This window comes from Hypanus sabinus, chromosome 3 (assembly GCF_030144855.1).
Source record: "Hypanus sabinus isolate sHypSab1 chromosome 3, sHypSab1.hap1, whole genome shotgun sequence".
NCBI classification, from domain to species: Eukaryota; Metazoa; Chordata; class Chondrichthyes; order Myliobatiformes; family Dasyatidae; genus Hypanus; species Hypanus sabinus.
In genome coordinates this window covers 120,633,745-121,577,941 of record NC_082708.1, presented here as the reverse complement: position 1 = coordinate 121,577,941, position 944,197 = coordinate 120,633,745, and the positions used below count along the sequence as shown (strand labels likewise).

Genomic DNA, 944,197 nt, shown 5'->3' with positions numbered 1-944,197 from the left:
TTAAAAGCAAGGGAAGTCCAAATATTGATTTGATTTAGGTTTTTGCTATTTACTACTCTTTATAGTCATTTTTTTTGATACTTAGAAACTTTTCATTATTTTTTAAAACATCTTCACTTTGCAGACTTTTTATACATGCACCTCAGACTTTTGCGTAGTACTGTACAATAGTCTCAAAAATTTCTCTTCAGTTGACAAGAAATTCCAACCTATCCAAGTCCCTTGCACTCAGACAATCCGTGTCAACCCTGGGAAGTTTCAAATTCACCACTACTAGAACCTCGTCACTGTAGACTTTGTGAGTTGGTTATATACCTGGTCATCTAATTCCTGTCGGGTGGCCTGTATTATAGCTCCATCGGCAAAGTATTTACCCCTCTCTTAATTTCACGTTCTATTGATATGACTCACCTTCAGATTTATTTATCAGATATACATTGAAACATAGAGTAAAATGCATTGTTTGCATTAGCAACCAACACTTGCAGGAATGTGTAGCTCACAACTGTCGCCACACACTCCACCACCAACATAGCATGCCCTCATTTATCTTGGACATTTATTTTACAGAGATTTGCAATACTTTGTTTTGATTTTAAGTTGTACAATAATGAGTTATAATTACAATTTTTGTGGTAATAACAACATTCTGATTTCTCTGAAATACTTGTTTTTCTGGTTTTTGCCTTTGTATCTTTCAAGAAAAAAATAAAGGAAAGCATTTTTATTTTCTTTGTAATGTTTTTAGAAATCTGTTGCTTCTGATCTGCAGTTTGGAAACAGTAATGCTCCTCGTGCTTTGGTGCTGCATGACTTCACAGCAGGTAAGGCATGCTCATTACAAGGGCATAGGTAAGGGGAAGGGGTTTCTTTTCGATAGCGAGAGGTTGATATTTGGAACTCACTATCAGGGTTAGAATCAGACACTATCTCTATGCTTAGGAGACTGATAAACACATGGATAGATACAGAGCTATTGCAAACAAATGGGATTAGTGTAGATGAGAAAATGGTTGGTGGAGACAAAATGACCCGTTTCTACTACTCAATGAATTCTATTTTTAACTTTTATCATCTGTAAGAGCCCGTGAACAACTGCTTACGTTTAAATGTGTCTGAATTGTCTACCATCTCCCAGTTACTACAGCTTCCATAGGATGACAACAATGCAGGCTATTTATTCCTGGACCAAGCACCATGCTTCAATGTCTTCTTGAACATGCATCTTTTTAATTGAATTTGCTTTTGCATTATATAAAAAAATGATGCATGTCTGTAATTGTTGTTAGGATTTCAGTCCCTAGTTGTGATTGAGTCTTTGAAGTAAGCCAAGAGACAATATGTATTATTCGTCAAAGAAGCAATCTTGAAACCAGTTGTGTTATTTTTCTGACAGATCAAAATGACGAATTGAATCTGAAAGCAGGAGACACAGTATACTTGCTGAAGAAGTTGGACAAAGATTGGTATAGTGGAAAGTGCAAAGGACATACTGGGATTTTTCCAGCTAACTTTGTCAAAGTTCTTGTAAGTTTATAATGGTAAAGCCCATATGTTTTATTCTATCCTTCACTCCTCTCTCTCTCTTGATTCTGTTTCTTCATTGTTCATCTCTATTCTGCTAACTTCCTCTGTTCAAGTCGCTTTTTAGTTACTTTTCCCTTTATCTTTGTTTCTCTGTCTTCTTCCAGCAGCACAGACTGAGGTGGAGTCCTCCAAGTTTATCTTGTTTGCCATAAGAAAAGAGAATGTATAGAATGTTCCATCATTAGGAAGCAAATATGTTCCCATGGGAACATGAGTGTGCTATTGAACACTCTCCTCTCTCTAGTTCAGCTGGAATAAGCGACAGGATGAGCCTTGTGCTCAATATTTATAAGTAGGAATGCTCTGCCAACTTCCTCCTCCTGCACTGTGCTACCTTCTGACCAAATAAGATTCATATTGACAACGTTTGAAACATAAGCCATGTCTCACACAGGCACTGATGATAACATTCACCATTGCCTTCAATGTGCCAGCACAGCCTGTGAGAAAGGGGGGTGCTTGAAGATCAAGTCTTCAGACTGGATTGAAGCTGGTGGTCTACTGGGCAGCAGTAATCCTTGCCCTCCCAATGCTTCCAACACCTTGACTGTCTCCAGCAGGTACCTCAATGGAAAGGTACCACCAATGCTGCTCCACAATATTGTACAATTCACTGGATGGGTCAGGACATCGATGTTAAGTCTTTGAGCAGGCTGTTTCTTTTGTATGCCCAATGTCAAACTCCCAAAACACACACTCTGTTCCAAGCTCTGCGCTGAGATAAGGTTCTAAGGTAAATAGAAGGAAGGATTCAAGAATTCCAGTCTTGTTTGGGGGGAAAATGCAACAGCCCCACTGACTCTTAACCATTCAGGTGGAGAAGGAGCATTCAGTATTAAGAACCTCGTTCATTTTAGGAGCACACCAAACCCTAGATAAACAGTGAGAGGGGTGCAGATTTTAAATTACTCAGCCTCCCAACCCATCAAGCAGTAATGGCTCTGTCTCTGGATGAATCTGTGGTTTCCATGCTGGCTTTGTTAATCACTGCAGAACGTACAGAACTGGAGTGGAAACAATTCATTTTAGGTCAATGGAGAACCTACAAGAAGAGAAGATGATGGTCTTCTCTCACAGAGTATCTGTGTGGATACTCATGCACCTACTTCAAACAAGGATACCGTGAGATGTTTTGCCTAAAGGGTCCTCTTACTTTACTAACCCAGTAACACAGGTTGCTGCTTCACCGGAGGCCATTCAAGAAGGTTTTCATAGGGAGACATTTAACAGCAATGAACATGGGTTTCCCAATTTTAATAATCTTAACCCTCTTTTAAGATAATATCCTACTCCATGTTTTCAAAAATTGACCTGAATGAGATTGTAAGCTCTGTATGCTGGGGAGTAACTATAATGAGTATTTTAGAGGTGGATATTAAAAGTCCTACATTGTCAACATCATATGTTTGATACTCTGTTCCTGGAGCAGTGATGATTACTGTGTATCTTTGTTTTGTGTTAGGTTGATCTACCTGTTGGTGATTCAAAGGAGACCAGTGTGAAGAAAGAGTTGTTTAAGTCAGCTCCATCTAACAAGTGAGTCTAAGTATTCCATGAGTCCTGAAGCATGCACCTCCCAGTCTGAACTCCTAAGCACAAGTCCAGATTGCATGAACAGACATCACAGAAAGTTTTGATGATTTAATAAATTTAGTTTGGAGATACAGCATGGTTACAGGCTCTTCTAGCCTGATAATCTCGTGCTATCCACTTACACCCATGTGACCAATTAACCCCCTAACCTGTACATCTTCGTGGTATATGGGAAGAAACCAGACCATGTGGAGGAAACAAACACGGTCATGGGGAGGACATACAAAGTCCTCACAGACAGCAGCAGGAACCGAACCAGTGTTGCTGGTGTAACAATACTGTTGCTCTAACCACTACATTACCATGCTGCCCAGTTACAGGGCTGGCAGTAGTAATGGAAATAGAGAAGCAAGGGGTCTGGGAAGACATTGCAGTATTTGACAACAATGAGAATTTTAAACTCAAGGGATTGTCAGACCAGATGTTAATGCAGACGAGAGACCACAGGTATAGGGGAAGCAGGGCTTGATGAGAGTTGGGATTGATGCCTTGGAGTTATAGATTATTTTAACTGCACAGCCATTCAGTAAGATCAGACCTGATTAATAATTTCAACTCTGCATTTCTTCCAGCAGTGAATAGACTTTCACCCTCTTATGAATCTGTCTACTTTTGCCTTGAGAGGAAAAAATGCCTACCTATCTTAAATGAGCAACCATTTATTTTCAGACACTGACCCCAGTTTTAGTTTCTCTCAGAGAGAGTATCTTTTTTCATGTTTATCTCATCAAAGCCCCTCAATCGTGTACTGTCTCACTCTTCTGAACTCCCACTTATGAGTCAACCTGTCCATTCCACATACCTATCTAGTAAACCTCTGATGTGCTTCCAATGCATGTACAGTGGATTACAGATAATTGAGCCATCGGTTAATTGGGGCAGCCACTTATTTTGGGCAATTCTTAAAGAACAAAAATGAATAGAGAAAATAGCTGGGATTCCCTTCATTTATTTGGGACACTATGCCATGTAATTGGAACAGGAGAACTGCCAATGTTTTTAACTGGCATCAGTTGCGTGCACTTGTGTTAAACCCCGCTGTGCCTGGAGCAAACAATTTTTAAATAATGTCTGTTGCGTGTGTTTATGTTCAAAAAGCAGTGATTTTTGTCGCTGATAGTTGGCGAGAAATATTTTGCTCACTGGGGTTTCAAGCATTCAGGCTTGGAGATTCCAGAAATGGCTGGGAGTGAAAGTGAAAAGGTATCACTACTTCAATGAACTACAAAGGATTTGAATGTGTCAACTATCATCTTGAATGTTACAATGAAAATGAAGATTTGGAGGATCGAATCGTTGAAAGCATTGTATGAAGGCTGTCCATTATCTTCACTAGGGGTCTGCACTGATTTTGTTCAGTTACAGTCAATCAAAAGAACATGGCAGCGTACACTGGATTAATTCCTCCATTGCCATTAAGAACTACAGTTTTATAGTACTCTAGCAATATTGTTAGTGTGCTAATATGTACTTTATTTCATTTAAATACATATTTTTACTTAGTTGCATGGTAGTTTGTTCTTTTTACACCTTTAAGTTATTTTCATGAAACTTTGGTTAATTGGGTCAAAATGTTCTGGTCCCGATGTGTGCCAATTAACCAGAATCCACTACATTCTTCCACAGCATCTGTTATTTCCAGCATCCATACATTTTCCCATTTTTGTGGTATTTTCACAATGCATGTTCTTTGAAGCGGTTACTGCGCACAATTGTCCATACATTCATAAATAGCTGCAAAGACCAAAGACATTGTGATACAATGTCCTGCGATCGTCACCTGCCTTGCAGCCAAATTGTACCGGGCCATAGTATTGCTATTGACCTGAAAGGCAATGTTATCACCAGCCGTATGGGATTTTATTCCCATTTCAAAGATTCAAAATACATTTGTTATGGAAATAAGTATGCAGTGTACACCCCTGATATTCATCTTCCCACAGACAGTCACAAAACAAAGAAAACCATGGAATCATTTCAAAGAAAATCATCAAATCCCCAAGGTGCAAAAAAAAGGAGTAAAAAACACAAAATATAAATATCAAACCACAAAGTCAATGGACTGGTCCAGGAATGTTCAGTTTCAGCTCAGTTCAGTTCACTTTAGTGCTGTGTTGATCTTTGACTGTGGGCTGCAGAGCCAGTCTGCCCCAATCAAAGTTGCAGAAATTAGCAATAAAAAAAGGAGCAACAGAAACACATCACAACATGAACTACAGGGTCAGTCTACCAACCACGTCGACTAAACCTTGCCCAAGTCCCAAGGCTCCAGCAGCAACAACCAAGAGGGAAGGAGAGATCAATGGAATGCAGGAACCTTCCTCCGGGAGCCGCGAGCAGAAGAGAGAGAGACCGGTCACTCGCAGGCAGACGACGCTGAGCACACACTCACTGATTTCAAATCATCCTCATCGATTTCAATCTTTCTCGACGCTTTAATTGGCAAGAAATGATTTGATCATCGGCGCGCACCCCGTCTCCAGGCTGCACACTTTGCTCGTCACCTCACCGAACTCCCTAAGAGACAGCAAAGCTCCACATCACTCAATCGGCCCGTAAACACACCATCAAACTGTAGATCACTAGTAGCCGAATCACATTTGAAAGAAGTAGTAGTAAGGGAAGTAAAAGAAGTAACTTTGTGAACTGTCCGAAGGATGGTGCCTTTGGTCATGTTGTTCACTGGCATCAGTTGTGATCTTCTGCTATTCTGTAAGAAAACTCTTCTGGACCAGGGTATCCAGAGTTTCAGAACAGTACAACCAAATAGGATTAAAATCTTCCATTTCTTGTGCCACAAAATGGAATATTGGGAGTTGGACTACATTATCAGTCTTCTTACCTCTATAAAGGGTTTTCTTTCACTTTGAAAGCATGTAAGACTGGCAAAGAATACAATGGGATATAGATCAGTCAGAGATATGCACGGAGAAATGGCAGATGGAATTTAAAGTGGACAAATGTGAAGTGTTGCACCTTAGTAAGTCAATTGTAAAGAGAGAGTTGATGAGCAGAAGGATCTTGGGATCAAAGTCCATAACTCCCTGGGAGTGACTACACCGGTTGATGGCATATGGTATTCGTTCCATTATAATCGAGGCATTGAGTTCAAAGTTAAGGAAGTCATGTTGCAGCCACATAAACCTCTAATCAGACCACATCTGCAGTAATGCATGCAGTTCTGGTTGCCCCAGTATAGGAAGGTTGATGAAGTCTTGGAGAGATTGCAGAAAAGCTTCACCAGAATGCTGCCTGGATTAGAGGGGCTGTGCTATAATGAGAGGTTGGACAGGCATGTGTTTTATTCTCTGGAGAGTCAGAAGCTGAGGAGAGATTTGTAAGAGACATTGATAGAGTAGACAGAATTGAACCACCTAATACCAGAGGGCATACACTTAAGGTGAGAGGGGTTCATTTCAAAAGAATTGTCAGGGCAAATATTTACGCAGAGTGGTGGGTGCCTGAAATGCACTGCCTGGGGTAGTGGTAGAAGTAGATCCATTAGGGACTTCAAAGAGATGTTTAGATAGACATGAATGTGAGGAAAATGGAAGGATATGGACATTGTGAAGGCAGAAGATATTATTTTACCTGGCCTTTGGATTACTAATTTAATTGTTTTGACACAACATTGTGGGATAAAGGGTTTGTTCCTGGGCCATACTGGTCAATGTTCTGAGTCCTAGGTTCAGTTTTGGGAGAGATTACTTGGCCAGGTCTCCATTTATCCAGAGCAAATCCTTCCAAATGACTTGTGAGATGCCCCCTCTCCCGATTATATGAACTCAGTAGTGAAAGTCAAGGCCACATCACATAATAATTACGTGAGTCAGCCTACCGGAGAAAATGACCAATCAGCTCAACACATGTCACACCTCCCAATTCTGCATAAACATCAGTTGTGATGAAATGGACTTGGGACCAAAAGAAATCTGCTAAGATGTTTCCACATGGAAAACCTTTGCAGTTGTGCTCAGGAAATTTTCCAAATCAGAACTGTTACTTTACTGGTAACATTTTAAACACATATTATGCATTTTATTGAATATTTCTTGTACTCAGTTGAAACTAAAGTGAACTCAAGGAACCAAAGTTGATAGTGGCTCCTAAGCATAAAGTGTAAGAGTGTAAATGAAGTGATTATAGATACTTACTGACCTGCTATCTACAGGGGACCTCGATGTGTGGCTCGGTTTGACTTCGAAGGAGACCAGCCTGATGAGCTCACTTTCTTTGAAGGCGATGTTATTGCACTGAAGGAGTATGTGAACGAGGAATGGGCTCAAGGAGAACTCAAAGGTCGAACGGGAATTTTCCCACTGAATTTTGTCGACCTTATTGAGAACCTACCAACCTTTGAGCAGAAACCTGTCCAGAATTCTCCTATGCCTGCAGGTGAGGGACTACCAAAGTGTACAATGTGTTGGTTAGATCGTACTTCAATGATAGTGAGTAGCTTTGCACCTGGTCCCTTCCAAGAGACATATCGTCCTTGCAGAGATTTACCAGAATGATACCTGGACTCTGGGTTATATTACAAGGGAAGATTGAATAAAACAGTTCAAATTCCAGACAGTTTCAAAGATAAGAGGAGATTTGGTCCAAGTTTTCAATATATTGAGAGGAACTGATAAGAAAGAGGAAAATTGTTTTTATTGGTTGGGAAGTCTAGGTGATGGAGCATTGTCTAAAATTTAGAGCCAGTTTATTTAGGAGTCATTAGGGAAAGGTGAGCTCTTTTTCTTTCCCTGGGGAAACTCAGTTGTAAAAGTTTAAGTAGATCAATAAGTACGTGTCTAACATTGCTAAGTGAGTATTTGGAAAGCTGTTTATCATTTACTAAGTTTATATACTGTAAGCACTATTTGATTGTTAATTTGCCACATGCTATCATTCTGAGAAGTAGCCAGTTTTGTCCCTGGCTATCTATACTAAAACAATAAAATTGTAAATGTTTAATAGATATTTTTTTTTTTCCCTTTGGTATCCTGGAATTTAGGCCCTTTCCAAATTACGTTGAAACAAAGCTTGTTGCATCTTACTTTTGAATGTTGGCTAACACATTGCTAATGAACTAACCTAATTAGTTTCAAACCGCTTGAGTTAGGAATGCAAATCATTTAAAAAATATATTATTGTATCTCTCCTAAGGTTCTAACAGTGTAACAGGTGAAAGAGCAATAGAGACCTCCACATCTAATCAGGTAAGTTCACATATGAGATGACCATATATCTATTATGTATTCAAATAGCTACATTGATAGGTGTCAGAACACCTTGTCTGCTGTCTCATGTTAATATAATTGAGAATTTTACCATTTCTACTGAATGAAGTATGAGCATCCTTTTACTGAAGTGCATCTAGCTAATGAAAGGTTATAAAAGCTTAATTTATTTTTAACTCGGACTTTTATACAGGTGACTTTCATTTATTTTTATTACGTGCTTATACATTGCTTTGGAGATATTGCTTTATTTGGTTGTCAGGCTGAAAGTAATGAATGTTCAGGCACTTGCACAATGCTTATGATCAGAGAGATAGTTTTCTACACATTTTTTTAAATGGGAGAGGCTGTATTTGTATTGTGAGAAATATGCCACTGTGAGGCAATAATAACAGATCTTTCGGCAGTACAATACTTCCTGTTTTATCTAGGTTAAATAAAGTCATTCTTCGTGCTTTTCTACTGCTGTAACAAGTTTTATTTTCCTCCACAGTGGAAACAAGCTAACTTTTTCTGTATTCTCTGCAGGTTGGAGACTTGGACCTGCAGTGGTGTGAGGCGCTTTATGATTTCAAAGCAGAAGCTGCTGATGATCTACCATTTAAACGTGGCGATCGAATTCTCATCTTGGAGCAGATAGACTCTGAATGGTGCAAGGGAAAACTTAATGGTATCGAGGGAATTTTCCCATCTGCGTTTGTTCGAAGTTGCACAGGTATTGTTGCAAATAAAACCATGAATTTACAATAATTACACCATAGAAATAGTCTTTTAGTGCTGGGGGTCTTTAATGATGACCGTTATTGTTGTTTATATTATTTTCATTAATCTGTTGGTTTATTAATGCAGTAGATCTGTGAATGGCAGATCACTATTCTTAATGAGGACGTTTGGAGTTGAAAACAGAAGTTGCGGGATCTGTGTATTGATGTAGATTTCTCCAATTCTGTGGTTAAACTTTTTACCCAGTGACTAGGATTAGTTGCTATTTTCAGGCTGCATTGTATTCTCTATACACTGATGTCCAAATTTTGGTTGCAGCACACAAACACTAGGGGTGGTGGAACTTTTTTTGTAACTTTAACTGTCCAGCTGAAACTTAACTCCAGATGCAGCATGAATGATTACTGGGCAGATTGTGGCTCGGTTACAAGTAACTTGTATCAAAGAAGTGAGGAGCAACTGAGATTGAGAGAGAGAAAACCTACAATTTATCTGAAAGTGTTGTAGGCTAAAATGCGACCTGCATTTTTAATATTTTTGCATTAATCTTTTGTCAGGAACAACCAGCCCTGTGAAGCAACAATCCTCTGAGGATAAAAGAGGAATGGCCAAGGCTTTGTATAACTTTGTAGGGGAGAATGAAGATGAGCTGAACTTTAAGGTACGTAATATTATCAGGTCAATAATGTAGTTGATTATCGAAACCGTAAGGAATCAAAGCCAGAGTAGGTTCTTTGAACGTTCACATCTGCTTAATGATTTCATAAGATCATGCCTCAACTCAACTTCCCAGCTAACTATCCCTTCATCCCCTTGTTCTAAACCACTTCAGTCTTGAATACACTGAACAAATGAGCTACCACTGCCCTATGGTTGAAAACTCCAAAGATCTGCAACACCAAGTTTAAAACATAAGCAAAATATGTTGATTATGTTATGTGGGTGGTTGAGCCCAGCTAAGAGAGCCTTGGAGTCATACAAACTGGCAGTAGGTCCATTGGCCAACCATTGAGTCCATGTCAACCGAGGTTCCCTTCTAAGCTAGTTTTGCCCATGTTAGCACACATCCCTCTAAATCTATTATGTCCGCTTCCTGTCCAAGTGCCTTGTAAATGTTGTTGATGTACCTGACTCAACAACTTCCTCTGGTAGCTCATTCCATATACCGACCAAGATCTGGGTCAAAAAGTTGACCATCAGGTTCCTATTAAATTTTTACCTCCTCAAGTTAAACTTATGCCCTCTTTTTGATTCCCCAAGTCTCGTGAAAATACTGCATGGGTTCAACCTATTTATGCCCCGCAGGATTTTAAATAGCTCTGTAAAATCATCCCTCATTCTCCTCAGCTCCAATGAATGAAGTCCCAACATCTCTGTATAACTCAGGTCCTCAAGACCTGGTAACAACTCTGTAAATCTTCCCTGCACTCTTTCAAGATCACCCTGCCACAGGAAGTCAGTGGCGTCTTTCCTATTTCAGGATGACCAAATCAAAATACAATATTATAAACACACACACAATGCTGAAGGAACTCAGCAGGTCAGGCTGCATTTATGGAAATTAGTCTTGGCCCGAAATGTTTAATGTTTACTCTTTTCCATGGATGGTGCCTGAGCTGCTGAGTTCTTCCAGCATTTTGTGTGTGTTGCTTTGGACCTCGTGTTTACAATATTATAAATGCCACCTTACTAACGTCTTGTACAATTGCAAAATAACATCCCAACTTCTATACTCAATGCATTGACTGAGGAAGGCCAGCATGCCAAATGCTGCCTTCACCATCCTGTCTACCTGTGATGTTGCTCTCAAGTTTTTGTACTTCTAGATCACTGTTCTACAACACATCTTTGGGCCCTAATATTCACTATTTAAGAATACCTGATTTGTCCTCCCAATAATGTAACACCTCACAGTTGTCTCAATTACACTAGCTGATCAAGATCCTACTCTAATTCTTGGTAACTATCTTCCCTGTCTACAACACTACCTATTTTAATGTTGTTTGTAAACTTCCTAACTTGTCTTGTACATTCTCACCCAAGTCATTGATACAGATGACAAGTAACAATGGGACCAAAGTCACAGAACACTGCGGCTCAGAAATAGGCCTTTCGGCCCATCCAGTCTGTGCCGAACCATTAATCTGCCAAGCCCATTGTCCTGCACCCGGACCATAGTCTTCCATACCCCTACCACCCACGTACCTATCCAAATTACCTTTAGATACTGAAATTGAACCCGCATTTACCACTTGCGCTGGCAGCTCATTCCATACTCTCACCACCCTCTGAGTGAAGAAGTTCCTCCTCATGTTCTCCTTAAACATTTTTCCTTTCACCTGTAACCTATGAACTGTGTAATTGTAGTTTCACTGAACCTCAGTGAAAAAAGCCTGCTTGCATTTACCCCTCATCATTTTCTATACCTCTTTCAAATCTCCCCTCAATCTTCTACACGCCAGGAAATAAAATCCTAACCTATTCAACCTTTTCTTTTAACTCAAGTCCCAGTATCATCCTTGTAAATTTTCTTTGCAATCTTTTCAATCTTATTTACATCTTTCCTGTAGGTAGATGCAAAACTGGACACAATACTCCAAATTAGGCCTCACTGACATATTTTACAACTTCAACATAACATCCCATCTCCTGTACTCAGTACATTGATATATGAAGGTTAATGTGCCAAAACCTTTCTTTACGACCTTATTTATCTGTGATGCCACTTTCAAGGAATTAAGGATCTGTATTTCAGTGCCCTACTACTCACCGTTTAAGATCTACCCTGGTTGACCCTCCAAAATGCAATACCCCACACTTATCTGCATTAAATTCCATCTGCCATTTTTCAGTCCATTTTTCCAGCTGGTCCAGATCCTGCTGCAAGCTTTGATAGGCTTGTTGACTACACCCCCAATCTTAGTGTCAATGGCAAATTTGCTGATCCAGTTAATCACATTATCATCCAGGTTGTCAGTATAGGTGACAAACAACAATGGACCCAGCACCGATCTCTGCGGCACTCCACTAGTCACAGGCCTCCAGTCAGAGAGGCAACCATCTACTGCCACTCCCTGGCTTCTTCTGTGAGGCCAAACTCTAATCCAATTTACTACCTCGTCTTGAATGCTGACTGAACCTTCTCGACCAACCTCTCAAGCAGGACCTTGTCTAGTGCAATGCTGAAGTCCACTGCCTTGACTTCAACAACTTTCCTGGTAACTTCCTTGAAAAATGCTATATAAGATTGGTTAGACATGGCCTACCACGCACAAAGCCATGCTGACTATCCCTAATCAGTCCCAGTCTAACCAAATGCTTATAAATCTGATGCATTAGAATACCTTTCAGTAACTTTCTCACTACTAATGTCAGGCTCACCAGCCTGTAATTTCCTGGCTTATTCTATATATTAATGTGCAAGGATACCTTAAACCCTCTGTACAGTGGCATTCTGTAATTTCTCTTCCTGTTTTCCATTCTTCCCAACAAAGTGGGCAAGCTATTTCTGGACATTATATTCCACCTACCAGATTTTGCCCACCCTCTTACTTTCTAAAATCATTTTGCAAACTCGTCCTGCCCTCCTCACACCTTGCTTTCTTATTCTGCTATCGTAAGCAAATGTAACCATGGTACACTGAGCACTTGCATCTATTTCATGTAATTCATCATTTTAGTTGAGGTTTACCGTTGAACCCGCCAGTACCCCACTAGTTACAACCAGCCACACAGAAAATGACACTTTTGTACAAATATTGTTTTCTATTATTTAGGCAATCTTTTTCACATCCTATTGTGTAACCCCTCCCACACACACACAATGCCATGAGATTTTGCCTCATGCTTTTTTAAGTGGCATCTTATCAAAAGTTTTCAGAAAATCTCAATACATAATAACTGGTTATCCTTTATCCATCTTGCTTAATACATTTGTCATGATATTTCCCTTTTATAAGACCCTTTTCATTTGCTTTATAGATATTTGACTAATGACTAAATTGTGTCCATCCTCATAACCCTGTTGTCCTCTGCTACAATTTGGTTCCTTTTTGTTTCCCCAGCTCGAATGTCCCTGCACTGTCAACTTGCCTGTACTCCTTCAGTCCCTACTGTCATCCACAAAAGCTACAAGTATCTGTTGGACGAGATAGGGATGCAGTTACATGTATAACCTGACAGCCTGTACAAACCTCAGTGATGGTCAGACCCTCCTTTCCCTGCCACTGACCAAATCTACAGAACTTAACTTGCAGGGTGTGACTGCCTCCTGCAACATGTCTGGATAACTTTCTTTCTCTGGATGTCAGATTCCAGCTCTGGGCCAAAATTCATCAAGCGTCAGAGATTGACTGCGCAGTGATCTAAACCAATACCTTCTACCCTGCTGTGTCTCTTACAGGAATTATTAAAGTAGCAAATACTTTTTTCAAACAGCTGTTTAGAATCTTTATGATTTAATCAAGTTAATAATCTGGTTTTACAGTATCAATTTAGTTTAATTTTTTATTGAACTGTAAGTTAGAATGAACTTCTAAGGTGAAGGAAGAAAAAGAAATACTGCTTTTCTGTGGTATAAACTTTATATTTTTTTCTTTACATTTTTCAAGCTTTTGCAATGGATGCCAATGCTGGAGGAGCTTATTAATTCAGCTCTGACTTGTTTTTTTAAATATCTACACAGCAGTTCATTCTTCCTTTGCACCTAATTCTGATGCTTTGCCAAGCTCTGACCTCTACTCTTTTCCAAATGCATTTATGATCTTAGTTGAAAACCATATGCTCTTTTTCTCACCAGGAACTTATAAGCAAGCCCAGCCAAACTGTGTACTTTTTCCCTTCAGTAATATGTCATTTGAAACTTGTCACAAGCTCACATCAGTAAATGAAGTGTTTTTGTGCCATTGGCAAAGTTAACTTCAAGCGCAAGATCCAAGTTGAAAGCATACAAATGCATTCATTATGTATTATAGACATGGTATGAAGGCAGAGAGTTTTTAACTGTTTTGCCTCACTTAAAGTTGAAAGCTTCATCGTCAGCCTTCTGCAATTAGGATTGTAACTGATGGAGTTTTTTTTTCGAACATGCATTGGAAAGGTACAAAGTGCAAGCTTAATGTAATAGAGATTGGTGAGAAGAAATATTAGAACAGTTCAATTTGATGTTGAGATATATATATCCTAGGATACGCTGGGGCACATCAGTCATGTAACCTGGGGTCATCGGATCTTTCAACACATCCTCACTGAGTTGATAGGCCCTGGTTGGTGTCCCAGCAACACTGGACCACGGGTCACATTCTCCTTGATGCACAGTCATCCGGGGGCTCGCTCAGCAGCCTCTGTCACTGTCCTGATTTATTTGCAGCCCACGTAATGCCAAGGAGAGAGTAGCAAAACCTGTACAACCCACCTCACTCTGTGCCCTCCACCCCTGCCTCCGGCACAGCTGTATATCACACAGAGAACAAAATAAATACAGTAATGGGTGTTGTAAATAACAAATGTTGCAAAATGTGTTAGCTTTGTAAGACAACACAACATAACTTTTTGAGAAGTAAAGCTGAAATTTAAGTTATTATTAAAATTAAGGGGAATAAACTGTTGATTTTACTTTCCTCCTGACACTTCTCTACCAAATTCTTTACTGGAAAAATTGAGGATAAGCTCTTGATATCTAAAGAAATCGCACTCTAATGAAATTAAAGAATTAATTTTCTTACTGAAAACAATATTCATTGGGTACAGCATTATTGCTCTAGTTACAGAATCTAGTTGCATGTTGAGTAATATCAATGTTTTTACAATTTTTACCTCATATTCCAAAACTTTATTACTTGATTCTAAATTACAACCTGTTCTATAATTTTCACTTCACTTGATACCCGCTGATAAAACTCCCTTTGAATGCATCCTTCCTGCAGATGAAACAAAAATAAGTAACTAGAAATATTGTCCAAAAATACTCATTCTTTATGTCGGACTGACTGACTGTGCAATGTGGCTGTGCATTCTTGAGCATAATTAACTTGTTGGAACATCCCAGTCAAAAAATATTAACAGAAATCTGAATGGATTTTTCTCCCAAAGGTTGGCGATACAATAATCCTGCTGGAATCCATAGATGCTGACTGGCTGAAAGGGGAACTACAGGGAAAAGAGGGGATATTTCCCAGGAGTTTTGTTCAGGTTCTAAAAGATCCATTGTGAAATTCTCTTGCTGAGAGTGAAGAATGAATGTGTGGAACAGCACTGAACTCTGTCAATCATTTATTTGTACCAAAGGAAACACAAAGCACATTGGAGTCTGGGACATGAAAGGTTGAAACAAATTTAGTTACTGTTGTTGAAATGATTAACTCAATGTTCATTTACCTGTGAACCAAGACGTACTGCAGTCACTTGGAAGCAGTGTATGGATGGTGGCCAGGGTTTGTACTCTCAACACTATACTGCAGATAATTATACTCCACGCTTTTTATACATTGGTATAAAATGACTTTGGAATGAAGAACACAATCATGATATACTGAATCCAACACAGTATGCAGGTACTAACAGTGAATGGGCTGGTTTTCCCATTGTTGCTGCCATCTTTAACTTGCATACACTTTTTAATGTAATGTCTATAAAATGCATCATTGCATGTTATTTCATATCCTTCTGAATTGTAATTTTTAAAGTTAACATGGTTTATATATATAAAAAAATAAAATTGGTCTTCAAGATTTGCCTGAAGTATTATTTAGCAGTAACTGGGCATTGGTAATAACAAATGATTTTTGGTGTGGATTCTTCACCACTGGTATTTCTAGGTAGCAGTTGCTTTGTAATAAACTTTTCAATAAATAATATTTATTTCAATACTTTAAGATTTTTTTCAGAAAAGATTTTGACTATTAAGAGTGTGACTATTTAGTACTGTTGGTAAATTTTCCTCTGTGAACTTGCATAAATTGCACCATAACTCTCTCATACTAAACCTGTATTCTAACACATATTGCAAAACTGTATTTTAATAGCATGGTGAAAATTGATTTCAACAATAGTGCCATCTTGTGGTCGTGATCCTTGTATTTTTTTGACAGAAATACTGTATTTCAGATGTACATCAGTGTTTTGGTAGGGAAAGCTTATAGCGTTGTGACATGTAGAACACATTAGAAATAGACGCCATGAGCTCCAAAAGAAGCATACTTCAAAAGGTCATTGGGAGATTCAAAATTGTTGGAACATGGGGTTATTTAATAAATAGATGGGTAACAAGCAGGCTACGGATCAAAAGTTATTAACTCAACCAAGTAGTGTTCTCCTTGGTACTTGGACACTAACAATTTGAAATCTGGAAATTAACAGAATGATATTGTGTATTGTTAGAGGAATTGAATCGAAAAGTGGGAAGGTTATGTTTCTATTTATGAGGTACTGGTGAGACCACTCTTGAGTATCCAGTACAGTATGAGTCCTCTTGTTTAAGAAGGGATGTTAATGCTTTGGAAGCAGTTCGAAGAAGGTTTATGTAGCAGGGTGATTCTGTGAAAAGGTTGGACGGATGGTGGGTACAATCCTCCCTATTGTTTCTACCATTTTTTGTTTGTCCAATACAGAAACACTGGAGGTCCGACTATTAGCGCAACAAAGATGAAGAAAAGTTTGTGTTTATCCACAGTCCTGAGACAAAAAAAACTTTCGCTATTCTAAGTTGCAAACAAAACCAGACGTACTTTAATATTCAGGCAGTGACTTGCTACGTAACAGTGTCACCAAGGTAACAAGTGTCAGTGTCCAGAAGAAAAGCTTTGTCTTTGCATAAACTATTACTTAAAGCTTTCCTTTCCAGCTCACTGCTTGCTTGAAAAATTCAGCACTATAGCTTTGGAAAGCAATTGCACTCAGTTTTTGCAATATCGTTGATTGTAGCTGACAGCAGAAGGGTAGGGAATATTTAATGCAAGGCACAGCAATTTAAAAAGACAAGGAGATACTAATACATTTATGGAATTAATGTTTAATTCACAAATTAATTTCAGGGTAACACACACCACATAAATGGAACAGAGGGATATGTCTCTGGGAAACCACGTGGCAGCACAGAGTAATAAAGAATACTTTGAGAAAAATGGGATTAAAAAGAGAGATCATGGTGAACCCAAATCAACTCTGGTTAGATCACAATTTTGAGTGTTTCCAGCTGTCATACTGGTTTTATTGAAAAGAAATCAAAGCATTGAAACAAATGGAAAGAAAAGACTTACTGGAGTGATACCAGAGGTGAGAGGGTATTCTGAACAAAAAAGGGAACGGGATAAAGCTTATTTCACAAGAGGTAAAGGGGTAATCCAGAGAGGTATTTAAGACTTTTGATAAGGTACTTACAGGAGAAGCTTTCAATTGCTGTGACTCTCTGTCGGTGGTGTCTGAAAAGAGGATGCTGTCCAAATTGCATGCCATCTTTGGCAATGTCTCCCATCCACTCCATAATGTACTGGTTAGGCACAGGAGTACATTCAGCCAGAAGCTCATTCCACAGAGATGTAACACTGAGCATTATAGGAAAACATTCCTGCCTGTGGCCATCAAACTTTACAACTCCTCCCTCGAAGTGTCAGACACCCTGAGCCAATAGGCTGGTCCTGGACTTATTTCCACTTGGCATAATTTACCTATTAGTATTTAATTATTTATGGTTTTATATTGCTATACTTTTTCTCTATTCTTGGTTGGTGCGACTGTAGCGAAACCCAATTTCCCTCGGGATCAATAAAGTATGTCTCTCTGTCTGAAGCTCAGATCTGGGACCATAAGAACGATATTCAAAACTTAAAAATTGTATTATTAATAAGTGTTTGGATGAGCACTTGAATTGCCAAGGTAGTACAAACCATGCACTGGTAAACAGGATTAGTATAGGTAGTTATTTAATAGGTGGGGTAAATGTGGTGAGCGAAACAACCTGCTTCTCTGCTTTAAGGCTCTATAACAGTAAATATGAAGCAAGTCCCTTTCTAAATTGTCTGTGGGGAAAGAGCAAAAGAATAAGTAAAAGAAAGCACTACGATTTTTAAAATAAAAACTATATTTCAGAAGACTAGGAGTTTAAAATTCTTTAGATTTGATCCCTGACAGTTCAAGAAATCTTGATTTAAAAAGCGAGAACACAGTGTGCAATTTTGGTCACCTACCTACAGGAAAGATGTAAAGGTTGAAAGAGTACAGAGAAAATTTACAAGGATGTTGGTGAGTCTGGAGGTCCTGAGTTATAAGGAAGGATTGAATAGGTTATGAATTTATTGCTTAGAACTTTAAAGATAGAGAGGAGACTTGATAGACGTTTACAACATTATGAAGGATATAGATAGAGTAAATGTAAGCAGGCTTTTTCCACTGAGGTCGGGTGAGACTACAAAAAGAAGTCATGCGTTAAGGGTAAAAGGTGAAAAGTTTAAGGGGAACATGAGGGGGACCTTCTTTACTCGGAGGGTTGTGAGAGTGTGGAATGAGCTGCCAGCACAAGTGAATATGAGCTCAATTTCAACATTTAAACAAAGTTTGGATAGGTACCTGGATAGTAGGGGTATCGAGGGCTATGATCCCAGTGCAGTTCAATGGAAGTTGGCAGTTTAAATGGTTTTGGCATAGATTAGATGGGCCAAAGGGCCTGTTTCTATGCTGTACTTTTCTATGACTTTAAGTGTGTAATGAAGCCAGATCTCTTATCCTTAAAACAAATGAAGTGGTCAGAGTTGAAACAGATAACACCAGTGAATAAAGATGATGATAGGGAAACTGCAGTGCCTGGAAGTGCTTGAATATTGCTATTCCATAAAGCAAGTGAACAAAATATTCTTTAGTGCAGATGAGCAGCACTGTCTTCTAAAATGAATGACACTAAGATGTTTCAAAACTCCTATCATGTGATACACACACGCAATGTGACATGTATATACACACACATAAAATATACTGTACATTAAAGGCGTAAAGGAATAAAAAAGCTGAAATCTGAAATGAAAACAAAATGCTAGAAGCACTCAGCAGGTCAAGCAGTGCCTGTGGAAAGAGGACATTTCAAAACAGAACCTTAAATCTGAAACGTTAATTCTGTTATCTTGCTGCACATGGTGCCTATGTAGTTGAGTGTTTCCAATATGTTCTGTTTATAATTTTTATTAATGAGGCAGGAAGGATCACTATGATATTTCAGAATGTGGTAAAGGGCAGTGGAGAGAAAGAACTTTAGCTCAGGAAATCCAGAAGTAGGATCAGGAGAAAGGGTGAGAGATGTACATAGACCTCAAAATATAATTCAGGTCATTGCAAAGTTAGAGATGCATAGCACAGGTTTAATATATTAAGCCTGCTGTACTTCAATTGATTTTTAAACTTGGAAAACTAAATCAGTATGTAGTATTAAAGGAAAGTGTAAGAACCAAAGTGGAAGCAAGCTATTTTTAAAGAATTTTTTTTTAGCACTTGGGCATCAGAATAAAGAATATTATTGCCCATCACTAAATGCCCTCCAGAAGCTAGTTGTATTTGAAACTCTGTAGTCCATTTAGCGAAAGTGCTCTTCCTATGCTGTTGGGTGGGGTTTCCAGGAATTAGACCAGCAACAATGAAGGACTGGGATCATGTGTGAGCTGGAGGAGATCTTGTAGATGGTAAAACTCCCTCCCAAACACACTTTGGGAATTGAAAAGCAAACCCAAAAAAAAAAGATTCTGGAAAGAGTATGCTGGAAATTCTTAGCAGGTCACTATCACCTTCACTGGCTTGAGAAAGAGACTCATTACCACCTTCAGAAAGGCAACGATAGAAAGGCAATAAATGCCTGGGTCCTTCCAGAGAGTCGAGCAACTAACCTTCGGTCCCTTTCTCCTAATCCATTTAAGTCGTACACGTTTGCTGCATGAGGCAAGAAATATGCAAATCATTTGGACAGCTATCTGAGAAAGATAGAGATAAAAACATAGAAAATAGGAGTAGGAATGAGCTATTTGACCTCACCCACCATTCAATATGACCATAGTCGATTTCAAGTTCAAATTCCTGGGTGTCAAGATCTCAGAGGATCTAACCTGGTCCCAGCATATTGATGCAGCTATAAAGAAGTTAAGGTATCTCCTGGCAGGTAGAATAACCGACAGTTCATTGCGAGAAATTCCAGGTCAGGTGAGCAGAATTGAGCCATCTCCGGCATATTTGAGCACCAAGAGTAATTGATCAAGAGGCATACACCTCTGCTTTTGAGAGACTTGATCTTTCCTTTAAACACATTGACCAGGACTGCACACAATAATCAAAATGTGACCGAACCACAAACTTTTATACAGCTGCAAATGTCTTGCTTAATTTCAGTACTCAGTGACCTGACCAATCAGAAAAAAATCATACAATTCCACTTCTTTACCACCGTACAAAAGTGACAGGTTGCACCTGAACCTGAGAGGGACCAATATTCTCTCAGGCAGGTTTGTTAGAGCTATTGGGGAGGGTTTAAACTAATTTGGCAGGGGGGTGAGAACCAGAGTGAAGGGACTCAGGATAGAAAAGATGGTTAAAAAAGCAAAGAAAATGTACAGACAAACTATCAGGAAGGGCAGGCAGACGATAGGACAACACTGGAGCCAACAGGTTGAGTTTCAGTGCATTAGGGATGCAGAATCAAAAAGGGTAACAAATACAGTACTCAAAGTGTTATATCTCAATACACAGAGTATAAGAAATAAGGTGGGTGATCTTGTTGCACTAATACAGATTGTCAGGTTGTGACTATCACTGAATCATGGCTGAAGGATGGTTGTAGTTGGAAACTGAATGTCAAAGGTTTCAAAGGTACATTTAATGTTAGAGTAATGTATAAAATATACATCCTGAATTTCTTTTTCTGCACAAACATCTACAAAAACAGAAGACTGCCCCAAAGAATGAACGACAGTTAAATGTTAGTAACCCCCCCCCCCAGCTCCTCCCTCCCGCACGTAAGCGGCAGCAAACAACAATCCCACCCTTCCCCCACTGGCAGAAAAAGAGCATCAGCACCCACCACCAAGCACTCAAGCGTCAGCAAAGACACAGACTTGCAGTACTCCAAAGACTACTTGTTCACCTGGTAATTCAACATAGCACAGGCACTCTCTCTCCCCAATAAGGGAGAAAAAGGATCTCTGTTTCACAGCGAGAGGGGAGACATAATGAACAACTCATTGGTTAACAAAGTTAAAGTCCGTTGCATCACTTTTCACAAGTTCTGTGCCCAAAGATCTTGGATCTCTGGGCACACAGCCTTAGTTAGATCTTCCATCTCCCAAAACACACCTATCTCCTGCCCAGACACCGAACTCCAATCCCCCTGACTCCAGAATCACAAAATCTTGGCCTTGCGAAGGCGAGCTGAGATCTTAGACCACGCTCTTGGCATGCCAAATAACGGCCATTTGTGAAACCCCGAGACCAGGTCCCATTCCTGCAAAAGGTTCCATGTTGTATTGGATGGATAGGAAAGTAGGCAGAGGGGGTGGCATGGCTCTGCTGATAAAGAATGGTATCAAATCCTAAGAAAGATGTGGCATAGGATCAGAAGATGTTGAATCCTTGTGGGTTGAGTTAAGAAACTGCAAGGGTAAAAGGGGTCTGATGTCAGATATATACAGGCTTTCCAACAGTGGCTGGGAGGTGGACAACAGATTACAACAGGAAATAGAAAACATGAGTTATGAGGCCAATGTTATGATAGTCATGGGAGATTTTAACATGCAGGTAGATTGGGAAAATTAGGTTGGTAATGGATCTTAAGAGAGTGAACTTGTTGAATACCTATGAGGTGCCTTTTTGGAGTAGCAGCTGTACTGGATTGGGTGCTATATAATGAACCAGAGACAATTAGGAAGTTTACCCTTTAGGAGCCAGTGATCACAGTATGATTGAATTCAACATTAAATTTCATAGGGAGAAAATAAAGTCTGATGTAGCAGTATTTCAGTGGAGTAAGGGAAATTACAGTGGTGTGAACAAGGAGTTGGCCAAAGTAAATTGGAAGGAGCTGCTGGCAGGGATGTCAGCAGAGCAGCAATGGTATTAGTTTCTGGGGAAAATGAGGAAGGTGCAGGATAGATATATTCCTAAAATGAAGAAATACTCAAATGGCAAAATAGTACAACTGTGGCTGACAAGAGAAGTCAAAGCTTATGTAAAAGCAAAAGAGAGGGCATACAACAAAACAAAACTTCATGGGAAGATAGAAGATTGAGAAGCTTTAAAAAACTACAGACAGCAACTAAAAGAATCATGAGGAGGGAAACAATGAAATATGAAAGCAAGCTAGCAAACAATATCAAAGTGGATGGTGAAAGCTTTTTCAAGTATGTAAAAAATAAAAGAGAGATGAGAGTGGATGTAGAACCACTAGAAAATGATGCCAAAGAAATAATAACGGGACAAGGAGACGGCAGATGAGCTAAATGAGTATTTTGCCTCAGTCTTCACTGTTGAAGACACTAGCAGTGTGTCAGATGTTGAAGGCCGTGAGGGAAGAGAAGCGAGTTACAAGGGAGAAGGTCTCAAAAATCTTGAAGACCTAAGGGTACATAAGATAGCCAGACTGGGTGAACTGCACTCTAGGGTTCTGAAAGAGATTGTGGAGGCATTAGTAATGATCTTTCAAAAACCATTGGACTCTTGCATGGTGCCAGGGGTCTGGAAAATTGCATATGTCACTCCACTGTTAAGAAAGGAGGAAGGCAGCAAAAAGAAAATTATAAACCAGTTAACCTGATTTCAGTGGTTGGGAAGATGTTGGAGCCAAATGTTAAGGATGAGGTGATGGAGTCCTTGAATTGAATTGGTTTCATTTCTTACATCCTTCACATACGTGAGTAAAAATCTTTACATTACATCTCCATCTAAACATGCAATGCGCAAATTATAGTAATCTGTAATAAATAGTATGTACAGTAATATATACAACAGAACAGTCAATATAAATTAGAAATACAATTGTGTCAGTGTGAATTAATCAGTCTGATGGCCAGCTGGAAGAAGCTGTCCCGAAACCTGTTGGTCCTGGCTTTAATCCTACGGTACCATTTCCCAGATGGTAGTAACTGTAACAGTTCATGGTTGGGGTGACTCAGGTCACTGATGATCCTTCGGGCCCTTTTTTCACACCTGTCTTTGTAAATGTCCTGAATAGTGGGAAGTTCACATCTACAGATGTGCTGGGCTGTCCACACCACTCTCTGCAGAGTCCTGTGATTGAGGGGAAGTACAGTTCCCATACCAGGCAGTGATGCTCTCAGTTGTGCCCCTGCAGAAAATCCTTAGGATTTGGGACTCATGCCAAACTTCTTCAACTGTCTGAGGTGAAAGAGGCGCTGTTGTGCTTTCTACACCACATAGCCTGTATGTACAAACCACGTGAAATCCTCAGTGATATGGATGCTGAGGGATTTAAAGCTGTTTATCCTCTCAACCCTAGATCCATTGATGTCAATAGGGGTGAGCTGTCTCCATTCCTCCTGTAATCCACAACCAGCTCCTTTGTTTTTGCAACATTGAGGGAGAGGTTGTTTTCTTGAAACCACTATGTCTGGGTGATGACTTCTTCCCCGTAGGCTGTCTTGTTATTATTTGAGATAAACAAATCAATGTAGTATTGTTTTGCAAATTTAATTAGCAGATTGGAGCTGTGGGTGGTGACACAGTCATAGGTATACAGACAGTAAAGGAGGGGGTTTAGGACACAGCCCAGGGGGCTCCTGTGTTGAGGGTCACAGGGTCAGTGGTGAGGGAGTCCACTCTTACCATCTGCTGGTGATCTGACAGGAAGTCTGGGATCCAGCTGCAAAAGTCAAGGTGAAGGCCAAGGTCTCTGAGTTTCTTGTTGAGCCTGGGGAGGGGGGGGGGGATTTATGGTGTTGAATGCTGAACTGTAGTTCAAGAACAGCATTCTCACATTAGCATCCCTCCTCTCCAAGTGAGTAAGGATGGTGTGTGGAATTGTCTCGGTAGGCGAATTGTAGGGGGTCCAGTCTGGGTGGTAGCATGCTGCAGATGTAGTCCTTGACCACCTTCTCAAAGCATTTGTTTATTATTGAGGTGAATCTGACAGGACGCCAGTCATTCAGACATGTTACCTTTGTCTTTTTAGGTACAGGGACAATGGTGGATGTTTTGAAGCAGTAGGGCACTCTTACACTGGGAGAGGAAGAGATTAAAAAATATCTGCAAACACACCACGGCCAGTTGTGCTGTGCACACTCTGATAACGTGCTCTAGGTTGCCATCCGGTCCCAGAGCTTTGTAGCTCTGGTAGTAGAAATAGATGTGCAGACCCATTTTCTAAATGCAGAAAGAATTCTATAATCTGTGATGCAAAGGGACTTGGGAGCCCTTGTGCAGAACCCCTAAAAGTTAACTTGCAGATTGAGATGGTGGTAAGGAAGGCAAATGCAATGTCAGTATTAATTTCAAGAGGTCTAGAACACAAGAGCAGGAACGTGATGCTGAGGCTTTATAGGGCACCGGTGAAGCCTCACAGTTTTGGGCTCCTTATCTAAGGATAACACTGGCATTGGAGAGGTTCATAAGGATGATTTCAGGAATGAAAGGGGAACGTCACATGGCTTTAGCTCTGTACTTGCTAGAATTTAGGATGGGGGTGAGGGATCTTTTCGAAGCCTTTTGAATGCTTTAAGGCCTAAACAGAGTAGATGTGGAAAGTATGTTTTCCCATGGTGTGGGAGTCTAGGGTAAGAGGGCACAGCCTCAGGATGGGGGGGGGGGGGGGAGGGAGGAGGGGTTGTCCATTTAAAATTGAGATGTGGAGAAATTTCTTCAACCAAAGGGTGGTGAATTTGTGACCACATGCCATTGTGGACGGCAGGTCATGAAGCATATTTAAGGCAGAGATTGATAGGTTCTTGATTGGCCACAATGAAGGTTACAGGGATATCCATGATTGAATGGTGGAACAGACTCAATGGGCCAATTCTGCTCGTAGGTCTTAATGGTATCAATTTGTGGTGTCACTTTGTGAGTTATAGATTTATACTCTACAATCCCTCTGTTCATCAGTGCTCTTATTGGTCCTGCCATTTCCTCTGGTAATTAACCTCTCACCAAAGTTCATCACATTATCCATGTCTTTTATTTTTATTTAGAGATGCAGCAAGGTAAGAAGCCCTTCCAGCCCAACGAGCGTATGCCTCCTGATTACATCCAATTAACTTAACCAGTACATTTTGAAATGAGAGGAAACCCATGCAGTCACAGGCTCCTTTACAGACAGCCGAATTGAACCGGGGTGCTGGCTTTGTAAACATATTATCACATCACCCAAATTTGCAGTTGATCTACATCCTACTTCTCATTTGACAACCTTCCTCACAATCCCTAATTCAATAATATGTCATTTATTTTTTTTTAAGATACTACATTGAACAGGCCCTTCCAGCCCAATAAGCTGCATTACCCAGCAACTAATCTATTTAATACTAGCAACCACAGGACAATTTACAATTCCCAATTAATCTACTAATTGGTATGACTTTAGACTGTGGGCAGAAACCAGAGCACCGAAAGGAAATCCAGACAGACATACTTTACTGATCCTGAGGGAAACTGGGTTTCATTACAGCTGCACCAAGAATAGTGTAGGAATAATAGCAATATCATACCATAAATAATTAAATAATAAGTTAATTATGCCAAGTATCCACTTGGTCACATGGAGAATAAAGTTCTTACAGTTAGCGCCAGAATTAAACTGGAACATCAAGCTGCAAGTGTCACACTAAACGCTATGCTACTGTGCATCTAGAGGTCCAGTAGATCCTTGTGGAGTAACGATGACAGACCGCCAGTCAAAAAACAAAATCACCCCTCCACAACTGCCCTCAGTTAGTCATGATTAAGCCAACATTCAATCCAATTTTGCAGTTTATTAAAGATTCCTGCTTGTGGATTAGGAGGTAGGATTGGGTTATGTTGACTTGGGGTGAAAGGGCTGAAATTTTTGGAGGTGTCTCCTCAGGAAATGAGGTCTATGTATGGGAGACAATGACTTGATGCTCAGTTGTGAGATCACAGTATCTTAACTGACATTTGACCTCCTGTGAGATAAAGTCAGATGACCGAATTTTCAGTCATGCTTGTTGACAGTTGATGATTAAATTGTTGCTGGTTCTGTTTCCAGCATTTTCTGTTTGCTTCAACCTAATTTAATTTAGTATGGTTCCAAGCCAAACTAGGTTTGACAGTAAACAAAACATTGATAAAAGTGACTTCAACTTGTAGAAGTAAATTAGTACTTAATACAACTTAAGTCCACCCAGAGATCTGGCCATACCCACCCCACCCTTTGAGTGACAAGTTGGCCCAAGTTCCCATTTCTCCTTAGCTTCTTTTGCCCAGTCCCACTAACAATAGAAAGATGTAGCTCTCATATCGTTTCCTACACACCCACTAAGCAGCTGCCAAAAATGTCAGATACAGCTATGCATTTCAAAGGATCAGTTTCAACTGTGATCATCACAAGTCCTCAGAGTCCAAATCTTTCTAGACACGACTTTTACATGCAGAGATGTTAGAGAAACTAATGCAAAGTATATTCACTCACTCAAAGCCTGCATAAGGAGCTGGTGATGGACCTGAGGAGGGCTAAGGCACCAGTGACCTGTTTCCATCCAAGGGGTCAGTGTGGACATGGTGGAGGATTACAAATACCTGGGGATATGAATGGACAGTAAACTGGATTGGTCGAAGAACACTGAGGATATCTACAAGAAGGGTCAGAGCCGTCTCTATTTCCTGAGGTCCTTTAACATCTGCCGGACGACGCTGAGGATGTTCTGCGAGGCTGTGGTGGCAGTGCTATCATGTTTGCTGTTGTGTGCTAGAGCAGCAGGCTGAGGGTAGCAGACACCAACAGCATCAACAAACTTATTCGTAAGGCCAGTGATGTTGTGGGGGTGGAACTGGACTCTCTGACGGTGATGTCTGAAAAGAGGATGCTGTCCAAGTTGCATGCCATCTTGGACAATGACTCCCATCCACTCCATAATGTACTGGTTGGGCACAGGGGTACATTCAGCCAAAGACTCATTCCACTGAAATGTAACACTGAGCATCATAGTAAGCCATTCCTACCTGTGGCCATCAAACTTTACAACTCCTCTCTCAAAGTGTCAGACATCCTGTGACAATAGGTTGGTCCTGGACTTATTTCCACTTGGCACGATTAACTCATTATTTAATTATTTATGTTTTAATATTGCTATATTTCTTCACTATTCTTGGTTGGTGCAGCTGTAACGAAACCCAATTTCCCTCGTGATCAATAAAGTATGTCTGACTGTAAATTTGGATTTGATCTTAAAATGACTCTCTGGAAACACACACAGTTCAGGTATCTTCAAAATTGTCTCCAGGATGCAAGACAAAGTCAGCTTAACTGACTCTCTTCTGTTCTTAGAGCAAAGGTGTTAGTTTGGAAATTGCCTAATGGTTACAAGATAATGCTACCGAGGCAGCCAAAGACAATCAAGTAATTCCTTTATCAGATTAGAACTAGGTGATGCAATAAACACATAATGCAAGGAAGCACATTATGATAAAAACCACAAGTTTGTATAAGTGACTTTAAAAACCTGGGCATGTAACAATCCAAATTTTCTGATTGCAATGCAACACTGAGTCACCAACCTAGCACAAAAAAAATTAATGACACATGGGGTATCAAATAAAACATGACCTAGATGGTAGCATTCCAGTTTTGCTAGTAGTGGTTTAAAGCTTCTGTGAATCTTGTAGTGTATGTTAGCATGAAGTCAAATGGTAACTGATGCACAATCATAGAATTTCTAACTTTAGTCATTACTATACCTAGGATGTTGACACATCTGCCCTGCCTCATTTCTTGAAATATTATATAAATAAAAGATCCTATTCTAATAGCAGTTAATTTATTAAAATAACTATCAATTGTTACAAGAACTTTAATCTAGTTAGATGTTTATCCATTAGCTGCTGTAAGATTTTCAGTCCAAGAGTGTAGGAGGAAGGAGGTACAAGAGCCTCCACTACATCACCAGGTTCAGGATTATCTATTACTCTTCAACCATCATGAATAACTGTTTTTCACTTATTATATAGTATTTCTTTGTTCCACTATGAATGCATGTGAGAAAATGAATCTCAAGGTAGTATATGGTGACACATACTTCGATAATAAGTTTACCTTGAATTTTGAAATGATTGATTGCTGAATCTTTAGTATTTGGACCTTTGTGAATTGAGCTTCACCAGACTTCCTTGGTCAAACAAGATCAGATTAATAGACCAGTGTCACAAACTTTTCCATTATAGCTGAAAAAGGCTGGATAAGATGCAAATTCTAATACAAGTACTCCCCTTATGGTCCAGAATGACAATTTTGCCTATTTACGTAAGCCTCCAATTAGTAAACTAAATGAAACAATAAAGCCATCATAAAAGAGATGTTTTATTATACATATTTAGACAGTTTCTTGGACAGGAGGTTCATATCCATCAGCTCGATCTACTTTAGCACCAGTCTCTTCACCTGATGGTTTGCTTGTGCCACTTCCTCCTTCGCCATGCAGCTCCATCAGTTTGCCCACTACAACAGAAGATTTTCTATTAATTTTAATGAAACATCAGAACAATTCTGCCAATCACACAACAGGATAATTACAACATAGTACTTTGGCCAGAACATTTGTTGATCCAGCCTTACAACTACAATCAGCTTTGCTTTGACCCAAGAATAAAATGAAACTGAATTTTGAACTAACACAGCTAATTGTCCCAAATCACAAATTTGTTGCATGGTTATTTTACTCTGTTCATCCCAACTCTTCTCCCACTTGGGTCACTAACTGCAATATTGTTATTAAACCTTCTAACAAGGGCAGCAGAGTCATTTTTTTTTCATAATCCCAATCATCAAAAGCAATGCAACAGTTCCATGGCACCTTATTTTCATGATTGATCTATTATCCTCAAGGCCTATTTCCATTTTGTCACTGGAGAAACCCAAACAATTTTCCTGTCACATATTCTTCCTCAGGCTGAATAATTCCTGAAGCCCAAAAGTTTGAAACTGCAGTGAGCAACAGTCCTGAACTGTCTTACTTATTTCTCACCAACTATGTGACAAAAATAGTGCTTTTTGCACACAAATGGCACTAGTTAGAACCTGTACAGCAACAAGCTTCTGCTCTAATTAAGTGGTATACTGTCTCAAATAAAGGTTGGTACACATGACAATAAACCAATTCTGATTCTCACTGAACTAAGTCAATACCTGCTTAGCTCAAACCTTCAGCAACTGCTGCTTTCAAGGAAATAGCTAATTTGTCAGCATGTAGATTCTACAGAATCCTCATTGCACCCTTCTCCATACTACTTTCAATTGGCAGATTCTCACTGTTGATCTTTGCCTCATCTGGTAACAATGCTACTTGCAACTGCTTCTGACAAGTCTTACTTTCCTCTCAAAGCTGGCTTCCCCTTCTGCATAGTCGAAGGTCCCTTAACTACATCTGTTCCATTTCCGATATTTCTGCTGTCACCTGTTCTCCTCCCAAGCATTAATGAACTCCCTCCATCTTCAACTTCCACTCCAAGGCCCCATCAAATGGATCTTCCTCTGTAATTTGGTACCTCTAAACAGAGTAACCCCTCACTTTTCAAGTCTGAATCGTTTGGTTCCTCCACTAACAAAATTTCCATCTTCATGTGACGGTCTCACCTTCAGCTTCGCTAAGCACCTTCAAATAGTCCCCAAATGTGACCCAACCTTTCAGCTGGCTCACCATTTCCCTTGTATCAACATAAGTAACAATAACAATCTTCTATACTCAATTCTCAGTAAATTTGCTCCAGAATTTTCATTTCATATTTCCTTAACCATTAAATAGTGGAGAATCACAGTCTAGAGTCAATGAGCACCAAGAAGTTAACAATATAAAAATTAGTATTGGGAAAAATAAATCCCCAGAACACGTCGACCTGGATCATAGCGTTTTGAAGGTGGCAGCTTCAGTGAGTGGATAAACTAGTCGCCATCTTTGAAACCAGATTTTTAGGATGTTCCCTACAGACTGGAAGGTAGCAAATTAAATGTTATTTTTTAAGGAGGGTATGTGAAATCTAGAAACAATTGACACCCCTGTCTATCATTTAATAAAGAAAATAACAGGAAATAGAAATAAATCTGCTGGGATTGTTTAAAGTTGTAAAGAGCAGAAAGTTACAATCCGTATCAATGATTGAATGAGAGGATCAACTATCATGTATTCAAACATGCTGATGAAGCTAGGCTATGGTGAGGATACAATTGGTCTTCAGTAGACAATAGACAATAGGTGCAGAAGTAGACCATTCGGCCCTTCGAGCCTGCACCGTCATTCTGAGATCATGGCTGATCATCTACCATCAATACCCGGTTGCTGCCTTGTCCCCATATCCCTTGATTCCCCTATCCATAAGCTACCTATCTAGCTCCTTGAAAGCATCCAGAGAATTGGCCTCCACTGCCTTCTGAGGCAGTGCATTCCACAGCCCAACAACTCTCTGGGAGAAGAAGTTTTTCCTTAACTCTGTCCTAAATGACCTACCCCTTATTCTTAAACTATGCCCTCTGGTACTGGACTCTCCCAGCATCTGGAACATATTTCCGCCTCTATCTTATCCAATCCCTTAATAATCTTACATGTTGCAATCAGATCCCCTCTCAATCTCCTTAATTCCAGCATGTACAAGCCCAGTACGTCTAACCTCTCTGCGTAAGACAGTCTGGACATCCCAGGAATTAACCTTGTGAATCTGCGCTGCACTTCCTCTACAGCCAGGATGTCCTTCCTTAACCCTGGAGACCAAAACTGTACACAATACTCCAGGTGTGGTCTCACCAGGGCCCTGTACAAATGCAAAAAGATTTCCTTGCTCTTGTACTCAATTCCCTTTGTAATAAAGTTCAACATTCCATTAGCCTTCTTCACTGCCTGCTGCACTTGCTCATTCACCAGTGACTGATGAACAAGGACTCCTAGATCTCTTTGTATTTCTCCCTTACCTAACTCTACACCGTTCAGATAACAATCTGCCTTCCTGTTCTTACTCCCAAAGTGAATAACCTCACACTCATTCACATTAAACATCATCTGCCAAGTATTTGCCCACTCACCCAGCCTATCCAAGTCATCCTGAATTCTCCTAACATCCTCATCACATGTCACACTGCCACCCAGCTTAGTATCATCAGCAAACTTGCTGATGTTATTCTCAATGCCTTCATCTAAATCGTTGATGTAAATCGTAGACAGCTGTGGTCCCAATACCGAGCCCTGTGGCACCCCACTAGTTTCCACCTGCCATTCCAAGAAACACCCATTCACCGCTACCCTTTGCTTTCTATCTGCCAACCAATTTTCTATCCATGTCAATATCTTCTCCGCAATGCCATGAGCTCTGATTTTACCCACCAATCTCCTATGTGGGACCTTATCAAATGCCTTCTGAAAATCGAGTAGGATGTAGATAAAATGAATAGTCATGGGATACATTATGAGGAAAAACATGAAGTCATCTGTTTGGTGCAAGAGATAGGAAGGCAAAGTATATTTTAAAAAGGTGAGAGATTAGAAGGCTCTCGTGTTCAGAAGGATCACAGTGTATTAAAGAATTTACTTGGAGGTTTATCAAGCATTTGGAAATACAATTAAGGTCAACACAAGTTCACAAGTGAGTAGACACATCTTGCACCAATTATTATAGATCCCTGGTGAGACTCTATTTTAAATATTGTGCAAAGGTATACCAACCCAAGACCTTGGATGAATTTGCTGTAAAATAAATAAACCAACTGGGCCCAGAGTTTGAAAGAATAAAAGGTGATCTCAATTTATGCAAAATATTAATGGGGCTTGGCAACACAGAAGCAGAGTAATGCTTCCCTACTCCAGAATGCCCAGAGTGGGATTCAAAAGTTGTAAAAAAAAGTAGACAGCCATGTAGGACAAGTGTAAATAAATTACTTCACACTAACAAAGTGTCGCTGGAACTCACTACCCAAGAGGGCCATGCAGTCTCATACACTCAGTATATTTAAGATTGAGAGCTGCTCAAATTTTAGAATCAGAACATACCAGATTAATTCAAGAAACTGGCACTGAGGTCCATCAGTCTGATCTTGAACAGCAGGAATGAAGGACAGATGAATACATCTATCCTTGCATTATTAACCCTTTTGACCACCTCAGACATTTCCAGATGAACTGATTTAATATTTACAAACTTGCCAACTAAGATTGAAAAATCTTTTTGATAAAAGGGTACAGTTACATACTGCACTTCAAGTATGCATTTATAAAAAACATTGGATACTTCTTCTAAGCTTATTGCCTTGAGAATTCAGACAATTTCACCAAAAATGAGTTCCTATATTTTATTTAAAACTTATTAGGGTTATTAATTAGTAGTTGAGTCAGCATTTCACCTGTACATTGAAAGATTGATTACTTGAAACATAGTTAGCAAGGTCCAAAATTGTCCTCAAAGCTTAGTAAGATATTGATAACAGGCAGCTAAATCTTTACAGTTTTATACTATAAGACTACCTGTCTTATCAAATCAAGAGAATATCATATAGTTGTAGCCTCTTTCAGGCTTAAATTCTATACTGCATTGTTAAGAACATTTAACCTCGCCCTCAACTTTCTTACCATCCTTTACCTTGCTGAAATCAATTACAGTGTGGTGTTTGTAAATGGCACAGGGATAAACTGATGCCATCCTTAGTTAAACTATTAACTCCCTTGCAAAGTATCACACCCTGGTTTCCTACCACACATTTTCACATCTACTAGCTACCCAATGTCCCAAGCATTGATGCTCCATGCTAAGCAGCAGTCCTTCAAGTCATGTGGGTTCTCAAAATTAACCCCTTCCAGCTCCACCCAATTATAGTCACCTCAAGTTTGTTCTTCACTTAATAATCAAGAGTATTCAGATCTAATTATTGACCAGTTCAAAGTATTTTCATGCAGGACTGGAACCTTCAACAGATGGACACAAAATAAACTCCACAGTGCAATAAATAACAAATCCTTAAATACCAATTAACATATTCTCAGTCTTGAATTTCACAAACTGACACTGATATAATAAGAACACAAAGTTTCAAATGTGGAAAGGCATCCAGAAGCAGAACTTACATTCAAATTTGGGCTTTTTCAACATCTTGACTTTCCGGACAAACACATCATGGAGTGGATAAATGGACTGGCAAGCTTTTTCAATATCCTTTCCGATGCTGTCTGGTATCCTAAAAAGTGAATGGTAGAATGCTATGATTATAGGGACTTGAACATTAAGTTTCTCGAACTTTACCTCACAAAATCAGTTCTTTTGCAGGGTCAGCCAAAAGGACTTTAGCAACTATCCTCTCCATTAACTTACTCTGCTGGAGTAATGGCAGTATTCAAATAAAATCACATATGATTTGCCAGAAATGAAAACACAGGTGAGAAAATAAGTGTCTGGTCAAAGGCCTGTTTTACAATCCAATGAATCCCAACTGAATAGTACAGGAAACCAAGAATAAATAGATTCAGTCCGATAATTAAAGCTCATTCAAAGCTCAGTGTCAGATGCGTATCCATCAAAGCAGTCTATTTTAATCTCCCCAATATACTATGGAAATACTAATTTTAAAACAACAAAATGGCAGGAATACTTTTTTGGACCCCTGTGACAGTGGATAAACAAAGGAACAAAGTGGAATGCATTTTGTGTCCTGTGCAGGAAGTTGTCACCGAAAAGGGAGTAACCATTTAAAGGAAGAACCAGGATGCCTGAAAAAGTGCATGTCAAGAGTTCAATGTAATTTGGCAGTGGTTTGCAGTCACGTAGCACAGAAACAGATCCTTTGGCTCATCACAGCTGCCAACGATGCAGTCCCCATCCATACTACAACCATTTACCACAGTTCGGACTGTAGCCTTCTATGCCACCACAACGTAGAATTCTTGTGGATAGAGTTAAGAAACTGCAAGGGTGAAAAACCCTTGTGGGTTTCATACAGGCCCGCAAGCAGTAGACAGGATGTGGAATATAGATTTCAATATGTAGATACAGTGGGAAAGTCAGGTTGATGATGAATCCAAAAAGGGGGAATTAGAATGCCTATGAGTTGGCTTTTTAGAGCATCTTGTGATTGAGCTCACTAAAGCAAAGGAAATTCTCGATTGGGTGTTGTGTAACGAACCAGATTTGATTAGGGAGCTTAAGATAAACGAACCCTTGGGAGGTAGTGACCATAATATGATAAAATTCACCCAGCAGTTTAAGATAAAGTCAAGTGTATCAGTATTTTGGTGGGGTAATGGCAATTACAGATGCACGAGAGGAGCTGGCCAAAGTTGATTGGAAGGGGACATAGTCGGAGCTTCTGAGGGTAATTTGGAAATGCAGGATAGGCGCCTCCCAAAAATTAAGTTTTCTAAAGGGACGATCAGGCAATCATAGCTGAAATGGGAAGCAAAAGACAGCATAAAAGCAAGAGAGAGTAAATAATATAGGAAAAATTAGTGGGAAGTTAAAGAATTGAGAAGCTTTTAAAAACCAAATGAAGGCAACAAAAAAGAACATTAGGAGAGAAGAGATTGAATATGAAGGTAAGCTAGCCAAAACTATCATGGGATACTTCCCCCCCCCCCCCCAGATATACTGTACAATAGAGTACAAGGTGAGAGTGGACACTGGACTACTGGAAAATGACAGAGAAGTAGTAATGGGGGACAAAGAAATTGCAGACGAACTAAGTATTTTGCATCAGATTTTACTGCAGAAGACACCAGCAATATGCCAGAAATTCAAGAGTGTCATGGGGCAGAAGTGAGTGTAGTTGGTATTAAGGTGGTGTTGGTTGGGAAGCTGAAAGGTCTGAAGATCCTGATGGACTACACCCTAGTGCTCTGAATAGCTCTGGAGGACTGGAAAATTATTTATCACTCTACTCTTTAAGGGCAGGAAGCTAAAGACAGGAAACCCTGACTGGGAAGATGTTGGAGTCCATTATTAAGGCTGAGGTTTTAGGGTACATGATAAAATAGGCTAAAGTCAGTGATTCTCTTAAAGAGAAATCTGTTGGAATTCTTTGAGGAATTAACAGGATAGACAAAGGAGTCGGTCGATGTTGTTTACTTGGATTTTCTGAAGGCCTTTGACAAGGTGCTGCACATGAGACTGCTTAGCAAGAGCCTATATTACCTAAGAGATGCTCATGTGGATAGAAGATCAAAGGAGGCCTATTTTGGTTGGCTGTTGGCGTTCCTCAGGGGTCAGTATTGGGACTGCTTTTCTACGTCAACGATTTGGATGACGGATATTGATGACTTTGTAGCCAAGTTTGCAGATGATACAGAAATAGGTGGAGGGGGCTGGTAGTCTGCAGAACTTGGACATACTGGGAGAATGGGGAAAAAGTGGCAGATGAAATACAGTGTAAGGAATGCACTTTGGTAAAAGGAATATAGGTGTAGACTATTTTCTAAGGAGGGAGAAAATTCAAAAAATATCAGAGATACAAAAGGACTTGGGAATCCTTGTGCAGGATTCCCTGATGGTTTACTTGCAGGTTGAGTTGGTGGTAAAGGAGGCAAATGCAGTATCATATTCATTTCAAGAGGACTAGAACGTAAAAGCAAGAATATGATGCTGAGACTTTTTAAGCCATTGGTCAAATTGCACTTAGGAGTACTATGCGCAGATTTGGGTCCCCTATACAAGAAAGGGTGTGATAGCATTGGAGAGGGTCCACAGGAGGTTCATGAGACTGATATTGAGAATGAAAGGGTCATATGAGCAGCATTTGATGGCTCTAGTTGAGACTACTCCTGAAGCATCAATATCTGATGTCAAGATGGAGAAAAGTAAGAGGAAGAAACTGAGCCAGAGACTGTGGAATTAAAACAAGAGGTTTACTGGTTTGCTGGAGTTGAAAAGAATGAGGGGAGATCTCAATGAAACACATCGAATATCCAAAGGCCTGGACAGAGTGGATGTGGGAAGGATGTTTCCTACAGAGGGTGAGTCTAGGACCAGAGGGCACAGCCTTAGAAGAGACGGACGTTCATTTAGAATAGAGGTGAAAAGGAATTTCTTTAGCCAGAGGGTGGCAAATCTGTGAAATTCATTGCCATAGACATCTGTGGAAGTAAGTCATTGAGTATATTGAAATCAGAGGTTGATAGGTTCTTGGTTAGTCAGCATGTCAAAGATAAGAGGGAGAAGGTAAGAGAATTAGGTTGAGAGATAATAAATCAGCTATGATGGGCTGAGTGGCCTAATTCTGCTCTTGTTTTATGGTTTAAAAATTCTTCTTCTTCACCAACTCCCTAGATAATGCATTCCCAACTAAACACACAAACCCGGAGGAGAAAACTCCTCCTATTCCCTCTAAATCTTTGGCTCTAGTTTTAGACACCCAGTAGGTGAACAGTTTATGAGTAACGCTATGCATCTGATGATTTTGTATAGCCCAACCAGGGCCACCCTCAGCTTCCTCCATTGCAAGGAAAGTAAATCCAGTCTCATTACTGAAATACTCCTTTCTAAAGAGTCTTGGGTGAATCTCTGTTACATACTCTCCAGTGCACTCAGTGTTTCCAATGTGGTGAGCAGAACTACAAATGACAATCAAGTTGTGACCTGATAATTACTAAAACTGTACCATAACCTCTCTGATCTTGCATTCTACGCCTTAACCATCTTCTAGTATCCTTTGGACATCTTCATCTCTACTCCTCAATAGTACCCATTTCAGATCTTCCAAAATATATCATCTCACACTTAGCAAGATGAAATTTAATCTGTCATTGCTCAGATCATTTTACCAACTAATTAATATCCTGCATCCAAAAACTACCCCATCAGTACCAAAACCACCAACCTCGTGAATGCTGCAATGCCTGATCTACTGAATATAGATAGTGGAACAGAAGGCAAGAAAAAGAAATCTTCTCATGAAGAGTTACAAAAACCAAAGTCCAGCAACTGGGACAAAATGTGACCAATGACCTGGTGAACAGTAGGTTTAAGATGGGGGGGAAGAAGCATTAGATTGAAATGTTGCATCTTACAATTTGGAGGAACACTGGCCCTGAAAGGGCATGGTGAGAGAAGGTACTATCTAAAGAACACTGAAAGAGGTTAACAATAAATATCAGGAATTGATTGGAACTTACTCCAAAGAAATGACAAGCAACTTTTCAAAGGCAAGGTACAGGCAAGATTAGAAATTGTAAAATGGACAAAATTATGCACTTATAAATAGCACAAATCAAAGCATCAGTGCTACAAAGTAGGAAGCCCAGAATGAGTTGCAAAGGAATACACACTTTGAATTAGGGAAACATGCATCACAAGAGTCCATTTGCACTAACAGGTCTGCTCCAATCAAGAGCAATCTAGCCTATTCCTGATGCGCCACTAATCTTTAAGCACATATGGAAGTACTGGCAAAGCGTGATTAATTTCTAACCAGTTCCAGATCCATGCCGCCATGAGTGAAAATCACTTACCTTCATCCTCCACCATTTACTTTAAGTCTGTTGTCCATGCTGTTGACCACAACTAGAGGGGGCATTGGCCCTTTCTATTCACTCTACCTGGGCCTTATTTGAAAAAAGTGAGTGGAGTCAAAGGATCAAAATAAGTTCAGCCAGGCTTAAGTGGCCACTGAATGAGGAAGGAAATTTAGAAGAAATGTCCATAATGAAAAAGCTCTAAATGTCTACATGACTGAACCCAAGAATTTGAAAAAATGGCACAGAAATAAGGCCCACTGGCAACAATGTCAAAAGAATGGACCCGAGAGATCAGTGCCATGTGCATCCTTGAGGCGGTAACAGTGACAGAAAATACAGGAGTTGAGAGAGAGCACTGGTGGAGAAAGTCTTACATTACAGTTTGCCTTTGAGGGTCACAAGTTCATGGACAGGTTAAATGGTGACATTCAATATCAGTGACACTGATGTTTTCAGAGTGCTGTAAAATGTATTAATAATTTAAATAAAAAAATAGTAGCGCTCAGATTCAGATCTAAGGCCAAAGTGACAACAGTAACCAAAGGCTTTTGTGTAATAACTAAAACATGCTGGAGCATCTCAGCCCAAGTGGACCGAGGGGATATTATACTTGAATTCAAATATTTAATGGGATAAATAGTCAGTCTAGGATTTGGAAAAACTACCATCTCTTGGAATACAGAGCTTTTCAGCTAAAATCCTTTGTTGAGTAAAACTGCAGATACTATCTGGGATCTATAAACACAAGGAATAGGAGCAGAACTAGGCCATCTGGCACGTCGAGCCTGTTCCTCATCCAATAAGATCATGGCTGATCTGGCCATGGACTCATCTCCACCTACAAGCCTTTTCCCCATAGCCCTTAATTCCCCTACTAGGCAAAAGTCTACCCAATCTTGTCTTATATTTATTTACTGAGGGAGCCTCCACTGCTTCATTGGGCAGAGAATTCCACAGATTCACCACTCTCTGGGAAAAACAATTCCTCTTCATCTCCGACCTAAATCTACTCACCCAAATCTTGACACCATGTCCTCTAGTTCTAGTCTCACCTACCAGTGGAAATAACTTTCCTGTCCCTTTCATAATTTTGTTCCTATAAGATCTCCTCACATCCTTCTGAATCCCAGGTGACCCAATCTCTCCTCAATCTCACTCATCTGTGGAATCAACCTGAAGCCCCTCTGCACTACCTCCAAAGCCAGTATATCCTTGAGGACAGTGCACTTGCACCTATGATTCCAGTTAACCATCGCTCACTCAAGGGTTGTATTTATTTTTAGCTCCTTCAGCCATTTCATTAGTATATACATGATTATTTTACTAGCATCTGCCACTTTGCACAAGCTCACTTCAACCATGCTTCAGTGAAATGTAAAATATTGGAGCGTTAAGAGAAATAGGAACATTGACAGTTCAGATTACTCACAACTTGTTGACAATCTCCTTGAGATCGTTGGTTTGAACTTCACGGGTCATGATTTCAACCATCTTCTTGCGGATCGTACGAACCTGCTGGTGCTGAGCATAGGAGGTTTTACGGATCTGGTTGTTGCGCTTCTTTGTAAAGCCTACACAAAAAAGGCGCAGAAGGTACCCGTCTGTAGTCTTGACATCAATATGGGCTTCAATCATAGTCTACAATGGAAATCAGAGAACAAATGGTAAAACCATTATAATCAGCAAGAAAAAATGATGTCCTCAATACACCGAGGTATGAAACAGAGCAAGAACCTCACACTAAAATAAATATAATGATGTCAAGGTAACCAGAAAAGACTTGCCAACAGGAATAGCTTTACAGTTACTTTTCAATACAGCACCATGTAAACTTTCACCCAGTAGAGCAGACAGGGTCTTTGTTTAAGATCGGTCTCAAAACATTATCAATTCTTTGGTGTGGATAAGACTGAAAAATAGCAACTCCAGTTGCTCCTCAGAATAATTTGCATCTACCAAAAAAAATCAGCCAGAGATGCAGTTTAAAATAGTAACTTTTCATACTTCCTTCCCAGCAGTTTCAGAGATTCAATTAAGCATCAAGTTAGACAACAAATACTGTATGTCTATGGAGCTCCATTCTACCCGATACCTTCAAGATCCTGCTAATCAAAGTTCAACAAAGATTTGAAATTCCTGGCAGAAAATAGATACAGAACACTGATGCTTTTGTGCGAGATGAACTGCAAGCGGTTCTGGCCACTGACTGGATATCTAAATAAAAGCGGATTATATCTTAAAGATATTCAACTATCTGAAGCAGCCTAACCATGCTCTGCGATGGTGCAAGTCCGCTTAGAAAGACAGCAATGAAAGCAGTAAAACACATGTTCAATCCCAACTTCCAATGCTAAGGGGAACCAGCACATTTTCCCTGTGACCACACAGGGTTTGATGGATGCTCTGGTCTCCTCCATACATCACAAATAAGTGACATCTGATAGGTTAATTGGCCATTGTATGTGACTGAGCGTTAGAGCCTGGCGATTGTTGGGCGAGTTGATGAAAATAAAATTCAAGAGCTGGATTAGTGTAAAAACAGACGCTGACTCTTTTAGCTGAAGTGCCTTTCCTGTGCAACATCTCTTTTATGAAAAATGAATGCAATTAGAAAACTTCTGAGTACATTAAAAAAAAGGAACAAATCAAAGCCCATGCAGTTTCCTTACTAAAAATAAAAACAGAAATTACTGTAACTACTCAGCAGGTCAGGCTGCATTGTGGATCTTCCCACAGGAGTGGCCTAATGAGCTGATTTTCCAGCACTTAAGATTTATAACATCTGCAGTTTTATTCTATACCTTATTAATTTGACAACATAATTGATTGGGCTACTTTATACTAAGAACCAATTTTGTTACCTTAGGTGCTTGATAATTAGGTACTAACAAGTAAATTCACTCAAAATTATATAAAAGCAAAATTCACAATTCAAATCACAGACAACAGTTCAATAACTTTACCTGCCATTTTTTGACCATTGAGCACATCTTGTCACGTGTTAAGTCCATCCCATGAAAGTTGGTCAGGCAGTTTTTGCCCTGAACATCCTCGACGATCAGCTTAAATTTGCGGAAGGCCACTTCATCGTTCTGCAAGTCAGCAAGACTCACCTCAAATACTCGGCCCTTCAAGCCTTCTGAGGCAATTTCTGTATATTAAACAGAAATTACTTATGAGGAAAATCAAAACCTCTATAAAGTTAACAATCAATTTTTACTTATCTAATTTTCAATTAGGTATCAACAGGAATGTCAAAAGGCCTAAACAATAGCTGCTTTATACAAAAAACACAAGAGATCTGACTCACAAGTCAAAACGCCAATAGTCCATTTTCCTCTGTAGATGTTACCCAACCTGCTGATTTCCTCCAGCATTTTGTGTTCTTTGTACAAGATTTAAAATAGATTTTAAACATAAAGGCCAAGTACTATTCAAACATAACAAAGCAGCTTACTGACAAACTGCATTAACCTACTGGTACATTAGAGATAAGTCTTTGCTTTTAAGCCTTACAGCTTATGTTCTGATTAATTAATCAAAGCCAGGTAGAAGATGCATACTGGAGAACACTTACTAGTTCCCTGGGTCCTTGTAACCAAGGTTTTACCCAGGTTCCTAATGTTAAACATCGCTGGAGCCTTGACATCATACCAGTCCTTTTTGGAGAAAGGGTCCACACTGTGGAGAGACATAAGAATAAGATTTCAGAAAAGTAACTGGTACAATCAGGTTACAATCTAGAGAGGAATGTGAAAATAGCATTCGTTGTTCAGCACCCAGATCACCAAGACTAATGCACTTGAAATACTGTTTACAGGGCCTAATCACTGTTCAAACATTACGATAGATGGTAAAGCCTCAGAATAATTCCCAGTTTTGTCACATGAAGACTAGGCCTGTACTCATAAAGGATCACAAAATGACCCTCATCGAAATGTAAAGAATTCCTATAGGATATAACAAGATAAATATAATTAAACGTTCCCTGACTCAGTACACAATACTAGTGATCAGACGCTCAAAACAAGGGAGAAGTCCTTCAGGCCCGAGACCAGTCCAAAGGACTGTAAGTCTGGAATACTCCAAGACAGATAGGCTTGTTTTGAAATTAGGACAACCACGGTTTAGTGTAGGCTAAGAAACACTGTTATAAAGATTTAGCCTCGAATTTTAGTGGCTGTGACGAACAACCAACTCCTGCTTCAAATTCTAACAGTCCACGTTCTTTGGCTGGTCCATCGCCGCCTAGCTCCGAGGCAACAGAGAGTATCCCGGCTCCGAGTCCAAAAGCAGCCCGAATTAAACAGCCCTGAGATTCTGCTTTGCTCAGCCTCACCGCGGTTACAGACCCGCACGCCGCGGCTTTAAGCCAGCGGCCCAGGCCCGGCGTCGCTCTCCCTTTCCCCGCCCGCCCTCATAAATCCACTCAACATCTCTGCCATCCGTCCCACTTTCTCCGATTTCACCCCAGCTCTGCGCAGAGAATAATCAGCGCGACGCTTGCGGCTCGCTCTCGGGTGGCTTACATCTTCTTCTTGGCTCCCTTTTTGCCTCCTTTGGTCAGCCGCTTATTTTTACCGACAGCCATGTCGCCCGAGGAGCTGGAAAAAGGAAGAGGAGGCGATCCCGCGAGATTTAGTCACGGGGCGTACTGCCCTACGTCACAGGAAGACCTCGAATGGGAGCCGGGTTGGGCGAGGGACTGCGGGGCATTGGCAGTTGCCACGCTGAGGCTGGACTGCAGTTTGTCCGAATGCTTAGTACTGTACCTACCATGGATTAGCGAATCTTCCGCAGACATTGGAACTCACGTAACTCAGCGACGTGCTGTCTGACTTGCTGAGTTCCTCTTGCATTTTGAATTTGCCCGGAGATTCGGTGCTGTACAGATGATCTCGTGATGAGGTTGATATCGTATTTCCTCTCCCCAGCTGTTTTCTTCCGTGTAGAACTCGGGGTGGAGGACACTGCCAGTACACTGAATATCTACGCTCTCTAATTTTTTGATCCTACTTTTGCCACGGCATTTTTGCACCCGCCAATCTGTTAAATGAGATCTTTGGATACGTCTGCAGTGCAGTAGGACAGCCATTTTTCGAGCAAGGGCTACTTTAGCTTAATGCCTGAAATGCAAAAGCAACCTATTATTGTTTATCCAAATTCCGGCATCTGCACTCTTGTGCCACTTTAAACTTTAGAGTGGCATTAACTCTTAATTTTATACATGATTACTACTTAACGCAATTATATCAATTAAAACAGAGCCTGCTTATGTGATACTCCTTATACCAGAACGCAAAACAGCATGAAATTATTTTAAAAATGTGTATGTGTGTGTTTACACACGTAAACTTTTCAGGAGTAACAGATTTACTGATGTGCTTATTGGCATGCATGTGCACCCAACCACAGTTTGTCATTACTACCTCCTTCCTCACTTTCCATCCTCGTCACTGATTATCTGAAATTACTGTAAAGTGTGAAATCCTGAATATTGTGTAAAAAAAACCTAGTTGTCCTTGCAGCTTACATTGGGTTAGAGGTCAACAGAACAATGTAGGATAGAGGAATCTGAGTGGGGGGGGGTGAACAATTGACAGACAACTGTCATACAACGTGGTGCTCACCCGCCCCTCTACTTTTGCTTCCTCCAGTGAAGAGGAATCCACTCAATGAGCACCAAATGCAGTCTGACTAACTGGAGGTACTTCAGTAATTGCAGTTTCACACAGAAGGAGCTCTGGGGTATTGATGAGGAGGAGGATATGCCATCTCCCATGTCTGAACAGTTTTTGATTATTAACATAAGATTCTCGTTGTAGCCAGACCAGAGTTTTACGGTGGTTCACTATAAATGCCTTGCTACTGAATTACATATTTAAATTTATAGATCTCAGAATTCCAACCATTGAACTAATCACTTTCTCGACCTGACCAGCCATTTTCAAGTTATTATGCATATTTTCAGCTCAACTACTGCAGACTCTTTTCAACAATACCAACTAATCTACATCGTACGCCTTTAATTCTTTCTGCAAAAAGGTATCACTCTGCATTATTACATTTGTCATTTGCCCAATCTGCTTATCTATTCCCTCCGTTTTATAATATATTGCTACCATTTCTTTATATCACACCTCTAAGTCTGGTGATATCTGTACACTTTGAAATATTACTCTCTCTATGCCTTTTCCTGAGCTATTGATATATATAAAACTGACCCAGGGAACACTACTGCCTATCGTCCTCCAGTCTGAGGACTTGCTATCAATACTTTGCTTTCCACACTGAAGATTTTTACTTTATCCAACCTGTCATCCACCCCTTTATTCCACAAGCCTCTTCTTCATCTAAAATTATTTTAGCTGGCACTCAATTGTACACCTTTTGAACTACATATAACAAAACCAATCAGGTTAAAACTTAGCTATTAACTTACTAACTCATTAACTCTGAATGCCTTGTGTTTTTACTTTTTGGAAGCTTCCACCACCAAGGTTAAGCTAACTGTCATTATACATGTTGGGCATGTCCATGTATCTTTAAAGCTGGTTTTCTGACACTTGGTGTATCTCAGGAAGGGAAAGCCCTCCTTCTCTATCATCACTTCTGTTAGGAACTTAAGATGCATTTGTGGCAGCACGGTAGTGTGGTGGTTAGCATGGTGCTTTACAGTTCCAGCAACCCAGGTTCAATTCCTGCCGCTGCCTATAAGAAGTTTGTACGTTCTCCCCATGACCGCATGGGTTTCTTCTGGGTGCTCCCTTTTCTTCCCACAGTCCAAAGACGCACCAGTTGGTAGGTTAATTGGTCCCATGATTAGGCCAGGATTAAATTGGGGGATTACTGGGTGGTGTGGCTCACAAGGCCAGAAGGGCCTATGTCCAGCTGTATCTCAATAAATAAATAAATAAATAACATCTGGACCTGGTGACCTATTTACTTTAATCATATCCAGTCTAAGCTGATGGCATTGGGAGAAATAGAGAAATTGTTACATTCAACATCCTTTCTTTAACTTCCTCTCTAATCCTGAAAACATGACTGTAGGTTTTCAGTACTCCTCTCCCTGTTGATCATGTTTTACCTCACCTCCTTTCCTCCAAGTACTGTCTTCTTATCAATTTTCCCATCCTTTTTATCTACCGAGATTTTGGCAACACCCTCCACGTTGGTTAAGACAAATATAAAATATTTGGGAGCAGCACAGTATATATAGTTTGTAGAGCTGCATTCCCATGCCTCCAAAATCCAGTTTTATTATGTACGTTCTCACTGTGGTTGCATGGTTTCCTCTCACAGGCAGATGAGAAATTTAAATTAATTAAATAAATCTGGAGGAGTGATGTTCGCTGAACTATTAGATTTTAGTGGAACCTCATCCTTCTGCCAAAAGGGGATAACTACACTCACTTGCCCATCCATTCCCACAATCAATGACCTCACTTTAAGGACTCCTGTTATTTCATGTTCTTGTTATTTATTGTTATTTATTTATATTTGCATTTGCACAGTTTGTTGTCTGCTGCACTTTGGTTGATCTTTCATCGATCCTTTTACAGTTACTATTCTATAGAATTGCTGGGTATGCCCGCAAGAAAATGAATCTCAGGGTTTTATGTGGTGACATATATGTACTTTGATAATAACATTTACTTTGAACTTTTTAAATGAACTTTGACCTAGAAGACAGGTGTCAGGTAGTACTTTCGATTTGACTGAATGAGTGCAGTTCTACCAACACACAAGAAGCTCAGCACCATCTGGAATAAAGCAGCCTGCATCATTGACTATCAGTCTAGCTCAGTTTCACCAAGGAGCACCAATATCACAATACTTACCATTCTCCAAAACACACTACAGTTACCTCCCAAAGCTACTTAAAAATGTCTCTCAAATCTGCAACCTTTATCATCTAGACCAGGGTTTCCCAACCTGGGGCACTTGGACCCCTTGCTTAATGGTTTTGGTCCATGGGATAAAAAAGGTGGAGGTCCCCTGATCTAGATAGATACAGGCTTCAGAGTCAAAGGAACACCAAAGTCAAATTTAAGAAGTCAAAGTCAAGTTTATTGTCATGTGCACAAGTACATGGATGCAAAGTGCAAAGAAAAACTTACTTGCGGCAGCATTGCAGGCATATTGCCTCATATAATTCACAAGAAGAACATAAATTAAATACAAGAACACCATTTACAAGAAAGGACACAATTAGAACAAAAAATAAAGTCAATTTTAGTGCTAAGTGACCAAGATGGTCTCAACATTGCTAAACTGTAGCAATTACACTCCCAGCAAAATCACACAACATACTGATTTTGAAATACATTATTATTTCTTTATCATTGGTTCAAAATCAAGGAATTCTCAACCCAGTGACACTGTGGTAGAATCTTCACCAAAAAGACTGTAGAATTTTAAGATTGTAGTTTACTATCACTTTCTTAAGGACTATTAAGTAAGGACAAGATCCCCAAATCCTAAAAATGGCACTTTGCTTTAGTAACACTGTTTGTGAAGATTTTGCTCTTTTGAATTATACAGGGAAGAATATTTCTGTGTTGGAATTATCAAAACAGTATTTGCTCTTGTCAGTAGCCACTGTACAATTCCTAAATTAATGACCCTGTGGATAGCACAATGAACATTAGATCTGTTTAACCAGTGCACAATAATTTTCAAGATTGTGCACCATATGTGAGAAACAAAATGCTAATCACCTCTCGTCAAGGTAATACACTTAGATTATAATTCAACTATTAAATTCACTCTTCTTACAATTGCATTACAATCGTGTCATATTCACCTCTCATTAAATACATAAACAGATGTCTGAAATTGCAGAAGTAGCAGAGATAACCATGGTATAGGGAAATCAGGTTACTTAATCACATACAGTACAAGTGAAAAACAACTTGTCAGGCATGGCAATAGATTTCCCAGCATGATTATTATAAACAACAGAAGTTATTCCTATGAGTTTTGAATACAACTCAGAGGAATATTCAGCCTTGAGCTAATTAGTGAAAAGCAGCGTATAGCATTGCTTGGTGCCATCATTGAGACTAAAATATAATATTTATTGATCCCTGATGACCCACTTTCATAAATACAATATTTAAAGTAGGAACTGAGCCACCTCACATTAACAATTAAGAGTTTCAATATCTTAGTCTTTATTCTCCTTTATACATGGAAGGTTGGGTTAAAAAGGAGAGAAGGGAAGGATGTGTCAACTGGAAATTGAAGTGTGAGGAGGATCAGAATGAGACCACATGAGTGGGGAGAAAAAAAACGGTGAAAAGAAGCATGGAAGTTTGGAAGAATAAAGGAGGGAGGAGAAACTGAGTAGTGGGACACAATTAACTTCAAATTTATTTCATCTCTAACAGTATTCAGTAGGATGCAATGCATTTGTTCTTACATGTGTCTGACTGTTCAGACATAGTCAGGCACACTTCCCTTTGCACTGCTTTCTTGGGACAACACTGCTGTCCTGTTGCTTACAGATCTACCAACTACTTGACTGGAAACCACCATTTTTTGAAATACTATTTTGTATTTTTCAGCAGAAGTATTTTGGCTGCTATTACATAATGAACGGTCAATGCAACCATCTCTTTAAGGATGCAGCTGACATGCGAGGAGAAATGGATGGGCAGTTGCTGAAGAGAACGTTGCATTGGTGTAGCAGATAGTCCTCTCCAAGGATCGTCACCTTGCTGTGATGGAGAGGCTTCTGAGTTTCTGAGATGCTGAAGATGGTGCTGTCTGGAGTTTAGCCATGGGGTGCTTAGTTCCTGGTAGGGTCACCCAGGGCAATAGGTCAGGGGGGAGATTCCAGACAAAGAGCAAACTGTCCAAGCCATCAGTGGTAGAGCTGGCAGAGGATGATGACACCTTCTGATGGCAGTGAGGGCAGAGGAAGGCCGCAGCAATGAAGGGTACCCAGTCTTGCATTCCATGTCACTGGACCCTGATCTGTCAAGGACCACGTAGTGGCTGTCATGCATCAGCCTCTGTATGTTAAAACAAAGTCAGGCACAGGCGTACTTCATTAACGGAATCCATCCTAATGTTCTGGATATGTAGATTTTGGCTCAGTCTGTACAGCCACTGGACACCGATCAATAGACAACTTCTTAGGAGAACATCGTACTCGACTTAGGAGATCACACTATCTGTCAGGCAGATGGCAGCTGAGCAGGCTAATTGAGATTTCAATGGAAGATTTGCTTCCTCCAGGGCTCAAATGTCACAAGCACAGTTATTCTGAGAGTATTGTTCAGTTGCATGGATATTCAGGACTTCCATATTCAACTGGAGTCCCAATCTTACTCAAAATATCCAAATTTTTGTTTCTTAAGCAGAAAATTTTGTCAGTAAAGTTTGGACAGGTGTACATTCAGATCTATTATGGATGTGATCATTAGTATTTTTATCAAAAAAGTTAAACTTACTCTTAATAGTACTTACAGAAAAAGAAAAACTCGGGACATTTTAGCAGGAGATTTCAGCTATTAACAAGTAAAATTCTTGGCCAGTCAAATCTCATCAAATTCTGAAGTACCTCTCCTTAAAATTTACTTTTTTCTTGTATAGTTTTCATTACATAATGTTCTTTCTATGTACTTGTCATTAATTTTATTTTGTCTTGATTGATCCATCAATTAAATCCTTAGGATGTTATCAGTTCAGAAGTATATCAAAGGCAGTTTGGAAGTCCTGTGAATGCCTAATATTTCCGTTTTTCACGGATGTTCCTGGAAGGGGGGAGGTGTTACATATAACTAATTATATAATACTGTAGCAACACAATTACTATCAATTTTTACAGACATTCCTTCCACCATAAAATTGTTAGATTTCTCTCTTTGACTTAAGAAAAAATATGATGAGCTTAAAAGACACAAGAAATCCCAGGTTTTGAAGCAAGAGTGGTCTGGAAAGAGAGGTAATTGTCTCGATGTTTATTCTGAAAAGCTGTGTCACACAGAACACAGTTTCGCAGTCTATTCCTACGATTGCACACTTAAGCAAACATCAAATGCTGCTGGAAAATGTCACATTTTGCTTTGCCAAAACTTCTGGAGCAAAAGTAATCTATAACCAAATGTTGCAGATTGACACATATTGAGATCCAAGATGACATGTCAGGGGATGCACTGAAGATTAATACAGCCATTGTGGTGAACACAGATTTGTGGTGAAAGATCATTGTTCATGGCCCTCCTGTCGTTGCACGTTGAAAGGCTGAAACCAGCATTAAAAATGTTTTGAACTTAACACTCAGGGAATATGTGTAAAAGAAAAAAAAGTTGTTATGCTGGTATATCATAAATCAATGGAACTAATATATTCTCCATTACATATAGAAACATAGGAATATGATATACAAGATAAAATATTTTAGAATAAAGTACATCTTTAGAAAAAGAATTCCCTAATCAAAGGAATTAAAAATTCATTTTCAATTTTAAAATTATTTGATCCATAAAAAATACAAATTAGGACAGGCGCAGGCTATTCAACCCTCAGACATGCTCAGTTATTCAATAAGATGATGTGATCATTATCTCAATTCTAAAATCCAGTCTGACTCTAGTAACCTTATAACTTACCTACCTATCTTTATCTTACAAATATTCAAACATCTGTGAGGAAGGAAGTTCCAAAAAATTGCAACCCTCTGAGATTAAAAACAAGATACCTAATCCTTATTTTAACCAGTTGACATCTTATATTCAAAACAGTGACACCCTAGCTCCAGATCCTCCCAAAGAGGTAAGGCTTTACCATGTGTGTATGGAATCACAGGAGGCATGATACACAAGGTCAGTGAGCTAAAGAGGGATTTAACCATATCAGATTACAATGTTTTGGAAGTAACAGTGATTGGGCTAAAAATGAGGCAAGAGCATACACTAAATAATTCTGGATACAAGATGTTCTGAGAAGGGAAAAAGGAAGGGGAGTGGCAATAATGATTCAGGAGAACATTACTGGGCTGGAGAGAGAAACTGGCCTGGAACAATCAAGGTCTGAATCTCTCTGCTAAGGGAAAAGAGTCAACACTAATTCTGTACGATGAAACTTTTAGTAAAGCAAAATGCTGGGAACTTTGGTGGTCTAGATAGGCAGAATTTATGAAGGATTGATTGTTGTTCTAATCAATACTCCAAAAATTTGTAATACTTTCTTTAGATATTACGTTGTAGAATAATATTTTCCAAACAGAATCAGGTAAGAACATGTGTAAGAAACAGAGTCCTAGGGAGCACTGGAACTGGGGCCTCAGTGTGTTAAAGGGAACCTGGAACCAGGGAACTCTGTTGTTAAGGGGAATACGTATGGTCAGCCAGATGTCAAACACTGGGATTTCTGACTAATCAGATAGAAGACGATTAGCAAGTCATTGTGTGAGGAAGAAATTGACCAACAAATTTGTAGTAAAATGACACTGGGATATGTGGTAAACTATGTATACCTGTCTGGACACGCCCCTCTGCTGACTGCTCCTGTGGCTCCTCCCACAGACTCCTGTATAAAGGTGATTGGAGGCACTGCTCCCCCCTCAGTCTCCGAGATGCCGTGCTCTGTTTTGCTGCTAATAAAATTGATGCACCATCAATAACTCTCGGAGACAGGAGGTGAACGATAGGCTTTTATTAGCAGCAAAACGAAGCACAGCATCTCGGAGACTGAGGGAGGAGCAGTGCCTCCAATCGCCTTTATACAGAGGTGTGTTGTAGGAGCCACAGGAGCAGTCAGCAGAGGGGTGTGTCCAGACAGGTATACATAGTTTACCACATTCAACCCTCCTCTGTTTTAAAAGAGAGTCCCCACAGGGCGAAGTTTCTTACAAGTATATTTACAGGTTAAGTCTATCAGGCGGTCAAACCTGTCGCTGCGATCTACGTAGCACCGGTGACGGTGGTTGTGCTGGCTCCGGCCTGACTTGAGGTGCCAGCCCGTTAGGCGTCAGTAATCCCTCATGCGTGTGCACAGCCCCGGTATGGGAGTGTCGTGAGGAGTCTGTGTAGGGCTTGGTGTGCGCGGTGTCTCGTGGGTATATACATCGGTGGGTACGGGGTTCATAGTCACCGTGGAGTGTTTGGGGTAGGCTGGTAGCATTCTTCTCTCATACCCTTCAAGGCCCTGAAATTCGGCACTCCATGGTGGAGAAAGATGCCCAGGCCATAGTGGAAGCTATTAGGCACTGGAGACACTATCTCGCTGGCAAAAGGTTCACCTTGCTGATTGACCAGCACTCAGTTGCGTTCATGTTTAGCAACAAACAATGGGGCAAAATCAAAAATGATAAAATTTTGAGGTGGAGAATAGAACTCTCCACCTACAACTATGACATCCTGTACTGGCCTGGAAGGCCCAATGAGCCCCCCCCCCCCCCCCCCGATGCCCTATCCCGGGGAACGTGTGCCAGCGCGCAGCTCGACTGGCTATACGCCCTCCATGCAGATCTTTGCCACCCGGGGGTCACCATTTCGTGAAAGCCCGGAACCTGCCTTACTCCCTTGAGGAAATCAGGACGATGACCAGGGACTGTCAAGTCTGCGCTGAGTGCAAACCGCACTTCCACCGTCCTGAAAAGGCACAACTTATCAAGGCCACCCGCCCCTTTAAGTGATTGAGTGTCAACCTTAAGGGTCCCCTTCCCTCCACCGACCACAATGTCTACTTTCTCAACATAATCGACGAGTACTCACGGTTTCCTTTGCCATCCCCTGCCCCGACACCACTGCCACGTCCATCATAAAAGCCCTGCACCAGCTCTTCACTCTGTTTGGATATCTCTGCTATATACACAGTGATAGAGGGTCCTCATTTATGAGTGACAAGCTGCACCAGTACCTGCTGGCTAGGAGCATTGCTACTAGCAGGACCATGAGCTATAATCCCCGGGGAAATGGACAGGTGGAGAGGGAGAATGCCACTGTGTGGAAGGCCACACTCTTAGCCCTTAGGTCAAAGGGTTGCCGGTCTCTCGCTGGCAGGAGGTTCTCTCCGAGGCGCTCCACTCCATCCGTTCCCTGTTATGTATGCCCACCAATGCCACCCCTCATGAGCAACTCTTTTCTTTTCCCAGGAAGTCTGCCACTGGGACCACCCTACCGGCTTGGCTGATGTCCCCAGGGCCAGTGCTGCTCTGGAAACATGTGAGGAGCAATAAATACTCCCCGATGGTCGAGAGGGTTCACCTACTTCATGTAAACCCCCAGTATGCCTACGTGGTCTTACCTAATGGGCGGGAGGACACGGTCTCCGTCCGCGACCTGGCACCCGCAGGAGCACCAGACCACTACCCCGAACACTCCACGGTAACTATGAACCCCGTACCCACCGATGTACATACCCACGAGACACCGCGCACACCAAGCCCTACACAGACTCCTCACAACACTCCCATACCGGGTGCTATGCACACGCATGAGGGATTACTGACGCCTAATGAGCTGGCACCTCAAATCAGGCCGGACCCAGCACAACCACTATCACTGGTGCAATCACCACTGGTGCTACATAGATCACAGCCACAGACTTGACCACCTGATAGACTTAACCTGTAAATATACTTGTAAGAAACTTCACCCCACGGGGACTCTCTTTTAAAACAAAGGAGGGGTGAATGTGGTAAACTGTGTATACCTGTCTGGACACACCCCTCTGCTGACTGCTCCTGTGGCTCCTCCCACAGACCCCTGTATAAAGGCGATTGGAGGCACTGCTCCTCCCTCAGTCTCTGAGATGCTGTGCTCCGTTTTGATGCTAATAAAAGCCTATTGTTCACCTCCTGTCTCCGAGAGTTATTGATGGTGCATCAGGGTACAAAAGCTATAGAGGAGGGAGACTTCATTACTTTAAGACATATATGTCAAACTCAAGACCCGCGGTGGAATTATCTTTGTCCCGCGAGATAATATCTAATTACTATTAAAGCTGGCCCCAGTAATCGAAGCGCCTATGGCGTATGATATGGCTAATGCTGAGTTTATTCAGGTACCAGGTTTTCAGGGTTTTTAGTGTTTATTTGGTTTCCCTGGTTTATTTCCTGAATATCATCAATGAATACATTTTTTTTCTATTAGAGCTGGCCTGCTGGTAAATTGCATGCACCACTAATACTACAAATCCCACAATGCACTGCCAGTGCATTGCTCGCGCTTGCCTTACTCTCTCATCAGCATCCTTATGGCGCTAGTCACGTGTGGTCAACTTTCAGCTATCCCAAAAATGGCTGAACAAAAGGTGGACTTTGAAAACAGGGGTTCTCAAGGCAGGTGGGAGGCAGAGTATATGTTCGCAGATATAAAGGGCAAACCTGTTTGTCTTGTGTGCGGAGTCAGTGCGGCTGTAATTAAAGAATATAATGTAAGACGACACTATGAAACGAAACACCACGACAAATACAAGCATCTGGACAAGAAACAGAAGCCCGCGATGTGCCGTCAGAAGAGTGGATTGGTGGGCAGGATCCGGGAGAAGATGCGGGAGGAAAACGGCGCAGGTGAGCTGACAGCTTATCACTGCATCATACACCAGGAATCATTGTGTGGCAAAGCCTTGAAAATGGAACATATAATGAGCACCATAACACAAGCAGTTAACTTCATAAGAGCCAAAGGTTTAAATCACTGCGAGTTCAAGTCGTTTCTGGAGGAGTTGGGTTCAGAATATAATGATTTGCCCTATCACACAGAGGTGCGATGGTTAAACCAAGGAAATGTGCTGAAAAGATGTTTCGAGTTGTGTGAGGAGATCTGTCAGTTCATGGAAAGCAAAGGGAAAGACACAACAGAGCTCCGGGATAAAAAGTTGCTTTGTGAAATGGCATTTCTGTGTGACATCACGAGCCATCTCAATGCACTCAACCTGCAGCTTCAGGGGTGGGGTCGTGTGATCACAGACATGTATGCTGCAGCGAGGGCTTTTAAAACCAAGCTGCGCCTGTGGGAGACGCAGATGCAGCAAGAAAATTTGAGCCATTTTCCGTGTTGCCAAACTATGAAAGAGCAGGTTCCTACCGCAGTGTTCCCACGTGCAAAGTTTGCTGAAAAACTTAGCATACTTGGTGCCAACTTCACATGGCGATTTGCTGACTTTGAAACCCAAAAAGCAGGTTTGAACTGCTCAGTAATCCATTTGCAGCTGACGTGGAAAACGCACCAACCAACATACAAATGGAGCTGATTGAACTCCAATGTAGTGACACACTCAAGGCAAAGTATGACTCGGTGGGCGCTGCACAGTTTCTACGTTTCATTCCCGACACAATGCCCCAGCTGCGTACCCGAGCTGCTCAAATGCTCTCTATGTTTGGCAGCACATATCTGTGTGAACAACTGTTCTCTTTGATGAAGATAAACAAAACATCACACAGGAGTCGTCTTTCTGATGAACACCTTCATTCAATTCTGAGGATTTCCTCAGCTCAGAGCCTGACTCCAAACATTGATGAACTTGCATCCAAGATGAGATGCCAAGTATCTGGCTTAGACTAGTGTGAATCACAGAATGTTGGCCTGTGGAAAAATGTTTTCATTAGAAATTACTCCGGAAAAGCTGCAGATAAAGCCATAAGAAATAAATGCAACCGATTTATTTATTTATTTATTTATTTAATGTTCAATATTGTTTTTGTAGGCAATAACCTAAGCTTTGTTAGTTCCAGGTTAATATGTGTAATAAATTCACTTCAATAAGTTTTGCAATAAACGCTGAACCAGTCCGGCCCTCGACTTGTACTGATTTTTTAATTTTGGCCCACTGTGTATTTGAGTTTGACACCTCTGCGTTAGGTCTACATTTGTGTTTGCTAATGCTTGATTTCAAACAGTTTATTAACCGAAAAGGTATGGCTCCCAAAACAATCTTAGCCGAAATAGCATCGTTTCTTTCTCGTTGCCTATTTTCTTGTAATCTACGTCTGTAAGTTAATACCAATCATAAAAAGAATGCTTGCTGGGCAATCTGCTTCATAAAAAACGAAATTCGTTAAGTGAAACTATTTTAGATATAACAAAGACTGAGACACATGAGAGCAGGTTGAAAAAATGAAGGCAACGATAGCTGTGGGAGTACGCGCGCGTGCATTCACACGTGCACAACTGTTCCGGCCTGCATGAAGTCGCATTTTTCTCAATCCAGCCCGTGACCTAAAATGAGTTCGACACCCCTGCTTTAAGAGATACAGCACAGTAACAGGCCCTTCCGGCCTCATGAGCCTGCACCACCTAATTACACCCATGCGACCAATTAACCTACTAACCCTCCCTCTCCATACATCTTTGGAATATGGGAGAAACTGGAGCACCCAGAAGAAACCTCACAGTTATGGGGAGATTATGCAAATTCCTTATCAACAGCGGCAGAATTGAACATGGGTCACTGGTGCTGTAATAGTGTTACGTTGCTGTTGTTTTCCAGAGAGATTGTTGTCTCCTCTGAGGGACCTGTGTCATGGCAGTTGGAAGTCCTGGTGCTATTAGCACAAAGGGAGGGGGGCATGAATTCAGGAGAATATTTCTGGTGCAAGAGAGCAGGCAAAATTGTCCTGGTGTACACCAGGATATCCAAGTGCCATGACATAAGGCCCTTAGAGGAGAATGCAATTTCACTGGAAAAGTAACAATGTTATGCTTCAACTCCTTCCTACAGAGCTTTTGGTGTAATATCTATAATATGTTCAAGTTAAAATATGGTTATAAAATATAGGAATATAGTTATTCATTGCACAAAAAATTAACTACACAATGTGATATGGTCAAAGTGTTGTAGTCAGGGAGGAAAACATATAAGGACAAAAATAGAGTGATTAGACTTAAAGGTTTCAAAAGATTTTTTAAACATAGTTATAAAAGCAACAGCTTGCTACCCTGATTCCTTCACAAAGTCAGGTTAGATTTCCTACTTGACAATAAAATAAATACTAAATATATGAGACAGCTGAGCCAATTAAGTTGGTGCAATCAGAATAGGGTTAGTGAAAGGAATGTCTGAACATGACATGCTAAAACTGAGATGAGGTAGGGTCAGAATTATATTACAACCAAGGAACATCTTGTCGGGTTATCTGTTCATTTCTAATTAGTTTATACATAAGCTAAGATACTTAAAGAGATGATGGACAGGGAGCATTTGTCAATCCTTTGAAGGATAAAATGCTGCCAGTTAACAAGATCTCTTCAAGGCAGGATAAGTGCTAGTCTTATCTTGCTTAGCTTGAGAAGGCTGAGAAAAAAATAATTGTTGCTACCCATGTCTGAAGCCTATAGTAGATGCTTTTAAATTTATTGTATGAATAACCAATGAGGGAATTGTCTCATCTTTTACAATATTACTATATTGTAGTCTTATTATATTGCAATGATTGTGATCATTGTCTGTTTTTGTGAATCTCCCTCCCCCCCCCCAAAATGCTAAGCCTTGATTCTTTGAGTAACTTATGACCTTGCAGAAAAATTAAAACACTACACTCCCTATTGAAATTGCATCTGTATCTAAAAAACGGTCTGCAACTTTACAGGATACTTTACCCAAAGGAGCAATGTAGGTAGAAAAGTTATGCTGTACATTAAGTCAAGGGTGACACCAGCGTGAAACCCACTGAAATTTTATGTCCTTCAGGAGGAGAAGCAGGAGTCTTACACCAGTTCACATGTTGGCACTGTAAAGGCAGAATATGGATTAGAGAGAATGTTCTATTAGAGGAAATACTTGGCATTTGTGGCTATAATCAAAGAAAGGAAATCTATGTGATTATGTATGTCAGAGGGAGACTTCATACAGCTATACTACCTTAAAGGGATCAGACATAGACCATGAGAGCCAACCATTCAGGTAAAAAAAGGTGCATAAAGAAATGTCAGCCGATCTATTACATTGAATGCACAAGGTAGGTCTGAGCAGAGTGGAGTCCATCTCACACATATCCCAGAAATCGTGGTGTTAGGATGACACTTCAGCAGCATTTGATGAATTATGTTACTAACTCCTGTGATGCACTGGCTGAGACCATTCATATGTTCATGGCACAAGAGAATCATAACCCAATCACACTGGACCTGCAGTAACTGAAAGCCAGCATTTGAGAAATGGAATGACATTGCTCTTCTTTCATCATCATGAAGTTTCATCAGAAACTTACTCCTCATGAACTATGTGGAAGCATCTTCATTAGAAAGACTGAGGCAGCTCACCACCAACTCTTTAAGGGTAACATGGGGTAGGCAATAAATACTTGGTTTGTCATCAATGACCAGATCTCTCTTTTCAAACTATGAAAATATTGCCAAAATGTATGAATTTTATGACTATGAAATGGGGTCCTCTAAGTGACCTGCTTCAGAAGGTATTTAATTAACATTTTTTAAATAACAGTAGTATGCAGATTTGAAACGGATTTGGAAAATATCCTGCTTAAAAAGTGCAGAATTGTTAACATTTGCTAAGTGGGAGTCCTCTTAAAATGAAACACAGAGTTTAGTGCCAACATATTCCTGTAAGGTTAAGGGGTAAGGACAATAAGTGCAGGGAACTTGGATATCAAGGTTTGATTAAAAAAAATGAATGGATACAGAGCACAGTAATAAATGGAGGCCTATCAGTATACAGGGTGCAGGAACTTGCTTAAAAAAGAAACCAGGGGACCAAAGAGGTGTCAAAAATTACCACTGGCAGATAAAATGAAGGAGACTCCCAAATCATTTCAGAATTGTACTTAGAGCAAAAGGTTAATAAGGGAGACTGTAGGGTCGATCTGGGACTAAAAGGAGAAACTGAGTGGAGCCAGGGGACATCAGTAAAGTCTTAAATGAATATTTTCATTCTTCAGTTCTGTCCTTAACCTTTCCAAGTGCCCATTTCTGATCTGTAGTCCCTCGCCAGGACTGCTTGTCCAGGAGTGAAACATCGAACCTACTTGTTGGAGAAGTCCTCAATTAGTCTCAGCTATTTGTCCTGCATACACTTTCTGAGATTGGGTTTTAAGAGATCCAAGTGTGATCGCAAGAGATGACCCAACAACAGCATAGCTGGTGAATTGTTGGTTGTGAAGTTTTCTGCATTGCAATATGCAAGGAGAAAATTGGCAAGTTTCTGATTCAGCGTCAGTGTAGTGTGTACTACTGACATTGCTCACAGTGCATTTGACTCGGAACAAATCTTTCTGCCAAGGCATTTGTAGCTGAGTGGTAGAGTGTAGATGTAATATGTGTTATTTTTCCCAAGGGTAAATGGGACAATCCATCAGCATTTCCATGGTTAGTTGTTCTCTTGAATTTGATCTTGTAATTGTGTCCTCCAAGAAATAGAACCCATCTTTGCATTTGTGCTGCTGTTGATGGTGGAACACTCTTCTGTGGATGGGAAATGGGCACCAACACCAGTCTGTAATGAGGATAAACCCTCTCCCATTTAAGTACTGGTTAAAACATTTTACACCCCAAACTAGACTCAAGGCTTCCCTTGCATGTCAATCTGCATGTGTTTTTTCTCTGTACCAGTAAGGGAACGTGATGTAAAGGCCATGGGCCATTCAGTTCCATCACTCATAACATGTGATGTGACTGCACCTATACCATAAGGTGAGGTGTCACAGGCAAACTTCACTGGACAATGTGAATTATAATGTGTGAATACAGTGTGAGTATGTTACCATTTCCTCTGCCTTTTGAAAAGCCAGCTCACTCTGCCTTTGTCCATTGCCATTTCTTCCTGATCTCTAGGGGTTCTAGGGGTGGAATACAGTAGCCAGGTTTGGCAAGAACCTGTTACAGTAATTGACAAATCCAAAAAAGGACCACAACTGTGATATATCCTTTTGCCTTATGGCCACCACCACTGCTTGAATTTTCTCAGCACACTTGTGTAAATTCTTGTGCATCAATGCTGTAACCACAGTAAGTGTTGCTTGGTTTAAAGAATTCACACTTGTTAGCTTGTGCCCTGGGCTCCTGAGGAGACTGAGGTCCTTTAACATCTGCCATACGATGCTGAGGATGTCCTATGAGGCTGTGGTGGCCGGTGATATCAAGTTTGCTGTTGTGTGCTGGGGCAGCAGCCTGAGGGTAGCAGACACCAACAGGATCAACAAACTCATTCATAAGGCCAGTGGTGTTCTGGGGGCGGAACTGGATTCTCTGATGGTGGTGTCTGAAAAGAGGATGCTGTCCAAATTGCATGCCATCTTGGACAATGACTCCCATCCACTCCATAATGTACTGGTTAGGCACAGAAGTACATTCAGCCAGAGACTCATTCCACTGAGATGTAACACTGAACATCATAGGAAGTCATTCCTACCTGTGGCCATCAAATTTTACAACTCCTCCCTCAGAGTGTCAGACACCCTGATCCAATAGGCTGGTTCTGGACTTATTTCCACTTGGCATGATTAACTTATTATTATTTAATTATTTATGGTTTTATATTGCTATATTTCTTCACTATTCTTGTTTGGTGTGACTGTAACAAAACCCTATTTCCCTTGGAATCAATAAAGTATGTCTGTCTGTAATCTTGTTAACACTGTCTTGAAATTTTGGAGATGTTCCTTGTCATCCTTACAGGTAACAATGGTCAATTCTGTCCTTCCAAGTAACACCTAGTGCCTGGGCAACCTTGTGTCATCTGGTCCAAAGCTTTCTGCCAGAGCGCAGGTGTAGATGCTACTCCAAAAATAAGCCTATTATAGCAATAATGCCCTCTGTGAGTGTTTATGGTGAGAAACACTTCAAATTCTTCTTCCTTCTCCATCCGTAGGTAGAACTCAGTTAAGTCCACTTTGTTGATGTGCTTCCTTTCAGAAAGATTTACAAAGATATTCTCTACACTGGATAAAGAGTATAGATCTACTTTCAGTACTGGGTTGACAGCGACTTTAAGATCATCACAGGTCCTGACAAACCCATCCTTCTTGGCTACTGGGACCACTGATGTTGTCCATGGGCTCTACGCTACCTTAGAAATAACTCCTTCAGCCTCCATGTGATCTAACTCACTGGCTTTTTGATTACATATAGGAAAAGGAACAGATGGGCTTTGTAAAACTTGGTTGTGGCATTTTCATTTAATACTATTTTACTGTTGATATGTTTGAGTTTTACGATGCCGTCCTTGAATATTGCTCTAGCTTCATCCGGTACCTTTCTTAATTCTCTTGCAATTGACACTATTGCAGGGTAAGTGGCATGAAAGTGGTGGATGAATCTCCAATCATGTTTTAGTTGTCTCAGCCAATCACAGCCCCACAATACAGTCCCTCCTGTTTTTTTTTAATCACATACAAGCCCAATGTGGCCTATTGATTGTTGTATTTCACTGTTATGAACGTCACTCCCACAGGAGTTATCTTTTCCCCAGTATAAGTGCTTAGTTGGATATCTGCAGGCTTCAGTTAAGTATCTATGAAATGCTGTTACGCTGTTCAAACTCACTTTGTGGAATGACTGAAACAGCCAAGCCAGTGTCCAATTCCACTTCAATTAATTTGCCGTTCACTACTGGTATAAGCCATATTGCTTGTCTCTTGTTAGTTTTCACATTGTAAATCTCAGGGCCAACTAGTCCTTTGTCACTCTCATCATTATCAGAATTTTCATCAACAGTAGAGAGATCAGTGCTCTTTTTGAAACTGCAACTTGACTTTTATTCTTTTTCTCTTCGCTGTGCAGTCCATTTATTTTTGTCCACCCAACATGTTCTTTGAATGTGTCCTATCTTGCTGAATTTTCTGCAAGTTTCACCTTTAAATCTACATTGCTCTGGTGTATGTGAGTGCTCGCCACAATGGCAACACAATGTGTCTGGCCAGGCAGGCTTCAGTTTTGACATAGCAATTTTGGACATGATCACTTTCATTCCTGACTGCAATTCGATTGCATCTCTGGCTGCTGTTTCCACTGATACAATGATTTCAACTTCTCTTTTAAATGTGAGTTGTGCTTCAGTGATGAGCCATTTTTGTATGCTTTCTTTTAAAATTCAACAAGCTAAGCAATCTCCTATTAAGCCCATTACTGAACTAACACTACCTGGAAATTTCTTCAGTTCAGCCATGTAAACTGAAATGGACACCCCTTCCTTTTGATTCCACTTATGAAACCTAAAGTGCTCTGCAATCAACAATAACTTTTGTTCTAAATGTTCACAATATCAGCAAAGCTGTTTGGCTGGTTTGGTTGGAGCAGTCAAACCTATAAGCAAACTATATACTTTTCCATCAATTGCACTCAGCAAACCTGGCACACATTTCAATAAGCTATTCCCTTTTAAAATACTGCTCAATTCGTACAGTATACATCAACCAGCTATCTGTTGTGCAATCAAATGTGTCTGTCTTTCTGATGTATCCAGCCATTTCTTCTTTTTTAAAATTTATTATTATTTTGCCCGGTACTCACTGTTTAACTCAAATGTCTCGCTCTCTTCCTGAAGAAACATGTGCTGTGCTTTTTTTAAAAAAGCTGAATCATCTTCTCCCCATCTGAAGAAAGAAACACGCTGTGCTTCAACAGGAAGATAGTCATCAGGTTCGGTTGAAAACTTCCTCATCACCATTGCTGTGTTTTGTAACTCCAGAAATTAATTGAAAGAATAACACAAGAGCTGGGAACAACATGTCTACTTTGTTTTACTTTCTTTTTCTTTGGTGAGGCATGCACATGCAATATGGTGGTCTAATGACTTATGCCATTCATGTACTTTGTACATATAACCCGTATTGAATTATGTAATCAACAGAGAATACTTAATTAAACAATACATATATTTACAATTGAAACCTGGTTTCCTTGTGCTGCGCAAGTCTAGGGAATTCACACTCTGGTCCTGCCAAATCCATGAGACTGAGACAGCACTCCTACCCCAAACCCGGTTTGTGTGAGTGTTGTGTAATTTGTTACCCTGTTACAACTCAGTGCTAAGAAATAACAGTCAGCACGCTGCATATGAATAAAGGAATTACATTCATGAATGTTAATTTAGCTAAAGGGTTAATAAAGAAAAAAACAAGAAGAGCCCATTAGAATTAAACTGTCAAGTGTGCACAAGTTGGAGCTCAACTCTTCCAAAAATTATATTCACCGGTAGACCTGCGCACCCTGCTCCATCGTATCACGGTCCCCCACTGTTCGAATCCTACGACTGGCTCTCTCTTCGCCTCCTGCCAGACAAAGACCCCAGCTCACATTGGTGTCAAGCACACAAAAAAACCGCACTCCCCTGACTGGATGGCTCGCATTCCAAAGCAGCTGTTATCTCTAGCCGTAACCCAAACCCTGCTTCTACAGGAAGACCATGATGTTAGCAGTGAACCCTTTACCAGGGCATTACACAATATTATTCAATTATAACAAGAACATTAAATACACAAAATCTGTTAACAGCAGTTTAAATCCAGTGTGGTTTTTCTTTAAAAGTAAATCTTAGCCATAAGTGTATTGTAGCCTGAGAAAGATATGTAGAACAGTATAAGTCATTTGGCCCATGATGTTGTGCCGATCTTGATGTTAAGTCCTCCTCCTGTGTGTTATCCATATGCACCCCCCCCCATTGTCTTCAAGTTCACTTGTCCATATAAAAGCCTTAAACTCCTCCAAACTGCCTGCTTTTAACATCACCCCTCGTAACCTATTCAAGCAGCTACCACTCTCTGCATTAAAAACATCCCCACTTTAATGTTAAAGACACATTCTTTGGTGTTTGAGATCTCTACCCAGAGGCAAAGATTCTGACTATTCACCCTAACTATGCCTCTCATAGTTTTAAAAGCCTCTACTAAGTTTCCTCTCAGCCTCTGACACCCTAGGGAGAACAATCCAAGTTCGTCCAACCTTTCCTTGTAGCATATATCATTGAATCCAGGCAGCATGCTGGTGAACCTCTTCTGCACAGTTTCCATATCCTTCCTATAATGGGCCAAACAGGCAATAGTCCAAGTACAATCTGATTGAAGATTTATATAGCTGACTTCCTTATTCAGCACTGCTACTGATGAAGGCAAGCATGATGTAAGCCTTCTTTACCTTCTTGCAGTAGTTAACTGGCTGGTTACCAGCAGTTGTGAACCCATGAATCACTGAGTCAATGGTTGCAGTGGTGGGATGTATAATTTGTTTGGTCTCCAAAAATCATGCATTGTTCAATTGTCGGTTGGTTGACCCCCAAAACAGACATGAGTAAGCACGTCTCAGCTCATGATAAAGAGAAAGAGATGAATGTTGCTGTGCCAGTGCCATTTTGAGTTTATTCTATTTTCTCAACATCAGGCATAGTTATGTCATCGCAGTATAAGAAATTCAGTTCTCTTTGTCATTTATTAACTTCACAGTTGGGACTTTGACCTAACTATCGGTAGTTAAATTCTTGGCGTATTGTAAATGCAAGTGATGACACCATTCCTATTGTTTGTGCAGAGAAATAACATTATAAATTGTGCTTGACTTAGGATGATAAAGACAAACAACTGGTATCAGTAGCATGCTGTGAAGGGAAGTTAAATAAAGGAAGGAGGTACCCCAGGAGTCAAGATCAGGAAGCAGTATCACATGGTCATCAAATGGAGTTTTGGCTGCCATAATTTCTCAGATGACAGGTGCTCCTGAAACTGTAATTATCCTTTCAGATTATTGGTGCGTCATGGAAATGAGTAGTTAGTGTGATGCTATTACAGCTTGGGGTGTCGGAATTCAGAGTTCAATTCCGACATCACCTATAAGAAATCTATACATCCTCCCAGGAAATGCCTGGGTTTTCTCTGGATACTCCAGTTTCCTCACACAGTCCAAAGGGGTACCAGTTACCAGGATCATTGGTCAATGCAAATTGTGTCCTGATTAGTCTAGGGTTAAATACAAATTGATGGGGTGGCACAGCTTGAAGGGCTGGAAGGGCCTATAACATAAAAATAAAATAGACAGCAGCAGCTCCCAAAAGGACTGGTTACTTACCTGACCCATGTTCAGCCTTACCAAGTGTGGTGAACTACATATACCTGTCTGGACATGCTCCCCCCACTGACTGCTCCTGTGGCTCCTCCCACAGACCCCTGTATAAAGGTGATTGGAGGCTCTGCTCCTCCCTCAGTCTCCAGGATGTTGTGTGATGGTCTCTTGCTGCTGACAGTGCTTTCTTCCAGCTAATAAAAGCCTATCTTGCCTCACGTCTTTGAGAGTTATTGATGGTGCATCACCAAGCCTCAATTCCTTCCCTCTGATACCAGAGACATACCAAGGGTCCTGTAGGCAGCTGGACATAATCATGTAAGACATGTAACAGATGTTTGCCAGAGCTGATAGCTATATAGATTCCCCATGATATGTCAATGAGTAAGTTGAAGGGAGTCCTTTTAGTGTATTTTATCTTCAGGTTAATCAATGTGTGGTATATTCTTTATAATATACCACAGCAGCAAGGATGAAAAATGTAGGAAGAACAAGTTCCTCAACTTCTCTGTTCTTCTGGGGATTCCATGGAAGAGAAGGACAAAGATGAGATCCCTAATGCCAGGCCAACCATCTGCACGACTGGTCAGAAAGTCATATCTTAATGATTTAAAGTTTCAGATAGTCATTTACATTGGAGCAAGGCAACTTAATGTACTGCATTTCCTCTCCCAATCCACTGACACAAACAATCCAGTAACTATCCATTGGTTTCACCTAAAGCACCAAGAATTTGGAAATACCCATCAATGTCTATCATTCAAGAATAGGGAAGATTGGCGACAGCAAAAATTACAAGTGACAAAATGAACTTAAACTGACTATCTATTTTCAATTACATCCACATGCTTTCCATGAATTCAGTACAAAGCTTTATCATTCTCTCCCCAGTACACCACCATAGTATAATGCTTCAGCTGAAGCGGCAGTCTCCTCTGATGAAGATGATTCTCAGGAGGAGCACTTGTTGGTTCTGCCCATGAATGTTGCAGGAGAGAGCAAGTAGCTAGTTAGGAGGCAAAAGACAGCCAGCTGAATGTGATTATGGCACTGTTGATGTTTTGAGCTGAGACCCTTCATCAGGACAAAGGGTCTCGGACCAAAACATCGACAATGCTTCTCCCTATAGATGCTGCCTGGCCTGCTGCATTCCACAAGCATTTTGTGTGTGTTGCTTGAATTTCCAGCAACTGCAGATTTCCTCGTGAATGTGATTATGTTTTATTTGTTTTTTTTTGGGATCTGTATATTAATTGGATAGACAGAAAATGAAAAAAGGTGAGATATAGAACATTTTGTAAGAAAAATTTCACATTCATCCTTCTTTCACTTTTCTCCTTGACCCAAAGTACAATCTTTTCATTTTAGCCTCACCAGAGCATTCCACTCTTCTCCCTGGACCTTTTCAATTTCCCTCTCCTTTCTGGTCATCCTTCACCCAGTCACTTTATGAACCTTCAATTCCTGGCCCATCATTCATTCTTTTTTTATCGGAGAATAGATTTGGACAGTTTTGAACAACATTGCAAGCAGCTGCCTCTGTATTCTTATTATCTTACTCATCATCAGAATCATTCACTGATGATTGTGGTCTGTACCTAGCTGTTCTGGTGTTGTATAATATGTGGAGCATTGCACATTGTAATCACCTGGACACCTGTAATGTATCTTCCTGGTGCTCTTTGCTTATTCTGTCACATATTTGGTAATCACTGAGCATTCATCATCATATTGTTGGGTGCCATTATTGCTGAGTATTCTTTGTCTCCAAGAGATTAATGTTAGAGTAACTTTTTGGATGAAAACTTCACAACTTTGATAGCTTGCAATTCCATGGGTAAAATAAAAAGGTAATTTGCTGAAATTCATAGCATGCAGGGTTGCCATTTAACATAATGCACAATATTTCAAGTTCTACATAAGTATCTGCTCCTCAATAAACACTTACTTTAAACTGTCAGTCTTGCTGAATTTCTCCATTCTCCATAAAACTATGGAAATTTTGTCTGATAGGGTTTCTGGTTTCTCTGTACAACTCTTAGTGACCCTCCATCATTTTCCTTTTCATGGGAGTCAGCATTTTCCCTGTATAGCTGTTTGAGTGAACATAACTTGAAGAGGACATTGCTTCAGATGCCGTCTACTTCTCTACTCTCCACTAATAACAGAGGTAATCAGCAGGTGACATCAAACCTAACAGTACTATGTGTCCCATGATTGTCTGATGAATAAGAGCATAGGAAATAGAAGTAGGAAAAAGATCATTTGGCCCTTCTGTCTACTCTACCCATAGATGTTCTTCTCTCTCAATTACATTTTCCTGCACTATCGTTTATTTTACAATTACTTTAATATCCAGAAATGTATTAGTCTCTTGATTTGAATGAAACCAAGAAAAGAGCCTTTGGGACAAAGAATTCTTAAGATTATTCATCCTTATCTCATCCTAAATGGATAAGATCAATCCCTGGCTGTGGACTGCTCCTTCAAAAATAAAATCCTCCCTTCATTCAGTATTGAGCTTATTGATTTTTCTCAGTATCAACGAGATGTTCTTTCATTCTTGCAGAGTTTAGACCTGATCTATTAAATCTTTCCTCATACAACAAATCCTCCATGCTAGAACCTGTATAATATACCTTCACCAAAACTGTACACCAGATGTGGTCTCACAAATAGATTCTATATAATTGCATGAGGCATCTTTAATCCAGTACTCAAATCACTCATTTTAAAGGCTAACTTATCCTTCACTTTGCTAATTGCTGCAAATAGCAGTCGATGTGTTATTTTCCCATCAGAAAATGTAAAAACATTTTCCCCTTAAGTTCTAAAAAGATTAACAGTTGCCCATTGGGTAGCAGGATAGGTTCAAATTAGATTGCACTTGGGCTTGAGATTTTTATTATTTTAACACTAAACCTGACTCAAAAGAAATGATTTTATGGTTAAGTTTTCTTTATTAATTGTGACATCCTGTAGCAATGAAGTACACATCTCAACATTTCGGATTCTGAGAAAACTTACATGCCTTGTACCTCCAACTTCTCGCGCCCTTTCCTTCTTCCTTGTACTTTGCATTCTCTTCTTGTTTGTATCAAAGTTTACTATCAGGTAAATGTCTTATAAAGTGGCACCAAGAAGCTTTTGAGGAGGTGTGTTGAAAGTGGGGGTAGGGATGAGTGTTGACTAACATGGTGTCATATTACATAAGGAATTTGAAAGAAGCTGAGAAAAAGAACATTAAAATGCAATGTTCAATGCTGCTGGAATTTAATGGATTGATATGAATGTAATATAACTAACAAGATAAAGTTTGGTTGTTGCAGTCAGACTAGAAGATATAAGCAAATGAGCACTTTGCTTTATTTCCCTGTTCTAGTTAGGTTCTCAAAATACGTCATGAACTGGACCATGACTTGTGACAACAATTACTACTCTCATCTTAGCTCCACTATAATTATACTCAATTTGTTATGGCAAGCAATGTTCCCTCTAATTTGTAATGACCAGTGTGCATAAAATTCTTGAGCTTTATAATTTTTTGCCCAGTGACAATAATATGTGCACACTGAATTTTATATATAAAGGTATCTATTTTAACAGCTAGCCAAACACCGTCAATAAAAAAAACTTGACCTTTGCTGGATTTGATCATTTCTGTTCTGGGTTCACCTGCACTCTCACAAAACATACGTAGTGGGCCTGTAGCAGGTAATGAAAGATTTTCTCACCAGAAATATTGCACACCATTCATATGAGATTTGCTTGCTAAATGACACTTTAAAAAGTCAAGCTTCCAAATATCACTCCACTTCTTCCCACTTGTAAATTCTCCAGCAAATTTTGCATTGTGACAATACATGAAGGTAACACAAGTCTCTGTACTGTGCGCATAAATATTTCTCATGCTGCAAGTTCCTGATCTCATGAGCTTTTGGTGCAATAGCTTTTACTGTTTCATTAAGATATTCTGCTTTAAATAAACTAGCAGTTCTTTTGTGCTTCATAACCTTTTCTTCTTTGCAATTCAACACAGTGAATCAATAATTTCTTCAATAAAAACAACATACAGTAAATAAGCCCGTTCTAAAATTGACAGACTCCACATTGTCAACACTTTCCGCATCATACACCAGAAAAGGAAATGTGATTGTGTACGATCATGAAATATACTTAACATGCAAACGTGGTAGAGGGTGACAACCTTTTGTGTGCAGTTTAAATTCCTTGGGCGCTAGTAGCAAAAGATGCATGCATGCACACACCTTAAAGGGAACATTGGATGTAAGGGTTGAGGACTTCCTTTTTTACCTTTGCAACATCCAAGTAAGTACAAGAAATAGCTCAATGTACATGGGCTTAGCATTTACGTCCACCATTGCTCAGGATCCAACATCTATATTAATCCGAAAGCTTTGAGCAAAAGTTAGAAATGAAGAAAATAGAAGGGACTTTTTTACCTGAATTGAGTCCCATAAAATTTACTATTTCATCTGTTCCATCTTACCAATTCTTGGTTGCCTTTCAACTAATTTTATGTTGAAAGGGAAAAGTGAATAGATGTGGACAATAAACTAATGTCAGAGAGTTGGTTGCTGACATGATTACTTTATGATCATGACATAGGATGGAGGGGTTGATGGGAGACTGGGCATTGCTAGTGCTTTTAAAAGTGGTCTATTGGCATGACTGAAGTAAACTTTACATCTGAGGACTCACTGAAATATTGCAAGCAGCTTTCTCTGTATTCCCATTATCTTCCTCCTCTACAGAATCAGCCTCCCAGCTGCTCTTTGCAGTTCCAAACCTGCTGTTGCCCAATGTTGTGTGGATCATTGCATATTGTAACCACCTGGATATCTAAAGTGCATCTTCCCGATGCCCTTTGCTTGATCTATCACATACTTGATGGTCACTTGGCATTCATTGTAATATTGTTGGGTATCCCTGGTCTTCAAGACGTGAAGCACCCTGTGGGATGAAATCTTCATGTCAATTGTAGTGGAATCTTGTGCACATCGGTATAAATAAGATTTTGTGTTTGTACACCAGGTGCATATTGATAACATGGAAGCCCTTGTGTATTGTCATATCTGCATCGTCACTGATGCCTTGCTTCTGTCTGTACTGAGCCAGCCATTGATGGAAATGCAAGCACCTGCTCATTTTATTGTTTAAAAAATATGTTTTCCTGTCAAAAGGCTCATCAGTTAAATAGATAATACAATTTTGGGCTTTTAACAGAAAACCCCAGAAATACCTTCAGTGGAGTCAAAAGATTTTGAAGACATTTGTGACCTAGATATCCCCAGGTAATGTGAAGCAATCAGATCTTGCAGGAAACAGGTGTTCATATGGGAAATAGCTGACGTACTGTATATATTATCAGACATAACCAGACCCTCTTAATGGCATTGCTGTTTTGATGGAAAGGAAACTCAGGTTCTGCCTACGTACTTTCTGCCACGGGTATTGTCTCTGTGAGCTGCACCACACTCCACCATCCAAATGTAGATAGCTTGAAGCAGGCTCTTGCTGACGCTCTTCATCGAGGTTCCATTTTAAGACAGCTGAGAAGCAAATGTTTGTAACATGATTATGTACTGAAATGGTACTGTGAGAAGAAAGAAAGATGGGTGTTTATATTGCTAGTTTCACTTCCCTTTTTGAAGTAGTTCTGATGGACTGGTTTGGCAGATAATACTCATTTGGAATAGGACCAATTAAATCCAAAGACCTGGTAACTACTAGCTGATCAAGCAAGCTTTCGGTATGCAAAATCAGCTCAGCTGTCTAAGCAGCTCTGGAATATCCCTCAGATGGTTAGTTTAGGTGTGCACTATGGGAAGATCAAAGTGCAAAATGCAGGTCAGCTGTGGGAGGTGGGGGTGAGCTTTGCAAGAGTATACCAAATTGATATTTTGAATTACATAATGTCCACAACTAGAGAGATTAACTGCATGCAATGGTGATGTGCATCAACATACAAAGCACCTAGATTGCTTTGAATAGAGAAGCACACATTTGTGAATGTAAATGTGTGGCCCTTAACCAGGAAAGTAGCCTCCAAATGCAAGTTTGCTGGAGCATTTCTTAAAGATTTGGTCCATACCTGAAACATTAATGTGGAGTCCAGCAGAAAAGAAACAGCAAATTCTCCAATTCACCAATTTTGCAAGTAAGGCTGCCGTCTTACATGGGCCACTTCAATCTTTGTCTGAGTGTCCACTTCTATTGTTATGACATCTGATATCTATCCCACTACTCTCAGGGCGAGGTCAGCTGATTTAGATTGATTACTTTTAACTGTGGTTGTCATGTAGAACTGCAGCTTTGAAAGTTCACAGCAGGCAAAAAGTCACACAGAAAATCAGTCACTACAACAAGAGTGCAGATGCTGAAAATCTGGTGCAACACACAAAAACTGGAGGAACTCAGCAAGTCAGGCAGTATCTGTGGAGGGAAATGGACAGTTAATGTTTCAGGTCAAGACAATTTATCAGCTCTCTTGCACTACTCCTGAAACTGCACTTGACACAGGTGTGTGCTGTGTCATAGAAATGATCCCTTCAGCCCATGTAAGGGAAAGATAAACAAGCTTTGAGGATTCAGGTCACTGAGGGAGAAGGAACACTTCAGGGTTGCTGCAGGGTATTTTCTTTTTTTAAAAAAAAGAATATAATAAGTGATAAAGAAACGCATAAAAGGATATACAAAATACCAAGTCTAAGACGATTATGTAAAATAATTGAAAAAGAACAAGACTTTTGATTAGCAAATGATTAACAAGACAACAAATCTAAAACAGAGTGTAGAATAATTCATACAATAGCAAGCCTCAATCCCTTCTGCTCACTGAGCACTCCAATTTATGACTGGCTGGAGAATCTCAGAGGTCCTTGGCACTGATCGCGATTCTGGTCGAAGGAGAGAAGTCCGATGATCTTGCTTACTACTCACACTGATAAAAAATATAAAGCTCGCACTTCTTTTATAATCTCTACCTACCAGTTAGCTACAAAAAACTATTTTTAAAGATAGATCCTAAAGGAGGATTTTATATTTTCCACTGACCTAATCTCGAGAGGGTTCAGAGAATGTCTACAAGCACTGTTCCCTCTAAGCTGTGTGGCTGCGCAGTAACTGAATTACTCTCACGCACCTAGCTTTGTTGTCATGCAGCGGGAATTTTCTTTTCTATAATGTTAATATAATTTTGAAATTATGCAAACAGCAAGTTGATTAATGTAGTTATCCAATCAACATTAAGATTCTGACCAATCCACAATATCAACTGTCCTATAACGATGTTTTAGAAGATCTGCCATTTCTTTGTAAATTGCTTCAGAAAGGCTATTTGAATACAGTTGAATCACTGCAGTACGCAGTTAAGGTCACAGTATCCCAGCCATACCATTTATTAGAGTGATGAAGTTAAAGATCTGCTTGCAGCTGTATGTTCTAATGTTGATATTGCATCTATTATTTGATTCATTCAATGTGTGTGTATTCACTTGGATAATAGATTTCCGGACAACGAGTTAAGAGAATGGCAAGCTTTTGACCCTGATGCTATTGCAAATGCAACCATTTTTGAACTTGGAAAAGAGAGTGTTGTATGACTGACAAAAGAATACTCAGCTACTATCATGAATTATGATGAAAGTGTTGCCTCAAAAATATCACAGTAAAAATTTGATTTTAAATGTGCTGTTTCTGAGAAAGTTAAGACTGGAGATATGTTGAATTATGAGTTTAAAAACAAAGAATTTGAAGAACTGTTATTTCTTGTTGGTATATTTCAAGCTTCTAGTGCTGACTGTAAATGTGGATTTAGTCCTATGAATTCAATCAGATGTAAATCTAGAAACAGACTAGAAGGGGAATATCTGGATGATCTAAAGGGAATTAAGATCCATCTTTTATCTGCATTTGAAATTAACTAGACAGTGCTTATAGACAATGGATTTGTTATAATGAGAAAAAGTTCACAAAACATGAAATATTTTCATTGTTTTACTGTATTTCATTATACCCTTCAATTAATAAATGAAATCAAAACTGTAATTTTTCAACTTTCATTCTAAATATTCATAGTATGCATATTTAAAAAAAACATTTAAAGTGCTGTGCAGTTTTCAGGCCATGTAAAAATTTCTTGTTCAGAGCGATGTTGGTCCATCCAGCTGTAAATAAAATTAGCGGGAATGTTGTTCATGAGAATGACGCTGGCAACGAAAGGGTTAACATATGAGGAGTCTTTGAAGGGTCTGGGGCTGTACTTGCTGGAGTTTTGAAGAATAATGGGGGATCTCATTGAAACCTATCAAATATTTAAAGGCCTAGACAGAGTGGATGTGGAGAAGGTATTTCCTATGGTAGGTGAGTCTAGGACCAGAGGTCACAGCTTCAGAATAAAGGGATGTCCCTTCAGAAAAGAGATGTGGAGGAATTTCTTTAGCTACAGGGTGGTGAATCTGTGGAATTCATTGTCCTGGATGGCTGTGGAGTCCAAATTATTGGGTATACTTAAATTGGAGTTTGAAAGATTCTAGATTAGTAAGGGTGTCAAAGATTACAGGGAAAAAGGAGAAAGGGGTTGAGAGAGATATCTGTGGAATCACCATGATGGAATGGTGGAGCAGACTCAATGGACCAAATGGCCTAATTCTCCTCCTATATCTTATGGTTTAATGCATTACTATGTACTTGTTAGGAATGACTTCCAAGTGCCAATATCCTGCATAACTTCCCAACAGATTTATGTCATGTTGTAACACACAAATGCTGGTCAGGCAGCATGCTGAGATCCTCCAGCATTTTGTGTATTCCTCCGGATTTCCAGCATCTGCAGACTCTCTTGAGTCTATGTCATGCTTAGCCTTCAACAACATTCTTCGCTAACCAAACTTCACCAATTTTTGTATCATCTGCATGTTAAATGTTAAATACTTAACATTCCTCCTTCATTGACATGCAAGCCATTAATATATATCACAAACAACAAAGGTCCCTGCACCAATCCTTGTACACCACTTTCCAATCACAAAATCATCTTACCACCATTACCTTCTGCCTGCTATCATTATGCCAACTTTGGATCCAATGGTCATTATCATAATTTTGTGAATGCTTTCCTGAATTATAATGCTGACTGTACAGCTGCAGTAAATCCTTTTCTATAACATGGAGTGGAATGTACAGAGGTTGCATATAAACCCAAGATTTTAAAAAAATATATTTTTGGCCGGCCATCAATTTCTTATCCATTTGAACACAGAAAGATCAGAATAATTTTCTATTTATTGCACTATATTAATGTGCATGTTTTAATGCTCATTAGAATGCAAGTGGGGTATTTGCAATTCCACACACAAAAAAACAGCACTATTTTTGTTTGGGAGTGTCTCCAGTCACCTTCTATGGGCTGCAGGACAAGTTATGTTACATCCAGTTCTGCTTATCAGTCTGAAAGTATACCAAGGCTGGACTACTTTAGGATCCATTTTATTATGTTTTCTACCTGATTTGGATTGAAGTGCTGGTTGTCCATTTCAAATTAGACAAGAATTAAGTTGACAGATTTCAAGCAATCTTTTGAACAAAACTATGATAACCTGTTTTCTTACATTGTTCAGAAATCCTGATAAGCTGGTTCTGGTTCTCACACTCCCTTTAAAGTCACCACGGCCTGGATTTCTGTTCTTCTTTTAAATTCACTTGAGCTTCAATTTCCCTGTTCCTTTGAAACTCACCGGTGCCCTATTTTCTATGCTCTTTTTAAACTGACTGGAGCCCTCTTTCCCCATGCATGCTTTAAACTCACTGGGACCCCATTCTCACACTGCTTTTAAACTCAATAGGACCTTGTTTTCACGTGCCCTTTTAAACTCATGGGGACGCATTTCCCATGGATCCCTTTAATGTCACTTGGATGCTGTTACTATGCTATTTTTACACTTATCGATGCCCTATTTCCTACATCCCATTCAAACTCACTGGGACGTCATTCTCATGCTCCTTTTAAACTCATTTGGTTAACAAAATATTTATCATGCAACAGTGTAACACCTATAAAAACAATTAAAAGTCTTTTCATGTATGAATAGGAGTAATGTTTAAGAGTCTGGAAAATATGCCAGTCCACCAAAGTCCCGAGGCTACCAGATTATCAAAATGTCTTTAATACAAACACTTATTCAGAGAAAAGACTGGCCTGCTGCCCTGATTTTCAAAAGGAAGTGATTGGTAAACAGACAAAAGTTACCCTTATGATATCAACAAAATCACCAGAAGCCTCCTGTCATGGGAACAACATAGAGGTTCAGCACTATTCTATCTGCCAAACTTAGAAATCTGTTTGAATTGTAACCACTGTGGTCTGAAGAAATATTATTGGGTAATACTTCTGCTGGCCTATTCAGTTTGTTGTTCTTTCTTTCTGAAGTGCCTGCTTTTATTAACTTTGCCACTGAAGCTACTTTGTTTTGTTCGGTGTTTTTTCAGTATTTCTTTGGGCAAGCCACATTACCATCTAACCATATAACACCTTTTAAGGGGAGGTGTGCAGCCATCGCAGTTGGTTTTGTCTTGTCTTATCCCTTCAGCTCTTCCCTGCCTTGAGTTGTTGGAAGGTGATGTATGTGAAAAATTGTTTCTACGTATAAGTATATTTTCTTATTCTATCATGAGTATATAAAGGTGAGTTTAAATAGAACAAAATAACATGGTCAATGGGTCATCTTAAGGTCACAGGGATTTTGTCAGAGCAATTCAAAGTTGTAGATAGCCATGCCCTTATGAATGTGCTTTCACAACTGTGTTGGGTGGGGGGGGGGGGGGTTGGATTGGGAAAGCAGAGCTGAGGTTCTACTCATATCAACCATGATCTTATTAAATGTCAGAGCAAGCTCAAGTAGTAACGTAGATGACTCCTGCTCTTAATCTGTATGTTTGTTATGGCGTGGTTGTACAAAGAGAGATTAGGTGTATTAAGCTTATACTCACTTTAGTAAAAATGAGAGGTGATTTCAATGAAACATACAAAATTAATATCAGGCTTGGCAGCAGACAAATGATGATGTTTCCTCAGGTTGGAATTTTAGGGATCAGTCTCAAAGTACAGGTTCGAGCATTTATGATAGAGGTTAGGAGAATAATTTTTTTCACTCAGAGGTAGTGAATTTTCAGTGAACTTTCCACATGAGGGTCAGGAAGGTTTAATTACCAAAGATATTTACAATAGACGCAAGGTTTTTAAATATTAATCCATGTTACTGAATAAGGCTAGGGACTAGTGTTGCATCAATGTTGTTGCTTCACAACTGTGTGATTGAATTTGCACGTTCTTTTTGTGACTGTATTGGTTTCCTCTGGCTCTTTTGATTTTCTTCCACATCCCAAAAAATGTGCTAAGAAGTTAAATAAACTCTTTAAGTTACCCCTTATTATAGGAACATGGTGAAGAGTCAAAGGGGAGACAATGGGTATGTGTGAGAGAATGTCACTGGAGAACAGAGAAACAAGGAAAGAGTAATGAGATGAATGGAATTGCTCCCCTGGGAGCTGGCATGAACCCAATGTCTGTTTCTGAGGGTATTCCATAGCCCAGCAGCCTGGAGATGGGGTGCAAGCCCACGGTCGACTCCATTTCTCATCAATCTTGCCCATTAAAATGCCAAGGAAGATTGAAATCATTGAAGCAAGTGCAAAAAAAGGGGATGTTAATTGCTATCTAGCAGCCTCTCACTCTGCTGCCGCAGGTGTGTGTAAGTCAGCCAGTCTCAGTCTCTCTCTCCCTCTCCCTCCCTGCTCCTGGAGATGGTCCTCCTCGATGCTGTCAGAGGATGGTGCCAGAGTTCTGGGTCTTGGGCAAGGTTTAATCAATGCGGTTTGTGGGTTGGACTCTGTAGTTCATGTCATGATCACTCTTTTGTTGCTATTTTTGGTGATTTTGAATTGGGGTGGTCTGCAGATAACAAACACTGAGCTGGACTGAATATGGACTCTTGATTTTGTGTTTTATATTGTGTATTTTGCTCTTTTTTGTTGCTGTTTGCTCAATCTGTTTTTTTGTGTGTGTGTGGGGGGTGATGTTTTCCTTTGAACAGGTTCCATGGTTTTCTCTGTTTTCTGTTTGTCTGGGTGGGGGGGGGGAGAGACGATTCTTAGGGCTGTATACTGCACACATTGACAATAAAAGTACTCTGAATTTTTGAAATAGCCTTCTTCTGTGGGGGTAAAAAGCAGAAGTTAGTATTTTGGGTTTCTATGAATTAAGACCATTCAGGTATGTTGTATAAAGTGCTGTTACACTTTTATTACCTCCAACTATCTGGCCTACTTGTCTGTAAAATTCTTCTCATCCAATTCTACATTCCCCCTGTCTGCTCTTTTTCGCTTATTTCGTTAATATGCATTGGCTCCCACTATCTTAATATTGAATTTGTTACTTAGGTCGAAATGTTGTTTCTAAATGTCATTCAACAACCTTCCTCCCAAAGTCTTTCAAATCACCTCTGATGAATGACCCCAAACCCGAAACATTGAACTCCTTTTATCTTCATTGATACTGACAGCTGTAAAATGGATCACCTTTCCGGTTTCTTTTTGAACTTCGCTTTCCAAATACGAGCAAAAAAACAGAACATTTACCTATGCCCTATGCACAATTGCTAACTTTACTATCCAAATTGAATTTTTGATTGGAAAGTCTCCCAGCGCAGCAGATGGCGCTGCGATTGACTTGCTGTGACAAGTACGTGAACGCCACGGTCTTCCCCAGTTATCTTTCCTGTTTACTCGCTGGGTTCTGCTCTCACGGCCACTCTGTCCTTGCAGTCCTTCAGCTGCCACCTCCAGCGCCCAACCCCCTACACTCACCTCCATCTTTACCTGTCGGAACACCTGAGCGGCCGGCCAGCCAATCCAGACTCGGTGCGCAGGCGCACTCCCTCCCTCCCGCCCCGCGCGCCTTTACCTCGAGCGCGTCGTCGGAAGCTGGAGCCGATGCTTTGACGCTGTCATGGCGGCACTGGGTTGAGGAACGAGGAAGAGAATCTGTCCATTTCGTCCCCGAAGTTCTTTTTAAAACAACTTTGTGTGTTATTTTTTTAAAACTATCTGACCCGGAGCGTGTATCAGCCTCAGAGCCGTGAGGTGCCCAAGTGGAGAGCGAGTGAGTGGGCCCGGCTCGGGACAGACGGGGAGCGCAGCAGAGCAGTCTCGGGGCAGCAGCCGAGCTCGGCTCGCCGTGCGCCTCTAAGTTGTCCGCTGGTGGCAGTTCTCTTGCGTCTCCAGTCTTCTCCCTTCATCCACTTGCCTACCTGTTCTTTGAGTAGATCGTCATGTCGAATGTGTTCGGCAGTTTACAGCCCGCCGACTCCCGGGGAGGCCAGTCGACACTTGCAGCCGTGTCCGGGGAGCAGAGAGTGGACGAGAGGCAAGTCACTCTTCCCCACACCAGCAGGAACATCTCATCAGGTGCCGACGCGGCTGCTTCCTTGGGCCTCAACCCTTCTCTACCTATTCGTGGGATCAGGATGAAATACGCAGTGTTGACAAGTCTCTTAAAGGCCGGTGAAGTGACCAACCGAGACATCGTGGAAACCATATTTAACCTGGTAAGAGAGTGTGACCCCCCTCCTCCCCGCCAGCCCCAATTGGTCACGTAGTTATCCACTTGGACGCTTACAACATGCATTTCTTCCATGTTTACATTTCCAATTGAAAACGTAGGAACCTGCTGCGTTTTATTTTGGTTATTCGCTTGTACTGATGAAATATTGGCGATGGAAAGTTTTGGAGGAGCCTCATGCAGATGCTTGCTTGTTGCATAGCGCAGCGAGATGAGGAATTGTACAACGTTTATATTTTTGTGAATTGAGTTCACCGGTTGCATTCTTTGTATGTTTGAAGGATGGGTCGCGTGTTAAATAACGTTTTATCCTTGACATCGTGCTGAGGTCTGTGGGAACTATAGACGCGGAAGTGAAATTCCAAATCGCACCACGATGTGCAAGTCTTGAGTTTATTGAAAGTAGTTAATATCGGGTTGTTACGTGTAGGTCCAGTCTGAAAAGGAAGGTGATCAGATTACTAAGTGTTAAGTTCTTATTTCTTTCATTAATTTTTAGTTTTTTTCATGTTGCTGTCAGAGTAATTACTTAATAATTCTTGAATGAGTGGCTTACTAGGCCATTTCAGAATTTATGTTAGTCAGCTACATTGCCTTTGGTCTAGTGTCATTTAGAGACAAGACCATGCACTTTGCCTAAGGGCATTGGTGAACCAAATAGTTTTTCGTAACAATCCTGAAGTTATGATCATGATTAATGGCTAATTTTCTTTTAAATTCTGATTTGTTTTACATTTAGTAGACTATGGTGGGCTTTGAACTGGACTGTCAGTTTAGATCTCTCCATTATTTGCCTGATAACTACTGTGCTTTGATTCAACATTTCGTGGCACCTTAATGCCAATATTTTGAAATGTGCAATATAATTGCATGTTTGAGAATTTTCTTGTGCCATAGTAATTTTATTTTGTAATGGGTTTTGAATTGATTTTGCTCAATGCAAATTTTTATCAGTACTTCCCAGCAATTAATAATTTCTTTTTGGGGGTAGGATAAACCCCTGGATTGATATGGCAACACAAATTATGAAGAATGTGCTGAAATTTCCCTTGTTACCAGTTCTGAGCAAATATGTCAAAATAAAGCTAACTAAAGCTAAAAAGAAGTTGTTTAAAGATTTGATACCTTTTTGCTAATGTGACGTGTTAGCTAGGAGTATTAATTTAAGTATTGTTGCACAGTATTTGGGTGACAACAGAGCAAAATGTTAAAACTGTAATATATCTACATTGTAACTTTTTTAAAATGATGTGAATCCCAACTGCAAGCCTGCAAATGGAGTTTGTGTTGAAGCATAGGGGGATATATTATTTATTAGGGTACACTTGTAATGTAGATGCATTTTTTTGGCTACATTATCACAATGTGGACATTCATTATATGTTAAGTTGTACTGCTCGCACTATGTTCATGATCCTGATGTGATGTCTAAGTAGTGAGACTCAAATTTGTGCTTGTCATTTGTCAAAAAAAAAGCTGAAATGAGATGTTGAGCTTTCAGACAATTAAGCAAACGTGGATGAGATGCAGCAGTTACAGATCTGAATGAAAACATTTCTCCTCGTCTTATTTTTATATGGCCTTTCTCTTATTCTGAGACTGTGACTCTGTACTATACTCCTTGGATAGGGGACATGTTCACCCTAGTGAGCCCTCTAAGGACTTGCTTCCATCAGATTTGTCATCTGAACTCTGGGGAATACAGGCCTTGACTTTCATTTCTTAGTATGAAAAACAAGCCATATTAGAAGTATAATGAAGCTTGGTTTTACTTTTTGTTTGGCAGCTATATCCGTACTTGGATAAGCCCAATGCTATATAGAGTACACCATGTGTGATCTTGCTTAGCTCCTATATAACTACAGAAAGACTTCTTGACTCTTGTACTCAAACCCTTTCATTAAAAACACCAACATGCCATTTGCTTTGTATTTGACTTGCTGCACGTATGTATTGGCTTTATTTCACCAGTGTACAGGGATGATCTGGTCCCTTGAAGTTCAATATTTTACATTCTCTTGAAAAAATCCTATTGCTCAAGAAGAGCAGGGTGAGCTGCCTCAACAAGTATCACCCAGTGGGACTCACATCCACTGTGACGAAGTGCTTTGAGAGGCTGGTCATGGCTGGATTAAACTCCTGTCTAAATAAGGACGTGGATCCGCTGCAATTTGTCTACCACCACTGTGGGTCTATAGCAGATGAAATCTCACTGGCTCTGCAATTGGCCTGGACAAGAGTAATACTTGAGTCAGGCTGCTGTTTATTGACTACAGCTCAATGTTCAAAACAGTCATACCCTTAGTTCTAATCAAAAAGCTTTAAAGCCTAGGCCTCTGTACCTCTGTCTGCAACTTGACTTCCTTACCAGGGGAGCACACTGTGTTCAAATTGGAAATAACTCCTCTTCACTGACAATCAACGCTGGTGCACCTCAGGGATGCATGCTTAGTCTATTGCTCTACTCTTGCTACTGTGGCTAGGCACAGCTCAAACACCATCTATAAATTTGCTGATGTCACAGCTATTGTTGGCAGAATTTCAGATGATGACGAGGAGGTGTACAAGTAGATAGATCAGCTGGTATGTAGTATCGTGGCAACAACATTGCAATCAATGTCAGTAAGACCAAGAAATTAATTGTGGACTTCAGGAAGGGTAAGTTGAGGGAACACACCCCAGTTCTCATTGAGGGATCAGCAGTGGAAAGGGTGAGCAGTTTCAAGTTCCAGGGTATCACAATCTTTAATGATCTATCTTTAGCCAATGTATTGATGCAGGAACAAAGATGACATGACAGTGATTATATTTTATTAAGAGTTTGAGAAGAATTGGTATGACACAAAAGATACTTGCAATTTCTGACAGATGTACTGTGGAGAGCATTCTAACTGGTTGTGTCACTGCATAGGATTGGAAAAGGCTGCAGAAAGCTTTAAACTCCATTAACTTCTCAACATCCAAGGCACCTTCAAAAAGTGATGCTTCAGAAAGGCTGCATCCATATTTAAGGGCCTCCATCACCAAGGACATGCCCTCTTCTCTTTGCTAACATCAAGAAGGATGTTCTGGAGTCTGAAGACACATGCTTAATGTTTTAGCAACATCCTCTTCCTCTCTGACTTCCAATTTCTGAATGGGCAATGAACCATGAACATCTCTGTATTTCTGTATTTCCTCTGTATTTTCCCCTCACTGCTTATTAACATTTTTTTATATATACTTAAATGATAGTTTTTTTTTATTACTATGTGTTCTGATGCACTGCTGCAAAGCAACAAATTTCGCTACATATAGTATGCCAGAGATACTAAACCTGATTCTGAAAATATTCAGCTTTTCTGCTTTGCATGTGAAGTTGAATAACTACATATTTTTCCACATTATATTCCGCATGCTTTGTTCCCTATCTCTCACAGACACACCTACCTGTATCGTCCTGCCATCTTGCAATCCCAGTTAGATTTGTAACATCAGAACATCAGCAAACTTGGAACATTTGTGACAGTGTGCTAGCTTAAGAGCAATTTTTTCTTATTTTTTGATTTATGAATGTTAAGCAATTTTTCTGCTGTCCTGGTATATTCACCTCTGGTCCCAATCCATGTGTTCAACCTTCATTTACAACACAACTATTGTATATGGCTATTAAGTTTGAAAATCTTGCAATTCAGATTATCACATGTACATGAAAATAGTGAAATGAGTTGTTTGTGTTAAGAATCAACACAACCTGTGGAGGTGCTGGGGGATCCCAAAGATGTGTTGCCATGTATTTCAGACCCAGTGTAGTATGCCCAGAGTGCTTGGCAGAATAACTCAGAATGCAAAAAAGAACAACAAAAAAACACAACAAGCATCAAAACAACAGTAAAACAAGCCATGTTCCTCCCTCCTACTCATGTACAAAGTTCTCTAACCCCAGGACAGGCATTCTCCAGACTTCAGCTTCCAGTCTCCATTGGAATCTCAGATTTGCAGACATAGGCTTTGAATTCCCTAGTGGATTCTCGGACTTGGGTGGGAGTGGGACTTCGGCAGTTGGGCCTTGACTTTGGACTTCAGCTTAATCTTTGATCTTCAGTATCAATCCTAGGACTCTCCAGTGATGATGAATTTGAACTCCAGACTTGTTGATGACAGGATCCTAAACACTAGGTCTTGACCTCCAGTCTTGCAAATTCACATACCAGGGGGCCAATGGCATTCGTGCCTGCTGCATGCATGGAACTCTGATCCCAGGACTCGATGACTCACCTGGGGTGGTGAGGGACAGCATCCCTTGTCCTCACTGGTCTGCTGGCCTGGCATTTGACAATGAATGTGCTTCATCACATGTCCATGTCTTTGGCCTTCAAAACTGAAGAGGAGACCTTGAGTCTGGCCTATCTTCTAACCCCCCCCCCCCCACCCCATCCCTGTTCTGAAACCCTAACTTGACCCTGGCTCTTCCCACGAACCTTACGACCAACTTAAAAGACTGTAGCCTAGCACCAACTTGACAAGAAGAAGTGCATCATGGGAACCTGCCACCACTCTGGACTCTGTCTATATTTATCATTGCCTCAGTAAAGCAGCTAGCATAATTGTAAGACCCTACCCAGCCTAGCCATTCTCTCTCCTCCCCACTCCCATCAGGCAGTAGATACAAAAGCCTTAAAGTAAATGCCACTAGACTTGAGGGCAGCTTTTATTCCACTGTTGTCAAACTCTCTTGTACGATAAGATGGATCCTTGGACTCATTCTCACTCTTGATGATCTTGCACTTTATCGTTTATCTGCACTGCACTTTTTCAGTCGCTTTTATTCTGTATTGTTATCATTTTGCCGCCTTCTAGCTCAATGCACTGTGCTCTATAAACAGTATGCAAGACCAGCTTTTCACTGTATCATGGTATACGTGGCAGTAAAGTACCAGTACCATTGATTACCCTGCATCTATTCCACCACATTTTCAAAGGACTTGGTAAATGAGTGAAATATGACTTACTTTAAGTTCATCCTGATATGCCTCACCATGACCCCCTTGCTTTTTTAAATTAAGGTCATAAAGCAGACCAGCACAGCTCCTGGTTAATTAGCTGAATGTCTTAAATAATGAAGAAGCACTTTTACAAGTGATTGTTATCTTAATTATAAAACCAAAATGATAGGCAACAGCATGCAGCTATGAAGTAATTTGGTTGATGTGGGAGCACTTGCGGTTTGGTTTTGCCAAAATGCATGAAAATACTGTGGATGTGGCAAGTGGTGAACATCCCTTTGTGTGTACAGCATGTTTATACAGAGTGAGCAGAAATCCAATGGAATTTCTATAGTAAGCTGACTTGGGCATTATAATTACATAGATTTTTAAGCAATTGTCTGGATCAAAATATACTTTTCCTATCTTTATCTGTAGGACTATGTATTGAGAGACAAGACTGAAAGTTAATTGGTTGTAAAATATTTTGTAATTTCCTGAGATTGTGAAAGGTGTCATAAATTCTTTTTCATAAAGTTGCCAAACACTATACTAAGTTTGTTTGATATGATTCTAATTTTGTATTTAATTTTCAAGTTAAAATTTTTGTATTGAAAAATCATGAGTGCCACAGATTGGTGGGTAGGGGCTGGAGGAACCAAGCATATATATGCTATATTTATAAGTAATTCATTGGTTGCAAAGTGCTTTGAAATGTTTTAAGAGATACAAAACACACATCATCAATGGGTTACTATGTATGTTATTTTCTTATCTAAGGAAGGATGTTAAGGCCCTGTAAACAGTTCTGAAAAGTTTTACTGGACATCTGCCCAAAAGGGTTAGGTTTATAGTGTTTGTGACTGGAGTTTGAAAAATGAGAGGGTATTTGGTTGAAGCATTGAAAATCCTGCATGGTTTTGAAAGGAGAGATGATAGAATATTTCCTGTTGTGGGAGAAGCATAAACAGAATTTCTCTGAAAATCATGATTTTTTTTTTAGAATTTTCTTCCATAAAGGTCAGTGAAAACAATCTTAAAATATTTCTAAGGCAGTATCAGATGAACAATTTGTTAAGTAATTGAAATGTTACTGCAAATAAACTAGAAAACAAAGTTGAGTGTATAATCAGATTAGTAATGATACTTAATTGTAAAGCAGGCTGCAGGGGCTTGGTGACCTGTGCCTGCTTTGCGTTTGTATGACAGTCTGTTAATGTAACTGTAATAATACATTCTGTTACGCATCAGTAACCACACTTGCAAATAATCAATTGATTTTTTTTCCATGGGCTATTTGTCAATCTACCAATCAATGTTCCAGTGTTCCAATGCTACCTCAAGCTTGGCCTGGAGAGGAGGAGTCCCTCAGTATTGACCTGATGTTTGTTCCGAAGTGTCAGCTACCAGAAATGGAAAGCCAGACTGACATCCCCAAGATCAACATTGTGCATATGCTTGAAATCTGAAATAAAACAAATGCTAAAAATAATTTTGCCTTCCAAGTAGGAACCAAGACTGTAAAACAATAGTTAACTTTTGACCTTGTACTTCAGAAGCATAATTGGGGTATTAGCAAATATAGAACTGAATCTTAAGTGTAAAAAAAAAATAAGGAACATCCCCAATTAGCTTACTGCTTGGAAATGCACTTGTCAAGGGATTAATTTGCCATAATGTATTTATGGCTGTTGATTTGCCCTGGATCCTTTTTCAACTTTTCAATTTCCAACTCCTTGCCGAAACCTTACTCCTGCCCCCTACTCTTGAACAGGATTGTGTCTGTATCACTACTTTTTTTCTGCCTCTCATTGCCTTGGCAACAAGTTATTCTCCAGGGCCTTGCTGTACTTTGCAAAAAAAAGTTTCAGAAATGTCTTGGTGAGCAAGGATGGACCATAAATACCTTTTGTCTCAACTTACTGGCTCCCTGATCCTCTGTTTGCTTTGATGACAGCAGTTGATGCATTCCTCTGCCCATAAATAACACATTTCTCTTCAGCATGTAAATACAATTATAAAGAAAGTGCAGCAGCACCTCTGCTGAGGAGTATATGGAGATTCAGCATGACATCTAAAGCTTTGACAAACTTCTAGAACTGTGTAGTGGAGATTATATTGACTGGCTGCATCATGGCCTGGTATGGAAAATCGTATAGAAGGTAGTGGATTCAGCCCGGTATATCACAGGTAAAGCCCTCCCAACCATTGAGCTCATCTATATGAAACACTGTCATAGGAAAGCAGCATCCGTCATTAGAGATCCTCGGGACTCTTTATCTCATTATCTTATGTTCTCTTTATTGCTATTTATTTATATTTGCATCTGTACAGTTTGTTGTCTTCCACACTCTTGTTGATCTTTCATTGATCCTGTGAAAATTGCTATTCTATAGTTTTGCTGAGTATGCCCACAGGGAAACTAATCTCAGGGTTGTATATGGTGACGTGTATGTACTTTGATAATATTTACTTTGAGCTTTGAGATACCTTCTATACAGCTCTGATCCCTTTTTTCCAGCTTCTCACACATCAACCTGGCCTGCAGACACAAACACAGTATCCTTTCCATTGACACTTTAGTATTCTCAAGCTTAGTTTTTAATCCTATGTTACTGGCATCATTACTCTTGTCCAGCTGAACAATTGTTATGTCCATGAAAGAAAAATGTAATCATTGTTTTACCTTGTTAATTGTTTTTGTGTTGTGATAAATAATACTAAACTGTTTCATGAAGTCACTCAGCACTGAAATTGGTCTTTAGGCCAACACGTTCATCTGAACTATCAAGTAGCCATATTTACTATTCCTGCTTACCAGCATCTGATCTATATTCTTCTGTACTTGTGGTTGCCTAGTGCTTTGTGCTTCAAGTGCTTGTCTGGATCCTTAGTTGTGAGAGTAGCTGTCTCCACCCACTTGGGCAATGTGTTCCTGAATCCAACCACCCACTGAGTGATAAAGGCCTTCCACAGATCCCCTCTTAAACTCTTGCCTCTTACTCTAAACCCATGACATAGTTTTACACACATGTTATAAGGAAGGGTTTCCTATTGTCTGTCATAATCTTGGAATTGGTTCATCGTTGTTACATGTTCTAGGGTACAGTGAAATGCTTGTCTTGCGTGTTGTTCATACAGTACAATTCATTTCACAATGCATTGAGAAAATACAAAGTAAAGCAATAACAATGCAGAATAAAGTATAACTACAGAGCAAGTGCAGTACAGGTGGACAATAAAGTGCAAGGTAGATTTGTGAGAAGTTCATCTTAGTACTAGGGAACCATTGAATGTTGTCCTTTGTATGACTTCATCAACTACCCTGCAGCATCTTCCACTCCAGGGAAAAAACAAAACCTGCCTATCCTGTCTCAGGCAACATCTTGCTGTATCTTTTCTGTACCCTCATAATGCAAGTGTGTTGTTCTGATATTGTGTATTTTAATTTGTATGTGTTTTATGAAAATTTCAACTGTATTTTGTTTTCGTGTCAAAAATGTTTACAGACATTGTTTCTAAAAGAGAAAAAAACAGGTATGTCACAAAGTGGTGAGAAAACTTTGAAGTTTTCAATTTTAACTTGTAAGTAAGAGTAATTAACCATTAATATCAAAAAAATTAAGCAAGTCCAGAAGACTTGAAAATAAAGTTAAAGGTCCCAAAGAATTCAATTGACTGTAGTTCAGGAGAGACGGTTATAGTTTAAATTCTTCCTGGGCTTCAAGCTGGGTAGAGGTATCAATTATAAAAGACATTTCAATGACAAACTCTGCCATCTTTTTCAGGGATGATTCCTGGGTAAGTCTAGTCCAGTGGTATTTATACCCCTGTAGACCCTCCCTCCTGATTGGTTACTCCTCATCCAACCAGGTTTCTGCTCTCCTGCCTTGTTTGCGATTAAATTCCAGTTCTTACTTGGAGTGAGACCTTAATCTTTGTTAAAATTCTTTTGCCCTGGTTTTATTTCAATGGCTTCCTTTGCCATGCGGTCTCAAAAGCCATGGGCATAACCTAGTAGATTTGTGTTGCCAAAGTCAATTCTATGACCATTACCAAAGTAGTGTTCTGCTACCACCAATTTTTCAGGGTAACCCGAATGGATACGCCTTCTGTGCTTCTTGATGTGGGTTTTCACCATGCATCTCATCTAGTCGCTATATAGTATGCTGTTCTGCAATCACAGGGAATCCTGGAAATACCAGCCGATTTAAGTCCCAGGTCATCTTTAACCTGCATATGTTGTGATTTGAGCTTCCTTATGGGTTTATAGATGGTATCAATCCATTATTTCTTCAGGAACCTGGCGCTCCTTCCAGAGACTGTTGAAATGTAGGCAAGACGTGTGCCTCACAACGAGGGACACGTCTTGCCTATATTTCAACAGTCTCTGGAAGGATTGCCAGGTTCCTGGTTTTTCTGTTAGCCCTCTAAAAGGCCCGATTGATTTCCTTCACCTTGTAACCATTCTATAGGATGATGGCATCTGTTAGTCTTGCGAGACCATGGATTTGTGCCTGGAAAGTCTTGCTTCAGCCTCTGCAGGGTGCAGGCCTGGGCAAGGTTGTATGGAAGACCGGCAGTTGCCCAAGCAGCAAGTCTCCCCTCTCCATGCCGCCGATGTTGCCCAAGGGAAGGGCAAGGGCCGATGCAGCTTGGCACCAGTGACATCACAGGAGTTGCCAGAATGAGGTTGAAGGCAACGTTGGACTGCCTTAGGGACTCCATCTCCAGACTTGTCCTCAGGGTTTACTCCCAAAGCCTTTCTCATGAGTAGGTATGCCTGCAAGTCAGCGGAGGTTTAAAATCGGAGTTTTCTCTCTCTGTAGGAACATCATACGTAATTGTCTTATTTCACTTACCTCCATGAGGAGGAAGTTCACCACAACATTTGTCACTTTCTATTCTTTGTGCTTTCTTCTGATCGGCTGGGGCAAGGACATTATCCCGAAGTTCGTAAGGTTGCATTTTGTGGTAGTTTCTCCGGAGGGTAAATGCATTTTATGATGAGCTAGCCGAGCATTGATTAGGGAGCACGTCCATTACATGAGATCCTCCGTGGATGTCAATGCAAACAGATTACTATCTCTTCAGCTGGAATTGTCAGCCCTCTTGTTTCCTAGTGATTAGGAGTACATTGACAGGTCCATCACTACCCAAGATGAACTAGTTTCCTGAAGGAACACTGTGAGGCAGGTCAAGAAATGTGACAAACTATCCAAATAAAGTGCAGCCATCCCACCATTGGATCCAGAAAGGATTGTCCTCAATCAAACTGGGCAAAGCATCGACAAGGTGACCAGCGGACAAAGGAAATGCTACAGTTCTGATGTTCTCCGAGGATTATCACTGGAAAGTCCAACAGATTCTGGATGATCCCACCTACAGAGTTCTAAGCAGGATCCCATGGATTCAATTTGGAGGATGATCTCTGCTTTACTGAAGAAATCGGGATTGCTAGTAGATGTATGCAAGACACTTCTTCCTCGGGCACTGGTACCACCAAGACCTTATGGGCTCCCTACGATGCACAAGGAGGATTCTCCTCTAAGGCCTTTCATCAAGTGTCCAGCTGATCCAGGAGGACATAATGATGTGTGGTGTGGTTTGGTGTGGTGTCCTTGTTCACGAGAGTTTCCATTAAGGACAGTTTGGTCCTCCTGTGGTTAAGGTTTGATAAGGGTACCAGTGACCTTTTTGAACACCCTTAAATCAACATACTTCCTCTTTAAGTGGAACTACTTTGAACAAAAGGACGGCGTGGCTATGGGATTGCCCTTGTCACCATCTGTTGCTAATTTCTAAACGGAGGACTTCGAGGAGAGGGCTCTGAATTCATTGCCCATACGCCCCAAATGCTGCTTCAGATATATCCATGACATCTCATAGTGTGGCCTCATTTCCTCCAGGCATTCCATGACTACGTGAACAGTATGCACCCAAACATTCAGTTTACAATGGAGATAGAGAAGAATGGATGACTCCTGTTCCTGGACATTAATATGACACAAACTTACGGTAGCCTTGCGTGTGGTGTCTGTTGGAAACCCATTCGCACAGACTTGTAACTCAATATTAACAGCCACCATCACGCTTCCCTATGTAGAGTGCTTCCTTCTACTTTGATTAACCATGTGTAAACTCTTTTGGATCCGGAGAGTCTCCCTGAGGAAATAAGATGATTACGCATGATGTTCCTACAGAATGAATACAAGGAGAAGGGAATCAATCGGGCCTTTAAAAGGGCTGATAGGAAAACCAGGAAACTAAACGAGGAGGAATCCATTGCTCACCACCTGTCTTTTTAATGGTTTCTGGAAGGATTGCCTCAATCCTGAAGAAATACTGGATTAATATCATCTACAAACCCGTAAGGAAACTCCAAACACAACTTATGTGGGTCAAAGATGACCTGGAACTTGGGCTGGCTGTCGTTTACAGTATGCAGAACAGCATTCTGTATATTGGCCAGACAGGATGCGCAGTGGAAACCCACATCAAAGAGCACTGGAGGTTTATTCATTGGGTTACCTGGAGAAATCAGAATCAGAACACTGCATTGGCAGTGGCTGTAGGATTGACTTTGACAGCACAAAACTACTGTGAAATGCCCATGGCTTTTGGGACCTCTTGGTAAAGGGAATCATTGAAATACAACTGGAGGAAAAGAATTTAAACAAAGACAAAGGACTTGCTCTGACTAAGAACTGGAAGTCAATAGTAAACAAGGTGTGAGAATGGAAACCTGGTTGGATGAGGACTAACTTATCAGGAGGGATGGACTACAGAGGTATAAATACTACTGGACTAGACATGCCCAGGGATCATCCCCAGAGAAATTGCAGAGTTTATCATCTAAATGTCAGTTATAGTCAATAACTGTACCTAGCTTGAAGCCCAAGAAGAGTTTGTTCATCATGTACGCTGGGAAAGCATTAGATCCTTCTTCAAGATTCTAGTTTGTATTTGTTTAAGGAAATTAAATGGCTAGTAGTAGACAAATAGAACTTTGGAACTTGAGAAATTATTAATGCTGCTTTTAATTTGATAGTTTCACTTTATAGATGACACATGAAATTTGAATTACTCTTTGTAACCAATTCCACTTAATTCAATTGTAGAATGTAACAGTTATTTTCAGAAATGCTTTAATAGAATTATTTAGAAATTATGTCATATCGGAAAGAGATCTGTTCTTGGTTGTGATGAAAGTAGATCACTGAACATTGCAATCATGTCTGTATTTATAATGGTTTTTAATTTACTGGGAGGAGCAAGTGTTTCAGATAGCATTTCTCAGTTGGCCTAATTTTCTCCTCCCTTCCCCCCCGCAACTTATTTGAGTGTCTAGGATTGTAAATCATGGATAAGTTGCTCTCAGGTCTTTGTTAGATTAGTTCCTGACCTGATTTTGAGAGAAGAGTCAAACTGAGTTTTCTTCTACTAATTTTTTTTTAAAGTGCGCCTCTTTAATGCTTGTGGTATAATAACAATAATTCCACCTCTTTCCCAATACACATTTTTGTTTCTCTTTTTCAGCCCCCCCCCCCCCCCCCCAGGAATTGTTAAATTTATTGAACTTGAGTCCAACACAGCAAGATCATACGTAATGCTATCAACTTCATTAGCATATTTTCTAACGCAAGTGCAGCATTTTGCCATGATAGCCCAATATAGTTTGAATTTGCTGTGTAATTGTGCAACTAATTGTTATCTTGAATGCCTGAGGAAGTGAATGTTCTCTTTAATGTGCACAATTCCTATGAAATATTTGCTTCCTGTAAACTTTGCTATGGTGACTTTTGTAACTGAATGTTTTCTTGTTCTCTTCCTAACTTGGACTTCCACATTTATAGTAACTAAGCTATCTGGCTGAAGATAAAATGCCCTGTAAAAGACTACTGTTGTAACCATTCTAGTTCCCAACAACACCCTGTCTTCATTTGGAATCCTATTTTTCTCATGGGAAAATTTCAGGCTATATAGACAGAAGAGAAGAATGCAAAAGGTATTGGGAAGATAGAGAGTAAATGGAGCTAAGAGTGGATATAGATAATGAAAGGAGAGGTGGTGGTGGCACAAGAAAGGAAAGGAGCTGAGGAGCTGGGGAAGTAGGGAAAGCTAGAGGAACAATGCAATATTGGTGGATGAGACAATGAAGCAGAAGTGGACACAAAAAGAGGGACACTAACATGGAGGAAAAAAAATATTTAAAAAATGGGAGCCAGAGGCCTATACACACAGCATCTTGAGCATGCCCTGCTATTCAATAACATTATGAAAAACAATTCCAGAAAGACACTTTCCTCATTCTCTTCCTTAATTCAAGCAGTGTCTCGGTATCCATGGATCCTTGTCCAACTATATTTGGCTCAGAATCCAGCAGTGAAAGAGATGAAAAGGGAAACTGCTGAAGGAGAGATTAGCAACTAGAGGAAGAAATTGAGAGTACGTTTATTAATGTATATAATAAGATTTGCAAGATGGTAATGAGCTGGAAGTCAAGGTCATGAGTGAGAGAATTTTGTAATAAAAAATCTAATTTGTGTTTGGCAGAGAATAGGAAACGTATAGTAAAGGTACAAACAAGATAGATTAAGTAAGGAGAATGAAAGAACATAGAAATGTACAATCCTTAGGGCCCTTGATATGTTGACCTTTTTAACTCTACTCAAATGCAGTGGAACTTTTCCCTCCCTCTTTGGCCTCCTTTTCCCTTTTATCCATGAGCTTGTCTAAGTCTCTTAAAAGTCCTTAATGTATCTGCTGGTGTTACCAGAAATGCAGTGCAGCGCGCGCGCACACACACACACACACACCCCCCCCCGATAAATTACCCCTATACTTTCCTCTGTTCATAAATTTTAAAAACCTAACGGAAACATTATAAATTTCTCAACTCTGGATCCAACTTGAAATAAGCACACATGGATTTTACCTTCATCTGAAATGAGATGATTTCTATCCTTGCTCAGTTTGTTAAATGAGAAAAAGCTTGCTCACACTTGTAAGAAGTTGAAAACTGCAGCAAAATATTCATTGTTTTCCTATGCATGGCAGGATGCTCTTTCACAGAAATCCAGAACTTGTCCAGGGGCAGTTAAGTAAATCTCATCTTGAGTGCATGATAAGAATGCAGCGTGCAAAGTTCTTCTTCTTCTCTCATCGATGGAAACCTGGAAAGATGCACTATTTACTGAGGAAGTGTGGGAAAAGAGCTGGGCTGCTGGTCAGATTGAAGCAGGGGGGATTTAGGGACTCTCTGCCCACCATCCTACTAGCTAATGTGCAAGCCATAGAAAACAAGGTAGATGATCTTAAAGGGAGACAACTACTGCAGGGAGATGTAGAACTGCTGTGTATTCTGTTTCACAGAGACCTGGATCTCCCCTGCCACCCCTGACTGTGCCATCTGACCAGAGGGATTTTCGATCCATTAGATGGACTGCACGGCATCTTTGGGCAAGACGAAGGGAGGTGGTGTCTGCCTACTGATCAACACTGCGTGGTGCTCGGACACAGTGGCACTGACAAGCTACTGCAGTCTGGACCTGGAACATCTGTTGGTGAAGTGTCGTCCCTTTTATCTGCCACAGGAATTCACCTTGGTCATACTGACAGCGCTCTACTACCCCCCCCCCACCCCCCAAGGCGGATGTGGAGTGTGCTGTGAATACACTGTATGCCAACATCAGTGAACTTGAGACCAGGTATCCGGAGGCTTTGCTCATTACAGCGGGAGACTTTAATCAGGCCAACCTCGGAAAAGTGCTGCCAAAGTTATACCAACATGTCTCCTGCTCCACTAGAGGCCCGAATATACTTGACCAATGCTACACAGCAGTCAAGGATGCCTACTGTTCCGTCCCACGACCTCACTTTGGAAAATCGGACCATCAGGCCGTACTCCTCCTCCGAGTTTACAAACAGAAACTGAAGCGGGAGATCACTGTGTCAAAAGTGGTGTCGCGTTGGACAGAGGAAATGGATGAGGTTCCCTGTGACTGCTTTGAATTGGTGGACTTGTTAGTATTCAAGGACTTGGCAGCTAACCTCTGAGTATGCCTCAGCTGTCATGGACTTTATCTGGAAATGCAGAGAGGACTGTGTCTCGGAAGATGATCCGGGTATTCCCTAACCAGAAACCTTGACTGAATTATGAGATCCAGTCCCTTTTGAAGGCTAGAGCTGTGGCTTTTAGGTCCAGGGATACCAGTTGCTACAGGGGATCCAGACGTGAACTCTGGAAAGCCATTAAGGGCGCCAAGAGGCAATATCGAGCCAAGTTGGAAGCCCAAGCTAACCAGAAGGATGCCAGTAGACTATGGCAGGGTCTAAATGAGATCACTGGGCGCAAAGAAAAGGCTGGGAATATCAATAACTGTAGCACTTCTCTTCCTGACAAACTTAACGTATTCTACGCAAGATTCGAACAGAAGAGGAGCCCCCTCTGGATGAACTGGACCTGGTGGCATCAAGATTCATTGCCACCGAGGAGGACGTTAGAAGAACCTTCCTGCAGATACATCCAAGGAAGGCGACAGGTCCAGATGGCGTCCTGCAAGGGGTTCTCTGGGCCTGTGCAAGCGAGCTAGCTGAAGATTTTGCAGACATCTTCAACTGCTCCCTGCTTCAGCCTAAGATCCCCTCGTGTTTTAAGAAGGCAACGATAATCCCGGTGCTGAAGAAAAGCAAGGTGGCATGCCTGAATGACTATCGACCTGTGGTTCTGACATCAATTGCTATGAAGTGCTTCGGGTGATTGGTTATGGCACACATCAACCATAGCCTACCGGTCAACCTCGATGCTTTGCAACTCACCTACCGGAACAATGGGTCAACGGCAGATGCCATCTCTCTGGCATTACATTCCTCCTTAGAACACCTGGAGAATAAAGACGCATATGTAAGGCTCCTTTTCATTGACTACAGCTCTGTCTTTAATACCATCATTCCAAATAAACTGTTTCCTAAGCTCCAGAACCTGGGTCTTAGCACTCAGATCTGTAGCTGGATCTTCAACTTCCTCAGAGACAGGACCCAGGCTATAAAAATAGGACACAAGCTCTCCTCTACAATCACTCTGAGCACCGGTGCCCCACAAGGCTGTGTACTCAGCCCCCTGCTGTACTCATGTACACCCATGAATCTGTAGCCAAGTTTCCATAGAACTCAATATACAAGTTTGCTGATGATGCCACAGTTGTAGGCTGTATCTTGGGTAATGATGAGACGGAGTACAGAGAGGAAATTAAGAACCTGGTGGCATGGTGCGAAGACAATAACCTATCCCTCAACATCAGCAAGATGAAGGAATTGGTTATTGACTTCAGAAGGAGTAGCGGACCGCATGACCCCATCTACATCGGTAGTGCGCAGGTGGAACAGGTCAAAAGCTTTAAGTTCCTCGGGTGAATATTACAAATGACCTGACTTGGTCTAACCAAGCAGAGTCCACTGCCAAGAAGGCCCACCAGTGCCTTTACTTCCTGAGAAAGGTGAAGAAATTTGGCCTGTCCCCTAAAACCCTCACCAATTTTTATAGATGCTCTGTAGAAAGTATTCTTCTGGGGTGCATGACAACCTGGTATGGAAGCTGTCTTGTCCAAGACCGGAAGAAGCTGCAGAGGATCGTGAACATAGCCCAGCACATCACACAAACCAATCTTCCATCCTTGGACTCACTTTACACCGCATGCTTCTTCCAAGTGGTTTTCAATAAAGGCTGATTTATAATTCTGCATTAAATTAATCCTGTAGGTATGGCTTAGCTGTGTAACCTACACTGTACCATATGCCATAGCCTGACGCGCACCTCTCCAAAAATGTAACTGCATGTCATGGTGACACAGACCACAACAACTGTGATTGGTCCGCTTGGTAGCATTGCATTTCCTCCTGTCTATAGGCATACTGTGCATACACTGATGTGAAATAAATGGTTGGAGACAATGAACCAAATCGTCAAATTTACCTGCTGACATCTGAAAATATTTGAAATGCATTTCCTTGTCCATGTCTCTCAGCGGTCGGACAAGCACAGAAATTCACCCTCCTTCTGCCTCAATCCGTTCAATGGTCATATGTACCATCTCCTCCGACGTCTTCTCTCTTTACTGTGTTGCAGTAACTTCAATAAAAGTAACCATTGTTCAACATTTATTAGCTCCAACTCCAACATGATGTGCTCAGTTGCCATTAGAAACCTTGCCACCAACTAGCGTTTTGGCGGTGAATTGCAGAGCGACGCAGACATACTGACTCACAGGTATAAATGCTCACAACGGCGCAGGCCACTTATGAAGGCTACGGCGCAGTATACTACGCAGAAGCATAAATCGAGATTTTCTGATATCCTTTCTCACTCAATATTCTGTCCCCCACATCTATAGAAGTTTGTCAAAGTTTTAGATGTCATGCCGAATCTTCACAACCTCTTAAGGAATAGATACAACTTTGTGTTTTCTTTGTTATTGCATTTGCGTGTTGGGCCCAGGAAGGCCTTCCAAAATGATAACACTGCTCTAAACAGAATACCCTCAGTTCGCTCAATATATCCTCCTAAGACTTGCCTTATAAGATTTACAAAGACAGGTGTGTAGAAATGGCCCAAAAGATCAATGGAGATCTGAGTCACCCCAATCACAAACTGTTCTAGCTGCTACCACCCGGGAAGTGGTGCCGCAGCTTAATAGGCAAGACCAACAGGCTCTGGGACAGCTTCTTCCACCAGGCTGTCAGACTGCTTAATTCATCCTAACACAACTGTATTTCTGTTATATTGACTATCCTGTTGTATATAATTTATTATAAATTATTATAATTGCACATTTAGACTTAGATGTAACAAAGATTTTTACTCTTCATGTATATGAAGGATGTAAGTAATAATGTCAATTCAATTTAATTCTTTACTGGGCAGCATCCTATTATATTTCCTCTGCACCCTCTCAGATGTATCCCTGAATACATCTGTTCCTAATTTACAGCTCCAAGTTTCTGCCTAATAGTATCATAATTCATCCTGCTCAAAAAAGTACTTTACAATATTGTTTGCTCCTTTCCCTGTCTAAAGTACTGTGAGAACTTGGGGAGCCTGGTTACTGCCTCCAAAACATTTTTGCAGATATGTATAATGGAAATGTGGCAGTTGCTGTGGGAGCACTTGCATGGGGTTCTGGTTATGCTTGTCACATTGAAGCATGGAAAGGATGGTCAGATTGAGAGATCTGTCACCTAACCAGGTTCGTTGTCAAGTAATGGATCCAGAATATTCTCTCCTCCAGTTGGACTGACTGCATATTGTGTCAAGAAACGTTCCTGGACACACATCAAACAAATTCTGCCCCATCTAAATCTTTTGTTTTTACTAACGAGGTGCTAATTTATATTAGCGAAATTAAAATGTTTCTAAAGTCTTCCTTTCAATCTGCTCTTTGTCTTTGTTGCTATTGGCGGGGATCTGTAGAATACTCCCAGTACACTGATTGCTCCCTTCCTCTGTCTGAAAAGTTGACTATTTATTCCTCTCCATGTATGCTGCCTGACTTGTCTGAAAAGTTGACTATTTATTCCTCTCCATGTATGCTGCCTGACTTGCCGAGTTCCCCTAGCATTTTGTGTTTGTTGCTTATGAGAGGGGGGAGTGCAATGGCGATTACTTTGTGGAGTACAAGGATTAACAGTACGGGGTGACCTAATTGAAGTGTACATCTTCCTTGTTGGGCTCGATGTGGAAAATGTTTCTATGGGCTGGGGTACTGAGAACCAGGGGTCACATTCCTAAAATAAGGGGGAAGCTTTTTTATAATCCAAGTAGGCTGCAGTGACTCATTTGTTGACAATGTTGAGAATTGGACCAATAGATTTTTCGATATTAAACCAGTCTTGGTTTAGTGCATTGTGGTGCTGACCTAAAAGATCCTCCAGCTTACAGGTAGTCCCCGAGTTACGAATGTCCGAGTTACGGGCAACTCGTACTTACGAACCGAGGAAGGAGAACACCATCTGCCTTTTAAAGTCAGATCGTGACACTGTCGGCCATTTTAAGTCATTGCCATTGACACTGTGAGTGCTTAACTTTGTATTTGGCTTAAATTTTTCTTAAGTAAGATCCACCCTGACCCCCCCCCCCCCCCACCCCCACCGTTCCGGTCGGCTGGTGGCGCAGTGAGGTCAGCACCGGGCTCGAGAACAGAGGGGCCTGAGTTCAATCCAGAGATAGACTGCTCCCGTGCCGGGTTGATATCGATCTCGCAACTTGACCTCGTTTTTTAAAAAAAAACACTGCCACCTCGAGTTTAAATTCCCATGCGGAATATTGTGGAGGAACAAATACCAAACCCAGCACAGCCCCCACTTGTCCCATTTAACCTGTCTCAGTGCGGACCCGGGGAATTCAGTGCGGTGGTCCTTAGGACCCAGCGGACCTTGGGAGCCACCGGCTGTGTTTCTGTTCCATTGACGGTAAGCAATCGCGATTGAAAATACAATGGAAATAATAAAGCGTTTGGAAAGAGGTGAAATGCCATTGGTCATTGGAAAATCGTTAGGCTACAGTCGGTCAACGATTGGAACAATTTTAAAGGATAATGGATAAAGTGAGAATAATGGAGCATGTGAAAGGCCCTGCCCTGATAAAAGCTACAATTATTGCTAAGCAACGCAGTGGTTAAATGATTGGAATACATATGTTTTTTAAGTGTTTTATGTGCATAGAAAGGTAAAATATACTACTGTATATACTAAGACAAACGTTTGACTAACTGATACTAAATAATACCGGATGTACTGGTTCCAACTTCCATACAAATCCGACTTAAAGACGGGCTCAGGAACGGAACTCATACGTAACGCAGGGACTGCCTGTAGTTATATATTTACTGTTTCCTGAAAAATATATTATTATTGCATAACACATCTGTCATTGGATATCTTCATCAGTTGTAATTTTTTTTATGTAAGCATCTGTTTAGATGCCTTAAATCTTGAAATTTTAATGTTTTGGAAAATATAGACAATATGGACAATAGGTGCAGGAGTAGGCCACTTGGCCCTTCGAGCCAGCACCGCCATTCAGTGTGATCATGGCTGATCATCCACAGTCAGTACCCCATTCCTGCCTTCTCCCCTATCCCTTAATGTAGACAAAGAAAGAGGCAAAGAATGAATCACATTTTTCATTGTGCTGTAGTTTCTGAGGCTGTTTTCAGCAGAATAAAGCTGATCCTCTAGTTTCAGATTGTTTGGAAATCCTGATGTTCCAAAATGTGGGTGACTCCAGTTTGGAATGTGAGCTGGGCTCAGAATGCAAGTGGTGAGTGTGGCCAGGTTTAGGGAATACCAGGGATCAGGAATGAAGAGAAGTTTTGTGGTATAACAGGGTGAAAAGTGTTTATGTATTTTCACTCTACATTCACAGGATTTTTTGGGAAAATTTGTATTGCTAAATTGTAACATTTAAAAAAAACACAAATGTGCTCACATATTAATAGGATTGGTGTCTGATATTCCAGGAAATCTTCTGTTCCAAGTCTGTTGCTTTAATGGAATTTTATCAAATATGATTTCATTTTAACAAGTAAGGTTTATAGCATACAAGTAGTATGAAAACAGGTACTACTGCTTAATTTTTATTAATATTGCCTCATGAAAGTTGGATTGTATCGTATATTAATTCTCTTTTTATTTTAAAGCTTGTAGGGGGACAGTTTGATTTGGAGATGAATTTTATCATCCAAGAAGTGGAAAGTGTTTGCTGCATGGTGGAACTATTGGACAGTTGTGATGTGACCTGCCAGGCTGAAGTTTGGAGCATATTCATTGCTATTCTGAAAAAAAGTGTTCGCAATCTACAGGCCTGCACAGATGCTGGTTTGATTGAACTTGTTCTGAAGAGAATCGATCGAGCTAATAATATGATAGCAGGTAAGATTTGCTTTTTGTGATGTTCTATTTCAAAATGTCAACTGACCTGTTGAGGTAAGAAATTAAGAACCTTATTAAAATTTCAAATGATGCATGTAGCTTGTTGTATCTAATTCTTTATTCTCTTTATAAACAGGTGACTACCACCTCATATAGATTAGTGATATTTTTTGCATGTTGTTCTGAAATAAATATCTTTCTGTTTTAAATGGTTGAATATTTTAGCAGAGGAAGAGTTTTTTTAGTAGCATAGATGTCTTTGCTAGTAGTTGAATATACACAATTTTTCCAAACAAAACTTGTTTAATGAGGTTTGTATATAACCAGTTTTGACATAAAACTGCCTTGTGACAAAATATGTTCCAGCATGTAAAAGCATTGCTCTTGTCTTTATTAGTATGCATTTGCTTGCTCCTACTTTGCTGTTTAATAGGTTCACCAGGGTGATAGACCTTACTGGGAGTTAATAAATCCATAAAATATTTTTCTCTTATCTTTCTTTTAATATAAATTTATATTGCATGTTTGAGTGTAGTTTTTAAAAAAACTAATTTATCCCATTACTTACAGATTTGCTAGTTGATATGCTGGGAGTGCTGGCTAGCTACAATATTAGTGTCCGTGAACTAAAACTACTGGTCAGCAAAGTGCAAGGAGAAAAAGGACAATGGGTAATTTCCTGCTCTTTTTAATTGATTTTTAAGAATAGTCAAAAGCTGTAACTTTGGTTAGATGAAAATGGGTTAAAACTTTGTGCCACTGTTAAGGACATTCAGAAACAATAGTAGTTTTTGGAATCAATTAAAATTCTGTTATTTTAACAGAAAATTGATCGCTTAAAACCTTCATTATTTTAGTGCAAAATATGAAGATATGAAAACAATTCTAAAGGAGTGCTCTTCTTTCCTGAAGGGGAAATCAGCAAATTGTGGTTCCCTGTTTAGTGGCTGAACTTCTGATAATATGCAGAATATCTGCAGCAAATAGTTGTGCACTTAATTGAGGCTAGGTTCTTTTGAACAATGGTGGTAATTGATGTAAGTTACTGATTTGAGAATAATAAGAACATAACATTAGAAATAGGAGCAGGAGTAGCCATCTGGCCCGTCAAGCCTGCCCCGCCATTCAATAAGATCATGGCTGATCTGTCCTTAAGCTCAGCTCCATCTACCTGCCTTTTCCCCAGAACCCTTAATTCCCTTGCTATGTAAAAACTATCTTACTGTTTCCTAAATATATTTAGTGAAGAAGCCTCAACTGCTTCCCTGGGCAGAGAATTCCACAGATTCACCACTCTCTGGGGAAAAAGAGTTTCTCCTCATCTCTGTCCTAAATCTTCTTCCCTGAATCTTGAGGCAGTGTCCTCTAGTTCTAGTCTCACCTACCAATGGAAACAACTTTTCTCCTTCTATCTTGTCTATTCCTTTCAAACTTTGTATGTTTCTATAAGATCCCCTCTCATTCTTCTGAACTCCAGAGAGTATAGTCCCAGGTGACTCAATCTCTACTCATAGGTTAGATTATCCTGGAATCAACCTGGTGAACCTCCTCTGCACTGCCTCCAAAGCCATTATATCCTTCCTCAAGTACAGAGACCAGAACGGCACACAGTACTCCAGGTGCGGCCTCACCAGTACCCTGTATAGTTGCAGCATGACCTTCCTGCTCTTAAATTCAATCCCTCTAGCAATGAATGCCAACATTCTGTTTGCCTTCTTAATAACCTGTTGTACCTGCAAGCCAACTTTTTGCAATCCATACAGAAGCACTCCCAAGTCCCTCTGCACAACAGCATGCTGCAATCTTTCACCATTTAAATAATAATCTGCTCTTCTGTTAGTCCTTCCAAAGTGAATGATCTCGCATTTACCAACATTGTATTCCATCTTCCAGACCATGGTCCACTCACTTAACCTATCTTTTTAAAAAAATATTATTAAATTTTAGAAAATTACAAAGAATAAATGTGATGATAAAAAAGTGAAAAAAATAATATTGACCCTCCTCCCCCCCCCCCAACCCTTATCTAAAGAAAGAAAAAAAGAGAGAAAAAGATTGCCTGGATATCGGAGAATCCCCACATGCTCCATGGAGTTCAAAATAATTTAAATATTTATTTTTACTTTCCCCAATTACTTTATAAAAATTTTATCTTCAAAGGACCTATGTATTTAATCCTATCTTTTGTAAGTATGGGAGCCAAATTTTCAAAAATATATCATATTCATTTCTTAGATTGTATGTAATTTTTTCAAGTGGAATACAACTGTGTATTTCATTATTCCAATGATCCATAGTTAAATATAAATCAGATTTCCAAGTAACTATGATAACATTTTTGGCTACTGCCAATGGCAATTTTAATAAATTTTTTCTGATACTTAATTTAAGTTTTAGTATTGTCCCTTCAATGTCTCCTAATAAAAATAATACTGGACTATGTGGGAGATGTACTCCAGTAATTTGTTCCAATAAAAGTCTTAGATTTATCCAAAATGGTTGAATTTTAAAACAAGACCAAGTAGAATGTAAAAAAGTGCCAATTTCTTGATTACATCGAAAACATTGGTCAGACATACTTGAATTTAATCTATTTATTTTCTGTGGTGTTATATATAATTGATGTAAAAAATTATATTATATTAATTTAAGTCAAACATTTATTGTATTTCTCATACTATCAGAACATAATCTTGACCAGTTTTTTCCATCAATTTTAACATTCAAATCAGATTCCCATTTTTGTCTTGATTTATGAATTCCTGATTTAATTGTTTTTGAATCAAATTATACATACAAGATATACATTTTTTAATTTTCCCTTTTTGAATTAATATTTCTATTTCACTAGATTTTGGCATCAACATTGTTTGACCCAGCTTTTCTTGTAAATAAGCCTTTAATTGAAAATAACAGAAAAGAGTTATTTGATATTTTATATGTATGTTTTAATTGATCAAACGACATCAATATACCTCCTTCAAAACAATCACCTATATATTTAATCCCCTTTTGGAACCAATTATGTAAAAGTTTATTATCCATTGTAAAAGGAATAAGCCTATTTTGAATTAAAGTACTTTTTGCTAATAAAGATTTCCTTATCTCATCGTACATATTTACCTTATTCCGTAAATCAATCAAGTGTCTTAATATAGGAGATTCTTTTTTTCCCCTTATCCATTTGGATTCCCATTTATATATAAAATCTGGTCTGTTTTCTCCTATCTTATCTAATTCTATTCTAATCCATGCCGGTTTTTCTTCATCAAAAAAAGATGCTATAAATGATTTGCTTTATAATAATTCTTAAAATTTGGAAGCTGTAACCCTCCTAAATCAAATTTACATGTCAATTTTTCCAATGATATTCTTGACATCTTTCCTTTCCAAAGAAATTTCCTTACATATTTATTCAGTTCTTGAGAAAACTTGTGAGGTAATTGTATTGGTAAAGTTTGAAATAAATATTGCAATCTAGGAAATATATTCATTTTTACAGCATTAACTCTACCTATTAATGTTATTGGTAACATCATCCATTTATCAAGATCCTCTTTTATTTTTTTTAATAATGGCAAATAATTTTGTTTATATAAATTTTTTACATCATTATCAACTCTAATACCTAAATATTTTATCCCGTTTATTGACCATCGAAATTGAGTTACTAATTGACATTGATTATAATTTCCTTTAGTAAGGGGAAAAATTTCACTTTTATCCCAATTTACTTTATACCCTGATACTTTCCCATATACTTCCAATCTAAAAGATAATCTTTGCAAAGATTGCAATGGGTTTGTTAAATAAATCAAAACATCATCAGCAAATAAATTAATCTTATATTCTTCTTGATTAACTCTAAAGCCCCCAATGTCTGAATCTGTTCTAATTAATTCAGCTAATGGATCTATTGCCAATACAAATAAAGCAGGTGATAATGGGCAGCCTTGTCTAGTTGACCTCGTTAAGCAAAATGGTGTTGAAATCTGACCATTTGTAACTATTTTAGCTTGAGGATTAGTATTTAAAGTTTTAATCCATTGTATAAAAGATTTTCCTAACGTATTTTTCCAATACCTTAAGTAAAAAATCCCATTCCAATCTTATCAAATGCTTTTTCTGCATCCAAAGCAACTGCCACACTCATTTCCTCTCTTTTTGTGCCAAATGAATTATACTAAGTAACCGGGTTATATTATCCATTGATTGTTTTTAATAAAACCTGTTAGATTCGTATGTATTAATTTTGGTAAATATTTTGATATTCTATTAGATAAAATTTTTGCTAGTATTTTATAATCTGTATTCAACAAAGAAATAGGCCTGTATGATGTTGGTTTTAAAGGGTCTCTATCTTTTTTTTGGCAATACAATATAATCGCTGTTAAAAAAGATTGTGGGAGTTTATGCATTCTTTCCACTTGGTATATTAATTCCATAAAAGAGGAATTAATAAATCTTTAAATTTTTTTTTATAAAATTCAGGAGGAAAACCATCTTCTCCTGGGGATTTATTACTCTGAAGTGATCCTAAAGCTTCTTCAACCTCTTTTAATGTAAAGGGCATATCTAATCCTTTCTGTTCTACCAAATTTAATTTTGGAAGGATTATTTGTGATAAAAATTTATCTATCTCAGCAATCTTATTTTGTGATTCTGATTGATATAGTTCAGTATAAAATTTTTAAAAGTTTCATTAATTTCTAAAGGTTTATAAGTAACCTTATTTACACTTGTTCTAATTGCATTTATTGTTTTAGAAGCCTGTTCTGTTTTCAACTGCCAAGCAAGAATCTTATGTGATCTTTCACCTAATTCGTAATATTTCTGTTTAGTTCTCATAATTACTTTTTTTGTACGATATGTCTGGAGTGTATTATATTGTAGTTTTTTATTAACAAGTTGTCTTCGTTTTTCTTCTGTCATATATCTTTGAGATTCTTTTTCTAACTTTATGATATCTTTTTTCAATTGATCTATTTTTGCCATGTATTCCTTCTTAATTTTAGATGTATAATTTATAATCTGACCCCTTATATATGCTTTCATCGCTTCCCATAATACAACTTTATCCTCAACTGAATGTAAATTTGTATCCAAAAAAAATTGAATCTGTTTTTTCATAAAATCACAGAAATCTTGACGTTTTAATAAAATTGAATTAAATCTCCATCTATAAATCGATTCCTCCTTATCCATCATTGTCATTATCAAGGGGGAATGATCTGACAGTATTCTTGCTTTATATTCCACACTTTTCACTCTATCTTGAATATTTTTTGATAATAAAAAAAATCAATCCTTGAATAAGTTTTATGTCTATTTGAATAAAATGAATAATCTCTCTTGGATTGATTTTCCTCCATGTATCAATCAGGTTTAAATCTTTCATTAATGATAAAGTTAGTTTTATTACTTTTGATTTTATAGCAATTTTAGTTGACCTATCCAAAACTGGATCTAAACAAAAATTAAAATCTCCACCTATTAATATTTTATCATGTGCATCAACCAAGTTCAAAAAAAAAACTTCTTGTATGAATTTTGCATCATTTTCATTTGGTGCATAAACGTTCATAAAAGTCCATAATTCTGAAAAAAATTGACAATGTATAATCACATATCTCCCCCCAGAATCAAATATTACATTTTGTATTTTAATTGGTAAAGATTTATTAACCAAAATTGCAACTCCTCTCGATTTTGAATTAAATGAAGCTGCAATGACATTTCCAACCCAATCCCTCTTTAATTTCTTATGTTCTGTTTCTGCTAAATGTGTTTCTTGTAAAAAAGCTATATCTCCTTTCATTTTCTTAGTATATGTTAAAACTCTTTTTCTTTTCACAGGTCCATTAATTCCATTAACATTAAAACTTAAAAAATTAAGTAAATTAATCATTCATAATACCTTGGGAACTCTTTAAAATTCTCCATGTTGCTATGAGTTTCTCCCCAACCATCCAGGCAAAAAAGAAGAAAGATAACTAATATATAAGAAAAAAAACACAAAGTACCCCCCCCCCACTAATGTTGCGAATAAAAAGAACACAACATTACCCCCCTCCCCCCATTTTATGGGTCATGGCAATCGCCCTGATTGTACACGTGAAACTCGCAGCCATCGATCAGGAGCTCTTTCAGCTCCCCTGCAAAAAAAAAAGTATATTAGTGAAGAAGAAAAAAAGAAAATAATTAATGTCTCTACTCCCAATTAATACTCCTCAACTTTTTTTTATATATAAATGTCCGTCAAGTCCAACCTTGTTTCAGTCTTCATCATTAGTCCATTTCATTTCTATAATTCTTTACTTCTCTTCGTGGACATCAGGTAGTTCTTGTACAAATTTCTCCGCTTTCTGGTAGTCAACGAAAAATCTTCTTTCTTCGTTATCCAGGAAAATTATCAATTTTGCTGGATAGCTCAATAAAAATTTATAGCCCTTTTCCCATAAAGATTTTTTCACTGGATTAAATTCCTTTCGCCTTTTCAGAAGATCGTAACTTATGTCTGGATAAAAAAAAAACTCTTTACCCTCCTATTATCAATGGCCCATTTCTCTTTTTAGCACCTTGAATAGCTGCTTTCAAGATCATTTCTTTATCTTGGTACCTTAAACATTTTATCAAAATTGATCTTGGATTTTGATCTTGGTCTTAAAGCTTAAAGCTCTGTGTGCTCTTTCAATTACTTGGCTTCCTTCTTTCATTTCCAACATTTTTGGAATCCATTCTTGAAAGAATTTTATTGGATTTTCTCCCTCTGTACCTTCCATAAGACCAACAATTTTGATATTATTTCGTCTACTAGAATTTTCAAGCGCATCTATTTTTGCCAACATCCGTTTTCTTTCTATTGTCCAGGCAAGATTATTATCTTCTATCTTATTTATTCTTTCAGTGTTTTCTTCCACTTTTACTGCCATCTCTTTAACTTTATTATCCATCTTCATTTGTTTTTCCACCACATTATCGAGTTTATTCTGCATCCTTCTTATAGCTTTTAATTCATTCATAATATATATCAGGATATCTTTTATGTCTCCTTTAATCTCTTCCTTCTTTTCCTCTTCTTCCTCTGAATTTCCCAAAGAGTCTGATTCCACTTCTGATTCACTTCCGGTTCTACTTCCAGCCGTAGCTGGGATTTGTAGTTTTGTTAATATCTGTTCATGCATACTTTCGCGCATGCGTTGTTCTTGCTGTTTCTTCTTAGAGACCGCCGACATTGCTGCAACTTCCTGTCCCGCATCATCAGAAGTGCCATGCACTTCGCCGGGAGGAGATCCAACTTGAGTCCGAGGCTTCGTCGGGACGGTTAGGCCTTTTTTCTCGCCGATTTGCGCAGTCTTCGAAGTTGTAGCTTTCTTCTGTTTCGGTTTAGGAGCCATATCAAAAGATAATCCTGAGTTACTTATAAATAGTTTCTAGTAGGTATTTGTTAACTCTTCTTCATTTAAACCCTATTTCGTTACTTTTTACGAGGGAGCTGGATTCCCAACGTCTCGACCCTACATCATCACGTGACGCCCCCTACTTAACCTATCTATATCCCTCTGCAGACTCTCCACATCTTCTGTACAATTTGCTTTTCCACTCAGTTTAGTGTCGTCAGCAAATTTTGTTACGTTACACTGAGTCCCCTCTTCAAATCATCAGTGTAAATGGTGAACAGCTGTGGGCCCAGCACCGACCCCTGTGGCACCCCACTCACCACTGACTGCCAACCGGAGAAACACACATTTATACCAACTCTCTGCCTTCTATTGGTTGACCAATCCACTATCCATGCCAATACACTTCCTCCGACTCCGTGCATCTGTATCTTATCATTCTCTTGTGTGGCACCTTATCGAATGCCTTCTGGAAATCCACGTATACAACATCCACCTGTTCCCCTCTATCCACGGCACTCATTATGTCCTCAAAGAACTCCAGTAAGTTTGTCAAACAGGACCTGCCCTTTCTGAATCTATGCTACATCTGTCTAATGGAACTACTCCTTTCTAAATGTTTTGCTGTTTCTTCCTTAATGATAGTGTCAAGCATTTTCCTGGCTACAGATGTTAAGCTAACTGGCCTATAGTTGCCTGTCTTTTGCCTACATCCCTTTTTTAAAAAAAAAAGTGGCATGACATTTGCTGTCTTCCAATCCGCTGGGACCTGCCCAGAGTCTAGGGAGTTTTGATAAATGATTACCAACATGTCTACTATAACCTCTGCCAATTCCTTCAGCACCCTGGGATGCATTCCATCAGGACCAGGGGACTTGCCTGTCTGCAGGTCCACCAGTTTGCTTATCACTAACTCTTTAGTGACAGTGACTTTATCATGGTCCCGATCTCCCATTTCGTCCATAACATCCTTCTTTGGCATATTAGACGCGTCCTCCACCGTGAAGACCGACACAAAATAGTCATTCAGTGCCTCAGCCATTTCCTTATCGCCCAATATCAATTTCCCCTTATGGTCTTCCAAGGGTCCTACGTTGACTTTAGCCACCCTCTTCCACTTTATATATTTATAAAAACTTTTGCTATCTGTTTTTATATTTTATGCTAATTTACTTTCATATTCTATCTTCCCTTATTTCTTGTTTAGTTGTTCTGTTGTTTTTTGAAGTTTTTCCAATCCTCCAGTCTCCCATTATCTTTGCGACTTTGTACACATGAGCTTTTAATTTGATACTATCTTTTATTTCCTTAGTTATCCAAGGCTGGCTCTCCCCACACTTACTGTCCTTGCTTTTGACTGGAATATACTTTTGTGGAGCACTGTGAAAAATCTCTTTGCAAGTATTCCACTATTCCTCAACTGTCCTACCAAATAGCCTTTGCTTCCAATCCACAGTAGCCAACTCCTCCCTCATCCCATTGTAGTCTGTAAATTGTAGTCATAATACACTAGTTTTAGTTCTATAAACTATAACATCCTCCATCTGAATGCGAAATTCAACCATACTATGATCACTCTTTCCAAGAGGATCCCTGACTACAAGATCATTCACCTTACCTGTCTCATTGCATAGGACTAGATCTAAGATAGTATTTTCCCTTGTAGGTTCACGGATCACGGAAAGCCATCACGAATGCATTCTATGAAGTCCTCCTCAAGACTTCCTTGACCAACCTGATTCACCCAATCTATGTGGAAGTTAAAATTGCCCATGACAACTGCTGTTCTATTCTTAAAAGCCTCAGTAATTTCTTGGTTAATTGCTCTGCCACTGAATATTTTTATTAGGTGGCCTAATACAACACCCACCAGTGATTCCCCCCCCCCCCGCTTTATTGTTCTTAATCTCTACCCAGATTACCCAGATGGACTCAACATTCTGCTCTGTAGATCTTGTATCATCTCTCACAATCGCCCTGATTTCATCTTTAATCAAGAGTGCTATTCCACCTCCTCAGCCTTCCTGGTTATCTTTCCATATTACCTGATATCCTTGGATATTTAATTCCCAGTCATCTCCACCTTGCAACCAGGTTTCTGTAATGGCCACTAAATTATATGTCTTTGTACTGATCTGTGCCACAAGTTCACTAACCTTGTTTCTAATACTACGGGCATTTAGATAAAGTGCCCTTATGCTCATTGTCCTTTTAGAATTTAGTGACCTATGCGATTTTTGCTTTTTACTTTTATGCACTCTTACTTTTTTCTTCACTAGCTCTAGCTTTGGTCTTTGCATCACTTCCCTCTTCTTTTCTGAGTGGGTTCCCAACCCCCTGCCATATTAGTTTAAAGTCTCCCCAAAAGCACTAGCAAACAATTTCGCTAGGACATTGATCCTGGCCCTGCCCAGACTGACTGGATGGTACTGGTCCCACCTCCCCCAGAAGCGGTTCCAATGCCCCAAGAATCTGAAACCCTCCCTTCTGCACCACTGCTCAAGCCACTTATTCATTCTAGCTATCCTGTTATTCCAACTCTGACTAGCACATGGCACTAGTAATAATCCTGAAATGATTACCTTTGAGATTCTACTCTTTAATTTATCTCTTAGCTCCCTAAATTCAGCTTGTAGGACCTCATTCCACTTTCTTCCTATATTGTTAGTATCTACATGCACCACGACAACTGGCTGCTCACCCTCCCCTTTCAGAATGCCCTGTAGCCTCTCCGAGGCATCTCTGACCCTTGCACCAGGGAGGCAACACACTATATGTGAATCCCATTTGCGGCCACATTAGCTCCTCTGTCTTCCCCTTACCATGGAATCCTCTACCACAACAGCTCCGCCACTCTTTTTCTTGCCCTCATGAGCAGCAGATCCACCCATGGTGCCTTGATCCTGGCTACTGCTGCCCTCACCTGATGAGCCATCTCCCCCAACAGACTCCAAAGCTGGATATCTGTTTTGGAGGGAGATAATTGCAAGAGACTCCTGTACTACCTTCCTGCGACTACTCTTCCTGTTGGTCACCCATTCCTTATTTTTCTTTAGATCCTTAAACTGCAGTGTGACCAACTCACTAAATGTGCTATCCACATCTTGGATGCTCCGAAGTGGGTCCAAGCGCAGCTCTAGTGCTGCCATCCGGTCTATCAGGTGCTGCAGCTGGACACATGTCCTGCACATGTAGTCTTCAGGGACACTGTCAGCCTTCCTGAGTTCCCGCATTTCACAGGAGGAGCATGGCATGGGTCTGAGCTCAGTTGTCATGTCAGAGCAACGAGTGTTAGCGGAAGAGAACCACGGGAGAAAGGGAAGAGCCTGCTGGGGAAGTCGAAGACTGTTAATGCAATTTTTGAAATTTCATATTGACTTTAACTATTGTAATTACTAAAGTTGGGCACTTAAGACAAAACTTTGAAAGATGTAGACAATATTGTCTTTTAGTTTTTTTATAAATTTTTGTTAACTATTTTCTTTTTAATAATTTTCTTTGCAGCCACTGCATGCAGTGAAACTGTTGACCATTTTCAATCATGTTCCACCAAAGCCAGGTCCAGATGCATTCTTCAGCTTTCCTGGGAAGAGTGCTGCAGTAAGTGTTAGGCATTCAATTCAGAATTTGCTTGCATTGTTAGTTATTACTTGAAAGATATTCTACTTTTTATAAGAAAGCTGTTTCCCTACTGATATTGGTGAGCAATAATAAATTAAATGAAAATTACTCTTGTGAAGATTAGTTACACTTTTTAATTGTTGTTTCTCTATAAAGTTGACATGTTCTATTCTCAGGATTTCTAAAAATTAACTTTTGAAGTGCACAAGTACAGCAGTTTATTTTAAGTAGATTGGGTAAATTATTTTTAAATGACATTTTATTATGGAATTACTTTGCCTGCAATAAATATAATTATTCAATTTGCTTTCTGAATTGTTTTTTATAGTCCTAATTTATAACTACGTTTTAGGAAAATTGATTTAAAAATTGAATTTTACTCAGGATTTAAAATGTTGCAGATTGTTAAATTGAAAAGCAACTATTGTTTTCTATTAACTCATCAGGTGATCAGGTCTTTAAGGCTATGAAAGTGATTTTTCACAATTTTAGCATTCAACTTGGATTTTAGCTTTGTGCATTAAGAATTTGTAGAAGTTTTAAAATCTAAATTGATTTGTTTCAAAATGTATTGATTTTAAGCTGTTTTCAAAAACAAATTGCAAGTGGATAGCCCATGCCCCCAATGGAATTGCTGTTAGTTGCCAAGCATTTATTCAACCCTGATCATTCAAATTTGGGAAGTGATCTGTAAAATCTGAGAACTATCAAAATAAGTATCAAAAGTGGCAGGTTTGTGTATGAACAATGTGTCCTTTTGTCCACTTTTGGTATTTTTAGTGTCCAGTGAAAGCAATCGTCTATTAAGTTCTTGCTTTCCAGTTTATCTTTAGTAGGAACCTAATTATAGTATTGTTGGCTATACTTCCTTTCAATATTCATAAATAACTGTTTTGGATTGGTTTGCCAGTGAATAATGGCTAAAGGATAGGCGTGCCAATGGATAATACTCACTTGACAGTGTCATAGCGCCATGACAACACTTCTCTCATGGTCAGCAAAACACAAGATCTGGCCATTGACTTCAGGAAATGGGATGTTGTCAATGCTCCTGTCTACATCTTCATGTTTTTGAGAATGAGCGTTACCGAAAACTTGTCCTGATCCAACTGCGTAGACACTACAGCTAAGAAAACGCTCACCATCGCTTTTACTTTCTCAGGGCGCTAAAGAAATTTGGCATGTTCCCATCGTCTCTTATGGATATTTATTGATGCACCATTGAAAGTATCCTATCTGAATGCATCATGGCTTGGTAGTACAACTGCTCTGCCTGGAAACTGTAAGAAAATACAGAGTTGTGTACACAATTCACATCATGGAAACAAACCTCCCCTCTATGGAGACTGTAGTTCTGGCTGCCTCAGTAAAGTAGCCAGCATTATCAATGACCCACATACCCCAGACATTTTCTCTTCTCCACCTCTCATCAACCAAAAGATACAAAAGCCTGCAAGTACTTAACACCAAGCTCAAGGACAGCTTCTACCCTGTTCTTATAAGATTCTCTAATACAATAAGATGGACTTAAGCTCTTAACCTGTATCATTTTTTCACCTTATTGTCTACTTGTACTGCATTTTGTTACACTTTTATTCTACATTCTGTTACTGGTTTTCCTTGTACTAAATGCACTGTATAATAAATTGATCTGTGTGAACAGTATGCTTTTCACTGTACATACCTTGTACATGTGACATAAAGCAATTGAAATTCCAGTTCCTGTCCTTTTTAACCATTAAGGAACAAAGTCAAGAAACAGTGAGTTACTTGTCACTATAGGTGTGCTGAGGCAGTTCAGCATGCATAGATACTTCTTAGAATATCATCATCCATGTGGCTAAGCTTCTCACTGTTTTATTCCCTAGATCTACTCACCATCTCTGCTGCATTTGTGCTGACAGTACTGTCATATTAATGATGCTTATATGATTATATCCTCAGTAAATGGATTGCCACCAGCCTTAACTATTAGGAAGCAATGGTGTGTCCATTCCATTTTCCTTTTTTTTCTCCTCTTGTTTCGCCCTTTTCAGAATCACCATAAGATTCCTTCTGTCCTAACCTTTCACCTCACAGGACTCCATATTCATTCTGTCTATCAAGTTCCCTGTCCTTTCTGCATTCTGTTTTCTGTGCAATACCCTACTTTTTAACCTTTTTCATCTATTCAGGATCTCAGTTGTTGTTTACAGCTGGAGTAGCAACTTTGTTCAATTTTGTCTTCTGGAACTGTTCAAGATGCTCTAGGTTCTACATATGGTAGACCAAATATAGAATGGATGATGACTTTGTGAAATACTTTTGCTGGGTGTGCAGATATGACTTTGAGTTTATTTTGTTTGTCACATAATTCTCTCTAGCACTCCCATCCTCAGTTCTTAACATTATTCCAGTGAAGCTGAAGTGTAAACTCTTCGTCTTTTGACTAGACATATTAGAATCTTCTAAACTCTGTAATTGTGCAAATAATTCCAGGGAATGATCTTGCTAAAACTGAATTCCAGGAAACAATATGTTAAAACAGAACAACCCAGTGGAAGCCGAGAGAGTTCATCAGTCTTTCATCAGAACTAGAAAAATGTTAGAGATGCTGTTTAAAAAAAAAGGGGGAATGGAGGAAACCATAAGGCAATGTCTGTTTCTGTGTCTTGAGCGTTTTTGCAGTAAAACTCAATAACTGTACTTGCCTTTCAATTGCACGTTACAGGAAATGGTCTGCTGACGGCATGTAAACCTCTTGATCCACCTTTTTTGTTTATTTTAGCTGTCCCATTATCAGCAATTTTTATTATCCTACATTTAGGTCATTTAGACTCACTTGGTTATCACCTGATTAGTCAACCTTTTCCCCTCCTTTCTTTGTCTCTACCTTTATTAATTCCAGCTCTTTTGCATTATGATGGAAGCTTATTTGCCTGAAATTTTGATTGTGTCTCTGTAGAGAAGTTGCTTGTCCTGCTATTTTTGGACTTTGTTTTTTCTGTTTTAAGTCTTTAGAGGAGCTACTGAGTTTGATTTATTATTTCTCTGTCTTCCTCAAATCCCAGTTCCATAATTTATCATCTATCCCTATAGTATTTGTTATTGCTGTTACTGAGAATAGTTTCCTCTTGTTTAGTCTCTGCTAATCTCTGTACCCTGTGGTCCCCTATAATCAGGTAAATTGTGCTAGCCATTTCCATTCTAGTAGCATCAATAACAACTGCATTACTGAAACCTCATTTTACTGGTTGGTAGTAAACAGTTGTCTACAATGTTTGTGGCCACTGTTCTAGCATTCTCTAATATTGCCACTCAAAATGTTTTTTTTTTGTTGCAGATGATAGTCATAAAATGACTTCACCTATAGACAAAGTCTTGAAAATCCTCCTTTTCTCCCCCCCCATTATTCTTTCTGATTCTAGGAACTGGTTTAGTTTGCGTTCATTCTCCATTCTATTTCAAGTTGCTTTTTGTTACTGCCTCTGAGTTCCTAATCACAGATGTTATAATGAAACTTTTACTCTTGCCATATCCATTAACATCCACTTCTCATCTCACAGCATCTACAGGAGATTATACCTTTTCGCTTTACATCATCTAAGGACCCATACACTTTGCATATGAAACTATGATTCACTTCCACAGTTTCAAAATCCTGCATCTGGTACTTTCGGTATGGTTCTTTTACGTGGGAGAAACCAAATGCAGATTTAATGATTGCTTTGTAATTTGCTCTCATTCAGTTGCAAAAATGGCCATGTGTATCCAGTTGCCCATTACTTTTAAATCTTCGGTGCATTGACACTCTAACCTCTCCATTTTGGCTTCCTGCACTGTTCTAAGTAACCTCAAAGTAAGTTTCCAGCAAACTCAATGTTTTATATCTCCCAGTACTAACTTTTTTTTTAATCTCCAGGCAAATTCGATGCAATCAATGAGGCTTCAACGTGCTCTGCAGTGACCACTATCATTTACATCGTTTAATCTTTTTTTGTTCTCTAATTTATATTAGGCATTTTTTTCCCATAACTCCCTTTTCTATGAAACCCAAATCATTGTTTCTCTTTTTTTGAGTTCTGATGAAGGTTCATCAATAGGAAGCATTTAAAGTTGTTTCTCTCATACTAGATACTGTATGACTGTTGAGCATTACCAGCACTTTATGTTCCAGTTCAGTTTGTTACAGAGAACAAATCATGAATCACTTATTAATCTGTTTTAATGACTGCTGATAAGCAGCTGTAATAGGGACTAAGATGCTGTGCTATTGAGGACTGGTATTAAAATCACCCTGTCCTAGTTCCTAAGTCTTGTGATAGTGAAGTTGATCCTTGCTCTGAAACCAGCTTTCAAAATGATTTGAAATGTCTGTGCACTATATTCCAGGAGTGTAGAAGTTTTTGAAAGAACTGTTCATCTGTTGATGGCATTCTAAGTAAATTAATCCAACAATTTTGTAATCTCAATTTTTAATCATCAAGAAATAGCTGTGCTTAGTTGTACTTAGTGCAACTGAAATATGTTTATGTTCGCTTTCTTATGTCAGCTCATTCATGGACTGAGAATATCACAGGTAAGTATAACATTACTTTCAAATCACTCTAGAATTTAGGTCCCCTGTATATGTTTGGACCAAAGCTCTTAAAAATCTGGACCTACTCAGCAGTTATTGGCGAGTAAAAACAGATTAGCTGTTGGGGTTATTTGCAGACATTTTTAACCATTCCCTGCTTTAATCTGAGGTTCCTACCTTCTTTGAGAAGACCACTTGCATCCTGGTACCCAAGAAGAACAAGGTTACATGCCTCAATGACTGCTGCTCAGTACTCCATTATCAAATACCTAGAAAGGTTGATCAAGGCATACATTAACTCTGGTCTCCAAGGCAACCTTGGCCCACTGCAATTCACCTACCACTGAAACAGGTCCACAGTGGATGACATCTCCCTGGCCCTACAATCATTTCTGGAGCCATTTGGGCAATGGTGGCACTTAAGTTAGACTATTTTTAATTGACTACAACTCCACCTTCAATGCTACAAAGACAAGTAAACTCATCGAGACCTGGGAGTCAGCATTTCCCTCTGCAACTGGATCCTCATCTGCCAGACCAACAGACCGGCTTTTCATTTCATTTTCAATTTTTTAATTGATTTTCCAGTAAAGAAAAAATTACAAATCAGAGGAGAAGTTAAAACAAACACATAATACAGAAGACGTATAAACAGCAAAAAAAAAGTATATATTGTCAAAGTCAATTAGGTATAGTATTATGCTGTTGTATCTATAATATAAACAAGAAACCACAACTTCTCATGACAAATCATTAAAAAAAAAAGATTGGAAATTTTATTGTATAAAAAGAATAAAAAAACTCCCATTAAACTAACCTGAAACAAAAAAAATTGGGCAGCCCATTTGAGGATAAAATTAGAAGAAAAAAGAAGAAAAAAAAACATCCTTCCGGTCACCTCCGAACCTTTACGGATAAGGAAAAGTTTCTCCTTATATAATTTTTTAGAAAAAAAGAAATAAAAACAAAAAATTAAATTATATGAAAATATTGAATAAAGGGTCACCAGACTTACTCAAAATTAAAAGATGTATCAAAGTTCCGGCTACTAATTTTCTCCAAACTTAAACAGGGCATAATAGAAGAGAGCCAGTTAAAAACAGTAGGTGGATTAGAATCTTTCCAGTATAACAAGATAGCTCTCCTAGCCAGTAAAGTTGTAAAGGCTGTCACACCTTGAGCGGAAGCAGAAACTCTACCTGTTTCCTCTGGAATAATCCCAAAAATTGCAGTGTGAATTGGGTTGTAAATCCACAGCTATAACTTTTGATAATATTCTAAACACATCCCTCCAAAAATTACTCAAGTTTACACAGGACCAAAACATATGAGTTACAGTAGCCACCTCTGCATTGCATCTGTCACAAATAGGGCTTATATTAGAAAAAAGATACACTAATTTATCTTTTGACATATGGGCCCTGTGCACTATCTTAAACTGAATTAAGGAATGACATGCACAGATAGATGAATTATTAACTAGATAATAAGTTTTATTCTATTGATCATATGAAAGTGAATGTTGAAGTTCTATTTCCCAAGTGCGCTTAATCTTGTCATTAGGCAACATGCGAGCATTCAATAGCTGTTTATAAATAATAGCTATTAATCGTTTTTGAAATGGTTTAAGCTGAAAGATAGCATAAACCAAATTTAATGGGTAAGCCAAGGGATAATTCGGTAAAAAAATCACATTAAAAATTCCTAATTTGTAAATATCTAAAAAATGTGTACTAGATATATCATATTTATCCATTAACTGTGAAAAAGACATTAAACAATCCTCTGAAAACAAATCTAAAGAAGTTTTTATTCCCTTAGCTTTCCATGTTAAAAGAGCCTTATCCAGAATTGATGGTTAAAGAAAAAATTAGAATAGATATTACTAGAGAGTAGAAAATTATTTAATTCAAAAAAATCTATGAAACTGAAATCAGGTTTTTAAAGTATGTTTTACAATAGGATTGAGATCTTGTCTACCTATTCTGGAGAGGGAAAAAGGAAGGGGAGCTCTTATTAAAGAAGCTAAAGAACACCCTGTTACCGAATTCTCCTCCAAATGTAACCATGATGGGCAGTCCTGGTTATCTATACCATGAATCCAGAAGGTGATATAACAAATATTAATTTGCCCAATAATAAAATCTGAAGTTTGCTAGCACCAGTCCTCCATCTTTTTCTGATTTTTGCAATAAAAGTTTATTCACTCTAGAATTTTTATTATTCCAAATGTAAGACAGAATCATAGAATCTATTTTATCAAAAAATATTTTCAGAACAAAAGAAGGAACTGCTTGAAATGTATATAAAAATTTTGGTATAATAACCATTTTTATAGCATTTATTCGACTAATCAATGACATCGACATAGGCGACCATTTAGAAAGCGCTTGTTGAGTATATTCAAATATACTTATATAAGTCTTTAAAATTTTTAGTGATTTTAATACCAAGATAAGTGAAATAGTTTTTAGCAATGTTGAAAGGTATTTGATCATAATAATCAGAATAGTTATTAATAGGAAATAATTCACTTATGTAAGTTAAGTTTATATTCAGAAAAAATGATATATTCTGTAAATATAAATAACATAAAAGGGATAGATTTCCTAGGGTTTGAAATATAAACTAATAAATAATCCGCATATAACAAAACGTTATGTAATTTATTCCCTCTTTTAATACCCTGCACAGACTTAGAATCCCTAAGAGCGATAGCAAGTGGTTCAAAAGCCAAATTAAATAATAGAGGACTGAGAGGACAACCCTGGCGAGTTCCTCTATATAATCTAAAATAAAGAGATTTTTGATTATTAGTTATAACCGCAGCCACTGGGGTTTGATAAATCAATTTAATCCAGGAAATAAATCCCAGACCGAAATTAAACCTCTTCAAAACCTGAAACAAATAAGGCCAGTCCACCCTATCAAAAGCTTTCTCTGCATCCAGAGATACAATACATTCAGATTCTTTGACTGAGGGGGAATAAATGATATTTAAAAATCTTGGAATATTAAAATGTGAATATCTATTATTAATAAATCCTGTCTGATCATTTGAGATAAAGAGTAGGCAAAATATTCTCGTCTATTATCTAGAATCTTAGAATTTTAAAATCTACATTCAACAAAGAGATGGGTCTATAAGGATGTACATTGATGTACATATAGCTTTAGCTATCTCCTCTTGTTTGATAGGTGCATCTAATATATCAGCATCTTGAGTCGAAATTTTGGGTATGTTTAACTTTTGCAAAAATCTATTCATAATAATAGTATCAGAGAATTCAGATTTATAAAGATTAGAATAGAAATCCATAAATATCTTAATTTCATAAGGGTCTAAGGTTTCAATTCTATCTTGTCTACAGATCTGTCGTCTGACCATACCAGCCTTTAACTGACTCGCCAAAAGTTTACCAGATTTATCTCCATGTATATAAAATAAACTTTTAGATTTAAGAATTTGCTGTTCAATGGGAAAGGTCAAAAGCAAATCATATTGCGATTGAAGTTTGACCCTTTCTTTATATAGATCTTCAGTAGGTTTAACTGAATACGCTTTATCTATCTCTCTAATTTTATTTGTAAGCACTGACAATTCTGCTTTAGTTTTCTTTCTTAAAGCTGCTGAGTATGAAATTATCTGTCCCCTAAGAAAAGAGTTCATCGTGTCCCATATAACCAGGTTTGACGTTCCTTCAGTTGTATTAAATTCAAAAAATATAAAAATTTGTTCTTTAACAAAATTAACAAAAGCTGGATCCTGTAACAATACAGGATTCAATCTCCACTGTGACATTTTCAGAAAGCTATCAGAGAGCTTCAGGGTTAACTTGAAAGGCACGTGATCCGACAACACGATGACGTCATATGCACACTCAGCAATGGAGTGTAGCAAACATGTATCTAAAAAAAAAAGTAATCAATTCTAGAATACTTACGATGAACGTGGGGGGGGGGGGGGTGGGGGGAAGAGAAGTCTTTGTCGTTAGGGTGTTTATATCTCCAGATATTGACCAGGCCATATTCTAGTAAAAAAGAATTAATCCACGCAGCCACTTTATTAGGAAGCGACAGATTGGTTGATGACCTGTCAATCGCCGTGTTCAAACAACAATTAAAATCACTGCCCATGATCAACTTCTATTCATTCAAATTCGGTAGCTCAGAAAAAAGCTTCTTAAAAAAAATTGGGATGATCTACATTAGGTGCGTATACACATACCAGAGCTACCTTTTGCTCCCATAATAAACCAATAACAATTAAATATCTTCCAATCGAATCAGTAATAGTATTAAAATGTACAAAAGGGATTTTGGAGTTAACAGAAATAGATACGCCTCTAACTTTATTAGTTGACAACGAGTGAAATAAAGGTTCTTTCCAAAATTTGAGAAATCTGTCCTCATCCTGTTTCCATATATGATTTTCCTGTGCAAAAATAATATCTGTTTTTAATTTCTTAAAAATATTTTTATGCTTAATAGGATGATTCACACCATTCAGATTCCAAGAGATTATATTAATTTTATTAACATTCATGTTTAAAATTTAATTTAATATTGTATAAAAAAAACTATTACACAGCGCAGATTGATCCAAAAGGCACAGGTACAACTGGAAGGAGTGACGTATTTGCGGGAAAAAAATCCATCACAAGAACCGCCCAATTGAGTAAAAAAAACCTATTCTAATAGGCCTTCCCGCCCCCCCCTCCCCCCCACAAAGCAAGAAAGACAGTAACCAATAAACTGGCCACATGCTAAACAAATAACCCTTGACCCTATCCTCCATTTTGCAGCTACGTATATTAAATTTAAAATATTAATCCCTCCCAAAACAGACATAATAAAAAGAACAAACTGATTTCAAATATTACAATGTTATGTCTAACAGTAGTAAAAATATAATTGGCGATGGCCATCTTAAATTTGTCTAAAGTATATTAATCACATAATCACATATTCAAAGAAAAATAAATCCAAGCAAATAATATTAGAGTTCTTTCTCTCAAAAAAAGAGAAATACACAACAGGTCCTGTACGGACCTTTATAGTATAATACTGTAAGAGTTCTCTACAAAACAGTTTTTTTTATATATATATATATATATACACACACATACATACACACACACACTAATTATTAATGAGTAAAAAAAAAAGTTTAATCAGTCACATCCCATATCAAAGACTTGGCTCAGGATATCTATAAACATCTCGTACATCAGAATTGCCTATTCAGTAATCAGCTTAACTTTAAAATTTTTAATGTACTCCCATCCCTCCTGGGGAGAGTAGATTCTCAGTGACTTAGATCCTTCAGGAAAAATTATTAACCGTGCTGGGTACCGAAGAGAGGGGTGTAAATTTATACATTTCACTCATGACTTCTCGGTATTACCTTCTTTTGGCAAAGATCTCGGGGGTAATCTTCAACAATACGAATTTCTGTTGATTTAAAGATTATCTTTTGCTTTTTTTCTGGCCTCTCGAAGTATGGCTTCTTTGGTTGTATAATAATACAAAGTACAATTGGTCAAGGATGAAATTCCGATGAACGCCGAGAAAATGGAATTCTTCGGACTCTATCAATTAAAGGGCTAGCTTCCAGAGTCTCACTAAAAAGTGAATACAACATATCTGAGCAGAATTTTTAACAGATCGTCAGCTTCAGTATTTTCAGGCAGTCCTAGTATATGCAAATTCCTCTGATGCCCTCTACTATCTAAATCAACCATTTTTTTCTTCATTTTGGATAATTCTGAGGTAATTTCATTGATTTTCTTTTCCATTGAAGTCATCTTCACTCCTTGTTCTTTAACTGTTTGCCTGAATTGATCATGTTCGTTCTCAATTTGATTTGTAGTCTGCTTAAGCGTCTGAAGTTGGAAGTCCAAATTCTTCGGAGAATCTTGAACAGTAGAGATAGATTTTTTAAGCTTCCCATTGGGGTCCGTCAGCTTATCAACCTTAGTGTTAAGCGATCCGAATTCCGACTTCATGTCCTGTATTGAAGAAAATATTCCTGCTAAAGTAACAGGTTCCTCCGCTTTCTTTATTTGTTCAGTTTGCTCCGTTTCAGGAAAAGTCTTGCCGCTTCTCAGTTCAATACCAGAACGACTTCTTTTGGCCATTGTAATTAAATTGTAAATCCTTCAGTAGAAGTAATAAGTCATCAAACTTAATGGAATCTGTCAGTGGGATATAAAATATAAAGAAAAGTGGAGCTGCTGTGGAAGCGACTTACTCGATGCGCTGCAAAATGGCGGATCACAGACCTGCTTTTATAAAACCTCTAGTATGACGAGATGGACTCTTGACCTCACAATATACCTTGTTATTTAGTTATTTACCTTGCACCTTATTGTCTGTCTTGTATTTTCTCTGTTCGACTTTATTCTGCATTGTTATTTTTTCCACTTTGTTGTACTTCAGTGCACTTTGTAATGATTTGATCTGTATGAACAATAAGTAAGACAAGCTGTTCTCTACCTTGAGTATGTGACAATAATAAACTAATTTCAATTCTGATGTCAAAGAACTGCTTGAAGGCACTTGATAACATCTTCCATCATGAGGAAGTAGAGTAACTGAGGAGGTGGATAACAGAGCTTGTCTCAGGAGTGTTATTGTTGGGATGTTGCCAACTGGTTGCCTTGGGTTGGGAGGCAACATAATAAAGGATTACTCCCATCCTGGACATGCACTCTTCTAGTCACTCTCATCAAGCATAAGATATAAAAGTTTGAAAACAACACCCCTGGGCTCAAGGATAGTGTCAGTTCTGTTATAAGATTTTTGAACAGACCTCTGTACAATAAAGATGAACTTTTGTCCTTACAGTCTACCTCATTATGGCCCATGCACCTTATTGCTTACCTGTACTGTGCTTTCTGTGCAACTGTAACACTATTCTGTATTACTTTTCCATTGTACTACCTGGATGCAATTTTCTTTGTAATTATCTATATGAAGTTTTACACTATAATTTGGTGCAGATGTCAATAATAAACCAGTTGCCAATTATGGCTAGAGGAGAGCTGGTGTGAAGGGCTATTTTTTTTTTCAGCATGTTAGCTTGGGATGCTGTGTAGCCTTTTCTATAACTTACTCAGCTATTTAAAATAAATAAATAGATTGCAGGGAGTGATTTGAGATGGCTGAAGACAAGCTTTTATGTTTGCCAGACCCACAGGCTCTTTTGCCTGAAGATTGCTGGAATGTTTCAGGTTTATCGTACTTCCATCATTGATGGGGATTCTCTTGGAGATGCTGCCTTGTGTTAGCTGTTTATTTGTACTCTGAAAAGTAGATGTGGCTGGAGTATAAAGCTTTGATCTGTGCGATTGTTTGATTCTATTTGTATGGCCTTTTGCTATTTGTGTTTGTAGTCCAATGTTCCATCTATAACCACAACATGTCAGTTTTAGTTGCTGTATTGCTCCCATCATGTCCTTCTACCTTATAGAACTAGCATTAATTTCTGCTGTGATTGTAATGGAAAATATACCTTGCTATGAGGTCACAAATTGGGATGGAATCCAATTATGCTGATAACCCAAAGTTCTTCATGTTTGTTCAGATTTGAGCTGTTGGATTTCTTTTGCATCTTTAACCTTTCTTGACCTAATGTCTTAATTTTCTTCTTACTTGAACTTAAACATGCTTGTTTTGATGCTAGATTTTGTGCAGCCTCTTCAAGGAAATTATTAGGAATGTTGCAATTTGTTTACAACTCTGCATTGAGCAAATGGTATTTGAACAGTACATTGAATGTTTTGGTTTGTACTTTTTTAATCTAGATGAGAGTTCTCCATTCATTCAAGAACTGAATCATTACTGCTTTTAGTGATCACTGCTTATAGTGTTTAAGAGGTGCTTATAAATTTAAATTGTGGTTCTGGTCAGCTCTTGGATTTTATCTAAGGATGGAAAGTGATGCAATTGCAACCTACCGACTTAATGATATTTTTGGAACTTGGGTCAATAATAACAATTGCATCTTGTTACTTTCAATGATAGTTGCCTGTTTGCTTGTTTTTAAGAACATTGTCCAGTTTGTGCCATACTCTCTTTGAATGCTTTCATGCACAATTATTTGTTGACCAATTTACAGAATATGCAAGGGCTTCCTTCCCCTCCCAGAAAACAATGTTTCATCCTTGTGACGAGGTAACAAATAGGCTTTGTGTAGTGCAATTTTGATTTACAATTTCTTATTGATAACCAGATTATCCTTTTTTAAGTGAAGATGAAATGTTTGGGAACAAGTTTACTTAGAACTTTAACCATAGCAATGTATTTACTTTTGGATGCAAGAAGATGGGAAAGCTGGCCCCATGTTCTTCCTTTATGCTGAAGACTAATGTGTGATAATGAATAACTGAGGAGAAAGTACGATTCCAAACAGAATGCAGCAAGAAAGAACTTATGGATTGATTTTGTTTGTTTCAGGCTATAGCTCTACCTCCAATTGCTAAGTGGCCTTACCAGAATGGTTTCACTTTTCACACATGGCTCAGAATGGATCCTTTAAATAATATCAATGTTGATAAAGACAAACCTTATTTATACTGGTAAGTGTATAGAAATATAAATTTCATTTCTACTGATATTTCTTATTGCTTATTCACTACATGGCTATATGTAGTGCTGCAAAATAACCAGAAAATGACTTGTATTTTGTAAAAAAATATCCATGTTAGAGGAGTTTTCAGAAAATGTAAACCAAATAAAAATACCAGGAGGTTTTCAGTGTTGTCTTTGGAACTTTGTGTTCAATTTTAATTCTGTACACCTGACACAAGATTATTTATATTTGTGAAAACGTAAATGAAGCTGAATAAGGAAGACTAACTGTATATCTATACATTGGGCATAGCTATTTTTGAAGTGGATTTTTAATTAGCTGTATGCAAGTTTGCAACATTGTGGTGCTTAAGTACGTTCATAACTGGAATTGTTGCTCTAGAACAGCCTTTCTAAATCTTTTTGCCCTGGAGGAACCCTTGAAATAATTTTCAGGACTCGGAAAACCCAAAAATAATTATCAAAGCTCTTTCAAGTAGAGAATGAACTTTTAATCAACCTTTCTTGAAATTAGTCCTTCTTTTCCTTTGATAAATTTTAAAAACTCATAAGGCAAACATAATAGATTAACTGTTTGAGAGTGAAACCTTTTTAGTTTCTCATTCTGTATCTTGTCCTCGCATTTTACCTACTATCATTTTATATGCTGGCATTATTAGATTCTCACCAACTGTGTGACTTTTCTGCTTCTTGCTAACTTGCATCCAGAATCTTTTTACTGACTGTGACTTTATTAATAAAAACTTTACTCTGTTTGTTTTGAGATTCCAATAGCTGTTTAAAATAATTAGCACTTTTATGCGTTATATGGCTGTGAATTGTAGATAAATGTTTTTCAATTTTGCTGGAGCCATTACTACATATGTAAGTTGTTTGCCATAGACTAGGCAGAATGGAATAGGACAACTTAGATCACCAGTAAATTGATCAGAAGCTTTCATTGTAAATTGGGTTCCTTTGTGTCCATTATTACACTATTACAGTGAAATGTTTCAGAAGATTGTAATTCTTCACCATTAACCTGATCAGAATTGCCTGTTGGCCTTGGACTAGAATCTTTCTCTTTTATCTCACATCTTTTCACAAATCACCACATTGGACTGTCAGACATGTCTGTAAAACACTGGTTAATAAAATATAAAAAAGAGTGGCATAATAAATAACTAAATGAAAAAACCATGAAAAAAATCTCATCGGCCTACTGTCCTTTCTTCCATGCAATACAGCGCTCACAAATTATCAATGGCTTCCCCCTATCTTGCATTAGAAACTGAGAATGGACTCAACCAAATAAACAAGGTTATATTGTAGACTGATATACTGGGCTGAGAGAACTCTAACGAGATTGCTAATGGGGCTGCTTGGTCACTGCCCATCACTGCGAGTGTTAGCTTTGTGCGTTATGTGAAGTTCAAAAAAGGAGTTTTTTTTTTAAAAAATCATGGTTTCTTGTAGAACTTCTAGCAACCTCTCACGTAACCCTGGTTGAGAAACCGTGCTCTATAAAATAATGTCAAATCATGTCTGACATGGGGTACTACACTGCCTTAATAGAGTAAGATCTGCTATTTATAGCTTCAGTAACTTCTGGTTGGAGAATTCAATGTACTTGCATTTTTTTGGAGCATTCAAAGCTAATCATATTGCTCTAATTTTATCTAAATTATTGTGTAGTTTCCACTTAAGATATCATGTCTCAACATATAGGGGCATGAACCAAATTAGGGCTAATGGAACTACCTTAGATGGCAACCTTGGTCACATGGAATAAGAGATAGGAGCAGCATTAGGCCATTATATTCCCTCTCAGACCCATTCTCCTGCCTTTTGCCAATAATCTTTTATGTCATAGAAACATAGAAAACCTACAGCACAATACAGGCCTTTCGGCCCACAAGGTCGTGCAGAACATGTCCTTTGAAATTACTAGGCTTACCTATAGCCCTCTATTTTTCTAAGCTCCGTGTACCTATCCAAAAATCTCTTAAAAGACCCCATCGTATCTGCCTCCATCACCGTTGCTGGCAGCCCATTCCACGCACTCATCATTCTGAGTAAAAAAAACTTCCCCCTGACATCTCTTTTGTACCTGCTCCCCAGCACCTTAAACCTGTGTCCTCTTGTGGCAACCATTTCTGCCCTGGGGAAAAAGCCTCTGACTCCACACGATCAATGTCTCTCATCATCTTATACATTTCTATCAGGTCACCTCTCATCCTCTGTCACTCCAAGGAGAAAAGGCCGAGTTCATTCAACCTATTCTTGTGAGGCATGCTCCCCAATCTTGGCAACATCATTGTAAATCTTCTCTGCACCCTTTCTATGGCTTCCACGCCCTTTCTGTAGTGAGGCGACCAGAACTGAGCACAGTACTCCAAATGGGGTCCTATATAGCTACAACATTATCTCTCTGCTCCTAAATTCAATTTCATGATTGATGAAAGCCAATACACCGTATGCCACTTTAACCACAGAGTCAACCTGCGCAGCTGCTTTGAGCATCCTACGGACTTGGATCCTCCACACTGCCAAGAGTCTTGCCATTAATACTGTATTCTGCCATCATATTTGACCTACCAAAATGAACCACTTCACACTTATCTGGATTGATCTCCATCTGCCACTTCTCCTTACTTTATGGATCCAGAACTGGCTTGCCCACAGAAGGGAAAGAGTGGTTGTAGACGGGTTATATTCTGCATGGAGGTCGGTCACCAGTGGAGTGCCTCAGGGATCTGTTCTGGGATCCTTACTCTTTGTGATTTTTATAAATGACCTGGATGAGGAAGTGCAGGGATGGGTTAGTAAGTTTGCTGATGACACAAAGGTTGAAGGTGTTGTGGATAGTGTGGAGGGCTGTCAGAGGTTAGAGCAGGACATTGATAGGATGCAAAACTAGGCTGAGAAGTGGCAGATGGAGATCAAGCAGCTGCGCAGGTTGACTCTGTGGTTAAGGCGGTGTACGGTGTATTAGCCTTCATCAATCAGTCAGTATCGTAAGGCACGACCTGCCCTTGACAAAGCCATGCTGACTACTCCTAATCGTATTATACCTCTCTAAGTGTTCATAAATCCTGCCTCTCAGGTTTTGCTCCGTGAACTTACCAACCAGTGAAGTAAGACTCCCTGGTCTATAATTTCCTGGGCTATCTCTACTCCCTTTCTTGAATAAAAGAACAGCATTCACAGCCCTCCAATCCCCTGAAACTTCTCCCATCCTTACAAATCAAGAGCCCATCAACCTCTGCTTTAAATATACCCAATGAGTTGTACTCCATAGAGTTGGAATGAATCCAGTGGTTTCTGAAAGATGACTAATAATGCAGTAACAGACTCTTTAGCTGTCTTTCAGAAACCACTTCTAGAAGTGCTTTGGAACCTGGTTTAGCAATGTACCTAGATTTATTTTCAGAGGTTAGTGTCTGTGAATGTCTCTGACTTTCACAAACATAGAGAAAGGTTGGAGCTCACATGGAATGATGATGATGGGAATACGTTTGAGATGTTGACCTTTGTATGAGTGAAGTAATTTAACTTATTATTTTGGTGGTCTCTGAAACAAATTGTACACTGCTGTTCTGGAGCAACCTGAAGGAGATTGAAGCATTTAACATCCTGGTATGTCACTGCTCCCCTTTGAAAACATGTTAACTTTGTTTGACTCATTGCTGTTCTTGGGGGGGGGGGTCGTTAATGGTTGGTGGGTGGAAGGAAAAAACCCATTTTATTTTCCACTTTAAAAATAGTTCATTGTCAGAATTATATCAGTAGTTTACACCCACCTTCTTGCACCAGTGTTTTGTAAAAGTGTGATGTTTGGTTCACTGTACTGTAGGAAATCAACCATTAGCTTGGATCTACTCATTTAAATATTTAGTTTTTCTGATGTTTCCAGGGGAATTGATGATTGATGCTGCAATTACTTCATTAAGATGCTTATTTCTTCCACTAGCTTCCGTACCAATAAAGGTCTTGGATATTCTGCTCATTTTGTTGGTGGTTGTCTAATTGTGACATCAATAAAATCAAAAGGAAAAGGATTTCAGCACTGTGTAAAATATGACTTCAAGCCACAAAAGGCAAGTATTCACCATTTGATATCCTTTTAGGTTATGACGTGAAAAATTTATTTTTAAGGAATCATTTTTAAGTTGCTTAATCTGCTTGTGTGAATGAATTATCTATAAACTTCTAAAAATATTTTTCTGATATTTGTTATTGTTTTAACATAACTTGTTATCCACTTAAAACATTTAATTTAAGTTAGAAGTGTTGCAAACTTCTCAATATCATTGGGATAACTGCATCACATAAGGTAGCATTGTTGGCTCAACTCTGTCTGCAAACAAGAAAGAGATGAGGATAGAAATTAAGATGGAAACAAAAAGCAAAGTTGTGAGGTGGAGACATGGCAAGTGTTTCATTAACTGTGTTTTCATGCCCTTGACAAGAAATTTTGAAGTAAGCAAGTCTATACTGTGAAATAACGTTGAAATGCTGAAGAAAGTTAAAAAGACAAGCCTAAAAGCATAAATACAAAATGCTGGAACCATTCAGTAGGTCATGCAGTATCTGTGGATGGGAATGTTTTTGGTTTGCATCCTGGAAATCTGGAAAGAGGAAAAAACAAATTAGTTTTAGATAGTATAGAGGGTCAGGAAGTGACTGCAGTTAGTGAGCAATCCTGATGCAATGCCTTTTCCTCTGCAGATGCGGCTCAATCCACTGAGTTCCCCCAGCTTGCATTTTTGTTCCAGATTTCAGTGTCTGTAGTCTCTTCTCTCCAGTGTACAGTTAAGGTCAGGTTAAATTTCTTTGTCTGTGTAATTTGTTGCTAACTGCAAAGTATGGGACATGCTGGACCCAGCTAGCAAAAAGAAAAATTGAGTTAAAATAATGATGACGGGCAGAAACAGCAAGTTCTGTTACAAATTGAAAGAGTGAGTTGTCGAAATTTGGAGAATTTGATACTGAGTTCAGCAGGTTGCAATGTGCCTAAATGGAAGATGTTACTCAATCTTGCATTGGATATCACTGTAACACTCCTGTCGGGGACACAGTGCGAACATGAGGAAAAGTGGCAGGCAGCGAGAAACTCATCATTCCTGCAGGTTTGGTGATCACTTTGCAGAACATTAATCTCAAATTCTCCAATGTGGAGGAGGCAACATTGTGAACATTAAATGCACTACATTAGATTGAAAGAAGTGCAAGTGAGTCACTGCTGCATCAGAATCATGTTTACTTTCACTAACGTATAAAATAACATTCATTTTGCAGCAGCTGTACAGTGCAAAGATATAGTTATTTTAAATTGCCAAAAATGCATAAGAAAAAGGAGTAATATGAAAGGACAGGTGTTATACCTCCTTCTTGGGAGGTAGGGACAGAAGAGTAGCCCAGGAAATGACAAAAAATTTCATTCAAATTGCTGAAAGGGGCTGGAAAAGAATGTGCCTGGTGAAGGAATCTTGGAGCTCAGAAATTGAAAAGGATGATCTGTTGATGTGGAGGCTGATGGGATGGAAGTTAAGGACCAGGAGAGAGGGACTGAGAGTGGAGGTTCAGGAAATTGGAGGTGTTGATTATAACTGAAAGATATGTCTGAGCATGTGGAGCACTCAGAACTAGGTAGATGAATTAACTTCACAAATGGACGTAAGAAGGTATCGTATTTTTGCAATTATAGAGACATTGCTGTAGGGTGATAAGGGATGGGAACTGAATATCTTGGGGTAGTTATTCAGGCAAAAGGGTGGAATAGCAGTGTTTTTAAAAAAAAAACAAAAAACTCCAAGAACTTTCTGGAATCTGGATCTCAGGGTCAGAAACTGTGGTGGAGGGTGTATATAAATCCTCATACAATATTACCAATGTAAGTGATGGAACTAAATGAGAAATAAGTGAAACATGCTGAGTGTACAACTAAAATTATGGGTGACTTAAATCTACATGTCAATCGGACAAACCAAATGAGAAATAATACAGCAGAGAAGGAATTTCCTGCGTACTCTTTGTGGCTTTTTTCATCAGTACTTCTAAGGATACTACATGAGGGCAGGCCGTACTAAAATGGGTATTATATAATGAGAAGAGTAATAAATATATGAGTAATGTATGGGATCTCTAGGAGAAGAGCAACTATCACATAATTAAAGTTGTTCACTAAGGTGGAGAGGGGTGAGTTGCTTTTTGAGGTCACGCCCTAGCTAATAATGAAAACTATGAAGTTATGGGGACAGATTGGCTGTGGTAAGGTAGGGAATGTTATAAGACTAATTGTTAATATCAGGGGATGAATTACAAAGACCATTTATTATTGGCCGGTGCAAAAAATAAAACTGGAAAAGTGACTTAACTGACTCAGAAAAAAAAAACCAAAATAACAAGACACAACAATCGAAAATAGGAGCAGGGATAAGTTAACTGGCCTGTAAAGCCTGTTCTGCCATTCAGTATGATCGTGGCTGATTTGTTATGTGCCTCAGATCCTTTTCTGTGTCAATTCCCCATACTCACTGGATCCTCCACCTCTTTAAATTTCTTTGGTGGTCCATCTGCACAATCCTGCAGGGTACTGAATTTCACAGAATTGCCACCCCTTAAGTGTGAGTAATCTGAGGATCAATAAAAAAGTGTAAACCTGAGGATTGTGAACAGTTATCAATTCAGCAAAAGAGGACAAAGACATTGATTAAGTGGAAAACAGGATACAAGACATAGGAGTAGAATTAGGCCATTCACCCATTAAGTCTGCTTTGCCATTTGATCATTGCTTATTTATTATTCCTTCTCAACCCCATTCTTGTAACTTATTCCAGAAACCTTTCACTCTCTTAGCATAGCATTTTGCATGATGCGGTTCTGCTTTTCTCCCACAGTCCAAAGACATACTGGTTAGTAGGTTAATTGGTCATTGTAAATTGTCCTGAGATTAAGTTGGGGATAATCAGATTTATTGGGGGTTGCTGGGCAAATTTAATATTTAATTTAATATTAATAAACATTAACTATTTATTAATAAATAATAAAGTACTTACCAGCCTCTGCTTTAAATGTTTCAATTACTTGGCCACCACTGTAGTCTCCAACAATGAGCTTCACAGATTCACTAGCCCCTGGCTAAAGAAATTCCTCCTCATCTTTGTTCGAAAGCAATATCCTTTTATTCTGAGGCTCTGCTTTCCACTATTCTTTGCCACATCCACTCTTTACAGGCTTTTCAGTATTTGGTAGGTTTCAATGAGATTCCCCCGTGCACTTTCCAATCCCCCCCCCCCCCCCCTCCAATCCTTCTTTCCAGTGAGTTCAGGCCAAGAGCCATCAAACACTGCTCATTTGTTAACCCTTTCATTTTCAGGATAATTTTCATAAATCTATTGTACACTGTAATGCCAGCATGTCCTCCTTAGACATGGGCCCAACATTGCTCATAATACCTTTAATATGGCTATACTAATGCCTTATAAATCCTCAGCATTGTATCCTTACATTTATATTCTGGTCCTCTGAAAATGAATGCTAACATTGCGTTTGACTTCCTACTGATGCAGCCTGCAAGTTTACTTTGAGGGAATCCTGCGTTAAGGCTCCTAAGTCTCTTTCCCCTCCAGTTTCTGAATTCTTTCCCCTTTAGAAAATAGTTTTTTGCCTACTTCCTTCTACCAAGTACATGATCATACATTTCCCTACGCTGCATTCCATCAGCCACTTCTTTACCCATTCTCCCAACCTATCTAATCCTTCAAGACTCCCTGCTTTCTTAACACTAGCAGTCCTTCTGTCTATCTTTGTATCATGAGGAAACTTCAAAGTTCAAAGTAAATGTATTATCAAAGTACATACAGTATTGTGCAAAAATCTTAGGCACAGGTGAAAAAATTTTTGTAAAGCTAAGATGCTTTGAAAAATAATGAGAAGTTTCTAAATAGCAAAATATTACTATAAAAATAGTAAACAGTTTTTTTAAAAAAAACAACTAAATTGAATCAATATTTGGTGTGACCATCCTTTGCCTTTAAAACTCTTTCAATTCTCTTAGGTACACTGTTGTGCAGTTTTATAAGAAAATTGGTAGGTTCCAAGCACCTTAGTGCTTGACTGTCCCTCCAAGAAATTCCAGGCATCCTCAATGAGATCAGGGTTCTGTGGAGGCCATACCATCTGAAACCATATTAAAAAATCTAGGGTGCCTCAGACTTTTGGACAGTACTATATATGTCACCATATATAATCATGGCTGATCCAATTTTCCACTCAGCCTCAATTTCCTGCCTTCTCCCCATATCCCTTCATGCTCTGACCAATAAAATATATCAACTCCTGCCTTAAATATACATGAAGACTTGGCCTCCACAACTGCTTGTGGCAAAGAATTCCACAGATTCACCACCCTCTGACTAAAGAAATTTCTCCTCATCTCTGTTCTAAAAGGATATCCTTCTATTTGGAGGCTGTGTTCTTTGGTTTTAGACTCTCACCATAGGAAGCATCCTCTCCAGATCCACTTTATCAAGGTCTTTCACCATTCAATAGGTTTCAATGAGGTCATCCCTCATTCTTCTGCATTCTAGTGAATACAGACCCAGAGCCATCAGGTGCTCTTCGTATAACAAGCTATTCAATCCTGGGATCATTTTTATGTATCTCCTTTGAACCCTCACCAGTTTCAGCACATCCTTTCTAAGCTAAGGGGCCCAAACCTGCTCAAGTGAAGCTTCACCAGTGCTTTATAAAGTATTAACATTACATCCTTGATTTTATATTCTAGTCCTCTTGCAGTGCATTGCATTTGTCTTCCTCACTACAGACTCAACTTGCAAATTAATCTTTAGAGAATCCTGCAGAAAGACTCCCAAGCCCCTTTGCACCTCAGTATTTTGTATATCTCTCCATTTAAAAAATATCAATCCTTTCACTTCTTCTACCAAAGTGCATGACCACGCACATCCCAACACTGTATTCCAGCTGCCATTTCTTTGCCTGTTCTCCTAATCTAAGTCCTTCTGTAGCCTCTGTACTTCTTCAAAACTACCTGCCCCTCTATCTATCTTCATATGATCTGCAAGCTTTGCAACGAAACCATCAATTCCATCATCCAAATCATTTACACGTAATGTACAAACAATTGGTCCCAACACAGACTCCTGTGGAACATCATTAGTTACCGCAGCCAACCAGAAAAGACTCCCTTTATTCCCTCTCTTTGCTTGCTGTCAAGGATCCACTGTTTTGTCCATGCTAGAATCTTTCCTGCAATACCATGAGATTGTAGCTTGTTAAGCAGCCTTGTGTGGCACCTTGTCAAAAGCAATCTGAAAATCTAAACACACAACATCAAGTGATTCTCTTTTGTCTATCCTGCTTGTTATTTCTTCAAAGAATTCCAACGGATTTGTCAGGTAAGATTTTCACTTGAGGAAACCATACTGACTATGCCCTATTTTATCATGTGACTCCAAGTACCATGGGTCGTTATTCTTAATAAGTAACTCCAACATATTCCCAAACACTGAGGTCAGACTAAATGGCCTATAGTTTCCTTTCTTCTGTGTCTCTCCTGTCTTGATGAGTGGAATGACATTTGCAATTTTCCAGTCTTCTGGAATCATTCCAGAACCTAGTGATTCTTGAAAGATTATTTCTAATGCCTCCACAATCTCTTTCAGAACTCTAGTGTGTACACAATCTGGTCCAAGTGATATCTACCTTCAGACCTTTCAGTTTCCCAAGAACCTTCTCTCTATTTATAGTGACTTCACACACTTTGTGCCCCTGGCACCTAGAACTTCCACCACTTTGATTTTGAATTCCACAGTGAAGGCTGATGCAAAATAGCCAGTTTGTTTGTTATTTCGTTACTACGTCTCCAGCATTATTTTCCAGCAGTCCAATATTCACTCTCACCTCTCTTTTATGCTTCAGGTATCTGAAGAGACATAATTATACACAACCCTGTGACTCATTTTCTTCCAAGTATTCACAAAGAAACAATAGAATCAATGAAAAGCTACACATGTCAAAGATGGACACACATTCAATGTGCAAAAGACAAACTGTACAAATACAAAAAAAAAGAAAAATAGTGAGAACACCAATTGTAGAATCCTTAAGAGTGAGCCCATAGATTGTGAAATCAGTTCAGTGTTGGAGTGAGTGAAGTTATCCTTTCTTTGATGGATACTGCTCTTCTGGGATAGCACTCCTTGTGAATGTGGTCAATCATGGGGAAGAACTTTAACTATAATGGTTTGCGCTGTATTCACTACTTTTTGTAGGTTTTTCTGTGCAAGGACATTGGTATTCCCATACCAGGCTGTGGTGCAACCCTTCAGTATACTCTGTACCATGCATCTATGGAAGGTTGGCAAAGTTTTAGATGACATGCCAAATCTGCTAAGAAACTTCTAAGAAAGTAGAAAGCCTGTAGTACCTTCCTTGTAATGGCAGTTATGTGCTGGACTCGGGACAGATCCTTTGAAATGTTAACGCCGAGGAGCTTAAAGTTCCTGACCCTCTGTACTTCTGATCCTCTGAGAACTGACTCTGGTTTCCTCCTCCTCTCGTCAATAATCAACTCTTGGTCTTTCCAACATTGATTGAAGAGTTGCTGTTGTTGTGGCACTACTACTTGGCCAGATTTCAATCTCCCTCCTAAATGTTGATTCGTCAGCACCTTTGATTTGGCCCACAACGGAGGTGTCATCAGCAAATTTGAATATGATATTGGAGCATTGCTTAATCTCACAGTCATAAGTATAACACAAGTAGAACAGAGGGTTAAGCACACAGACTTGTGCACCTGTGCTGATAGTGATTGTGGGGGAAATGTCATTGCTAATCCGTGCTATGGTTTGCAAGTAACGAAATCAAGGATCTAGTTGCACAGTGAGTTACTGAAGCCTAGGTAGAAACATTGAAAACCTACAGCACAATACACGCCCTTCTAACCACAAAGTTGTGCCAAATATTTCCCTACCTTAGAAATCACTAGGCTTACCCATAGCCCTCAATTTTTCTAAGCTCCATGTACCTATCCAAAAGTCTCTTAAAAGACCATATCGTTGCAGTCAGCCCATTCCAAGCACTCGCCACTCTCTGAGTAAAAAAACTTGCCCCTGTCATCTCCTCTGTACCTACTCCCTAGCACCTTAAACCTGAGTCCTCTTGTGACAACCACTTCAGCCCTGGGATAAAGCCTCCGACTATCCACATGATCAATGCTTCTCATCATCTCTCAGGTCACCTCTCATCCTCTGACACTCCAAGGAGAAAAGGCCAAGTTCACTCAACCTATTCTCATAAGGCATGCTCCCCAATCCAGGCAACATCCCTGTATATCTTCTCTGCACCCTTTCTATGGCTTCCACATCCTTCCTGTAGTGATGCGACCAGAACTGAGCGCAGTACTCCAAATCTTGGATTTTATTGATTAATTTTGAGGGGATGATTGTGTTGAATGCAACGCTGCTTTCGATGAATGCATCTTCACTGTCCATATGTTCCAGGGTTGAGTGAAGAGCCAATGAAATGTCATCTGCTGTTGACCTTTTGTGATGGTAGCCATATTGGTGTGGATCCAAGTAACTCAGAGGTTGATGAAGCATAACTCCTTCCTGAGAAGAAAAGAGAGCTAGAGTGGATAACAGACTGCTAGAAAATTACACTGGGGTGGTAGCAACTGGGAACAAAGAAATGGCAGACAAACTTAAAGTATTTTACATCAGTCCTCACTGTGGAATACACTTGCAATATCCCAGAAGTTGCAGAATGTTGGGCAGAAGTGAGTGTAGTTGCTATTACTAAGGAGGTGTGCTCGGGGAGCTGAAAGATCTGAAGGTAGATAAGTCAGCTGGACCAGATGGACTACACCCCAGGGTTCTAAAAGAGGTAGCTGAAGAGGTTGTGGAGGCATTAGTAATAATCTTTCAAGAAGCATTAGTTTCTGAAATGGTTCCAGAGGCCTGGAAGATTGAAAATGTCACTCCACTTTTCAAGAAAGCAGTAAAGCAGAAGAAAATAAGTAATAGGCCACTTAGCCTGACTTCAGTGGTTGGGAAGATGTTGGAGGCACTTGAAAAATGTCAGCCAAAGTCAGTATGGTTTCCTTAAAGAAAAATATTGCCTGACAAATCTGTTGAAATTCCTTGAGGAAATAACAGGCACGATAGACAAAGGAGAGTAGATGGATGTTGATTACTTGGATTTTCAGAAGGCTTTTGACAATGTGCTGCACATGAGGCTGCTTAACAAGATATGAGCCCTTGGTATTGGCTGGCTGGCAAGAGGCAAAGTGTAAGAATAAAGGGTTGCTACCGGTGACTTGTGTTCTGCAGGGGTTAATATTGGGACCACTTCTATTCTTGTGTGTCAACGATTTGGATAACAGAATTGATGACTTTGTGGCCAAGTCTGCAGATGATTCAAAGATAGCGGAGGTACAGGTTGAGAAAGCAGGGAGTCTGCAGAAAGACCTGGACAGTTTGAGAGAATGGGCAAAGAAGTGGCAGATAGAATATAGTGTAGGGAAGTGTATGGTCATGCACTTTGGTAGAAAGAATAAATGTGTACAGTCTTTTCTAAATGGGGAGAAAATTCAAAAATCGGAAGTGTGAAGGGAATTGGGAGTCCTTGTGCAGGATTCCTTAAAGGTTAACTAGGTTAAATGCAGTGTTAGCACTTATTTTGAGAGTGCTAGAACATAAGAGCAAGGATGCGATATTGAGGCTTTATAAGGCATTGGTCAGATTGGATGGAATATTGAGTGCAATTTTGGGCCCCTTTTTTAAATTAATTTTTTAATGCATTTCTATAATCACTATTACAAAAACCCAATTACAAAATAAGTAATTAATACAGTGCAAAGAAAACATACAATAATATGGTTCAAAATAATGATGAAAAAGCACCCAAAATAAAGTCATGTAGTTAGTATCCACCCCCCCCCAACAGAAAAAAAACAACTCCAGATCAACCATTGCAACGTGTAGGAAATATAAATCGGAGCATTCAAACCCCGAAAACTGTAAATGAAAATAAGAACAAAAGATAATAATGCCTACTGCCAAGGGAAAAAAAGCTGAAAGTAAGGGACTGAAAAAAAACTTAATCTAAAGAGAAGTTAAGAAAATATTCAAGAAAAGTTCCCCACACCTTATGAAACTTTATGTCCGAATTGAGAAGTAAGTAGTGAATTTTTTCAAGATCTAAACAGGACATAATATCATTAAGCAATTGAGCATGAGTGGGTGGGGCAACATCTCTCCACCTAAGAAGAATTAAACGTCTAGCCAAAAGAGAAGCAAAAGATAATGTTCAACGTTTAGTCGGACTCAAATGTATATCCATCTCACCCAAGGTACCAAAAAGAGCAATCAGAGGGTTAGGTTCTAATTGGCAATTAAGAATATGGGATAAGGTTAGGAAAACTATTCTCCAAAATTTCTCTAGACTAGGACAGGCCTAGTACATATGAATAAGAGAAGCCTTGCCACTTTTACACTTATCACAAACAGGGCTAATGTTAGGGTAAAATTGAGACAATTTAGATTTGGACATGTGAGCCCTATGTACAATCTTAAACTGTAAAAGACAGTGGTAAGCGCAAAGAGAGGTTGAATTAATTGATTTCAGATTCAGATTCAGTTTATTGTCATTTAGAAACCACAAATGCAATGCAGTTAAAAAATGAGACAACGTTCCTCCAGGATGATATCACAAAAGCACATAACAAAATAGACTACACCAGAAAATCCACATAACGTTTGGCAATCCCCAGACCAGAGTCCGGAGAGGCTGCTGCGTATTAATATCGTGCTACTATTTTAGCGCGTTTCCCGGAAAGGAGCTCCAAACCCACCAGACAAAACAAAACCAAAAACTAAAACTACATGACCTGCACAAAACCACATAGTTACAACATATAGTTACAACAGTGCAAACAATAGCATAATGCAAGATGCAAGATGGCGGCGCAATGCAGCGCGCAGTGGCCATTTTGGAATGAATATCTGTAATCTGTCAAGTAGGATGCCATGTACAATCCTGATTTGATGGAGACGGACGTGTGAAGCGCGGAGGAACATCTGGTGAAACTCTTGAAATGCCTGTTTCGCTGCTGCTGTTACTGTGCGATCGGAAAAATCTCCGGGAGGAAGGCCCCGAATCCTCGGCTTTGCCTGTTGCTTGGTGGCTGGTGCCGGGGTCGAAGCGCTCAGCAGAGATGGTGCTCGGTGTCGGAGGGCTGGTCAGATGCTCAAAGTTTTTGGACGGACTCGGAGTTAGCTGTGGTCGGGGCTCCCAGAATGCTGTATTGGCAAGCTGCGGCACTGGAGGTTCATGGCGGGAAGAGTTTTAATTCCTTCTGCCGTCTGCGTGAGATGATGAGCTGTCAGGACTTTGAGACTTCCTTTTAAACCGCGCCATGGACTGCTCTTTATCAGATTACGGTATTGCTTCGCACTGTTGAAACTGTGTGTTATAATTATGTGGTCTTTGTCAGTTAGTCTTTTATCAATTATGGTATTGTCTGCACTGTTGAAACTATATGTTAACTATAACTATATGTAACTATGTGGTTTTGTGTAGGTCTTGTAACTTTAGATCTGTCTGATGGGTTTGTAGTTCCTTTCCGGGGAACGTGCTAAGACGGTAGTGTGATATTGATATGCAGCAGCCTCTCCGGGCTCTGGATTGGGGATTACCAAACATTATGTGGTTTTTCTTGTGTGGTCTGTTTTGTGCATTTTTGTGATATCATTCTGGAGAACGTTGTCTAATTTTTTAACTGCATTGTATTTGTGGTTTATAAATGACAATAAACTGAATCTGAATAATTGATTTAAAAAAACAGACCATGGGCACAGTAAAAATAGTCCTAAGATGTTAAAAGACTATAAGTTCGAAAGAAACCACCAAACAGTTTCCACAAGTCCTCAGGGTCCTGATAGACTCGTCATCCCACGCAGGCGGCAGAAGGGAATACCCTAGCTATGAATTTCCACGGTGCTGGACTCAGCCTCGCAGACACAGCACACAGTGGAAAGCGCCCCAACCGCAGTGGACTCCTTCGAACCTCTGAGCCTCCGACTATTCCCTTTGGCACAGCTTCTGTGAGCACCATGCTCTGCCGAGCGTATTAAGACGCCCCTGCCAATGGCTACTGGCAACGTGACCCCGCGGACTGGGGGCCTGTTCTTCTCAGCAGAGACCCGGACCTCGCAGCAGCAGCAACGAAGAAGGCCTTCCTGGAGATTTCCAGATGTTCCTCCGTGCTCCCACGTCCGTTTTTCATCAGATTAGGATTGTGCACGGCACCCCGCATAACAAATAAATCAGTAACAGTAACTTGAGAATTGGGTCCCAAACCGCATCAGATAAAGAAACATTTAAGTCATGCTCCCAAGCCGTTCTAATTTTATCAAAGGGAGCGTGCCGTAAGGGCACTAATTTATCATGAATAAAAGATATTAAGCCTTTACCCAGTGGTTTAATAGAAGGAAACAGGTCCACAACGTTTTTCTCAGGCATCGCAGGAAAGTTGGGTAATAAAGGATTAATGAAATGTCTAATTTGGAGCTACCTATAGAAATGGGCAATAGGAAGGTTAAACTTAGCAGAAAGTTGTTGAAAAGTTGCGAAACGATTGTCAATGAAAAGATCTTCAAAATGTCTAATGCCCTTTCTATATCAATCATGAAATGTTGAATCATGCATAGAAGGTAAAAAAAATGATTATGCAAAATAGGACTGGAAAGGGAGAAACCATGAAGACCATTAAATTTTCTAAACTGGGCCCATATTCTCAGAGTATGTCTAACAAAAGGATTAACAGTTAGTCTAGGCAAGCAACTACAGAGTGCAGATCCAAGAAGTGCAGAAATAAAGAGATCCTTAGTAGAGTTCAACTCCATTGCCACCCATTTAGGGCAATCAGTCTGGCTATGAAAAAAAGACCAGAAGGTAAGATAGCGAATATTAGCTGCCCAGTAGTATAGACGGAAGTTAGGTAAGGCCATGCCACCATTTTTAGATTTTTGGAGATAAGCTTTATTAAGTCTAGAACGCTTACCCTTCCATAGATAGGACAAAATAGTAGAGTCTAAGGAATCAAAAAAGGTTTTAGAAATAAAAATTGGAATAGATTGAAATAAATACCGGTATAAAAATTTAGGAAGGATATACATTTTAATAACATTAACATGACCTACCAGAGACATAGATGAAGGTGACCATTGTGACAAACTCTGTTTTGTAGAGTTCAAAAGATTGGCAAAACTTTCATAAAAAAGATCCTTGAAATTCCTTGTAACTGTAATACCAAGATAAGTAAATTGATTTATTAACTACTTTAAAAGAGAGGTCGCGAAATGTTAATGCTTGTGCTTCTTTATTAATTGGAAAAAGTTCACTCTTGTGTAGGTTAAGTTTATAGCCAGAAAACTGGCTGAATTGATCAAGAAGTAAAAAGATTGGGGGTAAGGAAGTGGACGGATTTGATAGAAAAAGTAATAAATCATCGGCATAAAGAGAAACTTCATGCTCAACATCCCTCCTCCAGATCCCTGTCAGTTCAGGACAGCTTCAAAATGCAGTTGCCAGTGGCTCTATTGCCAAATCAAAAAGGAAGGGACTGAAAGGGCATCCTTGACAGGTGCCACGTTTAAGGCTAAATGACTGGGAGTGCTGAGAGTTGGTCAGAACAGAAGTGGTAGGACATGGGTATAACAATTTGATCCAAGAAATAAAACTTCGACTGAGGTCAAATTTTTCTAAGGGCCCATTTTAAAAAAACAATGTGCTGGCATTGGAGAGGGTCCAACGGAAGTTCATGAGCCTGAATCTGGGAAGAAAGGGTTAATGCATGAGGAGCATTTGGCTCTGGTCCTGTACACGCTGGAGTTCAGAAGAATGGGGGTGGAGGTAAGAGAATCTCATTGAAACCTGTCGAATATTGAAGGGCCTGGATAGAATGGATGTGTTTCTTATAGTTGGGGAGTTGAGGATCAGAGAGCACAGCCTGAATTGAGAAACATCCGTTTAGATCAGAAGGAGTTTCTTTAGTCAGAAGGTGATGAATCTGTGGGATACTTTGCCATGGACTGGTGTTGAGGCTAAGTCATTGAGTATATTTGAAGTGGAAGTTGATGGATACTTGATTGGTTAAGGTGTCAAAGGTTATAAGGAAGGCAGGAAGGGTTGAAAGGTATAATAAATTAGCCATGATGGAATGGCAGAGAAAACTTGATGGGTTGAGTTGCCTAATTCTTCTCCAATGTCTTATGGTCTTATTTTATCATGTGCTTCTAAGTACCCTGAAACTTCATCCTTAGTAATGGACTCTTAAAATATTATCAGCCAATGAAGTTAGGGAAAGCACCCTATAATTTTCTGTCTTTTGCCTGCCTCCCTTAAAGAGTGGACATTTGTGTTTTTCTAATCCTGTGGAACAATTAGACTTTAATGATACTTGAAAGGTCACTACTAATGCCTGCACTGTCCTTTCAGGTACCTCTTTCAGAATCTTGGGGTGTAGTGCATCTGGTCTTAAGTGACATCCACCTACAGACCTTTTAGCTTCCCAAGCACTTTATCCTTAGTAAAAGCGACTACATTCCCCTTTGCCCCATGTTCCTCTTGAATTTTTGGGATGTTGCTTGTGTCTCCCACAGTGAAAACTGTACAAAATACTTATTCGGTTCCTCTATCATTTATTGTATGTGTTGTTCAGTTCACCTGCCATTTTTTTGTTCACCATTACTATCTCCTCGGCATCATTTTCCAGTGGTCCAATGTCCACATTGCCTTTCTCTTTCTTGTTTTAGATAACAGATGTTCCTTTATAATTGGCTAGCTTAACTTGAATTTCATCTTTTTTTCCCCCTCCTTATTGCTTTTTATTGTTGCCTTCTGCTGGTTTTTAAAAGCTTTTCAATCCTAGTACTTAATGCTAGTTTTTGAAATATTGCATGACCTTTTTGCTCTATTGCTATTTTTGACTTCCAGCATCTTTAGAATGATGCTAGCTCTTTTGGATGAAAGGAAAGTAAGCTTTCAGAGAATATTAAAAAGTGACTTTTTACAAATAATGGAAACGTGTCTACTGGTAGAAACAGTATATTTTGGGAAAACAAGGAGCCAGCAAACCCATTTTTCTTCACAAAGAAATTCAGAAATAACCTCAAAGTCAGGGAATATGGGGGTCTAATGAAAATGAAAGGCTGAACAAAGTAGGTAATAGTAGGGGGAAATTTAAAGGTCTGATATATCCTTGGGCCTGAGAAGCTGCAAAGTAATGAAAAGTGCCCTAGTGGGTGTATTGGCCTTTATTTTCCAAAATATTTTGGCTCTGAAACAGTTCCAGAAGATTAGTGGAAAGCCAAGGAAAACTCTTTAAGAAAGGAGGTAAGAGAGAAAGCAGGGAATTAAAGACTGTTTAGCCTGACTTTCAGAGTGTGGAAAATGTCTTAAGTCCATTATATAAAACAAACAGCAGAGCACTTGGGGAATAAATGGATAATGGCAACATGGATTTATGAAATAAAATTCTGTTTGTGAAATCTTCTGTTATTTTTCTCTTTTGAGAATGTTACTATGAGGTTAGACGAGGGAGAACCAATGGCTGTGGTGTAACTGGATTTGCCCAAGGCTTTCAGTAAGCACCCACACAAAGATTATGTACTGGACTAGCTGGTACCTAAGCTATTCATTGGATATGTTTATGGTTTTGATGAGGAAGCCAAATGTAATATTTCCAAATTTGCCTATCCCACATATCTTTGTGGATTGTGAACCGTGATGAGAATGCAGAAGGGCTCTAGTATTGTATAGGATATTTTGATATAGTGGACAGGCATAGTAATGAATAAATATGGGTTTTGGCATTTCTTTTGCTAATAACAAGAAGATTAAATTATTAACTGGGAAAAGGAAAATGGGTGACCATGCATGCACAGCATGCAGTGATTAAGAAGGCAAATTCATTGGCTTTCAGAGACCATAAGACCATCGTGAGAGGGTTCAAATAAGGTAGAGGGATGCCTTCCTGCAATTCCACAGAACCTTTGTGAGATTGTACCTTGAGTACTGTATGCAGTTTTTATAGCTTTGTCCAAAAATGCATGCTCTCATTATTGAGGGAGTGAGGTGTGTGCGAGGGAGGGAGTGAGTGAGATCTGCTGTTTTGGGATGACAAAACTGATGAGAGTTGACAGATTGGCCTTATTTTTGGTAGAGTTGAGAAGAATGATAGGAGTTCTAATAAAAAGGTACAAAATTCTATCAGAACAAGTCAGACAAGATGCAGGAGCATGTTCTTGAAGATAGAGCAGTCCAGGAATAGGAGTCACAATATAAGAATAATAGGTAATCAGTTTAAGGCTGAGATGAGGTAAGCCTTCCATGAAACAACAGAAGCAAAATCACTACTACATAAATACATGAGGGGCTGATGTATGGGGTGGGGGGGGGGAACAAAAGCAAGAACATGACACTGAATTTTATGATTATCCACTATATTAAATGGTGAAGCAACCTCAAGAAAGCTAAATGCCTATATTCGTTTTTTTTTGCATTTCAGTTTCTAAATGAGAGTCCTAAAGTAATCTTGTGTTGGTCCCAGTTAGTTGCTGGTTGGAATTATATAATTTACTGCTAGGATAGTTAGTTTGAGGATTGTCTTGCTGCTTGTTCTGGTCTCCTGCTGCACAAGCACTACATATATTGGTGTATCATGAGCAGCCGTATGATGGAACAAAAGGTTTGCAACATTTATTAATCTGGTTTATGAACATGGACTACCTAGGCAAGTAATATTGTGACAATATCCAAACATTAGCTGTTGCTTTGGGGATTAAAGCAGATAAAAAGTGAATAAAGAAGGAGTCAATCAAGGGGAGGTTGGGATATTTGAATGTTTTAAATTAAAAAGAGGATTGTTTAGTTGTAAAATTTAAAAATGAGTAATCTGAAGGTGCTTGCCTGTCAATTGTAGGGAGGGAAGATGTGTGATGCTAGAGTATGAGGAATCTAGAGAACCTGTGAGTGGGTGATTGTAGGGTATGAGGTGTATGTAGAGATGGATGGTGGTAGTTCAAATACAAAGCTGAAAATGTAATATGTGAAGCACTTGTGTTACCAGATGCCAGTCTAGGTAAACAAAGATGGAAGTGATAAATACATTTTGATAATTATTATTTCTGAGACAACCAATAGGAAAGTATGATTTAATTTGATAATAAATAAGATTGTCTTAAAATATTAACAATTGAATAAAAGCATAAATCCTGAATTAAAAGTCATCTTGAACTTTTAAAGATTGTTTTGAGATACAGAAATGCTTACCATGTTGAAAGCTTGGACATTTCTAGTTTATCTAGTTTCTTCCTTCTAACTGTAGTGAAATGGTTCATATTTGCAGCTTGTAGACCATTCTTAGTTTTTTTAGAGATTGTAGCTGAGAAAAACAATTGTGTATGAACCTAGCAAGATATTTATTGTTGTGATTAAGTTTTCAAAAGAAGAAAATACATAATGCAATTTAGACCATGGTATTTTGTCACAATATCTAACCGTTAACATGTAGTTTCTTAAAACATAGTAGAATTAAAATAATCCTTTATTGCAGTGGTACATGGTGACCATTGTACATATCTATCATCGTTGGAAGAACAGTGAGATCCGCTGCTATGTGAACGGTGAACTGGCATCTTTTGGGGAGATCACCTGGCTTGTGAATACCAGTGATGTAAGTAGAATTACAAGGTGAAAAATTGAAATACTGTACACCTTATAGATATTTTGGCCTGTGTTTTACCTTTTGTTAAATTCCTTGTATTTTGACCTGAAAATGTATCTTTAAATAACTATTGATCTTTATTAATCCTTTTTTTGTATTTACAAATTATATCATGAATTAAAACTTTCAAGTTCTTTTCTGCAAAATTTGAGGGAATAGATCCTGTTTATATATTGCATCTCTTTTTCTTGTTGTGGCATCTTTGTTCCATTCTCAATGCTTTTTATAAATTAAAATCATTTGGTAATTAAGAATCTCCTGATGGAATATTATAACAAGTTTATAATAATTATATATATATATATATATATAGATATAATATATAAAATAATATAATTACAAGTGAGGGGAAAGGGACATGGGCCCCTTGCCTCTCAGTTGTCAGTTAAACTTCCCTGCTCATGCTTTGAGACTTTCCTTTCTGATTTCTTTCCCTTCCTCACTCTATATTTTAAAATCTGGTTTGCTATTCATTTACAGTTATGATGAAAGTCATTCAGTTTGAACTGTGTTTCTTTGCAGAAACTGACCAGCACTTCTGTCATTTTAGAGAGTATCTTAATTCTCTGCTAAATGTAGCCTGGAAGTGTTGAATTGGAACTATAGTCAATTACATAATTGGAGAATTTTAAAGAAGAGTTTTGAAATTCAGTTTTGAAGGATTTGATTATTCATTATATTTTGTATTCATATTTCATTTTCAGGTTTAAAGTAGAGCCATAACATATTTGATTAGAAATTAAAATATCTTGCATATTTTCCACAGATCACTATAACCAATAAGAAGATAAACTGCATGCTTCTCCCATTTTTGTTTAGAGTTAGTTTTGTTTTGCTGTTTTCTCAGATGATGCATTACTTAGCTTACAAACATGAAGGCTTAATAAATTTTTTCGAGTTTGATTATTTTGAGTACAATTATTTTCCAGGCTGCTGTCTTCTGAAGGTTGTACCCTTCATACTAGAGGCATTTGTCACCTATATTTTAACATTGTTATAAGCACTAGCTCAAGGCTCTTTTAAGTGAAGGACAGATAAATTCAAGATTGAACATTAATAGCATTTAGAAATTACCTTAAAATTTAATCTATTCTATTACCTTGGTTAAGAAATCAAATTTTTGACATAATAAAATTGCATAACATACATAAAATAATTTGTTGATCTTTTTAGACGTTTGACAAATGTTTCCTGGGATCTTCAGAAACAGCAGATGCAAATCGCGTATTCTGTGGGCAACTTGGAGCAGTTTATGTGTTCGCTGAGGCTCTCAATGCAGCTCAGATATTTGCAATATATCAACTTGGTCCTGGATACAAGGTATTGTAAAGCAGAGATAAAACAAAATATCGAAGATGCTGGGAATCTGAAATGGAACAGATAATGCTAGGAATATTCAATAGTACAGTTAGCATCCATGAAGAGAAAATCAGAATTAATGTTTTGTGGTAATAAGTTTTCATCAGAGCTGGGTTTTGGTAGAGTTGAAACAAATTGTAAGTTGCAGAGAAAGATGGGGTGGATAAAAAGAAACTCAGCGAATGTAAGATAGAAGATATTGAACGACAAAAGTGGTGATAGACTGAAGATAGCAGTGTTACAAGGATGAACTCAAGTATTAACCCTCAATAATCAGTTAGGCACAGAGAATCTGTATTTACTGACAATCACTCTTTTTGGCTCATTTAGCAAACACATGAATTTACTCACTCACATGAATACCTGAGTGAACACTGACCAGATTTCCCTGACCTCCACCCCTCCAACCCTTCCTCCCCCCCCCCCCCCCCAACAGTCAAAGAAGAGAAAAGGTAATACCCAGTAAAAGCAGTAAAAGGAATCTACTCTGGTCAAGGATTGATCTTGATTCCAATGTAATTTCCATATTTCTGATGTGGAGACATTCCCTTCTGCAGTGGCTGGTTTCCACAGAGCTGTCACTGTCTGTGCTCCTGAAATAATCCATTCTTATTCTTTTCCTGATCAGATAAATCTATGATGTTTCAATTTAGTTGGCTCAAGGTAATCTGACCGATCTGTGTTAGCTTCTAATTGGATGTGTCCCAAGGTTATGAGCAGTATTGCTTTATGGTGTTGCCTTCAGCATTTTGACCTGGATAATGTCTCAGACTGGCTCAAAGCTGGACCCAGTGAATCAGATCACAGGGTATTCTTTCTGCTTACCTGCCACTTAACATAATAAATAGGTTCCTATCTGAGAATGGTCTCAGGTTTAGCAGATCATCAGCAGAAACTCCTTGTATCCACATTTAAGTTATCCCTAAGCAAGAACCAGTTCACTGAACAATCTCACAAAATGGTGCCTGTAAGAACAATCTCACAAAATGGCTGACTCCATTCCTGCAACCACATTGGCAAAAACTAAAGTTTTTTGCTTTGTCAAGTTCCACTGCTCTCACCTCATTCCTATGAGCTGATTTGAAGACTGTAGTTCTTATTGTCCAGCTGCAGTAAAGGCTCATGAGTAACCAAAGTTGTATTTAGGACCTGTAAAAAGATGAATGAAATGCGAGCACAAGGAAATCTGTAGATGCTTCCAGTCCTTCCATGTGAGGCAACACAGCGGCTGGTGTGGTATACTGTGCCTGGTGCTCCCGGTGCGGCCTTTTATATATTGGTGAGACCGAATGCAGATTGGGAGACCGTTTTGCTGAACACTTATGCTTTATCTGCCAGAGAAAGCAGGATCTCCCAGTGGCCACACATTTTAATTCCACGTCCCATTCCCGTTCTGATTTGTCTATCCATGGCCGCCTCTACTGTCAAGATGAAACCACACTCAGGTTGGAAGAACAACACCTTTATATTCCGTCTGAGTAGCCTCGAACCTGATGGCATGAACATTGATTTCTCTAATTTCCATTAATGCCCCTCCTCCCCTTCTTACCCCATCCCTGATTTATTTATTCCCCCTCCCTATTTTTTCCTCTCTTTGCCCATCACTCTGCTTATTCTCCATTTCCCTCTGGTGCTCCCCTCCCCCTTTCTCCCGAGGCCTCCCGTCCCATGATCCTTTCCCTTCTCCAGCTCTGTATCCCTTTTGCCAATCACTTTTCCAGCTCTTAGCTTCACCCCACCCCCTCCTGTCTTCTCTTATCATTTCGGATTTCCCCCTCCCCCTCTTATTTTTAAATCTTTTACTATCTTTTTCTTTCAGTTAGTCCTGACAAAGCGTATTGGCCCGAAACATTGACTGTACTTATTCCTATAGGTGCTGCGTTCCACCAGCATTTTGTGAATGAAATGCTAGCATTTTTCAATTCTGTTAAAGTCATTGACTTGTTATATGTGTAACACTTACCCAACAGGCTGGTATATGTCTAGGGCAGGGGTCAGCAACCTTTACCACTGAAAGAGCCACTTGGACCCGTTTCCCACAGAAAAGAAAACACTGGGAGCCACAAAACCCGTTTGACATTTAAAATGAAATAACACTGCATACAACGTTTTGTTTTGCCTTTATGCTATGTATAAACAAACTATAATGTGTTGCATTTATGAAATTGATGAACTCCTGCAGAGAAAACGAAATTACATTTCTACATGCAACAAAAACATTTTGACCTCCGAAAAAAAGACGTTGGGTTGAAGGTTACTTTTAAGTAAAATACTCGACGTCTATTTGAGTCCTTCTTGTATTTATGAAAAACGCCAAACTTAAATTTGCCGCCAGCAGCAAACCAAAAATAACGTCAGCCAGCTGTCAACCTGAAAAATAAAAGGACTATTTCACTGAACAATGAAAACATATGAATATACGTTAAATAATAGGCAATTAAAATATTTATCATCCTTGTTCAGGTTGACTCACACCTGACAATGCAGTCGTATTCAGTAGGGATGGATCAATGCTTAGGGGAGTGACCGGGAAGGATAATGAACTCTCTGAACTCACAGAAGCGTTTCCCAAACGATGTTTGCATTGCGATGATTGCAGAATGTAAATACTCCGAATTTATCATGTCGTGACCTTGTTTGAACTCTCTCAAATTGGGGAAGTGAGACAATGTGCCTTTCTGTAAATCTCTGGCAAGCACTGTCAACTTGCGCTCGAATGCCAAAACATCCTCCAACATGTGCAGGGCTGTACGTCCTTTCCCCTGAAGAGCTGTGTTCAGCGTGTTCAGGTGCGCTGTCATGTCTACCATGAAGTGTAGCTTTTCCAGCCACTCTGGCTGTTCCAGCTCAGGAAAGGTGAGCCCTTTGCTGCCCAGGAAAGTTTTCACTTCTTCCAGACACGCGACAAAGCGTTTCAGCACCTCCCCTCTGGACAGCCAGCGATAAAAACACGTTGTAGCGGTGTGCTACACGCAGTCAGTAAACTGCAGTCAAAGATAGCTTTATTCGAACTAAACAGCCTTGCTTTTAAGCCTCTCTCAACCCGCCCCCCATGGGCGCGGATGCTGCAAAAGACACGTACTCACAAACCCCCGTAGGCTATCTCCCTTAGCCTGAACGCTGGCTAATTGTGAGCCGGTTCGGATGTGTCAGGAAATGGGTCGCCACAACGTCTTATTTAGATTGTACAAGATCACCATAATCTTCAAATTTAGATTTACATTTCAAAAACTAACAAACTAACATAAAATACATTTTAATTAAATACTGACCATGTAGCGGTGTGCTACACGCAGCGCTAAAATTACGACACGGAGTCGGTTCGGATGTGCCAGGAAAAGGGTCGCCACAACCAATTATTTCCCAAAGCAACAGGGAGCCGCAGCACAGACGTAAAAGAGCCACATGTGGCTCCGGAGCCGCGGGTTGCCGACCCCCGGTCTAGGGGAAAAGGAGATCCAGCCACACACCAATCCCACCTCCCGTACACGCAGGTGCTGTGAGAATCGAGTTTATGCCTCGCGCCCACCCACAGTATCAAACCCACAACGAATACCGTTATGAAATACACTTTAAAGAGTTTACTAAAATTAAAAGAGTATTAGGCAATACAATATATATGCAAGGTAAACAAACAAAAAGGCGCCAACTTATCAAAGTTCAGTCAGTTTAGTGCACATCGTTGGAGCTCAAACATCGAACCATTCGACCCCTCGTTGCTTGCCTCCAACCTCCACGTCTTCACACCTAGGACCACGCCTGGTGGTCTTCCGAGCAGTGCAGCGCACGTCCACCTTCCTCGACGTCTTCCTCCCGCTCTCTACCAAAAGCCCACGAAAAACCCCTCCCCCAAGTTTCCAGCCTCACAAGACAAAATAACATTCCCCATTGGTTAACAAGTGAATACAATTACCATATCAACAAATATAAAGCAAAACAACTGCGAGAGAAACACTTACCAAAGAAGCATTCCTACTCTTTTAACAAACCAAAAAACCCATTTTGAGTAACATACACAGGACATTGTCCATATGAAATCATCAGAGTTGCTTCTTGATATGCTGAGTATTTCAAGTTTTTTTACAAACAAAAATGTAGTTTAAAGATAATTGACAATTTGGATTTTGGGAGAGAGTTTCACCTTGATGGATCAAAAGAGATTTTTCATTTCTTGGCAGTTTATCTTGTAAATCTGCTAATATGATAAATAACTTATTCGTGCTACAGGTGTTCATCCTTGAATGTTTATGCTGTTGATACCTGTGAAATGAAAAACATCAACATAATTGTATTCTACAGGTTTTCTATATTATATTTCCTTATCACATGAAAAGAGGCCATTTGATGCATTGAGTCAGTGATTGACTGCAGAGCACTCCCACCCCACCCCCCTCGCTCATTTTTCTAGTAAGTTATTCTCCCCACATTCCCATCAAACACCCCTCTCCTACCAAGCTGTTCAGATTACACATCAACCTACACAAGGGGCAACTTAATAGTGGTCAAATATCCAACCAACCATCTCTTTGGGATTGGGAGAAAATTGAAACTCTGAGGCTTTAGGGAGAACGTGCTAACTTACAGTCAGCACCGGAGGATTGAACTGTGAGGGCAGCAGAGGCTGGGTTTGCAGCTTTACAGATGAGCTCCCCACTGTCTTGAGAAGAATGTGACGCACGTCCAAGGTCCAGCATATGAATGGAAACTACTCAAGCACATGTCTAAGTGCTTAAGCTATGTTGGAGGTGGTGTTTGCTATACAGTAGAAAGCACCAGCTTGTAGTTGTGTAGCATCTTTTAACACAGTGAGGCATTGCAAGGTACTTCAGACAACCATTTGATACTAAATATCTTGATGTTTAGCAGTAGACAACAAGTTTTTAATAGCTTGGCCAAAGGGGTAAGTTTTATGTAGTGTTTTAAATTAGGAAAGAGACGCAGAGATATTTAGGAAGAGAATTCCAGACCCTGAGCCCTTGGCATAGCAGGTACTTTTAGTAGTTGAGTGATTTTAAAATTGTTTGTTCAAGAGGGCAGAATTGGGAGAAGAGGGTTGTAGAGGTTTTTTTTTTAAAAGCTGAAATTTGGAGAGGTAGTAGTGGACTATTAAAATAAGATTGAGAATTTAAAAGTTGTTGTAATAATGCTTTCTCAGGAAGTCATGGCAGAAATGATTGGAATGTGTATATTTTGTAAGTAAATGAGTCATGCAGGAGAAATTGCATGTTGAATCTTCAAAGTAGAGGATGTACTGAAATTTGTGATGTTCCCAAGGCTGAATATACATCAAGCATTGATAAACAACCAGACAATGACTATGAAAGGCAAATGTTTGTCAGAAGAAGTTTGTCCACATTTTTGAGGTTTCAGCACCAAAAGCCTCTAAGATTGTCATTTGTGGAATTGAATCATTTTGTGCTATTAAATAATCTCAACTTTCATTTTTGATGAGAAGCATTTGTACTTTTCCAGGGTGCTTTCAAATTTAAAGCAGAAAGTGATCTCTTACTAGCAGAACATCACAAGTCACTACTTTATGATGGCAAGCTCTCCAGCAGCATTGCCTTCACATACAATCCAAAAGCTACAGATGCTCAGCTGTGTTTAGAATCATCCCCGAAGGATAATCCATCTATTTTTGTTCATTCTCCTCATGCTCTCATGCTACAGGTAAGAGATGGTCTGTTTTGCACTTTTAAAAAAAAAGTATGTTTTCCTGTTAATTATTTTTAATGGCTAAAACATATTTTGAAGTATTGACAAATCTCTAATTGAAGAATGTGTTAAATTTAGTAAAGTTCTCTTCAAATTTAAATGGCTTTATACATCTATGGTGTTTGAGGTGTTACGTGCCAGCAGCCATAGATCATAGACACAGATTTTAAAGTTAAACAAATATATTTTCAATACCTACCCAAAATATAGACAATTAAAACAGTTGCTCCCCTAACCAAAAATTAACAGTGCAATGCATTTTCGCTCACAAACTGTGGAGGTCTGGAAACAGTTCCTCCCAAGTCTTACTCAAACAGAGTTCTAGGATGGCAATCCAGAAATGGCACAAGATGATGATAACAGAAAATTCCAGAGGACAAATGATCATCACTTAACACACTGGATCCATGCAGGGGTAACAAAGTGACTGTCACAGAAGATTCCAGAGGTCAAGTGGATGTCACTTAAATATTAGAGTCCACGTAGGGATAACAAAGTGATGCCTAAGTTCCAAAATCCACATAGGGATATCACAAGGTGACGGTCACGGAATATTCCTTAACACAAGTGGTCGCCATGTAACACACCTGAATCCATGTATGGTTTAACAAAAAGTGGTCGCCACAGAATACTCAAAAAATCCGAGTATGGATCATCCGAAGTGACAGTCACGTATCCAATATGCACTGTGCGCTGCAAATGATCACAATCTTTTGGACACGGAGAAATATTGGGAATGTCCACTGCTGTAGTGAACTCTTCAACCAACTCAACTCTCTCTCGCTGGTAACTCACAGTCCGTTGCATCGCTTAGCTGCAGAAATTTTCAGAAACCTCCCGAATTCAATAGAAAAAGCCTAGCCTCATTTGTTATATTATGCCATTTGCATGCCTCATCCAGGCGCACCTAAATGATGCCATCCCACGCCCTGTCCAGGTGCGCCTAAATGATGCTTACGGTTAATCCAAGCAACCTTGACACGTAACAGAGGAACTCATTGCAAGTGACTCTGCACTATCATGTTTGTTTTCTTTCTTGACTTGAAGCTAAGCCTCTTAAATTGTGAAAGTAAGGTAGATTTTGTACTTGGATTTAATTTATGTGAATAACATGTGGATTTTTGGGGGATAAAAGATGTATTGGAGCCATAGCTTTTGCTTGTATAACACTTGCCACTTGCTTTTGCTTTAGAAAGATTGAGAGTAAATGTGGCCAAAATATAATTGCTTTTTCAATATTTCATTTAGTTTTACAATTTTTAAATTTTTTTTTCTGCTTTTGAGGTGCATGTTGAGTTAAGTCAGAGGTTATCTTTCTAAAATTTTGATTTGAGCTTTGAATTTTTTCTTAACAGGATGTGAAAGCTGTGGTAACACATTCAGTACAAAGTGCTATCCATTCGATTGGTGGTGTTCAGGTGCTTTTTCCATTGTTTGCACAGCTTGACTATTGTCAGCATTCTTCGGACCAAGTAGACAGTACTGTGTGGTAAGTGAATTTCATGATGTTCCTACCACTGGGGGATTGATTTGTAAATAAGATACTGTTGATGGATTAACAAGTTTAAAGAACAATCCCTTCACCCACAACACCCTGTCCTTGCTGACAAACAATAGCTTCTGGTTCTGATTTGAATGTTCTTGTTTTAAAATCCCACTTGCCCCTCTGTTTCAGTTTTCTCTAGTCCTGCATCACTGAAATGTTTGCTTCTCTGAGCTAAATTGCTCAGCCATTGGCAACAATGCTTTCAGTTGCCAAGACCATGAAATTTTCTACTTGTATCTTTCTGCTTGCCTTTATAGCACCTTGTGTCTCAGTATCTACAGTACTGTGCAAAAGTCCTAGGCACATACAAAAAAAATCTGAAAAGTGAAGATGCTTTTAAAAATGAAATGAAAGTTGTCTAAATACAAAAAAACATTTACTATAAAGAGCAGTAATAAGTAACAAACTAAATCAAGTCAATATTTAGTGTGACCACTCTTTGCCTTTAAAAACTGCATGAATTCTCTTCAGTACCCTGTTGTACAGTTCTATAACAAAATTGGCCAGTAGGTTGTTCCAAGCATCTTGGAGAGCTTGCCACAGTTTTTCTGCAGGCTTTGGCTGTCTTGCTTGTTTCTCTCTCTTCAGGTAATCACAGGCAGCCTCGATGTTGAGATCAGGGCTCTGTGGAGGCCACACCATCTGTTGCAGAACTACTGGTTCTTTTCACTGAAGGTAGTTCTTTGTGACCTTGTTTGTGTGTTTGGGGGTCACCGTCCTGCTGCAGAATGAAGTTGGGATTGATCAGGTGCCTCCGTGATGTGGTGGATGAAAATCTGCCTATACTTCTGAGTGTTGACGATTCTGTTAATTCTGGCCATATCGCCAACTCCATTTGCAGAAATGCAGACCCAGACCTGCAGGGAACCTCTGCCATGCTTTACTGATGACTGCAGGCAGTCATCCATGTAGTACTCTTCAGCTCTTCTACAGACAAACCTGCCTGCTGTTTGAGCCAAATATTTCACATTTTGATTCGTCAGTCCAGAGCACTTGCTTCCATTGTTCATCACCCCATTACTTGTGTTTTTGTGTTCACGTGAGTCTCTTGTCTTTGTTTCCACTTCCAAGGAATGGCCTTTTGGCAGCAGCTCTTCCATGAAGACCACTCCTGACGAGTTCTCTGGACTGTAGAGAGGTGTATCTGGGTTCCAGTGGTTTCTGTGAGTTCAGAGCTGATAACAGTGCTGGATTTCTTCTGATTAGAGCCAACATCAGTTTGATATATCTCTCGTCTGCTGTACTCAGTTTCCATAGCTGATCACTGAATTGGACAACACATCTTGAGACTCCTGTCTGCTGCTAAGTTTCTGCTTTGGAGAGAGCTTGCTTATGCAGGATGACCTCATTGTGTCTTGAGGGTATGCTCACTCTTGCCATGGTATAAGGATCGATGATTTGAAGATTAAACTGTCTCATCTGCCACACTCTCATCTTTTAGTTTGGTTGTTTTTCACCCAGTTTGATTCCTTCTACACCTGTTTCTGTTAATCATTTTAGTTCATTTAACTCATGTCATTGATCATTAGCACCTGTTGCTGGGTTATATCTTTAATGCAATCAAGTTTTTATTTGAAAAGTGGTTGACTATCTATTCATTTCCATAGATGCTGCCTGACCTCTCAAAATGTTGGAGGAACTCAGCAGGCCAGGCACCATTTACGGAAAAGAGTAAAACATTGATGTTTCAGGCTGAGACCCTTCATCAGGACTTGGCATACTACACTACAGTGGTTAATTTGAGTAAAATTCTTCCATTATTTGCATTTTAGGCATCTGCCTTTCGTATTTTGTTTTAATATCTAAGGTTATCAGTGCATGGACTATTGATTAGTAAATAACAATGTGTGTCTACATGTGATTGACAAATCAAAACAGATTTTAGATAAACATTAAAATTGTTTTTTTTAAGAATAAATAATAGTGAATTGGAAGTAGCTGGAACACAAAATTTCACACTGCTTAAGTTTTGTGAGGAATGTTTTTCTTTTTTGGGATAAATGTAAGGTTCCAAATTTTTGGCAATGAAACTCGTAGAATTCTGAATGTTTTGTTGTAAGATTACCTGTGACTTTCTTTTTGGGGTAATCAAAATACATCTTTTCCTGATCCTTGAGGGCTTGTAGAATGCAAACCCATTTCTCACTCTGTCTCATACTCATTATTTAACATGAACATGGTTTCTGGACAATATAGGTAAGTGGGCTGTTTCGTAGCTTTTTATTGTACTACATGTCTATATGCCTTAAATTTATTTTATTTTAGCTTAGGCTTTAGTCAAAAAAAAACATGTCAACTTCCACCACCCACCTCTATTTCTACATCTAATTTGACAATGATATTTTCTGTCTTAAAGTTTAGCCATGGTGGTTTTGACATTTTAGCTGTTTTAACCAGTAATGGTTAACTGGGAAGATTATTTGTTTCTAAACTGAACTTTGAACTTTTGAATATCTCTTTTGTTATTTAATATCAATAATCAAGTATATCTGTATAGTTTTAACCACCTTTAGCTGAAGTCCCCTCTTAACTTTAAAACAAAATCAGGAGACTACCATTCCTCTCATCAAAACCCCCCTAACTTTTGAGAGATCAGTCATATTCTTCTCCTATCTTTGTAAATTATTATTTCTTGGATATCTGTTGAAAGTCCAAAATGACTTGGGTTTCTGCCTCTTTATAGACGGCAAGCTGAGGATACAGTAGCACTTATCAACTATCTTATTTTTCCAGCTATCTCATGGTTTGCCATTGGCCTACTGGGTTTTTCCCCATTCTCCCGTTTTTAAGCTTGCCTGGCTCATTGGAGATTTTGTTAAATTGCTGTGGAACATCAATAACAAAATTAAATGTGAAGTAATATAGAGTCATGAAAATCTTCCAGTCTGGCATTAATCAAGTCCTGAGGAGGTCAGATTACTGGAGTTTTACCTGAATGCCTGCCTTGAATTTACTTGAATCCATCACAACTCCAATTATGCCTGTCACTTCAAATTCCATATTTAGATTTTCAAACCATCTGGAAAATTCTGGAAACAGCTTTTTGTATTTTGCCATATATACATTTGCCATTATTTTCTACATCTTTATGAAATTGTCTCTTAACCTATCTTGCTACAAGAAGCAAATCACTAGCATTTCCAGGCCAACCTATCTTTTCAATTGAGAAAACATTTATTCCTCTCACTGTTTTGCACTTTAAAAAAAATCCTGTAATGCTATCTATTAAAAACAGACAATATGTATTTAATCACTTTAATTGAGCACAGATGATGTTTTTCTTTACAATCAAATAAATGTATATTTTGCTATGATCCATAATAATGATAATGCTGGACGACAATTTTTTTTTAAAAATTGATGCTTCCTCAGAATTTATTTTTGGTTATGATGGACCACTTGAAGCTGAACATAAATATAATTTCCTTCTACTTTGTACCATGTAGGAATTTGGAGAAACAGGAAATTAACTTTTATTGAATATAATGCATTTAATTGCATAAAATTACTGACACTTTGCAATAGTTCAACTCACCTAAAAATATTTGTTTTTATTTGTACTCTGTGTCTGAGGCTTCTCATTGAAGTGTTGAACAGTAATCAGCCAGCACTGATGGATTCCAGTTGTCCTGCTACCATTTGTCCATGACTGCAATGTTCTGGTGAAACCTTTCACCATGCTTATCACTGACAGTGACAAGGTTTGCATGAGAGAAGTCTAAATGAGAATGCAGAAAATGAATCTTTAGTGACATGTTTTAACAGGAAGCATGTTGTCAACCAGCTGCAAGTAGTTTGGTGCTCTGTAGTTGCTAAGAAAATTTTCAACAATATCCTTGAATGCCTTCCATGTGATTTATTTCTATTTTTTTGTTCTTTGGTCTACTAGAAGTTCTTCAAATTGCCTGTCATTGATGACCTGTTTGATTTGTGGACCAACAAAAATGCCTTCCTTAATCTTGGTATTAGTTATTCTGGAAAACTGTCTTAAATATTGAAATCCTTCACGGAAACTTTTATGCCTGGTGACAACAGATTCCATCCTTGCAGTTTTGAACCCAGTAATTCTGCTTTTGCCTTTGGCAAACCCAAGTCGCTGACTAGATTATTTAACTCAGACTGAGTTATCAGATGAGGCTCACTCAACATAGAGGGTTCAGGTTCCGTATCAGTATCCATGTCGTTTTCTATTCCTGGCTCATGCATCGTGGCATCTTCGTCTGCCTCCCTCTAAACTCCATGTATCTGGTGGCTTTGATTCAAGACAGCGCATATTGCTCAACGAATGTGAGGAGTCCAGACTTTGTGTTGGTCACCAATTTTACACCCAAAGTTGAGCTCATAGGCGTTCTTAATAAGTTGAATCATGTTCCGTTTTTGAGATTTAAGTGTATACTTGCCGCAAATATAATAACAGAAAGTATCATGGCTGTTGCAACATTGGCAAGACATTTTGCTATCACAAGTACTTCTGAAAATTCAATTACTTTATTATAATGAGTACACACAATATCCTGTATGTGTAGATCATGTGATCATAGGCCAGTATATTGTACATGTAAACTCAATGCCTAGAACAGAGTGTGTGTGTGTGTGTGAGATGCTGTTATAGTCTTTCTCAAGTTCAATTTAGGAATTGAATTACAGTTCAGGAGTGTAGTCCAAAAAAAACTGACTTGCCAGTTATTTTTTTGAGGGAGATTGTTTAAATTCAAGAGGCAGGTGGAAGAAGACCTGAGAGTTCAAGCAGGATTATAAAATGAAAATATATTCTGTGATGTACTTGGGGTCCAGACCATTTAAAAACTTTAAAGTAAGGAAGAGGATTTTAAAGTCAATTCTAAAAGATGCAGGAAGCCAATGCAGAGTAGCTAGTATGGGAGTGATATGTTCCCTCATCCTGGTTTTGGTTAAAAGTCTAGCAGTGGCACTCTGAACGAGTTTAAGTTTATTTTAATGGATTGCTTTGAAGCTGTTAAAAATGCGTACAAGTAATCTAGTCTTTAGGATATAAAGGTGTAATTTAGTTTTACAGCATCAATAAATGACAGAAACAAATGTATCTTTGCAATCACTAAAAATGTAGGAATGCTGTTCTTGTTACTTTGTAGGATTTAAAATTCAAATCTGAATCAAGCATAATGCCCAGGCTAGTTACTCTTGATTTTATAAGAGGTGCCAAGTTCCCAAAATTTTCAATAAGTTTATCTCTTTGGCTTTACCAAAAGAATACCTGATTTATCTTCATTTAGTTTTCAGGAAATTATTGCTCATCCATTTGTTTATTGCAGCCATACTAGAAGTCAGAGACGATAGGCTGTTATCATGGTCAGGCTTGACCGAGGTGTACTATTGTGTGTCATCTGCATTACTGTGGCAATCAAGTTTAAGCTCTCTAATGTGTCCCAAGGAGAGCATGTTTCAGGAGAAGAGTAGGGGACCAAGCCAGCTTCCCTGAGCAACACCAAAAAGTACATTGTATCTCCTAGAAAATTGGTCTCCAAGTCAAACAAAAATATATGAACAAAACAAATTTGGGGCACTGCTGGAGAGGCCAACCTAGTTCTCAAGGCAATCTAGGAAAATGTAGTCAAGTGTATCAAAGCCTGAACTTAAATCTAGAAGAATTAGAACTGAGACTGTTGGCATCAGTGCTGGGCCTAAGGTTGCTGATATTCTTGGTGAGGGCCGTCTCCATGCTGTGGTTTGCTCTAAAACCTGACTAAAACTTTTTTAGAACATTATTCCCATTCAGAAAATTGTTGAGTTGGTTGAAAATAACCTTTTCAAGAATCTTGCCCAGGAAGGGAAGATTTGATACAGGCCTAGAGTTAGCCAGTACTTCACATTCAAGACTTGGCTTATTAAGTAGGAGTTTGACAGCTGCTACTTTGAAGGCATCTGGGAAAAACTCCAGCTTCAAGGAATGTGTTAACAATTATTCTGCCAGAATTGAAAACACTTATATTAAGAGTTCTTAAAGTGTGTTTCAGACAAGGTTGAGACAGTAATTAGACAGTTTACTCTTTATTATGATCTTGTAGGGTTCTGAATCAGAAATACTTGTAAATTTTGACATGGTTTTCCATTTTTTTAAGAGGTGGCTGTAGAGGTTACATGTATCTGTAGCGGTACTGTTCCTCATGGAAGTAGTTTTGTTGATTTTAAAAAAATATAATATTGCCATGTCTTCCAGGATATGGCATCTATTTTATATTGAAGCACCTAGCAATCAGACTGTAACTTGCTGCTTTTCTATTCTGTTCCCTTTTGTTTATTTGTGGCTCAATCTTGGTGTATGATCCCTATTTTGAGTTTCATTGTTATACTTCCAAATTGCAGTGGCAATAATTGTAGTTTGTGAACATTAGGTTTAAAAATTTAAATCTGAAATAATAACTAAAAAGTCTAGAAACTCTCAGCAGGTTCGACAGCTAATGTGCAAAGAGAAGCAGTTAGAGTCAAGCCTGGGACTCTTCTGACAATGGGGTTTCAAAATGAAAGTTCCTGGCATTTTCAGCTTTTATTTTAGGTACAAAAATCTGTTTAAAATATTTTGTTTAATGTCTCTATGATCTGAGTTTTTTGGGTGATCAATAAGACTTGCGATTAGCTTTTATTTTTGTGTCAGAACCATGGTTGCAATGTGGAAGAAACAAAAATATAGAAGAGGCAATGTATATTTACATGGCTATAGACCGAAAGAGTGTGAATATTTATCTTTTGTCTTACTGATCTCTGCCCAGAAAGATCTGAGAGTGGTTGTTAGAAATAGTTTGTTCAGAATTCTGGTCAAAAAAACTTTATACCCTTAACTTTTTATAAAAGGTATTCAGTTTCTGGTATTCTCTCACTCTCCACTGTTAAGTAAAATTATAATAAATTATTGAGTTAGTAGCTTGATTATAGCTGGAATCTGATACAGTATTATCTTAATAGCTAGGGTTTTCTTCAAAACACCAGTAGGGCATGGGGAAGATGAAAGTTTGGGCTGTGAAACCATTTTAAAACTATTAATCCAGCATGCTCAAGAGTTCAGTCTCAAACCAGCAGATCTGCCTGTTTGTCAGATGTTATTTTATTAATATTACAGTGAATTTGTTTACTTTTTAAAAAAATGTTCTCCAGTAAGTTCCAAGGAGACACAGTTAAGTTTGAAGTGAGTATAGAACTGGGGCCCCAATAGTTCAAGAAGCATAGGAATTTGAAGCAGTTGGGAAGCTTGGCAACTGGGAATCCAGCTGGCAGGAAGGGAGCTAATTCTTTCAGTGCATAATTACCCCACCAATTCTTTTGCAAGCCTTGAAACCCCTATTATCTCTGAATTTCTGGACTTTGTTTGCATGTGTGTGTAAATCTTCTAGACAAATTCTTTCGCTCTTCATTTGATTCCTGCTGCCCTAAGATCATTATTCCATCGTTTTTCCTTAAAGTATTTGAAGCACTTTCTTTTTGCTTGTTTGATATCTGCTCAAGTGGATTTCTAACCAAAAGATTGCCTCATATTGAAGTTTGTGCATATATACTACATAGGGACACATGAACAGAAAGATGATGTTATGCAATGGGTATCATAGATTTTTTTCCCAAGAACTTTGTGAGTGGTTGAAAACACTTAGTTGGTTTATTATTGCACATATAATGAGACAGTGGAAACACTTGTTTTGCATATTGTTCATATAGATCAAATAATTGCACAATGCTTTGAGATAGAACAAGATAAAACAATAACAACACAGAATAAAGCAACAACTACAGAGAAAGTGTAGGGCAGGTAGAGAATAAGGTGCAGGGCGATAATGAGGTAAATTGTGAAGTCAAGAGTCCATCTCTAGTCTTAGGAAGAGTCTAATGTCTCTAAACTATTTAAATGTACACAGTAACTGTTATAACAGATGGCTAGAAGCTGTTCTTGATCCGATGGTACATGCTTTTTAGGCATTTTTATTTTTCTGCCTGATGGATAAGGAGAGAAGAAAGAATATTTGTGATGAATGGGGACTTAGATTATGTTGGTTGTTTTACTGAGGCAGTGAGTCCATGGAGTGGAAACTGGTTTCCATGACATGCTGTGCTGTGTCCACTGCTCTCTGCATATTTGAAGGAAAATTTACAGGCAGGTGGACTCATGGAAATCATGAGAACTTTAACTTCAGAGCACATTGGCTGAACCCCAATTAGAATCCCCAGCAAGTCTGGGTCCTCTGCATATGTTGTACAGATAGAAGGACGAACTCTTACAGTTGGGTACAGCACTCGAGGCAGTTCCCACCAAACTCTATCCATGTGTTCATAATGTCTTTAAAAAATTGATTGCAGATTTATCAAATACATGAAAACAATCTGGAACTTGAAAATGCAATGTTTTCTACATTTCCTGAAGAAAACAGCAGAAATAAATAAGTAATCTAGAGAACATATCATATACTTATTTAATATTCTTGTATTTTCAGGTACCAGTGCAAATAAGTGGATTGTGGTGATTGAGCCACTGCTTAATTGGAGCAGCTGCTTGATTGGGCCAAAAACATTCAGGTCCTGACGTGTCCCAAGTAACCAGAATCCACTGCACATTGTAGTGACTTGTGTGGATTTTAAAATTGTGCACAGGTCCCAATTTTTAGTGCTTTTCCTAACCTTTCTGCTGTTGACTTTTGCCTAATGTAATTAATTGGATTACCTAGAATGTGCCAGGCTTTTATAGATGCTGGTTAAATGAATATGCTGATTAATCCCATGTTTGTTTGGTAGCTCCCCTAGGTCAGTCCAGAGATTCCCTAGTGTTGTTCTTTACTTGGCTTGGAAACTGTCTCTTGGCATTCTCCCACTGAATTGCTGGCTAGTCAAGTACCTGAGAACCAAGCCTTCACCAGCCTAGTTATTTGACAAAGTCGAGGAAAGCTCAATTGTTTGATTTTGTCTATCGTGAGATGGATATTCTGCTACATTGCTCCTTGTATTTCTGCATAAAATGGGTAATTGATTTTTCTGTATTGGGCCCATAAATCATACATGCTCCCAAGGCTTTTCCTCCTGGTCATCATCTAGTTAGGATCTTTAGACACAATGTAACTTATGGTTACTTATTATTTCTAGATAGTTTGGAGATATTCAACAACCTGTGGTTTTGGTTGGCGTTTAAAATTTTGGTGTATAGGAAGCTTTGCGTGAAGGATGTTTAAAAGCACATATAAGATAATGCTGATATTTGCAGTTAAAATAAATGCTGAGTTCCACACTAAGTTGTATTGTAAAATTCTCCTTGTTTATGTGTAAAATATTGAAATGTTAATATTTTTTAAATTTCAGTTCCACATTGTTGGCATTTATAATGGAGTTGCTGAAGAATTCAGTGGCTATGCAAGAACAAATACTCTCTTGTAAGGGTTTTCTTGTCATTGGCTATACCCTTGAAAAGGTAAATATTACAATAGTTAAGGAGTGTACTTCCTTAAAGCATCCAGGTTAATGAATTTAAAACAAGCTAAACTGAACCAAGTGAGTCATATTGAGCAAAGTATGTTAAAATTCAAGTTATACCAAATTAGTGTTTTAATTTAACTCTATATTTAGCATTTGCAAAGTCTATATTTTAAATTGTAGGATGGCTTCATTGAAAACTAAGCCTGAATGATTTAGTCTCCATGACCCAATGGCGACCTTTCTGGTACTTGCTAATTATGGCTTCATAATAAGGAAACTGGTAAATTTGTATTGAGAAAATACTTCAAAAGTGGAATTTCAGGTTGTTATTTTGCATATGCTTGTATCTGAAAAAATTATTACTTGCTATTAGGCAAAATTAACTATTTTGTTAGATATAAACTTCATATTGTCAAAGTATTTATCTGTTATATACTACTTTGAGATTTATTTTATTTTAGGATTCAACAGCTAAAGAGTAAACAGCTAAACAGCTCATAAGAAAATAAAGTATTTTTGAGTAATATCAAAAGCAAACAATTTCTATGGGTATAGAGACTGGGAGAAGGAAGCTAGGTAGTGGTACCTCCTGAGGATGAGGTTGTTATATTACTAACAAGGAACAAAGAATTGATGGATATGTTACATTTTTTTTGCACCGGTCCTCACTGTGGAGGATACTACAATTATACCAAAGATAACGTGGACTAGTTAAAAACAGGAAGGAACTTGTTTTAAAAATCTTAATTAAAAGAGATAATTATTACAGCAACTTGCAGGTTAAAGGCAGACAGATCACTAGGACTTGGATGGTCTGAATCAAGGTTCTAAAGGAAGTAGCTGTAGAAATGGTGGGTTTTATGAGAAAACCTGTTGGGTCTTTTTCAGACTGGAGGGGTGTAACTAATTGAATACCCCAAGCATCAATTCTTGGCCCTCGATTTAAATATTTGTCTTTTATATTAATGATCTGATTGAGGGAATGATGTATAAGTTTTCCAAGTTTGCTGATGATGCAAAGGTAGGCCAAAGGGCATGTTGTTATGAGGATGTTGATTCTGCAACGGGGTGTATGTTGGGTGAAAATCTGGCAAATGGAGTTTAATGTGAAGTGTGAGGTATTGCGTTTTTGTAAAAATAATCAATAATTTAGATTATCTAAATGGAAAACACACGAGATTCTGCAGATGCTGGAAATCCAGAGCACGACACACAAAATGCTGGAGGAACTCAACAGGATAGGCAGCTTCTATTGTATGAGTAAGCAGTTTTGGGCCATGAACCTTCATCAGGCCTGGAAACAGAAGAAACCAAAATAAGGTGGGGGGAAGGGAAGGAGTACAAGCTTGGCAGGTGGCAGGTGAAACCAGGTGAACTGGTGGAGGGAAAATGCAGCAAAAAGCTGGGAGGTAATGGGTGGAAGAGGTAAATGGCAGAAGGGGAATCTATTAGGGAAAGTGGACCATGGGAGAAAAGGGAGAAGGAGGGGTGCCAGGGGGAGGTGATGGGCAGGTGAAGATGAGGGGTAGGAGGAGAGCCAGAATGGGGAATGTAGAAAGACCAGGGAAGGGATAGGAAAAAACGAAGTTAGAGAAATTGATGTTTAAGCCTTCAGATTGGAGACTGCCCAGATGGAATACGAAGTGTTGCTTCTCTAACCTGAGACTGGACTCTTCATGACTGTAAAGGAGGCCATGGACTGACATTTTGGAATGGGAAGTAGAATTGATATGGATAGCCAAAAATCGCGCTTTTTGTGGTGGACAGAGCAAAGGCACTTGACAAAGCAGTTCTAGTTAAATAAATCACTGTTAGTAGGCAGGTCCAGCAGGTAATTAATGATTGCGAACAACATGTTTGCCTTTGTTGCAGTGAGATTGGATTTTAAGAGTAAGATTTTTTCGTTTGCAATTGTGCAAGGTGTTTGTGTAGCCACATCTAGAAGACTTTGTACAGTTTTAGTGCCATTTCCTAAGGGATGTAGCTGCAGTGGAGGTTGAACAAAGGAGCTTCACCAGGCTAACTCCTGGGATGTCTTGTCAAGTGACGCTAGACAATTTGGGTCTATATTCTCTGGAGTTATAGAAGATTGACAGGTATAAGAATGCACTCAAACATAGAAGATTCTCTGTCACCTTAACAGGGTTGGTGTTCAATTGAATTATTTTCACTAGTAGGAGAATCACAAACAAGGGGACTTAGCTGGTAAGTAAGGGGCTGATCATTTGAAACTGGCTACCTGAAAAGGATAGTGAATGTCTGGAGAGTGGTGTCTCAGGGTATGTCTTATGTGAAGATGGGCAAGTGTTTGAAGGATTGAAAAATTGAAGGCTATGAGGAACTGGCTCAGAGAAGAGTTGAGACCAGTATAGTTGAAGCATGAATGTAGGCTTGTGTGGTCTGGTTGTATACTTCTACTCCTGTTTCATTGCATTCTTGTGACCTATATTAAAGATTAGTTTTAAACTATGATGTAAATGGTCAGTTTACTCTATTTGGTCATGTTTTATTCCATGGGTGAAATACCCCATCTAGTGGTTAAGATGAAAATTGATGTCTTCTGTTGTTGGGTGAGTGATGCAGTTTTTTAAAAAAGACTCCCAGAAGGCGAGCTATATCTATCTGGTTAGCAGTGTATTCTGTCTTTTGTACTGTTTTGTTGCTTATTTAATTTAGAACCATTTGTGGCAATTGGACAACTTTTTTGTTTTGAATTAGCTGAATGAATAATCTGCATGCACCATTTTCTAAATTGTGATATTTTTGTGATTTAGTGAGCTATAGGTATTTTTAAAAAGAGCTGTTTAGTTCATCTAGAATCAAGTAGTAGAATTCAGATACAGACCTGCATAACTTTGTAAGCTCAGTTTTCTGAAACAAGTTTTTTCATGGCTCTTTAAGGAAGGTTGAGTAATGTTTTGAATTGAGTGTAACAAATGCATGCCCTAAACTAAAAAATAGTTTGTGGTTTCAAGGTAACCAATATGGTATGAGTTCTAATTTTGTGTTAATACCTAACTTGCTGATAAATTAGAAGTGAAATCAAAAAGACTTGTTCTCTATGGAAGTGCATTTTCATGCTTAAATTATTTAAATATTGAGACATAAAGATCTGAAATCACACTCTTCTTACAGTCTTCCAAAGTTCACATCACCAGAGAAGTGCTGGAACTATGTTTGGCCTTTGCTAAATATCTGAGTAACTTGCAGAATGGTGGTCCTCTACTTAAACAACTTTGTGATCACATTCTTCTGAATCCTGCCATTTGGATCCATGCTCCTGCCAAGGTGAATATTTGCATTTTTGTTTAGGATTATTTCATAAAGGCAGAGAATTATGCAATCATACTAATATACCACTCTTTTTTTAAAAAAAAATCTGCATTAAGCTGAGTATCATTCAAACATAATTGGTTGAAAATATTGAAGACAAACACAATTTCCAGCTTCTGGAAAATACCTATATCTGAGAAACTCCAGTCTGAAATAAAACTGAATTAAAAAAAAACCACGATGTACGTACCTTGAATTGATCCATTTTGAATTAAATTTGCTATGTGAATAAAAATAAGTTAAAGTTGTGTATGCCATTCCAAATTGGGTTACTTGGGAAAACTGGATCATTAGCCATTCAACAAATTGTTTTTCATATTGCTATTAATTTTGATTTGCTTTTTAACGAAGTACCATATTGATTCTTACCAGCTTGATCCCTTGCTATTATGTACAGAATTGTCATGTGTTTCCAATCACAAAATCAAAGATGTACAGTTATTCTCTGCAATGGTGTCATTTTTTAGATGTGAGGAATGACTGAATACCTTGATGTGCAATGTATTTGTCCATTGTATATCTATTCATGATGGAATAACTACTGAATGACTCTTGACAGAAGTGTACAGGATGCAATGACTTTGCCTATTTCCTCATAACTTGAAGTTGCAAACCAGAGTCAATTAGAACAAAGAATGTGGAACAGTTCAGGCCCTTTGGCCATGATGTTGCAATGACCTTTTAACCTATTCTGAGATCAATTTAATGGTTTATAACTACATAGCACTCCCAATTTTCTATCATACATGTGGCTATCTAAGAGTTTCTTAAATGTACCTGCATCCACACACTCACCATTTTGTGTGTGTGTACGTGTATACACACTTACACTCAATTTGTGCCTCTTAAACGGCTCCAGGAAGTCACTTCTCATGCTCCTTCTTTCCAAACAGGAGAAACCTTAGCTTGCTCAGCCTATCCTTATAACACATTTTCTCTAATCCATGCAACATCCTGATAAATCTCTGCACTTTTTCTAAAGCTTCCACATTTTCTTTTGAATTTATTGAGATACAGCACTGGTTAAACCACTATGCTACCGTGCTCCTGTCCTTCCTAAAAGGAGGTGATCAGAACTGAGCATTATATTCCAAGTGTTTTATCAAGCTGTAACATTACCCTGCGGCTCTCGAACTCAATTCCCTGATTATTGAAGGCTAACACAGACCTATTTTAAAAACCCTATCAACCTGTGTGGTAACTTTGAGGGAGCTATGGAACTAGATTCCAAGATCCTTCTGTTCCTCCATACTAAGAATCCTGCCATAAATCCTGTATTATCCCTTCAAATTCAACCTTCCAAAGTGAATCACTTCACACTTTTCTGGGTTGAATTCCACCTGCCACTTTTAAGCCCAGCTCTGCGCATTCTGTCAATGTCCCTTTGTAACCTACGACAAACTACACTCTCCACAACTCCATAACAGTGTCATCTGTAAACTTACTAACCCATCCTTCCACTTCCGCATCCATCATTTATGAATATCTCAAAGAACAGGGATCACAACACGTTGTTAGGGAACACCACTGGTCACTGACTTTTCAGGCAGAATATACTACAACACAACTACTCTCTGCCTTCTATGGGCAAGCCAATTCTGAATCTACACAGCCAAGGGAATGAACCTAACATGAGGAACCTTACTAAAATCAGACTATGCTTCTTCAGATGCTTGTAAATCCTATCTGTAAGAATGTTCTCCAATAATTTGCCCACTACTAAAGTAAGACACACTGGTAGTTAGTTCCCAGACTTATCCCAACTCTAGGAAATCTGCAGATCCTGGAAATTCAAGCAACACACACAAAATGCTAGTGGAACGCAGCAGACCAGGCAGCATCTATAGGGAGAAGCACTGTCGGCATTTTGGGCGGAGACCCTTCGTCAGGACTAACTGAAAGGAAGGATGGTAAGAGATTTGAAAGTAGGAGGGGGAGGGGAAAATGCAAAATGATAGAAGACTGGAGGGGATGGGGTGAAGCTGAGAGCCAGACAGGTGATTGCCAAAAGGGATACAGAGTTAGAGAAGGGAAAGGATCATGGGACGGGTGGCCTAGGGAGAAAGAAAGGGGGAGGGGAGCACCAGAGGGAGATGGAGAACAGGCAGAGTGATGGGCAGAGAGAGAAAAAAACTAAATATATCAGGGATGGGGTAAGATGGGGAGGGGCATTAAAGTAAGTTAGAGAAGTCAATGTTCATGCCATCAGGTTGGAGGCTAGCCGGTATATAAGGTGTTGTTCCTCCAACCTGAGCGTGGCTTCATCTTGACGGTAGAGGAGGCCACGGATAGACACATGAGAATAGAAATGGGACGTGGAATTAAAATGTGTGGCCACTGGGAGATCCTGCTTTCTCTGGCGGACAGAGCATGGGTGTTCAGCAAAATGGTATCCCAGTCTGCGTCGGATCTCACCAATATATAAGAGGCCACACCGGGAGCACCGGACGCAGGACACCACACCAGCTGACTCACAGGTGAAGTGTCGCCTTACCTGGAAGGACTGTCTGGGGCCCTGAATGGTGGTGAGGGAGGAAGTGTAAGGGCAGGTGTAGCACTTGTTCCGCTTGCAAGGATAAGTGCCAGGAGGGAGATCGGTGGGAAGGGATGGGGGTGATGAATGGACAAGGGAGTTGCGTAGGGAGTGATCCCTGCGGAAAGCAGAAAGGGGGGAGGGAAAGATGTGCTTGGAAGTGGGATCCCATTGGAGGTGGCAGAAGTTACGGAGAATTATACATTGGACCCGGAGGCTGGTGGGGTGGTAGGTTAGGACAAGGGGAACCCTGTCCCAAGTGGGGTGGTGGGCGGATGGGTTGAGGGCAGATGTGTGGTAAATGGGAGAGATGATGGTGGAAGAAGGGAAGCCCCTTTGTTTAAAGAAGGAAGACATTAAAAGGAATACGTCCCTATATACATCCATCCCCCACCAGGAAGGTCTCAAAGCTGTCAGCTTCTTTTTGGATTCCAGACCTAACCAATTCCCCTCTACCACCACTCTCCTCCGTCTAGCTGAATTAGTTCTTACTCTCAATAATTTCTCCTTTGGCTCCTCCCACTTCCTCCAAACCAAAGGTGTAGCCAAGGGCACCTGCATGGTTCCCAGTTATTTGGCTTTGTGGAACAGTCCATGTTCCAAGCCTATACGGGTATCTGTCCCCCTCTTTTCCTTTGCTACATCGACGACTGCATTGGTGCTGCCTCCTGCACGCATGCTGAGCTCGTTGACTTCATTAAATTTGCCTCCAACTTTCATCCTGCCCTCAAATTTACCTGGTCCATTTCCGACACCTTCCTCCCCTTTCTTGATCTTTCTGTCTCCATCTCTGGAGATGGCCTATCTGCTGATATCTACAAACCCCATTTCCAGAAAAGTTGGGATATTTTCCAAAATGCAATAAAAACAAAAATCTGTGATATGTTAATTCACGTAAACCTTTATTTAACTGACAAAAGTACAAAGAAAAGATTTTCAATAGTTTTACTGACCAACTTAATTGTATTTTGTAAATATACACAAATTTAGAATCTGATGGCTGCAACACACTCAACAAAAGTTGGGACAGAGTTAAAATAAGATTGAAAAGTGCACAGAATATTCAAGTAACACCCGTTTGGAAGACTCCACATTAAGCAGGCTAATTAGTAGCAGGTGAGGTATCATGACTGGGTATAAAAGTAGCATCCATCAAAGGCTCAGTCTTTGCAAGCAAGGATGGGTTGTGGCTCACCCCTTTGTGCCAAAATTCGTGAGAGAATTGTTAGTCAGTTCAAAAGGAACATTTCCCAACGCAAGATTGCAGAGAATTTAGGTCTTTCAATATCTAAAGTACATAATATTGTGAAAAGATTCGGAGACATCTCAGTGCGTAAAGGGCAAGATCAGAAACCACTGTTGAATGCACGTGATCTTCGAGCCCTCAGGCGGCACTGCCTAAGAAACCGTCATACTACTGTGACAATTATAGCCTCCTGGGCTCGGGAGTACTTCGGAAAACCATTGTCACTTAACACAGTACTTCGCTGCATCTAGAAATGCAACTTAAAACTGTATTACACAAGGAGGAAGCCATACATCAACTCTATGCAGAAACGCCGGCAAGTTCTCTGGGCCCGAGCTCATCTCAGATGGACTGAAACACTGTGGAACCATGTGCTGTGGCCAGATGAGTCCACATTTCAGCTAGTTTTTGGAAAAAAACGGGCGTCGAGTTCTCTGTGCCAAAGATGAAAACGACCATCCTGATTGTTATCAGCGAAAGGTGGAAAAGCCAGCATCTGTGATGGTATGGGGGTGCATCATTCCATTGACTCTGAGGCGTATATTAGGATTTTAGAGAGACATATGTTGCCATCAAGGCGATGTCTCTTCCCGGGACGTCCATGCTTATTTCAGCAGGACAATGCCAGACCACATTCTGCATGGGCTACAACAGCATGGCTTTGTAGACACAGAGTGCATGTGCTTGACTGGCCAGCTGTCAGTCCAGATCTATCTCCTATTGAAAATGTATGGCGCATCACGAAGAGGAGAATCAGACAACGGAGACCACGGACTTGTTGAGCAGCTGAAGTCTTATATCAAGCAAGAATGGACAAAATTTCCAACTGCAAATCTACAATTAGCATCCTCAGTTCCAAAACGATTAAAAAGTGTTATTAAAAGGAAAGGTGATGTAACACAATAGTAAACATGCCTTTGTCCCAATTTTTGTTGAGTGTGTTGCAACCATCAAATTCTAAATTTGTGTATATTTACAAAATACAATTAAGTTGGTCAGTAAAACTATTGAAAATCTTTTCTCTGTACTTTTGTCAGTTAACTAAAGGTTCACATGAATTAACATATCACAGATTTTTGTTTTTATAGCATTTTGGAAAATATCCCAACTTTTCTGGAAATGGGGTTTGTACTATAAGCCCACAGACTCTCATAGCTACCTGGACTATTCTTCTTCCCACCCTGTCTCTTGCAGAAATGCTATACCCTTCTCACAATTCTACCATCTCTGCCGCATCTGCTCTCAGGATGAGGCTTTTCATTCCAGGATGAAGGAGATGTCTTTTTTAAACAAAGGGGCTTCCCTTCTTCCACCATCAACTCTGCTCTCAAATGCATCTCTCCCATTTCCCGCACATCTGCCCTCACCCCATCCGCCCACCACCCCACTTGGGATAGGATTCCCCTTGTCCTCACCTACCACCCCACCAGCCACCGGATCCAACGTATAAATCTCCGTAACTTCTGCCACCTCTAATAGGATCCCACTACCAAGCACATCTTTTCCGCCCCCCCCTTCCTGCTTTCCGCAGGGATCACTCCCTACGCGACTCCCTTGTCCATTCATCACCCCCATCCCTTCCCATCGATCTCCCTCCTGGCACTTCTCCTTGCAAGCGGAACAAGTGCTACACCTGCCCTTACACTTCCTCCCTCACCACCATTCAGGGCCCCAGTCAGTTCTTCCAGGTGAGGCAACACTTCACCTGTGAGTCGGCTGGTGTGGTGTACTGCATCCGGTGTTCCCGGTGTGGCCTTTTATATGTTGGTGAGATCTGACGCAGACTGGGAGACCGTTTTGCTGAACACCTACGCTCTGTCCGCCAGAGAAAGCAGGATCTCCCAGTGGCCCCACGTTTTAATTCCACGTCCCATTTCCATTCTGATGTGTCTATCCGTGGCCTCCTCTACAGTCAAGATGAAGCCACGCTCAGGTTGGAGGTACAACACCTTATATACCGGTTAGCCTCCAACCTGATGGCATGAACATTGACTTCTCTAACTTACATTAATGCCCCTCCCCATCTTACCCCATCCCTGATATATTTAGTTTTTTTTCTCTCTCTGCCCATCACTTTGCCTGTTCTCCATCTCCCTCTGGTGCTCCCCTCCCCCTTTCTTTCTCCCTAGGCCTCCCGTCCCACGAACCTTTCCCTTCTGTAGCTTTGTATCCCTTTTGGCAATCACCTGTCTGGCTCTCAGCTTCACCCCACCCCCTCCGGTCTTCTATCATTTTGCATTTTCCCCTCCCCCCTCCTACTTTCAATTCTCTTACCATCTTTCCTTTCAGTTAGTCCTGACGACGGGTTTCGGCCCGAAACGCCGACAGTGCTTCTCCCTATAGATGCTGCCTGGCCTGCTGCGTTCCACCAGCATTTTGTGTGTGTTGCTTATCCCAACTCTGTTTTTTAAACATTTGTCACCCTCCAATCATCTGTCACAGCCTGTTTTACACTGTCCTCACAAATGCTTGGGTCTCTCGGTGGTGAATGCTGAAACAAAATATTCATTAAGGAACTTCATTACCTCCTCTGACTCCAGATTTCCTCTTCTATCACTGATTGGCCCTTCCCTAACTCTAGCTGTCTGCCTGTTCTTCACATATGTGTAGAATGCCTTCTTCTTGGCTACTTATTACTCTGTAGAGCCCTGTCTGGTCCTTGCTTTGTAAACTTTAAGTAAGCTTCTTTCTTCCTCTTGACTAGATGTTCCACATGTCTTGTCAACCGTGGTAACTTCACTATCTACTAACCTTTCCCTGCCTTAATGGGACAAAACTATCCAGAACCCCAGACAAGTGCTCTCTAAAAAGTCTTCCACGTTTGTGGAATTCTTTGAGTTATCAATTCCCAATTTATGCTCCCTAGTTTCCCCTAATAGCACCTTAATTCCTCCTCCCCAATTAAGTACTTTCCCATATAATCTACTCCATCCTCTCGAGGGCAGTTGTAAAGGTTGGAGTTTTGAAATGTTCACTGACCGAGAGAGCTGGCACCAGACCTGGTTCATTACGTAGCAACAGATCCAGTATGTCCTTTTATCTAGTTGGCCTGTCTACATATTGCATCAGGAATCCTTCCTCGGCCCCATCTAAACCTTTTGCAGCTATGATGTTGTCCTTGATTAGCAATGCCACACCCCCATCTTTTTTACCTCCCTTCCTGTCTATTTTGAAAAATGTAAATCCTGGAACATTCAGCAGCCATTCCTGCTGTTATGACAATGAAGTCTCTGTAATAGCTGCAACATTGTTGTTCCATGTACTGATCTGTGCTCTTTGTTCATCACCCTTGTTCCTGATTCATCTTGCATTGCAATAGACACACTTCAATGCATCCCTCTGACTGCAATTTTGCCTTGTCAACTTACCTATCCTGCCTCAGTCTCTCCACAGTACACTACCTGTATACGAATTGACCTGTCACTCTGGTTTCCACACTCCTGCCAAACTCATTTAGAGCTTCCCCAAAAGCTTTAGTAAATTTGCCTGCAAGAACATTGGTCCTCCTCAAGTTCAGGTGTAACCCATTCTTTTTGTACAGCCTTGCCTGGAAGAGACCCTATGATCCACATCCTCAATGGCATGTGTTACGGCAGCAATCCAGAGATTACTACCCTCTAGGTTCTGCTTTTCAGCTTCCTACCAAGGTCCCTGTTTTCTCTTTGCAGGACCTTATCCTTTTTCCTACCTTGTTGTCGGTACCAATATGTATCACGACTTCTGGCTGCTCGGCCTCCCTCTTAAGAATGCAATTGCAATAGCTTCCTATCATTCTAGCTTTGAACACAGTTAGGCCATTTATCCTGGCATTACATTGGCAGCTTGATAGCATTGTGATTATCACTGTTGCCTTCCAAGTGCAGCAGTCAGGTTCAGTGCTGACTTGCAGTTTGCATTTTCTCACTGTGATTGCATGAGCCTCCTTCAAAAGGTTGTTCTGATTGATGGGATAATTAGCTTCTATAATAGGAGTGCACTGTGGCTGTCTACTCTGTAGTTTTTCTGCTTATCCTCATAAGTACAGATTACAGCACATCTGGGGGAAAAAAATATAACTACAGATAACGGACTCTGAAACAAAAACAAATGCTTCAGGGACTCAGCCAGTCAAGCAGCATCAGTGGAAACCAGCTAATGCTTCAGGTTAATGTTTTGGTGAAGGGTCTTTTACTGTTTTTTCTTTCCACAGTGGCTGTTTGGTGAGGTTCTTCCAGCGTTATCTGGTTTTTGTATATTGTACCTGTTGGGCAGTAGCTGTGCTTTCCCGTGGTTCATGGCCTTATCCTGGATAAAATTGTCCAAACGTTTATCTGTGTTTGTATCTCACTCTCTCCAGCACACTGATTTTGAGCTAGAGAAATTTGTGATGGATATATCTCCTGTGCAGCTAGAAGTTATTTGAGACTAGAACTCGAGGTCGTAGGTTAAGGATAGTAGGTGAAATATTCCAAGGAACCTGAGGTGGAACTTCACTTGGAGGGTGCTATATGTGTCGAAAGAGCTACCAGTGTAAGTGTTTGATTGCAACACTTCAGAGAAGTCTAGATAAGTACATGGATGGGAGGGTTACAGTGCGCTATGGTCCATGTGGGAGCTGATGGGACGAGATAGAATAACAGTTCGGCATGGACTAGATGTGCCAAAAGGGCCTGTTTCTGTGCTGAAGCTCAAGAAATCTTTCCATTTATAAATTTCCACAAACTGCTGCCATGTGTTAGATGGTTTATTATGAAATTTCAAAAGTTCATATTATCAAAGTATACAACTCTGAAATTATTTATGTAACAAGTTGGTCTTTAATCGAGACATGAGACATGCTGAGTTTTGGGGAAAAGATCCAATTTTGGAAGAACTCGGTCAAGCAGCATTCATTGGATCAAAAGTTTTATATTGACCTCTTGAATTTAGACTGTGCATCAGTCCCGTATTCTTCCAGTGTTCAATTTTTAGTGTTTAATTATTGATGATTTGCAGTTATTAAGTAAAAGTTAATCCAGTAGTCTATAATTTCCTAGTCTCTGTTTTACAAAAAGAATTAATTCACACCGGCCAATCATGTACCTGTTATCTCATGACATGACTCTTGGAACCTCGCTTGCTGTTCTTTTAAAAACTTGGGTCCTAACTCTGCCATGAAGAGTTAAATATTCCAAAGTCCTTGCACCTACACATACGAGCATCTGCCCGTACATACCCACATATACGTGCGTGTACTCCCACTTCCCACTCCCTCTCCCTCTGCTGCCCCCTCCTCAACCCAAATCACTGGAATTTTTCTCACACTAGTTTAAATGCACTGATCTTCATGCAAGTTTTTGTTTTCTTTTAAGCTCTTTCAGTTTAAGCATGAAGTTAACATGTAGGCAAAGTTAAGACATTTCAGTTTCTGTTCATGAATTGTTAAGTCATTGGGTCTGAACATAAATCATTTAGTCATTCTTGTTTGTCTCAATCCAGGTCCAGTTACAGTTGTACACTTACTTGTCTACTGAGTTCATCAGCACTGCTACTATTTATAATGCAGTTCGAAGAGTTGGTACTGTGTTACAGATAATGCACACGCTGAAATACTATTACTGGGTGGTGAATCCTCAAGATCGTAGTGGAGTTGTTCCCAAAGGCTTGGGTAAGATGAGACCTCCAATAATTCATGAAGTAATTTCACCTGTGCTGATTTATTTTATTCTCTATATTCCATAGATGCACAATAAATATTGAACCTAATCTTTCCATTTCCATGTAAATTGGCGCCTCTACATGTGCAGGTACATCAAATCAATTTGGAGCATAGTCAATCAGCGAAGAGAATCTTATTTGGAAGCTAAGCAGAAACATAGCTTCAAATAAAACTTTCAAGATTGTTGCATTTGATTACTCTAGCCGACAGTGCAATGAATTTGGAAAAGATTGATTTGAATCTTTAGTTATTGAGTCTTTCCAAAGCTATACGGAAGATTTTTAGCTGAGAAAGCAATATGACTTTAAATGTGCAGTTTATGGTATTCTACATGGATATCTTAGCTTTTGGTTTGGGATTCATTCCAGCATGCTGCTGAACATAAAGCTGTCCAAGCACCTGCTTTAGTGAAGGGAGTAGCTTGGAAATCATAGCCATAACATTGAACTTAATGGGAGAATGAGGCAAACTTGGAATTATAAGTCAACAATGAAAATATGGTCTAACCTGTTAATGGGAAAATAATGGGAAGCATTTTAAAGTGGTTTATGGTATGAGGCAAAGTCAGTACAGGTCCCTAATAATTAAAAGCTCTATTTGTTTCATTAATACTGGTTAGCAACTAATGTGAAAGATGGTGTAAAGCTAAACACAGGAGTTTAAACAATGGAAGAACAATTGTAATCCAATATACTGGGTCAATTTATTTTACAAAACAAAGTATTGGTCAAAGTCAAGTTATTGTTCAGCACAAGAACATTTGATGCATGAAAATCTTAGTTGCAGTAGCATTACAGGCACATATCATCACATAACAAATATGTGTATATTTTGCTCCCCCCCCCCCCCAACAGTAAACGCAGTTAGAACAAAAAATGCAGTCCATTGTTGTGCAAAGTGGTCACACTGTTGCTAAACTGTGGTAGTGATTAGGGTTGTGCAGTTTGAGTCAAGAACTGTATGGTTGCAGGGAAGTAGCTGATCTGTCTGATGGTAGCTGTGAGAAGATTGTTGTGTATTTAATATTTGAGTAATATTTTAAACATATTAAGTATTCTTTGTTTACATAATTCATTACTGGTTATATGTATGAAGTATATGAATATCAGACATGTATGTCGTAAGTGCATGTCTCACAAAAAGTAAAACTATTAGCTTACATGCATCCTGGGCTCCTGTGTTTTTCTTTTAATAATTTTTGGTGTTACAAAATATAACAGCGGCAACGAGGTAGTTTTAAAGTGATCCCAAGACAATTGCCTGCCTGTTAAAGAACAGCACGACATTAGAGTTTAAAAAATTTTTTACATGACTGAACTGAAGTAATTCTCTGAACATTGGGTTTAATAATGCATTGAGAGATTGTTTAGTTTGCGGAATCTTATAAAGAAACATTCAAAAAAGACTCCAAACTGAAGCACAGCTCATGTTGAAAAGAGCAGTTGAAATTGTATCAATGGAAACTGCTGCGAGAGTTGCAATTGAGTTGCAATCGGGAATGAAAGTGACTGAACAAAATTGCAGTGGCTAAACAGAAACTTGTTTGGCAAAACAAATTGTGATACTGATGTGGCAAGGGCACACAGACACCAGAGTAATTCAGATTTAAAGGTGAAACTTGCAGAAAAGGCAATAAAGTAGGCCACATACAAAAGAGCATGTTGGGCAGAAACAATTATGGATGGCATAGGGAAGAGAAAAAGATAAAACATCATGTTCTTTTTGAAAGGTTAACTTATATCTGTCTGCTGTTGGTGAAACATCTGATAACAATGAGAGTGACACAGAATGGGGTAGCCTTGAGATTTGCAAGGTGAAAACTAACAGAAGATGATCAATATGTCTTGCACCTGAAATGCATAGCAAATTAATTAAAATGGAAAATTAAAACTGACTCAGCTGTTTCAGTCATTTCACAAAATGGGTTTGAATGGTATTTCAAAGGTACTGAACTGAAGCCTGCAGATATGCAACTAAGAACTATACTGGGGGGGAAAAACTCCAGTGGGAATGACATTCATAATAGTGAAATACAACAAATAACAAGCCATATTGTTTTCTATGCGGTAAAAACAGAAGGGCCAGCATTGTGGGGGCTGTAATTGGCTGAGATGACTGCAACTTGATTGGAGATCCATCCACCATTTGCATTCCACATCCCCTATAATCAAGTGAACTGAAAGGAAATTGAGAGGGGTACTGGATGATGCCACAGCAGTGTTCAAGGTTGACACTGGAAAACTGAAATATATTAAAGAAAATGGTGTTAAATGAAAATGCTACATCCAAGCTTTACAAAGTCTGCCTGATTCCTTATACCATCTGTGATAAAGTAGCCAGTAAGCAGGATGTCATGGAGGCTGAAGGAATTCTTTTGAAGTTGAGTGGAGCCCATGGGCAATGCCAGTGATCCCAGAAGCCAAGAAGCATGGGCCTGTCAGGATCTGTAGTGATTTTTAAGGCCACTATCAACCCAGCAACCTACTACTGCAAGTAGATCAATACCCACTGCCCAAGGTAGGGGAATCTTTGCAAACCTTTCTGGAGGGAAATACTTCAGCAAGGTAGACTTGGCTGAAGCTGCATCTCAGTATAATCACTCACAAAGGGCTTTATCACTATAATAGGCTTATTTTTGGAGTAGCATCTGAACCTGCATTCTGGCAGAAAGCTTTGGACCAGGTGCTGCAAGGCTGCACAGGCACTCAGCATTACCTGCATGATGTCATTGTTACTGGCGAGGATGACAAGGAGCATATTCAAAATCTCAGCAGTGTTTAAAAAGATTAGGCAAGTATGCTCTTGGACCATGTTGCAATAAGTGTGAATTACTTAAACGAAGCAACACTTACTGTTATCACATCATTGACGCGTAAGATTACACAAGTGCGCTGAGAAAATTCAAGCAGTGGTGGATGCCCCAAGGCCAAAGGATGTATCACAGTTGTGGCCCTTTTCAGGGTTTCTCTACTTCTATAACAGGTTCCTGCCAAACTTGGCTACTGTAATCCACCCCTTGAACTCATTACTAGTGATTGGGAAGAAATGGCAATGAACAAAGGCGTGTGAGGTGGTTTTCCAAATGACAAAGGAAATGTGAGGTCAACCACTGTCCTCACACATTGTGATCCACATTGTCCATTGAAACTTCCTTGTGACATCTTGCCTTACAGTATAGCTGTAATCATGTCATACGTTAGGAGTGATAGAAATGAACACCCCATAGCTTTTTCATCCCGTTCCCTTACTGCTGCAGAGAAAAATTAAGCACAAATTGACAGAAGGGCCTTGAGTCTGGTTTCAGGTGCAAATTGTTTCAACCAGTACTTGTATGGGAGAGAGAGTTTACCCTCATCACTGTCTATCAACAACTAGTGTCCTATTTTCAATACATGGCAGGGTGTTCCACCAACAAGAGCAGCACGAATGTAGAGATGTGCTCTGTTGCTTGGAGGACAGTTAGAAGATCAAATCAAAGAAAGCAACTAATCATGGAAATGCTAATGGATTGTTCTGTTTACTCTTGGAAAAGGAAATACCTGAAACTTTACAAAACAGGACACTCCTCTTGATGTATTTCATTAATGCAAATCAAAAGTCTCTCTATTATGGCAGAAATGACGCAAAGGGAAACTAGAGAAGCCCCCACACTCTGTCAGGTCTACACGGCTGCCCAAAATGGCTGGAATGTGCAGCAGATATTCTTTCTGAATGAGCCTACCATGGGAACCTTACCAAGTGCCCTAATAATATCCGCTGTTATATCTTTGTTAATAATGCTCATAAAGTAATGCTGACTATCGCTAATCAGACTATGCTTCTTCAAATACTCGTAAATCCTGTATCTAAGAACCTTCTCCCATAATTTGCTCACCACTGGTCTATAATTTCCAGGGTTATCCCAACTCACTTTCTTGAACAAAGGAATAACATTTGCCACCCTCTAGTCATTTATTACTACTCTTGTGGTCAGTGAGGATGCAGGAGTCACTGCTAGAAGTGCAATAATTTCTTCTCTTGCTTCTTGTCATAACCTGTGGTATATTCCTTCTCGCTTCGGGAATTTATTTGTAGTATTGTTTTTCAAAAGTTATAGTGCATCCTTGTTCATCTTCTAGCATGTCAGCCTGTTTTATGCTACCTTCACAAATATCAAGGTCCCTCTCATAGACAACTGAAGTGAAATATTCATTAAGGACCTCCCTTCTTTCACTGTCTCCAGGCATGTGTTTCCTGCTCTTTCTCTGGTCCTCTCCAGACTCTGTTCTCACATACATGTAGAATGCCTGGGGGTTTTCTTTAATCCTACTCACCAATGTCTTTGCATTCTCCCTTACTCTCTAAAGTTCTTTCTTCAGCTTCTTCCTGGTTACCTTGTAGCTCTGTAGAGCCCTGTCTGATCCTTGCTTTCTGAACTTTTCTTCCTCTTGACTGGATATTCCACTCTCTTGTCAACCTTGGTTCCTTCACTCTACCATACTTCCTCTGCCTCAAAGGCACAAACTTATCCAGAACCTTAATGCAAGTAGTCCCAAAACAACTGCCACTTTTCTGTTGTATATTTCTCTGTACATCTTTTCCCAATTTATGTTCCCAAGTTCCTGCCTAGAAGTTTCATAACTCCTCCCCCCGAATTGTACACCTGCCAAAATTCATGTGTATGTGATTTAGTAATAACAAAAAATAAACAAGGGAGCACAAAGCCCTGGATACCTCTCCACAAGGTGCTTATTTTTACCTTTGTTTACTATTTGTCTTCCCAACTTGGTTTAATATTGAAATTGCCTTGCTAGAGATTGACTGGATGCAGGGTTTACGTGATTACAGGTGCCGGTGGGGGGGTTGGGTATTGAGGTCCTGGTAAAGTGTTTATTTTCCTGAGTTTCAGTTTTCATCACAGGATCACTAACCTCATTCTGTGCCCACTGTCAAAAAAATACAGTAAAGCACTTTATTTTCCCTTTCTCATTGACCCCTTCCAGTTTCTACAATTTACCTGAACTTTAGGAACAATTAATAGTGGCCCAATAAGCTACCAAACTATTTTCTTTGGTATGAGAGGGAAATGGACACTGAAGGGGGGAAAACAGAGGTCACAAGAAGAACTTGCAGATTTCCAACAGGTGGCACTGGAGATGCAGCTGTTCTGCTCCAAAGTGGTGCTATGGATGGAAGAATGATGTAAATCGTCACAGAGGCCAAGATGTTGGAGAGAACTTGTGTTCTGAAATATTGCATTATGGTGTTAAACTGAATATCTACAATTAGTTCTGATTACATCTTGATCTTGTTCACAGCACGTAAGCTTGCTATTTTCTGGATCATGTTAATCCTTGTGTTAATCTTCCTGACTATCTTCTTAGTGTGGTTTTTAAAGTTTTTAAGATGCTGAACTTCAATGATGAATTAATTCACTAGTGACTTATTTTAAACCGCCAAAGCTCAAGGGAAACTCACGTTAAATTCTTAGTTTTTAGACCCGCTGCAAGTATTGGAGGCAAGTGATGTAATACCTTTCCCCCAGATTTGCAGTGAATTTCCCTTTCAAGATAATCCCGTTTTACACTATTTAAGATGGACAACTTCAGGCAATCATTCTCAATTTCCTTCCCTGATTTTATGTTGTCCGTATTCTTATGCTGCTATCATACACTCCAACCCCTCTAGCCATGTTGTTCATTTTGCCAAGGAGAACAATTGCTGTGTTTTGTCATTAGTCATGTCAAAGAGCACAGTGATGCAAGACTGAAGTATGAATTTGATGATTTTCCTTCCCGTTGGTGAATATTATATACAGACAGAGGCAGAGATTCTCCTCCTTAAATTGCCAGTCCACCATCCCCCTCTTCCATGCATAAATGCACAGGGGCACACATACCACTCAGCTACATGTGGTTTCCTTTCTTGTCTAATTAAATTTGATTTGGGACAAATTAGGAATCTAAACTGAGAATTCTACATTTCAGTTCAATATTGTGCATTGTTTAAAGAAGCTGTATATTATCAAGGTACATATGTCACTATATACATGATTGTGCAACACTGAGGTTCATTTTCTTGCCGGCATACTCAATGAATCCAATAGCCATAATAGAATCAATGAAAGACTGCACCAACTGGGTGTACAACTAGTGTGAAGATGACAAACTGTTCAAATACAGAAAGAAAGAAATAATAATTGTAAATAAATAAGCAATAAGTGTCAAGAGCATGAGATGAAGAGTCCTTGAAAGTGAGTCCAGAGGTTGTAGAAACATTTCAGTGATGGAGCAGGTGAAATTAAGTGAAGTTAACCCCTTTGGTTCAGGAGTCTGATGGGTTAATAACTGTTCCAGAACCTGGTGGTGTGAGTCCTGAAGTTCCAGTACCACCTTCTTGATGGCAGTATCGAGATGAGAGCATGACCTTGGTAGTGGACGTCCCTGTTGATGGATGCCGCTTTCCTGCGGCAATACTGTGTGTAGATGTGTTCACGAAATCATGACTTGCTTCCTATTTGTGAAGAAGCATAATCAGCATAGATGAGTAACTTTGTAATTACTTGATGCTAATATAAAAAAAATTACATTTCTTTACCTCCTAGATGGCCCCAGACCAAACCAGAAGGAGATTCTTTCCTTGCGGGCGTTCTTGTTGCTATTTGTGAAACAGTTGATAATGAAGGTGAGAATCTGAAATTTATAATTGTAATGCAGATTTTCATCATGAATAGTGTGGTGTTATCCTGACTTACTTGGCTTGTGGTTATTCTTGCCAGCTGTATATTCATTATCGAGCTATTTCTCCTTTGAATTTCCAGAAATGTATTTGGTTATCTTGTTAGGTATATCTTAGTAATTTGATGCTAGTTCCATTTGTTTAGTGTGATCGCTAAATAATCAGAATAAGCTAAGATTTCAGGACCTGACAACGTTGGAGGCAAGTGTGCTATTTTACCTTACTTGTTCCAGTAGAGTTATAATGCCAGTAACTACACAACAATGTGGAAACTTGCTCAAGCATCCAGAAGGCAGGTCAGATCCATTCTCTCATTAATTATATTATCAGCAAAATGATTTTTTTAAGAGGACTATGGCATTTACTCAGCAATTGTCTTCATGCTAGACCTAAGTTATGGATAAAAATATCTGAGTTGCAGCATTTGACTGAGTGTGGAATCAATGAGATCTGCTAAAACTGAGTTCATTGGGACAAAGGAAGATGGTTATGGTTGTTGAAAATGAATTGCCTCTGCCTTAAAACATTGAGAGCAATGTCTGATGTGTGAAAATAAAAATAAACCTATGGATGCTGAAAGTCTAATCAATATAGAAAAACAAATGCAGAGCAGTAGAGTACATGTAGACAATGTCTGTGCTGAAAACGATGCTGAATTAAACTCATTCTCTTCTACCTGTACAAGATCCATATCGTTCCATTCCTGTATATTCATGTCTTTTAAGCACCATTATTGAATCTGCGTTCACCACTATCCTTCGCAGTCCTTTCTTGGCACCTCCCTCCTCACTTCATTTTCATTTTTAGAATCTTTTTGTTGGTACATAATCTTCTACAGCTATAAAATGATACAAAACTTCAACAAATTGGTATTTATACAATTAATAAAGCCGAAGAAAACACTGATCATAATATATGAAAATGAGAAAAAAAACTATATATAAGGAAAAGAAGGAAAAAAAAAGAACCCAAACTAACTGGGGGGGAACCCCACTGACTACAAAAAAGGGAAAAAAAACCCATTAGGAATCAACCCCCGGAGCAATACGTCTTACCATCATCTATATACATAAAGAAAAAGAATCATCAATAACCAATTCACGTTTATATAGTATAAGATTGGAAGGAAACCATATAAAATAAATCAAATTAAATGATAATATTTGGCAAAAGAGCCCCATCTTCTCTCAAAATTGAATCGCGGATCAAAAATTCTACTTCTAATTTTTTTCCAAACTGAGACATAACATTAGTTGAGAAAACCATTTAATTAATGTAGGGACAGAGGTATCTTTCCATTTTAATAAAATAGCCCTTCTTGCCAATAATGTAACAAATGCAATTACATGTTGATCTGAAATTGAAATGCCCTGAACATGATGTGGAACTATTCCAAATAGAAGTCAATCTATTAGATTGTAAATTAATTTTCAGAGCTTTAGAAATTGTAGAAAATAAAGATTTCCAAAAAAATTTTAATGAACATGACCAGAACATATGTGACAAAGTAGCTACTTCAGTTTTACACCTATCGCAGTAATTGTCTATACTAAGAAATATTTTGGATAGTCTCTCCTTTGTTAAATAATTTTAAACTGAATTAAACATTGATTGGTACATGTAGAAGAAGAATTTACTTCTTCAAATTTCGAACCCTGTCTTCATTAACAAAGGTCATATTAAGTTCTCTCTCCCAATCTAGTTTAATCTTTAATGAGAGGTTCTCTTTTTTTAGTAAAAATAAATTATAAATTCTACCAATGGAACCTCTCGCTAAAGGATTCAAATTCAAAATGGTATCCAACAAATCAGGTTCTTGCAAATATGGAAACTTAGATATTGTTTTAAAAAATGTCTAACCTGAAGATATTGCAGGAAGTATTTATGAGTGAGAGAATATTTGTTAATTAACTCTTCAAAAGTCATCAATCGACCATCACAAAATAAATCTGTAAAAGAATGGATCCCTTTATTTCTCCAAAGGAGAAAAATGGGATTGGTTAGTGAAGGTTTAAATAAAAAGTTTCGATATAAAGAACTAGACAATTTAAGTTGTTTGAAATTTAAAAAATTGCGAATCTGAAACCAAGTCCATAAGGACTGTTTAATAACGGTAAAGATATAAATTTGGAATTTTAGAGAGCTGTAAAGGTAATGGAGCTCCTAATATTGAGGTTAAATGAAATTGTTTAATAGCTTTTAATTTCAAATCAACCCAAACTGGTTTTTGGCTTTTGTCAAGCCAATATAGCCAAAAACATAATTGTCTGATATTCAGACACAAGGAAATCTGCAGATGCTAGAAGTTCAAGCAACACACACAAAATGCTGGTGGAACGCAGCAGGCCAGGCAGTATCTATAGGGAGAAGTGTTGTCGACGTTTCGGGCCGAGACCCTTCGTCAGGACTATTGTCTGATATTAACAGCCCAATAATACAGTCTTAAATTAGGAAGTGTAAGTCCACCATCTTTTTTTAGATTTTTGTAAATGATACTTATTAATTCTTTGTTTCTAATTGTTCAAAATAAAGGACAAAATAAAAGAGTCAGTTTGATCAAAATTTTTTTAGTTCAAAAAGATGGGTATATTTTGGAAAATATATAAAAATCTAGGTAAAATCATCATTTTCACAGCATGGATATGGCCTATTAAAGAGAGAGTAAGTGGATTCCATCTAGAAAATAGTTGTTTCATGGAGTCCATTAAAGGAACTATATTAGCTTTATAAAGATCTTTATTTTTTTAGTAATTATAGTACCTAAATATTTAAAAGAATTAATAATTCTAAATGGAATATCATTATATATAAAAACAGGAGCATTTAATGGAAACAATTCACTTTTATTCAAGTTAAGTTTATATCCTGAAAATTTACCAAAATCTTTTAATGTTACGTATCCCGTAACTGGATAACTTACCAGCAAAGATAGAGAGGTCCGTTGGAGTCTGATGGCACTATTTTTGAATGTTTTTATTCATAAAGGGGGGCACAAAAGTAAGGTTAATACAAACATTCAGAACATATACATCGGGAAAACTCAATCTAAAGCGTGGGTATAGCAATAATCATCATTAAGAAATAATCTTGACTGTTGTCTAGGGGATAATATATTGTCCGTTGGATATATAAAAGTCACTCAGAAGTCTGCAGGCTTCAGTCTTTTTGGGGAATCGCTGGGTTTCACATGTTTTAGAGAGATTGAGGAGAAATGGAAAAACTTGCCCGGGTCTTTGATGAAGCAACTCCGTTGAATCAGGGGAGCGTTGTTTCCCTGTTATTAGTTCGAAGTCCTTCTCGGTATTATCAGCCACCCGCTCCCCAGGCAAAGGAGTTACGGAGCGCACGTGGCTTTTGAATGTCTTCCAGCTATCACGGGAGCGCTGAGCGATGGAGTCCTTCTGGTGCGTCGCTGGGGTACCGCCTTCTGCAGTCCCCTTTTATCTTGACTTGCAGAGTTGTAGATGTCCATCAAAGTAGGGTGATGCAATCCCCACCCCCACATTGCCCGAAGGTGTCCATATCCGTGGTAGCTGTCACGTAGCAGGGTCATGCCCTTCACACAGGTGTCTCTAAGAGCAATGGCCAAAACCGTTACATTGTCTCTCATTTGCCTGGGTCCGCGACCCGAATTAATAGTCCTCTTGCGATTCTCCGGAAGGAGGGGGCTGCTCCCCCTCCTTCAGCCCCTCAGAGCTGTGGTACATTCATAACACCAAAAGATTAGGAATTGATTCCTCAGGATTCAAAATAAAAACCACAAGATCGTCTGCATAAAGAAAAGTCTTATGAATGGTTCCATTCATAGAAATACCATGAATATTTTTAGCTTCACGGAGTGTTATGGCCAAAGGCTCCAATACGAGATTAAATAATAAAGGGCTTAATGGACATCCCTGTCTAGTACCACGTGAAAGTGAAAAAAAAGGACCTATTATTAGTAATAACTGTGGCAATAGGATTCTTATAAATCATTTGAATCCATCTATTGAGATTAATACCAAAACCAACTTTTTCTAATGCTTTAAACAAATATGGCCACTCAACTCTATCAAGTATCTTTTCTGCATTGAGAGAGATAACACATTGGGGTTGCTTAGATAGTGATGAATATATAATATTCATCAATCTCCGAACATTGGAGAAAAAGTAATGGCCTTTAATAAAGCCCGTTTGATCCATAGAGATGATTTTAGTTAAAATATATTCCAAGCAGTTAGCCATTATCTTAGAGAGAATTTTTGTATCCACGTTTAATCGTGAAATAAATCTATATGATGAACAATCAGTAGGATCTTTATCTTTCTTAAGGATTAAGGAAATAGAAGCTTCATAAAAAAGTGAACTACCCTTCTCAAAGGATTCATGAAATATTTCCAAAAGATATGGAGAAAGTAATCTTTCAAATTTTTTGTAAAATCCTACCGAATAACCATCAAGTCCAGGAGCTCTACCTGATTGCATTAATAGAATAGCTTTCTGAATTCCATGCTCAGTAATTGGAGCATGAAGCATCTGTTGATCTTCAACAGAAATTTGAGGAAATTTAATCTTATGTCAAAAAAAAGCCTTCATTTTGGAGGAATCTGCAGGAAATTGAGATCTATAAAGATCAGAATAGAAATCTTGAAAAATATTATTGATGTCTTCATGGTTACTTGCTATATCTCCATTATTTTTGTGAATCTTTAAAATTTGTCTTTTAGCTCTAGCTGCTCTTAATTGGGAAGCTAAGAGCTTATTATTTTTATTCCCAAAAATATAAAACTGACTTTTCAATTTAAGCAAATATCCTTTAATAGGATAAGTTAATAATATATTATATTGTGATTGTAATTCTACTCTTCTTTTAAACAGAACAACATTTGGAGAGGTTGCATTGATATCTATTTCTTTGTTTAGAGATTTTATCTAATTCCATTCTTGTTTGTTTCTTCAGTTTAGCTATATATGAAATAATCTGACCATGTAAATAGGCTTTAAATATATTCCAGATTACTAACTTTGAGACGTTTCCTGTATTATTAAAGAGAAAAAAACTCTTTTTATCTGAGTTTCAATAATCTCAACAAATTCTGAACTTTGTAACAAAAGTTCTGGAAAACGCCAAAATGGTCTGGTAGAAGCAACGTCTTTCAGTTCAAATATTAGGTTTAAAGGAGCATGATCAGAGATAGCAATTGCATCATACTCACATTTCTGAACATTAAATAGAAGTCGAGGGTTGACTATAAAATAGTCGATTCTCAAATATTTATTATGAACATATGAGGAAAAAAGAATATTCTCTATCACTAGGATGCATATGCCTCCAAACCAATTAAGCCATGATCAATTAAAAAGGAATTAATAAGTGATGCAGAACGATTAGGGAGCAGAAGTTTGGATGCTGACTTATCCATTAAAGGATTTAGACAAGTATTAAAATCACCACCCTTAATAACATATATTCATTTAAACCAGGTAATAGAGCAAAGACAGCTTTTAAAAAATGAGGGATCATCAACATTTGGTCCATAAATATTAACCAAAACCGTTTTCCTATTATAAATTATTCCTTTAACAATCAAAAACTTACCATTGGTATCAGCTATAATATCCTCCTGATTAAAAGGAATATTGGAATCAATAAAATTAGAAACACCTCTAATTTTACTTTGAGAGTTTGCATGAAACTGAGGACCCTCCAAAATTTAAAAAGTCAATTTTTATCACATAACCTGATATGCGTCTCTTGTGCAAAGATCATATCAAGTTGGTTCGGTTAATAATTTTAAATGTTTTCTTGCACTTAATAGGATGGTTCCAACCTTGGACATTCCAACTTAAAACATTTAACTGTTTAGATATCATCATGAGACTTTGTATCTAAACAGAATAGTTAGATGCATGTCAGGATAAGGTAGTCGAAAATGGCGGAGATGAACAACAACAATAATAATAATTTGCGTATGCTCCAGAATTCCATAATGGGGATAACAAATAGAAAACAAAAGAAAAAAATCCACCCAAACTACACAGCCCAGAAATAAGTCGATATCAATCAACGCAAGCCCCAAAGAAAGCATAGAAAGCGAACATAAACTCCACCTATCTAAATAAAAAGTAAAAAATGAAAAAATTAATCTGTTTCCCTCTACCGGACATAAAACTCGTTACAGTCAACATATAACTCAATATAATTAAGTTGGAAGGAACAGTGTTATTTTTGTAAAACAAAACGACCTTCAATTTTGAGAGTAACCTTCATAATATTAGATAAGGGAAGAAAAACACATCCAAAACAATTCTTGAAATATTTGCACAAAAGAAAAACAATCGCCATCTTTAAATTATCCAATCTATCTTTAAAACGTAAGGAAATCCAGATAATTACTTAGAAGATATTTACAAAAGCATACGGAACAAAAAAAAAATTAGTTCATTAGAACTAACTGTTTTTCTCAGAGGAAAAAATTCTAGATAGTTCAAAATTATCTACAGTCTTTCAACAGTTCTCTCGCTATGTCTTTGAGGTTAAAACCATTCAAACCAGTCTTTTTCAGAGCTAAAAATACATTTTAAGGTAAAGACTTACTATAACCATCAAATCTTCCGATTTCATCACTCCTTACATCACGAGACAATCAAACAGTAATAAATCATTCAAACTTCAGGCTTCAGACTCATCAGGCAAAGAGTTAATAAAACGCAATGCTTCGGCTGGGTCATCAAAAATATGGGCCCCAGAATATTTGACAAAAAGCCTTAATTTAGCTGGATATTGAAGTGATGGATAGAGCTTTTTTGGTAAGCCAGACGCATGGCTGAGGCGAATCCAGCACACTTCTTAACAATTTCGCGTGGAAATCTTCAAAAAGGTGAATCTCCGAACTTTGAAATTGAAACAACCTTTGTTTTCTTGCAAGTTTAATAATGCGGTCTTTGTCTCTAAAACGAAGAAAACGCACAACAATATGTCTGTTTTTAACTTGGTCCCAAAGTTTTAAAGCACTGATTCTGTGAGCCATTTCAATCTCCGGCAGTTGCGAGCAAGCCTCCAGAAATAAAGATTGAAACATTTTAGCAAAATAATCCAGTGTGTCGGCAGATTTTGAATTCTCTTTTAATCCAACAATTCGGATATTGTTCCGATGTGACGGAGCTTCCAGATCGACAATTCGTTGTTGAGCCTTTTCCAAATGAGAAGAAAGGTCAGCCGCATTTTGACTAACTTCTTTAAGATCGAGCTTTGGAGAGTCAATTTTTTCCTCAAAAGGAAGAAATGTATCTTCTAGTTGAGTTATTTCAGTGCCAATACAGCTGATTTGAGACTCTAATCCCTTCACCCAAGGGGGTTCCTGCAAGAACTCGTCAGCTTTTTTAGGCTTTCCGTTGCCTGGGTCCAGATTCCTTTTGATGCTTCTTAGGGTAGTCATAATTATAACTGTTGCTCTACAGATCCGACTGAATAAAGTTGAAATTTCAAAGTTTAATTCGGAAAAGGGAGAGATTAAAGGCTGACAGAAAGAAACTATGTCTTACATGTCCGTGAGCGGAAGGTGGAGTCTAAACTTCCTCACACTCGCCTCAATTGTATGTCCTCTTGCACTTGATATTTCCACACTGGGGAAGTGAAGATCAGTGCCTTTCATGATTTTATAAACTTCTATCAGATTTCCCCTTAGCCTTTGATGTCCAACCTCTCCAATATACTGTAACTCATAATTTCTAACCCAGGCAGCATCCTGGTAATCTCTCTGCACCCTTTGCAAAGTCCTCTTTGTAATGGGGTGGCCAGATTTGCACACAGTACCCTGTAAGTGCAGCCTAACCAAAGTTTTAAGAAGCTGCAATGTGACTTTTTCACTCTTTGACTTAGCACCTTGACCTTTGAATGCAAGCATCCCAAATGCTTTCTTTACCACCCTTTCTACTTATGTGGTCACCTTCAGTGAACTCTGAACTTGGATCCCAAGTTTCTTCTGTACATGAATGTTTTTAAGGGTCCTATGTATTTTCTTCTTATTTTTGACCTCCCAAAGTGCATACTTCACATTTAATTGAATTAAACTCCATCTTCCATTTCTCAGCTTAGTTCTGAAACTGATCTATATTCTGCTGTATTTGTTGACAGCCCTTTATTCTGCCCACAGCTTCACCAATCTTTGTGTTATTTGCAAGTGTACTAACCCATACATTGACATTTTCATCCAGATCATTTACATTTTCATATGTATTCTGAAATCTGAAATTTTTTGAGTGCTGACATGATGTCATAAATGGAAAGTTCTACAAGACACTGGGAAAGTTCCTCGGCAATGCACAGGTCTCTGTGCACTAAACAGTTTTGAAGAGTAATGAACAAGTTAATGAAAAATAGAAAAATGCAGAATAAAGAAATCGATCGTGTATTGAAAGAATGAATTCGTCGGTGTTGAACATATGCTGTTTAACGTTGTGCAGATCATGAAAAGCAAAGATCTATCATGATGAATTGAAAATTGAAGATAATTATGAATACTCATCAGGCACGTTGCAGAAATTTATGAAAAGACATGGCATTAAATTTTAAGTGTCTGATCACAAATCTGGCACCAGAGCAAGTCTACAATGTTGATTGGTTTTTATACCTTACATAAAAAAAAGTTTAAAGAAAAGTAAAACGCAAATATGGGTACAGTAACCTTTTAATCAAGACATGTAGGTGGAGACTGAAAGCCTGCTGTAGTTTGTTGTTCGACAGCTGATTCAGGTATTCTCTCAATACTGCAGTGCTGCTTTTGTTGCCCTGTACACATTATATTTTCATTATATTAATGGTGTGTAGTAATTTTTGCTGTTAAGTTTATAACATGTTTAAGACAAAAACTGCTTACAATAGTAAATTCAAAATCAGAAATGGTGATCTGAAACCATCTCATTATACATTCCAATATCTGAAATAAAATTGGATATAGCGGTGATCTGTTTCTGACGAAGGTGGAAAAACTATTTCACTGGGGCTGTTCCACACGCTTGACCTCAGAAATCTGGGTCCAGTGGTATAAACGAGTATCACAACCTGGGGACTTCCTTGGTTGCAGTGGATGACTCTGATGTCTTCTGTGTTTTGTCGTGACCTTCACTGGACATGGAGCATTGCAGTGCCACCTTCGTGGCTATTGGATCTCACCGTAGATTTCATCTGCCCACTCTGCTGGAGCTGACTTGGCATGCTTGGACACACATGTCCTTATCTCATTAGGGTACGAGTCTGCAGACTACACTCTCGTGGTCATGTGCAGAGGTGTGACTGCTGTCACATGTAAACAGCTACTTGGAGCCACAGACAAGAGCTGAGAGTCTGGTTGGGGCCAAAGGTGAGGGAGCTGGCCCAGAATGGATACAACAAGTCCTCTGCAGCGTGTGTGTGTGTATGTGCGTTTGTATATAATATGTGTGTGTGTGTATGTGCGTTTGTATATAATATGTGTGTGTGTGTGTGTGTGTGTGTGTGTGTATGTGTATGTGTATATATACACATAAACAGTAGAGGCTCCAGCACCAATCCCTTTGGAACACCACTGGTCACAGACATCCAGACAGAATCGCACTTTTCCTCTACTACCTTGTCTTCTTGCTGGAAAAAACTCAGTATGTTAAGCAATATCTGTGGGAAGAGTTAACATTTCAAGACTGGGACCGTTCATCAGAACTGCATACAAGCATTTTTTCCAAAGGATGTCAATAAACAGGAAGTATATTGCATAATGAACAATAGGAGGTGAAAATTTGAGCTTTCAACCCATATTTTTGTAAATTCGTCAGTGAGTACTTGGGCTTTGATTAATGCTACCGTTTGGAAAAAGTATAGGTTTCATGGTTTCAAACAAGAGAAAATCTACAGATGCTAGAAATCCAAACAACCATACAGACAATATTGGAGGAAATCAGCAGATCAGGCAGCATCTGTGGAAAAGAGCAAACAGTTGACATTTCTAGTTGAGATTCTTCATCATGTCTGAAGGGTCTCTGCTTGAAACGTTGACTATTTGCTCTTTTCCATAGATGCTGCCTGGCCTGCTGACTTCAACGTTTTGTGTATGTTGCATAAGTTTCAAGATTGTTCTAGATTTTTGGCATGTATTTTTTCAATTCATCCAATTTTTTAAAGAAGTTTTTATCTACAATAGTTTTCTAAGTAATCACTTAAATAATGGCTAATCTGAAAAGGAGATCTGTAACAATTTTCAACTTGATTCGTTAACTATGTAATTTATGTATATTTCTGCCGTAAAATTAAAAATATTTTGAAAAGAGAATTTCAGTTTACTGCTAATTTTTAACCCCTCTCTCAAATGTTGCAATTATAATATAGTTTTTTGTTTCTTTAACTATCTTAACAGTTGTAATGTTTTTGTCTGAGATAGGATGGCTAATAAGTGTCAGTTAAAGGATTTCTTAAATTGGTGGGGAATAGCTGAGAACCATAGCCAGCCCATTGTTCTTTAAGAAAATATAGAAGTGTCATTGACACATTTGATCAATTTAGCAGATTTAATGCCGTTGAGGAAATTTGTCTAAAGAATTAATATTTAATGAGTAATTATTTTTTTTCAAAGGATCATGGCATTAAGGAAGATGAGCTGCAGAGTATTCTGAACTATCTTCTCACCATGCATGAGGTAAAATTAATTAAACACTGGACTGAAAATTTGTAATGTATTGTACAATTACAATTTATAAGCAAAATGCTTGATTCATGAAAGCAGGATCTGCAGGCCAGGGAATGTTTAAATGTAAAGAACATAAGATGACTGCTTTATTGTGGTTAATAGTATCAGAAATGCATGATGTGAGACTTAACAGTTGTTCATTTCAACTATTTTTAACATACACATCTGTGGAAATACAGTAGTCTTCCTCAGTCATAACAGAATTACCACTCTGCTTAATTTTTGCTTGAACTGAAGGTAATCATGGTAGTGAAGGTAAACAGTCACTGGTAAGGCAAAATGCTCTTAAGTAGAAAGTTTAATTAAGTAATCTAATCTGTCTCATGTGACTTGCCTCTATACCTATTACTTAATAAAAATATTCATCATTTCTAATGTAATTTCTTTACATCTGAAATGCTGAAATACTGTTAACTTGAAGTTTTAATGATAAATTTTAAAGTGAATCATTAATAAAATTGGTTCAGTCTGAGTTGTCTTAATATGGAAGAAGAATTACACAAATTTGTTGAAGTAGTGGCTCAAGTATTGCCACAAGATGGCAGGTTAGCTAGAATTTTAAGTAAAATTTAAAGGAACTATTGTGTCATTTTTCCAAGAAGGCTGGTAAAATCCTAATAAATGAATTGATCTTTCAGTACCAGCTCACCAGTTTGTTCACCTGATTAGCTGGTAAATTTGTTAAAGCTAAGTAATTGTGAAGAAGTATTGTGCATTAATCCATAAACTTCAAACTTCATTCCTGCCATGGAAGAATCAGTTCCACATGGATATTTCTGTTGCTTTTGTGAGTTTGAGTTCATTATTTGCAGTGACAGACTATAAGATATTCACAAAGCATAATGTAAAACATTAATCATTGATTAACAAGGGCTATTCCAGACACTTGGGAATGTTTTCCTCAATTTTCTCTCCTATTTGTATAATTGTGCATTATATGAAGGATTTTAAAAACAAACTGCATCAGTCTTTCTTTCTTTGTCAATTGCATTATGAGCATTTGCTGCTCTCTTGAATTATTCAAGAGACTGTGGACTGGAGTAAGCCATGTTGAAGCCTTTAACCGTTAGTAATATAACAGCAGCTGATATGAATTTGGAATTTGAATCCATGTGTTAATAGCTTAATTACAATTTCAGTGTCCTAATTTTGTATTGGTATCGAGCTACAATTTTACTGCATTAAATGAACATGAAACCAACAAATTGGTTATATCTTTACTACTTGAGTTGGTTTGTGAAATCTGATTTGTCTTACTAAATTATCAAATTGCTTGATGATTTTCTCATACATTATGCAAACATTAAAATGTGATTAATATTATTTGAAATAGTTTTAACCTGATATTTGCAGGAGCATTCATAATTCATGGCAACTTCTTTCATAAATACAACATTGAACAGTATTGCACAATATAAGTCCTTTGGTCCATGATGTTGTGCCAAGGGACAACATGACCGGGGTGGATTTTAATCAACACTCAAGCAATTACTTCCCTCACTTCCTGTAGTTATTTGAGGTTCATTCCGTCTAGCTCTGGGATCTTGTCTATTGTTTTTTCTGAAGCTCCAACATTACCCCTTTCTGACTTCAACATGTTCCAGCACATTTGTCAAAGTTCCTGTCCTTGGTGAACAGAGACAATATATTTATTGAGAACCTCCTCTGCCTCCACACATGTTTTCCCCCTTTATCCCTGAGTGGTCCTATTCTCACTCATCATCCTCCTACAGTGTGTGCAGAAAACCTTGGAGTTTATATTGATCTTACTCATCAAGACCTTCTCGTGTTCCCTTCAAGTCCTCCTAAGTCCCTTCTTGACTTCCTTAAATTCTCAAGAATTAAATGGCCTAACTCACCCCCCTCTCCTCCCCTCGCCTTCTCTCTCACCCCTGCCCCCCCCACTACAAGTTGATTATCAAAAATAATTCTTTATGCATTATGTAGTGCAAGATAATAAGACATAATTTTTAACCTTACACAGTTAAATTTGCTTTGTCAGACTTTTACATGAGTTGTCGACGTGGATCGGGGAGCGAGTTTGTAAATCTGGTAGGAGCAAAGGATGTTAGGAATGAAGAGGGTTGTGGGACAGGTGGCAGAGGAGGAGTGCCAGGGATGGGGGGGAGTAGTGCAGGTGCAGATATACCCAGCCCTGAGATGCACAGTAATGTCATTTGATTCCAAGCAATTGATTTATTGATCATTACTGAATGCCTCTCTGGTGCTTCCTGCTCCCTACCCCCCCCCCTCTGCCTTCCCTTTTTCCAACTATGATTCCTCTCTCTCTCTCCCCCACCCCTCCCCCTCTCTCCCTCTCCCTTTTGCCAACTATGATTCCCCTCTCCCTACCCCTTTTGCACTCTCAGTCCACAATCGAGACCCATATCATCACTCTCATATGTCATGAATTTTTTTTTAGCTTTAGCAGTACAGTGTAATACATAAAATTACTACAGTACTGTGCAAAAGTCTTGGGGACCCTAGCCATTTATATGCCTAACACTTTTGCACAGTACTATACATAAATTTTCAAAACATACCCTTCAAACTTTCCTTTACAAAAGGGATACTTCTCACTAACTTAATTGTTAACTTTTTGTAGTACATTTTATAATTTTGCCTTTTACTTCAGGATGATAATTTGATGGACGTTCTGCAATTGCTTGTTGCTCTGATGTCTGAACATCCAGGCTCTATGATTCCTGCTTTTGATCAGAGGAATGGAATACGGTAAAAGATTAAGCATGATCTTGAATCTTGCAAAATAATTAAAGGAGCTGGAATTTTATAGTTGATTGAAATTACGTTTGTAGTAGCTTGCAGTATATCTTGAACAGGCAATGTATGAAGTAAAGTAGATCCTTTATTTTAATACTTTACCTCTGTTAATGGTGTTTTATTTAAGAATTTAATCCTTATTCTGCAGAGTGTTGTATTGGTAAATTATTGAATTGAATATTGACACATATTTTGAGAGGTTTGCTATTTTTTGTCATCTACTGTCATTATAAAAGTAGAGAAATCTTTACTTTAATTTGAATCTTGTTTAATTGGTTTCTCTTCTCAGGTTGTGTCAGGGTATGACCAAATCGGTTTATGCTCAGGAATTGTGGATAATTAGACTTCTTCTTGCCACTGCAGTTTTCTTTGCTTGAATGTGAGAAAAAATACAAGAGATAAAATTTTTTAATTTTGTTATTTGAGCTTTGTTTTAAGTTCCTAAAATACAAATTCAGTCTTCAGTCTGTGAACATGTAAAGAGACTTCTCAAACTGCTCCAAGGAAAATTTTTGAAGTGAATTCTAGACCTTTTTATGATATTTAAAAAGTGTATTTTTAATGGCTTCCTGAGTATTAAATAACAAACAATTTCACTAATTCTCTTTTCCTTTTGGATGATTTGGTGTTTTTCAAGGAAATAACGAATATCTCTCTGTGCAGCCATATTGTAGCATTTTCAACTATATTTAGATCTGGAGTTCTAGAACATAGAACACTACAGCACATTAAGGCCCTTCAGCCCTCCATGTTGTGCTGACACATATAATCCTTAAAAAAAGTACTAAACCCACACTACCCCATAACCCTCCATTTTTCTTTCATCCATGTGCCTGTCCAAGAGGCTCTTAAATACCCCATGTTGTAGCCTCCACCACCATCCCTGGAAAGTCATTCCAGGCACTCACAACCCTCTGTGTAAAAAAAACAAAAAAAAAACCCCAAAAAAAAACCAACAAACAAAAAAAAACTTAACCCTGATGTCTCCCCTAAACTTACTTCCCTTAATTTTATACATATGTCCTCTGGTGTTTGTTATTGGTGCCTGGGAAACAGGTACTGACTATCCACCCTATCTATGTCTCTCATAATCTTGTAGACCTCTATCAAGTCCCCTCTCATTCTTCTACACTCCAAAGAGAAAAGTCCCAGCTCTGCTAACCTTGCTTCATATGACTTGTTCTCCAATCCAGGCAACATCCTGATAAATCTCCTCTGCACCCTCTCCATAGCTTCCACATCCTTCCTATAATGAGGTGACCTAACAATTTCCTCTCATCTTCTACCCTATAAACACATGAATTCATCTAAAACCTTTCTTTCTATATTCTAACTTGCACAAAATCCTGTTCATTGATAGTTTCTCACACTTACGTGCAATAATAAGCCAGTGACCAGCTATAATTAAGTGCTTGAGAAACTGCATGATGCTGTCTCTAAACAAGAAACAGTCCATCCTGACACATTTCAAGTCATAGTCTGGGACTTTCAACCAGATTTGTTTGAACAAAGCCCTGCACAGTTAGCATCAGCATGTTACCTGTAGCACCAGACATCTTAACACACTAGATTGCTGCTATGCTATGATAAGAAATGCCTACTCTTCCATGCCCAGACCATATTTCAGTAAATCGGATCACTTGGATGTCATCCTCCTACAGCAAATGTCATCTCATTGGTTCTTCCCTCAATCCTGGAACATCTGGACAGCAGAGATGCACACATCAGGATGCGCTTTATCGACTACAGCTCAGCATTCAGTATTTGAATTTATTTAAATAATACATCCATCCTACAATGTGATGGAGTAAAAATCTTCACATGATAACTCGAAGCACATGAATTTAGAAGTCTCATGGCTTGTAGAAGGAAGCTGTCCTGTAGCCTGTTGGTCCTGGCTTTAATGCTGCCATACTGTTTGCTGGATGGAAGCAGCTGGAACAGTTTACGGTTGGAGTGACTGGTGTCCCTTCTGATCTTCAGGCTTTTGTTCTGCACCTGCTGTTGTAAACGTCCTCAGTGGAGGGAAGTTCACATCCATAGATGCGCTGGGCTGTCTGTACCAATCTCTGCAGTGCTCAGTGATCAAAATTTATGCAGTTCTCGAACCAGGCGGTGATACAGTTAGTTAGGATGTTCTCAATGGTGCCCCTGTAGTAGGTCTTGAGGATTTGGTGGCACGCACCGAACTACTTCAGCCGCCTGAGGAGGAAGAGACGCTGTTGTGTTTTTTTTTTGCCGCACGGTGGATGTGTACAGTCCTGGTGAGGTCTTCGTGATGTGTATACTGAGGACCTTGAAACTACTCACCCTCTTGACTGCAGATGCATTGATGTTGATTGGGGTGAGCCTGTCTTCATTCCTCCTGTAATCCACAATCAGCTCTTTTGATTTTTTTTTGGGCATTGAGAAAGAGGTTGTTATCTTAGCATCACTGTGTCAGGGTGTCAACCTCTCCTCTGTAGGCTGTCTCATCACCGCTGGAGACCATCGGATTGCCGATAGGAAGTAAGGATGGGCTCCCTTACCTCTGTCCCTCAGACCCTCAACACAGGTGCCCCCAAGGATTGAGTCCTGAGTCCCTCCCTTTACACCCATGACTGTACAGCCACACACAGCTCCAGTCTGCTGATCAAAGTTGCAGACGACATGACATTGATCAGTCACCACCATCATTCCCTCGAACTAATCAATGAGCTTCAATACCTTGGCCTTAAATACCTTCTTGTGCAATTGCATCTTTGATTTCTTCACTTGCAGACCCGTCAGTTCAGATTGGCAACAACATTTCCTCCACGTGGCTACACCACAAAGCTGTATGCTTAGGCCCCTGTTCTACTCACTTTACACTTATGACTTTGTGGTTAAGCACAGTTTCAATGCCATATTCAAGTTCACTGTCGTGGGCTCACTCAAAGTTGGAGATCATTACAGCATATAGGAGGGAGATTGAAAATCTGGCTGAGTAGTTCCATAATAACAACTCTTAGTCAATGTTAGCAAGACCAAGGTGCTGTTTATTGACTTCAGAGGTCTACAAGCTCGGGTGATCAGAGTTGGAGAGAGTTAGCAAATTTAAATTCCTCTGTGTTATTATTTCGGAAGACCTGTCCTGGACCCAGCATGAAAGTGAAATTATGAGGAAAGCATAGCAGTGCTTCTGCTTCCTTTGGAGTTTCCAAAGATTTGGCATGACATCTAAAACTTTGACAACCTTCTGTAGATGTGTATTGATTTGCTGCATCACAGTGTGGTTTGGAAACACCAATGCCCTTGAACAGAACACCCTACAAAAAATAGTGGATCTGATCCAGTAATGCCCTTCCCACTATTGAGCACATCTACACGAAATGCAGGAAGCACCATCAGAGACCCTCCTCACCACCCAGGCCAAGCTGTCTTCTCGCTGCTGCCATCAGGAAAAAGGTAGCGGAACCTCAGGACCTGGATCACTAGGTTCAGGAACAGTTTTACTTCTCAACCATCAGTCTCCTGAAGCAAAGGGGATAACTTCACTCAACTTCACTTGCCCCCATCATTTAAATATTCCCTCAAATTATGATCTCACTATCAAGGATTCTTGATCTCATGTTTTTGATAATTATTGCTTATTTATTATTATTATTATTTCTCTTTTGATATTTGCAATTTGTTGTCTTTTGCACATTCGGTTGAATGACCAAGTCAGTGTGGTCTTTCATTAGGTTATTATTCTATTGTGGATTTATTGAGTATGCCTGCAAGAAATGAATGTAGGGTTGTATATAGTGACATATAGGTAACTTTGTTCAAGGGAAACTACATTCAGATCCCCGCTTAATGCTGAGGATGAGTTCCTTGGACGAGGTGCTATGTAAATCAGCACTATGTGGGATTATTATAACGTTATGTAAATGGACATGAATGCCTGATTTAAAAAAAAATCCAACCTGAGATGCATGATGTTTTATATATACACAGTAATTCATGGAGTGACAAACATGCAAGTAGGTCTAACCTGTACATCCATGGAGCAACAATATATTGTAGCAGCAGCGGAGTGAAGCAGGTAGCAGTTATACCTTAGAGGAGAGACCAGGCTGTGAGCTTCTTCGAGCAGGCATCAATATTTGACTACCTTTTCTTAAGTTTCCTCTCGTGAAACAGTCCTCGCTAGCAGGAAATCATGTCGAAAATGCCTCTTTGCATGGTCCATGATGGTGATGCTGGTGCTGAGGAATTTGTGATGAGGTTTCTTGCTAGTGTTTTCTCCATCCAGAATGGAGTTTCATCCAGGATGCATTGCTCTACATTATTAAGGCTGTTACCATCAGAATGCAGATAACTCTTGAACATCACCATTATTAACATCCTCACGCCATATCGCAATCACATCCATGCTAATGCTTTTTTGAGACATCTTAGATGTATTATCCTCACTGGAAGTTGCAGGCGATTTTCCAAACATTTTGGGTGAAAAGAAAAAGGGAATAAATTGGTGAGGGAATAGAACGTTTATGCACATGGGGGAGGCAATGCATGGCTCAGACTGTATGTAAAGTGTTTCATTGGCTTATTAAATGTTTACTGTAATGGTGAATGTTCTTGAGAACTTTTAAGTGTTTAGAATGATTTTGCCAGTTTTAAAAATGCCAGTAAAGAAATGAATAACTGTGTTGCAACGAATCAGCGCTGTGCAGGGTCTGAGTGTACTTGTACTGTGTTCATTTGGTGATGACTTTACATTATCTCAGTATCTCAGTATACTTCCTGTCATTTTAGAATTCTCTTATTACTGCACTGAAATGTCAGGTCAGATCACAAACACGAATTTCTGAATGGCTTCTCTCTTCATAGCAGGATGGCCAACCAATCTGTAATTAATCAATGCTTTGCTGTCCTTGTCCTAACAAGTATAATTGAGCTTGCGTATTGCTAGCTATTTTACACCGACTTCTGGTCTGACCGTGATTTGATTTTAGAATTTTCTTTGTATATTATCATAATTCCGCTGCCTTGCATCATCCCCTATCCTCAAACCTGAAATTTATGTAACCTCCTCAATCCTGGCAATCATCCTAGATCTCTACATTCCTTCAGTCATGACTGCTTGTGCTTTTATGATTTCAGTTACACCACCATTGTAAACTTTCAGTGTTTGCTTTGCCTTCCAGCTCTCTCTTCCTCTAAGGAACTGTTTAATGTCTCCTTAACATGATGCAGTGCTGAAAACATTTTGATCTAGGAAAGGCCAAGATTTTAAGATGTCTTCTTGATTTTAACTCTATTAACTTGTGATTCTTTCATTTTTTTTACAGAATCATCTATAAACTGCTGGCTTCAAAAAATGAAGGGATAAGAGTGCAAGCATTGAAAGTGATGGGTTACTTTCTAAAACATCTTGCCCCAAAGTACGTGAAAGTAAATTTTATTTAACCTAGTTACTCAATTAATTGGTCATAAATACTGTATATCCTTTCAGCCTGTTTCAAAAATGGTTTACGTTCCACAATCTGGATAGGATTTATTGTTTTTTGAAATAACTTTGTCCACTATTCAGTTTTTGCATTATAATTCATTAATCATAGGAATTTGAGAGAGATTTATGTTTAGGCTGAGACTGTTTTTAACTGGAGCTCTGTGACTTTTAAGAGAATTGCTTTCTGTTCTAGGCGCAAGGCTGAAGTCATGCTTGGACATGGTTTGTTCTCTTTGTTGGCAGAGAGGTTGATGTTGCACACCAATATAATTACCATGACAACATATAATGCTTTATTTGAGGTGAGCATCAACTAATCAAAGCAATACTTGAGTAATGTAGGCATACTTGGAATAGATTTAAATTTTTTGTCAATAGCAAATATCAATTTAATTATTCTTGCCAGAGTTTTTTAATGAATGGCTGGTTTTAAAAGATAAAATGCAGTTAAACAAATGCATTGTTAATGAGCCTATAACAAGTAAATGAATTGTGCATTATATTTTCTTTTCAACTCCATTTAGCTGTATTTTTTTTAACATGGGATAATCATTCTTCACAAATTGAAGTAGGATGATATTGTGGCGACCCACTTTCTGCGCAGGTGAACCAGCCCACAAATAGCCAGCGTGCAGGGAGAGACTTTGGTAATGCACCTCTGATGTCATTTCCGCACAGAGAGGGCGGGCGCTAGGGATTAAATGCCAGCGCCGCAAAGTTTGAATAAACTAGTCTCGAAACGACTTACCGACTGCGTGTCATTATTTCAGCACTGTGTGTAGCACATTGCTACATTGGTGACCCCGACGGTCCAAATGGGATTTGGACCAAAGATGACCGACTCTTCATCTGTTCACGCAGTTTTGCTGAAACTGCCGACTTTCTGGACGCTGCTACCATGTGTGTGGTGAGTGCCCTTGACCAGGAGACGGCCGCCCAGGTTGCGGATTTCATACAGTTGCCCCTGGAAGAAGGCAAATATGAAGCATTCAAGGCGCTGCTCATTGAGACCTTTGGCCTCTCATGGTGTGAGCGGGGTGCCCGCCTGCTTCACCTGGACGGTTTGGGAGGCAGACTGCTGTCAGCATTGATGAACGAGATTCTGGCCCTGGCCGACGGACACAAACCCTGCCTCATGTTCGAGCAAGGGTTCCTAGAGCAACTGCCCGAGTACATACATCTGCTGCTGACCGATGCAAGTTTCAGCAACCCCCGGAAGGTGGCGGCCTGGGCAAACCTGCTGTGGAAAGCCAAGAGGGAGAGCGTGGTGTCCGTTGGTCAGATTACCAGGCCACGTGCCCAACAGCAGACCAGACCAGGCCCGGCAGGGGGGCGCACTCAACACAGGCAGGAGAGAGAAGACAGTGAACAGTGGTGTTTCTACTGTTATGATCCCAGCCCCCTCCCTTGTGAGAATCGCAAGAGCACCCGTCAAAAGGGGGGGGGGGGGTCAGTAGACCCAGTCGGAGAGAGAGAGAGAGAGATGTGCCAAATTGCAGGTACCACCAGGGATACAGAATAAAGACAACAGCGACTATTGTCTCATGGAGACCACGTGAAAAGCCCTTGGGCAAGGTGGGCTGGTTGAGAGAGAGATTGCATCATCCCAACCTGATTGACACCTGCGACCCCGTGAGGAAGTATAAAGGAGAGTCTCAGGGGGACAGCCCCTCAGACGCACCAAGAAGACACGAGCAGCAGCGGGAAGCCATTCTGAAAGAAGCCACGTGCGTTAGATTCCGGGATTGGAATCTGTGGCTGGAATCACAGAAAACCGCTTTAACTAACATCGGGGAGAGGAAACCAACGCTCCCCCCCCCCGATTTCACGGAAGATTCATCGAGACTCGGCAAGTTCTTTCTCTTCTCCCCCCAATCTCTCTCTCTCGGTCGCCCCACGTGAAACCCAGCGATTTTCAAAGGGCTGAGGCGGACAGCCTTCTGAGTGACTTTTATATTTCCAACGGACAATCTATTAACCCCTAGACATCAGCAGAGCTCACTTAATAATGATGATTATTAATATACCCGCGCTTTAGATTGAGTGTTGACAATGTGCCCTATCTGAATGTATGTATTAACCCTACTTTTGTGTCCCTTTACGAATAAAACGTTTGAAAATAGTGACAACAGACTTCAACAGACCTCTCTATCTTTGCTGGTAAGTTATCCAGTTACGGGATACGTAACACTACCACCAGCAGTGGGGCACAAAAGCCCGCCGTTGTCACCCGCTCTGCAAGGGCCAGGGCCAGCTGCCGCTAATGACTATGGCGGCTGGCCACCAGGACAGCCTCTTGTACGCCTGGGACAAACAGTTGGGATGCTGCTTCTTGGTTGACACTGGAGTGGAAATCAGCGTCTTGCCCCCGACGGGGTACGATACCCGTAACAGGAAGCCAGGACCCACCCTGAGGGTGCACGATACAGCACGATACAGATCTACAGCACCTGCACAGTGCAACTGCAGTTTGGCACCAGCCAGTTCACGTGGGACTTCACACTGGCCGCCATGGCCCAAGCACTCCTGGGGGCGGACTTCTTGCGAGCTCACAGCCTGCTGGTCGACTGGCAAGGGAAAAGACTGGTGCATGCCGAGACTTCCCAGACGTTCTCCCTGGGTGAAGCTAAGTTGCCGGCCCCACACCTGGACTCCATCACGCTGTCAGACAACGAATTCACCAGAATCCTGGCGGACTTTCCATCGATTCTGTCACCGCAGTTCACGGCAGCCATGCCCAGACACGGGGTTCAGCACCACATCCTGACCCAGGGACTACCCCTCCACGCCTGCGTGTGAAGGCTCCCCCTGGAAAAGCTCCGCCTGGCGAAGGAGGAGTTCAAGAGGATGGAGGACTTGGGGATCGTACGGAGGTCCGACAGCCCATGGGCCTCCCCCTGCACATGGTGCCCAAAGCAGCCGGGGATTGGAGACCATGCGGCAACTACCACAGACTGAACGAGGCTACAACTCCAGACCGCTACCCCGTGCCGCACATACAGGACTTTGCAGCAAACCTGCACGGGGCAAGAATCTTTTCCAAAGTAGACCTCGTCTGGGGATACCATCAAATCCCGCTACACCTTGAAGACATCCCCAAAACGGCACTCATCACCCCGTTTGGCTTGTTCGAGTTCCTCCGAATGCCATTCAGCCTGAAGAATGCCGCACAGACGTTTCAGCGGCTAATGGATGAGGTGGGACGTGACCTGGACTTTGCGTTCATCTATTTGGATGACATCCTTATAGCCAGCAGTAGTCGTCAGGAGCATCTACTCCACCAGCTCTACTCCCGCCTGAGTGATTTCGGCCTCACGATCAACCCGGCCAAATGCCAGTTTGGTCTTGATACCATCGACTTCCTGGGCCACAGGGTTACCAAAGACGGGGCAACACCTCTGCCCACCAAGGTAGACGCGATCCGCCACTTTGCCCGGCCCAACACGGTCAAAGGCCTGCAGGAGTTCGTTGGTATGGTGAACTTCTACCACGGTTTCCTCCCCTCAGCAGGCCGTATCATGCACCCTTTGTACACCCTGATGTCGGGTAAAGGCAAGGACATTACTTGGGATGAGGAAGCCGCGGCCGCTTTCGTTAAAGCCAAGGAAGCCTTGGCAGATGTCGCGATGCTGGTGCACCCCAGAACGGAAGTTCTGACTGCCCTCATGGTGGACGCATCCGACACAGCAGTCGGTGGGGTGCTGGAGCGGCTCATCAAGGGGTGCTGGCGTTCTTCAGCAAGCACCTACGACCACCTGAACTCAAGTACAGTGCTTTCGACCGGGAGCTGTTGGCACTGTATCTGGCAATCCGGCATTTCAGGTACTTCTTGAATCAGGTTCACCGTGTTCACAGACCACAAACTGTTGACCTTTGCGTTCACAAAGGTGTCCGATCCCTGGTCGGCTCGCCAGCAGCGACATCTGTCCTACATCTCTGAGTACACGACGGACATCCAGCATTTCTCGGGAAAGGACAACGTCGTGGCGGACGCACCCTCCAGACCAGCTGTCCAGGCCCTGTCCCTGGGGGTGGACTATGCAGCACTGGCGGAGGCACAGCAGGCAGACGACGAGATGCCTAGCTACAGGACCGCAGTGTCGGGTTTGCAGCTGCAAGACTTTCTCATAGGCCCAGGTGAGAGGACCCTCTTGCGCGACGTGGCTACCGGTCAGCCTCGCCCCATCGTCCCGGCAGCCTGGAGGCGGCGAGTTTTCGACTCCATACACGGTTTGGCACACCCATCTATCAGGATAACCATCCGGCTAGTCTCCAGCAAGTTCACATGACACGGACTTTGCAAGCATGTCAGTGAACGGGCCAGAATGTGCACACAGTGCCAAACAGTCAAGGTGCAGAGGCACACTAAAGCCCTGCCGCAGCACTTCGAACCCATCCACCGGAGGTTCGACCACATTCATGTGGATATCGTGGGCCCCCTACCAGTGTCCCGAGGAGCGCGGTACCTCCTAACTATGGTAGACCGGTTCACAAGGTGGCTAGAGGCGGTCCCGCTCACTGACACATCTGCCGAATCCTGCGCCTGAGCACTGATTGCAACCTGGGTAGCACGCTTCGGGGTACCGGCCCACATTACCTCTGACAGAGGCGCTCAGTTCACCTCCAGCCTGTGGTCGGCTGTGGCCAGCCTGTTGGGAACGCAGCTACACCACACTACTGCCTACCACCCACAGTCGAATGGACTAGTGGGACGCTTCCACCGTCATTTGAAGTCGGCTCTCATGGCCTGCCTGAGAGGACCTAACTGGGTGGACGACCTTCCTTGGGTCCTGCTTGGAATTCGCACAGCGCCCAAAGAGGATCTGCACGCCTCGTCGGCCGAGTTGGTGTACGGCGTGCCCCTGGCGATCCCAGGAGAGTTCATACCAGCCCCAAGGGGGCAAGAGGAAGAACCTGCAGCTGTCCTGGACAGGCTATGTGAAAGGCTCGGCAACCTGGCCCCGTACCAACTTCACAGCACGGACGGACCCCGACACATATACCCAAAGACCTGCAGAACTGTAAGTTTGTGTTTGTACGAAGGGGTGGACACCGGGCACTGCTACAGCGGCCGTACGAGGGGCTGTTCAAGGTGATCAGCAACAATGGGTCCATGTACATTCTGGACATTGGGGGGAAAGAGGAGGTTTTCACGGTGGACCGACTCAAACCAGCCCATGTGGACTTGGCGCAGCCAGTCAAGGTTCAGGTACCGCAGCGCAGAGGCAGACCTCCCAAACAGAGGCTGATCCAGACTGTGGACATTGGGGGGTGTATCGCTGGTTCTGGGGGGGGTTATGTGGCGACCTACTTTCTGCGCAGGCAAACTGGCTAACAAACAGCCAGTGCGCGGGGAGAGACTTTAGTGATGCATCTCTGAAGTCATTTCTGCCCAGAGAGGGCGGGCGCCAGGGATTAAATGCCAGCGCCGCGAAGTTTGAATAAAGTAGTCTCGAAATGACTTACCGATTGCGTGTTGTTATTTCAGCGCTGTGTGTAGCACATCGCTACAATATGGTATTTAAATAACCCTGGGAGAATCATGCACTATCCTATCTTACTTTAATGTTATTGATGTTTCTATATTTTCAGTGTGCTCTTGTTGGTTGACCACACAGTGTTAATAATATAAGTTTGTTGTACCGTAGATTGAATTTATGTGGGTGGGTTGTGAGTTTGTGTTGAGTTGTGCATTTATATTGAGAAGTATTTGTATCATCATCTGTTTTGCTCCATTTTCATTAATTTAAGGATTGATCCATAATGAGTTTTGTAAGTTGTATGCTGTGGCTCTAAGTTGAATGCATTTACTTTAGTTATGGCTATTAAAGTTGCACAGGGGGAAGTGGCATATTGTTAAATGATAGAAAAAGTTTGGAAAACCAGGCAAGTCTTGTTGTGTTTCTGATCTGTGGCCATTAAATCTTAAATTTGCAGATACCAAGAATAAGGAATGTGGAGGAAGTTAAGATCTAGTTACTTATGTTCTTGTGTCTCCCATATTTCTATACCATATTTTGCAGTTTTGTTTGTTTCCTTTTATTTCCCCGATTCCCATTTGTCATCAATATCTCTTTATAAAAATGTAAAATAATATTTGGAAATGATTTTTCCTTTCAATTTAATAGCCTTTTAAATAGATGATCACAGTTTTTGTTTTGTGCCTTTGGCAGTATGGCTAAAATTGAAAGCTTCACATCTGAAAAAGTGACAAGTTCAAATCTAGATTGGTCTTGTGTATGTTGGTATGTCACTGCTTAGCAACTATTTTGTTTGTATGTTAGGAAGTAACAAACTTGTGATTGGCAAATTTTTTGGAAAGGTATGCTTAATTTAGTTGGAGGTGAAATATTTGGTGTTAGTGGAAAACTAAGAGCTTTGTTTATTGTTTTGTTTTGATATACAACACTAGAAAAATGGGGATGAATATGATCATGAATCAGTTTTGCTGTTATTTGAAATTTGATGTAGTTTTTCAGATTTGTTCATGAGTATTATGTCAGAATTCCCTGATCTCTTGTTAATACTTCATGTTGTCCCTTTTGTTCATGAGCATAATACATAATGATATTGTTCTCCAGATAAAAGTTAAAAGTGAATTATTTACAAGGATCTCATTTTGGAAATTTTATATAGAGTATAAAATCTGAAGATAAAGTGTATTGAAGATGGTTTAGTTTAGCTAACAATTTGTTTATACTTGAACTTTCAATTTTTAAGATCCTGACTGAACAAATTTGTACTCAAGTTGTGCACAAGCAGCATCCTGACCCAGATTCATCAGTGAAGATCCAAAACCCACGTAAGCACCACTTATGTTTAGTTAAAAATTTCTTAGAATCTCAACCTTTCCTTATGAGGTGGCTTTCCTTGTTTAAACTCTATAAAACAGTAAGTTCTAAGATAGCATTAAAAAGAAAACTGCTTTATGACATTGAATTAAATTGTAGAACAGAAAGTTTAAACTATTTTGCTGGAGTTTAAAGTGGAAAAGGCACACACCTGATGGCATCATTTCAGAATGCGAGGAAGTAATTGGTAAGTTAGAAGAAGCTTGTTGTAATTTATGAGATATTCTCATGAGTTTTGAGCCAGCAAAGTAAGACTGCAAGTGTATATATTTATTCAAAAAGAAATAACAGAGCAAATTTTGTGCTGAGATCTGAGAAGCAGATGTGCCCATACAGGGCTACCACAGCACACAGATAATTCTTTTTATGTGATGAGTTAATGAAGGTACTGCATATTTGATGTTTTCTTGAACATTGATTATGATCAGCCTTATGCTCTGCAGACCAATGTCTACAGGCCATGTGAACAGCAGTATTGGATACATTCTGTTAGAAATATATGAAATTGAGGGGCATGGACAAGGTAGATTGACGTTTCCCAGGTTAAATACTAAAGGTAAGGGAATTTAGTTTTGACATAGAGAGTGATTGGTTCCTGGAACTTGTCGATAGAGGAGATAGTGGATCTAGATAAATCAGCAATATTTAAGAACCATTTAAATAGGCAAATGAAGAGGCAGGGAATAGAGAGGAAAAAAAGACCATAAGGCATAGGAGCAGAGTTAGTCCATTTGGCTCACCGAATCTTTTCCGCAATTCAATCATGGATGATTTTTTTTTTGCTGCTCCTGAGCCTCACTCTCTGGCCTTCTCCCCATAACCTTTGATGCCATGTCCAATCAAGAACCTATCAATCTCCACCTTAAATACACCCAACGACCTAACCTTCACAGCTGCCTGTGGTAACAAATTCACCACCCTCTGGCTAAAGAAATTCCTCTGCATATCTGTTTTAAATGTACACCCTTCTATCCTGAGGCTGTGCCCTCTTGTCCAAGACTCCACCACCATGGAAAACATCCTTTCCACATCCACTCTGTCCAGGCCTTTCAACATTCAAAAGGTTTCAATTGGATTCCTGCCCCCATCCCCCATCCTTCTAAATTCCAACGAGCACAGGCCCAGAGCCATCAGAGGTTCCTCATATGATAGCCCTTTCATTCCAGGAATCATCCTTGTGAACCTCGTCTGAGCCCTCTCCAATGCCAGCACATCTCTTCAATAAGGAGTCCTAAACTGTTCACAATACCTCAAGTTGAGGCTTCACCAGTGCCTCATAAAGCTTCACTATCACATCCCTCCTTTTACATTCTAGACGTCTTGAAATTAATGCTAACATTGTATTCGCCTTCCTCACCACTGACTCTGCCTACAAGTTAACCTTTGGGGTGTTCTGAATAAGAAATCCAAAATCCCTTTGCATCTCAGACTTCTGGATTTTTTCCTCATTTAAAAAATAGTCTGCACATTTATTTATTCTACCAAAGCGCATGACCATGCATTTCCTAACATTGTATATCATTTGCCACTTTCTTGCCTATCTTTGAGTCTGCTAAGTCCTTCTGCAGCTGTGCTGTTTCCTCAACACTCTGCTCCTCCACTAATCTTTGTATCAACTGCAAACTTGGCTACAAATCTATCTGTTCCATCTAAATCATTGATAAACAGCATAAAAAGAAGCAGTCCCAACACTGATCCCTGTGGAACACCACTAGTCACTGGCAGCCAATCAGAAAAGGATCCTTTTATTCCCACTTGCTGCCTCCTACCAATCAGCCAGTGCTCTAATCATGTTTGTAACTTTCCTGCAATAGCATGGGTTCTTAACTTGGTAAGCAGCCTCATGTGTGACACCTTGTCAAAGGCTTTCTGAAAATCCAAATACAAAACATCCACTGCATCCCCTATGATATTGTTTGCTAGCTTGTTTTCATATTTCATCCTTTCCCTCCTAATGATTTTTTTAGCTGCTTTCTGTAGGTTCTTAAAAGCTTCCCAATCCTCTATCTTCCTGCTAAATTTTACTTTGTTCCATGCCCCCTCTTTTGCTTTTACATTAGCTTTGATTTCCTTGTCAGTCACAGTTGTACTATATTGCCATTTGAGTATTTCTTTGTTTTGGGAATACATCTGTCCTGTACCTTCCTCATTTCCCCAGAAACTCACACAATTGCTACTCTGCTATCATCCCTGTCAGCATCTCCTTCCAATTTACTTCAGCCAACACCCCTCTCATAGCACTGTAATTTCCTTTACTCCACTGAAATACTATGTCAGACTTCACTTCCTCCCCATCAAATTTCAAGTTGAATTCAGTCATATTGTGATCACTGCTTCCTAAGGGTTCCTTTAGTTTAAGCTCCCCAATCGTCTCCAGTTCATTACTTAACCCCCCAATCCAGTATAGCTGATTTCCTAGCAGGGTCAATGACAATGTGCTCTGAAAAGCCATTTCGTAGGCATTCAACAAATTCACTCTCCTGAGATCCATTACCAACTATTACTAGTCTGATTTTCCCAATTTATCTGCATGTTAAAATCTCTTATGAATATCTTAACATTGCTCTTTTTCCCATTATAACTTGTGGTCCACATCCCAGCTACTGTTTGGAGGCCTGTATATAACTGCCATCAGACCCCTTTTACCCTTGCACTTCCTTAACTCAACCCACAAGGATTCAACATCTTGCAATACTACATCACATTTTTCTGATGCTTTGATGCCAGTCTGTACCAGCAGAGCCACACCTCCCCCTCTGCCAACCTTCCTATCCTTCTGACACAATGTGTAACCTTGGACATTCAGCTCCCAACTGCAACCATCCTTCAGCCATGATTCAGTGATGGCCACAACATCATACCCAATGATCTGTAAAAGTGCAATGAGATATAGACAGAGATCATATGCAGGAAGATATTGACATCATGGTTTGCACAGATATTAAATTTTATGATGGAGAGTTGGAGCTTGGACATAGAGAACTATTGTTATGGTTGTACAGGCTACTTTTGGGGCCATTTCTTGAGTATGTGCACAACATACGGTCTAATGTTGGTGCACAACCTTCTGCAGATTTTGTAACTAAGTCTAGAAAGTTGGTCTGCTAAATTAGTGCAAAAGTAGACCATCACTATTGAAATAAAAGCTGAGAGAAAGATCAGCAGAACTTTATATATGGGCTAAATTAGTTTAAATGTTTCACTTGTATACTGTATATGAGATTTTAGTCTTTTAATATTTAAATAGCTTTGGATCTTTTTAATATTTTTGCTCTAATATTAGATCTCGAGTTATTGTGAATTTTTGTAAATATGAGATTCATTGATATTTGGTTAACCCAAGGACTGTCTAAAGTTATTTTGTCAGTGTAACCAGCCTCTAGCACTGTGTGTAACTTTGCACCTGCCTTGCTGATTAACTGAGAACTGGCTTCCAAACCAATGTCTATGCCTGAAACTTGTTATATGAAATTATCTCAAATGTCCTACCACAATAGATCAGTGGGTGACACTGACAAAATAACATTTGTTATTTGTTATCAACATTTTTTTTCACTAATAGGAGCATTAACATATAGGCTTCACAAAAAAATAGGAGTTAAAGTGAGTCTTGAGATTTAGTAACTTATCTTCATTGCCTAAATTTACATTCAGGTTCCCTGACTTATTGAGACTATTATTGCCTTTCTACTAAAAGTATAATGTATGCTTTCCCTTCTTCCACCATTAATGCCTCCCTCACTCGCATCTTCTCCTTTTCCGGGATATCTCTGGTAATCCCATCTTCCCACTGTCTTAACAAGGATAGAGTTCCACTTGTCCTCACCAACCACTCCGTGAGCCTCTATCCAATGCATCATTCTCCATAACTTCTGCCATTTTCAATGGAATCCTGCTACCAAACATATCTTTGCCTCCCCGCCATCCCCGGCAACCAATGCTCCACTTTTCGTAGGGATCACTCCCTCCATGATTACCTTGTCCATTTGACCCTCCCCACCACTTTGCCTTCTGGTGTGTATCCCTCCCTGCAAGTGACAGAAATGCTATGCCTGCCCATTCATCCCTTCCCTCACCTCAGTTCATGGCCTCAAACAGTCCTTCTGAGTGAGGCAACACTTCACCAGCAAATTTGCTGGGTCATCAATGTGGCCTCCTCTACATTGCTGAGAGCTGATGTAAATTGTGGGAGCACCTCCAAAAAGTGTAATTTCCCGGTGGCCAATCATTTCAATTTCTCTCTGCATTCCCATTCTGACATGTTAGTCCTATTTTGCCATATTTTTCATATTTCATCCTGGTAGCCTCTGACTTGATGACATGAACATCAGTTTCTCCTGATGATTCCCCCCACCCCCTGCTTCCCTCTTCTATTCCCCACTCTGGCCTCTTCCTGCTTCTCACTTGCCTGCCCTTCCCCTGGTGCCCCTCCCACTTCTTTTCTCCATAGTCCACTTTCCTCTCCTATCAGATTCTCTCTTCTTCAGTCCTTTGTCTTTTCCACATCACTTCCCAGCTTCTTACTTCATCCTCCCCCGCACCCCCCCCCCCCCCACCACCACCCAGCATCTATCACCTTCTGGTTTGTCCTCCTTCCCCTTCCCCACTTTTTTGGCGTCTTCCTCTTTCCAGTCCTGATGAAGTGTTTTGATGTGAAACATCTGCTGTTTATTGATTTCCATAGATGCTGCCTGACCTGCTGAATTCCTCCAGCATTTTGTGTGTGTTGCATTGTTTATTTTCTTTGTTGGTAGAATTAGCACATATGTAAATAATGCCCAGCATTTAAATACAGTGATTTCAGGTTAAATTGGACACATTGGCCAGTACATTTTGGTTTAAATTAAGTGGCTGCCCCAAGTAGCTGAAGTTTCATGGACTGTTGTGCTACATGAAACAATACAAAAACTACACTGAACTATGTAAAACAACACAAAAAAACTACACTAGACTATAGACCTACCCAGGTTTGCATAAGGTATAAAAAGAGAAACTACTGTTTAACTGAGTAACAAGCCATCTATTTAACTGAAATGTAGAACAAGTTAGAATGTTAGAATGCTATCTATACTACTACAGTACTATAAAACTGTATTAGTTCCTAATAGTTATTGTTACAAGAATTTATCCAGTGTATACTTTCTTTTGATTGACTGTAAATAAACAGGTTTAGCACAAACATGTAATGTAGATTTTGGACTACCTTCATACAATGCTTTTGATGATTTGATCCTCCATATCTTTTTTTTTTCTGTTGTAACATTCTAGATGATTATTGGTGCCCTCAAATTCTTCACAGTTCCTGACTTGAAGAAGTGAAATAGTTTTATTTGCACTCCCAGCCATTTGTGACATCTTCAAGCTTGAATGGTTAAAATTGCAGAGAGCAAAACAGTTCTGAATTGTCTTCATGTTTATTTTTCTCCAACTATTAATGACAGTAGTCACTGCTTTTTGAACACAAGAACATACAACTGATGCTATTTAAAAACTGTTCGCTCTAAGCATGGTGTTGTGCCTAATGGGCATGCAAGTGTACAAGTCTGAAGCTAATTAGAAACTGTTTGACAACATTCTCCAGCCTCAGTTATGTGGCATGAGGTCCCAAGTAAACAAAGGGACACCATTTTATCAATTAAAAACACAAAATGCTGGCAGAACTCAGCAGGCCAGACAGCATCTATGGGAGGAGGTAGTGACGACGTTTCGGGCCGAAATCTTTCATCAGGAGTCTGCCATTCTATTGATTGCTTTTTGTTCTCCATGAATTGTCCCAACTAGGTAGTTGCTTCAGTTAACTCTTGGCCCAGTTAACCGGAATCCACTTCAGATACACTGTCTTGTTGCACGTGATTGTGAGATTTAATATGTTGCCCCATATCAGGGATTCCCAGCCTTTATTATGCCATGGACCCCTACCATTAACCAAGGGGTTTGTGGACCCCTGCTGTAGATCAAGACAGTCCAGAACAATGTTAAAAGATAGTTCTTCAGATAATTTGATTACATTTCCTCTTCAAGAAATACAATTTAAATTAATACTATCAACTACAATGGAAGTTGGCTTTGCACGTTTTGCTACTGGACATAAATGCGCACATTTAATATGTAAATTGTAATAATTTTAACAAATATTTGTATTTTATAGCAACACTATAAAACTTCTGGAGGTTTGTAGATACCCTGCAGTTCAAAATTCAAAGCAAAACTGTTAGATATTTCTTTAAAAATTCTGCCCCTTTTAACTTTATGGTTGCTTTTTTCCAGAAATTCTGAAAGTGATTGCAGCACTTTTGAGGAATTCTCCTCAGCTTCTCGAAACAATGGAGGTTTCTCGTGTTTTCTTATCTGACATGATCAAACTCTTCAACAATAGCCGAGAAAATAGAAGGTGCGTTGGCAAAATCTATTAATTGCGATTCAGTTTAGTGAATTAAATACGTACATTTCAATGCATTTAAATTTGGAACTTAGATTGATTTTGACCAATAATTTGGTTATAACTACTAATCACTTCTGAGATTTCTCTTAGCTCACTTATCTGCTACAGTTCAGGTTTTCTGACATTGGTTTTCTGACAATGCTAATATTGCATATTGGCATTGCATGTATCTTGAAGGAATAGAATATTTTAGATGTTCTCTTTCCATGGTAAAGGCAGAACTTATAATTATTACTATTCAAAAGATTATATGCACTTGATCCCTTTAGAGACGAGCAGCATTTCCAGCCATGACTTCTTTTTCCAGCTCTAACCGGAATTCTTTAGAAATCTGTCTTACACCTCTTTTCTTGCTGCCCTGCCTCCTTTATCAATAAACCTGGTGAATTTTGATATCTATGTAACGTTCTCCTTCGGGTGTAACGAAACGCCGAATTTAACGTCCGGATAAACCACAGCCAATGCAAACCAGATCGCAGTAAGATTAACCATTTACTGTTCACTCTTCACATTAACATATGGTGAAAACTGTTGATAAAACAATACAAGATTGATACAGTATTTGTTCCTTCCTTAATATCACATTTCAAGTGTAAATACTTGCAAAGGTGACTATAACTACATTACACTAAGGTGCAGTATACAGGGAGAGTTTACCTGCTCCATTGACTACTTTAAATACACTTCCATGCAAACTATCCGCGACTCTTTAACTAAGGAAAGCATAAACATTATCTACCGTCGTTACCTCTAACAGGATCAGCATTAACATCTTAGTTCAATATATCGATTATCTATTAACTTACAGCGTTGCTCTCACTGTGATTTCTCATGCCTGCAAAACTGCTTGTGCTCAGGTGAGCCTCGTGGTGAGCCCCCACCCTCGCGCTAATTTCAAACCGGTATTTTCCCACAAGACGCGGCGAAACCGGATGTGACGTCATCGCATGCCAATATATTTTACATGCAATGAATACACTTTAAACACTTCTAATTCTAACTAGAAAATACTATTGAATGAATTACTAAGCGAAAATATTATAAACTAAATAACTGTCGTAAAGACAGCACACTCCCCGCTTGACCTTCGTAAGGTCACAATGAGCAGAGTACAAAACTTAGTCTCTTAATCAGTCATTGGGTAGAAGTAGAATAACTTCTGTAACTGGCCCTTGGTAAATTTTCACATCGCCTTGGTCGGTAGTCTTCAATTCGATCTTCCTGACATGTCCATCCTCGCTAGGGAATGTAGCAGTGATTCTGGCCATTGGCCTGCTGTTGCGGGTGGCTTGCTTGTCCCTGAGCAGGACTAAGTCTTCAACTTGAAGATTCCTTCGGGGTTCTGTCCACTTTTGTCTCTGTTGCAACGAGTGTAGATATTTCTGTCTCCAGCGGGACCAAAACTGATTTGCCAGAGCCTGGACTTGTCTCCATTGCTTTGTGTACAAATCCTTGTCTGAGAAGTCTCCTGGTGGAGGAGGTGCTCCTGCCTTCTGCGTAAGGAGCGTTGATGGCGAAAGTATAAAGGGGTTTTCTGGGTCAGAAGACACAGGTAGGAATGATTGTGCGTTTATAATGGCTGTGACCTCTGCCATTAGGGTGCACAGTACCTCGTGGGCCAATCGGGTGCGTTGCTGCATCTCGGGTTTCCTTTTCCGGGTTTTCCGTAAGGACGTGAACCGTTTGACTGCCTGCTCTTTGTTATCTGGTGAGCGCTGGCGTGGTTCTCTGATTGGCAATGGGGCAACCCCATTATTTGCTTCATCTCTGAAGACCTTGGTGTCTTTGGTTTTTAAAGAAATGGTATCTTGAGCTGATTGTGCAAGTTTGTTGTCATACTTCGTTAGAGCGAAGACTGACTGGCCCAGCGACTCGTCGCTTGCCTCGCGCTTGTTAACGCCTTGTTGTGCTTCCTTGATGCACGGGACACTCGGGCAGGGTTGAAAGATTGAATGGCGGCCACTCTCTAGCACATTGGTCTTGAGTGTGTTAACCATCGGTTTGTGTACGTCACCGAGACACACCTCTCCTATCACCACCCAGCCCAGATCCAGACGTTGCGCGAAGGGGGCGTTGAGTGGTCCATTGATCTGCTGCCTAACCTTGTGTACCTGGATAACATCTCTTCCTAATAGCAGGAGTATTTCCGCTTTCGGATCCAGTTCTGGGATGTGTTTGGCGATGTGGTGGAGATGCGGCTGGTGTAGCACCGCACTTGGTGTCGGGATCCCAGCGCGGTTATTCATGATTTCATTGCACTCTAAGAGCGGAGGGAGACAGATGACGACTTTACCATCCAGGGACTCGATCTGGATGCCTTCTGCCTTCCTTCCTTGGGTTTCCATGTTGCCTGAGCAAGTTTTGAGGTAGTATGGGAACCGCTCACTCTCAATGTTGAACAATTTAAAGAACTCTGGACTGACTAGTGAACGATTGCTCTGATCGTCCAGAATCACATAGGCTTTGATGGCCTTGTCTTTGGCTCCTTTAGGGTACACCTTAGTGAGGCAGATCTTGGAACAAGAACGACTTGACTGAGCTTGACCGCAAACTTCTGTACAGTTCGTGCTGACAGCTATTGACCTAGAGTGAGCCTCTCCCTCCCCGCCGTCCTGTTGTGGGGGTGAAGGAGCGCTCTCGGTTTGTGGTGACAGGTCGGGATGCATGGCCTCGACGTGATCTGGGCTGCCACATTCCGGACACTTCACGGCGATCGTACACTCTCTGGCGAGGTGAGAGGTTGAGGAACAGCATCTAAAACATATTCTTTTCTCCTTGAGAAGAGCCGTCCTCTCTTCAAGGGGTTTTTCCCTAAACATTCTGCATGCTTTCAGGGGGTGAGGTTTGTTATGCAATGGACAATACTTGCCAGGGTCGTTGTTAGTCGTAAGGGCTTCGGTCTTGAGCACTGACACGGGTTTATCAATGTTGAAAACATTCGAAACGGATCTGCCTGGCTTGGTGTAAATCGAACTGCTTCCTGGACCTACAAGGCTAGGGTCGTTTCGCCTCTTCGCCTCCTTGCACACAAACCTAGTGAGGTGCTTAAAGGGAGGAAATCGACCATCGTGGTCTTCCTTGTACTCTGAGGCAACAGTCAGCCACTTGTCCTGCAGCCCAAATGGAAGTTTGTCCACAATTGGTCTAATCCCGGATGGAGTATCTAGGAATACTAGACCAGCTGAATAGCCATCTTCTTTGGCGCCTTGGATCTCCATGAGTAAATCTCCGAATTCTCTTAACTTAAAGTGATCTTTGGCTGACACCTTAGGAAAGTTTTCCAGACGTCGATATAGCGCCGCTTCAATAATGTCGGGGGCCCCATATCTCTCCCAAAGTCTCTCCCACGCTTCGCTTAAGGCTAGCTCAGGTTTGTTGATGTACACTGAACGCATGCGTCTCACCTGGTCGCGTGATTCTTTCCCCAGCCATTTCGCCATAAGGTCCAACCTTTGGGTTGCACTGAGCTGGACCCCGTCAATCACGTTGGTGAATGTGGAGAGCCAAGCGCGGTAATTTTCGGGTTTATCGTCAAACTGGTACAGTCCCGAAGTGACGAGATCCCGTCGTGCTAAATACTGCAGCGTGGGATCTGCTGCAAGCGGCATGCGGGCTGGAGAAGTACGTTGGCGCCTATATGACTGAGAACGCACGTTTCTCATGGAATTTGCCATCCTGGATTCAACCTCCGCGTCTCTTCGCATCGAACTTTGTAACTTTGGTGTCAAAGTATATCGGTTGTCAGCTCTTTCATTCTTGACTTCATCGCGGGGCCGCGAGGGTAAATTCTCTTCCTCGTAGCTGGGGAAGTTATCGAATAGGTATGGAGAGGGGAGACGAGCCTGCCTGTCTGCTTGATATTGTACATAGTCGCTCGTGCGTTCCAGTCTGGTCCTTTCTAAAGCAGAACTTGTTTCGGTCAGATCACGCGACCCTTCAGCTTCTTCTATGTACTCTGCTTCCACCATGGCAGCTTCTCCTTCTCCTTCCAGCTGCAGCACTTGCAACTCTGTCGATATTTTTGCCATTTCCAACTGGGTTTCGGCTTCTCTGGCGGCCTTTTCGGCTTCTTTGGTGGCCAGTTTCATTTTCAAAACTGCTTCTTGTTTGGCGTAATGCAGTCGCACCTTGGCGGCTTCTGCCTTGGCTCTTGCCTGTGTGGACTTACTTGATGTCGTTCTACTGCCCTTGTCGCTGGGCGCCATCGACTTGATCCCGGATCGAGCTGACATTGCAGCACTTGGAACACCTGATAACGCCCGGGTGGGCTTACTTGATGTCGGTTTACCGCCCTTGTCGCTGGGCGGCGTCGACTTGATGCTGGATTGAGCTGACATTGCAGCACTTGAAACACCTGATAATGCCGCTTTTTCACTGTAACGTTCTCCTTCGGGTGTAACGAAACGCCGAATTTAACGTCCGGATAAACCACAGCCAATGCAAACCAGATCGCAGTAAGATTAACCATTTACTGTTCACTCTTCACATTAACATATGGTGAAAACTGTTGATAAAACAATACAAGATTGATACAGTATTTGTTCCTTCCTTAATATCACATTTCAAGTGTAAATACTTGCAAAGGTGACTATAACTACATTACACTAAGGTGCAGTATACAGGGAGAGTTTACCTGCTCCATTGACTACTTTAAATACACTTCCATGCAAACTATCCGCGACTCTTTAACTAAGGAAAGCATAAACATTATCTACCGTCGTTACCTCTAACAGGATCAGCATTAACATCTTAGTTCAATATATCGATTATCTATTAACTTACAGCGTTGCTCTCACTGTGATTTCTCATGCCTGCAAAACTGCTTGTGCTCAGGTGAGCCTCGTGGTGAGCCCCCACCCTCGCGCTAATTTCAAACCGGTATTTTCCCACAAGACGCGGCGAAACCGGATGTGACGTCATCGCATGCCGATATATTTTACATGCAATGAATACACTTTAAACACTTCTAATTCTAACTAGAAAATACTATTGAATGAATTACTAAGCGAAAATATTATAAACTAAATAACTGTCGTAAAGACAGCACAATCTATATAAAGCTACTTTTAGAAAAAAAAATCCTGAATTGTGTGATGTGTCAGTAATTACTCCTTGAGAGCTTTGGAAAAAATTATTTCAAATGAATACGAGTAGAAGGTATGAAAAAGTGCTTTTTAAAAAAAAAACCTAATCAACCGATTTGGTTACTGGTTCATCAGCAAAAGAGGCATTGATTATGCTTTTGACATCATGTCGTCTTATTAATGTAGTCATTATCTACCCCTACACTTATCAACCTTTTTGCCTTGGAGGAACCCTTGAAATAATTTTCAGACCTCAGGGAACCCTTGCATTTATAAAAAAAAAGAGATAATAAAAAAAAGTATATCTTCAGCTCACGTTAGCGTGTTCAGTAAGTTGTAGATAATGTAATCCAAAAATAACTGTCATTGCTCTTTCAAGTAGAGAATGAATTTTTAGCCAGCCTTTTTTGAAAAAAGAGAGCTTGGCTTTCCTTTCTAGAAATTAGTCTTTTTCTCCCTTTCATAAATTTTAAAAACTCTTAAAGCAAACATAATAAATTTCTTTTTCAATAAAATTTAAGATTTTCTGATATCCTTCCTCATTCTCAAGCCCAAGCAGCAGTGGAAACTTTTCAAGATTTTCTTTTGCAACACGATTTTTCCAAAGATTCAGTTTCCTTTTAAATCCAAGAACCTTGTCATTTGAAGTCAAAACATTTTCTTCAGGGCCTTACAGAGTTCATCTGGTTCATATGATTTAAAAAAGAAGTCTGGTAAGTAGGCTAGTTTTTGCAGCTATTCTTATCTTCAATGCACTCAGTCAAAATCAGGTTTATTATCACCGGCATGTGATGTGAAATTTGTTAACTTAGCAGCAGCAGTTGAATGCAATACATAATCTAGCAGAGAGAAAAAGAAATAATAATAATAAATAAAATAAATATAATAATAAATAAGTTAATCAATTATGCTGTGCATATATTGAATAGATTTTTTTTTAAAAGTACAAAAACAGAAATACTATATATTTTTTTAAAAAAATGAGGTAGTGTCCAGATTCAATGTCCATTTTGGAATCGGATGGCAGAGGGGAGGAAGCTGTTCCTGAATTGCTGAGTGTATGCCTTCAAGCTTCTGTATCTCCTACCTGATGGTAACAGTGAGAAAAGGGCATGCCCTGAGTGCTGGAGGTCCTTAATGGATGCTGCCTTTCTGAGACACCACTACCTGAAGATGTCCTGGGTACTTTGTAGACTAGTGCCCAAGATGGAGCTGACTAGATTTACAACCTTCTGCAGCTTGTTTCTGTCCTGTGTAGCCTGTCAGAATGCTCTCCACCATGGTACATCTATAGAAATTTTTGAGTGTATTTGTTGACATGCCAAATCTCTTCAAACTCCTAGTGAAGTATAGCCACTGTCTTGCCTTCTTTATGACTACATAGCTATGTTGAGACCTGGTTAGATCCTCCGAGATCTTGACACCTAGGAACTTGAAACTGCTCACTCTCTCCACCTCTGATCCCTTTGAGGATTGGTATGTGTTCCTGATGAAAGGTTTCGGCCCGAAACGTCGTCACTATCTCCTCCCAATAGATGCTGTCTGGCCTGCTGAGTTTTGCCAGCATTTTGTGTTTTTATTTATTTCCAGCATCTGCAGATTCACTCGTGTTGCCATTGGTATGTGTTCCTTCGTTTTACCCTTTCTGAAGTCCACAATCAGCTCTTTCGTCTTACTGACATGAAGCATCAGGTTGTTGCTGTGGAACCACTCCTCTAGTTGGCATATCTCACTCCTGTACGCCTCTCGTCACCACCTGAGATTCTATCAACAATGGTTGTATCGCCAGCAAATTTATAGATAGAACTTGAGCTCTGCCTAGCCACACAGTCATGTGTGTATAGAGAGTAGAACAGTGGGCTAAGCACACACCCCTGAAGTGAACTAGTGTTGATGGTCAGCGAGGAGGATATGTTATCACCAATCTGCACAGATTGTGGTCTTCTGGTTAGGAAGTTGAGGATCCAATTGTAGAGGGAGGCACAGAGGCCCAGGTTCTGCAACTTCTCAGTCAGGATTGTGGAAATGATGGTATTAAATGCTGAATTATAGTCAATGAACAGCATCTTGAGGTAGGTGCTTGTGTTGTCCAGGTGGTCTAAGGCTGTGTGGAGAGCCATTTAGATTGCATCTGTCGTTGACCTATTGTGGCGATAGGCAAATTGCAATAGGTCCAGGTCCTTGCTGAGGCAAGAGTTCAGTTTAGTCATGACCAACTTCTCAAATCATTTCATCACTTTTGGTGTGAGTGCTACTTGGGGGATTGACATTATTCTTCTTAGGCACTGGTATAATTGTTGTCTTTTTGAAACAAGTGGGAACTTCCGTCCATAGCAGTGAGAGGTTGAAAATGTCCTTGAATACTCCCACTAGTTGGTTGGCACAGGTTTTCAGAGCCTCACCAGGTACTTCATTGGGACTTTCCGCCTTGCGAGGGTTCACTCTCTTTAAAGACTTTTGCTTTTGCTTTTGCTCCTGAGATGGAGATCACAGGGTCATCAGGTGCAGCAGGGATCTTCACAGCTGCAGTTGTATTCTCCCTTTCAAAGAGTGCATAGAAGGCATTGAGTTCATCTGGTAGTGAAGCATGGCTGTCATTCATGCTATTGGGTTTCACTTTGTTGGAAGTGATGTCTTGCAGACCTTGCCAGTGTTGCCGTGCATCTGATATCGCCTCCAACTTTGTTCAAAATTGTCTCTTCGCCCTTCAAATAGCCCTCCGCAAATCATACCTGGCTTTCTGGTATAGCCCAAGGTCTCCATACTTGAATGCCACAGATCTAGCCTGCAGCAGACGATGTACCTCCTGGTTCATCCATGGCTTTTGGTTTGTTACAGTCAGGCTTGCTGGGCGCACACTCATCCACGTAGGTTTTAATGAAGTCTGTACCAACTGCAGCATACTTACCCAGATTCGAAGATGAATACTTGAATACAGTCCAGTCCATTGATTAATAGCAGTCCTGTAGTTGCTCCTGTGCTTCTCCTGTCCATATCTTCTTGGTCTTCACTATTGGTGTTGCAGTCCTTGGTCTCTACCTAAACTCTAGGAGTAAAAGTACAGCTAGGTGATCAGACTTCCTAAAGTGAGGACCTGGAATAGCACGATAGACATTCTTGTTGGTGGTGTAGCAATGGTTCAGTGTGTTGTTTCCTCTGGTATTGTAAGTGATCTGTTGATGCTAGTTGCTTTAGTGATTTTTTTCAGACTGGCTTGGTTAAAATCTCTGAAAATGATGGTGAAGGCATTAGGGTGTGCTGTCTTGTGCATGTTGATCCCATTGCTCAGATCATCTAAATCCTGCTTGATGTTGGTCTGAGGTGGAATGTAAACTGCTACCAAAATGACCCCAGAGAACTCCTGTGGTAGATAAAAGGACAGCACTTTACTGCTAGATATTCCAGGTTTGGTGAGCAGAATTGGGACAGCACTGATATGTTTGTGCACCAAGAAGAATTGATCATGAGGCATACTCCTGCACCTATGCTTTTGAGATCTATCCTGACGGTGTATAGTAAACCTGTCGATCTGAGTTTCTGCATCTGACACGGAAGAGGTTAACCAGGATTCCATGAAACAAAGTACACACATAGTCCTAATGTCTCTCTGATTCAACACTCTAGCTCTGAGATCATCAATTTTATTCACTAGAGACTGCACTTTCGCCAGCAAGATGGTCGGTATAGGGAGTTTAAAACCCTGTTTCCTTAAACGCATTTGTAACCCCACTCTACACCTGTGCTTCCTCTGAGGTGTCCTTTGTGGGCACTTCCAACCACAATTGGCATTATTTCCATTGGTTTTAAGTAGCGATATGTTTGTTTAAACACATTAAGACATCTTTGTTGACTGTACTGACCTTGGAAGCAGTTGTGCTTTTTAGCTGTATCAGGCTGAAATGGGGATATTCAGCAAAATCTGTCCTATTATTTTCTTGAAAGTACTCCAGCAATTCACCTTTCAGCTCAAGCACCCTGTTGAAAACTCTTACTCTGCTAAGCCACTGGATTTCTGTGCGTAGCAGAAGGTTGGTGTGCTCTTTGTCCAGGTTTTCACAGTTCCTTAAACATTCTCAAGTGAACTGGTCTTTGTTTAATAAAATTAACCATTTTTTTTTGTAGCACCATCCAGAATTTTTTTCATTTCACCTCCAAGAGATTTTTGACAACAGCACTTCTCTGTGAAGAATGCAGCATGTTGTGACAACGTCAGAAAGTTTCTCTCTTTTTTTTACAAGAGAAATGAAACTTCTCATGGAGCCAACCACTTACGGGGTACCATCAGAACAGATACCAACACAGTTCCTCCAAGACAGACCTTTTGCTTCCAGATATGAAGACAAAACATTAATTATATCTTGGCCATTGCTTGTTTCGGGCAGCTCTTTGCAACAGAAAAGTTTTCTTGACTTTCAGCATTATTTACAAATGGTACAACATGACATTTATTGGTGAAATCTGTTGACTCATCAACCTGGTTAGAGAATTTGTTGTTTTTCAGTTTACACACAAATCCTCTTAAGCATCATGTGACATGTCATCAATATGTCGACTTGTCGTGCTGTTTGAGAGTGAAATCTTTTCTATTTCTCGTACTACATCTTGTCTTAACAAGGGTTAATAAAACATAAAGAAGAGCAGCAGAATAAGTAACTAAAATACGAAAACTTCACAATATAATTCATTACGAGCCTGCAAAATTCACCTTTTTGCAACATTTACAGTAGCAAAGCAGCAGGCCAGCAGCTGAGTTGCAGGTGCATAAAAATTCCTTCTTTAGAATGATAACTTTCCCCCAATTTTCTGCTACAACGGTAGAGCTTGTTTGCTGCTTAAGTCAGTCCTTAAGGGGAAGTTGGGGAGTTAATTCAGCAGGGAGAGGCTAATGACAAGCCCAAGTTGGGTGAGACCATTCAACGCTCTGATAACGTACTTCTTGCTCTCATCAGCCTACTGGCCCTCCTCCATGCAATACAGCACTCACCAATTGTCAGTTTACCATCCTCAGCTCTGTGCAGTACTGTGCTCACCAGTTTTCAATGACCTCCCCTATCTCATGTCGGAAATTGTGAATGGACTCAACCAAATAAACACAGTCCTACTGCACACTGCCATACTGGGCTGAGAGACCTTTAACAAGATTGTTCATGGGGCTGCTCAGTCACTACCCACCATTGTGAGCGCTAGCATCACATGTTCATGAAGTTCAAAAAATGATGTTTTTTATATCACAACCTCTTGTGGAACCCTTAGGAACCCCAGTTGAGAAACCCTGATTTAGCCCCACGTTAATTAGTGACAGGCTTAAATCTGCTGCTTTTGTTACCGTCAGTGAAAAATATTCTCTTTTTTTTTGACTTACCATTTGACGTGTTCATTTTATACAAAACTCTGTCATCTCTATGCAATCCTTGTTCCCTTAACCTCAGTGCTCTTTTTTCTTCTGACTAGATCACTTCTTCTCCAGAATTCTTTTCCTATTAATTTTATCTCTGTCTCTGTTATGGATGGCCCTTTTTATGTTGGTGTCCATTTTTGTTTGATTCTACATCTGTAAATCCTCTTGGGATGTTTTTGTATGTTGAAATTACAAATATAGATTTTTGTTGTATTGTTTTTGAGGTAGATTGATTAAATCTGAAGAGCTTTTATTTGGGATACTTTGGTTATTTATTTATATATATTGCTGGAATCATCAGGCCGAATCTGTGGAAATAAGCAGAATTGATATTTTAAGTTGAACAACCTTCATCGGAACTGTTTCTCTTCACAGTTTATGTTCAATGGTTTTTTTTTGGAACAGAGTCCTGACTAACCATATTACGCACTGTGAAAGTAGGTTTCTTTAGCTCTAGTAAGTAAAAACTATTTAAACATTGAAATATTCCACTTGGTCAAGTTTTTCTCCCACAATATTAGATACAGTATCCCCTTTCCAGTATGATAAATGTGTGTTTTCAGATGTTTAAATACAAGTTCTTCCAGTGTACTTTAATTGACCAGCAATGTTAAGTTTATTTAGGAAAAATGATTCTTCCAATTCATCTTCCACCAATAAGTTTCCATGGGGAGGTCAGTAGAAGTGATTTGAACTGAAGGCAAGTGGAATTTATCACAATTAGTAGAAGCTAGTCAACAAAAATATATTCCTGGTATATCCTCACAGAGCTATTAACTAAATGTACTAAAAATAATATCCAGAAAAATTAATTCAATTAATCTCAATGGTCCTCGAGTCTTGTAACTATAAAACTGAGATTGATACTTCCATAATTACACAGATTGTGGCTTTGGTGACCAAAATTGTATCCCATACACTAGAATATATAGGTTAAGGCATCCTGTACACATTCTGTGTAAGAGTCAATGTATTTACAAGTAGGCCTGACGTCTACCACAATGTAGGGAGCATTACCATTGATTGCTTTAGAAAAACAAATGTTACACAATGCTTATGATAGTCAACATAACTACTGTTCCTGAGATTTTTGACTTTAGCTTTATAATCTCTCTCATCTCTGACCTCCTGAGCTGTAGATTTCTGTATTTCTATGTTTACATATATGTGACCATATACAACCCTGAGAGTCATTTTTTCTTGTGGGTATACTCAATAAACCTAGAATAATAACCATAACAGAATCAATGAAAGACCATTCAACTTGGGCATTCAACTAGAGTGCAGAAAATGACAAACTGCAAATATAAAAAGGACAAACAATAATAATAAATAAGCAATAAAAATGGGATGAGTCCTTGAAAGTGAGTATTGGTTGAAATGAGTGAAGTTATCCCCTTTGGTTCAAGAACCTGATGGTTGAGGGGTAGTAACTGGTCCTGAACCTGGAGGTGTGAGTACCTTCTTCCTGATGACAGCAGTGAGAAGAGGGCATAGTGATTAGTATAGTGATTATACTCAGATTAATACGGAGAGTGCTAAGGAACCTGGAACAGGAGTGACAGGGTTTGGGGTGGCTATACCAGCAAAAGAAATTGGAATCAGCAGAAGAACATCTACTAAGTTAGGGGTGTAAGCAGTGGAGATGTTGGCAGTGTTGGTTGTGTTGAGATGGGTGGAGAAAGCTAGACTAGTCAGTGTTGATATGCTCAGATTCATCCTCAGTTCTAGCTAGTTTAAGGTCTTTTCACTCTTAACAGCCGGCAAAATGTACTTTATGAAGTCCTTCAGTCAGTCACAAGAGTTGCAAATCAGGGAGGTCAGGTAAAATTTCTATGGGTTCAAGCTCATGTAGGGGTGAAGGGGAATGAGAGGGTTGATGAGTTGGCAAAGAGGGCGTTAAAGAAAGGAAATGTAGAAATGCACGTTAGTATCAGAAAATCAGAGGCTAAGTGTGCAATCTGGGGAAAAGTCATCCAAATGTGGCAAGAAAGATGGGACAGAGAGGAGAATGGGAGGCATTATATCAAATTCAAAAGGGTGTTACAGGTATTAGGGGTAGGCAGTGGATACAGAAGGGAGGAAACTGTGTGGACTAGGTTAAGGCTGGGGCACTGTGCACTAAACAAAACATTGAAAATGATAGGGAAACACCAGACAGGACTGTGTGAGGAATGTCAGGAAGAGGAGTCAGTAGAACATGTAATTCTAAGTTGCAGGAGGTATGGGATTCAGAGAGAGATGATGAAAATTAATCTAAGGGAATTGGGAGTGCAGGAATTCACATTAGAAGAGTTACTGGGCATGGGTGAGACAGCACAGGACAGGGTACTTTCAGCTTTCTTAAGGTATATGGGTTTTTTTTATAGGATATGCTGGATAAACTGGAATAGGGTACTAGGATGGGGAAGGGAGGAAGGGAGGGAAAGTAAATGGGTGAAGGGATTTAGGATGTAAGTCTATCATCTGATCCACACTCCGGAGTAGAAGATGGCGGTAATACACCATTAAGCTGAATGCCAACCACTGTAAAAAAAAAAGAAAAAGGCATGTCCTGGGTGGTGGGGTTTGCTGATGATTGTGCTGCTTCCTTGTGACATTGTTTCTTGTGCATGGCTGGGAAGACTTTACCCACGATGAACTGGGCCATATCACCTATTTTTGTAGGATTTTCCATTCAAGGGCATTGGTGTTTTTATACCAGTCTGTGATGCAGCCAGTCAGTATACTCTGCAGTACACATTGAGAGAAGTTTGTCAAAATTTCAGATGTCATGCTGAATATCGCGAACTCCTAAGGAAGTAGAGGTACTGCTGTGTTTTCTTTGTAACTGAGTTTGTGTGCTGGGCCCGGGACAGGTCCTCCAAAATAATAACACTGAGGAATTTGAAGTTGTTGACCCTCTTGGTCATGCTGACATTGAGTCAGAGGTTGTTATAACATCACCCAGACAGATTTTCAATCTCCCTCCCATAAGTTGATTCATCACCATCTTTGATTCTGTCTACGACAGTGATGTCATCAACAAACTTGAATATGTCATTGAAGCTGTCCTTAGCACACAGTCATAAGTGTAAAGTGAATAGAGGAGGGGCTAAGCACACAGCCTTGTGGTGCACTTCTGCTGATGGAGATTGTAAAGGAAATGTGGTTGCCAAATGAGGAAATCCAGGATCCAATTACACAATGAGTTATTGAGGCCCAGATCTTGGAGCTTGTTGATTAGTTTTTAGGGGATGATGGTATTGAATGCTGAGCTGTAGTCAGTAAAGAGCACCATTTGTATACATGGACCTGTTCATAGGAATAATTATTAGCCTAGTCTCTTGAACCAGTCCAGATAACTTCATTCACTATTGTGAACTGGTTCTACAACCTACAGGCTTATTTTCAAGGACTCTTTGTAACTCGTTCTTAATATTATTTTACAATTTGTCATCTTTTGCACATTGATTGTCAGTGCTTGTGTATGTATAGTTTTGCATAAAATTCTGTTGTATTTTTTTCTTGTAAATGCTTGTAGGAAAACAAATCTTAAGGTTGTATATGGTAACACATGAGTACTTTAATAATAAATTTACTTTGAACTTTGAACTCTTGGTTTTACTGGTTGTCAAAGCTTTCAGCACAGAACTTCTACTCAGGCCAATGTAAAAAGCTAGTTGCAATGTAATTATGAGTATAGGAAGACGTGGAGATTGTGGGAGTAAGATTTGACTCTCTGAACTGTTGAGCAATTAAATTACAATATAAGAAAATTGTTATAGCACAGTTTATTAGGAAGGAAATCAAGACCTGTCATTTTAGTGATTTATTCTAAAGTGTGAATCTGAGTATAAAAATATAATCTTAGTACAATTCCTACCACTTTCACAACTGATTTGGTGTTTATATTTTCAGGCAGTCACTAGATCTAGTATTTGACTGATCACATGAGCAAATTAGTATTGCTGTATTAACTTGAACTACTGAAGGGCATAGTGAAACTAAACAACTTTTTAAAAATACGATGCATGATGGGATATTGCAATATGCTTCAAAGTTAAAATGTGCTCTTGTATTTTAATATGTTGACAAATATGGCAACCAAGCTGCAAATGGCACAAAATATGCAAATTAAATAAACTTCATTCAATTATTTTTGTTTTGTGTTTGTTTCCTTTGAGAAATATATTTGAATGGTTTTAATAATTGCTTCTCATTAATGGTTTGTCAGTCATTTGTGCACCCTGTACAGTTGTGAAGACCTCTCTGGTTTTAGAATTTCTTCAGCAAATCATTCATATCATTCAGCCTGCTCCAACTTCATTGGAAACTGCTGAATCTTTTAAAAATATATGACTTAACACCTAATCAATTATTTAAAGTAACAAACTAAGCTTGCACTGTGTGGAGCCAATATTCCTTGTGGTATTTGAATAAAGTAAATTTATGCTTTTTTTTGGTTCTCTGCTCTGCATCTGCCTTTAATACTTGGATTTGTTTATGTTCACTAACAATCAAAATGATGATTGTTGTTTTGCAGGAGTTTGCTGCAGTGCTCAGTGTGGCAAGAATGGATGTTGTCTCTTTGTTATGTCAACCCAAAGAATTCTGAAGAGCAAAAACTGACAGAGATGGTGTATGCTATCTTCCGGATATTGCTTTATCATGCAGTAAAGTATGAGTGGGGTGGCTGGAGAGTCTGGGTGGATACACTCTCAATTACACATTCAAAGGTGAGACTTAATTAACAATCTAGACAATAACTAATAAGTGCATAAACATTTTACTGGTAATTATGTCAAATTAGCTGTCCAACCTATGTCATTGCTAGTGCATAAGGAGCAAAATTAAGCAGTGGACTTTACAAGCTGAGCCGTGTGTATATCAATTTTTAAGAGAAGTTGCATGATCAAAATTTATTTTTATATTATCTTTCTAATAGGCATTTGCCAAAGTTTTCAAGCGTGTTGCTTGATTGCTTTTAATTTCTAAACCACAAGGAGGCAGACATGATCTTTGTGGTGAGCAATTGCACAATGAGAATGAGGAGCAGTGGCATGAGTCAGACAATGGAATTATATTGTGGTCTGTATTTGACCGGTGGCTCAGTGGAATGGCTGGCACTTTTTTTTAAATTAAGACCTAACTAATTTGAGATTTGAGCAGCAGTAGTGAGTACTGCATCTGCCTAGGCACTTTTCTGAGTGGCTTTTGGTTTTCAGCAGCTGACCTCAATATTTCCAAGTTTAGCCAGAATTTAAATTGGGGATTCAGCTTTCATGTTGTGTTCATTACAATTCAATTTTTCATTTATACCAAGATTTATTTGAAAGTTTTAAAATACAGAAATATCAATTATTAATGGAGTAACAAGATGTTTTTAAAATGAACCCTTAAAAGAAAGTGGTTCTGCATCTAAATCAGGTAATTAGTGATTTTCACACCAGTTTTTAATGTGAAAATTTAGACAGCTTGACCTAATGCATATTGCATTATTTTGAAGGTTTTGTAGTGTTATGAGTGTGTGAGCACTGCTAGTTTCTTTTCATGAAAAGTACTCCAAATTCTTGAGAGAACATCAACTGGAAGGGAAGGTGTTGGGTCTAAAGTGACCTACTGTACTTACTGTGCTCAATACTATTTACATTGAAATTGGCTGTACTCAATAGCCTTTACACCAGAAGAACGCCTTTCTTTTGTTTAATTAGTTTTGATTGGGTCTAGGGAAATAGGTGCTGGGCCTAGAGTGAAGGGTCCTGGATTAGGAGGGAAAATTTGATATCAGTGAGTGGACTAGACAGTGGGGGTGTATGACATTAGATAATACATAAAACTTTGGTCATTTCAGTAATACTAATTTGGGCAATACAGAATTTGAAAACAGCAGACCCATACCAACATTCTATATAGAAACCAATTAATATACCTCTGCAGTCATCAATTAATATCCAGAACAAGGAATCTCAATTTCAAACTTACTGCCCATAGAAACAATATTTCATCACTTTTTTAGATTTAATATTCTACATCTAGAACTAGAACATAGAGCTGTACAGCACATGAACAGGCCCTTCGGCCCAAAATGTTGTGCTGAAACAATTAAATTAGTAATCAAATGGCCAACTGAATTAATCTCTTCTGCCTGTACAATGTCCATATCTTTCAATTTCCTCACATTAATGGACCTGTCTTAAAAGTCCCTAATGTATATGCCTCTTGTCACCACCCCAGGCAATGTATTCCAGGCACCCACCGCTTCTGTGATTTAAAAAAAACTTGCCCCTCACATATGGGGGAGGATGGTGTTCAGATGTGTAGGGGAGACTTCTGGGTTGTTGTTTATCATGTTTGGCCAATAGCAATAGTGGAGTGAAGGAGGTGGTGTATGGGGTGTTATTAAAAATAGAGGTGATAACAATTATGAGTGGTGGCTTAATATAGGAGGAAGTGCAGTAATTAATTCAGAGGTCCAATCCAAATTGAATTTTAGAATTCAAGTTCAAGTTACAATTGTTGGAAAATATTAATGTTGTACAGGAAATAATACCATTGCATTTGCATCTGTTGAAGAACATGGGCAATCTGTGCATGACTTGCAACAGTGTTTGGTTTAATTTCTGTAAACTAGCATAATTGCATTGCATTTATGCGTAGTACTGGGGAAGTACCCTAGACACCTACTACTATAAATGGACTGATATTTAACAGACACAAAGGGTATATTCTCAGGTGAGGTCATGTATGCTGTGTACAGATTGGTTGCGGTTGCTTTCTTAAGTTATGAATTTCTCTGGAATTTTAATAGAATGTCAGAGGAATAGTGATGATATGTGATTTTAAAGAGCTTAACTAATATATATATTATTAAAGGTTTCCTTGCATTCAGTACTGATAAAGGGTATTCAGCCTTTATTTCTAAAAGGTCAGCTTTCAGGTTTTGAACCAGCTGTAAGATTGCTGTGTGTGATTATGCTACCTATCAAAGGAGCTAGGTTAATTCAAAAATTCGATCATGGTTTATAGCATAGTGGTGAGGGTTATGTTTAAAATGTACCTGTAAAACAAAAATTCAGGATTAGCCGTGAAGGCAAACTTGTGTGAACTTGGCCAATTGGTTGAACAGACATAAGAACAGATTGACTATCTGTGATTAGAAATATTTCTTTAGAGGATCACTGGTAACTTGAACCCTTTGTGCCTTTGGCCTAAACAACCTATGTAACAAGTATGTGATTTTCAAACTGTTAAATATAACCTATTGTTGAGTAGGGAAGCCATGTCTGTGTCTGGTATATATTTGATCAAGTAGAAGATCACATGACATTCCAGACCACAAATACATGCCTGGTGCAAAGATTTCTAGTGATCTTTCCTCTAATGCTTCTACTATTACATTAAAACCATGGTTATTGACTTTTTTCACAAGGAAAATTATGTCTTTTCTATCTCTTGTTAATGCCTCTTGTAATTTTATACTCCTTACAAGTCTGCATGCAAGCAGCTTCGCCAAACTTCTCAGCTTAACTAAAATTGTCCAATTCTGTTAACTTGCTCATGAATTTAACTTTATATCCCTTCTAGTACAATCAGTTGATTCTTGTAGTGTATTGACCGACATTCCGTGCGTTGTGATCTAGCTAGTGTTTTACATTTTGAGTATAGTCTCTTTTTTTATATAATTCTATGCATCAGTAACATATTCGTACATTGCCTTTATAATCTTGCCCATCTGTCTGCAGGCAAGGCTTCTCTTTTCCTTCACGCAATTGAAGATTCTATCGTGTTTTTTATTCCCCTGCCACCTTTGCTCTGTCGAAGTACTTTATATCACACATCTCCCTGTTGAATTCCATTTGATGCTTTTATGTTCACCTGATTGCTCCCTACAGCCTAGAACTTTTTTCCTCATCATCAAAAGTACAACTATTTTTGTGTCTTCTGCAAACTTCCCAATCATTTTTGCTACTTTGAATTATAGCATGAAAATGCAAGGAGTCCCTCTTCAGAGGGTCCAATCCATTTTTTATTTAAAGAAAAATATTTTTTCCAGTAAGCTATCTATACTTAATATTGGACTGACTAGCTTGTAGTTAGTCCATTACTTTTCCCCTTTTTATTGACAAATATCACATTAGCAGTCCAGTCTTCTATATTAACATTGGATAGATTCAGGACTTAGAAAGTGAGCTAGAAATGGCAAGCAATTATTACTCACTGGGTAGGTTCTGTTATGAACTCTTAAATGTGTTTACTCTTAGATTGCAGTAGCTGTAGCACCACTTCAATAATTATAGGAATTAGAAGCAGCTTTGCAAACTATTCCATGGACTCTACTTCTTGCTGCCTTTTGTAAAATAGCCATCTTCCTCATCCAGACTTTCTCTCCTCTTCCCATTCTGGATTTTCTCTCTCTTTCTCTCCCCCCGCCACCCCCCCAATTTGGGGAAAAGATACTGTACAGAAGCCTGAAAGCATGTACCACTAGGCCTGAGAACAGCTTCTGTCCCAGTGTTGCAAAGCTATTCAATGGGCCTCTTGTACAACAGGACGGAATTTTGACCCCACAAGCTATGTCATCATGGTTTTGCACCTTATTTATTATCTGCCTACACTTCACTTTCTTTGCAACAGTAACATTATATGCTGCACTCTGAAATTGCTTTTTCCTTGTTTTGTTGCGACATGCTGACATAATGAAATAATCTGTATGGATGGCGTGCAAAACAAAGTTTTTTACTGTATCTCAGTGCCTGTGACAGTAATAAACCAATTCACTCATCTTTAATTTGATGTCCTTTGTTATCTATGAACTGAAATTCTGCAATAAGTAATTCAAATCCATTAAAAATATAAATTACTTAAAAAGTTGAAAGTAATATACATTAGTTTATTTAGTTACATTAGTTTTTGAGCTAAAGATTATGCAATGCATGTGGATAGATAAAGAAATAGAAATTATTTTCTAGGCAATCACAAGGAAATCTGCAGATGCTGGAAATTCAAGCAACGCACACAAAATGCTGGTGGAACGCAGTAACACAGTGGCAGCATCTATGCTGCGTTCCACCAGCATTTTGTATGTGTTGCAGAAATTATTTTCTGGTTGCTTTACTATATTATCCAGGTAGCTTCACCTACATCAATTTCCCACTGTTATTCCACATTCATAATAAACTTAATTTATTAAGTATCTCACTGATTTCAAGCACCAAAATCATTCTATTTTGATATATAAAGAGTAGCTTATGTTTGAGGAACTTAATTTAATGTGTTTATTTAACACATTCATAGTAGCAGATCTGTGGAATAATGTCCTTAGTGTAGTAGTGTGAAGTTCTTGTATGTGACTGTAACGTTCTCCTTCGGGTGTAACGAAACGCCGAATTTAACGTCCGGATAAACCACAGTTAATAAGAACCAGATCGCAGTAAGATTAACCATTTACTGTTCACTCTTCACATTAACATATGGTGAAAACTGTTGATAAAACAATACAAGATTGATACAGTATTTGTTCCTTCCTTAATATCACATTTCAAGTGTAAATACTTGCAAAGGTGACTATAACTACATTACACTAAGGTGCAGTATACAGGGAGAGTTTACCTGCTCCATTGACTACTTTAAATACACTTCCATGCAAACTATCCGCGACTCTTTAACTAACGAAAGCATAAACATTATCTACCGACGTTACCTCTAACAGGGTCAGCATTAACATCTTAGTTCAATATATCGAGTATCTATTAACTTACAGCGTTGCTCTCACTGTGATTTCTCATGCCTGCAAAACTGCTTGTGCTCAGGTGAGCCTCGTGGAAAGCCCCCACCCTCGCGCTAATTTCAAACCGGTGTTTTCCCACAAGACGCGGCGAAACCGGATGTGACGTCATCGCATGCCGATATATTTTACATGCAATGAATACACTTTAAACACTTCTAATTCTAACTAGAAAATACTATTGAATGAATTACTAAGCGAAAATATTATAAACTAAATAACTGTCGTAAAGACAGCACAGTGACCATTCATCAACCTTATGCAGTAGAGTGTGTACTTTGTCATAACTGCAGTCTGTCTTGCCCTCTCCAAAACCTATTTGACAAGCATGGTTATATTCAAGCCAGGTGTGCAGACTGCAGGATTTATAGAAAGGAACTTGTTTGCTGATGATGCCAAATTCCATTTCTCACATTAAGGTCTTTGCCCTGCAGTGCTGAAGCGACAGTTCGCACTGTAGCAACTTAGTGACAGGAAATGAACATGTAGTGAATGTAAGATATCATTATACAGGCATGGATCTTGTTAGTTGCATCTTCCCATCATTTTATCAACACTCACGGTACTCCACTGAGGGCTGGGGCAATGGGATCCGTCAGAGATTTTCAGTGATTGTTGCTGCACACTGAATTTGGTGCATTATGACTGCTGAGAAGGGAAGAGCTGAGGTTTGTAGGATTGATCTTCATGTATCCTAGAATAACTTGGCCAGCTCTTCCAGTTATTGTTATGTGTTATCAATACCATCTCTATTATGTGGATTTGATTACTTGAAGTTGGTACTAGCTTCAGGCTTGGATCTGTGGCATGTAATTTGTACCCCAGCTTTACCCAAAGGAATTCCTGTGTCTGTGTTCTTTTTCTGGTCTTTTTTTTAAACTGCTAAACATATTATCTCCCACCCCCCCCCCCCCCCCCTTGGGCTGCTAACGAAAGTAAGTAGGCTACTTTCAAATTAAGAAACAATATTTTATGAGCAATAATTTTAATAATTATGAAGTTGTAAGCAATTCCTGTAGTACTGATCCAAAAATGCATTTATCCTGTACTTAAATGACCTTGTAGGTCTTAACATTGTTTTATTCCTTCATATGATCTACTCTGTTGGCAAGCCTGGTATTTTGTTGTTCATCTGCATGTGCACCTTTAATGGGGTGGCTCGCTAGCTCATTTCACAGGGCAATTAAGAGTTAGCCATGTGGTGCTTTGGAAATCACACGTACACCAGACTGGAAAGGTCTGTCTTTTCCAGTAAGTGAATCAAATGGGTATTTACATCATTTCAGTAGCTTCACAATCACTATCACTGATATATTTTCTTAAATTCTTGCCCAGGAAACTGGGGAGCAATATAGGAAGTAATCAACTAGTACAGTGTTCTCTCAAATGTTATTATGGTGTGAAAATGTGCTGATAAAAATTGGACTTGTGTTCTTTTATGAAGAAAAGTTTTGCGTGAACTACATGATTATTTGATTTTTCTTTCAAGCAGTTACAAGTAGAATTAACAGAAAATTAAATTTGAAATACAGCTGACCTTCTTGAGATTTTATTTATCTCCAGTATATCTTGAAAATTTTCTGTGTTGCATGGCATTCAAACTGATCATGTACCTGGTAACTGCTCAAAAATTTGAAAGGTTTTGTGGTGTAGAACATCAGGATCTGTGAATTTTCTATAAAAAGCCAAAGAAACATGATTGCAATTTTATTGTACAGTTTGATAGATTTCCTGCCACCTTTGAAGCAGCTAAGCTGTTTGTCACTGTATTCTACTCCTCCCACAGCTACATCACACTCATTAATGCATGGTGGCTTTCTTGACACTTCTGCACAGTTCTCTTTTTCTATATAATTTCCCATAGTTAGCATGTAAAGATCTTGAGAGTGTTTTATCCTGTTGCTTCTCCAACAGCATCTTCGGATGTAATGAATATTCTACAGTTTTAGTTGTAGATTAAGCATTGGAACATCTGGTAATGCAAAGCTGTTTTTACTTAAAGCTTAAAATTAAGACAATAATATCTATATGAACAATATGCAATACTGAGGTTTAAAAATACATTATTTTAAACATAAATTCATCAGAATATTAGAGTTTATTAAATTCAATTGGAAAAACTGTGCACAGCTTGTATTCCTTTTGAGTAATGCTGTTCAAAAATTAAATAATTTTGTAAAATGAATGCAGAAACTATTTTCTATTGTAGAAGAGACTGAGAATAAGGTAGCATAATTTTAATCGTTAAAATCTTAATATTCTAGAATGAAAAAAGGGAGAAAAACGATATATTTTGGGCTTAATATGTAGATGATCAGTGAATTGTTTAAGCCATATATTTTGATTCTGATAGATAATGGATGAAATGCTACAAATGGACAGGTTCCAGTTAACTCTAATGAAAGATTGTTTAGTCCAAAGCAATTTTCAAAAAAGAATGTTTAAAAAGTGAATGCAAGAAACATTAATTTTCTATTCCATTCCCCTCTGACTTCTGTGTTTGGCCTCTCAAATACTGTTTCAGCAAAAACCAATTTAAGCTAGATGAAGGTTATAAGCTTCTGATTTGGTACATTATAGTCATTATTAATTAATATGAATGCATTTTAAATAATCAAGCTTTCCATTGTGCATCAGTACTGGTCAGTTCTGGTGTAAGGTCAGCAGATTAAAGCATTGTTTTGTTCTTGTTCCACAGATGCTGCCTCATCTGAATATTTCCAGTGCTGCTGTTTTAATTTCTGTTCTTCAGGATATGCACTGCGTTGTTTCTGCTGTGTTTTAATTTCTCAGTGCTAATAGTTTTTTCTTCCACTTTCTGCTGCTTTTGTTCATCTCCTGTTTGTATTTGCTCCATTAACAAGCCTATTTTTGTTCCCTAAGCCTTTTGCTTCCTATTCCTTTTATGCACATCTGGACATTTTTGATTTCTAACTTTTCTTCAGTTCTGATATAAGCATACATATAAATTAGGAGCAGCAGTAAGTGATATGGCTATTTAATAAAATCATGACTGATCTAATTCTAATATTAACTCTGAATATCCCTGTAACATTTTACCACCATGTCTATCAAAATGTGTACATGCCTCTGCCTTAAAATTGAAAGATTCTGCTTCCACAGCCCCTTGTGGAAGACTATTCCAAAGAATGATAACCCTTGGGGAGGTGGTTGCAGGTTGCTTCTCTGGCTTAAACTGGTGATTCCGTATTTTTAAAGATTGAACACTAAATCTAGATTCTATTACTAGAGCATGATATGGTTAATTGGGCCAGATTGGGACCAGTGCACTTCGCCCAAATTAAACAGCTGCCTCAATTAGCTGAGTCTTCATGGAAATAGTTAAAAAAAATAAAAAAGACAAACTGCAGCTTAAGTAACAAGTTATGTATTTAAATGAAATACAGAGCAAATTAGAGCACTACAAATGCCTCCACGGTCCTTAAAGAAACGATATTTTAGTTCCTAATAGTTATCAGTGGAAGAATTCACCGGCTGTTCTTTTGAATGATGGTAAATGATCGAACTCAGCGAGGTCACCTAGTCCATTTAATGAAGTTTAGACAATTGCAACCTCCAAATCATAATTTTTATTGTAACATTCAAGATGATGGTCATTTCCTTTGTAATTCCTAACTTGTTGAAGTAGTGAAATTTGTTTTCACTCCAGGCTGTTACTGGCATCTCCAAGCCTAATTCCTTGAAATTGCAACGAACAAAACAGATCTAAAAGTTGCTGCTTTTTGTAAACAAATGCACACAGCTAATGCTGTTTTAAAAACTGATTGTTCTAAGCATAGTGTAGTGTCTAACAGCCATGCAAGTACACATGTCTGCTGCTAGTTGTAAACTGTTCGGCAACAGACACCTGCCCAAATGACATGGCGTTTTGTCCCAGATAAATAAAGGGAATCCTGACTATTTTCTAAATTTAGTTTTTGTTATTTAAGAGTTTGCTCAAATAAACAGCTGCCCTGATTAACCGATGGCCCAATTATCCGGAACCTATTGTAATCCTTTCCACATCCTTGTTGTCAAGACCCTGAAGGGTGTTGTGCATTTCAGTCTAAATTCCTGCTTATTCTTCTGAACTTGCCTGGTCTGTCCAATCTTTCTTCAGGCAACCTACCAATTCCAGGTAATCTCATAAAATCTGAACTGCTTTCAACACATTAATGCCCTTCCTTAATAAGAAAGCTGGCACTAAACTCAGTACTCCAGATATAGTCTGACAGATGCCCTTTTTAACTAAAGCATAATCCTCTTATTTTGATATTCTAATCCCCTTGCAATTAACAGTTACATTTTGCATGAGCTGTCCTGCTGTTATAAGACTATTGAACAATTCCCTAATGCAATAATGATGGACTCTTAACTTCCCAATCTACCTTGTTATGGCCTTGTACCTTATTACCTACCTGCATTACACTTTCTCTGTAATTGTAACACATTATTCTGCATACTGTTATTGCTTTCCACTGTAGTAACTCAATGCACTGTGATGAAATGGTCTGCATGGAGAATGTTCAAAGCAGTTTGTCTACTGTACCTTGGTACATGTGACAACAATAAACCAATTTACCAAACAGTATTCCTTTAATAATGATGCACCAAGCCACCCTGTACCATTTGGGTGATCTATTAATTTGTTAAATTTTTAAAATTGTCCTGCTAAAGTGGGCAGCTTTCCATTGTGCTGCATCTGCCATGCATTAGCTACACTCCACTCCTCTGGTACCTTAATAATGCCAAAGATAATGCAAACAACTCCATAAGCAGCCTTATGGAGTTCAAATGGCTATATCAACTCCCACCCCCTGCCATTAAACTCATAGTTCCCTTAACTCATTAACTGCTTGTTTCTACCTGCTACCCAAGATCCACAAACCTGACTGTCTTGGTAGGCCCATTGTCTCTGCCTGTTCCTGCCCCACTTGAACTTGTGTCTACTTACTTGACTCCATTCTATTTCCCCTAGGTTCATTCCCTTCCCACCTACATCTGCGACACTTTAAACACTTGTTCTCCTCAACAACTTTGATTTCCTGGTCCTGACTGCCTCATTTTCACCATGGATGTCCAGTCCCTATACACTTCCATCAAGAAGGCCTGGAAAGCTCTTGGCTTCTTTCTCAACAAAAGACCCAAATGGTTCCTCTCCACAATTACCCTCCTCCATGTGGCAGAACCAGTCCTTGCCCTTAATCATTTCTCCATTGGCTCCTCCCTCATTCACCAAACCCAAGGGGTATCTATGGGCTCCCACAAGGGCCCCAGCTATACCTACCTCTTTCATTGGTTACATAAAACAGTCCATGTTCCAAGCCTTCCCTGCTAATGCTCCTCAACTTTTCCTGCCTTTGACTGTGTTGGTGTTGCCTCATGCGCCCATGCTGAGTTCATCAATTTCATCAACTTTACCTTCAACTTCCACCCTGCCCTTAAATTCATTTGGTCCATTTCTGGCATTTGTCTCCAGCTCTGGTGACAAATTGTCTGCTGACGTCTTTTATAAATCTACTGATTCCCATGGATATCTTGACTATACCTCTTCCCGCCTCTCGTATTTAAAAAAATCTGTTCTTTTCTCTCAGTTTCTTCATCTCAGCTGCATGTGTTCACAGGACGAGGCTTTCCTTTCCAGGACATGAGAGGTGTCCTCCATCTTCAAAGAATTGGGTTTCCCTTCCCCTACCATTGATGCTGCCCACACCTGCATCTCCTCTATTTCATGAACATCCATTCTTGTCCTATCTTCCTGCCACCTTAACAGGGAGCGAATTCCTCTCGTCTTTGCCTAACACCTTATGAGCCTCTGCATCATTGTCCGCAACTTTTGTCATCTTCAGCAAGATTCTACCACCAAACACATCTTTATCTCTCCCCCCCAACTCTTCGCTTTCTGCAGGAATTGCTTCCTCTGTGATTCCCTTGTCCGTTTGTCCCTCCCCTCTCCTCTAATCTTCTTCCTGGTACGTATCCCTGTAAGTGACAGAAATACTCTTGTATCTGGCGCACCCGATGTGGCCTCTTGTACATTGGTGAGATCTGATGTAAATTGTTGCACAGCTTTGTCAAGCACCTCAGCCCCATCTGCCAAAAGCGTGATTTCCCGGTAACCAACCATTGACTGTTTATTCATTTCCACAGCTGCTGCCTGACCTGCTGAATTCCTTTAGCATTTTGTGTATGTTGCTCTAGATTTTCAGCATTTGTAGAATCACCTGTGTTTACCATAAGCAATCTTCTGTCTTGCTTCCATAATACTCTGGGGCAGATTACATCAGACCCTAGAGATTTGTCCAACTTAATGTCTGTCAATATCGCTAACACTTCTTTAAAGAACTCCAATAAAATTGTCATACATCATTTCCTTTTCACCAAAGCCATGTTGCCTTTGTTTATCTACAATTCTTTTTTCTGAAGTTTCTTGCTATGACTTTTTTGGGAAATGGAAGATCAACATTCTGAAAAGTTAATTCTATTTCTCTCTTAAGCAATTTGCTTTGCTTGCTACATATTTCCAGCATTCTCTATTTCTGCTTCTGATTTCCAGCATTGCAGTTTTTTTCCCCTTTTTCATATATCTAGACTGATGCTAGAACATTTAACAAAGGTGTGGAGAAACTGAACTGCTTTTGAAAAGCTTTGACCATAGATTTTTATTTCAATTGGAAAAATGCTTTTACTACTATAAAACCGGGTTTAAAACTAACTTTTAAAGTTTTAAAGCTGACTTACGCACACAAACTTGCGTTTCTGTTGCTGCTTTTCCATTGATTTATATTTTTGAACACAACTTAACCCAAGCTGGATATTCTGTACATACACATCATGTTGGCCTTGATTTATTTCAGTCATTCGCCACTGTACACTAAATATATATGGGCAGCCAGAGGCGACAGATCTGTTCACCCTAACAACAAAGTGTTGTGATTAAGTCACTTATTTATGAGAAGAGTTTCTTTGCAATAGTTGAATAGTCTCCAGCGCTTGAAAGTTTGTAGATTGGGTATGGGTGGGTGGTGGATGGATGAAAGCAAAGGGAAGTATAAAGAGGCACACTGTTTAATGGCAAATGTTGATGTGCAGGGGGATCTTGGGGTCCAAGTCCATAGCTCCCTGAAAATGTCCACACAGATTGATAGTGTGGTATGCTTGCCTTTATTAGTTGAGGAATAGAGTTCAAGTTGGACAGTTATTTTGCAGTTTTATAAAATTCCAATAGACTGCATCTGGAGTATTGCATTCAGTTGTGGTCATCCCATTATGGGAAGGATGTTGAGGTTTTGGAGAGGGTGCAGAAGAGACTTACCAGGATGTAGCCTGGATTAGAGGGCATGTGCTAAGGAGTTGGAGAAATTTGGGTTGTTTCTCTGGAGTAGCAGAGGGTGAGGAAAGATCTACTGGATCTTTGTAAGATTATGAGAGGCATGCATAGCAAGTGCCTTTTTCCCAGGGTTGAAATGTCTAACACCAGAGAACATGCTTTTAAGGTGAGGGGCAAGTTCAAAAGAGGTGTGTGGAGAAAGCTGTTTCAGAGTTGTTGCTGCCTGGAATGTACTGCCAGGGTGATGGAGACATCCAAGAAGCTCTTGGTTAAGTGAATAGAGGGATATGAGCATGCTGTGTTCAGAAGGGATCATTTTAGGTGGGCATTTGATTACTAATAGCAGGTTGGCATAATATTGTGAGCCAAAAGACCTATTCTTGTACTGTATTGTTCCTTGTTCCATGTCTCATTTGACATGAAAATGGGGTGGTGGGGGCTTGCTGAAGGTGCTGTTGAGATGGTAACAATAGATAGAAAGCAATGAATACAGAAATGAAGGGATTTAGGGTGGTGGTGTATATAGGCGGTTGAGGCATTTGATGTTGCTGAGCTTGGCAGTTGGCTTGCAGGCATTTCATCACTGGTCATGGTGACATCCTCAGTGCATCTGTGAACACTACAACATCAAAAGAATTAATTATATAAGATTATATGTAATAAGATTTATGAATGTACAAGAATTGTAGTTGTAGCTGAAATGATAATGTTGAAGAAAACATGGAAAATCTGGTGAAGAAAATGCTCCTTATTCCCAGAAATGTTTGGAGAATGGTGGGTGAAAGCTGTCCCACTGGTTTTGTAATAGAAGGACCACTTCCAATGGCTCTACTGCATCCATTTTTCATTATCGCCAGTGTTGTTTGAGAAAATGGAGTTTTGTGTTTTAAGCAATGCAAGCTGCATTTATAACTCTGTAGATAATTGCTGATTAAATCAATTTTTTACCACTATGGGACTAAGAGAAAACTCTGGAAGCAGTTAGTAGGCCAGACAGCGCGGGGCGGGGGATGGTGGAAGAAACAAAGTTGAGGTTTTGAGAGAAGGGCCTTTTCACTGAACTGTAAGAAGTGAGAAAACAAGGTTGTTTACAGTTGCAAAAGGATGAGTTAAACTAGTGTTTAGAAGTAATAGATTTCACTGACAAAATGTTGTGGCGGCTCATTTCCTAGCGTATGCGAACCGATTCACAATTAGATAGCCTACGGGGGTTTGCGAGCACAGAGCTTTGGAGCCTCTTCGCCATGGGGGGCCGGTTGACAGAGGCTTAAAAGTGAGGCTGAAGTTTTCGAATAAAGTTTTTCCTTCGACTGCAGTTACCGACTCCGTGTCGTAATTTTAGCGCTGTTTGTAGCACACCGCTACAATTGGTGACCCCGACGGTCCAAACGATTTTTGGACCAGAAATGACCGACGCCGCCTCTGTTCATGCGGTTTCGTTGAAACTGCCGGGTTTCTGGACACAGCGCCCGGACCTATGGTTCCAGCAAGCCGAAGCCCAATTCCACGTTCGCCGGATCACCTCAGAAGACACCCGCTACTACTACGTGGTGGGCTCCCTCGACCAGGACACAGCTGCCCAGGTCGCGGAGTTCGTACAGTCGCCCCCGGCAGACGGCAAGTACACGGAATTCAAAGCCCTGCTCCTCAGGACTTTCGGACTCTCACGGCGCGAGCGGGCTGCCCGTTTACTGCACCTGGATGGCTTGGGCGACAGACCTCCATCGGCTTTAATGAACGAGATGTTGTCTCTGGCCGAGGGACACACAGGCCTCATGTTTGAGCAGGCATTCCTGGAGCAGCTGCCCGAGGACATACGCCTGCTGCTGTCCGACGCGGATTTCAGTGACCCCCGGAAGGCGGCAGCCCGGGCGGACTTGCTGTGGAACGCCAAAAAGGTGAGCGGGGCGTCCATCGCACAGATCTCCCAGCCACGCTCCCGGCAGCAAACCAGTCCAGGCCCGGCCGCAGAGCCCACTAACCCCCGGCCCAATGACCACTGGTGCTTCTACCACCAGCGGTGGGGCGCAGAAGCCTGCCGTTGCCGCCCGCCCTGCAAGTTCCCGGGAAACGCCAGGGCCAGCCGCCGCTGATGGCTACGGCGGCTGGCCATCGGGATAGCCTCCTGTATGTGTGGGATAGCAGGTCGGGACGCCGCTTTTTAGTCGATACTGGGGCTGAGGTCAGCGTTTTACCTCCGACAAGTTACGACACTCGCAGCAGGGCACCGGGTCCCCCCCTGAGGGCCGTGAATGGCAGCACAGTAAGGACCTATGGCACCCGTCAGGTGCAGCTACAGTTCGGCCCCAGCCAGTTCACGTGGGACTTCACACTGGCCGCCGTAGCCCAACCGCTTCTGGGTGCGGATTTTTTGCGAGCTCACAGCCTGCTGGTTGACCTGCCCAGGAAGAGACTGGTACACGCCGAGACCTTTCAGACGTTCTCCCTGGGCGCGGCCCAGTTGCCAGCCCCTCACCTCGGCTCCATCACGCTGTCCGACAACGACTTCACCAGGGTCCTGGCGGAGTTCCCATCGGTTCTGGCACCGCAGTTCACAGCAGCCATGCCCAGGCACGGCGTACAGCACCACATCCCGACACAGGGACCACCCCTCCATGCCCGTGCTCGGCGGCTTCCCCCGGACAAGCTCCGACTGGCGAAGGAGGAGTTCCAGAGAATGGAGGAATTGGGGATCATCCGGCGGTCCGACAGCCCCTGGGCTTCCCCCCTGCACATGGTGCCCAAAGCGACGGGGGGCTGGAGACCGTGCGGCGACTACCGCAGGCTGAACGAGGCTACCACACCGGACCGCTACCCTGTGCCGCACATTCAGGACTTTGCGGCAAACCTGCACGGCGCCCGGATCTTCTCCAAGGTCGACCTTGTCCGAGGGTACCATCAAATCCCGATGCATCCTGACGACGTCCCCAAGACGGCTCTCATCACCCCGTTTGGCCTCTTCGAGTTCCTCCGCATGCCGTTCGGCCTGAAGAATGCCGCACAGACGTTCCAGCGGTTAATGGACGCGGTGGGACGGGACCTGGACTTCGCGTTCATCTATTTGGATGACATCCTCATAGCCAGCGGCAGTCGTCAGGAGCATCTGTCCCACCTCCGTCAACTCTGCGCCCGACTGAGTGAGTACGGTCTTACAATTAACCCTGCCAAATGCCAGTTCGGACTTGATACCATTGACTTCCTGGGCCACAGGATTACTAAAGACGGGGCAACCCCTCTGCCCGCTAAGGTAGATGCGGTCCGCCACTTCCCCCGACCCACCACGGTCAAAGGCCTTCAGGAATTCGTAGGTATGGTCAATTTCTACCGCCGCTTCCTCCCTTCAGCTGCCCGGATCATGCGCCCCCTGTTCGCCCTGATGTCGGGTCCGAGCAAGGACATTACCTGGGACGAGGAGTCCGCCGCCGCTTTCGTTCAAACGAAGGAAGCTTTGGCTGACGCCGCAATGCTAGTACATCCCAGAATGGACACCCCTACCGCCCTCACAGTGGACGCATCAAACACGGCAGTCGGTGGGGTGCTGGAGCAGCTCATCGCAGGTCGCTGGCAACCCCTGGCGTTTTTCAGCAAACACCTGCGGCCACCCGAGCTCAAGTACAGTGCTTTTGACCGGGAACTGTTGGCGCTCTACCTGGCAATCCGGCATTTCAGGTACTTCCTAGAAGGTCGGCCCTTCACCGCGTTCACGGACCACAAACCGCTTACCTTTGCGTTTACGAAAGCATCCGACCCCTGGTCATCCCGCCAGCAACGCCACCTGTCCTACATCTCTGAATACACAACGGATGTCCGGCACGTCTCGGGTAAGGACAATGTCGTGGCGGATGCGCTCTCTCGCCCTACCGTTCATGCCCTTTCCCAAGGGGTAGACTTTGAGGCACTGGCAGAGGCACAGCAGGTAGATGAGGAGATTCCGAGTTACAGGACTGCAGTCTCTGGTTTGCAGCTCCAGGACCTCCCCGTGGGCCCAGGTGAGAGGACCCTACTCTGTGACGTCGCCACCAACCAGCCCCGTCCGGTCGTCCCCGCAGCCTGGCGGCGACGTGTTTTCGACTCCATTCATAACTTGGCGCATCCCTCCATCCGGACAACTGTCCGGATGGTTTCCAGCAGGTTCGTTTGGCACGGACTCCGCAAACAGGTCAGTGAATGGGCCAGGACGTGCATGCACTGCCAGACGGCCAAGGTTCAGCGGCACACCAAAGCCCCACCGCAGCAGTTCCATCCCACCCACCGGCGTTTCGACCACATTCATGTGGATATCGTGGGCCCCCTGCCAGTGTCGCGCGGAGCGCGTTACCTCCTGACTATCGTGGACCGGTTCACAAGATGGCCAGAGGCGGTCCCGCTCACCGACACCACCTCCGAATCTTGCGCCCGAGCCCTGCTCGCCACCTGGATATCCCGCTTTGGTGTACCAGCCCACATTACCTCCGACAGAGGCGCCCAGTTCACCTCCAGCCTGTGGTCAGCTATGGCCAGCCTTTTGGGGACTCAGCTGCACCACACCACTGCCTACCACCCACAGTCGAACGGGCTAGTGGAGCGTTTCCACCGTCACCTGAAGTCGGCCCTCATGGCCCGTCTGCGAGGAGCCAACTGGGCGGACGAGCTTCCCTGGGTCCTTCTCGGCATCCGCACAGCGCCCAAGGACGACCTGCACGCCTCGTCGGCCGAGTTGGTATACGGCGCGCCCCTGGCCGTCCCCGGGGAGTTCCTACCAGCCCCGAGGGGACAAGAGGAAGAACCCGCTGCAGTCCTGGGCAGACTTCGCGAGAAGCTGGGTAACCTGGCCCCCATACCCACTTCACAGCATGGGCGGCACCCGACCTGCGTACCCAAAGACCTACGGAACTGTAAGTTTGTGTTTGTACGAAGGGGCGGGCATCGGCCACCGCTGCAGCGGCCATACGAGGGGCCGTTTACGGTGCTCCGGAACAACGGGTCCACGTTCGTGCTGGACGTTGGGGGGAAGGAGGAGGTTTTCACGGTGGACCGCCTCAAGCCGGCCCATGTGGACCTGGCGCAACCGGCCGAGTTTCCGGCGCCTCGGCGCAGAGGCCGACCTCCCAAGCAGGTTCTGGCCCAGGCTGTGGACATTGGGGGGTGTATCGCCGGTTCTGGGGGGGGGTTATGTGGCGGCTCATTTCCTAGCGTATGCGAACCGACTCACAATTAGATAGCCTACGGGGGTTTGCGAGCACAGAGCTTTGGAGCCTCTTCGCCATGGGGGGCCGGTTGACAGAGGCTTAAAAGTGAGGCTGAAGTTTTCGAATAAAGTTTTTCCTTCGACTGCAGTTACCGACTCCGTGTCGTAATTTTAGCGCTGTTTGTAGCACACCGCTACAATGTGATGTTTTGAAGAAAGTCTTAAAATTACTTTCTATTTAATAAATGTTCATCAAATTACCTTAAGTATTAAGGCTAATAAAGCACCAAAAATTTCTCATTCTTAGCATGTGATTTAATTTGCCTGTACATTCACATAACTGTGCTATGCAGAAAGCTATGAATTTATAGTCAATGGTTAGGGGAAGATTAATGACTCCTTATCTAGTTAAGTAATTTAGAATGGTATCTGATTATAATTAATTAATATCTTTTTTATTACTAACTGGCTAGGAAAAAAGTTAATTCAAACTAGTTAAATTTTTATTCTGTAGACTCGCTTGGTATTGGAAGGTAACTTGTACACATATGTTTTATTTTTTTAATAAGGCCCAGTGTCCTTGCAGTGGATACTCTGCTTTTGCCGTGGTCATATTTGTTTTCTTTATGTATGTAATGTTGTAATTTTTATACTGTAATAGTGAAGAAATAGAAGTCTAAACCAGCCATTGACATGCTTTTTAAAAAGTATTGTTTTAATCACCCTGTTTGCTACTTTTTTTTAAAGTAACAGTCTGAGGCTTTTGCAAGAGAGATTGAAAACTCAAGTTAAATGGCAGTGATTTGGCTGTTGAAAATTACATATTCTTAAATGTACATTTAACATTTTAAAATGTTGGTGTCCTTGTTTTCAAACCATAATCACATTATTTTTCCTTGCAGATTGCATTTTCTGAATGATTATTGTTTGGTGATCACTAACAGTCTTTTGAAGGTGGTATTGAACTGCACATTAGATCACTTCTTGTGGTAGAGCTACTAGTGTCTGTTTAGTTCCAGTATTTAGGTTTGGCACTGATGATGGAATGACATATCTTCTAAATCTGCATATAGTATCTTGGAAGATTACTTTTAGGTGCAGGCACCTAGGTGCAGGTACTGGCTTCATCCGTTTGGGCGATAAGACAGAGAAGAACTACTTAGTTGAAAACACCATTCTTTAAATAGTCATTAATGTTGTATATACAGTCGACCCTCCTTATCCATGGGGGATTGGTTCTGAAATCCCCTGCGGATGCCAAAAAATGCGGACCCTCAAGTCCCTTATTTAACCTGACTTAGTGCGGTGGTCTTTAGGACCCAGCGGAACCCTGGACTTTATTTAACATGTTCAGTGCGGTGGACATTAGGACCCGGTGCATCTCTGAATCCGTGGTGTTTCTGTTCACGAAAATAATCATGATCACGATTGAAAATAAGATGGAAGTGATAAAGTGATCGGAAAGAGGTGAAATGCCATCAGTCATTGGAAAAGCGTTAGGCTACAGACGGTCAACGATTGGAACAATTTTAATGGAGCATGTGAAAGTCCCTGCCCTGATGAAAGCTACAATTATTACTAAGCAATGCAATGGTTTAATTATTGAAATACATATATTTCTCAAGTGTTTTATATACATAGAAAGGTAAAATATGTACTACTTACTAAGAAAAACGTTTGATTAACTGATGCTAAATAATACCGGATGTACCTGTTCCGACTTCAAATCCAACTTAAAAATGGACTCAGGAATGGATCTCGTTCATTACCTGGGGACTGCCTGTACTTTTAAGTCATTTCTAGACTACTTATAATACCTAATACAATGTTAATGCTATGTAAATAGTTGTTATACTGTATTGCTTGGGGAATAATGACAAGAAAAAAATAGTCTGTACATGCTCAAACAACGAGTGCTGGAGAGAGAACTTCTGGGTTTTCCCGATCCGTGGTTGGTTAAATCTGTGCATGCAGAATCTGCGGATAAGGAGGGCTGACAGTATTATAAACCCAATAATTCAGGTGCTCTTTCTGCAGTAGATCCACATTATAAAAAATTGTTCAAGTGTGTGCACTTAATATTATTTTCTCTGTAGGTTCTGGTGTGTTTTTGCAGATGGGCCTTGATTTTCCTTCTATATTCTACATTTTTAAACATGGAGTCACTTGCAGATCTTTTCCTAATGCTGCTGATTGTAAAATTCTCTATTTAAGCTATTATTATTTTTTCAATTATGTACGTTGGGCTACTTATTGAAATTTCGCTTGCTGTTTCTTGTCCTTCCTATGGGTGGTTCTATGAAATACCTTCATTATTGAGAATGTTGGCAGTATGGGTGCATCTGTAGAAATTTGCTAGACTTGGGTGACCTACCAAATCTAGTCAACTCCTAATTAAGTATAACTGTAGTCATGCCTTCATCATGATTGTATCAATACGGTGGGCCGAGAATGGATCTTCTGAGATGTTGATGCCCAATCTCTCTGGCTTAAAGATATGCATCACTCTTTGAGGTAGGGAGTTCCGAAGATGACCAATCCTCTGAGAAATTATTTTGTCACACCCTATTTTAAATAGGGACCTAGCTTAAAACACTGAAACCTAGTTCCAGGCAACGCCCTCATTCCATATATTAGTCTAATAAAACAGAACTGCTTCCAATGTATTAATTGCTTCCATAAATAAGACCAATATTGTACATTACTTTTTATCTCAAGTATAATTTCCTTAATTTTGTATTTAATTCCTATAGGAATAAATAGTGTTTGCTTTCCTAATTGTTTGCAACAATTATATATTGATGTTTTGATAAGTCTGCTAGGGCACTCATCCCTCTGCCTGTCAGAATAATGCAATCTCTCACTATTTAGAGAATACTTTTTAAAATTGCTCTTGCTAAAATAGCCCAATTCAAAATTTTCCCAGAGTATAGTCCATATGCCAGATCTTTGACTATCCACTTAACCTCTCATTATCACTTTGTTTGCTTAAGTTTTCATCACAAATTTTCATCTTTTTTTATATACCAAGGGAAATGGTATAAACAGAATTGAAGAGTAGATGAATCATGATCCAGTGGAACATTAAAACAACAACTGTAGAGATGAGTTGCCTACTCTTGCCCTCAAATTATAATCGTCATGTCATATCTTTGAAGTTTTGTGTCCTACCAGTTGAAACTGCAACTTTATATGGACTACTAATGACTCTTAAATCCTCATGTCAAACTATAAAACTTAACTCCAGGTTGAAATCTGATCAGGAAAAATATGCAACATCTGGATTAACGTGACCACATAGTTGTATGAAAATGTATTTGAAGGACTCTGTGCTTCTGAAATGCGTCTATTTTTAATTCAAAATAATCTGATTTGTGCTTGCCAAATTTGGATATTTCATTACAGAATTATGTTTTGTTAGTTCAGCTAATTTTAAAAATGTTTTTGTTTTTCTTTTTTGATTTTTTAAGGTCACTTATGAAATACACAAGGAGAACATGGCCAAAATGTATGAAGAATACCAAAGCCGAGATGAGAATACAAAGCAAGTTTCAAGCATTCGTACTATTTCTGAGATTAGCAGTGCGCAAGTAGTCTCTGTAAAGAAAGATGATTTTGAGAGAAAGCATATAACATATTCTGAGAATGTTGGTATGCAACTGGGAAAAATAGAAGATTGCAAACTTGAATTGCAACCTGAAAATGACCAGGAGATTGGGATTTTAAGTACAGAGATACAGGCAGTAAATTTGGCACAGCTAGTCAAAACAGAAACAGCAACTGTACCATCTCACAGTACTGATACAGAAAAATGTGCAACAGAAGTAGATCAGATGTCAAATAAACTAGACACTTCAGGAAGTTCCAAAATGGAGAAGACAGAAGCATCTGAAGTGTGTGAGGAAGATAAAGAGTATTCAACTACCTCAACTGGTACAATACAAGCTTTTGAGGAAATTACTTTAACTCCTTCTGAATCAATTGAAGAGAAAATGGCAACAGGACATACTGAAAATGAAAAAGAAAGGAATCTTGCAGTAGACCCATGTGATTCAATAGCTGATGAGGTAGAATCTTCAAGCAATAAGCAGCATGAAAGCACTTTAGATAATAATGAAGAGGACAGTGCCCAAGAACTTCAGGTTGCTTCTCAAGAACTAGATGGCAGCACTTTGACTTCTGCATCCAAAGGTGATGCAAGCCATTTGGAAGCAATTTCAAGTCACTGTGAAACTGTACCACAGGAAGAGATGATTAAAGAGAGCCAAGAGATGGCAAAATTGGAAACAGAATTGGGTGCATATTCATTAAATCAAGCAAGCAGTCACACTGTTGTAAATAGCACTCATAACTCTGACGGCATGGATGAAATTGTTGGAATAACTAGTCCAAAAACAAGAGAATTAAGAGTGCCTACTGGAAAGGAAATGGCTAGATTGGATGTATCCAATGTTGCAACTGATACTGAGAGATTGGAGCTTCGATCAAGTATAAATCAAGTTTCTGCAGATGCACCAAAGCTGCCAACTCAGGTAATGACCTTTTTTCTTAATAATAAATAAAGTGTGACCTTGCTGTTGGGGAAAAAAATTACATTTTCCTTGATGGGTATTAGCATGAGGAAATCTTGGTTTTGTTTAAGGTGGCTTTGCCTTGCAATGTTCTGTACTTTGATAAAAAATTATATCCATAATTCATCTTTTTAATGGATTTGCATTATTTTTTACCGTGGTTTAAAGCCATGGAAAATTACTGATCTCTAGATAATGACTTGAATTGATGCTGCAGGAATAGTACTGAATATGATTTAAAATGAAAATGCTATTGGCAAGTTTCAAAGCTGTGTGATTTTAAGCCAAAAGTTTGGTGTCATGTTAGTAGAAAGTGAAAATGAATTGGTAATTATAGTATTTACAAATTGCAGTGGGTTGAAATTGGCCAAACAGATTGATCAATTTTTCTATTCTTTTGCATTATCTATTACAGACAGAGCACAGTATGTTAGAATTTTGTGGCATTTGGTAGGAAGTGAAGAGAGTGGGAACATCTCTGTTCCCATTAAATATCAGCAGGTTATTGCGATTTTATTCTTTTGCCACAACTATCAATTTTTTTGATGGTCTGTTTTTTAGATTGTAAGGACATTTGTTAATTGTATTACAGGTTTGAATCATATTTCCAACAATATTGTAGACTAAAAAAATTCCAATTGTTAAAAGGTTTGCACTGATGGTTGAAGTTTGATGTCATCTGCAAACATACAAAGCTGTAATGAGCAGAAACAAGCTGCAATTATGTAGAGATGTTAGCTTCAAGATGTTTATTTGGAATCAAAACTATAAGAACTTGGAGGTGTTCCAACTTTTAAGAAGCCCATAAAGGAAGAAAAATTGATCGTGGGTGTTAGGAAGGGGCAGAAGAAGGGAAGAATAAGTGATCTAGTATAATGGATAATGAGTAGTTATGGGATGGTAATTGCAAAGATAAAGAAACATTGGGTATGGAAAAATAAACTGAAGCAGTAAGACCATATCAGTTTCCAATGTTTTTTTAAAAATTAGGAACAGTAATTCTGGTCTGACATCTTGAAATCAAATTTTGAGTTTGTAAATTCCATATTTGAAATGTAAGAAGCTTAGCTGATGCTCAAGTAGTCTTAGAAGTTTTATAAGCATAAGGTGCATTCAGAAAATTGACTTGGCAGGTAAATGTGTAGGTCATATCTTTTGGATTGAACAGTGGTATTCAGCAAATTGCAGTTCAATCAGTGGTATTCAGTTTAAGGATATAGTAAGGTAAATTGAAGGAAGTACAACTGTACCTTGATGGAGTATTTGTTGCTTTAGACGATTAGAAGGGAGAAGTTACATCTCCACTTAAATGGGGAGCTGTTGGAAATGGAATGGCTGAAGAATTCCAGGTTGTGAGAAAAGGAAAATTTAGGTGAAGCATAAGGGTGCACAATTTAAAGCATGCTAAGTTGATTAAACCGTTTAAAAATTTGATTATTTTTTGTTAGGGCACTGAATTTAAAAGTATAGCCCAAGTTTCAAGAAATTTTGCGCATATCTCATTTCCGAAAATTCTAATATTTTATATTCTGTCCTCATTTAACAAGAAACATTAAATGCTGCTGCAAACTTTTTCACAGGGATTTTAAACCATTCTTTCTGCATTTCTTCCAGATATCACAATCGGAGCTTGTAAATCAGCAAGGTCTTGTGTCTGATGGACAGAACAGAGGGTCTAATCCTTCAGCACGCACCACCATGTTTCGTATACCAGAATTTAAGTGGTCTGCAATGCACCAACGTTTGCTAAATGACTTGCTGTTCTCTATAGAAACAGATGTTCAGATGTGGAGAAGGTTAGTTAAGCATATTATTCCCCAACCCAATTTGTTAAACCTTAGCACTGTTTAATGTTGCTGAATATATTTTTTACGTTAGCAATTTATTTCATATTGGTTTAATAGTGAATATTTTTGTATGCATGTAGAGGATCTGATTGAACTGAGAAAAGTTGTAATTCCATGCTTTTTTCTTCCCCCTTTGAAAAGCCATAGCACAAAAACGGTGATGGATTTTGTTAACAGCAGTGAAAATGTCATTTTTGTCCACAACACCATTCATCTTGTCTCTCAAGTGGTAGATAATATCATCATGTCTTGTGGTGGGATCCTCCCACTTCTTTCTGCAGCTACATCTACTACAGTGAGTATGAAATATTTTGTTAATAAGTGATTCTCTCTTTGCTTCTTAAAATGAAAGGACATTATTTTTATATTCAGTGATATACATAGTAATGGCTTTGTACTAACTGTGATGCTTTCTTATTTGATCGGTTGATGCAAATTTTGTAGCTTGACAGCTTTTTCTAAATTAGTGTTTGGAAAAAATCTCATTGGGCCAATGGCCTCTGCCAATGATTTGATACATTTGAGTATTTGAAGTAAAATACACATTGTAAAAAAAAAGCTAAATATTATTGTGAAGACTTGTGCACTAATATTGTATTTCTGCTAGAATCAAAGTATTTAAGACAAAGATTTGTATTTAAATTACTTATACTGAACAACTTATTGATTACAATGATTACACAGCTATACAGTACGTCAGAGAAGGAAACAACGCTGCAACGTTCCTAATTTGTGTATAGCCAGCACCCAAGCATTGACTCCTCTAAATGTCCCCACTAGTATCTGGTTACTATTCTGAGAAGATCCTATTTATTCATTCTTTTATGTTCATCGACTAGCAGCCAATTTTTGATCCAGGTCTTTTATTATCCCAAGTTTTGAAAATGCAAATAATACCATCTATTGGTTCGCCTCTTATTTTACCAGCTGCATCCTTAAAAATAACAGTCAGTATGTTTGTAAGATGTGATTTCCCTGTAACAAATCTAAGTTGATGTTGTTTAAAGTTGGTGCAATTGCCATCTCTTATTATCACGTTCTTCATAATAAGCTAGCATTTTCCTACTGATGGCTAACTGGTCTGTGCCTCACTTGTTTTTATCCCCTACCCTTTTTATTCTAGATAGTGGGTTACATTGCCACCTTGCATTCTGCAAGAATTGTTCAATAATCTATAAAATTTGGGGAGATGACAACCATTGTATCAGTAGTTGCCGCAGTTACCTCAAGTTTTGCTTTGAGTGCCATTAAATTTTCCCCGTATTGTTTTTCAACTAATACTATTTTGCTTTAATTTCTTCTTTCTATTAACCTTTTGTTTCCCAAGCATTTCTGGGATGCCTTTTGTGTTATCTTCCATGAGAACAGAAAGCAAGGAATGTCTTGTCTTGTTTTTTTCCCTTCCCTTTTATAAATTATCCACTTTCTGACTGTAAAGGATCTCTTTTCAAATCTTTTTATGTACCTGTAGAAGATGTTGTAATCCTCTACTCTAATTTACCCTTATTCAACTTTTCTCTTTTTAACAAACTTTTGTGCATTTCTAAGCTCTTTTTTGGCACAATATATGCCTCATCTTTGGATTCTTAACTAACTATGATTCATAAATCATAGTTGCTTCAGTTTTCTTTTTGCATTACTGTTGCAGAGAGGAAGGTAAAGCTCTTGTAGTTCTTAAATCTGTTCCATAAATGTTAGCAATTTCAATCAATTGTAGTGCATTTCAGTGGTTCTGTTCCAACTATCATAGTCAACTCAATCTTTCTTGTGTTAGTACTTCCCATTAATTTAAGTTTAATACTGTATTTTCAAATCAAACATTTTTACTTTGAATCATAATGTAGAATTCTATCATGTTTTGGCCAATCTTCCCTACAGACCCTACACAGCGAGATTAATGGTACCCAATTCAGGATTACCTGTTCTCTAGCTGGCTCCTCAAGTTTAAAAAAAAAACACCTTCACACATTCCACAAATTTATCCTCCATGGTATTATTACTAATTTGTTTTGGCTAGTTTATTTGTAAATTAAAATACCTCATTATCATTTGTACTTCTAATACCTCTACTATTTGGAGGCCTGTAGCACAGTAGTGTAGTGGTTAGTGTAAAGTTTTACAGTGCCGACAACCTGGGCTCGATTCCTGCAACTGTTGGTAAGGAGTTTGTATGTTCCCCTGTGACCGGGTGGGTTTCCTAGATGCTTTGGTTTCCTTTCAAATTCCAAAGACATATGGCTTAGTCGGTTAATTGGTCACATGAGTTGAGCAGTGGGGCTTGTTGGATTGGCTGTAGGACGTGCTGTTCATGAGAGTGGTCACTAAGAATGCATTACAGTGGGACCAGCAGTGGTTTGAAAGCTACAAGATAAATCAGCAGTGTTGCATTACTGCTTGATAATAGTGATAGTACACTAAGTTAACTCAGAGTAGTACTACTAACAACCAAACCATTTACTTAAAGTTGAGTGGGTTAAACAAATTGATTAACACTAAACTTATTCATTAAATAGAATGGGGGTGGGGGGGGGTGAGGAAAGACAGGAGATGTGTTACTTTCATTATAAATGGGAGCTTGTGAATATTTTTTGTCCAAGGCAACCATATTGCAGCTCAAAGAATGCAGGTGCTGGAGTATAAGATGTAGATATGGAGAGATTGTAAAGCATGAAAGTTATTTAGTCCATTTACTCTGGGAGATATTGTGCCCCACAGAATAAAGAGGATGGAATTGATCTGTCAGGTCAAGGATAAGTGAATATGACAGGAAGTGAGTTAGGTATGTGGGTCCAGGACACTATTATGAAAGCATCAGTTCTGCAGCCCCTGCACATGTCCAGCAGATTCATGGCTCTTGCAAACCTTAAGTGGGAACAATCACTCAAGCAGAAGGGTGGGAGGAAGCTTAAAATGTGGTTGTAGTTGCAAGCAGTCAACAGATAATATAATTGGGGGATACAATCACCAATATTAGACACAAAGGCTATGTTGCCTATCTCTTGCCAGGGTAAGTGACATGTCCCTGTGCTGGAGAGCAACGTGGGTTGGGGAAAGAAGGTTCCAGTTATCAGTGTGCACCATGATTTTATTGAGAGAACAAGACTAGCCAGGGACTAATTTTAAAAAGCTGATCCACCAAGGTAATCATCTGTGTCATAACCCGAGCCATAGGCAAATTAGGCTGTTGAATGCTTGGGTTAATTATTAGTATGGAAGTGGAATTCTGTTTGTGGTGCTGGAATAAATCCAAGGGAAAGAGGGAGCTGATCCTTTGGGATGGACTTCACTTGAATCATGCCAAGAACAGAATTCTAGCAAAATAATTAATTTGGGAGGCATGAAGAGCTTTAAGCTAAATAAGATGGAGTGATTGGGTATCAGTGGCAAGAAATTTAAAGTGCAAAAAAAGGGAAGAAGTACAGTAAAAAGTAATTGGGCTAAAGATAACTATGCCAGGAAGAGAGAGATGTAGCATGAAAATAGCTCACTAACAATTAGAGACTGGCCAAGAAAGTGGCCAAATGACAATTTGATATTGTAGCTTTCACAGAATCAATCTTGAATGAAGGGTAAACCTTTTGGTTTAATATCGTCACATGTACCAAGGTACAGTGCAAAGCTTGTCCTACATGCTGTTCATAAAGGTCAACTCATTACATAGTGTATTGAGCTAGAGCACAGTAAAATAATAATGCAGAATCAAGTGTAAGAGCTACTGAAAAAATGCAGTGCAGGTAACGGTAAAGTTTAAGATCATAGCAAAGTAGATGGTGAGGCCAAGGGGCCATCTTATCATACAAGAAGTCCATTCAAGAGTCTGGCAACAGTAGGGTAGATGCTGTCCTTCAGCTTGGTGGCACGTGCTTTCAGGATTTTGTATCTTTTGCTCAATGGGAGAGGAGAGACAAGAGAATGCTGGGGTGGGTGGGGTTGTTAATTGTGCTGGCTGCTTTACTGAGGCAATGAGAAGTATAGGCAGACTATGAATGCAACATTCCAGGGTATAGAGACTTAAGGTGGAATGGGGGTTTGATGCAGAAGAGGAAGCTGCAATACAGTATTGTTAAGGAGTCCATTATGATAGTAAAGAGGAGCATATTCAAAAAGGCTCTTAAATGTGGCCACATGGGTCAAGCTTAGGAGTAGAAGTTGGGGTGATCACTTTGCTTGCAGTATGGTACAGGGCTTCTAACAACCAGAAGGAGATCAAAAAGACAAATAAATCACAGCAAGATTAGTAGACAATTTCAATTTTACCAAGATTAACTGGACCATTTAGTCCAAAAGGTGACATATTTTTAAAGTGCATTCTGGAGAATATTTTAGTCTAGTACTTGAATAACTGCCCAGAATGGACAGTCCTGGGTCTAGTCTGTGGTACTGGGTATGTAGCTGGACCAGTGGTAGAAATGTCAGTGGGAGAGCATCTTGAGTTACTGAGCATAACTTTGCAAGTTTTAAGGTAATTTTTGAAATGAGTAAGGATGGCCAAGGAAATAAAATGCTGACTTGAAGGAAGGCTGATTTCAATGTTGCAAGATAGGACCTTGCAAAAGTAGACTACAAGCAGCTACTTGTGGATAGATCTACATTTGACAAGTGGGAGTCATTCAAAATTAAAATAATGATAATTTATGGCCATCTGTTATGAACTTGTGGTGGAGCAGCCATACTCAAAATTGTGCAAGTTTTTCATTGAAGGATAAGCTGAACATGAGTAATTGTTCATTTGAGAGAACATTTGAAAGAAATGTAGAACATTAGAGCATGAAGGGCAGATTAAGGCATGTTTCATACAAATGCCAAATATAGAGAATAAGACAAATGAATTGCTTAACTTGAAGGATAGGCTGTGGTTGCCATTTTTCTGATATGACTGCTCGGTTAACAGGATGAGGGAGTGATAAATCATGCATTAATATAAGGAATATGGTAAATGTTGGGAAACTTTCAAGGAAAATGTTATTAGGATTTTGGATTGTCACTTCTGTGCGAGAATTTAACAATGGAGAAGTAGGCAATGAAATGTATGTGTGGGTGGGGGAATAAGTGACAGATTTATTGCTATTGGGAGGCCAAAATACACGATAACCAGATTAAAAAAAAGGCAGTAGATGGTAATGGGGTATTTTAACTTTTATAAAAGAAGGGGTCAGACAAGCTTGCATCAGAAAGATGGAGACAAATTATATTGTGTATGGAGTAGATTAAAGCAACAATATGCTATTGAGCCAATGGTATGTGTTGGGGTACAAATGAGAAAATCTGCGGAATGTGTTGGAAATCCAAAACAGCATGTACAAAATGCAGGTCAGGCAATATCGATGGAAAAGAGTAAACCGTACTCTGTCCTGATGAAGAATCTTGGTCCAAAATGTCTGTTCTTTTCCATAAATGCTATCTGACTCACTGAGTTCCTCCAGCATTTTGTATGTGTTGCTTCCGATATGTGTAGGGGCATGATGGCAGACCATGTCAAAATTTGTAATAAGTCAGTTTGAGTTAACAGGGCAGATGTAACATGATTGAATTCAATGTTATAGTTGAAAGGAAGGAATGTTAAACAGATATTATGATTTTACATTTAAAGAAGGTTGATTTCTATCTAATGAAACAAAGACTGACTTTGATAAGCTGCAACTCAGTGAGTTATCCAGGATAAGGAATGTAATGGGGTAGAATCCGTTTATGATACTAAGAAGAAAGACTTAGATTTTTCAAACAATCATGAATGAATAAGAAGTATGACAAGTGGTATAAAACTAAGTGGTAGGGCATGTGAAGAAGTAAGAACAAGTACTGGTTATGATATCTTGGGAGAGAGACAAAGAACAATACAAAGTTATCAGAGTACAAATTTTAAAAATGTAAATACAGGTTGGCAAAGACTTGAATGGGTATAGCAATAATTGTAAATGAAATGGAGAATGTTGAGAGATTACTTTGCAATAGAACTTGCATTAGAAGATTAGTGTGGTGGGTATTTCATTGAATAAGGGATAGAAACTTGTTGAAATTAATCAAATACTGGCAGTAAGAATAATGGAATGAATATTAATACCTTAAAGAGTAATGAGTCCAAAGGACCGGATGTCTTCCTTTAAATTTTATCCTAGGGGTTTAAAAAGAGTAGATGTAAATATTTCTGAAATCCTACAACAAGCTAACAGAAATCTCTATGTTGGAAAATTGAGTATGTAAATTAGTATAAACAAAAAAGTTAATTGCAATATCAGCATTAGAATGCATATGCTATATTGTAAAAATCACTTTAAAACAAATTATGGACAGTGTATGAGGCTTGCCTTTTGGAGATGTTCCTGTTTGGTGTGTGGATGATGTTCAGTTTGAATAATTTTGTGTGGTTAGTGATGTAAGAAATGTCATTAATTCATATTCATTTGTAATGATTTAAAATAAAACCTCCACAGCATGAACTGGAAAACATAGAACCGACTCAAGGTCTTTCATTCGAAGCCTCTGTGACCTTTCTTCAGAGGCTAATAGGTCTTGTTGATGTGCTGATTTTTGCCAGCTCCCTTAGCTTCACTGAAATAGAGGCTGAAAAGAACATGTCTTCTGGAGGAATATTAAGGCAATGTCTTCGACTTGGTGAGTATATTAAGCAGTACAATATAGTGCTGTGTGCCTCGTATATTACAACCTAAGAACTTATTCTTAATTTTTCAGTAGGTTGTTTATGAAACAAGTGAAATAATGTAAGTTGCATGATCAGGCTTGAGTTCTTTTAAAAATTTATTATTTCAAAAATTTAACCTAATATTTAAATTTGTTTATATGTTTTAAGTGTACTGCAGTGAACCTCTAATCCATTTTCGAACTGTTTAGGAATTTCAGTGATTCAGCATCTGACTTGCCTGCAGATGTTTCCTGAGATCTTTTTTAACTTGCTGGGACCCTGTTCCTATGCTCACTTCTAGTTCTTTTTTCTTGCTTCGCTGGAATACTTAATATAATAATAACTAAAGAATAAAAAAAATATCAAAGTATGGAAGGTAATGACCATCCTCTATACTGGAAATCTGCCAGTGCAGCATTATCAAAGCACTGAGCATGTTGGATTATTCAGATTTACAGAGTATTTGCAAAATAACACCTTTAAAAAAAAAATTACAAGTATTTGGAAATATAAGAATTACTGTATTTTACATTATTTAAACTATGCCCCAGTAGCATGCAAAAATTCTGACTTGCATTCTTTGGTACTTCATTTTATACAGTAGAATAGTTGATGCTCATTTATGTTGGTAAGAAATTTATGTGAAGTCCAGTAATGATGTTTTGTTTATTTTGATAAACACTCCATGTGCTTGGATTGCTCACTACTAAGAGACAAACCTTAGCTTCCTTGCTAAATAACGGAGTTTTGGCTGGAAAAACAGGTTAATAAAATTTAACATATACGTATCACAAGAATAAATTTGCTAATCTATTATTTAATGAAATCTTAAGCCAAAATCGATAATGTTTTATTGGAGCTCTAATAGTAAATTTACTGTAAATGGGCACAATTGAGCTAATAAGAGTGACCACAGTGTATATGCACGGTATAGAGAAGGATGCAAACATGTGAAAAAATAAAATCAAGACAATAGATTTAAGGGAATCGGAACAGACCATATTGCTTATGATGTAGAATGACAGTAGAATATAAGTTGAAGACTATGCAATAGTCCATAAAATAAAAGCATTATGGTTGTTTTTAAAGAAAAAAGCACACTGATTAGCATTGGATGCATAAAGACAAAGGGGAAAAAGTGAATGTTAGAAAGGAGGAATAAAATGTGGACAACAATCTCTTACCGACAAAAGTGGATGAGTTATGTGTTACTGGGGTTGCAGTTTAAAATAATGTGAAATACAGCAATTCTTGTATTCCTGAATTGTAATTTTAAAAGATGTATTATTTTACAAATACTTAATAAATCTGAATAATCTAACATGCTTACGGGTCAATCAGACAAGTGAGAAAACACAAGCCTTGGTAGTCAGAAAAAGAAATTCAGAAGACAAAGAAGGAAGTTAGAATCAAAATCACAATGTTTTGAAGAACTACAAATAAAATGCATCTATCTAATTAGGCAGCTTTCCCATGCAAACTTACCTTCTGAGGGAGTCTACCACATGGAAATTTATTAAAAGTCTTACTGAAGACCACATCTACCACACTGCCCTCTTAAACCTTCTTAGCTGTTGGAGGATTGGAAATATGGATAGGAAAAATATCATAGGCAGCTATTGAAAAATAGCAGAAATGTAAGGAATTGACTGTTTATTTGCTTGGTGGACAGATTAAGTGGATGTGACATAGATGAGGATTAGATATGATGTAACCACATTGTGAATTTTTTCGCGTATTAAGGAACTGGAGCTTCAGTTTGATAAGGTGGTAGACAGGAGCTATGGGGAGGTAGTCATCCCTAGATTGCAGGAGAGACACAACTGGGTGACTATTAGGAGAAGGAGGTGTAATGTGCAGCCAGTGCAGGATCATCTGTGGCCATTCCCCTCAATAATAATTATCCAACTTTAGATACTATTGAGGAGGGCAACTTAATGGAGGAGCCACAGTGACTGCCAACTTCCAAGTAAATGTCCTAAATAGAATCTGGGTTGAAAAATGAAAAATATACTGGTGATGGACTGATATATCTGGATTCAATAGGGGGCACTGCAAAGCTTGAGGGCTCTGCTCTTAGGAGGGAGTAAGTGGGTTTGGCAGGATCAGTAAAAGTTAATGTGTGAATAAAGTTTTGGATAGGGAAACAGACATGGAATAAGCCATTAGCAGAAGTCCCTAGGTCTGAAGGACAGAAGACAGATTGAAATTATTAAATAAGAGCTCTCATCAAAGCAGTTTGGGACTGTGCCTTTTCTGTTTTAGTTCATCATATTATCTTGATTGAAGTGACTGTAAAGTGACTTATCTTGCCTTCATTTAGAGGTAAAATACTTGATAAAAGGAACTCAGGTGGCTCATGTCAACTTAATCTGGTTTTTGAGAGATTAGAACATTACTTGCACAAGACATCCAAATATCAAGAGAATACTTTTGTATCATCCCCAGGTAATATGATTGTGTGAGACATTTCCTATAAAAGTGAGCTGTACAGATCTATTATGGAGAAGATTAGCACAGTTGACTCTCAAAGGAATTCATAGGGAGATTGTCAGTTTTGACATTATGTAACTTTCCTTGAAAAGCATGAATCTAGTATTTTGTTTCCATGGTTCTGCTGTAGATTCTCACAATGTGAAAATAGAGTATTGAAACTCTGAAATTGGTAAACTTTGCGAAGAATACATTTCATTATTTGCTTTATAACTCTTCTCAAACTTTACTCCAAATTCTTTGTTTTGTTTGTAGAGTGCTACTAAAGCACTTGATCCTTGTGCTATCAAGTGCTTCCTAATTTCTCTCATGCAGGTCTGTGATATGTCTATTTTGAGGATTAAACTAGTTTAAGTGCATGGAAGGTTGAGAATGTTCCTTTCTCTGGAAGTGCTCCATATTAGATACTAGAATGATAGTTTTAATAGAGATGTATGTAGGGTGGTTTTGAAGGTTTAATTGAATCATTAGTAAACTTTGGCTAACATTAAAAAATAAGAAACATGAGAAACTTTGCAGATGCTGGAAATCCAAGGCAACACACACAAAATGCTGGAGGAATTCAACAGGTCAGGCAGCATCTATGGAAATAAACAAACAGTTGACATTTCAGGCTGAGACCCCTGTTCAGGAATGGAAAGGACAGGGGAAGCTGCCAGAATAAAAGGTGGGGGAGGGGAAAGGAGTTCAGCTGGAATGTAATAGGCAAAGTTGGGTGGGTAGGAAAGGTAGAGAGCTGGAGAAGAAGGTCCAAAGGAGAAAGGGAAGGAGGAGTGGATCCAGATGGAGGTACTATGCAGGTGAGAAGTAAGAGGCCAGAGTAGGTGAAGTAGGTGAAGAGGGGAGGGAAAAAATTACCGGAAGGAGAAATGGATGTTCACGCTACCAGGTTGAAGGTTATTCAGATGGAATATAAGGTGTTACCTCTCCACACTGAGGGTGGCCTCATTGTGGAACAAGAGGAGGACATGGGCTGGCTGACATGTTGGAATGGGAATTGGAATTAAAATGTTTGGCCACTGGGAATTTCTTCCATAATGGTGAGACTTGTTTTAAATTGAAGGACGTTCTTCACCTTTTCCCATCTTTTTTGAAGGTTCTTGGCCCGAAATGTTGACTGTTTATTCATTTCCATAGATGTTGGCTGACATCCTCCAGCATTTTGTGAGATGCATTAAAAATAAGAATTGGGGTTTGGGAAGGGGCAAGGGGGCAGAAAATGATTTGGTGCAGTATTGTAAATTATCCTTTGACTTTACTGTGAGTAAAAGTCAATCCCAGAAGCTGATACTGTACAATAACTTCTATATTCTTTTGTTTGAGTGATAATGATTTTCTCCAGATATTTTGAGATTCATACTTAAAGAATGTTTTCTGCCAGATGATTTGTGTTTAAGTTGATTATTTGATTTCTTTCCAATTGCAGTGTGTGCTGTGGCAGTGAGAAACTGTTTGGAATGTCAGCAAGTATGCCGTGTTAAGTCTGGTGCTGATAACATTAAGGCTCAAAAAACTATGCATGGCTTTCTTGGAAGTGGGAAGTTAACATCCAAGGCAAGTGTTTGATTCACATATAGATTGGATACCCAGATAAATGGAAAACCTTTGATCTGGTCCCATGATCACTAAGTTTTGCAAGTCATAAAGCTGTAAGCTATGAAGGGGAAGAATGTCAAAAATGTGAAATGCTGAAGTGTACTTACAGGCTCAGCTTCATTTTATGATTTGAGGCAATTAAAGGAACGTTATTAAGCAATAAAATTGCTTTTAATATATGGATATACTCATCATCATTCCTAGATGCCTTGACATTTCTTTCATTTCATCTAGTGTCATGGTCCAGCTTGGTTATAAGCGATGTTAATCAGAATCAGAGTTTCTGAGCATTTGGTGCACCAAGATGCAACAGATTGATTTCTGGAATGCAGTGTATGTCATATGAGGAAAGATGAAGCAGGCTTGGACTGTAGTACAGGTAGTCCCTGAGTTACGATCATCCGACTTATGGACAATTCGTACTTGCGCACCGAGGAAGGAGAACGCCGCCTGCCATTTTAAGTCAGATCGCGATGCCGTTCGGCATTTTAAGTCGGATCGCAATGCCATCCACCATTTTAAGTAATTGCTATTGACACTGTGTTGAGTGTTTAACTTTGTATTTGGCTTAAATTTTTCTTAGTAAGGGGGGACTTCCGGTAAGATGGCGATTGTTTAGCTGCTCTGAACTTTTGCTCCGTCATTCTCCCTATCTTTGCACTATATGTCTCCATTCTTAAACCTTAGTTAGGTATTTTATTTTTACTTGCCTGCGAACACATCTATTTTATAATGGCTACCAAAAGTACTAAAACCCGGAAAAAGGGAAACTTCTACGGCTTTGCCGGCTGACATTCTCGCTGCTTTAGAACAGCATCGACAAGATGTTTTAAAGGAATTTAGGACTTCTTTCAACCAGCTGGATGTCAAATTGGATTGGATCAATGCTAGAGTGGACGAACATGCTGAACATTTATCTCGCATCGACTCAACTTCTGAAGATTTAAAACGCCATGTTCAATTTCTCGAAACTCTCTGTTCCAGCCTAGAGGAGAAGAATTGTAAACTTTTTTCCAAAATGGTGGATCTTGAAAACCGGAGCAGATGTTGCAGTCTACGAATCCTTGGTTTGCCAGAGACTACCGAACAGGGCTCTCCTGTGAAATTTTTCTCCAATTTCCTTTGTGAGATTTTTGGGAAAGAATTTCTTCTGATTCCACCTGAGCTTGAAAGGGCACACAGGATCTACGTTCCCCGTGCAATTCTGGGCTCCCGCCCACGGCCAGTAATTTTGTGCTTTCATCAATACCAGGTGAAAAACCGTTTGATTATGGAGGCACGCCGCAGAGGTACTTTTGCTTTTCAAAATACGGTCATTCGTTTTGTGGAGGATTTTGACCCCCAGGTTCTGAAGATGTGTGCTGAGTTTAAAGGTGTAATGAAAGTGCTTTTTGATCGCGGACTCAGACCCTCCCTTCGAAACCCAGCCGATCTTGGAATTACGCTTACTACTGGAGAATATAAGTGGTTTAAATCAGTGAAGGAGGCTGAGGCATTTATTGGAAGTCTCCTGGTCATCCCGTCTCCTTCGGAACCCGGTCTGACCTCTCGTAGTAAAGCTATTTTTTCCGAACTCAGACTTTACTTGAATAATTCAGACATTATCTATTGAAACTCTAAAGGCTGTAGACAATCTCTCCCTGGACTTGGTGCGTTTTCCCTAAATAGATAATCCGAGTTTAATGTTTCTCTGCGGACGTTTAGATTGTACTTGTGTAATCTATTTTATTCTTGTATAACTTTATTTATAGAGAGCTACAATTGACTCTATCTTGTTTTGGAGGTTTGGAGTTTTTATTGAAGGCCTCCCTGTTGGTTGATTCATAGTTTAAGTTTTGCTTTTTTTTTCTGTAAATGGTTGATAAGTACTCTCTTCGAATCTATAATTTCCCCTTTTTCTCCCTCCCTTTTTTTTCCTTTTAATCTTCTATCATTTTTCGCGGGTAGGTTAGTTTTCGTTTTCTTCTGATTTTCTTTGTATTAAGTTTTATACTTCTGTTGAAGTTGTTCCTATTTGTAATTATGTTTTCTAGTGCATAAACTAGTTACCATTTGCTATAGTATTTATACGGAACTGTTGTTAATGACACAGAACTGGGTTAATTTTTAATTGGGTTAATTTTTTTTGGTAGAGCTAGCTGCTTTTTTTTGGTAGCCGTCTAGTTTTGGGTTGCGAGAGTGGGGTGGGTTCTTCAGTTCCAACACTACTCACTGTTACTTTTGCCTTCCTTTGTTACTCAAGACATGTTTCTGTTTTGATTCTACGAATCTATGTTTACATCTTTGCTCCCAGACTGTTATTGTACTGCTTGACTTTTTATATGCCTGCTGCCTTCTATGCACTAACAATTGATAATGGTTAATACACTTAAATTTGTGAGCTGGAATGTAAAGGGATTGAATCTTTCGGTCCCTTGCTTTCAGATCCTTTTTTTTGGTAGTGGGCATTAATATCATCTGTTGCTAAGTGTATTTACAGTTTTGGGGGCATGATTGTCCTGATTTATATTCTCTATATTGTGTTGTGGTTGGTCTGGAGTGTTTTTTTGTTGCGGGGCGTGGGGAGGATACTAATTTTACATGTCTTCAATTTGGGTGCTTTCTCAATTATCTTTCTTTGTATCATATTATTGTATATTTAGTTTTGCACTGTATCAATGTTCTTCATTTTGATCTGTTTTTTTTTCTGCAACTATGTAGAAAATGTACAAAAAAAACTAATTAAAAAAAAATTTTCTTAGTAAGATTCACCCTGACCCCCCCCCCCCCCCCCCCCCCCATTCCAGTCAGCTGGTGGTGCAGTGAGATCAGCGACAGGCTGGAGAACGGAAGCTCCTGACTTTGATCCAGTGATAGACCGCTCCTTTGCCGGGTTGATGTTGATCTAGTGACTCCTGTCCCATCCGTGTTGGGTTGATGTCGAGCTCGCAACTCAACCTCGTAAAAAAAAACACTGCCACTTCCAGTTTAAATTCCCACGCGGAATATTGTGGAGGATCAAATACCCAAACCCTGCACAGCCCCCACTTTTCCCATTTAGCCTGTCTCAGTGCGGTGGTCGTTAGGACCCAGCGGACTTCGGGAGCCGACGGAGGTCGGGACCCGCCGCCCGCAGTGTTTCTGTTCCATTGATGGGAAGCGATCGTGATTGAAAATAAAGTGGAAATAATAAAGCGTTTGGAAAGAGGTGAAACACCACCGGTCACTGGAGAAGTGTTAGGGTACAGTTGGTCAACGATTGGAACAATTTTAAAGGATAACAGATAAAGTGTGAATAATGGAGCATATGAAAGGCCCTGCCCCGATGAAAGCTATAATTATTACTAAGCAACGCAGTTGTTTAATTATTGTAATACATACGTTTCTTAAGTGTTTTATATGCATAGAAAGGTAAAATATATACTATATATTATGACAAACGTTTGACTAACATGCTAAATTATACCGGATGTACTTGTTCCGACTCACATACAAATCTGACTTAAGGACGGACTCAGGAACGGAACTCGTATGTAACCTGGGGACTGCCTGTACTGTATTTGAATTTACAAACAGGAGAGTTGATCTAATTGAAAGGTACAAAATTCTTTGCAACTTGACAGTGTGGTTTCAGATCTGACAATTTCCCTGGCTGAGGTGTATAGTACTAAGGGAAAATAAAAGGTTAGATTTTCTGATTTTGGTGAACTTTTTGACTTCTTTATCTATACAAACTCTTGAGGCTCAGTCACAAAGTATATTCAAGATGAAGATTAAGTTTTTGGATATTAGAGAAAGGTATATTGGGTTAATGCAGGAAAGTGACATTGAGGTTAAAATCAGTTGTGTTCTTGGTGGACCAAATGACCCATTCCTGCTTCCATTCCTTATGACCTTTTCTTTAATGTTAACATTGATATAATAGTTTTAAATGTATGGGAAATAGGCTACAGCATTCTATTTCTCCATAGAAATGAATTTTGGATGAGGATAAGTACACAGTAAAACTTAATGTATGATTAAAGTAAATTAATGATAGTCAGTTTTTGTTCTTGTATTTATTCCACATCAAACCCTTGACTATAATGTACTATCTGAACATAATGAATTTCCATTTGTGGCCTTGTTAATGTAAATAAGTTTAGGTCAAAACAAAGAGCAACTTATGGGATGTATAAACTTTAATGTTTTTAAGCTGATAAAGGGTAGTTGAGATGTATATTGAGACAAGATGATGTAAGACACAAGTGAAATTTAGGTGGTACCTTGCTGTGATTTGAACTCTTAGAGTGGGACTACTGATATAATATTATTTGTAAGGTTCATTGAATTGCATGTTGTGAAGCAGTTGGAATAAATGCTGAATGTCTGGTTGGTTGCCAAGTTTGGTGCACTAGTAGGATGATTTCTGTCATTCTTATTTAATTGTTTACTTTAGTTACATTACTCAATTAATTCTAACAAACATGATGGATGTTGAAATTTTACTCCACCATTCTTTGTGTTACTACTTGGATCTAAACCAATATCCTGAAATAGAAGGTTAAAGTTCTACCAGACTCCTCCACCCAGTTTGTAACTTGGAAAGGAAAGAAACTTGAGGTAGTGAAAATGTAAAACTGTTTTGTTTGGTTGACATAAGAAAGGTTAATAATTCTAATGCTATTGTGCTTTTACTTGTTCTTTGTGTTTTTATTTTCTTTAGAGCTCTATCAATTCTGTAACAGCTGGTGTTTCTCTAATAAGAGATCCTGACCGTTTGCTGCAAGATATGGATATTAATCGTCTTCGAGCTGCTGTGTTCAGAGACGTTGTAAGTTTTGCATTTGTGGTTTGTATTTAGTTCTATTTTGCCTATTCATTTTATGGATCAAGTGCACTGATAGGAGTTGGCAGCTTGTTTTAATATGTTTCTTTCATTGCCCATTAAAGGCTAAATCTTGCAAGTTCAATGGGAAGTTGTTGTAATTGCGGTGGCCATCTTAATCTTTTAGTGGAATGTCTTTTCAGCTCCCCTCCCCATTCCCATCCAACCGATATGCTCTTGGCGTTCTCCACTACCTCAGTGAGACCAAACGCAAGTTAGATGAGTAGCACAGCTACTGTCCAACAATGTTGACATTCAATTTTCCAGTTACAAGTAACCCACAGTCTTGCTGTCTCACCAAGATTCTCTATACCTTTGTTCACTGTTTCTATTTCCATGCTCAGCATTAGCTGATTTCATCTCCCCAGCAGGTTCCATCTACCCATCACCAACGTGCCTATCCACCTGAGTTTCTTATTCTGTGGTCTATCCATCCTATCCCCTCTCTTGCCCCCCCCCCCATTTTTTCCAAATACCTAGTTATTAATTTTTGCCTTATCTGTTTCTGCTTATAACCAGCAGCCGTTGTCTCCAAGCTTCATTCTGCCCCCTATTCCAGCACCTGGATCCATCTGCCCATCATTTTCCACCTCTCCTTGTTCCATCTATCACCTACCAGTTCCCAGCTCACCCCTCTCTTTTGCCTCTCTGCACTGCTGTCTCAGTCCCTTTGCAGGATAACCTAAAACCATAAATTGCAAATTCTTTTTTTTCCACTTCAATCTAAAGAAATTTCCTTGTGCATTTGTTTCTGACAAGTCTTTCAGACTGTAAGACATAGGAGCAGAATTAGGGCATTCAGCCCATCAAGTCTTCTCTGCCAGTCCATTGTGGCTGATTTATTATGCTTCTCAAACCCATTCTCCTGCCTTCTCCCTGTAACCTTTGATGTCCTTATTAATCAAGAATCTATCAAATTCTGCTTTAAATATGCTCAATGATTTGGCTTCCACCTGTCTATGGTATTGGAAAGTAACTAATATTTATTTGGGCATATTCTGTAGATCCAGTCACATTATGGTGGAAAGAACACATTTATTTTATATCTACAACTATGACCATATGTCACAAGGTTCTTCAGAGGAGTTTTATTGAGGCACATAAAGAGGGAAGATGATCAAAATTCTGATATAGATAAATTAGGTTGACTTAATAGAAGAATGAGCAACTTAATTGAGGCAAGAGAGATGGAGGTTGGGAAATTCAGGAAGGGAATTGCAGAGTTTAAGACTTGGAAGCTGAAGATATGACAAGTAACAAATGCTCCTTAGTAGCTACCTTTGACCATACTGTCCAAACGCTTCAGTTCCTGTAGATCAGAATCATGGGAATTTTGGTAATTAAATGATAATGAGTACCATTTCAAGAACTTCCTTGCATACATAATCAATCATGGAAGTCTTGAAGTTAATGAAGTTATTTGATAAGGTGCCACAGATGAGGCTGCTGTTCAAGATGAAATCCTATGGCATTACAGGAACGATACTGGCATGGATTGTGGAATGGCTGACAGGAGGTAGCGAGTAGGAATAAAGGGGCCTTTTCTGGTTGGTTGCAGGTGACTAATGGTGTTCCTCAGCGGTCAGTATTGGGGCCACAGCTTTTCATATTGTTTATCAATGATTTAGATAATGGATTTGATGGCTTTGTGGCAGAGTTTGCGGTTATTACAAAGGACTTGGACAAATTAGAGGCAAAAAGAGGCAGACGTACACAGTGTTGGGAAAAGTATGAAAATACATTTTGGTAAAAGGAACAACAGTGCGGACTATTATCTAAATGGGGAGAAGGTTCAAACATCAGAGGTGCAGAGGGACTTGGGAGTCCTTGTGTAAGACTCCCAGAGGGTTAATTTACAGGTTGAGTCTGTGGTAAAGAAGGGAAATGCAATGTTGGAATTTATTTCAAGGGGAATAGAATGTAAAAGCAAGGAGATAATGCTGAGACTTTATGAGACACTAGTCAGGCTGCACTTGGAGTATTGTCAACAGTTTTGGGCCCCATATCTCAGAAAGGATCTGTTGTCATTGGAAAGTCCAGAAGAAGTCCACGAGGATGATTCTGGGAATGATGTGGTTAATAGGTTTTGAGTCAATATCTCCTTAGTGGCGTGCTGTTTTGTTCAAAAACATTCTTATCTTCAGACATTTTGCTATATTAAGGGACTTTTGTGATTTTAATAGTGTTAATGAATGTAATTCAATTATTTTGCATTTGAGGTATTTAAGAAATAGTATTGCTTATCCAATATTTTTAATTTTGTGTAATTTGCTGAGTAATTTCTTTTCTGCTTTGTATTGAAGTGACTTAAGCAAAATTATGTTGTATATAAATTGTTCTTTTTATAGGAGGACAGCAAGCAGGCTCAGTTTCTTGCCTTGGCTGTGGTTTACTTCATCTCTGTACTGATGGTATCAAAGTATCGAGAAATTCTGGAACCTCAAAAGGAAAGAAAGGTATCTCGTTGTCAGTCTGTCAGAAGTACTGACAACGTAAATGGGGCTACCTCAAGCACAGGTTAGATTTGTTGCTTTCCTAGATTCGGGATAATTTCAAGCTGTTAGCTGTTTGTCATTTTTCACCGTTTGGTATTTGCACATTTGGCAGATCAATCAGGCTTCAGAATCACAGGAGCAATTTCACCAATTTTCTTGCTCATAGATGCAAACAAGCAGATGGAAGGTTCCCCAAAGCATGTGCATTTTATCAATTTCAAGTAATTTGAGGAAAATATTTTTTAGTTACTGTAAATTTTTTGTTAATGCTGAGATCCCCCTTCTTAATTTCTAAGGATTGTGAACAAGTGCAAGTGAGTCTTTTTAAGTTGATAAAATTTGTTCTAGTCACCATATCATGGCTAGCCAGATATATTTCATTTCAATTCATTGAGTGTTTAAAAGCTGGTTCATTTGAAGAGTAAGACTAACTGTATTTAAATAAAAGGTTTGCAATAAAAGAATACTGGTACCAGATTTGTACTCCAAATATTTTATCTGTAAACTTTATACTTTGTAGATGTTACTTAGACCTTAAATTTATGGAAACCGTTCCTAAATTAATCGAAGTAGCAATTATACAATAGTTCAACCAAGGACAAGTTGAATTTTAAATCCTTAATGCTTGCCATCAAACTGGTGGTATTTAACTGTGAGAGGAATGCAAATATAATTGAACTATAAATCTGAATTTCACTACTTAAAAGATCATGCTGATTTTGGTACTATACTGAAAACACAGGACCAAAAGAAAGTAATAGGGTCAACAAGCTTGGAAAAGTATGAATAAAGAAAAAGGAACGCAGAATGCAAGAGATGTTACAGAAATCTCCAGAATAAAGACAGAGTTTAGAAACGGGATAAGAATTTAACTTCAGGCAGCATGGAGACAAAATTGAAAAGAAGAGTGGTAAATACAGAGTTGAAGTTGTTGTATTTGAATGTACACAGTATACAAAGGAAGGTAGCATAAACATGAGAAAATCTGCAGATGATAGAAATCTTGAGCAAAACACATAAAACATTGGAGGAACTCAAGTACTTGAACAAATGCTGGAGAAAGCCTTCCCCCTCACCTCGTCTCATCTATTACTTTACCATCTTGTCCTCTTCCATCTCCCCAATCCTTCTTATTGTGGCTTCTCAACTCTTCCTTTTTAGACCAAAATGTTGTCAAAACCTTATCACTTGTTAAAAATACTCTTCCTTTCTCTCAATTCCACCATCTACATAGCATCTGTTCTCAGGGTTAGGCTTTCCATTCTAGAACATTTGAGATGTCCTCTTTTAATTTATTGTATCTGGTCCATCCACCTCTATGTAGGTGTGACTCAACACATATTGTGGGACAGCTTTTGTTGAGTATCATCACACTGCTGCAAAAGGCAGGATTTCCCGGTGGCCACTCATTTCAATTTGCTTTACCATTTGGATTACGACATAGCTTTCTACAGCCATGATGAGGCCAAAACTCTGGTTGGAGGAACAGCACCTCATAGTCTAGATTGCCTCCAATGCAATGGCATGAACATTGATTTCTTCTGTTTCTGATGATCTTTTCTCCCTCCCACTTCTCTTTCCTATTCCCCATCCTGGTAACCCTTTCACCCCTTTGTAGCTAAGTTTGCAGGTGATACAAAGGTAGCTGGAGGCACAGGTAGAATTGAGAAAGCAGCCAGCCTGCAGGAGAACTTGAACAGATTGGGAAAATGGGCATGAGTGTCAGATGGAATACAGCGTAGGGAAATGTATGGAAAGGCACTTTGGTAGATGGAATAAAGGCATCAGCTATTTTCTAAATGGGGAGCAAATAGGGAAATCAAAGGTGCAAAGGGACTTTGGAGACCTAATGCAGGTTTTCCTGAGGGTTAACGTGGTTGAGACAGTAGTAAGGAAGGCAAATGCAATGTTAACCTTCAGTTCAGGAGAACTGGAATATAAAAGCAAAGATGTAATGCTGAGGTTTACAAGACATTTCTCAAATACCCCAAATGTGGTCTGACTGGTTTTGGGCTGTCTTTCTAAGAAAGGATGTACAGTATTGAAGAGAGTCCAGAGGAGGTTTATGAGATTGATTCTGGAAATGAAAGGGTGAATGCATGAGGAGCATTTGATGGCTTTGGGTCAGTAATCACTGAGTTAGAAGAATGATGGGGGGGCGGTGAGGGAGAGAATTTCATGGAAAACTATTGAATATTGAAAGGCCTAAATAGAGTGAATATGAGATTATTTCCAATAGCAGGGTGGTCCAGGACCAGAGGACACGGCCTTAGAATAGAAGAATGTCCGTTTAGTAGGAATTTCTTCAGTCAGAGGATGGTGAATCTATGGAATTCATTACAACAGAAAGCTACGGAAGCCAGAGCATTGGGTACATTTAAAGCAGAAAGTGCTATGTTCTTGATTAGTATGAGCACCAGAGGTTACAGGGCGTAGTCAGACAAATGGGGAAAATGAATCAGCCATGATTAAATAACAGCAGACTTGATGGGCCAAATGGTTAAAATCTGCTCTGGTTTTATGAAGAGTTGATTTTGATTTCCTTAAGGGTTGTGTTCCATCTTTTCCTACCAAATGGACCACTTTACCACTGAAGTCAATTAATTTGATAGTAAGAATCTGAGGACCCATGAGATGGTCTCCATGCTATTTGGTGCTCAATTAGAAATTCATTGTGCAACTTGGAGTTTGTTATTCCATACAAAAGTGCTTAGCTATAATTGGTTGAGGGAACTGGAGATAGGTTTTGGGAATGTTGTGGGTTAGGTAATGTGTTTTATTATTCTGGTTAAAAGAAGGATTAATCCTCTTCATGAGGGTGAACTTGTCTCTAATGCAAGCAGCTTTAAACTTACCCAGACCACTCACTGCCAGGTGTTTTCTTCTACTATGTTATTGCTATTGGGAGAGCTAGTAGTGTACAATTTTCTTTTGAAATGCAAGTTGTTTTGCACTAGCAATGATACAATAGACTATGAAATTTAGTTCTGCTTGGTTGGTAATCATCCAGGACTTGAGTCACTGTTATGAATATTTCTGCATAGCGAAAATGCAGTTAAGAGTTTGACCATTTTCTAGCACTGCCTGTCAATGGGGATTGTCAGTGCATACAGATTAAATTTGGGTCATATTACAATTTATAGCCATTTTTATGTTAACTTTGAAATTTATTTTTTTTTAGATGGAAAAGATTCATTAGGTTTGGCTGCTCCAGCAGCAAATGCTGATGCATCCGATGCACCAATTCGAAGGGACTCTGGTATTGGAGAAGAACAGATTTTAAATACGGTTTCCAATTTAGGAACTAGTAAACATGAGACTGTCAGCACTGGTCCAGATGCAATGAGTGAACTTCTGTCAACTCTGTCTTCAGAAGTTAAGAAGTCACATTCACAAGAAACTAAAGGCGAAAATGGAAGTAATTCTGAAAATAAAAGTACTTCTACTGTGTCAATTGCATCACAAGGGAAAAATGTCAGCGTGAAGGAAATCCTAAGAAGCCTGGTGAATGCACCAACAGATAATATTGAAGTAGATATGGCACTATTAGGACCATCCTTTTTGGGAGTTACTGGGGATGCACTAGGAGAGCAATCTGTTCAGTTCCGTTCTTTTGACAGGTAAATATGGTGATGACAATTTCTGTGATTTTTGTTTGCTTTCAAATTAAGTGTTATTGCATATAGTTCATAAATGTTATTTAAAATTTTACCTCATAAATGGGCAAAAAGCATCTCCAGAAACCTTAACTTGGCGAAGTAATTACATTACTGTAGTACTGGATTGTTGCCTTACAATGGAAGTATAAAGCATTTCAAATGTTTTTAATGACTATTTCTTTGGGGAAAAAATTCAAATGTCAGAGGTTACTTGTATCCAGAAACTAAGTTCCCAGGAATACCAGGGTCATCAAATCATCTGTGCCAGTAATATCTGTCAACCAAAAAAATGTCACTATTATTGGTGCAGATAATTATTGCATGAAATATGTTGTCTAAAATTGATATCTAAAGCTTCTAAAATTTGCCTTATTCACTAAATACTCCACTAAGGATGTAAGTTAATGATGTAGGAAGAAATGAGGTTAAGTAAATGTGGCAACCTTTTCCTTTCCTTATTACCACACTCCTGACAATTTATAATGAGCAGCCAACATCTTGTGAATTGCCCCAAATTACTTAGTGATTTACATTTGAAATTGCTATTAATCTTTCCTGGTGGACATCAGTTGCTTGAGAAACAAATACTTAAAGATAGGACTGCTGTGTAATTGCTTATCGTGTGTTTCTGTTGGCTTTCTACTTGGAAAGCACTTGGTGATTAAATGATTGTTTTGACCATGCTCAGAACCAACAAACAAGAGAAAATCTGCAGATGCTGGAAATCTGAGGAACACACTCAAAAGACTGAAAATATGGACTGTACTTTTTTCCATAGATGCTGCCTGGCCTGATGAGTTCCTTCAGCATTTTGTGTGTGTTGCTGTACAGGCTAGTCAACAGGCTAGTTAAATTTTTTAAAAAACTGATTTATGATTCCACTTGAGATTATCAGTATGATTTGTTACCTATTCTGTCCTTCATGGTTGTGGTCATGCAATCCAAATGAAATGAATAAAAAAAACAAGTCTGAACATGGGCACGTTTAATACATGAAATATACCCCAAAGGCAATAAGATTGGATCTCCACATTTCCCAGTATTGGTGTTAAACTTTAATGTTAATGTACTGAACTAAGTTTAAACATTTAAATTTTAGTGTTTCCAGTTGTTAGTTTAATTCTTCATGACACTCCTACTCTGACATTTCTGACCATATTTCCTTAAATCTTCTAGCAAAAGCAACACAAGCTCAAAAAATGGTGTTTAAGCATCTTACAGCACTCGACACTCAAAACTAAAGTTCAAAGTAAATTTATTATCAAAGTACATATATGTCATCAAATACTACCGAGTTTCAATTTCTTGCAGACATTCACAGGAAAACAAATACAATGGAATCAACCAAAAACTGCTCACAAAGAGTAACAAGCAGCCAATGTGCAAAAGTAGACAAAATGTGCAAATACAACAATAAATAAATAAACAGTCCCGAGAAAATAAATTGTAGATTTGGTGATAAAACATGAAATATCAACTCTTAAGATTTGGATCCTCTTCAATTTGCCTACCGGAGAAACAGTTCCACAGCATTTGCCATTTTATTGGCTCTTTACTCAACACTGGAACATCTGGATAGCAAAAATGCATACATCATTATGCTCTTTGTTGACTACAGCTAATACCATCATCCTCTCAAAATTGCTAAGTTTCAAGACTTTTGCCTCAATACATTATTGTGCATTTGGATTCTCAATTTGCTCATTTGCAGACCCCAGTCAGTTTGGATTGGCAACAACATCTCTTCCATGATCTCTCAGTACCGCTGCACCACAGAGCTGTGAGCTTAGCCCTCTGCTCTACTTGCTTTGCTGTGTGCTTAGAACAGCTCCAATGCCATATTCAAGTTTGCTAATGTCTCCATTGTCGTACGCCGAGTCAAAAGTGGAGATGAATCAGCATATAGGAGGGAGATTGAAATTCTAGCTGAGTGTTGCCATTATCATAACCTCTTACTCATTGTTAGCAAGACCAAGGATCTGATTATGGACTTCAGGAAGAGGAAACCAGAGGTCCATGAACCAGTCCTCATCGGCTGATCAGAGATGGAAAGGGTCAGCAAATTTAAATTCCTCAGTATTATTGCAACTTTAAATTTCTCATTGTTGCAGGGAAGCAGTATTGATCATCAGAGACCCCCACCATCCAGGTCATACTGTCTTCTCACTGCTGCCATCGGGAAGAAGGTACAGGAGCCTTAGAAACATAGAAAACCTAAAGCACAATACAGGTTCTTTGGCCCACAAAGTTGTGCAGAACATGTCCTTACCTTAGAAATTACCTAGGGCTACCCATAGCCCTCTATTTTTCTAAGTTCCACATACCTGTCCATGGACTCAAACTAGCAGATTCAGGAAGAGTTAGTACCCCTCAGCCATCAGGCTCTTGAACCAAAGGGGATAGCGTTACTCAACTTCAATTACCCCATCATTGAAATGTACCACAACCAATAGACTCGGAAGGTCCCTTCATCTCATGTTATTGATACTTATTACTTATTTATTATTATTATTTCTTTCTGTTTGTAATTGCACAGTTTGTCTTTTGCACGCTTGTTGAATGCCAAGTTGGTACAGTCTTTCATGGATACTGTTGTGAGTTTTATTCTATTATGGAATTATTGAGTATGCCCACAAAAAATGAGTCTCATGGTTGTATATGGTGATATATAAGTACTTTGATAATAAATTAATTTAAAACTTTTTTCAGTGATCAATTCAGTGTTGTGAGAGAAGTTGCCTGCGCTTGCTCAGGTGCCAATGGCTTGAGGGTAACTGTTCCTTAACCTAGTCATTGTGAATTAAAGGGTCTTGTACCACCTCCTTGATAGTAGCAGCAAGAAGACAGCATGTAATTCAGCAATTTCAGATAACCAATTCATCTATGATTTCCAGTTTCTGTCAAAACTGGCTAGTCCTGATATAAAGTCACTAATTTGTCATATGTTTTTTTGTCTTTCCTCAGGTATTCTCTGACTTGATGTGTATTTTCTGAATTTTCTTTTATGTTTCTAGCAACTATATAGTTTCTTGAAGTTGCAGCATTGATGTTTTTCATTCATTCATCTCCCAATGCAGACACATGAAATGCAAAAAAAAACTCCAAAGTCCCACCTGAACTGATATAATTATCATTCAAATTCTCTTCATTTCCATCCTTTGTTCTCTCCATCTTTACTGCAACATGGATTTGAGGAAGTTTAGAAACAAGCAAACAGTTGCAGACATTTGTTAACTCGGTCCAGTCTATCACACAAATAATTTTATTTCCGTCTATTTACTCTGTATTTCCCACTGCTAACATAATAAGGACTTGCCCCACTCTGGTCATTCTCTATTGTGGTTTGGGCAGATATTACAAAAGCCCAAGCTCACGAATTAGCAGACTCAAGGGCAGTTTCTGTCCCACTGTTGTTAGACTCCTGAGCAGATCTTTTGTATGTTAAAAGATGAACTCTTGAACTTTTGATCTCCCTATTTACTACTTTGTGGCCCTTGTACTTTGTTCCTTTGAACCGCACTGCCTCTGTAACTGCGTCAACATATTCTGCTTTCTGCTTCCTTTTCATTTAATGCAATTACATATAGACACAACAAAATATGGTGCCATGGTAGCGTTGCGATTATCTGACCCTTTTACAGCTTGGAGCATTCTGGAGTTAAATTTTGACACTGTTCTATTGTGAGTCTGTATGTCCTCCCTGTTTCTTCTCATAGTCCAAACACGTACACAATTCACTAAGTTCCAAAAAGGTTCTTGTGGAGGTGAAGAGCTTTTTGGAGGGTAATAAATGTGACCCCACTAATTAAGGCAGAAGAGGGGAAATAGTTTTTAAAATTTTCATGTTGTCAATTTCCTATGGGAAATCTGAAATTTAAAAAAGATGCTGGAAATCCCTCATGGGAAGTGCACTGGGAAAAAAACCCTCTGTCAGAATTGGGAAAGAGAAAGGAAGTTCGTTTTAAGCTGCAGAGGGGATGAGCATGAGTTGAATGGAATAAAAGACATATCTGATGGGGTGAGGACCCAGTTGTTGTGGAAATGGTTTTTGGTTTGATGGGGTAATGTAGAATTTAGATAAAGGAATGTGTAAAGATATTATGAAACTGTATGACATCTCCCTTCAGCTATACTGATGAAGAGAAACTGAGATAATATCCCTGATGAATAACTTGCAGTGGAAGCTGAAGACATGATACAGACTGAAAATGCGACTTACCCCTTTCCATAACTACCTTGAAGCTTGCGTGCTGCGTCACAACACCAATTTCTCCTGTTGTCATTTCAACCACTTATGTAGCTAAATTCCTTAGAATAGGTCCTGTTACCCCCTCTGAGTTGATCTATCTACATGCTGGCTCAGCAAACATTACTGGATAAACTGTAAGACCTCTATTCCCACTATGGCTACTAGTCTAAAGTGGCGCCAGGTAATATTTGGGAAATTTAATTCCTCTACTCCTTTAACTTCCCAATCTATTGAACATTTCCAGCATTTTGTTTTAAAGTTTACTTCAAATATCCAGCATCTTCAGTTCCTTTGCTTTTCAGAGTTGTGTTTGGAATTGGTGAATGTGGATTTAGATAGACCACTATCTATTTTAGCAAGTCTTTCAATTGCAAAAATAAGAGAAATGTGTATAATGCTGGGTAACTGGTAAGAAATAGCCATTCTGGTTTGAAAGCACACCTGAAGGCATCAGCCAGAGGCTTATTGGTAATTGTGTCTTGGACTTGTCTATTTAATAATAATGAGCTACAGTTTCCAGATGGATCAATGTGGCTTATTGATTAAGACCTTAGGAAACTTGTCTGGCTGTGAATATTTTCCAGAATTGAGAAACAGGAGGAAAATCAAGTGGAACAAACCTTTGTCAGAAGGGGTTTACGGTATTTTTTTCTTGGATCTTGAGATCACAACTGCTTTTGTATACTTTCCTAAAAAAAAGCTCTTCTTCTTCCTCCCCCCCCACCCGCCCAACCTGTCTGTTGATATGACTGTGCAAAATATTGATGCCTGTTTCAAGCAAGGATGTTGTCTGCTTGGGGATCACTCACTTAGACTTTGATAGCCAGTAAATTTTAGTGAGGCATCCCACATGAATTATTACAATCCAGAAATGGAGGTTCTACTGATCCTTCATCCAAGACAGAAATGAAGAATATCAGTTTTCCCCTCATTCGCTAGTTTCTGAAAGTCTTTTTGGGATCACATCTGGGCAATGGTATTTATTGAAAAGCTGCTAGTTTATGTATCTTTAGGTCATAATAAGGAAAATGTTTGGGGGGTTTGGATTCTCATGCTAATTAAGTTATCATTGCCTGTATGCAACACCATTATTTGTGTATGCTATCAGTTTATGGTTCTGCAGAATTTATGTTTCCATTCATAATCAAGTCCAGGTTTACTTTATTGTCATTCAACTGTATACATATAGACCACTAAATGAAACAGTTTTTCTCTGGATCAAGGTGCACAGTACATACAAGTACATACAAGTCACACACTTAACATAAAGTAATATTACCCCAAATAACTTAAATAATAAGGTGCATTATTACAAGTTTAAACGGTAAACAATATAATGCTACTGGTGCTTTATAAGTGATGAGACCTGGGTAGTGGCAGGGAGTTCAGAAGTCTTACAGCCTTGCTAAAAATGCTGTCTCCCATCCTAACAGTTCTTGTGGTATTGCTATGGTACCTTCTGCCTGATGATCAAAGAAATAGTTGGACAGATGCAAGGGAATAATATGGAAAAAAACCCTGCTGAACTAGAATATTATCAGGATACAAAACCCTTCAGAATAAGGTGATTTACATTTGCCCTCAACCTTCTGAATGAAAGTCTTCTACAAGTAATTCCCGCCAATATCCTCCTATTTTCAGTGGCAATAATGCTTCGCCAACATTCAGTGCTTCTCAGGGAATTTTTATATATATTGGGGTAGGAGATGATAATGGGACATTTATTATGCTTGTATGTTATAACTTGACTGATATATTGACTTCAGTGCTGTTGGTTCACTTGCTTAATGTTTCTGCTATTTTCACTTTTGAGATCTAGAAATGCAAGGCCCATTTTGTGGTTTATTTTGGATATTTAATCTATGTGAAAGCAATTATTGGGTGGCAACTTTCTCATTGTGTCCTTGGGTTAAGAAAATGCCATGGTTCTGATGACATCAGTTGAAAGAAAGATGCCTTTGTCATAGAATAGCATGCACATACTTATTATCAAAGATCAAAAGTGGACACAATCTCTTGGGTGGTTATTGGATGTTTACTTTTTTTCCTCTCTTGGAAGCATACCTCAACATGAACCAGTAAGATTGTTGCTGCAAGAGGAAAACAACTTCCCAAGTTTGAGGCCTTCAAAGCAAATTTATTCTTCTAATCATTGGTATAAAGTGAATAGAGAAGTTAACAAGGGGAAAATGAATATTCTTTATAGTGCTTTTTTAAGGATATATTTGCTTTACTTGTTTGCCATTTAGTGCAATTTGACTCAATGATTTAATTAGAGTGCTTGATTTTGGACAAATCTTGTTCCCAGTATTAGAGCACTGAGGAAGTTTAAGTACTTGTATTATAATGGTGAATAACTACTTTAAGGTTTAATCTTAGTTGGAAAATGTTTCCTTGTACAATGGCAGATATATTAAATGTTTAAATTGTTAAAGGATAAATGGAGAAATTGCTAACTGTAGGGACTTAGGAGATTTTGTAATTGTTATTTTCCATGCTTAGATATTGGTAATGTGAATAGAAGGTTTTAAATCTGTTTTAAATTTAATTCATTATGTTGGACCAGCATTAACTTGCTGACTCACCAAATTATAATGTCTCTATGGAAAAGACACCTAGTTAAATGCAGACTTCTTTCAATAGCCTGGCAGTGTTGTATCTATGGGAATTTCAAGACATCTCTCTGATCCTCTATTTATCTAAGGAATGCTATGTCAGAAATCTGAACTCTGCTCATATCTTAAGGATTATCAACATCTACTGCCAGCCATAGCTGGAAAACATACAGTAACAGCTTAGTGAGTGCTGTCTGCTGAGTGTCGCATTTTTGTAGACTTTTAAACAAGGTGCATCTTGGTTCAATTCAGTGGCAAAATTTTGTTATCTGATATGGAGAATTCACATCATTGGTGAGTAGGTTCTGGATGTTTGTTATTATCTTGATGGAAACTTGTATCTTCCCTTGTGTTTAAATTAAAAGTATGCTTGTTCTTAGTTTTAACCACCTTGTAGAGCAGACCAAATGCAAAGATTGGTCACTTGTGCATATTATTGCATTATATAATTCTGTTAATGATTATTTTTGTCGATTAGGCTTGTCTCTAAACATGAAAGAATTCTAACAGGAAATTATTTCCTATAATCAGTATATAATACTTAAACTTAAAATTTCATTAGTAGAACTTGTAATTGGTCTGATACAGCATTACCAATACCACAAAATATCTATTAAATTGCCAATATAGTTACATTTCAAGTCTTTATTGACATACAAGGATTACCATTTTACAGTAATGTTGTAGCCAACAGGCAAATAATTCATTTAATTCATGTGGAAAGATGTAGGGATTGTGGCATATACTTCATGATGTCAAATACTTAGATTAAACATGGCTTTGGTGGAGGGGCTTATTAATATTTTGCTGTTATAATATTTTAATTCTATAGACTAGCAACCTGGTTGACGTTCATTTTTTTTCTTTTTATGAAATCTATTCTTATAAAAAGCAGTGAAACAACCTGTTTTCTGCATTTCCTATGCAGCATGTGCTACAGAGATATTCATGATGAACTGTCTACTACCCCATTTGTCATTGTACCAGACCAGGAGTCTGACTAAAAGGGAGGCTGGGCAGATGATTTAAGGACAGAACTGTTACAATCATTTTAGAATAAAAATAACATCAGAAGATATGGAGGGTAAACTATTTTGCTTTAAAGGTTTGTATCTAATAAGGCCTTACAAATGGTGTTTCGTTCAAATTAATTATGAAATAAACGAATAATTATTTGTGTTGCACATTTTTTTGGACGCATGGCTGATAGAGTATATAAACCAAAATCTCAAGAGCTCAAAATTTGTCTCCATTGCTTCAGATTAGAGTTTCATCTTATCTATACAGATAAGATTCTCACTGGAAATGCCTTGTTTTTGAAGTACATAGTGTAACTTGTTCTGCAGTTCAGTGTTTCTGGAAATTTTGCAATTAGAAAAGCCAATAATTTCTGCTCTTCCCTTCCCATTCTCAAAACTACTTGAAGCTTATGGGATAAGTATTGTATTATAGCAAACCAACTTCATGTATATTTTTAATTTTCAATATTCTTGCTTGGGACCTTTATTTACGCATTATTATTACTTACAATGTTTAAGGACATTCTTTATGTAATTTGTGAGGAATTACATGTGGTTAATGTCACACCAAAAGCCACATATATGCATGGTCTGTAATGCTTTAGGTTCCTCACATGTGCAAATAGCAACTTTAGGTAGTTACCCTGATTCCTGAAAGATTAGTTGCTCTTTCTTAGGAATATAAATTTAGGAAGCGTTACTAATACATTTTGTAATATCTTTCATACTGTTTCTTTTCATACAACTGTTATGATATGACCTTTCTATTTTTCATTAAGAGAGACAACCAAAACAAAATTGTGATTACGAAAGATGTCTGAAACTTTAGCAAGTATTATCCATGACTTGATAATCTTAAAAGTTGCACAAGAATTGCTGTCTAGACATTGTAGCTAGTCATTAATTTCAAGCTATCTTTTTAAACCAGCAATCAAGTCTGATGAAATGAATGTTACAATGAGATTATGCATTTTTACTTGTGGAAGTAGAAACTGCATAAATGGATTCAAATACAGTCTAGACGTGCATTTAATGTCTGATTAACCATGAGCACTTGTGGCGTCAAACATTTATCAGTTTTAAGGACTTCCCCATGTAGCTGGATTTTTGTGTCTCAATAAACTTTGCATTTAAAACAAGAAACTTTGATTTTCTTACTTGTTAAAACATTTTAAAAAAAGAAATGTGATATGATTTTCCCTCTTAGGTGTGTTGTTCTTTTATTCCCCTGATAAGCACAAATCAATGGATTTTGATGACAAATTTCCATTAAAGTTTCTCTAAATTGCTTACCAGTATCTCATCCTCAGCACCTTACCCACTAACTCAGAATTAGTTTTTACATGTGTACTGATGATATGCAGCTCTGCTGTGCCACGGCCTCTTGTGATTTGCCATAAGTTCATTGTTTCTGTTTTCCCACTAAATACTGGAGGGATTGAAGCCATAGTCTTGAGTACACAGTGCAAATACAATGGCATTTATTAACATAATTACATAGATACAAACTATAGAACCGTACTATGTTTTAAAAAGGTCATTGTGCAGTTTACCTTTACCTTAACCACCGATGGGTGGAGCCTTATCAAAATTTGGTACTTGTTCTGTTCTGAATGAGCTTGCAAGTCTCAAGCAATTGGATGACTCTAGTTATTTATCTGGCATAATATAGAATCCTAGGTAGTAAATTGCACTTTTTTTGGTCTTGAAATACCTGACATTTTCCGAAAGTGAGTTACCAATAGATACATTTCTGTGCTGTTTTAGTTGTGAAAACTATACGGTAGGAAGGGGTATGTTTAAAAATTTGCCAAATGATTGGACCCTCATCTTGGCTGGTCTACAAGGAAGAAATGATGGAAGCTGAGATATAGGAAAAACATTTGGATATGTAGAGATTGACCATGATACCTGAAGTTTTTAGCCTTCAGACTTTTATGCAGAGTGATCTCTATTTCTAGAATATTGTAATAAATGTATTTCAATTTCTGATATTTGAAGAATTTTATTAATTGAGGTTGAAGTGAAAATTGTTCTTTCCACCACAAAAATTAATGTGAAGGCTGTATTTTGTGTGTTATTACAGTGTAACACTAAACAACTGGTCGAAGCAAAATATCTGCTGCTTCAGTTGCACATAGCACTCAATATGGGAGACTGAAATACATCAATTTTCACTGTTATGATTGTGAAAAAGAATTGTCTGAATGTTACCAATATTATACACACTTGCCATTCCTCATGCATATTTCTCAAAAGCAGTTGAACAGGATGTTATGCTTGAATGGTGTGTTTGCACCCAGCTTGAGCGTCTTGTTCTTTGAATGTAGAACAGGCATGAAGGAGGAGTACAATGGCTAAATATTTTTTAAATGCTTAATAAAATTACTAGTGTGAATTTCTTGGGATATTTTTGTGTTATACTATGTAAGTTATCAGTCAAATTACTTCTGTATGATTAATTGTTAACAATTTATTTTTTTTTTAGGAGTGTTGTGGTTGCTCCAAAAAAGCCTCTGATTGCTGTTGGAGGTGAAATTGTTACTCCTCCTACGGATGCTGTTAGTGTGGTTTCTACTATGGAATCTGCAGAAGATGCTGCTGTTGAAACAGCTGGTAATTCTCAAAAGTTTTATCAATATGAAAAAGTAGATTAATAAATTGTGTGGGTAAATGATACAAAGCTTTTGATTTGAAACATATCTGCAATAGTTATCATCAGATTAGAACATTTGTTTTCAGATATGTCCTGGTTAAGTGATTCTTGGGGATTTTTGCTCAAAACATTTTTCCCTGTTTCAGTGGCTACAATATTTTGTAAAGCTAAAATTATTTGCTTTACATATCAAAGGAATTTCTGAAACTAACGAATATTATAGAAATGGGCTAAGTATTACTAGTAAATTATGTTGGTTCCGTAAATTTAATTGCTTGACCTTGGTGAAGTGGTTTTAAAAATACCCTTTAGCTGCCTTTTATGAATTTTAAGAAGGTGTAAAAAAGTAAGAGCATTATGCTCAAAATGAAAACATGGAGACTTTAGCACATGCTTATCCAAATGTGCAAGTCCCCAGCTTGCCAGAAGATAGGAGGAAGAAGGTAAAGTTGTTTTATTTTTTTATTATTTTTGTTGTAATGTTTTTTTCTAGCTCATGATTGATATTTGCCTCTTACAGTGTGCCTGTAGTTGCACACACTATAACTGCCGCAGAGTTCCCCGTGTCCTGTTTGCATTGCCAAAAGTCTATTTCCATTTTTTCTAAGTGCCTCTGTTGATCAGAGATATTTAGAAATAGTTAATAAAATAGTAAAAAAAAACTACTTTCAGCCTATGTAAATTAACCAATAATATTTAATTAAAATATCTGAAAACTACTTGCCTTGTTTGTGAGATTTTGCCAATTAATGTATTAATATGAGATGCGGCAACAACAACTGGGGGAAATAGGGACAAGATGAAATATGAATGCAACTTTTTGCAAAGCCAATTTTATGAACATGACTTTATGAAAGTACATTGGTTTAGGGACATGATAAGACATTAGGTGTGTCTCAATTGTATGTCAGGGCCTGGGAACTTATGCACTGCAGCTCTTTCACTTGTTTAATGTTATTTAACACAATACATTTCTGGCGACTTGGGATTTTGCAATGATTTTTCCGTTACCTTTTTTTAATGCTTTCAAATGTTGGGGATGGATATTTTACTAGTTGGGCTATTTCCAGTGATTCAATAATATTGTTTGTAACACTGGTTCTTCCTGATTGGGTTCAGGATGCTCTGACCATCAGTGGAAAATGGGGATTCCTGGTGGTGAGTTTAGATGGAAGACCTAAATCTTAGTCAATATAACAAAGATAATTGAGAGACACTTTGCCCACTCCAATAAATGACCCTCTCATGATATGGTAATAAATATTTCATGGTTTAATAATTTTCCTATCTGTAGATTATTTGTGGAAACTATTATTAAAATCTAATTATGTGGATATTTATAGTATAAAGTTTTGTTAGATTATAAATGGCTAATAGAATCTGATTTTGGTAATTGCTTGTAAAATGTTGATATTAAGTTTGTTTGAATTATCTTGAATAAAACTGATTTTTTTTAATATAACCTGACCTAGTTTTACATGTAGAACTGTAAATCTAATTCCTTAAATGAAACAATAACCATACATTTTTGTTTTTATTATTTTTAAGCAAAATGTCGCTCTTGAAAATTTTGAGTTTGTATCATTAAAATATATTTAGTATTTGCATTTGTTTTACACAAAAATCTTTGACATTAACTAGATAAAATCATATCACAGTTTTAAAATCTACTAAGTAAAAGCTTTATGTTTTTAACTTACACTAGTATTGGGTGTGGTGAAGTTGTATAAACAATAGACTTTCACCAGAAGGATGCTAGATGCATGATCTATTTGCATTTTCTTTCAAGTCTCCACCAGAGTCTGTTAAACTGTCATTTAATGGGAGCCAGTTTATCAGTAAGAGATTAAAGTGGATAAGTGAAGTAGGTTGTGTATGTTTGTTGGCTTTTGTATCTGCCCCTGCCCCAAACCAGATTTACCTGACTTTTTTGTCAGCCTGAATGTTACTGAAATGGAAACATGGGATATCTTAATGTTTATGCATATAAAAATTTAGGTTGCTTAATGATTATGAAACTTTTATTTTCCAAAGTATTGACATGTCATATTGTTTTTGTTTGCCACACCAATGCCAGTGACTCTCAGATTAAATGAAATACAGTATAGCAGAGTTAAAACAAAATAATTATAATGTTATTAATTTTGAAGTTTGGATGTCATCAGAGAGGTGTAGTATTAATTTTTTAAATTCATTTTTCAAAATGTCAAATGTTTCCAGTATAGTTTAGTCTGGTGGTTTGTGAATTATAATCATGGTTTGCTTCCTAAATGATACTTGGGCTGTCATTCTGCATGTTTCCGTAATGTTTTTTGTTAATGGTTTGCAATTTTATTGAGGAAATCTAAATTGTACATACAACAAAAGATAGAGTTGTTCAAGTCTGAACAAGCAGGGCATCATGGGCTTGGAAGTTTGTTGTTCCTTGCTTTGAGCTTAGAACAGCTGTAAACTATCTGCCTTTAATGTGTTAGAGGAAAAAATGCACAGTTGATTTTAAGTTGGCAAAACATGTATAGTAGTGTGTACAATTCTGCATGTACTTCTGTCAGTCAACTGTGACTTGCCCCTCAGGATGTCCAGTTTTGCAGTGCTGGATATATTACTTGCAGTAAGTATATTTGTACATAGCTCAAACATAATGAATGGTGTCTTTTATGTGAGCAAGGGCTTGGTCTTCTGAAGAACAGTGCAACAGTATCCTTTACAATAATGTCATAATCATTGATAGTGTAGCAGTTAGCACATTGCTGTTACAGCTCGGGGCATTGGAAATAATTTGCAGTATCCTCTGTAAGAAAGTTTGTTTGTTCTTTCTATGCGCACATGAGTTTCCTTCAGGTCCTCCGCTTTTCCACAGTCCAAATTAACTAGATAAAATCACATAGATGTACCAACTAGTATGCTAGCTTGTCATTGTAAATTGCCCAGTGATTGGGCTAGGGTTAAATAGGTGGATTGCTGGGGGGCATGGCTCGGTGGGCTGAGGGGCTTGTTTTGTGCTGTATCACAGAAACAGATGGGCCGTTGATCCCATCCAGTCTGTACTGGACCATTTAAACTGCCTTGTCCCATCAACCATCGACTTGGACCATAGCCCTCTAAACCCATCCCATCCCATCTGTGTACCTATTCAAAGTTCTTGTTGAAATCGAAGTCGCATCCACTACTTGTGCTAGCAGCTTGTTCCATACTCTCACCACTCTGAGTGTAGCAGTTGCCCCTCATGTGCCCCTTAAATATTCACCTTTCACTTTTCATGCATAACCCATGACCTCTAGCTGTAGTCCCACCCAACCTGAGTGGAAAAAACACAAACAAAATGCTGGTGGAACGCAGCAGGCAAGGCAGCTTCTCCCTATAGATGCTGCCTGGCCTGCTGTGTTTCACCAGCATTTTGTGTGTGTTGTTGTTTGAATTTCCAGCATCTGCAGATTTCCTGGTGTTTGCTCAGTGGAAAAAGCCTGTTTGCATTTTCTCTTATCTATATCCCTCATAATTTTGTATACCTCTGTCAAATCTCCCCTCAATCTTCTACGTTCTAGTGAATTAAGTTCTAAACTATTCAGTCTTTCCTTAGGTCCTCCAGTCCCTGCAACATCCTTGTAATTTTTCTCTATACCCTTTTAATCTTATTTATATCTTTCCTGTAGTTAGGTGACCAAAACTGCACACAATACTTCAACTTGGGCCTCAAGCACAAAGCCATGATAGCTATCCCTATTCAATGCCTATCTATCCAAATACTCATTAATCTGGTCCAATAACTTCCCCTCAACTGTTGTCAGGCTCACTGGCCTATAATTTCCTGGTTTATTCTTTCTGAAACAGCGGAACAACATTAGCTATCCTTCGATCCTCTGGTACTCACCTGTCGCTAAGGATGATTTAAATACCCCTGAAGTTTCTGCACTTGCCTTTTATAGGTTCCAAGGGAGCACCTGGGTATTTGTCCACCCTGATTTGACTCAAGGTAGCAAACATCTCACTACATTGAGGTAGTTACTACATTTACTACCTCTGTAGTCTCTATATGGTCTGTGACCTGCCTGCTGCTTTGCCTCATGGACTGTATGTCTGTCTTCTGAGTAAATACTGATACAAAAAAATCTATTTAAGATCTCTCCATCCCTTTTGGGTCCATGCATAGATTACTACTGTAACACTTACCCAACAGGCTGGTATATGTCTAGGGGAAAAGGAGATCCAGCCACACACCAACCTCACCTCCAGTACATGCAGGTGCTGTGAGAATCAAGTTTATGCTGCGCGCACACACACCGTATCAAGCTCACACCAGATACCATTGTGGAATACACTTTAAAGATTTTACTAAAACTAAAAGGGTACTATGCAATACAATATATATGAAGGAAAGGAAAATAAAGTAAAAGGCGCCAACTTATCAAAGTCCAGTCAGTTTAGTGCACATCGTTGGAGCTCAACCATCGAACCATGCAACCCCTCGTCGCTTTCCTCTGACCTCCACATCCTTGCACCTGGGACCACCCGGGTGGCCGACCGAGCAGTGCGGCGCACGTCCACCTTCCTCGACGTCTTGTTCCCGACTCCCCTGAAAAGACCGCGAAAACCCCCAAGCTCCCAACTTCAGAAGACAGAATAACATTCCCCATTGGTCAACAAATGAATACAATCCCGATATCAGCAAGTCCAAAGCTAAACAACTGCGAGAGAAAGCACTTATCATACAAAGAAGCATTCCTACTCTTAACAGAACAAAGAAGCCATTTTGATTAACATACACAGTACATTATACACTATTTTGATCTTCCAGAGGACCAGTTTGTCCCTTGCAATCCTATTGTGCTTAATATCTCTGTAGGAAGCCCTTGGGATTCTCCTTGATCTTGTCTGCTTGAATTTACTTGTGCCTCCTTTTGGCCTTTCTGACTTTTTTCTTAAGTGTTCTCGTGTATTTCTTGTATTCAAGTACCTAATTTGTACCGACCTGCCTAAACCTGCTTTAAGCAAGCCTTAGTATCTCTCGAATGCCTCTGTAGTCTTTTGCTTGTTCTTTTTGTCACAATACAGGTCGACCTTCACTAATCCAACTGCCTGTAATCCGGTTCTTTTGATAATCCGGCACTGATTTCACATTTTCCACACAACTGTAATTTCAAATTTTTTGGGCCACCATAACAATCTGCTGCGCATTGTTTTGGTTGCGCTAGATCTGTTCACGTGTTGGTGCGCTCTTGTAAGCACAGACAGGCGATTCCTGTTTGTCTTCCTGCATTTATTAATAATATTTGCGTGAGGTGTGGCCACCCAGCACCTGTCTGTCTCACCCGCCAGTGGTGGGGGAGCTGGTGCGCACCGGGTTGGTCCACCTGCCGGCATTCGCGCACTGCCCTTCAGTGTCGCCCGGCCGATGCTCCGTTCTCTTCTGGTAGACCTCAGATCAGACATGGCGACCCGCTGAATTTAAGCATATTACTAAGTGGAGGAAAATAAGCTAATAAGGATTCCCTCAGTAACTGCGAGTGAAGAGGGAAGAGCCCAGTGCCGAATCCCTGGCTGCCTGGTGGTCACATGAAACGTGGCGTATGGAAGACCTCCTTTCTCCGACTTCTGCTTCTGCTCACCCAGATGTGCTGCCACCATCATCAACAGTTTTTGAAGAAACTGTTGTGCCAATTTCAGTACCAGTTCCTCATGCTTCACTCATTTTTCAAGATGAAGATGTTGATGATCCTGACAACCCCACACTTGCAGACATGTAACTTTGCCTGAAGGTATATTAAATGTTTCACTTTAGAAGTGGAAGTGCTCAACTGTCTTGTATAAGTTAATTCCTGTACATTTACCTGTACCCTTTATTTTATCTGTGCCTGTACAGTATATTACTTTAAAATTTCACTTGCTGCTCATTTAATATCTTTCATTATTATCTAACTTGTACTGATTTACATGATATTATAAAGGTACGATGAGGCAGAATAGCTATTGCTTAATGTGATCCTTCTGTAATTAGGCATGTTCACTAATCTGGCACCCCTCAGGTCCCAATGGTGCCGGATTATAGAAGATCAACCTGTACTTGTATAGTTAGAACAATTATGCTTCTGGTCTGTGGTGCCCCTGAGGTTAGAGGATTAGCTTATGATAAACTTGTTCAAACTTCTTTCTTTTCTTGAAAATACGAAATGTCATGCACATGCCATTTATCATCCCATGTCTATGCAAAAAATAAATTGCTGGTAGACTCAGTGGGTCAAGCAGCTATTCTGGGGAGAGAGAGAAATGGTCTTTTCCAGTTGAGACCCTGCACTGGATCAGAGTGTGGGAAGTAGATGGCCTATGTGTAGAAGTGAGGGGGAGAGGTGAGACTGGCAGGCAGAAGATGGGAACTACAAGAGGAAAAAACACTAGGCAGATAGAACTGGGTGGGGGAGGGAAGTGGTTGAGACAGAGACTAATAAGTAGAACCAATTAAGTGAGGGATAATAGCAAATGGTATCAGGTGGGAAAGGGAAGAGGAAAGGTTAACCAAGGAGAAGAAATCCAGGTAATTTGGTACATAAATTGTTGCAGATGACATATCTAATCTTTAGCTGGTGACTAAACAGGATGCCAGGAAATGTATTATTGGATTATGACACTACTTCATGTAGGAAAGCAATGAAGGAATCCATTATTTGCATTAGGTGTCTGCTTCGATTTTATTCATTCACAGTCAATCAAAAGAATATGGCATGTATACTGGATGAATTCCTCCATCGATAACTATTGAGAACTAATACACCAATTTTATAGTCCTGTAGAAATATTTGTAGTGTTCTAATTTGTTCAATATTTCATTTAAATACATAATTTGTTATTCAGTTAAACAGTAATTTGTTTTTTTTTAACGCTTTAAAGATTTTCAGCGAATTGGAGCAGCTGATTAATTGGTTCAAATGTACAGGTCCTAATATGTCCCAATTAACTGGAATCCACTGTGGTGATTTTTGCCTGACTATTTTGCAAGCAAACATAAAGTAATGAAGTACCCATAAATATGTCTTGCAAACGTTAACATTTGAGATTCCACTTTATAAAAAAAGTCTGTTTCAAAAGCAAGATATGTTGTAGTTCTGAAATAAAAAGCTGCTATAAATAGTTTATCAGTATTTGATTAGAAGAGCTAGATAAATATTTCAATTGATCTACTTTCAATATGAATAAATGATTTATTTCTCTACTAGTTTGCCATTCAAAAACCCAGCTGCATAGTCTTTGGCTTTTGTGATAGCAAGCACAATTCCATGATGAAGCAGAATGTAAAGCAAAATATTAGCCATTTTCATTTTCAAATGCAAACTGGAAGCCCTTTTCTGAAAATGAATTCCATATTTCTATTAAAGTTCTGCAGTCTTGCTTTCAAGAAAAGCTTTATCCAAGCTATCTTAAAGGCTCATATATTTTAATACACATGAAATAGTTCTGACTGAACAATTTGGGAAGAAGTATACCATTTTTCCTGAATATAGAAGAGTGTTGGGGTTTATTTTGCTAATAAATTTATTATTTGAACTCTCTTAGGTGATGGACCTACCAACTCAAAACTGCCATCTGTTCAAACCGTGTCCCCAATGCCTGAGGACTCTGCAGCAAATATGAGGTAATATCTTTTATTAAGTTTTGATAGAGATCTTATACGCTGTTTGTTTTGGTTTACCCTTTCTCTCTAAAGGAAATATAATGTTACCCGATCTTATGAAAAGAGTTACAAACTGTTTACTGAGACTCAATTTCTGCATTACTAAACTAGCCATTTATAAATGTAATAATGATAGAATGCATGTCTGCTACATTTAGAAACGTTCCGGTAAATCCATGATTTTACATGAATTGCAGCCAAATTTCCATCTCAAAATCACATCGGATTAATTTGATGTCTTGGAATACATTGGTCCTTTATTGCAGTGTTTTAAAATTTAACTTTGTTTTAATTATTTAGTATTACAGCCAGGCTTGAACGTGCACTAGAGAAGGCTGCACCTCTTCTAAGGGAGATTTTTGTGGATTTTGCTCCCTTTCTTTCCCGTACTCTTCTGGGCAGCCATGGGCAAGAGTTGCTCATCGAGGGTACAAGTAAGTTTTCAATTATGGTTTAAGGCACATGTTACACCCTATGAACTACTTGATTAACAGATGAGTAATGATTATAGCCTATGTATCTATCTATCCTTTTATCTCTGTTTCAGTTCTTCTTTAGACCAGCATACAATGAATGATAATTGAAATGAAAACAAAGAAAATGTTAAAAATACTCTGGACACCATTTGTAGAGAGGAAAACAGGGTTGATGTTTTAGTGTGTAGGCTATTGACGTAATTTGTTTCTCTGAGTATCAAAGAAACTTGATATTAGAAAGTCTGAACTTGAGAGAATGTTGCAAAATTGAGTTAACTTTTCGGGTTAGAGTTTCTACAGATGCTGACTGTTTTCATCATTTTTCATTTTTAACTGTTTCTCTCATAGCCTGCAATGAACTTCCTTAAACATTTCTTTGTTTTTATTTGACTGTCCAATTTATTTTACATAATTGCAAATTTATTGGAGGCTGGAATCAGACAACTGAAAAGTAGTAATTGTTATTCCTTTGTTCAAAAATAAAAGGAATAAAATTAAACTCAGCAGTGACAAACCTGTTAGTGTAACCCTGATGGGAAAGCTTTCAGAAATGTTGACCCAAGATAGGATTAATAGTCACCTGGAGGAAAATGTATTAATTAAGACATGGCAACAGGAATTTATTCAGAACAAGTCATAATTAACCATTTTAACTAATCTCCAAAAGTCATAAAGTTAAAGGTGAAACATTCTTTTCAACATTTTAAGCAAGATTGTATTATTTCTCTTTTGTACAATTTTAGAGTGGAAAATAATGAAAGGAGCACCATGCAAAAGTTTGGGCACCCCAAGAGATTTGAGCTCTCCGATGACACTTACCAAGGTCTCAGACCTTAATTCCTTGTTAGGGCTATGGCTTGTTCACAGTCATTGTTTGGAAAGGCCAGGTGATGCAAATTTCAAAGCTTTATAAATACCCTGACTCCTCAAACCTTGTCCCAACAATCGGCAGCCATGGGCTCCTCTAAGCAGCTGCCTGGCACTCTGAAAATTAAAATAAATGATGCCCACAAAGCAGGAGAAGGCTATGAGAAGATAGCAAAGCGTTTTCAGGTCGCTGTTTCCTCAGTTTGTAATGTAATTAAGAAATGGCAGTTAACAGGAATAGTGGAGGTCAAGTTGAGGTCTGGAAGACCATGAAAACTTTCTGAGAGAACTGCTCATGGGATTGCTAGAGAGACAAATCAAAACCCCTGTTGGACTGTAAAAGACCTTCAGAAAGATTTAGCAGACTCTGAAGTGGTGGTGCACTGTTCTACTGTGCAGTGACACCTGCACAAATATGACCTTCATGGAAGAGTCATCGGAAGAAAACCTTTCCTGCATCCTCACCACAAAATTCAGTGTCAGAAGTTTGCAAAGGAACATCTAAGCAAGCCTGATGCATTTTGGAAACAAGTCCTGAAGATTGATGAAGTTAAAATAGAACTTTTTGGCCACAATGAGCAAAGGTATGTTTGGAGAAAAAAGGGTGCAGAATTTCATGAAAAGAACAGCTCTCCAACTGTTAAGCACGGGGGTGGATCAATCATGCTTTGGGCTTGTGTTGCAGCCAGTGGCACGGGGAACATTTCACTGGTAGAGGAAAGAATGAATTCAATTAAATACCAGAAAATTCTAGAAGAAGCTGAAGATGAAAAGAGGATGGCTTCTACAACAGGATACTAATCCTAAACACACCTCAAAATTCACAATGGGCTACCTCAAGAGGTGCAAGCTGACGGTTTTGCCATAGCCCTCACAGTCCCCCGACCTAAATATAATTGAAAATCTGTGGATAGACCTCAGAAGAGCAGTGCATGCAAGAGGGCCCAAGAATCTCACAGAACTAGAAGCTTTTTGCAAGGAAGAATGGGTGAAAATCCCCCAAACAAGAATTGAAAGACTCTTAGCTGGCTACAGAAAGCATTTACAAGCTGTGATACTTGCCAAAGCGTGTGTTACTAAGTACTGACCATGCAGGGTGCCCAAACTTTTGCTTCAGGCCCTTTTCAATTTTTGTTATTTTGAAACTGTAAAAGATGGAAATAAAAAAGTAATTTTGCTTAAAATATTAAAGTAATGTGTTTAACTTTATGCCATTTGGAAATTAGGTCATCTTTTACTTGCTTAGTTATTCACAGTAACAGAAATTTTGACCGGGGTGCCCAAACTTTTGCTTACCACTGCTTAATGCATCCTGGCTAAATTTTATTTGATGCTTTTATTTGTTTGCCTGAGTTTAAACTGGATGTTTATCAAATTGGCAATAGATTTGAAGTCTTGCCCATTTAGTTTTCATCTGCATACATATTCACAGTTTCTTGCAGTGTTACATTTCACAAAAACAATGGAGTGTTCATTTTACTTTGACAACTACATTATTATATAGTTAGCTAATTTATTGATAGAGGGCAGACTTCCTTATGATGCTTTCAAACATGTTAACCTTGTTTGATCACTTTGCAAAAGGAAGTGAATAGGAAACAAAATGAAGTTAAGATGTCATTTTAATATTCATAAAAGCCGTTTGTAATCCCATGAAACCCATAAAGTATCTAGTGCCTTTTTTAAAACCGCTTTTGCTTCTGCTAGGTTTACAGAGAGGGGGTCAAGGGTCAAAGTACTAATAAGAGTGTTTGGGATGTCTGCTGCCAGAAAACAAAATGGAAACTTGATTGATAGCTGGAGGGCTGAAGGGGGAGAGTAACAGAGAAAGCAAAGGTCATAGAGCCAGTTCCCCTTTCTGCATATATAATAACCTGCATGGTAAGGATAGCAAAATGTAGATATTGTGGATCAATATGACATATGCTGTACACATTTGGACTTGTATTAAGACACAATATACGGGTTATTGTAGCATTGAAATGGAGACCCTGCAATTGTGGATAAAGGAAATATAGCTAAAAATGGGTGATCAATGATACAGTACTCAATTTACCCAAAACAGAAAGGGTGAGCATTGTGTCAAAATCCCCTGTAGTTCAGTTGGGCTACTGAATTATGAGAAAATTCATTCAGTTATTTAACCTGAACACACTGATTGTGATTCCTTATTTTGCTTTTTGCTAAGTCTTAAAAAGGCATTTTTTAGTTATGTGAATAAAATATATTTACCTTTTCATTTTTATGTATGTCACCAACCTCTCTATGGAAAATGATATAAATATTCTAATCTAGTGTATGAAGACAGAACATTAGTCTTACTAGCTGCCTTTGTGACTCGTTAATCTTTGGATAATTCCCTCTTCAAATTTGCATTAAACTGAGTTGAAATCTTTAAACAGTAAACAAATGTGTTTTTAGCAGTGCAAGCTTTGCACAATACAGCTTTCCTGAATACTGGGTGGAGTGGGGGGGGGGGGGGGTAGTGTTGGTAAGGATTACATTTTAGTCGAGAAGCCTAATGGCTCTTGCATTCAGCATAGTAATCATGTAAACTTATCACTGCATTTTCTAATGACCTAACATCAGAAAAGGGAAACTGCATCAGGGCAGTTTATTAAAGACTGTTAACAATTCTGCATCATTCATAATCATTTATTGTAATGGTATAGGGAATAGTGATCAGTCACCTGAAGAATCCTTGTCACTGGGATGGTTATAGTAAGCAGAAAAAAATAGACTCCTGTATCAGACAACTGTGTGTTACAGTGTCAGGAACTGATATATAGCTGCTTGCAGTGTGCTTTTATATGCACACATTTTCATTTCATTTGTCCTAAAGTTTCTGTTCAGTTGAGCAAACAAAATTAGCCCCAAAAAATAGTTTGGATTTGGACACCATCTCAATTTAAGTTTTATATTTTCAATGGATAGTAAAATACAGAATACTTAATATCGTAGATTATGGCTATTAGCATCACTGAAATAAATAATCTGGTTCAACATTTAAAAAAAAATTATAGATTTAAAATTCTATCTTATTTTTCAAAAAGTCACTCTGATCATTTGTGAATTGTATCAATGCTCTTTTGATCTCATAATGACAATATTAACTGTTAGCAACATGCATGAACTGGTAAGGTTATGTATCATATAAATTGAATATATTCTTGAATGGTATATAGCTTTACTTGATAGTATTGTTTCTTTAAGGTCACTTGAAATGTTTTAATTACAGTGGTGTCCTGTTTAAGACTTGCAAGGATTCAGTGAATTGTTGCAGCACAGAAGTGCTGGGTCATTTTGGGTCATTTGGCCCAATTAGCACAGGCTCTTTCTAAACCAATGCAGTCCCATTCTACCTCCAAATAATTCTTACAATTGTACTATACAAATTTTCCTTTCTTAATTCTAAAAATGCATTGTAATGAGGTATATTTTTTGCCTTTCAGGCTTGGTTTGTATGAAATCCAGCAGTTCTGTTGTGGAGTTGGTCATGTTACTATGTTCCCAGGTATGTCTGCAAATCACAAATTGATTTCACAAAAAAATTGAATATTATGGCAGATTATTTCACTAACTAAACTATGAATTAATGTGTAGAAATTGTAAAATAAACAATATACATTTTCTCTGGACAGCATTAGCTTTTACTGTGCTAATTGAATCATTTCCCCCACACCATATTGTATTTGTTGCCCAGTTACCAGTTTAATATCTTGCTGGCTGACTTGTATTTTTTGTGCAATGTGCTGAATTAGAACATTTCACAAAAATGGGGCATAACATTTTTATCGATGGGCCAGATTGAAAGTTGAGTTCAGTTCTGAGAGCCGCTCATGATTGTAGAAATTCCTATTCGCCTGAGGCTTTTATCCTGTCATTCTGAATGTACTTGATGGTTGAAGCCCTTGTAGTTCAGTGGTGGAGTGTCATCTTGCTGTACTTACTGGGCTGTTGCTCAGAGATATCCAGTGCAGGTTTAGTGACTTCACTCAGCTTAGTGGAGTGGCGAAGCATCAAAGGAAGTATATAAACTATGTATTTTAAGTTCAACATTAATTGAATTAACTTAAATATATTAATTCTATTGTTGTAGTGTTTTTAAATGTATCAGCAGGATTGCATTTTGATTTTCCTTTTGTTCAAGTTTCATAGTTTATTTGTATCAGTGCCATTCAAGGTCCTTTGACCATTTCGATGCACAGTTATTTTGGGTGGGGTGGTTTAATTGCTTGTCAATGCATTCCTCAGGACAGGGCATGCATTTTTGAATACAGAGTTCCTGTTTAATCTACTGAAATATTTAGAACTAGAATCAATTGTTTCTATGATAGTAAAGTGATAAATACTTCACAAACCTGACATTGAACTTGGTTTAAAAGTCTTAATGAAACTTGATATCAAAGGGTATGTGGAGAATTCAGGAAAATGGGGTTGAGAGGGAAAATAAATCAGCCATGATCAAATGGCAGAAAAAAACTTGATAGGCTGAATGGACTAATTCTACTCCATTGTCTATGGTCTTATGCCAATTATTTAAGTATTAAGGAAAAATTGAATTGAATATGTCGGGCTAGTTTGAGTTCATTGTGCCAAAAGAGAATATATTTGTTTAGTGAGTACCCATGTTATTTGATTGTAACATGAAAGTACATCTCTCTACTTTGGGGAAAATCCAGTGAAGTATTGAAAGAACCTTCATCCCCAGCAACAATTTTGGACGAAGACTTTCTTGCATGGACAGGGTTCTTGTACAATGGTTTGCTGTTCATCTGAGACTGCTCATCATGTAGGTTGAATGTTGCTTGAGGGCAATTTATATTTTGCATCACTGATTTATAATAACATAATAAACTATTTTTTTCTAGCCTGCTTGGTAAACTTTAGAAGCACTTGAGAAAGTGAACAGCAAAATTATTTTGGATTATTTTGTGAGTTAAAAAAAATCCCAAACAATATTTGTTCACTGCATGATAAGAAAGAAGCACTTACTTTCCTTTTGGGGTCATTAATTTTGCTTTAACATTATAGGCATGTGAGAAAATATAAATATATAGACTTTTTAGGTAAACTAATGGGGATCATTATTTGGGTCTTCTGAACCGATTTGGAAATTAATTTATGTGTTTAGAAGTTTTCAATGTACTACTTTGCAACTATGAATAAAGCAAAAGCTGTAACTGGTGAGAATGAGGCTTCAGAGGTCATGGGTTCTGACCCTTTTCAAAGCTTTTGACCTTCATTTACAACCTAAAGGTTTACTTGGTTGACAAATAAGGATAATGCATCATTAATGTTCCTTTGCATCGATTTATTCATTTTAGTGAGTATGTTGCCAAATTTATTTAGGCTGTGCTGACGGATAGGTCATGAATATAAATGAAAGAATCATAGAAGGTGTGAAAAGTCAATGCTACATGTTGTCAATATGGTGCAATAAGCACATTTACTATCACATCTAATAGATCTTGGAATAAACTAAGCAGAGCTATGTATTTGTGAATATATTTAAATCACTGTTTAGAGATTGTGAAAGATAAATTACTAGTAATCTAAGAGAAAGTTGAGATGGATATTGTGTATTTGGCAAAATGATTGCATTAAAATTTTATTTATGGTTAAATCTGAAGAGAAATTTAAACCGATTTTCAGTTGTTTTTCATGAAAGCTAATACAGGTGCAACTATATACATTTATTGAATTAAATAATTGGCAGAGCTGGGAATGTTTGTATGCACAGGTGGCAGTACAGTTATAATGCTATAAATTTGGAGAATATTGGTTAAATATTATAGTTTCATTGCTGTATTTGCCTTCTCACTTATCTTTTGCCTTTGTCTTTATTCCCTTCCCTGCTACCCTTTCTCCCTCTCATTCTGTCACCACACCATCCTTTCTGATGCATTCTTTCCCAGGTCCACCTAGTCCTCCCTCTCCATACAGTCTTGTATCAAATTTTGCATGTGCACCTGCAAAGTTGTTCTTGGAATTATTTTTTGCACCTGTACCGTGTTTAATTGACCTGCAACTTGTGTGGGTTATATTAATAGGTTACGAAGCCTGATGCTCCTATTTATCATACATGTCATAGATGTGTTTTAATGCCACTCTAATCTCATGGAGGTCGGGGAGATTGATCTCCAGAGTTCATTACATTGGTTGGAGGATGGTGGGATATAGATGGATTGGCAACATTTTTATAGTGGAATGTTCAGATGAATTGACTACAAAATACAACTTTATTGAACCTGAAAATATGATTTTCCTTAAAGTTTGCATCACATTATATGAAACTGGGGTTGCAACTGCAATTAATTTCAAAATTAAAAGGCCAGGTCTTGTTGAAATGAAAGCGTGAGATGTGAGCTAAGAATTGAGATAAACTTTGAAGACATAGGTGTCGGATAAACTGTGGTTGATTAATTTCAGTGGCGAGATGGGATGGGATGTGGTATTTTCATTTTAAAATCTTAATTAATTTTGTAGGGTAGATGGAGTAGGATGAGTGTCAAAGATCAAAAAGCTAAGGTCATAAAATCATGATTTTAATCACATAAACATTAGTCTTCTCTACTTAATAGCTGAATATGTTGGTTCTATTATTATGACACAGAACAAAATAGAATAATTGATACTTTCATTGTGCAGTATGACTTCATTTTTTAAAAAACTGGTGAGGTTGCTTATACTTTTCCACCAAAATATAAATTTTCATGATTTGGTGGCTTGCTCACTAATATTCACATAACCTGATGTTGTGAGACCTTCATTATTTTATTTTACAATGAATTTCTTGAAATCCAGATAGTTCACAGAATCAATAACTATGATGTATTATTGTTGCATATAACAAATACTTTCAAAAATTTAGATCTCCAGCATTCCAAGCTGAATTGTCTGATTTTTTACATAGTTTTAGAAGAATCTAAGCCTTTTAAAGTGTTACAAATAAACAAATAAAATATATGTCTGTTATCTATGTTTTGTTTCATTTAATTCAAGTAATCTGAAATAAACACACAACAAAGTCAGATGACTTCATTTTTGAAAGAAGATGTGATCTTGCATGTTTTAAAAGAGGCAACAATTTGTTTTGCAATTATCACATCACTGGTTGTTATACAAAAGCATTGTGAATGCTTCTGGGTTTATAGCATAATAAGCAAAATTAGAGATGAAATGACCAAAAAGTGATATGTGAGTGTAAAATGTAAAGAAGGTGTACATTTATGTGTGCAACATTTGTATAGATCTTTTCTCGGCTATTATCCTTGCTACAATTTATTTTAAATTTTAGTGTTTTTCTTTCAAGTATCCTGAGCTTATTGAGGTAAGTTGTTTCTTAATCCATTGTCATACCATTCAAGGCCATTTTATCAATGTCCTTTTGGCCTCATACTAATTCAGTCTGACACATATTCCAATAACATTACCTCAATTCCAGTTTTAAAGCTGTATTTATTGCTGCAGTTTTTGAAGTGCATCATTTAAAAATGGTTTCAACCCAAAACATCTAATAAATAAATAATGTATATGGCTACTCAGTAGTTGATTTCCTAGACTAGAAATCATTCCATCGGATACTGAACAGTCCACTATCGGAGAGGCCTGTCAGATAAATCTTATAGTAGCTGAATTCATGTCCTGTAAATCACATGTTATTGTCTGAGCCTTCTGCCAGGTCATCTATTCTTTTCTCATTTATCAGAAGCGGATGCTGCACACTTAAAAATGTAGCTTTAAAGTGCTAGATTCCAGACAGACTAGGTGTATTAAATGACAGTTGATCTGCTATACAAAGGGAGGTTTAAGGGAGTTCAGAAGTGTGAACTGCAAAAAAAAATGCTGCATTTGTTCAGCACTGTGGAGGCTTTTATATTCACCAGATTGATTGAGAAATGGTATTTTGTTTTCGTTACTTGCACTGGACGTGTGCCTGTCTCATTTTCTTAAACTAATAATGGTGTCTGTTAATATAATGGGCAGTTTAAACTATTTGGATATATAATGTTACTATGTTAAAGAGCTGTCGTTTCATGAGATTGTCTTAGGGTCATAGAGTAATTCAACATGGGTACAGATCCTTTAGCTCAACTACAGACTTGACCAGATAGTGGAGTACTTAGTAGTCATGACCTTCTAAAGTTTGAAGTTCAGATATAAATATTCTTTTATTTTCATTGTTTTTGTTTGATGTTCAAACAAAACAAAAAAAAACTCCAGCAAAAATTACATTAGAGATCATATCAAGAAAAGAAACTTGCATCATTTTTGCAATACAACTGCAATATGTTTACATTTGTCATGATTATTGTTTTCATTCAGATACAACGTGATTGTTGATGTTATAAGTGTAGTTGTGCAAAGTGAACTGATGTTTTCAAATGAAACATGATAGATTAAGTGAATAGGCTGAAATGTAGCTGATGAAGTTCAGTATTAGGAATTGAGTTCATCTTTTTTATGCAAAGATATATCACAGTTTTAGTGAATTCTATGAAACTAGTAACGACTTGAGAGAGCTAAGAATTCAAATTCTGAAATAATTTAGCATGTACAAAGAAGAGTTAAAAGTTAACTTTCTCAGCTGTTGTTTCAAGGATTGGAATACATGGAATATAGAATAGTGCAGCACTGGAGCGAGTACTTTGGCCCATGATGTCTGTGCTGAACATGGTGCCAGAATTAAACTAACCCCTTTGCCTCATATGACCCATATGCATTCATTCACTGCATATTTGTGTGCCTAACTAAAAACATCGAACACCACTATTGTATTCTCTTCCACTGCTGTCCCTGGCAGCCTATTCCAGGCACCAACCATCATCTGTGTGTAACAATAAGTAAATTTTCCCTACTCACCCTCTTTAAATATTGCTCCTCTTGTAATAAGGCTATGGCCTCTAGTACTTGACATTTCTACCCTGGGATGGGGAAAGAATTCTGTTTGTCTACCCTATTTATGCCTCATAATTTTTTAAACTTCTTTCAGGTCTCCCCTCAGTCTCTAATACTGCAGAGAAAAGAATCCTAATTTGTCCAATCTCTCTCCTTATAGCTACTATTCTTTAATCCAGGCAGGATCCTGATAAATCTCTTCTGTACCCTCTCCAAAGTCTGCATCCTTCTTTCAATGGAATGACCAGAATTGCATGCTGTAGTCCAAGTGTGGTCCAAACAAAGTTTAATTTATGTTATCAGTACAGAAAGCTGCAATTAGTAGGTTAGAAAGGCAAACCAAAAAGAGTATCTTCTGGCTCCATTTTGTATAATATTGGAAGGAAAAATAGATGCTTTTAAATTGAATGGATGCCGTTGAAAGTCAGATGGTTATGTAGAGCAATTATCATGATAGTGAGGTTTAAAGCTCTAAAGAGAGCAGTGCTGTTCCTCCTATATTAATGAAGGAAATAACTTTGGACTCATTCCATCTTTGGAAATCTGCTTTTGAGTGCCAAAATGGAGATAGGTAATGTTTGATGTGGAGATGAAACTATTTTTATTTTGTGTTGAAAGTTAGAATGGAGAATTGCTGGGGAGTGTGGCAGAACTACAAAGAAGAATTGTTGGGACATGGCAAAATAACTTCGGGATTCCCTGTACCAGAGGAACACATCCACTGAAAATATAGTCACCTAATTTTATTGATACGTAGTCCACCCTTGCAAATAGTGGTCAATGAGATATCAAAATAGATTTTCCTTCAAAAATTTTCTGTCATATGCCTGAATTGGGTATCATTTCTTTTTCTGCTTTATTTTAGACCGTAAGACAATAAGACATGAGAGCAGAATTAGGCTGCTTTGCCATTCCATCATAGCTGATCCCTGATCCCACTCAACTCCATACACCTGGCTTCTCGCCATTTCCTTTGATGCCCTGACTGTTAGGGAAACTATCAAATTCCACCTAAAATATATCCATGGACTTGGCCTCCACTGCAGTCTGTGGCAGAATATTCCACAGATTCAGTAACTCGCTAAAAAAATTCCTCCTTACCTCTGTTCAAAAAGGTCACTCCTCAATTTTGAGGCTATGCCCTCTAGTTCTGGATAACCCTGCTAGAGGAAACATCCTCTCCACATCAATCCAATCTGGTCTTTTCAACATTTGGTAGGTTTCAATGTGATTTCCCACCCCACTCCCCGCTTTCTTCCAAATTCCAGTGAGTACAAGGCCAAAGCTGTGAAACACTCCAGATATGTTAACACTTTCATTCCTGGAATCATTCTAGTGAACCACTTCTGGACTCTCTCCAATGACAAACATTCTTTCTGGGATATGAAGTCTAAAACTGGTGATAATACTCCCAATTGCGGCTGACTAATGTCTTATAAAGGCTCAGCATTATCTCCTTGCTTTTACATTTGTTTGCTCTTGAAATAAATGTCAATATTGAATTTGCCTTCTTTACCACAGACTCGATCTGTAAATTAACCTTCTGGGAGTCTTGCACGCGGATTCCTAAGTCCCTCTGCACCCCTGATGTTTGAACCTTCTCCCCCATTTCGACAATAGTCTGCACTTTTGGACAAGAAATTAATGGAAAAGAAAACCCTTGGAATTGGTCTATAGATCAGTAGGACGTACACAGCACTGATCAAGAAATTAATCCCCTCACTTTATCTCTGACAAAGTAATGTTCTGTGATTGGTATTCCATGTAAGCTAATTGAATCTAGTATGTATAAAAGTATTTTAAATTTGCAAACATTTAACTCTATCAGAATAGTGAAAGGATAAAAGTAAACACTGGCACTCCTAGGGAAGCACAATTAAGTCACAGCAGAAATGGTGGCATCAGGGTGAAAGATGTTATCATTATTGGAGCATGAGGCTGAGAGTGAAGGTGTAAGGAATCTCGGAAAGAAGACTTTATTTTTACCTGCTTGGGGAAAAGAGGCTAGACTGCACAGACATGTGATATACAGCACCAAAGGTTTAAAAAGGCAACCACCATGTACAGCGGGCAGTAGAGTGAGAGGGAGCAGAGTAGGACGGCTTTGACTCAACAGGCTTCAGCGAGAACAGGCAGAGGCGAGGGTAGGTTACGGTAAGTTTTGTTTTGTTCGTTTAGAGTAGAGAGAATGCCAGGCAGGATGTTGGAATGCTCCTGTTGCAGGATGTGGGACGTGCACCTAGCTGCAGCTCCTAACAAACAGCATTAGGGAACTGGAGTAGGAGCTGGATGACCTCCGAATCATTTGGGAGAATGAGGAGAGTATAGATAGTAGCTCCAGGGAAGTAGTTACGCCAAAGGAACAGCACACAGATAATTGGGTTACCGTCAGGCAAGGGAGGGAGAAAGAGCAGGCACAGCAGGGTTCTCCTGTGGCCATTCCCCTCAACACAGGTACACCGATTTGGATACTGTTGGGGGGGGGGGGGGAATGACTTACCTGAGACAAGCTGCAGCAGCTGGATCTCTGGCACTGAGTCTGGTTCTACAGTGCAGAAGGGAGGAGGGAAGAAGAGGAGAGCGGTAGTGAGAGGAGACTACAGGAGGTTCTGTGGTTGTGACAGAGACTCCTGGATGGTTTGTTGCCTCTTGGGTGCTAGGGTCAGGGATGTCTCTGATCGCGTGCACAGCATTCTGAAGTAGGAGGGTGATCAGCCAGATGTCATGGTACACATCGGTACCAATGACGAATGGAAGAAAGAGTGAGGAGGTCCTGAAGAATGAGTATAGAGAGCTTGATATGGTTAAAAAGCAGGACCTCGAGGGTGGTAATCTCAGGATTGCTACCTGTGCCACTTGCCAGTGAGGGTAAGAGTAGGATGCTTTGGTGGATGAACACATGGCTGAGGAACTGGTGCAGGGGCCAGGGTTTCAGATTTTAGAATCATTGGGACCTCTTCTGGGGCAGGTCGGACCTGTACAAGAGAGATCAGTTACACCTGAACTACAGGGGAACCAATATTCTTGCAGGGAGTTTTGTTAGTGCTGTTGGGGAGGGTTTAAACTAGATTTGCAGGGGGAAGGGAACCAGAGTGACAGAACAGATAGTGGAGCAGGGGTAAAAATAAATGATGTTAAAAGTTCATGTAAAGTCACAATTAGAAAGTTTGTGAGTGGTGGTAATAATCTTCTGAGGTGTGTCTTAATGTGAGGAGTATTGTGGGGAAGGCAGACAAGCTGAGGGTGTGGATTGACACATGGAATTATGACATTATAGCCATTAGTGAAACTGGCTACAGGAGGGGCAGGACTGGCAGCATAATGTTCCAGACGTGATAGAGACAGAGGGATGAAGGGTAGGGGGGTGTTGGTGGCATTGCTCGTCAGAGAAAATGTTAATGCAGTGCTCAGGCAGGACAGATTAAAGGGCTTGTCTACTGAGACCATATGGGTGGAGCTGAGAAACAGGAAAGGTATGACCACATTAATGGTGTTGTATTATGGACCACCCAATAGTCAGCGAGAGTTGGAGGAGCAAATCTGCAGAGAGATAGCAGACAACTGCAGGAAACAGACAGGTTAGAGTTTGTAAAATGTGTTCAGGAAAGTTTTCTAAATCAATATATAGAGGTACCAAATAGAGAAGATGCAATATTAGATGATCTATGAGGAAATGAGTTAGGACAGGTGATGGAAGTGTGTATAGGGGAGCACTTTGGTTCCAGTGATCATAACACCATCAGTTTCAACTTAATCATGGATAAAGATAGATCTGGTCTTCGGGTTGAGGTTCTAAACTGGAAAAAGGCCAAATTTGAAGAAATGAGAAAGGATCTAAAGAACGTGGATTGGGACAGGTTGTTCTCTGGCAAGGATATGATTGTTTATGTGGGAGGCCTTCAAGGGAGAAATTTTGAGAGTTCAGAGTTTGTATAATCCTGTCAGGATTAGAGGCAAAGTGAATAAGAATAAGGAACCTTGGTTCTCAAGGGATATTGGAACTCTGATAAAGAAGAAGAGAGAGATGTATAACATGTATAGGCAACAGGAAGCAAATAAGGTGCTTGAGGAGTATGAAAAGTGCCAAAAATACTTAAGAAAGAAATCAGGAGAGCTAAAAGAAGACATCAGGTTGCTTTGGCAGTCAAAGTGAAGGATAATCCCAAGAGCTTCTACAGGTGTATGAAGAACAAAAGGATAGTAGGGATAAAATTAGTCCTCTTGAAGATCAGAGTGGTTGGCTATGTATGGAACCAAAAGAAATGGGGGAGATCTTAAATGAGTTTTTTGCGTCTGTATTTACTAAGGAAACTGGCATGGAGTCTATGGAAATAAGGCAAACAGATAGTGAGATCATGGAACCTATACAGATTGAAGAGGAGGAGGTGCTTGCTGTCTTGAGGCAAATCAGAGTAGATAAATCCCCAGGGCCTGACAGGGTATTCCCTCAGACCTTGAAGGAGACTAGTGTTGAAATTGCAGGGGCCCTGGCAAATGTATTTAAAATATTGGCATCTGCAGGTGAGGTGCCAGAGGATTGGAGGATAGCTCATGTTGTTTTGTTGTTTTAAAAAGGCTCTAAAAGTAATCTGGGAAATTATAGGCTGGTAAGTTTGATGTCAGTAGTAGGTATATTATTGGAAAGAGTACTAAGGGATAGGATCTACAAGTACTTGGATAGACAGGGGCTTATTAGGGAGAGTCAGCATGGCTTTGTGCATAGTAGGTCATGTTTAACCAATGTATTAGAGTTTTTCGAGGAGGTTACAAGGAAAGTGGATGAAGGGAAGGCAGTGGATGTTATCTACATGGACTTCAGTAAGGCCTTTGACAAGGTCCTGCATGGGAGGTTAGTTAGGAAGGTTCAGTCGCTAGGTATACATGGTGAGGTAGTAAATTGGGTTAGACATTGGCTCAATGGGAGAAGTCAGAGAGTGGTAGTGGAGAAATGCTTCTCTGAGTGGAGGCCTGTGACTAGTGGTGTGCCTTGGGGATCAGTGCTGGGTCCATTGTTATTTGCCATCTATATCAATGATCTGGATGATAATGTAGTAAATTGGATCAGCAAATTTGCTGATGATACGAGGATTGGAGGTGTAGTGGACAGTGAGGAAGGTTTTCAAAGCTTGCAGAGGGATTTGGATCAGCTGGAAAAATGGGCTGAAAAATGGCAGATGGAGTTTAATGCAGACAAGTGTGAGGTATTGCACTTTGGAAGGACATACCAGGGTAGAACATACAAGGTAAGTGGTAGGACACTGAGGAGCGCAGTAGAACAGAGGGATCTGGGATCTGGGAATGCTGATACATAATTCCCTAAATGTGGCATCACAGGTAGGTAGGGTCAGAAAGAGAGCTTTTGGTATATTGGCCTTTATAAATCAAAGTATTGAGTATAAGAGTTGGAATGTTATGGTGAGGTTGTATAAGACATTGGTGAGGCCAAATTTGGAGTATTGTGTGCAGTTTTGCTCACCTAATTACAGGAAAGATATTAATAAGGTTGAAAGATTACAGAGAAGGTTTACAAGGATGTTGCTGGGACTTGAGAAGCCTAGTTATAGAGAAAGGTTGAATAGGTTAGGACTGTATTCCCTGGAGCGTAGAAGAATGAGGGGAGATTTGATAGAGGTATATAAAATTATGATGGATATAGATAGAATAAGTGCAAGTGGGCTTTTTCCACTGAGGCTAGGGGAGAAAAAAACCCCAGAGGACATAGGTTAAGGGTGAAGGGGGAAAAGTTTAAAGGGAACATTGGGGGGGGGGGGTTTCTTCACACTGAGTGGTGGGAGTGTGGAATGAGCTGCCAGATGAAGTGGTAAATGCAGACTCACTTTTAACATTTAAGAAAAACTTGGACAGGTACATGGATGAGAGGTGTATGGAGGGATATGGTTCAGGTGCAAGTTAGTGGGACGAGGCAGGAAAATGGTTTGGCACAGCTAAAAAGGGCCAAAGGGCCTGTTTCTGTGCTGTAATGTTCTGTGGTTCTATTAAATTTATTGAATGTTTGTTATCCAATTTTGAAGACATTCAAGGTTGAAAACGCAGAAATAAATTATAGACGTCATTGACTGTAATGTGCAAAAATATAGTTTGTTTGATTTGGAACTATTGTGGTGGGCCAATGAACAATCATATTGTGGAAGGAAGTTACTTCATGAATGAACTCCTCTTTGGTGTGGCTCAGTGTGAAAATGCAAAGGTAAAAGCCAATGTCTTTGCAAACAATGATACACTGGCATTTGGCTAGGTATAGCACAATTCAGTTAGAGTTACCAGGCTTTTAGGGCTTAAAATGAGGGTACAACTTGTTTGAAGGCTGTGTGTTGATTAGATTGTGGACTTTTGAACACTGAAGAGATTCTGTAGGGATATATGTTTCCCATTTTGACTTCATGCTGATATCTTGCCATCACAGAAAACAGTCCTCAGCTTGTTAATGTCTCTGCACATGTCATCCTTAAATAACTCAATGCTTTGGACATATCTCAGTCTACTAACTTCAACATCATCCACTCGTTATAAGCAATATTGCACTGAAGTTATTAGTTTGTAGTTATTTGCCAAAATCATAGCCATCTGACTTGGGGCTCTTGGTCTAAGTGAATTCTAAAAGCTAGTTGAAAGACTAACTGTTAGGGTAGAGTAGAATTTTGATGAAAGGTATCTCTTCTAACTTATAACACTAGAGTCAGATGAAAACGAATAATTTTTGACAGAAATGAAGAATTCCAAGGCAATGAAAGAGGAATTTTAAGTTACTTCAGTTGTCTTGCCGAGGAACCAGGCTGTCAGTGCTTGATGCAACATCCCTTGGCAGTTTCTGAGCTAATGAACTAGTTCATGTTAGCATTAAACAAAATCTGGAGAATATCCAATTGTAGTTTGAGGAGAGGCAAATGACCTTAATGCTCCACAATTTTAATTTAACAAGTTTATAACAAGAAAACTTGCATGCCTTTCTTGATATTTATAGTTTTCTGATTGCTCTCCTGATTGCTTTTGGATAACTGCTTGAACTAGGAATTAAAACTGGATTTAGGAGTATCTTGAAAACCTTTGGCCTATTTAAATTAATCCATTTTTATTTTTGATCATCTAAATCTGAAATTGTCAAGTAAAGCTTTTCAGGGAAAATTGAGAGGCTTAAAAAATGGTTTGGAAAAATGTAAGAAAGTGATGTCAAATTGCCTCAGGGTGTATTTCCAGGAAGAGTTATTTAATCTGGAAAGCATGCAGTGCTGCTTTTTTTTTAATATAAGAAATTATTTGTGGTTAGTGATTTAAGTTGCCAGCTTTATAATAGGTGTTGCAGATCAAGTTAATTTTTGTTGGATATTGTGGAAGGCACCAGAAAATAATGCAGCAAAGCACATATGGGCTAACTTCAATGAAATCAATACTTTCTTTTACCATATACTATATTTAATGAATTCATAGAACCTAAAGTTCTTAGGAATAGGGATCAATATACAAAATGTGGGACGAGCTCAGCAGGATAGGCAGCATCTATGGAAGTGAATAAATAGCCAACTTTTTGGGCTGAAGACCTTACTCAGGACTGAGAAGGAAGGGGGAAAACGCCAGAATAACTGGAAGGAGGATAGTTGGAAGGTGATAGGTGAAGCTAGGTGGGTGAGAAAGATCAAGGGCTGAAAAAGGGGGAATCTGATAGGAGAGGAGAGTGGACCTAGGGGTAAGTAATTGGCAGGTAAGAAGAGGTAGAAGTTCAAAGTGGGGAATAGAGGAAATGTAGGGAGGGATGAAGCAAAGGTGCTTGACAAAGCAATCCCCCAATTTACAACGGGTCTCACCAACGTAGAGGAGGCCGCATTGGGAGCACTGGACACAATAGATGACCCCAGCAGCTTTGCAGATGAGGTGTTGCCTCACCTAGAAGGACAGCCTGGGACTCTGAATGGAGATGAGTGAGGATGTGTATGGGCAGGTATAGCACTTAGGGCATTTGCAGGGATAAGTGCAGGGAGGAATGAATAGACAAGGGAGTTGTGGAGGGAGCGATCGCTGTGGAAATTGGAGGGGAGGAGGTAAAGATAAGTTTAGTGGAAGAATCCCTTCGGAGATGGCGGAAATTGTGGAGGATATGTGCTGGATGCAGAGGCTGATGGGGTAGTAAATGAGGGCAAGATGAACTCTATCACTATTAAGGCAGCAGGAAGATGCGGTGAGTGTAGATGTATGGGAAATGAAGGAGATGCAGATGAGGACAGCACCAATCCGTGTCCTGAGAACAGATCGGGGGTGGGGGGGGGGGGGTGGTGTGGAATTTGCTGTAGTGTGCTCATGTGACATGCAACCAAAAAAAACAACCTGCGACAATGATAAAGAATAAAGAATTGTATAAAAATAAAGTTAGAGGTTAAAGTAAGGACATGGAATAAAATGTGCATAGATACATTAAAACCAGCATGTATAATATTTACAATGTAAACAGCATTGTAAAATGTAGTTCTAAGTAGTTTAAAGTTTAAAAAAGTCTTTAGACATTACAGGTATAAACAAAACATTTTGTATTTGCCTTTCATGACAATGCTGTTAACCCAGCAAGTTTTTAAATTATTAAAATATTAGCTATTGAATTAACACTGCAAGGATTGTGGAAAAACATTTGAATCCTCTGTGTTCTCTAAGACTAGGCACTCTGGGATGTTTTCAGAGTTGAGTGCATCAGCCAAAAAAGAATATTTTCATGGAGAATGAGGATAATCTAGAACTAAGGCTCATCCTGCATTTTACATTGATGGAAAGCACCTGTATTTGTATTGTAACTTTCATGACCTCTCATTCCTATAACTTTTACAGTCAATGAAGTATTTAAAAAATATGGTAGCTATTTTACACAAAAGAACACACAGCAGCATCATACTGCCTAAAGATTAATTTCAGGGAAAGTAGATGAGAGATAAATATTAATTATGATACTGAGCAGTTACATAATTTTTAAAGTCCCAAAACATATGGGCTGAATGGCCTGTACAATTTTGTGCTGTTCAATGTACTATATTGGTTGTACTCCATCTTGGTGATAAGTGATCCTAGATTAACAAAGGAATAAAGGTATAATTAACAATGAGAAGGAAAATCATTTAAATTAAAGCAGTGGAATTCGATGTATTTAGTTGGAAAGAATAAGGAACATCAAGATAAACCAAATAGTATTTTTTTAAAGTTGGAACAGGAACAGAGAAATCTTAGAGATGTTCTCCAGCCTTTCATAACAAATTGAAAAATTTGCTTTAAGCTGCTAAATGAAATCCTTGCTTTTTTAAAGAGAAGCATAGAGCATAATGTTACCTCTTTAAATCACGTTTAAGATGGAGAGCCACATTTCAGGAATAATAGCAAAGCTATAGAGAGTTTATAGGTAGACTTTACTGAAATAGCACCAGGGTTGCAAGGAAGAATAGGGAAGCTAAGGATGTTCAGTAAGAGAAATTTTAATTTAAGGTGATGTTCAAATTACAAAGGTTTAGATACACGTACAAAAGAAACTGTTTCAAGTGGAAGAAGAGTTGGCAACTAGTAGATGCAGATTGAAGAGGATTGGTTTATGAACCCAAGATGGCAAAGGAGAAATATTTTTATGTGATGTTATGCCTTTCATTGTATTGGTTTAAAATGCAATGGAAACAGATTCAATTTGCTACCCTGTGAGTGCTTACCGCCTGCTGCTGAGCTGTTCTGTTTCTTCAATCTGATCTACAGTTTTCTGTTGGGAACGTTACATCAGTTTATTATGATGGCTTTGTGCACGTTCTGAGTTTTGCAGCACAAATTGCTGTATGCCTTCAGAACAACAATGGCAACGTTATCATGTTGTCACGTTATTGATTGTGAAGATGCTTGTGACCTATTAAATTAGTAACAGTTTGTAAGCACACTTTATGGTTAAAAACTTTTAAGATAACATATTTAAAAAGCTATACTCTCCCTTCCATTTCTTTCTTCCATTCATTTGATTCAGGCCACTAGGTATATCTGCAGCATGTTTAATCTGGCACAGGCTCAATGGGCAGACTTGCCAGCCCCGGTGCTGGAGAATCTTAAGAAGTTCATGCTGTCAAGATGAATTCCACAAGGAGTCCATTGGCAGCAGCAGCAGGGAAGTTGTTGCCATTGCAGTATTAGGACCTTGCCAGTACTGGAAAAGTTGAGCAGCTCAAGTGTACCTCTGCATTAATGTGTCAAGTTAAATGATCTGGCCCAATAACTTGGAAAAAAAACCATTGAAATCCATTGGCTATAGATGAAAGAGTTATAGGGGAGAATGAAAATAATTGTTAGGTCTTTCAGAAAGAAGCTTTCATTATTTGATTGATCATTGTTTCTGTTTGGTTGGGACAAAATTGATGTCATTGCACCATGTTGTATAACAGCTGCTTTCCAAGATTAACAGAAGGATTCTCTATGATAGATCCTTCAGAGCCTGAGAAGGCAATGGTGCCAGGAGAGGGATATCAATGCTAGGGGAAGGGTGATAGTTGAGTAGAGAGGGTATGATAGAAAGAACAATATTTTGTTGCTGGGTACAGATATAGGGCAGGAGGAAAAACAATATCCCAGCAGTTGGTATAGAGTTCAAATGTGATTGTGGAGATGGCAGCCCTGAGACTGAAGCATATGATTATATGCTTTCACAAGGTACAAGCGCCTGGATAATCTGACCAGCAATTGGAGTAATTAATTCATATAGTAGATGCAGGTCCTTCAGCCATTTATTCCAGGTCCACAGCCAAATTCATATAGCCATTTACCAGCACTTTGTCCATATCCATCTGTGTTGGGAATTCAAGTTTTGTTTAAAAATTTAATGTTGTTAGAGTATCTGTCTCAGTTATGGTAATAGCTACCTGCACTCAGTAACATGAACATGTTAGAAGATGGAACTCACAGATCTTTGTGTTGGTGGATATTCTCTGATATATGTGACATGCTAACGTTTTTGGTTGTTGAATGACTTTATGTCTCTGGCTGAGTGAGTTTCACCACCTCAATCTGGATGATTAGGGATGCATTTGGAGGAAGACAACCAACAAAATGTATTACTCCATTCTACAACATTTGTGCTAAGTGAGTGCAATTGTATTAAAATCTTAATGGTCACATGAGAGAATGTTGCCAGGAATCCTATACCTGAGTTTTAGGGAGAGGTGCAGAAGGTAAGGACTTTATTCCTTGAAAGCACAGGAGATTGAGAGGTGCCTTATAGACTTTAAGAAAATCACAAGAGGCATTGAAGGAGTGAAGGCACACAGGATTTTACCCAGCTTTTATCTTGTTTCTTAAAATAAAAACAAAAAAGGTAAAGCGAGGGAGAAAGATTTAAAGAAGACTTAACAACAATACAGATGGTGTGAATATGGAATGAACTGCCAGTAGAAATGGTCGAGGCAGAGAACAATACATAGGATAGGGTAGAAGATCATGGGCAAATGAAACTAGGTTAGATGGGCACTTTGGTGAGCTTGGAAGAATTGAACTGCTGTATTGCTGTATTGCTCTGTGACTCTCAGTGAACCTCTATACATGCTGCCCTGGAGTGTCAATGAGCAGCAACAGGGAGGTAGAAGAAAGAGGACAAGAAAGCCCTTTAATATTGTAGTCATTGTTTTGCAATCCTTAGCAAGACCTTCAGATTCAAAGATGACTCAATTCCTCTTCAAGGAGTTTAAGTGAGAGATAACTGTACCTGACTTCCTTTTACACATTGGGGGGGGGGGATCTTGCACCCTCAGAGCAAGATCTCAGAATGACAAAACACATGCATGAACGAAGATACCCAGAATCATTTAAACCTCATGATCTATCATGCCCCTCACTATGCCATTACTTGTAAGCAAGGGGATCCACCCTGGATCAAAGAAGGATGCCAGCAACAGCTGGGACATTTGTTCCATAAATACAGTATTTTTCCATTTTTCGTAATCCTCCTCCTTGCAACTCATTTCTGCCTCCTCTCACTTTCTTTGGCTTGATCTGCTTGTGGCTGCAGCCATTTCAGTCAAAACCTGCTTTGTTAAATGAAGGCGTCTCCAAGGTTATTCCTCTTTACAGAGTTAAGATCAGTGAAATTGTTCTCTGAACACATTATTATTGCTTCTTAAGAATTCTCTGTGCCCACTCGTGCACTCATTATTTGCCCTGATTTGAGTGCACAATGGTACAGCAGGTAATGCCACTGCCTCAGATTTCAGCAACTGGATTTGGTATTTTTTTTCCTGCTGACTATAGGTTGTAAGTTCTTTGTATGATCTCTTGCTTTCCTTCAAGTACTCTAGTATTTCTCCACTTCCTAATGATGTCCTAGTGCAGGTAGGTGGTGGGAATATCAAGGGAGTTGGTCATGTGAGAGAGGAAGTTACAGGGAAGTAAGTGGAGGAATGCAACTGATGGGAAATCCTGGAAGTGCAGGATGCCTTCCTTCTATTTTGTAAATAAATGAGAAATTTCCAGGTCCATTCATTCTGCCCTTCATGTTGAATTCCAAGAGAAAGATTTCTCAGCTCTTATTTGAAGGATCTTGTTTCTCTACAGAGAAAGTTAAATGCACCAGGTTCCTGAAATTCACATCACAGCCAGCCTCATCTGGTCCCTTGATATCATCTCCCTAAACAAGAAGGCACAGTAGCGACTCCATTTCCTAAGAAGATTGAGGCTCCCACCCTGATCTTAACTGTGATTTACAGGAGCACCATTGAGAGCATCCTGACATGTTGCATCTCCATTTGGTATGGGAGCAGACAAGTATTGGACTTGGAAGTCCCAAGAAAGGACTGTGAGAACAACTGAGAGAATCATAGTTGTCTCCCTACAATCCATCAGGGAAATTTATCAGCAGCACAGCATAGGCAGGGCCCTTGGTATTATTAAGGATCCCACCCATCCATCCTGCATCCTCTTTGACTCTCTACCATCAGGCAGGATACTAATGCATAAAAAGAAGAACAGTGAGGATGAGAAAATGTTTCTTTTCCCAGGCCATTAGGCTTCTGAACTCCCAGCGGCATTGCATTCAAAGTGTTGATCTGTTCTGTACCTTACAATATTTAATATTAATGGACTTTAATTTGTTATTATGTGTGATTCATCTGTAGATTTTATCCTTGTCATTGTAAGTTATCATGTGTTATGTGTTTTACACCCTGGTTTGAAGAAATGTTTCTATATATGTTACATTATATACATGCCTGTACAGGCAGTCCCCGGGTTACGTACGAGTTCCGTTCCCAAGTCCGTCTTTAAGTCAGATTTGTATGTAAGTCGGAACAAGTACATCGTGTATTATTTAGCATCAATTAGTCAAACGTTTGTCTTAGTATATAGTATATATTTTACCTTTCTATGCATATAAAACACTTAAGAAAAGTATGTATTCCAATAATTAAACCATTGCATTGCTTAGTAATAATTGTAGCTTTCATCAGGGCAGTGCCTTTCACATGCTCCATTATTCTCACTTTATCCGTTATCCTTTAAAATTGTTCCGATCGTTGACCGACTGTAGCCTAATGATTTTCCAGTGACTATTGGCATTTCACCTCTTTCCAAACACTTTATTATTTCCACTTTATTTTCAATCGTGATCGCTTTCTGTTAATGGAACAGAAACACTGTGGGCTGTGGGTCCCGAGCTCTGCTGGATCCCGAGGTCCACTGGGTCCTAAGGACCACCGCACTGAATTCCCCGGGTCTAAACTCTACTGCACTGAGACAGGTTAAATGAGACAAGTGGGGGCTGTGCTGGGTTTGGGTATTTGATCCTCCATAATATTCCGTGTGGAAATTTAAACTGGAGGTGGCAGTATGTTTTTTTTACGAGGTCGAGTTGTAGCTCGACATCAACCCGGCACGGATGGTACGGGAGTCACTGGATCGACATCAACTCGGCACGGGAGCGGTCTGTCACTAAATCAAACTCGGGAACCTCCGTCCTTGAGCCCGGCACGGATCTCATTGCGCCACCAGCTGACTGGAATGGGGTGGGGTCAGGGTGAATCTTACTAAGAAAAATTTAGGCCAAATACAAAGTTAAACACTCAACACAGTGTCAATGGCATCTACTTAAAATGGTGGATGTCGTTCTCCTTCCTCGGTTCATAAGTACGAGTCATCTGTAAGTCGGACAATCATAACTCGGGGACTACCTGTAGTTAAATGACAATAAACTCCACTTGACTTGATTTCAGAACAAACTTATTAATGTGTAAACTACTCAAGCACTATCCAAATCACTTGAAGTGTGGGAAATGCAAACAATTATATCTGTAACTGACCTGTAATTTGTGTCCATTTAAAATCTTTCATTCCAGTTAATGTATTCTGTTGTGCAATGTTAAGAAGACATTGGTTGGGAAATGGTGCTATCAAAATTGCATTGCATACTGCGTAATGATGCACATCCACTTGAAGACTGTTAAAAGTGCATGCACCTGCATCCGCTTTGCCAAGATTCATCTACATTCCCAATTAGAAGTGTGCATGTACTCAATATATTATATACATAAGAAACATAGAAAATCTTCAGCACAATACAGGTCTTTCGGTCCACAATGCTGTGCCGAACATTTACGTACTTCAGAAATACCCTGGGTTACCCATAGCCCTCTGTTTTTCTAAGCTCCATGTACCTATCCAGGAGTCTTTTAAAACACTCCATCATATCTGCCTCCACCACCGTCACCAGCAGCCCTTTCCATGCACCCACCACTTACTGCGTTTTTTAAAAAAAAACAACTTACCCCTGACATCTCCTCTGTACCTACTTCCAAGCACCTTAAAACTGTGCCCTTTTGTGTTAGCCATTTCAGCTCTGGGGAAAAAGCCTCTGACTATACACACAATCAATGCCTCTCATTACTTTATACACCTCTATCAGGTCACCTCTCATCCTCCGTAGCTCCAAGAAGAAAAGGCCAAGTTCACTCAACCTATTCTCATAAGCCAAGCTTCCCAATTCAGGCAACATCCTTGTAAATCTCTTCTGCACCCTTTCTATAGTTTCCACATCCTTCCTGTAGTGAGTTGACCAGAACTGAGCGTAGTACTCCAAGTGGAGTCGGACCAGGGTCCCATATAGCTGTAACATTACCTCTCAGCTCTTGAACTCAATCCTACGGTTGATGAAGGCCAATGTACCATATGCCTTCTTAACCACAGAGTCAACCTGTGCAGCAGCTTTCAGTGCCCTATGGACTTGGACCTCAAAGTCCCTCGGATCCTCCACACTACCAAGAGTCTTACCATTAATACTATATTCTGCCATCATTTTTGACCTACCAAAATGAATATACACTACATCTACTGTTCTACCTTCATCAATGTATTTAATGACATCCTCAAAAAATTAATCAGACTCATAAGGCACGACCTGCCTTTAACAAAGCCATGCTTACTATTCCTAATCATCTGCAAACTCCAAATGTTCACAAATCCTGTCTCTCAGGATCTTCTCCATCAGCTTACCAACCACTGAAGTAAGACTTGCTGGTCTATAATTTCCTGGGCTATCTCTACTCCCTTTCTTGAATAAGGGAGCAACATCTGCAACCTTCCAATCCTCTGGAACCTCTCCCCATTGAAGATGCAAAGATCATTACCAGAGACTCAGCAATCTCCTCCCTCGCCTCCCACAGTAGCCTGGGGTATATCTCATCCGGTCCCAGTAACTTGTCCAACTTGATGCTTTCAGAAAGCTCCAGCGCATCCTCTTTCTTAATATCTCCATGTTCAAGCTTTTCAATCTGCCCTACAATCACCAAGGTCCTTTTCTGTAGTGAATACTGAAGCAAAGCATTCATTAAGTACCTCCACTACCACCTCTGGTTCCATACAGTTTTCCACTGTCACACTTGACTGGTCCTATTCTCTTACATTCTATCCTCTTGCTCTTACATAATTGTAGAATGCCTTGGAGTTTTCTTTAATCCTGCTTGCCAAGGCCTTCTCATGGCCCTTTCTGGCTCTCCTAATTTCATTCTTAAGTTCCTTCCTGCTAGCCTTATAATCTTCTAGATCTCTATCATTACCTAGTTTTTTGAACCTTTTGTAAGCTTTTCTTCTTGACTGGATTTTCAACTCCTTTTGTATATCACAGTTCCTGTATCTTTGCAGAATGCCACGCAAATATCCTTTGAACTTTTGCCACATTTCTGCTGTACATTTCCCTGACAGCATCTGTTCCCAATTTATGCTCACAAGCTTCATATTTCCCCTTACTCCAATTAAACACTTTCCTAACTTGTCTGTTCCTATCCCCCTCTAATGCTATGGTAAAGGAGATAGAATTGCGATGACTATCTCCAAAATGCTGTCCTGCTGAGATACCTGACATCTGACTAGGTTCACTTTCAACACCAGATCAAGTTTAGTTTAGTTTGCTTTTAGGTTGATAATGGGAACTTGTGAGGACTGCAAGGTACAATTTCTAAATTTGTGTGTGAGGAGAAACTTCACAATATTGTGATGAGTGAAAAAGATGCTGATTGCAGAAGAATATAAAATGAGTGGTGAAATGGGCAGAAATTTGGGGTTTGGAGAGAGGAACAAAATACTGCAGATACTCAGTAATCAGGCAGCATTTGTGGTGGGGGGGTGGAGGAGAGAGACTTAACAGTTAAGTTGATCATCAGTAGGTTTAATTTTATTTTGTTACCATGGATATTGAGATATTAAAAGGGAGCCAAATCACTATAATTTGTGTGTTACTATAACAATGATTCATTATTTGCCTTTATTTAAAGCAAAACTTAAACTCAATAATGAGCCTTTAATTTGTGCGCTCTTCCTGCATTTGGCATGGATATTGCCAAGATTTCTGCATGGCAGTTCATAAAAGAAAATGGCCTACAGAGTAAGCCATCTGCCCTCAACAATTCAACATGATTTTCCCTGAGCATCAACTACTCCTACCTCTCAGTTCAATGCCAGTTTTATTGTCACATGCACAAGTATATGTGTGCACAGGTGCAATGAAAAACATGCAGCAACATCACAAGCATATAACATCATATAAGCAGCATTAAACAAGAAAAACATATATAATGATATATATTTATATATATTATTTTATATGTATTACATATATTTAATATATATATTACACAAAACTGCAAACTACGATTAGAAGAAAGACCCCATTTTACTGCAAAGTGATCAAAATGATCATAGGCACAAGAGATGCTGCAGATACTGGAAAGCGTTAATAACAGCCATGCTGGAGGAACTCAGCAGATCAAGCAGCATCAATGGATGGGGGGAGGAGGAGTAGTATAAACTGGCAGATGATAGATGAGACCACTTAAGTGTAAGATAGGAGGGATAGATGATGTAAGAATCTAGGAGGTGATGAGAAGAAAGTAAAGCGCTGAAGGAAAAATAGTCTAATAGGACAGTGGAATAAAAGACTAAAGGAAAATGATCGTAGAGTTTTGTTGCTTGGTTCAATAATTGAATAGTTGGAGCGAAGCAGCTGCTCTTGTGGCCTTCAAGCTGCTGCATATCTTGCCCAATGGTAGCTGTGAAAAGATGATAGGTGGAGGGGATATTTGATGGAGGCTTCTGCTCATGGTGTATTGGGCAGAGACCATAACTCTTTGCATTCCAAGCATTCTTTGCTTACATTCCTGTGCATTTAAATTGCTGTACCAGACCATGATGCAGACAGGATACTTTCAACAGTACATCTGTTGAAGTTTGCTAGTTTTCTGTGATAAACTTAATCTCCTAAGAAGCAAAGATGTCAGTATGCTTTCCTTGTCATTGCATCTATTTACTGGGCCAAGGGCAGGTAATGCTAATGCCCAGAAATTTAAAGCTGCTGTCTCTGTCTCTTCTCTGTTGATCCCCTAATAAAGATCTTTGCATGTATGTCTTCCTTTTCCTTCCAGAAGTCAATAATTCGCTCAAGTTGCTGATATTGAGAGAGGTTGTTTTTGTGACATCACTTAACCAAGTTATCTATTTTGCTTTGGTATACTGATTTCATCACCATCTGTGATTCATTCAACAGTAGGGTCATTGGAGAATTTGAAGATGGCACTGGAGCTCAGTTTAGCCACTCAATCACATGGATAAAGAGTAAAGCAGAGCTAAGCATGCTGTCTTGAGGTATACCTGTGATGATAATCAGCAAGGAGGAGCCATTGTTACCACTCCTCACTGAGGTGTGCTGATGAAGTTGAGTATCCGATTGTAGAGAGACGCACAGACCTGGTGTAGAGTCTTGATGAGTTTAGATGGGATGATTGCGTTAAATGAGGCGCCGTAGTCAATGTACGTATGAGTTTTTGTCCAGATGGTGCAGGGCAGAGTAAAGGGCCACAGAAATCGAATCTGCTGTTGACATATTGTCAAATTGAAGCAGATCTAGGTCACATCTCAGGCTGGAATTGATTCTCGGCACAAGAAAGCTTTCAAAGCACTTCCCCAGTCTTTCAAAATGTTATCTCCCCTTAAGTGCCTCCAATGATCTTGGCTCCACAACTCTCCTGGAAAAGAATTCCAGAGACTCACCACTGTCTGTGAGAAATTTCCTTTCATCTCTGTTTTAAATGGTAGTCCTATATCTTGGAAGCATCTCAACATCTACTATGTCCTAAATACAAGAAAGTCTGCAGATGCTGGAAATCCAAAGCAGCACACACAAAATGCTGGAGGAACTCAGCAGGTTAGGTAACATCTGTGGAAATGAATAAACTATTGATGTTTCAGGCCAACACCCTTCTTCAAGACTGAGAAGGAAGGTGGGGGGGGGGGGGGGGAGAGATGCCAGAATAAAAATGTGGTGGGAGTGGAAGAAGCCTCTGGAAGGTGATAGGTGAAGCCAAATGGGTGGGAAAAGTTGAGGGCTGGAGAAGAAGGAATCTGATAGGAGAGGAGGGTGGACCATAGGAGAAAGGGAAGGAGGAAAGGTCTCGGGGGTGTAGTAGGCAGGTGAGAAGAACTAAAAGGTTAGAGTGGGAAATGGGGGGGATTTTTTTTTAACCAGAGGGAGAAATCGTTATTCATACCTTCATGTTGGAGGTTAACCAGACAATATAGGGTGTTGCTCCTCATGGCCCAAGAGGAGGGCTTGGGCAGATATGTCAGAATGGGAATTAGAATTAAAACACTTGGCCAATGCTAAGTTCCACTTGTGGCAGCTGAAGGTGGAGGTGCTTTACGAAGAAGTCCCTTAATTTACAATGGGTCTCATCAGTGTAGAGGAGGCTGCATCTGGAGCCCTGGACACAGTAGACAATCCCAGTAGATTTGCAGGTGAATTGTTTCCTCATCTGCAAAGACTGCTTGGGGTCTTGAATGGAAGTGAGGGAGGAGGTGTATTTGGCAGGTGTAGCACTTAGGCAGTTTGCTGGGATAAATGCCAGGAGGGAGATTAGTGGGAAGGGATGAATAGCCAAGGGAATTGCAGAGGGAGTGATCCCTGCAGAAAGCTGGGGAGAAGGTGAAGATACGTTTGGTGATAAGAGTTTCTTTGAAGATGCTAGAAATTGTGGAGGATGATGTGTTGGATACAGAGGCACTGTTAAGGTGGCAGGAAAATGGGATGAGCGCGGATGTTCGGGAAATGGAGTAGATAGCATCAATAGTGGAGTGAGGGAAACCTTATTCTTGGAACCAGGAAGACATCACTGATGTCTTGGAATAGAAAGTCACATCCTGGGAAGACATGCAGTGGAGGTAAAGGGACTAAAAGGGAATAGCATGTTTACAGGAGATAGGGTGGGAAGAGATCTAGTCAAGATAACTGTGTGAATCAGTAAATTGATTACAAAAAAATGTTGCTTGTCAGTTTGTCTCCAGAGATTATCTTAAATGTTTCATTGAGATTAGCTCTCATTCTAAACTCTGATACAGATCCAACTTTAGCTTCTGTGATCTTGTGATACAGCAATCTACTCAGAATTAGTCTAGTGAATAGTTCTTTGTGCTACCTTCAAAGCTAACATAATTTCTTAAATAATGGACCAAAAGTGTGTACAGTAACTTATACAATAGTAACAGTTCCTATTTCTAAGCACAAACCTGCAGCAAAAAGACCAAAGTGCCATCTGTCTTCCTAACACCTTGCTGCTGCAGCTGGCTGCTAACCTTTTGTGATTCATGCTCAAGAATACCTGAATGTGTCTATCTGTTTGTAGCTATTCATTTAGATCTTGCAAATACTTAGGCCAGGGGTCGGCAACGTTTACCACTGAAAGAGCCAATATGGACCCATTTCCCACAGAAAAGAAAACACTGGGAGCCACAAAATGAAATAACACTGCATACAACGGGTTTTTTTTTGCCTTTATGCTATGTATAAACAAACTATAATGTGTTGCATTTATGAAATTGATGAACTCCTGCAGAGAAAATGAAATTACATTTCTGCATGCAACAAAAACATTTTGAACTCCGAAAAAAAGACGTTGGGTTGAAGGTTACTCCGTAGGTAGCCTACCTTGGATCGAAGAATTAAAAGAAAGCGCGCACTGGCGGGTGTCAGGCATTGGCAGTGGTGATGTATATTAATAGCGATAAAAAACACGTTGTAGCGGTGTGCTACACGCAGCGCTAAAATAATGACACTGCAGTCAAAGGTAACTTTATTCGAACTAAACAGCCTTGCTTTAAAGCCTCCCTCAACCCGTCCCCGTGGGCGCGGATGCTCCAAAAGACACGTACTCACAAACCCCCGTAGGCTATCTCCCTTAGTCGGAACGGTAGCTAATTGTGAGCCGGTTCGGATGTGCCAGGAAACGGTGTCTCCGCAAAGTTTTCATATTGTACAAGATCACCATAATCTTCAAATTTCGAATTACATTTCAAAAGCTAACAAACCACGGGGAGCCGCATCACAGAGATCAAAGAGCCGCATGTGGCTCTGGAGCCGCAGGTTGCCGACCTCTGACTTAGGCAGACCCTGGATGGACAGCTTTGTCCTCTTGTGTGGCTTGAACTGATACAGGACAGCACTTTTCCATAAGTTAAGAGCAAGTTAAGCCATTTGGTCCATTGAGCCTTTTCCCACCATTCTATCATGGCTGATTTATTATCCCTTTCAAGCCCATTTTCATGCCTTCTCTCTGTAACCTTTGACACCCTGACTAATCAAGAACCTGCCAACCTTCTCTTTAAGTATGCCTAATTACTTGGCCTCCATTACAGTCTCTGCCAATGAATTCCACAGATCTACCATCCTTTGACTAAAGAAATTCCTCTTCAGCTTTGTTCTAAATGGGTGTATTCTAGAGGGTTGCCTTCAAAGGCTATGCTCTTTGGTCCAAGACTCCACACTATAGGACACCTGCTTTCCACATCTGCTCTATCTAGATCTTTCAATATTCGAGAGATTTTATTGAGATTCCCACCTCATTCTTCTAAACTCCATCGAGTGCAGGCACAGAGCCACCAAATGCTCCTCATACATTAACACTGTCATTCCAAGAATAATTTCCACGAGCCTCCTCTGGATGCTCTCCAATGTCAGTGCATCTTTTACATATGGGGTCTAAAACTGTTCACAATATTCCAAAGGTAGTATAACCAATGCCTTATAAACTCACAGCATTACATCCTTGCTTTTATATTCTCAAAATGAATGCTAAAATTGCATTTGCCTTCCTTACCACCGACTCAACCTGCAAGTTAACCTTTAGTCCCTTTGCAGCTGATTTCTGAATTTACTCATTGTTTAGAAAATATTCTTTATCTTCATTCCTTCCACGAAAGTGCATGACTACATTTCCCTAAACCAGGGGTCGGCAACGTTTACCACTGAAAGAGCCAATATGGACCCATTTCCCACAGAAAAGAAAACACTGGGAGCCACAAAATGAAATAACACTGCATACAACGGTTTTTTTTTGCCTTTATGCTATGTATAAACAAACTATAATGTGTTGCATTTATGAAATTGATGAACTCCTGCAGAGAAAACGAAATTACATTTCTGCATGCAACAAAAACATTTTGAACTCCGAAAAAAAGACGTTGGGTTGAAGGTTACTCCGTAGGTAGCCTACCTTGGATCGAAGAATTAAAAGAAAGCGCGCACTGGCGCGCATTGGCAGTTGTGATGTATATTAATAGCGATAAAAAACACGTTGTAGCGGTGTGCTACACGCAGCGCTAAAATAAAGACTGCAGTCAAAGGTAACTTTATTCGAACTAAACAGCCTTGCTTTAAAGCCTCCCTCAACCCGTCCCCGTGGGCGCGGATGCTCCAAAAGACACGTACTCACAAACCCCCGTAGGCTATCTCCCTTAGTCGGAACGGTAGCTAATTGTGAGCCGGTTCGGATGTGCCAGGAAACGGTGTCTCCGCAAAGTTTTCATATTGTACAAGATCACCATAATCTTCAAATTTCGAATTACATTTCAAAAGCTAACAAACCACGGGGAGCCGCATCACAGAGATCAAAGAGCCGCATGTGGCTCTGGAGCCGCAGGTTGCCGACCTCTGCCCTAAACTGTATTCCATCTGTCACTTTGCCCATTCTCCTAATTTAAGTCCTTCTGCAGACTCCCTGCTTCCTCAATATTATCTGGCCCACCACCTTCCTTTTATCGTTCAGTCTTGACCACAAAGCTATCAATTCCATCATCCAAATAATTGACATACAGTATAATGTGAAAGAAGCAGTACCATCACTGATCCCTGTGGAACACCACTAGTCACTGGCAGTCAACGAGTAAAGGCCCCCTTTATTCCCATTCTTTGGCTCCTGCCAGTCTATCTTCTATATACCATAGGCTCATTGCGGCACCTCGTCAAAGGCCTTCTGACAATCCAAATAAATAACATCTACTGACTCTACTTTGTCTGTCTTGCCTGTTTTTTCCTCAAAGAATTCCACAGATTTTTCAGGCAAGATTTCCTTCCCCTCAAGGAAGCAATGCTGAATTTAGTCTTTTCTATCATATGGCTCCAACTACCCTGAAACCTCACCCTTAATGGACTACAACATCTTACCAACCACAGTCAGGCAAACTGACCAAAAATTTCCTGTCTATTCCCTCCTGTCTTAGAGTAGAGTGACATGTATAAATGTTCAATCCTCTGAAACCATTCTGGAATCTAGTGATTCTTGAAAGATGACTGTTACTGATCCCGTTGGAAATTTCCTTGTTTGTCTTTGTACAATGAGTAATCTGAGATGGGTTAGAAGATGGACAGTGGATTTACTTTGCTAATGTAATTGGAAATAAGGATCGCCGTTGTCGATCCTGTTTTTTTGATGAGACAGTTAAGCTTATGCAAAATTTTTGAACTACATATCAGGTTTATAAAAGTTAAACTGAAGGGCATAAGATCATAACTATTGAAATCTTTGAGTCCTCATTACTCTGCCACCCAGCTTTCTATCATCAGTGATTTTTATTTCACATTTCAGCACTTGGCAGATTTTTTTTCCCATTTTTAATTTCATTTGCTTTCCTCATCCAAATTATTGATACAAATGCTCCTTGGTAGATGCAGACTTGTAAGCCACAAGTGAGATATTTATTTCAACTCTCTTCTGTCTGTTAACAAGTCCTCAGTTGACATAATTATATATTGCCCTTAATCCTGTTTGCTCAAATTGTGTAAAATAACATTCTTTGTGCCTCTTTATGAAGGCTTTTTGTATGTCCAAGTTATGTGTTCTATTCTGCTGGATATAACGTCAAAAAAATCTGTGATTTTTTATGAATCTACGTTGAATCTGACCAATCATTTCATTTTCTAACTATCCAATTATCGTTTAATAATTTACTAAATGAATTAAAATGTTTACCTGACGTATCTGACATATCTGGTTCTGCACTTCATTTTTTTTTTTACCTATCATCTCCTTTTGTAAACAATAGAGTTATAGTTGTACCTTACATGTTCTGAAATCAGTGCAAACTTGAAAGATGGTAACCAGTTGAATCCACCATCTCCATCTGCAGCTGCCTCATTTGAAACCTTGGATATAGGTCATAGGATTTTGGGGATTTATCAGCCTTAAATCCTATTACTTTTTTCAGTCGTACTAATTTCTGGCAACTGCCTTGTCCAGTCTCAGTTCATTTTTTTTTACTATTTCTGAGAGGCTTTCCATATCTTCCATGAAGGTAGATGCAGAACATTTTAATTTCTGTTCTATTTTCTTATTGTCTGAAACAATTACTCCACTCTTGGTTTGTATAGGACCCGTGTTAACTTTTACTAATTTATTCCCTTATACTATTCTATAGGATTTTACTGCCCCTAGTACCTCTTGCTAGATGATTCCTATATTCTGCTTTCCCTTTCCCTCATTTATCCTTCTATGTGGAATTCTGACTCCAGACTTATTGATCTTGCTATTACCATGATGAGCCTTTGTTATGATTCTTTCTTCAGCTTCTTGTTAATTAACATAAAATCCAACTTTTGCTGCTTTTTTTCCCTCTGTTTTATCTTAATATACTCAGTGGTCACTTTATTTTGTCTTGTGTATCTAATAAAGTGGCCACTGAGTTTTTATTCATGGTCTTCTGCTGTAACCCATCTGCTTCAAGGTTTGACATGTTGTGCATTCAGAGATGTTCTGCACACCACTGTTGTAATGCATGATGATTTAAGTTACTGTTGCTTTCCTGTCAGCTTGAACCAGTCTGGCTCTCCTCTGATCTGTCTTATTAACAATTGCAAATAAGAAAAAATATGCAGATGCTGGAAATCCAAGAAATACACACAAAATGCTCGAGGAACTCAGCAGGCCAGGCAATATCTGTGGGAAAGAGTACAGTCGATGTTTCGGGCTGAGACCCACAGGTCCTGGATGAAGTAACTTGGCCAGAAATATCAACCATACTTTTCTATGGATGCTGCCTGGCATGCTGAGTTTCTCCACCATTTTGTGTGTGTTTCTTATTAACAAGGTGTTTTTCCCCACAAAACTGCTGCTCACTGGATTTTTTTTTGTTTTTCACCTCATTCTCTTTAAACTCTAGAGACTATAGTGCATGGAAACCTCAGGAGATCAGTAGATTCTGAGATACTCAAATCACCCTGAGTAGCACCAACAATAATTCCACGATCTGAACAACTGAATCTCTGACCATGTCTGCATGCTTTTATGCATTGAGTTGTTGCCATATGATTAGCTGATACTTGCATTGATGAATGGGTGACCAGTAGTACCTAATAAAATGACAACTAAGTGTGTATTTGTTGCCAGCAATACATTTTCTAAATGATAGCCATCATTTGTTTATTGTAAGTTTTTTTTAGTGTAGTATCCTATACTACCAAAGCCACCTCACATGTCCCTCTGCAGTTTGCTTTGTTGAGATTTGAAATGCTGGTTTTTATTTTTGTGGTAACTTACACTAGTTCTAACTAGTATAAATCCATATGTAAAATGAAGAAAAGTCTGGTCTATAAACAATAATACCCAGTTTAAATTATTGCTGAATCTTAGCTGAAGTTTAACATCAGTCGTGAGCTAGTGAGGGAAGAAATTGACAGTGGATTTCTCAATTCACTAATACTCTGGATGAGGAGTGGAAAAACACATTGAAAAGTTTGGATTAATCATTTCAGGCTTGCTTTATACTTTCTTGTACCTGAAGCAAACATAATCATGAAGCTTCCCAGTATTGTACTCTGGTACAATTAAGTGAAACAAATCATTTCCAGTATTAAAGTGATAAATCATCACTTGTACGTCTATATTGGGGAAAAGTTGTGATAATTGTGGTATAGGTCATCGCCCATAGTATCAGTGTGAATTATATTTTTTCTTCAGTAATTGTCATGATATAGACAAATGTTGACTTTTAGGTATTCATGTGCAATTCTTCTCATTTAGGTGTTTTCTGTCTCATAAATAGCACTTTTGTTTGCTCTCACTTTGCCTCTCTTGTCTCATGCCAGTACAATTTTTGCCAATTAACAGTGTCCTTTTTCACTTTAAGTTTTTCTGAGATCAATTTGTGTATTTTCATCAGTGTGTGTTTTTTCTCATTCAGTTTAAAATGTTGAAGTATTTTCTACTTCTGATTCAAGTGTGTACAAAAGGACTAATAATTAAATCTTTTCACAGATGTTGACTAGCTGAATCTCTATAGCTTTTTACTTGTTTTCATTTTATTTTAAGCATCTGCAGTTTATTTTAATTCATTTTGACTTTCTTTTGTCTTCCTTTGTGTAACTTGAGTGTAATTTTTGAAAGTAATATGAAAATAATTAGCGCTTTTTAATGGTCCTAATGGCTGCACGCTTTTTTCCCCTGGAGCAATCTATAATGAGCAGGCATCTTTTTTTTCAAGTTAGAGTTGAGATTCCCTATTGACTTGACTTCAGACCTCTCGGGGCAGCAATTGCCATTTGTCTTCAGGGCTAGAGTTGCCAAACAGACAGACCGTGGACTAATAGAACACATTTACACAGACTCAAGATTGGAGAGGCTTTAATGATCATCTGTTTTAAGCTTGTACTGAGTAGCAGAAGGGAGCCACTTTTATCACCCACAGTGAAATCAAATTGATCAGAAAAGCACTTAACTGTCCTAAAATCTGTCACTTCAAGTTAATTCAGAATCATTTTACAAGGTGTTGAGGGTTCATTATGTGGAAGAGATTGGTTTATGTTAAATTTGTATTTACTACTTATCAGTATTTACAATAACCACCCCATAGATACTAAATTACAACTTTAACTAATTTTATAGAATGTCATTTGGAGAATAATTATTTATGACTTGATATTCTAACTTAACCCATTATAATCCTTAACCTATTGGTGTGAATAATGTTGCTACTATTTCTCATTTAACTACATGCGTGACAAATTGGGGTGTAGTTTGGGCAGATCTGTGCTCATGAGCAACTCTATACCCTACAGCATAGAGTATCACAAATGCAGAGTATTAAGTTTTGCTGGTCACAACAGAATCAAATTTGACTTGAAGATAGTCTGCTTATGTGATCTCACTCATTCATTTCCTCTTCCAAAAATTCTTTTAAAGCTCACAATGATGCATTCTTGTTAATTAGCAAGATTTCATGTAGTTTAAGTTACACTTTATATTGGGAAGAGAAATTGCAAGGTTTTTTTCTTCAATAAAGGGACAAATTGTTCATATATGTTCAATAATATGCATTGAGAATATTTTTCATACTGTCAGTGTTCTGTTTAGAAAGTATAAAATGTATTTTTAAGCGTTATACTAAAATTCTGGATGATTGAAGAAATGTTCATTATACATGATTCATGTCATTTAAGATATACAAACCTATTGTTAAAACTTTTCCATTAATTGCATTTGTTTCAAAATAGCTTTTCTGGCCCTGATGGGGAAAATAAGGAAAATATTAAACCATTAATGTTGACTGGTGCCAGAATATTGAAGTAAAATTCAGATAAATTATTTGCATAGTTTATTTTTTCTGCAGCCCAAAGTATGAATGATTTGAGTGATGGAATATTTTTATTGACTCTAAATTTAAGTAAAGTACTTGCATTCATAAGCAGTAAAGAAGTTATCCCCTGTGACTTTGTTCACTGTCCACCTGCTTCCTGCAGACTTCCTGTTTGCTGTCCTGGATCTACCTCTGTCCTGGTCTGTCCATTTTCCCCCTTTGTATAATCTTCTCTACCTACAGTACCAAAATAAACATTTTTTTGTCCAATCTCTCCAATTTTTAATACCAATCTTGTCTCTCTCCTTATCTATGAGCCCCAGTTCTACTACTCACATCTTGCAATAACTAATTTTGCAGACTGTCTCTCCACAATTTGTTTGTCTTTGTATGAAACCTTCTGCTTCATCTGTCTACACAATCTTTTTTTTTCCTAGTCTGATACTGCACAACCCTTACTAACCTGTTCATGTTTCTTTCTACCATTGTGTCGTGTCTGCCATTGTATGTACATTAAACTTACTCATTTATTCAGGTATTACATAAACAATCTGGATTGAAAGAACAAACATGTTTCAGAAATCATTCTTGGGTCCAAGGAATTAGATTAAAAAGTTCAGAATAACAAATTTACTTAAATTCCAAAACGGTGGCAACGTGTGCAAAAGGATTCTGTTATTCTCCACAGTTTCTAAACCTGGATATTGTGGCAATTGTGACATCTTGTTCCCCAGCTTAGTGTTAGATATTAGCTCACTTAACACAGTAATTCACTGCTAAGTTCTTTAGATTTATCAAGCAAGATTTGATGCTAAGCCACAGAAGGAGACAGGATAGATGACCAGGATTTTGTCAAAGAGACATTTGCAAGAAAAGAAGTAGAAAAATGGAGGGTCTATGGAGTAGGTAGTCTATGAGAGCTGCGGTATGGTAAAGTAATTAAAATAGTGAATGCACAGAAGTCCATACTTGGAGGCATACAATGATTTGTGCGGGTTCCATATCTAAAGTGTGTTACAGCACTGGGCTGAGACCATGCAAAATTTGAAAAGCCGGGTGAAAATTTTTAACTTTTTTATAATGTATTGGCTTTATCTATCTAAAAAATATACCAAATGACAACAAATTAAGTAACATAGAGATGCAGGATAGGCTGATGTGTTGTAGCTGTACAACGTGGGAGCTGGTGGCCAGAGGCAAGAGGGCGTGACTGAGAGAGAGGCAGGTACAGTATGGGGATCCACGAGGTAGTTCTGGAAGAGTCTTAGCCCTTGAGCTTGTCCAACATGTATGATATGGTTGTTCTCTGTGAGGATGAGAGTGGAAATTATAGGTAGCATGAACAATTCAACCGTGGCATTGTGTTTCAGGGAGCAATTTAAGATGGGGAAGATGAGAGAAATATAGTTGTAATTGGGGATAGTATAGTTAGGGGAATAGATGCAATTCTCTGTCACAAGGATTGAGAGTCTGAAGGTTGTGTTGTCTGCCTGGTTACCTGAGTTTGGGACATTTCATCTAACCGGCCAAAGAACTTGCATTGAGAGATGAGAGATCCATTTGTTGTGGTCCATGTGGGTACATCGATGTAGGAAGAACTAGGGAAGAGATTCTGCTGAGGGAATTTGAGTAGCTTGGGACTAAATTAAAACACAGAACCAAAAAGGTAATGATCTCTGGATCGTTACCTGAGCTACATTCAAGTTGGCTCAAGATGGGTGTGGGAAGAGTTTATTTGAATCGATGGGATATTGACACCAGTATTGAAGAAGGAAGGAGCTGTTCCGATGGGCTGGGCTCCACCTGAATCCTGCTAAGATTAGGGTTCTTTGCGAATCGCCTAACTGAGGCTGTGGAAAGAACTTTAAATGAAGTAGTAGGGGTGAATGGGTTCAACAATGGGATAAAGTGAAAGGAAAGGAGAGTGCAGGAGAGGTTATGGAACTGTCTAAAATACAAGCCAGACAAGTTTAGAAAGGACTATGAATTTTAACTTCAGGTAACATGGGGACAAAATGGAAAACAGTCTGTTGGTGTTATATTTGAATGCTAGCAGTATACAAAATAAAGTAGATGATCTTGCATCGCAGTTAGAAATTGGCAGGTATGATGTGGGAAGTCATAAAAGAAGATCACAATTGGGAGCTTAATATTAAAGGATACATGTTATTTTGAAAGGAAGGGCAGGTGGGCAGAGGGGGTGGGGTGGCTCATTTGGTTTAAAAAAAAACTTGAAAAAAATTCTTAAGTCCTGTGTTAGATCTGTCTGTTTAATTATCTTGTTTGCCATTTAACAATTATCACCTTTGTATACAGTACTTTTACATTAGTGTGTCAGCAGAAAAGAGCGAATTTTAGATTTCCAAACTTATTATAGAATTTTTTTGTATTTTGCTGAAGGAAGCAACATATTAAGTAAAAGACCACTTCTGAACTAAACTTGATTACTTTGTAGGTAAAGGGCAGCAAAATAGCATAGTGGTTAACACAATGCTTTTCAGTACCAGCGGTGCGGGATCAATTCCCACCACTGCCTATAAGGAGTTTCTAAGTTCTCATTGTGACCGTGTGCTTCATCCACATCCTTCAGTTTCCTCCCGCAGTCCAAAGACATGCCAGTTGGTAGGTTAATTGGTTGTTGTAAATTGTCCCGTGATTAGGCTAGGATTAAATTGGAGATGGCTGGGCAACACAGCTGAAAAGGCTGGAAGGTCCTATTCTGCAAAAAATAAACAATAAGTCTTTTCAGAGGTGGTCTTCTTGAAGGAGCTATTGCCGAAAAGCTATTGCTGTAAAGTGGAAACAAAGCCAAGAAACCTACGCAGAAAAACACTAGGAATAGGGTGCTGAGCAATGTCAGTGATGCACCATCAATAACTCTAGGAGACTGGAAGTGAATGATAGGCTTTTATTAACAGCAAAAAGGGAGCACGACATCTCGAAGCCTGAGGGAAGAGCAGTGCCCCAATCGCCTTTATACAGACTTATACAGGAGTCTGTGGGAGGAGCCACAGGAGCAGTCAGCAGAGGGGTGTATCCAGACAGGTATACATAGTTTACCACAGTCAGCAAGTGCTCTGGACTGATGAGCTAAAATTTGAAATTTTTGGCTCAAACAGGAGGCAGTGTGTGTGCGCAGAAGAGCTGGAGAGTGCTACATGGATGAATGTCTGCAGCTAACGGTGAAACAGAGCAAATGTTTCTTGTGGATTTGGAGCTGCATTTCTGCAAATGGAGCTGGTGAAATGGTCAGATTTAATGGAATCCTTAATGCTGGTTCTCATCCACCGCACAATACTATCAGAGAGGCATCCGATTGGTCCCAACTACATTCTTCAGCAGGACAATGATCCCAAACACATGACCAAGGTCATAAATAACTACCTTCAACAAAAAGAAGAATAAAGAGTTCTGCAACAGATGTTATGGCCACCACAGAGTTGTGGTCTCAACATCTTTGATGCTGTTGCGGTTACCTGGAGAGACAGAAAGAAGTGATACAGCTGAAATCTGCAGCATTGTGGGAATTCTCCAAGATGCTTGGAACAACCTACCAAATGAGTTTTCCATTCAAACTGTACCTGAGAGAAATGATGCAGTTTTAAGGGCAAAGGGTGATCACACTAAATGTTGATTTCATTTAGTTTCTTACTGTTACTACTCAGTAAATTTATTCATATTTAGGTACTTTTATTTCATTATTTTTGAAAGCATCTTCGCGTTTTTTTTACATGCGCTGAAGACTATTGCACAGTAATTTACAAGTAACTGCTAACAACGATTCTTAATGGCTGTACAAAGTATAATTCTGGAAGTTCTGTACCGCATTAAGTGAATAAATGTTTTCCCCATTGGTTAACTTTTTACTACAGTATTGAATAAGTATTTTCTAATTGATTTTCTCTCTTCTCTATGGAATTTTTCTTACCTCGTGGGTATAAAAATTGCTGTTTTATGATAGGTGCCATCTTTCTCTGTCTTTATTTTCTCACCAAGTAGTAGAGTCTCTTCCACTTGTACATTCATCATATAAGTAAAAAGCTAAGCAGTAATTGGAACAAAATTCATCACTCATACCAAAAATGGTTTCGTCAGTAACCCTGAATCTTTAGCACTCTGTACAAGTGCCATGTGAAAAGTAAAGATGGTGCTCAAAATAGCTTTATCTGTAATTTTGCAAGTTAAAATCTGGGCCGATCTTTTGTTGGCTAGAACTCCCTTCACACCTTAAATTGCCCTGACGGTGATTAAAGGTGTCCTGGGTGGAAACACACTACAAAAAAACCCAAAAAGATAGGATGCAGAATGATAGCTGCAAGCTTGTTACTAGCTGCCTTAAACTAACCAATGACTACAGCTTGTACATCCTCACTGGAATGACTCCAATAGACATCAATATATGAGTCCTTTTAAAGGAGAGTGGGAACAGCAAACTGAAAATGCTCTTACAACTCCAAAAAAAAGTAGTTTGTTGCTTAGGCGTTTGTATTATCACTCCACAGACAGCCACCACTGCAATTATGCATGATTATGGCAGACACAACTTTTAACGGTTTTTTACTAGTGGGCAATGGAAAGGCCACTGTTTATAACTTATCCCAAATGGAGCTTGAGAAGGTGACAGTGAGCTGTTGCCTTGAATTGCCACTGTGCTTCTGGAGATGGTACTCTGCCAGTGCTCTTGAGCAGTGAATCTGGTATTAAGTCTAATGAACGTGACAAACTGGAGATTTATTTCCAATCTGGATGGTATACAACTTGAAGAGAATCTGCAGGTGATAGCATTCTCATGGTCATGATGCATCTGCCCTGTTTGGTGATCGAGGTGCCTGGTATGGAAGCTGCTGTTGGAGTATTCTTGGCAAGCAACTGCAATCAGTACGAACTAGTGGTAAAGAATAAATGTTTAGATGGATGATTAGGAAGCTTTTAAGAACCAACAGAAGGCAACTAAAAATTCATAAAGATGAAAAAGACAGAATATGAAGGTAGCTAGTCAATATTATAAAAGAATTTCATTAGATATATAAATAGAAAAAGAGGCAAGTGTAGATATTGGACCACCGGAAAATTATGCTGGAGAGGTAGTAACGGAGGACAAGGAAATGGCAGACAAACTAAAGAAGTATTTTGCACCAGTCTTCAATGTGAAAAACACTAGCTGTATGTCAGAAGTTTGAATGGGTCAGAGGGCAGAAGTGAGTGAAGTTGTCATTACTAGGGGGAAAGTGCTTGGGAAACTGAAAGGTCTGAAGTTAAATAATTACCTGGACCAGATGGTATACACTCCAAGGCTCTGAAAGAGCTGGCTGAATAGATTGTGGAGGTATTAATAATGATCCTTCAAGAATGAATAGTTTCTGATGTGGACCCAGAGAACTGAAAAGTTGCAAATGTTACTCCCCTCTTCAAGAAGGGAAAGAAGCAGAAGAAAGAAAATGATATGCCAGTTAGTCTGACTTCAGTGGTTGGGATGATGTTGGGGTCAATTGTTAGGGGTGTGGTTTTGGGGTGCTTGGAGGCAAGTGATAAAATAGGCCAAAGTCAGTGTGGTTCCTTAGGGGAAAATCTTCCCTGACATATCTGTTGTAATTCTTTGAAGCAATTACAACTAAGGTTGATGAAGAATGGATGTTGTGAACACACACGAGGCCGTTTAACAAGTTAAGAGCTCATAGTATTACAGGAAAGATACTTGTATGGATAGAGCATTGGCTGATTGGTAGGATGCAAAGAGTGAGAATAAAGGGACCCATTTCTGGTTGGCTGCCATTTACTAGTGATGTTCCACAGGGGTCTGTATTGGGGCTACTGCTTCTTACATTATATGTCAATGATTTGGAAGATGGAATTGATGGCCATGTAGCCAAGTTTATGGATGATACTAAGGTAGATGGTGAGGCAGGTAGTGTTGAGTAAACAGGGAAGTTACAGAAGGATTTAGACAGACTAGGAGAATGGACAAGGAAGTGGCCGGTGGAATAGTGTGTTAGGAAGTGTATGGTCATGCAAATTGGTAGAAGATTGTAGGCTGTTTTCCAAATGGAGAGAAATTGAAAAAAATCGAGGAGCAAAGGGACTTGGGAGTCCTCGTGCAGGATTCCCTAAAGGTTAATTTGCAGGTTGAGTTGGTGGTGAGGATTGCAAATGTGATCTTAGCATTCATTTCAAGAGGACTAGAATAAAAAAGAAAGGATGTAATGTTGAGGCTTTATAAGGCACTGGTGAGACCTCAATTTGAGTATTGTGAGAAATTCTGTGCCCGTTATCTAAGAAAGGATATGTTGACATTAGAAAGGGTTCAAAGGAAGTTCACAAAAAGGATTCTGGGATCGAAAGGCTTATATTAGGGATGTCTCTATTCTCTGGAGTTTTGATGAATATGGGGGGGGGGGGAGAGAAATCTCATTGAAGCCTATTAAATGTTGAAAGGCCTCGATAGAGTGGATGTGGAAGAATGTTTTCTATTGCGGTGGAGTCTAGTACCAGTGGGCACATTCTCAGAATAGAGGGATGTCCATTTGGAATGGAGATACAAATTTATTTAGTCACAGAGTGTTGAATCTGTGGAGGTGAAGTTAATGGGTATACTTAATGCCTTAAGGCAAAGATTGATTCTCGAATAGCCAGGCCATAAAGAGTTATAGGGAGAAGGCAGGAGATTGGGCTGAGGGGGAAATGGGTCAGACCTGATGAAATGATGGAGCAGATTTGATGGGCCAAATGGCCTAATTCTGCTCCTATATCTTTGATCTTATGGAATCACATGGCAATTTGGGTGACAACAATTTACTGTAGAGTAACTTAGTCCTAGTCTTCTATTCTGCTCATCAGCTAATTCGGATTTGACCTCAGACAGAGTGGCTGGGGTCATTCTGAGATGTGGGATTGCAGCAGGAAGCATGTAACACTTTGTTTTTGTTTAACCATTACTTGAGGTCAGGCCAACTTGTGTTTGCAATGTTCTTCATTTGTGGAGATCTTGTTGGAAGAATCCTGATGATCGTAAAACAGTCCTACTTCTAGTTACTTGAAAATGTGGCACAGCCATCAATTGAAGCAGTTAATACGCAACTGAGTGTGGATGGTTTGTTTAGAACCTGCAGGTAGGGGTTTTCTGAGTAAGCAGACGGGCTTGTATGTATCTGCTGATGTGATCATTTTAATCTTTTACTTTATGGAATTTAGAGTTTACGGAATACATAAATGCACTTTGAATTTTCTTTCTTAAATTCAAAGGTTTCTTTCTTAAATTCACAGTGATAAATAAAGTATTTGGTGCTCTCACCCAAAAACATGCTAGTTTAATATAATTGATAGAGGTTAATAGTGAAAATATTGATGTTAGTCATTGCCCTTACAATTACCCATTGAGCAGACTGATTATCATTCCTGGGGCATGGGATTCATACAAAATCACAGAACATATGTTCACTGAGTCATCCTCCACTATCTCAATTAGGATTGTGTAGGTTCATAGGACCTAAGTACCATTTAACATGGTCACTTGGCTAGTAATGCAGAAGAAGAAGCAGAAGCTCTTTGTGATGGAGTGGATATGGAATCAGTAATTTAGCTCAGGTTTAATTGGCTAAAGGATTAGCAAACAATCTGGTTAATCTGAAATGGTGACATCTTATGGAGTACTGAAAGGAGATGGTGAGGTAAATAAAAAAAAAGTCATGGAGTGAAATGTTATTCAACTGATGGAAATAACTTTACAAAAACAATACTTGGCCATGAACTGCTGCTACTTGAGAATGCATGTTAAAATTGCATGAGACATCTCAGCTGGAAATGATATGTAACAGATATGGTTTGTTTCTCAGAAATCCTATGTTAGTTGCCCTCCTTTGAGAGGTGGTACATAGGAATTAAAATCCAGGAAGTAATTTTTTCCTGTATTAATGCTGCTTTTATGTCAACCATTTTGACTATGTTGGAGCTTGAGCCCTGTCATAGGATTTATTTATAATGGCTTTAGTTTAACAAAATAATCCTACTTTGTGCAGAAAAGCTTTCATATTTGTTCCAATTCCTTAGCAAACTTTGTAAAACAATTTGTATTCTATCTGAAGTGCTTGTGATTAGTCAGCTGATTTCCTTCAGTTAAACCGAGGTTTATTAACTAATGTGGATCATAAGTTGAATTTGGAGCTCTATCTTTTTGAAAACTATTTTGTCATGTATAAAAATATTTTTATATAAATGGTATCGTTCATGATCTTAAAATGTGCTCAAGCACTTTATTGCTAACAAAGTACAGTATGTATGATTTGTAGACCCTGTTGTAATGGAGGAAGCACAGTAGCTAAATTGCCCAGAGCAAGTTCACAGATAATGATTAAAAGCAAGTAAATATAACATGTTTTATTTAATAAAAGTTGTCTAAGATTTGGGAGGTGTGCACTGCTCTTGATTGATGTCATTGCATTTTATAGATTTTCATCATGATATTATATAGGGGCTTGAATTTACATGTCATCCAAAAGATGGCATTTCTGACAATGCCAAGTCCAGGTTGCTTGTCCAGTCTGGGAGCCCATGGTCTTGTGGGTCAGCAGAAAGTGTCACCATTCCATTAATCTTGTGTAGCTGGAGGAATTGATTACAAAATGTGACCAATTAACAAGGTGCAAGGAAAACAGAATCTCCACATTCCTTTATTACAATGATTCAATTTGATCTTGTACCAGTCATTGGTGTTCCTGCGTTTTACGATGCATTGCTCTAACAGGAATAGAATGTGATGCAAATATTATTTGAAATATCTCTGTAAAACATTAGGGTACAGTTTAGGACTGGCTAAGAATTTATTGGTTGAGTTAATTGCATTTTACAGCTTGTCTCTTTGAAGCGCTAAAATATGATTTCCGGCACTTTAGAAGCATTAGTGGTCAGGTCTGAGGCTTTTAGCATGTTATTTTTTTCAATGCCACTGGGAAATGGCTATCTCAGACCATACCCTGCACACACATTGTTGTATTGTTCACTGAATATGCAGTGTTGAAATATTAAATTGGTTATGAAAGATATTGATGATTAAGCTGTTTTTGGAACTATTAAAACTCAGTTAGGAGTTGATTTAGTTGAGGGTTATTTGGAGAGTGTACCTTGATAATTGTGTGTGAAATAGATAACAGTAAGCCCTAGCATAATAAATATGTTTTCTTCTCTATTCTGGCATTTTTTTATCTTCACTAATTATAAAGTAAAATTTCATTGTAGGTGTCAGTCTTTTAGCAGCTGTGTTGTGAAGGCACTGGACTATACTGTAACTTGGTTTATTTTTGTATGCTTCACTTGGAAGTTAATCTTTCTTTTAAATTTTATTACAGGAATGGCAGAACTCAATTCAGAAAAATGCCGGTCTGGCATTTATCGAACTTGTTAATGAAGGAAGGTAAGGTTATTTTAAGTAGTTTAATTATTAAGTACAGATCTTTACTAGGCAAAGCTCATTCATGGTTAATAAAGGATTTGCAAGATATTCAGATACATCCTTGTATTTTGAGGACACAGATGGTAGATTATATATTTTATAGTTAATAACATCTGCATAATTTATTAGAAATCAATGAATGTGTTTCATAGTTTCATAGTAACTTTTGCTAGGTACTCCATCAGTGAAAGTAAAGTTTGTCCTTAAATATCTGCCAGGCCAGACTACAGAGCAAATCTTATTTTCTGAGTTATGACAGTGTTCAGTTCACAAAAAGCAGAACTACTTTTTGGGCTTTATTTTCTAATTACTTTTTAAGAATACGCAAAAAAAATAGATCTCTTAGTCATCTACAGTATTTGATACCTAAACTTCTCAATTAGTGTTATATATAAAATGGAATATACATGTGAGTTGTATTATTTTGTGGTTGCCCTGTGCAAAGGAAAAAACATTTTTTCAAAAAAAAAGTTTTTACTATGTTTATGTAATGTTAGTTTTGAGTTTTTTTTTACAAAATCATTTTGGGTAAATTTATTTCCAATTAGAAAAATTAGCATGGAACAAGACCATGTAAATGTATTAAATTGTGGAAGGGTGAAGCTGTTTTATTGTAAGTTTGGCGGGGGTGGGTGTGGGAAGTTAGAGAGCTTAGGATAGGATAGGAGGGAAGCTATGGGGTTTGCTTTTCAATTTGTTCTAGTGGCCAGTGTAAAGTGACATGGGTTTTGGATTACATTATGAAGACCTGGCCTGTTATTATTTCTCATTATATGGTCTTGACCTGTTTTGACCTTTTGCAAAAGAATTTGGCCCTTGATTAATGTTTTATGAGCACTGATAACATGAAGATTTTGAGCTCATAAGTGAGTTGGTAAGGTCCATCTGGATTAGATGTTAATCATTAACTAATCAATTAGTGATGAAGGAGTGTAAACAATTACCAACCATGTTTTTTGTGATGAGCTGTGCTGAGGGAGTACTGTAAGGTCTTCCACTAAGTTCATGTGGTTAAATAATCCAATCAGGAATTATTTTAACCGAACTAATAGAGTGATCCCATAATTATTCTGAACTTCACATATTGATGAAGAATAGTCAGTCTTAAATTGAGAGGAAATGATATGGTGAACTTGTATTTGCTATTGTCCTTGTGCCCATGTAATTCAAGAGGCAACCATCATTTTTTTCATTATTATCCACCAAACACCTAAATTGCAATGGTCCATTTATGATGTTGGTAATAAACCACTCATTAAGTTTAACAATCCACAGTTGACCATTAAGGTTAGAGTTTCCTGCAGCTTCTTCCCAATAATCCATCTGTATTGAGAAAATGTCAGGACTGACTATGACGTTTTATTTATTTCCGAGTGGATTATACTTAAATCATTTTAAGTAAGACAATAGTATAATTGTCTTTGTTTTATACACAAAATTACTGAAGGTTAAAAGGATGTTATTTGAATTTTTTTGAATCTATATCAACAGCTGCAAACAAGTTGCATGGGGAAATGAATCAATAGGCTTTGCTGCACTAAGAACAGCTGATAGCTTAGAGTTTTAAACTTGGAAAGGTGTTAAGTGCACTAACTCAGCTAAGATGAGGCTTGGTCCCTTCGATCACTACCCTTTGTTTTCTATAGACAAGCCAGTTCTGAATCCAAGCAGCCAATTTACCATGGATCCAAGCATTTTTATCTTCTGGATGAGCCTTCCATGAGAGACCTTGTCAAACACCTTACTAAAATCCATATAAGCATCATTTATGGCTTTACCTTCGTTAATCACCATTGTCACCTTGTCAAAAAAACTCACATCAAGGTAGTAAGACACGACTTGCCCCGCAGAAAGCCATGCTGGCTCTCCCTAATCAGGCCTTGGTTTTCCAAATGCTCATAAATTGTCTCCATAAGAACTCTGTCCAGTAACTCTGGTGTGAGACTCATCGGTCTCTAGTTTCCAGGGTTATCCCTGGTTCCTATCGTGAATACTGGGCTCCGGGACCATGTCTGTGGCTGGAGAGGATATGAAGATTTGTCAAGGCCCAGCAATCTCTTCTCTTGCCTCTCCCAATAGCTTAGGGTATATTCCGTCAGGCCCTGGGAACTTACCACCTTAATGCTCTTGAAGAGACCCAACACAACCTTCTCCTTTTCTTCAAAATGCCCTAGCATATTAATATGCTTGGCACTGATCTCCCTATCCTCCATGTCTATCTCCTCGGTAAATACCAATGTAAAGTATTCATTAAGGACCTCACCTACTTCCTCCACATCCAAGCAAATGTTCCCCCTTTATCCTTGAGCGGTCCTATCCTCTCCCTCTTTGTCCTCTTGTTCTTGATGTATATTATCTGCTAGTAGAATGAGGAAAAAGTCAGAAAATGAACATGTTTTAAGTTGCATTGAAGGGATGAAACTGGACAGAATGCTGGAACTCAACTTGGGCACCGGAAATGACAATGGGAAAAACTTGCGCTGTTGACCCTGTAATGTCCTCTTTATTAGCATCTAGGGGCCAAAACTGGATGAGCTAGCTCACAGCCTAGTCAGGTAACAGCCTGACATTGTCATTCTCAGAGAATCATACCTTACAATCAATGTCCCAAACACCACTATCTACATCCCTGATTATGTCTGTCCTGGGCAGGGCAGAAAAAGCAGATGTGCAGTGGTATTTAAGTGGAGGAAACTGTCCTGGGAGTCCTCACCATTGATTCCAGATCCCATGAAATCTCATAGAACCTGGTTAAACTTGCCTAAGAAGCCTTTTGACTGCCCTTCCACCTGGCTTGATGAATCAATGCTTCTCCATACAGCACACCACTTGATAAAGAACACTGAGAATGGCAGAGATACAGAACGTACTCTGGGTGGGGTAACTCAGTAGCACATCTTCTGATCAAGCTAAACAAGAACTCTAAGAAATTGCTGCTAGATTGGGTCTGTGGCAGGTATTGAAGCAACCACAAGATGGAAAAACCTACATGATCTTATCATCAATTTATTTATCACAGATAAATTTCTTCATAACATTATTTGTCAGACTGACCACTGTACAGGCCTTATGGAAATGAAATTCCACATTCACAGTGAAAATGTGCTTCATTGTTTTGTTTGGGGCTACCATCATATTAAATGGGGCAGTCCGTGGAGAGATGTAAGCGCTCAGGACTAGCTACTTGTAATGCTTGGGATCAACCCTGGTTCAATAAAGGATTCAGGGTGGCATACAAAGAGCAGTACCAGGTACAGGTCAGCTAAAAAGCACAGCAGCTTCCAAGGTCAGTACAATCAACAAAAATGTCTTAATGCATTTAAACGAACTATCGCTGCTTAAAAGCAACGGAAACAATATGGTCTGTGGTCGGAAGGGCCCATGGAGAAAACCTCAGAGAAAGATCAGGATTACAAGTGCTTTTAAGAAAATGGTGTTTTAAACTCCCTATACCGACGATCTTGTTGGCGAACGTGCAGTCTCTGGTGAATAATATCAATGATCTCAGAGCCAGGGTGCTGAATCAGAAGGACATTAGTACCCCATGTGCCCTTTGTTTCACGGAATCCTGGTTAACCCCTACTGTACTGGATGCAGTGATTCAGATCGCCGGGTTTACTAAACACCGTCAGGATAGATCTATAGAGTCTCTCAGGAGCAGAGGTGGAGGAGTATGCCTCATGATCAACTCTTCTTGGTGCACGAATGTACCAGTGCTGTCCTAATTCTGCTCACCATTCCTGGAATATCTAGCAGTAATGTGTCATCCTTTCTGGGATCATTCTGGTAGCAGTTTACATTCCACCTCAGGCTAATGTCAAGCAGGCTTCAGATGATCTGAGCAATGGGATCAACGTGCATGAAACAGCACACCCTAACACCTTCATTGTTTTGGGAGATTTTAACAAGGGCAGTTTGAAAAAATCACTAAAAAATTACCGTCAACAGATCACTTGCAATTCCAGAGTAAACAACACACTGGACCATTGTTACACCACTATCAAGAATGCCTATCGTGCTATTCCACGCCGTGACTTGGGAAGTCTGATCACCTAGCTGTACTTCTACTCCCGGAGTATAAGTAGAGACTGAAGACTGCAGCACCAGTAGTAAGGACCAAAAAAATTTGGCCAAGGGAAGCACAGGAGAGCTTATAGTACTGCTTTGAATCGGTGGGCTGGACTGTATTCAGGGATTCATCTTGGAATCTGGATGAGTATGCTGCAGTTGTTAGCAATTTCATTAAAACCTGCGTGTAAGAGAGTGTGCCTACGAAGACTTACTGTAGATTCCCAAACTAAAAGCCGTGGATGAACCAGGAGGTACGTTGTCTGCTGAAGGCTAGATCTGTAGCATTCAAGTCTGGCAACCCAGGCCTGTACTAAAAAAAACCCAGGAATGATTTGTGGAGGGCTATTTCAATGGCGAAGGGACAATTTCGAACAAGGTTGGAGGCGATATCAGATGCACGGCAACTCTGGCAGGGACTGCAAGACATTACTTCCTACAAAATGAAACCCAATAGTATGAATGGCAGCGATGCTTCACTACCAGATGAACTCAATGCCTTCTATGCACACTTTGAAAGGGAGAACACAACTACAGCTGTGAAGATCCCAGCTGCACCTGATGACGTTGGGATCTCTGTCTCAGAGGCTCATGTTAGACTGTCTTTAAAAGGAGTGAACTCTCGCAAGGCAGAAGGTCCGGATAGAGTACCTGGTAAGGCCCTGAAAACTTGTGCCAACCAACTAGCGGGAGTATTCAAGGTAATTTTCAACCTCTCGCTGCTACGGGCAGAAGATCCCACTTGCTTCAAAAAGGCAATGATTATACCAGTGCCAAAGAAGAATAATGTGGGCTGCATTAATGACTGTTGCCTGGTAGCTCTCACATCGACAATGAAGAAATGCTTTGAGAGGTTGTTTATGACTAGACTGAACTCCTGCCTCAGCAAGGATCTGGACCCATTGCAATTTGCCTATCGTCACAATAGGTCAACAGCAGATGCAATCTCAGTGACTGTTCACATGGCTTTAGACCACCTGGACAGCACAAAAACCTACGTCAGGATGCTGTTCATCGACTATAGGTCAGCATTTAGTACCGTCATTCCCACAATCCAGATTGAGAAGTTGCAGAACCTGGGCCTCTGTATCTCCCTCTGCAGTTGGATCCCAGACTTCCTAACCGGAAGACCACAGTCTGTGCGGATTGGTGATAACATATCCTCCTCGCTGACCATCAACAGTAGCGCACTTCAGGGGTGTGTGCTTACCCACTGCTCTACTCTTTGTATACACATGACTGTGTGGCTAGGCATAGCTCAAATACCATCTGCAAATTTGCTGACGATACAACCATTGTTGATAGAATCTCAGGTAGTGACAAGAGGGCGTGCAGGAGATAGATAGATAGATACATACTTTATTCATCCCCAAGGGGAAATTCAACATTTTTCCAGTGTCCCATACACTTATTGTAGCAAAACTAATTCCATAGAGTATTTAACTCAGTATAAATATGATATGCATCTAAAATCACCCTCCCAAAAAGCATTAATAAAGGAGTGAGATATGCCAACTAGTGGAATGGTGTCACAGCAACAACCTGCCATTCAACGTCAGTAAGACGAAAGAGCTGATTGTGGACTTAAGGAAGGGTAAGATGAAGGAACACATACCGATCCTCATAGAGGGATCAGAAGTGGAGAGAGTGAGCAGCTTCAAGTTCCTGGGTGTCAAGATCTCTGAGGATCTAACCCAATACATTGATATAGGCATAAAGAAGGCAAGACAGTGGCTATACTTTAATAGGAGTTTGAAGCAATTTGTCATGTCAACAAATACACTCAGAAACTTCTATAGTTGTACCATGGAGTGCATTCTGACAGGCTGCATCACTGTCTGGTATAGAGGGGCTACTGCACAGGACCGAAAGAAGCTGCAGAAGGTTGTAATTCTACTCAGCTTTGTCTTGGGCACCAGCCTACAAAGTATCCAGGACATCTTTAGGGAGAAGTGTCTCAGAAAGGCAGCATCCATTATTGAAGACCTCCAGCACCCAGGGCATGCTCTTTTCTTATTGTTACCATCAGGTAGGAGGTACAGAAACCTGAAGTCACACACTCAGCGATTCAGGAACAGCTTCTTCCCCTCTGCCATCCGATTCCTGAATGGACATTGAAGCTTTGGACACTACCTCACTTTTTAAATATGCGGCATTTCTGTTTTCACATTTTTAAATAATCTATTCAATATACATAATTTATTTACTTATGTATTATTCTGTTTTTTATTATTATTATTACATTATCTCTCTGCTAGATTATGTATTGCATTGAACTGCTGCTGCTAAATTAACAAATTTCAAGTCAGCTGCTGGCGATGATGAACCTGATTCTGATTCTGATAATCAAAAATCTTACTGGAGCAGACACCACATTATCACTGATGAGAGAGTCTAGCACATCAGTGCAAGAGTGAAAGCTGAATCATTTGCAAGAATTTTCAGCCAACAGTGCTGAGTCAATAATTTATCTTGGCCTCTTCCACTGGTCCCTTGCACCTTAAATACCGCTCTTCATCCAAATGGATTCACTCCATGTGGTATTAATAAATGGATGAAGTTTTAATAGTGCAAAGGCTATGGGCCCTGACAACATTTCTGCAGATATGTTTCAGAATTTGCCACACTCTTGGCTAAGCCATTCCAGTACAGCTGCAACACTGGCATCAGTACTGGCAATTCAGGCCTCTTTAAAGCTTTAGTTTACAAGGTCGGGTGAGAGGAGCTGCTTTTGACGTCAAGGCAGTATTGATGGAGTATGCCATCAAGGGCCCTTTGCCAAATTGGGCTCAATGGGAATCAGAAGGAAAGCCTTCAGCTGGTTGGAATCATACTTAGCACAAAAGTAGGATGGTTGTGGTGGATGGACACTTAGTCTCAACCACAGACTAACTGCAGCAGATCCTCAGAGAGGTATCCAAATTATCCTCAGATGCTTTATCATAAACTTTCTTTCAGTCATGAGGTCAGATTTAGGGATGTTTGCAGATAATTGTCCACTACAAAATGCAGCAAGACCTGGAGAATATCCAGGACTGGACTGGTAGGTGGCAAGGAATATTCATGCCACTTATTTGCCTTGCAGTGACATCCAACAAGAAAAATATCAATCTATTGCCTCCTTACATTCAGTCACATTACCACTACTTTCAAATAGTAATCTGGGATTACTATTGAAAAGGAAATGAAGTGGTCATATACGTACATAATGTAGCTATGAAGCAGGTTAGAGTCCTGCAGTACAAGATCGACTTAAAAATTTTGCAAAGTCTGTCCACCTCTTGAACCTGAGACAGGAGAGTGATGGAGTTGGCTGGATGAATGCAGCTCCAACAATATTCAAGAAAAAATTAGCTTTATTTGTCAAAACATTGAACATAGAAACATACTGTACAGAGAAATCCACTGTTTTGCGTCAACATCCAGCACATACTGGCGATATACTGGGCCCAGAATTGTTGACATTACAGCCCTTCTGATAGGCACACTATGCACAACTACTCATTTACTCCAAATCCATGACCTCTACTAGCTACAAGAGCAAAGACCCCAAAAGCACAGAAACACCACCAACTGAAAGGTGCCCTCCTAGCCACACACCATCCTGACTTGGAAGTATAAATGGCTATTCCTTTGCTGCTATTGGCTCAAAATCTTTGTACTTCCTCTCGAACAGCATTGTGAGCATATCCACACCTCAAGGACTGCAGCACTTCAAGAAGACAGCTCACCACTATCATCTTAAGGACTGCAGAAATTAGACAATTAAATGCTGGGTCAGCCTGTGAAGTCCACATTTTTGGAATGAATTATAAAAACACTTCATGCCACTTTCTGAACAATCAAGCTACTATCTTTCAGACATAGCAACTTCATGATTCAGTGCAGAGCAGATTTGAAGGCCGAGTGACCTAATTCTGTTCAGGTCTTGTGTCTTATTTCCTTAGGATACCTTCCCTCCCTATTGTTGAGCTTCAGGGATGGCTTCCTTCCACTTCCTCCCCAGACTCTCTTGTATGATGCTTAAATCAATTCTTCTGGCACAGAGTTTAATTCTTCTTGCTCCTCTTTATTTTCCCCCTTCCCAATCCCTTCACATTAGCATCCATGATACCCTTGATGTTCTACAGACTTTCATGGTTTCCTTTATCTTGGTCTTGGTTCATTTTCATTACGTACAGCAAAAGTTTGGGCACCCACCCCGGTCAAAATTTCTGTTACTGTGAATAGCTAAGTGAGTAAAAGATGACCCAATTTCCAAAAGGCATAAAGTTAAAGATGACACATTTCTTTAATATTTTAAGCAAGATTACTTTTTTATTTCCATCGTTTACATTTTCAAAATAACAAAAAAGGAAAAGGGCCCGAAGCAAATGTTTGGGCACCCTGCATGGTCAGTATTTCGTAACACCCCCTTTGGTAAGTATCACAGCTTGTAAACACTTTCTGAAGCCAGCTAAGAGTCTTTCAATTCTTGTTTGGGGGATTTTCACCCATTCTTCCTTGCAAAAGGCTTCTAGTTTTGTGAGATTCTTGGGCTGTCTTGCATGCACTGCTCTTTTGAGGTCTATCCACAGATTTTCGATGACGTTTAGGTCGGGGGACCTGTGAGGGCCATGGCAAAACCTTCAGTTTGCGCCTCTTGAGGTAGTCCATTGTGGATTTTGAGGTGTGTTTAGGATCATTATCCTGTTGTACAAGCCATCCTCTTTTCATCTTCAGCTTTTTTACAGACAGTGTGATGTTTGCTTCCAGAATTTGCTGGTATTTAATTGAATTCATTCTTCCCTCTACCAGTGAAATGTTCCCCATGCCACTGGCTGCAATACAAGCCCAAAGCATGATCAACCCACCCACGTGCTTAACAGTTGGAGAGGTGTTCTTTTCATGAAATTCTGCACCCTTTCTTCTCCAAACATACCTTTGCTCATTGCAGCCAAAATGTTCTATTTTAACTTCATCAATCCTCAATACTTGTTTCCAAAATGTATCAGGCTTGTTTAGATGTTCATTTGCAAACTTGTGACGCTGAATTTTGTGGTGAGGATCATGAAAGGATTTCTTCTGATGGATGACTCCTCCATGAAGGTCATATTTGTGCAGGTGTCGCTGTACAGTAGAACAGTACACCACTACTTCAGAGTCTGCTAAATCTTCCTGAAGGTCTTTTGCAGTCAGACTTGCTTTTCTAGCAATCCTATGAGCGGTTCTCTAGGAAAGTTTTCTTGGTCTTCCAGACCTCAATGACCTCCACTGTTCCTGTTAACTGCCATTTCTTAATTACAGTATGAACTAAGGAAACAGCTACCTGAAAATGCTTTGCTATCTTCTTGTAGCCTTCTCCTGCTTTGTGGGCTTCATTTATTTAATTTTCAGAGTGCTAGGCAGCTGCTTAGAGGAGCCCATGGCTGCTGATTGTTGGAACAAGGTTTGAGGAGTCAGGGTGTTTATAAAGCTTTGAAATTTGTATCACCTGGCCTTTCCTAACAATGACTGTGAACAAACCATAGCTAATTAAAGTCTGAGCCCTTGGTAAAAGTTATCTGAGAGCTCAAATCTCTTGGGGTGCCCAAATTTTTGCATGATGCTCCTTTCCTTTTTTGTACAAAATAAAAATAATACATTAATCCTGCTTAAAATGTTGAGAAGAATGTTTCATCTTTAACTTTATGACTTTTGGAGATCAGTTCATCTGCTTCTCACTTAGCTATTCATAGTAACAGAAATTTTGACCAGGGGTGCCCAAACTTTTGCATGCCATTGTATATCCAATATCTCTGCAACTCTCCCGTATGTCAAGATGGCCAGAGGGACCTTTGCCTCTTTCCTTGATGAAAGTCTAATAATATCCCTCTATCATCATTCTCCTCCACTTGGCTTAACTCATTTTCAAATTCAGTAACTACTTGATGAACTTTACTTACTTTTTCCAACAATAAGTGTAGCTGCAGGAACCATTATGAGACCAAGCCGTACAAGTTTCTTGAAGTATATCTGAAAATAAACTTGTTTCAGTCAGGTTCTGAGCCTCTTTTTAATCACCTTTTGTTGCATTGATGACTGTGGTGCTTTCTGTTTTGGTAAAGAACATACATTTTTCATAATTTTTGCTCCCTATTTTTACCTTGCAACATTAGGAAGGAACTGTTTGTTCCACAATCCTTCCATCTCTACAAATAGTCTCTCTTTTTCTCAGAGACCCTTCCCATGCAACTTCTGAAGATGCCACAGCTGTCCTTTTACCTTTACCCTTCCCTTCATCCATAGAAGAAATACTTTCAGATAAAGCAAAAATATTTTCTGACTTCCAATTCAGAGTATTTCATTTGGTGCTCATAATGTAGCATTCTTTGAATGGGTCAAACCAGTTGCAGAATGGATTAGTGCTTTCTTCAGTATTTTAATTCACTTTCCATTCACTTTCATTCACTACTAGGATGCCCTTCCTACTAACACTCTGACCTCTGGTTTTGGCCTCTTTGCTGTTCCAACAAAACTGAATGCAGATTTTAGAACCTGTTCCTGATCTTTTGCCTCATCAGGTACTGACCCTCAAGATGCAACATTGAATTCTGCATTTTCACATAACCCCCCTTTCCGATGTATGCCAGAGTTCGGCTAGTTTTGATGCAAGGTTATCAACCTTAAATATTAACTCAATTTTCTTTCTCTTCTGCTGAGCCAGACCTCTTGAGTATTTCCAGTATTGTTTCTTTTTACTTTTGTCTTCCTCTCATTGCACAGCTTCTAGGCAGGGCAGTTTCAAAAACCTTCATTTTAATAGATAGACATTGAATAACCTTTTGGTTCTTCAACTCTGCAGTGACCACTAAATATGTATTTATACTAATGCCTTTCTTTAACAATGGAATAGCATTAGCTATCCACCAATCCTCCGGCACCTCACCTAAGCCAAAAGACATTTTAAATGTCTTTGCCAGCGCCTCTGCAATATCATCAAATTCAAAGAAAAACATGGATTTTTTTTTGGAAAGAAACAAAATTTCCATCTTCAGTAGTCTCCCAGCCTGAAAAATGACCTGGTTTCAGTGGGTTCTGAGCCAATTTTAGAACTCTGGACTTTATAGATCAAGCTGTAGCTACTTAGTGAGATTGGTGGTTCAGTGGTATGGGAGGCACTGTGTTCCTTCCATGTGTTATGGTGGGCTTCTGTATGCTCTTGATGCATGGCCTCTGCATTCATCAGTGTTGCTTAGTATCATCTACAGCCCATGTGTTATTATTTCCTGTTCTGTTTGCTTTCCTGGTATATTTGCCTGAGAACAAGTGCAGCTGATTGATGCAAGGTATCTGGGTTCAAAGGTTAAACTTTGAGGGCTGGCTACATGAAAAGCTGGATATGACGAGGAAAATTATGTCCCATAATCTGAGTTTTATGTGAGCTTGAAATGTCCTTGTCCTGATGTTGAATTTTATCACTGATGCTGTCTTTGTTGAGAGATGACTCTCCACATGTCATCCACATTTACCAGTGCCTTGATGGGAACTCTGTTATTGAAATACTATAGTTTGGTGCAGAAATTGGTTGAATTCCTACAAACTCCATTTCCAGAAAAGTTGGGATATTTTCCAAAATGCAATAAAAATAAAAATCTGTGATATGTTAATTCATGTGAACCTTTATTTAACTGACAAAAGTACAAAGAAAAGATTTTCAATAGTTTTACTGACCAACTTAATTGTATTTTGTAAATATATACAAATTTAGAATTTGGTGGCTGCAACACACTCAACAAAACTTGGGACAGAGTTAAAATAAGATTGAAAAGTGCACAGAATATTCAAATAACACCGGTTTGGAAGACTTCCACATTAAGCAGGCTAATTGGTAGCAGGTGAGGTATCATGACTGGGTATACAAGTAGCGTCCATCAAAGGCTCAGTCTTTGCAAGCAAGGATGGGTCGTGGCTCACCACTTTGTGCCAAAATTCGTGAGGGAATTGTTAGTCAGTTCAAAAGGAACATTTTCCAATGCAAGATTGCAGAGAATTTAGGTCTTTCAACATCTACAGTACATCATATTGTGAAAAGATTCAGAGAATTCAGAGACATCTCAGTGTGTAAAGGGCAAGGTCGGAAACCACTGTTGAATGTGCGTGATCTTCGAGCCCTCAGGCGGCACTGCCTAAGAAACTGTCATGCTACTGTGACAATTATAGTCACCTGGGCTCAGGAGTACTTCGGAAAACCATTGTCACTTAACACAGTCCGTCGCTGCATCTAGAAATGCAACTTGAAACTATATTACACAAGGAGGAAGCCATACATCAACTCTATGCAGAAACGCTGGCGAGCTCTCTGGGCCCGAGCTCATCTCAGATGGACCGAAAGACTGTGGAACCGTGTGCTGTGGTCAGATGAGTCCACATTTCAGCTAGTTTTCGGAAAAAACAGGCGTCGAGTTCTCCGTGCCAAAGATGGAAATGACCATCCTGATTGTTATCAGCAAAAGGTGCAAAAGCCAGCATCTGTGATGGTATGGGGGTGCATCAGTGCCCACGGCATGGGTGAGTTGCATGTATGTGAAGGTACTATTGACTCTGAGGCATATATTAGGATTTTAGAGAGACATATGTTGCCATCAAGGCGACGTCTCTTCCCGGGATGTCCATGCTTATTTCAGCAGGATAATGCCAGACCACATTCTGCACGGGCTACAACAGCGTGGCTTTGTAGACACAGAGTGTGTGTGCTTGACTGGCCTGTTGCCAGTCCAGATCTATCTCCTATTGAAAATGTATGGCGCATCATGAAGAGGAGAATCAGACAACGGAGACCACGGACTGTTGAGCAGCTGAAGTCTTATATCAAGCAGGAATGGACAAAATTTCCAATTGCAAATCTACTACAATTAGTATCCTCAGTTCCAAAACAATTAAAAAGTGTTATTAAAAGGAAAGGTGATGTAACACAATGGTAAACATGCCTCTGTCCCAACTTTTGTTGAGTGTGTTGCAGCCATCAAATTCTAAATTTGTGTATATTTACAAAATACAATTAAGTTGGTCAGTAAAACTATTGAAAATCTTTTTGTACTTTTGTCAGTTAGATAAAGATTCACGTGAATTAACGTATCACAGATTTTTGTTTTTATTGCATTTTGGAAAATATCCCAACTTTTCTGGAAATGGGGTTTGTATGTTTATGGAGCTTTAGTTCCATCCACTCATACTCGCGCTTGAATGAATCAAGAATTACCTAACTGTCTGTATTGCCATGTGCACAGACACAAGTGTTTTCTACGTATTGCAGCTCGACGATTCATCTTGAGGTGGCTTTGGCTGCAGAATGGAAATAGATTCAGGATTTTAAGTCAGATAAAGTCAATAAAGTCGGAGGTTTTATTGAGGTTGAATAAAGGCTATGTCTTGTATTTGGCACAGTTTCTTCTTGTTTCTCTTGTAGTTATTTCACTATGAAGGTTATGTCCACTGTGCCTTCAGGTGGTTTGCATCCACACTGAGGTTTGGGGAGTAGCCTTTTGGTCACTGAGTGGAGACAACTAAGGACCCTGGCAAAAAAAACTTTGCCTTTGGCAAAATACTCTTCTGTATTTACCGTCCTCCCTTGAAGGTGGTTATGAGTATGGTATCTCTGTGGTCCCTTGAAATCTCTCAGGTTGTGGATTTGTGACTAGAGTTCCTTATTGCTGAGTTTTAAAATCTCACAGTGCTACTTTCTGCTTTCAAGACCTTGCCATTTCTTTAAATGGTATCACACTGATTAGGTGTAGTAGGAAGACTGAATAGCCTTTTGTCGCTCACTCTCAACCTAACCAGAAAACATCAAAGTTGTCCCTCAACACCACCTCTTTGGTCAAGAAAGCTCAGCCATATCTCTGCTTCCTGAGAAGATTGAGGTGAGTGAGGCTCCCAGCTGCCTCTATTTATCCAATTTTTACAGGAGCACCACCAAGAGTGTCCACAACTAGTTGCATCACTACAGGAATCAATACAGGAATTGCAAGGCATCCAACTGCAAGTCCCTACAAAGGATTGTAAGGACCAATGAGGGGATTATTGAGATTTCTCTTCCACCCAATAGAGATAGTTATCAGGAACTCTGTGTACGCAGGGCCCGTAGCATTGTCAGTGTTCCCTCCCATCTGTCTAACAATTTCTTTTACTCCTAGTATCAGGCAGGAAGTACTATTAGCAGGAGGACCAGAACTGTTAAGATGAGAAACAGCTTCTTTCCTCAGGCCGTAAGACTACTGAGCTCCCTGCTGTCACATATGAAGCACCAGTAGCACTACAGTGTTTATTTTTTTTTAACTTGTATATGCACATTATTACTTGCTAATTTGTTTGTGATAAACCACAGTGTTTTCTGGATTGGAAACGTACAATTCCTCAGAGAAAAAGCAGATACCTATTAGGCTGAAGTACAGGAGAAAACCTATATCCTAAAGAACAGTCACTGATAATCTAACATGTAGATTTTTTTTAGCACTGTCAAGCCATCTTACAGATCAGGCACTCAAGAATCAGCTTATTGAAAAGTGAACTTATCAAGGACAGATAGTTTGCCCTATGTGGAAGTAACACAAAGGCAGTGACCTTGATATGAGTGCTTTTGACTCCATCCCACAGTGACCCATTCTGTCACCATTAACTGAGAGAAGAAGTAAGTAGAGACCCTATTGCACATGTTCAGTAATTTGTTAGAAAAGAATAATATCAGGGACATTACACAATGCTAATTAAATGCCTGTATTTGAAATATGAGAGGGAATGTATACTGTAAGTGGTGGGTAAAATAATGGAATCGCTACTAAAGCAAATAAAATGGATTGAAAGCAAAATATGACAAGAATAATCAGCATGGATTTCAGTAAGTGAAGTCTTATTGAATTCTTTAATATGCAATGCCTTGTAAAAGTATTCAGTCCCCAACCCTTTGTTCACAACCTGGTATTACAACCAGGGCTTTTGATGATATTAACTGAGTTTTCATTTGTGAATCACTGCTCCTTTTTTCATAGTAGAGTCCAAAAAAGAGAAAATTGTAAAGCATGATAAACTAAAATTTCAAAAACTGAAATGACAGCAGTTGAAAGCTGTTTGTTGAACTACCTCTCACAGCTATTAGAGCCAATAGTCTTTTTGGATAAGTCTCTATTTGCTTTGCATAATGTGATGGAGTAAGATTTGCTCATTCCTCCTTGCAAAATTGCTTAAGCTATGCCAGGTTAGTTGGGGAGTGGCAGTGGACAGCAATCTTGAGGTCTTAGCAGAAATGTTCAATCTATTTAAGGTCAGGACCCTGACTGGGCCACTCAAGGATATCAATTTTCTTCAGTTGAAGACACTCCATGGTTGCTCTAGCAGTGTGCATTGGGTCATTGTCCTGTTGAAAGATTAACTTCCTCCCCAGTTTAAGCTTTCTGGCAGAAATTTGGCAGTATTTAGCAACATTCACCTTCCCATCAACCCTGACAAGATTTCCAGCCCCTGCTGCTAAAAAGCATCCCTACAACATGATGTGACCTTCACCATACTTTACAATTGGATGGTGTTACCAGACTAATGTGCAGTATTAGATATATGCCACACATACAGCTAAAGAAATAAATCCTTGCCATTAAAGACTTTGCAAAGTGTCACTTAGAAGATACTGTAAAGATGTGAAGGAGAGTCTTGTGGTCAGATGAGACTGAAGTGGAACTCTTTGGCCTCAACAACAAGACGTACAGTTGAAGTTAGAAGTTTACATACACTTAGGTTGAAGTCATTAAAACTCATTGTTTAACTACTCCACAGATTTCATATTAGCAAACTATAGTTTTGGCAAGATGTTGAAGACATCTACTTCATGCAGGACACGAGTAATTTTTCCAACAGTTGTTTACAGACAGATTATTTCACTTGTAATTGACTATATCACAATTCCAGTGGGTCAGAAGTTTACAAACAAAATCAAAAGAAATAAGCCAAGACCTCAGAAAAAAAAAGTTGTGGACCTCCACAAGTCTGGTTCATCCTTGAGAGCAATTTCCAAATGCCTGAAGGTACCACATTCATCTGTACAAACAATTGTACGCAAGTATAAACACCATGGGACCATGCAGCCATCATACCGCTCAGGAAGGAGACGTATTCCGTCTCCTAGAGATGAATATACTTTGGCATAAGAAGTGCTAATCAATCCCAGAACAACAGCAAAGGACCTTGTGAAGATGCTGGAGGAAACGGGTAGACAAGTATCTATATCCACAGTAAAACAAGTCCTATATCGACATAACCTGAAAGGCTGCTCAGCAAGGAAGAAGCCACTGCTCCAAAACCACCATTAAAAAGCCAGACTACACTTTGCAAGTGCACATGGGGACAAAGATCTTACTTTTTGGAGAAATGTCCACTGGTCTGATGAAACAAAAATTGAACTGTTTGGCCATAATGACCATTGTTATTTTTCGAGGAAAAAGGGTGAAGCTTGCAAGCCAAAGAACACCATCCCAACCGTGAAACATGGGGGTGTCAGCATCATGTTGTGGGGGTGCTTTGCTGCAGGAGAGACTGGTGCACTTCACAAAATAGATGGCATCATGAGGTAGGAAAATTATGTGGATATACTGAAGCAACATCTCAAGACATCAGCCAGGAAGTTAAAGCTCAGTCACAAATGGGTCTTCCAAGTGGACAGTGACCCCAAGCATACCTCCAAAGTTGTGGCAAAATTGCTTAAGGACAACAAAGTCAAGGTATTGGAGTGGCCATCACAAAGCCCAGACCTCAATCCAATAGAAAGTTTGTGGGCAGAACTGAAAAAGCATGTGCGAGCAAAGAGGCTAACAAACCTGACTCAGTTACACCAGTACTGTCGGGAGGAATGGAACAAAATTCCAGCAACTTACTGTGAGAAGCTTGTGGAAGGCTTTGACCCAAGTTAAACAATTTAAAGGCAACACTACCAAATACTAACAAACTGTATGTAAACTTCTAACCCATGGGAATGTGATGAAAGAAATAAAAGCTGAAATAAATCATTCTCTCCACTATTATTCTGCCATTTCACATTCTTAAAATAAAGTAGTGATCCAAACTGACCTAAAACAGGGAATGTTTTCTAGGATTAAATGTCAGGAATTGTGAAAAACTGAGTTTAAATGTACTTGGCTAAGGTGTATGTAAACTTCTGACTTCAACTGTATGTGTGGTGTCTGTGATTTTGGTGGTATGTATGTTCCCTTTCATTACTGGTTACCATCGAGTGTCAGTTAGCTGATGACTGAGAATAACTGATAAGCAAATTAAGAAATTTAACAAGCCAGAAATTAGGAAAATATGAAGCTTAAGTTTTAATATTTTAAGCATTCCAGTGAGAACAAAATATAGATTGGAATATATACAAAATTAAGGTTGAAAATGGGGGGGGGGGGGGGTTGTTCATTAGATTTTGCAATGTTTAAAGGAATTGTAATCCATGTCCACAAGTTTGAGAATCTCACTCACATTTTATGTAAAACAGTATAATATGGGATTTAGGCATTCGCAAGCTATTCACACTGTAAAATACCCTTAAATGTTAAACATGTTACTAATTTCCTTTAATTATGGTACAGAAGGTTAAAAAATCATACACTCCTTAGAGAATATAACAGTGATTTCTGGATTAAATTCTGCATACATTGAAGTCCCAAAGTTATTGACAGTTTTGTCACTACTATAGTACCAGAAAGCTTAATATACCTAGTATTCAGTCCAGTAAACAAAGCAGCAAATTAATTGACCTTTATAAAAAGAAGCAAACACCAAGGTTGATATAAGGATGAAACTAAAGCAAGAAATTGTACTTGCTGTGTTATGCACTATTCTTGTCATCATTTTACAAAAACAATTTAGAACCATGTTTTGAGTTGAAACAGGTAGTGTTTTTAGTTGAGAGACAAGAGGCTGGGGAAGTAAAATAATGAATGCAGAAGGAACCTTTTATTTCCAGAGATTGATAAATACTTGGAACTGTGTTACAGGAAGTGACAGTTATTTGGTATAGATGCATTTAAGGGAAACCGGATTAGCATATGAGGGTTAAGGGAAAGGAGATGTTGTAGCCAAGAAAAGGAAATAAAGAATACCTAAATGAACATAAGCATCTGCATGGACTGATTGAGCTAAATGACCATTTTAGTGCTGTATAATGTGTCATAACTAGGATTCTGTTCTCTTAAATTGAGAAGCTTAGGCAATCAAATGATAATTTAAATTGAATTTTATAGGTAGAGTAATCCAGGCAATAGCACAAAATTAAGAGCATGGCAATTCAGAAGAGAACTTGTGAAGCTTTTGTTTTGACAATGTTGGTGAAACTATTGGATGCTCATTCTGAATACCTGAAAGGAAAAAAGTACTGGGCAACAGGCAAAAAGCAGGTGAATGGAATTTTCATTGGATAGCTTTTCCTGGAAAATGAATTTTGTTGAGAAGAATGAACAAACTATTGGGCCTATCTAAGTTACTTAAACAATTCAGCCAGTGAAGCTAAAATCAGTACAGCATTTAAAATTTGGCTATCTAAAAATGTACCACTGATGGAATGAGAAGGTCACTTAGTATTCTTGAGCTGATGATACTCAACTCTATGAATACTGACCATGGCAATAAATGCCATTTGGTGGGACAATACACTTTGTCAATTCTGAAGGATGTTCAAAATATTTTGAATAGCTATTTGAACAATAACATTGCAAAACTAAAAAGTGTCTTGGAATAATTTGTGCTAATGCATTGCATGACTAATTATTTATGATTCTGGTGGTTTTACATTACTTTGTGAAACTAATTTGACAGTATAAGTTAATTTCTAATTCTACATTCAGTGGACAATTTGTTAGATACCTCTTGTACCTATTAAAGTTGCCACTAGGTGAATGCTCATGGACACTGTTGGTATAGCCTAACCACTTCAAAGTTTAACCTGTTGTGTGTGTAAAGATACTCTTCTGCACATCACTGTAACATGTGGTTACTTGAGTTACTGCTGCCTTCTTATCAGCGTGAACCAGCTTGGCCATTGTCCTCTGACCTCTTTCGTTAACAATGTGTTTTTGCCTACTGAACTCCCACTCCCTGATGCTTTTTTGTTTTTCATAATATTCTGTTTTATTTTATCCAGCAGCTGAGATAATTTGTTTTTGAATGCTTTAACTTTGCTTTTATGTGAAAGGGTCATAAGGCTCTTATCTTTTTAAGCAACGTAGCTTGTAATAAGTTTCAGTGTTGAAAACATTTGCAACTCAATTCTGTTTCACTCAAGTACCTTTTAAAGTTAAAAGTTTTCAATCATGTTGTACCTAGTTTAAGAATTTAGTATTTTTAATGAGTGCTAAATGTTGCTGTATTGTTAAAAGTTTGCTCAGACATATTGTATCAATTTTTATGTTAAGGATTTATGTTCTTTTGTCTTTGTAGCAGGAAAATAATTTGTGCCGAATAAAATAATCTGAATGTATTTCCTTATCCCTTATCCAAATCTTGCCTTTATGGGTTGTAAGATGGAAAATGTCATGGAATGTTGCTTATTTATTTTACAGTACATGCTTGGAGTATTGAATAAAAATATATTTTTATTTTTTGAATTTTTTCTTAATTGCATTTTTCCTTCATAGACTCCTGTGTCATACTATGAAAGATCACCTGGTGAGGGTTGCAAATGAGGCTGAGTTTATCTTGAGCAGACAGCGGGCAGAAGACATACATAGGCATGCTGAGTTTGAGGTAAGCTGAGTTTTGCTTGTAATGGAAAACTAATAAAGCTGCAGGTGCTGGAATCTGAAACAAAGATGGAAATGCTGGATTACTTTAGGCAATCAAACAGCATCTGTGGAAAGAGAAACCTGTCAACATTTTAGGTTAAAGTGCTTCAACAGACCATTTGCTTTGCAAAGTTGAAATGTGCTGTTATGTTTGTTGTATTTTAAAGAAGTTAGAGGCAATTTGAGGTGATGTCCTTTGATTTTAAAAAGCTAAGTTGATATGCTTTGAATATTCCTTGCTAAATCTTTTCAAGTTGGTGTTCTAAAGTGTAGTGAAAGTAGAGGTTAAAACATGAGGAAAAGTCTAACTTTGGAGATGTATGCTAAAGGTGCAATATTTTGCTTATGGCTAAGAAATTTCTACTTCCAATTTACAGTGCATGCAGTCTTTCTTTATTAAGGTAGGTTTGATAAGCATCCCATAGACATGATGAAGCCTTTGATGGGGCTTCATGAAAGGAAGCTACATACTTTGTTTTCATCTGTAACAGCAGAATGCCGCAAAGTATATGACTTGTGGAACTATTGAACTGTTGCTAATCAAACATGTACTTTCAGAGAAATCCAACATATATGGGCTATGAATATCTTAATTAATGTTACATTTGTCCCCTTAATTTCTTGATTCACTCTTTAACTTTTTTTTTGCCAAGGATGGATGTGGGGTAAAGAATACAAAGAAAAATATGTGCCTGTCTCTGTATGTAGTCAGAAGTCATCAGTAACATGTATATTACTGCACTGATAAGTTTTCTCAGTCCAAAGTGTGTTTGATCCACATTTTTATGCTCACAGTCTTAAGATTTTATAGACCTGTGTCTGCTGATGCACAGTGTCTGCTCGTTTTATTTAAATATAGAGTTGATGTATCTAAATTTGAATCCTAAATGAATTATCTCGCATAGATGAAGTGTCAGCTGGAATGTCTAATGAATAACCAATGTTGTAAAATTAGTGATAAACAAGTCTTTGAAACTTTGGAAGGCAATCTGTAGATATAGTAGATCATGAGCATCAGGACTGGGGAAACCATGTTACAGCAAGATTGTCCAGATAGAACATTTTAGTAGCCTAAGCCTTGTTGTCATAGAAATGTGTCTGTTGGTAAAAATGGGTTTCATTTTTTGGAAGTTGGTTTTGGCAAAGGCAATTCTTCATTTTATTTCTACTTTACTTCGAGCATCTTGTGATATAAAGCTTCCAAGGTAATTACAGCTGGTCTTTTGTTCAATCTCTTGGTTACTGATGTATAATTGGCAGTTGGTAGTATCCTGCTGTTGTGATATTACCATACATTCGATTTTTTTAATACAGTTGATGGTTAGACCAAAATCTGCACTTGTTTGTACTACTTTGTCTAGGAGGATTTGTAGGTCTTCTGCAGTACTTGCTATTAGGGTGGTATCACCTGCATATCTTATATTGTTGATGTTAAACCAATTTTTATTCCATCTAGGGCTTCTATTTCTCTGAGAATCATTTCACTATAGATATTAGATAATTTTGGTGAGGCAACGCACCCCTGTCTAACTGCTCTTTGAATTTTAGTCCAGCTGCTTATATTATCAACAATTTTTATCGCCGCCATTTGATTCCAACATAAATTTTGAAGCAGTTTTTGGTCCCTTCCATCAATGTCTAGTTTAGCGAAAATTTGAAATAATTTTTCATGTTCATGTTAACTAAAGCAATTAAGAGCATGAAATATGATAAAGCCACTGGACCTGATGAAATTTCAGTGGAAATGATACAAGCCCTAGAAGATCTGGGCATAGATATTCTTTTTGAACTGTTTAATGGCATTAATATGGCCAATTAATGATAATGTCATAGGAGAAATTACTTGTTGTGTGTACTCAATTAATAGAAGAAAGTTATATTTATACAAGTCATTGATATTTTTAGTAATTTTAATAGCAAGGTAAGTTATTTTTAGCAATGCTATGAGGAATTTGGTCATACTGATCAAAATCATTGTTAATCGGAAATAACTTGCTTTTGTGCAAATTCAATTTATATCCAGAGAAACTACAAAATTTAGAAAATACAGATAACATAGCAGGAATAGATTTCTTAGGATCTTAGCAAAGCTCCGGGACCAGATGGATTTACGGTAGAATTTTTTAAGATGTTTACAGATATTCTTACACCTCAACTATGCCAAATTTTCACTGAATCTATATTCTCTGGGATGTTCCTGAAAACTTTTTATGAGGTATCAATTTCATTAATTCCCGAAAAAGGAAAAGACTTACTTGAATGTGCCTCTTACAGACCAATCTTTTTATTAAATGGGGATTCTAAAATTCTTTCTAAGATTTTGGCTAATAGGCTTGAGAATGTTTTACCTAAGGTTATTTCTAAAGACCAAACTGGATTTATCAAGATTAGATACTCATATTTTAATATTCGGAGATTATTGAACATCATTCGTTCCTCTCCATCTAAAGAATCTGAATGTATTGTTTCTCCTGATGCAGAGAAAGCCTTTGATAGAGTAGAATGGCCCTAGATATGTCAGGTTTTAAAAAGATTTAACTTTGGTCCTACTTTTATTTCCTGGATTAAGCTGATTTCTCAAGCCCCTATGATGGCAGTTATAACTAATAATCAAAAATCTTCTTACTTTAGGTTAGTGGTCACCAACCTTTTGAAACCCAAGATCCCCTACCTCTGCCTTAGTGAAAGGCAAGATCGACTCCAAATTGATTAGTTACACGCATGTGGCAGAAAAGACTGGAAGTAAAACCCCGCAACCCGGAAGTAGAAATAATGTATGGACACCAGGGGTCACCGTCCTTTTTTTGCACCGCGGACCGCTTTAATATTGACAATAATCATGTGGACCGGCTGGGGGGTGGGGAGCGAGGTGGGGTGTTAAACACAACTGGAATACAGCGATACTTGAAGCAGGTTCCTTAGTTCCTTATGTCCAGTCTATTCTGCAATTTACTTTACATGGCTCTTAGCACTTACCTGCTGCCCTGCTTGCTCACGTTTTTAACGCTGGAAAAAAACTCAGCGGGTTTGTATTTAAGTACATGGTGCTTGGACTCAGGGTACTGAAGCAGTTTTGAGAGCTTCATTGCCTCATTAGACAATCTCCGGGCCCAAGCTCCAGCCTCCCGCCTGCCTGCCCCCCCACCTTGGCCAGTTGCGTCTGTTCCTGTACCGGGGCCGTGGCGGTCGCAGTCCAGAGAGAGCGAGCGAGGAGTGCGAGAGGATGCATCAGCTCCTTTTGTAGGATCTGTCGTCCAACAAAAATTTGTTTCAGTAGATCGCAGCGAGGTAGCTGCTCTGCTATGAACGAAACCCTGAGCCCGAATTAGGTTGTCTGCAAGTATTTTTGCACCGGGTTCCCCACGAACATTTGGTGTACTAAACAGGTTTAGAGGCGGCACCCATCTGTCCAAGCTCCAGGCCGGTAGTAATGGCACTTCTCGCCGGCTGCACGAAGCGGACGGTTACCTGAGGCCAACCAGTAATCCCTGGCGTGAGGGTATCACTGCGTTTAGGCAACTGATGATCTCGCGTGCGTTCAAGTTCAACAGTGGGCGGGCGTGACAGGGAATGAAGAAAGGTGCAGCTGACTCACATAATTTCCTTGCAGCCTGGTGGTTGGGGGCCAGCGTGTGGCAGGGGAGATACATGCATGCGCACTGGGCAGAAAGAATGGAACTAAAACCCCACAACCCAGAAACAATCTCTCAACAGCATTTGTGTATTTTTCACTTTTTGTCAGGATCTACTGGGAAAGTCTCAAAGATCGACCAGTCCTTCGGAATCGACAGGTTGGCGACCGCTACTTTAGGTTATATAGAGGTACCCGGCAGGGTTTCCCTCTCAGGGTTGCCTGGCTGTAGAACCTCTTGCTATTGCTCTTCAGGACCCCAATAAGGTTCTTGGTATTAAGAGAGGAGATAAAGAACATAAGGTTTTGTTGTATGCAGATGACTTGTTAGTTTATATTTCAGAGCCTTACGATCTCTTGAAATCAGTATTTATAACTGCCAAAAATTCCTGGAACTATTGGCTGTGAAAATTATAGAACAATCAGTCTTTTGAGTCACATAATACAGATTTTGTTGAGAATTGTTCTGAGTCGAATTAAAAACAAGGCCAGAAACTTCTAAACTACAATATGGGTTTTTTTGAGGATAGAGGAACTAGGAACACAACTTTCATATTACGGATGCTTTCAGAAAGGGATATTGATTATAAAAATGATGTCTTTTTATGTTTTATTGATTTCACTAAAGCAGTCAACAAAATGCAACATGAAAAATTATTTCAAATAGAACTATCAGGTGGTATTCTCCAAAATTCTTCTTGACAAAGGCAAAAGACATGGTTATGGTAAGATAAGCTAGTTGCCAGATTCCATACAAATACTGTAGTATTAACAGAATGAGGACAAAAGAGTTGAATGAAGATTTGTAGAAAGAGGTAGACACAAATGGAGAAGTAAAAGTGAGATGTAAGAAAAGTGGGCTTCCGTAATGATATCAAGAGTGATAAAAGAAAAAGTCTCAAATATATCAGTGAGGGAACAGATGAGTAACATGGAAATTACAGCATTTGTGGAAGACACCTATGAAGAAAGATACAGTGGAAAATGTTGAGATGTTCATGGGAAAGTGTTAAGCAAAAAGTACAAATGCATAATGCATACATGTGATTGGGTGGGAGCTATTACTGTGCACATGTCTGCAATTTATTATCCACTTACATATAACATCATGAGATTTGTCCAAGAGTCTTGAGTTTATAAAGCATAATTTTTTCCCTGACAATCTTGAACTTTTTTCCAACTGCATTATTTTCACGGCATTTATCTCTCAGTAGTTTGAAATATAAGAGGAATTTTCTGTACTCCATCTAAAGAAAAAGTAATGCTAGCTATACTTGTTGCAGTAATTGGCACCAACATCCAAAGGTGGCATCATTCAGTATGGGGTAACTCTACCATGAAAAGTTGGAAAGCTAATGTCTGTGTAATTTGAGGCTCCAGCCAAATCTCCTGGGAGCCTAAAGTCAGGAACCAGCAAACTAATCAAAGTGAAAACCAGCTAGATACTGTTTTAAAGTTTTCATGATAATAACTGTTCTAATTTTTTTATTGGGTGAGCAAAGTAAGTGATTGCAGAATGCAAAAACAATGGTTGCATATCTGTATATTTCAAAATGATGAAAAATGTTATTTAAAAACTATTTAACATCTCCCTCCCTCCACTCATGGTGATTTTCTGAATACACTGCCGTAAAAGAAAGACTGTTAAAATATTTTATCTGTGTTATTTTGGTTGTGTTTCCATTGTTTGTAGATTAATACATAATCAAGTATTAAGTTTTTTTGCTATAATGCAGTCTATTTCTTTCTTGAATTTATCGAATTTGCCTGAGAGTTTCCTCTCATGGGATCTCTAAAAGACTGGATGACAGAATCATAAAATTATATTTGCAAGTTCAGATTCTAGATTATTTAGGTATTCTCACATTATCCCCATGCATTAGGTGGGATAAAGACCCCATTAAAATCATATTTTAGTTTGCATATGACTATATTTTGTGACATTGTGGACTGCAGCAACATTTTCCTTTTTTCCAATACAATTCAGATTTGTAGCTGTTTCAAATTCTGATTAAAGGTCACTAACTTTGTATCTGATTCCCTCTCGGTGGGTCCGTTATTGTTTGTCATCTTTATCAGTGATCTGGATGATAATGCACTAAACTGAATCAGCAGATTTGCAAATGACACCAAGATTGGGGACATAATGGGTAGCAAGGAGGTTTATCAAAGCTTGTAGCAGTATTTGGACCAACTGGAAAAAATGTGCTGAAAAATGGCAGATGGCAAATTAAATGGCAATTTAATGCAGACAAGCGTGAGGTGTTGCACTTTGGTAGGACTTACACAATGAATGGCAGGGCACTGAGGAGTGTGGTAGAACAGATCCATAATTCCTTCAGAGTGGTGTCGCTAGTAGATAGGGTTGTAAAGCAAGCTTCTGGTACAGTGGGCTTCATACAATACATCAGAGTCCATAAATCAAGAGTTGGGATGCTATGTGGAGGTTGCATAAGACATTCATGAAGCCTTATTTGGAGTACTGTATGTAGTTCTAGTTACTTGTCTGCAAGAAAGATATTAATAAGTTTGAAAGGTTGCAGAGAAAATGTACAAGATGTTGCTGGGACTTGAGAATATGAGTTATTGGAGAATGAGGGGAGATTTGATAGATGTATACAAATTGATGTTGTGTATCGTTAGTATACATGCAAGCAGTTGGGTTAGACTAGAACTAGAGCTCATAAGTTGAGGGTGAAGTGTGAAATGTTTAAGGAGTGGCTTCTACACACATAGGATGCTGATAGTGTTGAATGGTTTGCCAGTGGAAATGGTATATGTCAGTTCAATTTCAACATTTAAGAGAAGTTTAGATAAATACATAGATGGAAGGGTATGGAGGGCCATATCCATGTGCAGGTCAATGAGTCTAGGCAGAATAATAGTTTGGCATGGAGAAGATGGACCAAAGGGCCTTTTTTTGTGCGCCTCTGATTTTGGGATGACAAGTTGGTGTGAGAGTCGGACTATAAATATCGTTCCAAAGAATAGAAGGTAGGAAGAAAGGAATAAGTTTGGATTGTTTGTAGAGCAAAAGAGAGTCAGAGAGTCTGAGAGTCAGAATTTTCCAGAGATCAGAAAGTTTGGAAATGTGCATCTTAGGCAAAATGCAGAAGATTTCAGGCCTTGATAAATATTGAAATACAAAAAATAGATTACCCAACAGGCATGGTAGAAATACAATCTTGTGAATGACTTCCAGTAAGATGGCGATAGTTCAGTCTCTTAAAACTGTCGCTCTGTTTAATTTCTTACCTTCGCACTGTTTATCTCCTTTTTTTACTCCAGTCGGTTAATTTTTTTTGCTCTCTTACCTGTCTGCGAATACGCTCATCCTACAATGTCCACAAAGTTCCCTAAATCTGGGAAAAAAGAAGTCCCTATGACTGTGACTGTCTCTGCTTCCTCTGCAGAGATTGTCTCTATTTTGGAACAGCACCAACAAGAGATTGTATCTGAACTTAAGTCTGAATATAAGTCTTCTTTCAGTTCATTAGAGTCAAAATTGGATCAAATTAGCACCAGAGTGGAGGATCATGCCGAACGTCTATCTCGTCTCGAGTCAACTTCCAAAGATATAAAATGTTGCATTCAGCAACTGGAAGCTGTCTGTTCCAATTTGAGTGAGCATAACACCAAATTACGATCCAAAATAACTGATCTCAAAGGCCGGAGCGGACATCATAATCTACGAATCCTTGGTCTGCCAGAGGCTATTGAAAATGGATCTCCTGTTGAATTTATTTTTTCTTTACTCTGTGAGATTTTTGGGAAGGATAGTCAACCGACCCCACCTGAATTAGATGGAGCTCACCGTATATTTCTGGCCAGGCCCGAGTTGGGCTCTAGGCCAAGTCTAGTTATTCTGTGTTTTCCTCGATTTCAGGTGAGAAACTTTTTGATCATGGAAGCACGTCGGAGGGGAAAATTGGATTTCAGGGGTCATTCCATCTGTATCGTTGAGGATTATGCTCCTCAAGTTCTGAAGCCGTGCGCTGAGTATAAAGAAGTTATGAAAGAGTTTTACAATCTATATGAACAATGTCTAAAATACATCTTATGGAAATGTTTGTTTGATGAACTTCGATAAAAAAAAATAAATTACAAAAAAAAAAGTAAGAGTTTTACAATCGTGGGTTCAGGCCCTCTCTGCGTTATCCAGCCCATCTCTGAATAGCTCTTAGTACTGGACAAAAAAAAACTGGTTTAAATCAGTTACAGAAGCTCAGAAGTTTATTGAAAGTCTCAGTCTGATCATTTAAAATGGCTGATAAGTACTTTTTAAATTTTCTTTTTTCTGTTTTTTTAAATTACTGCATTTTTTCATAGTTTCTAGTGGGTAGACTACTCTGGATTATTATTTTCAATTTTAAGTTTAATACTTTTTGGTGGAACTGTTACTTTATGTATAATTTTGATTTGTAGTGCATAAGTTCTCTAGTTTTTGAATTGTTAGTTAAACGGAGCTTATGATGTTACAAAACTAGAAGTTGGGTTTTGGGGTGTTTTTTCTCTGAAGAGCTTGCTACTAATTTTTTGGGATTTTTTGTTCTGGGATTTGAGGGGGGGGGGGCTCTCTAATGCCAATACCAAACATTGAACCTTTAGTTATCCTTTAGTACTCAGGACATTATTTTGTCCTGGTTCTCTTGTCTTATATTTTTGCCCCAGACCTTGTTTATGCCTAATGACAATGTTTAGCCCCGTTGAATTTTATAAGCTGGAATGTTAAGGGATTGAACCATCCTCTTAAAAGAAGGAAGGTGTTTTCACATCTTAAGTAGCTCAGAGCTGACATTGCTTTTTTGCAAGAAACTCATATTCTTAGCTTTGATAATTCTCGTCTTATGTCAAGGTGGGTGGGACAACACTTCCATTCTTCCATCCCAGCTAAAAGCCGGGGTGGGGGTGGGGAGGAGGGGAGGTCTTTATCCTTATTAATTAAAATGTTCCCTTTGAGCTTCACAACGAAGTATCTGATACAAATGGCCATTTTATTATTGTCTCTGGGAAATTGTATAATACCTGGGTAGTATTGGCTAACCTGTGTGCTCCCAATTTGGATGATGTTGACTTTTTTGAATGCTTTTTTCTCTTTATTGCCTGATTTGAGTTTATATTCTCTTATATTGGATGGTGATTTTTATTATTGGTTAGATCCAGTTTTGGATCGATTGTCCTCTGTTCCTAGACTACCTAGGAAATCTGTTTAATCTATTCATTCTTTTCTTTTTAATTATGGTATCTCTGATGTGTGGCGTTTTTTTGCATCCTACTGAGAGAGAATATTCCTTTTTTTCACATGTCCATCATACTATTACTAGAATTGATTATCTTTTAATGGATAACCAGCTGATTCCATCTGTTCGCCTTTATATTTATCAGAGTATATTGATTTCGGATCATGCCCCAGTTACCCTGTCTATAAATTTTCCTGGTCTCCCTCAAATGAATAAACATTATAGTTTTAATCTGACCATGTTATTGGATAGTAATTTTGTAAAATTTATGAAGGACCAGATAACTTTTTTCTTAAATACTAACACATCATTTGAGGCTGTCTGGGATGCCATGAAAGCATATTTGAGGGGGTCAAATAATTTCATATACTGCGAATCTGTAAAGAAAGACCTATTTAGAGCGATTAGATTTGGTCAGTCAGATCAAAGCAACAGACCAACTGTATGCCCAGACCAAAAATCCCAAACTGTACAAGAAGTGAGTGGAACTTCAAACAAAGTTTGACCTTATTTCCACTCAACCAATTGAACGTCAATTTCCTGAAAACAATAGCCAATTTTATATTCATGGTGATAAATCCAGCAAGTTTTTAGTCTTCCTTTTTACAATATTTTTATTCAGAAGAAAAAAACCAAGGTTTACAGAGTGCAACACATAGATACATCTCGACATAACTTGTGTACATTCATATATTGTAATAAAATTGATCAAAATGTTATAGCATAACACATAAAGGTATACCACTCTGTAATCAAAAATTTAAGGATAGGTCATACATCATAAAAGAAATTTTTTATATTAAAAAAAATCAATCCCCTACCAACTACCAAAGATATAAGCCGATGGATGACAATGGATAATTAGAAAAAAACCCATATTCGCTTAAGAAGAGAAGATAAAAATATACATAAAAGTCTGTGCATTGTTAAACTTTATAAATTGGACAAGTAATTTAGGAAAAGTCCCCAGATATCATAAAAAGATTGTTTCGAATTTAAGACTGAGCAGCGGATCTTTTCTAAATTTAAGTAAGACATAATATCACGTAGCCATTGAAGATGTGTAGGAGGGGTAGACTCTTTACATTTAAGCAAGATTGCTCTTCTTGTTAAAAGAGAGGTAAAAACTAAAACCTGTAGGTTAGGAGTTTTTAAAGTTATATCTTCATTTGCAATAATACCAAACAAGGCAGTAAGGGGATTTGGGTCAAATTGGACCATAAAATGTTGTGAGAAGGTATGGAATACTTCCCGCCAAAACTTTTCAATTTTAGGGCTAAACCAAAACATGAATTAAAGAGGCATCAGCAGAGTTGCATTTATTACAAAGTGGAGAAACATTCGGATAAAAACTGGACAGCTTCTGTTTAGAAATGTAAGCTCTATGAACCACTTTAAATTGTAGAAGAGAATGACGAGCACAGAAAGATGATTTATTAACCCATTTAAGAAGTTTTTAGTCAACCAACTAAAATGCTCTAAAGCTAAACAACAAATTACAAAAATTCTAATGGGAAATGGGAACATTACTTTGAATCATTCTGAAATTAATGACACATTTAAGAATTATTATTCTCAACTTTATACCTCTGAATCTTTAAATGATAATATCTCTGTGCATTTATTAAACAGTTTAAATATTCCTTCGCTTTCGTCTGATTTTAAAGCAAAACTTAATGAGCCATTATCACTAGAAGAAATATTCTCTGCCATTTCTGCACTGCAGTCAGGTAAATCCCCTGGACCTGATGGGTTTTCTGCAGAATTTTATAAATCATTTTCCTCACTGCTTTCATCTCAGTTATTCTTAGTTCTATCTGATTCGTTTAAACTTGGTAAATTGCCAGCATCATTTAACGAGGCATGAATCATTCTTTTAGCCAAAAAGGTAAAGATTCAACAGAGTGTTCTTCGTATAGGCCGATTTTTTTTGTTAAATGTTGATGTTAAAATGTTGGCTAAAGTTTTGGCTCATGGATTGGAGAACTTAGTACCTTCTGTTATTTCTGAAGATCAAATTGATTTTATTAAAAATCATCTTCCTTTTTTAATATACGGTGTCTATTTAATATCTTATATTCACCCTCTATTAGGACTCCTGAATGTTTCATTTTTCTTGATACGGAGAAAGCGTTCAACCGTGTGGAGTGGAATTAACTTTTTGCAGTTTTAGAAAAATTTGATTTTGGACAAAGTTTTATTTCATGGATTAAATAGTTACTGTAATTTCCAGTGTATAAGCCAAGAATTTGGTCCTAAATTTTGGTCCTAAAATTAGGGGGTTAGCTTATACAGAGGGTGCAGACTTTGGAAAAATGAATACATTGAAGACAGGTCATATTTATTGGCTGTTCTTGAGTCAAATTGGTTCCACTGTTGATGCATGAATTCTTTGGTTTATTTAAACTCACATCTAGTGGCTGGAACATGGACATCAAACCACCGGGGATGACAGCAGTGTCTGTATTTTCAGCTTTCGATGCTGATTTTGTCTCACCTGACAAGTGCGCTTTGAACATGTCCCAGACAAATGGCGACTCTTGTTTCCTGACACCTACGGGACACCTCTCAACGCCACACCTCTTTAACCCACTTCAAGCAACCCGCTTCATCCATCCAGCAGTGTTCTTGAATGTAAACAACACCCCGCGGGAATTTTCTGAGTAATCTTTGTTTTTTGTCTCAACACAAGATCACGTCTATTCATAAATCGTGTGCACCATCTTCGCGTAGCTTTGAAATTTTTGCTGACCTTGGTGTTTTTCATCCCATTTCAACGCTTGAACTCGAATAATTTCTCTGGTAACAATGAATCACCCACTCTAAAACTTTCTTTCAGTTCTGGCCACTGATATGTTTTCCCACAGTTTGCACATTTTGTCTTTAGCATTTCCCTCAGCGTGTCCTCTGCCTTTCTGCACTCGCTCGCTCTCTCTCATTTACACTAAACTTCTTAGCAGCTGCAGTATTATTCGTTCCTTTAGCAAAATCAACAACCTTCAGCTTGAAGCCAGGATCATATCGCATTTGTTTTAATCTTTTGTACATGGTGGTTGCAAACCCAATACTGAGTACACGTACTGATCCCGCCTCCCCGTGTTATGTTTTAATGAGATTACTATGGATGCTAAATGGTTTCACAGGGGTTACATTTCAGAGGATTCTTTTCCATTGGAAACCTAATCAAAAAATTTCTGTACCTGATTTATTTATTAAGAATTCTCCTATAATGCTCTACAATGTGTAGGCCTGTTTTCTTAGCAGGTACTGGTACACAAAATTTTCATGGTCTGGATCTGGCAAAGCTGAGTACCGGCATGTGAGATCTTGTGATCTTTTCTGGTTAAATCAAAAACCTCTACAAAAGTGGTCGGTTTATACAAAGGTAACATGAAAAAGTCATTTTTTAAATCTTGAAAATGGGGGGTCAGCTTATACTCCGGAATATACAGTATATTTATGTCCCACCACTTCTGTTTTGAATAACTCTCAGCAATCCCAGTCTTTTAGCCTTAAACGTGGCACCCGTCAAGGATGCCCTTTAAGTCCCTTACTTTTTGATTTGGCCACATAGCCATTGGCGATTGCGTTTCATAGCTGTGCTGAATTGACGGGGATTTGGAGGGGAGGTTTTGAGCATGAAGTTTCTCTTTATGCCGATGATCTTTTACTTTTTACATCAAATCCGTCTACTTCCTTACCCCAATGTTTTTACTTCTTAAGTCAGCTTTCCGGTTACAAACCTAATTTACACAAGAGTGAACTCTTCACAATTAATAGAGAAGCGCAAGCATTAGTATTTCATGGCCTCCCTTTCAAAGTAGTTAATAATCAACTTAATTACCTTGGTGTTACAGTTGCAAGGAACTTAAAGAATCTTTTTCGAGAAAATTTTGCTGATCTTTTAAATTCTATGAAACAAGAGTTTGACACAGTGGTCACCCTTATCCTTGTCTCTGGTATGTTGAATTAATGTTATTAAAATGTATATCCTTTCTCTAAGTTTTTATACTTACTTCAGTCTTTATCAATTTTTATTTCTAAAGCTTTTTTTTGATTCATTAGAGTCTATCATTTTGTCCTAACTATGGAAGGGCAAACGTTCTAGACTTAATAAAGCTCACCTTCAAAAGTCTAAAAAGGAAGGCGGTATGGCCTTGCCTAACTTCCATTTATATTATTGGGCAGCCAATATTCGTTGCCTTACTTTTTGGTCCTTCTTTCATAATCAGTCTGACTGCCCAAAATGGGTGGCACCGTAGTTGTTGAACTCTACTAAGTATCTCTCCATTTCTGCACTTCCTTGTCATTTGCTTAGATTAATTGTTAATCCTCTTATTAGACATACTCTGAGAATATGGGCTCAGTTTAGAAAATATAACGACCTTCATGGTTTCTCTCTCTCCAGTCCTATTTTATACAATCATCTTTTTTTACCTAAGCAAGACTCAACATTTCATGATTGGAATAGAAAGGACATTAGGTGCTTTGAAGATCTTTTTATAGATAATTGTTTTGAAACTTTTCAACAACTGTCTGTAAAGTTTAACTTAACTAATACTCATTTCTTTAGATAGCTTCAAATTAGACATTTCATTAATCCTTTAATATCAAATTTTCCTGAGATGCACAAGAAAAATGTTGTGGACCTGTTTCTTTGTATTAATCCACTGGGTCAAGGCTTAATATCTTATATTTGTGATCAGTTAGTGACCTTGAGGCATGCCCCCTTTGATAAAATTAGAACTGCTTGGGAGCATGATTTAAATATTTCGTTATCTGATGCGGTTTGGGATTCAATTCTCAAGTCAGTTAACTCAACCTCTTTATGTGCTCGCCACTGCCTTTTGCAGTTTAAGATTGTACATAGGGCTCATATGTCTAAAACTAAATTATTGCGGTTTTATCCTGACATTAGTCCTATTTGTGACAAGTGTAAAGGGGGCAAGGCTTCTCTTATTCATATGTACTGGGCTTGTCCTAGTCTAAAGAAATTCTGGAGAGAAGTTTTTTTTAATCTTTATCCCATATTCTTAATTGCCACTTAGAACGTAACCCTCTGATTGCTCTTTTTGGCACCTTGGGTGAGGCAGACGTGCACTTGAGTCCGACTAAACGTCGAACACCATCTTTTGCCTCTCTTTTGGCTAGACACTTAGTTCTCCTCAGGTGGAGAGATGTTGCCTCACTCACTCATGCTCAGTGGCTTTGTGATCTTGTGTCCTGTTTAGACCTTGAAAAGATTCAGTATTCATTTCTCAATTCGGACATAAAGTTTCATAAGGTGTGGGGACCTTTTCTTGAATACTTTCATAACTCCTCTTTAGATTAAGTTTAATTTTTTTCTGTACCATAATCCCTTGCTTTCATAAGTTTTATGGGTTTTTTTGATGGGAATTACATTATAGTTTTTGGTAGTAGGCTTTATTTTTTTAATATATACATCTCTTTAGCTTTGTGGAGTTGAACGCTCTGATTAATTTATCTTTTACATATTATAATGGTTGGCCTGGAGTTTCGTAGTGGGAGTGTGGGGAGGGTGCTAACTTTATTTGATTTTATTTTGGGTGCTTTTTCCTTATTGCTATGAATTATATATTAGATACATTTTGCACTGTATTTATTTATTTTATTTATTTTGTTGATGGGGTTTTTTTGTAGTTGTACTGTAGAAACTCGTAAAAAAAATTAATATGAAAAAATTCTTGTGAACAAGGTTAGTTTAACTAGATAGTTTCCAGAGGAAAAGTAAGATAAAAATGAGAATGAGGAGAAATCAGTAATATTTTCCAAAACAAATGAAAAATGTTTAATTTGAAGAAGCCTCCAGATAATCCTGCCTAATATCTTTTAGTAGTCATCCACATTCTCCACAGTTCACCTAATGTAATGATTTCTTTAACATGTTTTTGCAGATAAAAGTTTGGATGATTTTTCTCTGATCATTATCATCACCCTGCTCCTATAACCCACAGCCACCTAACCACTCAAGTGAGTTTTGAAACCAGTTCAAATGGTCACTGATATTTTTGTGTAATACCTGCCTTATTTTAAAATGGAAAGATTATATGTACCCCAGTCAGAAATGGGTCCAGTTTTTGCAGGAAGGCATTCTGCAAATAACTATCCAACATGCAAGCTGCCTAGACCTTAGGTCTGTCATTCACTGGGAATAATGCCCTTCACCTGACATGTAAGTGGAAAAACAATCATGCAGAATTTAAAATTACATCACGGTGACCCTAGTCTTCTCTAACCCATTTAATTGGAACTGATTATCAACTTGAACTATTTCTGGCACTTTTGATCCCAAAGAATTGCCAGTAGCTAAGTTCAGGATTTCCTTGCATGAAAGTGAAAATAGGGATATCTTAAACTTGCTGACATTCGTTTAAAAGTCTTTTGCCAACTACACTCTGAATCCAGTGTGAAAATCTGCAGTAATCCTCCACATTGCTATGGAAGCTGAATGAGCAACCATATCTGGCTTAGTGAATTTAGCAACCTTGATTTCAATGGTCAGAGAAAAATGCCAGAACAAAAGGTATTGTACTTTTCCTTTGTAAAACTAGTTTGTAAATAGTTTTGTAATCGTACGAATATCTCTGATTGCTAGAGATGTTGAAAAAGTCATTAACAGCTGGCTAAGCCAGAGGGCTTAAAAGTCAGAATCAGGTTTATTATCATGGACTAGTATCATAAAAATTGTTTTGTTGCAGCAGTAAAGTGTAAGACATAAAAAATACTGTACGTTGTAATAGTTAAATGGTGTAGAAGGGGAATAATAAGGCAGTGTTTATGAACTATTCTGCAATATAATGGCAGAGGGGAAGAAGTTGTTTCTAAAACATTGAGCGTCCCTCTTCAAGTTCCTGTACCTTCCTTCCTGATGGTGATAATGAGAACAGGTCCTGTCATGTTCCGTGGTCTTTCATAATGGATGCTGCCTTCTTGAGGATGTCCTCAATGGCTTGTACTCATGGTAGAGCTGGCTAAGCCTATACTCTCTGCAGTCTCTTTCGATCTTGTGCATTGGAACTCATACAAGGCAGTGATGGAAGCAGTTGGATTGCTCTTCATCATGCATTGGTAGAAATTTGTTGATGTACCAAATCTCCTTAAATTCTTAATGAAGCAGGACATGTCTTTTTCATGATTGCGTCAATGTGTTTGGCTAAGGATAGATCCTCTGAGATGCTGATGCCCAGGAACTTGAAACTGCTCACTTTTTCCACAGCTGACCCTTCAATGAGGATTGGTGTGTGCACACTGAACTTCTCCTTCCAGAAGTCCACAATCAGTTTTTGCAGATTATGTGGTTTTGCTGACTGAGTGAACTGTTTAATGTGTGGGATTTGTTTACCTGCCCCTGTACCCCCACCACCTGCCAATTTCTTACATGATGGGATTTACCTTCTACCATGCATAACCATTCTGGCAAGAATCTCACTGATTTCACTAGAGTTGTCAGGAGGAAACAGACAAGATCGATGCAATCTTTTTATGGGTCAGAAGTGAGCGTAAACATTATGCTGCTGACTGGAAATTCAGTGACACCTTTAGAAATGTTGAGCCCATACTTCTGTAAGGTGCAATGATTCAGTATTTTTAAGTCCATGAAATTGCTTTAAATGTGGAATTGGTCCATCAACTGTCTTAATCCTTAATGGCACCCATCAAATGAAGAAATAAGAGCTGAAGCTGTACCAAAGTCTCAGTCAATGATGAAAAACTATGTACTCTCTTGTAAATGGTACTATAAATACATCCTAACATACTATTCATTCTGGCCTTGCTTCACTGATTTGTTCATTAACCTTAAAAGATCTGTGTCCTAGAGCTCCATCTACCTTAATACTTTCCCCTGAAGGTTATACATAGCTTCATCACTCACCATGTTCATATATGCATGGCACTGCATTTAACCAGGATTATTCACAAACAAAATGTGGAACATAGCTCAGTTTGTAATACTCTTCTGAGTCCAATGGTTTAATTAACTGAGGGTAAACCAGTCCAGGCTGACACTCTGATACACATTGTATCAAAGGGATAGGCAGGAAGGCAGAGGGAGCAGCATTGCTCTGTTGGTTTAAAAAAAAAGAAGTAAAATCATTAGAAAAAGGTGACGTAAGGTCAGAAGTTGTTAAATAATTGTGGATAGAGCTAAGGAACTGCAAGGGTAAAAAGACCCCGATGGGAGTTGTGTACTGACTCCCAAACAGTAGTAAGGTTGTAGCATACAAATTACAATGTGAGATAGAAAATGCATGCCAAAAGGGCAAAAGGCAATAATCACAGAGGACTTAGATGTGCAGATAGATTGGGAACATCAGGTCGGTGCTGGATTTCATTGGGGGGGGGGGGGTGGTTCTAGAGTGCCTATGAGATGGCTTTTTTTAGAGCAGCTCGTGGTTGAGCACACTAGGGGATCAGTTATCCTGCATTGAGTGTTGTGCAATGAACCAGAATTGATCAGAGTGCTTGAGGTGAAAAGCTTGGGGCAAGTGATCATAATATGATCAAATTCATCCTGAAATTTGATAAGGAGAAGCTAAAGTCAGATGTATCAGTATTACAGTGGAATAAAGGAAATTACAGAGACACAAGAGAGGCATTAGCCAAAATTGATTGGAAAAGAACATTGGCAGGGATGATGGCAGAGCAGCAATGGTTGGAATTTCTGGAAGCAATTTGGAAGGCACAGTGTACATCCCAAAGAGGAAGAAGTATTCTAAAGGAAAGATGACATAACCATGGCTAACAAGAGAAGTCAAAACCAACATATAAGCCCAAGAGAGGGCATATAATAGTCAACAAATAGTGGAAAGTTAGAGGATTGGGAAGATTTTAAAAACCAACAAAAGGAAACTAAAAAAAATCATTAAGAAGGTAAAGATGGAATACGTGAGTAAGCTAGCCAATAATAGTGTTTGTTGCCTAAAGTGTAAAAAAAAAGAGGCGAGACTGGATATCAGACCACTGGAAAACAATGCTGGAGAAGTAGTAATGCGGGACAACAAAATAAAGGATGAATTGAATAAGTATTTTGCGTCAGTCTTCACTGTGGAAGATGCTAACAGTATGGTGTAAGTTTCAGGTGTTAGGGACATGAAGAAATTACTGTAACTAGAGAGAAGGTTCTTGGGAAACTGAAAGGTCTGAAGGCAGATAAGTCACCTGGACCGTATGGTGTACACCACAGAGTTCTGAAAGAGGTGGCTGATGAGATCATGGAAGCATTGGTAATGATCTTTCAAGAATCACTAGATTCTGGAATGGTTTCAGAAGACTGGGAAATTGCAAATGTCACTCCACTCTTCAAGAAGGGAAGTAGAAGAAAGGAAACTATAGGCCAGTTAGTGGTTGGGAAGCTGTTGGAGTCGATTATTAAGGATGAGGTCTCAGGGTACTTGGAGGCACATGATAAAATAGGCAGTAGTCAGCATGGTTTTCTCAAGGGAAAATCTTGCTTGACAAATCTGTTGGAATTCTTTTGAAGAAATAACAAACAGGAAAGACAAAAGAGAGTTGGTTGGTGTTGTGTACTTGGATTTTTTGAACACCCTTGACAAGGTGTGACACATGAGGCTGCTTAACAAGCTGTGAGCCCATGGTATTACAGGAAAGATGCTAGCATGGATAAATAGTAGCTGATTAGCAGGACACAAAAAGTGGAAATAAAGGGAGCCTTTTCTGACAGGTTGCTAGTGACTAGTGGTGTTTCACAGGGGTCTGTGTTGGGACTGATTCTTTTTACGTTATACGTCAATGGTTTGGATGATGGAATTGATGGCCTTGTTGAAATGTTTGCAGACGATATGAAGATAAATGGAGGGGCAGGTAGTCTTGAGGAAATAGAGGGGCTATAAAAGGACTTAGACAGATTAGGAGAATGGGTAAATAAGTGGCAGATGGAATACAGTGTCAAAAAGTGTATGGTTATGCATTTTGATAGAAAAATTGAAAAGGTTGACTGTTTTCTAAATGGAGAGAATGTATAAAAAAAACTGAGGTACAAAGAGATTTGGGAGTCCTTGTGCAGGATTCCTTAAAGGTAAATTTGCAGCTTGAGTCTGTGGTGAGGAAGGCAAATGCAATGTTAGCATTTATTTCAGGAGGACTAGAATATAAAAGCAAGGATATAATGTTGAAACGTTATAAATCATTGGTGAAGCTTCGCTTAGAGTATTGTGAGCAGGTTTGGGCCCCTCATCTTAGAAAGGATGTGCTGAAACTGGAGAAGGTCAAAGGAAGTTCAGGAAAATGATCCAAGGATTGAATGGCTTGTCATATGAAGAGCGTTTGATGGCTGTGAATCTGTATTCAGTGGAATTTAGAAGAATGAGGGATGACCTCATTAAAACCTATCATATGATGATGTTACCTTGGACACAAAAGACACAGCTTCTCAATATGGATGTCCTTTTTAGAACGGGGTTGAGGAATTTCTTCAGCCAGAGGGTGATGAATCTGTGGAATTCTTTGCCACAGGCAGCTGTGGAGACCAAGTCTTTATTGATATTTAAGGCAGAGGTTGATAGATTCTTGATTGGTCCAGGCATGATGGGATATGATGAGAAGGCAGGAGTTTGGGGCTGATAAGAAAACTGGATCAGCCACGACGAAATGGCGGAGCAGACTCAATGGGCCAAGTGACCTAATTCTGCTCCTGTATCTCACGGCTTTATGGTCTTGTAGTCCAGTGCAGTGTTGAGAGAAAGCTGCACTGACAGAGGTGCTGATTTTTGGATACGATCTTATACCATGTCACCATCTATTCAAAATATTTGCTTGTGTAGTGTTGATAGGGAAAACAGAAATGAGATTTCAGGTATATGACCTTTCATGAGAAATTGCACATCAGATATCATACACATTTTCATTGCAGAGAGGGTGGAGTAGTGTGATGAACTGTATAACTTTCTGTGATAGTATGGAGGCTGACAGTCAGAATACCACAAAGGGCATGTTGCTGTCTGAGAGCTATATTGAACATAAATGAGCTGTCTTAATTAGAGCTTTTCAAGATGCGGTTTGATAGAGTAGATAGAAAAATATTATTCCCTCTGGTGACTGGGTCACTAATAATCAGTCAGACATTGAAAGTTATTGGCAAACCATCTAGAAGAGAGATGAGGTATTTTTTCTCTAAAGTCAGCATGGGTGGCTTAAGGGAAGTTCATTGATTGTTAATGGAATTTTTTTGAGAAGGTAACAAGAAAAATCAATAATGGTAGTACATTTGATCTGGTAAAAGACCATGGAAACCAAGGGAAAGTAAAACTGGATTGAAAATTGGCTCAGTGGGATACCCTCAGAAGGTAATGGTTATCAGAAGTGTTAAAACTGGATGGGCTCTGTCAGATTCAATTTTGGGTTTCTTCCTTCCTTACATCATTTATTTGGATTTAAGAATTGTGCAGATGACCCAAAAGTTGGCAGTGTGGTTGATGGTGACAATGATGTTGTAAAATGCAAAAGAACTTCTCTCAGCTCATTAGATAGAGAAATGTAGCAAATGGAATTCAGTTAAGAGTGTGAGATCATAGATTTGGGAAGGAAATAGATCCATAAATGGCTTGGCAATGAAAACTGTGTAAAAATAGTTACTCTAAAATCTTGAGTATATGACCACTCATCTCAAGAGGTAGCAGTACTAATCTATCAAGACAGTAGTAAGGCTTGTGGGTTATATGTCTTTTTTAGGCAAGGCATAGGATACAGAAGGTCTTGCTAGAAATGTGCAAAACAGTTGTTTGGCTGCAGCTGTAGTACGTATTGCCAGGTCTTGAAAAATCTCAGTTATGAGGAGAATTTGGTAAGACTGGTGTGATTTCTTTGGAATAGATACTGAGGGGGATTTAACTGAGGTCAATATAAGGTGTCAAGAAAGCGTAAGCAGGATGAAGTTCTTTTCCTTGGAGGGCTTGTGATTAGGGGATGTAGATTTTATTTACTGGGAGAAAATTTTGGAATAATATTGAAGAAATAGCTTATTCAAAAAAATGTTATTGGTGTCTAGAACTCTAGTCTTAAAAGGTAGTGAATTTTGAAGCCCTCCTCACATTTAAGAATATCTGGATGAGCTCTTGAAGACCTGTAACACTACAGACTAAGAGCTAGGAAGTGAGACTTAAACAAAACAAACATTTTCATGGCCAGCGTGGAGAAGATGGACCAGTGGCCTCCTTTCTATGCCATCAGTTCCTTTGATTCCAACTATGTGGAATTTGAATACCATCTGTAGAAATGGTAAAAGATGATTTCATAAAAATTCTAAAAAGGGAGTTGAGGTGTACTTGAGAACAAGAAATACGTGGGTTTACTAAATAAGATATAATCTGGGTCTTTCATAGAACAAGCATAGGTGCCAGAAACCGAAAGGTCCTCTCTAATGCTTTAGTTTCTATTCAAAGAAAATGACAGAGTTTTGACTAAAGTGGTCTAATTAAACCATCGTATAAACCACAGAACTGGTCATTATCTGACTGGAGTTCTTAACATTTAGAATGGCACAAAATTACTGCTTTGTTTGATTGTTTAAATTATTGTACTCTGTTCCATCAGGAATATGCTAAAATGTTGTATAAATGTAGGTACAGTGGATTCTGGCTAAATGGGCCATCCATTTAATTTTGCCACTTGGATGAACTCTTAAAGAACAAGAGCTACTTGAGAAGGTACCCAGGATTCCCTTTGTTTATTTGGGACACTATGCCACTTAATTGGGACAGGAGTTTGTTGCAGTTCAGTTTCTAACTAGCGTCAGTCATGTGTACTTGCGTGGCCATTAGGCACTACACTATGCTTAGAGTGAAGAGTTATTAAATGATGTCATTTGCTTGTGTTTGTATTCAAAAAGCAAAACTGGTTGCCTCACTGCATTTTCAATCATTCAGACTTGGAGATACCAGAAAAAGCTGGGAGTGAAAATGAAACTATTAATCTGCTTCCTCAAGTTATGACTTGAGTAGACTTTGAAAGTATTGACAATCATTTTCAATTTTATAATGAAAATGAAGATTTGGGGGATGCAATCTTCAAAAGGATTGTATAAAAGCAGCTGCTATCTACACAAGGTGTCTGTGCTGATTTTGTTAATTTACCATTAATCAAAAGAACATGATAGAGTACACTGGATTTTTTTCCTCCATTGATAACTGTTAACTAATACACAGCTTTATAGTATTGTAGTAGTATTTATTCTGTTTAACATTTAAAGACACATTCTGTTACTCAGTGAAATGGTAGTTAGTATTTTTATACCCTTTCAACTATTTCCATGAAACTGGGGCTAATTGGAGTACCTGCTTAATTGGGCCCAAATATACTGGTCCCAATGTGTCCCATTAACTGGAATCCATTGTATTTGTTTTAAGTGTGTAATAAAAATGTTGGAAGTAGAAAATGGAGGCTCATCTATTGCTTGGCTTTAGGTGAATTTAGCTTGTTTGCATTTTACATTGCAATAATAATGACTTTCTTTTCATTTTATGTACATTGGTTACATATTATTAATGTTTTGTGCATCATATTGTCATCAATTGTTACCAACAAGTAAACATCGAAAATTAAGTACTGAAATTGTACATCAAATTTTGATGATTTAGCATCAAAACTAGCTGACAATTATGGTAAACCAATAAAGTTATCTGTTTGAGATAAAATATTGCATTGCTTCTATGTTGTATTAGTTCAAAAACATTTGTAACAAAGCAGTTGTCAGGAGTGATATGAATGTCCAGTGAACCTTCAAATAAAACATGAAAGAGGGTGAATTATCAAATAGATAAAAATATATTTATGTTTGCACTTTGCCAGGGTTCCTATACACATGGAACCTGATAGAGGGCCAGAATGATTTAGACAAGTTTGCTTAAAAGATTCATAACATATGCTTGCTGGAAAGAATTGAGTTATCTCTGCTCTGGAGAGTAAGTTATTGTAGCAGTAGCTGACAGAGATGAAGATAACTGAAGGAAATTCAATTACCTTTTAGTGTTTTCTTTCTAATGGGATTCTTAATGTGAAAGAGATCCTCCACTGATGCTCCTCTGTTGCTCTGTGTGATTTTCCTTGATACTTTGATGGAAAGAATTGAACCTTCCTTTATAGTGCTTCATTAACAATGAAATATGTTTGTTGTTATTAAGTGGTGTCTTTGATTAGAAAATCCTGAAGTGGCACCATATCAGTCCATTCCAGACACATTTCCATGATACAGTTGGTTCCCTTTAACTACTTCCTTTTAAAAGGCATCAATTTTTTTGCGTGTAGTAATCTTTTAATTAAATTTTAAGTAGATTGAAACATAAGTTCATAGTTTAAGGTGGGAGACAGAGCATTTCTGTGAGAACCATATTTGGATTTAATCAATGGTTTTTGTTGATGGATTTTAAATGAATTGATAATTCAAGTTGAAGATTAGATTTAAGTTCCACAAATTGAAAATGATCTATGTTAGTTATGTATTCAAACCTCAGCTTGGAAAGGGAATATTAAAACTTCCAACATGCAAAAAGCAGCTGGTGTGCTTTTGTTCCAACTTCTGGAGCACTACAGTACATAATCCAAGAAAACTTGGCAAATGCAAGGTTTTTTATTTGAGCTTGCATTTATGGAGTGCCTTTCACTACCACAAGGTTTTCCAAACTCTTGAACGTGGCAGTTGATCTGTCCACAGGACTTATGAACAGCAGTGATTCTATATCCCTTTTAAATGATGTTAGTTGAGGGATGTATTTGCCAGGACACTGCATATGTTCTCCTGTCCTTCTGTCTTGTACTGTTGTCCTGATAAAGCCCTCATATTATTGGTTCAAGCATTTGGCAATTTTTCAGTTGAATGTGCAGTGCATGAATAGTATTCTTTATATCTGTTCAAGAGCAATCAGTGTCTTGGATTTAACATTTCATCTGAAAGCTTCTCATGATTCCTCTGCACGAGTAGCTAGATTAATTACTTGGATTTCTAGAATGGAAATCAGGAATGTTACCTCAAGTGATAGTATTGTAGAGTTAATATTGTTAAGAAAGGAAACTTAGCCCAGATTAATAGATGAAGAATTGACAGCAGAAAACTGATATATGAGGTAGTGCAACAGATACATAAACAATTTGAGGACAAATAATTATTTGTTCAAATGGGCAAATTGTACAGCTGGGTGCCAAAAAGATCATTCTGTTCTTTAGAGTCTACATTTATGATTACATGAAAAGGAAATATTGTAGTTTAACCAATTTTCCTGGTGAAACAAGGGCATCAAAGTGTTGCAGGGGAGATATTAGAATTTGCCTCTTGACCTATCACCATTTTGAGCTCCTCTTTCTCCATGTGTGCCGGATCACTTGCCTAACTTTCTGCCATTCAAATTCAAGAGCCAGTGCAACAAGGTGGGTAAAGAGTAATCCAGACCTTGGAATTGTAGGGAATGTGGTTCCATGGCTAGACAGAAGCCTGATGGTTGAAAGAAAGGGGCAAATGGTTTATCTGTTTTCAAGAAATCATGTTAGTCTCTTTGTCATTCATTTTTTGTGACTAATCTTGAGACAATCTGTAACAACTGCTTTCTCTGCTTTTATTCTGCTACCAGGTTTTTGTCATGACCTGTTGAATTTATTTTTTCTTCTTATCCTTCAATCTTTCTCATGGTCCCTCATCCTGGTAATTTGACTTTATTAGCATGGAATTAGTGACAACCTCCTGGGTGTCAATCCTTTATAACAGTTTTAATGATTCTTTTTCCTCCTTGCTATCCATGTTGCTCTCAAAGCTGTCCTTGTTAATTGTCATTCCTTTTTCAGTTGTCTTCTTAGCTTTAGAAACTGTATTTCTGAAAACTGTTGTAGAATTTATCCAACAACATTTCCATCCCTGTCGCAGCATGATATTTTCTTTTACAGTGGTATGCTACATTCCTTTCATTTCCCCCAACCCCCAACCTCTGTACAGACTTTATTATGGTTAATTATACCTTAGGTTTCTGAAGCATTTCCTCCATTGTTTAGTTCAGTGAGTCTATGCTTGCTTGACTTTGCAATTATAGTTTGAGCAATTTGTACAATGGCTTCTCCCTTCAGAATTACCTTTGCAATTGTACAAATATTTGCACTAGCATCTTTTGTTCTCATCCATTTCCATTCCCATGATTGGAATTACTAAGATTCATGTGTTTAATATACATCTTCTACAACTGTAACATGATATCCCAACTCTTGTACTCAATGCCAATATGATGATGGCAAAGGTATCATACATCATCTTCACCACCTTGTCTATCTATGTTGTCAGGAATAGGGAAGTATGTACTTGTATGAAGTCTCTCTATTCTACAACACTTCCCTGGCCTTGTGTATAGCCAGTTATGGTATAACTTTCCAAAATGCATAATCCCACACTTCTCCAAGTTAAATTTGATCTGCCACTCTTTATCCCATTTTACTAGACTGACCTTTATTCTTTTAGTTTTCCACCAAGATTGCTCCGATGTTTTAAAACAGCAGATTATTTTGTGTAAATTGATGCAATAGTTTGGCATTATGATAACTGACACTGCTGCACTTGCATTTAGAAGTAATAAGTTCCTGGCCTGGCTGTCAAACCCATGATAATAAAATGGAATTACAAAGAGCAATAATTGTATTGGATCTAGTGGGAAGATACATCTGCAATATTTAACTATTTGTAGACTGTAAGGGTAAAACAACAGTGTGCATGATTATTCCAGAAAATTGTGGTGTGGCATTTAATCCTGTACGTTTCTTGCAATGAATTTTGGTCCATTGATACACTATTACTGTGCTATACTTATTCAGGAAAATTTTGTTAATTTTTTTTTTACAAATTGTACTCAGTGAAAAGGAAGCCTTGTGTTTCTATGGCATGGTGGCATGTATAAGACTAATTGGAACATTCATGGTACATCTAAGTAACTATATTCAGGGATCCTTGTGCTGGCTTTAGTACCCAAGGTTTTCAGATTAGCTCATGTATTTATGTTTTATTCCATTGTGGGAAATCTTTCCATTTGGTACATTGGAATCCTTACTTTCATCAGAATAATTAAAGTATCCCTTGATTTACAAACATGCTGTTTATAAACATTTGCTATAATACAGCTGACCTCAGGGTATGTGCCTTTGATCGATCTACTGCCCTCAGTGTGTTCCGTACAAAGCTAGGCAGGCAGTAAAATACCTTCTCAAAAATCACTGAGCAGGATGCTTTCTTCAGGGTTCTTAATGTGAAAATTTTGTGAAACTGCAGAAGGTTAAATAGAACGCACATTAGATTCAATACAGAATTGTCGCTTGCCTGAATATTATCGATTATTCTCATGACCAGTGTTAAACAAGGTAATAAACACATGCAGAATTCTATAGCTGTGTTGTGGAGTAGTGTGAATTTGTGGTGCAATGATGGCTTAATAGCAATGAACGATAAACAATTCCTTCAAAGTGCATTTACTAAATATCTACCATTATTAGGAAAGCTTAAGAATCAGATATTGCCACTTAATGACAAATAAATAGTGGATAGAGGTGGGTGCCTTTCTACTGTGTTTGCTCCAAGTTGAAATTAACCTGTGCAGGAAATTATGTAAAAAAAAAAGCACTTATGAATAGGAAGTGATGTTGGTACAAAACAAAATGCATACAAACGAACAGCACCTCTAGAGGCAGAACACTCCACGCCTGATAGCCATATTGTCAAACTTAACTACTGAAACTAAAGCTCAAGTAATTATTTCATTAAGTCATTGGCAAAAGAAGGATAGTCTCAGAGTCTGGTCTTGTAAACAGTCTTACTGCACAGTCTAACCGTTCTTGATGTCCTTGATGGCATACTTGCTTATTGTAATGTTTTATTGTAATGCTTTGGTTGACAAAGGAAGTCAGAGATTGCATAGCATTAAAAAAAAAGGAAGTATGACAGAGCTAAGGTGAGTGGGAGGACAGATGATTGGGAAAATTTTAAGGAACAACAGAACTGAACTAAAAAGGCAATACGGGGAGGAAAAATGAGGTACGAACACAAGCTAGTCAGGAATATAAAGGAGGATAGCAAAAGCTTTTTTAGGTATGTGAAGAGAAAGAAGATAGTTAAGAACAATGTTGGGCCCTTGAAGAATGAATTGGGTGAAATTGTTATGGGAAACAGAGAAATGGCAGAAGAATTTAATAAGTACTTTAGATCTGTCTTCACTAGGGAAGACACAAGCAATCTCCCAGATGTATGGATGGGCCAAGGATATAGGGTAACAGAGGAAATGAAACAGATTGACATTAGGAAGGAAACGGTGATGAGTAGGCTGATGGGACTGAACTGAAAGCTGACAAATCCCCAGGTCCAGATGGTCTGCATCCTAGGGTACTAAAGGAGGTGGCTCTGGAAATTGCGGATGCATTGGTAATCATCTTCCAATGTTCCTTAGATTCAGGATCAGTTCCAGAGGATTGGAGAATGGCTAATGTTATCCCACTTTTTAAGAAAGGAGGGAGGGAGAAAACAGAGAAGTATTGTCCTGTCAGCCTAACATCAGTAGTGGGGAAGATGCTAGAGTCCATTATTAAAGATGAAATAGTGGCATATTTAGATAGCAGTGATAGGATTGGGCCGAGCCAGCATGGATTTACCAAGGGTAAATCATGCTTGACTAATCTATTGGAGTTTTTTGAGGATGTAACCAGAAAGTTAGACAAGGGAGATCCAGTGGATGTAGTGTACCTCGATTTTCAGAAGGCATTTGATAAGGTCCCACATAGGAGATTGGTGGGTAAAATCAGAGCTCATGGCATTGGGGGGAAGATATTGACATGGATAGAAAACTGGTTGGCAGATAGAAAACAAAAGGTAACGGTGAATGGGTGTTTCTCGGAATGGCAGGTGGTGACTAGTGGGGTGCCACAGGGCTCGGTATTGGGACCACAGCTGTTTACGATTTACATCAACGATTTAGATGAAGGCATTGAGAATAACATCAGCAAGTTTGCTGATGATACTAAGCTGGGTGGCAGTGTGACATGTGATGAGGATGTTAGGAGAATGCAGGGTGACTTGGATAGGCTGAGTGAGTGGGCAGATACTTGGCAGATGATGTTTAATGTGAATAAGTGTGAGGTTATCCACTTTGGGAGTAAGAACAGGAAGGCAGATTATTATCTGAACAGTGTAGAGTTAGGTAAGGGAGAAATACAAAGAGATCTAGGAGTCCTTGTTCATCAGTCACTGAAGGTGAATGAGCAAGTGCAGCAGGCAGTGAAGAAGGCTAATGGAATGTTGGCCTTTATTACAAAGGGAATTGAGTACAAGAGCAAGGAAAACCTTTTGCATTTGTACAGGGCCCTGGTGAGACCACACCTGGAGTATTGTGTACAGTTTTGGTCTCCAGGGTTAAGGAAGGACATCCTGGCTGTAGAGGAAGTGCAGCGTAGATTCACAAGGTTAATTCCTGGGATGTCTGGACTGTCTTACACAGAGACGTTAGAGAGACTGGGCTTGTACACGCTGGAATTGAGGAGATTGAGAGGGGATCTGATTGCAATATATAAGATTATTAAGGGATTGGACAAGATAGAGGCAGGAAATATGTTCCAGATGCTGGGAGAGTCCAGTACCAGAGGACATGGTTTGAGAATAAGGGCTAGGTCATTTAGTACAGAGTTAAGGAAAAACTTCTTCTCTCAGAGAGTTGTGGGGGTCTGGAATGCACTGCCTCTGAAGGCAGTGGAAGCCAATTCTCTGGCTGCTTTCAAGAAGGAGCTAGATAGGTATCTCATGGATAGGGGAATCAAGGGATATGGGGACAAGGCAAGAACCGGGTATTGATAGTGGATGATCAGCCATGATAGAATGGCGGTGCAGGCTCGAAGGGCCGAATGGTCTACTTCTGCACCTATTGTCTAATGTCTGATGAACAGACTGGTGACACAGTGCTCACCTAGAATGACGATTGTGTGAGGTACCTCTGAAGTGAGTTGTGCCTTCTTAATACATCCTCTAACTTGCTGTAGCCCCACAGCATCAAGAAAGAAACAAAGTTCACTGAGGTAACTTTGGATTGGAAGAGGTTCCTGCTTTGTGATGCACTGCAATTCCTCTGCATACAGCAGTCTTTGAACAACAAGAATAATTCTAATCTTTGCCCAATTCATTTGGTCTGCGTTGAGAGGTTGCTTATAAATGTGCCAATCACTGCAAAGTCTGCTTTTGGTTAGTCCTACAATCTTCACTTTCATATAGATCTTACTCTCACTGGATCTGAAATGATTTGTTTGCCTATTCTTCAGAATGTTAGTTTTAAATATCCTAACGGTGGGCTGATGAACACCATCGAGGCAGACTTTATCCACTATGACCCAAACCAGGTGCAGTCATTGGGCGTAAGTTGCATACCTTATGTGTACATATGGTGTCTCTGCCAAGCAACAGGAGAGTCTCAGCAGACGAGTCGAGTGTCAGGATTTTGCCATCTATGTCCTTAAGATATGAATGACCGTGTGCAGCTTCAGGATTTGGTTTTTCATTCCTGCTTTTGGGAATATGGCCACAGCCAATGAGAGTTCCCAGGTGTAAACCCCTCCCGTTGACTGTGTGATAAATCCACCTGCTCTACTTCTGGTAGCTTCTGATTTTCCAGAACATGTCTTTAGAATGTATAGGGAATTAGCTACATTTAATGGATGTTCAACTGGCTGCCTGCCATGCTATGCTGCGGGTGTGCTGGCACCATCCGCCCAAAGTGCTGGCCTTGAATTTGCAGCTGTATCTGGGTCTATTATGAATTCCCGTAACTGGGTCACTTACCAGCAAAGATAGAGAGGTCCGTTGAAGTCTGATGGTACTATTTTTAAAAGTCTTTATTTATAAAGGGGCACAAAAATAAGATTAATACAAACATTCAGATAATATACGTCATCAATACTCAAACTAAAAGTGCGGGTATAATAATAATCATCAATAAGAAATAGCTCGATCGTTTGTCTAGGGGATAATATATTGTCCGATGGAAATATAAAAGTCACTCAGTTCCTGCAGGCTTCAGCCTTTGGGGACCACTGGGTTTTCACTTGTTGGAGAGAGAAAGATTTGTGAGAAAAGAAACTTGCCCGAGTCTTTTATGAAGCAAATCCGTTGAATCGGAAAGTTGGTTTCCCCGTTGTTAGTTCAAGAAAATCGTTTCTGTGGTACCCACCACCGGCCCCCAGGCGAGGGAACCGAATGCACGTGGCTTCCTTCAAATGGCTTCCCGCTACTACGGGATCGTTAGCATTTCTTCTGGTGCGTCTGAAGGGGTTGTTCCCCGGATGATGCAATCCCTCTCTCAACCAGCCCACTTTGCCCGAGGGTTTGCACGTAGCATAGTCCCCAATCCACAAACGTGATCTCCAAGAGACAATGGCCAGGTCTCTCTCATTTCCTGGGTCCTCTGAGCCAACCCAATAATGCTCTTGCGATTCTCACAAAGGAGGGGGCTCCCCTGCCCCTTCGGCCCCTCAGAGCTGTGGTGCATTCATAACACCCCCTTTCTTCAAAGCATTTTCACCAGCGGTGAAACGAAGTAGTAAAGAGTCTTACAGGGTTTTAGAAGCTAACACAGTACAAAAGTTTTTTTTTCTACAGAGTAATACAGTGATACGTTCAATTCAGCATCCAAACGGTTAACGATTACAGTGGCATTTCCTTTAGTATTTTAACATCTTGTACCTTACTAAAGTCTTGTAGCATCAGACTTCAACTTAATAACCACCTATTTTTTTTTCAGCAACAAAACTAAGGAGTTGTGATCTTCGCTTATGTGCATCTACAAAAATTTATGCGAATACTAATCGTTTCGGTCGTTTTCACTTAACAGGCAGGTATTGAAGGGGGCTGTCTTTATTATTCACAGGTCATGGCAAAATCCCGTACAACCTGCTTTGCTATTTAAAATGGCATCCCCATTAACCATCGCCTCTTTTCCGGTGAGTTCCCACGCGGGGAACTTGAGTAATCTGACGAGGTAAACTCCCGCCCGCCTTTTTTATAGGGGTTATTTTATCAACACTGTGTCCCAAACTTAGACCATTTCCACCCAATTCTTTAATTTTACCCAGGTAGCTAGCCCTTTCGTCAGGACCCTTCAGGCTATTGGGTTTTAATTTGAACTCTTTGTTCACTCAGCATTTCGAGTTCGGCCTCTTCACACCACATCCTGGAATAACAATAGCATGGGGGGGCCCTGACATCTCCCAGCCTAATTTGTAAGCGATCTGCAGGGTTTAAAATTCCTTCATTCGATTTGGGAACTACAGATTTCCTGTTCCCTTCAATGATAATAATTATCTCCCCATTTGTGAACTCCGCATTAACTCTCAGCACACCTTCGAGCACACACACTTGGGAATTCTCACTTCCCACTATTGCTTTTCTTCACTGAACCCAGTCTATCTGACCCAAAAGGACGGCCATCCCGTTCAGCTGAAGCAAATACCTCAGACTTTTTCTGAGCTCCGTTACTAGGTTCAGTACCACGTGCATCCCCATCTTGGACACACTCAAACGGGACATTGACCTCTTCCAGGCTTTCAATACCCGTACCCTTTTCAAACTCCAAATTCCCCTGATCCTCCCAGTTACTCTCTGGGCAACTCCCTTGGAGTATACTCAACCCCTCGGGCTGAAACAACCTCATCTGCCAACCCAGCAGACTTCTTCAAGGCAAGGGCACCCTTTTCATCTTGGACTGCCCTCATTTCATTGTCGGGAACACCTTTAGAATTTTCAACTTCGTCAAACAGGTCTGCCAAACCAGACAGATCATTCTTGTCCAACTCTGGACCTCTTAACCGCTCTTACGGTCCCTCATCTTTACTTTCTGCCTCAAGAACCTTCCTCCTCGCTAATGGCAGATCTACCTCCTTTCCCTTACTCTCTTTCAAGAAAATCGTTTCTGTGGTACCCGCCACCGGCTCCCAGGCGAGGGAACTGAACGCACGTGGCTTCCTTCAAATGGCTTCCCACTACTACGGGATCATTAGCGTTTCTTCTGGTGCGTCTGAAGGGGTTGTTCCCCCATACCCTCTTTTATACTTCCTCACGGGGTCTCAGATGTCAATCAGGTTGGGATAATGTAATCCCTCTCTCCAGGAGTCTCCAGGAGACAATGGCCAGGTCTCTCTCATTTCCTGGGTCCTCTGAGCCAACCCAATAATGCTCTTGCGATTCTCACAAAGGAGGGGGCTCCCCCGCCCCTTCGGCCCCTCAGACTTGTGGTGCATTCATAACATTCATAACTCTCCTGATGTGTCAATAAGTTGTTGGCTCAGTTTCTTGGTACCCTTTGTCCCTCTGTGTTCTGCAATATATTGTTACTCCAGTTCTCCTTGCAATCCTCTCCACATTCCCCACCACTATTTGCATGACTGTCTTGTCCACATTCAGACTGACTCTTGCCTTAGGGCTCCTTGGGCCAGACTTAGCATATCATTCAAACTATTGTCCAATGGTGATTTTTATCACTATTGCCTGGTTGATGAGCAAGGGCTGTGCATTGAGGTAGACTGGGTAAAACTTTAGTGTGAAGCTGGTTCCTTTCTTTGGTAGCTGCTTTGATTTCATCCTCTGGTGAGCAGCCATGTCGTATTAGAGGGCTTGCACCAATGGTCAACTGTTCATCACCTTTCTAGAGATGATCATCACTGTCTCAGTCAGCCCTGTCTTCATACACTGCCTTTGCTAAGGAAGCCTCAGCTTCATGCTCATCCTTCAATGCACTCAGTGAAACTTCTATAGTTTTTTCCATATCTGTGTATGCTTTCTCCCTGTCTATACAAGCTTTTTCCATTAGCATTTCAACTTCTCACTTAGTATACAGTGCCCTCATTCCTGTTGTTTTAGTTCTGGTGCAGGCTCTTGCTGTGGTATGCCAACTATGGTTTCACTTGAGTGTCGCAAAAAGCGATCCATGTACTGCATTCTGAAGCGACTTCCAGGGCTCGATAATTGACGTTGCTGGAGTCAGAGGCTGACATTGTAGAGTATGGCGCTCAGATGCATCCCCAGTCTGAGGGCAATGCCTTTGAAGATAATTCTCTACCACCCTCACAGTGCATTGTGTACAAAGCTAGGATGGGAGTTAAACAACTTCTCAAAAATCACCCGAGCCAAAAGTTTTCTTCAGGACTTTTAATGAGAAAACTTAGTGTAATTGTAAAAAGTTACTTAAAACATATATTAGATTCAATACAGAATTGTCACATGCCTGAACATGCTAATTTTATTGATTAGTTTCATGATCAGCATTAAACAAGGTGATACATAAATACAACATTCTACAGCTACGCTGGGGGGTAGAGTGAACTCATGCCACTATGATTGCTTAATAGTGATGAACGATAGGCATAATACATCTACCACATATTTACCAATATTACAGAAGTTTAAGACTCACAGTGTTAAACCTTTCTTCTAATTATTACTTGTTACCCAATGCAAGAATACACAGTACTATGGAGAATAAAGCAACAGCTTTTTATTTAGTAGCTTGCTACTAGAGAGCCCTCCTTAGGCACTGACAGGAGCCTGTACCGGAGGTTTCTGTCTAAAGCCCAGGGATACAGAGTTTTTATATCATTTTTTGTCACTTACGCAGGAAACGCTTTTTTTTAGCTACCCCCATAATCACATGCCCAGCAACAGTGGTATTTGGAGGCAGAGACCTCTTGTTCACCTTAAAAGGCCATCAAATTCAGACACTGAGACAATGTGCGCCATGAGATGATTTCTTACTTTTCAACCGTCAGTTCCGCATATTTATAGACAGGGTATAATTAGGTTACCACTTCCCTGCAGATGCAAAAGCCAGCGGCGCGTACATCGCTTGCCATCTCATTTTTACATGTCAGCTTAATGAACTAGCCCCTTTATCATCTCAACAGAAATTGCTATTTAATACTGGATAGAGGATGTCTTTCTACTGTGTTTACTCCAAGTTAGGGAGTTGTCTATCCCAGCATGTGAAGACCGACTCCAGCGGATTGAGTGGACAAGACCAATGGAAGGTCCAACAATCGAGAAGGTGGTCTGGGCAAGCGTTATGGAATGCGTAAGCACGACAAGACACAGATGTCATGGTCATCCACTGCGCCTAGTCCCATCTCCAGCCGTCTTGTCTCTTGTCTTGCTACTGGATCCAGATGGGAATTGGGAAGAGAGAATGAGGCTGACGCTTCGCAACTCTGCCTTACTTAAATCCAAATCAAACACTAGTCTCGACACCATCATTACCCTATAACCTTTGAAGTCCTGTAGTGATGGGCAAGCAACAAAGCAGCAGGTGTGGATACACTGGGAGCTGTAGTCATGGACCTGCACAGGTCTAATGTTCATTTTTCACTGACCGAAGCAGCAGTGAAATTCGGCATCAACCTGGGTGACTGAGCAGCCCTCTTCAGGAACGCACTGCTGACCTCTGTAGTATGAGGAAAAGGCTAGAAAAGGTGCCCTAAACATTGCCTGCTTCATTACACCCTGGCCAGTTTACCGTGGCTGGAGGGGATCCCATCTTCGCAGTTGAACAAACTCAACAAAACGCAAGGTGACAGCGCTCACCATTGGCAGTTGGAACATACACACGCTATTGGACAACCCCACAGCAAACAGACCAGAGAGAAGAACAGCCTTAGTTGCCAGAGAGCTTGCAAGATACAACCTTGACATTGCAGCCATAAGTGAGACTCGTCTTGCCAACATAGGTCAATTGACTGAAACTGGAGGCGGATACACTTTTTTCTGGAGCGTTCGCAGTGGTGATGAGTGTTGCGATGCTGGAGTTGGATTCGCTGTCAGGAGTCACTTTGTTCGGAAACTTGCCAGTCTCCCCAAGGGTGTGAACGACCGGCTCATGACACTACAGCTTCTGCTACAGAACAGAAGTCAAGCCACCCTGATCAGCGCCTATGCTCCCACAATGACCAACCCAGATGAGATGAAAGACAGGTTCTCTGAAGAACTAGACACACTACTATCAGCAGTGAACACCACTGACAAGCTGATTTTGCTCAGCAACTTCAAAGTAAGAGTAGGGTGTGACTCTGCAGCCTGGCAGGGAATCGTTGGGAGACATGGAGTGGGCAAATGTGACAGTAACGGCCTACTCTTATTGAAGACCTGCGAAGCATATGACCTCTTCATCACCAACACAAATTCTGCCTGCCTACCCGTAACAAGACCTCCTGAATGCACCCTCCGCTCTAAGCATTGGCATCTTATCAACTATGTCATTGTCCGGAGAAAAGCCAGGCAGGATGTCAGAGTGACCAAGGCCATGTGTGGTGCTGACTGCTGGACAGATCATAGGCTCATTGTCTCCAAAATGAAGCTCCGCATCAGACTTGAGGCGACCACAAGGAAGCAAGAATCAATGTGGCCAGGCTGAAGAACCCCAGTATAGCTTCAGCACTGACTGAAGACTTAGAAACCAAACTTGCTGACCTACACCTTGCAGGCAGCACTGTGTACGATTGGGATTGCTTCAGGGATGCTGTCCATTCACCTGCACTGAAGATGCTAGGGCTCGCTACCCACAAGCAGCATGACTGGTTCGATGAGAATGATGAGGAGATACAGGCTCTACTTGTTGAAAAGCACCACCTTCATGATGCCCATCAGAACGACCCATCATTAGCTGCCAAGAAAAACACCTTTACCAGTGCTCCAGTCCAGAATAAACTGAATAAGCAGTCTCTTGGGAGTTTCCCCCTCCTGAGTACAGATGGTACAACTCTCATTACAGAGAAGGCTCAGATCCTGCAGAGATGGGCTGAACACTTTGAAGTCGTCCTCAACTGACCATCATCTATTAACGATGAGGCGATAGAAAGGATTTCCCAGCTTGACATCAACAGTGCCATGGATGACCCACCTGTGGTAGCCAAAGTCATAAAAGCTGTCAGCCAGCTATCCAGTGGCAAAGCCCCAGGGGCAGGCACCATACCTGCAGAGATCTACAAAGCTGGTGGTCCTGTACTTATAGAGAAGCTCACCGAGTTGTTCCAGTCTTTTTGGAAGCAAGGATCCATTCCTCAGAAACTTAAAGATGAATCCATCATACACCTCAACAAGAGGAAGGGCAATCGACAGGTATGTGAGAACCACCAGGGAATCTCGCAGCTCTCCATCGCAGGAAAAAGTCTTGCTAGAGTCCTGCGAAATTGTCTGGTCACTCATCTGGAGCTGGGTCTGTTACCAGATTCACAGTGTGGCTTTCGCAAAGGTCGTGGGACTATTGACATGATTTTTGCCACATGCCAACTTCAGGAGTAGTGTCAGGAGTAGAATTGCGGACTCGACACAACTTTTGTTGACCTCATGAAAGCCTTCGACACTGTCTGCCGAGAAGGCCTGTAGGGGAGTATGTCAAAGTTCGGCTACCCCACCAAATTCATTCAGATGGTATGCCAGTTCCATGATGGCATGATGGCCAGAGTGCTGGACGGTGGAGAATCCTCTAAGGCATTCCCAGTCACCAGTGGTGTCAAACAGGGCTGTGTGCTCGCACCCACACTGTTCAGCATGATGTTTACTGTCATGCTGAATGATACCTTCCAGGACAGTGACACTGGAGTCAGACTTAAGTACAGAGTGGATGGGAAGCTCTTTAACCTGAGGAGACTTCAAGATATAACCAAAGTAAAGGAGACTGTTCTGAGAAACTTCCTTTTTGCCGATGACTGCACCCTGTATGCTGGCTCAAAGCCAGAGATGCAAGTCAATATGGACAGATTCTCCCAGGCTTATGACAACTTTGGACTCACCATCAACATCAAAAAGACCAAAGTCATGCACCAGCCTGCTCTTCATGTACCATACACAGAACTGAAAATCACAATCAAAGGACAGAAACTACAGGCAGTTGACCAGTTTACTTACCTTGGCAGTACCCTCTTCCGAGCAGTGACTATTGATACAGAAGTTAACTGCAGAATAGCAAAGGCAAGTTCTGCTTTCAGTAGATTGCGCTCCACTGTATGGGAATGTTGAGGAATCAGCCCAGCAACAAAACTGAAGGTCTACAGAACCGTGGTACTCACGACCCTCCTGTATGCCTGTGAAACGTGGACTGTGTATCGAAGGCATGCAAGACGGCTCAACCATTTCCACATGACTTGTCTTCGCAGAATATTAGGCATCAGATGGCAAGACTAAGTACCAGACACTGAAGCTCTCTCTAGAGCAAGTCTACCATCAGTCCACGCACTGCTGATGAGAACACAGACCCAAGCAGCTCCTTTTTGGGGAACTCTCTGCTGGAAGACGCTCGCATGGAGGGCAGAAGAAACGTTACAAAGACACATTAAAGGCCTCCCTGAAGTCGCTTGACGTAGACACAACCACCTGGGAAACGCTGGCACAAAACCGCCCTACCTGGCGTGGCCTCATCCACAAGGGCTGTCAAGCTTACAAAGCAAGGTGCATCGCTGAAGCGTGAGTTGCGCAAGTTCGGAGCCACCAGCACAACAACTGCAGTGACTACATATGTCTGCCCAACATGTGCCAGGACATTTCATGCCCGAATTGGCCTATCCAGTCATCTTCGGACACACTGCAGCCAGTCTCCAAGTGACTAATGGTGTCGATGTCTTCATCGATGATGATGGACGAACCACTGCAAGTTGAAATCCAAATGAACCACTACAGGAAATGATAAACAGCTTACAGACAGGAAGTGATGTTTGTACAAAATGAACTGCATACAAAACAAACAGTGCCTCTAGAAGCAGAGCAATTGAAGAAGCCTTTTTGTTTTAATGAGTAATCCTTCATATTAGCCATAGCTGGCAATTGGGATGTCAGGATATGTCGAGAGATTGCTACCCCCGACAAGTGGGCAGTGATCTTTGTTGATGCAGCTGTTTAACTGAACAAACCACTGATGTGATTTCCTATTAAATGAAATCACAATCTATTGATATAATTGACTGCTGATACAATTGACTATCAGAAATAGACTAGTATTCATTCAATTTTGCAGCAGTCTCCAAAAGCCAAACAATTGTCATTTGATGTTTTGCTCTCACTTTTGTTTAAATATGCAAATTAGAAGCAGGTATAAGCTGCTGTCCCTTTGAGCCTGCTCCATTATTTAACAACATGGCTGATTTTATTGTATTAAAAACTTTGAGTTTCTTTCTAGCAGTGTTAAGTCAACATTACCTTGCTTATCAGGAATTACTTTGACATTTATGAGGACAGCATAAAACCCGAAGATATGCCAGAACATGTCAACGTTAATAAAGAGGACAAAAGAACTTTTAAAAACATTAGGATAGATGAGCCCTGGGATTGGATGGGATGTACTTCAGGTTACTATGAGAAGCAAGGCAAGAGACTGTTGTGCCTTTTGTGATGATCTTCGAGTCCTCATTGGTTACAGGAGTTGAACCAGATGATTGGAGGGTGGCAAATGTTATTCTTTTGTTCACAAAAGGGCATAGGAATAACCTCGGAAATTATAGAACAGTGACTCTTGATTCAGTGGTGGGCAAATTATAGGAGAATATTCTTAGAGGAACAATTTAAAAACATTTGGAGAAGCATTTTCTGATTAGCAATAGTTAGCACGTCTTTGTAACAGTCAGGTCATGCCTCATGAGCCTGATAGAATTCTTTGAGGATATGACAAAACATATTGATGAAGGTAGACCAGTGAATGTGGTGTATATGGATTTTTAAGGTATGTGGTGTAAGGCATTTGATAAGGTTTCCTATGCTAGGCTCATTCAGAAAGTGGGGAGGCATGGAATCCAGAGAAAATTTGCTATGTGGATTACCTATTGAAGGCAAAGGATGCTTGTAGATGGAGCGTATTCTGCGTGGAAGTCAGTGACCAGTGGTCCACAGAGATCTGATCTGAGACCCCCTGCTCTTTTGACTTTTACAACTGACTTGGATGAAGAAGTGGAGTGGTGGGTTAGTAAGGTTACAGAAGACATGAATATCAGTACTATTGTGAATTGTGTAGAAAGTTGTCAGAGGTTACAGTGGGACATTGATAGAATGCAGAGCTGGGCTGAGAAGTGGTAGATGGAGTTCAATCCAGAAAAGGTTAAATCATACCCTTTGGTTGAATTTGAAGGCAGAATACAGGGTTAACAGCATGATTTTTAACAGTATGGAAGAAGAGAGATCATCCAATCCACATACATAGGTCCCTTAAAGTTGCTGGGCAAGTAATGGGGTTGTTAAGAAAGAATAATGTGTGTTGGCCTTCATTATTTGGGGGATTGAGTTCCAGAGGATGTGCTGGAACTTTTGAAAAACAGTACAATAGATGATTCTTCCAGAGCCAGGCAAGATATTACCCAGGTTACTAAGGGAAGTGAGAGAAGAGATTGATGCATCTTTGGTAATGATCTTTGCAACCTCACTGGCCTCTGGAGTAGTACCAGATGATTGGAAGATAGCAAATGTTATTCCTTGGTCCAAGAAAGAATTTGGGGTAACCCAGGGAATTATAGGCCAGTAAGTCTTATTTCAGTGGTGGATGAATAATTGGAGAAGATTCTTAGAGGATTTATGAGCATTTGGAGAAACATAGTCTGATAATCAGGGATAATAGGGATAATCAACATTGTTTTGTGAGGGGCAGGTCATGCCTCACAAGCCTGATTGAATTCTTTGATATGTGACAAAGCACTTTGAAGAAGGTAGAGTAATGGACGTGGTGGTGTATATGGATTTTAGTACGGTGCATGATAAAGTAGGCTCTTTCAGAAAGTGTGGGGGGGCAGAGGATCCAGGAAACTTGTATGGATATGTTCGGTATGGGCTTCCAAATACTAAGACCTTTCTATAAGGGCACAATTAAGAGCATCCTGACTGGCTGCATCACTGCTTGGTATGGGGACAGTACTTCCCTCAATTGCAGTTCTTTGCAGAGAGTGGTGTAGACAGCACATCTGTAGATATGAACGTCCCACTTTTCAGGACATTTACAAAGACAGGCGCTTAAAAAGGGCCCAAAGGATCACTGGGGACCCGAGTCACCCAACCACAAACTGTTCCAGCTGTTTCCATCTGAGAAACGGTACCGCAGCATAAAAGCCAGGACCAACAGGCCCCCAGGCCAGCAGACTGCTTAATTCATACTGACACAAATGTATTTCTATGTTATATTGACTATCCTGTTGTACGCCATAATTATTATAAGTTTACACATTGCACATTTAATTGGAGATGTAATGTAAAGATTTTTACTCCTCGTGTATATGAAGGATGTAAATAATAAAGTAAGTTCAATTCAATACAGAATTTGTTTTCCCACAGAAAGTAGAAGGTGGTTGTGGATGGAGTGTATTGGTGGTTGATGACCAGTGGTGTTCTGTAGAGTTCTCTTCTAGGACTCCTGCTCTTTATGATTTTTATAAATGACTTGGATGAGACAAGTGGAGGTGTTAGTATGTTTACAAATGTCACCAAGGTTAATGGTACTGTGGATCTTGTTGAGGGTTGTCATGGGTTGCAACAGGACATTGACAGGATGCAAAGCTGGGCTGAGAAGTGACAGATGGAATTTAACCCAGTAAAGAGGAGTTTCACTTTGGAAAGTCAGATTTGAAGTCAGAGAACAGGATTAATGGCAGAACTCCTAGCAATGTGGAGAAACACAGGGATCTTGAGGTTCACATTAATAGATCACACAATGTTGCAATGCAACTTTGCAATTTGACTTTTTCCACAATATGTCAATGGCAGACACAATTTCAATGGCTCTCCACATGGCCTTAGACCACCTGGAGAACACATACACCTACGTCAGGATGCTGTTCATCAACCATAGCTCAGCATTTAATACCATCATTCCTAAAATTCTGATTGAGAAGTTGCAGAACCTGGGCCTAAGTACCTCCCTCTGCAATTGGATCCTTGGCTTCCTAACCAGAAGACCACAATCTATGTGGATTGGTGATAATATATCCTCCTCGCTGACGATCAACTCTGGCGCACCTTAGGGGTGTGTGCTTAGCCCACTGCTCTATCCTCTATATACACATGACTGTGTGGCTAGGCATAGCTCAAATGCCAACTACTGGAGTGGTGCAGTAGCAACAACCTGGCACTCAATGTCAGTTAGACAAAAGAGCTTATTATGGACTTCAGGAAGGGCAAGACGAAGGAACACATAACAATCCTCAAAGAGGGATCAGAAGTGGAGAGAGTGAGCAGTTTCAAGTTTCTGGGTGTCAAGATCTCTGAGGATCTAACCTGGTCCCAACATATCGATGTAGTTATAAAGAAGACAAGATAGCAGCTATACTTTATTAGGAGTTTGAAGAGATTTGGCATGTCAATAAATACACTCAAAAACTTCTGTAGTTGTATCAAGGAGAGCATTCTGACAGGCTGCATCACTGTCTGGCATGGGGGTGCTATTGCACAGGACCGAAAGAAGCTGCAGAAGGTTATAAATCTAGTCAGCTCCATCTTGGTTACTAGCCTACAAAGTACCCAGGACGTCTTCAGGGAGCGGTGTCTCACAAATACAACATTCATTATTAAGGACCTCCAGCACCCAGGACATGCCCTTTTCTCACTGTTACCATCAGGTAGGAGATACAGAAGCTTAAGGCACACACTCAGCGATTAAGGAACAGCTTTTTCCCCTCTGCCATCTGATTCCTAACTGGACATTGAATCTTTGGAAACTACCTCATTTTTTTAATATACAGTATTTCTGTTTTTGCACATTTTTTAATCTATATGCAATTGATTTACTTGTTTATTATTATTATTTTTAAAATTTTATTTATTATTATTTGTTTTCTCTCTGCTATATTATGTATTCTATTGAACTGCTACTGCTAAGTTAACAAATTTCATGTCACATGCCGGTCGTAATAAACCTGATTCTGATTCTGCAAGTTGATAGAGTTGTTAAGAAGGCATATGTTGTGTAGTGCTTCATTAGTCAGGATTATGTCATGAGGTATTTTTGCATTTTTATCATGAGTGTATCTATAAAACCCTGGTTAGACCACACTTGGAATATTGTGTTCATTTCTGATCATCTCTTATAAGAAGGATGTGGATGCAGAAGAGACTTAGCAGGATGCTGCCTGGATTGGAGACATGTTTTAGGAAGATAGGTTGAGCAAGCTTGGCTTTTCTATTTGGAGTGAAGAAGGATGAGGGGTGACTTGATAGAGGTGTACGAGATGATAAGAGGCAAAGGTCAAGCGGACAGCCAGAGACTTTTTCCCAGGATGGAAAGAACCAATATAAGAGGGCATAGTTTTAAGATGATTGGTGGAAAGTATAGGGAGAATGTCAGAGGTAAGTTTTTTTGAAAACATGGAGAGTGGTGGGTGCATGGTATGTGCTTTCAGGGGTGGTGAGAGAGGCAGATGTATTAGGGACATCTAGGAGACTTTTAGTTAGGTGCATGGATGATAGAAAAGTGGAGGGCTACGTGGGAGGGAAGAACCAGATTGATCTCAGATTAGATTAAAAGGTTAGCACTACTTTGTGGACCGAAGGGCCTGGCCTGTGCTATTATATTCTATGAGTCTGTCTCCTTCTGCCTTCTCCCTTGCTTTGAAGAAGAAATTTCCAAAGATTGATGGCACTGAGAGAAACAATTCACCTCACTTTTATCATGAATGGGCAATCCTCATATTTTTGAACAGATACCCTTTTCTTAGATTCTCTGCAAGAAACACCCTCTCCATATGCAGTCTCAGGATCCTGCATGTTTCAATTAAATCTCCTTTCACTTTTTGAAACCTGTATTAATATTTTAATACATTAGGAGCCTTTGCATTTAAACTGATGTAAACTGCTTTTCCAGTGTTTGAGCTTTTGCTTAATGTAACCTTTTGCTGGAAGTTAACTCATTTGAAAGTTGACGGATTTATACATTTACGCATTTACAATTAAGTTAAAAGACAACACTGGTTGCCTTTAAACCTGTTTATGAAATCAAAGCTCAGTAGAGGCTGTCAATATATAAAATAAGTTGACTAACATACAATAACTTCATATTTGTAATTTTATGCTGGCACAATTATCCACTTCCTCATTGGATTTGCCATTTGCACATGCAAGTCCATCTGTCATTACTAAGTGTTGTTTGATTTCCTTTTGATCACATGTTTAAAGTGAAACTTCTCTTTAAGGAGACAGAGATTGATAAAAGGGAAAGCGTAACTTGTTAACATGATTTATAGCTATAGATTATATGTCGGACTTGAAAAGTTAATGGTTAGATTGTGGAGGAGGTTCTAACTGTAAATTATAGGGTACTTTAAAACATTTACTTAACACTTTATTCCATTCACCTGTTTTCAACATTTCTTTTAATTCCTCTCCCCATATTTCCATAATATACCTATGTCAACAAATAAATTGAAAATATATTAAGCAGATCTTGAAATTAGCATGTATTTGAATAAAAGAAAAACACTTAAATGAATTTAGTTTTCTGATGTAATAAAGTTAGAAAATAGGTGCTGAATACCATATATCTGTAAATAATGTATAGAACGAGATTTGTGACTAGTGGCAAAGAGGCAGTGCTTGCTATTGACCTTAGAAGAAGTTTCCTCCAAAGATCTGGTGACTTTGTGAGGACTTCTACTTTTCCAACAGTTGCTATGATCAGGCATCGCTTCAAAGGAATCCCTAGCTACCAGCTGCTGTAATGCTATAGAGCTTGCTGAGCTGTCAGCAACATCAAGTAACTTTCATTGGCAATCTAGTCAGAGCCAAAATGCACATCATTTAGCATCTTAAACATGCAAAATACAAAGTAAAATTCTTTCTTTCTTTTTCAATCTTTTTATTAAATTTCATATATAAAAAAAAACAACACATAATAATGAATAGATTACAGATTCAATAAACTTGAGATTACATTAGTAATAGGATAATAATATCCTATTAAAACATCCATCAACAAAAGGTACATAAATCAATCAAGTCTATATAAATATATATGAAAAAAAAACAAAAATAATCATCAAAAAAAGAAAAAAAATTGAGATTATATATGAGAAAAAATATATATTGAAAAAAAAATACTAAACTATAACTAACATGGGCAATAATAGTACTTTATAAATATATGAAGGTGTCAAGAAAAGAACTCCGGAACTCCATACCTGAACAAGGATAAGTAGAGAAAAGGATCTGAAATAGGCCAAATTAATTCATATGAAAGTGTCGAATAAATGGTCCCCAGGTTTCTTCAAATTTAATTGAAGAATCAAAGATAGTGCTTCTGATTTTTTCCAAACTCAAATAAGAAATAGTTTGGGAGAACCACTGAAATGTAGTAGGAGGATTTACTTCTTTCCAGTTTTGTAATATAGACCTTCTGGCCATTAATGTTACAAAGGCAATCATTCGTCTGATTGAAGGGGAAAGCTGATTGCCATCTTCATTTGGTATACCGAAAATTGCAGTAATAAAATGGGGTTGTAAATCGATATTCCATACTGAGGAAATGACATCAAAAATGTCCTTCCAATAGTTATGTAAAGTGGGACATGTCCAAAACATGTGAGTCAATGAAGCCACTTCTAAGTGACATCTGTCACATTGAGGATTAATATGCGAATAAAATCGGGCAAGCTTATCTTTGGACATATAAGCTCTATGTACAATTTTAAATTGTATTAAAGCATGTTTAGCACAAATAGAGGAGGAATTAACCATTTGTAAAATTTTTTCCCATTTATCTGTTGATATATTACATCGAAGTTCTTTTTCCCATTCTTGTCTAATTCTATCCGATATTTCTGGCTGTATCTTCATAGTCATGTTATAAATAAAAGCTACTAATCCCTTCTGACAAGGATTAAAAGTAAAAATCAAATCTGAAAAATCCGATGGAGTTGAATTAGGAAAAGATGGAAGAATTTTATGTAAGAAATTTCTAATTTGTAAGTATCTAAAAAAATTAGATTTAGGTAATTCAAATTTGTTGGATAGTTGATCAAAAGACATCAAAGTACCTTCAAAAAAAAGATCACGAAAACATTTTATACCTTTCCTTTTCCATATACTAAAAGCTTGATCTGTCAATGAAGGTTTAAAAAAAAAATTACATAAAATAGGGCTGTCCAGAGCAAAGTTTTTCAGATTAAAGAATTTGCGAAATTGAAACCAAATTCGTAGTGTATGTTTAACAACAGGGTTAGATATCTGTTTATTGAATTTGGCTAAATCAATAGGAAGAAAAGAACCAAGAACGGAAAATATAGAATATCCCTTAACCTCACTACATTCCAAATTTACCCACTGTGGGCACACAGGTGAATCCAAATCTAGTTTCCAGTACATTAGGTTACGAATATTATTCGCCCAATAATAAAATCTAAAGTTAGGTAAAGCTAGACCACCATCTTTTTTAGACTTTTGTAATTGCCTTTTGCTTAACCTAGGATTTTTATTTTGCCACACAAATGAGGAAATTTTTGAATCAATATTATCAAAAAAAGATTTAGGAATAAAAATTGGTAAAGCTTGGAATAAATATAAAAATTTCGGTAAAATCATCATTTTAATAGCATTAATCCGACCAACTAATGATAAAAATAAGGGAGACCATCTTGTAGTAAGTTGCTGAATTTGATGAAGCATAGTTAAAAAATTCAGTCCAAATAAATCTTTATATTTCTTGGTGATTTTTATACCTAAATAGATAAAGTTATCAGTAACAACTTTAAATGGCATCCTATCACTCAATAAAGTTTGCGCGTTTAAAGGGAATAACTCACTCTTATCTAAGTTTAACTTATAACCAGAAAAGCTACCAAATTGAGCCAACAAGGATAAAATAGCAGGAATAGACCTACTAGGATTAGAAATATATAACAACAAATCATCAGCATAAAGCGATAATTTGTATAACTTCTCATTACGGGTAATACCAAAAATATTAGGAGACTCACGAATAGCAATAGCTAAAGGTTCTAATGCAATATTAAATAATAAAGGACTTAAAGGACAACCTTGTCTCGTACCACGAGATAATTGAAAAAAAGAGGATCTATAATTATTTGTAAGAACAGAAGCAACAGGTTTATAATATATTAATTTAATCCATGATATAAAATTAGGACTAAAATTAAAGTTTCTCAATGCATTAAATAAATATGTCCATTCAACTCTATCAAAGGCTTTTTCAGCATCTAATGAGATAACACATTCTGGGGTTGTAGGTGATGAAGTATAAATTATGTTAATCAATTTTCTAATATTAAAAAAGGAATACCGATTCCTAATAAAACCAGTTTGATCTTCTGAAATAATCTGTGGTAATACCTTTTCTAATCTAATGGCTAAAATTTTTGTAAGAATCTTAGAGTCTACATTTAATAATGATATAGGGCGATAAGATGCACATAAAGTAGGATCTTTATCTTTTTTAAGAATTAGAGAGATAGTAGCTTCATAAAACGATTGAGGTAATCTCTTCTTAACAAACGCATCATTAAAGATTTCACATAGCCAAGGAGAAAGCAATAAAGAAAAAGTTTTAAAAAATTCTACAATAAAACCATCAGGACCAGGAGCTTTCCCTGAATTCATTGATGAGATAGCCTCTCTTATTTCATCCATAGAAATAGGAGCATCAAGCAAGCTACAATCTTCATCTATCAGTTTAGGAATATTCAAGTTATTAAAAAAATTATCCATCGTAAACCGGTCACCGTCAAATTCTGATTGATATAAAGATTTATAAAAATCTTGAAAAGTGTTATTGATTTCTTTATAATCAGTAGTTAAATTACCGTCTTGTTTACGAATTTTAATAATTTGTCGCTTAGTCGAAATAGCTTTTAATTGATTAGCTAACAATTTACCAGTTCGATCACTATGAATATAAAATTGAGCCCTAGTCTTAATTAATTGATTCTCAATTGAAGAAGATAATAATAAACTATGTTCCATTTGAAGCTCAACTCTCTTCTTATAAAGTTCTTTGGTAGGAGTAACGGAATAAATCTTATCAATTTCTTTAATTTTATCCACCAATAAAGCTATATCTGAATATCTTTGTTTTCTTTTACCAGCGGAATATGAAATAATTTGTCCACGAATAAAAGCCTTGAAAGAGTCCCAAAGTATTCCTTTGTCAATCTCTTCATTATAGTTTGTTGAAAAAAATAAGTCAATTTGTTGTTTTATGAAGGTAATAAATTCTGGATCTTGAAGCAAAGTATCATTAAGTCTCCAAGATCTAGTATTGATAGAAGAGTCCGGAATCTTAATAGATAACTTCAAAGGCGCATGATCCGAAATAGCAATAGAATCGTATTTACAATCAATAACATCTGTTAATAAACGATGATCAATAAGGAAATAATCAATTCTAGAATAACTATGATATACATGTGAAAAAAATGAAAATTCTTTATCTTTAGGGTTCAAAAACCGCCATATTTCAGTAATTCCAGAATCAACCATAAAAGAATTAATAAGTAAAGCTGATCTATTCGGAAGAGTTCGAATAGGTTTAGATCTATCCATCGAAGGATTCAAACAACAATTAAAGTCTCCACCCATAATCAACATATATTCATTCAAATTAGGAAGAGAAGTAAATAAACGTTTAAAAAATTCAGGACAATCAAAGTTTGGAGCATAAATATTAACTAAAACAACTTTCCGATTAAAAAGTGAACCAGTTATCAACAAAAATCTACCCTGTGGATCAGAAATAATTTCATAATGTGTAAACGAAATTGAGGCGTCTATAAAAATAGACACACCCCTAATTTTAGCGGTACAATTTGAGTGAAATTGTTGACCTTTCCAGAACCTAAAAAAACGTTGATTATCCTCCCTCCTAATATGGGTCTCCTGTGCAAAAATAATATTAGCGTTCAATCTATGGAATACTTTAAATATTTTTTACGTTTAATCGGATGATTTAAACCATTAGTATTCCACGAGATAAAGTTAATAGATTTATCCATCATACCAATATTAATTGTGTGTATCATAAAAGGTTAAAAAGACACATAACCCACAATTTAGGAAGAAGGAAAATTGATTCAGGAGCAACCGGAGATCCTGACACCTCAACAATATTGACAATTTAAAGTCAGCCCATAAACTAAAAGCAAAAAAATAAAAAGCAAAAGCATAAAAAAAGATCCCTCCCCCCTCCCCCCACCCTTTGAAAGAAAGCCAAGCGGCAGGCGCATAAACTAATACTAATATTACCCCCATTTCAAGATGGCAGCTCCATAAGAAAATTTTTTTAAGAAAAAACTATATAACACCCCAATTAAAATATAGAGTTGCAAAAAAAAATATATATATATATATATATACCTACATATATATATATATACATACACATACACACACATATCAGACAAGTCAAAAAAAAACTAAAATAGTAAAACCAGAAAAATCATTAATAAAAAAAAATGAACATTAAAGTTTAAAAATGTGATACACCTTTAAAAAAGAAATTCCATATTCAGATACAAAGATGACGTTTCACAAGCCAAGACTTATGGGAAGAAGAAACGACATTTTGAGAAAGCCATATTACAAAATATGAATATAAATTCAGCAATCTAATAAGAAAATTTAGTAAAAAAAAGTTATCAAAATAGAATTTTTTTTTTAAAAAAAAAGATTTAATAGACACTACAACATATATAAAAAAAAAAGACTAAAAAAAAAGAATTCAAAACCTTTGTTCCATTTCTAAATACAGGCAAGCAAGTAAACGCTTATAAAAAGTAAAGACTTATGGGAAGAAGAAACGACATTTTGAAAAAATAATTCATTATTACAAAATACAAACGTGTATAAAAAAGGATATTATAAAAATTAAAACAGCATCTATAAGCAATAATAATAGTAGTAAAAAAAAAGACCCAGACCCATAGTTCAAAATAAAAAGTTATAACCCAACTTCCAAGGTTAAAACTTAAAATGAAATGGCATCCTCTCTCCAAAAAAAAAATCTTCAATGTAACTCATAGTTCAAGTTGCACTAGAGGATCGATATTCTTCAACAAATTTCTTCGCTTCTTCAGGAGTGTTAAAAAAGTGTAGACTGTTGTCGGGCAGCACCATTCTAAGCTTCGCTGGATACATTAAAGCTTGTTTAAATCCAATCGAATGAATCTCTGCCATCACTGGTTTAAAAGCGATCCTGGCTTTCATTACTTCATACGAATAGTCCTCAACAATTCGAAATGAGTAATTTTTGTAGGAGATCATACCTTTTTTACGAGCTAACCGAATTAGAAGCTCTTTCTCACGAGGATAATGAAGGCGAACAATCACCGCTCGTGGTTTATCAGACACAGACGAAAGCCTCGCAACTCTGTGAGCGCGGTCGATAACAGGTTCATTTTTCAAACCTTCACCACCGAAAATTTCCCACAGTAATTTAGAGAAAAATTCAGTTAAATCACCGGACTCAACTTTTTCGGGAATTCCGATGATGCGCAAATTCTGTCTGCGAGAACGATTTTCAAGATCAGTAATTTTAAACTTATACTGATCTAAAGTTTTAGCAGTCGACTCTATCTTCTTCTCTAACACTTCAATTGTACGTGCTTTTTCACAAATTGATTGTTCAAGAGTCGTGATCTTATTTCCAAGCTGCTGAACCACTAACGCCTGCGACTGAAACTTAGTTTCAAGCGATTTAACAACTCCTTCAAAATCGGATATTTTCGTAGTAATCCTCCTTTCCAAACTTAACAGTTTACTGTCCAATTTACCTTCTAGTCTGCCTTCCAGACCCGCAAATTTAGCATCCAGTTTATTGTCCAATTTACCTTCCATACCCGCAAATTTAACATCCAGTTTAATGTCCAAAAGACCAGAAATTGCGTCGATGGATACAGGATCCTTAGCCGATTTCTTACTTGTAGCCATTTTAGGTTTGACAAGATTAGATCAACTATTATTTTAGGAAAAAAGGGTCAATCAAAGGTAGCAACTCATATGATTAAGTTCGAAAAGATCTAATTAAAGGGTGATTATAGTTAAAAAAAATAAAGAGCGCCTAAAAGGCAGATGCTTACGTCGCCATCTTGAAACTCCACCCCCCAAAGTAAAATTCAAAGTGTGTATATGTGTATGTATTTATATATATATATATATATATATATGTGTGTGTCTGTGTGTGTGTGTATCAAAAGTCATGACAAAAATAATTTTCAAAATCTCATGTGGCTTGAAATATTTCAGAGAATTTTTAAAACGCTTATGGAAATTAGTTTTTCAGGTCAGTAATTAAGGCTTAGTACGCTATTAAATACCCACTGTAGAATCATGTATCCAAGTGTATGATATTCAGGTATTTTACAATTTAACTACTTTAAGGCCTGAAATTTAGATAAATTCCCATGATTTCCTCCAATTTAGATAGAGGGGTAAACACAGATAATAAATAAGTAGCTACTAAGATGCATAAGAGACTGCATATGCTGGAAATCTGAATCAGCACCCACAAAGTACTGGAGAACTCAGCAGGTCAGGCAGCATCTATAGAGGAAAACAAACAGTCAAAGCTTCAGGTTCTGATGAAAGGTCTTGGCCTGAAATGTAAACTATTTTCCTTTGTTGATGCTGCCTGACCTTCTAAGTTCCTCCGGCATTCTGTGAGTGTTAATTCTCATAGCTACTGGCATTTGGATTGGCAGCTGCAGTCTTGGCAGCTTGGATGTAGCTCATTATAAACTTCTATAAGGATAGAGTGGAGGAGGCAGGTGTGGTTCATGCTACCTAAAGGCTGCTGTGGTGATGGAAGCATTAAAAGATAAGATTACATTTATTTGCCATATGAACATTGAAACTTACAGTGGAATGCATTGTTTTGCATCAACAACCGATGTAGTATGAGAAATGTACTGGGACCACCCGCAAGTGTTGCCCACATTTCTGGCACCAACATAGCAAGACCGTAGCTCACTACCCATTACCATACATCTTTGGAATGTGGGAGGAAGCTAAAGCACAGGAGGGAAACCTACATGTTCATGGGAAGAACAACCAAACTCCCTCCTGTTGCAGAAGAGGATCTGGGGGAGATGGTAGGTGAAGTTACCCCAGTAGGTCAGAGGGACCTAGACAAGCTGTTGAAGAATAGTGCCCATGGGACAGTTTGAGCATATATTGATAGACAATTACAGGAATAATCATTATTACCTCACCTGTTTAGAAGTACTGAATGAGAAGCGTCTATAGATCAGACTTTGAGAAGAGTCAGTAGATTAAATGTTAGCTCACCAACTCATCTGCAAATTGAGGACCTTGCCATACTCTGGTTCTGTAATCTCCCAGTCTGTGTTGATGATGACCACCAACACACGCACGCACACCCTGCTCTGCCCAGTGATCCAAGCTGCATATTCATTTTTTAGTGCATTTGAGTCACTAATTGGCAAGTATGTTGAATGGGAGCTTGGGAAGAACAGGAATTCTGGCTCATTTTGACTTAGGGAATGGGAGTAATTTCCAAGAAAGGTGGGATCTAGCCTTATAGATCTGCTAGATACAATTATTTTTGGGGCTTGTGGGAGAATACATGTGAGAAGAGTCTTTGGGAAGGAGAGTAGGGTGGTAAATGTCACATGCACTGTTAGCGAAGCTTCAAACAAGAGATTAAAACTAGCTGTGTGATTATTTTTGCAATGTACCCCATTCTCCCACAAGATTGACAATAATGTTTTTCAGCTTTGTCCTATTTGGAGTATAGTATCGAAGCTCTTCCCAGTCCTAATAATCAATGAATCTAATAACTGCCACCATAGATTTACATGGCAATCACCTGGGAATGACCTGGCGTGGTCGTTCATGATAATGTGGTGAATGCAAACATGGTATATTGCAGCCACAAATTCTTGCTGAGTCATGGTCAACCGTGATGATGCAGTATGTTCTTTTTAACTAGGGTCCACGGAGACTATTCGGGGCAAGAGGTTGCCTGGGTGTTCTTTGTAATATCATATGAATACAATCTAGGAATACCAACATTTTCTAGCAATTCCTCAGACTGCTCTGCCTAGTTCTGTGGCTTAAAGGAAAAATAGTTGAGTGTGGAGTTTAGATACCTTCCCCAATGCAGCAGTAAATAGCAAACTGTGAGAATACTTTTTTTAAACTGCTGTAGCGATGTACTACATACAGAGCTAGAGACAACACACAGTCGGTAAGTCATTTTGAGACTAGTTTATTCAAACTTCGCGGCGCTGGCATTTAATCCCTAGCGCCTGCCCTCTCCGGGCGGAAATGACATCAGAGGTGCATTACCAAAGTCCCCGCGCGCTGGCTATTTGTAAGCCGGTTCGCCTGCGCAGAAAGTGGGTTGCCACATAACTACCCCCCACCCCAACCAGAGCCAGCGATACACCCCCCAATGTCCACAGTCTGGATCAGCTTCTGTTTGGGAGGTCTGCCTCTGTGCCACGGTACCTGAACATCAACCGGCTGCACCAAGTCCACATGGGCTGGTTTGAGTCGGTCCACCATGAAAACCTCCTCTCTCCCCCCAATATCCAGAATGTACGTGGGCCCGTTGTTGTTGATCACCTTGAACTGCCCCTCGTATGGCCGCTGTAGCGGTGCCCGGTGTCCGCCCCTTCTCTTTGCCTGCGCAGAAAGTGGGTCGCCACACTGCTAAAATAAAAGCAGAAAGTGTTTGAAACGCTCACTTTGCCAGGCAGCATCTGTGGAATGAAAAACAGTTATAATTCAGGCTTGAGCCCTTTCATAAGCACAGAATACTAGTTCTAATGAAGGGGTTTGAACCTAGAACATTCAACTGTTTCTCTTTCTGCTGAGTGTTTCTAACATTTTCTCCTTTTAACCTTGGAAATGACCCTATAGCGAGAGAGCTGAGAGTGACCATAACTTTAACCTCCGGAGGCAAAGCAGTCCAAGCACGTGCACATGTGTTTGAATTCACAAATCTCAGTAAAGGCAAAGAATGCAGTTACAGCATTGGCCTCCAAGGTACCATGATTTCAATAGAAACAATTTTAATAAAAACTGGTTCTTCTATGAATTTAAGAACATGCACTTTTAGACCAATGAGTTTGAAGATTATGATAATAAAGAATTATGAATATTACACTGCTATTAATGTCACTTGATGAAGACTTGCATCTGGAAACAACATACCAGAACAAATGAAAACATCACCAATAACTTTGGACTTGAATTTCCTAAAGCATGCAGTCATAATTAAAAATAGGTACAAAATTGCCATACTGCAGACTAGTCCAAGTTGATGATCAGAGTTCAATTTTTACCCATAAATTTCCAGAGCTGAAATTTACTAAATATTAATCTTAACAATTAACTAAAGATTATTTCCCCTCCATTTGAACAGTCAATGGTGGTCAGGAGATTGCTTTGATGTGAATCAGTATTACACATGTCCCACATGCTGGAAGTGAAATATAGTGACAAGGCTTCTGATTTTCATCGTTTGATAATATTAGTAGTGCTGCAGTAAACATGTGAAAGATGATAGTCTCTTAAGAAGACACTTAAAAATAGTCTAATTCTCCATAGCCCTTTTGACGTGTTGTGCCTGATTGTAAAAATGATAACATTGTAAATAAAAATACATTAATTCTTTTCTTGACAGTCTCTGTGTGCCCAGTATTCGGCAGAAAGACGTGAAGAAGAAAAGATGTGTGATCACCTAATACGAGCAGCCAAGTATCGCGATCATGTGACTTCAACCCAGTTGATACAGAAGATTGTCAACATTTTGACAGATAAGCATGGTGCTTGGGGAAGCTCTTCATTAAGGTAAGAACATTGGTTTTATATTCAAAATTTAGGAAAGATCAAATATTTAATCACTGAACCATTGTGGGCTCACTTTCAAAGACTTCACCTTGTGTTCTCAATATTTATTGCTAATTTATTTATTTATTATTCTTTCTTTTTGTATTTGCACAGTTCGTCTTTTACACACTGGTTGTCCACCCTGTTGGTGTGGCCTTTCATTGATTCTGTTATGGTTATTGGATTTATTGACAATGCCCACAAGAAAATGAATCTCAGGGTTGTATATGGTGACATATATGTACTTTAATAATAAATTTACTTTAAACTTTGTATTTTGCCAGTTTGCAGCTGTCTGTGCCAATTTTGGTGGGAGTGACCATTGCATTGTTCTTGTAGAGATAACCTTGTGTTGTTTGGAGCTACCTTTGCATCAGTTGGGAAAGCTCAAAACTGGGGATCATTGAGGTTCTGTGGGCTATGAGCCACCGCAATCTGTAACCCCATGTATCAGAATTCTTTCATCCTACCATTACCATCCAGCCAGGAGGTGTACCCGACTTTAATGATTCATGTAGAGGAATGTATTGTGTGCAGCACCTGGGCAAACATTAGAATGATTTGCCAGACATGACCACATCCTTAGTAAACAGCATGCAAACCAAAAAACAGCAGTCAGAGCAAAGTTCTGTAAACCTATCACATCTAGTCACGAGTACTAGTGTAAAGTTAAAGAGAGAATTCCGATTCAACTGCATCTACAAGAATGGAATGCCTGTCACTGAATGCCAAAAATGAGGCTGAAGATTTTAAAACCATCTTCAGTAAGATATATCTGGACTTTTACAATCTATTTGATTCCTACTTGGGTCCCTACTATTACAGAAAACAGTCTTTATCCAATCTGATTCCTCCACACAATAGGAAAAAAAGTAACCAAGAGTGTGAGGTACAGCATAGGCCTTAGGACCAAGCAACACATTAATTGTTCCTGAATTACTTATAGCTGTCCTGCAATAGTATCTGCCCATTAATGTGGAAGATTGCTTAGGGGTGTAAAGAATCAGAATCAGTTTTATTATCACCGGCATGTGACATGAAATTTGTTAACTTAGCAGCAACAGTTCAATGCAATACATAATCCAGCAGAGAAAAAAATAATAATATTAAACAAGTAAATTAATTACATAAATTGAATAGATTTAAAGAAAGTGTGAAATACTGTATATTTTTTAAAAAAGTGAGGTAATGTTCAAAGATTCAATGTCCATTTAGGATTGGATGGCAGAGGGGAAGAAGCTGTTCCTGAATTGCTGAGAGAGTGCCTTCAGGCTTCTGAACATCCTACCTGATGGTAACAGTGAGAAAAGGGCATGCCCGGGGTGCTGGAGGTCCTTAATAATGGGCGCTGCTTTTCTAAGACACCACTCCCTGAAGATGTCCTGGGTACTTTGTAGGCTCGTACCCAAGATGGAGCTGACTAGATCTACAACCTTCTGCAGCTTCTTTCAGTCCTGTGTGGTCGACCCTTCATACCAGACATGGCTGATTTCAATCAACAATGATAAGAGTTGATGACTGTGACCAAGTAGGACTTAATTGCTAATGGTTTTCCCAGGATATCTCAGTTTCAGCTCTAGTTGCCTCCTTGGTCTAGACATGGATCAAAGAACTGAAATCCAGAGTTTTGAGGAGGGTGGTTGTCCAGGTTATCAAGGTGTAATTTCATGAAGTTTGGTATTAAGGAGTTCTAGCACAGATGAAATCAGACATCAATGATATAACACTAATTAATTGGAGTATTAGCTTGAACAAAACAAGTTGATTGTAGTCTACCATCTCATTCCTAGGGTGCCACTACAAAAATTGCTCTGGCCAGTACCTAGGGCAAGACCTCTTCAAGTCCACCTTCATAAAGTCACAAAAATAAATGTTTGCTACTGATTGCCTAATCTTCAATTCCATTTGAAAGTCCTTTGAAAATGAGGCAGTTAATACGCAGCAGACTCTCTGGACTCTGGATTTGGGGATTGCCAAACGTTATGTGGATTTTCTGGTGTAGTCTGTTTTGTCATGTGCTTTTGTGATATCATTCTGGAGGAACGTTGTTTCATTTTTTAACTGCATTGCATTTGTGGTTTCTAAATGACAATAAACTGAAATTCAATTCAATTCAATTCAGTTCATGCTTGAATGCAGCTAAACTTAATCTTTAGGGAAGGGCTGTTTAATGCAAGGTAACACTATCTACAGCAAATGAAAAGCTAACCATCTTACCTTTATAATCAGTAGCTTAGCTATACTGAGTTCCAAAGCATCAATAAAGTAACAAAATAGACCAATCGCCCAGACGTATACAGGTGACTAACCTCTTATGTAAGGTACAGCGTGATTGGAAAAAACATGAGTAAGTCTGGCAATACTCACTCAAGATGTCAACACTATATAACTCAAACCAAGCTGTTATATTTTCATCAATTTTTAAACAATCAGTTTTAAGTAATCCCTTTTCCATGAGCATGTGGTGGCTGCAATGTTACTATCTGCAAAATTCACATCATTTAATTGACTTGTCTGCTTTAACATCTACTTTACCAATGACCTCTATAATGTTGGAAGATAAGGGCAGCAAGAGCATTTGAACACCACCACCTGCACCACTGCACAGCAGACGTGGAAATAGATCACTGTTTCTTCATTGTCAGTATGTTTGCTTCCAACCCGTAACATTATGGTTCTGGAAGGTGACTTGTGTCCACTGTACTTGAGAATATGGCATTAAATGCAAGTGATAACTGTATTTCATAAAGGAAACTTCCTAACAAAGTCAACTACCTGTAATAAAGACGAATGTTAACCAGCTTTTATTTTGGTTGCTTTTAGAGGGAACTGTTCTACAGAGTAAATATGCCATTAGTGTAGATATATTACATGATAATGTATGCATTCAGACTGTTTCTGCTTATATCTTCATTCAGATCTTGTCTCTGTGTTTGCTGTTAGTGGAAATTTAGCCTAATGTGCTTCAGTGCTATTTTTTGATATTAAATTAATTTGAATTTGAAACTGCATTAGAAAAAAGAAAAAAACCTCAGGCTTGAGTTACAAATGTACACTATGTGATTAAGCAAGAAGTCTACTTTTAATGAATAAAAATATAATCTTCATGTGAGCAAACTGAGTCATTTAAAAAATCTCAAGGAGTTTTTAAGATACCTGGATATAATTTCAATTTACCCAACTAGTTTTGAGGAAAAAATAGCAGTTATGTGTGGAATGCATGTATGAACGTGGAAATCTGATGTTCTTGTAGCATACTTTTTTTTGTTATTCTGCCTGTGTTTCAACTTTGAACACCTCATGGAGTCCAGATGCAGGTGCTAACTTCCTGATGTTTCTCATCAGATATATTAGAAACTGGCAGTGAACTTGATTCATCTTGTTTGAGGGACTGAGGTTAGTTTTGAGCAACATATGCTATTTTGAATTGAGGTGACTTAAATCTATTGAATTGACCTTGTACTTTACATTGTTTTAAGGACTGTAATTTTTAAATGTTTAGAAAAATGATATTTTTGAAAGATTTTTGAATATTTGTGAATAAGTCATGGGATTTCTAATTTTAAGCATTTTGAAAGTCAGTAAGATTGTGGGTATATGTTTACTGGTTGTATGGTAGGACTTTACTGATAAAAGTTGAGTCTGGTTTTGTGGTGCAGTTTGTCCAGATAAGTACACATGGTAATAGGCCCTTTGACACCTAACCTGGTCCCATTTGCCTGTGTCTGCCCCATATTCCTCTAAACCTTTCATATTAATATACCTGTCCAAATGTTGCAATATGCCTGGCTGAACTACTTTCACTACCGGCTTGTTCCATGTTGGCAGCACCCTCTGTGTGAATAAATTGCTCCTCAAGTCTCATTTAAATCTTTTCCCTCTCACCTTAAGCTTGTGTCCTTTAGTTTTTAATTCCCTTTTCCTGGGATAAAGACTTTATACCTTATCTATAACACTCATGATTTTATACACCTCTGTTAGGTCGCCCTTTAGTTTCCAATGCTTCAAGGAATACAGTGCCAGCCTGTTCAACCTCTCCCTATAATTCAGGATCTTAACTTCTGGAAATATTTTCATAAACCTTTGCACTCTTTCTGGGCAATATGGCCAGTTTGCCAGGATTGTGATTTAGGACATGATTGATAAATATGAGAGGTTCTACTGTCTCAATGCCACCTGTTATTTAGAAGATGACCCCTGGGCCACTTCCTTCCCACCAATGCTCTATCCAAACTGACCTCTCCCATGATGTTTTGAGAGGGTGGTTATAGTTGGAATTAATTCCTGCCTGAACAAGCAACCCCCTGCCATTCACCTCCTGCCTCAATCGGTACAGCAGATGCAAACTCACTGGCTCTTCACTCTTGCTTTGTTGCACCTAGACAATTGCAAGACATATATCAAGCTACTGTTTATCAATTGCTGCTTGGCATTCAATATGGTCATACCCTCAGTGCTAATAACCAAGCTCCAAAACCTGGGCTTCAAAAACTGGATCCTTGACTTCCTTATAGGAGACGACAATCAGTGCAGATCAGTAATAGCATTTCCTCCACACTGACTGTCAGCACAGGTGCAGCTTAGGGATGTGTGCACAGCCTACTGTACTATCTCTACAGTCATGACAGTGTGGCTAAGCACAGCTCAAATGCTATCTATAAATTTGCAGCTAGCAAGAGGAGGCTTACAGGGCTGAGATAAATTGGATAGTTGAGTGGTGTAACAACATCAGCAAGACCAAGAAACTGGATTTCAAGAAGGGGAAGATAGGAGAACACACGTTAGTCCTCATTGTCCTCACACATCAGTCAGCAGTGCAGTGCAGCTTCAAGTTCCTGGGCATCAGCTCATTGATGCAACCATGAAGAAGACATGTCAGTGTCTTTTCTTTTTTAGGAATGTGAGGAGATTTGGTATGTCTCCGAAGACTCTTGTAAATTTCTGTAGATGTACGGTTGAGAGCATTATGACTGGTTGCATTACAGCCTTGCATGTAATCTCAAAGGCACAGAATTACAAGCTGCTGCAGAGGGTTGCAGACTTAACCAGCTCCATGGGCACACCATTGAGAACATCTTGAAAGATAGCATCCATTATTAAGGATGCTTACCATCCAGAATAGACTTTCTTATTACTGCCAACAGGGAGGATGCATGGAAGACAGAAAACCCACACTCAGTGACTTAGAAACAACTTCTTCCCATTTACGCAACACACACAAAATGCTGGTGGAACACAGCAGGCCAGGCAGCATCTATAGGGAGGAGTGCTGTCAACGTTTTGGGCCGAGATCCTTAGTCAGAATTTCCTTGTGTTTGTTCTTCCCATTCACCATCAGTTTCTGAATAGTCCATGAATCAACGAATTCTGTCTTATTATCCCTTTTTTGTACTATTTATTTACTTCATAATTTATAGTATTTTTGTCTTTGTGCTGTACTGCTGCTGAAAATCAACAAATTTCATGTCATTTGTCAGTGATAATAAATCAGATTCTGCTTTCCCTGCCCTCAGGATACGATACAGCCTTCAAAGCGAGAGAGGTGGTATCTATTGCAATCTTGACACACTATGACCCAGTTAGCTGGTGACACCAAAATAAGTAAGCAAGTGAAGAAGTGAAGAGCTATGTGTGTGGGAGCATTTCGGTTACTTTCAGTTACCATGCAGCTTAGAGGGAACAGTGAGTCTAATACAGGTCTCTCTAATTGAGGGTTGTGAGGTTTTGTAACTCTTCTTCAAAGGGTTGTTGGAAACAAATTCTTTAAATACTTTAAGGCAAAGGTAGGTATTTTTTATTAGCAAGGCGGTAAAATGATAATCTAGGTATACAGGAATGCGAAGATGAGATTACAATAAAATTAGCCATGAATTTAAGTGACCACAAAGGCTTGAGCACAATTTTGAGCAGAGATGTCATATCTGTTGATTGGTGACTTATAGATATTAAGACAATCTATGTTCTGAATGAACATAAGATTGGGCTTATGCAGCTCTCCTGGGCAGACAACTCCAAAAGTTCACTAATGTCTGAGTGAAGTTGTCTTAAGTGAAGTGAGTCTTAAAAAGCTTCTTATTGTCAAACTGTACTCCCCTGGTCCTAGACTCCTTGGTCAAGGGAAACATCCTCATAGCATACAATTTGTCAGGCTGTTTAACATTGCTGTGAGCTTTGTTGTGAGTACAGTCCCATCTCACTCAATTTATCTTGCTAATGCTGAAACCAGTCTGTTGAATCCTTATTGAATTTTCTCTCTGACAAACCAAGAGACCAAAGCTATACACTGTAGCCTGGTAAATCTTGCAAAGGCATAATGCAATTGCTATAAGTCTCCATGATAAATCAAATCAAATCAAGTTTAATTATCATTCAATCATACGTGGATGCAGCCAAATGAAATGGTGTTCCTTTAGGGCCAAGGTGCAAAACATACACAGCTCATTCAAAATAGTGAGCAAAAATACATAGTCACTCAAAAAAAAAACACATTTATAGCTTAAGACCATGAGCAACATACCCACAAATTGCTGGTATAGTTCCTGGCACTACAATCCAGCCTGTCATTTCACTGATGGAACACTGGCGAGCAGCATCGATGGGAGAGGCCAGCTTCCCCCCACCCCCCCTCAACCCACGAGCATGGATGCCTCGCTGCACCACCTCTGACATCTCCTCCGTTGGACTGCAGCAACAGGCAAGCCCGCAGTTTCAGGCCTACTCCTCGCTACAATTGAGGCTAGGCAGCTTCCCCTCTGTCTGTTGCCTCACCAAACAAGGAAGCAGGCCTGCAGCATTTTACATTATCACTGTCCAATAGGGTCTTGCGATTGCAAGAGAAACACCCAAGACAATCACCCACGGTTACACTAGTAGCAGGCAGTTCCTCAGAACCCAATCTGGCTCTTTTGACCCACTGGCCACCTTCTCCAATATGTTAGGCCCAGGATAGATCCTCAGAGATGTTGACACCCGGGACCTTGAAATGCTTATTCTTTCCACTTCTTATCCCTCTGAGAACTTGTGTGTGTTTCCTTGACTTGCCCTTGGTCCACAATCAGTTCTTCGGTCTTACTGATGTTGAGTGCAGGGTTGTTGCTGCACTGTGACACCACTTAACTAGCTGATGTACCTTACTCCTTCTTGTAACCATCTGAAACAATGACAACAATAGTTGTGTTGTCAGCAAATTTATAGATGGCATTTGAACTGTGCCTAGCCATACAGTCATAGGTGAAGAGAGAGTACAGAAATGGGCTAAGCATGCATCCCTGGGGTCCGCCAGTGTTGATTATCAGCAAAGTGCAAATGTTATTTCCGATCCGCACAGGCTGAGATCAGACCATAGCCACTTTTATAACTCTGAATGCAAAATTCCCACTGAGGTTTTATTGTCAGTAAACTAGGAGATATGAGATCCCACCTCTTCCTAGCAAAATTGTTGGCATAGGTTGTGAGTATCTGGGGCCTAAGTACTGACCTTTACAGCTGAGTAACAGCCTAGCTACCTGAAAAAAATCCAGTTGATTCCAGTTGTTTTACTTTCCATCTAATAACTAATTCTGGATCCATGTCAGTATGCTACTTCTGATACCATATGTTCTAACTGTTAACAAATAATGAAAATCTTCTGAAGAATCTAGTTTGTCCTTAACTATTTTAGTTGCATCTGAAAAGAATTCCACTGCATTAGTCAAACATTTTTTCTTACATAACTCCTTGTTGACTGTACTCTTTCCTGTGTGTTTTTTTCAAGATACCCAGATACTACTGTTACGTATCCCGTAACTGGATAACTTACCAGCCAAGATAGAGAGGTCCTTTGAAGTCTGATGTCACTATTTTCAAACGTTTTTATTTATAAAGGGGAACAAAAGTAAGGTTAATACAAACATTCAGAAAATGCACGTCGTCAATACTCAATCTAAAGCGCGGGTATAGTAATAATCATCATTAAGAAGTAATCTCGACTGTTGTCTAGGGGTTAATAGATTGTCCGTTGGAAATATAAAAGTCACTCAGAAGTCTGCAGACTTTAGCCTTTCGGGGAATCGCTGGGTTTCACGTGTTTTAGAGGGATCGGTGAAAAACAAAAAAAAACTTGCCCGGGTCTTTATGAAGCCACTCCATAAAATCAGGGAAACGTTGTTTCCCCGTTGTTAGTTCGAAGTCCTTCTTGGTATTATCAGCCACCCGCTCCCCAGGCAAAGGAGTTAGGAGCGCAAGTGGCGTTGAGTGGCTTCCAGCTATTACCGGAGCACACTGAGCGAGGGTGTCCTTCTGGTGCGTCGCTGGGGTACTGCCTCCTGCAGTCCCCTTTTATCTTGACTTGCAGAGTTGTAGGTGTCCATCAAAGTAGGGTGATGCAATCCCCACCCCCACATTGCCCGAGGGTGTCCATATCCATGGTAGCTGTCACGTAGCAGGGACATGCACATCACACAGGTGCCTCTAAGAACAATGGCCAAAACCGTTGCATTGTCTCTCACTTCCGAGACCCGAATTAATAGCGATCTTGCGATTCTCCGGAAGGAGGGGGCTGCTCCCGCCCCTTCGGCCCCTCAGAGCTGTGGTACATTCATAACACTACATCTTTAATTAGATTTCAGCATTTTGCAAAAATTGTTACTAGGCTAATAAGTCCCAATTAACTCTCTTTCTCTGATTGCTTTATTAAACTGTGTGTTCACATTTGCTAACCTTTAATCCACATGTTGAACTCGTTGCAAACTCCATTTTGCAAGAATTTGCAAAAGGGTACTATGTGTTAGCGTCTAGCTCCTTCCACACACTTACAGTTTTTGTACTCACTTGTTTAATGGTTTGATTTTTGTAAGTGCAATCTAAAAAGTGGTAACCACAACTCAGAATGCATGAAGTGAAATGGTTGGTCATTAAAACCCCACAGAATTGTTGGTCTGATATTTTACCAGTTCGATAGTTTTATATGCACCAAACTATTAAACTCTGAAAGTTTGACTATAATTTTAAACTAGCTGACTCAACCACAAAAAAAGCTGATAACACAAAAAGACCACACAGCTGCTCTGAATAAAGCCCTGTGTCCAAGATCATCTCCACAAAGTGACAGAATAAGTGAAATTCCTTTTTATTACAATGGATTTTATGATTTTTATTGGTTTAGAATTGGATTTGTGTTTCAGTTTGTTCTTTTATCATGAAATCTCATAACTGGTGGTCTCTCGTATAATAACAAAAGTGTATTTAGAATGTGTGTGCATTAGGGTATGAACTTGTCAGGACTTAAGATGAAGCTTTTACTAATATTCTATTAGTTCTCTCCTGAAACGAAAGGTATTGAGGTATAGCATTTTATACTTTTTAATTTGTGATTTTGGAAATTCTTGAAGAGTATATTTAATATTAATAATGTAGAAATATATTTTCTTAATTTTTCAAGCGCTACGCTCCTCCAAATCAGCTGAACGTATTTTGTTTCCTAGCTGAGCCTTGAATTCCATTGGACAAAAATACTTAAATAGATATTTTGAGCCTGTCTTCACAGAAGAGGAACAAAAAATAATTTGATATTTGGGGCAAAGGAGAAGGTGTTTCTGTTATTGAACAAAATGTATTTGGCAAATCATGGGACAGATGCTGTTAATGGCCTGCATCTGAATGAAAGAGGCTGCAGATATGGTGGAGCATTGATTATGATCCTGTGAAGTTGCATGGAATCTTGATTGTTACCAGGGATGTGAAAACCACAGAAGTAACACTACTATTCAAGAAAAAACTGAAAAGAAAATTTGAGGAAACAATAGCCCAGTTATTGTAACATTATCATTGAGAAAATGCTGGCTTCAGTCATTAAGAAGTGTAATAACACATCTTGATCATACAATATCTAATCATTGAGGTTCAAGATTCTGAGGTGGTTTAAAATGACAGATAATCAGAGGTTGTTTCCTTTAGTGGTAAAATCTAGATCAAGGGGAGCATAGATCTGGTTAAGTTGCTAATTTAAGAGGAGCAATTCTTAATAGTTTATGAACCTTTAGAATTTTCTACGCAATGAAGCTTAAGAGCTGGTGGGTAATCGGTGAATATAGTGTATTTGGATTTTCATAATAGATTTGATAGGCTGTTCTACAGGAAATGTCTGTGCAAGGTAAAGGCTGATGGTATTAAGGTTAATATATTAGTGTGAAAATAGGCTTGATTATCTGACAGAAAACAGGGGAAATAGCAAAATTATTTCAAAATGGCAAAGTGTAACCAGTGAAGAGCCCCAGAGATCAGTGCTGGCCTAAAACAATTTAATCTATATTCATGATTTGGATACAAAGATTGGCTGTATAATTTTAAGGTTAGCTAATGACATAGAAGTAAAAAAAATCAGTTGTGAGAAGAAACACGTTTGCAAAGGGATATGAACAGATTGAGTGAGTGGGCAAAAGTAATAAGGAGTTCAGTGTGGTGAAATATGGAAGGTGTGAAAATGTGTGATCGAATAATAAAACACCATGTAAATGGCATTAAACAATTGAAGCTAGTGTTCAGTGATTTTGGTTTTGGTTTGATTCCAGTGTACGAGGATTACAACGAGTCTGAAGGCAGATAGGATGTTGGTCTTTGTTGCAGGAGAATGGGGTACAAAACAACATGTGGTAACTTTTGTAAATTCTGTCACAATAGTTAAAATCTTTGGAATCAGGGTTGTAGCAGACAGTTTTGTCTCCTTGTTGTAGGAAATTCGTTCCATAGACCTAGTGCAGAAGAGGTTCATTTTATTTATTCCGGATACATATTTATTTCAGATATGAATAGATGATCTTAGGAAAGATTAAACAGATTGGGTCTGGAATTCATAAAAATGAGAGGGATCCAATTGAAATGTATATAGCATTATGAGGAAACTTGCCAGATTAAATGCAGCGAGGATGTTTCCTCTAATGGCAAATTTGGATCTGGAGAAATATAGCTCTTCATAAATTGCCCATATAAGATTCTGAGGGATATTTCCTTCACTTAAAAAGTTGTGAATAATTTAAGTTCTCTACCCAGCAAGAATCTGAGTCGGTAAGTATAATCAAGGCTGTAATATAGTTTTAGACTTTAGGATATCAGGTAGGAAAATGAAATTGAATAACAGTGCAATCTTGAGAGGATGCATAGCCGAATTCTGTTCTTTTTTTCTTACATCTTCAAGCAAAGTTCCCTCATTATACAACCATAATTAAGCAGCTGTTCTTTGGCTTTCACGGTTGACTTTCAGGTGAAATTTGCTTTAACTATGTGTACTTTTCTGCAATGTTTATTTTCTGTTTAAATTTCTGAATTAGTTTGTACCATTTCATTGTCTTGGTAAAAGCGTCCTACTCTGACATGGTGGCTCTCCTATTTGTTGTTACAAAGCTATTGGCAGGTGCCTTATAATATTTTGTTGCTTCCATCCTATTCCATAGGAAGAATGTCTAGCTAACAACCTTCTCCTTCCAATTACTCCACTTTAATTTAACCACCTCAAGCAGTGGTGAGCAGTGTCTTATTAAAGCTTATATTGCTTGCAAATTATTTTCAACATTATCTTGTTCTATAAGTTTAAAAGGCCTTGTCTCATCTCATCTCAGCCAAATCTTAGCTATTCTTCCATATTTCTGTGCTGAACAGTTCAATATTTATGAAATCAAATGCTCAAAAGATTGCTAGGATTTGTAATTACATTTGCTAGGAGTTTACCCCAGTCCTCTGAATTGTAAGTCCAGCAACATCTGGTAAGAACTGCACTGATGCTTTGTTTTACATTGAAACTTGGAACCTTACTGTGTATCTGTGACTCCTTTTAACAAAGATTTGCTCGTTTACTTTTGATAATTTGTCATAAAGTGCTTTTAAAAAAAATATTTTGATAAGTTTACAATGGTTTTAGACAATTTGCGGACAATATAGCACTAATATTTTACTGCTCGGGGTACTTTTTGTTTAAGTCGCTTTTGCTTTCTGATTTGTGAGCATATCAATTATGTATTTAAAATGCATATTATAATAAACCAAGGCATTCCAAGGTCCGTCTATGTGTGGCAGTATTAATCATTAAATATCAAATGAACTATGCATATCTCAATCATATAACAATAAGTTAACAGATGAGAAGGAACTTAACATTTGTTTGTGATATATATCAATTACTGGGATGAAAATAACAGACAGACAGACATACTTTATTGATCCTGAGGGAAATTGGGTTTCGTTACAGTCACACCAACCAAGAATAGTGTAGAATGTAACAATATAAAACCACAAATAATTAAATAATAAGTAAATTACGGTACTCCAAGTGGAACTAAGTCCTGGACCAGCCTATTGGTTCAGGGTGTCTGACACTCCGAGGGAGGAATTGTAAAGTTTGATGGCTACAGGCAGGAATGACTTCCTATGATGCTCAGTGTTACTTCTCAGTGGAATGAGTTTCTGGCTGAATGTACTCCTGTGCCTAACCGGTACATTATGGAGTGGATGGGAGTCATTGTCCAAGATGGCATGTAACTTGGACAGCATCCTCTTTTCAGACACCACTGTCAGAGAGTCCAGTTCCACCCCCACAACATCACTGGCCTTATGAATGAGTTTATTGATTCTGTTGGTGTCTGCTACCCTCAGCCTGCTGCCCCTGCACACAACAGCAAACATGATAGCACTGGCCACCACAGACTCGTAGAACATCCTCAGCATTATCCGGCAGATGTTAAAGGACCTCAGTCTCCTCAGGAAATAGAGATGGCTCTGACCTTTCTTGTAGACAGCCTCAGTGTTCTTTGACCAGTCCAGTTTTTTGTCAATTTGTATCCCCAGGTATTTGTAATCCTCCACCATGTCCACACTGACCCCTTGGATGGAAACAGGGGTCACCGGTGCCTTAGGCCTCCTCAAGTCCACCACCAGCTCCTTAGTCTTTTTCACATTAAGCTGCAGATGATTCTGCTCACACCATGTGACAAACAAGGGTGGGTTAGTAAATTTACAGACAACACAAATTGGTGGAACTGCGGACGGTGTAGAATGTTGTCAAGAGATACAGCAGAATATAGGTCAGTTTAAGGTATGGGTGAAGAAATGACAGATGGGCAAGTATGAAGTGTTGAACTTAGGATGGTCTAATGTAAATGGAGAGTATACATTTAACAGCAGGTTCCTTAATAGCACTGATGTACAGAGGTCCTATCCCATTGCTCACTGAAGCTGGCTATGCAAATATGTAGAGTGGTTAGGAAATGTATATGGCATGCTTTCCTTCATTGGTCACCCCATTTTTGGAAGGATATGGAGGCTTTAGAAAGGGAGCAGAAGAGATTTACCAGAATGCTGGGTTGAACAAACTTGGTTTGCTTTCTCGGAGGTTGAACAATGAACTGATAGATGTGTATAATTTTATGAGTGCAATAGGTAGGGTAGATGGTCAAAATCTTTTTCCCTGGATAGAAGTATTGAGTATCAAAGGACATACATTTAAGGTGAGGGGGGAAAGTTCAAATGAGATGTTTGGGGTGAATTTTTATTCCACTAAGAATGGTAGGTGCATGGAATGGGCTGTCAAAAGTAGAGCTGGTAGAACGGGCTGGAAGCACATATGATAGTGCTGGTAAATAAATGAATAGGCAAGGAATGGAGGAATATGAATCACATTCTGGCAGAAGAGATTTAGTTTAAATTCAGCATCACATTCAGCAGAGCTATTATGAGCCAACAGATATGTTTCTATGCTGTACTGTTCTATTTACGATTGAAGGAGCCACCTGGAAAGTCTTTTCCTGGAGTAGGTCAAAGGCTAAGACCCTTAATGAAAAAGTAATGCTATGCAGAGCCATTTGTAAAGATCACACTCACATTCTGTCTGCAGAGGAACCTTTAAATACTTAATGGTTATTTTTCAAGTGATGTTTGTGAATTCAAGTCCAAATACAGTGGATTCCAGTGAATTGGGACACATTAGGGCCGGTACATTTTGGCCCATTTAAGCAGCTGCCTCAATTAGCTGAAGTTTACTGGAAATAGTTAGAAAGGTACATAAAAGACAAACTACCATTTAACTGAGTAACAAATCATCTGTTTAAATAAAATATAGAACAAATTAGAACACTATCAATACTATGACAGTGCTATAAAACAGTTCCTAATCAACAGAGGAATTCAGCATTCTTTTGATTGACTATAAGTGAACAGAATCAGTAAGAACACCTTTCATAGATGATGGATGGCCTTAATACAATACTATCAATAGCTGCATCCTCCAAATCATTGTTTTCATTGTAACCTTCATGATATTTGTCAGTAGTTTCAGATTCTTCATAGTTCCTAACTTGTTGAAGTAGTTAAATCATTTCATTTCCACTCCCATCAGTTTCTGGTATGAATGCTTAAAACTGAAGTGACCAGCACAGTTCTGAATCATCTTACTGTTCATTTCTTACCAGTTATCTATCAGTGACAAAAATCACTGATTTTTGAATGCAAGCACACACCACTGACACTGTTCAAAAATTGTTTGTTTGAAGCACACTGTGGTGTATAATGGCGACACAAGTGCATATGTCTGATGCTAGTTAGGAACTGTTCGGTAACATTCTCCTGCCCCAATTAAGTGACATAGTGTCCCAAATAAATGAAGGAAATCCCAAGAGCAAACACAAGGAAATCTGCAGATGCTGGAAATTCAAACAACACACACAAAATGCTGGTGGAACACAGCAGGGCAGGCAGCATCTATAAGGAGAAGCACTGTCGACGTTTCGGGCTGAGATGGCAGTGCTTCTCCTTATAGATGCTGCCTGGCCTGCTGTGTTCCACCAGCATTTTGTGTGTGTTGAAGGGAATCCCAGCTATTTTCTTGATTAGTGTCTGTTCTTTGAGTTGGGTCAAATAAGTGGCTGTCTCGATTAACCTATGGCTCAATTAACCGGAATACACTGTATATTGTTCATTTACTAGAGAGTGGTGAGTTACAAATGGTTCTTGACTGTATTATGATTACCATTGAAATAAGAAAGTACTATGTATTTGAGAATAATTAGAGGCAATAGTAATTTGAGGTCTGCAACCTATTGTAGTTTTATAGGTTTTGTTATATTATGTATACTTGCTCAGTAGCAAATGTTGCATACATATTTTATGCTGCATGTTTAAATTAAAAACTTGCTGAATTAATATATGTTGTACAGGTGGTGTACATGCATGCAGAACTCATCTTCTTTAGAACTCGATTTTGAATCTCTAATATTTGCCCATTAATGTTATTTATTTTTGCTTTGATATTGATGACTTTCCTAATGCCATGCGATCACTCGGCTGCGATGCTGGCAGTTTGCCTGGGATTGCCAGTGGATTTAATAAATCACAATCAGACTAGTGTCATTACATCAATATTTTTCGTCAATTATGCAGAAGGTCAGAAGCTGCATTCTGTGTAGGAGCCCCAGCATGTGGCATTTGAGAAACATCTGGTACAGTATCACAACTATTGGTAGGATGGAAGAATCCAATTTCCACCTTTTAAACAAGCTGAAATTTGCCTTTTATGGATCATGCTTTCTTGATCATAACCTTCAGAACGTACTACGTTTGCCGCCTCTGGTGGCCCTTGTATAAGCATATTCCCAGAAGTTTCTTTTAATAAAACAGAAAATGAAAATATTGTGTTCTGTGAAACAGATAGGAGTTATTGTTTCTACAAGCAGACACGGAATATTTTTTGACACCCAGAGATCTGCCACAATGAAATTGGTGCTTTTTATTTAGTTTAAGCCAGTTGCCACTGCAAAAAAAAACATTTCTAATATCTAGAGACTTGCCGTAGCCAAGGGGAAGGATCTCTGCAAATATTACTGTTTGGTCCCCTTTGTCATTGCTTTCACAAATTCCAGAAGGTTTCAGGGACTAAACAAGTGAACAAATGCCTGTTTGTAACACACAGTCACCTGTGATGAGATCCAGGTGAAACCAGAAAGCTTCTTTAAAGAAAATACGAAAATAGCAAAAGGGGCTTGTAAATGAGCAGAGTGGCAGAAGTAATTTTTTGCTGTGCACAGAGCAGGCATTGTGTTTATTTGGGTCAGGAGACAAATCATCTTTCATGTTGATGACACTTGGTAAAGTGGCTGAATGTACGAGAGATGATGGAGAATGCTGGATGCAAGTCTCTAAGGACATACTCCCCTTTTCTCATATCGTCCTTCATTGCATTCTAATAGGCTGACTAATGTACCATGGAAATTTGCTCTAGGTATTGAGAAAACTGGCATTTTGCTCTCCAAAAAACGCAGCATCTACCTCATGACTTAGGCATGTAATATGTTTTCTGAATCTCTGAGAAATGCTAAGTTTTGTGAAAATATGATTGCAGAATAGAATTTACACATTTTTCTTTTCTAATTAAGCTAGCAGAGTAGCTCGATATTAAATGCACATTTTGGCTGCTGCAGCATACATGGATATTTTCTAATGGATGCCCTTAAGCAAAAGGCATCCTTGCCTTGGGGACATTCATCTTTTTCTGTGTCACAGACTTGCTGGCAAAATCTTTGTGATGCTCTCTCCAATTTTTCTTCAGTAAATCAAATCTTCCTTCCTTCAGAAAGATGAATGCTCTTAGGTTGGGGTGTTACAAAAAAAAATCAATGCAGGCAAAATTGAAACAGTATGCCTTCGTATTGATTGGCCTTGTGAAATCGAAACTAACAGCTTTGTAACTGTTCCAGTGGACAGTTAGCTGACCTGTAATGGACAAACTATCAATATTAGCATTACTATTTTATCTGGTAGTATATCATTTTAGAACCAAGTAGTTTGATATGAATGTATGGCTTGAAATTTAAATATAATATGTAAAATAGTATTGCTTTTATTCCCAGTACAAAAAAAAAATTATTGTGTAGCCAGAAAGACTCATTAAAAATACCTGCTACTTAAGCTTGTTTATTTGAAGGTATTTGGAAAGAAATGATTTAATTAAGTGAGTGCAAGTATGGCCTTCTATATGGAACACATTGCTATATTATATCAAAATGTTTCACAACAGTATCCTCTGTGTGCCACAACAAAGGGCTCAAGAATAATTATACAATCTTAGCATTTGTTTGTTTTCTGAATTTTATTGGGGGGGTGGAAGAAGTTAAATATTTCAAATATGCCAATTTATTTTCTGCTCTTTTTGGCGTCAAAATTTCTGATGTACAAGTAACTTTGAACTAATTTCTTCTGTATTGCAATGTTGAACATGTTTATTAACAGCTGGTATTCAGACTTCCCTGATTTAAAACTGAAGTTCATTTTTGATATTTATTACTTAACTACCAGCAGAGCTTAACTCAGTTCTGTGATCACATATCTAATGGAATTGTTGCTGTGGTCTATTTGGGTGCTTTGAGTTTTGTTACCCCCCAAGGTTCATTTTGTACAACATGTTTTATAAAAATCAAGTAGCTAGTTAACAGAAAGAGATAATTATTAATTGTTCTGACAGAAGATTAGAATATATTTGAAAAGTTGTGTCACGTATCAATTTTAATGCCATATTAGTGGGTTACTAGTGATTTGCTTTCCTGGATAAAGCATAACATAATTTTGTGTGTGTGTCAGAACTATATAACATATCAATCCCACATTCCCTTCACTCCCTTTTTGAGTTTTTCTTACATCAGATATCAACTACTCTTAGAAATCCTTACCTCAGCATGAAATGTATTATTCTTGTTATACTTTGCTCATTAAATACAATGAAATGATAGTGAAATTGGAGATGGCAGCGGACATTAGGTAATAAATTCCTTTGTTTCTGCTCAACGTAAAGTGCTAAATGAATGATTAAATAGTCTAAGCTTCAAGGCACTGGCTTTTTCATCAATGATTGCAGACATTCTGATTGCAATAATTATGCACAATTTCCTGGTAAATATTAAATTGTAGTATATTTGGCTTAATTGTGTGGTGATTGCACATTGCAATAATTACCTCTATAAGAATGTGAAATAATTCTGTTTGCGGGTAGCATGACATTTTTGCTGCTTAATGATATGCCTTGGGAAATTTTTGGCATTGTTCCATGTTAGTACAAAAGTCTTATGGACCGCAAACCACAGTAAGATTTGTCATCAATCTTTCTACAGCTGTTGAATATTAATTTTTTAAAAATCACTTAGATTTTAAAGTACTTAAGATAAGCTGATGAAAATCTTAAGAAATGAAAAAGCAGCTAGTTAAAAGTAGCAATAAAGTTGCTCCTAAATATAAATTACAATTAAATATGGCACATGAAAGAAAAATATGAATTTTCTTTTTAAAGTAATCCTGAAATCAGTATAGGTTTTTGTAATCACTTCATGGGGCCACTAAGTTTGAATGGTTCAATGCCCAATGTGATAAAGCATTAGAGGTTTATTTTGTTAATGCCAAAGTACAGTATGGGATCATTGCCGTGTTAATTTGTGGAGACAAGGTAAAGGGTATTGCATTATTGGAAGTGCTATCATTGAAGTAAAATGTTGAACTGATGTTTCCCTCTGGTTTTTCAGCATTCAGAATTCTGTTGGAGTATTAGAAAATCAGTAATATTTTATTGGTATTGTACCATATTGCTTATCTCACTCGATAGTAATTCAGAACTGGTAAATTCAAATTCTAAGTGGCAGTTTGCAAATTCTTTTATTGACCAAAATGCCTAAAGAAGTATGCACTTCTGGCAAGGCTAAAATTTATTGACTCCCCTCATTTCTGTTGAGAAAATAATAGTAAGTTGACTCCTTGAACCTCTACAGCTGATCTGGTTAAAGTACTCTAGTGATGATGATGTGTCAGGAATTCCATGATTGAAACCCAACGGCCAGAAGGAACTGCAAAATATTTCAAGTCTGAAACTGTGTGATGTGTGTTGCAAGTTGAAGCTGGTAGGGTACCTATGTGTTTTCATTTCTTTTCCTAAGTGGTACAGATTGTGGGTTTGGAAGGTTGTGGGGAAGAAGTCTTGTGAATTTGTAAACTGAAAAAATTGCACCATGTTGTGCCGGTGATGGAACAAGTAAATATTCAATGTGGTAGATGGGATGCCAGTATTGTGGTATGTTTCATCTTCAAGTGGATTGAGCTTCTCAACTTTACTTATTGTGGCAGGTGGGAAGTATTACACCATACTCCTGATATAAATTGTATGTGTTGGTGAGGTTTGCAAAGCAAGGGAATTGGGGAAGAGCAGCATTTGTACCAAGATAACCAACCACTGGTCTGCTCTTCTAGCAATTTATTTGGTAGGTCCAGTTAAATTTCTGGATGACATTAACCCTCCAAGATATTCATAATGGGACATTTAGTAATGCATTTTATAATCTCCTGCTTGTAATCAGTGTTGCACCCAGAAAGTTGCAGTGCATTGTACATAGTTTTGATTTTATGATTTGATATTGAGTGCACAGTTAAGAATATTTTTGTTGTTGAGGAAGAGTTTTCTCCATGCATTTCATGCAAATTTGTCAAAACAGTATAAAGAATCACTGGATTTGAAATGTGTATTGCATTTTGTGCAGAAAGAGGTTGTTAGCTTCATAGAATTGCACAACATAGAAATAGGCCATATGACCCTGCTCATCCATGCTGACCATTAAATACTGTCTGCATCAATCCCATCTCCCAGCACTAGCTTTCTATGCCTAGATAATTCACATGTTCATCTTTTAGTAACCCAGCTTTGACCACTTTCTTAGACAGTGCATTCCATGTGCTTACTATTCTCTGTTTAAAAAGGCCTCCTTCATATCCCTTCTGAATGTCTTCCCACCTTACCCTAAACCTATGTACTTCAGTTTTATCTACCACTGCTACAGAGAAAGGTTTCCTATAGTCTACACAATCTATGCCACTCATTATTTTGCATACAGTAAGTTCCCTCTCAGCCTCTACTCCAGAGAGAACAGATATAGCTTCTCCTCTCTTCATAACTAAAGTGTTCTGTCCTAGGTAACATCTTGCTGAATCTTCCCTACATCCTTTAGTGCTGTCGTGTTTTCTCTCTGGCATGGTGACCAGAATTGCATGTAGCACTCTGTCTGACATCTGCTCAAGGTTTAATGAAATGGGGCATAACCTCACTATTTCTATTTTTGATGCCCCAACAAAGAAAAGCCAGTATTCCATATACCTTTTGTAGCTACATTATCTACCATTGTTTTGCCACCTTCAAAGATCTGCGTCCTAGGTTCCTCTGTTTCTCAGTGTTGCTTAAGATCCTACCATTTATGGTCTTATTAGTACGTGCAAAGTACATCACCTCGTATTTGACTAGATTAAACTTCACCTGGTTTTGTGGCCCATTTCACTGTCACATTGATGCATTTCTGCAGCCGAAGGCTGCCTTGCACACTATCATCAATTCTTTCAATCTTTGTGTAATTGGTGAGCTTACGGATAATGCCTCCTACATACACATCCAAGTCATTCATATATTGGGACACCAGTACCAATCCTTGTGTGACACCACTAGACCCAGGTATTCAATCACAAGAGTAACCTCAATCATCATCTTCTGGCTTACTGGGCTCAAAACTGTTTTGATAGTAGGAGATCCCAGGGGCTGTAACATTTTGAATCAGTTTGCTGAATGAAACCTTGTCAAAAGCTTTTCCAAGATTCTTGAAAGTAACATCTACTTCCCTGCCCTCAACAATCCACTTTGTTGCTTATTCAAAGTATTTAATCAAGTTGGGCAGACAGGATCTACCCTTAAGAAAGCTATTTTTGGCTACCTCTGACTAGTGCCTACCTTTCATAGTAATTGTTAATCCTCTCCTTCAGAATTTTTACAGCATCTTTTCTACCACTGGTATTACACTTTCAAGTCTCTGGTTACCAGGTTGTTCTCTGATACCTTTCTTGATAAGGAAGACCATAGTTACTGTCCTCCAGTCATTTGGAGGTCATTCATCCATTCACTTCTGTTCAGCAAAGATTTAAAAATTGCAACCAGAGCACAAAGAATCTATTTGTTTGACTCCCATGATAACCTGAGATAAATTCCACTGTGTTCAGGAGACTCATCCAACCTTAAATCCTCTATCTAGAGACCTGCTCTTGACTTTCATCTACCCCTTCACTAAATTCTCCAATGATAGTCTGGATGAAAACTATTAATTTGCGGCCTCATCTGTGCCTTCTAGGTCCAATCCAGACTGCATTAACGCATAAGAAAACCTGCTTGTAGCAAATTTTGCTTACAAAACTGTTGGCAATTCCAAAATAATAATATCCACATTCTGCTGATTGGACTTTTTGCAAATCTTTGCAGAGGGTTTAAATTAAGTTTGTTTGGCTATCAGGTCTGTTCTTAAAAGCTGGAGTATATAAACTTTTTTAAAATTTTCTGCAAACTGACCACCCAGATATTAGAATCAGATATTTCCATATATTTCTTTTAAAGTAAAATAGAGCATGATGAATAAACTTCTTGGGCTTCCAGCCAAGTACAGGTTTAAAATTGTATTCCTCAGTTATTTAAAATTGTGTTCCTCAAGGTAGATCATATTCTGAAGTAAGTACCCTTTTTATATTAACTCATTTAAAACTCTTAATCAACTGCACTAATGTGGCATTCTTAAATTTTAAAAATAAATTTAAAAAATATTTAAAAATTGCTTTCTTAAATTAACCCAGTAGTGCTTGTTCATGACTTCTCTCACATGTGGCAATTGGCAAATTACTTTGTAGAGGTCTGGGGAAAAGACTTGGCAAAATTACCACATTTTTAGGTTCAGTAGCTACCCAAAACTGAAACTGTGCTTATAATACTTATTCTTTAAAGATAAATGTAAATATTAATCAAGACACAATCAGAATCTTAGATATTACAGTTATCAGATGTGGTGCCTTACTGGTTACCATTTTGTTGTTTCTGTGTTTCTGTTGATTCCATAATCATAAAACTTGGTCAAACAAGCAGATTGTAAAATAATTTATCATGTTATTTTCTTGTGTTGAAATTTTCAGGATTAGTTTAAGTCATTTTATACTATCACTAACAATGATAGTTACAATATAAGGAAGCAGCGGTGACTTTAAAATAGTTATGAAAATGACAAATAAGGTCAGTATTTTGTCACGTCTCTAGTCACATTAGATGTAATTCTTTTTTGTGTAGAATGATTTTTTTGTAATATTACGGTGTGAGAAACATAAAACAATACTTGCTGAGGTGTATTCAAATGGTCTGCATTGAAAAGTGCTACTGCAACTATCTCTTCCGTAATAATGTGACTGGGTAGAATTTCTGGCCACCAGTCTTCTCTGGAACTGTAGTGACTCAAGTCACAGAATGGTGCCTTGGCATAAATAGTGAAGATATTTTAGCCATTTATGTACTACTTTTAGCCTATCTGGAAGGCCAGAAAATTTAGAGAAGCATTTGCTGCATTATTGATCAGAAATTCTCCAGACTAAAAGCACCATGAAGTCAAACTGTTACTGGTTCTGCCTTTTCTGCATGCTGCCACTTTGCATTGAGGATGAGTTCTGTCTTCACTCATTCTCTTTACAAAGGGTGATTCTGATTCATCCTTTGTGAAAAATCAAAAGATGCACTCTGACGAAGGGTCTTTGATCCAACATGTTAACTCTATTTTTCTTCCCACAGATAAGGCCTGGCCTGTTGAGTATTTATAGCATTTCTTTTTGTTTTGTTCTGATTTAGCTCCTTGTGATTTGACCATTGCAAAGTAAAATCTCAGCAAAATTTTTATAATTGGAATTGGTTTATTATTGTCAAGTACCAAATTACAGAGTGGTACAAGCTAGCTTATTTTGTGTACTGTTTATACAAATTAAATCATTACACAATGCATTGAGGTAGAGCAAAGTAAAACAACAGATTACAGAAAGAAGTGTGACATCCAAAGGGAAAGGGCAGTGCATGTAAACAATAAGGTGCAAGATAGAAAGTGAAATAAAGAGTCCATCTTATTGTACCATTCAATGGTCTTATTGAAGCACGATAGAAACTGCACATGGTACATACATTCAGGTTTCTGTATTTTTTGCCGAATGGAATGGGGGAAGGAGAAGAGAGAATGATCGGGATGGGTGGAATCTCTGATTATGCTGGCTGCTTTACTGAGGCAGCAAGTACACCATCAAACATGGCTGTGTACCTAGCTTTCTTTACATGACATGTATTATTTCAAAGTTATATCTGGATTCCTGTAACTTTGTGTTCCATTAATGATGATGCATGGATCCCTGACATGTACATCATGTGAATTATCACTGGGAATTTTGCTGTCCAATGAATTTATGATAAATTTGATCTGCAGAAAGATCACCTTGTAAACTAATTTGGTTGTTTAGTTACTCTAAGTATTAAGCAATCAAAATAATACTTAACTGGCCTCTTCAGTGTGTTTTCCTTATTTCCCATGGCACAAATGGAAGGCCCTTTGTTTCCTGGGTTGTTTTGTCATTGTTGTTAAGACTGGCACTACCCTTTATAATCATGTGGAAACTTTCTCATACTTAAGATGTTTTCTTGGGTGATGCATGTCATGTTGAACTTATTACTTTGCTTGTTTAATATGCTACAACTATGTGTTATTTAGCCCAAGGCTACAAGTTAATTTAACCCATCCAGCTCATCCTATACCCACTTCATGATTTGTTTTTTTTTGCACCAGAATATCAAGATTTTTTTCTCATGTATTGATTTTATTTATCAGGCACCTTCGGTTGTATTTCACTTGTTTTAAAATAGATTTAACTGTACCTTTAGACACCTTTCGGCAAGAATGACAGATCTATTGGAATTTTCTGAAGAAATAACAATCAAGATAGACAAAGGAGAATCGCTTTATGCTGTGTACTTGGATTTTCAGAAGATCTTTTGATAAGGTGCCACACGTGAGGCTGCTTAGCAAGCTACAAGTCCATGGTATTACAGAAAAGATTCTAGAATGGATAAAGCAGTGGCTGATTTGTAGGAGGCAAAGATTCAGACTAAGGGGGGGGGGCGTTTTCTGTTTGGTTGCTGGTGACTAGTGGTGTTCCACAGGGGTCTGTGTTGGGATAGATTCTTTTTTACATTCCATGTCAATGATTTGGGTGATAGAATTGATGGCTTTTTGCAAAGTTGCAGATGATATGAAGATACCTGGAGGGGCAGGTAATTTTAAGGAAGTAGAGAGGCTGCAGAAGGACTTAGACAGATTAGGAGAAACAAGCATGTAATGTTGAGACTTTATAAAGCACTAGTGAGGCTCACTTAGAATATAGTGAACCGTTTTGGCCCCTTATCTTAGAGAGGATGTGCTGAAACTGGAGAGGGTTCAAAGGAGGTTCACAAAAATAATTCCAGAGTTGATTGGCTTGTCATATGAAGAGTGTTTGATAGCTCTGGGACTGTATTCACTTGAATTCAGAATAATATGGGGTGACCTCATTGAAACCTAGCGAATGGTGAAAGGCCTTGATAGAGGGGATGTGGAGAGGATGTTTCCCAAGGTGGGAGAGTCCAAGGCCAGAGGACACAGTTTCAGAATAGAGGGGCGTCCTTTCAGAATGATGAATTTCTTTAGCCGGAGAGTGGTGAATCTGTGGAATTATTTGTGGAGGCCAAGTCTTTATGTATATTTAAGACAGAGGTTGATAGATTCTTGATTGGTCAGGGCAGGAAGGGATACAGGGAGAAAGCAGGAGATTGAGGCTGAGAGGCAAATTGGATCAGCTATGATGAAATGGCAGAGCAGACTCAATGGACCAAATGGCCTAATTCTGTTCCTATATCTTGTGGTCTTAATAAGGAATCAATAGGAAAAATGTATTGTATATCTATTAGTATGAAATTTTGCAGTTGTGAAGAGATGCTTGAAGGGAAGTACCTCTTTCACTTGAACTAAGAAGGTTAACTGGTGACATGACAGTCGTTGAAGATTTTTGAATGATAAATAACATAATGGTGCAATGTTTGCATTGCTATGTGAAATCATTTAAGTTTGTGAGGGTTGAAACTAATTTGATAGTGGGGTGGGAACTAGAGTGATAGGGTTGAGAACAGGGCAGCTGGAATACAAGTAATGTAGTGTGCATTGAGATTGTGTGGAAGGATAGGCAGATGGTAGAGCAAAATTGCAGTCTGTAGGAATAGTTGAAATTTAACATGGAGACAAAATTGAAAAGGATGATGAATACAGGACTGAAGGTGTTGTATTTGTATGCACATAATGTACCAAATGAAGTAGATGATAATGTAGCACATTCAGAGGCTGCAGGTATGATGTTCTGGGCATTACTGAGTCATGATAAAAAGAAGATCATAGTGGGAGTTTAACATTCAAAGCTACACATTGTATCGAAAGGACAAGCAGGTGGGCAGAGGATGTGGAGTGGCTCTTTTGGTAAAAATAATGAAATCAAATCCTTGAAAAGAAATGACATGGGATCAGAAGGTGTAGAATCCTTGTGGCTCAAATTAAGATACTGCAAGGGTAGAAAGACCTAGATAGGAGTTATGTACATGCTTCTGAACAGCATTCAGGATGTGGGATCCAAATTACAACAGGAGATAGAAAAGGCATCTAGATAGGGCAATATTACAATAGTGTTGGGAAATTTCATTATGCAGGTAGATTGGATAAATCAGGTTGTTGCTGGATCCGAAGAGATGAAATTTGTAGAATGCCTACAAGTTTGCTTTTTAGAGCAGCTTACGGTTGAGCTCATTAGGGAAAAGATAATTCTTGAATGGGTGTTGCATAACAAATCAGATTTGATTCGAGAGCTTAAGGTTAAAGAACCTTAAGGAGCCAGTGATCCTAATATGATAGAATTCATCCTGCAGTATGACAAGGAGTAGCTAAGGTCGGATGTATAAGTGGAGTACAGGGAATTACAGGGGCATGAACAAGGAGTTGATTGGAAGAGGACACTAGCAGGGATGATGGCAGAACAATGGTTGAAGTTTCCAGGAGTAAGTTGGAAGATGCAGGATAGATACATCCCAAAGAAGAAGTGTTCTAAAGGGAGGGCCAGGGAAGTAAAAGAGAACAAATAATTAAAAGAGAGGGCATATAATGTTGCAAATATTAGTTGGAGATTAGAGGATTGGAAAGCTTTTAAAAACCAACAGAAGGCAACTAAAAATAGTCATAAGGAAAGAAAAGATGAAATATGAAGGTAAACTAACTGGTATAAAAGAGGATACAATTTTTTTTCATATGTATAAGGAATAAATGAGAGGTGGAAAATGACAATGGAGAACAAAGACATGACCGACGAACTGAATAAGTACTTTGCATCAGTGTTCACTGTAGAAGAAACCAGTAGTATACCAGAAATTTGAGTCGGGGCAGAAGTGAGTGTAGTTGCTTTTACTACGGAGAAGGTGCTTGGGAAGCTGAAAAGCCTGAAGGTCACCTGGACCAGATGGTCCACACTGTTGGGTCCTGAAAGAGATGGCTGAAGAGATTGTGGTGGCATTAGTAATGATCTTTCAAGAATCAGTAGATTATGGAAGTTTTCTGGCGGACTAGAACATTTCAAATGTCACTCTAATCTTTAAGAAGTGAGGGAAGGCAAAAGAAAGGAAATTATAAGCCAGTTAGCCTGACTTTAGTGATTAGAAATATGTTGGCATCTATTATTATAGATAAGGTTTCAGGGTACTTGGAGGCACATGATAAAGTTGGCCAAAGTCAGCATAGTTTCCTTGAGGGAAAGTCTTGCCTGAGAAATCTGTTAGAATTCTTTGAGGAAATAATATGCAAGATAGACAAAGGAGAGTCAGTGGATATTGTATACTTGGATTTTAGAAGGCCTTTGACAAGATGCCACATATGAGGCTGCTTAAGAACCCATAGTATTATAAGAAGGATATTAGCACGGACAGAAGATTGGCTGACTGGCAGGAGGTAAAGAAGGGGAATGTCATTTCTGGTAGTCTGCAGTGACTTGTGACATTCCACACTGTTTGACATTTAATGTGGAAAGAAGTAGTCCCAATACCATTGATTTGGATGATGGAATTGATGGCTCTGTGGCCACATTTACAGATGATAGGAAAAACCTAGGGAGAATGGGCAAATAAGTGGTAGATTAAATATATTACAGGGAAGTATATGGTCATGCACTTTGGTAGAAAGAAAAAAGACGTGGATTATTGTCTAAACAGGGAGAAAACTGAAAAAGCTGAGTTGCAAAGGGACTTGGGAATCCTTGTGCAGGATTCCCTATAGGTTAACTTGCAGCTTGAGTTGGTGGTAAGAGAAGCAAATCCTATTTTAGCATTCATTTCAAGAGGACTAGAATATAAAAGAAAGAACTTTATGCTGAGGATTTATAAGGTATATGTCAGACCGCACTTGGAGTATTGTGAGCATTATTGGGGACCAAAAAAATAGGAAATAAAAAAGCATGGAGGTAGTGTTCATGGGTTCAATATCCATCTGGAAATCTGATGGCTCAGAGGGTAGTGAATCTGCAGAATATATTGCCACAGGTGGCTGTGGAGACCAAGTTATTAGGTATATTTAAAGCAGAGGTTGATACGTTCTGGATTAGTCAATGCATCAAGGACTATGGGGAGAAGGCAGGGGTTGAGAGGGATAATAAATCAACCATGATGGAATGGCGGAGCAAACTTAATTGGCCTGAATGGCAGAATTCTGCCCCTATGTCTTATGGCCTTATTTTGAGACAAAATGAATATTATTAAGAGTTTCTGGAAAAATGTTTTTACAGAATAAATGCTCAGAAGCTAGGATTCTGCATATTACATTATTGTGCCCATGAATTATTTTAAATTAGAATTACACAGGTTACAAAAAAGGTTTATTGAAATCTGTAGTAGTGAGCTGGATTATGGAATTGATTGAAGCTTAAATTTAGGAAATTCCCATCACAAACTTAATAAGTTTGTTAACCTTGTTTTGTAATATTTTGTGATAATGCATGTATCTTTACTCTTGCTGTATGGTACTGACAATTTCATTTCTAGTCAGATTTTTAAATGCCAAATATAGTTCAGTAATTCTTGATTTCTCTTAATACAGTACTCTTAATTTCCCTTCAAAGAATGACTGGGGCTTGCCTGCTTGAAATACTACATTAGTGATTTGTGGTTCAACAAAAAAATTGCATTCTTTTCCTGTGTAGCTTGTTATTACATTGTAATTGCTAGATTTAGCATTATTCATCATGAATGTAGGATTGTTAATGCTCAGTCAGTGATATTCTGAAACAACCAACAAACTATGTGGAAGTTGATTATTACAACTTCCCATAGTTGTCTTTACTATTTTCTTCCTGGGAATGTCCTCTTTGGTTATTGCCCTATGTTACTCTTTTTTCCCTCTCACAGATATTGTAATTAGCTAAATATAGCATCACATTTTGTACACACAACTTTCTTCCAGCCCAGTCTCCAAAAGGACACACAGTTCACCCTCATTTCCATTAAGAATCAATGGAGGTATCCGCTGTTGACCTTTGGAATTTTCTACTTGTAGACTGTTGTCTATGTGTTAAATTTGAGTAAATGCAGGTCCATATCATTAATGCTATACGCAGCCTTTTTTCATATTTGTTCATATTAGTCACCTAACAAATACAGCTGGCTCTCCTTATCCGTGGGGGATTGGTTCTGGGACCTCCCGTGGATACTAAAAATTGCACATGCTCAAGTCCCTTATATAAAATGGCGTAGTATTTGGATATATAACCTACACACATCCTCCCGTATACTTTAAATCATCTTTAGATTACGTATAATACCTAATACAATGTAAATGCTATGTAAATAGTTGTTACACTGTCTTGTTTAGGGAATGTTGGCCAAAAAAAACTGTACATGTTCCTCTCACTCACAACACAAGCAGCGAATGAGCGAGACACCAATTCTTCCGTGATCTTTACGTTCTTGAAGCTGTAGTGCTTTACATAGCCAGCCAGCCATCCCTTACTAGCCTTAAACTCTTTTCTCTCACTGTCATCAACCCCGTCACAATAGTGCTCATAGAGACTAAGAGCTTTTTCACGTATAATTTGGCCATCGACAGGGATATGCTTCTGTGACATGTCTTCTAGCCATACACTTAATGCTTTCTCAGTCTTCACTTCATCACGAATCAGAGAGACCATTTTTGCAGTTGTAGGGGCAGCACTAACGCTTACACGAATTTCAGCTTCTTTCTGCTTTATTATGCGAATGCTCGATTCAGAAAGCGACATGCCACTTTTCAAAAGATCTCTAATATTTCTACTTTCTCGGCGAGAGATAGCACTCTACGCTCTCTCTTTGCCTTTGAGGAATTGCTTTGACCATGTAATTGCTTTCTAGCAGCATTTTTTCGCAGGAACAAAGTAGTGACCGAACGAGATCCAAGGCAAACAATGCTTGAACGAGTGCAGAGAGGGCACTTCCGGGTTTTCTCAATTCACGGTTGGTGGAATTCGCACATGCGGAACTCACGGATAAGGAGGGCTGACTATAATGGAATGCATTTTGTTGTTTTTAGTTCAAATATGTTTTAAAGAAAGTGGGGAATGTTAAGACAGTGGACAATCAGTATACAATCAGAATATTTTCTCAAGTAGGGAATACAGCAAAGTTAGAATTCTTCAGATGGGTATGGACTTTGAATTCAAAATTAAAATGGGAATTAAAGAAAGTGTGCATTATGAATTAAATTCTAATAGTGCAAAGCCAGATCAAAGCAATAATAATAGATCTTTGTTATTTGTTATCATTTGCTTTAATTTATAAATTTTTGCAGTCCGCGTTGCTGGTGAGATTTCATTGGAAAAGCTGAAAAGTTTGCAGGGACAGAGATTCATGAGATTGCACAGGGATTTGCAAAAGGGATAAATATGACCATGAACTCCCCATGAAGAGAATGTCCCATGTAACCTTGTGATGTGTCACCTCCTCTTGTTTGTTACAGCCAAAATAATGAATGTAGGAATGGTGCTCATATTTAGGTTTGATACCTGAGCTTTTAAATGACCACTTAGTTAAGTGGTTTTCGATTGCATCAGCTGAGTTTTTGAAGAATCTCCTCCCCCATTATTATATTTCCAAAGCTGCACGTAGCTTTCTTTAAAAAGACAGACATCTGAGTTATGTCCATTCTATCTGGGTGTCTGTCAACATTAAGCTGATTACTTGTGTTTTACCTGACTCTGGGCACAAGCTTAGCCAAAAGAATTTTAGCCCCTGTCAATTTACTAGAAACATTCTGATGTAAATAGCACATTCTTCAATTTCATTTAAGTACATAATGCAATGAAAGGAGGCCATTTAGTACATTGAGTCTACTTCCTCTGGATATCACTTGCATGTTATTTAACATGAGGCTCCCTGATTTAATTTCCTGAACAAGTTAAACAAGTGCAGACAAAATCCCTGAACACTTCACTATTCCCCTCCATACAAATGAAAAATTAATAAACATATGCCCTTAATATTATTTGGATTATTTCTATTCTAATCCTCTTCAAAATAATTATTTCTGCCTTTTCAAAAACAGTTAATCTTTCAGTACCTTTTAGAACATTGCTTTGAGAGGAATTGAGAGGATTCAGTATGTCAGTTCAGATCATGTTAACCCTTGGGTGATGGGTAGACATTAATGTCAACCTTCAGGTATATTTGAGGGCATTTGTCCACTATTAATGGTATTAAGATAACGATGTCCCAAGGAGTTCAGGCACTGCACACTTACAGTTTGGAAAATCTTGCTATGATTTTGCAGCAAATAATGTATTTCTGTGCTTGAGTACAAAATGTGTGTATCTGGATCTTTTTGTTTAGACCTTGGCTATTTCTGCGTGTTGAGACTGAAACATAGATAAATAATACTGATCTGATGTTTTTTTCCTGGATTCTGTTGCAAATATGCAACTACTTTGTATGTATTCTTACTGTAATACCACTACTGAAACAATTTTGTACCTCTGTAACCTTTCTTTGTTAGAATGCAAGGGAATTTTGCCTTGCTCTGGGTTCTATTCTGAAATTCTGGATTTAATTTACCCCAGTTGTTCATGAGCATAGTTGATTTGTCAGTAGGATTTTGTGTTGTTATTCAAGAACTGCTTTTAGTTGGAGAAATGTGAGTGTGTGTGAATGTTTATGTGTAGATATAGCAATACATCTAGAAAACGCAGAGCCAGAGTAAATTTTGTATCAAAAAGAAATGAAGTTAATTTGTACTGATAGATTGTGTATCGAAGTACTTACAAAAATAATTATTTAATCAAACGTTGATAATCAATTTAAGGGTCATTTCTATTTCAATCCTACTTTAAAAACATCCAATAATGAAGTATTTGGTTGCTTTTTTGCAGTTGGATGGGTTCAGACAGCTTGCAGGGCATTATTTTGTTATGTATTGTTTTGTCTTTCACAGCAAATAGAAGATTTGGGTCTACAGATAAAAGGATTTTTTTTGGCAAATGGCAAAGCTGAAGAAATGAATGACCCACTCTGCTTGTATGTAATTACGCTAGCTGAGATTGTAACAATTCATCACAAGAAGGATGACACCAAGGAAAAGGTTAGTCAAAGGAGATAGCCTTTGACTAACTACTGGACCAAAGGATCAATACTCACCAGATATTACTATAAACGAACAATTGAATTTAGATGACATTTTAAGACAGGCTACACATTAAGAAATGGGGTGGGTGGTGGAAAAGGACTCATCAGTTTGATCTTGCATTTATAGTATTAGTTTTACTGAAGAGTTTATAAACCAAATTACACTTGTATTTGTAACTATAGGGTTTCTTCTAGCTTTTGTGTATTTTTGATCGGGTTGATTGTGTGGATAATTTTAGAGCTTGAATTGAGAGTTCTGGAAATTATCTTTTTCTGTGTCTATCTTGCAGTGAATGGAGTGAATGTAAAATTGAGCAACTGTCTAATGAAAGAAAGAATTGTAGTATCTGATGATTAACATTATTCCACTGCACATTTCTCTGTACAGAGACCTGTATCAGTGGAGAGTTGGAGAATTTCTTACGAAAGAGCCATATTCTGTCATTCAGACAAATGGAGTTCTTTGTAATTTTATTTTTTCTTCCAATTTCTCCCAATGATACTAAGTGTTGAAGGGGAACTGTTCTGTAGACTGGTCACCCTTCATTACCTTAGTGAAGTGAGCCTATGCAGGAAATATTTTCAGATTGTTGAAAACTGCTGAGTTTCTATATGGGCTTTCAAAGTATTTAAGCATATAATAATGAGTGGTACTTTAATTTCTGTTTTTATTCTGTTACCTTAAGGACACTTGGGGCACTAGGTCAATTAGGTTGAAATCAGATAACTCAGCACAGATGGTTGAGAACTGAAGTTGGGCTCTTCCAGAACTATGCTAATCAATTGAACACCAGGCAGTCTATTCCTGAATTGAAACATTAGCAAAACTAAAGTAAAACAAATCCACTCAGATATTGCTGCACCAGAATCTGGGTCCTATAGCGAGGTACTACACAGTGCTTGGACAATTGAAATGCTGGTCCAGTTAGATTGGAAAGCCCAAGTGCCAGGACTGGAGGCAAGGGTTGGGCTGATTTTCCATGCTCTCCTGTAACATTCATTCCTCTTTTTCCAGTGCTGAGGCTATAAACTGCGTGCTTTGTGGTGTTTTTGCCTCGCTAGTATGATGAATTGAGATTGAGGCTTGGGCCTAATTGGGCTGCTCCAGGGAGCGGTTCTAAGTCTGGTTCGGAATGATGTTGTTTTCTCCTATTGTTTGCATGATGTGTGTGTTTTCTTCTTTCTCAGCACTGTAGTTAAGGCCTTTTTTTTAATCATTGGGTGCCTTGCTTTGTGGCTGTCTGTAAGCAAAGAAATCTCAAGGTGTATAATTTATACATTCTTTGATAATAAATGTACTTTGACTTTGATATATTTCAGTGTGCCTCTCCCATTACCCTTAACATGCCCACTTGTTGTCATGACGCTTGGCTTTAAATAGAAAGAAAGCTGTCTTTTCTGTGATTAAGTGTTGTATTAGTGTTCTGACGAGACAGATGATTGTAAAGTCAGTAATAGGTTTATTGTAACTAACGTACGTATGTCGTGAAATTAGTTGCTTTGCAACAACAGTACAGTGCAATGCATAAAAATACTATAAATCACAATAAGAAATGTATATTAAAATGATTAAGTACTGCAATAAGAGAGCAAAAACAGTGAGTTAGTGTTTTTTGATTGGTTTATTGTTCATTCAGAAATCTGGCAGAGGGGACGAAGCTGTTCTTAAAACGTTGAATGTGTGTCTTTGGGCTCCTGAACCACCTCTGATGGTAGTAATAACAAGAGAGCCCGTCGTGGGTAATGGTAGGCTTTAATGATGATTGCCACCTTTTTGAGGGAGTTTAGTGCCATGATAGAGCCGGCTAAGTTGTAAACCTCTACAGCTTTTTCTGATCCTGTGTGGTGGCCTCTCTAGGACCAGGCGGAGTTGCAACCAGTTAGAATACTCTGCATGGTACATCAATAAGCAATTTGCTTGAGTCTTTGGTGATATATGTGCCAAATCTCCACAAACTCCAATGAAATAAAACCACTGGTATCCCATCTTTGTAATTGCATCACTATATTGGGCCTAGGATACAACTTCAGAGATGTTGGCAGCCAGGAACTTGAAGCAGCTCACCATTTTCACTGCTGATCCCTCAATGAGGACTTGAACGAGTTCCTCGTCTCCCCCATCCTGGAGTCCACATTCAATTGATTAGTAATGAAGGGATGATGGTGTTGAACACTGACCTATAATCAATAAGCAACATTGATAAAAGTTGGGCAAACAGCAGAACTGATAATTATCAGAATCTATATTGCACTTGGCACTACAACTACAGAGATTTTATCACAAATTGGCAGTTCTTGAAACAAAGAGGGTAAGCCAATTGACTGACCTTCAAATACATTGGACAAGATGAGGGGCAGTGACATTCTCTGGTTCTAGCCATAGGGAATATCATTTTTGCCAGTGCTGTTAATGTCTTTTGAGGATTTTGATTTAAATGTTTGCAGGAAAGCTGAATTTTGTATGGTCAGTTAACTTTGTCTTAAAGTTGGCTTATAGCTGATATGGTGTGGGCTGTTCTTTGGGGAATTAGTGAAGGTTGTTTTCACCAATGCTTTCAACAAATAGATAGGTAAATATGATTAATACTTTATCAAGCCAAAACCATAAATCAGAAATAGGAATTGAACAGAAGGAAATTCAAAGAGTTTAGTGATGAGGAAAATAGTAAAGTGTTGGAATAAGGAAGAAACTGAGATTAGACAATTAATGTCAAAACTAATGTTGCGCTCAAACTTTGAACAGAGAATGCCATGGATAGAAATTCAGACAATAAATGAGTGAGGAACAATGAGTTGTCAATGAGTCAGGTCTTTGCCAAGCTTGGAATTTTATTAACCTGCGTGTACTTGGAGATGTGAAGATGTTGGGGGGTGGGGGTGGGAAGGGGGAGGAAGGAAAGAAGGATCTTCAATTAAATGGTGGTGTCAAAGCTAGGGATCTCTGTTGTAGGTTCAGTGATTAGTTATTGATACTCTATATAAGACCTGTTCCATAATTCTATGCAGTTTAGTGCCCATGATGTGAATGTTTGGAGCTGCCTTCTCACATGGCATATGAAATTTTAATCCTTTTTATGGGGTTTTGGGGAATGGAGAAGCTGATTTTACAGCTGAATTTTTTTCTTGTCAATGATTTTGTGATTGTAGTGTTACGTATCCCGTAACTGGATAACTTACCAGCAAAGATAGAGAGGTCTGTTGAAGTCTGGTGTCACTATTTTCAAACATTTTTATTTATAAAGGGACACAAAAGTAGGGTTAATACATACATTCAGATAGTGCACATCGTCAACATTCAATCTAAAGCGCGGGTATAGTAATAATCATCATTTAGAAGTGAGCTCTGCTGGTGTCTAGGGGTTATAGATTGGCTGTTGGAAATATAAAAGTCACTCTGAAAGTCTCCAGGCCTCAGCCCTGTGAAAATCACTGGGTTTTGCGTGGGGCGACCGAGAGAGAGAGATTGGGGAAGAAGAGAAAGAACTTGCCGAGTCTTGATGAATCTTCCGTGAAATCGGGGGAGCGTTGGTTCCCTCTCCCCGATGTTAGTTAAAAGTGGTTTTCTGTGATTCCAGCCACAGATTCCAATCCTGGAATCTAACGCACGTGGCTTCTTTCAGAATGGCTTCCCGCTGCTGCGGGATCACTCTCTCGTGTCTTCTGGGTGCGTCCTAGGGGCTGTCCCCCTGAGACTCTCCTTTATACTTCCTCAGGGGGTCGCAGGTGTCAATCAGGTTGGGATGATGCAATCTCTCTCTCAACCAGCCCACCTTGCTCGAGGGCTTTTCACGTGGTCTCCATGAGACAATAGTCGCTGGCATCTTATTCTTTATCCCGGGTGGGACGTGCAATTTTGCCTGTTTCTCTCTCTCTCACTTCCTGGATCTACTGACTCCCCCCCCCCCCCCCCCTCAACGGGTGCTCTTGCGATTCTCACAAAGGAGGAGGTTGGGATCATAACAGTAGTAAATACAGGGGGGGTGTCTTTCACAGTGAAGATTGATTCAAATACTTAAATCAGTTACTCTGTTATTTTGTTCCCCAATTACTACCTCTCCAGTGTCATTTTCCAGCAGTCTGATGTCGACTCTTGCCTCTGTTTTACTCTTTATATATCTGAAAAAAATTGTCAATATCCTCTTTTCTATTATTGGCTAGCTTACCTTCATATTTAATCTTTTTTATCTCTTTATTGCTTTTTGGTTGTTTTACATTAGCTTTTTAAAATGTCTCAATCCTCTTTTTTGCTATATTGTAAGACCTCATTTTTGCCTTTGTACTATCTAAAATTTCCCTTGTCTGCTACAGTTATATCATCCTCCTTTAGGAACGCTACTTTTTCTTTGGAATGGACTTCTGAATTAATTGGAGACACTTTAGCCATTATGCTCTTACGTCTTCTCTGCTATTGTCCCCTTCCAGTCATCCTCGGCCAGCTCCCCTCTCATGCCTCTATTGTTGCTTTTTCTCCATTGTAGTACTGTACCAACACTGAATCAGTGCCTCTGATTTTAGCTTCTCCCCTTCAGACTGTAGGATGGATTCTACTATATTATGATCACTGCTTCCAAAGGGTTCCTTTATCTTAAGGTCTGTAAGCAAATCTGGTTCATTACACAATGCAAACTAGTCTTTTCACTAATGAGTTCAACCACAAGCTGCTTTAAAAGGTCATCTCATAGGCATTCTACAGATTCTTTCTTTTGAGATCTTGCACCAATCTGATTTTTCCAATCCACCCACATGTTGAAATCCCCCATGACCATCATCACTTGGCATCCTTTTTGCATGCCTTTTCTACCTTTTGTTGTAATTTGTAGCCCATATCCTGGCTACTGTTTGAAGGACTATAAATATCTCCTCTTCTATCACAGCTTTTTAAAATCCTTGCAGTTTCTTAACTCTACTCACAAGGTTTTTGATCCTATGTCAATTCTTTAAGGATTTGATTTTATTATTTTAACCATCAAAGGCACCACATCCTCTCTGACCACTTGCCTGGCCTTTTGATATTATGTGTATCCTAGGATGCCAAGCTGTGATCTTCTCTCCACCATCTCTTAGTGATTCCCATAATTACATAACTGCCAATTTATAAATGTGCTACAAATGTCAGTGGCATAGTAGTGTAGCAGTTAGCAGAGTACTATCACAGTGCCAGCGACCCGGGCTCAATTCTGCTGCTGCCTGTAAGTTGGTACATTCTCCCTGTGATCACGTGGATTTCCTCTGGGTGCTTCGGGTTCCTCTCACGTTTCGAAGGCGCAGTGGTTCACAAGTTTATTTCTCACATGGATATAATTGGGTGGTGTTGGGCTGGAAGGGCTAGTTACCTGGCTGTAAGCCTCTAATCTAAAGGTCATTTTACCTTGTTCCTTATGTTTCAAGCATTCAAATGTAAAACATTCAGTCCTGTATTCACTGCTGTTTTCAGTTGTATATCCATTTTGCCTAAAGTTAAATTCTTATCTCTTTTTAACCTTTTTGTTTTAATCTCTATTCTGGAACCTCTCCTGAACTCTCCTTCCCCTTTACTTGAACCCTACTTTTCCCAGTATTTGAACTCGTTCTTCTCTACAATTTAGTTTAAAGCTGTATTGACAGTCTTAGTTATGCAGTTTGCTAGGTCCTTTGTCCTAGCATTGTCATGGTTCAGGTTCTGCCCATCCCATTGGAACTCCTCCCTCCTTCCCGAATACCGGCACCAATGTCCCAAGAATTCAAATCCTCTTCAAGTCAGATGAGATATCCCGATCTGGGCACCAGGTAGGCAGTACAGTACTCGGGACTCTTCCATCTCTGTAACATCCTTGTTCTATTCCCTTGACTATACTACCCTGATTACAGCTACATTTGTCCTCTCTCAACATTCTCACCTCATCCTTTCTACAGCCTCCACTCTCATCATCACAAGGAGCAACAATCTCAGACCCCTGGGGCAATGTCAAGTATTGAGAGTCCTCCAGCACTGCCTCTTGAATCTCCTTACCTGCTTCCCTCACAGTCACATTCTCTTATATTGATCTGACCACGTACCAGTGTGAAGTAGTGAATCTAACAGGTGTGAATGCCTCAAGAAATAGAGTATCCATGTAACTCTTCCTCCCTCCCTAATGCATCATAGTGTTTAAAGCTCAGATTCCAGGTCATCATCTTGAGCCCAAGTTGCTCGAAAAACCAACACTTGCTTCATTTGTGGTCACCAGGAACAACAATGGGATCCACCTGCTCCCACATCGTGTATCTATAACATATCACCTGATTCTACATCCCTGTTTTATTTAGTTTGTTGTTATTTAGTATTTTTTTAGTTAGCTACTATATACCTTTTATCACCTGTGCCTCCTTGCTGAAACCTCTTGAGCTGAAGCCTCAGACCTCAAACTCTTAGACTGGCCCACTCACATAATGGCAGATCCAAAAGGGCCTCAAGGTCCTTTATCTCTGCCTCTTTTTGCCAAAGTCTCAGTTCCCCATTCTAATTTTGTCCGCTTTAATGGTTGCTCCTATAATGGCTGTCCCATTTAAATCGAACTTTTTTTATTGGGCCAAATGAAATTCACATGAGGCTTGCTCTTTTGAATGGCTCCTGCTCTAGCACAGATCTTGTTCTCACTTCTCCAAAGTGAAAATTGAAGTGCATCATGTATCATCTTAATATCATCCAAATTTTGAGCAAGTAGTTCATATTGATAGATATATCCAAATTTGCTTTGAGGAAAATTTTAATCTAGCTTGTATTTATATTTATTTTCATTACAGCATTTTTAAAAAATTCAAATGTTAGTATGTAATGTTAATTTTGAGGCCCTGTAGGTGTGGAATGCAAGAATAATACTTTAGATCTCCATTTGAACTGTTATTTGGTATGACATCATATGTAGCTTTACTTGGCAATATATAGAAAGGTTACAGTCAATGCAACAATTGAATAGGGGATGTTTTCACTATATTTTGATCGCTGTTTATGTGAAACAAACATTTCTGATTAAATTCTAGAGTTATTGATTGGTTTCAAAAATGTAGTTGTACATGAACGACAAAGTTTAAATTTGTTAAACTTGGAAAACTTTTAAAAATGAGATAGAGGGTGGAAATTGTTCATTTCCGTCTGCAGTGAACTGATAAACACTATCTAATTCCTTAGAATCAAAGTTGTTAGATTGATGGTAGTTGATAGATACCTTCAAAATACCTTCAAAAGCACAGTACCTTCAAAATCATGACCTGTTTTCTTATCTATTAAATTTCAAAGATGGGTCTAAATAAAATCTGGTATAAAAATTACTGAGCTTAATGTGGAAACAAATTGCTCTTGTACTGTTAGCAGAATTAGCTGTGACAAATCAAATGTTAGCATATTTAATTTTTAGAAATATAAATGATAATAATCTGTTCAGATTTTCTTTAAAAATGACGGCTCATAAACCTTCTGTTTCATAAGTGCATCAGATACCTATGGGATTGTTTCCAAATTAGACTTGAATGTTGAATAGCCTGTTACCAATTCAAGATGTATAAAATTTTCTATTTATTATACTGCTAGTCAAAATAGGCACTTAGCATTTTTATTGTGCAATAATTAGCATATTATTCCACCCCCCCTCCACATTTCAATAAACTTTGTCATAATGTTTAAACAGATTTTAATTGGTGGTAATTGGAACTTCATGTTAATAGCCTGTAGATAATTAGGAAACCATTTGCATTTTTCCGACAGGTTTGCTTCATATTGAGAAAGGCTCTTATTCATCCTCTCCCTCGGGATTTTTCAAATCCTACTTAGTCACTGACATTACAGAGACGTGACTTTATTCATTTTGTTTCAGTTTTCTTTTTTTGTGTAACAGGATTATCTCTGATTAGTTAATCGATGCTTTGTTTGATTTGTCCTATACATAATTGGATCCTAAGTTTTTCTAGCATGCAACATTCAATTCTTTTAACCTTAGTGCTGGAATAGTATATTATATATTTAAATTTATGTTTAACGCTATTTTTTGGCAATCAATATTATCAGATACTAACATAAAGCATGAGGATTCTGCAGATGTTGGAAATCCAAAGCAACACACACAAAATGCTGGAGGAACGCAGCAGGTCAAGCAGCGTTCATGAAAATGAATAAACAGTTGATGTTTTGGGCCAGGGCAGTTCTTTAGAATTGAAAAGAAAGGGGAAGATGACAGTATAAAAATGGGAGGAGGGAAGGAAGTTAGCTAGAAGGTGACATGTGAAGCCAGGTGGGGAGGAAAGGTAAAAGAATGGAGAGGAAGTAATCTGGTAGGAGAGGAGAGTGGACCATTGAATAAAGGCAAGGAGGAAGGGATCCAGGGGGTAGTGATAGGCAGCTGAGAAGAGGTAAAGGCCAGAGTGGGAATTAGAAGAAGAGGGGAGGTGGAGGAAATAGTCTTTTTTTTCCTGAAAGGAGAAATAGATATTCGTGCCATCAGGTTGGAGGCTACCCAGATGGAATATAAGGTGTTGCTCATGACATCAGGTTGGAGATACTGTAGGTGTAATTGGCTTGATCAGCCACTTTATTTGTGATGTTCTCATGGTCAATTTTTGAACCTACTCCAGAGGATATTACCATAATAAACCAACTTCTGTTGATACTGGGTTTTAGTTGCACTTGTGAATCCAAAGATCCATTGTGTTTTATTTTTATGTTTGAAGTGTGCTGTGAAGTTATTATGAGCCTGATGGAGCTGACTGCATGTAAGAAAACAGTACGGTCCTGGGCACATGGCAGAAGTGAAGCAACAGCACAGCAGCCATGATCTCCTGGTCACCACCTGTTTTAATCTCACTTCCCATTGCCACACTGATGTGTATGTCTACAGCCTCTCCTACTTCCATGATGAGGCTGGATGTGGGTCGGAGGAGCTGCACCTCTTATCTATCATATTTGCTTCAACCTGATACCAGGAACATCAGTATCTCTAACTTTCAGAAGCCTAATGGCCTGAAGGAAGAAATTATTTCCCATCCTGTCCGTTCTTGTTTTTATGCATTAGAGAGAGTCTGATGGTAAAAAGTGAGAGGGTGCTGGATGGATGGTGGGATCTTTAATAATACTAAGGGCATTGTGTATGCAGTACTCCTGATAGGTGTCCCCAATGGATGGTGTGGAGACCCCTATGATCCCTGCAGCTGTTCTCACTGTCCCCTGTTGGGACTTCCAGTCTGATGCTTGCCTGTTTCCATACCAGATGGCATTGCAGCTTGTCAGGATGCTCTCAATGGTGCTACAGTAAAATGCAGTTAAGCTGGTGTGTGGGGTGCCTTGCTTGCCTCAGTCTCCTCAGGAAGTGGAAGCACTGCCATGCTGTCTTGTTTGAGAGGGTGATACTATGGGACCAGGAGAGGTCATCCTTGATATTAACTCCCAGGAGCTTGGTGTACTTTTAACTTTCTCTATGGAGGAGCCATGTATTTGTAGAGGGGGGTGGTTCATCTGCATCTTCCTGAAATCCACAATGATTTCCTTGGTCTTCATGTTTAGACTTAGGTTGTTCTCACAGCAATTCACCAGCTGCTCAACTTTCTCTCTTGACACAGGTGGAGCTGAATCCTGCGACACAGTCATGCATCAGCAGTGGGCTGAACACACAGCCTTGGGGAGTGCCAGTGCTCAGCGTAATGGGACTAGAGGCATTGCTACCCGCACTAATTGACTGGCCTTTCTGTTAAGAAATCTAATATCCAATTGCAAAGGGGGTTGTTGAGACCCAATGAGGACAATTTCCCCACCAGTTTCAGGGTATGATAGTGTTAAACGCCAAACTGGTCTATTAACAACAGTCTGGCATATGAGACTCCATTTTCCAGGTGGGAGCCTATGAAACCTTTCGATAGGTTTCAATTTGGTCACCCCTCATTCTTCTAAATTCCAGTGAATACAGGTCCAGAGCCATCAAATGCTCTTCATAAGACAAACTGTTTAATCCTGGATCATTTTCGTGAACATTCTTTGAATCCTCTCCAGTTTCAGCACATCCTTTCTAAGATAAGGGGCCCAAACCTGCTCACAGTACTCCAAGTAAGGCCTCACCAGAGCTTTATAAAATCTCTACATTATGTCCTTGCTTTTATATTTTAGTCCTTTTGTAAGGAATGCTAACATTGCATTTGCCTCCCTCACACAGACTCAACCTGCAAATAAACCTTTAAGGGATCCTGCACAAGGACTCCCAAATTCCTTTGCACCTCAGTTAGAAAACAGTCAGCCCTTTCAATTTTTCAACCAAAGTGCGTGACCATAAACTTCCCGACACTGTATTCCATCTGCCATTCCTTTGCCCATTTTCCTAATCTGTCTAAATCCTTCTGTAGCTTCCCTATTTCCTCAAAACTACCTAACCCTCCACCTATCTTCCTATTGTCTGCAAACTTTGCAACAAGGACATCACTTCCATCATCCAAATTATTGACATGTAACGTAAAAAGAATCGCCCTACACAGAACCTTATGGAACACCATTAGCCACCGCCAGCCAACCAGAAAAGGCTCCTTTTATTTCTACTCTTTGCCTTTTACCAATCAGCCATTGCTTTATCCGTGCTAGAATCTTTCCTGTAATACATTGGGCTTGTAGCTTTTTAAGCAGCCTCATGTGTGACCCCTTGTCAAAGGCCTTCTGAAACCAAATCCAGAAAATCAAATAAATCAGGCAAAATGAATATTGTTTTGTGAAATCAAACTTATGTGTGAAAAATTAATTGGACCTCTTTGAAGAAGTATTATGCTATGGACAAAGGGGAACCATTCGATACACTACACTTAGATTTTCAGAAACCATTTGCTCAGAGTACTTCACCAAAGCTTAGTGTAGAAAAGGAAAATTCATGGTGTATTTTGTAACATATTGGCACAGAGAGAAGACTGTCGTGCTATTAGGAAAGTGGGAGCTGGCATGTTGCTTTCTGATTGGTAAAATATATCTGGGCATTGGTGTCGAGGTCTCTATTCTTTACAATTTATGTCAATAATAGGATGAAGGCACTGAAGAAGGAATGGTTGCTAATATTGCTGATGATAAGTAGTAGGAAAAGTAAGTTATAAAGAGGGGATGCCAGCTACAAAGGGGTTTAGATAGTTGAAAGAAGTGGATAAAGATCTGGCAAATGGAGTATAATGTGGGCAAATGTGAGATTGTCCATTTTGACAGAAACGCTAAAAAGCAAGCAGATGATCTAAATGGTGTTGGAATGCTGAAAATCTGAATACTTTATTTGCTAAAAGCTAGTATATAGATACTGAAATTAAGAAAGCTGATGGAATATTATTGCCGACTGGGGAATTGAATACAGAAGTTGAAACTTAGTGTAAGGCATTGGTGAGACCATATCTAAATACTGTATCTACTGTTGGTCTCCTTGTATCAAGATGGATTTAAGTACAATGGAAGCACTTCCGATAACATTTTTTGTAGAAAAATATATTATATTATTATATGATATATTATAATATATACTTATATAATATATTATATATAATTATATATATTATATAAAATATTTGAATTACTCAGGAAGTCAGGCTGTATCTGTGGGGAAAGAAGCAGCCAATATTTCAGGTCAAAGTTGGATTAATACATGAATGGGCAGAGTTGAGCTCGACAGGCTAGGCTCAAGTCCCATACTCTAACTGCTGAACTTAGAGTGAGAGTTGACTTAACTGAAACATATAAGGTCATGAGAGCTATGACAGGGTGCATGTGGAGAGGATTTCTTTGCCTTGTGTGTGAAACTAGAATTAGGGCCTTTGTTTAAAATTAAGGGGGCACTCATATAAGAAAATGTGAGGTGAGTTATTTTCTCTCAAACGGTTGTAGATCTTGCAGTTATTTTGATAGGCTGTGCTCAGCTACATTTAGATAATGTTTTAAATTTAATACCCAAGTAACCCTTCAGTTGTAGTCACAGTTTTTAAAGAAAGCTGCATGGGCTCAATAGATTTACTAGTTCAGTTCCAAGGATCTGGATTTCTGGAATAAGGATAGATTAGGGAATACAGAGTCTTTCTTGGAGAAGATAAAGTTGAAAGGAGTTTTAATAAGAATGTGCAAAATTGTAAAAGGGTTAGAATAGGTAAATGTGGAGAAATGTGGGTAAATATTAAAAATCCAGATGAGAAAGTTCATGTTATTGTTTGAAATAGTTGGGCTGGATCTGGCTGACTGCTCACAACAGTCACCAACAGATGTTGGTCAATCAGCTTATATATTCTGGATCTGGAAGGCTTGAACTACAGGAGACTTGAGAACCTGACTCAGGACTACACTGTGAAGAATCTTAAGGCTTTTCTTAGAGGTATAAGCAGCCATGTCATGGTTACTGGTTTCTGTATTGGAAAAATGGAGGGTCTGTGCAGAGGCAATGTAGTTGTTATTGTATCCAAAAAAAAGTTGGTGGAAGAGCCAAGATGTACATTACTTCGGATATCTCACAACTCCGAAATTTGTCTTCTCGAGATAGCCATGTAACCAGGAAAGGAACTAACATCAACCTCCAAATCCCTCCTCCCTGCACACAAAAAATGAGAAAGATTGGGTGAAAAACACAATACAAAAAACTTTAACACTGAAAAATAAGTCTAGTTCAAATGCATATGAAAACTGCAGCAAAATTGGGTAACATTCTCTGGGCACACCAACAGATCTTTCCTCCTCCGGCAGTGAGCGATCCCACCAGTGGTCAAAAGGCAATCTCCCCTTTCTGGTAGCAAAGCAATACCCCAATGATCAAAAAGCAGTCCCCTCTCTCCAGTAGCAAAGCGATCCACCAGTGATCAAAAGGCAGTCTCTCCTCTCTGGTAGCAGAGCAATTTCCCCAACGACCAAAAAGGCAGGCAGCTGGTGCTCACCTTCTGCATTCTCCTTGATATTTCAATCTCCCTTGTCACTTTATTGGTAAACAATGGAACCTTTAATTGGTGAAATGGATTTGCACTGAGTGCTGAGACACCCAAGTGATCTCCAAACTGAAAATCACAGGCTCCAACAGTTCCAGAATCTCATTCAAAACGAAAAACCAAACAGAAAAGACATCAAAGACATACATGGTTTCATGATCTTTCCAGAAGATGTTGACTCGAGCAGCATTGCATGCAGGCAGCATCTTGACCTGAAGTTGCAATGAGATTGGATGAGCTTGGTAAAAATGAGCCATGTGGGACCAGAAAACTCTCAGTACAGATGGCATGTGACTGGATGAAGAGAAAAGCATTATTTTCAAGTTAGGAAGACAGGAAGAAGGAGGTTAGTAGCATCAAAAACATTCTGAAACAATGTATCTACCATGACATTCCAAATGGTTCTTTGCAAAGATTAAATAAAACAGGCTATATTGTGGGGGCAAAGTCCAATGAAAGTTACAAACATATATTAAGAATGTTACCTCTCAACATCTGCAGGTAAAAGTCAGTTCAGCAGACAGTGTTGTTTTGTTAGTCAGTTTGATAATAGTGTTACAATTGATTCTGAATGTTTGCAGAATAGGTCCACATCATTAATTGAGATGGATATGGTGGAAAGAAGCCAAGGCCACTGCTGATTGCTGAATATTAAGAATTAAAGAGGTGATAATCAGAAGGAACAATGAAAACCCAGCAAAAGGTGTAATGCTGGATGGCATCAGTTGGGATGAAGTTTGGAGGGGATGGGTGGGTGCAGATTAGGAACAAGGGAAGCAAAAGTTAGAGAAGAGTTATAGAGTTCAAAAATTCTTGAAGTTTGTAACCTTGCAAATAATGAAAAATTATTGTTGTCAAATCACCAAATATAGTGAAGAAATGGAACTGCAGACCATGAAGACCACTGAGATAATGAAGAGGTACAGTAGAAGTATCAAGAACGTAGATATACCAAATGTGTTAATGTGAATTCATTATGCATCTGCTTGTGGACATGACAACTGCCAGTGTTTGACTGCAGTGTAGTTTGAGAACCCAAGTTAATATTATACAAATGAGATACTGATATACGTTTGTCATCATTTCCCCTTTGGCAGTGATGAAAATTACAATTAGAATCCTAGAACACTACTGCATAGAAACAGGCCCTATGGTCCTTCTGATGCATTCTGGCAGGGGCTGCCTAGTCTCATACACTTGTGCTATAGACCTCCATACCCCTCTCAACCATGAACCTGTTGAGATTTCTCATGAATGTTGCAGTTGAAGTTGCACATGCTGCCTCCACTGGCAGCTTATTCCACACTCACACCATCCTCTCAGTGTAAAAGCTCTCCCTCTGATTCCCCTTAAGTACAGAAGATTCTGGTTAATTGAAACACATCAGGACCAGTACATTTGGGCCCAAATAAGCAGTTCCCTCAATAAGCTGAAGTTTCATGGAAATAGTTAAAAAGTAATTACATTTAAAAAGTTAAAAGTTTTACATTTTAACTGAATAACAAATTATGTAGGAATGGTAATTGCAAATTATGGTAGGACTAATCAAAATAGGACGTACATGGTAAATGGTAGGGCATTGAGGAATGCAGTAGAACAGAGTGATCTAGGAATAATGGTGCATAGTTCCCTGAAGGTGGAATCTCATGTGGATAGAATGGTGAAGAAAGCTTTTGGTATGCTGGCCTTTTTTAATCAGAACATTGAGTATAGGAGTTGGGATGTAATGTTAAAATTGTACAAGGCATTTGTGAGGCCTTTGGAGTATTGTGTACAATTCTGGTCACCGAATTATAGGAAAGATGTCAACAAAATAGAGAGGGTACAGAGGAGACTTACTAGAGTGTTTTCTGGGTTTCAGCACCTAAGTTACAGAGAAAGGTTGAACAAGTTAGGTCTTTATTCTTTGGAGCATAGAACGTTGAGGGGGGACTTGATAGAGGTATTTAAAATTATAAGGGGGATAGATAGAGTTGACGTGGATAGTCTTTTTCCATTGAGGGTAGGGGAGATTCAAACAAGACATGAGTTGAGAGTTGGGGGCAAAAGTTTAGGGGTAACACGAGGAGGAACTTCTTTACTCAGAGAGTGGTAACTGTGTGGAACGAGCTTCCAGTAGAAGTGGTAGAGGCAGGTTCGATTTTGTCATTTAAAAAAAATAGGATAGGTATATGGACAGGAAAGGAATGGAGGGTTATGGGCTGAGTGCAGGTAGGTGGGACTAGGTGAGAGTAAGTATTTGGCACAGACTAGAAGGGCCGAGATAGCCTGTTTCCATGCTGTTAATGTTATATGGTTATATGTACTTAAATGATATACAAAACAAATTAGAACACTACCACTATTATGATAGTAGTATAACATTGTGTATTAGTTCCTTATAGTTGTAGATGTAGGAATTCATTCAGTGCATACTGCCATATTCTTTTAATTAACTGAATGAACAAATTCAGTGTAGACACAGTGCAGGTAATCGATCCTGATGAAGGGTCTCAGCCCAGAATGTCGACTGTTTACTGTTTTCTATAGATGTTGCCTGTCCTGCTGAGTTCATCCAGCATTTTGTGTTTATTACTTTGATTTCCAGCATCTGTAGATTTTCTTTTGTTTGCAGATAATGGACTGCCTTCATGCAATGCTTTGACAATTGCAACCTCAAATTCTTCATTTTAATTGTAATATTCAAGATATTTGTCAATACTGTCAAATTTCACTGGATGACAAATTTTTTCCAGAAGTGTTGCTTCCTCAGAATTTTTTTTATTTATGATAGACTGCTTGAAGATGAACACTAATATAATTTCAGACTACTTGTGTCACGTAGGAATGTGGAGAAACAACAAATTAACTTTTATTAAATATAATGTGTTTAATTGCATAATGGTGCAGATCTTTGCAATAGTTCAACTAAGTTAAAAATATTTTGTTAATGATTTTCATTTGTCCTCAGTGTCTGAGGCTTCTTGCTTAGCTGTCCAACAATCATTCGCCAGCATTGATGGATTCCAGTTGCCCTGGTATCTTTTCTCCATGACTGCAGTGTCCTGGTGAAACCTTTCACCATGCTCGTCACCAACAGCACCAAGATTTGTAGGGAAGAAGTCTAAATGCGAATGCAGAAAATGAATCTTTAGTGGCATGTTGCATTTCATGGTTTTATATGCTTGAAGCATGCTTTCAACCAGTTGCATGTAGTTTGGTTCTCTGTAGATGCTGAGCAAATTTTCAACAACTTCCTTGAATGCCTTCCATGTGATTTTCTCCAGTCCCACTAGAAATTCTTCAAATTGCCTGTCATTGATGACTTATTTGATTTGTGGACCAACAAAAATGCTTTCCTTAATCTTGGCATCAGTTATTCTGGGAAGCATCTGTCTTAAATATCAAAATCTTTCATAGAAATTTTTGTGCCTGGTGATAGCAAATTCCATACTTACAGTCTTGAACCCAATAATTATTACCAAAACCTGTCCTGCCGTGCAGCAGCAGCACCGCCTAAGCATGCCTGGACAAGATAGGAAACTTTCCAGCTTACATTGTAGGCAACATTTTAATTGACTTTAATTATGAATTAAACGTGTTTATTTTTTTTAAATTATGCATTATAGGGAAATTTCATGGTGATTTTCGTGATCAGTAGTCCAAAATACATAAGATACACTAAGGGTATTCAGGAAGCAAAATCTTTGTTGTCCAGTGTTCTTAATGGTTCCAAACTTGCTGAAGTAGCGAAATTGCTTGATTTTCACTCCCAGCTCCTTCTGACGTCTCTAAGCCTGAATGCTTTATACCGCAGTGAGCAAAACAGTTCTGAATTGTCTGACTGTTTATTTTTCGCCAAATATCAGTCAAAAATCACTGATTTTTGAACAGAAACACACGTGATTGACTCTATTTTAAATACTGTTCATTCTAAGCATTGTGTACTGTCTAACGGCTACACAAGTGCATGCAACAGATGCTAGTTAGAAACTGTTTGGCAACAGTCTCTTGTCTCAGTTAAGTGGTATAGTGTCCCAAATAAACAAAGATATTCCCAGCTATTTTCTCAATTAGTTTTTGTTCTTCAAGAGTTGTCCTAAGTAAGCGACTGCCCCAAATGGCCATTAACCGGAATCCACTGTACTTGTCTTCACCCTAAACCTATGACCTATTGTTCTATTCTCACCCATCCTGATTGGGAAAACATCTGCATGCATTTACCCTATCTATACCTATCATAATTTTATATACCACCATCAAATGTCCCTTCATTCTCCGATGCTCTGAGGAGTGAAGTTCTAACCTTTTCAGTTTTTCTCTATAACTCAGGTACTGAAAACGTATGTAAAATGTATGTAAATTTTTACTGCAACCTTTCAAGCTTATTGATATCTTTCCTGTAGTTGGGTGATCAGAACTGCACAAGATTGTGCCATACTGTGGTCTCCGTTGAGATTGTGGCTCAGAATCAGTGGTAAGTTTGTAGGGATTGTTTTAAGTACAGAGTGGAGTTTAGGGACAGAGATGTAGTGAGTTAGAGCTCAGATTAGGGTTTAGGAACAGGAGTGCAGAGGATTTAGAGATCAGGCCCCCACTCCGTACTGCGGAGGCCAGTGATGTGGATTGGTGACAAAGGACTTCCGGAGCCAAGCCAAATTTCTGGAAAGGCCAGTGATGTGGACATAGGACAAAGGATAACCAGAGTCCAGATCTATGCTTCACATATGGTCTAGTAACGTGAGCATGGCGACAAAGGACATCTGTGTTTGTTGGGTTATCTGAGGTTGTTGCATGTCCATGCAAGGAGGAGGCACAAGAGCTGGTCAGTCAGTAAGCATAGGGTTCGAGCCATAGAGACCTGTCATTGGCTAGTCCAGGGGTTGATACCATCGATGGAATTCTGAAGGTCAATCAAAATACGAAAGTCATAGCCTGATGGCCAAAGCTTGGAGGACTGTCCATGTGTGGGGTGGAGTAAGATGAAAGAGCTGATTACTTCAGAAAGGGTAAGACAAAGGAACACATACCAATCCTCAAAGAGTGATCATAAGTGGAGAGAGTGAGCAGCTTCAAGTTCCTGCATGTCAAGATCTCTGAGGATCTAACCTGGTCCCAACATATCGATATAGTTATAAAGAAGGTAAGACAGTGCCTATACTTCATTAGGAGTCTGGAGATTTGGTATATCAACAAATACACTCAAAAACTTCTATAGGATGACTTCAAGATGGCGGTGCAACGCAGCGCGCAGCGGCCACTTTGGAATGAATATCTGTAATCTGTCAAGTAGGATGCCGTGTACAATCCTCATTTGATGGAGACGGACTTGTGAAGCGCGGAGGAACATCTGGTTAAACTTTTGAAGTGCCTGTTTCGCTGCCGCTGCTACTGTGCGATCGGAAAAATCTCCGGGAGGAAGGCCCCGAATCCTCGGCTTTGCCTGTTGCTTGGCGGCCGATGCCGGGGTCGAAGCGCTCGGCAGAGATGGTACTCAGTGTCGGAGGGCTGGTCAGAGGCTCGAAGTTTTCGGACTGACTCGGAGTTGGCTGTTGTCGGGGCTCCCAAAGTGCTGTATCGGCAAGCTGCAGCGCTGGAGGTTCATGGCAGGAAGAGTTTTTCTTCCTTCTACCGTCTGCGTGAGATGATGGGCTGTCGGAACTTAGAGACTCTCTTTTAAACCGTACCATGGACTGCTCTTTATCAGATTACGGTATTGATTTGCACTGTTGAAACTATGTGTTATAATTATGTGGTCTTTTGTTAGTTTTTTATCAATTATGGTATTGTCTGCACTGTTAAAACTATATGTTAACTATAACTATATGTAACTATATGGTTTAGTGTATGTCTTGTAGCTTTAGTCTTGTCTGATGGGTTTGTAGTTCCTTACAGGGGAACGTGCTAAGACGGTAGCGCGATATTGATACGCAGCAGCCTCTCCGGACCCTGGATTGGGGATTACCAAATGTAATGTGGTTTTTCTGGTGTGGTCTGTTTTGTGCTTTTTTGTGATATCATTCCGGAGAACGTTGTCTCATTTTTAACTGCATTGCATTTGTGGTTATAAATGACAATAAACTGAATCTGAATGGAGAGCATTCTGACAGGCTGTTTGGTATGAAGGGCTACTGCACAGGACCAAAAGAAGATGCAGAAAGTTGTAAATCTAGTCTGCTCCATCTTGGGTATTAGCCTGTAAAGTGCCCAGGACATTTTCAGGGAGCGGTGTCTCAAAAAGGCAGCGTCCATTATGAAGGACCTCCAGCACCCAGGGCATGTCCTTTTCTCACTACACACACAAAATGCTGGTGGAACACAGCAGGCGAGGCAGCATCTATAGGGAGAAGCGCTGTCGACGTTTCGGGCTGAGACCCTTCGTGTTCCACCAGCATTTTGTGTGTGTTGTTTGAATTTCCAGCATCTGCAGATTTCCTCGTGTTTGCCCTTTTCTCACTGTTACTATCAGGTAGGAGGTTCAGAAGCCTGAAGGCACACACTCAGATATTCAGGAACAGCTTCTTCTCCTCTGCCATCCGATTCCTAAATGGACATTGAGTCCTTGGACACAACCTCACTTTTTTTAATATACAGTATTTCTGTTCTTTTGCATGTTTATTTTAATTTATTCAATATATATACTGTAATTGATTTACTTATTTATTGTTATTTTTATTTTATTATTTTTTTCTCTTCTAGATTATGTGTTGCATTGAACTGCTGCTGCTAAGTTAACAAATTTCACGTCACATTCCGGTGATAATAAACCGACTTCTGATTATTCTGCCAAGCATTGTGGGCATACTATGTTGACACTGGAATGTGTGCCAACACTTGCAGCAGCCCTCAGCTCATCCTTAGTTGTGTTGGTTGTTAACATAAATGACACATATTCAGTGTTTCAATGTACATGTAATAAATAAATCTGAATCACAATACTCCAAATTCGGCCCAACAGCACCCCAACTCGTGTAACCAATGCCTTTACTTACAAAGGCTAATGTGTCAAAAGCACATTACACCCTTATCTACCTGTGCTGTCGCTTTTAAAGAATTATAGATCCGTATTCCCAGGATGCTTTGTTCTGTTGTCCTCTTCAGAGTCCTACCATTCACTGTATAAGTCTTAGCCTGGTTTGTCCTCCCAAAGTGCAACACTTCACACTTGTCTGTGTTAAATTCTGCCATTTCACAGACTATTTTCCTTTGGTTGTTTTCACCACTTTGCAGCCTCCTTCATATCATGATTATGGCTAATACAGCTTTGTCAATGTTTTCCATTTGAGGAATGCTGATTTTTGCTTGTCTTGTTATGAAGGACATTTATATTAATTTGATTTTTCTTTTGCATTTTGGGCATTCATTGTCAGAACCAAACATTCCCAGAATGTTGTTAATCTGAGAATGATAAATATGCTCTGATACTGTACTTTTGCCTTCAACCTTCCAGAGGTTTGATATACATTCTTACTTCCATTACTTATCATTTTTAGTACTTGCATAATGATTTGTACAAAAGTCACACTGGTTTACCCTTATTGGGGTGCCTTGGGGTGACTCAAATAGCAGTAGAACTCTCAATGGATGCGATTATATATTCTCATTTCAACCTGATACAGCTAAAACACACAACTGCTTCCAAGGTTAGTACAATCAACAAAGATGTCTTCATGTGTTTAAACAAATTATCACTACTTAAAACTGACAGAAACAACACTGATTGTGGATGGAAGGGTCCACATAGGATTCCACGTAGGAAATGTCGTTGCAGGTCGGGGATGCAAGTGAGTTTAAGGAAGTGGGGTTTTAAAGTCCCAACACCGACTATCTTGCTGGCAAGCGTGCAGTCTCTGGTGAATAAAATCGATGATTTCAGAGCCAGGGTGCTGAATCAGAGGGTCATTAGGACCGTGTGTGTCCTTTGTTTCACAAAATCCTGGTTAACCCCTTCTGTACTGGATGCAGTGATTATGATTGATAGGTTTACTATACACCATCAGGATAGATCTATAGAGTCTCTCAAAAGCAGAAGTGAAGGAGTATGCCTCATGATAAATTCTTCTTGGTGCACAAATATATCAATGCTGTCCCAATTCTGTGGACCAGACCTGGAATATCTAGCAGTTAAGTGCGGTACTTTTTACCTACCATGAGAGTTCTCTGGGGTCATTTTGGTAGCAGTATAAATTCCACTTCAGGCCAATGTCAGTCAGGCTTTAGATGATCTGAGCAATGGAATCAACACGCATGAAACAGTGCATCCTAACACCTTCACCATTGTTTTCGGAGATTTTAACCAGGCCAGTCTGAAAAAATCACTAAGCAATTAGCATCAATGGATCACTTGCAATACTAGAGGAAACAACACACTGGACCATTGCTACACCACCATCAAGAATGCCTATCGTGCTATTCCACGCCCTCACTTCAGGAAGTCTGATCACCTAGCTGAACTTCTACTTCCTCAGTATAGGCAGAGACTGAGGACTGCAGCACCAGTAGTAAGGATCAAGAAGGTATGGACAAGGGAAGCACAGGAGCTCCTACAGGACTGCTTTGAATGGGTGGACTGAATTGTATTCAGGGATTCATCTTCGAACCTGGATGAGTATGTTGCAGTTGTTACCGACTTCATTAAAACCTGTGAGGATGAGTGTGTGCCTACAAAGACTTGCTGTACATTCTCAAGCCAAAAGTTGTGGATGAACCAGGAGGTACGTCGTCTGCTGAAGGCTAGATCTATGGTATTCAAGACTGGCAACCCAGACCTGTACTGGAAAGCCAGGTATGATTTGCAGAGGGCTATTTCAAGGGTGAAGAGACAATTTCAAACGAGGTTGGGGGCAACATCAGATACATAACAATTCTGGCAGGGTTTGCGAGACATTACTTCCTGCAAAATGATACCCAATAGCATGAATGGCAGCAATGCTTCACTACCAGATAAACACAGTGCCTTTTATGCTCACTTTGAAAGGGAGAATACAACTGCAGCTGTGAAGTTCCCTGATGACCCTGTGATCTCTGTCTTAGATGCTGATGTTAGACTGTATTTAAAGAGAGTGAATCCTCACAAGGCAACAATTATACCAGTGCCTTAAGAAGAATAATGTGAGCTGTCGTAATGACTATTATCCGGTAGTACTCACATCTACAGTGATTAAATGCTTTAGAGAGTTTGGTTATGACTAGACTGAACTGCTGCCTCAGCAAGGACCTGGACCCATTGCATTTTGCCTATAGCCACAATAGGTCAACAGCAGATGTAATCTCAGTGGCTCTTCACACAGCTTTAGACCACCTGGACAACACAAACACCTATGAAAGGATGCTGTTCATTGACTATAGCTCAGTATTTAATACCATCATTCCCACAATCCTGATTGAGAAGTTGCAGAACCTGGGTCTCTGTACCTTCCTCTGCAATTTGATCGTCTAATTCCTAACCAGAAGATCAAATCTGTGCAGACTGGTGATAACATCTTCTCCTCACTGATGATCAACACTGGTGCACCTCAGGGATATGTGCTTAGTTCACTTCTCTACTCTCTATATATACCCGTATCTGTGTGGCTAGACATAGCTCAAATACTATCTATAAATTTGCTGATAATACAACCATTGTTGGTAGAATCTTAGGTGGTGACGAGAGGGCGTACAGGAGTGAGATATGCCAACTAGTGGAGTGGTGTTGCAGCAATAACCTGACACTGAACATCAGTAACATGATAGAGCTGATTGTGGACTTCAGGAAGGGTAAGACGAAGGAACACATACCAATCCCCAGAGAGAGTTCAGAAGTGGAGAGAGTGAGCCATTTCAAGTTCCTGGGTGTCAAAATCTCTGAGGATCTAACCTAGTCCCAACATATCAATGCAGTTATAAACAAGGCAAGATAGTGACTATGCTTCATGAGGAGTCAAGAGATTTGGTATGTCAACAAATACACTCAAAAATTTCTGTAAATGTTCCGTGGAGAGCATTCTGACAGGCTGCATCATTGTCTGGTGTTGTGGGGCTACTGCACAGGATGGAAAGAAGCTGTGCAGAGGATTGTAAATTTAGTTGGTTCCATCTGGGAAACTAGCCTGCAAAGTACCCAGGACAGCTTCAAGGAGCAGTGTCTCAGAAAGGCAGCGTCCATCGCTAAGGACCTCCAGCACCCAGGGTATTCCCTTTTCTCACTGTTGCCATCGGGTTGGAGGTACAGAAGCTTGAAGCTACACACTCAGCGATTCAGGAACAGTTTCTTCCCCTTCATCATCCGATCCCTAAATGGACATTGAACCCTTGATCACTACCTCACTTTTTTATTATATAGTATTTCTGTTTTGCACAATTTTTACTCAATTGAAAATGTATACTGTAATTGATTTAGTTATTATTGTTAATTTTGTTTTGTTTTTTCTTCTATATTATGTCACATGCTGGTGATAATAAACCTTCTGATTCTGATTTTCTTTTTCATTAACAACTCAGACTCCTTTAATAAATGAATAAAATAAAAAATCATTGTAATTGTTTTAGTGAGATTTTCTTTTCACATTGTAAAAAGAGTAGAAGATATTCAAAATTATAAAAGTATTTGGAGTAAAATGTACATATTTGCTTTTGTTGTTAAACTCAGGTTTTGTATCCATGTCTGCAAGTGACAAAAGAATGCATTGTAATTCTTTGGTATAATATCTTGATGTGCTTTGGAAAATATGCTATTTAAAAAAAATTAAATCACTGTGGCGACCCATTTCCTGGCGCATCCGAACCGACTCACAATTAGATAGCCTACGGGGGTTTGCGAGCACAGAGCTTTGGAGCCTCTTGGGGGGCCGGTTGAGGGAGGCTTAAAAGTGAGGCTGAAGTTTTCGAATAAAGTTTTTTTTCCTTCGACTGCAGTTACCGACTCCGTGTCGTAATTTTAACGCTGCGTGTAGCACACCGCTACAATTGGTGACCCCGACGGTCCAAACGATTTTTGGACCAGAAATGACCGACGCCGCCTCTGTTCATGCGGTTTCGTTGAAACTGCCGGGTTTCTGGACACAGCGCCCGGACCTATGGTTCCAGCAAGCCGAAGCCCAATTCCACGTTCGCCAGATCACCTCAGAAGACACCCGCTACTACTACGTGGTGAGCTCCCTCGACCAGGACACAGCGGCCCAGGTCGCGGAGTTCGTACAGTCGCCCCCGGCAGAAGGCAAGTACACGGAATTCAAAGCCCTGCTCCTCAGGACTTTCGGACTCTCACGGCGCGAGCGGGCTGCCCGTTTACTGCACCTGGATGGCTTGGGCGACAGACCTCCATCGGCTTTAATGAATGAGATGTTGTCTCTGGCCGACGGACACACATGCCTCATGTTTGAGCAGGCATTCCTGGAGCAGCTGCCCGAGGACATACGCCTGCTGCTATCCGACGCGGATTTCAGTGACCCCCGGAAGGTGGCAGCCCGGGCGGACTTGCTGTGGAATGACAAAAAGGTGAGCGGGGCGTCCATCGCACAGATCTCCCAGCCACGCTCCCGGCAGCAGACCAGTCCAGGCCCGGCCGCAGAGCCCGCCAACCCCCGGCCCAATGAACACTGGTGCTTCTACCACCAGCGGTGGGGCGCAGAAGCCCGCCGTTGTCGCCCGCCCTGCAAGTTCCCGGGAAACGCCAGGGCCAGCCGTCGCTGATGGCTACGGCGGCTGGCCATCGGGATAGCCTCCTGTATGTGTGGGATAGAAGGTCGGGACGCCGGTTTTTGGTCGATACTGGGGCTGAGATCAGCGTTTTACCTCCGACGAGTTACGGCACCGGGTCCCCCCCTGAGGGCCGTGAATGGCAGCACAGTAAGGACCTATGGCACCCGTCAGGTGCAGCTACAGTTCGGCTCCAGCCAGTTCACGTGGGACTTCACACTGGCCGCCGTAGCCCAACCGCTTCTGGGTGCGGATTTTTTGCGGGCTCACAGCCTACTGGTCGACCTGCCCAGGAAGAGACTGGTACACGCCGAGACCTTTCAGACGTTCTCCCTGGGTGCAGCCCAGTTGCCAGCCCCTCACCTCGGCTCCATCACGCTGTCCGACAACGACTTCACCAGGGTCCTGGCAGAGTTCCCATCGGTTCTGGCACCGCAGTTCACAGCAGCCATGCCCAGGCACGGCGTACAGCACCACATCCCGACCCAGGGACCACCCCTCCACTCCCTCGCTCGGCGGCTTCCCCAGGACAAGCTCTGACTGGCGAAGGAGGAGTTCCAGAGGATGGAGGAATTGGGGATCATCCGGCGGTCCGACAGCCCATGGGCCTCCCCCCTGCACATGGTGCCCAAAGCGACGGGGGGCTGGAGACCATGCGGCGACTACTGCAGGCTGAACGAGGCTACCACACCAGACCGCTACCCTGTGCCGCACATTCAGGACTTTGCAGCAAACCTGCACGGCGCACGGATCTTCTCCAAGGTAGACCTCGTCCGAGGGTACCATCAAATCCCGATGCGTCCTAACGACGTCCCCAAAACGGCTCTCATCACCCTTTCGGCCTTTTCGAGTTCCTCCGCATGCCGTTCGGCCTGAAGAATGCCGCACAGACGTTCCAGCAGTTAATGGACGCGGTGGGACGGGACCTGGACTTCGCGTTCATCCATTTGGATGACATCCTCATAGCCAGCGGCAGTCGACAGGAGCATCTGTCCCACCTCCGTCAACTCTGCGCCCGACTGAGTGAGTACGGTCTTACAATCAACCCCGCCAAATGCCAGTTCGGACTCGATACCATTGACTTCCTGGGCCACAGGATTACTAAAGACGGGGCAACCCCTCTGCCCGCTAAGGTAGATGCGGTCCGCCTCTTTCCCCGACCCACCACGATCAAAGGCCTTCAGGAATTCGTAGGTATGGTCAATTTCTACCGCCGCTTCCTCCCTTCAGCTGCCCGGATCATGCGCCCCCTGTTCGCCCTGATGTCGAGTCCGAGCAAGGACATTACCTGGGACGAGGAGTCCGCCGCCACTTTCGTTCAAACGAAGGAAGCTTTGGCGGACGCCGCAATGCTAGTACATCCCAGAATGGACGCCCCTACTGCCCTCACAGTGGACGCATCAAACACGGCAGTCGGTGGGGTGCTGGAGCAACTCATCGCAGGTCGCTGGCAACCCCTGGCGTTTTTCAGCAAACACTTGCGACCACCCAAGCTTAAGTACAGTGCTTTCGACCGGGAACTGTTGGTGCTCTACCTGGCAATCCGGCATTTCAGGTACTTCCTAGAAGGTTGGCCCTTCACCGCGTTCACGGACCACAAACCGCTTACCTTTGCGTTTACGAAAGCGTCCGACCCCTGGTCGTCCCGCCAGCAACACCACCTGTCCTACATCTCTGAATACACGACGGATGTCCGGCACGTCTCGGGTAAGGACAATGTCGTGGCGGATGCGCTCTCTCGCCCTACCGTTCATGCCCTTTCCCAAGGGGTAGACTTTGAGGCACTGGCAGAGGCGCAGCAGGCGGATGAGGAGATTCCGAGTTACAGAACCGCAGTCTCCGGTTTGCAGCTCCAGGACCTCCCCGTAGGCCCAGGTGAGAGGACCCTACTCTGTGACGTCGCCACCGGCCAGCCCCGTCCAGTCGTCCCGACAGCATGGCGGCGCCGCGTTTTCGACTCCATTCATAACTTGGCGCATCCCTCCATCCGGACAACTGTCCGGATGGTTTCCAGCAGGTTCGTTTGGCACGGACTCCGCAAACAGGTCAGTGAATGGGCCAAAATGTGCATGCACTGCCAGATGGCCAAGGTGCAGCGGCACACCAAAGCCCCACCGCAGCAGTTCCATCCCGCCCACCGGCGTTTCGACCACATTCATGTGGATATCATGGGCCTCCTGCCAATGTCGCGCGGAGCGCGGCACCTCCTGACTATCGTGGACCGGTTCACAAGATGGCCAGAGGCGGTCCCGCTCACCGACACCACCTCCGAATCTTGCGCCCGAGCCCTGATCGCCACCTGGATATCTCGCTTTGGTGTACCAGCCCACATTACCTCCGACAGAGGCGCCCAGTTCACCTCCAGCCTGTGGTCAGCTATGGCCAGCCTTTTGGGGACTCAGCTGCACCACACAACTGCCTACCACCCACAGTCGAACAGGCTAGTCGAGCGTTTCCACCGTCACCTGAAGTCGGCCCTCATGGCCCGCCTGCGAGGAGCCAACTGGGCGGACGAGCTTCCCTGGGTCCTACTCGGCATCCGCACAGCGCCCAAGGACGACCTGCACGCCTCGTCGGCCGAGTTGGTATACGGCGCACCCCTGGTCGTCCCCGGGGAGTTCCTACCAGCCCCAAGGGGGCAAGAGGAAGAACCCGCAGCAGTCCTGGGCAGACTACGCGAGAAGCTCGGTAACCTGGCCCCCATACCCACTTCACAGCACGGGCGGCACCCGACCTGCATACCCAAAGACCTACAGAACTGTAAGTTTGTGTTTGTACGAAGGGACGGGCATCGGCCGCCGCTGCAGTGGCCATACGAGGGGCCGTTTGTGGTGCTCCGGAACAACGGGTCCACGTTCGTGCTGGACGTTGGGGGGAAAGAGGAGGTTTTCACGGTGGACCGCCTCAAACCGGCCCATGTGGACCTGGCGCAACCGGCCGAGTTTCCGGCGCCTCGGCGCAGAGGCCGACCTCCCAAGCAGGTTCTGGCCCAGACTGTGGACATTGGGGGGTGTATCGCCGGTTCTGGGGGGGGGGTTTATGTGGCGACCCATTTCCTGGCGCATCCGAACCGACTCACAATTAGATAGCCTACGGGGGTTTGCGAGCACAGAGCTTTGGAGCCTCTGCGCCATGGGGGGGCCGGTTGAGGGAGGCTTAAAAGTGAGGCTGAAGTTTTCGAATAAAGTTTTTTTCCTTCGACTGCAGTTACCGACTCCGTGTCGTAATTTTAACGCTGCGTGTAGCACACCGCTACATCACAATGACCTGAAAACCTAAATTTGCCTTTTGAGAATCCTGCATTAGGATTTGGTTCTTTAGTGTTCTTTCATTTAATTATCACAAAGAATAATATTCTTCATGATGTAGTTTAATAATTCTGGAACTGTTTACTTGGCATTAGATCATGCTTAAAAGTATGCTTTCTTCAAGCAACATCTGTGTAGTCCAAAAGTATTATACTCTGCTTTTATGAAGCTCTCTCAACTGACGAGTCATGTAAAATGATATTTTTTGAGTTCTCAAACGGTTTTTAGCTCGTGTCTCAACATTTTTCATGACTTTCATTGTTGTGAAACTTTGTTGTCATCTCAAGTTTTTAAAAATTCATCCTTGACTGCAGTAATTTCTTGAATAACATAAGGAATTGCACATTTGAAACCTTGGAGAAAATGGTTTTGATTTTAATTAGACTTTGTTTTATCCAAATGGAAATGAGCAACAGGCTGTAACTTGCAGGCTTTCTTGCTGGTTAATTCCTTTCATTATCCATTTTTAAGTAAGTAAATTTTCCCATCTAGGTTTGATTTTTGAATGGCTGTCCATCACATTCACTTGAAAAGATAGCTGAAAAAAATCATCAGTTTTCTTTAAACTAATTTGCTAATTTACTTCTAGGAAATGTAATAATTCCCATTAAACTGGTTATATGGTGGAAGTTCTCCCATTGAAGCTTTAAATTCTAATATTTACCTTATTTTCAATAGAGATAAAAAGGATCCTGTCCCTAATATAATGCCTCATGCATTAAAGGTAAATACAATCATTAGTTATGATATTTAATTTTGCAGTGGGTGTGAATGACATATTTCTTGGCTGGAATATTTTTATTCATTGCATAAAAAATTGAAGTACTGTTCCCATGAAGAACTGGAAAAACTAGTATAAAGAGTGATGCATTTCCTTGAGATTGTGCATTGCTGATTGGATCAAGATTGATGGCAATCATTTATCTTTGCCAAAAATGAAAGAAAATCAGACAATGAAATAATATTGTCATTAAACTTCCTAAAATTATCGAAGTACCTAAAATAAAAATATTTTTGGGATTCTCTTGAATGAGGTTGCATCTTAATATGGTAATTACAATAATATTAATTTGTACTAAATGCGAATAATTTGTATGTTATCAACTGAATGCAGCTTTATATTGTTTCTTAATGTTCAAACAGTTGCTGAATTTACGCTTTATAAATCACAAATAAATGATGTAATACTATATTGTTTTCAGCTTGAAATTGATTATTGAAGGCTATTACATTTGATGTAAAATGTTGCTTAGTGAACTGACTAATGAGTAATCAAAATCTATGATGGAGCTATGAAATTCAGTATCAGATCAAATATTAACCATAATGTGAATATCTAGATTCTATTATTGTTTATAGTAAGACTTGCATAGTATTCCTATGGTTTGTGAACCAATACTGTATTGGCAAACAATTATATTCAAGCAGATGTTTAGTTTAATTTTTCAAATTTCTTTTCCATGAATCTTCATTTTATTTGAATTCCTTCAAGACTGTTCATACAAAATTCCCTAAATATTTTACTTATGGTATTCTGTCTTTTTGGAGTATCTTAATAGCAGTGTGGAAAAACAAGCTAGTATAATTTCTGATGGCTGTTTTTAAACGAGTTATATAGCCTTTCTTGCTCACAAAACAAGATCAAAATCTCTGAGCAAGATTCCCTAATAATATGATAATATAATGTAGGATTTTTTGGAAGAACAACGGAATTTTTATGTTCCAAATATGCAAAGTGAAAAACATCTATTTTTGTGAGTAATTTAGAATTGCAGTGGTTGAATGTTACAATGCAAATGTAAGCCAACATATTTTTTGGTTTGACAAGACATTAATCATAATCATATTTGTACTCATAGTAATATTGTACTCTTTAGTCCCTTCAGTCCATTCTTACATTAAACAAAAAGGAAAATACAAAGAAACTAAAGAGGGACAAAGTCACTTATTTTGACCTACTGGTCTGTCATAAATTGAAAATGCTGAACACATTGACAAATTAATTTCCAATAGGATATGGACATTAGATATGCAAATGAAGATCTTGCTTTCCATTCGAAGCTAACTATGACAGGAGGCAGCATCTTTCATGCATGTAGAAAGGACTATTAATGTGCTATCACATTCCCATTACACAAAGCTGTGCAGAAATAGTTGAAGAAAATGGAATTCAGAAATTGAGTAAATCTCTCTTAGATTTCCACAAAGATAATCGCTGGATTGATTTTAATGGAAATTTTTATGATATTATGATTTCTAGTGTTACCAAATGGTTACTTTAATCTTGCATTCTGAACAGCTAAATATCCATGCAAAGTATAAGGCATAATGTGTATGCAAAATGAAAGTTGCTGACGATCAGAGGGTTGCAGGACTCCTTGCAAAGTCAGCCAATAAGTACAGGCAACCAACAACCACCACTCTCTCCACTGCATATAGCAGCCTTGTGCAGAATGGAAATTTACCTCAACAGATTTCACAAATCTCTACCCAGAATTTGAGATATCAAATAAAATGTGCGCTCATGAATTTTATGCAAAAAGTAAATAAGTGATTTTTTTGCATGCTTTGCCTAATGGAAGATCTTGCTATGGACTGTTTTGTAAGAATGAAATATCCCTGTAATCTGTGAGTCATCTGTATGATATGAAATTAGAAGGCAAAGAAGTGGCATTTTGCAAAAATGTTCCATGTACAATACTAGAATTGTCTTAACTGCCGTTTTATATAGCTCTGGTGACACTATTCATAGTATACAGTATGCAGGTCAATCCCCCTATTTAAAGGAAGTAAATGCTTGCATTCAGGGAAGAGCAACACTGGTTAACTAAGTCAATTTCTGTGATGCCAAGGAAGAACCATAAAAAGGATCATCAAATGAACAATGTTGACTGGTTATGAAATTTGTCAGATGGTTTCAGGAATAATGTTTTCCGGAGTGAATAGTCACCAGTCTCCAAATAAGTAGTCTGAGATGAGAAGAAATTTCTTCAATTGAGGGAAGAATGCTGAACCCAAGAGTACTCAGTAACTGAACGCATTTAAGATATAAATTGATCTTTGGATCTTAAGGAAATCAAGGGATGTGAGCAGCAAGTGAAAAAAAATCAACTATGGTGTTATTGACTGATAGAGCATGTACAAGGGACTTGATGGATTATTCTTCTATTTCAAATATTTCCAAATTTTTATGTCTTAACTCTTCAGTGAAGTTTGAAATGTTCACCTGACACCAGTTATGATCATATAATGCTTGCAATATTAGACAAGCAAAGCAGAAACTTTGACTAACAATCCAGATGGTTTGAGTTTAAAAGAAGGAAAATTGCATTTGGTTCCTTCATGTTCTTTTCCCAAGGAAACCTGTCATGGTTACCTGGCCTCATTTGTTTGAGTCTCCAGTCCCATGCCAAAGTGGTTGACCCTTCACCTGTAAAATGAACTGTCAGGCTGTTTAGTTGAAACCAAATTGGAAATAAATACCATTTGCAGGCATGTTCTTGCAGCCATCAGTTTCAGATTGTTTAAAATTAAGAGTGACTTCAGAATCAGTCTTGCAAGGAAAGGTACAACTTAGATTTCTGCAGTGGACAAAGTGGATATTTTACTTCTTTTATTTTAAAAGGAAAATGGTTGAAATAATTTTACTACAATTTAAAGTATGTTGAAGATTAAAAATAAGCTAAATCTGAAAGTTATTCATACATTCAGTATTCTTCTTTATAAGGAAGAATTAACTCTAGCCAGTTTGATCATTACTAGTGAGAGATCTTTTCAATGGTAACAAGTGGTAAAGAATTTTGACTGCTTTTTTATTCAAAATGTTATTTGTTTATATGTATATTTTTCTTATACAGAAAATAATCAAACCCTAAAGTCATCTAGGTATAAATGTATTCAAAGACAAATGCAACACTGTACAATTTTCTGTAAAGTAACTATCATTTGAATGAAACTTTCTGGTGTTTCACTGTTATTAAACAATATGCCTCCATTTCCTGGACATCTGTGTTTACCCCATTTTCCCACCATCTTAACAGGTATAGTTTCTCTTGTCCTTACCACCCCCTGAGCCTCTGCATCCAACATAGCATTCTCTGCAACTTCCACCATCACTAAAGGGATCCTACCAACAAGCACGTCTTTACCTTACCCCGCCCCCCCAACTCTCTGCTTTCAGCAGGGATCACTCTCTCCATGGTTCCCTTGTCCATTTGTCCCTTCCCACTAATCTCCCTCCCAGCACTTATCCCTGCAAGTAGTCAATGTGCTACACCTGCCCATTCACCTCCTCCCTCACCCCCATTCAGGGCCCCAAACAGTACTCCCAGGTGAGGCAACACTGCACCAGTGAATTTGCTGGGGTTGTCTGTTGTATCCAGTGCTCCAAATACTGTGTACTCTACATTGCTGAGACCTGTCGCAAATTGGGGGGCTGCTTTGTCGAGCACCTACACTCCATCCGCTAAGAGTTGAACTACCCAGTGGTCCAAAATTTTAATTCTGATTCCCATTCTGATATGTTCATCCATGGCTCTTGTGCCACTATGAGACCACCCTCAGGGTGGAGGAGCAACGCCTTGTATTCTGTCTAGGTAGCCTTCAGGCTGATGGCATGAATATAATTTCTCCTTCCGGTAAAAAAAATCCCTCCCTCCCTCTCTCCTCTTCTATTTCCCACTCTGCCCCTTTCCTCTTCTCACCTGCCTATCACCTCTGCTAGAACCCCTCCTCCTTCCCTTTTTCCTATGGTCACTCTTCTCTCCTATCAGATACCTTCATCTCCAGCTCTTAACTTTTCCTACCCACCTGGCTTCACCTATCACTTTCTAGCTATCCTTCATTTTACCCCTTCCCTTCCAGACCTGAAGAAGGGTCTCGGCCTGAAATGTTGACTGGCTGTTCATTTTCATGGATGCTACCTGACCTGCTGAGTTTATCCAGCATTTTATGTGTGTGTTGCTTTGCATTTCCAGCATCTGCAGAACTTCTTGTGTTTTTGATGCCACTTTATGTTGTTATGTATTTGAAAATGAATAGTATTAATTATCAGTGTCACAATTGAACTTAAATTTAAGAGTACATTATATTGCTCTCATCAATTTGTATTTAGTGCTGAGATGTAAAACTTATATAAAACAAACGTCTTTGTAGAGATTTATGTCCAGTAACTCTGAATCTGAGGAAATACTTTAGTTGGAGAGATATTGCTGAATTACAAAGGCAAATAGTAAAGCATTATGGGAGACTTTCATCAGAGATGGCCAGTCAAAGTTGGTGATTCTGCTGTTGTTTATTACTATTACTGTGTCTTACATTGAAGTATTGTATGATATATATTTATGAAATTTCTTTAAATAGTTCCAAAATAATTGAAAAGCAATCATGTTTTAAATTAATTAATTTAGTTCTTTGAAGTAATCAATGATTAAAATGTTATAAAGTTTATAATGTGATAAACCCTGTTTATCCATACACTATTCACTATTCATTTCTATTTACAGTTATTGTTTCTAGACAGGCATCTTAATACAGATTTATAAATTACAAAAATCAGGATATAATCTCAGTATTCATTGCGTGGTTAGGGGAATTCTTTCATAATGGAAACAATATACTTGAGAATATGATCATTTCCATTTTGGAAAATTAAAATCAAATATTTTAGATACTAGAAATCAAAGAGAAAAGTTGCTGCAAATGCTGATAAGTTTGACAGGTTCTTGGGGAAAAAATAAATTTAATATTAAAGATTAGCTGTATTTGTCACATGTACATTGAAATGTGATTGAAGTGTGTTGTTCGGTCAAATCAAATCAGTGAGGTTTGTGCTGGCAGCCCGCGTGCATTGCCACTCTTCAAGTGCCAATATGCCTGCAACTCGCTAACCTTAACCATATATCTTTGGAATGTGGGAGGAAACTGGAGCACTTGAAGGAACCCCACGTGATCACATGGAGAACATATAAACTCCTTACAGACAGCGGTGAGAATCAAATTCCAACCTTACAGTTGATGCTGTAAAAGAATTGTGTTATCTGCTGTGCTACCTTCCCACCCCAGAGATAAAGACTGTTCATTATGACTTACATATGATGAATGAATTTTCACCTGAAATGTTAACACTATTTCTCTTTCTTAAAAGGCTGCACAGCTACCTGAGTGTTTTCTCTGTTTATTTCATTTCACTAAACCTAATATGTGTTACATGTTTAAGTAGTAACTACAACATGCAATTTTACAGGCCTATTTTTCACTTATGAAGCAGTTTTTAAATTCAAAATTCAAAGTACATTTATTATTGAAGTATGTATATATTACGCAACCGTGAGATTTGTATCCTAACAGGCAGCCACAAAACAAAGAAACCCAAAGAACCCATACACCCTATCCTTGTTATATGCGAGGGATACGTTCCTCGCAGTCAGCGCATAATGTGAATAATTATTTAAATAGAGAAAATAGGGATGTGTTCCAGAGGGCTTCCTAAATATGTTTTATCTGTAATTTATTCACATTTTCATACCAATATGACACAAAAGCAGTACCACAAGGCACATTCGTATTATATGTCATCAATTTAAGGTAATAGGGTGTACAGTATTCACCAACAGTGGCAGGTGTGTTCGCTCCGGGAGATGAGTGGTTGTTGTGGTGTCGGGCAGCTTTACGTGGATAAGGTGCATGGATGGTTGTGGTCATCAGGATCATAGCAAGCACAGCAAGGGGTGAAGGAAGACTCACAGAACTCTTAGAACTGCCAGCAGCAGTTTGAAGAAAGTGGTGAGGGTTGTTTGCTTGGCAGCATTTTGTTTTTCAGCATAAATTTGCATGTAAGGAAGAAGGGTTGATGGCAGGGAACGACTGAGATGCTGACTCCGTTCTAAACTTGGGTCCATGTCCATCACCATTTGTGCCAAGTGTTCTGACTTTCACCATTCCCTCACCGTTGGTAACCTCCCGGGATTTTCAAAATCATCTGTTATTTGCAGCATCTGAGACGTTAGTTCACTGTAAAGATAAATACGCCTTGAACGTGGATCACACCTTGGTCGAGTGGCTGAATCAGTGATGTGTTAGGTGGCAGGAAACGCACTGTTATATTAGGATGAATGCTGTCCAAATGTTTAGGATGGGCTGACGCATTGTCAAGCAACAAAAGAACTTTAAAGACAAGATTCTGTTCCCGGCAGTAGCGTCCCAGAGCTGTGTTACCGTCACCTGATGCCGCGCTGTTTATAATTTCCAACTTTTTTTCAACTGTTAATGCGGTTCTCTGCCGCTCGGCTGATGGCCCAGAATGTGACATCAGACACTTAGGAGGCATAGTTAAATATTTCAAGCACAAAATCACTGCACTTTAGGTAAAACCAACAAAAGTTTAAGAGCGCAAGATCGCACATACACACCTTGCCCAAACCAATGCAAGCCTGGCGGGAGTGAGACTGTGAGGTGCGTGCACCTGACTTGTATTGGCGGGAAAGCAGCGCTCCTCGCATAACTCTTGAGTTTTGGGCGCATATAAGGAGACATTGGTAGAAATAGGTTCCTCACATAACTTGTGAATCCGCATAGTCTGAAGATGCATATAACGAGGATAAGGTATATTTTTAAAAAAATGTCAGAACACCCAATGTGCAGGGAGGGAAAAAAAAACATCATGCCCATAAAAAAAAACAGCCCATTAAAAAAATGTTAAAACCCATAGTAACAAAAAAAAGGCTGCAAAAAATAAATCCGCAAGCAAATAGTGTTTTGAATTGAAGCAAAAGAATTCAATAGTTTAGTGCAGCACCGATTAAACCTCGTGGAATAGTGATCTGAACTGGCCCGTCCGTCCCTTGCCTTGTGCCCAGACACCCTGACCTTTTCAATCTGGTTCAGCGCCTAAATAGATGTCCAAACATAAGGTTCAATTGCCTCGATACGCTCTGGGGCCTGGTCCCCACCGCCCCAATTCTGCCTATAACCAACCTTTCCAGTTTGGCACAATGCTTAAATCTCTGTCTAAATTGAATTGAATTGGCTTTATTTCTTACATCCTTCATGTGTGTGAGGAGTAAAAATCTTTATGTTACATCTCTGTCTGAATGTGCAATGTGCAATCTGTAGTAATTTGTACAACAGAGCAGTCAAAATAGCATAGAAATACAATTGTGTCAGTGAATTAATCAGTCTGCTGTTCTGGTGGAAGAAGCTGTCCCAGAGACTGTTGGTCCTGGCTTTTATGCTGCAGTGCCATTTCCTGGATGGTAGCAGCTGGAACAGTTTGTGGTTGGGGTGACTCGAGTCTCCAATGCTCTTGACTTTGTAGCACCAGTTTTATTGGGCCCTTCTTATGCACCTTTTGCTGTATGTGTCCTGAAACGTTGAGTTCAGTCGAATCGGTATGTTCTGGTGCTTGAACTTTGCCACCTCAATTTGGCCTTGGGCACGACACTTCAATCAATCAAACCTCAGGCCCTTCTTGTTATCAGTGAAGGGCCGCTGTCTTGCCCTCTGCCACATCAAATTACCTTCAAATCCAGAGGGAAGTTACTTGCGATGATCATTTGCCAGAAGAAGTATGATTAACAAGGAATTTAGTTGTTTTCCTTGTTTCATTAGCCACCAGCCAGAAGTCACTGAAATTCAGCAGTGCCATCTTAAACTGATTTTTAGTAAAAAGCCCTTATTAGAGGCATTATTTTTCTCTGTATGGATTTGTGCTAGGTGAACTTTAATGGAGGTTGAAAATATGTTTTATCAGCATAACCCTTTTAAATTAGTTTGTGCTATTATGCTTTATAATTTTGAATGGATATTAATGTGCCACTTTAAATATTAGCTTTTTTAGAAAATTTGGTTGTAGCTTTCTTTTGTCCTGTGAGAAAGAGCTCTAAAATAGATCTTCCATCCATTTCACATGAGACTTTAAGAAAGGACGTTTAGATTCGTTGTCTGAGCTCTTGACTTTGTGGCACCAGTTTTATCTCTAAATCAGAATCTTATGAGTTCCACCCCATATTCAACCATTAAAGGATTTTGAGTTAGCCAAGAAATGTAATGCTTTGCATAAAAATTTATTTTTATATCTTTTCTTTTTTAATTTCTATTCCTTTAAGAAATATCTTCACTTTAAATATCTCCAGTAGTCTAGCCATAACAACCCTCCAGGGTAGAGAATTAAGAGATTCACTTCCTTTGCTTGAAGAAATTCCAACAAACCTCATTCTTAATTGGCCACTCCTCATTTTGGGGTTATGTTTCTTTCTTTGAAACACTTCCACTAGTGGTAAAATCTCAACATTTATCCTGCCATGCTCCTTGAGGATTTTAGACCTTTCAATAAGATCACCCCTCGTCCTTCTAAAATATTTCCATCTCTGCACTATTTCCACCCAGCAGGTGCTTTTTTCCCTTTCTGTTCCACTCCTGATCTTTCCTCTCACCCATCTCCTCCCTCGCTTTCACTCCCCCCCCCCTTCGCATGGGTCCCAGCTATGCCTGCCCATTTGTCAGCTACATGGACCAGTCTATGTTCCAAGCCTACACCATTATCACTCCCCAAATTTTCCTATGCTACATTGACGACTGCATTGGTGCTGCTTCCTGAACCCATGTGCAGCTCGTTGACTTCATCAATTTTGCCTCCAACCTTCACCCTACCCTCAAATTTACCTGGTCCATTTCCCACCACCGAGTACATCTTTCCATTCCCCACCATTTTCTGTTTTCTTCATGGATCACTCTCCATGCAACCCCCTTGTCTATTTGTCTCTCCCCACTGATCTCCCTTATAGTAGTTATCCTTTCAAGTGCTACACCTGCCCCTACACTTCCTCCCTTACTACCACTCAGGGCTTTAAACAGTTCTTCCAGATGAGGTGACACTTCTCCCGTTATAGGTTGACTTATTATAGAGTCTAATGGCTGGAGATAAGAATGACCTCATATTGCGTTCTTTGGAGCAGTGCAGTTGTCTTAGTCTATTACTAAAAGTGCTCCTCTGTTCAGCCAAGATGGCATGCAAAGGGTGAGAAACATTGTCCAGACTTGCCAGGATTTTATGGAGGGTCCATTGTTCTGTCACAGCCTCCAGTGTGTCCAGTTTGACTCCTATAACAGAGCCAGTCTTTCTGATCAGTTTATTGAGCCTGCTGTCATCACCCATGTTGATGCCATTTTCCCAACACATCACCGCATAGAAGATTATACTGGTGACAAAAAACTAGTAGAACACATGAAGGAGAGACCTGCATACTCCAAAGGATCTCAGTCTCTTCAGGAAGTAGAGGTGACTCTGGCCCTTCTTGTACACAATCTCTGTGTTTGTGCTCCACTTAAGTCTGTCATCCGGTGCACCCCAGAAACTTGTAGGTCCTCACCATCAATAATAACAGGGAGCAGAGAGGGATTAAATGTGATTCCTAGGAAGTGGAGAAACCCAGTTCTGTATTCATGTGTACCTTTCTAGTTTTCTGCACTTTTAAAAAATTTATTGAGTAACTGACATTAATATGTGAAAGCAGTATCCCTAAAGTGACAGTTTAGTCTTTATTGCTGCTCAGGTAGGTCCCAAAAGCCCTTTAAGTACCTCAGGTAGTATTAATAGTTGTGTCACTAAATGTAGGAGCTATATAGTTTGATGTCAGACCTCACAGAAGAGGTAAATGGCATTATGTTGATTCATGTACTTTCTGTAGGTACTTTATATAAGCCTATTCAGAATCATGGTACATATGTAAAAAATTTCTAAAGTGTTTGATGACATATCAAATCTCCTCAAACTACTAATAAAATATAGTTGTTGATGTGCCACCTTGGCAATTTTAAAAATATGTTGAGTCCAGGTCAGCTTTTCAGAAATGATGATACCCAGAAACTTGAAACTGCTGACCCCTCAATGGCGACTGGTGTGTGTTCCCTCAACTTCCCCTTCCTGTTCTTCTAAACCATGTGTTTTTTTAACATCTGATAAAGGATTGTAATTCAGGTTTTTTTCAGACTATATCACCTCAGATAATATTGGACTTGACAATGTTGAAATGTCTGTCAAGAATATTTGCAAATAGTCAAGTAGTGTTGTAGCATATAACCTTCTTATTCAAACTGAGCCAAACTGAAACATCCATAGGTAATTGTGGTACGTTCATTCATTTCATTAACCAATCAATTTTCATTGAGGTTTTTCCTCTAACTTGAGTTATAATTTGTAATTCAAAAAACAGAGGGTTTAAGTATTTAAATATAACATATGTGTGAAATTGTTATTAATTAGTCTAAATTTTTTTTCAAGTATTCCTTAATTATGCATTCCTTGAAAAACTTCAGTTAAGCTGAATATGTAAAGGCTAGGTGAAATGTATGTTGGTACAATGCATTCTACTGGGTGGCTATACATTTCAGCACTGAACACATTCATAAATCAAGGACTCATAGAGAATAACATTCTCATAGAAATTTGTAATTCAAGAACTTCCGATATTTAGAGTGCCCTGTAAAAGTATTCAGCCCCCACTACTATTTTAACATTTTACTGTCTCATTTTCTAAATTTAAAAGTTCAAAGTAAATTGATTATCAAAGTACATATGTCATCATATATAGCCCTGTGATTCATTTTCTTACAGGCACTCTCGATAGACCCAGTAACCATAATAGAATTAATGGAAGACTGCACCAACTGGGCGTATAACCAGTGTGCAGAAGACATCAAGTTCTGTGCAAATAAAAAAAAGGGAAAAAATAAATAAGCAACAGTAAAAATTGAGAACAATGAATAAAGAGCCCTTGAAAGTGAGTCCATGGGTTGTAGAAACATTTCAGTGATGAGGCAAGTGAAGTTATCTCCTTTGGTTCAAGAGGTTGATAGATGAAGGGGTAACAACTGTTCCTTACCCTGGTGGTGTGAGTCCTGAGGCTGCTGTACCACTTTCCAGATAGCAGCAGTGAGAATAGAGCATGATCTGTGTGTTGTGGGTCTCTGATGGATGCTGCTTTCCTGTGAAAGTGCTCTGTGTATATGTGCTGAAAAGTGGAGAGGGGTTTACCCGTGATAGACTGAACAGTATCCACTAGTTTTTCTAAGATTTTCTGTACATTTTCCTTACCAGACTGTGATGCAGACGGTTAGTACACTCTCCACCACACATCTATAGATGTTTGTCAAAGTTTTAGTTGTCATGCTGAATCTTCCAAACCTCTAAGGAAGTAAAAGTGCTACCCTCCTTTCTACATTAATTGCACTTGTGTGCTGGGCCCAGGATAGGTCCTCTGAAATGATAACACCCAGAAAATATATTGGAGTAAGATTTTTTGCTAATCTGCAAAACATTGTGCTTCATGTTAAATTGAAGAAAAATTCCAAAACCTATCAACAATCTACTAAAAATTAAAGACCAAAATTGTTAATCTGATAAAGTATTCATCCCGTTTGTAATTGCAACGCTAACTTTCCTCAGGTGCAAGATACTATATTACCTTAGAAACTCATCAATGTAGAAAATTGGAGCATCTCCTGTTTTCAATGAATTAATAAGAACAAATATCCCCTTTCTTTGTAAGATCCAACAATATGGTATATTTTCAACAGACCAAACCAAAGTGAAGACAAAAGAGTATTCAAGTCCAGTCAGCGAAATGATAGAGAAGCACAAATCTGTGAAGGCACTGAACATACTTCTGAGAGTGCAGTCCATTGTGGAAAAAGTGGAAAGAATATGAAACCACACCCACATTGTCTAGGTCAGGTTCCCCCTCTAAACTTAGTTGCCTGAGAAGAATGGCACTTGTAAGAAGGCTCCTGTCATGCCAACGGTCACTCAGAGTGAGCTGCAGAAGTCTGTGGCTGCAACTGGCGATGAAGTTCATGGCTCCACAATCTCTTAAGGTCCTTGCACCAAAAGGGTATTTATGGAAGAGTGGCAAGGAAGAAACCCTGGCTAAATATAAAAGCATATCTTGCCTGTAAAAACTTTGCAAAGTGTCACTTAGAAAATACTGTAAAGATGTGGAAGAAGGTCTTGTGATTGGATGAGACTAAAGTGGAACATTTTGGCCTCAACACTAAGCAGTACATATGACGTAAATCTAATACTGCATATTTGCCAGGTAACATGATCCCTACTGTAAAGAATGATGGAGGCAGTGTCATGCTATGGGGATGTTTCTCAGCACCAAGGACTGGAAATCGTGTCAGGATTGATGGGAAGTTGAATATTGTTAAATGCAGAAGGATCCTAGATTTAAAAAAAAACTGCTAGCTTCTGCCAGAAAGCTTAAAGCGGAGAGGAAGTTTGTCTTTCAGCAGGGCAACGACTCAAAGCAACACTGCTGGATCAACTATGGCACGGAGTGGCTTCAAATAAAATTTATGGGCCAGTCAGTCCTGGCCTTAACCTAATCAAACATCTCTGGCAAGACCCCAAGACTGCTGTCCACTGCCGCTCCCCATCTAACTTGGCTGAGCTTGTTGCAATTTTGTAAGGAGGAATGGGAAAATCTAACACTATCACATTGTCTAAAGCTAATAAAGACTTCTCCAAAAACACTACTGGCTGTAATAATTTTGAGAGGTGGTTCAACTAAGTACTGGGCAAAGGAGAGTGAAAACTTTTAAATTGCTGATATTACAGTTTTTGAATTTTTAGATTTTCATGCTTTACAGTTTTCCCTATATGTTGGGCTCTTCTGTGAAATAAGGAACATTCACACAAAAATTTCCAGTTAGATTGATCAAAATCCCTGGTTGTAATACTAATTCATGTGCACAAAGGGGTGTGTGGTGGCTGAATACTTCTTCAAGGCACTGTATATAACAATTTGGTTCAATATAGTTTGTTTCATTTTCTTGAATTATTGCAATTTGAAAATTTTCTACTTTCCTGGTATCACTTTTAAATGTACACATGATGCAAGCTGATGGTGGCATGCGTACATACTTGTAAATATAAAAGCTTTCAAATAGTTGGGAATCTACCATAAAGGTGTACCTAGTATGCAATTTTAAGTGTATGTAATTTAACTATTACATTTCTCGTTTCTCCTTTCTCATTATTTTCCTGTAAGATTTCCAGTTTTTCTAAAGTAGCCCTGGTTTCTGGAAGATACTGCTGTGCAGCATATTGAATCAGGAGTTGATATCTTGTTAATGACTCCTATCAATCAGGGGTAAATTACATACATTTATAAAGCCTAGACTTGCTCAAAGGCTCAGGCACTGAACGTAATTATACCCCTTCATCATTGACTTCCAAGCAGAGACTAGGACTTAGAAGTTTTGTTTTATATAGACAAAAAGACTTTCCAATTGTGACCTTTCAGGGAGCTCCAGAAGATGCACTGTTATTCAACAATTATACAAATCATATTGGAAGGAAGCAAACGGACAACATGAGCTTTCTGTCAAGATTACTCTTGAGTGGGGCATCTTGTTGCTGGAGAACTAATTACACAAATGGTGTATAAATGAATACTGCAGATTCCTTTTGTAATTGTAATTGTTGTTATCTCAAAGAAAATGGGACCACGTAATTCTGTCAAAAACTGTCGGGGATGGATGAGAAATTAAAAATTTATTGGCTTTAAAAAAATATTAACACAAAGTAGCAGAACGATTGATGGCTGGAGAGGTTAACACATTTTACAGGCTTTCATTAGCTTTTCACATTCATATGTTGTTTGTGGCAGTGTGTGAAATAAGCTTTGTAAGAAATCTAGGTCTTGGGAACTAATTACTTCTGCCGATTGCCATACTGATGAATAGACCTTCATTGTATCTTTCCCCAGAAGACTGGGTGCAGTCTATGATTCACGCCTGGATCTCAGTAGATATTTGATAATAATTTTAATAGCTGAACGTTGGAAGCTCGGATGATGAAGTGCCTGTTCTGGCACTGCAGCTATCGCAGCCAAACACATAACAGTCTGTCGCATGTGGCTAAAAATCGAGTAATGGACCTAGTGTTCACATTTTTGCTGGGGGGACAGCAATTTTAAATAAAAGAAGAAATGGATATTTTTGATTGAGCTTGATCTTAGAGCACGCTTTATTTTTGCCTGAACTTTAACACTGTCTGCATTGTAAAAATAAAGAGAACAGAGGATGCATGTGTATTTGGTGATAAAAACTTAATTATTAGCTACAAGCAAATGCGTAGGAGATTTTACAATAGGATTAAGACCATATTAGTGAATTAGTATCACAAGTGATTTAATGGCTTAATTACATCGATGAAGCAATACACATAAATTCACTTACTACTGGGAAATGCAAAGTCCTGACACAGAATAGTCCACGTTTTACTGAATACTAGAATTTGTTTAGATTATATTTTGTAAAGTGAGTGCTTTTATATCAAAGGCATCCCACTGGTATTCAAGGTAATTCTTCTGTTTCTCTGTAGTGTGTTTATGGGTTCGACTGCAAATGATGTGTGAAGCTTGGTGTTTGAAATAATGCTTTAATATTACAGTAATTGTCCTTAATATAATGCATCTGTCTTTCTTGTAAAAACTAATAATACCAGTTAGAATCAGAGACTAATATTAAGACTAAGAAATGTCTTCAAGTAAGATTTATCTGATGATTTAACAAATCTTCCCATGTTGAATTGTGAAAGCATTGAAAAAGCTGTAAGAGAGAGGGAGTTTTTATTCTCTACAGTGTAGCATCCTTCCAATTTGACATGAACAAATTTAAAGAAAAGATTTTAAGTCCTGTTAAGAGGAGAAATGTCAAGCACTCCTAATTTTAATATGAAATAACATCAAACATCATCTGTTTTAAATATACTGCATTACCTTGTTCTACCTTTTTAGGAATGGGTCTTAAAATATCAGTAAAAGAAAGGAAATGCATTTTCTTATGTTACTCTATGCCTCAGGGGCTAAATGTAATGAATATTTTAAGAGATTATTTTAATTAAATTTCTGCACGTCTAAATAGAGTAATATTTTATTATCTCTCATGTACGCGCATAACAGTACTGTTCATTAAAGTTAACACTTTCTGAACTGAGAACGCAAGGTATGATTTACTGACCTTGTGTGAAAGCACACAAATTGGGAAGAAAAATGATGAAGGAGTAGACTTTGATTAATATAGGTAATGCTATACCATATTTATAATGGCCTTTTCCCTATTCTGGTTTATAAATGCAGTCACAGCTAAAGGTGTCCTGCTGAGGCTGAAATGAGGCTGAAATCAGAGCACATGCCACTAGAGTGTGGGGAAACTGATCACACTGTCAGCAATTCATTTCAAAATGATGTATTTAGTGCTCATTTCACCTTCCAAGAAGAAAAGGGAAAGGGGTTTCTTAGTCTGGAAGGTGATATTGTTATTTTCAAGGACAAACCTAACTTAAGGATTGCAGACTGCAAAAATGACCAACCAAACAAGGAGATCTTTATTCAGCACTTATGTGCCACCATGCTGTTTGATAATTGCTAACATATGTGCTGCCTCTGTTTCATTGCAGTTGTCCTCGTGAGTTCTGGCGCCTTGACTACTGGGAGGATGACTTGCGGCGGCGCCGCCGGTTCGTTCGCAACTCATTTGGATCAACACATCCTGAAGCCACACTTAAAGCAGCAATTGAACACGGTTAGTTTCATAGACAGTTGGTTTTTTCTAATGACAGTGGGTATACAAAATTAGAGCTACCTTTGTTAGATTACTTAAATTGTACTACAACACTTGTTTGCACATCAAATAACCAATTTTGAAGTGCAAACACTTATTTGCTGAATAGCACCATGTAGTCTCACTAGGAAAAGATCTGTATACCTGCATTTGCTTCCAGATTGGTTTATAATTATTCTGCATATTGCACAGCAAAGTACATAAAATGAAAAGGAGTCATTCAGGTGAGAATTTTAATTTTGTACAAATTGACACCATTTTGTCCATTTAGAATCCATTCCATTTTAAAGTTTATGCCCTTCGAATGTAAGCATTCTTCCATTCAAAAGTCAGGGACAAAAAAATAATACATATGCCTAAAATGAATTTGTATTTCATCTGGAGTAAATTAAATCACCATTTGATATACAAGAAAATAGAATTAATACCAACACGAGGAAATCTGCAGATGCTGGAAATTCAAGCATTAATACCAAAACTGATTACTTGATGGCCAAGGAAATAAACTACTATGGAGCAGAATGAGGTCAATGATTTTATCCCATTTAATGAGGGAAAAATAGTCCAAGACAAAATAAATTAAGTATTGTAATAAAGGCACACAAGGTAAAATAACTCAGTTTAAAAAAAAATCAACTAAGGCTAGTCTTCCAATTGTTTTGAAAAGGAATGAAAATATATTTTCTTTGTTTTCTCCTCCTCATTCCCAAAGCCCTTTCCCAAACCATGGTTGGTGTTATAATGATCACAGGACTGCAGCTGTAATTTAATGAGATATAACATTGATTGTTCCTTCTACAGAAACAGATTTATTTAACTTGATCGTGCACTTGGTCATTTTAAACTGCAGTGAAAACTAATTAACCAGCATTGATTACCTTATAAAAGTGACCTGAATGAAAGCTTCAAAATACTAGTTCATAACACTTATCGCATTGGGGTGCATTTGAAGACCTCTACTCCTTTTTCTTGAAGGCATCTTTTCTGATAATGATTCTTAGAGATCAAGTGTAAAAGAAAAAAAATCATTGAATTTCAAATATTGGAGCATTATTTTATGTTATGCTACAGATGCTAACGTCAATTTTACTGTAATTTTAATAAAAGGGAACATCATTGTTCACCTTTAAGCTTGTTCACTTTACAGGCATACGCTTAGGAAATTGATTATTACTGTAGTTTATAATTTCAAGTCTTAGAAGTATTTCTAACAAAGGGAATAGAATAGCACAATGAGTTGTATTTTGGTTTCTGTCTAGTAGTTTAACCTATTGCACCCTGCCTTAAAGAGGTATTTCTGGAAGAAAATGTTCACAATATGTCACAAGATAGCACTGCACTCGTGACATCTGTACTCAAGATGAATGACCAGGCTGACACTAGTCAATAAGAATGTGATCTAAAAGCAATAACTATACCAAATCTGGAGATCCTCAGAGACTCGATCAAGACCATATAGGTGAAGTGCACAGCTGGGCTGCTTCTGCCAAAGGGATTTTTACGTAGTGCACTGATCTTATTAGCAGAATATATTTAGATAGATAAAACTTTTCCTCTTTATTTCATATAATTTTTCAGTTAATATGTGGACAAGAGCAATATTTACAAATGCATCAATACTGGCTACTGAACACATGCCAAATACTCTCTACTAAAAGCACTTCAACTTGAATTCTTTCTTCTGTTCAAGTGCACCTGAATTTTTCAACACTGCCTTGTGATTTTCAGAACCAATCTAATTGTTTCAGTTTTTGATATGTAAGGCTATCTAAATATAATTTATTAAATATCCAGACACAATGCTGTTTGTAAATAATCCCATCTTGAGTTTAACAATAATTTTAAAACTGCCTCTATGAAGCACCACTGGCACTTCTATTGTAGGTAATTTCTAAGAGAAATTTGTTATAATTATTTAGCTGCATAGATATTTTTTTATAAATCACAATATGAATTCAGGCTTTGTTCTGGTCCACAAAAATAACTATTTATTTAAATTATAGTCTGTTACTAATAACTGCTTAAAGTAAGAGCTTAAGTGCAAGCTTTGTATCTTTATAACATTATTCATTGCAATCATTTCCAGTTCAAACTGAAGTCCTGTTTATACATGATATTGCATTTAAGTGCAGTAATGAAATGGCTTACATAGCAATGTTGCATGAATTAGGTAATTTATCTGTTTCTATTTACATATTTGAAAGATTACTGGCTGTTTTGTTGATACTGTGACTTTTGTGTGCACCTGTACATTAAAATTTTAATTTTATTCTGAAGGCAATAAGTTAATCTGCTTTTATCTGTTGATTGGATGGGACAGCCCATGTTCTTCTTTTAAAAGCCTGGTAGATAAAAGGAGCTCTTAATGACAACTGTCAGTGATTGTGTAGAATGGCTGAGCCAATCCAAGATTTATTGTGTTCATATACTTAATCATTTGAAACCTATTTTTATTGGTGATAATGTTGCCCAACAGGCCTCTGTGAGAACAGTGGCATCAAGATGTTTGTTAACTTAGTATTTCTTGGTCAACCAGTATCAGAGAATTCATCACCGACTCTGGAGGACGTTGTTTAAATAAAAGGAATTTCTATTTCCAATTACATTTGTCAGTATTGATGTAATGCAGAGCAACTGAAAATGGTACATATCTGTGTATCACATTTGATGCTTTAGTACAGTACATAATTTCTGCCACATTGATGGTTATACTTTCCAAGAAGCGAGATGATTGTGGGCATAACTGTTGTTGACCAAATTCCCTTTTTTCTCAACCTGATAGCTACATTAGCCTTTTATGTCACTGTGGGTCTAAAGTATCTCAAGGCCTGCTACAGTGGCTGAACTGCAGAAGCACAACCTGCAAAGAAAGTTGATTCATGTGATCCAACTTGAGCCCCACCAGTGAAGTGCCTTGAAGGCCACTTAATGGCTTATGTTCATCATCAGAGTCATCTGAAAACAGTAAAAAAAAATGTAAATAATAAATTGAAAAGAGTTAAAAATTTAAATGCGTAATAATGATTTATTTTATGTATATTGATTAATATATTAATATTAATTGAAATGGAAAACATTGCCCTCACTTACCCTTCCATTCATATTAGTGACCCTATTCACATGAGTGAGAAAATGCCAGATGTGACAGCCAGTGTAATGGTACAGTTGAGGTGTTGGATGTATTTTAGATCCAGCCCCTCTACTCAGGACATTTGGGTTCTACCTCTGGATTTTGCTTCCAGACCCAGCACGGAATGGGGTATCAACTGTGCTGGCACCTGACTGTCTGTGCTTCCACATTGCATTCTGCAGGCGTGGAAGTCAGGAGGGGACAGACAACAGTTCACTAGCAATTCTCTTCCAAAATGTTGCCCAAAAGTAAGTTTATTTTAGTCCCATATTCTTAAGAATATGCAATAGGTATTCAACTGAGGAAGAGATTAAGGCCAGTAGTGGTTGGTGATGTTTTAAAGAATAAAATCAAATGAATCAGAAAGAAGCGAATAACTTTTACTGAACTGGAAGATGAATGGTAAAAGGAAAGATTGAATAAAATATTGAGTTGATCATTTTGAAATTGTGGGTTTAACAATTGGGAGTCAAAATTTTAACTTAGCAGACTGAAATAAACATATTGGGATCTATATTTAGAGCCTCAATTGAATGAAATCAAAGAAATTGATCGAAGTACAATGAGGAAGCCATGAGCTTAATGCTTCCAACAATATCCTACATAATCCAGATGGAATAATTAGAGAATTTCAGTGGATATGGAAGAGATGCATCATTTCAAAGTCATTATCCACATTTTAATGCATCGTTTCAAAGTCATTATCCACATTTTAAGCAATTTCCCTTCTCTTTGAGGCCAAAGGCAGGATTCCTCTTTCGCATTTTCTTCCAGCCATTCTTGTCATTAGTAAATAATCTTTCTCCCTTTCTGTGTAGTCTGTTAAGATGTTGCCGTTAAAACATTGTCCCATTGTTCTGTCAGGACCATTCCAAATGTGAGAGCATGCTCCACTGAATGAGTTTTATGCTTTGATATTCTATGACAAAATAAAGATTGTCCTTTTGGACTCATTGAGTAGTGCAACATAAAGACAGGCATTTTTGCCCATCTAGTCCAGTGGTTCCCAACCACTGGGCTGCGAGGAAATGATATGATTTGGCGATATGAAACGATATGAGTCAAACAATATGGGTCTTAGCACTCAGATCTGCAGCTGGATCTTCAAATTCCTCACAGACAGGACCCAGGCTGTAAAGATAGGGGATAAGCTCTCCTCTACAATCACTCTGAGCACTGGTGCCCCACAAGGCTGTGTACTCAGCCCTCTGCTGTACTCACTGTACACCCATGATTGTGTAGCCAAGTTTCTATCGAACTCAATATATAAGTTTGCTGATGACACCACAATTGTAGGTCACATCTTGGGTAATGATGAGTCTGAATACAGAGAGGAAATTAAGAACTTGGTGGCATGGTGCAAAGACAATAACCTATCCCTCAACGTCAGCAGGACGAAGGAATTGGTTGTTGACTTCAAAAGGAGTAGCGGACCACATGACCTCATCTACATTGGTGGTGCGCAGGTGGAACAGGTCAAAAGCTTTAAGCTCCTCGGGGTGAATATCACAAATGACCTGACTTGGTCTAACCAAGCAGAGTCCACTGCCAAAATGGCCCACCAGCGCCTTTACTTTCTGTGAAAGCTGAAGAAATTTGGCCTGTCCCCTAAAGCCCTCACTAATTTTTATACGTGCACCATAGAAGGCATTCTTCTAGAGTGCTTCACAACCTGGTATGGAAGTTGTCCTGTCCAAGACCAGAAGAAGCTGCAGAAGATCGTGAACCTAGCCCAGCACATCACACAAACCAATCTTCCATCCTTGAACTCTACACCACACACTGTCGGAGCAGTTCTGCCAGGATAATCAAGGATAAGTCCCACCCAGCCAACACAATTTTTGGCCCACTTCTCTCTGGGAGAAGGTTCAGGAGCATGAAGATACGTACGGCCAGATTTGGGAACAGCTTCTTTCCAACTGTGATAAGACTGCTGAACAAATCCTGACCCGGATCTGGGCCGTACCTTCCAAATATCTGGACCTGACTTGCACTACCGTACTTTCCCTTTTCTATTTTCTAATTATGATTTATAATTAAAATTTTTATTATATTTACTTCGATTTGTACTTCAGGGAGCGCAAAACGCAGAAACAAATATCACTGTGATGATTGTACGCTCTAGTATCAATTGTTTGGTGACAATAAAGTATTTATTTGTCAGTTGCACCTTTCCTCATTCCCTGTCACGCCCACTGTTGAATTTGAATGCACGTGAGGCCATCAGTCGCCTAAACGCAGTGATACCCTCGCGCCAGGGATCACTGGTTGGCGTCAGGTAACTGGCCGGTGAGAAGTTCCATTGCTACTGGCCTGGAGCACAGACAGATGGGGACCGCCTCTAAACCTGTTTAGCACACCGAATGTTCGTGGGGAACCCGGTGCTAAAATTTTCGCAGGCAACCTAATTCGGGCTTAGGGCTTTGTAAACAGCAGAGCAGCTACCTTGCTGCGATATACTGAAAGTCATCGCTCGAGCCAAACTTTTGCCAGCCGATAGATCCTACCTACCTACGGGGGGGGGGGGCCCTGTTACACTCTTCACTCGGTCGGTCGTTCTCTCCGGACTGCGACCGCCAAGGCCCCGGCACGGGGACCTCCAGCCTTTACCTTGTTCTCTCAGCCCACCCACAACCAGCTACACCTGGGCAAGGCGTCTGGCAGCGGGTGGGCGTTATGGAAGCTGGAGTTCAGGCTCGGAGGCTGTCTAATGAGATAATGAAGCTTTCAGAACTGCTTTGGTACCTTGAGTCCAAGCATCCTGCTCTGCTGAGTTTTTTTGAGCGGAAAAAACGTGAGCAAGCGGGACAGAAGCAAGTGCTGAGAGCCACGAAAATTAAATTGCGGAATAGACTGGACATAAGGAACCCCCTTCGAGTATCGCTGTCTCCCATCACCCCTCAATGGGACCTTCTTGTTGCAGGGAAACAAGCCCAGGGCTCCCACTGATTCTGCGACATTGGTGTGTTGCAATGATTTTATATGTTCATACGAGGAAAATAAGTGCTGTGTGTTTAATATCCAAACGTTACTTAAAATGTTATGCTATTGACTTATAAGTGAGTTATAATTGACTTTTCACTATATTCATGCGAGGAAAATATGCGCTTTGTGTTTAATATTAAATTCGTTAGATGAGCCCTTTTAGAAACGAAATTGAGTGTATTAGTCACTTATAAGTGACTTATAGTTGACTTATCAGCTATATTCCGGTTGTGATTAACACCTCCCCCCCCCCCCCCCGCCCCTGGGAGGCTGGTCCGCAAGAATATTGTCAATATTAAACCGGTCCGCGGTGCAAAAAAGGTTGGTGATCCGTGATCTAGTCTGTGCCAAGCTATTAACTTTATTAACTTGCCTTGGCCCATCAAGCTGCACCTGGACCATAGCTCTTCATACCCCTCCCATCCAAGTACCTATCCAAATTTCACTTAAATTTTGAAATCAAACCCACGCCTTCCACTTTTGCTGGCAGCTCATTTCACAAACTTACCACCCCCTGAGCGAAGTTGTTCTTCCTCATGTCACCCTTAAATATTTCACCTTTCAACCTTAATCCATGACCTTCAGTTCAGTGTCACCCAATCTCAGTGGAAAAAGCCTGCTTACATTTTCTCTATCTATGCCCCTCATACTCTATCAAATCACCCCTGATTCTGTGCTCCTAACATATTCAACCTTTCCCAATAACTGAGGTCATCAAGTCCTGGCAACAACCTTGTAAACTTTGCTCTATTTCATTCCTATTGGTACCTTTCCTTGTAGGTAAGTGACCAATACTGGACACAATACTCCAAGTTAGGCCTCACCAATATTTTATACAACTTCAACATAACATCCCAACTCTTGTTCTGAATACTTCGATTTATGAAGGCTAATGTGCTAAAAGCTCTCTTTATAGCCCTATATATCTTTCACACCATTTTCAAGGAATTATGGATCTCTATTCCCAGATCCCTCCGTTCTATGGCATTCCTCAGTGCCCTACTGCTGACCATGTAAGTCCTTCCCTTGTTTGTGTTCCAAAAGTGCAACACTTCACATTCCTCTGCATTAAATTATATCTGCCATTTTTCAGCCTATTTTTCCTGCTGGTCCAGGAAAACTGCAAACTTTGATAGCCTTCCTTGCTGTTCAGTCTTGGTATTGTCTATAAATTTGTTGATCCAGTTATACTACATTATCATCCACATTGTTGATATAGATAACAATCAAAAGCAGACCCAGCACTGATCCCTGTGGGACACCACCAATCACAGGCCTCCAGTTAGAGAGGCAACCATCTATTACCACTTTTTGGCTTCTGCAAAGCCAATGTCTAATCCAGTTTATGATCTCATCCTAAATGCCAAGTGACTGAACTTTCTTGACCAACCTCCCATGTGGGACCTTGTCAAAGGCCTTGCTAAATCCATGTAGACAATATTCACAGCCTTGCCTTCATCAACCTTCCTGGTAACTTCCTTGAAAAACTCTGTAAGATTGGTTAGACACACCACACACAGCCATGTTGACTATCCCTAATCAGTCTCTGTCTATCCAAGTACTCATATATCCAGTCCTCTTTACCCTAATTCATTTTTATTTAATAAACTAAGACATTTTGAAAGATTTGCATAGAATTGCAAAATCTAGCATTACCAATACCTTTACTTTAGCACCAATTGTAGATCATTCAAACTAACTAATCTCATTTGAACTTGGCAAATTGTTTGAATACTACTCAACTTTTGTTGACAGAGTATAGAAACAAATTAAATTTCTGCTCTTTTACCTTGATATTTAGCATTTGTACATATCCCGATTTCTGAATTTCTAGCTGGTTTCTTTTGTCAATATTCCAATTTCCCACTTCCCACCCTTCTTACACCTTTCTAAATGAGCTATCTCTGTATTTAACTTAATTATGCCACATAATTTTTCTGTGATAGTCAAGATCTACCTAAATTTTCCACTCTTGTGCTGATCCCCTCACTTATAATAGGAATCATAGCATCTGACATACCTGACTGATTTTGACTACGCACTCCCCTTCATTACCAGAAATTATTCTCCCCAAGTTACGGATGCATCTAAATTGACTATTTCTTAACTTCCATGCTTCTTGTGTTTTTTAAATCCATTAATATAATCAGCATCCCTATCCCAAACTACTCTTGCTGTGAGCAATTGTGTGTTCTTTTCATGGTTATTGAATCTCTTCAGACAATGGTAGTCTATATTAAAATAATAACTTTGTACACATGACCCATGAGACCAATGCACATTTCTGTATTGTACTTTTTTCGAAAAGAATCACTGAACTAACAAGAATACTGGAGCCCCATTAAATCCAAATTTTGATTCTTTCAAAATAATATGTTCCCTGCTTTATTCAGGTCAGGCATCACAAATGCATATTAGAAACAGAGATCAAAATCTAATCTGGACAAAGGCCGAATAAAATTTTGACTTGAGAATATTATGCTTTGCATTACAAGTTGTAATTTTTATTTTGAAAAAAATCTTTCGTGAGCTATTTGATTTCCTCTAATGTTGCAGAGTAACAGTTGTTTGTATTGTTTTTGCTCGTGTATCTGTCCAGTATTTTTATTCTTCCAGCTGTTTTGTTATGGTAAACATCTCTATTTGTCAAAATCATTGTCAATTTGTTGTAACCTTATTAGAGTTATTAGAGCAAAAATTCAGCATTGCTTTTTTTTAAGCAGATTTGCATATAGTTTTTGTTTTAATTCATTTTACCATTTAACTAGCAGAATTATTTCAAAAGATTATACTCACTAAGTATAGTCATTTTTTTCATTTACCTCACTCTACTACTGTGATTTTGGGCAAAGGCATCCAGATAACCAAGGCCTGATTTAACATGCTTATGTAATGCTACAACAGATGATGGTAATTAGACAGAAAAAAGGTGATTATTTAAAAAGTAGAAGTGACAAAAAGGAATTCTAGAATCACATTCTGTTAGTTTTGTTAGTTTTATTAATCTCTACAAAATAACATTTATTGACAATGCCCCTTTAGTGAATGCTTGAAATGCTTTTTGATCTAGCACGTCCATCTCCGTTAACAGTGTGGTTAGTAGACATATTGAATTCGCAAGACTCCAGTGACAGATGAATGTTGAGTTTGTATATAGTTGGAACAGTCATTGTTTTGGAGGTGAAGTTAGGAAAGTGAGAACATCGTATTACTTAAATATGAGAATGGGAAATTTAAATTTTGAGGCATTAATGCTGTGGTGATATCATGTCTCACGTGTAAGAACATGATTGGACAGAGTTTGGAGCATGCACAGAAATGACAGAATAATCGAGAAGCGTGGCAGTGTTAAAACGTGGTTGCTGTTTGCTGTTAAATAAAAGTTCTAGTTTTACTTCCAGAATATGGTTTGTTCTTAGTAACCCATGGTACGTAAAAAGAACACAACATGGTGTCAGAAGTTGGTTTGGAAGACCAATACGGAAACGAAAGAATCGAAGATAATCGAAGAAAAAAAGAGCGCGTAAACAGTTTTGGTGTTTGCTAACAGCCTTACAAATGGAAAGGTTGCAACCGCTGAAAACACTTCAGCTGACTGGAAATGTAGCTGAAAATTGGAAAAAAAATTAAAGAGCGTTTTGGCTCTTGGCGATTGGAGCAGATAAAAAATCGGAAAAAATGAGAGCTGGTATTCTCCACGTGATTGGTGATGATGCAATTGAGGTATATAACCATTTTACTTTTGAAAATGGAGATAATTTGAATCTAAAAGCGATAATTGACAAGTTTGAAGCATTTTGTATACCAAAGAGCAGATACGAGAGATATAAATTCTTTACAGTAAGCAGAAAATGGGTCAAACGATCAATTTGTTACGGAATTGAGAAACCACAGTAAAACATGTGAGTTTGCAGGATTGACGGACTCTCTCATTAAAGACAGAATTGTTTGCGGCATTCTGGATAATGCTGTGAGAGAAAGACTTAAGAGAACCAGACGTAAATTTGGAAAAAGCTTTGATTTCTGCAAAGTTTCAGAAACTGTAAAGTTGCAGGCTAAAGAGCTTTTTATTGAGAACTGCAGCATACATGCTGTGAATAACTGCGAGCATGTTAGAAAAAATAATGAAACAGCATCAAAACAGAGAACAAGATGTCTGAAAGAACAAACTTTATGATCGCTGTGGGTGGGAGCACCGACCTAAAATGTGTCCAGCGTATGGAAAAATGTGCAATCACTGCGGTAAAAGTAATCATTTTTCACACTGTTACAGAAGTAGAAAGGAAATAAAACACGTAAATGCAATGCTTGAAAATGAACGTGAGGAGTTTTATATCGATGAGCTTTGTGAAGACAAAGTAAGAATGACTGGATTATGCCATTGCAAGTGAACCAAAACAATATTCTGTTTAAACTGGATACTGGTGCACAAGTAAATGTTCTTGCAGAATCTGAATTTAATGCATTAAAGCCAAGACCAAAGTTACATCAGACAAATATAAAAGTGACTGGGTATTCAGGTGCAGACATTCCAGTTAGAGGAACATGGGTGGCAAAAGTATCACACAAAAATATCAAGTGTACGCTTTCATTTGTGGTAGTGCCAAAAATGTACAGTCAATATTGTGTTTATCTGCCTGTGAGAAACTGAATTTGGTGGAAAGAGTATTAGTTCTGGGCAGTGGCACAGAGTCAGAATACAGGGATTTGATGAAAGAGCAAAAGAGAACAGTATTTGATTCTAACGCGGCAAAAGTGAAAAGAAGTCATAAAGAAAGCTCCCAGACCCATTCCTTTGTTACCAGCATCTGACAAAGCTTTGCCACAGAAAGCAAACTTGCCGATACAGTACAATACTGATCTCAAGCCAAAGGGTGATAAGACTCAGGGTCCAACTGAAGAAGTGGAAGCACAGGTGAAGGAATTGAGAAGTTTTATTGAAATGGTGAAGTCTCAGCATAAAAAAGACATTACAAAGTTAATGAATGAACTAGGTGAAAAAAAGAAGATTCGTATTTCATTACAAGGGGAAGTGGAAGGAATTAAGAAAGCTACAGTGCTTGAAGAAGTACAACCTAGATCAAACATGGTCCAAACAGAAGAAGGAACAGTGTTAAGAAGAAATTGCAAAGACATCAAGAAAGAGCCAACTTCAGAGTTTCAGTTAACTGATGCAGACCAGACAAAACATGAAAATAACAACAAAACACAAGAACTGTGTGAACCACTTTGAGGGTCTACTTGTGATCGTAACCCCCCAGACTGATAGTCATGTTAAATTATGTAGTTGATCAATGTTGCTAATTGTTTTTCTTTTTAAGGAAAGGAAGATGTGGTGATATCATGTGTCATGTGTAAGAACATGATTGGACAGAGTTCAGAGCATGCACAGAAATGACAGAATGATCGAGAACCTTGTATAGTGAAAATGTGGTTGCTGTTTGCTGTTAAATAAAAGTTCCAGTTTTAATTCTCCCAGAATATGGTTTGTTCTTAGTAACTCACGGTACATATAAGAACACAACAGGTGCCAATTCAAAAATTCAACAATTCAAAATAAGTTGGAGGTGTACAGGTTAAAACAATAGCCAGCATTTTAGATGAGTTCACATTTGTGCATTAAAGGAAATGTGAGACCAATCACAAGAGCACTAGGGTAATCAAGTTTAAAAGTATTAAAAATAACAGATGAGTGTTTCAGCATTGGACTCTGACAGTGGTGGGAAGGGATGATATTGAAGTGCGTAACTAACAGAGCAAAGAAGATCAGACAGTTGCCTTGAAGACACTTGGGATAGTAATGTTACAGATAGAATTTGTCTGAGGCAGTAGCTGAAAGCTGAGATGTTATCAGTATTATATATATTTTTAAATTATTATATAAATTTTGAACAAAAAATTAGCTCCCCAGTAATTAATTGCAGAACATCCAGGAACAAACAGTTGATAAATCCAAATACCATGGAAGTTATGTAAAATTTTCACTCAAGTCTTATGTTACCATTAATATTGGTTGTACCACAACCTCAAAATAGGCAAACTCATCAAAAGATACACAAAGATTGTTAACACCTGTAAGTAGCCGTAGTGTGTTTACTTTTGAGCAAAGACTAAAGACAGAAGTTAACAAATTTTCTGGATGTCTTTATTTGCAGACCTTCAATTTGAACTTGATAAAGACTACAGCAATATAATAACAGTTAAATTTTACCATTTTTAATTGATACACTTCAGAATTATGCAACATTGTCAAAGCCAGAATTGAATAGCATTTAAAAATGCTTGATTGAAACCCTGTAGAACCTCATTGCCCTGAACCCATCATTACTCTCTTTAGCTAAGTGTTGCAACTGTTGTGTGATAAGTACTTTAAGTGCTAGGATTGCACTGATGTCAGTATATTTTTGCATAAAAGCTTGATAAATGCGCATTTCCTTTTTTATAGTTCTTCTATGTTTTTTCCCTTGATCACAATACAGATTTAACCAATATTAGGCATGAATGAACTTATCGGACATATTGTATTTAAAGAAAAAAAAATTCCCTTTTAAGAGCACTATTTTGCTCTTTCTTAAAAGATGATGCATTTAAAACCAAAGTAATAGAGCTGAGTAATCTATAAGATAAAAATCCCATAACGGACAAAGATTAATCTTTAAAAAAATTGTAGCATTGTTTATCTAATCAAGTTAGCTTTACAAACAAATTGTACACCCTTTTGAAATATAAAATCAAATGTGGAATTATTAAATTCTGCACTCAGTCATTTTTGCTGGTAAAGAAAAGCTGTCATTCCTGAAACCTTTTCGCAAATAAAAAAAAGTAATTAAAACTTAAACTGAAGAAATTTGAGATAACAGTAATGTGCTTCTAGTCTCAGGTATATTAAAAGAAAGGAAATCTTATGTAGGTGTCTGAATAATTCTGGATTGCTGCCTGTGCCATGTGCCAGTGAAGGATAAAAATACGAGCATTTGGCAGATAAAAGTGTGGCTGAGGAGCTGGGGCAGGGGTTCAGATTTCTAGATTATTGGGACCTCATCTGGGGAAGGTACAACCTGTAGAGAAGGGACGGGTTGCACCTGAATCTGAGGGGAACCGATATCCTTACGGGCAGGTTTGCTAGAGCTGTTCAGGAGGTTTAAACTAATTTGGCATTAGGCTAGGATCCAGAGAGATGGGGCTGAGGGTGGGGTTATTGATTTATAAACAGAGGCAAGGTGTAATGAGACTACTAGCAAGGACAGACTCATGATAGGGCAGAGTTGCAGTCAACAGGATGAGTTGCAGTGTAATGGGGGCAAAATCGAAAAGGGTGATGAATACAGAACTGGAGGTGTTGTATTTAAATGCACACAGTATACAGATTAAGGTAGATGAACTTGTAGCAGAGTTATAGGTTGGCATTTATGATGTTATGGACATCACTGAATTGTGGCTGAAAGAATATTATAGCTGGGAGCATAACATCCAAGGATAAGTATTGCATTGAAAGGGCAGGCAGGTAGGCAGTGGGGCTGGGGTGGCTCTGTTGGTTTAAAAAAAAATGAAGTCATATCATTAGAAAGAGGTGACATGGGATCGGAAGGTGTAGAATTGTGGGTGGAGCTAAGATACTGCAAGGGTAAGAAGACCCTGATGGGAGTTATAATTCGAACAGTGGCAATGGTTTGTGCTACAAATTACAAATGGGAGATAGAAAATGCATGTCAAAAGGGCAGTGTTATAATGGTCATGGGTGATTCCAGTATGCAGGTAGATTGGGAAAGTCAGGTTGGTGCGGGATTCCAAGAGAGAATCTATAGAAAGCCTACTTAGATAGCTTTTTAGACTTGCTCATGGTTGAGCCCCTTGGGGATCAGCTATTTTGGATTTGGTGTTGTGCAATGACCTGGAATTGATTAGAGAGCTTAAGGTAAAGGAACCCTTAGGGGAGGGTGATCAATGTATGACAGAATTCTCCCTGCAGTTTGAGAAGGCGAAGCTAAAGTTAGTATCAGTATTACAGTGGAGTAAAGGGATTTACAGAAGCATGAGAGAGGAGCTGGCCAGAATTGATTGGAGGGGGACTCTAGCAGGGATGACAGCAGAGCAGCAATGGCAGGAGTTTCTTGGAGCAATTTGGAAGGCGCAGAATAGATACATCCCAAAGAAAAAGTAGTGTTTTAAAGGCAGGATGATGCAACAGTGGCTGACCAGGGAAGTCAAAGCCACTTAAAACCCAGAGAGGGCATATAATAGGCCAAAGATCAGTGGGGTGTTAAAGAATTAGGAAGCTTATAAAAACCAATAAAAGGCAACTAAAAATGTCATTAAGAAGGAAAAGATAGAATACAAAGGTAAACTAGCCAATAATATTAAAGAGGATACCACGCACATGCACACGCACGTTTGGGCACTCCGGGTTAAAATTTCTCTTACTGTGAATAGTTAAGTGAGTGGAAGATGGACTGATCTCCAAAAGTCGTAAAGTTAAAGATGAAACATTCTTTTCAACATTTTAAGCAAGACTAGTGTATTATTTTTGTTTTGTACAATTTTAGAGTGGAAAACAAGGAAAGGAGCTCCATGCAAAAGTTCGAGCACCCCAAGAGATTTGATCTCTCAGATAAATTTTACCAAGGTCTCAGACCTTAACTAGCTTGTTAGGGCTATGGGTTGTTCACAGTCGTCTTTAGGAAAGTCCAGGTGATGCAACTTTCAAAGGTTTATAAATACCCTGATTCCTTAAATCTTGTCCCAAGAATCAGCAGTTTGGGCTCCTCTAAGCAGCTGCCTAGCACTCTGAAAATTAAAATAAATGATGCCCACAAAGCTGGAGAAGACTATAAGAAGATAGCAAAGTGATTTCAGGTAGCCGTTTCCTCAGTTCATAATGTAATTAAGAAATGGCAGTTAACAGGAATGGTGGAGGTCAAGTTGAGGTCTGGAAGACCAAGTAAACTTTCCAAGAGAACTGCTCATTGGATTGCTAGAAAGGCAAATCAAAACCCCTGTCTGACTGCAAAAGACCTTCAGGAAGATTTAGCAGGCTCTGGAGTGGTGGTGCACTGTTCTACTGTGGAGTGACACCTGCACAAATATGACCTTCATGGAAGAGTCATCAGAAGAAAACCTTTCCTGTGACCTCACCACAAAATTCAGCACCAGAAGTTTGGAAAGGAACATATAAACAAGCCTGATGTATTTTGGAAACAAGTCCTGTGGACTGATGAAGTTAAAATAGAACTTTTTGGCCGCAATGAGCAAAGGTATGTTTGGAGAAAAAAAGGTGCAGAATTTCATGAAAAGAACACCTCTCCAACTGTTAAGCACGGGGGTGGATCAATCACGCTTTGGGCTTGTGTTTCAGCCAGTGGCACGGGGAACATTTCACTGGTAGAGGGAAGAATCAATTCAATTAAATACCAGCAAATTGTGGAAGCAAACATCACACCGTCTGTAAAAAAACTGAAGATGAAAAGAGGATGGCTTCTACAACAGGATAATGATCCTAAACGCACCTCAAAATCCACAATGGACTACCTCAAGAGGCGCAAGCTGAAGGTTTTGGCATAGCTCTCACAGTCCCCTGACCTAAACATCATCAAAAATCTGTGGATAGACCTCTTAAACAGCAGTATGTGCAAGAGGGCCCAAGAATCTCACCGAACTAGAAGCCTTTTGCAAGGAAGAATGGGTGAAAATCCCCCAAACAAGAATTGAAAGACTTAGCTGGCTACAGAAAGCATTTACAAGCTGTGATACTTACCAAAGCGGGTGTTACTTAGTACTGACTATGCAGGGTGCCCAAACTCTTGCTTTGGGCTCTTTTCCTTTTTTGTTATTTTGAAACTGTAAAAGATGGAAATAAAAAAGTAATCTTGCTTAAAATATTAAAGAAATGTGTCGTCTTTAACTTTATGCCTTTTGGAAGTCAGGTCATCTTTTACTCGCTTAACTATTCACATTAACAGAAATTTTTATCGGGGTGCCCAGACTCTTTTGTGTGTGTGTGTGCCTAATCCCACTCAGTATCATCAGATCATTTCATGATGAAATGAAGAGGACCATAGTGTTCGACGGCTCCACATCAGAGTCCTTTAACTTCCTCAGCAGGGTAAAATAGGGGTGTGTACTCGCTCTGACGCTGTTCGGCATCTTTGCAATCCTGCTCAAGTCCGCCTTTGGAGAGGCCTCTGAGGGCATGTATCTCTGTTCAAGATCGGACAGAAATCTCTTCGGACTGTCATGACTCAGAACGAGGATCAAAGCACAAATAAGACTCCTCAGAGGCTTCCTGTTTGCCGATGACACCACTGTCGCAATTCACTCACAGCAGAAGCTACATATCTCATGACCCACTTTGTGGAAGCCTGCAGAGAGTTCGGCCTGACTATCAGCCTAAAGAAGACACAGGTGATGAGGTAAGACGTTGATGACAAGCCATCCATTAACATTGTTGACTATGAGCTGGAAGTTGTCCATGAATTCACATACCTGGGCTCCATGATCTTGGATAACCAGTCAGACGAAAGGGAGATCAACAATTGCATTGGAAAAACAGCCACAACCTTCTCAACGTTGACCAAGAGAGTTTGGGCCAACAACAGGCTCACTATAGACACCAAAGTCCAGGTGTACACAGCTTGTGTGCTGAGCACTTTTATCTCCACCAGCGAAACTTGGATCCTGTGCGCAAAACAACACATCCATATATGCTGCCTCAAAGATCTACTTGGTATTATCTCAGAAGACAAGATTAGCAACTACACAGTGCTCGAGAGAGCAGGCACCATCTCCGTGTTCACCTTCCTCAAACAGAGGCATATGTGGTAGTTAGGCCATGTCTTGTGCATGGCAGATGGGTGCATACTGAAGGACCTTCTCTTTGGGGAGCTGGAGTCTGAAAAAAGGCCAACAGGAAGACCCCAGCTGTGCTACAAGGACACCTGCAAGTGCAACCTCAAGGCCCTTGGTATTAGCACCAACATGTGGCAGTCACTTACCTCAGACAGGTGTGCCTGGAAGCAGGGGTTGAAAAAGGGTCTCTTGAGGTATCAGACCATTCTGATGCAGCAAGCAGAGGAAAAGAGAGCCCACTGAAAGCTCTGTTCCCAAGCTGCCCAAGATGTCAGAGCTGCCTCAGCATTTTGCTGTTCACAGTGTGGCAATGACTGTCATTCCGTCATTGGACTCCACAGTCACAGCAGATGTTGCTTAACCCAGTCCACCAGTGGCGCAAACCTATGATCCCCTGGGATCATTGGCTGCCAGTAGTAAGTCGCTAACATGTAATCAAATCTTTATATGCATAGTATGAAATCTTTGTTGGTGTTGCTAATTAAGCTGTCAATTAATGATAAAAAGAAACACGTGGTGAAGTTTAGGGATGTTATATATATTCTGAGACACCCCCACCCCCATGATATGTGATTATATTTGTTGACTTTTGTGGATAGCAACAAATGGATGAGATTTCATAAGTCTGTAATTTGTTTCACATTTATATTTCAAATTTAACTTTTATTTGTCAGGGTGTATAAGCTTGATTTTATTTTGATTGTTTGTGAATTTAAATTTTAATCCCGGTTGTTCACCATAAGATGCATATCACTCCTTGCTGGATGGACCAAGTACTATAAGTCTTCTGTACTTCTGGAGGATAACTATATAGAACTACTGCTTATCTGTTAGTGTTAATGTTCACTTGTAATAAAAAGAGAAAACATTGGAATTGCTCAGGAGGTCCACCACCACCTTTGGAAAGAGAAATAGTGTGAATGTTTCAGGTTGAAGACTCTTCACCGGTTAATTCTTTTGTTATCACTCTTATCATCTGGACATCACTGACATAATCATCATTTAATGCCCATCTCCCTTTGTCTTTGAAAGGGTTGGGTTTTTCTATTTCTTCCCCATCCAACCCCACTTATTTACTTTTCAGTATCAAGGCTTATTTAACAAAGCAAGCATATATTGTGCACCCCAGTTGCCCTTCAAGGTGATGGTGAGCCTTCAATCAAAGGCACTTCCACACAGCTGTTAGAGAGAGACTTCTGCAATGAAGATGAAGGAATACTGATGTATTTCGAAGTTCAGATGGTATGGAATGTGGAGGAAAACCTGCAAATGATTGTTTTTCCATGAGTTTGAAGCCTATTTTTTGGTGAAAGAGGTTGCATGTTCACGAGGTGCTGTTGGAATAATAATCTGTGTGGGTTATTACAGTTAATTCCCTGGATGAAATTAACTTTACCTACTGTGTTGCATTAGTGAGAGGACTGAATATTGACCATGTTGATTGATACTGCTTTGTCTTGAATGGTGTCAAGTTGTTTGATAGTTGTTGGAATTGCTGGTATTAAGCAAAGTGGATAATATTCTGTTATCTTGATTTATAATGCTTTGCGTTGAGTGATTAGTTGCAGGACACTCAGCCACTGACCTGCTCTTGTGGCCATGGAATTGATGCAGCTGGTCCAGTTGAGTTTCTGATTATTGTTGACCACCAAGATGTTGATGGTGGGGTAAACTATAATCATGCTGCTAAAGAATCTCAAAGGAGAATTACCTCTTATTGGAGATGGTCAATGCTTGGTAATTTTGTGATGCAAATGTTACTTGCACTTAAAAGCTCTTCTCTGAATATCAGTTAGGTTTTGCCACGTGCAAAGATGAACTCTTTAATTTACTGTGGAATTGGAAACAGAATTAATAGAATTAAAGATAGTGCAATTGTCAGTCAATATCCCTGCTTTTGGACTTATCATAGAAGAAAGGCTATTGACAATGTAGCTGAAGATGGTTGAACTCAGTGCACTATCCTGAGGAACTCCTACGATAAGCTCCTGGGACTGGGAAGATTGATCTCCAGTAAGCACAACAGTTGTCTATTTTGTACAAGGTATGACTCCTCTAATGGAGTGTTTTCTTGTTGAATTACATTATATCAAGGTGCATTGATGTAAAGGGTAGTTACTCTTGCCTCAAGTCTGGAATTCATCAGTTTAGCCCATGTTTAGGCTAAATGTTGTATGATATAAGTGAATAGGTTATTAATATTGTTAATGAGAGCTTCCATCATTTTCTTGATCTTTGAGGATAGACCGAATGGAGATTGGAAGGTATTTGGTTCTGAGGTGCAGGTTTTAAGTAACAGAGTTGGGATGGTTACTGGTCCCATAGCCTTTCCTATATACTTTGCTCTCATTCTTTGAGAATGGGGAATAATTGTAAAGAAACTTTGAGGAGACTTGATATGTTATCAAACACTCACAAATTTCCACACACGTACTGTGGAGAGCATACTAACTGGTTGAAACACCATCTGGTATGGAGAGGCCACTGCACAGGATCAGAAAAAGCTGCATGAAGTTGTAAACTCATCCATCTCTGCCATAGGCACTAGCCTCCCCAACATTGAAGACACCTTCAAAAAGTAATGCCTCAAAAAGGTGCCATCCATCATTAAGGACCTCCATCATCATAGATAAGCACTCTTCTCATTGAAGCTATCAAGGAAGAGGTACAGGAGTCTGAAGACACACACTCAGTGTTTCAGGAACAGCATCTTCCCTTCTGCCATTGTATTTCTGAATGGATAATGAACCCATGAACGTTACTACGTGTTGCTGTCTTTTTGCAGTACTTATTTAATTTATTTTTATGTATTCTTATTGTAATTGTCAGTTTTTTAAAAAATTATGTACTACTGCCACAAAACAACAAATTTCATGACATACGCCAGTGGTTCTGATATGGCATCTGTATGGCTTTATGTGAATTACAGACAGACAGACATACTTTATTGATCCCGAGGGAAATTGGGTTTCGTTACAGCTGCACCAACCAAGAATAGTGAAGAAATATAGCAATATAAACCCATAAATAATTAAATAATAATAAGTTAATCATGCCAAGTGGAAATAAGTCCAGGACCAGCCTATTGGCTCAGGGTGTCTGACACTCCGAGGGAGGAGTTGTAAAGTTTGATGGCCACAGGCTGGAATGACTTCCTATGACACTCAGTGTTGCATCTCGGTGGAATGAGTCTCTGACTGAATGTACTCCTGTGCCTAACCAGTACATTATGGAGTGGATGGGAGTCATTGTCCAAGATGGCATGCAACTTGGACAACATCTTCTTTTCAGCCACCACCGTCAGAGAGTCCTGTTCCACCCCAACAACATCACTGACCTTACGAATGAATTTGTTGATTCTGTTGGTGTCTGCTACCCTCAGCCTGCTGCCCCAGCACACAACAGCAAACATGATAGCACTGGCCACCACAGCCTCATAGAACATTCTCAGCATCGTCCAGCAGATGTTAAAGGACCTCAGTCTCCTCAGGAAATAGAGACGGCTCTGACCCTTTTGTAGACAGCCTCAGTGTTCTTTGACCAGTCCAGTTTATTGTCCATTCGTATCCCCAGGTATATGTAATCCTCCACTATGTCCACACTGACCCCTTGGATGGAAGCAGGGGTCACCGGTGCCATAGCCCTCTTCAGGTACACCACCAGCTCCTTAGTCTTTTTCACATTAAGCTGCAGATGATTCTGCTCGCACCATGTGACAGAGTTTCTCATTGTAGCCCTGTATTCAGCCTCATCTCACTTGCTGATGCATCCAACTATGGCAGAGTCATCAGAAAACTTCTGAAGATGACAAGACCCTGTGTTGTAGTTGTAGATGGTGAAGAGAAAGGGAGACAGGACATTCCCCTGTGGAGCCCCAATGCTGCTGACCACTCTCTCTGACACACAGTGTTGCAAACGCATGTACAGTGGTCTGCCAGTCGGGTAATCAATAATCTGTGACACCAGGGAAGCATCCACCTGCATCACTGTCAGCTTCTCACCCAGCAGAGCAGGGCGGATGGTGTTGAACGCACTGGAGAAGTCAAAAAACATGACCCTCACAGTGCTCGCTGGCTTGTCCAGGTGGGTGTAGACACGGTTCAGCAGGTAGACGATGGCATCCTCAACTCCTAGTTGGGGCTGATAGGCGAACTGGAGGGGGTCTAAGTGTGGCCTAACCATAGGCCCGAGCTGCTCTAGAACAAGTCTCTCCAGGGTCTTCATGATGTGGGAGGTCAATGCCATCGGTCTGTAGTCATTGGAGCCACTGAGGCGCAGTGTCTTCGGTACAGGAACGAGGCAGGACGTCTTCCACAGCACAGGAACCCTCTGGAGACTCAGGCTCAGGTTGAAGTCATGGTGAAGTACTCCACATAGCTGGGGGACACAGGCTTTGAGCACCATGGGGCTTATGCTGATTATGTTGATTAGAGACTGATGCAGAGGAGATAGATAATTTATTTGGCCCTTTTGGCTGAACATGATTGTGACCAACTTTCAGCTGGGGCCTCTTATTATTGCTCCTAGGAGCTTCCCTTGGAGCCGCCTCCTTCCATTAGCTGCTTAATTGTCCATCATGACTAGATGTGGTAGAACTACATAGTTTTGATCTGATCCCTTCATTTTGAGATCACTTGGTGTTTGTTGCATGCATGTAATCATGCTTTGCAGCTTCACCAGGTTAGCATCTTAACATCTTTAAGCATGCCGTGCTGCTCTTGGCATACTCTTCTGTTCTTTTCATTGAATCAGAGTTGATCCCCTGGCTTGATGATGGTAGTTGAGCAAGGGCCATGAGATTACAGTTTGTGGTAGTGTGCGTGTCTTCTGCTGCTGGTTCATGGTGCATCATGGATGCTTCATTTACAGATCTCTACTGAAACAATTACATTTGAAAGTTTGTAGTACCACAAAGTGAGATGGAATATTGTACCAAAGACTCTGAAGAACTCCTGCAGCAATATCCCAGTAGATTATTAACAGTCACAGCTACCTACCTCTTTTCCAGGAGTGGCTTGAACCATTGAAGTGCCTTTCTCTTCATGCTCAATGATGTCATTTTTACCATGCATTTTGGAAATGCCATGGTGAAATGCAGCCTAGCTGTCAAGGACAGCCATCGTTACCTCACTCTGGAATCCAACTCTGACACGTTACTGCATAGGCCTAAAGACAAGTTCTCCTGGCATTGCTTAATCTAGGCAGTCGACTGGTACTATCAGCACTACCTTCCACCATTTGAGAACAGACTGGTTGGAAGGTAATTTGTTGGATTGCATCTGTTACATTTTGTTTTTGTATGTAAGGAAACCTGGGCAATTTTCCACACTCTAGTAGATGCCAGCTTTGCAAATGTACTGGAACAGCTTGCATAAAGATGCAGCTAATTCTGGAACACTGTCTTTCAGCTCTTTAGCTGCAGGAACTCCCACAAAGTGTTTTGTGGGGTTTTTCAGAATTTTGACCCAACAAAGTAGTTGCAATACAATTCCGTATCAGGAATTTATGTAGGGATTGGAACCTGAAATTAGTGGTATTCCCATGTACCTGCTCACTTTGTCTTTCTAGCTAATTCAGGTTGGTGGTTTAGGAATTAAAATCAAACCACTTTGTCAGATATTACCATCCATTTTTCACATTGTGCACACAGCGGTCTAGTGCACCAGTGATTATAAGCAAATGAAAACTCAGTTCAGGGAAACCACGTGCAGTGGCTTTTATGGTCAGAAAAAGATCTCTTTCTAAATTGATAGGAAATACAAATAAAATAATTTTTAAAACACTTTCAAGTTAAGTACGAATATGCCTCTTTACACAGAGGCAGGTTTGCTAAAATCGGAAGCTATGGCATCTACACAAATCCAAAAGCCAGAGCAGCTGCACAAGCCAAGAGAAGTTTCATAAATCTTGCAAAAGTCAAATTCTTTGCTTACTGGAAAGGTAGTACCTCTCCTAAACAGGCCTTGTATAGAGTATTAGAACAGAGCATGGTACCCTATTCAGCACATGTTGATAAAGACCCACTAAATGCACAGCAATGCGTATCACAATCAGGTGATATGAGCAGTGGGACTGGTGCAAATAATGGAACAGATATGAGAAGATGATCTAGCTCTCCAGCAGAGATAACTCCAAAGCAGTAGAAGAGTTGTAAAAAATTGCATGCCAGGTGTCCTCAAACGATGAGAATTGCAGGTTTTAATTTTTTTTTCTTGTACTATTCTAGTCCGATGATTCAGGTTGATGATATCTGCTGGCGATGGGTGAATACAGTAGATATGCAAGACAAATTTGTGAATCTTGAGATTCAGAGCTTAATGTACAACATCAATTAAGTTAATGATTATATGCTTTCAATAGTTTCAAATCCTATGATCCTAGAGTGATCAATTAATATTTAAGAATATCATTAGAAACCTGAGCAAGAATGCATAATATACTTGTATAGCCGTTTTATGACTTTGTTATGTCCCTTTGAATTGATTTCTGAAGGAAAATCACTAACGTTGGGTGATTCAACTGGATATCCATGTACACAGCAGGATCTCCAAGTGGTAGTGAGATAATGACTATTTAATTGGTTTGGATTGAGCAATAATTTTTTGGCTGGGATGTCACTAACTTTGAATTGGCTGTGGAATCTATTAGATCCATCTGAGAAGATAAGTAATCTCATTAATATTTCATCTAAGAGATTGCATGTTTTATAGTGCAGTGTTACTTTGAAATTTCACCTGAGGTAATGTTCTGAAATGGTGCTTAAACCTTCCAAACATGTAACTTGGGCATGAATGCTATTTTTTTTTTAGCTAAGTCTGAAACAAATCCCTTGGCTAAACAAGCTTCGTGAGCACTTCATGTTCCTGCTGCTTTTCCCACGTAAATAAGCAAACAGCTCAGTTTGCCAGGCAGCATCTATAGGAAGAAGTTCAGTTGACGTTTCAACAACTGTACTTTTTCCTATAGATGCTGCCTGGTCTGCTGCATTCCACCAGCATTTTGTGTGTGTTGCTTGAATTTCCAGCATCTGCAGGTTTCCTCATGAAAAGCTCAGTTTTTCTTTTTTAGCATTTGTTGATAAAGCACAAAAACAATACAGTGTGTAAGTTTTTGTTCATCCTGGTCCATATTTTTTTAGTTACTATTTTCTAGCCCTCTGATTAAAATGTAGGTCGTATGAAGAGTCCAAACTTCAGTACAATGGAAACAGCATTTGTTGCTGTTTTTCCATTCAGGTCTCTTTGGGACTAAGGATGATTTGCTTCCAATTTTATAATTTCCAAGGTAATGGATGAGGTATTGAGGGAGCAACAGACTCTTACACATATGGGACAGGAACCACCTGATGGGAAAGTGTTGTGCTTCTTCAACTGCTTTCTCAGCACTTCTTTGTGTGTTCTTGATGCCATTATATTTCTCCCTTTTGGAGTTGAGGGCAGGAGATTATCAGGAATCAGCTGGGGTATTGCATTTCTTCAAGGAAGCTTTGAGTATATACTTGAACCTCTTTCTCTGCCTGATAATATCTGCCTATGACAGAATTAAGAATAGCTTACTTGTTTCAGGAATTTGGTATTGGCTATACAAATATTGTTAGCTGTCTAAAGTAGCCTCTGACCTTAATACTCAGATGTTGGCCTTGGAGGAAATACAGTGGTGGTTCACTTATCCTCCCAGTGTTATAAGTCAGGTGTTGAATCAGGACCCAACTGCAGGACACAGATACTGGAGTCCCAGAAACAGGACGAGACGGAACCCAAGGACGGGACGGGATGCAGTCTAGGCAGGGGAAGCAGGACCAGGACAAGGGACTGGAAACAAGGAGCCTGGGGTGGACTCCGAGCCAAAGACTGGACAAGGACCCAGAACCTGGGTCTTGCCTCAGGCTCAGACCCCCAAACCCAGACGAGGACATGACTAGGCTTGGCTAGGGACTTGGGGTCTTGAGGCTTGAGGCTAGAGGCTGGAGCTAGGAGCAGACTAGGAACTGTACATCAACATGGAGCCAAGACATCCTCCAACAGGCCAGGATTCATCTTTAATAGGACACCAACATGAAACAGGACAGTACACAAACATAGAGCCAGGACTGATCTATAACTCCACACCAAGGTGGGGCAGAACCATCCCTCAGGTAACAGCAGAACAGCCTGACTTACCCCACAGGGGCAAGAACAGGAAGAGACAAACACCAAGGAGCAACAGACAGTTCCACCTCTGCATCAGGGTAGCTCCAAGTAGCCATTCACAGCCTTGGCTGGCTACAGAAGCAACCAGATCCCTACCTAGCTCAGAGTGGCTGATAGACACCCATCTGGCCCAGGAAACAGCTGAATCCATACTGCAATGACCACTCTGACTACTACCAGCAAGGCTCCCAGAAGACATGGTTCTCCAGCACTGCCCCAAGGATGGCAAGAGTCCATTCTAGCCTTCCACCAGCCATCTGTGCCATGAATATCTTGACTTGACTAGACAAATCCCACCAACCAACCAACCACACTCAATCCCAGGGCCACTTATATTCCCAGTTTCAATATGAGCCTCAGGTGTTTCTAGTTAAGTCCAACCTCAGCAAGGGACCGCTGGAAAACCCGGAGTCCGGAGCCCGCGGACCGGACTTCGGACTGAACCACCACACCCAGCGAATTTAAAAGACTTTGCAGATACTGTGTTGTTGGTACTTTTATCAGTGTCTAGTATCAGTAACTCAGGTTACAGAAGTTCAGAGGATGGCAAGGATCAGTGCTGCTTGTACCATGAGTTTTACCTCAGGCTCAGCTCTTGATCTTTCAATATCCAGTGGCCTAATCAATGATAGGCTATACTGGGATAATGAAGGCAGCGGTAAACTTCATCACTGGTATCTATATTTGTGGCTCTGAAATATGTGAAATGGTCCATTGATCCAGTATTTCTTTCTCAATCTTTTTATCGGAGGGTAGTGTGAGACAGCAGAGGCAAGTTGGTAGAGAATCTTCATATTGTAAATGCTGAGCATAAGGCTTACCTAGTATCTTTCAAAGTACATTAAAGAGGGTAGAGTAAAAAATGCAGATGGATGTGTATCAAGTTGTCATCCTTTGCTTAAACACTACAGTAGTGTCCATATGTATTCAGTGAAAACTATTTAATCAGTTTAAGCTTATCGGGATCAATGAGTGGATTACACAAGAGAACTAAAAAAACAAATAGATAACCTTCTCATTTATTTCTACTGAAATAGCGTGAACAGATTAGCATTTTCTTTGACTGTCCTGTAACATATGGACATCCCGTATTCATGGATGGGATGGCTGCAAGTTACTGAGAACAGTAGAACCATGAACCTATCAATATATAATATTTATAGAGAGGGAAGGGGGAGCATCTGGGTCATGTAAAATCTTGTTTCAATAATTATCAAAGCTGAAGCATCACGGTCAAAATCCTACTGTCACCAGAGCATTGTCTATGCCATTTTCTGCATTTTCTGGTATTTGCCTTAAACTTGGGCAAAATGCCACTGGCTTATTAAAAATGCTATGATTTTATTTGTGTGTGTGTGTGTGTGTGTGTGTGTGTGTGTGTGTGTGTGTGTGTATAGATATGTATGTTCAAATTTAAAAGGTTTTTTTATGTTGGATTATTCAAGTGCTGCCAAGGACTGCTTCTTGTTGGATCCAGTCTGCTGCCCAGACCCATCCACATGCACTTAACTTGACGAGCTGCTGATGTTGCTGGCCCTTCATATTCTTCAGTTAGCTAATAACTGAAGTTTAATGGCATTATGGAGGGTACCTGCCCCTGTAATACTGTGGAGGCAGAGGTTTGTTTGTCTTTTTTTGTCAAACGTGCAGATGATTCTAACAGTTTTCATTTTTCTCCATAAAAAATGCTGAATATATGAGCAGATCAGTGAAATTAAACAGAGTTAATATTTCAGGTTGAAGACCCTTTGGCAGAATTGGGAAGAGGGAAAAGAAGCTTGTTAAGCTGCAGAAGGGTGGGGGTGAAGAGATATCTGATAAGGTAGATCAGAACAACTATGGAGGTAAAATATAAACAAGGTCATCTAGTCAATTAATAAATAGATGAGAAGAGAGAATGAGAATGTAAGAGTTATGAAATGCAAAACTTGGTGATGTGTTCAGCAGGTCATACTGGGATGTCTTCCACTTCCAGAATGAAAACGTAACAAAAACCTTAACCCTAATACCAAAATTACAGTTAGACAATTAACACAAAGTGAGAAATCGTTATCTGAAGTTCTGCATAATTCAATATTGAGTCCAGAAGACTGCAACATAAATAAGCAGAAACATAACCTGTTCTCCTTCTCAAAGACCTGGCCTGACTTTCTGAGTATTTCCATCATTGTCTTGATGAAGGGTATTGGCCTGAAACATTGACTATTTATTCCCCTTCCATAGATGCTGCCTGATCTGCTGATTTCCTCCAGCATTTTGTGTGTTGCTTAAGATTTCCAGCATCTGCAGCATTTTTGTGATTTCCAGTTGTGTTTATGATTCATAGACATTTAAGAAACATTAAAATAGAAGTAAATTGATAAGTAATTTTTTGAAAATTGAAAAATGTTAAGACACAAAAATAATTAAAGATAATTTAAAATCATTTTAAAAAATTCAGTGATCTTAGCCTATATGTTCTCACTATTGGTCTACAGTTCCTTTGGAAATCTGTGTTGGAGGTGGTGCAGGGGTGGGCACTGCAAGATCTTGAGCAAGATGCTGAAGAATCTCTTAAGGATTGGCTGTTACTCTTAGATTCTACATATTAAAGTCTGGGATGTATCTGTTTGAATCACTGAACATGTGCAGTTCCCTTCAGAAGTATTGACTATGGCCAACAAGATTAAGTCCAATGTAGACAGCTATTGCACGTGTAAAATGGATTATGCAGCAATATAACACACAGCCCTCTACTGGTAATCAATCTGTACTGCATAATATAATGTTTTGCTTCTGTAATCAGGTGATAACTTTCCAAGGATACCAAAGTGTTGCCACACAAGATAATTTCCATGTGTTAAATTTTCCAGAAACACCGAATACACTTAACATGTAAAATTTAGAATATTTTTTCTGCAACCAAAAATGTCTTAAAGTTTGAAAATACTGCACTATTCTGTGAGAAATTTCAAATGGGCATTAACTCAATATTATCATTGTCTTAATAGTATAGCTGAGATGAACTTTAGCTAACTGGTATAGTATGGTCGCCACATTTATTTAAATTTTGTTGTACAAAAATAATGCTCAAGTGGGCTGAAGCTATAGGACATAAAACTACTAGAGGTAAACTGGTAAAATTTCATTGCTGTATGGTGCTGTACTAATTTAAACATACTATTGTGAATTTTATTACTTTTGCATTCAATGTGATGAATTGTTCTGTTCATGGTTGAACTGCTCTAATCTGGAACAGAATTTCTTATTTGCAGAATTTTGTAGCACATTATATGGAATATAAAAATACCCAATCTTTATTGAGATCATTATTTGGCTTTTCAAGAGTAATTTTCTTTTTGACAGACAGTGAAGTACATGATCAGAGTCAGAAATAATTTTACTAACCCTAACCCATTGTGGTACATAAGTCAGTACCACAAGCTCAGAATGATGGTTTAGTTTTACAGACATTTTCTCTTTCTCATGATATTGACTCTTTTCATCATACTTTAAAAATTGACATTTCCCCAGAATCTCTTCTGTCAATGTAGAGAAGACTCTGTGGTTTCTATATAACTTTATGATATTAAAGCACAAAATATGTTTTATTGTAACTTTGAAATGAAAGGCAAAGCATAGATTTGTATTATTTTTCTGGCAAAGGTCATTACTTCTATTCAAAGAAGAATCCTGACTGTGAAAGCTATAATCCTCCAAACTGGTGATAATTTCTTACTGTCTACTGCCTCGGTCATGGTCTAACCAACTGAATAGTCTGACTTGCATCAGGATTCATTTTGAGATCAGTCACATCTACAGAGAGTCTACCTCTAAAATTAAATATGTATAGCAATAGAGATAGATGCATCATTTCACCCTTCTTCGGGAGTGCTGCAAATACTGGGCTCATGCCAGGTATACACATTAGAGTTTAGTGTTCATCAATAACTGAACACTTTGATAATAAGCATGCTTAATAAGAAAATGATTCAATCCCAATTTTAGTTAAGTGCATGATTCAGTGACCCTCTTTAAAAAAAATAATACAATTGCTTTGTTTATATTTCAATCTAACAGCAAGTAACCTAAGATTTTACAGACAAAGGTTGACAATGCCCTCGGTGAGAGATGTTTTAATAAGTAAAAATAACTTTTTCACATGTGGAAAAAGTCCAAGTTCATCATATTAATTTCACGTAACTGGTAAAATCTTTTGTTCTGTGCTAAATAGCTCTTCTAAGTATATACATCTGCATAGATGACTGCTATGCAGTTAGAGAATTGTTATCATCCAAGGATATGATAGGAACTCCTAGCTTCCCTCTGGGTGCTCTGGTTTCTTACTACATTCCAAATACATATGGGTTAGGGTTAGTAAGACTATAAGATATAGGACCACTTGGCCCCCATCTCTTGCCTTCTTCCCATATCCTTCGTGCCCTGACCAATCAAGAATCTGTCAACCTCTGCCTTAAATATACATAAAGACTTGGTCTCCACAGCTGCCTGTGACAAAGAATTACACAGGTTCACCACTCTGGCAAAAGAAATGTATCCTCATTTCCATTCTAGAAGGATCCTCTCTATTCTGAGACTGTGTCTTCTGGTGTTAGATCCTTCCAACATCGGAAACATCCTCTCCACATCAGCTCCATCAAGGCCTTTCACCAATCAATAGGTTTCAATGAGGTCACATCTCATTCTTCTGAATTCTACTGAATATAGGCTCGGAGCCATCAAATGTTCTTCATACGACAAGCCATTCAATCCTGGAATCATTTTTGTGAACCTCCTTTGAAATCTCTCCAATGACAGCACATTCTTTCTTAGTTAGGGACCACAAAACTGCTCACAATACTCCAAGTGAGGCCTCACCAGTGCTTTATTAAGTCTCAACATTACATCCTTGCTTTTATATTCTAGTCCTCTTGAAATGAATGCTAACATCATATTTGCCTTCCTCACCACAGACTCAACCTGTAAATCAACCTTTAGGGAATCCTGCACAGGGACTCCCAACTCCTTTTGCACCTCAGTTGTTTGTATATTCTCTCCATTTAGAAAATAGTCAACCCTTTCATTTCTTCTACCAAAGTGCATGACCATAAACTTCCCAACACTGTATTCAATATGCCACTTCTTTACCTATTCTCCTAATTTGTCTATCTCCTCCTGGTAGCCTCTCTATTTCCTTAAAACTACTTGCCCCTCCAGCTACCTTCGTATCATCTGCAAACTTTGCAACAAAGCCATCAGTTCCATCATCCAAATCATTGACATATAGCGTAAGAAGTATCAGTTGTAATGTAGACCCCTGTAGAACACCACTAGTCACTGGCAGCCAACCAAAAAAGGCTTCCTTTATTCCCAGACTTTGCTTCCTGCCAATGAGCCACAGCTTTATCCATGCTAGAATCTTTCCTGCAATATCATGGGCTCGTAGCTTGTCAAGCAGCCTCATGTGTAGCACCTTGTCAAAGACATTCTGAAAATCCAAGTACACAACACTGACCCATTCTCCTTTGTCTATCCTGCTTGTTATTTCTTCAAAGAATTCCAGCAGATTAGACAAGCAAGATTTTCCTTTGAAACCATGCTGACTACTGTTTTATCATGTGCTTCCAAGTACCCTGAGACCACGTCCTTAATAATCGACTCCAACATCTTCCCAACCTCTGAGGTCAGACTAACTGGCCTATAATTTCCTTTCTTCTGCTTCTCTTCCTCTTGAAGAGTGGAGTGGCATTTTCAGTTTCCAGTCTTTCAGAACCATACCAGAATCAGTACTAATGCCTCCACAATCTCTTCAGCCACCTCTTTCCGAGCCCTAGGGTGTACACCATGTGGTCCAGGTGACTTATCTGCCTTCAGATCTTTCAGTCTCCCATGAACCTTCTCTCTAGTAATGGTAACCACACACTTCATGACCTCTGACACCTGGAACTTCCTCCATACTGCTAGTGTCTTCCACAGTGAAAACTGATGCAAAATACTTATTCAGTTCATCCGCTATTTTGTTGTTCCCCATTACTACCTGTCATGCCTCTCTTTTACAATTTATGAATCCGAAAAAAAAACTTTTGGTATCCTCTTTAATATTATTGGTTAGCTTTCTTTCACATTCCATCTTTACCTTCTTAATGACTTTTTAAGTTGGCTTCTTTTGGTTTTTAAAAGCTTCCCAATCCTCTAACTTCCCACTAATTTTGCTCTATTATGTGCCTTCTCTTTGATTTTTATGTTTGCTTTGACTTCTCTTGTCAGGCATGGTTATGCCATCTTTCCTTTAGAATACGTCTTGCTCATTGGGATATACAATGCTATCAAAAGTATTCACACTCTCCCTCTGGAAGTTACCATATTTTATTGTTTTACAACATTGAATCACAGTGGATTTAATGTGGCTTTTTTTTGACATGATCAACAGAAAAAGACTCTTTCATGTCAAAGTGAAAACAGATCTCTACAAAGTGATCTAAATCAATTACAAATATAAAACACAAAGTAATTGATTGAATAAGTATTCAGCCCCTTCAAGTCAGTATCATGTAGTTGCATGTTTGGCAGCAATTAAAATGTCTGTGTAGATAGGCTTCTATCAGCTTTGTGCATATCTGGACATTGCAATTTTTCCCCGTTCTTTACAAAACTGCTCAGACTTTGGCAGATTGCATGGGGATTGTGAGGAAACAGCCGTTTTCAAGTCCAGCCACAAATTCTCGAATGGATTGAGGTCTGGACTCTGACATGTCCACTCCAGGACATTCACTTTGTTGTTTTTAAGCCATTCCTGTGTAGCTTGGACTTTATGCTTGGAGTCATTATTCTGCTGGAAAATAAATCTTCTCCCAAGTCGCAGTTATATTGCAGACTGTGTCTGGTTTTCCTCCAGGATTTCCCTGTATTTTGTGAAATTCATTTTACCGTCTACCTTCACAAACTTTCCAAGCTGCAGTAAAATATCCCCATAGCATGATGCAGCCACCACCTTCTTTCACAGTAGAGATGGTGTGTTTTTTTTTGATGATGTGCGGTATTCGGCCAAAAAGCTCAATTTTGGTTTCATCAGACAATAGAACCTTCTAATGGCTGGCTTCAGAGTTTCCCACATCCCTCTGCCAAACTCTAGCCCTGGGAAGCACCTGGGCAACAGTTGTTGGATGCGCAGTCTCTTCCATCTCATCTACTGAAGTTGTCACAGGTCTTTTGCTGGCCTCCATCACTAATCCCCTTCTTGCATGGTCACTCAGCTTTTGAGGATGGCCAGCTCTAGGCAGATTTACAGTTGTGTCATATTCTTTTCATTATGATTGACTTAACTGTACTCCAAGGGATATTCAGTGACTTGGAAATGTTTTTGTATCCATCTCCTGACTTGTGCATTTCAATAACCTCTTGCTGGCTTTGCTTGGAGTGTTATTTTGTCTTCATGGTGTAGTTTTTGCCAGGATACTGACTCACCAGCAGTTGGACCTCCCAGTTGCAGGTGTATTTTTACTACAATCAATTGAAACACTTAGACTCCATACAGGTCTCCAAAAATAGATCTCCATTTAACTAATTATGTGACTACTAAAAGCAATTGGCTGCACTGGTAATTATTATTTGGTGTGTTATTTTAAAGGGGGCAGGGGGTGAACACTTATGCAATCAATTATTTTACATTTTATATTTGTAATTAATTTAGATCACTTTGTAGGGATCTGTTTTCACTTTGACACGAGAATCTTTTTCTGTTGCTCATTGTCAAAAATGTCAAATTAAATTACCGTGATTCAATGTTGTAAAACATTATACATGAAAACTTCCAAGGGGGTGTGAATGCTTTTTAATAGGCACTATATATATCCTGTGCCTTGCAAATTGCTTCCAGAAATTCCAGCCATTGCAGCTTTGCTGTCATTCCTGCCAGTGTTCCTTTCCAATCAATTCTGGCCAATTCCTCTCTCATGCCTCTGTAATTCCCTTTACTCCATTGTAATACTGATACACCTGACTTTAGCTTTTCCTTCTCAAATTTCAGGCTGAATTCAATCATATTATGATCACTTTCCCCTAAGGGTTCTTATACCTTAAGCTCTCTCATCAATTCTAATTCATTGAACTACATTCAATCCAGAATAGCTGATCTCCTAGTGGGCTCAACCAAGAGCTACTCAAAAAAGCCATCTAGTAAGCATTCTTGAAATTCCCCCTCTTGGAATCTAGCACTAACCTGATTTTGCCAATCTACCTTCATATTGAAATCCCTCATGTCTATTGCAATATTGTCCTTTGGGCATGCACTGTCTATCTCCCATTGTAATTTGTAGACCACATCCTTACTACTGTTTAGGGTCTGTGTACAACTCCCATCAGGGTCTTTTTTCCCCTTGCAGTTCTTTCAACACCTTCCAACCCTATGTCACCTCTTTCTAATGATTTGGTCTAATTTTTTACCAACAGAGCAACGCTGCCCCTTCTGCCTTTCTGCCTCTCCTTTCAATACAATCTGTATCCTTGGACATTAGGCTCCTTACTATAATCTTCTTTCAGCCACATTTCAATGATGCTTACATCATACATGCAATCTGCAACTGTGCTGCAATTTCATCTACCTTACTCCATATATTGCACTTATTCAAATATAACACCTTCAGTCCTCTATTCACCCTTTTCGATTTTGTCCACCTTTTGCATTGCAGCTCATCCTGTTGACTGCAATTTTGTCCTATCAGCAGCCTCTGCTCACCTCGCTCACACTGCCCCTGTTTGTAAATCAGCCACCTTATCTATAGTACTATCATCCGCCTTTCCTACAATACTGTTTGCATTAAAATATACACTTTATCTTATGTCTTACCAACATCTGCCTCCACTAACTGTTCTCAAATCTGGATCTCATACCCCTGCAACTCTAGTTTAAACCCCACCGTACAGCAACAACAAACTTTCCCACTGGGAAGTTAGTCCTCCTCCAGTTTAGTTGCAAACCGTCCCTTCTGTACAGGTTCCACCTTCCCTAGAAGAAAGCCCAATGATTCAAAATCTTATTCTCTCCCTCCTGCACCAACCTCTGTATAATTGTTCGAGTTCTGGCCTCACTAGCACGTGGTAAGGGTACCAGTCCTGAGATCATACACTGGAGGTCCTTCTCTTTAACTAGCTCGGACCTCCCTGAACTCCCTATGCACAACCTTATCACTCATCCTGCCCATGTCTTTGGTACCTACATGGAACACAGCCTCTGGCTTTTCACCCTCATGCTTAAGAATGCTGAGACTCATAAGCTGTGGGCATGCTAAGTTGGCACTGGAAGCTTGGGGACCCTTGTCATTGTCCAACAACTTATCCTTGAACTGTGTTGGTTTTTGACACAAAACAATGGATTTCACTATTGTGACAAGTTAAGCTAATTTTTTTTATTCAGTGATACCCTTCTGCTACAAAATACCTAAAGCTTGTACCTGCTGTTCTATCTCCACTCTGCATTTCCACCCTAGTCAAATGAATAAGTCCCCAAGATCTTTAAAGGCTATGGTGATTTGGTATTCTGCAGTGTCCTTTCATTACTTGACAACTACATAGCAGTTTTGCCTAGCAGTAATGACCCTTTGTTTTAATTTGCAACTTGAAGAACATGAATAAAATTATATAAAGTTTCTGAGAAGTACCTTTCCTCGAAGTTCATGTAGATCTTTCTCTGCCTTGAGATAATTCTGTATGGTTATTTTGGTAACATTGGGATATTACATTTATTCAAATATCTGAATACAATTACTGTTCGTATCCACAAGTTTAATTACATAAATTTAAATCTATATTGGTAGTTTGAAAACCCACATACAATTTGCTGCCACCATCTCCCAACAGCAGTAAGTGGTTGTGATCTCTGAGAGAAACTTCTAAATTTTTTTAAATGAAATACCGCAAATTTTGAAAATATGAAATAAAGATGTGAATAGTTAGCAGGCTTGGCAGCGGCTGTGAAGAGAAATACAGAATTACAGTTTTAGAATCACATTTAGAATTAGTTTTATTATCACTGGCATATGTTGTGAAATTTGTTCTTTTGCGGCAGCAACACAGTATGCAGTACATGAAAATTACTATATATATATATATATATATATATATTAAATAAGTAGTGCAAAAAGGAAGCAAATAGTAAGATGGTGTTCATGGAATCAATATCCATTCAGAAATTTGATGATGGAGGGGTAGAAGCTGTTTCTAAAGCATTGAATTTGTGTTTTTAGGCTCCTATACCTCCTCTCTGTTGGTAGTAATGAGCAGAGGACATGTCCTGGGTCTGGGGGTCCTTAATGATGGATGCCATTTTTGAGGTATCACCTTTTAAAGATGTCCTTGTTGGTGGGAAGGCTGGGAGGCTGGTGCCCATGATGGAGCTGGCTGAGCTTATAACCTCTGCAGCTTTTTCTGATCTTGTGCAGTGGCCTCTCCATATCAGATGCTGATGCAGCCAGTTAGAATGTTCTCTGTGATACACCTGTAGAAATTTGCGAATGTCTTGGGTGACATACCAAATCTCATCAAACTCTTAATGAAATATAGAGTGTGCCTTGTGTGCCTTTTTTATAATTGCATCAATATGTTGTGCCCATGATAGATCTTCAAAGATATTGGCACTCAGGAGTTTGAAATTGCTCACTCTTCCCACTTTTGATTCTTTGATGAGGACTGGTACATGTTCCCTAGCCTTCCTCTTCTTGAAATTCACAATCGGTTCTTCTGTTTTAGAAGATACCTTTCATCAGAAATGGGTAAAGTTAGGGAAATATCTTAAAAAGTCAAGATAAATGCGGAGTGAGATACAAAAGGAAGAACTATATTCAGGTAGAAGCCATGAAAGATGAGCTTTTGGACCAAGGTGAAAGAATGCAGTAATAACAAATAAAGAATCAAAAAGTCGTATCTTCAACAACAATGTTTCTCATCTTTGTTGGTTCTGAGTGTTTGTAGTTGAGCTTTCAAAACCTTTGCTTGTTTTAAGCATCAGCTGAAAGAGGTTCTTGTTGGGAAATCTTTTGAGAACCTACTAATATTAACTTTGAAACTCCCTTGATGAACTTGACCTATCATTTGAGTTTGTTTGTCACACCGGAAAATGCCGAAAAATAATCATTGTCTGGAAATAGGCTTCTGAACTAACTGAAGTAACATCTATTAAAATTTGTGCATATGATAGGACTTATTTGTTTCAGTTACTTTAAAATAAACTTGATTTTTGTATTGGTATCTTTTCCAATCTCAGTCATGCTATTCACTGTCAAAAAGAACTGTCACACACACAGTGCTTGAGGAGCTCAGCAGGCCAGGCAACATCTATGGAAACAAGTACAGTCAACATATTGGGTCGAGACCGTTCATCAGGACTGTTCCTCCAGCATTTTGTATGTGTTGCTTGGATTTCCAGCATCTGCAGATTTTCTCTCGTTGGGAAAAAGAACATGTGTTACATTTTCAAACATATCATATATGGAAACTGCTGTAACATTGGCATCCCTGTCTGGATGTCACACTATTGCCAATTGAAACACTTGTCCACACTTCTATAACTTATTTTACTTCACCATTATCTTTCTCATAAAAATAAGTAGATAAATAAAATAATCCCCTTCTTGTACACAAATAGAAAATTGCTACTAATCAAAAGTTGATTGCTCCCATCCCAAATCTCATTCACCCATCACACCAGTCTTTGGTGTTGGCTCCATGATTCTGAGTAGATTTAAATCTAAACCCTTATTTTGATTTGTAAGTTCATTAAGGACCTCACAAAAAAGCCAGAGTTGAAAATAAAAGCAGGAAATACTCAGCTAGTCAGGGTCCATCTGTGGGAAGGGAAATAGAGTTAATGTTTCAGATTGAGTATGTTTTAGAGTGAATACCCTTCGATGGAGCTGGCATGTAAACAAAAGAAGCTCACTAAACTGCAGGGAGGTAGGAATCATCCGATATGTTAAAATTGGGGTGACCATATGGCTAAGCAATAAACGAGTATACATCTGGGTGAGGAGTGAATAGGAACACTTAATGAAAACAAATACAGAAGTATGTAGGAGTACAAAATGCAGGTTAACGTCCAGCAGATAAGGCTGGGCATTGTCTCCACTCCCGAAGAGGAAAAAATAAACAAACTGAGCTATTATCTCAAATGGGTGACTGATACATACTCAAAAATTATTACCTGAAGTTTTTGAATTCAATATTAAGTTCAGAAAGCTTCAACATGCCACTAATATATTCTGACCTTTTGAGCATTTCCAGCATTTTCTGTTAATCCTCACTAATTTTTATAGATGCTCCGTAGAAAGCATTCTTCTAGGATGCATCACAACCTGGTATGGAAGTTGTCCTGTCCAAGACCAGAAGAAGCTGCAGAAGATTGTGAACATAGCCCAGCACATCACACAAACCAATCTTCCATCCCTGGACTCACTTTACACCACACGCTGTCAGAGCAGTGCTGCCAGGATAATCAAGGGCACAACTCACCCAGCCAACACACTTTTTGTCCCTCTTCCCTCAGGGAGAAGGTTCAGGAGCTTAAAGATTCGTATGGCCAGATTTGGGAACAGCTTCTTTCCAACTGTGATAAGACTGCTGAACGGATCCTGACCCAGATCTGGGCCTTACCTTCCGAATATCCGGACTTGACTTGCACTACCTTACTTTCCCTTTTCTATTTTCTAATTATGATTTATAATTTAAATTTTTGTTATATTTACTTCGATTTGTACTTAGGGGATTTGTACTGCAGGTGAGACCATGATGTGATTTGAAATTAGAATAACTCTTATACCTTGCGTATGTTGGTCTGAGATCCCATATAGCTCAACTAACAGAGTGAAACCCAGTGCAAATTTGGGTATTGGAAACAGAGTTTTGGTTAAGATTGTTGTGGAGAGTGGAGTGTTTATCAGCGGGGAGAATAAGCTGAAAGGTGGGAATAGCATTCAGCGCCAACATAGCATGCCCACATTGTGCTAACCCTGACTAATCCATACATCTTTGGAATGTGGGAGGAGACTGGAGCATCTGGAGGAAACACATGCGGTCAAAGGGAGAACATACAAACCCCTAGTAGACGGTGACAGGAATGGAACCTGGTTCACTGGTGATGTAATGGGATACACTAGCTGCTGTGCTACTGTGCCATCCTGATTATGAGATGGAGAAAACAAACGCTATGCATATTACAGGTTGATGGTCTTACATCAGAACTGGGCAATTTTGATACAAACTGGAAAAACTTGATCCAAAAAGACCAACTTCCATCTCAGCATGTTATATTGCTCAAAACTCAACACTGAATGATAACATTTATACTTTGTTTCCATCTCGCTCTCATTGACATAGTTAAATTGAAATACTCATTTCCTATCTTAGATCCCTCACTTTCTTTGCACTGTGGTTTATGTTCTTCTTTCCGTCAATGTAACTATGCTCAATTCAAATCAGTGGAAATTCTGGTCAGTCATTTCTTTGCTCTGCCGTAGTTAGCAGGCTTTCAATGTTTGTTGCTGTGTACATCCCATTAATTGTTTTTGATATTCTGGGCTGTTTTCACCCTTGTCAGGCCTAGTGTGTCTTTCACCTTTTACTTAGTGTTTCATTTAAAAATACTGGTTTTTGTCATAGAAGTGCATGTCTAAATTGTAGACCTCCTATTAAAGAGTGAAATTATCTAGATTATGAAGATATGTTTATTGGCAGCAGACACCACAATATGTGCTGAGTTCAGTAAAGTTGCATCTACTGCTTCACCTTTTGAGAATCAGAACTTCAGATCAAATTAAATTCTGCTGTTCTGCAGGTATTTTTCCTTATACAGTTCCAAATATATTGGATGTACTATGGTCTTTATTTTGAAGAGAAATGAAGGGGCAAAATAGTAGAAAGTTCACTACAGTTGGATTTGATGCAGCATATACTGTAATCATAAAGAACTAATGCAGAATCTGTTTTTAACAATATCTGTGAAATCTGGATTCTCTGTTTTGTCATTGGCTGGTACGTGGTTAAACCATCAGATTTTAGATGTTAATGTTTGCCTGTTGTGCACTACAAATGGTACTTATCAACATGGCTGATTTAAAATGCTAATTGACACGTAGATGGTATCGAAATTGCACTTGTTCTTTGAAATTTCTAGAAATGCAATGTTTACAGTTACTTATAAACTTATATATTGGTAATTGTCTATATCTTCTAGCAATGCATCGCCAATAATGCCTTTATTGGTATACATTGAAGTTATTCATCAATCTTGATTGGTGAATAATTAATCTGTCATAAGTTCCGGCTTTCATTAACTCCTATTAAATTGTGCTGTTGATATAAAGTTGAGCTCTACCACCTCTGGCTCTGGGCAGTGCTCAGATTTGATTGCATCAGCGATCACCCAGCCTTGTAAGAATGCCATCTTTTTCCCTCTCTTTCTCTGTGTCCGTTGCATTTGTTCTCAAGACAAGGCTTTTCTTTCAAGGGCAATTGAACTATCATTTTCCATGAAATGTGGCTTCTGCCTCATCCATTTCTTCACTCTGCCTTTCCCCAGACCAGAATAGTGATAGACTCTCCTTGGTTCTCACCATTCACCCTTCCACCCTACACATCCAGCAAATCATCCTTCAATGTTTCTGCCAGTCACATCTTCCTTTCCCCATTCCTTTCTGCTTTTTGCAGAGACAACTCTGTGTGACACCCATTCACTCATCACTATTCACCCATCCCACCTAGTCCCCTGATATTCTCCAGTGCAAGGTTAGAAGCTGGCCAATCTGTCCATTATATCCCTCTTCATCTGGTTCCACATATTCCCTCCCAGCTTCTCTTCCTTCCCACATCTTTCATCTGTCAACCTCTCCTCTTCACTTTCAGTCCTGATGCAGGGTCTCACATCAGAATATTGACCATCCTTGAATCTCCACAGATTCTGCCTGACCCACTGAGTTCCTCCAGTAATGTGATTTTTTTTTTGCTCCAAGTACAGTGTCTACACTCCCTCTTGTTTTAAAATATTACCTTGTTTGGTAATTTTAGCTTCACTGGAAGTCAAAGCTCAATAGATAGTGTTTTCCAAAAACTGAGAAAGGGCAGTGGTCTTTTTACTCTAGTTATGTAACTTTAATTTGTCAGTCTTGTTAATCCTTGGTTAACTTTTAAGCATGTTATATTTTCCAGAAATTTTCTGTTTCTTTTGAGTTAGATTGTGTTCTGTATACCTTACGTTGTTTAACTGTTCTCTAACTGTACAGTGATAAAGTTGACCTTCCCTCAGAAATTGGCTATTTGTTGAATCATTGGATACATCATTGTGAAGGCCACTGGGTTTACCATACCTAAGCTTACTCTGTGGTCAAACTATCTAATAAAACCCACTCCCATTGCCCTGTAAATAGGTAAGCAATTTAACTGGATCCATTTTAAATGACATTATTTTAAACAGCTTAGATTTAAAAGCAAATCTTTTATAAGACAAAAATAAAATGCTATTATATATTTATTTATAATTTTAATTGGGATATTCTGGATAATTTGTAAATTATTCCTCAAACAGAATTATATGGACTGTGATTTCAGAAACAGATGTTCGTTGAAGTGTTAGGACTCTGAAGAGGTCACGTTTTTCATTCTTGGCCTTTTAACTAAGGCAGTCAGCAAAATATGTTTATCTCTCATACGGTATATCCTTGTAGTCTTGAGTGGAGTTGCACAGTGAGCAGTGAGTTATTTGCAGTTTTACATCCACTAGGAGTTGGATTTAAGACAACCTATATTAATTTTTCATGACTCTAAAGAGCCAACATCAAAGAAAGATTTTGCATCTGTACTTTGGCTTGATACAAATAATGATCATCAAGTGAAAGTACAGTGCCTGATTTTATGTCTTGCCTGCAGATTCATATGTAAATACAGGCTTTTCTCAGTGTACATATAAGCAAAGGGGAGAAAATTAAAAATAAGGTTTATCTTCATTTTCAGGTTATTTGATTGTTTTATTACTTTCTATGTGAGGTATTTTAGTTTATTTTAACATTTTTCTGAATGTGAGGGATTGTCTGAGGTCTCTGAAGGAGCTTTGGGATGAGTCTTGCTTGGACTTCCCACCCCCCAGCGACCCCTAAAATACTTGATTATTTCATTCCTAGCAACGTCACCACTCAGGGCTTTGCCCCTCAGTTTTAGGTCACTTACTTTGGCCAACATTTTCACAGAAACATAGAAGACCTACAGCAAAATACAGGCCCTTCAGCCCACAAAGCTGTGTCAAACATGTCCTTACCTTATAAATTACCTAGGGTTACCCATAGCTTCTAAGCTCCATGTACTTATCCAGGAGTCTCTTAAAAGACCCTATCATATCTGCCTCCACCACTGTTGCCAGCAGCCCATTCCATGTATTCACCACTCTCTGCATAAAAAAAAACTTACCCCTGACATCTCCTCTGTGCCTGCTTCCAAGCACCTTAAAACTGTGCCCTCTCGTACTAGCCATTTCAGCCCTGGGAAAAAGCCTCTGACTATCCATCAATGCCTCTCATCATCTTATACACCTCTATCAGGTCATCTCTCATCCTCCTTCGCTCCAAGGAGAAAAGGCCAAGTTCACTCAACCTATTCTCATATGGTATGCTCCCCAATCCAGGCAACATCCTTGTAAATCTCTGCACCCTTTCTATGGTTTCCACATTCTTCCTGTAATGAGGTGACCAGAACTGAGCACAGTACTCCAAGTGGGGTCTGACCAGGGTCCTATACAGCTGCAACATTACCTCTCAGCCCCTAAACTCAATCCCACGATTGATGAAGACCAAGGCACCGTATGCTGCCTTAACCACAGAGTCAACCTGCACGGCAGCTTTAAGTATCCTATGGACTTGGACCTCAAGATCCCTCTGATCCTCTACACTGCCAAGAGTCTTACCAATAATACTATATTCTGCCATCATATTTGACCTACCAAAATGAACCATCTCACACTTATCTGGGTTGAACTCCATCTGCCACTTCTCAGCCCAGTTTTGCATCGTATCAATATCCCGCTGTAACCTTTGACAGCCCTCTACACTATCCACGACACCCCCAATGTTTGTGTCGTCAGCAAATTTACTCACCCATCCCTCCACTTCCTCATCCCGGTCATTTATAAAAATCACGAAGAGTATGGGTCACAGATCAGATCCCTGAGGCACACCAGTGGTCACTGACCTCTATGCAGAATATGACCCGTCTACAACTACTCTTTGCCTTCTGTGGGTAAGCCAGTTCTGGATCCACAAAGCAATGTTCCCTTGGATCCCATGCCTCTTTACTTTCTCAATACGCCTTGCATGGGGTACCTTGTCAAATGCCTTGCTGAAATCCATATACACTACATCTACTGCTCTTCATCAATGTGTTTAGTCACATCCTCAAAAAATTCAGTCAGGCTTGTAAGGCACAGCCTGCCTTTGACAAAGCCATGCTGACTATTCCTAATCCTAGTATGCCTCTCCAAATATTCATAAATCCTGTCTTTCAGTATTTTCTCCATCAACTTACCAACCACTGAAGTAAGACTCACTGGTCTATAATTTCTCGGGCTATCTCTACTCCCTTTCTTGAATAAGGGAACAACATCCGCAACCCTTCAGTCCTCTGGAACCTCTCCCATCCCCATTGGGATGCAGAGATCATTGCCAGAGGCTCAGCAATCTCCTACATCGCCTCCCACAGTAGCCTGGTGTATATCTTGTCCAGTCCTGGTGACTTATCCAACTTGATACTTTCCAAAAGCTGTAACACACCCTCTTCCTTAATATCTACATGCTCAAATTTTTCAGTCCGCTGTAAGTCATCCCTAAAATTGCCAAGATCCTTTTCTGTAGTGAATACTGAAGCAAAGTATTCATTAAGTACCTTTGCTATCTTCTCCAGTTCCATACACACTTTTCCACTGTCACACTTGATTGGTCCTATTCTTTAACATCTTATCATCTTGCTCTTCACATACTTATAGAATACCTTGGAGTTTTCCTTAATCCTGTCCACCAAGGCCTTCTCATGGCCTGTTCTGGCTCTCCTAATTTCATTCTTAAACTCTTTCCTGCTGGCCATATAATCTTCTAGATCTCTATCATCACCTAGTTTTTTGAACCTTTCTTCTTGACCAGATTTACAACAGCCTTTGTACACCACAGTTCCTGCACCCTACTGGCCTTTCCCTGTCTCATTGGAATGTACCTGTGCAGAACTCCACACAAATATCCCCTGAACATTTGCCATATTTCTTCCATAAGTTTCCCTGAGAACATCTGTTTCCAATTTATGCTTCCACGTTCCTACCTGATAGCCTTACATTTCCCCTTACTCCAATTAAACACTTGCCCAACTTATCTGTTCTTATACCTCTCCAAAACTACGGTAAAGGAGATAGAATTGTGATCATTATCTCCAAAATGCTCTCCCACTGAGTGATCTGACACCTGACCAGGTTCATTTCCCAATACCAGATTAAGTACAGCCTCTTGTAGGCTTATCTTGTATTGTGTCAAGAAACCTTCCTGAACACACCTAACATACTCCACCCCACCTAAACCCCTCACTCTCTAGGGACATGCCAATCAACAGTTGGGAAATTAAAATCTCCCACAACAACCCTGTTATTATTACACCTTTCCAGAATTTGTCTCCCTATCTGCTCCTTGATGCCCCTGTTACTATTGGGTAGTCTATAAAAAACACCCAGTAGAATTATTGACCCCATCCTGTTCCTAACTTCCACCCAGAGAGACTCCATAGACAATCCCTTCATGACTTCCTCTTTTTCTGCAGCTGTGACACTATCTCTGATCAACAGTGCCACACCCCCACCTCTTTTGCCTCCCTCCCTGTCCTTTCTGAAACATCTAAAGCCTGGCACTCGAAGTAACCATTCCTGCCCCTGAGCCATCCAAGTTTCTGTAATGGCCACCACATCATAGCTTCAAGTACTGATCCAAACTCTAAGTTCATCCACTTTGTTCATAATACGTGCATTAAAATGGACACATATCAAACCATCGGTCTGAATGCGTCCCTTCTCTATCACCTGCCTATCTTCCCTTTCACACCGTCTCCAAGCTTTCTCTATTTATCAGCCAACCGTCTCTTCCTCTATCTCTTCAGTTCGGTTCCCACCACCCAGCAATTCTAGTTTAAACTCTCCCCAATAACTTTTGCAAACCTCCTGGCCGGGATATTGGTCCCCCTGGGATTCAAGTGCAACCAGTCCTTTTTGTACAGGTCACACCTGTACCAAAAGAGGTCCCAGTGATCCAGAAATCTGAATCCCTGCCACCTGCTCCAATTCCTCAACCACGCATTTATCCTTCACCTCATTCTATTCCTATACTCACTGTCACATGGCATATAATCCCGAGATGACTACCTTTGTGTTCCTGCTTCTCAACTTCCTTCCTAACTCCCTGTAGTCTGTTTTTAGGACCTCCTCCCTTTTCCTACCTATGTTGTTGGTACCAATATGTACCACAACCTCTGGTTGTTCTCCTTCCCACTTCAGGCTATTGTGGACGCAATCAGAAACATCCTGGACCCTGGCACCTGAGAGGCAAACTACCATCCGTGTTTCTTTCCTGCATCCATAGAATTGCCTGACCCCCTAACTATAGAGTCGCCTATCATTGCTGTCATCCTCTTCCTTTCTCTACCCTTCTAAGCCACAGGACCAGACTCTGTGCCAGAGGCGTGGCCACTGTTGCTTTCCCCAGGTAGGCAACCATTCCCCCCCCCCCACCAAACATTACTTAGGCAGGAGTACTTATTGTCACTTTGGAGTAGGGAGAGTGAGAACCATTGAAAAGGTTGTAGCATATGAGTTTTACTTGGGCTAGTAAAAAGTGAGGTTTAAGTGGAGTGGCCATTGTGGGAGTGGACAGGGTTAGCTCAGGGAACTGCTCAAGGGCTTCACCTAGAAGAGAGAGGCCAAGGATCTGGAGACCATTTTGGATTGGTCATTGTGTAAGTGTGTCAATATAGGTGTCTGAGGCTTTGGTTCAAGAGTTTTCACAAGGAGGCACAGGTGAGTAGCAGGTAAGAACAGGTAATTTTTTTATAGTAGTTAACTAAAATGATATCAAATTACTGCTAATTAAATAAAGTGGGGATGCAGGATCAGGTGATATGTTGTGGCTGTATGATGTGGGAGCTGGTTGAGCCCATTATGATTCTTGATGACCACATCTGTAGCAATCAATGCTTGCTCAAGGAACTTGGGCTCAAACACAATGTCCTGGAATCTGACCTTTAAACACTGTGATGCATTAAGGAGGGGGAAGAGTTACCTGCACACTGTTTCAGGAGTCATGCACACCTGTTAGATTAACTACTTCAAGTTAAGTTTGTTACCAAGGCAAGAGGGTCTGACTGCGATTTAAGAAAGGACGAGGATCCAAAAATTTCTGCTGGAATAGCCTCAGCCTTTGATCCTGCCCAACAGGTCTAAAATTGTTGCTCCCTGTGAGGATGCGTAGGAAGAATGAGCAACTGAACCATGGCACCATGGTTCTGGGAGCCATTCCAAGAGTGGAAAGAAAAGATAAATGTACTTATAATTGGGGACAGTATAGTCAGAGGAATGGATGCAGTTCTCTGTAACAAGGATTGAGAGTCCTGAAGGCAGTACTGTCTACCTGGTACCCAGGTTTGAGACATCTCATCTGATCTGCAGAGGAATTTGGAGTGAAAGGGAAAAGATCCAGTTGTTGTAGTCCATGTGAGTACCAGTGGCATGGGAAGAACAAGAAAAGAGGTTCTGATGAGGGAATTTGAGCAGCTGGGCACTAAATTGAAACACAGAACCAAAAAGGTAAAAATCTCCGGATTGATAGCTGAGCCTCAGGGTTAATAAGATCAGAGAACTAAATGCATGGCTTGAAGATTGATGTGGGAGAAGTGGATTTGAATTTGTAGGACATTTGCAACAGTATTGGGGAAGGAGCGAGCTGTTCTGATGGGACAGTCTCCACCTGACCAATACTGGGACAAGGGTCCTAGCAAATTGCATAATTAGGGCTGTGGATTGGGCTTTAAACTAAGAAGTAGGTCCACGGCTTGGAAAGTAGGGAAAAAGTAAAAGAAAAGGAGAGTGAAGTCCCCAGAATTAAGAATTAGACAAAAAGTTTAGAAAGGGATAAGAATTTAACTTCAAGCAACATGGAGACAAAATTGAAAAGAAGAGTGATGAATACAGGACTAAAGATGTTACATTTGAATGCATGCAGTATATGAAATAAGATAGATGATCTTGTACAATAGTTAAAAATGAGCAGGTATGATGTTGTGGCATCACTGAGTCATGGGTGAAAGTATATCACAGCTGGGAACATTCAAGAATGTGCATCACATCACAGGACAGATAGGTGCGCAGAGAGGCTGAAGTGGCTTTGTTGGTTAAACAATGAAATCAAATGCTTAGAAAGTGATATAGGATCAGAAGATATAGAATCCTTGTGGGTAGAGTTAAGAAACTACAAGGGTAAAAAGACCCTGATAGGAGCTCTATATGGGCTCCCAAACAGTTGCTAGAATGTGGGGTACAAATTGCAATGGGTGACAGAAAAAACATGTAAAAAGGCCATATTACAGAGGTCATGGGGATTTCAAAGTTCGGGTAGATTAGAAAAATTAGGTTGGTGTTGGATCCCAAGAGATGGAATTTGTAGAATGCCTACGAGATGACTTTTTAAGCATCTTGTGGTTGTTTCCATTAGGGAGAAGGCAATTCTAAACTGTGTGTGTGTAATGAACCAAATTTGATTAGGGAGCTTATGGTAAAGTAACACTTAGGAGATAGTGATCACAATGCGATAGAATTCATCCAGCAGTTTGTGAAGGAGAACCTAAATCAGCTGCATCTGTATTACAGTGGAATAAAGGTAACTACAGTGTCAGGAGAGAGGAGCTGGCCAAAGTTGATTGGAAGGGACGCTAGCAGGGATGAAGTTTGAGCAGCAATGTCTGGAGTTTCTGGGGGTAATTCAAAGATGTTCAGTTCATCCCAAAAAAAGAATTAATCTAAAGGGAGGATGAGGCAATCGTGACTGATAAGGGAAGTCAAGGACAGGATAAAAACAAAAGAAAGAGCTTACTTTGTAAAAATTAGTGGGGAGCTTTTAAGAGCCACCAAAAGGCAAGTAAGAAAGCAATAAGGAGAGAAAAGATGAAATATGAAGATAAGATAGCCATTAATATAAGAGATGATATCAAAAGATTTTCAGATATATAAAGATTAAAAGAGAAGTGAGATATTGGACCTCTGGAAAACAAGACTGGAGAGGTTGTATTGGGGAACAAAGAAATGGCAGATGAGCTGTGTGTACTTTGCATCAGTCTTCACTATGGAAGACACCCACAACAAGGCAGAAATTCAAAAGTGTCAGAAGTGAGTCCAGTTCCCATTACTAAGGAGAAAATGCTTGGGATGCTGAAAAGTATGAAGGTAGGTAAGTCAGTTGGACCCAATGGAACTTCACCCCAGGTTCTGAATGACATAGTTGAAGAAATGGTGAAGACATTAGTAATGATGTTACAAGAATCACTAGATTCTGGAATGGTTCTAGAACAATGCAAATGACAGTCCACTTTTTTAAGAAGGGAGGGAGGTAAAAGGCAAGAACGGGAGTGAATTCAGAAATTGGAAGTGCAAAGGGACTTGTGAGTCCCAGTGTAGGATTCCTTAATGTTTAGCTTGCAGTTTGAGTCAGTACTAAGGAAGGCAAATGCAATGTTAGCATTCATTTCGAATAAATGAAGGACTAGAATGTATAAATAAGGACATAATGCTCAGCCATTATAAGGTGTTGATCTGACCACATTTGGAGTATTGTGAGCAGTTTTGAACCCCTAATCGAAGAAAGAATGTGCTTGCATTGCAGGGGGTCTACAAGAGGTTTACAAAAATGTTCCTGGGGTTAAAAAGGTTAACATATGATGAGTATTTGATGGCTGGGCCTTTAGTTATTGGTGTTTAGAAGAATGAGCAGAGTTCTCCTTGATTCCTACCAAATATTGATAGGATGAACATGCAGAGGATATATCCAATAGTGGGAGAGTCTAGGACCAGAAAGCACAGCCCCAGAGTAGAAGAATGTCCCTATAGAACAGAGCAAAGAGGAAATTCTTTAGCTAGAGTGTGCTGACTCTGGAATTAATTGTCTCAGGTGACTCTCGTGGCCAAGTTATTTTAAAACAGAGGTTGATCGGTTTCTGATTAGTAAGGGAGAAGGCAGGAGAATGGGGTTAAGAAAAGGAAAATATATCTGCCATGATCAAATGGTGGATCAGACTCAATGGGCAGAGTGGCTTAGTTCTACTCTTATGTCTTATGATCTTATTTTTTCATTCAAATGAATGTAGGAAGTAAGTAGGGCAAGAAAACCCCACTAAGGAAAATTTGCACCCTAAAATTAATTGACTGTTTCAGCCTATATATAAGCTGATGAGTAGGACAGAAAGAGGATATATGAGATATCCATGGCAGACTGGGTAAAGGAGAATCCTAAGAGATTCCAATGGTATATCAAGAACAAAAGAGCAACTAGGGAGAAAATAAATTCCCTTAAGGATTAGTGTTTTCACAGGAGATATGCAAGGTCGTAAATGAATATTTTTCATCTGTATGGAGAGAGTCATTGAAGTTAGAGTCTTTGGAAAGGGAACAGGTGATGTCCTGAAAAATTCTGACAGTATGAAAGAAGAGTTTCTGGCAGTATTGAAGTGAATAAGGATGGATAAATCCCTGGACCTATGTATATCCTGGAAGGCTGTGAGAAGCAGGGGAAGAAATTGCTTGGGCTATAGTTGAGACTTTTATATCATCCTTAGTCCTGGGTGATGTACTGGTAGACTGGAGTGACCGTCTGAATTTGAAACGGAAATGATTCGATTATTTGGTGATATAATGGCCATTGAAGAAGGTTGTCTAAGGCTAAAACAGATCTAGGTAACTGGGAATTTGGACCAAAGAACGGTAGATGAAGTTTAACTCAATAAAGTGATGCATTTTTAGTTTTTAAACCAGGGCAAAATAGTCACAGTGAATTACAGGTTCCGGGGAGTTTGTAGAACTGAGTAACCTAGGGGTGCAAGTACACAGTTTGACAAGTTGGTGAAGAATGCTTGGTTTCATCGGATAGGGCAAGCAGTACAAGAGTTGGGACATATTATTATAGCTCTATGAGACATTGATGTGACCATATCTGGAATATTGTGTGCAGTCCTGATTACTATAAAATTGGACTGCTGTGATTAAGTTAAAGAGAATACAGAAAAGGTTCACAAGGATATTGCTGGTTCTGGAGGTCTTGAGTTGTGAGGAGGCTGAGTAGACAGGGACTGCTTTTCCAGGAGCAATGAAGGCTGCGGTTGACTTTATAAGTTTTCTAAAACCATGAGAGGATTAGGAAAATGGATGGTCACAGTCTCTTTCACTGGGTTGGGCAGTCTGATGAAATAATATAGAACAGTATAGTACAGGCTCTTCAGCCTTCAATGTTGTGCCAACCTATGTAACCCATTCCATGATCAATCTAGACCTCCTCTCCTACTTGTCCATGACTGTCCATTTTTCTTACATTTATGTGCCAATCTAAGAGCCTCTAAGTGTTCCTATTGCGTCTACCCCTACCACTACCTCTGGCACTGTGTTCCAGTGGCAGAACTCTTTGTGTGTAAGCCTACCTCTGACATCTCCCCAAACTTTCCTTTACTCACTTTAAAAGAATATCCTTTGGTATTGGCCATCAGAACAGGTTGCTGGCTATCCGCTCTACCTATGCCTCTGATAATCTTATACACTTATCAAATCAACTCTCATCCTTCTTCACTACAAGTAGGAAATCCCTAGCTTGCTCAACCTTTCTTCATAAAATGTATTCTCTAATCCAGGCAGCATCCCAGTAAATCTCCTCTGTATCCTTATTCTTCCTATAATGAAGTGACCAGAACTGGACGTAATACGTGTGAAAGATTTAAAGGGATCCTGAGAGGTAAGTTTTTCCACAAATAGGGTGGTGGCTATATGGAACAAACTATGGGAGGAAATGAGAGAGGCAGGTACAATTACAATGCTTAAAAAAAGATTTAGACAGATAAATGGATAGGAAAGCTTTGGAGGAAGATGGACCAAGTGCATGTGAATGGGACTACCTCAGGAAGACACCTTGGTTGGCATTGATCGAATGGGCTGAGTGCCTGCTTCTGTGCAATGTATATATCAATGACTCTAAAAGAGGAAGTATTTCAGTTTCTCTCCCAAAACTTTCTCATCTGAATTGCAGTATATTGCCATCTGCAGATATGGAAATCATGACATTTGAAACAAGACCCTGTTTTCCGTGTGTAATAATGGGGAAAAGATCTCTTGAACTTCCATTTTCTTTATAATTCATTTTCTCATTTTAACAACAGGTTTAGAGAGAATTCCTTTCATTCTGTAGACTTGGGACATATGCAATTGTTTAAACCAGGCTAGAACTTTGAAACAGTTTACTATAAAATGTCCCAGAGCAATGTAGTTCTGCTGAGGCTAGTTATGTATTTATTGCTGGAAAAGGCCATCTTTTCTTGGAATTGATTTGGACTGAAGCCTCTGGTGTAGAGGTGGCAGAGTAAATACCTGAAGAGTAATGTTCGCTGTGCTGCCGATCAATACCAGACCCACCATTGTACTTGAGGCTACTCTCTTGTTAAAAACAAATTTGTTAATTCTGACAATTTAATTGCGTTTTTTCAGGGCTGATTTTAAGACCTTTTAAAGGCATCTGGTAAAAATGATTGCATGGATATTTTTATATTGCAACTATTACTGCTTTTTGTACTTCATTATCCATGTTGTACATTTTCTCTTTCACACAGTATAAATCTGTTTTAAGATTGATTTCCTAGCTATCATATGTTTTGGAATTTGCTTAATGCTGAATTCTGTTCCACAGTAGTTAATCTATAGGTATGGGTATCTCTAAACAATAATAGTGTAAGTTACTAAGACAGGATTTCCATTTAATTAACGAAGCAGCATCTTTGTGAAACTTCGTTCATTCCTATACACATCCTGTGTTCCTTTAATGCTGTTTTAAAATGGGAATTAAAAAGCCTTCTGATGAACTATTATTTTATGTTTTTGAATTTTCTGTGTATCCTGGTAAATCTAATACTGCAGCTGACATCATTTGGCAGAACTTGAAATGATTGTTTCAATACATTTCGCATCAGTTGTCAGAATTTGAATATGGTAACTCTGTCAACAAGATAACAGTAAAGCTGAATTCTTACTCAAATTTTACCTGCACTAACTGAATGGGTCAAGATTTATAAGTAACAAAATATTAAAAGTACTGTTGGGCTATGAATAATAACTAACTCTTTGGTGTGTGTAATGGGATGCAGTAATACCACTGTTAGTTGGAAAAACCTCAAGGGAGGGTTAATTGCAGGAAAACCATGTTAAATATTTGTACAGGATTTCTTTTTCTCATAGTTAGTTATATATATATGTATTTTTTTCTTTGTATTAACAATTTACAAAGATAATTGATGATTTGTCTTCCCTGCACAAACTAAGCAGTTTGGTTTCATGCTTCTGGGTTAGAGTTTTGGCCTTATTCTCTTTTTTACTCAGACATTTGATGATTCTTTTATGAATTGTTTAATTTTTTATTGCTAATATTGCAACTGAGTAAACTTTTGGAGACAATTTAAGATGGTAATTAGGCAGATCATATTCTAATACATTCTTGAAAGCTGTGAAGCACTGCGGAAAAAGAACTGCTTTGTACTTGAAAACAAATTTGAAACATGACTGATTTAGCATGCCACAAGGGATTGCATTACTGTACTATGCTAAATAATTGAATTGTTTTGTTTCCTGAGATCACAATCCAATTTAGTTTATTTATGGTAAGCATGGCTTTGAGTGAAATAGCTACAGCTTTGCCACACTGAAATGAACTGGAAAGGGAGTTCCCCCTTCCTTCCCAGTCCTGAAGAAGGGTCTCAACCAAAAATGTTGACTGTTCATTTCTATAGATGCTGCGTAATCTACTGAGTTCCTCCAGCATTTTGTGTGTGTTGCTTTAATATATTTTTGTTGTGTTTCAGAGGCAGTTAAAGGGCTAACTGTATTATTGTAATAACACATTCATATTTCTAGCTCGAAGTAGAAAATATTCAGCCACTTATGTAACAAAATACTTTATCCAGGTTGAATAACTGATATAAAATAGATTTGTATTATTTGCTTTCCTATTTATAGAGCTATTTCATAATGGTAAAATAGTACTGCATTTTCAGTAGAAAAAAGATTTTGTAGAACTATTTTACATTAATGCATTATGGCTGACTTTAGAAATACTTTACAACAAGTGATTTGACATCATTTGAAAAACTGATCCCATGTTTCATGCATCAACTTAACTGGAGTTAATCAAATTAGGGGTGATTTTTTTTAATATAATGGAGAATCCATGATTGAACATAATATTAATATTAAAATATAATTTAACTATGCTTATTTTTTAAAATAATTATATAGCCATCTGATGCTGATAAATACATATCTTTTGTTTGTAATAATATATGAATACTGCATGACCTAATGAGAGACAAATATCACAGACGTAAAGCCTTGTATTTCTCTAATGAGTGTGCTTGGTCTATCAAGAACCCATACTGGAAAGCAGTTAATTCTTTTGATTGTTCTTATATTTTATATAATTTGCAGTAGAGTAGCAATATGTAAGATATTGCTAAATATTTGATATTTTAACAAGGAGTCTAATAGCTCTTGCATGATGTCATGCTGAAACATTTGTGTTTGTTCCTGTAGAAGAGTTGACATTAAATGTAAAATAGAAGGGAGGCCTTTTAATAAACTTGATAAACGATATATACACAGAGGAAAATAGAACTTTATATGTGTTGTGGATTTTTGAAACGTTTCATTATGTAATTGTTGTTCTTATGTCGTCCTTGAAAATTATTATTGTAGGGACTTTAGAAATGTAAAATAGTGTTTGAAAGAAATGGAGACGTGTTTTAGTTTTGCAAAATATTGGCCATCCCACTTTCAAGGATCAATGATCCGCTTTATTTACCGTATACATTTACTTACATGGATTAAGAATTTGAAGTGGTGTTAATCAGGACAGGACATACAACAAAAAAAACATTTTCAACAATTATTAAGTATAAAGAATTATATAAAAATAAAGTATTATATGTATAAAAAGCTGGTAATGTTAGAGGTTAAGGACAGCTATTAAGTAAAATTTACATATATAGAATTCAATTACAGAATATAGATGTATTTATGAATTTTAAAATTTTGTGGTTGTGCTGTTAATCAAATTATGGTAATTGTATTTCTGAAATTGTGGGCTTTTTTAAGAAGAGTGTCTAAATTCCCAAAGGGTGTATTCAGGCAGATAAAGGGTTTCTGAACTATATCCAGCAAACTTTTTAGTACTTTTTTAGAACTTTCAAATTCAAAGACATGAAAGCACCCAAATAGTTATTTCAATCATGATTAAACTATCGATGGGAAATCCATGTTTTAGGAGCATAATTTTAATTCCTGATTATGAATTATAATTTGGGAACCTAAATGTTTTGAACACCTTTTAGCTCAAGGGCTTATAAAACTGAAAGGTATCAAGTCTGTATTTAAATAGATTTAGTTAAAAATGCTGCGCGAACATAATTCATTGAAGCATTAAATATGTAATAAAATGTTTAGTTATATTTATTTGTATCGATGAAAAATTCAGTCTCATATTGCATCAATGAAAAAGAAGTTTCTTCTGGTAGATGTTGAGAATTACATCTTTAACTATAATCGCCTTTTGAACTACGTAAAATTATTCATCCCAGGAATGGTTTACTTCCGCGTATTAATATGAAAATATTATTCCGATCAACATTCTGAGTACGGACAGAAGTTAGAAGTTTGATTTCAGATTTTGCCAAAAAGAGCACTAAATAATGCTAAGTATTGCTCCACTCTAAGTATTGTCGGCGAACTTTTCCCCTTAATATCGGTAGTGTTGAATTGTTTTTATTATTTATTTTTGAAATCGGAAGTCCAAAAGGTATAAACTTCACAACTGGAGTTGATGAATTTGGAAATAACTGCGGGAATAAAGGTCTTCATTGTTTTTTGGTGATTTGTTGCAAGGCACCCTGTTACAGGGCAGCTTTGAAGTTGAACACTCTTGGCTTTAGTTGTACACATTAAATATTACCTGGAGTAGAGAGATAAAGTTATGTAATTAAAATAGGAAATACTGTTGCACTTCTGCATGTATGAAATAACTGTTACTCACTTTATTTTGCCTTGATACTTTTGCGAATTGCACTGGTGCTCCTATATTTTTATAAGAACGTCCATTAGCATCGATGGTTGTAAGAAATTAAGATGCATTGTGATTTAACCGTTCTCCTCCAAAATATACTTCTGACCAGATTTTCCTTATACAGTGCAAAGCTACAAGTTGTACATTTGAATGCGTTTATAAATACGATGAAAGATACCACAGTGAAAACTAAACATCTACTACGAGCAACCTTTTATATTTACATCAGTATTACTATTTGTAAAAATGCGCAGAACATTTGCAGCTTCCAGTAACTATATGAAACTGGAATGGTGGAAAGGAAATGTTGGGCCAATCGCCTATAAGCAATTTCTTTAGCACAATGTATTTGATTTTTAACAGCGATCCTCTTCGGGCCAATCTTAGTTTCTCACCGGTCTCTCTGCTGTGTGTGTGTTGGCAGGTTCTGAAGATGATGTGCTCGTTAAAGGCAGGCAGTCCATTCGGGCTCCAGCAGTGAGCAGCCAGAACTCCGAGAGCGAAATGGTGCTGGAGGGAGACGATGAGACCATCACTTCACTGGAAGAGAAGGAGATTGATAACATGGCGGGTAAAATAATTTGTCTTTCTTTACACCAGCCTAACGTTACAACTAAAACTCCCTGTATAATTTCACTGGTTCAGTACAGAGACTTTTGTGGAGACAGTGATAAATTGACTTAATTCTAATGAAGCCAATAAAAATACCATTTTCCCTCGAAATTGAATCAAAAACTCCAACATCACGAGCATTTGACGTTTCACATTTTCCTGTGTTTTTAGTTTGTTTTCTTCCACATCATTTCGAGCCACCTTGAAAAGTTTGGAATAAAAATGACTTGACATGAAGATTCTTTTTTTCCCAGTGCCTAAAACGACATTACTAATTTACGTCTTACTGCCTATAATATAAGTCTATGCTTGGGGCTGAGTTCCAACTTTTCAAGAGCAGTCTTACAAAAAAATTCATGAAAAGGGTACGAGTTTCAGATTCACACATTGTGCATATATAAACACATACTATTTACCTCACTCTGTTGGTACTATAGAGGATCAATCACTGTAAAGTACAATTAATTTTGTTCAAATCTGATGTTCAGAATATGGCGAAGAACCATCAACCCGCAAAATGTGAGCATTAAAATCGATTATAAAATTAATTTGCAAGTTATCCTCTGTTAAATCCAGGTGGACCCTAATTCCAGCATGGTTTTTTTTTATCTTTCGCTGTTTAATATCAAAACTAATACCTTAATTCTGAAATTTCCCTCTATCTGATGAGTGTTGTCTCTTAACATTCTTCACTTTCACCAGTGATATACGGAGTTGTGTCTTAACCACCTGGCGCCAATCAATTAAGGGAAATAATGTCAATAATTAAATAATTTAGTTCAGATCGCAATAGAGTTTAAATTAATGCAGTTACTTCTTGATTTGCTTGGGACAAATGCGAGGTTGGTCATAAGGTTTCTCAGGAATACAAAAGATTTTTTTTTAGTATGCGCAGCGATATCACATTCTTTCAGGTGCCTCCATACGAGGCGACCAAAACGCTTCTCTCACAGAATTTGTTGGCGACGATTGTTGCTACCTATTATCTCGATAGAATGAGGAGAAAACTCGTACATCACTGCATTTAAATTGGAGAGGATAACTAACTGCGCTGGAGAGAGAATGGGATATCCGCCGCAGGGAGGGACATGGGAGGAGAAATGTTCTGTCAACAAGAATGGTTTTCGAAAGGGGTTACTGTCACTGTTCGGAAAGGGTGGAGTGGGTTTGGATAATGTCCCCAATAACTCTTTTCGGGGGAAACGCCTGGATCGCTGGGCGCTGCTTATCCTGAACCAAAGGGAGTATGGCGTCGTGCGGTAAAGATGAAAATGTTTCTAAAGCGTTAATGGGGTTATCAATTTAGTAGCATTTTGATATATGAAAACGATGCTTGAAATCAAATTTATGGCATTCACATTTAAATGAAAAATAAACACCAAATGCATTGCTGCGCTTTAATGTATCTTAGAAAGAATATGTACTTGGGATTCTTTATATTACAGCAGGAACAGAAACGGCCACGTTAGTTTATTTTGGAGATGTTCTTTTAAAATTATTTCACCTATAGATGTTGCCATAAATAGCATCATTTAGCATTTAAACCTTTCAGTCCCTCCTTCGTCTAATGTAACAAGTGTGAAATTGTCTTGCGATGTAGCAAGCTTCCTAGTACAGCGCAGATATTCGCAGCAGTGTGGAGAGATCAGAGTTTAATTATGAAATCTTGACATTGGGAATAGGATTAAGCAGTAATCCTTTCTAATAAAGTCTGTAGTGTAAATTAACTGAAAGTTATCTGGGGTCTCCTATAAGAGCCCATGGGCTGTGCGCATTGCCAGATCATTGCAGATGGCTGCTGTGTTCTCATTGTAATTGAATGTCTCACCATGATTGAAAAATGTTATTTCTCTCCTGTATTACATGTTAATGCATTAAGGTCTCTGAGAGACGGCAGAGAACACGAGATGGTGATTCCATCCACTTTTGAAAGAGCTTGGGGAAATCAAGGCGGTTTTGTATCTCTCTACTGACCATCTGCAAACCAAGTATATTGTAGACTGGGAATAGAGGGCAAATCCTGCAGTAATCTCACATGAGAATCGCCCGCTATTGTCGAGGTGGCATACATTAAGATTGATGAGAGATTAAAGACTACCCGGGTCTAAGCAATCAATGAAAATGACAATTAATTTGAAAATTTTTTGGCAATTACTCACAGAATGATTACCTCCACCACTTGGACGGGTAAACCTGATCTGATGTCGCTTATATAATATATGTATGTAAATATTCAATGTAGCCTGGTGGTAAAGTTTAGCGCTTCTGAAATCCGCACGTCGAAATATGACAAGTGGTTCATTTTCATTTCGTGAATTTCTATTAAAGTGTTAGGAAAGTTGTATTCATTAAATTTCACGAAATCAATCACCTTAGTCAGAGATAGTTTATGTTTACTAAATCAAAGCTTAAAAATAAACGTAGGACCAAATAGTGGTTTCCGATTCTGTGTAAACCTGTAAATTACTTCCTACCTAAAAAGAAAATCCTGACCTAATTGGGTTGCCATTATTAAATCTACCTTTTCCCGACACCGTTTCTTTAACATAACTTTCATAGTTATGTCATTTGGAGCATATCAGACAAAACCCATCAGTTTTGTATGTTTACAGCTAATGCCCCAGTGCTCTTGTTGCGAAATGATAATCCTTCTCGAAATCCCATTGTACTTCGTGATTGTTACAACGAAATGCAGTCAAGCATAAACCAGCCGAGCAGCTGTGCAATGTGGATTCCCAGTACATCAAAACAACGGCAATTCTCATAAAAGCTACACTGCATGCATGCTTGCATGCATTACATCCATGCATACATAAATACAGGAGTAAGGATTACAGTATTACTTTCTTCGGTAGCTGTTCTGTTGTTTTATTTGAATGTACGATTTTTTAAAAATATATTAAATTTCATTCAATTTTAGTAGCAGTTACGCGAGTGTTGAGCACGAGTAAACGTTTGAAAACCCTCATAACTAATCATCCTGCGGGCATTAAACCAGAATGAGTAAACCGAGTGATTATAATTGCAGCGAATTCCGTTAGAAAAGAAAACTGAAACTATTCCAGCAGCGCGACATCGACAATGTTTAATGGCTAACACATCAATCTTGTAATGCAAATAGAGGTGTATCCTAATTTGTTTCATTTTCAGATTTGATTGTGCATGTTTTTCTTACTGTTTAACTAAATTTGCTGGAAAAACATATTTTAATTAAGCTTGATTCATTTGGTCTGCATGAAACCAAAAGATGTTAGTAAGCTATCTTGATCACCTATTTCTAGGACCTGTGAATTTGACCACGGCTGCCCAACTTATAGCTCCAGCTGTAGTCGCTAAGGGGACGTTGTCAATCACCTCTTCCGAGCTGTACTTTGAAGTGGACGACGAAGATCCCAGTTATAAAAAACTGGACCCCAAGGTAAGGAGCCATAGATATGTTTGGGAAGAGTTTAAGAAAGAGCTCTTAAATATACCAAATTTTAACATGAGTAGTCACAGATACGTCAGAAAGCAGAATATTTTACATTTATTCATCAATAACAAAACTGAAATTAACAATCGTTTTTCGAAATAATAATGTTGCTGTTAAATAATAAGTAAGATTGTTTTCGTGCGTGCACATGTTAAAACTGCAAGGTGTATTTAATATATTTTGATTCCACGCACGTCGGTCTATTCCATCTGTAAAATGTACAACTTTTAAAGTCTATATCGTCACTTTTGCTAGTTTTTGAAACCTTTCAAATGTTTCAACGGTCTGCAAAAATGGAGTGCGTGAAATTGTTAGTTTTTATTTTGGGTAAAAAAAAACGCTTTTTTTTTACCGGTCGTAAGTTTTATAGGTTAAATTACTGATTTGAAAAACAAATATTTATCGCGAATGGAAAAAAGTTTCTAATATCCAATGACAAATAAATCCAGAGTTTGTAATCTTTACTTGCATTAATATTTAGCAATAGTTACCATTTCGATCCTTAAAAGACCTGAGAATCCTCCGGAATCTTGTGCACACAACAAACGCAATAAAATGTTGTGGTTTCGCGAAAACATAACATATTTAATTCTTAGCAAATATTAATGTCATCTTTCTTATTTTAAGCCTGTTTCTGTTCATTGACTTAAACTAAACGGCGTGGTGGGAAAAGACTGACAATGACAAAAATAAAATGCGTGTTTCTGATATACCAATTTAAAATTAATTTTATTGTACCGACCTTCTGATTATTAGTATTCCATTTTGTAAAAGCATGAGCACTGATTATGGTTTATGAAAATGCGAAATACTGCATGGCACAAGGGATCTTTTTTAATATGGTTGGCATCTGCCATTATTTTTTCTAGTCATTTTGGAGTCCTATTCCATTTTGTGTCTTTCTTTGGTTTTCTAGAAACAAAACAGCATCTTGGGTTTAGCGATTTGAAATTCACTGGTATGTTAGTGGTGCTCAGTCTCATGATTGATTTTTTAAAGTATTTAACGTGCTTAATTTTGGAAAGAGAGTGGTTGTTAAACTAGAGAGCTTCATTTACACTTGTAGATTTGAAAATTATACCTTGTATCGTTTTGGTTAGGAGAAAACACCCTTCTATTGGAAATGTTTTTAGTTTATTACGCAGGGTTACAGGTAGTTTCTTATTGTCTACTTTGGGGGTTGTCAAATATGGAGTCTGTTAACTCGTGAAATAAAGATAAATGTTACCTCAAATAATGAAAATAGTACCTTTAAAATTCATTTAATTATTTAGCTTGTACGCTGCACCGGCTGGAGCAATGACGTTTGAGATTTGGCCTAAGTGTTGTGGTATTTCATATTTCACCCCCCCCCCCCCCACACACACACACACACACATAAATTGGCATGTTTAGTAGAACACGTTGGCTGAAGTATAAACTATTGGGGAAGAGAGCTAATTTTCAAATCTTTCTGTATTACTCTTTGGAACAAGTGACTGTTATTTTAGAAAAATCTTTTAAGATGACACCTGTTTTTAAGGGTCTAATGTCACAGAGATCATTATTGATGCTTAACGTTTACCTTTAGGTTTGAGGGAGGACGTGTACGTGTGCAACTTAGAAAAGTAGAAATATTCTTCAGAGCCTGAAAGAACTCTAGCGTCTCCGTTAATACTCTATTTTCATAGTGGGACATATATTTTGTGACACATTCGTTTGTTTCCTTTGTTTCTAAAATTTAATGTTCATATCGTCGAAAGAGAAGTTAACAACTCAGCTCCAGAGATAGGTTGTAATTGAAATTTTTTTCTCTCTGTCTTCCGGCTGGTATCTAAATTGGATTTCAGATGAAATTTACATAACAACGCAAGATGAGCTTCAATCATGCACATAGCCAATATTTAAAATGAAGTGCACAGCGCCCTTCCTGCTCCTTGAAATACGTAATAAAATAGTAATCCTGCTTTACAGTCATCAAGATGGCTTAATTTCATTGTAGTTAGGAGAAACTCATGGAACACCAATATAAAAATTGAATTGTAATATTTAACTATGATGTCCTGAAGCCCATTCGCAAAGCAGGGTCCCCTCGCTTCACCACCGTGACGTTTTGAACATGTAAGAAAAGGCTGTTGTTTGTAACACCAGAAACCAAAACAGACTGACAAGCTTTTACCAGATCCAAGTCTGATAAGATTAGCAGATAACCTCAGGCTTCACATTTACACCAGTTTGGTGTTTTAATTACCGACAGTAGCTGCGTAACTGGGATAAGACAAGTTCTGACGCCTGTTGAATGGCCGAATTTATCAATGATTCGTTTTTTTTGAAAGGCCACAAAACGGCCTTTGCTTGTGTAGCAACATTTCCATTAAACCAGATGAAATAAGCACATTTCTGACATGTGTTTACCCATTTGTTGATCCTTTGACACAGGGAAACGTTTTGCGATAATTCAGTTAAAAAAATAAGACTGGCCTTTATCAGTTTTTAAAATCGTAAACGTTTTAATGTGAAGTCCTAAATTAGTCAGACGTAGGAATGTCAAAAATCTTGAAACCCGAATTTAAGGCGGTAATCGCTGTGATCAAATTTCAATATGAATCTTCGTTTTATAAACCTCAAACATTTTAGGACTTTGTCGTATTAAACGATATCCCTGACCTTTCGCCAATTAGTAAATTATTTTAATAAGCTCAGTGTATTTATTGCTTTATTTAAAATAAGTATTTGGGTTGTAACGTGGTTATTTGTAATTTTGATCGCTTAGTATACTGTTGCCAACGTTTCATAATTCAGATGTTCCTTGAGATGAACGTAGTCCGATGTTTTTAATCAATACACCTGTGGACGGTATAGTAGAGCTGTAACATTAGAATTAATTCGCCGCGCCTGTGTGGCCTGTAATATCAAATTACTCATCGCGCCGTAATAGCGGTGAATTAGTTTTCATTTTTCATTTCTTTAGTAAAAATACTTAATGTTTACACTTTTCCGATTAACCGCCGACAAGGTAAGGCTCTTTTTGTAAGAATAAAGACCCAACTAGAAGGATTCGGCCTTGTTGAATGTATTTGTTCACTGGCGCCATTGTTAAAGATGCTTATTTTGTCTATATTGTAGTTTCGTCGGCATTTCAATACCAACGAAATAATCGTTTTAGTGGCTCTGTTGTGGGGTATTTTTATCTTGATTTTTTTTCAAACTGTACAGCTGCAGGCTCACTGATGACTCGTCTTCTTAATTCAGCTCCAACTTTAAAACTACTTGACTTCGGACAAGAAAAGCTAGTGTTTTAAAATCTTCGCAGTCGCGACCTAACGCCCCTTGAATGTAAATCCTCAGTGATGTTTTTAACTATTGCTTCATGCCGTTGTTCTATAATGTTTACTGATAGCGTAAAACTTCTGGAATAATTCCTATATAACTAGTTGCCACATATCAAAAAGAGGAATAAAAGGTTTATTATACACATTTTAATTATTGTATTAGATATAAACTGCATTAATTTAATTGATATTGGAGGAAATCGAATCATTAACATTCCCTAAATTCTTGGAGTTAAAAAGTCGGTAAGATTGAGAGAGGCCATTTTATATATTTTTTCCTAGATATGTTGCGGGAGAAAATATAATTGAAATAACCATTTCAGAAGCACAATAAAATCTGGTATAACCAAACAAATCTATTCGGAAGTTAATTAACTGACAAAAAGTGCAGGTAAGGGTAAATAATTTTATTACCATTATTACATGTTTCTTTTAGGGGAACGGGGTTGGCACGCAAAATACATTTCACAACTGAAATTTTCTTGGCCTTTAAAAGACGGTGCATACTTAAATAAAGGTTCCTCACAGGCTGACAACATCTAAACAAAACAGTCACATTTAGTTTAAAATGTACCTTGAATCTGTTTCACGTCAAGTCCGTTTGCTTCTTTTAAAGTATTTTGTTTTAATCATCTAGTAAGTTCATTTTTTGTGCCTTGTAATAATCGTTGAAATCGGTTTGCTGGGAATGCAAGATCTACTATAGCTTATCGAGGCTTTTTGCATTGGTAAGGATTTCTCTTGCCAATCGCCAAGTCTGTTTAGCCGCGCTTTCCAGGGCGGAATGAGGCTTTCCTTGGAAAAGATCTAGGTTTGGAAGAAAGTAATGAGGACATCTCCGGCACTGGAGACAGGAGATGAGTTGGAGCAGAATGCCGTTGAGGCGGTCACCGAGGCATGACTCGTCCCAATCGGTTTCTCTGGGGTGTTTCTCGCATTCGTAGAGCAGTAGTGTCTTCATATGGTAGTTATTGAGGGGCTGCCCTGGCAACTCGAGGTGTCGATCTCGCAAAGTCTTCAACACGGATAAGCACTTTTTCCTGCAGCCGCCCATCAGGAGCCTGTTCTCCGCTTCACCGAACTGTAAAACCCAAGCGTCGCTCTCGGCCGAGCTCTGCTTGCCCGTCAGGGAGTAGCACTCTTTGGACAGAAGGTTAAAGCCTTCAGCCTTAACTTCAGCCACCCGATTTGGACCGGGCCAGGGGATATGTGGCATGGGCCACTGAGCCGCACTCCTGGGCCAGATGCCCGTGCATTTGAAAGCTGGCGTGATCTGCACCACGTAACGCTCCCTGATTCTTAGTTTTACCTCGCTCGTATCCGCCACCATCTTCACCACATCTCGATAACTGCATTTGTCCACTGCCTGTGCTACCAGGGTTTGAAATCTGGATCGGATCTTCCGGGCTGACAGATAGCCCGAAGCTGTAATAAATTCGACCCAAAGGGACATGCTCCTCTTGCGCCCATCGCTCAGTTTTAGCACAGCGCAGCCAGGCAGTGAGCCATCGTCCACGAAGTTGAAGACCCCCATTTGGTTCAGGTAAAGGACCACCTCAAATTCTGTTGGAGCGATCACTTCCAACCCTTCGAAGCGCGTTTCGATTTCGCTAAGGGAGCTGATGAAGCGAGGCTCTTGGACTTCCACTTCTTTAAGGACATCGGAGACCACTTTGCACACCTCTCGAATGGTCTTAGCGATCGCGGCTTTCCGAGCCTGGCACCGCTCGTTGTAGTACTTGTTCAGCTGATAGACCAGCTTGGCTTGAGCCGCAATCATGTTGGGACTCAGGTCCGGACTATATACCGGAGTCTCGCAATAGGTTGATGGATCCAACGCTTACCGGTGTTCCGTGGGCACCCACTTTTTAACTGGCGCAAATTTGAAACAAGTGCATTGAATTTAATTGGTTAGAGGGAGAGAGAAGTGAAGAAAGACAAAGTACAAATGTCAACCAATATCCTCCGAAATCAGTAACTGGTTTCTTCAAAATATCTTGTTTACATCAGAGGCGATTGTCGTTGTAGTGAAACGATAAAAGTGGAGAAATTTGTCTGTTAGCGTTCATTTCTCTAATGCTCGCTCTCTCAGTCCGAATTTGACTGTTTTTATTCCTGTGGCCACTTTTCCCCACGCTCAGGAAGTGTGTAAGAGTTTAGTTTATGAATGGTCCCCGCCGGGCTGAGCATGCGTTCTCAACACCGAGAGGCCGAACCTAACGTGCACGTGCTATTACTTTCACCCAATCCGCGGTGATCTGTCAATATTGGAACCAATGGGTATTGCGGACTCGGAGATTGGATACAGCGGGTTAAAAAAAAGGCAACTCGCTGTGACTGCCACATCTTGCACTTTAGGGCAAGGGCAGGCAGGGCAGGAACGGGTTCTATTTACTCGTTTATATCGATCTTACACCAATGTTTATTTTGCACGTAGGCATTTGGAACATTCCTAATGATATATAATTGTAGAAATTGAGAATATCGATAGCAAAGCTAAACGCTGAATTCTAAAGTACCTAAATATCGTGAATGCGACCGCAAATGAAAACGTGACGAAACAAGAGTTTAAGTTCGGTATCGTGTAGTTTGGAAATACGTTTTCTCTTTTGTACAGACTTCAAAATTAAACTGACGTAAGACAGCTACATTGGATGGGTTTGCAATTTACATCTTTTACTGTGAATATTGGTGTAGTCCGGAAAATACAATTAACGTTTTTTTAAAAAAAAATTGGAAATGCGTGTCTTACATACGACATTAAACTTGATTTATTTTTGTTTGAACCTGGTAATGAAGTAGTATGTATAATTGGTGAATCAAAATAAAGTTTAAGGCAAAATTTATATTTGTGGTTGAAGTGTATGTACATTGACGAATTTTATATTGGCAGTGAACTGAGTGAGACGCGGCTGCTGTTTTAATCAAGGTCAAACTTTACTAATCCAGCAGAGCTCTTTCCCGTTCCCTTCCAGAATGGGCTGGTACCTTCTGTTCGTAATAACGATACCACGCTTTCTCGTTATACCCTTAACCCGGAACAGGTCGACGGGCTTCGCTTTCTAACCACCTTGTCTTTGCTCTCTCAATTTATCTGAAATCGTTTCCACCGACTTGTTTTCATGAAGGTTTTGATAAAATTATTTGTTTTACATTTTCAAGCCACGTTGTTTCTGCAAGATGCGACGCGGAATGTTTCCAGCTGACGACAGTCGGCGGTGCTTGGAACACACGCTGCAAATGAGCAGACTTAGTGACGGGTGCGGAATAATTTCAAAGGGTGCTTTTCGATTTTAAAGGTGGTCTGCAATTGCACCTCAAATGCGAGATTACGGGCTTTAAAATAGACAATGTTGGTCACGAAAGAAAATTTGCTACGAATTATTTACACTGGTTTGCTTTAGTCGCTGTAGTTTATTTCCGCAGTGATTTTTGGGCGTTACTCATGATACTGCAACTAACATCCAAACGATTTAGGCCAACGTTTTCATTGAAGCGTCAATTAATTGAAGAGCCTTTCAACCAAAGTATCCATCCTTAATCGCACTTTTCATTACAGATTTCCACGGTACATAAATGGCTCCGCTCAGTGCACTTCATTTAATAGCCCCAAATTCACGGAATTACGCTGATGCATCAAACTAAATAAAAAACACTTTAAAGCATTGATAACGTGAACCTTTTTTTTTAAAGGTGTGTTGCCCTTTGAACTGTTACCATATTGCTATGAAACAGTCATCGGTACAAATCCTAGGAAAGCAGTCTTAGCATGAATAATTAAAGGCGACCCTATCAGAAGCTGTAATTGAAGTGCTTTGCCACTCTTAGTGTGATGTTGGTTTTTGAGTCCATCAGCACTTCCTTGAGGGTGCATTAAATAGAAGTTGTCAGGCCGCTAGGAGCGGATTCCGTTTACAGAGAATGAGTGAAGAAGACAGAAGCAGAAAAATCTCTCCATCTTGAGAGGTACTTGAAAGCCCTCAGTGAATTGAACTGCATTCACTCTTTACCACCTCTCATCATACTTCAACTAATAAGCCTGGGGAGGAGTGAGTAGGTCCGCTCCCTGACAGTAAATGCATTATGGTAGGCTGGACTTGTTCCTCTGATTGTTCGACATTGTGTTTGTTTACCCTGTGTTTATGGTGTGTATTAAAGCAGGGGTGAGCAGCACCTTTAAATGCTTAGAAATCCAGAGAAGTATGAGATGAAGCTACATGCAAACAAAGCAACTTACCCATTTTCATCGTTTCCCACCCCTTTCCATACATGCTCAGACCCACGCATATCATAAATATACAAACACACTCAATTTCTCAAATTATTTAAGTTTAACCGGTTTTTCTGCTCTATTTTAATCTAGCAATGATGGTCATTGGTGACATTGTATAATATAAAGTGACCAATGACACTAAATTATTTTTGACCATCATTGAAGGAAATTTGAACCCTGGCATTTATCTTTGTTTTATGAGCAAATATTTCAAGTATAATGTGACTACAACCTTGCTTGGATTTAATTTAGAAATATAAATGTTTTTATTGCAGTGACCCTGGGCTTCTAACAGTTAAAAAGTATGTTGTATAAATAGTTTTGAGGTGCTACTTAAAGGGATGTAATCATTTGGCTTATTTCACCTTAAAACCACTTCTGTTTTAAAGATATTTCATTATTCAACAGTAAGGATGTTGAAAAAAAATAAAAAATATTGAATTCCTACTTCCTATTTTCATTGGGAATTTTTGATCGCTAAAACTTGGAATTATTATTCTAGTTTACCAGTTTAAATGCACATTAATCTATTTTTATGAATTTAAGAATAACTGAACAAATGTTGGTATAAAAAGTATTAAATCAGAATCTTGCATTCTGTGACTATTTGTTTATCATGGATTAAACTTTTTAATGTTTTTGGATTAAACTAACCTTATTTAACTTCTATCGGTTTTTATTAATAATTTTGCAAATATTTTCTTGCGTTTTCAGGCAACTTTTTGCTTTTCTGTTTTTATAGGCTTTGGAATTTATGTGCTCGTTTTATTAAGCTGGTTCCTCTGTATGAATACTTCTTACAATATTCTGACATGTAATTTTTGAGAATACTCCAGAAAAGAAATTATTGTTCTAATATTTTATAGTACAGCAGCATACTGTCTACCTTAATCTTTGGTAAATATGGGTGCATTATATGATGATGATTCATTACTTTGACTTTAATGCTGTCGTATGGGCAGTATACTTGCACAATGATTCATACACCAATTTATAGTATGAGTAGCTACATTAAAACAGTTGAATGGATGGAAAAATGTGAAACAATTTCACATGAAGCATCAAATTATTGTACTTCCATAACATTTGTACTTGTAACAAATTTTCAGTTAGTTGTGCTTTGTCTGAACTTGCATATAAGTTTAGCTTTGTGTTGTTAAAATACATGAGTATTAAGGTTGTGTTATAACTAAATCAATTCTAACAAACATAAAGAATATTTAAGGCTATTAGAGATGCACACAAAGACAATAAAATCAAACATCATAGTATGGAGAAAGGCTATTGTCTCAGCCTGTCACATTCATAAATCAGTTCACTAGTGATGAAAACCAAATTGCTAAAGGAAAGGAAGATATAGATTTGAAACACAATTATTTAGTAATGCATGTAGTATTCCTTTCTTAATTGACAGGGTGGTTAATGGTTTCAGTTGATACCTCTGTCTGACAATTGTAATCCTGTTTACTTTAATGAGAGAAAACATCTTTTACTGTGTGTATGCTTTAAAGTCTTTGTATTAATCATTCTGCATCATTTACTTCATTGTATTTGAATCCTCAGTCATAATTGTAACAAAACAATGAATTTCTCCTTTTTGTTTTTATCCTTTGGGTTTGTAGCAAAATCTCATATTATCTGGAGTTAACAAAGTAATCTTATGCAGATTTACTAAAAATAAGAATAGCATTAGCTGTGATGAGTGGTGAATAATTTGTTTTTGAGTTAAAGTTTTGCTACCTCTTTGTTGACAGCTTTTTTCACATTGTCTTTGGACAACAGCACAAATGATCTTTATCAGTTCAATCCCTTACCCTGGCAGCTGAATGAATCTGAGTTGGATTGTTTACAGCTTTGTTGTCATATAAGAATTTAGAATATGCTTTCACCACACTGCACCTTCATCAGGACCATCTTTTGTCCTCTCCATAACATTATAGATCAATATAGCTATATCTATGCCTGCATCTGGGAATAAAATGGAAAAAGCTATGTATATACATAAAGCAATTATGAAGATGAAAGATATTTTAACCATTTTTTTTTTTACAAATGAGCTGAATTTTAAGAGTAAAGGAGTCTTCCAAAATCTGTACAGCACTTAGGTGAGACCATGCCTACACACCACATGGAGTATTCCTTTCCTAAGAAAAGGTATACTTGGCAATAAAGTATACATTTACAACTTCAGTTCTTAGAATTAGAATGTTGTCTTAAAAGGAAAGATTTGGAACTGAGTTCAAGTGAACTACAGACAAATTCATGGAAACAAAAGATTGTCTGAGGTCTGGCAAGGTAGAAGCTGACAGACTTGTTTCTTCAGTTTAGAGAATTTAGAACTGGGGCCATCAGAAAATTATGAGAAGCATTTGTGAACTTCTGAAATCCTCTGTTGTGGAGGGCTGTGTATATTCAAGTTGTTTAATGTTTTTGGGTGAAATCAATAATTGGCTTAAGGGAATCGAAAGAAATAGAGATTGTGTGTGAAAGGGAAGACATGTATTTTACCTCAGTTAAGTCTGTGTTGATTCCTTTGTTTTTCCCTCATTCCATTGGCTTGTCTCCTTTTTATCCAAAATAAACTTGGCATTGCTTTGCCTGTTACAATCTATGTGTTAACTCTGATCTAGTTCTATTCATCCATCAGTCATTCTCTAAGATATCTGTGCCTTAGCAATTCTTACCTCTTGATCAGCTGCAAATTTTCCTTTTTCCAGTTTTCAAGAGCCTTTGGCCTGAAATGTGAAGCCTATCTCTCTTTTCACAGATGCTGCTTGACCTTCTGAGAATTTTTCAGCACCTTGTATTTTTCTTCTTCCAGCATCTCCAATTTTTTAAATTTTCATTATGACTCAGTAGATTATTTAGGCTCAATTATCACTTCATTTTATATGTTATCTGTTGGTCTGATGATTTAGTTTGTGAATAGTCTAATTAACCACTTCACTTGTATTTGCATGTTGGATGTAATTTTTATATAACCTGGGAATAAGTAAGTAATTTTTTAAAAATGGAAGCAATTTAAATGTATATTACTTTTATTGTAAACAGCTAATTTGCAGCAGGAGAAATATATAATCATTTTTGATAATACATTAAGTTAGAGGTCTTTGTGTTTTTGAATTTTTATAAGGAGATGACAAAACACAATTAGACGTGTATAAGTAGTATTGGAACTTTGTTCATTGTCACAGAATTGTTTTCTGTTTAGGATCAGAATCTTTATGTAATCATTTTAAACTTGCATTTAAATCTTTTTATAAAACCATGGACTGCTGTTACAGAAATGTACAAAGTATTTACTAATCTACAAGAAGTTTTTTCTGAAGAATAATTTCTTTTAATAGTTACGTCTGCTAACAAATGTAATATACACAGAAGTTTTCATTGCTGTCTATAGCTGGTTTAAATATTCTCCAATAGTTTTATACTAACGAAGTATTTTCCTAGGAAGAAATATTTAGCAGCATAAGTTGTAAAAGGGAAAAAAAATTGTTAATAAAGTTTCCAATATATGTTTTTAAATGGGTTGTTTTACAGTTAGGCAGCTTCTTCACTGTAGGATTCCAGAGTTAGCATTTTTCTAGATTTTTTTTGCCTTTCTGGTTTCCTTACTATCCACAGATTTCAAAAGCTTTCATTTTATACAGACTTCCTTGTCTGCTCAGTGAAGCCTGGGTAGGTGGGATTTGTGCTAAATTCTGGAGTTTATAGAAAATCTTTGATCTATGGCTGTGACTGCTTCAGAATGATCTGATCTGGCTGCTGGGCTGGACACTGTCCATAGCCTTAACTATCAGACATTCACATGACATTTTAACAGAAGCGTAGCCTGTCATTAAGTTGCAACTGAAAAAACAATTTTTGAAAGTCTCTAATGATTGTATTAGCATTTCACTCCACACTTCCGTGGTGTTTTTATTGTAGTAAGGTAAAATAAAATTTGAATATTTTTAAGGAGTCATTATAGCAATGAAAAGTCAGTTTAAAGTAGAATTTACTATCAGAGTACATACATGTCACCACATACAACCCTGAGATTCTTTTTCCTGTGGCTTCCTTAGCAAATCTATAGAATATACTGCTTGATTTAATATTACCAGTTTAGCTGCTGAATGAAGGGAGAGTACTCTGCTGATACAAGTTTTTTTTTTAAAAAGCTGTTATTTCCCAGAGTATAGAGACTCATCATTTTGTCTTTCATAATTTGTGGGAGAATCATTCAGTTATGACAGCTACAGATCCCATCATCTTCATAAATGATTAATCTCCATATTTTTCTCTTTTGGGTACTGATTTCTGGGAATTTGAGCTGGGGGAACTGCTGGTCTAGTTGAGTGCTATTAATTCTAGATTTCGTAAATTTGGTTCCTGAATAGCATTCAGAACAGTTAAAAACAAAGCTCTAACCTGTATTATCAGTTTGATAATGATCCATGAAGATGCATTGTTGAAGATGGTTAGGTGAAGATGACCTGGTTTTCGGGCCAGTCCAGTAAGAACTTAATTTCTTTTGACCTAATCCTCTTGCCCTTGTCCTCAAGGTGTGCATTGTTAGAAAATACCAAGCCTTTTCTTGAGTATAAAAGAACATTATTTTATGGCTCCTAATTTTTGATTCAAGAACTTGAATTTATTTATAAAATTGGGGCCACTTTACAAAATGTGAGCTCACCCTCCTTATACTTAGTAAAACTTCCCATTTTAAAGATTTCTATGATCTAGCTGCCATTGAATTTTAGATTATTTATAGGAAATAAAGTTGTCATTAAGTTATTACGCTGTTTGGAATAGTTTTTGCTCTTCGAAGTCAGTTTTACTGATGCATTTCGACAAGGTAACTTCCACAAATTACTGTGAGATGTCACAACCTGCAACTTTTCAGCTTGTTAAAAGAATTCTGAGCACTTTCGTGGTTTCTTGCCCTCATTTTATGCTTCCAAGTGCAGTGTGTTTTGCAAGGAACTTGAAAATTCATTACTATTTTGTGTGTTTTATCACACTTTGCATGAAAATTTATGACTGGGTGATCCAGGGATGCTTGAGCTATGTGTTCCAGGGCTTGCCCTGGCTGATAAGACCCTTGTTGGCGTGAAAGTGTGATGCAGAATATGACAGTTACAACTTTCTGTTTTGTTTAAACTGTCACTGGATTTCCTGGTTTACTGCTGAGAGCAGTGGTGTGTTTAGTTTGCATGTATTCATTCTAAAATGGAGAGCATACTCTATACAGACAGACTTCACCTAAGGATAATTGATAAGGAGGGTATGGAAGCAAAATTTACTGTTCTTCTCCATATTGTTGGATGATTTGAAGGCATCATGTAGTTGCTGCCCCTTTCTTGTCAGATTGGGCCCTAGACAGGAGCTGACAATCAAACAGGATAAAGGCAGGAGCCAGTGCTCCGAGGATATTGATTTTTCAGTTATCCTTAAGTAGTTTGTACTATGGATAATGGTTGTTGAAGGCAGGTATGTCATTATCAATGAACTCCACAACAGTAGCCATAACCTTCCCTCATATTTCCTTCAACATTGACAAAGTATCCAATGATGGTCAATAAATTGTTTGACCTTTTTGTGACAAGCATGTAAAAAAAATACCAAATGCATTTTATTTGAAAGTCTGAGTGAGGTACAGAATAAAGGGCGAAATGGCTTTCATTACAGTATTTGAGTTTTTTGCAAAGCTGTTTTCGTTAGAAAAGAATACACAAATATAATAACTAGAAGAATGATAATTTTTATACAGAACAATATCCTTAAATTATGCAGTATTTTAACTGCAAATGACAAAAATTGTTTTAATGATTAAAAAAAACATTTTTTTAGGCTGGGTAAGTGTTTATCCAATGTTACTACTGCATTTGTCTCTTAATGCTTTCAGTTCTGGTAATATTTCCCATCCCACTATATGCCCCACTGTCAGTGCTAGGACCAGTTTTGCAGCCTCAGATCCAGAATGCCACAGGTTTAGTTATTAAGTGAATCAGACCCCCCTTACCTGCATTTTTTTTTCATGAAGCAACATGCAACTTTACTTCGCTATTTGAAATGAGATGCTAACCAGAAGCAGGGCTGTTAACTGGAACCTCTCTGTACTTGAGCACAAGCCAGGTTATGTTCTAATGACATAAAGGAGAAGTTGGAATGTTGAATTTTTGTTAATGAATTAATGGCCTGGTTTTGCAGACAGCACCAAGTCATTTGCACTGAATACTGACCTATGAAAATACTTGTATTCCCTTGGTGTAGATCTCCTGAGGCCAGTTCTTTGACAAATCCAGTTCCCTTTTCAATTATGCAGCCTGATGTAGTGTTAGGACCTTCTGGGAGAAAATCCTAAAACTGAAAGTTTTAAACTAAGTTATTTTCTGACGCATTCAAAAATATCCTGAGTATTAACATGTTTATATTATTAACATTTTTAAAGAAATGGAAACAAATTAAAAATTGTACTCCTTATTAAAGACAATTGAAAATTAAATAAACTTCTTTAATGTGGTCCTCTTCTGCTACCTATGCTTTTCAAATGAATGGAGATATGGTCCCTGCCTTTGCCAAGACTTAAGTGCCACAGATTGTTTTGGTGTGTTTCTGAGCATTATTATATGGCACGTGTTGCAATTTTATAATTTGCTTTGTTGCTGGTCTTCTTCAGTCCAAAGTCAGTGCAGTTGGGAACAGCTGCCATCAAGATCAGGACTTCAGTGTTAGTGTACACATTCACAATCCTAATTTTGTGCCACTTATGTGGGGATATGCTGGAGCTTTCAATTGGAACTATTGGCATTTCCTCAAAAATCTGAGCCATTGTTGTTTTGTGAGAGGACAGGAAAATTGAATAAAGCATTTTCAAGATGTTCAGGTAAATAAGTTACTCTTACTGAATATAATCATTTGTGTAAGATATTAAATCTTTTTGGAACTGTTACTCTTGGAAAGGACGAACAGGATTTAAATTTCAAAAGTAACACCAACTGCCAGATGGTGTGCTTAGTCTGTACTGACAATATTAAAACTTAGACAGATTGAAATGAAACAGAAGAGCAAATGTTTTGAAAAACTTCCTAAAATAACCGATCACTATGGGTACTTGTTTAAATTTTATTTTGATATGATGCAGAGCAGAAGTGTAGTGTTGGGTCTCAACGTTACCATTATGAAGTCAAGACAATACGATTTGTGTAAATTTGTGATAAATACTTCTTCATTCTTGAGTTTCTTAAATCTCAGTAAGGTAATAACAATGATCTCCAGTGTTGATATATTCAGATCAGATTTGTCAAATTGATATTTTCTGCACATAAAAGTAACTGGTTTCACATTAGATGAGATATTTATCTATAATGCAACATTAAGAAATTCACAACAATTGCCATTTTTTGTGATTTATGGGCACATTACATTTTCACTGAAAATACTGTTACTTAGCTCCATTCTGCGATTTTGTTTGAACACATCAGTCCTCTTGAATGGAATTCTTCAGAAGATTACAAACACCATTTCAAATTACTGCAAATTTTTTCTCCAGCTGCATGTGTTCTCCCATGCTCTGTACACATGTGACCAATTACTCTCTCATTACCAAATCCATCTTCACTTTCTACATCTTCTCTCCCTCTCCCTTTCCAATGTTAGAAAGACTCAATTTCCTCCACAGAGCTGTAGTTACCCTTTTACTTCCACCAAAACCCACTCCCCTTCACATTGTATTTCCCCATCCATTTGCAAGAAATGTAATGGTTGTTCTTTATTTTTTCCCTCCCTCTGTTCGGACACCCAAACCCACTTTCAAAGTGAATCATTGGCTTCTACCTTTAATATAGCCCAGTCTACCTACTCTTACTTTTTATAGAAACCAAAAGTTGATTGTGTGTTTGCTTTTAGTACACGTCTGCTTACTGCCTAAGGATAATCTTGAACTTATAGTCGCATGTCACTTTTAATTTTCCTTCACACTCACATCTATCTGTCTTAGGCCTCCTACATTGTTTCTACGAAAATTAATTCTGAGGAACAGCACCTCATCTTCCAGCTGGGCATATGAATTCAGCATTTTAAATACTCAATCACACTAACCACACACCTGATTTCCAGCCCTTTTTTTTCTCTCCTGGTAAATTTGGATTTCTTTATTTGAATTATATTTGCACCTCCCTCAGTTATATCTTTGATTAATAAGTGATCTATAGCATTTTTTAGCAGTCAATGTTGCTACCTGGTCTTCACCCTATTACCGTTTTCCCCATTTTGTTCTCTTTGTCCTGTCCTTTCTCAGCAAATTAAAGCTTATTTCTTTTCCAAGTGGTTCTGATGAAGGGTCATCACCCTGAAATGCCATTTCTATTTTGCTCTACAAATATGTTAGTCTGATGTGTCATTTCTATCATTTTCTATTATTACTTGGTTTCTTCCTCAGTTACAGTTGATTTTGATTGATTTGGTAATAATCAGGGGAAAACACTTAGAAGCTCAAGAAAAACAGGAAGTCCATCTAATATATATTTACATATTAAAGATCTGCTGTTAAAGTTTCTATAATAATTGAAGCTTTTCTGTAGCACACAAAATCTAAATCTTGTTTACAAATATGGGTATTCAAGAAAGTATTCTGGTCTTGTTAATATTACAGTGGTACAAAGCTTTCTGACATGGGATAGTGGTACTGGTATGGGTGATCTACCCCTTATTCCAAGAGTTATTATTCATGTGGAGGTGAGGCTGTAAGCTTGACTGAAAAGAAAAGTAGGTTTTTATGTTGTCCAAGGAAGTTGCTTATATGATTTATACCTCATGAAAGCCAGTTGAGCAGCATAAGTAGATGTTTCAGAGAGTTTTCTCAGTGGTCTGCACACATGATCATTAAGGTCTCAAGGCCATTTGGATCTTTCAAAATTCTAAAGGAATTCTAATGGATGAAATTAATGAATTTTTCACTCATATGTAAATCCAAAACTAAACCATATAGAATTTTTAAAAAGTCATTATTCAATTTGATAATAAATTCAATAGAAACTTAAATTCCTTAGAGAACAATGGGAATATGGAACTTGCCATAATGTGAAGCAGTTGAGACTAATCGCACTTGCCTGAGGTATAAATGAATACAGTACAAGGATAAGTTGATGAATGAGATGAAGAAAGATGGGGGAGGTTCTTGTGGCCTGCAGTAAAAAGTATGATCTTTTTAGCTGAATGTGTTAATTTTATGCCTAGATGCTGTGTATGCAATTATTTTAAAGTATTTTTTGGATTTTGGATTGATTCCTTTATTAATAGTTCTATTTTTGCTTGCATTAACACAGTGGCAGACTAGTATAGGGAGAAGATTGTCGGCTTTGTATAGAGTAAGTAGATAACATTCGCCTACTTTAAGGGTCATTGTCTATTTAGGTACTGGAGTAACTTGATATATCTATGCAGAATTCCAAAGGGCCTTGGCTTTGGCTTTATTGTATTTTCCTAAGATTTGTGATCATTAATCCTTTAGAGATGAAAGCTGCTGAGCAACATTTTAATAATCTAGAGTTAAAGGACAAAATCTATATTTTCATATGCCTTTTTCCCTGATGGCTGATGAGAATGAAATGCAACTGAATCTTCATTCATTTGCTTTCAGCTTTTCAGCCAAATGTGCTTAGCAAATCCTGAATAATAAAAGAAGTGTGTTATATCCATATTGTAAAAAAATAATAATGTTGTTAGACTGGTAATTGATTTCAGATGAATATTTCTGAATGAATTGAACTGCCTTTGAGTGCAGTTATTTGCATAAATTTTGGCTGTAATCATAGAAGAGAGCAATTTAATCCATCATGCCTTTCCCTAACTCAGTTGTACAGTAACCCAATTAATCCCTTGCTGTTGCTCTTTGTTCTGTTTTACTCTGCAAATTTTTATCCAACTGCTGATGCATTATTGGAGCAATCATGAGTGAATGTAATCATAATCAGCTATCCAAGTCATTGCAGGTACAGCCTGTGATTAATTTCAGTCCAAAGAATTAAGATGATGTTATTGAACATCATCCTGAATTGGTGAGTTGCTTCCTTGAGGTGAAGCATAGGTAGGGCATTTCAGGACTTTTAATCAGGGGTAGTGAATGACAAAACTGTTCCATATCAGGTGATTTATAACCGGATGATGCCATACAAAACCTGCTCATGTCCTTCTAATTGATGGAACTGGGTCCTTTGGCAGAACTTAATGATGCCATCCAAGGTGCCCATTCAAATGTTATATTTCTTCTTTGTATAGCATCTAAAGAATTCCCAATAAAGTTGTTTCTATTATTTAATTTGTTTGATTGTTTGCTAAAGCGTCTATTTTTAACTCATAAGATCAAAATACTTCTTTGATAAATGTTGATTCTTTTTATATTGATATTCTTTGGGTAAAATGGAATATTGTAGATAGAAAGTGAAACTTACTACCTTTACAAGTGATGAATTTTGAAATCCTCCACAGAAAAAAAAACAAATTGGTTATTGCATTGATAATCTTCTCACTCAGAGTAGCTCCACATCTATATCGTGTGACATCACCCCCTGTTAAATGGGATGGATTTGGATAATATCTGGCAACTCACAACTGGGTTGAAGGATGCATTTGGAAGCATACTTGAAAGTAAGGTGCTAACTTGGCAAAGTTGCAGCACAACTGTGGTGAAGAGCATGGAGAATTCAAAATTAAATGGTTTCAGATCCAAAGGATCGCAATAACCAGAAATTAAAAAGCTAATAGGAGGAGAATTGGAGGAAAATTCAAGAATGCCCATAATCTTTAGCTCTTGCTGGGCATGGCATCTGATTACCAAAGACAAGTATGAGACCTATGTAGCCATGTTCAATAGAACATAGAACATGGAACATAGAAAACCTACAGCACAATACATGCTGTGCCGAGCATGTACTTACTTTAGAAATTACCTAGGGTTACTCATAGCACTCTATTTTTCTGAGCTCCATGTACCTATCCAGGAACCTCTTAAAAGACCTTATGGTATCTGCCTCCACCACAGTCACCGGCAGCCCATTCCACATACTCACCACTCTCTACATAAAAATACTTACCCCTGACATCCCCTCTGTACCTACTTCCAAGCATCTTAAAACTGTGCCCTCTCATGTTAGTCATTTCAGCCCTGGGAAAAAGCCTCTGACTATCCACACGATCAATGCATCTTGTACACCTTTGTCTGGTCACCTCTTATCCTCCGTTGCTCCAAGGAGAAAAGGCCAAGTTCACTCAACCTATTCTCGTAAGGCATGCTCCCCAATCCAGCTAACATCCTTGTAAATCTCTACTGCACCTTTCTATAGTTTCCACATCCTTCCTGTAGTGAGGTGACCAGAACTGAGCACAGTACTCCAAGTGGGGTCAATAGGTACATTAAATGTCAGAGAAATGTATACAATATACATCCTGAAATTCTTTTTCTTGGCAAACATCCACAAAAACAGAGGAGTGCCCCAAAGAATGAATGATAGTTAAATGTTAGAATCCCCAAATTCCCCCCTCCCACACATAAGCAACAGCAAAAGCAATGGCCACCCCTCCCGAAGCAGCAAAAAGCATCCCACCCCCACCACCATTGAGCTCTCAAGCGTGTAGCAAAGCATCAATAAAGATACAGACCTACAGTATCCCAAAGACTACTCGTTTACCCAGTAATTCGATAGTTCGAGACTGTCTCTTCCCCCTCCCCTTCCCTCCCCCTCTCTCTCCCCAATAAAGGAAAAAGAGGTGTCCCCATTTCACAGCAAGAGGGAAGACATAACAAAAGAACTCACTCATTTATGGTGTTAAAAGTCTGTTGTGTCGCTTTTCCGAAGCCCTGTGCCCAAAAAACTCAGGTCTCTGGCCACATAGCCAGCTCACTACTATAAGTATACACTTATAGAGAAAAGAGGAACGAAAGAACAAGTAAAAGGAGAAAACTATGTACAAGTAGGGAGTGATCTTTTTTCACAACATATTCATTGATTTGTGAGAATAAAGTCAGGCCTATGAGGTGTTAAACCATTTTTCCCATTATGAATCAAATTGTTCCAACTTATGATTAACAGATGCTGTTATCTTCTCCATTTTGTGAATGTCCATTGTAATTTCCATCCATGCATTTAAGGTTGGCTTCACCTATGATAACCATTTCCTAATCAGAGTCTTTTTACCAGCCACCAACAGTATATTCATTAAATATTTATCTCTTTTCAACCATTCTTGAGGTATATACCCAAAATATATGGTCTTACTTTCTAAGGGTATTTCACATTTAAAAATGTCTTGTAGGGCATTGTGTATCCCACTCCAGTAGTCTTTGACAATGGGACAATCCCAGAAAATATGGTAATTGTTTGCATTTTTGATTTCCACAATTTCTCCAGCAAACAGGGAGGTTACTGTCATAATGGGATTTCTGAGAGGGTGTAATAAAATATCTTATCAAGTTTTTCCGTCCAAACTCCCTCCATTTCTGTGAGCTGGTACACTTTCACTCCATATTATTGTCCATTCTTCCTCATATAATTATCCCTCCTTCCTTCTCCCATTTTGTTTTAATGTATGAAGTCGAATGTGTTTTAAGATTTGACAAACCCTTATACACGCTTGAAATGATTCTACTACCATTATTTGAATTATATGCTTTTCTAAATAGCTCTATCAAACATGTACTTGCCTTGGTTACATTTTTAACCCTCCTATTAACATACTGTTGTATTTGCAAATACCAATAAAGGTCTTGTTTTTCTAATAAGTGTTTCTCTTTAAGCATTTCATTTTTTCATTATGTTGCAAAGAACTGTTATTCCTTTAGCTGTCCAGTCCTTAAATCTAGCATCCAGTCAACCTCTAGTTTATATTCTTTTATAATAGTTTTTCATATTTTAAGAGTCTATTTCAGCCATGGGTTATCAATAGTATTTATGTAAGTTTGTAGGTTGTTGTCAGCCAAAATTGCCTCTATGGGGATGGAAAGTATCCTCTCTTCAATATTTTTCCATTGACTGTCATATAATGGGTTACACCAGCATATCACAGCTCTCAACTGTGCTGCAAAATAATAATCTCTAAGAGAAGGTAGGCCCCATCCCCTCTTCTTGGCTAATTGCAAAGTTTTGAGATGAACTCTAGGCCTTTCACATTTCCATATATATCTTGATAACATGTTGTTCCATTCATTTGTGACGGGGTCCTGAATTATCCCTATGAATTGTGTTTTTGAAAAGAGAGAGGGTTGTTCAACACTGGACATCTTGTTATTAAGGGAGAGAGAGAGAGAGAGAGAGAGAGAGGCAAAGACTGCTCGGAGATGGTGTTATGGTTTCTCTGCAAGCATGTTTACATTTTTGCAAGGACGCTGTCAGCTTCTGTATTCTTACAGAGAGAGAAGGGAGGAGCTGTTTGATAGACAGCTGGTGTTCTGCACGGTGAGATAATAGGAGGTCCACTGATGGACCTACAGACACATGGTTTTGGACACTGAATGAGCTTTGTTGTGTCCACAGAAAAGGTGGGTTTTGGAGGATCGATCAGGAGAATCGATCAGTGGCTCTCACAGTGTGAAAAGGGTGTGACCGGTGGGGAGTTACTGGTGTGTCCAACCCTTGCCTGGGTTAATAATTCCACTACAGAAGAACAGTCCCCTTTGTTGTGGTCACAGTCAGTGATTTCCAAAGGATTTCGGACAATGGGACAATCAACAGCGTCAGCTTACTTGAAGACTCAAAACAGTCTATATATTTTGTTCTATTAAATATTTGTTCTATTAAAACAAGACAAATTTAATCTAACTGATCACCTTCTCCCTATACTTTAACTGATTTAAAATAATTGAAGAAGGTCTCATTGATCCAGCACCTGTAGTCTGCCCACTGATTATGCCAGAATTAATCTACTCTCAACCACATTGCAACCTTGGTGTAAAGGGCAATATTATAGCACTGATTTGAGAATGACTGCCCTTGACATCAAAACACCACTTGACTAGATAGGGCTTCAAGAGCTCCTTGTATATTAAAGGGGATAAAAGTGAAAATATTCCTGTCATTGGAGTTATGTCTTGCTCAAACGAAGCTGGATCTTATTTTTGAAGGTCAACCAACTCTGCCGCAGGACATTGCGGGAGAAACTTATCATAAGTGTCCTTGAACCAACCATTTTCAACTGATACATCAATGTTTTGCATTGCTCTACTAAAATTATTTGATAAGCTGTTTCCAACAATTTCCACAATTGTATGCATTTGTATTCACCCCCAACCACCTCTCCATATATCAGATACTCCATATGTTGAAATGATGTAGTGCTTCCTCACATAGAATCTCACTGATGCCTGAGTTTTGATTTCAATCACAAAAAAATAGTTACCTCCTCTGAACATTTTCATAAACTTTGAATGCAAGTCAGATTATGTTACTGTTATATGCATTATTCTATTGCTGCAGGTGTTCTGGTTCTTAATTATTTCATGCATGTCAGCAGTACAAAGAGCTTTAAATGTTGAAAACAATGATTTAGACCACAGAGAGACAGAGGCGTCTGAACGTCATATGTTTTATAGGGTCCACAGATTCTATAGCATGCCATTACAGTAAACGAGTAATACATCTCTTCACTGATGTGTATAGAGTCATAGCTTCCTGTAAAGGAAGAAATGAGAGGTGAGCATTTACATTATATATCTGATTGTCTATATGTTGAAGACGTACATTATTCAGAATTATTTTAGTGTGCTGGAGCACCCAAATACAAATCAATTTTTGCAGAGTGGTTACATGATGGAGTTCCTAGGTATTTAGGATTATTGGATTTGCCCTTTTTGTGAATAGGACATGTCATTATCTACATTGTCCATTGGATCCCAATGTTGTCAGTTCACTGGGACATGCCCAGCACTGCCCACCCCCATCCCTGAGGATCATTGTGCTGTTGGTGTTGCTGGGATACATTGCATTAACCATCAATGGCTGCTTCTGAAAACCACCACAAAGAATGGAAGCCCTTTCTGTTGATGTGAAGGTCATGTTTGTTGAGTAGATTTCAATGGATAATGATTGTAGTTACTGACTGGTACCAGTTGTAAGAATCTTGGATATCCCTGACAGGTTACCTCTTTCATTTTGACATCATAGTAGATCAAATCATTTTTCTGTGAGTAAAGTACCTCTGTAAGTGATGCAGAGAACAGAAAATGCAGAGACATAACTGAGATCTTATGGTTAACAGGTAAGATGACCTTGACCTCCACAGAGAGAGCAATCCTAGAGCAAGAACGTGGCATAAATTAGTTTTTCCAGAGCAGTTCACACATCTGCTTGGCCAATATATCAATTCAGCTAGAAATGGGTTGCATTTATTTCTGTGGCTACGGAAACCCCATTGGTTGAGTGTTTCAGATGTTAAATTCAGCAGAAGTGTTTTAGCAGTCATGAGCTATGAATCATTTTTTAGCCCAATCTTATTTCTGAAAATAGTCATTCAGATGTTCCGACATCAACAGCATATCTTTAAATCATAGTAGAGTGACGTGCCCACAGTTATGTGGTGAGTGTATCTCAAAGCTGGCAAGTTGCACTCATAAAGCCTAATTTATGACATTAAAACAATAAAAGGAATTCACACACAATGGTAATATCCCTGCCTACACAGATCATGACCAAAATTCATTTTCTGTGCAAATGAATAGCACTTAAAAGTGCCTGGACTAATTTTGTCTGTGATGTTGAAGAATGATTTTTTGGTGCTATTCCTTGGACTAATGCATTATTTACACAAGAAAAAATGGTTCCACTTTCTAAGCATTTGCATGTCAGTCAGTACATTTGGGCTTTTCCTTAAACACACATGCTACAAACCTGTATCAAGCACTTAAGAGCAAAATAAAATTCCTCATTTGGTAATTAAGAACCAGCTGAGTAACTGGCAGATTTATGTCTGGTATTGTTCTCAATAATTATTAAATGCTCCCAAAAATTTTATTTTGCAGATTTCTGGCAGTATTAGATCTTATCTAAAATCAGCCGTAATATTTTCACAAATTAACCTCGATTTTTTGTTATTTAATAATACTTTGGAATTTATTTTGTGGTTTAGGCACAATCCTAACATACTAGATTAACAGAATGTTACTGTAATATGTTGAAATGGAATAAAATCCTCTAATATCACTTTTTTACATGTTTCTTGGGTCTTTTAATTCATACTAATTTTTAATGTTGTCAATCCTAATCTGTGAATATTCTAAGTGTTAGATTATCCATTTTTGAAGTATATTTATTGAAAGATGTATATAGCATTCCTGAGAGGTTTTCCACAATATTAGCTTCCAGTTTTTCTTTAAAGTGATTAGCAATGGCAAGTGATAATTGGTAAACTTGTTGCACCTGTGCCAATTTAATGCTAAGTAAAGTTACGGAGAGCTTTACTTTAAATGGCATGAAAATGTGTTATAAGTATCTCAAAGAGAAAATGATCATTCTGTTCATTTCAATAAGATTCTGTCAAAGTTAAAACTTTTATACTAAAACTGCTGATGCAGAAGTATTGTTATCACTGATTTTTTTTGTTCATATGTCAATAGAAGTTTCTTACTTTTTCAATAAATGCTTTAGCTAAAATGGTTAGTGTCAAATTGTACTTTGAAATTTTAAGTTTAAAAGCAATTAGTTTGTCCTTTTCAAGGGGACAGTTTTCATGCAGTAGGATGTTGTGTGGTAAATTACTACATTGCCACAAAGAAATGCTGAAGTAGATATTTCCCTATGTAGAGACTGAGTATTCCCAGATAGTGTCAGTTATTCATAATTGATCAGAGTGGTGTTGGCGGAGTGTGCTGCTAAAATAAAAACAGTCAAACCTTCAATAAGAAGAAAGAATATGTTTGCCCTCTATAGCAGCCTTATCCATTATACAAAATAAATCTGGTCTAGAAAATATTCCGTATCAAGAAAGCCACACAAGATGAACAATACTCTTTTGTCCAACCCACAGTATGTTAACTGGATGGGCCTCCATTACAAAATTCTGTTGGGCATGAAGCCCAAGGCATGTTGTAGATTCCTGTGAGGTACATTAAAATGCTTTATCCTGTTAAAATTGCACACTACAAGCTGTTACAGATAATTGGCACTTTAGCAAGGATGGCCAGTTATGCATGTCTTTCTTTAGAAGGTTGATTTTCCTTGCAATTCCGGACATAACACTGGTTTTTAAGAAAATGCAGCATTGAGGCATAAGGTAGCCATGCAAATAATGTTTTGGTGATGACAGCATAAAAAACAAATTACCTTGCCATTGATTTGATAATGTATTAAACAATTGCATGTTTTCAAACGAGTCTGAATTTTAATAAATCTCCTATTAATGTTTAGGTTTATGTTTAAGTATTTTTGATGACCTTCGCTATTGTTTGTACTTGCATAGATTTTGATATGAAAATACTAAAGCTTTGACTATTTTTTACTGGAAGAATTTCAGAAATTTTGGTTCGCCTATTGAAGTATCTATAATGTAAACCAAAAATGATGGTTTTAGATTAAAAAGATAACGAGTTTTCAGGAAAGGAAGGTTTTATTATCTGGGTCAGGAAGGGAGAGATGATTGCTGTTCATTCATTGTGGGGAAGCAGTTAGACTTGATGTTTTTGCTGCTACTAATGATGACTAATGCCTTGGATGAAGCACATGTTGACACAAAATTTTTTGCCCAGTCCAACATATGAAAATATCGTTCAGCCAAAGCAGTTGTTCAATATATTTATTTTTCAATTTAGGTCTTGCCACTGCATTCTACTATTATACAAATAGGTTTTTGCTGTGGTGACGTAATCAGACACTGTGACTTTTGGTTATTTGGCAATTAATGATCTCAACTTGTGGAAGCAGGCAGCTCCATTTTAAGTGTTCCTGTTCACATTTTTTTTAGCAGAAACAAATTTCTTTTAGGTCCATACTTCTCTTGATACCTTTATCATATGATTACAATACAAATTTTGAATAGATATGGCAATTTGCTGATAAATTCAGTCTTATTGCTGCTCAGAGTCATTCGTGGCACAAAAATATGATGTTAACACTATAAAATAGGAAAATAACTAATGAAATTCTTTAACTTTTCTGCCTGCTATAATTCAGTAAACTCCATGTAGGTTCTGAATTTTAGATCGTACTTGAGGGATTTTATAATTTTTTAAATATTATTATATGCATATCTCTCTGATCTGTTGAAACCATAGCATATGTTTAAAAGATGAGGGATGAGAAATACTCAAGAACACCCTTCCATGAGTGCTTGTATACATCAAGTGTATCCTGAGTGACTGATGTTTCTAACTCATTGAGATGGTGTGAATTAGAGAATTTGTGATACATGAGGAAAGGGCAGGAGTGTCAGAGCAACTTACTCTAGAATAACCTCATCTGTCAGAGTGGTGCTTGATTTTAATGGGATTAATATTATTAACTGATAGCGTACAGAATAAGAATAACCTGAGTGCGATCAAGAGCAAGGATCCACAGATCCTGTCCCACAGTTACAATGTACGTGTCCCCTGTGATGTCAGAGATACTGTCAAAGTTATGATAGTGCTAGAAAGGATGCCCAAACTACTGACAAGGCATTATGGAAAGAGAGACTGTCGTAAGTTGGTGGGTGGGAGAAGGAAGTTACTGATAAGAACACAAGACATAGGAGCAGAATTAGGCCACTTAGCTCATCAAGTCTGCTCCACCATTCAATTATGGATGATCCATTTTTCCCTTCTTCAGACCCACTGCCCGGCCTTCTCCCTGTAACCTTTGATGCAGTTTCCAATCAAGAACCTATCAAGCTCTGCCTTATATACACCCAACCAAATGGCTGCCTGTGGTAATAAATTCCACAAAGTAACCACCCTCTGGGTAAAGAGATTTCTTTGCATCTCTGTTTTAAATGGATGTCCCTATTTCCTGAAGTGACCGGTCTTGTCCTAGACTTCCCCCAACATGGGAAACAACCTTTCCACATTCAAAACCTTTCAATGAGATTCCCCCCTCATCCTTCTAAATTCCAGTGAGTACAGACCCAGAGCTATCAAATATTCCTCGTATGATAACCCTTTCATTCTTGGAATCATGCTTGTGAATCTCCTGTGAACCCCCTTCAATGCCAGTACATCTTTTCTTCTTTGGGCTGAGGAGCCCAAATTGTTCACAATACTGAAGGAGAGGTCTCAGCAGTGCCTTATAATGCCTTAGTATCACATCCCTCTGCTTATATTCTAGACTTCTTGAAATGAAGGCTAACATTGCATTTGCCCTCCGCACCACCGGCTTTACCTGCAAGTTAACCTTTGGTGTGTTCTGCGAGTTCCTTTGTATCTCAGATTTTTGGATTTTTTCCATGTTTTGAAAATAGTCTGCACATTTATTTTTACTACCAAAGTGCATGACCATACATTTTCCAACATTGTATTTCATTTGCCACTCTCTTGCCCATTCTCCTAATCTGTCTAAGTCCTTCTGCAGCCTGCTTGTTTCCTCAGCACTACCTATCCTTCCACCAATCTTTGAATCATCTGCAATATTGGCAACAAAACCATCCATTACATCATCTAAATCACTGATATACAGTATAAAAAGAAGCATCTCAACACCAACTCCTGTGGAACACCACTAGTCACTGGCAACCAACCAAAAAAGGATCCTTTTACTCCCACTCACTGCCTCCTACCAATCAGCCTGTGCTCTAACTATCCCAGTAATTTTCCTGTCATACTATGGGGCCTTAACTTGGTAAGCAGTCTCATGTGTGCCACCTTGTCAAAGGCTCTCTGAAAGTCCAAGTATATGACATATGCTGCGTACCCTTTATCTATCCTATGTATAATCTCCTCAAAGCATTCCAACAGGTTCATCAGGCAAGATTTTCCTTAAGGAAACCTTGCTGACTCTGTCCTACATTGTCCTGTGTCACCAAGTACACCAAAACCTCATCCTTAACAATTGACTCCAATATCTTCCCACCCACTAAGGTCAGGCTAACACATACAGAATGCTGGAGGAACTCAGCAGGCCAGGCAACATCTATTGAAAAAAAATAGTCAACTTTTCAGGTCAAAACCTTTCAGCAGGACTCCTGGTTTATAATTTCCTTTTTGCTGCCTTCCTCCTTTTTTAAAAAGTGGAGTGACATTTGCTGTTTCCACTCCTCTGGCACCATACCAGAGTCCAATGATTTTTGAAAGATCATTGCTAATGCCTCCGCAATCTCTTCTGGTACCTCTTTCAGAACCCTAGGGTGCAGTTCATCTGGTCCGGGTGACTTATGTACCCTTGGGTCTTTCAGTTTTTTTTTAGCACCTTTTCCCTTGTAATAGTAACTGCACTCACTTCTCTTCTCTCACACCCTTCAGTATCTGGCACACTGCTATTGTCTCCACAGTGAAGACTATTGCATATACTCATTTAGTTCATCTGCCATCTCCTTGTCTCCTGTTGTTATTTATCTGGCCTCATTTCCTAGCGGTCCTATATCCACTCTCATCTCCCTTTTATTTTTTAACATAGTTGAAAAAGCTTTTATTATCCACTTCAGTATTGTTTGCTAGCTTACTTTCATGTTTCATCTTGTCCCTCCTAATGATTCTTTTAGTTGCTCTCTGTAGGGTTTTTAAAGCTTCCCAATCCTGTCTTTGCACTAGTTTTTGCTTAGTTGTATGCCATTTCTTTTGTTTTTACATTAGCTTCGACAGTCCATTGTTAGCCACAGTTGTACTATTTTGCCATTTAAGTATTTCTTTGTTTTTGGAATACAACTATCCTGCACCTTCCTCATTTTTCCCAGGGACTCACACCATTGTTGCTCTGCTGTCATGCCTGCCAGCATCTCCTTCCAATTTACTTTGGCTAACTCCTTTCTCACACCACTGTAATTTCCTTTACTCCACTGAAATACTGCTACGTCGACTTTACTTTCTCCCAAACAAATTTCAAGTTGAACACAATCATATCGTGATCACTGACTACTAAGTATTCTTTTACCATAAGCTTCCTCATCACCTCCGGTTCATTACATAACACCCAATCCAGTATAGCTGATCCCCTAGTAGGGTCAACGACAAACTGCTCTAAAAAGCTATTTCATAGGCATTGAACAGACTCATTCTCTTGAAATCTTATTTCCAACCTAATTTCCCAAATTGAACTGCATGTTGAAATCTCCCATGACTATAATAACATTGTCCTTTTGACATGGTTTTTCTATTTCCTGTTGTAATCTGTGGTCCACATCCCAGCTACTGCTGGGAGGCCTGTATATAACTGCCATCAGGGTCCATTTACCTTTGCAGTTTTTTGACTCAACCCACAAGGATTCAACATCTTCCCATCCTATATCACGTCTTTCTAATGATTTGATACCATTCTTTACCTGCAGAGCCACGCCTCCCCTCTGTCTACCTCCCTATCCTTCTGATAAAATGTGTAACCTGGGACATTCAGGTCCCAACTACAACCATCCTTCAGTCACAATTCAGTGATGGCCACAAAATCAGACCTGACAATCTATAAAAATGCAAAAAGATCATCTACCTTATTTTTCATATTTCATGCATTGAGATATAACACTTTGAGTACTGTATTTGCTACCCTTTTTGATTCTGCATCCCTAATGCACTGATACTCACTCTGCTGGCTGCAAATTTGTCCAATCATCTGCTCTTCCTGACAGTCTGACTGCATGCTATCTTTGCTTTTTTACCTATCCTGAGTGTCTTTATTGCAGTTCCCAGACCCCTGCCAAATTAGTTTAAACCCTCACCAATAGCATTAACAAACCTGCCCGTGAGGATATTGTTTCCCCTCGGGTTCAGGTGCAACCTGTCAATTTTAAACCAGTCATACCAATGATCCCAATGATTCAAGTACCCGAAGACCTGCCCCCGCACCAGCTTCTCAGTCATACGTTAATTTGCCAAATCATCCTGTTTCTACCCCTCACTGGTGCATGACAGAGACAGCAATCCAGAAATTACTACCTGGAAAGTCCAGTTTCTCAGCTGTCTACCTATTTGGAAGGACTTCTTTGCTTTTCCTTAATATGTACCAAGACATCTGTCTGCTCTCCCTCTCTCTCCAAGATGTTGTGAACAGGATCCGAGACGTCCCTGACCCTGGCACCTGGGAGGCAACAAGTCATCTGGGTGTCCCGTTCACCTCCACAGAATGTGCTGTCTATTCCCCTTGCTATTGAGTCCGCTATCTCTACAGCTTCCCTCTTCTCCTTCTTTCCCTCTGCATCACAGACCTATGCTCAGTGCTAGTAACCTGGTCTCCGTAGCATCCCCCGTTGCAGACATTTTAATGGATATTTGGTATGTTATAGATTGCAGGAGTCCCAACTTGCATGTTGGCACGTGCCAAGGTGATAGATTTTTAAAAAATTGGATTAGAAGAATTAAAGGGGGAGATAAGATTGATACCACTCATCACTGGCAGCCAATCAAAAAAATCTCCCTTTTTTCCCCCGGTCTTTGCCTCCTGCCCATCAACCAATGCTCTATCCATGCTAGTATCTTTCCTGTAATACCATGGGCTCTTATCTTGTTAAGCAGCCTCACATGCAGCACCTCGTACAATGTTTTGTGAAAATCCAAGTACACAACATCTACTGATTCTCCTTTGTCTATCCTGCTTGTTATTTTCTCAAAGAATTTCAACAGATTTATCGGGCAAGATTTTCCCTGAAGGAAGCTGTGCTGACTTTGATGTATTTTATCACGTGCCTCTAAGTACCCCAAAACCACATTCTTAACAATCAACTCCCAACATAATCCCAACCACTGAGGAAAGGCTAACTGACCTAGAATTTCCTTTCTTCTACCATCCCTTCTTACAGAATGGAGTGACATTTACTCTTTCCCAGTCCTCAGGAAATATTCCAGAATCCAGTGATTCTAGAAAGATTACTATTAATGCCTCCACAATCTCCTCAGCAACCTCTTTTGAAACCCTGGGGTATAGTCCAGGTGACTTACCTACCTTCAGACCTTCCAGTTTCCCAAGCAGCTTCTCCCTGCTAATAAAAACTGCACTCACTGCTGACACTCTTGAACTTCCGGCATACTGCTAGTGTCATCCACAGTGAAGACTGATGCAAAATACGTATTCAATTTGTCTGCCATTTCCTTGTTCTCCATTACTACCTCTCCAGCATAATTTTCCAGCAGTCCAGTATCCACTCTGTATTCTCTTTTACTCTTTAAATTGTATATCTGAAAAAAAAACTTTGGTATCCTCTGATATTTTTGTCTGGCTTACTTTCATATTTCATTTCCCCCCTTATGGCTCTTTTAGCTGCCTTCTGTTGATTATATACGTTTCCCATTCATGTAACTTCTCACTAGTTTTTGCTGTATTATATGCCCTCTCTTTTGATTTTATGTTGACTTTGACTACCCTTGTCAACCATTGTTGTTTCATCCTGCCTTTAGAATACATTTTCTTTGGGATGTATCTATCCTGCGCCTTCTTAATTTTTCCCAGAATGTCCAGCCGATGTTGATCTGCTGTCATCCCTGCCAGAGTCCTCTTACAATCAATTTTGGCCAGCTCTCCTCTCGTGCTTCTGTAATTTCCTTTACTCCCCGATAATACTGATACATCTAATTTTAGCTTCTTCCAATTGCAGGGATGATTACTTGCTCCTAAGGATTCCTTTACCTTAAGCTCCCTAAGCAAATCCAGTTCATTACGTAATGCTAAATCCAGAATAGCTGACACCCTCGTGGGCTTAATCTCAAACTGATCGAAAAAGCCATCTTGTAAGCATTCTAAAATTCTCTATCTTGGAATTCAGCACTAACCTAATTTTCTCAATTGAGCTGCATACTGAAATTTCCCATGACAATCATAATATTGCCCTTTGGACTTGCATTTTCTGTCTTCAGTTATAATTTGTAGACCAGATTCTGACTACTGTTCAGAGGCCTGAACGTAACACATCAAGGTATTTTATACCCTTGCTGTTTCTTAACTTTTTACCCAAAAGGATTCTACATCTTCGGATCCTATGTCACCTCTTTCTAAAGATTTGATTTAATTTTTTACCAACAGAGCCACACCATCCCCTCTGCCTACCTGGCTGCCCTTTTGATGCAATATGTACCCTTGGATGTTAAGCTTTCGACTGTGACCTGCTCTCAGCCATGACTCAGAGATGCCCACAACATCCAATTGCTGTGTCACAAGATCATCTTCCTTATTCCATATACTGCATTCATTCAAATATAATACCTTCAGTCCTATATCTGTCACTCTTTTTGATTTTGTCCCCCATTTACACTGCAATTCATTCCACTGACTGCAGTTTTGCCGTATCATCTGTCTGTCCTTCTTGTCATTCTCACTATACACTGCCTTTGCTTGTAAACCAACAGCCCTATCCTCACCCCTATCATTCCAGTTCCCATTCCCCTGCCAGATTAGTTTAACCCCTCCCCAACATCTCTAGCAAATCTGCCTGTGAGGATATTGATCCCCCTCGGGTTCAGGTGTAACTCTGTCCCTTTTGTCCAGGTCATATTGACCAAGCAACTCCTAAGCCATCAGACACTGGCACTTGTACTGAGGCAGCAGAACATGTTTGCTCTGAATACCGTGCATCTGCACTGGGTTGGATTTTCAGTCCAAGTATAGCTGATTAATACAGTAGGTACAAGTAGACTTAAACTTAATGTTAGTTCAGAAGCAAAATAGAGGAGATTATAAGAATGGAAACACTAGAAAGTATAGAAATTGGCAGCAAACAGTTGGCTGAAGGAACTCATTGCATTCAGGGGTAAGGGGGAGGAAATGCTGTTTTTGAGTCAAAATGCAACTTGAGTTCATATGGAGACTTTCTACCCATCACCCATAATTTCTATCCACCCTTCACTCTTTTCTAGATGCTCAACTTTGAGTTCTTTCAGCAGATAGCAATAACACTGTGAAATTGTAGTGCAAATACAATAAATACAATAAGTAAAGACATATCTAAAGGATGTAAAAGGAATAAAGCAAGAAAAAGAAATGGAAAAAAAATCAAGCTGGGCAGATGAAGTGTGTTGTCCACATACATGTTGTTTATACAAATTTGCCAGTTCTAGGAACAAATTAAATGCAAATTCAACATGGAGGATATGAAGTTGTAGTCTTTTCTTGGGAATGCTAACATTTCAAATAATACAAGGAACAAAATAAGCCAGGTTACAAGAATGACACGGAAGAGGGAAAATGGAGAGGAGTGTGAGTGGCTTTATTGATCACAGATAAAAATTCTCAGTTGTTCTTAGTTACAGATATAAGTAATATCTTGATTATAGATACCGGGCTAGCTGGTCTACCCTGATTTATCTTTCTTAAGTCATGATAAGTAATTTTCAGTGGGGAAAAAAGTCATTCTCAGATCAAAAGAATGTTGACTCAAGGTATCTGCAGTGATTTCATCCCTTTAGCCTCCAGATAGACAATCATTTGATCCTGAGAATTTGTCTTTCTTTAATACTATCATTGACCTCATCACTGATCTTTTGCTTATGTTATCTATGGCAGGTCTGTGTCCTGATTCATTATTAGTGTCCTTGGAACATCTGACATGCTATCCTTTTTTATTTACTGTAAAGAGTGTGAAGAATTACCTAACATATCTGCTGTTCCATTATTTTCATTTGTGATCTCAGTATTTTCAATAGCTCACACTGCTCCAGAATATCTTTAATGTTTGCTTTATTCACTGACATGCTGCATTTTTTTTGTCTCTTACAGATCTGTACGTTATTTCCTTGTATTCTTTTCCTAGTAAGTCAATATTGTCCCTTATTGGTTACACAGGTGTGCAGTATTTTGGCATGGAAAAGTTATCATATTGGTCGTAATGAGAAGTCTAAACATCAACCTCATAATGGTACAAGGAGATTTTTAAAAAAAGAAAATGGGCCAAAGGAAAATAAATAGTGAGGGTTGAATAGTCGGGGGGGGGGGGGGGTGGGGTTGATTATTACTTATCAATTCCAGACGTCACTGATAAAATACTGCAATTCCTGGTTGATATTGGGATTTTGGAAGCTGAAAATCAGAATTTTTAATTCTGTGATATTGCACCATTTAATTATAACTTCATACACTCCATGTTAATTTATTCTAAATGTAACTTTTCGTAATTGCAATGGAAACAGCATAGGCGAAGGCTCAATTAAATGAACCTTCTAGGGGAGGCACTGTTGCCCGGAAATTTTGTCATTTAGCACTGAATTTTTCAGTAGCATATGGAATGTGAGAGAATGGATTTAATGACTGAATTGTGTCACTTCAGAAATTAGACTGGCCTTTTCTCCTCAGGATTCATGCTTATGTCAATGTCCTATTTTTATATGGGGTGAGCATCTAATGAAATCAATACATTACATTGTTTATTTGGAGAAATTGGTTTATGTTGCTCCATCTTGGATCACTGTTCAGTCACTCACAGTAAATATTTGGGTTTTTATAACAATGCTTTCTGTGCAGCAGGCTGAATTAAATGCATTGTGCTCACTTCCCTAGTCTTCCTCAGAACACTCAGTTGACTGGTGATTCTGAATGTCATTCCTAAACAAATTAGATGGTTTACTGTGCCCATTGCCATTCCCCCCTCCTCACATAAAATCATGTTAGTATAGTTGTTTCTGTGGTAGATGTACTGGAGAGTTAGCTAGGTAGTTGAGATGTGGCTGGGAAACCTGAGGGAAGAGAGCTGGGAATGTTCATGGAGATGCAAGTGACTGCAGATGCTAGAATCACAGCAGCATATTAAAAGGGTGGAAGAACCCAGCAGGTCAAGCAGCACCAATGGAGGAAAATGAACAGTCAGCAGATCAGGTCTAGACCCTGCATCTGGACTGAAAGGTACCTTTTCCCACCCTGTCATTTGTAAAATTGCCAACCCTTTTCTCAATACCTTTGTCTACACGTGTCTGCTCAAAGATGAGGCTTTTTATTCCGGAACTACTGCCCTTCTTCAAAGGAAGGGACTTTCCTTTCTCCAGCATCAATGCTGCCATCACCTGCATCTCTTCCTGTCCTCACCCCATCCACCCACCATCCCACCAGGGATAGGTTTGCTGTTGGCCTCACCTACTGCCCACTAGCCTCCATGTCCAGGACATAATTCTCTGTAATTTCCGCCATCTCCAATGGGATCCCATCACCAAGCACATCTTTCTCTCCCCCTTCACTTTCCAGAGGGATTGTTTCCTACACAAATCCCTTATCCAGTTTCTCCCCATTGATCTCCCTGCTGGTACTGATCCTTGCAAGCAGAACAAGTGCCACACCTGCCCCTACGCCTCCTCTCTCACTGCCATTCAGGGCGACACTTCGTCTGTGAGTCTCTTGGGGTCTTTTGGGGTCATCTACTGCATATACGGTGTGGCCTCCTGTATATTGGCGAGACCCAACATAGGTGGGAGGCTGCTTTGCCAAGCACCTATGCTCCATCCGACTGAAAAAGCAGGATCTCTCAGTGGCTAGCCATTTCAATTCTACTTCTCATTCCCATTCCCATTCTGAAATGTCTTGTATTTCTTCTAATGGCATGAATTTCGATTTTAGTAATTCCACCCCCCCCCACAGCTACTTCTCCATTTCCCATTCCCATTTCCCTCTCTTTCCATCTCCTTGCGTGCTAACCACCTCTCACTGGTGTTTCTCCACCTTCCCTTTCTTACATGGTTTCTGTCCTCTCCTATCAAATTCCCCCTTCTCCAGACCTTTATCTCTTTCACCAATCCACTTCCCAGCTCTTTATTTCTCCCCTCCTCCTCTCCTGGTTTCACCTTATACTTCTTACACTCCTCTCCTCACCTTCTTATCCTGAGTTCTGATATCTTTTTTTTCCCAGTCCCGATGAAGGGCTTTGGTCCAAAACATTGACTGTTTACTCTATTGCATAGATGCTCCTAGCTTGCTAAGTTCCTCCAGCATTTTGCATATGTTACCTTGATTTCCAGCATCTGCAGATTTTCCTTTGTTTGTGAAAGACAAATTTATGACCACAAATTCCCTTCTCCCTGAGCTATTGAAAACCAAAACCCCCTACCTCAAACTTTGTTGAAGTGCAGGGAACAATGTCTAGTGAAGATAAAACTTTGTAGACAGTTGTGGCAGAGATTTGTGTCTACTTGCAGAGATAACTCCAACTTCTCAACTATCACTGGATTGCTGTTCAGCTTTCTGAGTCGTCTGTTACACCACCTGCATCTCAATGCCTTTCTGATAAATTCTCCAGCAAGTTTACCTGTGAAGTCATCACTGCTTTGGGTAAACTGCTCGAATACTTGGCTGTGCCTGTGTATTCTGTAAACTGTTTCCTTTACAGTTGGGTGGAACATTCTGTCAGAAGAATGGTGAAGGCAAAGATGCTTGCTCATAAAGCATCTTCAGGCACAGAGTTGCAATATAGTTATATGCAGTTATCCAAATGTTGCTGAACAAAATGAGCTGCCCTACTTAGTAAAATCGGTGTTTCAGTGTCTGACTTAATATAATCGCTGTATTTTCATAGTAGGTGATGAAATCTGTAACTAATAATTAATAATGCCAGTACCCTTTTAATTATATAATATTTGTTTAATATAACATTAATTTGTCTGACACTGCTACAAGTATAGAGTCCCTGTCCTTATATTTTCAGGGAATTTTGGAAACATGTTGTTTTAAGTTTTACCTCTGTTTTCCTTTTACTTATGGTAAAACTCTTAATAAATACGTCATACTGGTAGTACTTTGTGGTGCCACTTGAAGAGACCCAGACTATTGCATGTTGCTTCTGTTAGCGTACGGTACATTTTGAATTTGCTATGTTAGAGATGTTATACATAATAAATTTCCCAGTGTATCCATGAAACAGAGATAGCTCTTTTTACCTTATTAGGGAGAGAGAGAGCCTGGGGTATGTCGAATTATCAGGTGAACAAGTAGTTTTTGGGGTACTCCAAGTCTGTGTCTTTATTGATGCTTTGCTGTGCACTTGAGTGCTCGGAGGATGCTGATGCTTTTCCGGGGGTGGGGGTCACTGCTTGTGTGGGGAAGGAGGGAGCTGGGGGGGGGCTTTGGGGTTCTGATATTGTAACTGTCATTCATTCTTTGGGACACTTCTCTGTTTTTATTGATGACTGCGAAGAAAAAGAATTGCAGGATGTATATTGTATACATTTCTCTGATATTAAATGCACCTTTTGAAATCTACTGAATGTACAGAGAGTGTAGGAAAATGGCCCCAGTGAATTCAAAAGGTGTGCCAGAATCAGCTGTGAGGTTAAACTAGATTTTGTAAATGAGTCTCTGATAATTTTAATAATAGTATGGGTATAGGGCTCAAGTGAATTTGAAGTACCAACAGAAACTGATGAGGCAGATATGAAACTGAATAATTATTATGTTTTACTGTATCTCTTTTAACCTATTTACATCATTCTTCATTTCCACCTGTCTAATTTAGTGTATGAGGGGAGATTGATAAGTTCATGGCCTAAGGTAGAAGGAGTCAATTGTAGAAAACCTAGCACATTTATTTTTCAACATAGTCCCCTCCTACATTTACACACGGTCATGGAGCATGTAGATCTTGGACTTCCAGAAAGTGTCCACAGCATGGGTGTTTGATAAGTTCGTGACCTAAGGTAGAAGGAGATGAGTTATATTACTCTCGTTACATGCACATGCAGTTCAATTCTTTGAGTGATTATGCAGAAAGTTTGAAGTTAATAACTCATCTCCTTCTACCTTAGGCCACGAACCTATCAATCACCCCGATGAGTTACTAACTTCAAACTTTCTGCATAATCACTCAGAGAGTTGAACTCCATGTGCATGTAACAAGAGCAGTATAACTCATCTCCTTCTACCTTAGGACACGAACTTATCAATCACCCTTCGTATTTCATACTCTAGTTGCTGTGTATTTTTCAATTTTTGAATCCCTTTGGAAATGGCCATTTGATTACCTACTTTATATTTGATTGTGAAACTCCTGTGTGTTTTTTTGCATATTAATGTTTTAAACCAATTAAAGAAAAAAAATCCTAAAGAACTCAAATGACATTCCTATAGCAATAGATTCCATTTGGTTTTTTTTATTTCATACTCTTTCCCCAAACAGCAAAGGGTTAAGTGTTTAAACTGGATTTTATGGGCAAAGCCACAGTTTTCAAATATCAATAAGGTATGGTGGTATTTCATGAATTTCAATCTTTACTTGTTAAAATTTACAAATTGAATTTCATCTAGGTTTTTAACTGCCTTTGTTGCTTATGCCCTTATAAGATGAGGGTCAACCAAGCAAGCTGTTATAGCGTCCTGTCACTCTAGTGTACAGGCTATCTTGCTGACTTGACAGTCCATGCAAACATGAATGTTGTCACTTTCAAGTAACACTTATTAATGTGGAACATTTGCAGCACTTTAGCTAGCTGAATCAATCCTTTGAGATTCCTATAATCTCAAAGTAGGACTCGTTAGTTTCAATGTAATTTTGTCCACAATGTTAAAGGTCTAGATCTGTGGAAAACAGAGTATGCACACGTGTGCACGCACACACGTGCACACACATATTTATATCTATCATGAAGGGTATCTTCTAAATCACTGTATTCTAGCATATGAATATATTTTTATTCAACTTGCACAGATTGAGAATGACATGTAACTTGCCAAATCTTTATGTTGACTTTAAATTTGCTCTTCCATCTTCCAAATATAGTGCTAAAAATGCCACTGCATCTTCTTTCTAGGTTGATGAATAAATAATATGTGCCATTTAAAATAGATGTAAACATTGCATATCATCTCCTTAAGAACGAATAACATAGATAACAAAAAGAAACATTTGTTTTTTCATCTAACTGAAAGCAATTTGTGCATTATTTTGTTCATACCTTTGCAGGCACAGATTGTAAGGTTAGTGAGTGCAATATTGCAAGATAATTCTCTAAAGACTTCATCAATGACTCTTGCAATATTTGTTGAAATCTCTTGTTCTAGTTCATGAAAGCAGTGCTACTTTGACTGCTTTTGTGGGATTGTTATTAACACTTGAAATTCTGCTCAAGCTAATAAAATTAGACCAAAGATTTTACAATTAAGTTACTATAATAATTATATTAAACAGCTATTAATCACAGCAGTGGTGGATCCTTGCAATAGGAAAATTGCTGTCAGTGACAATAGCTACATTTAAAAAACTACTTTTGAAAGATTTGATACTTGACGTGTAACTTTGTGTTTTTCTCGTCAATTGACACTGGTTTGAAAGGTCATATAACTTTTAATTTTGTTGAGCCAAGGCATGCAGCCAATATATCTTAAAAAGACTTTTTGAATATCTGTTCTGATTTTTTTTTAGTGTATAATAATGTTCAAGGTACATTTATTATCAAGGATGTATACTTTACAGTATACAATCCTGACTCATCTTCCTGCAGGCAGCCACCAAACTAAGAAACACCATAGAACCCGTTTAAAGAAAAATTCACACACAAGTCAATTAAATATACGAAACAAAGAACAAATCATGCAAACAACAAAAAGCGAACAAGTAACACACAGACCATTAAACCACAGAGCCCCCAAAAGTTAGTCGATGGCTGTGACCACAGCCACCGGTTCAGTCAGTTCAGCGCTTTGCCTGTTAATGGTTGCAGGCCACAACTACTGATCCAGTTCTGCGCCAAAGTGCTTCAGTCAAATTGCTTAAATAGTAAAGCATGTTCAGTGCTGAACGCATCAAACATCAAACTGCAGCTGAAAGTGAGTCCACAGTTATGTGCTGCTGAGGTGATCAAACCTTATAACATGGGATCCAAGCCTTCTGCACCTTCTGCTAGCAGCAGCAAGAGGAAGACTGGTCAAAAACAGGGAGATGGCACTGAACACCCGTTCGTTATCCATTCTCTACCCCGTCAATTTTAATCTTTCTCGATGCTTTAGTCGACGAGGTATAAAGGAGTTGACCACAGGGTTTGTGTTCTTCCATTAGAAATCGAGGCCACCGCTAGCAATGGCCATTGTTGCACTCTTCACTGAATGCCCCCAGGAGATTGCAGAAGGTCCAGATAGTTCACTTGGTCCATAAATACATTCTTAAAAGGGAAATAAGTGGCTGTAATCATTCGTATTTCAGAAGTATATTTGGCCTCTGGGAGTATCCGGTGATTCAGTAAGCTGTCTGCAAGAGTTGTGTTTGGTCACTGATGCCATCTTCCTTCGTAATGATGTAGCTAGAGACAAAAAAAAAGGCATTCTTAATACACCTAAGTATGCATGTTATCGTGATCTCTTGGAGAGGATTGGAGAAAATTAGATATATGTAAACATAAATTGAAAAAGTTTTGAATTAAGAATTTAGTCTCACTATTGCTCAAACTGGAGCAAAAAGAGTTTAAAAAACAAAATAATATTGTTTTTATAGTGTGTATATTGCATAGGCTTCTATGTGTTTCTAATGTAACCCTCAAATTAATTCAGGCACATTTAAAAGCAAAGATGAAATAAATGAATAAGAACTTAATTATTTATATTTTAAGATGTGTATAAATAAACCAAAACATCTGTAAATAATTTTTTTTAATTAACAAAGCCATTTCCTCTTGTATTCATAGCTCTGCAATCTTCATTGAAAGCGATGTAGTCTTGGGTCCTGTATCAGGTCTAACCTGGTGCAGGATCTTTGAGATATTTCTCCAGTGTTGATGTTGGTGTGTGTCAACATGGACCTCTGCTATTGGTGTGGTGGCCTCTTGAACTATCACCTGCTCAGTGCTGTTAAGTAGGGTGTTCCAGGATTTTAACACAATGTTGGAGAATAAATGGCAATTTATTTGCATGTTAAGCTGTGAGTGACATGGCAGAAATATTACTGGTGCCATACCAATGGCCCTTCTGCTTGGAGTCTTTTAGTTGGTAGATGTCCTGTATTTAAGAGGTGGTGTTAAATTAATCATAGTGATTAGCTCAAATGAATCCTGTAGTTTGAGATGAGCACAATCACAGCTCCCTGGCAGTAGACAGTGTGAATATTCTGGATGACAGAAATTACCTGTTATGAGGACTGTTTTCTTCTAAATTGTGTGGGTTTTTGAATTTTACTGGAATTACAAACATGACACTTGCTTTCCTGAATTTTGCTTGTATCTGTGGAAAGGTTTTGGGTGAAGAATTGTGTCAGTCTTTGCAACGTACCTAGGCTCTGATCTGCATTTATTTATAACAACAATATTTTTGTTCCCGGTTTAAATAAAATTCTGGTTAGTGATGACTATGCTGGATGTTATTTAAGAGGGTTTTAGTGGTAATAATATTCCTGATCAATACAAGGATTGTTTTTGCTATTTTTTTTCAGAGATGGTCATTGTATGAAAGAAATGCCATCTTTCTGTACGTTAGCATAAGATCCGATGATGTTTTGCATGTACGCTCAGTCTTTAACTTGCATGTAGAGGCTGCCTTTTGGATTTTCTGAAGAGTAGCCAAAGGAAGTTAATGCTCTGCAATTATTAGCAAGTATAACTGAATGATGAAAGGAAGGACGATCTTGAGGGAGCTGATTTTAGTAATGTAGGGTATTGCTTGAAGAATTGATGTGATGTCCTGGGATTGAGATAATCGGCCTGTCACAGTCACAACCATTTTCTGATGTGTTGGGTCTCATCTAGCCAGCAGGTGATTTTATTCAGCTCCTTGCCATCACACTCTATCAATTGGTGCATTGCTGCTTAACGTGAAGAAACAACATCTTGCTTATGGAATAAAGTTTCTCATTCATTTTTGAATCAAGATTTTAAAGAGGTCTGTAGTAGAGTGATTTTTGCATATTATTCATAAGAATGTGTTGTTTGTCTGCACTGTTGCAGCTACCTTCTGGGACTATATTTTTGATTTAGAGGGAATTTAAAATTGGCCAGATTGAATAGATTCACATTTTGAGTAATAATAATTGGCTGAATAACTTATGATTTGCTGGACAACTGCTAAAAATACAGCTAGTTAAGCAAAATTCTTCATCCCTCCAGCCTGAATGTTGTTGATGATTATTACCTTTATTTTAACCATTGCAAGTCTTGGCATCATGTTTATTCAAATAATATGGCTGAAGGCTGGCTTTGGAGATGAAAGGGAATTTGTGGCTGAAGAAGGCTGCAAGCATTTCAACTTTTATACATGTGATTAGCTTTGCCATTGTTGAGAATGGATATTCATGGTCCTTACTCTTCCTAGTAGCTGTTTAATGGATATTGCTATTTGTGACGGGATGTAACAACTGCAGAGATTTGATTGAATCCATTAAGTGTGGGTTCATAGCTTGCTAGTTAATATGTATACTATTGTGGCTTTACCAACTTAACTTTATTTTTGCATGTCTAATGCTAAGCATAAAGACACGAGTTTGCAGTTTGATGGCACACAATGCTCTGTGAATATCTCGTCTTAGATGTTTGGACCTGCCACAAAGATCTTGTGGTGATTACTCTTATCAAAGTTGTTATAGATAGTTGCATTTGCAAGACAGATTGGTGAGAGTAAAGTCAAACTGATTTTTGTTATCTCATTATTCTCATCATACCTGGTCTAATTATTACATTCTTCAAGAGTCAATTAGTAGGTGGCAGGGCTTCAAAACACTCTTGGCAACTGTCATTATAATCCTCTACCAGGAGCTCTTATTCTCTGTTCCTGTAAGTCAACCTCATCCTTTGTTGGCAGAAGAGAAAGACTGAATCATTGGCTGAGGAATGTGTGGATTATTGTAATTAATGTAAGATATCCTAGAGTAGTTCTTCCCTGATTGTGTAACACCAGGTTCTCTTCCCTTGTGGGAGAAGACATAATCTGGAATAACCATACATGAATGTGGCATATCTGTTTATACCTGGATGTGAAAGCAGCAGTTCATTTGATTTTATTTTTATTTTGAAGCAATTTTATGGATTTGGACTTCTATATAAGCTAGACCGGAAAAGGGCAACAGATTTCTGTCCATGAAGTATGTTGTTGACCCAGATATTATTACCACAGTCCCAAACTTTTATGTTCACCTTGACTGATACTAACTTTTTATTCCAGGTTACTACTTAAATTACTGGAGTTAAATTTCCTGACTGTAGTGGTGGGATTCAAGTTCTCATCTCTGGATAATGTGTTCAGGCTTAGTTCTTCAATAACAGTGATGCTGTTATTGCCTTCAAAAATATAGTAACTAAATTCCAGGTTCACGGTGTCCTGCCTCATAAGTTAGGCTCACAATGTTAAAACACGGTAACATTCTAAGGTTTTCTTATCTGGTTACTAATAAACATTTTACATTCAGTTTGTAAAATGATGTTTATTTGTTGACATGATACAGAAATCAAACTGGCCAAATTAACAAGAATTGATATCATTTTCATTATCAGATGTCAGCATATTGGCATCTATTTTGTATCCTAAGGGGTAGTATGCAATTATTTGGATGATAATAGATTTCAATCTAAATTTCCTGCTGTTATTTATATTGGATTGCATGGATCTACTTGCAGATTTACTCATTTAGAATAATACCATATAATTATATAACCCATAATTTAGTAAGAGTAGTGGGAACTGCAATCGCATGAATGTATTTTGTAATTGTGTTGTTCACACTGTGCCAGTAATCAAAGTAAACATTGAGCTCTATTCATATTTATATGAAAAAAGGGATCTTATTTGAGCAGTCATCACTTCAGAAACTGGACTTTTAAGAGCTGAAAAACAGATCAGACCAAGCACAGCAGTTTCTATAGCATAGTGTGTGGTAATTACACCTAATGAGCCATCTAGTCTGATTGAAGGGAAAACACCCAGGGGGGTAGGATTTACTGAGCAGCAACTCTTTAAGCCACTGAATCAGTCAGTATTTTTCTATCCAATCATTAAAATGCAGCTGTAAAAAGTTCATCTCTTACCTCTTCAGTCTGCATTTTAAAATGGACTTCTCTTTGAAAATGGTGCATAATTTATAAATGGCAAAAGCAAATGTTTGTACTCAATTTTACATTATAAATTTATTTAGCTGAAGTTGGTAAAATCAGCTCTCACAAACTCCTTGGCAAGTGAGATGTAGGACAATCCCAAAACATTCTTTAAGTGTTTTCAAAATGAGAGTATTCAGGGAGAGAGTGGATTCGCCTTGCGAACACAAGCGGTAAGCTGTGTGTGGAGTCAGGCAATGTGGGTAAGGTTCTAAATGAATACTTCTCATCTGTATTCACTGAGGAGAAGAGTGTGGAATACAGTGAATGATCCAGAGCAGTTCAGTAAGAAGAAGGAACCATTAGATATCATGGTGTGCATCAGGACTGATACATCTTTCTCATGTTGCCTTTAAAAGCAAAGGAGGAGATGATCAATGTCTAATTAAGATTCTTGTATCTTCATTAGCCATAGAGGAGATTTGGGAAAAGTAGAGGGTAGCAAATATTGTTCTTTACATAATGAGAACAACAGAGATAAGCCAGGTAACTGAAGGCCAGAGAGCCTTATGTCATTTGTAGTGAAAATCTGAAGGGATAGCATTTGGGAAAGGCAGGGGATACTCAGTGAGCCTTTGTGCAAGGGAACAATGCATCACTAATTTGATTGACTTTTTGAGGAGGCAAGTAAGAAAACTCAAGAAACCAGTGTGTAGACTTTGCATGGACTTTAAAAGGCAATTAGGTCCAAACAATACACACAAAATGCTGGTGAAACACAGCAGGCCAGGCAGCATCTATAGGGAGAAGCACTGTCGATGTTTCGGGCTGAGACCCTTCATCAGGACTAACTGAAAGGAAAGATAGTAAGAGATTTGAAAGTAGTGGGGGAAGGGGGAAATGGGAAATGATAGGAGAAGACCAGAGGGGGTGGGATGAAGCTAAGAGGTGGAAAAGTGATTGGCGAAAGTGATACAGAGCTGGAGAAGGGAAAGGATCATGGGACGGAAGGCCTAGAGAGAAAGAAAGTGGGGGGGAGCACCAGAGGGAGATGGAGAACAGGCAGGGTGATGGGCAGAGAGAGAGAGAAAAAAAACAAACAACTAAATATGTCAGGGATGGGGTAAGAAGGGGAGGAGTTGCATTAACGGAAGTTAGAGAAGTCAATGTTCATGCCATCAGGTTGGAGGCTACCCAGCCGGTATATAAGGTGTTGTTCCTCCAACCTGAGTGTGGATTCATCGTGACAGTAGAGGAGACCATGGATAGACATATCAGAATGGGAATGGGACGTGGAATTAAAATGTGTGGCCACTGGGAGATCCTGCTTTCTCTGGCGGACCGAGCGTAGGTGTTCAGCGAAACGGTCTCCTGGTCTGCGTCAGGTCTCACCAATATATTAAAGGCCACACCGGGAGCACCGGATGCAGTATACCACACCAGCCGACTCACAGGTGAAGTGTCGCCTCACCTTGAAGGACTGTCTGGGGCCCTGAATGGTGGTGAGGGAGGAAGTGTAAGGGCAGGTGTAGCACTTGTTCTGCTTACAAGGATAAGTGCCAGGAGGGAGATTGGTAGGAAGGGATGGGGGTACGATGAGAGGACAAGGAAGTCGCGTAGGGAGCAATCCCTGCGGAAAGCAGAAAGGGGGGGAGGGAAAGATGTGCTTGGTAGTGGGATCCCATTGGAGTTGGTGGAAGTTACTGAGAATTATACGTTGGACCCAGAGGCAGGTGGAGTGGTAGGTGAGGACAAGGGGAACCCTATCCCGAGTGGGGTGGCGGGCAGATGGGGTGAGGGTAGATGTGCAGGAAATGGAAGAGATACGTTTGAGAGCAAAGTTGATGGTGGAAGAAAGGAAGCCCCTTTGTTTAAAAAAGGACATCTCCTTCATCCTGGAATGAAAAGCCTCATCCTGAGAGCAGATGCGGTGGAGACGGAGGAATTGTGAGAAGGGGATAGCATTTTTGCAAGAGACAGGGTGGGAAGAGGAATAGTCCAGGTAGCTGTGAGAGTCTGTAGGCTTATAGTAGATATCAGTAGATAAGCCGTCTCCAGAGATGGAGACAAAAAGATCAAGAAAGGGGAGGGAGGTGTCAGAAATGGACCAGGTAAATTTGAGGGCAGGATGAAAGCTGGAAGCAAAGTTAATGAAGTCAACGAGCTCAGCATGCGTGCAGGAGGCAGCACCAATGCAGTCGTCGATGTAGCGAAGGAAAAGAGGGGACAGATACCCGTATAGAGTTGGAACATGGTCTGTTTCACAAAGCCAACAAAAAGGCAGGCATAACTGGGACCCATGTGGGTGCCCATGGCTACACCCTTGGTTTGGAGGAAGTGGGAGGAGACAAAGGAGAAATTATTGAGCATAAGAACTAATTCTGCTAGATGGAGGAGAGTGGGAATTGGTTAGGTCTGGAATCCAAAAAGAAGCGTAGAGCTTTGAGACTGTCCAGGTGTGGGATGGAGGTTTCTGGAGACTGAACGTCCATGGTGAAAATAAGGCGGTGGGGGCCAGGGAACTTAAAATCATAGGAAAAAATTGAAAGCGTGAGAAGTGTCACAGACGTAAGTGGGAAGAGATTGAACAAGGGGAGATAAGATAGTGTCAAGGTATGCAGAAATGAGTTCGGTGGGGCAGGAGCAAGTTGAGACAATAGGTCTACCTGGACAGGCAGGTTTGTGTTAGATCCAAAATTAGCTTGGCCGTAGGAGGTAGAGAGTAGTAGTTTCAATCACAGACTTTCTGATTGGAAGTCTGTGAACGATGGCATACTATAGTGTTCACTATAGTGCGAGCTCTTCTTATTTGCGATATGTATGAATAACTTGGAGAGATGAAAATTACGTCTGTAGATAACCTGAAAGTGGTGATGTTGTGGATAGCAGAGAAAGTTTGCTTAAGGATACAGTAGGATATCAATCAGATGGAAAGTTTGGTGGGGTCTTAGCAGATGGAATTTAATCCTGTTGTGCAAGTTGGTGCATTTTGGGTAGTTAAAAAGGATAGGGAATTTAGTCAATTGTTGTATACCAAGGAGTGTGGGCGAACAGAAGACCTTATGGTGCAAGTGCAAAGTTCCCTATAGTGGCAACACAGGTAGATAATGCAGTGAAAAGGAATAGTACATTTTTACATTTATAGGCCGGGGCATAGAATATAATATTTGGAACAGTACTTTGCAACTTACAAAATATTGGTCAGACTGTATGGAGTACTATATGCAGTTTTGATTACCACAGTAAAAAAAAAGGATGTGGTTGCACCAGGATATTGCTCGAGTTGAAGGAATTTAGTTATGGTGAATGACTTAAAAGCATGAGTTTGTTTCTCATGGAGTGAAGGAGAATGAGGGGTGTCTGATAGAGGCACATAAATTTATAAGAGGCATAGATAGTATTGATAGTCAGAATATTTTTTCCACAATAGAGATATCAAAAACAAAGGGCATAGGTTTTAAAGTGAGAGATAAGAGATTCAAAGGGGATTTGAGGAGAAAGCTTTTTTACACAGAGAGTAGTTGGTATGTTGAATGTACTGTCAGAGGAAATAGTTGACAGATAGAATCACTACATTTAAGACATTTAGACAGATATTTAAATAGGCAGAGCATAGAAGGTAATGGGCATACCTTCTCTGCCTTGCCTATTTAAATATCTGTCTAAATATAATAGACACCTATGTGGGCAAATGGGATTAGTGGTGCTGGGTAAGGAGGTCAACAGAATTGCGGTGTGCAGAATGTTCTATTTCTTTGCTGTACATTCTAATTCATTGATTAGTCAATCATTTCAATACAGCCTGCGAAAACCATTCAGGCTACGTTAACACTACACCGGATAAATCCGTAAACGAAGCTTTCTCTCTTCGTTTTTATCCTCTGTCCACACTAAAACGGCATTTTTGTCCCCCGAAACCGGAGCTTTTCAGAAATGCTTTCCAGGGTGGGTATTTTTCAAGACGCTGCTCGGGCAGATCAGTGTGGATGGGGTAACCGGAGAAATCTGAAAACGCTATCAGATGGCAGCGTGCCATTTCATTGTTTTCTTGAACACAAACTAACAATGTCAGAACAGAAGGCAACGAGACTGAAGCCACAAGAGTTAGAAATGTACTCACCAAATACTTTGATCCATAACTTACTGAATAAATAAGTATACTCACTTTGCCATGTTTTCTGTCCTTGCTCCTATGAAGGTGGTTTACCTATTTATGCAAGTACTTCTCTGACAATAGATGTCTAACAGCCTAATGTAACATTGTATGGAAATACAAGTTAACATTGATGCAGACATGTTTTACACATTTAACAAGGTGCTTTATTAATGCAACAGAGTTAGTCAGTTTTTCAATGTTCGTCATCAGCCGGGTCATACTGTCCTTGAACTCCCTGTCGGTTGCCTCGATACACTTCAATATTTGTTTGTTTTTACTTTTAAAACTTCCTGCGCAAAAGCCAACAGCTGCCTGTCGTTTAAGTTTTTCTAGTCTGCAACTGGACAAACACACACCATCTTTCACAGCGAGATTCAACACCACATGTCGCTTGTTTTTGGTAGATGTGTCACTGCAATCAGGAAAGAGGTACAGAAGCATAAGGACTACAACTGTTAGACTGAGTAACAGCTTCTTCCCTCAGGCTCTGAGACTAATGAATACCCTGCCACTACCAAGGTCTCATCACTAGGACAAGAGCTATTTACTGTTTACCTGTGCTGAGGTAGACACAGGTCTACCTCATTTTGAATTAGGTATTTTGAATTATACATTCAAATGCATTTTGAATTATATTTGATCAATTTGTTTCTGTTAATATTTTGGTTTATGTGCTGTGTGTGATATATGTTTTGTTGGTTTCACCATGATCTGGAGGAACATTGTTTCATTTGGTTATATATATGTACAGTCAGATTACAATAAACTTGAGCTTTTCCTGAGTACCACCAATTCTCTGCCATCATCTATATTGAACAACATTTGGAAGAAAATCTGAAAATAAGAAGAACGTAGAATGTACTCTTAGTCTCTAGTGTCCATTACCAAGGGTAGTTTGGTAGTTTCGCCATTGACAGAATTGGTTAGGTCATCAAACAGCTGCTAAACTAGATCTGCAGGACAATAAGAACTGAACCAAAGTAATGCACGATGGCATCCTTGCCAATTTACCTGATACATGATAATATTGATAAAGTCCTCTTCTGTGGAATTACAAATGTACTAAATAGAATTGTTACAGCAAAAGATCTGACAGCTCAAAAAATGGACATGAGGTTGTGTGGCCTATCAATAGCAGTAGAACTGCAATTTGTAAGCTCTGAGCCAGGTTCATTTTTTTTTATCAAACCAAGGGGATCAATCCTGTTTCAATGAGGAATGCAGAAGTGCTTGCCAGGAGCTGATCCAAGCATATCTAGTGAAGCTGCAATGCAACACACTATTGACAGAGCTAAGCAATCTCACAGCCAATTGATCAGATCCAGGCTGATCCACTTAAATATATTGCTGGTCTTTCAGGGCCAGAGGTCTAAAAACTGGAACTCTTTGCCCAATTCAATTGGTTGTACCTTTACCACTAGAAGGACTATTACAGTTTGACTGGACAGCTCAACACTGCACACTCACAAGCAGCCAGTAGGGTAGAAGGAGACAGATTCATAAAACATAAAACATTACAGCACATACAGGCTCTTCGACCCATAATGTGTCAAGTTTTTAATCTACTCCAAGGTAAAACTAACCTTTCCCTCCCATATAGCGCTCCATTTTTCTTTTGTCCATGTGCCTATCTAAGAGTCTATTAAATGTTCATAATGTATCGTTCTACCACTCTTGTGTAAAAAAAAACTCTCTATTCTCTACTCCAATCACCTTAAAGTTATGCCTCTCGTTTTAGCAAATGATAGACAATCAATCTTGGCCTTGCCTATGACGTTCATGTCCTGAAATATGAATATATTACACAACTAATTCTTCCTGTTGCTTCATGAGTAGAAATTGCCAAGAGAAAAATTATCAACTTTGCTGGTTCATCTTTAGCCAACCTGCTTTTTGCATCCTTGAAGGACTCCAATAATTCTTTGAACTGTGGTTTCTCTTCCTCAAAATGATGCTTACTCTGCTTAATTTTATAGGATTTCCTAAATGTCAATGCTATTGGCTAGTGTTTGATTTAGGGCTAGCAATATTGAAGGAATGGCATATATTTTCAAAGAAATTTGATGTGTGAGTTGAATCTGCAGGTGTTGGCATTCCCATGTGTCTGAAGCCTAGCTGGCAGACATCATGGTTTTGGAAGATGCAATGGAGTAGAATAGTTAATTATATGTAGCGCAAGTTGTACACTGTTGGCATGGCACTGTATTTACTGCTGATGCCTCATGATTTCTAGGATATGCATTCAGTCCGATCTTGGATGCTACCTGTAAGGAGTTTGCACATTCACTTCACGATGGTGTGGATTTCTGCTTTGCATTCAGATTTCCTCCCACATTACAAAAATATGCTGGTTGGGTAATTGGCTGCTATATTACCCCTCAGTAAGGGTAAATTGTTTAACATGTGAGAAAGAGCTACTGGAAATTAAGAAGGGGTGGGACTGGTGAGATTGCTCTGTTTGGAGCAAAATGGTGTCTGAATAGCCTCCTGTGTGGTAAGAGCGATGGTACATACTGTTGTGATTGTAGTGTGAGGAAATGATTGTTTAGTGTGATGAATGGAATAACAATTAACTGTATTGCTTTTTTAGCTCTTTTAGTGTTGTTGGACCTGCACTTAGGCAACTGGAGAGTATTCCATCTCATTCTAGATTTCTGTCACGTAGATCATTTACCGAATGATAATTCATTAATGGTGTCTTATACTGTGGATTCAGGTTAATTAGGACACATCAGGACCAGTACATTTTGGCTCAATTAAACAGCTGCCCCAATTAGCTGAAGTTTCATGGAAATAGTTAAAAAGATATAAAAAGATAAAATACCATTTAACTGAGTAACAAATTATGTATTTCAATGAAAAATAGAACAAATTAAAACACTATCACTGCTATTACAGTACTATACATCTGTGTATTAGTTCCTAATGGTTGTTGCTGGAGGAATTAATCCAGTGTAAGCTGTCGTGTTCTTTTGATGGACTGTAACTGAGTAAAATCATTGCAGACATCTGGAGTAGATATTGGACTACTGTCATGCAGCCTTTTTAACAATGGCACCTTCATTTTTATTGTAACATTCAAAATGATTGTCGATACCTTCAAATTCTTCATAGTCCCTAACTTGTTGAAGTAGTGAAATCATTTCATTTTCGCTTCTGCTATTTCTGGCATCTCCAAGCTTGAATACTTGAAAGCACAGTGAGCAAACCAGTTTTGAATTGTCTTGCTGTTTATTTCTCACCGACTATCAGTTACAAAAGTCACTGCTTGTTTAGAACAAACTTAAGTAGCTGATGCTACTTAAAACCTGTTCACTCTAAACATGATGTCGTATCTTAACGGTCATGCAAATGTACGCAACTGGCACTAGTTAGAAACTGTTTGGCAACAGTTTCCTGCCAAATTAAGTGGCATAATGTCCCAAGTAAAGGAAGGGAATCCCAGCAATTTTCTCAATTAGTTTTTGCTCTTTAAGAGTGTCCCAAGTATGCAGCTGCCCTGATTAACCATTGGCCCAATTAACCAGAATCCTCTCAATATGGACTATTTCTTGATTGGTTCTGCAATATATTTTTCAAATAGGTATCATCAGACCAGCTATGGCATTGCCCCTAAGACTATTTCTACTAATTTGATTTGTGACTGTTTAACCTTTCTCACATACCCATCATTTTGGTAGGTTTTATGCTATTGTAGAGTACAGTTCCTTCTAGTGAGTTTTCAGCTACAGTCGGCCCTCCTTATCTGTGGATTCCGTATGCACGGATTCAACCAACCGCGGATCGGGAAAACCCGTAAGTTCTCTCTCCAGCAGTCGTTGTTTGAGCATGTACAGACTATTATTTCTTGTCATTATTCCCTAAACAATACATAATAACAACTATTTACATAGCATTTACATTGTAATAGGTATTATAAGTAATCTAGAAATGACTTAGAAGTACAGGCAGTCCCCGGGTTATGAATGAGTTCCGTTCCTGAGTCTGTCTTTAAGTCAGATTTGAAGTCGGAACAGGTACATCCGGTATTATTTAGCGTCAGTTAGTCAAACATTTTTCTTAGTATATAGTACATATTTTATCTTTTTATGCATATAAAACACTTAAGAAACATATGTATTTCAATAAGTTAATCACTGCGTTGCTTAAATTGTAGATTTCATTGGGGCAGTGCCTTTCATATGCTCTATTAAAATTGTTCTGATCGTTGACCAATTGTAGTCTAACGATTTTCCAATGACTAATGGCGTTTCACCTCTTTCCGATCGTGTTATTACTTCCACCTTATTTTCAATTGCGATCGTGATTATTTTCGTGAACAGAAACTCTGCGGATTCAGAGCTGCGCCACCAGGTCCTAATATCCAGCGCACGGAGACACGCTAAATAAAGTCCGGGGTTCCGCTGGGCCCCAAAGACCACCGCACTGATACATGTTAAATAAGGGACTTGAGCATCCGCGAATTTTGGTATCCGCGGGGGGGGGGGGGGGGTTCCAGAACCAATCCCCCACGGATAAGGAGGGCCGACTGTACTTACTTTTACTGAAATATAGGTACTTGATGTTTGCTTAGTGATTATACGATATCCATATAGATATTGAGACTAGTGGGAGAGTCTAGATTGATAACATGTTTAAAAGAAGCTAGTAATTTAAAAGGTGTGTAGGAATTTCTTCCGGGACAGTGTGGTGAAGCTCTGGAATTCTCTATCCCAGAGGACCTTGAACACTGGAGCTATTTAAAAAGAAATATTTTTGAAAGATTGGGAATTGAGTGCTAAATGGAAACTGCACAGAAGAGGTCTTGAGATTGGGGCAGTGCAGCCACGATTATCTTGAATGGCTGAAATGAGCCAAAGATCTTTGAGTTGTAGAAACTGGATCCAAATATGATTGCTGAGAAACACAGTGGGCTCTGTCAATTCTCACTTTCTACAAGGACATTACCTACTTTGCCACATTTGTCACTATTAATTGTTTCTCAACTGCTTATTAATATTTTTTAAATTAGGTTTAGTCTGGTTAATAAAATGGATAAAAATACTAATTTTAGTTGCAATTTTAATCTGAAATGTAAATTAAAGTGAGTCACTTTAAGAAAGAGAAAACAAAAGGTATAGTATTCAATAGCTACTCAATTCTCGTCATACAGCATCTTAATTTCTTTCCTCCTTCTCCCTTTCCCTAGCCCCCTGACCATTCTTCAACTCTTGATATGGCTTCCTGCTGGTCCTTAATAGTTCATTCCTGCTATTTTTAAAAATACTAATGTAGTGCCTCTCTTCTCTACTTAATCCATTTCTACTTCCCTAAGCACTGACATCAACATACAATCCAATTAATGAAAAAAAACTTTTTAAAAATGGGGGACTTTTTGAGACCTGGGTTGAAGAAGAAAATAATGAAAGAGGAGGCAGTAAGACAAAATTTGGGGATGATCTGAGGTGATAATGACTGCACTTAACATCAAGGCAGCATCTGAGTTTAATAAAAGTCAAGCCATTGGGCATCAAAGGAAATATGTTTTCAGTAACACATACAAAACCCTGGAGGTGTTGCTCAAGATTTCCAGCATCAGCAGAATCTCTCGTGACTCTGAAATATATTTCAGTTGCTGGACTATTGATATCATGATGGGTTGAATGGCATCCTGTGTTATCGGTATTCTATGAAAGTAAAGTTGTTGTTATTAAAGACAATTTGTTTCAATCTCAGTACATCACCATAGGAGTTCTTCAGGGCACTTTCCTAGGTCAACCATTATGGGCTGCTTTATTAATAACACCATTTCCATTTAAATGTTGGAAGTAGAGACATTGACTGATTCCATAACTGCAGTATCAATATTCTGGATGTCACAGTTGACCAGTCTCATCTGCACCATCTACTTAAATGTTGTGGCTACAGGAGTAGGTCATAAACTGGGTATTCTAAGTGAGTAACTTTTCTCTGACACTTTGTAGCATTTCCACAGTTAGTATACAATTCATGAGTGTGGCTACATACTTCCCAGTTGTCTGGAAGAATGTGCATTTCCTTCAGCTGTTGGGGATGATAGCTGCCAGCATTGTTGTGCGTTATACTCAGCCTACGTTAGCCAGGATCCCTCAAACGTTTTTGTCTCTCTGCTCTTCGGTTCAAAATAGTTTTGCTCCGGTTGTTGGAAGAGCATGGTTGACAACATCAAAGTACAGGCAAAAGGCAATTGAAGCCTTGGTGAGCCACAAAGCAAACAGTGCATCCTTTTGTTCAACAAGATTAAGGATTGAAAGAAGAAAAACTAATCAAGGGAGTGTTTTTGAATGAAGTAACTGGGATGTGGGATTCCCTTGATAGCTCAGTTCTGCACAATATTCCAAAAATGGGCTAAGATGCACATCACGTCATTGAATAGGACTAAAACAACAGCCTTAGGCCACTCATTGAAAGTACCAAACCTTACGAGAGCTCCGATTCTTTGCTCTGACTCATTGAAGAGACCAGCAAAAGGGCACTGACATCATGCTCTGAATTTGTGCTAGGTTAGACTTTTGATAGTTGGTAGTCCTGTGTGTCTGGCTTTCTTGATCAGTAGAGTATTTCTGGCAGCAGGTCACACCACTAATGGTGGAAAGGCCCAAAATGAGGAATTACAGTCTTGGAGGCCAGATTCCTGCTTGATCTGCCTTAGGTAAATGTAAACAGCATTGTACATTTTGTGCTCTATTTAAAAATAACAAATGAAGATAAATATTAGAATGAATGGTAATAATGATAAAATCTCAAAAGGGACAAAGATTCCATGAAAAAAATATGGATAATGCAACAAGTAGAGAAACCAAAGATGTGTCAAAAGGAATGTGTTTGAATGCAGCTCCAGCAACATTAAGGAAATTTGATATCACCAAGGACAGAACAGCTTCTGAAGTAACACACACAAGATGCTGGAAGAACTCAGCCAGCACCTTGTATGTGTTGCTCAAGATTTCCAACATATGCAGAATCTCTTGTGTCTCTAAAGCAGCTTCTTAAATGGTACACCATGCACCAGATTTAACGTTTGTTCCCTTCACCATTAGTGTATAATGGTTATGGTATGTACCATTGTCAAGCTGAGGAGTGGTAGTGGGGACAAGCTCCCACTACCTAAAAGTGCTCCTCACGGCAAGCGCCTCAAATAGCCTCTGACATCCAAGTCCAACTTCTGGCCTTCTCGTGTGACTTAGCCTCTAAGCCTGGCGGAACTGTTTCTACTGACAGGAGAAGGGGGGAAGGCGGGTCTTGGCATCTAAAACCAGTGCTTCAGGTAGATGGAGCTCATCAGCCTGGGAAGGCAGTCCATCTTAGAGAGGGAAAATTCTGATTTCAACCCTCTGCTGCCTTGCGGCCATACCCACTCATGGGAAAGGCTTTGGGAGTAAACCCTAAGGACAAATCCGGAGCTGGAGTCCCTAAGGCAGTCCAATGTTGCCTTCAACCTTGTTCTGGCAACTCCTGCGACGTCACTGGTGCCAAGCTGTATCGGCCCTTGCCCTTGGACAACATCAGTGGCGTGGAGAGGGCAGACTTGCTGCTTGGGCAACTGCCAGTCTTCCATACAACTTGCCCAGGCCTGCATCCTGGAGAGACTGAAACAAGACTTTCCTGCGCAGATCCATGGTCTCGCGAGACTAACGGATGCCATCCATCCATCTACAGTGTATCTTGCTTTTGCTCTGCTGACATTGCCTCCCAATTCATTGCTTTTATCACTGAGGACAAGGATCTCCAGCACCCACATGTTCCTTTCTAAGTTATAAAAGTATTGCAATTTTTTCATTGTTGCTAGATGTATATCCTGGACTTTCTCCTTAGTACATATATGTCAAACTCAATATATGTCCGGCCCGCGGTGGAATTATCTTTGTCCCGCGAGATAATATCTAATTACTATTAAAGCTGGCCCCAGTAATCGAAGCGCCTATGGCATATGATATGGCTAATGCTGAGTTTATTCAGGTACCAGGTTTTCAGGGTTTTTAGTGTTTATTCGGTTTCCCTGGTTTATTTCCTGAATATCATTAATGAATAAATTTTTTTTCTATTAGAGCTGGCCCGCCGGTATATTGCATGCACCACTAATACTACAAATCCCACAATGCACTGCCAGTGCATTGCTCGCGCTTGCCTTACTCTCTCATCAGCATCCTTATGGCGTTAGTCACGTGTGGTCAACTTTCAGCTATCCCAAAAATGGCTGAACAAAAGGTGGACTTTGAAAACAGGGGTTCTCAAGGCAGGTGGGAGGCAGAGTATATGTTCGCAGATATAAAGGGCAAACCTGTTTGTCTTGTGTGCGGAGTCAGTGCGGCTGTAATTAAAGAATATAACGTAAGACGACACTATGAAACGAAACACCACGACAAATACAAGCATCTGGACAAGAAACAGAAGCCCGCGATGTGCGGTCAAAAGAGTGGATTGGTGGGCAGGATCCGGGAGAAGATGCGGGTGGAAAACGGCACAGGTGAGCTGACAGCTTATCACTGCATCATACACCAGGAATCATTGTGTGGCAAAGCCTTGAAAATGGAACATATAATGAGCACCATAACACGAGCAGTTAACTTCATAAGAGCCAAAGGTTTAAATCACCGCGAGTTCAAGTCGTTTCTGGAGGAGTTGGGTTCAGAATATAATGATTTGCCCTATCACACAGAGGTGTAATGGTTAAGCCAAGGAAAAGTGCTGAAAAGATGTTTCGAGTTGCATGAGGAGATCTGTCAGTTCATGGAAAGCAAAGGGAAAGACACAACAGAGCTCCGGGATAAAAAGTTGCTTTGTGAAATGGCATTTCTGTGTGACATCACGAGCCATCTCAATGCGCTCAACCTGCAGCTTCAGGGGCGGGGTCGTGTGATCACAGACATGTACGCTGCAGCGAGGGCTTTTAAAACCAAGCTGCGCCTGTGGGAGACGCAGATGCAGCAAGAAAATTTGAGCCATTTTCCGTGTTGTCAAACTATGAAAGAGCAGATTTCTACCGCAGTGTTCCCACGTGCAAAGTTTGCTGAAAAACTTAGCATACTTGGTGCCGACTTCATATGGCGATTTGCCGATTTTGAAGCCCAAAAAAGCAGGTTTGAACTGCTCAGTAATCCATTTGCAGCTGACGTAGAAAGCGCACCAACCAACATACAAATGGAGCTGATTGAACTCCAATGTAGTGACACACTCAAGGCAAAGTATGACTCGGTGGGAGCTGCACAGTTTCTACGTTTCATTCCCGACACAATGCCCCAGCTGCGTACCCAAGCTGCTTAAATGCTCTCTTATGTTTGGCAGCACATATCTGTGTGAACAACTGTTCTCTTTGATGAAGATAAACAAAACATCACACAGGAGTCTTTCTGATGAACACCTTCACTCAATTCTGAGGATTTCCTCAGCTCAGAGCCTGACTCCAAACATTGATGAACTTGCATCCAAGATGAGATGCCAAGTATCTGGCTTAGACTAGTGTGAATCACGGAGTGTTGGCCTGTGGAAAAATGTTTTCATTAGAAATTACTCCGGAAAAGCTGCAGATAAAGCCATAAGAAATAAATGCAACTGATTTTTTATTTATTTAATGTTCAATGTTGTTTTTGTAGGCAATAACCTAAGCTTTGTTAGTTCCAGGTTAATGTGTGTAATAAATTCATTTCAATAAGTTTTGCAATAAACGCTGAACCAGTCCGGCCCTCGACTTGTACCGATTTTTTAATTTTGGCCCACTGTGTATTTGAGTTTGAAACCCCTGCGTTAGGTCTACATTTGTGTTTGCTAATGCTTGATTTCAAACGGTTTATTAATGGAAAAGGTATGGCTCCCAAAACAATCTTAGCCGAAATAGCATCGTTTCTTTCTCGTTGCCTACTTTCTTGTAATCTACGTCTGTAAGTTAATATCAATCATAAAAGGAATGCTTGCCAGGCAATCTGCTTCATAAAAAACAAAATTCGTAAAGTGAAACAATTTTAGATATAGCAGAGACTGAGACACATGAGAGCAGGTTGAAAAAATGACGGCAATGAAAGCTGTGGGAGCACGCGCGCACAACTGATCCGGCCCGTATGAAGTCGCATTTTTCTCAATCTGGTCCGTGACCTAAAATGAGTTTGACACCCCTGCTAGCAGCATTGTCAGAGTACTTTCACCAAAAAGATTGGAGTGGTTCAAGATGGTGACACCACCACCACATGTTCAAGGACTATTTGGGATGGAATGTAAATGCTGGCCTTTTTAATGCTACCCATATTCCAAAAATTGTATAAATAAATCATCATTTATTACTACCTTTAGTAATTTATGATGCATATCACTTTCATACCTTCACTCTGTTTTGTGCTGAATGCACAGATTAACATGTAAGGTCACTTGTACTGTAGGAAAGATCTCTGAGTATGTTATGCTTGAGATGTAGCTAAGCTTTTTTTTTAATGATAAACCAAGTTCTACATGTAGGTAGCCTTTATTGCAGAAGTAATTCAAAAATGCTATTTTAAAAAGATGAAATGATGCATATTTTTACTTTGTTAAAAGTTTGATATTTCAATTTCTGTCTTAATTGTATTAGTCTTTCCAGTCTTTGTTTTGCACTTTGTAAATTGATTCTTCAATGTGATTGGCAGTTCAGCCTAATTGGTGACATAATTGTTTCTGGAACCTAGAGATTCCCTCAGAGGATGTTGGGAGAATAGACATCCACACCACAGGGATCATGAGACCTTTGTGGGCAGCTTTCTTCGAGGTCAGTGGCAAATGTTGTCACTTTGCTGACAGAGAAATCTGGGCTGCTTTATTTCTTTGGATTTTGTGGTAGTAACAATGGTAAAACTGTCATCATATCGTCACCATTACTCTCTGTAACTGACACTAACTTTGGATTTTTCCATATAGGTAGCTTAATTCAGAAATTCTGATGTTACTGTCAGTGATTCAGAATACTTTCACTGGATGTGCAGCTTGTAGAGTTCTCTGCAATTAAACTGAAATTACTTGACCTGAGGTCAACTTTAGCTATTTATTAAGTAATAATGTGATAAAATATACCGAAAATCTTATACTTAGAAGAGGTCTAAGTATGTTCTTAATGGACTCTAGGCCATAATTACTGCTTTGAAGCTATTGACACAAAGTGTATTTATGTTTGTGAGATTGTGTATATTTTATTTTCTCAATAAATATTTTGAAATAATTTTTGATGTTTAGGCTATTGGTCTTCATTTCCATTTTTGCTTTATTTTTTCACACAGTATCATACCTACAAAGCTAATAATCTATTGTTTCATAATTTCCTTTCTCTGAGAGCACCAATATTTTGTTGATGAACTAGACAGATAATATCTTGAATGGTGGTCAGCAGGAATGAGTTAAACTAAGGTTGGACAAAGTTGTATATTATAAGATGTCCTTGGCTCAAAGATGGCTAGACATGTATAGATAACAGCTTTTTTCCTCACTTCTGACAACCAAATCTGGGCCATTAAATACTTCCTTTGAAGTCAGTGATAATTTTGTGGGCTTTTTTTCTATGTGGTGTGCTGTCAACACTGTCTTGTCTTTTGGTGAGAACTTTAAGCCTGATGTTGCAAAAAAAAAGTTGTTTCAGCCTTACCAGGGGGCCAGTGTATAAAAGGACCATGATGTCTTCCATGTGCTTAAGCACCATTCTCCTGTTCTTTCTGTTTCATGATAGCTTAATCTATTGCATTCTGTGCAATAGGCATCAAGGTATAGACAATTTGAGATAAATTTTCAATTTTTTGTGTGACCAATAATCCCCTTAGCAATTACATGTTAAAATTAAATAGATGAACAAGAGAGATTATATTTCTCCCTTTAATCAAACTTTCCTATTTTTTAGATGATGGTCAGTCTTCACTTTGTGGACTTCAGTAATCTCCATACCTTTAACTAGTAATTATGATACAACATATTTTTCAATTAAACATTTGCTCCAGATTAATTTAAAAATTCTTTGTGATTTATTTGTTTTAATCTCTGTTGTGTTCTATTGTTTTGAGTGCATTGTTAAATATAAGCAGACAGTAATAGAACATTCAGGACATCAAAAATGGAAGTTATGAAAGGTGTATCAAATTGTAAGGAAATAAAGAGCCAGAGAAAAAGAGAGGAAGGGAAATATAAGAACTATGATGGTCTGGGAGGTGTGTGTGTGAATGGGAATAGGGAATAGCAATGAGGCAATAAAACAAATTAAATGATGGGTTGAAAGAAAGTTTATATTGTAACAGTAGATCTGTTACTAGCTACTGGTGTCTAAGAAAATGGGATCTTAAGTTAATGTGGAAGGCTCTATTGAAGTCAGTTAAAAGATAAGGTGATCAATTTTCTGCGAGGCTTTATTGATACATAGGCATAGAATTATAGAGCATGGAAGCACAGAAACAGACCTTTAAGCCCATCTAGACTATGCCATACTATTTTTCTGCCTAGTTCCATTGGCTTATACCTGGACCACAGTCCTCTATATGCTTCCCATGTACTTATCCAACCTTCTCTTAAATGTTGAAATCAAAGCTGCATCTGGCACTTCTAAGGACAACTTGTTCCAATATCTTGTCACCTTCTGAATGAAGAAGTTCCCATTCGTGTGCCCCTTACATATTTCATCTTTCACCCTTAACCCATGACCTTTAGTTTTAAAAACGCAAACACTAGGAACACACACAAAATGCTGGTGGAACGCAGCAGGCCAGGCAGCATCTATAAGAAGAAGTTCAGTCGACGTTTCAGGCCGAGACTCTTCGTCAGGAATAACTGAAAGAAGAGATAGTAAGAGATTTGAAAGGGGGACGGGGAGATCTGAAATGATAGGAGAAGACAGGAGGGAGAGGGATAAAGCTAAGAGCTGGAAAGTTGATTGGCAAAAGGGATACAGAGCTGGAGAAGGAAAAGGATCATGGGATGGGAGGCCTAGGGAGAAAGAAAAGGGGAGGGGAGCACCAGAGGGAGATGGAGAGCAGGCAAGGAGTGATTGCGAAAGGGGCAGAGAGAAAAAAGGGGAAAACATATTAAATAAATAAACAAGGGATGGGGTAAGAAGGGGAGGAGGGGCATTAACAGAAGTTAGAGGAATCAATGTTCATGCCATCAAATTGGAGGCTACCCAGACCGAATATCAGGTATTGTTCCTCCAACCTGAGTTTGGCTTCATCTTGAAAATAGAGGAGGCCATGGATTGACATATCAGAATGGGAATGGGATGTGGAATTAAAATGTGTGGGAGGTCCTGCTTTCTCTGGTGGACAGAGCTTAGGTTTCAGCGAAATGATCTCCCAGTCTGTGTCAGGTCTCACCAATATATAGAAGGCCGCACTGGGAGCTCCAACCTGAAGGCATGAACATTGGTTTCTCTAACTTCCGTTAATGCCCCTCCCCTGCCCCTCTCACAATCACTCCTTGCCTATTCTCCATCTCCCTCTGGTGCTCCCCTCCCCCCTTTCTTTCTCCCTAGGCCTCCCGTCCCATGATTCTTTCCCTTCTCCAGCTGTGTATCCCTTTTGCCAATCAACTTTCCAGCTCTTAGCTTTATCCCTCCCCCTCCTGTCTTCTCCTATCATTTCGCATTTCCCCCTCCCCCCACTACTTTCAAATCTCTTAGTATCTCTTCTTTCAGTTAGTCCTGACGAAGGGTCTCGGCCGGAAACATCGAAAATGCTTCTCCCTACCCTAATTATGGTCCATAACCTCACTGTTGTTTTGCCTTAGTTCTGTAGACTCTGTGTCTGTCTCCCAAGTAAGTACAGAGATGCAAAAGCTCCATTTAAGATCTCTCCCACCCCCATCTCTTTCAGTTCCATGCATTGCTTTTCAAGAGGACCAGTTTTGCCCTTGCTGTCCTTTTGCTCTTAATATATCTGTAGAAGTCCTTAGGATTCTCCTTCATCTTTGCTAGAGAAACCTCATTTTTTCTTTTAGCCCTCCTAATGTTCCTCTTAAGTGTCCACTTGCATGTCTTATACTCATGTACTTCATTTATTCCTTGCTGCCTATACCTGCTATGCATCCACACTTCCTTAACCAAGTTTTCTAATTCTGTCACTCTTGTCTTTTATTCTGACAGGAACATACAACGTACCCATTTGACAAACTCTATCCCATCCCTTTAAAGTTTGTGAGTCCCAGTCAAGATGTGGAAAGTTAAAATAACCTATTATCACAACCTTATGTTTCTTGCAACTGCGTGTGATCTCTCTACAAATTTGCCCCTCTAAATCCCACTATTGGGTTCAAAGTTCAAGTTCAAAATATATTTATTATTGAAGTGCATAAATGTCATCATATTCTACCCTGAGCTTCATTTTTTTGTAGAAAATACACACTTAATACAAAGAAACATAATGGAATTAATTCAAACTGCAAACAACCAATGTGCAAAAGACATCAAATTGTGCAAAAACAAAAAAGAAAAATTATATAAAAAAACAAACAAACAAACAAATAAATTAATATTGATAACATGTCCCTGAAAGTGAAGTCCATAGGTTGTGGAACCAGTTCAGTGTTGATGTGAGTGAAGTTATCCACTCTGGTTCAAGAGCCTGATGGTTGAGGGGTAATTGCTGTTTCTAAACCTGGTGATATGCGAATTAAGGCATCTTGAGTTTAAACACTGCCATCTCCACCCCTCCACACCTCCCCCCCCCCCCCCCCACTGGAACAACACTCGCAAACTTTCCCACAAGGATATTAGTCCCCTCTGGTTCAAGAGCAAATTGTTACATCTGTACAGGTCCCATCTTCCCTCGATAGAGCCCAACAATCCAAAATTCTGAAGCCCACACCATCTCCTTAGCTATGTGTTAAATTGTATTATCTTCCTATTTCTGGTCTCACTAGAACATGCCCTGGATAGCAATCCTGAGATCACTACCCTGGAGGACCTGTCCTTTAACTAAATACTTGAAGTCACTTTGCAAGTCCTCATCACCCTTCCTACCTATGGCATTGGTACTGACATGACCTCTGGCTGCTTACTCTCCCACTTAAGAATGCTATGAAGTGCCCCTAGTCCCGGTACCTGGGAGGCAGCATCCGGGAATCTTTCACATCCACAGACACTTATGTCTGTTCCCCGAACTAATAAATTCTCTATCACTATCTCACTTACCCTGTCCTTACTGTCCCTTCTGAGCCACAGAGATAGATTCAGTGTCAGAGACTTGATCGTTGTGGCTTTCCTCTCCCAGGTCATCCCCCCAACAGTAACCAAAAGAGTCTGAATTAAATTGGACTTTGGTACAAATTACAGTGGTGAGGAAATAAAGCTCCAGGGTCATCCTAATGTGCTCAACAAAAGTGTTTAATAAGATTTTTTTATTTGGCTTTTCCAACATAGTCCAAACCACTGAGCAGATATAAACTCGGAAGAGGTACACTGTAAGTAAATAGTTGTTTCTCCTGGGGTCTTTGCCTTTGCATGACATTAAGCCAGAGAAACAATTTGCATGTTGAGATAATCAAACAGTAAAAAGAACTCCTATAGATCATTTTAATGGACAATAAATTGAAAATGCTGTCAGTTGATAATAGATCTTCTAATGGAACATGTGAAAATGTGAAAGGACAGTGTCTTTAGGAATGAAGCTTTTGCTCCCTTCCCCTTTCTGGCATCCTTGCACACAAAACACATTTGTGTAGACATGTCACCATGTGAAGTGACAAAACAAATTTTGTAACCAGCAAAATCAATTCACCATTCAAGGATGTGTTATGTTGATATTGTAAAATATTATAAGAAAGAATTAATGTAATTTTGAATTCATGGTGTAATTATAAAGGAAACAAATTGCTCCATAATGGATTGCTTTTAACGTTGTTGAGCAGACAGTCTCCTTACAACGGACTCTGAAGAATGCATTACATGAATTTTCTTAGCTCAGAGAAATAATTCGTATATGAAGCAAATATAATTTTCTGCTGGGAAATTTGATTTAAACCTTCAGAACATGTTAGACTTGCAGAAATAAAATCAAATGCGTATATATTCCATTTGTAATTTAATCTGTCAATAGTATCTTCAGTTCTGTGGCATTTGTTTTGTAATGCCAAAGCATAGAACTAATTGAAAGAAAAACACAGAGCTGGGAGATGCATGCCTTAGTTTCCTTTCTACTTTAGGAGAGGCGCATACTTATGATGTGGTAGGTGTAATGACGTGTGCCAGTCATGTGCTTTTACATACAACCTTAAACGAATTATTTCAATAACAAAAAATGATTAATTAAAAATACATTTGCAATATTACTGAAATATTAAATACATAACACTCCTCTGCTTAGCTTTAAACTCCAAGTCAATATAGAATGCATCTCAACATACATGTATATACAATATGATACAACTACATATAGACATGTACAGCAAAATAATTTTTAAACTATCGCTCCCATTCTGTGCTAAAGATTTACTCACTGTGGAGAATTTCCTACTTTTGTAGGATAACTTGTTGCCTGACAAAGGTGGTGGGGGTGGTGGTGGAGGAGTCACTCTGCTTGGCAAGTGAGAGTTGTTGCTGTGGAACAATTTCAGTTTCTGGGGCCTCTTCCGTGATGGTTTTAGAGGTTGACTCTGGGACTGCAGGAAGTAATTCTGATAGCCCTGGACACCTTTCTTCTTTCTTTTCCAAGATGCTTTTGTTATCTTTTGGATGCATTGGCATCTTGAACTGTGCACGGCAAGCTGCTCAATCTGATGATCTATCTCATGACACCAAACAAAGCTTCAAGCCAATACTTTCATTTTGACCATGTCTAGATGTCTGCAGTGTAGCTCCTCCAAAACTTTAACTGTCAGCTTGGATGGTACAACAACTCTCAATCCCCACATCAGGCAACCCCATCAAGGGTAAGTTCATCCCAGCATTGGTAAAATTGGGGGACTTGAATTTCTGCTGTACATTCCAGCCATTTTGAGTTGCCATGTGGACCTGAAATAGAGTGGGATCTTTTCTGGCTTCCCTTTGGTTCATCTCTGCCGTAATAGGGAGATTTTCAATGAAAGAGGAATGTCCTCTTTCGTAAATTTTTCAGTTATTTCCTTTTCCAAGGGTAAACAGGACTTTCCATCAGCATTTCCATGATTAGTTGTTCTCTTGAATTCAATCTTATAATTGTGTCCTTCAAGAAACAGAGCCTATTTCTGTGTTCATGCTGCTGCTGTTAGTGGAGCACCCTTCTGTGGATTGAAAATGCACACTAGTTATTGACGATCACCTTTAAACCTGCATTGGTCTGGTGTATGTGAGCCCCTGCTACAATGGTAACAATTTGTTCAACCAGGCATGTTTCTGTTTTGACATTGCAATTTTGTTTGCGCTCACTTACATTCATGAGTAAAATTTAATTGTGTCTCTGTCTGCTGTTTCCATTGATACACCAATTTCAACTGCTCTTATAAATGTGAGTTATGCTTCAGTTAAGAGCCATTTTGGAATAATTTTGTAAGGTATCACAAGCTAAACAATCTTTCAGTGCGTCATTAAGGCCATCACTGAACTGACAATTTCTTGAATTCAGCCATGTAAGCTGAAATTGACTCTCCTGTTCTTTGATTCTGCTTTCAAAATGCTAAAGCATTCTGTAGTCAACAATATTTTTGGTTTTAAATATTCCTGAATTACTTTCATAATATCAGCAAAGCTAATTTTGGCTGGCTTGGTTGGAGCAGTTAATCTTCTATGCTTTTCCATCCAATGCACTCAGCAATGCTGGCATTCACTTTTCAGTGGCTGTTGCATTTGCTTCAAAATACTGCTCAGTTCACTCAGTATAGAATATGTGGTTATCCATTATGTAATCAAATGTGTCTATCTTTCCAATGTAGCCAGCCATTTCTGCACTTTTTCTTGTTTTTTAAATCAAGAAAGCATAGTACAAAGGAGGTTTGTGCAGTACATAAATGTACAATTCACACCTATGAAAGAGATGCACCCATAGTACAAACATGCTTCGGTTGCCTCCCTGCCCTGACCTACCCCTTCCAATTCCTACCTCCAAGACTTCATTGCATGAGCAAAAAGGGTGAAACAGAACCTTTATCCCCACAGAGCTGAATTGGTATAGAGAAGGTGTATTTTCCTAACACATAAATTGTTGTATGTTTACACTTCTGAGTTTGTAGAATTTTACCAGAGAATGCTGAAATTCAGGGAATTATGTGCAGAGGAAAGGAAGAATGGATGAGCCTTTAGATTTCTGCACTTTAAAAAATTTATTTATGATTATTATCACTCCATGCACACTGTTTATGAATCTGTGAATTAGTCCATTTTCTGCTTTTTATTTGAAACTCGAGCGTCATCTCTTCTTGTGAAGAAAGTATACTGCACCCTTGAACATTTCACTGTACTTCAACAGGTAGGTAATAATCTTGAATTCAATTAAAAGTTACTAGTCACTTCCAAAACATAAAACTAATTGAAAGAAAAACATGTTGGGAGATGAATGTCTGAGTTTCATTTCTAATTTAGGCAAGGCATGCACTTGTAACATGGTGACATCATGACATATGCCATTCGTTTACTTTTACATATAACCTGTAATGAATTATGTAAACAACAAAGAATGCTCACTCAAACAATATATTTACAATATCATTCAAATATAACTGAACTATTAAATGTACAAAATATGTCATTTTGAAATTACTGTGTATATAATAACTTGTGGTTTTGTTCCTTATCTTCACTGAAAAACAATGTTTTTTACATTATTAGGAAATCAAAATTATTTGCTAAAAAGGCTGGAGCTATGTATTTACATGATTTAACTTTGTAGTTCTAACTATTGAACATTATTTACAGTTGGAAACAGACATCTTTTAGTGAAGTTTTGTAGGAATAAATACAGTTGGTTCATTATTACAAGAGGTTCTAAGTGCAATTAAATGATACCTTTAACATTTGTAAACATCTTAGTGAATTTGCACCTGGAATTGTGAATGGCTTTGGATTTGTTTGTGATAGATAAACTGCAATGAAGGTTCATCAGATTGATTTGTGGGATGGGAGCGCTTATGCTCTGAAGAGAGTTGAAGAATACTGGTTTTATACTCTTGGGTTCAAAAGAATAACATGATCACAATGAAACATAATGGAGGAGTTGCAGTGTTGATGTTAATTTTAGTGAGGTGCCTGGAACCGGATCAAAGTATTAAGATAAGGGGTTGCCCATAAGAGACTGAGATTCTTCACCCTGAGGGTGGTAGATTTTTTCAATTATCTATTAAAGGAGGTTGCCTGGTTCAAGTTGATTCCTATAATCTGGATTCTAGATAGACATCGGTGTATTTTTAGGTAAAAAGGCAATCAAGGGATGAGGGGGTCAGTGCTTGAAGTGGCAGTGAGATAAAACTCCTGATCCTGCTGAAGGCAGAACAGATACGAGGAGCCAAATGGACTAAGTTTGTTTTTGCATCTATTCCTTATGGTCCTGTGTTATACCAGCATGACACATATGAATTTATTGAACAAATATCCTACTTTTTCAGGTTCTTTTGTCTTGTATCATTTTCCTCAAGCTTCTATGTAATTGGTCACTTAAAGGTGTTAGTTGCATGGTCACCTGGAGGGGAAACCTGTCAACATAAGCTTAAATTACAACATTTTTAGTGCATCCTAATCAAGCTCCAGCACACTGTTTTGCATCACAATGGCTGCTTGATTGAATTGTGATGTTCAGCCTCAGTGAGAGGGAACTCTCTCACTGGTTTTGTGGCTGCTATGTTTGGAGATTGTTGTGGGAAAAAGACCACTCATAAGGCCATCAAGTTCAAGTTTTACATGGTTTATTCAAGGGAAAGGAAGGGAAAGCTCCAGCTGTACCAAAGTCTTGCAAATTGATGTAATAGTAAAGTCAATTTTTGTGTGCTTGAGAATGGATGAAATTCAGCAGTTGAAAACACTGTCTTATATGTTATGTTCTGAATAAGGCTGTTTATGTAATCATGCAGACTAAGTCTAGCAGATATCCCCACAATTTTAAGTATTGTTTCTGATCTTCATTTCCTTGATCTCTTCTTCATTGTACTTGAACTAGGTTTTTACCTGTTTTACAAAAAAGTACCAAAAATACAAGAAACACTCAGCAGGTCAGGCAACATGTGTGGAAAGTTTCTGCCTGACTTGCTGATGTTCCTGCATTTTCTGCTTTTATTTCTGATATCCATAGCTTTTCCCCAATTTTGTTTTATTGTGTTATTTATGCATGTTCATATTATTGCTCAAATGTTACATGTAAATGTTATCAACCTACATTTTTAACTCTTTGCCTAAAAATATTATGTTTGAGTGGAGATAATTACAAATTACTTTTGACCACCTTTCGTGAAAATAGAGAAGATAGATACTGGTAATACTGGTTGTAAACTACTGCCAATCTTTGTAATTATTGCCAATCTATGTAAATCTTTTGTAATCTTGTAATTATTTTGGAAAACCTTTTTTGTATGTTTCTTTGCACAAATAAAGGATTTTATTGGGCGGGCAGACTAAAATTTGAAGTACATTATAAATCATTTTAGACTCAGCATTTGTAGTGTCAAGCAGCTGTCAGTATCTGAAATATTTGCCACCTCATTTACAGCATAAAGATCCTTTTGAAATGAATTTAGTATGGATTTCATTCCAAACAGAACTTTGTAGTTTAATCCTCTGACAGAAGTATCTTCCCAGTACAAGCTGGTCCCCAGTTTTGGATTGCATAGTGAATTGTTTCTATTACCATAATTTAAATTCGGCCTTGGTTTGAGACCAGTGGTTTCTCTTTGATCTACACTGTTGTCTTCAAGCAGAAAATAGTGAATTTGAAGTAACAGGAACAACAGTGTGTTGATGCAGTATGTAGTCACTGTGGTTCTCCTCTCTGCTTTACAAGTAAATTGTTGCAGAATTCTGAGCTGTACCTGAAAGGACCAGTTCAGGACTCGCTTATAGATTCTGTTGTAAATCAGTTGCTAAGTGGAGTTTCTTGATAAATTCTTCTGGATTTGTTAAATTTGTATTTTACACGTTTTGACTTCACGTGTTATATATGACACATTGTTGTACGCATTATTGTATTTGTTTACTTTTCTCTCAATCTAAGAATAATTTGAATTACTTTATTACTTCAGCTGATATTTGGATTAGTTAAAGAACAGTTTTGTGGTGTTGAGTATTATGGTTGAAGACAATCGGTATCATTAACTGTGACAAGTAAATATAACATTTGGTCAAACTTTCTTTTGAGTACTTTTGTGTAATCAGCCAGTTTTCCTCCCTGGTTACAAAGAATTCACCAGCTCAAGTTAACATTGAATTGCAAAGGTAATTTATTGCAGAAGTTACCTTTTTAAAGAAACAATTTGTTACAAGTTGAGGATCTGGTGGGTTCAGTGAAGTCCTCTTTTAATCTTTGAATCCCTGTGGATTTTCTTTCAAGAATACTTTTCAAATTCTTGTCTCTAAGGCTACAGTCCCGTTGACTGAAAAGAGTCTATTTTATACCCCACCTTGGCTCCAATCCAATTAAAGCCTTAATAATACAAGGATTAGAACAAGTTTACTTATTAGGAGTTGTGGAACTCGAGGAGGAGGGAAAGGCAACCCATGTTGACAGCAAGAGTGAGCACAGATAAAAAGTGAACAACATTAAGAAGTTGCTGATACTCACATTCCTAATAGTAGAGAAATTTATGAAATTATTTCTGCTGCAGTTAGTTATCCAAGAAGTAGTAGTGTGAGTGAAATTCCTTCATCCTACAAAGTGGTGATTATTTCACAGATCACAAGGTTAAGGCCAGGATAAGATAACCCAATTTGCGTATGTCTCTCAAATTTCACGGTCGTCACCTCCTCACTTATGTTACCTTTATCCTCCTTTTATTCTGATTTATCCATAATTGACCAATGTTGCCCTCCAGCTCAGGAGGTTAAAACTGTTTGAATGTAAAAGTTAAAAATGCATATGTTGACCTCGGGGAAACTCTCTCATAAAACATGATCAGTTTATGTGGGAAATCTATTCTTTTGAATCTCTGTTCGATTAAAAAAAAGACTTGATTGGATGCAGTGGCTAGACAATTTTGACTATTTTGTGGCTCCAAAATTTTGTTAATGTGTTTAAAAACAAGTAAAAGCTCAGTACATTTTTAAGATAGTCATCTTCAATAAGATACTACAATATTGTTGCTTCAGTCCCATTAGAGTTTTCTAACTTTAGATGAAAAATAGTGTACTAGGCTTAATGCTTAATGAGCCAATCCATTAAAGGCTTTGCTTCTCTTCCAATTAAATCCAAACTCACTCATTCAAAAAAAAGATTTTGTGACGCTTTTAGGCTAGAATACAGATTGACAGTGTAAGATATTGAAGTGCCTAGCATCTATGAGCATAACAACAAGTTAGTGGATTTATTTTTCGAATGTACATGTTTCAAAATGTGTGTGTGTGTGTGTGTAAATGAATCCTAATACATCAACTTCCAACTCATTTATCAAATCTAATATCTTGTTTGAACATTAATTTTGAATAAAAAACTGTTGTTTTTGTTAGTTATCATTTTCAAATTAGTATATTCAAAATTTTACTCAATTTTAGTTTACTCTAATTGTAGCAAATTTATCTGTGATACAGGTTTAACAGTTTCTGAATTAACTTTCCAAGTAGCCTCAATGCAGAATTTATCACATTGGAACAGTTAAAGAAAACATACATGAACTGCATCCTTCTCCACTTTCTTGACTTTTACTCTCTTATGAAAAGCATGGCATACTCTGCCATCTTTTCAGATGATAGATCATCAATATAAAACAGCACAATGGTGCATCTGGTGAAGCCACTTCCCCAGTGCCAGAGATCAGGGTTTAATCCTGATCATCGCTGTTGTTAATGTGGAATTTACACATTTTATGAGCATATAAATTTCCTTCATGTGCTCCAGTTACCTCCTACTTGCCAAATATGTGCGTTGTGGTAGTTTAATTTGCCACTAAATTGTCCTGCTGTGCATTAGTGGTAGAACGGGGGAAAGTTGATGGGAATGTGGAGAAAATTAAAGACAATTTTAATTAATGGATAATTGTGAAAATGCATGGTTGATAGTCAATGTGGACTTAGTAGGCTGAAAGGCCTGTTTCGATACTGTCCATGATGCTCTGGCTCAATGATTTGAAATGTTAAATCTCTTCACCAATACTACCTGATTTGTTGATTTTTTTCAAAATTATTGATGTATCTATCATCCACTGATCATTTCAAATTTTATGTACCCTTTTCTTACTACTTCCATACATAATGAGCCCTGCCTAGTCACATTCAGAATCTCTCATTGAAGTCAAGAGTATTCCCAGTCTGTGTATTCCCAGAAACCAAATTCTATGCCACTTCTGCCCTGTTTTCTTCAGCACTCACTTAGGAGAAAATTGAAGAATATAAAAGCATAAAAAAGGTTTTTATAAAAGTGGTCAAAGAAAAGGAATTACAGAAGCTGGAAGGCACAACTGAGCAGACAAACAGCTAAACAATGAGAGATGTAGTGAGCAGGGCAATTAAGATCAATATCTATTGATGTTGCCATTCAGAGAGATTGGATTGTTCTCCTTCTAGAAAAACACTAAATTAGCATGGAATAATTGGGAAGGCAAATGGAACGTTGTTGTAAATGGGTTGGAAAGCATAAATGAGGACATTTATAAGTCTAGAATAAGTCTAGAATATTGGGCTTAGTTTTTGGAATAAAGAATCACCCATTTAAGATAAATGAAGGTGTTCTCTACAGGTGGTGAATCTTTCAGAGCCCTTGATAGTGAACTATTATGTATATTCAATGCGAAGATAAATTTTTGAACGAGGTTGAAATTGAGCTTATTGAGTGCAGATTGGAACTTAGAATTGAAACTTATGAATTCATGATCAAATCAGCAATATTCTCAATAAGTGGTGGAGCAGCTATGTTACTCCTGCTGTTGTTTTTTTTCTTAAAATAGCTCGTATTTTTTGTACCAATGTGCTGAGTTTCAGTGACTTATGGATACCTCGAATATTTTGTTTATGCCCATTTTTTGACATTAAGGAACCATCTCAATTTGATTTTCTGAGCATTGAATTCTATCTTCTTACTTGATTATGGTTACTCAGTTTGTTTTCCTTTCTAACTTACTGGTCATAATAAGTGGAAACTCTGATCATTCATATATGTCATTACTATACAAGATGTCATTACTATACCAGAGGCATCAATAGTTTGCTGAAGATCTCTAAATGTCATAGTCCTCCAATCAGAGAACCTTCTTTTATCTCTACTCTCTGTCCCTTTCCTCCCAAACAATTATTGTGTGACAAAGCTACCTGCAATTTCATGGCCTTTCAAGCTTGCTAACTTTCATTTTTGTAAACTTTATTAAGTAACTTCTGGAAGCCTGCAGATGATATCCATAGCCACTCTTAATCTACAATGTCAGTGAATTTTTCCAAATAAATTTTATTTATTAGTCATTATTCATGCCATCTCTCTTCAGGCACATGCTCATCCACACTTTTATGTATTACATTTAACAGCAAAATGCTTTGAAGTGCTTCACATGCATTATCAATCAAGAATTTTCCTTTCACATTTTATAACTGTGACACTCCATTCAAGCACATGACAATGTTATGACACTGGATTTCAAAGGATTACATTTGCCATGATTGCTTTGTGTCATTATGGCAAAATAATGCATATTTCTGGTTGGAATATTTTTGCCAAATTTTGTGTGAGCTTTTATTCATATAATTTCCCCTGTCCACCTTTAAACTACTTGTCCATATAGTGTATCGTGATGCATTGACACATCCTAGGATGGCAATGAAAAAGTACTTGATTTTTGTTTTTCTTTCCAGCTTTGTGTTCAACTTGATCTTAATTCCAGAGTGAAGTTATTGGTATCTTGCTGTTTTAAATAACACCCATTGACTTCCCAAGAAATGGAAAGGTTCAGTATATTAAAAAAACTTCTAAGTAGTTATAGATGCATTTAACTTACTGTTAGAATTCAACGAAGTTTTTGTACTGCCAGTGTTTGAAGAGGAATATAGCAGCCATTCATTTCTTGAGTTCTATTTCCAGCTTGCTCTCAATTGTCCTTGTTCTCTTGCCCCATCATAAAAGTCTAATAACTCAAGGCACCCAGTCTTTACCAGGTCTGAGTGATTTCTGTTTGTTGTCTTTGTTAGGCCAGTTGATCACAGTTGAACAGCAGTTGGCCCAGAGAAAAGAATAAATAATCCATGGTTTCCAATACTGCCTAAACCAATGAATGTTAGGAAGGGGATGTGCTTGTAGATGTTAGATGAAATATGGCTTAAATTTAGTTATCCCCTATTGTCCAGTGCTTTTTGGAACTTGTTGTTCAGATTTACAAATGTGAAATGACCAGATGCCAAAAGGGAATACAGACAAATGAGAAACTGAGATCATTTATAAAGTCCGTGTTCAGTAAAGAAAATGATAAAATTATTCTGAACTATTTTAAAAAAGTAATATTTATAGTTAATTACTGCTAATCCCCCATATATCTTTGCCTTCTATAAATTTTCCATTTTATACAGTGCAGTTGTGCATTAAAATACATTCTCAAATATATTGTGTATATTTATATGTAAATTAAATCATTAATTTTATCACATCATATTGGTTAATTCATTTTATAATGATATGTTCAGTTTTTTTTTAATTTTGTTATATGCTTTGTTTGTAATAATTAAGCTTTTGTAACCAGTGTACCTCTTACTGGTCTGAATGGATGTATGCTTTTTCTTCAGGAAGTCAGGGAACTTTTCTCTTGCCTAAGATTTGTAAAAACCTTGAAACACAAATGCGCTTCTACAAAACATATAAAAGTGAAACAAATTATTTCAAACATATTGGCCCCAGTGCTTTATGCCTGAACTGACCTGGTAGGAATTAATTTCAGAAATGGCACTGTGAAGTAATGACTAAATTTCTCTTCTGTCAAGTAAATTAAAATATGTGGACAAGTGATTCCAGCTTAAAGAATAAAATGGACTTTGTGTTTGCAACACTTTTGGTTGCTTTGGACAATTTGATAGTTCTTCCTTAACTAGCTTGTATTGAAAAAAAATTGTAGTTAACATTTAGGGGCATGAAGTCTTTTGAGACATCTGATTTTTCTAATTCAAAACATTTATGAGAAATTTAAACAAAGGCCAACCAATTGAATCTTAAATTAGATTTGCTATTTATTTAGTTGTGATCATTTGCTGAGTAAGTAATTTGCTGATATTGTTAGATAGGTACACTGCTGTTCTCCTGTTTTGAAGTGATTGTACAAAAATAACATGGGTGTAAGAGCATTGTATAGTGAATTAATTGGATGAAGGAGACACACAAAGAGAAATGTATTCTCAAATATATGTTATCGTTTCATCAACTGCATTTTGGCAGCACTGGGGCAGAACCCATGCCACAGTAGTACGTGCTCTCATTAAAAGCTAGATTTGTGTGAACGCTCATTAAATTGATGAACTCATTTGCTGATGAGAAATGACATTTCTGATTGTAAAGAAATGCATATGGAGTATAGAGAGGCCATTCAGCGGCACTAGATAAAGATGCAGTTACTTCAGCACCAAACCAATGATCTGTAACACAGGAACTCTTTACTTTATAAAATTGTGGCATAATGAGTGAAAGGCTGTTGCATGTAATGAAGCAGCAGGCACTGATACTGTTTAACCTTCTGATCAATTATCTGGTCAGTGCTCTGAAAAAGGCAAATAGCAAAAATATTTTCCTTTGTGCATTTTGTTTCCAGCACTAACAAACTCTCTAGAGAGGCTTCACAGTACATATTGATGCTTTCTTGTTGAGCAGATCAAAAGGGCACCGACAGGTTCAAAATGCAAATTTTCCACACTCAGAGCTTTACTGAATCCCTGTGTTTTGTTATTATTTGAAATTTCTTGACCGCTTGAAGCCAAATGTTGTAACTGTACATGGACATATTTTTTTTATTAAATATAAAAACCTCAATGCTACATTCAGTATTGTAGTGAGTATTTTGCAGATTAAAAATGGTTGTTCATTTGTTCCAATTAAATGAAAAGGAATTAAGAGAAGTGGTCTTTAAATAGAAGCTAGATTTCAAATGAAAGGGGCAGAAAATTGTTTAAAGTGCACCCGCAAACTCTGTTTATACCTTCTGTGTTGAACCATTAATAACACCTATACCTATACATCTATTTTACAAATATGATATATTAATGAAAGGTTACTGTTTTTATTTGTTAATCATTTTCTGACAAGTGTTCACAAAGGAAACATAGTCATTCTGTAAAACTACACGTCTACAGTTGTTGATCTTCTAGTATCGGTGATTAGGAAAGTTAGCAGCAGGGACTTAAGTCAATATCTGCAAACTTGCTAATATTTAATGAAGGATATTTCTGCTTGTGTGATAATATGTGTTACATTTATGTAATGATTTATTACAGGCTGTGAGGGGCCCACAGATGGATTTGTATGTTAGAACTGTACAAATTATTTCATTGGGTACCAAGGTAGTATTGCGGTTAGCACAGCACTATTACAGCTCAGGGCGTCAGAGTTTGGAGTTCAATTCTGGCATCTTCTGTAAGAAGTTCGTACATCCTTCCCATGAGCAAGTCGGTTTCCTCCCACAGTTCGAAGATGTACCGTTTATGAGGGTAATTGGTCATTGTAAATTGTCCTGTGATTAGGTTAGGGTTAAATGAATGGGTTGCTGGGCAGAGGGGTATGTTGGGCCTGAAGGACCTGCCCACTGCTCTAAATATAATAAATAAACTGGATATTTGTGTATGTCTGAAAATTGAAACTCATGCTATAGTAGCATAGTGGTTTGCGTAACACTATTACAGCTCAGGGCATTCTGGAGTTCGGAGTTCAATTCTAGCATTGTTCTGTAAGGAATCTCAGTACATCCTCCCTGTGAAACGTGCGTGTTTCCTACGATTGTTCAGATTTCCTCCCAAAGTCCATAGATGTACTTGGATAGGTTAATTGGTCGTTGTAAGTTGTCTCATGAATAGATTAAGGTTAATTGGGGGTGTGGGTTTGCTGGGGTCATGTGGCTCAAAGGGCCTGAGGTGCCTATCCCTCATTGTATCACTAAATAAAATTATCTTTCCCAGCCGAGGTTGCTGAGTGGAGACAAAGTGTGGCATAGGAGGGGTCCAAGTATAGATCATGGCTGACAATGAAAATAACAGCAAGGGCCAGATGCAGTTAGAAAAGTTTTTTGTTCCAGCTGAATCGATAAGAATGGAAAGAGTATGATCCTACTCAAAAGGTTTAAGAGCGAGAGGATGGTATGTCACAGTCATTTAGATTCTTAGATAAGAATATTTTTAGGATGCTTTTCAATATAGAAACCTGACTGATAAAAATCAAATAAGGAAAGATGGGGGTTACCTCTGGTAACTGCAGAACATTAATGGACTTTGGACATGGAGATGTTGGTAATGAGATAGTTGTTTACAAGGGATCAAACTTTTTTGGCAGCATTGGCAACAATATTAGCAGAGAGAGTCTAATCTTTGCATGTAAAACACTTGATGTTTGTGGCATTCAAAGTAATTTTTTATCAAAATACATATCCGTCACTATATACTTTCTTGAGATACATACCACCTTGAATAGCATTGCCATTCAGCTCAAAACTGGCATGAGATACTATGAATTATGTTTCACTACAGTCTATCACATCGCACCCCAGTCTATCCCTCATTTTACCATTATTATCAAGCCAGAGAGCAAACCCTGATACAATGAGGTGCAGCAGCGCATGTTGGTAAAAACAATGTGTATATAATGAGTAAATTGTAAATTGGAGCTATGTACAAAGTGAGCAACAAGTGTAGTATGCAATAGGCTAAACTAAGCAATCCCACAACTAACTGATCAGATCAAAACTTTGCAGACCTGCTATGTCCACTTTGTGGATACTGATTAAGAATTAAATGGTTATTGGAAGGAGGAATCTTTAAGAATACAGGATTAAAATCACCACCTCAAAAGTTGGGTCCCAGCATGAGTGCCAAAGCCAAATTGATTCATTTGTAGCCCAGAAGCACCACGCAGTTGATCTATCTTACCTTCTTCCTAAGAACTTGTCATTACAGATGCCACTTTTGAACCAATTTGATTTACTCCAAATGATCCATTAGAAAGGCTGGATAATTGGGTTGCTGCAGAGAACACTATTTGGGCTATAGGTATTCACAAACTTTATCAGTAATTTGCATAAAGGGTTCATTTGTGATATATGGGTGGGAGGTGGAGTTGTTAAGAGGGTGCAGAATGGCATGGCTGGATGCAAATAGACAAAATGAATGGGAAAAATAATGTGGTAAAATGTGAAGTCATTGACCTTTGCAGAAAAATAGAAAACCAGAGTATATTTTAAATGGTGATAAATTTATAAGTGTTTGTGTTCAGAGGGATCTGGGTGTTCACACGCGAATCATTGAAAAATGAATGTGTAGGTACAGTCAGCATTTAAATTGGGAAATTGTATTTCAAAATATAAAACTGCAGTTACTAGAAATCTGAAATGACACCAGAAAATCCTGGAAATACCAAGTCAGTCACTGGACATCTAGGGTGAAATAAAAAGAGTTAATGTTTTAGGTCCATGACCTTTATTCAAAACCAGCTGCAAGGTCATTCACTTAAAATGTTAATTCTGTTTCTCATCTTATAGATGTTACTCCTTGAGTATTTCCATCATTTTCTTTTTTTACTTGCAGGATACATCACCCCCATGGGCTTTTTGCAAGGGAACTTGAGTACAAAAATAGAATCACCTTACCACAATTTAACATAGTCATGGTAAGACCACATATAGAATATTGTAAGTTTAGTCTCCTTACCTAACAAAATATTTATTTTTAGTGGAGGAAGTTCAGTTAAGACGGACTTGCCTTTCACTCTTTGGAGTTTAGAAGAATAACTGGGAGATTTCATTTAAAACATACAAAATCGCTGTTGATTAAGCTGGGTAGATACAGGAATGATGTTCCCCTTGGCTGGTTTATCTAGAACCAAGGGTTTCAAAATAGATTTACCAGCCATTCAAAATTGAGATAAGAAGAAGTTTCTTCCCTTATGGAGTAGGAATTATCTATCAAGAGGGCTGCCAAGGCTGGCATTCTGTATATTGAAGATAGCGGTTAATAAATTATAAGATATTAAAGAATATTAAGGAGTGCAGAGGTTAAAAAGATGAAACATGACCTAATTAGGCACAAAGGGCCAAATGGCCCTCTCTTTCTATTGATGTTCTTAGCCATGGCAAGAACCAAGCTGTCTCAGTAGTTATAACAGAAATATACTCAACAATACAGAAAATTGCAAAATCATGAGCTGCTACACAAAAAAATCTAGGATCTAGGATAAATCTAATCCAGCTAATTGTCATTCACTCAGTTTATTCTCAGTTATCAACAAAATGGTTGAAGGTGCCATTTTCAGCATTGTCAGATGCCTCAGTCATCTATAACCTACTGGTTAGGTTCTACCATGGTTATATAGCATCAAACCTTGATCTTGTCTTGGTCTGCACATGGACTGTAAGTTGAATTTTAGATGTAAGATGAGAATGACTGCCAATGACATTAAAGCAGTATTTGAGTGAGTGTGGCATCAAGAAACCCTAGCAAAGCAGAGATCAGTGAGTATTAGTGAAGGAAAAACATGTCAATGGTTGAAGTTGTGCATCACAGAAAGGAGAATGGTTGTGGTTGGTTATGCTTGTCTCATATTTAACTGCAGGGAACCCTCACTGTCTTGTCTTGAACCCAAACATCTTCAGCTGCTTCATCAGTTACCTTGCTTCTTTGCAAGGTCAGGAGTGGGGGTGTCTCCTGGTGGTTGCGTAACTGATAATTCCATTCCCTTCAGCAGTCCATGATTACATACAATAACCTTTTATCAGCTTGTACCTCAATGTCTTATTAGAAAAGGCAAATAATATTTGTGCCACAGAAGCTGAAAACCCACCACTTCTAACAAGAGAGAATCTAACCACCTGCCTCTGAATTGACATCATAAAATTCCCTGAATTAATATCCTGGTGCATTGTGTTGGTAAGTTGTGTATGATGGAGGGTGGTGTTGGCCACCAGTTATGAGAGGCTGGATCAGCCACATAGAAATAAGTGAAATCCTAGACAGGGTGTTACCTCCTAAAGTCGCAATGTCCTTTCTATATGGCAAGACACAGGTCAGAAGTGTAATGTAATGCTATCTGCTAGTGTGGATGAGTACATAACACCATCCATAACAAAGCAGCACTTAACCCATTCCAACATTGCTAAACCTCCCTCCATTACTGCAAAACATACCACCTACAGGTTGTCTCTTTGCTTATTCTAAAAGCTCCTCCCACATTTGCAGCCATGATCACCAAGTGGAGACCAGAGAGGAATACCAAAATCTGCAGATTCTTCTCTAAGTTGCACACTATCTTGGCTTGTTTTTCGCAGCTTGGACTAAATCCTGCAGCAACACTGTGGGAGTGCCATCACAAGAAATTCAAAATGGTGACTCAATTTATCAGGTATTTTAGAGAGGGACAATAAATGCTGGTTTTGCAAGTGATGTCCAAATTAAAATTAAAGTGAAGGACATTGATGATGTATTTGAAGAGAAGGGGTAGTGTTTGAGGAAAGAAAGTCAAGGATAATATAACCTAACTGCTGAGGCCAGGAAGGAGGGTTCAGTGATGAGTTAGTTTAATGCAATAGGACTGAGATAGATAGAGATGGTCCTATATCCATCGAATTTCTAGATACCCTATTTTCATCCAGTACTGGTTCATTTCCTTACTCCTGTGATATTTCTCATCCATGTTTTTGTTACATCTGGAACTGACTATTCCAGTACATGGTTTGGTAGTTTCTGGTCATGCCCTTAAAACAACCATCTGACCTTAATGTGCAGTAAGTCATGCATACACATTGCCTCTTTTATAAAAGCAGAAGTGTTGGGAACACCCAGTAGGTCAGGTAGCATTTAAGAAAAATGCAGTTAATGTTTCAGGGTTCTCTGACCTGAGTACCTCTGGCATTTTCTGTAATCATTTCAGATTTCCAGCATCCCAGTGTCTTTATGTTTGCTGTGCTGATTTGCCTCCTGGTTCAGCAGAGCCTTGATTATAAATGTTTTTCATTTGTTTTTATTAAATTCTATAACAAATTTTAGTTGAAGATGACGCACAGAAGTGCCTTGGTATATTTTTACTATGTTAAAGACTCTGTATAGAGCATATTTTTAAAAAATTGACAGGATTGTTGCTCAAAACCTGCTGGTGAATTGAAGTTTATGATTTGATATCAACAGATGCAATAGTATTTGGATAATTTTAATAAGCAACTTTTGAAATGTTCGCTTCATATGTCATCATTGATAATCTTCATCCTCATGAAGCAATTGTGTTTTTTCTCTTTTAGGCTAATATCCCTTTGACAAAGGAGAAAATTAGGTGATTGAAGCTCAATTTGTAACATGTTATTAACCATTTCCACATGAATAGATCAGTAAAAGGATAATGGATGAGAGTTTTATTATTACCTTTCTGGTAAAATGAAGTGGTATAAAAGATAAGGTGATGAGATTAATGAACATAAGGAAGAGGTGCAATCAATCAAAATCCAACAGGGAGATGAGATGACAGTATTTTAGATTTAAGAGATCCTTGTGAAAGTAGCTCTGAAGGGACCTACGTACTTATCTAAACTTCATTTGTATAGGCCGGAGAACCTTGTCTGACAAACCTTATCAGCTTCGTTTGCTCATAGAAATGCAAATCAAGTGCAGCTCTGTGGCATTCACATTTTAGAAGCTATTTTTTTCTCTAAGCAGGATTTCAAGCGAAGGCATAGAGCGAAAAGGGAAGTCCCAGTCAGTGGCGTTCTAAATTATTTACAGGCAAGGGCTGTGAGGTGCATCCGTCCAGTACAAATATTACATTACAAAATAAGAATTTCAGACTGTCATAAATCTGTCTGATGTGGCAGCATTGAATAAAATAGTTTTGGTCGTCCTAGAGACATCAAATTGCCAGTCACTGCTTCATGTATCAAAGGGTGTTCTTAAGGGAACCCATGAAAATATCAATATCATGGTTAATATAAATGAAATTAATTTTTAAAGCTGGGCTAAAGGTTGACATCTGAAAAATTGCATTACTTTGCAGAAGAGAAATTTCTGTCTTAGAGTGAAATTTGAGGTCAAAGGGGCAAGTAATTTTCACAATCTTCAATGAAACCAGTGAAATATGAACTTCATTGTCACTGAGCCTCTAAGCGATAAGATAAAATGACTTGATATATCATTTGTTGCTGGTTTATCATCACCACCAGTAATTGAAAGAGAAAACAAGATTTTAAAAATGGTTACATAATGAGGAAATGGGGCACATTGTTTTTATTTTTTTTACATTTTCTGACATTGAACAGTCTGGACAAAGAGAGTAAATTAAAATAATTACTTGGATAAATTGAGTTTGTAGCCTAATTATAATTTTGCTGTGAATATTTAGCCCTTAAGCTGTGCCTGGGGAGGCATTCACTCATTTTCCACAATCCTGTTTTATAACTGAAAATGCCAAAGATACTTTAGTACAATGCATCTCATCAAAGCTGAAATGTAAGATATCTTTGAAAATGTCAAAAATACTACTGATAATAATTTTCTTTGCATTGATTCCATTGAATTGCTATTTTTATTATGTGCCATATATTTAGTAATAGATCATACATATCATAAAAACTGCTTGTATTTAGTTTATATGATATGCATTGATAATTTCACAAAAATCAAAATCAAAACCATTGTTCATGAGTAGTCTAGTAATAGATATCTTTAGGATGGTAGAGCTAAAATGACTAAATTTTGAAAATATAATTTGAGTTGGTCCTCTTTTTGACACCTCCCTAGTAACTACTTTAATCATCAGATAACTGAGATAATCTAAAATCACAGAGGTATTTGGTTAGTATGTAACTTGATACACATACACAGTAATTACATGCAGATTTACTAAGAGCCATTTTAAAAAATCAATGGCTCTAAAAATGTGGCAAAGGAGTTATTTTTGGGTACTTCTATTCAACCTTCTTTTGATCTTTTTCATGCAATCTGTTAACATCATGCAGAGCAAATAAGGAAACAATTTGAACTCTTGGTCTTTTTAATTCTTCTACTCTTATCATGACAAATCCAGAGTTGCAGTTCATCAGATTTCATGTCCTCTGTCTAAGATATTTAAAGGAAATAAAGTGCTGTCTTTTGGAAAAAAAGGTAACCATATTCTGAAATCCTATATTCTTCTTTGAATTGTGAAGATGATATTCAAGCTAGATTGAATTAAATCTTTGACTAGCTGTTGCATAAAATAGCATGTATTCAACTGAGAGGTTCCGCCTCATTTTATGAATTTCTGCATTTGTGATACTATGCACAAAATATGTTGCTGCAGAACCGGATGCAAGCACTCAGGTCAATTCAACAACCAACTGCATTTAGAAGCATAGGAGTCCTGACTCAAAATGCTTTAAAAAAAAGTTGTGGCTTTTTTCCCCCTTTGCTGCACCTTTCAAATGGTTATCTTGTGCATGCCATTGCAGAGCAAAGGCAGAGATGCAGTTTCTATGGCAACTGGTTCAGTGGAGGCAGAGGCCATCATCTGGGGTACTGTCAGTGAGAGAGTGCCAGAGACCTAAAAGTCCCAAAGATGGGCTGCTTCCACCTAATCCAGTTTTAATTGAACTCCAGAGACTTTGATGTGAAGCTGCAGATCAGGCAGATACTATTCCAGAGAGGAATCAGATTTGCTTAGCCAGGCCTCAGCTGTTCCTCACTACTGTCACCTTGTTTTAATGAGTACTTTAAGAAACTCTTATCATCAGCCTTCTTCTCCTGTTAGTCCTATTTGAATATTTTTGATTAATGCTGTCTTCTACACAGTGGCAGAAAAGTGGCCCAATCCGGTTGTCCCTTAACACCTTCATAATTAGGCTTTAAAATAAAAGGCAAAACTAGAGCAACAAAGACACAAAGTGGTTTCAGGCTAAGGATAGGATTAGTTTGAATTGTGCAGGCAGACTAAGCATCTGTGTCTGTCAGCTGAGATGACAGGCATTGTAACGAGTTACTCTGACAACCACTAATTCCATGGAGAGATTATGCCGAGTTCATTTGCAGTTTTTTGTTTAGGTTTAGCTGACAAAATGATACTTAACCTTTTACATAGGCAGCGTATTGCTTTGAACGGTTCTGTATATGGGATTAAAAGGTTTTGATCAGTATAAGAATCTAGTGCCTTTCATTCTTCAAAGCAATTTAAGAAAATTTATTTTAGATACTGCATTATTTAATAAAGGAAAGAGCTACTGATAAATACAGATGCATTAATAAGTATGATCTTTAACTTTTCCTTAATAAATAAAGTCTTTGCACTAATCTACGTGTATCAATGTGACTCACTTTTAATAGTTCATTGGGAAACATTGTCTCCACTTCATGCACATATGCAGTTTTAAAATTTCTGTATGAAATATTCTGCACCAATAATAAAAATATATAGGTGTGTGACATATTATTTTCTATTAGTAAGTCAGTAAATTTTCAATAATTACAGGTAAAATATGTACATACATATAGCAGAGTATATATTTTATGTAAGAGTATTATTGCACTATATTTTCAAGATTAGTATTACCTCTTACAAATGTTGCAAATATTATTAAAATGATATCATCAATTCTATTTTTCAGTATATAAAAACAGGTTTTTAAACCATGTATATATTTTGCACAAGAGCATACAAATCTATTTAAAAAGTTATATAATTTCCAAAATGTTTTTCATGTTTACAATTTCGTGAAAGCTTTATCAATAAATCATGTTCTTTTAACTATTTATTTCTGTGATAATGCTCACATTTGAAAGGGATTATGCAACTCATTTAAATTCTTTTGTTAAGCTATAGGAATGTTTTCATTAAAGTTCAAAGTAAATTTATTAACAAAGTACATATATATTGCTGTAAACAACCCTGAGATTAATATTCTTGTGGGCATACTCAATAAATCCAATTATGATAATAGAATCACTGAAAGACTGCACCAACTGGGCAGACACAAGCTTCTTCCCTTTAAGAATAGCCATTTATTTCTATCTTTGTTCATAGATTTTGACATATACTGAAGGACTTCATGGAAAATGGCTGTTCAGCGAAATCCGTGCTATTTTCTCCAGGCGCTACTTGCTGCAAAATACTGCACTAGAAATTTTTATTGCCAATCGGAGTAAGTACTTCTCTTAATGATACATGGTCATTAGTTATTTTGCTGGCATATTTCTGCTTAATTATTTAACCTGTGTGCAGTTATTACAATATATTAACAAACTTTGCAGCATTGTTAGAGAAATTTGGAGAATGATGAAAAAAATATTCTTTACTCAGAAAAGATATTTATTTTCAGTAAATATAATGTAAAAATTGTCCTGCTAAAGAAGTAACATTAAGAACTGCATTTTGGAGATGGGAACGGTTTTTTTCAATTTCTGATCCCATCATTTTATTTAGAACTATTGAATTGAGAGAGAGAAATTGTTAAAATCAGAGCAACACTTGGCTTCTCCAGTTGTTAAAACTCTTCGATTTCTAGAAAATTGTAGTGTGTTAATTATAATCCAAAAGCAGTAAGTAACGATTGCTAATAACCAGCAATCTACCTTAATTTTTGATCCTTATGTGCTCCTATTTTTCTTTCAAAATAATCAAAATGTTCTTCAAAAATATCTGAAGTACTTTAAATTTCCGAAATTAATGAGAAAACTGCTGCACTCTAAACATTTCATTCTAAACACATGCATTGGAATACCACAAAAAAGTCAATATTGTAACTGAACTGTTCTGTGAAATGGTTCATGTATTTGCTGTCCTAGCATGGGTTAAAATTGTGACACATATTTCCGCAAAATCTCTGATGTAGACTACTCCAATTTTGTGATGATGTCCATGCGGTAAAGTTTGTTTAAATCCATGTTCATGTTTGCAGCAGGAAATCTTTTTTTGGGAATGGATTTCAGCGGAGAAACGGAAATAACCCGTTGCCCATTGAAAACTGTGATTTATGTGTGGACAAAGGGACTTGCAATTCTGCATCTGTTATATATCTAATTGCAAAGAGATGTTCTATTAAACAAAAAAAACTACAATATAAATCACAGAAGGTGATGTCATGTTAAAAATGTACTTTTATTGTTTGTTTCTTTGCCAGCTGCTGTCATGTTCAACTTCCCAGACCAAGCCACAGTGAAGAAAGTCGTAAACAGTTTGCCCCGTGTTGGAGTTGGCACAGGTTTTGGGTTACCCCAAACTAGGCATGTAGCTATATTATTAAAAATGTTCCTTATTCTCCTGAGATGTTATTTTTAGAGATTTTGTTTTCATGACCTACTCTATTTTAGCATACTGTATGTAGTGAAGAATATGCTGTTTTCATTGTTACAGAAAGAAATTCAGCTCCCAACTCCAAAGCAGCTTTTGTGCTCCAGGTTCATCTTTAAACATTATTAACACATACAATGCCTTGGGATTCTGTTCTGTTACTCAAAAAATTTCATTCATTAAAATGCAACATCCATTTATTTTGTCATATAGTGTAGTAATGCTAAATCCATAAATCAATGCTAAAATGGCACTGCATTGTGTCAACTTGGTCTTGTTGAACTAATTGAACTAGCACAGCTGTGAAACTGAGCAAACTGGCTTTTAAAAGTAAAGAAGAATGCAAATCATGCCATATGACAATATCCAGTTGCTGTCAACTATAATTTTTGTCAGACCCATTCTGTTTGTGTTGAATGTTTTCAGATGCCACGAAAAAGACTATTAAAACTCTGCTGGGGAAAGTTAAACAGAATGAGCAAAACCATGAAAAGCTCTAGTGATTTCCTCTTGTGGTACTTTCATTAAGCTCATTTGCATTGTGAACATGAATTCACAAATCTGGTGAATCTGTAGTTGATTGTTGGAAAAGCATTGAGAAACTAGGTCAGTTTGCTAACTGTGTTGAGTAGTGAGTCTGTCACATTTTACTTAATCTCAAAGAAGCAGTGAAATAGATTTACAGTTTCTTTCCCTGAGACAAGTGAAGTTTTATTTTTCTGCGCAAAGTACAGGCAGGCATATGAGGCTGTTGCTCATTTTGAATAATCTTTTTAAAATAAAGGTAGAAGCACAAATTTAGTCTCTGCAATCTGTTTTCTATATACTACTTGGATAGGAGCCAAAACTCTTACTGTAGTAGGGTAGTGGTTGTATTAGTTCTCTGTGAAAATTAAGTTATATGTTGTTATTTAAATACAGTGGATTCTGGTTAATTGGGACACATCAGGACCAGTACATTTTGGCCCAATTAAGTAGCTGCCCTAATTAGTTAAAGTTTCATGAAAAGAGTAAGGTTTTAAAAATGATAAACTACCTTTTAACTGAATAATGAATTGCATAGTCAAGTGAAAAACGAAACAAATCAGAACACGATCAAACTACTTCAGTACTATAAAGCTGCATTAGTTTCTAATCGATGGAGGAATTCATTCAGTGTACGCTTCTGTATTCTTTTGATTAACTGTAAATTAACAAAATAAACACTGACATGTAGTGCAAATAGTGGACTGCCTTCAGACAGTACTTTCAATGATTGAATCCTCCAAATCTTTATTTTCATTTAAAGATTCAAGATGATTGTTAATACCTTCAAGTTCTTCATAGTTCCTAACTTGTTGAAGTAATGAAATCGTTTCATTCTCATGCCCGTCTGCTTCTGGCATCTCCAAGCTTGAATGCTTGAAACCGCAGTGAGCATAACAATTCTGATTTATCGTACTGTATATTATTTGCCAACTACCAGTGACAAAGTTGCTGCTTTTTGAACACAAACATGCAACTGGCATTATTTAAAGATTTTTTGCTCTAAGCAGGGTGTAGTGTCTTAACGGATACATGGCGTGCAAACGACTGATGCTAGTTAGAATATATTTGGCATCAGTCTTCTGGTCCAATTAAGTGGCAGAGTGTCCTAACTAAATGAAGGGAATCCCTTCTGTTTTCTCAATTAGTTCTTATTCTTTAAGAGTTATCCCAAATAAGCAGCTGCCTCAGTTAACTTAATTAATCGCAATCCACTGTACTTGAAAATTTATACAGTGTGTCTTTTAATAATGTAATCAATAAATTTATTGTAACATAATAATAAGAGCATTTAAAATTTCTTTTTGTGTATGATCTACAGACGAATCACTCTGGCTAATCCTCGCCAACTGTTTAAAGCGTCTAATATGATGCAGCGTTGGCAGAGACGAGAAATTTCCAACTTCGAATACCTCATGTTTCTCAACACAATTGCTGGTAAAGGAATATTGAAGCTTTTTTTTAGATAGTGTTGGTTAAAACTTACTAGTAATTGTAAATACATAGCATTAGACAAAGGTTCTATAAGCTTGCAATGCAGGTGACTGGTAGGGGAATTAATGATATAACACCTGGTGCAAGCTTAAGTCTTGAGTCATATTTATTCTGAAAGATTCTGCAAGCCTACTGGAAAACATCTAGCATACAAGTGATGAAAATAATGATGGTAAAGGAATAATATCTGAGAATCTACTATTTGAAGAGGGAATTGGAGATAAATCTGAACTTTAAATTAATTTAGGAAATGTAACAAATTTCAATTAATTGGACTGAGTAATTTAGTTTTATTATTCATCACCATTTAACCAAATTCAAATTTTCTGTAAACCTGAAGTAAGAAATGGGATTTGAAGTTATTCATTTGGTTGAACAGATAAAATAGATTAGTTACATATGTTCCAAAATAAATAATTACTCCATAGTTTTTTAAATTGCTAACTCTTTCCTTCCGGGATGATCCATACAGTACATCACACTTACTGTAATTTAAATCGTGGCTGTGACTGCCCTGCTTCTTGAGTTCCAGCAATCTCAAGCACGTCATTTGGATTTGGTTTAACATTTTAACATTTTGAAATTTCAGATAGGCCAGCTATCCCATAGCTCAGGTGTTGCAAGGTAAGTATAATTTAGATTGCAATGCTTGGTGAAGATAACGTTTTCCAGTTATGGCCTTATCATTGTTGTGAACTCATTAACAGCTCTCGGAATTTGTGCCCTTTCTTAATTCTTATACACCAAAGTTTGTCTGATTTTCTACATTGCCTCAATTTTATTTGTCTGATTTTCTACATTGCCTCAATTTTATTTTGTTGCAAGTTTGAAATATTTAATTTCTAATTTTGTTCAAATAGTGAAATTATAAAATGTGTGTGCAAATGTTATTTGGAATTTAAGAAAGCCTGTTAGTTATTCATCATTGTGCACACTGAACCATTCAATTCATAACAAAGTGCAGCTTGATTTCTCATTGGAAACAAATGCACCAATGGACTAATCAATGTGGATTATAAGCTTTATCAACATTTCAACTGGTTATTGTGGGAAAAAATAAATGGATAGGAGTTGAAATTCTATTTGTTGTATTCCCATTATAATTCATCTCCTTTTAGCTGATTCATGTAACATTATTTTCCTTGACTGGTACTCAGACCTTATTAAATATTAAAATATACTTGAGCTTTGAGCATGTGGTCTGTTTATATGCCGGTTTGCATGAATTTTTTGATTAGAAATGAGAACATTTAAGCAGAAATGGGGGAAAGGAAGAGTTTGATCAGTTCACAAACAGCAGAAATATTTATGTTAATTTTATCTCATTAGATGTAACTTAAAAGATGATTTCCATCGTGCATTATTCACACATGTTTAGATTTTCAAATTTAAGTGGAATTTGAAATGCTATTGGTATCTCTTTCTAAATTAGCATGTCACTTTCAGCAAGTTCTTTTACACATTGTTTTCAAGTTGTAAACCAATTTATTGGAGCAAATACAAAAAGATGTAGTTTAATATAAGAAGAAATGTATACTTCAAGAATATTTGTATTCCAATCCTACTGTTGGAGTGTAACTTGTGCTTCTTCTGCCTAATTAAAAAAAATCCAACCGATTTAGAACCACAAAATACAGATGTCCTGCAGTCTGCTTTCAATCTCTCACCTCATAGACAATTGCCATTCCACTTTCCAGATCATCATCAACTCTAGTTTTCTGTTCATAGATGACATCAACTTTAGTTATGATATCAGCTCCATCATAAACTATCTATCCTCAACTGCTTGCTTGTTTCTTCATCATTATTATGTTCAGTGCCTCAGAAAAGAAATGTTTTTCTCTTGCTTCAGCTGTTTCTCCAGCCCAGACATCCTTACCCCATTCACAATAACACTGCTGCTACTCACAGTGGCAGCACTTCTTTTATTGCTATCATTAAAGTTACAAAGTTTATCAGCCATGTTATTCTTCTGGTTTAGATTTCACTACCATGTCCATTACCAACAATTCAATATTACTTTGTTCAAGACAGAACCTTTTAGATCTATATCGCTAAAAAAGTGAAACAATTTTGTTAGGATTCAACCAATAATTCAGTATTCTTGTCTGATCCTTATTCTTAGTGAATTAGGTGAGTCCATTAAACAGAGCTACCTTGAATTTATGGTCCAGATGGCAGTTCTGCATGGGCTCTTCCTGAGGCAAATAGCTGGCTGGAGTGACAAAAACATCACTGACAACAGGTGTAAAACCTGATGCTTAAATTGAAACCCACCAGCCTCTGGGTCCAAAGTATAATTCTCCGTAACTTCCACCACCTCCAACGGGAAACCTTTTTTAAACAAAGGGGCTTCCCTTCTTCCACCATCAACTCTGCTCTCAAACGCATCTCTCCCATTTCCTGCACATCTATCCTCACCCCATCTGCCCGCCACCCCACTTGGGATAGGGTTCCCCTTGTCCTCACCTACCACCCCACCAGCCTCCGGGTCCAATGTATAATTCTCCGTAACTTCCGCCACCTCCAACGGGATCCCACTACCAAGCACACCTTTCCCCTCCCCCCCACCTTTCTGCTTTCTGCAGGGATCGCTCCCTACACAACTCCCTTGTCCATTCGTCCCCCCATCCCTTCCCACCGATCTCCCTCCTGGCACTTATCCTTGTAAGCAGAATAAGTGCTACACCTGCCCTTACACTTCCTCCCTCACTACCATTCAGGGCCCCAGACAGTCCTTCCAGGTGAGGCGACACTTCACCTGTGAGTTGGCTGGTGTGGTATACTGTGTCCGGTGGTCCCGGCGCGGCCTTTTATATATTGGTGAGACCCGATGCAGACTGGGGGACCATTTCGCTGAACACCTACGCTCTGTCTGCCAGAGAAAACAGGATCTCCCATTAGCCACACGCTTTAATTCCACATCCCTTTCCCGTTCTGATACGTCTATTCATGGTCTCCTCTACTGTCAAGATGAAGCCACGCTCAGTTTGGAGGAACAACACCTTATATACCGTCTGGGTGGTCTCCAACCTGATGGCATAAACATTGACTTCTCTAACTTCTGTTAATGCCCCTCCTCCTCTTTTTACCCTATTCCTGATTTATTTAGTTTTTTTCCTCCTCCCCTTTTTTTTCTCTCTCTGCCCATCACTCTGCCTGCTCTCCATCTCCCTCTGGTGCTCCCCTTTCCCCTTTCTTTCTCCCTAGGCCTCTCGTCCCATGATCCTTTCCCTTCTCCAGCTCTGTATCCCTTATCATTTTATTATATCAGTGGTATTAATTTGATGCAGGTTGCTATAGGAGTAGGAGATAATGAGTTGTTCCATCTCTTAATAAAATCACAGTCAATGACAGATTTGCACCAGTTTCCTGCACTAGTTCCATTTTCCTTGATTTCCGTATTATCTTAAAATCTTCCAGTTCTCCTCTTCAATTGTAACAATTTTCCACTGCTGTGGTGGAACTAAATCTTGTTTTTTCCACTTGTTGGCTTCCTTTAGGAAATGTAATATATATGTATTTTTATGTGTGCTGCTGAAATTATATATATTTGTTTTCATATGTTAAAAATATATTACCACGTGCAATTTAACTGCTTGGAAGCTTTAATGTTCAATTTACTGCATATCCAGCTCATGAACTAAATTCTGTTTCTTTTCCTGTTGAGGTCGAACCTACAGTGACTTAAATCAGTATCCGGTCTTTCCGTGGGTGATAACTAATTATGAATCGGAAGAACTGGATCTGACTCTGCCAAGCAATTTCAGAGATTTGTCCAAGGTATTATCTCTTAAATTTATCAGTGCTACAAGTTAGAACATTCAGAATCAAGTGATACACCGACTTCCTGAAGCTTCAAATATCTTCTGGGTTTCATTTTTACATTTTTTGTTAATTTTTTTTCATGCGTCATCCCACCTTTAAATATTCCTCTGTAAGCTGGTTATCTTGAATATAGATACTTTTATCACATATGACAAAATCTGTAGGTGATGGAAATCCAGGCAACACACACAAAATGCTGGAGGAACTCAGCAGGCCAGGCATCATCTATGGAAAAGATTACAGCCAACATTTCAGGCTGAGACACTTCATCAGGAATGGAGAGAAAATAATGAGTCAGTAAGAAGGTGGGGAGAGAGGAGGAAAAAATGGTAGTGCCTCCCTTCTTCCACCATTCCCCATTCCCATTCCCTCTCACCTTATCTCCTTACCTGCCTATCACCACCCTCTGCTGCTGCTCCTCCTTTCCTTTCTTCCATGGCCTTCTGTTGTCTCCTATCAGATTCCCCTTTCTCCATCCCTGTATCTCTTTCACCAATCAACTTCACCCCTCCCCCCTCCGGTTCACCTATCACCTTGTATGTCTTTCTCCCCTCCCCCCACCTTACTCTGACTATCTTTTTTTCTCCAGTCCTGGTGAAAGATGTTGGCCCAAAATGTCGACTGTACTCTTTTCCATAGATGCTACCTGACCTGCTGAGTTCCACCAGCATTTTGTGTGTGTTGCATGGATACTTTTATTGTTAGTTTGGCCGTTTTGTTTTTTAGCTTAGCTTCATTGGGAAGTATTTGAACTTAATGGGCCATTAAATTTTGTAAGATTTATTGGCTTCTTATTAAGTGCTTCTTATAATTAAAAAAATTACTGGATTTGCATCTTTCCGATATTGTTCCTATCTTTTCCCTTTTTCTGCATGTTACCTCCATAGCGTCTTTTACAACCTTAATAAATCAATTTTTATTTTTCTATTCTCTTCAGTACTCCAGTACCTCCCTCCTGTTTTGCTGAATCCCATGTCCACTTTGTTTTGTTCTCTTCCTGTCCCATGGCTTAATACCAATCTCACAACCTACCTCTTCCCACTCTGCTGCTTCACACTACCCCTCCCTTCTCTCTGATGATACTCCCCATCTTTCCTTCCTGTCCTTCACACCCCCGAGTCAGCCCTTCCTTTCACACATGGACCACTTCTCCATCCCTCCAATTATTCTTACTTTTTGTTTCTTCCCTGCTTCTTAGTAGCAGGGATTTTAGAATCATTGATTAGCTAAAAGAGTTTCACTGCTAAACTTTCAGATCAGCTTTCCTGCTCACTTGAAGTTTTCGGTTATAAATGCTGTCAATTCTTGAAGAAAGATATATTTTAGAATTTTGGGGATTTTCAGTCCAGTCTGAATGTTGAACTGAGATGGCTGGAAAGGAGGATGTTTCAAGAATAACTTCAATTTAGGTGCCATTTTGTAAAGATTCACAAGTTATTTTAATATTTGATTGTTTCCTGGTGTCTTCTTTTCTATTCTGATCTGTTTCTTATCTATGATTAAAGGAAAAAAAAAGTTGAGGAAGTATGGTAGGTATGCACTTTTAGATTCGATAAATATTCTTTAACATATGTACACGCTAGGTTTTCCTATTATCCACCATTTTGGTTATTAATTTTTTTTGGCAATTACAAGTGTTTTATTTCTGAAGGAGTGCTCGAAATTGAACTAATAATAGAAGATGTTGAAAATACTCAACAGGTCAAGTAATATTTGTGGAGCTGAAAACAGAATTAATGTTTCTGATTGATGACCTTTTAACAGAAGCATATTGATTGTGTTTTGATGTTTTACCCATCATCATTCTTTGACCATGTATTTATTTTGATAACAAGTATAATACTTGATATATATGGTTGATATGAGAACTCAAGTGTTTTAAGGAAAGTTGTACAAGTAATGGTATTAGAAGTGCAGATTTAGCAACAGTCAGGACATCACCTAGTTCTAGCAGTCATAGTAAAGTGATTTCTGCTCAGACAGTACCTGAGCTGTGACTGTAAATTTTTAATTATTTTGGAGTGGGATATACTTTCTGAAATCCTTGAGGTAGAGATTTTGGAATCCAGATTTATCAGGAAGAAGATTTCAGGGGTGGAGGGAGCTCTTTGTGGTTTTGGAATTGAGATACACTTGGAGTACAGTATAGCATTAAGATGGGTCCTAAAACTGAAGGAAAGCGGTCAGTTTGGATACAGTGGGCTGATGAGGCAATGACTTTGATTCTGTAATTCTAATTACAATGGGAAGAGGGAGGTAGTTCCTAGAGGCTCGAAGGACTAGGTTAGCTTATTTCATAATATGAAGTCATAGAACACTACAGCACAGAAACATGGCCTTCACCCATCTAGTCTGTGCTGAACCATTAATCTGCCTAATTTCATTAACCTGCTCTTGGACCGGCTCCCCCCATACCTCTCCCGTCCATGTACCTATCCAAATTTATCTTAAGTGTTGAAATTAACCTGCATCCACCACTTGTGCTGGCAGCTCATTCCACACTCACCACCTTCTGAATGAAGAAGTTCCTCCTCATGTTCCTCCTTAAACATTTCACCTTTCACCCTTAACCTCTAGTTGCAGTATCACCCAACCTCAGTGGAAAAAGCCTGCTTGCATTTACCCCATCAACACCCCTCATTATTTTGTATACTTCCATCAAATATTCCCTCATTCTTCTATGTTCAAGGGAATAAAGTCCTAATCTACTCAAACTTGCCCTATAACCCAGGTCCTCAGGTCCCGGAAACATCCTTGCAAATTTTCCCTGCTCTCTTTCAATCTTTCCTGTAGGTAGGTGACCAAAACTGCAAACAATACTTCCAATTAGGCCTCACTAACATCCTATAAAATTCCAACATAACATCCCAAGTCCTGTACTCAATACATTAGCCTTCATAAATCAATCTTCCAAAAGCTTTCTTTACAGTCCTATCAACCTGTGACATCACTTTCAAGGAATTATGGACCTGTATTCCCAGATCCTTCTGTTCTACTGCACTCCTCTGGGCCCTACTGCTTACTGTCAAAGACCTACCATGGTTGGTCCTCCAAAAGTGCACCTCACACTTGTCTGCATCAAATTCCATCTGCCATTTTCAACCTGTTATTTAGGCTGGTCTCGAATCCACTGCAAGCTTTGATGGTCTTCCTTGCTGTCCACTACACTCTCATGGTGTCATCTGCAAATTTGCTCATCCAGTTTACCAGATTCTCTTCCAGATCATTGATGTAGATGACAAACGACAACGGACCCAGCACCAATCCCCGTGGTACACCACAAATCATAGGGGTCCAGTCAGATAGACAACCATCTAGATTCACACTCTGTCTTCTCCCACAAAGCCAATGTCTAATGCAATTTACTAATTCATCTTGAATGCGAAGTGACTGAATCTTCTTAGCTAACCTCCCAAGTGGGATCTTGTCAAATGCCTTGCTAATGTCCATTAGACTACAGCTACTGTCTTGCCTTCACTGACTTTCCTGGAAACCTCCTTGAAAAACTTTATAAGATCAGTTAGGGATGACCTACCATGCAGAGAGCAATGTTGACTGTCCCTTATCAGCCCCTGTCTATCCAAATACTTAAATATCTGACCCCTTAGAATTCCTTCCAATAACCTTCCCATGACTAATGTCAGGCACATTGGCCAAAAATACCTTGCCTTATTCTTGGAGCCTTTCTCAAACAACAGAACAGCATTGGCTGTCCTCCAATCCTCCAGCACCTCACCACTGGCTAAGAATGTTTTAAATACAAGACATAGGACATTGAAACAGAACTAGGCAATTCAGCCTTTCAAGTCTGCTCTGCCATTTCATCATGGCTGATGATTTCCCTCTTAACCCCATTCTCCTGCATTCTCCCTGTAACCTTGCACATCTTGACTACTCAAGATCCTATCAGCCTCTGTTTTAAATATACCCAATGACCTGGCCTCCACAGCCACCTGTGGCAAAAAATTCTACAGATTCACCACCCTCTGGCTAAATAATTTCTTCCTTATCTCCATTCTAAATGGTCATCACTGCGTTCTGAGTTTATGCCCTCTGGTCCTGGGCTCACCCACGTCCACTCCGCACCCACTGTATCTAAGCCTTCTAACATTTGGTAGGTTTTATTGATATCCAGCTCCCGACCCCCACCCCCAACTTTGTTCTTCTGAATTCCAGCAACTAGACAGATAGATACTTTATTGATCCCAAGGAAATTACAGTGTCACAGTAGCATTACGAGTTCACAGATAAACAAATATTAGAAGAGAATAAGACAGAATAAAAACTAAGTTGCTTCAAACAGAGTAACAGGAGGGGGTCATCACTTCCCTGGCTATAGGTTGACTCATTATACTGGCTGCATCACTGCCGGATATGGGAACTGTACCTCCCTTAATTGCAGGACTCTGCAGCGAGAGGTGCAGACAGCCCAGCACACCTGTAGTTGTGAACTTCCCACGATTCAGGACATTTACAGACAGGTGTGAAAAAAGGGCCTGAAGGATCATTGGGGACCTGAGTCACCCCAACCACAATCTATTCCAGCTACTACCATCCGGGAAACAGTACCGCAGCATAAAAGCCAGGATCAACAGGCTCCAGGACAGCTTCTTTCACCAGGCCATTAGACTGATTAACTCACATTGATTTGAGTGTACTTCTGTGTTACCTTGAATGTTCTATTTATTATAAATTACAATGATTGCTCATTGCACATTTAGATGGAGACATAATGTAAAGATTTTTTTCTCATATATGTGAAGGATGAAAGAAATAAAGTCAATTCATTCATATAATTGGAGGTCCTGCTTGCTACTTAGCTTCCTAAATCCTCTCTTCAGGACCTCCTCCCTTTTCCCACCTAAACCATTGGTGTCAATATGTACCAAGACTTCTAGCTGCTCACTCGCTCCCTTTAGAATGTTGTGGACCCAATCCGAGATGTCCCTGACCCTGGCACCTGGCAGGCAACATAACATCCTGGTGTTTCTATCTCACTTAATTGAATCTCATGTCTACCCCTCTAACTGTGGAATGCCTTATCATTACTGCAGTCCCCTTCTCCCCCCCCTTCACTTCTGAGCCACAGCACCATTCACAGTACCAGAGACCTGGTCACTGCAGCTTCCTTCAGCTGTTCTCCTCATCAGTATCCAAAATGGTACACTTATTATTGAGGGGAACTGGCCACAGGGGCAATCTGTACTGGCTGCCCAATTCCTTTCCCTCTCCTGACAGTCACCTGATAACTGCCTCCTGCAGCTTAGGGGTGACTACCTCCCTGTAGTGCCTAAGTACCATTTACCCAGTTTCCAGTTTGAGCTGAAGGTCATCGAGCTCCAGCTCCAATTCCTTAACACATTCTCTGACAATCTGTAGCTTGGTCTACCTGGTGCAGATGTGATTATCTGGGAGACTGGAGGTCTCTCAGAATTCCCACATCTCACACAAAGAACACAATACAGCCCCGGACCCATTCTTACTACTCTAATATGCACTAACAAAGAAAGTTACCAGATACTTACCTTGCCCAAGCCTGTAGAGCCAAAGCTCTAACACTGGTCCACTCCAACAATCACCACTCTGCTTATCCCTGACTTATTTTTTATTTGCCCTTGTTAATGAATCGTGATTTGATTGGGCTGCTGAAACAACATCGGAAGCTTGTGAATGCTCCTTTTTCAATCTCACTCTTTGACCTGAAGTAAGTCTGGTAGGGCTCCTGCAATTTCTGCACTAACCTCCTACAGAGTCTAAGGGAACACCATGTCAGGCCCTGGGGATTTATCTCAAGACTGCAAGTACCTCCTCCTCTATAATCTACATATGGTCCATATGCTGCTGTCTTGCCTCACTTATGTAGACTCTGTGTCTGCCTCCCAAATAAATACATATGCAAAAAATCCATTAAAGATCACCCCAATCTCTTTTGGCTCCATACATAGATTACCACTCTGATCTTCCAAATTTTGTCGTTAGCTATCTTTTTCCTCTTAATATATCTGTAGAAGCCCTTAGGATTTTCCTTCACCTTGTCTGCTAGAGCAACCTGATGCTTTCCTTTAATCCTCTTGATTTCTTTCTTAAGTGTCCTCTTGTATTTCTTATACTTCAAGTACCTCATTTGTTCCTACCTCCATTTTCCTGCTACCCCCCTCCTTCTTCTTAACTATGGCCTCAATATCTCTCGAAAACCAAAGTTCTTTAAACCTGTTTTCATTGCCTTTTATTCAGTCAGGAACATACAAACTTTTGAAGGCCTCCTACTTACCAAGTACACCTTTGCTAGACAACAGTCTATCTATCCCAATCCACACTCGCCAGATCCTTTCTGATACTTGTGTCCGGCAACTTGAGTGTAACTACCTCCCTGTATGTCCTGTTGATCAAACCCTTTGCCTCCTGAATGTTCCAGAGTTCATCCAGTCTCAGCTTGAATTCCTTATCACAGTTTGTAAGAAACTGCAATTGGATGCACTTAGTGCAGGTGTAGTCATCAGGGATACTGGAAGTCTTCCCGACTTCCCACATCCCAGAAGATGAGCATTCCATTATCCTGCCTGATACCCCCACTGTTCTAAGTGTGCAATAAAAAAGAAAGAAAGAGTAAATTTAAAAAATCTGTGTCCTGTCTCCTCACCAAAGCCTCAATGAGCCAATGCCTCAACACCCCATTCTAACTCTGGCCCACTCTCACTATGGATGCTCCGCTTAAACCTTCCTTCTATTCATTGGTCCTTACCAGTGCCTTATTATGAACAATTCCTCGGGAACAGTTACACACAAAAAATGCCAACACCCTCCACTCGCTTCTTTTAAGTACTCTCCGCTTCTATGTAATCCAGCATCTCCTCATGAACTCTGACACTCAAAAATGTGCTGACTACCTCCACTCACTTCCAATAAATTCTCTCTGCCTTTACGCAATCAATGTCTGCTTGGAAAATGTGGCACACAAATTGTACTGACTTCCACTATTCACTTCTTTTAAACTCTTTTTTCCTCTATGCAATCCAATGTCTTCTCGGGATCTGTGGTGCATAAAATGTCAAACTAGACTTTGCATTGTTCTGATACTGTAGCATTCAGCATTATTCAGGGAAGTGCAATGGTAGGGTGAAGGGGCAAGCATTCTTCAGTGATATCAGGGGTAAGGATTGAAGGTTGTAATAATTATGTTGTAAGTGCAAACTTTAAATGCAAGGGTGAGAGGTTGAACTTTGAGACATTGGGGAAAAATAACCACTGAATGTCATCCAGAAGGGAATGACAGTTAAAGATGATTTGGACTGAGATTCTTCATCAGGACTAGAAAGGAAGAGGGTGGTTGCCAGAATAACAAAGGAAGGGGGAAGGAGAGGGGCACAAGCTAGCAGGTAATGGTATGAAAAGTAAAGCTTTGTGGTAGCTGAAATTTATCAAAGAAGTTTGCATTAATCTTTTAGAAACTTATGCATAGAAGTGGTTGAAGTCTTTGTGATTGAAAGTTATCTGAAATAATGCTATATGAATTTAGTTTCCAATTTTATTTTGGGGAACAAATAATAAAATTTCTTGAAATCCTTACATTCAGTGGACAAACTTTTCAATTTAAGTTATTGTCTAATTTCACAATAGAAAAGTAATGCAAGTTACCCAACTCATACCCTATGCCTGTGGTTGGAAATTTTTTTCAACCCTAGAAATGAAATGATCTCATAATAGTCCATCTTTCTGAGATTGATGCACGAAAATCGATTTCTGTAAAACTATTTTAAAAAAAGGACAAAAGCAAGTAACTTGTTACCATTTTATTGAATGTATAGTTTTTGTTAGATACTTTGTTTGATTAAAAACTTCAATCTGAATCTGAACAAAAAATAACAAATGATTTTTTTCCAAATCCATATAGAAACATAGAAAATAGGTGCAGGAGTAGGCGATTCAGCCCTTCGAGCCTGCACTGCCATTCAGTATGATCATGGCTGATCATCCAACTCAGAACCCTGTACCTGCTTTCTCTCCATACCCCCTGATCCCTTTAGCCACAAGGGCCATATCTAACTTCCTCTTAAATATAGCCAATGAACCGGCCTCAACTGTTTCCTGTGGCAGAGAATTCCACAGATTCACCACTCTCTGTGTGAAGAAGTTTTTCCTCATCTCGGTCCTAAAAGGCTTCCCCTTTATCCTTAAACTGTGACCCCTCGTTCTGGACTTCCCCAACATTGGAAACAATCTTCCTGCATCTAGCCTGTCCAATCCCTTTAGAATTTTATACGTTTCAATAAGATTCCCCCCCCCCCCCCCCAATCTTCTAAATTCCAGTGAGTATAAGCCCAGTCGATCCAGTCTTTCTTAATATGAAAGTCCTGCCATCCCAGGAATCAATCTGGTGAACCTTCTGTGTACTCCCTCTATGGCAAGAATGTCTTTCCTCAGATTAGGGGACCAAAACTGCACATAATATTCTAGGTGCGGTCTCACCAAGGCCTTGTACAACTGCAGTAGAACCTCCCTGCTCCTATACTCAAATCCTGTTGCTATGAATGCCAACATACCATTTGCCTTTTTCACCACCTGTTATACCTGCATGCCCACCTTCAATGACTGGTGTACAATGACACCCAGGTCTCTTTACATCTCCCCTTTTCCTAATTGGCCATCATTCAGATAATAATCTGTTTTCCTGTTCTTGCAACCAGTGGATAACCTCACACTTATCCACATTAAATTGCATCTGCCATGAATTTGCCCACTCACCTAACCTATCCAAGTCACCCTGCATCCTTTTAGTGTCCCCCTCACAGTTAACACTGCTGCCGAGCTCCGTGTCATCCACAAACTTGGAGATGCTGCATTTAATTCCCTCGTCTAAATCATTAATATATATTGTAAACAACTGGGATCCCAGCACTGAGCATTGTGGTACCCCACTAGTCACTGCCTGCCATTCTGAAAAGGTCCCATTTACTCCCACTCTTTGCTTCCTGTCTGCCAACCAATTCTCTATCCACGTCAATACTGTACCCCCAATACCGTGTGCCTGAAATTTGCACACTAATCTCCTGTGTGGGACCTTGTCAAAAGCCTTTTGAAAATCTAAATATACCACATCCACTGGCTCTCCCCTATCCACTCTACTAGTTAAATCTTCAAAAAATTCTATAAGATTCGCCAGACATGATTTTCCTTTCACAAATCCATGCTGACTTTGTCCAATGATTTCACCTCTTTCCAAATGTGCTGTTATCACATCTTTGATAACCAACTCTAGCATTTTCCCCACCACCGATGTCAGACTAACTGGTCTATAATTCCCCGGTTTCTCTCTCCCTCCTTTTTTAAAAAATGAGGTTACATTAGCCACCCTCCAATCCTCAGGAACTAATCCAGAATCTAAGGAGTTTTGAAAAATTATCACTAATGCATCCACTATTTCTTGGGCTACTTCCTTAAGCACTCTGGGATGCAGACCATCTGCCCCTGGGAATTTATCTGCCTTTAATCCCTTCAATTTACCTAACACCACTTCCCTACTAACATGTATTTCCCTCAGTTCCTCCATCTCACTAGACCCTCGGTCCCTTACTATTTCTGGAAGATTATTTATGTCCTCCTTAGTGAAGACAGAGCCAAAGTAGTTATTCAATTGGTCTGCCATGTCTTTGTTCCCTATGATCAATTCACCTGTTTCTGACTGTAAAGGACCAACATTTGTTTTGACCAATCTTTTTCTTTTCACATATCTATGGTTTTGATTTCTAAAATTGTAATAAAGTATTAACATTTAAATGAAATATTTTCCAACTTTTACTTCCAAGCATAAACCACTATTCAGAATTGTGATCCACAGAAATTAGGTTTGTAGTCAAGTAGTTGAGACCATTACTTCACATTCAGTAGAAGAGATGTCATTGTTGGAAAGGTGCTGTTGATGTTAAGTATGAGATGACCCATAAGATAAATAGATTGAAGTGGGCTAGATTTCGTTTTAGGTGCATTGCTAATATAATCTAGTCGTGTGCAAGCCCCAAAGCAGAGTAGCTGATCTCACCTTCAGCAATAGAACAAGTGGAGATATCCAGTTAACCTGTGAATTGAAAAGGAGTGGGTCGGATGGTAGTATTGAAAGAATTAGTAGTTTGTAGAGAGAGAGATTGGGAGTTGAGAGAGTGTCACTGGACTAGAGGCAATATTGGGAAGGAAATGAGGAATAAGCTGTGATTTGGGAAAGGTGGGGGGAGGGCTGGTTACTTGGGTAGTGATTGCTTAGACAAGACTGGATGTTGGGATTGAGTGAAGAAAGGGACACTTGGCAAGATGATTTGATCAAGCAGGCAATTGTCTGGGATTGTGGCCTATCAAACGAATATCCTGCTAGGGTTATGTGAGGGATTGACTATACATGTAATCAGAGCAGAGTCTGGGATGGAGAGTTGGACTGACAGATGATATAATGGAGCCAGTGGACTGTATAGGTGGATGGTTGGGCCAGAAGGTATGAAAAATCTTTTCTCAATCAAGGTAGACCTTGTAGATATCAGCAAGAACAGGTGCAGTGGGAGATAGTGAGAGCAAATGGAAAGGAAACCGTTAAAAGAGGATGTCACTACTCTAGCCTTAAATTTTAGGCCAGTGCATGCTTTTTCCAGAGAAATCGGTCTACCCACAAAATTAAAATGCTTCATAGTCATACCATATGGGAACAGGCCTTTTGGATCAACTCATCTATGCTGAAAGTGTTGTCCAGTGAGCTAGTCCTATCTGCCAGCATTTGGCCTATAATACCCTGAAACTGTCCTATCCACATATTTATCTAGATGGCTTTTAAATGTTGCAAATGAGGCCTCCTCAACTTCTATCTCTGGCAGCTCATTTCAAATACACACCACCCTTTGAAGTGCATACCACTTGTAAATCTCTCGCCTCTGATCTTAAATTTATGCCTTCTTGTTTTTAGGTCCCTTTCTCTGGGAAAACAAGTGTATGCTTTCACCCTGTTTGTGTCCTTCATGATTTTGCATACCATTATCTGGTTCCCCAAAATTTTGTCCATTCCAGGGAGTAAAGTCCTAGTCTATACAACCTCTTCTTGTAACTCAGGTTCCCAAGTCCAGACAACATCCTGGTAAACCTTTTTTACACTCTTTCCAGTTTAATAACATCTTTTGTTAATATGAGAATGACTGAAAGTATGGACTTGCATTCCTAGGCCCCTGTTTTCTAAAATCATCTTCAGGGGCCTTCCATTCACTATATCAGTCTACCCTGACTTGAACTCTCAAAATGCAATGTCTCACATTTATGTGGATTGAAGGCCAGTTGCCAATCATCAATACACATACCTAGCTAATCAAAATATCTCTGTAACTTTTTGTATTCTACACAATCTTCACCACCTATTTTAGTATCATTTGCAATCTTACTGTGTCTGGGGCATTCACATTCAATTTTTTAATGTAAATTCTAAACAACAAAGGTCCTGACACTGACCTCTGTGGGACACCACTAGACATAGACCTCCAGTCTGAGAAACAGCCCTCAAACATCACCTTCTACTTCCTACCACTGAGCCAATTAACCTTACAAGCTAGCCTGCTATAGGGTACCTTGTCAAAGCCCATGCTAAAGTCCATTTAGACAACATTCACTGACCTACTCTCATCTGTCCTCTTGGTTACTGTCTGAAAGAACTTCAAGAGATTTGTCAGATATGTCTTTCCATGTACAAAACCAACCTGACTATCCAAATTGTACCATGTCTCACCAAGTGTTAGTAGATCCTGTCCTTCAGAATAATCCCCTCCAGCAATTTACCCACCATGATGTTGGACCTACTAACATTAGTAGTTAAGTTGCTGGAATAAACTATAGTTTCCTGGCCTTTTGGGGAAAAAAGGTGCCACATTAGCAAATCTCCAGTCCTCTGGAACCTTATCTGTAGTCAGCTATGAAACAAAATCTCTGCAAGGACCTCCACAGTTTATTCTCTAGCTGCCTGCAATGTCCAAGGATGCACCAAATTAGACTTCGGAGGTTTATTCCCCTTAATGCACCGTAAGACATCCAATACCTCCTCCTTGGTCATTTTTATGAGTTTCAAGACAACAACTCTCATTTTCCCTTTCCCATCATCCTTCTAATCATTCCAGCAGATCTCTAATGCACTTAATGTAAAACCTTCACATCTTTCTTCAAATTTCCTCGAAATGGACAGAATAGATATAGTCAAAGCAGTGTTTTATAAAGTCCCATAACTTTTTTTTGTTGTTGTACTTAATATTGCTGTTTATAAAGCGCACTTTACTTTCTTTACTTACTGCTCTTTACTTTCTCAACCTGACCTGCCATTTTCAGTGATAAATATGCCCAGATCTCTGTTGTACCCCATTTAGAATTGCATCTTTTTATTCTTCCTATCAAAATTTGACTGCATGCTTTCCAGTATTACATTTCATCTGGCATATATTCTTACATTCCATATAACCATATAACAATTACAGCACAGAAACAGGCCATCTCGGCCCTTCTAGTCTGTGCCAACGCTTACACTCACCTAGTCCCACTGGCCCGCACTCAGCCCATAACCCTCCATTCCTTTCCTATCCATATACCTATCCAATTTTACTTTAAATGACAGTACTGAACCTGCCTCTACCACTTCTACTGGAAGCTCATTCCACACAGCTACCACTCTCTGAGTAAAGAAATTCCCCCTAGTGTTACCCTTAAACTTTTGCCCACTAACTCTCAAATCATGTCCTCTTGTTTGAATCTCCCCTACTCTCAATGAAAAAAGCCTATCCACGTCAACTCGATCTATCCCCCTCATTATTTTAAATACCTCTATCAAGTTCCCCTTCATCCTTCTACTCTCCAAAGAATAAAGACCTAACTTGTTCAACTTTTCCCTGTAACTTAGGTGCTGAAACCCAGGTAACATTCTAGTAAATCTTTCCTGTACTCTCTCTATTTTGTTGATATCTGTCCTGTAATTTGGTGACCAGAACTGTACACAATACTCCAAATTCAGCCTTACCAATGCCTTGTACAATTTTAACATTACATCCCAACTCCTATACTCAATGCTCTGATTTATAAAGGCCAGCATACCAAAAGCTTTCTTCACCACCCAATCCATGTGAGATTCCACCTTCAGGGAACTATGCACCATTATTCCTAGATCACTCTGTTCTACTGCATTCTTCAATGCCCTACCATTTACCATGTATGTCCAATTTGGATTATTCCTACCAAAATGTAGCACCTCTCACTTATCAGCATTAAACTCCATCTGCCATCATTCAGCCCACTCTTCTAACTGGCCTAAATCTCTCTGCAAGCTTTGAAAACCTACTTCATTATCCACAAAGCCTCCGACTTTAGCATCATCTGCATACTTACTAATCCAATTTACCACCCCATCATCCAGATCATTAATGTATATGACAAACAACATTGGACCCAAAACAGATCCCTGAGGCACACCACTAGTCACCGGCCTTCAACCTGACAAACAGTTATCCACCACTGCTCTCTGGCATCTCCCATCCAGCCACTGTTGAATCCATTTTACTACTTCAATATTAATACCTAACAATTGAACCTTCCTAACTAACCTTCGTTGCGGAACCTTGTCAAAGGCCTTACTGAAGTGCATATAGACCACATCCACTGCTTTACCCTCATCAACTTCCCTCGTAACCTCTTCAAAAAATTCATTAAGATTTGTCAAACGTGACCTTCCACGCAGAAATCCATGCTGACTATTCCTAATCAGACCCTGTCTATCCACATAATTATATATACCATCTCTGAGATATAACCTCTTTCAACCGCAATAAACTTTTTTTTGTATTTTAACTTCTGGTGAAGTTAACTTGACTAATGTGTTGTTCCTGGATTTATTTTTCACACCTTTTGAACCAGACTATAACATACAAATTCTCTATTCCATCAGTCTCTCTATTCTCTTTATTCCTGTCATTCTCACAGTTAATTGTACTTCCATGTTTATGTGTCGTCATGTCTCAGAAATTTATTCCCAATTCTAAATCATTATTGAACATTTAGAAAATCAGTTATTCTGGTACTGGCCCTAGGGAGTACCACTGTACAATTCTAGTCCAAACAATATCAATCTCACATCTTCTGTCACTCAGTTAATTTTCTATTCATGCTGCTACTGATTATGTCTGTTATTTGTCATTTTATTAAATCCTATTTGAAAGTGGGTATGTACAATATCAACTGCATATTTCTTCTGTACTGTCTCAATTACATAATCTATAAATACTTTCATAGTTATTAAACATGATTTGCATTTGACAACTTTCCTCAATCAATCCATTCCTGTCTAAGCAACTACTGATTGTGCCCCTCAATACTATTTCTGAAAGTCTCCTCCATATAGTGTCTTTCAACCTCAATAAACTGATTTCTATTTTAACTTCTGGTGAAGTTAACTTGACTAATGTGTTGCTCCTGGATTTATTTTTCACACCTTTTGAACCAGACTATAACATACAATTCTCCATTTTTCAGGCATCACTGCCTTATCTAGAGGTATTTGAAAGCTTATAGCCAGCACTTTTGCGTGTTTTGTTCTTACTTTCCTCAGCAAACTAGTCTGCCTCAAATTCAGTATGTGTAATTTATCCACCCTAAGGGCAGCTACTTTTCTAGAGTTTCTGGTTTATCATCTGGTTTTCTAACTACTTCCAACATCAGGAGAGTTCTTTAGCTCCATTTTGAATGAGACCATGGAACTTTTTTTGCATCCATGTAATAGGCTGGGCCCTGTGTCATATTTCAACTGAAAGAAACCTCCTACAATACTTGCAGGCAATGAAAATAAATGCTGGCAAAATCCTGCAACTTTTGATTTTTTTTGTTGTTGAGGATAATATACATTTGAAGTGTTTTTACTTTTTTCCTGATATAATAGGATAAATAATTATAATAATGTACTTTCATCATGAAAGGGGCAGTTGCTTAATTCATCAAATTGACTTCTGAAAAGGCAGTTTTATAAATGGTTATTTAATTATGCTATTGATTTCATTCTTTTCTACTATGTTAAAAGTACCTAGATTTATTGTATGCAGTAAGAACATTTTAAAAGGTAAAGTGTTTAACTATAATACTGGTCTAAAAATAATATATTTACCCAATAAAATTACACTTATCAACTGATTAATATTGATTATTTTTGACTCAGTATCTATCAATCATCTACTTCTAGGTTTTTCAAAAACTCTAAATCTGTTTCCAACATTTTTTTGACCTCTACTAGTCATTTTCTATTTTGTATTTTGATGACTTCCTTCCATTAAATGTGGTTCATTGACATTACTGAAGTAAGTCATATTACATTTCATTTCATTGAAGTCTTTACTAAACCTTGCTATAGCTTGATCAATTGAGATAGAGAGTGCATCCTTCATTTTGACCCCTTGTATGTTCATTGAATATAAGCTTCTATTACTTTATGCATTAGTGGATTTGTTTCTTCAGAATGTATTTTTATAGGTGTCATTGTTGTTTTTTCATTGTTACCTTGACTACTATTTTATTTTAACCTATTTAAGTGAAACTTCTTTTACTAAATTATATATTAATTGATCCACTTATACTTTTCATTTGAATCAAATCTAATTCAAATTCCTGTTTAGGAAATGGTAATTCATAGTGAATCTCCATGTTCCTTAAAAGTGTTGGCAGGTCATTATTGCTTTGATCTTGATTTTTTTGACTATTTTGGATAATTGAAGGATAGAGACTTGGGATACAATATTTAAAGTTGTTCTGATTTACAGAATGCCTCAGTGGTGGTGAGGGGTGATACTGACTTCCAGTTTTAGTCTGGTCACACCTCCATAAATAGATAAAATTTATGCAGTTAGTCGTACTCTTTGAGAAGAAGGCCTGACCCAATACAAACTAATCAATCCACTGTTGTCTCCCAGTTGGCCAATTGCAAGGAGAGGCTTTAATGCTTATTTTGTCAAATTCCAGTATCAGAGAATAGAATTTTCGATGCCTTGGAACCAGATTTTAATTTACAAGCATGTTATTAAAATTTAAATTGGGCAACTTCTTATCTACCTTAAAGCAGAGTGATTTGTTTCGGAAATCTTGAATCACTGCTTTATAACCTCAGCTGTAACAAGATCTCAAATAACCGAGCAGAGAAACTTCCAGGGTAATTGCATTGGTGTGCTTATCATTTGAATGATGGCTGAGGGTGTTAATTTTAACATTTTGTTTGTGTCATTCATCAGGATTGTTTGTAATCTTTGTATTTGATCAATGGCTTTTAAATAATATGTGGTATTTTTAAAAAATGTGTATTTGCACATCATTCATCTCACAAGAAGATGGAGCCATAAAAGTATGGATGTTGTGTAGTAAAGGGAAAGGTTTGGCTGAAGGGAAGTTTTGACACACTGAACACAGCAAGGTGGAGAAGGCAAACTAGAGTGAGTTAGGTGGGGTGTACCAAAAGCTTTTGATAAACAATGGATAACCTGGTTAGAGAGTAGACTAGGATGTGGGGGGATGGGAAACGGAATGAGAACTCTCTTATGAGGTAATATACAGTACTGTGCAAAAGTCTTAGGCACCCTAGCTACATATATATATATGCTTAAGACTTTTCCACAGTACTGTGGAGTTCTGGAGGAATTTGACATTAAGGAGGTTTTGGAAGCTCACCATCAAATAATGGAGAGAACAATAGAAAATGTGGGACATTGTATGTAAATGTAGGCTGCACATTTATGGATGAATGGAAATGAGTTGGGCTGAATAAAGGCCCAAACCACCGACAAGGAATCAGAATTGGTTTATTACGTCACATGCAGCAGGTTATAATGAAATTCTTGTCTTGCATACTCTTCATAGAAGTCAAATCATTACACAGTATATTAAGGTAGTACAAGGTAATACAATAACAGAATGTGGAGTAAGCTGCAACAGCTACAGAGAAAGCACAGTGCAGGTGGACAATAAGGTGCAGGGTAATAACGAGGTAGGTTGTGAGGTCAAGTGTTTGTTTGTTTGTACTGGGCAACCGTGCAGTCATCTTATTTACAGCAGGGTAGAAGCTGTCCTTGAGAATGGTGGTGCCTGTTTTCAGGCTTTTGTATCTTGTGCCCTGTGGAACAGAGGAGAACAGAGAATATCCAGGATGGGCATGTTCTTTGGTTATGATGGCTGCTTTACTGATGACACCTCTGTTGTGGGCTGTATCAAAGGCGGTGGTGAACCAGCGTACAGGAGATTGAAAATTTGCCTCGGTGGTATAATAGCAACAACCTCTCACTCATTGTCACTAAGACCAAGGAACTGCAGGACAGGGAATTATGCTTCAGGAGAGGAAAACCTGAGGTCCATGGGCCAGTAATCATCAGAGGGTTAGAGGTGAAAAGAGTCAGTAACTTTAAATTCCTGGGTGCCACTATCTCAGGAGTCTGTGGAGGTTCAGCATGTCATCAAAAACCTTGGCAAACTTCTATAAAAGTGGTAGAAAGTGTGCTGACTGGCTGCATTATGGCCTGGTATGGGAACACCAATGCTTTTGAGCGAAAAATCTTTGAAAAGGTAGTGGATTCGACCCAGTACATCACAGGCAGAACCCTCCCAACCATTGAGCACATCTGCATGAAATGTTGCCGTAGAAAAACAGCATCCATCATCAAAGATCCTCACCACCCAGGCCGTGCTCTTTATTCACTGCTCCCAACAGGTAGAAGGTACAGGTGCTTCAGAACTTGCAACACCAGGTTCAAGAATAGTTACTACCCCTCAACCTCAGGCTCTCTATTAAAAGAGGATAACTACACTCAGTTAAGGACTCTTTTATCATGTTATTTCATGCTGGTTATTTATTATCTGCATTTGCACAGTTTGTTTAGTTTACAGTTCCTGATGTTTGCAGTTGCTGTTCTGTAGATTTGCTAAGAATGCCCGCAGAAAAAGAATCTCAGGGTTGCAGGTGGTGATGTGTATGTACTCTGATAATAAATTTTACTTTGAACTGAGGCAGCAAAAAGCATAGAGAGAGTCCATGAGGGGAAGTGTTTTTTGTGATGTGCTGAGCTGGGTCCACAATATTTGCAGTTCCTTGCAGTCTTGGGCAGAGCAGTTACCAGACCATGCCATGAAACATCTGATTCCTTTTTATGGTTGATTGATAAAAATTGTTAAAGATTGACGAATCACCTGCCTCCAATTATACTTGATTCAATCAGTAATAGTCTTGGACAGAATCTTATATAATTCGCATTTTACAGCAAGACAGCTTGTTACGATTTGGTACGGAATTGATAGAGTATAGAGAATGATAGAGTGTTTCTACTGATGGGAACTCAGACAAGGTGACATCATCTTAACATCAATGTTGGGTTATTCAAGAAAGGTTTTAAATAAAGTTCTGTATCTCAAATTGAGGCCAGAGGCCTAGATACTTCACCATTAGAAATAGTAGATACTAGTTCAGTTAATATTTATTCTGGCATGGTTAAACGTCAAGGGAGTCAGTATGTATAGCCACCATGATATTGCTGAGTATCAGGACATGTTTCTTTTTGAAAACATTACAGAAATTAAGATCAGAGTTTTTTTTATGTATTGATTTAGTTGAAGGCAATTGTCTTCCTTGGTAGAGCTTAAGAGTTCTTGAGTTTAAACCTCTATCTGTGTTGAATCTGATGATCCAGCTTTGAATAGCGATATTCATTTTGTTGAAGTCCTTAGTCAAGAAGAAAAATGATAGTAAATAGTTTTAAATTTTAATTTATTATCTTCATGCAAAATACATATGTCTACCAGGAACAGATTATCTTTCTACTAAATAAATGTTCTAAATTAACCATATCTCAAAATGAGAACAAATGTCAGAGAGAAGAAATGTAAGATGGTTTGAGGAAATGTATGTCATGACCATAAAATTCAGTGGATTCCACTTAATTGGGTCATCAATTAATCAGGGTGGTCACTGATTTGGGAGAACTCTTAAAGAACAAAAACAAATTAAGAAAATAGCTGGGATTCCCCTAATTCATTTGGACACTGTCACTTAATTGGGGCAGGAGACGGTCAGTCCCGTACACTTGTGTGGCAGTTAGACACTACACTGTTCCTGGAGCAAGCAGTTGCATCAGTGGTGGGTGCTTGTTATGTTATCCATTTGAGCCAACAGACACTGATTCAAAAAGCAGTGATTGTTAATATTTTTGTTATTTTGATTTTAAAAATTTTGAGTCCCTTACCCTGAAAAGATTTGACACTAGGCAAAAAAAAAATTATCCTACTGGACCAGATTAAAAGCAATCCACCTAACGCCACTCATCACCAGCTGGCAGAGATAGCTGGAGAGCTAAAATCTACAATTGCACACTTGATATATCAGTAAGGTAAATTGCGAGAGTATGGCCAGTATGCAAGGGACAACAGGGATCACTCCAAAAATCAAAGCATGAAGGTAAGGATCCAGATGTTGAAGAGGCCCTCAATGGTTTTCCATTGCAACTGGATGAGGTGTGCCTGTTTTAAAACAAAACAAGTCAGAGGAGTTAGCTAAAAACAAACACGAGGAAATCTGCAGATGCTGGAAATTCAAACAACACACACAAAATGCTGGTGGAACACAGCAGGCTCGGCAGCATCTATAGGGAGAAGCGATGTCGACGTTTCGGGCCGAGACCCTTCGTCAGGACTCTAGCTAAGAAGTTGGTTCGTGAAGATTTGAAAGCAACAGATGGTTAGTTACCTCGATGGAAGTGTGGGCATTAAATTCAACAAAGGACACGAAGAAAGGTAGTGCTGATGCTGCAAGTGCAGAAGCATTGAAATCTACAGAACTCCCTGAGTTGCTTCAAAAAATTTTGTGCAGGTGATATCTACAATGCAGATGAAACAGACCTTTTATATCATGCCATACCCTTTACTACAAATCTGCAATGCTATCAGCTTCAAAGAAAGCTATATTCACATAACTGTTACGTTCAAGTATGTCAGGAACTGATAAAAAGAAATTGTTAATTATTGAGAAAAGTGCTAAACTTTGATGCTTTGATGGTCTAAGAATAGATAGTTTATCAATCAAATATTATGGAAGCACATACTCTATGAATTCCTCCGTCAGTGAACATTACAAATTAATACATAGTTTTATAATCCAGTAATAATGTTGGTAGTATTCTAATTTGTTGTGTATTCATTTAAATACATAATTTGTTACTCATTTGAATGGTGGTTTGTTTTTTTTAATATACCTTTCTTAACTATTTTTATGAAACTTCAGATAATTGGAGCAGTCATTTATGTGAACCCAAAAGTACTGGTCCCAATGTGTCCCAATTAACCAGAATCCTCTATAATGGAAATGTGAACTTTGAAGAAAAAATGGTTCTGCTATATTAAATGTATATGAACCCCATATACAAGCTGAGTAAATGAGGGTCAGCAGGTTTTTACTGAGAACAAGCACTGTTCCTGATTACCCAAGGCAACTTGCATCAAACAAAAGAAAGCAAATAACAATGAGCGAACACCCAACAATAACAAAATATCAGTACAAACCACTTTGAAAAGCAGATGCCAATACTAAAGAGAATTTTTAATGTCAGCAAAAAATGAGAAACTGCATAAAAGTATGCAGTTAATCTTCTTGTCTGTTATACTGTCGTTGACAATTAAAGTATTAAAAAAAATCTGAAAATAATTCCAATAACATATTCCCGTAAATCTTCACAACATCACTGATGTTTTAAATGTCTGTTTTTTTTTACTTCAATATCTAGACTACAGTCTATTCTCAGTATCAGACAGTATTCTGATTGCCTTGGTAAACAAATTTCTGGGAGAAGCACAGAGTCTCAAGGCATTGCTGGCCTTGATGATGTTTACTAGAAGCAGTAGGAAATTGAGCCCGCATTTGGCAGATAACAAGAAATGTAGCGTTAAACATTTGGATGGGAATAATATGGAACATGTGTTTCAAATGAAAGTGTGTTAAATGAAAATGTGTTGAAGGAAAGAAACCTACAGTGTTATTATGTGTCTGAAAATGTTCATGAAAATTGCCAAGGTGATGTATGAAAAGATTTGGTTTATTGTTAGAATTATCCACTGTAAAATAAAAAGTACTGTAGCATTTACAGAACAACCATTTGTAGATGATTAAAAGATAGACAGATAGTGTTGAGGAAGCGAGTTTGCAGAAGGACTGATAAAGAGACTGGTGAAAGAAGAATTTGATAGAATGAAGTATAGGTATGTGTATGGTCATTGGTGGAAGGAGTAAAAGGGGAAAATTCAGAAATTGGAAGAGCAAATGGACTTGGGAGTCCTAGTGCAGGATTTCCTAAAGGTTACCTTGCAGGTTTAGTAGGTAGTAAGGACAGCAAATGCAATAATAGAATTTATTTCCGGAGGACTAGGATATAAAAACAAAGATGTAATATTAAGGCTTTATAAGACATTGGTCAGAGCACTTTGGAGTATTGTGAGCAGAATGGAGAGAAAGCAGAATAATGGGGCTGAGGGAAAATGAATCAGCCATGAGCTAGTGGCAATGCACACTCGATGGGCCAAATAGTCTAATTCTACTCCTTTGTCTTATGCTCTTATGACTGAATATTACTTCAGTCTCACTTAAAATGTGTATATCGTATGGTGAATGATATTCAGAGGAGAGATACTAGCAAGATTCATGGTTTAAATTTCTTAGCTATCACAATAGGCAGGTGGAGTTGTATAACTATTTCGTATGAAATGTGGGAATTTATGAAGATTTAATGAGATATTCAAGATAATGGTCAAGGTTATGTCAAGTGGACAGAGGATTTGAAGTACAAAGGTTAAGGAGAGTTACAAGGTAAGACATAAGGGTTCTTCAACAAATCGTGGGCTATATGTTGGGTTTTCTTTAAGCAGAACTTTTACAGCAAGTTGCCCACTCTTGCAATAACTGAAAACATCACAGAATTTTGAGGTAGTTGGATGATGACATGTCATTGGCTGACTTTATGACTGCATCATACTCTGATGTAATCTCCAGCTTCAAGTTCCTGGGTGTAAACATCTCTGAAGATCTATCCTGGGTCCAACATATTGATGCATTTACAAAGAAGGCACACCAGCAATTATTTAATTAGGTATTTGTTGAGATTTGGTATGTCATCAAAGACTCCTGAAAATCTCTACAGATGTACTGTGGAGAGCATGGAGGCACTAATGCACAGGGTTGGTAAAAGCTGCAGAGGGTTGTAAACTCAGTGAGTCCATCATGGGTGCTGGTGTCTCCACCACTGAGGATATCTTCAAAAGGCAATGCCTCAGGAAGACAGCATCTATAATTCAGGACCCTCACCACCTACAATATGACCTCTTCTCATTACGCCATTAGGCAGAGATACAGGAGTCATGAAGAGCATACGGAACATTTTAGGAACAGCTTCTTACCCTGTGCCATCAGATTTCTGAATGAATCATAAACATTATCTCATTATTATGCTCTATTTCTAATTGTAACTTAGCAATTTTTTGTGCATTGCAGTGCACTGCTGTTGCAAAGCAACACATTTCACAACATATGTCAGTGATAATAAACCTGTTTCTCATTCTGATTTTACAATTATCTTTGGAATTGAAAAGGAATTGTTTTATTTTTAGTTGTCCCAACGTGTGCTGTAACTTTCATGAGTATGCATGACTTTTGCGAGAGAGGGTTATCAGGATTATCATTTTCTTTGTGGTATTACTGAATCAGAATTGGGTTTAATATCATTGGCATACTGTATGTCATGAAATTTGTTAACTTTTGTGACAGCAATATATGATAAGTATAGAAAAGACTGAATTACAATTTGTGTGTGTGTATATATATAAAAAATAAGTTAAAATAAGTAGCACAAAAAAAGAAGTTAAAAAAATGTAGTGAGGTAGTGTTCATGGCTTCAATGTTCCATTTAGAAATCAGATGGCAGAGGGAAGAAGGTGTTCCTGAATCGCTGAGTGTGTGCCTTCAGGCTTCTGCACCGCCTTCCTGACGGTAACAAAGAGAAGAGGCCATGTCCTGGCTGGTGGGAGTCCCTAATGATGGATACCACCTTCCTGAGGCACCACTTCTTGAAGATGTATTGGATTCTATGGAGGCTAGTACCCATGATGAAGCTGACTAATTTAGCAACATTCTGCAACTTCCTTCAATCCTAAACAGAAGCCCTCTCATAGCAGATGGTGATGCAGCCAGTCAGAATGCTCTCCACAGTACATCTGTAGAAGCTTTTGATTGTTTTAGATGACAAACCAAATCTCCTCAAATTCCTGATAAGATATAGGTTGGTGGCGTTGTAGATAGTGTAGAGGATTGTCGAAGATTGCAGAGAGACATTGATAGGATTGAGAAGTGGCCAGAAAACTGTGAGGTGGTACACTTTGGAAGGGCAAACTCCAAGGCAGAGTACAAAGTAAATGGCAGGATACTTGGTAGTGTGGAGGAGCAGAGGGATCGAGGGGTACATGTCCACAGATCCCTGAAAGTTGCCTCACAGGTAGATAGGGTAGTTAAGAAAGTTTATGGGGTGTTAGCTTTCATAAATCGAGGGATAGAGTTTAAGAGTCACAATGTAATGATGTAGCTCTATAAAACTCTGGTTAGGCCACGCTTGGAGTACTATGTCCAGTTCTGGTCACCTCACTGTAGGAAGGATATGGAAGCATTGGAAAGAGTACAGAGGAGATTTACCAGGATGCTGCCTAATTTAGAGAGTATGGATTATGATCAGAGATTAAGGGAGTTAGGGCTTTACTCTTTGGAGAAAGGAGGATGAGAGGAGACATGATAGAGGTGTACAAGATATTAAGAGGAATAGACAGAGTGGGTAGCCAGCGCCTCTTCCCCAGGACACCACTGTTCAGTACAAGAGGACATGACTTTAAGGTAAGGGGAGGGAAGTTCAAGGGGGATATTAGAGGAAGGTTTTTTACTCAGAGAGTGGTTGGTGCGTGGAATGCACTGCCTGAGTACACTACTGAAGTTTAAGAGACTACTAGACAGGTATATGGAGGAATTTAAGGTGAGCGGTTATATGGGAGGCAGGGTTTGAGGGTCGGCACAACATTGTGGGCTAAAGGGCCTGTAATGTGCTGTACTATTCTATGTTCTATTATAGCAGCTGCCTTGCCTTTTTAAAGCCTGCATCAATAGGTTGTGATCAGGTTAGGTCCTCAGAGATATTGACACACAGGAACTTGAAATTGCTTGCTCTATCCACTTCTGATCCCTATAAGGATTGGTTTGTGCTCCCTCATTTTACCCTTTCTGAAGTCCATAATTAGCTCTTTGAGGGAGGATTTTGACTACCACCTTTCCTCCAGCCATTATCTACATACTTGTTACAACATTTGGAAAGCCTACAAAAAGAAAAGAAACAACTACAAAGAAAAACTAAAGCTAGAAGAGTCAGATTCAAGGTTACAGTGGAAAGTGGCCACTGTTTATAGTTGAGGATTGAGAAATTATGCAAATTCTTAAATCAACCAAGTATTTTCCATTTTGCTCTATCTGTCAAAGGCCCACAGTAATTTTGTGGACCATTCTCAAATAAATAGTCTTTCATTTTATTGGTTGAGAAGTACCTCAATTTACTGGAAAAAACCTTTGGACTGATTATGTGTCATTTTTAACTGTTAAAATTTCTACTTTAACCCATAAATCAGAGAAGGTCATGAGGAACTATGAAAATAATTTTCATTGAACTGGTGATTTCTTTGTTTATTGATTTGTTTCTTCTCCTGATTTCCTAACAGCAATATTTAGATGTAATGAATTGTGAAATTACTTCCTGCAGTGTAAAAAATGTTCAGTCAGAGTAAATTGTTGAGTTGCATTGTGAAATGTTAGTATGTCACCATATTGTTCATTGAGGTGCTCTGGTTTCCTCTCACAGTCTAAAGGTATACCGGTTAATTGGTCATTGTAAATTGTCCTAGGCTTAACTAAGTGGATTCCTGGCTGGTATAGCTCATGGGGCAGGAAAGGCCTTTTCTGTGCTATCTGTCTTTAAAAAAAAATCATCAGCTATTCCAGTTAGAATTTGAATGCATATAGTTCATGAAATATATATGATTAGTACTGGCAAGCACCAGTCATTAATTCTAATATAAATGAAGAAGTGGAATTTGGCTTACAGACAAATGCAAGTAAATGCATGGAATATCTACAGTAAGTTTGCAATACCAGAAATCCATTAATGGCAATGTTTTTAATTTGCCTTGATCAATATTACTGCCCCAATGAAACTGGATAATGATGCCTGGATTTGAAGCTTTCAGAATGGAAAGGTCTGTCTAGTTTCATTCTTCTCCTGTTTTAACATGGCAGTTTTAATACAAGTCAGAGGCTTTCTCGGCTATTTCAAAGTTTATAGTTAATATCATCACTGTGGGTCTGGAGATCTGCAGTCACACATAATCTAGATTGGTAATGGCAGCAAATTATTTAAATAGCCAGGGTTATAATGTCAGTCTGGTAACTTTAAGGCACTATTATTGAGACTGTTGTTAAAAATCAGATTATTTGGTTAACTGAATTTTAATTCCCAAATGTGAACATCTTCTGACAAAGGGTCACCTATCTGAAACATTGACTCTGTTTCTTTACCCATAGGTGCAGACTGACCTGCTGAGTACTTTCAACATATTTTCTTTTTTGTCTTAAATTCCCAGCTGCTATAATGGGATTTAAGATCATGTTGCTGAGTTGTTAACTGAGGCCTCTGCATCATCAATTGTGTAACTTGATCACTCTGCCACTCTTACCTAATAAAGTATAAATGTATTAATCAGGTGAGATTTATGCAGATTCAGATCCTGAATTTCAATCTTCTAGCCTCTTACAGCAGTCAGTGTCAATGTTTAAAGAAATAAATTCAATGTGATCATCAGCCTGATGTATTGTAATCATTAGGGAACTAATTGAAGACAATCTCAAAACTGCCTACTTTGTTATAATTGTCAGGTAGTCACATGTTTTTTGGCATTAACTTTGATTTCTCTAACTTCTTTAATGCCCCCTCCTCCCCTTCTTACCCCATCCCATATTGATTTATTTATTTATTATTCACCTTTTTTCTCTCTCTCTGTCCATCTCACAATCATTCCTTACCTGTTCTCCATCTCTCTCTGCTGTTCCCCTCCCCCTTTCTTTCTCCCTAGGCTTCCCGTCCCATGATCCTTTCCCTTCTCCAGCTCTGTATCCCCTTTGCCAATCAACTTTCCAACTCTTAGCTTCACCCTTCCCCCTCCTGTCTTCTCCTATCATTTCAGATCTCCCCTCCCCCTCCCACTTTAAAATCTCTTGCTATTTCTTCTTTCAGTTAGTCCTGACGAAGGGTCTTGGCCTGAAACGTCAACTGTACTTCTTCCTATAGATGTTGCCTGGCCTGCTGCTTTCCACCAGGATTTTGTGTGTGTTACTTGAATTTCCAGCATCTGTAGATTCCCTCATGTTCACATGTTTTTTTTTTGATATTTTAATTAATCAGTATTAAATTTTGCTTTCTGGTCTTATTTACAATCAGTACGAATTATCTATGAGTTTAACCAGAAGCCAAATTTGTGTGCAACTAAATATTGATTTAAGACCATGTGAAAATGTGTAAATACGTTTAATGATTGAGAGCTCCAGAATAGTTTGAATTAGAGAGTGATCTACAGAACCTGTTCTCTGACCCAAGTTTCCCTTAAGCATAACTTCTGAATGGGAGATTCAAGTCAGTGAATATACTTTTTGCTTATTAATCTTAGAACACAAATGCATCTTAGAAGTGAGATAACAAGTAATAGGAATAGGGACATTTTTCTTAATTCAGTAAATCATGGTTGCTTTTGTATGCCAATATCTCCATGTCCCTTGATTTCTAAATAATCAGCACCTGTCTGGAATATACTGAATGACTAAGTCACCACAACTGGCTTGGCAAGAGAATTCCAAAGATTCACAACTCACAGAATGAAGACATTTTTTCTCATCATTATCATGAATAAACAACCTATTATTTGAAACTATTTTATTCTAAGATGGAAAATGTCACATTTTTCCACATTAAATTCAATTTTTTATGTCTTTGCTCATCATTATTTTCTGCATGTACTTTTCTGAAGCTTACTGCATCTTCCTCATAACAAACATTGCCACTTAGCTTTCTATCACCTGCAGACTTGGATACGTTGCACTTGATCCATTGATTATCAGTTTACAAAAAGCTGGAGTCTCTGTAGCATTGATTCCTGTAGCATTTCACCACAGAAATACTGAACCTGAAAAATAATCCATTGAATTCTATTTACCTGTTCTTGTCCATTAACAAATGTCAGTCATTGACATTAAATTGCCTCTGTCAACTATAGTTTTGTTTAAAATTTGGTGTGGTGTCTTTTTAGATGCCTTTCGAAAGTACAACTCAATGAAATCAGTTCTGACTCTGTACCAGAATATTGCTAGACAAAATCTGAGTAGTGGCATTACACATTGTTCATTGTAATAAAGTATTTATTTGGATGTGCAAAGGATATTTATTTCTTTCCCTGCATATATGTCAGTAAGTTTAACTCAGAAGCAGAGTAATGATCAGCTTTTAGTTTGTGGAGTAAATACCTGAGAATCAGAGATCTCAACAAAATATAAATTAAAGGATCTGTATGAAGCATTACTGGAAATCAGATAAATTTTCAAGGAGTTGTGCAGTCTCTCTGTTCCCATATAATACTGAAGGACACTGGGCACAGAAATTCATTCAGTTGAGTAATTAGCATGATATATTTGATTGTAAACATGCAGATTTCACCAAGTGGTGCCCCTTTGTGCACTCTGACACCCACACATACCTATGAGGGATTTGTTGAGGTTAGTTTTCACTTAATGTTATTGCCTATGGCAATCGGAAACAATTGCCTGGGTGTGGCACTCAGATGTAGTGCAGAAGGTGGAAATTGTTTTGGAAATGTGTCATAGAAACTTTTCCCTTGGTGCCTGGTTAAAAGGCAGCTTATGCATGTTATGTGAAATGTAACTTAATTCAAAAATGCCTCCTAATCTACTTATTTTTTGATATCTAGTTGTAATGGAGCTTATTACAATCACAGAGGGCGCTTTAATACTCCCCATTATGTCTTCTGAGCTGTCATTCCACAGATGTTGGTCATGATCTTTCTTCCTGAGGGAATTTCAAGTATTAAATTCGTAGAACTCAAATATCAATTTATTTCAGAATAATTCACTGACAGGACATAAATATATAACCATATGATTTCATAGAAGGACAAGTTGTTAATATTGAATAAATATGCCATAATTGACATTGAAAGAATTCTACTTTTGATGGTAGTGTGCAGCAGATTGTATCATTAGTGAAATGGTTTGTTTTGATAAGGGATAGGTAAGTTGTTATATATCTGCAGTGTGCAGTTGGTGGAAGCAGCCTTATTTTTTGCAAGAACTGACTGTTGTTTCTGATCTGCACTGATTTATCTATAGGTGATGTCTTTTGTACAACCGTACCATATCTCTGCTTTGATGAAATTTGATGGCCTTTTTCATTTCTGTATGTTTTGGAAGTGGTGATGTTGGCATTCAGTGCTATTATGTTAGGATGTTTCTGAGGAAAACTAAGGATTGTTTATTCAAATGTATTTGAATTTTACAAAAGTATTCTGAAATTTGCAAGAACCAACAACTTGCAGCACAAAAGAGGTGTCATGATCATGTGTCCTACTTTGTATGGAGTTAGTGTGCACCATAGAAATTTCAGGAGGTGGAGGAGCATTGGGTGTGAGGTAAAGGAATTCAGTCTAGTTATAGCTTAAATTAGCCTAATGGAAAATACACTCAGTGGCCACTTTATTAGGTATCTCCTGTACCTCTGGTGGACAGCCAGATAAGGCAGTGTTACTTAAATGTCCCCATTTTTAAGAGGTTTTGAGGGCAGGGCTTGTTCTGATTCTGGATGATGGGGATTAGAGTCTAGGACCATAAGGCACATACTTGGAATAAAATTATGTTCCTTTAGAACAGAGACGAGGAGGAATTTCTTTAGCCAGTGGGTGGTGAATCTGTAGAGTTCATTGCTAGAAATGGCTGTGGAGACCACGTTATTAAGTATATTTAAATTGGAAGTTCATAGGTTCTTGATTAGTAAGGCTGTCCAGGATCATGGGAAGAAAGCAAGAGAATATGGTTGAGTGAGGAAAATAAATCAGCCATGATTGAATATCCTAGCAGACTTGATGGACTGCATGGCTTAATTCTGCTCCTGTGCCTTAAGGTTTCTATTTTATTCGGAATGGGATGTATAACTGTGGAAGGCTGTATTCTTATCAGGCCCCAGTACTGAGGTCTAGGCTAGCTTTTCTCTGCGAGTTCATGGTAAACACACTCCATAAAGGAAGTATGGAGTTTTTCTTTTGCTTAGGACAGCAGCAAAAGTACACATGGCTTACCATTGATTTTAAATTTAGCCCTATTAATTCTTAATATAGCAAAGGCAAATACAACTTAAGAATTAGTGAAATAGCTGAATGTTTAATAAACTGTTGCACCCCTCATGGTACTGCAAGTTGTCTGGTTTTGCAAATTTTAAAGCACGTTTGTAAAATTCAAATATATTTCAAAAAGCAATCCTTAGCCTTCCTCAGAAACATCCTAACATAATAGCACTGAACACTTTTTATTTGCATCCAGTAGTAAAAGATAGGGAAGTAATATAATTTTATTTGCTTATGAAAGCTAGTCTTAACTAATCTTCCAGGTGACAGGCATATGCTATAAAGAGGAAAATGGAAATTTGTAACAGAAAGGGCAAAAAAAAGGAAAAACCAATAATAGGTTTACTGCTGCATTAACTTACTAAAATTTCAATTTTACTTTTGCCGTAGAACATTTCAGTATATTTTCCTTTTTAAAGAGTAGCCAATTAGCTTAAATATATTAAACAGAATCAGACTGATTGTTCATGCTTCCTGGAATTGAGTTCCATTGCAAGACTTTCCTTCTGCTGCCTATTTCCCTTGAATTGAGAGTTGGACTGTTAAAAGTCAACAACATAGATGTGTATTTGGAATCTGTTATATTGGGAAAGGACAGCTGGTTTCCTTCCCTGAAGGGCATTAAAGCATGTTCAAGTTATTGATTCTAAATTATCTAATTAAATGAATTTATATTGCCCAACAGCCAAGACAATATCTGAACTTGTGTCTGAATCATTAGTCCATGTCTTTGAATTGCCATATAAGTAACTAGCCACTATGCCTTTATCCCTGTGGAAAGCAGGAATTGTCAGTTTAGTCCTCACACTGTACTGTTTTGGTTGTTGTTCCATGTGGTTGTTAAATCAGAGCAATAAAAGTCATGTGACTGAAGCAGGGGATTTAAGTGATGGACAGTGATGACTCTTAAATTTACATTACTACTGCTAGCAATTATTGTTAAGGTAGTAACAAAAGTATTGGAAATCTAAAATGTATATTTTCAAATTCAAAAAAATACTTTGATATTTTATTCCCTAATTCTGGTACTTCAATTGTTTGTCTGAATGCTTGTAAAAATATGCATTCAAATGTAAGTTGCAATCAATTCTCTGTTACTGCCTTACATGGATAGAGCTACTTTTTCAGACATGTTTATCATTATTCAATAATTTTACATCTTCTTCAATCAAAAACTTGAAATGAATATAATGTTTGCAACATCTTGCAATTCTCCATAATTTCTTATGTCCCCACATGACTGTTTTCTCTTGTGTCCTTTTTAGAGGCTAACGGGAAATTTGCCAAATTATCTTTTGATCATACAACTAATTAAGCATACATTACTTAAAGAGTTAATTTAACCAGTAGCATTAGTGTAGAAATTTTGAACATTTTGCTCTTGGCAGAGAACATTACTCTGAACAAGACTGTTTATTCTTTGCTACATTTTTAAAAATTAATTTGCCCTCAGTAAAGATAATCTTTTATTAAACATATTTAGTTGGTTTAGTGCCAAAGCTGAAGTTCATTCCTAAAAGGTGAGGAGTGAAACGGTAGTGGAGAGAAGAGCCCGTCTTGTTGGCTGATTCTAAAACAGCTACACACACAAAATGCTGGAGGAACTCAGCAGGCCAGGCAGCATCTATGGAGAAAAGTACAGTCGATGTTTGTTATAAAAGAGCAATACTGGTATCTGTAGAAAAGCCACATAATACTCTGCTTTCTTTATGAGGCTGGGATGTGTGCGGAGATCTGAAAATGCTTATCAAGATATAGAGACATGAATATTCATCACAGAATCTGGCCCTTCAGCCCACTGTGCTCATGGGCAACATCAAGTATTATTGGGACTGCTCCCATTTCTCAGCAGTTGGCCCATTACCTTCTATGACATTGAAATACTAAATGTTCTGAAAGCACCTGCCTCACCACTGCTTCAAACAGTTAGTTCCAGGTTTCACGTAGGTATATCTAGTGTGTTTAAGGTATTCAATGTAATTATTCTTAATTTTTTGATTTATTTAATTTTGGATTTGAAGATGAGCAAGGAAACATTCTATTCACAAATGCCACAGTAATCTGATTGTAGATTTTGAAGAGATCATATTTCTCTGCTCCTGCTGATATATATCTATTCCTGTATCTCCATATTAGAGAATTTACATTGATATGCCTGCTTTCTCGTAGCATAGAAAATATATCTTAGTCCTATCATACTCTGAATACAATCCACTCCTTTTTGACTGCTACAGATTGTTTTCCACAGATTCCTAGTTGAGTTTCCTAATGATTTAATGATATCAAGTGACATTAATGTTTTTAGTATTGAGGCACTTGGAGAGGCAAGGAAGAAATTGCAAAATGCAATAAATGAGAAAGTGGCATGTAGACATTGAACATGGAAAGGAAAGTTGAGAATAGTGATGGAATGGTAAGAAGGAGGTTGTCAGAGAAAGAAAGAATGCATACAGCAAAAATGAAATCCTAGAAATATAAGTGGCATGGATCTGGCATTAAAGGAAAGTAACTAGAGTGATTCTTTTCCACAGACCCTACGTTTAAAGTAGAGTAATGGAAATTGGTTTCACAGTTAAACTTAAAAAGTCATGTTTAGTATTTAACTGAACATCTTTAACAATTGTATTTTTTGTGTCAGTACAATAGGTCTAAGATGAAGATTTTTTTCTCTTTGGAATTCTTCTTTGAAAATTTTCAGAATGAAGAAAAAACTATACAACTCATTTGATACTACAAATCCAACATCTTATAAGTACAATTTCCACATGCAATCTATATATTAATTTGCTTTAAACTACTGTACACTATTTTAATTGGCCTCTGAATTAAAGACATCTTATGTTGGCTGTTGTGATTTTAGCATGTGGGGTGGGGCTGGGGAGGTGGGTGGGAAAGCAACCTCATCCACTCTTCTTCCCATTAGAACACATGGAAAATGTTTAATTTACAAATTTGGTCTTTGAGGAAACTTCAAATCCACATGGGAGAGTTCTTACAAATCTAGAGAATCATTTCAATAGTCTGATGTTTTTCATATCATTTCATATCACTTGCTAGCAATATATGAGACTTATGTATCTTATTCCCAAACTTCCACGGTCTGGGATTTCTTTTAGTTTTTCTGTATCATTTTACGATGCTCTGCTTCAAATATGACACAAATAGCTGCTTTTTCGCTGTGTTTTGACAGTCTTGTCCTTGCAAGCAGTCAAGCTCCCTTGCCCAAGAGAGTTAAGATGGCTTATTGCACTAGGGATGGTTCACTGCCTTGTTCAGCTATATCAGAAGCCTGATTAGATTTTTCAGTACATAGAGCTGTAATATTCAGATTGCTGCCACTAATATGATGTGAGTTTGATCACTGAAGCATGGACAGCAGTTCTTTGATTTTGACTTTGAAGTACATGAGAACATGTGAATGTGATTTGAAGCATGGAATTTGGAGGTTTTCTTTCTACTGAACTAAAAACAGAGAAAAGAGACAAAATAATCATGCTGGTCATGAAGTAGCATTTAAAGAAATATCCTTTTTAACTTATCAAGTATATTCATCACTTACTACTTTGTATAGGTTTAGTAAAAATTATATTAGTATTGATTGTTAAATTTGATGACAATGCTAATTGAAAGCACGCACCCAATTGGATTCTAATTTGGGAATTGATTATTCTTCAAATTTAAATAATGCTAATAGGAATTTAAAATGTCTGCTCTAATAATTGCTTCAGTTGTCATCTATATTTTAATGGTCTCATAAGGACTGGAAATGTCCTATACTTCGTTTCTGGTTTGTTTGCATTGATTCCAAAGGAATGTTGCATTTGACCTCACTTCTCTGCACCCCAGATGGGGAAGAAAATCACTCATTATTCTGTGGGATGGAAATTGAGTATACCAAAGAAAACATGAAGCTATTTTAATAGAGCTACAATGATAATTTTTCATTAGCTGCGTTGTCATAAGCAGAGCTTCTTGAGAATCTGTGTTAGTCGGGTGATTGACACAGATAGTCAGAAAGGATTCTTTTAATGTTACTCTATGACCAATATGATTATTTTGTCTCTTTCCTTATTAAATTAAGTGGAACACATTCTACTCCATGTGTTCACGCCATAGATAAGTTACTGGATGCTCATAGTTTGTCACTGCCTTTGTTGTGTAATTAGAATATTTCAGCCAGAACTGATGATCAGCTACAGTTTTATGACATGTAATCATAGCAGGCAGTGCATTCAAAAAAGGATGGATGATGGAGTAGGGTCCCATTTAATTTCCAGACTTTGCAACATAGCAGCAATGAGTAGAGTTGATCTGCTCTTTGTAGTTTTGCAAGAATATTTGCATGTACCATTGAATATTGCAACAGGTGGTTGAGTGAGAGGATGACGTTGGGAGAGGAAAGGATGGGGGGGAATGGTTTGGAGTGACCATTGTTGCAGTGTGGTATCAGGGAAAGCATTCTGTGTTGGGATGAGCTGTTGGAGTGCAGGTAGGGAGCTACTGAGATGAATAAGTGGATTGGTTGGCGAAAGAACCCAGGCAGATAATCTGGTAGGGTCTGGCTAATCGTCTGGAGATTTGAGCAGGAGGCAAAGAGTGGGATTAAAGGGGGCTAGTGACTACTGGTGTGCTGCAGAGATCAGTGTTGGGACTACTTCTTTTCACATTATATGTCAGTGATTTAGATGATGGAATTGATGGCTTTGTGGCCAAGTTTGCAAACAATACAAAGATAGGTGGAGAGGCAGGCATTGTTAAGGAAGCAGGGAGTCTGCAGAAAGACTTCGACAGGTTAGGAGAATGGGCAAAGTTGTGGCAAATGAAATATAGTGTAGGGAAGCATATGGTCATGCACTTTGATAGAAGGAATAAAGGCATAGACTATTTTCTAAACAGGGAGAAAATTTTAAAAATCAGACATTCAGAGAGACTTGTGTGGGATTCCCTAAAGGTTAACTTGAAAGTTGAGTTAGTGGTAAGGAAGGCAAATGCAATGTTAGCACTAATTTAATTATGCTAGAGGACTGGAATATAAAAGCAAGGATGTAATGCTGAGGCTTTATAATGCATTGGTCAGACCACAGTTGGAGTATTGAGAGTAGTTTTGGGTCTCTTATCTAAAAAAATATGTACTGGCATTGGAGAGGGTCTAGAGGAGGTATATGAGAATGATCCTGGGAATGAAAGGGTTACTACATGAGGAGCATTTGATGTCTCTGGGCCTTCACTTACTGGAGTTTAGAAAAATGAGCAGATAACTTAATAAAACCTATTGAACATTGAAGGGCCTAGACAGAGTGGATACGAAAAGGATGTTTCCTAGAGTGGGGTAGTCTTAAGATCAAAAGGCACAGCCTCAGAATAGAGGGACATCCATTTAGAATAGAAATGAGGAGATATTTCTTCAGTCAGAGTGTGGTAAATCTGTGGAATTGATTGCCACAAACAGCTGCAAATGTCAAGTCATCGATTATATTTAAAGCCAAGGTTGATAGTTTCTTAATTAGTCAGGGTGTCAAATGTTATGGAAAGAAGGCAGGAGAATAGGGTTGTGAGGGATAATAAATCAGTCATAATGGAATGGCAGAGCAGACTTGATGGGCCGAATGGCCTAGGTCTGCTCCTAAATCTTATGATCTTATTACCCCTCATTACCACTTATAATCCCGGTAATTACCCTTTGATTCTTCCTCAAATGTTGCTACTGCCACTGATCTGCTGTTGCCTCTGGCTCCTATTACCTCAACCCTCACTTTCTCTGCTGAAGTGTGTTAATAAGGAACCAAAGCTGTATATTTACAGATCCAGCTTGTTCTAATTAAATAGTTATAGATTATTACCTTTTGAAAAGCAAAACAACTTCAAATATTCAAAATCTGAAATTAAAACTGTAGACATTGGAAATAAACAGTGCAGGCAGCATTTACGGAGGAAGAGTAGATTGTTACTTTTTGAAAAGCAAAACAAGTTCAAATATTCAAAATCTGAAATTAAAACTGCAAACGTTGGAAGTAAACAGTGCAGGCAGCATTTACAGAGGAAGAGTAGGACTTACTTTCTTTAGCTTTTTAGCTTAACCCAAAGAACCTTAGAGGATGTCCAAGGCTGTTCTATACTTGTAGTTCTATACTTTTAATTTCTAGTGTTACTCAGTAGACTATTGCTTAGAGTAATCTGAATCCTGACCGGTTTAATTTGAATCTCTCCCACATTCATCACAGCTCTCCTCAATGCAGAGCATTCCTCTGTGCAGGAATGCCTTAATTTTATGTTTGATTTTCTTATCCTTATTTTCAGATTCTCCAGTGGCCCATCTCTCACAATATCTGTAACCTCTCCAAGACTTGCAAGCTTCTGAGATATATAATATCTTCCAATTTTGGTGTGTTGCATATTCTTTGTTTTAATTGCTCCACCATAGGCTTTCAGAACTTCTTGATATCTCTCTTCTCCTTCAGAATTGTTTTTCACCTGACTGATCAATCAAATTTTGAGCAGTTCCTCCAATAATCTCGTTTGGCCCAATGTAAACTTGTATTTGACAAAATACAAATTCCTGTGAAGATTCTGGAATATTTTACTACAGTAACAATACTACTTTTATTATACTCACTAGAATTTTTTTGTTGTCATTTGTTTTTGCAGCAGCTGTGAAATCTGTCACAGTGTAAGCTTTTTACAATCATTTTGTCTTTATTTAAAAAAATGTAAGATCATTACATCCTTGAAAAATTGCTCTGTAAGGCATATACTAAATGGAATTAGGTAGGTATTTCCTAAACCATAGTTATACTGTTGCTTAGTTCTGATGTTTCAAAAATATAGAAATATTATCTGTTTCATGTGAACATGTCTGTATTTTGCAGTATTAGATGTATCTGTGTACTTGCGTGGAGGGAAGAAAGAAACATTCCAATATTTTACACTACAGTATCTTGCCGTATGGCACGGAACTGTAATGAGTCAAGACATTGTCCGACCAGTAGTCAAGAGCTAATGGTCATATTTTTAAGAAATGTATTCTCCAAATACTGCACCCTGTCTTCATTTGTCATAAACCTGCTGTGGAAGCTGTGATGTATAGCACTGTCATTACAGATGTATTGTTAGAGGGTTTCCACAAGGTTCTTCATGCACTGCAATTAATTTATTGCAGTAAACAATATGTATTGCTCTCACTGCAGCCAAGTGGATTTTTTTTAATGAGGTGGATGTTATTACTGCAATAAATCAGTTCAAACTTGTAATGTATAATTCAATGTGTGTATTCCCACTGTAACTTCACTGAATAAGCCAACAGTGTATCAATGTCAGCCCTGAGCTCAAAAATGCTCCAGACTATTCTCCCACTTGGTAGCTAAATATGTTCTTTAATTTGCTTGTAAATAAACACAATTTAAGATACAATGAGAATGCTGCACCACGTGTTTAATTTTTAAATTGCATTATCCCTCTGCAGTAGTTCCATAAGCGCATTGTCTTCACAGATTTATGCACACTTGCTTTTGAAAACAACTAAAAATCAATTCAAATTGGTTTTAACTATATGGCCCTAAGGAAAAAAATACTAATTCGAATCGATCTACTTGAAATTCAGTTGCATTTTCTAAGGCACGTGAATTGATATGCACTCATTGTGATACATAATCTGATTGGGAAAAATAATGTATGGTTTATTCAGAAAAACCTGCTCTAAATGATTTTCATTAATGTACTTCTGTTGCCTTTGCCCTACAATATTTCGTTTGAATCTCTATCTGTAAGATAGATTTCGATGCAAACAAAATATTTCAGGGCAGAGATGCCATTGTTTGAGAAAACTGTTGTTATGTTTTGGGATGCTTGTCTCTTTTGATTAAGATAGCTAGTGTGCATTCTGTTAGAAGGTGGCTGTCTATCATGTGTATGAGTTATCATCTTGTAGTTCTGCATTTCCAGTAACCTCAAAGTACCCCCAAAAAAACAAGAAAACTGAGCCTGTTTGTTCCAGAGATATTAAATAGAATGTTAAAATGAAACAAACTTTTAAGATTCAGCCTTGAAGGGTTTATTCATTTTATTTTGAACAAATTATATCTCACCATATACAGTTCTGCATACTGAGAAGTATTTGTGCACCTTGTTGCTGCTTAACCTGCCAAAGTCACTAACTGATGAATGCCTTGTTTGCTGCTCTATTCTTGTATCATTCTGCAGGCTGAAGGTTTACAGCAGTGACAATATAAAGAGTACAAAAAATTAGAACAAATTGAAATAAAAAAGCATGCAGCAATTTGTTCAAGTTAAATATCTGTTAATACTATTTCTATTAAAATATGTGACATTATGGGCATCACTGAATCATGGCTGAAAGAAAATTTTAGATGCGAGCTTTACATCCAAGGGCACACATTCTATTGAAAGGACAGGCAGATAGGTAGAGCGGAAAGTATGGCTCTATTGCTAAAAAGAATGAAATCTAATCCTTAGAAAGAGCTAACATAGGATCAGAATGTGTAGAGCTACAGTAAAAAAAACTGCAAGTTTAAAAAGACCCTGATGGAAATTACAAGCAGATCTCCAGACAGTAGCAAAGATGTGGGCTACAAATTACAAGAGGAGATAGAAAATGCACGTCAAAAGGGAAATGTTATGATAGTCACAGGGGATTTCAATGTAGAGGTAGATTTTAGAAAATCAGGTTGGTTTTGGAAGGGGAATTTGTAGAATGCCAACAAGATAGCTTTTTGGAGCAGCTCATGGTTGAACCAACTGGGGAGTGGCTATTCTGGATTGGGTGTCATTCACTGAACCGAAATTGATTAGGGAGCTTAAGGTAAAGGAGCCCTTAGGAGAATGTGATCATTATATGATAGAATTCACCCTGAAATCTGAGAAGGAGAAGCTAAAGTCAGATGTATCAGTATTACAGTGGTGAAAGGGGAATTACAGAGGAGCTGCCCAAAATTGATTGGCAAGGATGATGGCAGAGCAGTAATTTCTGGGAGCAATTTGGAAGGTAGTAGTAATATTTTAAAGGCAGGATGATGCAGCCATTGCTGACAAGGGAAGTCAAAGCCAAAAGCCAAAGAGAGTGCATATAATTGAGGAAAAAAAATTGGTGTTAAGTTAGTGGATTGGGAAGCTTTTAAAATCCAACAGAAGGCAACAAAAAAGGTTACAAAGAGGGAAAAAATAGAATACGAAAGTAAGCTAGCCAATAATATAAAAGATAATACCAAAGGTTTCTTTAGATATATAAAGAGTAAAAGAGAGTGAGAGTGGATATCAGACCACTGGGAAATGATACTGGGGAGGTAGTAATGAGTGACAAGGAAATTGTGGATGAACTGAATAAGTATTTTGCATCAGTTTTCACTGTGAAAGACACTAGCAGTATGCTGGAAGTTTGAGAGTTTCGGTGGGGGGGGATGGTGGTACAGAAGTGAGTGAAGTTGCCATTACTAGAGAAAAGGTGCTTGGAACTAAAAGGTCTAAAAAGTAGATAAGTCACCTGGATGAGATGGTCTACAGCCCAGGGTTCTGAAAAGTGGCTGAAGAGGTTGTGGAGGCACTATTAATGATATTTCAAGAATCAATAGATTCTGGCATGGTTCCAAAGGACAGGAAAATTACAAATTTCAATCCACTCTTTAAGAAGGGAGAGGCAGAAGAATGGAAATTATAGGCCAGTTAGTCCGCCCTCAGTGTTTAGGGAAGATATTGGAGTTGATTGTTAAGGATGTGGTTTCAGGGTACTTGGAGGCATATGATAAAATATGCCAAAGTCACCACGGTTTCCTTAAAGGAAAATCTTGTCTGACAAATAACAAGCAGGATAGGCAAAGGAGAAATCAGTTGATGTTGTATACTTGGATTTCCCGAAGGCCTTTGACAAGGTGCCACACATGAGGCTGCTTAAAGGTTAAAAACCCATGGTATTGCAGGGAAGATACTTGCATGGATAGAGATTAGGCTGATTGACAGGAGGCAAAGAGTGGGAATAAAGGGAACTTCTTTTGTGGTTGGCTGCCGGTGAGTAGTGGTGTTCCACAAGGGTATGTATGTGTTAGGACGAATTCTTTTCACATTATATGTCAATGATTTGGATAATGGAATTGATGGCTTTGTTGCAAAGTTTGCAGACAGTGCAAAGATAGGTGGAGGCACAGGTAGTGTTGAGGCAGTAGAGAGGCTGCAGCAGGACTTAGAAGATTAGGAGAATGGGTAAAGAAGTGCCAGATGGAATAGAGTTCCGGGAAGTGTATGGTCACGCGCTTTGGTAGAAGAAAATTAAAGGGTAGACTATTTTCTAATTGGAGAGAAAATTCAAAAATCTGATGTGCAAAGGGATTTGAGAGTCCTTAAGCAGGATTCCCTGGAAGTTAATTTGCAGCTCAAACCAGTGGTGAGGAAGACAATACAGTGTTTGCTTTCATTCTGAGAGGACAAGAATATAAAAGGAAGGATGTAATGCCGAGGCTTTTTAAGGCATTGGTGAGGCTTCACTTGGACTACTTGAGCAATTTTTGGCCCCTTGTATAAGAAAGGATGTGCTGACTATGGAGAGGTACACAATGATTCTGAGATTGAAAACTTATCATTTGAGGAAGATTTCATGGATCTAGGCCTATACTTCCTGGAGTTTAGAAGAATGTGGGATCTCATTGAAGCCTATCGAATGTTGAATGGCCTTGATCGAGTGGATGTGGAGAGGATGTTTCCTGTGGTTCAGGAGTCTAGTACCAGAGACACAGCCTCAAGATAGAGGGTCTATTTAGAATGGAGGAGAAGAGGGATTTCTTCAGCCGGAAGTTGGTGCATCTGTGGAATTCGTTGTCCCAGGTGGCTGTGGAGGCCAAGTCATTAGGCATATTTAAGGCAACAGTTGATAGATTCTTGATTAGTCAGGGCATGGAGGGATATGGATAGAGGGCAAGAGGTTGGGTTGAGAAGGAAAGGGATCAACCAAATGGCCTAATTCTGCTCCTATAGCTTATGGTCTTAAATTGTAAATCTTGTCTAACATAGGTTAATGATATAAGTTGTGAAAAACAAAGCATTCCGTTCTAAGTTGTAATGTTAACAGTAAGGGATATTAGACTAAGTAAAATACCATTGGCACAGATGGACAGTTGAAGTGTCAATGTGAGAACCCACTGTAGGCAATCCAAGGATTGTAAATAAAACAGGTGATCTTAGTGTGTAATTTACATTTTGATGATGACCTGGAGGAGAGAGGAGAGAAGATCCAACAGCAGCCCACAGTGAATGTGTCTTCACATGCAGTGCAGGAATGGGATACTGGGTCAGTCCTCACGAGGCCTATCCAGAATGTGAGCTGAAAGGAATTTTTTTTAATTTTCAAAGAGAAAAGGTCATTGTAGACTTACTGGTATAACATTATGATGTGCATACGTGACGCAGGGAAAAATTGATGTTCAAATTGTATTTCCTGAATGTATTCCCATTATCCTATTTATCTGAGCCAAAGGAGTTACAAGTATATTTGAATGCCATTTTACACCTTTGTTGTGTGTATCATTATTTTCTCTGTCTATTTCAATACCATGGATACAACTGCTTTTCAATCTGTGTTTTGTTTAAACCAATTTGTTTGTAATAATTTAATAATGATTTTTTTTTCTGTTTTTCCTCTTTCCTTAAAAAATTGTTTCATGTTATAGTTCCATTGCCCCAAGCACTCTTGCAGTGCCTTACCTGGATGTTTTTTTTCATTCATAAGCTGAGACAGTGACTACTAATAATGCAGGGCATTAGAAAACAATTATATTGCATTTGAACCTATGCAAATTTAGACATATTACAGCATAGGTGTCAAACTCAAGGCCCGCGGGCCATATCCGGCCTGGCGTACAATTATATCCGGCCCGCGAGGTCATTTTAGATAGATCTATTATTTTAATCATTAATGGCCCGGCAATATGAAGCCTATGATTGTAAGTTAATACCAATCATAAAAATAATGCTTGCTCAGCAGTCTTCTTCATAAGAAACGGAATTTGTGAAGTGAAACACTTTGTAGTTATAGCAGAGACTGAGACACATGAGAACAGGCTGAAAAAACGGAGGCAGTGAAAGCTGCGTTCGCACGCACCCGACTGATCCAGCCCGCATGAAGCTGCATTTTGCCCAATCCGGCCTGTGACCTAAAATGAGTTTGACACCCCTGTATTACAGTGTGATATTTCTGGATCGTAATCAGGAGAGGAAATCTTTGACAGTCTTTTTCATCATTAACTCAACATCTTAAGTATATTCTGCTAGTTAGATGATTAAAACCAGGGCTTCCATTATGTCCATGAGTATCAATTAGGATATTGTGAGAAATCCCTTTCCAACTGGGAATTGGAATGAATTTGCAAACTCCTTCATGATTCTGATAGTAAGCCACGTCACAAAACTGCACTGTTGATACTTTCTAACATGAAAGAGCTACTTATTTACTAAATTGAGAGTTTTTCCCCCAGGATTAAATGAGACTATAGAAGAATGTACCAATGTATGAGCAAGCTTTTAAGCAAACTATTTTTTCTCAAACAAAGATGTTTATTAAGGCAGTGTTGTTATTGGATTGAGTTTATAATATGCATATTTTGCTTCAGGAACATAGACCTGGTTTACAATAGTGAACTTGGATGGCTTCAATTTGCCTAATGAAGCAACAGGTCTATAGCTGATACCATGGCATTGGCTCGTCACATAACACTGGAACATCTGGACAGAAAAGATGCATACATCAGGATGCTCTTTATTGATTACAGCTTAGCATTTAATACCATTATCCTCTCAAAACCAATCAGTAAACTCTAAGACTTGGGCCTTAATACCCCCTTGTGCAATTAGATCCTGGATTTCCTTATTTGTAGACCACAGTCGGTCCTGATTAGCAAAACCATCTCCTCCACAATCTCCATCAGCATTGGAGCACCACAGGGAGGTGTGCTTAGCCCCCTGCTCTACTAGCTTTACACCTATGACTGTGTTGCTAAGTACAGCCCCAACATCATATACAAGTTTGCTGATGTCACCACTGTTACAGGCTGTATCAAAGGTGGTGAGAATCAATACACAGGAGGGAGATTGAAAACTTGGCTGAGTGGTGTAATAACAACTTCTCACTTAATGTCAGTAAGACCAAGAAATTGATATAAGACTTTAGCACAGGAAAACCAGAGCTCCATGAGCCATTAATTATCAAATGCTAAGAGATGGAGAGGGTCAGTAACTTTAGGTTCCAAGGTATCAGTATCTCAGAGGACCTGTCCTGGAACCATCACGTAAATATAAAGCACAACAGCACGTCTACTTCCTCAGAAGACTATGGAGGTTCGGCATGTAATCAAAAACTTTGGAAATCTTTTATAGGTGTGTGGTGGAAAGTGTACTGACTGGCTGCGTTATGGTCTGATACGGGAACACCAATGCCGTTGAGCACAAAACCCTACAAAAGCTAGTGGATTCTGCCCAGTACTTCATGGGTAAAGCCCTCCCAACCATTGAGCTCATCTAAATGAAAGGTTGGTGTAAAAAAGCAGAATCTATCATCAAAGATCCTCACCACCCAGCCATGCTCTTTACTTGCTGCCTCAGAAGGTACCGATGCCTCAGGACTCACATCACCAGGTTCAAGCACAGTTAATATCCCTCAACCATCAGGCTCTGGAACAAAAGGGGATAACTTCACTCAGTCTACTTCTGATCATCCCACCACCGATGGTCTCACTTTAGGGTCTCTTTTTATTTTGTTATTTTATGCTTGTTATTTATTGCTTTCTATTTGTATTTGCCCAGTTTGTTGTCCATTGATCCTGGTTACAGTTACTGTTCTATAGGTTTGCTAAGAATGCCCACAAGAAAATTAATCTCAGGGTTGTATGTGGTGATGTGTATGTACTCTGATAATAAATTTTACTTTGAATTTTAACAGTAGGCATATACCCTGCTTTGGATACATTATTTATATAGAAAATGCACTCTTTTTGAAGTGTTTTGACTCAACGTTATTGCAAAACAATATTTTGTAAAGTAAATCTAATATTTCTATTTACCTAAATAAAATGCAGCACTGGTCAGAGGTTTAACTTTCATATTATTGGAGTATTTTTTTAATTATGGTTAATCTAAAATTCACTGAATCTGTAAATATATAACCTCTACACAACCAATTTTGTAACATTCTGGACACAGAACATAGTCAAACAATGAATCTTAAAGATCAGGTGGCACATCAATGCAGAAATGTTTGAGGGATTACACTTCAGTCAGTCATAGTATTTCACAAAGTAACGTAGTTAACCTTCAGGTTAGAATTATCAAGAATAAGTTAAAGGATTTGTAGTTTATAGAATAAATTAAGTATATGAGTCAGACACCATACCTGGCATTTGCTACACTAAGGGTACGTGAGTGCTGTAATGTATTGTAACAATGTTCAGCATCTGGCATTTTTTTACATAAATATGTTGCTCTATATTGATTTTACGTATGTTTTTAACATGCTCTACTTAGATGAAGTAGGTATTGTTGGAAATTTGTTACAGAAATTACAGATCTGTAATTTGGCAAACATTTTGTCAAATCTAGATACTCCACAAATTGCAGCTAGAATAGAATGCATTATGGAAGTCGACAAATAAGAAAATGGACAATCAGAATGCAAGGAAGAAGAAAGATTCAACAATAAAGTAGAGCACATAAGATGAAGGAGCAGTGTGATATCTTTCAGATGGGGAATCAGTATAGGTGTTGAGCTGCATATTAATGCTGCAAAAGCTTTCCAGCACTAAGGTGTAGGTATTGTCAAATCATTGTTGTAACCCCATATTCACTAGAGGAAAATAACCTTTGTTGATTTTCGTGAAGTTTATGAATGCTTAAGTTTGTGCCGTGTTGGGTGATCCCATTTGGGATAGCAACATTGTGTCAAGAATCTAAGAAGGAAAAAGCAGCCAGGATTCTTAAAGAGATTGCTTCTGGTGACCTGAGAGTGTATAAGTATGCAGAATTTCAGCTGTCAGGCAGTCAAGTTCAGATCTGATTTTTGTTAAAATACTCTGCTTAAATCAAAAATCTTAGGTCAGGTATGATAGGATTGTGAATATGCATCAAGATGAATCACTGTCTTTAAGTGAGGAATAAAATTTTCAAGGAGAGAAGGTCAGTATTTATTAAGTATTTTTATATTTTGAGGGTATGAATTTGGTAAGATGGCAGTCCTTTCAGATGCAGCGGCCAATCGAAAATGTATTTATTAATTTTGTACATCTTTTTTATTGTCACATGACAATGCTGGATACCAAGAACATTACTGAAACACAATCCACTAATGAGTTGTTTGATAGGTATGGAACTAGACATATTGCATGCCATTGTTGTGATGTCACCTGGACTTGTTACGTACCATTGTACTGAGAAGGTGCACGGTGTTGCAAGTGGTTGTCTTAGTGTTTTAATTTGAATCACACGACGTTGTTGGAGATTAGTAACTTAGAATACTGCCAGTCCGGTTCATTGGTGAGACTGACTGTGAGGGAGTGATGTTGCTGTGGTTGTGACAAGAACTGGGCCCACACCATGGGGTCACCTGTTGCAGCTGACCAGGAGAGGAAACATCAAGGTAGTATGGGTCCTGCCGGTACTGCTGTCCATTGTTTGTTCAATGGAAGGACAAACTGGACCAGGACAATTCACCATAAATCTATAGTCATGTCACTCAGGGACTTGGACTGGAGCTTTTTTTTTCCTTTGTGACTATATGTTTTTCTGAAATCATTGTCATACAGTGTGTGCCATTTGTGCTGTGTGCTGTTGGTGATGTGTATTGTAACTTGGTCCTCAAAGGAATGCTGGTTTATTCAGCTATATTCATGTTTGGTTAAATGATAGACTTGAACTTGATCTGCTTTAAAGTAATAATTGAGTGTAATTTCTGTGCATTTGAAATGGGCTTGGCTGTTTTGCACAGGAAAAGTGGATTGAACATTCTGCATTAATGTCTGTGAAGACATCTATTTTGCTGCTAATTGCAAACATGTTTAAAAGGCTTTAAATGGTGAGTGAGCCCTAACACTGAGTCTATTTGAATGTTAATAGAATGAGGGTCAAAATACTGCTTCAAGTTCACAACAAATGGATGCAGTTTTAGGCAGTTTGCCCCCTTCATTCATTTGTAATTTCAACATTGTCTATTTTTGCAGCCTAGTCCCTTGATTACTTTTGTGTCCAAAAATCCAAGTCTTACATATTTATATCATCAGCCTGTAAGGGTGAGGAATGCCCCAATATAGAACTTTCTAAGTAAAAAAAATTCTCCTTCCATTGGCTTCAAGTGGCTAATATTGAGACTGTTCTGGAGAGTCCTTCTACGGAGTCTTTCAGTATCAATTCTATTCAAATATACCAGAACCTTGTATGTCACAAGGGGATTAATTCTAATTCTATTGAAAGTAGACCAAGCTTCCTTAAATCCTTCCAGTCCAAGAGCAAGTACAACCCAGTCACCAAAGTACACCATACTATATTTTTTTCAAATCCATTTTTATACGTATTCTTGGAAAATAATTTTCAACTATGGTCCATGAAACATATTGAGAACTAAAGTTGTGGCTTAACGTGATGAATGAATTGAGAATCAATCTGTAAATCTGAGGCAGTAACCTATTCTGTCAATCCTTTCAGAACCTAATATAATTCATTTAAATTATCTTTAATTCAACTATATTCCAGTAATTATAAGCGAATCTTACTCAGTCTCTCATCCTAGGGCAATGCTTTCATCCTTGGAATCAATCTATTACATCAACAGCACATACAGTATTCCAGGTGTAGGTGTGGTCTCATGAAAGTCTTTGCAAATGCTGCAAGACCTCCTGATAAGATATTCCATTCCCCTTACAAAATAAAGGCAATGTACCCTTTGCCTTATAATTTGCTTTTTCATTATATTTCATCTTTTTGTATCACAAAGCACCAGGCATATGTTCCCTCATCATTACTCCCTTACTAATTGCAGTATATTGTATGTTTACAATATACTGCCAAAGTAAATAGCTCATATTTTCCCATGTTTTGCTCCATTTATCATATTCTTGTCCTTTTGCGTAACTTGACTATATTGATTTGTAGACCCTCTATGTGTAAATAGGAAGTGAATTAAGATCCTGTAGGTACTGTACTTTATCAGAGAATTTCATTCTGCACTGATAATGACTACCTTTTGTGTCATTATTGTGCTTTTACATAATTTGTACATGACATGTAACAGAAATGAGCTACGCATAAAGATAAATAATTTATGCTTCAGTAGCTATCCATACAGTTATTCACTAAAAAGGTGATGGTCATTATTTTAGTAACAAGGTAGTATGGCATGTAGTGCCCTGCATTAGATCAAAGACATTAATGTTGTAAACACATTTTGAGGTTGCTCGCAGTTTAATTAGTGCCTGTAAACAAAGTCTACAGATTCCAAGTCCTGGAACTGTATTGGGGCCCAATTGAGTGATGGATGCAGAACAATCTGTTATTCCTCTGTACATCTATCAGAACTTTTGAATCTGTTTCCCCGTCTTTCTTTGGTGGTCAGGCAGGGTTTAGGAATGAGGAAAGGAAGGAAGGGAGACTAAGCAGATTGCAAATCTGGTTATCCTGAAGTACAGCAGATCTACATGCATCTGGGAAGGCTGTCCTTAAAGATACTGACAGTAGTATATTCTTCATGGAGTCCAGAGGCAAAGCCTAATGTGCTGGATATTTCCAGCATAATGCCCAGGAATTTGTCACAGTACAGCTGTCAGACCTAGCATGAGAATGTTGACCCCACTGATCTGGAAGAAAATTCTTATTTTGCAGATGAAGGGAGAGAAAGCTATATTAAATTATGTATTTTTGCTTATTTTAGCATTTTTAATTATTTCTTGTAAGAATGGTGTATTTAATTTTCATTTTTTTAAAACAGTAACATTTTAAATAATGTACTGCAATTTTAATATATATCTGAGTATCATGGATACTTACAGAAGTATTTTAAAAAAGACTGTCTGAATTTGACAAGAGTCAAAGTTCCAACCCCACCCTACTTCCTATCAAAGGTTCTTTGATCATTTCAGGCATAGATCTGTAGGACAGAGTGCTAGATAAGTGCTGATTCTTGAGGGCAGGCAGTTAGCTTGTTTCTAAGCGAACATCTGATAACAGGCATCTGAGCTATGAGTGGCTAGGCAGGGAATAGGGATGGTGAACCTTGTTCAATTTGGCCTTGTTGTAAATCAAGTGCAAGTTCAAGTTTATTGTCATCTGGCTATATAATATGCCAACAAATAGAACAACATTCCTTCAAAACATGGTGCACCGATATGACATATATCACACACAGCACATAAATGAAAATATTATGCTGTAAATAAGTTAATAAAATTTAATTCAAAATGTATGTAGTAAAGCACAGTACAAGTAAACAGCAAACATCTTGCTGTCCTAGTGTTGAGACCTGGGTGGTGACAGCATATTCATTGCTCTCTCAGTCTGAGGTAAGAAGCTGTTACCCAGTCTGGCAGTCTTAGTCCAGATGCTCTGTACCTCCTTCCTGATCGTAGTTGCTCAAAGAGATTGTGTGATGGGTGGTAGGGATCCTCACAATGTTTATGGCCGTCCTTCTGCAATGCTCCTGATAGTGTCACGACTTGGGGGGGGGGGGGGGTGGAGGGAAACCCCAATGATCCTCCCAGGGTGGGTTTACTGTGGTCTGTAGGGTCTGGCAGTCAGATACCTTGCAGCTTCCAGCTACCATATAATGATGCAACCAAACAGGACAGTCTCAGTGGTGCTCCTGTAGAAAATTGTTAGAATGGGGACAGGGAGCCTTGCACATCTCAATCTCCTCAGAAGATTTAGACGCTGCTGTGCCTTCTTGACGAGTGAGCAGCTATTGTGGGACCAGGTTAGGTATTCTGTTATGTGTGCATCATGGAACTTTGAGCTCTGTACTCTCTCCATGATATATTCTTAAAATTTGACCATAAGGAATGCTCCAGAATATTTCATAAAATAAAGTTCTTAGCATTCTTATTGGCATAAATGCAATTGGAAAATAGAATGGGGAGAATGTGAAATTTTTCACTTTGACAAGGAAATACAAGAGAATTAAATTTTGCTGCTGGTAAGATATTATAGAGCTCTGAGATGCAGAGAGATCTGGGTGTTCTAATTCAGAGAAGACTATTGTTGCAAGTATAACAAATTTAAAAAAAATCCAATGCTAGTCTTTGTTGTTCAGAGAATTAAATACAAAAGTAGGGAGGTTTTGGTTCATATTTGCAGTACTCTGTTGAGCAGAAAACTAAGCCTCTGTATGAAAGGAAGGGTGGAAAAGCATCATAGGTAGTTCTGAGAAGGTGGAGTAGACATGGCTTCAACTATCTTCCAATGTGATTGCTTCCTTTTCCCAGATGACTATTTCTCATCTTAATTGAGTGCAGGTGCAGTGTCAACTTCTGATGAAAGGTTAACTGTTTTGTTTTCCTCAGACAGTACCTGGCCTGCTGAGCATTTCCAGCACTTTTTGTCTATATTTTAGATTTCCAACGTCTCTTTTTCTTTTGATTTTCATTTAATAGCCTGGAATAGGCAGGTTGTCTTATGAGGAAAGTTGGACAAGCTATACATATATCTGCTGCGGTTTAGAAGACTAACAAGAGACTTCATTGTAACATATGAGATCCCAGAGGGGTATTTGCAGGTAGATCTGGAGAAGATGGTTTCTCTTGTGGGAATATCCAGAAAAAGCATAAAAGTATATCCAGGAACAGTATAAAAGCAAAAAAAAAGGCATGCAATGTAGTAAAAACTGGTGTGAAGTTAGAGGATTGGGAAGTTTTTAAAAACCAACAGAAGGCAACTAAAAAAACAATGACGAAAGAAAAGATATTTAGGTAATGTTGCCTGACAAATCCATTGGAATTCTTTGAAAAAATAACAGGCAGGATAGACGAATGAAGGTCAGTGCATGTTGTTTACGTGGATTATCTCGAAGCCTTTGACAAGATGCTACTCATGAGGCTGCTAAACAAGATAAGAGCCCACGCTATTACAGGAAAGAAACTAGCATGGACAGACTTTGGCTGTCTGGCAGAAGCAAAGAGTGGGAATAGAGGAAGCTTTTCTAGTTGGCCACTGGTGTCGAGTGGTGTTCCACAGTGGTTAGTGTTGGGTCGCCTACTTCTCATATTATAGGTTAACAATTTGGATGACAGAATTGCTGGCTTTGAGACCAGATTTGTGGATGATACAAAGATAGATGGAGGGGTAGGTAGTATTGAGGAAGCAGTGAGTCTGCAGAAGGACTTGGACAGATTAAGAGAATGAGGAAAGATCTGGCAGATGGAATACAGCGCAGGGAAGTGTATGCTTATGCATCTTGGTAGAAGGAATATAGGCCAGACTATTTTTTAAATAAGGACCAAATTCAAAAATCAAAGGTACAAAGGGTCTTGGGAGTCCTTTGGTCGGATTCCATAAAGATCAGCTTGCAGGTTGAGTCAGTGGTAAGGAAGCTAAATGCAGTGTTAACATTCATTTTGAGAGGACTAGAATATAAAAGCAAGGATGTAATGCTGTGGTTTATAAAGCATTGGTCAGGCCACATTTGGGCTATTGTGAGCAGTTTTGCATCACATATCTAAGGAAGGATGTGTTGACATTGGAGAAGGTCCAGAGGAGATTTACAAGAACTATCCCAGGAGTGAAAAGGGTTAATGTACGAGGAGTGGTTGATGGCTCTGGGCCTGTACGTGCTGAAGTTTAGAAAAATAGGGACAGATCTCATTGAAACCTATTGAATGTTGAAAGGCCTAGATAAAGTGGACATTGAGAGGATGTTTCCTTAGTGGATGAGTCTAGGACCAGAGGACACAGGCACAGAATACATCCCTTTATAACAGAGATAAAGATGAGGGTGATGAATCTGTGCTACAGATGGCTGTGGAGGCCAAGTCATTGGGTATATTTAAAATGGAGGTTAATAGGTTCTTTGTTAGTAAGGGAGTCAAAGGTTACAGGAAGAAAGCAGGAGAGGTTGAGAGGGACAATAAATCAGCCATGATGGAATGTTGGATAAGACTTAATGGGCCAAAGAGCCTAATTTTCTTCCTATGTCTTATATTTTTAAGTTAATTGTAGATGTATTAGAGTAAATAAGGCAAAGTTACTTAGTGGAAAAAGAATGTGGAGTTGACATAACAGTCAGATCAGCCATAATGTTGTTGAATGAGGAGTAGGTATGAGTGGCCCAGTGACCCAATTGTGGTCCTAGTAAATTTTTTGTGTTGAAGACGTGTGTATCTATCAAACAAATAGTATTATTTACTAATGTTTTAAGAGGAGAAAATAACATTTCCTGGAAATTAGAAATCAAACTATCATTTTGTGTTGGTTAATGGGTAGCAAAAAAAATTAGAAATAAAAGTATGTCACTAAATGAATCTACATTCTGCCACTACCCATCCCCTTATTTGACATATAACATCCACCAGCCTCAAGAATGACTGCAATGTTTTTGTCCCCATCAACTCACACAAAACGATAATTCCATTTATTTTTATGTGTTGTGAAGTTTCCTATTAGTAGTCCTGATCTTACCTTTTATTGTTTTTTTCATTGTTTGTTACCTGGTGCACCTAATATGAAAAATATCTTGGCTTTTACTTCAGATCTAAAAAACAGTTGTATTTAGCACCATTTAAGTTCAAGTATTTGAATTTTGGTAACTTGAACATTGCTGGGACTTTTGAGATAATGAATAACACTCCTAATACTCTCTTCTCGTGCAAATCACCGATTTAGTTGTTTCCCTTGTACTTCAGTGATCAGTGTACAATGCATTATTTAAAGCAAAGGTTTACCTGAGCATCATAAGCCTCAATATAAATGACTACTTTAATTAGTTGATAGTATCAATTCATATTCTATTTGAAAATCCATAATCATCAGTTATCTAACAGAAGGGATTAATTTTCTGGTTCCATGATCTTCATCACCAATATAAACCATTCCACTGCAATGGAATACTGCAGTTTAACCAGGCTTCTTGCATTTTCTGAAATTAATTCTATTTCAGAAATATTGTTTATATTAGTTGAAAGATGTATGAAGCTTCAAAGTACCAGTAACTGGTTTAAAATAGCCATTGTTAAAATTGTGTTTGATTCTTGTGCTTCTGAACCATCATTGTTTGGAACAAAGAACTATTGCAAACAATAGGTTTGCTCTTTTGCATTGAAACTAGTTTCATACTTTAAAAAAACACTTGTACAGCTGATGGAAGTTGGAAATGTAAAGGTGAATAAGTTATTTGCAGTACATAGTGTTTATTTTGCCATGGCAAGCTGTAAATGCAAATTATGAAAGGATCCTAAAGAATGTTAAGATTGTTTGTTAGCAATGTTTCTTTCACATTGTATTGCTGCAATACATTTTTCATGTGACATGCTATTCTAGTTTGTATCTTTTGTGCATGTTATCAACAAATAAATGTTATATGTTGTCAATGTAGCTAAAAGGTCCTCATTACAGTGTTTTCTTCTGACATTGTAGAACAGGGGCTCCCAACGTGGAGTCCACGAATCCCTTGGTTAATGATAGGGGTCCATCGCATGAATAAAGGTTGGAAACCCCTGTTGTAGAGGGAAATCAAGCTTATGACTTTTAAGTTCCTAGTAGAGTGAAGCATGAATGGAGAATTATTCAACAATAGTTTTCCATGCATTAATAACTAACCTTTGGTTAATGATATGCATCCAGACCAGATGTATAAGGACTTCAGCAGTTAGTTATTTCTGGGGCAAAGTAGCCTTCTACCATTGTCACTGAATCACTTTTATTTTCAAGCTAATTATTTTGATCTTTCCTTTTAGCCTATTGGAGCACTTAACCCAAAAAGAGCTGCCTTTTTTTTGGAACGTCATGAAAGCTGGGAAGATGACCAGGTTCCTGCTTTCCACTATGGGACTCATTATTCGACGAGTAGCTTCACTCTTGCGTGGTTGTTAAGAATAGTAAGTACTATGGCTGTAAAATTTAAAGCTGCTTCATCCAGTCAGCACATTAATGTGTCTCTTCCTTTGAAAAAAAAGTCCCTTGATTAAGGCAGGATAATGCAGCACAAAGGAGACATAAATCTTACACATAAACTGGAGTACTTAGGCTAATTCCAGGTAATTACTTGCACTTGATTTTTTTTCTAAATCAGAATATATTTTAAGATCATTTAAAATCAATTTCATAGCTTGATTTTAGCATAGATTGGGGATAATTAGGTGATAATTTGAAAACACTGTAATAAAGTATAACCATAAAATAATTTACAGTTAATAAAGTTCTCTATGATGTGGTGTCTTATAGAAAGATGTGAAAAACAGCTTTCTTTATGATATGAGGTGCATTTACATTGGAGCATTTTTACACACAATGTTAGAGCTGAGCATTGAGAATTACAAATGAAAATTGTTATAATCCAATGATGCTTCCATGAACCTCAATCCCCCCCTCCCCCAATACACATTAAATTTTATACTTGAACTAAAAACATGGATTTGCTGTATGTATAAATGTATGTACAGGCTGATCATGATGGGACAGCTGCTGTGAAAATAAAAGATATGTTTATTTCATTGTTTATGCAACCTCTATTAGATCTTCAGCCTTTTCCCATGATTATTTCAGATTTCCAATATTTGTGGTCTTGTTTCTGTCCTGCATTAATTATGTGAATTGTTTTAAAGTATCTGCTTATTTTTAATTTCACCTTTTTTTCTTTGAGTATTGATTTATCTTAAATGAGTCAAAATTTAATATTATAACATACAGAAATTATTAAACTTTCCAAACATTTTGCACATCTACTCTTCTCCTATAAAGGTCCTGGTCACCCTTTTGTGCCTCACCAAGTGGCCATAAATTTATTAACTTAAACTCCAAGTGTCAGCAATATGTAGACTAATTTGAGGTAATTATTGTGGCATGCATTACAGCTGAGCCTGATCCTGACCTCATCCAAAATCCATAAGAACATAGTGATCAAGAGTGGGAATGCCAGTTAATTTCTCCCCTCCCCCAACACTCCAACACATTAGCTTGAGAGGAAAAGGCTTGTTGGGAAGAAAGATGCATGGGAAATTGTAAAGGGAAATGACAAATGATGAGGGAATTTTTTTATGGGGGACAGAGGAAATAGAGTTAAAAATGAAAGTAATGGATTGACCAAGTACAGATGGATATATTTGCACTGCAGATTTAAATGTTGGAAAAGAGGGAATGAAAGATCAAAAGTGGAATTACTGAGATAAATTATTCATTTTCTTCTTAATTTATTGAGACACACTAGTTTCTTATTTGTATTAACCGGACAATGATAATCAATTAATTAGAGATAAAGATATCAATTTAAATTAACAATATATTCTCATGTTTATCTTAATTGACTTTCTGTAGCTACCTACTGTAATTCACACCTTTACATAACCTGCAATTGCATTAAATTGATTTCACTGTGCTCCTGATCAGCCAGACTAATTGTTCAAGCTTGGTAATGAATTTGAATAGGTCCCGTCTCACTGTTGATCAACTCAGTCATTTCCCTTCTCTTTGGGTAGGTTTTGCAAGATCTCAATCAGTCTGTTAATTGGAGCAGTAGTGCAGTAACAATGCATTCTTTATGGAGGGAAAAAATCCAGCATTGTCACTGCTGCCCTGTGCAAATAAAATCCCTTGCAACCAGTCATTATATTATTAGCAACAGCTGTTTATCTATCATGATCATTCAGCATGAAGACATCAGGAATTTTCGGAAGTGAGACATGGATCAGCTAAGACGATTTTTTAATAATTTCTTGAAAGTCATTTGATGAATTATGAGTAGGCTTTTGCGTTGCAGAAGTTTAACAAATCAGTCCAATTAAAAAGAGATCAGGTAAAACCACATACAAAAGAGGCATATAGTACATAAACATGGGAAAATCTTCAGATACTGGAAATCCGAGCAACACACACAAAATGCTGGTGGAACTCAGCAGGCCAGGCAGCATCTGTGGAAAAAAGTACTGTCAACGTTTTGGGCCGAGACCCTTCAGCAGGAGTCAGGCCTAGTCCAGAAACGTTGACTGTACTTTTTTTCCATGGATGCTGCCTGGCCTGCTGGGTTGCTCCAGCATTTTGTGTGTGTTGCAGAGTGCATAAAATTAGTTTTGACTTTTTTTAAAACTATTTTTATTGTTTTGCCAATAACAGAACATAAACAAACAAATTACACCGCTGTATCAAGGTTAACCAAACTCTTATGTCCATAATTGTCCTTCAAACTCTCAGGGGACCTTAAGATCCATAACTTTAAAGTACATTCTGCAGGTTCTCTCATAAGAATAAATAAAACAAAGTTCTTCAAACCAAATAAAAAATGTACAGTGAAGAGGTCATTTCAGGCTCAAATAAAATGTCCAATTTTCCCAGTGTCATTCAAATTTTTTAGTGGCATGTCTCAGAGAGAAAGTCAGTCGTTCCATAACATAAATTTATTGAACTATTTCTATCCATTCCAGGACTGTAGGAGACTCTTTGCTTAGCCATTTCCTGGTAATTGCTTTCTTACTGGCTGCAAATACTATTTGTAACAACACACACAAAATGCTGGTGGAACGCAGCAGGCCAGGCAGCATCTATAGGGAGAAGCACTGTTGACGTTTCAGGCAGAGACCCTTCGTCAGGACTAACTGAAAGAAAAGATAGATATTTGAAAGTAGGAGGGGGAAATGTGAAATGATAGGAGAAGACCGGAGGGGGTGGGGTGAAGCTAAGAGCTGGAAAGGTGATTGGCAAAAGGGATACAGAGCTAGAGAAGGGAAAGGATCATGGGATGGGAAGTCTAGGGAGAAAGAAAAGGGGAGGGGAGCCCCAGAGGGAGATGGAGAACAGGCAGAGTGTTGGGCAGAGAGAGAACAAAAAGGGGAATGGGGAAAATAAATAAATCAGGGATGGGGTAAGAAGGGGTGGAGGGGCATTAACAGAAGTTAGAGAAGTCAGTTCATGCCATCAGGTTGGAGGCTACCCAGCCAGTATATAAGGTGTTGTTCCTCTGACCTGAGTGTGCCTTCATCTTGACAGTAGTGCTTCCCTTCCCCCTTTCTTTCTCCCTAGGCCTCCCGTCCCATGATCCTTTCCTTTCTCCAGCTCTGTATCCCTTTCGCCAATCACCTTTCCAGCTCTTAGCTTCACCCCACCCCCTCTGGTCTTCTTTCATTTTGCATTTCCCCCTCCCCCTCCTACTTTCAAATCTCTTACTATCTTTTCTTTCAGTTAGTCCTGACGAAGGGCCTCTGCCCGAAATATCAACAGTGCTTCTTCCTATGGATGTTGCCTGGACTGCTGCGTTCCACCAGCATTTGTGTGTGTTGCTTGAATTTCCAGCACCTGTAGATTTCCTCATGTTTAGTATTTGTAACAAATATCTTTCTTGTTTTTTGAGCCCATTTGGTACATTACCCAAATAAATAATGTTAAAGTCAAAATTAATCTCTGGGCTGATTATTGACCTCATCTCTGTTACCACATCTAACCAATATGACAAAGTAGTTGGCTGATCATTTTTATATTTTCTGGGAGTGTCCAAAGATTTTGTCTTATTGGTTAGTTTTGACTTTTTAATGGTGCTGGAGCTTAATGACTATCATACATAGGCTTTTCAATAAGAAATAGGAGCAGGAGTTTGCTATGGGGTCTTCTCTACCATTCAGTAGAATCAGGGCTGATCTGGCCTACCTGCCTTTTCCCTTCTCATTTTGGAGAAGGGAGTGGGAGCAGCCAGATGTCTTGGTACATTTTGGTACCAATGACATAGGAAAGAAAAACAATGAAGTCCTGAAAAGAGAATTTAGAGAGCTAGGTAGAAAGCTGCAAAACAGGACCTCCTGGGTAGTAATTTCTGGATTGCTACCTGTGCCACGCGTCAGTGAGGGTAGAAACAGGATGATTTGGCCAATAAATGCGTGGCTGAGAAGCTGGTGCAGGGGGCAGGGCTTCAAGTTCTTGGATAATTGGGATCTCTTCTGGGGGAAGGTATGTTCAATAGTGACGGGTTGTACCTGAACCCAAGGGGGTCCAATATTCTCGCGGGCAGGTTTGTTAGAGCTGTTAGGGAGGGTTTAAACTAACTTGGCAGTGGGGTGGGAACTGGAGTGACGGGACTCAGGATAGGACAGATGGTAAAAAAGTAAAGATAGCGTTCAGTCAGCAAGTGATGGGACTGAGTTGTAGCCTGAGTATCAAATCATTAGGGATGCAGAATCAGAAAGGATTAAGGATTATGGTACTTAAGGTGTTGTATCTAAACGTGCATACTGTAAGAAATAAGGTGGATGATCTTGTTACAATATTACAGATTGCCAGGTATGATGTTGAGGCCATCACTGAATCGTGGCTGAAGGATGGTTGTAGTTGGGAGCTGAATGTCCAAGGTTACACGTTATATTGGAGGGATAGGAAGGCCGGCAGAGGGGGTGGTGTGACTCTGCTGGTAAAGAATGACATCAAATCAGTAGAAAGATGTGATGTAGGATTGGAAGATGTTGAATCCTTGTGGTTTGAGTTAAGAAACTGCAAGGGTAAAAGGGCGTTGATGGCAGTTATATACAGGCCTCCCAACAGGCTGGGAGGTGGATCACAGGTTACAATAGGAAATAGAAAAAGTGAGTCAAAAGGGCAATGTTATGGCAGTCATGGGAGGTTTTAACATGCAAGTCGATTGGGAAAATCAGTTGGTAATGGATCTCAAGAGATAGCTTTTTAGAGCAGTTTGTCGTTGAGCCTACTAGGGGATCAGCTATACTGAATTGGATATTATGTAATGAACTGGAGGCGATCAGGGAGCTGAAGGTAAAGGGAACCCTTAGGAAGCAGTGATCACAATATGATTCTGTTCAACTTGAAATTTGATAGGGAGAAAGTAAAGTCTGATGTAGCAGTATTTCAGTGGAGTAGGGGAAATTACAGTGACATGAGAGAGGAGTTGACCAAAGTAAATTGGATGGAGCTGCTAGCAGAGCAGCAATGGTGTGCGTTTCTGAGAAAAATGAGGAAGGTGCAGGACAAGTGTATTCCAAAAATGAAGAAATACTCAAATGGTAAAATAATGCAACCATGGCTCACAAGGGAAATCAAAGCTATTGTAAAAGCAAAAAAAAAGGGCAGACAACAAAGCAAAAATTAGTGGGAAGATAGAGGATTGGGAAGTTTTTAAAAACCTACAGAGAACAACTAAAAAAATCATTAGAAGGGAAAAGATGATATATGAAAGCAAAGTAGCAAATGATATCAAAGTGAATAGTAAAAGTTTTTTCAAATATCTTCAAAATAAAAGGGAAATGAGAGTGAATATAGGACCACTAGAAAGTGAGGCAGGAGAAATAATAGCGGGGGACACGGATGGCTGATGATCTAAATCAGTATTTTGCATCAGTCTTCACTGTGGAAGATGCTAGTAGTATGTCTGACGTTGTGTGTTAAGGAAGAGAAGTGGGTACAGTTACTGTTATAAGAGAGAAGGTGCTCAAAAAGCTGAAAGACCTTAAGTTACATAAGTCACCCGGACCACAGGAACTGCACCCTGGGGTTCTGAAAGAGATAGCGTTAAAGATTGTGGTGACATTAGAGATGATTTTTCAAAAATTATTAGACTCTAGCAATGTGCCAGAGGACTGGAAAATTTGCAAATGTTACTCCACTCTTTAAGAAATAAGGAGGCAGAAGAAAGCAAATTATAGGCCAGTTAGCCTGATCTCAGTGGTTGGGAAGATGTTGGAGTCAATTGTTAGGGATGAGGTGATGGAGTACTTGGTGACACAGGACAAGATAGTACAAAGTCAGCATGGTTTCCTTCAGGGAAAATCCTGCCTGACAAATCTGATGGAATTCTTTGAGGAGATTACAAGTAGGATAGATAAAGAGGATTCAGATAAAGAGAATTCAATGGATGTTGTATACTTTTTACTGTCAGAAGGCCTTTGACAAGGTGCTGCTCATGAGGCTGCTTACCAAATGTAAGCTTACCCATGGTATTACAGGAAAGTTACTAACATGGTTAGAGCACTGTCTGATTGGTAGGAGGCAGCGAGTGGGAATAAAAGATCCTTTTCTGGTTGGCTGCCAGTGACTAGTGGTGTTCCGCAGGGGTCGGTGTCGGGACCACTTCTTTTTATGCTGTATATCAATGATTTAGATGATGGATTAGATTGCTTTGGTGGAGGGGCAGGTAGTGTTGAGGAAACAGGCTGCAGAAGGACTTTGACAGATCAGGAAAGTGGGCAAGAAAGTGGCAAATGAAATACAGTGTTGGAAAATGCATGGTCATGCACTTTAGTAGTAGAAAGAAATATGCAGACTATTTTCTAAACAGGGAGAAAATCCAGGAATCTGAGATGCAGAGGGACTTGGGAGTCCTTGCAGGTTGAATCAGTGATGAGGAAGGGAAATGCCGTGTTAGCATTCATTTCAAGAGGTTTCAAATACAAGAGCAAGGAGGTGATGCTGAGGCTTTATAAGACACTGGTGAGGCCTCACCTGAGGTATTGTGAAGAGTTTTGGGCCCCTCATCTTAGAAAAAATGTGCTGGCATTGGAGGAGGTCCAGAGGAGGTTCACGAGGATGATTCCAGAAATGAAAGGGTTTTCATACGATAAACTTTTGATGGCTCTGGGTCTGTACTCGATGGAATTGAGAAGGATTGGGGGTGATCTCATTTAAACCTTTCAAATGTTGAAAGGCCTAGACAGAGTAGATATGGAAAGGATGTTTCCCATGGTGGGAGAGCCCAGGACATGAGGGCGCAGCCTCAGGATAGAGGGATGCCCTTTCAAGACAGAGATGCAGAGAAATTTCTTTAGCCAAAAGGTGGTGAATCTGTGGAATTTGTTGCCACATGCAGCTGTGGAGGCCAGGTCATTGGATGTACTATATTTAAGGCAGAGATTGATAGGTTTTTGATTAGATGTGGTATCAAAAGTTACGGGGAGAAGGCTGGAAACTGGGGTTGAGGAGGAGATTTTAAAAAAAAGGATTAGCCATGATTGAATGGCTGAGCAGACTTCATGGGCCAGATGTCCTAATTCTTCTCCTATGTATTATGATTTTATGGTCTTATAACTCTTAATTCCCCTGCTATACAAAAATCTGTCTAATTTTGTCTTAAGTAGATTTAATGATACAACCTGTACTGCTTTCCTGGGCAGAGAATTCCACAGATCCACTACACTCTAGGAGAAGCAGTTTCTCCTAATCTCTGTCCTAAATCTCTTCCCCCAAATCTGAGGTAATTTCCCCCTAGTTCTAGTCTCACCTACCAGTGGAAACAACTTCCCTGCCTCTACCTTTCATTCATAATTTTACCTGGTTCTATAAGATTCTCGCTCATTCTTACTCATTCAATACTCAACTCCATTGAGTATAGTCCATGTGGCTCAATCTCTCCTCATAGGCTAACTCCCTCATCCCTGGAATCATTTTGATGATTCTCTTCTGAACCACCTCCAAAGCCAGTATATGTTTCCTTAAATAAAGAGAGCAGAAGCACATGCAGTACTCCAGGTATGGCCCCATCAGTTGTTGCATAACCTTCTTGTTCTTAAAATCAATCCCTGCAGTAATGAAAGCCAACATTCCAGTTGTCCTTTTCATAACCTGTTGCGCCTGCAAACCAACCTTCTGTGCTTCATGCACAAGCGCTCCCAAATTCCTCCGCACAACAGCGTCCTGCAATCTTTCATCATTTAAATAATAATCTTGTGGCGACCCATTTCCTGGCACATCCGAACCGGCTCACAATTAGATAGCCTACGAGGGTTTGCGAGCACAGAGCTTTGGAGCCTCTGCGCCACTTGGGGCAGGTTGAGGGAGGCTTAAAAGTGAGGCTGAGGATTTCGAATAAAGTTTTTCCTTCGACTGCAGTTACCGACTCCGTGTCGTAATTTTAGCGCTGTGTGTAGCACACCGCTACAATCTGATCTATTTTTCCTCCCAAAGTGGATGACCTTGCATTTACCTACATTGTGTTCCATCAACCAACCATTTATGGTTAATTGTGTTTTTTAATATAGGACTGTTGTTTTTCATCAAAAATTTTAATTTAATCATTTCCCTTACAGGAGCCGTTTACTACCTTATTTCTAAACCTCCAAGGAGGAAAATTTGATCATGCTGATAGAACATTTTCTGCAGTGTCCAGAGCATGGCGCAACTGCCAGCGTGATACTTCTGATGTAAAGGTATGTGATAATATGTTTATATATTCTAAAATTATGTATTGAAGGTCTTAAGCATTGTTGGAGATATCTACTGTACAGCAAGTAATTTCCTTTGCTGTTTCTCATTATGATGAAATTTTATAAATTCAATGGCCAGAATAGATATTCTAATTTGTGTATTGTATCATCATCTCCATAACTATCGCCTTCATCTCAGATTTACTAAATTGGATAAGTCAGGATTTTTGGATATTTAGCAAATATCTTTAATCATATTAGCAAAATTTGACTTCCTAATGGCTTATTCATTCTCACTTGAAATTGTGCACCTACATGTTTAAATCCAAACTCCCTTTTGGCAATTCTGAATTCAGTAGTCTCATTGACTACTTAGACACTGAGCTTATCTTTGAAACCAAAATTCAGTCTATCTTCAAGATAGCCCATATTCATCTAGAAATTTCAACTCATTCTCATCCTCAGGACAGCTGACATCTTTACACATACTGCCCTCACTGCCAAACTTAATATTACTAGTTTTATGATATTACACAAATACTAACTCATCCTGATTGTGATTATATTCATGTGTGGTGCTTAATTTTGCTTGCCTTTTATCCTCATTCACACTCACTACCACTGGCCAACTTATTCCAAAGAAGTCTATTTTTAAATTTTGTTATCAGGATTGGCAAAAACATCTCCACAATCTCCATCAACACAGCAGCACCGCAGGGATGTGTACTTAGCCCCCCCGTTCTACTTACTTTACACCTATGACTGTGTGGCCTCTACTTGTTCAGGAGTCTGCGAAGATTTGGCATGTCAAAAAAAAACATTGGCAAACTTCTATAGGTGTGTGGTGGAAAGTGTGCTGACTGGCTGCATTATGGCCTGGTATGGGAACACCAATGCCTTTCAATACCTACAAAAGGTAGTGGATTTGGCCCAGTACATCACGAGTAAAACCTCCCAACCATTGAGCACATCTACATGAAATGTTGCCGTGCATAAGTAGCATCCATCATCAAAGATCCTCGCTGTCTAGGCCATGCTCTATTCTTACTGTTGCAATCACATAGAAGATACAGGTACCTCAGGACTCACACCACCAGGTTCAAGAACAGTTAAATCTCTTCAACCATCAGGCTCTTGAACAAAAGTAATTAGGTACACTTATTTAAGTACTCTGTTATATTGTTATTTCATGTTTGTTATTTACTGCTATTTATTTATATCTGCTTTTGCATAGTTTGTTTACAGTTGACAGTTCCTGATGTTTACAATTTACAGTTACTGTTCCAAAGATTTGCTGAGTATGCCTGCAGAAAAAGAATCTCAGGGTTGTATGTGGAGACATGTATGTACTCTGATAATAAATTTTACTTTGAACTCTGAACTTAGATTACAAAATACCTAATGACTTTATTCTGGCTTTTATGCTGTTCTCCAGCCAGTTGTCAAATTGATTTGCCTTACACACACTCCACATTTGAGCCTTATCTAGTATTAATTTTTTGCTATCCTCTCTTCTTGTATCCAAAAAGGAGTTGCCCTTAAATCTTGCAGTTCTCCTCCATGTCCTCAGATTCCTCATTGAGATCCACTTGTCAAACTTAACTTAAGTCATTTCTCATTCCTACTCTTTGAATTTATCTGTTTTTTAATCTTCTGTCAAGTTTTCAAACAATATACATATTTTGTTACATCATTGATTTAACACAAAAGCATTTATCAATTTCAGCAGTCATTAAAATTTTCCATGGTTGTTATAATTTTTCCTAGTGCTTTCGAAGATTAGATGATTACCATTGTATTGCTATCTGTCTGATAATGGCAAGAGTGCTATAAGAACCATCCATGTTCTCTCTTTCCCCTGGGTAAAATAGTTTGTTGTAGCAATGCTACTTGCTTTACAAAACATGAATTGGATAAAATCTAGCAACAGAGGCTGACACACTGGAGTATTCAGCAGATCACAGATTTCTGGACTACAGAATTAAGACATTATGTCTTATGAATTGTGCATGTTCCTGGATAGGCTCCATTTAATAGCCATCCAGCTTGCTTTCCTTTTGAGTACTATTGATGATGTTTCTGGAACAAAGAAAAACGTACAATTATCAGTTAAAAAATAAATGTCTGTAACCACCTGAGGAGAAGATTTCATATTTCAGAAATAAAAAGCAAAAAATACTTACTTAAATACAACAATTAAACTTAGCAAATATGTGGGCACTTTTTACTGTTAATTGAAACTGTACTGTACTGTGTAATGAAAGTATATGGGTTAATTCTCTACTGATGCCTATCACATTAAGCACAAAAGGTAGGAATTTCTCCACATCTAGAATCCAGATAAGATTTTTTCCTAGGCCAATAGAAAAGTTTTGGTGGAATTAGAAGAAGAACACATAGAAAAAATAGCAGCAAAATGCTCTACTCATTAATTGACAAAATATTTTTGGTATTAATTTGCTTTGCTTTGAGAAACAGGACTAATAAGGTGGAACAGTTTAATATTCTCCATGCATTCTAACTGCATTCAGCAGCAAACTTCAAATGATTTTTTTTTGTTTAATGTATGGAGAACACAATATTTAAAAAGAGGCATATAATATAAACCGTCTGAAGAGGTAATTATCATGTTCATTTGTACTTAAAATCTATCTGTATTTTAATCACAGAATAAAGTTGCATATGCGTAACGCACAGCAATGGAGCAACTTACGCAGCATATCGAGTTTACTTCTGAGTGTACAGAAATAAACTCATATCCAGCTCATGTAAAGTTGATAGGTATTGGGATGAATCTTCTGTGGTCTTTTTTAATTTCAAAAAAAAACCTTCCTGGCTAGTGGATTGATTGATTATTTTGATTTGTTCAAGTATCAGTTAGCTGGCTTGCCTGGAGGCCAGTGGTAATCAACATTGCAGAGAATCACATGAATTGGCTGCAGGAGGAGTTCATGCCAGTAGGTATCACACTTTAATGAAGAAAGCTGAAGCATATGTGTGGTCACAACCAATTCATGTCTTTGTACCATGAAAGCCTTGGGGTTCATGATCAAAGCAAACATCTAATCCTTATATGGCTGCACTGGGATATAACCTTTGTTTGAACTTATTGGAATGTTCTAGTATTAGTGTCTTTTCACAAATTCAAATTAATTGTTTTTATAATTTTTTGTGTTGCTCAATTTTCTTGAAAGCTACTTTGATTTACAGTAATTTACTAAACATTTATCATATGATTTTACTGGAGACCCCTTATTTTTTTTACCTTAGAATAACTACTTATTCAATATTTTAAAACGTGAAATGCACTATATTTTTTGAGGGTTGGACTTTCTGATTTGCTGCATAGAGAATATTAAGGCTTTCAGGCTGTAAATTCCAAAAACACTTAAAGGTCTTGCTCCTCTATCCCTCCTTTTAAATCTTGGTGGGTGTCTTCCAAAGACATGAATACAATTTTTTAAAAAAATACTAGTAAATTTCTTGGAGCCAAACTAACTCACTTCTCCCTCAATAAAAATAATGTAAAAAGCAAATGTAGAAAAAATTAATAAATAAAAATGAAGCAAATTACAGTTTTTTAATCATCTTTTTCTAGAAAAATAATGAAGCAAAAACGATGTTTAGTTTATAACACCAGGATACCAAAGTTTGCAAATATTTCATATAATATATGAAGATAAAGTTCATTATATTTTTAATAGTTCGAAGTATCACTATTGCATCATTCAGATTGTTAACTGTCTCCCATAAATCAAAGAATAATTCAGTTTGAAAGTGAAGTGTGCCTGGCTGTTGTTAAGATAGAAAACCAAGACAATAGAATTGGTGGGGTTTGGATGTGGTTTCCATTGATGAAAGTGGCCATTTATTGGTGTTAAATGAAAGGACAGTTTGTGGCTTAACGTCTGAATGGATTTTGTGTGGACGATCAAAGCAATAACAATTTTATAGGTCAAAATCTGGTTGGCATCTTATCTATGTGTTTTCAGAAAATTAGTACTAAAGACACCATAGTTGCAGTGTGGGAGATATTTTTATGTATTCTTAGTGTGGTTATGTAGTTATGTTGGTAAGCTTTTATCCTTCTGTTACTCAACCATGTCCAGAGGAGCCAGTGTATAACACATAGCCAGGACATGCACATATTGAGCTCAAATTTCAACACAGGATCACAGGTTGAGGAAGGCTCGACAAAAATAGCCATAGTCTCGAGATCCTGGTAAAAGTCTGCTTCTCTTTGTGGTTGTAGTAAAGACTTATTCACATCAGCTGCTTTGGGGTCTAAAACCTGTTAGTTCTCGAGAGAGTGATTGGTGGATGGTGTGATAAATTCTTATATTAAGCCTCTCCGAGAACCTTCAAGGAATATAGAGCATAAAAATGGTTCTGTAGCTTCCAGTGTCAACTGCAGAATTCCCAGATTTCCCAGGGTCATTGTCAGTGCCTTTTGCCAAACCTGAAGTGTGTGGCGTTTGTCCATTGTAGTATTGAAGAATCCCAGGGGTCCAAGATGATGGTGAAAATTCGATGTAATCATCTTATTCTATTCCCTTTACTTTCCTCAGTGGCTGTACAGTGCACAAGTTGATACCGGGTTGTTATTCTTATTGGATTTATTGTCTTAATTTGACGTAGTTTATATGAATCTGGAAATGCCTATTGAGTACATTTCAAAGCTAACCGCATTACCATAAGATATAGGAGTAAAATTAGGCTATTTGGCCCATTGAGTCAGCTCTGCCATTCCATCATGGCTGATTTATTAGCCTTCTCAATCCCATTCTCCTGCCTTCTCCACGTAACCTTTGATGCCCTGACTAATCAGAAACCTAACAACCTCCACTTTAAATTTACTCAATGACATGGCTCCACAGTTGTCAATGGCAATGAATTGCACAGATTCACTACCTTCTGGCTGAAGAAATTCTGTCTTTCCTCTGTTCTAAATGGATGTCCCTCTGTTCTGAGGCTGTGCCCTCTAGTCCTAGACTCGTCCACTATAGGAAGCATCCTCCCCACATGCATTCTATTTAGGCCTTTCAACATTCTATAGATTTCAATGAGATCCCCCCTCATTTATTCTAAACTGCAGCAAGTACAGGCCCGGAGCCATTAATTGCTTCTCATATGTTAACCCTTTCATTCTTGTGAGCCTCCTCTGGACCCTCCAAAGTCAGCACATCACTTCTTACTTAAAGGGCTCAGAACTGCTCACAATATCCAAGTGAGATCTGACCAATGCCTTATAAAGTCTCAACATTACATCCTTGCTTTTATTTCCAAGTCCTCTTAAAATGAATGCTAACATTGTATGTGCCTTTCTTACTACCAACTCAACCTGCACGCTAACCTTCTGGGAATCCTGTACAAGACTTCCAAGTTCCATTGTACCTCTGATTTCTGGATTTTCTCCTTGTTTAGAAAATAGCCTTATTCTTCCTACTGAAGTGCATGATCCTGCATTTCCTTACACTGTATTCCATCTACAATTTCTTTGCTTTATCTCACAATCTGTCTAAGTCCTTCTGTAGACTCCCTGCTTCCTCAAAACTACTTGTCCCTCCACCTATCTTTGTAATGTTCGCAGTCTTAGCCACAACATTATCAATTCCATCATTGCAATCATTGACACATCATGAAAAGAAGAGGACCCAGCACTAACCCCTGCGGAACACCACTTGTCAGTCAGTCAACCAGAATAGGCCCCCTTTATTACAATTCTTTTCCTTCTGCAAGTCAGACAATTTTCTATCCATGCTAGTATCTTTCTTGTAATACCATGGGCTATAATCTTATTAAGCAGCTTCATATGTGGCACATTGTCAAAGGCCTTCTGAAAATCTGAGGCAGCAACATCCACCAATTCTCCTTTGTCTATCCTGCCTGTTATTTCCTCAAAGAATTCCAACAGGCAAGATTTTCCTTTAAGGAAACCAAGCTGACTTTGGCTTATTTTATCATGTGGCTCATAATTCTCCAAAACCTCATCCTCAGTAATGGACTCCCAACGTCTTCCTTATCACTGAAGTCAGGCTAACTGGCCTATAAAATTCCTTTTTTCTTCCTCCTTCTTAAAGAGTGGGAATTTTCCAGTATAGTATCTGGTGAAAGAATCTAGTGATCCTTGAAAGATCATTACTAATGCCTGCTCAATTTCTTCACCTTCTTTCAGAACTCTGAGAGCAGTCCATCTCGTTCAGGTGACTTAACAACCTTCACACCTTTCAGTTTCCCAAGGAACTTGGCAATTATGCTCACTTCTGCCCTCCTGAAACTCAAATTTCTGGCATACTGCTGGTGTCTATCGCAGCGAACACTGATGCAAAATACTTACTATGTTGGTACATGATTTCTTTGACCCCCCCCCCCCCATTTACCACCTCTTCAGCATCATTTTCCAGTGGTCTGATATTCACTCTCACCTCTCCTTTATTGTTTACATATCTGAAAAAATATTGGTATCTTCTTTTATGTTATTGGCTATCTTAACTTCATATTTCTTCTTTTCACTCCGTATGGCTTTATTAGTTGCCTTCTGTTGGTTTTTAAAAGCTTCCCAATCCTCTAACATCCCACTAATTTTTGCTATATTATGTCCATTCTCTTTTGCTTTTATGCTGTCTGTCTTCCCTTGTCAGCCATGGTTGCCTTATCCTCCCTTTAGAATACTACTTCATCTTTGGGATGTACCTTTCCTGCATCTTCCAGATTGTCCCCAGATACTCCAACAATTGCTGTCTTGCCATCATTCCTGCTGATGTTCCCTTCCAATTAACTTTGGTCAGCTGCAATCTCATGCTTCTGTAATTCCCTTTACTCCGCTGTAATACTGATACATCTGACTTTATTTTCTCCCTCTTAAACCGCAGGGTGGATTCTATCATATTAATTATGATCACTGCCTCCTAAGAGTTCTTTTACCTTAAGCTCCCCAATCAAATTTGGTTCATAACGCAACACCCAATCCAGAATTGCTTTTCCCCTAGTTGGCTCAACCATAAGCTGCTCTAAAAGCCATCTTGTAAGCATTCTCCAACTTTCCTCTCTTGGGATCCAGCCTCAACTTGATTTTCCCAATCTTCCTGCATTTTGAAATCCCCATGACTATTGTAACATTACCCTTTTTACATGCCTCTTCTACCTCTGTTTGTAATTTGTAACCCACATCTTGGCTACTATTTGAACAAAGGACTGTATATAACTCCTGTCATTGTCTTTTTACCCTTTCGGTTTCTTAACTCTATCCACAAGGATTCTACATCTTCTGATCCTATGTCACCTCTTTCTAAGGATTTGCTTTCATTTTTTGCCAACAGAGCCACCCCACCACCTCTGTCTATCTGCCAGTCCTTTTGATGCAATGTGTATCCTTATATCTTAAACTCCCAACTGTGATCTTCTTTCAGCCAAAACTCAGTGATGCCCACAATGTCATACCTACCGGGCTCTAACTGCACTACAAGATCATCTACCTCATTCCATGTACAGTGTGTATTAAAATAGAACTCCTTCAGTCCTATATTGATCACCTTTTTTGGTTTTACCCTGATGTTACACTTCAACACATCCCACTGACTGCAGTTTTGCCCTATCATCTGTCTGTCCTTTCTTACAGTCTCAGTACACACTGCATCTACTTGTATACCAACTGCCCCATCCTCAGCCCTATCACTTCAGTTCCCATTCCCCTGCCTGATTAGTTTCAACTCCCCCCACAGTTCCAGCAAATCTGCCCACAAGGATATTGGTCTCCCTTGGGTTCAAGTGTAAACCGTCCTTTTTATACAAATCATACCTGCCCCAGAAGAGATCTCAATGATATAGAAATCTGAAGCCCTGCCCCATGCACCAATGCCTGAGCTACACATTTATCTGCTAAATCATCCTATTCTTACCCTCTCTGGCACATGGCATTGGCTGCTTATTCCCTTTCTCTCTCCTGACAGTCACCCAGATACCTGCGTCGTACAACTTAAGGGTGACTACCTCCTTGTAGCTCCTGTGTGTTACCTCCTCATTCTCCTGCATGAGCCGAAGGTTATTGAGCTGCAGCTCCAGTTCCATAACAGTCTCTAAGGAGCTGCAGCTCAAAGCACTTCATTCAGATGTAGTTATTAGGTAGACTGGTGGTCTCCCAGAGTTCCCGTGTGTCCCGCATAGAGTGTACCACTAACACTGGACATATTCTGAGTGCACTATGAGTGTACTAATAGACAAAGAAAGAGAAAGAATAAAACTTAATAGAAACTTACTTAGATTCTCTGCCTGTGCTCACCGAAGCCTGTTGAGCCATAGCCTCTCACACTAATGATGGCTGTTCCAACAATGACTACTCTACTTATACCTCCTCCTTTTTAGTGGCTTAAATAAAACTCACTCCTGACAAGACTTGTTCTTTTCAAGTGGCTCCTGCTTTGTTTTGACCACAGAAGTGTCACTGATTTTCTTTTCAATGGAGTATCAGCCTGCAAAAGCACTGACCACTATTATTAATCATAACTTTTAAAATCCATTTTCTTCCTTTTAAATTAATTTAAACTCCCAGGTGTCATAGTGTGGAGCTCAGTACCTATGGATCATGAGACCAGATCTGGGATTGCTCGTCCTGTAGCATAACTACTTTACCATTCTACCAAAAATACATTCTGCTAGTTACTGAGCATGTACTTAGAAATCAGTTTCTAATAGAATATACTTCACAGCAGGGAAAGTTTGACATAGAAACTAACATGATTTTCATCCTCGAAAATAAAATTTGCTATATTTGGGCTCTCACTTTAGTTAATTTAATGGTCCCAGTGAAGCATAATGGCTGTATGGTTGTTTTCTTTTTGGTTGAATTACAGTCTTATCAACATGCAGCACTCCTGCAAATATAGTGCCTTGAAAAAGTATTCAGCCCCAACCCTTTGTTCACATAAATGAGTACTACAACCAAAGTTTTGATCAATTTAACTGAGAATTTTTATTTGTGGATCATATGCTCCCTTTTTCACTATTGACCCAAAAACCAGAAGAAATTGTAAAACTAAAAATTTTGGCTAAAAACTAAATTTCAAAAACCGGAATGTCAGCAGTTCAGAAATATTCATCCCCCTTTGCTTAGTACTTAGTTTAATCACCTTTCGCAACTATGACCGTCAGTAGTCTTTTTGGATAAATGTCTGATAGCTTTGCTCTATGTGATGGAATAAGATTTGCCCCTTTCTCCTTGCAAAATTGTTCAGGCTGTGTCATGTTAGTCGGGGAGCAGCAGTGTACAGCAATCTTGAGGTCTTGCCAGAGATGTTCAAATGGATTAAGGTCAGGACTCTGATTGGGCCACTCAAGGACATCAATTATCTTCATTTGAAGTCACTTCATAGTTGCTCTTGTGGGTCATTGTCCTGCTAAAAGGTGAACTTCCTCCCTAGTTTAAGCTTTCTGGCAGAGGCTAGCAGGTTTTTATCCAGAATCTCTCTATATTTAGCTGCATTCATCTTTCCATCAATCATATAACAAACCATATAACAATTACAGCACGGAAACAGGCCATCTCAGCCCTCCTAGTCCGTGCCGAACTCTTAATCTCACCTAGTCCCACCTACCCGCACTCAGCCCATAACCCTCCACTCCTTTCCTGTCCATATACCTATCCAATTTTACCTTAAATGACACAACTGAACTGGCCTCTACTACTTCTACAGGAAGCTCATTCCACACAGCTATCACTCTCTGAGTAAAGAAATACCCCCTCGTGTTTCCCTTAAACTTCTGCCCCCTAACTCTCAAATCATGTCCTCTCATTTGAATCTCCCCTACTCTCAATGGAAACAGCCTATTCACGTCAACTCTATCTATCCCTCTCAAAATTTTAAATACCTCGATCAAATCCCCCCTCAACCTTCTACGCTCCAATGAATAGAGACCTAACTTGTTCAACCTTTCAGTCCTGACCAGATTACCAGTCCTTGCTGCTGAAAAGCAATCCCATAGCGTGATGGGACCTCCACCACACTATGTAATAGGGATGGTGTTAATTGGCTAATGTGAAGTATTAGATTTACGTCACACATACTGCTTAGGGTTGAGGCCAAAAAGTTCCATTTTAGTTTTATCCAACCAAATGCTTCAAATGTTCTGTTTATTATCAGAAAATGTATGAAGACAACCTGAAATACTTGTCTTTGTAGACATCCACAAAAAACAGAAGAATGAATTACAGAAAACATTAGAGCCCCCTCTCTCCCCACCCCTGTGCAAGCAGCAGCAAGCACCAACCTCCTCGTTCCCCACTGTCCATTTCAGCAAAAAGCATCAGCACCCACCACCTACCAAGCAACAGCAAAGCACCCAAAGAGAGACCATGACCTGCAGTTAACAGAAACTATTCTTTATTTGACAGTTCGACATGACTCAGGCTCTCTCTCTCACTACGAAGCACAGAGAGAAATCAACCATTTTCACAGCGAAAGGGGAGACTGACTATCACAGTTATGATATTACAGTCTGCTGTGTTTCTTTTCCATACATCTGTTGCAGTGAAATCTTGATGTTCCACCTCCAGTGACATCTCAGTCAGCAACACTGCCTGGAATTGGTCAAACTTAAGGCCACACCCTGGAGACACCATGTTCTAAGCTATGCCTGGAGAATGTTGGAAAATGGTCAGCCAACGAGCTCCAGGAACGGGAACTCATCATCCACCATAAAATAAATACAAAGACCTTCTTCCACAACTTTTCAGTATCTTCTAAGTGATATTTTCCAATGTCTTTATGGGCAAGGATATGTATTTTTTTTGCTAGGGTTTCTTCTTTGCCACCCTTCCATGAATACCCTTTTTGTTCTAGGCCTAAGAGATTGTGGAACCATGACCTTTATGTCCAGTTGCAGCTCACTCTGAGTGACTGTTGGTGTCGTAGTAGCCTCTCTCACAAATGCCATTCTTCTTCAGTGACAAAGTTTAGAGGGGTGGCCTGATCTAGGCAGTGTGGCTGTGGTTTCACATGTTTTCAGTTTTTTCACAATGGGTTGCACTGAGCTCTAAGGTATGTACAGAGCCTTTGAAATGATATTGTACCCTTCCTCAGATCTGTGCTTCTCTATTATCATTTCCCTGATTTGTCTTGAATGCTCTTTAGTCTTCAATTTGGTTTGATCTGTTGAAAATCTACCATAGTGTTGGGACTTAAAGAAAAAAGGGGTATTTATTCTTTTGAATTCATTGAAAACAGATGATCCTCCAATTTTCTACATCAACAAATTGGGTGAATTGGTAAAATAGGAAAGTTAGTGCAGTAATTACAATGGGGATGAATATGTTTTCAGCCTCATAAGTTTTGTCGTTTTTTAAAGAATTTGTAGATAGGTTTTGGAATTTTTCTTCTGATTTTACATGATGCACAATGTTTTGTTGATTAGCTCAAAATCCTATCTCAATATATTTTAAATTTAGAAAATGAGACAGTAAAATGTGAACATAGTTGTCGGGGCTGAATACTTTTTCAGGGCACTGTATAATGGAATTTTAAAGCATCTTGCCTGTTGCATGATACAGTGAAAAATTTCCATGTTGAATGACGTTCTAACAGGTTCTTTGGATGTTATTACTCAAGCTACTTCCTATTTAAATTGAACACATCCACTCCAGTGAATACTTTGACATAATGCCAGTCTCTTCACTTAAACTTTGGCTTGTTGTGGAAGGAGCAAAGACAAGGGAGGTCAGAGGTAGATGCAGTAACATTAATCTATAGAGTCTTAAACCACCTTCATGCTGACTGAATTTGCTTCTGTGTGCCAAAGAGTTATTGCTAGTCTCTGACCTGACAATTAATCTTCTACATTCTTTTCTTGATATTTATTTCAGCTGGTCTTAGATGAACATGAAATGTTGCTGCTATGAATCACATCTAGTGTATGAAATGTGGTTTCCAAGCCCATAAAAAATTTTGTTCATGCAAAGAGTTATTAATTTTCCAGGTTTTTACCTTATACTGCTAAGCCTCCATATTTGAGTAGCTCTCACTTGTAGTCTCTCACAGTCCAAGGCTATTGTTCAAAGTCAAAGCTGCAACAGGCCTGCACAGATTGTGGCAGGTGATCAGATTCCACTGAAGGACAAAGCATTCCTAAGGTAGCTATTAAACAATAGGAAAATTGTGGAGAATCCTTACCAAATGAAAAGTAACTCAGCTTTCTAGTCCAGTAATATAACTACTGTTGTGCCCAAAGGGTGACACAGTGATGCAGCTACTAGAGCTGTTGCCCCACCACACCAGGGACCTGGGTTCAGTCCTGACCTTGGGATGCTGTTTGTGACTAAAGTGGGGAAAAAATTGCAGGTGCTAGAAATCTAAGGCAAAAACAGAGAATGCTGGAAATAATCAGCAGGTCAGGCTACATCTGTCAGATTGCAACCCGCAGATCCACTCTGACCTGCTGGGCATATCCAGCATTTTCTGTTTCTGTCTCCTTGTAACTGCTGGGCTTTATCTCCTTTCCTCCCACATCCTAACGTGGTTGGCTGACTGGCCATTGTAAGCTGTCCCTAGTATAAAGATGAATGATAGAATCTAGGTGGAGTTGATGTTAAAGTGGGGAAATGAAAAAAAGGTGAGTATGAGTATAAAAAGGTGGTTGATGGTGGAGTTATGGAAAAGGAGGTACCTAAAAAAGACAACTCCTAAACAAAACTACTTATGTGTAATCTCATCATAGTAATCAAACTTTGATCTAATCCACTGAGATCCTCCAGCATTTTGTATGTATTACTATGTGGTCTTATCTGTCAATCCTTTTCAAGGATATGTCTATGCTACACTACCTCCTGATGAAATATACTTTTTGGTGATACAGAAATCAAACTCAATATCAGTAAGATGAAAGAGCTGATTGTGGACTTCAGAAAGGGTCGGACGAGGGAACCTATCCTCGTAAAGGGATCAAAAGTGGAGAGAGTGAGCAATTTCAGTTCCTGGGTGTCAAGATCTCTGAGGACCTAACCTAGTCCCAACATATTGGCGCAGCTACAAAAAGAATGCAAGGCAGCAGCTATATTTCATTAGGAGTTGAGAGATTTGGTTTGTTACTTGAAAACTTCTATAGACGAACCATGGAGAGCATTCTGACAGGCTGCATCACTGTATTGGTGGGGTGCTCCTGTACAGGACTGAAAGAAGCTACAAAAAGTTGTAAAATTTGTCAGCTCCATCTTGGGTATCAGCCTCTGATAGCTTCAAGGAGCGGTGACTCAGAAAGGTAGTGTCCATTATCAAGGACCCCCATCACCCAGGACATGCCTTCACCTCATTGTTACTATCGGGAAGGAGATACAGAAGCCTGAAGGCACACACTCAGTGATTCAAAAACAGCTTCTTCCCCTCTGCCATCCAATTCCTTACTTTTGTTATAATATATTATTTCTGTTTTGCACTATTTAATATATATATACTTATTGTAATTGATTTACTTGTTTTTTTCTTTCTATATTATGTATTGTACTGCTGCTGCTAAGTTAACAAATTTCATGACAAATGCTGGTGATAATAAATCTGATTCTGAAACTGTAATTGAGTTCAGTACAACATCACCAAAGCCTATTTATTGAAATATTAACAATTTCTTTTTCCACTGATGCTGCCTGACCTCCTTAGGTTTTCCAACATTTTCCACTGTCTATGCCTTGGTTTAATCATCGGGTTCAATTTTCTAGCTTGTTGAATTGGTATCACCGCCTTACAATTAAGAACTCATCATACAGGCCAAGAAGTTTAATGTGATAGTAATTGCTGCCAGTAAGTCAGTTCAACTAGTGATAATAATTTTTGATCTACATATAGTACCCTCCCTTGCCTTCATTTTTCTTTCCGAGTTCTGATGAAGGGTTATGGATCTGAAACATTGAGAATCCCACAGGATTGAGGATGATTTGCTTTCATTTTGATTTTCCAGGTTCTGAGGTGGTTAGTGAAGGCAATATAGGAACACCAGACTCTTCCACTGTTTGGGCAAGAGATGCCTGCAGCACATCAGTATACACTCAGTGCCAGGACACAGGGTTCTTTTTATACCATCCTGGATGTTGCTCATTTACTTTCAGCAGTCATGGCCCAGAGCACAGTTGCATAAATACATAGTTGAAGCCTCCTTGAAGAAGTGCAGAATCTTTTGTACACCCAGTAATCTCTTGCCACAATGAAGCTCATCTTTTTTCAGTGGTCTGGTAACAGCCATGCATACAGTGTGGCCTGGCCAAATAGAGGTTTGTAACTAGAGTTTTGAAGCTGATATTGGTATATTGTTTCCCTCCTGTGAACTTGAAAGTACTTTCACATATATCATTCCTGATATTTTTCCAATGCCTTGAGGTAACTGATGTGTGTAGTTCAAATTGCAGAAGCATGTAGGAGAGCAAGGATCACTGCTGCCAATCAACCATGAACTTTGTTTGAGGTCTTGATCTTCAAATACCCCTTTTGTTTTGATCAAAAAAAAGACCTAGCTGGTGTGTTTTTGTGGGTGGCTACTTTCATCAGCAGCATCTGCCTTTGTTAAAGGGTGGCCTCTGAGATATGGCAGATTGTTTGATGTTCTTTGTCTTACGGAGATTGACTGTAAGCCCCATCATTTCATGTGCTTCATTGAAAGTGTTGATGAAGGTTTGAGGCTTATTCTGTAAGCACGTGCACAGAAACTTCATCTGCATACTGCAGCTCAGCCATTAAAGTTGAGATCTTGGTGCTGGAATGTAGTAGCCATAGGTTTGAACATTTTCCCTTTGATCCCATCATGGTGGAGACATAAGATAAAAATGAAATTTTGTGGACAGCTGTAGTTCAAAAGGGCATTCCACAGTCCCTCATGATCAAAAGAGATAAAAAGCTTTGATGAGGTTGGAAAGGCCATGTACTGGTGCTGCTCCCAGCATTTATCTTGTTGTGCAGTGAAGATGAATTTTATTTCTATGGACACTGCAGTTCGGGGAGCAGCTTGTCAATGACTGAGAAGAGACTGTTCTGAAGATGACTTTCCTCCTAGCAAACAGTAAGAAGGGTCTGTAATTTCGAATGCCAAACGTCTGCTTTCCTGACAATACTATAATATCCCAGTACATCTTTCTCTTCATAGCACCAGCGCCACCATTCCAACGCGCTTCAAGGCCTCCACCATCATCCCCGTGCCAAAGAAGTCTTCAGTGTCCTGCCTCAATGACTACCGTCCTGTTGCACTCACATCCATCATCATGAAGTGTTTCAAGAGGCTCGTCATGAGGCATATCAAGACCCTGCTGCCTCCCATACTGGACCCCGTACAGTTTGTGTACAGTCCCAACCGCTCAATAAATGACGCCATTGCCACCACCCTCCACCTGGCCCTAACTCACCTTGACAAAAAAGACACATACATTCGGATGCTGTTCATAGACCTCAGTTCAGCATTCAACACAATCATCCCTCAGAAACTGATTGGAAAGCTGAGCCTACTGGGCCTGAACTGGCCTCTGCAACTGGATCCTAGACTTCCAGACTGGGAGACCTGTCAGTCCGGATCAGGAGCAGCATCTCCAACACCATCACACTGAGCACTGGGGCCCCCCAGGGCTGTGTGCTCAGTCCACTGCTGTTCACTTCGACTGTGCTGCAACACACAGCTCGAACCATATCATCAAGTTTGCTGATGACACGACCGTGGAGGGTCTCATCAGCAAGAACGACGAATCAACTTACAGAGAGGAGGTGCAGCGGCTAACGGACTGGTGCAGAGCCAACAACCTGTCTCTGATTGCGAACAAAACAAAAGAGATGGTTGTTGACTTTAGGAGGGCACGAAGTGACCACTCCCCGCTGAACATCGACGGCTCTTTGGTAGAGATCGTAAAGAGCACCAAATTTCTTGGTGTTCACCTGACGGAGAATCCCACCTGGTCCCTCAACACCAATTCCATAGCCAAGAAAGGCCAGCAGCATCTCTACTTTCTGTGAAAGCTGAGGAAAGTCCATCTCCCACCCCCCACCCTCATCACATTCTACAGGGGTTGTACTGAGAGCATCCTGAGCAGCTGCATCACTGCTTGGTTCGGAAATTGCACCATCTCGGATCGCAAGACCCTGCAGCGGATAGTGAGGTCAGCTGAGAAGATCATCGGGGTCTCTCTTCCCACCATCACGGACATTTACACTACACGCTGCATCTGCAAAGGAAACAGCATTATGAAGGACCCCATGCACCCCTTATACAATCTCTTCTCCCTCCTGCCGTCTGGGAAAAGGCTCCGAAGCATTCAGGCTGTCACGACCAAACTATGCTACAGTTTCTTCCCCCAAGCTATCAGACTCCTGATACCCAGATCCTGACGCTTTGCTCTATTGTCCTGTTTATTATTTATTGTAATGCCTGCACTGTTTTTGTGCACTTTATGCAGTCCAGTGTAGGTCTGCAGTCTAGTGTAGCTTTCTCAGTTGTTTTTTTTACATCGTTCAGTCTAGTTTTTGAACTGTGTCATGTAACACCATGGTCCTGAAAAACGTTGTCTGATTTTTACTATGTACTGTACCAGCAGTTATGGTCGAAATGACAATAAATGTGACTTGACTTGATATGAATAATGATCCAAGGCGATATGCCCTCCAAAAATGCCTTTGCCGCAGATGGGATAAGCCTATTGAAATTCTAAAAGTTGGCAATGAAGAGCTTCAACAGAATTACACCTCAATTTATAGATTTGTGATGCGCTGATTTCACTTCATCTACTATTACTGTTAAACTGGGGGATGGAGGGGTTGGGGGCGGGTCAGTTGTGGTCTAGAGCATGTGCAGAGGGGTAAGGTGGGCCTAAAGATTAGTTGTCAAGCTGCTGAAGTTGCACACATACTGCTTTTGCTTTTAAGCATGAAATAAATGCAATTTAGAAATCTAATAATCAATGGATTAGACCAAAGTACAGTAAATATGCAAATATTCTACCATCTGATCATTTGGAAATCTGGATAGTTCAGCATCTGGCTTGCCAGATAATGTTTTCCATGCAACTGCAAAATTCTCCAATCCTCACACTCTCCCGCCACCCGACCACCTCCCCCCTGATCCAGGAGACTTTTTTGGTCCCAAACTACCTGTTTTGATGTTAATACATACATGACCTCTGGCTATTCACCTTCCCCCTCCAGAATGTTTTGCAGTCTTTCAGTGATTTTCTTGACAAACAATGCATAACTAGGTGGTTGAGGCTTTGGAGGGATCCAGGCAGGTCATTTGAACAGGCAAAATGTTGAGGAATGCAGTGTAATGAGGAATAATGTGAGGTCATTGACTTTGGTAGGAAAAATAATAGAGCAGAGTATTTTTAATGGCCAAAGAGTGAAAGTTATTTACACTTACAGGAAATTATGCTTAAACCTTGGGGTTCTCCTTGTCAACACCTTCACTGCCTTTTCTTTCAATGGACCAATTGCAATTTAGAAAAACTTGCACTAAAACATAAAATAGGTGGGTCCTGAGCTCCTACCATTATACTATCTGCTGGGCTTGTGTCAATTTCACTGGGTTTGGCAAGATTAATGAAAATAGAGAGTTCAAATGATCAAAGCCCAAGCCAACAAGTCTAAATGAGGTTCTTGCTTGTTCTGTAGTGCTTATCTCATATCCCAAGTTAAAATAGTCTCCAATATACAAATGAAGTTTGGAACAGATCTTGCTGGCCTACCTGACATCATCACCTCAGGTGCTTCATGTGAGTACTGAGTTGGATTTGATGCAGAGCTTGCTGACATGAAGCATCACAAACTCCAACAGTTTGAACTGGGGGTAGCAGGACATCTCTTGCTTAAGCGAGGAAGCTCCACTCCCAAAATCCCAAAATCACTCCCATTAGACAGCCATAATCTCAGCTTTGCTACCTAGAATTCTGAAAGTAGTTTAAAAACCTTAAAATGCTTCTAATGTTCAGAAACACCCAAAGGCATAATATGTAAAGATGTGTTTTTAAAATTTAAATTATTTAGCTTCTTGGAAGTAAAGATAAGTAAAGTTAACTAGGAGCATCTAAGATCAATTAAGTATAAAAGTTGGTTTTCCATTGTAAAAGGAATAAGTCTATTTTGAATTAAAGATCTCTTTGCTAATAAAGATTTTTTTATCTCATCATCAACATTTATCTTATTCCATAAATCAATCAAATGTTTTAATATAGGAGATTCTTTCTTTTCCCGTATCCATTTAGATTCCCATTTGTATATAAAATCTTCTGGTACATTTTCTCCTATTTTATCTAATTCTATTCTAATCCATGCCGGTTTATCTTTCTCGAAAAAAGATGCAATAAATCTAAGTTGATTTGCTTTATAATAATTCTTAAAATTTGGAAGTTGTAATCCTCCTAGATCAAATTTCCATGTCAATTTTTCCAACGATATTCTGGACATCTTACCTTTCCAGAGGAATTTCCTCAGATATTTGTTTGGAAATCGGATACACATTTAAGTATAGATTCTTGGAAGAAAGAAATCTATTGTTGTATTCCATTAGAAAAAATTACTTATAATTTAAGAGATAAATATGAAACATTTTTGAAAATTTGGAGCCCTTATTTACAAAAGACAGGATTAAATATATAGATGCTTTTAAGATGAAACAATTGGTTATTAGGGGAAAGAAATAAATAACGATAAAAAAACGATAAAAAACGATAAAAAAACGATAAAAAAACGATATTCTGGACATCTTACCTTTCCAGAGGAATTTCCTCAGATATTTGTTTGGAAATCGGATACACATTTAAGTATAGATTCTTGGAAGAAAGAAATCTATGGTTGTATTCCATTAGAAAAAATTACTTATAATTTAAGAGATAAATATGAAACATTTTTGAAAATTTGGAGCCCTTATTTACAAAAGACAGGATTAAATATATAGATGCTTTTAAGATGAAACAATTGGTTATTAGGGGAAAGAAATAAATATACATATTAAAATTATTACGAACTCCATGGAGCATGTGGAGATCTTCCAACCACCAGGCATTCTTTCTTTCTTTCTTTCTTTCTTTTTTTTTTCTATGGGGCAGTTAGGGGGGAGGGGTTAAGGGGAGGGGGTATGGGTTATATACATTGTTTCTTCATACTTTGTAATCATTTAAAAATGCAATAAAAAATTATTAAAAAAAAAAGATCAATTAAGTAAAGCACAATGATTAAAAATGAAAGGAACTTGCATTCCTTACTAACTCACAGTCAGCCCCATGATTCCCATTGGAATTGATGTGTTCTGGGATCCTTTGCCAAACAGGGGGTGCAGTGACTAAGTGAGCCAACACACTTAGCATGCAGAAAGCTTCGGACCTACTATGTACAAGCACCAGCAGTAGCAAAATATATCCCCAGGTCTTAAGTTTCTGATCACTGTTAAATCATAATTCGGTAAAAACTGGTAGCAACTTTTAGCATTCATGTAATTAAACATGTTTTTAACAGTTGCTAAATAGAAAGGGGCACTATTATGGGTCTCTCCACAACCAACGCTTACAGTTTTATCCATAACTATGTGAAATCCATACCAGATATAATAGGAAATTTCCAGGTGCCACAAAGCCAAGTAGTTTTAGTTGACATCTGTTCCAATGGTTAAGATTTTAAATTGTAGTGGTGAACAGAGCATGTATTGACAATGGTGCCAACAAATGATTGTACTTCTTGGTAACTCCACTCAAGCAAAACATTGCCACTTCACACATGTTCTTCATTAAAACAAATATATCAGTAAGCGGAGAAACTGATGGGTGGGTGTTATTTGGTTGCGAGAACATTTGTCAGAAACAAAAGATAGACCATAAAACTATAAAGCATAGGAGCTTAATTAGACCATTTGGCCCATCAAGTCTTCTTTATCATTTGATCAGGGCTGGCCATTCCCCTCTCAACTCCATTCTCCCACCTTCTCCCCATAACCTTTCACATCCTGACTTACCAAGAATTATCTGTCTTTGCTTTAAATACACTCAATGCCCTGGTTCCACAACCGTCTGTGGCAATGAATTCCACAGATTTACCACGGTCTGGCTAAAGAAATTCCTCCTCATCTTTGTTTTAAATGGACATCCTTCTATTCTGAGAATATGCATTCTGGTCCTTGACTTCCCCACTACAGGAAACATTCTCACCACATCCACTCTATCTAGGCCTTTCAACATTCAATAGGTTTCAATGAGATCCCCTCCTCATTCTTCTAAATTCCAGTGAATACAAGCCCAGAGCCATCAAGCACTTCTCATTCGATAAGCCTATCATTCTCAGAATAATTTTCGTGAATCTTTCCAATGTCATCCCACATCTTTTCTTAGATAGGGGGCCCAAAAACTGCTCTCAATACTCCAGGTTAGCCCATGCTAGTGCATTATAAAGCTTCAGCATTGCACCCTCGTTTTTATATTCTAGTCTTCTCAAAATGAAAGTTACCATTGCATTTGCTTTCTTCACCACCAGTTCAACTTGCAAATTAACTTTTAGGGAATCCTGCAGGGAGACTCCTAAGTCCTTTTGCAACTCAGACTTTTGAATTTTCTCCCTGTTTAGAAAATAGTCGACACTTTTATTCCTCCTACAAAAGTGCATGACCATGTATTTCCTGGCACTTCTTTGCCCATTTTTCTTATCTGTCTAAGCCCTTCTGCAGCCTCCCTGCTTCCTCAACACCACTGTCCCTCCACCTATGTTCATATTACCTGCAAACTTGGCCACAAAAGCCATCATTGACATAAACATAAAAAGAAGCAGTCCTAATACTGACCTCTGTGGAACATTGCTAGTCACCAGCAGACAATCAGAAAAGGCTCCCTTTATTCTCGCTCTTTGCCTCCTGCCAATTAGGCAATACTCTATCCATACTAGTATCTTTCCTTTAATATTATGGGCTCTTATCTTTCTAAGCAGCCTCATGTGTGGCACCTTATCAAAGGCCTTCTTAAAAGCCAAGTACACAACATCCACTGATTCTTCTTTGTCTGTCCTGCTTGTTATTTCTTTAAAGAATTCCAACAGATTTGTCAGGCTAGACTTCCCCTTTTTAAAAACATGCTGACTTTGTCCTATTTTATCATGTGCCTCCAAGTACCATGGAACCTCATCCTTAATTGACTCCATATCTTCCCAGCCACTGAGGTCAGGCTAACTGGCCTATAATTTTCTTTCTTCTGCTTTCCCCTCTTTTTGAAGAGTGGAGTGACATTTGCAATTTTCCAGCCCTCTGGAACCATGCCAGAATCTTGTAATTTTTGATGTCTTCACACTTTCCCCAGCTACCTCTTTCAGAACTCTGGGGTGTAGTCCATCTGCTCTGGGTGTCTTAGGTTCACAAGCACCTTTTCCCTAGTAGTACCAACTGCACTCACTTCTGCCCTCTGACACTCTCAAACTTCTGGCATACTGCTAGTGTCTTCTGCTGTGAAGACTGATACAAAACACTTGTTCAAACCATTTCTTGTCCCCCATTACTACTTCTCCAGCGTCCTTTTGTGTGTAGTGTAGGCCTCCGTTAGTCTCGATAGACCATGGATTTGCACCTTGGAAAGTTTCCAGGACACAAGCCTGAGCAGGGTTTTTTAATGGAAGACAGGCAGTTGACCAAGCTGCAAGTCTCCCCTCTGCACGCCATCGATGTTGTCCAAGAGAAGGGCATTAGCCTTTTGTAGTAGTCTGATATCTACTCTTGCATCTCTTTTACGCTTTATATATATGAAACGTCTTTTGATATCCTCTTTGATGTTATTGGCAATCTTACCTTCATATTTAATCTTTTCCCTCCTTATGATGGCTTTCTAGTTACCTTCTGGTGGTTTTTAAAAGCTTCCCAATCCTTTAACCCCACTAATTTTTGCTGTGTTATATACCCTCTCTTTTGCTTTTAGATTGGCTTTGTGTTCCCATGTCAGCCATGGTTGTGTCATTCTGCCTTTAGTATACTTCTGCTTTGGGATGTATCTATCTTGTGCCATCCAGATTGCTCCCAGAAACCCCAGCCATTGCTGCTCAGCTGTCATCCCTGTTAGTGTCCCCATGAAATCACTTTGGCCAGCTCCTCTCTCATGTCTTTGTAATTCCGTATTACCATTGTAATACTAATACATTTGACTTTAGTTTCTCCCTCTCAGATTGCAGTGTGCATTCTATCGTATTATGATCACTGCTTTCTAAGGCACAACACCCAATCCAGAATAGCTGATCCCCTAGTGGGCTCAACCACGTGCTGCATCTTAACGGCATTCTACAAATTCCCTCTCTCTCTCAGGATCCAAGATCAGCATCAGCTTGCTTTTCCCAATCTACCTGCATATTGAAATCTCCCATGACTATTGTAACATTGCCTCTTGGACATGGATTTTCTACCTCCCGCTTTATTTGTAGCCCATCTCCTGGCTGTTGTTTGGAGACCTGTATATAACTCCCATCAAGGTTTTTTTTTAACCCTTGCTGTTTCTTAACTCTATTCTTAACTGATTCTACATCTTCAGACTCTGTGTCACCTCCTTCTAAGCATTTGATTTCTTTTTTTAACCAATAAAGGCACACTACCCCCTCTGCCCGTGTGCCTGTGCAAACTTGGATGTTAAGTTCCCAACTATAATCTTCTTTCGGCCATGACTCAGTGATGCCCACAACTTCATACTGCCAATCTACTACAAGATCATCTTCTGGTTCCCAATGATCCGGACATCTGGAACCCTGCCCCCTGCACCAGTTCCTCAACCACAAGTTCATCTGACAAATCATCCTATTTTTACCATCGTAGGCACGTGGCACAAGCAGCAATACAGAGACTACCACCCTGGAGGTTCTGCTTTTCAGCTTTCTACCTAGCTCCTTAAGTTCTCACTTCAGGACCTCCTCCCTTTTCCTACATTCATTGGTGTCAATATGTGCTAAGACTTCTGGCTGCTCACCCTCCCCCTTTAGAATACCGTGGATGCAATCCGAGATGTCCTTTACTCTAACATCTGGGAGGTAATGTACCATCTGGGTGTCTCTATTGCATCCACAGAATCTTGTGTCTTCTCCTCTAACTGTGCAATTGCCTATCACTAGTGTAGTCCTCTTCTCCACCTTTCATTCTGAACCATAGCACCAGACTCATTGCCAGAGACCCAGACCCTGCGGCTTCCCTCTTATAGGTCATCCCAACCCCTGCCACCCCCCTCCCCCCATCAGTATCCTAAATGGTATACTTCTTATTGAGGAATACAGCCACATGGATGCTCTGCACTGGCTTCTCATTTCTTTTCCCTCTTCTGGCAGTCACCTTGCTACTTGCCTCCTGCAACTTAGGAGTGACTACCTTCCTGTAGCTCCAATCTATTATCTTCTCAGTTTCCCGTATGAGCTGAAGGTCATTGAGCTGCAGCTTCAGTTCCTTAACATGTTCTCTGAGGAGATCGGTGCACGTGTGATTATCCAAGAGGCTGGACATCTCACACAAAGAGAATAACACAGCCCATGGAGCCATTCATACTGTTCTAACTATGTACTAACAAAGAATGAAGAAGAAACTTACCAGACACATACTTTGCCCAAGCCTGTTCTCACCAAAGCCTCCCCACTCTAACACAATGCCACTCTAACATTGGCTGCTCTGCTTGTCTTAGTTTTGTTTGCCCTTGCTATTGAATCAGAATTTGATTGGGCCACCAGAAAACACTGAAAGTCCACTATTGCTCCTTTTCTAAATCTCACTCATAGAGCTGTGAGTTGCCTCCTTTCTATTTGCCAATTTGATTGGGCTGCCAAAAAAATTAATACCATAAAATTAATACTAAAAAGTAGTTTACAAGCATATTTATTTCCAAGACTGGCTGAGGTGGCAGTATTTTGTAAGTCAAAACGTCAGCATTACATCATGTTTCACTTTCGTAGAAGAATTTGGAGAACACTTTGCTGCCTGTATTACTCATTTAATTTTAGTCACTTTAGGTGAAATGTTACTCTGTGCATGATAATAAGGCATTAATCAAAAGTGACATATTTTCTTAATATTTTTATGAATCTCTTCCAAACAAATCACCGCTGAATTTAGCTTGTATTATTGTGCTTTGGTAGTGAAGGCATATCCTTTGTTTCTTCTGCTTCTCTCCTTAGTCAAAATGTCTCAATTCACAGAAGAGCATCGATTGAATGTTCAGATATCAGATAAAGTACATTTCTGTTCAAAGTGAACAAAATATATAAAATATTGATTCATGATAAGATCTGCATAGGTTTTTTCATTAACTCTAACTGTTTTTGTCAGCTTTCATTGATTCACATGTTGATAATCTTTAACCATAATAATCCAGGATGTCTTTTTGATTTGGCATTAACAATTTTGATAATATAACAGTTTATAAAATTATTTAAAAAGTAATTGTGAATTTAGAAACTTAGCTCAGGTTCAGTTCTTCCATAGGTGGATATTTTGGGTTCAAGTTACACTCCAAAGACCAGAACAAAAAATATAGGCTGACATGTCAGCAAATATAGGCTGACATGTCAGCAAAGTGCTCAGGGATTGCTGCACTATCTTTTGGTTAATACATTCTGCTGAGCCTCTTCTTCCTTAGGTGAGTGAAATGATCAAGTCCTGCGGCATATTTCAAGAAGAAAAGTGCAGGTTTTCCTCATGTCTTGGGCAATATGCATCTCTCAACCAACATCATTGAAACAATTCAATTGGTCATTATCACATTGTATTTTATGAGATTTTGGTCTACGCCAATTAACTCTTGGGTTTCTGTACACTACAAGAGTAATTCAACTTCAATATTATTTGTGGACCAACTGGCAGATGTTGAAGGTGGCTGCCACAAACACAATAGATGCAGACCTCAAGGAATATGCCTCATCTGTCATTGGCTACATCCGTAAGTCTGTAGACGATGTTGGTACCTCAAGGACGGTCAGCTCACTGCCCAGCTAGAAGCTCTGGCTGAGCGCTGAGGTGCACCCCTAATAAAAGCCTGGGACATTGCCTTCAAGTCCAGTGACACAATATCTGTCCGAGCAGCCAGGAGAAACTTCATCTTAGGTGTCAAGAGGGCAAAGACCACCTATACACAAAGAAATTCAGGAACACCTGTCTGATAACAATCCCCAGTGTATGTGGCTGGGCATCAAGGACATTACTGACTGTGTCAGGAAAAAGAGCATCGATTGTACCTGTGACGCTTCCCTCTCTGATGCTCTAAACAAGTTCTATGCATGCTTTGAGGCATGCAATACAACGCTGGCCATAAAAGCTCCCCCTTCCCCACCCCCAGGTGAGCAGCCACTGTTTGTAACAGCAGCAGGTGTGAGAAGGACTCTGCAGAGAGTCAAACCCTATAAGGTACCAGTGCTAGACAACATCACAGGCCAAGTAGTCAGGGAACATGTGCATCAGCTCACTGACACCTTCAGCACCTCACTCATCCAGGCTGCTTCAAATCAGCCTCCATCATCCCCATACCAAAGAACCGTGCACCTTTAGAACTAAATGACAACTGCCTAATGGCACTGATGCCAATCATCATAAAGTCCTTTGAATGGTTGATATTGGCACATATCACAAACTCCATTCCTGCCCCAGTGGACACTCACCAATATGCTTACTGACAAAACCACTCTATGACAGATGACATTGTACCTGCCATCCACCTGACCCTGAAACACCTAGAAAACAAAAGCTCTTAAGCCAGAATGCTGTGTCTGAATTTTAGTTCGGTATTCAGTGCTATTGTCCCACAGACATTGGTGAACAAACTCTGATTCCTCAATCTAAATGCACCACTGTGCATCCTAAAGAACAGATTTCAGTCAGGATGAACAACCATTTCTCCCTTCCCATCATCCTCAACATGGGTGCCCCCAGGGTTGTGTGTTGAGCCTATTGCTGTCCACTACTCACACATGACTGCATAGCCAAACACTCAAGCAATCACATCTTCAGGTTTTCTGATGACATGACAGCGGTGGGGCTCATCACCAACAATGATGGAAATGGAGGAAATGGAAGAGTTTGAGGCCTGTTGATAAGCAAATAACCTCTTACTTAATGTCAGCAAGACAAAGGAAATAGTTATTGACTTCAAGAGAAGTTGCAACTCTCTTATGTCCTTTTACATTGGTGGCACAGCAGTGGAAAATACAAGCAGTTTCAAACTCCTGTGAGTGCATATCACACACAACCTCTCATGGCCCCAGAACACATCCTGCACAGTCAAGAAAGCTCACCAATGTCTCTACTTTCTGAAGCAGTTTAAGAGAGCTGGTGTTTGCACATCCATAATGACTTCATTCTGCAGATGCTCAGTGGAGAGCATCCTAACAAGCTGAATCACTGCTTGGTACAGAAACTGCACTGGAGCGGACAGGAAGCTCCACAATGGGTAGTCAAAACTGCCCAATGCATCACTGGCACCGGCCTACCCGTCATTAAGGACTTGTGTATAGAAAGGTGCTAGAAATGGCGAGTTGCATCATGAAGGATCTCCTATCTTACTCATGGACTGTTTGTCTCACTATCGTCAAGGAGGAAGCTATGTCACATTTACACCAGGACCACCGGACTCAAAAACAGTTACTTTCCCCGAGCAGTAAGACTGATCAACACCTCCACCCACTAATTCCATGAATACTTTATTATTTCCCATTATGTATTTATATTTATTGTGTTTTTTTATTATTATTGTGATCTTTATCCATTGTGTTTTTTTTCTGTGCTGCATCAGATCCAGAGTAACAATTATTTCATTCTTCTTACACTTGTGTACAGGAAATGGCATCAAACAATCTTGAATCTTGTTTTGTGAGTGACTGTGAGTGTTTTTTTCACAGAGATTGTGAAAAAAAATTGTAGAAATTAAAATTTTAATATTTCTTCCAAGGTGACTATAAAATAATGTGCGATTTTTTATTATAAGAAGTACCTGACATATCAGAAGATCTATCCTGCGACCAGCACATAAGTGTCATCAAATTGAAGACATGTTATTGTTTCTTTTTGTAGAAGTTTGCATTGATCTGGCACTTCAACAAAAACTTTGACAAACTTCTGTAGATGCACAATTGAGAGTACCTTAACTGGTTGCATCCCAGCCCAGTATGGATTGGAAAAGATTACAGAAAGAGGTTGATATAACTCAGTCCATCACAGGCAAAGCCTCTCCCCACCACTGAGTACTTTTACAGGGAGTGCTGCCTCAATAAAGCAGCATCTGTCATCAAAGATGCCCACCATCCAGGCCATGTTCTCTTCTCACTACTACCATTAGGCAGACAGTATCTAAGCTATAGGTCTCACATCACCAGGTTCAGGAGAAGTTATTACTCTTCAAGTATGAATCTGTACAATGACCTGTAAACTAGCTTTTAAAAACTCTGTACAATTGATGTTCTGTGTACTTTTTTTTGTTCTTTTGCACATTGGTTGTTTGTCAGTCTTTAACTGATTATGTATACTTTTTTTGTATTTCTTTGTTTTTTTTTGCTGTAAGTATCTGCAAGAAACTGAATCTCAAGCAAGTAATGGTAACATATATGTACTTTGATAATAAATTTACTTTGAACTTTGAGGCTTTGCATTTTAGGACATAATTATAAAGGAAACATTACTACAGGACAGTAGTTTGAAGAATTTAAATTTATGATAATTTATAAGCATGAGTTGGCAAAAATAAAATAATAATCATATATCTTAAGTTCAAATAAACTCGAATATATTGTGAGATTGTAGCTGACCAAATTATTTCAAGAAATTATATCATCTGTTAACAATTATCATGCATTTGCTTTGCATCATTTACACTTTATAAATTAACAAAATTATCTTGTGTTTGTTTGATAATTAATTTCTAATATGAACGAAGCTCCACTGAAGACACTTGTCTTTCCATCATGTGAGTCAAAAGTGAAATTTCTGTTGAGATATGCAATTTTGTGGTTTACTACATTGTTCTTGGTGATAGCAGAGATAATATCTTAATTCCTTTCTTGATCCTTGCTGTCTCTGCACTGACTGCTCCAACATGACCTTGCTCAGCATCTGATGACCTGCTCAGTTGCTGTCAGTTGTATGGAAGGCTGCTGCTGTTGAAAGTGGCCCTAAGGGATGCCTGGGAACCACTGGTCCATTGACCCATAAGAACAAGGGATTGAGATCAGAGCCAGTTGATTTTGACATGGCTGTGCTGGGCCATTGCACATAATAGCCATCAGACTGGCCTATATTTTTCTGCTTGTTAAATGCCGTGTGTTTTGTGCTTGTTAAGAGATAGACAAATTTTAGATCAAACGCTTGCTGTGATTTTTTTTGCAGCACTAATTACAAGCATTACCCCTATTTTGTTTAAGGGGCCCAAAATAGCTTGCAGCATTCTTAATTGTTTTAACCAGCAATAATAATGTTGCAGATAATTAGCATGAAGTTACCATGAATGAAATGGGAAATGTTAAGGTGAAGGGTTTTAAAGTGCCCGAGGAATACAGGGGGAAAATAAGGGAGCAATTATTTACAAAAGTGAATTGCTTTTCTGTACTTATGTGTATTTGATAATTGGTAACCAGAGGGTACATTGCATTAGTTATAGATAATCTTAAATGGTTTCTAACAGAATGTAGAAATACTGCACATAACAAATCTCACCAATATTTAAGGTAATCAAAGAAACACTGGCTTTCATTTATTTTCTTTGAGGATAATTTTGACCTATCATGATAAAGTTCTCAATAACAGCTTAGCTATCTTTTAAATGTCTCTCTTAGTTTTAATTTTCTTTAACTCATCAGAATTATGCATTCACTCTATTTCTCTCCATGGTGCATTCATATTTCATTACAGTTTAGCAGTTCACATGAGTTTTAGTTCATTTTTAAAACTATGTTGTATTTTATGAAGCTAAATATTGTGATAGCAGAGGCAGATACCTTAGGTGTTTGTTTTAGGTGAAATATGATATTAAGCAGTTACAATATATGATAAGTCCATCCAGATAGTGGAGATCCAGGGCTACTAACAAATGTTCTCTTTAGTAATTTGATGACTCTGACAAAATGTTCTTATTAGAGGCAGACAGCTGCACCACCTGAATATCTCTTAAGTCCTTATACTTTGATTCAGAAGCCTTGGAGAATTGTGTGTCACAATCTGAGTCATATTATTCCCCTTCCAGCTTCCTAGCTATGTATCTTTGAACAGTTGGGAAGCTCTGGCCCATGTATTCTGTCAGGATTTTGCCTTTCCTCTTGATCATAATCAAGGAATATTGCAAACGCTCCTCTCAAATGCAGTGCAGCAGGTTAATACCATTTAAAATGTTTTTTGGAGATGAATGATTTTCTTATGTATATTGTCATTTTTTTTTCTCAGTGATAGCACTCTCACCTCCAGATTCAAAAGTCTTGTTCAAGGATAACTGTATATCTAAGCGTCATAACGTAGGCCAATACATCAGTGTAGTACTGAGAGAATGCTATATTATTGGGCATGGAGTTTTTAGGTTGAGATAGTACATGTTTAATAGATCCCTCTGTATTCCTTCTGTTCTGGACAATATTTATTGCTTGACCAAACTAGTTTGCTGGGAGATTACATACTACCAACGTGAGCAGTACTGAACAAGTGGCTGTTCTGGTATGCCACAGGCTTTAGGAAATATAGTTGTAGTGACTGTATGATGAGGGTGTTGATTGCTATTGAGAATGGATTTCCAAGCGAGTGGCAGCAGTCATTAGGTAACCTCTCTCTTGAGGTGAGTGCAAAACACATGCAAAGATTTGGGGAAGGAAAGGAGCAAACAGCAATGGAATTTAGAGGGAAGGGAAGAGAATCTTAGAGGAATGAAGGTAAGTTAGAGTGCCTGAGGGAACCAAGGGAAATGGGTAGCCAAGAGAAGCAGTTTGGGAAAGGGGGACAGAGGTAGGGAGATACAAAGTGGAAGCAGAACAAGCATAGCTGTTGGAAAAGAATGGCTGAGGAAAAGGTGATGGCAAGATTGTGTGTGTGAGGCTAGAATAAGCCTGCATATCCTCAGTGGATATGTATTTTTGTATGCTGGTTGTGCAACAAAGCCTAGTCTTCATTCATCATGGACCAGAACCATGTTCTTTGTGGCTCCTGATATGTAAAGGCCACCAAAGGTTAAAGCAGTTCATGCACAAGCCTCATGCGCTCCTCCCCACTCGAATGAAGCAAGTCAACCTCAATCCTTATTTGCTTACTATTTTCTCTCTTGGAGCAGTGATTTTTTTTCAGAAATCATGAGCTCTAAGTCTTTTTGTGAATTGTGTTGTCAGATATTTAGTTATGGGTGAATTAATCAATTATTCAGCAGCTTATTTTCAATTTGGTCTTGTTTATTCAAATAGTAATGAATACATTAGTCATTGTTAACTGATTTGTGCTTGGGTTGTAAAAGATATTTTTAAGCAGTTGAACCTGAGATGGTTAATCCTATAGCAGCTATATTTGAATTCTTTCTTTCTCAAAACATAGTTCACTGAAGCTGACAAATATGATTTTTCGCAGATTGAAATAGTGCGAGTAAAGTATGCGTATATGCATGATAAATATGATAAAGGCTATAAGTATTTTCTGAAATGGATGATGATTTATTTCCTACATAGGAGCTGATTCCTGAATTTTATTACCTTCCGGAGATGTTTGTGAATTCCAACAACTACAATTTGGGTGTAATGGACGATGGCACTGTGGTGTCTGATGTAGAGCTTCCACCGTGGGCCAAGACTCCTGAAGAGTTTGTTCGCGTAAACAGACTGGTGAGAGATTTAAATTATTTCTTTCGTGTATGTTATGTTCAGGTTTGTGACTTAAGAAACTAGTTTAATGTATGGGATGATAGAACACTTCTGAGAAGCAATAGTATGAAATTGTCATAATGATTTTTAATATGTAACAATGAAATTTTTAAATTAATTTTTTAATGCATTTCCACAATTGCTACGACAAAAACCCAACTACAAAATAAAGATTAATACAGTGCAAGATAAACATATAATAATATGGTTCAAAATAATGAAAAAGCACCCAAAATAACGTCATGTAAAGTTAGTATCCTCCCCGTCCCACAGAAAAAAAAACACTCCAGACCAACCACTGCGAAATGTAGGAAATATAAATCAGAGCATTCAAACCCCAAAAACTGTAAATGAAAAATAAGAACAAAAGATAATAATGCCTACTGCCAAAGAAAGAAAAGCTGAAAGGGACGAAAATTGATACTCAGATGGCATTCAAAATTGCCTCATTAGAGCAATTCTCATTTTTATGTGAATTGCTTGGTTCTGTTTAACGTTTTCAAGAAGTAGTAGTAGTAAGTGGTATAAAAGCTTTATGTAAAAGTTATTTTGATAAAGATAATAAATTGTTTTTATTTCATACATGTTGGAAGTCAGGTTATTTGATAGTCAGAAACCTGCAACAGATACAATAACAGTGGTAAAGTTCCAGAATATTCTGTCAAACTGGAAAGTTGATTAAACTTTATTTTACTTAAGCTTAAAAGATAGAAATTGTGGGATGTATTTTTCTGAGGATTTTACTGTATCATAGAACAGCTATCATATGGACAGACAAGATTTAGTTGACAATTGAATTTTACCTCCTCCACCACTACTGACAACACATTCCAGACCATGACCACTCAGATCATTTTAATTTCTTTTACCATTCACTTAACATTGTGTCCCCTTAATCTTCATTCCTTCTACCAGTTGGAACAATTTATCTTATGTCTTTACCCTTCATTATTTTAAATAATTTTAAAACATTTCTTTGAAAATTAATCTACTCCAACCTCAAGCTCTCCATTCTATCCACATAACTAAAGACAATTTTTTGGTGAATCTCTGCACATTCTCCACATCTTTACAGAAATACTATATAATGCTCCATTTGGGGCTAAACCAAAATGTTCATTATAATTTCCTTGTGCTTGAATGGTGTGCTTCCGTGAGCATTTACCTTGCCAAGGCATAGATGGTTATAAACTATTTCTGCTTATAGGAGTACTATAGATGGGAAGCTGATAGTTAGCATGAATAGTTTGTATCGAAGGGCCTTTTCTGTGCTTTGTGACTGTACTTTTAAAAACCTGGATCCAGCATGTAATTTTAACCATGTTATTAACTTGTTTTGCCACTTTCAACCAACTAAAATGATATACACCAGGATCTTTTTTCTGAAGGAGTTGCAATCAGAGAGTGACTGATAGAGCATAGAAACAGGTCTTCTAGCCCACTGACAACACACCAACATTCAAGGACTCATTTTTATTCTAATACTACCTTTACCCAGCTTATTCTCTTCACATTCCCATCAATTTCCCCCAGATTTTACCACTCATCTAGGACAGCAGTGGCCATTTCAACTACCAAGCCATAATGTGAGGTAGGAAGCCAGAGCACTAGAGGAAAGGCACAAATGTGATAGGGATAATGTACAGTGTCCACAGGCAGAGCACCAGAAGTCAAGACTTAACCCATGTTGCAGTTCAGCTAGCTGCACCACTCACTAAGACATAGAAGGAAGGCCTTTTTTTCTATAACGATGGCTTCCACCAGAGCAATCACAATTGGTACCTCAGTAAACTGGTTTATTATTGTAACATGTACTGAAGCACAGTAAAAATCTTTATTTAGACAGCCTTGCATACAAATCATTTCATTACAACAGCGAATTGAGATAGTGTGAAGGCGGACAGTAATGGAATGCAGAATAAAGTGTTACAACCGCAGAGAAAGTGCAGTGTAGGCAGACAATAAGGTGCAAAGCCATAATGAGGTAGATCGAGAGGTCAAGTGCCCATCTTATCATACCAGGAGGGACCTTTTGGTAGGCTTTTGTATTTTCTGCCCAATGGGGGGTGGGGAATTGGGGAAGAGGAGAGGAAATGACCAGGTTGGGTGGGGCTTGATTATGCTAGCCACTTTACCAAGGTAGTGAGAAGTATAGACAGATTCCATGGATAGGAGACCAGTTTCTGTGACATGCTGAACTATGTCCACAACTCTCTGCAGTTTCTTGTGGTCATGAGTTATCGCAGTTGCTGTACCAAGCTGTGATGTATCCAGATGGGCTGCATCAATAAAAACCCGTGAGGGTCAAAGAGGACAAGTCAGATTCTTCAGCCTTTTGTAGAAGTACTTGTGAGCTTTCTTGTACTTGATGTCTTTGTGGTTGGACCAGGACAGGCAATGGGTGATGTTCCTCCCATTCCTCTCCTTATTTTCCTGTAGCCCTGCTAGTTTATTCTTTCTTCCAGGCCCATCAACATCCTTTTGATTCCTTTACTAGTTGCATATAGTAAAGAATAATTTACAGTAGTGAATGAACTAACCAGCATATCTTTGGGATTTGGGTGAAAATGAGAGCTGTAGGGGAAATCCATGTGACTATGGGGAGAACTCACAAACTTCATATTGGTAGATTGAAGATTGGTCACCTGAGGCATGAGGCAGTCTTGCTTACTGATCTACTACCATGCCATCCTTTTTCTGTTCTTGTGCTTTTATTTAGAATATTGCCCTCGTGTTTTTATTGCCTAGCCTCACCCTTCATGCCAAACTGTAACTCTTAATTATTCTCAAAGTTAAATTTCATCTACCACTTGTTCAACCACTCCACCAAGCCTGAGTCGTTACTATCCTCCCCATGTTTCACTATGCCTCCATGTTACAAATACCCCATGTTTGAAAATTGTGCCCCATAATTTAGTTCAAATCATTGAGAAAATTGTGTTAGACATATGCCTTTAACATTGCATCTCCAAAGATCTCTTAATTCCATCCCTCTTTTCTGTTTCTGGAACTTTCCCCATCACCAGATTATACTGTCAGATCTGTACTAATTAGTTAATATTCCTACACCTATTCTAGAACAAGGGCGTAACATCAGCAATTTTCAGTCCTTAAATACCAACACTGAACCTAAGTAAGGTGGTAAAATTAAGAGCAGAGCTGTGAAATTTATTCCTTTCCTTTACAGTGTCAGATGTTTCCCATTCTCATCATGTGATGCATCTATTTTAAATGTAGTTAGCCTTTCTGATCGGTTCTCTTTATCAGTGTTGCATCCGTTGATAGGAAAATTTCATCTTCCTTTGCAGAAGCTCCAACAGCAGCTTCCAGGTAAAGAACAGTGCAAAATATTAAAATAGTACCTCATTTGTGCCCTGCCTCTGACTATATTCCAATTTGTCTAATTGATTATCCCCACTTTTCCTCTTAGAATAATCTTCCTGTTCACATGCCAGAATTTTTTGGTTTCTTTCTTTTGTATTTTCTGTCAATTTTTTCTTTTTGCCTCTATATTTTTTTAAACTTCCCCTCCAAACATTCTGTAATCAGTCTGGTTCCCACTTGTGCTAGAAACCTGGCATCTGTCATATCCTCTTTTTTTTTCTGCTGTATTTTACTCCATCTTTATGGTCATCTGTGGAGTTCTGGCTTTAATTTCCCTTCCCTGTGCCCTCATGGGAATACGCTGAGACTGAAACTGAAACATCTCCACTTTAATTGAACAGTCAGGAGGCCTTTATATTTTTCACTGACTTGAAAAATAAAATGTTCTTCTAATTCTCTAGTTGAAACGCCAGATGATATATCCCAATGCAAGATAGCAGATGATGAAAAGGGACATAGGCCAGGTAATTTTGGATGGATTGTCATAATTAATTATGCAGAGATCTTTGTGCCTCAGACACCCTGCCCTTCACCCTTCCTCACTGAAGTGACCCAACTACTATTTTTGGTATCTCCCATCTCCAATTTATTTTGCATAAGAACCTGATTCATTAGTGTGAAAGCAGTTAAAATAAGGATTTTTCTGGGTGGATAAGGAAAAGAAATAATTACAGCAAATGCAGGAACAGGCGAAGGCTTTTACCTTTTTGTCATTGCTTCCCCATTCAGTGAAATGATGGCTGACCTATATCCATGTGCATGCTTTTGTTGTGTTAATTAATAGCTTTGGTTAATAAAGTCTATAAATCTTAAATTTAAAATTATAGGATGAAGTTGCACTGATTACATTTTTCAAAAGAGAAAGGTGAGGGACATCTATGCATTTGTGTATGTAGAAATGTTTTCTAATTTAAAAAAAATCACATTTCTTAGTGTTTGAATCCCTAATAAATGGGGGAAGAAAATCACAAATCTACTAGGCAGCAAAGTATCATTGTTGTTAGCGTAATGCTTTATAGTGCCAGCAACTGGGTTGAATTCCCCGCCGCTGTCTGTAAGGAGCTTGTATATTCTCCCCAAGACCAGATTGTTTTCCTCCAGGTTCTCCAGTTTTCTCTCACATTCCGAAATGTAATCTTTGGGTTAGTCGTATAATTGGTCACAATAGGTTTAATAGGGTGGCATGGGCTCGTTGGACTGGAAGGGCCTTTTACTGTGCTGTATCTCTACAATTAAACTACTCTGTAAATTCTTGTTAATAGATTGGGAATTGTAATCAAATCGCCACTTTACATATAAATCCCAAAGTGTACAATCATGTTTTGTGTGATCTCCAATTTAATATTTGGAGTCTAAGAACTTGGCTTTTGCATTGTAGATGCTAATTCTTAGCTAATAGACCCGGTTAAAAATTGAGAATAAAGTCTTAGTTTTCAAACATGATCAGTCTTTGTCTTGGAAGAAATTAAATCTCTCAACTTTAAGAAAAGGAAATGATGAAATTTACTCACTGGGTGAAAATCTTGCACTGCCTTTGTGTGTGTTTGGCTGAAATGGGCTGAGGGAAAATTGCAGTTAGTGCTAGAAAATCTGATATAGAGAAAGAAAGTGCTGGAAATACTCTGCAGGTCCCATTGCATCCGTGTGATGATTAAAAAAATCAATCTGAAGTATTTCTCTTCAGGAATACTACTTTTGAGAATCAGAATCAGAATCGGGTTTGGTGTCAGTGGCAGTTGTTGTGAATTTGTTGTTTTGCAGCAGCAGTGCATTGCAAAACATCATTGTAGAAAAACTATAAATTGCAATAAGAAATATATTAAGTAGAACAAAACGAGAGCAAAAATAAAAGAAAAAATAGTGAGGTAGTGTACATGGAATTATTGTCCATTCAGAAATCTGATGGCAGAGGGATAGAAGCTGTACCCTGAAATGTTGAGTGTGTGCCTTCAGGCTCCTGTACCCCTCTTTCATGGTAGCTATGAGAAGAGGACATGTCCTGGGTGATGGGGTTCCTTAAAGATGGATGCAGTCTTTGTAAGGCATTACTTTTTGAAAGGGTCTTCAAAGCTGGGGAGGCTAGTGGTCATGATGGAGCTGACTGAATTTACAGCTTTTTCCAATCCTGTGCAGTGGTCCCTCCATACCAAATAGTGGTCCCTGCAAACCAGTTAGGGTGCTCTCCAGGGTACATTTGTAGATATCTGTGAGTGTCTTTAGTAACATACCAAATCCCCACAAACTCCTAAGGAAGTATAATCCATGTCATACCTTCTTTGTAATTGCACTAATATACTGGGCCCAGGATAGATCCTCAGATATGTTGACACCTAGGAACTTGAACCTGGTCAATCTTTCCACTGCTGATCCCTCAATGAGAACTGGTGTGTATTCCCTTGACTCCCCCTTCCTGAAGTCCACATTTAATTCTTTGGTCTTACTGATACCAAGTTCAAGGTTGTTATTGTTTACCTCATCACCATCTGAAATTATACCAACAATAGTTGTACTGTTGGCAAATTCATATTGACATTTCTTGAATTTTCTGTTATATTTTAGTTTATATTGTGTTACACATTTGAATTCTAAACAAAGTAATTCAGAATTGATGAATAATCCAAGCAAAGAGGAAATTAATCTGATTTGCATTTGCTTTTCGTCCATTTACAGAATATGGAAGCTGTTTTGTGCAAAGAAGCCAATATGTTTTTAAAAGTACAATTTATATGAAATTTCTGTTTTTATTTCAAATTTCTGGAATTTTTTTGTTGCTTTTCAATAGCATCTGGGCTGATGTTCTACAAAAATTTTAAAATATACTTTCATTGAAAGGCATTCTAGAGTTTTCCTGCTTTTATTGGAATTAGAATTCCATCACCATAATAATTTTGTTAAGTTTTGTTTATATACTTTGACCTATAATTATTTTACTTATGTTCATTCCTTATCTGTTTTAAAGTCAAGGATGCAAGTTGTTCCATTTTTGTCAGTGCTTATTAAATATCTATTGCTTCCAGAGCAAAGACAGCCAGGGTTATCTATATTGGTGATGGAAACTTTACCTCGGCTTTGTTAGAATGTGAGTTGGCAGCACTTCAGTGCAGTTACTGCAGCTTGAAGTATTTAAGAAGATTTTGTTTTGATACATTTTGTTCAGGGCTGTTGACTGTAAGGTAAATGGCATTCAATAAGCTTTATTGTGATTATAGGTGGGGGGTAAGAGCCAAAGGGACCAACCACTTAGAGTCCTTATGGGAATAAATATAATGCAGGAAAGGAGAAGCTAGGAGGATCATTTTAGATAAAACTTTAGATGCAGCATAGTTAAAGAAGTATGATTCCAAGCTGCTATTAGCCCACGTTTAGCTCAGAATCCCATGATGGCAAATGAGTTGAAATCGTCACTAGGAATGGCCACCCAGCAAATTATTAAGAACTATTTGACAATTAAAGTGTCTACTAGAGCTCATTAAAGAGGCAGTACCCATTTTGGTGGATAATACTTAATTTAACAATTTCTCTAAACTGCTGGACAGGATAAAACAAGTCCTTGCTGAGTATTTCAAGCATCACTTACAGCCATGCTCAGCTTTCAGTGTACGCTTGCTGATTGAGATCGACAGCCACATTGCTTTTGAAACAGAATTTTGAGAGACATCGGGAGGCTTTCTGGGACGCTTTGTCAGAATTTCAGCACTCTATCAACATTTTTCTCGGTACTCTCTCTCAGGACCTCAGCTTTAAAAAGTGTGCGTATTCGACATTTAACAGGACAATGGCAGTGTTGGGAATCTTGATATGGATTCAGCTTATCCTGCATGGCAGTTTAGAAGAAAAGGTGAGCCTTAACACAGCAGTAGTAGTTGGAAGGAATAGAGTGTCTCAGCAGGAGGCTCTGTTCACTCAGAGTATTTGGTAAGCACTAGTCTTACATTCATTTGACCCATGTATGAGGAAGCTGTCCTTTACCATGAAGGTCATTACAATGATTTGTCACCTCATGGAAAGAAGACTCAGATGTGCAACACAGTATTGCCTGTGGCAACCCCAAGGTCACAGTAGCATTTAACTTTAATGGTACTGGAATTATCCAGACTGCCTTGAGTGATACAAGGCATATCTTACAATCTTCTGCAAACTTCTGCATTAGGAACGTCTCTGGGGTGTTACTCATTCCTGGGGCTGACTATATTTCATTCCCTCTTGCCAGAGAAACCCAGAGGTAAAGAGCACTAGAAATTGACAGATTGTGAGATTTCCCCATGGTATAGAAAGACATTGACTGCACACATTTAATCTTGAAGGGGTTCAGGTAGAGTAAGATTCTCTCAGAATACAGCTTGTCTAGTACAACCAGAGGTAATTTATTCTGGTAAATGTCTGCTATCTAGGGAGTTGTCGCAATGCATTTATATTGAGTCTGTGATTTGACCCACAGATCTTTGAACCCAAAAATAATATATGTGTCTGCATACTGGGAGACAAGACAAAGTCTGTAATGCTATGCCACACTGAAAATCCCCCAGCATAGCATCATAAAATGAGAGTGGTCTAGCTATGAAGAGTTGATTAAGCAAACCACTGGGGTCCTCAAGCAGAGTTTTGTATATCTTGGCTGGTCAACAGGTGACAGAAATTGCTGCTATATTTGTACTTAGTTGCACAATTTACAATATGACAATCGTGGAAGATCACTAACCATTACAACCTACAATTGTGCCAGAATGTCAAGGTCAAGAACCACAAGAGGAAGAGGGTTAAGAGGAACAGTAGCAACTTCCATGTTGAGAGGCTTCACCTAGGAGGATAGCATAATTATCAATAACCGTTCTTAAAAGAAGTGCTCCAAAAACAGGCTATAGATGAATGTTGCTACCTTCCATCAGATTCATTTGCATTGAGGTCACTCATTCCACCATTACCTAGTTTCCAGGCATCAACAGAAAAAAATGCAGATATGACAGACCAGGATTTCTTATTGCTTAATGATATCAAACCAATTTTTGGTTGTTGCCAGTACTAGAGGAACTGCGTTATCAGGAGAGGTCAATCAGGCTAGGTCTTTATTCCTTAAAGCATAAGAGAATTTCATAGAGACTTAAGCCTATTTAAAATTATGGGAGGTATAAATAAGATGCATGGTAACGCTCTTTTTCCCCAGAGCAGGGGAGTCCAGAACAAGAGTATATGGATGTAGGATGAGAGGGGAATGATTTAAAAGGGACCTGAGGGGCAACATTTTCACACAGAGGATGGTGAGTGTATGGAATGAGATAGTTAAGTTAGATAAAGCCTTGGATGGATACACAGAGGGGAAGGGAAATTTGGGACCAGCTGGGTGAGCACTGAGGTTAGCATGGACTTGTTAGGCCAAAAGGCCTGTATCCATCCTGTATTACTCTGACTCTAATTGCTTCATATGGGCATACTTATACCCTTAAATAACCTAATGCTTTGTCGAAGTAGAACCAAAGAAGTTGCAAATGAGATAAATGACTCCTGATAATCTGGACAAATACAATGTCCTTATCCAAAACTTTCAAGAAGCTATAAGCTATGATTGGCTTGGCTTGGATGATAACCCTACAGCAGTGACTTCAGCAGTATGGTTAATAGGCAGGATCATAAAAATGCTGGATGGTGGTCAGCAGTGCTGACATCTGGAAGAAACCCATGAGGTTGATATTCATTTTCATACCACTACAAAGACAGCTCTTGTTCTGTGAGTCCATTGCTATATTGAAGTGCTGTGACAAATTGATATTAAAGTGGAAGTAGTGCTGGATCTTCTGAAAAGCATTGGGTGGATGTCATCATGCCCTGAAGACCTTTTTTCCCAGAACATTGAGAGGCTCAAATGAGGAGATTCATGGAGCTTTGACAAAGATCTTTGTATCTTCACTAGCAACAGGTGGGATTCCAGAGGACTGGAGAGTAGCAAATGTTGTGCCTTTGTTCAAGAAAGGAAGTAGGGATAATCAAGGTAGTTATAAGCCAGCGAGCCTCACATCAGTGGTAGGGCGCTACCGGAGAGGACACTGAGGGATAGTATTTATGTCTGTTCGGAAAGAGGTGGCCTTCTTAGGGATGTTCAGCAAGGCCTTGTGCTGGGCAGGTCTTGCCTTACAAACGTAATTGAGTTTTTTCAGAAGGTAACAAAGGAGCTTGATGAGGGTAAGACAGTGGGCATTATCTATTTGGACCAGTAAGGTATTTCATAAAGTCCTTCGTGGTAGATTGATTCAGAAAATAAAGATACATGAGCTCCAAAATGAATTGCAAGTTTGGATTCAGAATTGGCTTGTTCATAGAAGACAGAGTAGGGGTGGAAGGCTGGAGATCCATGATCAGTGCTGTTCTGCAAGGATCAATGCTGGGACCTCTGTGTTTGTGATATATGTCAATGACTTGAATGAATATATGGATAGATAAATTGACAATTTGCAAATGGCACCATGATTGGTGGAGCTGAAGACGGTAGATCAGTTACAGAGAAGGGCAGCAAAGAGACAGATGGAGTTTAATTTGGGCAAGTGTGAGGTATTCGCTTTGGGAGGAATGAAAGGGGAAAGGATACAGTTAATGACAGTTAATATTATTGAAGAACAGAGGGATTTTGGGGTCCAGATCCATAATTCACTGAAAGTGGCTACACAACTGGATAAGGCAGTGGAGGTATACAGCATGCTTGCTTTCATTGGTAGAAGTATTGAATATAAGAGTAAGATAGTCATGTTGCAGCTATTTCAAACATTAATCAGACCACACTTGGAAGCATTGCATGCAGTAATGGTTCACCCCATTATAGGAAAGATATGGAAAGGGTGCAAAAGAGGTTCACTAGGATGATGGCTGGATTAGGTGTATGGGCTCTAAGGAATGGGTTGTTCTCCCTAGCACATTGGGGACTAAAGGGAGACTTGATGTTTTTAAATGAGAGGCATAGATAAGAATTATAGTCAGAATATTTTCTTCAAGATTGAAATGTCAAATTCTAGAAGGCTTGCTTTTAAGATTAGCTGGTGGGAAGTTTAAAGCCAACATGACGGGCAAGATTTTTTATCAATAGAGTGGTAGGTGCCTGGAATAGGTTACTAGAGGTAATAGTGGAATTAATTTGGTGGAATTTGGGCACCTTTTAGATCGACATACAGAATGAATATGAAGGGATTGGAGGGATATGGATGATACGCAGAAGGAGGACATTTACTATAAATTGGCATCAAGATCAGCACAACCACATGGGCTGAATGGTTTATCCATTGCAGTACTGTTCTATTGTCTAAGACCAAATATCTGAACAATAGAGTCATTCTGGAATCCCCTTTTAGCATCATTTCTCTTTCTACTTCAAGGTATCCAATTCTTGGCATGAAGATATAATTCAAGTCTCTTTGTAGACAGGGTAGAATTGTAGAATCAATATAAGAAGACTTGTGGTGGTACTTGGTGAAGGAGGAATTACTGTCTAAAGAGAGGGTTAATGTATTGAGAAAAAAGATTCTGTAAGATAGAGACTAACAATGAAGTTGAAGCTTACAAAATTCTTCCTAGGGTTAAAAGAGTAGAAGGAAGGAGGATATTTCCCCTTATTGAGAAATCTACAACCAGAGGCAAGCCATAGAATTAGGGGTAGGCAATTTGGGACTGAGTTGAAGAGAACTTACTTTGTTCACACAATGGTGAATCACTGAAACTGAAATTTTCATCTTGATAGCTTTTGATAATCATTGGTATTAAGGGTTTGGAGTTAAAATAATTTAGTAAAGTCTGGATACTGACAGTCTTGCTGTAATTGAATGGTGGTACAGGAATGAGGTGCTCCATGTCCATTGTTGGCCTAATGTTCTTAAGTGAACTTGGGAAGAAATTCTGTTGGATTCTTAAGGACATAAGGAACAGTGCAAGTCATATTTTAGGAAAATTTAATTACTCTTTCATAAGAAGTAAGAGAATTTTTTGAAAGTGAGAATAGAAGAATAATTAATGAAAGGCTGTGCTCTAGGTCTTAGGGAGGAGTAACATGACATTTTCCTATAGGAAGAGTAATCTAGTTCATTTGATTACTGGGCTTTTTGCTTAATACCCGTGATAGCAAAAACAATGTGATCTTTTAATTTTAAATATCTAGATGAATATAATTACCAGCAAATAACAGAGATTTTGTGGCGAAATGAATTAAATGTAGTGGATACGGACGTTTGGTTAATGTACACAGGAAATTATGGATTGCTAAAGGTCACCAAATTAAAAGTTAGTTGAAAAAGATGAAGTCAAAGCGGAGGTTAAAAATGTTTTTTCAAATTTGTTGAAACCTGATGAGGATGTTTATAGGAACCTTTTCTGGAAAGTGTCCCTGTTGTCAGCAACTTGGATTAAGACTTGAAGGAACTGGTTTAAATATTCAGGCTGACAGACCTAATATCAGAATATGATATTATAAGACATAGGAGCCATATTAGGCCATTTGGCCAGTGAAGTCTGCTCCACCATTCCATTATTGGTGATCTATTTTTCCTCTGTTCCATTCTCTTGCCTTCTTGCATGGTTGGAAATGTATGAAATTAATAATTTATACTTGAATGGAACAAGAATAGGTGATGTGGAAAGGCAAAGGGATGCAAATTTATTTTCTTTGAAAATGTCTTTGTGTTGATATCCCACAAATAGCCAGTGAGAACAATAAGGGTGACCAAAAATTGCTGTGTATACTTAGAAGATCAGGTAGCATTTGAATAAAGAGAGAAAAACATAGATGGTTTATTTTTCCATAATGCTGCTTGTTTTGCTAAGATTTTCCAGAAATTTTGCTTTTATTACTGGAATTAAAATTAAATAAAATAAATACATAAAAAGCTAGGCTAATCCAGTTAGAATAGCTGAGATTTGGTTGAATAATGAGAGGGCATGATAGAAAAAAAAGACTTTATGATGGCTGAGGAGTCTAAAATGAGGATGAAGTTATACATTGAAACCCAAATGATTGATTGATTGATTGGATAAAAAAAAAGATAGATAAATAGATGGAAGGAAGATTTTAATCTTAGGTAAAAAGCTATGGAAAGCATTTCTGGAGATGGTGATTAAGTGGTTGACAATGGGTATGAGTTCCTTCAGAGTTGTTCTTCCTTTATCACCAAAAAATGGTGAAATGGTAGAGTATTGCGTTCGAAGGTTTGAAGTTGCAAAAGGAATAGACCCTGATTTTGAAAGAAAACTTACTGCATTAGCTCTTACTAACTCTTCAACTACATTTTTTTTAAAGAATTACCTGTTAATATTTAAATATCAAATGATTCTGTATATTAAGATTGTCCTTCTCAGCTGTCTGGAATGAGTCACTTTCCCTAAGTAAGATACCAATGACGTATCAGTTGAAACAATCAACTTCCAATCTGCAAAGTACTTTGATCAAAAAATAATTACACTCTTCACATTTGCTTGCATTAGAATTGTTTAGAAAATTTAAGATTCACCTTTGGAAGAAATTAAACCATTATCCAAATTACGATTCATTCATTCACATGCATTCTCACTCTTGCCCACATTCGTCATGATCTCACTTCGCTTTCTCTTACTGGCTTTGTGTCTAACTGTGATTTTCATTCTATTCTTTATTGTTACTTTTTCTTTATCTTTCTCCCATTTTTTAAAATTTGTATTCCCTACATCCTGTGGGGAAAGTACCCGGAATTCTCTGAATATGTTTATGACATAACTATCACATGACTGAGTTATTTCAAGAAATGAATCTGCAGGCTACCACTTTGCAATCCAGTTTTATGTGCAGTCTTCACCCATGATGATCTCAAAATATCCTAACAGCCTTTCTCTTTACCATGTCAGTCATTAGATGCAAAGAATGGGTGTATTCCCTAGTACGAAAAGGTTGTTATTGAAGCAGTATGGTATTAAAAGTAACATTGTGTATAGAACTAATAACATTGGGAATAATTAGTTCCCAATACGAGACCAATACTTTAAAAATAAATTATATTAATAAAACAGGTTTTGTAGAACTGCTGTATTTATTGTGTTTTGTCCATATATAATGTTAATTTCATTTTTCTTCGAATGTTTTGATAATTTGGGGGCAAATTAACTTAATAGGGCAGATTTTCCTCTTTATTACATCTGAGAAGTTGATGTTTCTTAGGCACAATGCAAGAAAAAGTGAAGAGGCCGAGAATTTCAGTGTGCAATTTCTTACAGTTTTCTCAGACCTGTAGTTAGAGGAGATACAAGCATGGTGAACTCACTTAAATGATACAACAAAGGCATTCACAGTCCACCCTTTTGCTTCAGCTTTGTTTGTCATTTGGACACTGAATTACTGATTCAGCCCAAGTTAACTGAGATAAAGGCCTGTGCTGGCACTTCTATGGACCAGGATGTCTGTGCTTGCCCGGAGGTTGGCCAAAGATGGAAGGTCCAAAGACTGCAGCTGCAATATTAGGTGCCAAAATATTTCAGTGTGTTTGAGAAATGGCCAGAGAAGAAAATCTTCCTTTATACTAGTACGTTTTCCTCCTTGTCTTGATGTTGTCATCTCTATTGGCTAGTATCTAAATACAAAAAAATGGCCTTAGGCTCCATAGAATTTTTTCCATTCAGTAGAACGCAGAAGTATAAAAATTGACATCTGAGGATATTTTGACAATCATTTTATGTTGCAGTAATTTTATCCTCAGAATGTCATGGCATTTTAACTGGAGTGCTACCTCTTTGGAAATTATATAATTTGATATAAATAGCGCACATAAAACTAATCTTCATAACTAAAATGCCATTCCAGCATTCATTGGTTTACTGATCTTACTTATCTAAGCATACGTATTTTAAACAGCTGGTGGAAGTTCTGCATTTTCTGTTAAAATGTTTAAATGTTGAATGAAGATTTACAATTTCAACCTGCCACTAACATGTTATTGTATTTCTGTCCCTATTATATTTCATGCTTGTTGTATTAATTTGAAATTGTATTCTATCATTTGTGGAGAGCAGCAAAGGAAATCAGTAGGCACTGCATATTTGCCAAGTTTAAGCATTTTGGTTAAAACCAGAATACTTGTATTTATCTTCTGCTACCTCTTTTGGAAAGTAAGCAGCTTTGTGGTTTAACTCTTTGGTTTAACTCTATCTGCCAATAAAATTTTACACAATGATTGCAGTTCATGAAATGCACACTACTTTGATCTATGACCTTTTGTGGTGCTAATCGGGTTCCTGATATCATTATACCACTCTCATTAATCATATTTCCTGGAGCCCGCCACAGAGCCAGACAGCCCAAGCCAGTGTTTATAGCCCCAACTTGGCAGGCTCCTGCTGCATAGATTATTACGGTGTGATACTTTGGCTTCAAATGACCAGAGCCACATCAAGCTGTGTCTACAATTAAAGTCAGATGGTCTTTAGGTTGAGTAGGGATATTGTGTTGCAGCTGTCTGTCTTCTGTATGAAACCATAGCTGAGAGCAGATGATATATAGGAGGATGTATAATTATAGATTGTACACCACCGGGTCAGAGCTGCAGCACACAACATTAATTAACTACATGCTGTGTGAAATTCATGTTGATAGTATGTGTTAGAATGACAGTCATGTTATTTTTTTAAAAGCCTGTTATTTCTTTTCAAATCTTGTATACCAGACCTCAAGCAAACTATTGATTTAACAGATTTTGGTATATTTAAGTGTATTAAGGTGAAGTTCAATGAACAGGGTTTACAGATAGTTAATGTGCACCCACAGTTTTAATTCTAATATTAATGGTTTTAATTTATGTTGTAGGTAAATTATTTCTTCTAGTCAACTACCTTGGGAGTGTACCATTCGGCTATTAATAAAATATACACATCTTACTTTATAATGAGATGAATATGGTTTGCAACTTTATCAGATGAATTATTTTAATATAACTTCTTTATCTTTTTAAATCTATGGTTCCTTCAGAGCCAGATAAATGTTAATAAGCTATCAGTGGGAAAACCAAAACCATTTTGTCCTTTAGTTTTTGTCTCTCTCCATGGTGGTTATTTTTATGGGGTTGTTAAGTTTTCAGTTCTGGTCATTTTGAATGAGCAATGCTCAGGCATGATGCAATTGTATTTTCTTTTTCTACATCAAATATATTTTTCATTCAAATTTTATGCACTCTATTCCGGTGAGAGAACATTAATGTAAATTAATTTTATATGAAATTATAAAATGTATTCTGAAATGTTTTGTCAGTGACTCAGCTTGTTGGTGAGAAAATGTGGAATGGGGTTATCTTCTATGATGCCCCTTTAGCTAAGGGAAACTCAACCTTAAAGCAAGCCTGGGAAATCAAGTGCAGGATTAATTCATTTAAAAAAGTTAGCATTTATTTTGTTACCTCATACCTATTGATTTGGCAGTGAAGATGGAAGTTAGACAAGATGGGGACATATTTCTTAATTATAAGGCAACAATTAGCAATCATTAAAATTACTTACGCGTATGAATATGCATGTAAGTACTAATGCTACCTTGCTTTAAGCTGTAGATATTTGCTACTCACTTTAAGTTGGATGGTGGTGTGTTAATTTGTGAAGATAGAAAGGGCTGTCTTCATAATATTTAATTTCACGAAGGTGAATCTTATCTATTTTAAAGTCAATTTGAGTGCAGGTCAATGTGAAGGGTGAAATTGTTGTTAGGTCTCAGTATTTTAAAGATTGGGAAATGTTTGTTACAGTTTCATATGTCATTAATTTGTTATTTAGAATATGTGACATGCATGCTAGATGACTGGGTGGGACCATTATAACATGCAGTCACTAAATATGTCCTACTGGATCCCGATGGAATTGTAGGGGAGCATTTTTCTTTGTTGTAATTAATTGAGTGTTGGGAGACTACTGTAAAGTAACTGGCTGGTTGTGTGATTTGATTTTGACTGTATTCATTTTTGGGAATGTGAGTGTTTCTATCAATGCCAGCATTTGCTGCCCATCCCTAAATACCTTTGGAAAGGTGGTTGTAAGTTACCAACTGGAGCCATTGCACACCTTTGGTCATGGTATTTTTAGGTGGGAACTTACAGAATTCAGGCCCAGCAATGATGAAAGGTTGGTGATAGCTTTCAATGCCTAGTTGGTATATCTCTTGAAAAGAATCTGCAGATGGTGGTGTTCCCAAGTGCATCAAGTTCTTGGTGGTAGAGGTCACTGGTTTGAGATTTATTGTTACATGACGGAGTAACTGCTCTGCATTTTATAGATGATCATTCTCCATCAGTGCTAGAGCAAAGGAATGTTTGAGGGATGGAAATGCTATCAATCCAGTAGTTGCTTTGTCCTGGATGGTATTCAATGATCTCTACTCTTCCGGGCAAGTGGAAATAATTCCATCATGCTCTTGAGTGGTAGAGAAAAGATTTTGATATGTCAGGAGATGAGAGGCTGGCTGCAGAAAACCTGGCCTCTGTTGTTTTCTTGCACCCACAGTATTTATGTGACTAGTCTATTTGAATGCCTGGATTGGTGCCCTCTAGGCTGTTAATGGAAGAGAATTTGGTGATGGTGATGCCATTGAGTGTCAAATGTAGATGGAAATGGCCGTTGTCTGGCACCTCTGAGGCATAACTGTTAATTTGCTCCATTCCTCAATGTTATTTAGCCTGCTGCATCCAACGGTTGTCTACATTCTGTGGGGAGTTGGGAATAGAATTAAATGTTGTACGATTATTTTCAAATTTTCCCTTTTCTGACCTTATGAAGGTAGGAAGGTCACTGATGAAGTAGCTTAAAGATATTTTGTCTTAGGAAATTGTTCAGAGGAATTCCTGCAGTGATCTCCTAGGATGACTGACCTACAACAAGCACAGACCATCTTCTTTGTATAAGGTCTTACTCCAATCTTTGGAGTGATTTTCCTTTAATACCCTCTGGTTATACTAGATTTCCTTTATGCCACATTTAATCAAATACTGCCTGATTTCAAGGTCAGTAACTTCTACTTTATCTGAAATTCTGCCCTTGTGCTTTTTTCTTTGTTGTCATTAATTGAGTGTAGATGAACTCTGGAGCTATGTAGTTGTGGTGAAACCCAAGCAAGGCATTGGTTATCAAGTCAAAAGTCAAAGTACGTTTATTATTGATATATGTAAACATTATACATCCTTGAGATTCGCCTCCTAACAGGCAGTCCCAAAACAAAGACATCCAAAAAACATACACACACACGCGCATATACTGTATACGTGCATGTAATATGACTGTCTTAACACCCAAAGTGCAGGTGTACAGAGACTAAAAACCACATCATACCCATAAAAAACTATTAAAAATAAATGAATAAAATAACTTTTTAAAAGACTGTTGAACACCCAGTGTGCAATGATTTAAAAAATCATGTAAACAGTGATGAAGAAGAAGAAGAAAACCCTTAACTCCAAGTGGAGTCATTGAGACGCCGTCGTGTTTTTTTAGCTGGCTTTCTTATTTCTACGAAGCCGAGTCGCTAGCTCGACACTCAACCCAGCACGGATGGAAAGCGTGCAAGGGAGCCGGCTAGATTCGAACTTGGGAGCCTTCACTCCAAAGTCTGACGCTGATGCCACTCGTAACCTCAAGTAATTACTTTTCTGAACTGAATTCTGCAAGGAGAGTTTCATAGTTCACCACAGAGCCAAGTAAAACATCGTGGAACAGCAATCTTAACTGGCCCACCTCATCTCAGGCCTCAACACCCTGACCTTTTCAATCTGGCCCAGCACTTGAATCTCTGTCTGAACAACGGGTTCTGCCACTTGGATATGCTGGACTTCACCACCTTGATCCGGCCTGTAAATCTCTGTCCGAACATCACGTTCAGTCGCATCAATATGGTCTGGGGCCTGGACCCTGCAGCTTTGATTTGGCCAGTGCCCGGTCTTTCATGCTCTTGGCAACAGGCCCACCAACTCACCTTGCCTCAGTTTTGCCACATCAAATTGCTTCCAAGCCCAAAAGGAAGTTACGGACTATTCCTTGTGATGATTATTTGCCTGAAAAAGTACAGTTGACAAAGTATTTAGTTGTCATCCTTGTTTCATTAGCCACTAGCCAGAAGTCAGTGAGGTTCACCAATACCACCTTAAACCATTCATATTTATTGTTAACTAAAGCTGCTAGATAATACTCTCAGCAACACATACTGTTATACTGAATATTGTTGAGACTGGACTAATTAAGTAGGATAGGTTGTATGTTTTTCTGCATTTTTGTGAGTCGAACCTAGATAGGCAGTTCCCTGGCATTAAGTAGATACCATTATTGTACCCTCACTGGAGCTGCTTGGCAAGAGGCAAAATAAGTTCTGAAACATCAGTCTTAATATTAAGGCTGGGATGGTGCCTGGATCCTTGGGCATTGTTGTATCCAGAGCTCCTATCAATTTCCTGATATCATGTGAAGTGACAAAAATTTGTTGAAGACCAGCTTCCATGATGGAAATCTATGGAGGAATCCAAGATAAATCATGTATTTGATTTCACTGTTGATAACATTAAATCTGCCTTCCTTCCTTAGAAGAACGGTAAGTTGCACATAAACTGGAGCAGTCCAAAATCTTTGTAAGGGGGTTTGCCCATACTACTCAGGAGTGTTTAATCTAGTTTGGCAGGAGGTTGGAAAGTATTGAACCTGTACAGCAGGTAAAGTGAAAAAGTGATAAGTCAAGCAAACCCAGTGACCAGACCAGAAAGAGGCATGTCAAATTGCATTTATTGCATTAAGCAAGGACCTTTATTGATAAATTAGATGAGCTCAGAACATGGGTCAGCACTTGGAATTATGATGTTATTGCAATCATAGAAACATTGTTGAAGGAAAGATAGGGCTGGCAGCTTAATATTTCTGGTCACGAGTTTCAGATGTGACAGAAGAGAGTGCTAAAGAGGAGGGTGAGTCGCACTACTTGAGTAATGAGAATATAAAAGCAGTTCTTAGAGCATCTTGGAGGAACTTCCAAAGAGGCTATATCTGTGGAATTTAGGAATATGTGAGAGGAAGTTGCTTTGCTGGAGTTATACTTTGGATTTCCCAATAATCAGCAGGAATTAGAGGAACAGTTATGCAAGCAAGTCACAAAAGGGTGTAAGAATAACAACGTTATCGTACTGGAGGATTTTAACTTTTCCATTATTGATTGGGATTGCCTTATTGCAAGGGACTTAATGGGGTGGAATTTGTTATGGGTTCAACAGACTGAAGTACGGATAAAGTTTAAAAAAAAAGAAAATTATGGATAAAGGTAAAGAAAAAACAAAAGGTTAAAAAAATGCGAAAAGTAAGAGTGAAGTGAAGAAAAGTCAAAGCGCAAAAGTGTAAAAGGTTACAAGATTTTAAAAGCAGTGTGAAGTGTAAGGGCGCTTTATTTGAATGCCCATAGTATTTGAAACAAGGTCAGTGAACTTGTGGCTCAAATCAGTACAAAGAGATATGATTTATGGCCATTACAGAGACGTGGTTGCAGTGTAGAAAGGACTGGGAATTAAATATCCAACGATATCAAGTAATACAGAAGGTTAGGCAGGAAGGTAGGGGAGGTGGGGTGGCACTCTTAGTTAAAGATGAGATCAGGGCGATAGTGAGAGACAATATCAGATCTAAGGAGCAGAATGTTGAATCCATCTGGGTAGAGATTAGGAATAGTAAAAGGAAAAAAATCACTGGTGGGAGTTGTCTATCGGCCACCGAATAATAACATTACAGTGGCACAGGCAATAAACAGAGAAATATCTGAGGCATGTAAGAATGGAGCAGCAGTTATCATGGGGGACTTTAACTTGCATATAGATTAGATGAATCAAGTTGGTTGAGGCAGCCTTGAGGAGGACTTCCTAGAATGCACCAGTGATTTTTTTCCTTTTACTATTCCTAATCTCTACCCAGATCAGTCATGATCTTATTGAATGGTGGAGGAGGATTGATAGGCCAGATGGCCTACTTCTGCTCCTATTTCTTATGTTCTTATGGCTCCAAGAAAGTTTTTCTTTGAGACTAAATCTAGAGAGCCCAATTAGATGTGCCCTACTTGACTTTATTTTAGCAAATGAAACTGTGCAAATGAGGAGGTGTTGTTGGGGAAGCACTTGGGAACAGTGACCATAGTTCTGTAAGTTTTACGATAGTGATGGAAAAGGCTATGGTTGGTCCTTTTGGAAAGGGATAAGGTTGGTAATTTCATGATATATGCCAGTGATATAAACCTGATTCTGATAAGGTCATGAACTAGGAAAAGGCTGATTTCAATAGCATGAAAGACGGCGTGGCAAAAGCAAATGCTTGCTGGTGAAATAACAGCTGACAAGTCGAAATCTCCTTAAAGGAGAGAAAGTAAGAGTCCAGGGTCAGCATGGGTGAAAGGCAAAAAGAAAAGAATTAGGTAACATTGGATAATAAAGGATACTGAAGGTTTGATCAGGGATGAAAGTGAAACATATGGCAAATATAGTCAGCTGAGATCAAGGGAGTTTATATAACGTGTATAGAGGATATCTTAAGGAGTAAATTAAAATTGTATGTTCTCAGCAAGTAAGATTAAGGAGAATTCCCTTATGTTCTGTAAGTATATCTGAAGCAAGAATATAGCCAGAAAAACAGTAGGTCTCCCTAGGGGCCAAAGGGGTGATCTATGTGTGGAGCCAGATGATAAGGTAAGATCCTAAGTTAAAACCTCTCTCTATTTACCAAGGGAAAGGGCATGGAAGTTAGTGAGTTGAGTAACTGGTACATAGAGAATCAAGAAGAGGAGGATGTATAGTGGGGTTGATAAAGCCCCAGAGCTTTACCATGGAAAATATAGGAGGAAATAGGTGGGATCCCAACAAAGGTTTTTCCATTTTTGTGGGGTGCCAGAGGTTTTAGAGGATAGTTAACATTGTTCCTTTATTCAAGCATTGATAAACAATGTAACTACACAGCAGTGAGACTTACATCAGTAGTTGGGAAATTATTTAGAGAAAATTTGAAGTAAAAGGATTTATCATGTTTGGTAAATAGGGGCTAATCAGGGATAGTTGGCATGGTGTTCTGCTGGGAGAAATACTGCTTCACTAATTTGACTAAAGCAGTTCTATATGGATCTAAATAGGGCATTTGATAAGCTCCTGTCTGGTAGTCTGGTCTGTAGAAAAAATATCTAATGGTAATCAAGGAAGACTGTGTTTAAGCTCAATTTTTTTCATCACATTTCACAAACACATTAGTTGCACCTCATTCATTTCTTTTCCAGGCCCTTCTTCTGTCCTCGAGAGTATGAGTATTGTTCCACTTATCCTTGTTTTTCACTTACCAGTCTTCTTATTTAACAGGTCATCTTTCACAATTTCTGATACATGATGTCATCACCAGATACATGTACTCCTCCTCCTCACCCTTTTTGCCGTCCACCTTTAGCTTTCAGAAAGGACCATACTCTCCTTGAAATACTGATCCATTATTTCACTTTGCCAATATCTTTGTCTCACCAGGTCATGCAACTGCAGGTGACAAATCTCTGCTATTCTCCTCCCTTCCATTATCCAAGGGCGCGTAATAATCCTTCTCAATGAAGCAGAAATTTAACTGAATCTCTTCTGAATTACTAAATCCAGATTCAAATTGGCTGACAACAGAAGGCCTGTAAGGTTTTAGCTGCTTCTCACTTTAATTCTTAAACCCATTTTGACCTTTTTGTTTTTGGCTTCTTATACTATTCCAGTGAAGCCCCACATAAGAAATATAGCACCTCATCTACCAACTGTGTGTTACTCTTCAGGAGTCAATATTGAGTTCAGCAGTTTCATAAATCTGCCTTGTATCTCACATTTCTAAACTCAGTTTTTTTATTTATTTCTCCTTTTCTGGGATTTAAGTGATCTTGAATCTCCCTATACCTCCTCCATACACCTTTACCACCCAGAACTGTCATGCACATTGATGTCATTCAATCTCTCGTGGTCTCCACCCTATCACAGAACCTCCTTAATGTCCTCTCCACTCCACTGCTCTTCCTTTGTAACTTAGATTTTGTTTCACTTCTAACTATCCCATTATAGACAAGAGGTTATTGATCTGAAAGGTTGATTCTGTTTCCACAGAGGTGCTGCGTGATTTGTTGAGTATTTCCTTCATAATATTCATTTTGGATAAATGACGTTTCTATAGTAATAAGCAAAAAATGACAAAGCAGAAAAGGCTATGTGTTAATGTGAAAAGTAAATGCTACACTAAATCTCATTAATTGAAATTTCATGTTTATAAATTAGTAGGAAATACTGTGCTGAATTCTTCAGCACTTTACACTAACTTTACATATGATCTTCCATATAATCAGCCTTATGATCTTCTAATGATTGAAGAAAATACCTGAAAGAGAAGTTCATTAAATTATCTCTGGAGAGCTTTTCCTGTTTCAGTATGACTCCACAAAGTTTTCCATCAGGGAGGGAATAGGCTGTCATGATTTGGAACGCTATATCTTGGGTTTGAAATATTTTGGAATTAATCATCTAGCTCAGTATAGCAGTTTTCAGTTCCAAGTTTGCATTTGTGCTTTTCGATTGACATGAAGACTAGTCAGAGAGAAATCATGCTGATCTTTCTGTTTGTGTTCTACAGTACTCTTCCCCTACAGTCTGTTGATGGGAAGGGCCAATAGTTTAAGAGCAAATTACAGAAGTATTAAAGGTCATCTAAATATTTTATGTAAAACCATGAAATCACAAAATATGATATTTGTTTCCATTTTACTGATATGACATGTAAGTGCCTCTTTCAATGTAAAATTGTTGGGACTGAATCTGTTGACCCACGCCTGCTTCCTAGGATCGTTCCACACCCATGCTTTCATGGTCTATTTGTTGAAGCCAGAATATCCCTGACTCCTGCAATTGGGCCTGAATGGGGCCTGAACCTCCAGCAATGCAGGAAGGAGGTCATGACCTAAAATATTCTTTCAAGCTTTGAAATTTAGAGACATCTATAATTATTTTTTAAAGTTGTCAAATTAAATATTTGGGAAAAATTAAGAAATGGAAGTTACCTGAAAACATCTAAACAGTCTTTTAAGTCATTATAAATGTTAAACTAAACTGAAGTAAATGACTTACTTTTCTTTGCATCTTATAACCATAAACCATCTTTCACATTAAAATCATTGGAGCTCAGATCAAGCAGACTAAATATAGAAAGTATCGATAAACGCCCTGCCATCGCTTGTTAAACATGTTTGGAATTCCCTCAATAGGCTATACATAACATTGAAGTCCCAGTTACAATAGCTAATTGCAACAGAACGTTCACATTCACCAACATTATGTCCAAAAATTTATGTAGTATGTGTCATGAGTCTGAAAAATATTATTTGTTAACTTTTATTGTTACATCTCCTCATATTTGATCATATATTTGAAATATTGGACAAAATGTAGATTATAGTAATTTCTTAAAAATAAAACACAGAAGGGCTGTACAAAAAAGGTAACATTTTGAAGCCTGTTCACATTTTGAGAGGAATTTTGATTAACAGTACTATGTTAAATTTGTTTCACTTCTGTGTAGAGTTTCAGGACTTCATTGGCAGAAGAGTGTCCCGAGGAAGCCAAAATGCAAATGAGATTACTTCTATAGCCATATCAAAATATTTTAGATTTGTGGGTTAGCCTGCTTATTTATTAGGGGAGTTCTGATTTCTTTTTCTTTATCAAAGCTCTATTTCTTACTTTTTCCTCTGAGGAAAATCCAAATTGAATTGGAATACAAAACGTGTAAAGTTAATTGAGAAAATATTGGTTTAAGTAGAGGGGTGCAAAATGATCAGTTAATTGTAATATTTAATACTAATCAATCCCCTATGTCACTGCATAAGCATTCAAATGTAATATAGATAATACCAAGATAATGGAGAAATTAATAATTATACTGAGATTGTGAAAAGATAGGGGTTAAAAGAAGAGAAGCTTGTAGTTGGCAGAAATAGGAAGTAGAGAAAGAGGGATGGGAATTGGGCCAACATCTTAGGCGTTAGTGTTGGCATGGTCTTTATTAAATGATAGCTGCTCAAAATATCCAAAGCTCTTGTCTGTCAATTGGGGATAATGTTTGTGAGAAAAAGGCTGGGGTTTAGGACAGGCTCATAACTCACCCCAGAGCTGTTCCAAAAAGAAATCAGATTTCTGACAGGAAGATAATGGGGAAAAGAATGCAAGGTTCACAGTCTTATGAGACAACAAAAGAATGAGAGTGGGAGCTGCAATTCCAACTGCATGTATATGCTGAGAAGAAAGATGAAAACATTGGTGGGTTGGTGGGACTGATCACAGATTGCTTAAGTGCAGCACAAATTATAGCAGATTTAAGGAGGCTCTGCTCCTTAAAGAGATGGAAGGAAGAAGAAATACATTGAGAGGTCTATCGGGAGGGTGAGAAATTCTGCCGTATGAATTCCTCAGAGTTTTTTAGCTTTGGATCTGGAGAGAAATAGGATGCAGCAACAATCCTAATATGGGCTCACCAGACTGATGTATGCATTTATTAGTAGCCCTTGTCATGAAATTTGGACTTTAGGCTCTGGGAAATCAAAAATTCATAAAGGGGCAATTGGCAATGTGTAGCAATATGTTATGCTTACTGGTTGGAAGAAAAGTTAATTAAAACATTTATTTTAGATGCACTGATTTATTTTGAATGTTTGGGGTTACCTTTGTCCCTTGTGTGTCAATCAATTTGATTGAACACAGTGCTGCAGTAACCTGTGACATTTTTAACATAAGGCTGCCTCTTCAGTGACACCATAGATACATTGTTCAGTTGCAATAAATTTTAAATCTTAGTTTTGATACAAGTGGAACTTGCCAAGTGATTACAATGAATTTGCAATGGAACATTGCATTCAATACTTGTAATATAATATATTTGTGGCATTTTTGCTGATTTGATATTTGTTGAAATTACCTGGGTATAATGCTTCTGTGTTAGCAAAAATATTTGCCTTGCACATTTGAATTATTTCTGTTTCTATTCATACATGGTAGGTTGATCTATCAGCTAGTAACTTGGTTGAATACATATTTGATACAGGAAGTTTCCAAGATCTGAGAAACGCAAACGTCCTTTACACTAAAATAAAAAACAATATAATGAAAAAGGATCTAGTGCTTTCCCAGCATATATTATCAAAGATGACCTGGGACTCAGGATGGCTGGTGATTACAGGATTCCCTGTGAATGCGGATCAGCATATATCGACCAGACAGGACGCACATTGGAAACACACGTCAAGGAGTATAGAACATGTGTCCATTTGGGTTACCCAGAGAAATCAGTGGTAGCAGAACACTGCATTCGTAATGGCCATACGATTGATTTCAACTGCACAAAACTAGCATGCTGCGCCAATGGCTTTTGGGATTACCTGATGAAGGAAGCCATTGAAATAAAACTTGAGAAGAATTTTAACAAAGACGAAGGTCTCACTCAAAGTAAGAACTAGAATTTGATTGTAAACAAGGTGGCATAGTGGAAACCTTATTGAATGAGGACTAACCAATCAGGAGAGACAGATGATGGGAGTATGTATACCATTGGACAAGACATACCCAGGCATAATCTCTGATGAAGATGGCAGTTTGTCATCGAAACTTTGGTTAAAATCGACACCTGTAACAACGTAGTGTTTGGACAATTTAGTGTTTTTAATGGAACCATACAACACAAAAGAAGGCCTTATGGTTTGACATGTCTGTGTCACCTCTAAAGGATCAGTTTGATTAATTCAGTTGTCAGTATTTTGTGAGCAGAACAATATTAATCTCAATCCTTAGAAACATTTTTTATTTAACCATGATTAAACAGGTATTTTTGATAGTGTAAAACATTAACTAAACAAATGACTAACAATTTACTTACTAATGCAAGGAACTAATGCAAACAATACCCCATTTTTGATTTTAAATTATTAACCACACTAAACAATACATACAGTACAGCACAAAAGTCTTAGGTGTGTATATATATGCGTGTGTGTATATATAGAGTTAGGGTGCTTAAGAATTTTACGCAATACTGTATCTGTCAATGTAGAGCAGGGAGCGAGTTTGCAAATTTGGCAGGAGCAAAGGATGTTGGGAATGTTGAGAATGGGGTGCCCTGGGAGAAGTGTGGGACAGGTGGCAGAGAAGGTGTGCCAGGGGTGGTAATGCAGGTGCAGACACACCCAGCCCTAAGTCACCAGGCAAGGTTATTTAATTCCCAACAATTGGTTTATTGAACATTGCAGAATGTCCCTCTGGTGCTTCCTATTCCTTCTCCTCTCCCTTTTTCTAACATTGATTCCCCTTTCCCTGCCTCCTTTCCACTCTCAGATAAAGACCTATATCAGAATTGGGCTTATCATCACTCACATGTGTCCTGAAATTTGTCTTGTTTTTTGCAGCAGTACAATGTAATACATACAATTATTACAGTACTATGCAAAAGTCTTTGGCACCCTGGCTCAATATGTAAGTGCCTAGGACTTGCACAGTTCTGTATTCCCCAGCAATTCATCTCAGACAACTCGAGGCTCACACCAAAGATGCTGCCTCCAACTTTTTGTGTGTTGCTCCAGATTCCAGCTTCTGCAATTTCTGTGTCTCAATGAAATGGAAGATGGGATAGTTGGGGTTTGGAGATAGATCAATTCTTCTTTTGCTATTTAAAAAGAACCACCTTGCCTCTTTTGTTTTAGAAACCAAATTCTTCCTGCTACTAAATGATTCGTACCATTTTCAGTTAAGCTGTCCATTTGAAGCTGTACTAAAGACCAATCACCCCCCACTGCCAACTACCACCAGATTAATAAAAAAAATCAACATTTAATTAGTTTGGATGCTTTAGGCAGCTCAGATGTTGTGTATAACGGAATTATTTCTACCTATTTGCTCTTTATCCACCATCCTTTTGCAATCATATATGGGGTTCGTTTTTGAAAGCTGTTTATTAAATTTCCTTCTACCACTCTTCGAGGTAATAAGTTTTAGATCACTAGACAGTCAATTATTATTTTCTTTGCTCTTTAGTACTACATTAAGGTTTTCATGAAAGTAAAATTATATGGCAGTTTAGAGAAATTAATCAGTCTTGACAATACTTGTTCTTAAATGTGAATCATATTGACATTGAAATCTTATTGTTGCTGATTGAATATATCTATATGCTTGTTAGAAAAGATAAAACAAATTTGTGAGATGATATTTAGTTTCCCTCCTTCATTTCTGTGTCTGCCTGAGTCACTGTGTTCTGAAAGTTTCTGTCACTTTAGCAGTACCCAAATATATGTGTGAGTGTGTGTATGAAAGCGTGCTTGATTAATGAGCAAGTTCTTAGTTGCTATAATAAGGAATTTATCTGACTGTTGGTATTTGCTACAGTCACTGGCATCAGAATTTTACTGTGTGGAACATACAATATGTTGGTTTTAACATATATAGTTGTATCAGCAAGCAATATCATCTTCAGGTAGGTAGGAAGAGATAGAGTACTAGAACTACATGCACAATTCTAGCTGCTAGAGTGCAGGAAGATTGAGAAGAATATTCTTTCTTACCTACAGTGACTGCAAGGTGACAATGCATGGAACACACAAGAAAAAAAGCTTCCATTAATACACATTTCACTTAAAGGAACAAATATGTGAACAATAATAAGAATGCAGCAACCTACCTTGGAAAATATCAGCATTTTAAAATGTAACCACATTCAAAATTCATGATATTGAATGTAAGGATTGTAGTCAAGAAGAAGACTGCAGAGAACATCATCTATTCCTATACTGAAATGTGTTATGATGGAAGAATTCTGGGAGCTTTCCAGAAGATCTGGCACATGATGAATGCATTGCCACCAAGAGTGAAACTGAGGATCAGAGCATCAGTGAGGGCATGAGGTAGGAGAAGATTACTTAGTTTAAAGGATTGTCTAGTTTAGACCTTAAACATAATTAAAGTAGTTGATTGGCTGGAATAAGATAAAACTATCTTCTCTGCTGAAAGAGTGCAGAACAGGAGGCCAGTTATAACATTAAAGATGAACCACTGAGTGCTATTGTCTGAAAGTGCTTCACCAAAGTCAAGACATAGAGAAGCAGAGTGCTTGACAATTTCAAAGCTGAAATAGATATTTATTAGGCAAAAACATTAAAGCTGATAGAACCACGTGAGCAAGTTCAACTTCATTTAATTATCCTTCAGCCACACCTGAATGTAGCTAAATAAAACAACATTCCTCTGGTGCCTAGGTGCAAAACACATTACCAACAGCACATAGCACAAATAACACATAGGGTTATGATTTCAAAAAAATATGTGGTCATGAAGAAAAAAATGATATAGCCCAGGTCCATGCTAGATCTCAATAAATAAAGAAATAAGTCCCTGAGTGGCATGACTGTGAATTTATGTTAAGTTGTCCTGGTGTAGCTTGTTCTGCCACCAAGCTAACACCAGAGGGCAGCACCAACTCAGTATAGATTTCAGCATGCCCCACAGAGCCCTCCCCAACCCCACACTGCTTCTGTGCCTCCTCTCCTGGTTGGCTGTACAGGCAACCCTGCGGCGTGGGCCTAGTTCTTGCCAGTGCCAAGGCAATGCAATTCCCCACTATTGGACTTGCCAGATGAACCAGATTTGCAGTATTCTGTATTACCAATGTCCAACAGGGTCTTGCGATCCCAATAAAAACATCCCAAAAAAAAATCACTGGCACCATGCACCTTCTCCACACAATGGTACATAACAAGTCCAGACAACAACACAGCAACAGAATGCAGTAAGTCCAGCTCCATTACTATCAATCAACTCGCTGATGGGATAGACCTGCAGTACTTGATGTCCTTAGTATCCAGCAGTGATTTGCAATCGTAATAAAGACATATAAGATGAACAAATGCACCTTTGATCAGACCCAGAATAGCTGTTGCATCAAAGTGTGCCACCATCCTACTGGAAGTGAAATTAAGATACAGATCAGCCATGATATAAATGAATGGTGGAACATGATTAAGGAGCTGAAAGGTCTACTCTTAATTCAGTATTAGTAAATGAGGAGACTTGATTTGCTCATATAGAGTATCTATAAGCTTTCCTGTCCTCGATCACAAATCTTGCTTTTGCCTACCATCAAGCAGACACCCTGACTGAAATCAGGTACACCCAGGTGTGTAATAACAAGAAGGACAAACTCCTGCTGGTCTTAGCAGCTGAACACCAGCATGGTGGATCACTTGACCATTAATTTTTCTTGATATGGAAGGGACTTGTTCTCTTCTAAACTGATTATCTTGGTTGAAGTAGTAATTATCTATAGAGCATTTTGTACTTTCTGTATATATTTAGCATTATTAATGAATCAATTGGTATTAACTTGTCATGTAGCTAATCCTCATTATAAATTCACGGTTGCTGTGCTGTTTTTAAGCAGGGTTCATTGTCCGAAGCTTGAATTCCTCTCATGCCATTGCTCTCCCTCTGATCTGTAGAAAGAATAAATGATTTTCTAGTTTGCTGATTGTTGCATGTGTATGAAGGTACAATTTGGGAAACTTGGATGCTGCTGTAAGACTCCCATGAGGTTTAAAATAATAATGGAGCTGAAACTCATTACAAGTACAGTTAGGGGGTGGCAAATAATGCTTTGGTAATATCAGAATGGTAATTATTGTTTGTTAATACGTCATTTTAAATTTAACAATTTGAATGTAGATGGAAGTGAATTCATCATAAATATTTTAACAGATTATTTGTATAAAAAAGTCATTGTAATTTCTTTGCTGTATTGGTTTGTTTCTAGAATAGGAAGCCTATCACAGAGTTTAAACTTCTTGTCAAAAATACTGAATGTGACTTTTAACAGAAAGCTTTAAACTAAATCACTTGAAATGGCATCTGTTAAGTTAAGTACTGCATGTCATGAATAAAATCTAAAATTTAAAATGTAGTTTAAGTTAACAGCCTTGGTATTTCCTGCAACATTAGGACAACAGTATGAGCAGTTAGTTCAAACCTCTGGCACAGCTGTACAAAACAGGCTTTAGAGAAAATAATCTAGGAACAGCGGGGACCTTCAGGCAGTAGAGCCTCTGTAATGACTGATAACTGGCATTATCTGGTGTCATCTGCTTCCTGGAGCAGAATAAGAAATTTGTAATGAGATATTGGGCTCTGGAAATATGAGCTATGTGTGAATGGTTAATGGTGTACATGCATACTTTATCATATCTACCCTGATAGTGTGAAAATAAAGCAGAAAAATACAGGCGCGAGCTTGTAAAGTTCCCAGTTTTACATCTAAAAAATAATGTTTTAATTCTGTGTGCTGTAAAATAATTCTTTAAAAAGAATAACGTAGGCAATAATATGCATTTGATAGTGAAATTTACTTCCATGTTCTCATGAAAAAACAATGTAACTATGAAGTGAAATAGGCTTATTTACATCTAAGTCCCTTTCAGATTAACAGATTTCAGCTGTCCTACCAAAAATGAGTTCTGCCGTTTTGTTATTGATTACTTTACCACTTCTTCATTACACTTAGCCTCATATCCATGTATATGCATGTATTTCCTTTAAAAAAAATGTTACTATATTTTGTTCATGTGCATCTTGTTGCAATTCTCAAATCAGGTTAGGACTAACCATAATTGATAGAAAAATCATCTTAGAATTATATTTAAATAGTTTACACAATTACTCACAAACTCCCTTTACATTGAAGAATTAGTGTTTCATTAGTTTTGAACCTAGTTAAATTAATAGCAAAGGAAACTTTGTTTTATAGATCATCTGGTATTATCTTTTCAGTTTTTTTTTGTACAATGCAATACATAAACCTTCATTTTGTATAGTTTGGTGCTCATTTTTCCCTTAACTGTATTTGTAGCAGAACTTTGTTTTTGATAACTGACTTTGTATTATTTTCTGCATACTCTTTGGAAAAATAATCCACTGTTATCTTTTGACAGAGGGAGAAAGGAGGAGTTACAAGTATGCCTTCAATTTTAACTAACAGATCATTCAAATTTTGATTGTAGTTTAGTGAGCTATAAATGTAGTTTCAACCTCTTTGAAGTTAATTATACTGTTGGCAGGCAGCGGGTGGGTAATACATGTAATTGGTTAGAAATAAAGATGACTAGCTGAAATGAACCCAAAAAACATGTTGACTAATTTGTTTCGGACAGTGGCCTCAAGGACTCCTTTATTCCAGTTGAACTCACCTCTGGAACATAGATATGGGTCCCAAAGGGACAGAATTTGTGGTAACTATAGGCTGCTGGTAGTCAGGTTTATGACTTTTCACAGTTTCTTTTTGATCAAAAAACCCCTACAAGGCAAATAGGAAAATGGTAGTGATTGGTTATTAGAATAGTTTAACTGCTTGACTCTGAGAAGTTTATTTGCACAGACCAATAGTTAGTTCCAAGTTTCCTGGCTTGTTTTCTACATTTAACAGTTACATTTGTAGACCTCATGGGAGACTTTCTTTTTTTAGCTGTTCGGTCACTTCTGACAACTTCTGAGTTTTAAACATTGGTCATGGCAGGAAATACAAGTTCAAAAGGCTTAAAATACTAAATACTATCAGATGTTCCAACATGAGAACCAAAGATTCTTGTAATTTAAAATAAAGTCATTGCTTAGTCTTAAAATGTAAAATTTGTTTTTCCGCCAGAGCATTTTTAGCATACATCACCCACGGTTAAATTTAATTTGTTAATCAAATGTAAATTTTGGTTAGGAATTAAATATGCTAGTAACTTAGCATTAAATGAACATGAACTGCTTCTATTCTCCCAGAGAAAACTATTCAAATTTTTAAAAATCTGATTTAACTCTGGAGCACTTGTTAGTGAAATTCAGTAAGAAAATGTGTTGGAAATTTGAATAATATTAATTTGCCATAACTTTTGTCTTCACATTCAATCTGGGGTGATGGTGGTTTTCCAAAGGTCACAAGTGAAATGATCTTGACTAGTTATAATCTAATTTTCAATTAACGCAAGTTTAACAGTGTAAAACTGCATAAAATTTGGCATCAAGAGGTACAAGTTCAGCATTATTCAGTGGCACTCAAAGAAAAACAGATACGGAATCAAACAGTATAAAGTTGTAGTTCCTCTACAGTTTCAAACCTATGGTTAATGGAAAACTTCTGACATGCAATTGTTTGATGTTATTATTGGATACAAGATGGAGATGAAATGTTTCCTGACTTGTATGCAGCATGTAGTGAACCTTTCTCTAGTAAGTTTGGTGCAATTAAGTATCCACACTTATCTCAGCAAGAGGTTCACTTTATTCAACTTGTAACAGATCATCAAATTAACTTTCAATAGCTTCTCCCCTTAAAACCTAAATTTTTCATTATCTCAGGTTGAAGGTATGGATTAAGGCTTAAGAACAAGAAAAAAACATTGAAAATTCTCAATGTAGAATTCAAGGAAATTGTGCTTCCCCATTTTCCATGGCAACATTAAAATCACCTTTCATTTAGAAAATATATTTGATTCAGTCACCATACTGACATTGCAAGCAACCGTTTAGAGTCCACTTTCTGGAGTAATCAGGTTTAAAATTATGCCTTTCATTTTTGGTAAGAGAAAACAATGCAAATCTTAAATCTGCAAAATATTAAATGTCTGATGTAGAATTGGGATGGGGATGGGGATGGGGCCTGATGTCAGCAGTGGGTAAATCTAAGCAAATGAGTATATCAGTATTTGGATAGACAGGACCTGATTAGGGCTAGCCAGCATGGCTTTGTTCATGAGAGTTTGTCTAACCAATTTTGAGGAGGTTACCAGGAAAGTTAATGAACAAAAGGCAATAGATGTTGTCTACATGGACTTCAGCAAGGCCTTTAACAAAGTCCTGCATGGGAGACTGGTCAAGAAGATTAATTCGCTTGGCATTCAGGATGAGGGAGTAAATTCCATTTGACATTGGCTTTGCAAAAGAAGCTAGAGAAAGGTATTAGAAGGTGTCTCTCTGGAGGCTTGTGACTAATGGTGTGCCGCAGGGATCAGTGCTGGGTCCGTTGTTGTTTATCATCTCTATCAGCAATTTTGATAATAATGATGTAAACTGAATCAGCAAATTTGCAGATGACACCAAGATTTAGGGTGTACTGGACAGTGAGGAAGGTTACGAAAGCTTGCAGTGGGATATGGGCCAGCTGGAAAAAGGGGCTGAAAAGCGGTAGATGGAATTTTATGCAGACAAGTTTGAGGTGTTGTACTTTGGGAGACAGATTAGAACTTATATAGTGAATGGTATTTGTAGAACAGAGGAATTCGGTAATTGCTTGAAAGTGGCATCACAATTAGATAGGATTATAAAGGGAGATTTTGGGACATTGACCTTCATGTATTGAGTACAGGAAATGGGATGCAATGTTGAAATTGAATAAGACGTTGGTTGGAGTTTGGAATATTATGTGCAGTTCTGCTCACCTGCCTACAAGAAAAATATCAATACAATTAAAAGAGTGCAGAGGAAATTTACAACAACGTTGCTGGGGCATGAAGACCTAAGTTACAGAGAAAGAGTGAATAAATTAGGACTTTATTTCCTGGAGCATAGGAGAATGAGAGGAGATTCAATAGAGGTATACAAAATTATGATGGATATAGATAGGATAAATGTAAGCAGATTTCTTCTGGTGAGGTTGAGTGAGATTAGAACTGGAAGTCATAGGTTACAGTGAAATATGTAAGGGAAATCTGAGAAGGAACAACTTCTTTCAGAGGGCGGTGCGAGTGTGGAATGAACTGCCAATGGAAGTGGTGGATGCGGGTTCGATTTCAACAGTAAGAGAAATTTGGGTAAGCACATAGATGGAAGGGATATGAAGAGGTATGGTCCAGGTGCAGTTAAAAGGGACTAGGCAGAATAACAGTTTGGCATAGATTAGATGGGCTGAAGGGTCTGTTTCTGTACTATAGTGCTCTGTGGTTGGGTACAGAGTAGCAGTACGTTACTGAAATGTTTTTATGTGGAGCACGGTCTGTATTGCAGGCGATTCTAGAAGTGTTGCCTTGGTACAGTTCAGTGACAACAGGGTTTTACTTCTGTTTAAAATCCTGCAGACTGTTACAGCTTGTAAAGTTATACAGTTTTTGTTTGGTTGTCAAAACATTTAATTATGCGATGCCTGAAGGTGTAAAGCTGTCAAATAAATCGCTTGTTAAAAGTAAACATTTAGATGATAGTATGTGTTGTACTTTTTGTAGTTGCCCCAGTGTTACCCATTTTAAATAATAAATTCAGGTTCACGTAACAAAATGTAGGCGTTTTCCGTTAAGGTTCTGCTTGTAACTCAGCAGGTAGGAGGGAGGATTTGTTCATTACTCTATAAAATAACTGTCTTTTCAGTGTGGGTGTTTTAAATGAAAATTTATTTAATTTGCCTAATTTTCAAATTAAAGTTGAGTTTGTTTCTACATTAATATATATTTCAACTGATTTTTTTTCAGTTTGTCATTCTGAACAATGAAAAAAAAGGTTTTACACACCCAAAATTTTACGGTGTCTTTTATTAGTGTTTGTAATTAGAAACATTTTGATTATTTTCTAAACACTTTATTTAAATGCTGTTCCAGCATAAAGGACCAAGAAATTTATTAGATTTAATTCATGTGCATGCTCAGATCTTGGCCATTTTGAAGATGGCATTTCTTAGTTGCAGAGGTTCTGAAATAAAATCAGGTTATATCTATTTACTATCCAGTGACCCCTACTGGCAAAGGTGTGAAATTTGAATTAATATAGATCACAATTATTTGCAAAATTCACTATAGGTAAATGGCCTGTCAAGTTTACAGAAACAAAGGCCTTTAAGCTAGACTATTAACCCATCCTCTAATCTACCATTTTAAGAGCAGAGAGCATTTTTAATTATGCGGCTGTTTATTTTGATTTCAAAAGAATAAGTGATTAAAATGTACATTGAAATTATTTATTGCTAACTGTATTCCATTTGAGATCACTTTCCTTTTACTGTCCGTTTTTGTTTGTCTTTGAAGAGGTAAAAAGCAATGAGGTCTGAATTTAAGCTAACAGAGGTTTTTTCTGTCTATAACAAAATATCTGTCAAGAAATCCATTTTCTCTTAAATTTTCTTTCAGAATTGCATTTGTTTACACACTCTTTCACACATCTATATATACAATATGCACAGATGTAATGTGACTGTGTGTGTGTATGCACAGATGTAACATAACACAACAGAAACTACTTTCAGTACTGATTGTTCATGGCAGACCATCAGCTAAACAGCCCTTGGCTTCTCTTTCCAGTTAAGTGGTTTAGAATCAGAGTTAATTACTTCAGTCATTTATTCTAATCACCCTCCTCCTATTGCTGGCCACATTCTGTCATGTGGTGGCATCATTTGAAGCCATCAACTTTTAAAACCACTGCAGGGTACTTGAGGCTCATTAGTGAGGCCTATCCATGCCTGGCTTGAGCTCTTGTCTGAAGCATTACTTAACTATCCAACCCCAACACCCAACCCCCCTCCTACCTCCATCACTCAATTTATTCAGCAGAATACCCCTAGAAAATGGCAGGAAATCTGTCTGCACTTGTAGAAACTAGATTTTATGTTTTGCACTTTACTGCTGCTGCAAGATGACAATTTCACAACATATGTCAAGATAATGAAATTTGATTCTAATTCAAATTCTAAAGGTAAATAATTTGTCAAACTTTTTAAATACATATTGGCTTTCTCTAAAGTGGTTACTTTATGAAAAGTTCCCTCTTTCCTCTTTATTATGATGATCTGAAACGTGAAATGTTTTTGCATTCAGTCAAATATATTGAAAATACTCTAATTTAGAAAAAGAGATTAACAGAACATGAATCCTATAGAAATAATATCAGTGCAGTCTTGCAAGAGTTCTTAGGCAATAAAACATCTTCAGATAATATCATGTACTTGTATGGCCTAGTTATTAACTGATATTTAAAGTGTTTATTCAGATGACTTTTTATGTTCTATTTTTGATAGTTTTTCTGAAAAATCAATTTTATTTTTGGTAGGTAATTATGACTATACACAGGCTGGTCAAAATCTGATCAGAATTAGTGAATTCTGCACTTTGACCTTGACCTTATTTCTTTTACCCCTGGCATCTTTTGATGCTCTTCTGTTAACCCTTTCATTTTGCATAATGCATTTCTCCTATATTTTCATATCCTCAGTCTAATTAAAAGTGCGCTTTCCATTTCTTCCCTCAAGGTATTTTGATTCCCTTAATCTCCTCCTTACCTAATCATTGATGCTTTCCCATGCAAGTACTTGACCCTGGCAGAGAGCCCACCTGAATCCTGAACTGTACTTTCTGAAACACTATTCCTATCACATGTAACAAAAATATAAAAAAAACATCCAAATGTTCAAGTTTATAATGTACTTTTCACAACCTAATTGTTTTTTTTAATCTCTTGCATTGTATTACAGAATGTTCTTCCTGATGTCACATAATTAATCACACTAAATAAAGATTTTGGTTGAGAAAAAAAACTTCCATTGAAATACTTCTGGTATTGGAATAGAACTTCTTGAGAAGGAAATCAAAATATGAAAGCATAATTCAAAAATATAGAATGAATTAGAAGCTTAATATAAATGATTTCCCCTAGGAAGTTTTTAATGTGAGCATATTTCTTTATAATGGACAGCTTGTTGTCTACTCTTAATTCATGTGAAGTGGACTTAGCTGGCTAGGCCAGCACCTATAATCTATCTATGATTTCCCTTGAGAATGGTGAGTGACCTCTTTGAGCTACTACTTTTATGGAGATGGTACTCGTCTAGTCAAATTCTAGGACTTTGTCCCAGCTGTAATAAGCAAACAGTACCCTATTTCAGATGGAGTATGACCTAGAGGAAAGCTTTGTGATGGTGATGTTTCTATTTGTCTACCACATAGCTGTCTATAATTCAAGTGTGAAACAAAAATATTTAGTAGCTCATCACTTCTCAATATATGGTGTTACGTATCCCGTAACTGGATAACTTACCAGCAAAGACAGAGAGGTCCGTTGAAGTCTGATGTCACTATTTTCAAACGTTTTTATTTATAAAGAGGCACAAAAGTAAGGTTAATACAAACATTCAGATAATGCACGTCGTCAATACTCAATCTAAAACGCGGGTATAGTAATAATCATCATTAAGAAGTGAGCTCTACTGTTGTCTAGAGGTTAATAGATTGTCCGTTGGAAATATAAAAGTCACTCAGAAGTCTGCAAACTTTAGCCTTTCGGGGAATCGCTGGGTTTCAAGTGTTTTAGAGGGATCGGTGAAAAACGGAAAAAAACTTGCCCGGGTCTTTATGAAGCCACTCCGTAAAATCAGGGGAACGTTGTTTCCCCGTTGTTAGTTCAAAGTCCTTCTCGGTATTATCAGCCACCCGCTCCCCAGGCAAAGGAGTTAGGAGCGCATGTGGCGTTGAGTGGCTTCCAGCTATTACGGGAGCACTGAGCGAGGGTCTCCTTCTGGTGCGTTGCTGGGATACTGCCTCCTGCAGTCCCCTTTTATCTTGACTTGCAGAGTTGTAGATGTCCATCAAAGTAGGATGATGCAATCCACACCCCCACATTGCCCGAGGGTGTCCATATCCATGGTAGCTGTCACGTATCAGGGACATGCACGTCACACAGGTGCCTCTAAGAACAATGGCCAAAACCGTTGCATTGTCTCTCACTTTCTGGGTCCGAGACCCGAATTAATAGCGATCTTGCGATTCTCCGGAAGGAGGGGGCTGCTCCCGCCCCTTCGGCCCCTAAGAGCTGTGGTACATTCATAACAATGGTCAGGAAAGAAATGAAATGGGTAGTAGAGGCAGTTTGTGACTGTAATAGACTAAATTCACGGGTAGTCATTAATGTCCAAAATGCTGGTCAGTAATGGTGAGAGCTGAGCACAAACTCATAAATAGTTATCTTTTCTAATGTTTCTGGAAAAAATATTGACTAGTTTAATAATTTTTCTACAGTTTTGCAATGGTTCTGCAAAAAAATAATGTTAGAACACAAATGGATTTAAATTTCATTTTTATTTTGTAGGCTAGACAAACATCTCAGATTGTTTTCAATATTATTCATCAGATAATCTGACCTAAGATTATTTAGCCTTATAAACTCTGTTTAGTGGTGTTTAAATCTTATTCCTACCTGGTTCCTATTCTACCTTGATTCCTATCAGCTATATCACCAGGTTATAATTTTATATCTTGACCTCCCAGCAACTTCTCTCTTTGAAATGTTCTGACCATTTTTAAACAGGTAGTGATCCTTACACAAGTTTGGATTGAGTAACAATTCAGATGTTTACATTATAGGTGAAGTCACATTTTGCTTTTCTCACATGTTAGGGCGGCACTGTAGTGTCGTGGATAGTGTAATGCTATGACAGCCGCTGTCTCTGAGGATTTGTATGTTCTCCCATGACCCCAATGCTTTCCTCCAGGTTCTTCAGTTTCCTTCCACGTTCTGAAGACATATGGGGTTAGGATTAGTAAGTTGTGTGGATGCTATATTGGCACCGGAAGCATAACGACACTTGCAGGTTGTCCAGAACATAGAAATCTACAGCACATTGGAGGCCCTTTGGCCCACAAAGTTGTGCTGATCATACAGCCTACACTAGAAACTGCCGAGAATTTCCCTATCGCACAGCCTTCTATTTTTCTAAGCTTTACCTATCTCAGAGGCTCTTAAAAGACCCTTTTGTATCCGCTTCCACCACCGCTGCTGGCAGTGCATTCCACGCACCCGCCACTCTCTGTGTGGAAAAACTTACCCCTGACATCCCCTGGGTACCTATTTCCAAGCACCTTAAAACTGTGCCCCCTTGTGTAAGCCATTTCAGCCCTGGGAAAAAGCCTTTAGCTATCCACATAATCAATGTCCCTCATCATCTTATATGCTTCTATCAGGTCACCTCTCATCCTCTGTCACTCCAAGGAGAAAATGCCAAGTTCACTCAACCTATTCTCATAAGATAAGCCCTCCGATCCAGGCCAGGCAACATCCTTGTAAATCTCCTCTGCACTTTCTCTATAGTATCTACATACTTCCTGTAGTGAGGTGACCAGAACTGAACGCAGTACTCCAAGAGAGGTCTGACCAAGGTCTTATATTGCTGTAACATTACTTCACAGCTTTTAAACTCAATCCCATGGTTGATGAATGCCAACGCACCATATGCCTTCCTAATAACACTGTCAACCTGCTCAGCAGCTTTGAATGTCCTATGGACATGGACCTCAAGATTTCACTGATCCTCCACACTGCCAAGAGTCTTACCATTAATAATATATTCTTTTTTCAAATTTAACCTACCAAAATGAACCACTTCACACTTATCTGGGTTGAAGTCCTACTACCACTTCTCAGCCCATTTCTGCATCCTGTCAATGTCCTGCTGTAATCTCTGACAACTCTCCAGACTATCCACGACACCCCCACCCTTTGTGTCATCAGCAAACTTACTAACTCACTCTTCTACTTCATCATCCAGGTCATTTATAAAAATCACAAAGAGGAGAACAGATCCCTGCAGAACACCACTGGTCACCAACCTCTATGTAGAATACAAACCATCTCCAGCCACCCTTTGCCTTCTGTGGGCAAGCCAGTTCTGGATCCACAAAGCAAGGTCTCCCTGGATCCCATGCCTCCTTACTTTCTGAAGGAGCCTGGCATGGGGAACCTTATCAAATGGCTTAATAAAATCTATATACACTACATCCAATGCTCTACCTTCATCAAGGTGTTTTATTACATCCTAAAAGAACTCAATTAGGCTCTTAAAGCAAGATCTGCCCTTGTCAGAGCCATGCAGAATATTCCTGATCAGATTATTTCTCTCCAGATGCTCATAAATCCTGCCTCTCAGGATCTTCTCCAACAACTTGCCCACCACTGAAGTCAGGCCCACTGGTCTGTAATTTCCTGGGTTATCTCTACTCCCTTTCTTGAAAAAGGGAACAACATTTGCAACCCTGCAATAGTCCAGTATTTCTCCTGTCCCTATTGATGACGTAAAGATCATCACAAGAGGCACAGCAGTCTCCCCCCTCGCTTCCCATAGTAGCCTGGATGTAGCTCATCCGGTCACAGTGACTTCTCTAACTTAATGCTTTTCAAAAGCTCCAGCCTATCCCTGTATGTCTATATGGTCAGGCATTTCAGTCCACTATAATTCATCCCCACAATTGCCAAGGTCTTTTCCCCTGGTGAATACTGAAGCAAAGTATTCATTAAGTACCTCCGTTACCTCCTCCAACTCCATACACACATTTGTACTATCGCACCTGATTGGTCTTTGGACCAACAGACTGTGTTGGTCACTGACAGAAATGACACATTTCACTGTATGTATCAATATGCATGTGACAAATAAAGCTAGTCTCTTTAATTCGTACAAAATATGGTATGTATGGATGATGGATATCTTGTTGTGGTTATGTATAGTTTTAATTCAGCTGCAAGGATACAAGAACATGGGAAATAGAAGGAAAAGTGTGTCTTACATAGCCATTCAATTATATAATGGCTGATTGTTTTTTAACCTTAATATCACTTTTGCTGAACTAATCATATTTCCTTTTCTTTCTTAATAATGAAAACATTCTGCCTTGACCATAGTCTGGCAGATCCTTCAGACCCTTCTTAGATATAAAATTCCAAACATTCATTATGCTGTGGGTAAACAGATTTTTCTACATCTCATTTATAAATTGCTGATGTATTATTTTGACTGTGTGAACCCTGATGCTATCTTGGAGAAGCATTGTCCCTTATCTACCCTACCAAGCCTAGTAGGAATTTAATGTTTCAAGAAATCATCTCTCAGTCTATGAGAGGGTTTAGTTCCATTCTGCCTGATCTTCCCTTATAGGTCAATGTTGTCTTCACAGGAGTTTCTTTATTGTACCTTCATTGCCTTCTTCGATACTTCTTTGGACAAAGGCACCAAACCTGTACAAAATTTTTCACCAACACTATAAGCATGTCAACAATACAGAGATTCTTACTGTAAAATTTTCAGAGATCTTAAATAATGAAAAGCATTTTGTAAAACCAGAGCTCTTTATATTGAGACCACAATTATTTTCAATTTAATTTAATTTAATTCAGTTTGGAACAATTTATATGAAATAATAATACATTCTTAGCTCTTTTAACTTTGTGGTAAAGTCCCTTCAATGCATAATTTTTACAGATCCTTGCTAATCCAAGTGCCAGGCTTCTTCACAGGTTGATTGTAAAGTTATGATTGGAATACATCTGCAAGCTGATGTAGTGTTCTTATGATTACAAATCGTAAGGGAAGATTCAGAGATGAAGCTTCTCCTGACTGGGTATCTAAAACCCTTAAAGCAGGGGTGTCACGGGCCGGATTGGGCAAAATGCAGCTTCATGCGGGCCGGATCAGTCGGGTGCGTGCGAACGCAGCTTTCATTGCCTCCGTTTTTTCAGCCTGTTCTCATGTGTCTCAGTCTCTGCTATAACTACAAAGTGTTTCACTTCACAAATTCCATTTCTTATGAAGAAGACTGCTGAGCAAGCATTATTTTTATGATTGGTATTAACTTACAATCATAGGCTTCATATCGCCGGGCCATTAATGATTAAAATAATAGATCTATCTAAAATGATCTCGCGGGCCGGATATAATTGTACGCCGGGCCGGATATGGCCCGCGGGCCTTGAGTTTGACACCTATGTCTTAAAGTCTGAAACCAAACGGTTGGCAATTTAAGCCAATGTTAATGAATGGCAGAGTAGGCACTAAAGACCAATTGGCTTCCTTCCATTATTCTTATGTTCCCATGCCAATAATTATAGCTAGTATTTTGGGAAGAGAGGACACAAAAGCTTGCTTAAGTCAGACTATTCCGATCAAATAAATTTTGATCCTTGCTTTGTGTTGACCACATCACTGGAAATGCCTGTCATGATTCAAGCGTTCAAGCCCTTGCATTCAAAACTATAAGGTGAAAATCTATTAAATATACTTGTATGGAGTCCAATGTAGATTTAGTTGTCCAAAGTTAATAATTTGTGGCATTTACAAATAATCAAAATGTTTCAGAAAAATGCAAATTCCCTGACCTCCAATCACACCTTTTGTGATTTGCTTACATACCATTTGACTTTGGCAAACTGTGAAGATTGTATCAAAACAAAACTTTCATTGAAGGTAACATAGGTCTGTGTATCCCCAAGGAAATAAAGATTTGTGAGGCAGTGAAATTAGCTGGTTATGAATCAAATAATTGCCAGTTTCAATCCCGTCATAATTACTGTTTTGCTATCTGAGTCAAAGCTCTCTAAATGAGTTTTATTATGAGGGTTGTAAGTTAGCCAACAGAAGATGTAGAAGTTTTTTTTCTGCAGTGTCAGTGGAGCTTTGAAAATAAGTTTTTAGCCCTGTGATAAAATTGAGGACTGTATAATTTCTGCACCAGTGTACCCATTGAACACAGCGTGTATTTATATTGCACATTGTGATTCAGTTTAGGCTCATTTTTGTTTTATTTTAGTTTTATTTGCACCATTTTACTGAGATCAGCATTTACACAGGTGTATGAGGTAAAAATCTGAGTGAAAATAAGGAATTACTTAATATTCCAGCTATCTCAAGTACTTGTGAAGATATTCCATATACTTTTCTGTACATAAAGTGAAGCATGGACTGCTGCAGCAACAATACAAAAATAAGTCAATTCCATTTTAAAGGCAGTGGATTCTGAATATTTCACTACAGCCGTCTGGAAATCTTTAAGCATAATGAAACTGAAGCTCTGATCCATTTCTGTCCCATCTCATTTAATTACAATGCTTAGACCTTAGAGTATCTAAACAAGTGGAAAGTACCATTTATTGATTCATTTATTGATTTATTTCTGTCACATACTGATATTAAAGATTTTTTTTTAGTTTTTATTTCATTTGTTTGGTATAGAAAATTTTCTCTGCAGCACCCTCTCAAAATATTGGTCAGTTAGTCATAACTGTTATAAATTATTGACCAAATGCTGTTTTTGATGTGTATGAACTTGTATACTTTTTAGAGAAATGTCAACAGTTTTCTAAACTGTGTAACCAATGTATCTTGCTAATGAACCCAATGCTGGCATTCAGGTGCTTTATCAAGGCTAATTTGAGTTTCAGTGAATTGAACTGACAGTACCTGTCTGTCTCTTTGGCTTCATGGAAATGTACTTACAAGGTTTAATCATGTTCTTAACATATGAACATCAGAGAATGAAAGACTTGCATAGCATAATCATAATAATAGAATGCTCCATGTAGCAGACTAAACTATAACCAGCATTTATGTCTTATTCTTGTGACAGGTGTGTTACATTTGATTTCACAATTGATAATTTTTATTGGTTTTAGAAGAAATGAGAAGGAAGATAAGAAAAATGTGCAAGGAAGCCACATCAAGGCAGAGCACACTGGTACACCAGCATTGTGACCTGCTGGATGCATATCTGTGACCATGATATCCCCTGTGCTAACCAGTCTCAGCTGTGCCATTAAAATGCTGAGAAATGACATTGCAGTTGCTCAAAGAAAGGGAGAACACACTACTGACATTGACTCTTAGCTTTCAGAACAAGCCTGTCTTCTGTTTTAACTTTTTCAAGTCTGTTTACAATTTGAATATCTTCCATCTACATAATTTGAAGAATTTCAAACAATACAAAGGGTCTCTGCAGGAAATTATTCAGCATTTCAAGAACAGGATTTACTTACATCATGATAAAATTAATAGTTGTAAATACGAACATTCAGTTTGCAGAGCAGCAATGTAAAATTGATAAAGTATATTACTGATATTGTAGTAGCAACAATTTAAGTTCAAAATTCAAAGTAAATTTATTATCAAAGGACATTTATGTCATCATATACAACCTTGGGATTCATTTTCTTGTAGGTATACTCAATAAATCTATAGAAGAATAACCATAACAGAAGCAATGAAAGACCACCCAACTTGGGTGTATAACTACAGTGCACAACACAACAAACTGTGCAAATACAAAAGGAAGAAATAATAATAAATAAGCAATACATATCAAGAACTTGAGATGAAGAGTCATTGAAAGTGAGTCCATTGTCTGTGGAAACATTTCGATAATGGGACAAGTGAAGTTGTGTGAAGTTATGCCCTTTGGTTCGCGAGCCTGATGGTTGAGGGATAATAACTGTTCCTGAACCTGGTAGTGTGATTCCTAAGGCCCCTGTATCTTCTTCCTGATGGCAGCAGTGAGAAGAGAGCATGTCCTGGGTGTTGGGGGTCCCTGAAGATGGATGCTGCTTTCCTGCGACAGTGTTTCATATAGATGTGCTCAGTGATGGGAAGGTTTTACATGTGATGGACTGGGCTGTATATCTGTATGTTATCAAGCAATATTGTAGATGGTTCTGTAGACAGGGAAAACAGTAGACCTCCTGTTAGGAAATGTTTCTGAGCAAGTAGCTGATGTGTAAATTACAATTGTATGAAACAGTTACAGTTGTACTAGACACAGGTGAGACCGCACATGGAGTATTGTGTACAATTACATTCACAATTCTTTAGGAAAGGTGTGATTAAGCTAAAGTGTAGAAAAGATTCACAAGGATATTCTCGGGGCTGGAGGGCTTGAGTTATTTAAGATTGGGTAAGCTGGTACTGTTTTCAGTGGAACATAGGAGTCTAAGGGGTGACCTTGTAGAGGTTTACTATAATATTATGAAGGTATTGATAAGGAGGATAGTTATACTCTTTTGTCCATGGTAGAGCACTACAAGGCATTGGTTTAAGGTGAGAAAGAAAATATTTAAAGGGGATCTTAAAGGCTACGATTCTACACAGAGGTTGTGGATAGGTGGATTGAACTGCTCAAAGAATGGTAGAGGTGGCTATACTTATAATGTTTAAAAGATCTTTGGTCAGCATGATTAATCAGCAAGGTGTAGACGAATGTGGGGCAAATACAGGCACATAAGAGGGACCAACTCAAGTAAACCTCTTGGTTAGCATAGATCATTTGGGTTGAAGTTCCTATTGCCATGCTGCGCGATTCTATGGCTCCAAAGATGGTCCCGGTGAGCAGCAAACATTTTCTATCATTCCATCTTCATATGCAAAGAAGTCACCCAAGTTAAATAAAATGATGTTGTGCATTTGACCAAGAGGCAAGTGAGAAAGTTTCAAATATCCTGTATGTCTATGATGTTATCCCTTTATGAGGGTAGGGGGCAATAAAGAAAAAGGGTGGGTGGGGGCCAGTGAGAGAGAACAGAGTGAAGAAGAAGGGGTTGAGAAAGGGAAGAATGTGTGTGAGAAAAAGTGGCAGAAGGGTGATCAGGAATCATATTTGAAGACATTATTTTTTTGTTTGCATTGGCCTCATAAGGCTGTGAAACTGAAACCATTTCATTTCTGTCAGGTCTCCTGAATCTTCTTTCAAAGCTTTTGACCTCAAACTACATGTCCCCTTGGAATATTTCATCCATGGCATTTATGATGAATGTTTGAGATGTGACCTCACAACTTAATAATGAGCCATTCCCTGATAATAGATTTGAGAATGTTACTGTCCAGAATTAAATGCATACATATAAGTGAAGGAATACATTTTTATAAAAGATGTAGTAAGTCTTTTACATTTTATACTTGGATTATACATATTTCTGGTTATAACATATGAATCTAAATTTCGCAGTGAGCAACAAAAGGATGTTTTCTCCATATCTTATGTACAGATGCCCACAGACTTCTTGCAGACAGTAGATAGTCAGTTATTGAGTATGCTTTAACCTTTTACTGGATTTTAGATTACAGGGACAATCAGGTGATTTGTGAATCAGGTTAGAAAGCCGATTCAGGGTACAGAATTTTATTGACTGGCAAACCACACCAAGTGCCCACATATTCTAGTCCTGCTTCTGGTGTACTCTTGATTCTTCAATCTAGTTGTAAGCCCTCCATTCTCCAGGACCTGTGTGGAGATGTCACAACTGCCCTTTCAAAGAGTGGATTGTTTAATTAATTGCAGTGTTTGGGGCATCTGATTGTAGGTAGAGTACAGGTACTCCTTGACTTATGTATGTCACAGTTATAAATTTTCAGCTTTATGCCATTGACTCTGGGGTATGCAACTTCAAATATATTTCTTGCATTAATGAATGATGTACTACAATACACTGATAATGTACTGTACCAAAATACCCCTAGCATCAATCTGCCTTTTTTGCTTTACAAAGTTTTGTTTAATGTAACATTTTCCAGAAATACACCCCTTTCATAAATCAAGAAATGAAAGCCAAGATGGATGTTCACTGCAAAATTAAGGATGTTATGTCGAACAGTCATCAGAATGAACTAAGTTGAAAATGTAACATCATAGTTACATTTTTAAAGTGTTTTTGTACCTCAGTTTTTGATGGAGTAATAAATCTGTATTCCATCAAAGATGTATATAGATGGCACAGATCTCAGTTAAAGGTGATACCAGAACAGACGCTGTTCATTGGGAAACATGAAAAAAATAACGTCATTGATAATTTTATCTGATTATTTAGGAAGAAAACAAATCAGCTTGTCCCTGCCTGGAGCGATGATCAATGTACTTAGGCAGATTACTTAATTTCCAGGTTCTACCTTATTATTTTATTTCTATTTACTTTGTTGTTCCATTACTCATAATAAATCCATCAGTGCAAAAATGAAGACATTTTTAAGCTTATATATAAATAGAACTGAATTTTTAATGCTGTAATGTTACTTCAAGAGATTCTGTTGTCATTCAATATAGTTCATTGCACCATTATTATTGTTGGAAGGACTGGGTTTGTAAATTATCTGTTAATATCAAGGAATGGTGGTGGTTCTAGTTTATATGTGAACATAAATAAAATTCTGTCCAAAGCATATGTCTAGAAGAATCATTGGAACACATTTCCATATGGTCAGTTTTTGCTCTGGCATGATGTACTATCTGATAATTCATTATGGGGAAAGGTTTACAATTCACAGTCTCATTGTAACAAGAAGAAAATGTCATCCCATCCACAAAACATTTACAAGCCCTTCTTCTTTCTTGATTGAAAGTTCTAATTAAGTGGATACAGAAAATTAACTGAAATTAGCTGTCAGAAAGTCACATTTAAATGAATGATGAGCTGCTTCAGCAGTAAACATTTAAATGATATAAATTGCCATTTAAGTGTATGGTTTAATGTTTGTCATGCTTTAATGTGACATGAGACTGCAGTGGCAATCAAACAGCTTGTCTTCATATGAACATATTGAAGGAATTTTGCCTCTGTGTGACTTTGTATTGTGCTGTCTAGTTGTGTTGCACTTTCCTTTGAAAATATGTTATTTTTAATGAACCGGTTTGGAATTCTGGTAGCATTTATTAAAGATTGGTTGTGTTCTTAAGCGCTTACTAAATCATGAATGTATTGCACTTTTCCCAATTAAACTGCTTCACATCAATTCTTAATATTACAAACTCAGTGAAGAACATTGAGCATATTTAAACTGATACTAATTCAATGATCGAAGGCTTAAAATGTATGAACCTTTGGCATTATTTTAATTATTAATTCATGACTTAGCTGGTAGAAAATTTCAAGTGAATCCTCTGGCTATGTTTTGGATCTTAATTGTTATTTGAAGTTGTCAGTCAAGGATTACTGATAGACTATTTTTTTATTAGAAGTAAAACTCCATGTGTCACGAAAGGCCCAGATTTAGGTGGTAATTGCTGATTGAGAATGCATTTACACTGGAAATCTTATGTTAGGTTCAACCAAGCTGATGATTCATGACCATTATTGTTGTCAGTGGAGATTGTAGGGCTGAATGTAATAGAACAAGGGGGATATTAGGTTCCTCTTTAACATTATTTCTGTTTAGAGTTTTAATTATTTCTGTTTTGATTTTTAATGTTTGTTTTTAAAACATGTAATTTTTGAGAAGTTATTAGTCAGTTCATGTTTAGTAGTCATTATTTCTGGATATCAGCCATACTTAAAACCCTTTCATCTTTCACCATTAACAAAGAAGGGAGTCGAGCTATGTATGAACTAGAGGGGATCTTGCTGCAGTGGTGGACGTGTATCACTAAGAACCCATACCATCGAGGACATGTCCTCTTCTCATGACTAGCATGAAGACATACATTCAACATTTTAGGAACAGCATACTCTCTGCTATTAGATTTCTGAACAGTCTATGAGTCCGTGAGTACTACCTCACTATTTTGCTCTCTTTTTGCATTATTTATTTAGTTATATTTAATCTATATTCTTATTTTAATTTATAGCTATTTTACATATTATGCTGTATGGCGTTTTGTAAATGGTGCACATTGCAGTCATGGGCTGCTGATCAAATGGGCTGCCATTTCCTGGATTATGTGAGAGTTCTTGACATGCTGGACATTCTGATACATTTCTGACTTATGACTTGCATATGATTGGAGGGGTTTAGGGTGCCAAGTGGAGAGTTACATATCACAGGATACCCAGTAAGATCAATCAAGATATGTTAGCAATGGCGGTTAGTGTAACACTATTACAGTGCCAGTAACTCGGGTTCAATTCCACTGACACCTGTAATTTATACATTGTCCACGTAATAGCATAGGTTTCCTTTGGGTGCACCAGTTACCTCTTACACTCCAAAGATGTACAGGGTAGTAGGTTAATTTGTCCATGGGTGTATTTGTGCGGCGTGAGTTTGTTGGTTCAGAAAGACTTGTTACCTTACTGTACCTCTAAATAAATAAATAATCAAATGCTTGCACGCAGCACAGCAGCATACATTTATAAAGCTATTTGATTGCAAATAGAACTGGTTTCCTGAAATTATGAGGACAACACACACAAAATACTGGAGGAACTCGGCAGGTCAGGAAAAGGAATAAAGGGTTGGCATTTCATGCTGTGACCCTTGATTGGGACTGGAAGGGAAGGGCGAAGAAGCCAGAACAAAAAGATGGAGTGGAGAAGGAGTACATGCTAGAAAGTGATAGGTAAAGCCGAGCAAGGGGGAGAGTAGGTGGATAGGAGAGGGGGAATGAAGGAGAACCTGGTTGGTGATAGGTGGAAAAGGTAAAAGAGTGAAGAAGAAGGAATCTTTTAGGACAGGAGAGTAGACCATGGGAGAAAGATAGGTGGAGAGTTACCAGAGGGAGGAGATAGGCAAATGAGGAGAGAATAGGTATAAGTGTGCCAGAATAGGAAATGGAAAATAAGAGAAGGAGGAGAGGGGAGAAATTACTAGATGTTAGAGAAATCAATGTTTATGACGCCAGGTTGGAAGCTACCCAGACAAAATACGAGGTGTTACTCCTCCAATCTAAGAGTGGTCTCGTCATGGCAGTGGAGGAGGCCATGGATCAACATATCAGAATAGGAATGGGGTTTGGAATTAAAATGGTTGGCCACCAGGAAATCCTGCTTATTGCAGTCGGAGGCGCTTGCCAAAGCAGTCCTCCAATTGCCATCAAGTCTCACCAACGCAGAGCAGGCTGCACCAAGAGCACTGAATGCAGTAGATGACCCTGATAGAACTCACAGGTAGGATTGCCTCATCTGGAAGGACTACTTGGGGCCCTGAATGGAGGTGAGGGAGGAGGTGAATGGGCAGGTATAGCAAATTAGTGGTGGCTGATTGAGGATTTTGGGGCTGATGAAGTAAATGTACATGGAGTGCAAATGCACAGGGTGCATCTTTTACCAATCATAAAGAAATGCATTTCAGTGAAAAAGGGTGCTGTATGCTTACTTCATCAGAAATTTAAATTAAAACATAAGAAAATTAAGGATATAAGTAGAGTAGATACAGCAATTAAGTAAGGAAACAACCAACATTGTTGGGTCGTAATGGGGATGAGGCAAAAGTGGAGAAGTCTTCTGTCAGACCATTAAGATGCTTTGGAGCTCTGTTTTCAAAAGGAAGTATACATTTTTGAATATTCTTAAGGGCAAAATAGATAAGCACTTGACAAGCAAGGAGATGAAATGTTACTAGGGTGGATGTGACTGTATGGTTGAGGTTATAATCAGATAAGCCATGTTCTAACTAAATAGACGTTAGAAGCTAAGTGGTATACTCAGGCTGTTAGGTCATATGTTGGTTCAGTCAGGATAACAAATTAATAATAATTGTTTCTAAAAAGAAAATAGCAAAGAAATGCCAGATTTCATAGGTCATATACAACCAGCTGTGACCTATTGCCTTTAGTTTTTTGGTAATTTCAGGACACACTATGTTTTCTGTTGAGCATAGAATTTCTGCGGATAGATATTTGTGTAGATAGCTACGTGTAAACAAAGAATTTAGGGTAGCAAAGGGGTGGCCCTCCAAAAGAGCAGGGAGCACAGAGGTCTTCAGTTTTTTTTACCATGCTCATGCTGCATTATGGGACAAAGGAATATAAAAGGGAAACATCAAAGCATAGAGATGCAGTAATCATAAGAAATTCCATAGGTAGACATTCCAACAGCTTAGGAAATAAGCCATACATTGTTTATATCTCATTGGTTCCCAGGAAATGCCACAACTGAGTGTATGCATGACATTCTCCAGGGGAAGCTGAGAGGTTAGGACCTCAAAATTGTGGTACACATTGGTACCAAAAGCAGGCAGAAAAGGGGATAAGGTCGTGTAGAGGGATTATTAGAAGTCAGAAAAGAGTACAAGAATCAAGACCTCTGAGGTGGTTATTTCTGGATTACTTCCTTTGGAATATATTGGTATGCATAGTAATTGAAGAACATTACAAATGAGTGCATAGTTGGACGGAGAGTTCTAAATTCTTAGGGCATCAGACCAGGTTCTGTGAGAGATCATATCTGTACAAACAGGACATGTTGTATCTCAGTGCATTTCCTAGTGGGGAGAGGACAGGAATTGTTTGAAGGAGGGTTAAAATTAAATTGGTAGGCATTGAGCACCAGAATATAGCCATAAAGCATAAGAACAGATTAGACCACTCTGCCTATTGGCTCTGCTTTGCCATTTAAGCATGGCTTTTATCAACCCTATTTTCTTGCCTGCTCCCCATAACTTTTCACTCCCCTACTAATTAAGAATGTTTCAATCTCTGCCTGAAATTCACACAGTGACTTGACCTCTACCACCCTCTTTAGCAATAGTTTCTACAGATTAGCCACCTTCTGGCTGAATAAGTTCCTCCATTGTAGCATTAAAAATGAAAATCAAAACCATAAAGAAAGGAAGGAGAGAGGGAAGAAAGAGAGGTATAACAAACTAGAGCAAGACATAGCGTGGGGTTTATGTAGTACAGAGTAGGAGAATGTGCAGGAAGGTTTAAGAAAAGTTTATGGTGCATGTGCATCAACACATAGTATATTAAACAAAGTTGAAGAGCTGGAGATACAGTTAGCCACAGTGTTACGATAAGGTATTAATAATGGAGATTTGCCAAAAATTAGCAAAAAATCAAATTTAGTTTTTTTTTGGCATTATTCAGAAAACAGAGAGAGGAGGTGAAGAAGTGGTGGCATTCTTGATTAAGGAGAATGGGCTAGCTGATCTGACCCACCAACAAGCAATTATTTGTATATTGTCAAAACTTGTCTTCGTTTTCAGTTGTAAACTGGCTGGATCATCAGAAAAGCCTGCTGAATCACCTTCTGGCCCATTCTTCGACAAGGCCTGTCACTCACTCTGTCACTGGAGCTGGGATCTTTTGGCCTTTTCATCACAGGAGATGAGGTCTAACTCTATTAAGGTTTGGCACAACTGGAGTGGCTTCTTACTGAATGAGAACCCCAGTTATTCCCAGAATATCTGGCTTAATATTGGACTAGAAAAGCAGTAATTGTTATCCTTAGATAAGAAGATACCGAGAGGGGATCAGATGGAAGTATTTTATGTCTTGGAAGAACTAGACAGTAGATGGGAAGAAACAGTTTGCATTTTTCAATTGGAAGTTCAAGAAGCAAAGAATATGGAATGAAGTTGATTTGCAAACATACCATATTTGGTATAAGAAACATTTGGAATCTGGAATGTACAGAACTTTGAAAAAGTATTCAACCCCCAGTCCTTTGTTTTCGTAGATGAGCACTGCAACCAGGGATTTTGATCAATTTAACTGAGGATTTTTATTTGTGAATCACATGTTCTTTTTCTCATAGTAGGGCCGCAAAAAGCAGGGAAATTGTAAAGCATGAGAAACGAAAAATTGAAAGACTGAAATGTCAGCAATTCAAAAGTATTTATCCCCCTCTGCTCAATACTTAGTTGAACTACCTCTCAAAGTTATTACAGCCAATGGTCTTTTAGGGTAAATCTCTATAAGCTTTTCACAAAATGATGGTGCAAGATTTGCCCATTCCTCATTGCAAAATTGCTCAAGCTGTGCCAAGTTAGTTGGGGAGAGGTCGTGAGGTCTTGCTGGAGATGTTTGATCAGGTTAAGGTCAGGACTCTGATTAACCCACTCAAGGACATGAACTGTCTTTGTTTGAAGCCTCTCCATGTTTGCTTTGGCAGTGTGCTTGGGTCATTGTCCTGTAAAAGATGAGCGTCCTCCCCAGCTTAAGCTTACTGGCAGACGCTAACAGGTTGTTATCTAGGATCTCTCTGAATTTAGCAGTAATCATATACCCATCGACCATGACCAGATTTCCAGTCCCTGCTGCTGAAAACCTTCCCTGTAGCATGATACTACTTCTACCATACTTTACAGTAGGGATGGTGTTATCTGGCTGATGTGCAGTTAGATTTAGACCACACGTACTGCTTAGTGTTGAGGCCAAAAAGATCCACTTTAGTCTCATCCAACCACATGACCTTCTTCTACATCAAAACAATATCTGCTAAGTGATGCTTTCCAAAGTCTTTACGGGCAAGGATATGCTTCTTTTAGCCAGCGTTTCTTCCTTGCCACTCTTCCATAAATATACTTTAAGTGCAAGCCCTTAGAGATTGTGGAGCCATGAATTCATCTCCAGTTGCAGTCACTGACTTCTGCAGCTTACTCAGAGTGACTGTTGGTGTCACAGTAGCCTCTCTTACAAATGCTATTCTTCTCCGGCAACTTAAGCTTAGGGGGGCAGCCTGACCTAGGCAGTGTGAGTGTGGTTTCATGTTTTTTCCACTTTTTCATGATGGACTTAACTGAGTTCTGATGTATGTTCAGTGTCTTTAAGATGTTGTACCCTTACCCTGGGGATTTGGGCTTCTTGATTATCATTTCTCTGACTTGTATTGAATGCTCTTTTGTCTTCATTTTGGTTTGGTCTGTTGAAACTCTACTGTACTATTGGACCTTACAGAGAGAGGAGGTATTTCTTTGGAATTCTTTGAAAACAGGTGATCCTCCAATTTTCTACATCAACAAATTGGGTGAAATGGAAAAGTAATATATTGCTACAGAGGAAAGTCAATGCAGTAATTACAAAGTGGATGAATACATTTCAGCCTTACAATTTTTATTTTTAATTTTGATTAAATTGTTAACAGGTTTTAGAAATTTTCTTTTGATTTTACTTGATGCACAATGTTCTGTAGGTTAGCTCAAAAATCCTACTTCAATATATTTCAAATTTAGAAAATAAGACAGTAAAATGTGAAAATAGTTGTTGGGGCTGAATATCTTTTTAAGGCACTGTGCTGTCAAAATCAGAGAGGTTAGACTCAATTGTGGTGATTAAATAGGACTCTGATAAGCATTGAAAGGAAATAACTTTGTAGGGTCAGGGGAGTGAACAGAAGTGTACCTATTCATAAAAGCAATGTACTAGTACATACTTCAAATAGCATATAACCAAGGTGTATAATAAATAAATTGTAAACTAACATAAAATTCTTTAAATAAAAACTACAAATTTTATCAAGTTATATATGTGAATTGTTCCAATGTTTTGAAGAGCCAATGATATTGTAATTGACCTGATGTCACTATTCATGTAATCTCATGGCTGCTGGCCTATTTTGCTGCCATGGTTTCTTTTATCCATGACACTTTCATCAGTTGAGACATCTTGTATATTACTGTGATCATCTCCAAAGTCACGATTAGTGCTACTTACTGGAAACCTATGGTGCTAGAGTTCACCATGTAAGTCTTCCCCATGTTAGTGCACTTGATAGCCTAGCAAAGGAATTCAAAAACAATCACAAGCCATATTTGATTTTCAAGGCTAAGCAACTACTTAATTCTTACTCAAGACATTTACTTTATGCTAGAAATGTGGTGGCTAAAATTTACTTATATGACTTTGTTTTCAATCTGAGACAGAAAAGGTTTTAAAGAGTTGAAGTAACAGGTTGCTGACTCCATTTGTTGTGTCCTTTGTACTTGAAGACTAGATCTCATCCAAGGAAAAGACAAGCAAAATGGACATTTAAGTTTATAAATTCTTGCATAATGGATTGTCCAGTTAGTTGATTGTCCAAAAGGATCTTGGCCTAGGAGTGGGTTACGTAAAATTAATCCTTAGTAAACTGGATAAGATGTCCAGCACTGATGTTCATCTTCTTTTGTGATTTATAGGCTCTGGAGAGTGAGTTTGTTTCCTGCCAGCTTCACCAGTGGATTGATCTAATTTTTGGATATAAACAGCAAGGCCCCGAGGCTGTCCGAGCTCTCAATGTCTTCTATTACCTGACCTATGAAGGAGCTGTCAACCTGAATTCCATCAATGACCCAGTACTGAGAGAGGTAAATAGTGGCAAAATGTGATGACATGATGCAGCATTGAATGAACCAGCAATTGCTGGAATCATGGGAAACAAGCAAGAATGTTGGGTCACTGGCATAATCTGTCTTTTCGTTCCTATTTTACTTTCAGTAGCCTATTGGGCATAGTGCAGGATTATTTGTTCCAAGCTACCAATCCCTATCAAAGTTAAAATATTTTCATGGTGGGATCTATATTGTAATAGCTTCAAAAATAATATTAGAGCTAGCACCAAAAGATTTATTATCTATTTCTGCCAAGTTGATGTACATAAGGTGATACTTCTGAGGTACCTTAACTGTCCTCAGAGACATTATGAGGCATGACAGCTACACCATTACATACCAGGCTTCAACATAGTATGAGAGAGGGAACTTTTTAATCATTCAGTCTTCCCAATGATTTTTTTTCAACATGCAGCTATATATCTTTCATAATTGAAACCATATTAGAGACAGAAAAAATATCAATGCACAGCAGCCAGGCACCAGTTTGTATGCACTTAAGCAGTGTGTAGTTGACTTGCCAGAAGTTCTAAAAAGTCATTAATGCATTTTCTTTAAGTGAAACTTCCAAAGCACTTTTATGCTGCTCTTATGTATATAATGTCATTTCAGCTGTAAAACACTACTTGTGGTAGCTGCTTTAACAATCTTTGTAACACTTCAACATCTGTGATTGCTGTACTCCAACACATTATTAAAGTGCTTATCTGGGTTTTTGAAACACATAAGGAGAAGGTTTAAGTACTTTATACCCCTTTTAAAAGTAGTAACATTATTTGTTTTTATTTTCCCTGTTGCTCGTTTTTAACAATAGTCAGTATTGCTGGTCCCTGAAAAAAAACAGGCTTAGACAAGTGAGGAAAACGAGGATGCAAAATTCCGGATAAGAACATCCACTTCCACTAATTTGTTTTTAATTATCTATCAAAAGGGAAAATTTGCAGATCAAATTAATTAAGTATATATCTGGGAAATGATTTTCCTTTGCAAGCACGAGTACCTTCAACGTTCTGCCCTCATTTTGAGTTCAAGTCCTTCTCAGCCTATGGCAGGTTTCCGTTCCTGTGAACTGTTTGTAACAAGGACATTTTGCGAGTCACTAATGCGACCATGAACAGGGATCCCAATTAGACCATAAGACATAGGAGCAGAATTATGTCATTCAGCCCATCAAGTCTGCTCTGCCATTCCATCATAGCTGATCTCACTCGACTCAGAGAAAGATGCTTGCACATCAGCCAACAAATCCACCCAGTTGGTCTTCCAAAATCCTGCTCTTTATGTATGGGCAGTATGTATGTCAGGTGTTCTTAAACTGGGAAGGACCTGCACTGAGTACTGGAACAGAAAAAGATAATGGAGAAACCTATTCTAATCTTCCATTATAGATTTTACTGTCTCTTTAAGAGTTTGGTAACCTTCTGATATTTTGGCCCTCGGGTTCATTTGGAAAATAGATCCAGCAGGCAAGAAAAAATGCATGCTGTTTTCATACATTTGTCACAATGTTCTCCACTTATTACACTGCTATTTCAATTGTTGATATTTTTCCACAATGTTCTTATGTATCTGTATGATGGGCCATAGAAATTTAATAAATTTAAAGGTAACGTTCACAATTGAGTTAACAGTAGCAAACCCCAAGTTTCACTAAGGGTATGTTCCAGAAAGAAAATTACATGTGTCTTGAAACATTGTAATTCAAGGCATTTAAATTTATTCAATAGGGTGACTATTATACCAAGATTTGAACCATTTATTTATAATAAAATGATTCTTAAATGCAAAAAAAACTAGAATTAAAGCCCATTAAGACCTCACACAAGATGCTGAAGGAACTCAGCCAGTCAGACTGCATTTCTCTGGCCCACTGAGTTACTCCAGCATCTTGTGTGGTGTTCTGTATTATAACACTTGCAGTCTCGTATGTCTGTCTTTATGGTTGCTGGCTGTTGAGATTACCTAAAGGAAACCTCTGGGCTGGGAGAACTGTGTAGCCAACGGTAGGGAGACAACAGCTCCAATTACATCCAACAATTGGTAACAAATGCAGCTGTAGGATTGGAATGGAAAAAGTACTGCCAGTTCCCAGCAATACTCTACTAGCTGTACAATCAGAATTTGCATCTACATTATGCCTTTCAAAATATTCAGGGTGTTTTACAACTAATTTGGTATTTTGAAAAAGAAGCAATAGGATTAATATAATTAACTGTTATATTATGCAAAGCAAGCTTCACTAGTAACAATGATGTTGGGTTGTTTGAATAAATCGAAAACAGAAATGTTGAAAGAACTCAGCCAGTCAACCAGCATGTGTGGAAAGAAAAGATTAGTTCTGATGAAGGATGTTTGTTCTGAAACACCAAGTGGTTTCTCTTTCCATAGATGCTGCTTGACTGGGTAAGTTCTTACGGCATTTTTTAAAATTCAGATTACAGAAACTGCAGTCCTGTTCAATTTCTTGCTGGGGAGTGAATGTGTCCATGTTAATGGAAGGGAATATGAATGCACCTGTTCAGCAACTGATTTGAAAAAAAATTCTGATCTCGAAAAACATTTTAAAAAACCATTGCCCTCTATACAAGCAGAGAAATCAAAAATATGTTATAATTTCAAAGCTGTTTTAATCTCATGATACTGGCAAAACTGCATCTCAGGTCAATTTTCCACATTTCATATTCCCTTTATAGTAAAATTTCCTAAAATATTCTCTTTTGTCTCACCCCCCGCCTCTCACGCCACTCACCCCCTCACCCCTTCTGTGTCTGTCATGAAAGCTTCATTTGCCGTGTGCAGAAGCTCTGAGATGAGGCTTTGGAGATATAATTTCTTAAGCATTAAATATTGTTACTGGACTTGTACATTAAACTGCCTGCCAACTAATAACTGGCAGTTAACACAACTGATCCCTAACCTTAGAAGTACTTTTGTTTTCAAGTAGTTTCTCAAGCAACCCAACAGCATATGCCTGGTAAAACTGGAACTAGGAAATATGTACAATAAGTAGTATAGGGCCCTACTGGGGCTAAAATAATGGCTTCTCTCCTATATCCATGTTTTTCCATTGAGTGCCTCATTAATGAAAAAGCTATATGAAACTTTCTTTATGAAATTTCTTCTGTCCTGAATGGTATAATCTTGAGGGGAAAAGGAAAGCTTTTGTTGGCATCAATTAGTTAATTGTATTTTGTGAAAACTAAAATTTTTGAACGTGAAATCTTGTTATAAAGACTTCAGGTCGAAATTAGTGAATTAGTTAACTTTTTTTGGTTCCTCATGCAAACCATCTTTTACTTATTTGAGTGAATGCATATTTTGTATTTAAGTTAGCAAATGAGGTAAATTATGCTCTTAGTATTTTCTTGGTTTGCTTGTTTTGGAGCATTGATTACAATTACTGAGTATTGATCTAATCATTTCACAGCAGACAGCCTAAGGCATCTTGTATTTTATCCGTAATCATGCTGTTAACTATTGCGTTGCTGTCATATACCTTGGAACAATTTACTATTCTAAATTCTATATGCAAAGTTAAGCCAGATTTGGCTTGCTGCCATTACTTCCCACATTCCAGCATTGAACTTGGGCTTGGGGGCAAAAATCCAAACAGGCTGACCCCTGGCATCAAGTAGGCTCAGGCAGCACACTGCTGAGGTCCTGCTCCTGAAATGCCCTGACAGCTGTCAACAGGAACGAAGCTGATGGGGGGGCCTCACTGTCTGCCAAGCTTTGCAGCAGTTTTTAATGTTTCTGCAATTTAGAGATAAAGTGCAAAGCAGGCACTTCCGCCCCAACAAGCCACACAGCAACCCATCTACTTAACATAGCCTAATCATAGGCTAATTTACAATGACAATTTAAATTACTAAACGGTATGTCATTGAACTGTAGGAGGAAACCAAAGCACCTGGAGAAAACCCATGCAGTCACGTGGAGAACTTACAAGCCCTGACATTTTACTGGATTTGGTGTAGGAATTTTGACTCTGTTAATGAGAAATGGGGATAATCAGTCTGTAAATTAGGGAAAAGGAAAGTAAGATAAGTAAATTTTAATTATGATTTACATATTCTGTTCTTTAATAGTCCCCATTATTTTCTTGTGTTAACTTATTTTAACTTTTTTTTATCTTATTGTATAATTGGGTGCCACAATAGCATGGCAGTTAGCTCAAGTCTATTACAATCTTAAGTTTGGAGTTCAATATGGCACCATCTGTAAGGATTTTGTCAATGACTTTTTCCCCATTTGCTGCTGCCTAACCCACATTGTTTCTTATTGTGGTAAAAGCTCTCTTGACCAGCAGATACTGTACTTGACAAGAGCTGGTTTCACGGGCAGGCTAGTTGGTGAAGTATTATACAGTTCGGCTTCTACTGAAAGGATTTTGGATTCCAGCTGATGTGATCATCCAGTCAACAGCACTGTTCATGTTGGCACCCAGACACCATTACAATGAGCGGGCAGCACAAATTGGTCAAAGAGCATGCTTTGTAATCAAAAGGCACAGATTCATCATGCAATACAATCCTGTCACTGATTTTGAAATGATCCATTCTAGTATGATCAGGAAAATTACCAAACATTCAGATAATAATAAAAGAATAGAATAGAGAATATTTTTCAGTAGAGGTACAAAGTTAGATAGTGTACTTTATCCATAGGGCCAGAGAGCCATCCGGTTTATACTCAAAAGGTATTACAGTGCATGGTCATAAGCATTGATTAAAAAGCAGACAACTGTGCCACTTGTTTGGTCTCCAGCCCTTCACCATGTGAGCCCCCTATGGAGATAATAGAGTAATTGCTAAATTATCGCATTAGTACCGTAAAGGAGTTAATGCCAAGGCTTTAGGATTTTGATGCATTATCACACCACTGGTGTCACATGCTTCTTAATTCATTTAATCCCCTACCAGCAGTTTATAACAATCCAGACCGGCACTGAATGTCTAAACCAAGCTAAAGGTGCCAACTGTCAGGTACGAGTAATGAAGTGCTAGGTGCATTAAATGCTGAGGAGCATTGTGGTATTTAACCTAAACTTGAAGCACATTGTGTTTTAGCACAAAAGTGCTAGAGAATGGTATGTTTCTGCTTCTGTGGTAGCAAATGATAGTTTCCACTAGAAATATAGATGCCACAGTTTATCCTTGTACTGTAGTCATGCAAATTCAGGTTGTTAATATTATAAAGGACTTTGACAACTTGCACTCATTCTTCAATTACACTTACTTGTGCTCAAGGAAAACAGTTCAAAGTCTGTAAATGAACAAGTTTAAAATTGTCTATTTTTATACAGCTATTGATCCAATAGAAACTTTGTGCGCACCTAAATCCCATTATTTGCATATGTAAGTACCAATCATAACACATATTACAAGTGTTAATAGCCAATAAAATCTATGCGTTAAAGGCCAATCTTCAGAATTAGTAAAGTGACTCTCCAATAACTACCAAGTGTCAACAAGCTTTCATTGGCATCTTTATCTTATCTTGGTATACTTGTTGACCTTTCATCTCAGGTTTTAACAGGAAGGCTGTACTAAGGAGAGTCAGGCTTTCAAAAGCCATGTTTAGCTGAATGACTACACTATGTATGTGTACCATCCCTGTCAGTTTGTGATCTTGACTCTTGCCTTACTGAACTTCCATACTCTTCCCCCCCTCCCCCACCATTTTGTCCTCCAAAGAACAGGGGCCTTGGCCAAGGCTCAATAGCACAGAGCCTTTGAAGCTCTTTAGTGACAAGGAGCTCCTTAGTGACCCTGTCATTTACTTTGTCAAGAGAGGAGGGTTGCTGAATTATAATGGAGGCAGCTGTTCTTTGGGTTATTTGGGTTATTGAATTAACTTCAAACGAGATTAAAACAAATATCACAACTCCCTTTCCTACTGTATAATGGAATCCAGTAGGGAGTGAAGCCAGTTAATGGGTCCCCAAGGTGAAGATAGGGTGCTATGTAACTCCTGCCTAATATTTCTGATCTTGTCAGCTCCAACTGAATATGCAGCCAAATCAGTGTTCTGAGATAAATATCATTGATGTATATTCAGTACTCCAGGCCATCCTTCTCAGCCAACAGGAAGTCCAGTGCTAATCAATTTTGAAGTTCCATAGTACGGCTTGCCTCTATTTCAGCTGTGATGTCTTTAGTGGCCAGGTATATGTCACGTAACACTACTGGCATTTCATTAGCCAATTTCTCCATGAGGTAATTCCATACTTAAGTGAAAGACTACAGATTACCCAAAGCTTATAATTCATAATCATTACTTAAAGTTGCAAGCAGTAATCATAGGATAATTCAGTTAGTCAATTGTCATTGTCTTTCTTGATCAGTTTCATGATTTAGTAGCCCAGCTGGTTTAATGTGCAATGTATGGAATCACATCAACTTCCCTTAGACCGGGGGTCGGCAACCTGCGGCTCCCGAGCCATTTGTGGCTCTTTCACCTCTGTGCTGCGGCTCCCTGTGGCTTTGGGAAATAATTGGTCAGTATTTAATTAAAATGTATTTTATGTTAGTTTGTTAGCTTTTGAAATGTAATTCTAAATTTGAAGATTATGGTGATCTTGTACAATCTAAGTGTGGCGACACATTTCCTGGCACATCCGAAACGGCTCACAATTAGCCAGCATTCCGGCTAAGGGAGATAGCCTACGGGGGTTTGTGAGTACGCGTCTTTTGCAGCATCTGCGTCCATGGGGGCTGGGTTGAGGGAGGCTTAAAAGCAAGGCTGTTTAGTTCGAATAAAGTTATTCGACTGCAGTTTACTGACTGCGTGAGCACACCGCTACAACGTGTTTTTATCGCTATTAATATACGTCACCACTGCCAATACCTGACACCCGCCAGTGCGCGATTTCTTTAATTTTTCGATCCAAGGTAAGCCAACTATGGAGAATTCTAAAAAAAGAAAAGTGACTGAAGAAAACAGAACGTTTAATAATACGTGGACAGATTCATTTGCTTTCACTGTTAATGAGAAACTAGCAAACAACAAAAAGTCAAATGTCGCAAGGCATTTCCAGAATAAACACGCAGCCTTTGCTCAAAAATATCCGGATGGAGATGAGAGAAAAAAAGCCGTTTCGGAACTGATGCGGAAGGTTGATCTGAGCAAAAATCATTTCCAGAAATGGATGAAGTCTGGAAAATCAACGACATACGCCAGTTATATTGCCGCTCAGGAAATAGTCAGGCACGGGAAGCAGTTTACAGATGGTGAATATATAAAAGAATCTTTCATTAAGATTTCAGAACATCTATTCACGGACTTTAAAAACAAGAGTGAAATTGTGCAGAAAATCAGGGATATGCCCCTCTCTGCAAAGACTGTCAAAGACAGAACCATAAAAATGGCAGAAGACATCACAAGACAGCAAATTAAAGACATCAATTCAGCTGTGGCCTACTCGATTGCCTGTGACGAGTCTAAAGACAAAGGTGATATTGAACAAATAGCGTTGTTCTGCCGGTATGTAAACTCTGCCGGGCCACAGGAAGAACTGATTGAGTTGATACCTCTAAAAGACCAAACACGGGGGGAGGACATCTGTGAGGCTGTCTTGAATTGTTTAAGAGCCAAAGGAATAAAGACCACCCATCTGGTGTCAGTAGCTACTGATGGGGCACCGAATATGACGGGAACGCACAAGGGATTTGTGGCTTTACTGCAGAAGTCGCTGGACAGAAAGCTGCTGACTTTTCACTGCATCTTGCACCAAGAGGCACTGTGCGCTCAAACATTTCCTCCGGAATGCACAGAAGTAATGGATGTTGTCATTCAGATTGTCAATAAAATAATGGCAAAAAGTTTAAATCTCCATCAATTCCGTTTGTTACTGGACGAGCTGGAAAGCGCATATTCTGATCTCCTGCTGCACAACAAAGTCCGGTGGCTGTCCAAAGGGGAGGTGCTGAAACGCTTTGTCGCGTGTCTGGAAGAAGTGAAAACTTTCCTGGGCAGCAAAGGGCTCACCTTTCCTGAGCTGGAACAGCCAGAGTGGCTGGAAAAGCTACACTTCATGGTAGACATGACAGCGCACCTGAACACGCTGAACACAGCTCTTCAGGGGAAAGGACGCACAGCCCTGCACATGTTGGAGGATGTTTTGGCATTCGAGCGCAAGTTGACAGTGCTTGCCAGAGATTTACAGAAAGGCACTTTGTCTCACTTCCCCAATTTGAGAGAGTTCAAACAAGGTCACGACATGATAATTTCGGAGTATTTACATTCTGCAATCATCGCAATGCAAACATCGTTTGGGAAACGCTTCTGTGAGTTCAGAGAGGAAAAAAACACATTATCCTTCCCGGTCACTCCCTTAAGCATCGATCCTTCCCTACTGAATACGACTGCATTGGCAGGTGTGAGTCAACCTGATCTTGAGATGGAACTGGCCGACATAGCCGACAAAGACATATGGGTGTCCAAGTTTAGACGCTTGACAGCAGACCTTGAAGATGTTGCCCGTCAGAAGGCCGTTCTTGCTCAGAATCACAAATGGAGTGATATTGAAAACCTTCCAAAACCGGACAAACTTGTGTTCGAAACATGGAATGCTATGCCCGACATTTATGTAAACATGAAAAAGTATGCGCTTAGAGTCCTGTCGATCTTTGGATCCACATATGTATGTGAGCAGGTGTTCTCCAACATGAACTTTATTAAAAACAAACATCGCGCACGCCTCACAGATGACAGCTTGCGATCCTGTGTAAAGATGAAGGTGACGTCATACAGCCCTGATGTGCAGACGCTGTGCGCTGAGGTCCAGGAGCAGAAATCCCATTAACCAAGTATGATAAATATTTTAATTGCCTATTATTTTATGTATATTCATATTTTTTCATTGTTCAGTGAAATAGTCCTTTTATTTTTCAGGCTGACAGCTGGCTGATGTTATTTTTGGTTTGCTGCTGGCGGAAAATTTAAGTTCGGCGTTTTTCATAAATACAAGAAGGACTCAAATAGACATTGAGTATTTTACTTAAAAGTAACTTTCAACCCAACGTCTTTTTTTCGGAGTTCAAAATGTTTTTGTTGCATGCAGAAATGTAATTTCGTTTTCTCTGCAGGAGTTCATCAATTTCATAAATGCAACACATTATAGTTTGTTTATACATAGCATAAAGGCAAAACAAAACGTTGTATGCAGTGTTATTTCATTTTAAATGTCAAACGGGTTTTGCGGCTCCCAGTGTTTTCTTTTCTGTGGGAAACGGGTCCAAGTGGCTCTTTCAGTGGTAAAGGTTGCTGACCCCTGCCTTAGACCAAGCAGTATATGTGGTCAGCAGAATTTGAAATGGGTCTTACCACAGGGGCTCAAGGCAACACTTATATTGGTGGGATCTCACCAGTACCCTATCTCCCCACTATTAGGGTTCACACTCTGCAGCAGTCATGACTTTCAGCCTTCAGTTACCTGTTGATGGAAGCCTTTAAGAGTTTGCAGTAGTGCCATGCAGTACTGCAACATGTTTCCTATCATAGTATGGATTTCCATTTGTTTGGCCGAAGGGGGAGGAGTGAACAGTAAGCACATGGCATGTCCCAACACTATCTCATGTGGAGATAAGTTTGGAGAACAACACATTGTCAGAGTTTTACTGCAGTTCAACATATCCCACAGGTTGTTAGGATTGCTAAGGTAAAATTGTGATGAGTGATTCTCGTACAGAGAGTATAAAGGTATTCTGTTGAGATTTCTGTTTTGTCTTGCTACCATTCTACTCTCGTTTTAAGCTGGGAGATAAACAACAAAGGCTACTACTGCTCATACAAAGATGATGTAACATAAAGCCATGCCTCTAGATCCAGAACTGCTAGAGATGCTTCTCCAAGGTCAACTGAAGTTTCCATCTCTGCAATTTGACATCTTTCCACTTGCCATGCTGACACGATTGCTGGTAGCTTTGCATGTGTTTAGGCAAGCAGAAGTTCCAAGAGGGGAGGAATCAGGGCATATATTTGTTTCAGTTGTGGTATGATATTATTTAAAAACTTGATTTGCAATGTTTATTTGCACTACTATTCATTTTATCATTATGGTCAAGATGGGCAATGTGATGGTGACAGAGTGAAGATAAAAAGTGTAGGACTGTTGATGGTGGGGAAATTTGGGTTTTCCAATCACTGGTATCTCAATTGACACAGTTCTTCATATACAGTGTCCACAGAAAATGGCAAATACAGTTGTTGCCTTCCTTTCTTTACCTCTTACTCTCTTTTCTCCTTCTCACCATTGTGACCTCTGCTTAATCTGCTAGAAAAGCTTTTTCTCCCCAGGCGAAACATGCAAAATTTCTGCTCTGTAGCAGAAACTGAATTGAAGCCTGGGGAATAAAAAAATCAGCATAGTCTACACTGTAGTCTTTCACAGTTTCAAGCAACCATGAAAATACTAAACAGATTATAAAATTGCATTAACAGCTATAATAAATTAGCCAAAATTTAAACTGAAAGAAGTTGAATCTCTAAATAGGGCAGGTGGTGTTGTTCCTCTTGCTTATTGTTAAGAAAGGGTATTAGCTGGAGCAGTAAGCTACAAATAATATTACTATAAGGATCAACAATGTGCACTGTTGGTGATGTGGCTCATGGCAGAAATGTTGATGTGCATATCAGATACAACTTTAATGTAATATTTTGTATTTTGAAATATAATACACTTTAGTTTGAAAAATGCGACTGTTTCATTTCTTACATTGTGAAAATAGATGTTTTACATGGAGTGCATAACTTTTAAATAACAGCATCGAGTACAAAGAGTAAAGAGACACTTTGAAATGATTGATTTGGCAAAGAACAATAGAATTGTGTTCCATTCTGAGCACCTTAGAGGGAATCAGTGAAGGTTTCTGAGAATAGTTCCAGTGATGAGAGATTTCCAGATGGAAAGATCAGAAAAAGTTAAGAGCAGTTTTTGCCAGTGGTGTTCAAAATCCTGCAGGGTCTAGATTGAGTAAATTGCAACTTTTCCCATTGATGGGAGGATTGAGGTGCAAACAACAATGATTTAAGGTAATAGGCAAAAAAACCTAAAAGGAACGTTAAAAAAAAAATCTCTCCATCTAGTGTGGTAGAATGCACTACCTGACAGTACGACAGCAGTAGGTCAAATCTGTAGTTTTTTTTTAAAAAGAATTATTTAAGAGTTTGAAGTTGGAAGGAATAGAGGACAATGAGATAGGAGCACAGCCACATTGCTTGTACAAAAAGCCTCCTCTGTTAACATTATCCAAAGCAGTTGGGAGTTTTGCTGCTTCATTCTTTTTCTACACAAGAGTTGTTTTCCTTTTTATTTTCACTGTGTTTTCTGATTTACTTCAAGAAAGGTCAAAAGGTTTGAAGGTTTATTTTATTGTCAAAATATACATATACAATACAACTCTGATATTTGCCTTCTCCAGATAGACAAATTTTATTACTGCAAATATTTTAAATTGTAAGAGCCTATGACTAATCCCTGTCCAGCTGAAATAAGATCTATTCCAAACAAAGTGCATTGTCTATACTTTGTATCATGAGGATAAGATGCAATTTATAATTTGAAATCATTGTCACTTAAAAGAAATAAATAAAACAAACATAAGGCAACTTGAGAGATTTTTAATATGAAAATTGTTAAACATTTTTATATTGAATGTATACTTCCAGTTCACAAAATACAAAAAAAATTATAACATTTAGTCTTTATACTCTAAATTTGTAGCCTAGTTTAATAATCTGCATATTCCTTAAACGTGCTTTACCCTGATTTTATTTTGAGTCTCCTTGCAAAGTTGGGTTAAATTGGGTAATTTCTGTTTCATTTAACATGTCATTAACTTTACAAAGCATGGCTTTGTTCTTCCACAGAAGCATGGTGTCAATCTCCATTATTTGGTAAGCATGCTCCTTATTTGCAAAAGACATTCTGCTATTAGTATGTTAATTGCTTTAATAACATAACAGAAATACTTTGAACACATGAATTGTAGTCATTTTAAGATGAAGGCTCACCAATATCTTCCATAGTGGATTAAGTTTAAACAGTATATATATCTGACTTGCCTGCAGTGTCTAACTACTGAGAATGATTGTCAAAATAAAGTTGAAAAGTATCAGTGGTGCACCTATGATTTCTTTTTATTGACCAATTAGGAATTACTGGGTCTTGGACATAATGAATATCAAAGAATGCTTAGCCCAAGCTCAGAGCCATTCATTGAAAGAAAGTCTCTCAGTTTGGCAGATCCCATGGTCCATGCACCAAGTTAATTCCCATTTGAACAACTTTGTTATTTGATGCCTCTAGGAGCTGATTAGTTGTTGTAATCATTATTAGGTATTAATTATCATATTTAGCTTTGCTTCTCTCTCACCATCTATGATAAGAATGGTGGTAAATTTAGAGAAGACTGATGAAGAAAGTACAAGGGAACTGAGTTTGTTTGGCAGCATGGTTGGCATACAGAGTGCCTGGGGTGCCTTGCTCCCAACTCAGGTCACTGGTTCAATGCTTTTTCTAAGAAATTCTCTTGCCCTATTCCCAGGCTACTGCTGATACTGTGAAGATGGGGATGATTAGTGATGTGAGCTGGGAACTCTGTAGTGTGGGTTCCAGCTGGAGCCTCCTGTTCCTTCCCCCTAGCTTGGGCCCCATATATGCCATTTCTGTTCTCTTTTTCATAATGAAGGTATTTATTTTGTACTACATGGCTAGTTGTTTAAGCTAAAAGACAGAATGTGAATGTATATAAATATTATTTCTGATGATTGCACTAATTCAATTAATCAGAAGGCTTTTACATCAGGGAGCAAGGTTTAATTTCTGAGAATGTACTGTTTTACTAATCTGTTACTGTGCTAAGCAGAAAAGTAACTAGTTGAACCATTATTGTGCCTATTCCAAGGGACTCCATTAATAGGCTTTGAAGAAATGTAGTGCTTTTCAAATTGCAGTTTAATGGCTTTTCTATTAGAAACAGTGAGGCTTCAAGGCTAGATTCTAGGAAACATTATTATTTCCTTGTGGGTTTTGATATACTTTGTTTCAAAACAACCCCTCAAATATAGAATTATATAAACTTAATACTGATGTTTCAATTTTATTAAAATGGTTTTGCTTTTATAAACTAATGTGTGTATCTTGACAGAGTCAGGAGGTACCATTTTCTGAGCAAGACAATACACATATTTCTAGTGTGATTAAAACAAATAAGTTTCTGCATGCAGGACACAAAGAGAGGCAACAAAATGTTTTGAACCATATTTTGGAAACTGGATTCTTGAATCCAATTACTCTTTTTTGTTCCTATTTCTTTACTGATCTTTTGTGAGTATCTTGGTTAGAACTTTGTCAGTTTCATTGATAATGTTATTTCTGCAAAACTAAATTTCACGACTTATGCTGGTGATATTAAACCTGATTCTGACCATTGTAGTAAAACTTAAGAACATTTGGTAGCAATCATGATGCTTGGATAAATGAGCTTCTGAACTATTTGCTCAATTGTTGATCAGTAATCAGCAACATTAGATTAATTACAGGAAATTGACTACTGCTTTTCAACCCACTTGAAATAGGCTTGAGTAAATGATTGGAATCAAATTTCCTTATAAGAATTTTTAAGATTAAGCTGACAGCTTTTTCCCTCATAATTCAGAATTCTGAAGTGAATCTTTTCTATCATCAGGTATATCTTAAATGATAATATTTGGTTAAGTTTAAAAAGGAGCTAGTTACATTAGAGTTACTTTGTCTTTTTTCAAGGCAGAATTATTTTCCTCTTCATTGCATTAAGAACTACAAATCATTTATAGAGAATGTAATAGAGAAAGCATATATTTAACAAAAATAATTTCATGGTGCAATTGCTAGACACAACATACTGTTAAATTAGTAGACTTAGTGATGCAAATCAAACTGTATATGGATTCCCATTTTTGAATCTCACCAAAAAAAATCTGAATGTTAGTAAGTTGATTCATCTTTTACAAGATTTGGGGTTTTACTACTTCCAGTGGACTTTTGCTTTTATCTTAATTCCTGTATGGAATATGGATGTCACTGGCAACCTCAGTATTTATTGTCCACAGTAGCTTTACAGGGTTCAATTCCCATTGCTATGTGTAAGAAAATTGTAAGTTCTTCCTATGGCCACGTGTGTTTCCTCTGGGTGTTCTGGTTTCTTCCCACAATCCAAAGACATATAGATTAGTAAGTTGTGGGCATGCTATGTTAGTACCAGAAGCATGGTAACATTTGGTGATCTGCCTCCAGCACATCCTTATACTATGTTAGTCCTTGATGCAATTGACACATTTCACTGTATTTTTCAATATACATGTGACAAATAAAGCTAATCTTTAATTGCTCCAGAACTGAGTGCATTGTTAGACAATTTCAGAGGGTAGTTAGAGTCAGCCCCATCAGCATAGAATCATGTATTGGCCAGACTTGATGAGAATGGCACATTTCCTTCTCTGAAGCATATTTGTTGTTATAATTATCTGGCAATTTTGTGGCTATTGTTAGTGTTCCTGGATTTTTAATTCCAAATTTATTTATTTTATTACTTGAATTTAAATTCTCAAGCTGCCCTGGTGTGATTTGAGATCCCAGATCAAAAATCCAGGGTCCTGGGTGCTATTAATTCATGTTATCAAAGATAATTAGAAGTTTTTGTGAGAGCATGTGACAGGGTTCCTAGAGATCTTTGTAATGATTTGTGGGTGTGACATAACTTGATACAAAAGATTTAAACTTGGAATTATATGTTAAATCAAAGTGAATAGAAGTGCATAATTAATTTACACAATGAATTTTTATTCTTCTAGAAAGTGTCATCAGTGTAAGATCTTTTCCTTTTGTTGGACAGGTGGACATGGAATCGAGGTTGCAGTCTCCAGAGTAAAGATAGAAATCAAGTATTTAGAAAACAATGTCAATGAGTTGTAAATTCATCATACTTACTATCATAGGGATTACTGAAATCTTTGTAGAATTTATAAACAATTACTGGATCAGTGTTGTCCAGATGGCTGCATGTTCTAAGGCATGGGGCAGAATAATAAACTTTAAACCAAAATGGTAAGTAAGAACTGGGGTATGTCAAGCTTTGTTACTACTTTACACACGATTAATGGATGGTTGTACTTCAACCAAAAAAAAAATCTTACTCATCAAAAATAACTTGGACATCTAACTGGCTATGACAAGGTACACTCTGTTAAAAACCATTAACATTTCTACATTTATTCTACATATTTCCATTTACTGTCCAAACTCCAAAATTTTGCATTCAAAATGTGAAAATGGTAGTACTTATGTCTATATCCTCTTAATATATTTTAGGAAATGATTATATGCTGAAGGTTGCCCTTTCAATTTTTTGAACATGGTCTGCTGTATATAGCATTTGAAAAGATGAAATTTCATGTTATATTAATTGATTTTTAACTTTTTTGCTTTCATTCCCTGTGACTAGAAACACCTTTTGTCATGAAGTATCAATGTTTGTTTTTCTTCAAAGTTTCAGAAACAAACTGATGGTTGTAATTTTTATTTGCCTCTGACTGTCCTGCTAGATTTGATTCAGCCCATCCTGCTAATACTATCTATGTATTTGTAAACCTGGAGAAGTCTGTAAAATTGTGGATAAAATAGTTTCTTTTCTAACTGGCTGGTTTCCTTCAGGATTGACAGCTGGGATATATTATAGCAGACAGACAGCTGGAAGGCTGCAGCTAGAGTGAGCATGTCCGGCAAGGTCTACATTTTAATAGGTTTGGAATGTATTGCCTCACATTACTTTAGTAAGAAGAACCCTGGTGGGGAAACAATTGCAAGTTTTTACAGACCATGATTATTTCCTGTTTTTCTGCTTGGCAGCCACAAAAATTAGGTTTAATAGAGTAGTGCTAATAACAGGTCAGACCATGGGGACTTTCCTTTCTGTTTGACAATTTACCTACACTTTTTAAAGTGGAGGGCCAATATATAAATATAAACATTTTTTTAAAAATATATCATTTCTTACTGCAAGTTACAAATAAAGAACACAAGTTTTATTTTACTGCACTATTTTATATTGTTAAGTATAGATGGTCTCAATTTTCTTGTATAATTTACCAACAAGGCTGGTTAGTTTTGAATCTGCTTTTGAATGTTCACGTGCTTCCACAATATTGTTAGCATTTTCTTAAGTTGATGGGTTCATTTAAAAATGTTTATATCAGGAATATGTTTTTTTCATTTTAAGGGTCACAATCTAATTAACCCAGCATGTGTTATTCTTTTTAGAGCCTTTTTGAAAGGTTGGCATTTCCAATCAACGTGCACCTAACAGGAGTTTATTTGCAGGCAAAGTTTTTTTTCATGTCTATTCTCAGGAAAAAGTGAAATTTGTTGTAGAATCTGATATATTGTGTAGATGTTTTGTAAAAGCAAAATAGTTAATCCATTTTAGTCAGGTCCCAATTAGACAGTTTAATTTTGAAACACAACTTTTAAAGTTCACTATATATTATTATTCCTCACAATCAGTTTGAACATTCAATTTTAATTTTTAAAACATTCTTTTGTAATTTTAGGCCATATTTTGACCTGGTTTCAGAGTATATGATAAAAAAATTTATCTTTATTTACCAAAATTGACAGTTTGGTACAATTATGTTTTGATGAACACAGAATCCTATTGCCAAGAAATGCTTTCTATATGAATCAGAAGCTTTAAAAAAGTAGCCAATTGGCAAACCTTAATATACCAATCTCTTCAGTCTCTTATCTAAAAGTTGAACCCAATCCAAAATAGCAGCAGTTCCTGATTAAATGAGTACATGAGTGAGAAATATCACACTATCTATTTATTCTATTGCAAGATTTACTTGTGTCTTCAATATTTATACAAAAGCCCTGCCAACTGGATCATTATTTACTTCAGGAAGATTTTGCTTCAACATATTGCACTTGAAACAGATTATTCACAATGTTATAAATGGAATTTTATTTGCTGCATTGGTGCTTGGATAAAAATGACATCAACCAGAAGCCAAAAATGTATTTGAAACCAGTTTTTTTGCAATGTACTGTTCATTTCATGTGTAACTAATCCAAACATGCATCATTAAACTAGCATTGTTCAAGTGCCTTGTATATTTCCAAGAAAGATCATATCAGCTGCATCATGTGTGCCACCCCCCACTCCCTGCTTGGGACTGTTTTAAAAAATATCTCGTTTACCTTTTACGTATATATTATGATGGTATCAATTCAGCGACATTGTTTTGGGAATTACATCACAGTTATAAGAATCAGACTTTCTGTAATGAGTTAATTGGCATGAAGAGAGTGTAGTGTTTGATTTTGAAATCTCAGATTTTGTCTCATTTATGTAAAGGCATGGCAAAATGTAATTTGTTTTGAGTATTGATGGTACTATTGATTATTTTGACCTTACTGTTTTTGCTTAGGTTTCCTTATAGATTTGAATGTGTGTTTAGATGGATATGTCAGCTCATTTTAGAAGGTGTGCATAGTGCCAGATTCCCTAACCTGAATCCAATGACACATATTGAGTTATGGTTCGGTTGTTGACAAGTTTATTTTCTACCAACGAACTCAGACAAGATTATGCTAGCTGGCCTAACACTACTACAGTGAGTTTAGTTAGATTCTGTGTCAGTGAGTGTGCGTGCTTATTATCCACAGAAAGGAATAAGGACTTGACCGGGAATGGAAGAGTGAAACTTAACAAATTTCACAATACATGCCGGTGATGATAAACCTGATTCTGTGATGTCAGTTTCAAATTTGACATTTTGTTAGTGGTAGTATGAAAAGATGGATGGGGAGGCTTTCCTGGACTCAGCTTATTCATGAGAGGTTATTTTAGCTTGACTTCAGTGGGTGTGTTGCCCAGTAAGGAATGGGATGAATAATGTTGGCTAGATGTAGGGCACTGATTCTTGGCTATTGGTTTCAAGTTTGCTCTGGTACACAGTCAGATGAAGATGTAAGAGCATATGAAACAGGGTAGAAATAGGTTATTCAACCTCTTGCGTCAGCTTCACCATTCATTAAGATTGCAGCTTATCTTCCATCATTGTGCCAATTTTCTGCACTAACACCATCACCCTTTATTCCCACAGTATCCAAAAAGTCATCAGTTTCTGTCTTGAATGTAACAAGTGACTGAGCCTCCACAACCTTCTTGGTTAGAGAATCCCAAAGATTCATACCTTCTGGGCAAAGAAATTGCTTTTCATTTCCTTCCTATAATACCTGTAATCCTGTAATTTTAATAACTGTAACCTCTGGTTCTGGACAACCCTGACAGGAGAATCATTGTCTTAACATGTACTCTGTCAAGCCCCATAAACAGTATATTTCAATAAGATCACCTTGCATACTCTTGAGCTCAGGACCATGCAGATCCAATTTGCTTAAATTATAGGCAAACATCCTCCACCACCTTGCTAAGAATAAATCTGTTGAACCTTTATTGTTATCAAAACCTTTTGCAATTAAGACAATCAAACATAGGTGCAGAATTAGGCTATTTGGTCCATCAAGTCTGCTCCACCATTCAGTCATGGCTGATTCTTTTTTCGTCTCCTAAGCCCCCCTCCCCAGCCTTCTCTCCATAACCTTTGATGCCATGGCCAATCAAAAACCTATCAGTCTTTCACCTTAAATACACCCAACAACCTGGCCTCTACAACTGTCTGTGGTAACAAATTCCACAAATTCACCACCCTCTAGTTAAAGCAATTTCTTTGCAGTTCTGTTTTAAATGGACACCTCTCTATCCTGAGGCTGTGCCCTCTTGTTTTAGACTCTTTTCCACATTGACTCTGTCTAGGCCTTTCAGTATTTGAAAAGTTTCAATGAGATCCCATCCCATCCCTCATCGTCCAGCAAGTATTTGCATCAAACGTTCCTTGTATGATAACCCTTTCATTCCTGGAATCATCCTTGTGAACCTCTGCTGAACCCTCTACAATACCGGCACATATTTTCTTAGATATCTTCTTCTTTGGGCTAAGGAGCCCAAAACTGTTCACAGTACTCAAAGTAAGGCCTCACCATCACATCCCTGCTCTTGTATTCTAGACCTCTTGAAGTTGCATTTGCCTTCCTCACCACTGATTCAATCTTCAAGTTAACTTTAGGGTGTTCGGCACAAGGACTTCCAAGTCCCTTTGCATCTCAGATTTTTGGATTTTCTCCCTGTTTAGAAAATAGTCCGCACATTTATTTCTACTACCAAAGTACATGGCTGTACATTTTCCAACATTGTATTTCATTTGTCAATTTCTTGCCCATTCTCCTAATCTAAGTCTCTTTGCAGCCTACCTGTTTCCTCAACACTACCTGCTTCTCCACCAATCTTTGTATCATCTGTAAACTTGGCAACAAAGCCATCTATTCCATCATCTAAATCATTGATATACAGCATAAAAAGAAGAGGTTCCAACACCAACCCCTGTGGAACACCACTAGTCACTGGCAGCCAACCAGAAAAGGATCCTTTTATTCTCACTCGCTGCCTCCTACCAATCGGCCAATGCTTTAACCATGCTAGTAACTTTCCTGTAATACCATGGGCTCTTAACTTGGTAAGCAGCCTCATGTGTTGCACATTATCAAAGGCCTTCTGAAAATTCAAATATACAATGTCCATTGCATCCCCTTTATCCATCCTACTTGTAATTTTCTCAAAGAATTCCAACAGGTTCGTCAGGCAAGATTTTTCCCTAAGGAAACCATGCTGACTTTGTCCTATCTTGTCCTGTTCACCAAGTACTCCATAACCTCATCTTTAACAATTGACTCCAACATCTTCCCAACCACTGAGGTCAGGCTAACTGGTTTATAATTTCCTTTCTGCTGCCTCCATCCTTTATTAAAGAGTGGAGTGACATTTGCAATTTTCCAGTCTTCCGGAACCATGCCAGAGTCCAGTGATATTTGAAAGATAATTTCTAATGCCTCCAAAATCTCTACCACTACCTCTTTCAGACCCTAGGGTGTGTTTCATCTGGTCCAGGTGACTTATGTACCTTTAGGTCTTTCAGCTTTTTAAGCACCTTCTCCTTTGTAATAATAACTGCAGTCACCTCTCTTCCCTCACGCCCTTCAATGCCTGGCACACTGCTAGTGCCTCCCACAGTAAAGAATGATGCAAAATACTCATTTAGTTCATCTGCAACCTCCTTGTCTCCCATTAATATTTCTCCGGCCTCATTTCCCGGTGGTCCTATATCCACTCTCATCTTTCTTGTATTTTTTTTTATACACTTGAAGGAGCATTTTCTATCCACCTTGACATTGTCTACTAGGTTGCCTTCATATGTGATCTTTTCCCTCCTAATGATTCTTTTAGTTGCTTTCTGTAGGTTTCTCAAAGCTTCCCAATCCTCTATCTTCCAGCTAACTTTTGTTTTGTTGTATGCCCTGTCTATTGCTTTTACATTAGCTTTGACTTACTTTGTCAGCCACGGTTGTACTATTTTGCCATTTGAGTATTTCTTTGTTTTTCGAGTACATCTGTCCTGCACCTTCTTCATTTTTTCCCAGAAACTCATACCACTGCTGCTCTGCTGTCATCCCTGCCAGCATCTCCTTCCAATTTACTTTGGCTAACTCGTCTCTCATACCACTGTAATTTCCTTTACTCCATGGAAAGGCTTTACTTTCTCCCAATCAAATTTCAAGTTGAACCCAATCATATTGTGATCACGGTCTCCTAAGGGTTTCTTTACTTTAAGCTCCCTAATTACTTCCATTTCATTATTTAACACTCAATCCAGTATAGCTGATCACCAAGTAGGCTCAACAACAAACTGCTCTAAAAAGCCATCTTGTAGGCATTCAGCAAACTCTCTCTGTTGAGATCCATTACCAACCTGATTTTCCCCAATCTACCTGTATGTTAAAATCTCCTATTGCCCTTTTGGCACACCTTTTCTAGTTCCTGTTATAATCTGTAGACCACATCCCAGATACTGTTCGGAAGCCTGTATGTAACTACTGTCAGGGTCCTTTTACCCTTGCAGTTTCTTAACTCAACCCACAAGGATTCAACGTCTTCCAGCTCAAGTCAAGTTGTTTTTATTGTCATTTCAACCATAAACTGCTGGTACAGTACATAGTAAAAATGAAACAACATTCCTCCTGGACCGTGGTGCTACATGGAACAGCACAAAACTACACTAGACTATATGAGACAACTCAAGGATACACTAGACTATGTAAAACAACACAAAAACTACGCTAGACTAGACCTACGCAGGACTACATAAAGTGCACAAAACAGTGCAGGGCAGCACAATAATTAATTAATAATAAACAAGACAATAGGCACAGTAGAGGACAAATTTCAATATAATAAAAAATGATATAGATGTCTGTCTAGATTCTGTGTATTGAGGAGTCTAATGGCTTGGGGGAAGAAACTGTTGCACAATCTGGTCGTGAGAGCCTGAATGCTTTGGTACCTTTTCCCATGCTATATTACATCTTTCTGATGATTTCATAACATCCTTTACCAGTAGAGCCATGCCATCCCTCTGCCTACCTTCCTATCCTTCTGATAAAATGTGTAACCTGGGACATTCAGGTCCCAACTACAACCATCCTTCAGTCACAATTCAGTGATGGCCACAAAATCATACCCGACAATCTTTAAAGTGCAACAAGATCATCTACGTTGTTTTTTATATTTCATGCATTGAGATATAACACTTTGAGTACTGTATTTGGTACCCTTTTTTATTCTGCATCCCTAATGCACTGATACTCACCCTGCCGGCTGCAATTATGTCCTGTCATCTGCCTGTCCTTCCTGACGGTCTGACTGTATGCTTTTTTTGCTTTTTTACCATCCGATCTATCAAGTCCCTTTACTCCAGTTCCCATCTCTCTGCAAATTAGATTAAACCCTCCCCAACAGCTCTAACAAACTGGCTGGGAGAATATTGGTTCCCCTTGGGTTCAGGTGCAACCCATCCCTTTTCTATAGGTCATACCTCCTTCAGAAGAGATCCCAATGATCCAAGAACCTGAAGCCCTTCCCCCTGCACCAGCTTCTCAGCCACGCATTTATCTGCCAAATCATCATGTTTCTATCATCACTGGTGCATAGCAATCCAGAAATTACTACCCTGGAGGTCCTGCTTCTCAGCTTTCTGCCTACCTCTTTAAATTCTCTCTTCTGGACCTCTTTGCTTTTCCTTCCTATGTTATTGGTACCAATATGGGCTAACACATCTGGCTGCTCTCACTCCCCTTCCAAAATGCTGCAGGCACGATCCAAGGCATCCATGATCCTGGCACCTGGGAGGCAACATACCACGTAAGTGTCCTGTTCACAGCCACAGAATCTCATGTCTTTTCTTCTGACTATTGAGTCCTCAATCACTACCACTCCCCTGATGTCCCTCTTTCCCTCTGCACTACAGACTCATACTCAGTGCCAGTATCCTGGTCTCAATGGCATTCCCCTGGGAGGTCATCCTCCACAACAGTATCTAAAATGGTATGCTTATTATTGAGGGGAGGATCACCGACCAACATATCATTTGTTTTCATAATTGCTTCCTGAACTGCATGTTAACCTTACAGTGTACGAGAACACTTGGATCCCAAACAACAACATATTTGAATCTTGCAACATTTACAAATATTATCTTTCTACTTTTTCTACCAAAGTGTATTTTTTCCACAGTATATTCCATCAATTATTTTTTGTCTGTTTGCTTATTCTGTTATACGCCTTGTAATTTGCTTTGCCCCTCCCCCCAACCTAGTATCATTAGCAGATTGGATATATTACACTTGGACTGCTCATCTAAATCATTCATTATAAATTGTGAACAACCAGGACAACATCATGGAGGCTTATGTCACCCTGCTGGTTACTGTTGCAAAAAGTTATTTGCATACCAACATATTATCCCTAAAGCCTGTGTTCCAAGTTTATTTAATAACCCCTTTGTGGAATCATTATTTAAGGCCAACTGAAAATCCAGATATGCTACATTCACTGATAATTGTTCCCCCTTGTTAATTCTGCACGTTACAACTGTCCATGAAGACTTAATAAAGAACTTCATCCAGAGCTTGGAGTGCATTTTCTTCAAGTTCAAGTGTATTGTCATCTGTCTGTAAGATACTATATATGTGTGTGTGTGTATCTATATATATGTGCACAGGTAAACAGAACAGTAACAGTAAACATCTCGCTGTCCTAACATCTTCAGTGGTGGCAGGGTATTCATTAGTCACACAGCTCAAGGGAAGAAGTTGTTACCCAGTTGGCAGTCCTAGTCTTGATGTTTCTGTACCTCCTTCCTGATGGTGGTAAGTCAAAGAGCTTGTTGGAGGTGTTCTCAAATTTGGCTTGGTGCTGGTAGCATATTTGACCAAGGAACAGATAGAACCATATTCGATGCTCTGATTTGTTTGGTGTCAGTTATAAATTTGCCTCAATGCATTGGGCAGATGGTAAAATCTAGCCAGATAATTGGCAAGGAACACTGCTAAGATTAGAAAGCATTGTCTGGGTGTCAGCATCAAATTCACTAGGATCAGATGGTGACACCTAGCCATGGAGAGTGAAAACATGATCTCACCAAGGCTTTTTCAGGCATTGACATCATCTGACTCACTGCGGTGTCTGAGCAAATTAATTTGGATTAATTCAGATGTGGAAAAAAAATTGGCTTCAGGTCATATTTTAATTGTGTACTCAAACCAGTGACTATTTAGGATTATGATGTCAAGGGCAGTAGTGAAGGGAAATGGTTAAAAGGAAGAATTTCAGAACGAAGCAAAAGAGCATCAGAAGAAAAGCTGCATGGTAATATGGGAAAGAAAATAAATTAAACGTCGAGGAAGGAAAACTGGATAGAGCAATTCGTCACTTAACTGGATTTTGCATCCAATGGCCAAGGAATGATAATTTAAAAATTGCACATGCTTGCAACCTCAAGTAAAATGAATTTATGGTAACCATCAGCTGGCCATTTAACATATATATACAATCAATCTGAACCTTCCCTCCAACATAGCTCATAACCCCCATTTTTCTTTCATCCATGTACCATTCTAAGAGTCTGCTTAATGTCTGTAATGTGTCAGCCTCAGCCACCACTGCCTGCAGTGCATTCCAGGCACTTACCATACTCTGTTTCACAAGGATGATTCTGGGAATGAAGGGGATAACATATGAGGAGCTTTTGGCAGCTTTGGGCCTGTACTCACTGAAATTTAGAAGAATTAGAATCTACCAAATGTTGACAGGACTAGATGGGGTGGATGTGAAGAGGATGTTTCTTATGGTGGGGGTGTCCAGAACTAGAGGGCACAGCCCCAAAATTGAGGAGCAACCCTTTATAACAGAGGTAAGGAGGAATTTTTTTTTATAGCCAGAGATTAGTGAATCTGTGGAATGCTCTGCCATGGACTTCGGTGGAGGCCAAGCCTGTGCATATATTTAAGGTGGAAGTTGATCATTTTCTGATCGGTCAGGGGATCAAAGGACATGGCAAGAAGGCAGGTGTGTGGGGTTGAGTGGAATCTGAGATCAGCCATCATGGAATGGCAGAGTTGACTTGATGGGCTGATTGGCCTAATTCTGCTCCTGTGTCTTATGGTCTTATATTTTATTCTTTGTTTTGGAACTTAGGGTTATTAGAAATCAAAAGGTGGTTATCACCTTCTTTATGGGATCTTAGACCATAAGACATAGGAGCAGAATGAGGCCATTTGGCCTGTTGAGTCTGCTCCACCATTCAGTCATGGCTGATCCTTTTTTCTCCTCCTCAACCCCACTCTCTGGCCTTCTCTCCATAACCTTTGATGCCGTGTCCAATCAAGAGCCTATCAAGCTCTGCCTTAAATACACCCAAAGACCTGGCCTCCACAGCTGCCTGTGGTAATAAGTTCCACAAATTCACCTCCCTCTGGCCAAAGAAATTTCTCTGCATCTCCGTTTTAAATGGACACCCCTCTATCCTGAGGCTATGCCCTCCTGTCCTAGACTCTCCCATGATGGGAAACATCCTTTTAACATCTACTCTATCCAGGCCTTTCACAAATACAAAAAAAAACTGAGTATCTCTTTAATTGGGGAATGGAATTCTGACTCTTTCAGACCAGATTGTTCAAAAAATGATATGGTACAAGGTTAGATTGCATTGGGTAAGAAAGCAGAGCAAAGAAAACAACCTTAAAGCATTTAATAATTTTGTGGTAGATCTCAAAGATTAATTGAAATCTGAGGAAATGAGGCTTAAAGTATATAGGATAAAATTTTCAGAGATATTTACCATATGAGGAGCATTTGATGGTGGTGAACCTGTACTTACTGGAGTTTAGAGGAATGAGGGGATCTCATTGAAACTTACTGAATATTGAAAGACCTAGACAAAGTGGATGTGAAGGTGATGCTTCAAATAGTGGGAGAGTCTTAGGCCAGAGGGCACAGCCTCAGAATAGAAGGGCATCTCTTTAGAAAAGAGATGAGGAGGAATGTCTTTAGCCAGTGAGTGGTGTTTCTGTAGAATTCATTGACACAGATGGTTGTGGAGGTCGTCATTGGGTGTATTTAAAGTGGAGTTTGATGAGTTCTTGATTAGTAAGGGCATCAAAGGTTACAGGAAGAAGACAGGAGAATAGGGTTGCGAAGGAAAATAACTCAGCTGTGATTAAACAACAGCACAGATTCAATGGACCAAAGGACCTAATTATGCTCATAGTCTTAATTAGCTGCTGTAATTAAGAATAATCAACTCACCAACCTTTGTCTGCTCTTGAATGGACAAGCTCCAACCTTTCCCTGGCTTGTGTTCTTCATATGTTCATCCACAAAAGTGAAAAACTTTCCATGGATGAGTTTAGTGTAGAGCTTGTATTGGTCACAGCAGGATCCTCAGTTGTGTCTGGCGTTCACCTTGGGAAGTGAACTGACACAGTAGTGTCCTGCCACAATTGCAGATCTCATGTATTGTGGCACAATCCCGTTTTACTTTCTTGGTTCCTGACTGGTCCATTGGATGCAGAGATAGCTTGTGGCTCTCCTCTTCCCCCTTTGGGAGCTGCTCTGCCATCCTACTAATCGTGCTGAGTCCGCATACTGCCTTGCAAGTCTTATCTATCCTGAGCCATCATGGGTAAATACAGAGATAAAGCTGACTGCCTGGCATAAGAAAGCTCCTGAGTGACATTTATCTGCACTGGTTTACAACGTAGAAGGTATCTGATATTCTTAGATTATTATTTTCTTTTTCCTTGGCTGGTCACAACTCCTAGACACCTGGTGATAGTATTCCAGTGAGAATATACAAGCTGCTGACTTTTGTTGGGTTAAGGCAGCCAGTGATGACAATTTCAGTTTAATTGTATGGACGAGCGGTCTATGGCAGACTAACTTATCTGTTACTGGTTTGCATATGGTGAATATGAAAGCTGTAATCGATGAGCCCTGGCCACTCATTTTGAGTTCGTAATCTTGCAAGTGATGATGTAATGGACATTGATTTTACTTTTTATCATCTGAATATGGTCTTTGTAAAGAGTATGAGGGTTATTCCAAGGTAAACAATGTTTATGCATATTGGAATGGGTGCTATTCCATTTGATGGTTTTTTTTATATGCATAACAGATGCACACATAGAAGAGGATGGCCTTCCCTTTGTGTTTGGCCATCCTGTTTTAGTGATTCAACTAATTTTGCTGGGAAACTGTTAGAGCAAAGCTTTTGGGCAACTTGGTGTTATATTTTGTAATTCAGAAACATGAAACTCATTGAAAGAAAATTACAGATTCAGGAGATGCATGTCATAGTTTTATTTTACTTTTAGCAAGATGCACACATATGACGTGGTGTAATGACATATGCCATTCACGTAGTTCTTGTATATAATGCATAATGAATTACTTAAACAACAAAGAAGGCTTAATCAAACAATATATTTACAATAACATTCAAATATTACTGATAAATGAAGTACACATCTCTTGATACAGCAACTTCCTGACCTTGGCATTTATGAATGTATCTGAAATGCAAACCAATGTATTCCAAAATTAACAAAAGAGAATAACAATTGAATTTGGAAGTGTTACGTAATTTCTTTTCAAAGAGTTGCTTAATGACAGTGTTTTTGAGGGATGTAGAAGGAAGACATTGATCACCAATGTAAGTGATTTGCAGAGTAGAAGAAAAATCTGGAGAAAAGGTAGGAGAAAATGGGGCGGCAAAAGAGCAGATAGAAATGATCAGTGATTTATGACAGAGAATCTCAGATCTCAGTGATATCAGGACAAGGGTGAATGTCCAAAGAATTATGAGGGATTGAGCTTGGAATCATTCAAAGTCAAGAGTCAACATTTGGGGCATAGTCTTCCATTTTGGGAATTTAATTTAGTTCTATTTGGCTCTGAACATAGTATTTATAAGGCAATTGTGTGTTACTTTTTATTTAAGGAATGTCTGCATTAGTATTAATTTCTTAGCAATAGATTTGCTTGTCTGAACATTATTTTATAAAAGTGTTTTAATTTGTGAATTGTTTAAACAGAGAAATCCAGTCTCTCTCCCTAAACCCCTGGAGTTAGCAGAACTATTGGCCTTTAAAAAGGTCTTTAATTTGTTTACTACTGTTTGTAGTCCAGACAGTATGGTGAAGGAGGTGACCTCCAGACACGAGGTCTGGGTTATACTATTTTTCTGAAGTTAGGTGAGTTCTGTTTTAGCTGCCTGTCAGATTGGCAGCTCAAAGAGCTAAGTTTTCACTGTGCTTCTAATACCATGTCCACTTTCAGTAAAACACATTGTACTGTTAAATCCTGCAAAGACAAAGGTGGAGAAAAAAGGTTTCTTTTTGTTGCTTGAACTCTCCATCCTCTGTATTTCTTTAGCAATCCTTACTGTACAATTGACAGTTTTGATGTATAATAAGGTTTACCACCTGTATTTCATCTGAAAGCAATATAACTTCTATCTGAATATTAAGAATGAGTGTTAATAAAAACCATTTTGGAGAACAGCAGCATGTTTTCAGTGAACTATATTCCAAAATTGAACAACTTAAATTTCAACATTTTGAAATGACATTCAATAAGTATGTAAATTTTCATCATTTGCTTTAGTTTAAAATAAGTAACTTACATTTTGTTCTGATCGTTGAATGTAAATGGACTGCATTCAGTGCATTGAGAGGTTGCTTTCTTTTTATTTTTCTGTTGTGCCAGAATATACACCCTTATGTAAGATTCTACCATAATTTCAACGTAAGCATATTCCCGGATCAGCAACTAGTCATAGTATTAATCTAAATGCTAATAGTACATATTTGAAGTAACTTGCTCTGGTATTGAAAATTATTCCTGAACTGGATGGACCTTGAATCAGGAACAATTTGGTTTTCTCTTTGTGTGTGTGTGTAACTAAATGTCTCATTCTTTCACTGCTATTTTGATAAATCTGTAATTTCATTTGATCTTGTGACAGTTCTCACTGACTTTCAACTTTGAATTTATTTTTTAATAGCTTCTGTTACTAGTGTTTTTTCCTGATGAGCCTATTTTTGAAAGGTCATCCTTTTCACTTCAGTATTAAGTTATTTGTACCTAAGATACGTAGCAGCTATTCTCAGGTCATTTCAAGAAATTAATTTAATAACCATTACATGTTGCTTGTTCTTAAGATTAGATTTTGTTTTGAATCAATACCCATTGCACATGGCTTAGTCTAAGACAGATACATTTTGGATAAAATCTGGGGTTAGCAAAAGTAATGTGCTTTCCTTTATTATTTCTGGAGGTTCCAGTGTTACATCCTATCTTTTTATTCTTCTCTGTTCTTAAGATCATCTGTTTACCTATAACAATTTGTTTGAGATCTTTAATGCACTTTATAATCTTCTGTCCAGCAAACATTCAACTTAAACTCCCAATAACTTATTGTACTTGGAAAATAAGCCCAACTGTGCTTTAAAATCCAACATCAGAGGTTTGTGTAATCTCTCTCTCTCTCCCTCACCCCCTCCCCCATCTCTCTCTCTCTCTCTCTCTCTCTCTCTCTCTCTCTCTCTCTCTCCCTCTCTCCCTCTCTCCCTCTCTCCCTCTCCCCCTCTCCCTCTCTCCCTCTCTCCCTCTCCCCCTCTCCCCCTCTCCCCCTCTCCTCTCCCCCTCTCCCCCTCTCCCCCTCTCCCCCTCTCCCCCTCTCCCCCTCTCCCTCTCTCCCTCTCTCCCTCTCTCCCTCTCTCCCTCTCTCCCTCTCTCCCTCTCTCCCTCTCTCCCTCTCTCCCTCTCTCCCTCTCTCCCTCTCCCCCTCTCCCCCTCTCTCTCTCTCCCCCTCTCTCTCCCCCTCTCTCTCTCTCCCCCTCTCTCTCTCTCCCCCCTCTCTCTCTCTCCCCCCTCTCTCTCTCTCCCCCTCTCTCTCTCTCCCTCTCTCCCCCTCTCTCTCTCTCCCTCTCTCCCCCTCTCTCTCTCTCCCTCTCTCCCCTCTCTCTCTCCCTCTCCCCCCTCTCTCTCCCTCTCTCCCCCCCTCTCTCTCCCTCTCTCTCTCTCTCCCTCTCTCCCTCTCCCCCCCTCTCTCCATTTATTCAGTTGTAACACAAACCTTTTGATCAATGGCAGCATTAACTTCCCCGGATGATTTCCTTTGTTGGATTTAAATTGACATTGGAGGAAGTAAAATTACATATTTTTCAAAAATGTTGAATAACATTTTAAACTAAAAAATAAGCATTTGAAGGACACATTTTCATCCTGTATTTGTTTCCCCACTATATCCCTTTTAATTATGCTTATCTTGTTCTCTGTGGGTGTGGGTAAAATAGTCAGACACTTTAATTTGAATTTCAGGTCTTTAATATTTTGGTACTGCTGTAGTACTCATTGCTTTATGTATACTCAAACTACATTTTGAGAAATTGTATGCAGTATGAAAAATGCCTGAAGGTTTTCAGTATTGAAGTGGTTAAAAAATTTCTGGAAATAAATGTCAGATTTACAATAGCCAGTACCATGCCAGAGAATTATGAATCAATGCAGAAGTTAAACAAAATACAAAAATAAGTTCCTTTAACTTGTACGTATGATTGACTAGGAATGCCACTATTGATAGACTGCTTAGTGTTTTACTATTGCCACACTCAGTTATTTTGTAATTAGGCATTCAGCACAGAAAATGCTAATATATGTCTAAGTTTAGTTTAGTTCTGCTTTTATTTACTGAGAAATGCAAAACCCGAAGGCTCCTCGATTTGAGAGACAAAACAAAGGCAAGGTCAGAATTATGGCTGTAGCAGCCAGTTTCTGTTTCTTATCAAATGGAGGGAATGAGAATGTTTTAAGAGTGTTTCGTGGAAATAACATGTACAGTTAAGTGATGAGATAATCCTAGGTGTTAGTGCCAAGCTCCCAACTATAGTGAACATACGGGCTTGATTTTCACTATGATGCAATCCAGACGTGTTGCATGACATTTTCAGGTGACCATTTAGTTTCTGATGCTTGTGATCGATGCCTTTATCATATACTTACATGTTTCCTACAGGCTGTTGAAGCCCAGATCCGAAGTTTTGGCCAAACTCCTTCTCAACTTTTAATAGAGCCACATCCTCCCAGAAGCTCTGCCATGCAAGTGGTAAGTATGTCGCATGCTTTTGTTTCCACTTCCATTTTAGATCTGGTTCCAAATGTGGCATTTTGTTCGCACTCTGAACAAACATCTGACAATTTTCTTGCTTAATCATTTATGTTCTTTTGCCCTTGAATGCCTTTGTAATTATTTTAATACAGTATATCAAAAGAAATTCTCTGGCCCTTTATTCCTCTATCATTTACTCAATCATAGTTGGGCGTCAATGTGCACCTTTTTTGTTACATTGACTTAAAAGAAAGTAATGTAATTAGGCTCTATGGAAATTGGAAATGATCCAATATTCTTGGCGCACACCTAAAAAGTTTTGAGAATGATTTTAAAGCTGAACCAAAGGCTCTTGATAACTTGGTGGAAGTGAGTAAATGTAGTGTATGATTTTGTAAAAGTCATTCTGTCATGATATCAAGAATCAAGAATCAATTTTATTCACCATATACATTTACATGTAGTAAGAATTTGCTGTGGTGTATTGGCGTGACATACAGCAAAAACATCAACATACAACAATTATAAAGAATAAAGTAATAAAAAATAAAGTTAGTTAAATTACAGATACGGAATAAAATGGACATAAATAAAGGCATATATTTATAAAATAAACAGCATTTTAAAAGTGGTTTGAAGTATTTCCAGTGGAAAGCAGTGACTGAGGTAATAGAGGGTGATGGTGGGGGAGTGCTAACTGGATTGTCTGATCTTCTATGTTTGTCACTGAAGCACAGTAGAGACAATATGATTGGCCTTCTTTGCCTTGAGTGTAGGTAGTAGAAAATGGCCAGTGATCACTATGCCATGAATACAGGAAAGATAGGTTGGTGGTGGCTTGGAGAGAATAACCAAAGTTTGAAATTAATGGCCAGCAAGCACCAAGCTCTCATATAAGTGCGTAAATGAGGTGCTGATAGCCACTATGTTGCACTGAGATACAACAGCAGATAAATGGGGAAATGGTAGGAAAATGTTAGCATACTATAGGTTTAAAATTTAGTTTTGTGTGGGATAGCATTGGTTTTAGCTCAGTTGCGGCTAAGTATATGGGCTAGCTATCTTTATGTGTGATTCAAGGCCAAACAAATAACTTATTTGCAAAATGCAACTATAAAAATGTTTAAAATTCTCACCCTATTTCTTATATTCCTTGTGGGGGAAAGAAAAAAACCGAGAGACCGGACGGTGAACTCATTAGCTCTATGCATGCAATAGACCGGTACAAGTTCTTGCAGAAACCTATATGGCAAGAGCTTAATGTCGCGTTCCAGCAGCCTGAGGAGGATTCAAGCATCAAAATATATGTTCTTTCATGTGGAACAACATAAAATGGAGGAACATTAAGTTAGAAAAAAATGTCTTCCACTGAGCCTGGGAAGGAGGGTGAGAGCCTGTTATATTTTTTGCTAGTGAGAAAATATTTTAACAAAAATGCGTTATAAAGATGGAGTGTTTTCTTCCTTTCCCACCCCCATGCCAAACTTCTAGTTTCCTTTTATTGTTTAAGTCACCTAATAAAAATTAATTTAGTTTCACCAAGCAAATTAGCCTTCGAAATGAGGCACAGATTTTAGAAAATAAGGTTGTGTCATGCTGTGCAAAGTGCATCAGTGGTAATTTATGCCAGGTGTAGTAATTAGCAGACAAATGCACAATACATATTTGTCTGCTGAGATTTCTGTTGCCCTATCCCCAAGTGCTTTCAGTGGATCAGATAGTTGGATTTAATTGAGGCTACATCAGATGAGGCATTACTGACACCTTTAATTGAATGAGTGTCTGGGGAAGATTAACTCATAATATTGATTGGCTTTTAGCCACTCTCACAGAAGGGTGTCACTGAAGCTTATTATCCACCTTATTATTTTTGTACCTTCCTTTATGCTTCAAAAATCGAATTGCTGCTTCAACAATTAAAGTATGGTTGCAGTGCAATATTTCTTGCTTTGTCTCATGACGACATCTGGTTGAATTCTGTTTCCTATTTTGTCGTTTGTGGCTGTTTTCTAGTTGTAGCTTTGATGCAGCAATGTGCCGACTGAAGATATTGTAATTTTACACAGAATATCTTGAAATGTTTCATTATGACAAATGGAAATGCCTTTTATTTATTTCAATTCTCTACAATTATAATTCATGCATTTACACTATTTGTTATGTTCCTTCTTTGAAATCACTTTTTTCCCCCTACAAGACAAATATCTTACTCTTTCAATCTTTGTTTATAGTTTGTGCTTTTTATATTAAAACTACTCAGTTCTGGTTTAAATTGGATTCCTTTATTTAAAACAATTAAAGCTGTTTTTCTCATGAGAGCACTATGTTTAATGATGCTCAGAACCTCATATCAAAAGGGTTTGCAAGGGATGTAGTTGTATCTTTGCTCTGTTCTCTGCTGCTAACCTATTTCTTCCTGTTTGTCACTTTTTTCCTTTTTATTTGCTTCCTTCTCTTTCCCCATACCTTTTCTGTTTTGATTTGTATTTGATTTGGGGTTTTGCCACTGAACAGTATCTCCTCCTGCAGACTCCTCTGATGTTCACAGACCAGATGCAGCAAGATGTCATCATGGTACTTAAGTTCCCATCCAACTCCCCGGTCACCCATGTTGCTGCCAACACTCAGCCGGGCCTGGCTGTACCAGCCATTATTACAGTAACTGCGAGCAGGCTGTTTGCTGTGAACAAGTGGCATAATGTTACCGGTGAGTGCAGAGATGTTAGTGACAACAGCTAGATTTATCATTTTCTGAGTGTTGACATGTTAAAAGACAGCTATGCTCTAACATCTGCAATGATTAAATGGAATATTTTGTTTACTAACAGCCCTAACACAGTAAAATTAGAGCATTAGAACAATGTAGATTTTAAATTTTTATTTCTACGTGTACTCTACATTTTTTAAAAACTGTAAATTTTGGTCTGGTGTAAATTTATTATATGTTAAGATATTCTACATGGTGATAGCAGTCAATAGACAGAAAAGAAAATTGGGCTGGAAACCAGATGAGGTTTGCTGAATGAAACAAAAAACTGATGCTTGGATCAGAGAAAATCCAAAATAATTCTTAACCCCTTCAGAAAACTATGCAGGAAACACTCAATGTATTTTGGTTCAATGGCAAAATCTTTAACTGGAATCAAATTTATGTGGCAAGGAATGCAATTTCAAAATTGCATACCTGTATTCATGAAAACACATCTCTGCAAAGCTAAGGGAGAAATATATAACTTTTTCCCCCACAGAGCTGCTCTTACAACATCTAATTTAATTTTTATTTACAATTTTAGGCCTTCATGGATCTATGCAAGAACAGCCATACCAGCTGCCAGTTGAAATCGATCCTCTGATAGGTCTGTCAGCTTTTCTTTCTGCAATTCATTACATGCCGTGTGGTGGACTGAAGTGGAGATTACTGTTGTTATTCACTCATGGTGGTTGGGAATGGAATTTTCTTGATAAACCATTTGCATGCAAATTGGAATGCAATGAGCTGTGGATTCACTGGTATTTCATCAACTCTCCCTCGTTGGTTTGCCTAATTTGTACAGGGATAGAACCTGTGTCAGTGAAAATTAATATGGATGCTGTAATAATGTGCGATTGAGAATGCGCATGAAGCACTGTCAGGATAATATTGGATCGTTTCATCACTTGGACTTGTTGATGAGTGTGAATGAGCTGGGTTATGATAAATTGGTGCCCCCGTAATGTAGTGGCCCCATTGCAAAGGAAATTTTCATAATAACAGCAGAGTTCTTTATTACATTGAGTGGTGAAAAATATTGAACTGATGCCAAGATTTCATCATTAAGGCGATCAGATCTTGGCTTTATGAGCCTGCTGTTCAGAAATCTAAATTACAGTAATATAACATTTCCAAGCACAAGTTATAACCTATATTTCTCCATTACTGATAGAATACTAATGCTGTTTCTCTTTTTTACTTTAAGCTAATAACACTGGCATGCACAGAAGGCAAATTACTGACCCCTTGGATCAAAGCATTCAAGTCAATTCCCAGTGCTTCGTGATCACTGCCGATAACCGCTTCATCCTGGTTTGTGGCTTCTGGGATAAGAGTTTCCGTGTCTACTCCACCGACACTGGTAATTGCCATTTTCCTCTGCACATTCACTGAACCAGACATAGTCTATGGTTAATCACAGGGGTCAGGGTCTAATTTTTTTTCTCTTTTTAGTATTACACCATCTGCTCTTTTTCTCTGCAAAGGAAGCAAGTATCTCTTTTCTGAACTTGAATTAACCCTACAAACAACCCCTTTTGTAAACTTAAAAATCTCATTTGATTAAGTCCTGAATCTATATAACATATTTAATGTACTGTATAAATTTTAAGTTTTCTACTTTACCCTTTCATTATTTGATTTAATTTGAAATGTTGCATCTCCTAGAACATCTATCATTGTTAATCTATTAAGTACACAGAGTGATTCCAAGATTGCCATGATTTCTTGTTTCTGGGATGATTATTTACAAATTTTTGAGTTTGGGTTTTACAATTTTCTGAGGCGTACAGGATGCATTCCTTTATTAGTCACAACACGTATATAAGCAGGAGAGTTGTACTGTACGTAACACCAGATAAGCCTCAGCATAACATTTCAGGAAATACATGATTGCAGTGATGTTGGTACATAGAACATTCATGAAAATGCTTCCAGGTCTAGAAAATGTAGCTATGATGAAAGATTGGATAAGGTAAGGTTGCTTTCTGGAGAAAAAGGAGCCTGAGGGAAGAATTAAGTTTAAAAAAAAGTGAAGAAATTGAGGCTCCTAGATAGAATAAATAGGAAAGATTTAGCAGAGGTGTTGGAAACAAGTGGGCTTAGAGAGATGTCAATGTTGAGTGTTGACATATGTGCAAGTACAGTTATTTGCATGGGGCAACGTGAAGTTTACTTGCAGCAGCATCCCAGGCACATAGTATCAGGTACACTGCATTCATAAGAAAAACACACATAAATTATATACATTTTTTAAGTAAGAAAAGCACAATTAGAGCAAAATATTGATTTGAGTGGAAAATGGTCAGTGTTGCTATACTGAGCTAATGATTAGGGTTATATAGATGGTTTAGGAGCTGAATGGTTGAAGGGAAGTAGTTGTTTTTGAATCTGACAATGTGGGACTTAAGGATTCCGTACCTCTTGCCGAAATGTAGATGTGAGATAATGATACTGCCTGGATGATGAGGATCTTTGATGGTAGATGTTGCCTTCTTGAGGCAGTGCCTCACATGCACACTGTAGATGGTGGGGAGGGATGTACCCTTAACGTATTTTCACTCCTTCACATACATGAGGAGTAAAAATCTTTGCTTGATGTCTCCATCTAAATGTGCAATGTGCAATTTATAGTAATTTATAATAAATAGTATGTTCAAGAGGACAGTCAGTATAGCATAGAAATACAATTTTATCCATGCGAATTAATCAGTCTGATGGCCTGGTGGAAGAAGCTGTCCCGGAGCCTTTTGGTCCTGGCTTTTATGCTGTGGTACTGTTTCCTGGATGGTGGCAGCTGAAACAGTTTGTGGTTGGAGTGACTCGGATCCCCAATGATCCTTCGGACCTGTTTTACACACCTGTCTCTGTAACTGTCCTGAATAGTGGGAAGTTCACATCTACAGATGCGCTGGGCTGTCCACACCACTCTCTGCAGAGTCCTGCGATTGAGGGCGGTACAGTTCCCATACCAGACAGTGATACATCCAGTTAGAATGCCCTCACTTGTGCCCCTGTAGAAGGTCCTTAAGGTTTGAGAACTCATATGAAACTTCTTCAACCATCTGAGGTGAAAGAGGCGCTGTTGTGCTTTTTTTCCACCACATAGCCAGTATGTACAGACCACGTGAGATCCCCAGTGATGTGGATGCCGAAGAACTTAAAGCTGCTCACCCTCTCAACCCCAGATCCATTGATGTCAACAGGGATTAGCCTGTTACCATTCCTCCTGTAGTTCACAATCAGCTGCTTTGTTTTTGCGACATTGAAGGAGAGGTTATTTTCTTGACACCACTGTGTCAGGGTGATGACTTCTCTGTAGGCTGCCTCGTTATTATTTGAGATAAGGCCAATCAATGTAGTATCTCTTCATCAACAATGCTATCTTCCCCTCAAAACTAATCAATAAGCTTTAAGACCTTGGCCTTGATACCTCCATATACAACTGGATCCTTGATTTCCTCACTTGCAAACCCCAGTCCTTTCAGATTGGCAACAACATTTCTTCCACAATCTCCATCAGCACAGGTGAGGTTTACAAAGACTCAGCATGTCATCTAAAATTTTGACAAACTTCTATAGATATGTAGTGGAGAGTATATTGACTGGCTGCACACAGCCTAGTATGGAAACACCAATGTCCTTGAACAGGAAATCTTACAAAAAGTAGTGGATAAGACCCAGCCATCACAGGTAAAGCTGTCCCCACCATTGAGCATATCTACACAAAGTGCTGTTGCAGGAAAGCAGAGTCCATCATTAATGACTCCAGCATCTAGGCCATGCTCTCTTCTTGCTACTGCCATCAAGAAGACTGTACAGGAGTCTCAGGACCCACATCACCAAGTTTAGGAATAGTTATTACCGCTCGACCAACAGGCTCTTGAACCAGAGGGGTTATCTTCACTCAACTTCACTTACCCCATCATTGAACTGTTCCCACAATCTATAAACTGACTTTCAAGGACTCTTCTTCTCATGTTCTCAATATTTATTGCTTATTTGTTTACTATTTTTTTCTTTTTGTCTTTTGTTTTTTTGTACATTGATTGTCCATACTGCTAAGTGCAGTTTTTCATTGATTCTATTGTGTTTCTTAGATTTACTGTGAATGCCTGCAAGAAAGTGAATATCTCTCTCTCTCTCTGTCTCTATATATATATATATATATCATAGTGTATATGGTGATATATACTGAATGTACTTTGATAATGAAATTATTTTTATTCTGAAGAATGAAATTGATGCCTTTGCACTATAGTGAAACCAGCCAGAGCATTTGTCCTCGGTTTGGCCAGAAGCATTCCACTGTTATACAATTGGACAGATGTGTTCTAATAATTTATTTTGATTTACCAAACTGTTAGCTTTATAATTCTAGTTGCGCATCATATTTTGTTATAGCATTTGAATGGCCACACAGTGGGTAATTAGTTCATTATTGTTTATTGTTAACTCAGATAATGACTCAAGTTAAGCAGGCTGAATTAGCCTTTCTAAAAATTATGTGGAACATTATCTGCATGGGTACAAAAAGGATTATGAAAAAGAGAATTTTGTAATAGTGGTTAGAACTTCTGCTTATCAATGTATTCAAAGCTGCAAAGAGGTAAAATGAGGACAAACCTAAATACCAATATTGTGCACTTTTTTCTGCATAATGTAAAATGAAGAATCTAAATGCTGCTAATGATTCATTCATGAAAACAAAATTATTTGTGGCAGGTCAGAGAAAGAAATCCCAAAAACAATACTGATAGTTGTTTCTATCAACTACAATTTCTGTAGAAATTGGTTTACATTTTTGTTTCATTGTTTGTGTTATTATTAATGTTTTTAGAGAAAATAATGCTCCTAACAAAAGTATGTTATTAAACAATTGGAATAAAATATGTATACTTTCTTCCCTCGTCTCAGTCAGTTAACCACAATCAGGTGTGCGCACCAATTAACTGGTCGAGACCAGCTTATTTTAAAAATCTACACTGCTTTTAGCTAGTTATTCTAAAGGAAATGGGTAAAGAACAATTGACCAGGTTGTGGGTTAGTTAGAACCTAAAGAAAAATGAATTGTGATAATCTAAAAGGCCTGAATTCTGCTGAGGTGAACAGATTAGGGACAGCTGCTTGAGAACTGGACCACATACCAAGCCCTTCAGTTGACTTTGGCTTGCTTCAATTTTCTCAGGATAAAATATGTGCAATTTACTGCAATTTGGCTGGAATTTTCAAATATTAGTTGCAGGTAGGTTGTTCAAACTTGTTATATTTTGTATTTATGAATTGAAGGAATTTTGTCCTGCCCTCTGAGCAATTAATAACAGACCAGAACCTGATAGGATGAATGGGTGGTTCCAGTATTGGTCAATCAGTACTGGTGGTACCAGTATTGCTTAAAAAGTTTTAAGCATTTTGTTCCCCTTGTGTATGTAAATAATTATTCATGCTTTAAAGTAATAAATTAACTCCAACATTAATAGTAAAAGTATTCATTTGTTTGGTATTTAAAGTATTAATCCTTTCATGGATGTCAAAAAGAGAAAAAGGTTCATTTGCAAGCGGTTTTCATTTTATCACAAAATCAGTTGCATTTTTTCTGAGGTGTTCTAGCTCATTTTTTTCAATTGTCTGGAAATTTTCCTATATGAACTGCATATGCTACAGTTGAAGTACATGCTTCATTAATTTTTACCTTGAGCATCCAATACCTTTCACATCATACATGAGGGTTTATGTAAGCCAATCTTTTCTGTATTATCTCTTGTTACCTTATTGCTGTTTTCAATTGAAAGATATTTATTATGAAATATTGAAAAGGGGCACCTAGAAGGTCACATCATCTGTTTGGAAAGTACCTCTCATTTGTTTTCCCTACTATGGTTGCTGCTACAGATTCCTTTGTATACTAAATTTTGTTATGAGAAATGCTTTCTCTTGCTGCTATTGTTCACAATACTTCCCCAACAACAAAGCAATTTTGTTTTTAACCATCTGCCAGACACACTTTTCCAATCCTCTCTTGCTCCTTTTTGTTCCCGCCCACCTTAATCTTGCATTCATTCTCCACTGACTCTTTCCATCATCATGTGACTACATTTTTTCTTTCCTCCATCTATATTAGTCTTTTTATTGTTCCCAACTCAATAAACCCAGCAATCCTTGTTTGACTCCTCTGTCCTTCTCTAGGCATCTCATGACCACTCCTTCCATTCATACAGAGCATGGACATGGTACCGTTTTAGTCCAAGGGTTCTGATATTCAGTAGCTCTTATGTTTAACATGTACGTACATATATATGCATGTACAAAATGTACAGGGTATTTTTTCTGCCACTGTTTCCCAAATTGCAGAGAACTGCAAGTTGTGGGCATGATCAGTGGGTTAGTATTAACTGACCTATGCATCTGTGAAGGAAATAGGTGGTGAGAAGTGGGGAAGAGCAAAAGGCTGGATAGGGTGTTAAGAATAAAATCATTGGTTGTGGAGACACCACAGACGAAAAGTTTGGTGAAGAACCACACCTTTTATACTTGTCAACTGCTTTAAATAAGCTCTTTAATCATGCAGCAGCCTTCAACTATGATTAGTACCACCTTTGTTGTTTAAGAATCACTCCTACGGAATCTGTAGCATTGGTCTTTTTTGATGCAGGGACCTTTTTTTTTAATCTTTTCATCAGTTGTGATCATTATTCTTCATCCCTGCTGTTAAGTTCATGGTCAGTTAGAACTCTCCACAACGCCCACTGATCTCACCGATGCCTTTAAGTTTATCCATGAGTTTCTGCTTAGCCTATGATTTGCTCTTTGCTCTATAAATCTTAGTCACAAAGAAATTTTTGTGTGTAACTCTAATCATGTTTTGAACTCCAGTTTTTTTTTAATTGCACGTCCACATCCTCCAGGCATATTATATTTATATTTTTAAATGTTATGTTGCTTAAAATAATTTTTTCTGGTTAATGCTTGTAAACTGTAAAAATGAAAATTAATTGATCAGGAGAAGAATAAGGTTGAGTTCAGCAATAGTGTTCACTAGGCACAAGTCGATGAGACAGTGAATTAAGAGGACAAGCTGTACAGGGATTTCATTTTCATTTTCAGGATGTGAGCATTGCTGATGTGTTATGTGTTCAGCATTTATTTTCTATCCCCTGTTCTACTGTTGATGTTGTTGTTCAAGAAAGGATTCCAAGATTTTGACCTAATGATGATAAAACAATGACCTTGTATGTCTGGCTACAGCCATGCACATCTTGGTAAGTGTAGAGTTTTCCTTTACAACCTAGGTGTGCTTTACAGCCTAGAACTCTTGCAGCATTCCAGAACCTCTAACAATATCAGCCATTTTTGATGTGTTTCCCTCTCATGAAGTGGGTTGCTTTATGCCCCCATGTGAAACCAATTTTGGTTTCTTATTGCACACTTGTTCAGTGTTTCTTGATGTCAAAGACTGACATGTTCCTCTGGAACTCTGCTCAATTATCCTTGTTTGGTCCAACCATTCAGTGAAGTCTAGAATCAAACTGTTTTTGCAGAATCTTGATAATTCCTTTTACTGCTAACAGAGCTGGAATTAGTTGGACTGGAGTTGACCTGTTTTCTGTGTTTCTGAGCAATTTTCCATTTGCTTACTAATGGGAATGTTATCACTGCACTGAAACAGCTTGGCTTGGGGTGCAACATATTCAGGAGCACAATGTCTTCAGCACTACAGCTGGGATGTTGCTGAAGTCTATACCTTTACTGTGATGCATTTCAGCTGTTTCAAGTTTTGTTCTTTAAATGAAAACAAAGAAACTACAGGTGCTGTTAATCATGTGTGTCAGTAAACAATTCAGAATAGAAAAGCAACTGTTGTTAATATTTTGAGCACGAGTCTCATTTGAAATAAAGCTTTAAGAATTTTTCTGTAGTTTGTTTGTCTTTTACAAAAAGTAGAAAATTTCAACTTGTCGCAGAATAAGAGGAGGCACATAGCATACATCCAAGATTAAATGCTGGGAAATTCTATAAGGTGCACATATTCAGAACACACAGATGTGGCTATTAACTCTGTCTTGGAGGGAATTTGCTGACGGTAAGAACATGTGCTCTTGAGACATTGACAATAGCCTTAAAGAAAAAGTTTGAAGGTATTGAGTCAAAGAAGATAAGCTAAATTGTGAGCTGTTTTAAAAATAAATAAATGTTCAAAACCTTACACAAGAAACAAGAATGATTAAGAAGACCAGGAGTTTTCTTTCAAAGAATGACATAGGATTTCATTTATTTTATATATTATACCCCCTGCTCTCCACAGACTCTAGGGATTTTGGATTTGTAATATTGTCGAATGTCATGAGAATCAGTTAGGTTTTTCTTAGAAATGGTCACTGCCCAGCATATGGGAGTTGAGAATGCGACTTGTCACTTAGGAATCCAGGTGTGAGCATAGTCCAGGACATCCTACATTTCAACTGAAAATCCTTCATTATCTGAAGAATTGCAGATAGGTTTGAAAATTGCATTTGTTCATAGACGTTCCCAGGGATGTTCTGGTGGCAGGAGAAACAGTTAAGGAGAGCTGTCCCAGGGATCTAATTTGACATCCTGGGCAAAGACCTCTAGAAAGAATGGTCTTCCTGTGTGCTTCCTGCAGCTTTAGCCAACTGAGAGTTGAATAATTCCCATTGTTTTCAATTTTGTTTGTGGTGATTGATGCAAATACTGGCTTGATATGAAAAGCAGTTGTTCTCAGTTTATCTGTAGAATTCAGATTTTTTATTGCACGATTGAGCCAAGACTGCAATGAATTCTGGAGCTAGGTTGGCCTGGTAGAAGCTAAAATCAGGTTACTTAAGGAAAAACACACAAGAAAACAATATCTTCAATCATTTTACTGGCAAGTGAGAGTCAATAGGGCAGTGGTTGGTTTGGATTTCACTATCTTTCTGTAGGCAGGATTATCCTAGAAAAATTTGCATTTGTCAATAGATACTTGGCAAATGCCGGCATTACAGCTATACTGGAAAAGTGTGGACAGAGACATGGCTACTTCTGGAACACATCATTAGTTCTGCAGTCAGATGTTGGTAGAATCCATAGCTTTTGCTGCATTCATTGCCTTCAGTCATTTTCTTGATATCAGTAAATTGCTTGATGACTATTTTTTTTAACTAAGTATCTCAAAGGAGTTGAGATGGATCATCCACTTTCAGCATCTTTAGGCATAAATCTTTAGGCTCTGCCATCAGTGAAGTGGCAATATTAATGAAGCTTCTTCCTCCTTTGTATACATTTCCATCATCTTTCATGACTGCAGTACTTTAGATTTAATCCTGTAATGGAATCATTTGCTTAATTTTGTTTATAATTCAGTTTCAATCTGGTTTGACATTTTGGCGTGAAAATGCACCCTGGACTTCTACATTTCTTTGGGTTGCAGATTTGATAATAATAGTGAAGTGAGGAATATACTAACCAACCTGTTACAGATTGTAATAGCAGCTCAACTGCTGCTATTGGCCCCCATCATTGTCTGCTCAGTTTTGAGCTATCAGGTTTTTTTTCTGAAGACACCCATTTAACACCATGATAGTGAGACAGAGTACAAAAGAATGTAGCCTTTAATGTAAGTCTCCACAATGCCTGTGTCTACCATTCACAAGCAGTGCATCCACAGTAGATAAATTGGTAAGAATGAAGTCAAGTAGATTTATCTTCTCATGTTGATCTTATAATATGTTGCAGGTGCAATTTTGTAGCTCTATCCTTTGAGATTGGGTTGTCTTGGTAAGCCACAGTGCTCCTGAGCAAACTGATGATGGCCATCTCCATTTCCCACCAGTCCATGATTCTGCTGCCCTTCTAGAGTTCCTTCCAAGTAATGCTCATATTTGATTGGTCAGTTTAGAGGATGGTAGATGATAATCAGTAAGTGGTTTCTATGCCCATCCATAATCTGATGCCATGTGATTTAATGCAACCTTGCAGTCAACATTGAATGCCCTAATTGCAGTTTTCTCCTGAGTATACACTGCAATGCCAGGACAGCTGATGGAAAGGCTGGGATGTAATTTGAAAGAAATGTCATCCTGTTTAAATATACATCCTCCAATATCTATGAGGAGAGTTTGCAGTGTTGGTTAAATAGGGTATACCATGCGAGTGCTTGAGTTTTCTGAGGATTTATTGTGGCATTTGGCAGAGGTAGCTATTAGGCCATTTCTGAGTGAAACACTCTGATTCCATCAGCTGCGTAAGTCTAGGGAAGACAATCTCCAGCCCCACCGAACGTGTCAGATCGAGGTGTAAGCCCACCCTGAAACCCCCCGTTTGTGTGGATGCTGCGTGCTTCGTTACTGTTACAAATAAGTACCATGAAATAATACACAGTACACCGCTTACAATTAAATGATTTAGCTTCGTAATTCCTAATTTGACTAAAGGGTTAGTAAAGAAAAAGCAAAAAAATAAGAAAAGGGCCTATTTTAATGAAACGGTCTGATGTGCACAAGTTTGACCTCACAGTTTCCCCTTCACCAATCCTCCTTCGATCTCCCCAGGCTTTGTCGAATCATGGCCCCACTCCAGGTTGTGTCCTACGACCTCTTCTCTCCGGCATCTTCTCCCTTCATCTCCAGCTGAACAAGAGACTCAGCTGATACTGGTGTCAGGCACACAACACGAAAGTACACTCCCTTCATTGGACGGCTCATATTCCAAAGCACCCGTTATCTCTAACCATAACCCAAGCACTACTTCTACAGAAAGGCCATTACGTTAGTAGTGAAACCTTTCCCAGGGTGTTACACTCTTCCCCCTACCAAAAGTAGTCATGTCCTCATGACAGTGACATTGCTTACCAAGGCAATAGGTGCTACACTCTGTTCCCCCACTGCTATATTGGCCAGCCTATCTGGTGGTCTGCTGATTCTTTGAGACCTCCTTACCCCATCATCTACTTCAGGTTCAGACACTCCTTGGGATGCTTCTGGTTTGCATGACGAGGCCTCTCCAGTGTATCACTCATGCCTTCCAGCAACTCAGACCCCTCTGCCACTTGGCTAAGCCCTGCTTCATCCCTTTCATGGTCCCACTGAAACTCAGTCTATCCACAGATAGTCCCCTTGATTTCACCTGACTCAGTGTGAGAAGGGTGGGGAATCTCTTCCTCAAAATCAGTAAGGAGTAGGCAAAAGGTAGCAAATACCACACCCACATTTCTTCATCCTCCGAGTCAGTAACCCTTTCAGGGGCGGGGTCCAATCTAATTTCTCTTGCTGTTGGTTCTTCAGTCGCTCTGCATCGCCACAGTCCTCTTTATAGCTGTAGGCTCCAAGCTGGACTCTGGGTCAACCCACACCTCTTGTCTCAGAGGCAGAAGGTGGCTGCAATGGAGAATCATGACAGGCCCATGCCCATCTTCTGGTTTCACCCAGAAAACTGTTACGTTTGGCATCTGACTCTCCATTACATAGGGCATAGCTGCCCAGTAGTCAGCCAACTTATGTTTCTCAGATAGGACCAAATTCCTTATTATGACTCGGTCTCCTGGCATGAGTTGGGAGAACCTAACCTTATGATCATACCTCCTCTTACTTCCTTGATTCTGCTTGGCAGCCGTGACCTCAGCTAATTCATAAGCCGTTTTCAGCTCCCTTCTCATATCAGACACATACTTCAGATAAATCTTTGGTAAGATAAGTCTTTGTGTACAGTTGTAGCAGTGTCCAATATGTTGACTCACTTGTTTTTGCTGATTTCCAAGATTCCGAGCATGTCTAGCAAGGTCTGATTAAACCTCTCAGGCTGGGGATCACTCACGGGTGATAAGGCATAGTCCTCAATTTCTCAACTCCAAGCATGTTCAGTAACTCATGTATAAGCCTATTCTTGAAATTCCATCCCATCCCTGATCACTGTGTATCTGCCTGGGGAGGCCATAATAAATGAAATACTTCTCCCATAACACTTTGGCTACCGTGGATGCCTTCTGATCCTTGGTAGGGAAGGCTTGCGCATATCTGGTGCAATGATCCGTGATGACTAAGACATTTGCCATGTTGCTGGCATCTGACTCTGTTGACAAGGAATACATACACACCAGGCCAAGGGGACCTGCACTCTGCAAATGGGACAATGGAGCAGCCCTCATTGACAGCATCTTCTTCCATATGCATCGAATGCACAACTTGCAGTACTCTTTGACCTCCAGCTTCATTTGGAGCCAGTAGAACCGATCTCTGAGCAATCCATAGGTCTTTTCAACTCCCAAATGTCCAAAATCATCAGAAGTGACTTCAAAAGAATCCTCCGATTCTTCTCAGGCAGAATCAGCTGGGAACACTGAGGCCATTCTGGAGGCGATGTGACCCGATTATAGAATCTCGTTCCTCAACTCCAAGCTGGGCCATTCTCTCAGTAATGGAGGCACTGCAATGTGTTTTGTCTTCTCCACTTGGGCCATGTCTCTCTTTTCAACCACTGACCAAATGGTACCAATGCCTGGGTCATCTCGCTGAGCAGCTACCATTTCCCCAGGACTCAATTCTGGTAACTGGTTTGTCTTCAGAGCAGTCAGGTTACAGTAAGCTTGTGGAATGGCATCATCAGAAGCACCCAATTGATTTACTGCTTGATCCTGCCCTTGCCTTCCCTCTGCCTTCACCTTGGTGGAAAACTGGCACATGGCTTTCACTCCTAGGGCAGGAGTTCTCTCCCACTCTTCATCCCTGTCCAGTTCTTCATGCGCATGTTGGGACAAAACATCAGCATCAATGTTCCTACTTCCCAGCCAGTACTTCAGGCTGAAATAGTACTTCATGAACCTTCGATAGTACCCACAATCGTAACTTTTCCTACAGCTTTAACAGTACTTAAAATTCAAATTAACAATGCATCAGGGATACAAATGTCTACCCCACTCAACACGCACACATTCGTTACCAGTAACCCTGTGGATTTGCACCACCACTCAACCCTAGCAGCATCCGTAACCATGTGCCGTAATCACTTTACCGGGCAATAGTTTAGTACAGACTTAAACACACAACCTGCTGAATCAATGTTCAGCGCAATCTCACAACTTCCTACTAAATCGATCCTGGAAGAGCCCTCACAATTGATTCCGTCAGCTGCATAAGTCTAGGGGAGACAACATCCGGCCCCACCAAATGTATGAGATTGAGGTGTAAGCCCACCCTGAAACCCCCTGTTTGTGTGGATGCTGCGTGATTCGTTACTGTTACAAATAAGTACCACAAAATAACAGACAGTATATCGCTATACAATTAAATGATTTAGCTTTATAATTCTTAATTTGACTAATAGGTTAGTAAAAAAAAAACAAAGGGTCGATTTTAATGAAACAGTCCAATGTACACAAGTTGGCCTCATGGTTTCCCTTTTGCCGATCCGCCTTCGATCTCCCCGGGCTTCGTCGAATCATGCCCCCATTCTGGGTTGAGTCCTACAAACTCTTCTCTCCGGTGTTTTCTCCCTTCATCTCCCACTGAACAAAAGACCCAGCTCACACACCAGTGTCAGGAACACAACACAAAATCACACTTCCTTCATTGGACGGCTCACATTCCAAAGTACCCGTTATCTCTAACCATAACCCAAACACTGCTTCTACAGAAAGACCATTACATTAGCAGTGAAACCTTCCCCAGGGTGTTACAAAGACAACCACATTGCCTTGGTTCTAGAATTACACACAGGCCACCATACTTACTTCTCAAGAAAGGTGTCGAGCTTTCAGAGCAATAAACAAGTAGCTTCATAGTCATAACTAGGCTCATGTATAAAGATCACACCTCTTCATCTTGTTCAAGAATCCACCTCTCCAGATTTGACTTGGATCAAATCCCTCATGTATTTGAATTGTGACTCTCTGCTTGGATATTAAGAGAAGATCAGGCCATTTTTATTTTATTTTAATGGTTTAATTATTTCAATGATTTTCTTTGTATTTTCAATACTTTTTTTTTAAAGATTTGCAGCAATAGCTGTTGAATTACAGTCCTGACTTTGACAAAAAGCAGAACTCCACCCCCAGTTTGTTTTCTATCCCTGACTGTTAGACATTCTAGAGTGGATTCTCAGCAGCACACTGCCCCATTCCTAATTACCCCCAATACCTTACCTAACACTTTCTGAGTACACAAAATCAGCTTAATCTGTCCTTTGCTTCCATTCCAGGCAACTGAAGCTAAATTTGGCCCATGATGTGGCAATGTCAAGAGAGATCTATATACAATAGAAAGAGCATGATGTGAGGTCAGAGCATTAGAGCACTTTTAGAAATGGAAGGGTATATTGTGAATACACTTGAGAATGTGTATACGTGACTTGAAAATCAAGTTTTGTAAAGAATGTTGAAAGTGGAGGTATGATTTGATTCAATAGAGTGAAACCTGGTGACATTAATGATTGTTTGAGCCTAAATATTTTGAGGAGGACAATCCAAGGTAATGAGTTCAAAGTGGCTTTCTGTCTTTGAATTTCAGATCCATATTCTGCTTTTGTAATTGTTCTTATCTTTCTTGAGGACCTCACTCTTTTCCAAAATATTGTCCATATAAGTCAGTTAAATGTGTGGCTTTTCAATTGCATAATATTGAATAAAGAAATAATTAAGTTGTAAAATGTTCAAACATTTATTGATTGCTGTTTCCTAGTTATTTTTAAGTTCAACAATGATTGAGCCTTTTTTGTAAATTTTTAATGAAGCTAAAGATAAGTAGCTAAATAATTGGTCTGTCCTTGTCAATCTGTTCCTTTCCTCTATCAACAAAAGATCAATAGCTAATGTAATTGCTGTTATTTCTTAATAGAAAGTAACTATTGTTGGTAAATAAATAATTGATGTAGGAAAAATATTGTTCAGAATGAGAATCTCACTGGTAGCATTGTTCACAGAAAGGGAATGCTGAGTCAGACTTCTGTGATGTATATTCCATTCCTGTACATGTGCAAAGCCTAGGAGGCATTTCTATGCATTAAACAAAGTGTAGACTGTGGAAGAACACCATTGATTCCAATAGGAAATTTGCAATTTTATGAAAAAGAAAGCATTTTGTGAATTATTTGTTTTGTCATTGTTATTAAGTGTACTTTTACATTTCTATAGTGGCCTACTGCAGAAAAAAATCAGAAAATAAAATTTCTTCAGCCATGATTTGCTTGCTAATTCAAGATAGTTCTGCATAAGGAAGTTATTTAAATTTTTTCTTGGTTACCCAAAATTTTAATTGTATATGATTCCATGATAAATTTCTTAGAAATCATTTGCAAAGTATAATCAGTGATTTATTGTAAGGTCAATGAAGCCATGATTTTCCTTCTGGGCCTCCTACAATAGATCTGGTCAGTGGTGTGCAATATGCATGAACGCTCAACTGTTATTTTCATTTGTGCCTCTGGGGCTCAGAACAGTGGAAGCCTCACTTGCTGAAGCAGGCCATCATGTAATGTGAGACCTTTTTCAACATGTTCAATGGACCTGCCTGAGAGAATCCAAATCTATAAAATCAAATGCTAGGCATTGTCTTGTAGTAAATCCACTTTAAAAAAAAATCTCTCAGGAATTCTCCCTCGAGTCTCCCAACCAATTCACAACTCTTCTCAACCTCCCCATATATCACAAGACCCAGATCTACAATTTACTTTTTTTGCTTTATGTGCTGGAGCAAGCAGAAGAAAGGTGATTGAATGCATAAAGTGTAAACAGTTTATTGTACCTTAGCTCTTGTATCATTAGAATTTTACAACAGTAGAATCTTGAAAGAAACACGTTGACCCAACAACACCTACCCACAAAATGAATTTTTCCAGAAATGAATATTTTCTGAGCCATAATGCAATTGATGCCTCTGTTGAATTACAGTATGGAATCATGCCCTCTGGTTCCCTGTCTCCACTGATCATCCATCACCCATTTACACAAATCATATGTTCCTGCCTTTTATTCTTCACCTTCATATTCTCTTCAATTTCCCCCCAAATCCTACTGCTCACCTATGCACTAAGGGTAATTTACAATAGCCATTTAATCAACCAACATGCATGTTTTTGGGATATGGGAGGAAATTGGAGTGCCTGTGGGAAACTCATGAATACGGGAGAACCTGCACCTCTGCTCGGATGGGGCTGAAATCAGAATTGAACCTCTGATCCTGGTCTTGTGTGGCAGTGGCTTTACTAGCTGTGTATTTATGCATGTAACTAATCAATTGATTGTTAACAAAAACAATTAGCATCTTATTGGACCAGCATTTGCCTATTTGAATTTGCCGATATGCCCAATTATATTTCCCTTTCCAGTACCATATTTCCCTTTGCATGCATCAGTTCTCTGAATGATCTGCTCTCCACCCCTAACTGCAGTAGTGTGGCACTCAACCACCTTGGACAAGCCTGGAATTTTCTCTTCATTGTTACTTATCTCCTTTTCAGCATTAAAAGCTTTTAAAAAAAACACTTCAACTAAACTTTCAGTCAACTCTTTTAATTCTCCAACAAAGACTGGCCATCTGCTCCTTTTCTATTCTGTGAAGGCACAGGAAGTTTTTTTGAATTAATTGCTTGTTCAAATCAGCCAAAGTCCTTATTTCTGGTTTCTATCCAATGATGACTTCTGGAAGATGTATTTGTGGGGACTTTGGTTGTCTGAACTGCCTGCCAACATTCTCTATAGCAGTTTTACGTGACATAGTGTCATTTAGATGAGGCACTAGAGAGCTGCTAATCATTATGGAACAGTACTGCTGCATGAATTAGGGAAGAATAAAGGAGTAAATTAGAAAGCCTGAAAATAATTGCATTATCCTCTACTTTCCAGCATTGTGTAATTGAAAATTGATCTTTTTCCAGACAAAAAGCTGATACTAGCCTTTTTATATCAATTGAAGGCCAGGCATTTCCTGCCTCCTTCCACCAGCCACTTGAAGCTCTGGCATGATTTTCGAGTCAGGTGTATGGGATGATGTCATTCTCTATGTGACAGTCCTTGCAAGAGAATTTGGACTACATGGTCATTGGAAGTTCCTTAGACAATGTGGCCCCCACACACTGATCCAATCTAACCTGTGTGATCCTGCCTCCATTTCCTCTGATACTGATTATTTCTCTCTTCTTTACCTGGTCTAACATTCTCAGCTGCTTTCCTAAGCTAACAATCTTTCCATTTCACTCATCCTGTCTTTGTCCCAAACGAACTACTGGCTTCCCAGTAGCCACATGCATCCCACTCAATACAAACCTGTGAAAAGATCACCTCAGACTTGCCACTTATGCCCCTTTCCACTCCACAATTAAAATGGAAATAAAATTGCCTGGGCTCATCTCATTACAAGTATATTGCACTGCATTTCAATGCCATCTATCACATATTTTTAGATTTTATCAAATTCAGTGTACAATATAACACATTTTTGGTTACTCTATTCAGTATATTTTGGTGTAATGTGCATGTTAATTGGTCGTTCAGTTTTCACTGTCATTCAATTATGAATAAAACTAGTGAAAAGCAATACTCCTGTAAACAGTCCAACAGAGCATTTGCTTTTTTCAATATAACAAGCTCTCTACTCTAGGGTATCTAATTATCTCCTATTACCTACCTAATACTTTGCCTTTATTTTGAAGTTAATCCTTACTACATCTTTATCTATTCATACATTGAATATGTCATATTCTTCCAAGTAACTTTAAATCCATGTTAGGCTTTCTGATAGTTTCCCTACTAGCTTCTCTACTAGCAGAGTAAAAATTAGGGTCCAAAATATTTGAATTTCGGATTGCTTTAAATAATGGATTTATGTAAACTATCCTCCATTGCAAGGGACATCTCGTGTAACAAATGATCGTGTATATGAGTCTACAGCATACAGGTTGTAGAAATGAACTGCAATGATCATCACTACATATCAAGTGTAAACAATTACCCTAACTGGTACTCTCTTATAACACAGTGAATGTTAATGAAGAATCATCTATTGTGTCAAACAAGAGAATATCACCATAATGGTAAATAATTATTGAAAATAAATGCACCAAGTTTGAGATAAAAGTTAATTCTATACTTCTGTCTTAAGATGGTTAGTGCTTTGAGTTTAGTAATAGGCATGATCTAACCACTGGAGCCAACTGGATGTAATTAAGATCTCAATGCTGGATATGTTGGCCTAGGGGAGGTTTTAGTATTGGTGCCCTTATCCCTTTAACAGATTTGGAGGATTTTGTAAAGAAGAATTGGTCATATCTTTCTAGTGCCTTGGGCTGTTTTAGATGGTCCACGTTTTAGAACTGTATAAGAGGACACAGGTCACTGTGCCAGGTCTGAAATCTTAAGCTTCAAATTCTCTTTGAGTTAATTGACCAAGGTCTGCTCTGGTGCACTGAAGAAAATGAATTGCATTGTCTTCTGTCACCTCTGAGAGGTGACTCCTGAGAAACAGAAAGCGGTCCATATTTTCCATGGTTCTGCCAGTTATTATCAGAGGCCAGTACAATAGCTAGAGCTGGTAAAGGACCTGTGTCTTGTGGATGTTAAATATAAGGCTTATGCTTTGTATTTCATGTTACTTATAACTCATGTTCTTTTCTGTTCAATAGTTCTCCCAACATTTGTTATTCAATGTATATACATGTAGGTTATACAGTCTGGAATGATTGCCGTTCTCTCTTCTTTGGTTAAATGACTTTTTAAAACATATCCATTTGACCAAGCTTTTACATCTTTTTCTTTGGTTCAGCATTCATTTTGATTATGCTCTTCTGAATATCATGAGCAATTATATAAATGCATGATAATGTCATAGAGTTTTGACAAAGAAGTTCTTATATTCCTAGTATTAATAAAAAAGGTGCGACTTGAGTATTAATAAATTCATGTGACTTCGATCTGATAGGCTACTTGTATATTATAGTGTTTCAAGAGTTTAAAAAAAAGCTTTTTTAAAAATTTTTTTGCTCAGCATAACAAAACTTCCAATTTCCAGATACATTTACACTTACATTTCTTCCCTTCATAGATATCAGCTATCAGAACACTTCCATCAAAATATAGGCATCACGGCAACATCCTATACAAAAGCCCTTATTAGTTTAGCAGACAGGTTTGCATCTACGTACTGCAGAAAAGGTTGTCATGTTTTATGAAAACTATTTGTTTTTGATTGTACCATACACGTCAAAAAGTCCAAAGGAATTTATTCCATGATTAATTTACGCCAACCAAAAAGTCCAGGAGCCTTATTGGATATCCAACAAAGTAAAATGTTCTTCCTCGCACAAAAAGTCAGGATGTTAAAAAGTTCTTTCTGATGTGCATTAATAATACAACTGCTGGGTAAGCCTAAGAGAAAAGACACTGGGTCCAGTTCAAGCTCCATCTTCAGAATCTTTTCAATTTCACCCAAAATATCACTCCAGTATGCCTGAAGTTGGGACATCCAAAATAGTGAGTGAAAGTTCCAGTATTTACATTTAGAACACATTTGGAGAAACCCTCTTCTTAAATTTCGAGAGACAATCTGGAGTCAGGTGGGCTGTATGCAGAATTTTGAGTTGCAATGCTTTAGTTCTATTACAAACTGAAATCTTCTTTGCATTTTCACAGATGTCCTCCTATATTTCAGCTGTAATTTCTACTCCCAGCTCTTCCTCCCAGACCCTTCCCAGCTGCTCAGCCTCTCCACAAGAACATTCCCTCAGGATGCTGTAGAAAGTACTAATGGAGACTTCACCCTTAGAACAAAACACCCTCTTTTCTATGTCAGAACTATAGAAACCAGTTAACAATGATGTTTTTTCTGTATATGATCTCTTATCTGAAAGAAACGAAAAATATCCTTGTTGGGTATGTTAAATTTCTGTACTATTTGACTAAAAGACATTATTGTTCCTTCATCAAATAAATCTCCTAGATAGAAAATACCCTTAGATATCCAAAGTTTAAATCCAGAATCCATTATGCCAGGCTGAAAATCTGGACTGCTGGTTATTGGAGTGAAGGGTGATATTTTCGCTGCGTTGCCCTCAATTTGTTGCACCGCCCTCCAAGCCCTGACTGTATTAATTGTTATTGGATTGTGACAATATTCCTTAACTAGTTTTATCTTATTGAGGAAGAGCAAATTAATAAGAGGGCATTTTGCTTTTGAAGCTTCAATGTCTAGCCAAATTGAGGAGGGGTCCCTGCAAACCCAGTCGACCACATAAGATAAAAAGGAATTTAATTGATATTTTTTGATATTTGGGAAATCCAGACCCCCTAGACTACTGGGAAGCTGTAACTTAGACATTTTAATACAGGGTCTTTTTTTATTCCAGATGAAAGAAACAAACCAGCCATTTATTTTTTTAAGTATTTGTTGGGTAAAAATGACTGGAATCATTTGTATTGGGTAGAGCAGACGAGGAAGAATATTCATTTTGAGCAAGGATATAAGGCCAAGCCAAGAATTGGGAGAAGTGCTCCATCGCTCAAAATCCTGTTTGATTTTGTCAAATAACTGTGTGAAGTTAGCTTTGAACAATTGATCAAACGGGTGTGATAAATATGCCTAAGTAAACAAAACCTGTCTGCGACCATTTAAAGGGGGAAAACACCCTGGCTGTTAGGTACCTGCTGCAGATTTCCCAGAGACATAGCCCCTGATTTAGTTATGTTAATTTTATAACCTGAAAAGGCACTAAATTAATTGATGCATTGTGTAAGTAGTATAACCCTGATATAGCAGGGTTTGATAAGAAAATTAGAGCATCATCCGCATACAAAGTAATATTATGTGACTTTAGTCTTATGTCTGGAGCAGATATTTTGGGATCTCGCCGAATAGCCTCAGCCAATGGCTCGATCACTAATGTGAAAAATAGTGATGATAAATGGCAGCCCTTCCTCAGAAAACTAAAATTATCTGACCTAATACCGTTAGTCAACCAAAGGGTCATTATAAAGAACTTTCACCCATTTAATAAAATTATTGCCCAAACCAAATCGTTCTAAAGTGGAATAAAAGACACGGCCATTCAACACGATCAAAGGCCTTTTCTACATCTCAGGAAACCACCAAGCTGTCCACTGCCTGTTGCTGACGTGCCTGAATCACATTAAGAAATCTTCTGATATTGTTAGATGATCTACGGTCTTTTACAAAACCTGTTTGATCCTCTTTTATGATAAAAGCTAACATAGTTTCTAATCGCAACGCTAAGGTTTTAGATAAGATTTTAAAGTCAACATTTAACAATGAAATAGGCCTGTAGGAGGCACAATCTTCAGGGATCTTTCCTTTCTTAAGAATTATGGAGATATTAGCTTCTCTCAGTGATGGTGGGAAAAGACCACAATTAAATGCATGATTGAACATGTTTAGCATAGGCTCTGATAATAACCCTGTGGACACTTTATAGAATTCACTAGTGAGTCCATCAAGACCAGGGGCCATCCCACTTTGGAGCTGTCTCACAACTTCCTGTATCTCATGTATAGATAACAGCGCTTTGAGGAGGGACTCCTGTTCAGAGGAAATGCCTAGGAGATCTAAATTCCTGAAAAAGAACTCCATCCTAGATTGTCCATCATTACATTGCTCAGATTGATACAATTTATAATAAAAATTCTTAAACACAACATTAATCATTTTAGAATTACTAGTGAGGGCTCTTGTCCCATCCCCAATTGAAGAAATAGTCTGAGAGGCATTTTTTTTTCTAGCTAAGTAAGCCAAGTACCTATGTGGTTTTTCACCATGTTCAAACAATTGTTTAACAAATGTCAATTTTCTTTTGGCTGCTTGTGTGAGTAAGGAGTTTAGTGTGCAGCGTAGGGCTGTGATATTCTGTAATTTGGCTGCTGAAGGCTTATTAATATAATCCTTTACAGCTGCCGCAAGCCTTGCTTCCACTAGGCGCTTCTGTTCCGCAGCTTGTCGCTTCTTACTAGCAGAGCAGGAGATAATTAGTCCCCTTGCATAGGCCACAGGTTTTCCAGAGATGGACTACTCGCTGACTTAGAATTAATAGATAGGAAAGTTTTGATTTTGGAAGTAAAGTAGTCTATAAATTTATTATCTTTTAGAATAAAAGGATTCAGCTCCAATGTCTAGATTGTGCTGAATTATCTTTGGGCTTATATAATATTTAAATATACTGCTGCATGGTCAGAAATAGCGATATTTCCAGTTGTGCAGAATACAACTAAATCTAGGAGTAGTTTGGGGGTCAGTAAAAAGTCTATTCTGGTGTAACCCTTGTGTGGATTAGAAAAAAATGTGAAGTCTTTGTCTGAGGGATGTAACAACCTCTAGACATTCACAAGTCCTAGTTCTCCACATAAACCCATGATTTGTTTGGACTGTGAGGAGAGCAATGGGGGACCACTAGGCACTTTATTCATCATTGGGTCCATGAGACAATCAAAATTCCCACCTACAATAATGTTTTGTATTGAAAAGCTTGTAAGTTTGGAAAAAGCACCTATTAGGAATTTGAGAGGATGAGCTGGAGGACAGTAAACATTGAGAATACCATATTCCTTTCCATATATTGAAGCCTTAACAATCACAAATCAACCATACTTATCCTTAATGAAGTCTAAAAAACAGGTTTTCTTAAAGTCTTGCCAATCATGTTGATGATGTCTTGACCACATGACCAACTGCTGACCAATCACCACCCTACAATAATTAAATGTAAGGTGTGGGAGCCTTGCTTATACATGGATGTCTTTGTAAGAGGCAAGGAAAACTGTTACAAAAATGATTATTTTCTGGAGAGTTGATATTTTTCTATACTAGCTCAAGAAAATAGATTCTTAGCTTTTAATTCAGGGTAAATCCTTTCCATGTTGCATTAAAGAAAGGAAATGAAGTCATAGCACAGATTGACAATTGTATTTTCCATTGCTGATAATGGAGCTATGTGTCAAAGTGCCCATAAATTTCACTGTTGTCAAAGTATATGAAATCGAAAGTGTAATGGAACAGATCTAGCATCTTCTGTAGAAAAAAATGTTGAAATTTATCTTAATGCAATTTAATTTGCTTTTGGTTTTGTAGTAATGAAACAAGCAGTCCCTGATGGTTAATGTATGAAGGTGGTGATCTTAGTGAGGAAGAAATTCTGACTAACATTATAGTTGAGTCTCTGAAGTCGAGACCTATTCAGCAAGGTCCTTTGGATATTTAGCAACTGGGTAAACCATGCCTCTAGTGAGAAACAATGCCATTCACAAACATTCAAAAGCATTTAAAATGTTTTAAAGATATCATACTATTAAAAGCTACCAGTTTTTAAATCATATAAGTGTACATTTAAAGCAATTAGAATACCTGGAAATAATTGAGTACTTTTAATACATTTTGTAAATCCATTTATTGAAAACATGGAAATGATCTGAAAATTGGCTATCTTGGAAACATTCCTGTCCATTGAAATTGAATGCATTTGATAAACATTTAGCAACCATATTTCCCAGTGTACCTGCTGGGAAATCCATGAGAAATCTAGCCATGGAGCACAATCAGAAAGGCAGTGGAAGTTCAGAAGTAGCACTCAAAGGTGTTTTGAATTGTCAGTCTGAATCTCTTTCTAAAGAAGACCATATTCGAAATTCAATTTACTTACAATATCCATCCTGTCCCATTTATATGTGACAATATTGGTCTTTTGCCAATCAGAGGAATACAGTCGGCCCTCCTTATCCACGAGTTCCGCATGCGTGAATTCAACCAAACGCGAGTCGAACCCAGAAGTGATCTTCCAGCACTCGTTGTTTGAGCATGTACAGACATTTTTTCTTGTCATTATTCCCTAAACAATGCAGTATAACAACTATTTACATAGCATTTACATTGTATTTGGTATTATAAGTAATGTAGAGTTGATTTAAAGTATACAGAAGGATGTGCGTGGTTATCATGGATCGAGATTAAAAAAATCTTAAGTTCTCTTACTAAGTAAGTCAGAACAGCTACATCCAGTATTATTTAGCTTCAGTTAGTCAAACGTTTGTCTTAGAAAATAGTATGTGTTACCTTTCTATGCATATTAAAATACTTAGGAAGCGTATGTATTTCAATAATTAAACCACTGCGTTGCTTAGTAATAATTGTAGCTTTCATCGGGGCAGGGCCTTTCTCACGTTATCCTTTAAGATTGTTCTGATCGTTGACCGACTGTAGTCTACCGCTTTTCCAATGACCAATGGCGTTTCACCTCTTTCCGATCACTTTATTATTTCCACTTTATTTTCAATCGTGATTATTTTCGTGAACAGAAACACGGCAGATTCAGAGCTCCGCTGGGTCCTAAAGACCACCGCTCTGGGACAGGTCTGGGGTTCCGCGGGGTCCTAAAGTCCACTGTAGTGAAACAGGTTAAATAAGGGACTTGGGCATCCACGTTTTTTGCTATCTGCGAGGGATCCTGGAACCAATCCCTCGCCGATGAGGAGGGCTGACTGTATTCTTATAGATTTTTCTACAACAATTTGCCAAGTAGAATGGCCTACCAATAAAATATTGTTACATTTTATTTGCTGGGCCATGTACAGAATGAGGTATAAATTGAAGTATGTAAAATTGCATGACTTTAATACATTGTTTTGTCCAAACTCTGTAATTAGTTGATTCCCTGAATGAGAGATATTCTGATTAGGCTCTGCCTCAACTGGTATGTGCCTTTATTGCAGCAGCTTGAATGAAGAGCATAGCACAGTTGGTAACAAAGATGGTTTGGTGCTCCAATACAGCACTTTTAACGTGAAGGAATAAGGAAGCAAAATTCTGAGAAAGGGCATGTGTGGAGTGGGGAATTGTAGGAACAGCAGGGCAAATGATTTACTATTTTGGAGTCTCAAAATATGTGCAGACCCAGCTATTTTCCCTTTATCTAGAAAGAGTGGAGATGTACTTTATAGCCAGTGTTGCAGGAGAGGCCATGGAACACAGAAACATGACAATGTGCGAAGCAAAGAATTGGTCCAGCTGCTGCCAGTCATTCAAAACAGTTGTGAGTTTACTGTGTTGTTATGGGCAACTATAGAGGTATTGTACAAAGATACAGTTAAAACTTTAAAAAGGCATTTCAATCTAATGCTGTCAGAAATCTTTGAAATGTGTAGGTTTGGTAAATGCAGAAGGGAGTAGAAAAGCAAATTGGTGTGTAAATTCATTGGTTAAAAAAATGGGCAAATAATATCACATTGAATGTGTAATTTTCAGGCTTTAATAGAGGGCTTGTGGGACTAGTTGAAATTACATTGTAGACTTGATGATCAGGCAAGTATGTTAGAAATCCACTGGTACGTAAATGGAACTTAAAAATGTGTGCCACTTTTGCCCAGAACATATGTTGGATCAGTGAGTAGTCTTTTGGAGGCAGTGACGGCGATGTGCCTTTCTAGAAAGCAAATTGGACATGAAATAAGATCTTGACGAGAAATGGAAAATTTGCTAAGGTGGATGTGGGCTTTTCAATACTTGATGATAAAGATTCAAACCACATTTATTATCAAATAATGTATAAATTATACACCTTGAAATTTGTCTACTTACAGGCAGCAACAAAGCAAAATACTCAAGTAACCCAATTTTAAAAAAGGCCAAAAACCACTGCACAGAGAAAGAGAGGGAAAAAATAACACACATCTCATGCAAACAATAGAAGCAAGCCAACAGCATCCCGAACCAGACTGAATCCCAGATCCACTCCCCGAACAGTTTTAGGCCCAAGCCTAGCCTCAGTCCCCAGTTTCCACACCAGTGGGGCAGAAACGCACAGCAGCTCGCTCAGTTCACAGCCTCGGTGCAGCAGAGAAAGGAATGAACATTCACAGGACAGCAAGCAAAATCTGCCCAATCCTTGCCCCCGGTCCCGATACTCAGGCTTTCAGTCTGGCTGTGCTGGTGTTTAAATTGTCCAAGCACCAAGTAGTGCCATGTTCCAGGACCCAGATCCAGGTGCCCTAATATGCCTGGGCCGCCCCCGCCCGGAGCCATTCTCGATCACACCAAATTGGCTCAGCACTTCCTCGCACTAGGTTAGGTGGATGGGCATTGAAACTCTTCCATGTCGACTCCTCTCCAAATCACGCATACCATCTCTGGCAATAATACAAACTCTGTCTCTGTCTGCACTTCACAATGCCCCAGCATGGCTCATCCCCCAAGCCAGCCTCACCTCCACCTGCCTCCTCACTATCTACGGTGATAGTTCACTGCAATTTGCTTCGTGAAAGATGTTATAAGAAATGTTTTTAGTCAATTCTCTTGCCTTATGACGTACCAGTAAGCTGTTAAACCGTCTTCGGTAGCGCCACCTTAAACCGGATAAAGTGTTTATGGTCAACATGAATGATCTTTAAGTACAAATAATAACTGACATAGGTTTGAAACTCTCATTAATGAATTTAGAAGCAAATATTCGGCATATCGTCATCAGTCTATTACAATTCTATGAGAGTATTTGTGTTATAAGAATCCAGTGCGAGGGCATTGAAAAACAATTGCCAGTCATTAAGTCTATCTGGTCAAAATTACCATTGTTGATGGATAGAAACTATTTATGGGGCACTGCATTGTTATTGGATTCTTGTTCATTCTGAGAGTGAGGCACCCAAAGTCTTACTGTGATCCTTGGTACAATACCAACAAGACGTGCAGCAACAAGGTCCAAATGAAGCTCAAATTTGCATCATTGGAGAGGCAAGCCTATTTTTGTCAACCCAGATAAGTTTCTTAAGCACCTAACCAATAGATGAAGGAGAAGCTGTGAAAGATGGAACAAAATGGGCCATCAGTATAGATCTGACATTCCTTCATCTTAGCAGTTTTGATACATTAAGTGATTGTGTTGGTTGTGATCTTCATGGCAAGTAAAATTCTGAGATTCTTCTGGGGCTAAGTAGTGACCTTTAAAAGAGCCACTGAAGATGTGCAATATCCTTATCCCCCATTCAAGATTGATTTGGAGATGAGTCAGGTCCATAATGCCCCAGCAATTTGTCTCATGCCTATACACAAGTAAATCAAGAGCCAAAGATTCTAATAACTACATGAGAAAACAAACCATAAGCATTGATTACTGTATGAGATGAAGTCAGCCCCTAAGATTTTGCTTTCAGGTACAGGCAAAATGGTGCAAGAGATCCTAACAAGTCTATAGAATCAGAATGACATGTTTCCTAAAATGGTTCAGAAACACTTGAAGGTGTTGGACAAGGTTCTCCACAGATTATGAAAATGCAGAAAATGCAGTGCCATCTTAAACCGGATAAAGTGTTTATGGTCAACATGAATGATCTTTAAGTACAAATAATAACTGACATAGGTTTGAAACTCTCATTAATGAATTTAGAAGCAAATATTTGGCATAGCGTCATCGGTCCATTACAATTCTATGAGAGTATTTGTGTTATAAGAATCCACTGCAAGGGCATTGAAACAGAATGTGTGGGTTATCTTGTAACTTGAACTTGTTTATCAAGGGATCAGAATAGACTGCTACCACCAAATACACTCCGGTCCTGAATATAAATTCAATTTTATTTTATGATATGCAGTTGATTTTTATTTCCTCCTGAAGCACCCCGATGAGCCACTCGTTTGCACAATCACAATCTCTAAAGTGTCTGAGTTTAATTACTGGAAGCCTAAAATTTGGCTTTGGTGACAGATATTTACAGATAGCTCAAAAAAGAGCTGCAGTTTCAGAGTCACACAGAGATCCCAATGGAACTGCAACCCCGTAGACATCAGTGGCAATAATTAATTTCTTAAATCTTCATTCTCTGTACATATCCTTGCTCACCAGGAAACTGTGCTGAGAAGTTCCCTGAAATGTTCTATTGATTTGAAAAACTGGTTTGTGCACCCCAAATTTGTTTCCTGCACAGGCCTTGCTCTATGCTGGGAGCACAAATTCCTTTTAATCAGTTCTGTATGTCAGGGAAAATGCAATATCAAATATCAAGTTAATGTAAAGCAACTTTGGTAATTTGGTGTGCTTGTATTGGAATAAAGTTCTCTGTCTTTTCCTACAGAATATGTATTAGTTTCTAAATTATATCTACCTAAAATGAATTTAAATGTTCTGTAAAACATTTCGTGTTTGTAATTTGAGAATGAAAAATAATTTTCCCCAAAAGCTAAAAATGAAATGGGTGTCAATTTCTATTATATACAATATAGAAAAATGTTCTATGGTACTTTCATTTCAGTGTTCATGAGATGTATCCTTCTGTTTAATATTAATCACTAAATTGCATGTCATACTTTAGTATACTGTACCCATAATCTGGAAACATAATATATTTTAAGCATTCCAATTTATCAGTAAGTTGCCTAATTTTTAAACATAAAAGAATACAAGCTATTGGTTGAAAAGCTAATACTTGAATCAAAAGTTGTATGTGCCCGTTTTCATGCTATGAATAAAATTATATAATCATTGGCAATGCTTTTAATTTCATACAAAGTGAACTGTAGTAGAAAATTTCTGCACTTGACATTTCAATACTTGGTTATATCCTGTTATATTTTTCAGCACTTGGCTTTCACAAGAACATTTTAGGTAGTTATTTACTATGTTACCACAATTCATTCTGTATTAGTGGACTTCTAAATATTAGTAACTTCACTCAAACGTATCACAAACAGGAAAAAACTGGCAAGGCTCTTGCAATTCTGCTGTATTAAATTACAGTAGGCTTTGGAAAACTCCTTTCCTTTTACAGATCTAGCAGAGCATTTAGTTGGTGCCTACTTTAATCGCAGCAGTCAAGACTTGCTGACTCTAGCCTTGCAATATCCTTAGAACTGTAAAGATTATCTCCATTAACTGAGCCACTTAATTGTTGCCAAAGGTGTAGTCTCGGTGTAAACGCACAAATGTGAGGCAATGTTACTTGACGTCAAATGTATACATCTGCTTTGTAGCCCTATAGATAAATCCATATCATAATGGAAGGATGCTTAAATGTAGAGTTCTGTGTTTAGAGTTAACTAATGTCATTGCCTTGGTTACCATTTAATGTTTTTTTAATTGGAAATTGCAAACAATCATTTAAGTATTGGTCTAGCATAATTCAGCATATTACCCACCATTTCATGCCTTTGTTTAAATATCACCACTGCTTCTTGTCAGCATTTGAAATGAACATAGCTAGATTCTTAGTGCTCGACTTCAAACATTTCTATTGTGAAACCTTTGAGGTTATTATTAGGCATGTACATTCCAGACTGGTCTTTTTAAAGTTATATACAAATCATATGTAGCATTTAAGTGAACGCATGTGTGCAATGATATGTATTCCTGTGCAGAGCACTTTTCTACATCCTGATTGGATTGAAATCATTATTTAACCCTTGTTTCAAATACATAAATATACGAAATGTAAAACCAGATGCCCCCCTTTTAAAGACTGTAACATTTTGAATTTTGTAAGGCCTCAAAAATGAATAGGCGCCATTGAACTAGTTGAAAATAATGGATAAAAGATTGTTAGGAAAAGATAATTCATTTCACTGCTAAATATAGTATATTAAATGTGACTTGGATTTTTTAATCTCCACTAGCGGATTCAATGACTATATAGAGGTCACCATTTAGAGTTGAGTGATTCACCAGATGAAAGAAAATCACAGATAAGGAAAACAAATGCTTTTCTAGATTGGTGTATGCTCTCATCTGACATTTGGGAGGTAGTGGCACTAGTGAAGAGAGAAAGTGAAAGAACCATAGGTAGTTGAAGCCATTTACTTTTTATTTTTCTGGATGGTAAGTGATGTACAGGTAGGATATAAAGCAGTGAATGAGGAAGTTAAAATAACATAACATCAAAGGAAAGCATTTCCTTTTCCTCAATCTTAAAAACATGCATTATCCACTGTTACAGTCAAGATTTCTCCATCTACATAAAAGGCTGCAGATACTGACCATGGTAACATTTTCTGTGACATCAGTAAGATCTTTTTGCAATTAAAAGATTATTTATTTTACAGATGCTGTGGCTAAGATATATTTGCTTGTCAAAATCATTGCACAGAAATGGTCCCAAAGCACTGTCGATCTTTTTAATCTCCTCAAATCAAAGAATTATGTACTTGAGTATTTATTATCTCATCCTTTACAGCTATCTCCTCCAGTTGTTTGATTTTTTTCTCCGAAAATTTATTAGCTCTCACTTTCTATGTTAAGTACATGATAGGATAAAAAAAAACTACTGTATTGGGGTAATAGAAGATCTAATATTCTAATAATTCATATATGATGTGATGTTAATAAGATGTATCTAGAAATTATTAAATCCATTCATTATCTTCTCAGGACATGGTGCAGAATATTGTTTTAATAAAATAAAATATCATTAGTAGGTCATGAAATACAATATATTCATCTAAAATTGAGTTAATGGTGATTTTTAAAATTTCTTTTTAGGTAAACTAACTCAGGTGATTTTTGGACACTGGGATGTTGTAACCTGTTTAGCCAGATCTGAGTCATACATTGGAGGTGACTGTTACATCCTGTCAGGGTCACGTGATGCAACTCTACTTCTCTGGTACTGGAATGGGAAAAACCATAGTATTGGAGGATACCCAAACAGTAAGTAAAGGAAAAATAATATAAAGTTCCATTTCTATGATATTTCTGTTGTTTTGCTTTCAATTAATGTTTCATGACTCAAATTTCGGTTGCAGTAATGCTAAAGGAAAGTTATAGCCTAGAATTTTCACCCAACAGTAAGCTACTCATGCTTACTGTGGCCCTCTGTGGCTTGCATTAAAAAAATCATATTTTGATGGTGTCACTTTGAAACCAACCCAGCCTGATCTTCATCCCCTTGATCTGTGAATTACTATGATAAGCTTCAAAGGGCAGTTGGATGGTACTGTGGGCAGCACAGAACTTGTCCGCTAAACAGTTGAAAAGAACTTTGACAGTTGGCTAAACAATGAACATAAACCAGCTGTTGAATTTGACTAAAAAATGGAGAATGTTTCTGAATGTCTGAAATCATGTTGTTTAAAAACATGCAGAAGGTTTATCTAAACCAAAGAAATCATTTCAGCAATTTGAAAAATGGGAACACTTTTTAAAAACAAATAAAAAATAACTAACTCAGTTGTTTAGAAAATAAAACGTGAATTACCTCGTACATTGATCCTTTCCATTTGTGTAAATGTAGTCCATGTTCGTGCACTTGGTCCAACATAGCACAATAGGCAGGTTCTCCAGCCTAAATGGTGGGGACCTGCCACACCTTCACTCCACTGATGGATTTGGTCCAATGTGGAACATGCACTCAGAATAAAGCAGGTAGAAAAAAGCCAGCTAATTTGGGACTGGCAAAACCCCAGATATGTGCACAGGAATCCTGAGAATGCTGTCATCTATATAAAGACGTGCATCTCCCTCTCAAGTTCTTGACCATCTCCCAAACAAAGTTCTTAATTTTCCTCTGAAATTTAAAATGAGATTTTAAAATTAACAGCAATCAAAATTGGCTAGATTTTTGTTCATTTGAAGATAAGTGTATCTTTGATTGGACTAGCTTTTATGGTGCATTGCTAATTGCCCTAGAGAAATTATGATGTCACTTTTTTTTCAATTTGTTTACAAGCCAGCAGAATCAAGTATAATTCCTCCAATCCTAGCAAACTGACGAGTAAATTTTCCAGCACTTTCCCACAAAACTTAATGGGAAAGTTTTCCTTTAATTGTCTTTTTACCATTCACCTTTCCTTATCATCATGTTAAATCACAGTGTTCCATCATCTTTGCTTCAAATATGTGTTCATTGTTTCTGCTTTCAGAATCCAATACATATGGCAATTCTAACCTTAAAATTGACAGCCCCATTTTCACCATCCTTTTTCTCTCCATAATGTTTGAATGTACTGTTACTTACCAAACTGTGGCCATCTTTCTTTGAATTCGGTGTTTAAGTCCTTTGCTCAAATTTTTGTCCCTACCACACTTCTGGAAGAGCTGTACCGGGTGACATACCATATCTGACTTTGGATTGCATAGAGGAAGAGAAAGTTCAAAAGTAGATGACACATTTTGTGCGCCACAGTTCTTGAGAAGACATTGGATTATGCATAATTAGGCACTTGACAAGGTCCAATATGAAGAAGTTATGTTTGAGCAAAGTGCCCATTGTGTGAGTGGACCAGTGTTAGAATGGGGAGTTGAGGCTTTGGCGAACAGAGCTTTTTGCACATTTAGAGCTGTAGGGATGCCGGGCAGAATACTGAAATGCTCCTGTTCTGGGAAGTGGGAAGGCAGGGAGACCTCCAGTGTCACTGATGACTACATCGGCAAGAGGTGCATCTAGCTGCAGCTTCCATCAGACATTATTAAGAAGTTGAAGCTGGAACTTGATCAACTTCAGATCGTTCAGGAGGCTGAGGAGTTGATAGACAGGACATACAGGGATGTAGTTATCCCTAAGGTGCAGGACACAGATGACTGGGTTACTGTCAGGAGAGGCAAAGGGGATAGGTGGCCAGTGCAGAGTACCTCTATGGCTGTTCCCCTCAACAACAGGCATATCACTTTAAATACTGTTGAGGCAAATTACCTAGCAGAGGAAAAACACAGCGGTTATGTCTCTAGCACTAAGTCAGCAAGAGGGGAGAAAAGGCAAGCTGTAGTAATAGGGGATTCGTTGGTTAAGGGAATAGAAGGGAGATTCTGTGACCGAAACGATATTTCCAGATGGTATGTTGACTCCCAGGTGTCAAGGTCAGGGACATCTCAGATGGAGTCCACAGCATTTTTAAGTGGGAGGGTGAGCAGCCAGAGGTTGTGGTTCATGTACTAATGACATAGGTAAGGGGAGTGATGAGGTTCTGCAAAGGGAGGTAACAGAGTTAGGTACTAAGTTAAAAGGCAGAACCTCCGGGGTTGTGATCTCGGGATTGCTACCTGTGCCATGTGCTAATGAGGCCAGAAATAGGAAGATTATACAGTTTAACATGTGGCTTAGGAGTTGGTACAGCAATGAGGGTTTCTAATTTTTAGGTCATTGCTCTCTCTTCCAGGGAAGCTGGGATCTGTACAGAAGGAATGATTTGCACCTGAACTCCAGAACAAATGGTGGAGTGGTTCTAGGGAAAGGTTTTGTTGACCCTGCACACAAAGTCAGGAACCAAAAGGCTGAGCATTGTAGGAGTAATGTTCTGAGCTGCATCTATTTTAGTACAAGGAGAACTGTTCGATAAATCTAGGGCATGGATCAACACATGGAATTATGACATTGTAGCCATTAGTGAGACTTGTTTGCAGGAGGGGCAGTACTGGCAGCTCAATGTTTGGAGGTTTCATTGTTTTAGACGTGATAGAGTGGGAGACATTAAAGAGGGAGGAGTGACATTACCAGTCAGTGAAAATGTGTCAGTGCTGAGACAGGATAGACTGGAGAGCTTGTTCAGTGTGTTCAAAGAAGTTCCAACCACAGACAGTAACATACCAGACAACACACACAAAATGCTGGTGGAACACAGCAGATCAGGCAGCATCTATAGGGAGAAGCACTGTCGATGTTTCAGGCCGAGACCCTTCGTCAGGACTAACTGAAAGGAAAGATAGTAAGACATTTGAAAGTAGGGGGGAGGGGAAAATGTGAAATGATAGGAGAAGACCGGAGGGGTTGGGGTGAAGCCTCCAGTCTTCTCCTATCATTTCGCATTTTCCCAAAATATCGACAGCGCTTCTCCCTATAGATGCTGCCTGACCTGCTGCATTCCACCAGCATTTTGTGCGTGTTGCTTGAATTTCCAGCATCTTCAGATTTCCTCATGGTTGCCTAGTAACATACCAGATCTTGTATTGGGAATGAGTCAGGGCAGGTGACAGAAGTTTGTGTAAGGGAACTCTTTGCATCCAGTGATCATAATGCCATTAGTTTGAAGCGAATTATGGAAAACGATAGATGTGGTCCTTGGGTTGGGATGCCAAACTGGAGAAAGGCCAATTTTGATAGTATCAGCAAGTATCTGGTAAATGTGGATTGAGACTTGTTTTCTGACAAAGATATACTTGGTAAGTGGGAGGCCTTCAAAAGTGAAATTTTCAGAGTACATAATTTGTATGTTCCTGTGAGAATAAAAGGTGAGGTTTAAGGAACCTTGGTCTTTGAGAGATATTGAAGACCTGGCTAAGAAAAAGAACATAGTGCAAAGACAGGTAGGAACAAATGAGGTACTTAAGGAGCATAAGAAATGCAAGAGATTACTTAAGGAGATCAAGAGGGCTGAAAGAAGGCATGAGATTGCTTTAGCAGACAAGGTGAAGGAGAATCCTAATGGCTTCTACAGATATATTAAGAGCAAAAGAATAGCAAATGACAAAATTGGTCCTTTAGAAGATCAGAGTGGTAATCTATGTGTAGAGCTGAAAGAGATAGGGAAGATCTTAAATTGGTATTTGCATCTGTATCTACTTGGGAGCTGAACACAGAGTTCTAGAAGTGAGGCAAAGTAACAGCAAGGTCATGAACTCAAGTTACAGAGGAGGAAGTGTTTGCTGTTTTGAGACAAATTAGAGTGGATATATCCCCAGGGCCTGATAAGGTTTTCCCTTGGACCCTGTGGGAGACTAGTGCAGAAATTGCAGGGCTCCCAGTAGAGATATTTAAAACATCTTTAGCCACAGGTGAGGTGACGGAGGATAGCTAATGTTATTCCATTGTTTAAGAAAGGTTCTAAGAATAAGCCAGGAAATCATTGACCAGTGAGTCTGACATGAGTAGTGGGAAAGTATTGGAAGATACTCTTAAGGGCCTGGATATATAAATATTTGAATAGATAGAGACTGATTAGGAATAGTCAACATGGTGGTAGGTAGTGTCTAACCAATCTTAAGAGTTTTTAGAGGAAGTTACCAGGAAAGTTGATAAAGGCAAGGCAATGGATGTTGTCTACGTGGACTTCAGTAAGGCATTTGATAAGGTCCCACATGGGAGGTTGATCATGAAAGTTCAGTCATTTGGCATTCAAATGAGGTGGTAAATTGGATTAGACTTTAGCGTTGTGGGAGAAACCAAGGAGTGGTAGTAGATGGTTGCCTTTATGACTGCGGTCCTATGACTAGTGGTGTGCCACTGGGATCAGTGCTGGATCAATTGTTGTTTGTCATCTATATCAATTATCTGGATGATAATGTGGTAGCAAATTTGCAGATGGCACCAAGATTGGTGATGAAGTGGACAGTGAAGAATACTATCAAAGCTTGCAGTGGAACCTGGACCAGCTGGAAAAATGGGCTGCAAAATAACAGATAGAATTTAATGCAGACAAGTGTGAGTGTTACACTTAGGGACAACCAACCAGGGTAGGTCTTACTGTGAACGGGAGGGCACTAAGGAGTGTGGTAGAACAAAGGGATCTGGTTCATAATTCCTTGAAAGTGGCATCACAGGTAGATAGGGTCATAAAGAAAGTTTTTGCCACATTGGCTTTCATAAATCAATGTACTAAGTACAGAAGTTGGGATGTTACTGTATGTTGAAATTGTATAAGACGTTGCTTAGGCCTAATTTGCAGTATTGTATGCAGTTTTGGTCACCTACTGGCAGGAAAGTTTAAAACACAATTGGTAAAATACAGAGAAAATCTACAAGGATGTCCTGGGATCTGAGGACCTGGGTTACAGGGTAAGGTTAAATAGGTAAGGACTTTATTTCCTAGAAAATTGAAGATAGAAGGGAGATTTAATGGAGGTACACAAAACTATGAGGGGTATAGATTAAATGCTTTTTCCACTGAGGTTGGGTGATACAACAACTAGACATCTTGAGTTAAGGGTGAAAGGTGAAATGTTTAAGGGGAACATGAGGGGGGATCTTTAACCACTTTAGAGTCATAGAAAAGTACAGTGCAGGAACGTACCATTTGGCCCATCTGGTTCGTGCCAAGCATTTAATCTACCTACTCCCATTGACCTGGAACCAGAGCCCTCCATACCCCGATCATCCATGTTCCTAGGCAAGCTTCTCTTAAAGCTTGAAATCAAGCATATGTGCACCACTTGTGCTTGCAACTCGTTCCACACTCTCATGACCCTCTAAGAAAAGAGGTTTCCCTTCATGTTCCCCTTAAACTTTTCATCTTTCAACCTTAACCCATGACCTCCAGTTATAGCCCCACCCAACATCCCATCTCCTGAACTCAATACTTTGTTTCCCACAAATCACCCTATGAAAGATTGCTGAGACTTTTTCTCCATTAAATAGTGGTAGCTCTGCACGATTATAAGTTCACATTTGCAATTTTTGTGGTGAAACGTTCAAATGGAATTTATAGACCAAATTTTACAGACTATAGTGTATTACCTGCACAAAGCTCACATAAATTAGGCTATTCGTTGCCCATACATAAACTATCAGGGAAGAAAACTTGCTGGTTTAAAAGCTTTTACATCCAGTTTAGTGAGATCTTGAGTGTTGATAAAATTGGATGGTGCAGAACAAGCTCCCATATTCAAAATGACGGTCAATGCCTTTGATAGATGATAAAGGTATTTCCTTACTTTTGCCAATGTTCCTGACCCTCTGGTGTCTTACAGTAATACATGCTGATTGATTTTCAGGCAAGAATCTGCAGCAAGTTCCAATATTGTGCAGTGAAGGTCCTGAATTTGCTTACATTATGTGTATAAATGCTAGTTAGTTCAGTTCCTCTAAGTATATTTAAACACGGATTTTTAATAAAATATGTTTGGAATTTAGTCAGAAACTAGTTTTGTTTTAGCTTTTAAATATCGTGTTATCAATTACTTTAGTCTCCTCAATCTTAAACATATTTCCACTTAGCTACCATTATTCTCTCTCTTTTTTACTGGCATTGCAGTTGCTTTTGCACAGAAGCTAATCCTGTTTTTTTTAATTCTGCTATTTGTGAAATATTGCAAGCTATGATCGTCTACTGAAGTAAATAAGTTTGAAGTAATTCTGCAGATTGAGATTCAGATCCTTCTGTACTGGAGGACTGTGCAATATGGTGCTATAGTGTGCAGGCTGCCAGAAGTTGTGAGTTTATCAGAAGATTACGGGGGAAGACTTTGAGGTGCCACAGTAGTGCAGTAATTAGGGCATTGGAGTTCGGAGTTCAATCCCAGCATCTCTGTATGTCCTCCCCATGGAATACATAGGCTTTCTCCAGGCCCTTACACAGTCCATAGATGTAACGGATAGGCTAATTTGTTATTGTAAATTGTCCAGTGATTAGGTTAGACTTAAATCAGTGTTGTCGGGGGTTGTTGGGTAGTCCGTTTCGAACGCTTGGAAAGGCCTATTCTGTGCTGTATCTCAAAATAAAATAAAATTTAAAAAAAGATATTCTGAGGTTCACACTCTTCTGTGCTAAAACATTAGTTTGGGGAACAGCTGCTGAATATTATATTGATTTCAGTAAGAGTGTGCAGCTGGTTTGAATTTGTCTGCATAAGTATGGGGATGAAGTTTTGCCTTGATGTTTTCTGCATTAGAAGTTTAACCTTTGATTGTCTTTAATTGACTTGAAATAAAGTTCTTTTGAAGATGACCAGTGTACACAAAACAAATGGAAAGTTTCATAGATCAGAGGTCTAGATTATGCTTTTCTTAATTCAGCACCTGTTGCGTCTTAATGTTCAATCCATGAGATGTGTGGGACAAATTAAAATACTGTAGTTCCCAGAATATTATCTTTGGGAAGAGTTTTAATAATTAAGCATTTCATGAAGGGCCTCTAGTGTCAAAGACCCAAACTGCAGGATCATGGTACCATTCAGACTTTTTTAACAGAAGCTTTTTGGATCAAGGACAAAACAATTCTTGTCACTTCCTCGCAGTCATTAAAGAAGTATACCAAATAGAGTCTGCAACTTATTTCCCCCATTTTGTATGTACATGCCATCAATATTTAAATTGTAGTCATATTGTTTTTCAGTGGTGTCAAATTGCAAATTTCTTTAACTGGGAACAGCTAATTTTTAACATTTGTTGTAAGTGTAGACGGTGATGTTTTTTAATAAAGAGAACTTGACCCAAGTCATTTGATTTTACAATGAAGTAGAAAATTGTTTGTATGTTATGTATACAGTTGCTCTTCTTGGAAGCTCTTTATTGGAGCATTACTAAATATTCTTGCAAGGGACACAAGGAGAAGTTATTTTATAACACCTTATCTTAGTAGTTTAGGCATGTAAATTGGTGGAATTGTAACAAAACCAATTTATCTGACTTTGTAAACATCATGAGAAAATTGATGTTAAGGTATTACTATTAGTCTTTTCAAATCCTAAAATAAGCTGAATACTTTGCATGTAGAATTAAATTGTACATTTTTTGTTTTACTTTCAAAGAGGTGGAAATACAGTTAAATTTACTCGTGGGCAGTCAAATGGTATAGCACTTCCATTCGGCTGTTTTGAATATGCTTAAAGTTTTATCCCATTTTCAATTTTATTAAAAGACACTCTGTAAAATTAGAATAATCAAATCATCTACACATTTGCATTTTTCCTACTGATGTTTTAAATTTGACCTGTAGCAGTTAGTCATATCAGAATTGCATTTCAACATTAGTTTTGAAAATTGGTCAGATTACATGCATAAATTTAGCATTTCAGCCACCAGAAGAAAATTGGAGACTTGGCAGCTACTGCACACCAGTCACTAATAACATTTATATTTCATTCTTCATGGTAACAGGTAACCCTGAGATATTTGCTGAAATGTCTGAGTATTAACAAATACATAAAAATGATAAAAGAAGAAAAATAAATATTCCTGAAATACTGATTTGTCATATACTTGACATCATTGTCCATGTGTGTGATTAAATAGAGAACAATGTGTATTTTAACAAATGAAGATGATGCAAAAAAAATATAATGGAGAAACAAAATCATGAGCACTGAGCGTGGGCTTAAGACTATATGATTTATTTCATATGAAACTTCATATAGTTGTCTTGTAACATATATATAGTCACTGTATACATATATTGGGACAATTCTTAAAGCTTTAAGTTTTAAATGTAAAGCCAACATTAATGCTTCGTTAGTCCAGTTAAATTTTTGTTGAAATTGTTCTCATTATTTGTTGTAGTTATGACTAATAGATTGAAACTTTGTGGAATTCAGATTTTTTCCCTTTCTGGACTATTGAGTGTCCATACAGAACTAATACAAAGCTGCCAGGTGACGACCATATGAACAGCATTGAGATTTTGATACATTTAATTCAATACAAATCTAATTGCAACAAGATAATACTACTGATTACAAAGCACCTAGTACACTCCTAAAGTATCTCACTGGGAATTAGCAAACAAAGTTAAGCCATATGAGAAGTTAGGACAGATGAGAGAAGGTTTTAAGAAGCACCCAGAAGGAGGTACAGGGATGAAAATGTTTATGAAGGCTCTTCAGTGTTTAAAAGGCACAGCAGCTAAAGGCATAATTGCCAGTGGAGGTGCAATTAATAATCAGAAATTAGCAAAAGAAATGAATTGATGGAGCATAGATATATTTTGGTTGAGTTGATGTGGAGAGATATTTTGTAGGAAGGGCTAAGCCATGAGCAAATTGAATCTTAAAACGTAAGTTTGCTAAAATGGGCATTGGTGTGTGTTGGCTAAAATATGAGCCATTTTGATTTAGAGTAAAGAAATCAAATCTTAGCATGTGGTCAAGTTCATTAAGTGTGGAAGATGAACTAGTCTGGAATTCATTGGGATTCTGGAGGTAAAAGTGGAAGGGTTACAAATTATATATTAATTGTTTTAACATACTTGTTGATAAATTTTACATTTAAAATAAATGACCAGTAATGTATTCTGGCTCTCCATTCCTTTTGAACTTTCAATACAATTTATTTACAATGAACATTACTTCCTGTACATCAGTATCGCTAGCTGAGTATAGTAACACTGTAACTACTTTGCACTACTATTTTCTTTTTCTTTTGTTCTACTTGTTCATTCCTGTAAAAATATTATATAATTTTCTTGTGAGTGTTGTGTCTCTAATGCTATTGGCCTGTGATGCTGCTGCACAAGTTTTTCACTGCAGCAGTGCAAGCACGTCTATATAACAATAAACTGGGTTCGTCTCCCTTGACCAACTTGACTATTTCTACCAATAAAATTTTCATGGAGATGTCAATTGCATTTGTGACAAATTAGATACAAGATAAATAGATGCAGATAATGCGGCCTTTACCTTTCAAATGACAGAACTGATTATTGCACCCAAGCACCTCGTGGTGGGAAAATTTCCCCCTTTTTCAAAACTTGATTTTCTATGAGGTTGTTTCCAAATAGAGCATCTGAAAGCTGAACATCTGTCCTCTCGTGTTTCATTCACTGAGACTTTATCCAGCTAGGGTTCAATGCCATTTTCCGCAAATGCAAGTGATGTCTTGTTCTTTGTGGCATGCTGTCCCAGAGTGATGGGATTGAAATCTGAACTGCACTTTTCAATCCACTAAGTATATGGCTCCATTCATGCCATTGCGTATAGCTCCTGAGCAGAGATCTTGTACTTCTCTGACACAAAATAAAGCCACCTAATTGATAATGTATTTAGCTTTATTCAAACTAGCATTATTTTACCTCACAAACATGTAGGCAGTGATGAGTAGCTTATAGATAGCTGGAGCAACAAGTGCCTTAAAGAATGAAAGAGATGCTGGCCACAGATGACTACCAGACTGTTTTAAGAGAAGTATTGGTCATATGTTGCTGCTGTATGCTAGTGGTTGTGAACAGTATTTATCTGTTTCAATGGAATTAAATCAAATCAAACACAGAAGTCCTGGAGTTACTGACTGATTTGGAATACCAAATTTGTTGGATTGCTACATGACTGAAGTCCCTTTGGAGTTCAGTAGCCTGACTGCAGCATGATGAGATTTACTGACATTTATGCTAGAGAATTGCCAAACTCTTATGATTTCCTTGCAGCTTTAGTTTTTGCTGTGTTGGGGGAAGGTATTAGCAGCTATCTATGAATGGAAGTTGCTAGGTGTACTGTTGGATCCTGCCACTATTCAGACCCAGCTGCTGGAGCTGGCTACAGCTTCCACAGTTAGATAAGCAGGTTTGAGAATAACCATAGGCACTATTGTGAGTAATGGATTTGTATTAGCAAGCTCTGGTCTGACTTTGTAACCAATAAAACCACTTAGGATTAAGCATTCTGTAAGACAGTGCCAAAGGGACAATGCTGGCACTGTAAAGTGATGGTTTCAGTTTAAGTTTATATAAATTTTAAATACTATCCCCAAAGCAAACAACCTATGTATTATAGGATTGTCATATATGCTGACAACTATTCCAGTTTCGTCTGCACATTAATTTTCATACTGTTAGCTCAGATTATGGCCTTTTCCAACTTCATAATCTGAGTAAGTGCATTTATTTGTGTTTTATATTGAATTATAAAATGATTGCATGTTGCATTTGTGTTATAGAATACTGAGGGATTTAAAAAAATATTTAATATTTTCATTGAATGCCTGTAACTAGCTTGTCACTCATTGTATTAGCCTCACAGATATTTTAGATGGTGACATGAAAAACCTTACAAAATTTACAACATTGTGTCTGTGCTAATCAAAAAGAGATCTCCAACTAATCCTCCCTTCCAGCATAATGTTCATAGCCATGTCAAGTACAGCTATTCAAATACACTGCCATGTGCTATTTAAACAAGATGAGGGTCCTGCCTTTACTATCCCTTTTGCCTTCCAATTCTGTTACCAACCTCTTGATGAAAAATATCCCTTATCCTTCTAAATTTTTTCCCAGTGATAAAGCAACTAGCATTTTCCATTTATACTATCTAGGATCCACATTATTTAATTTATCTCAATTAAGTCATCTTAGCCTCTTTGGTTCGAAAGGAAGTTATCATAATTTATTCATTTCTCCATATTGATACAATTTTCCAGTCTTGGCAAAATTATCTTAAATCTCCTTTACATTCTCTGGCCTCACATTTTGTGTTATGCACTGAGTAAAACTGTAGCATAGTTGCTGCTGTGCTCAGATCTTGTATAATCTCCTTGGTTTTGCATATAATATCTTGACTTAATAGAAAAACATCCTATTTGCTTACATAATCACCTTATTGACCAATATTCTAATTTTAATGATCTGCATATATATACATTCCACGTTCTCTATTTCTCTGTATTTCCCAATATCCTTTAATTTATTGAGTGTTCCCTTGCCTTGTTGCGCCTCCCCAAATACAACACCTCATACTTCCAAGAATTAAATTCTGTCTTTTATTTTCCACCCAACTTGTCAGATTATATGCATAAAGCATAAGGGCAGAATTAGGCCATTTGGGCTATTGGTATGGGGGCAATGTTTCTGATGGAATGAAACTGGGATGTCCATTCAGATAAGTTGTAAACAAAGTTATGGGGAATGAATAGGAACTGATAGAACATGAGAAAATAGACAAAAGACTGCATGGAGTTGTGAAATGTAAAGCAAGCAGACATACTTGGCTGTTGAGGCTGAATATGTCCTCCACTTTTTAAAGAGAAAATTAAACATGCTCAGCTAATGTTTGATACAGACCAAGAAATCAAGATAATGAAGTTGTAGAATTCAATACTGAGTTCACAGCACAGCTTACTTTTATAATTACTGTAGCATCATGGCTTCCATTTCCAGTTTTGCTTTTCTCCTTTCTGAATCTTTGCTCAGCTTCTCATCCTCTTGACAAAATTGTTTAAATTCAGAAAAGGAAAAGGTGAACATACTCTCGAGGATATTTTGGTCCCAGTCCTGGTGAGGTGCAACCTGCCTGACTTGTACAGATTACTTCAACAGCTAAAGATCACGTCTGTTAATATGGGGCCAAGCAATAATGGTTCAACAGTACAACTAATTTTTCTAAAATATTTTTTTTTATCATGTCTGCATTAAAGCTGGCTACTGAGTTAATAGTCTCATTATTACCAAGCCAAAGAACTTGTCCTGAGGACAATATTTTATAGGCAGTCATTACCAGATATTTTTCCACAGATTCTTGTAAACTTCAGAAGGTAGCAAATAGAGATTATGCAGGAGGTTGCCTGTTCACCTTAAGTGGAGTAGATGATACCCTGGAAATGCATTACTTAAGAGGATAGGTATGCTCATGAAGTTGGGAAGAAATCAACATAATCATCAAGGAACCCAAGAACATAAAAACCTACTAAATGACATATATGCTGTATATATTTTTAATTTACTTTACACTTGTATTAGAAGCATTAAAGATGGCTACCCGAAAGCCTTCATGGGAAGCTTTCACTACAAGCCATTAATTGACATCTGCAGACAAAATCATAGAACAACAGAACAGACTGCTGCCTACTTATGTTGCAAAGCACAGGCTATAAACTGCACAAAATGAGTGAAAACATTTCCTGTTTTTAAAGTTAATATAAGGGTGTAATAAAACCAATGCTGATGGTAGTTTACAGGCTGTAAGGCAAACTATTGTCCCCTTGGGTTAACAGAAGCAATCTTGACTGCCCAGTAATCCTCTCAGCCTTCAGCTATGGGCATATAAATCCACCCTTGCCTACTTCTGGAACTGCAGTCAAGATGTTTCATATTTACACTGAAATATATTGTACTTTCAAAAAAGTGCTTATCCTTAGTTCAAACAACCGGTAAACTAACATACCAAAGAGAGTGACAGTGTTTCCTATTAAACTAACATACCAAAGAGAGTGACAGTGTTTCCTATCATACAAATTTAAAAAAGCAAATATTATATTCCATTCTGAGAGCTTATTTACTGTAAGAGATTTTAACTTTTATTCTGTTAAATAAATAAAATTTCCACAAACTCACAATAAATGCAGTGCTTATTGTTAAGATTGAATAGAGAAATTACATGAAGGAATTGTGCAATATTCTGAAGCATAAATAGTTTAAAACTATCAGCATTCCATGGTGCTTTTCAGTGCAATTATTGAAAAGTCAAATTGCAACTTTTGTGTCTGCAATCTGTTCCTGAAATTGCAGATGTGTAAAGCTATAAACTGGGGAAAGTGGTGGGGGGTGGGAATGGTGGCACAAGCATTCTCTTCCAACCAATGAATAATGACAGTCCATGTGAGTTCTATTAACCCATCTTTTTGTGTTGTGGTGGTACAGTAGGAAGTCACCACTTTTTCTGGAGGTCCAGCGTTATTCGTTGTTTCTGCTGCTGGGTAGTATAAACAATTGTAATTTGTAATTCAACCTTTTTTGAGGAAACTACAGTATATATGTGTTTTACAATTCACAGCATTTATTTAGCCTTTTGTCCATCCCTTTTCTGAGATACTCTATCTCTCCAGTGCATCATTCAAGAGGTTGTAGTTCATGTTTGATCCTTCCGGATGGCTGTTAGCAGTTCAGTTCATTTCAGAAGGTTCAAGCATACCTATACTGCATAGTTATCATGATTCTGATCCCTACCCTATTTCTCCTGATTTAATCTAAGATTTTCCTACAAAATATATTTTAATCAAAAAATATAAAAGCTTGCAAAAAGGGTGTCACGTAATTTTCATTCACTAAGCTAAAATATAAATATATTCATTTAAAGTATTTACAATATGTCAACATATCATTAATGTTTTATCTCTAAACATTCCATCATTAACACTGTGGCCAAATGTAGTTGCTGCCAGCAGTCCTGTTAAGAATATTTAATTCAACAATGAGTGGAAAGTGAAATGTAACACTTCCTTGTGTATGACTTGGTTTCTGATGAAATAAAGAAGCTATCAGGGAGCATGTTTTACAAACTTATAGTTCTTGCAGATTGAATTAAAAATTGTCTTGATTCATTCCAGAATAAAGGATTTCTTAGTTCTCCTATTTGTATTTATCCAGCTGAGCGCCAATCAATTATTAAAGCATGTTTATAGTATGCAAGAAAGGGTGCCACCTCATGGTGCTGTTTGTCATATCATATGATGAAAAATTGCCAAGTTGTGATTGAATTAAGTAATAAAATGCTATGTTTGGAATCAACTTGCATGCATTTAGACTTCCTTGAGTTTTCTAATTAATTATTTTTCTACAATCTGGAATGGGTTTGTTTGCCAAATCTTTTAGAACGTGCACAGCTGGATAAGGCTTTTGTTTAAATGAATGTACAAGTCCAAATGTTGCATGTTGCTTTTCTTTTAGTCTTAGCTCCAAAATAATATCCTTTATATAAGGTTTTCTGCATTGCTGCAGACACTGGTTCAAGCACCTCGTGATGATTGTATCTCTGCAATATTGTTGTACCAGCATCATGTTTCTACTGTGTCAACTGAACAGAACATTATTCAAGCAGTACCTTGGGGGAAAGAAACATAACATTTATGGAAGAAGCATTTTATGGTTTATTAATTCAAGGGAATATAACTAGAATATAAATGAAGGCATTTTTAAAATGTATGTACAGACTGCAAGAAGTTGTTTCTCTGTAGTTACTGCTTTACATCCCTTCACCAAGTTTGCTAGCAGGAATAATAAAATGGATTGTATTCAGATGTTAACTGTGTACAACCTTAATATGTACCATGTGCACACTAGTTAAGCAAAAGAACAATTCATCAATTTTATTTATCTTTTTGGTTAATGGGACAATTGACTACACATTTCACCCTTAGGCTACAACACATAAATTTGAAATGCCGTGATTAACGCTAAGAAACTCGGATTCATTGCTGTGACCTGCAGATTCATTTGTGTCTCATACTGTGTTAAATTGTTCATAAAGTGAGTGTGATGCCACATCTAAATCAAGGCTGTGTTTCAATGGATAATCTTTGTAACAGCTTTGTCTTCTACAAGCATTTCAAATTTGCACTTCAGTTAAAAATAATTTGCTCTTGATATAATCCTGTCTCAATAGAACTAAAAATTACTCTTTTTTAAAATTGTTTTCTTTTTCCCCTGTTTGTCTCAAATTTTATTTGGTTACTCAGCAGAGAATTTTGTCAGCTGGGAACACAAGATCTTTTTTTGCTCCATCAGTTAGATAGTTTAAGTATGAAGAAGAATAAGTTCATTTTTCAGGTGATTCTTTATGTCATCTTAAATTATGTGCTGGAAAAACTGCCCGGATTTGACTAAGCAAGTTAAAATAACAAGCTGCTGTGGACTTCTAGTTGTTTCTAACTGAGAATCAAGTGTTTAATTTGTGTAGTTTGTAGATTTCCTTAGTTTGAAACTAAGTTGTTTATAAATGCTTCTGTTTTATGCAGACCCATAATTACACAAAGAAATGAACTTTGTCCCATTGAAAATTTTGCGCCAATGTAAGCATGTTGAGATTTGTGTCATTAAGGAGAGAGGAAGTGAGTAGTTGCAGCTTTTCTGTCATTTCTTTTCAATGGTTTCTGTTACATTGTAGGATAGCTGATACACTGCAGGGTGTTTCCTGTGAGGTGGGGAACTGTATATTCAAGGCTTTAGTGCAGTGTTATTTTAGTTTTTAATGGGAGCAGAGATCTGGAAATCTCTGCTTTCACTAGTTGACCTAGCTATTAAACCAAACAAAAATATTTTGTGCCCATACTTCTATCCTCAACAACGTTTATTAAGACATGAATATTGCTGTCATTTCTTGGTGGCTGCCAGTTTACATTTTATCGGTTCATAAAAATCAGAGCAACAGCTGGATATATCAAAGCAAGAGAAGGTTTCTCTCATTTTATGTTAAAGTTCCAAAATTTGGGAATGGAGCCAAGATTTTCAGTCTGCATGTGTCTCAAATGACCTGTATGGCCGCAGTTCAGAGTTCTTATGCATGTACAGTACTGTACAAAAGTATTGGGCACCCTGGCTAGATATATGCGCTTAGTATTTTTGCACAGTACTGTCATTGTCATCATAGACCAAAGAGTGAATTTGTAAATCTGGCAGAAGCAAAGTATGTTGGGAATGGTGAGGGTGGAGTGCCACAGAAGGGATGTAGGCAGAGGCAGAGTGCCAGGGGCAAGGTGTAGCATGGGTGCAGTCACAACCAGCCTTGAAACACCAAGTAAGGTCATTTGATTCCAAACAATTGGTTTATTGACCATTACAGAATGTCTCTCTGGTGCTTCCCACTCCCCTCTCCCTTCCTCTTTTCCCAACTATGATTCTCCTCTCCCTGCCCCCTTCCCACTCTCAGTCCATAATAGAGACCCATATTAGAATCAAGTTTATCATCACTTAATATGTCATGAAATTTGTTTTTATTTGTGGCAGCAGTATAGTGCAATACATAAAATTACTATAATACCATGCAAAAGTTTTAGGCAACCTAGCTGTATGCTGTTCATGTGCCTACATCTTTTGTATAGTACTGTATATTAATTTGAAAAAACCTTTAGGTTTATACAATAATCTCATTCCTCTTCAAGTTAAGATGTTCTTAATAATGCTCAGATAAGAATCATGGTTTAAAACTATTAACCAGACAAAAAATTTAAATAAACTTATTTTCAATATCTGTTTCCTTGGTACTGTTCATTTCAGCCTATATAGAATGGATGTTACAACAACAAGCAAAGAATAACTGAGATGCCTTAATTTTGCCGTTGGTTTTCATGGCTGGGGAGATGATGAAAAGGAAACTACTGATATTCATGTGGATGGTACATACTCAGCTAGTATAGACTGAGTGCTCACTTGCAGCCAAGCAACCATTCTACCTGCATTACCACCTAAGCCAGAAGAAATAATGACCCTATGGAGTTGGCTGCACCATCTTTTCAAAGGCAAAGTTAATACTTATTCTGAAGACAATGGTGTAATGTGAATAAAAAAAAACTAAATGTTGGAGAGAAATGGATCATTTAGTTACAGGCACGAAGAAGCTGAAGACTTAAGTTGGAATTTTTTGAATTTCTCTGAAGTTAATGAACTAAATCTTATCATATAACATATAACCATATAACAATCACAGCATGGAAACAGGCCATCTCGGCCCTCCTAATCCGTGCCGAACTCTCAATTTCACCTAGTCCCACCTACCCACGCTCAGCCCATAACCCTCCACTCCTTTCCTGTCCATATATCTATCCAATTTTACCTTAAATGACACAACTGAACTGGCCTCTACTACTTCTACAGGAAGCTCATTCCACACAGCTATCATTCTCTGAGTAAAGAAATACCTCCTCGTGTTTCCCTTAAACTTCTGCCCCCTATCTAATTTGCCCTCTCCAGCAGAAGTTTCCTGGATGGACTATGCCGATCCTCAAACCAACTCTTGTGATAAGACCTTCTATAACATAAGTATGACCGGCCAGAACAACTCACCTGCCACAATGTCAAAAGCTTTGAATGTTCGTGGAGGTCTCAAAATATTTTTAAAAAATTAAACATTGATAATCAAAATAAAATAAAATTAAATTAAAATATTTACTAAAAACATTAATTTGGAGAATTCAGAAAAATACAAATGAATTGATTAACCCTTCTCCCTCAAGATGTGGATGTGGAGAGGATGTTTCCTATGGTGGAGATATCCAGAGCTAGAGGGTACAGCTTCAAAATTCAGGGATGGCCTTTTAGAACAGAGGTAGGGAGGAATTTTTTTAGCCGGAGAGTAGTGAATCTGTGGAAAGCTGTGCCACAGACAGTGGTGGAGGCAAAATCCGTGGGTATATTAAAGCAGAAGTTGATCATTTCCTGATCGGTCAGGGCATCAAAGGATATGGCAAGAAGGCTGGTGCATGGGGTTGAGTGGGATCCAGGGTCAGCCATGATAAACTGGCAGAGCAGACTCAATGGGCTGGGTGGTCTAATTCTGCTCCTATGTCTTATGGTCTAAGCTGTCCCTCTTTTCTGAAATTAAAGATATTTTGTTCTTTTGTTGGGCCTCATGATGCTAGAGAGTTGGTTGAACTTTGTGTTTCCTTGTTGGCTGTGGGAGTCAAGTGGCCAATTGCAGTTGGAAAATTGGCAGCAAATTCTTGGAAATTTTGAACATCAATATTTCCAGACAAGTATCTAGGAATTTGTAGCTTGTTGGTACTTATGGGAACAGCTGATAATATCACATCTGGGCCACTTTTATTAAATGAAAAATTTCCAAGATATCAGTCCTGATGAAAGATCTCATCCCAAAATGTAGACTCTTTATTTTTCACTAAGACCGCTGTCTGACCTGCTGAGTTCCTCCAGCATTTTGTTTTGAAAAGATATAATTATTAAGCCACCAGCTTAATTTTAGTTTGTACATGTTGGTATCAAACTTTGAAATAGTTTGTGCTTCTAATTTATTGAAGTTAAATTATACAGAGTTCTTTATTTCATTGGTAATATCAATAGTATCTAAAGGTCACCAAGTATTTTTACCCACCATTGCCAGGCATAATGTGCCCATCATTATAGATTCTATTTACAGTAACCTGTTAATTGACAACATTATAAGAACTTGATTCCTAAAGTAACAATGCCATAGAATTAAATACTTGCATTTATGTCAGACCTTTTGGAACCTCCAGATAGTACAAATCACTTACAACCAATTATGTTGCACTGTTATAATGTTAGGAAAATTTCATTGAGGTGATGATCATATCGTTTATAGTGATGATCGAGGATTAAACTTTAGATACAGCACATAAATAACTTACAACTGTGGGTTATTATGTGTTCATTTGAGAGATTAGAGGGCCTTTGGTCATTTAACATTCCCGAAAATGGTACTTGTGACAGTGCAGCACTCCCTAGGTACTGTGCCCTGAATTCTGGCCTCAGTTCTGGAGTTGTACTTGCCTCTAATGTAAATGATTCTGGCTTTAGGTGTGCTGCCACTGAGTCCTAGCCAAAATATAACATTGTTCAGTACTTTTTGGTTGGTAAATATAATGGCTTAATCTCATTTGTAACAGTTGCATGGTTAATGTAAAAAATCAAAGTTAATACAAAAAAACAAAGTTTGAAAGGATGAGGAAGGTAACTTGTGGCTAGCTCTTTCAGAAAGCTGCTTAGTAAGGGACTATTTGTAGAATTTTCTTCTGTGTATTTTATTTGATTCTGTCATTCAAGTTGTTTGTACTAGATTTCCTGATGCTAGCCTATTTACTTTTGCTATTGATATTTAAAGATGTGGACCTCTGTCATTTCTTAATAAACATATTTGCTGTAAGAAATACCACTAAGATTATTATCTGACAGTCAGGTAAGTACTGGTAGAAATTTAAACATTTGAACCACTGTATTGGTGAACATCAAGTAGAATCACACGCAAGTGAACATTTGCATGTGTAAAATTTGAAATGACAAATTGACCCTGTTTTTACACAGGGCTAACCATTTCTGACACTGTTAAATATACAATGTGTAACATATTTTTCCCTTGGAATAAGATAAACAGTATTCCAGTAGCAGTGAGAAAATACATGCAATTTATACAAAGTTGGAGGTTGTACTAATAAACTTAAGTTTGGTCGCTCACTTCAACACTCTTCCATGGAGTGCTGCTTGAAACAGTGATTTCAATGAAATAATTCATAATATACCTAACCTCTCACTGAAGTGGAAATGTGTAAAGTAGTTTTTTCTGTTTGCTCATAGTTTCTAATCCTTGACTATATAGTATTTTTTTCTGACCTTTATCTAATCAAATTGTCACAAAACCCTAACCAAAAATAAATGATGGGAAGCTTGTATAGAAATACTTGTTTATGTTTGATAGTGATTGAGAACAATTTGAAACAAAGTTGTAAGACAAAAGAATTAGAATTTATTTAAATCTCACATTCATCCCACAATGTGAGGGAGTAAAAATCTTTGTGTTATGACTCTGTTGCAATGTACAGACATGTGAATTTAATAGTCTAATGGCTTGTAGAAAGAAGCTGTCCTGTATCCTGTTGGTCCTGGTTTTAATGCTGCATCAGCGTTTGCCAGATGGAAGCAGCTGAAACAGTTGATGGTTGGGGTGACTGGTGTCCCGGATGATCTTCCAAGCCTTCTTTCTGCACCTATTGTTATATATGTCCTCAATGGAGGGAAGTTCACATCCACAGATGCACTGGGCTGTCTGTACCACTCTCTGCAGTACCTAGTGATCAAGGTTGGCGCAGTTCCTGAACCAGGCAGTGATACAGCCAGTCAGTGGTGGCCCTGTAGAAGATCTTGAGGGGATTTGAGGCCTATGCTGAACTACTTAAGTCACCTGAAGTGGAAGAGATGCTATTGTGCTTTTTTTTTGCCTCAAAGCCAGTGTGTACAGGCCAGGTGAGTTCATTGGTGATGTGTATACCGAGGAACTTGAAACTACTCACCCTCTCAACTGCAGTCCTATTGATGTTGGTCGGGGTGAGCCTGTCTCTGTTCCTTCTGTAATCCACAATCAGCTCTTTTGTCTTTTGGGCATTGAGGGAGAGGTCATTATCCTGTCACCACTGTGTCAAGGTGTCAACCTCTGCTCTGTAGGCTGTCTCATTAGCACTAGAAATAAGGCTGATCAAAGTCGTGTCTATATTACACTATCCAAAATTTCTGCTAGCCGGAAATAACCTCTTGATATTCATCTAGAGTAAGATGTAGGTATTTTGTTATCCAGTGCAGATAATTCTTGGAAATGTCTTGTGGTTCACAGCTGCTTTTATATTGGTTCAGTGAATACTAGATCTGCCCCAAAGAAATTCGCAAGAATTTCCAAGGCAGGCAGCCAGGAATATCAAAAAAAATAGAACATCCCAGCCTTATTGAATCCAGCAGGTACAATTTTGGATTGTGGTTGGATGCACAGATCTTTGAATTGAAACTTAGCATATCCCACAAAACCCAATATCGGCAGCTGTTACTTAATTACTTATTGACAGAATTGTCAGTCAAGAACAGCCCATATTTCTACATTCCATTTGGAAAGTGTTCTTCACTCACAATGGCTTTCAGTAAAGTCTAATACCATGCAACCAATCTCTCACACCTGCTTTAGCTGGAAGTTAATTATATACAATGACCATCGAGCTGCCAAGGATGTGGAGTAGTCACGTAGTGCAAATATTTGACAGCAAGGCCTCTGTATAAAAAAGCTAAGTATCTTTATGGAAGTACTATTCATTTGATATATTTTCATCCCAGCTTTGATGGAGTTTATAAATTAATCTAGAATATTACAGCATAATTTTATATTTAGATATTAAGTCAGCAGGAATGCAATGATGATCATCCAATAGCACTTACATCCATGGTTATGAAATGCTTTGAAAGGTTGGTTATGAAGCAAAAGCATATCAACTCCTACCTAAGGGGTGACCTGGATCCTCTCCAATTTGCCTACCATCAGTGCAGGTCAACAGTAGATGCCATTTCATTGGCTCTTCACTCAGCTCGGGAACATCTAGACAATGAGGATGCATACGTCAGGATGCTTTTCATTGTCTACAGCTCAGCATTCAAAACTATCATCCCCTCGAATCTCATCACTAAGCTGCAAGACCTGGGTCACAGTATCTTCCTATGCAACCTGATCTTTGATTTCTTCACTACCAGGCCTCAATTAGTACGGATTGGCAACATCTCCTCCGTACTCACTGTCAGCACAGATGCAACTCCATGCTTTACTCACTTTATACTTTTGATTATGTGGCTAAGTACAGCTCCAATGCTGTCTTAAAGTTTGCTGATGACCCCACTGTTGTTGGCTGAATCAAAGCTGGTGATGAATCAGCAGGTATTCAGGATATAGGAGAAAGATTGAAAATCTGGTTGAGCAGTGCCACAACAACCACCTCTCACTCCACACCAGAACAAAAGAGCTGATTGCATTCGACAACAAATTTTTTTTAAAGTATTGTTTCTTCAGATTTACTTGAAGCTGACCACAAACATAATTTCAGACTACTTGTATCACATTGGAATATGGGGAAACAAGAAATTAACTTTTATTGAATATAATGTATTTAATTGCATAATGGTGCTGATGGATTCCAACAGTTCAAATAAGCCAAAAATGTTTTGTTGATGATTTTCATTTGTACTCAGTTTCTGAGGCTTTTCACTTAAGTGCCCAACAATAATTCGCCAGTATTGATGGATTCCAGTTACCCTGACACCATTTCTCCATGACCGCAATGTGCTGGTTAAACCTTTCACCCTGCTCGTCACTGACAGCACCAAGATTTGCAGGGACGATGGGAATGTAAAAAACGAATCTTTAGTGATGTTGCACTTAACATGCTTCAAGCATACAAAACCATTATCAACCAGCTGCACGTAGTTTGGTGCTCTGTAGTTGCCAAGAAAATTTTCAGCAACATCCTTGAATGCCTTCCATGCAATTTTCTCTGGTCCCACAAGAAGTTCTTCAAATTGCCTGTCATTGATGACATATTTGATTTGTGGACCAACAAAAATACTTTCCTTAATCTTGGCATCAGTTATTCTGACTTGAATTATGAACTGAAATAACAAATATAGGCAATTTCAAAAAATGGTGCATGATAGGGAAATTTCATGGCAATTTTCATGATCAACAGCCCAAGATCCATAAGATAGAGCCAAAAGTATTCAGGAAGCAAAATCTTTGTTGTCCTGAGTTATTGACTACTGGAGGAAGAAGCTGCTGGTCCATGAACCACCATGGTTTGCTGATGATACTAAGGTTGGAGGTGTTGTGGATAGTGTGGAGGGCTGCCAGAAGTTACAGCTGGACATAGATAGGATGCAAAACTGGGCTGAGAAGTGGTAGATGGAATTCAACCCAGATAAGTGTGAAATGATTCATTTTGGTAGGTCAAATATGATGGCAGAATATAGTATTAATGGTGAGACTCTTGGCAGTGCAGAGGATCAGAGGGAGCTTGGGGTCCGAGTCCGTAGGATGCTCAAAGCAGCTGCGCAGATTGACACTGGTTAAGAAGGTGTACAGAGTATTGACCTTCATCAATTGTGGAATTGAATTTAGGAGCCAAGAGGTAATGTTGCAGCTATATAGGACCCTGGTCAGACCCCACTTGGAGTACTGTGCTCAGTTCTGGTTGCCTCACTACAAGAAGGATGTGGAAGCCATAGAAAGCGTGCAGAGGAGATTTACAAGGATGATGCCTGGATTGGGGAGCATGCCTTATGAGAATAAGTTGAGTGAACTCGGCCTTTTCTCCTTGGGGCAACGGAGGATGAGAGGTGACCTGATAGAGGTGTAGAGGATGATGAGAGGCATTGATCGTGTGGATAGTCAGGGCTGAAATGGTTGCCACAAGAGGACACAGGTTTAAGGTGTTGGGGAGTAGGTACAGAGGAGATGTCAGAGATAAGTTTTTTTACTCAGTGAGTGGTGAGTGCGTGGAATGGGCTGCCGGCAACGATGGTGGAAGCGGATGCGATAGGGTCTTTTAAGAGACATTTAAATAGGTACCTGGAGTTGAGTAAAATAGAGGGCTATGGGTAAGCCTAGTAATTTCTAAGGTAGGGACATATTCAGCACAACTTTGTGGGCCGAAGGGCCTGTATTGTGCTGTAGGTTTTCTGTGTTTCTTTGAGCCAATTCTCATTAGGGAAACAGAGTCGGAGAGGTTCAGTAGCTATAAATTCCTTGGCAGTAACATATCAGAGGATCTATCCTGGGACCAGCATATGTGTCATCACAAAGAAGTCACACCAACACCTCTGCTTTCTTAAAAGTTTGCGTAGATCTGACATGTCATCAAAAATTTTGGCAAACATAAATGTCCAGTGGACAGTACCCTTATTAGGTCATCACGGCCTGTATGGAAACACCAATATCCAGGAACGGAAAAGGCCAAGAAAGTGATGGTACAGCCCAGCATGTTGTATATTCAATATTTCAGTAATATTTGAGTAATAGTATAAACATATTGTTTGATTACGCATACTTTGTTTACATAATTCATTATGGGTTATATGTAAAAGTACATGAATGGCATACATCATAAGTGAGCACTTCACCACAGTAAAGCTAAGTGTACACATTCTCCTGGGCTCCTGTGTTTTTTCCTTTGATTAGTTTTGGAGTTACAAAAGATGATGGTGGTGATAAGTAAGTCTTTAAACAAACCCGAAATGTCTTCCTACCTGTTGAAGCACAGCGAAACGTTTGAATTTATAAAAACGACCACAGCATAATTTTTCTTTGGAAGGGGATAAAGAGACATTTGAGTTTTTAAAAAAGGTGCAGCATGTATTTTTTTTCTTCAGAAGGGATAGAGAAAGACGGCTGAGTTAAAACAAAAGGCAGAAAAGAAAACAAACAAAATTCACAGGTTCATAAACAGTGAGCACTAAGTAATTTTTTTTAAAAAGCAGGAATTGCTGGCTATATTGGAAAGATAAGTGTGTTTAATTGCACAAAGGATAACTAGGTGATGTACACTGAACAAATTAAGCAGTATTTAAAAGCAGATGAAAAACGAGTGCCAGTTTTGCTGAGTGCAATTGTTGGAAGAAAATGCAGTTTCTTTAGAAGTTTGACTATTCCAACCAAACCAGCCAAAATGAGTTTTGCTAATATTGTGAAGATAATGCAGGAATATTTAGAAATGAAGCCACTGTTGATTTCAGAGCACTTTAGGGTTCTTAATAGAATCAAAGGAAAGGGGAGTCTGTTTCAGCATATGTAGCTGATTTGAAGAAATTGAGCATAGGCTTAATGATACACTGAGAAATTGTTTAGTTTGTGGAATCTTACAAGAAAGCATTCAAAAATGGTTTCTAACTGAAACACAACTCATTTAAAAGAACAGCTGAAATCGCATATCAATGAAAACTGCAGCTAGAGGCACAATTGAGTTGCAAACAGGAATAAAACTGAGCATAAACAAAATTGCAGCCTCAAATCAGAAACCTGGCTGGCCGAACAAATTGTGTTAAGTTTGTGGCAGGAGCTCACATACACTAGAGCAATGCAGGTTTAAAGATGATACTTGCAGTAAATGTGACAAAGTAGGACGCATACAAAAAGCACATCGGGCAGAAAAAAATAAACGGACTGCACAGGGAAGTGAAAAAGAAAGTCAAGTTGTAGTTCAAAAAAGAGCACTAATCTGCTGTGATGAAAAGTCTGATAACCTTGCATTCTGTTGATGTGTTGAGAAGCTTCTTCTCAAGGACTGGTGTTTCAGAACACTGAGTCAGTGATAATAGACCACAGTTAGTTGTGGAACAGTTTCAGTCATTCCTGAAAATGAATGGAATAGGACATATTACCACACAGCTAGTCAATGGCTTGGTAGAAAGTTTTATTCATAACTTAAAGAATGCATTACAAGCAATGTCAGCAAAACGCACTGCAGTGACACTGAATCAGAAGCTTGCCAAATTCCTGAATATCGCAATACAACACACTCCACAAACAGAAATGAAGTTCCTAGGTCCTCCCTTGCATTCACAATTGGATCTCTTCAAACCCACTCAGAAGGAGTAAGCAGGACAAACAACTGAGACAAACTGAAGGGCTTTTCAAACAGGGAGCTTCAATGATTCACTCTTGGATGAGCAGTCCTGGTGAGGAACTACAGAAGAGATCAAAAGTGAGTACTTGGAAAGATTAAGACCAGAAAAGGACCACCCTCAATGGAGATTATGTCTAATGTCATCTGGAGATGACACATCTATCAGTTGAGGAGAACAAAGTCCTCAACTGATAGAGAAGAAAGATGTCCAGAGCTGTCAGAATCACTCTGGCAGTCCCGAAGTCAACTCCAACAACCACTCCAAGGAGGCCCTGGAACCTGAGATTGTTTCATGGTCATATGTCTCTCCTGCCAAACAGAGTGACCCCCACCTTGTCAGGAAAGACATTATCCCACGAGAGTAAGAAATCCCCCACAGCGATTAAATATAGTTCTGAGTGGGATAATTTAAAGTTTAATTTGCTGTGGGTGTCTGTATAGTACACGTTGAGTACCGCTTACCTGAAATGCTTGGAGCCGGAAGTGTTTTGGATTTTGGAGTATATAATGAAAATATAATGTGTGCAGGGTAGCAAAAGCAGTACCGCAGCATTGGGAGAAGTCAAGTCAAGTCAAGGTGCTTTTTATTGTCATTTCGACCATAAACTGCTGGTACAGTACACAGTAAAAATGAAACAACATTCCTCCAGGACCATGGTGCTACATGAAACAACACAGAACTACAAATAGGAGATTTACCAGGATGCTGCCTGGTTTAGAGAGTATGGATTATGATCAGAGATTAAGGGAGCTAGGGCTTTACTCTTTGGAGAGGAGGAGGATGAGAGGTGACATGATAAGAGGTATACAAAATATTAAGAGGAATAGACAGAGAGGACAGCCAGTACCTCTTCCCCAGGTCACCACTGCTCAGTACAAGAGGACATGGCTTTAAGGTAAGGGGAGGGAAGTTCAAGGGGGATATTAGAGGAAGGTTTTTCACTCAGTGGTTGGTGCGTGGAATGCACTGCCTGAGTCAGTGGTGGAGGCAGATACACTAGTGAAATTTAAGAGACTACTAGACAGGTATGTGGAGGAATTTAAGGTGGGGGGTTATATGGGAGGCAGGGTTTGAGGGTCGGCATAACATTGTGGGCCGAAGGGCCTGTAATGTGCTGTACTATTCTGTTCTACACTAGACTATGTAAAACAACACAAAAACTACACGACTACAGACCTACACAAGACTACATAAAGTGCACAAAGCAGTGCAGGGGAGCACAATAATTAATTAATTAATAATAAACAAGACAATAGGCACAGTCGAGGACAAATTTCAATATAATCATTAATGATGTAGATGTCAGTCTAGACTCTGGGTATTGAGAAGTCAGATGGCTTGGAGGAAGAAACTGTTGCACAGTCTGGTTGTGAGAGCTTGAATGCTTTGGTACCTTTTGCCAGATGGCAGGATGGAAAAGAGTTTATATGAGGGGTGTGTGGGGACCTTCACAATGTTGTTAGCTTTGCGGGTGCAGCGTTTGGTGTAAATATCTGTAATGGGGGGAAGAGAGACCCCGATGATCTTCTCAGCTGACCTCGCTATCCGCTGCAGAGTCTTGCGATCCGAGACGGTGCAATTCCCGAACCAGGCAGTGATGCAGCTGCTCAGGATGCTCTCAATACAACCCCTGTAGAATGTGTTGAGTATGGGGGGTGGGAGATGGACTTTTCTTAGGCTTTGCAGAAAGTAGAGACGCTGCTGGGCTTTCTTGGCTATGGAGTTGGTGTTGGGGGACCATTAGCCGCTGCATCTCCTCTCTGTATGCTGACTGATCGGTCTTGCTGATGAGGCCCATCGCAGTCGTGTCATCGGCAAACTTGATGAAGTGATTCGAGCTGTGTGTTGCAGCACAGTCGTGGGTCAGCAGAGTGAACAGCAGTGGACTGAGCACACAGCCCTGGGGGGCCCCAGTGTGATGGTGTTGGAGATGCTGCTCCCAATCCGGACTGACTGAGGTCTCACAGTCAGGAAGTCTAGGATCCAGTTGCAGAGGGAGGTGTTCAGGCCCAGCAGTTTCAGCTTTCCAGTCAGGTGCTGAGGAATGATTGTGCTGAATGCTGAACTGAAGTCTATGAACAGCATTCGAACGTACGTGTCTTTTTTGTCCAAGTGGCAATGCGTCGTCTGTTGAGCGGTTGGGACGATACGCAATCTGCAGAGAGTCCAGTGAGGGGGGTAGCAGGGTCTTGATGTGCCTCATGATGAGCCTTTCGAAACACTTCATGATGATGGATGTGAGTGCAATGGAATGGTAGTCATTGAGGCAGGACACTGAAGATTTCTTCGGCACAGGGATGATGGTTGGCGGCCTTGAAGCACGTTGGAATGACAGCGCTGCTTAGGGAGATGTTGAAGATGTCAGTGAGAACATCTGCCAGCTGGTCTGCACACCCTCTGAGCACTCTGTCAGGAATATTGTCTGGTCCAGCAGCCTTCCGTGGGTTGACCCTGCATAGAGTTTTCCTCTCATCAGCCTCGGTAAGACACAGCACCTGGTCATTGTGAGGAGGAGTAGCCTTCCTCACCACCAACAGAATCAGCTGTTAGCAACAACAAACTACAGCAGGCTTTCAGTCTCCACCTACAATGCAGTGTTTTGATTAAAAGGTTACTGTACACTGTATTTGTATTTTACATTTTTTTTAGGTTTTATGTACAATATAAAAACAATCAACATTGTGGACTTGTTCTGGTGATAGATTTTCATCAGCAATGCTTTAAAATTTTAATACCTTTACATAAGAGATAAAACCATTCAGCATCATAGACTTGTTCTGTTACTGTATTTTCATGATCAGTTGCTTTAAACCATGCTTTTTCTTAAAGATCTATAACCAACCTGCTGAATATTCACAATTACCTTCAATTTCCAGTTCGTTGTGATAGATCTTTGCTTGTTTCAAGATCAGCACACTGTTAAGTGGCACATATTCACACTGACACTGATGGTACATGATCAAGAACTTCAATTTTCACTTTATGCAGTGTTGTTCTATTTTTCATTAACTTCTGTTCTTATATATGTGAGGTCACTTCTCAGAGCTGTCTGTGGTGTGCAGAGATCTGTGCATCACCTGTGAACTTTTCCAGCACCCTGTGGAGCTTTCCATTTGTGACGTCATGTCAGCACTCAAAAAAAATGGTATTCACAGGTTTTTGGAATTTGGAATTTTGGGTAAGGGGTACTCAACCTAGTAGCAATATACTGTATCTGTAAGTTGAAATGCATTGTGTATTGAGTTGGAGTTTATAATTAAGCCGGGAGGAGTGTGTATATTTAATATTTCAAAAGTATTCAGTAATATTATAAATACATTTTTGATTACACATTATTTGCTGTCTCTATAATTAATTATGGGTTATATATAGAAGTATGTGAATGGCATTCGTCATTACATCACCATGTCATGAGTGAGTGCCTCACTATGGTAAAGCTAAGCATACTTGTTCTCCTGGGCTCCTGTGTTTTCCTTTTGATTAGTTTTGGATTTACAAATCATACCAGTTCATCACAGGAGAAGGCCTCCCCACCATTGAATTGCAGGAGTACTGCCGCAGGAAAGCAGCATCTATTTTCAAATTGTCCCTGATGTTGGATGGTGTTTTCTTGTGAATAAGTAACAAGAAGTGGGCAACCAGGCCATTCCCTCTTCTCTCTATTACCATTGGGCAGGAGGTACAGAAGCCTTTGGTCCCACACCATTAGGCTCAGGAACAGTTACTACCCGACAATGATCAGACTCCTGAACCAATGTGGATAACTTCAGTCCCCATGATTCCATGACCTACAGGCTCACTTTCTTTATAACTTGTGTTCTCAGTATTATTTTTATTTGTCTTTATCTCCTTTTGCACATTGGAGTTTGTCAGACATTGTCTGTTTATATAGTTCTTTTGTAAAATTTTATTGTATTTACTTGCCTGCAAGAAAATGAATCTTAAGTTAGTATATAGTAACATGTACATACTTTGATAATAATTTACTTTGAACTTTTGAACTTGAACAAAGTAAGCCAAATATATTTTGAGCTTGGGAACTGGAATCTTTTGATTGAATTACTTATTTTTAGCATATTACCTTTCCTTCTCTTCTAAAATAAAAAGCTCATTATATGATTTTTTAATGAATGGATTAACGAAATGTGGATGTGAGCAAATTGACAGAAGGTGATTGGTAAAGAGTGAACTTAAGAGTCTTATGCAAGCATAATGATGACATAATGAACTGCAAGGAACAGGAAATATTTAGTATATGTTACCAACTGAGTACATTTCTAACATTATTATTACATTGCAATTTTCCAGCAGTAATCTCCTCAAGCAACTTAAATAATAGCTAAAAGTGCTGAATGTTCTGCATCTGAATGGTCAGAATTTAAAATGAGATGCATTATGGTTATATATTCTTGTAAAAGCAGGGTTTAAAAGAAAACTTAATTGAGTATTCAACATTAAATGCTAACTGGCGCCAGTCCTTACACATCAAGTCCTACATTATTAAAATCTTTTATTTTAAACTGAATTCCCATTCATCTTATTTTTCAGATGAATATGCTGCTCCTCGGGCAATCCTAACGGGTCATGACTTTGAGATTAGCTGTGCTGCAGTATGTGCAGAACTTGGTCTAGTTATCAGTGGTTCTAAAGGTAGGTATGGGAAAAGAATGTTTATTGAACTGTCATATTTTATTGCAAAGTGCAATTATTCATTATTTAAGGGGCCGTATCTTCCTACTTGATATTAAAAAAACTCCCCGATTCCTACATTAATACAATTTTATCATGCTTTTCACAGATTGGTTATGTAAAGAGTCATTTCATGAGAAAGAGTTGGAGGCAACGGTTGTGGCAATCTAACATGAGGGGAAAATATAAGTGTCTAGAGGAGAGCTATGACAAATAACATTATAATTAGATTGGGAGATGCACATCAAAAGTATAAACCTGTCTATATATCTTTTTTTTCTTTCCCATGTATTTATCCAGCTTCACCTATACTTTTAACGTTAACCACTGCTTGTAACACATTTCACATTCTAATCATTCCTTGAGTGATTGAGGTTCTCCTGAATTTCCCAAGGTGCAAACAAGATTAACCAGATATGCTGGTGATATACTGAAGTGAAAAGAATGAATTGCCTCAGGCTCTTTTCTGTAAGAAAGAAAAGGATGACTTTGAAAAGTTCTTAAAATTTTTCAAAGGTAAATTGGAAAGACACTAAATATTAAAATTATTTCACATTGTGTGCACATTTTTACAAGTTGCCTAATATTTCATTTTATCTTATTGAGATCTGGTATTAACTAGCATTGTTAATTCTTTGAGGCAGAAATATTAAATTCTCAAATTCAAACTATTTCTGCAAACTGTCATTAGCAGTGATGCCATCTTGGGGAATGCCTCATTTGAACCTTTCCTTGTCTGAAAACTCTTGTTTTCCTTTCTCTATGCAGCATGCTGTCCATTTTGCTACTTAACCTACTTTCCTCATTTCATGCTTATTGTTAGTACGTTATCAAAGGCCATTTGGGAATGCTAAACATATTGCATCTCTTGCACAACTGTTGTACGCTCATTCTGCTGCATCTCACAAAAATGTAAAAGTGTGTGTGCCTGGACTAGGCAACTGTATATTACTTAAGCTTATCAGTGGTGGAAAAAAATGATAGAATTGTTACTGAACAATTCTGAAAATCAAAATTGCACACTTCATGCTTGCACTCATATTTTACATGTTTGTATGATGTAACAGAATGAGTATACAGTAGTTATACACACACACACACACACACACACACACACACACACACACACACACACACACACACACACACACATATATATATATATATATATAGTTACAATAGAACTACTACTGAGGCAGTAGTTCTTCCTCAGCCTTAGGTTTTTAATATTCACATATATAATCCATCCAGTTCTAATGTAGGGGTTTTAATCTGAAATGTTAAATCATTAGATGCAGCCTGCTCTGTTGAATATTTCCAGCACTTTATGTTTTTATTTTCGATTTCCAGTATCTGCATGTCCTTTGACTTTTCACCAGCCCATCATTAGATAAGTTGATCATTCATCTCCCCCATTTCCTATTTCAATCATTTATTTAAAATTATTTTTCTAATGTATAAACACTGTGTTTACTATCCTGGGAAATCATTATCCAAGATAACTAAACTGTTGGTGTTGTTACTTGTGAGTTTATCTTGTCCATCATTTAGCAGCCCTATCTTCATACACATTCTCTTTTTGTTATTGTTGATTTGTGGAATATCATAAATTTTGCAATTAATTTTATAATTCAACTGAAGTTAGATACATTTTCAAGTTTCATGAACTTTATAGAATTTGGCATTTAATTACTAGATAAAATAGATATATAAGGTACCAACTGAGTAAATGTAGAAATTAGGAGAAATTTCATTGATTAAGGACTAATGGGAATGTAGAATACACTGCTCCAGAGAGAATACAGCAAACAGCTTTAATATGCCGAGCAGGTCATAATAACAGCTCCAGGGAGAAAGATTTAGATGGTAGGGAAGTACGGGCACAGGATGGGAGAATTGGATTCAAAAGTATAAAATATTTGTGCTTGGACTGTTGGATTGAGTATTGTAAATTTCTATATGCTTAGATGGAAAGAAAAAAACTTGAGGCTAGGTATTCTATAGATGTCTTGTGAGCTGTGTTACTAGTAATATTAAGGTACTGGATCAGTTGTACAGAAAACAAGGGGATAGTTAAAGTTTTAGAAGATGAATCGCATAAATAATACACCATGTGGAATGTCAAAGTAGGTAAAACTTGGAAGTCATTTAATACAAAAGGCTCTAATCATGTTGGTCCTGTTTTGTGTCACTGTGCAAAAAAAACCTAAAATTGTTACTCAGTCTGAATGCCCTTGCTTACACTCTTGTATGTCCCAAATCCCTGCACTGCTTGTGATTTCCTGTGAAAACAGAAACCTTTTTTTAATGAACTCTACCTACTGCTGATTTTGCTCCAGAAAAATTTTATTACCTTTTCCCAGAGGCTTTAAAATATGTTTTTATAAAAGAATTACCAGATGTCTGACCCAAACAAAGTTCTATTTAATTGAGTAACTTTTTCAAAATCTGTCATTGTGTCTAAAAAGATGATCATTGGGTCAGACTTAGAGATTCAACCTGTGACATGCAGAGCATACCAACTCAGGTTGGCTCTGGCTATGTTGAAACAACATATTTGAATCTGTAACTACTTTGCACATGATATTTGCTGTTTTACCTTTTTTTAAAAGAAAAACTAAGAGAAAGTGTGAGCTGTTGTTAGTTTTAAAAATACAATGAGAAAGAATGTTCTTTTTGAGAAGACAGTTCTAGAAAGGACATTATGTAGATTGGGTTGATAAATAATAATGTATACAATACCAGTGGAATCCTAGGGCAAAAAGTAAAACTGAGGTGGTGCTGGTGCCTTACTGCTCTAGGAACCTGAGTTTGATCCAGACTTTGGGCACTGTATATGCACAGTTTGCACAATTCTTCCTTTAATCTAAGTGGTCCTTTTCCTCCTACATCCCAAAGCTTGCTAGTTCATGAAAGGTACTGCAAATCACCCCTTAGTGTAAGTAAGTGGTTGATGGGCATGTGAGAGAACAAATTGCAAGAGCATGTGGAAATAAGGAGAGTGGATTGCTGTCAATTGGTATGCGCTTATGAATTAATTGGCTTCCTTCTCCCCTGTATTAAATAAGTGATTTGAGTGTGCTGTATAGAAAGAAATGTTGATTATATGTTTTTGAAAAATTCACCAAAATGTCTTTATTCTTCTGAATTCATAGAGGGTCCATGCCTGATCCACACAATGAATGGGGACTTGCTGAAGGCCCTTGAAAGCCCCGAAAACTGCTTGCATCCCAAATTAATCCAGTTGTCCCCTGAAGGCCAGTGCGTTATTTATTTTGAAAAGGGGCAATTTTGTGTCTTCAGTGTAAATGGAAAGCTGCTAACGAAGATGGAGACAGAGGATTCGGCAAAGGTAACCAATTGTTTATATTTCGAACTCAAGGTGCTTTGTGTGCCCTATCCTTCTTGATGCTTTCTCCATGCTTTCTCCAAACGTGAAGAAGTATTGATTTGTCTATGGTTAGCCAAGATGAAACTGGGACAAGATTGGTGATTGTCCTCAAGGTTTTCTTGGCTTTGCATAATATGATGAACCATGAAACTTCATAGAATCTCCTTTTAGTTTTGATAAATCCCATGACCAAAGCACATTATCCACTGTCACTTCTTCCCTGTTCTCTTTCCACCCTTGATCCCTTTCACTTTCTCTATGGGAGTCTCAGATAGGCTTGTTCCACAGGTAGAATAGGTCATACCCAGATATAGTCGTGAAGAAATCCAGGATGTTGGATTCAACTATGTTGAACTTTACACTTGGCAAATGAAATTCTACTTCCAATTAAAGACACCAGTCTTCAGATGTTTGTCAGGAGAAATTTCAGGATCAAATGTGCCTGGACTGTCACGTTTGAGATTTTATTTGAGAGCAGGGCTAGCCAAAATGATTAATAGCCTCACATGAGGATTTGAATCATGACACTAAGTTACGAGGTTAGAAGCACCAGAACAAAAATACACTTTGTGTATGCTAAGTTGGGTTCTAAAACTGGTAACAGTAATAGAAAGATCTACAATTATCTACATTTTCCTCTTACCCATGTTTTGCATTCAACCAAACTTTTCCTGAGTCCAGAGGCCTGATTTCCCTGGACTAGATATCCTGGAGTCAGACCGAGAGACTATGAATGATACAGGAGCTCCACTGCTGTAAGGAGATGTGTGCAGGCCAAGGACAGCTCTTTTCATAAACTTCCCTGAAAAGCTTTGATGGATAGCTTGACTCGGCCTCGGGCTTTATTCCTTATTGTGATGTCAAAGCCTTTCAATGTTCCTTTCATAGCATTTTTAGAACATTGAGCTAAAAAGATCAGAAAATTTCAAAAATCATTTCACACCAAATTAAAAACACTGTGTAAATAATTAAAAACAGTGCACCACACCCTCTTGGTTCCCCAAATGGTTAAAATGTTTAAACATTTTAAAATGTTAATTAAAATACATTAAGATATTAACATAATTGGAAAAAATATTAATAAAATTGAGCACAGGTTTATTTATTCCATTTGTCTGACATGCTTCCCTGGGATAAAGCTGAGGGCAGGGCCACAGATGAATCTGGTCCCTTTTGTCAATATATCGTTCTTCAGCTGCAGGACATAATGGTGACTCTAATAGCAGCTTGTCTGGTGGATGTACCACGGTCCAACCTCCAGCTCACCTCAAACTTACGGCTTTCATAGCACACACTCACACACAAGTCCAAGAGGTGCTGAGTCACAAGCAGTTGGCAGCTTGTGCTTCCCTTTGGCTGTGATTCAGTCCATTCAACTCAATGACGATGTTGCTTTTTCAGACAAAATGCTACCTGAAGAGCCTTGAAATTTCATGGAATCTCCAAATTATTTTGATAAGCTCCAGGGCTAAATCACCTCACAATTTTGACTTAAAATTATGACCTTGCAAGATCATTGATGTGGAATCTGAGCAAGCTCATGCTCCATTGTTGAGCTCCTTGAGGTATCCAAAAGCTGTGTGCTGCTTGGAAAATAGTGGTGGAGCCCAAGTTCTGAATTTATGCAGAAGTCCTAAACACTTACTGGCACTTACAGTTAAAAATACCAGAAGAATTACTCCCATGTCGAACATCAGACCAATGAACAATACCTTACAGGTTTTGTGCAGTAATTTCTTTGTATAAACATTTTCTGAAAAGATTTTTCTCCTAAGCTCTCCATTCAATCCAGTTAAAGGCTTGTAAAGTTCCTGAATGGAGGGAAATCAGTTAAGTTTTTCCTCTCTATCTCCCAAGTCAAAACTGTTTTGTGATCAAGATTTGTGAAAGAAAAAAGAGAAAATCAGTATATCAGTTTTATATTTCCTGTGGTTGAGACATCCCTAGGTGTTTCAGAGCTAATTAGTAACTTCCTCAACACAGCCACAATTGTTCATGTTGGGCAAATTTACAGGCTACGTTTCATATGCAGTATAAGAGATGAGTGTCTAGTTAGTCAGCACTTGGCCCCTTACACCATTCTAAAGAAGCCCTACATAAGTTCAAAGAACAGTTTCTAATGAGCACATTTCAACTTTCTTGGCTCAACATTGATTTCAGATAACAATTCTATTCTAGATGAAGAGTTGTTGACCTAACCATTAGCTCTGTTTCTCATTTTCCAGATGTGGCCTGACCTGCTGCATATTTCAGATATTTTTTACATTTATTTTAGATTTCCTGCTTTTTTTTTAATGTCATAGCTATTAATTCTCCACAAAGACTGCCTGAAATGCTGAGTATTTCCTCAGCTAGCATGTTTTTATTTCAGATTTCCAACATCTGCAGTATTTTTCTCCTTTCAAGTTTATGTTTTTAATGGCTTTGGAAAGAATATTTACTTGCACAAGTATTCTCTGCCTGAAGTTGTTTATGATCATTTATATTGATTCATGGGGCTTCAGTTTGATATTTCATTCAAAATGTGGCACCACTTACTATGTTGCATTCGTCTGAGTTTTGGTATTGTGGTCAGATTCGAGGGCTAGAGTTGGCATCTTTCTCCCTCAGCGACATTAAGCCAAGCCTCTGACTCATCTTGTGTATAAACAGAGCACAGTACACTCCTCGTGCTAGTACAAGGAGTGCTTAAAGCAATGCACTTCCCTAAGTGATTAAGCATTAGGCATATTTTTAATTTTATTTTCATTGCTGTTATCGCTCAGATTCCTTTGCCATGATTGAATACTTTCTCCTGTCAGCAGGGAGTTTGTGTTTTTCTTAAGTATTGAACCTTGAGAAGGGAAAGATTTGGTTTGCTCAAATATATTTACTGCTGATTTAAAAAAAAATATGCACAATGAATTTCATTGAACTTCTTCGGCATCCTGCATATTTTAAGTATTTAGTGTTTTAAACTTTGGAAATTTTACTTTATGTAATTGTGAAGGAATCTGCAGATGTGCCCTTAGAAAGTCTGGCTTTGAGCAGCCTTGAGCTTTTGAGGTTTACCATGCTTTAAGCCAAATAAAATTATATGATTAAAGACTATTTGAGATAAACAATGATTGCTCAAAGACTGTGAAATGACATTTTTGGTGGTATTTGAAATGAAGAGAATTCATCGGGTAATGCAGACTCCTTTGGGTATTGGACTGTGTACAAGAAATTCTTTGAGATACCTTTCAGATGTCATGAAAGGAATATGAGAATGCTGACAACTGCAAGACTGCCAATCTTCAAGCATAAGACAGGATTCAAATTCACTTTTATCTTACATGGCAAAGAAAGATTACAAGCAAACTTCCATTCTGTCTGTGAAATATGTACTTTTTCACCAAGGATTTGCAGTTGCAACCTGATTTGCAACCTGAATTTCTGTCCTAAGTTATCAGTCTGACACTCATAACATTAGTTAGTTTGTTTTAAATTAAGAGTCATTGGTGAAATCTATCCTTGCATTATGATTTTCTCTCTCTTCATGCGATATATTTCCTTAGTCTCTTTCTGATGTTTTTTATTCCCGACTGGTCCTTTCAGAGAAACATTCCTGTGTAGCTTTAAACCTCTTCTTGTGACAATCAAAAGGTAAACAGCCAATAAAATGAGGAAACATTATAATTTTTGGCCAAATGTTCTGTTTTGCAGCTGTTTTTTATTTAGTTTATGGTGGCATAACACTGCCCTAGCTTGTGCAGTCAATTCATTTCTACGGAAAGAGCTGCTTTAAGGCGTGTTGTTTTCATAAAGTACATTTTAAGAATTTTCTTTCCATGCATATTATTGAATTCAGAATCTACTAGAGAAATACTGCTGTATCTACATTGAAATTGCTTCTCTAATTGTCTTGAGGCATCCTAAGCTGCTTCTGTTGGTCATTTTCTTTTGCATTGTGGGTAAAGTTCACTATTTACATCAAAAGTAAAATTACTATTTCTTGTCAAGAAGCTATGCACACAATAGGAAGAGGAATATTCATTTTGTTTTGAAATTAGGTGAAAATGAAATTGTATTTTCCTGTAGTAGGTAAAAATAGTTATTTTGGAGAAAATGTTCTTTCTATGAAATGTTAGGTGTATAAGGGTAGGTAATTAGACATTGGTAGGAAACCAGTTTTGTGCTTGGATCCATCTTATATGATGTTTTTAAACTAAAACAATTGACCATGAAAAGTTTGTACACAACGTAATCTGGGATTAAAGTTCCTTACTGTTTTTCCTGGTTTCTTCAGGTTTGGACTAGTTGTGCCAGGAAAAAATAATGATACAATCTAGCTGAAACTCCCAGATGGTAAATCTCGAAAAAACAACAGGGGCCATTGTTGCAATTGTTCTGATCTTACTTGATTTATTCCTTTTGTATAATATTTTGGATTCAGTAACCTCGCCAAAATTCAGTGCTCTGATCAAAACATATACAGTATCTGAGCAGTTGTCAAGATTTTGAAATACTTGGCTTACAAATTGCTTTTAGCAGTTCATCTCAACTGGAATGTGACTTGAAGATAGCAGGAATAGAAATATTTAACACAAGGCTCTCATATAGAGGTGATTTCTTCCTAATTTTGGACTGAAAATCCATAGATGCAAGTGGTTTGTATTTCCCTCATTACTCCAAGGAATTACAAGTAAATATTTAATTTTCTCAGTTATTATGATGTCACTGTAACACACTGTTATATGTCTAATGACAGTAGCTGTAAGTTTGGCAGCAATGAACAGTGCCCTTTGAATTATTTTTGAATTTTTATGCCTATAATCATTTTCTTCAGCACCTGCCTATGTGCATTTTTATATCGTAACTATATCCTGACAATGTTGATGCTCAGAATTACAGGAAGAAATCTGATGTAACAAAAACTCTTCTTGTGCTCCAGCCGGGTACAGGTATCGATTATAACTGACGTTTTGATGACAAACCCTGCCATCTTCATCAGGGATGATGCTGAATGCAGAGTTTGTCATTGAAACATTGGTTATAATCAATACCTGTACCCAGCTAGGAGCCTGAGAAGAGATCATTTGTCATTTATGCCAGGAAAACACTAGATCCTTTTACAAATTTGACGTGAATTTGAAATGAGACATAGTTTGATGATTAAATAAACGTTAGCTCAGCTTTCTTCTGATTTTTCAAAATTTGTATGATATTTAGCAAAGAATTTGGTAGTGTTGTGAAACCAAGATGCTTTCTCTGGTCTCCTCAAAAGTTACTGAAATTCTACCCATGATTTTCAGAAAGCCAACAGAGGCTCTTGATCTACAAAAGCTGTGGTTAGTGGCAAATAGATTCTGCTTGTTTATGTATGTCTTAAACAAGCATAATCACTAGACTTCCTACATCTTCTAAACAATATTGAAGTGGGAATTGTGTCACCCATTAACAAATGCATCTTTCAGCTATGTAATTTCACTGCAGTATCATGAACATAACTTGGATAACAATGTCATTTGTCAAATAATTCAGCCATTGACCGAAGAAACTCACCCACTGTTAATGTATATGTCTTTGATTTGTTGGCCAGTAGAAACTAAAATGACATGTTTTCTAAAAGTAAGTATAAGCTGTAAGATATGGACAGTGTGCTTAATGATTTACAGTTGTGACAAACTGACATACTAGGAAAAGTAAAGCTGTCAGTTTAGTGCTAGAAGTGAGAACATTATGTCCTTGGAGAAAGCCCTGGGTGATACTGTTAATATATAGGCTTGTTTAAAAATACCAGCTGTTGAGATGCAGCCAAAGGTAGCAGTTGACTAAGTGGATATGAGCTGAGAGCTATGTTGTAATATGTGCTGTTCTTCTCCAGGCTATGCTACTGAGTCGTGATGGGCAATACCTCATCACTGGGGGAGACAGTGGAGTAGTGGCTGTGTGGCAGGTCTGGGACCTCAAACAGCTGATGACCTACCCAGGCTGTGACGCTGGTATTAGGTCCATGGCTATGTCCCATGATCAGAGGTAAGAAATTATAAAGAAACTACTTGATTAAGCACTGTCCCCTTTCTCGATCTCTCTGTCTCCATCTGTAGAGGCAAACTGTCTACCAACATCTTTTATAAACCCACCAATTCCCACAGCTATGTTGACTATGCCTCTTCCCACCCTGTCTCCTGCAAAAATACTACTTTCTTTTCTCAGCTCCCTCATCTCTGCTGCATCTGTTCACAGGATGAGGCTTTCCTTTCCAGGATATTCCCCTTCTTCCAGCTTTGATGCTGCTCTTGCCCACATCTCCTCCATTTCCTGGACAGCCAAGCTCACCCCATTTTCCCACCACCTTAAAAGAGGGATAGATTTCCTCTTTTCCTCACCTACCACCCCATGAGCAGTGCATCCAATGTATCATTCCCTGCAATTTCTGCCATCTTCAACAGGATGCTCGCACCAAACATATCACACCCCTTCCCCCCACTTTCTGCAGGACTGCTCCCTCATGATTCCTTTGTCCATTCAGCCCTCCTCATTAATCTCTCACGTGCCACATATTCTTACAAGTGACAGAAATGCTACCTCTATTCATTCACCTCCCCGCTTACCTCCATTCAGGGCTCCAAACTTTCCAGGTGAGATGTCTATTGTGCTCCCAGTTCAGCCTCCTCTACATTAATGCCACCCAACATAATTGGGAACCGTTTTGTTGAGCACCACTGTTCCATCTGCCAAAGTGGAATTTCCCGGTGGCCAAACATTTTAATTCCTATGCCCATTTCTGTGTCTTGTGAGTCCATAGCTTCCTCTTCTCCCACAATGAGGCCACTATCAGGGTGGAAGAGCAACCTCATATTCCATCTGGGTAGCATTCAACCTAGAAACATAGAAAATCTACAGCACATTACAGGCCCTTCGGCTCACAATGTTGTACCAACCATAGAATTACCCTAGTAGGCCAAGTTCACTCAACCTAAACTCGTAAGGCATGCTCCCCAATCCCGGCAACATCCTTGTAAATCTCCTCTGCACCCTCTCTATAGCATCCACATCCTTCCTGTAATGAGGTGACCAAAACTGAACACAGTACTCCAAATGGGGTCTAACCAAGGTCTTATATAGCTGTAACATTACCTCACGGCTCTTGAACTCAATCCCATGGTTGTTGACACCATACGCCTTCTTAACAACACTGTCAACCTGCATACCACCTTTGAGTGTCCTACAGACACAGACCCCAAGATCTTGCTGATCATTCACACTGCCAGGAGTCTTACCATTAATATTATATTCTGTCTTCAAATTTGACCTACTGAAATAAACCATTTCACACTTAATGGGTTGAACTCGAACCTGATGGCATGAATATCAATTTCTCCTTACAGTATTTTTTGTTCCCTCTGCCTTCCCTCTTTTTCTATTTCCCACTTTGGCCTCTCACCTCTTCTCACCTGCCTATCACCTTCCCCTCATGCCACTCCTTCCTTTTATGCCATGATCCACTCTCCTATCTGATTCCTCCTTCTCTAGCCCTTTACTTTTCCCATCCACCTGGCTTCATCTTTCACCTTCTAGCAAGTCCTCCTTCCCCTCCCCCCACCTTTTTATTTTGACGTCTGCCTCTTTCCTTTCCAGACCTGAAGAAGGGTCTTGGCCCAAAACATCGACTGTTCCTTCACTTCCATAGACGCTCCCTGACCTGCTGAGTTCCTTCAGCATTTTGTGTGTGTTGCTCTGGATTTCCAGCATCTGCAGAATCTCTTTGTGTTTTTGATTAAGCACTACCTGTTATATGGAGCTGGAAAGTGGCAATTGTGTAGTTTTATTAAAATTACTATGTAAAGTTTCGAATCAAATCCCCATGCCAAGCTATAATATTAAAATTCCAGATAGTTACAAGCTAAACTGACAAAATCAATTTGATTTTTACGGTAACTTCTTTTCAGGATATATTTATAGTATTATTCATTTCCATATGAATATACCTGCGTGGTTGTGGGAAGCAAGCAAAACTCCACCATCCTTACAGTCTCTTCATTTTCAGTTGCCAAAGACAATTTTCCTGAACAATTACTGAAAATTTACTCTATTTAAGGGAGAGAGAGTAAAGGAGAGAGAATATTAAAATAAAATGTTATTAATACATGTTGCAATTAAATTCCCATTTTCAAAATAAGATTTTAATTGCAACAGAGAGAGAGATAGGTTTAAGGAGCATTCTCAGTATAAAAAGCAAAACAATAAATGTTTAGGGAGAAACTGAGGATTTTGTTCACACAAAACTTTGGTTACTGTGGCAGTGCAATTAAATTAGGATGCACCAGAAGTTGATGGAGAGTCCATGATATTGGAATATTACAGAGTAAGAGGAAATTACAGATAGAAGGAGAGGATGAAGTATTTTCAAACTAGTGCTTTACTTTACCATATACCCATGTTAGTTAGCAACTACAGGATTGACAAATCTAAGGAATTCTGCTAATTAGGTCATTGGCAGCAGATTTTAGAAAGATTCTTGAAGAGTAGGAGAAGAAAACCTGGAAAAGCCTAAAGGTAACAAAAGCACAAATGACCGATGATTCGTTTGGAAAGTACAGAAAAAGTTGAATTTAGCTGTGTTCTGGAGGAGAAAGTTTAGAAGAAGATTTTTGGTTTGTGATTGAAACTCATATGATGTTTATAATTGCACTGGCTCAGCAATGAGTGGAGATGGGCGTTGGCAACATTGATATAGTAGAAAAACATCCTTTTTAGATGAGAAGGAAGTGGAAACCAAGAAAAGATTCTTGAGCAGAGGCAGGAATACAAGTATTATAAGAGAAAACATTCCAGATAATTGCTTTGAAAGCAGTATAATGCAAGTTATTGCTGAATGTACTGTTTCAGATTGAAAGTGCAAGATATGAATGCTTTAAACGATTGTAATTTTGTATTTTCACTAAGTGGTCTACAGTCATTTTGTGAAATGATTCTGCACTTTTCATGCACCAACTTGGGCCAAACAATGTTCTCAATCTGAAATACCAACAATTCTTCTCTCACCCCACCAACCCCTCCACAGATGCCTCTCGACCTTCATTCAGCATACAGTTCATACAGCACTTTGGGTTTTTTTGCTCCAGCATCTGCAGTTTCTTGTGTTCCAAGATTATTTTCTTTACAAATCTTCAGTCATAAAAATTAATAACTAGGTTTGAAAATTGTAGCTGTAAAATTATTTTGAAGCATATCAGAACATGAATTGTTAATCCTGAAGGAAAAACATTTGATTTAAAACAAGTATGGTTGATATTAAACTTCCCAGCAAGGCATGGTTATATGCAGAGAACTATGTTCTAACCAACACTGGTAAACAGGGTGCCTCATTCCTGTCTGCAGATGCGCAACATTACTTAATCAAGATGATATAATGTTTCCTTTAAAATCTTTTGAGATGACAGTTTACTTCTACTTTAGGAGAAGTTTCTTACAGTAGTTTCATTGCCATAAAGAACTGGTTCAAAGTCAGTTTAGAATCCATACAGCAGGGAAATGATGTATGTTCTCTGGCCCAGAGATGCATTTACACTAAAATACCACAAGGAAATTAGCATTAAATCCACAGCACCAATCAATTGCTATTTTAGGTATTTTTTCCAAGTAGCCTCTCTAAATCTCTATTAACATATAACAGGCAAATCTAAGAGCTTCATTGTGTTAACTTTAAAATGTTATTAAAACAGCTGTCATTACGTGCAATGCGCTGTACTGTCCTGCCTGAAAACGAAATGAGCAAAAAGACATAGATGCTATTATTCACCAAATGTCTAGCACTTTTGAACAAGTAGATGTCTTGCAATGTTACCTCAAATATTATCTTTATTTCGTTGGACAGGACTTAAAAACAATGGTGATGAATGTGGAATTTCTGTGTAATTAATGGTGTGTCTTTAAATTTAGGGTTATCATCACTGGGATGGCATCTGGAAGCATAGTACTGTTTTACATAGATTTTAATCGATGGCATCATGAGTATCAAACAAGGTACTAATAGTGGATTCAAGGCACAGGAACTCACTACCACGTGCAGAGATCTTGAGACTTTCATCGAAAAGAAAGAACAGCCATCATTGGTGCAATGACAGTTTTTAATCAATGGAATCATACAATCCTGTCACTGTATATAATGGCATCCATTAATAAATTTGAATGTAACTTAAAAGTCTCTAGGAAAGCAGAGTATTTTGAAATGCTTACTGCTATTTTTGTAGAATACAAGGAATTTGACATATCATTAGTAAATCACCAGAGGATATAAGTCTGATGCAGAAATACAAAATGTCTATTTTTTAGGAGGAACAAATCTTTACATGATTCTTTATAAAATTGTCATTCATAAGAAATACAAGACTATTTCTTTACCTTCATCTCTGTAAGAAGAATAAATGACTGATTTAAAAGAATGTAAAATTGAATTTTTAAATCAGAAGTTCATAATTATGTTAGAATTAAGCAATATATTTACACCTGTGATTTAATTATTCCATATGCAGAGATCAAATTTTTAAAAAAATTCTCTTTGCACAGAAGGTTTGCACGTGGAAGTGTATATATCCTTTCTAAGGCATGGTTCTTTTTTCTGCATTATTTCCCTAAATGTTATGGTAGCTTAGCACTGATATTACTGGGAACAAAAAGCAATATTTAAATTATGATCTAGATTTTTTTTATCTTTATAACAATGTGTTGGAAACTGTGTTCTTGTCATTGGCATGCTGCTGGGCTGGAAAAGGGATCTTTCCTCAAAGTTTAGATGAACCGTAAATCAATGCAGTGTATTAAGTTTTGTCTGTTCTCCACTAATGTGTGCGTTTCACAGAATCATATCTATTGATTTCATTTCTATAGCCTTTGTTCAACATGTTTATAATCTCAGCATTGTTATACTAAATTCTGATGACTCTTTGTAATTGTGAAGTTCTATTTGAGTTCCCGTCCTGCTTTTGGTGTGTGTGTGAAATCCTACATTTGGGATGTTGTGGACAACCTACAGACCTTCATAAACTAGATTGCTAAAAACATTCCATCTTTCTGGGTGAACATTTCTACAATTTGGATCTTATGGGTGTCTAGTTGCACATTAGTAACCTGCTAGAGGGACCAAGTTACTGTATTTCAAGACCTCACTCAGAAAAACTCTTTTTGGTGATTATTTGGAATGAGTTTATTTCAGTTTGTGTAATGAGATTAAAAATAAAGTTCTCTTGTACCTTGAGACTGAATAGACTTTTATTTGACTGACAGTACTAAAACAATCCAACCTTAAGATCAGCTGCTGTTTATTTAAATAACGTAATATCAAGTAAATCTCTAAGCACCTCATGTAAACCGTGACTTTGCATGACTTATGGATCATGTTTTCCTTTTCTGCAACAGAACTCAAAGTCACCTGAGGCTATGCAACTGCAGATCTGTAGCTCTTTAAAGACAGCTAAATCTCAGCTGGAGAAATAATACCAGCCTTTGTAAGAAGTTAATTATAGAACAAACGCTTTGCTTAAAAGTTAAATTCCTTGGATTTAACTGTTTCAGATCAGCAAAGATTTTTTTTGCATTTTAGTTATCACCAGCTTCGTAAAGGGAAATCTGACTGGACTCTCTGATTTGTAATTGACAGGTTCATTTCACATGAATATTTATGCATTTTCAAGAATAAGTTCAAATGCCTCTGATGCGTGGCATGTTCAAGCTGTTTTATCAATGAACTCCACACTTTCCTGCTGTAGTGGTGAGCCAAAAATTGGAAAGATTGTTTTGATCGAGACCAGAACTCTGAAAACTAGACCCAGGACACTGAACTATTACATCTTCTACTTTAAACTAAATGTTTTAAGTTCAGCCAACTAAAAGGCTATCCTTAATGTGAAAGCTAATGATAATTCCAAACTAAATGAAAGGAAAATCTACCCGAAGGGTAGAGTTCGTGCATGTGGACAGCTAACTTCAGCTTCATTTCAGTGGTAATCTGAAAGACAAAAGGAAATTGATTTTTTTTTGTTTCAGTTATTGAAAATGCTTCATTGTCACTAAATTGAAATACTAATTTCTGCTCTGTTTTCACAACTTATAGCTACTCAGTTTTTCCACATAAGGGAGTTCCAAAATGTTTAACTTTTCCTTTCCAGTTTAATAAAGGAATAAACATCATGTGTAGGTTAAAATGCATTCCTGCAGACGCATCAAAATAGAAAAACTGCTCTCCTCCCTGAATATCTCAATTCCTCTCTCAGACTATTATTCCTCTGCTTAAGGCCTTGTGCACTGGTCCTAGTAAATTATTCAAGAGGTCAAGTGAAGAGATGCCAACAGACCAAAATTAAAATGACTGATTTAAAATGTCCTGCAGATCACTTAAGGGCAAGTATTTGTGATCAAAACACTGTCATAGGAAAAGAGTTGAGATCTTTGAGATGAGACTTGAAAAGAATGCCTGAAGATTGACAAGGTGACGAGGTTGGAGACACAAGTGACTATAGCTGGAATCCGGAGTAACAGACAATCTACTGGAGGAACTTGGCAGGTTGAACAACATCTGTGGGAGGAAAAGAATTGTCAACATTTCACATCAAAGCCCTGCATGAGATTAGTGAGGGTGGGTGGGGAAGGAAAAATACAACATGGAAGGCAAGCAACAATGAATGAGGGGAAAAAAGTTGGCGAATAATCGTTAGCAATGGTTCAAAAATCAAACTGCTGAGGCGATGATAGGAGCTACAGGGAGGTAGTCACCCCTAAGTTGCAGGAGGCAAGTATTTGTGTGACTGTCAGGAGAAGGAAAGGGAATGAGAATACTGCTTTGGGTACTTTTGGGGCAGAGATGATCTACAAGGGAGAAGCCACAGTGAGCAGATCTCTGGCACTGCCTCTGGATCTGTGGCTCAGAAGGGAAGAGGTGAGCCATAGTGATAGGGGATTCATCGGTTAGAGGAACAGAAGGAGGTTTTGTGGAAGAGAATGAGATTCCCAGATGGTTTGTTTCCTCCCAGATACCAGGGTCAGGGACATCTCTGATCGAATCAACAGCATTCTTAAATGGGAGGGTGAACAGTCAGAAGTTGTGGTCCATGTCGGTACCAATGACATGGGTAGGATGGGTGATGAGGTCCTGCAAATTGAATTCTGGGAGTTAGGTGCTAAGCTAAAGGAAAAGATCTCCAGGATTGTGATCTCAGGATTGCTACCCGTGCCGCATGCTAGTGAGTTGGTGCAGCAGGGAGGGCTTCAGATTTTTGCATCATTGGGCTCTCTTTCAAGGAAGGTGGGACCTGTACAGTTTGCACCTGAATTGGAAGGGGACTAATATCCTAGCAGGAAGGTTTTCTAGCGTTGCTTGTGGGGGCATTAGTGAGACTTGGTTGCAGGAGAGGCAGGAGCTGCAACTCAATGTTTTGTGGTTCTGTTGTTTAGATGTGACAGAGCAGGAGAGAGTAAAGGGAGCAGGGTAACGTTACCGGTCAGGGAAAATGTCACGGCAGTCCCCAGAACAGACTGGAGAGCTTGACTAGAGACGCTTTGTGGTAGAATTGAGGAATAAGAAATTATAGACTGCCAACAGTCTGTGGGATTTAGAAGAGCAAATTTGTGCAGAGATCTCAGACTGTTGTAAAAAATATAAGGTTGTGATAGTAGGTAATTTTTCCAGGTATTGACTGGTCTACCATATCATAAAAGGGTTGGATGGGGAAGAGTTTATCAAATATGTTCGGGAAAGTTGTCTTAATCAATACGTAGAAGTCCCAACTAGAAAGAAAGCGATACTAGTTCTATTAGGAAATGAGAGCAGGTGACAGAAGTTTGTGTAGAATATTGCATCTAGTGATTTTAATGCCATTAGTTTCAATATAATTATGGAGAGAGATAGGTCTGGTCCACAGGTTAAGGTTCCAAATTGGAGAAAGGCCAATTTTGTAGGTTTCATAAAGGATCTGGTGGTGTTGATTGCGATAGGTTGTTTTCTGGCAAATGTGTACTTGGTAAATTCGAGGCCTTTATAAGTGAAATTTTGAGATTGCAGAGTTTGTATGTTCCTGTTAGAATAAAAGGCAAGTGCTACACCTGCCCTTACGCTTCCTCCCTCACCACCATTCAGGGCCCCACACAGTCCTTCCAGGTGAGGCAACACTTCACCTGTGAGTCGGCTGGTGTGGTATACTGCATCCGGTGGTCCCGGTGTGACCTTTTATATATTGGTGAGACCCAATGCAGACTGGGAGACTGTTTCACTGAACACCTACGCTCAGTCCCCCAGAAAAAGCAGGATCTCCCAGTGGCCACACATTTTAATTCCACATCCCATTCCCATTCTGATATGTCTATCCATGGCCTCCTCTATTGTCAAAATGAATCCAAACTCAGGTTGGAGGAACAACATCTTACATACCGGCTGGGTAGCCTCTAACCTGATGGAATGAACATTGACTTCTCTAACTTCCGTTAATGCCCCGCCTCCCCTTCTTACCCCATCCCTGACATATTTAATTGTTTGCCTGTTCTCCATCTCCCTCTGGTGCTTCCTCCCCCTTCCTTTCTCCTGAGGCCTCCCGTCCCATGATCCTTTCCCTTCTCCAGCTCTGTATCACTTTCACCAATCACCTTTCCAGCTCTTAGCTTCATCCCACCCCCTCTGGTCTTCTATCATTTCACATTTCCCCCTCCCCACACTACTTTCAAATCTCTTACTATCTTTCCTTTCGGTTAGTCCTGACGAAGGGTCTCGGCCCGAAACATCAACAGCGCTTCTCCCTAAGGATAATCAAGACAGTTTTGTGTGCAATATGTCATGTCTATCCAGTCTTATAGAGACTTTAGCAAGGTCTTTGACAAGATCCTGCATGGAGATTAGTCAAGTAGATTCAGTTGCTTGGCATTCAAGGTGAGGTGGTAAACTGGGTTAGATATTGGCTTTGTGGGAGAAGCCAGAGAGCGGTAGTAGGTGGTTGCCTCTCTGAGTAGAGGCCTGTGATTAGTGATGTGCCACAGGGATCAGTGCTGAGTCTGTTGCTGTATGTCATCCACGTTAACAATGCGGATGATAATGTGGTTAACTGGATCAGCAAATTTGTGAATGGCACCAAGAGTGAGGGGTGTAGTGGATAGTGAGTAAGACTATCTAAAATTGCAGTGGGATCCGGACTAGCTGGAAAAATGGGCTGTAAAATAACAGATGAAATTTAATGCAGGCAGGTGTGAGGTGTTGACCTTTGGGAGGACCAACCAGGGTAGGTCTTACACTGTGAGCGGTATGGCAGAGGAATTTGGGAATACAGATGCATAGTTCCTTGAAAGTTGTGTCATAGTTAGTAGGGTTGTAGGAAAAGTTTTTGGCATATTGGCCTTTATAAATCAATGTATTGAGTACAGGGGTTGGGATGTTATGTTGAAATTGTAAAAGATGTAGGTGAGGCCTAATTTGGAGTATTGTGTGCAGGTTTGGTCACCTGCCTACAGGAAAGATGTAAATAAGATTGATAGGGTACAGAGAAAATGTACAAGGATGTTGCTGGGACTTGAGGACCAGAGTTAAGGGGAAAGACTGAATAGGTTTAGACTTTATTCCCTGGAACATAAAAGGTTGAGGGGAGATTTTACAGAGGTACACAAAATTGAGTGGTATAGATAGGGTAAGTGTAAGCAGTCTTTTTCCATTGAGGTAGGATGGGACGACAACTAGAGGTCATGGGTTAGTGTGAAAGGTGAAATGTTTAATTGGAATATGAGGGGGATCTTTCTGCACTCAGAGAGTAGTGAGAGTGTGGAATGAGTGGTGTATGGGGGATCCATTTGGATAGGAACATGGATGAGAAGGGTAAAGAGGTCTATGGGACTAGGCAGATAAATGGTTCAGCACAAGCTAGATGGACTGAAGGTCCTGTTTTTATGACCCTAACTCAGTGGGTCATGCAGAATTAATGGAGGAAAAACGATGGTTGACATTTTGAGCTGAATGCTGGATCCGAACTGAGAGTTTAGAAGGAAGGTAGAGGGAGAGGTGGCAATGGTCCAGTTAGGCTTGGGTCCTTTATCAATCTAATCTAATCGAATCTTAACCTAACCTAATCATTTAGAACTACAACAGGGTAATAGAACCCTTTGGCCCAATGCGTCCACGCTGCCCAATTGCACCCATGTGACCATTTAACACACTAACATACACCTTTTGAAATGTGGTTGGAAACCGGTGCACCCAGAGGAAGCTCACATGGTTGGGGGAGAATGTACAAACCCCTTATAGATGGTGAGGGAATTGAACCTGAGTTGTTGATAGCACTGCACAGCTGTGCCGTCCCTACAGATCTTTAATAAAGGACAAAGCAGCCTTTGGTCTTCCATTTAAAATGAGCTTCAGTATGTTGAGTCCTGCAGTCCTGCAGCATTCATGAGCCTCAAACATGTAGCAATATTTTACACAAACCATGTCAAACCAAAAATGAGCACCACGCGCCCAGTAACTTCTGTACGCTACTGAGTCACATGCAGAGCTATCCCATTATCAAACTGGATATAGTAACATTGCAGTTTTGTTAATGATCCAGAGTTCTGGATAATTAATCCATAAGACATAGGAGCAGAATTAGGCAATTTGGTCCATTGAATCTGCTCTACCACTTCACCATGGCTGATCTATTTCCCTCTTAATCCTATTGTCCTATCTTCTCCCCATAACGTTTCACACCCTGACTAATCAAGAACCTATCAATCTCCACCTTAAATGCACCCAGTGACCTGGCCTCCACGGCTGCCGTGGCAACAAATTTCACAGATTCAACACCCTCTGTCTAAAATTCCTCCTCATCTCTGTTCTAAATGGATGTCTCTCTATTTTGAGGCTGTGTCCTCTGGTCCTAAACTCCTCCACCAAAGAAAACATCCTCTTTGTATCTACTCTATCAAGGCCTTTCAACATTCGATTGGTTTCACAGAGATACCCCCCAATTACCTGAATTCCAGTGAGTACAGGCCCAGAGCCTTCAATTGCTGCTTCTATGATGAACCTTTCATTCCCAGAATCATTCTTGTGAACCTCCTCTGAACCCTCTCCAATGTCAACACATCCTTTCTTAGATAAGGGGCCCAGAACTACTAGCAATGCTCCAAGTGAGGCCTCGCCAGGGCCTTATACAGCCTCAGCATTACACCCTTGTTTTTATATTTTAGTCCTCTTAAAATAAATGCTAACATTGCATTCACCTTCCACACCACTGATTCAACCTACAAATTAACCTTTAGGGAATCCTGCACGAGGACTCCCAAATCCCTTTGCACATCAGATTTTTTAATTTTCTCCCTGTTTAGAAAATAGTCTATGCTTTTGTTCTCCTACTATGCTAGGCTATGCTTTAACTATCCAAGAATCTTTTCTGTAATACCCTGGGCTCTTATTTTGTTTAGCACCCTCGTGTGCATCATCTTGTCAAAGGCCTCCAGAAAATCCCAAGTGTACAACATCCACCGATTTTCCTTTGCCTTTCCTGCTTGTAATTTCTTTAAAGAATTCCAAAAGATTTATTAGGGAAAAATTTCTCTGAAGTAACCCATTCTAATTTTGGCCTATTTTATCATGTGCCTCCAGGTACCCCAAAACCATATCCTAAACAATCAACTCCAACACCTTCCCAGCCACTGAGGTCAGACTAACTGGCCTATAACTTTCTTTCTTCTGCCTCCCTCTCTTCTTGAAGAGTGGAGTGACATTTACAATTTTCCAGTCACTTGGAACCATGCCAGAATCTATTGATTCTTGGAAGGTCGTTACTAATGACTCCACAATCTCTTCAGCTGCCACTTTTAGAATACTGAAGTGCAGTCCATCAGGTGCAGATGACTTGTCTACCTTCAGACCTTTCAGCTTCCCAAGCACCTTCTCTTTAGTAATACCAATTATATTCACTTCTGTCACCGGACACTGTCACATTTCTAGTATACTGTTAGCATTCTGCACAGTGAAGACTGACACAAAATACTTACTAAGTTCATCTGCCATTTCATCGTCCCTCATTACTATCTGTCCAGGGTCATTTTAATAAAGGCAAGGATGCCATAATCACCATGCTGGGTGATCCCCTTGTCCATCACAGTCTGTCTTCTATGGGTAAGCCAGTTCTGAAGCCAGATGGCCAATTCATCCGTGATCCCATGCATCTCAATCTTATGGATAAGCCTCCCATGAGGGATCTTGTCAAGCTCCTTATGAAAATCTACAGCTCTACCTTCATCAATCACCCGCATCATCTCATCCAAAAACTCAATTGTTAGTAAGACAAAGCCATGGTTTTCCCGATGCTCATAAATCCTGTCTCTAATAATTCTCTCCAGTAGCTTTCTTACCATTATGAGAGACTCACCATTCTATAGTTTTCAAGATTATCCCAGTTTTCCCTCTTGAATGATAGAACAAAATTAGCTACTTGCCAAACCTCCAGGACCTCACCTATGGCTAGAGAGGACAGAAAGATATTGGTCAAGGACCAGACAATCTCTTCTCTTGCCAGTCTTAACAACATGGGGTATATCCTATCAGCCCCGGGGACTTATCCGCCTGAATGCTCTTTAAGAGACCCAACACTACCTCCTCCTTTACATCAAAATACCTTAGCTATTAATACTCTCCACACTGATCTCCCTATCCTCCATATCCATCTCCTTGGTACTGATGTAACATATTCATTAAAGACCCACATCCTCCACATCCAAGCAAATGTTCCACCCTTTATCCTTGAGTGGTCACACCCTCTCCCGAGCTGTCCTCTTACTCTTGATGTACAATATGTATAGAATGCATTGGGATTCTCATTAATCCTACTGGCCAAGGTCTTTCCACGGTCCCTCTGGCTTTCCAGCTTCACTTCTTGAGTCCTTTTCTGGCTTCTTTATAAACCTCAAGGGCTCTGTTTGATTCTAGCTTCTACAGTGCCTGCGAAGTGTATTCACCCACCTTGGAAGTTTTTCTGTTTTATTGTTTTACAACATTGAATCACAGTAGCTTTAATTTGGCTTTTTTGACATTAATCAACAGAAAAGGATGTTTTTCAAAGTGAAAACAGATCTCAGCAAAGTGATCAAAATTAATTACAAATATAAAACTCCAGATAATTGATTGCATAAGTATTCATTCCCCCCCCCCCCCATAATATGACACACCAAATTGTCACTGGTGCAGCCAATTGGTTTTAGATGTCACATAATTAGTTAAATAGAGATCACCCTGTGCAGTCAAGGTGTTTCAATTGATTGTAGTAAAATTACACCAGTATCTGGAAGGTCCAACTGCTGGTGAGTCAGTATCCTGGCAAAAACTACACCATGAAGACAAAAGAACACTCCGAGCAGCTCTGTGAAAAGGTTATTGAAAAGCACAAGTCAGGAGATGGATACAAGAAAATTTCCAAGTCACTGAATATCCCTTGGAGTAGAGTTAAGTCAATCATCAAGAAATGGAAAGAATATGGCACAGCTGTAAATCTGCCTAGAGCAGGCTGTCCTCAAAAACTGAGAAACCATGCAAGGAGGGGACTAGTGACGGAGGCCTTCAATAGGCCTATGACAGCTCTGGAGGAGGGACAGATTTCAGTAGCTGAGATGGGATACAATGACTGTTGCCTGGGTGCATCACCAGTTTTGGGAGAGTAGCAAAGAGGAAGCCACTGTTGAAAAACACTCACATGAAATGTCAACCTGAATTTGCCAGAAGGCACATGGGAGACTCTGAAGTCAACTGGAAGAAGGTTCTATGGTCTGATGAAACCAAAATGTTGGCCATCAGACTGAATGCTATGTTTGGTGTAAGCCATACACTGCACATCATCAAAAACACACCATCCCTATCGTGAAGCATAGTGGTGGCTGCATCGTGCTGTGGGGATGTTTCATTGCAGCAGCCCTGGAAGGCTTGTGAAGGTAGAGGGTAAAATGAATGCAGTAAAATACAGGGAAATCCTGAAGGAAAACCTGATGCAGTCAACAAGAGAACTGTGATTTAGGAAAAGATTTGTTTTCCAGCAAGACAATGATCCCAAGCATAAAGCCAAATCTACACACGAATGGCTTAAAAACAAGAAAGTTAATGTCCCGGAGTGGCCAAGTCAGAGTCCAGACCTCAATCCAATTGAGAATTTGTGGCTGAATTTGAAAAGAGCTGTTCACTCACAATCCCTATGCAATCTGTCAGAGCTTGAGTAATTTTGTAAAGACGAACTTGTAAAGTCGAATGGGAAAAAAATTGCAGTGTCCAGATGTGCAAAGCTGGTAGAGACCTATCCACACAGACTCAAGGCTGTAATTAATACCAAAGGTGCATCTACTAAATACTGACTTGAAAGGGTGAATCCTTCTGCAATCAATTATTTTGTGTTTTATATTTGTAATTAATTCAGATCACTTTGTAAAGATCTGTTTTCATTTTGTCACAAAAGAGTCTTTTTCTGTTGATCAGTGTCAAAAGAAGCCAAATTAAATCCACTGTGATTCAATGTTATAAAACATGAAAACTTTCACTTTATCTGCACTATACTTTTCCATTTCCTTCTTGACTAAATTCATCATCTCTCTCAACATCCAAAGTTCTCTTACCTTGCCATCCTTGTCTTTCCTTCTGACTGGGACATACCTGTCCTGTACTCTGTGCAGCTAGTCTTTAAACACCCTCCTCATGCCCGAAAATAACTGTTCCCAATTAACTCTCCCTAGCTCCTGTCTAACCCTCTCATAATTTGTCCTGCTCCGATTTAATACTCTCCCACAAGGTCCATGCTTATCCTTATCTAAGGCTATCTTAAAACATAAGGACTGTGGTCACTGTTCCCTAATTATGCTCCCACTGAAAGTTCAGTCACCTAGCCAGGCTCCTTACCCAGCACATATTGATTTTAAAAACCCTTCTGGATGCACCTAACAAATTCTGCCCCATCCAAACCTCTTGCACTAATAAGGCTCCAGTGTATATTAGTGAAGCTGAAGACTCCCATGACCTCATTTACACCTTTCTTTCATCTGCTTGCTTCATCTTCATTGATCCTCAATGTCCCGGTGACTATGGCACGGTCTGCAGTACAATTCCATCAGACTGATCGCCCTCTTCCCTTTATTGACTCAGTAGACAAGTCCTCCATTATGTCCCCTCTGAGTACAGCCATGATATTGTCCCTGATTAGTAGTGCAACTCCCCCACCCCTTTCACTTCTCTCTCTATCTTTTCTAAAGGATCATAATCCTGGGACATTAAGCACCCATTCCTGTCTCTCTTTTAACCAAGTCTCTATAATAGCCATAACATCATAGTTTGATGTACTGATCCATGACCCATAATGCTTCTAGCATTAAAATACACACACTTCAAACTACCTGTCCCATCATATCCTTAACTTTGCTCCTGCCTGGTTTTACTGGCCCTGACATCTACGTTCCTTTCCATTGCTCTACTTTAGTACCTGGTACTCTGGTTCCCATCCCCTGGACTAAATAAATTCACTAATACTCTTCAAGGATAGAAATATGTCATTGTTCCACATACGTGATTCTATATTCACACGTCCCTCTCAATTCAGGGACAATCGGGGATGGATCATAATTCAACATCCGCACTCTGTGAATAAATAAATAAAGTGGTAGAAATTTGTTCCTACTCCAATGGGATAATCGTCCTCCTTGTACAGTCCTGTTTTGATTTGAAGACAACTATTTTGTACTGTGAATGGAAGCTAGGTAGCAAGAATTTTGCACTTCTGAAAGCAAAGCATTCATGCACAGTTCCTATCTATGGAAGAATATTCCAGGTAGGCCAATCAAAAGCAAACACATTTTATATTGTTAAATATGAAAAGTATATGAACATGAACAAATGAGGCTCTGCATTTGCTGGAAATCCAGAGCAGCACATACAAATTGCTCCAGCATCTGTGGAGGGGAATAAGCAGTCAGCATTTCAGTCCGACACCCTTCTTCAGGACAGATGGGAAGGGGGAAGAAGCCAGAATAAGAAGGTGGGGGGAGGGAAAAGAGTACAAACTGGAACATCATGCAGACAACAGTAGTTCCAATGCTCTAAGGATAACAAAACAAGACATCGCAGCTGCTGAAAATAAACTGAAACTGCTGGAAATACTCAAGACAAGACAGCATTTTTGGAATGAGAAGCACAGTTAAGGTTTCAGATTGATGACTGTACATCAGACTGGGGATATTTGAAGCAAAACAAATTTAAAGATGCTGTGAGAGAAGAAAAGAACGAATGAAAGGGAATGTGATAGTATAGGAGGCAGGACAGGCTAAATAAAACGGATGATCATATTGTGCAAAATGGATGGAGAAGTAAGAGGTATTCATGTGCAGAATTAGCTGAAATTCTTGAGCTGAGTTAATGCTAAATGTAACTCTTCAAATCTCCATTGAGATTTTATTAGAACTGTGCAGAAGGCTGAGAGCATAAGAGTCACATTTGGATGGAGAATTAAAAAGGCAAGCAACTTGAATCACCAAGACATGAGTCAGTATATGGTCAAGATATCAGTAACTCATCTTTCAAGTAGATTGGTTCAACATTGTTCTGAAGTTTTTGTAGTCAGCAGTAAAGCGATAGTGCTCACCACTGACCTCAAAGGAAGCTCCTACAAAAACAAAGGAATTTTGATGGAAATCCCCCTTTTCCAACATCTGTTGCTGTTGGGCATCAGATCAAGAGAATCTCTGGTGTTCAGCAACTGTGATGCTTTCAAGCTGGTGGAGTAAATTCTCAAGCACAATGAAACAGGAAGGAAAATCAAAAAATTGTATCCAAGATAATTCACAGAAACATTATCAAAGAAAACAGTGATTTTAAGCTGCGTAAGATGTAAGGTTAGAAAATATAATCAGGTTTCTAAGGATGCCTTGAAAAGTAGAGAGATCTAGGAAGGTATTCCACAGTTGAGGCTGTTGCAGCCTAAGGAATGACTGGCAGAAATGGAACCATTGGAAGAGCAGGGATATTTCAGAGGGTAGTTTTACCAGAGAAGATAATTGAAATAGGGGCAAAACCTGGGATGGAATTGAAAACAGAAGTGTGAATTCAAAGTTTAATTAATGCTCAGACAACACAGGTCAGCAGGCAAAAGTAGATGTTGAATTATATATGATCTGAGGTAAAGTAGGACTAATTTTGGATGACATTAAGTTCACAGAGAGCCAAATGAAAAGAGGCAGCAGTGCTATAATATAATTATGATATTCGGTCTTGTTGAATTAGTCTAATCTCAATGGCAGCAATGAAAGCAGCATGTTCAGAGTTGCAGTAGTAGAAGATTTTGGGCCTCATTTCACGTTGGAACAGAAACGAGGCTCAAAACGCATCTTGGGGTAAATGTGACGGGAAGATCTTGAAATGTTTGGTTCAGTTTCAGACTTTTGATAGGAACAGAAGAGAACTTCTAAGCTATGACTAGTGAACTGATTCTGTGATGTGAGTTAAAGGTGATTATCATGTTTTTCAATGCATTCCCATCCATTCCATACTGTATGATTGGGAATTAGTTTGCAATATCAGAGTTGGGAAAACGGTGCTGAGTTAAAATCAGGTGGCATTATGGTTCATGTGATAACTGATGCCATGCTTTCAGCTGGAGGGGCTAAGGATCAACAGTTAGATAAGAAAAAAATTAAGAGGAGACCAGACCACAGATAGAGCCATAGGTACGTCAGAAAAAATGATGCAAGTACGGAGGGAGAAGCCAGTGAGGGGGATTCTTTGGTGAAGTTTGGATAGATGATAATTGAAGCAGGTAAGAAGTATATCACCCTACAACTTGAGAAGTATGGTCAACCTACAGCCAGGTTGCATTCAAAGTATTGTATTGTATTGTACAGGATGTCATTTGTGACTTTGTTCAACATAGTTTTGGTCTGATGGCAGGGATGGAAACCTCACTGGGAAATTCAAATAATTAATTCTGTCCCTATATTTGACTTGCAGTAAATATAATGGAACTAATTCATTAATGAAGTTTATGTCAGTTCAATTTTTTTTCCGATTCTGCTGGAGTAGACTGGGGAGGGGAAGAAGAAGCAAATCGCTACAAGACTGCTGCATTTAACTGCAAAAACGGAAATGCCAAAGCTCCTGTCAGGTTCAAAGACTAATAATGGTGAATGTGAACTTCAGATAAAACACCCAATGAGGCACAATTTACCTTCCAAACTTAGTGATCTCAGATCATGAATGTACTATTATAGTTTATTAATGCCATCTTCAATATTCCTGCTTTAGATCTTTCCTTGTTGCCTCATCTTTTTCTCATTTAATTTCTCCCACCTTCCACTCAGTCACAGATCTTGATTGTCCTCTATTCCCTTGTCCCTATCGCTGTACCTCAGACACGGTTTGTTTTTGATCCCCAGCCATGATGCAAGAGCATTGATCAGAAACGGTGACTTTGATGCTTAAGATGTATTTACTTATATATTTATTAGAAGTCTAACCCGACATTTCTTTATGAAGATAATGGACTTGGTAGAGTTGCTGTTATTTTCCATAGAACTTGATTTAATTGTTTTTCTGTATTTAAAAGCAATCGACTCCTTGATACTAGAAGGGAAGAACAAGATTTCACATTTAAAACAGAATCTAGACTAATTGTAGCAATAGGAAATAATAGTGATATCTAAGTATGCAATTTAAATTTTATTTTTGCTTCTCAAAGGTACTGTAAAGGCTGAATTTTTTATTTTAAACTTTGATCCAATGATTTTGCACAAGGTCAATTGGTTTCCTACTGAAAGAACAGGGCATACATCTCTGTTTCAAACGCATGATTCAAGAGACTGGGGCTTGTCCTAGCTTTGAATGATGAATGTCTGCATATTGAATCTGGTCAGATAATTCATAACTGGGTAGGGAAATTTGCCATAAAAATCAAAGGTGGTTGCGATACACGATATTGATAACATTTGTTGATTTTTATTTGGGGAAGAAAATAATTAAAGTAATATGTTTCCCAGGACAATCAGCTGAAACTGTTTTGTGATGACATTCCTGTGCAAATATGATTTATATTGTAACTAGGATTTCTGCATGTTGATATGATAAATCTCAGCTTTCATGTATGAGAACCAGACTGGCCCCAGTTTGTAGCATTTCATTCCAAAACTATGCTTTTAAAAAAAAATAGAAAAACAATCTTCATTTTCTCTAGGGTCATCTTCAGTCAGCTGTGCATCTTGGGATCAGGTAGATGAAGCTTTTCTTAGCTGCAGGCTGAAACATCTACACGATCTGCCCAGCAATCATTTCCCTCCCGTACTCGGACTGCCATCGCTTACTGTATTTATTACTTCAGTTCTGCTATTCTTTAACTATTTCTCTTTTTCAAATTGTGTTTTGAAATTCACACTAGATACAATTTATGTCTGCTTAGATATACAACAATATTAATTGTACCACATATTTCTTTAATAATTGTTTTTAGATCTACAAGTAGGTATTTGTACGAATATTCTGCTGCAGATCCTTCAGTCTCTGAAGGTCCATGAACAGTTAATTGTTTTGTTGGATGTCTACAGTATTTGTCTTATACATTTTGTCATTATATGACTGTTTCATCAGGCAAAGGGTTTCAGGGAGAAGGCAAGAGATTGGGGCTGAGACGGAAAATGGGTCAGCCATTATTGAATAGTGGAGCAGACTCGATGGGCCAAATGGCCTAATTCTGCTCCCATATCTTATTGTCTTAAGGTCTTATATACAAGATAAATAATAAACAGAAGTTTGAAGTATTATCTGAATGAGCAGGCGTGCTTCATTTAGATAATTTTAAAAAGGCTTTAAAATAAATATGTCTCCACTCAAGCTGTTCTTTTCTATTTGACTTAAGGTTTAAAACCAGGTGGATTTTTTTCATTTTAGACTTTAGTTTGGAATAATACTCAATTATTTGTAATAAATTAACTGATTGAAGTCAATTCTCCTATTTAGTTCTCCCCCTGGCTTCTGGCCTTTCTGTTTAAAATATCTCTGAGTTTTCTAAGTGATGCAGCCAGACCATTTTACATTTGAATTAAATAACTTGGTCATGAGGGTGTGTAGTAGAATGTGCCAACAATATACAAAACCACTGTGATGAAAAGTAAACAACAGTTGTTGGCCATATTAAAATCCCTCTTTTATAGTGAATGTTCTCTCATTAGTTGACATAGTTTGACCAGAGCCATTGTGCATCCATCACTTGGATAATAGTTAAGGACAACTGTCCTATCAGTCTAAAGGATCCAGCCAAGCAACATCAGCAAGCTAAAGGGGAAAAGACATATAAAATATTGCTAGTTATAGCGATTAGTGCTTACATCTCTATTTCATAATTTATTATTTAAAATATTATAAATGAATTAAGAATGTATTTAAGGTACATTAAATTCACTAATCTTCAGGTATTTTTATTGCCCATACTGCAGCCTAACTTTACTGTATTCATTCAAAGTCCTTCACTTAGCTGATCAAAGTCATACTGTAACATTTCCATCAAAGCAACATTAACCAACTGTTTTTAATTTAGCTAAGGAAGGCTCAGATTTTGTTTTTTAATCTTTAAGATGTTTATACTTCTCCATGTGTTTAATGTTAAGGATCTGCAAACTTCTCAAACATATTTTCTCTGATCTCCTACAATACATTAACCATTCACAGATTAGGAGTGGCAGCTTTGCTCCAATCATTGGCATGGGGGGGGGGGGGGGGGCATCACATAAGTGCCCTGAATTCAGCAGTCAGTTAAGTAAGTTTTCTTTGGAGAATGTGAATGAGGATGATATCGGTGCCCTAGGGTTTGGACTCTTGAAGGTGGTGTTAACTTGTACATATGGTGCTTAATAAAGGCAATTATCATCTTTTCCACAACTTGGATGACATTAAATCTTTAAAAAGCACTCCTTACTTTCAGATCAGGCCTCTGGATTTCTATACACCAAAGGCTGAAGTATTAAAAGGCTGTCTTGGATTTGTAATAATCCTGTTTGATGATTTTGACCCAATTTCTATTTTGCCAATTCTGACTCAGCATTGGGAGTTGTGAGATGATCCTGAGGAAAGTGGAAAGAAAAACATAATAATGTTTTGAAGGGTGATTCTTCTCTGAGCAAAAAGCTAAAGCCTGTACATTCTGGAAACTGGAATAAAAACTAAAAAAAAATCCTCAAGCCAGGCAGTATCTGTGGAAAGAGAAACAGATGATGTTTCATGTTGTTGTTGCTTCATCAGTTCTGGGAAAGACTAGAAATAAAATACATGTTTATTTGTAGAGTAGGGGAAGAATGTAGAGAATAAAGGGGATGAATGAGATAAGGTGGAAAGAGAAAGAAACTGAACAAGATTAACAACATTAGTGGTCATAGAAAGAGTGTGACAAAGACTTCTTGTGCAAATGATCTGTTAGGATATGGAAATAAGACAAAACAAATGAAGTTGGGAACAATGCTGAAATTTTGAGAAAAACAAATACTGGAAATCTAATATAAAAAGGAATGCTAAAGGTAGTCAATAGATCAGACATTATATTATTTTGGAAAGATCATCAAAATTAACGCTATAGTTTGATGAACTGTTGTGCTGTCAAATGGAAAGGCTGATTTTCTGAAATGAAGGTTTAATCCTTCTGAGATTGCTTGGGAAGCATATATTATCATAAGTATGAAAGACCTCTTGAAAAATAAACCATGTTTTGACTAGAGATCCTTCATCCAAACCATCCATTTCTCTCCACAGGTGCTGGCTAAGTTCTTCCAGTATCTTGTTTGCAAGAAAAAAAAGATTAGCTTTATTTGCCACTTTGAAACACTGAAGCATGCAGTGTTTGCGTCAATGGCCAACACCAATGAGTGTTGCCCGTTGATGCGGCCCATGAGTGTCGCTCTGCTTCTGGAACCAGTATAACATGTGCCCACAACTCACTATCCCTATTCAGGGCATCTTTGGAATGTGGGAGGAAATCAGGGCACCCGGATGAAATCCACACAGTCATCAGGAGAACATATAAACTCCTAACAGACAGGAGCGGGAATTGAACCCTAATCGCTGGTACTATAAACCGTTGTGCTAACCACCATGCTACTGTGTTGCTCCAGATTACGGTATCTCTTTCTTGCATAATAAGTCAATATAAAAGAGAAGCTATTATCTGGTTAACTTTAGATTACTTTTAAGGAAATTATAAGTGAAAGAAATTAGGAATCCTGTGATTTTACTTCCAGGAAAATTTTTTATTGGGGAAGGGCAAGTTATGAGGCTATAAGGCTAGAACTTGCAGGTGTGAATTGGGATGATGTTTTTGCAGGGAAATGTACTATGGACATGTGGTCGATGTTTAAGGATCTCTTGCAGGATGTTAGGGATTAATTTGTCCTGGTGAGGAAGATAAACAATGGTAGGGTGAAGGAACCATGGGTGACAAGTGAGCTGGAGAATCTAGTCAGATGGAAGGGGGCAGCATACGAAGTTTAGGAAGCAAGAATCAGATGGGTCTATTGAGGAATATAGGGTAGCAAGAAAGGAGCTTAAGAAGGGGCTGAGGAGAGCAAGAAGAGGGCATGAGAAGGCCTTGGCAAGTAGGGTAAAGGAAAACCCCAAGGCATTCTTCAATTATGTGAAGATAAAAAGGTTGACAGGAGTGAAGATAGGACCGATTAGAGATAAAGGTGGGAAGATGTGCCTGGAGGCTGTGGAAGTGAGCGAAGTCCTCAATGAATACTTCTCTTCGATATTCACTAATGAGAGAGAACTTGATGACAGTGAGGACAATATGAATGAGGTTGATGTTCTGGAGCATGTTGATACTAAGGGAGAAGAGGTGTTGGAGTTGTTAAAATACATTAGGATGGATAAGTCTCTGGGGCCTGATGGAATATTCCCCAGGCTGCTCCATGAGGTGAGGGAGGAGATTGCTGAGCCTCTGGCTAGGATCTTTATGTCCTCGTTGACCACGGGAATGGAACTGAAGGATTGGAGGGAGGTGAATGTTGTCCCCTTGTTCAAAAAAGGTAGTAGGGATAGTCCTGGTAATTATAGACCAGTGAGCCTTGCGTCTGTGGTGGGAAAGCTGTTGGAAAAGATTCTTAGAGATAGGATCTATGGGCATTTAGAGAATCCTTGTCTGATCAGGGACAGTCAGCATGGCTTTGTGAAGGGCAGATTGTGTCTAACAAGCTTGATGGAGTTCTTTGAGGAGGTGACCAGGCATATAGATGAGGGTAGTGCAGTGGATGTGATCTACATGGATTTTAGTAAGGCATTTGACAAGGTACCACATGGTAGGCTTATTCAGAAAGTCAGAAGGCATGGGTTCCAGGGAAGTTTGGCCAGGTGGGTTCAGAATTGGCTTGCCTGCAGAAGGCAGAGGATAGTGGTGGAGGGAGTACATTCAGATTGGAGGGTTGTGACTAGTGGTGTCCCACAAGGATCTGTTCTGGGACTTCTACTTTTTGTGATTTTTATCAACGACCTGGATGTGGGGGTAGAAGGGTGGGTTGGCAAGTTTGAAGACAACACAAAGGTTGGTAGTGTTGTGGAAAATGTTGAGGATTGTCGAAGATTGCAGAGAGGCATTGATAAGATACAGGAGTGGGCTGAGAAGTGGCAGATGGAGTTCAACCCGGAGAAGTGTGAGGTGGTACACTTTGGAAGGACAAACTCCAGGGCAGAGTACAAAGTAAATGGCAGGATAATTGGTAGTGTGGAGGAGCAGAGGGATCTTGGGGTACATGTCCACAGATCCCTGAAAGTTGCTTCACAGGTAGATAGGGTAGTTAAGAAGCTTATGGAGTGTTAGCTTTCATAATTAGAGGGACAGAGTTTAAGAGACATGGGGTAATGATGCAACTCTATAAAACTCTGGTGAGGCCACACTTGTAGTAATCTGTCCAGTTCTGGTCGCCTCACTATAGGAAGGATGTGGAAGCATTGGAAAGGGTACAGAGGAGATTTACCAGGGTGTTGCCTGGTTTAGAGAGTATGTATTATGATCAGAGATTAAGGGAGCTCGGGCTTTACTCTCTGGAGAGAAGGAGGTTGAGAGGGGACATGATAGAGGTATACAAAATATTAAGATAGAGTGGACAGCCAGCACCTCTTCCCCAGGGCACCACTGCTCAATACAAGAGGACATGGCTTTAAGGTAAGGGGAGGGAAGTTCAAGGGGGATATTAGAGAAAGGTTTTTTACTCAGAGAGTGGTTGGTGCGTGGAATGCACTGCCTGAGTCAGTGGTGGAGGCAGATACACTAGTGAAATTTAAGAGACTACTAGATAGGTATATGGAGGAATTTAAGGTGAGGGTTATATGGGAGGCAGTGTTTAAGAGTTGGCACAACATTGTGGGCCAAATGGCCTGTACTGCGCTGTATTGTTCTATGTTCTATGTTAAAATGTGCTTCAATGTTTTAGATGAGCAGCCTCTGAGAATGATGGCAGAGATGAGAATTTAGAGCAAAACACAGGAAAGAAATGTAAGAAATTAGCAGAAGGTTAAGGAATAGAAACAAGTTTGTACTTCATGGTCAGAAAGTCAGGCAATGATTAGAGAAAGTCCATTGCTTACATTTAAAATTGAGTTAGTATACTTAGGCTGCTAATGGAAATTTAACAGTCAAAGCTTGTTCTAAGTACTGCCAGCCTGTGCTCTCTTGAGGTGTAAGTACAAACATTGTTCACCAATCTTCATTTATAAAACCAATGATTGAAGAAATGGAACTAAATATTTCAATTGTTTTCACATTGTGAATAAAGGATTTATATTTTCACTTGGCCTTTTGGGATATAGGATAAAATATTTGATTAATCTGGCATTTAATCTTTTGGGGATTCTGATGGCCTGGGATCTGGCTCACTCATTGGTCTGGACTGCAAGCCCCGGACTCTGGAATGATGAAAGATGTGCAGCTAGGGCCAGGGTCAATGCAGTCAGCCCAGTGTGTGGCTGCATTCAGGGTTCAAAACTGGAACAATGGGTATCAGAAATGTAGACAGGTTTACAGCCAGAGCCAGGGTTTGTAGTGCTTGAGTATTTTATTTAGACTCACTGGAGAAATTATTATATTTCTGTATAACATGTAAAGAAAGTTGGATAATAGTTGGGCATTACTGTAGTCTGTAAAATCTGCTAGTTTGGCTCTGTCAGTGTTCCAAGTCCAATTTTGAAGATGATTGTTTAACTCAGAATTGGGAGTTGTGAGATGATCCTGTGGAAAGTTACATTTTGCAATGTAGCAAAACTTTATAGTTCAATTAACATCAGTCAAACAGATTATCCAGTCTTTACCGCATTCCATTTGTTGGACAAAGTAGTTACTGTACTTCTTTTCATTACTACATCCCAACCATAATCACACTTCATAAACAGTGAGTACTGGGTGATGATGATGATGATCATAATAATAATAATAATAAAAATAAACAAATAAAGCAAAATTGGCTGGCTACATCGGAAAGTTAGATGCATTTGATTGCATAACAGATTACTGGATTGTGCATACTGAATGAATTGAACAGTACTTTAAAACAATGGATAGCTGATAAAAAATGACTACCTGGTTGGCTGAGTGCAATAGATGGGAAGGCAAACTGTTTGCTTAGAAGTTTAACTTCTCCAACCAAAGCAGCTGAAATGACTTTCTTACTTATTGTCCTTTTATGCAACTGATCTTTAGGGCAGCAATGAATGTCTCTCCTTGGCCATCTTCCCTATTATGCCCCAGGTATAGTTCAGTCCTCATTTCTGCCTCTCTGGAATGAAGTTGTCTTTGGTCTCACATATTTTCTCCTCCTTTCAGGGTCCAGTGAATTGTTGTCTTGATGATGGAGTTGGCCTCTCTTCTCATCACGTGCCCAATCCATCTCCAGCATTTCCTCATGATGATTGTGGCCATGTCCTCTTGATGATACTGAAGGAGTAGGGCATGTTTAGAGAACTTTCTTGGCCAGAAAATATGGGGGATCTTCTGGATGCTTATAGTATGGAATAATGACAGCTTAGCAAGGTCACTCTCTGTCCTGTGCTAGCATTCAGTCCCATACAAGAGTGTGGTAGAACATGGCTGTGGTACAGCTTCACCATGGTGTGGATGCTGTAGTTGGTTGATCACATACATGGCTCATTGATCTGAAGACATTTCTAGCTTTGCTGAGTCTGCACTGGATGTTGTCCTTGGTCCCACCAAACTGCCCAGGTAGCTTAATCTGCCAGTGATGAGTAATTTAATGCCATGTGCTTTGATGGGAGGAGGAGACTCTACACAGAGAGTCACAGTCTCAGTCTTTCTCTAGTTGACTCTGAGTCCAACCTGCCCACTAATGGTACACATTTGGAGAGTTTTCTCTTGCGTGTGTTGGTGTGTAGGTGATAGAGATGAGAGGTCATCTGTAAAGTGGAGAATAGAGTCCACCTAATACCTCTCTGGTTGTCTTTCATTCCTTGCCTCATATCCCAGTCAATCACTAGGTTAAACAATATCACCAACATCACACAGCCTTGCCTGACTCCCGTCTTGACATCAAAGCTCAAACTGCAGTACCCAACTATACAGCTAAAATTAACATAGTAACTTTGAATAAGCTGGACAATTTTGGACGGGATCCCGAATGATCTAAAATTCACCAGAGGCTCTCCCCATGGATGCTATCAAAACCTTTTCAAAGTCTATGAAATTCGCATAGAGTTGCCTCTGCCATTCTGTGCACTGTTCTATGATGTTACACCGTGTGGTGATCTGGTTGACACAGTTTCTGTTTCTCCGGAAGCCAGCTTGCTCCTTCCTCAAGCACACATCAACAATACCTGTAATCCACTGAACAATGACATTGGCAAGTATCTTGCTGGGCACTGACACCAGTTGTTGCAATCACTTAGCGCTCCTTTCTGGGGAATCCAAACAATAACTCCCTTTGTCCAGTTCACGGGTATTGTCTCCATTCCCAGATTATAGTAAACAGTGGTTGCAAGATAGCTGCTGCAACTTTCGGTTCAGCTTTGAACAGTCCAGCATTCAAATGGTCATGTCCTGGAGCTTTGCTCTTCCTTAATGATTTAATCACATCAGTAACCCTTCTTTCTTTGATGGATCTATGCTGATGTTGAGGTCCTCTGCTGCTCTTGTATGTCAGGTTCTTCATCTAGTTGTCTATTCAGTAATTCGCTGAAGTTCTCTGTCCATTGAACTACTTGCTCTTTGTCAGTTGTCAAAAGCAGACCATTCTTATCTCTTATGGGATCACTGGATCTGGCCTGGAACTTCCTGCATACCAATTTTGAAATCTTGTATTTATTTCCCTGATCACTTTGATTGGCTGCTGTTCAGCCTCCTCTGCATATCTTCCATGTAGACTCTTTCATTCTTTCTTAGAAGTCTCTTCACTTCCTTGTTAGCGTCAGTGTATGCTAGTTAAAGTTTAATTCGTTTTGACTTTGCATCCAACATTTCCTCCTTAATGTCCTGTCTTTCTTCTATGGCAGGCCATGTTTCCTGCTGCATCTATTCCTTGTTCTTCTTTCTAACTCTATATCCTAGACAAATTTCGCTGCTCTTCTTGAAGATTTAGACAATCTGTTTCCACATGGTGTTGATCTTGTCTACTGACACATTCTTGTCATTGTCTTGCAAGGCCTGGAATCTGTTCTGAAGCTGAATGGTGCAGCAGATCTCACACTGATAACCCTGAGCTTCTCAACATCAAAACGTCCTTGTATATGTGTTCTGGTCCAAAAGCATCTCAGCTTGGCTATCATCGCTGCAACAAAAAGTTGGTCATCACTTCCTCTCTTCACCTTTACATCCTTCAAGGATCATCTTCATGTACCATTGATCATCAAGTGGTCAATTTGGTTCTTGTCATATCCATTGGGTGAGCACCATGTCAGTTTGTGGTTTTTGTGGTGTGGAAAGAGTATCCCTCCTATGCACAGAATTCCACCAGTCTTTCACCGCTGTTATTCATTTTTCCACATCCATGCATGCCCATGAACCTAGTGAAGTGTGAGTTGTTATTTCCCACATTGGCATTTAGATCATAATAATTATGTCATGGCATGGGGTTAACTCTACCTCCCATTCCAGCTCTTCATAGAAGACATCCTTTTCTTCAATGTCGCTGTCGTTAGTTGGAGCACAGCATTGGATCACAGTCAAGTTCACTTGCTTCCCTTTCAGCCTGACTCTCATCAGCCTGCTGATTGGTTTCCACTTTGGCAAGCACTTCTCAAAGCCTTTTCTCGAAACAACACCATCTTCCCTTCCTCAGTATAAAATTGTTTCACCGGTTGCTTCATTTAGTCTGCAAAAACCCTATCCATCTGTTTCCTCTGACACCCAATATATGTAGGTTGTAACAACGCATCTCTGCAGTTACTTGTGCTAGCTTGCCACTGTGGTATATGGTTCCTACATTCCAAAAAACAATTTTGTCTTGGTCTTAACAATGTCCGGGGCTTCCTTCATCATGCCAGTCACTTCCTCTGTTTTCACTACTGTCAGTCATGCAAGACTCAGGAATATAGCCACACACAGATATAGAAGGAATCTTCATTGCTGTTTCTGTAACAGTTTTTTTTAACCTGTCAGGATTGATAGCCCTGAGCTGAACCCCTGAACCTGGAGGACTAGTGGACCACTCTTAGTCTGACCTCTACACTTTGACCTGTTTGGCATGGGTGACCCTACCAAGAGTCAAAGCACAAGGCCCTGACATCAGCCAACATAGCTCTCCAGGTCATTAAGGCATGCAAACCTCCAAACCCTGCGATAAGGTTGTGACCCTCTTGGAGGCAGCCAAAATAATCTTTGTTGATATCGTGAATGTAATACAGGAATGTTTGGAATGGAAACCTTTGCTGACTTCAGAATACTTTAGGTTTCATAAGTGGAATCAAAAGGAAGGGGTGTCCATTTCAGTTTACTTGGCTGAATTGAAGAGATTGTTTGAGCATTGTCAGTTCAGTAATGGGCTTAATCATGCACTGAGAGATTGTTTAGTTTGTGGAATCTTACAATAAGTCATTCAAAAATGGCTCCTAACTGAAGAATAACTCATATTTAAAAGAGCAGTTGAAAACACAAATGGAAACTACAACCAGAGATGCAATTGAGAGTCAGGAATGAAAGTGAGTGTGAACAAAATTGTAAGGTCTAAACAGAAATGGGCCTGGCTGAACAAAGTGTGTTAGTGTCGTGCCAGGGGCTCACATACACCAGACCAATGCAGGCTTAAAGGTGAAGCTTGCAGAAGATGCCACATGCACAGAGCATGTCAGACAGACAAAAAATAAATGTACGGCACAGGGAAGAGAAGAAGATAAAAAGTCGAGTTGCAGTTTCAAAAAGAGCACCAATCTATACGCTATTGATGAAAAATCTGATAATGATGAGAGTGACAGGACTGGGTAGCCTTGAGATTTACAATGTGCAGATTAACATAAGTCAAGCATTATGGCTTACACCAGAAGCGAGTGGTAAATTAATTAAAATGGAATTAGACTCCAGCTCAACTGTTTTGTCATTCCACCATATGAGTTTGAATGGCATTTCAAAAGCACTGAACTGAAGCCTGTAGATATCCACTTAAGAACATATACTGGAGAAAAGATACCTTCTGACCAAGTGTTTGCAAATCTTTCTGGAGGAACACAATTCAGCAAAGTGGACTTAACTGAGGCCTACCTACAGACAAAGCTGGAAGAAAAGTCCAAAGTGTTCCTTACCATAAACACTTACAAAGTGCTTTATCACAATAATAGGCTTTATTTTTGGAGTAGCATCTGCACCTGCACTCTGGCAGTAAGCTGTGGACCAGGTGCTGCTAGGATGTCCAGACTCTCAGTGTTACCTGGATAACATCAATGGTGAGGATGACAAGAAACATCTCCTAAATCTCAAAACAGTATTTTAAAAGTTTAGAAGATTATAGGCTCAGAGGACGACAAGTGTGAATTCTTTAAAGCAAACATCACTTACTCTGGTCACACAGGATTACACAAGGGTGTTAAGAAAATTCAGTTAGTGATAGATGCCCCCAGGCCGAAGGACATGTCAGAATTGTGGTCTTTTACAGGATTTGTCAATTACTAAAACAATAATGACGAGAGAGCAGTATGTTACATATCTGAATTAAGATGCTTTCTTTATTCAGTTGGAGTTTATAGCTAAGCAGGGAGGAGTGTTGTGTATTTAACCACAGCATATGTGATCACCTCACTAGAGTAAACTGGAGTACGTGGTTCCTCCCGGGCTCCCATATCTTTATTCTGATTAGCGTTTGGAGTTACAAAACATAACAGTATTGTGAGCAGCACGGAATTTAACAGAGTCTATTCAGACAGCGGATTGATAGAAAGCCAGAAAAATGGTCGATGATTTGCTTGAAAGCCTTGGAATGGAAAGAGCCTTCAGAACTGTAAGGATAATTTGACAACATTTTAGAGAAGCTGAAGGTGGCATTTTCAGGGAGGCAGTTATTGCTGCCTGAAAACCATGATAGAGATACAAAAGAGGGAAAATGATATGAATTAGTGAGGGAAATGTGGGCAAGAACTTTCTAAGGGTGGATGATGTAATGAGAAGTTTGAGTGTCCATTAGCAGCAGAGCAGAATACAGAGGCATGAGCTACTAGAGTACCAGGGAGTATTAGAGATGTTTGTCCATGTCGTGATTGATCTCTCACTTTTGAACAAATGTAAATTTGGGAATTCTTGTCTCTCCTTTTCAAGTTTAAAGTCTTTGCATTCTCTTTATTTCCATACTGGTTCCTGATTTTTCCTTCTCCTTTACAATATGTGTGTGTGTGTGTGTGTGTGTGTGTGTGTGTGTGTGTGTGTGTGTGTGTGTGTGTGTGTGTGTGTGTGTGTGTGTGTGTGTATTTGTGGCCTGCCTGCGTATGTTTGAATGTATGTGTTTATGTATGTTTTGTGTGTTTGCATGTATGTGAGTTTACCTTTTTGTCTGGTAGCATGTCTGTGTTTGAGTATGTTCTAGTTTATGTGCTCATCTGTGTTTGTGAATATTAATGCATGAGAGCTTCTGTACACATGTTTATTAATATCTGTTTGTGTACATGTGTTATGTGTGTGCATACTAAACCTCAGTTGTAGAGGTATCTTTCGCTCCCTCGCCATTGAAGAGGACCTATCACCCATCAGTATGCTCTCAAGCTCATCTGTTAGTTGATGTACAAAAGCCAATCCACATTCAAAAATTCATGAATAAGCACCTTCCACTTCTCCCCGTAGAAATGAAAGCTGGTTGGTACCACTTGAAGGACCGTAGCATGTGACCATCTGTTCTCTGTTGTTTTCTGCTCGGTTTCAGTGTGGTGGCGCTTGGAACCTACATGATTCTGTGGAGGAGGCTGCAGTAAGAGATGCTGTTTAGTACAATGTAAGTTCTTATCCAAACAATGTACCCTTGTCAGTTTAAATTATAAACTAAATTCCATTCTACTACATAGTAGTACATTTAAGAAAGCTGGATACCTTATTGAGGTATGCTTTTTCACCTCATTCAGCACATGAGTTTTAAACGGTACAGAGAATGAATTTAGTTCTTAGGACATATCTACTCTTTATCCTCGATGTTTGGGTCTGCTTTTCTGCATTATCTGCTCTGAGTTATTTGAAGTTTGTCATTGCTACTTTTGTTAGCATGGCTGTCCATTATTTCTACCTTTTTTACAAACAACTTTCATCAGTATCTCCTTTTCTGCTTTATACTTTGCTACCAGCTCAGCCGTTGGAAAGGCAACATCAAGATAAATATTCTCTAAGAATGATAAAGTTAAAATGTTCTCCATCCTTCCTTCTGCAACATAACTTCTAATTAGGCTATTGCCATGTGCTAAATTTAATAAAAGCAATCCTGGGAGATTCCTCCAATGGCTGAGCTGTTAAATCCATTCTCTGATGTAGTGCTGACACATACAGTACAGGAAATTCTCAGCAAGCTCCCAAGACTCTGCCAGATGCTACAATGACCTGAGTATCCTGGGATAAGAAAATACAAACTCCGACAAGACTTCCACTTCTGATCCTTTTCCTGTTTATATACTCGTACTATGTGTGTGTGTGTGTGGGAGGGGGCAGGGGGTTTTGGGGTTATTACATTTTTTTCTGTCATTTATTCTTAGGGGGTCTTCTTCTGTTTTGAGGATGTCTGTGGAAAGAAATAATTTCAGGTTGTATATTGTATACATTCTTTGATATTAAATAGAACTATTGAACTATACACACACACACACACACACACACACACACACACACACACACACATATATATATTTATATATATACACATATACGCAGTATAATGTTTATATAACTGCAGAATGAATATAATAACAATGCTTCTCTACAGTCCTTTACAGGAGAAGCCTCAAACACAGAACCTGGGACTATTAGGGCACTTGACTTTAAGTTTTGAAAAAAAGAGATGTTGTAAAGACCCTATTGTTTCCACCTCCACCACTGTTACTTGCAGCCCATTCCACGCACTCACCACTCTCTGCATAAAAAACTTACTCTTGACATCTCCTCTGTGCCTACTTCCAAGCACCTTAAAACTGTGCCCTCTCGTACTAGCCATTTCAGCCCTGGGAAAAAGCCTCTGACTATCCACACAATCAATGCCTCTCATCATCTTATACACCTCTATCAGGTCATCTCTCATCCTCTGCTGCTCCAAGGAGAAAAGGCTGAGTTCACTCAACCTATTCTCATAAGGCATGCTCCCCAATCCAGGCAACATCTTTGCAAATCTCCTCTGCACCTTTTCTATGATTTCCACATCCTTCCTGTAGTGAGGCAACCAGAACTGAACACAGTACTCCAAGTAGAGTCTGACCAGGGTCCTATATAGCTGCAACATTACCTCTCGGCTCTTAAACTCAATCCCATGATTGATGAAGGCCAATGTACCATATGCCTTCTTAACCACAGAGTCAACCTGCGCAGCAGCTTTGAGTGTCCTATGGACTTGGACCCCAAGATCCCTCTGATCTTCCACACTGCCAAGAGTCTTACCACTAATGCTATATTCTGCCATCATCTTTGACCTACCAAAATGAACCACTTCACACTTATCTGGGTTGAAGTCCATCTGCTACTTCTCAGCTCAGTTTTGCATCCTATCAATGTCCTGCTGTAACCTTTGACAGCCCTCCACACTATCCACAACACTCCCAACTTTTGTGTTATCAGCAAATTTATTAACATATCCCTCCACTTCCTCATCCAGGTCATTTATAAAAATCACAAAGAGTAGGGGTCCCAGAACAGATACCTGAGGCACACCACTAGTTACTGACCTCCATGAAGAATATGTCCCATCCACAACTACTCTATGCCTTCTGTGAGCAAGCCAATTCTGGATCCACAAAACAATGTCCCCTTGGATCCCATGCCTCCTTACTTTCTCAATAAGCCTTGCATGGGGTACCTTTTCAAATGCCTTGCTGAAATCCATATACACTACATCTACTGCTCTACCTTCATCAATGTGTTTAGTCACATCCTCAAAAAATTCATTAAGGCTTGTAAGGCACGACCTGCCTTTGACAAAGCCATGCTGACTACTCCTAATCATATTATGCCTCCCCAAATGTTCATAAATCCTGCCTCTCAGGATCTTCTCCATCAACTTACCAACTACTGAAGAATGACTCGCTGGTCTATAATTTCCTAGGTTATCTTTACTCCCTTTCTTGAATAAAGGAACAACATCTGCAACCCTTCAGTCCTCTGGAACCTCTCCCATCCCCATTGATGATGCAAAGATCATCGCCAGAGGCTCAGCAATCTCCTCCCTCGCCTCCCACAGTAGTCTGGGGGTACGTCTTGTCCAATCCTGGTGACTGATCCAACTTGGTGCTTTCCAAAAGCTCCAGCACGTCTTCTTTCTTAATATCTATATGCTCAAGCTTTCTGTCTGCTGTAAGTCATCCCTACAATTGCCAAGATCCTTTTCTGTAGTGAACACGGAAGCAAAGTACTCATTAAGTATCTCCTCTGGTTCCATACACACTTTTCCACTGTCACACTTGATTGGTCCTATTCTCTTACGTCTTATCCTCTTGCTCTTCACATACTTGTAGAATGCCTTGAGGTTTTCCTGAATCCTGTCCACAAAGGCCTTCTCATGACCCCTTCTGGCTCTCCCAGTTTCATTTTTATGCTCCTTCCCACTAGCCTTATAATCTTCTAAATCTCTATCTTAACACCCTGACTTACCAAGAAGCTATGAACCTCTGCTTTAAATGCACTCAATGACTTGGCCTCCACAGCCATCTGTGGCAATGAATTCCATAGATTCATAACCCTCTGACTTTATCTTCTTCCTCTCAAGCTACAGAGTGAATTCTATCATATTATGTACACTGTCTCCCAATGGTTCCTTTATCTTAAGCTCCCTAGACAAATCTAGTTCATTACACACCATTCAATCCAGAATTGCCTTTCCCCTAGTGGACTCAACCTCAAGATGCTCTAAAAAATAATCTCATAGGTATTCTACAAATTCCCTCTCTTAGGATCCAGCACCAACCTACTTTTCCCACTCTACCTGCATACTGAAATTCCCAATGACTATTGCAACATTGCCCTTTTTACATGCCTTTTCCATCTCCCATTGTAATTAGCAGCCCACATCTTGGCTGCTGTTCGGAGGTCTGTATATAACTCCCATTAAGGTCCCTTTTACCCTTGCAGTTTCTTAACTTGACCCACAGGTTTCTACATCTTCTGGGCCTATGTTACCTCTTTTCAAGGACTTGTCTTCATTTTTTACCAATAGAGCCACTCCAACCCATTGATACATAGTGTATCTTTGGATGTTAAGCTCCCACTATGATCTTCTTTCAGCCACATCTCAGTGATGCCCACAGTGTCATACCAGGCAACCTCTAACTGCATTACAAAATCATCTACCTTATTCTGTGTACTGCGTGCATTCAAATATAACCTTCATGTAATCAGTATCTTTTTTGCAGAGGCCACATCTTCCTCAGAAGAGATCCCAATGAATTAGAAATCTGAAACCCTGCCCCCTGCACTCATTTATCTGTATTATCATCCTATTCCTGCTATGACCAACATATGCTATTGGAAGTAATCCTGCCTCTTTCCTGACTCCCTAGACGCACTGCACATGACCTCTTCTCTCTTTCTACCTGTGCTACTGTGTAAAAGCCTTTGGTGTGTGTATATATATATATATATATATATATATATATGTAGCTAGGGTGCCTAAGACTTTTGTGCAATACTGTGTTTGTCAAGATGGAGCAGAGGGTGAGTTTGTAAATCGGGCAGGAGCAATGATGTTGGGAACGTTGAGAATGGAGTGCCATGGGAGGAGTGTGGAACAGGTGGCAGAGAAGGAGTGCCAGGGTGGGGGTGACACTGGTGCAGACACACCCAGCCCTAAGACACCAGGCAAGGTCATTTGATTACAAACAATTGATTTATTGATCATTACAGAATGTCTTTCTAGTGCTTCCTGCTCCCTTTCCCAACTCTCTCCCTGCCCCCTTCGCACTCTTAGTTCATAAAAGAATCAAGTTTATCATCTCTCACAAGTCATGAAACTTGTTTTTTTGTGGCAGCAGTGGAGTGCAATACATAAAGTTACTACAGTACTCTGCAAAAGTCTTAGGCACAATAGCTATATAATATGTGCCTAAAACTTTTGCACAGTACTTTATGTCACTTGTGCCAATGTGCAACTTAACCTCCAGCTGCTCACTCTCCCTCTAGATCTGCAGCCGCTCTGAAACATCCTGGACCCCAGAGCCTGGGAGGCAACACACCATCCTGGCTTCTCTTTTGGAGCCACACAATCTGCTGTCCATCTCCCTAAGTATCCAGCCTCCTATCACTATCACTATCACTCTGTCTGATTTACCCCTCCATGCTGAGCCTCAGAGACAGCCACAGTGCCACTGGCCTGGCTACTGTGTGGCCTAATAGGACATCCCTCCCAACAGTATTCGAGGGTATGCACAGAGCAATGGCCACAGTGGAATGCTGCCCCAACTGCCTACTCCCATTACTTCTCCTGTGTTTCACCTGCAGTGTGCACTCTAGGTGTGACCACCTCGGTAAAAGGCTCATCTATGAATTTCTTCAGCTTCCCAGATATTCCTGAGTGCATCCAGCTCCAGATCCAGTTCCTTGACCTTGTCAGCCAGGAGCTGAAGTTGGCTGTACTTCCTGCAGATGTAGTTATCAGGGAGACTGTTAGGTACTCTGAAATCCCTCATCTCATAGAAGCATTGCCCTGTCTGAACTACCATCCTTCCTACACTTGTTACGCCTCTAGCTTCTCAGTCTTAAGTTATAGGCTGCGCCTGCTTTCGTCAAAGCCTAACCACTCCGGTTAAACCTCACTTCTTCTTACTGGACCTTGCTAATTAACCCTAGTCACTATTAACCCAAGCAATCTCACACTCTGCAAGCAAATCACAATAGGCTCCACTCGATTTTTTTTTAAACAGATGTGTAAACTCTACAATGGAACTCTCTCCAACACTGCGATCTCCAGTTCCTCAGAACTCATTGCAATTTAGCTCAAAGTTAGAATAACATAAAGAACATAATCAGCTGTGGGTCATACACTCTGTGGGCTGTTCCTCTGCTCTATAACATTATGAAATTTCTGACCATCAGCCTCAGTCTAGGTTTCCAAACCTCCACTGGAAGTCTTCCCACAGTGTAAACTTTGCTGTCTATCTTTTAAGTCTCATTGAAATCACCCTCTCATTCTTTAAAATTCCATAATGTGGAGTAGGAAGAATGAGAGGTGAGGAGTTGACCGATGAGAAAAGTGACTGAGCCTGCTTAAGCTCCTCTAATATGTCAACCCCTTCTTTTAATGAACTGTTGTCACACTCTAACCAAGCCAAGGATAACCTCACTTAAATAAAAAATAAAAACTGTCCCTAATATTCTGGGTGCTGTCACCAAAGTCCTGTAGAATGGTAGCAAGATTTCCTGCTTCTCTTTCAGAAAGGTCAAATCTTCACTTGTCTTCTAAAACACTTCCTATACTTACCTTTGCATGCTATTTCTCTTCATGAGCACCGTCAGATCTCTCTGAACAGCTGGTACTTTCCCCCTTGTAGACTCTTTATCTCCCTCTGTGGTACTAAATGAGTACATCAAGTTTTATCTGTCAGCGGAGGAACAAACTATTAATATTCTGTGTGAGCTATTAATATTCTAATAGAAAGGAGGTCCTTGACAGGCTAGCTGCTCTTAATTGGCTAAGCTTCTATAGAGTCAGGAGCTTTGCTTAAGGACTGGAAGTGTGTGAATGTTACAGCCTCGTTCATGAAAGGTGTTGAAATAAACCCAGTAATTACAGACTGGTCAATTGAACCTCTAGGGGAAAATTGTAGAAATAATATTCAGGGACAGAATCATCAGTCAGGTGGATGGTGTAGATTAGGGGCTGCCAATCTTTTGCCATAGACCCTTACCATTAACTGAGGGGTCCATGGACCCCAGGCTGGAACCCCTGGTGTAGATTGATCAGCAGTTGTCAGCATAAATTTGTTAAAAGAAGCTCATGGCTGCTATGTTTTGTCACTTCAAAACATAAAACTAATCGAAAGAAAAACACAGAGCGTGTACACTGTAGTTCGTTTTTACTTTAGTAAGGCACGCACATATGATGTGGTGTTGTAATGCCGCATGCCATTCACATACTCTTGCATATAACCCATAATGAATTATGTAAACAACAAAAATGATTAATTAAAGAGTATATTTACAATATTACTAAAATATTACTGAAATATTACACAACAATGCCTAACAAACTTAACAAGTTTTTTAGTGAAGTATCAGTGAAGGCCAACGAGGTAAATGTTCTTTGGATGATGAATCTAATTTTTGATAAGGTCCCACATAACAAGCTTCTCATACAGTTATGGAATAAAAGGAGCACCAGCAGCAGCACAGATTGGAAACTACCCCAGTGAATAACATCAGAGAATTGTAATGAACATTTCACTGCAGGAGGGAGAGATCGGTACAGTGGTGTTCCCCACGTGTCAGTACCAGACCACTGCTTTCCTTGATATGTATTAACGTATAGACCTGGACATATAGGCGGTAGATGCTAGGATTGTGCTTGGAACACAGGAAGTTGTCAAGAAGATCGGCTAAGTGGTCAAAAACTAGGGAACAGGGAAAGAAGTTGATTAGTGAAAGAACCAGACATTGCATGAGGAAATTCTTGGTTAGGTAAGATACTTGGAAAGATACTGCAGATTCAATTGTAGCACCCAGAAAGGGGAGCTCCACCTACTCTCATATTCAATGGATCATTCAGTCAGCAGCATCTATGGAAAGGAATAAACAGTTGATGCTTTGGCCTGAACAGAGTTCCTCCAGCATTTTGTGTGTGTTGCTTTGGATTTCCAGCATCCACAAATTTTCTCACATTCGGTGGATTATCCTGGTTCGTTGCTGACACCATCAATGAGATTCCATCACGAGGCATATCTTTTCCTCTCTTGACTGAATTCAGTATTTCAGGCGGAGCTACACAGATGGAGGAATTGAGGGTTATGTCAAACAAGCACAGAAGAGGAGTTACGGCCAGTGAAGGTCACTCCTGATCAATTCAGTGGTGCGGCAGGCTTGCAGGTCTTCCTGGCCCACTCCTATTTTCTTGTGTCCCTGTGTTGCAGCTCTTTGGGAGCACAAACCATATTCCTGAGGTGAAGTATCAGTTCACCTGCACTTCTTTCAATCAAGTGTGTTGCATCTGGGTGCCGATGCTATGGCATTGGAGAAACCAAACACAGATGGTGGACTTCTTTGCTTTTTCGCCCATGAGAGTGACCTGCACTACACCTACATCCCACTTACACTCCCGCATCTTGGCTTTTGTACTGTTCTAATGAAGCTCAAAATAAGCACCTCCCTCTCTGTCTCCGGTTCTGGAATTCGATATTGAATCCATCAATTTCAGGTAATTATCTTTCCTGTTTATTTCAGAACTGTCAGAACTGATGTAAGCTTCTCCCTTTATAACACTTGCTTCTCCACAGAGGCTGCAGGAGTTGCCAAATCATTCTCTTTGCTTTTTGCTTTTAGATGGTCACTCAGATGTGTCTGCATCCACTTTCTCTGGAGGTAGATAGAGGAACAAGCTGCTGGCAAAGGTCCGCAGGTGAGACAGCATTAATGGTGAGATGTAAGCACAAGAGATTCTGCAGATGCTGTAAATCCCAGGTAGACACACAAATGCTGGAGAACGCAGCAGGTCAGGCAGCATCAATGGAAAGAAATAAAGTCAATGTTTCAGGTCTAGAAATTGACATACTGTCTTTCTTGTTTAATTATGACTCTGCATTGTGTTGCTCCCATGCTCCTTTTCCCATTTCATCTCTCTTGTCTTTCTCTCACAGACCATTACTTTCATTTTCCCTTTTCCCCATCTTTTCTTATTAATCTCCAACTTTCTCTGGTTTTGATGAAATGTTAACTCTGTTTCCGTGCCTATAAGTGCTACCTGACTTGCTGAGAATTGTATTTTTTTTAAATCAGTCTGAATGAAGCTAGCATTACAGATTGTCATGTCACCAATGACAGGGTTAATCTTTGAGGTGTTATTTTCTTTAGCATGTTATTTAATATCATTATATATATATATATATATCTATATCTATATATCTTTAATTAATAGTAAAATGCCCTTTTCTCATTTCTTCCATCAGGAGCTTGATACTCACAATCAATGTTTTAGGAACAGCCTCTTCTGCTCTGCTGTCAGATTTCTGAATGGTTCCTGAACCCATGAAAATAACCCCACAGTTCCACCTTTGCATTATTAATGTATGCATTTATTTATATTGTAAATTATAGTAATTTGTTATGCCTGTTCTGTACTTGTGCCACAAAACAACACATTTAATAACTTATGTCAGTGACAAGAGCACTGATTCTGATTGATATGATTCATCACTTCCAAGTGGCTAAACTGTTTGAAATGATCATAAATTAGGTGAAAGGTGGAATATGTTGACCATTGGATATGAATTGGATGGGAAGGTCCAAAATTCTTTCTAGCTGTAAAATGCTGTCTTCCTAATTTAATCACCTCCTAATTTGCAAATATGATGAAATTGCCGTTTAACCATGCGTAGTAATTATAAAATCAAAGGAGACAGGTGAACAATTGTAGGAAAACAGCTCAATCATTTATTCAGTGTTTCATAGGGAGAGCCCTGGTTATAAATGGGTTAAGACCGATATCAGCAGGCAAGTGAAATGGAAGAATGCTGAGCAAGAAGATGGTTTCACATAATCTTTCCGTGTTGTTTGCCGGTGAAATGAACCTGACTGAAGCAGTGCATGGCAAGATCTGAAATTAGGTCAGCAGCTCTTGTCTGCAGTTTAATGGAGTCAGTACATATGGCTCCCAATGTGAATATTGGAACTGATTATCAGCAGCATCGTAAGAATAAATATTGCAAGCAGGAATGGTGAGAAAATATTTTCAATGGGGTTTAGTGCTTAAACTTTTGGTGTGTAAATGTTAAAAGCACACCAGGGTCGGCAAGCTATTCTGCTACTTGAGGCTATTTGGCTTTTGAACCCCTTGATATCATCAGCTGACGCAATTATCAATTTGTTTTGAAACTATCCTCACTGTTTTTGGAGGAGAGTTCCTGCTGCCATTATTGCTTCCAGAACTCATCCTTATATTAACCTAGTTTAATTTTAAGATGCAGAAATAGTTTCTCATAATTTGCTCTATATAACCCCTCAAAATTTTAAACTCAAGTAGCAAGGAGATTGTTGCAAGTATAACTCATATAATAAAATCACTTAAATTTCAATATCATTCCAATTAACCTGCGTTTTCCCTCTTCAAAGCCAGAATATTTTTCCCAAGTTCTGATGAAGTGACACATTAGCTGTTTTAGCAAATGAGACATTAATTGTTTCACTCTTCCTAGATGTTCTTTGTGCTGTGGAGTATTTTCAACATTTTTTAGAATATCTTTTCTGAGGTGTGGTGCCCAAAATTATATGAAATATTCCAGTTAAGGTGTATGTACAAACAAAGGAAAACTTCCTCACTTTTGTATTACTACCCTGTGGAGATTAAGACTAAGATACAATTTATCTTTTTAGTGCTTTTAGAACCTATTACAAGATTTTTTATTTCTGTACATTGATACCTAAACATTGTTTTACCACAACTTCACCTTTTTTCCATTAAAGTATTTTTAGGTTCAAAGGAGATGTTTTAACATTTGCCTATTTGAACTCCATAGCACACCTTTGCCATGCGCCTTTGCAAGCTGCTGCTCCCACTGACACTACCATTGATACTTAACTCGAATATAAAACCCCAATCCCTGTCAGAAGTCATTAATGTTACAGTATGCACCAACACACATCTCAGAGACACACCCCATTTCATATCCTTCCAATGTATCTACCTTATCCCTGCACTGCCATTGACCTCCCAACTAATTGTCATCTATGCAACCAGGCTGCTTACAGTTTCACCCACTTTCATTTTTGATGATCTCTTGTGCAGGTAGGTGGCATTGGGGAAAAGTGGAAAAAAGACTGAAAGCTAATGGAGATTTCTTCCACTCTGGAACTTTGTACTAGCTTGCTATACTCTTTTAAGGATTGAGGGAGCGCCATTGTTGGAATGGCCAGGCTTTGGCTCGACAGGCTTCAGTGAGAACAGGTGGAGTTGCTGAGCAATTTGTTAAAGCTGAAGAATGCTCCTTCTATTAGATGTGGGATTTCAGGGTACCTAACAGTCTCCCTGATGACTACAGCTGCAGGAAGTGCACCCAACTTCAGCTTCTGACTGTCAAGGAACCGGAGCTGGAGCTGGATGCACTCTGGACCATCTGGGAGGCTGAAAATCTCACAGATGAAACTTTTACTGAGATGGCCACACCCAGAGTGCAGGCTGGATAGATTAGATGGGTCACCACCAGGAGGTATAAGGGGAATAAGCAGTCAATGCACGGTTTTCCTGCTAGCATTCTCCAGCAACAAGTTGGATGCCATTGGGAAGAGACCTATCAGTCAGGCCTGTGACACTGTGGCCATCTCCAAGGTTCAGCAAAATCCACTGCACCCCCAATCTTGGTGTCATCAGCAAATCTGATGACCCAGTTGACCACATTATCATTGATTATTGATAGAGATGACTAACAACAAATGACCCAATACCAGTCACTGCGGCACTCCAATCAGAGAGGCAACCATCTATTGCCACTCACTGGCTTCTCCCACCCCACAAATTCAATGTCTAATCAATTTACTACCTCATCCTGAATGCCGAGTAACTGAACTTTCTTGACCAAACTCCCATGTGGAACCTTGTCACATGCCTTACTAAAGTCCATGTAGACAACATCAACTGCCTTGCCTTTATCCACTTTCCTGGTAAAAGGCAAGAGCTTGTTGTTCCTTGAAAAAGAGAAGAGTTTAAAAAGAAGATAACTTGTAGAGTGGGCATTGGAGGAGCAGGCAACAGAGTAGAGGGAGACAGAGTAGGAAGGCTTTGGCTCACCGGGGCTTCGGCGATAACGGGTCGAGGCGAGGTAGGTTGCCTGTGTAGAATACAGACAGGAAGATGCATGTGAGGCCGGTGTTCTGTGCTTGGTGTTGGACGTGGGAAGTCCCAGAGACTCCCAGTCTCCCAGGCAGCCACATCTGCACCAGGTGCATTAAGCTTCAGCTCCATAGGGACTGCGTTAGGGAACTGGCGATGCAGCTCGATGACCTTCATCTGGTCAGGGAAAATGAGGAGGTGATAGGGAAGAGTTATAGGCAGGTAGTCACATCGGGGCTTCCAGAGACAGGTAAGTGGGTAACAGTCAGGAGAGGGAAGGGCAGGAGTCAGAGGCTAGAGAGTACCCCTGTGGCTGTACCCCTTGACAATAAGTACTCCTGTTTGTACTGTTGGGGGGTGGGGGGACAGGCTACCTGGGGGAAGCAACAGTGGTTGCGTCTCTGTCACAGTGCCTGGCCCTGTGGCTCAGAAGGGTAGGGAAAGGAAGAGGATGGCAGCAGTATTAGGGGACTCTATAGTTAGGGGGTCAGACAGGTGATTCTGTGGACGCAGGAAAGAAGCAGGGATGGTAGTTTGCCTTCCAGGTGCCTGAGTCAAGGATGTTTCTGATCATGTCCACGATATCGTGGTGAGAAGGATAACAGCCAGAGGTCATGGTACATATTAGTACCAACGACATAGGTAGGAAAAGGGAGGAGGTCCTTAAAGCATACTACAGGGAGTTAGGAAAGAAGTTGAGAAGCGGAACCACAAAGGTAGTCATCTTGGGATTACTGCCTGTGCCACGTGACAGTGAATATAGGAATAGGTGGCTGAGGGATTGGAGCAAGGGACAGGGATTTCTGGATCACTGGGACCTCTTTTGGGGCAGGTGTGACCTGTAAAAAAAGGACGAGTTGCACTTGAATCCCAAGGAGACCAATACCCTGGTGGTGAGGTTTACGAAGGCTGTTGGGAGAGTTTAAACTAGAATTGCTGGGGTATGGGAACCAAACTGAAGATCGAAGGAAGAGGTGGTTGGCTGGCAAATAGAGAAAGCTTGTAGACAGTGTGAGAGGGAGGATAGGCAGTTGATAGGGAAGGGACGTGCTCAGACTGATGGTTTGAGATGTGTCTATTTTAATACAAGGAGTATTATGAACAAAGCTGATGAGCTTAGAGCATGGATCAGTACTTGGACCTATGATGTGGTGGCCATTACAGAGACTTGGATGGCTCGGGGCAGGAATGGTTACTTCGAGTGCCAGGCTTTAGATGTTTCAGAAAAGACAGGGAGGGAGGCAAAAGAGGTGACACTGTGGCACCGTTGATCAGAGAGTGTCACGGCTGTAGAAAAGGAGGAAGACATGGAGGAGTTCTCTACTGAGTCTCTGTGGGTGGAAGTTAGGTACAGGAAGGGGTCAATAACTCTACTGGGTGCTTTTTATAGACACTCAATAGTAACAGGGACATCGAGGAGCAGATAGGGAGACAAGATTCTGGAAAGGTGTAATAATAACAGGGTTGTTGTGGTGGGAGATTTTAACTTCCCAAATATCGACTGGCATGTCCCTAGAGCAAAGGGTTTAGACAGGGTAGAGTTTGTTAGGTGTGTTAAGGAAGATTTCTTGACACAATATGTAGATAAGCCTACAAGAGAAGAGGATGTACTTGATCTGGTATTAGGAAATGAACCTGGTCAGGTGTCAGATCTCTCAGTGGGAGAGCATTTTGGAGATAGTGATCATAATTCTTTCTTTACCATAGTTTGGAGAGGGATAGTAACAGACAAGTTAGGAAAGCATTTAATTGGAGTAAGGGGAAATATGAGGCTATCAGGCAAGAACGGAAGCATAAATTGGGAACAGAAGTTCACAGGGAAATGTACGGAAGAAATGTGGCAAATGTCCAGGGGATATTTGCGTGGAGTTCTGCACAGGTATATTCCAATGGTAGGGTACAGGAATCGTGGTGTACAAAGGCTGTTGTAAATCTAGTCAAGAAGAAGTTTACAAAAGGTTCAAATAAGTAGGTAATGATAGAAATCTAGAAGATTATAAGGCTAGAAGGAAGGATCTTAAGAATGAAATTCGGAGAGCCAGAAGGGGCCATGAGAAGGCCCTGGTAGACAGGATTAAGGAAAACCCCAAGACATTCTACAAGTATGTGCAGAGCAAGAGGATAAGAATTGAGAGAATAAGACCAATCAAGTGTGACAAATGGAAAAGAGTGCATGGAACCGGAAGAGATATCAGAAGTACTTAATGAGTACTTTGCTTCAGTATTCACTATGGAAAAGGAACTTGGCGATTGTAGGGATGACTTGCAGCAGATTGCAAAGCTTGATCATATAGATATTAAGAAAGAGGATGTGCTGGAGCTTTTGGAAAGCATCAAGTTGGATAAGTCACCTGGACTGGACAGGATGTACTCCAGACTACTGTGGGAGGCGAGGGAGGAAATTCCTGAGCCTCTGGCGATGATCTTTGCATCATCAATGGAGACAAGAGAGGTTTGGAGGATTGGAGGGTTGAGGATGTTGTTTCCTTATTCAAGAGAGGGAGTAGAGATAGCCAGGAAATTATAGACCTGTGAGTCCTACCTCAGTGGTTGGTAAGTTGATGGAGAATATCCTGAGAGACAGGATTTATTAACATTTGGAGAGGTATAATATGATTAGCAAAAGTCAGCATTGCTTTGTGAAAGGCAGGTCATGCCTTACAAGCCTGATTTTAATTTTTGAGGATGTAACTAAACACATTGATGAAGGTAGAACAGTAGATGTAGTGTATATGGATTTCGGCAAGGCATTTGAAAAGGTACCGCATGCAAGGCTTATTGAGAAAGTAAGGAGGCATTGGATCCAAGGGGACATTGCTTTGTGGATCCAGAACTGGCTTGCCCACAAAAGGCAAATAGCAGTTGTGCAAAGGATATATTCTGCATGGAGGTCAGTGACTAGTGGTGTACCTCAGGTATCTGTTCTGGCACCCCTACTCTTCGTGATTTTTATAAATGACCTGGATGAGGAAGTGGAGGGATGGGTTAGTAAAATTGCTGATGACACAAAGAGACAGATTCTGGAAATCTGTTGGAGGTGTTATGAATAGTGTGGAGGGCTGTCAGAGGTTACAGCAGGACATTGATAGGATGCAAAACTGGGCTGACAAGTGGCGGATGGTGTTCAACCCGGGTAAGTGTGAGGTTGTTCATTTTAGTAGGTCAAATATGATGGCAGTATATAGTATCAATGGTAAGATTCTTGGCAGTGTGTAAGATCAGAGGGATCTTGGGGTCCGAGTCTGCAGGACACTCAAAACTGCTGCGCAGGTTGACTCTGTGGTTCATAAAGCATATAGTACATTGGCCTTCAATCATGGGATTGAGTTTAGGAGCTGAGAGGTAATGTTCTAGCTATATAGGACCCTGGTCAGATTCCACTTGGAGTACAGTGCTCAGTTCTGGTCACCTTACTTCAGGAAGGATGTGGAAACCATAGAAAGGATGCAGAGGGGATTTACAAGGATGTTGCCTTGATTTGGGAGCATGCCTTCTGAGAATAGGTTGAGTGAACTCGGCCTATTTTCCTTGGAGCAATGGAGGATGAGAGATGACCTGATAGAGGTGTATAAGATGATGAGAAGCATTGATTGTGTGGATAGTAAGAGGCTTTTTTCCAGGGCTGAAATAGCTAATATGAGAGGACACAGTTTTAAGGTGCTTGGAAGTAGGCACAGAGGAGATGTCAGGAGTAAGTTTTTTATGCAGAGAGTGGTGAGTGCATGGAATGGGCTGCAAGTAACAGTGGTGGAGGTGGAAACAACAGGGTCTTTTAAGAGACTCCTGAACTGGTACATGGAATTCAGAAAAATAGAGGGCTTTTGGTAACCCTTGGTAATTTCTAAGATAAGGACATGTTCAGCAGAGCTTCGTGGGCGAAGGGCCTGTATCGTGCTGTAGGTTTTCTATATTTCTATGCCTGTAAATCACCCATTAGGATTCAGAATTGAAGACAAAGGGCAGTAGTCAAAGGAATCACTTAGCACGGTGATGATGGTACACCTGCCTTTATTAGTCAAGCCATTGAGTTCAAAAGCCAGAACGTTATGTTGCAGCTTAAAACAACTCAAGTTAGCCTGCATCTGAAGTATTGCAAACATTTCTAGTTGCTCCATTATAGGAAGGATGTCAAGGCTTTGCAGAGGGTGTAGAAGAGATACTGCCTAGATTAGAGGGCATTTGCTATAATGAGAGTTTGGACAAACTTGTGTTGACTTCTCTAGAGCGGTGGATGCTGAGGGGAAATCTGATCGAGGTTTATGTTTATGAGGCATAGGCAGATTAGACAGGCAGTATCCTTTCCCTTGGGTTGAAATGTCTAATTCTTGAGGGCATGCATCTAAGGTGAATTGGAGTAATTTTACTGGGAGGGTAAGTTTCTTTATACACAGAGAGTGGCAGGCGCTTGGAATATATTGCTTGTGGTGGTGGCAGATACATTAGGGACTTTTAAGATATGTTTAGGTAGGCAGGCAATGGGAGGAAAATAAAGGGATATGGACATTGTGTAAGCATCAGATTACTTTAGTTGGCCATTTGATTACTAATTTAATTGGTTTGTCACAACATTGTGGGCCAGTTCCTGTGTTGTACTATTCTATGATTATTTGCCAAGTATGTGCAGTAGGTATGTTGCTGATACATTGCTTATTAGGAATTTGATTCAACTTTCAAATCTTATCAGGTATGTATGGAATTGACAGCTCAATAAAAAAGACCACTGCAGTTGATGAAGAACATATTTTATTGTGTGAATTTCTATTACAAAACTAGCAACAGGATTGAAGAACTAAAGATGGGAACAAAAGACTGAGAAGGAGAAGGAAGTGCAAGCTTATTTCAGACATTGTTTAAGGAACCAGTTTCTTTTTTATGTTTTTCTACATTGCAGATGACAAGCTATCACAATTAGCTAAAATTTAACAATAAATTGCCAAGGATGGCTAGATTGAGATTTCATTCTCTACTGAAAGAATGCTTTGGTAAATATCCCAATTAATTTTTTAGCATGCCATTCATTGACAACAGCCTCTGCTCACTTGCACAACCGTGACCCTAGCACAGTCCAGCATCCTCCTTGCAGAAAAACCTTAATGCATGAGATGTCAGTCAGCATTCTCAGTAGTGAATGAGTTAAGCAGTAGACTTGCCAATGTTTGTGTAACATGCCAGATAGTTTATTCAAAACTGTAGAAGAAGAAGAACTAGGTTATAACTGCTTATTGTAAAGTCTGTAATGTAACATGGGATAAATGCTGAAAATCAGACTTGTAGCCAAAAAGAATGAAATCTTTTAGAAAACTAGTGCACTTTCTTTTCAGGCTTGACAGCTATAAATACCTTTTATAAATTACCCCAATAAATAAAACTCCAATTCTCGTATTCACATTCAGTGAGGCTGAACATGGTTCCCAACAAATACTGATCACATTTCTCTGACATGCACATGATAAACATGTTCTGAAAGGCCTTTATTAGGAAGATGTTTGTACTGATTTGACTCCATCCAGAAACAGTGTTAGAATATTTCTGGAATCCCTTGAGTGTTTTGTCCAGTGCTGTATGTAACAGATCCATCCCACTTCACAGTTACAGAGAGCTTTTGTTTTTTTAAAAAATATAAATAGACAAATAAAACACGCTTTGATTTACAATGTATAATAAACACTGCTAATTATGATTGGCATTTTAGTGAAGTTCACAGTCTATTCATTGTTCTAAATGAGAATTTATCAACCGTTCTTGGCTGGGTAAGGGCCAATCTTCATACATCCATCAACCTAAAGGAATTCTGATCCACTGTATGGCATAACTCTATTACTTGTGCCAATGAATGGCTCATTTATGTAGAATTGTTAAAACAGTATGGTCGGTCCAATGCAAGTGCAGCAAGGCATTGTGCAAGGAGTGTACTGATAAAGCAAAACCTTCTGGCAATGAATCCTATGCAAGGACAATACACCAACACTTATCTTCTTGATATCCAGCATGTATTGATGTGTAACATTACATGGTGATTTAATAACCCATTTAAAACATTCATTTATAACTTGTGATTTGCATGTTTAAAACATGCGTCCCAGTTTTCTATTAATGTAACTCAGTGTTGTTTAGCAAGGTGAAGCACTTATTTTAATTGCTCTTTGTTTTAATCAGGCCACAAATAGTTGCAGTGAGCAAACTGAAACCTAGGTCCATATCTGAGAGATCTACAGCTTTGTCTAGAACTCTTATGCTGGAATTTTTATTTGAATCTATTTTTAACATTCTGTATTTTTCCTATACAAAATACACCAAATCTCACTCACAAATGGCATTCAGTCACACTCAGATTTTTTTTTGTGATCTTTTCATTTTCAAAATAATTTTCAACAAGTAGGGACTTCTCACAAAACTCTCCGTGCTCCAGGGTAAATTAACCACTGTTGGGAGCTTCAGCTAACTGCATTCATTGGCAAGTCTCTGAGAAAGATCTAACAATTCAGAAAGAAAAAATTTGGAGTTAAAGAAATTGAAAGGTCAGTTCTAAATGATATTTTTAAAAAATACTCTATTGTTTTACATTTGAGCAGAAACTCGGGAAAAAGGCACGTCGAGCAGGGTATAATTTGAGACACAATTAGCACTGGAACTGACAAGCTCAAATTTAAACTTTACTCCCTTGTATTCCTTTAGAAATGCTACAACTGGAAATAATAATTAGATTGGATTTATTGACTGATTGATAGTGAGCAAAACAGAGCAGTCAACATAACATTATGAGCAAAATAGATGGAGGTAGGTATCATCTACGACATTCCCTGTATAATGACCTAATGTTGAAAGCTTAATGATCTCACCAGGACAGCTAAACTACCAGCATGCAATAATACTGCATGAGTTGCACATGTAAGAAGCCAGCAACAGTGTTGCAGCCATTTTCCTTTCATTATAAGTGACTGATATGTACAAAGAAATTGTATTAGGTACCTACAGATTCCTCACGTTTCCTTTCTACATCTGCAAGTGAACTGTCAACCCATTGAGTGTTTAGTCTTCAAAAATCAAAGAGTAAATCTGCAACCTACTGAACAATGAGGTCATCATAGCAAAACCTAATCCTGTCTTCAACACAGAGTGTTGAGGAATTGTGCTTACAGATTTGAAAATGAGGAAACTCATTGCTGACAAAATCCATTGGTTTATACCATGGTATAAAATCAATCTGAATATTTATTTTGATATTTTGTTTTCAATTAAGGCCTATTACACAGGCTTATAAAAATGAACTACTGGTCAGTGGATCAGGTTGAAAAGTCCATCAGCATGCACAATACAAGCCAGAAAGTGGATAATCCATACTTGTTGTGACTAATCATGTGATCTGGGTATATGATTATGTAGTTCATTGTTATTCTTGCATATTCTACTTGAACCCCCACCTCTTGCCCAGATGATATAGCAAAGGAGGGAAACAGCAAACTCCCAAACTCATCAAACTCCTACTTCAATCCATTCTTCAATTTTCTCTTCCTAGCCTCAGCCCAGATCTCTCTCAACTTGACACTTTCCACCACGTCTTCACAAAGAACTGAGCGTCATGTGGGGAAACAAACATTGAGGTCCATGTCAGTTTGTCCAAAGCCTCAGTTACAAAAGTCCACCATGCATGAACGCAAGGTCTTGCATCGTGTTTCTCCAGCAATATGCCACAATAGCCATGGATGTCAAGTCTAGATGAATTTATTGTTTGGTGAGGTACAGGTACAATGAAAATTTTGCTTGCAACAATATCACAGACATATATGTTCAGACAACATGCAGGGTGAGCATGAACTGGTGAGCTAAGGAAGGATACTAATTCAGTGATAAGGAGAAAACACTGGCATAGCTCAGGAAAACAAAATGGTATGGGAGCAAAGGGTGCATATGAAGTGACACCATGGACTCCCTGGCAAGGTGGCACTTCGATCAACAAAACACGAACCTTCACTGTTATTGCAAGGTGCACAACCACCCTTGTGAGATGAATCAAGCAATTCAAAATGTGTGGCACTTTTTTTGTCATTAGTGTAAGTGCTCAGCAGTCTCTGTGCATGTTACCTCATTTGAACAGAGGACATGGATTGAAAAGATGCTGCTAGCATTCAGTCTTAAAAAATCCACTCTCAGCGTTCAGAAACATTATGCAGCATTATAGAATACAACTTAATTTTAACTGTGGACAACAGAGTTCACATTTATCGCATTTTAATCTCCCAAAAAGGTGCAAAGGATCTCTCCCATTCCACTAAAATAATTCCTGCTTTCTTAAATAAAGTTTCCTTTAAAACAATGCAGTAAAGAAAGAAGGCTTGGGAAAATGTTGACAAATAATCTTATTTAAATCTGCTATCTCTCAGCATAACAACCAGTAGTCCAAATTAAAATAGCTTGTATTGTAAAATATTCTGCTGTCCTTTACAAGGCAATGGGTCAGGCAGGGATGTGAATTGCAGCATCAGATATGTGTCATTATTCATATGTGAGCATAAAGTGTTAGTGTCAATTTGTTATGGAATGGCATTTTAGCTCATCATGTCCTCTTTCACTAAGTCTACATTCGCACTTGGAACAGAGATGATTGCTGGGAAATAAACATCAAGAACTTCAGGAGATTGTTTTCTTTCCTGACTAGAGGTGTGAAATGAATTGTTAGGCTTCCACTGCCATCTCTGCTCAGGCTAGGTCACAAGGAACGTTATAAGGACAATCATTGTGGTCCTCAAAGAATGATTTTGTTGCCTGGACTACAGTGCAAAGGCTTCCAATGCTTTGTTGTCAATCTTGACAAAACACATGCATGAGCTATGCAGCAGCAGCCGGAGAGTGGGTGAGAGTGAGAGTGAGAGAGAGAGAGGGAGAGAGGGAATGAATGAAGAGGTGGAGAGGAGGAGAGCAAAAGAATGGTTAAGGCAGGCAGCAGTTGAATGAAGCCTTCTCCGGCGGTGCTGCCAGTTGTCTTGCTGCTCAATTTAAAGGCCCTTACTAATTCTAGAGAGGGGGAAACCTCTCCAAAATCAGGTCCTATGAGGATCATGCCAAACAAGTGCCAAATAATGACTAGTTCACCAGTGCAGGTAACTATTTACTGGATGGAATGCCATTTCCATCACTCACTTACCTATCACCAAATATTGATTAAAACTGCCCTGGCCCAGCCAATTAATTAATTAATGTGGCTGTAAAAAATATGGTCCTGGTTGCGTAGCACTTGTGTAGTCTCTCCCTTTACTACAAGGTGCAAGTTGAGGCTGAGGCTTATGCCTCTACGAATGCAGATCCACAGAAGCTTTAACTCATTTAGCACAAATCAATGTGCCTCTTTACCACCCTGGACATTGGCTACAATCCATCATTAGTGCAATGTCTGTACTACAACTTGGAGGCAACAGTTTGTCAAAGCTTCCTCAGCACCACGTGCAGACACTTTGACAGTCACCATCTAGAAGACAAAGGCAGCAGTCATTTCAAGATCTTGGGGGGAGGGGGGTTAGCAAAGTAGAAGTCAAGATGTTTTCATCAGTCTGTAAGTTTCAAACAAGGGGAAATGACTACAAAATAAGTGGCTGATTGTTTAAAACTGAAATGCAGTGAAATTTCTTTTCTCACAGGGAAGTGAAACTCTAGAATTCTCTGCCTCTGAGAGGCCATTAGACAGTTTTAAGGTGAAGCCAGACACATATTTGAAAGATCAAGGAATTAAATGTTATAGAGGTCTGGCACAGAAGAGTAGTGCAAGCCATCATGGATCTTATTGAACGTTTGGACAGGTTTGATGGGTTGGGTGGCCTACTCCTGTTCCCACTTGTGTTCCTGAGTATCTGAGTGCAATATTAGAGAATAGATGGCATCCAATCTTGCAAATGCCCATCTCTGATCTTTGTGTTCGCTTACGATGGTCTAGCGAAGAGTTCCTTCACCATAAGCAGTCGTCCAGGACATTTAGCCCTCGTGACTGTCAGTAGCAATCAAGGGTGATTAACACTCCTTGGCTGTCTAGCTATATCCATCACTACAGTCGCTGATTCAAGCCCAGAGCCTTCATCAGGAGCTGATAAATCAGTTAACTGATTAAGAGCCTTGGCTTGAAATGCTGACTGTTTCCAGGGACTTTGATACTGTGATGGCCCTCTAGTGATCAGACCTCCAGCAAGCAGGAGTACTGTTGTCTCAGCTCTTAGTAATGGCAATATTCCTGGGGATTTACCCAGCATCCATGTTCTCACCAAAAAATGCTGTCTCTATAGATGCTGCCCAACCTGCCCAGTTCCTCCCATCTGCTTGTTCATGTTCTCCTGTGTTCATTTTGTGTGTATTGTTCTGGATTGCAGCATCTGCAGAATCTCATGTTTAGAACATGAAAGAGGTAGCTGTTGCTGTTCCCATGCTGCCAACCCTTGCTATTGTTTATTTTAATCTGAGTCTCCATTTGAGCTCAATCACAGAACAACAGATAAAACCACAGCAAACATGAAATTATGTAGCCACTCATGGATCAATGTTAAGTGTTCCCTTAATGTGTGTCTCCTTTACTATTACTTCCTTGCAATCCACCCAAGTGGCTATCTTCTCATTTGCAATGGAGGAAGGTCTATATGACCATGAAGGGCATTCACAAGCAGCTCTGTGGGGTAAGTTGGGCCAACTTTTGGCTATGCTGCCTTATAATGACTGAGAGTAGTTTGGGCCATTGCAGGGGCACTGCTGGTGCTGTTGTGGTGGGAACATGAATGCTGGGTAAGTCCCCAGGAATATTGCCACTACTAAGAGCTGAGACAACAGTAGTCCTGTTTGCTGGAGGTCTGATCACCAGAGGGCCATCACAGTATCAAAGTCCCTGGAAAAATCAATGGTGCAGTGGAGCAGCAAGTAATTCTGATTTTCTCACAGGTCCAGTGACTTGGATCTCTAGTTATGAGCAGGCAGAGTTAGTACATTGTTCCTGTGACTGCATTAGTTTCCAGTGGGGGCTCCATTTTCTTCCAAAGACAGGCTGACTGGTAGGTAAGATGGTGACTGTAAATCGGCTCCTGGCATAGGTGGGTGGTAGCGCCACATGACAGGTGGGAGGTTGCAGCTACAAAAACGTGCAAATAGGATTGATGGTATCGATCAGAGAGCCAGCATTGACTTGGTGGGTTAAATGACCTCTTCCTATGTCATAATGGAATATGAGACAAATGTCACATTATAAACACAAAAGACTCTGCAGATCAATGCATAAGAAATGCTGGAGGAACAGGCAGTGCCTATGAAAAGGAATGGATGAAGTCAGAGCTTGCACAGTAGCAAACTGAACCTGGATGCCTGCACCAGTCCTTGTGACTGTGACTGAGTCTGCTATTGCTGACTAAAACTGGATTCCCATGTGCTCCAAATTGGGGTGTCAAGACTCGCCCATATGCAGAAATGTATATTCTACATGTAACATGCCTTTTCACAAGTTTCAAGAACACCTGCTTATACTCTTGCTCCCAGTTATTGTATGTGGCCATTAAGACAGCCTGACAATGCCCCATTTGTCTCCATGCACATTTTGGGGCTTCATCATAATTTTCACCCAGCTTCTCTGAAGATGTGAGGCCTTGAGTTCTGATAAGCAGTACAAAAGCTACACTTCCCCACAAGTCCTTGAAACTTATCTACAGCCGTCTTGTGCTCGGTAAGATGAAGAGATTCCTGCTCTAAGCCGCCTGATAAATAACATGGAGGACCAGATTCTGAGCTGCTGTTTGTGATGGTCAGGTTAAGGGGAAGGGTATCTAAAAGGAGAAAGGCACAATGCATACTTATGACAAGGAGAAAGGCTCATTCAAACTATCTGAGGGTTACAAGGTTTCAAGAAGAAGCAGTATTACAGAAAGCACCCTCCCATCTTCTACCATCTTTGAAACACCATTGGCCACAAGCGCTTTAGAGTTTGAGGTTTCAGTTGACCATACCCTCTTCTCAATATGACATGGCCACAATAATGACACTGTTAATGTACAGCTGCTCACCAACTTTCTCTGCTGGAGAAAATGTGTCAATGTGTATATAACCATGTGTCTCTTGTTATTGAACAGCGAAAGACAGTGAAGCAGCAGTCAAAAATAAAAACATAACTCAGAATAAATATGAATTTTCAAGCTATCAATTGAAGCACCTGGTTTTGACCTAATGCACAAAACATGGAAGTTCTCTGGACCTGAAGGTGCCTTGTGGTCCAAGTGGTTATAAGAGGTTTGACAGTGAAAGCTCTAGTCTAAAATGGTGAAATATTGGCACACTGCCCTTTGTACAAATTCAGCAGTGCCAGTGCAGAGATGCACTCCTCAAGAGCTAACTGAACTGATGCTGGACTTATAACTGTTGCTCCAAATCATCAGTCGGAGGGGTGTGTGATTGCTAGAGCTGTGGTAAACGTGGAGACTCTTACATGACTTTCAGGTTCGGAATCCTGGAGTC

At 38.7% G+C, this 944,197-nt stretch overlaps 4 protein-coding genes and 1 long non-coding RNA gene across 7 annotated transcripts in view; 2 read left to right on the top strand and 3 right to left on the bottom strand.

The window, feature by feature from the left end:
- The window catches only part of sh3d19 (SH3 domain containing 19), a 124,845-nt gene extending 108,989 nt beyond the window's left edge, over positions 1-15,856 (top strand). For both annotated transcript variants that reach the window (XM_059965023.1, XM_059965022.1), the window contains 8 exons: positions 749-824; positions 1,397-1,527; positions 3,050-3,123; positions 7,352-7,575; positions 8,332-8,384; positions 8,934-9,120; positions 9,686-9,789; positions 15,219-15,856. In XM_059965023.1, the coding sequence (XP_059821006.1) occupies positions 749-824; positions 1,397-1,527; positions 3,050-3,123; positions 7,352-7,575; positions 8,332-8,384; positions 8,934-9,120; positions 9,686-9,789; positions 15,219-15,338 (969 nt within the window). In that variant the 3' untranslated portion in view covers positions 15,339-15,856. The remainder of the gene's footprint in view (positions 1-748; positions 825-1,396; positions 1,528-3,049; positions 3,124-7,351; positions 7,576-8,331; positions 8,385-8,933; positions 9,121-9,685; positions 9,790-15,218) is intronic.
- Positions 15,857-28,611: 12,755 nt separating this feature from the next.
- On the bottom strand, positions 28,612-42,419 carry rps3a (ribosomal protein S3A). Its single transcript, XM_059965021.1, has 6 exons — positions 42,271-42,419; positions 41,319-41,422; positions 40,705-40,892; positions 39,171-39,379; positions 33,368-33,477; positions 28,612-28,767 (listed from the first exon to the last, which is right to left on the bottom strand). Exons 1-6 carry the CDS (start codon positions 42,330-42,332, stop codon positions 28,643-28,645), a joined length of 798 nt encoding a protein of 265 aa, XP_059821004.1. The 5' UTR covers positions 42,333-42,419; the 3' UTR covers positions 28,612-28,642.
- An 18,963-nt stretch (positions 42,420-61,382) lies between these two features.
- LOC132391610 (uncharacterized) lies at positions 61,383-76,770 on the bottom strand. 2 transcript variants are annotated; one of them, XR_009511282.1, is made up of 3 exons: positions 76,688-76,770; positions 69,821-70,161; positions 61,383-69,278 (listed from the first exon to the last, which is right to left on the bottom strand). It is a non-coding gene; the product is annotated as an uncharacterized LOC132391610 (long non-coding RNA). The 2 variants fall into 2 exon arrangements; XR_009511283.1 differs by lacking the exon at positions 76,688-76,770 and adding an exon at positions 76,591-76,647.
- Positions 76,729-894,359, top strand: lrba (LPS-responsive vesicle trafficking, beach and anchor containing). The gene is made up of 56 exons (XM_059965020.1): positions 76,729-77,330; positions 98,004-98,235; positions 98,806-98,906; positions 109,140-109,235; positions 122,275-122,396; positions 126,362-126,488; positions 143,033-143,152; positions 144,377-144,523; positions 150,035-150,232; positions 151,633-151,766; positions 161,133-161,241; positions 164,382-164,534; positions 173,816-173,984; positions 180,619-180,698; positions 191,336-191,398; positions 194,085-194,182; positions 199,528-199,620; positions 199,882-199,990; positions 206,409-206,490; positions 212,807-212,930; positions 227,989-228,181; positions 249,197-250,258; positions 251,912-252,093; positions 252,286-252,439; positions 258,576-258,756; positions 262,704-262,831; positions 267,558-267,665; positions 270,068-270,236; positions 273,396-273,834; positions 284,245-284,372; positions 291,958-292,036; positions 292,376-292,509; positions 296,871-296,932; positions 339,042-339,106; positions 358,843-358,951; positions 412,482-412,648; positions 488,604-488,728; positions 543,716-543,862; positions 547,185-547,321; positions 631,335-631,452; positions 632,431-632,533; positions 634,447-634,562; positions 638,290-638,402; positions 690,893-691,033; positions 699,164-699,283; positions 729,883-730,035; positions 785,047-785,214; positions 815,809-815,898; positions 818,431-818,608; positions 819,195-819,257; positions 819,858-820,013; positions 849,083-849,250; positions 879,604-879,705; positions 882,900-883,096; positions 888,984-889,135; positions 893,045-894,359. The coding sequence occupies exons 1-56, from the start codon at positions 77,055-77,057 to the stop codon at positions 893,133-893,135; spliced, it is 8,631 nt and encodes a 2,876-aa protein (XP_059821003.1). The 5' UTR covers positions 76,729-77,054; the 3' UTR covers positions 893,136-894,359.
- mab21l2 (mab-21-like 2) lies at positions 551,387-552,509 on the bottom strand. Its single transcript, XM_059963369.1, has one exon. It carries the CDS (start codon positions 552,464-552,466, stop codon positions 551,387-551,389), a length of 1,080 nt encoding a protein of 359 aa, XP_059819352.1. The 5' UTR covers positions 552,467-552,509.
- Positions 894,360-944,197: the final 49,838 nt, after the last annotated feature.

Bases quoted from the DNA above. Each gene is read 5' to 3' on its own strand.
- mab21l2 (XM_059963369.1), bottom strand. From the start codon at position 552,466: ATGATTGCGGCTCAAGCCAAGCTGGTCTATCAGCTGAACAAGTACTAC.
- lrba (XM_059965020.1), top strand. From the start codon at position 77,055: ATGTCGAATGTGTTCGGCAGTTTACAGCCCGCCGACTCCCGGGGAGGC. The intron at 143,153-144,376 runs GTAAGTAGAATT...TGATCTTTTTAG, and splicing joins GGCTTGTGAATACCAGTGAT to ACGTTTGACAAATGTTTCCT. The intron at 258,757-262,703 runs GTGAGTATATTA...TTCCAATTGCAG, and splicing joins AAGGCAATGTCTTCGACTTG to TGTGTGCTGTGGCAGTGAGA.
- rps3a (XM_059965021.1), bottom strand. From the start codon at position 42,332: ATGGCTGTCGGTAAAAATAAGCGGCTGACCAAAGGAGGCAAAAAGGGA. The intron at 33,478-39,170 runs GTGAGTAATCTG...TTCACTTTTTAG, and splicing joins AAGGAGATTGTCAACAAGTT to GATACCAGACAGCATCGGAA. The intron at 28,768-33,367 runs GTAAGTTCTGCT...CTTCTGTTGTAG, and splicing joins GAAAAAGCCCAAATTTGAAT to TGGGCAAACTGATGGAGCTG.